Source organism: Cylas formicarius, unplaced genomic scaffold, assembly GCF_029955315.1.
Source record: "Cylas formicarius isolate icCylForm1 unplaced genomic scaffold, icCylForm1.1 PGA_scaffold_5__7_contigs__length_24384050, whole genome shotgun sequence".
Classification (NCBI taxonomy): Eukaryota; Metazoa; Arthropoda; class Insecta; order Coleoptera; family Brentidae; genus Cylas; species Cylas formicarius.
The window spans coordinates 22,049,791-22,898,090 of NW_026844341.1; the positions used below are offsets into that span (position 1 = coordinate 22,049,791).

The 848,300-nt window shown below is 37.4% G+C and overlaps 27 protein-coding genes and 1 non-coding gene across 48 annotated transcripts; 15 read left to right on the forward strand and 13 right to left on the reverse strand.

The window, feature by feature from the left end:
* The first annotated feature begins 6,190 nt into the window (after positions 1-6,190).
* LOC132702586 (pyrokinin-1 receptor-like) lies at positions 6,191-89,950 on the forward strand. The gene is made up of 6 exons (XM_060671330.1): positions 6,191-6,332; positions 39,933-40,350; positions 63,617-63,856; positions 63,919-64,129; positions 77,220-77,437; positions 87,814-89,950. Exons 2-6 carry the CDS (start codon positions 39,961-39,963, stop codon positions 88,267-88,269), a joined length of 1,515 nt encoding a protein of 504 aa, XP_060527313.1. The 5' UTR covers positions 6,191-6,332; positions 39,933-39,960; the 3' UTR covers positions 88,270-89,950.
* Positions 16,070-17,025, forward strand: LOC132702628 (uncharacterized). The gene is made up of 2 exons (XM_060671395.1): positions 16,070-16,833; positions 16,902-17,025. Exons 1-2 carry the CDS (start codon positions 16,070-16,072, stop codon positions 17,023-17,025), a joined length of 888 nt encoding a protein of 295 aa, XP_060527378.1.
* Positions 89,951-91,897: 1,947 nt separating the features above from the next.
* Positions 91,898-93,323, reverse strand: LOC132702006 (small ribosomal subunit protein uS12). The gene is made up of 4 exons (XM_060670399.1): positions 93,220-93,323; positions 92,736-92,895; positions 92,193-92,391; positions 91,898-92,018 (listed from the first exon to the last, which is right to left on the reverse strand). Exons 1-4 carry the CDS (start codon positions 93,221-93,223, stop codon positions 91,950-91,952), a joined length of 432 nt encoding a protein of 143 aa, XP_060526382.1. The 5' UTR covers positions 93,224-93,323; the 3' UTR covers positions 91,898-91,949.
* Positions 93,324-93,760: 437 nt separating this feature from the next.
* On the forward strand, positions 93,761-209,180 carry LOC132702584 (acetylcholine receptor subunit alpha-like). The gene is made up of 10 exons (XM_060671329.1): positions 93,761-94,011; positions 99,090-99,134; positions 101,728-101,837; positions 137,511-137,691; positions 161,499-161,783; positions 175,175-175,311; positions 192,945-193,091; positions 193,144-193,299; positions 195,635-195,899; positions 208,827-209,180. Exons 1-10 carry the CDS (start codon positions 93,799-93,801, stop codon positions 209,013-209,015), a joined length of 1,728 nt encoding a protein of 575 aa, XP_060527312.1. The 5' UTR covers positions 93,761-93,798; the 3' UTR covers positions 209,016-209,180.
* Positions 115,095-117,493, forward strand: LOC132702587 (uncharacterized). Its single transcript, XM_060671331.1, has 3 exons — positions 115,095-115,292; positions 117,023-117,287; positions 117,339-117,493. The coding sequence occupies exons 1-3, from the start codon at positions 115,146-115,148 to the stop codon at positions 117,398-117,400; spliced, it is 474 nt and encodes a 157-aa protein (XP_060527314.1). The 5' UTR covers positions 115,095-115,145; the 3' UTR covers positions 117,401-117,493.
* Positions 209,181-217,592: 8,412 nt separating the features above from the next.
* Positions 217,593-222,400, forward strand: LOC132702446 (venom acid phosphatase Acph-1-like). Its single transcript, XM_060671059.1, has 6 exons — positions 217,593-217,846; positions 218,367-218,471; positions 220,431-220,670; positions 220,731-221,043; positions 221,103-221,320; positions 222,126-222,400. The coding sequence occupies exons 1-6, from the start codon at positions 217,676-217,678 to the stop codon at positions 222,279-222,281; spliced, it is 1,203 nt and encodes a 400-aa protein (XP_060527042.1). The 5' UTR covers positions 217,593-217,675; the 3' UTR covers positions 222,282-222,400.
* A 429-nt stretch (positions 222,401-222,829) lies between these two features.
* On the reverse strand, positions 222,830-570,398 carry LOC132702184 (fat-like cadherin-related tumor suppressor homolog). Of its 13 annotated transcripts, none has more exons than XM_060670670.1 (28): positions 570,192-570,398; positions 521,371-521,442; positions 428,189-429,634; positions 421,620-422,959; positions 418,599-419,218; positions 292,394-292,500; positions 290,506-290,713; positions 260,378-260,439; positions 251,706-251,861; positions 250,978-251,094; positions 249,103-249,255; positions 248,839-249,049; positions 247,723-248,765; positions 246,408-247,668; positions 246,120-246,344; positions 245,756-245,779; positions 245,078-245,515; positions 244,172-245,026; positions 243,543-244,025; positions 241,314-241,856; positions 240,236-241,254; positions 236,570-238,725; positions 233,464-234,428; positions 229,940-230,068; positions 229,596-229,874; positions 227,289-227,312; positions 227,007-227,192; positions 222,830-223,899 (listed from the first exon to the last, which is right to left on the reverse strand). In XM_060670670.1, exons 3-28 carry the CDS (start codon positions 429,605-429,607, stop codon positions 223,754-223,756), a joined length of 14,169 nt encoding a protein of 4,722 aa, XP_060526653.1. In that variant the 5' UTR covers positions 429,608-429,634; positions 521,371-521,442; positions 570,192-570,398; the 3' UTR covers positions 222,830-223,753. The 13 variants fall into 13 exon arrangements, with proteins under 13 accessions (XP_060526653.1, XP_060526654.1, XP_060526656.1 ...); XM_060670671.1 differs by lacking the exons at positions 521,371-521,442; positions 570,192-570,398 and adding exons at positions 452,756-452,819; positions 452,872-453,041; XM_060670673.1 differs by lacking the exons at positions 521,371-521,442; positions 570,192-570,398 and adding an exon at positions 452,756-453,041 and having other exon boundaries at positions 227,007-227,189.
* A 4,832-nt stretch (positions 570,399-575,230) lies between these two features.
* LOC132701814 (protein Malvolio-like) lies at positions 575,231-588,983 on the reverse strand. The gene is made up of 8 exons (XM_060670030.1): positions 588,629-588,983; positions 585,521-585,634; positions 583,934-584,283; positions 576,488-576,682; positions 576,174-576,432; positions 576,061-576,123; positions 575,626-576,008; positions 575,231-575,564 (listed from the first exon to the last, which is right to left on the reverse strand). Exons 1-8 carry the CDS (start codon positions 588,671-588,673, stop codon positions 575,300-575,302), a joined length of 1,674 nt encoding a protein of 557 aa, XP_060526013.1. The 5' UTR covers positions 588,674-588,983; the 3' UTR covers positions 575,231-575,299.
* Positions 588,984-589,177: 194 nt separating this feature from the next.
* Positions 589,178-595,098, reverse strand: LOC132702246 (uncharacterized). Its single transcript, XM_060670777.1, has 5 exons — positions 594,777-595,098; positions 593,468-593,698; positions 592,875-592,932; positions 591,069-591,169; positions 589,178-590,493 (listed from the first exon to the last, which is right to left on the reverse strand). Exons 1-5 carry the CDS (start codon positions 594,949-594,951, stop codon positions 590,429-590,431), a joined length of 630 nt encoding a protein of 209 aa, XP_060526760.1. The 5' UTR covers positions 594,952-595,098; the 3' UTR covers positions 589,178-590,428.
* Trnai-aau (transfer RNA isoleucine (anticodon AAU)) lies at positions 592,763-592,836 on the forward strand. The gene has a single exon. It is a non-coding gene; the product is annotated as a tRNA-Ile (tRNA).
* A 4,897-nt stretch (positions 595,099-599,995) lies between the features above and the next one.
* LOC132702296 (uncharacterized) lies at positions 599,996-602,220 on the forward strand. Its single transcript, XM_060670845.1, has 5 exons — positions 599,996-600,110; positions 600,166-600,352; positions 600,610-600,806; positions 600,862-600,992; positions 601,991-602,220. The coding sequence occupies exons 1-5, from the start codon at positions 600,006-600,008 to the stop codon at positions 602,208-602,210; spliced, it is 840 nt and encodes a 279-aa protein (XP_060526828.1). The 5' UTR covers positions 599,996-600,005; the 3' UTR covers positions 602,211-602,220.
* Positions 602,221-603,743: 1,523 nt separating this feature from the next.
* On the reverse strand, positions 603,744-608,029 carry LOC132702468 (histidine-rich glycoprotein-like). Of its 2 annotated transcripts, none has more exons than XM_060671097.1 (4): positions 607,955-608,029; positions 604,498-604,713; positions 604,250-604,441; positions 603,744-604,099 (listed from the first exon to the last, which is right to left on the reverse strand). In XM_060671097.1, the coding sequence occupies exons 1-4, from the start codon at positions 608,013-608,015 to the stop codon at positions 603,882-603,884; spliced, it is 687 nt and encodes a 228-aa protein (XP_060527080.1). In that variant the 5' UTR covers positions 608,016-608,029; the 3' UTR covers positions 603,744-603,881. The 2 variants fall into 2 exon arrangements, with proteins under 2 accessions (XP_060527080.1, XP_060527079.1); XM_060671096.1 differs by lacking the exon at positions 607,955-608,029 and adding an exon at positions 606,306-606,459.
* A 43-nt stretch (positions 608,030-608,072) lies between these two features.
* LOC132702629 (trypsin-7-like) lies at positions 608,073-609,688 on the forward strand. Its single transcript, XM_060671396.1, has 3 exons — positions 608,073-608,559; positions 609,105-609,112; positions 609,338-609,688. Exons 1-3 carry the CDS (start codon positions 608,073-608,075, stop codon positions 609,686-609,688), a joined length of 846 nt encoding a protein of 281 aa, XP_060527379.1.
* Positions 609,689-609,786: 98 nt separating this feature from the next.
* LOC132702473 (trypsin-1-like) lies at positions 609,787-613,478 on the reverse strand. Of its 2 annotated transcripts, none has more exons than XM_060671103.1 (5): positions 613,379-613,478; positions 613,233-613,321; positions 610,226-610,677; positions 610,091-610,169; positions 609,787-609,974 (listed from the first exon to the last, which is right to left on the reverse strand). In XM_060671103.1, exons 2-5 carry the CDS (start codon positions 613,267-613,269, stop codon positions 609,787-609,789), a joined length of 756 nt encoding a protein of 251 aa, XP_060527086.1. In that variant the 5' UTR covers positions 613,270-613,321; positions 613,379-613,478. The 2 variants fall into 2 exon arrangements, with proteins under 2 accessions (XP_060527086.1, XP_060527087.1); XM_060671104.1 differs by having other exon boundaries at positions 613,233-613,293; positions 613,361-613,411.
* A 60-nt stretch (positions 613,479-613,538) lies between these two features.
* On the forward strand, positions 613,539-619,883 carry LOC132702466 (beta-1,4-glucuronyltransferase 1). Its single transcript, XM_060671094.1, has 6 exons — positions 613,539-613,671; positions 614,961-615,351; positions 615,403-615,644; positions 615,694-616,019; positions 616,077-616,230; positions 619,659-619,883. The coding sequence occupies exons 1-6, from the start codon at positions 613,663-613,665 to the stop codon at positions 619,866-619,868; spliced, it is 1,332 nt and encodes a 443-aa protein (XP_060527077.1). The 5' UTR covers positions 613,539-613,662; the 3' UTR covers positions 619,869-619,883.
* A 4,395-nt stretch (positions 619,884-624,278) lies between these two features.
* LOC132702470 (trypsin-5-like) lies at positions 624,279-625,278 on the forward strand. The gene is made up of 4 exons (XM_060671099.1): positions 624,279-624,346; positions 624,408-624,573; positions 624,628-624,965; positions 625,017-625,278. Exons 1-4 carry the CDS (start codon positions 624,292-624,294, stop codon positions 625,232-625,234), a joined length of 777 nt encoding a protein of 258 aa, XP_060527082.1. The 5' UTR covers positions 624,279-624,291; the 3' UTR covers positions 625,235-625,278.
* A 3,122-nt stretch (positions 625,279-628,400) lies between these two features.
* LOC132702469 (trypsin-5-like) lies at positions 628,401-629,399 on the reverse strand. The gene is made up of 4 exons (XM_060671098.1): positions 629,332-629,399; positions 629,105-629,270; positions 628,713-629,050; positions 628,401-628,661 (listed from the first exon to the last, which is right to left on the reverse strand). The coding sequence occupies exons 1-4, from the start codon at positions 629,384-629,386 to the stop codon at positions 628,444-628,446; spliced, it is 777 nt and encodes a 258-aa protein (XP_060527081.1). The 5' UTR covers positions 629,387-629,399; the 3' UTR covers positions 628,401-628,443.
* Positions 629,400-634,200: 4,801 nt separating this feature from the next.
* Positions 634,201-635,223, forward strand: LOC132702471 (trypsin-5-like). The gene is made up of 4 exons (XM_060671100.1): positions 634,201-634,286; positions 634,397-634,562; positions 634,612-634,946; positions 634,998-635,223. The coding sequence occupies exons 1-4, from the start codon at positions 634,232-634,234 to the stop codon at positions 635,213-635,215; spliced, it is 774 nt and encodes a 257-aa protein (XP_060527083.1). The 5' UTR covers positions 634,201-634,231; the 3' UTR covers positions 635,216-635,223.
* A 6,183-nt stretch (positions 635,224-641,406) lies between these two features.
* LOC132702630 (transmembrane protease serine 9-like) lies at positions 641,407-653,481 on the forward strand. The gene is made up of 9 exons (XM_060671397.1): positions 641,407-641,531; positions 641,602-641,767; positions 641,821-642,164; positions 642,214-642,414; positions 645,511-645,595; positions 650,863-650,987; positions 651,063-651,228; positions 651,282-651,625; positions 652,889-653,481. The coding sequence occupies exons 1-9, from the start codon at positions 641,477-641,479 to the stop codon at positions 653,104-653,106; spliced, it is 1,704 nt and encodes a 567-aa protein (XP_060527380.1). The 5' UTR covers positions 641,407-641,476; the 3' UTR covers positions 653,107-653,481.
* A 1,787-nt stretch (positions 653,482-655,268) lies between these two features.
* LOC132702472 (trypsin-7-like) lies at positions 655,269-656,429 on the forward strand. Its single transcript, XM_060671102.1, has 4 exons — positions 655,269-655,389; positions 655,444-655,606; positions 655,664-656,010; positions 656,067-656,429. Exons 1-4 carry the CDS (start codon positions 655,344-655,346, stop codon positions 656,276-656,278), a joined length of 768 nt encoding a protein of 255 aa, XP_060527085.1. The 5' UTR covers positions 655,269-655,343; the 3' UTR covers positions 656,279-656,429.
* Positions 656,430-656,565: 136 nt separating this feature from the next.
* LOC132702631 (uncharacterized) lies at positions 656,566-670,225 on the forward strand. The gene is made up of 13 exons (XM_060671399.1): positions 656,566-656,671; positions 656,725-656,887; positions 656,945-657,291; positions 657,351-657,556; positions 658,293-658,428; positions 658,540-658,764; positions 660,083-660,304; positions 660,414-660,533; positions 662,833-662,979; positions 664,798-664,960; positions 665,019-665,157; positions 665,800-665,910; positions 669,848-670,225. The coding sequence occupies exons 1-13, from the start codon at positions 656,626-656,628 to the stop codon at positions 670,223-670,225; spliced, it is 2,403 nt and encodes an 800-aa protein (XP_060527382.1). The 5' UTR covers positions 656,566-656,625.
* On the reverse strand, positions 657,590-660,981 carry LOC132702467 (venom acid phosphatase Acph-1-like). Its single transcript, XM_060671095.1, has 6 exons — positions 660,142-660,981; positions 658,897-659,001; positions 658,416-658,841; positions 658,236-658,356; positions 657,976-658,184; positions 657,590-657,918 (listed from the first exon to the last, which is right to left on the reverse strand). The coding sequence occupies exons 1-6, from the start codon at positions 660,265-660,267 to the stop codon at positions 657,781-657,783; spliced, it is 1,125 nt and encodes a 374-aa protein (XP_060527078.1). The 5' UTR covers positions 660,268-660,981; the 3' UTR covers positions 657,590-657,780.
* LOC132702465 (uncharacterized) lies at positions 666,571-686,577 on the reverse strand. 2 transcript variants are annotated; one of them, XM_060671092.1, is made up of 4 exons: positions 686,437-686,577; positions 674,091-683,872; positions 670,963-671,068; positions 666,571-666,735 (listed from the first exon to the last, which is right to left on the reverse strand). In XM_060671092.1, the coding sequence occupies exon 2, from the start codon at positions 683,855-683,857 to the stop codon at positions 675,812-675,814; it is 8,046 nt and encodes a 2,681-aa protein (XP_060527075.1). In that variant the 5' UTR covers positions 683,858-683,872; positions 686,437-686,577; the 3' UTR covers positions 666,571-666,735; positions 670,963-671,068; positions 674,091-675,811. The 2 variants fall into 2 exon arrangements, with proteins under 2 accessions (XP_060527075.1, XP_060527074.1); XM_060671091.1 differs by having other exon boundaries at positions 666,571-667,323.
* A 763-nt stretch (positions 686,578-687,340) lies between these two features.
* On the forward strand, positions 687,341-688,710 carry LOC132702037 (trypsin 3A1-like). Its single transcript, XM_060670436.1, has 6 exons — positions 687,341-687,449; positions 687,503-687,677; positions 687,733-687,886; positions 687,939-688,067; positions 688,117-688,233; positions 688,281-688,710. The coding sequence occupies exons 1-6, from the start codon at positions 687,401-687,403 to the stop codon at positions 688,425-688,427; spliced, it is 771 nt and encodes a 256-aa protein (XP_060526419.1). The 5' UTR covers positions 687,341-687,400; the 3' UTR covers positions 688,428-688,710.
* A 1,433-nt stretch (positions 688,711-690,143) lies between these two features.
* Positions 690,144-775,056, reverse strand: LOC132702632 (isotocin receptor-like). Its single transcript, XM_060671400.1, has 10 exons — positions 774,785-775,056; positions 774,225-774,365; positions 770,815-771,229; positions 753,704-753,931; positions 735,919-736,123; positions 708,001-708,151; positions 706,165-706,349; positions 705,983-706,057; positions 705,123-705,262; positions 690,144-690,484 (listed from the first exon to the last, which is right to left on the reverse strand). Exons 1-10 carry the CDS (start codon positions 775,054-775,056, stop codon positions 690,281-690,283), a joined length of 2,016 nt encoding a protein of 671 aa, XP_060527383.1. The 3' UTR covers positions 690,144-690,280.
* Positions 775,057-790,209: 15,153 nt separating this feature from the next.
* LOC132702200 (sodium leak channel NALCN) lies at positions 790,210-804,013 on the reverse strand. 4 transcript variants are annotated; one of them, XM_060670700.1, is made up of 24 exons: positions 803,307-804,010; positions 801,446-801,631; positions 801,172-801,395; positions 800,984-801,115; positions 800,782-800,930; positions 800,479-800,726; positions 800,067-800,424; positions 799,658-800,016; positions 799,400-799,606; positions 799,106-799,314; positions 798,951-799,055; positions 798,441-798,803; positions 798,135-798,387; positions 797,856-798,084; positions 797,439-797,586; positions 797,269-797,389; positions 796,914-797,213; positions 796,667-796,861; positions 796,174-796,615; positions 795,985-796,121; positions 795,247-795,383; positions 795,020-795,176; positions 794,276-794,462; positions 790,210-790,520 (listed from the first exon to the last, which is right to left on the reverse strand). In XM_060670700.1, the coding sequence occupies exons 1-24, from the start codon at positions 803,409-803,411 to the stop codon at positions 790,246-790,248; spliced, it is 5,226 nt and encodes a 1,741-aa protein (XP_060526683.1). In that variant the 5' UTR covers positions 803,412-804,010; the 3' UTR covers positions 790,210-790,245. The 4 variants fall into 4 exon arrangements, 3 of the variants coding, with proteins under 3 accessions (XP_060526683.1, XP_060526682.1, XP_060526684.1); XM_060670699.1 differs by having other exon boundaries at positions 798,930-799,055; XR_009618865.1 differs by lacking the exons at positions 790,210-790,520; positions 794,276-794,462 and having other exon boundaries at positions 795,039-795,176; positions 796,178-796,615; positions 798,930-799,055; positions 803,307-804,013.
* Positions 804,014-804,495: 482 nt separating this feature from the next.
* LOC132702175 (KAT8 regulatory NSL complex subunit 3) lies at positions 804,496-815,736 on the reverse strand. 3 transcript variants are annotated; one of them, XM_060670658.1, is made up of 12 exons: positions 815,579-815,736; positions 815,110-815,519; positions 814,793-815,054; positions 814,460-814,739; positions 814,111-814,408; positions 812,616-812,763; positions 810,930-811,113; positions 810,807-810,875; positions 810,307-810,420; positions 809,298-809,528; positions 806,589-806,800; positions 804,496-805,020 (listed from the first exon to the last, which is right to left on the reverse strand). In XM_060670658.1, the coding sequence occupies exons 1-12, from the start codon at positions 815,633-815,635 to the stop codon at positions 804,637-804,639; spliced, it is 2,649 nt and encodes an 882-aa protein (XP_060526641.1). In that variant the 5' UTR covers positions 815,636-815,736; the 3' UTR covers positions 804,496-804,636. The 3 variants fall into 3 exon arrangements, with proteins under 3 accessions (XP_060526641.1, XP_060526640.1, XP_060526642.1); XM_060670657.1 differs by having other exon boundaries at positions 810,555-810,875; XM_060670659.1 differs by having other exon boundaries at positions 804,826-805,020; positions 806,589-806,796; positions 810,555-810,875.
* Positions 815,737-816,607: 871 nt separating this feature from the next.
* On the reverse strand, positions 816,608-822,395 carry LOC132702396 (BTB/POZ domain-containing protein 17). Its single transcript, XM_060670989.1, has 5 exons — positions 822,137-822,395; positions 821,942-822,082; positions 821,712-821,891; positions 817,014-817,749; positions 816,608-816,962 (listed from the first exon to the last, which is right to left on the reverse strand). Exons 1-5 carry the CDS (start codon positions 822,233-822,235, stop codon positions 816,643-816,645), a joined length of 1,476 nt encoding a protein of 491 aa, XP_060526972.1. The 5' UTR covers positions 822,236-822,395; the 3' UTR covers positions 816,608-816,642.
* Between the last annotated feature and the right edge of the window lie 25,905 nt (positions 822,396-848,300).

Sequence of the window (848,300 nt, forward strand, 5' to 3'; positions counted from 1 at the left end):
TTATGGCCAGAACGTTACAGTCAATGGTGATCGGTATAGAGCTATGATTACTAACTCTTTCATTCCTGAATTGAATAACCATGATGTGTCAGCGCAACATGTCACACAGCTCGTGCCACAATCGATTTATTAAAAGACACGTTTGGTGACCACCTAATTTCACGTTTTGGACCTGTGAATTGGCCTCCAAGATCTTGTGATTTAACACCGCTAGACTACTAAAAAATGTTCTTTTATACCTTCCCTTAAAATTCTTAAATGGATTTCTCCAGTCATCTTGGAGTTATAAAAAATGGGTCCGATAGTTTGATTATTTTAAAAAAAACACCAAACTTTGGAACATTTGTTTCTTTGAAATGTTTTATAAATGCGCTTGGAGGGATTGGCCTTTTATCATTTTTTATATACGACGGCTTTATTTAAAAATTTATATAAAGATATAATTCAATTTATATGGCAATTCGTACATAGGTCGTAACTCCATTTGCTCAAATTTGGGACGTCCCGAGATGCCCTTCGGCCAGAGTATAATGGCCGATTATTCCGTTTAATTCGTCACCCTCTTTTTATGACTTTTCTCTATGTTTTGGACACAAAAGAAATTGTATCGTAATGTCTGGTGTCGCGTGACCGAGGAAAAAGAAAACCCGCTCGCCGCTTTTTATGGAGAACAGTTCGTTCTTATATTCCTTTATTCCGCAGACACGCCATTCCACCGGGAAGGTAGAGAAACTCCGTAGCATTGTGTCTATTTTCGAGAAAATACAGCGAAATGTCTACGTACAAAATATTTTCGCGCTATGCCATATAAGGATTCCCGTATTGTTATGGACGAAAAAGAAACGTTTCAAATAAAACGAAAACCGTTCGAAAGTAAAAAAAAATCAGGTTTGGGAGAAGTGACGACGGCAACGATGAAAAATCGTAACGCTTACGAAGAAACGCGGTAAGAAAAAATAATTAAATTTCAGCACGAACGAGTGAAACAATCATTAATTATTGGCAAAGATCCGAAAATAAATCCTCTAATGCGCGCGCTCGTCCATCGATTATGATTAAACTGATATTGATAAATAAAATCCAGGTTAATCCGACCTTAACAGTCCCCGTTAGTAAAAAAAATAAATTGATTCTAATCAGATCCAAAAATTTTATTCAATTATACTAATAAAAACAATGTGGGTCTTAAATGAATCAAGTTAGTTATGGTCTGTTCATAGACATAAGAAAGTGACCAATTGCTTTTGAATGGGATCATCCACGGGTGGTCATTAACATACAATGCAACCAGATTATTACCTAAAGTTTCGGAATTTAAATTCAGATAAAATTGTGGTCCGTAATAGAAAATAATTTTATACCTACCTGTGTTTAATATTCTTTGGTTTGGTATACTACTTAGTTTAAGTTTATTAGTGATCATTCTTATTTGGTGTGTGGAATCGTGTGCGAATTATGCAAAATATGTGCGAGTCTAGTGTATCTCGAGAGATGCTCCCGCCCAAATGTAGAAAACACTATTCTATTGAGACTAAGGATGTTATAAACAACGTTTATTTGACTCTTATTGAACGTGGTGCTAGCAAGCAAGCATCGTTAGAAGAAACGGCCACATTGACGAAAATTCCAACATCGACTGTATAGACAATTGTAAATAATCCCAAGAAAAGAAGAGATGCTGACATTTTCTCGAGTGTAGATGAAAGTGATCAAGATATAATACCAGTTATACGAGGAACAAAGCGTGCCCACATTATATTAAATTAGGAGGCTCGAAACCGTTGTTAAATGTGACAGAACTACCTTATGGAAGTGTATTCAACACATGGGTTTTAGATTTTAAAAAAATGACAAAAGGCAAGTTTTAATGATATCTTTTAGATTTCGGAAATGGCGACTGGAACATCTAGAGAAAATTAGGATTTACAGAGAACAACAAAGGCCAATTATTTACTTGGATGGAACCTGGTTCGACACTTATGATACCCAGGAAAAAGGTTGGGTTGACTCAACTGATAAGTGTAAAACAAACGCGCCACCAAAAAGAGGTAAAAGAATAACTATTTTGCATGCTGGCTCTAAAGATGGTTGGATTCCAAATGGACTTTCTCCGTCTGCGAAAAATATTAAAGATTCTTCTCTGGATCACCATGAAGACACCACCGCTGATTTATTTGAAAGTTGGTTTAAAAACAAACTGGTTCCAAACATTCCTCCTAACAGCGTAATTGTAATGGATAATGCAAGTTATCACAGTAGACAGTTGACTGAAACCCCTTCCTCATGTGACACAAAAGCAACAATCCAAAACTACATGTATAATAACGACAGGTTCTACAAAGCTTTTTTTTTTTTTCCGTAGCGTCACAACCCTTCGTGGGTCTTAGCTGCATCTACGACTCGTCTCCATCTGTCCCTGTCCAACACAACCTCCTTCCAGTTCCGTACTCCCAAGATTTTTACATCCTCTTCGATATTGTCCCTCCATCTGAGCCTTGGTCTTCCTAAGGGTCTCTTTCCTGCTGGGTTTTCTTCCCATATCCTCTTTACAAGACGTTCATTCGGCGATCTCTGCACGTGTCCAGCCCACCTGAGCCTTTGTGCTTTTATTTCGTTTACTAAACTCGGTCTTTTGTACATGTCGTTAAGCTCCGCATTCGTTCTTATTCGATATTGACCCGTTCTCTCATCTATTGTTGGTCCAAAGATTTTCCGCAACATCCTTCGTTCAAAGCGTCTTAACACTAGTTCGTTCTGCTTTGTCATTGTCCATGTTTCCGAGCCATACATTACGATTGGCTTGATTACTGCCGAATATATCCGTAGTTTTGAGTTCCTAGATATCAGTCGGGACTTAAACAGGTTCTGCAAGGCGAAAAAACATTTATTGCCCTTTTGTATTCTTGCTTTTATTTCGCTGGTGATATCGTTATCCGAAGTTATAACTGCTCCTAGGTACTGAAATTGGTTTACGCATTCAAAATTGTGGGTGTCCATGGTTATGTTCTCTCCTATTCTGCCCCTTCCTGCTCTCCGTCCGGCCCACATATATTTGGTCTTGTCCTCGTTGATCATGAGTCCTACCTTCTTGGTCTCCTTCTCTATGTTCATGAACATTTCTTTTGTTTTAATCGTACTGCTTCCTACCGTATCAATGTCATCGGCATATGCCAAAATCATTTCTGGGCCCTTATTTGTAAATATTTCCAAGCCAATATTCGCTTCTTTGATGGCCATGTCCAGCACTATGTTGAAAAGCAATGGTGAAAGTCCATCGCCCTGTTTTAGGCCATTCTTAATGGAGAATGCCTCGGTGTTGTTCTTTCCTACCCTAACTTTGGCTTTAGAGTTTTCTATGCATATCTTGGTTAGCCTTATGATCTTTTTTGGTACCCCTATGCCTTCCAACGCTTGCCAGACACTTTCCCTGGTGATGCTATCATATGCTTGGCGGAAATCTACGAACAGTTTGTGAACCTCTCTGTTAAACTCCCAGCTTTTCTCTAGGAGCTGTCTTATGGTGAATATTTGATCTGTTGTTGATCTCTTGGGTCGAAACCCGCATTGGTAGTCCCCTAAGTTGTCTTCTGCGTATGGGGATATGCGTCCTCTTAGTACATTTGACAGAACCTTGTATGTTATATTTAGCAGGGTTATTCCTCTATAGTTTTTACAGGCCATCCGGTCTCCTTTCTTATGAATGGGGACGATGGTACCCTCATTCCACTCCTTTGGTAGGGCTTCTGTTTTCCATATGTTTTTCAACAGCTCTAGTATGGCAGTATCTAGCTTGAACCTACAAAAGGAATACGTCTGTGATAAATATGCAAAAACTACAGGTTTAAGGCTTCCATCTTACCACAGCATATTTAATCCCATTGAACATGTTTGGCAACAACTGAAATCTGCCATTCGGCATAACAATGTTTTTCCCCGTGTTAACTCCAATGTCCTCAAACTTATAGAAATCGAAGTTTTTAACATCCCTCCACAAAGTTGGGCAAATTCTGTTAAACATATAGAAACAGCAGAACAATCGAAGAACAAATAATAATTAGAACAGGCGATGATAGCGATAGTGATACTGGTACATTATGTGAATAATTTTAAATAATTTAAGTAGGTAATAAAAATAATTTGGAATTTTATGTTAGCATTTAGAGCATTTAAAGAAGCAAAAAAGCAGGAAACTTGCTTGGCTGGGGTCAAGAGATACCGAACAATCAAAAAGATTCTCTGCCAGTTTTATTGCAGACTCCCAATCGGTAAAACTGGCCAAAACTAACCGAAACCTTACTATAAAAAAATTGAAAACATGTACACAATACAGTACAATTAATAGATAGAGATTTTAATGTGAACCTGTGCTTCTTAAATGTTTCTTCAGCTTATTGTACATCGTCTTTGGTTCACCTTTCAGTACAATCTGTGTTTGTAGCTCTGGATATATCTAAATATCTAAATGGATCGAGGAACTACAAATACAAAAATATTTTTACAAGAACCATTTAGATATTTAGACATATCCAGAGCTACAAACACAGATTGTACTGAAAGGTGAACCAAAGACGCATGTTTACTTAGTACAGCTCGGAATTTAAGGACCCTTAACTTAATTCTCTCAAAATTTTATTTATTTTTAAAAATGGATGTTTTCTAGCTCAATGCTCAGTTTACACAGTCTCATATACTTAGCTTGTTAGCATTTATAATGTTTGTAACTTCCGATAAGCTGCAGACAAGAACTGAAGCAAACATGCAAAACTATGAGTATGAGAACAGTGCTACTCTAACGCTAACTTTTAGTTCACCACTACTATGATCGTTCAAATAAGTACATCGCTTCCCATTAAAGAACTTTTCAGAAGCTCGAAGCAACACATCCTGCATTTTTTATCAAAGGCCTGTTTCGAGTCTACAAGCACAGCAACAGCAAAGTTGTTTTTGTCGGTTAGCCCTGAGATCCAGAAGATCTCTGTTCCCAAGGAAACCATACTGAATGTTTAAGTCCTCTTGGTATTATTTTAGCAGTCTTGAGTCCCTCTGGGTAAGATAATAAGGGCGCCTTCCACAAAACTAAGGCTATGATGATGGATAGCGGAAAAATGGGACCACCAGGAAAAAACCCGACAGAAGAAGTACAAATGATGAAGAAGATGACATTCCGAGGTATAGCAGTCACCGCTGTACTTTTTCTGAGCTAGAATTTTAAATGATTTTTACAAAGTACGATGGCGGTGTTAGTAATACTATAAGTGAAACCAATTCAACAACTAAAAGCGTTACCTATTTGAGCAGCTACTCTGAAACAGATGAATTTAAGACTATCGAAAACAGACCTTTCGATCCAGTCATCCCGCGTAAACACAAATACAGATTTGATAAGACAATTAGCTTTAGCTTCCGATCCTCCAAGAGAAGTTATGTTAAGAAAACAAAGCGCTTTAGTTTCAGACATTATAGCTTACATTATAATTCGAGAATCTTCAGATTACCAAACTGATCATCATAAAATTCTGATGATTCCAGCTAAATTACAACTATTAAGATAAAGCCAATATAAATTAGAGATAGGTTTTGTTATTTTAACACGTTTTTGTTAATTTTTGTTTGGTTTTTGTTTGTCTATATTATTTAACTTTTGCTTGTTTAAATTTTAAATTTCTGTTGTAATAGAAATGACGCAATTGACACGTGCATATTTTATATTTAAGGTGTTTCATATATTGCTAGGACCTGCAAAAATTTCCCATGTCTAATTTTATATTTCATGCCAGATGTCCTTTACAATGTGGAACTGTGTAGAAATTTAAAAAAAGTTTCAAATTATTTTTTTAACTAATAGTAGAGTTATGTAGATTTGTGTTGTATGTAAAAAAAACGTCCGTCATACTTAACTGAAATTATTTTTTTTGACAAAACAATGATTTTTGTCAGTTTTTCCCTATTCCGTGGAGCACTGTGCTTCCCCGTACTCCTGCTTTCTGCTGATCGCGGTTTATTTCGCGACAGCGCTTCGTATAGGGGGTGTTGAGGCCAAATCTGGTATATTCTCGCGCGCCACGAGAATTTCTAGTGGGCGAGAGGCGCGCGATCGTCGTTTGTTTCGGCGCGAACCGCCGCACACTTGGACGTCGCAGGTCGTGCCGTCGACGCGCCGAGGCCTACTGGGATTTTTCCGCGACTTCGGGAAAAGTGCGCTCGTTATTTGAATCGTTCGGCGGGGAAGAGGTCCGTGACTGTTTCGTTTTCAATTTTTTTGGTTCTTTCGGTCGTTCCCGCCCACATGGGTTTCCGGCGGCTGTTTTTCGACGGGACTTGACTGGAATCAGGTAACGTAATTAATTAATTACTTAGTTTAACCTCGAGTGCCATTCGGTAGGAAAATTTCACACAGATTATTTTTTAAATTCGGGTTTTGACAATTTTTATTCTGTTACAGTTGACTTTGTAAACTACTTTGCCGCTATGTCAAAAATGATTGTTTTACAAAAAAAATTCGATAAAATTCATTTTGATTGGTTAAAATTTTCAACTAAATACAAAAAAAAAAACTTAATAGTAACTAGTTAACTGGCTTCAGAGAAATTCGTAAAGCTATTCTTAAAATTCTCTCTCACACTGGCACGCTACTTAAAAAGTTTACTTTATATTTCCCAAACTAACGGCAACAAATGGAACGAGATCTCAATACGTTACTGATTTTTTTTTTAAATTTTAAAATTCCTGATTTTCGAATTCAGTTTTCCGAATGGCAAGGTGTGTATGCAAAAATCGTTATTAAAATTCAATTCAATTTACACGACCTTAAAAGACGGGCGTGACACAGACGAGAGGGAGTCGAAATTAGAATAAAAAAATATATAATTCGATACGTGCGAGATATGCTAATGAGCCAAATACCAATCGATCAGCCGGATTATAAGCAGACTCCATAAATTAGAAAAATATGCAAAGTAATTTGAAAAATATGACCGGTTTTTGGTTCGTCATGCCGGTTGACTAAAGCATAGGTTGGAGTTAAAAAGTTAACTCAATAATTGTTACTTTAAACTGTGGTTATAGACTTCTTCATTAAATCTCTCAAAATCTTAAAAAAAAGGTTAAAAAGGTAAACCAAGTAGTTAATATAAATTTAATATCGGCTTTATACCGCTTAGGTAAAACCCCATTATCGTGTTAAAATATCGCCGCAAGATTTTCAGCTCGTGATTATTCAAATTTATTCCTAATAAACGAAACGGCCCGGATCTCGCGCCGGCCATTTTAAAGCGTTCATAATTAGCCCCATATGTCGGCACCGACTTTTTTTTAATTTTCGAGTTAATTTAATTTTTAGCCCGTCCGACTTCCGCCGTAATCAGTTTACGAGAGTTTCAATTTGGTAATACAAACATTAACGATGACTGTTCTATAAAATAACATTTTTCGCGGTTTAATCTCCGAAACAAATAATTTTTCTTTCGTGTTTCAGGCTAAATTAGATTAATCCATTTTGTCCCAATGCTTCACCTATCCTATGATTTTTTTTGTCATATCCAGGAAATATTTTAGCACATCCATTTAGAAATTTTATTATTATCCCTACTAAAAGACATAAAACCTAATTTATGTGTAAAGGAAAGATCTTATATATGACTTCAAAAGTTAACAAAAGCGGTACATAAATTTGTATCACATTTTCAAAATAGTAAAAAAAAATATTTTGGATTTGAATTATATTTTATATTATTTTGTAAGGGGTGTTTTTTTTCGATGTATACAACTTTAAGTTGCAATAAAACAACGATGGATTATTCGATTGACATGAATTTTATTTATCCGAAAGATAATCTTGTGGCATTACATTTTAAATATGATTTCTGACATATGACCGCCACGGCTGGCGCGGATGTAGTCCAATCTGGACGTCCAATTTTCGATGACTTTTTCCAACATTTGTGGCCGCATATCGGCAATAACACGGCGAATGTTGTCTTCCAAATGGTCAAGTGGTTGACTTTACATAGCCCCACAGAAAGTAGTCTAGCGGTGTTAAATCACAAGATCTTGGAGGCCAATTCACAGGTCCAAAACGTGAAATTAGGAGGTCACCAAACGTGTCGTTAAATAAATCGATTGTGGCACGAGCTGTATGACATGTTGCGCCGTCAGGAATGAAAGAGTTAGTAATCATAGCTCTATACCGATCACCATTGACTGTAACGTTCTGGCCATCATCGTTTTTGAATAAGTACGGACCAATGATTCCAATAGCCCATAAAGCGCACCAAACAGTCAGTTTTTCTGAATGTAACGGTGTCTCGACATACACCTGAGGATTAGCTTCGCTCCAAATGCGGCAGTTTTGTTTGTTGACGTAGCCATTCAACCAGACGTGCGCTTCATCGCTAAACAAAATTCGCTTATGAAAATCGGGAACAACGGTAATCTCGTTTTGGGCCCATTCGACGAATCTACGCCTTACTTGATGAATTCATGATGAATTGCCAAACCAAACTGAGAATAAATCACTTGACAGCTGTTAAATCGGTCGCCATCTTGAACAGTAACGCCAACTTAAAGTTCTATACATAAAAAAAACACCCATTACTTTGACGATGTTACTATTTATTGTTTTTGGGTAAAGCTGTGCGTTTCGAAAAAAATGATTTTACGATTATTTGATGCAAAATGGTTTGTGAAAAATTTGTATGAAATGAAGAAGCTTTAAAAGATACCTGTCTATATAAGGGGGATAATAGTGGAGGATTTATGTACCGCAAAATATACAAAAGGTAATGGAATCACACAGATTCGTGGTTCGACTAGAATCCTGCAGACGTTTCGCCCAGATCTCACTCGGCATCTTCCGTTAGTGTTCGAAGTGTTTGTCGTCCCCAAGATCTTGCGTTTTCTGTCTCTTTCCTTCTTCCTTGAGAGTTCCAATCAGCTGTTGCCAGCTGTAGATCTAGTTGTTGACCTCCAACGCACATAGCAACTCATTAAAATACATTTTAATTCGCTTTGGACACCTGTTTAAGGCCTTTGGTTACCGTAAATCCTGCTGTTAAACCATAACTTGTTTAAAACTTGTTCCTTGATATAAGGATTTTTACCTGCTTTATTATTTCTGAGTTTATATTGCTTTGTTGTAAAGTCTGCCACACAGTTTTACCAGGGGTACGCTGTCATATGCGTTTTTGAGATCAACAATTAAGACATGAACTTCTTGATTAAATGCTCTCTTCTTTTCTATGAGTTGTGTTAGTGAGAAAAGACGATCAATTGTGGATTTTAATGCTTTTCAGCCTGCATATTCCCTTTCTATTCTATTTTTTAGTATTTTTCTATATATTCTACTAAGGGAACTTGTAACCGCTATGCCCCTATAATTGTCTCAGTTGTTTTTGTCTCCTTTTTTGTGGATAGGGGACAAGTATGTACTGCCGATGTGTTAAGGAATCTTTGGAATAAATGTCTCGATGCATGATTCGGTTTTTTACTCCCGGTCCGGGGGCTTTGCCATTTTTTAGTGTTTTACATGCTTGCTTGACCTCTGTCACTTTTATTTTTATTGTGGATCCTTGTATACTTGAATCTACTTTTAAATTGTGGCCTATCTTCAGTCGGTATCACTTCAAAGTACTGGTTCCACTCTTCGGGTGACATTTCGCTGTTCTCATGTTTCTAAGAAGTCTCCAACTTTCCATACTTTTCCTTCCTACTATGTATGTATTAAGTCTTGCGCATCTCCTTTCAAATTAATTTTCGCATATCTTTCTTCGTACTTTCGCTTGTGATTGTTTATATATCAATTTGTCTTGTCAGATTAGACAACAGATCCATAATTTACGTTGAAACATGGTTCGTTACACACGATACCAAAGGATGGGTTGATTAAACTCAAAACTATCAAACGAAAGTCAAAAGAAGTCAGAAGACGGATTCGTCCCAAACCGCTTGCTGTTGCATGCAAAGTATATTAAGGATTTTTGCTTGGATTATCATGAGGATGCAAGTGAAAGAGTCTTTTAAAAAATATTCCCAATAACAGTGTTATTGTCATAGATAACGCAAGCAACCACAGCCATCTGCTACGCAAAGCACCAACCTCATCAAGTTCAAGTTGAAAAATTCCAGGAATATTGGTTAGAAAATGATATTTATTGAGAATTTAGTTACCAAAAAGCGCAACATTTGAAAGTTCTAATTTCATATGCAATTAAAAAAGAGGCTGTGCATACTGCTTTACGTCTTCCTCCACATCATTGCATGTTTAACTCCGTAGAGCATTTGTGGAAGTAAGTAAAATCAAAGATCAGAGCCGAAAATGTTACTCCACCAAATGTTTTAGCTGTTATACTTGAATCATTCCATGGTTCCGTGAGGTTAATCTTCAAACTTATTATTGAGAGTTTCCCAGTTAAATGTTTGATGTTTCGTCACAAAAAATAACATTAAAATGTTTTAAAATAAATGAAATAGAAAATGTGTATGTCTTACAATAGCTCGACGGGAACATATTATAATAGTGTGACCCTGCATAGCCTAAAGAGCCTAAGAGGTTTTCTCTTATCAATGTGTTCCTTATGTAAATGTTTATATGAAAGGAACCGTCATTATTTTGTGTTGCTAAAGTATTTCTTTGCAAGACTGTCTCGGAGAAAGTTTAAAAATTAGCTTAAATATTCTTTTCTGCTGTACATCCACCCTTTCAGCATCACTAGCTTGCCCCCACTTCACAATGTTGTGAAAAATGTTTTATTTAATTTGCTACAAATACTATTTATGTCTTGATCCCACCTCAATGATGCATCAATGTAGGAGCCAAGAAATCTTGTGCCCTGACTTTTTTCTAAAAATGTTAAAGAGAAAATAAGGGATAAGTCATGTAGAGGTCTAATGCACTGGCCAGTAAATCCAACCGCAACTGTTTTCCCCAAATTTGTGATTAGATAATTTGGCCTGCAAACTTTATTAAATTGTTCAGCAGCAACAGAGATATTATTTATCAGCTCCTGCGCGTCATTCCCGGAGACCAACATGGACGTGTTGTCCGCGTACATGAAAACTCGACAGTTACTGTTAAAGATTCCAGGTAAATCTTTCACGTATAGGAAAAAAAGTAATGGCCCCAAAATGCCTCCTTGAGATGTGCCGAAGTTAACATCGTAATCGAACAATCATAATTGTCCTAATTAGTTTGTTTTCCAGATACAGGGTGTAAAATTTTTTAGAAATATCGCTTTTTCATTCATTACTCAAAAACCTTTAAGCTGATTTTGACAAAACTTGACAAAAAGATTTATTTTTGATTGCTTGATCTAAAAAAACGATTGATTACACCTGTGACAGTCAGTACAGTATATCATTAGATCAACCCCATGGGACGCCACTGAAATGGGTAATTTAGTTTTAGCTGCACAAAATAAAGACCGAAGCCAGCTTAAATTTCGAGTTTCAATGTCTGCAACTTCTCAATTCGGCTTATAAGTAAACTTTAAACGCGACTCGCATCGATTCGTACGCGCAACACCCTGTAGATGACTTGTGCACTGAAAATTAATGATCTATAATCCGTGCGAGGCAAATCATGTAAATGATTAGTTCCAAATGGATTTATAGAGAAAACAGATTAATTAAATAGTACGTCCATAAAGGATTTAATAACGGGATTTGGTTAATGAAATGGGACAGCATTAGCGTAATAGTAACGAGTTTGATTTCGCGACATCAAGATGACCTTTTCGAACGGATTTGCATACATTTCGCGTATTACCACACATAGGATGTGATGAATTTAAACCGCTCCAAACAGATCACATTGTTTTTGAGGAATCGTCTCTTAATTATTATTAATTTTACATTCCGCAGAATGATTATTGACTTGTCATTAAGTTGCGAGGATCACTTAAACTCCGGCTGACATTTTAAGTGATATTAAAAATAAGAGAAAAAAATGGTTAACATATTTATTTTATAGTAAAAATCAATCTAAAAAAAATAAAAAATTCAGTTAATTAAACTGAAGATATCTTCTAAAGTAAATCACAGGATAATTATTAATTTTAGTATATACGAATAAATTTATATAAAAATTAATTGTTCACTATTTAATCTAAGAAGCAAGACATCTTCCAATAGTTTTCTTTTGAATTCGTCCTTTGACAATTGAAAACATATTTCAGTGGTGAAAATGCTCGTTCAACACTCACTGGTGTCGTAGGTAAACCAATAATTTGTTTTGCATCGTTATACAATTAATTCGATGACGTTTCTTTTGCTTTCCAATATTTTCATCTTCAGATTTTGAAGAAATATTTTCTATTTGTTTTAAAAATTGCGCTATTTCTTCTTCTTCTGTTGAAGTTGATTCTAGAGATGACTCTTTAACGATGTTGTAGTTTTTGGCTATGTCAATTTGTAGTAGATAAAACTACTTTGAATCGTGGATTGCCATCTTGTCGCACAATCTATAATAGGTTAAGTTTCATTGTTTTAATTATAGTTAAAACATTTATTGTTGTTAATCTTTTAGTCACCTTTCGAGCTCTACCTATTATCGCTGCAATACAGTCTCCTTTTAACTTTAACACGTCATCTGCTGCAAAGTATGTGCAGTGCACCTTACTTCCATTTTCTTGTTCTTCATTTTCTCCAATTTCATTTTATTTTTCTGCATTTCTTTGTTCTTTGTCTTCTTGTTCGTCACTAATGATATCGCTTTGCTGCACTTTCTGCTTATCTAGCAAACTCACCGCTTTGAGCATATTTGCTGTTGTTATACTGAGTACTTGCCTCAAATCATCTCGATATTCTTTTAATACAGCCAATATATTTTTGAAATGGAAGCATGTCTTTCCTTCAATTCCCGCGTCGCCAACGTTCTTACAACTACAAATTGAACGTCGATTCCTAATATACTTCTATCGAGTCTACTTGCTCCACCCACTTTGAAAGATCTCCTTTAATTGCGATTTTATTGTCGGATCTAAAATGTTTAATATGCGGAATGGACGGCCGTTAACTGTTACCAGTCCTATACACGCTCCCTCCAACACATCAGGAGTAATGTTAACTGAAATATTGGGTTTTTGTTCATCTAAGGCAGGTTTGTATATTTAGCCGCCTTTTTTTAGTTGTTGCCGATGAATTTGACGACGGCGGTCGTGACGAACCTGCAGAAATGTTGTCAAAAATTTCTTTATGACCAGATTGTACATGTCGCTGCAAGTTTAAATTAATTTTAAATTTTTTAAATTTAAATTATGTTGAAAGAGGTCGTCAGTGGTAAAGGCATACCAACCTTTACCTGGTGGCATTATTAGCATTAAAAACAGAAAGAAGTTTAAACAAAAGGTGACGAATGGTTTCACACTTTTAATTTTGTCCATTCTCCTGCCCTCTATTATCTAATTTTTTTGTTATTTTGTTGTGTATGGAGACAAGGATATAATTTCCTTTTGGGACGTCCACTATATGCGTCATAATAAATACATTGGTCGAATGTGGTGACTCCCACGATTTGTGACAGATCTTTTCTGCAGGAATATAATCTAAGCGATCGGATTAATTTATTATACGCGGAGATAGTCTTTCTGAAACCGTTTCCGATAAATATGCGGTCATAATGCTGATGTTACGCCGAATATGGTGCGGTGAGGCCATTCAAATCAAAGAGTTATCGTAGGTAAGCATACTCGAAGTCTTACAATAATTTTCTCTACGAATATGGCATAAGGAACCCGTTCAAGTACGTTACAATAAAATTACACACCGGGTATCGCGAATTTACGGCAAAAGATGATAGATAAATTAATTATTTGTTAAATTTCAGTCCACGAAGACACTGTCTAGAACTTCAAAGAACACAACATATTAATTTAAAAAAATGGCTGAAAGCGGGGGGTCCTTTATTCGCGAAATAAAATTCGTTCTTATTTTAAGCAAGGGGATGTTATTATGATAAAACAATATAACTCATTTTTTACCATATACCACAAAACATTCTTCTAATGAGCATCACAAAACAATTCATTTCGTTAACTTACTTGTAGAAATTCGCTTTAAATATGATTTTACAAAGTTTCAGGACGAATAAGGAAATATGATATGATTTGAGACCTTTACATTAGGGGGCGATAAATTCGAAATGCGGTTAGAAATTTTAGAGTTACCATAACTTTATCTATTGCGGTTCGTCTACCACATTTTCTCTATCTGGGTTTTCACCCAACTCAGTATTTAATCAAAACGTTCTTTTGACATTTCCATTTAAAACTCTATATTAATCAATTTGGGTAAAAAAAAACTTAGCAGGGCCAGGGCAACATTTTCTAGAACACTCGAGGGCTCGATTCGATCAAACCAAACGACAAGAACATGAAATATAACCTGAATACTAATATTTTGAGAAGAGTTCGTCCCGATCGTTTAGCAAAATCATGCGGACGCGACGACACGAGATAATTATAAACCCCAGACCACAATTAGCGTTAAAAGCAGTTTTGTGTTCGTGCGTTCTCCTTATCTCTTTTTTTTTTGGTAGCCCGAGTGCAATTATTTTGGAACCTAAACTGACCAACTACAAACGCATCCCTGGGTATTAGTCAGTGTTCTTCTTAAACTTAAAAATCAACAAAAATAAGCATACAAAATATAAAGGGTTGAGTGTATTAAAAGTTCTGGAAAACTAAACGGATTTTTTTTTTCAAATTCGATGTATACCGTAAGAATAAACGTCAAATATATTTATTTAGGACTTCAATAAGTGCCAAGAAAGGTCATATTACCTACTGCCATGTTGATACTTGGCTTCTATAATTAACTTATACAAAAGTAGAGGTTACCTACCGAAAAAATATAAAATATTCGCTAATTCTAGAAGAATTCAAAATTTTTGCCCATATTTGATCATTTATTATCATCATTTATAAAGTTGTGACTCAAATGCCCTTTACCATACTCGTTACATAAGATATTATTACTGTGCAGTGTGCCCTCTAGCGGCCACACAGTTGCGATAGCGAATTTTCGCCTGAACCGGCGAAATTAGCGGGCGAAAAACAACTTTTTCGGTCCGTCCCGTAGAAAAAACAAATTTAAATGTTTACGATATTAATTTCGGAGTTAATATGCGACGATTAACCGCATAATGACAGACGACGGTCCGTTCGGTTCGCTTTCAATTTCGCAACGCACAAAACACCGTAATCGACATTTTCCGTTAATTGCCACGAATAATAATAAAAAAAAAAACAAACTAATTGACTCTTTCGACGTTAAAGGGTACGTGGCAATTTGCTGAAACGGTCCGGTTGGCGCAAATTCACGCATTTTTTACGTGACTATATTTGGGTACCCCCGGGTTTAACGCGAGTAAATCGCAGAGTATTGCGAACCAGGAAAATTGTATTTTAAACACAAAATGAGACGCGTCCTTGTGCAGTTATTAATTACTAAACGCCGCGCTGGTGGTGTCAAAATGCCTTTAAGGACGAAGTTATTTCGCGATTATGTAAAGAACGAATAAATACATACCTATATACGTAATGTATGCGACATAAATCAACCACCAGATAAGGCTGTCCTCAGTGAATGCCATGCGTGTAACCGACCAATTGCAATGGTACACTAAACTTGCGTGCATAGAAATCGGCCCAAATTTATTTCTGGTTTTTAGGTTAAGCATAATTAAACTAAATTAACTTTTTTTTATTACTAAAAACAAATAGGGTTGCGCTAATAGCATCTCTTATTGGATTAGGCATACTCTTCCTCTACTGCAACAATAAGCTTTGGCATCGACGTTGGGGTACGTAGTCTAGCCCGAATTCACCGTTTTAGCTCATCCCGTAAGTGACCGATCGGATTGAGGTCAGGACTGCATGCTGGCCACTCCATAACTCGAAAACCGACTTCTCTAATGTAATCTTGCACGATCGTTGCGGTGAAAAAATGAAGTCTTCATCAATTTATTCATGTCAAAATATATAATTTCGTGAAAATCTGAACTTTTAGTTCTTATTTGGGTACCCGAAGATCCGTCGTTGACCATCTGTTTTGCGTCATCCAGCTTATCGAGAAAATGTCAGCCTTCAATAAGGAGATACATCTCCTGTTCGTGGATCTGAAGAAGGCATACGATAGCATACCGCTAACAAAACTTTGGGAGGCATTAGACAAGACAAACCTAAGCGTCAACATAATAAGATCAGTAAAGAACTATATAGAAACTGTGACATTAAAGTCAAGGTCGGCCAAAAAATATCCAATGGATTTACACCCAACAAGGGACTCGAACAAGATATATCTTGAACAAGCGTTAAGGATATGGAAGCAAAAATGCAGAAATATGGGCATTCCCCTCAACAATGCAAACATATACACCCTAAGCTTCGCAGATGACCAAGTCATAATGGCGCAAGACTACGATGATGTAGAATACATGATGCGAAAACTGATCGAAGAATACAAGAAATGGGGGTTGGAAGTGAACTTACCAAAGACAAAGTATATGTGTATCGGTGGAGCACAACGCGACCTCCTCTTAGAGGATGGTCAGGCTATCAAAAGCTGCGAAACCTACAAAGACCTGGGAATGTACATATCCAGCAGTGGGACGTTAGACTACGTCTTCAAAGAACGAAATAATCAATGCAGAAATGAAATTACTATGTTGAACACCTTCTTGTTGGACCAAAAAATCACGAGACGGAACAAACACCTAATATACAATACGATCATTAAAAGCATAGTCACATACAGCAGTGAAGTCTGGCCACTAAAAGAAAGAACCATGAGAACGCTGGAGGCAACAGAGATGGACTTTTGGAGAAGAGCGGCAGGAAGGTCAAGAACTGAAAGAGTCCCAAACGAACCAATTCGCACAACCATGAAGGTGGGCCACACGATTTCAGTTTTGAGTTAAAGTGGTACGGTCACGTCCAAAGAATGGAAAAAATGACAAATACTCACCTGGACACCTACAGGACGAAGGAAGAGGGGAAGACCGAGAAAGAGCTGGAGAGAGGGCATCGATAGTGAAATACAATGGAGACGACTGGACGAGAGGACCCGTGGAGGGACAGAGATCGATGAAGATTGGGAATCGGACGACGTCGGAGGACGTTTTAAAAACCATTACATTTAATATATATATATATATATATATATATATATATATATATATATATATATATATATATATATATATATATATATATATATATATATATATATATATATATATATATATATATTCTCACGTATTGATTCACGGATGGAAAAAGACACTACATTCCGGGATATCATCCGTTCGCTCGTTGAACTCCGACTAGAATCCTGCAGACGTTTCGCCAAAATCTCACCAGTGTTCGAAGTGTTTTCGGAGCGCGAGCATTGAAGATGCCAGAGATTTTGGCGAAACGTCTGCAGGATTCCAGTCGGATGCAGGATTCTAGTCGGAGTTCAACGAGCGAACGGTTGATATCCCGGAATATAGTGTCATCATATATATATATATATATATATATATATATATATATATATATATATATATATATATATATATATATATATATATATATATATATATATATATATATATATATATATATATATATATATATATATATATATATATATATAATTTAGTTTTCGATAAAGAGAGCAGTCCTAGGACATTGGGGTAAACCGCAGAGTGGTTTTCCGATACAGAAATTATTGAATTCCAAGCAGATATACTTATACCGGTTTTTAAAAGTTTTGGTTGATATTGTTAAATCGAAGAGACTTAAATTATTTATTGTATGCGCAATGCCATAAGAAAATGATCTTTTAAACATTTCTTTTCTATGTAGCGGTATTCTCAATATATATATTTTTTTAATTCAAGTCAAGTGATTTTGTTGAAAAGATATTCAGGATATTTATACTTAATTAATTTAAACTAGAATGTAGCACGGTGTAACCTAAACCTATGGCACATATTAAGCCAACTCGAAACGGATAAATATGATCCCGTCAGCGAACTCCACAAACAAGTCGTAAATATGAATTTTGTATTTTCTGGATACGATATCTTCAATTGGTTTAGTTGGAAGTAATCTCACTCTAGTCGAAAGAGATTATCATACGTTATTCGCTATTTTTTGGTATTTTAGTGACGAATTAAGAGGTTAGCGCCAAAATTTCCCGGCCTGACATAGATGCAGCTCCAGTATCACGATAATACTTTGTCTTCTTTTAAATATATATCTTAGTAGGCTGCGTAAATTATTTTATATATTGTGTTTGTGTCCAGTGGGGTGACACAGGCAGATTAGGCAACAATTTATGTGTAAATCTTTGTCTATTCGCATTTGAACGGAATTGGAAATGTAACAAGAACTAACCAAACATAAAGCGCAAAAAGGTTTTATAAATTTAACCACAACTAACCTAAAACCAACCGCAGCATCAATCAAATTGCAAATAGTGGTGAACGCCAATAGTTTTTCTAGGGTCTCCAAATATAATCCCCCGTGTCTGACGAAAATGAATCATATTTATCGGTATGTTGGTAAACTCCGCAAGCCGATACTTAAACTTTTTGCCACACAATGTTGCTAAAGTCGACAAATTAACATGATAAAAACGGAACATAATAATCGTAATAACAATTAACGGTAATGAGCGGAGTGGAAAACCATTACAAATAATTTCTTAATTAACTATTAAAGACCGGAATGGAAATTATCCCGATTGTACGAAAAGAAAAAAGAGTGGCGATATTTTTAATATTTTTTCGGGCTCGCCTCGATTGGGTATGCAAATTCTCGGACAAAAAACGCAAACAGAGCCAAGGTGGGTTCGCGCGTACGCCGAAGATTGATCGAATCGCAACGATTTAGATCTTAAAATGGCAACCCGATACATTACGATCCTTTTGCGTACTCCGACTCGGCGTATAAATACCAGAAAAAGTCGGTGGCGATTAAAAAAAAGCCCCGTAATGGACCCGGTCCGGTGCTTTGCTGCGATGTTATTTTTACTTACTGCAATCGGTAATAAAGCAAACGGGTGATTGGGTACTGCCTACATGGTGTGCAGTGGCATTCCGGCGTTCCTAAAACGTCCTCTTAACAACAAAGCGTGCGTCTCAGCGCGTAACTTGAGGAATACGTCGTAATTAAAACCTTAATTGAAAACAGGAATCTGGAAAAAAAGGCTCGAGTCGACTGAAGCGATCGACCATGTTTCTTCGGCGCAATTACGATTCGATTTTTGTTACAGTATAAAGCCAATATTCTTTGGACGGAAAAAATCTCTTTTTTTTAGGTTTTATTACTTTATATCAAATATTTTTGGAAATGCCGAAATCGTCGGTTCCCTTTGTCCCTTTTTTTTGTTCCAGCTACTTTAATATTCTATACAATATTTTGAAGCATAACAAAACAAAATGTACAATAAAAAACTACTTTAAATTAAATAATTCAACTGTAACTAACGATACATGCGGCTCGTAAATATGAACATTTGTACTGGTAATTTCAATTTAAAATTATATTTTTTCAAATATCTCGCGCCCCCTGTGTTATAGACGAAACCTTAAACTCTCTCTCGACACAGTTTACGATGCTGTTAAACTTTTTCATTTTTTTCAATGGAGTAAATGGTTTTCAAAAAACTACTTGTTTTCTGAACCCATGCAGTACTTGGTAAAAGTAAATGACGTCATCGCGTCTAGATTGAGGGCGAGAAATGATGATTTTCATTTGGATTTTTTCAAATACGAGGGGGTACGCAAAGAAAACCGGAATCATTTTTTATAAATTATATATTGTTTTGATAATCACAGAACGACCTTATCCCCTTCAAAATACTCTCCATTACAACTAATACATTTGTCCCAGCGGTGCTTCCACTGTTCGAAACATTTTTTATATTCATCTTTTCTTGACCTCTTCAATGTTGTCAAATCGCTGTTCTTTCATGTCCCTTTTCATAAGTGGAAATAAGAAGTCACACGGAGCGAGATCCGGCGAGTAAGATGCACGTGGCAGAGGAACCATGCTATTTTTAGCCAAAAATTGCTTAACAGAAATGGCTGTGTGTGCAGGTGCATTATCGTGGTGAAAGAACCGGTCCCCTGTCCGCCACAAATCGGGTCTTTTTTGTCGAATACTGTTGCGCAATCTTCTTAAAACTTCCAGATAAAAAGCTTGATTAACGGTCTCACCTGGTGGAACGAACTCTGCATGAACTACGCCGTTGATGTCGAAAAAGCAAATCGGCATCGTTTTGATGTTTGATCTGACCTGACGACATTTTTTTGGACGGGGAGACAGTGACGTCTTCCATTGGCTGGACTGTTGCTTCGTTTCTGGATCGTAACCATAACACAAAATTCGATTTCAGCGATTTTCGAAAATAACAAGTGATATGACCAAAGTTCCGAAGTCTGCTGTAAGAAAAATTGTTGCAAATGGGATAGTAAATAGGAAAGTGAGAGAAGATGGTACTTCGCAAGCTTTTAAAGAGCAATACGCAGACCTAATTAGGCGTATAATCTACGACGCTTATAAACTGAATAGTGTTTTAACCCTAGAGGAACTGCATAAAAAGTACTGACACACTTAAATAATAGCTTTGCCAAAAATACTCTAATAGAATCACAGAGATTTTCGCGAAAATATGATAATCTTTTGAAAACTGAACGATCTCAGGCATATGACATTAAGCTAAAGCTTTCTGATAATAAAACCAAATGCATGTGGTCAATATGCAATGAGATTTTGGGTAGAAACAGTTTAGGGGCTGGCGTTGGTATGAGTGAGGATCCTAATCAAATGTCAAATTATTTTAATGAATATCTGTTGAACGTTGTACCTGAATTATTGGAAAACCTAGAAAAAAGGCCGTTTTCCAATAAAATACCCGTAAATTCACAGTCCATGTTTTTAACACCGGTAACACCAGATGAAATCTGTCATTTTGCCGAACAAATTAAAAATAAACATAGTAGTGGAATAGACGAGATTCCAACCAGTATAATAAACATTTCTGTTCCGTATGTAACTATAAAAAGGGAGATCCGGAAATAATTACCAATTATAGACCAATTAGCCTTTTGCCCGGGTTTTCTAAAATATTTGAGATGGCTATTTGCAAATGACTCTTAGAGTTTTTTAATAAATCAATCAGCTTGGTTATGTAGCTAATAAATCAACAGAAACCCCTATATTTCAGTTTATAAAAACAATTTTAAAACACTTGGAGGGCGAAAGAATAACTTTAGGTACGTGCTTAGATCTTTCTAGAGCATACGACTGTATAGACAGGGACTTATGGCTCAAAAAACTGGATTTATACGGTGTAAGAGGTAATGTTCTAAAATTTTTTGAATCATACTTAATAGGAAGGAAACAACAAGTAAGAATAACCCAAAATGGCACTAGTTATTTTTCGGATATTAAGGAAAATAGTCTGGGCATAGCACAAGGTAGTATTCTTGGTCCAATTTTATTTATCATTTTTGCGAATGACTTGTATTTCGTAACACAGTCAGAAGAAGAGTGCATAATATGCTATGCGGATGATACCAACCTGCTTGTAGGTGGAAATAATCTCACTGGGGTTAGTGATAAAGCGATATTTTGGCAAGGGGTTTCTAGGAAATAAATTGATAGTAAACAAGGAGAAAACGAATTTAATTATGTTTAGAACTAAATTATGTCTAGTTGAAATGCCATTAAGAATACGGATAGGTAAAGAAAATATTAGCAGTGTAAATAGCAATAATTCTTAGGTTTACAAATTGACGAATTTCTTGATTGGTCTGAACATATTGATTATCTGCTAAATAAATTACATTCAATTTGTTATGGAATTCGAGTCGTTGCAAATTATATGAATAAGGAAACTTTAAAAGTTATGTACTTTGCAAACTTTCAGTCGCGCATGAGGTATGGAAGTAATTTTTTTTTTGGGGGGGGGGGGTAGTGGTCAACTACAGAAAATTTTCGTGGTTCAAAAGAGGACTCTTTACACTGTCAAAAAAATACAATTTAGTAGAGGGGTGTTCAAGACTGAAGGTATTTTTACTGTATATGCTTTATATATTTACGAAGCATTGATATTCTTTTTTAAAAATCGAAAGGACTTCGAACTACAGATATTTCATAGATATAATACCTGAACCCTAAATGTAAATTACCCTATTCACCGTTTAACCTTAACTGAAAGGAGTCCTTATTACATGTGCCTGAGATTGTATAATAAATTACCAAATGAGATAAAAACAAATCTTTAAGTACACAATAAAAAAGTTATTGATAGAGTTAGAACCTTACTCCATAGAAGAGCTTTTCTGTAAAATTTAAATAATTGTAAATACGATGTAATTGAAATTTGTAACAATATCTGGTGCTTTTTCCTATTTTGACGCCGATTTCCTTTGTGTTTGGTATATTATTTTTAGGTAATGTATTTATGACACAATGTGAAATAAAATTGATTATTATTATTATTATTTATTTTTAAGGAGTCTTTTACATTATCGACTATTTATGCGCGATACTTAAATATAACTGCGACTATAATAACCGAAACGATCGTTTTCATATCAATATCTAAGAAATTCCCTTTTTATAAGGTTTTCTAAACTGTCGATTGTTTATCGCCACTGTGGCTACTACTACAAAAAAAAACCGATCAAAACTATTGGCCATCTGATAATTTCTAGCATAATTTTCGAAACTAACTGAAAACATTAGGTTTTTACGAGTTTTTTAAAAAATTATCGACTATTTATCGACACTACCGATAATTGCAACTATAATTACCGGAAGTCTCGTTTTCGCGTCAAGACCAAAGAAAGATTTTAATTATCGGCTATTTATCGACACACAATTTTTGAATATATCTAAAAAAAAATTTTTTGATTTTTTTTATACTACCGACTATCAATCTACACCATCGATAATTCTTTTTTTTTTTAATTTATATTGAAGAAATTTGTTGTTTAAACTACTGATTATTTATCGACTTCGTTTAATGAATGATTTTTTACCATTACGTTGCCGCGAATTCTAGGCCCTCGTAGTTCCTGTTGATGTTAACTACGTATACTTATGTCAGGCACACTTCAAGTCTGCGGCGTATAATAATGGCCCTCGATGCACAGTGGCGTCGTCCAAAATTCTACGTATTCGCCGGTACAAATCGAATTTCAAATGGCGTAGTTAATCGACAAAAGGCCCGCGTGGGCAGTCGATTCCCACACAATTAGCCGATAGACTCGTATATGCGCGAACGTTCAGTACACACCCTCAAAGGGAGACGAAACTTGTTCAATTATTAAATCCAATCGTGTCTATGCGAGGGCGTTTCGTAGTGCCTTTTGCTCAAGCATTCGAACGTTTCACCTACTTAAAAGGCTTAAACGATTTCAAATTTGGCCATTCAGTTTCGCAAATCGGTAAACTATCGCTACCGTTCTCTGCTTTCCGCAGCGTTGCCTCGTAACGGGGGGCGCCGGGGAGACAAGGGGTCGGAACTATCAGTTTTCATTCGACGCCTAAAAACAAGGGCCTAAGAGGACTATACCGGAACCTTACTAGGGGAAAATTTTTCCTCCTTTCTTGTTTAGTTGTTTCGCATGAAGACGTAACATTCTACCGAATACGATGACATAAATCCTCAAACGCATAAATAGCAAATTTGTTCAAAACCGGCTCGAAAATTCGCGTTTCACTCGTTTTTTGTGCCTTTTTGTTATGTTGAAGGGTTAGTGTGGTGAATCAACTCAGCAAAAAAAAAATATTTATAAGTGATGGAAGCGTTGAAGAAATGAAACAAATGGTTTCGAAAAATCGTCGAATTGCTATTAGAGAAGACTGATTTTTTTCCGAAGTTTTGGGCGTGCAGCAGCAAAATCTGTCCCGAAACTGCTTGATTTTGAAGAAAAGGACCTTCCAGGGAGCACGCTTAAGAGCTGTTAAACGACGTCAATGATGATGCTGATATATGCTCAAAAAGGCCAAACTGGCGACAAATTATAGTTATGACGTCGAAACCAAAGCCCAGTCTCTCAATGGAAGAACCCAGAATCGCCAAGACTGAAAAAACCACTTCATGTTCGATCAAATGTCAAGGTTTTGCTTACTGTTTTCTTTGATTATCGTGGCGTAGCACATCAAGAGTTCCTACCACAAGATCGTCCAGTCCAGTTTGAAAACGTCCGGAAATGTGGGAAAATAATTTATGGATTTCGCACCACAATCATGCCTCAGCCACCATATTCATCCCTGCGTCTTTTTCCTGTTCCCAAAACTCAAAAAACACATGAAAGGAGCCAGGTTTGAAACTATTGAGAAGATAAAGAAAAAATTGCTGGCAGAACTCAAGGCTATACCAGAAAGTGCCTACCAGAAGTGCTTCGAGAATTGGAAAAAACGTGGACCCAAGCGTATTATATCTGGGGAGGATTACTTTATTACTTAAAAAGTTAAAAGTCGCCTTACTTTTCGAACACACCTCGTATAACTCCAACATCGACGGTAAATCATATTTTTTATTCAAAGCTAAATTCAAGCATGATCGCCTTATCAAATAATATTAGTATATAATTGATACAATATATGGTGTGTACGATAATATACGCAGTGTGTTGTATATTGTATTATTACATTATGGCAATGACAAAGATCTATACGGTCCGAATTTTCATCTCCTACGATTATAAATAAAACCCGATTTCTAGATAATTTCCTAAAGTAATTTCTTAGACCGAGGAATCCGAATTCGATATAATTTTTGGAAAATATCGATACGTTTATCGACAAAACTCGTTCTGTATCTTATTTGAAATTTTGAAAATTTTGAACTATCTAACAGACTCTGAAGTACCTTCGAATTGAAAGTCCCTTAAACCGGCACCTACCGATCGCTCGGCATCTCGGCAATTGACGGAAAAATCGACGTCCATCTTCTAATTCCTCCAATTAACGCGACGCCTTCAGTTAAAAGGTGTTTCTTTTTCATCCGCGTTCAGTGGTTTACAGTCTTTTGGACAACGCTAAGAAAAGGGAATATTTCCTTATGAATTATTCAATAACGCGAAAGATGTATAAGGCGAAATCAATTTAAACAGGTTTTTTTGTTTGCTTTAGATTAAGATCTCCTTTCCGACGGATCGATATTGATCCGATCTGGGTAGTAACAATTCAATTCGGTACAAACATTTATTTTTATTGCCTTGTACGGTAACCGATCTATCGCGGGCACTGGACACACACGGTCTTTGTTTTGCTCTTCCTGTCTGCATCACCGGCCTAATTTAAACGAAACGCGGGAGTAGGCGAGGCCAATAACATGCAACGAACACTACGTCAGCAAAAAGAGGCTTTGTTTGGTACACTTCGTCAAATAGTTAAGTAACAGCAAAAAAACATTTTTAAGATTTAAACTCTGTCTTTTCTTTATTATTTAAATAAATTGAAATGAGGCTAAGAATTATTATTGCTCCGTTTTTGGTAGAATCCTGGGATAAAGTTTAAGGACAGGCCTAAAGCGAATATAAAAAAATCAGAAGCTGGTTTAGTTATAAGCATTTCACAGTTAATTTTGAAAAAACCAGGAGCAAGTTTTTAAGAATTTTTCAATAAAACATCTAAAAAACTTAGTAATCTAAAAGTAGGTCCTTATATTTCAAAAAAACGAGCTGCTCCTTCACCTCAAGAACGTCTTACATTTGAATAAAACTTGATTAGGTATGTAGAGACAGCAAACAGAGAGACCCAACGACTTCCATTTGCAAAATTTTTTCTTTTTATCGAATACCGGTAGTACCACCCAAGTTCTGGCCAGTTTGGTTTCCTTTGTACTGAAGTGGCTTTTACTTGATGAAAATCCATTTAAAATAGTTAAATAAGAACAAACGTTGTTCAGATTTTCACATAAATATATTTAAATGATAGCTGTTTCGGCAACACCGTTCCTTTATCAAATGTGAATATCAAACGGTACCGATGTTTATAAATACAAAACAGGTAGCTATACATTTAAATTTAGAAAAACACAATTTTGACGACAATTTCGATATTTTACACAATGTTTCAAAAAGTAGAAAATTAAATTTACTAGAAGCTATGGAGATTAATAATAAATGGATCCCCCTTGTTAAATCTCAATGTAATACGTCACATTAAGTAATTACTACCTGTTTTGTATTTATAAACATCGGTACCTTTTGATATTCACATTTGATAAAGGCACGGTGTTGCCGAAACAGCTGTCATTTAAATATATTTATGTGAAAATATGTTCTTATTTAACTGGTTTCATTTGGTCATCTACTAACCTGTCACTGAAACGGGGTCCTGGTAGGATACTTGCAAAAAGGAAATAACCAAAAAAAACTGCTCATTAAATAAGTTTTGTATTTTAATTTAAACTGCGTTGGGTTTAGCTTCTTTAATTTATTAGGAACTTTATTAAAGTTCGTATATATTAAAATGTCCTTAAACTTTTTTGTTTTGTAATGCGGAGGCAAAATAATTCCACGAAACCGCAAAGCTAAATTGTGTTTGAGAAGTAATTTTTTTGATTAAACATGGGAGTATATTTGTTAATGAGAATTTAGTGACAGACCAAATGCAGATTTCGCCTTTTTCTATCGAAAACCAACTTGCATCTTTTAAGTTGAAAAATATAGGATCATATTTTGTGAGATTATGTATGGTTATATGATATAAAATACCGGGTTAGCAAAAAGTCCTGCCAAAGCTCTTCTTCTTCTTCCTCTTTTAGAAGGCGTATCGCCTGTTTAGTTCCGGTTTCCTCCTCGTCTAAGCAACTCTTGCGAGGTTGACTGCCAACTATCTCGCCAACGTTTAGGTGGTCGTCCATGCCATGGGGTACGTTGTTGCGAATTATTATGGCCATTCTGTCGGAGCCCATCCTACTGACATGCTGGTTCCATTCTCTTCTTCTCTGCCTTATCCATCTGACAACGTCATTTGTTTGGCACTTTTCTCTTATGTCTACATTTCTCTGTCTGTCCCTCAATGTGTATCCAGTTATCATTCTTGAGGTCTTCGTTTCAGTAGTTCGTAGGATTCTCTTTGTTACTGATGTTTCAGCTCTGGTTTTGGCACCATATGTCATCGCTGGTCGTCCGCAAGTTTTGCATATTCTTGACTTACATTCTGCACTCAAATGTTTGTTTTTCCATATGGGATATTTAAGATGTTCTGATATTGCGGCAGCTTTATTGACTTTTTTCCTTACTTCTTCTTCCAGGAATCCAGAGCTTGTAATTTTGCATCCCAGGTATTCGACTGACATTATCTGATCAATAGTTTTGTTTTTTATTACCAATTTGCACCGTAGAGGCAATGGTCATGCATTTGGTCTTATTTGTGGAAATTTGCATGTTAAGTTTTTCTGCCTGTCTGTTAAAAGCTTGTAGCATTCTTTGGAGGTCGTCCTCTGACTCTGCAATAAGTACTGCGTCATCGGCATAGCATAGCATATCCTAATCCAGTATTCTTAACGGTTTTTATTAATTGGTCCATGATTGTGTTGAATAGCAGAGGGCTGAGACTGTCACCCTGGCGAATTCCAGTTGTAGTTCGGAGATGCCGTGTTGAGGTAAAGTTCGTTCTTATTTGGGTTGTTGTGTTTGCGTTTAAGTCCTTGATAAGTTCTGTGAGTTCTTTCGAGACATTACTGCTTTCCAAGATGGTGATAATGTATTTTAGTTGGACTCTATCAAAGGCCTTTGTTAAATCTATAAAGCATATATAGGCTGGAGAGTTACATTCTAAAGATTTTTCAGCCAGTTGCCTGAGTATGAATAATGCATCGGTAGTGGAGCGGTTTCTTTGGAATCCTTGTTGTTCCTCGCTTATCGGCACTGTTGAGGAGATTTTATCCGCAATTATCTTGGTCAAAAGTTTTAGCGAGGTGCTCAGTAATGTTATCCGTCGATAGTTTCCTGGGTCTGTTTTATACCCCTTTTTAAAAATGGGTATTGTTATACTTTGTTTCCATTCCTCTTGCATTTTCTTATATTGTAATATAATGTTAAACAGTTTTGTATATTCCTCTATGATAGCCGTGCCCGCGTTTTTTATTAGCCAAAGCTGGAACGATAAATTCCTGAGGGTTTTTGGACATTCAAAAGTGATAGTGGCAATGTTGCCAGATTTATCACTTTTGCGTAACGCGACGTAATTTTGTTATTTTAAATGGCATGCCCTATTTATTTTTGTTGTAAAAGTCTTGTTTCTATTAATTACTGAGCTAGGGCAATATAAAAATTCTAACAGCAGTGTTGTTAGATTTAACACTGTTAATAAAAAAATTCATTCATCTTAGAATTTTGGAGGTTTTTGAACTTTTTTTGGAAACTTTAGAAGTGTATCAGTGAAAGGTTACCAAAATTATAAATATCATCGCGAAATATGGCAATATTGCTGTCACCATTGCACTAGCAAAATCTCCAGGGTATTGAGTTTTGTGGTTCGACCTTTGGCAGGCTAAAAAAACAGTGTTAATGACTAGTAGAAATAAAATATTGAAATTATGACATACAAATGAACAGGGCATTTCATTGCTCCCCTTGCAAACTACCAGTGTTGGGCAAACTTTGATTTTTATTAAAAAAATCAAAAATCATTGATAGAGCAGTAGGTGAAAATATTTAAATGGCTAGTAAAACAACAAATCCAAATAATTCTGGATGTAGAGCGATTTGTAAAATCTGCAACAAATTCAAGGGTAGTTCAAAGACTTAAAGAACATCATGATGTTTGTGATAATAAGCAGCAAGAAACGAATACAGGTAGGTAAATAATATTTTGATTTACTATTACCTATTTCACTTTTATTTAACATTCTAACTTATAACTAGAAGTATGGTATTTACAAAAACGTTTTCAAAAGAATGAAAGCGTTGATTATTTAAAAAAAAATCAAGTCCTCTTTGGCTTTTCTTGGCAACTTTTGAATTCATGCATATTTTATTTTTGTTTATAATTTTTAGATACTTTTATATTTTACGATACATAAAAAAAGTATTTCGTATTCATATCGTATAATTCCATTATCTTACTAAAGAATGTACACGATTTTCATTAATGAACAGTATAAATTTTAATGTTTTTATTTCCTTTTTACGCACTCCAATGTGGCTTGACAGTTCTGTACTACATCGTCTGCCTCGAGTTCAATGACACTTATGGTAGATTTGTCAAGTCTTTGGAAATCCCCGCAATTTTTGCTACTAATTCGAGCTTTCGATGCATTGAACAGTCTGAAGTAAAAAAAGCCATTCACTTATTCAGACCACCATCAAGAAAAAAATTATCAACAAGCCTTTTAGATGATATCTATAAGGAAGAAAAGGCAAAATGTTTTTCTTCTCTGTCAGGACAATGTGTGAATCTATCCATTGAAGTCCACAATGAGCCAGTTATATGTGCGACAATAACAACTGAAGACGGACGAGCGCTTCTTTACGAAACTATTGATACTTTGGAAATATTTGACTAAAGTGGTTTGTGTCTGCGGACTAAAGTCTTTTCTGACAAATAACGCAGCAAATATGGCACTTAACTCAAAAGTTATAGCTTATAGCCGATGTCAAAGAATACGTAGTTAGGTATTTTCGCAATAACCATCCAGCGAGAGCGAAATTAAAATTTTGTTACATTTTGTTTATTATGGAATTCGAATGTGTGTGTACATTTTTCTACGTATATGGGCAAATCGTGATGTGGTGGGTACTTCCACAAGAAGTGCAGCGACAATATTTTGATGGAAAGTATCATCCAGAAAAACGCTTTTTTCATCTATTTTCCTTTAAATAGTATCGGACAAACTATTCTGCCTTGGAATGTGTGTGTACATTTTTCTATCTATATGGACAAATCGTGATGTGGTGGGTACTTCCATAAGAAGTGCAGCGACAATATTTTGATGGGAAGTATCATCCAGAAAAACGCTTTTTTCATCTATTTTCCTTTAAATAGTACTGGACAAACTATTCTGCCTTTTTTATTTGAACAAAAGCATATACCGCTATGATTTCAAACAAAGTACCTTTTTTACAACGTTCAACACCAAATTTTTTAGTTATACAAACACGTCAAGTATTCAACACCAAAACGTCAATAGAGCTGTTATGTAGTTGAGTAAATCTGTTGATTTAAGGGAAGAAAAATAAATGCAAAATTATAATCGAATTTATAATTGAATTAATTGAATGGTAAGGGAGCTCTAGGCTATTTGTGTTATAAATTAATTCTTGCGACTCTGTGTATTGGATGTATAATTAAAACAATTGTTAAATGTGTAATGACTAGACGGCAATGTGTTGTTCTACACCCACACTTTCCAATAGCAATTGTAATTTCCACACTATTTCGACATCCCGAGCCTCAAGCTTTAGGATGAAGGGTAAAAACCCCGCAGTCCTGTAGGATTTACAAATAATTGGTCCATCATTTTCACTCGGTGACGCCAAATTCCGCATCGAATGTCTCGTGGCATATACTTTTATTCCGCTATGTCGGATCGGATGCAATTTCAAAGACACCCGTCGACGCGCCGCCCCCTCCGCCATTTTTCTGTCACTATGTCTCGTTCCGCGCGAAATTTATTTCCGACATTCGCATGCAAATCCTTTAATACGTCGAGCGGTAATTCTTTCTCCATCGGGCACTTCCGTTACTCCATATTGGCGAGGTTATGATCCCTCATTATGCAAATCGTCATACGCGTTCAATGCGAACCGTTTGTTTAATTTTTTTTCTTCCGTCGCCGGCTTATTCCGTCTCCGATGAATGCGGATATAAAATATCGGCTTCGATCTCAAAGCGCCATCTTCTATATGGCGCGGGTTGGAAATAATCCGCACCAATCTCTTAAATTCTTCAGTTATGATCTTCGTTCTTCCATCGATCGGGATCTCTCGCCACTATTTTTTAGATTCAGACGTAGTACTTCCTCAAAATCCCCAAAACGTCTTCTAAGCGAAGAGATTGGCACTTTAAGAACACCATATAAAAACAGGGTTGTTTATTTGGTCAATCTGCGTTGGCTCCAATTTTCCACCCCCATACAAATAAGAAATTTTCCTAATTTTTTTTAAGTCCTCATAATGTTATTTCCTGTCTAATCTTCAATTGCCATCAAGTGGCCTTGCTTCAATTGACAGTCGATGATTACGTTTTCATTAAAAACGTCTACTTTACATTATACATTTGCCGTTGGTAAAGAAAGTGTTTCAACAGAATCCAAAAATTTATTTTCCATAATGGAAATTCGACATCAGCGTTTCATATCCGTATTATGTTTTATTCTTTATTGGTTTGTCGAAATTTTTAAGTTTTTTAACAAGCAAAAAAATGAATCCACTAAAATTAAATGACAATGTGGCCACATTTAAAATTTTACTTAGAGTAGTGAAAAAGTAGCGAAATATTTATGTTGGCAAAAAAAGCCCTTTGGTTTCGGACATTCTAACTTACATTAAAATCGCAGAATCCAAAACTGATTATCATAAAATTAACCTAAGTGAATTAAACTCCTCCAATTCTGATGATTCCAGCTTAATTACAACTATTGAGATGGAGAAGGCCAATATACATTTTTATTTGTTGTGTTTATAGTACTTAATTTTTACTTGTTTAAATTTGACATTTTTGTTGTATCAATCCAGAAGTAATAGAAATGACACAGTTGACACCTGCATATTTTATACTTAGGGTATTGCATATATTGCTTACCCTTGGAATTTCCTAAATTATAACGGAAAGAGGATTAAACAATTTAGAGAAAATACGTACAAAATGTTTTTAACAACCTGTAAAAAATTGTCATATCTAACCCATCTATCCCACTTGATAAAACCTCCATATAGGTTTTTTTTTCCCAGGTCGATTTCGTCGAGTCTTACGAATATTGTCGATAACAAATAACACCAATAAATATCTATTCCGTTTTTCATTGTTTTTTAGTATTATATTTCGTAAAAATTTCCGCCTTTCAGGTAGTTGATTTTAGCTTAAATAAGAACCCTTAAAACAACAAGTAACAGAAATGTGAATTCCGATCCGAAAATATTCATCCGGGATATTAAAAAATTCGCCAAAAAGAAAAAAGAATATCCTTTATTCATAAACTCGATTAAGGCAGTGGTTGGAAACCAAATTAATACCAATATTATGCTTCGGAAAAAAACGTCACGAAGTTTTATTCGATGTCACGCAACGTAGAATTTTCCATACTCGTTAAATTATTTAAATATAGTATACTTAACTGAATGTATAGACATCGGGCCTAAATATATGTTCCGCATGAAAGCCAAAGCAAACAAATAGAGCCCCCAAAAAAATATTTATCGACTGCTGTTTTGCTTGTCGTTTAAATTTTGACGGGCCTAGTAAATTGCACATTACAATGAAAGGTTTATGGACGAATCGATAAGACCCACGGTCGGGACTATAATTTACGTTTTTTTTTTTTAACCGCGTTCAAGAGAGGACCAATCGCACGCGATATCGGAGGTTTTCGAAGTAAAGGAAACGAGAGCGCTCGTTTCAGACCGGCCTTCGGGAATATAATTATACAGGCGTGTCCAAAAAGTGTGGATTAAATTTAAAAAAAGCTGGCAACAATGTTTGAAAACATATTTTAAAATAATTTTCCATTCTTGAATCTCAAAAAACTTTTGAACCTATTTCAAAAAGGAGAAAAGAAATTGCCCTAATGGCTGCAAATTATTTTTAAATTTATAAAACGGTCGCCAGAGGGCGTAATCGCATTCTTCAATTTTAAATTCCGTTTTTTGAGAATAATCTTATATTACAGATAACTAAAATGAACACCGTTTTAAAGTTCGATCCTTTTTGGCAGAATGGTTTTTTACTCTTTTTACACTTTTAAATCACAATCTTCATTATTAATGTTAAGCTATAAATCCCAAGTCGTGAAGATAATATTTATTTAAAAAAAATGAAATGCGACGATAAAACTTTTATTATAACAAAAGATGGAGAAATAAGAGCCTCTAGTGAAAACCGCATTTCGATATATCTTTCCTAACCTATATCAGTAAAAGAAATAAAAGAAAATAATATCTCCATCTTTGGGAATATTTTCCGGATTCCTACTATTATTAAGTAATAACATTCATCCCCATATGGTTGAATATACAATATATTACAATAATGACAAACAATCACACAATACTAAAAACAATACACTACTAAAGTTTTGCTCGTTGGATACACAATAAACGCGAAATATATCAAACTCTTCTCTTCTACACTATAAATAGCTGTAATCTTATACGATTGACACTAAATAATTTGTGCTATTTTGTTTTACAAAGAACACTTGGGTTTTGAAAGAGTATTAATGATTATTGACATTTTAAACATAATTTTTGTAAATCAAGTTGGGTTATTGTCATTTATTTCAAATGTTCCCATTTTATTGTTCTACACTTTTCTGAAATAGCCTGTAACCCTCGTCAAGCCCCCCAACGAGGGTAAACGAGAGATAAAATTATTTGAGAAGGTCAAATTGATATTTGCGAAATTCTGAAAAAGAAAATGAAGAAAGGTTTTAAACTTAAAAAAAATATATTTAGAAAATTTTGTAAAAAAGTCGTAAATTTGTAAAAAAAAAATTTACAAAATTTCTTTCGTTGGTTAGTTTTACAAAAAACGTGAATTTAGAAATTTTTTTTAATTTTGATTGCCGTGTATCCTGCTTTTTTAAGAGTGGTTTCAATGTACCCGTACGATGCATTTTTTTTATCCATAAACTCTTCTTTCAGGCTTTCCGATATTTTTCTTAGATCACTATCTTCATATCTTTCGAATGTTCCCTTCTTGTTGGGTAGGCTGGATAATTGCTTTAACAAATGTTTGAAAAATTAATTGTTTTTCTCTTTCAGAATAAGTCATTTTATAATAAAAAGAACGAAAGTTTTGCTAAATCTGTAACTGGTATCACTGTCACATTTTGTTTTTTGATGACGATCTACTTCACAGCCACCTAAGACATAAATTATAAATCCTACAACATTATTTTATTTTTGAATGTTGCTTTTATATCAAGAGTACAAAACCATTGGATTCGGGTATAGGGCATATTATACAAGAAATGTGCAGAATTTGTAGGGCATTTTATCCAGCATATAATATACAGGGTGTTACATTAAAAAATACAGCTTTATCTGTAGGTGATGTCTGCGACACCCTGTATATATAAAAACATATTTTCCCAAACGTTCGATAAAAAAGGTACAATTATAAATATAAATCATCACCCCGTACATGGGACCAAAAATCACTTACTTAATTTCGATGTTTTTGTCGAAGTAAAAAAAAAACCGTTAAACTCGAATTACGAAAATGCTCGCCCGGATTATTATTATTATTTCAATGTCCGACCACCCGGTGCGCTCGGGCGGCAATAAAAGTTACCCCCTCCCGTCGTCTTCATAATTTCTCTCAACCCGCACCCCGTCACCCCGCGACTTCAATAAATTGGTTCTAAGAATATCGGTGGGTCACAAAGAGACCCCCCCCGGTTGCCCGCCGTTATTTGAAAGGCGCTTTTCGAAACGTCCATCTTATCGCCGCCACCCTAAATGAACTTTCAACCCCGAATTTTTCCAATAAAAGCCGAATTTCAACGGGGTAGACTGTTAATTAGCGAACCGTTAAGTTTTGCGAGTCGAGGCGGGACACGGGGGGTCGATATTGGACATCGAGTCTGGTAGAAAGGGGTCTTACTTTAACAATCATCCTTGACGCCCGAAAAACTAGGTGCGTTATCCACCTATTTCGAGACTGTTTTCCTTCTACCTTCTATATCCGCACAGCAAAATCCGCAGCTTGAAAAAAATTTTTTTCAATACTTGTCCGGTCTCTGTCCTCTGTCGACGCTCCATAAAAATACGTATAACTTCATTGAATATCCACGCAGCAAAATCCATCAGCTTGACAATAATGTCGACTAGTTACTTTCGCAAAAATCGATTAAATCGAATTTTTCGAAAGTATATGCGCTTGACAACGTCCTAGGAGACCCTAGAAATGATCAGTGTTGAAAAAAATTTTCTTTCAATATCTGTCCGTTCTCTGTACTCTGTCGACGCTCCATAAAAATGCGTATAACTTCCTTGTATATCCACGCAGCAAAATCCATCAGCTTGACAATAATGTCGACTAGTTACTTTCGCGAAAATCGATTAAATCGAATTTTTCGAAAGTATACGCCCTTGACAACGTCCTAGGGGACCCTAGAAATGATCAATGCTGAAAAAAATTTTCTTTCAATATCTGCCCGTTCTCTGTACTCTGTTGACGCTCCATAAAAATGCGTATAATTTCCTTCCATATCCACACAGCAAAATCCGGCAGCTTGACGATAATGTCGACTAGTTACTTTCGCAAAAATCGATAAAATCGAATTTTTCGAAAATATACGCGCTTGGCAACATCCCCATTGGTACAGAAATGTGTGAAATCAGTGTTGAAAAAAAATGTTCTTTCAATATCTGTCCATTCTCTGTTATCTGTCGGCGCTCCATAAAAATAGGAATACCTAACGAGTGGGTTGAGCTAGGATATTGAAATTTGGCACCTTTTAAAAAGCCAACAGGACACATAATGTTATAAGAAATGACTCCGATCGGACAGCGCTCATCTTCTTTTTCGCGATTTTCTTCTGCTTTTCGTACATCGCTATGAAACACGATAAGTATTCGAAATTTAAATCTATCGGCTTCAAGTTTGCCAAGCGTATAATGGACCTTAATTTGCTATTGAACCTGGGGGGAGGGGTAACTGTTTTTAAAAATTTGAAAACCACATGCGGATTTTTTTTTCTCAAAAAAAGAAGACGCGCGACATCCGGATCTAAAAATCATTAAGAATAACATTTTTTGAAAATGTACAGGATACGTTGTCAAAAAACTAAAAAATGGGTTATTTGTTTAATGAAAATTTCTTATAACTAGAAGACCATTAATCAGTGAACAGTTTCTTTCTACAGTTCGTTTAGGCAGCTACAATTTTTTTTTTTATTTAACGGTTGTACATATTGTACAGGGTGTTCGAGATATTTCGTGCTCTATTGTAAAATGTAGTAGGTGTGTTAAATTTGCAGCTATGACGTTCAAATTTGGCAGGGACGTACAGAAGTTGCGCGTCATCAAACGTCGCGAAGTATATTTAAAAAAATTTTGAAAAAAATTTCGCCTTTCACAAAAAAAAATATTTTTTCCAAAACCATTAACCCGACTCGCAAAATTCTTGAATAGAAAAACGAGGGAGATCTGGGAATAAAGCTTTTATTTCTGGCATTTTTTCGATTATCTACAGGGTTTTTCAATTATAGACAAAAAAAAAAAAATTTGAACAGTAAATCAAAATTCGTGAAAAATTTGGCGCAGCGACGAGATTGCGAAAGCAAAGTGACATTTTTTTCCTTTCTATCAAATATATGTTGTAACGTTGGCGAGCTTCTTATGATGTTTACTTTACTTTTGTCATTTCACCTTCACTATCTACTTAATCATCATTTTTACACAGAATTGCTTCATTATCTTGAAAGCCCCTCCATCCTAATTTACTAAACTAGTAGCCATTTCCCACTGATCACCAATCTCGGTGTAGACAATTTAGCCGCTTTCATTTGGTCCCCAAGTATATCCGTCCCCCTTCACAATCGATATTGATTATTGTGGCACCTCTTTCGTCCCGCACAAAATAATTTTTTTTCCTCGATTAACATTAACATTGTGCGACTCACTTACTACCGGCATTGTTAAAAATTATTTATTCGTCGTATAAGTACGCGACTTTTTTTACAAGCGTCTATTGTGATATTTATGTCTATCTAATTTTGTTAATGCAGTTGTTAACAGTTGTCAATTTCCAACCGATGTTTAAGGGAACATGTTGCGCATTTCGTAAGAACTTTGATAACAGTGTTTAAATCCTCAAATTGCCTTTTTCACGTTGTTACCGGTCGGCTTATAATTATTAACGATAGACTTCCATTTGCAAATACGTCTATACGCAGTCGGGCTTGTAAAATGTTTTCCGTTTTTGAAGTTGAACTCATTAAACACCCACACCAAAGCCCGAGGGAAAATAATCGTCGCCAAAATAATATTTTCGTCGATACATTTTCCTGTATACAGAGTCTCTTGCAGTTACTTCGGGGTGCTTCAGGGCTCTCACTTCGGGCCGTTATTCTTTCTCATCTTTATCAATGATTTAGCTGCCTGTTTAGAACTCGTGAAGATCAGGTTCGTTTATAGAAGGATTTAGAACGGTTGGCCCGATGGTGTCACTTGAATGGTATAGATCCCAATCTCTCAAAATGCATATAGTTTACGAATATACTTGGATGTTATCTATATTATCTATAACAGTCATATGTACAGCATAATTTTAAAGGCCTTTGGCCTTTATTATGAGGTCATATTGTGCTCTGGTTCGACCCCACTTGGAATATGCTTCATCTCTATGGAATACCGATTATCAATGTCATATTCGGCGAATGGAACAAGTTCAGCACTGTTGTCAAAAATTCCGTATCATAAGACCAACATTTGGATTTTTCCACTACTGAGGGTAGGTTTAGCAATTACATTCAAGCAAGCATAACAGAACATAACAGCTTGCATATTCTAAATGGTCTTATTTTAAAAGTTTTCGAGTGTGCAGCTAAAAGTTGATCGATTTTAGTGAAAATGTCGACACCAGTGATAATAATTCAGACCTATCAGAAATAATGAGACAAAGATGCAAAATTTTGGTTGTGTTGAAAAACTTTAAATATAACACAACCCATTATCAAAATTAGAATATGTTAAAATAGTTTAATATTATTATGCTAATAATTATAACCGAATAAACAATATACAGGGTGTACCTTTAGCTACAGATATTTTTCCTATTTTTTGTATTTTATCTATCTTGTATTTGATACATCCAATTTAAAATCCAAGAACATTATAATTATTGGTTTGCGTTTCTCTGGATATATTGATTAGGTAAATTTATTTCTGTTACAACTTTGTGCTAATATGGGTTATTTTTACTCCAAGTGAAGTGCCGATTTGAGAATCGCCCATAGTATTGGCTAGTAGCTCGATGATCCCTTGAGCGAAAAGGTGAACGGAAATGGACGGTGGAAAATTTCAAAAGAATCTAGTGAATGAATATTTGTTTAGATGTGTATCTTGAAAACTGGATTATCATGTTTTAGTTTTGGTTAGTTTAACTGCGGCTATGTTCCGAACACTCTGTATGTAAAATTGTATATAAAACATCATATCCATCGAACAACTAATTAAATTCACCGAACAAAGATACCACCAAAGACACCCTGTCGAAGATGCTTTTTAAACAGTATACTAATAAATCGAGATTGTTCGGACTATTTTCTCCGGTATCAAGTCTAATATAAGGTTACTCTGAAGTTGCTTTTCACATATAATATCTTCAATAAGATTTTCAAAAATACACGTCTTTTTTAAGAATACTTTTTAAATTCGAGTAACATTTTCACAATGCAATTTTGCGTTCCACATTTTCATCAGTCATCTGCTTCTCCAAGTGAATATCGTTCACGTTCTAAGGTTTGCTAACCAAGATATTCTACTTCGACCCGGTGCTCTCTTGCTGTTAATTTTGCCTTGGAGGATTTGTCGTAATAATCCATATCTATCTGCGTTCCTCATTGTGTGACCGACATTTTACGGTATTAAGCAGTTCTGTTTCTTTATTCATACGTCGCAATACATCTATGTCGGTAATTTTTTGTGTCCAAGATATTTTCAATATCCTCCTGTACAGCCATGGTTCGAATGCTTCCAGTCTCTTGGTGGTTTCTTTAGCGAGTGTCCAAGTTTCTACGCAATACAGAAGGACTGAGAAGACGTAGCAACGCAATAGTCTGAGTTTCATGTTTAAGGGCAGATTATGATTATGAGTTTGGTTTTGTTTATATTCATTTCCAACCCGTACTGTGAGCTAACCTCAGTCACCCTATCCATTAGTTTTTGTCGTCCTTGAAGACTATCTGCAAACATTATATTGTCATCTGCGTACCTTATATTATTTAGTTAAGCACCATTTGTGGTTCTTCTTTCTTGAATACTGTCACGTTAAATAAGATAGGGGATAGAATACATCTCGTACCCGTCGCAATATTTTTTATTTTTAATATTTATTATTTTTTAAAAATTTATAATTATGTTCAAATCTTTAGAATTCATTCCTATCTTCTTTAGTATGACGACCATTTTGGACTCGGCCAAAAATATCCTTTAGTGGTAAGTGCCCAGAGGGATAAAACGCTATAAAAGGAATTTATAACCTATACTCCGGTCTAATAAAATTTTAGGGATATAATTTTATTATATTTTACTACACGTAATGGGTATGGAGGTAATTTGATTTTTTATTAGTTCGCACTTCGGGGACATGCCGTTCTTCGGCAAAGTTTTACAGAAGTATCCAGTTTCGGAGATTAAAATGTGCTTAACAATTTTGGGAAATGAAATATTACTTTTGCGTCACGACTAAGGTGCGAATGGATGGAAAAGCCCCCATTATTCTAAAAGCCCAAACACGTTCTCTGCCCGAAAGCAAATTACAAAACCGGTGACCCTAATTTTTCCTTTTGCCGATTTTTTTTTTACAACTCGTCCCTGTGTTCATTTTGCATTGTTAACGGTAATTGTATATTATAAGGGGGTCCCCTCGTTTTGGGGTCTTGTTACGTCTCCTTTTCGATTTTAATTTGGGCATCCGATATAATACTTCTCGCATAATTTAGATAAAAACCAAGATCTTCACAATTCGGGAGAAATGTTCAGAACATAAGTACTTTTTTTTATTAACTGGCATTTCGTCGTTTTTCAGCATGAACCGCCAAACGACCTGAACCTGGATGCAATCTACAATGACGGCCGACGTCGTCACCACCGAATGGCCAGTGGCGAACGTCACTGCGAGCCCTAGCGCGACGGAACCCGTACTGCCCACTACCGAAACCATGTACCCCCTGGAACTGGTGATACCGTTCACCATAGTGTACGCGGCCATTTTCGTCACGGGCGTGGTCGGCAACATCAGTACATGTGTAGTGATCGCCAAAAACAAATCGATGCACACGGCGACGAACTATTATCTCTTCAGTCTCGCCGTGTCGGACATGTTGCTGTTGATCTCGGGACTTCCGCCGGAAATGTACAGGATATGGAGTCCGGACACGTACATTTTCGGTCAAGTCATTTGCTTCCTTCAGGGATTCTCGGCCGAAACGTCCGCCAATGCCACGGTGAGTCACCTTGCCCCGTGCTAATTTTGTTGATACAGGATGTCGCAAAAGTGTCTCCGCCGACATCATCATTGTTACTTTAAATGGAACATATTTCGACATTTTTTGAATCCTTGGTTAAAATAAAGAACACTTTCTTAAGAAATTCCTATTCGAATTTTGCGTAGTTTATGCAGAAACTGAGGTTATGAGTTTTTTTTTCATATTTTGATTGTTCCGTACAAAATTGTGTTGTGACGCTACTGATTCAGGTATTGCAACGAAAATTTAAGCACAGATTAAGGGGATGATGCACTACTCACCCAGTTTGACAGATGCGCCTCAGCTTATATATGGTGTGCCAAATAGGTGGTGCTTTTTTGCGAATTTAGTTAACGAAATCTCAAAATTTTCAAATGGAACACTCTATATCTTTATTCTTATATCAATTTTAGGACAAGAAACAACGTAAGTTTGTAATTTATCTTATATTTAAATTATACTTACTTTTTGAGATATCTGAGGTTTAAGAAAACACCCGTATACTATATTATACTATAACTAAAAATGCTAAAGAATATAATATCAACAACAACAAACGATAGTAAAGCCGATAACAACGATAATTAAACAAAGAATAATGAAAATATAACGCGTTTATTTTGAGGTCTGGTATTGTATACTGGGGTTTTGTGCAATGCCTAACTATTCAATGATCATATCTGTTATTTAGGTATTCAGCAAAAATGTAAACTTAATAAAAAAAAACAGGAGAAAAAGATCTTTCTTCATAACATTTTCATTTAACAATAAATAACGTGCTACTGTTTCTCAACTTTGCGATGCGCATTTGTCTTTTCTTTTACAAGTGTAAAAGATAATACTGCAAACATAATACAACTTTTGTATTAAAAGTTTTTCTCCGTGACGTAAATATAAAAAATAACCTTGCACATTCTCACGCATCTGCGAATTTTTAAAGTACATCTCCGTTAAATCCTCATGAATACTCATCAATCCCAATCCCCGAAAAATCAGGTAGAAAAACAAACCAATTAATTTGTTAACTGACTAATAATGATTTATTTTTTAGAAATTTACTTGCGAACTTTACTTATTGCACTAATGCAAAATAATCAAATTAAATTAAATGCCGCAACATTATCAATAAATCTTTTATAAATTCACAGTGAATCACTATGTGAAAACGCTAAATCCTCATAAATCGGACCTAATCGACCGTACATTCCCAATAAATCCAGCAAAATAACCAAAACTAACCATCCAATGCAACATTTTTGAAGTACATTCCGATTAAATCATGTACATTCTTATGCATCTAAGAATTTTTAAAATACATCTCCGTTAAATTCTCATAAATGCTCTATATATCCCGGAATTCACTTGTTAACTGACGAATTAATGATTTATTTTTTAGAAATTTACTTGCAAACTTTACTTATTGCACTGATGCAAATTAATCAAATTAAATTAAATGCCGCGACATTGTCAATAAATCTTTTATAAATTTACAGTGAATCACTATGTGAAAACGCTAAATCCTCATAAATCAGAACTAAATCGACCGTACATTCCCAGTAAATCCAGCAAACTAACCAAAACTGACCATCCAATGCAACATTTTCGAAATACATTCCCATTCAGTCATGTACATTCTCATGCATCTAAGAAATTTTAAAATGCATCTCCGTTAAATTCTCATAAATGCTCTACATATCTCGGAAAAATCAGGTAGAAAAACAGACCAATTCACTTGTTAATTGACTAACTGATGATTTATTTTTCAGAAATTTACTTGCAAACTTTACTTATTGCACTGATGCAAATTAATCAAATTAAATTAAATGCCGCGACATTGTCAATAAATCTTTTATAAATTTACAGTGAATCACTATGTGAAAACGCTAAATCCTCATAAATCAGAACTAAATCGACCGTACATTCCCAGTAAATCCAGCAAACTAACCAAAACTGACCATCCAATGCAACATTTTCGAAATACATTCCCATTCAGTCATGTACATTCTCATGCATCTAAGAAATTTTAAAATGCATCTCCGTTAAATTCTCATAAATGCTCTACATATCTCGGAAAAATCAGGTAGAAAAACAGACCAATTCACTTGTTAATTGACTAACTGATGATTTATTTTTTAGAAATTTACTTGCAAACTTTACTTATTGCACTGATGCAAATTAATCAAATTAAATTAAATGCCGCGACATTGTCAATAAATCTTTTATAAATTTACAGTGAATCACTATGTGAAAACGCTAAATCCTCATAAATCAGAACTAAATCGACCGTACATTCCCAGTAAATCCAGCAAACTAACCAAAACTGACCATCCAATGCAACATTTTCGAAATACATTCCCATTCAGTCATGTACATTCTCATGCATCTAAGAAATTTTAAAATGCATCTCCGTTAAATTCTCATAAATGCTCTACATATCTCGGAAAAATCAGGTAGAAAAACAGACCAATTCACTTGTTAATTGACTAACTGATGATTTATTTTTTAGAAATTTACTTGCAAACTTTACTTATTGCACTGATGCAAATTAATCAAATTAAATTAAATGCCGCGACATTGTCAATAAATCTTTTATAAATTTACAGTGAATCACTATGTGAAAACGCTAAATCCTCATAAATCAGAACTAAATCGACCGTACATTCCCAGTAAATCCAGCAAACTAACCAAAACTGACCATCCAATGCAACATTTTCGAAATACATTCCCATTCAGTCATGTACATTCTCATGCATCTAAGAAATTTTAAAATGCATCTCCGTTAAATTCTCATAAATGCTCTACATATCTCGGAAAAATCAGGTAGAAAAACAGACCAATTCACTTGTTAATTGACTAACTGATGATTTATTTTTTAGAAATTTACTTGCAAACTTTACTTATTGCACTGATGCAAATTAATCAAATTAAATTAAATGCCGCGACATTGTCAATAAATCTTTTATAAATTTACAGTGAATCACTATGTGAAAACGCTAAATCCTCATAAATCAGAACTAAATCGACCGTACATTCCCAGTAAATACAGCAAACTAACCAAAACTGACCATCCAATGCAACATTTTCGAAATACATTCCCATTAAGTCATGTACATTCTCATGCATCTAAGAAATTTTAAAATGCATCTCCGTTAAATTCTCATAAATGCTCTATATATCTCGGAAAAATCAGGTAGAAAAACAGACCAATTCACTTGTTAATTGACTAACTGATGATTTATTTTTTAGAAATTTACTTGCAAACTTTACTTATTGCACTAATGCAAATTAATCATATTAAATTAAATGCCGCGACATTATCAATAAATCTTTTATAAATTCACAGTGAATCACTATGTGGAAACGCTAAATCCTCATAAATCAGAACTAAATCGACCGTACATTCCCAGTAAAGCCAGCAAACTAACCAAAACTGACTATCCAATGCAACATTTTCGAAATACATTCCCATTAAATCATGTACATTCTCATGCATCTAAGAATGTTTAAATCTCCGTTGAATCCTCATAAATACTCTATAAATCCCCGAAAAATCAGGTAGGAAAACAAATTCATTTGTTAACTGACTAATTAAAGAGTTACTAGCGATCTTTACTTAATGCACTAATCCAAAATGCACAAATTAAATTAAATGTTGAGACATTATCGATAAATCTTCTATAAATTCACGGTGAAAACGCTAGATCCTCATAAATCTGAACATCGTTATGGGGTGAAATAGAGAGTAATAGTAAACTCAAAGATGGAAATGTTTCGAATAAAAGCAGGTAACGGTTTTGGAGGTTTGTTTAACATTTTGGAGAAAATGAAATGCAGCCAAATATGTATTTATTAAAGCGACCGCAAAGCATAGTTATAGGGAATAAAAAAATTCTATGGAAATGTTAGTAGTGAGACGGGAAAAGAGTACTGCTTTAGAAGACATGGACTCTTTGTCATAAAAATGGTTTGGCGTTAAGTGTTATATATAAAATGAAAAAATCCCAGCGTGATTTTCGGTTCAAAGAGATCGCCCTTTAAGACACCTTAGAGGCCTTTCAGAATCGGGACCAATCGGGAAAAGTATCCGAGGACGAAATACAATATCACTCGCATAAAAGTTGAACAAATAGAGGAGTCTTTTGAAACCTAGTCATTTCGCACCCAAAATAAAGAAAAAACTGTGGTCCACTGTAAAGCTTCCGAGAGTCGATTAGCCTTTTGACACGTAATGGAGGTTTCGGAGGGTCGGGTGAAAAGATCGAGTTAAAATTAACGCCCCGAGATGTTGACCGGGGTTGTTTTTTTTTTCGACAGACTACGACGGCCGTAAAGGGGAACAAAGCTCCTGTATCATCGTTTTCTGCCCTTCGACCTGTCGGCGTCAATATACGGTTAGTTTCGACGTAGAGTCCATCACCAGGAACATAATTTTCTTATAACGGTTAAATTAAAACAGTTTTAATCTTCTCCTGAAGATGCCAACTTGGTTGACGAAACGCGCGTAGAGTACGTAAAATTGAGTTTCGGTTTGTGGTAAAACGCGATATTGTGTGTTAGTACAGTGCCGAAGGTGAAGGGACGACGCAGGAGGAATTAAGAAATTTTGTAAAAAGTAAGAGATTCATCTTATCGGAAAATGGTCAGGATGGTATTCGGCAGGTTATGGTGATGTGTGCGCGAAGCAAAATATGGCCACTAGCCCAGATTACTCGTTATTGTTGTTCTGAGCAGAATGCACGCATTACGTCACAGTGTTACCGGAGTTTTGGTAATGCGCAATGTGTTGTTAACGAGTACTATTGAACCGTTAGAATTATAAGAGTGTGTGTCGCCATTCGATGTTAACCGTTTTACATCAAAAGTAAAATAATCGATTAAAATTGAATGCCTGAAATTATCTACATATTATATGAAAACTTATCGGAAATTAGCATACAGGGGAATGGCGGAATATTATAGAATAATTTACATAAAATGAAAAAGGGAACTATCGTAGGCATATAGACATTTTAGGCAAATGATTATGCCTATGTCTAAAACTATATACACGTGGTGCAGCGGAGGGGGAACTCAGAAACTATTGACAAACTTCGGGGCTTAAACAGCAAGAACTTTATTACGTAGCTTATAGCAACACGACAAGACTCTGACTGACTGCCACTATTAAAAATTGGAAGTGGGTGTCGGCGTATGCGCAACAAGTGGATGAGAGAGATTAGAAAATTAACTTAAATGAATGATTTGTATAAGAGAAAGGTTGAGATGTTTTATTGTCGGAAAAAAAAAACTAACAAAAGGGGAGTCATCTGCATTGATTTTGCAAAAAACATGTACATTATGAACGGCATTAACGTACTTGTCCTTTCTCTGGTCACCTATCGCGATGGAATCGCTAAAAAAGTATCAAAAGAAGTGGTTCCTTTTCTATTTCCCTTTCATCTTACTTAGAAGAGGATATTGAAGAACTGGAAATCTTTTGCCACTCTGCAGGAGGACAAAATAAAAATTTTGTAAATTATGTAACAAAAACTTAGGACTTTGGAATTGGTGTGTCACAAAAAAACGTTTTTTTTTCACGTCTTATTACGTCCTATTTACTACCGTTCGACCTACAACGGACAATCCCGTCTGGGATAATAAGAAAACGTTTTGACACACAAACACAGGATTGAAAAATGCAGAGTTTATGCTGCCTTTAGTATACGATGGCAAGTGATACGATTTAAAAACTTTTGTTACCTTTGCCGCTTTCAAGTCGTAAAGTTTGTAGACCTGATAAGCCTCATGGGATTTTGTAGTTCAAGGACGGTGAGATTTTTCAAAAACCTGGCACATAATTAATGAGTAATGTTTAAGTACTTACGCTGATGTATAAATTTTAAACATACACAATTAATTTATAAAAACACTACTTGTCCCCTATATTTTTTTATAAAAACAAACGTGACATTGCTGGTTCTTGGTTCTTGATGACGTATGACGTTTTTTGGCAATAAATTCGTTAAAAGTTTTTTTCTGCTCCCGTCTGTAAAATTCCTAATTACCCACCGATCTAGCGTGCGGGAAGCGTCACTTTACCACGTCAGTTTCGATTCTCGTGATTCCGAGCCACTCCGGACATTTCCGGGATGTTACCGCACGGGTTTGGGAGCAATCGGATGTTTTCGGAGATATTTCCCACGCATTGAATTTTGACGTTTGTCAATTCTGACGGTCATGTCAGTGCGGTCGTAGAAAAAGTATAGTATGCACCACTAAACTTTTTGACTCACGAGTTTTTTAACAAATGCCGTTTACCGCACTTGTTACATAATACACTATTTTTTAAGCTTTAGCACTCTGACCATGAAATTTTGATATAATGAACCTTCAGTTTTCTGGAAACATTTGAATTATTTCTAATTTTAGAATAAAAATAATTCGTTTTGAACATTAAAATGGTATTTACTCGGTTTAAAATTAAGGTGACATGTACAGATTTTTCACTGTACCCTTCATGTACGACATCCAAATCAATTAAATAAATTCTGTATCTGATCGTTGATTTCGGAGGTCTCTTGGTCGAAGTAATCACTCACCGCGTATGTTTTGTCCAACGGGAAAAATTAATTTTTCGGGAAAATGTCAAGTTCAGCGTCGACTTTGGAGATTTTAATTTGAAATTTCGACATCTGGAAAAATTAAATCGCAACAGTGTGCGTATTAAAAAATTGCGGGTACCGGAAATAGTTTTTAACCTGACGGGTTTTCAATTTTAAAGTAGGTTTGCCGCCCATTGTGCCGACCTGTTTCGCGATTGATTCAGTCTTTCATTCAGTTTCAATTCAATTCAATTTAGATTAAAAACGTTTATGAATTGCAAGCAAATTGAAAAATTAATTCCAAATTTCTAATCGGGCCCACCTTTTCAAATATATACAAGAAATTCTTACTGGAGGGCAATAATTTTATATATTTCGCCATTAGCAATATTTGAAAAAAAACTGCAGAAGCGGTTAATGGTATATAATATTTATTCCTTCTATTTCAACCAACGTTTTTTTGACTTGTTTTGAAAACAGCGGCTTACGACTAACCGGTGAACTCGATATTGTTCGTACAAATATTTAACGAAAATATTGATATATAAAATGATATGTAAATTATTGCAGTAATAATTACATCGGAATATACACATTTATGAGATAAACGTCACGCACGTACACTCATATACAGATAGAGCAAGAGATTGTGGTCAAATACGTAAACGCAAATAATTTGAAAATAATGAAAAAAAAAAACAGATGACGAATTGTGTTTTTTTTTTTTTTGGAAAGTCTCTTCTCTTTCCTTTCCTTTCCTTGGTGACATATTTCCCTAACTTGTTCCATTATACAAATCTTGCAATGCACCAATGAATATATGATTCAAGTTTGTATCCTTTAGGATATTCCAAGGTCTTGTTGTCGGTATTATATTCTAAGCTAATGATTTGCTTGAGGCGGAATAAGTTGTCGTCACTTTGTTCTCTTCTTGCTGTTCATTCATCTTACTAGTCACTGACAGTTCTCTGTAATTCTCACAATGCTTCTTATTGCCTTTTTTGTAAATTGGGGTGATATAAGCTGTTTCTGATGCTTCTGGAACGGGATTTCCATTAATGCACAGGTTAAAAATATAAGTTAGCATAATATGTAATGTTTCGCAACTGTTTTGAGCAACTCAGGGTAAATGTCTTCAGGACCTGGTGCTTTTCCAATTTTTAGACTCTTTATTGCGGATTTGGGAGTTTCTATAGTGATTTCAACTTGTTCACCATGTATTGCAATATCTTTATATTTTTATAATAGCATGTTAACAAATATATTTTTATGACAGATACATATTTATTTGGTTTAATTGAACTTAATCTGAGTTGGGCGGATAAAACACCGACAGGAACGCCGAAGGCTAACACACATAAATCGCACACCTCTAATTTATTGTCGACGTAAACTTGAGATTTTTTTTTCTGGAGAAAGATCTAAAAAAATTCTCTCGTATTCTACCTCCGGGATACCGCGTATAAATAAACACGGCGCGGGACATTAAACGGGTATACACCGTTCTCCGAGAGTAAAACAAAAATATTTTCGACGATTTGTAGGCAATTATTTAGCGGGTATTTTATAAATGTAGGCCGGATCGGGAATCGAAGACGAAATTTCGAATGGGAAACGAGTGGGGATTTTATGAATAAAAAGTTGGGGGCGCTGCCCGCCTGTCAATCGTGACGTCAGAGTTCGAAAACTCGGAAATAGCAGTCTCCGTCTCTTTCTGTCGTTTCTGTTCTCTACAGTTTTTTTTTTATAATACGAAGTCAAATTTTATTGGTTACTGAATTAATATTAAACAATGGATAATAATGATGCAATTTATCTTGATAACCTTTCAATTGGCTGTAACTTTTTTGTTTTTAGAGATATCAAGGTAAAGGTTAGTAGCCAAGTTTCTTGCCAATTGACGTATACAAAAAAACACTATCAATTTTCTGACGTACAACCCTACATCAAATTTTTCTAAGTAACTCCTTGTATATTATATATGTGTTTAATAGAATATCTTATTCTTATTAACACTAAAAATGGCAAGACATACTAAAGTAAAAAATTCTTTAACTATTCTAAATACTGCTGTATGTGACCAGCATTTTCCTGAACAAATTTCTCATACACACTAATTGTATGATGTACGATGTCTTGCATTCAGCTTCCATTTTATACGTTACAGTTTTCTATAAATTTTTTTGCCAGCCTTGGAAATATCTGTTTTGGGGGAGCTCGGCGCCCCGGATAAAACCTAGCTAGCTGCGGTTGCACTTTTATCGTTCAGAAATTATACTTAAAGCATATCATGACCACGAACAAGAATGACATTATTTACGTAATTTGGTAATATGTCAAACATAAACATATTTCTATTTGTCAGTCAGGGCACTCTTTGAAATAATATCAATATTTCCTATTTTTACCGATTTGCCAAAAACGAGTGGACTATAATATTAAATGTTACATCATTGTAATCGGAATGAGATATTCTATTAATTGTTAGAAAATTGATAGGGTTTTTTCAATATACAATATACAGGCTGCTGCAAATTTGGCTACGTGGCTAAACATATGACATGAAGTGGATGGAGATATTCAAATGAAATTCTGAAAAAAAAATTATTAACTAAGGAGTGTCGAAGAACTAAACTGCGAACCAAATTAAACCAGGCGCATCCCCGCTTCTTTTCTAGGAATGATTTGTTTGTCAGCGTAACGTCAATGTTTCATAAATACATGTAATGTGGCGTCTCAAGGTTGTCTTACACTACAAATAAAAAACTTTTTCATTTACGTATAGGAACGCGATGTGTTAATTGACAGCGGTGTTAAATACCTGTCAAAATGTTTCATGAAAAATACATTTGACAACAAGACGACGAAATCATGATTTTCTAAACAAGCCGCACATCGCAAAAGTTATCACTCTACCGTTAACTAGTATACTGGCAATCTAAAGTAAAAAAAAGTGGAAAATGCCTCAAAATCTGTCAAGAGTGAGACAACCTATATACACATCGTATATTTTGTTAAAACGGGCCACCGGAATTTGTTAACGGTTTTTTTATGCCATTACAAACTTTTGAAGGAACTTTTTTGGGCGCAGAGAAAATTAGAAACTCAAATATGGATCAAGTTTGGGGATTACGAAAATTAAAGGGGGATTATTTATCGATTCAAAAAAAAAAAACTCGTCCTTTTTGGGACGATTTAAACGAGTTTTCCAAATATCGTACGCGTCCGGTGATTACCTATCGACCGCCACGCAGCAATTATAGGCCAATTATTCGGTATTCGCGATAACGTGCGCGGTAATCTGGCACTTAAACTCCAAAAACCATATCGCTCTTATGATTTTCAGTAACAATTTGGCCGTCAAATTATTGTTAGTTGATATATAATATAATATTTATAATAAGGGAAAAAAGATGAATATTGCAAATGCTAACAGAATCAGTTATTGCAAAAAAAAATCAAAACTATGTCACCCAAAGCATAAAACGGTATACTGATAGAAATTTCAACTAATTATAATAACATATATATGCCCACGTACGCTCCTTTTGTTTCATTCTTCATGGTGCTGATTTTTGTTCGGAATTATGGAAGTTACAAGCAATGGCGCTAAAAAAATGGAAAAAAAAGGCCCAGGGCATGGGAATAGAAATTGATGGTGGATGCTTGTTTACTCTTCAGTTGGCAGACGACCAAGTTATAGTAGCCAATGATAAAGATGATATGCAATATATGATTCGAAAACTAATGGAGGAGTATAAAGAATGGGGCTTGATAGTCAACATAGCAAAGACAAAGTATCTATGTGTGGGAACTCACTCACTCGGCAATTTGGAATTAGGCAATGGCCGAGAAATCCTTCAATGTCAGGAATATGAATATCTGGGCATCGCATTCGGCAACACTGGAACAGATGCAAAAGAAATAGGAAAACGAATAGTCTAAGCCAAAAAAGTAATAGGAGCTCTGAATGACATCCTATGGAGCAAAGAAATATCCAAGAAACGGAAATTTTATATCTATGACGCAATGGTAAAGAAAAGGGTTGAGGCTGTCGAGATGGATGCAATTAGAAGATCAATGTGCATTTCACGAAGAGAAAGAATAAGAAACGATACCATAAAACAGCGGATGGGATTAGAAGGATATAGAGAAAAAACAACTTACTTGGTACGGACACGTGGAAAGAATGTCAAATACCCGATGGCCGAAAAGGCAATCAACAGGTAGAAGAGAACGAGGCAGGCCAAAACTAGAGTGACAAAAAGCTATGCATAAATGCGTGAGTGAAAGAAATCTGACTCTGTGAAGATCGACGGGGTTGGAGTTTAGGTGTCGGACAACGTCGAAGGACGTTCTAAACCGATATGGAAGTTACCTGGTTATCTGGTTTTGCCCATTTTTTTAAGTTAATTTAGGTGGGTATAATGTTATTAAATTACACTAAGAAAAAACAATTGCATTAAATATATACAATAAATTGATAGCTAGGAATACATAATTACATTTTTCTACTCCCGTCTGTAAAATACCTAATTACGCACCGATCTAGCGTGCGGGAAGCGTCACTTTGCCACGTCAGTTTCGTTTCCCACGGATCCGAGTCACTTCGGACAATTCCGGGATTTTACCGCACGGGTTTGGGAGCAATCGGATGTTTTCGGAGATATTTCCCGAATTTTCACGTTTGTGAATTCTGACGGTCATGTCAGCGACTGTTTTGCGAATATGTACCCAAAAACTAACGGTCGTAGAAAAAATATAGTGTGCAACACGTTCGGTAAACTTTTCAAGTCACTCGTTTATTAAACACTCGCTCCGCTGCGCTCCGCTCGTGTGAAATAAACTCCTAAGTTAAAAGCCGTTTACCGCACTTGTTGCGTAATATACTATTTTATTCTAAATATCTAAATCTAATTCTGATTTACTATCAGAATTGTCATTGAGAATAATTGTAATAGGATTTACGTTGTTTTGGATAGAAATGTAAGTTTTTGGTGGAATCATCCTTCGGATGCAGTATCGAACCACGTTTCATCAAGGTAAATTATGGATCTGTAGTCTAATCTATATCTTTTAATTTCTTTAAGGTAATTAAACCTCCAAGTGGGTAATCTGTGCGGTGCCTTAATCCCATTTTACAAACAAATCTACAAATCGGCTTATATTTATATTGGTTTCATCTTCTTCAGTTCTTCAGTCCAAGGTAATAACAACTTCGCTTTGATAAAGACAACATATTTCCCTTTGCGACAGACTATACCTGTATCTCATTGATATCGTTGAACAATGAAAATTGTGGATGCTCTGGCTTAAACCTCTAATTCATAATTCGTAATATGCGCTCGAAACATTTCAATTTAACTGCCTGAATGCCGGCGTTTCGGACAAACGGTCTACACTGTGCTGCCATCTCTCGACGAGTGGCGAAAGTATATCTGTATTCTTTGGATAGAAGAGGAAAAACGAAATATGTACTTATCACTATCGAGTTATCCAATCTGCGCTGGGACAGGGTGTGACGTACAAGTAGCGGTTTCTCAATACCGGCGTGTTATTAACGTTCCGAAAATATCAAACACGGACGACATACGAAACCAATCGGGGCAGAAAAATTCTGCGAAAATTCCCGATCCTTGGGAGCGGAACGCGTTGAATCACGCGTAACGAAATTTTTACCTATTTTTAACCCGCTTGTAAATTGTGACAACGATTCAATTCTGCACAACAAAACCGCAACTAATGTACTGTGTACCGAGGATCGTCCCACTTGGCCGCCGTCCAAGGAGGATGCATAAAACATCCTACGTTTCGGACACCTCACCGTAGCGTCGTTACTTTCGTTTCGGGCCGCCTCCAAGAAATACTTTCGATTAATTTTATTTACGATCAAATAATTGATCTTACTCAATACTCCAGAATGCGAGGTGAGATATATTTATATAGAGCAGCAACGGAAACTGAACTTACATTTAATTTTTTAAACAATAAATTGGACCATTTTCAATTTATAGTAGGTGTACTTTCGAGGTGAAACTCTGTTATTCAAATATCGAAACAGAGGTGTTAAAACCGTCAGAAATTTCCGAAAATATGGCTGAAAATTACAAACATCTTACGAATAAGGAAATCTTTTTACTTATATTATTAATACAAAATAATCTTTGCCACATTTCATTTTATCTATTTTTTTAAATATATTTAAATATAAATTAATAATATATAATAATAATAAACTCAAAAATATGTATTTAAAACTTCATTAGTGCCAAAAAAAATTTATTTCAATTTTAATTTTCTTTTACCAAAATAAATTAATTATATATAAAAACATTATATTCAACAGTTTAGTCACGAGCGGAGCGAGTGTCTAAAAAAACAAATCAAACATCTTACGAATAAGGAAATCTTTTTACTTACATTTTTAATACAAAATAATTTTTGCCACATTTCATTTTATTTATTTTTTTTTAAATATAATTAAATATAAATTAATAATACATAATAATAATAAACTCGAAAATATGTATTTCAAACTTCATTAGTGCCCAAAAAATTTTATTTCAATTTTAATTTTCTTTTACCAAAACAAACTATTATATTCAACATAAAAATATTATATTCAACAATTTAGTCACGAGCGGAGCGAGTGCCTAAAAAAACATACCAAACATCTTACGAAAAAGGAAATCTTTTAACTTACATTTTTAATACAAAATAATTTTTGCCACATTTCATTTTATTTATTTTTTTTTAAATATAATTAAATATAAATTAATAATACATAATAATAATAAACTCGAAAATATGTATTTCAAACTTCATTAGTGCCCAAAAAATTTTATTTCAATTTTAATTTTCTTTTACCAAAACAAACTATTATATTCAACATAAAAATATTATATTTAACAATTTAGTCACGAGCGGAGCGGGTGTCTAAAAAAACATGTGCATTCAGTTTTATTTAATTTTATTAAATATAAATTAATTAAATATAAAAATATTATTTCAAACAGTTTAATCACGACCGGAGCGCAGTAGAGCGAGTATTTAAAAAAAAAAAAGATAAATTGATTGTTTATATAAGTCTATAATTTCTTTGTAAAAACAATCTATTTATGAAAGTGTTCCCTCTATGAAGACGGTCCATATACAAAGACGGTCCGTATACGAAGGAAAGCATTTTTTATATCCAGTGTGACCAAAGCACACCATACCTTGCCAAACTCGTCCGCTTCATTCAATACCACTTCTAGGGCTCCAATAGTCCAAGCCCGCCTCTCAGATCGATTTTCTACTGCGGCCTATAGGAGCTTGTTTGTTCTGGAGGCCTGCCCCCTTTTAATATCAACACTAGTTTGGCGACCTTCCACTCCTCTGGAAATTTCTGTTTTTGCAACAATAGATTTACTACGCCCAAGTGAGGTGCAATTCTAGCCAGCTCCTTTACTGCCCTTGACTTATCCGGCCCAGGGGCCCTTCCGCTTTTTATGCAGTTTAGTTCGCCTTCTGTAAAAGGCGCTACTCCAGGTTCTGGTTCACCAACTACCAGTTTGATTTCCGCTCCCGGCTTAGATCATATGGAGTCAAATTGTGAGACTTTTTCATTACTATCTTGTACGCATCCCCCCACACATTGTTGTCAAGCTCTCGGCATAAGTCTTTCCAGTATGCTTTTTTGTTTCTTTTATTAGTTTTCTTAACTCTTTTTTGCGTTTTATATGCACTTTTCATGTGTCCGGCCTCGTTAGTGTTTGCACCGTCTCTTTTGAGTGTTCTTGTTAGTTTCCTTCTAGCTGTGAATCATTTTCTTCTTGTCTTATGTATTTCCTCAGTCCACCAGTAGGGGGAGCTTCTATCTTTATTCTGATTTCCAGCACAGTTAGTATAAGCCCGTCGTATTTATCTAGTGAGGTGTCGGTGATCATTTACTAATTGTACATTATCACTAAAAACACTCCAGGCTACCTTACATCTATTCAAGTCAAAAATTGTTCGTTTTTGCATTTGTAGTTCCTACCTCAAAAAAGATGTACTAGTGTTCAGTTAAAGTTTCCTCCTCCAACACTTCCCACTTCCGTATTTTCTTCTCCTCGGATGAATGTTGGTTTAAGAGCAGTATTGTGAACTCATATCCAAGCTGGAGATCCACTCCATCCAGTAAGCGCCCTTTTTGCCCGTTGTTGGAGACCCCCACAGGGCTGTTTCGTTCGAGTTTATGGGCGTATATTGGGTATACAAACAGCATTTAGGTAGCTAATTTTATTGTCAAAACAAACCGTTTTCCTTGTACGGACTACGTAAAAATATTCGATAATTCTTTTTTATTTTTGAGTAACAAATTTTAGTTTTGTGTTGTCTTTAAAGAAAAATCTCAAACGTATTGGACGGAGAGAGTTCTTTTTGACAAACCGTTATTATTTTCCTCCACGTTTCGCGGAATCAAATTCACAACGAGCCAGTGCCGCGCACACGAAATTTATGCGGCATATAAATCGTCTACTTTTCGTTACGTACGCTTCATACTAAAGTAAAACATGCCAATTAAAATAATTTATTTAGTCTGTAAAAAAAAAACGAACGTCGTGTTTGAAATAAAACACAACTCATTCGAAGAGAGAATGTAAAACCATTAAGCAACACGTTTTGGGACACCATTCAGTTGTTCCACTCAAGGTTGGAAGGACTTATACAGAAAATAGGTTTTTCTATATAAAAAATATTCGGTGTTGGCATTTAAGTAAAAAATTGTCATCTTAAGTTATCTATTTAAAAAATTCAAAAAACAAGGAAAATACGTGAAAATAAATTCTTGCTTTTGAAGTTTTTTGAAGTTTTTTTTTTGAAGTTTAATATGTAGAGAAGTAGGATTTACAAACTTGGACATTGTTTGAACATTCTAGAAAACAGATTTTCAGATTTGTATCGCAATGACGTTATTTTTGGAGGGGATCTGAATTTAAATTTATCGTCAGACCGGACGGCGTTACAAAATATTTGAACCACTAAGTTTTAATTTGAAACAGATAATGACATCTATTAGAATGTCCGATGATAGTCGAACGCTTAGAATCGTTCTTTATCTTTCCTGTATAAAAGAGTTTTTTATAGAGAATTTTATTTATCCGAAAGGTAATCTTATGGCATTACATTTTAAATATGATTTCTGGCATATGACCGCCACGGCTGGCGCGGATTTAGTCCAATCTGGACGTCCAATTTTCGATGATTTTTCCAACATTTGTGGCTGTTCATCGGCAATAACACGGCGAATGTTGTCTTCCAAATGGTCAAGCGTTTGTGGCTTATCCGCATAGACCCATGACTTTACATAGCCCCACAGAAAGTAGTCTAGCGGTGTCAAATCACAAGATCTTGGAGGTCAATTCGCAGGTACAAAACGTGAAATTAGGCACGTTGCGCCGTCTTGTCGAAACCACATCTCCTGGACATCCTCGTTATTCAATTCAGGAATGAAAGAGTTAGTAATCATAGTTGTATACCGATCACCATCATCGTTTTTGAAGAAGTACGGACCGATGATTCCACCAGCCCATAAAGCGCACCAAACAGTCAGTTTTTCTGGATGTAACGGTGTTTCGACATACACTTGAGGATTAGCTACGCTCCAAATGCGGCAGTTTTGTTTGTTGACGTAGCTATTCAACCAGCGCTTCATCGCTAAACAAAATTCGCTTATGAAAATCGGGAACAACGGCAATCTCGTTTTGGGCACATTCGACGAATCTACGCCTTACTTGATGATCGTTTGACTTCAATTCTTGCACGAGTTGGATTTTGTAAGCACGTAAACCAAGATCCTTCCGCAAAATCTTCCATAAAGTGGATGGACACAGATCCAACTCCTGTGCTCGATGGCAGATGGACTCATTCGGGTCTTCCTCAATGCCACGCTCTACGGCAGCAATAGCTCTTCTGTACGCACCGTACGGCGTCTCTGGAGATGCGAGTTAACAATAAGAGTAAACGTGGTACGAAAACCATTATTTTCGAAATAAACTTGCACTATTTGCAAGCATTGTTCAGGCGTAAGTCGATTCATGACGAATTGCCAAACCAAACTGAGAATAAATCACTTGACAGCTGTTAAATCGGTCGCCATCTTGAACAGTAATGCCAACTTAAAGTTCTATATATCGAAAAACACCCTAAATCTAAATCAAAAATATTTTTGAAAACAAATAAATAGGCAAACGAAAGGAATAAAACTAGGAAAACAAAACTTTTCTGGATTTTCCAGGGTAGCAGAGCTTGAGGGCGGAGTTTTCCAAGCAAGAAACTGGTAAAAAAATTAAAATGTCTTTTTTGCAATTCCACAAAAGAAATCTAATTCAAAATAATTGCCGTCGGATTCGAAAATTTGACACCGTCCTTTTTAACTAACGACACCAGTGGCGCACATTCCAAGAGGGCATGCGACAGGTTCAATGAGAAACTTTCCCCGTCACACCTAAACAAAAAATCCCTACTGCGGGCAAACAACGGGAATTAATTGCTTGCCATTCTCAGGTGTAATTCCCCGTGAAACACTCGAAAAGTTTTCGAAAGAGTTTGGTGGCGGTACGAAATTTTAACCCGATTGCGCAGGAAGGTGATGGGGTAAATTTAATTGGGAAAAGTATTGTACGGTTTATGCGGCATTAAACGGTCGACGGCCAGAAAGAAATCGAACGGCAATCGCCGCAGTTAGTTGAAAAAAAAATGGGGAAAACGGGTTTATGGGGCCCACGATGATGGTGCCGTTTGCAAAAACGTGTATTGTTGAGGGCCGGGAAACGGATCGGAGTGATACCAAATATACGAAGTTTTTTAAAAGGGATTTTTACTTAAACGCGTAAGTAAATAAAATCAATTTATTCCATTACTTCATTACCCAGATAGTACACAATGTCCCCAGTATATCCGGCCCATTTAAGTCGCATGTCCTGTGACATGATAGCTTAGGATTTACGGTATACGATATAAATAAACCAACGAACCTACCATTAAACAAAAATGGGACTCTAATAATTATTAGTGATAAAATCGACTCTGAACTCCTAATAAAACAGGCAATGTTCACCATGTACGTACATAATTTAATTTAGTGAACTGAAAATTGTATGTATTATTATACGAGGTGTGATCAAAAAGTAAGGTGACTGCGTACATTCGATCTTCGATATTTTTTGTGTTCTGTTTTTTGGGAACAAAGAATTTGCATAAAATTTTGTGTAAAAAATGGAATACAGTGCTGAAAAATACTTGAACTGTTGACAACGGCATATAGTGAATCTGCTTTAATTAAAAAAAATGTTTATAAGTTGGACAAGCTGTTCCAAGATAGCCGAGAAGACACCAATGATGAACCTCGCTCTGGACGCCCCATATGTCAATAACTGATGAAAGAATTGAAGAAAGTGGTATTGAAAATTCGTCGTCACTGTTACAGAAGTGGCTGAAGATGGGAGAACCCAGTTTTGCTTACTGTTTATCGGCGTAGTTTATCCGGAGTTCTTATCACAACGTCGTACGGTCCATAAAAGTGTTACTTTGAAGTTCTGCGTCATTTTCGAAGATCAATACGAAAAAAATGTCCAATTCATGGATTTTGCATGATAATGCACCTACTCACTCATCGTTGATTGTTTGTAACTTTCTGAACACACCTCGTATTTGGTAATTGCATTTTATTGGCATAGAAGAAATGAACAAAAATAAAACGAAATATGACGCACCTATATCGAGGAAACTTAGTAAAATTGGTGGCAAACTCAATTTTCCTCGAATCGCCAACTTCTTTAACTTCAAAATTTAGAAACTGATCGGTTTCCACATTGTTACTTTCTCTGAACATTTCTACCCGCCGGAATTCGATAATCACAATGCCGGGAGGCGAGAGCTCGCCGCAAAATACTCCAGCTTAGCGGTTGTTTGCCCAGTCAGTTACGGAGAGGACAGCGGGGCCTTGAGGGACTTTTTTCCACGTCTGCTTTATAATCAAGGCAAAAAAATCATGATTTTAATATTTTATATTTCAAACAAATTTTGAATTTTGTTTTACGAATAATAGAAAAAAGGACACCCTGTATAGTTTTTTAGGATGTTTATTCGACGTTTATAAAAAAATGCTAAACTAAATGTTTGACAGTAGGCAACCCATAATTTCTCTAGGCTAAAAGGGTTGTCGGCCGGGAATCGAAATATATTCTCGTACGTTTTTTAAAAAAAGAGATGGTGGAAGGCAAAAATGAAAAAAAAAAACAAAATTCCAAAACAGGATACCATTCAAACATGTAACAGTTATCGCGAAAAAAATCTTCCTGTTTTATATTCGCGAAACGCTTTGCATATTACATTCTATTTTCGTTCTTCGGGTATCAAAATGGCGGCGAATCGTATAAAAACGACACACAAACGGAATATTCTGAAGCAATAAATTTAAACTTTAACGATAGTCAGACGATACGCATACATATTTATACAATTTTAAGCTGTTATGGTAAATTATGGAAATTTTTTAATTGAACAGTAATAATGTGTCTTTTTTTAAAGGCGGACCACCGCCTCGTATGGGGTAACGCACGTCCCATCTAATGATCCCTTTTTTTATACAATATACGGAGCAAACGGTAAATAAACAATTATCATAAAAAATATACATAAAAAAGTGTATTTACAACTGGAATTTTTTTTTTAAATTTTTTAAATACAAAAATATATATTTCTGTATCAAGTTTTATATTATTCAACTGTAAATTATCATATTTGAATGTAGAATTAAATAGCTATATTCTTTCTATATCCTAAACTAACGAATCGTCACACTTCGAAGGTGTAGACGTTAAAAAAACTTCTTTTATTTGCCGCTCAACATTCATTGAAATCATTCGCCTTCCCGCAGCTTTTAACAGAATGTTTTAATTTACATCGTCCGTGGAGAAATCGATCCCAATATTGACGCGAAATTGTAGTCCTAAATATCCTTAATTCAAATTGGCTGAAATTAATGATGGTCTTATTTTAAATGACGTCTTAGTTAGAATTAACTAGACCTCCATCATGTCCAGTAACGTACCTAGAAAGTTCCTTGGCGAATTTAAAAAACATTAAAGACCCTGTATTTTTAATTTTTTTGCAAATTAGGGAACCAAGAAGAAAAATTTTGCTTCCTTATGAACTAATACAAGTCGTGTTGCTAATTTTCATTACCATTAAATGTACGTATGGCGACCAACACGACCTGTGCATTCCATTAAGTCCACGGGAAAATAAGTTCCCAATTAGCCAGCGACATTCGAGCTTGATTGATGCTCCCTTCTGCGGCGTAGATCCGCGTGGGTATATTCTCAATTGACTTTAGTGCCGGAAAATTCTCGGAAATGATTCTAATTACATGCGAAACTTCGGACAGATTTCGCGTCACCGTTCAAAATTTTTCGTCCATTGTTTGACCCATTTTGTCCCAGTGGTGCGTTAATGCACCACCTATTCCATCATTTTTTTGTCACATCCAGGAAATATTTTTGCACATCCATTTTGAAATTTTATTATTATCACTACTAAAGGACATAAAACCGTAGAAATCGCTAATTTATGTGTAAAGGAAAGATCTTGTATATGACTTCAAAAGTTAACAAAAGCGGTACATAAATTTGTATCACATTTTCAAAATAGTAAAAAAAAATATTTTGGATTTGTATTGCCATTTTTGTTAAGTTTACAGCATGTAAATTACATCGCAGAACACATACATTGGAAATACTAGAGTGATTATGCCTTTTTTTTTTGAAAATATTTACTGGTGCGTGAATGCACCGCTGGTTCTATCTGTGAAACAAAACCAGTTTCAGTCAAGCTCTGACGAAGCCAACAGGATGATTGGCGAAACGTCAGCAATTTCGACTCAGCAAAAAGTTATGTAAAAAGTAGCTTGTGGAAGTTTATTTGAAAAATTGATAAAACAATTACCCAAATAAATCTTGCACCTGCCATAGATGAAGTGCGTTATGATAATCAAGGTCACGTCATGATTGTTCATGCTAATAAAGCCCGAAGGAGATGTAGAATCCGCCACACAATTTACGTTTGTAATAAGTGTAATGTGCATTTACATACTTCGTGCTTTGTAAAATATCACCAAAAATGAAACCCGGTGTTACGCATAATATTTTATGGTGCTTGCCATAAAATACTATGCGTTTTTTGTATCAAATCGGGTTCTATTTGGAAACAATCTACTTTTAGTTGTTTTCTGTCGAGTTTGAACTTTCTTTTGTATATTTATGTATAACCCCAAAGCCCCAAACATTATTAATTTCATAGTAAAAAAGTATTTTTTTATTTTTTTTATGCTCGGGATAATATGGGAGCAATTTCCTCCCTCTGGAAAGTTTGGTTCATTAAATGAATACCAACTTTCATCCCCGTCAAGGTCAGGGTTTATTTGCGTATCGTCTCTTGTGTTTAGGTTATTTTGGTGTTTTTCTATTTCGATAGCTTCCCTGACTATTCTTTTATATTTGTGTTCTTCTCTGGCAATTGTCCTCGTGTTGTCAAAGTCTATTGTGTGTCCAGTATTCCTTGCGTGTTGGGCTATTGAAGAAGTTCTTTCGTCTTTGGTTACAGCGTTGCGATGTTCCTCTCTTCGTACCTGTATCCTTCTGTTTGTCTGGCCAATGTAGCTCTTGTCGCAGTTCTTGCAGGGTATTTCATACACTCCTTGGTCCTCCAGTGGAATTGTTGTTTTTGCTGATGGAATTACATTGGCAATTTTCTTGTCTCAATTGAAGATTGTTGCTATTTTGTTTTTCTTAAGGACTCTGCTTATTTTGTCTGTTGTTCCTTTGACATAAGGCAGGAGAGCTTTGGCAATAGGTTTGTCTTCTTCTTCTGTCTCAAGGCCGCCTGTACAGTTTTTGTTTCTTCCTCTTTGTGGTCCTCGTTTGCCAGCGTTTGTGATCTTGTGATCAATGTTTTGATCACTGATTGTAATTGTGCCGGATGGTGATGTGAATTGGCGTTCAGGTAACGGTTGGTGTGAGTCGGCTTCCTGTATACTGTGTGGCCTAAGTGTCCGGTTTCCTTTTTTATTATAGTAACGTCTAGGAACGGCAGTTGGCTGTTTTCTTCGATTTCCATTGTAAATTTGATCTTCGGATGAACTTCGATTAGGTGTTGCAGGAATGTGCGTAGTTGTTTCATCCCGTGGTTCCAGATGATGAAAGTGTTGTCTACATATGGTAGCCATAGTTTTGGTTTGTAGTCCGCTGTCTCTATTGCTCGTTTTTCCAGAGCCGTCATAAAGAGATTGGCTATTACAGGGGATAAAGGTGATCCCATCGGTGCCCATTCTATTTGTTTGGTCATTGTAGATGAAATATGTGTTTTTTAGGCAGTGTCTGGTTAAGTCCATGGTATCTATTGGTACATTGTATTTCCTTTGGATGATGTCCAATGCTTCGTCCACTGGTATGTTGGTAAATAAAGAAATGACGTCGAAACTGACTAGAAGGTCTCCGGGTCTAACATCTACGTTTTGTATACGTTTGATGAAGTGGCTCGCGTTCTTGACATAAGATTCCGCTTCCTCTGCGTAGGGTTGTAGTTGCTTCGCTAAAAACCTGGCTAATTGGTGTAACGGCAACCCTTTTGAGCTGACTATTGGTCTTAGTGGTGCTCCTGACTTATGGACTTTTGGCAAACCATAAAGTTTTGGACATCGTGATGATTTTTCTCTTGGGATGAGGAGATGTATCTGTTGGCCTTTGCTGATTTTTGAAGAATTGATTTCGGCCTTCGTTGTTTTATCCAAATATGTAGTTGGATCGGTGGATATTTGTTCGTACGCTGGATCGTCTAATAATAAGAGTTAAGTTTAAGCCTCTGAAGATGCCAAGTGATATTTTGGCGAAACGTCAGGCGAATGATCCTACTCCAGGGTTGAACAACGAACGGATGAACACCCGGCTATAATAAAATTTTAAGCACTGTGGTAAAAAATGAGTCGCAACTCTGTAGATATACCTTTCTTTGTTTCAGCAAACTGATATCAAGAAGCCACATACTGACTGACAATAAATTATTATGATTCGTCTTGTCGAAGTCCTCAGAAAAATTCAGCCTGGAAACTTAACATGTTTAAAATCTTTAAAATTCTTTGTGTATCTTTGTGCCCAAATTTAGCATTTTTCCTTCAGATTTTTCCTGAGACGAAATTATCTCTAAGGATAGCACACTTAAGTCCACGGTCTACCATTTGCTGCGACCGAAAGATTTACGTACTTTATCGCCATTGTCATTTCGTGTAAGGACATACAGGAACGTTCGAAATAAATTAAAAAAAAAACATTTTTATTATTTTTTTATTGCGAAAACTGAGGAACAGCAGATCTAGAAATCTAATCAAAACGATTCATATTCACGACCTCAATAACTTTTCAACGAGCCGTTCCTAACACTCTGTTAATGATCTCTGCCCTGCAAGTTTAATGTACGAAATGGCGAATCGAGCAAAAACTCTTGCTCCAATTGGCTTGTCTATGAAGCGCGTAAACAGGCAACCTCGTGGCGTTTTCGCATGATGGGCTTTCCAAGGAAACCGGCCTCGATAATTACACTGCGTTGATCGGGTAAATTGAGCGCGTCTCTTTCCTTTGCCGCAGGTGTTAACGATCACCGCCTTCACTGCGGAGCGATACCTGGCCATCTGCCACCCGTTCCTGTCGCACACCATGTCGAAGCTATCGCGCGCCATCCGCATCATCGTCGCCATCTGGGTGGTGGCCTTGACCCTGGCCGTACCTCAGGCCATTCAGTTCGGCATCGAGGTCGAACACGGCGAAGACGGTTTGATGAACAGCCACTGCACGGTGGTGTCGAAGATCTTCGACCACGCGTTCGAGGTAAATCGTTGCGCCCCCTAGCGTCACCACCCGCGAATCAGTTCGCTCGTGTTTCCTTCCAGGTATCGACGATCGTGTTCTTCGTCGCTCCCATGACCTTGATCACCGTCCTTTACATCCTGATCGGGCGTCAGCTGAAGAAGTCGACGGCCAAGAGGCCGTCGATGACCCACAACAGCAACTCGGCGACCGGGAATTCCGCGTACAGCGCGGAGTCTGCCAAAAAGAGACTGCGCCACACCCAGGCTCAGAATAGGGTCGTTAAAATGTTGAGTAAGTATATACCATTTTTACAACCTTTTATGGTTTTGACTTGCCAAAAATGACCAATGATAAATAATCCGGAACCAAAACTAAACACTTTCTATTCATAACTGTCGAAAATAAGGTCCTTTCTGCAGTCGCAAATTGATAATAATCTCCAACAATCTGACAGTTTTTTACTTTAACTATGCTGAAAAGCTTGGACACTAATAGTAAAATTTGATCAAAACTACATGTAGCGTAAACGCGATTACTTTCTAAAAGTAGAGTTCACCCGACCATATACCGTTTTTACAACCTTTTATGGTTTTGTCTTACCACAAATGACGAATGATAATTAATCCGGAGGGATGCATTTAGTTGGAAAAGCAAATAGATTAAAACTAGAGTTCGCCGGACCATATACCACTTTTACAACCTTTTATGGTTTTGACTTACCACAAATGACGAATGATAAATAACACAAGACACATTCTGTTCATAACAGTGGAAAATTAAGCCGTTCTTCCGGTCGCACGTTAATAATAATCTCCAACAACTTGACAGTTTTATACTTTAACTATGCTGAAAAGCTTGGTCACTAATGGTATGCCTCGATCAAGACTACATGAAGCGTAAACGCAATGTTTTTTTACTTAGTGAAATTGTTAGTTGTCAAAGCAAATACATTAGAAGTAGTTTGTCTAACGATATATCGTTTTTACCCTTATTGGTACCATAAGCCAGGGCCGTATTTATAATGTTAGCCACCAAGAACTGTGCCGTGCGGACTGTTGTATCTTAAGAGTAAGGAAATTTTCTTTGATTAACCTGTTATATTAATTTATATTAGGGAAGTTGAATTTGCCTATTAGATAGGTTGGTTTCCTATATTAAAAACTCAAAACAAAAAAAAAAACGAACTTACTGTTATTCAATTGTTTTTCAAGACTCAGTGTGCCATTTTTATTGAGGTACCATATGTACCAAAATTATTATTTTAAATGTGATTCTGTTTCTAAATTCGACATCTGGGGAAAATGGAGCGATAAAATTACCATCCGAGATGACCGTATGTCACAGTACGTGACATAGTCGTGAATGGTGTCCATGAAAGCTGCTTGATACATGGTGGGTATCGGAAGAATATTGTTTTAACAATTAAAACTTTACATGAAGAGTTGCGTAGTGTTTTGAATATTGACAGTTACCAAAATACTTTGCGTGCGTTCGTACGGCTAACTGATTTTTACTACAAAACCATCCATTAGAGACAAATTTTGATGGAGGAATTTCGGAGTGGAGGACAAGATATTTGAGAGAAATCCAAGACATTCGTGCTAAAAACGTCGCCATCACATATTTAGATGAGATCTGATTTGATAGCCACGATACCGTCGAGAAAAGATGGACTGACTTTAGATAACCCTTTGTTGCTTTCTGCAAAAGATGTCAAAGAAGCAAAGGTTCTTTGAAAAAGGGTTTTCTGAAAAATGGCTTCAAAATATTTCAGCAAACAGTGTTGTGGTGGACAACATCAACTACCATTCCGAACAAACGGAAAAATACCGTATTCATCATGAACTAAAGAAGTCATTCAAATTTTTTTGCTTGAAAATGCCTACACAGTTAAAACGAAGCAAAAACGTCCTGGTGAATGTCCAATACCAGATACCCAAAGTTCAATTTTCCACTGTCTCTGTGACAAAATAACGAACGTTTCCGTTTTTTAGGAAAATATATGGAAAACCACTTACCAAAGTGTTGATTTTGCATAAGTATAGTAAATTTTGATGTATATGTTGGTCCGTTTCAAATTTGCGTCATTGTCTGACTGAAAAGTATCTGCGACGCCCCAAAGAAAAACGTTTTACCACGGGAGTAAAGCTGCCGCCGACAGAACGAAAGTGAAGTATGTGGCTGTGTATTTCAAAAAGCTGTATACGTGGTTTTGAATCCGTTTACACCGGCAGTATAATCGATGTCGGGTAATTTAAGTTTTTCTTTGGCCGCGTATGAGAGATTTGGGTGAAATTGAATTTGGATGCGCCTCTCTATATGGAAATTGATACGAGCCACCGGCGTCGTCCAAGGTTGAAGGTTTTATCCTGTCAATCAGCCAGTTAGCTCATATTGCTTTTCGAGAAAAACGCTTTCAAAGCTTAAAGCCGTAAATATTTTTTTTTAATATTGCTGGCGCGGTTGCAGAATATACGTTTAAAACTATTTTTAACTCTTAGTTCTGATTTAGCTGTCGTAAAGAATGTTTCAGAGCAACACTCCTTAAAACTTGATTCCTCGAAAACCAAATTGATGCATTTTTCTTCTTCAGTTTCTTAATGCTCGTTACAAATCTTCTGGATGCTTGCTACATCGACTGTGGATCAATCGCCAATCATCCTGTTGGCTTGTTCAGAGCTTAACGGAGTCCAATTTATATTTTTCTGAACATATAAAAGTTTTTACTCGAGGCGAGACGAGAAAATCGCTCCTTACTAAACAAATAAATAAATAAAGATACAAGAAATAAATTATAACTGAAGCACAGAAGAGATAAAAAATGTTGAAAAATTGAAGACGCTTTTTAAAACTTCTTTATTTGATTGATTGCTTATTGCACATTTGTAGTATATAGATAATTTGTTTTCTAATATATGGTACAAAAAGGCATAATTTAACTTGAATATTACGTTATTATATTCATTATATTGAGTATTGGTAACCAATAAAATGTTCAATTATTTAGAGCCATAAGTCGACTTAATTAATACATAATAACGGCTTTACCAGGGTTAAGTATGAATGCATTCATAACAGACTTCGCACTGTATATATTTTTGCATGAACATTTATAACTTGTTACTTTCGAAAATCGATGAAATCGAATTTTTCGAAAGTATCTACGCTCGTATAAAAATTTTATATCTCGGTAACGGTAGGTCTTGTGGGATCGTCGTTGGTACAGAAATGAGCAGCGTCGAAAAAAAAGATTTTTTTTGTCTGTCCGTTCTCGTCTTTTGGTTTTTCCTGAATAACTTTCGAACGCCGGCATCCATCTTTTTTTCGCGATTTTCAACTGTTTTTTGAACATTGAAACACGATAGGTAAATGTCCGAAATTTGAAGCAATAGACTTCATATTTGACACACATATGCAGTTTTGCCCTGTGACGGAACCTATTGAAAATGGGGGTCCTGGGGAGTCGGGAAATATTAAAAAAAAATATATATTATTGAAAATTGGCAATAATTTAAAATCTGTGATTTAGGTAGTTTCTCTTACATATAGACCGCTGAAGCTTTTGTATTTAAGGTGTTTAAGTATTTTACAGGGTGTTCGCAATATTCCGTGCAATATTAAAAAACATAATAAGTACTCCAAATTTGCAGCTACCGACTACAGACTTGGGAGAGAAGTAGAAGTCTAGACCCGCAGTTAGACTCTTTAAATTGGGAGCAATAAATTAACGCGAAGTGTGTTTTTTTGATTTTTTTTTTGGTTATTTTGTCCTATTTTTATTATTCTAGAAATTTCCGGTTTTGTGGGTGAATTCTTGGCGATAAATGAAAAACATTTAAAGATGTGATATGAACACTATCCTAAACTGTGTCGAGAGAGAGTTTCAGGTTTCGTCAATTATACGTTATTATATATTATATATATGTTATGTTATATATATATATATATATATATATATATATATATATATATATATATATATATATATATATATATATATATATATATATATATATATATATATATATATATATATATATATATATATATATATATACAGGGTTTTTCACTTAAAACTCCGCACGCCAATAAGTCCAAAACGAAAAGAAATATTTAATTTATGTAAAAAGTAGTCAAAGTGGGGGGTCAAGTAGATATTTCCTAAAGTTTAAAACATTCGGCGCCTGCAAAGAGCTGGGCGTCGCGACGCGTCGAAAAATTATTCGATTGCAGAGACTTTGGAAATACGCGCATACAAAAGTACATATTATTTAAAAACTTTTTTGTTATTTACTCAAACTTATTTACTTTACCCGTTTCTAAGTTATACCGATTTAAAGTAAACATTTCTTGATTAATAAAAAATGTGATTAACGCTTATTTTTACAATTATGCCATGAATGTTAGTTACTATGACAACCATTGTTATCGCAGTTGTTTTAAGTGCAATTACAAACGTAAGTTGTTATTGCTGTATCAAAAAATTGTCACATTTTGTCACGAGAAATATCCAAATTTGTTCGGTTAAAAAAAAACTAAGAATTATTATGTGAAAATGGTGCAATTTAGCAATGAGGAAAAAGTAGACATGTTACTGGTGTTTGGAGAATGCAGATGCAATTGTAGAGAAGTAAAAAGAGTTTACGCACGGCGTTATCCGCATAGAAGAGTCCCCGATGCAAAAACCTTTTCAAGTTTATGTAAAAACTTAAGAGAATATGGCAGCTTCATGAAACCTAAAAGAGATAGGAACAGGACGGCTACAAATGATGAAAATACTGCTGCTGTAATTCAGCAGGTTGATAATAACTCCAAGATATCCCTATAAGAGATAAAAGAAAATACCGGTGTTACCATAAGTTCTTCGTGGAGAATTCTACACAGAAACTCTTTTCACCCGTACAAATGTAAACTAGTTCATAAACTAGAACCAGGCGATTATGCTTGAAGAATGTATTTCTTAGCGACATTGTCCGATTTGTATAGCCAAGATGCAAATTTTCTCTCGAAAATTTTATGGAGCGACGAAAGTCGATTTCAAAATAATGGAATCGTTAACAGACACAACTATCGTTTTTGGTCCGAAAATCATCCTCGTTGGATTACAGAAAGAGGTAACCAACGAATTTTTAGTATCAATGTTTGGTGCGGCATATTAAATGGATTCCTTATTGGACCTTACTTTTACGAAGGAACTTTAAATGCAGATCGCTATTTAAGATTTCTTCAAACTACACTTCCGGAACTATTAGAAGAAGTGCCTCTTGACACTAGAATGAATATGTGGCTACAGCAGGATGGAGCGCCTGCACATAATGCCCAAATAGTAACGAGGTATTTGAACCGAGAATATCCCAATAGATGGTTTGGTACTAATGGACCGGTAAGGTGGCCGGCGAGGTCCCCGGACATTACACCACCAGATTAATTTCTTTGGGGCTACCTAAAAAACGTTATCTATGAAGAACCTATCGAAGATATGGCTGATCTCATTAACAAAATTAGTGCAGCGTGTGCCGCTATCACAAGAAGGACTCTCCTACAAGTGACCCAAGCCCATCTGTTAAAAGTTTTTGATAGTTGTGTTCCAGCAAATGGACATAATTTTGAACAAAATTTTTGAAATGTCTTATTATGTAGTTAATTGCAATAATAATTTTGGTTATTAACTTGTAGGTATTTTACTGTTTTTTCATTTATTTATCATGTTATCAGAACTAAATCGATACAAAATAATAAATAAAATCATACTAAAATAGTTGAAATCTATTGTTTGTAATTGCACTTAAAACAACTGCGTTAACAATGGTTGCCATAGTAACTAACATTCATGGCATAATTGTAAAAATAAGCGTTAATCACATTTTTTATTAATCAAGAAATGTTTACTTTAAATCGGTATAACTTAGAAACGGGTAAAGTAAATAAGTTTGAGTAAATAACAAAAAAGTTTTTAAATAATATGTACTTTTGTATGCGCGTATTTCCAAAGTCTCTGCAATCGAATAATTTTTCGACGCGTCGCGACGCCCAGCTCTTTGCAGACGTCGAATTTTTTAAACTTTAGGAAATATCTACTTGACCCCACACTTTGACTACTTTTTACATAAATTAAATATTTCTTTTCGTTTTGGACTTATTGGCATGCGGAGTTTTAAGTGAAAAACCCTGTATATATATATATATATATATATATATATATATATATATATATATATATATATATATATATATATATATATATATATATATATATATATATATATATATATATATATATATATATATAGCATATATATATATATATATATATATATATATATATATATATATATATATATATATATATATATATATATATATATATATATATATATATATATATATATATATATATATAGCAGACAGGGTTGTATATAACTTTTTATTCGTGTTGGATAAATTTATCTTGCGGGCGCACGACCGGTCCGGAAAATGTATTTTTCATCTCGTTAAGCCACGTCACCGAAAATGCCAATCGTGGACGTCTATCGGAAATTCTTCCACCCGATCGCTGACGTGCTTATACTTATATCCCCAACGACATTTCGTACCGGACGAGAGAAAGACGGAAATGTACAAAAACCATTGGAAACAATTTGATATAACTGAAGGTGACGAACACCGACTTCAAAAAATTGGACAATTTAGAAAAAATAACGTATTGTTATCCATAGTAGCATTGTATATTGATTTGAGATTTCATGTTTATGTAATTTTTAATTAATATAAAAAGAATAAAACGAATATTGTACAAGCTTGTTACTTTCGCTCCTCACTGTTCTGTTCCAGGGTTTTTCGACGATAACTTCTTAACGGTTGATCTACACGCTTCAAATTTTGCTCCTTTTTTACAGTCCACAAGGTGCATAAGATATAAGATAAATGGCGGCGATCGGACATTGGCGACCATCTTTTTTTTTCGTTTTTCTGCTCTTTTTGGCCATTGCTACGTGTCCGAAAGTTGAAGCTATCGACTTCAAATTTTCACACACATGAAGCTTTGTTCAGTGACGGAATCTATTGAAATTGGGGGGTCTGCGTTTGCAAGGGTCTAAGGAAAAGATCATTTCTTGAAAACCGTTTAGGAAACCGAAAAAATTCCTGAACGACAACAGGCAGAAGATTTGGCTCCATAAACTTTTATTCTTGACATTTTTTCAAAAATGTACAGGGTGCCCCGCAAATTAGAACAATCTGAAAAATGGGTCTCAGTATTATTGAAAATTGGCGACCATTAAAGGACTGTGTTTCAGATATCACTTTCTTTTACATGGCAATAAAGGTTGAAAAAACGTAATAAGTGTCCTAAATTTGCAGTTAGCAATTCCACATTTTGCAGAGAGGTAGAAGTCCACACTTACATTTAAAGCGATGAAACTGGGAGCCATCAAATGTCGAAATGTATTTTTTTAAAATATTGGAAAAAAAGTTTTGAGAGATTTTGGCTTCCAGAAAAAAAATATTTTCTCTAAAACTATTCACCCGATCGGCAATTTACTTGAACCAAAAAACGCGGAAGATCCAGAACTATAACTTTTATTTTTGCCATTTTTTCGATTATATACAGGGATTTTCAATTATGGACAAAAATCCAAAAGACTCTGATAATTGTTCCTTTCGTCATTGAATTACTAGCAGTAAATCAAAATTCTTGAAAAATATTTGTATTTAGTTTATACAATAATGAAGGCCACATCAAGAGCTATGTTTTTTGTATTAACATTTTTTCGAAAATCATTTATTTTATTGGAAAAATTCTTATACCAGGAAACGTGGGCGGTCCAGGGCTATAACTTTTAATTCGGTCATTTTTTGGATTATGTACAAAATGATTCTGAAAATTGGCGTTTTTATGGGTAAATTATTAGCTGCAAAATGAAAAACTACAAAAATAGGATAGTTTGGTTTAAATAGTATCATAACTTGAATGTAGGCTTCATCTATCATACAGGGTACGCGAGATATTTGAAAAAATGTCAATGGAAATCGCTTTTATACAAATTTTTGTATTGTATTTTGTACATCGATTTTGCGAAAGTTCCATAGTGGTCCGCACGAGCACGATAGAAAAGCAAAGGCCTCTTTAAGACAGGAAACTGCCCCTTTTTTAAATAAAAAGCTGATTCAAGCTGTGCGCTATGAACTTGCCCCATTTAAAAGCCATCCTGTAACATGTTTTAAAGACACTGAAAACTGTTATTATTGAACCAGAATGTGTGCAAAACCAGCCATCGAAAAATGGACGGAAAAAGAATCCGGGCAATGGTGAAGGACAGGCCAAGGAATTCCTCATAAGCCCATTGTCCAAATTTCAAGCAGACCTACTAAGCTACAAAAGGAAGGTCTAGTGATGGGCCACTGTCTTAAGAGGCATCTAAGCGTGATACGAGTAGTAGACACGTGGTAAGCCGATGTGCTCTATAACTATAGAAGTAGTCACATAGACAAGCGAACAGCTAACTCTCCCTATCCAAATCTTGAATGACCAATATGAGAGACCAATGAATAAATCTGAACACTCAAAGTGTCTTTTTGGAAAAAATTCTCCATATATCAAAAGTACTTTGCAATTCGCATGTTACGCACGCATCAGCGAAGTAGTCGCTCAACAACCACGCCTTCATGAGCGACTGTTTTACTTTCGGTTCGTGTCGAAGACAGTGGCGGGGACGGATCCCGACTCGGAATATTGCCAGATGTCCATTAATTAACGGTTTGTGCTCGTTTCGTATCAAATTAATTGGGAAATGTCGTCCGATGTCCTGCCCGAGTCTGCCTCGGACGATTTCGACGGACGTCTCTGCACAGGTGCCCGCCCGCTAATTAGACACGATGAAAAATTATCTCGGCGATCGCGTATGCTGCGAAAACAAATTTTCAAAAACAAAAGAAAAATCACGTCTGTTGTGAGGATCGATTAGGACGTTAATCTCGTTGCGTCCGTTGTGGGCTTCCTTTCTGCCGAATTAAAACGATTACGGGGGATTTATTTTTAATTAACCGAGCTGAAGGCGAAATACAATTGCCGTGATTATCCATCTGCGGCCACGGAAAAAAAATTCCAATTATCGGATCAATTTCTATTATTAATGTAATAAGAACATTCGCGAGGGTTCTCCCTATGTCCTCCACCTCTTTCTTTCTGGAGGGATCCAAATCCATTTATTCATCCATTCTCTAAAGATATCGATGGTCCCAGAATGGGGTTATACCCATTTGCACTTTGATTTGCTCATTTCTTAGATGGTCTATTACTTTTTTAATCCACACTCGTGTTTTGTCCCGTTTTGTTTACTCCCAGGTTTCCGATTCATGAATCCATATTCATTCAACAAATGACTTGAATATCGTTCGTTTCTGTTCTTGGAAAGCGTCACTTCTAAATATTTAATGTGGTTGCACCAATATTCATGTACCCAGGTCTCTCTGTGTTGCTTTAAGTTGCTTTTTAAAGTCCCTTTCTCTCGCTATCAAACCACACATCCGATCTGTTTTTTTTTCTTTTCAGTGCAGGAGCTACCGAGCATTCTCGTCTCAGTGCTTGGAAATTCTACTACTTTTCGAGTTTAACCAAACTTGTACATGGTAAATATTTCTAACTATAGTCGAAACTCTATATAGCGAAATTGAAGGGACTGTTTTTTTTTTCGTTTGAATGGTTGGTGGTAGTCCCAGATCAACTTCTTCATCTTCTTCTTCTTCCTGGTGCTCTTTCTCACTAACTAACTACTAACTCACTACTACCACTGTTATACGCTCTTTAGAAAGTTTTCCACACACACACTTTTCGGTTCGAAATTTAAGAGTTTTATCTGGTGTCATTTTATAAAAAATACCAGTTTCGTCAGTATTAAAAATATCGTCAGCAGGTTACTTTTCTACCACGTCTTCTCCAGCCAATCATTAGTGACGTGTCTGTCGACATAATTTCCCAGCCATCCTTCCGAAGCCTTGAAATCGATAATGCCAAGCTGTTCACCAAACTTTCCTGCTTTTAGTTTTGCCATCGGTCCAGAGAGTGGTACATTTTTAAGACGTTGCTGTTGGAACCACTGCAACATCGATCCAAATTTTAAAATTTTAGCATGTAAACAACGATCCGTAAGGGCTTCGTTTTTGAAAAGACATTTTTCATTAACATGATTTTGGATGAAAAATATAGGAGAGTGAACTGGAACACTTATTAAAAAACACCACGTATATTTTTCCGGAAAATGCCATGTAATCGTCTCAAAACGCGGGCGCGGATGGATTTTTTAATTTAAACTGCGCTCGGTCGAGGGAAAAAAATTAATTGCAAGTTATGAAAACTGAAGTTTTCTAGGAGACGCTTGCCCATCCTAATTGCAAGGGGGCTTGCGCGCGTGGCAGGAAAAATATCAATTCCAACGTCGTCGCAACCGTAATATGTGCACAAACACGGTCGTTAATTTTCGCACCCCCTTTAAACCGACACTCTGAACACGATTCAAATTATTAGAATTTCATCAACTTCTGGGGCTTCAGCCCTAAACTTTGTTTTATTTATTATGTTAAAAAATGTTAGAAAATTACACTTTTGAGAATGCACGTTCAAATAAAGGCCAATAGATTTTTTTTGAAAATTTTCTTCCTCTTCCCTTCTTTGTTGCGTTCTATGTATAATGAAAAGAGCCGAAAAATGTGGTTGTTCTGCGTACATGTTAGGAGAAACGGTTGAGAAAAAAAAAGCTAAGAAGTTAAGCAAATCAGACAGAAGAAAATTCGGGAACTATTCTCTGTGTTTCTCTATATGTGTAGATCTTCCGGGATAAATTGTTAGAAATACACGGACGTACGTACGTTATATGGTTTTTCTGGGACGGTTAAACCGGAGCACGGGAGGAGGGTAGGGGGTGAGAAGGGGGCACGTGTTTATTCCATGCGAAATTACGGCAGCGCGGTATTTTATTTTCCCACAGCCGTTCGCAATCCGCAACGAAAAAATAAACAAACAAAATAGGTTTATTGCAAAAATAATTCCATCATCTGATCACATATCACATTAAATTTTCGAAAAAACAACGACAATTTTACAGCATTTAAGTGGAGAATTAATCGGCCTTGATAATAAATAGTGAAAAATTATTGAACTGAGGTGGCTTTTACTTGATGAAAATCCATTTATCAAAATAAATAACAACTAAAAGTTCAGATTTTCACGAAATTTTATATTATGACATGACAATTGTGTCGACAACACCGTGTCTTTATCAAATTTAATATTTACAAACTACCTGCTACTAAATATACCGAAAAATGACCATAAAACTTTCATTAATGTTGTTGCGAGAATTTAAATTCAATAAAGGAGAGGTATTTAAATCTAATTGATCGTTAAGCAATACAGTTGAATATCTCTAGTGACAAAAACAAATATTTTTTAACAATTATGAATCCACAACCGCCTAAATTATATTCTTTAGTATATGCCCATTAGACCAGTCGTGTCTTATGTAAGAGCTAAAGCTGTTAAACTCTCTACAAAATTAGTAAATATTTTAAAGTTCCACACATATTTTAAACCAAAATTTGCAATAAGAAATTCTTTTAAATTAATCAAGAAAATTGAAGATATCAAAATCCCTTCTGACGCAACTCTATTGTCTTTTGATGTACAAAACTTATTTCCCAGTATTCCACCTATGGATGTGATAGATTTAGTAGATTTTACCCTAACTCGGAAACAGGTTAACCCATTGGTGAAACAAGATTTATTAGATTGCTTAATAGTATCTTTAGTACCAAAATTATTTTGAATTTAATGGACAGATTTATATCTCTAAAGAAGGTTTGATTATGGGAAATCCACTTAGTCCTTTGTTAGCCGAGATTTTTATGGATAATTTGTAAAATATCATACTAGAACATCCTTTAAGTAAAAGTTTTTTATGGTGGTATAGATACGTGGATGATATCTTTGCTTGCTTTGTTGGAACGGTCAGACAATTGAATTCTTTTTTAAATTACATAATCGTATAAAATTCACTATCGAGATTGACCAGGATAACTCTATTAATTTTTTAGACTTAACTTTTACAAAAGCGCAAAACAAATTAGATTTTTCAATATATCATAAACCTTCACACACGGACACAGTCATACATAACAGTTCAAATCACCCTTATACACGTAAAATGGCTGCATTTAACTCTTTTATACACAGACTTCTTAATACGTCACTCTCGACAGAAAATTACAAAAAAGAACTTAATATCATTAAACAAATTGCACTGAATAAAGGCTACAATCCGTCCATTATAGATAAAATTATAAATAAAAAACAAATACAGACTACAGTAAACTCTATTCATCCGAAACCTAATACAGAACGCGAACAATTTAAAACAATTACATACATAGGAGAACCTAGCGAAAAAGTTTCAAAACATTTGTCAAAATGTGGTTTAAAAATAGCAGAAATAACAACACAATAGGAAAATATTTAAAAAACAACAAAACGAAATGTCCAAAATTCCAAAAATCAGGTGTCTACAGGTTGACATGTGAATCTTGTCCTAAAATTTATATTGGACAAACAGGTAGATCCTTCGAGAAATGCATTAACGAACATATAAGAGCGTTTAAAAACAATAGTCTAGATTCTAATTGTGCTACACACTTAAACACAGAAAAACACATTTTTGACGACAATTTTGATATTTTACATACAGCCACAAAAAGTAGAAAATTAAATTTATTGGAAGCCATGGAGATTAACAAAATGAGACATTCAAATGTTAACGATCAATTAGATTTAAATACCTCTCCTTTATTGAACTTAATTTCTCACAACAACTTTAATTAAGGTTTCATGTTCATTTTTCGGTATATATAGTAGCAGGTAGTTTGTAAATATTACATTTGATAAAGACACGGTGTTGCCGAAACAATTCTCATGTCATAATATATAATTTCCTGAAAATCTGATCTTTTAGTTTTTATTTATTTTGGTGAAAAATTAGGGGTGTGGTGGGGTTGGGTCGAAAAGCATCGCCCGCATTGGCAATCGCAAATGTGCTACTGAATTGTGTACTATTTACAAAACTTCTGGATTCCTCCTGCGTCGAACTTGCTGACTCGTCAATCATCCCGTTGGCTTCCTCAGAGCTTGACTGAAACTGACTCGTATTTTACCCTGTACCTGCTTATATGTTGTTTGAGGGGGGCGCAGCTAAATGAGGGGCATAAACACAATCTCGGATGACTGATTCCCATATTGGTGACAGGTTTTGTAAAAGGTATTACAGTAGCCAGTGCAAGTTTCTTTGAAAAAAAAAACTGAATCGGGTAGTTTGCAAAGTATGTTATTTGTTCTCAGTTGCTGTGGTGGCAGCCTTCTTCATATGTTGGGCCCCGTTTCATGCTCAACGGCTGTTCGCTGTGTACCTATCGGGCGCGTCACCGGAAGCCCAGAACACGTACCTGCAAATGTATCTGTACTTGATGTACACCTCGGGAGTTTTGTACTTCCTGTCCACCTGCATTAACCCGCTACTCTACCACATCATGTCTAACAAGTACAGGAACGCATTCAAGGTACGTATTTCCGACATATTAGCCTTTAATTAAATAATATTTAATTTTAAAAAAGAAAAATATTTTATCCTTTTTCTTAATCGACGGCTAAAAGCAGGGTGGGGCTGATTGAAATCACGATTAAAATTATGACTTAAATCACTTGATTTTCTTCATTTAAAATCAGGATTTAAATTAAACTCCTATTTTTTTAAATCTTTTTTTATTGAGGCCAACACAAAAAGCACGACGTAAAAATATTATCACAAATAAAAAGTAAAACACAACTCGTTTCGCCAATTATCCTGTTGGCTTCTTCAAAGCTTGATTGAAATTGACTCGTATTTTACTCTGTACCTGCTTATATATTGTTTGAGGGGGCGGAGCTAAATGAGGGGCATAAACGCAATCTCGGAAGGTGACAAATTGGTGACAGGTAGAGACCTGATTCGCGGTTAAGATTGTTTCAAATGCATTTCAAATGGAATTTTGTCTTTGACCGACCGCAGATGTTGAAAGATTTTTGGACAAGTGGTAAATCTGGTTTTGACGTTATACTTCTTTAGAACTTTTGATATGTGGTCAGTGATGTTTTGAATGTAAGGAACGACCACAGTGGCAAGTGTAGGATTGCTTTCGGCCTCATTGCTATTGGAAGGAACGCTTAATATCTTTTATGTGGAAATTATTAGAGAGAAGAGCAGAGGTAAGGTGTTTTAATTCTGTTTTCAGTGACTCGGGCTGAGACAGTTTAACGGCTCTGTAAACAAGAGAGTTGATAACCGATGATTTTTGGGCCGGATGGTGATGTGACAATGCATTAAGGCATCGGCCTGTGTGCGTAGGCGTTCTGCAAACATACAACTCTGTAAAAAAATAAGACAAATAACATAATAACAGTAACAATTCTTCTGCATTTTCGTAGTAAAGTTGCGCACAGAAACTGTTTTATTATTGGTAGCTGTTTCGCAATGTCTGGCACATCATTTTGTGATGTCCACCACTGTAGTCCATTTACGTTTACACTTTGGAAGGACTAAAGCGTTGGTTCCTGCTTGACCGAGTTTCGATCTAGCCAGATGGTTATCGCGAAAATACTTAACATTTTTTACTACATGTTCTTTGACATCTGCTATTTGTAAGTCTTTGCACAGTAAATTCAAAATATGTGCAGAGCAGCCGTAAATTTAACTTTTGAGTACGTCTTTTCCTCCGAAGTTATCTGTCGCAATGGTTTCGTAAAGAAGCGCTCGTCCATCTTAAGTTGTTATTGTTGCACATAAAACTGCCTCATTGTGGACATTTGACCATCGTTAATGGAGCATATAGGCTATAAAATGAAATGATGAGTGCATGCTTATATCGATCCTGAACTTTTTGTATTTTTGATAAAGGTAATTCTACAACATTCTCGAAGATATGTAGTAAATGTTTCCACTGCTCTACAGCATCTCAGATAGTAGCATTTTTTGGGAGCAAAATATCAAGAGCAACTGATATTTTGTATTATGTAGTTATTGAATTGCTCGATCGATTGACCGAAATAATTTTAAAAGTACCATAAAACATATTTATTTAGTAACGTTCATTAATATTGTGCGTTACATCGCCGTCACGTCGTTCTCTGAACCAACTAGAGTCGATATTCTTATTGCGATCCCACGAATCGTCAAGTAACGTATTGGGATATAACTTGAAGAGGGTTATAGGTAAATTGGACATCACAAACGCATAATAATTTATTTTAAAATACATATTATTATTAAGTAATGATACATAACGCTCTACAATTGCAAGATGTAATTTAAAACATTTTTGACTAGTCAATTAAGAACAAGGTCAATTGACCAGTGCACTTTTGGTGGATTCAACCGGTATTGTGCCTTTCATGGTATACGAATTGTACTGAAAAAATTGTCACCATGCATACCGTGTCCCTTTCGCGTTCCGTCATTGGCCTATTCCCGGAAATTCCTAAAGAAATATTAGATATTTCTGAAATTAAAATTTATTATCACATTATTAGGCATATATAAAAATATTTTTAAAAGAAGCTAACCTAAACCTATAAATATACATGCAACTTACAACAATACGAACAACTTTTACGAAGAAAAATATATTGGGTTGTTCGGAAAGTCATTTCGTTTTTTTTGGGGAACATGAAAGACAGTTTTCGTATAATGAATAAATATTTTATTAAATTATATATTGGCCGTTCTGGTCCAACACCTTTTGCCATCTTTCTGGCAGTAACATAATTCCCCTCTCATAAAAGTTTTGGTCCTTGCTGGCAAAAAACTGGTTCAGGTGGTTTTTGACATCTTCATTTGAAGTAAAGGTTTTGCCATCCAAAAAATTTTGCAGGGACCGGAACAAATAGTAGTCGGAAGGCGCCAGATCTGGAGAATATGGTGGATGTTGCAGTACGTCCCATTCAAGCTGTAAAAGTTTTTGGCGAGTGACCAAACTTGTGTGAGGTCTCGCATTATCCTGGTGGAACACTACACCCTTCCTGTTGATTAATTCGGGCCTCTTCTCTTTAAGTGAATCATTCAATTTGTCCAGTTGATGACAATAGACTTCTGAATTAATCGTTGTATTGTCCGGCAAAAGCTCAAAAAAAACGATTCCTTTGACATCCCACCAAACGGAGAGCATCACCTTTTTTTGGTGAATGTTGGCTTTTGACACGCTTTGAGCCGGTTCATCTTTTCTGCTCCATAACCTCTTGCGTTTAAGATTGTTGTATACAACCCATTTTTCGTCCCCAGTAATAATCCGCTTCAAAAATGGATCATTTTCTTGACATTTGAGGAGCGAATTACACACGTCAACGCGACGACACAAATTTCGCTCCGTAAGGACACGGGGCACCCACACATCGAGCTTCGAGGTTAAGCCCATGCCTTTCAAATGGCCATAAACAGTCGAATTCGACAAATTTAATCTCTCACCGATCTCTCGTGTGGTTATTCGCCGATTTGCATCAACTAATGCCTTTATCGCATCTTTGTCAGCTTCGACCGGCCTTCCAGACCGTGGTGCATCTTCGACATCAAAATTGCCGGATCGAAATTGTGCAAACCAGTTCTGGCACTGGCGTACTGTTAACACGCCTTCTCCATACACATCCGTCAATTTTTTTCTCGCTTGGACAGCATTTTTACCATTTCTGAAGTAAAAAAGTAAAATATGACGAAAATGCTGCTTATTGCTCTCCACATTTAAAAGGGCACCAACCAAAAACTACTGCGTAGAATTAATAGAACTTTTTCACACACAAGCCTTGCAATATCAGCTCTCAAGACATATAATGGTTATGCGGCTTAAGTGTGAAGTTGGTTTCGAAAAAACGTAATTAAGTCCTCTGACGGGAAAAAACGAAATGACTTTCCGAACAACCTTATAGTATGTCTACTTAAACGAGAAGGTTAGGCAACCAGAAATACAGCCACATACTAATGTATATACATATTATGAAGTTATTGCATTTTCCTTTCTCTCTTTTATTTTCCTTCTCGTTTCTTCTATACACATATGTGAGTATTTTGTATTCTAAATCCCTATTGTGATTGTTTTATTACATATTGTCCCGTAATTGGTGTGAACTGTTTGACAATAAAATCTATTATTATTATTATTGTTATGATTATTATGTATTATTGTCATCATGATGGGTCGATATGACGTTCATAGATTTTTATGAACCATTAGGATAGGGACATTTGTGTGTTTCTTTCACTTCTTCACTTTTGGCGCATTTTTGGACAAAATTGTCAGCATGTATACCGTGACGCCCCTTCCGCGTGTCGTGATTGGCCTATTATTACTGGCACTGTATGTTTATAAAGGGCTTTGGAAATTAATGTACGAGGGGATCGGACACGACCGGGCTAATTGAAACGAAACAGTTTTAATTAGAATATTCGAAAGTTTGGAACTTTTAACTAACGGCAGCGCGTGGAGAGTGGGGCATATGTAATTACGAATATACGGTTGTTTTAAATCTCGAGAACACGGACCGACATTTTCCATTACCGGGGAATTATTCTGAGGGATTAGGCGCAACGTAATCGTAACTAAGGGCGTTTGTTTCCATTTTTTAAGCAAAACAATTCCAACGAATGAAAGAATAAAAAAGTAAGTAAAAACTAGGGGCACACTTTTTCTTTGTTACTTAGAAATTGTTAATTTTTATTTATCACAATGGTCTGCAGTGAAATCCTCCTTCAAAAAATTGAAATATGAAGATTTTAATGCTCTGGATATGTTCCCATTGGACGTCTAGATTTTTAGATATATTTTTTTTTATTTTATGCGTTAACATCATAAACAGTGTATATACACACAAATTACAGTACAGAGGCGCTTGCGCAGTATTCGTTGTGACGTTACAACAGTTAGCTGAAAACTTGTTTTTTAATTGTTACGTTCTGTATCATATATTTTGGTAAGTTTAGCATATTTTTGTTAAGTATTTTATGTGGAGTTCATGCATTTTTTCATGAATAGCACCAATAAATATAAAATAACAATTTGAAAGTTTTTCGAAAATAAAATTTATTTAATTCTAACTTCTAAGAATTCTACAGACTATTGCTAGATTTGTGGCGAGTTTACTCTAAGAATGCAGCGAAATGCCATAACCGACCTTGTTCAAACAGTTTATCAGCTTTATTTTGACATATGCTACAACAGTTGCTCAAGAACGTTGAGAGGTTGGCTTGAAGATAGTCACAAATCTATGGCGTTAACAATGCCAATCCTTTGGAGTGAACTTCATAATCATAAAAATGATTGTTATATCTGCATGGCATCAACACGAAGATCCTCGAAAAAAAAAAGAGATTATATATCCGAACATGGCATCTGCAAAGAGACCAATTCCTCGCAGCACTTTACCTCCAGTGCCCGTCTACAGCCTCAATAGAGTTTTATTTTTGCCTTCATACACTCTATCTGGATCTTCAAGTCCATCAAAAAAACCTCATTTACTTAAACAACAAGATTAAAACAGTGGAATTTGTTGGATCATAGTACAAGAGTCTCGTAGTTTCTCACAAGGCAAGAAGATTTCACGAGTTACTTTTCGAAAGAAGATCATTTAGTATATTGTAATCATGCTGCCGGGCTTCTTCAAGAACTTAGTTTTCCAGAAAATTGTGATGAATGGAGACTAGTGGAGGTCATAAAGGAAGATATTGTTGCGATTGTGGAAGAGGTGGTATTGACTGATCGACGTTTAAAGGTCAAGGAAATCTCAGAAATTACTAAGCTTTCTGATACAAGTGTTCGTCGAATCCTGCATGATCATGCGTAAGGTTAGTGCAAGATGGGTTCCTAAAAACCTTTCGACTATTCAAAAACAACGCCGTGTCGAGTGTGCGCGATCTTTTTTGGAACTCTGTGGGTCGGAACCGAAGCCTGTGATAGAAACTATTGTGACGGGAGATGAAACTATGGACCCTCTATCGAAAAAAGAATCGATGGAGTGGCGTCGTAAGGGGAAGCGCCTCCAAGAAAATTCAGAGTCTGCCAGTCAACAAAAAATGTGATGGCCACGATCTTTTGGGATTGTGAAGGAATTCTTTTGATAGATTTTAAAGAAATTAATACCACTCTCAATGCGAGACTGCATATTTGTAAAACGTCGAGGAAAACTGACCAGAGGCGTGCGTCTTTTACACGATAATGCACCTGTAAATACTGCTGGTGTTGCACAAGTTGCCACTTTAGAGTGTGGGTTCCAATAGATAGATCATCCTCCCTATAGTCCAGATATGGCTCCCAGCGACTATTATTTGTTTGGTTATTTGACAAAGGACTTACGTGAACGACGGTTTAACGACGAAATTGAGTTAAAAGAGGCAGTTTTAGCTCATTTTGCAGATAAAACAAAAGAATTTTTTTTAAAGGGATTGCGTTGTTTATGAAGAGATGTAATAAGTGTATTGAAGTTAAGGGGGATTATATTGAAAAATAATAAAAAAATGTTACTCTAGTTTGTTTCTTTCATATTCAGGCCGGGAAATTTTGGCGCTGCCCTCGTAAAAGCTATGAATAAGGATGGTGCAGGCTTTCAATATTTCAAAACAAAATTTCCTCGAATCAGTGACGCAAAATTGAAAGAAGGAATTTTTGGAGCTTGGGTGGCTTTTGTGAATATGTGTCATAATTTTTTTGTGAATACTAAAGCTGACGACTAGCGACAAATCATTCGAGATCTTCTTTCCGCTTATAAAGATGCAATATGTCACTGAAAATTCAGTTTTTGGACTCCCATGCAGATTTCTTTCCCGAAAATCTCGGTGCAGATGAGCACGGTGAGAGGTTTCTTCAGGATATTATGCAAATTTAAGACACGCCTGTGCTGGACCTGCCCGATATCTATACTATTTTGCAGGTTTACAACGCACAAGTCCCCCCAGGTCTTTTTGTTCTCTTTTTAGTGCGGCGTCAAGCAGGGAATAAAGCCTACGTGTTAAGCTGCACTTAACACTAAACTTAAAATGATTTTTAATTAAACATTCTTCTAAAAAAAGCAACTCCTTGGATGTGATGCGACTTCAAGCAAAACTAACCAACCTATATACGTTGACCTACTTTTCATCGCGTAGTCTACCCCACGGCGAAGGATTTTCCGGAATAATCCGGAAGAATTCTCCCGCACGCAAATTGCTATTCCCCTTAGTTTTATTTTTATTTACTTTAAATGCGAATTCGGTTTCAGTCGTCCACAGATTTATCATAAATTTGTCGTGTATATTCTAATAGTCCGTTAGGATTTAATGGAGAAAGTAAGACTTTACGCAATACCGATACCCAAGAAGCCAATATTAATTTTTACAAGAGAAAAACCACAGAATTGGGTTGCAATTTAAAAAAAGTGCTTTATTTTTTGGTTTCCATTATATACCTGTTTTAACAGTATCTAATAATAAGCATAAATAAATAACAACCAAAATAATAGTAAAAAAGGATAATTCCATACAAAAGGCAAAATTGTCTGCATTGTATTTTCGTTATTGCAACTTTTTTTGACTTTTGTAGGGGCTGTAATCGTAATAACTTTAGTTCGGTTTCGAATAGCGAGTTTATGAAGTTGCGAATTGTACGTATCCGGAAGCAAACTTTCAGTTCCGAACCATTTTAGTTTACAGGTAATAGCCACGTGCCCCTCATAATTAACTGCAATTTCGTTTTACATGGCAACAAAATTATAAATTAGGGACATTTGTCCAACGTCCGAGCATATCGATTAAAGAGTTTATTGTAACATACGGGCCTGATATTTATCGTCTATGCAAATATGGTCTACTCGCTATACAGGGGGGTTACTACTCGATTCGGATACTTTAAAAATGCCTTTATTCTCACCAGGACCAGACGAAATACAGATTGGGGTCATAAAAACGTTGGAGGAAGATGGTGCTTTCATATTTCTGTTATTCCTAAAGAGTGGCTCAGATCAACTTTCGTTGCTCTGCCAAAGAAAGCTAACTGCTGGTATTGCAAGATTATCGAACCATCAGTTTAATGAGCCATGTATTGAAGTTGTTCTTGTAAATCATTCACTCCAGAATATACATGAAATGCGAAGAAAACATTGGTATGTCTCAATTTGGTTTAAAAATTGGTTTTGATACAAGGTACAAGATACAAGGTGTCTGGGTGTGAACGTTGATGTACATGCCTGCTTCGTAGATTACGAAAAGGCATTTGATACTGTTCAGCATGATAAATTAATAGCTATACTGAACAATATAGGCCTGGACCGTCGGGGCATTCGCATAATACCCAACTTATACTTAAACCAGAAGGCTGACATAAGAGTTAACGGCCAGACATTTGTAGAAGGCTTTGAGAAGAAAGTTCTTGACACATTCCATCCAAACCAAAATTATAAAGACACTACGTTGACGATACTTCTGTTATTTGGCCTCATGGTCAAGGAACCCTCCAACACTCTGAATTAGAAACTAACAATAACCTCCCATTCTTAGATATTCTTCTCAAAAGAAAATCAAACCTATGCGCGCGCACCGATACATTAATGCATTGTCACATCACCATCCGGACCAAAAATCATCGGTTATTAACTCTCTTGTTTACAGAGCCGTAAAACTATTTCAACGTAACTCACTGAACCCAGAATTAAATCACCTTACATCTGCTCTTCTCTCTACTAATTTCTCGACACTTGCCACTGCCATTCAAAACATTATTTACATTCAGACATCACGGAGGTGTACCATGTTGTTCGATTTTGTAGTATAATCTATTATCAATACAGTCACTTCAAAGTGCTATACAGATCCCATTTTTCATTTACGTTAGCCTTAAACGGATTAATTTGAAATAATATTTATTTTTTCACTTTTTTATAGTTTATTTTACTCTTTGATATGTTTTGCAAAATTATATATTAATGGGCCAAATATTAAGTAGTACGCGGAATACGATCCGTCGTTATTTTTCGAAATTCCCCGACGCCGTATTTTTCCGGTCATTTATACAGCTGAAAGTGGAGCGAAAATACAAAGAAAAAGGTTCGGATATACGAAAACCGACACGGCCATCGCCGTCAAAGGTCGGGCGCACATAAACTGCGCCAAAATGGCTCAATAAAAGTAATTTTTATAGTCCAATTATGGACTGCAAATTAATTTGATGCCCGTCGAATTTGACGCAATTTATACCCGATACAGTTTAAATTGCAGTATATACCGGTCGAAACATGCCGTTTTAGAACAAAAATTGGTTTTAAAATGCTTGATATAATTTAATAAAAATGTACTATGATGACCACTAACTAAGGAGCCCGTTAAAATCCTTGAAACATAGAAACATATTTAGCTCAGGAGTGGACTAAGGTAAATGCCTAGAAAATAAATTTGAGCAGCTCGAGCCTTTAATTGAAAAAAATACTTGTTTAATGTATAATATATGTATACGTATATATAGAATGAACAATTTTTGAAAAAAAAAATCACACACACAATTTTTAAGAATAATTGAAAAAAAAACAATTTATTTCCGAGTATATATGTATACGAGGTGTGTTAAGTTTCATCAAAAAGTATTTATTTATCAAAATTACCGTTGTCCCCTTCAAGGTAATCCCGTTCAGAAATAAAACATTTATGCCAACGTTTTTTCCAATATTCGTGGTACTTCTGGCTAGCACTTTCTGGTATGGTCTTGAGTACTTAAAGCGATTTTTCCTTTATATCCTCAATCGTTCCAAACCACCTTCCTTTCATGGGTTTCTTGAGTTTTGGGAACAGGAAAAAGTCGCAGGGGCCATATCCGGTGAATATGGTGGCTGAGGCATAATTGTGGTTTTGTTTTTGGCCAAAAAGTTAGACACAAGCAACGATGAGCGAGCAGGTACATTATCGTGATGCAAAATCCATGAATTCTTGTCCCACAATTCCGTACGTTTTCTTCGTATTGCTTTTTCTTTTCGCAAAATGCACATGCAGTAAGAACTCTTGATGTATTACGCCACAATAACAGTAAGCAAATATTTGACATTTGATCGAACTTGATGTACTTTTTTCCGTCTTGGCGATTCTGGGTTCTCCCATTGGAACGACCGGGCTTTGGTTTCGATGTCACGATTCGTCACCGTTCATTGACCTTTTTCAGCATAACAGGATCATCATTGACGTCTTTTAATAGCTCTTAAGCGATGCTCCGTCGACGGTCCTTTTGTTCAAAATTAAGCAGTTTCGGAACAAATGTTGCTGCTACACGTTTCATTCCCAAAACTTCCGAAAAAATTGTATGGGACGAGCTAATAGAGATGCCGACGTCTTCAGCTACTTGCCTAATAGCCATTCGACGATTTTTCAAGACCATTTGTTTCACTTCTTCGACACTTTCATCAGTTATTGACGTGCTGGGGTGTTTAGAGCGAGGTTCGTCATCGACGTCTTTTCGGCCATCTTGGAATAGCTTGTGCCACTTATAAACATTTTTTTTTTGCTCAAATGAATTCACCATATTGTCGTTGTCAACATTTCAAGTATTTTGCAGCACTGTATTCCTATTTATGCAAATTCTTTGAACATATGTAATTAACATATGTTAGGAAGATGTGTACCAACATAACAAAAAAAAATCTATGTAGCACACCTCGTATGTACGAATATTCCGATAACAATGGTATATTGTTTTTTTTTGCCAGACCCAAACAGTAAGTTTACGTTGTGTGTGTTGTTTATTTGTGCCGGTAAACAGGTAAATAGTACATACACGTCGTTAACTTTTCTGAAACTACTTCCTTTATTTTAAAACTGCTCGTTCATAAAATTTTAAAAACAAGATTTTGTATCCGTTTTTAACCAAGTAAATAGACCGGCCGAAACAAGTGACTTTGATTTTTTCAGAAAACGTTCCACAACTTCTGTCACCCGACCAGGAACAGTCAGTACCGCCAACCGTACTCGGTAAGGCTGACCAAGAAGGCGGATTTTTTAGGCGGGAAGCAGCGAACAGCAGAAACGAAAATTTCCTCTAACTCGACGTCAAGGCTGAGCCCCCAAACGTCCGAGACGAGTTTCAGCTCGTCGAAGATCGAACACAGCCACGCCCTGCTCGCGAGAAACGACGCCAGGGCGACGGGGGGAGGCGGCGGCAAGCGGGGACCCGGGTGCAGTTCCGCGTTCAAGACCAGATTCTTGAGGATGTTTAAATCGAGCCTCGGGCAGACGTACCTGTACCAGGGGACGAGCCAGAACGGCTCCCACACGATCAGCAACTCCAGCCTAAAGGACACCGACGAGATGGACATGGTGTGCGCCGACTTGGTGAAGCACATGAAGCAAGTGAACGAACTGCTGTGAGACGAGGCCCACCCCCGCAGGGGCAGCGTTTATTGACTTTGAATGGGCCGAAGAAAATTGGATTGAAAAACGAACGCGCAAGCGCCTTACGCTGACGTCTCAACGAAGTTGGCGCGTTTGGGGCGGGACTTTCACTCTCCTTAATGTTTCCCAAATAAATAATTTCTCTAAATAAGAAAAAAACTTCTGATGCCGCCCCCGCGCGGGCAGAAAAATATGTACTTAAATCGACATCGAGGGTAATGTTATCGAATAAATAAGCTTTAAATGTTTGTTGTTATCATACGGCGTATATACATATGGTACAATCTCAAAAAATCTTTGAGTTCGCATGTGCTCATGGAAAGATCATTGTCAAAATCCAAAAATTTTGGAATAGCCGACTTAATGTTGTCCACGAATCTCCGACCTAAAAGGTGCAGTGTAAGAAAGAAATGGTTGAACTGGGTAAATAATAATTAAAGAGCAGTGTCATAAACTCCAAGTTAAAATGTTTATAAGAACGAAATAGAGTTGTAAAATAATTAAATAAATATCTGACTTTTAATGTGCTCCCTGTAAATTTCGTTGAGAATTACCAACAGCTGAAAATCGATTGTCGAAATCTTCCAAAGCATTCTATGAAATATTATATCGGTTATTTGCTATTTCAAGCAAACGGCGGATCCTACTGTACCGTGCGTTCAATTTATCTTGATAACATTTTAATTGGCTGTAACTTTTTTGTTTTTAGAGATATCAAGGTAAACAAAAACAAAATGTAAGGTTAGTTTTTCTGATAAATAAGCCTACATCATATTTTTTAAATGTATATTATATATGTGTTTAATAGAATATCTTATTCCGATTACAATGATGTAACAGACTTATATTTTAGTGCACTCGTTGTTGACAAATCGGAAAAAATAGGACACTTGATTTCAAAGAGTGCCGTGACTGACCGCAGCAACAATAATTATTTACAAATCAAAGTAGAACAAAAAAAAAACTAAAAATGACAAGACAGACTAAACTAAAAAATTCTTTAACTATTCTAAATTCCAAATTCGCGAAAAAACATTTTAACCATGATGACTTGGACAATAATTCAACCATCAGTGTTGTTCACTAATACGTCAAACATAAACATAATTTTATTTGTTTTGTTATAAAAATTTCTTATTTTTGCGGATTTGTCAAAAACGAGTGGACGAAAATATAAAGTGTGTTACAGCTTATATGTTTTGTTTTATACGTCACTTGGAAAAAAACTTGGCTACTGTTTTGTGTTTACCTTGATACATTTAAAAACAAAAAAGTTATAACCAATTAAAATGTTAAGATTCATTCCAAGTCTTGATATAATTAAAGCAGCATACATATGCATATGGAAATCAATGGAATTTAAATTTTCAGTGGTCAGTGTATGTTCAAATTGATTATGACTGTACTGATCCTATAGAGGATATCACAAAGTTCTGTATATACATATGTGTACCTCTTAAAACTCCAAAAAGGTAACTTGATCTGTCGAACTTAAATGACAATTTGTTATAAACATACGACAAACTTGATGTACACCATGGAAAAAGAAATGTTTATATATCGCACAAATAAATGAATGTATGTTGGATATAAGTAGTAACTTTATTCTTCCTCCAACTTCAACCACAACCGAGCACAAGCTATACATCCACAATTATACAGTAAAAACTAGACTAACCTGGCTTTTTGAGTACCTCCGATTCACTTCTCAAACCCAGTTTTTCCACTGTGGGTAACGACGTGTCGCTTGAGACTGGAAGCCTCTGCAAACCTCTTCAGACACACTGTACATTGATGTTTTCTTTCGCCTTAAAATTAAAACTGTTGGAGTAGGAACAATACTAAAACACTTTTCAAAGAAGAAAGTACCGGTGTGAGTCCTGACATGCGCACTCAGTTGGCTGTGCGACTTGTATTTCTTATCGCAATTTGGATACTTGCATTCGAACGGCCGTTCTCCAGTGTGGCTTCGTAAATGCGTTTTCAAGTCGAAGCGAGTGCGGCATCCTTTCTCGCAAAAACTACATACGAACTTTCGCTCTCCCGAGTGCGTAAGTTGATGACTGGATAAAGCGGATCCGCTCGCAAAAGTCTATAGGAAATATGAACTTGCGAAAAATTAGCCACAAGCCAAGTAGGTAATTCTTATATCCATGTTTTCACGATTTTATTGTCGATCCGACATATTCAAATACCACCAAAGATTTTATATTAATAATTATATTTAAAAACTTGGGACAAATAGACAAAAACAAATTTTATCTATGGGCAATGAACACAACAATTGAATAAAATCGTCTATAGAACACCAGGACAGACGACCCATGGAAACAAGATGAAGAAGACTAACCAAATTCGATAATCTATGTTTACTAACCCTTGGACATTGGCCGCATAAATAGGGTTTTTCCTTTGTATGGGTCCGATTATGGATTTTTAGTTGAGTTGCGGTGTTAAAAGCGTTTCCGCAAGTTTCACATACAAAAGGCTTGTCTCCGCTGTGTATTCTTGCATGCGTTTTCAGAGTAAATGAATGCAAAAAGCGTTTGTGGCAAACTTGGCACTGAAACTTTTTCTCCCCTAAAACGGTCACTACTACAAAAGTACGAGAAATCTTTACACGAACCTGTATGAATTTTGCTGTGCTTGTTCAAACCACTACGATCAAGGAATGTTTTCTCGCAGACTGCACACCGAAACGGTCGAGAGCCGCTGTGTTTCCTAGAGTGAATATCGAGTTCATATTGAGATGTATACTTTTTGTGACACTCGAGACATGTGTAATTTCTATCGACCACGCCGTGACCCCTCAAGTGAGCTTTCAGTTGGGTCTTAATTTGATATTGTTCTTGACAGCAGCCTAAATGGTTTTTTGAAATGTTTATTTTTCTTTTCCTTCGGGAAGGATTTTCGTTGCCATCTTGTACGACATCCACGGAGTCTTTGCCTTTGGTATTGATTTGGGAATCCGGGTTAACAGAGTTCTGCAAAACCAACCTAATTGTTTTGTCGGTTTCTAATACTTTATTAATAAATTGACAAGCGCTTTTCAGTTGAACCTCACACTTGCCGCATATGAGATCTGGAAATTCGTCATTGATGGAACACTAAAATACGAAAAATTGGGAACAGGAAATCCTAACAAGATAGGGATGTCTAAAAACCTCTATAATGGGGCAGCAAAAATTTAACAAGCCAATTATTCCGTCTTCGCGTACAGATTTTGCGTCTGTGGGTTTTAGTTTTAAGCGAGATAAACACGTCCGGCAAACGTTTTTTAATTCTTCTGCGCCCAAAATTTCCATTTTTTCAAATTTATGGGTGAAAACGCAAACATAACCTTTATCTTCTTCCTTTACATTTAAGACCTGAAGTCGAAAGATATTTTATTCCATGACAGCGCGATAATCGGAAAACCCCATTTTTGGAACTTTGGTTTTAGAAGTGACAAATGTCTAGGAAACTGCCTTAAATTTCATTCAACCCATCGCTTATATATTGCAGAAGGCACTCTTTAATTACTCACTGATTTGAGACAGACAGACACCATTGGTAAATCTGCACCTTATGGATTAATTGTATTTATCAAAATAAAACACAGAAACAAATATAAGCTTGCATTTATTCAAATACAAACACAAATTACAAGTTAAAAATTACGAACGCGGCCTTTCCTTCTTTTCTTTATACAAAGCTAACAAGGAGACATTAGCTACTTTGACAACCTGAAAAAAAAACAAAGCCTAAAATCAAATCGAAAGCACCAAATAACGGGAAAATAAAAAGTATATCTCAGTTATAGATGTTAGAAAAAATCATTAAAACAATCATAGGATTGGCTCTTAACATTTTCATCATAAGAATCTACTACCATAACGCGGTATGACAGAAAATTATACCTTAAATCTTACTCCGGGAATATCACCGACGGCGTGACCTTTACGTCCGAAACCAGCGACCAAAACTTCGTCGTTTTCTTCAATATGGTTCAGGCAACCATCCCTTGGCACGAACGCCGTGATTTTTTTACCATTCTTAATTAATTGTACCCTAACGCACTTTCTGATGGCGGAGTTTGGCTGCTTAGCTTCAACTCCTCTGAAAACATTGCCAAACTTCTCTAAAATTTACGCGCTGACCAATTTCGCAAATATATAAAATAATCGAGAGGGATTGAAGAATATAGCTGCCGCCGCGCACAGAATTCTCCTGTGATTGACTGCTAATTACACACCATTCACAAGGAAATTCTGCGCAAAACAGGAGCAAACTAACCATGTTGAGCACATATCAGAGTGGTTAATCCATTAATTGGACTACCCAATGGTTCAGAGCCCGGCCTTTATTTAGCACCAAATATTCAAAAAACGTCGACATAAAATTAGTACGTTTATTGCGGTTTGGTGCATCTTGGAACGCGGATACATAACCTAAACGCTTACACTTTTTCGAGAACGATCCCTTTTGCGTGAGACGCTCCTCCGAAAGGATTGGCCTTCCATCTGGTTCCCAAATGTGCCTTTTTGTAATCCTTGTCCGCCCATCGTTGATCCCGACGGTGGTTTACGTGCTTCCTGGCTGTTCTAAGGCCACGGGGCTTACCTAACAACGAAAACAATTATCACGCAAAAATATCGTGTTGGAAACGAAAATATACGGCCGACGGACGCGACGAGCCAAAAAAACGCGCAAATAGTTATCGATTTTCGCGGATGAACGAGGATTAGGTTCCACCCCTCGTTCCGGCCAGGGCATTGCACCCAAACAAACGTCGCGAATTTCGTAAACTGAGTAACGCTAGGCCAAAACTTAATCCTCAATGCAAACCGACGGGTAATTTACGGCGCCCATACCCAACTTAATACGGGGAAACTTCACTATCTACAAAGGAAATTCGCAAAAGAACGTCGGACGTTCGACACTCACCCATGTTGACGAATCTAACTCGCGGCGAAAAAGAAATGACAGAACAATGTCGCCAACCGTGCGCACGCAAAAAAGGGTCGCCCAGCGGATACACCCTTCTTAAAGATTGCAACTTTTGTTTTAGACGAGATTGCTTCCGATAGGTGGCACTGAGGCTAATATCGGTTGAGTTTCAAGCCGACGTCGAAGTTACGTCCTTTGATGGCAGATGGCGAACGTGAACGCGGAGCGGGACTTTTAAATCCGCGTATTCGTCGTCTTGCGAATGAAAACGCGCAGATTTCGGATTAAAAACGCTTCGAATCTGTAATCAATTAAGTTGAAAGTCAGACACAGTGCTTCTAGCTGTTTATTTTCGTATTCGGGCGAAAAAACGTCGAAAAAAGATGCGGGTCGAGCGATCACCGGATATTGTTGCAACTTTCGGCCTGGAATTCGGTCGGAGGTCCAGCATCGAGACGCCACAGGCGCTCTCCGAAGCTGGCAGACACCTCGGGCTCTTCTCGCAACGACGGCCGTCAGTGCGGTTGCGGCAGGCTGCTCGAACGGCGCGGTAGGCGTCGCGACTCGTCCATAACAATGCCTTTCCCGACGTGGTTGTGGACGACGGTACTGCGAACGTGGGTACTTGGGGCGCTGGTGCGACACGGCGTCGTAGCTGGTAACCCGGACGCGAAAAGGCTTTACGACGACCTACTTAGCAACTACAATAAACTTGTCAGACCTGTGGTGAACACGTCGGATGTGTTGCGGGTATGCATCAAGTTGAAACTGTCCCAACTGATTGACGTGGTTAGTATATATTAGTTTATATCAGATATCTCATTCCCCTTAAGGCGAAAAAACTGACACCTTCTTAGGTTTTCATTTGCGTTTCTCGGCAACAACGGGGTGGCACGTTTTTTGCTTTTTCGTTTCGAAATATCGCGATGGTAGAACGTTATGGCCTGTGCCCGACGTAATAGGCTGGCACCGCTTCGCAGAATCGATTATTACGTCACAGATGAAGAAGTTTCTTTCGAGGACCCTCACAGGCACCGACACCTTAAGAACATTCTCTTCGAGCAATCGATATTTAAATTTGAGTTTTTTTTCAGCTAACGGAAAAAATGCGTCTTTAGAAATACTAAGGTAAACAAATAAGCCATCACATATGGCGCCGTTTATACCGTATTTATTTAAATTGTCGCTGGACACTGATTTAAGCGAATGAAAATGATGCAATATAAATTGCAGTGAGTACTAGTCAAAATTGCAATTTATTCATTACCTTAACTACGTTTACTTGTATGTAGCTAATTAAAATACAAAAGGGCTGAACTGAATACCATTACCATCAAAATGTATATCCCTCCACTGCCATAAAAAAACGCAGCAATTCTTGATAATTATTGTTATATTTTTTGTAGTAAAAGTTAAAAAAAAGCACAGAACCGATGTCTACTTAATGCATACGGAAATTTAACTACAATATTCAAAATAGAAAGACTACCCAAAAGCATATCTCTCTCTCTCTCTCTCTCTCTCTCTCTCTCTCTCTCTCTCTCTCTCTCTCTCGCTTATTCTTAGCAATTTTTGATAAGTTAAGGCAATTATTGTTATGTTTCGGGCAGTGAAAATTAAAAAAAAACACAGAACAGATGCCTGCTTAATGTATACGGAAATTATTTAAATACAATATTCTATAGAAAGATTACTCAAAAGCTCTCATTTTCTCTCTCTCTCTCTCTCTCTCTCTCTCTCTCTCTTCTCTCTCTTGCTCTCTCTCGTTTCTTCTTACTAATTCTGGATTAAAATTTAAAAAAAACCCAGAATAGTTGTCTACTTAATGCATATGGATATTTAACTACAATATTCTAAAGAGTGATTCCGGAAAAGATGACCATTTTCACTATTCCCAAACATTTTAAATTCATGTCGCTGTTACTGTTACATTTCTGTCGGAAAGACTACCCAATAATTTTTTATTACATATTTTAGGAATATTATTTCATGGGTTTGATTTCATTGATTCATTCACCAATGTTTAACCGTTCCAGCTCCTTCTTTGTAGCGTATGATAACTTATAGATAGTCTGCCTCAATCTGCATCGTGCTGGCTTTTGCCTGCCATTATGGAAGTTACCTGCCGACGGCAATAACACTGGGGTCCTGTAGGTATTAAAAGACAGAACATTAGGGACGGACTCGCGAAGGTTTTGGTAATAATATATATTTTTTTGTTTATTTAGGTGGGTTTAATCTTATTAAATTATACTAAGAAAAACAATTACATTAAATATATACAATAAATTCATAGCTAGGAGTATTTAAACATAATTACATTTTTCACTATCAGAGTCGTCATTGAGATAATTATAATAGGATTTATGTAGCCTTTTTTTTAGTTTATTCAAGGTAAGAACAACTTCGCTTTTATGAAGACAATATATTTGAATTTTTATTAGTTCCGTTTATTCCACTTCTTCAAATCTCCACTATTAATAATATCCTTTATCGACGATATTGGCATTTTTGTAAGTAGATAGGTTTCTTGCAAAGCTTCTGGATGAATATTTGAATATTGATTGAATATTGATTAAAGTATCATACACATTTTTCACAACCTGTTTTGCAATAAGGGACATTGTTATGTTCTCGTAGAATAACTTTTTCCAAACACACTGTAAAAACGATTGTTCAGCACTGCCACAAATGGTCAACACTCGAGAAATATATCAGAAAGATAGAAATAAAGCTGGCCCACCCTTGCCTTGTCACTCTAGCAGGAATAAGAGCTTGAGAGCATTTGTATAAGTTAAGGACGGCGTTACTGGCTCTTTTTGTGTATTAACAATATTTTTATTAAATTTCCGATACTAGACTTGATGAATGAAAGGCCGTTTTTGTAAGAAACTGGGTTAGCTGGGTTACGGTTTTAATCCGTCAACTGTCAAATGAAGCCGATCTCATCGCTCAACGCGAGCGATGCGATTCGGTATTATTTTTTGAACTCGTCGACGAGCAACAAAACGTCCCAACAGCAACGTAATGAAAAAGTTACTTTCTTGGATTTTTATTACGTCGCAAGTTTGAAAAATGGATAATTGTGTTAGTTCAAAAAATGTCGCGAGCTCCAAGCGGGTTTAAGTAGAACGCGGATACAAATTTTATCCGCGAAGATTTCCGGGGTAGCTACAGCTCTTCGTCGACCCATTAACCCCGGTAGTTCCGCTCGATAAAATCCGTTATAATGGTTTGAACTAAAACAGGGAAATGAAAATTAAAAAAAAAAACAAAATTTTTGTTCGAAAAAATTACAAAATAATAAATAATCCAGACGGAGGCAATTTTTATTTTCTTTTAATTACAAAACACTTTCTATTCATAACTATCGAAAATAAAACCTTTCTTTTAGTCGCAAGTTAATAATAATCGCTAACAGTTTGACATTTCTTTAATTTAACGATGTTGACAAGCTTGGCCACTAACGGTATGCCTTGATCGAGACTACATGCAGCGTAAACGCAATGTTTTTCACTTAGGGCAATTGTCAGTTGGCAAAGCAAATACATTAATAGTAGAGTTCGCCGAACGATATATCGTTTTTACAACCTTTATCGGTTTTCACTTCGGAATGACTTAAAGACGTGTATCACAAGCCCGGGCCGTATTTAAGAGGTTAGTGTGCCGTGCGGACTGTTCTATTTTAAGAGTAAGGAAATTTTCTTTGAATAACCTGTTATATTAAGTCAAATTAGTGAAGTTGAATTTGCTCATTAGGTAGGTCGATTTCCTATATTAAAAACACATTAGAAAGCTTAAACTGAGGAAAGCAATACAAAAACTTATATAGGTAATTGATTCGTAATGGCTGTTTTCCCAGTTGGCTATTGGTTCATTTGTGGGGGTTGGTGAAATCGAAGTTTGCTGTCAGTTTTTTTTTATCCGTCGAAGCTTTGAAGTTATTTCTATTCCATCTTGTGTTTGTAATTACTTACTTATAACTTACTGTTATTCAATCGTTTTTCAACTTTATCAAGCTCGACCAAGCTTTAACGTAAATGACCCCAGAGACTGGAAAACATATTGGATCTTGAGGAAGAATATAATTAATGGTAAACAGTTTCTTGTATCTAGGGCCGTTATTATTAAATGGTTGAAAAACCGAATGCATTTAATAAAAAAGTCCAAATTGCAATGGTCAACTATTGTTTATAAACAATAGTTTATTATTAAATACCTAAAATAAATTTGGTTAGTTTAAATTAATTTTGATAAAATTATCCACCAATTTGCATCAATTAAACATTACCTAGTTAATATTTAAGTAAATAGATATCATATTATAATTTAATAGGCGTTTCATGTTATATATTTGTATATAAAACTCAACGAATTAAATAAATATGTGGTGATCAGAACACCGCGTCTTGTAGAATATATTCTGCACTCTATTCTTTTGCTTATGTTTTGTGTAGTAACATTTGACGTCTGTGGTTGGCGCCCCTGGATGGCAGAATGCACTCGAGGTGTTGTTATACTTAATAAAAGCCTGTTGATAGTTAATGTAATAATAATACAATACATTTCTAAACAATTTTAAAATAAAAAATTATAAAGTGCAATTTTCGAGAAAAAAGATCGTGCTGCCCTTGTTCTTGTCGCTTTCGGAAGGCGTCATGGCGGCGCCGTCGCGTACAGCCGCGCACAAACAGTAAACTACCCCGGAAACAGCATAAATCATTCGCCAAAGTTACCGGAATATTTTAAATAAATTAATGTTTCCTCCGCGTGCGGCGCTAAGGTCCCGGCATGGGCGAAAATATGGTCCGGCAGCCATTTAATTAGCCGAAATTCCGGACAAATGTTATTTTTACCCCGTGAAATTTTTCCTGTCTGTTACGCCGCTGATAAAGCGGGATTTATGACCCGCCCCCGCTAGTCTGTTCCTAGGCCGGGACGGCATCTAATTTCGAGATTATTCCCGTCGTTGGGGGGGGGGGGGTGAGTCGGAAATTTCTCATCCGGACGGCATTTTTTTCTAGCTGTAAGATATATATTTTTTGCAATACGCGCCACTCTGGACTGTGTTTCATTGCCTTCTTAGTCTAACTGCCCTACAGGTTTCAGATGTTATTAACTGATCGTTAAATGAATTTGATGACTAATGTGACAGAAGTGACGTCTTTTTTACGAAAATTAATGTAGTCAATTTTTGTCATTTAAGTGACGTCTTATTTACGTCAACTTCAGTCGTCACTTTTTGTCATTTGAGTGACGTCTTTTTTACGTCAATTTAAAGTCAGATTTTGGTTATTACTGCCGAAAAATATGACGATTTTTCTTTTTGGAGTGGCGAAAGTCGAAAGGAAATCACACAAAAGCTGCAGCTCAAATTAGATGGAACGTCTTTTACTGTTGCAGAAAATGGAGAATTATTAATTAATAAATTAAAGAATAAAGATGACCGCTTCATTTAAAAAAGTTATTAATTGGCACTATAATATCAATAAAGAAATGAACATAGTCTAATAAAGGATAAAAAAAACGCACCCGTAAGACAAAACCAGAAGCATATCTAAGATTTTAAAAACATTTGTATCATTTTATAAAGAATTAAGTATAACTATGAAACAACTATGACCAGTGTTACTAGGTATATTTACCCAACCAAGATATTATCACAGCACAACAAAACAATGTTGAGGTTATTTTTGTTATGTTAATAAAAATAAAATAACGTCAATTTGATGTGTTTTTCGGACCACTGACGAGAAGCGACCACTTGTGACTCAAAAATGACGTCACTTGGACGAGCCTCTGCTATCTGGATAGCTGTTAATCGTTATTCCTCACATATTATTTCTAACTTATTCATTTTGTTGCAGAATTTGAAAAACCAAATAATGACCACCAATCTGTGGGTAGAGCAGGTAAGTTTGTGAGTTGTCTGTTACTGTTACTATGTCTACTGTTATTTCATTGTCATCATGTCGCGCTACAAATGGCGAGATCCTTGCTGAGAAACGATAAATTGAGCTGCAATGGATAGAAAAACCATTTTCAATAACAATTTAATGTTTAAAGTCGTTTGTTTAAAAATTTAAACAACATAGTTTCAACCAAAACGGTCTACAGCATAAGAATTTCAAAAGTCTTCTAGCGATCTCTTCCCTAGAATTTTATAATAATAAACCCGTGAAAATAGGAACGCGAAATGTTCAATAAAAACATTTAAACATTTTAACAAGCTTATTATCATTCTTACAACCACGAACCCAGCACCAAAACTTGTCTTACCGGCTAGATAGTTAATAAAATGTACACGGAATTAAATGATACATTACAAGGGACCAACATGTAACAATAAAAGTCCGAAACACCTAAACATTCAAGATAAAAACAAACGATAGAGACGCATGACAGTTTTAATTGCCATTTGTTGCGACGTTGGCTGGTAGAGCAAACGACAATAAACATCTACAGTGAGGTCCGGATATAGTGAATTGAAAAGTTGTATTAAAATTGGTTCGCTGTATCCGAGGTTTACTATAAGCAATAAATGAAGAATATATATATATATATATATATATATATATATATATATATATATATATATATATATATATATATATATATATATATATATATATATATATATATATATATATATATATATATATATATATATATATATATATATATATATATATATATATATATATATATATATATATATATATATATATATATATATATATATATATATATATATATATATATATATATATATATATATATTCACGTATTGATTCACGGATGGAAAAATGTGGTGACACTATATTCCGGGATATCATCCGTTCGCTTGTTGAACTCCGACTGGAATCCTGCAGACGTTTCGCCAAAATGTCACTTGGCATCTTCAATGCTCGCGCTCCGAGTGCTCGAAGTGTTTTCGGAGCGCGAGCGCCAACTCTTGAATAAACAAATCGGACATTTCGGTTTGTACGAGCCTATTAGAAAAGTTAATATTACTTATATAGCTTTCGAGGTTACAGAAAAAAATCCAAACTTCTTCAGGAATTTGACTCCAAAAATGTGCGAATCCCTATTATTTTTTCCGGCACGTCTTTTATTGAAGGAACATTGTTCATGGCCATTTTCTCAATAGCCTCCTCGTTCAGCTCATCTTCACTCAATTCTTGATCGTCTATTGGAACGTAACTTTCGAAGTCGAAATGTTCAATCCAATTCCCAATCTCTGCTTCAAGGGCTTTCTGGGTGTCGGTATTTTCGGGATGTCCTGCTTCTAAGAATCCTGCATGTTTGTAACAGTTTGCAATAGTGTTTTTGCTAACTTCCTGCGAAGCACGGTGGATAAAACTTACAGCATCCAATAAGCTCACTGGAAACTCCTGCCTATCATCAATTGCAGTGACACAGGGAATTTGAACTGGCAAAGGGAGTTTTGAACTGGTATTGGGTCGCATAAAAACCAGTTTAATGTGCTGAACAATTATCTACTAGAAGAATAATTTTTCTGTTCTTCTTCTTCAATTCTGTATCTCATTGGAGCAGCTATTCAGTAAATAAGTCAGATGTCATCCGCGCTTTGCTGTTTGACGTGTCCTTGACTGGTAGGGTCGTTTTTAAAACATCTTGCTTGCAGTAACCAGAACTCTTATTCGAACCTTGGACAATTTTCCATCTGCACACCTTTCTCCTTGGAGTTTCAATGTCTTATCAGGGGTTAGTTTGTAAAAAAGGCCGGTCTCATCGGCGTTAAAAATATTGTCATCAGAATCATCAACAATTTTTCCTACTGAAATACAATTTCTCTTCTTAAAACGTTCAATCCGACTTTTGGGACACACAAAATCCCTTTTTTCTATTCTATTTCCCATTTCACTTGCTTTTTGCTGAAGAACTGGACCACTTATGGGAACATTTTCTTTTCTTTTTTGGGTCCCTTATTGACCACTTCGTGAGCAGATTTTCTGAGCCTTTTACAACTTGCATCCACTTGACCATAAGCCGAGAGAATCCTATCTTTTTTTTACAAGGTAATGGAGACAGTTGCTTTAGACAAATTTATTTCACACGAATATCACTTTGTTTTATACCACTTTTATATAACATCGTAATTACTTTCATAGTTAATGCTTTTCGTTTTTGCTTCTCCATTTGAAGGTCTGTCATCAATATTCTTAATATAATCAAAATCACAACTGAGATCAAAAGAATAACATAAACAATGTGCAAGTTCATTAAAAACGGAAAACATATCTTAACGAAATTTAGTTCACTATATCCGGGTTGACTATAAGCAGTAAAAATTTGCATTTGTCTTATGAGACTTTTTGAGTGTATTTCAAAAAATGTTCATTATAACCGAGTGTTCACAATAAACGTTGTTACTATATCCGAACTCCACTGTATTTGCTCCCTTTATTTATGCATCTGCCGTCTCTTCTACTAGTAGCTCTATGTGTTAAAATGTCAAGGTTCGTTCCTGCTCCTTTTCAGTCTTGGTACGACTACAAGCTCAGATGGGAGCCCAAGGAATACGGAGGAGTTCACATGCTTCACGTTCCATCCGATCACATCTGGAGGCCCGACATAGTCCTGTACAATAAGTAAGTATCCGGCTGTATCGGCGTTTAAGAACAAAAAAAAAATAGTGACGTCGTCGTGGTTCTTTGAGCAGCAAGGGTTCGCGTCATCGAAAGCTCATCGAACTTTTCAAATTTCCCGCCTCATCGCTCCCGTCTTTACTCAATGTGGTGCACATGGCGTTCACCTGCGTTCCCCCGCTACCCACAGAAAATTTAGGAAGGTTTGTTTAAATTCGTGCGGGTAAACTGACCGAGACTAATTGATCTGATCAGTCGTTTAATTTGTCGGGAGGCGGTTCGATATGGACTAATTCGATTTGATTAATAACGCGGATGCGGTGTAAACCTGTACCTGGATATCTACAGGGACAGTCGCATTCTCGGGCAGAACACGTACAGCCACTCAAAAATATGTTCACATTGTATTAAACGTCTTTTTTAGAGTTTATAACTTGCAAATTTTGAGTTTCTTGGAATTTTTGTTTAGCAAGATAAAGATTTTTTTGTTCACTTAAAATCCTTCTCGCGAATTAGTCGTGATTGAGCACTTGACGAATACTGTAAAATTGAAGGGAAATACTTTCCATATTTTTCGTTTCAATAATTGCCTAAAGAAAACTGAATTCAAGCCAGAGAGTTAAGAAAGCAAAATTGTCAATTTTCGCCTGCCAGCTATCAAAATGGTAAAGTAAACTTTTTTTCCAGAAATAGCTCTTCCAACAAGTTATCATTATTTCTTTTTGCCCAATTCCTAAAAATATCGTTATTTTTCTTTTCAGAATTGGATTTAGAAATTTCAATATGGTAACAATAATGGAAAGCGTAATAAAATGGTGAATAGATTACAAGAACATATGCCAAAAGGAGATGACTTCTTGCCCTATATTTCGCAACCACCAGAGTTTCTTCTTATCCCCCTTTTTCCTCCTTCGATCGATAGGGCGCCGGAATTTATATCATTCTCCCCTTATATGTTCCAAGTAGGATATTTTTCTATGCTTTATTAGTTCGTAAAGGTCGTGATCTTCGAAGAAGAATTCCTTCATTTCATATGCCGTCTACCCCCGATATTCTCAGCATTCTTCGCAGACACCATATTCCAAGTGATTCTAATTGATTCATAGAATTTGCTTTTAATGTACTCTATGGAGTGTTGCTCTTGATTGCTAATCTAATGTCCTGGATCCTAATTTTGATTTAACATACATCCCAGATATTTAAGTTGCGTCACTTTTTCAATATTCTGCTCATTTACTCGTATTCTGATAAGCGGAATATCAGTCCTACTCATTACCGCACCTTTAGTTAATTTTTATATTAATCTCGTGCTTGTTTCATTTACCTGTAGAGATTGAACAGCGTCGGTGATAAAATGCCTTGTCTAACACCTTTTCCCGGATATCTGGTTGCTGATTTCAGTACAAATTGATAATTAATAGTATGTCTTTACCATCTAGATCCCAATTCTTTTGGTATAGTCTGCCTCAAGCTTCATCGTGTTTGCCAAAAATGCGTATGACACTTTAATTAGCAGGGCACTGATTAAACAATATCGATTTCGAAAAATCGTCATTGGGCGGGGCAAGTTCAGTTTTTTATTAACAAAAGAAGAAGAAAAGAACGCACTGTTTTTCTATCGTGCACCTGCGCACCACCAACCACCAACTTTCGCAAAATCTCTCACATTTCGGCGAACTCCAAACTTACGGCAAAGTCTGGTCAATTCAAAAGTTTCTACAAATAATAGCGATTCCCAATAATAATTGTTCAAGTATCTGGCGCACTCTGTATGATAGATGAAAGTTGAAACTCCCACGAAAACGGCAATTATCAGGATCTCTTTGTTTTGTTTACAAATAACCTAACATTACTAAATATAATAAAAAGAATGTAATAATAAACATTAAAAAAATATATTTTCAAAAAACACAGTTCCTCTCGCTTTTCAATTAACCTTTTTGTTTGCCGTATTTTCAATCACGTTTTCCGCCGGCAGTACAAAATTTCGGCTCCAAAAAGAGGGATTTAACCGCATACGGGGCAATATTCACCAAAATTCGCGGCTCGCGTTTACACAGCGTACCTTTTTCCCGGGAATTTTCAGTATTTGCCCCGGAATTAAATTGTTGATCGGTGTCCCGATTAAAATGGAAATGACAGTTTATTTTGCTTGCTCCAGTGTTTGCAAACGAGGCCGCCCTAATGGAAAACTCTAATTTCTATATACGTTATTGACCCGGCAACTATTTCAAAGTTTTAATTATTAAGCAACTGTTGGTATGACATATGTCTACGACCCTGCAAGAATTAAAAAAAAACAACAATTGTTCTGCAACAAGGAAAAAAATTGTATTGCTTCATTCTTCGTAGCTGTGGTCCCCCGTATGCGTAGATCGTAGCGGCGCTACGAATCTAACAACCCTCGTAAAAGCACTAGGATTGGGATGTGGGAGAAATGGCCCTTTTTATTTTGTTAATGTTGATTGGTACATGAAACCGCATCAACAGAAACGTCATTAGTATTTCCGCGTTGGCGTTTAATTTTCCCGAGTTTCATATTGAAAAGCGGGAGAACGAAACATTTCCCGGTCCCCCATTTTTTATTTTTAATTTTCCGAGAAAGGACGCTGCTTCCGCGACGCGGCGGCTAAAAAGTCGTTTTGCGATTCAAAAAGAAGTTATTTATTTTATGGGCTCTCGTTTACAAGACCCGCGGCCGATGTCGAAAGTGAAAAAGATGCGGTAATGGCATCCATTGTTTGGAGACGATCTTGGAAGATTTCCTTGTGTCCTGCAGTTTTTTGGAGTGAATATAGGCAGGGTATTTTAGTTCCATAGAGCAGATTCGAAATTCCAAGTGCAGTCTCAATCTTCAACGTGCTGCCTTTTGCCCGCATTCATGGAAGTTACCTGCCGACTCAGTTCCGGTAGATATTAAAGGATGGAACATTAGGGACGGACTCTCAAAGGTTTTGATTATGATTTTTTTTTTTTTTGCTTATTTTGATGTGTTATTTGGTATCTTATTAAATTACACTAAGAAAAAACAATGACATTAAATATACCGGGTGACACAATAAAGACGGAACACTCTATAACTTTTAAACGGCTTGAGATAGCGATTTGAAATTTGGAAGGATTAATGTAGGTTGAATGTCCAATATTTTGACAATATTTTAATAGGCACAACTTATATCTTTTTGCATTTTAGGATGAGAAACACCGGTACTTTTTTACAACATTTTGGCCCCAAAATTTTGAAAATCCTTTAAAAAATAAGCTCACAGGAAGGAAAAAACCAAATAAGTAAATAAATTTTAATAAAAACAAAATATTACTTAGGTGGCTTTGCTTCTATTTATTACTAACTGTCAAGTCGGTAAGGTTAAAAATGCAGAAGAAACCTCGACAAGCTTATTAATATTGTCGTCATGTTTATCTAACAGCCAATTACAATATCGAAGTCTTCTTACAAAGTCAGCTTCATGAAGATGTTAATGAAGGTTACACATACTTAAAAGAATGTTAACCGTGTTTTTTTTTTTAATTTTCGTCACCGATTCTCTTGAGATGTCTAATTCTAGTTTTTTTTGCATTCCCCGTATATCAGAAACACATCAACTTTTTCTCCATTTGTAAATTGATTATTGTTTTCCATGATAATCCAAATCGATAACACGACAAAATCGATAACCAGATAAAACTGTCAGAATTTTCAATCATGCCGACTAGATGATGAATAGAACCAAAGCCACCTAAGTAATATTTTGCTTTTATACTTATCTGGTTTTTTCTTTCCTGTGAGTTTATTTCTTTAACGGACTTTAAAAATTTTGGTGTCAAAATGTTTGCATAAAAATGCCTGCTTTAAAAAGTTTTTGTTCCCACTAGGCTATTTGAAAAAACTAAGTTATCCTCAAAAAAATAGTTCATTACATTAAATGCTATTTGCCATTAGCAAGTAAAGAAATGTTTCATTTACAATTTTTCCCATGATCAGGTGACCCGGTAAATAGTATTTATGATGGCCACAGCCTGCTAGACACAATTTTGAAAAATTAAATAAAAATTTAACCCTTGCAAATTTCAAATCGCCATCGCGAACTGTTTTAAAGTGACACAGTGTTGTCGCTGTTTTTTCTTAGTGTAATTTAATAAAATTATCAACACCAAAATAAACAAAAACTTGATGAGGCAGGTGCTTTGCGTAGCAGGTGGCTGTGGTAGCTTGCGTTATCCATAACAACAACACTGTTATTGGGAATATTTTTTAAAAGATTTTGTTGAAACCAACTTTCAAAAAATTCGGCACTTGTATCGTGAAAATCCAAGCTAGAATCCTTAATATTCTTTGCAAGCAGTTTGGTAGAAATTCGTCTTCTGACCCAGCGTGTATTATGGTTTTTCTTCATTTGAGTTCGAATCCTTTGGATACAGTATCGTGTTTATCGAGGTAAATTATGGATCTGTTGTCTGATCTATATCTTTTAATTTCTTAACATCTCGAAGTACGTAATGTGTGTGACTCCATTACTACTTGCCTTTGCTCTATTTTGTGTATTATGTTTCATCTTCTTCTAGCTTCTTTTTCAATTTATCCATGTAGGCACAACTTCGCTTAGATGAAGACAACATACTTTACTTTCTATTAGTTCGTCACTACTTGCAAAGTTTCTTTTAAAACTTCTTGTATAATCAGTCCTCTACCATTTAAAGTTTCATACACATTTTTCACAACCTGCTTTGCAAATGATTTCGATGAGAGATTGTTATATTCTCGTGAAATAACTTTTTCAAACCGTACAGTAAAAACGATTATTCAACACTCTCACAAATGGTCAACACAAGAAATATATCAGAAAGAAAGAAATATATCTGGCCCACCCCTGGATTGTCACTCGTGCGTCTAAAGCCAACACGATAAAGATTGAGACAGACTATACTGTAGTGGGCTCTACAGTGTGTTTTTTTCTTGTTATTTTAGGGTGTAGACTAAATGGTAGAGATATAATGGGTGTTTCTTTTCCGATGTATAGAAGTTTAAGTTGGCATTACCGTTCAAGATGGCGACCGATTTAACAGCTGTCAAGTGATTTATTCTTAGTTTGGTTTGGCAATTCATCACGAATGGACTCACGCCTGAACAACGCTTGCAAAGAGTGCAATTTTATTTCGAAAACAATGTTTCTGTGCTGAATACGTATCGCGCACTACGTCCATTTTATCGTCCACAAAATCGTCCATCAGAGCAGTTAATTCGAATAACCATCGAACGTCTTCGCACCACGTTTACTCACGTTAACTCGCATCCCCAGAGACGTACGTGCGTATAGAAGAAGCTATTGCTGCTGGAGCATTGAGGAAGACCCGAATGAGTCCATCCGTCATCGAGCACAGGAATTGGATCTGTGTCCATTCACTTTATGAAAGATTTTGCGGAAGGATCTTGGTTTACGTGGTTACAAAATCCAACTCGTGCAAGAATTGAAGCCAAACGATCATCAAGTAAGGCGTAGATTCGTCGAATGGGCCCAAAACGAGATTGCCATTGTTCCCGATTTTCATAAGCGAATTTTGTTTAGCGATGAAGCGCACTTCTGGTTGAATAGCTACATCAACAAACAAAACTGCGGCATTTGGAGCAAATGTAGGTCGAAACACCGTTACATCCTGAAAAACTGACTGTTTGGTGCTCTTTATTGGCTGGTGGAACCATTGGTCCGTACTTCTTCAAAAACGATGATGCCAGAACGGTAATCGGTATAGAGCTATGATTACTAACTCTTTCATTCTTGAATTGAATAACCATGATGTCCAGGAGATGTGGTTTCAACAAGACGGCGCAACATGTCACACAGCTCGTGCCACAATCGATTTATTGAAAGACACGTTTGGTGACCGCCTAATTTCACGTTTTGGACCTGTGAATTGGCCTCCAAGATCTTGTGATTTAACACCGCTAGACTACTTTCTGTGGGGCTATGTAAAGTCATTGGTCTATGCGGATAAGCCAGAAACGCTTGACCATTTGGAAGACAATATTCGCCGTGTTATTGCCGATATACGGCCACAAATGTTGGAAAAAGTCATCGAAAATTGGACGTCCAGATTGGACTACATCCCCGCCGGCCGTGGCGGTCGTATGCCAGAAATCATACCTATTTGAAATGTAGTGCCATAAGATTATCTTTCGGATAAATAAAATTTATGTCAATCGAATAATCCATCGTTGTTTTATCGCATCTTAAGTTCTATACATCGAAAAAAAACACCCCTTATAAGAAATGAGTCCCGTTCTATCTTTTACTGTTACGGACGCTAACTAGATTGGGATTCACGATACATTTTAATCCAGTAGAATTCAGTGACTTGGTTGTCTATGGTTAACAGTACAAATGTTTGTATGAACAGAGTTTTACCATTCAAGCTTTGAATGACGCCACCTGGCGGCCATTTCAGATACTCTAGAATAATTTCCAGCATGTTCTCTACCAAAGAACAATTTTGCAGCGTCTACAAAAATTCTTTTTTTTCTATACGGTTTCCAGAAGGCAAAGCAGCTGTTTAGCAGCGCCGACGTTGTTTTAAAATTTATTTTTCGAAAACGCGAAAAAAGGGCGACGGGCAATCAATCGTCCCGTTCAAAATGAACTATCGCCCCTCCCCCCCTTCCGCATTGTCGTTATCGGAAAAGAATCAAAGCGTTTGTTTCTTTTGATGTCATGTTTATACGGATATTCGCGAAAGAAGCCCCACATAATGTCCCCGCCCCGATATAAGAATGATAAATCGGGTGTCACCCGTTAGACATTGATGGGCGCTTTTTTGATTAATTGTATCGCTATATTGAAGGGATTTTTGTTCTCTCCCCCTATCTCTACGATTGCGTGAGAACTCTTCGCTTCTTGCGAAAAATAAAAGCCCCGCCGACATGTTTGTGTTTATGTGCATCGTTATTAGTAGTACCTATACATAAACTGCAATGGTTTTGGTATGGGACGGAGTTTTAGGTGTTAAGAGAGAGATGATTAGTAATGGGAATTGTTTTTTAATGGCTAATATTAATGGCAGATAAGTGTAATTTCTTAATTTTAATATCTGTTTGGGGTGTTTGAGGGTAAATCTTTTACTAGAATGTGATTTGTGAATCATTTTAATTAGTTTTTCTTCTTTGAACTAAGTCGTTATGATATATTTTGGCTATTTTCGACAGTGACAACCTTGTCTATGTTGAATGATCCCCTGCGTCGGTTGCTGTGGAACCGAACTTGCTGACGTTTCGCCAATCATCCTGTTGATATCTTCAGAGCTTGACTAAAACTGGCGCCCATTCGTTGCTCTGGTTGGTTAGTTTGAACATTGTCTCGGACGGCATATCGGTCACAGGTAAAACCTGAGTCGCGGTTAAGATTGTTTTATTGCCTATAGATTTCTATAGATTCTCGGATTTTTCATTGGTAGAATAATTGATTACATGCAAGAATTTTAGTTTTATCGAATAAAATTGTATGTCTGGTTTCGAGATTGTGTTCGGCAAGTGCTAGTCTTATTATTCATGTTCTTTGAGCCTAGTTGATATTTTTCGTCCGTTCTCTCCAATGTATTCTTTGCCGCATATGGATGGAATGCTGTCAACTCCTGGTATCCACGTTGGTAAGACATACCAATGCATACATGTATATGCATATAAAATTTTTATTTATAATATATGTTTTATCTAAATATGTCAAGAAAATATCGTCTGATCATGAAATAATAATATGTAAATTATTTCAGCAAGTACAATATCGGTAAATAAATTAATTAAACTGCGAGAAACAACATATTCTGTTACTCCATTGCCATGCTAGTCGAGGTCTGTGAAGGTTGCAGCGAATAGAAAATCATTTTGTTTGGACAGTGGTGCCAGGCTTATATAAAATGAGTTAAAAATGCCATAATGAAAGACGGTGATTTTTGCACAAATCTAAATGTATTTTTTTCTCTGTATTTGACACGTCATACATGCGATTTTGGGGTAAACCTTGGTCAATATTCATTACGGTTTGAATATCTAGTTGTTGGTGATTGGTAACTACCGTTATTTGTTTTATTCGTTTTATTTGTTCTTGTATTTAGTGTTATTTATTATCCAATTTCTAAGTGGTTATATTTTGTGAAAACATTTTGAAGTGCATTGGTGAACTATATAACTAATATATCTAGTACTTTGAGTTCTGACTTTTTAAATTTTATACGAAAAGTAACTGCTAAAAATACGCAATTTTTGCTTTTTTCCTGAACAAAAGCACATTTTTCCTTACTTACATTTTTCTTAAACAATCTCTTCTGAAGATGCAAGTTCTCGTTCTTGTTGTAGATTTAAATTTTAAAAATGTCCGTTTTGATAAATGCTCAGTTGAGTTTAACGTTATATTTTTATGAAATTCAGGTAATGCAATGGAGCAATGGAAGACATATTCTGGCGCTTATAAAACTTTACCATATAAAAAAAGTGAATAAAGAAATGTCGGAAGAAAGACGTCAATGTAAAACAAGCAATACCGAACTTCCTAGTGATATGAAACAGAGAAACCTTGAGGAAACCGGATCCAAAATCTAAAATCTAAAGCGATTTTTTAACTTTTGTTGAATGTACCAACGCTAGAGTAAGCCTTAATGCTGTGGGGAATAGAGTTTGAAATATTATACTGCACTGTAAGTAAAGGCTTTGAAACATGGCCGTTTTGTGCCTTGGAACAGGCGGAAAACCCTTATACCTCCTGGGACTATGATGCACATCAGAGCTTCCGACTAGCTTATCGAATAAATACTAGAGCTGTTGGGTAGCTGGCTTTTTTATGTTAATATATTTTTGAAAAGCCAATAAAATGCATTATAAAATTACTAAAAGTCTAAAGAATCTTTCTTCTAAAAACCCTATCAAAATAACAAACCGTACACCGTAGTCTTCTTTACGTTGTGGGTCAAAGCAATATACTTTTTGGACCGTTGGTGGAAAGAGACGCAACCCTTTTTTCACCATTTTCAAATCAAATATCGCGCCCGGGAAGCTATTGAAAATGATGCTCGGCGGTATTTTCATTAAGTTCGGAGTACTTTTCCGCGTCTCGCTGCGGTACAAATCACTTAAGGTGTCAATTTTAGCAGCGCGCGCGCGAGAGAGAGAGGCGATAAATATTTCCCTTGGCGGAAACCTAAGACCGTCGTTTCCCTTGTCAAAACTTGGAAACGAATGTGCCCGATAAAAACCCACCCACTGCAGAGGATTTACTTTACGCTTTTTTGGCTTTTCGGTTAACGTTGTTTGGACCGTTAGTTTTTTGATGTCGAAGGTCTAAATTTAAATGCCGCAGTTCATTTCGAAGGCATCGACGTTGCGTATTGTGGGAAAAATTAGTTCACGCCCGCCCTGTTAATTTTTTTCGTAATTTTGTTTTACTATTATAGTCTAAGAGCCAATGGGCGGCTTCCTGCATGTATTTGACCATACCTGGGTTTTTGTACATTAAGGCCCCTATATCTACTATACGTGATGTGGGGACCCACTAAGTCCAAAGCGGTGGACCCAGGTACTGCGCAGGAGACACAGGTATTGATTTTTGGCGAATTTTAAATATATTTGACCACGGCTGCCATTTTCAAATCTTAAAATATATTAATACCATTAGCATGCGGTTAACATTATGGCAGACAGTTTTGAAAATGCTCAAAAAATTAAAAATTTTAAAAGTATTTGACCAGGTCTGCCATTGAGATATATTATTCGTTATAGTCTTTAAAACTTATATTAATAACGGCAGACGTTTTTATTGAGTACACTCCTCAGTAGATAACAAAATCTTTACTACTACCCGGACAGATGTATGCATACACTGCATGTAGCTATATTTTTCCAGCTTATAGTATTTTATTTTATAGCTACTACCACTTAAATAATTTAGGGTTTATACCTGAGATGGATATGTTATAATCCCAACCTAACGGTTTTGGTCAGATGTTTTCAGTATGTTTGTGAATCTCTATGCCTAGTGTTTAGTGAATTTAATAAAATACGCAGTGTTGCTTTATGTTATTTTTCTTTAATTAAATTATTATTCGTTAAATATCTCTGAGATTATGCCGAGTGACAAAAAACTAGTGAAATGTGTTTTTTGTGCAACGGCAAAGACTGAGAAATTATTGACATTTTCAAAAGAGAGAGAGATGGAAAAATTTTGAGGTTAAGAAAACATTATAAATTAAAATACAATGAAATAATTTTACAGGACAAAATTTTTGATTCTGTTGTTACAAAGCGTTTACGGCTTTAAAAAAAAATTGCAACCGATCTCAACAAAGAAGTTGTATTACAACCCACTACGTCGTCGTCTGCAACTGAGCAACCGTCAACATTAGCTGATAGCTCAATGACTGATGATACAATAGTACTTGATAATCTTGTAAAAGACGTAAACGTTTCTGAGACAGATGTAGTCGAAAAAACAGATATTGGCGTTGAATTAGATCAGTCGTTGGCAGAAGAACCCTCTGTAGTACCGTGAGTAGTTACAAAGCTTCGGATGTGAACGAAAATTTTAGTAAAAAAATACAAAATTTTGACGCAACCTCAATACCAACAACTTCTGAGAGCAAATTACATTTCAACTATTTGGAAAAACGCTTACAAGAAGCTTGGACCCACTGTAGTATGGTTGGATTGAGGAGGACAACACATTTGCCTTTAAATGGTTCGATGGAGATCAACTTCCATGTTTTGTTAATTACCAATGTCCCTGGTAAGTTGATAAAAATTAATTCTTTATCAAATATATTCGGATCAATTTACTAATTATTTATATTTTACAATTTACGGTTTTTTATCCGATTCAATGGATGATGAAGAAGAGTTAGCCTATCACAAACATGACTCCGACACCTTTCAAATTTTGTCTTAAATAAATAAAAAAACATTGAAATACAGATTTGAATTGTTTTTTGTTACTTGCAATATACCCCAAGATTTCAGATTATTTCGCAATATATCTACTATATACTAATCTTATAAATTTTAGTATATAAAGTACAAAAAAAGTATTAATTTTATACAAATAGTGATAAAATTAATTATAAGTGAGTTAAATTTATGTAAAATAGCGATCGTAATACATATACCTCTGACCGGGTAATAGTAAAGATTTTGTTATCCACTGAGGAGTGTATTTAATAAAAACGTCTGCCGTTATTAATATAAGCTTTGGTCGTTCTGACTTCCACCAGTTAATTAATTTTTCTGTATGTTTCGAGTTTCAGTAGTCATCTTGTCAAAGAATACCTGACACTTTTTACAGACTCATCTTGCCTAGATTTTGAATCATTGCATTGGAAAGTATCCACTTTTCTTAATTTTGATGTGTAATTTTCACTATATTTATTTAAAAACTGAATACGCTGACTCACTCACTCACTGTTCACATAAAAATCGTCGGTTCCCATCATGTCAAAACCTGATCCGCTTACAAAATACTTCGAAAATCTAGTTTTTATTTACACCGAGAAAGATTTCATCGCATCCGTAAAGAAATAGACCAAATCAATAAAACTCTTCTGTCTCTGCATCTTGAAATCACTTCCATATTGCCCCCATCCGAGTTCGACACCCTTTCAAACACAATTCATGACGAAGCTGAAAATCTTCGTTTATATTCTACCCAGAACCACATTCAGATATTTGAAAAACTACCGTCAACACTAGTGAAACCATCAAAATCGTCTCAACTACCAAACACGGTGAAAATTAGTTTGTGCAAAAGATTACAAGCTCGTCCTTGTCCCACGTATTATCCCAAAAGAGGAAATAATTTCAAATGTCGAGTCTAAATCTGCCATCTCAAGCAGCTAATGAAATTCTATTTGGAACCGCAAAAATCCTTAAAAAAACAAAACCTCCTAAATCAAGTATTTCAAAGCCTGAACGCATTGCTCTAAAACCTCTAAACTCTTAATCCCAACATCAGATAAAGGAAATGCTATGGTGGTCATGAACACAACTGAATATCAGGAAAAGGTTACAAATGGTTACACCCTTCATGACTGTAAAATTCTTACACAACACAACACTTAAGTATTAATTCGATAACCACTACAGGACTGCTGAGACTGCCAGAGAAGACTGGGAAAACGGGCCACCAATCAATTCAGAAATAACCTGGTATGCGGATGGCTCAAAAACTCAAGAAGGAGTAGGAGCCGGAATATATGAACCCAAGACGAAAAAGAAAATCTCTATTCCAATGGGTAAGCTAGCAACAGTGTTCCAAGCAGAGATCACTGCACTAGAACACTGTGCAAGAGAAATAAAAGCCAGGAAGATCCGTAACAAATCAATTATAATTATATAGATCCTGCAATCTAATAAAATAACATCCAAGTTAGTTCTGGACTGCCATAAGGCATTAAACGAGATAGCAAGCCAGAACAAAGTTACTCTATCATGGGTACCGGGGCACGGAGGGCATAAAGCTAATGAAGGCGCAAACGACGCAGCCACAATGCGCCTGATTGGACCAGAACCCTTTTGTGGGGTGTGCAAACCCGTTGGAGAAACAGCCATCAGGGATTGGATGGATCGAGAATCCCGACGATGATAGAGGGACATGTCGGGGCAAAGACAGGCCAACGAATTCCTAAGGGGCCCATCGGCCAATTTTGCAGCGGACCTACTAAGGTACAATAGAGAAGCCGTAAGAATAATGGTAGGTCTGCTGACGGGTCACTGCAGGCTTAAGAGGCATCTAAGCCTGATGGAGGTGGAAGAAAACACAGAATGTAGATTCTGGCACGAAGAGGAGGAAACAGCCGCACACATACTGTGCCACTGCGAAGGCCTAGCGAGAGTGCGTTTCCATCTGCTGGGCGATACCAAACCAGAGGCAGAGAGCTATACGAGGGAGCCATTATCGAAGTTGTGGAGTCTGGTTAGAGAGACGAACCTGGATAAAGCTCTATAGCTATGGAGAGAGTCACAATAGATCCTCTGGGTCGCAGTGACGGACAGGCTGACTGCTAGCTCTTCCAACTGTTAATCTAATCTAATCTAATCTAGACATGCTTATCCATAGAAAATCAGACCTAACATTGGGTTATTGTGTTTACGGAAAACCTACGCACACAGACCGATACTTTAATGCATTGTCACATCATCATATCAAGTTAGTAGACCTTGTTTATTTTAAGTGTCAGTACGATATTTCTTGTCGAACAGTACGGATAATAATTATCAATTTGACGTTTGACAATTTCATTCGGACGCGCGGTCGCGCCTCAAAATTCTTGTAGAAAATCACCACCATGGACGGGTGTACTGATGACCGCGGCGACGGGCTCTCGAAACGTATAAATCGCGTGAAATCCGCGCTGGCCGACGTGAAAACGCAGCTCCGCAGGGAGAAGTATTTTCTCGCGAGATATTCCGCGGAAAATGTGGCCTGTGACAAGGTAACTCGCTAAGATATTGTAAATATATTCACTTAACTTGAATCAAATGAACAGATATTTCACAAAAATAATATTTACGAACTGTTGTACTATTGCAAGGGTAATTCTTTCCTGGATAAGACTTTTTCATTTGCAAATGTTTCTGAGGAAACTGTTTCTAATATTATTCTGAATATTAAGGCTAAGGCATTTGGAGCAGATGTTCTAATTACTCTCTGCTGCCCCTTTTGTAATTCCATATATCACTTATTTAGTTAACTGCTGCGTTCCAGAATCGTATTTTCCCAAAAACTGGAAGCTTACAAACGTTCTCTTAAATGTCCTATAATCTCAATTTGTTCCATATCTAACAACCGATCATTGTCCCTTATAGACAGTCTGGACTTAGAAGAGGTTACAGCTGCGTGACGGCTTTGAGTGATATTATGGATGACGTCGTAAAAGTACGAGATGAGAATAGTGCTACGATTCTAGTTATGCTCGATTACACTAAATCCTTTGACATGATCCATCATGGTATCTTAATATCTGTATTAAGGCATATTGGTTTCGATGAGGCTGCCTTCTCGCAAGTATTGTCATTTTTGATTGACATCCTCGGCCCCCTTGTAGTATATATACACGTTAAACTTCCTAAATTCTCGTCCTGTTTCAAGTCGCAGGTTAATACTGTTAACGACCTTCTAAACTCTGACTTGGACAATCTCTTAAAAATTTGTGATGGACACAGTCTTCAAATTAATCCATCCAAATCTGTAGCCCTGTTATTCTGTAATGATAACATGCGAGAGGAGTTAATGGGACGTATAAAACTCAGATTGGAGAATAGTAGAATTTCTTTGTTATAACAGCACCTTCCTTTAGGATAGAAGCGGCGCAAAGGCTCATTATTCTGTGTATGCTTTGTAGGCTTTATATAACTTGGCATGTACATACTATAATTTCGAAATCATAAATATTATTATTATTATTAATATATTACGCCACATTAATATTCCAATACGTCGCTGAGGAAAGAATGAGGTCACTCCAAAAGGCCAGTGTTTACTTTCATGTCTAGGGTGTTGGGAGGAAGTCTATTAATGTGTTTGCTACTTCTTCAGTACTTAAAAATATGTAAGGATGGGTCAAGCGTCACTAAAGCCAACTTGAAGTTTAGGAAAACACTGACTAGGTTCCTAACAGATACTCGACCTACCTAGAAGAACGTAAAAGCATCCATTCTTTATACATTCTTTGACCAGAAAAAGAACCTATTGGCATCATCCGTATACTTCAGTCTGCAGTCTAGGTAGAAGCTGGATAAGTTTAATTAGGTTCATAAAAAAAATACAAAACAACATATCGGAGCTTCCTCTACAACGTTTGCACAGTTTTAGGCCAGTTTCAGAATGAAGCTTAGGCGGACCCTCATTAAGTTTCTTTATGCAAAGGAATATTTTGAAAGATATTGAACCATTTCTGAGCATCCTCCACAAAATTTCTACACTTTCTGGGCAGAAGAGAATGTTGTCAACATCCGCGTTTAAGAAATACCATGGAAGTCCCAACCTGACATCTTCAGTATTTGACTAGAATTTCTGCTCCTTATGTAAATAATTAAAAACAAAAAGGGAGCCAAGGCGAGCTCACACGTATATTTGTTCTCATTCGAGCAAACCAGAAATCTTATCTACCCCCCCCCCCCCCTAACGGTTCTCGAGATTCGACACCATAAATCCCGCCTCTAGGTTATCGTCGGGAGCACAACAGCCGAAACGGATTACCGCCCCCGCGGACCCGCATCCCTCGCAGCCACCCGTCAAATTCGCCCCAAATTCTGGGCGGATGACAGAATCCATAACGTGTCCCCCCCCGGCGTGGCCCCCTCGCCGCCGCCCCGGGTCCAAGTAAACAGAGAACATTTGGAGGATATCGAACGAAAGTGCCTGAGCGGGTTGCATAACCTCGACTGTTACGTGCGCAGCGTTCGTCAATTGAAAAATAATTTTATCGGTATTCTAATTACGAGCGTCTTCTTCCATTGTAAAGCGGTTTTGTCCGCAGGTTTGAGAAGACACCCGTCACGTCCGCCGCCATCTTTTGGGAATCTGGAGTGTCGGTTCTAGTATCCGTGACGTTTCTTCGGTTATTTCAATCCGCTGTAATTGAAATATGTCGATAAATGTGAAACACATGGCACTGTTTTTGAGATTAAAAGATTTGAGTTAAATAACCCCCGTTTCGATATGTCGCCAATAGACGTCTTGGACTTCTGATCCAAGTTTATAGCAATGTAGTGTACGACGTGAACTAGTACATTCTTGAAAATCATCACCGTCGAGACTGAAAGAGTTTTGTACTTGTTTCCAGTTTTGACCCAGCCCGAGGTGTTCACCGCCTTTGTTTGTTTGTTTGTTTCTTTGGTTTGCTGTCTAAAATACAGAGACCATCTGAACCGAGAGCTGGTGAAAGGTTTCAACGAAAAAAGAAACTTCCTTTGTCACTGATACACTTCTCTATGGAGGAGGACTAGAAATTCTTGTACAATTTTCACATATCCATGTCTCAGTACAAACAAAACAAAATTGAAGGTTAGGACCTGCTTTTTTTTGCTTGTAGGATCTTAAAAATTTAATCCGACTTCCATTTTTTCTTTCATGGTAATTTTTCATATAAAATGTTTTAAAATAACATCAACATAATAAAAATAACATCATCAAAAGTCTGCGAGGGCAACCCACGAAAAGTGTGACTAGCGGCACAGGTGACGTCACTGCAGTAGCACGCGCCCGCACTAAAATATTTCCCACTCACACCTTAGATATTAGTGCTGGGCGACCAGATTCATTTCTGTGATTTGGATTCAGTTTGAAACTTCTTTTATTGAAAGCAGATTTTTGTATATATTTAATTTAATATGCCGCTATGAATAATAACGATTTTATTTAGCGAATTGCGAATCTTGGTACCGTTTCATAATTGACGAATCTTACCGATGATATTCCCAGCATTGGTACAGAAATGATCAGCGTCATCCTTCGTTCTCTGTTCTCCGTTTTCAGTAGCGAATAACTTCCGAACGGCTTGATCTAGTGGGCTCAAATTTGACTCCTCTTAAACAGTTCACGAGACACATAAGTTGATAAAAAAAACTTTGATCACACTTGGGTATTCACGTTTTTTTTTATTTTTGTTTGTTTTTCATGCATTGTTATGAAACACGATAAATATCCGAACTTCGTAGCTATCGATGTGGGGGGCTGAGGGGGCCGGGAAGTATTTTTAATAATTTAAAAACCGCATTTGCAGGGTCTCGGAAACAAAATAATTTCAAAACAAAAACTGAAAATTGGGTTCTGCTTATAAAGATAATTGACCATAACTAGAAGGCTGTGCTTCAACCCTCGCGGATAGATAAAACTTTTGTATTTAAGGTTTTCGCCCACTGTACAAGGTGTTCAAGATATATTAAGAAATGTAAAACGTGTCTCAAATTGGCAGCTATCGACTTCAAATTTAGCAAAAAGGTAGAAGTCCACACCCACATTTAAATTGTTAAGTATGAAGAAGTGTTTTTTAAAAAATTTTGAAATTTATTTTTGGGTTAGGTTGGTTTCCAGAAACAAATCCTTTTTTTCCAAATCGGCAAAATTATTTAACCAACAGACGCGGAAGACCCAGTGCTATAACATTCATTTCATGAAGTATATACAGGGTTTTTCTATTATGAACAAACATCTAAAAGACTCTGAAAATTGTCCTCTCCCAGAGGAAATTTTCGATATATTCAAGATATTTGAAAAAATCGATGTGACAATCACCATTCCTCGGGCTCACCCTAGACGCGATGACGTCATTACTATTAGGGCGTACTGCATAGTTTTAGTAAAAAATTATTTTCTCTGAAACGATTCGAAAAATTCTTGGACTAGGAACCTCCGTTTCCGAATTTTTTCAATTATCTGCAAGGTGTGTCGATTATCGGCAAAAAATCAAAAACTTCGTGAATATTGCTGTTTCCGTGTGTAGATTGTTAGCCGTAAATGATAAACTGCAATTTGGTTTAAGCAGTATCGTAAATTGGGTCGAGAGAGAGAGAAAGAGTTTCAGGTTTCATCTATTATACAGGGTACCCGCTATCATTTATACAAGCTTTTATATTCATCAAAGTTTGGCGTGACTTTGAAGTTCGGCGATACGTGAAAGACGCTTTATACAGGGTGTATGCACAATAAAACTGCATTGACTTTGCGTAAGCTCCATAGTGGTCAGCAGGAGGACGATAGATAAAGGCTGTTTATTTTTATCATTATTAATTTTGTCCAAAAATTAAAATTATATTCCGCAAAGGCCTGGAGCGCCGGCACGGCGAAGTGGTGAGGCAAAATTGAAACATCGCGTTAACAATGAAAACGCAAGTTATTTTCGATTAGGTGTCCGCATTGTTTAATGAGTAAATTAGGGCTCCGGGTGCCCTTTTCGGGGCCCCGTCAGACAACGTTATCTCTACCCGCGGCATCCGCGATGACGTGCGAGAAAATCTTGATAGAATCTTCAGTGGGGGAACAATGGCCCCTTAATTTCTGTGAGGTAACGCATCCGACATTGTTGTCGGGGAAAAAGCGGAGCTCGGGGGTTCCATTGTGCCGTAAAGTGTGGTTTTGCTAATTTACGCTATTAATGACAGTTCGGGTTAGTTTAATGGGTATATATACGGCGCCCGGGAGTGAGGGGTTACTTGAAAAATTATCCCCCTTTCGTTGGTTTACGGCGAGAGCGCAATAAGAAAGACATTTTTAGGACGCATGTTTGACAGCCAGAACAACCGTTGCATTTAAAACTGTCAAATTCTTCATTATTAATTTGCGGACATAAAGACACGTCAAGTGCTACATGCATTTTTTTTATAATTTATTGAGAGATTAAATCGGCAGGTATTTTCAAATGTTTGATAAAGACACGGTGTTGTCGAAACAATTGTCATGTCATAATATATAATTTCGTGAAAATCTGAACTTTTAGTTCTTATTTATTTTGATAAATGGATTTTCATCAAGTAAAAGCCACCTCAGTTCAATTTTTTAAAGAAGCTGAAAGTGGTTTCTTGGCTATTTGGTATTTGAAATTACTTCTACGTTTTTTTTATTTATTTATTTATTTATTACAAAGGTGCCCTAACATGAAGAACTAACTTCACAATTTACAAGGACACAGTAACAATTATACCATTATTTAATTAACAAAGTAAAACTTATAAGTAAGTACCTACCTATATCTACGATAAGCAGAAGATAAAAAAAAAACAATCAAACTTACCAAACTAAACCAAAACTAACACTGTATATTAAGTGCGTGAATTACAAAAAACAAATGTGAAAAAATATGGAAAACAAATCAAAAATTAAAATAAATTTATAGAAAAACCCTAATTGCCTGATTTCGAAACGAATTAAGTGATAACGCAAAGATGTCAATGTGCGAAAAATAATTATTGTAATGTCTATGTAAAAGAGATATTGGGGAATTGTTACCTAAGTTTGTATTAAATCTAGGCACGTAAAATAATGAAGGAGTTCTTGGCATTGAAGGATAGTTTTTCCAACAGTAAAGGACAGTCAATCCTACTATTAATAATATTATGCAAAAATATAGCACTGCAGATAATTCTTCTAACAGATAACTTCAGTATATGGTAGAAATTAAGACTAGCTTCATACGAATGAGTTAGTAAGTTACGGTTAAATCTAAAATTTAAATGGAAAACAAACTTTTTTTGTATTCTCTCGATTCTGTCTATATATTTATGATCCTGAGGACTCGATATCACACCGCCATAGTCAAGGTGAGATCGAACGTAGGAATTGTATAGAATAATAAGCGATTTGTGATCCTGAAATTCCTTGCTAACTCTTAATATAAAACCTAAATTTTTATACGCTTTTTTTACTATATTCGAATATGTTCCCAAAACATTTGGTTTTTTAACGAATGTCTGCAAAATAAGGTTTTTCCCAAATACATCAAATTTTTTCTACTCCGTTCTGTAAAATACTCTGTATAATTATGTAACCAGCGATCTAGCATATGGGAAGCGTCACCTTGCCACAGATCCGAGCCGCTTCGGACATTTCCGGGTTTGAGAATTGACCACTGTGCCATTGAAGGTATTCGTGTTGTTTTGCAAAAATGTACCCGAAAACTAACGATTATAGAAAACGTATAGTATGCAACACGTTTGGTAGACTTTTCAAGTCACTATACAAACAATAGTATTGGGTTGTTTGGAAAGTCATTTCGTTTTTTTTGGGGAACATGAAAGACAGTTTTCGTATAATGAATTAATATTTTATTAAATTATATATTGGCCATTCTGGTCCGACACCTTTTGCCATCTTTCTGGCAGTAACATAATTCCCCTCTCATAAAAGTTTTGTTCCTTGCTGGCAAAAAACTGGTTCAGGTGGTTTTTGACATCTTCATTTGAGGTAAAGGTTTTGCCATCCAAAAAATTTTGCAGGGACCGGAACAAATAGTAGTCGGAAGGCGCCACATCTGGAGAATATGGTGGATGTTGCAGTACGTCCCATTCAAGCTATAAAAGCTTTTGGCGAGTGACCAAACTTGTGTGAGGTCTCGCATTATCCTGGTGGAACACTACACCCTTAGTGTTGATTAATTCGGGCCTCTTCTCTTTAAGTGAATCATTCAATTTGCCCAGTTGATGACAATAGACTTCTGAATTAATCGTTGTATTGTCCGGCAAAAGCTCAAAAAAACGATTCCTTTGACATCCCACCAAACGGAGAGCATCACCTTTTTTTGGTGAATGTTGGCTTTAGACGCGCTTTGAGCGGGTTCATCTTTTCCGCTCCATGACCTCTTGCGTTTAACATTGTTGTATACAACCCATTTTTCGTTCCCAGTAATAATCCGCTTCAAAAATGGATCATTTTCTTGACGTTTGAGGAGCGAATCACACACGTCAACGCGACGACAGAAATTTCGCTCCGTAAGGACATGGGGCACCCACACATCGAGCTTCGAGGTTAAGCCCATGCCTTTCAAATGACCATAAACAGTCGAATTCGACAAATTTAATCTCTCACCGATCTCTCGTGTGGTTATTCGCCGATTTGCATCAACTAATGCCTTTATCGCATCTTTGTCAGCTTCGACCGGCCTTCCAGACCGTGGTGCATCTTCGACATCAAAATTGCCGGATCGAAATTTTGCAAACCAGTTCTGGCACTGGCGTACTGTTAACACACCTTCTCCATACACATCCGTCAATTTTTTTCTCGCTTGGACAGCATTTTTACCTTTTCTGAAGTAAAAAAGTAAAATATGACGAAAATGCTGCTTATTGCTCTCCATATTTAAAAGGGCACCAACCAAAAAGTACTGCGTAGAATTAATAGAACTTTTTCACACACAAGCCTTGCAATATCAGCTCTCAAGACATATAATGGTTATGCGGCTTAAGTGTGAAGTTGGTTTCGAAAAAACGTAATTAATTCCTCTGACGGGAAAAAACGAAATGACTTTCCGAACAACCTTATATATTATGCAACAAGTGCGGTAAACGGCATTTGACTCTCGAGTTTACACTGGTTGGCAATGAAATCTTCCTTTAAAAAATGTTATGATAAATATAATGATTCAAACGTTTTGAATCTATCCCCGTTGGCCGATTTTTCCTATCACGTCTAGATTTTTCGATATGATTTTTTTTATATTTCAAAATTTTGGTGTTTTTTTTTTCAATTTTTTTATTCGTCAACGTTACAAAAAGTAAATATACATACAAAATGAGTTTCAGAGAGTTGTAAGAGAAAGGAGGGAAGTGCCGAAGGTGATTTTTATGGTAGTAAATACGCGCATGCCCAGTATTCATTGTGACACTACAACAGTTCAGTGTAAACTTGTCGTTTAATTGTTTACCTTTTATATCAAATATTTTGGTAGGTTTTGCATAAAGTTCATGCTCTCTACATTGGATTTAATTATTTGATGTGTAGTTTGAGTTTTTTTTTTAAGCAGAGCCAATAAATATAAAATAGAAGTTTGAAAGATGTTTTAAAATTAATTTTATGTGATTTTAGGTTACAAAATGCCACGGACTTGTAAAAATTCCTCAGATTGTTTTTGCTACATTTGTGGGGAATACATACTAAAAACATAGCGACATGTCATGACCGATCTGGTTAAAACAGCTTATAAGCTATGATGAGCAAGATAAAAGTTGGTTGCCAAAACTATGCTGCAATAGCTGCTCAAGAACGTTGAGAGGTTGGTTTGAAGAAAGTCACAAATCCATGCCGTTTGCAACGCCAATGATTTGGAGTGAGCCTCAAAATCATGAGAGTGATTGTTATTTCTGCATGACATCTACACGCGGATTCTCGAAAAAAAATAGAGATAAGATTGTTTATCCGAACGTCCTATCTGCAAAGAGATCAATTCCTCGTGTTAAAGACACTCCACATCCAGTTCCACCAGTTAATGAGGAGGCTGAAAATAAAAATATTTCAGATCTACAATTTCAATCGAGTTTTGTCAATATAATTAAATTAAATATATAAACCGCCACATTTTTTTCCTTATAATAATTTATACTTGAATAATATTGTTTTTTGATGAAAGAAATATACTTATTTGTATATCAGAGCATAAAATAAGATGAATTCAAGGAGAGAAAAAAAATATTTTTGCAGACCAGTGTTATTTGAAACGAGCGGAGCGAGTGTTTAATGAACGAACGTGTTGCATACTATACTTTTTCAACGTGCGTTAGATTTGCAAGTTTATCATGAAAATATCAATAACTCAATAAAAAATCGAATGGTTTACTAGAAACATTAAATATTAAAAATTCATCCATTTTTAACAGCAATTTGTGGCTTATAATACATGCAGAAATACCATTTACGAAATGCATGTTGCTTACCGGGCTTATGTATAAGTTAAATGTCAAAATAAAGGAAACAATTGATCAAATCTTGTCTGTGCAATTTTAATCCTTATAGCCTTGTGCTTTCAAAACGTTAAAACAAATGCGTGCGTTCTACTTGTGGCTTATGGAAGTATGACCATTTCTCTCATTGTTGTAAGGGGTTGACTACTGACACACTCACCGATACACACTTTTCGATTCGCGGGTGATTATTATTTAGGATTGAGGTCCATATGTAAGAGGGAATTTTTAACAGTGGTTTAACAACGGTGTGCCATGCTTTATAGGAGTTTTCCTTATTACAAATATTACAATTCAATGCCTAATTGTTAAAATTGGCAACAAAAGAGAACTATTGTACTTTTAAAATTTGGCAAAGACTTTATGTGTTGAATAGCTGCTGTTTGTTAAAAGAAATGGATGTAGTCGCGAAAGGAACCTAGCCTACCCCTATTAAGATGAAAGAAATCGGACCTAAAGCCACTAAACACTAGAAAAACAGAACGACGAAATCAAAAATACGCTAATAAATTAACCTTTTTAAATTTCAGTGGTCACAGTTTGCATATTGGTTAGTTGCTATTTTATATTTAATATTAAACAATAAAATATTCCCAATGTCGCAACGATATGGATGGAATGACATTTAGCTGTTGCGCCATGCGCCATAAGTTCATAATCAAATATACAGGATAATTATTTTATTTAAACTTCTTTTTTGGCTATATTTCACCATTTTTGCCTAATGCGCGTAATTGTGAACTAATATCAATGCAATTATTTTTTTAACCAACAACTTATACAGGGTCTCCTAAGTTTCAGTTACAGGTTTAGATCAGGTTCATATTAATTGTGCACCGCAAAGAACAATACTTAAACCCTTATCAAATATATGTATATATATATATATATATATATATATATATATATATATATATATATATATATATATATATATATATATATATATATATATATATATATATATATATATATATATATATATATATACTTTCAAACAGATTAAGCAGTGGTCTGTGGGTTAAGGCGTCTGACTTGAAATCAGATTCTCTATGGCAGCGTAGGTTCGAAACCTACCTGCTGCAAACGACCATGGTTTTGTTTGAAATATAATTTTTGTAATTAGCAGCTCAGCCTAGAAAATTTTGTCAATTATCGGGATCGAGTGCATAAATTTATAACAATAAAATGCCCTTATATTTCAAATGCCACATCACCAGAAATAGTTCTACTTTCAAACAGATTTAGCCTTGGTCTGTCGGTTAAGGCGTCTGACTTGAAATCAGATTCTCTATGGCAGCGTAGGTTCGAAACCCACCTACTGCAAACGGCCATTGTTTTGATTGAAATATATAATTTTTAATTAACAGCTCAGAACAGAAATTTTTCTTAAATATGGGGATTGAGTACATAAATTTATAAAAATATAATTTACTTATATTTCAACGTATGGCATATCACCAGAAATAGTTCGACTTTCAAACAGATTTAGCCTTGGTCTGTCGGTTAAGGCGTCTGACTTGAAATCAGATTCTCTATGGCAGCGTAGGTTCGAAACCCACCTACTGCAAACGGCCATTGTTTTGCTTGAAATATATAATTTTTAATTAACAGCTCAGCCAAGAAATTTTTCTCAAATATGGGGATTGACTACATAAATTTAAAAAAATATAATGGCCTTATATTTCAACGCTTGGCACATCACCAGAAATAGTTCGACTGTCAAAAAAATTTTGCTTTGGTCTGTCGGTTAAGGCGTCTGACTAGAAATCAGATTCTTTTTCTGCATAGGTTCGAAACCTACCTACTGCAAACGACCATTGTTTTGCTTGAAATATAATTTTTGTAATTAGCAGCTCAGCCAAGAAAACTTTGGCAATTACTGGGATTGAGTGCATAAATTTATAACAATGTAATGCCCTTATATTTCAAATGGCACATCACCAGAAATAGTTCTACTTCCAAACAGATTTACCCCTGGTCTGTCGGTTAAGGCGTCTGACTAGAAATCAGATTCTCCATGGCAGCGTAGTTTCGAAACCTACCTGCTGCAAACGACCATTGTTTTGCTTGAAATATAATTTTTGTAATTAGCAGCTCAGCCTAGAAAATTTTGTCAATTATCGGGATTGAGTGCATAAATTTATAACAATGTAATGCCCTTATATTTCAAATGGCACATCACCAGAAATAGTTCTACTTTCAAACAAATTTAGCCCTGGTCTGACGGTTAAGGCGTCTGACTAGAAATCAGATTCTCCATGGCAGCGTAGTTTCGAAACCTACCTGCTGCAAACGACCATTGTTTTGCTTGAAATATAATTTTTGTAATTAGCAGCTCAGCCAAGAAAATTTTGTCAATTATGTTGATTGAGTGCATAAATTTATAACAATATAATGCCCTTATATTTAAAATGGCACATCACCAGAAATAGTTCGACTTTCAAACAGATTTAGCCTTGGTCTCTCGGTTAAGGCGTCTGTCTAGAAATCAGATTCTCCATGGCAGCGTAGGTTCGAAACCCACCTACTGCAAACGGCCATTGTTTTGCTTGAAATATATATTTTTTAATTAACAGCTCAGCCCAGAAATTTTTATCAAATATGGGGTTATATATATATATATATATATATATATATATATATATATATATATATATATATATATATATATATATATATATATATATATATATATATATATATATATATATATAGGGCGACCATTCTAATGGACATAATATGTCATGTTGCGTTTAAAAATTATCCTCGTTCATTCTCGGTGTATCGCGATTCGCAATACCCCATTTTGCCGTGTAGCTTGAAACAATGCGAAACTCTTACGTGTATGAAACGCCGCTTACGTCCCCCGGGGGGGAAACGACCGTTCGGGGAAAGTGGTGCGCGTGCGATTTATGTTCTGGGAAATAAGCTCAGTACGTAGCAAATTGGAAATCAGGACGAGTGGGTCGAAGCGACTGAAACCAGCGACGGAGACAACTTAGTTAACTAAGGAGATAAAATACAAGGCGACGATAGTTTTTTGGTCAATTTATTTGTATGCATTTGGATGCACAAGAGAACTGAAAATGTAAGAGGGAATTAAATTTTGGCCCCTACGATGAATCCGCAAAATAGTCGCTTATAAGTTTTCCATGTGGGGCAAAAGTGGGATAGATGCCCCACTTTTTGTAAGCTGACTATAACTTTTTTTTTAAAGCACTATTCGAGTGAGTTAACTATTTGTAACAACTATAGCCCTTATACTTCAATGCATACCGTAGATTTGTAGATATTCGGCTCTAAAAAAACTTATTGTTTGAGGATAGACGCCTACTGTATGGGGCAGTTGTCCATGGCAAAATTTCGACATGAGTATAGACGCCCTACAATCGGATAGATGCCTCCGTAATAAAGAAAAAAATTCGTAGAAAATTAAATAAAATTTTTATTTGCTTTCTTAGTTGCAATAATATATTATAAGGTTTTCTTATCCAAATATACCGTAAAACTAAAGTAAATGGCACTTTCGTAGGAACAAATGGCTCAGTCTTTCAATCATTCTTTGGGTAGCAACTTAACAACGTCTATTAAAAATTATTTAAAACTTTACCGAACTAAATTTAGGAGTAATAAAACTTGAAACAAATCCGTCCCTTAGGACTTCTTTGGAAAAAAACAAAGCTTCTTTCTTAAAAAAAAACTAACAGTAATCGAAATTTTCAAACAATCAACAAATATAGAGATACTGTTTACTTTATCCAGGTTACTTATTCTTTGAATTCACTTTGGCCAGGTTAGCTTTTAGAGCTGCAAGCTTCTTCTTGTGTCCAAATCTATTACAGTAATCACCATATAGAGCGCAATCTTCGTGTAAACAGAGTTCACACATCAGGCACTGAATCCAGTCCGCCGTGGACTTGGTACTTGCATAGTCATCGAAACATTCTCTGCATTGAGTATTTTCTTTATCAGATTTAGTCTGGTCAGAATCTGAACTCTTGTTCACATTCAGAGCTAAACCTCGGTCTTTTCTTTTTGTTGATCAGGTTTATCGATCAAATCATTTTCAGTTAGTACTTTTAGCAACAATTCAAACATTTTGATTTAATCCTTGAGCCCTTGCAATAGACAAACCTTCTGCCTGGCGAATGCTGAGTTCTGGGTGTCGTTCAAGAAATGATTTGAGCCAGTGCTGACCAGCCATACGTGTCTCTTTGTTAAAAGAATTTTTCAAACCCAGTTTCTCGGCAAATTCAAAACCGAGTCTTCTTACATCCTGTCGTGTTGTGGGAAATCCTGCCTTTTCTAATTTTTGCATGTGCGCCACGAGACGTTTCTCGTTGTCAAAGTCCAGTGTGGGACGTTTTCCTGAAAAAGAAGAAATTTATAGGTACAGAAAAAAAACTGAGGATTCAAAAAGGACAAATATGAAAAAACAAACTAAGAAGACGGTGCCGAAATTGAATTTGATTAGGGCAATTTATTCCTCTGTTACTTACCCAAAGTAAGTTTTTCACAGCTTTTTTTAGCATATCGCCTCCTCAAAGTTCGAGATGGATTACCATAACGACGAGATATTTCATTTACACCGACTTGGCCTTTATCCATTTCCCCAAAAGCTTTGCAAAGGGCTTCTCCAGACCAAGCAGCACGAACGGGTGCCCCTATTTTCCTTTAAATTGAAAAGTAAATCGGAAGTTATAATTAAACCTAGTATAATAGATAAATGTAATAGTAATATAGAACAAATTAAAGTTATTAAGAGTAAAAATAAAAAGAACAATGTGACAGCGTTATTAGAAACTGATCTGCGGGACAAAGATAAACGATATCGTGGCAGTCAGAGTCTGTAGGGGTGCCTTAAAGCCACTGATTGAGTATTATGAGATCTGACCATTGCAGTGTCAAAAAGGGGACAAGAATTGATATTTTTTGAAGCCTGATAAATCGTAGGAAATTGGGAAACAATTAGTGGCGGTTTTGAAGCTTATTTTTATTTTCAAAGACGCGTTAGAAAAACCATCAAAAACAAAATACTACCTCAATGAATTAACTGTGTTTTAGATGGATTGTGGATTAGTGAATTTTGAGAAATTATACTGCACTAATATTAAGAATTGAGATAGCTGTTTACATTACAATTGAATGAATCAATCAATCAAATCTTTTTTTTTGTATACGTTTTCGAAATCCGAAACTTGGAATTCATTGATACCCTGCTACTTGTAGTTTTTTTTTTCAAAAAAATAATAAATTCGAATTAAAAAAAAAAATGCACAACCTGTGGTATTTTCATCCAAAAGAAATCCAAATCGAAGAATTTTCATCTCCGACCGTTGACGGACGCGTGTCGCCTGCCCGGTCATCTAAATTAATCGTCTCATTACGGTAATTACCGTAATACAATAATAGTCCTGCTGACGACAATCGGATCATTAGGTGCCACGCAAATAAACCCAATAATCCCGGAATCATAATAGGTCGTTATTGGGGACGCGGAAGATTTCGCCCCCTTCATGGGAATTTAACACGCATCCTCCATTACGGGATCGATGGGATCTTCTACTTTATTATAGGTCCGCACATATTTTCGCATACATTTCGGAAAATGAGACGTCATCGCCGCTCGAACGTCCATTAGTCTTCCTTATTGTTTGTCATTAGTTAGCCGAAAGGGAAATCGTTCGTCGGTCAGTTACGTAGCTCTTTATCTAAGGGATGATATATAATAAAAACCGATAATCTAACTCTGGTTGTTTATTAATGATGTAAATCAATTCGTTACGTCTGCCGTAATGTTGGAATAGTCAATGTCAGACTGTCATTCGCTTTGAAACCTGAACTATTCATTCTATGCATGTAATGAATATTAGGCATTCCAGGAGAGTAAGTGACTAACGATTTATGCATAAATCTTCTTACTGCAGGAATATATATATTTAGATTAAGACTGATCTGCCTCCGACTGTATATTGTAACATTGTTCCTCACTCGTTGTAAAGAAATCTACAATGAACCTGAAAATGTGAACTTAAATCCCCACTTCTTGTTGGTTTCAAGCAGATTCCAGTCAAAATAAGTTTTTTGGCAATTCCGAAATCTATATTAAACCTACAGATATGAACTGAACACCCCTCTTTCTGGAACAAACTATTGGTTTTTCTGCTTAGTTTTAAACAGATTACAGGCAGTGCTTTTCGACCTCATATTGTTACGAACACAGTACCAAAACTGCAGATAGCAGCCCAAGACCTTAAATTCTGACTCAAAGAGTTGCTGTCTTTGTCAAAATCAAAATCGCCAATTATTCTACCGAAATCTATATTAAACCTGCGCAGATATGAAGTTAAAACTTCATTTTCTGGGACAGATTGTTAGTTTCTCTTCTTGGTTTCAAACAGGTAAAAACTGCTTTTTGACCCCATATTGTTACGAGAACAGCATCAAACCTGCAGATAGCACCCTAAAACCACGCTTTCTGGCTCATATAGTTGCCTTCCCTTGTCCATTTCGATTATATTCTAGTCAATATCGACTTTTTCCCCAGTTCATGTGAAGAAGTCTACAGTAAACCTGCAGATATGAACTTAAACCCAATCTTTCTGGGATAAATAATTGATAGTTCTTCATGGTATCATGCAGATTCCAATGAAAATCAGCTTTTTGGCAATTTATTATAACGAAATCAATATTTAACTTTCAGATGTGAACTTATAACCCCTCTTTCTGGGACAAATGGTTGGTTATTGTTATTAAAAAATCTTACTTTCTGGCTCAATTAGTTGCCTGTCTTTGTCGATTTTGATTAGGTTCTAGCCGGTTTTTGTAGCCACTTATTGTATCGAAACCTATATTAAACCTGCGCATATATGAACTTAAAACCCCACTTGGACAAATGGTTAGTTTTTCTTCTTGATTTTCAATACATTACAGGCAAAAATGCTTTACATTTTCTGGCTCAGATAGTTACTCATCCTTGTCCATTTCGATTACGTTCTAGTCAATATCGGTTTTTTCCCCACTTATTGTATAGAAATCTACAATAAACCTGCCGATATGAACTTGAAACCCCTATTTCTGGGACGAATGGTTGGTTTTTCTTCTTGATATCGAACAGGTTACAGTCAAAAACGGGTTTTCTGCTCCAAATTGTTACCAAAACACCATGAAACCTGCAGATATCAACCTAAAACCTCCCTTTCTGGCTCAAATAGGCGCCGTAAAAATATCTAGATAAAAAAGTGTTGCTTTTTTACTAGAAATTCAGAGCTTTTTAATGAGTTTGAACATAAAATTTGCGGCGCTTTTCAAAAGTTTAGGGTGCAGCTTGCATACTGTCAAACGTTGACTTCAGTTATGGTTAATTTATCTCTATTTTCTAGCTTACATTGCTATATTATATAAAACTTTGTAAAATGGTGCATACTTTCGAAATAAATCTTATAAGGTCGAGTGTGCTGTACGGCACTGCTTTATATGAAGAATGTCGCCCATAACCCGCTCCTGCGTTTTGAAACAATCGAAGCCGTATACGATTTCCGAGATACTCCGCTTAATCGACAACCACGTAAACAAATCAGTGGGGGATGAACAGGCGGATATTTCATCCCCCCCTCCACCGCGTATCACCCGGATAAGATACATTTGGGCATTAACGGTTCGTCGGAGAACCGGTTATCCGATCGCATCTATCAAACCGTCGTCGGCTTGGAAATTCCCATTTTTTAATACGCGGCAAAAGTTTTCCGGCTCCCGGAAAATCGAAATTTCTTCTCCCGGAATTTTAAGCTCTCCGGTATACGGGAGGAAATTGGGTTCAAATCGACGCGACGATTGCGATTTTAATTAAATTTTCTCTCGTCTGATATTTTAGTCTAGACAGCTCGCTACGGCCAGGCCTTAGTTAAATAATACACTCAAGTTTTTCTGTGTACGTGCCCTATAGAGGTAAGAAAGTTCCCGGGCTATGAAACTTGGGTAGCGGTGGTTTTTGCAGGTGGTAAATGTAAATTGTGGTGTCTTAACTTTAGTATAGTATAAAACTTATTTTTCATATATTTTATTAGTGACAATCTCAGCAGTCGTCAGGCACTTAATACAGTTGCAATTCCCTGAAAGACACCCTTAAAGTAGGGTTAATTTTATTTGTACCTTAGTTATAGTATAAAAGCTGAATGTCATGTATGTTACTTAGAGAACTATAAAATGATATTTTCTCAGTCGCCAGCTAGTTTCGATAGTTCCCCTATATTGGCAGACACGTGAAACATCTATTGTGGATACGGGGTGTGTTCAAAAAGTAAGGTGTCTTTTAAGTTTTATGAAAAAGTATTTATTTATTCATAAGAATGAATGTTGTCCGTTTCAAAGTAACCCCCCCACCCCCCAACCTAGATATAATATATGTATTTGAGCCATCCTCGAAGCACTTCTGGTAAGCACTTTCTGGTATAGCCTTGAGTTTTTTCAGCTATTTTTTCTGTATCTCCTCAATTGTTCCAGACCATCTTCTTTTCATCCGGTGAATATGGTGGCTGAAGCGAGAATGTGATTTTGTTTTTGGCCAAAAAGTTAGCCACGAGCAACGATGCGTGAGCAGGTGCATTATGAGTTGTTTATTTCTCTTTATTGACCGTACAACCTTGTGGTAAGAATTCTTAATGTACTAAATTACTATAATCAAAGAAAAGCAAGCAAAACCTTGACATTTGATCGAACTTGACGTGCTTTTCTTGGTCTTGGTGATTCTGAGTTCTGCCACTGCGACGACTGGGCATTGGTTTCAACGTCATCCCCATATGCCCATGATTGGTTACCAGTTTCAGCATATCAGGATCATCATTGACGTCGTCTAACAGCTCTTGAGCGATTCTCCTTCGACGGTGCTTTTGTCCAATATTAAAAAGTTTCGGAACAAATTTAGCCGCTACACGTTCTATGCCAAAAATTTCAGAAAAAATTGCATGCCACGAGCCAATAGATATGCCGACGACTTCAGTCACTTCTCTAGTAGTGATTCGAAGATTTTTCAACACCATTTGTTTCAGTTCTTCAACTCGGTCTTCACTTATTGACGTACTGAAACGTCCAGAGCGAGGATCATTATCGGTATCTTCTCGGCCATCTTGGAACAGCTTGTACCACTTATAAACTTTTTGTTTTTGCTCAACATTTCAAGTATTTTCCAGCGCTGTATTCCATTTTTTACACAAAATTTTATGTATATTCCATGTTCAATTTTTTTGACAGCAGAAAATCGCCTAGTACACAAAACACGTCTGACGCTTCTGTCTCACCAGAAAGATGTAAAGGTGCACATTGGCTGATAGTGTGATGATATGTTAGGGAAATTTATTATTTTTATTTTTATTATTTATTTATTTATTTAGCGCTTGGCTATTTACATAGGCAAGTAAAATTTGCATAAACAAAGTAAGTAAGTCTCTTCTTGAACACTCTTGGGTAAGGCGCGCCCTTAATATTATCCGGCAGTTCATTAAAATTACAAACACCATCGTAGAATAGAGTTTTCTGTAAATTTGTTGTTTTTATCATAGAAACATTGAAGTGCTGATTGGAACGTATATTATATTGATAAAAGTTTGATCTTTTTTCCAACCATAATTTAAGATAGCCTGGTTGGTGATCGCGCGCAATTCCATAAACCAACATTAAACTTGCTCTTCTAATGAACTGCCCGATATTTAGCCAATTTAGCTGGTCTAACATACTCTTTATAGGAGTATATCTATCACAGTTCAGGATGAACCCTATTTTGTTGTAACTATAACTTATTTAAATCTTCTTTTGTACAAGATGTAAGCAACGAACAAACATATGAAAAATAAGGCAAAATTATACTATTATACACTAATATCCTAGTCCACTGCGATAAAAACCGCGATACACGGTTAAAGAACCCTATTTTCTTACCAATTTTTTTGCATAGATATTCAACATGATACTAAAGCATAATTGTGGATCCAAGATCACCCCTAAATATTTAATTTCGGAAGCAAACTCAATTTTATTACCCTGTATATCCACAGAATACCCCGAAATAATTTTTGACAGTTAACCTTAGAACCGATAAGCATACACTTGGTTTTGGGGCTACTTAATTTCAGTTTATTTTGACACAGCCATTCGTAGAAATACTGCATTTGGGTGTTCAGTTTGGTAGCTACTTCTTTGCAATCGTTTCCAGAGACTGAAATAAGCGCGTCATCAGCAAATAAGTTAAAAAACACGATTTCCTGCGGCACCCCCCATCTGCTATCCCTATAACTAGAAACATTATAATTAATTTTAGTCTGGTGAGATCTATCACATTAAAAGTTCTTTATCCATTCTAGTGCAGAGTCTGTAATACCATATAAACCTAATTTTGTAATAAGAATGTCCCTGTCATTAGTCTCAAATGCACGTTTAAAATCTACAAAAACACTCAGAATTAGTTTTGATTCATTCATATCTTGCGGCCACAATGCACATATATATTGCAACGCAGATTCGCACGAGTGTTTGCTGCTGAAACCAGACTGTCCACTGTAGAGTAGGCAGTTCCGCTCCAGGTAGTCCCTCAACTGCCCACACACTATCATTTCCAGGATTTAATCCGCTACAGGCAGCAAATTAATTGGTCGAAAATCACCAGGTGTTTTCGGTTTTGACACTTTAGGCATGGGCACTATGATGCTTGTTTTTAGTTTATCAGGGATTTTTCCGGCACTTAAAGACGCATTCACCAAATATAACAACGGATAACCTATTACATAAAATAAATCCTTGACGAGCTTATTATTTAGAACAAAGTCACTTGTACTTCTATTTCGATTCTCCGATATCGTTATTTTTTTAAAGCAAGACAAGCTACAGCTGACCATGTCACACTTAGAGTGCCATTGCTTCTTTTCTATACTCTCTGCTATTTCATTTAAGCTATCGGCATAAAAGTTATTCATGTTTTCTTCTTCTTTGTCATTGTAATGTCCAAAATCAATATTGGTAAAGTCTGCTTGTTTATTTCTATTTCCAACAAGTCCTTTTAATGTGTACCAACATAACATTTCAAAAATGACCTTACTTTTTGAACACACCTCGCAACTAACCAATAGAAGAAGTAAAAACTTTGACCGGTCCTTGGACCTACCCAGGTACGTTTTTTACGCGGTCGTCTCATATAGACTACCTGTGCGGTAAATGTCTTTTCAGGTTTTTGTCCTGAGACAACTGTGACGTCCCATCTCGCAAAGCACTCTCCGTATAGTTTATTTTGCATTGGTTCACAGCGTCTTATCATATGGGCTACTATTATGTTCGGGTTCTTGGGGGTGTTCCGCCGTCCAGCCATTGCCGCCGAATATTCAAAAAATTAAAAATAGTTACGTTACCATGTATGTTTATTCTCCAATCTTTAGTTGAAATCTACTCAAATTTGCCTCTCTTTCCGACTCATGCTGGCCATCACCGCTACATAACCCGAAAAGCCGACAATATCATAACATTATGATCGAGGTTGTGCAGACGTTTCGCCAAAATCTCACTTGGCATCTTCAATGCTCGCGCACCGAAAACACTTCGAATACTGAGTGAGTGTTCGAAGCGTTTTCGGAGCGCGAGCATTGAAGATGCCAAGTGAGATTTTGGCGAAACGTCTGCAGGATTCATGTCGGAGTTCAACAAGCGAACGGATGATATCCCGGAATATAGTATATAATATATATATATATATATATATATATATATATATATATATATATATATATATATATATATATATATATATATATATATATATATATATATATATATATATATATATATATATATATATATATATATATATATATATATATATATATATATATATATATATATATATATATATATAGGTGTACTCTTCCTGACTTCAAAAAGACGTTTTTGTATTTATGAGTGGTCAATAAATGATTATTTATTTAACGCCTGGCCGTCGCGGGCTCTTGCTCAATTTTGGTACCCAGGTACGTTTTTAACCCGGTCGTCTCATATAGACTACCTGTGGTAAATGTCTTCTCAGGTTTTTGTCCTGAGACAACTGCGACGTTCCATCTCGCAAAGCACTCTCCGTATAATTTATTTTGCATTGGTTCACAGTGTCTTATCATATGGGCTACTATTATCTTCGGGTTCTTGGGGGTGTTCCGCCGTCCAGCCATTGCCGCCGAATATTCAAAAAATTGAAAATAGTTACGTTACCATGTATGTTTATTCTCCAATCTTTAGTTGAAATCTACTCAAATTTGCCTCTCTTTCCGACTCATGCTGGCCATCACCGCTACATAACCCGAAAATCCGACAATATCATAACATTATGATCGAGGTTGTGCAGACGTTTCGCCAAAATCTCACTTGGCATCTTCAATGCTCGCGCTCCGAAAACACTTCGAATACTGAGTGAGTGTTCGAAGTGTTTTCGGAGCGCGAGCATTGAAGATGCCAAGTGAGATTTTGGCGAAACGTCTGCAGGATTCAAGTCGGAGTTCAACAAGCGAACGGATGATATCCCGGAATATAGTATATATATATATATATATATATATATATATATATATATATATATATATATATATATATATATATATATATATATATATATATATATATATATATATATATATATATATATATATATATATATATATATATATATATATATATATATATATATATATATATATATATATATATATATATATATATATATATATATATATATATACATACATATATATAGGTGTACTCTTCCTGACTTCAAAAAGACGTTTTTGTATTTATGAGTGGTCAATAAATGATTATTTATTTAACGCCTGGCCGTCGCGGGCTCTTGCTCAATTTTGTTTAGCGATTTTGGATCGTTTTTTATTTGAGCCTTCCTAAATTTTCGGCGGTTCTCCACGCGACGTTGCCAGATTGCGGAAATATGCGTCGATAGCTGACAAAAACCAAAGCGTTCTAGATTTTGAAAAAAAAATTCAAGGAATTTTTTAGTTAATACATTTATGCTTTCTCTGACTCCGATATCCTTAAATCTGGCAACGCAGGCGTCCGGTTGAAATTCGCGATCATTCCTACACCTCCTCTCATCAGTTGCGCTGGTCAGCATCAATCATTTGGGCCACCCGGGCGGCAACCACCACACGCGGGAAATGGCGGCTCCACCACAATTTTCTCCCCGGCAACGCTTCCCCATTTGCGGTCATTTGTAAACCTTTTAGTGCTGATGGCAATTTTGAAGTGACCTTGGCGACCAAGGCCACGATCTACCATCAGGGGTTGGTCGAGTGGAAACCGCCCGCCATTTACAAATCCTCTTGCGAAATTGACGTCGAATATTTTCCGTTCGACGAGCAGACCTGCGTTTTGAAGTTCGGCAGCTGGACCTACGATGGTTTCAAGGTAAGTCGACAATGTCGGAGCGAGACCGCCGTCGGGAGGCGGTCGCAACCGTCTTTCTTTTCAGCCCGGATCGACATCCACGAGTGACTAGTTTACGAATATTTTACGGTCTTTTGTGCCGGGCATTCTGGTTGTCGTTTCTAATGCCTAATGACGCTATATGACGCTCAGCAGTGTGGTCAAAGTGACATTTTGATTATTGATTAGTTATGAGTCATGAGTGTGAGTTATTAGTTTTGATCGATGGTTGACCGTACTGCAGAAGTTTCAATGTTCATTGTGCTGGCTTTTGCTCGCAATTATGGAAGTTACCCGCCGACGGTAAAAAATTCGGGTTCGGTAGGTATTAAAGGACAGAACATTAAGGACGGAGAAACAACAATGACATTAAATATATACAATAAATTCATGGCTATTTCATCAAGGTAAATTATGGATTTGTTCTCTAATCTGTGTCTTTTAATTTCTTCAAGGCAATTAAATCTCCAACTGTGATTCCATTACCACTTGCCGTTTGTCTACTTTGCAATGGAGGGTGGCACGGCTTATATTGGTTTCAACTTCCTCAAGCTTCTTTTTCAATTTATCCAACGTATTCTTTTTACTTATCTTATTATTGTTGTTAAGCAAACCCATTAACAAAAAATTATTTTTACTTGACTGACAAAATATAACAATAGTAGTATCTTTTCTTAAGTTCTACATCCCCCGTACCCCGGGGAGATTATGAGATTGAAAATTTATAGATTCCCAACCAAACAAAAAAAATTGTTTGACGAGAGATGTCGCGCATTAATAGCTCTAGTTTTGGTCGCCAGATGTCAGCCTTAATGGGGGTAGGGGTTCATATCGCCGAGCGAGATTATTAGGTCGCCCAGGGAACGCGTAATCTATGTATGTAAATAAAACATAGGGTCGAAATCATTTGTAACTAACTGAAATAGGTTGTGAACAATGTGTATGAAACGTCAATTAGTGGAGGACTCATTAAACATGAGGCTTTAACAGAAACCTGTCTACTTAAACGCCATAGAAATAATGATCAGGACCTAATAAGAAGGAAACTATATTTTCTTTAACAACGCGAAGTTGTCTCTACCTTAAATAATCTGAAAAAGAAGCTAGAAGAAGATAAAACCAATATAAATACAAGCCGTGCCACCCTAATTAAATTGGATTAAAAAACAGTATGTATGCCATTTTACGGCTTCATTGTATGTTTAATCCCATGGAACATTAACGGAACTAAGGTCAGACCAGAAAATATTATTCTAACTGCAAGTCCCAGTGTTATAAATTTGATTAAAAATGTAATTAATAACACACCAATTGAGAGCTGAAAAAATTCTGTACAGCTCATTCTAAAAAGTGAGGACTCTTACATTTTTGTACAATACTTTAATAATGAAACAGAATTAGATTTAGACATTTATGTATTGTGTATAGATATTCCTAGCTATGAATTTATTGTGTATATTTAATGTCATTGTCTTTTATTAGTGTCATTTAAAAAGATTAAATCTTTGACATTCCGTCCCTTTTGTTCTGCCTACCGGAACTGAGTTTTGGGCCTGCCGCTGGCGGGTAACTTACACAATTGCGTAGAAAAGCCAGCACGATGAAGATTGAGACTGTAATTGGAGTTTCGAGCCTACTCCATTGAACTAAAATATTTGGGGCGACGCGACATTGCCTCTTTTATTGGTGACATATGAATTTACAACTATCATCCCATTATTTGCGTCTCATGTCTCATGGTCGCAGTTTTCGAAAGCCCCGTAAATTGACTGAACTAACTAAATACTACTAAACTAACGAAGTACACGAAAATTACTAAAATTTTATTTTTTAAAATTCCAAATTACAAAAGTTAATTAATTTTTTTTATTATATAGAATATTTTGATATCCCTATCTAATAAAGATTCCGAAATAATTACGCTAATTCTACAAGGCCGTTGTATTAACAATTAATTAATTAATAATTGCTCAATTATTCTATTGGGGTTTTGATATATAGCAAAGTTTCATGCCCAAATCATGAGTTGCAGTTCGCATGGATGCTTGGGGATATGCGGGCAAAACTTTGACCATGAGTGGTTGGAATTTGGAGTTGCCGCAACTCATTTTGTATGGGCACAAACTTTTTTCATTATTTTTTATTCATATAGGGATACATTTCGTTCAATCCCCTGAACGTTGTTGTTCCAATTTGCTGATGTGATTAAAAAGTATCTCAATCTCACATAGAGAATAAAATGGTCTATCAAAACTTTGTTTGAGTTATTTTAGTTTATTTTAAACTAATTATTAAGTAAAAAAATCATAAATTCAGGTTTTAAAACCTTGGAATTTCTCTTGAAATGGCATTTGAACAATTACTGTTAAACAACATGGCGTACTGTGACATATGACTTACCATTCTACATTGCATTCTACATTATTTTAAAGAAAACGTAAAACATTTTAGGACTAGATATAATTTACAGGACGGTATATTTGACATTTTTTAAAGAAACTGCTACTGCTTACAAATCTTCCGGATTCCTCATAGAAGAAGCCAACAGGATGATTGCCCAAACGTCAGCAAGTTTAGCAAGTTTGATTAATAAACCAGATTTGTAAGTAGCAAATTTTTGACTGTAGTATTAACCTTGGGCATGTACATACAACATTTCAAATTTCTATGGGTTCAAATTGTAGCTAGAGGTTTAGCAGTTAATTAAAAAAAAAAACATGGAAAATAATTAATATTTCGAAAACTACATTGCAAAGAATCTAAAAATGTAATAAAATATAAGCTATCCAAACGAAACACCAATTCAGGTTGCATTTGAGTAGCATACCTATTTGCAGGGTATGTGAACAGGAAGACGAGAGAGTAGGACAGACAAGTGCGAAAGTTCTAACCTCTCGTTTAGGTGTTTAGGTGTGTAGCCATATCTACCCTTAGGGTATTCAAGGAGACAACTCTTGGAGCTTTCATCTAGACTAGACGTGACGTAAAGCTGTGTCCTCTATTCTGTTATGTAAACTACCCTGCTTCAGTTACAGATACAGGGAAGGTATGTCATGTAAGACGACGATACTGTGATATGCAACTTTTAGAATTTACATGGTTCAAAATATTTTAGTTCAAATTAAAAAAAAATCAGTTCTCCGTAAACCTACCGTTTATCACTAATCACTTGACTCCTTTCTTCGTCATTCGAAATATTTTTCCCACGCAAATGATATGTAGTAGCAAACACTTGTTCTGAAATCCAGAAGTCATGTATAAGACGCAAGAAATAGCATTTTTTCCAGGAATATGAAATAAAATTTTTATTGTTTTCTTTTTCATATCCATCTTACTTAAGGTGTAATATGTAATATGCATGGCCTCTGTTTTTACAATATCGGCTATTTTGCAAGATTAAGTCTTTAAAAATCTTCTTGAAGATTGATGCAGCGCGGAACTGAGTTTGCAGGATCGTCATGCGACTTACCATGAGATTCAGGTATCTTTGGGCGTTAGTGGGACGAGCATACATACAATTTTGCAGGAACATTTGGGCGCTAAAAAAAATTGTTCGCGTTCGATTCCATACAATTTGACTATGACTATGAAATACCGTACACCGTACACTAAATGAACTTATAATACAACAGCATATTTTTTGTGATAGACAAATGTTTAAAAAGAAATATTAATTAAAGCATTTAGAATCTCATGCAATAATAAACAAATGCCTGAATGTGGTTTAGTTGGTTTTAATGTCCGTCTTATATTTTAAATAGCTGATGTGCTCGTCACTATACGTATTTGACTGAAACGTGGTCAATGAAAACAATTTTTATCTCTTTATAAAGGGCTTACAGTGTGGTGGGACGCGTTGTGTAGCAATTTCGTTTTTTCCCGTCAGAGGACTTAATTACGTTTTTTCGAAACCAACTTCACACTTAAGCCGCATAACCATTATATGCCTTGAGAGCTGATATTGCAAGGCTTGTGTGTGAAAAAGTTCAATTAATTCTATGCAGTAGTTTTTGGTTGGTGCCCTTTTAATTATGGAGAGCAATAAGCAGCATTTTCGTCATATTTTACTTTTTTACTTCAGAAAAGGTAAAAATGCTATCCAAGCGAGAAAAAAGTTGACGGATGTGTATGGAGAAGGCGTGTTAACAGTACGCCAGTGCCAGAACTGGTATGCAAAATTTCGATCCGGCAATTTTGATGTCGAAGATGCACCACGGTCTGGAAGGCCGGTCGAAGCTGACAAAGATGCGATAAAGGCATTAGTTGATGCAAATCGGCGAATAACCACACGAGAGATCGTTGAGAGATTAAATTTGTCGAATTCGACTGTTTATGGCCATTTCAAAGGCATGGGCTTAACCTCGAAGCTCGATGTGTGGGTGCCCATGTCCTTACGGAGCGAAATTTGTGTCGTCGCGTTGACGTGTGTGATTTGCTCCTCAAACGTCAAGAAAATGATCCATTTTTGAAGAGGATTATTACTGGGGACGAAAAATGGGTTGTATACAACAATGTTAAACTCAAGAGGTCATGGAGCAGAAAAGATGAACCGGCTCAAAGCGTGTCAAAAGCCAACATTCACCAAAAAAAGGTGATGCTCTCCGTTTGGTGGGATGTCAAAGGAATCGTTTTTTTTGAGCTTTTGCGGGACAATACAACGATTAATTCAGAAGTCTATTATCATCAACTGGACAAATTGAATGATTCACTTAAAGAGAAGAGGCCCGAATTAATCAACAGGAAGGGTGTAGTGTTCCACCAGGATAATGCGAGACCTCACACAAGTTTGGTCACTCGCCAAAAACTTTTACAGCTTGAATGGGACGTACTGCAACATCCACCATATTCTCCAGATCGGGCGCCTTCCGACTACTATTTGTTCCGGTCCCTGCAAAATTTTTTGGATGGCAAAACCTTTACCTCAAATGAAGATGTCAAAAACCACCTGAACCAGTTTTTTGCCAGCAAGGACCAAAACTTTTATGAGAGGGGAATTATGTTACTGCCAGAAAGATGGCAAAAGGTGTTGGACCAGAATGGCCAATATATAATTTAATAAAATATTTATTCATTATACGAAAACTGTCTTTCATGTTCCCCAAAAAAAACGAAATGACTTTCCGAACAACCCAATATTTCGAAAACGCATATCGGATGGAAACAATTTGCAGGCGTGATCTATCCCCATTAAAAATTGATTTCCAGCGAGGGCCGGTTTACGTTGTCCATATACGGATAAATTGTCAGATAGAGGGAATTAAATATGGGAAGTTGGCACAACCGGAGCAATCTCTATTTATAGCATTTCGGCCGTTGCGATTCGCATTTTTTTTTTGCTCCCCCATCCGGAAACGAACGATAAAAACCCGGAAAAACAACGCCGAGTCGCGATTCGGTTGTTGGCCTCACGATGCCTTATCTGAAAAGCTTTGGTAATAATTTTTTTTTTTTGTTTATTTAAGTGTACTTAGGGTATAATCATATTAAATTACACCAAGAAATGAAGAAAGAACGGCATTAACTTTATACAATAAATCCATAGCGAATTCTGTTCAGAGTCGTCATTGAGATTAATTATAATGTTTTTATACATCACAATGGATGTTTCGTCACAAAAAATAACATTAAAATGTTTTAAAATAGATGAAATAGAAAATGTGTATGTCTTACAATAAAGTTATACATATAGGACAATCATATAAGATGCGTATATAACAAACAATACAAATACAACAATAGATATATAGATAGATAAATTATTTATTCACAAAACCAGGTGGTACAGTGGATGTTTCGTCAATAAATACAAATAATAAATTACAAGTTTCATTGTAAAAACAATGTATATCATATATATATATATATATATATATATATATATATATATATATATATATATATATATATATATATATATATATATATATATATATATATATATATATATATATATATATATATATATATATATATATATATATATATATATATAAAGAGAGTATACGTTAGAAAAATCTCGGTAAACTTTTAACGTTATTTACGATGCTCTCAGGTACGCTTCAAGTTCTTTCAGGCTGTAGAAAGCATTGGCCGACAGAAGCCTCTTAATGTGTTTTTTAAATTGATTTATAGATAAATTTTTTAAGCTTGGAGGCAGCAAATTATAATAATATGGTCCCGCGTAACTTAGTGATTTTTTATAAAACATATGGTTGAGTTTTGACTTCAGCAGATGTTCTCTATTGCGAGTATTGTAACTGCGGATATCAGTATGCTTCCTATGTGAATATTTATTTTTATGCGTGATCAAAAGTATTTTAAATAGGTATATGCAAGGCATTGTTAATATTTTGTGCTGTTGAAATGTCTCTTTAAAAATCAGCCTAAGTACTCTTTTTTGCTGTATAAACACTCTCTCAACATCATTCGCTTGTCCCCAGTTGACAATATTGTGTGAAATGGAAGAGTAAGCTGACGCGTAGTAAAAATGCCTTCTCAAGAAATGAATCTCTAATTGTTAATATTGCGAAAAAGGTTTTATTTAGTTTATTGCAGACATTGTCAATGTCCCGGTCCCACCTCAAGGAGCTATCAATATAAGAACCAAGAAACTTCGTGGTCTGATCGATAAGCCAGCTACAGGTTTAATGTACTGACCAGTAAACTCAACCATGACTGTCTTTTCCACATTCACGATCAAATGATTTTGCCTACAGAAGTTATTAAACTGTGAGACAACAAGAGATACATCATCCATCAACACTTCTGCATCTCTTCCAGAGACAAAGACGGACGTATCGTCCGCGTACATAAAGACACGACAGTCGCTGTTGAGAAATTCCGGCAAATCGTTCACATATAAAAGAAACAATAATGGACCCAAAGTTCCCCCTGAGGCGTGCCCAGGCTGACGCTATAAAGGTCTGAGTACGTTCCATTTATTTTGACACTTTTTTCCTATGGTTCATATACGATATGATCCAATCATTGATAGGCCCCCTGATGCCCAAGCATTCCAGCTTCTTTGCCATTATACTGAAGTTTAAGGCGTCAAAGGCGCGCGATAAATCGAAAAAAACTCCGATTACTGTCTCTCCGATATCTAGTTTATCATAAATATGCTGGACGAATTCATCTGACCCCGTTTCCGTAGAGTGACCAGCGCGGAAACCATGTTGCACATTTGTTATTATATCTTCTTGCTCTAAGAAATGTGTCATTCGATTGTACATGGCTTTCTCTAGGACTATAAATTGTTAAATTGCTTGGTCGCAAGGTTCTTTAAGCTCGACGGGAGCACATTAGAATCGTGTGGCCCTGCATAGCCTAAGGATCTTCTACAAAATGTGTGATTCAGTTTAGGCTTTAAGAGATTTTCTCTGTTACGAGTGTAGTGGCAATTGTTATCAATGTGTTTCTTATGTAAATGTTTATTTTGCCCCGGTATCCGGGGCAATGAGGCAGCGGACGCCTTAGCCAGAGAGGGCTCCTCGTATAGGCATATAGGGTCAGAGCCCCGCTTGGGATTCGCCCCGTGTGTGAGACGGGGAGCTCTCGAAGCCTTTGCGAGAGACCGGGCCGCGGGGGGCTAGAGAGTTGCTCCGGGAATGAGGCAGGCGAGGCTTATGATGGATGGGCCCGCCCTTCCTCGGACCAGGGAGCTGCTTAGACTGACCAGAAAGGAGTGTAGAGCACTAACAGGGCCCTACACAGGACATTGCAGGCTTAGGAGGCATTTTTGCTTGCTAGTCATTGGAGACGACCCGGAGTGTAGGTGGTGCATGGGAGGAGACCCCGTATCATCTGCTCACCGAGTGCCCTGCCTTGACATGGGCAAGATTGGGAGTCTTCGGAACGGCCCTGATCGATCCGGACTCAGTGCACGGTATTGGGCTAAAAGAGTTGCTGACCTTCTATAGGAGGGGCGGCATTCTGGACGCCCTCTAGAGCGGCTTGGGGGCACAACGGGCCCATCTGGTGGCCTAAGTGCTTGGACGCCCGCGAGGGCGCCCCCCTCTAATACCAATACCAATACCAATAATACCACTACAGAAATCTTGTACTGAGGGGACGTTTATAATTAATCCTTCTTTAGGAATATAAAATTGACTATTAAACTATCTAGCAAATCTTGTTTTATGATAGGGTTGACTTGTCTCTGAGTGAGAATATTGTCTATTATAATTATAACCCAAATTCATAAAATCATTAAATATCTGTGGAAATATGAACATTTTTTGTTCTAATTTAATTGTGTTAAATGTTAATAAGTTTCTTTTCTTTTCTATTATAGTTCTCATTACGAAGTTGCAATATATTTGTCCCTTAGCTTGTGCTCCAGCATTTAGACGCATCATTATGACGTCTAAAATTGCTTCCTCATAGTGTCGACACTGTTTGTTGAAATCACGCTGCTTTTTTACTCTACATCGCTAACGAATGGAGTATTATGACAGACTGTCGATTGGTTCGCGTTCCAGGATCCACTTTGACATAAATGGCATTTCCCGGTTCCTCGAAAAATAATGTCCCGACATTTAAATAATGATCAACGTTCATTAGACGCCGTTCTAGCTCTGCTTCCGGTTCCGCGTTATAATTTTACGTGGCGGCGTGCGTTATTAACGAAATTACGTGTCAGCATCAGATTACGGAAAATAATAATAACCAAAAACCGTAACGCGTCGGAGCGCGATGTGTGGGGTGTCGCGGGGCGTGGGGGAGGGGGGCACCCGTGGTCGCTCGAAAACTCATTCCCGTAAGAATAATTTGACGTTAATGAAATTTCCTGCGCGGAATGGATTTCCCTTATCGGTTTAAAATCTAACGTATATGCAACACCAACATTAATACGTATGAATAGGGATGCGATTAATGTGACGATCCGGATTAATCCGGGGGATTAAGCGATACCTCGCCAATCGTACCCAGAATTGAAGGCTAAACTGCCCACTTTTCTCCTGGTTTTCATGTTCTTTTTCCCTGATATTTCATCTTAATTAGTTCGCTTTTTGTCACTTAATTAAAATCTTTTGTAAAATTCATGCTTCGAGAAATTTGTAATGATTGACTGTTTTTTAGTGGGTTTTATTAGATTGTCTAACTTGGATTTTTGTCTTGAATACTTTTTGGGATTAATGTTTGACATATCAGTTCGGATTCTATTGCCTAATAAGTCAAATTCTATGGGATTAAGTCTATGAGATAATTCAGACTGTATTACCTTCACATACATCCAATTTTTATCTCTTTTCTAAATTTTAAATAAAAAAGCAAGAAATATAGTTGCCACGAGAGGTACCTACTTTGAATATATTTGTATTTTGTTTAAATAATATAATATAAGTATATAAAAAATCCAATGTAAAAACCAATTTTGTTTTCTTGTGACGGTTATATTGATAAAAATTCTGAAATTTTAAATAAAACAATTTAAATAATTCCTTTCTTTGAAGTTCATGGTTTTAGGATATTAAAGATGAGTAAATTTAAATACAGGATTTTAATTCTTCCGTTCTTCTCAGAAGTTGTTGGAAATGTGTAAATATAAAGTCAAGACTTTTAATTTGAAATTGGGTAAACATAAATATGAGGTTTTTAATTTTCACCTTCTTCTCAGAAATTAATGAATTTAGTAAATAGAATATATACAAATATATTCTTGCAATTAGCAAAAGAATTTGAATCGAAGATTAGAAATTCAGTAGATTGGACTAGAGGATTTTTAATTTTAATTGTAATGATGATTTCGGAATTCCATAAATAAATAAATTCCAATCTCGGATTTACAATTTTAATTGTAATGCCCTCAGAAATTCACAGTTGTAGAAACTAGAAGTTGAGTAAATTTGAAAGAATGATTTCTAATTGTAATTGTAATGTCCACTGTAAGCTATAGTTGCTGTGAGAAGTTGAGGTTCAGTAAATTTGAATATAGAATTTTTAATATTAATTGTAATGTCCTCCGTAAATCACAGTTGTTATGCGAAATTGAGGTTGAGTTAATTTGAATACCGGACTTTTAATTTTAATTGGAATTTCTTCAGAAATTCACAGTTGTGGAAAATTGAACTTGGGTAAATTTGAATATAAGATTGTTAATTGTAATTGTAATGTCCTCCGTAAGTCACAGTTGTTGTGAGAATTCGAGGTCGAGTAAATTGAAATACAGGAACTTTAATTTGTTAAAAATGTAAATTCCAATCCCGGATATATAATTGTAATTGTAGTGTTCTCAGAAAAATACAGGAATTTTAATTTCTTAATAATTTATAATGTCCAGTAAATTCCAATCCTGGATTTACAATTTTAACTGTAATGTTCTCAGAAATTCACAGTTGTGAAAAATAGGAGTTGAGTAAATTTGAAAGTATGATTGCTAATTGTAATTGTAATGTCCATCGTAAGTCACAGTTATTGTGGGAAATAGAGTTTAAATAATACAGAATTTTTAATATATTTTTAATATTATATATTATATTATATAATATATTTTTAATATTGATTAATAATCGAGTAAAATAATTTAACAGGCAAACATTCTTAGCAAACCCGTAGGTCGTTTTCACCTATAACCAAGTTTCATTAAAACCAAAGCATTCGGTTGGCACGCCCGCGTGCCATTGAATTCCAGCTCTTTTTAAAGCTTTAACTTATTCCGCGGAGTAGTTTTCAACAACGCGCGATGCCCAAGCGGCCGGTCCATTTAAATGGCGACCCGCTCCAGTTCTGACGAAATCAATTAATAACGGGGACGGGACAACTAAAACCCATTTTCGGCAGAGCAATTTGCAGGACTCGTGTTCTGATTGCCTACTTTGTTTCGTACGAGCGAGTGTATAAAATCAGTTTATCCTCGTCGACGGTTCGGTAGTGACGGAAGTATTTTTTTTTAATTTGCTTTTTGGTATGGTTGATGTGTACTTCTTAGTAACAAAGTGCAAAACAAACACTATATTCAAAGTAACAATTAGTGTAAATGTTCAATATGTCCCCCATTTTGTCCTACACTTTCCCCAATACGGGCCATACGAGTCACGCTCTCTATTACAACTAGATTTGATGAGTCGAAAATTTCGTATATTCGAACAATTAATTCGTAGATTTTTCTGTTGTTTCTGTTGATTTTCTATGTAATCATTTTGTAGATAATTTGTTGGTCCAGTCAATGTAATTTTTTTCAAAGTGCACTTTTTCGGCGTCCCCTGTGTAAAATACTATACTACATGCACACTATCATCTGTGAAAGTGTTAGTTGATTCATTCGTTTTTGACGGCAAAATATACAGATAAAAAAAGACTTATTATTATTACTATATTTCTTTCAAAAGTGCACATTTTTGACATTCCCTGTATAAATATTACATGCACAGTTTTTAAGTACATTCATAAGTTTTTTTTTCGATAAAATATCACACTTTATAGAAGCGGTTCTTAAAAAATCTATTTTAATTTTTGTTGCGAACAAGATGGCAGATAAATGTAGGAATAAATTTTTGATTTCGGGTAGGGCCGGCAACATCGCAAACGCGCAAATGTTTCCAAATTGTACGTCGGGGCCAATTATAGGCCTATACAGTCACAACAATATCTATTTTGATTCTCATAAAACTTGTAATGGGCGGAAACCGAGGGAAACCCTGTATATATCCCTATTATCCTGTCCCTAATTAAATTATCCATGAATTTTTATGTTTTAAATAATACATAGAATTAAAGTATGAAAGCTATACACGTAATTGATATTCGATATGCCGATAATTTCATCTTTAATAATAATACTAATAATATTTGTTTATTATTATGCTGCAGAAAAAATTCAAATTCAAATTTGCATAGCATAGCGTCTAATATCGTGAAGTAACTTGTTAGCCCACAGATTAGGTTTGCTTGAAAAATGACTAGGATTGTGGAATTGACCAGTCAATTGACCGAAATAATTTTAAAAATACCATTAAATTTAAATGGAGTGGATATTATTAGTGGGTTCTCCGAATCGATAAGTATCGTATTCCGATATTCCTTAAAAGAAGTTATAGGTAAATTGGACAAACGCATAATGATTCAATATAAAGTACATATTATTATTAAATAATATTAGATTACACTCTACAATTGCAACATGCTATTGAGAAACATTTTTTGACTAGTCAATTAAGAATTGACCAGTCCCGACACTAAAAATTACCGTTATTTGTGTAAACCAAAATATATTGAAAATTCACTGGCAATTTTGTTTGTTAAACTTATTTTTAGTCATTCTTGTATATTTGTACAGGGTTATTCATTATATTCTGACACCCACCTACAAGGTTAATTTTGAAAGATAAAAAAAAGTGAAAATACAAAAGCCTGAATCTTATGCAAATGTCAGAAGAAACAAACGAAGATAGCAAGCTGTGAAAATGACAGCAGCATATTTTTTTTAAGGGAATGCCCTTTATATTGTTAGCTTAAACCGTAGACCTTTTTTTACTGATTTTAAAAACTTAGCCGTTTTTGGGATATTTCAGTTTAAAAACAATTATCATTCGATTTCTGGACAATATTGTTTAAAAATGGTCAAGTCTGCCTTGTTAGCAACCATCTTATCTATGTTTGCAATTGTTTTAAAAATGTTCTACTTCTGACAACTAATCAAAATTAAAAAACTGCATTTTTAATTGTATTTATTGAAGGAACTCTTCTACCCGGATATGTTTGTCGATATTTTCTTTAATCCCTTGCAATATAATTTTATTCTTTGGCGTTTTTCTTCCTCAGTATAACCCATTTGAGATATCTCAAGTTATTCAACTTTCTCTGCAGACCTTTAGTTTTGATTAGTTGTCAAAAGCAGAACATTATTAAAACAATTTCAAACATAGATAATATGGTTTCTATCACGGCAGACTTGACCGTTTTTAAAGAATATGGATTGCTATTGTCCGGAAATCGAATGATACATATTAATGATTATGTTTAAATTGAAATATGTCAAAAATGGCTAAATGAAATGTATATACGTTTTTGAAATCAGGAAAAAAAGATCTAATAATGTGTAGGGTATTGCTATAGCTTGCGATCATCGTTAGCTTTTTCTGACATTTGCATAATAGAGCAAAAATCTTCCAACTTTTGCGTATTTACTTTTTTTTTCTGTCTTTCAAAATTAACTCCGTAGGTAGATATCAAAATATAATGAATAACCCAGTAATTGATTCTTTTGCTTCTCAGCTGCTGACGTCGTTTCAGAGCTTCCGCGTTGAATTGCGTCTCTCACACTCCAAACGGTAAAATATTTATTACAAATCGGAAAGTATTCTCAAACTAGTCACTCTTCTGATTCCCCGTATACATATGTAAAGCATTATACGGATCGAACATTACAGCTCGCGACTGCATGTGTGAATAACTTCATTTGTACAAAGCAATATAGCCGCCCGTCGTGGAAACTTTCAATGGAAAATGTCTCCCCCGTCCTCGTTTCCCACGTTATTTTGTAAAGCAGGATCGTTATATATAAATGAGGAGAGACGCAGGCGGTCCTGAGGGAAACTGCAACGGCCCGGTATACGTTTTTACCGCAGAATTTTTGCTTGCAGTGCCGACGGTAACTATGAGGTCACCTTGATGACCAAAGCGACTGTCTTCAGCAACGGTCTGGTCGTCTGGCAGCCGCCTGCCGTATACAAGTCCTCCTGCGCTATCGATGTGGAATTTTTTCCCTATGACGTCCAAACATGCGTACTAAAGTTAGGCAGTTGGACGTATGATGGTTTCAAGGTTCGGCGCGAAACGTCTCACATTTGTTGTTTGATTTTAGTTAACTTTATTGAGTGTGACCTATTCGTGTGTTTAGATTGATTCGATCTCCCTGTACATAAAAACGCGCCTTTACGTATACGTACACACAATTGGGAAAGGTATAAAATTGATCGGCTCGTAGCGCGACTGGATCTAAACGGTGAACCTTCGCAGCATAACTTGCAATGCGCAAGAAAAAAACTTGCAGCACTCCATAAAATGTGATGTCTCCTTCAATTTGCATTTTGCTGTGGCTTTTTTAATTGTGTTCGACAAACTAAAAAATGTCTGCGTGTCTGTGCTCATCTTTAACAATTTTCTTTTTTCTAAATCACTTTCAACCCATCAACTTCGCAAAAATATTCAACCGAACAAGTAATTAAATCGTAAACACATTGTTGTTAAAGATTTTTTGGAGCGATAATGATAAATCTGGCCTGACTCATTTTAGACGCTGCAATCTTAAGTATTTTCAGATCTCAGATGAGTGATTGGTACCCTATATACAGGGTTTATCAAGTGTTATACATAGATTTTTACATAAAACTCCATTCATTATAGAGAAGTGTACAAATTGACCAGTATTTATCTTGGCGCATAATTCTTGTATAATGTTTTCCGTCCTTACAGGAGCACTATGAAAGTAACACTGAAACACTAAACAAAAATTAGAATTATTGTGACTAAAAATTCAAACAGACATTCTGGAATTGTAAGACAATAGAAGAATGTATTACCATTTTAAAAAGGATGTATACATTAGAAAATTTGCAACGGTTTGGTTCTTGAGAGACAAAGAGTCCAAAGAAACTATTTTATATGTTATTTTATCTGGTATTTTGCCTGATCTCCCAGTTCAGAATTAACGCATTCGTAGATGTTAGCAACTGTTATAAATGTTATTAACTTGTTAGTCAGGTTTAGTTTTGTAACTAAGTTTATGACCTGATAATACAATAATACTAATAAAAGATACATTTTTTGACACAAACAACATTACATTAAGCAAACAAATAAGTTTGTTTCTCGTCATAAATATACCCAGTATCTCGAATATCACCTAAAATATAACAAAAAACGAAATAATTTTTTTTTCAAAGCCATGTATGTCAAAAACAAAGCTGATGCGGACTCGTGTTCATATTTTAATATCAGTCAATGATTCACCCTTTAAAGTTCATACAACTACTTAATTAACACCCTATGTAATATTTATTTGTATATACAGTCGAAACTCTATATAGCGAAATTGAAGGGACTGCTTTTTTTTCGTTATAACGGGTTTTCTGCTCAGGAACATTTTATATAAATATTTAACAATAGGTCATTTTCTTTTCACTTTTTTTAGTATGCCTATACGCATCTCGTACTTTGATTTGTATTTTCACCATTTCTTCGCGAGGGACATCTTCCTCATGATACATAAAAAACTTCTCTAGCAGCTTAACTGAATATAGGGCTTGTTGAATGGTTGGTGGTGATCTCAGACCAACTTTTTCATCTTCTTCTTCCTCTTGGTGCTCTTCTTCACCCTTTCTCGCTTGTCGTAATATGGCTTTCTATGTCAAGTCTGCTGTTGTAGGCAAATCCTGATCTATCACCATTGTTTGAAACTGCTTTATCCACTCGCTTAGTAGCTGATCATCTTCCAAGTCGCATTCTGTTGAATTGTTTCTACCTCTTTCCAAGCTTTACTAATAAAGTTGACTGCTTCTAGCATATTAATGGAAAATGTTCTTGGATCGACTCTTCAGACTTTTTATTACGCTCTGGTCTATCGGCTGTAATACACTTGTTGTTTTGAATGGAACAAATGCCAATATGGAAAGGTGCAGGGCAGTTATCTAAGAGAAGTAATATTTTCCTCCCCTTTAATTCTGCGTCCCATTTCCGTATCTCCTCTTGAAAAATTTGCGATGTCATCCATGCAGACTGGTTTGAATTGTAAGTGATCGGCAAATGCTTGATGTTTCCACCCACACACTTTTCGAGTTTAATCTGGCGTCATTTTGTAAAAAATACCAGTTTCGTCAGCATTAAAAATGTAGTCAGCAGGGTGCGTTTCTGATAGTTTTGGCCACGTCTTCTCACGGACTTCGCCACTTATCTGTCCATAATTTATACCATGTCTCTGTTTGAACTTCCCCAACCATCCTTCCGAAGCCTTGAAATCGATAATTCCAAGCTGTTCAGCAAAGTTTTCTGCTTTTAGTTTTACGATAGGTCCAGAGAGTGGTAAATTTTTAAGACGTTGCTGTTGGAACCACTGCAACATTGCCCGATCCAAATCTTTTTTTTACTAGAACTGGCTGCCGCTTCAGCCTAAATGATTTTTTCTTTGCACTTCCCAATTGTGGATGTAGTCGGCGGTGTAAGTCCGGAAAGACGTCCCACATCACTTTTCTCCCCGTTCTATCTCCTGAATTAAAGCAACTTTATTATTTAGAGATAAAATTTCTCGCTTAAGTGTAGAGAGAATGAGAGATTGAGAAATTCGTTATACAGAGTGGATTAATACATAGCTTTGCACGGAGACCTAATAGTACAACAAGGTTTGTTCGTAATACAGAGTTGTACGTTATACAGTTTCACTATAGGGACTTTTCACTAAGTCTTTTCGTATTAATTAGAAATTGTAGCTAACCAAAAATAACTGAGGGGAGCAAACAGCAAAATTTGCGTTTTTCTTTAGAGTTTAGCTTGATTGTTCAGGCAGACAGCCTCCTTAAGATTAAAATTAATATTAGTTTCCACAGTTTCATAATTAATTGAGTTATATCTTCCTGCTCAGCCATATGAAAATTAATAACAGATTCGTCATTTTAATCAATAATCTTTATTATTAGATCTTCAGATCATTTAGGTATTTCTTTGAAAACTGCGGGGAATGCAATTTTAAGATATCCGGAGATTGATTTTTCAGTCCACACAATTCCCCGCTGTTGCATTTTGTTTTGCGGGATTTGTCTGTAATCTTGGTTTATTGCCTTCTAATATATTCTAACCAACCAATCGAGACGATTAAATCCGTTTCGGCAGCATAAAACCCAGAAGCACGTTCGATGTTTTTAATTACACCATTTCGACAAATCCGCTCATCACCACGCCGCCAGGCCGCGAGAAAGACAACATCAGCGACCCGTTCGTATTCGGTGCTCGACAAACAATCATTATGAAACGTTCATTAGGGGAGACTTCCGCACAACAATTGCACTTTAGATCTAATTGAGATTCGTGGCCCGAATTTTTGGTTTTAATTAGACGCTCTTGTCCTTATTGCCGGCTCGCTCGCCTGTTTCGTCAACACCTAGAGGCTGGAACAATTAGACGAGGAGGTGTAACGAAACAATGAGCGGTGGACCGCAAAATCGCTAACATCATGAAGTAGGGTGCTTGAAAAATCTTTTTCAATCGCTTGCAAATTTGTTCTAATATCTAACGGACACAATATACCTTCAAATTCAATTCAATGATGCGTTTCACAGAAAACTGTTGGGCACGACTACCAGGATCATTCGCCCATTGCCGACTTCCGTCGAGGATTACAATATACCTTTGTAGAGGTTTCTTCTTTCTTCTTTACTTCTAATGGCCACGACTGCATAAGGTCATTCGGCCAGCTTACACAATTTTTCACATTATTCAGATATCCTACAGAATGCCTTCTTAAGAGAAGGGTCTGGACCAATCCATCATGCTCCAGGTTTTTGTTTTTTACGTATACAAAAACGGAAACTTCTAAATAAATTGTCATAAAATGACGACCGATTCTTTAAACGGCTCCAGCAATCATCTTATACGGGATATCCGATCCCATCCGGCCTGGTTACCAGCGTGAATATAGGACATTCGGAAACCGTATTTACCGGGCAGGAGCAACGTCCGCCATGTGCAATGGTTCCATCGAAAGACTAGTTTCTAGAGGTTAAAATCTTTGTCAATTCTTAAAAGAAGGAAAAAATATACTCACGCTGGCAGTGCCGCGCAACAGAGTGAAGCCTAAGGAAATCAGCAAGCATTGCTGCTGACCATTTCCCATTGTGGCGTCTATCAATTTGCATAATATATGGGTGAAAGTTCTCACCATGCTCATCTGATAGGGCACCTAGATTTTCATCCTAACACTTTATAAACAGAAAGAAGCTGTCGGTAAATGTTAGCTTTAGTATTCGCAAGATCACACAAATTCCTTTCACAACTTTTAAATCAGCCCAAATATTTCATGTTTATTGAGAATATTGGCACTGTTAATGGCATATATTTGTAACTACCTTCAAGCCAACCTTGCAACGATGTTGAGCAACTACTAAACCATATTTTTGGCAGCCAACTTTTATCCCTCTCATCGATAAAAAATCCAATTGTGAGGTTGGACTATATTGGTGTAACTGCATTGTCTTCTAATCGTACAACTTGACTAATTTGGTTCAAAGAACTTTTTATTTTAATTTATTTCTTTTAATTTTTGTTTTCTAAAATTTAAAAGAAAAAGATGTCAACGAAGGAAACCCACAGTCACTGACGTAGGAGAGGGTGGAGCAAGGCGACCCGCGCAAGCTTTTTAATATTTTTTGTGGTTTTCAACCGTCTTGACCAACTTTAACTAAATTTACCCAAATTTTGGCGAAGCTTCTGGCGGTCGTGCCCCACTCACCGTTATTTACAATGTTATGTATAATAATTATAATTATTTATTGAATTAGTAACTATTTTTCTATAGATTAAAAAATTGGTTATTGGTATTGATAAGATTTGGGCTAATCTATAGAGTTATGCAAAAAATAACACTTTCATTAAATTAAGTAGGATTCGGTTCCAACAGTATTACGCAAAGGGCTAAAAATATCCAAATAACCAGAATTTATAATTATAATACGAAAAAAAAATTTTGGTTAATTTTTGAGTTGGTTCTCCTTGCCCAGGGGGTGGGGGGGTACCTTGCCCCACGCTCCTCTACAAGGCGCTCACGGAACCAAACTCCTTATTTTTTAAAATCAACACCAAGTGTCGCCAAAACCGTCATTGAAAATTACATCGCTCCAACAATGGCCGCGACCGCCGGGTATTTAAGGGCCGCTCGTGACCCCATTTCTTGACGCCGCGTCGCTTTATTCCCTCGGGAGCTATTTGCGTAATTTTCTGGAATGCGGGAGCGGAACCAGAAACCAAATGGCACACATTCATAATCCTTGGACCGTATCCCGATGCATATTTGTCATTGGCGGTGACTGCCTGTCCTGGCTTGTACACTCCGGGCCAGATGACGACCGTAACGCGCTGTTGCCAGCTCGTCACGCGCAGCCCGTGTCGACCCCAGGCACGCGACACCAACTTCCGAGACCTTAATGAGCGCGCCGTGAAAAATAATTGGATCCCGTTTAATTGTCGCGGAAACGATTACGATTTGGCGCCTCTAGCGACGAATTGAGTGATTTCTCCTTGTCTATTTCTGCTAAAAACTTTTTTTTAAAATGTCCATTTTAAAGATAGGAACTGTCATCAGCAATGAGAAGTTTTCTTAACGGTAATTTGGAAAACAATTAAAACAAAGCTGCGTCAGCATGTCGCACTATAAAAATACGTTTTTTCCTAAATAATAAAGAAACCGGTTACCTAGTTTGGTTAGTAAAGAGCCTTGCCGCGGGGGCTTGAATTGCAATTTCATCTCCCGCAAGAAGCTAGCAGAAAAGTGTCCTTTTTGACGGTGTCGTTTTTTGAATTTTTGAAATTTTATACCTTTTCCTTTGTGAGGAGGGCTCGCCCCGAACCGCCGTGTTTTTCTTTAGATGTCGCTTGATTCGAATGGCTATAGAAATATTGCAATTAAGTTGCAAGCTTCGTAGAATATCGGGGTGCATTTGCTAATAAAAACAACGCCCTGATTGTTTTTATTTTTAAATACACGACCAAAGGGATTCGAGACAACCTTTCGCGTGGAAACGAGCATGTAAATACTGCTTAGAAATTAGTTGCTCGCGACAAACTGTACATATGCGTGTAAGTTTCGGACCGCCTGTACATATTTCAAAGCTTCCGCTCTAGATTTGCGCCTTATAAAGTTTAATCGTCTGTAAGCGAACCACCCTGTTTTGTTAATACTATTATCCGCATAAAATGTTTTCCTTGATATCAAAATTAAAAATCAACCTTTGCGATCCATGTGATAGATTCTTCCATTTCCAGGATGCAGGAACTTTTATTTCTTATTTATTTTGTAAAATATCTTGATTGTCTGGAATCATTAGTGAGTTCATTGCAAATTTTTTGGTCTTTTTTGTAAGCTTCTCCAAAACAGAATTCTCTATTTCTCACTCCCAAAACTTCAAGCTTCCGAATGCCTTACCAGATATGTTGAATGATAAACGAGATCATCAAAGCTAAAATATTGATTTGAAAATAATGAATCTGTTACTCTTATGTCATCATATCTGAGCAATAGAGAGCAAATAATGTACTCAAGTGCCACGGGGGTGCATTTTAGTACCTCTGTTACTTCTTATTGTTTACCCCGGACATTCTAAAATCATCAACTTTTTGTAAAATTCAAGCGTTTGCCGAAGATACACAAATTTATTCTTCACGATTTCCGAACTTTGAGTGAACTCTCCAAAAGCCATAATCTTAAGTTAAACCCCACAAAATCTAGGGAGATAAGATTTAAAGGACATTTAAAAAGCATATTTCAAAGGATGAAATGATGTCAGTAGGGATTCTTGACCAAAAGTATCATCAACGTGGGAGGTTATTATTAGGTTCTAATTCAATAGTACGATAGGGTTTATAGAGTTTAAATGTCAAAGAAATCTACCAGGCAATCTTGACAAAGAATCATCGAGGTAGCGTTTCCATAATTTAGGTTTTAGGTGGAAGATGTCGAGAGCTCTCTTCTCAACGGTTTTCATAAATATATTCGCTATAATTGGTGATAATGTTCAACGAAGTGAAACAAATTAAGTATGAAACTATCAGGTTTCCCTGTAAAGGGTTTTAATAAAAAAGCTACATTTTTTGCTAGGAAATATGTTGGAAGCCGTCTTAAGAAATACGTAGCCACGAGGACACACTTTTTCACGGAGTCTGATAGAGAAGAAGCCTTAATAACAGATTTACGGTTGCGTTTCATGGATGACGTAGGCTCTTTTTAAGTTGACGATTTGTATTCGTGACCATCGTATCGGCTTTTAGGATTACAATGTCGGGATTGGTTTTTCAAGACTTTAGGGCAATGCGCTCAGGTAGATCAGGTAGATCTTGTAGATTTGGACTATTTGCAACCTTTTGCAAGCGCTAATTTTTCCGTCTCAGAATGTTGGTGCGACGGTCTCACCGGTGTTGACGTTAGTTTTTCAAATTTTCCACTCAGCAATGCAGAAGGGGACCACAAATTTTTCGAAATAGTATTACAGTAGCCTTTGGAAGTTTCTTTAAATTTAAAAAATAAGAATTATTGCATTTACAGAATTTTCTGTAGAGATTTTTTTCCGAAGCTGGTATAGGTCGTCGTCATCGATTTCTTTTTTAATTTGGTTTTGTTCTTTTTGTTCTACTCTGCCACGCACTGGTTCAGTAGTTTGTTATGCTATTATCTGAAATAAAAGTCGTTTAATATTATTATTAAATATATAAATATATACTTTAACAGGTGGTACAATTGAGCTGTCAAAAAATATTTAGGGGGGCTTATAAGTATTCTCCCTTCTAATATTTATGAACGGCCGTCAATGTGAGTAATGAGTAGCCGACGTCGAAAGCAGGAATTCTCGGGAGCAGATAACTTTGATTGACAAAAACTCCGGCCGTTTTTTCGACGACTTCAATTCTCACGTCGCTCATAAACTCGGGCGGGAAATAAAAACCTGAAGCCGGCCGGGGGGACGATCTAACAAAAGGCAATTGTAACGGAGCGGAGTGGTGTGCCGGTTTTTTCGGCGGAGGGGCAGGTACGAGATTCCGGATCCAAAAACGGTAAAAAATTAAGTGACGCCGATGAAAAAGTTCATTTTATTATACGGCGAATTTCGTAGTTTTTTGCCGCCGCCAGAATGCGGAGTCTTATAGAACCTATAGATAATACAGGTTCCTGAGTAATCTTTGGTTGTAGAATCCAAAACACTCCTCAGATTTTGTCGTATTTGCTATATTACTATTGCTAGTCAAAAAAAAAACATCAAAAACAAGAATCAGAATGTTAATTAGCATGTCCTTTTATACTACTTTTTAGAGTGGAGTTTACTAAGGTAGTCTCGCTAAGTGCTCCATAGGTAGTCGACTATCATGTGGTTCTCCCATCGTCCTTTAGTATTGCCTCAAATGGTCCTAATGTATTGATGGCATCTTTTTACCTGTTCTTCACCACAATTTTTTAGTTTTTTATTGCTATTCTAAGGAAATTTAAGTAACAAGTACCCAAAACAGTTTCCATCTCCATCTAAAGCCTTCACAAATTGCTTCATCAGCCCCAGCTTGTAAAGAAGTAAAAGTTTTTCTCTTCAAACCAAAGGTTTGTTAACCCAATTCTCCTTATTCAAAGGCACAGCTACTTTGCGGTCCAAGGAAGAATCAACGCAAATTGGATATTTATTTTTTTTCAAAACTGGTACAAATATTTCATGGTTTTTCCTTCTGCGTTCTTAATATTGATTTTAGTGCGGGTTAAGTAGGTATCGAGAGCCAATTCCAATAAAATGAAGTTTAAGAGCAGTGGATTACGTAGGGACGGTATATTTAGTAAAGGCAGATTACGACTCCATTTTCCCCATTTTGTTTCCCTGCGTATTTGGTTTAGCGAATGAAAATATACGTCATTAATTCTATCTACTTGCGCAGACAGACTTTCACAATGTAGTAGTGGGGAATTGAATATAGATTCTTCATGACTCAGAAATATTTCTGAGTGCCCATGGATCAGTGATCTGGACGTTTGTCGCGGGCCAACAAATTTACATTTGCGACAGTCCTGCTTATAACAAATCGTATATAAACTATTTCCCAATGGTAAGGATATGTCTTTCGAACATTCTGGTTAATTTCATGATGTTTCTCAGGCTAAAGATTATTTTTATGCTTTCGGTGAGCAAGCAGTTGCAAATATTTGTTTTGCCACGACAAATTGCATAACTGCATTAAAAATAAATGAACATTTCTAGAATTTCGGCAAACTCTTTATAATTAGAGTTTCTTTTCACCTAATTAAAATTTAATTTACATGCTTCCTTGCCTCCCATCCCTTGCCATTACTACCCCAAAGTTTCCAGATGCTTTTAGTCCATTTAACGTAACAGATGCTACACTAGATATCCGACTTAATGACTAAAGTAACAACGACATCTGATATTGTTTATTATCTTCCACAAAATGTCCAACAGCGCCGACCAAACATATCTCGCCCAATTTTGTGTACAAAATTTCGAATTGTAAATATGTATTCGACGTTAGATGTTTTTTATAATTTAGATTTAAATCAGTGACTGCCTAACGAAAACGCAATTAAATTTTACGTGGACTGTTAATTTAAAAAGCATATTTAAAAATAAAGTACAGACCATTCACTATGTGGGGACGTCTTACGGAAATGGAATAGTGAATACTCTGTAGGCTAAACAGAATTAGAATGAGTAGACATGTGTTGTAAGAGTTTGTTTTTCACATTTTACTAGTTGTATGGCTCTCAATTGTTAAACCGAAGTCGCCCAACAACGGTACGCACGTGGAAGTTTATATCGAAGCTGACTCGTTGGGAAGTATTGATCGTTCAAGTCCTCTGGGGGCGCAGAAGTAACAAAAAGCTACTACTAACGTTTTGTTGTTCGACTTAACGAGTTTTCATTATTTTTGCCTGTACCGCTGTTTAGACGATTTCAGTTTACTTTCGATCGATTGGTTACGCTCTGGCCATTTCGACGTCGAATTCGATCGTTTAACGTATAAAATTATACCTATTGTACATAGCCATTGTTTACTTCCACCTGATTCGTCGCCACAGATACAGCTTGGTTACGTTTTAGGTCGATTTGAGGCACATGGACGAAAAGGCGGGTAGCAACGTCGTAGAAGTGGGAGTCGATCTCTCCGAATTTTACATGTCGGTAGAGTGGGATATTTTGGAAGTACCAGCCGTCAGGAACGAAAAGTTCTACACCTGCTGCGACGAGCCGTACCTAGACATCACCTTCAACATTACTATGAGACGAAAAACGTTGTTCTACACGGTCAATATTATCATCCCGTGTATGGGAATCTCGTTTCTCACGGTCCTCACGTTTTATTTGCCATCGGACAGCGGTGAAAAGGTAAGCGGTCATTTTCTTTCGCATGCAAGATATATTTTTGTTGTAAAAAGAATAAGTATCGAGAGAATTGATTTTTTTTTTGCGGTTTCATCCTGTTGCAAGGCACTATTCAAATAAATACTTAGACCGAAAACAATTTTCAGGATATTTCAGTTTTTTGCTCGTAATCAACACACACACACATATATAAGTAAAAAAATAGTTTCGGGTAAAAGTTGAAGCCCCGGTTCTCCAGGATTTTCTAGTTCAAGAATGTATTTGAAGTCAAAAAAAAATGTTAAAAATTTAAGAAGAATACTTCTCTACGGTCTTTTTGCGTACTGATTACTTGCGGGTACTTATTCACTCCTGCTGTTGATAGCTGCAATTATCTGGTAATAGTTGAAGCCCCGGTTCTCCAGTATTTCATAGTTCTGGAATTTATTTAAAGCCCAAAAAAATGTTACAAAATTTAGAAGAATACTTCTCGAAGGTCTCATTGCGTACTGATTACTTGTGGACACTTATTCACTCCTGCTGTTGATAGCTGCAATTATCGGGTAAAAGTTGAAGCCCCGGTTCTCCAGTATTTTCTGGTCCTAGAATTTATTTCAGTCCAAAAAAAATGTTAAAAAATTTAGAAGAATACTTCTCGAAGGTCTCATTGCGTACTGATTACTTGTGGACACTTATTCACTCCTGCTGTTGATAGCTGCAATTATCGGGTAAAAGTTGAAGCCGCGGTTCTCCAGTATTTTCTAGTTCTAGAATTTATTTCAGTCCAAAAAAAAAAATGTTACAAAATTTAGAAGAATACTTCTCGAAGGTCTCATTGCGTACTGATTACTTGTGGACACTTATTCACTCCTGCTGTTGATAGCTGCAATTATCGGGTAAAAGTTGAAGCCCCGGTTCTCCAGTATTTTCTGGTCCTAGAATTTATTTCAGTCCAAAAAAAATGTTAAAAAATTTAGAAGAATACTTCTCGAAGGTCTCATTGCGTACTGATTACTTGTGGACACTTATTCACTCCTGCTGTTGATAGCTGCAATTATCGGGTAAAAGTTGAAGCCGCGGTTCTCCAGTATTTTCTAGTTCTAGAATTTATTTCAGTCCAAAAAAAAAATGTTAAAAAATTTAGAAGAATACTTCTCGAAGGTCTCATTGCGTACTGATTACTTGTAGACACTTATTCACTCCTGCTGTTGATAGCTGCAATTATCGGGTAAAAGTTGAAGCCGCGGTTCTCCAGTATTTTCTAGTTCTAGAATTTATTTCAGTCCAAAAAAAAAATGTTAAAAAATTTAGAAGAATACTTCTCGAAGGACTCATTGCGTACTGATTACTTGTGGACACTTATTCACTCCTACTGTTGATAGCTAAAAGGTAAAAGTTGAAGCCGCGGTTCTCCAGTATTTCATAGTTCTAGAATTTATTTCAGTCCAAAAAAAAATGTTAAAAAATTTAGAAGAATACTTCTCGAAGGTCTCATTGCGTACTGATTACTTGTGGACACTTATTCACTCCTGCTGTTGATAGCTGCAATTATCGGGTAAAAGTTGAAGCCGCGGTTCTCCAGTATTTTCTGGTCCTAGAATTTATTTCAGTCCAAAAAAAAATGTTAAAAAATTTAGAAGAATACTTCTCGAAGGTCTCATTGCGTACTGATTACTTGTGGACACTTATTCACTCCTACTGTTGATAGCTAAAAGGTAAAAGTTGAAGCCGCGGTTCTCCAGTATTTTCTAGTTCTAGAATTTATTTCAGTCCAAAAAAAAATGTTAAAAAATTTAGAAGAATACTTCTCGAAGGTCTCATTGCGTACTGATTACTTGTGGACACTTATTCACTCCTGCTGTTGATAGCTGCAATTATCGGGTAAAAGTTGAAGCCCCGGTTCTCCAGTATTTTCTACTTCTAGAATTTATTTCAGTCCAAAAAAAAAAAGTTAAAAAATTTAGAAGAATACTTCTCGAAGGTCTCATTGCGTACTGATTGCCTGCGGGTACTTATTCACTCCTGCTGTTGATAGCTGCAAATTTCTGGCTGTTGGATTTTTAACCTGGAAAAGGTAACAACTGGTCTGGATAGGATACGTAGGGTCATATGGCGTGGTCAGTGTACTTGAGTTTTGTTAGGTAGGTATTCTACTAATTTTATCGGACTTGTCATGAGCTTTTCAGAAATATATAGTACAAAGAGATATTTCAAATGCAAAGTGTATATCCTTATTTTTTTTATGAGTAGGAAATGGGTAGGCCTTTGTTGTTAAACAGTCGTGACATTTCGTAATTGTTATTTTCATTTCTGCCTCGTATTTCTTTTGCGGAAAAATGTGTTTTTCTACCCTTGAAAACTAAAATTGAGAATTTTTATTATCGATTATGAATATTTAATACTTTGACCTATCTATAGCGAAAACATATTATATAGTATTATAAAGAACTATAAAAAAAACTCAACGGGACACCCTTTATTTTGCACTTTTACTTGTTTGGGATTTAATTCTAAATCATTGCCAATCAAGTGCCTCAGGGCTCAATACTTGGACCAATACTGTTCATTTTATATATAAATAATTTATAGGTTTTGCAAGATACCTATTAGCATATGTGGATGATACTGCAGTACCAATGAAAGCAAAATCATGGGCCAAACTTTCAACAGCCATGTCGTCAACTCGGATATTATATAGTCCTGGCCCTATCAAAATAAGCTAACAGTACTTAACACCGACAAGTCTGTTTTTGTCTCGTTCGGAAACTATAGAGACTAGTGGTGTGAGTCTGAAAAGAGTTGGCAGTAGTAAATATCTAGGAATAACTTATGATTTAATAAGATATTCCCGTGGCTAACGCATTAAAAAAAATACTTAGTATATGTTTTTTATAGACCTAAGCACTAACTACTAACCAATTTCATGGATCCATTAAAAAAATCCCAATTTTAGTTTTCAAGTGTAAAAAAATACTCCTTTTCTGCTGGTATATAGAGCGACACAAAAAAAAATTGACGCTGATCGTTTCTGTCCTATCGAAAAATTAGATTCCATCAATTTAGCTTAATTTTTTTTTACGTAAATTTGGAATCCCGAACCTTAGACAACTGCGGGGTGGTTTCCTATAATACCAGAACCATACAGTGGAAAAAGTCTTTAGTAAGAAACGAACTATTCCGTTTCACAGTGAAATTGGGCGTCTTTATTCCTTACAATACAGGAAATAACGACGGCCCTTGCTTTTGCGCCTCTTAATCGAAAAGCGAAAACACAATCTGCTTCATTTTATTTCTTTCTCTCCCCCTAGTTCCTTACGGTCCGATTTGTAATACGTCGGAGAAACGGAGGCAGTTTGTTTTGCTCGGCTGTGCGTGAGGCGCGTTTTGCTACCTTAAAATTTGCACACAAACGAACGCTTTTAGACGTTTGCACACAAGTGAATGTAACAGAAATAGAATAGAAATAGCTTTTCTTGTTCGTAGAAATTTTAGCGTACAACGTTCTTATCGAAAGAGAAACCCTTTTAAAAAAGCTCGGCACGAGCTTCATATCAAAACTGGTTCAGAGTTTTTTCCGGTTTTTCGTTTGAAAATCGTCGCAAATTGGAAAAGTTTTCTGGGATGTTTAACGGGACATTTCGCATAAATAAAGTTCAATAATTATTCTAAAAGTTTGGACCCATATATTTTACACATTTACATGTTCAATTTCAGCCGAAATATGTTTAATTGTCCATCTTGGATACTGTTTAAATATATTGGGTTCTACATGAAAAAATATGGAAGTTAATGTAATGTAAATAACTATTGGTAACTCGACAACGATCGAATTCAGTATTACAAGTAAGTCAACTTCGGGAAAATAATTATATATAAATTATCAGAGTATTCGTACACAAATTTTCGGAGTGTTTTTTTTTTGGTTTAGCAAAAACTATCGATTAAATGACCGAGGGTAACAAAACGTAGGTAAATAATAATAATATCTCGCAAAACGCTGACATCAAATTGGACGTCACATCGTTTATTTCCGAACAGTACAGCTTACGCCTCGTGAAAATCTATCCATCTATCCAATCTATATGATCCAATATGCTTCCAAAACAGCTGTTAAAGGGGGTACGGGGGCTCCAAGGACAGTACGGTGCTCCAAGAACTAACCAAAACTATCTCAGCCCGGGTCATTGGACCCAGAATTAAAACACCTTACCTCTACTCTTCTCTCTAATAATTTCCAGCGTTGCATCACACAATACACTTCACCCCAATCTTACAATAGCAACGAAACCGAAAGCAATCCCACACTTGCCACTGTTGTCCTTTCTTATATTGAAAACGTCGCTGACCACATATTAAAAGTTCTAAAGAAATATAACGTCAAAACCAGATTTACCAGTTCCGAGAGTCTATAGAAATCTATAAGCAATCTAACAATCTTAACCGCGACTCAGGTCTCTACCTGTCACCAATATGGTCATCCCTCCACTAATATAAAAGCTGTTCTGCGAAGTAACAGGACAATGATACGATACCACGCGTGTTGCTCGGAATCAGGAGTGAGAAAGATAAATAGAGTATTCCCTCAGATATTCGAAAGAGATGGCGGAAGGAGGAGCAATCACGGAACTTGGTGCATAACTGACTTACACTTGGATATATTTTTAAAGAAACCGTTTATCATGAAGTGAGTATTTGAAAGTAATAACAACTAAATAAAGCGAATTAAATTATAAATGAATAAAATAAATAAATAAATTAAATTTCCTTAACCTGGCAGCACTGCTGTAGATGCCAGGAGCAAATCAGGTGTTTGCCGGTAAATAATTCTTTTTAAAAAATGTATTATGGGCTTTTCGCTTTCGCTCACCGTTGTCCAAATAAATATTACTTTGTTAATTGGCACAGTAGTCTTTAAATTTTTAAAAAAACTCCATATTTCACCACTTCCGTATGCAGCTTTCCGAACATGAGACTAGTTTTTTCAGTGGCGTACGTTTTTTTTCTGCCTTAACTTTTTGTTCACACATGCCAATTTACTATTCCTTAGTTATGGATCGTGAGACCTGGTAAATTGTAAAAGGCGACGAAGTCGCAATTCAATATCGACAAAAAGCATTTCTCTTTTGAATGGGCTGCTCCCGAGTTGACATCTCGATATTCGGCGGCAGTTGCCTAGACGGTAATTGGATGCTGCGCCTATAAGTTTCAAACCTTATCGAAAGAGAATAAGAGAAAAAGTTTTTGCTCACGAAAAATTCGAAATATTGTGTATAAAACGAGAATCAAAAAGTGGTGAATGTCAGACCTGAATATATAGAGATACACAGGCCAGAAAGGCGCATAATTATAGAATTATGTACTAATTATTTATCAAATAGTATTTAATTAAAAAAATGTTACCGAATAGTAACTATTTTTCTATCGATTAAAAAATTTGTTTTGGTATTAGAAAAAATCCATAGAATTATGCAAAAAATAACACTTTCAGTAAATTAATTATGATTATTATTATTACATTTTACCCGTGGTATTGCGCAAAGGGCTAAAAATGTCCGAATAACCAGAATTTATAAATATAATAACGAACCAAAAATTTTGGTTAATTTCTGAAGTGAGCCTCCGTACACCAGCGGGGCCGCCTGGTGTACGGTGAAACTTACATATTCTGGACCTCAGAATTGATGAATTAATTGGTGCGAATTATATGGAAACAAGAACCATGATAGATTAGGTAATATTGTGGCTAGCCGATAGCCCATATCTTACTGTTAAAGATGCTTTTTTGTGGGAGTATTTACAAGACATAGATGACAATGCAGATTACATTATTAAAATTAAAGCATTAAATATATTAAATATTAAATATAGCAATGTCGTTATTTGCATTTATTCGAGTTATTTTCATATTAGATGATATTTATCAATATTGCCTTTACTAAGTGAAAAGCCAAACAGCGATTTTTGACCTTCCTACACTTCTCTACGATCTTCCTACACCACCACCCGGTCGTTCTATTTGCGTCCATCCAGGCTCGCGCGGGTCCGAGAACGTCACCCCTGGGCCGAAGTTAATTAAGGGCACGCGTTTGATCTTTCGCCGTCAATTTGCAAATAGACTGCCAAATTAGTTAGTAATACGGACGTTTCGTGGAATTGACTGTCGGTTGTCTCGATTTTCCTGGCGATTTTGGGCTGCCACTACCAAAATGCCAATGGCATGTCATGTTTCAACAACAAATTTCAGATATAAGATTCCACAAGGTGTCACTAATCAACTGTAGGATCCTGAGCTTAAAATATTAAGATTTCATCCAACTTCTTTTATGTAACAAAATGGCCCCTATGGCTTCAAATGTTAAACCATCGAAGTCCTTGCAATAAATAACATTTTTTTTTGTTAATACTGATTAAAATTTCATTGCATAATGGATAAAACTCTATAACGAATTCAGCATTGTTATGAAGATATTTATGAATTATTATGTTTAGCTTTAAATATCTCGAAAAATGTTGATTTTTTCATTGCAAAGAAGGAATGATAAAATTGTGCTGGTTTCAACTTTGGGAAGGGATCAACGATTTAGCAGGATGGGTCTAATAATCACTTTGCAAAGATTTTTTTAAAATAAAACACCCTGTAAATCCTTAACTACGTTTTATTTAATTTTTTTATATGACGAACCCCACATCTGCCACCAATTTGAAATTCCAGTAAAGAAGAATATGGAACAGAATCCACAGTTTTAATTTTGAAATGAGAGATTTATAAGAAACCTTCGGTTTTATAACAGTTTTTATAGTTTTATAGTGAACCACTGATGTTACAAGTTTTGCAAGCCATCTAATAAATACAAAATTACCATCGGTTTTATAATATTGCATCCCAAAAATTTCCGTTATTTTATTTATAAAACTTGAGTGTTAGTTACTGCAGATTTTCGCAGAACGTTTTATAGCGTCTATAAAACTTTTACTATTCGGGTTTTATAGCTTACAAGCTTTTTCCTGTAGAAGGAGGTCACAGTGTTTTTGAGGTTAAATTTTCTTATAGATGTCACAAGCTAAGCAAAATTGGCAGAAAATTAAATATGGCAGCAGCCTTTATGGACCGTGCACCTAGAGCAAACCTAACAGATATAGGACCAAATTAAAAACATATTTGTGGTGGCTTAAAGATAGTTGTGCGCAGCTTTTGTTGTTTGTTTGCGCAGTAAGTGAACATTTGAATGGTGATACATGATTGTATAATTGACGTTTGATATTTGGGCACTACCACCTTTCAATTGGTTTTCCAGTTACTTTTAGTTTTAAATCGGTTACGAATGTTTTTATAAACACCTTTTTGTTAACTTATAAGATCATAAGTGTTATAAGACACCTAGATAAGTTTAATAAAAGTTTCCAAGGTGACTAAATGACATGAAAGCCCTTACAAAAGTATAATATAAAATTACTCTCAAAATTTTTCTCCAAAAAAAAAATAAAAATAAACGGTGGAGTACAAATACAATACAAATAATATGGAAAAAGGGCGAATCTAAAAAAGGGGCTTTTTGGGTGTTTATAAATACTGTGGGTAGGTTTTGCAGAGGTAACGAGAATTTATACCTTGCCGTCATAAAACTTAGTCGTGGTTTATAAAGTTAAGTGAGTGAGTGATAAAATTTAGTCACTATTTTAGCCTGCCTGCGCTAATAATCATAATAAAATAATAGTAGTACTGCTTTATTTTTCACAAGTATAAAACAATAAAAGACAGCGTCCAAAATTACATCCAATTCCTAAAGAAAAAGAAAAAGTTTACATAGTTATAAAAAAAGGATTAAAATAAATAAGAACTAAAAGTTCAGATTTTCACGAAATCATATATTTTAACATGACAATTGTTTCGACAACACCGTGTCTTTATAAAATGACATTCTTTTTCTCCACGTTTGGGCTAGGCTCGGGCTGGTGGACAGAAATTTCGTTCTTTTCCACTAGATACTTTTTTTTTTCTTTTCATAGTTCTGCCCCATTCAGAAACTTGTACGTTATCTGGCGCGTCTGAAGAATTACGCATCTTTGCATGATTTCGTACAATCGTGTTGGTAAGTTTAGTTTATCGATATTTACGTGCATCGTAAAGACTACGTGTGCTGAAATTATTATGGGGACTATCTCTACTTTTTTGAGTTTCTCTCTTGCCAGGTAATTTTTTCGACCTCCGTTTTAGTAACGTTCTCACTAAGTGATGATTGTTTGTTTGTTTGGCCGCGATGCCAGGTCGGTTGAAATCCACAGTTCTATCGGTGGTAATCTCCCGGTCCCAGTAGAGTAGGTGTGTGTTGGATGCCAGTAGTTTGATAGAGGAGGTCATATTTTTTTGCTATTTCTAGGTTGACAATTTTTGCAATTTGGTTGTGGCGGCCAAGGTATGCCGCGTTAGATAGCGCTGGACAGCCCGCCGTGATATGTTCAATTGTTTCTTTAAGCTTACCGCACTTTCGGCATATGTCCATCACGCTTTTCTTTAGGCAGGTTTTTTCATATTATCTGGTTTTTGTCGTTTTTTTTTCAACCAAGTGAGTGAGTCCTCTTCCTCTCATCCTGTAAATTCAGTCCCACACATCCCTGGTTGCCTATGAGATGCTGAGGTATTTGTGCACCGCTTCTTCGTCCAAAGACTGAATTTCCTCCACCTCTCGACCTTGCTGAAATCTACCCTTCACGATTTGTATTGTATCGCATTTATCCAGACCTAACGACATCCCAATATCACTTATTATTATTAATAATAATATTATTATTATTATTAATATTTATCGTCCTTAGGCCACTCTGATATTATCTAATAGCTGTATGATTAAATAACATAAAACAAAAATATGACATTCCGTGGAGAAAATGTAGAAACGAAGCTGGCACTCGAACGTACCGGCAAAGACATAGCAAATATTAATCTTGGAACACAGCAGACACCGCACCTGCCACCAAATTCGAAACATGTGCGACGCGCACGGAGTAGAATCCTAATGGACACGGCACTCGAATTGTTTGTGACACTCGTAAGCATGCAATTCAAATTTTTACGGCACTTTTATGCCGTAAAAATTTTTTTAAAAAGGGTCAACGGCGCGATTTGAATTAGGTGGCCATTAAATGTTTTGCCTTCACTTGGCTCCACAGTACATTTTACCGCTTCGATCAAAATCAAACAAGCATTTTGAACACGCTGTATATTGAGACCTTTTTGAATTCTTCGGAACAGGACGGATTTTATACAGTGAACAGGTTAAAAGATGTATCAATTTCATTTAAAAAATACGTATTGAATTTCTAATTCAAAATGGGTGGGTCAAAAATTAGATGTCGATGCCAAGTTTTTTAAAATATATTTTCGAAATCTGTATCACAGCATCTATGATCATTTCAGACAGGCGCAATTTTTTATTGCAAAATAAATGCAACAATATTCTGAGCAACGTCATTCCACCATCCTCAAAAAATACGTTTTGGTCTCATTTTGAAGATAGATGACAGTCCGGTAGCTCAGTCTGAGAGTGTTAAATTTATAGGTATTCTGACCTATGAGAATCTTAACTACATAAACCTCTGCGAGTTCTTGATTTCTGGGTTGAACTCCAATATTTACATTTTTGCAATTTATATTTGCAATAATAATCTCCTCTAAGATAGGGAATAATACCATGGGGATGGTCTACACAATCGATCGTGTTTTTAGAACAGAAAATAGCGATTCGCTGTGTTGTTAGGCTACCGAGCTGTCATTCTTGTTGAAATTTATTTAATAAATACGGTATTCTGACCCTGCCAATATTTGAAAAATGAAGATATTCATTCTTTTAAAATTTCTTCTAGATCACCGTGTATACTGGGGCAGCAAGTCTTTAATCGCCTTCCTGATGAAATAAAATGTTAGCCCTTAACAACTTTTGAAATAAAGCAATATCTACTGCAAAAATCTTTGTATACTGTAAAAAGTTTTTTTACATAATCCTTTTATTGTGATTATATTTCTTTAACGTCTTCTATACAATTGGTCTGTACTTGTCATCGTAAACTTTTTTTATTCAACATTGCCTATAGAAATTGTTAAAGAAATTGCATGGAAAGTAAAAGTCCTATTATTATTGTTATTACCTTTGTCGTACATTTTCTGAGCAAAAGAGAAATTGTTTTATTAAGTCTTGTAAATGCCCACCACTAAATTCTTGACATCATACTAATCGGTTTAAAAAAAAATCCAAAATATTACTCAGGATGTTTTCATTAATTTGCCTGAACTTTAAATCACCTAAGTTTTGTGCTTCTTTCTGAGGAAAAAATCCAGTGGAGTAAGATCCGAAGATCTTGGGGGCCATTCTATTGATGTCCTTATACCAATCCATTCTCCTGAAATACCGTATTTAAATATTCATACACTTATTGAGTAACACGTAAATGGGGCGGGGCACCATCCTGTTGGAACCAAATATGTCTAACTGGCATGTCATTATGAAGAAATTGGAAATAACGGGGTCCAATCAGATTTTGATAGAAGAAATAAAGTCCAATAATTGTGTGATTATTTAATATATATATATATTACTTTTTATTGATATTTTTTATATAATTATTATTATTACTTATTTTATTTATTTATTATATGATATTGATTATTTTGTAATTGTTTATAATTTTCGGTCGTCCACCAGGGATTATTGTGTTGATTTAACTTACTATGTTGTGTTCTTATGAGTTTTTGGATGACCTGGCCCTGGACGTTCTTGTACGATCCTGTAATGGGTCTTTCTAGATGTTTTAAGTGAAACAAGTTACCAACTTCTTGAGTTCGTGTCTTAATATTTAATAATTTTTTTTATTTAGTTACAGGCGTCATATTCACTTAACTGACAGAAATGTAATTGTAATTGGTGGTACTTACCTGTTCATTTTAAAATTAAATTTGTTTTTTATTCTTTCGTGCATAAAAGGTAAGAAATATGTATAGAACATGCTACATTAATTACGAAATTTTGCGCCGAATTGGAAAAAGGATAAAAAAACGCTTTTCTATGTTTTCTATTTACTGGAACAAATGCATAAGGAAACATTACGATGGGCCTGGATCTGATTTTTAAATGAATTTGTTCAATATTTTAACCGTTGACTGCATATAATATCCTATATCTAAGACTGACATATGTTTAATGTCATGTGAAAAGTGACATTTCAAGTCTAAATATATCTATCGATTTATTCAATTGAAAATCTTTGTTATGTAAACAACGACGGATTATTCGATTGACATGAATGTTATTTATCCGAAAGATAATCTTGTGGCATTACAATTTAAATATGATTTCTGGCATATGACCGCCACTGCTGGCCGATGAATTTTTCCAACATTTGTGGCCGTATATCGGCAATAACACGGCGAATGTTGTCCTCCAAATGGTCAAGCGTTTGTGGCTTATCCGCATAGACCAATGACTTTACATAGCCACACAGAAAGTAGTCTAGCAGTGTTAAATCATAAGATCTTGAAGGCCAATTCACAGGTCCAAAACGTGAAATTAGGTGTCTTTCAATAAATTGATTGTGGCACGAGCTGTGTGACATGTTGCGCCGTCTTGTTGAAACCACATCTCCTGGACATCATGGTTATTCAATTCAGGAATGAAAGAGTTAGTAATCACAGCTCTATACCGATCACCATTGACGGTAACGTTCTGGCCATCATCGTTTTTGAAGAAGTACGGACCAATGATTCCACCAACCCATAAAGCGCACCAAACAGTCAGTTTTTCTGGATGTGACGGTGTTTCGACATATACTTGAGAATTAGCTTCGCTCCGAATGCGGCAGTTTTGTTTGTTGACGTAGCCATTCAACCAGAAGTGCGCTTCATCGCTAAACAAAATTCGCTTATGAAAATCGGGAACAACGGCAATCTCGTTTTGGGCCCATTTGCAAGGGTTGTTCAGGCGTGAATCTATTCTATTATTATTCTATATTAGCTATTAAATCGGTCGCCATCTTGATCAGTAATGCCAACTTAAAGTTCTATACATCAAAAAAAAACACCCATTATTTGATTTCCTTTTTGAAAAGGATCTTTGGTAGAGAGCTTTTTAGTATAATTTTACACTATGTGGCATTTAAAAACATGATGACATTACTGTTGACAGTTTTATACCACGTTATTTTTTTATTACTATGGCTATTTTTGTTTGTATTAAACACACCCGTGTATAAGCTGACATTTATATATACTGTCGCACTTAAACGAAATTTATTTTAGAAATGTGTATGATTTCAATTACAAATTCTAAAATTTTTTTACTTCTTTTCACAATCACACAATAACGCGTTTTACCACAAACCGAAACTCAATTTTACGCGTTTCGCCAACCAAATTGGCATCTTCAGGAGAAGATTAAAACTAAATTTAATAACAAATGCTCTCCATAAATATATACATATCGGGAAGTGGGAGAGGGGATTACGCACTGTTCACGCAACCAATCAACGCGTATAATGGGCTAAATGGGATTTAAAATTGAGTGTTGGTTTGTGTTAAAAGGCGTTATTGTGGGTTAGTGCAGTGCCGAAGGTTCCAGTCAAGAGTTTGATCTTTTCACAATATCCAAATGTCCTAAACCGTGACCAGCATCGCACCATCCTTAAGCTCCTTACTCCTATAACACCACAGTGCGCTTTAAAGAGAAAGATAATATATTAAAAGCAAGACATTGCGACATCGTCAATAAAATGATTTAAAAATTTGATAGAACTCCGGAAGTTTTATTGAAATACTTTTAGCTGCGAAAATAGCACTCCACATGTTGCGTTCTTCTCGATAAATATGATGCGTGTTATGTAGTGTATCGTGTTGTCTGAAACAGCTATTTTCGGAACATATTAACGGCTGATTTCTTTTAAAATTAACGACATACCTTTTCTAAAACGAAGCTTTGTTCGCAAGTCGGTCGCTTCGCCGACTACGATGAATGGCGTGACGTAGAAAGCTTAATTGGTTCATTGTAGACGCTTCCGAGAAAATTCGGATCAGTCGAAATTTGTCCCGGCGATATTCCCCGTTTTTTAAATTATAAATGACGCGCCGGCTCGAAGGGCGAGATACCTTGAGCGCAACCCCCTACGCTCCGGCTAAATTGATTCAATTTCCGCGAAAGTGCGTTTGAAAAGCGGGAAAATGGCAGTCGAGAAGCAAATGAAAGGCGACACTCGCCGAAGAATAATGAACGGACTCGACTCTCTCCCCCCTGGGGCGCGGGGGGCGCGTTTCGAGTTTTATTTAGTGTCGTTGTCGGGTTAGTGCGAAACGAAACGTCACATCCCGCGTTTCCCCGCCTCGGCGAAGGGAAACTTTGCTAATGGAAAACGCTTAAAACTCCGTTTTTTTACAGGTGACGCTGTCCATTTCCATCCTCATCAGTCTGCACGTGTTTTTCCTGCTCGTGGTGGAGATTATACCGCCGACTTCACTCGTCGTACCGCTGCTGGGAAAGTACCTCATTTTCGCCATGATACTTGTGTCGATTAGGTAGGTGGTCACCCTCTCTAAAAGCAAGTTATGAAAACACCCTTCAAAATTCGTTACGAAAAGCGCCCTCTAGAAGCTAGCTCTGAAAAGTCGCCCTAAAGGCTCTCTCTGAAAATCAAGCTTACAGATTACAAATCTTCTGGATTCTACTCTATATATTGCTTTCGGGGGCGGGGCTCAAAGAGAACGTTATAAAATTCTTCGCAAATCTGGTTTATATGCGTAAAGAAATAGACCAAAACAATAGGACTCTTCTGCCTCCACATCTTGAAATTGCTTCCGTCTTGTCCAAGTTCGATACCCTTTCGAACACGACTCATCGGAAAATTTAAAAAAACTAACGCCAACACTAGCGAAACCATCAAACTATTCCCAACAACCAAACACTGTGGTAAATGCATTAATACACCAACATTTTGAGACTGAAAAATTAGCTTTTGCAAAAGGTTCCAACTTCGTCCACACGTATTACCTCCAAAAGAGGAAATAATTTCAAATCCTAAACAAACCTCCTAAATCTAACGTTCCAAAGCTCGAACGCATAGCTCTAAAATCTCAAAAATCTAAACCCTAAGATCGTCATCCTAAAAGCAGGTAAAGGAAATGCTACGGTGGTCATAAACACAACTGAATATTCCTAAGATTCACAAACCAGGATTACCCCAGCAATCTATTGTTCGCATCAGCGGTTCTCCAAAATATTCTCTAGCAAAATATCTAGAGTCTATATTACAACCCTGCATTGAACTCTCAACTCTCAACTTCATTTCAAATATATTAAATTCATGGAATCGGAAACGTCGCACACAGGCGAATTTCATCAAAATGCTGGCCAATATTATTTATCTTAAAAAATATCTAAAAATGATGAATATTCAATTTATTTAAGAAAAGTATAAATTTTAATGATAATACAGTACTTTACACTATTATTCCGTTACACGTAAAAATATACAGTGTGGTCGAGAAGTCGTACCTAAATTAAATACTGATTAATATTTTTTTTTAGAATGACGTTAGAACATTTTTAAGTTAGTTTCTTACTTGTTCACATTTTTACGTAATTCATTTATTTTTCAGTGACAGTTATTAAAACTTATTTTAACAACACCAACAATGTGTATTATTGAAGAAAAACATAAAACGTTCTAATTTTAACCTTGAATTATGATAATGTATATGTAATTACAAAAACGATATTACAAAAAGATAATCATCAATATTCTAGAGAAAGGGGGTAAAAACGAAGATAGGATATTGATATCTGAGTACTTTGAGTACTAAGAATTTCGCAAGTATAATCTTATTATGTAGGGCAATAAACAAGCGGAACTTTTTATGACTATTGTACAGTAACATAATTCCTGGTCTATTATAAAAAAAATCTGATTAGATACCTAATAACTTTCTGTGTCACAAATTTTTAAAATGACACAGGGCAAACACAGGTTTTAGACTGTCATGTATGCTATATGTCGTCCATTGGTCAAAAACACTTAATAGTCTAGGATATAAATATTTCTTCTCAAAAAGCTGTAAATGTGGCAATATTACAATAGTAAATTTTATCAAAATTAAAAATATATACCAGCACTGACAGCATAGATACCCGTTAAGATCGCAAATTATTGCATAAATAAGAAAATATGTCTTTTTCAATAAGAGTTCAACGCTAATTTGAAGATGGGGAAACGCGGGCAAATGTACTTTTTGTCCAAAGAAAACGAAACATTTATGTATTTTAAGAAGGGACGCCATTGTGACATTAAAACAATTCATAGATGATAATAATTGCATAGATAATAATATTTACCACTAGCAATAGGCTCCATACTATAATTTTATTATTTTTCAATCACCAACTTTCGAAAAAATGGTTAAATACACGCTGATGCACTCTGATTAAATAAATACAAATTAATAAACTTTCAACTAGATGGCGCTTAGCAACGCGAATCAAAACAAAAGCTTGTTTATTTATAATAGCCAGGTAACTAGATCACTGAAATGTAACGGATTTAGCTCAAGATTTTTAAGTTGGAGTTTCTGACTTCTGGCCTGTGTGCGTCGAGATGGGTTCTCCATTATCACCAGCCATTGCGAATATATTTGAGAACAAAGCCCTCGACAGCTTTCTTATCTAAAACCAAAATTATAGAAACGCTAGGTGGATGATACTTTTGTTATTTGCCCTCATGGTCAAAAATCCCCACTAGATTTTCTTAGAAATTTAAACCTAACATTGGGTTATTGTGTTTGCAGAAAACCTACGCATTCATACACATCATTATCCGGCCCAAAAATCATCGGTTATCACCTCTCTTGTTTATAGAGCCCTCAAATTATCAGAGCCTGAGCCACTGGACCTCTTAATTTTTTATGTTGGCCTTGCCTGTCTGTGTGGCACCTTACTATATAAGACGGTTTAAGTTATTCCCGAAATCTGCTTGGCAAAAAATTGGTGAAATTGCCGCTAAAATCGTTGTCGGAACTTTCCATAAGGTTCATTTTTAATGGTGGCTTTCCATGTTTACCGCCGAATAACGAATCAGTTTACGCCGTTAACGAATCTCATGCTGCTACGTCAACAAATTCGACCGTTCGATTTCCGACTCGAATCGAACCATTTTCAACCAGCAACGGAGGCCTAATATATTTGCCTAACCCCGTGAGTCGCGGCTGAAAATTATCTGATCTGTTACCGTGGGCGATATATCTGCTAGCGTGTTCGTCGAGAAAGTAAACATTATCACGCATGACCGAACAAATTATCAGATAAATCGTCGGCGTAGTCGCTGAGCGTGTTAAATTTTTAACCTGCGAGCTGACGAATCGCCTGCAGTCATCTAAGGGGCGGTAAAAAATAGTTACTCTCCCATTTTGTAAAAATTGAACTGGGGTGGCTTTACTTCATGAAAATCCATTTAACAAAATGAATAAGAACTAAGAGTTCAGATTTTCACGACATTTGTATCGACAACACCTTGTCTTTATGAAATGTAATATTTACAAACTACGTGCTAGTATATATACTGAAAAATGACAATAAAACCTTAATTCATGTCGTTGTAACAGTATCTTTAGACCAAAATTATTTTGAATTTAATGGACAGACATACATCTCTAAGGAAGGTTTGATTATGGGAAAATATCATACTAGAACATTTTTTAAGTATAAGTTTTCTATGGTGGTTGATGTCTATGCTATAATCGTAAAAAATTCACTATCGAGATTGAACAGGATGACTATTACGATGACACAAAACAAATTAGATTTTTAGATTTAACATTCACACAAGGACACAGTCATACATAACAGCTCAAATCACCCTTATACACACAAAATGGCTGCAAATCCAGACAACAGTAAACTCTATTTATCCGAAACCTAATACAGAACACGAATAATTACATACAGAGGAGAACCCAGTGAAAAAATAGCTATCAGAATTTACAACACAAAACAATTAAGCGAAATGTCCAAGATCTCCAAAATCAGGTGTCTACAGGTTGAAATGAGGATCTTCTCCTAAAATATTGGGTTGTTCGGAAAGTCATTTCGTTTTTTTTTGGAGAACATGAAAGACAGTTTTCGTATAATGAATAAATATTTTATTAAATTATATATTGGCCATTCTGGTCCAACACCTTTTGCCATCTTTCTGGCAGTAACATAATTCCCCTCTCATAAAAGTTTTGGTCCTTGCTGGCAAAAAACTGGTTCAGGTGGTTTTTGACATCTTCATTTGAGGTAAAGGTTTTGCCATCCAAAAAATTTTGCAGGGACCGGAACAAATAGTAGTCGGAAGGCGCCAGATCTGGAGAATATGGTGGATGTTTCCGTACGTCCCATTCAAGCTGTAAAAGTTTTTGGCGAGTGACCAAACTTGTGTAAGGTCTCGCATTATCCTGGTGGAACACTACACCCTTCCTGTTGATTAATTCGGGCCTCTTCTCTTTAAGTGAATCATTCAATTTATCCAGTTGATGACAATAGACTTCTGAATTAATCGTTGTATTGTCCAGCAAAAGCTCAAAAAAAACGATTCCTTCGACATCCCACAAAACGGAGAGCATCACCTTTTTTTGGTGAATGTTGGCTTTTGACACGCTTTGAGCCGGTTCATCTTTTCTGCTCCATAACCTCTTGCGTTTAACATTGTTGTATACAACCCATTTTTCGTCCCCAGTAATAATCCGCTTCAAAAATGGATCATTTTCTTGACGTTTGAGGAGCGAATCACACACGTCAACGCGACGACACAAATTTCGCTCCGTAAGGACATGGGGCACCCACACATCGAGCTTCGAGGTTAAGCCCTTGCCTTTCAAATGGCCATAAACAGTCGAATTCGACAAATTTAATCTCTCACCGATCTCTCGTGTGGTTATTCGCCGATTTGCATCAACTAATGCCTTTATCGCATCTTTGTCAGCTTCGACCGGCCTTCCAGACCGTGGTGCATCTTCGACATCAAAATTGCCGGATCGAAATTTTGCAAACTAGTTCTGGCACTGGCGTACTATTAACACGCCTTCTCCATACACATCCGTCAATTTTTTTCTCGCTTGGACAGCATTTTTACCTTTTCTGAAGTAAAAAAGTAAAATATGACGAAAATGCTGCTTATTGCTCTCCATATTTAAAAGGGCACCAACCAAAAACTACTGCGTACAATTAATAGAACTTTTTCACACACAAGCCTTGCAATATCAGCTCTCAAGACATATAATGGTTATGCGGCTTAAGTGTGAAGTTGGTTTCGAAAAAACGTAATTAATTCCTCTGACGGGAAAAAACAAAATGACTTTCCGAACAACCTTATATATATTGGACATATCTATCTCAAAATCTCAAAATGAATATTGAAATGGAATATTTACCCCTATGGTTCGTTTTGGATAGCATAGTTTTAATATTAATTTAATGTTATTGTTAATTACATATTATATAAATCCCATCAGATACCTCGTTTTACTTCAAAAAGAAGTTTCGGTTCACTCCGGTAATTTTCTACTTGTTAATTTTTTGTGACATTCGAGATTTAGTAAGAGTATTTGATCACTACCTAAATAAATATGAGTATCCGGAACTAAGGACACCAAACCACACACTAAACCACAGTTATCACTAGTATTATGTCGGCAACTGACATAAAACAAAGCGGCGCGCTGTTGTCCAATTTCGAAAAAATATGGCAAAATGCACAACAATACCTTTAACACACACACAAATAAGGTAAATTTACAATTTTGATAAATATTTTCACTAGGTATCATTACAGAACTGAATATTCATGACCATTTTGCCGATCAGATAAGTTAATAAAGTCAATATTATTGATAGATTATAACCAATTATGTTATATTTTACATTTAATAGATTATTTGCGAAATGAAGAAAAAAAATATCTTCATACCAGTAAAATTCGTGTTTCATTTGTAGCGTAAATATGTTCATTTGTTTTTATTTTCTCTACTTAGAATAGTTGGATGTTATATGAATGCATGTCACGAAACAGGGAAATTTGGAAGTTTCCGTTTCTGTTGAGCTCTGAAAAAGGCAACAGGATCAATCAAGAACTTACGCAGGAGGAATCTAGGAGAAAAAAATTATAAAAATTCTTTTTCAATTTAGAACATACGAAAATTAACGCTTAAAAATCTATAACTGATTTAAAAAATTGAAGCTAAAAAAAGAAGCACTTGTTACATTCTTATTAAAAGATGGCAGTACTCTAAATGCCAAAACAAAAACTATTGTTGTAAACTGAGGTTTAGAGGAGGGAATAGAGAATTGCGTTTTTGTAAAGTACGAAACATTTTTTTACCTTCAAAATGATCCACCAAAATTAGCGCTTTGCTAAAACATGTCAAACCTGTCCTCTTAGTGTTCTTTTTTTTTTTTCATTTTCTAATCACTGACGTCCACTACGTCCTATTAAACGGGAAATCTTTGGGCAATAGATGCTATTATCAATAAATTGTCTGGTCCGTTTTGCAACCAGTGTCAGATTGCCGACTAGGGCTGAAAATTAATTAATAAATCCGCCACGAACGTTTCTGTTTAAAATTGATTCCTTCTGCGGCGAAAACTTTTCTAATTTCCCGCGCTTATCGTTTTCCACAACGCGAAATTATTATCTAGACGATCTTTCCCCCGATCAAACTTTTCTATTGGGGGGCGATCTTTAATATGGGGCAGACGGCCCGGACGAGCCCCGTCTCTCGCGAGAAACGCAATTTGGGAAAATAGTCCAAGTCGATATAAACGCCAGGAAATGATATAGAAGTGGGGAAGACGGGCACTTTAAAATGGATTTTATATTGACGGTTTCTAAACGGTTAACCGTCGTAGCGATATGAAATGGTTTACGGTCGATTTTCGCTACAATATACGGGGTGTCTCTGAAAATTAGACGTTTTCTATAGATGCAAAATACTTAAAACTCTAATGACAACTGCTATTCATACTTACAATTAATCACTGGACACACCTCATAAATATGAGCACTAGATATTCAAACCCGGCTGACATAATCACATTTTAGATCTTACCATGCAATGTGCTACAAAAAAATATGCATGCACAAATGAGTGACTTTTTGATCAAAAGTTTTGGTTTTCATGAGAGGTCCATTAATTAAATTAATCAACTCTTCATTTGCCAGGTCACAATAGTGAACCTAGACAGGGCCTACCCCAAGACTCGATCTTGTAACCTCTGTGTACCTCTCCGACTCTCCTTCTATTTTATTTCTTCATAATTACTTTGCTGCTGTATTCTTTTTCATTTTATGCAAGGATTCAAGAGTACCCAAATTCTCCATTCGATGCATCTTCAGCTCACAACGTAAAGCTTAATGCAAATAACTAAGCACCGATGGATACACTACGTTACACAAAACATGTCAGTTTCAATAAATTATCTTAATGATATCCAGCTTATCGTATGCTTATTACGGTGCTTCATTTTTAGGCGATATTTTTTGTGTGCTTTATGTGCAATAGCGGCTGAGCTCATTGAAATATTCATTTTCCTATTTAAATAACACAGAAAAAAAATGTTTTTCGGTTTTCACTTGATTTTTCGACGTGGAGAAAATTGTTTCGGGAAAAGCGCGTGTATAGCTTTTGTAGGGCTTAAAATTTGCTACAAAAATTTAAGTTATAGAGCTGTGAAAATAAATGTTCATTATAATTGATATCAAATCATTTCTAAATTAGGATTTATTGTTTTTACATTGAATAGCAATTAATTATAAACAAAAGAACGCTTTATTTGGGTTATTATATGATTCAAGTTTCTAATTTCCAAAATTATTTTGGAATAAAAAAAAATAAAATTAAATTATTAAAAAAACATTAATTATAATTAAATAATAATTATTTATAGACATTGAGAAACTATTCATCTTTATAATCCAGTGACGACTCTAAAATTTTGTGAACGAATATAAATTTTAATTAATAAATAATGATATGTAGAAGTGTAATTTTTCATGTTACACAGACTCAACAGAAACTCCAAAATAAAATGAAAAATTACACTTCTACATATCATTCTTCTTCTTATAGTGCCGTGACCGCTTAACGATCATTTGGTATCAGGCTGGCCACCATGTTGACAATCATTGTTTTATTAACAGCTGCACGAAACAGTTCGATCGAGGATTTTCCATACCATTGTCTTAGATTTTTCAACCCTGATGTTCTTGTCTTTCCAGGGCCTCTCCTGCTATTCACTTTTCCCTCCATTATGAGGTGCAGTATAGCATACTTCTCAGGGTGACGCATAATATGTCCAAAGTATTCTAGCTTACGCTGCTTGATGGTTAAAATTATCTCCGGATGTTTGTTCATTCGCTCTAGTACTACTGCGTTATTCGCTCTATCCACCCAGCTGATGTTGAGTAGACGACGGTACATCCACATTTCGATCGCCTCTAGACGCTCGATGGTCGCGTCAGTGAGTGTCCATGACTCCATCCCATATAGGAGAACCGGAAGTACGTAACATTTAACCATTTTCATTCGCAGTTTCAATATTATAAAGTTGTTCGGAAAGTCATTTCGTTTTTTCCCGTCAGAGGACTTAATTACGTTTTTTCGAAACCAACTTCACACTTAAGCCGCATAACCATTATATGTCTTGAGAGCTGATATTGCAAGGCTTGTGTGTGAAAAAGTTCTATTAATTCTACGCAGTAGTTTTTGGTTGGTGCCCTTTTAAATATGGAGAGCAATAAGCAGCATTTTCGTCATATTTTACTTTTTTACTTCAGAAAAGGTAAAAATGCTGTCCAAGCGAGAAAAAAATTGACGGGTGTGTATGGAGAAGGCGTGTTAACAGTACGCCAGTGCCAGAACTGATTTGCACAATTTCGATCCGGCAATTTTGATGTCGAAGATGCACCACGGTCTGGAAGGCCGGTCGAAGCTGACAAAGATGCGATAAAGGCATTAGTTGATGCAAATCGGCGAATAACCACACGAGAGATCGGTGAGAGATTAAATTTGTTGAATTCGACTGTTTATGGCCATTTCAAAGGCATGGGCTTAACCTCGAAGCTCGATGTGTGGGTGCCCCATGTCCTTACGGAGCGAAATTTGTGTCGTCGCGTTGACGTTAATGATTCGCTCCTCAAACGTCAAGAAAATGATCCATTTTTGAAGCGGATTATTACTGGGGACGAAAAATGGGTTGTATACAACAATGTTAAACGCAAGAGGTCATGGAGCAGAAAAGATGAACCGGCTCAAAGCGTGTCAAAAGCCAACATTCACCAAAAAAAGGTGATGCTCTCCGTTTGGCGGGATGTCGAAGGAATCGTTTTTTTGGGCTTTTGCCGGACAATACAACGATTAATTCAGAAGTCTATTGTCACCAACTGGACAAATGATTCACTTAAAGAGAAGAGGCCCGAATTAATCAACAGGAAGGGTGTAGTGTTCCACCAGAGCGAGACCTCACACAAGTTTGGTCACTCGCCAAAAACTTTTACAGCTTGAATGGGACGTACTGCAACATCCACCATATTCTCCAGATCTGGCGCCTTCCGACTACTATTTGTTCCGGTCCCTGCAAAATTTTTTGGATGGCAAAACCTTTACCTCAAATGAAGATGTCAAAAACCACCTGAACCAGTTTTTTGCCAGCAAGGACCAAAACTTTTATGAGAGGGGAATTATGTTACTGCCAGAAAGATGGCAAAAGTTGTTGGACCAGAATGGCCAATATATAATTTAATAAAATATTTATTCATTATACGAAAACTGTCTTTCATGTTCCCCAAAAAAAAACGAAATGACTTTCCGAACAACCCAATAGAATATGGTTACAGAGAACTTTTTCCATTTTTACGAATGCTGCTCTTGCTTTTTCTATTCTAATTTTAATTTCATTAGATGGGTTCCATTTATCGTTGATGTTACTGCCCAAGTACGTCAACCTCCCAACTCGTTCCAGAGGTGCACCTTCCACATATATGCCATCATCCTGATGTGAGACATGTTTACTAATGATCATATATTTAGTTTTATTAACATTTAGTTTAAGTCCTCACTGAGCACACGAGTTAGTAATCCGATTCATCAACAATTGCAGATCTTCGTTGGTATTTGCAATGATTAAAATGTCATCGGCGTATCTGATGTTATTAACAGTTTTACCATTTATGATCACTCCTGGCATGTTGTCGCTCATGGCCTCGTCAAAAATTTCTTCAGAATACAGGTTGAACAACAAAGGCGACAGAACGCATCCCTGGCGCACCCCCCTCTTGATCTTTATAACATCGCTGAGATGCGGTCCAATTCTTACTACTGCTTTTTGATTCCAATACAAATTTTGAATAATTCGGACATCTCTGGTATCTAACCCAGCAGAAGTTGAAGCAGTTTATCGTGTTGTACTTTGTCAAAAGCCTTTTCAAAAATCAATACAACATAGATATACATCATAATTCACGTCTCGACATCTCTGAATCAGCAATTGCAGACCAAACAGGGCTTCTCTCGTTCCCAAACCTTTACGAAAGCCCATCTGGGTTTCACCAATTCTTTCTTCTAATTTGCTGTATATTCTACAATGTATTATGCGCAAGAATAGTTTTAAAACATGGCTCATCAGGCTGATAGTCGTTATAATTACTTATCAATTAAAATTTATATTCGTTCACTAAATTTTAGAGTGGTCACTGGATTAGAAACATGAATAGTTTCCAAAAGTCTATAATTTATTTATTTATTTATTTATTTATTACAAAGGTGCCCTAACATGAAGAACTAACTTCACAATTTACAAGGACACACTAACAATTATACCATTATTTAATTAACAAAGTAAAACTTATAAGTAAGTACCTACCTATATCTACGATAAGCAGAAGATAAAAATAATAATAATAATAATAACAATCAAACTTACCAAACTAAACCAAAACTAACACTGTATATTAAGTGCGTGAATTACAAAAAACAAATGTGAAAAAATAAGGAAAACAAATCAAAAATTAAAATTAATTAAAAATTAAAATAAATTTATAGAAAAACCCTAATTGCCTGATTTCGAAACGAATTAAGTGATAACGCAAAGATGTCAATGTGCGAAAAATAATTATTGTAATGTCTATGTAAAAGAGATATTGGGGAATTGTTACCTAAGTTTGTATTAAATCTAGGCACGTAAAATAATGAAGGAGTTCTTGTTATAACGACTCTGGCATTGAAGGATAGTTTTTAACAGATAACTTCAGTATATGGTAGAAATTAAGACTAGCTTCATACGAATGAGTTAGTAAGTTACGGTTAAATCTAAAATTTAAATGGAAAACAAACTTTTTTTGTATTCTCTCGATTCTGTCTATATATTTATGATACTGAGGACTCCATATCACACCGCCATAGTCAAGGTGAGATCGAACGTAGGAATTGTATAGAATAATAAGCGATTTGTGATCCTGAAATTCCTTGCTAACTCTTAATATAAAGCCTAAATTTTTATAAGCTTTTTTTACTATATTCTCAATGTGGATATCAAAACTTAATTTTACATCTATAGTTATTCCAAGATCCCTAATCTGCTCTACTTTTTTTATTTTTACACCATTGAATGTGTAGTCAAAGTTTATATCATTTATCCGCCTGCTGAACTTAAGACAGTAACATTTATCAATATTTAAAAATAGACGATTTTTACACAGTATTCATAAAAACGATCAAGATCTTCTTGAAACTTATGACAGTCGTTAAGGCTTTTCACGGACGCGTATGATTTCTGATCATCTGCGTATGATGCTGATTTAGCAAAAAGAAAACATTTACTGACATCTGCGTTAAACAGTGAAAATAACAATGGTCCCAAATGGGACCCTTGAGGAATTCCAGATGTGATGCGGGTCGTTTGGGATTTTGCAGAATTCAATTCTACAAACTGAGTCCGAGGACTGATGTAGGATTGAAGAATTTTATAAAGACAACCGTGTACACCGAAATTTTTTAATTTGATCAACATTGTTGGGTGAATTGAATTGAATAATTAATTATTATTCAATTATAAGTACTGTTTTTTTAATAATTGACTTTTAATTTTCTCTATTTCCAAATTAATTTTGGAAATTAGAAACTTTAATCATACAATAAACCAAATAAAACGTTATTTTGTTTATAATTAGTTGCTATTTAATGTAAAAATCATAAATCCTAATTTAGAAATGATTTGATATCAATTATAATGAACACTTATATTCACAGCTCTATAACTTCAAAGCTGTTGTATTGTATTTTATGCTCTACTAAAGCTACACACGCGTTTTTCCCAAAAAAAAATTTCTTCTCGTCGAAAAATCAAGTGAAAAGCGAAAACAATTTTTTTTCTATGGTATTTAAATAGGAAAATGAATTTTTGAATAAGCTAAGCCGCTATTGCACTTAAAGTATCAGATTTTCGGGTAGCACAGAGAAAAAAAAATATCGCCTAAAAATGGAGCACCCTAATGCTTTTCCAGTTCATGACCTGGCCCACTTATTATTAATAATAATTGTTTGGATTGATCTTTATAAGTTTTGTTTTTTGTTTTTAATATTTCAGCGTTCGAAATCAATTGACCATTTGCAATAAAAAAATAATTTATCGTATTTTTTTGCGTTTCTTAAATAGTTCCTTTGAATGAAGTTTTTGAGGCATCTAAAAGGGACAAAGATGTAGAAAAATATATATTTTCTAATGGAATTCAATTGTTAATAAAATAATAAAAATCTGCCAAAGTGGGTAGAAAATAATTTAATTAATTGGAATATTCAAAAGCACGAATGTTGAGGGGTAATAACCAAACGCATGCCTTGATTTTATTAGTGTTTGTTGGAATTTTTCGTCTAAAGTCTAGAGTAGCGAGAAGTTAATTTTCTGAATTTAAGTTCTCTATTTATAAAAATCGACCCTTTTTTCACGGATTTCATTCGTTCTTACATTGACGGAATAATTAACGGGGTAGAATAATTGAAAATTATAAATGAGTTTGTCTTTCCATTAATTTATTAATAGACAACTTTAGCCGTTAAGAAATAGACAATATCAATGAGACTCTTCTGTCTCTACGTGTTATCCCAAAAGACGAAATCATTTCAAACGTCGAGTCTATCGTGAAGCAAATCAAATCAAAACCTCCTAAATCCAACATTGCAAAGCCTGAACGCATTGCCCTAAAATCTCTATAATCTAATCCCGATATCGTAATCCTAATTCATTCCCAAAGATTCACAAATCAGGGAATTACAGGGAAAACTGATAGATAGCATGACATGAGATACACAAGATATTCTGGTTAGTTTCGACCTACATTCCCTCTTCACTAAAGTTCCTATTCTTGCAATTCTCAACATCATTTCATATATATTAAAATCCAAGAATTTGGAACCAAACCTTTTTTTTCATCTTAAGTGAAAAATTGCTTTTGAGGAACATATTTTTCTTATAACAGACAAATTTTTGATCAAACGTCGGGAACAGCTATGGGTTCTCCACTATCACCAGTCATGGGGAATATATCTATGAGGAGAAAGCTCTCGACACCTTACATCTAAAAGCAAAATTATGGAAATGCTACGTCGATGATGCTTTTGTTATTTGGGCTCATGGTCAAGAATCCCTAATATATTTTCATTGACATTCGATCCCTATACACCCTAACATAAGTTTTACCATTGAATTAGGAACTAATAACAACCTCCCATTCATAGAAAATTAGGGTCATTGTGTTTACAGCACACAGACAGATACCAATCTCAACCGCGACTCAGGGCCGTACCTGTCACCAATCATTACTAAATCAATATATAAGCAGGTACAGAGTAAAATGCGAGGAGGTTTCCTTCAAGCCAACAAAAACTTGTAATTACACGTTACCAATAATTGTTTACCAATGTTTGTACGTAAAACTCTTGTTTTCCGTTTTTCGTTTAATCGCCCCGATTAGGGAGTTAACCGAATGTTAATGGCGATAAAATTGTAGTCGCAACACGCCACCCCGTCATACCTCCGGCCCGTTTACACGCGATTTTATCGAGTATTCGCATAAAATTACCCGTAAACTGTCAGTTCGCAAATTCCTCACGAATTTCCTCGTCGGCAGTCGTATTTATAAACCAAGATAAAAGAGATCTCACATTTCTCGATTCCCGATTCCCTATCGCGATATTAATAATAATAATAATAAAATTGCTCTGACCCTAAAGACGGGCGAACCACCAGAACTAACAAGATTGTTTTCGAAAAATCGTCGGTGAGCGTCAGCTAATTATTTTAAAAAGAAGGCGCTTCGCGGATTCTTGTCCTAGAGGGACGCGTTGTTTATCTATCATGCTCCTGCGGACCACTATGGAACATTCGCAAAATCGATGTAATTTGATTGTGAATACACCCTGTATAAAGTGTCCTTCACATCTCGTCGAACTTCAAAGATACGGCACACTTCGGTAAATATTAAAATTTGTACGAAACCTTAAACTTTCTCTCGGCACAGTTTACGATAATGTTCATATCAAGTTATCACATTTTTAAAAGTTTTTCATGTATCGCCAATAATTCACCCACAAAAGCGGAAACTTCTATTATCTATTAGAATTTTTTGCCCACAAACGACGCACCCTGTATATAATTGCAACAACGTTCGAAATAGAGGGATATAGCCCTGGATCTCCTTAGTTTCCTGGTATCCGAATTTTTCAAAAAACTGCTTGTTTTCTGAAACTATGCAATGGTGATTTTCACTTGAATTTTTTCAAATATTTCGAACAGCGTATGTGAGAGTCTAAATACGGGTCCATATTTCCACTTCGCTCCCAAGTCTGAAGTCGGTAGCTGCAAATTTGGAGCACTTATTATGTTTTTTAATATTGCACGGAATATCGTGAACACCCTGTACAACACTTAAAAACCGTAAATACAAAAGTTTAAGCTGGCTATATGGGCTATATTGTCATGTAAAAGAAACTGACATCTAAGACACAGATTTGAAATTAAAAAAAACAGTCGAAAATCGCGAAAAAAGATGGATACCGGCATCGGATCAGGGCCATTTTTTGTGCCTCGTGGAGGGTTAAAAAGTTATTCAGGAAAAACCAAAAGACGAGAACGGAGAACGGATAGACAAAAAAATATTCTGTACCAAAAGATTTCTGTACCAACGGCGATCCCGTAGGACTTTTTTTATACTTTCGAAAAATTTTTTAATACGCTAAGCAAACGGTTGGAAACACTCATCAGAAATAGCCTCCAGAAGGAACTAAAGGGAATTGGGTGGTCTACATCCCCGACAATACGGATTTACAAAATTCAAGTCCACGCTGCAAGCCCAAGAAAATATCATCGAAACAGCGAAGGAGTACGAAAACAAGTGGTGCCTTCTCAATTGATGATAAGAATGCATTGAAATCGGCCAACCACGGACTAATCATCCAAGAACCAAAAAAAAGAGAACATGAAAATATCTTGTGAACATCATACTAAGCTATCTCAAAAACAGAAAAATACTTATCGATACAAATGAAATCATGGATGACGAGGCCGGGATTCCGCAGGGTTCTGTCTTGGGGCCGACGTTGTGGAACGTCTTATATGACGGCGTATTAAACTTAGAACTAACAAGGGATGCACAAACTCATCCTAGCACCAGACAAGATAGAGGCAGTCATTTTGGGCTGGAAGACGTAAGCGAGATCACATAGCCATCAACTTGGAAGGAGCGAGAGTGATCCCTTCCAAAACAGTGAAACACTTAGGCATAACCAGGCAGAGGAGGTTTCAGAAAACATATTGACTGTGTAACTGCGAAAGCAGAAGCAAAAATATCGAGCTTACCCAGAATTGTGCGTAACGTAAGGGGACCCAAGAGCGAAAAAAGCAGTACTGTGCAGTGCTATGCACAACATTATTCTGTATGGTACTCCGGTCTGGAGTGAAGAAATACAAATACACTACAGGTCGTTGCAGGAGTACGGAGACCAACAAAACAAAACAAAAAAAGGCTACGGCACGTGAAAATGCACTGGACAACAAAGGTCGCAAAACGAGACTCTAAAGTCCCAATGGACCGAACCTGAAAATGTGACTAGATTACAAACATCGTAGTACAGATTACTACTTACCACAAGCTCTAAGAGCGCAAGGAGTTTTCGGTAAAAGCTTTGGTAAAGACCACACGGACCGCTGCATATCCTACTCCGAGGTTGATACCGCCCAACACAGCTGTGCGCTAGATCCAAATTTCCAAAGATGGTGGAAAGCGCAAAAACAAAAAAGGCACTATCAAGGAGGTTTTAGTGGGTATTCCGAAACTTCGGAGAGTCTCACACTACCACAACGCAAATCACCATGCGCGTGGTATGCATTTCCTCCTCAAATTCCTCCAAATTACAAATTATACATGGCAGATGCGTCGTAGCCAACTACGCTTCGCTCCGCGTTGTAATTTTTATTTGCTTCCATTATGCGCAGATCGATCCCTTTAGCATGTAAGATGTGATTTACAGTTTTAATTGTCATATACGTAAACTTCCAAATATTTTCCTTATTTTCAAAATATTCTAAAATTGGTTTTGAATACAGGGGCTTAAATATAAAAGGGGAATTTCCATTTGAAGGAGTCCAATTTAGGCCACCCTAAACTAAACGATATCAGTGAGTCGCGTTTTATAATTTATCTTCATTCTGGCGCGATTGCCTCGGATATCATGAACGCGCCAGCGTTAATTGCGATTCCAAATTCCAATTAAGTGCATTCCAAATGAGACACCCGCACACATACATGCAGACGCGCCCTCACACGTATTAACCGAAGAAGCTACGAACCGCGAAAACTAGACAGAGATAAGTTTCGCGTCGGATCGGAAAGCGAATTAAAACGAAATTGTCACCATGAAATGAAACTAATCGGTTTGAACGGATTACTTCAACCTACGTCTTGTGTCAAAATTTCCGTCACTACTTTTATAGCAATCCCAGTTTCCTATCTCGGTGGAGCGCCAATCAATATTAAAAATTTATATATTTACATTGACACCAAATCTGGTACTTTTATAAAACCCAAGAAATTGGTGGAAACAGGTGAAAATGACGCTCATATGAAAATGTCAACTTTAAACGTCAGGCGCCCCTAGCGGTAATTTTAAAAAGCTCGGTTTACGAGAGAAATTTCTGATCTAATCTGTCAACATTCAGATGTCTTCTTCCTTTTAAACTACGTCCTTTAACCTGTCGATGGTGAAGATTATTAGATTTTTTAACATGGTAGAGTCAAGCGCTCTTTCGTTAAATTATCACCAGTGCTTTCTCCGAAAAACCAACATCCAACACCAACTATATTGATAGGAAAAGTATTCCTCAGGCAACCCACCCAAAACCTTGAAAATTAACAACAAATCACGTTGCCTATTATTTCCGCTTTGTCCTTTCTCAAGTCATTGGCAACCATGTATCGCAATATCATCTTCAAGAATGTTTTTATACATAAAGACCTCTGTACGCAAATCGTACGTCTACTCCTTTTCATACTCATCATACATTCTGTGAAGTCACACCATACTTAATATACGCCAATATACGTGATAACTATTTATCCTATTTGTAGTCACAATAGTAAAGAATGGCTCTCTGATTTTGTAAAATACTCTAGAACTTCGCTAAGAACTTGCTCAGAAGTAGTGTCTTCTCCGAAAATTGTAGGTATTTTCGATATACATGCAACAATAAACCGGTCTATTGAGAAGACGAATTTGTATACTTCACCCAGAAATATAGTGCTTTTACTACCGACGTGATTAACCTTGTCTACTGTTTATTACTCCTTAATCAAATTTAAAATGGTCCTTTTACGTTTCAAATAAAAATTTCAAGTTTCTACAAATATTCGTTACGGTCCATCTCAGGCATGACCTACGTAATCAGAATAGACATTTATTGGGATGGGTTTTACCACGGTCCTGCGAAGATCTGCGGTTAATGTACTGTAAATTACTTAAAACGCTAAAGCAATAAATGTACTATATTTTTGGTCGTATTATACCTGACTTGACTCCGTATTGTAATCAAATTAAATACGTGTTCAATAGTACAACACTTCCAATTCAATTTCCAGCATATGCGTCACCGTGGTGGTGCTCAACGTTCACTTTCGCTCGCCTCAAACCCACAAGATGTCGCCGTGGGTGAAACGGGTCTTCATAAACTTCCTCCCGCGGATACTGGTGATGAAACGCCCTCAATACTGCTTCGAAACCAACACGTGAGCGTTCAAAACAATACTAATTGCATTCGCCGACTCCGGATCGTTCCAGGAAATTTCTGGCGAATCGGTTTCTGACTACCAGCGCTGCCAACATCTCGACGTCGTGCATCTACCCCTACCACACCACCGTGCGGAGGACCGACGTCAGCCCAAAGAGGAGGTTCGCATCAAGCAGAACGCCTTCCAAAGAAGAAATGGCGCCGAGGTAATTTTTCTCGGTTATACTATTAATAGCGAAACCTACCTCAACTGATACCACTGATCTATACTGGTATACAAATAATGGCACATTTTTATTAAGATCTAAATCTGATTTGAGGATAGCGTTTTCTTAAAGATTTATTTCACTTTGTGTAAGACTGTAAGACCGTAGTATCACGGCAAAAGTTTCTCAGTGGTCCTATTAGGTGCCTTAGGTCTGCATTGTTATTATAGTTCATTTGGATATTTCTCAAAAATCTTTATTTCAGTTAGTTAGTTTTATCTTTGAACTTGCATAGATTTTGTTCAAGTACAAGTTTTCTTTTAAGTAATGAAAATGGAACAATATATTGGGTGATATGAATAAAATGTAGTATGATCTGTTCATAGATATAAGAAAGTGACCAATTGCTTTTGAATGGGATTATCCAAGGGTGGTCATTCACATACAATGATTATTATCTAAAGTTTCAGGTAAAATTGTGGTCCGTAATAGAAAACAATTTCATACCTACCTGTGTTTAATATTCTTTGGTTTTTTAAAGGCTTCCTTCCACGTTACCACTGTATATTTAATCCCATTGAACATGTTTGGCAACAAACTGAAATCTGCCATTCGTCGTAATAATGTTTTTCCCCGTGTTAAATCCAATGTCCTCAAACTTATAGAAACCGAAGTTCAATTTGAAATAGCCTTTCTCATATTGCTAGTAAACTTTGTTGATCCCTGTTCGAAAGATAATGCATTTACCACCAGCGCCTTTATCTTTTCTTCTTATTTTTTTTAAAGCAAAATGCACGTAAATATATGCCGCAGCAGCTGCTTCTATATCGTAGTGTTTACTTCCCGACGTCAAAAACAAACTGAAATTAAAATCGGCTCCCCAAAATATACTCTAAACATTGTAAGAGGTTCGGTTACCCGCCTGGACCCGGCTTTATAGGACACTCACCATGAAAAACCCTGTATATTCCAATTTAGTCAGATTTGTGACGCCCTGTATAGCAAGCATCCCGTATACGTAAGCTTATTGAGCGGAAAATCCACCGAAACGGCCGAGAGACGATAAGTTTGTTGTAATCGCTGCTGTATATCGAGGATCAAAGGGTTTGCCAACGTCTGGGGTGGCGAAAACGCTGAAAGCATCGCTTCGAGTATTTCTTTTTCCGGGTGTGTCGGTGCATTTTCCGTGGGAAAATGCAATACGCGTCGCCACGCTATTCACTTCTGCGGCATTATCGATAAACGAAATAACTTTTACGACGGCTGACGGTACAGTCAAATAAACGTCGACGTAAACGGGTAAATAAAACATCGGCACATATAACTGTAAGGGCACTAAAACCGTACATTAAACATTAAACCGGAAGTACGTCTGTTACTGTTCTCCCGAGGGAGGCTTGCCGGTAGGTTTCCTGGCAAATTTCCCAACTTCGCGGAGGGCTGTCAGTGGGAGAGCGAAAGAGGCCGAAAGTTGGGGCAAAACGGCGAAGTTATGAGAACGGGGAGCTCTTCTGGAAGTTGTTTACCGTATTAGACGACGACGTCTGGGTATCGGGTGTGGACGTCGAACCGCGGGGATCGATACGAGCTGTCCGCACGTTTTTCACCAAATTGGAAAAGCCCAAATCTCCTTGGCCGACTTCATCAAAAATAAAAAAATAAATAAAAAGAAAATAATAACAAGAAAGGAAGGAATGCGGTTTTTTCGGCACACAAAAAAACTTATAAATTCTGCGATATATTCAGGATACTCTGTACTCGTGTAAATTATTTTTATTTTTTATTTTATTTTTTATTTTTATTTAAGTACGCGAAATAGGTAACACCTTTTTATTTTCTTAAAAGAATTCTTTCAGAACTTTTACAGCTTTTAATTATATTTAATAAATTTAACTCTTTTAAGTGACTACCCATTAAAGTCACTTATTTTTGCAATTAAATAAACCAGACTCCTAACTAAAAGAGATTTTCCATTATCTACTTTGACATGGACTTTTCCAGTACATCGTTATAGGGGTCGGTGGGGCAAAGTGGAATTCCTCTTTTTGCTCGAGCTTAAGCTTTTGTCCACTCCACTATAAAAATGAATGCATTCCCCTCTCTCTTCGCTCCCGCTTCCTTTTTCCTTTTCCTTAGTTTCAGTAAGGATTTAACAGTTTTACAGTTTGTTTTGTCAACGGGCAGCGGGCGGATAAAGGTCGTTTATAATTATTTCAACCACAAACATGATAACACGGGCGCGCTCCGGTAGCCATTTTGTGGCTTCGAGACGTTTATTCCCGCACGCATGTTGAAACAAACGCAAATTGACGACGTGGCAACGTTGGTTTTTCAGTTTGGCAGACGGCGGCGGCCCGTTCGGCAGTACCTGCCAGATTCACGGGCCGACGGTCGTCCCGTCGGCGACGCCCGCAGCGTCGGAGGACCTGACGACGTCGACTACGGCGGGGGCGGCTACCGACGACGACGGCCTGAAAAGTCCGGTGCTGATGCGGAACCCCGCTTTCTCGCATTTCCGGTGCCCGCCGGAAATACACAAATCCTGTTTCTGCGTCCGATTCATCGCCGAACACACGAAAATGGTCGAAGATTCGACGAAAGTAAGTGCGACATTTTTTTCATTTTTTTTTATACAGCATGGTCGTAAATTGAAGAAACCAGCTAGGCCGGCACTAGGCCGAAACAATTGGATTACCTCCCCATCGCTCCACTGAGTTAATATAAACCCCATACATTATACTTATAACATGAAAATAAGGGACCTTGGAATGTAACTCGAAATTAAATTGACTTTCACACACCATGTTTCGTCTATTGTGTTTAAATCACTTCAGATTTTCGGCTTTATTAAGCGTTGTACAGTGAACTTCCAGAGTATTCCGTCTCTCAGATTGCTGTTCTGCTCCCTCGTGCGTCCACACCTGGATTATTGTTCCTGTGTGTGGTTACCTCTGTATAACTTCCACATGCAGGCCATAGAAAGAGTGCAGCATAGGTTCCTGCAGTATATAACACTCGAAATTGGAAATCTTTTTTCAACTTAAACTCTGCAGATTCGTCGCATGCAGTAATCTTACCATTTTTTATAATCTACTGCACTCAAATTCGCATGGACCTGAGTTGTTATGTAAGATCGAGCGTTCCTCTCTTTTTACTGTTATGTCGACTCCTATATTAATATTTTGGAAAACCAACGTTTGTCATAATAGGATTGGGTATTTATCTATCTATTTCATTCTATTTTATTTTATTTTGTTTTTTACTATTTTGTTTATGTGAATTCACAAGAAAAAATAAAATAGATACATAAATATAACAATACTTCGAAAAAGAAAAATTCTTCTTCTTTCGCACAATTTTTTCTTCTTCTTTTTCATTTCTAATCTTCTTAGACTTGTTTTGGGTTTGGGTTTCACTTGACTTGCAGCTTTTCCTTCCTGTGATGATATAGAAGTGGTAGTTTATTTTTAAACTTAAAACCGATAAGGCAGATGTTGATCGAAGGACGTCACTTTCATTTAGTCTTACTGAATGGAATGGGATTAGCTCTGGCAGCAAAGGGCTAAGAAAGCCTCTCTCTGTCACTGCCGGAGAGAGGAAATTAAAGGTTTCATTAGGTAGGAGGCATTGATTAACCATATTTTCAATTTGGTATCAGAAGAACCTCTTGAAATGTTCTTTTCTGTCTACGAAGAATCAAATTGTGGACATGCTCCAAAATCTTATTTTGTTGTACATTTGAGTTCAAGGTCTAACTCCATACACCAGTTTAAGATAGGAGTTTCCAATTTTTTGAATACGGCAAGGCATGAATGCGATGCTCCCTCCTCCTCCTAAGTGCCGTCTCTGCTGAGGTTGGCGACCATTGTGGCATACATTTCTCTGTTCTGGGCTTGATGTATGAGGGCATTTCCATCTGTGTGGGTCCAGTCCCGGATATTTCTCAGCCATGATTTCTTCTTTCGGCCTATGTTCCGTCTACCCTCTATCTTCCCTTCCAATATCAGCTGAAGCTGTTCGTGCTCTTGGTGGCGCATGATGTGTCCGAGGTAAGCGGTTTTACGTATTTTAAGGAGCGTGTACGATGCGATGTGTATGCGATGCTACAATGCTTAAACTATGATAATACTTAAGTATCGGAAAGACTAGATCCTAAACTTTTACAACTGCTACAAAAAGCCGAAACAGAGTAGTACTTTTTGTCATTTAAAATGGATTTTACAAGATAGTTCACTAATTTCACGATTTATCATCTCAATGGTAAGTAAAACCAAGGCAGTAATTTTGTTATTTATTTATTGTTTTGATGTCAAAATATTGTAAATATTGAGAAATGCTTTTATTTGCTTGTCCATTCTTTTTTCCAGAATATTAGAGAGAATTAGAGAGTATAAGGCAGAATACTAACAGAATCCAAAGAATTAAACTTAACAGACCTATTTCACTCCGCCCCTCTCTAGAAATGGACTTTTTGAAATTTCGTTTGCAAATATTTCATTTCTTTCCTAACTGCCGTCATTGCGTAGTTCCTAATAAGTAATTATAATGGATTGTTTGAATTTTTTCTTTCGTTGTTTATATAATAGTTTTATATTATCAGCTATGTGCTACACTTACAGTAGTTATTCTGTTGGGAAAACTTTTTGAAGGGTGCATTCTTGACAAATACAAACAGTACAGAGTCACTGAAAAGTGCAATTTTTTTCACTCTCACTCTGAAGGTCTTCTTCAAAGTTCTCTAGATTAAGCCCTTTTATTAGCCTGTATATGAAACTTTTGTGAATGGAGTTAATGACAACTGTGAGAATGAATCAGAATTAGAATTTGAATAAAACTGTAATTATTTTGTATATGTATTTAGTGTCATCGTATTTTCTGTTAGTAGTAGATTAAAAGCTCCTTCTACACTGGATGTTCGCCTATTGCCGACATCTGTCTAGGATTTTTTCTATTTTGATCGCAGACCGACACATATACCACGACTTGATATCACAAACTGGTCCCAACTTGAACTTTGACCGATTCCAAAAAAAAAGAAAAGAAAAGAAAACGATCACATCCCTCGCTTCCGTTGCGACCCATTCAGGCCCATCCGACCTCCTGAATAAGGAAAACAGATGAACCGTGCGACACAAATATACACAAACAAGCACAAGGCTCACCATCTAATATTGCAAATTACCAATTACATCAGACCGGTATAATACGACCAAAAATGTAGTGCGTTTATTGCTTTGAAGTACTTTACAGTACGTTAACAGCAGACCTTCGCTGGACCGTGGTAAAACCCATCCCAACAGATGTTTATTCTGCCATGGACCATAACAAATATTTGTAGAAACTTGAATTTTTTATTTGAAACGCGTTTATTTTAACATCGGGTGATATGTATCGTTCTCAAAGAGTTTAATCTAAATTGCAATATGATCGTATATATTACGGAGGTGTTTGATTATGATCCTTCAAGTAAGTACGTATTTATGTACCTGATTCTAGACCTTTGACCCTGCCAGGCCGTTTTCACTGGATAGTTTAAAAATTGAACTGAGGTGGCTTTTACTTGATGAAAATCCATTTATCAAAATAAACAAGAACTAAAAGTTCAGATTTTCACGAAATTATATATTATGTACCTGATACTAGACCTTTGACCCTGCCAGGCCGTTTTCACTGGATAGTTTAAAAATTGAACTGAGGTGGCTTTTACTTGATGAAAATCCATTTATCAAAATAAACAAGAACTAAAAGTTCAGATTTTCACGAAATTATATATTATGACGTGACAATTGTTTCGACAACACCGTGTCTTTATCTTCTTCTTCTTCGATTTATAAAGAACAAAAGACGCGGTAAATAAAAATACAGATAAATGTTTATTAGTGTTTTTCAATTAAACATTTTTTGAAGGAGTTGATCATTGAACTAGGAGACGACAGTAGCGATAGTGACGATTTTTTAAGTGACTTACTTTATTATTATTATATTTAATGTTTTGTATATTAATAATGATTCTATACATGAATGAAATGAAATAGATCGTAATAAATTGTACTAATTTTTTTATGTACATGTTTCAAGAATTGCTCAGCGAAAAAGATTGAAAACATACTTATAACCCGCTTGTGAGTTTAGGTTAATAAATTCCTAGGACGGTCCTGGAATGCTTACGAGTAAGGGTCTGCTAGGCAGGATCTTCTATAAGGGGCTGAGGTTTTGGAGTAATGAACAGTAGGCAAAGTTGTAAAAGCACTATATTTCTGGTCAAAGTATAACAACAATTTTAAGCTGAATAAAACGGATTCTCAGTTTTAGAATACGGACCGGTCGGGTGTTTTATTGCCGTCGGTAGTAGGTTAATTCGATAGTCAAAAGCCAAGACGATATACGTACTCCCATACAATTTACAATTTAGTTTAATAAGTTGGCGTCTAGACGACTGGAAAAATTTTCCACGCGGCGGTAGCAGCAGTTTTTTTTTAATTAATATTACGCAACCGTATGACTTGCGAACAATCACTACGGAACAAACGCGGCCCATTCACCGACCTATAAATACCCAGGCGGATACCTGGTGAACGGTTTCAGTGGTCGTAAGAGTACGATGTTTCGACGGCAAATGAACTCGTCGATTTGTATATTTTTCGCGTTCGCAGTGCTGATGGTGTGGTCGGTTGCATGGGCGGGTGCCCAATTTGTCGATATCGCTTCCGGTGCCGCCCCCGCAGTCCCCAGCGACGCCTTTCAGCGTAGCGGCTGGAATAACGAGGGATGGTTTCACAACATATTTCGCGAAGGCCGTTGGCACTACTATTGAGGGACGTTGAGATGGGACCCAGTCTTCGTTTGCGTATAATGTAGATACCGACACGTTGTATACACTCGAAATAAATATTACCAACATGTTAGAGCGAGTGACTCTTGAGTTCTGGACCAAACCATGTTTTTTTTTCGGAGGATTTGGGCAATTTCTGCATAATTTTCCATATTTTTTTGTCGTAATTTTGTTGGAGAGAAAGAAGAAACAGCGAAGCAAATAACGGAAATATTAATTAAGAAAGAAGAAAGAGCGAAGCAAATAACGGAAATATTAATTAATTAACTATTAACTATTTTGCTCGTTAAGTAAATAATTTATAAATAAATAAATTAAGAAAATGGATTGCAGCAAACATATTTCTATATATATATATATATATATATATATATATATATATATATATATATATATATATATATATATATATATATATATATATATATATATATATATATATATATATATATATATATATATATATATATATATATATATATATATATATATATATGTATCATATTACAACCTAGACGACATTTTGAACAATACGTTCCTAGTTTTCGTCCTTCGACTTCCCCAGAAACTTATCAATTACTTCTTTAAATGAAACCCACTCGTTCTTCTCGACATTGGTCATTGTGTTTCGAAAATCCTTGTCTGAATCCTTGCATGAATTTTATATTTTTATTTTTTATATTTATTGAGGTCAACGCTTTTAAGTGAAATCCATAGAAGGTATACTCCTTATTTACTTTAGCCACGTCCCATTCTTTTTAGATATTAAAAATATATTACTTACTTCAAAATAGAAATATTTTATTTTTATATAGGGACTTCTCCAATATCTTATAGTATTAGCATTATCTAGTATATATGAAAATAATCAAAAATTTCAGTACAGTTTATCTTGAAAATCATTCCGTTGCGTGGACTTTTTATCTTGATTTTGGGAACACCAACGCAGTGTGGAGCGTCGATTAGATTACCGTTCATTTTCCGTGCCGAAGTGGAGCACTTCATTTTGACACTATTATCTGGGGAGTTCTCGATCGATGTGTTAATTCCAAGCTAAATCGGATCAGCTTGAAAAGTTTCCCGCGGGGAAAAACGTCGCTCGCCACCAAATAAGCCTCTGCGAAATTTAGCTGCCAGAATGTGAATCCAAAAAATACCCCCATCGCAAGTTCATTGTTATTTTATGGGGCTTTTGGCTCATTTTAAAATAAATATTGATTAATATCAGTATTAACGAGATTGATGTATTTTTTAATCTTAACTAAACTAAACTACAAAAATGTAATTTCAAGTCAAATTATTTTTCATTACTTCTTTGATTTTTTTTGCTAGAAAAACTGTTGAAAGTTAAATATTGAAAACAACTTGTTCAAATGAAAAGTAACATAAGTAACCACGTGCTACTTTGGTCAACATGCTTGACGGATTCACCTATATACTAGAAATAAATGCAACATTTTGAAATAATACAAAATCATTTTTCAATTAAAATTGGCGTAGGCCGAGAGGAACTCTAAAGTTTGTCCACTATTTTTTATCCTTATCTGTCAAGCTTCTATAGCCATAAATCTTTCCGAGACATGATTCACGAACACATTTTTGTCTATATAAAATGGCTGCCAAAGGTCCGCAATAAATGTTACAATTCAATCGCTGGTTCATTCGTTTTTAATTTGAATCTTAAAACTTAATATCTAAAATATGTCTACACTTATTTGACATCCGATTCAATAACATTAAGTAAAAGTAAAGTAAGTAAAAGATGAAACTAGTATGAAATTTCGGAATTCCTGAAGCACGGACTATAGAAGAGTGCATTAACAACTAAATTTTACTTTTTGGAAAATATGTATAAAGCTTAGGATCCAAGCTTGCAGCAAATCTGTAGTTACCGCCCTTTCTATACAATAATAATAATAAAACAAGTAAATTAATAAATAATAATATAAAAAAAAATCGTTTTCGATTAAAGGAGCTATAGGGGGCAAATACATAGGATGGCCTTAAAATAACTTACGACTACTTACAAAAACTTCCAACTATCTGCCAAACTACGAGTTAAACGATGAACTGTAGGGACGTCGTCAGCCTATAACTGCAGACGTCGCAATACTATGGAACAGACTAATAAATTTTTAATAACAGCTTTCCTGTTAGTATTTTCTTGAGTCTATAGAAAACACGTATTAACTGTTTGGTTTTTTACTGTGTTATTCATTTGATTCATTTCAAAATCCATAGTTTCCAAAGGAGACACAAACAATATTTGTAGTAGTAGTAGTTCATTTTGATAGATCCAGAAGCATATAATAGCCAGAGCTGATTGTTAATGCAGTATCATCCGCATATGCTAGGAAGGTATCTTGCAAAACTAATAAATCGTTTATATTGGGTTGTTCGGAAAGTCATTTCGTTTTTCCCGTCAGAGGACTTAATTACGTTTTTTCGAAACCAACTTCACAATTAAGCCGCATAACCATTATATGTCTTGAGAGCTGATATTGCAAGGCTTGTGTGTGAAAAAGTTCTATTAATTCTACGCAGTAGTTTTTGGTTGGTGCCCTTTTAAATATGAAGAGCAATAAGCAGCATTTTCGTCATATTTTACTTTTTTACTTCAGAAAAGGTAAAAATGCTGTCCAAGCGAGAAAAAAATTGACGGATGTGTATGGAGAAGGCGTGTTAACAGTCAGTACGCCAGTGCCAGAACTGGTTTGCAAAATTTCGATCCGGCAATTTTGATGTCGAAGATGCACCACGGTCTGGAAGGCCGGTCGAAGCTGACAAAGATGCGATAAAGGCATTATATATAACATGAACAATATTGGTCCAACATTTGTTTTAACTTGCTGACTTTTAATACCATTTACACTTTTAACTTGGCGTCTATCCTTTAAATGACTTGCTAAACATTCGTAAAAGCTTAGATTCTGACAAGGTTTGTGCTAAGTACACTGGTGTGTGTTTTTTTTAGGTTATATGTTGTTATTTTTACTGCCAAACATTTGAGAGCATTATATTTGCCGTTAAGACATGGGCTTGTTCTTCCGTTTAAATTTGTCTTGTCTATGTCAAACAAATGCAGGTTTCCCCCCGAGCCGCCCGCGCCCCCCAAGAGGCCACCGTCGTGCTTAATTAAATCCACAACTTTTGGATTTCGCGAGACTGCGCCGCGGCCATTTTTCTTGATTATCTTTCGACTTTCGAACGATCCCACCGTCGAAGTTTAAAAATGGCCAGCTCTTAAAACTCTTTCCAACTTTGTCCCCCTCGTTCACTGAGAGGCGGCGGGGCCGCACGGGGCGCGGCAGATCGCCCCCCTTGCCCGCAGTCAAATATCTTTTGTTTCCGTTTCTAGCGATTCTTTTCCCCCCGGGGAGGGGAACGCCGCTGCTAAATTAAAACTGCTTCGTCTGACGCGTTTTTTGATTTCCGAAACGGGCCTTAATTGGGAGTGGATTTAAAAGTTTTCGTCTCATTTCGCTCCGTTCGTTCGGGGCCAATCAGTCGTTAAATGCGATTTCATGGGTGCGAAAACTGTATGTCGGATGTTGCAGCAACTTCCGCAATGTACAGATGCGAGGTCAATCGCTGATAATTGGAGGACGTGATAGATAATAGGATCGAATTTTCAACCTGGGAGGACTGGGGAAATTGTCCTCCGGCAACGAAAATTGAAATTGAAGGATAAATAATCGAAAAAAAAAATGATTTCCTAAAAAAAACAACGATAGGATCTTTTTTGCTTCATTGCATCCGGAAACAATAGCCCAACAACCCAGATATCTAGATATCTTTATCCCAACCTAAATAATAATAATAATAAATTGTTCATTGCCCATAAGATACAATATTTTACCCTAATAACTTGAGTCACGGACTCGTCTGCTACCTCTAGTGTTATTTGTTTTGCAAATAACCCAGCAAAATAAAATATATAATCCCAGCTTACATAAATAAACCGACCAAAAGACGGGAAGTGGAACCAAGATAATGTATTGCATTAATTGAAGTAATAGTTAGTTATTGCTTTTAAACTTCGTCAATGACTGTGAGACAATTTTCTAGTAACAAATTAAACAATTGATAGCCGAACCTTTTAGAAGTTATAATATTTTTCATTTCAACAGGAATTATGATATATAATTCTTTATTTTATAATAAAAGATGTGTGGTATTTTGTCGAACAAAATTTGTTTCCATGACAAGCTCGATAATTACGAAAACAAATGATGTCTGTCAAAGGAGATGTTTGACATATCACAAAATGAAGGATATTGGGTGGTTCTCATAGTATAATTATTTCATATTTACTAATAAATTTTATAAAATTTACCTACTACTGAATACCTATTAATTACAAAACTTCTTTGAACTTGCTGACGTTTCGCCAATCATCATGTTGGCTTCTTCAGTGCTAACTGAAACTGCATGTAGCCTGTAGAATTTTTTTAAAAAATTACTTATTACTAATTAATTACGATTAAGATAAAAATTATTAAATCCAGTGGCGTCCATAACATAAAGTACACTGTAACAACACTCGCGCTAAAATTCGAGTTATATACCTAATCCCTTCCCAAGCATTTGGGATTTTATTTTTTTATTTTTCCATTGTTTCTACGAAAGTATAACAGATAATCGTTTTGGTGTCTCCATAAATTAAAAAAAGAAAAAAGAAAATGTTTAACATTCATGCTGAAATATTTTTTTTTTTTTTGCTTCTCAATGCTGTCCTGTTCTTTTTTTTTTTGAAAACGTAATGAGATACGAAAAAAATTCAAGAGGCAACGAAGTTGTATTCTTAAATGCTTGAACAAACCAAAAATATGTAAGTTACCAAAAATGCAATGATGTACATTTTTTGACAATAATACTTTTTTTCATATTTTTAACACTCCAAAATATTTCAGTCTATTTTTTGAACACTATTTACACTTTTTTATATAAATAATTTGATGTAAACATAAGTTTCTTTTCATTTCGTTTTTTCTCTTCTTATGTCTTGCTTTAGTTAAGTCTTACTTCATATCAAATAATTAATTTAAGTCAAATGTCGGTTACGCGAGGAAGAATCAACTTCATTTTACGATAAAGTCATTTATGTAGCCGAAAGGTTTTTAGGACGCCATCTTGCACTAACCTTATGCATACCTAAATGATCATACAGGATTCGACGAACACTTGTATCAGAAAGCTTAGTAATTTCTGAGATTTCCTTGACGTTTAAACGTCGATCAATATCTTCCGTTATGACCTCCACTGGTCGACCAGTTCTTAAATCATCTTCAAGGGACTCCTGCCCCATTGGAAAACGTTTTGGCCATTCTTTCACTACAGAATACGGAGGAAAATTTGGCCGTACACGCCATCCAGCCTTTCTTTAATAATTTTAGGTGCTCTATCTCAATTTGCGTTATTTGCGACATTTTTTCGGACACGTCTTGTTTAAAATGCTGTCAATAAAAAACTATTTCACGGAAGACTTCAATTTTTTTTCGCATCCTACTATGAAACCTCGTAAATCATCTTTCGAAAAGTAACTAGTGTCTTGTGCTGAAATATGAAACTCTTGTACTTTTATCCAACAAATTCTTGAACCGAGTAATTGTGCTTTAGATTTTGATAGCCACAAGTCTCTAACAAGATCATTTAACTCACATAGTTTAAGTAAATGAGGTTCTTTGGGTGGACTTGAAAATCCAGATAAAGTGTGTGAAGGTGAAGATGAATGTATTTTTATTGTTTATTAGATGTTATGTTCCCGGTGGCCTTTTGGTGGCATTTTTTCTTGGCGAATTTACATAATACATTTTTTATTGCAAATTTCTAGGACCGGTCTTATTACTGGGAAGCTGTCGGCATCGTTGTCGCAAAAAAGCACACAATGTCTTCCGAGATTATATTTTATGTAATTGAAATTCGCCCCTTGGACGTGAGAAGGAGAGTCAAAACGGCAAACGAATGTTGTCAGTCCTGACTCGCATACACTTTCCTTCGCCTGCGGACGTGGCGAAACTCATACGGAGATATGACAAAAACCGGGAAGACAAGCCCCAGAGGGCCCCGGCTTGACTCTTGCCGAGATTATGTTTTAGATAAATCGAGTCGTGTCCCGTCAGTTTACCCTTGGCCTGCGGTCCGGATCCAGCACCGCGTTAAGGACATCGTTCCGCCCGATTCGTCTTCTTCCCTCCCCCTCCCCGGGGAACGGTCGACCTTTTCCCCTCTTGTTTGATGCCGCGTCACGTAATACATTTTTCAACACCACCGATGTCTCGAAATCGGATTTCGTGTCAGTCAACTGGCGCCATCTGCCGGCGAACCGAACTAAACCAAAATGACGTAAAAACGCCGGCAGTCGCAGTCGAAACTAGTGTTGTGTGCATCGTTCATTTTACGAGGACCGAATCAATCAGTGACCGATTTGGAAAAAAGGACCGATTCAGGGTTATTTGGATTTCAATTATTGTTGTGGCTAAATGTTATGTTTTCTGTTCTAGTTAGTATAATATTTAACTGCGTTCTGCTTTTTATTGAATCATGATTTTATCAAAATAGGTGCTACGTATTGGGTTGTGTCAGTAATATACACATTTCATTCAATATTATAGAATGATATAACAATACTCCCATCCCTTTTCCGTGACCTGTCTCAGTCGTATTCCGGAAGGCTACGTTCGCTCACTTCAGACCGTCCAGGGCGGCAGCGAACAAGGTGATCGAATCATTACGAACAAGCGGGATTCGGTCGTTCGATCCTATTAAGTGATTGAATCAAATTGACCGAATCAATCGCGATTTACACAACTCTAGTCGAAACTATGTGTTATTTCCATGTTTCGTAAATCACCTAATTGCCAGTAAAGTCAGTATTGAAAATAAGTTACTCTAAAGTCAGGTTAGGATATTGGCAATGGATACGGAAGAACATTTTATGTGGGAATAGTATTAGCATAAGCGACTATGTTGAAGGTCTTAGCAATAACTTTATCTACCATTTCTTGTACACTTTGATCACTTTAATTTATATTTCAATATAATCTTTAATGAGTTTCACTAATAGGGTTGGTAATACAAGGTCTGTTCGAAAAGTGCTATTAAAGTTTTACCAAAAACTATTTATTTATCAAAATTAATGCAATCCCCCCTCTAGATATCACAATATCCTTGTGCCAACGTTTTCTCTAGTATAGCCTTGAGTTTCTCCTCGATCGTTCCAAATCTCCTTCCATTCATTGGTTTCTTGAGTTGTGGGAACAGGAAAAATTCGCAGGGTGCCATATCCGGCGGATATGGTGGCTGAGGCCTGACGTTTTTGGCCAAAAAGTTAAACATAAAGAACGATGAGTGAGCAGGTGCATTATCGTGATACAAAATCCGTGAATTGTTTTCTCGCAATTCCGACCGTTTCCTTCGTATTGCTTTTCGCAAAAGGCGCATAACTTCATTCTTCTTGCATTTGGACGACTCGGCTTTGGGTTTGACGTCATAACCATGTACTCATGATTCGTCACCAGTTATGACCTTTTGGAGCATATCAGGATGATCATTGAAGTCGTTGAACAGCTCTCAAGCGATGTTCCTTCGACAGTCCTTTTGTTCAAAATTAAGCAGTTTCAGAACAAATTCGATTCGAAGACGCTTCAGCACCATTTAGTTCACTTCTTCAACGCTTTCATCAGTAGTTGACGTGCTGGGGCACCCAGAGCGAGGTTCTTCATCGCCGACTTCTCTTGGAACAGTTTTTACCACTTATAAGTATTTTTTTTTTTTGCTCAAATCAGATTTACCATAGGCCGTTGTCAACATTTCAGGTGTTTTTCAACACTATGTTCAATTTTGTACACAAAATTTTATGCATTTTTTTTTTACTGTTTGAACACACCTCGTACAGATAGTAACAATTGTGTTTTCTTTTGACACTTGTCTGTCAATCTCTTAGCGCCCCGCTGAAGTTTGTATTTTGTTTCTGTCCTAAAGTTTCGTGACGACATTTAAAGTCTACTGCGTCGGTTTTGAGGAATCATCCCGACGCAAAAGGGATCCAGAAGATTTGCACATGTTAATAAAAGTCATTTACAATTTCTTACGGTATGCAATTTTTAGCTCTGCATTGCTTTCGCTCTAGTATGGTTTATGAATGTGTCTAAACATAAAATAATTAAAAACTAATTAATATAAATAGTAATTAATTATATAATATAAATTAATATAAATAACACTATAATATAAATTAATGTAAATAATAATCTGTCTGCTACGTAAAATTAAATAAATATTAAAGCGATTGAAGCAAAGCCTTTTACAGTTACCGAGTTAGATTTTGGGTCCAGTGCCATTTTTAAATTTTAAATGGACTTAAATTAAGAAATAGCTTTTTGTTCTGTTGGAAAAAAAACCTAGTAGACCAATCGTAATTTTGTATATCTGGTTGCCTAGTTTAGTCCGCTGCCTTATCCTACACGATAATCCACGTTTTTCTTCGGATAATAGATGAATCCATTAGGCATATCTAGTGGCCTAGTTTAAAATATCCCGCTCTCCAAAAAGTCCGTCACCTTTATCTACTCGAAACTTTACTTCTTCCTATCGAAACATAGGTATAACTGGTTGCCTAGTTTAGCGCGCTGCACTCTCCAAAGAGCCCGCGGCTGTTCCCTATAAGATATTTCACTATTTCCTTCGTTTTCAGGTGAAGGAGGATTGGAAGTACGTCGCTATGGTGCTCGACCGGTTATTCCTGTGGATATTCACGCTAGCCGTGCTGGCTGGGACCGCAGGGATCATCCTGCAGGCGCCGTCGCTGTACGACGACCGAACGCCCATCGACAAGAAATTTAGCGAGTTCGCCACTACCGTGGTGAAATGTCCCCCGCCGTAGGCCCGCTTTTCGTTTCCCATTTGGAGAAAATATTTTTTTAACGTTCCCATTTTGATATATACCTGACGTTTTTACGAAAATTTTCGACGAAAAATTAAAACGCGTTAAATAATGTCCGAACGACGTGCCGATAAATAAAATGGCGCGCGCGTGCGCAGGAAACTGGGAAGGAAAATGAAAGCACAGAAATCAATTCTAAATAGTAAATGAAAGTTTCAGTCGTAATTCGTATCTAGTAAATTCATAATTGATGTAAATGCTTGCGTGTATTTCTGGTTGTATATTCATCAATTTCAAATATAGCAACAGCACTTAATTTATACCTTTGGAACGTAGTGACAGATAGTGAAAAAATATTACAATAGAAAAACACGGTCACTAATGGGGATTGTTGTCTTCCTCTTGCTTATTTATATAAATGCGAGAATGTCCTTGTTCGGATGCTTATCTCTTACTGAGATATCCTTACTGAAAGAAACCTTCGAGAAAAGTGGTTACAAATTGAGGATGATCAAGTTTTTCTGACAAAAAATATTGCTCCAATATTTTTTGTTCACTGAAAACGGAAACAAAATAAATTTTCTTTTAAAATCAATAGGTAAAAAATACCAGAATAGGCTTTATATTTTATTTTCTAATTATACGCACAAAAAATACATTGCAATGTTAAATGATAAAATCATATTAGCAATTTTTGTTATTTGTTAATAAGTCAATGAGTTATTATTTATTTTTTAAAAGTTTATTGATAGTCGTCGTGAAAAATAGTGAAATAATAAAAAAAAAAGTGAAATAAATATAAACATCCTCTTAGTGCCAACGTGTATCAGAAAAACAATCCCCATTACTGCCCATTCTAAATAAAATTTCTCACAAAATCCATATTCAGTGCATTACAAGATCGCTTCAAAGTATTAACACTACATATTTAAGTTCTTCAACTGATATGGAAAGAGGTTTTCCCGAATAATAGACTTAAGAGCCGCTAAACGAATTTCGTTTTACTCTGGCTCTCTTGGGTTCCATAAGCAGGAGTACTTTTCATAGAATTCCTATGATATTATGCTATTATTTTTATGCATGTTAATTGGTTTCCTACTTTGGTGGTTGCGATTTTAAGTCGCTTCTATAAAAATCGACCAGTGTAAACCCCGCATAACGCTGCAATTAATATGACGGTAATAATAATGAACAGATAATTTGATTGAATCATTCAATATTGATTGATATTCAATATAGCAGTAGTGTAGCAGCTCCTCCAGTTAGTATCATTAAAGTTTCGCTAAGATATGTTCATGTTTTATTAAAAAAAAACAGTGAATAGAGAAAAGGAACGTTACACGTCATCACATCATTACATTGAACCGCTAACGAAAATACAAACGAATACAGATTTTTTCTTCTTTGTTAAAAATCTTTCATTTCTGTAATAGAAAATACAGAATAAACCGCTTAACACGGTGACACGTTTGAAATAATTTAGTGCCTAAACAAAATGGATTTTTGCATTGTAAATGTAATTTTTGGAATAAAAGTTTATTTCATGCCAACCAAAAATAAATAAATGTTTTTAGAAGAAATAATAATAAATAAGTTTTTAAATTTTGGTAGCGAATTGCTACTAGGAACCCAAATACTGCCTCATTCTGAAACACCCACATAGTCGACTGTTGCTTACTTTCAGATTCATATGCATAGATCCATGGAAGCACCGCGAGCGTATTTTTTTAGGGGCCAAATGTTCATGCAAAATTTTATGTACGCTGGTCCCACTAATGCCCAAAGATACCTCAAACTCATGGTAAGTCACATGATGATCCTGCAAAATCAGTTTTCGCACTGCATCAATGTTTTCTTCGCGAAATTCATCTTTAAGAAAACTACGACTACGACTGAAGTCCGAAAACCAGCGATAAACAGTAGTCCAAGATGGCGCTTTAACTTCAAAAGTTCATCGGTGCATTGTTGTTAAGTTAGTCCACGTCTAAAGTTGTAAACCGTCACATTTTTTTTAATTTATCACAAAAAACACAAACAACACTATTTCGCCAAAACCTAACTGAGTAAAACTAACCTCAAAATGTCAAACTTCCCTATAGTTTAAGAAAATGTCGAAATATAAAAGGCAGCCCTTGTATAATATCTTTGCGTTTCTACCAATCAACGTTAATAAACGATCTTACCTCAAGAATTATCAATGTGAGTAAACAATGAACATAATGGATATTAAACAGCATTTCTTTATTAATAACCACACCATCCTTGTGGTAGAGTTCTCGGTCTGGGGATATTATTCATCTGTCCAACCTTCAAACGGCTTGGGATTCAACTAACCAACATTATTTAACTGTACTCATGGTTTATACTGCCGATTTGCTTAGACTAATAACGAAGGGTGTTATGGACTGAGGATGGCTCGGTTGGTAAGGCGTTGACATGCCAACAGGAGGTTGTGGGTTCGATTCCCACCGAGATGTCATTTTGTTTATCCGGGCTTTTTATCAATTAAATATTTATGGATTAAAACTAATGTGCTGGCAAATTGCCTGAGAGTAGCCCCCCGCCAAAAAAAAAACGCATCGAATCGTAAAATTCCAATTAAATCGCATGTTGCATTTTCTATCAGACATTCATATGCAATTCTATAATTTGCGAATTTCCGTCGTTTCCTGCGTCACGCCCGCATACATTTGCCTAATAAGCGCGCTTTTTTTTCGCGCGGATCGAGGCGAATCGACTTCGAGAAGCAAGAAAAGTTCCGCACATAAATTTATTATATATTTTAAAATCCGAAATGCAATAGGGGAGTATCGTTTGTGATAATATAAATAGGGCGGGGCGCTCACGAACATGTCCAAAAATGCGATTCGGAAGCGCCGTAAGTATTTCAAAAATATGGGTTCCTTTTTTGGGGGATGCTCATATCCACTATGCGCTCACGGAAGAAAAAAACGGTCCGATCCGCTAAATATTTTGATCGCAAACATTTTCTGCATTTTTACGATTTAATTTGTTTATTAATTAGTTTTGGCGCCACAAACGCGCCTATAAGAAGGATAAAATATTTACAGCGTTGCCACATATACTCGAACCAGATACCAACTCTTTAAATGCTGAAGACCCTGCATATTATAAAATTTCAGCTATTCATTCTTGATCTGAAAGTCTAAATACTATACATATTTTGAGCAGAAATAATAGCTAAAGGAAAAACAAAAAACCATATGTATTTATAATTTATTATATGAAATTCAAATCCCCATCTATCAAATATAACAAACAAAATGGGGGTTTCGGTAAAAGGTAAGTTGAACATTAAAAAATTTAAGTTTGCCAAGTAATTCTTTTTAAAAATATTTATCAAAATATGAGGACAGTCGTTGCTTTAAAGAAGTTATAGTGTAATTAATTAACTTATAATTATCCATTTTATTTATATTTTTATTGACGCATATGGATAAAATTAATTGTAGAATATAGAATATAAAGTTTATAGATAGAGCTCATTTATTTGCGCATCTTTGCTATTGGCCATATCAAAAAATCATAAAATTTCTTGATAAATTGATAATTTGTTTGATATGTATTATTTAATTGAAATGTTTTTAATTAATTAAGCTTTAAATTGCTTTATTCCGATTTTTTTATATTTTAACTCCAAAATCGATCAACCAACTAAAATTCGATTTCATAATATTAGACTGCAACCAATTGGCGAGCGGTAAACAAAATTTCATAAGTTTACCTAAAACAGTTCCCATAAAAAATATTTTTTATCTCTAAAATAGCTTGAGAGAGCTACGACATATTTAATACAAAAAGTTTTAGATTTTTCCGTACATTCCAAAAATACATGTATTAATGTACAGTGCATTCCATTGAAAAGAATATAAATTGTGACTGATTCGCGTAGACATGGCAACTCTGCAATATCCCAAATACTTACCGTAGCAATTCGATTTTTAAAGGCTTATCCCTTCGCTCACCCTATTGGGAAGTGTTTACCAAAATCTATTCAGTGGATCGGTTGTTTTGCCTCTTAATATACAGGGCGATTTAAATTGGACAGCAATCATTGCAAACTGACCAGAACAATAGCCAACGTTAAATCGTTAAAATTCGAATTGATTTCGAAAAAAACATAAATAATAATCTAACTATAAAAATAAAAATATCGAGATAGGGTTTTCACTAGTTTTATCAGTGCATTTAATTATTTAAAGTATTTTTCATTTCTTTATTATTGTATCAAACAGCGCTCTCTCTCGGCACCACTAAGAACTAAACAGATCGCGGATAAGAATCTCGTCATTTATTCAGCATTAACAGCTATATACATCATTCCTACCATTTTATCTTCATAGATAGGTGAAAAAGCTTTTTTTTGCAAATTTGCCTAGGTGGGTTTCAACTTCGCTTTAAATATTTAAGATGAGGACCATCTTGGAAACTTGAAAATATTTTTGATTGATGCATAATTTACCATATTCTGAACTATTAGAAGAAACGTATATCCCGTTGGTTGGTCTCAATTTTCCCCTTTGTTAAGTTTTGGCCGTCCTGTATATCGGCGGAGAATATCGTCAATTTTTAAATTCAAATGGCCCCCCCCCAAAAATGAATCCCAGCCCTACCAGTATAGTAGAAATGTACCAATTAGTGCCATTATACATCCTAGTTGTTAAGTGGAGACATAAACAAAATTGAATTTAAAAAAAAAAGAAGATAAATGTTATTAAACCCAAAATGTTTACGTGTTGCGCGCCAAAAATAAAAAAAAAAACACGTATAGTAGTCGTAGATCTAAAATTGTAATTGTTAAAATAAAAAAAAAGAGACGTCTTAGTTCTTAGGTTAAAATGGATATAGTTCGATAGACTGCCTGATAATGTTATATTTACTTACGACGAAATGGGATCACAAACCTTTTAAAATCGTGTAAATAACTATTAGGGAGACAACTATTATTGTATTGGGTGTTAGAGGAATGAAACGTGTAGATAAAAAACACGCTGTATTGTAATACGGTATAGTCTAAAAATTGTTATAATCATAAATGACGATTTAAAAGAGAAATGTTGCTTGATTTTTGGATCACGCCTGTCATCAATGATCGTGCAATTCAACCTCCACTGGTTTTTATCGTACCCAAGGAACTTTCAAAAGCTAATTATTTAAGTGAGAAAAATTAAAGATGTTGAAGCAATTTTAAAAGAAAATGTCCCAACCAAAGTCTTAGATTTTACAATTTCTTTTAAAATTATCGACAATATTTATTATTTTTTTATAATTATCATCAATTTTTAGTTTATTGTACCGGGTGATCATTTATAATATATTATTTATATAACTTTTTTATTCAACGTTGTTGTTTGTTAAGTTTGTTCAAAAAAAGTAATCCCATTGCACGGCGTATAGGTCAAGGATATATAGGTTAAGGAGAGCTAAATTGGTTCATCGAATCTATGAAGAATTCGAACAAACATTCAACCTAGCCAAAAGATTGGAAAGAGATGAAGATAGCGATTTAAGGAGTTTGCTAAAAGTTGAAGAAAGTCGCAATATTTCCATAAGAAAAATATCGGAAAGCTTCAAGCTTATTGATCAAAAAAATACATCGAAAGGTTCAAACCACAAGGAGGAAAAAAATGGTTAGGTTTTGCCACGCAATATTGGGAAAAAATGAACGGAAATGGTTCTTATTTGAAAAATGTTTTTGGAATGACGAGTCAACGTTTTCGACCAGTTTTATGATAAATCGAGAAAAGCAGCAGACACTGGGACGCAGTAAATTCTCTTTGCCACGGGGAATATCGATATCAAGAACGTCAATCTGTAAATGTGTGGTGTGCTATTTTAAACAACAGAATAATAGGTATTCATTTCTTCCGCGTTACCTTAATAAACGGTAATTTTAATCTAAACTTTCTTTAGAACGAATTAGAAAACTACATGGATAATTTCTCATTGGAAAAACTAAGGAAACTCAAATTTGGTATAGACTACACAAGAAATGAAATATACAGGGTGTTCTATTAAAAAGATAACTTGTGGTTGATTCCTTCAACACCCTGTACCTGTTTTTTGACGTTTTTTCTCAATCGTTAAATAAATGATCACCCCGTACATAAAGCGTAGATAAATTAAGTGAAGAACAACTGATTAGCCAAAAAAGTTGTATATTGGTTTACCAGTGACGTACATCTCTTAGACAATATTATTCGTTAAGATACCTCCCTCGACGGCACTGGATTTCACAAGTTTGATCTAGTGAATACAAAAGTAGTCCTTTACAAATAACGTTGCCAAATTTTAACAAAATCGGTCAAAACCTCTTTCCGGATAACCAATCGCCAAAAGTTTTCCAAAAATTAAGAAGTTTCCCTTAAAATTTAAAATAAATATTTAAATACAAAACTCCATTGTTGCTTTTCGTGAACTCAGATTACGAAACCAGTGGCATCTTGTTCGCGCATTCCGCTCAAAATTCCCCGCAATCTGTATCAACATTTTTATGCAGTGGCGATAAAGGAACCGCTATTTCGTAGTTTTTAATTAATTAATTAAGACTATCGCAAATATCGTATGATGCGTCAACAAACACTATCGGTGATTATTGTAGAAACACGCAACATTTTAATCTTTGGCTTTAAAAATGGCCGATCCGAAAACGCAAGGCAATACCGACGATCGTCACTGGTCTTTGTTGATACCCGTCACTTACGTCGATGGACATCCTTATCGTTTTTGGAGCCCCCGACGGTCGCACAATTTGGCAATTATGATTTCGTTCCATTTCATCGATAAACAATAATAGATTCACTATCAAAAAAATGTCGCGGTCAATGGCAATGTCGAATAATTTTTTTCCGTCGGAAGTCATCGATTCGTCGCACGTTTTCGCCATGGTTATTAAAAAAAAGTTCAACAAACAGTAACATGAAACTACTGTTGAATAGCAGCTCGAGGACAAGCGCTAAATGTTTGGTTAAAAATTTGTACCGCGTAGGGTTCAGCTGGCTATAATTATCCAGGATGTTCTTGTCCATTTGGACACCATACATCCTCCCCTAACATTGTAAATCATACTAACTCTTTTAATCATTCGAATTTTCTTTTGAGCGTACCCTTTCCTTCGACAACTAACCAACAACTTCTCCTAATATTTTTGAGAATAGTACTGCAAAGTAATTCTACTTATTTTGTTTAGTTATAGCTCCTTTTGGGCAACGTACTGATCACCCGTCTACTTTACTAAAATTTGGTTGAAGGACTTTTAGCCATATAACGTTTTGTCTCACGCGCCTCCTAATACTTGTGCTTGTACTTTTTATCATTGCTTCGTTAAAACATTCCAATATTTATTTAATTTAATAAATCATCACCTACGACTTTTTGACAACTTTCTTTGGTCACTTTAATCACTAATCACTTTTTATTACTTTAGTGAAACTTATGTTGACCATTTATGGATTCCTTTTTATATCACGGAAAACATGCAAATCGCTTTTTATTACTCCTTCTTTTAGACATTCTTATTTTTATTTTATTTAATCAGTCGACTTATTTACAACTTCTTTTGAATAACTTTATTTGATCACTGATCACTTTGATATCACGGAAAACACGCATATCTTTTTTTAAAACTATTTCGTTAACACATTTTAATATTTATTTGATTTAATCAGTCACCACTTTTTAATATTTTACTGACACATTTGTTTTTCAGTTATGGATTCTTTTGGATATCATTCAAGACATACGAATAATTTTTTATCAAGCTTTTAACTTCCTATTCTTATCTACTAATATTTGTTGGACTTTTTTATTTTTTTTCTTTTTCATCACTTTTAGACATCTCAATTTTTTACTTGATTTACAGTTATGCGGACGTTGGGCTATGACTTATATAAAACAACAACGTCTTTTAGTATAATAATGTTTCTTTAAATACTCGGTTCCTATTACTATATATCAATACTTGTTGTGATCGGTCGTGACGTTTTTGTTGTCACTCACTCCTTGTTTTAGATATGCTAAAATTTATTTCATTTAATCAGCCATCAATATAACACTATGACTTGTGTTCAACAGAATACTTGTACTGTCATGTTAAGTTTTAATAATTAAGCCTATTTTTGAATATTTTCTTCTATAAAACCTGTCATTTATTTTGATCACTGACTTCTTCTTCTACTTCATTTTCATACCAATTGAATTGAAACTTCGATATTATTTAATAAAAAGTTTCCAACCTGCCGAGCCGTTGACCCACTTGTGGGCCTAAAAACGCCCAAGAAGGCCGACCGGACGGCTAATTATTTAATTATTTTCAACTTATTCATGACGCGGAAAACGCTTAGCAATTATTTACAGACGCGGGTCGACAACGAGCGCATTAAACCTAGCCTTAATTATTATTATCTGTATCGAGCAAAAATAAAATTCCCAGGCTACCGCGTATTATTTTTCGTCGTTGCGAACTGGTCAAAAATCGTGTGTTACGGCACTGCGCGGCCGCGCGGACGCCCCTGTCTATATAAGCGGCGCGCGGCCTGTCATTTCTGGTCAATACGGATCTGAACCTCGCGGGGTGTTTCGATATAAATTGTTCTCGTTATTTATTGCCTTAATTCGACAATGGGGCCCTCACGGCGTTGATGGTTAAGGTTTTCCTCTGTTGTCTTCTCATCGTAGCAGTTAGCGTCGCGTTACTCGGCGATCTCGCGAGAATGAACAAATTCGTAGGGTTTTTCGCCCTCTTCGCCGCCATTTTCGGGGGATCCACCGAGAATCCGCGCGCAAGCGACAGCCTGAGGCTCGTCACCGTGGTAAGTATGCTGTTTCAGGAATATTCGCTGATTTTTTTAAAATGAACCTTAAATACGAGGAAGGTACAGGTACGGATTAAGAGTTTTTCGAATTTTTCGTTGCAATAGAAAACCCACAAACCCTTTTTTTAATATAATAATAATAGTTTCAGGAATATTCGCTGATTTTTTAAATGGCCCTTAAATATGAGGAAGTTACAAGTACGCATTAAAAATTTTTCGAATTTTTGGTTGTAATAGAAAACTCAAAAATTGTATAATATAATTTTCCACATTTCCACCATTTGTAGTACAGTAGTACAATAAAGAGAAGAGAAGAGTGAAGAGTGAAACATATTTACCGTTTTTGAGGTATACTTTGTCCTTTTCTAACATGCTCAGATTTTATACTGGGATTCACTTTTTTTTCTGAAAGGCTAAAAAAAATATCTGAAAATTTAAAATTTGTAAAATAACGGAAACCAAAGTACCTGAAACGGAATACCCGGTATGTTTCTGACAAAACTGACGTCTGTTTCAGTGGTTCAGGCACGGCGCCAGGACACCAGAGCTGAAAGACTCCTATCCCAATGACCCATATCAAGAGGACACTTTCCAGCCCGAAGGATGGGGTCAACTTACGAACGTAAGTGGTTATTTATTTCAAATTAAATTTCTGTACAATCAGGCCCGGTATTTCAGACGGTTTTGGCCTACTTGCAATTGCAAGCCGTGCTCACCCGAATATTTATTGTATCGTCGGACAATTTGCAAACAATGCCATTTTTTCAGGAGAAATTTCGGCGGAATTTTGGACGCGACAACACGTTATACCGAGTGATAAAAATTACCAGGAGCGTTAACCTTTGAAAAAACTCACATTTTCAAAATTAATTTTAAAAAACGCGCCCACGCGAAATATTGTTCACCTAAGTACACGGAAACAATGAAATTCTCAGAGCCGTAGTATAAACATTTACTTTGCTGTTACGTCATATAGTATATAAATATTAATATAAATCACGCTCTGGGTGGCATAAATTGTAAATTACAACGTTATCAGCCATTTATTTATCCATTATTAAGGGAAAAACTTGGTTAATTCCACTGCCAATCGCTCCGTAGAATTACTACATTTTTTTTATAGCGCTTTATTTACGTAGGTATTTTTACGAGCCGGCAATCCGTCAGAGAAAAGGATTATTTTCACGGCTAGTTAAAACTGTGCGCCTTTTTGATAAGCTCGAGAAATGCGGCAGCGGATCGGCCGTGAATGATAATTATCAATAATATACGTATTGCTTTACTCTCAGTCAAGGCTAGATAACCGCTCGTTGACAAATTATTGCGGTATGGAAACTATTTATTTAACGTTTCTTTATGGCAAAAGAAAAAGACTCAGGTCGCAGTAATTGCGCAATGGACCACCCTGTCTAATGTCCAACATTCTGATGCACGATTAAAATTTCTTTCATTTGATTTATATTATTTCTGTGTCTAAATGATTTTCGGAATAAGAGCAATTTTCTCCAAAAATCGAATTATTTTGACATATAAATAGACCTGATTGCATTCCGGCTTTAGCTTCAGAGGACTGTGTGAGTGTCCTTGCTCCACCGCTTACAGTTCTACTCATATCTATAAGATAATAGAATGGCTCTACTACGGTAAAAAGAGGTGCGCCGCAGGTGGCTGTGATATATCTGCGCATGCGTCACGCTCCAACTAACTGAGTTGCCGCATTTCCGTAATTTTTCTGAAAAAGGTGACTAATTTTCATAAGAATGCAAAATCAATCTCCGAAATCCGAATATAACTGGCAACGTCGAACTACGAACTGCTATTGCCAGAGACTACTAATGGTCTGCGCCATTGTTGTTTACATTTTTGGTGGTTATGATTCTCGTACCTGTTTCGTGTTTTTGCGAAAAACTTGTGTTTGTGGTCCTATTTACAATAAAAGGTAACAATTTAGATATCAGTAATTTCCGTCCTATTTCATGTTGGAGCGTATGCAACCTTTACTTGTTCTTTGGTTTTACTTAATCTAAGGTTGTGTCTATCCGTTGTTCCTCAAGGCAGCAACGAATATTTTAAAATTTTCTCCTTTCCGAAGAGTGTACGATCGGTGCAACTCGGCAAGCTTCCAGCTTGATATATGTTCTTCTATATATATATAATTATTATTGTTTTATTTTACGTTGTATTAGCATTTTGCTGACCTCTTGCATTTTTTCTTCTGTAGTTGGGTTTATCCTGTTGAACGGTGTGTCTAAATAGGTAGTTTTCCGTGAAATATGTTTTTTAAATGAATTTTAAAACCTCAAAGATTATTCTGCATTCGGCTATTTAGTTAAATGACCAGTGCTTCGCAGGGCGTTTTTCTCAAAATGCAGCTAGGAAATTGTCATCTAAAACTCTTAGCAAAGCCAAAGCAGGCATTGTATTCAATCAATCAGCTTTTCAAACGCCTTAGAAACCACTGGCAGTAGACCAATCGGTCCAAGGGTTTGCCACAGGTTTAGGCCTACTGGCTTTAGGTAATTTGCTGATATTGTGATCTTAAAACTCTTTTGGTCGTTTTTATCGCGCCTACAATCCGCAGAACGGCAAGCAAATGGCGTTCGACTTGGGCAAATTGCTGCGCAAGCGCTACGACCATTATCTAGGCGACGTCTACACCCCCGATCTGATCAAGGCGACGACGACCGATTACGACCGAACCAAGATGTCGCTACTGTTGACTCTCGCTGGCTTATTCGCGCCCTCCTTGTCCCAAAAATGGCACGACACCCTCGACTGGATGCCCATACCCTACGACTACGACAAAGAAGAGCACGATCACGTGAGTACCGCGTCTACCGCCCCTTATCCTCATCGTTAAAATTGAATTTTTGGTACTCAGATCCTCACGCGCCCAAACAAATATTGTCCGGTCTACTTCAACGAACTCCAAAGGGTCTTGGCTTCTGAAGAAACCGTCGCGTATCTGAACTCCCATCGGAATACCACCGAGTACATCGAGCAGCATACCGGCAAGCCGATGAAAACTCTGGGCCACGGTTTCCAAATCTTCCAAACCCTCACTGCCGAGTACACGATGAACTTGACCCTACCCGAATGGACCGCTGAGGTCTTCCCCGACAAGGTGACAGAGTTCGCCGTCAAACAGTGCGAAATGGAGAACCACAACACGATACTGAAAAAACTCAACGGGGGTGAGATATCCGGCGCCTCTGTGCGCTTGCGTCACGGGGTCACGTGGTTGAAATTTCAGGCAGATCGCTGCAGCGGGTGATCAGACACATGAGGGAGAAGGCGGAGGGCATTCACCAACCTGACGGCCGCAAGATGTATCTCAATTCGGGTCACGAGTTTGGGGTGCTCAGGCTATTGGCCGCGCTCAATCTATACAAGCCGCACTTTCCCAATTACTGCGCCGCCGCCATCATAGAGCTCCACTATTTGGAGAAGGAGCAGGATTACGCGGTCAAGGTACGCCATAAATTTCAAACACCTTACTTTTCTTGCGCATAAGATTGAACTAACGTAAACCTTCACGGGAAATTATGTGGGGGCCTTCAATACGTTTGCGCAAATCGCGTGACTTTTGAGACAGCGCCGCCAGATTGGGCTATTTATCGCGGACTGTGCCAAAAATGTCCTAAATTGATTGAGAAAATCCATGGCCAAAGCAATACTTCCCTCAAAATAAATCTGAACTTTTGGTTCTTATTTATTTTGATAAATGGATTTTCATCAAGTAAAAGCCACCTCTCTCGTATTAAATCTTAAGCGTCTGCGAGTAGAGTAGTAGAATAGACATTTAATCACTAATACCAATATAACAAAGAAAAGTTTCGTCAGGAAAGAATCGCAATTTGTAAAATTTAAAAGCCTTAAAATGTTATATAAAGCAAACAAAAAATTTTAAGCGGTTTGCGGGGAAAAAGAAAAAGTGTTTTTTTTTGTCTATTTTCACACTTGATCTTTTTTTTAAGACTATAATAACTGATCCAATGCAAATAGTGATTGCAGAAATGGTTGAGTAGAAACCATTCTTACCGATTTTATTTCTGATCAAGATCTGACTTCAATATTACTCACATATATTAGGGACTACCCATGCTCCAGGTGGCTTCTGTTTGAATCCAGAGACTACGAGTCGAAAATATATGTGAGTATTTTTGAGTCGTGTAAAAGTGGGTTTGTATTCCATGGCGAATAGTTTGGCAACCCCGCAGTAAATCTGACATTCCTCGCGGCTGTGCAACGCACCTATATTACGTATCATTTTTAGGTGGTTCACGTCGACAACGTCTACAAGGAGCCGAATGAGCTTCAGGTACCGGGATGCGATCTTTTTTGTCCGCTCAATCAGTTCATCGAACTGACGAAGGAACACGTGCCCAATAACTACACGCAAGAGTGCGGTTCTTCGATTTACTTAGATTGATTCGTCTCGCATTTTATTCTAGTCAAACGAAATACGTTGTAATTTATTGTAGGAGTAATATTTATTTGGTACACCGAAATGTGATCAGTATTTCGCAATATAATTTTTTCACAAATTAATTGCCTTCGTTTTGCTCCTTCGCAATCGATGACCTCGTGTCAGTCAGGAAGGACCTCCCGACGCAAATTAATGATTTAGTCTATTTACTTTTTTTGAAAGTCGAACCATAAAGCATTTACTGAGATAACGAAGTCGGTTCACGGTTTATAGAAACTTACAAAAGCCTTGATTGCGCTAAATGGTGGCGCCATCTGTCAATGGGGGGACAAACAATTACTGTACCATTGACTTTTACGCTTACGCAATTCGCCGCTATTGGCGCGCAGATTTTCAGAACACAAGTAATGTAATGCATGGTTTGAATTGATTTTGCAATATTGTATGTTTATAGGTCATAGTTGACGTGCGGTTAGTGTTTGTGAAATTACCCATGGAAAAGGATCATCCGGATAGCTCAGGTCTGAAAAGTGATTAAGACTACAAATTTTCTGCCATTTATTATAAAAAAATTACATCTATACTGATGGCTCAGTATTAACAATCAGCTGTTTCCGAGTTCCAAAAATCATCATTTAAAAAAGTAAAAAAAGACGTTCCAACTCAAAATAAATTAGGACACAATATTTTCAGTTACCTTAACATTAATTTATAAGTTACATGAAGGAAAAAAGAACTGCCGCTTAGTTGCCGGTAAAGTAAGTCTATATCCCGCGTTAACAATAATTAATAAGTTTATTTAAATGGTATTTAGGGAGCTGCCGTTCGCTTAGGCAGTTCACGTATCGTGGTCGAGGCACATGTTTATTCTTAAAATTAACCTAGTTTCCTTACCACCCTTAGGGTCTCAACAAACTTAATTCGTCGCATCGCAATTACATAAACAAGGGCCTACATAAAACACAACGTTTAATCAACTTTATAAAAATATGGTTCGTTTTATTTACACAATATTTGAGAAGTGGTTTATCGGACAACCCCAGGTGGTTCGGTAGGGCTTTCTCGTGATATGCAAAAACCATGATAAACGCGGTGACCGAGAAGCGTCACCAGATTTCGATACACGTTTGGGTTCCGACTGTTATCGGGTTATGCACAAAACCTTTTCATTAAAGGATTATTAGGGGATAGGGGATTTTAGAGGACACTCGGGTTAAAATATTTGTAGCTGTTAATTTAGGTTTACGTGAATAACCCTTACAATAAACGTACAGGGTGTTTCTGCGCTAGGGTATTTACAAACGTGGGGCATAAAATACAGAAACACCCTGCGCAGTTGCTTGATAATGGCGGAGACCCGGAGCTATAGACGTCATCCCCGACGCCTACGTGTCACGACGGGGCAGGACGATGACGGTGTGCTATCCCAAGAAACGCACCCTCTTTTTGGGGGCGGCGCGAGGGGCGGGCGTGTGTCAGACGGACGTCTGGTGCACCCCCGACATATAGTTGAGCGGCTTGTGTTCGGTCTCGCACTCGGAGTCTTCGATTTCGCACAGGTTGGTCGAGAGATCGCTGTTGCTTGCGTAGCAGCCACCCAGTAAAGAGTTGCGCTCCTCTGCTAACGTCGAAACTTATTATTATTCATTATTGTAAGCACTAAATTAATTTTGTCTAGTATTTGCAGCCATTCCAATATTATGGAGCCCCCTTATCGAAACACTACAAACTGTTGGTCTCTGTTAGATAATGTGCTATGCTAATTTATTAAGGGCATTGGGCTGTGCCATTATATATAATAATAATAATAATAATAATAACATATTTACTAAAACAAATAATATATAGTTATATATATAATATATATAATACAAACAAACCCACTAAAGAAATCTCTTGAGCGTTAGTAGCGTTAATTAATATATTATATTCTTCACGAACTTGTAACAAAATAAGTTGTCTATAGCACCAACCACAATCAACGATAGAATTAAATGTATTACCTGACCCACAAAGTTTTGGATAGTTTTGGTTAGTTTGTCTTAAGTTCCGGTAGATATAAACAATCAACAGTTAAATGAATTATGAAGAAAATATATTTAAAGAATAAATTAATTGCAGTTACCTATACATATTATTTTACTTATTTTGTTATATACTGCTAATAAATAGCTACATATTTGGATAATCTATGAAATCGTGCATAAGTTTACGTGGTTTTTCAGTTATTCAAAGTTTACATTTTTTTAAAAATAAATTTAATTTTTTAATATCTTCAGGTAAGCAGTTATGCAATTTTGGAGCAAGGTATGCATGCAAGAATTGATAATTTATATTTGTTGAGTTTGTTCCTTGTACTGTATTTCATAGTTGACTTTTTCAAGCGTGGGTTTATTTTTGTGTTGAAGTATTAACAGATTGGGGCAGAATATTTGACGCGGATCGAGAACTTTTGCCAAATCATATAATTCTTGTGTTGGAAGCAGCACTGTTTCCTTGACCCATTAGTCTCCCCAGGCTGTTTTACTATATCTTATATGGGTTTCAACAAGTGCATAATAGAGCAGTTTCAATTGTGCCTCGTCGAAGACAAAACTTGATTCTGGCCTAATCTTTTTCACAACATATGCAATCTGAACATCCAACTCTAGGTGACTATCCTGATATCTACCTAGATACTTTATATGTTGTTTGGATTTTAATGTATTAAAAGTAGGGATGTTTCTGGCAAATGATGTAAAGGCTAAGAAAAATGTTTTCTCACAACTTACAGTCAACAACATATTATCAAACCAACTCAATACAGTTTTAAAGTTCTGTTCAGTGATCTATCCAGTTTCATCAATACTCACCCGCCCATGATGTCTAACTTGAAAGCGTTAATATAGATAATAAAGAGTACAGGGCCAAGTACAGTTCCTTGAGGTACTCTATATATTATCATTTGGAATTCGCTCGTAATATTTTGAACTTCAACACGTTGTTTTCGATCATCTAAGTAACTTTGTAATAACTGGTAAGGAATGCCTCTAAAGCCACTACCGTGCAGACAGGCTGGATATTAAACTCTCATAGAGCGTTTCGTTACACTTATTAAATATGTGATTGATACATGATTCGACATTACTTTGTCATCTCGATTTAAAACCATGTTCACTTGGTCTGTATCTAATAATCTTGCACGTAACGATGGGATTTTAGATTTTTTATTTTATTTATATAAATCATATTCTAGTTGTTATTAAACTCAAAAAAACTGAAAATGTTGGTCGATAAGTTGTAGTGGTTAAGAAGTGTTTATTTTTAATCATCAATTTTCTTACTTACTGTACAATACTTTACAATACTGCAGTGGCGTGCAGTACAATGCATCGCAGGGTAGGCAAGTGCCACGCCCTAATTATTTTTCCCATAAAGGACATAAAAAATAGAGCGTATAGTAGGCAACAGAACCAAAAAAACGAAAAACTCAAAAGAAACGCATGTTTTACATACAGCACAACACAATACATTATTATGTACAATGTACGTGGATATATTATAAAATTTACTTAACTTTAAACTCAAACAAAATAAAAATCAAATAACAGCAAATAAGTTTATTATTTATAGATTAATTCAAAACGGCGATTTGTTTTCAAAAACTCTTTCAATACATCATCATAAAAATTTGTGGTCCGTTTTAATTCTTATAAAAGTCTAGTTTCTAACGAAATTATTGTTAAATTATTCAACCTTGCCTGACTTTGCGTATTCCTTAGATACGTATGAATTTTTTTAGGCCAGAAAAAGATCTTTCTGCTGACGCACTACTGGCTGGGATGGTGAGAATTAATTTTCTTAATTTCATTAGTTCTGGAAATACGTGGCACATCTTTTTCTCTTGACAAAAAAATGACAATGTCATAGGCATTTAGACTTCAATTTTTTAATGCAATTCACATCAGCACCGCGCTCACACTCCGACATGTTTACTTTTCATTAGGCATCACGCCAAAAACCAACAAACCAACAAAACAAAACGAATAATCTCTCAAAAACAATATCGTACACAATATTGCCAGATTTCCAATTAGCACTGCCTAATATATTTTATGGCAGAATAAATTTTGCAGTCAAATAAAATAGTAAATGAAATCATTTGGAAACAATATACTTGCAACCAAATTTCTAATTTGCTACATAATACACGTCTAGATAAAATTGATCGTTTACCTAAAATAACGTTTCTTACATAATTCTGTAATAACATCGGCATTGGCAACACCGCATGCTGCGGGCCGCGGTATCGCAGTGCATCCGGATCGGACGGTCCCGACTGCTTTCGTGCAGTAACGCACTGCTTTTGCTTGCCCGTTTAAATGTAGTGTTAAGCTTCGGCTGTGCGTTGGACTTTGAATAATGGGATGCGTTTTTAAGGTAATAATAAGACGTTGAACAGGTGGCGTTTGTTTTGTATGATGTTTCCGGGTTTGGAACCGTATTAAAGACTGTAATAACGTACTATTCAGAAAAATAAAAATTTGTAGGTTATTTTAAATAGGTACTTGCCTATATGTAAGGCATGCCACTGCACCTCACCTCACCTCGTCCAAGTTCTTATTAGTGCTTCAAATATTATAATGACCTATACTAAAAGTAACTTTATTCATAGTTTTCTCTAATAAAGTGTTCTATTTTTTTTTTTTGGACAGCGTGTGTTGTACGTAAAATAAAATATAATCGTACCTAAAGTGGTTATCACAGATGAAATGTCGTCGTCGATATGTTTGCGCCTGTTACGGTTGCTGGGGAAGCCGTAGGGCTCCACGTCGTCGGAATCGGCCCCAGGACTTTGCAGCGAGTCCGCTTCGCTCCTGATGTTGTAGGTGTGCGAGGGAAGGTACGAGTTGGGGTGACGTATATAGCTCTCTGCTGTCGAAACGAACGAAAAGGTTATAGTGTGGAACGTGGGGGGGGATGTGAGCGGGGATAACACTAAACATGCATCTATACGAAGTGGATACTCACTCGGTTTAATAATTATTAAAGGCACTGCATTCGGGGGGTGCGGAAATACAAAAAAAAGACTCGGTTAGTCTGACTGTCTATGAAAATAGGGTTATGTTTATGGGGAACGATCATTAGTCGGAACTACGATTATTGGAATTGGCAGGCATCAATGCATATTGTGCAGTATACTTGCGATCGCGGCGCTCCCTGTTGCATATTCCGAATACTAACCCGCCCCGTCGTATTTTTTTTTTTGTTAATTTTCAAGCTCTCGGTTACGAAAAGTGAAATAAAAATAACGGTATATTCACCAGGTAACGTGTTGTCACAAAAATGTATATGTTTTAGTGGTTATTTTTGCATTTTATCGTCTAAGCGAGAAAATGGGCGTCACAACAAAATCGGTCCACAACACCATCCATTGACTTACGCATTTCTTTTTTTATTTACTAGATAGTTAAGGCACTCGACTAGAGAGACGTTTCGTGCCAGCTCGGTGCTGCAAATTCGTTTTACGTTAGTACGGGTTTGACTTTCTATTGTTCAAAAACAAAAAGATGTCCAAAATTGGTAGTTAATGTCTACCGCTGTTCGACACCTTTTCGATGAACCCATATTAAACTTGCGCGCACACTGTAAGTTTTTGATTTTTTTTCTAGAAACTATTCATCTGATCCAAAAAATAAAAATGCTATTTTTAAGACAATTTAATATGGTTTAGTATGAGTTGAAATTTGTCAAGAGTGTTGATCTTTTATATGTGCTTAAAGAAGTGAGACGTGTTCATTCAGTAGTTATAGTGATAGTAACAAACTTGTTATGGACTTAAATTAATCGCGTTTACAACTGGAATTTTCACATTACTCGTCTTTAACCATTTGGATAGGGTTTAATCATAATGTATAGTAATACTACACCGCAAAAAGTCGCTAAAGTTATCGCTTTAATCGGAAGTGAATTTCGCCAGCGAGCTCTTGTAAAATATGACACGCGCAGTACTTCAGAGAGCATGCCAACGGTATGAGGAGACTGGATCCTTTGCTAGGCGGCCTGGAACGGGCAGAAGGCCAATTACAACGGTTAAACTGAGGTGGCTTTTACTTGACGAAAATCCATTTATCAAAATAAATAAAAACTAAAAGTTCAGATTTTCACGAAATTCACGAAAATATATTTTTACATGACAACTGACAAAGACACGGCGTTGTCGAAACAATTGTCATGTCAAAATATATTATTTATAATATATAATTTATAAAAATATATTATTTATTTTGAATTACAACGGCTCGCGATGACCGCTTTATTGTGTCAATAATAATAAGAAATCGTTCAAGTTCAAGAATCGCGGTTCAACTGCTCCATGAAGTTCGAAGACTGGCTATTAGTCAGTGGACACTAAGAAGAAGACTGAAGGAAAATAACCTGATCTCAAGAACAACTGCAATTTGTCCAAAACTTACTCCAGCTCATCGACAAGCACGCCTACGCTTTGCACGGGATCATCTGAATTGGACATTGGGCCAATGGAGGTCTATTCTGTTCTCAGATGAGATCAGAATATGTCTTTTTGATAGGGACCGAGGAAAAAAAGTGATGATGATTTGCAGAATGAAGCATCAAGAGCAAAGCCCTTATGTAGGTGGACCAAGGGACACTAGGTTTAACAGGTGCTAGGTAGTATGTAGTACCATATGTCGATTACATTGGAGAAGAATTAATTTTTGTGCATGACACTGCTAGGCCGCACACCGCAAGGATCGTGCAAGATTACATTACAGAAGTTGGTTTTCAAGTTATGGAGTGGCCAGCATGCAGTCCCGACCTCATTTTTTTTTTGATCAGTAGTTTCTAAAAATAAAAATGAAATTGACGAAAATTTTCGAAGCCGATTTCTATGCACGCAAGTTTATAAACGCCGCGCCCATTTGAAAAAACCTCGTCGTCGGATTGTTTTCCATGTCAATTCTCGGGAAACTTGGAACAAAACGATCGTTTGATAACGATTTGGGTATTGCGCTCTAGTGACCCCAAAAAGCTACTAAACAACGTAGCCCAACATTCTGCGTATTTTACATAGAATTATTCTTTGAATGTCGTTGTGACGTATTTACAAACATTGCACCGACGATTTACTAATTATTACGATTAATTGAGATTTACCGACGATTCTATTGTAAGATAAAAAGAAAACGCCCTTTAATCGGATTGTGGTTAGTCTAGCGTCGAAGAAAACAAATTCCGGACAATGCGTTCGTTTCGTTTTGGTCCAAATTTTCTCAGGAATTTCCAAAATCCAACAGGAATAGAGTAAACTGCACCGACCTGTGGTAAACCTGTAGTCTTCGCTGCCCGCGTCGCCAAGCGCGTTCAAACCGTTCGAACTGCTCCTCCCCTCCTCGGACTCGGCATCCACTTCGTTCAGGGTGGGGGCGGCGACTCCGTTCGGCCTCCGATGGTGCGGCAGGTGGTTGGTGACTCGCGACTCGTTGCTCTCGTTGCTGTGGAAGCTGGACGAGTCGGGGATCTCACTGCCCGGCACCTCGGTGATGTTGGGCAGGGTCTGGCTGTGCCGTGCCCAATCGGAACAATCCCAATGATAACCTGCATCGAAGTAAAGTTTATTTTTTTATTCGGTTCTTCGGGATCCGTGGAGGGGGTGTACTCACTGCCCACGTTCCTTTGGTCGTCCTCGGGCAGATTTGGTGGCCTCAAATTGCTCGTCGCCACCGTGTTGCTCCTCCCGCCGTACAATCTGCTCGGCGGCTCGCAGTTCATCGGACTCGAAATCTTGTAATCTAAAAAAATTGAAATTGTGGGTTTTCAAAAAATAGACCTATAGTTGATGGCAAAATAATGAAAAAATGGTTGACGTTTTAAAAAACGTAAACATCGGGAAGCGTTTGAGATGTGGCTGTGCCAGTGCGCGCTTAGAATACCACGGAGTCACTAGATCACTAATCGTCCTATAAAAGAACATATTTTTCATACTTCATAGTTCAGATTTGTTAAAGGAGGTCCTTATTACAGGGCTTCAACAAATCAAATAGTAATCGCCAACGTTCACTGAGGATAACGCGCATGAAAAAGAACAAGATTGGTGGGTTGCCTTTGCCTTTTTGAATGTATTACCTTGTTTCATTACTGCTGATTCCTTGGAGTATTCTTCTTCTTAACTTAGGAGTGGCTGTGTTTGCATAAAGGGTTTGCCAGAAGTATTTGTGATGCTGATGACCTGCTTTCATACCATCTTTTAAGGGCTATTTTTTCGATGTATAGAACTTTAAGTTACAATAAAACAACGATGGATTATTCCATTGACATAAATTTTATTTATCCGAAAGATAATCTTCACGGCTGGCGCGGATGTAGTCCAATCTGGACGTCCAATTTTCGATGACTTTTTCCAACATTTGTGGCCGTATATCGGCAATAACACGGCGAATGTTGCCTTCCAAATGCTCAAGCGTTTGTAGCTTATCCGCATAGACCAATGAGACCACAGAAAGTAGTCTAGCGGTGTTAAATCACAAGATCTTGGAGGCCAATTCACAGGTCCAAAACGTGAAATTAGGCGGCCACCAAACGTATTTTTCAATAAATCGATTGTGGCACGAGCTGTGTGACATGTTGCGCCGTCTTGTTGAAACCACATCTCCACATCCACATCCATGGTTATTCAATTCAGAAATGAAAGAGTTAGTAATCATAGCTCTATACCGATCACCATTGACTGTAACGTTCTGGCCATCATCGTTTTTGAAGAAGTACAGACCAATGATTCCACCAGCCCATAAAGCGCACCCAACAGTCAGTTTTTCTGTATGTAACGGTGTTTCGACATACACTTGAGGATTAGCTTCGCTCCAAATGCGGCAGTTTTGTTTGTTGACGTCGCCATTCACCCAGAAGTGCGCTTCATCGCTAAACAAAATTCGCTTATGAAAATCGGGAACAACGGCAATCTCGTTTTGGGCCCATTTGACGAATCTACGCCTTACTTGATGACCGCTTGGCTTCAATTCTTGCAAGAGTTGGATTTTGTAAGCACGTAAACTAAGATCCTTCCGCAAAATCTTCCATAAAGTGGATGGACACAGATCCAATTCCTGTGCTCGATGGCGGAAGGCCTCATTCGGGTCTTCCTCAATGCTACGCTCTATAGCAGCAATAGCTTCTTCTGTACGCACCGTACGGCGTCTCTGGGGATGCGAGTTATCAATAAGAGTAAACGTGGTGCGAAAACGTTGCATGGTTCATCGAATTAACTGCTCAGATGGACGATTTTGTCGACGATAAAATGGACGTAGTGCGCGATACGTATTCCGCTCAGAACCATTATTTTCGAAATAAAATTGTACTATTTGCAAGCGTTGTTCAGGCGTGAGTCTATTCATGATGAATTGCCAAACCAAACTGAGAATAAATCACTTAACAGCTGTTAAATCGGCGGCCATCTTGAACAGTAATGCCAACTTAAAGTTCTATACACTGAAAAAAAAAACACGCATTCCAGGAGGCCCCGTTGTGTCTAGTTTCTTGTCCTTTGCAATTTTTGCCAATCGTTCATTTGGCATTCTGTCATTCTTCATTCTCTTCTGCGACTCCTTGCCCATTTTACTATGTCCGGAATATTACACATGTCCCTTATTTCTTCATCGAATGTCCTGTTCTTGATCTCAGGTATTTCCTTTGTTTTTAAGAGCCGTTTAGTGGTAGTGTTCTCCGTTCTAGTTCGTATTGCGTATGTCATGACTGGTGTTACGCAAGTTTTATACATTTAAATTTTACTTCTCGGACCCATATATTTCGTCAAATTAAATCTTTTAGGTATACTGGAATTAATGTTGCCTTTGTTGTTTGGACTTTTACTTCATTCTTTAGGTTTCTGTCACTTGTTATGTTTGTCCCTAGATATTTGAAGGACATCACTTCTTCTACAATCTGATCGTAAATCGCACCTTCTCGATTGTTTAGATATTGTAAGAGATTTTGTTTTTTTTTGTGGATATTTGCATTTTGTACGTTTTAGCTATTTGTTGGAATTGATATAGAATCTTCTGCATTTTATCGTCGTCTTCTAAGATGATTAATGCATCATCAGCATATCATATTATTATTATTATTATTATTATTATTATTATTATTATTATTATTATTATATATTTATCTGCCATGTGGTATCCTCTCCCGGCTTGCTTTACTTCGTTTATGATTTTGTCCATTATGATATTGAATAAGATTGCGCTTAGGCTATCTATCACTTTGTTTGATACCCTTTGCCACAGGTATTTTATTGCCTAATTTGTCTGCCATTCTCACAAAGGTATAATTTAAACCCTAAAGTTTTTTAAAATGTCCATCCCATTCGTCTGCCGTGATTTTTGTGTTTTGTATGTATTCATTGATTGGTTTTCTTTTATTTCAGTTTCAATGTTTTCTTTTGATTTTTCGAATATTTTCGTCGACTCTGTTTCTTACAGCTTTATAATCATTATATCATTGGATCTGCCGAGAAAATAGCTGTGAGACAGATGACATTGAAACGGCATGGACAAAACTAAAATCTAATATACTAAAAGCAGGAGAAGAAGAACTATAAAAAAAGAAGAAGAACAAATACCAAACCCTGGATTAGGGGTTTTCGATGGAACCATTGCACATGGCGGACGTTGCTCCTGCCCGGTTCCAAAAATTTGTAGAAATCGGTCAAAATTAGTGTCGTTTAAAGAAAATATTGTTACGTATATTTGTTATCCGAAGTGTTAGTGCCTAAAAGTTTGGGAAATAGTGTCCGTCTTACGCGGATGTACACGGATTCGTGATGTGTAATTCCATGAGATGTGTGTTAACACGGTTTCCGGCTATCTTGTATTCACGCTGGTAACCAGGCCGGATGGGATCGGACATCCCGTATAAGATAATTGCGGGAGCCGTTTGAACAATCGGTCGTCATTTTATGACAATTTATTTAGAAGTTGTTTCCGTTTTTGTATAACCTGGAGGATGATGGATTGGTCCAGACCCTTCTCTTAAGAAGGCATTCTTTAGGATATCTGAATAATGTGAAAAATTGTGCAAGCTGGCCGAATGACCTTATGCAGTCGTGGCCATTAGAAGTAAAGAAAAAAGAAGAGCCGTGGATTAGATAAGAAGCCGAAGAGAAAAGTGAATCTTGGAGTATACGCCTTACCGTTTTTAATCTTCGCCTTGTCGCCGAAGTTTGACGCCAGCTGTACTTGCTCCGCCCACTTGATTTTCTCCGAGTCGTTGTAGTTGCCGGTCACGCAACCTTGCGGCATGCTGCGGTTCAGGTTGCGCACATAGTCGGGCGGCACGTTCTCTAACTCGTCTCCCGCCGAGCCATAGCTGCGCAGCGTGTCGAGATTGTTGAGCATCAGCGTCGCCGCCGCGCTGTTGTTGTTGCATCCGTACGCGGCGTCGTTTTGCGAACTGGGAGTGTACGACAGCGGCCTCGGCTGACACATCGGTTGCAGCTCGCGGTGGTTCACCTCGAGGTTGCTGAGTTTCGAACCGCGTTTAAAATCGCACATCTCGTGGGGCCTATTCGAGTTGAGCACGTTGTTGTCTTTGACGTTCTCGTTGTTGATCATTTCGCGTCTTCGTTTCTTGGCGCGTCGTCTCACGCAGCACGTGCAACACACGATCAACGTGAGGAGAAGCAAGGCGGATAACGCGACGGCCGCGTACAGAAGATCCTTCCAAGTGACGTTGAAGAACGTCGTCGAGAAGGCGGTCTCGTAGACTCCGTTCGCGCATAACGGACCCGTCACGGTGGGCGGACACGCGCACCTGAACGAACCGATCTCGTTGAAACACGTGCCGCCGTTTTGGCACGGGTTCGAGTCGCACTCGTTGAGGTCGTACTCGCAGAAGTCGCCGGCGAAAGAACGACACTTGCACAACGGTCCGTCGTCGCCTTCCTCGCAGACGCCGCCATGCTTGCACGGATTCGGCGAGCAGTGTCTGCCGTACTCGCATCGTTTACCGCTCAGGCGTAGAACGCACTCGCAGACGTAGTCGCCGGCGATGGTGGGAGTGCACTTCCCACCGTAGAGGCACGGGCCGGACGCGCACGGGTCCGTGTCCAATTCGCAGAGCGTCCCTTTGTAGCGGGCGTGGCATTCGCAGTCGAATCTGCGGATCGATAAGTATCCTATGATGGGGAAGTTCTTAATTCGACTCCCAAAATGTGTTTTAGATACATTCGTCGGGTTCTTGATCTTAAATGAGTGAAAAGTGAAAGAGATGTTATGTTGTATAACTCAATTCAACGGGCTTTTGTTAATTTAGGTTTTCTATTCCAACTGAACCTGTGTAAGTTTCTGAGACAGATTTAAAAAAACCAAACTCAAAATATAATCTGGATTAATCTACAAATTTCAACGTTCAGTCCCCAATTCAATTCAATTGATGTTATGTTGTAGAACTCAATTCAACCGGGAAATTGTTAAGCTTTCTATTCCAACTGAACTTGTAACAGTTCTTTAGAAAGATAAAAAAAGCCAAATTCAAATGTAACCCTTAAATAAGATATAATAGGTATAATCTGGATTAATCTGCCAACTGCAACATTCAGTCCCCATGTAAAAGGCTCGAAGTCGTGGACAAATAAGATAAGACAATTTGTATCAGAACCTTGCACGTTGTCAACTTCCGGGCAAGAATGAAATTGGTGCTCTTTCAAAGATAATGGTGGAAATCTAGGTTCTTGATCTTAAATGAGTGAAAAGTGAGAGCGAGTAGAATTCAATTCAACCAGGCAATTGTTAAGTTAAGCTTTCTACTCCAACTGAACCTGTAACAGTTTTTGAGATAGATTAAAAATCACTAAATCTAACCGCTAAATAAGATATAATAGATGTAATCTGGATGAATCTACCAATTGCAATATTCAGTCCCCATGTAGCAGGTTCGAAGTCTTGGACAAATAAGATAAGACAAGTTGTATCAGAACCTTGTACGTTGTTAAGCACCTGGCGCCAACATCCGCGCAAGAATGAAATAGGTGCTCTTTCAAAGATAATGGTGGAAATCTAGGTTCTTGATCTTAAATGAGTGACAAGTGAGAGGATGCTATGTTGTAGACCAGGCAATTGTCAAGTTAAACTTTCTACTCCAACTGCACCTATAACAGTCTTTGAGACAGATTAAAAAAAAATGTAACGCCTAAGATATAATCTAGATTAATCTATCAATTGCAACATTCAGTCCTCATGTAAGAGGCTTGGACAAATAAGATAAGAAAGGTGGTTTCAGAACCTTGTACGTTGTTAAGCACCTGGCGCCAACTTCCGCGCAAGAATGGAATAGATGCTCTTTCTAGGATAATAGTGGAAATCTAGAGAAAGCGTTAGTGCCCTGTTGGACAAAACGAGACGTTCCGTGTGATAACTCAAACGTACTCGGACTTTGAATTTGACAGCCAAAACATGATTTTTTTCATCAGGTTCTTGGTCTTAAATGAGTAAAAGGTGAGAAGGAGGTTATGTTGTAAAACTGAATTCAACACGGCAATTTTAAGTTAAGTTTTCTACTCCAACTGTAGCTGTAACAGTATTTGAAACAGATTAAAAAGGACAAATTCAAATCTAACCCCCAAATAAGATGTATTAGATATAATCTGGATTAATCTACCAAATGCAACATTCAGTCCCCAAGTAAAAAGCTCGAAATCGTGGACAAATAAGATAAGAAAGGTGCCTTCAGAACCTTGTACGTTGGTAAGCACCTGACGCCAACTTAGGTGCAAGAATGAAATAGGTGCTCTTTCTAGGATAATAGTGGAAATCTAGAGAAAGAGTTAGTTGCCTGTTGGGCAAAACGAGACGTTCCGTGTGATAACTCAAACATACCCGGACTTTCAATTTGGCAGCCAAAACATGATTTATTTCATCAGGTTCTTGGTCTTAAATGAGTGAAAATTGAGAGGTTATGTTTAATGTTAAGTTTTTTACTCCAACTGAACCTGTAACAGTATTTGAAACAGATTAAAAAGGACAAATTCAAATCTAACCCCTAAATAAGATTTTTTAGATATAATCTGGATTCATCTACCAAATGCAACATTCAGTCCCCAAGTAAAAAGCTCGAAATCGTGGACAAATAAGATAAGAAACGTGGCTTCAGAACCTTGTACGTTGGTAAGAACCTGGCGCCAACTTAGGTGCACGAATGAAACAGGTGCTCTTTGAAACATAATAGTGAAAATCTAGAAAAAGCGTTAGTGCCCCGTTGGGTACCAAAACGAGACGTTCCATGTGATAACTCAAACGTACCCGGTCTTTGTTTCCCGGCAAGTGCCGCCGTTCATGCAGGGCTGGGAACCGCACGGACCTGGTGGGGTCAGAACGGTTCCGGTGTCGCAACTAAACTCCACGTTGGCGAAGCGTTTCAGGACGACGACCGAATTTTCGCCGGACTTGTGCAACGGCACCGACACGCGGCTGATGCGGATGTCGTCCATACAACCAGAGAGACCCTTTTGTACGTCCTCGAAGCCCAATATCGACGGGTGCTGGTGTACTTCGGCGCCCAAGTACATCTCATCGCTCTGGAGGTTTAAAATCTCGCTGACCCCGGGCGCGGAGCCTTGGGCCGTGAACGTTCCGTCGATGATTATCTTGGCGTTGTTCCTGTCCCGTTCCAATTTGATCTCGTGCCAACTGCCGTCGGACACGTAAACGTCACCCACGCGGACTATACCTTCACCACTGCCCAGTTCGAAACGGTACTGGACGCCGCCGTTGACTATCTCCAGGATGTTGTAGTCGACCTTGCCGGCGGCATACATCAAATTGCCGGTAGGTTGGAGCGTGCGCACACGCAGGCTAAGGCTCAACTGGTCCTCGATGGACTTTTTGTTGATGATCCGGTACTGCGAGTAACTTTTACCGGCGAACGAGATCGGATTTCGAGCGATGTAACAGTTCTGGTCGTGGCACTTGGATATGTCGACGTCACAGGACGCGCCTGCGTAACCTTCCGGACATTGGCAGGAATAACCTGTCTGGGATGCGTCGGGCACGCAGATTTTGTACGCGGGACACGGGTCGCGCGCGCACTCGTTAACTATCGTGTCGCACTTTTCGCCGCCGTAACCCTCTTTGCAGAGACACTCCAGTTTCTGGCGGTGTCGCGGCGACACGAAACTAGTGACATCCGTGGAGATGGGTTCGATTACCGAGATATCGAGCACGTAGCGATCCTGACACACGCCGTACATGCAGTATTGTGCGTTACACTTTAAACGGATTATCTCCTCGACTACGAGCTTGGTGCTCTCCTCGAGCTCCTCCAGGTTATCGTTCAGAGCTTTTCTGATACTGTCGGGGCCGTAAAAGCCGTCGTCCGGTCTCCGGACGGTGAACAGGACGTCCAGGTCCTTATGGGCGTTGCGTTTCGCCCTTAGCAAGTCCTCGTCCAATGACGGCTGAACGCTGATGATCACCACGTCCTTCAGGCGGCAACTCATAGCGTTTCGGACTGCCCGCACGAATCCCTTCCTGTGACTGAGAACGAACGACTCCGGAGTGATATCCCTGAACCGCACGCCTACCGAATTTTCAAGCATCCCCTCGGAGAGCACCTCCACGTTGATTTTCACCACGTGATGGGTGAAAAATTTTCCGTCAGTGACCGAGACGTTGAGGCGGTACTCGCCGACGTCGAGGCGCGGCAACGCTATCAGCGTACCGTCAGTTCTGTTGATCTGGAAAAGCTCGTGGGTGGGGTAGGCGACCCCGGCAGTCGGGTGAAGCGAATACGTCAGAGTGTCGTATCGGTCTTGGTCGTTGGCATACACTTTGCCTATAGTACCGCCCGGGTATTCGTCCAGGTACGAGTTTATGTTGATCTCCAACGGCGTGATGATCGGCGGGTACTGCGACTCCTCGATCACCTTGACGGCGACCCAGGTGTCGGAATAAAGAGGCGCGCTGCCGTTATCAAACACCCGTATTTGTAACGAGAAGTTATCGCGGATTTTGTGGTTGAATTTCGCTGCGGTTCTGAGCACGCCGTCCTGATCCAGACGGAAATAGTTGCCTTCGTTGCCTAACCTGATGTCGAACGTGTACGGCACGGTATTGGGCGGGACATCGTCGTCGTTTACTTCGAACCTCAGAACCGGGTAGCCAAGCGGTTTGTTCTCTTGTATCACCGCAGTGTAGTTCGTCTGAGAGAACAACGGGGGGTTGTCGTTGGCGTCGGATATCTCTATATTGAGCAGCGTTTGTCTAGAAAGCACGGGCACACCGTTGTCTTTGGCTAATATCTCGAGGACGTAACCGGATACGGACTCCCTATCTAAGGGGGCGGCAACAGAAACGTAGCCGGATTGTTCGTCCATGGCGAAGCGGCGCTGATTGTCGCCGTGGATGATCGAGTAGGTGACGTTACCGTTGGCGCCGCTGTCCAGGTCCGTCGCGACGATCTGAAAAGGGCAACTATTAGTCGCACAGTGCTAGCTAGAAATGATTTTATTCACATTTATATTGTACAAAGAGAAACGCCTTAAATTTAAAAAAAAATAGTTACTTTACTCGATTTAAACCATATACGGGGCAACCCAAAAATATAGTGCGTAAGAAGGAGCTTTCAATTTTTTTTATTAAAACATATTTTTTTTATAAGACGGTAAAAAACTAGATAGGGTGTTCAACAAAAGTGAGCCTTTGATAATTGCTCCTTGCTCAATTATTTGGCACACAAATTTAACTATTATATTTTGTTAATTTTGCAGTTATATTTAATACCTCTTCCTTATTAATACACTATTGTTTGGGCTTCTCACAAAATCGTTTTATGCTTTTAGCATGTTCTGCATGTTTTCCTAAAAAGTCTACGAAAAATTGAGCATTTTTACATTTAAATTGTTTTCCTGCACCGAAATGTTCTTTTGGAAAATTTCCGTCACATTTCGCATTTCTCCGTTTTACCTTCCCCAACAATTTTTTTTTGTGGAAATGCGATACATTTTTATTTAAAAATCACTTTAGTTGCACAAAAATTTTAACTCATTTTACATTCCAAATATCCGTATGAAAAATAAAATTGCGAAAAGACATCCAACCATCCAAATCTCACCGAACTAATACAAATGATTAAAAAGCAGAAAAACTTGATTATTTTCTGTTAATCAAGGTTTCAAAATACTACTACAATATGTGCTACTATAAAATATTGATACTAAATATATCAACATAAAGAACTGAAAAGTTGGTAAAATTAAAATATTAAAAAATACCAAATTGAAGAAAGTCAAAAATAAAAAAAAAAAATTGTAAAAATTATACCTTGTAAGATTTCGAAAAACCCCCGAAGCTTGATACATTTTTTTTTAATTTTTAATATACCCCAAAAATTGTCCATGTTATCTCATTTCACCAACCTTGTAGTTGGTGAAATGGCATGTGGCATATGGCAACAATATCTATTTTAAGATAAGTTTGTGAAAAAAAAAAAAGGTAAAATTTCTAAAATAAAAAAAATTGCTTCGAAGTCGAAAAAAAAAATTTGTTCTTTTATATGGTCGCCACAAGTCACGTAAGCTGAGTTAGGACGGATGGGCCGCATGCCGTTTCAGCTACGCAAGAACGAATGGGAGTACGACATAGACCGAAGATCCGATAGGCAATGTTGTAATAGGTGGTCAAATAGAACAGTGCTTTGGTTTTTGGAGAGAGTTTTATTCAGGGTTGAAACCCTTACGCCACCCCTTAAGTTAACATCAGAAGTGGGATAGTTCCGTGTCCAGTGTTGCAAAAGCAATACGAATTAGGGTGAAAATGGCGGCAGAATTGCACATTTCACTTAAACAGTAGTAAAATTTGTAATTAGACACACTTGTAGCCAAAATAAATAAATAATTGTGTGAATTTAATTCTAAAAATATATGGTCTATGTCTCTGGTATTATACTAAGCCGTACCATAAGACGCTCACCTGTAAAATTTTGTCGCCGACGGACGCGTCTTCCCTTATCCTGGCGCTATACGACGCCTGGTTAAATACCGGCGCGTTATCGTTACAATCGGTGACGGTGATGTTGACGGTGGCGATGTTACTAAGCGGCGGGATGCCGCCGTCTATAGCTTGGATCGTCAGGAAATAGTCCTTAGCTCTCTCGTAGTCCAGCGTGTCGGCTATGGTGATAACGCCCGTCGTCTTGTTGATGGCGAATTTCTTGTGCTCGTTACCCCCGATGATCGAGTAGAAGACTTCCGCGTTCGGTCCTATGTCCTTGGAGGTTGCCAGCACCCGTACCACCTCGGTACCGATGGCGTCGATTTCCGGCACCGTCGCGAAGTAGTATTTGTTCGCGAATTCCGGCGGGTTGTCGTTGATGTCTTGGACGTTGACCACTAGGTGGGTAACGGTGGATAGCTGGGGCGTGCCCTGGTCGGCCGCTTGCACCGTCAAATTGTAGAAAGCTCTGATCTCGCGGTCCAGCGGTTTAGCCAAGGTGACGATACCGCTGTCCGGCGCCATCAGGAAATGGTCGTTGAACGAATCCAGAAACGAGTATTTGATTTTGCGGTTGATACCGATGTCCGCGTCGGTGGCGTGTATCTTCGTCACTAGGGTACCGGTTTCTACGTCTTCGGGAAGCGCCGCCTTGTAGTCTGGTAAACTGAAGACGGGCGCGTTGTCGTTGAGGTCGGAGATGACCAGCTCGATGCGGGACGAGCATTCCCAACTGGCGTGCTCTTTGTCGTGGACGTGAGCGGTCAGCGCGTATTTAGCTTGAGTTTCCCGGTCCAAAGGCAGTACGGTTTTGAGGTAGCCCGTATCCTTGTCGAGCAGGAAACTCTCGGAACCTTCCCCGGAAAGAACGTATCGCAGTTTCGAGTGGTCCGGTCCGTCGAGGTCGGTTGCCAATACCGAAAGGACGAATGAACCGGGAACGATACCCTCGGATAGCACTTGCTTGTAGCGATACTTCAGGCAATATGGCGCGTTATCTGGAAAATTCCGCCGAGTTTAAGCGGTATATAAACCCAGCAGGGAATAAAAAAAATACCATTGGCATCCAGAATGGTAACGGCGACTTTGGTAGCGTTCGTGAACAAGCCGTCGGTGACGATTATGTTCAAATCGTAATCGGCAACTCTTTCCCTGTCGAGGGGTTTCGCGACGTAGAGTTCACCGGTCTGCCTGATCTGGAATTGAGAAGAGGGATCGCCCGACGTTATATAAAAGTCTACCGGCGTCGTCAGGTCGACGTCGGCGTCGCTAGTCGTTAAAGTAAGTAGAACCGTGCCGGGTAAGGCATCTTCTCTAACGGAGCTCTCGTAGAAATCGGATTTGAAGACTGTAGGACTGTCGTTGTAGTCCTTTAATCTGATGACGACAAACGCGCGGGCCGAATGCCTGGGTGTGCCGTTGTCGGTAGCGGTGACGTAGAACTTGTACTCGGCCCGCGTTTCCTTGTCTAGCCTCACCAGCGTGCTGATCCAACCCGTATGAGTGTCGATCGCGAAACAGTTTATGATGTCGGTGGTCTCTGATGTCAAACTGTACCGGATCTCGCCGTTGCTGCCTTGGTCTTCGTCGTGGGCGATGACTAATCAAAAAGCACTCTTTATCTAACATCAGCTCGTTGATTAGATCTGGCTAGATGGGCTTACACAAAGAGAAATAAAAATATTCATTCAGCTAATTATTTTAAAAAGAAGGCGCTTCGCGGATTCTGGCCCTAGAGGGACGCATTGTTTTTCTATCAAGCTCCTGCGGACCACTATGGAACTTTCGCAAAATCGATGTAATTTGATGTATAAAGTGTCCTTCACATCTCGTCGAACTTCAAAGTTACCGCACACTTCGGTAAATATTAAAATTTGTACTCGTAATTGCCATTTTAAAATTACATATTTTTTTAAATATCTTGCGTCCCCTGTATTACAGACGAAACTTTAAGCTCTCTCTCAACACAGTTTACAATATTGTTTTCATATCAAATTTTCACATCTTTAAAAGTTTTTCATGTATCGCCGATAATTCACCCACAAAAGCGGATCTATTAGAATTTTTTGCCCACAAACGACGCACCCTGTATATAATTCAACAATGTCCGAAATAGAGAACATAGCCCTGGAACTCCTTAGTTTCCTGGTATCAGAATTAAATGGTAAATGGTTTTCAAAAAACTACTTGTTTTCTGAAACTATGCAAATACGTAGTAATAGTAAATGATGTCATCGCGTCTAGATTGAGGGTGAGAAATGGTGATTTTCATTTGGATTTTTTCAAATATCTCAAACAGCGTATGCGATAGACGAAAATAGTAAAAAAATACAAAAATTGTAGCCCTTGATACGGCTTTTAACACTGTTTGGGCGGATTAACTATTGTTTGTGCGAATTTCAATTTACGGTGTTTTTCTGGATGCCAAAATAACCACAAAAAAAAATCAAAAATAAAAAAAAATACTTCGCGTTATTTAATTGCTCCCAATTTAAAGAGTCTAAATGCGGGTTCAGACTTCTACTTCTCTCCCAAGCCTGAACTTATTATGTTTTTTAATATTGCACGGAATGTCGCGAACACCCTGTACAATACTTAAAAAACCATAAATACAAAAGTTTAAGCTGTCTATATGGGCTATATCTTCATGTAAAATAAACTGACATCTAAAACAGATTTGAAATTATTGCCAATTTTCAATAATAGAGGAACCCATTTTTCAGTATATTTGAATGCGGCGCACCCTGTATATTTTTTAAAAATTGTCAATTGTTAATGGAGTCGATTTCTCTGCGTCTTCTGGTTCAAGCATTTTTTTGGTCTTGTAGACGGTTTTTGAAAAATGGTCTTTTTTATAGACGCGCGATTTTTATTTTTTTTTTACATACTTCCCGACCCCCCAGCCCCCCCACTCTCAATAGGTTCCGTCACGGGGCAAAGCTGCATAGATGTGCCCAATATGAAGTCGATTGCTTCAAATTTCGGACACTTATCGTGTTTCATAGCAAGGTCCAAAAAACAGTCGAACATCGCGAAAAAAAGATGAATACCGGCGTCGGATCAGGGTCACTTCTTATATTAAAAAATTTTTTTTGACGGTGATCATTTCTATACCGACGGCGATCCCGTAGGAAATAGGAAAATTGAAAGAAAATCTCTTCAGCTATTGTTTAGGATACACATTAAAGAAGCACTGACGCAGAGCGGATGGAGCGACACAATCAAGTCATTAAATATTGTACACCTTTTAAATATTGCGATGACAGATTGTAACAACTTCCCTTACCCTTGAGAATGGGCGTGCCTTCCGCGACATTTTCTGCCAGAATCAATTCGTACGCAGCGCTCTCGAATTGTGGCGCATGATCGTTCTCGTCTTGGACCTGAAGGGTGATCTCGGAGAGCGCGGTCAGGGGCGGGCTGGAGTCGGTCAGGGCCAACACCCCTACGACGTGACTTGACTGGACCTCGAAGTCTAGCGGCCGCGCCAGCGACAGCTGACCTTGGCCGTCGACGCTGAACTGGGGGTCTTCCTCGGAATCCGAGACGATCTGGAAGTTGACCGACACGTTCGACACCACCTTAAGCCTCGCGATCGCGGTGCCGGTCGGGGTGTTTTCCGACAGGAAGAACTTTCCGTCTTTACGCTCGAACACTGGTGGCGAATCGTTCGGGCCCATGACGACGATGTTGACCGGTACGTCAGAGTGCTTTCGTTCCGGTTTACCTTTGTCGGTTGCCCGGACGAAGAATTGGAAGACCTCGCCCACTACGGGTAAAGAACATTCATTATATCACAAGTGTTGGAATTGCACTACCACTATTAGTAGTAGGAATAACTAACTTCACTATTACCCGTCCCCGGGCATCTTGGTAATCTAAGGAATGTTAGATTAGAGGATAGATTCAACTTACCCCACGCGAACACGTTGCCGAACAAAAACATTTCCCCGGTGATGGGATTGATTCCGAAAATATTCGTCACTTCCGACGACTTCTTCTCGTAAATCGAATACTCGATCTCTGCGTTCGGGCCATCGTCCGCGTCTACCGCTTTCACTTTGGCGAACGTCAAACCTGTAGTGAAATTTGACGGGATGCTCACTTTGTATTCTTTGAGCAAGAATCGGGGAGGATTGTCGTTCTCGTCCGTCACCCTCGCGCGCACCATGAGGAACGCGTTCAGGCCGCCGCCGTCCGACGCCATCACCGGAATCTCGTACTGCTTCCGTTTCTCGCGGTCCAACCGCGTCCTGGTTTGTAGCCGTCCCGAATGTTTATCGATCGCGAATATTTCGTTCAACAAATCCGAATGAATGGTGTAAGTCACGGTACCAAACTCCCCGAAATCCTGATCGGTGGCGTTCAAGGTGGTCAGCGTAATACCTGGCATACGATTTTCGGGTACCGTTACGTCGACGACGACGTCCCGGAATCTCGGCGCATGCAAATTTGCGGGAATCAGTTCCACCTTGAGGCGGACGAAACTAGTGTACACTCCGTCGCTCACCGAGACGTTCAGCAGCATCATTTTCTGGTTGCCGAAGTTAGCGAGGTTCACTAGGGTGACTATTCCCGTAGCCGGGTCCATGGAGAAGGTCTGCTGCTCGTTGCCCGACACTATGGTGTAACGTAGGTTGTCGCGATCCACTTCGTCCACGTCGCTAGCCTTCACGAGGGTCACGAATTGGTCTCGTTTTGCGCTCACCGACAGTCCGCAGGAATAGGACGTTTGCTCGAATTTCGGCGGATTGTCGTTCATGTCGATGACTGCGAAGGATGAACAATAAAGTGAGATATGCGTTTTTTTTAAACGCTCACCTTTGAGCCAAACGTGGGCGGTACTGTTCAAGCTGGGCACGCCTTGGTCTGTCGCGACTACGACGAAGTGATGCGAGCTAGCTTCTTCGTGATCTAGCGATTGTTTCAAGTAGACGCTGCCGTCGTGTTCGTCGATGTAGAAGTAGTCCGTTGCGTTGTTGTTGTCCTTCTGAATAGAGTAAGTGATCTTCTGGTTGATTCCGGTGTCGTTGTCGTGTGCGACTACGGTCAGGACGGGCGTGTCGAACTGGGCCGCTTCCGAAACGGACACGTTGTAGTTTTCCTGACCGAATTCGGGAGGACAATCGTTCACGTCTTGAAGGACGATGGAGACGGGTACCTCGGCGTGAACACCGGACACGGAATCGGTCGCCCTTATGAGAAGTTCGTATTGGGGCGTTTGCTCGTAATCCAATTCGTCTATCACCGATATCACGGCTAGAAAGCGAACGGATGTTGAAAAATATGAACGAGATAAGCGGAGCTGCCGGAGCAAGGAGACATCGAATTCGTAAGATGAATGGGGCAAAAGTAGCAATAGGTATCATATAACTTCATGATCATATAATTTTTCGCAAACGGTGTGTTAATGGCGGGGAAGTGTGGGAACGCATGCGAAACTAAGCTAAGAGACTACAGCGCGAGGGGCGGTTAGCATACTACCAGCTTAATACTCACAAGGGCCGTTGCTACTGTCAGGAGCTGCGAAAAACAAGCGTGTATTAATTATTTGGGACCGCATCGCTAACCGACTAGTTCGTAAAAAATGTTAAATATTTTCTAAAAGTTTTGCGTGCTCTGCATTGTTATTAATCATGTTAAAAAAGGGATAAAAACCAACACCACTCAAACACGTCCAATGATCTACGCAAAACACACGAAACCCGTTAATACCTTGTGGTGTGCCCGCGGACCTATTAAGGTGCCGTAAAAATTCCGTCAGGTTTTTGTACAATACCCGATTACCAGGTGAAGTTTCTACTGGACAAGAATTGGGCGATTAAGTTGGGCGACGATAACCCGTTGCCGAACGAACACTTACCGGTGTTGAAATCCAACGCGAACTCCTCCAGTTCGTTGCCACGGACGATACTGTAAATCAATTTCCTCGATAACGGCGACTCGGCCTCGATGGATACCGATAGCGGCGAGTGAAGTTCCACATTCTCTGGAACCGTTTCGGTGTAGAATTGCTTCTTGAATACCGGCATCGACTTGTCGATAACCTTTACGTGGACCGTCACGTCAGTCCTGCACGGTGTAATCCCTAAACCCGAGACCACCGTGAGTCAACTTGGTTTTAAGGCACTTATTCACGTGTGAAACCTACCTTTGTCGTAGGCCGCGATAAGGAGTTCGTACTCTCGATTGTGTCCCTCGAGTTTCTGCTTGATCTCGATGTGGCCGGTCTCTCTCTGCACCTTGAATAGTTCTCCGTGACCTCGGATGAGTTCGTAACGGACTTCCCCGTTCTCCGACGCGTCCAAGTCGATCGCGTGAACTTGGGCGATAACGGAACCTTTCTCGTCGTCCACCGACACTACCGCGTAGTACGGCAAGTTTACGAACATCGGACAGTTGTCGTTGATGTCGAGCACGGTGACGTTGACCACAACGTGTGCAACCCTAGGTCGGTCTCTAGGCGGCGCATTACTTTTCGCCTCGACGATGAGCTCATAGTTATCCCGCAACTCTCGGTCGAATTTTTTACCGGTGGTGCGTATTACACCCGACGTTGGTCCTATCGTGAACATGTCCGTCGGATTGAGGATCGCAAATTCCAAGTGTTCGTTAAGAGCGCTGCCCAACACATTAACCACGCAGACGGTGGTGATTTTGGTGGTGTTCTCGATGATGTTACCCTCGTAGAACGCTTTCTGAAAAGCTAAACCCGAATTGTCCGAATCCTCCACACGCACGTAGACCTTGGCGATGCTGGAGAACTTCCCATCGGATACGCGCACATGCAACTTGTTCAAAGGTTTTAAATTTTCCGGGTCTGCGAGCGTGATGAGGCCCGATCGCGAGTCGATCGCGAATGAGCCGATTTTATTGCCCTCGATGATATCGTACTTTAGGTAGTCGATCTCGGAACTATCCGGGTCGGTGGCGTTCACTTGAATGACCGCCACGTTTTTATACGAAGGCAGTAGAAGCGTTACGTTGTAAGACGCGCTTGTGAAAAGCGGGGGACAGTCGTTGACGTCCGTGACGACGATGTCCACTTTGGCAGTAGTCTCGGACTCGAGTTTAGGTTTCCCCATATCCGACACCTGCACGTGAAAACTGAAGTTGGGCATGGCCTCGTGGTCTAACAATCTTATGGTGCGTATCGCTCCCGTATTCGAGTCGATTTGGAAGTATCTCCTGGGGAGCACTTCGATTATGTCGAAATGAAGTAGCGCGTTCCTCTCGGAATCCGCGTCAGTAGCTTTGATCACCAGCGGCTCGCTAGCGTTTGTCAACACCAGTGAGTTGATCGGCACCGATTCGCTCACCAATCCGTAGTAATGAGACTGCAGGAATTGAGGAACGTTGTCGTTTTTGTCCAGTATATGGATGATGACGTTACACGTTGCGGAAACAGATGCCTGAAAAAGCAATTTCCGGTGATATGAGACAAATATAAGGGAGAAGTTACGCACCATGTTAGTGGCTATCACAGTTAAGTTGTAGAACTTGTCGGTCTCGTAATCCAAATACTTCTGCGTCGTGATTACTCCGGTGCTGGGGCTGACTATGAAGACGCCGTCTTCGTTGCCAGCCAAGATTTCGAATTGCAACGACGAGGTGCTTCTGACGTCCATGTGAGCCACGTAGCTACCCAGCGGTTGGTCCTCGTAGATTTCGGCGGCAATCTCTTTGTTGACGAACCTGGGAGGGGCATTATCGGCCATCGTCAGAGAGATGTGAGCCGGTACGGTCGAAGACAGCGACGGTTGACCGTGGTCCATTGCTTTAATGTGCAGAGTGTACTCGGAGGCCGTCATCAAGTCCAATTCGCGGGCAGTCTTTATCGTCCCCATATCCGGGTCGATGGAGAATACGTTACCGACATTGCCGCTGACGATTGAGTACGATATACGAGCGTTCTCGCCTTTGTCGTGGTCCACAGCTAAAGCGCGGAGCACCACACTACCCACAGCTGCAGTTTCGTATACTTTTCCCACCAATATCTTATCGGTAAAGTGGGGAGCGTGGTCGTTGTGGTCGTGGACTATTATGTGCAACCTGGCCAAGTTCTTTTTGGCTGGGGTTCCGCCATCGCGGACCATAACCGTTAGGACATGTTCGGACAACGTTTCGCGATCCAAAGCGTTCGCCAGCATGATAACTCCGGTGATAGAGTCCAGTTTAAACGTTTTTAACGAAACAATATTTTCCGCGGAATAAAAACTGTATATGAGTTTGTCGTTTTCGTCCTTGTCGGTCGCACGAAGCTTGAAAATTTCCGTATCGACAGGTACGGCTTCCGAAATATCCACTTTGTACGACGAATCGGAAAACTCCGGACGGTGATCGTTGATGTCAATGACGGTGACGTTCAGCTGAGTGTAAGCGACGTTCACAGTGTCGGTCACGCTGATGTTAAGGAAGTACTCGTTTTGGAGCTCGTGGTCGAGCTTGTGCGCTATGAGGATGTTACCCGTATCCCTCCCTATGTAAAAATCATTTCGCTCGTCACCACCTGCAGAAATAAGTAGAGTGTATGTAGTATAAAATCAAAAAAACGTACTGGGTGTTGCAGGACGTCGACTTACCCACAATGTCGTACCACAGCGTATCGTTATCTAGGTCGGTGGCCTGGATGAGTGCTACCAAGAAGCCAATTCCGTCACCTTCCGTCAGTTTAACGGGCTGAGGTGTTTTAACAGTAGGAGGATGCTTGGAAGTTTCCGGAACCGGGACAACCCGTACCGACACTTTGCAGATGCTGCTTTTGGTTGAGTTGCCGTTGTCCGTAGCCTTGATCTACGCCATCAATATCGAACTTAGCGTTTAGCTTAAATCTCGAAACCACTTACGTTCAGCTCATATTCTTGACCGGGTTCGAAGCCCTTTTGGGCGTAGACCATGCCGGTACTGTTGTCAATCTTAAACTTGGAGCGGCCCTTTCCCGATTTGATGTGGTACCTCAAACGGGCGTTGTCTCCTGCGTCTCGGTCAAACGCTAACACCTACACGAAATAATACGTTTAAACGTGTCAAAGATAACGCCTTGAGTTACTCTTTGGGTTTTTTTGGTTTGAGGTCGAGGCATATGAGAATTGTGCATAACTTCAAGAATAATTAATAACAGTTTTCCATTTTTCTATCCCTGTGGGGATAGGGTTATATTAAATTGAACTTTGGTTCGGGGACCATTCTCGCTGTCATTCGACTAAACAAATCAACCCTCTCAACTACAACTGGAAAATTGTGTCGCGGCAGCGTACGAATTCAAACAATCGTAACTCATCTTCGTGTTTTACAAATGACCGACCAAGAAAAATGACACGTACAGATAGAAAACGGATACAAATGAACGTCGAGCGTTTTAGTAGGGGGAGTCTGAATGCGGGCTCGTGGCATGCATCGTGCACATTCGCTATTGTTCGCGGAAAGGACGCGAAAAGATGGTGAACGAGCGATACCGCTCGCAAGGACGAACACAAACGATTTTGTTTTTGATCGCTTTAATGGGAACGTTAGCGTTATCCCTCCCACGGTGATGCGGTTTGTGCTCGCCCCCCCGGTTTGATAACGAACGCGCAAACATTGCTACGACAAAACGGAAACACAGAACTTGCATCGGAGTGGTGTGGGCGGGTGCATAACAGAAAACTTCCCGTGTCCGACGTTTCGGACGGGTTAAAAAGGAAAATATTTCATGCACAGGAAGAAGCGATGTGTGATTTCGGTGTGATGGGTGGCGGCGTATGCGGGTACGTCGTTAAGGGAAACGGCTGGATCTTTTTGTTTTCGCACTCTACGAAAAAAAAGCAGCACAATAGGAAAAATTTTAAAAAATAAAATGACATGTTGAAAATCTCAAAAATCAGGTGTCTAGAGGTTGAAACGCGGATCTTGTCCTAAAATTTATAAAATTTATATTGGGTTAACGAACATAGAAGAGCGTTTAAAAACAATAGTCTAGATTTTAATTATGCTACACACTTAAAGTAGAAATTTAAATTTATTGGAAGCCATTGAGATTAACAAAATGACACATCCAAATGTATTGCTTAACGATCAATTAGAATTAAATACCTCTCCTTTATTGAATTTAAATTCTCGCAACAACATTAATTAAGGTTTTATGGTCATTTTTCGGAATATATAGTAGCAGGTAGTTTGTAAATATTACATTTGATAAAGACACCGTGTTTTCGAGACAATTGTCATGTAAAATATATATATATATATATATATATATATATATATATATATATATATATATATATATATATATATATATATATATATATATAATTTCGTGAAAATCTGAACTTTTAGTTCTTATTTATTGTGATAAATGGATTTTCATCGAGTATCAGTTCAACTCGGTTTCTTTTCCCTACAACAGCGTTTTTACGAAGAAATGGCAGTCATAACACGCAGAATTGTGAAGGAAACCCACTCCTCAATCCGGACTATAAATCCTACCATCCTGCCCTTTGTTGTTCACTGCAACTAGTTTTGCAGATTAGCGAAGAAACTATATTCGAAGCTATTTTTTTGCAGGGAAAACAAAAAGTTATTAGCCGTTTCCCAACGGACAGTCTCCGAATAAAAAATCCCCGGAGCCCGATTAGTCATGCCGAAAGGACGCATTCTCTACGCGTCGCCACAAACTGACGACTCGTGTCTGGGGTCGCGTACAAGCTTCAGTTAGTGTGCGATTTCTCGTCCTGCCTTACCCGTACGGCGGGATCTAAATCCTTAAAGTCACGAGGCCCGTGACTTTCCCACGGCTCCGAGTCGGTAGCGGCATCGGCACCGTCGAAATCGTCCACCAAGTATCCTCGAGCATCGTTCTGGGGCAGTGCACAAAGGGGTTAATGTCTCGAATTGTATTTACAATGGCTTGTGCGTTCGGTGTGCCGATTGGGTACAAAACGGAGAGAAACAGAAACGGGGTGTCGGGAAATGGTAGACAAGCAGCTACACATACAAACCCAAAAATGCCAAAAATTCGCATGGGACAAGTTGTACCGAGCGATTTGCGAATACCGTTATGGTACCATAATTCCTAATACGTACAAAGTTCCGCTGCGCATAATAAATGCTCGGACGCGTTCATTTATTAAAGCCTGTCCACTTTATCGTGTTTGTTGACCGGTTACGAACCTGAAGCCGGGGCAATTTGTCAAAACTATATCGTTCAGCATCTAGCAAACTCCGTACATAACAACGACAAAAAAGGGCCCCCGTGACGGCACGTGCAATACGCGGCACGTTGAATATTTTACGGAGGAGAAAAATGAATGTCTGGGAGCACGGAGTGACATGTGGACGGTACGTGAGATAACGCGAGGATGCGACCGGGTAATTGCGTTTATTTTCCACGAGACGACATGTCCGATATGCACACCGCTTTCTTATATTTTCTTACGGTGGGTGATGCGTTAATAGAGCGGTGAATTACCTGAAACATGGCCCTGTCGTAATTTCCCGTAGCTGGAATGCTGACGCTGTAGGAGATCTGTTCGAACTCGGGCGCGTTGTCGTTGATGTCTTCCACTTTCACCACCACTCGAGTGGTCGACGAAAGAGGCGGGTCTCCGTTGTCGGCTATCAATACCTGCGAGAGTTTTATTGGAATTTTTATTATCTAGTTAATTGTACGTAGAAGGGCGATATTCAGTAACATGAAGCAAGGCCGAAGTACTGCTGTGAAGAGGTCGAAAAACAGATTGAGTTGAGCTGCGACTTTTTCAATAATCTTTGAGATAGTTGGTAACAAACTGATTGATCTAAATTCGTTTTCTTTCTTTGGAACGGGTATAACTTCAGCTTGGTTCCAAGAGCCCGGGAAAACCCAGGTCAGCAGGCACTTGTTAACAAGGAACGTGACATGATCGACTAAATACGGAGCAGTCAAAAGAATGATTTTTATATCAACATTGTCTGAGCCATGAGCGTTAGTTTTAGTAGTTATCAAAGTTTTATTAACACCCTCAAGGTAAACTTTAGCAAAACGGAATAAATTAGGAGAAAATTGTTTATTAATATAGTTTGCAGTTCACAATAAAACCTAACAGGACAACAAATAGAAAATAAATTTGTATGTATATAGCACAGAATAATCAATAAAAAACAATCAATGCACAATGCCCCGCAACACGCCATTGCCGATGTTTGCTTCAAAAAATTCACCAACGCTATAATAGCCCTTACTTAGAAGAAAACTTTTAATTTTATATTTAAAATGTTTTTCGTTTAAACGTTTAAAAGATTGTGCGTTATAAGGAGAGTTTTGTTGCAACCTGTATCTCGGAAGCACGAGATTATTGGCGCACTCCGGGTGTCATACCTATGAGAATCAGAACCCCTCGGCAAACTATCGGTCTTGAAGTGTATCTCACGAATACTTTGAAATATAAATATACATGGAACCGTCATTATTTTATGTTTAATAAACAATGGCTTACAGTGTTCGTTAAAATTTGAATTTGTAATTATCCGTAGTGCCTTTTCTAGCATCTTAAATATTTTAATGGTGTATAAGAGGAGTTACCCCACAGTATGGTGGCATAGCTTAAACCAAAGTAAGTTGACTTCAATACATCAAAACTCACCATTCTGCCAAGTTGTTGCAAAAGAAAATGAATATTTGAAAGATTTTTACTTAGCTCGCCAGTGTGTTCCGACCAATTCAGAGTGTCATCCAAGGTAACGCTCAGAATCTTGCATCCCTTGCCACATGTCAACATACTGTTACTATTTGCTGAAAACCATGCTTTGGCCTTAGATAAAGTATATGTTTTAATATTACTCAGGGTAGTGATGTTCCTGTTAGAATTAATAAATGTTGTGTCGTCAGCAAACAGCTCAATCTCAGTATCAGGCATAATGTACTGGCAAATAACATTTATACATATAATAAAAAGGTGTGGTCCCAGAACGGAGCCCTGTGGTACTTAGAAACTCAACGCAAGCCAAATCAGACTTATTGTTCTTTACGCTCACAAACTGTTGTCTATCTGTTAAATAGGACTTAAAAAGTTTGAGTGGAACACCACGCGCTCCATAAAATTCAAGCTTGCTCAAGATAATCTGATGAGAAACACAGTCGAAAGCCCTTTCTAGACCCATGACTATCTCCTCCACCACCTTCATCAAAGCTCTAGTTGAGGAGAACTTGCTTCTGAAACCAAGTTGGACAGAGTCAAGTACTTGAATTACTTCAACAAATTTGTATAGTCTCTCTTTTAACAGCATTTCAAAAACTTATCGACTTATTATCGACCATCTGAGGGTCTCAGTTTTTAAATATTGGCGTTACTTTAGAAATTTTAAAAATACTTAGGAATATTCCTTCAGTAAAACAACAATTTATCAAGCTAATCAAAGGTTCCACCAAAATATCCGCGGTCTCCTCGAGTAATCTGCTATTCAAGTCAAATGCATCCATGCCAGCTATCCTTAACTCTGTTTTTTGAATTTAATAGAAATCAAATCGAAAGAGTATAAAAGTTAATTGCTCTAAGACTATTCATAGACAATTCATTATCGGATGCCGAAAAATATCTAAAGGCTTAAAAAAAGGTTTGGATGAAGGTCTTTCTGCAGCTTGATATTACAAGAAACAATACAGTGACCTGAGATATCACTCATAACATGAACTTCAATATTGCCACATATGGATAAATTGGGGGTGACCAGTACATCACGAAGCAAGTACAGGTTCATATCTACCATAACTTCATTTGGTGCTCGTCAGGAATGAAGCACACGAATGTATGCCGTAGATTGCTAGGCAAGGTGGCCTTTAGAAAGTTTCGTATACTTCTATCAATTGATCTATCATGTCCGCTATCATAATGGACTTATTTTAATGACTTTTGTAGATAATGTCATATTCATATTGAATAGGCATAATTATGAGTTTTAATGCACCACTGCTACAGGATTAACGGTTCAGATGACGTCTTTGTCGATCAAGACAGCGTCGTTGTCACTCCTATCACTTATCGAAAGAGGTTTCTGGAAGCGCGGCAAACTACCAAAGGTCCGCAAAGTCCCTTATTAACCGGCCCGAAGTAAACGCGGTAAATTTTTTAATCCTCGGTATTAACGTAGGGCAGCGATAGAGAGGAGTCTCGGGCCAATTCCTGCTCAATCCGTTTGACAGATTGCTAACGTTAGAGCGGTCGTAAATTTTCCGGAAAATCGAGCATTAAAACGGCGTCGTGGACGTCGAACAGAGTCGGATCAAGTTTGAATTTCACACGGCCCTACAATGAAGCGAACGTATTCGTCGAGTACGTCCATGGATGTTTCATTAAAGAATTACATTTGCTTTGTTAATAAAATTGTGTTCGTGTCCTCTGTATTTTTTTTATTTCTGAAACAGTCTAAGATACCTAAATGGAATCCCTGTTGGATTACGTCAATTAACGAAAAAAACATGGATGACTTGTGAGATTTTGATGTTTGTAGAAACTGAATTAAACTTTTGTTCTATAAGGGTGAATTACGTAGTGAAAATAAAAGCCAAAAAATTATTTTAAAATATGGGATAAAGCGTCTGATTTTGGGCACTGTTTTGATTATTTAATGTTATTTGGCCTTTCAATTTTAATTGAAGAAGTGATCATCCCTCACCGGCTAAGTTTGGGGTATTCAAATGGATCTTTATGTAGGATAAAACTCCTTCATTTTCATAACCCACGCACTAGATAGCAGATGTTGCGAAGAGTTACTGAAAAAGATCTTTACATCTAGATCTCTATCTCACACCAGAAACCACCTTAATTGTGCGGCTCTGGAGAAAGAATTGTCGGTCAACACCAGCTGAGTGAGCTGAGGGCTTTAATTTTTGATCACGCGTAACCGTTTTTATACGAGCAAGTTGCTCTATCAATAAATTATTTGAAAGCAACTTCATAGTGGCTGTCAAACCAAAGTTAAATGGCAACAAAAACAATATTTTATATAAATATGCATAAATAGAAAGAAATTTTGCCGGCGAATTGCGTCACCATTCATCATCACTCATTACGAAGGCGACGCTTCACAAACTCTTCCTCGAGGGCTCCGTCACCATCAAAGTGGAAAACCTCGCATCCTCGCTAAGTATTAAACCACTCACTGCCGATTTACCGTGAATTATCTATCGTGGGCCCATTTTGAACGGTGACGGCTTTCCCGCGGGCGATAAACATGTTTCGGCATTGTTTTGTCGCTTCCGTCGGCAAGAAGCGCGCCGCGACGCCCGCGTGACGAAATAACCCGGAAAGTTCCGGGAACTCGGCGCACGGTAATTCGAGCGAGATTAGCCGGAAACGCTCGTTACGCTTGCATTGTGCAGTCTGTCGAGGATATCGACGTTTTTTTTTGTCTGGATAAGATACCAAATCGTTAGTATTCTGACTGCCATTCTTCGGTAGGACACTGCGAACCGTAATGGTAAGTAATGGTAAGGGACCCGGCACCTCCACCAGGAACAAAAAACAAAAAATACAGGAAGGAACTTGGGCTGATAAGTAAAAAGTGTCAGGTAATTACATTAATTACAATTCATTTTACTGCAACGTCCGAACCAAAGTTGAATTGAGAATTTGGCACTCCAGAAAGGAGATCCTGATGAATTTCTAGGTCGATTTATAACTATAGGATGAGACATGGATCCGCAACTACACTTCTGAATATAAAAAACAGTTAAAACAGTGGAAACAAGTCAGCCTCAAGTCTTCTTGTAGTAAGGTTTTAGTGAGCGTTTGAGAAGTTGCTTTATCGACCAACAATTTGGATTTCCCCATAGCTCTACTGAGCTAAACTTATATTTGCAGATTTGATTTTCTGCTGCAATCATTGGAGGAGGGGTCTCACGTTCATGCCATTTACACAGATTTTTCGAAGGCCTTTGATCGAGTAAATCATCAAATCTTTATCAAAAATTTGCGAAACATTTTAATCCAGGGGATAGTTAACATCGTTTCTTACTAAAAGAGTGCAGATTGTGCGCGTTCAGAGCTTCCAATCCACCGAAATTAAAGTGCCTTCTGGTGTTCCCCAAGGACCACACTTGGGACCCCTACTTTTCAATGTCTATGTGAATGATATTGCCTCATATTTTCATTACGCATTTTTCCTATTATTTGCTGACGACCTAAAATTCCGAGGCTGTATCTTCAGTTCTGTGAGCTAATTGGTTCTTCTTACCCGCGGTAGGCAGCTAACATTTTTATCAGCAAGACCAAATGTCTCAATCGCGAAGGTTCCGCTCAGAAATAAGCTGGTGGTGGAGGACAAACCCATAGAACAAGTGATGCAATTAAGATATCTGAACATAGATATATCAAGCACCCACGACCCAGTTAAAGACATAAGGAGCCAGATTAACAAAACATCCGAACTATCAGCATGCCTACGAGATATAGTCTGTACATGCGCAAGGATGGCAAAATTAGAATCTCCAAGACTTGTATCAGACCCGTCATGACGTACGGCACCGAAGTCCGCGAAGACACCAACAAGACGAAACAAATGCTAAGGGTAGCAGAGATGAAAACACTGAGGACAATAGTGGGGAAAACAAGAAGAGACAGAGTAAGAAACACAGATGTCAGAGAGCAGTGCGGGATACAAGATATTATGATATGGGGAAGACAACGTAAGACGCAGTGGTACAACCACATAAGACGTATCTCTCAGATTACTGTGCTTCCACACCTGGATTGTTGTTCCTGTTTGTGGTCACCTTCGTATAACATCCACATACAAGCCATAGAAATATAAAGCACTTAAGGAGCACCAAGGACCTGAGGAAATCGATTACTTGGAATTGGAAATTTCCCTCCAACTCTCTCCAGTCGTCGCATGCACCATTTTTTATAATCTACTGCACTCAAATTCTCATGGACCTGAGCTGTTATGTAAGATTAGGGTTCGCGTTCCCCCTCTTACAGGTTCGATCGTACAAACTATGGGCAGAGTTCTTTTCTTACTAGGTCAGCTGCACTAGCAAATGGTTTTTTGGACTGCTTCCAGAGTGCAGGAATATTTAAGAATGAAGTTAAAGACTGTCAGTAAAACTAGTCCGCTGTCTGACTTCTGGATAGTATTGTTATATGTGTCTTACTCTCGTGTCGACTCCTATATTAATATTTTGCAAAACCAATGTTATATATCTATTTTTTTCTGTTTTATTTTTGTTTATTTTATGTTATTTTGTTTAAGTGAATCTTATTTTATATTGCACGGTCGATCCGTTAATAAATAAATAAATATTAAAAAGAATGAAGCGTATTAAGAATAAAGCAAAAAAAAAAAATGGAAAACGTTGTTTTCCTCGTCAGACCTGAAACTTATCAATCCGCTCTCGTATATTAAGCGAAACACAGGTCAGTCTAACTTTTTTCCCAAGCAACTTCGGAAGGAATAAACATATGGCATCGAGCTGGCGAACTGCCTTAGTATCAGCATCAAAAATCGAGAGAATGAATAAATATTTTTAGCCATTCAAAACGTAACTGTACAATAGCTGCTATCAGACTGAGCAAAGTACACGAAGGTTTTGGTAGGTACTGGGGAGTTCATTGGCGTAGTGCCAAGAAAATATCGCACAACGGTTCATTTTTCAAGGCGAAGTTTACCGCGAGAGGGACGGGATAGCGGGAGGGGCCGATAACCGGTCTAACGACGGTAACCGTAATATCGTGTCTGCTAAATCCCTCCACCCGTCGCGAAAAATTAGGTGCAAGGCAAAGTGCACCGTTGTAAAATTTTCCGCATATTTACGACGTGTCCATTAATTAACCCCGGCCGTTATTAGGGGTGAAACCGAGGGTGACTTATCATCTTTGGACGTAATAATTAAGGCCGACGGGGGAACGCTCTGAATTACCGGCGGGTTACTTTTAAAATTACGAGACGCCTTAATCGAGTCGGGAATCCGCCGCACGAACCTCATTACAAACCTCCCGCCCCCCGTCCGGGTTCGCGGTATCGGGTACGATCGATATTTTAACATTACGAACCGATGAATTTGCTGTGGTCGAAAAAAATGGCGGGAATGCACTCCCCGTCAAAGAAGAAGAAGATAATACTTTTTGGGAGGGTTAATTGTGCAGAAATATTTTTGCGGCTTTTAGTGCTCTCTACTACTTATTTACTACTAATTTAATTTAAGTGACATACATCTACGGTTCTTGCAAAGACTGCTAAGAACTGCATCACATTTTTTTCTCTTCTTTTTTCTAGAACCCATAAAGCCACAATTGCAGTTCATTCATCCAACAGTAGCGCATTTATTTAGCATTACACTAATTGCGGTCATTATAGTCATTTTCACTGTCCGAATGTCACCGAAAAGTCTTGATCCCACTTCTGATGTCGGAGAACAAAACCAAAACCAGCTTACTTGCAACTTGCAATGTAATATGATTTGGCAAACCTATGAAAGTATCAGCTATCAGGAAAATTGCAATACGGTTCCAGCACCATCGAGTAAAACACAGTTTACGGGAATATTTATCCACCTTTGGCGACACACGCCTCTCCAAAAAAGCAATGCACTCCGGCGACACACGCCTCATCTGGTCACACTGTTTACCTTCATGTAAACCTAACCATCTGATAACACATCGGCAGTAAGACTCCGCTTACGCATTCCTGTGGAAATGCCGGGAAAGTAAGCACGGAAAAATTGTTAGAGAACATCCAAAAACCATATAACCAATAACCCCTTTTCCGTTCGCATCACCTCAAATAATAATTTAATTTCTATTTCGCAATGTCGAAAAGATTTGCCGTTGTCTCAAATGTTCAAAAAGACCATTGAGGAGCCACTTCGGAGAGCTTCAATATGAAGTACTATTTAACCACCTTGAAACGGTAGCGAATATATAAAACTACCCCCAATAATGAAATAACCAAGTATTAGTTTTATCTATTTCGTAACCTCAAAAAATTCTGACGTTGTACCAAAATGATGTACTACTCAACAACCTCAATAATGAAATACCCAAGAATTCGTTGTATTTATTTCCAAGTTTCAAAAAAATCTGACGTCCTAGATATTGACGATGTACCTCACGTTATGCGGATATGGTTTTTGGTTGTTCCCTTACAATATTTCCGTGTTTACTTGCCCGGAATTTCTACAGGAATACATTTTTTTAATTAAGGTAAATGACGAACTGGTGCACTGTAATATTCCTCTCATGATCTTCAACCTTTGGGTCGCAGCCTGTTCACATGACGCGATAACTAACGACATCTACTAAACGTTAATCAAGTTTCACGTTGACAGACTAAGATCTGCCTGCGTCTGTAACCGATGTTTCGAATGGTATCCGAATTGCCGCGCGGATAGACATCAAATAAATGCCTTCATCTGAGCGCACGGTTTCACATTTGCAAATGGGACCTTGCTTTGACGGCGGCCCGTCCTCGCGCTCACAGAAGTCGCTACTCCCGATAATTGGACTGCCGCCGAATTACTAAATGCACTGCATTGGACCTTCTAATATCAGAGCTTTAAAGAATTTTCTGACTTTTATAGTTTTCGTCGAAAAACCAAACCCTAAAGTACGCTAAATAGGTCAATTTAACACTCATAAAAACTCTAGATAGAAAACAATAATGAAAGAGTTAATAAAAGGAAGGATAAAAATCACCTCCTGCAACTTGCATGGAAGGTTAACTCTGCAAATAATGGAAGCATTACGAGAACCCAGTTTGACAAAACCTCTATAGAAGCTTGGAGCAAGTGTATGGGATAAAGGTAAAATGACACTAAAACAACCATAACTATGACCATAAAACAACAATCAAACAATCCAAGGTGCTGAGTCCTAGAAATGATCAGGCAATTCTATACGTTTAAGCCCATTCCATCAACTTTGAATCAATGGTTCAGGTTGAGCAAATCCGATTGCGACCGAAAAGGCCTTCTTCGAAGAACACACATAACGGGAGTGTTAAAACAAATTGTAAACGTTTCAGGTTTGCGACGAAGAAAGCAAAATAAATGATCATGTGGTTATGCAGTATATTTAAACGACTCTCGATTTGAGAAAGCGTTGTGGGTATTTGAGGGATGAACAGGTTCCGCCGCCTAAGTTTGCAGTTTACCCACTGAGATCTTACCTCCAATATGTGTTCGTCTTGAGTTTCCCTATCCAGTCTTCTAGAAGTAGTCGTAATGATGCCTGCAACAAAACAAAACCGGCGTTAAATGCAAAATGGAATTACAAAGCGAACTAAATTATGTTTTGGATGATAGAACCCAACTTCGGGCGACTGTTAACTATTTCGAAATGTCAACAATGGCGGCATCCCGCTTTGTCTGGCAGGAGGTAAATTGGAGTAATCCTATTATTTCATCTGCTGCAGGTACAGGTAAGATAATGCAGATGCGCGAAAGCGGTCTATTTAATTTCACGCAGGATTTTTGAGGGAGAGGGAGATTTTCCTGCAATTAACGCGCCCACCGAGGCGAGGATAATACCCTCCGCCGCCCGAAATCTTCAAATTAATTATTACTTTTAAAGTCCCGCGGATTGCTCTCGATAAAGAAGGAAAAACCGTGCGGAAATTTTAATTAAACTTGGATATGGAAGACGGGCATCTTTAAAGTAGATTTTAGAATTATTGGGAGCGAATCATTTTGTTAAAGTCCGACGACGATGTAGACGCTCCAGGATTATTTCGGAAACTTTATTAATTTATATTTATCCGGGTATAGTATTATGTGTCGCGACGTCGACGTTTTAAGTTCCTATTCTTGGAGTTGTTCCGGTTTTCGGACGACGTTAATCAGAGAAATGTTAAAAAATATCGACGGGCATTCGCTGGGGAGCATATGTTCGTTTGTAAATACGAGAATACTTTTTCTACTATCTCCACATTCGTCTTCCGTCTATCCATTTTATTGCTCGTTTTTCTCTTCCTTATCTGTTTGTCGACTTATATTTCATAACAATATCTCACCAACTTTCATGGTTTTTCCTCCTCACGCAACAGTTATCTTGTTTCTACTGTCCTGCGTCATTCAATACTCTTCTCTTCGTCTTCTTCTTTCCAGAATTGCCAGCGCCCACCCCATTATGTCAATGGTAGACAGTCATATTTGTTGCTAATTCTAAATTTTAGTTGCTATCCATTTTATTGCTCGTTTTTCTCTTCCTTATCTGTTTGTCGACTTATATTTCATAACAATATCTCACCAACTTTCATGGTTTTTCCTCCTCACGCAACAGTTATCTTGTTTCTACTGTCCTGCGTCATTCAATACTCTTCTCTTCGTCTTCTTCTTTCCAGAATTGCCAGCGCCCACCCCATTATGTCAATGGTAGACAGTCATATTTGTTGCTAATTCTAAATTTTAGTTGCTATCCATTTTATTGCTCGTTTTTCTCTTCCTTATCTGTTTGTCGATTTATATTTCATAACAATATCTCACCAACTTTCATGGTTTTTCCTCCTCACGCAACAGTTATCTTGTTTCTACTGTCCTGCGTCATTCAATACTCTTCTCTTCGTCTTCTTCTTTCCAGAATTGCCAGCGCCCACCCCATTATGTCAATGGTAGACAGTCATATTTGTTGCTAATTCTAAATTTTAGTTGCTATCCATTTTATTGCTCGTTTTTCTCTTCCTTATCTTGTTGATTTATATTTCATAACAATATCTCACCAACTTTCATGGTTTTTCCTCCTCACGCAACAGTTATCTTGTTTCTACTGTCCTGCGTCATTCAATACTCTTCTCTTCGTCTTCATCTTTCCAGAATTGCCAGCGCCCACCCCATTATGTCAATGGTAGACAGTCATATTTGTTGCTAATTCTAAATTTTAGTTGCTATCCATTTTATTGCTCGTTTTTCTCTTCCTTATCTGTTTGTCGATTTATATTTCATAACAATATCTCACCAACTTTCATGGTTTTTCCTCCTCACGCAACAGTTATCTTGTTTCTACTGTCCTGCGTCATTCAATACTCTTCTCTTCGTCTTCTTCTTTCCAGAATTGCCAGCGCCCACCCCATTATGTCAATGGTAGACAGTCATATTTGTTGCTAATTCTAAATTTTAGTTGCTATCCATTTTATTGCTCGTTTTTCTCTTCCTTATCTTGTTGATTTATATTTCATAACAATATCTCACCAACTTTCATGGTTTTTCCTCCTCACGCAACAGTTATCTTGTTTCTACTGTCCTGCGTCATTCAATACTCTTCTCTTCGTCTTCTTCTTTCCAGAATTGCCAGCGCCCACCCCATTATGTCAATGGTAGACAGTCATATTTGTTGCTAATTCTAAATTTTAGTTGCTATCCATTTTATTGCTCGTTTTTCTCTTCCTTATCTGTTTGTCGATTTATATTTCATAACAATATCTCACCAACTTTCATGGTTTTTCCTCCTCACGCAACAGTTATCTTGTTTCTACTGTCCTGCGTCATTCAATACTCTTCTCTTCGTCTTCTTCTTTCCAGAATTGCCAGCGCCCACCCCATTATGTCAATGGTAGACAGTCATATTTGTTGCTAATTCTAAATTTTAGTTGCTATCCATTTTATTGCTCGTTTTTCTCTTCCTTATCTTGTTGATTTATATTTCATAACAATATCTCACCAACTTTCATGGTTTTTCCTCCTCACGCAACAGTTATCTTGTTTCTACTGTCCTGCGTCATTCAATACTCTTCTCTTCGTCTTCTTCTTTCCAGAATTGCCAGCGCCCACCCCATTATGTCAATGGTAGACAGTCATATTTGTTGCTAATTCTAAATTTTAGTTGCTATCCATTTTATTGCTCGTTTTTCTCTTCCTTATCTTGTTGATTTATATTTCATAACAATATCTCACCAACTTTCATGGTTTTTCCTCCTCACGCAACAGTTATCTTGTTTCTACTGTCCTGCGTCATTCAATACTCTTCTCTTCGTCTTCTTCTTTCCAGAATTGCCAGCGCCCACCCCATTATGTCAATGGTAGACAGTCATATTTGTTGCTAATTCTAAATTTTAGTTGCTATCCATTTTATTGCTCGTTTTTCTCTTCCTTATCTTGTTGATTTATATTTCATAACAATATCTCACCAACTTTCATGGTTTTTCCTCCTCACGCAACAGTTATCTTGTTTCTACTGTCCTGCGTCATTCAATACTCTTCTCTTCGTCTGCTTCTTTCCAGAATTGCCAGCGCCCGCCCCATTATGTCAATGGTAGACAGTCATATTTGTTGCTAATTCTAAATTTTAGTTGCTATCCATTTTATTGCTCGTTTTTCTCTTCCTTATCTGTTTGTTGACTTATATTTCATAACAATATCTCACCAACTTCCATGGTTTTTCCTCCTCACGCAACAGTTATCTTGTTTCTACTGTCCTGCGTCATTCAATACTCTTCTCTTCGTCTGCTTCTTTCCAGAATTGCCAGCGCCCGCCCCATTATGTCAATGGTAGACAGTCATATTTGTTGCTAATTCTAAATTTTAGTTGCTATCCATTTTATTGCTCGTTTTTCTCTTCCTTATCTGTTTGTTGACTTATATTTCATAACAATATCTCACCAACTTCCATGGTTTTTCCTCCTCACGCAACAGTTATCTTGTTTCTACTGTCCTGCGTCATTCAATACTCTTCTCTTCGTCTTCTTCTTTCCAGAATTGCCAGCGCCCACCCCATTATGTCAATGGTAGACAGTCATATTTGTTGCTAATTCTAAATTTTAGTTGCTATCCATTTTATTGTTCGTTTTTCTCTTCCTTATCTTGTTGATTTATATTTCATAACAATATCTCACCAACTTTCATGGTTTTTCCTCCTCACGCAACAGTTATCTTGTTTCTACTGTCCTGCGTCATTCAATACTCTTCTCTTCGTCTGCTTCTTTCCAGAATTGCCAGCGCCCGCCCCATTATGTCAATGGTAGACAGTCATATTTGTTGCTAATTCTAAATTTTAGTTGCTATCCATTTTATTGCTCGTTTTTCTCTTCCTTATCTTGTTGATTTATATTTCATAACAATATCTCACCAACTTTCATGGTTTTTAATCCTCACGCAACAGTTATCTTGTTTCTACTGTCCTGCGTCATTCAATACTCTTCTCTTCGTCTGCTTCTTTCCAGAATTGCCAGCGCCCGCCCCATTATGTCAATGGTAGACAGTCATATTTGTTGCTAATTCTAAATTTTAGTTGCTATCCATTTTATTGCTCGTTTTTCTCTTCCTTATCTGTTTGTTGACTTATATTTCATAACAATATCTCACCAACTTCCATGGTTTTTCCTCCTCACGCAACAGTTATCTTGTTTCTACTGTCCTGCGTCATTCAATACTCTTCTCTTCGTCTGCTTCTTTCCAGAATTGCCAGCGCCCGCCCCATTATGTCAATGGTAGACAGTCATATTTGTTGCTAATTCTAAATTTTAGTTGCTATCCATTTTATTGCTCGTTTTTCTCTTCCTTATCTGTTTGTCGACTTATATTTCATAACAATATCTCACCAACTTCCATGGTTTTTCCTCCTCACGCAACAGTTATCTTGTTTCTACTGTCCTGCGTCATTCAATACTCTTCTCTTCGTCTGCTTCTTTCCAGAATTGCCAGCGCCCGCCCCATTATGTCAATGGTAGACAGTCATATTTGTTGCTAATTCTAAATTTTAGTTGCTATCCATTTTATTGCTCGTTTTTCTCTTCCTTATCTTGTTGATTTATATTTCATAACAATATCTCACCAACTTTCATGGTTTTTCCTCCTCACGCAACAGTTATCTTGTTTCTACTGTCCTGCGTCATTCAATACTCTTCTCTTCGTCTTCTTCTTTCCAGAATTGCCAGCGCCCACCCCATTATGTCAATGGTAGACAGTCATATTTGTTGCTAATTCTAAATTTTAGTTGCTATCCATTTTATTGCTCGTTTTTCTCTTCCTTATCTGTTTGTCGATTTATATTTCATAACAATATCTCACCAACTTTCATGGTTTTTCCTCCTCACGCAACAGTTATCTTGTTTCTACTGTCCTGCGTCATTCAATACTCTTCTCTTCGTCTGCTTCTTTCCAGAATTGCCAGCGCCCGCCCCATTATGTCAATGGTAGACAGTCATATTTGTTGCTAATTCTAAATTTTAGTTGCTATCCATTTTATTGCTCGTTTTTCTCTTCCTTATCTTGTTGATTTATATTTCATAACAATATCTCACCAACTTTCATGGTTTTTCCTCCTCACGCAACAGTTATCTTGTTTCTACTGTCCTGCGTCATTCAATACTCTTCTCTTCGTCTTCTTCTTTCCAGAATTGCCAGCGCCCACCCCATTATGTCAATGGTAGACAGTCATATTTGTTGCTAATTCTAAATTTTAGTTGCTATCCATTTTATTGCTCGTTTTTCTCTTCCTTATCTGTTTGTCGATTTATATTTCATAACAATATCTCACCAACTTTCATGGTTTTTCCTCCTCACGCAACAGTTATCTTGTTTCTACTGTCCTGCGTCATTCAATACTCTTCTCTTCGTCTTCTTCTTTCCAGAATTGCCAGCGCCCACCCTATTATGTCAATGGTAGACAGTCATATTTGTTGCTAATTCTAAATTTTAGTTGCTATCCATTTTATTGCTCGTTTTTCTCTTCCTTATCTTGTTGATTTATATTTCATAACAATATCTCACCAACTTTCATGGTTTTTCCTCCTCACGCAACAGTTATCTTGTTTCTACTGTCCTGCGTCATTCAATACTCTTCTCTTCGTCTTCTTCTTTCCAGAATTGCCAGCGCCCACCCCATTATGTCAATGGTAGACAGTCATATTTGTTGCTAATTCTAAATTTTAGTTGCTATCCATTTTATTGCTCGTTTTTCTCTTCCTTATCTTGTTGATTTATATTTCATAACAATATCTCACCAACTTTCATGGTTTTTCCTCCTCACGCAACAGTTATCTTGTTTCTACTGTCCTGCGTCATTCAATACTCTTCTCTTCGTCTGCTTCTTTCCAGAATTGCCAGCGCCCGCCCCATTATGTCAATGGTAGACAGTCATATTTGTTGCTAATTCTAAATTTTAGTTGCTATCCATTTTATTGCTCGTTTTTCTCTTCCTTATCTGTTTGTTGACTTATATTTCATAACAATATCTCACCAACTTCCATGGTTTTTCCTCCTCACGCAACAGTTATCTTGTTTCTACTGTCCTGCGTCATTCAATACTCTTCTCTTCGTCTGCTTCTTTCCAGAATTGCCAGCGCCCGCCCCATTATGTCAATGGTAGACAGTCATATTTGTTGCTAATTCTAAATTTTAGTTGCTATCCATTTTATTGCTCGTTTTTCTCTTCCTTATCTGTTTGTTGACTTATATTTCATAACAATATCTCACCAACTTCCATGGTTTTTCCTCCTCACGCAACAGTTATCTTGTTTCTACTGTCCTGCGTCATTCAATACTCTTCTCTTCGTCTTCTTCTTTCCAGAATTGCCAGCGCCCACCCCATTATGTCAATGGTAGACAGTCATATTTGTTGCTAATTCTAAATTTTAGTTGCTATCCATTTTATTGCTCGTTTTTCTCTTCCTTATCTTGTTGATTTATATTTCATAACAATATCTCACCAACTTTCATGGTTTTTCCTCCTCACGCAACAGTTATCTTGTTTCTACTGTCCTGCGTCATTCAATACTCTTCTCTTCGTCTGCTTCTTTCCAGAATTGCCAGCGCCCGCCCCATTATGTCAATGGTAGACAGTCATATTTGTTGCTAATTCTAAATTTTAGTTGCTATCCATTTTATTGCTCGTTTTTCTCTTCCTTATCTTGTTGATTTATATTTCATAACAATATCTCACCAACTTTCATGGTTTTTCCTCCTCACGCAACAGTTATCTTGTTTCTACTGTCCTGCGTCATTCAATACTCTTCTCTTCGTCTGCTTCTTTCCAGAATTGCCAGCGCCCGCCCCATTATGTCAATGGTAGACAGTCATATTTGTTGCTAATTCTAAATTTTAGTTGCTATCCATTTTATTGCTCGTTTTTCTCTTCCTTATCTGTTTGTTGACTTATATTTCATAACAATATCTCACCAACTTCCATGGTTTTTCCTCCTCACGCAACAGTTATCTTGTTTCTACTGTCCTGCGTCATTCAATACTCTTCTCTTCGTCTGCTTCTTTCCAGAATTGCCAGCGCCCGCCCCATTATGTCAATGGTAGACAGTCATATTTGTTGCTAATTCTAAATTTTAGTTGCTATCCATTTTATTGCTCGTTTTTCTCTTCCTTATCTGTTTGTTGACTTATATTTCATAACAATATCTCACCAACTTCCATGGTTTTTCCTCCTCACGCAACAGTTATCTTGTTTCTACTGTCCTGCGTCATTCAATACTCTTCTCTTCGTCTGCTTCTTTCCAGAATTGCCAGCGCCCGCCCCATTATGTCAATGGTAGACAGTCATATTTGTTGCTAATTCTAAATTTTAGTTGCTATCCATTTTATTGCTCGCTTTTCTCTTCCTTATCTGTTTGTTGACTTATATTTCATAACAATATCTCACCAACTTTCATGGTTTTTCCTCCTCACGCAACAGTTATCTTGTTTCTACTGTCCTGCGTCATTCAATACACTTCTCTTCGTCTTCTTCTTTCCAGAATTGCCAGCGCCCACCCCATTATGTCAATGGTAGACAGTCATATTTGTTGCTAATTCTAAATTTTAGTTGCTATCCATTTTATTGCTCGTTTTTCTCTTCCTTATCTGTTTGTTGACTTATATTTCATAACAATATCTCACCAACTTTCATGGTTTTTCTTCCTCACGCAACAGTTATCTTGTTTCTACTGTCCTGCGTCATTCAATACTCTTCTCTTCGTCTTCTTCTTTCCAGAATTGCCAGCGCCCACCCCATTATGTCAATGGTAGACAGTCATATTTGTTGCTAATTCTAAATTTTAGTTGCTATCCATTTTATTGCTCGTTTTTCTCTTCCTTATGTGTTTGTTGACTTATATTTCATAACAATATCTCACCAACTTTCATGGTTTTTCCTCCTCACGCAACAGTTATCTTGTTTCTACTGTCCTGCGTCATTCAATACTCTTCTCTTCGTCTGCTTCTTTCCAGAATTGCCACCGCCCGCCCCATTATGTCAATGGTAGACAGTCATATTTGTTGCTAATTCTAAATTTTAGTTGCTATCCATTTTGTTGCTCGTTTTTCTCTTCCTTATCTGTTTGTTGATTTATATTTCATAACAATATCTCACCAACTTTCATGGTTTTTCCTCCTCACGCAACAGTTATCTTGTTTCTACTGTCCTGCGTCATTCAATACTCTTCTCTTCGTCTTCTTCTTTCCAGAATTGCCAGCGCCCACCCCATTATGTCAATGGTAGACAGTCATATTTGTTGCTAATTCTAAATTTTAGTTGCTATCCATTTTATTGCTCGTTTTTCTCTTCCTTATCTTGTTGATTTATATTTCATAACAATATCTCACCAACTTTCATGGTTTTTCCTCCTCACGCAACAGTTATCTTGTTTCTACTGTCCTGCGTCATTCAATACTCTTCTCTTCGTCTGCTTCTTTCCAGAATTGCCAGCGCCCGCCCCATTATGTCAATGGTAGACAGTCATATTTGTTGCTAATTCTAAATTTTAGTTGCTATCCATTTTATTGCTCGTTTTTCTCTTCCTTATCTGTTTGTTGACTTATATTTCATAACAATATCTCACCAACTTCCATGGTTTTTCCTCCTCACGCAACAGTTATCTTGTTTCTACTGTCCTGCGTCATTCAATACTCTTCTCTTCGTCTGCTTCTTTCCAGAATTGCCAGCGCCCGCCCCATTATGTCAATGGTAGACAGTCATATTTGTTGCTAATTCTAAATTTTAGTTGCTATCCATTTTATTGCTCGCTTTTCTCTTCCTTATCTGTTTGTTGACTTATATTTCATAACAATATCTCACCAACTTTCATGGTTTTTCCTCCTCACGCAACAGTTATCTTGTTTCTACTGTCCTGCGTCATTCAATACTCTTCTCTTCGTCTTCTTCTTTCCAGAATTGCCAGTGCCCTCCCCATTATGTCAATGGTAGACAGTCATATTTGTTGCTAATTCTAAATTTTAGTTGCTATCCATTTTATTGCTCGTTTTTCTCTTCCTTATCTGTTTGTTGATTTATATTTCATAACAATATCTCACCAACTTTCATGGTTTTTCCTCCTCACGCAACAGTTATCTTGTTTCTACTGTCCTGCGTCATTCAATACTCTTCTCTTCGTCTGCTTCTTTCCAGAATTGCCAGCGCCCGCCCCATTATGTCAATGGTAGACAGTCATATTTGTTGCTAATTCTAAATTTTAGTTGCTATCCATTTTATTGCTCGTTTTTCTCTTCCTTATCTGTTTGTCGACTTATATTTCATAACAATATCTCACCAACTTTCATGGTTTTTCCTCCTCACGCAACAGTTATCTTGTTTCTACTGTCCTGCGTCATTCAATACTCTTCTCTTCGTCTGCTTCTTTCCAGAATTGCCAGCGCCCGCCCCATTATGTCAATGGTAGACAGTCATATTTGTTGCTAATTCTAAATTTTAGTTGCTATCCATTTTATTGCTCGCTTTTCTCTTCCTTATCTGTTTGTTGACTTATATTTCATAACAATATCTCACCAACTTTCATGGTTTTTCCTCCTCACGCAACAGTTATCTTGTTTCTACTGTCCTGCGTCATTCAATACTCTTCTCTTCGTCTGCTTCTTTCCAGAATTGCCAGCGCCCGCCCCATTATGTCAATGGTAGACAGTCATATTTGTTGCTAATTCTAAATTTTAGTTGCTATCCATTTTATTGCTCGTTTTTCTCTTCCTTATCTGTTTGTTGACTTATATTTCATAACAATATCTCACCAACTTCCATGGTTTTTCCTCCTCACGCAACAGTTATCTTGTTTCTACTGTCCTGCGTCATTCAATACTCTTCTCTTCGTCTGCTTCTTTCCAGAATTGCCAGCGCCCGCCCCATTATGTCAATGGTAGACAGTCATATTTGTTGCTAATTCTAAATTTTAGTTGCTATCCATTTTATTGCTCGTTTTTCTCTTCCTTATCTGTTTGTTGACTTATATTTCATAACAATATCTCACCAACTTCCATGGTTTTTCCTCCTCACGCAACAGTTATCTTGTTTCTACTGTCCTGCGTCATTCAATACTCTTCTCTTCGTCTTCTTCTTTCCAGAATTGCCAGCGCCCACCCCATTATGTCAATGGTAGACAGTCATATTTGTTGCTAATTCTAAATTTTAGTTGCTATCCATTTTATTGCTCGTTTTTCTCTTCCTTATCTTGTTGATTTATATTTCATAACAATATCTCACCAACTTTCATGGTTTTTCCTCCTCACGCAACAGTTATCTTGTTTCTACTGTCCTGCGTCATTCAATACTCTTCTCTTCGTCTGCTTCTTTCCAGAATTGCCAGCGCCCGCCCCATTATGTCAATGGTAGACAGTCATATTTGTTGCTAATTCTAAATTTTAGTTGCTATCCATTTTATTGCTCGTTTTTCTCTTCCTTATCTGTTTGTTGACTTATATTTCATAACAATATCTCACCAACTTCCATGGTTTTTCCTCCTCACGCAACAGTTATCTTGTTTCTACTGTCCTGCGTCATTCAATACTCTTCTCTTCGTCTGCTTCTTTCCAGAATTGCCAGCGCCCGCCCCATTATGTCAATGGTAGACAGTCATATTTGTTGCTAATTCTAAATTTTAGTTGCTATCCATTTTATTGCTCGCTTTTCTCTTCCTTATCTGTTTGTTGACTTATATTTCATAACAATATCTCACCAACTTTCATGGTTTTTCCTCCTCACGCAACAGTTATCTTGTTTCTACTGTCCTGCGTCATTCAATACTCTTCTCTTCGTCTTCTTCTTTCCAGAATTGCCAGTGCCCACCCCATTATGTCAATGGTAGACAGTCATATTTGTTGCTAATTCTAAATTTTAGTTGCTATCCATTTTATTGCTCGTTTTTCTCTTCCTTATCTCTTTGTTGATTTATATTTCATAACAATATCTCACCAACTTTCATGGTTTTTCCTCCTCACGCAACAGTTATCTTGTTTCCACTGTCCTGCGTCATTCAATACTCTTCTCTTCGTCTTCTTCTTTCCAGAATTGCCAGCACCCACCCCATTATGTCAATGGTAGACAGTCATATTTGTTGCTAATTCTAAATTTTAGTTGCTATCCATTTTATTGCTCGTTTTTCTCTTCCTTATCTGTTTGTTGACTTATATTTCATAACAATATCTCACCAAATTTCATGGTTTTTCCTCCTCACGCAACAGTTATCTTGTTTCTACTGTCCTGCGTCATTCAATACTCTTCTCTTCGTTTTCTTCTTTCCAGAATTGCCAGCGCCCACCCCATTATGTCAATGGTAGACAGTCATATTTGTTGCTAATTCTAAATTTTAGTTGCTATCCATTTTATTGCTCGTTTTTCTCTTCCTTATCTGTTTGTTGACTTATATTTCATAACAATATCTCACCAACTTTCATGGTTTTTCCTCCTCACGCAACAGTTATCTTGTTTCCACTGTCCTGCGTCATTCAATACTCTTCTCTTCGTCTTCTTCTTTCCAGAATTGCCAGCACCCACCCCATTGTGTCAATGGTAGACAGTCATGTTTGTTGCTAATTCTAAATTTTAGTTGTTTCTACTTTTCCGACCATTTTAGATATCTCGTTTTTTTCCATTTCCATTAGCATGTAATCAGCGTCCAGTTCATCGCTGAAGATCGTCTGCCAACAATAATGTGATTGCGTCATGTGTATTTCCATTCCGGCACTGTTTTAGGCCTTTAGTTGGTAAGTTGAAGCAATTTTCGGAGCAGAAAAACAAACAGCAAAAGTAGTTGTAACGAAGTCGAATTTCTATCTAACAATACGTATTCATCAGCTTAAAAAATGCGGAAAAAATAGAGACCTCTTGACGCAACCCTGCGGAATGGCATCGATGGCGATATTTCAGTGTCATCCCGTGCGAAACGAGTACTTGCCGAGTGGATTTAAAAAGTGCTCAGTGGGACACGTGACATATGACCCTAATTATCGTAATTAACAGTTGCCGGACGCAGCGTTGGCGTTGTAAACTGCCGTGTAAGCTTTGAAAAATGACAGACGACAGATACGGCGACGTGACGCGACGAATTATGGTTTCGTTTCGGCTCGTGAATCGCGCGAGTGAGTGAGGCGCAAGTAACCAAATTTTGTTATTTCATATTTAGAAGTGATGTTGAGAGATAAGATGAGGTTGCTTTCGAAAAATCGTCGGTGGGCGGGGCAAGTTCGTATCGTGTAGCGAGGACCAGATTTTTTTTTTCGAGGTTTTTGTCCTTTGTTTTTCAATCGTGCCCCTACGGAACATCATGAAACCTTCGCAAAATCAACGTAATTGAATTGTGCGTGCATCCTGTCTAAAGTGTTTTTCACAACTCGTAGAACTTCAAACTTGCGGCAAGCTTTGGTAAATATTAAAAATTGTACTTGTAATTGCGATTCAAAATTATATTTTTTCAAATATCTCGCAAACTCTGTAGTATAGTCACTCGACACAGTTTACGAAACTCTTCAAATCACATTATCCTATCTCTAACAGTTTTTCATTTATCGCCCATAATTTACCCAAAACAACGGAAATTTTTAGGATCTTTTCGATTTTTTACCCATAAACGACACACCCTGAATGTAATTCAAGCAATCTTCGAAATGCAGATTATACACTTGGATCTCTCTCTTGGTACGGCCTATAGCAGTGCTTAGTCCGATTAACCATATTTTTTGCGAATTTTGATTCACGGTGATTAATTTATTTCCGAAAAGTACAGTTTTCACAGCGTTTCAAATGCCTGAAATGAAAGTCATAGTCAAGAATTCTCGCGTTTCTAAATTTCTAAAATTTTGCCGACCTTTTGAATAGTTTTTGAGAAAATCATGTTTTTCTGCAAGCCATAATAATGAAAGAAAATTTTTCAAAATTAAAAAAAACATATTTGGTGACATTAATTCCTTGCTAAATTTGAACACGACAGCAACATATTTGAGTCAATTATGACGTTTTTGAATATAGCAAAGAACGCCCCGAACGCCCTGTACAATATGTAAAAATTTTAATTACAAAAGTTTTAGCTGTCCGTACGTGATAGAAACTAACGACAGAATCAAAGCCTTTCAGTTTTAGTGAAATATCACTATAAAGGGCGCCCAATTTTCAGTTTTTTGCAAATTACCGGCGCACCCTGTAGATTTTCAACAAATCAGCAAGAATAAATGTTTTTGGTCCGGACCTTGCGTTTCGTTTTTCATTTACCATTTTGGAGAAATGATTTTTTTCTCGATACCCTGCAAATGCGGTTTTTAATTTTTCAAAAATACTCCCCGAGCCCCCATCGGGTCCAATTTCGATAGGTTCCCTTAGGGGACTACACTCTATATTTTTGCCAATTTTGAAATCGACACTGCAACTCTGGCACTTATCGTGTTTCATAGCGTACGAAAAACAGACGAAAATCGCAAAAAAAAGACAGAAGTCAAATACGAATCGCTACCAGAATAATTTCAGCTTCAACAAACAAAAAAGAACGTTTTTTTTTCGACGCTGAGCATTTCTGTACCAATGGGGGTCCCCTAGGACCAACCGTTGCCGAGATATGAGGGCGTATACTTTCGAAAAATTCGATTTTGATCCATTTTTTTGTCGATCATACGTCAAAATATTTGATGATATGGTCTCTCTGTGAAACCAAAAGCTCGTAACTCCTTCACTAAATTTTTTAAAACTTTGTTTTTCCTTACATCATTGATCGATTATGGCCCTTATCTGGCACCCCAGTTCGCACCCTACGGTTTGTCAGAAGTCCGATTAATTCGTCAGGCACGCGCACGTCGCTGGCTTCCACTACGGCGGGAGCTGAATGAGTTAGGGGGGTTAGTGATATCCCCGTGGTACGGCAGACATTTAATAAAAGCAAAAAATCCGAGTTTGTCCGGAAATTGGATACGTTCGCCGATCGCGCCCATAAACAACCCCCGTAACTAATTAATTCTGCGTATCGCCATGGCGGGATCGCATCCAATTTTACGCCCGACTATGCAGAGACTAATGTTTGGTTAATTTGGTTTGTCGAATTAGATTATTCTACTGTGCGGAATACCGAATGCGTTCGTTGAGGGGCAGTACGCTACGGACTGACGGCGGATCGGATTGAACGAAAAGTTTCGTTTCCTCATCGTCAGCCTGGTAGCTGAAGCAACAATGAGCTAGCTGCATCGTCCTCAATGAACGGCGATTTGACATTAGAAGGAGTCAAGAATTATAAAATCGTTTAATAACGGCGAAAATGTTAAAATGACTGTCATAGCCGGAGTACTTACGAAAAAAATTAATACACCTCTCGTTAATATTTTATTTGGGTGTTAAACGATAAACTTTTATCGCTGCAAAAAAACGTATTCCATAAACGCGATCATAGTCGTAAATTTCCAGACGTCACAGCAACTCCTTTTTAATATCTGCCTCGGATACGACGTCGTAACTTGTACCAAACGTCCTCCCGTATTAATATAACTTGAAATCGATGTCGGAGAATTCCCTACACACCCAGGCGCTTTATTGGGCACAATAACTATCTAGTTTTGTTATTTTTTCAATGAAACTTACACTGCAATATTTTTTATAAACTTCTAGATTCGTCCGGCGTCGGTTTTTGACTGAGACTGGCTCGCATGTTACTCTGTACCTGCTTTTATATTGTTCGAGGGGGGCCGGAGTTAAATGAGGGGCTTAAACACCGTCCCGGATGACCGATTCCCATATTGGTGACAGGAAGAGACCTGAGTCGAGGTTTATAATGGTTGGAATTTTGTCTCCGACGGACCGAAGATGTTGAGAGATTTTTGGTTAGTTTGGTGGTAAATTTGGTTTTGACGTTATATTACTTACGTTACGTTATGAATATAAGGAATTAAACTAGAACAAAAAATGTGGAAATTATTGGAGAGAAGAGCAGAGGTAAGGTGTTTTAATTGTGGGTTCAATGACTCGGGCTGAGATAGTTATATACTCTAACATACGTTTTATCATTGAAACGGAAACTAATAACAACCACCCAATTTTAGATATTCTTATCGATAGAAAATCGGACCTAACATTGGGTCATTGTGTTCATAGAAAACCTACGCACACAGACCATTACCTTAATGTATTGTCACATCACCATCCGGCCCAAAAATCATCGATAATCAACTCTCCTTGTTTACAGAGCCGTAAAACTATCCCAGCCCGAGTCATTGCACTCAGAATTAAAACACCTACCTCTGCTTTAATTTCCACATTAAAGATATTATGCGTTCCATCACAAAATACTTACCACTGTTGTCCTTCGTTATATTCAAAACATCACTGACCACATACCAAAAGTTCTAAAGAAATATAATGTACAAACCAAATTTACCACTTATTCAAAAATCTCTCAATATCTTCGACCCGTCAAAGACAAAATTCCATTTGAGATGCCAGGAGTGTACAGCATTCCATGCATATGCGGCAAAGAATACATTCATCATTCATCATTCATCACAATACAACACAATCACGAAATCAGTCATAAAATTGTATTCGATAAAAATAAAATTCTTGCATGTAATCAATTCTTCTACCAACGGAATATCCGAGAGTCAATAGAAATCTATAAGCAATCTAACAGTCTTAACCGCGGTCTCCACCTGTCACCAATATGGGAATCAGTTTATGGCCCCCTATAGCTCCGCCCCCTCAAATATGTATAAGCAGGTACAGAGTAAAATTCGAGCCAGTTTCAGTCAAGCTCTGAAGAGGGCAACAGGTAGTGGAGCGCCGTAAGGCATAAAAATGGTAAAATCTCGGAACTCAGGGCCAGTCAATGAATCTGTATAACAAGTGTTTGACTGTATTACTAAATAAATAAAAATGTTAAAAAAAAATTGGCCGATTTCGATTACAACAATTTTTAGAAACAATTTACTGAAAAATGAAAAGCGCAAGGGGAAAAAATGTTTACAGTAAAGATCTTAATTTTATATGTAATAAATTATGTTTGCAGAGTAAATTCAATGTTAATTTATTAGATTTTCGCAAAAAAATGATTTACAAACCTTAACTATATCGATTATTGTTCATTATTGTCGTCGTCGTCGATTTCGTTGATGTAGATTGTAGGTAAAGGATTAGTACAGCTATCACCATTGCATTCTAAGCAAGCTGCAGTGCAGTTTAATCCACTTTTCCTGCACCCAAAAGATGCTCTCCACATCCTGTGTTGCATGCCGGTCGCTGCGTCATTGTTTGCGGTATCAATATTCCCCCATTCTTCTGGTAATATTTCTTTTCCGAACCACGTTTGAACTTGTAAATATACTCTTCTGAAGTGTTCAAAAGCGGCATCTGCAGTAGGTGGTAAAGGCGGCAGTTTAACGCGGGTATTTTTGGCAGTTATTTTCAAAAAAGAGTTATATAGATCTTTTATTTTTTGAGGGGCGTTGTATAAAGCAAGAGTGCATGTAACACCAACTTCAAAAATTTTGTCGACGTCTTTGTATTCATTTTTAAAAACTGTCGCAGCATTTTGCAAGTCCGTTCGTTTTTCGAAATTTTTTGCAAACACGTTTTTGCCACGTTGAAAAAAAGCTGGCGTATTTCATATTGTTGCTTTTTAAAACATATGATTGTATTAGATCCAAATTTACAGGAGAATACAATATTATCCTCATAATGGTTCATTAACCTCATTTTTATCGTTTTATCATCAGGAATATGATCAATTGTCACAATACTTTTTAATTCTGCCAGTGAAAACTGGCAGTCATCATTTTCTTCAATATGCATTTTTTTATCAATCTGGGTCTGTTTCACGGTAGTTTTCAAACGCATATAACAATCCGCGTGATACTTGGCGTCCTGAGCTACTAGATCTAACACACCTACAATTCTTATATGGATATTGCGACAATATTCGCTTTTCTCTTCGCTTATCAAATTTAAAATAGTTTGCTTGAACTCATTTCCTTTCCTTCATTTCATCCGCTTCTTTTTCATATAAAAAGCACTTATTTTTCCAATCAAAATCAATAGAAGTAGCCGTTCACAGTTTTTTTTTAGGTGAAGAGCACGTTGATGTGGTGTTCTTTTTTTTAAATAAGCATTAATACATCCTTTATTGATATATTTTTGTCTGCATACTGAATGCACGTAGACAAATTCGCAAGTATTTAAATACTGAGAAAGTCTCTTTCCACAGAAGCACCTTTCAGTGTTGGTATTCTTCTAGTGACTTTTATATCTCTTAGCTTTCTGTTAGGGCCCGCGTTAACAACACCCAACAGCTGCTGTTGCCCCCTCTATGCCCCTCCCCACCCTTCATCGTTATACCTGCAGTCCCTTGAGACCCAAGAGGAAGTTTGTAATAGTTCCTCTTTTTAAAATTTAATTTTACACTAATATAACTTAAGGAAAACTCCAAAAAATTAATAATTATCTATAATAATTATTAAAAAATTAAGATCGCACAATATATATATTTTTTAACATTTTTCTATATGCTATTAAAAACACATTGCCAAAGTTTATAAAAAGATTTATTGACTGGCCCTGGATTCCGAGGTATACACCTTACGGCGCTCCACTAAGGATGATTGCAAGCTCGACTCAACAAAAACCGACGCAGGACGAATTCAGACGCTTCATTAAAAAAAATTAAGTTTTGCTATTTAGTTTTTGCGTTGTCCCCCCCAAGTAGGTCGTCGCGTCTTTCAAAGTCAGCGCACTCAAACCCGATCAATCGGCCACGTCGCCAAGCAAATGGCGCAACGTGCGTTTTTGTCGTAACCCAGGGGGGAGAGCGGGGGGTCTCTCTCGCCCTCCTTCGAATCGATTTCGCCGTGTATAATGCCGATTTGATTGCGGTCCTCTTATGCAAATCGCCTACCGCCGGGACACATTTTTCCTCCGGCAAATTCGGGTTTTATTGAAATATACGTAGTCTGGAAATAACCGACGCTGTAATCACGCGATTCGCCACTTTATATCTCGCTCTTTATCGCCCTCGCGTATACGGCGGAGCGGCCCTCGAGCGAAACTTTCAATTGTTGTTGCATCCAGCAAATACGTTAACGAAATGCAGAGATTAAGAACGATTTATGACGTCCCTGCGGCTTCGCAGTTTGCCAGTTCCGACGCCGCCGGCAGTTGAAAACCGTTTGTAACTCAGACGTTCGCTTATTGTGCATGCGTTGGTTAGTTGAAGTGAAGTTGAAGAAGGAAATCAATTTGTCGAAGGTTCGAAGTCGCAAGAAATCGATAGTTACTAGTAAAAAGTATGAAAGAGACGATACCGAAAATAGGAGTTAAGTGGAGAAACCGTGCTGAAAATTTGGCGAATAAATGTCTTCCAGTTTACGACCTCGTCGGGTTTTAACCTCGGGGCGTTTCGCGAGGTCGTGAAAACGACGATAACGCCGATGCCATTATTGGGTTGTTAGTTATATACCCAACACCCAATAACGGGGGTTAATAAAAGCACGGTACCTAATAAATATTTGATGAAGCCTGTATATATAGTCAAAACTCCATATAGCGAAATCGAAGGGACTGCTTTTTTTCGTTATAACGAGTTATAGACAGTTGTGCATATGTGTTCTGTAATATTTAATTATTTTATATACATATTTTACCATCTACTTAGGAACATTTTATATAAATATTTAAGAACTACATTTAATGCTTCAAATAATCTATGATTTTCTTTTGATTTTTTTTAGTTTTCACCATTTCTCCAAGAGGGACATCTTCCCCATGACTCATAAAAAAATCCTCTAGCAGCTTAACTGAATATAGGGCTTGTTAAATGGTTGATGGTGGTCCTAGACCAGCTTCTACAACTTCTTCTTCCTCTTGTTGCTCTTTCTTACCCTTTCTTGCTTGTTGTAAAATGGCTTCCTCTGTCAAGTCTGCTGCGGCAGGCAAATCACCGTGAAATCTTGTAACTCTTCACCATCGGCTGTAATACACTTGTTGTTTTGGGTGGAAGAAATGCCAAAAGCATACAGGCATTAACATAATCGCTTATTACGAGAACAACACTTGGGACGACCAGGTTCTCGGTAATTAGATCATTAGGGTAAGAAATTCTGAGAAGGTAAGAGACTCTATTAATTACAAGTCCTCACTTTGTTACCTGATGTGCCCTCTTTTCTTTCGGTATCGACAGTGGGAAATTCGTTATACAGAGTGGATTAATACATAGCTTTGTATGGAGACCTAACAGTACAACAAATTTTGTTCGGAATACAGAGTTTTACATTATACAGAGTTTGAAGTGGCCCGACGAGGTCGAAGAAGTTCGACTCGTCTTCTTGGCGAGATCGTCCCGCTCCGCCGGACAACAGTAAAACCGGATTACTCCGGATATTCGTTACGTAAGTTTTTTCTCCGCAATGCCATAAAAGCGAGATTGCTCTTGGACGGTCGTAAAGCTCTCGCCAACAACGCAGCCCGTTTTTTTTTTCGGGACAAATAAAGTTCAACGGTTGTCGTGCCGAATTAACCCTTCCCCCACCACTCTGTTCCAAAGAAAAATCCACCAGTAGATACGGATACGGTTACGAAACCTACGCCTGAAGACCTACTTTCTGAAGAAGTCAACAGGATGATTGGCGAAACTTTAACAAGTTCGACTTAACAAGAATCAGGAGGAATCCAGAAGTTTTGTAAATAGCAACATTTAGAGTTAGCCAATGAAGCTCGAACACTGTGCAAGGAAGATTTTGGAAAAGCTAAAAGCAATGATAAAAATGAGTGCTTGACTTTCGATTTTCAAAAAACCTTACGTTTAGCACGAATACCTACAAATATTGTGTTCAATAGAAGGCAGCTCTGGGTATATAACGCTGGAATTCACAGCGGTAGAGAAGTGAGATCATGTCACAGTCAAGCAGACATTTCCTCGGAAATGTTCTGTGGAGTGACTCGTGTGGGGGTCAAAATAAATAGAAATATTAAATTGACTCTTTTCCTTATTTATATTTTAAAAAATACCCCAAATCTCGAAACAGTTACCCTACACAGCGACTCGGATTTAAGCGATATAGAATGCAAATTAAAATCATTCCACCGTGTTTAAGGCTGATGATTATATTGATATTATGAGAAACTGCCGTAAAAAAGGCATTTATAGTAACAAAAAATCTAAATCGAATAATATTAAAAAAAATATTGTAAACATATGACAAACCGAAACAGGAGAAAAAGGAAACTGGCTACATATCAGATCGATTAAATTTCAAAAGAATGACCTGTTCATAATCTTGTGGCCAAATGGTAAACAAATCTCTGAAGAGAAACTGAAGAACATAAACGATATTACGCATCACATACCGGGATTTTCTTAAACTAGTTCTGCCATCTAGCGACTAACATTTTAATAGGGAAGTTTGACATTTTGAGGTTAGGGTTACTCAGTTAGGTTTTAGTGAAAGAGTGTTGTTTGTGCGATTTGTGATAAAGAAAACAAATTGTGACGGTTAAAAATGGGACTTAATCGAGATAATTTTGGTGCAATAATTTTTTACATCTCAACAACGATCGATGAACTTAATTCGACTTTTGGAGTTAAAGCACCATTTAGGAATACTGTTTATCGCTGATTTTCGGACTTCAGTCGTGGTCGTAGTTTTCTTGAGGACGAATCGGTGGTTGTCCAAGAAAACATTGATGCAGTGAGAAAACTGATTTTGCAGGATCATCATGTGTTTGAGGTATCTTTGGGCATTAGTAGAACCAGCATACATACAATTTTGCAAGAACATTTGAAAGCTAAAAAAATTTGGATTCCAAACAATTTGACATCAGCTCAAAGAAAAGGCTCGTGTTGATTGGTCGAAGCAAACACGTCTATGATATCGTGACAGATGATGAATCATAGATCTATGCATATGAACCTGAAAGTAAGCAGCAGTCGACTATGTGGGTCTTTCAGAATGAGACAAAGTCTACAAAAGTTGTCCACGCGCGAAGCACCTCGAAACAAATGGTAGCCTGTTTTTTCAGTCGTCGAAGACGAATCACTCGAATCACTCTCCATGACGACAATGGTAGCTCCACCGATCAGTGCAAACAAAGAACTTTTTGAGCATTAAAAACGTCGATTTGATGAGCCATCCACCATACAGTCCTGATTTAGCACCTAATGACTTCTTTTTATTCTCATACATTAAAAATAAATTACGTGGCAACGATTTTTGATACCAGAAGAAGCGATGTTTTGGGAGGTGCACAACTCGATGTTTGAAAAGTGCTTTGATGATTGGTTTCATTGGTTGTATTGATCATCAGGGTGGATATTTTGAGAAACAATGAAGTCATATTTTTTGGTAGCTTATATTACAAATACCGAAATATAAAAGGTAGCGTTCGTATAGCAGCTTAAATTCAAATAAACGTGTAGTTGAAGATGTAGATGGATGGACTTGGAGGAGCTAGATTTCAATGCTGAAGCAGAGTAGATATTATTCTTTAATGTAATAATTTGTTGATATTTCCTATTGCTTTATCTTAATTTGCCAAACTCCTACCAAGCCACAAAATTTTTGATATTTTTGAAAAAAAAAAGTTTTAGATGGATTCGACTTGGACGAGCTAGATTTCAATGTTGAAGCAGAGTAGGTATTACTCTTTAATATAATATTTTTATGATACTTCCTATTGCTTTTTCTTAATTTGCAAAAATCCTACCAAGCCACAAAATTTTTGACATTAAAAAAAAAGATATAGATATAGACTTGGAGGAGCTAGATTTCAATGTTGAAGCAGAGTAGGTATTACTCTTTAATATAATAATTTTTTGATACTTCCTATTGCTTTTTCTCAATTTGCAAAAAAACTACCAAGCCACAAAATTTTTGATATTTTTGAAAAAAAAAAAAGATATAGATGGTTTCGACTTGGAGGAGCTAGATTTCAATGTTGAAGCAGAGTAGATATTATTCCTTAATATAATAATTTTTTGATACTTCCTATTGCTTTTTCTTACTTTGAAAAAATCCTACCAAGCCACAAAATTTTTGATATTTTTGAAAAAAAAAGTTATAGATGGATTCAACTTGGAGGAGCTAGATTTCAATGTTGAAGCATAATAATTTGTTGATACTTCGCTTTTTCCCATCCTACGAAGCCACAAAATTTTTGATATTTTTGAAAAAAAAAAACTTGTTAAACTATGATATTTGTACTAGTGCTACAATTTTTTTTGTATTTAGTTATTTAGGAAAAAGTTCAGTTACGCATATCTCAATATTATTGATTTGAGGGTTGACAATTTTAGCTGGGTTTAAGTTTTGGGACCTGTTGGAAGCGTACGTGTAAACTTCCGGTATATAACCACTTTCAAATATTCTTAAACTATGAAGTTCTAGCAAAGCTCTGGTATGAAAGTTTCCTTGAGTATTACGAAAGTCACGAAAGTAGCAGTGGGACATCGTGCATAAATTTCTTTAGGCAAAAATGCTCACCATTTACTGTAAGTCTTTTTGTATATTGTCCCTGCTTAGCGTAGGCTGAAAGTGTAACGCCTTCTTCTGTTGCTTTTAATCCGAAACTTTCGTGCCGACGTTGTTTTTGCGTCCGACCGGGGGTGAAACGGGGGCGGGGGTGTCGTTACGCCGAACAAAACACGGCGGTCCCTATCCCGGATTTACATTCAATTACGGCTTAATTTATTTTAATTAAAATTCAGTAGAGCTTTTCATCTTGTTTACAAGTCGACTAATTTTTCTGAAATTGAATAAAAACAGCGCGATTTATTTTTGTATTTCCAAAGGGACTGTCGAGGTGAGCGGGAATGACTTGGATGCGCGCTGCAGCGTTACGACCTGTATAGAGACGGGTCCAGACGGGTATGGTCTGTTCATAGATATAAGAAAGTGACCAATTGCTTTTGAACGGGATTATCCAAGGGTGGTCATTAACTTACAATGCAACAAGATTATTACCTAAAGTTTCGGAATTTAAATTCAGGTAAAATTGTGGTCTATTCTATTCTATTCTATTGAGACTAAGGAAGTTATAAACAATGTTTATCATTGAACGTGGTGCCAGCAAGCAAGTATCTTTAGAAGAAACGACCACATTGAAAAAATTTCCAACATCAACTGTATGGAAAATTATGAATGATTCCATTTCAGCGAGGAAAAAAAGTAGCGGTGCTGACATTTTCCCGAGTGTAGATGAAAGTGGTCAAGATATAATACATAGATATACATAATACATTAGATATCTTAATTAGGAGGCTTGAAAAAGATGAAATCGGTGTTAAATGTGGCAGAATTATCTTATGGAAGTGTAGTCAACACATGGGTTTTAGATTTAAAAAAATTGACAAAAGGCAAGTTTTAATTGAATCTCTTAGAATTCGGAAATGGCGATTGGTATATCTAGAAAAAAATAAGATTTACAGAGGACGACAAAGGGCAATTATTTAATTGGATGAAACTTGGTTCGACACTTATGATACCCCGGAAAAGGGTTGGGTTGACTCAACTCATAAGAGTAAAACAAGCGCGCCATCAAAAAGAGGTAAAAGAATAACAATTTTGCATGCTGGCTCTAGAGATGGTTGGATTCCAAATGGAGTTTCTCTGTCTGCGAAAAATATTAAAGATTCTGCGCTAGATTACTATGAAGACGCCACCGCTGATTTATTTGAAAGTTGGTTTTAAAACAAACTAGTTCCAAACATTCCTCCTAATAGCGTCATTGTAATGGACAATGGAAGTTGTCACAGTAAACAGTTCACTAAAACCCCAAAACCCCTTCCTCATGACAGAGTAAGTCCATTTGGAATCCAATCATCTTTAGAGCCAGCATGCAAAATACCTCTTTTTGATGGCTCGTTTGTTTTACACTTATCAGTTGAGACAACCCAACCCTTTTCGGGGGTATCATAACCGTCGAACCAGGTTTCATCCAAGTAAATAATTGGCCTTTGTTGTTCACTGTAAATCCTAATTTTTTCTAGATATACGACTTCTAGAAGATTAAAACTTGCCATTTGCCAATTTTTTAAAATCTAAAACCCATGTGTGGAATACACTTCCATAGTAGTTCTGCCACATTAACACCTGTTTCATCTTTTTCAAGCCTCCTAATTGAGATATCTAGTGTAGGCACGCTTTGTTCCTCGTAAACTGGTAAATTTTACTCCGTATTATATCTTGATCACTTTCATCTACACTCGAGAAAATGTCAGCATCGCTTCTTTTTTTCCTCGCTGAAATGGGATTATTCACAATTTTCCATACAATTGATGTTGGAATTTTCGTCAATGTGACCGTTTCTTCTAAAGATGCTTGCTTGCTGGCACCACTGTCAATGAGAGTCAAATAAACATTGTTTATAACGTCCTTACGGACCACAATTTTACCTGAATTTAATTTCCGAAACTTTAGGTAATAATCTTGTTGCATTGTATAATAATGACCACCCTTGGATAATCCCATTCAAAAGCAATTGGTCACCTTCTTATATCTATGAACAGACCATACCCGCCTGTATCCGGCTTTACAGGAACTGCTTCCTTGTATTTGGGAACTCTCATAATTACTCGTTACCGGATCCGATCTATCAATGACAATGCCCATTGTTTATCGACCCTCGCCGATGATAAATAATGACTAAAATCTCAAAACAACTACCGGCGATGGATGATTAATAATTATCCCCCGGACTAGCGGATTTGTCCATATTCATGGGAACCCTTTTAGCTACTTTCATTGTTCAACCCCCCGTGCGGGCGGGACCCTGACGAGTCCGGAACGCGCCCGTGTTTTTAGTGTTATTATTATGGCGTCCGGGATTCTATTGTTTTAGGCAAAATTCCCCCGGGACCTTCGGGATTATTATTATTTTTGTTATTTAGTTAAGTCGTTAGGCGAGGTCCGTCGGGTTTATTATATAAAAGGTAAGGGGGACCGATAGTTATAGTGGGAGCCTTGGCCCCCGTAGATTGCCTCCAATGCTGGGTTTCTAAGAACCGGGAAGAAACTGAAGCGTCTTTAATCGTGTTCCTTCGTTTATAATAATAATAATAATAATAATAATAATAATATATCTTTATTTCTGTATATCCACATATAACCGTTTTCTTTTACAAAATGAATGTGTATATTTCGCATATATATATATATATATATATATATATATATATATATATATATATATATATATATATATATATATATATATATATATATATATATATATATATATATATATATATATATATATATATATATATATATATATATGCGAAAAAATATCTGAAAGCATATAATTTAAATCTACTTGGAATTCAGATTAATAAAATTAACAATTTTTGCAGCAATCCCTACTAAAATCGACCAACAAAATAAAAAACTTTCCAACTAAACAATATTTGTTTCGTCAAAAGAAAAGGCTCGATTCCAAGAGCTAAAAGCACTTTGCCAAACTCGAAGGGAAATATTAAATAAGTTTCGATACATTTTAATTTCGCCGAGGCCGGCGTTGAGATTTCCCGAAAGATAAAAGAAACACTCGCGGGGGCCCTGAACAATAACGAAACTTCGCCTATTGTCATCGGCAATCTGCAAGAGCCTCTTTAATCGCCGAAATTGCCGGCCGCTCGATAGCTCCGCGCAAACTTGCCGCAAAAGTTTGTTTATTTTATATACACCTACAGGGTTATCCACGAAAACCCATTCTTTTTGTCTTCCATTTTTCTAATATATGGCTGCTGTGTTTGCAGCTCCAACATAAACCTACCCTAAAAGAAACCACTTCTTATTCTTCTTCTTCCATTACACTTTCGAATAGGTTAGTATTGTACAACCAAAAATATAGTGCATTTATTGCTTTAACGTTTAAAGTATTTTACAGTACCTTAACCGCAGACCTTTGCACTCGTATGTCGCCCTATAGGCGGCGCACAATAATTTATTATTACAGCAAGTTGGCCGGTTGAATATTACTCAGTTTTATATCTAACACGATTGGGTAAAGTTCGGTGTATTTTTTTCGGTGCATATTTCGAAAAAAAAAAGTGTTTGAAATGCCGAAGAAATTTTCACAAGATGAAATTGAAAATGAATTGCAAAGTAGTGATAAGAAATCAGACAAGAATGTCATCAGTAATCATAGACTCATCTCGATAATATCCAACTTCCTCAAGGTTTTCGAAATCCTTCTGTATAATGTTATAATGCTGTCTTCGAAACAGCACGGTTTTATAAGGGGTAGATCGGCAACTAGAAATTTATGTCTTATCACGCAGTATATAGCTAGTGCCATCGATGACCATGCACAGCTGGATGTCATTTATGTAGATTTAACAAAAGCCTTTGACAGATCACAGTATTCTATTAAACAAATTATCTAGAATTGGATTTTCCTCCTCTTTACTCACGTTGACTGAATCATACTAAACTAACCGCAGGCAGTACGTTTTCGTACGGTTTCAGTTCGAGCGAATGTAATGTAACTTCTGGTGTGCCACAGGGCTCCGTCCTAGGGCCCTTATTGTTCATTCCATTTATGAATGACATAGAGCTGGAACTTTCTTTCAAATACCTTCTTTATGCGGATGACTTAAAACTTTATGCTGTCATAAATCATTTTCTTGATTGCATTCGACTGCAACATGATCTGAAGATTCTAAATCTGTGGTGTAACAACAACATGATGCCTCTTAACATTAACAAATGTATTGACATGACTTACTCATTGAAATCGTCCCCAATTCTCTTTGACTACAGCATTGGCTCAACATCTCTTGTTAGTGCGGACTTAGTGCGCGACCTAGGTGTAATATTTGATAAAAAGTTGTCGTTTGTCGATCACATCGAGTCAATAGTGGCAAGCTCATCTAAAACTAAAGATTTTGCTTCACATAACTCGATAAAGCTTTTGTTTACTGCTCGAAGTTAGAATATGCCTCTGCCGTCTGGTCGCCTGGTTATAGCGTTCATTCGCAGAAATTGGAGTCCATTCAAAGGCGATTTCTAAAATATACGTATTATAAAACTCATGGATCTTATCCTGAACTGGATGTTCCTCAGACTGAGTTGCTGAATTTGTTTTCGATGGACTCTCTGCAGACCAGGCGCGAGTATTTTGCAATATTGTGTGTAGTGTTTATATTTTGTAAATAATTTTGTAATTCTGATTAAATATAGTTGGTGTTCTCCTGCTCTATAATTGAGTATGATCCTGTTGAGCAGTGTATGTAAATAAATAAATAAATAACGAATATTATAATGACGCATCTGAAAATGATGGTTTTGATAGTGATAATATTAGTGACTCTAATAGTAGTAGCTATATTATAGTTACTAAAAGATAGAGAACCATACCTTTACCATCAAGTTCAAGCAGCAGTGAAGAAAACGAGAATATAACACAACCTGGTAACGTTGGTCCATGGCAGGAAGTCACGTGCCACAATCAGGAACCATACAGGATTCCGTTTACTTCTGGGGATAAAATGGTAGGACCACAAATTCCATAGATTTTTTCAAGCTCTGCTAGACATAAAATAGCACAAAAGAGATTATCAAAACGTGGGTAGATTGGGGTTGTCCTAAATATGGGTACGATAATCTTATCTAATTTCCAAGGGTATTGGTCACAACATTCTAACGTCAAAATACCTTTTTTTATCCATGAAAACCATCTCTCTTAGGGCTCGAACTCAGAAGGTCAGTCAGTATTTAGATTATTTGGATAAGCAATTCAAAGAACATTTTGTTCCATCAAGAGAGATATCGGTAGACGAATCTGTTGTTGGATTTAAGGGTAAAATTAGTTTTTTAACTTACCATCCTAACAAGCCTACGAAATGGAGGATACGAATTTATGTAATGGCGGATGCTAAGCCGGATATGTTTATTCAATTTTGCCGTACTAAGGAAGCTTGACATCGGAAGATTTAGTGAGTCCTGATTTACCTGTAAGCACAAGGATAGTGTCACGTCTGTATCAAAAATTATTAGACAATAATAGAGGATAAAGAGGATATATCACTTTTACACCGATAGATACTATACGAGCTTGCCACTTGCAGAAGTATTGTTAAAACTAAATGTTCATTTGACAGATACTATTTAAATCAAACGCAGATTTATACCTGATTCTATCATATCTGAGGAAGTCTTTAAAATGGTGGCGAAAGTTATGTTTCTGGGGACTCGAAATGTCTGGTGTTTTAATGCATTTTATTATATAAAATTTCACAACGGAGGCAAAACAAAAAACCACTGGCACATCTAAAGTTTGTTCGGGAATTGGTTGACGAGATGACAGAAAACTTTCGGCAGGGGTCCAAAACTCCTGGCAGACCATCATCATCATCATCAAAATTATGGGAAGAAAAAAGACTGTGCGATATGTTCTAACCTTGAAGCACGAGAAGGCAGGCGGGACACTACTTCGAACGGTACCATACACTACCATATTAGAGGATGTAATTTTTTTATATTGTGTATGAATTTATTTAATAATAATAGTAGCGATTATGATAATAATAACAAAATATTGAAAAAAAAGCTTATAGTTTTTATAAAGCGATTTTTCTTTAATTAAAAAAAAAATCCATTACAAAAAAATCGGAGTAGACAGATAAGTAGAAAAAATAATAGTCCGAGTACAGTGTACTCGCGAAAGGACATATATATTGATGATGATGATACATTGATGCTGCGGGGTATTTTTGAATAAGTAGAAGCGTTTATTTTAACATAGGGTGAAGTTTTTTGAATGTGATCCTTCCAGTAAGTACGTATTTGTGTACCTGATACTCGAGCTTTGACCCTGCGAGGCTGTTTTCACTGGATAGTTCAAAGGCTAACGGTAAGTACCTGTACTCTATTCATCTTACAGGTAAGTTTAAAAATAATCATTTTGGTCTTGTGTGCCTGTCGAATAACAAGATTCTTCTTCTTGTATTTTTGTGTCTTCTACATAGTTCTTTGATTTGCAAACAACAACAGTCTTTTTTAAGAATACAGATTATATTCGCGGTAGATAATCATAAGAATAGAGATAAATATTTATTAGAATCATACAATTAAACGTTTTTGGAAGCTTAACACTCTAAAATGTGGGGACTGTTTAAAGAAGACGTGGAAAATAAAGCAGAATTTAAAGACGAAGTGGAGATGGTAGTCAAACCTAGTGACAATTTAGAACACGAACTAAACAAACGAAACAAATTGTTGTTGAATGTTTACAATTTTATAAGAAATTCAAAAGGGGAAGTAGGAGGAGCAATAAAAAGAAGTGACATGACCAAAGTTCTGAAGTCAACTGCAAGAAGATGCTGGTACTTCGGAATGGAATGGTTACAGGGTCTGCTCGGGAGTAGGCACAAAGTTAAAGCGTTTGTAAAAGCACTATATTTTTGGTCGAAGTATAATTTAGCAAGGAGACTTTGAAAGAATGGTCCATTGGATCCAAAACCTTCACTTCAACACTGCGCTATAGAAACGGAAATCGTACGTACTCCTACGACGACGCGCGTCATTCTACACGATCGCCAATCGGATTACCGCGAAACGAATTAAATAAATATCGATTATTGCCGTACGGCGCAGCATTAAATTCCCTTGTTTAACGCGGCAATGGAAATAACTCGGGCGTTCTCGTCAAAAGTGAAATCCAATTGGAAATTTAATTTGTAGTCCAAATAGTTTCGGAACTGCGGCTTCGTCCACATCACAGTGACCGTGCCGTTCGATTGAGATCTAATAATAATCGAACAAACGTGCCCGGCTTTCGGGGTTTTAGGCAGGACGAAGTGGCATTACGATCGTCGTTTCTTATAGATCATTTAGAGCTTCACATATTTTCTGGGGGGAGAAGATGTCGAAGAAGTAGAAGAAGAGTACATGGACTCAGGCAATGAATTGAGCTGTTATTACTCTTAATCGATTGCTCCCTAGTGGTGCGCAGCTAGTTAGGAGATAAATTGGAGTCCAACTCTGCAACACGGCCTGCATGGACTGTCATAATTTCTAGCAGCGTTCGTAGTGAGGCGTAGAGGTTCCACTAGATATTAAATATTGAATATCTCATTTTATCTCGAAAGAGAAAATCAAAACGTTTCATAAAAGCGGAATTTATGACCATCCAGGCTCTTACCTGTGGAAGAGTTGATTGCGAAAAATCCCTCGGGATTACCGGTCGCGATTTTGAAAGACAGCTGTTGCGCGGGGTCTCGATCCCTGTCCGTGGCTTTGATCTGGAGCACCTCGACGCCAGGCGGGCTATCCTCCAGTACGCTGGGATAGTAAACGGGTCGTTCGCTGAGAGGCATGTTGTCATTTTCGTTGAGCACTTCGATGTAGACCTAAAAGAAAAACGTAGATGTAATTTCAGATCACAATCATAGGGTACATATTCCTCGATTTATTCAGTGTCAGCACACGTGCTGTTGGCTTCTTTAGAGTGCCGTTTGAAATTTTTAGACAAGGAGTCGAATCCCGACGCAGTGGAAATCCAGAAGCAGTGAACTAACGAACTGCTTAAATTTCTTCGAAAAAAAAAAAATTACTTGACGTGACTTAAATGCGAAGATAGGAAACGAGGAAAGGTATTTCCTGGTGGACGTTAAAAGTTACAGAGGAGCCGATGCCGATACTCACTATGCAGTCTTGCTAAACACTTTGGAAAAGTAATGACGGAAAAGTTGAGCAGGATGCAAAGGACGGATCACATAGAAAATGATTGGGATGAATTAGAAGGAAGAATTAAAGGAGTGCTGGAAAAAGAATTAGATTAGGTGAAGGCTGGACTCAAGAGGGGCTGCTTTAACGGCGACTGTAGAGAAAGTCTCAATAGGAGAAACTATGCGAGAGTAAAGATGGAAGAAGACTATGTAAAAGCTAAAATTAGGGAATTTTTATCAAGAAAATTGGATAGATGACAAGGATATTTTAAAGACCTGTTAGAAAATGGTACCGAGGATACCGAAGATAGAATCAATAGATACGAATTAGTGGAAGATCGTGGGGCAGAGAGGATCAGAATCTACTAATAGCACCTCCAACAGGCAAGAAAATTGAACAGATCATCAGTGAGATGAAAAATAATAAAAGTGTAAGAGAGAATGGAATTCTAGCAGAGGTTTAAAAATATGGGGGTGGATTGTTGAGGGAGCGTATTACGGAATTAATAAAGCAAATATGGGAGGAAGATAGAATGTCAAATTGATGAGGAAATGCTGTCATCTACCCGATACACAAAAAAGGAGATAAGGCTGACTGTAATAATTATTGAGGCATAGTATTACTAGATGTTGTCTATAAGGAATACCTGCAAATGAACTGCCACACAAAATTTAATGAAGCATATGTCAGTATTTAAAGCGGAATCTAGGAAATACAGCTTCGAGCATGTTTATCAATTTAAGTATTTAGGAGTCACTTTGGCGCAATATGGGGAGGACGAGTACGAAATAGAAAAAAGAATTGCCTAGGGGGGGTAATGTAAAATTGCGAAAAATTCATCTCTTTCCGTGTCGTTTCGCGCGGTTTGGTAAAAATAATACGGTCTAGTTCGTCTCTCGGAGCAAAAACTGCACACGGCCGGAACCGAGGCATCTTTCCAACGGTCTGATGATTTATATTATCGGCGAAACATTGTGGCGGCGGCGGCGGAGGGCATTAAAGTTTCACGAGTTTAGCGAAAAGGGTCCTCCGTTTCGAGATTTTGTGCCCCCCCTTTTTTCCCCCGATACACAACGAGCGGTAGTATATATCGGTTGCCGGATTTTTATTTACACATTCGTTCCCGTTTATACGGCTTCGAGGAGGTGTTGACTGCCGCAACAAGAATTTTGATGCGGTTATTGTCTCGTTTTTTCTCTTCCTTATCGTCGCTTTATCGTGAGAGATGACTGTTTAAAATTTTCGTCTTGGGCGCGCGAAACAGAGCTCCTTTGAAACCACTTTCGTTTTACACTTAGGAAACCTTTGTATTCAGATTAATTGACTCAATAATATACATTATAATAATACATCGTTATTACCTCGACGCTGGAGTAAAGTGGAACTACGCCGTGGTCTTGGGCGAACACGGTCAACCAGTAGTGATTTTTCGTCTCGACGTCCAAAATAGCAGTGGTCCTGATAATTCCTGCAAAAGAAAAGCGCGATATCAACATCAACATCAACATGAAACAAAGGAGGTGGTCTCATACAAAAATTAACTAGGAAAATTTGTCTAATCCGAAGCTACTTCTACTACTTCATAAGTTCAATCAAGTGTGACTCCAGTTCGGTGTTCCTTCCAATCGGAAAACCAAACTAATTCGTTCAAAAAATTTATACTTATATTTCTTATATTTTTCTTACTTCTTTGCTTATAATTATACAAAACTCGTTCCCCCAAGATACAGGGAAATGTCCTGGTTTCTCACCCTCACTTAACCTGAATGCAAACGTTAATCTTACTCTCGCTCTCTCTGCCCTTCTCTCTCATACGAAAGCCGAAATAATCGCCGACGAAAAAACAATTTACCGGCGAGGACACGTCCGTCAAAATGGGAAGAGAAATGGCGGGGGCCGAATGGGCCCGTTCCCGTGGAAAAACCAATTCTGTTTCTGAAATCCGCCCCAAATATGTTCGGCGATATGTATAGACGTCTAAAGGGGAAATGAATATTTGTTCCATTCCTTATCCGGCGTTCCTCACCCCCCCGGACGACCTGTTTTTTTCGTTGTTTCGATACCAATCTACCGATTGCGATCAATCTCGTGTATAAATAAAAAAAGGTACAATTTTGTTTTAAATGTGTATTTTTTAAAATACGGGCATCTCGGGGTCATTTTCCCGTTTTTCATTTAGTTTAGCGAAAATATTTGCAATAAGTTTTAAATTGGTTTTTTAGTGTGTTTGCAATTGACTTAGGATTTTCTTGAAATTTAATTGATAGTTCAAATGTATACTATTATTATATTTTAAGATTGCGATATCCATTAGTTCTTGGATCGTTTTGGTACGATGTCCATTTTCAAGAGCAACGAGGCTTTGCTTAAGGGCAGAATGGAATCTTTCGACTGCTGAGTTCCAATTTGGATCATACGGTGTAGTGAAATGTAACTCGATTCATTTTCCACAAGTCCTGTACTGTAGTAACTTTGCTTGGTGTTTCATGATGTGAAAAGAATTTAATTAAACTTTGACATATTTCGCTGCTTCAAAATTAGAATAGTTATCTATTAGTTCCGATTGGGGTAGGTTTGTAAACGATTTTATAAAGATGTCTATCATATTTCATTTTTTGACAGATTTCGCATATGTTAACTGAAATTATTACGTCTCTTTCCAGGCTTGGCCAATAATATTTTTGATTGATATTTTTTGATGTGATGTGATGTCTTTATAGTGTGATATCTTTCAGTTATTTCCTTTTGTTCGTTTTGATCCGTTATATCTTGGAGGAACGTGTTAGAAATGACCAGTTTAAATGCATTATTTTTAAACGTTTCTTGGAAGGTCCTTATAATTACTGGTTTTAGTTCCTTGTTGAGGAAATGTAGGCAGTAGGTGTTGGGGGGTGGTTTGACTCGTAGAAGCTTTTGTCATCCATTATCAGTCGTTTCTTTGTGTCAAACGATCTTTCTGTTCTTGCATGAGGTTGCGTTACATCAGTCCATTAAAAAAATGAATATACCGTCCTTTTCTCGGGCTTCTTTACTTGTAGATGGTTTGTTTTCTCCTTCTAGTCTCTAAATTGCTTTGCGTTAGTAATTATTCTGTGTACTTGTATTATAGATAAAAACCGTTTTTGAAAATACGAGTTGTACGCAAAGCTAAAAGAAAGGGCAAAATAACGGATACGCAAACATATAAATTTCCGTCGTAAATATTCTTTTTGTTGTAAATCCGATTTCGGTATTCAATCATTAATTTTTTTCCAATTTATTATTTTTTTCCGCTGGAAATAGTATTCCGCAAATTGTGGACTTTATAGAACTCGCGTTTGTTCAAATCCGAGCGACCGTATTCCGCAAACATCATCCCGAATCGGAATTTTTATCAACCGAATTTGATTCGGTACACGCGGTTCTATTTGGCAACGACGTTAAATTGATATAAATCGACATTTTTGGCGGCCGACGGAAAAAACAGCGGAGATAATAAAAGGGACATATTGAATATATTTTTACATTTTGCGTTCGAACCGTCGATCAAAAATGTTGCCATTTTGGAAAATAGATTGAAGAAAATTTTTCCCTATTTCTCGCTAACAAGTTCCATTTAAATCCGCTCAAACTCATCAAACTAATTCGGTTTTATCTTGCCCAAGACAAAGTGATGTACCCGACAAGCGCCCCGAATCGTTTTTAATGTAGTTCGTAGCGAAGTAGCGACCGAAAACAAACGCCGCTGTTGACTTTCGGTTAAATGGGGTTTCCGAATTAAACCCTTTCCGTGGGATCTGGGACGTGGCGCAGGAAAGATTTCACCGTGGCAGTTCCATAAGTAAACAAAATTAAAAATTATTTTTTTAAATTTATTACAAGTTTACTGATTATGGAAACTTTCTATTTACTTTTAACCGTATTTATTACCAGTGGTTACCATACATCAAACAGTCGCATTAACAAATATTTCAGTACCTCCGCAACTGTGAATTTCATTGCTACTTCTGCTCTCGACCGAAATCTCACAGAACCCGCATATCTTAACTACTTATCGTCTCCTGTGTCACACAACGCACTTATCTTAACTACTCGATATTTGCTACATTTTTAGAAATTAAATATGAAGATATACAAAAATGTTTATTCCCCGTTGCGTTTTGAGTGAGTCGAAAAACACAGCGAGCAGATCAGCTGACGCCACCATCCGTTATCGGATCACATCGAAAAGTCGCAGGTTAAACAGAACGTATTGCCCGAGTCCCGATGCTGCAGAACTCGCCTAAAGCAGTGATTTATCCCCGACGCGTTACCCCGCTGCTAAGATTTACACAGACTGTGCCCCACGTTCCCCCCAGGGGATCATCTGTAAGAGCATTACGTCGTCGAAGAAAAATATGCAACGCCGCTGCGTGTTTCGGTCCGATTAGCGCAGTGCGCCTTAATATAGCCCATTTTTACTCGGTACTTAATATAAAATATACCACTGACTGATTCTTCAAGTTTTGGGAATATTTTAAAGAGAAAAAAGTAATTTTTCCTTTTAAAAATGGATCAATTGTTATGGCCACTAACTGTTGTCGAACAGAACAGAACAGTGCAGTAGCTTAAAGCCTGGAAAACAATTAAATGTAGCAGAACAGATAGCAAAGAATGCAGTAGGTTAAATATCTCTCCGGAAAGATGGGTAGAATATTATGAAAAAATGTTGACAAAACACTGAGCAGAATTGCAAGATATTGACCACGAAAAACATGATATTTCCTACTGGGAAGAAACTGAAATAACACCAGACGATAATAAAACAACACGCCAGCAGTATGAAAAAAAAAGGCTTCAGGGCCAGTACCCATAAAACTTATTAAATATGGTCCGACTAACTTTGTCAGTCAAAAATCAACGGTTCATTATATAGTTGTTTGGTAATTTACAGTTTTACAACATTCACAACAGACATATCGAATATGTAAATCGACAAGCCACATTGATAAGACGACGTCTCACGTCAGATGTGTTAAAAATCCAGCTTAAACATCGAACGTGGCAACTACCGACCCCGGTTGACCTGGGGTTAATATAAAGGGGGATTTTCTTTGGATTTGTGGCGCTCTACGTGACCTCGGCTAAGTCGAACGCGAATAACATTTTCTGCCGGCGTCGCTAGGAACATTATAAAAAAAATCGAATTAGCTCGGAATAATACGGGACATGTTTCTCATGTTTCCCAATTTAAAATTTCCACCCGAAGATGAAAGGGACGTTCTCATTTCACGCTCGTCGCGACGTCACAGCGCCACGCAAAAGGGGCGACGTTTATTTCTTCGGGTCGATTAGGTTTACAAAAACCTCCACCCGTCCATTAAAAAAAAAGAAAAAGAAAATAAACGCGACTTGTGCTTTGACGAGACACCGTTACAGAACGCTTCTCCTTTATGTAGCGAGGTATATGAAAATGTTTAAATTAACCCGGTTTGGAAGTTTCTTTCCTGCCGTTTGAGGGAATTTTTCTCCGTCGAAGAACCGTTTGAAGCGAAATCCTCCCTCTTTGATTTTTCAAACGCGAAAAGGTCATTCAAAATTGAATTTTCTTTCATACGATAAGGGCAGCACGGACGTGAATGTCTCGTTATCAGTTTTGCGTAAACGTTTTCGACAATAAAAGAAGCAGTGAAGAAAAACGCACTGGCGTATCATGGTGGGGTTATAAGTAATAGTAAGAGTAGTAGTAGTAACGGGGTTCTGGACCGCAACGAGTAGTCCCTCTCCACACAATTTTCTAAACCTATTGAGCCTATTGAAATTCCGATTGATCAATCAGTTCCACTATTTTTCCGGTAGAATGCTACAATCGCAACTAATTAAAACTAAGCATGCATTTCACATTTGCTAAATGTCACTTCAACGGCCCGGTATAAGTAGTGTACTTTTCCCACCTTTTATGGTTTTGACTTCGGAATGAGCTTATTACTAGCCAGTTTTTCACTTTTCAGGACGTTCATCACAAGCCAGGCTCGCATTTTAAGACTAGTGAAATTTTCTTTGATTAAACGGTTATATTATTTCATATTGGTGTGATTTTTATAAACAGTCCATAATTAAGATAACTCCATTTCAAGTTGAATTTGCTCATTAGATACGTTGATCTCCCATATTAAAAACATAATAGAAAGCTTAAACTGATCTCCAATTGAAGGGTATAACATAATGTTTTTGCTGTCCGTCTTCCACCAGGTCACTTCAATTTTAATCCAGCTGAAACCCAGTTTTTAGTTCTGGGGCACTAGAATTAACTAGAGTTTTTCACTGGAGGACGCTCAAACTCTACACAAATCGGTCAGTTTTCAGCATTTGCATTCGCCAATTACCGCAGTACGGTTCTGGCACGTCATTGTGGAATTGCGAATCGATTTTCTTGAGGGCTACAAAGAGAAACGCGAGCGAGCTAGGCCTGCGGACTGGTTAGCTAGAGCCACCTCTGTGCCGTCGTAATTCGTCAAGACAATAAAAACCCGCGTTACTCTAAACCACGGCAGTTGTACCGTGATAAATGTAACGACAGATTAGGTCTGAAATGCCGAGATTCAACCCCAATTAAAGCGCTACACCGAACAATTGAATACTCGGGAGCGTTAGACGGGCAGAGCGTGCATTAAAATGAAATCTCGCTCTCTCCTCTCCCAACACCCGCACTCGTTCCAGTCGGGAGTTTCAATTACATGTAAAATAACAGCCGTAACGGATTTTAAAATCGCATAAATTTCATCCATCTCGTTTGAAACAATGAGTATTGCAGCGCAAACTTTTGCGCTGCGCTTTTGTTTGCCGCCGACGTTATTATATTGTTTCGGCGGAGCAACAAGATTATGCGTACGGGGTTGTTTGTTTGCGTTGGGGGCGGGGGCTGGACGGGAGCGTCGTCGAGAAACCACCGCTGTGGAGCGAAAGCGTATTAATATTCATTTCGTCGTTCGCACGTAAAAACGGAAGAGTTAAAAAGGCTATTGTATAACATTAATTACAATGCGCGATATTACGAACTAACCCGTGCACACCGTCTTTTAGATGAAACGATTAACCCCGAGCGGTTATTTTTTTATCGGGGTTTGTTCCGCGTCTCGCGAAAGCCAAAGACAGAATCGCCTGGTCCAAAGCGAAAGACAACCAAAAAATACAATACCCGAATGAGGTCTTTAAGAACATTAAGAAAATAATAGGAAGGGAAGATCGCAAGAAGAGAAAACAATGGATGACTGATGAGATACTAAGGATGATGGAACTGAGGCGGGGGCTAACAAACAAACACAGGCAGGAGTATCGATGACTTCGAATTATCAGTAGCTGACCAAACAATACAGAAAAGTAGAAGAGTTGCAGGAACAACATAAATATAAAGAAAATTAAAGAAGCCCCAGGCCTGTGGAGCCTCAAAAATGTCTCCTTGACAACAAACAACAACAACGAAATCGAATTAGACCCTGTTAGATTAAAATTAATCTGGGAGCAATACTTAATACAGATCGCAGGATGGGTCAATCATCGAAAAGAGAAACAACCTTACAATTCGCACGTCAGAAGCAGCCCGATCAATCGCAGAATTTAAAAGCAATAAATCACCAGGTGAAGATTCTTCTGTGGCAGAACAATTTAAACACCTTATATACCCTGGCTAACATCTACGTATATACCTCTGCCTAAAAAGCACAAAACGAAGCAGTGCGGGGGTCACAGAACAACCTGCCTGATGAGCCACGCAGCAAAGATTCTGATGAGAATCATTTTCAAGCAAATCCGCTCCAAATGCGACGGTTACCTAGCAAGATCTCAGTAAGGGTATTGGTATTGGTATTAAAGAGGGACGCCCCCCGCAGGCGTCCGAGCACTTAGACCACCAGATGGGCCCGTTGTGCCCCCAGGCCGCCCTAGAGAGCGTCCAGAATGCCGCCCCTGCTATAGAAGGTCAGCAAATCCTTTAGCCCAATACTGTGCACTGAGTCTGGATCGATCAGGGTCGTTCCGAAGAGTACAAACCTTGCCCATATCAAAGCAGGCCACTCGGTGAGCAGATGATACGGGGCCTCCTCCCCTTCCATGCACCACCTGCACTCCGGGTCGTCTCTAATGCCTAGCAAGCAAAGATGCCTCCTAAGCTCAGTATGGGTTCAGAAGAGGTACAGGAACAAGAGAGGCCATCCTTTGTCTAACCTTAATGGCTGAGAGATATTTGGAGAACTACATATATTTCGGTGGAGAAATCAATAATCATCTCGATCATTCGAGAGAAATAGCTAGGGAGACTGACAACAATGAAGTGCTATGTGGCCATTGCTCTTATATAGTTCTGAAACCTGGACTTTAAAGCGGGAGGATCTCAGGAGGCTGGAAGCGTTTGAAATGTGACCATATAGACGAATCCTACGCATAAGCTGGACTACCAGAACGACCAATGTAGAAGTAATAGCTAAAATAGATAACAAACACAACAAAAATCAGAAAACATAAACACTACAACTAACATTGCAAGGGAAGATTGAAGGAAGACGGGTTATAGGAGGAAAAAACAAATCGTGGTTGAAAAACATACGAGACTGGACAGACCCAGCTGGTAATGGTTTATCATGAACAATAATCAGGACTAGCAAATTCTTCAAATTCACCTGTGTATCAGCTGATGCTAATAATTGCTGAGTATCATTTGCTAGCTGCTGATCGTTATCTCGTGTCCCGGGAGTAAACGCCAATAGAAGAAATTTACCATCAAATATAACGTTATTCATCATGATCATATAAACAGCTGCTCATCATCTTATAGCTGCTCATTATCATCTACTACATCGGGAGTAACCGGCGGCGCTAGAAAACAAAGGTCAGGTTGGTACTATAACTGGTGACAAGCATGTGCTACCTGCTGATTTTCATGTACTACATCGGGAGCAGATGTCGACATTAGGAAACCCTGAATTCCACGTGACACTCGATCCTCCCGCTCACCAGAGTGTCCCTTTGATCTGCCCAACAACGAAGCGATGTAGCGGGACCACGGGAATTAACATGGCGAACGCGTGCGGTAAGTTTTTTAGCGCCCTCTGTCGCTCATAAATTGCGCTCTAAATCAAAGTTCGGTCGGTTCGGAAACGGCTCACGTTATCGCGCGACATTAAAGCCCAATTTCGCGAGTAACCGCAGGTGACAAAAATGTCGGGCGATATATTTTCATGGAACTCGTGATCGAACTATCGACGACGCGTAATGAATCGCCGATATCGATAACTTTGTCGCCCTGACGCCGCTTTGATTCGTAGAGGGGGCGCAGAGGGTGGTTAGTGCCTCCCAAACGTCGATGATGAAAAGTTCTTTGTAAATTTAAGTTGGATTTTGTTGCTGTCGCAGAGGGTACGCATTGTACGGTAAGAAATGCAGACCAGACTCGAAACTTGACTGTAAACTGTAGCATGGTACAATGTGGCGGATTACAACAGGCAACAGACCTGGTATCATCATTCTAGACAAGAAAGCTTATGAAGATATTGAAGTACCTTTAAACAAACACAGGCAGATGGATTTAGCACTACTACGATATTTTTTAAGCCCCTCATTTTCAATAGGTTCCGTCACCGGGCAAAGCTGCATATACGTGCCAAATATGAAGTCGATTGCTTCAAATTTCGGACACTTACCGTGTTTCATAGCAATGTTCAAAAAACAGTGAAAAATCGCGAAAAAAAGACGGCATCGGATCGAGGCCATTTCTTACAAACTCATGTATCTCGTAGAGGTTTAAATAGGAAGCAAATTTCAATTTTGTAGCTCCAAGGGTACGAAAGTTATTTGGGAAAAACCAAAAGACGATAACGGAGAACAGAGAAAGGAGAACGGACAGGCAACAAAAAAAATTTTTTTTTCGACGCTGATCATTTCTGTACCAATGTTACCCAGATACAGATATAGCTACAAGATCCTCCTCAAGTCATGCCTTCCTTGGATAAACAGGCGACAGCCTGCCATATGGGAAACCGTATTAAAAGAAAAAGAAGTAAACTAAATATTCGTCGATACATCATAGAGTTGTCTCTTGAGTTTCTAAAGAAAATTCATTTTAGTGGGTCGACATTTTATAGAAGAATTCGAATCGATCGGAAAGTTATTGCAAAACTCGCGTGTCGATATAATTAAAGAATCCGATGTTTTCCCGTCGGTTTTAAAAATAGTTGCTCAGATAAATAATGACGTAATTAATTAGAGCGATTAACTCCCGTTTCTTTTGAAGTATTCCCTTCTGCGCGAGCGATTTATCTTCCCCCTCCAGGTTTAATTGGAAATTCTTTTCCGCTATATTTAGAGTTTTAGATTAAAATAGCGATACAGTTGGCGCGTGGCATGGAGAAGCAGCATTTCTTGCCATTTCTCAATCGTATTTTTCAAATTTGATACATCCTTTACATTTAGTATGCTGTCGAATGAAAAAATCTAAGTCAACATATTTTGATGCAGCTCAAAAATGGAATGCCTAAATGAATCGATTTATCATTTTTATAAAAACAAGTCCACCGTTTGTCGAAAAATTAGACCAAAGTGCCGTGTCCGTGTGTGAAGGTTTATGATAAATGGAAAGAAATTGTTTTGCGTTTTCGTAATAGTTAAATCTAAAAAATTAATAGAGTTACGCTGTTCAATCTCGATAGTGAATTAGAGAGTTAATGTAATTTAAAAAAGAATACAATTGTTTGTCCGTTCCAACAAAGCAAGCGAAGTTCTACATACAGCCGCAAAAAGTAGAAAGTTAAGTTTATTGGAAGCCATGGAGATTAACAAAATGAGACATTCAAAAGTATTACTTAACGATCAATTAGATTTAAATACATCTCCTGTATTGAACTTAAATTCTCACAACATTAATTAAGGTTTTATTGTCATTTTTCGGTATTTAAAGTAGCAGATAGTTTGTAAATATTACATTTGATAAAGACACGGTGTTGTCGAAACAATTGTCATGTCATAATATATAATTTCGTGAAAATCTGAACTTTTAGTTCTTAATTATTTTGATAAATGGATTTTCATCATGTAAAAGCCAGTTGCAGTTCGAATTTATTCCAAGTTAAAGACTCGGGTCGATGAATGCTATTTTTTTAAATTACTTCTATATTTTCTAAGTGTTTCAAAATAGAAATAAAAGATGTTTCCTCTTGGAATAAATAAAACAAAGTATAAAGTTGTGGGCGGGGTAGGCGGCGGCCTGAAAAATCGCCGGCCCTCATCATTTCCATTTTCTGGGGACTTAAAAAGCGCCATTTGTCATAAGGAACTAACAGGATTTTTCGTCGGCAACGCTAGATCCCCCGCGTAAGTTTATTTAGACGGCGACGTCTTATATTTTATAAGTAACGAGCGATATACTTTTACATGATTGGATTACTTCGTATATAAGGCATGCCAAAAGCGTCTTTTCAGCGACTTCCATTTCGTAAACACCATTCCGAATGAAAAGCGCGCTTTTGCAGAATGAAAATGTCAAATTCTATCAAACCGTTCATTTTTCAGTTTGTTGGGATGAAAACAGAATCTAAACGGTTATACGCAGTAAAATCTCTGTATCAACTCGTTGCCGACTGAGACTCGCGTCAGTACTGCGCGTGCGTTGCAAATAAAAACATCACTGTTTGTCTTAACATCGTTCCCTGTATATTTTATATGGAGGTTTCTTTAGCCCGAAGGTGGTTCGTGACAAATCGATAACTTCGTCCCAAGTATGGATACTGTCCTTCACACCTTGCCACCAGGTAGCTGCGAAACCATCTAACAACATAGAAGACCCGCGTAACGCATTGGCATCGGATACGTTTGCACATTGTTTATAAGTCTCTACGGCATCTATAAATGCCTCAACACTTTACTGCCATGGAATCGCGTAGATTAGCGTTTCCTAACCTAGAAATCAAAATTTCAAACTGTTCTTTGGAAAGTGTTACGCTGCCCTCTGCAATGATCGGGGCTTCTCGCGAAGAGCTTCTGAGCCAATAAGAATGATCCTGTTTCGGCGACACAGCAAACTTTTAACGACAATTGATTCAAAAAACTCAGTCACCGACAAACTATAGTGGTTAATAAGCGAGTTTTTTTTATACTAACTTCGATCCTTGGTTACCAGGCGACAGACACTGAATTTTCGTCGTCCTTACGCGGTGCTTTCACGACATGTCCAGGGTGCGTTTGAGATCCGCTGACCGATATTCGACCTCTTTTTTCTTCCACAAACTGGCCCAAAGTTGGGCGCCAATATTACACTCGCTTACTTAGAGTAACAACCCGCACTCAAGCAAACAGGATTTATTATTATAAAAGTGGGTAGGAACAGTTTGTTGGGATGAAAACAGAATTTAAACGGTTATACGCAGTAAAATCTCTGTATCAACTCGTTGCCGACTGAGACTCGCGTGAGAACTGACACAGCGGTCTGGGCCTACGATGGTACGTCCAGGTGGGCCTACTACGCGTGTTCGTTACAGTATGTTTTATTTCCCAGGACACTATTTTTAGGTATTTGGAAAAATGTGGTTTTTTACACTTACACTTACACTACAAACTAACCAAAACTAAAATTGTGAATTTTTCTTATGGATCTATAGAAGCTGCGAATAATTAATGCTTTGACCTATCTATGGTGAAAATAAATTACACAGGGCGGTCACAAATGACCATCAAAAAATAGTTTTTTCTGTTTAAAAAAGTCAATTTAGCACTTTTATTGAGTTTGGGATTTAATTCTATATCAGAAAATTTGTAAAATTAAACGGAATTCAGGGAAAAGATACGATATGCAATCGGAAAAAAATATTCCTGCCAAAGTTTTTCAAAATGAAGATTGCCAATGCCGAAAAGTCTGCTTGAAAAATTTAAATGAAACAGAAAGAAATTATGTGTGTAAAAAGAAGACGTCAGAGAAACGGAAATTTTCCCGAAATTTTAATCCCATTATACTAGGGACCATAATCCCTACAGAAAATATCTTCATCCTGAATTGACTATAAAAAAAATAATTTTTATGACAACAAAAATGGATGAGAACGCAGAATTTAAAATTCTTAATTTAAGGCCACGTCGGGGTAGACCTAAAAAATTTGGGAATATTGTATTGCCATCGTTATCTAAAAGTATAAGAAGCATCATATCATTAAAATAACGACACGCGATGGACTTATTGAGATATATGCCTCGGTAACACAATAACTACTTCAAATCACTCCCGTATATTGAGAAAGTTAACGAATAACTTGTTACTAAATTTATTTCTATTATCTAAAAATATAATTTAAATGTTTTTATTTTCTATTTTTTAAGCTATATATAACGGACTTAAATACATAAATATATAAATAATAGAAGCATCTTAAATATACAAAAGCTGAAGCGGCGCAGAACACAAACCTTATAAGTGTCATTGTTTTAGTTTTAATTATTTTTAACGATGGCGATAACAGTTAAGTGTATAATTCAGCATTAGATAGAGATATGGTGTCCCCAAAAAGTATTCTGCAAATGTAGGAAGAGCTTGTCTTACACTCCAAGCTCCACATGACCTGTAAATCCACGATCGATTATAACACTTTCAAAATATACTATTATTATATTTAATATTTTGTATATTAATTATGATACTATGTAGAAATGAAATGCACTAGGTAGTAATAAATTGTTACTTTGTACTATTCTTTTTATGTACATTCTTCAAGAATTGCTCCGCGAAAAAGATTGAAAACATAGTTATATATGTATTGTTAGAGTAGGTAGATAAATTCCTAGGACGGTCCTGGAATGGTTACGGGTAAGGGTCTGCTGGGCAGGGCGTTCTATAATTGGTCTTGGAATAATAAACAGCAGGCAAAGTTAATCACGGAGTCGTTTGTAACAGCACTATATTTCTGGTCTAAGTATAATCACCTGTAGCTAGTAGTTAAATTTCTTATATTTTATGATAACTTATTAAAATTACTTAATTAAAAACTATCAATATTATTTAAACACATTGAGACCTCTACTTACTCAGTAAAACACTTGAAGTCTTGAAGCATGGTTCCATTGAATAGAATTTTCTCTGTTTTTTTTTTTAATATAAATTGGAGTTGAATGTATGATCATTTACCGTGTGCTATACATTTTTAAACTAATTAAATTTAATAAAATTAATTGAATGAAAACGATTTCAATAAACAATTAAAACGAAAAATATGCATATTTCCGCATTACCAGTTTTTCTTGTAAATAGTTCTCGTTTCTAGTTCTAGTTTTGTCTAGCAAAGAGGCACACGCAAAGTTCTAGCCATGGTTTTGAAATTTGGCAGTTTGGCGGAACTAATTTTTATATGTCGCGAGTGCCCGTTTTCAATTTGCAAATTAAATTTATCATAAATCCCGTACACCGAAAAATAAATCCCCAATAATTGCGGAGCACTGTATCCGCTTTACGTTAAGTCCATAATTCGCGCCTATTTACCCCAAATAAATGTCCGTTATTTGTTTCAAAAATAATCCGCGCAACGCACCGCGCTTCGCGCACCGCTAAACAACCCATTTATTTATTATTTTTTTCGAAATTAACGCTAATGCGTACGCGCGTATAAATAAATTAGCGTACGTGGCCCCGTTTGCAAGGCGCAAAAATTGTTTCATATCGCAGTACATAAAGCGGGAACGTCGAGGAGAATAAAGTTTCTAACGCAGTGGCGTAGTTCGATTTTGATGAATATAAAACGAGAAGAATACTACCATGACGCAGATTTTATATAAAATTCTAAATAAAAGCACTTAGACCAGGAGATAATGAAATCGTTAGTTCAAAAAATAGATGAAAATGTAGATTTCCTTAATAATATAATATTCGCGGACGAATAAAGCTTCCCAACTAGCGGATTATTCAATAGAAACAAAGCAAGGATAAACCAGCAGGTACAAATTCAAGGGAGAACTTCATTCATTGTATTCGAAGGAAAAGAATTATGGGACCTTTCATTTACCTTTCATTTAAATGCTCTATTAGATAGATAGGTTCATTTATTGACTAGAAGCCAGAAGTTATATTAAAGTGTAATAAAATCACATTAAAAAATAACACACATCTAATACAAACCGAAATTCTACATTACTATACGGTTTTACAGCGCATCGATACCAGTGACAGTGTCAATGTATGCTCGCAGGGAGTAAAAACAATGACGTTGTAGGAATTCTTTAATAGTATGTTCAAATTTTCTATTGCTCATCTTTTTCACGGTACCTGGCAAAACATTATACAATTTCAGGTTCAACGAGTTGCTCTCACACTTCCTCGGTCTAAACCTAGACCGTCTAAGGAGATCCCCCGAACGAGTTGGATAGGCATGGCAATCAGAATTAGCGCTAAAGTTTCCTTTCGTTCTTTGTATCTCTAATAACTGGTAGTAGATACAGATGCAAGGAAGGGGCATCACTTTAAATTTTTTAAAATAAGGTTGACAATGGTCCCTATATCCTATATTAGCAACGACTCGATTGTCCTTTTCTGCATTCTAAAAATCTCCACAGCAGCTGGGGAATCACCCCACAGTACCGTGCCATAGCATAAGTGCGAATGCAACAAAGAAAAATAGACCATAAGCAGAGTCCTTGCTCCCAGCAGGCCCCTCCGTCGTCGAAGAACGAATATGTTGGTGGACAATCTATTTTTCAAGTCTGAGATATGTCGTTTCCAATCATCGATCCTAATGCCAAGCAACTTGACGAACTGTCCACTATTTACCAAGCAAGTGGAGGAAAATACAATACTCTGGGTCTTGTCTAAATTTAATTTAAGATAGTTATTCTCGAACCAAACATTAGCCCTGTCCTCCAACATGCCAACCCTAACGGACCACTCCTCGACACTCTTAGCAGATTTAGTGAAGGATGTATCGTCGGCAAACATCACGCAGTGATTGGAGGCCAAGAAATGATAAAGGTCATTTATGTAGATTGTAAATAGTAGCGGGCCCAGGACGAAACCCTGGGGCACCCCGCTTACTACTGATTCAAGCGATGAACGGTCATCCTGGTATTCTACAAACTGCTGTCGGCCCTGCAGGGCAGACCTCGTATACCATATCTGTATAGCTTTTTAATAAGAAGCTGGTGAGAAACACAGTCGAAGGCCCTGGAGAGATCACTCAAGGTCAAACCAACTAATTCACCTCCCTCGAGGCCCTCAACTATCCCACTCACAACCTTAGACACTGCTTGGATCGTCGAACACCCTCCCCTAAATCCAAACTGACCAGCACAAAGACATTCGATCTTATTAATATAAGAAGTTAGCTGATCTTTTAGTAAATCGGCCTGTAGTTGCAGAGTAACTGAATTCCTTAACCATGTATTTCCTAATGAATACTAAACAATGGTTTTGTGAGATGGCACGCTAGGAGCTCAGATCTCAGTCATCTTCAAGTAATATGATGAAATTTGATTCCTGCGAGAACAACTTCTCGAACTGTATTAAAAATGCAAAGCAAAACAACAAGATGCATCATCGCAGAAGGTTATCTCTTTGAGTACTTATAGTGATTAAATTATGCTTATTTTTTATATGGGTATCAAGATAATAGCACAAATTGTTTATCTAAACTGATTTATTGACCAGTATCTTATGTTTAATTTCATGAATGTTTCTGTTAATAAAGTTATTTCCGGTGTTAGATATCAACGAGTTGCGATAAAAACACCACGAATAAGTTTATTCTTTTTATTTTCATCTAAAACTGTGGTTCGGGGATGTATTATGGTTAAATAAGTATAATATATTTTGGTTATGGAATTTTCTGTACAAAAAAAAATATTTTCAATTTAGCTCTCAATCTAACTAACTATCTCCAATCAAAACTAGCCAAAGTTAAGAGGGATATGAAAATTTTGTGAAATTCACTATAAAGTGGTAAAACTGATCCCATCTCTCTCTGAACCAAGATATTTATTAGGAATTCAAAGGATTAAAGGTTTGTCTCTTTATGTGTTCATATGTAGCAAAACCATGTAACTCGTTTTGCAATAGAAACATTTTGCAGAAACACTTTGCAAGCTTCATTTTAACCATCATCATTTTAACCAGCTTCTTAGCACAGTCTAAGTCTAAATAATATTTTTTCTTTCTTATTTGTCAAGAGAAAAGAAGCAACACTGTCCTCTTTCACACTAATCCACACTAATAAAAATTGCAAAAAATAAACTTTTATTCATGGCGGACGAGATTTGACATTTTCTTAAGACTTTTTTCATAAAGCGCACTAATCCTATAATGAAATGATTTTAATCTTTCAAAGAAACTACCACAGAAGAATCCAACAAGTTAATTGACGTTTTGTAAATATTAATAAATAAATAAAATAAATAAAAATAATTTCTAAATATTAATCAAATAAAGATTTTAGAGTCTCACATAGTCTCAGAGAAAACAAAACAAAACAATTCAAAAATGACGACAGAAATCACTTGAAATCGCGAAAACGTTTCAACAATTAAAGAAGAGAATCGATAATACGGACCTGTTTGTCTTAAATTTAAAGACAGGAGGAACGAAGAAAGGAGACAGAAGCGTCAATGCGTTAAAAGTTTAGATGATCAGTAATATAGCATACCTACTTTGGATTGAAGTTACTGATGTCCATGCCAACGGTCTCTACATCGATCGCTCCGTATATTACGCCCATAAAAATATTTTGCATTCTTTGTCGCTTCCGAGCGGCGTTTATTTTGAGTAATTTCCTCCATGATGCCAATCATCGATTTCATTTTACGGTTCACCGTGTAGGCGCAGCGGCTTTCCGACATTTCGAGTGATCGTCGCGACGCAAAATAAAAATTATAAATACGCCAGGCGGCACAACAAATCGGCATCGTTAGTAGAGCCTCCGTGTGCTCGCCTTGATGTATACGGTACGATTCGGGGAACAAATGAAGGTTCCGCTCGTTGTCTACGTTCATTTTTTTGCCCGACCCGTATCGCGTATATCGCCCCTATTTTTCCCATAGCGCATAAACCCTAGCAGACGCCATTAGAGTTTGTTTGATTTAGCTAGGAAGAAGAAGTGTAATTTCCATTTGGTGGAAGCTGTATTAGAATTAAAATCGACAAAACCTCTTAAAGGCAACTGTAGACATCTATTAAGGTCTCGATAAATAACCTGTAAGGTAGAATGTCTTACCGAAATAACCTACCCTGTCCGGAAAATGTTACGGTTGTCGGTTAACACTCGAAGAAAAGAATCTGGCATTAGAAACAATTAGTAATTGATATGGAAGCACTGGACTTGCGCTTTTAGTAATAAAGTTGAATGCCCGCAGTTGGCCATTTAAAAAATACATGTTTTCGTATGAAAAGGATGAGCCAGAAGTCTGTCTGACCGGTAGCTATTTCGTGTGGAAGGGAAACTTCTACGAACAGGTGGACGGAGTGGCAATGGGAAGCCCACTAAGCCCGGTTATAGCCAACTTATTTATGGAACACTTTGAGGAAAAAGCGTTCGAGACCTCAGAGTACAAGCAAGCAACGTGGTTCCGGTACGTGGATGACACCTTCGTGATTTGGAAACATGGTATGGACAAGCTCAACAACTTTCTGCAGCATCTCAACAGTCAGCATCCCAGCATCCAGTTTACTATGGAGACTGAAAATGACCAACAACTTGCATTCTTGGACGTACTAGTGAGGAAGCGAGGTAAGAAGCCGGGCCACACAGTTTACAGAAAACCAACCCATACGGACAGATACCTGCATGCTCTATCCAACCATCACCCAAGTCAAAAGTATGGGGTTATCAGAACCCTGACAGAACGAGTCCGAAGGATTTGCGAACCGGAGAACCTCCAGATGGAACTTGAACACCTAAAAACTGCGTTCGAGGCAAATGGCTACAGCAAGAGGGAGATCGAGAGATCAATGAACTCAAGATCATCAAGATCACGGGATACCGAACAACGACCCTCCACCTCCCACGCATATCTGCCGTATATTCCGAGTGTCACCGACAGGATTGGCAGAGTATTGAAAAGACACGACATCAAAACAATCTTTAAGCCTACAAAGAAGATCCAGCAGACCATCAGGTCAGCGAAGGACAAGAGGGGCTCACTTTCAGCTGCAGGAGTCTACCGCATTCCGTGTTCATGCGGAAAGGTCTACATGGGGACTACCAAGAGATCAATGGGAACGAGACTTAAGGAGCATAAAGCAAGCTGCAGGCTATTACAATATTTAAAAAAAGTTAAGCCCTCCCGCTACCAGAACTCCCACATAGCGGGACAATATTGGATTCTCGATAGTACAGCGTGCTCAATGTCCAAATTATCTCCCCGCCTCCCAATAAAATACATTGCATTCCCCGCAAGTATTACGACATAATGGGTCGGTTGTTTTTCATAAAATCCGCCTTTATTAAATCGCATGATGGCGATTTATTATGTCGTATTTTCCGGGCCAACAGCCCGTGATGATTTATTAAAATTCTTATCTTGGACGCGGGAGGGTTCGACAGACGAAGGCCCCGTTAAAGGCCAAATCGATGTGTCCTTAGGAGCCCAGCTTTGGGTTTATTTGACCTTTAATTGATCAAATCAACTATATAATATACCTCTGTAAAACATTTTAAGTCAAATTTCCATGACCATTCGTAGACTGCTGAGCAAAGGTCGGCATGAATTTTAGAGTTTGTGTATCTCTAGCTAACATTAACTCCGGTGTATGTGAATATTACCTTCAGTGTCTAGGGGTTGAACTTGAACTTTTTGTAATTGTCCTTTTGTTGCGAAATAATAATAATAATCTATAATTAAATCCATAAGAGTTGACCGAACAGTGAATTATTATTCTGCCCAATTTACCCGTAACATGCGTGTAATACGTATGTCTAATGTATTTAATAAAATAACTGATTTTTTGGACATATCCTTATCACTAACCACAATTTTCAAATATTTTTTTTTCTAATGAATCTACGCAATATTTCACACAGAGCTTTTTGCATTTTTACCCAGTCTCTTACTTTATTTTTTGTTGCTTTTGTTAGCGGTCACCCGAAGTACCCAGTTCAACATGCTTACAGGCTAGATTTACCCCAAATCAGAAAATTGCTTTTAGTTAACATAATTTTAACAGGTACGAAATAATAGGCATATACAAATATGAAAGGGATACTAATCAGTGTCAGCTCCTCTATATTCCAGCTCACGTCAAGACGAAAAAAATACACTAACAATCTGGTAAGCTCGTTATACTAGTTATTATCTGGAAATTTCACTTAGCACAAGCACTAGTTTGTTTGGACCATCAGCGACAGGCATTTTCTTTTGTCAATACCTCCAAGAAGGTAACCCAAGGTGAAGCTCGTGTCTCGACGACCTTTGAACCTGAGGACCGTCCATGCTGATTAACATCCACTAGAGAAAAACAGGGCAATAGCACTAAAATCTGGTATTTGTGAGTAACCTATACTGTTCTAAAGCGGATTGATTTTGAGCTTTTGTGTATTACATGCCTGTTACGTGGCCGGCTTATGTGAGGATTGGGCGCTCAAGGTCGTAAAGCTGACACGATTATTTACAACCACTTCTGTGGAAGCTTATATATATGTTTCAAATAACACCAAAATCGTACTTTCGGTTTTTCCCCGTTTTTTGCAGACGTTGCTTAATAGCAATAGACGCTTGCTATTAGTTTAAGTCATGTAGTTTTTTTTTGTAGCTAATACTCCTCCTTTCGCGTTTGGGGAAAATTAGTTTTTCACTACGTCCAGTGAAAAACGGGTGCTGCCAAAATCTCTCTAATCTTGCTTATGTTTTACCCACCTCCCTCACGAACTGGGTAACCAGAGCAAAATTAGTGATACACCGAGTACAATTATAGTCTGGCCAACGCTTCGATAAGAGCTTTTTTAAAGTTTTTTTTGGGGAACATGAAAGACAGTTTTCGTATAATGAATAAATATTTTATTAAATTATATATTGGCCGTTCTGGTCCAACACCTTTTGCCATCTTTCTGGCAGTAACATAATTCCCCTCTCATAAAAGTTTTGGTCCTTGCTGGCAAAAAACTGGTTCAGGTGGTTTTTGACATCTTCATTTGAGGTAAAGGTTTTGCCATCCAAAAAATTTTGCAGGGACCGGAACAAATAGTAGTCGGAAGGCGCCAGATCTGGAGAATATGGTGGATGTTGCAGTACGGCCCATTCAAACTGTAAAAGTTTTTGGCGAGTGACCAAACTTGTGTGAGGTCTCGCATTATCCTGGGGGAACACTACACCCTTCCTGTTGATTAATTCGGGTCTCTTCTCTTTAAGTGAATCATTCAATTTGTCCAGTTGATGACAATAGACTTCTGAATTAATCGTTGTATTGTCCGGCAAAAGCTCAAAAAAAAACGATTCCTTTGACATCCCACCAAACGGAAAGCATCACCTTTTTTTGGTGAATGTTGGCTTTTGATACGCTTTGAGCCGGTTCATCTTTTCTGCTCCATCACCTCTTGCGTTTAACATTGTTGTATACAACCCATTTTTCATCCCCAGTAATAATCCGCTTCAAAAATGGATCATTTTCTTGACGTTTGAGGAGCGAATCACACACGTCAACGCGACGACACAAATTTCGCTCCGTAAGGACATGGGGCACCCACACATCGAGCTTCGAGGTTAAGCCCATGCCTTTCAAATGGCCATAAACAGTCGAATTCGACAAATTTAATCTCTCACCGATCTCTCGTGTGGTTATTCGCCGATTTGCATCAACTAATGCCTTTATCGCATCTTTGTCAGCTTCGACCGGCCTTCCAGACCGTGGTGCATCTTCGACATCAACATTGCCGGATCGAAATTTTGCAAACCAGTTCTGGCACTGGCGTACTGTTAACACGCCTTCTCCATACACATCCGTCAATTTTTTTCTCGCTTGGACAGCATTTTTACCTTTTCTGAAGTAAAAAAGTAAAATATGACGAAAATGCTGCTTATTGCTCTCCATATTTAAAAGGGCACCAACCAAAAACTACTGCGTAGAATTAATAGAACTTTTTCACACACAAGCCTTGCAATATCAGCTCTCAAGGCATATAATGGTTATGCGGCTTAAGTGTGAAGTTGGTTTCGAAAAAACGTAATTAAGTCCTCTGACGGGAAAAAACGAAATGACTTTCCGAACAACCTTATATAAACATTTTAGGCGAGGAAGATGAAAAAGCTTGAAAGTTGTGAATGAAAAAAAATTAACTGGAAATTTTAAATGGATTCTGCTTGTTATTACATTGGGGAGGCCTGCCACGCCCTTAAAACGTGACGTTCATACGAATTGAGACGTTCAAAAAGAATGTAATAAAGTTTTCCCCCGTATACGGAACGCGTTGTGCAATATTTACGAGTGAAATATCGAGGGAGGAGGGTAAAATGAACCGCCGCGAAATTTGCCTAGCCCGTCGAAGGCAATATTTTATTGCGCCGATGTGTTCGAAATATCTCGGGATGATTTGTCGACTTAAAAAAATATATAATACAACGATAAATCAGGAATACGCGTGTCGGATCCCGATAAATCGGAAACACGAATGGAGACATTGCTCTATCGATTTTACGTAAAAGCTGCGAGACTGTGTCCTAACCCAGTTAAGGAACGAATATTTTAATATTAAGTAATAAAAATGTTAATGAGGTTTGTGACAAGTTTTACCAAACATTGTAAATTATTTTGGAACGACTGCAACCATTCATCAACTATACATTAAAGATGATAATAATAGTAATAATAATGATTCATGAAGCAATGGTCAACTCTGTTTATCTCTAATGGCTCGGAAATGTTTACTTCCAGAAAATGCTGAACGAGACAGAATATGGTTTCTCCCTTGGTAAAAACGATACAAAATACCTATTGTACATGGACGACTTAAAACTCTTTGCTAGTTCCAATATACATTTTGTGAAACTTCTCGACCTAACAACAAACTTTAGTAAATCAGTCGCCATGGAATTTGGAATTGAGAAGTGTAAGATGATTCGCTTAGAAAAAGGTACTTTATCCTAAACCCAAGGATATAATATGGAAAAGTGATGCAATGTCTCTCAGCTCACGAAGATTATTAATACCTTGGTTTTTACAATTGAAGGGCATGAGCCACACAAAAATCAAAAAGCAGCTGCAGCGGAGCTTTGTGGCCAGATATTGAAAACCTATCTAAATGGATGCGCTAAAATTACAGCCATTAACTCATATGCCATACCAGTCTTAACTTATTCATTTGAAGTAGGTAAATGGACTCAAACTGACCTCGATGAACTGCAGAGGAAAGTGCGTGGTACGCTAGCTAAATATGGAGTGGGACACCCGAAATCGGCAGTCGAGAGAACATCATTTCCGCCAGAAGAGGGAGGCCTAGGAATATCCAACATAAAGCAAAAGTCTTAGAGAGTCTACAATGTTTGCAGTAATATGAAACCATGACGACGAAATAACACCACTGAATTTGAAGGGTGTCGAAGAGAATGTGTATGTAGCGGAGCAAACAGACACCAAGTTGATTGACGAGTGGAAGCATAAACAACTACACGGCACACACCCTAGCTACTTAAACCAAGACAATATAGACAAGACCCCGTCTAACAAATGGTTGAAAACAGAATAAGACCTACAAGAAACCATCGCAAGTATGTTATGGGAGAAAATGTCGACGATAACTGTCGGAGATGTGGACATAAAGGAGACACCATATAACAGGTGCATGTGAGACATTGGTGGGCTATGGTTACACCCAGAGGCATGACAACACTGCAAGAATAATACATCAGGACCTTGCGAATCGGCACCAGCTTGTTAGGGGATCAATTCCTTATTACAAACACTTTAAACTATATTGGAATAGAGAAATCAGAACTGACATCAAGATCCAAGCGAACAAGCCTGATCCCTTCTACATGATAAAAGAAATAAGGAGAATGCTCTCGCCGAAGTAACAATACTAGGCTCGGCGAACATACAAAAGGCTTACGCAACAAAAATAAAGAAATATATAGAACTGGCAGGGGAAATCGTGCATATGTGCATAGTAGATCGGGTCAACGTCAGACCAATAATTGTATCGGCATACCTCAACTCCAGGAATCAGTGATACTGGACGCCTGTCACATTGTTAGGCGTTTCCTGGCAATGGAATAAAGGATTTATGCAGAATGGCTGATGCAATGTTAAGATCACGGAACTACCGTTTAAGAACGGGAGAAAATAACAAATAATAGTAATTTGGGGAACCAACTGATATAGTTGGAACTATCGAATGATACAGCGGTCCTTCAACAGTCCTGTAATTCATCCAACTTCTGAACCTCAATGGGACTCATCAGATGATGAAACCCTGGAATTCAAAAGAAGACATGCTTTCTGCAAACGACAGGCCTGCTTCTACTCTTCTTTGTATCAAATCAGGTTCTATTTGGTTAGTTGTTTTCTGTTTCTGAATTTAAACTTTCGTTTGCATATTTATTTATAAATTATATGTTACAAAACGTTATTTAATGTTTTTTCCCAGTGGTTCGTTTACGCATCAGTGTTTTTTGTATGTTTCGAGTTTTTTTTTTGACACGCATTCTTAACAAAATAAATAATTCCAGAGCAAAAACAGAGGCATATGTAACGGGTTGGGAGTCCCGGACAGTTCGGTGTTGGGGCCCGTCCCTGCCTCCGTCGTGCATGAACGACAGCGCGGGAAACCCAAATTCACTTTCGCTTTTACTTTGTGGCGAATTTTTGCACTGCCAGGAAAAGAATAATCCAAAATTCGAACATAAAAGGCTCGTAATAAAAGAACAATGGCGCGGGATTACGGCGGATCTTTAATATCCCCCGGCTGTTTTGTCCGTTTTGTTTCCCACCCCCTCCGTTTGTCGGCGGCGAGCCGTCCGTAATTAAAAGCCGTTTTACAGGTGTCGGAAAAACAGAAATACCTCGCCGTTCGTTTGTTTCGTCGCTGTTAAAAAGGAAACGTTCGTTTTTCCTTTATCCAGCGCTCCGTCTTGGTTCGCCATGTCTATCGGGTAGTCTGACACAAATCCGACCTCCGCGAAGCCCTTCCACCCATCGTCACCTTAAAAAACCAAAACCACGGCAAATATGGGGGCCGTTTTTTTTTCTTTCCGAGAAAATCGACCCAGGAAAATATGATTTCACCCTCGGGTGAACGCGGAGCCAGATAAGACCCTAACCGTGCCTCACCCTTGCTGTCTCTCTACTCCCGTAGCTTTTTGATAAGAAACTCCTTACAATATATGCCCGATTTCCCTCCCCTTATCCAGGTGCGGTCCTTATCTGGGTTCGTGAGCGTTCTACCAGGGCTGCGTTATTAAATTGCCCAACAACCGATTGTATTTTTGGGGTAACTTCGTTCTGGATCTGGAGTTGTTTTACGGGCGCACTTTCGGGCTTTTAATCCGAGTTTATTGGTGGGAGCGGGTTAATTCGACGTGGAAAAACGGCAAAGGGCGGTTAATTGTCGAAAGGGTTCGTAACTCGTGTTTGACGATGGTCGGACGACCCTAAGAGGGTTAAACAACGTCGCCCCCTTGGCCCGGAAAAAAGTATTCTCGAGCGCTATTTTGAAACCTTCCCCGCGAAATTATCTAACCCCGTAAACGAAATTTCATTATTAAAAATTAGAAAAAATTGTTTACTTTTTCTTCTTTCGGGGTAAGAAAATAGGGGCGCGATTATTTCGGTCCGTTTGCGTATTTAATGAAAATCATGAGATTTTGGGTGCAATAAAAGTCAGCGGCGCGCTCGAAGCATCCCGGTTTCTCGATCCTTTTTAGTGACTTGACGTTCATGTTTTTGTTTTCCATTTCCCGCGGGCGGCGGCAAAAAAGGGCGAAACAAATGATGCGGGATCAAGTCCCGGATTCCGGCAACAGGATTGAACGCTTTTTAATAAATTGTTGCTTAAGCGAGTCGGACAGTGATGGATGAACGGCGATAGATCATTGGTCAAGCCGATATACGATACGCGCCTCGTCAGTGATTTTTAAGTGAATTTTCGGCTGTCGCAAAGAGCGTTTCACAATTTGCGAAGGTATGACTCTCACTTTGTAGCGTTAGTATACGTCACGATGATAATTGAGATTGCTGGATGTAAGGGGTTTTCTATTCGATGCGCAGTCTTGAGGATGTTGAAAATATAATTTTCACTTTTGTTTTAAGACCTCATAACATTATTTCCTGATAAAGGACTGTCTGAAGTCGCCTTGTTTCAATTGCCAGTCAATGTTTACGTTTTTAATAAAAGTGTTTCTTTTATGTCCCATTTGATATTTGTCGTTCGTAAGGAATTCAAAAATTAATTTTCCATAATGGAAAATGGACATCGACATATCCGTATAATGTTTTATTCTTTACTGGTTTGTCGAAGTTATGAAGTTTTTTTAACAAACGCATCAAGTAAAAGCGTACAAAAATAGCGCCCATCATTTATAATGATATGATAGGTCCAGTTTAAACTTAATTTACTAGATCAGTTATGTAAATTTGTGTTGCATTAACCCTGAACTACTATCGCCCATAACTACTATTGTGGGGTCACAAAGGACTCCCCAATTTCTCTGGAAATAAGATTCTCATAACACCATGTTCACCTGTAACAGAAGAAAAAGATATCCAAATCTCAAGCATCTCATGTTTTTGTCATAATTTTTGAAAATATGATTGCAATAGAAATTGATTTTTTATATCGTGCTTACCTATTCTTGGCATGGAGTACAGGTTGATGTAGTGAATGAGTTTTGCAGATCGTCCTATGACATTTTGAGCAAATGGTGGAATGTTTGGTATCTTTACCCCTGGAACACAAGTAGCAAAAGGTCTTTCTCGTCTAGGCTGATCATCACGAGTACTTTCGGATCCTAATGATTTCGAGATTATTGCGCGAAGAATTGGGCCTCGCAAATCTTATTTTCAAATGCTCATTGATAAGACTCATTCCTAGCTCTTTGATAAGCTCAGAGCGATTTTTTTTATTCCAGGATTAGCTGCGTGAAAAACGATATGACAATAGCAATATCCATTATAGTTTACCAAATGACCAAAGACAATCGACGACATCTTCGACCTGAACGATAAAGGGCACATCTGATACTATTGTGTTGTCTCGACGCTTATCAACTTCGTAGTTTTTATTGGGTTCAAATTGTGGAGGTATTTCGATCCTGTTTTTACGCGTGGTTCCCACATATGTAAGTCAAAGTTTCTTTAGTTCACTAACCAGTGACATTTCTGTTACTATTAGCAATTGGATTCACTAAAGCGAGTACTGATCTGGTAGGTATGGACAGCTTCAGAGGATTTGGTTCATTCGTTTTGCCCGTATTCACGAAGACCTTTACCAAGTAATGTGTCTTGAAATCACATTGACACATAATCTTGATGCCGTACTTGACTGGTTTGGCTTTCATATACATCCTAAACGGGCATCTGCCCCTAAACCCTTCTCAACTTCTCATCGATTGTGACATATTCGGAACAGGTGTAATTTGCTATACTGTTGGCTATAAAAGTGTTGAAGTGAAGATATTGCCTTGCCAAAAAGGCCTTGCGTTCAGATTCGCTTACATGATCGGCAAATGTGCATGTATCTTCATAATTGGCACTTAGATACGTAATTTTTTTATTTGTATACTCTAAAATGCTGGCTAACATATTAGGGGTTATCAATAGAGACCACGATTCTATTGGACTAGATGGTTTTGATTATGAGGCAGGTCCACGAAGACCTGGAAGGTGCGTAATAATATTGTGCGCGTGAACTCTTGACGGTGCCGGAGTATTTTTAGCCCACTCAGATCTGTTGCATCCGTAATAATAATTTTCAGACGATTCTTCATCAGATGGATTTCTGGGGCTGATTATCTTCAACATTCTCAGGTGTGTCGTTCAAAGATTCTAGAAAGTTGTACACCTTGTCCGTCACACCTGTCACACAGCCAACCCGAACATTATCACTATTAGAAGCAATTCTGACTAAAACAAAATTAACGCAACTACTATCTCTCTACTATTACACGGTATGCTCAACTATGCACTTAGGGGCGAGAACCGTCTGCCAGGTAATCACAGAAGTTTAAGTTTTCGGGCGAGATCCGACCCCGCGATCGTAGTTCAGGGTTAAAAATTGGCAAATCCATGATTTTTGTTCGTTTTTCCTTAAGTCGTGAATAAGAGTTCTTACCGCTGCCAATATTCCACGTCCCAACTTACGGGGGACGGTAGCCTAACGCTACCGGAAAGGAGTGTTTCGCATATCGCGCGAAAAGGCGAAAAAGAAAAAAAACCAGCCCCGTTATCGTTTATCATAGACTGAAAATTATGCGGGATCTGCGTTCGACGCCTGAGGGGAGGGCAGGGAGGAAGGCGTGACAGTTGCTTACGGTGCCGGAAAGATCGCGAAAGTACGGGCATAAATCTAAAAACCTTCGGGCTAGCTCCGGCAAAAGTCCGGGAGCGGTCGAAAGGCGAAACGATAAGGAGGTGATAACGTCACCGTTTCGTAGGGTAAAAACTTTTCGAACCGCGGCTAAGGGCATCTGTAGATGTTTCTTGCAATTTTTAATCGCCATCGCCGATTTAATAACTTTTCTCCTCGTTCCGATCGACGTTGTCGCGTCTAGGGTGGCATTTTCATTAAAATTGCATTGTGAATTTTATTACAAAATACCTGGCTCACCGTCGCAGAACGAATTTCCTACCGACGCCGTTTAAATGCGCGCCGCGGGCGGCCGCCATTTTGTTGATGAGAATAAATGAGACGACTCCGATGAAAAATTAAGTTACACTCGAAATTTACGTTCCTTTGTCCGGTATTCGTAATAATAGGGAAAGTAAATCAAATGATGGTAATACATAAACATAGTTTCAGTTAACATTGGTCTGCAAAAAACATTTTTTTCTCTCTTTCTTGTTTTCATGCATGAATTCATCTTATTTTATGCTCTAAACGCGCATTTTGATATACAAATAAGTACCACACGTAGGTTTTTAATTTAATATTTATTTCATCAAAAAACAATATTATTAAAGTATAAATTATTATAAGGAAATAAAAAAATGTGGCGGACAGTAAAAAATCCTAAATTATATTAACAAAACTAATAAATATAGTCAGTTATTTCATTATGGAGTGATAGAATTCAAATTATTTAGTAGTTTTCTTCCTCTTCATAGATTCCATTGGAGTTTCTCGGTGAATTGACCAACAGCAATCAGCAAGCATCGCTGCTGACCAATTTCCATTGTAGCGTTTTTCAATTTGCATTACATCCTGATGAAACCTTTCACCATGCTTATCTGATTGGACAGCTCCAAGATTTTCAGGAAAGAAATCTAAATGCGAGTCCAAAAAAAGGATCTTGAGTGACATATTGCATCCTAAAGCTTTATAAGCAGAAAGTAGCTACTGAATGATTTGTTGATAGTTGTCACTTTTTGCGTTCCCAAGAAAATGATGACACATCTCCACAAACGCTAGCGTATCTGCGTATCGCGTCACTGATTCGAGGAAATTTTGTTTTTAAGTATTGAAAACCTGGACCATCTTTATTCATAGCTTTCATAAAGTTTTTTATGAGTCCCAACTTTATGTGAAGGGGGAGCAGAAAAATTTTCGAACTAACTAACGGTCTATGAGAAACATTTTTAAGTCCAGGAGTCAAACTTTTTCTTGATGGGCAGGTTTTTACTTTGTAATGTTTGTCTCTTGCGCGGCTATCCCACTCACAAAGAAAACAGCAAAATTGTGTGTATCCTCCTTGTAGTCCAGTCAGTATAGCGACAACATAGGTATTGAGAATGTTTAATATTCTCAAGTAATACCTTAAGGTTTGCATAATTTTCTTTCATGCTTGTAGCACGTGCAATGGGGACAGATGGGTAATTATTACCATTATGAAGTAGAACGGCTTTCAAGCTTATTTTTGAAGCATCAATAAAAAGTCTCCATTCACTAGAATCTTCTGGAAAACTTAGTTCTTAGTTACAATATACCAAATCATCTTCTTTGGAGAAGTAACTTGTAAAACTTATGAAATATGAAACTCTGGTACTTTTAGCCAAAAGATTCCACTGTTTTAACCTCGATCCGAGTAACTGTGCCTTAGATTTTGAAAGTCCCAAATCTCTAACAAGATCATTTAAGTCGCCTTGTTCAAGTAAATAAGGTTCTGCAGATGGATATGAAGATCCAGATAAAGTGTATGAAGATGAAGATGTACTACCAGAAAGAAAACTCTATTGAGATTATAGACCTGAAATATTTTTATTTTCAGCCTCCTCATTAACTGGTGCAACTGGAGGTGGAGTGTCTTTATCACGAGGAATTGGTCTCTTTGCAGATAGGACGTTCGGATAAACAATCTTATCTCTATTTTTTTTCGAGAATCCTCGTGTAGATGTCATGCAGAAATAACAATCATTATCATGATTTTGAGGCTTACTCCAAATCATTGGCATTGAAAACGGCATACATTTGTGACTTTCTTCAAGCCAACCTCTCAACGTTCTGGAGCAGCTATTGCAGCATACTTCTGGCAACCAACTATTATCTCGCTCATCGATAGAAAATCCAAAATATAGCTCATAAGCTGTTTTAACCAGATCGGTCATGACATGTCGCTGTATTTTTAGTATGTATTCCCCATAAATGTAGCAAAAACAATCTGAGGAATTTTTACAAGTCCGTGGCATTTTGTAACCAAAAATCAATTCAGATATATTAAAATCCGGGAATCTGGAACCAAACCGTCTCACCTTAATTGAAAAATGCTTGTTTGCAACATATTTTTCGACGGGAACAGCTATGGGTTCTCTACTATCACCAGTCATTGCGAATATGTTTATGGAAGCCTTTGAGAAGAAAACTCCTGACACCTTCCGTCTAGAACCAAAATTACGGAAACGCTACGTCGATGATACTTTTCTTATTTGACCTCATGATCGAGAATCCCCCCTAGTAGGTATCCAGAAGCTTCATAAAAAGTAACACTGGATAATATTAGATTTTTCTGCCCATCAACAGAGTGGGTGCAGAAGCGTTGTAACATGCTTATACGCAGTTTTGTTTGTATTGATTGATTAACAATCCAAATAACTTTTGTTATATCTGTGGTAGTTATGTAGTAGGCAAATGCAAACTATAACCTCTTTAGTGAAAATTGGAGACATGTCCAGGGCTCCCCATCCCGTTTGTTCCGTTTACGTAGAAGCATTAAGAAACTGGCATGAAGGTAGGAAGAAATGTTTACGTTTTGGTGTTTCTAAGTTATGGCGAGAGCCTAGGAATCACTTTGATTATGGTTATTTTTGTTCGTGTGATGTTTTCGATCAATTTTTGAAGGACCGGATGTACCGATACCCATCGGCCCAAAAGTACTATAAAACGTCATATTATCAGAATCAGAGGAATCCAATTCCGACCCAGATAGAACAAGCAAAAATGTATTAAGAGTTAGCTTATAAAGTTTTCCTGCCTCCTTTTCATAAAGCGGTTTGTTAAAGCCCTAGACAAAAATGTAGAAATTTCCAACCATATCTGATGCCAAGATAAAAGGAGGTATTTTTGTTGGGCCGCAGATACGAACATTATGCAAAGACAACGATTTTCAAAACACAATGATTAATGTCGAGAAAAACGTGTGGGTTTCATTTAAAGAAGTAACTGATAAGTTACCAAGAACGAAACCAAATACTTTCATCGTCTAGATTATAATATGAATTTGAAAGTGCATTTCCTGTGTTCACACTTGAACTACTTTCTTGAAAATCTTGGAGCAGTTAGCAAAGATCGGGGAGAGAGGTTTCACCAGGACATTAAAGAAATGGAACTGCCATACCAGGCAGGCAGATGGACCATAACGATGATGGGTGTTAAAAGTGGACAGACGAAGATTTTGTTCACAAAAGTATGAGTAATTTTTTTTTCACCCTTCTTAACTAGTTTTCCACTTTTTTAATGAAAAAAATTTTTTTTTTCAAATAACGTTTTTTTCCATTAATATTGGCAAAAAAACCTTACGTGATACAAGTAAATGCATATTATTTTTGAAATCAACCTACCAAAATTATATAAAATCACTTCAAAATATAAACATCTGTCAAAAACTTTAATTGTATAGACCTGGGCAATTAACAATAAACAAAATATCATCTTGATTGAAAATGAACATCTTCATTCAGTAAACGGTACAACAAAGTGTACAAAGCGAAGTTTAGCATAGCGTATTGTTACTCGTAGCTTTAAACAACCCGTATTTATCTGCAAATAATAACGCATAACATAATAACAACCTTATATGTTAGCTATTATCAAAGTCAATGACAGGTAAATATGGCCTCTTTTGATTTCCTTCCATACACCTGCGGATTATCCCCGTTTTTTCCCTGAATTGTCATTAAATCGATCCACAGCCGCAACTTATTTTTACGAGACACTTAAAGGATAAAATTTATCGTAAAATACCATCGGCGAATAAACACGGATAACCTTTTTCGGAATCGTTGTTAATTAGTACACGCGCCACTCCACACAATTTAATCCGTTTAACAAGTCCGCGGGGAGCGAACTGAATTTCGTTTATACCAATAACGTAAAAGGACGAGGACATAATTAAACGCGGAAGATGAAAAGAATCGAGCTTTAATTAAAATTTAATTGGTTACCGTGTTGTGCCGTTTGAAAGGCGATACAATAAAAATTTGTTTTGCCCCGATTACATCGGAAACGGCGGAGAATTCCGTTCATTTTTAATTTATTTACGGGATAAGGTTTTCCATTTCCTTTTTTCGGATCGTGCATTTTTGAAGGGGATCCTGGATTTCCATTAAAATTTTAAATTATTCGTCGCTACTATGACAACTAACAATAATCACATTGAACACTGTGTGACGCATTAGAGAGGGTCGTTACAATTACCATCCGTCGCACTATGACTCTGGTAACCCCATTTGCTTTTCATTGCTTCGGTATTGGTTATCGGGTGCTTGACGAGGCCTAATAAACATTGTTTTGTTTTGGGCCGCCACCATTGATAGCGCTCGACCTCGTTGACGCAACCTCGATTCTTTGGCATGGGCAATACTGCCACCACCACAGATAGACTTCAGCAGTTCGATCTACTGGTGGCGTACCGTCGATTAGGTTGGTAAGAGTGATGTTTTCCCTGTATTTTTTTCTGCCCGCTTAGCCTTTTAATAACACTGGTTGTCTGACCGTCCGGCATTTTGGTACGCTCGCTAGTGAACCTGCAGAAGGCAAGTCACTGTGCCACTGCGAAGGCCTAGCGAGAGTGCGTTTCCATCTGCTGGGCGATACCAAACCAGAGGCAGAGAGCTATACCAGGGAGCCATTATCAAAGTTGTGGAGTCTGGTTAGAGACGAACCTGGATAAAGCCCTATAGCTATGGAGAGAGTCACAATAGATCCTCTATGTCGCAGTAACGGACAGGCTGACTGCTAGCTCTCCCAACTGTTAATCTAATCTAATGAAACTTGGGGCGATTTCTATTTTTGAGCCGGTAGTGCTACCTCAATGAAAGTGGGATATGTAAATTGGTCATTAATTTGTGATTTCCTATACTTTTGGATCTATCGGGTCTATTGATCATTGCCTCGCATTTCCAGAAAACCCTGGAATCGAGGAAAATTACTTTTTGAAAGCGTTTTGCCACCTAATCCGCGATCCTCAATTTATGCCGATTTTATTTGAGGGCTTTTTTCCTTGTTCCGGTTTCCCGCTAACTTTCCACGTGCTTTCTTCTTTCACTGGAATACCAGAGAGCTCCGCTAGTGTTGGGTTGTCGAGTTTCCCCTAGCCGGCTTTCCTGACCGACATTGCACCACTCCGTCTTGTGGCGTGGCTTCTGACATAATACCAGATCGCTGAGCTAGGTTTGGACAGCTTATGTGTTAAGCTATCCCATAAGTGGCCTGTTCTCTTTAAGAACTGTATGCGGAACTTATATTCTTAATTTAAACATATAATTCATAGTATGTTACGCATAGTACGTTCATAGTACGCACTCACAACGGCCGCCTGGTAGAGACTTTTATATATCATTTTGCTCAGTTTACACCATTTACTGTTATAGCCATTGCGGACGCAGAAATTTGTAGGAAATAAATTGTTATTCGTGATTCATTTGTTTATTTCCTTTTCGGGGTCGAACCTTGTGTCAATTGACCGCCTTCCAGCATCTATTTAGTAATATTTTACTTCATTCATTTTTCTTGTTAGTTAGTGAACTAGCCGAGCATTGTCTTGCCTCACTAATAAATTTTAAATTTAATTAACTAACGCTTTTCCTTTTCACGACCCCGTTTTTTGTCCAATATTTTACTAAAGAACTCGCTTAGCCCCAACGCGTCCTTGAATATCGAGCTCCACAGGTTTAGGAATTAATTTAGCGCACCCCATAACGCTAATCCTGGGATCGAGACCCGGTGTGTTTTTCCATTAATAAGGGGGATAAAAAAGATTGCTCGAGGTGATGCGTTCGAAGTGGGATCAGTGTCAGATTTTGGAACGCTTCCGAAAAAAAAATGGATAGGAAAGTCGTCATTAAATTATTGTTGAAATCCTATGATCGATTAAGTCCCCAATTTGTTGAAAATTAATCGCCTGCGGTAATAATTCAAAGTCGCAGCCAAAGGTCCCGCGTTCCCGCAATTTATAATCCGGGATATTAACGCCGGACGCTCAGGATGTAGGGATGATGATTCACTTCGTCGGCGACGTCTTGGGACCTGAGGCTCTTCACCGGGCCCCGATCGTTAATCCTCGCACCATTGGGGAAATTATACCGCCCCGACCTACGCCGACCAATCCATTACCTTTATCGCACGCCGGATATACATATATGTAATAGACAGTTTTAGCAATTCGGGCAGAAACGCCAGTGCGCTTGCATTCCAACTTAGGGTAAAAGTGGGATAGATGCCCCACTTTTTGTAAGCTGATTATAACTTTTTTTTTAAAGCAACAACTAAATTTAGGAATAATAAAACTTAAAACAAATCCGTCCCTTAGGAAAAAAACAAAGCTTCCTTCTTTAAAAAAATTAACAGTAATCAAAATTTTCAAATAATCAACAAATATAGAGATACTATTTACTTTGGCCAGGTTACTTATTCTTTGAATTCGCTTTGGTCAGGTTAGCTTTTAGAGCTGCAAGCTTCTTCTTGTGTCCACATCTATTACAGTAATCACCATATAGAGTGCAATCTTCATGTAACCAGAGGTTACACATCAGGCACTGAATCCAGTCCGCCGTGGACTTGGTACTTGCATAGTCATCGAAACATTCTCTGCATTGAGTATTTTCTTTATCAGATTTAGTCTGGTCAGAATCTGATTCATCGAACTCTTGTTCACTTTCAGAGCTAAACCTCGGTCTTTTCTTTTTAGGAACTGATTTTTGGTTGTTTTTTCTAGGTTTGTCTGGTGTTTGCTTCTTCAACTTAGCTTTCTTAGAATTAATATGTCCTTCGAAATTTAAAACGGCAGCACCTTGCTTGCCTCTTTTGTATAATGGAACAGGAATTTTCGGGATAAGTGAACATTCGTTAAGATATTTACTTGGAGTCTTCCCAAAAACTTTGAAAAGGGCTTCTTCAGACCAAGCAGCACGAAGTGTAGTCAAGATCGAAACAAAAAGTTTCGAGAGAAGGGTGTATGTTCTTACCAACTCTATTCGCAATATATATTCAAAAAGGTCTGAATAATTGTATAGCTAGAATTGCGGAACTTCAACAAGGGAAAAGAGCATCACGAATTCTGAACTCACCGCTTTGACCAGATAAAATTAACCTACACAAAGTTATAGAGCAACTTAGCGTGTTCTGGTATGGTTGAGAATGGAACGGCAGAGTTGGTCGAAAACGGCATTAATGTATCAACCGCAGAATAGAAGAAGGGTAGAACAGGCGCCTTCCATGGGCACGTTTTATAAGCCCCGAACTAGACACATTAATAATTTGATTCGAAACACAATTTCGTCGGCCGGGAGGGAAACTTTTACGAAACCCGAACAAAGTTAACGCAGCCGCGCGCGGGGTGAATTATAAAATTCATATAAATCCAGGAAGCGACGGTATAGTAAAAACTTCCGGATTAATGGAACGGGGATATTGCGGAGGCGCGTAGTAAATTCACGTAACCCACCGAAGTTGGGTTTTGCGAGGCGACCCCCGCCCCGACTTCCAAAAACACGATCGAACCCGCACGAAGAAAAACGACCGTGACGCCCAGCTAGCGAATCGTATGCCGTATTAGGCACTAAACGTGTCGTAAATTCATATTTCAAGGGCGAAGGATTTTTACTGCCGCGCGTTCAATTCATCGAGCCGGAAATTACAAAGGTTTCCATTGCCGATCGAAAAAGGAAACGCCGCACCGACTTTTTCATCGAATTACTTCGTGTTTGCGCCCCGAAACGCACGCGATGTGCCGCCGTCGACTTTGCATGATTGCGAGTCAACTGGGGATACGTAAATTTCGCGTAAACACAAAGCTGATAACAATTAACAAATGGCCGTAGACGAAGTTGCCGATAAGCTCGCTCCAACCTATCGAGCAGAACCTTATGCAGGCTAGCTAGAATATCGAGAAACTGTAGCGTAAAAGAATCGTCAAATAGTTCTCTATCAAGGATCTTTCTGCACCGTTCCGTAACTACGTCAGCACCATTAGGCTACAGAACCGAACAGGGCATCCATCTCAATACGATGACTAGATTTTGTCTCCTACGATTAAATTTTAGCGATACAAATTAAAATCGATCAACTAATAAGCTCACAATCCAGTTGAGTGGCATACAACATCCAGAGTGGCTGTAATATTTTTAACTAGCACTAGACAATCTAATTTTAGTATCAATCCGTTTCGTATTCTTGGTGATTTCCCCATAATACAATTTGACAATCTAACTTTTTTAAGTTTGCATTTTTATATATCCGAATTATTTCAAAAAGACTGTACTTATTAAGTCGGCAATATAATACTGCAAAGTTGGACATTACGTTCACTCCTCCCCCACGCATCGTATGGAGTACAAAACACAGCAAACAAGAACGAACTTTGTAATGAATATCCTATATTCTGGGATCGTTTGGGATCGATGGACACTTCAAACTTTGGTAATTTTTCGAACCGACTCCGCAGGGTGCGAGAACTTTTTCGTTGTTCTCGGCAAAGCTAAGGGCGAGTCGAGAACGCAGTATATGTCAACTTTTTAAAAGCCCACAGCGCAAATTCAAAGGAAAGTCTATCGGAAAATTTTATCGAAGGTTTTGTCGGCGGGTTTTGGTTCAATTTCAAAAGCGTTTCGGAAAATGAAAAGTGCCCGTACGATTCGGATTTAACGTATACGGCGGGAAGAAAATGTGACCTGAAAATTGCAAAGTGCGACGGAATTTTCTAAATATAAATTTTACTGAAATTTAATATTATTTCATTGAAATTAGGAACTATCCAACGATTTATCAGTTATTAATTATATATTTTTTATCGCAGATCATTTTTATAGCATTTCTTTTCATTTTCAAGTAGTTTCCTAATTTATGTTTGCAAGAATACCATGTAAGCCGAAATTGTGCAAAATGTGTGTCGGTTTTCAAAGCCCGAAATTTAAACTAACCGCTGTTTAGCGTCAGCTCTGAAACTCGCAAAACTACTCGCTCCAACTTAAAACTACTAAGTGAAAATTATTTTCTACCGTCGAGTAGACGTCTTCGTTCCATTGTTCACTCCGAAATCGGTCTCCAGATGGGGTAGCGCCCAAAATACGAGAACAGAAAAATTAGAAACAAATCTTGCTTAACGTTAACAAGGGAACGATGGAAAACATGGCCCCGAGGAAAAAATTTACGAACCGGGACGCCGGCAACTCTTTACGGTCTTTCGGGGGCTTACGGTGTTTTTGCTCAAAAGCGGAACGCTTTTCTCGTCGTTCGCGTTCGCAAATCTTATTTCGTCACTCGTAGAATAATTTCACCGTCGCCGGAAGGGAATTGCACAGACACGTCCCATTCAATTTTGCAATTATATTTAGACAACGTCTGAAATAAACATCGCTACCGGCTTTATAATGTTTCGACTCTAGACCGAAGGAAGGCGTTCAAGAAAGTTTCGTTTAAATGCATCCGCAACATACAACTAAAAACGAATTGTGATGAATAGTTCAAGAATTTTTTCCGTCTAGACTTAGACTCAGTGATATATTTGCATATTTCGGGTTTCGTAATGTGAAGAATGTAACCATCAGAAACATGATTTCATTAAATCACAGTTTAAATTTAACCCACACCAAGGTCAAGAGGCGATAACGCCGTGTTTTAAGCCAGTTAGTGGGTGACACCAGAGTGAGAAGTGAAGTTGATTAAGATTCGCTACGCACCAAACGCAGTCTTGAATGAAACGTAACTGCGTCTCGGGGAAACATATTGATGACAGGGTTAGAAGATTAACGACAGTATAATTCAAAGGGGCCGCACAATGAAGGGTTTGTTTTAATACGTTGACCGGGCCATACGATTTTCTGTATTACGGTGGTTTCGAATAAATAAGTGTTTTAGTAAGACTTCGTCTATTAGTTAAACTAGCCAAACAAGGGCGATTGCGTTATAACCCTCTCCGATTTAATTTTTCCCCGGCCTTATAAAAATTCGATAAAACTCGATCGATTATAAAGTCAAGAGGTCTCGGAAAGAGACGACCACTAAACGAACTACCCCTAAACCGGTCTCGCCCTTGACTCCGAAAGGTTTTTGCGGCCCGCGCGGGAGTCTCGGCATTAAAACGACGTCGTCGATTTGGGAGGCTCAAAGAGATCTCGAAATCCGGCGGAATTAATTCACAAAAGGGGTTTATACGTTGGCAAAAAAAACCGGATTCCCGGCAAAGGTCGACACGTAACTGCCGCCTTTATCCGGCTAAAAATTTGATACGTCTCCGGGAAATCCGATTCGCCTTCTATACCGTCGCAACATGGATTCCCTTGTTTAATCGATCGGATAACCTCGTTCGATTTTTATTCTCCGCGCGTTTTTTATTTGCCCGTCCGACGGTTAAGACGTTTCGCTCGCGTTCCCCTTTCAACGGCCCCGTTTGATGTGCGACATAATTTACTCGGAGGGAAAAAGAACGAAGCGACCTGGAAAAATTATTTGAAAAAAATCCGGCGCAATATATTTTCCAATTAGGCACGTCGGTCGCGAAGAAAATTGGCCTTTGTGCCGACGATGCTGAAAAATAACGCTGACGAATTTCACTCAAAAAAATATATACCCCCGTGGATGTGAAATGATGAATGGCTCTTTGAAAGACGGGATATTCTTTACACCTGTTAACTTTTTTTTCACTCCGCCTCGCCCACCACTTTTTTATTTCGACGAGAACCTTGGTATGGAGGTGTTTGCAATTAAATACTACCATTACTGCCATCTATTAATATCCATTTAAAAAAAAATACTTCCCATTTGCACCTAAACGAAAATCAAACCCAACAAGGATAAATTTTATTCTTTGACAGGTCCTTTTATGAAACTCTCGCTTGATGCTCGTGGTGTGATTTCAAAAAATCTTATCCATGCCCAGCGACTACTTCGGCGTACAGGGTGATTAATATAACCCTTACCCTATACCTTATGTCAGTATATACAGGGTATAGAACTGTCCTTAATTTCAGTTTACGGAAACTTTTAGCTAAATCACTTGTCCTTTCGATTATGAACTATGGTTTAGTCCTCCATTACCAATTACCAATTATTATTATTATTATTATTAGCACATCCAATCCGTCCTACTTACGAGATAAATTACAGTTTCAGTGGGTTTAAGGCACCCACCCCCTTGATTCAGTAAAATCACATTCGATTAAATTCTGTAAAAAATATTTCAGATTGAAACTGATAACTCCTCAAATAACTTGAATTTCAATGTTCATCTTTTAATTTTTACTTTTACACCAATAAAGGCAATTTATTATTACTATATATAAAATTTATTCTAGGGGTTCATATTTTGTTGTAGCCAGTCTCGATGCGAGGTTACACGACCGAATACTCTTCTATTCTTCGAACGTTCGACGAGAATTTCCTGGAAATACAAAACTGTCGTTAATCCCGTCGCAAGCCGTCCCCCGTTTTTCTTGAGTTTGCGAGCTACAGATTGTGGTTTCCGACACGGCGAGCTAACCGAGTTGCCCGTAACAAGTCTTAGTTACGACCGTGTACGCTACGCCGAGAAAGTTTTTGCCCGTGTCGTCAACTCAGTTAAACGCAAACTTAATAAGGGTCGGGAAAATAGAAACGAGACGGGACACTGCCACCAAATTGAATAAGTTGGACCGCCGCGCGCGGGAAACGCTACGCGATATTAGTTTGCAGAGTGTTGAAATGGGGTGCTTGGTCTATACGGATTAACCACCAACCATAAAATCCATTGCAGATTGTTTAATTTTGTCATCTTCAAATCACTGCTTATTGTCTTTTACGCCCTTTGCACTCGTATGTCGCCGTATAGGCGGCACACCATGTGTTATCATTACAGCAGGTTGGCCGGTCTGTCATCCCCTAAGTTCTTTTCCAATATATCTAAATTGGTTTCTTGAACCTTCGTTGAGGACATGTTTACGTAAAAATAAAAGATAACGTGATATTTATTTTGTATATTTCATATCTGTAGATATATATATTTCAACCACTTCAGTTCATATGTGCACCAAAATTACTCAGTTTTATAACTAACACGATTTTTTTGCAAGATGAAATTAAAAATGAATTGCAAAGTAGTGACGATGAATTTTATATTGACGTGCCAAAAAATGATAGATTGGATAGTGATAATATTAGTGACGAAAGTGACTCCAACAGTGGTAGTGATATTATAGTTACTAAAATAAAAAGAGTCAAACCTTTACCATCAAGTTCAAGCGGCAGTGAAGAAAACGAGAATGTAACACTACCTGGTAACATTGGTCCATGGCAGGAAGTCACATGCCACGATCGGGTACCAGACAGCATTCTATTTACTTCTGGAGATAAAATGGTAGGACCACAAATACTTGTACAAAACCCATAGAATTTTTGAAGTTTTTTTTCACAGATAATAAAAACAGTGGAACAAAAAATAACTAGGCTAGACATGAAATAGCACAGAAGAGCTGTCAAAAAGTACTACATCTACTTAGCCTACGAAATGGGAGATAAAAATGTATGTCATGGCTTAGGCTAACACTGGATATGTTTATTCAAATTTTCCGTACTACGGAAGTTTGACATCGGAAGATTTAGTGAGACCTGATTTACCTGTAAGTACAAGGATAGTGTTACATTTGCGTCAAAAATTATTAGATAATAACCCAGGGTGTAGAGGACATCATTTTTACACCGACAGATACTATAGGAGCTTGCCACTTGCAGAAGAATTGTTAAAACTAAAACTTGTTAACAAATCAACCGCAAATGTATACCTGATTGCATCAAAAAACCAACATTTGCGGAAGATACTTAGTGAGATTGTTCAGGAACACAGACTATCAACAGTAGAGTACGCGGAGGTAACTTACAAGTTGTAAATAAGCCAAATGTAGTGGTACAATCAATTTAGAAGTGTTATAATAATGTTAGTGATTATAATAATGCTAGGTTTTATTTGTGTTCCTCTATCAAGATTTATTATTTTTATTATTATGTAGTGTTTTTCAAGTTTTTTTTTATTTAGTTAATTTTCATATTAATATTTCATATCATATTTCAAATATTTGAAAAAAAAATACAAGTAGATAAAATAATAGTCCCGAGCATGTACTTGCGAAAAGGTTTGATTCAACTTTGAGGCAAAAACAGAAGCCGCAAAAGATGAAATAAAACAACAAAATGCCGATATTACGCCTCTGAGAACTATTTATCTTACTATTTAATTTAAATTATTTTTAAAAAATTACACCACTCCCGTGAGCGGCGATTATGTTCTCGGATGGGAAATGTGCTGGCGGTCGCGGTGATCAAACCTTGTCCGGATAATAAACTGCTCGTTCCCTTTACTCTCCCGCGTTCTGCTTAAAAGAAAACAAGGGCAAACTGCGCGGAATAAGGGGCCATACTTCATAGTTTCCTCCTCGCAGCGTCGACCGCTTACAGCTTTAAATTGGATTTCTTAACTTTGGCGATTCGAGCTAAGCACGCGCTGACGGTTGATTTATCGTAAACTGCATTTAAAAGCTTCGACGATGCTTTAGTCTCGCGACTTTTTTTTTTTGAAAATAATTCATATCGGATGCGCGTACGGCAATCGCACGGCAATAAAAAAAATTTCCGCGGAAGGTACACGCGAAGTTGCAAAGTTAAAAACGCTATTGCCCCGACGATATGGAATTTTAAAACACAATCGATATTTAATATCCTATTCGGAAACGATTCGCGAGAATTTATGCCTCCAACGGTTTTAATAAATAGGCTCCCGGTCTTATACTGCTATGTGCATTAAGAGCACTGTACCCTATATCGACTCGCATGCCGTGTTATTAAAAAGCGATGAGCATGACAGCGACAGGAAAAGCGCTTATTTATGTTTTTTTCATAACCTTCGCGTTTATGACTCCCATTTTACCTTAGGCATCAATACGTAAATAGACCGAGGGACAATCTAAGCTTCGCCGTCAGCGGTGCCTTTCCATCTCGTACTCTGATGCTACTCTTTCTAAGCATATGTTGCCAAAAAATATTTTAAAGAAGATTGCTTTCGAAAAATGCTCGCTGGGAGCGGTGGCGGATATGATAGACGAAAAACGCAAATACAAAAATTATAGCTCTTGATGAGGCCTATGACACTGTTTGTACGGATTATCCATATTTTTTACAATTTTTGTATATAATCGGAAAAATGTAAAAGAAAGTGACATCTCAATCATGGTCTTTCAGTTATAACCAATTTTCGATAATAGGAGAACCCATTTTTCAGTTTTTTTGAATTTGCGGCGCACCCTGAATGTTTATAAAAAAGTGTCAAGAATAAAAGTTTATGGAGCCGTATCTTCTGGGTCTTGCGGTTCAAGAATTTTTTTGGTCTTGTAAACGCTTTTTGAAAAATGATGTTTTTTGTAGACCCTTCCACACTTGATTTTTCAATTTTTTTAGAATACTAGAATACGGTTACAAGCATTTTATGGGTTCTCCCTAAAATTTTGGAAAAAGTTTTATACAATCAGCTATTTAACTATTGCATTGTTAATAATGTCATACCCGAGTGTCAATGTGGGTTTACGCAAGGTTTCAGTACTTCGGTTGCTTTGGTTGGTTTAAAAGAATGCATACTGCACTCATACTCTCAACGTTATTCATGCACTTCTATTAGCAAAACTTGAATATTATGGACTTTCACAACAGTCGATTGATCTGGTAACATCCTACTTTTCTAACAGATTTCAAAAAATTGTGCGTAGCGGCGCGGTTTCAGAGCGAGTTCAGATTTTGTCAGGTGTTCCGCAGGGCTCTATCCTCGGGCCTCTGCTTTTTATTATTTACACAGCTGATATTTTGAGGGCCTTGCGGCACTGGCACTGGTCCAGCCATATGCCGATGATATGCAGATTTGTTTTCACTTTAATCACTCTGAAGAAAATATGACCATATATCGCACACATTTAAAGAGCTGGTTGGTTGAAAATGGAGAATGGAAGAGCCTTCATTTGGGTAATTTTACGAACCCTGTGCTACCTTTAGCTTTAAGTAATAGGTTTGTTTGTCGGGAGACGGTACACGCACGGAATGTCAGATTTATTAATAAAATCAGTGTGCCACGTCACCAGACTGCCATCTTCCTGAGATCGTTTACTTATAACGGTGTTAAATTTTATAACTCTGAATTAACTCCCCTTGAAGAAAAAATATTTAAAAAACAATATAAGAGTTACCTGCTTAGTGTGCAATGCCAATGTACAGATTTTCTTGAAAGATTAGTGTATATAGTTACAACACTATATATTTTTATTATATTATATATTTATATATTATATTATTATATTATATTTTAATTTTCTCATATAATTAAAAAAAAACATTGTGCAATAATCCGATGATTCAGGGTTCAGTAAAGTAGCCTGTTTGGCACCCTGATTCAGTCGGAACTGTTTGTATTATATTGTGAATATGTATATATATATATTTTCTTTGACTAATAAAAAAAGCCGTTTATTATTATTATTATTATTATTATTATTATTATTATTATTATTATTCCGGTAAAACCAAGAGACGAGAGCGGAGAACGGAGAACGGACAAACAGACAAAAAAAACTTTTTTTTTACGGTGATCATTTCTCTACCAATGGCGAACCCATAGGACCTACCGTTACCGAGATATAGAATTTTTATACAAGCGTAGATACTTTCGAAAAATTCGATTTCATCATCAGTAACAAAAAAGAAGAATAAACTAATTAAATTCCTTCTGACTTAAAACTTCGACTAATATTTTCGTACATTTTTATCCGCATTTATTCGGTCGACAATTTCGTAAGCGCAATGCCATTTTTATTCAACCTGCGAACAATATCGATAAGATCCCTCCCAAAACACTTCTGAGTGTCCTTTTTCGTTCATTGACTTTCGAAGTGAATAAATACGTCAAAGGACAAGACGCAAACGATAACTTCCTGTGTCCCCGAAAACGTCGAAAATTTTGGTCCCCTTCCGTTTTTACCGACGCTAAGAACATCTTGACATCCGATACGATATCTAATACGATAGGCGTCCGCATTGTTTGTCCTAAAGGGTCCAAATATCCCACCGGGGAACACTTGGCCGCCCCTTATCTCCCCCAAGCATCCACCTCTTGAATTATTTATCTGGCATTAAAGGAGAAAGAGAAAAAACTAGGACGCACCGTTTTTTTCCTTTTTAATATTAACGCAATATCTAGCCGGATCTGGAGACGCGACAACCAACTCGTAACTTTAAATAATCCCTTAATTCGTCATTTGGAGCGTTCGGGACTCAATCTCGTCGACGAGTAGACAGGAAATTTGAAGTCGCACGGCTCCTACGAGATTGCCGTTGTTGCGCGCGCCCGTTCCACGCCGTGGCGGAAATTGGCACTAAAAACTTCCAATGTAAAGTCCCGGGCGTCGTCGAGATTTGATTGCGTCGTCACGCTCCCCGAATCCTCCCCATAAATCCCTAAACTGCTGCTCGTTTTATTTACCGGGGTCGCTTATTAACAATTACGTCACTTGTTAGCTAAAAAAAGACTATTGAATTATCGGTTTAATTTAAATTATAACGTTGCCGTCTACTAAAAGAAATGAAGGCATCCCAAGAAGACGAGCGTCTAGAATCCTAGGCGACTATACGAAACACACAGGAAACACATACATAAGTCTGATGTGCCACATCCTAAAGATATTTTTAAACATAATCCACAAGCGTGCATATAACGAGTTCGAAGAAGATATTAGCGAAAGCCAGTTCGGATTCAGGAACGATCTAAACCAGGACGTTTACGTCTGTTTCGCGTGAGACTTTTGGAAATCTTAATCAAAAAACATATAGACTTTTACAACATGAGAATAATTAGCAATCTATATTATAATCATAAAGAGGGGGCGAGAAAATGTCAAACGAGGTAATAAAAGAAAGAGGAGTAAGATGCGTGCTCTCTCCCATACTTTTTAACCTCTGCTTGGCGAAAATCATGCAAGAGAAACAGCAGAAATAAAGATAAACGGTGACTTCATAAACAGTATCCGTTTTGCCGATGGCATCTAGGTAATAGCCCAGAGTAGCGTGGAGCTACAAAGAATGACGGACAACATTGTCAGTAGCAGTGAAAAAGCTGACCTTCACAAAAATAAGACAAGAGTTTGTATGTTCGCAATGAGGAAGTAGAGAGAGTAAGTGAGAACAAATATGTGGGTACGATGTTAAACTCCACTGAAGGACCAACATGCGAAAAGTATTCAGCGCTAGAGATCTAAGATCAGGCTGGCCAGATGCTATATTTTTTCGATTCTTCTTTATACAATGGAGTGGCGGACAATGACTCCAGGATTTTGAAATGTAGGTATACAGACGAATGCTTAAAGTTTCTTGAATAAAACAACAGAGATAGTGAAGACTGTGAAGACAGGGAAACTTGTTTACCTGTGTCACGTTATACGCGGAAAAAGGTACCAATTGCTACAACTAATAATACAGAAAAAAATGTAAAGCAAGAGAAGCGTGGAGACAAGGCGCGCTTCATGACTGAAAGACTTAGAGTGGTATCACTGTAGAATTGTTCCGGGCACCATGATGGAGACGGACATAAAAAAGGAATGAATGAACCCTGAATAATCAAAGAAATCGGATTTAGTCGGGTGACTAAGCACTTTAGTCCTCCGAAGGGCCGATATCGTAGAAGTAACGAAATTACACTACTAACGCGTGATGCTACGATGAAGTTATCGTGGCAAGAAATTTTAGGCGATCTCCGTCACATCCTCCCCTAAAATGAAATACCGTTCTAATTAATTTATCGTGCTTAAATTAAACCGCCACGTTGCGATGATTTCCAGTCCCGCCCCCCTATAGCGCCGCCAGACGACTAAAGTCGACACCCCGGAATCCACCGTCGCGGCTTTAAAATATATTTATCGCCTTAATTACGCCGCTAATGAAACCAAATATTTATCTGGGAACCGGCTTTCGAAAATACGGAACGCCGCGAACGCCCAGGAGAACCAAAGAACGATGGTGTAAATAATCCCGACCAAATAATAACAATTCTTCTCTTAGAATGAAGTTTAACGAAATAGACGAGCAAAACATGTATAAATGTCGGAGTTCGGTTGACGTTTCGGTTAAACAAATTTAAACGGCGTAGTCTCGAGGAGTCCTCCAAACTTTAAACTATAAAATGGCCGCAGGAAACTTCCGTACACCTCCCAATTTCCGGTTAAACAAGTCCGCGATTGCCGGCAAGAAGTAGCTTCGCGAAGTTGCCGGTTTCGTTGCCGAAGAAACAAGAAAAAACAAGGAGGAGCTCTTCGCTAGATGTAGGTTGAATTAGCTCCCGTTTCGGAAACTTCCCGGACGAGTTGTAATTAAAATATCGCTCGGGCGAAATTTTGTAAATGCCCGGGATGCGTTTTTGCGGATTTAGTAAGTGCAACTCGAAGAAGACGAGGAACTTGAACGGGAATGCCGAGTCCTGGAAATTAGAAATCGGCTTGTCGAACTTTCGGATATTAACTAGTGTACATCGCGTTCAAAGTTTGCAGGTCTCATAATCCATATACACGTCTTATTCGTCTTATTGCCGTTCCAGATTTAAACCAAACGTATCATGAAGGATTAGCTTACGGTGTGACTACAAAAGTCCGAGTAACTAATTCTAAATAAGTTTTCAAGAGCCCTTGTTACTTTAGGTTTGCGATAACGATCACTGTCGAGCCAGGTCCTGGATGATTTATTAATTTATAAACAAATTTTGAGTAGCTTATTTGTTAATTCAGGAAAGGTGCAACATTTCGTATGGCCCTTAACTTCATCTGGTTCTTCAGTGATTGCTGCTCCAGATTTAAACCCCACCTAGAAAAAGTCCGAGAGTGTAACTAATTCTACCCTGAAAATAAGTTTTCAAGCGCCCCCGATCGGGAGTAATATTCATTAGAGTCCCCTAATGTAACAAGGGAAGTCCGGAAAGTTTTGCGATAACGAGACGGCACTGCCGGGCCAGCTCCCGGATGATTTATGCTCGAGTTTTCCGGGGGACGCGACAACAGGTGAAGCGTTGGAAAGTGTCTCCCTCCTCATTGAACGCGTCTTACGTAAGTCGAATTTCCGGCGGCGATAAACATTCTGAATCGGTAGAATATTTTCGCGAGGGTGGGCAAACCCGATCGGGTCGGTAAAAAGACGTGGGAAGAGAATGGCGGAAAAGCGATTTGCCGGTCGGGTGAGAGAGTTTCAAGCCTCTTCTCCGAGTTGGTTTCCCTTCGCAGGAAGTGCACAATATCGGTCGCGTGAAAGTGTATTTATTTTGCTCTCGTCGCCGGCGAGGATGGGCGACGACCGCAGGAAATGGTTTAGCTCGCCAAATTTCAAGTTGAAATATACATTCGGGGAGTCTAAATTAAATTTGCGTCATGGGCGAGATCCGGACTACCTGGAAGTTTATCATTTTAGAAGGAAAATAACAAAACACGCTCACCTAAAACGACACTGAGTGTCGTAACCAGTACGGTTGTGAAGAACGGTAGGAGCATTTTCGAGTCTCTAAGTGACAGATTTTGAGAAAACTATGTGAAACATGTAGTAAATAAGACAATAAAAACAGTTTACGATTTACATAGGATGGGATTTTTTATTTTCAAGTTTTATTAGGAAAGGATCCAAATGGAACATTTCGTCACAAGGTAGATTCTTCTTCAGCCTCTGGACATCCACTCCTGGACATAGGCCAGTGATTTCCATGCCAACCTTTGCTGTGCGGTTTGCATGCAGTTTTTCCCAGCATGTCGTTGAATGTCATCTATCCATCTCGCTTGAGGACGCCCCACACTTCTTTTCGTTCTCCTTGGACTCCACTGCATTAGTGTTTTGGTCCATTTCTGATTATTTTTAGCAACGTGTCCTGCCCAACGCCACCTGAGACTCACTATCCGCTCCACAACGTCACAGACCCCTGTTCTTCTCCCTATCTCTTCGTTTCTGATCCTCTCTCTTAGGCTTACACCCAGCATTGCTCTCTCTATTGCTCTTTGACAGACTCGGAGTCGATTTGCACTGCCTACTGTAAGTCTCACACTCTAGAGTCCGTATGTTGTTACTGGGAGGATACACATTTTGTAGACCTTCTTTTTCAAATTCACTGGTATAGTCGGGTTGCGGAAGATATAGCTAAGTTTCGCGAATGCTATCCAGGTGAGATTGATTCTTCGGGTGATCTCTGCTCTCTGATTTTCTTTCCCAAGCTGGATGTTGTGTCCTAGATTTAACAGCTTATAAAAAACAGATAACAGACTAATTGGCCTGTAATTTTCCATGTTTCGTATTGTCGCCTTTTTTAAAAAGAAGAACGACTTCTGCATTTTTCCAGGATTCTGGAATCCTACCTTCCGCGAGGCATTTATTCAGTAGGATTATGAGTGCTTTTTTGAGTATCAAGGTAGATTACAACACTACAAATTCGTTTTAAAATGTAGAGGGTGTCCTAGTCACGAGATCGTTCTGAATATCGACCCTTCATAGTTTCTGGCACGCCAGGCGTTAAATATCGGCTACATGTAGAGGAGGTAATTAAAATGGCCTCCTCGGGCACTCGATCAACAAGTTCCGCAACTACTTTAATCTCCTAGGTGTTACGACATCCCGTGAGAGCGTCTAATGAAGACATAATAGACAATCTACATTATCCTGGGGGAGTGGGTCACGTGCGTACCGACTTCGATATAATATACCATGCCCGGAGCCTGGGCCCGGTGACAATTAACGCGGCGAAGGATTAATTATCCTTTTAGTTGAGCCGGGATTAGGAATAATGAGGCGACAGAAGTGAGCGGCATTCATATCGGCACACACTGGAGAACGTTTTCCGCTAGATTAAATGGTTTCATCTTATTATCTAGCCGGGACTCGGGCCTATTGCTGAATCGTCCTTTTCCGGATGAATTTATGCCGTCGAAACTCTATTTCTGTTTTATTATGCTTAATGATTCCGTTTCGCTGGCGTCGACGTTTTCTTTCTATCTCCGGCCGAATTGGCAAATTGGACGACCTTTGAATTGGTAATGGCGCAATGAAATGAACGAGCGGAGGTCGGCCGAAAACCGTCAGAACTAGAAATAAAACACGGTTTAAAAGAAAGAACATTGTGATGGAGTAACGTTAGTGTCTCACATTGTCAAAGTCAAGCTCATACTAAGAGTAGACTAAGAGTAGTATAGTGGTGCCGGTTCTAAACCACTTTTGGCGGGAAAATTTGAATTTTCGTGAATGTTCGGGTGTGTTCGGGTTGGCGTGCGAAAATTTTGAATCTTCGGGTATGTCCGGGTTGGGGCATGCGTTCTCAACCGAGTTTTCGCGGAAAATCTTAAGGAGTTGCAGTATAACTCGCATATACAGAAAAGAGGGGGAAGTTTTGTGAAGGGGTATGTTTAGTTAATACCGGCGGGTAAACAGCAACTTCTTAAGAATTTCTAATTGATTGACAAGACAAAACTACTGAACATCATCAGTTTATTCAAACAGAAAATTGATCATTCTGTACATGTTCTCCATGATACAATAAATAAATCGTTTTTAATATTCCATCTGTTATTTAAATCCTACCAATAGAGAAAATTTTTGTCTGATAACTAAATCTATAAGGCACAATTGGGCTCTCAATCTCAATGGTGCTCGAGGAACGTTGGTAGGATTCTTGACCTTCATCTACGAAGAAACCTCCACATCATGGAAAAAGTCGACGTCGCTTTTAGATGTTTAGAAGGGGAAACGCGTACCATTAGGTTCAAACTCCACGTGAAAGAGATCGAGAGTATAGTAAGACTATATAATGCTAAAAGATAGAAATTAAAATAGCCTGCAGCATTTTCTTTACGGTTTGCACTACGTTACTTTGGCAGGATTGATGTCGTAATTAATTTAGAATCGGAAACGTTTGTACCGACAACGCGACACAGCAGCGTTCCTCACTTGAAAACCTCCAGACGGAATAATTATCCATTCACTTTAATACCGGAGTGCGATATCGTGTTTACGGAGTTCTCCTTTGAATTCCTAGAAGATAAATCACTGAACGGATGAACGGAGCGCGGGGGGCCAGAGGGATCGGTTTTACCACGCTTTCTAGGTCACTGTAGCCAAATCCGAAAACTGAAATTCCTAACAGCCCCACGCGTCAAGTGCACACCCCCTGCATTATGCAAAAGGGCGATTTATGACTTCGTATGGGGTGTTCGATGACGAGACGTGTGTATGTTAGAACGCTGTTCGTATTCGGAGACAGCGTCGAAGCCGCCCTTACTATTTTTATTCAAGATATGTAAAAATAGCTCGTACTTTGTATTCTAAGATCGTGCATTCATCACATTTACGTATGATATTAGTATTTCCAAACTGGCAGTGCAACGTCCCTAATCTCAGGGTCACCACTAATAAAAAAAAATCACGGGAATTCCTTTCGCTTGGCTAGGGACCCGAGAACTAGGAAAACGTGTTTAATTAGTCATTTAATTTCAAATGAAAAAGAAACGCCAGGAAGGAAAGGCAATTAGAATTCTGAGGTATTCTAGGCGTATGAGTTCGCAGTAGATTTCGCAAAAAAATATAAATCAAGGACGAAACAGTTTCTGTTTAACTACTTTAAATAGTCGAATGTCCGTGCTCACGAGAGCTTACAAACTAACCCAAAATTACAACTATAAGGGCTAAACCTTTAGGCGATCACATTTACTTATTTACTATTCTATGAACTTTAATCGGAGGGCATCGTTAGGACACACTCAAACACAATTTATCTCGAAAACGGCTGAAAAGTCAGCAAGCGTCCTCTAAAGGACAGCAATTTAAAGGACATCCCGGACTAGGCGACCTCAAATGTCACGGACCAGAGCGGGGCACGGAGACTCTTCCAGAGCCTAGTCTTCAGGTCACCAGAACTGATAGGAAATTCCTGGCCAAGAGTACCCAAGGTCAAGATAAGGGGTCAAAATAGGTGAAATAAATATCGAGACGTGACTTCGAGGATACTATACCAGGTGATGAATAGCCAGTGAAAAAATGGATGTGCTCATGTCTTTGTTATTCCCACGAACGTGGATTAGAGGGAAAGAAGCGGCCAAACTACACTGCAAACAGGCACATCACTTAACCTCCACAATATTTGATTCTACTGGGAAAACTAGATCCTTGGCAGCAAAAGTTTTTCAATAGAACCGCCAGGCACGAGAACAACCACTATAAAGACCCATCCCAACAACTTGCAAGATCACCCATGCGCAATCTCGTCGATCCGGGCATCCACGACCTTAAGAGTCCCAATCACACCGAAGACACATTATATTTAAATATTTCGACGCAATGCGAAAAAGAGAGCAGGTATCCCATAGGAACATACGCTGCGATCAACAGGAATATATTTAAAAGTGGCTCTCGCAACCCTTACTGGCTTTTAAATGACATATGGAAACAAGACTTAAAAAAGGTATCAGGTAAGTGAGACTTATGAGTCTAGAGACTTGAACTGGAACCACAAAGAGTCCATTCTGGTACCACTTGGCCCGACCAGGGGCGCAGAGTAAAAGGGGCAAAATTCCATGACTAAAAATAAATCAACGTTCAACGCCTCTAGGCTTCAATGGAGCTTTACCATAAATTTAGTATTCCATTATACTGTTAATATCGTTGGTGCAAACGGGCGCTTATATTACTGGGGCTAGGCTCAAAACCCGAACCGTAGTGCACTGACGCGACAGATTGTGATAACCAGATCGATATCTATCGATTAAGGAACTCGAGCGAATGCCGATAGCATGTGGGAACTGTTGAATGCTAACAATTTTAGTGGTAACAAGATAATCCGATAGATAATCCGTGATGGATAAGATACCCCTAGAGTCACCATAAAGATGGGACCAACAATTACAACAAAAACAGGCAAAAAAAAAACAAAGGATGAATTACAAACTGGACGGGACGAAATGCTTCGGGGATCTCTGCATGGATAAGGTATCCTTTTATCAAGGTGGAAAACTCTAGCTGCTCTGTTTTCTTAATCGTTATGACGAAACTGAGAAAGGACATTTCGAAAAATTTTATTTTCCCAGCGCATCCACCATTCATTTAGACATTGACATTTCGCAAATAGCAAACATTTATTGAAGAGTTTAGTGATGGCCTCACACTCATGGTAACAATAAAAAAAGAAAACCCAGTGCCAAAATGGATCGAACCCGTTTCAGCCGGTGTGAAAATTATGCCTGTGTCTTTCCATTAAAATTTTTGACATCTCAATGAATACCGTTGATATTTATGTCACCATACGGCCGATATTTTTCCCTTCTCGATAACGGCGGGGCTTTAAATTTTGTCACCGGACGCTCTAATTGGCTTTTCATTTTGTTTTTCGCGAGTCCGGAAACGAACGGGGACCAATAACCGCGCCCGCGATCTACTGCAGTTGTATATTTAAGTGCCGATCGAACTAAAACCCTTAATTTAATCATCATCGGTCGACGCCATAAGAGACTTCTTGCCGTCGGTCCTACGGGATTAACCGGTCATTAGCAAAACCCGGTTTTAAATAATTAATGTTGGCTCTCGCGGGTGAAAAGCCGCAGTTTAAGTCCGGACTTTGTTCCAGGAACGGACCGGGCTCTACCTCACGGGCTGGACTGCGACGGGTCGGCCCAACAGGCATTATCCATTGGATATCTACTGCCCAGGTTTTAGGACACTCACTCACCAAGCTGGAAAATTGCCTTCTTTAAGTTTTTGTCATTGTTGAAGTGTCAATATATTGTAAAGCTTTCCTCTTGAAGCTAGTCGGTTTTATTTGAATTTATAGGAATGAAAACACTAAGCTTTCTTCCCGGTTAGAAATGTTACACGATTTGTTGGGTCACGACACCCACTTATTTATCAGAATCGAACATGCAGGTGAGGCCATCTGTGAGTGTCTTTGGGTCAACAGAGTTTTATTCCTATTTCAGTAACACAATATTATGGATGGTTTTACTAACGCCACTTGGTGCAAATATCGAAGGTCCGCCATTGGTAAGTCCGATTGAACTCAAACAGGAATCTGGAACTTGATGCGTCCCTGCGTTCCGCCGGACCGATACGAGCTTCCTGGACTGTAACATATTTACTAGAATTTACCATTGCCGGACTAAAAGCTACTTAGTTCCCGGCAGAGATTTATGTGTATTTATATGCCCCGCGCGGCAAAGCTGCACCCCGTGATGAAGCGGCGGCGCTGCTGTTTTGGAGTCGACGAGGGTGAAGGAGTTCGTGACGAATATTCAGTCGGATCGATGCGATTTTAAACGACTCACTTCAATCCACACGCACCCTGTCCGATCACGAACTCTTATCGTTTTTGTTTACTCGTTGAAGCGGACTCTATTTACACGCAAACGTAGGACGTTTGGTTAATATGTTTGGGGATTTTACGAAATCTAGAGGAATATGTTGAGGAGTTTGTTATCTTGAGACAAACTTAACGGCAGTTGCCTCTACCAGTCCATAAAATCTCCTAAAAATTGAAAAATCACGTATATTGGGATTTATGGGCATTTCGTTTTAACTTGAAACTAGAGAAACGAACCACCAGAAGGCTATGTCGATGTACCTATAGAGATATCTGTCTAACGTTTAAATGCTCTGGAATAATTAAAGTATGACCTTTATCGGCGGCTCTAAAATTATAATAGTGACATTTGGCAATGTACATCCAAGTCGGCCTACTCACTTAATGGATAATTTTTGATGTTGCTCTCTAATTTGGAAGCTCATGACCTTTCCTACACATTCGGGAAGTATTGCCAGGCCGCTAAAGTTAGACCTATTATGAATAAAGAAAAAGAAGGGCAATAATTAATATAATAATAGGTGGACAGGTCTACAAAATTAAACTTTTTGACAGATATTTATAAATTTTATATAATTTTGGTACGCTGATTTCAGATATTCTATGCGTTTATTTGTAACGCGTGAGGTTTTTTTTAGCAAATATTAAAGGAAAAAAACGATATTTCGAAAATAATTAATTTTTTTATTCATTAAAAAAGTTTTAACATCCATCAGTAGTCCGCCATCATCGTTATGCCTTGGCATCACCGTGCCACGTCCTTGTCGGCAGTTGAGAGACTACGTGGAGCGGAACTGTCTACTCTACAGTGGACAGTCTGGTTTCAGGAGCAAACACTCGTGCGAATCTGCGTTGCAATATATGTGTGCAGTGTGTGAATCAAAACTAATTCTGAGTGTTTTTGTAGATTTAAAACGTGCATTTGAGACTATTGACAGGCACATTCTTATTACAAAATTAGGTTTATATGGCATTAAAGACTCTGCACTAGAATGGATAAATAACTTTTTATCTGATAAATCTCACCAGACTAAAATTAATAATAATGTTTCTACTCGTAGGGATAGCAGTTGGGCAAGGGGGGGGTGCCGCAGGAAAGCGTGTTGGGCCATCTTTTATTTATTATTTATATAAATGATATGCATCAGGATTTAAAAAACTCCTTTGTTAACTTATTTGCTGATGACACGCTTATTTCAGTCTCTGGAAACGATTGCAAAGAAATAGCTACCAAACTGAACACCGAAATGCAGTATTTCTACGAATGGCTGTGTCAAAATAAACTGAAATTAAATAGCTCCAAAACCAAGTGCATGGTTATCGGTTCTAAGGTTAGCTGTCATAAGTCGGGGTATTCTGTGGATATACAGGGTAATAAAATTGAGTTTGTTTCCGAAATTAAATATTTGGGGGTGATCTTGGATCCACAATTATGCTTTGGTAATCATGTTGAATATCTATGCAAAAAAATTGGTAAGAAAATAGGGTTTTTTAACCGTGTATCGCGGTTTTTATAGCAGTGGACTAGGATATTAGTGTATAATAGTATAATTTTGCCTCATTTTTCATAGGCTTGTTCATTGCTTATATCTTGTACAAAAGAAGATATGGGGTAGGGTTATGAGAATCATCCTGAACTGTGATAGATATACTCCTATAAAGAGCATGTTAGACCAGTTAAATTGGCTAAATGTCGGGCAGTTCATTAGAAGAGCAAGTTTAATGTTGGTTTATGGAATTGCGCGCGATCACCAACCAGGCTATCTTAAATTATGGTTGGAAAAAAGGTCAAACTTTTATCAATATAATATACGTTCCAATCAGCACTTCAATGTTTCTATGGTAAAAACGACAAATTTACAGAAAACTCTATTCTACGATGGTGTTTGTAATTTTAATGAACTGCCGGATCATATTAAGGGCGCGCCTTGCCCAAGAGTGTTCAAGAAGAGACTGACGGGGTATTTGCGAAGTTTATAGTTTTGTTTATGTAAATTTTACTTGCTTCTGTAAATAGCCAATTGCTAAATAAATAAATAAAATAATAATAATTAATGTCAAGTTCAAGTTCAAGTGTGAAAACAGGAAATGCACTTTGAAACTCCTGTTACCTATTACAAAATGTTGTGACATATTTTGAACAATACTTTTGGAGTTTTGATTATTTTAAATGAAATACACGCGTTTTTCTCGACATTGTCATTGTGTTTTGAAAATCCTTGTCTTCGCATAATGTTCTTATCTGCGGCCCAGCAAAAATCCTTTCTTTTATGTTGGCATCAGGTATCGTGCATAAAATGGACCAAACAGATTCATGTCATAGGTATGTATATTAATAAAATAACATCGCGTTTTTAGACAAAGACAAAAAATATACAAATAAGCAAACAACTTTCGAACATCAAAATCACTGTAGACCTGTGAAGTTGTTAAACCGAATATTAGTAGTTACCAACTTCTACATTTAATAAACTGAATTATTACCGAATCAACATAATAGGCAAGCCAAAAAAAATCAATCTCAATAAATAAAAAGATAAAAAACTATTGGAGCAAAGCAAAACTAGCAGAAAGCTAGTTAAATGGATATAATAAGTTTACAAATAATACAAAAAATGTATAAAAAATATACAAACGTAACTAAATAACAAAATCACAAACAAATAATCTCAGTCACTACTTTACGGACGGAATAGACAAAAGGACAAATATACTAAGAAACAAAAGATCAGGAGAATGGCCGTTCTTTACCAAAGTTTTTGCTCGCTTTAAAAATAACTATAGAATAGAGATTTTTTTCGGAAAATTAAAAGATTGGTGAAAAAGGCCATGCTCACTAGAAATATCACTGAGAATATTAACATCGCTGGTCTTATTAATGACCGTGTTGGTGCGGATTGTCTGTGTACTGGCGAGGAGAACAATGTTTCTAATTCAATTTTAAATTAATTACTCGATTTTTTTTTATTGTGCATTTTTTTTGTAAATTCCTTAAATTAAAAGGTTAAACAACCAGTGACGTGGTTAATCATCAAATGCGAAACGGAAATTTAACATGAAAAATCGTTAATGAATTTCATTTAAGAAACCAAATTCAATCAAATTACAAAAATTTAATTTCTCCCTTTGTTAAATTAAAATCGATATAATCGAATAAAAAACAAATCGCTTTACAGCGTTTCGGACGGGTCGAAAAATCCAACCGTCACTTTAAAACGCGGCCTCCTTTGTTGTGTGTGCAGGCGGGGGCAATTTTTTTCGGGCCCGCTCGACAACAGCATCAAAGGGCGTCGCATATTCGATGAGTGTTTCGAACAGGGTCCTCTCGCAAAAAACGCAATTAATGTCGTCCCTATATTGAAGGTATATTTTTTACCTGCAAAATTTTTGTTTTTCTGTTTTGAAGGGTATTGAAAATGGCTTCCCCAGATACGTCTCTAAAACGCAAACGGAATTTGTATCCCATATTTTTGAAGACAAAAATTGGACGCCACTGACATTTTTTGGGGTGAAAATTTCCTTCAGAAAATCTAGTTATTTCTGCTTAAAAGTCACACCCAGTAGTGTTACTACTAAGTGTCTCAGTTCAGGAGTTCCCGAGGGATCAATATTGGTCGTCTTGCTGGTTAACTGCTAGATATTCTCGGTGAGTCTGACGTAGTTTACAGCGTATTTTAGTATGATGATCATGTGAGATCAAGAACGATATTAAACTGACATATTATTGGCAATGTTTGAGAGCTTGATAAAAAACTTAATAGCTGTGTGAGATCTACGTGAGATCTATCAAACTTCTAAAATTGAGTACATTAGGTTTCCCCGTGAAGTGCTTTTAGAACAATTTTTTGCGTTAAAAATAATTTGTCTATTATTGCACATTTTAATACTAATAAATAACGAAATTGATTCTCCTAACATAAGAAAAGTTCTAGAACAAAATCATGCAAATTTTTACCTAATGCAACTCATAAAATGAGGTTCAAATCCGATGTGGTATATTCAATTGTGGTACACCAGAAGTTTAAAACCAAAACTTTTCGTCTAAATTAATATCACTTAATATAAAATAAAGTTTTTGAGTCAGTATCAGCAGGCCCATCGTGTACAGTAACATTTAATTGTGAATTCTTCAAAGAAACTTCCACGGGCTACTGTAATACCATGTAATGTCAGGGAAAAATTCAAGACGAATTCTATCGTCAACTTACGCAACTTTAAATCTAGTAACGCATTTTCTCTATCAGAATTCTTGAAAAAGCCCTCCTCGTCTTTACGGCTCCCTAAGATTTACAAACCAACCTATTGTCAGCACCATTGGTTCTCCAACAGATTCTCTAGCACCTAGCATCCTTTACAGGGAAAACTGGGGTAACGGGTTCAATTTGTCATTGGCTACTTCGACTTATATTTCTCACATGTAGGTTAATAACGCTCGGAGACTACCTATCGAATGTTTTATTCTCACAATTACACACTGTCTTAATCATCGAAGCTACTGGTATTGCTAATTATTCTTCACTCCACTCCTGTCATTATTGGCCCATTGTCCCTAGTGATGTCGGAACCGAACATCGTATTGCCAGCAACATCGGTCTTTTTTTGGAACTTTGTGAAACTTTATCTTTTTTTTTTGGCTTTCCGATTTCTGCCGGTGCAAGTGATTGCAAGATTTCAATCCGAATAAGCTTGTGGCATCTCGTAGTTTTCGAGGATTAAACCGGATTGAAATCGTATAGAAGTTGCGGATCGTCGTTTTGTTGGCACCTGGCACCTGGCACTCTTCACCGCCACCCACGATCTTCAGGCGTAACTTTCACAATTTATTTGACGCGTTGCAAGTAATTATGATCACCGCAACTCATTATTTTGTTTTGTAGGGTTTTGGTTTTTCTTTTGGTACCGGTTTTTTGATTGTTGGTCTGGTTTCGGTTTCCCATTTGGTACCGGGTTACCTAGTTTCGGTTCATTTTGATTTGGTGCCTCTTTCCCTTCGTGGGCGGCACGTGTTTTGAATTCTGTAACCCAAGAATTACCGAGTTTTCAAGTTAGCTCGGTTCCGGACGTCGCGGTGCCTATCCCACTGACTGGTGAATCCGTAGGCAGTATACAGAACAGTTCCGGTTAACTTTATGACTATTAAATATAAATTTGAACTTTTTAAAGATCAATATAAATTAGAGAGCTCGGTTAGGGTAAAGGTAAAGTACACAATTATAGAAACATTTTTATCGTGACAATTAATGTAAACGACCGATCGTAACCTGGCTTCCTGTGTTTATTGTGTTCTTAAGTATTTCGCGTGTACCCAGCTTGGAGCTGCTGGTCTAATGTATTTTGCTTATATTCTGTGATTGAGAATCTGGTCCAGTAGCCAATATACGGAGATTTAAACTGACGTGCCTGTCTATTGTTTATTTGCCTAGAACTTTGTTAACTTTGTGAGTTTGTTTGGTGGCTAATGACCAAGGACACTAGTCACTACCACTAAATTATAGTACAGGTTGGGGTATTGTCCTAGCTGGCGCCCCGGTTTCCAACCTTGTATTTATTTATTTATAATTTTTTTCTATACCCCGTCCATATTTTGAGAAACTGAGCTGCTTGGGCCCTATACTTACTGCTTTCAATCGGTAGCAAAGTGAGCAAAGTATACTAGGATTGCTTTGGTCTCCCCTCCATCTTCAGTGGAAAAGAGACGTGGCAATTTCATTGAACAATTGGCTAGTGTCGGCGTAGTGCAAAGTCCCTATTTCTGAAACTCTCAACATTATTTCAGATATATTAAAATCCGTGAATCTAGAACCAAACTTAATTGAAAGATGCTTGTCTGGAAGATATTTTGCTTATAACGGTAAAATTTTTGAACAAACGTCGAAACAGTTATGGGTTCTTCATTATTAATTATTGTATTGGAAACTAACAGTAATCTCCCATTCTTAGATATTTTTATAAATAGAAAATCATATCTAACATTGGCTCATCCTGTTCAGAGAAAACCTATGCACACGGACCGACACCTTAATGCATTGTCGCATCACCCGGCACAACAATAATAAATAAAAAATAATAATAAACTGTCTTTATTGAAAATCGAAATATTACAATATAAGTAACAATACAAGAGTGGCGACATTCACAATTTGCGCTCTTCCATGGGCAAGAACAACAGCACCAACACCATCATTATCAACAAAATATACACCAGTATATATATCGTAAAAACAAGCAATACCCCATCAAAAAATCATACGCTTTTGCTAGTTAAGGGCGAGTCTAATAAACAATATTAACGCATTTTCGAAGGACTTTATTGTGGAATCTATCTATGGAAATCTATAAGCAACCAAACAATCTTAACCGCACCAATATAGAAATCAGGCATCCTAGACAATGTTCATGCAGCTTCTTTACCTCCACCTCACTCAAACAATATATAAGCATTTACAGAGTAGAATTCGAACCAATTTCAGTTAAGTTCTGAAAAAGACGATTGGCGAAACGTCAGCAAGTTGTATCCATCGACAACCGACGCATGAGGCATCCAGAAGATTTGTAAATAGTACATCTTTGCCACTCTATAATTTCATTTGTCTGAATAAAAAGACAGCGAGATAATTATGTTCTTCGAGTGACTCCTTGGGTAAGTACGAATCAGGCGTCCATTTTTCGGGCGACATATCGACGACATCGAATCTTCCTCGCCGGCAATTTTCCTAATTACAACCCCTGAACGTACTTACTTATTCTCTTTGCGACGACATCGCGGGGGAATTTAGTGAACTTCTCGGGGCCGACTTTGCTCTCCGTTGAATTATACATCGCGTTTTAATATATTACTTGTTTGGATCGTCTTCGAAGCTTGTGCCAATATGCATCTAATACCGCTCGGCATTTTGACTACAATAGCAATTTGTTTGAATAGTACGAAAAGTTGGACAGTTAAATTTTCTGGTTACTATGTACGAACGCAATTTATTTTGATAACATTTTATTTCGCGGTAAATTTTTTGTTTTGTTTTATCGATTTTCTCACATATATGCCTACATCTTGACATCGCGCCATTGATTGGTACTCCTGCATTTTTATTTCCTGTATTTGTGTAGGATTATTTAAAGACCAATATCGTTTATTTTGCCTATTACAACCCTAGTGAACGAACTTTCATTAGCCCATAAAATATTTTTCAAAGAATTATTTTTCTCATTATGTGTAAATCCAAACAAAACCGCATCCTCCTTTCACATTATTCTGCACTTTGTGAGTTTTACGAAATTTAAATACATCATATTTTAAATACCTGTCTCTTCATATACTCTAGTAACAGAAGAAACTGAATGTGCTTCACAGAATCCTGAGTCATTTTCTTCATTTAAAACATTATGATTCCGGAATACCTTTTTAACATGTAATACGTTTCCGTTTTCTGCAAATTTCTTTGCCAGCCTTGGAAATATCTGTTTTGAAGGAGCTCGGCCCTCTGGATAAAGGCTAATATACTGAGCATATTCACGGATGCTAAATTCGCCAAAAACCATTGGAACAATAATGCTGTTTACTAATATGTCAAACGAACATATTTTTATTTGTCAGTCGGGGCACTCCATGAAATTATACAAAAAATTTTGTCAAAAACGAGTGAACTAAAATATAAAGTTTGTTACATCATTGTAATCGGAATAAGATATTCCATTAAACACATATACAATATACAGGGTGTTCCATTCAAAAAAATATGATGTAGGCTTATACGTCAGAAAATTGATAGTGTTTTGTTTTATACATCACTTGGAAAAAACTTGGCTACTAACCCTACTTTTTTTACCTTGATATTTCTAAAACCAAAAAAGGTACAGTGAATTAAAATGTTATCAAGATAAATTGAACGCACTTAGCCTACTTTTTTGCATGTCAGTTATCATTAACGCCCGTGTATGACGATCGCTGATTCACGAAGCTTTCTTTCTCTCACTGACAATGCTAAATTCAAAGTGACTTATAATTTGGGCTCATCGGTCAGCATTTTATCTATATATAATACCAACACTAATTTGGTAAACAACATAAACTCATATACCAGGCGATACTGTTATACTATTGCAATTATTATATAGCAAACATTTCAAATAAAGAAAATTTGATTCTGATCGCTTTTAAATTACAGCAGATACTTGTAAGGATATATATATATATATATATATATATATATATATATATATATATATATATATATATATATATATCACTATTCATGGCAAACACTATATATGGCAAATTAATTGCCATATATAGTGTTCTATTTAAAATGATAAAAATAAAGAAATGATGATAAATAAATAAATAAAATATACTGTGTGTTTAGCTGTCCGGGTTGCGAAAAAAATATTATTTATTAATTAGTTATAATTATTATTTTGTTTGTTGCCAAAATTCTTAAAATGCATTTTATTATCTCGGAAAATGTTCAAGATAGCTATGGTACGTGTTGCATAAAAAAGTTCTAAAATGTTTCGCAGAATCTAAAAATGTATTTATATACAGGGTGAGCAAGAAAAAAACGAGTATATTTGGCAACATATATATATATTTGCTAACCAACATTTCAGGTTTTTACCGTAGGTTATTCTCTGTGAATAACCCTGTATATTTGGACGAAAATCTTTACCAAAATGGATGTTATAAAACAATAATATTCCCCCAATTGGAACCCAAGTAAAAATTATATTTTTGACGCCATATAAAGAAACCCTGTGTGGCGCGAATACGCTACGAATTACGTGGTACGGACCGGCAAATGACCGCATCATCGGTCATTTCGAACCGGGGCCCCGCCCAGAATATATCTTCGCAAATTAAATTCCTCCTCGTTTAACTTTAAAAACGTCCATTTAAAACCGAATTACGTCTCAATTTCGTTCTCTTTCGGAAGTTACGGTCGCGTTACGTCGTTTTTATTTCGAACGGAGAGCGCGCTCGACTCTTTAAAAAGCCCTCGCCGCCATTTTGTTTCCGAGTGGGTCGCGCAAATTGCCCTCTAATTATCGTGTCGGCGTTCGAATGTGCAGGTTGCCGGTGTATGAATCACTTTTGTCACTATTAATTGCCGTTTCGAATTCACTATACGAACTATTTCAGAGCCTATTTCCGCGACGAGTGGTGGAAACGAGAAGTAATTTCTTGGAGCATTCAAAAGACCTCGCCACGTGACCACGAGGCGACCTAAACTAATTAAAACATTCGTTTTGTGATTGGCAATAAATTTAAATTGTCTTATGTATGGTGATGGACAACTTTTTCCATCTTTTTTGGATAAAATATTAAAGAATACAGGTCCAGATGATTTGTTGCGAGTCCATCCATCATGATTATAGGGCTTAACCTAGATCTAACCATCTAATCATAATGGGAAACCTCGTTAAACTAGCTGCCGTCTCCTACCAAACATAAAGAAGTGGAAGCATACATTAAGAAAGTCCAATCCAACCTACAATTTCCGAGGGAACGTTTTTAATGAACTTAAGGTTATATTAAAAAGGGATATGTACTTCTGGGAAAAGGATCGTAAATTTCTAGATGGCACCTTTAGACTAACCAACGACCAAACACACCAAATGCCTATCAACTGCCTGTACTTTTCGAAGTACAAACTCTTAAAAATTGCACTGTCTCCAAAGAATCCAAGTTGTTTTGAAAGTGTAAGATCATACTACAGAGCAATATGCTATTGCATGATTAAATGTACAAGGTGTAACCATGGGTAACTTAATAGGCCATCAGTTATGTCGAAGGAATTCCTTAGCCTTCGGTTGCTTTGAACACTATGGTATTGGTATTCCGTTCGATCGGATCGCGTCCTTACAAACAGGCATGGCGCGAAGTGACTCGTTTTTATCGGTCCGATCGACCCTCGTCATCTGGCGGTTATTACCTAAACAATGTCGTCCCGTGGGGTAAACACAAACAAAAGGGGCCGGGTGGGGTGAGATTGAGGAATTAATAATTTAATCCCGGCATTAATACGGCAGCTCCGAACGGACGGGCTGTTATTGCTAAGATTTGCGTGGTTATCTTACCTTACCGTATCGATCCCCTTCAATCGGGATACCGTTGTCGCCTGCGGCTTTGTGTTTGACGACTTGCAGGTTCATTATTATCGCGGTGACAAGAATACGTTTAACTAAGCGTAGGCTTTCGCAGGTAGAAGGATACTCTCCGACCTTGCTAGAATTACGTGGGTTTAATTTGGACATTTGATAGGGTTCGAGATGAGGATGACACGTCATTTTCGTCAACGTCGCGTCAGATGACTCGAAGTCATAGAAAATTGGACACAATTTGGGGAGAATCATCATAGAAAAGTTTGACCTTTTTTTTAAGGACTCAAAAATAGAAAAAAAGGGATTCCAGACACAATTCATAGTCGCAAGCGAGAGTGTCAAAAACAAGCCCGATGTTGAAGTTGAGAGTCAAATGATGCGAATTCATAGACAAGTTAGACCATTTGGTGCCGAAGAATAGAAGAAAATGTAAATGTAATGATGTAAAAGACAAGCACAATATTTGAATATCTCGGTCGAGAGTCAAATGACGTGAAGTCATGGACAAGTTTGACCATTTAGTGCTTCAGAATAGGAGAAAATTATGCGACATTGCACAGAATTTAATATCGTAGGCGAACATGAAATCAGCTGATGTGAAAGACAAGCACAATGTTTGAATATCTCGGTCAAGAGTCAAATGACAAGTTTGACCTTTCAAAGGTCTTAGAACAGAAGAAAATAACCCGGCACTGGACAGGACATGATGTCGCTGTTGAGTATAAAATCATGCAATGTGAAAAACAAGCCCGGTGTTTGAATATCTCGCACGAGAGCCAAATGTCATAACGTCATAAATAAATTTGAACTATTGAGGTTAAAGGTGGAGATGAAATAGTTCTTAATGTTATCTGCCTGATTAATTTAAAATTCATTCTAAATGCTATGACGAGTTTTGGTAAGAAACGAGATTTAAGTGCGTCATTGAGGGCGCGATACAGCATTATTGGAAAAAATTGGATATCAACCAAACATGCTCTGACGGTATTTGGCACACGCGCGAAATCTTATATCGCGTCGCTTCCATCGTCGCGTGCAACAAGCGTTAAAAAATAACGAGCCAGATGAAGATTGATCGGTTTAGGCAACAGGGTGTCTCATTAGAAAGACAGACGTCGACAAGTCGTTTACAACGCCGACACTTGTCCTAATGAGATCGTCCCGTTAATTGAAGGCGGCCTGAGGTGCCAAAGTAGAGCGCCGATACATAAGCCACAAATTGTCAATTAATTTTTGAAGAGTCTAAAAAAAATTCGCCATCTAACGAAGGGATACAGCTTCATTTTGAAAGCTTGGTAACTATCTGAAACTGCCGTCTGGACACATAGCACATATCATCCTTTGTAGTGGCACGTCCGCAAAGTTCCTCTAATACTATCAACAGATATACAATCTCATCTCCAATTAACCATTTGATTGCTATTTAGAGCTCCTGAAATTTGATCGATACAAATAGCGTCTAACCAAATTCGTAGAGCAGCTATGCTGAGTGGCTCCAGCATCTTCTCCTCTGAGATTTTTACACTTTTCCATTGGTGACATATTTTGATCGGTATAGATTGCTTCTCAATAACAAACAAATTGCTTTTTATGCTTTTTACAAAACTTCTGGATTCCTCCTGCGTCGGTTTTTGCTTAGTCGAAATTGCTGACATTTCGTCAATCATCCTGTTGACTTCTTCAGAGCTTGACTGAAACTGGCTCGTATTTTACTCTGTACCTGCTTATATATTGTTTGAAGGGGGGGGGGGGCAAATGAGTGGTATAAACACCGTCTCGGATGAATGATTCCCAAATTGGTGACAGGTAGAAACCTGAGTCGCGATTAAGATTGTTAGGTTGTTTATAGAATTCTAAGACTCTCGGATTTTTCATTGGTAGAAGAACTGATTACATGCAAGAATTTTCGTTTTATCAAATAAAATTTTATGTCCGGTTGCATGAGTGTATGTATTCTTTACCGCATATGCATGGAATGCTGTAAACTCCTGGCGTCTCAAATGGAATTTTGTCTTTGACGGACCGCAGATGTTGAGAGATTCTTGGACAAGTGGTAAATCTTGTTTTGACGTTACACTTCTTTAGAACTTTTGATATGTGGTCAGTGACGTTTTGAATGCAAGGACGGACAACAGCGGCAAGTGTAGGATTGCTTTCGGACTCATTGCTATTGGAAGGTCGTGGTGAAGTGTATTTTTTGATGGAACGTTTGATCTCTTTAATGTGGAAATCATTAGTGAGAAGAGCAGAGGTAAGGTGTTTTAATTCTGTTTTCAGTGACTCGGGCTGAGATAGTTTTGCGGCTCTGTAAACAAGAAAGTTGATAACCGATGATTTTTGGACCGGATGGTGATGTGACCATGCATTAAGGTATCGGTCTGTGTGCGTAGGTTTTCTGTAAACACAATGAAGAAGCCAACAGGATGATTGGCGAAACGTCAGAAATTTCGACTAAGCAAAACCCGACGCAGGAGGAATCCAAAAGTTTTGCAAAAAGCATTACAGTAGCCTGTGAAAGTTTCTTTGAAAAATTAACAAATTGCTTCTTAAACAGAAGCTGTTTAGGTATGGATTTCGCGGCGGAACCCTTACGCTGACAGAATCTTATTTATTACACAGGGAACAGTTTTTGGGAGATGACAAACGTAAATCCTCTTTGGTGAATGTCTCCAGTGGGGTCCCCCAAGAGTCCGTACTCGGCCCTGTATTTTTTATAGTGTATGTTGCTGATCTATGCCGTTTCTGGGGTCTGTCAAATGTGCTTCATTTACGGACGATGCCAGCCAGTTTTACCCTATAATGCCCGAATTGGAATGACCCGCACAATATTGGAGAGCAATGCCAACAATTGGTTTAAAAATAATAATTTGAAGTTGAATAAGGACAAAACTCAAAAAATATTCTTTTCGCTAGATAAATACAACAACGGCGAGATTCGGTCGGTTAAATTACATGGCATTACACTTGATAGTAGACTTGACTGGAAAGATCATATTTGATCTCTTAAGTGAAAACTATCTTCCAGCTCATTCGTCCTTTATACTTTTCCACATTTTGTTTCTGTATTTTATCTTATATAGACAGGCCGCAATTGTATTATCATTGTACAATATGTGGTCAATAAAAATTCTTCTTCTTCAATATCGACGGAAATAGTTTTGAATCAGTAAGCTATCACGTTACATTGTAAGGGGCTACTTCGTTATATAACTAATTAAATATAGTCGCAAATCGTTTAGGTCGCCTCACAGTTGAAACGTCTCGCATTGTTCCGTAACCTCAAACTTAGCTCGTTCCAGGTTTGGCAGTTAAATATCCGCCAGTGTTAATCGGATGTACATTTGAACGGTTAAAGCTTTCGGTGGGCAGAACAAACGTTGGACTTCCGCATCGGGCTTTGTACCACTCGACTCTGTGCACGTAATGGAAATTGTCGAGTCTGGTAGTCAGTTAGTGTGCGGCGCGAGCATGCGGTTGCAGACTTTGTGTTTGGTTTTCGCGATTGAGTTCGCGTACGCCTTTGGGAGATCCGAACGCGTGGCGTTTGACGCGTAATTGGAAACCGAGTGGAATTAGGGTAATGGAAGGAAAGAAATCCCCGAACGGTGCGACGTCGCTCCCGGAAAATTCGTAAATAACCCGCCCGTCTCCCTCGCCGTTAAAAAACACCGTATATATTATTTACGCGCAGCAGCTGCGCACCTAATGTCTTTCCATCGACGTTAAGGGAGAATATTCTCCGTCGTTCCCGGGACAGAAAAGGTTTTCACGTCTGCGAGACGCGCCACCATAGCCGCGAAGGATGTTAGCGAGTCGAACATTAGATTAATTATTGAAATTTAAACTGTGTTTCGGACACCGTACATTATCAAGTGTAACTAAACCAATTCGGAAAACACTGCCAGTTCGAGCTATTCATCCTTGGATCGAGGATGCCAGTGCTCCTACGCGAGTATTTTCACGCTTGAGTCACTGAAAACGGGCTAACAAAAAAAAATTAAAAAAGCTAAATGATAACGCCAAAATTACCCGGCCTGACCTAGATGCAGCTCCGGTATCACGATAAAACTTTGTCTTCTTTTAGATATATAGTCCTTTGAAGATGATTCAAGAACTGGTCGACCAGTGGAGGTCATAACGGAAGATATTGTTGCGATTGTGGAAGAGGTGGTGTTGAGTGATCGACGTTTAAAGGTCAAGGAAGTCTCAGAAATTACTAAGCTTTCTGACACAAGTGTTCCTGCATGATCATTTCGGTATGTATAAGGTTAGTGCAAGATGGGTTCCTAAAAACCTTTCGGGTATTCAAAAACAACGCCGTGTCGAGTGTGCGCGGTCTTTTTTGGAACTCGGTGGGTCGGAACCGAAACCTACGATAGAAACTATTGTGACGGGAGATGAAACTATGGTTCTCTATTATGACCCTCTATCGAAAAAAGAATAAATGGAGTGGCGTCGTAAGGGTGAAGGACCTCCAAGAAAATTCAGAATCTGCCAGTTAACAATTCTTTTGATAGATTTTAAAGAAACTAATACCACTGTCAAATTGCGAGACTCCATACGTGTAAAACGTCGAAGAAAACTGACCAGAGGCGTGCGTCTTTTGCACGATAATGCAACTGTCCATACTGCTGGTGTTGTGCAAGCTGCCATTTTAGAGTGTGGGTTCCAACAGATAGATCATCTTCTCTATAGTCCAGATACGGCCCCCAGTGACTATTATTGATATTTGGAAAAGGACTTTCGCGGACGGCGTTGAGTTGAGTTGAGTTAAAAGAGGCTGTTTTAGCTCATTTTGCAAACAAACCAGAAGAATATTTTTTAAAGGGATTGAGTTGTTAGTTGCTTTGGGAAGAAATAAATTGAAAAACAATTTGTTGCGAAGCCCAAAACGTATTAGTAGATTAAATTTCTTTTAAGTAAGGAGTTTACAGTGCCTGTCGGTCTTCGTCAATGACGTGTCCGGTCTCTTTCAGATGTAAGGCCATTGGCGTCGAGTGAATATTGTTTTAACAAAAGCTTAGGTTATTTCGAGAGGGTAGGTAGGGTCGAAACGGTTAATCGACTGTTTATGGGGTCGCGGTGGCAGCGGGTACAAAGGCAAATACGCCGGTTTGCGTTGTCGGTAAACTTAAACCCGGTGGCTGTTGTTTCTGCACTTGAAATTTGTAATTTATAACAATCGGTCGGATGCGGCTTTGATAAGCTGTTGCATGAAGTACGAACAATGTTCGTGGTGTATGCTTAAATACAACGGGACAATCGGCAACATCTCCCTTGATTTTCTACTCGGCACAACGGCATACAATTTGAAAGCAAAGCTGAAAATATTGAAAAAATACTGAAAATACTCAGTGAGAATGAGAAAAAGTTGCTTGCTGTAACGCAGAAGGGAGTTATTTGCCACCTTACTGCGCGTTTAAGGGAAAAAATTCTAAAGCAGAATGGTCTGACGGAATGCCACCCGGCTCGCGTGTACTTATGCGACGACATTTTCTTGGATTGCCTACAAATCACTTCTACCCAAGAAAAGCACCCGGAAAGGTTTTACTCATTGTAGACGGACACGTTTCTCACACGACAAGCAGAAACTTCTTCGCAAGAAATGTATCCCCAAACCCCTCCTCGATGACGTAATTCTCCCCAACTAAATCCTTAAAAAATGCAGTTAGAAAGTGAGGTTTCCAAAGAACCTCCTAAAGGAAAATTAACACCTGGGAAACTACTTTAGCAGCACTCTCTTGTTCCTAATATAACATCAACAATGAAGAAGGCTCACATGACTCGTATTCGCCAGAAGAAGCAAAGTCAAAAAACAACACTTCAGCCATCCAAGCAGGCGAAGGAAAAACCTTCCAAAAAAAAGCATCAAAATCTACAAAAAGGAGTTTCCAAATATACGCAAGCGCGAGTCTACCTCTTCAGAATCTGTTGGAAGACGTAACCTTGGCTGATTCGTCTAATGATGAAAAAACCTTTGATGACCTCGAAAATCAATGCGCTGGGTGTTTCGGAAAACGGAATTAAATTACTCTACTGTCCGTCTCTTCTATAGTCTTAGCCTTTAAAATGCTCCAAATAAATAACCAAAGCTTATGTTATTGTTATACTTCTTGCAGAGCGTAATTCGAATAAATAAAAAACTTTCAAAAGATGATTCGATTTACCCTAAATCCGAACCACAAATTTTTTTATAGATAGGAAAATAGTTACTAATAAGTAACGTTTTTTTTATTAAACACTTTTTAATAAATAATTATAATATTTATATATAACATTATTAATAAGGGAGAGTGGTACGAGAGGGACACGACGGCCAGAAGCTTCGCCAAAATTTGAGTACATTCTGTTAAACTTAGTCAAAAATAAATCGACTTGATGGTAAAAAATGACAAAAAATAATAAAAAGCCGGCCCCACCCTCCCCTAAAAAATATGCAGAAAAGAATGTCAAATTAAAGATGTCGGATATCGCCATCGCAGCGTGAATTTTTCCCGTGGAACGTCGCGCGTTGGCAAAAATCCGACACGTTATCCGCTTCCGGCTCGAATCGCTCGCATCACGTCGAAAAATTATTTAACGGCTACTCGGGCCGAACGCGCGCCGAATAGCAAAATCGGAATCGGTCGGAACTTGTTAACTTAAAAGCCCCAATCCGCCCCTAAAATTTATCAATTAAACATCTGCGAATAGGCCCGGAGTGTTCCGGCACGGACGTGAGCCGTTTTTCATTGCGAATAGATGAATCCGGGATGCGTGCACCGGCTCGATCCTACAAGACTGCGCCGATTACGCGGTTCACCGTATACGCAAATAGACGAGTCTAATTAATTATGCGCAATGTGCAAATAGTCCACGCGCTTAGTCAAATTTCGTCGACGAAGGCCGTTCACTGATGCCAGTTAATAATAAGACACACGTCACGCGAATTGTGCTTGGTTTTGGTTGGTTTAGCATCTGTAGATAAGTAGCGAAGTTAAATTCGAATTCCTTGATTAGCTTGATTGATTATTAGGAACCTGTAATTCGTTTGGTTGGTCAGGAATCTTGTTATCGGAGGTGGAGAGGACTGAGGGCGTAGAAGTTAGGGTTCGTCCCTACTTTTGTGTATGCGTTGCCCAAATTCGAGATGAGTTATCTATCAAACATTCCAAGAAATTGATACGGTTATGTTGCAGTGAATCTTTACACTCCCATTGGATAGCGAACAAAGAATTGGGCAAGGAGAGACTGTTATTTAAATTAGGTTTCCGAAAATTCGTTACATGACGTGGCTTTACGACATGGGGCGTTGAAACCATTTTACAGCAACATCCCAGAAGCTAATTTGGTCATAATTGAATGAGATCCCCAAGATATTCGATCAAGTGACAATGGTGGAGCTAGGAATAGAGGTTCCGTGACGTTGTATGATGTTCAGCAAGATTCCCAACTGCAAGAGCTGCTTCGATAGCGTCAATTCACAATATGACTAATACGCATTGCCCGAACTGAACGCGCGGTTTGGAGGTAAACACCAACCATTACTTTTCTTGTTCTTCAAACTGTACTCCATGTTGTGCAATAACTTTTTTTTCTATACCAGGGACAAAAATATATCAACGGCCGCATCAACCAGGAATCAAAATTATTCGGCCTCTCCACATCAACAAAGTGGGTGGGGATTGCGAGGCATTAAATTTAACTACCCGTCCGTTAGATCGCGTTGCGGCGCTTCCAAGTCGACGTTGCTTCATTTAGTAACGAACCAAAACAATTATTATAATAATTCCCCAGCCGCCGTTGAATAGATTTAACCCCTGCGGTAATCTACGCGTAGATGTTGCAAATTCTGGCATCGAGATCAAGAACTTGCATCGTCTCATTATCGAGCAAATTATTTTCTTTGGATCTTTCAAATAAATTGATTATTTCTGAATTGCTGTCAAAATTTTTGACTAATAACAATTAACAACATTAAAAACCATAGGTGGGAAGCTACTTTTTCAATGAAGTTGATACTAATAGAGGGTGTTTATTATTCAGTTCCGATATTTACGGTGTGAAACTTGGGGTGACTTTAAGAACAAGGTTTCTTTTGAAAAATCGTCGCTGGGCGTCGCAAATAGCGCGAATCAAATTTTTATTTTAAAAAGAAGGCGCTTCGCGGATTCTCTTCCATGAATATTAAAATTTGTACTGGTAATTGCGATTTAAAATTAAATTTTTTCAAATGTCTCGCGTCCCCCGTATTATAGACGAAACCTTAAACTCTCTCTCGACACAGTTTACGATACTGCTTTTTAGAAAACTTCAGTCAAGCTCTGAAGAAGCCAACAGGATGATTGGCGAAACGTCAGCAATTTCGACTAAGCAAAAACCGACGCAGGAAGAATCCAGAAGTTTTGTAAAAAGCATTACAGCAGCCTGTGGAAGTTTCATTGAAAAGTTTACGATACTGTTCATGTCACATCCGTAAAAGTTTTTCATTTACCGCCAATAATTTTTTGAGCACAAACAACGTACCCTGTAAATAATTCTAACAATGTTCGAAATAGAGAACATAGCCCTGGATCTCCTTAGTTTCCTGGTATCCGAATTTTTCCAATGGAGTAAATGGTTTTCAAAAAACTACTTGTTTTTAGAAACTATGCAATGCATGGTAATAGTAAGTGACGTCATCGCAAGATATGGTGATTTTCACAGCGTATTTGATAAACGAAAACCGTAAATACAAAAATTGTAGCCCTTGATACGGCATACAACACAAATGGTCTTTTTTGTAGACCCTTGAACACGCGATTTTTATTTTTTTTTAAATACTTCCCGACCCCCCAGCCCCCCATTTTCAATAGTCACAGGGCAAAACTGCCAAATTTGAAGTCGATCGCTTCAAATTTCGGACACTTATCGTGTTTCATAGAAATGGTCAAAAAACAGTCGAAAATCGCGAAAAAAAGATGGATGCCGGCGTCGGATCGAGGCCACTTCGTACAAGCTTATGTATCTCGTGGAGGGTTAAAAAGAAGGCAACTTTTAATTTTGTAGCGCCAATGGTTCGAAAGTTATTCAGGAAAAACCAAAAAACGAGAACGGAGAACGGACAGACAAAAAAAAATTTTTTTTTCGACAGAAGTTAGAGCAGGTTAGAAAACCTCTCAATTTTTAAGCAATAGGGCGATAAAGTTTTTATAATCACCACTCTAGGTAATTTCATTAAATCTCTAAAGATATTGGGTTGTTCGGAAAGTCATTTCGTTTTTTTTGGGGAACATGAAAGACAGTTTTCGTATAATGAATAAATATTTTATTAAATTATATATTGGCCATTCTGGTCAACACCTTTTGCCATCTTTCTGGCAGTAACATAATTCTCCTCTCATAAAAGTTTTGGTCCTTGCTGGCAAAAAACTGGTTCAGGTGGTTTTTGACATCTTCATTTGAGGTAAGGGTTTTGCCATCCAAAAAATTTTGCAGGGACCGGAACAAATAGTAGTCGGAAGGCGCCAGATCTGGAGAATATGGTGGATGTTGCAGTACGTCCCATTCAAGCTGTAAAAGTTTTTGGGTGAGGTCTCGCATTATCCTGGTGGAACACTACACCCTTCCTGTTGATTAATTCGGGCCTCTTCTCTTTAAGTGAATCATTCAATTTGTCCAGTTGATGACAATAGACTTCTGAATTAATCGTTGTATTGTCCGGCAAAAGGTCAAAAAAAACGATTCCTTTGACATCCCACCAAACGGAGAGCATCACCTTTTTTTGGTGAATGTTGGCTTTTGACACGCTTTGAGCCGGTTCATCTTTTCTGCTCCATGACCTCTTGCGTTTAACATTGTTGTATACAACCCATTTTTCGTCCCCAGTAATAATCCGCTTCAAAAATGGATCATTTTCTTGACGTTTGAGGAGCGAATCACACACGTCAACGCGACGACACAAATTTCGCTCTGTAAGGACATGGGGCACCTACAATGGCCATAAACAGTCGAATTCGACAAATTTAATCTCTCACCGATCTCTCGTGTGGTTATTCGCCGATTTGCATCAACTAATGCCAGACCGTGGTGCATCTTCGACATCAAAATTGCCGGATCGAAATTTTGCAAACCAGTTCTGGCACTGGCGTACTGTTAACACGCCTTCTCCATACACATCCGTCAATTTTTTTCTCGCTTGGACAGCATTTTTACCTTTTCTGAAGTAAAAAAGTAAAATATGACGAAAATGCTGCTTATTGCTCTCCATATTTAAAAGGGCACCAACCAAAAACTAATGCGTAGAAATAATAGAACTTTTTCACACACAAGCCTTGCAATATCAGCTCTCAAGATATATAATGGTTATGCGGCTTAAGTGTGAAGTTGGTTTCGAAAAAACGTAATTAAGTCCTCTGACGGGAAAAAACGAAATGACTTTCCGAACAAAAAATTAGTAGGCGATTGCAATTTGCAAGTTTTAAATAATCAAAACAAAAAAAAATGTCCTTAAGGTCCTCGAGCCTGTTTGCGTGATAACATTTTAATTAACACCCTGTGTTACAAATCGGGGGGTTCCAGGTAACCCAAAGTTTATCAGGGATGTTTATTCGTGGGGCGTTAGGTGGTCGGAAAATGGGGACCATACGTATGCTAATTGCCCGTTATTCGGGACGCGTACACCCCCCGCCCCTCCCACAGACGGATATATTTGCATACATTATACTAATTTCGACGCTCCGGCAATTTCTTCCTCCGGATCTTGTACCGTATAAAAACGGAGGTCGTCCAATTAAGTTTTGAGCGCGATAAGGACAACCCGGTGGTAATTGTTGTAATTTTTGTCAACTCCTTAAGGTAAACCTGTATTCAAAATTAGCAAAATTTAGCTTAGCTTACTAGGGGAGGGGTGGGAGCAATGAAAGTAAAGAAATATAAATTTTGTGTTCATCTCCAGAGATTGAATGTAAAAAACGGCGGAACGAATTTATCTTATCTTGGTCTTGAAATGTTCGTGGAGGTCTAGGAATGGTTTAAAAGGTGAGAAAAATTATAATAATTGCTGGGAAAACCCTAAATACAGCGCTCCTCTTTTTCCCACACAAACGATGCATTGAACAACGAGTTGTAAAGAGAACAACAGTACAACATTGAAGCATTGGCCGAAACAACCGGAACCGGAAAAACGTTCTTAATTTTATTGCTTTTGGCGAGTATCAGATCGCAAAATGATGCTGCTTTAGCGTTTGCTTCATCTGGAATAGCTGCGACTCTGCTACAAGGCGGGCGAACTGCACATTATTACCATTAAAGATGCAAATTACCGAAACACCAATTTACCAAATAGTGCAATGGTCAAGATCCTATATGTATGCAAATTGATTGTTTGGGATGAATACGCAATGGCCCATAAGAGGTCACTGGAGGCACTGGATAGAACGTTGAAAGATCTTCGTGACAACCAAAATATTTTTAATGCAACCATGATACTACTGTCAGATTCCTCCAGTTATTCTCCGATCAACTGTTGCTGATGATTTAAATGCATGCCTAAAATCATCCAATTTGTGGCAGTATGTAAAGACACTGACATGGCAGTATTTTTGCAACTGCAAATGTGTTGGCGAAGCAGTTGTCAGACATTGGGAATAATGAAGTTGCAGTGGACACCTCTACCGGATTCTTTTACCCACAAATTTCTGTCACATCACAGACTCAGAAGGGGAGCTTATTCAGCGTGTTTTCCCAGATATAGCGCAAGAGTTCAACAACCATAATTGGCTGGGTGAACGAGCAATATTAGCGGCGAGGATCTCAATGCGACCATTCAGAATTTTCTTCAAATCAGTCGATACCGTTATGAACCAGGATGACATGGATGCAATGGAACAAGACTGGCTGTGAAAAAGCTGATGAATAACGTCATTGAGGCAACCATCATAAAAGGAAAACATGTGGCCTTTGCGATGACCATAACTAAATCTCAAGGATAGAAGTTTGAAGTTAGAACTTTGAGTTTCCCCGTTTTGCTCATGGACAATTATACGTCCCGGAAATCGGGAAACCGTCTTCGTTTATTTACGCACCATAACAAAACAAAACAAAAAATACAGTTTATGGAGAAAGCTTTAATTTGATTAAAACACCATCAAATTTACAGCAACAATTCAGGAAAACTCTGTTTTGTAAGTAAGCAACATGATTATTATTAAATACGGGTTCATTTTGTTTGTTCTAAGATTGTTTTATACAAAAGTTTATGTCTTTTATTTATAGATTAAGGCAGTACGAAGTCTGAAATTAAACTCGCAAAAAAAGAAATTTCTTGCAGTAGAAAATATTTTTTTGGCCATTTCCCAAAAAAAAGTTGTCAACCGTTCCATACAAATTTTCATTTTCTTAAAATCAATTTTGGGTTTACCGGAACTGCCGTTAGCCGATGGTGGCAGAAAAACGCCCCCGAACGATCTCTCCCGGCACGCCATTTCCGCGTAAACAGCTTTTTCACCCGGATCGCGATTTTTCAAACCCGCCCGCGTCGAAAATCGACTACTAAAACGCAATCGAGATGAGACACAACGGCCTAATCGTAGACGATTTGTCAACGTGCTGGAAAAGCTGGAGAAGGTCAGGCGGACGCGGAGTACATCGAAGAGTTTAACTCTATTGCCATGAGCCATCCATACCTGAAACAAAGAAGAAAACAGTAAGTAAACATTAGAAATGTTCCAGTTAAAACGATATAAATAAACCCTCTTCCACAAAGACATATTTAAATACATGTTCGGGATTTAGACCTCCCTTAGTATTCAATATTCCACCGTGAGGAATCTTAGACGTCAAGTATTTATTATTTATTTATTTATTTATTTACATACACTGCTCAACAGCATCAAACCCAATTACAGAGCAGGAGAACACCAACTACATTTAATCAGGATTACAAAATTATTTACACAAAGTATAAATAAATATAATATTGCAAAAAAGATGATCCGCAACAAAATGAACATAGGAAAAATCCTAATGAAGGAAATTACTCAGCTGCAACGGCAACGCAATTGCAAGAAGACTAGGCACAACAAAATTTTAGTCTAATGCTACTCAAGCTGCAATTAAAAATGTCTAAATCGCTGGTACGGTTGGATACGTTGCACATATTATATAAGGGAGAGAACTTCAAGACATTAGTGCTCGCGGTGGGAAGGGAAAAAGTAGCAGAGTAGCGCAATGCTAACCGCGGAACCATGAAATTCAGCTGCTCAAGGAAGTCAGGACAATTTACCGAATTATGAATCAGCTTGTATAACAAAACTTGTGACAAATACTCGCGTCTGGTCTGCAGATAGTCCATCGAAAACAAACTCAGCAACTCAGTCTGATTAACATCCTGTTCAGGATAAGATCCATGAGTTTTATAATAAGGGGTGTTTATTTTTATGTATAGAACTTTAAGTTGCAATAAAGCAACGATGGATTCTTCGATTGACATGAATTTTATTTATCCGAAAGATAGTCTTGTGGCATAACATTTTAAATATAATTTCTGGCATATGACCGCCACGGCTGACGCGGATGTAGTCCAATCTGGACGTCCAATTTTCGATGAATCTTCCCAACATTTGCGGCCGTATATCGGCAATAACACGGCGAATGTTGTCTCCCAAATGGTCAAGCGTTTGTGGCTTATCCGCATAGACCAATGACTTTACATAGCCCCACAGAAAGTAGTCTAGCGGTGTTAAATCACAAGATCTTGGAGGCCAATTCACAGGTCCAAAACGTGAAATTAGGAGGTCACCGAACGTGTCTTTCAATAAATCGATTGTGGCACGAGCTGTGTGACATGTTGCGCCGTCTTGTTGAAACCACATCTCCTGGACATCATGGTTATTCAATTCAGGAATGAAAGAGTTAGTGATCATAGCTCTATACCGATCACCATTGACCGCAACGTTCTGGCCATCATCGTTTTTGAAGAAGTACGGACCAATGATTCCACCCGCCCATGAAGGGCACCAAACAGTCAGTTTTTCTGGATGTAACGGTGTTTCGACATACACTTGAGGATTAGCTTCGCTCCAAATGCGGCAGTTTTGTTTGTTGACGTAGCCATTTACAAGAAGTGCGCTTCATCGCTAAAGAAAATTCGCTTATGAAAATCGGTAACAACGGCAATCTCGTTTTGGGCCCATTCGACGAATTTACGTCTTACTTGATGAATTCATGATGAATTGTCAAACCAAACTGAGAATAAATCACTTGACAGCTGTTAAATATTTTTTTACTTCCTTCTGTATAATACCTAATTATACACCAATCTAATGTGCGACAAGTATAATTTTACCACGTCAGTTTCGTTAACGGATCCGAGTCACTTCGTATATTTCCGGGATAATACCGGGTAGACATGGTGAGACCCCCACCACGCCCCGGCCCCTCTACACGCATCGGGAAAAGCTGAAAGCAAAGTTATTCAGCGAGTTCGTTATAATATATTTAAGAGGAAACGGCGGACTGGGGAGGAATTGGGGATGTTTGGTGGGTGGGGGCGACGTCGTGCGGTAATGAACTTGGAAAGTTTGCCGGGGTGTACTTAACGGCGGAGCGTGGAATTAGAAAATAAGTCGCTACACTGTAGGCATTTGTGGGGGACATTGTTTCGATTTTTGGCAAGGTGTGGGTAAACATCGCCGAAGAAATGTGGGAAGAAAGCCGGAGATTATTGAAGAATTAAAGGTTCAACGGGAGAGTAATTATGATGATGAAGTCGGGAACGAGCTTCTTCCTATAAGTCAGTTTGTTGTCAGTCAGTAAGTTGTTTTTTTTTCACTGGAGCGCCTTATATATTTTTGGACCCTGCGACCAAAATGATCGGTAACATTTATTGTACCCAAGTCTTTTTACTTTTTGGTATTATAAAATAATTATTTTATTATTTCCAGTTGCCTTTGGTATCTAGAAATCGTTTTGATATAAACAATACGAACAAAACAATACGTTTTCTTGTATTGTGTTATTATAGCTAACACTTCCACTTTACTGGCTTAATATTCTTTTAATAACTTCTGAGCTGTTTCCAGGAAATGTTATAACAAAATTTTTGTAGTACTTTTGGGATACCCTTGATAAAATAAAACTAAAATAATTTTAGAAACTAAGCATAACATCACTTCACATATCTCTTTGAAATCTTGGTATTTTGACTAAAATGTACGCCGCTGACTTTGATCGCTTGACTCCACATTTTTCCCGATTAAACAACTAAAAACAAAAATTTAGTTTACTCGTCCCTTGGTAATCCTTATTTTGACCAAAATGTACGCCGCTGACTTCGATAACTTGACCTCACATTTTTTCCGATTAACCAACTAAAAGTAAAAATTTAATTTTCTCGTCCCCTGGTAATCCTGTTTAGGGAGTTCGCCGGTCGTCTATCGATTTCGAAATATGACCGAATTATCTACGAAAAGTTGGCCGAACTCCGGCCGCCCGGAGTTTTCCGGACCAGACGAACAATCGCGGGACGTACAATGTGTCGAAGCCGTATTTTAAGTGCAGTTTATCCCTCCCTTGATCCGTACGAAGTTTCCTCCCCGCCGCTATCAATTTATTGAAGGCGACGCGTTTTTCTGCGCCTGCGCACCAATTTAATTGATCACTCGACTAACGCTTGGAGCCGGGCTGCGGCAAAATATCTACTCTCTTAGCGGGCATAAAAAATAAGTTGAAGAAACAACAAACAAAAAAATAATAAACTAAAAAATATCGCCAGAAATAAAAAAACAAAAAATTAACAAAATAGCGACAACCGAAAAAGTGCGAAGAATCATAGTAAAAAAACAATATTCCTTATTATATATATTAAGTTAATGAAACAAAAAAAATATACCGAAAATCAAAAGAAAATTTTGCCAAATATAATATATAAAAAAGATAATAAACCCAGAAAGACCATGAGAGAAATCAATAAATCAATACGCCAAATATCTCTTATTTAGGAGTGGACAGAATAAGTGGAGCAACATAGACAAAAGTAAAAAGAATTAAAAAAATTATGCCCAAAATAAAAATAAAATATTACATTATCAAGATCCTGAGACGAACTTATAAATAATAAATAAAAAGAAAAATTAATAAAATAAAAAATCATATCCAAAATAAAAGTAAAACATGACTTTGTCTTGAATCTATACATTAATACACTAGATATCTTCTCAATTGACTAGTCAAAACCCGTTTTAAATAACACCTTGAGTTTATAATGTATGTATAATGTATTTTATAATAAATTATTATGCGTTTGTGATGTCCAATAACCTTGTTTAAGAAATACCCGAATACGATACTTAGCGATTTTAGGTATTCCAATAAAAATGTCCACTACATTTAGTTTTCAGAACGACGCGTCAGCGACGTAACGCACACTATAAATAAATAAATATAAATAATATAAATAAAAAATAAAATAAAGGTAAACACAACCAAAATAAAAAAATAATAACAAATCATACAGAATTTTTAATCAATACACAAAATATCTTTTCATAAGCAGTAAACAGAGTAAGCGGAACATAAAAAGAGAAAAAGTAAAAAAATTACAAAAAAAAACTAAGCCAAAATCAAACCGTATCATGCTCCCGAGACGAATTTCAAAAAATCAATTTGCTAGTAGGAGACAGAACGAATGAGTGCAGGAATGAAAAAGAAAAATTAAAAAAATAAAAGAGTCATACCGGAAATAAAAAGGAAACATAAATTTGTCGATGTTGGCCTTTGTTTTCCTGTATATATTTATGCTTCTTTTGTCGATGATTTAACAGTAAGAAAAGGAATTCGTCCCATTTAGTGAAACTCAAGAAAACTGTTTTCACGTTGGTTTTCATCTTTACAATAACCTTGCGCTAGAAAGAACAACCGAGACGAAGAATCAAAAAGAAAAAATAATAATATACAAATTGATAAATTTAGCGAAAGTAAATGTAGAAATAAATCGCAACAGTGTTGCGATAAAAGCATATGTACCAAAATGAAAGAAGAAAAAAATAAAGAGAAAATAATAAACGTAGAAAAAATAAATTTTGGGGTCCAAAATTATAGTTAAAAACGACGATCCCTTTGAAGCTTCGGAAAGCGTTTCATTATTAACAAAAAAAAAATGTTTGCGATTTTAGGGAATTTTGTTGGCGAGACAGAGTGGAAATGAATTTTTTGTCGTCCTGCCTCTATCGGGCTTAGGACTTTGTGTCGTTCCCATCGACATCGGTAATCGGACCCGGTGCATAAGAGGATTGTCGCGAAAAACGATCCAGTTTCGCGCGCCTCACCCCTTCGCCGCCCTGCGATCGTGGCGATGAAAAATGATCTCTGCGCGACGTCGACGGATTGCCCCCTCCAGTGCCGTTTCAAAAGTTTTATTACGCCCGTACGTCAACGACAACGTTTATATTTACTTTCAAATTACGATATATTCGTCGCCCGCCGACGCGGAGGGATAACGAGCCCTCTATACGGGGCGAATATTTTATCGGGACACGGCGCAGGAGCAAAAAAACAAAAAACGGCACGGGAAGTAATGCCAATTACAAAATTAATTTATTTTGAAAAATTATTTTACATAATTTTGGTATTCTGTTTTCAAAAATTCCATGCAATTATTTGTATCGCGCAAATATTAAAAAAGATATTTCTAAAATAATTAATTTTTTTATTCGGTAATCCTTTAATCAGACTTTTTTCAGTGAAATCTTCGTGATAGAGCAAAAATGTGGAGTTTTTGGAAAAAGGGCATCAAAGTCACTGTAGACCTGTGTAATTGTAGATAGTAGTATTGTTAATACTCATGCAGATCATTCACTTTGTAGGCAAGGTATGCCACCACTGCGCAGTTTTTTTTTAATTCCATACGTCCAAGGAATACGACTCCTTATAAAGTGTAGACGAGACAGAGAGTCTACACTTGATAACGGGTAGTGATACAATTGCTCTGACTTAAAAAATACCTTTAAGATATTTAAAAACACATCACAGTACTTAATCGGTTTTAATGAGAATGACGCCTCTCTATTAGACGAAAGAGCTAGAAAAATTGAACGGGAAGATATTGATTCCCATCACCAAGTTAGGCTCTTACAATAAAAAGATAAGCACGGCGAATGCAAGCAATGAAAATAGATACATCGTAATAAATATTATTTAATAAAATTATGTTTCGAATGGTCAGATGAAGAGTCGTTGTAGCCCAAAAGAAATGGTAATGTCTTCTAGCATTTCTTCTTCTCCTTCATTGACGTGTTCGACCCACTTACTCCATGTATCACAATCTACTAATGCAAGTTAATTCAGAGATTTCGTCAATATCAAATTCCGGATGAAGAAATTTATTCGGTAACTCGTTTTTCAGTACATCTTTCGGAAATCGCTTCTTATTTAAAGTAAGGCACCGGATGATGTCGTTTTTGTTCCAAGAAGACGTGGGCATTTTTTTGGAATTTCTTGACTCTCACAACGATAACAGACGAAAGGTGAATAAAATTTTGCATTTGCTGGAAGTAGTCTTCAAAAACATCAGCATTCATGTCTTCAGTAGGTTGTTAGTGAAACGCTAGTACCAATAGAAGTTATTATGCATCTTTTACCTTTTGCGAGCGTTATTTTTTACTCCATTGGACTATTCTTCCAAGCACGATTGCCACGCGTATCTTAAGTGATTATCCTGCCATGTTTTATCAACGCTACGTCCTATAAATAGAAGACATGCTTATATAGTCTGTTTCAATCATCATCGTGTTGATTTTCGACGAGGAGGAAACTTCTTCAAAAAATTGGTTTGAAAACTATTTTTTTTTAAATATTCCCAACCGGCCTAAACAAGTTCAAAAACTTAAATCCAGGAATATTTATTTTGCATTTAGTTAGAAAAAAGCACAACTTTTGGAAGTTCTAAAAACAGTATGTATGCGATAATTTGACTGAACAGTCTGGGCATACTGTAGCATACATAGAGCATTTGTGGAACCGAGTAGAATTAAAGGTCCTACTTTAAGTCCCAGGCGTCAGAAATTTGATAAAAAATGTAATTAATAACATAGCAATCAAGAGTTGGAAAAATTCAGTACAGCACATTATAAAAATCGAGTACTCTCACATTTCTATACAAAACAACATAAATCCTATTATAATTAACCTTAATGACGAGTCTGATAGTGAATTAGTGAGACAGAATTAGATTTAGACATTTAAAAAAAAATGTAATTATCTACAGAAATTCCTAGTAATAAATTAATTGCGGTCGAAAGCTAGCCCGATGAAGATATGTTTTACTAAGCAGATTGTCAAGACAACTACGTTATACAGTTCAATAGCGATTCATTACCATCTGGCATTAAGAAACAGGGCGTGACCACTTTTTAAATAAAGCAAACTGCAAAGTTGAAAAGCAGTGTGGTGCAATAAATCACAAGCCTTCCTTAGCAATAGGCAAGAGATAAACATCGACGTTGAGTTTTCTTGCTGCCGAGAGAATTAAAGTTTGGGGTTGGGTTCGGGGGTTACTGGCGATGGCGAATTAGCGCCGGATTTGACCTTTCAGGCACAAATTGCTGGTTACCCGAGGATAATCGCCCGTCGACCTCGACGTCTCCAGCGTGGCGAAGCCGGAGGTCATTCGGACGTCGATTTCTCGTCAAATAAGTCTGGGAGGATGAGGCGAGGCCGCCCACTTATGCTTAAGCTTATAATGTTACATATAATAATTGTAATTTTGTTGTTCCAGATTTTCAGGTTCTTCTTAAGTTCCCTTTCATTTGTTGCAAACAAAATCACATCAACTGCAAACGCACATTCGCGTATCCGCGTATCTACTAAGAAACCGGACGTACTGGTTGGCATGGAAGTCCGATTCGATTTTATTTGCAAAACCTTCCCATGATCCTCTCTTCGCTTTCAATATCTATCCCTTTTCTATTTCTCCTGAGAGCTGTGGTTGTTTTTAGTTGCTAGATATCTTTTCCATTTTTGGTTTTTTATTCCAATTGCTTTTTTGACATCTGCATTCCACCATGCTGTGTTTTTTATGTTACCCCACATACTTCTGCTTGTTTTACGTATCGTACTTTTAAAGAAGTCCTACAGTTGATCTAGGTTGTTGGTTTGGTTGGTTGAAGATCCTTTAGTTTAAACTCCGATGAGCGAGGGTCGGGGTAATCCCGGGCGGAAGGGTGAGCGGCAGCGGACGTGGGTAAAGTTTGTTACGCACATTTTCGCGTCTACATGGACGTTTTAATTTTACGCGTGGTTTAACTCGGAAAAACCGACTCTCCGAGGGAGGGGGCACACGGTTGGAATTTTTATAGCCGCGTCGGCCGACCTCTCCCCACCCCCGTCCGCCGAACCGGAACTAAATGGTCGCGTGTACCCGGAATTGTATAGAATCTAGCTTGGAAAATGAAACCGCCGCGGCCATATTTAATTTGAGGTTTCGGGGGGTAGATTTAGCCAGAGATAACGGTGGAAACGTACGGATAACGGTGTGGAAAATTTTGCATATAAATTGGCAGCCGCTGCCGCCGCTAGCCCGTGACGTAGAGCGTAATTTCAAGGTCGTTTCAATTTGTCCCAGGTCGACCGGATTGGTAAACACGCGTCCAACTAAAAGACTTGTCAAGTATTTGCAAAGTACTTGGCGAGTAGTACTTAGTGTGTTATTAGGGGTCTGTACCCTTTTCCACGAACTACTAGTTTTAGAAAAAAAAAAGTTTATACAAAAGTTTTATAGTTTAAATTAAATTTAAAATTTATTCATTTTTTATATATACAGGGTGTCCGATAAGTGCTGGACCGACATTAACTTTAAAACTTAAAACGCAATGCCCTATATATTTTGACATTTTTAGCACCCTTGCCGAACATAGAGGTAACTTTTAGAGAAACTACTCATCCGAATTTTGTGTAGTTTAGACAGAAATTGAGATTATATATTTTTTTAAGCAAAATTATGTTCTTAGTAAATATGGTCTTCCACGGCTGGCAGCAATGACTACTTGGTCAAATTTTAAACACATTTTTAGAAGACTTCCTTCTAGCGATCTGCGATGACTAGGTATTTAAAAATTATACTGGATGTCTTAAATTAAAGGACATTTTTATTGAATGAGACTCCCATAATTTTCAAATTTTTCAAAATACCTATAATTTGGTATATATATATGTCCTATACCTCAGTCTAATGGTTTTCGAAACACTGACACCAAATTTTTTGAAAGAACTTTTTGCAATGGGTGATGGGTCTTTTTTGTAGGTAAGGTAACACAGAGATTTATAGGTATAGGAATTCGATAAAATACATTCAAATATTTTTGTTTTTTCTTGGACCATATACATTTCTTTAAGTAAAAATAATCTTGCTTGATTAAAATCATCTGTCAAACTCTGACAATTATAACGTCAGTTCAAACAGTTATAAACACTTATTTGGATACCACCTACTAGGGTAAAAAGTAAGTTTCATAATATTATTATGTAATTTTAAAAAAAAATGGGAGTTTTTACTCTTAACTGTATTAAAATATGCGCAATCTTAATAAATTGTTCCATCATTCGTTGAAACAATCATTAAAATTAAAGAAAAATAGAAATAAGGAAATGCCGTTGTAAAGTTCTTTAAAATAAATAGGTGTCAGTATTTTTAGCTAGAGAGTTTATTGTTAAGAAATTCGAAAACCATTAGAATTACGGGGAAAGGGAGGGAAGAGAGAGAGAGAGAGAGGGAGGGAGGGGGAGAGAGAGAGAGAGAGAGAGAGAGAGAGAGAGAGAGAGAGAGAGAGAGAGAGAGAGAGAGAGAGAGAGAGAGGAAGAGAGAGAGAGAGAGAGAGAGAGAGAGAGAGAGAGAGAGAGAGAGAGAGAGAGAGAGAGAGAGAGGAAGAGAGAGAGAGAGAGAGAGAGAGAGAGGAGAGAGAGAGAGAGAGAGAGAGAGGAGAGAGAGGAAGAGAGAGAGAGAGAGAGAGAGGAGAGAGGAGAGAGAGAGAGAGAGAGAGGAAGAGAGAGAGAGAGAGAGAGAGAGAGAGAGAGAGAGAGAGGGGGAAGAGAGAGAGGGGGGGGGGGAAGAGAGAGAGAGGCAGAGAGAGAGAGGAGAGAGGGAGATAGGGAGAGGAGAGAGGGAGATAGGGAGAGGAGAGAGGGAGATAGGGTGAGGAGAGAGGGAGATAGGGTGAGGAGAGAGGGAGATAGGGAGAGGAGAGAGGGAGATAGGGAGAGGAGAGAGGGAGATAGGCAGAGAGCGAGGGATAGGGAGAGGGAGAGGGGAGGGATAGGGAGAGAGGAGGGGAGGGATAGGGAGAGAGGAGGGGAGGGAGAGAGCGAGAGATGAGGGGAGGGAGAGAGCGAGAGAGCGAGAGAGGAGGGGATGGAGAGAGCGAGAGAGGAGGGGAGGGAGAGAGCGAGGGAGAGGGAGAGGAGAGGGAGTGGGAAGGGAGGTAGAAAGAGGGAGAGGGAGAGAGAGAAAGAGATAAGTGAGAGAAAACAGGTTTGAGACGACGAAGTTTACAAAGTCAGTATGCCCCTGTATGAGAAAAAAGCGTTGTCAACTAGTGCTCAGCGATCCTGAGCTAGAATGAAAGAACCTTAACTGGATGTGGCGGCGGGTGTTGGGGTAGGACATAAACATTAAGCTTTTCTGTATTACTTAAAACTACCAATCAAAACTCCGACACTGACACCATAGAGTGACTCCTTTATCAGATGGCATTATTAATGCGTGCCAAGTCAGAAATACAGAGTTATTCAAATCAGTGAAACGTGGAAACGCTTTTTATGTTGCAAAACTGTCATTACGTTAAATGTGGCAACGGCGCCGCCGTTTTTATCCGCTAGCTCCACGTCCATGGATTCGTTTGACAATTTCCGAACCGGTCGACTTCCTCTCATTTCGATCAGACTCCGGCACCGTTTGTCCCCAGCTTGTCGCCGAACCGAGACAATAAAGAGAGCGAAACGTTGTATAGTAACCGTCGCCATATAACGTATACAATATTCGATACGAGCTTTCGACGTCAGGCACCGGTGTGTACGTATACGTTCGGAGGCAAAATTCGCGTCCCACAGACGAATTTATCTTCTCGGTTTCAGGTTGTGGCACAAGACGATTTATCGGATTTCTGTTCTTGACTCACTATTTGAAATACATCGCAGATGGCGACTTTAAAGTGTAAAAATTCTGTATATATAACAGCTCGATTGAAATGTCGATATCAATTCAATACTTTACTTATATATTTCTATACGAAAAGGTGGAATTAGGGACACTTTTCGATATCACCTCCAGCTTTCTTTTTTTCCCTTTGTATGAATCCCGTTGACGAAGAAGAGATATATAGTGCATTCCTCTCCATCAATAATTCACCATCCACTGACATTTTTTTAATAAATTTCAAAATCTTAGCCAGTACTATTGACCTGTTCACGACTCCGCTTACTGCATTAATTAATAAAAGCTTTCTCACTAACGTTTTTTTTTCTTTTTTTTTTAAATTAAACGAGTTTTACCGCATTTGAAACAAGGAGATCCCAACAATGGCGACCATTACTGTCCTATTAGCATTGTTCCCTTATCTGGGAAGATAATTTTAAAGGACGGATTGGTGCATTTTGTGAAAAACGTTATTTGTTGAATCAGGACCAATTTGGTTTTACTGCTGGGCATTCTACGACGAAAGCCCTATTAAGGGTCTTGGAGGATGTGGTCGAGGGCTTCGACTGGGAGCCGTACAGTGTGATAACACTATGCGAGTTGTTCAAAGCCTTTGCGCGCGTGCCACATGACATTTTATTGAAAAAATTAGAACAGCATGGCATAAGGGGCATGCCTTCCAAACTTTTCGAAAGTTATCTGGAAATAGACCTCAACTGGTTTTCTTTAACGACGATCACACCATACAGATAAATACGAGTTGTTTTGTACCGTTTAATTTAAAAGAGCAATGAACGAATATCTGTCTGCTCATTGCTTCTATTCACTCCAGGAATACCTTGAGAGTAATTTTAAAAATAATTAAGCCGTAGTCACGTTACTCTTTTTTCTTGTGCTAATATTTATTTTAATATTTCTGTATTCATATAAGCACGTGTTTCCAATTAAGTGTTTTATATTTTTATTGTTTTGACTTTGCCTTGACAATATTATATAGCATGTGATATTTACGAGATATTAACATATATTAATATTTATCGTGATGACGAAACCTTAACTTCAAGCGGATAAACAATGTTTACCGTGAAGTTTCGCTAAATTTTGCTACCTATAATCGGACAGTTTACAACTTAATGTTGGGATAACTCAGTGTCGCTAAACGACCCTTAAGTCATACAAATATAACAATAATAAAAATTCTTTAATTCAACTAACCAAGTGAGTATAGTTCTAACCTCACTAACCGTTATTATAATACTTCCTAATTCCTCTAAAAAAGTCCATTTTTCTTCATCTTTTTCATAGATCTTTTGCATAATAAAATACTCTTTTTATGCCAGTTTGTCCCACCTACAAATTTGTATTTTCGATAAACTCAGCATTGGATTTATTTTCATCTATATTAATAAAAAAATTTATTTGGCATTTTTATTTTATAAGTCTTCTCTAGGTACAACGATATTTGTGTTATCTAAATTGGTCGGTCGTTCGAATAAAAAATTAATAATGAACACTACCCCACGGTATCCCTACCCTATTTTGGACAATAACATTCTTCTCGTTTCTGTTGAAAGTTTTTTTTTTGTCAAATTGTGCGAATAATACTTTAGTAACTAACTTTTACGGCCTTGCCCAGTATAAATAGAGAAATCTCGAAGTCTGTTACTAAACATCTACAAAGGTTATTTTCTCAATTGTTTTTGAGCTTTGTTTACAGAAAATAGGTACAAATGGACAAAAAATTTGCCACAAATGTCTTTTAAATACTTCATCAATCTCTCTTAAGCCTTTCTGATTTATACCTCTATCTTTTTAAAACATCTCTGTCCAAACCTATAGTAGCAAATATTTCAGCTTAAAGGTTTAAAAGGATTAGAGAAAAAATATTTACCGATCCTGAGCTGGAATTTGGTGTCGAGTGTTGGGGTATGAAATAAAAATTGTCACAGAGTTCTACAAATTAATAAAAAATGGAGATGATATTTATGAGTATCGGAATTCAAAAGATTAACTTATTATCCTTTTCCCGTATAATTGCGTTTTTTTTTGGGGTCTCTATATAAGGATGTTCATTGTTTTTGACATAATCCAGTTTTATGGATTTAGAATGTTTCTATTTTTGGTTGTTGTGAACATTAAGAGTTTTTATGTTTTAGACTTTCAAAGAGGCAATGCTTGAATAAATAAAAGTCGTCTGGATAATTCGCTTTTTGTTAAAAGACCCCCTTAAATAATACTTTCGACACCTCTTTGTTCGATATTTTTATTACTTTACCAGCGGCCTTTTACTGTTCGACGATAGCGGAAGCAGGCTTTAGACTGTCGTGGCCACTATTTCTTTTTTGTACCAAATCGCAACCAATTTAGTGGAGGCGGGCGCGACGAACACGAAAAAAAAAAGAGTAGGCCTTCGTCGCCTAGACCGATCTACGACTACGAAAGACAAAGAAGAAGTCTACGTGGGATTACGGTACAAAATAAATTTAGAAATAAGGTATGCCGCATATGTAGGAGAAGAAGTGGACAATAGCCGAAAGATTGAAATAAAATAACATGCCTCTCGTGTCTTTACGGATCGTTGTTACATAACAAGGATACGAGCACAGTATCGATATGAAATATACGGGGACAAAAAGCAAAGGACAACTGAGCGTTGTATGTAGACTAGAAAATATCCCGGAGGGTTTTCATATTTCGTGACTTTGTTGTTGAGATAGTTACATCCATGGATTAGCCCTTAGTAATGCTCGTTCTGAGTCCCTTTTAAGTTGATCTTGGGCTTACGATAATGTAGGGGAGTTTCTAGCATCGAATTCACTTGCGTCTTATAATAAGTCTGCTTTTGCTTATTGTTTGGTGAGAAAGGATACTTATGAAAGTAAAAAAAGTATCATTTCATGTTTACGTAAACAAACCGTTGTTATGATAGTTTCAATAGTATTACGTTATAATCTCACACGCCAAAACTTTTAAATTAATCGAACTTCATATTTCGGCAGCATCCCTCACTTCACGCCTCCTTTGCCTAAAATTTTTTAAGAACGACCTATGAGAACCTTCACATCTTCCATCAGGTTAGCTAGCAACATTTTTAGGGTCAACCGAGATTCCCCCTACTACTGGTATTTAAGAAATTACGTTGTTTTGACGAGTTTGGTTAGATGCTAGATACTTCTCAAACCTCTGTATGTAAATTAATTACTATCTAGGTAAGTGGGACTTGGGCAGTTTTCAAGGATTATTAAGGTTTTGTTTTCTCCTTATTTACTGGTTTCAAATATTTCCTTTTTATTACTAAAATAATTGAAGAGTGTTTACATTTGTCCCAGATATCATTTTAGCTTTTTTTTTAATATTTCAGGTGCCTCGAAAATATTACCGACAACCTCAAGAATATTATAATGCCCCTATTGCAGTAATTTCCCGAAGGATTAATGGACGCAAAACTTCCATGGACTCCACTGGTCCACGCCGCAAAACAGCGCTCTGGCCAGAGCGAAAATCCAAGAAAAAAAATAAATCACTGTAGCATCAAAGACTTTATCATATTTGAAAAATGGTGATTTTGTTCTCTTCAGATTCAGAGATGGTAAAAGGAATACGACTACACATAGATACTTGTGATCTGTAGAAGATACTGACATTGAAATGGTAGCTCTCAAATCTATTGACGAAATATACCAAAATTTCGCTATCAAAGTGATGTTAGTTTTGCCTCTCAAGAGCAAATATTGGGAGTTCTGCCTGTTCCCATAATTAAAATGAAAGGCGAGATCTTTTAATTTGTTGTTTTCTTTACCTAATGTGTTACTGCAATAATAAATTAGATCTAGGTTTTCAAAAATAAACGTCAAATAAACTATTGGAAATGGAGTTTTTTTCAAGCAGATATGCTTTGTTCTCCAATAATTTGGGGTAAATGTAAACACTGGCCAAAATTAACAAAAAATTATCTACTAGCTTATAAGATTAATGTTCCCATGTAATTTTTGCAATTTTTTAAAAATAGTCTTGGATTTTTCTTTTTAATATTATTCGGCATTTAAGTAAAGCTCACGGTCTAAACAATGCCGCAAAAATTATTTTGTAGTTTATATTGCAACAGTGGAGTCATAATTTACACAAGAAATATATCGAACTTGCAAAAATCGTTTACCATCCAAATCCAAATGCACGTAAATTGAAACGACACCAAATAATTTAGGATCGAAGGAGTAAAATAGCTGAGTGTCATCAGCAAATGAATGCAAATTTAAATATTAATAAAATAATAAGATAAAATAAATATAAAAATTATCAAATAAAATATAAATTAAGAATAATATAGTTCCAAGGACAGATCCTTGCGGCACACCTGATGAAACAGGGAGAAATTCAGAACTTACATTGTCAAGGGTAACTCTCTGGTATCTGTTAGCTAAGTAGTTTTCAAAAAATCGACTCGAAACCTCATCGAAGTCGTAGTTACTCAACTGAGGGCACATAAGTTTATGGTCAAGCCGATCAAAGCCTTTAAAGTAATCTGAAGATATAAGTGCAGTCGCACGAACTGATAATGTGATCGTTGATGTTTAAAGTAGACTAATAGTACTTTTACGAAATCCAGACATATGATAAGAAATAACAACAACTAACCAAAATTTTAGATAAGGTTGGACGAAGGTCTATGAACTGGGTGGCAATGTTATTTTTTGCCAATGGTGTGATCAAAGCAACTTTCCAAATACTAGGAAAATAGCCTACTTCCAAACAGTAATTAATAACATGTGCAACGTAATTAATAATGCGTGTAATTGATCGATTTATTTTTATAAGTGAAAAGTTTCGTTTAAGATTCTAAAATTGTACCGGGTGACCAATATAACGTTGGCATTTTTTACAGCGGTCTCATCAGTTTCACCAATTAATATTTCGTTTCGAAGCACCCTGTATAATCCCTCGACCAAGGCAAGTGAAACTCAACAGATTTTCTAGTAGTCGTATCTGAATGTTGCTGACAGCAATCTGCGCGAAACGGCGGCGTGACGGACAGGAAAAAAGCGACTCCTTCTAGAAAAGAATTAATCTTGCGGACATTGTTACCGTTGCCAGGATTCGGGGGACATTTGTCTTGCCGCAGGACCAATTCCAGACGGAGAGACACGTCGTTCTCTCTCGACGCTGAGGGTTACACTTTTTTCCGCCCCACGCCCCAACACGCCCGGACAGTCCAATAAAACGAATATAAGGGTCCGGCAAAGACAATCCGGGGACGTCAAATTGACGTGGCGGACTATTAGTTTCGAGTCCCGCCGTCCTGCGGAGTGGATTTCTTCCTGCGGCTTGACCCCTCGAAAAAATATTTGGCTCGTACAGCCCGGAATCGACATGGACGGGGATTTGAGGGAGAACACTTCGTTCTGTTCTCCTTGATTTTAAGATTCAAAGATATGAGTATGTTCGCGACACTCTGCTGCTTTTTATGCCATTAAAGATATACCGTGAATAAAATGCGGTGGCGTAAATTATTTGTTCTACTCCCATCTGTAAAATACCTAATTACACACCGGTCTAGCGCCCGGAAAGCGTCACAACGAAAAACGGAAGTTTCGGATTTTGTGCCATATTTCCGGAAGTAACAAAGATCAATTCGGAACGGAAAAACGGAACGTTATTGAAATCACCGATACGGAACTTTGCCCTAACTCTGTATCTCTTATCCTAAAAGTGAAAGGAGTAGTAGTGTGCATTTCGGGTCTCTTTTTATTTGACTGCGACCAAGATGTAACCAAAAAAATGTGTGGGTTTTCTTTAATATTTTTGAGTTTAACAAAACCTTTAGTAAGCTGAACGGATTTTTTTGCCCACGTTGGAGTTTTAGCCATTTTTTTTGTTTAATTCCTGCGGAGTGAAAGCGTGTAAGACCTGATTTTTTTTCACTAAGTATTTGGAAAAAATGAACGGTTTCTTGTAAAGTTCCTCATGACGCCATTTTCTGAAATTCCGTTTTCATTTTAAATCTAGAACTAACCAAAAAGGTCCCGGAATGACCACTGTGTGGCGCACCCATTGTTCTGATTGAAGTTCTTTGTTCAGTTGTTGACATTCCCTCTAAATATGAGCGTCATAATTTTACGTCTGCAAAAAAATGGATTTAAATGCGCAACAACGAACGAAAGCATTCAATTTTGCGTTAAAAACGGATTTAACGGTGCGGGACCGCTGATTCTGTCAGAATTGTAGGTAGAAAACTCGTGGATGGACAATACCATTCTTATTCATAATTTATTGATAAAAAGCCTCCGAATGCACCTGATTAGGTTCCCTGTGACTTCTCTCTGATCAAGTAATGGAAAAATAACGAGAAACATGAGTGTGTTGCAGTCGATGGGGATTACCGTAAAGTTGACAATATAGATTTAGATGAATAAACTTGTAGTTTTAATTTTGTGAATGAATTTCGGGACCTTTTGATCAAGGTAGAGAAATAAAATTGAACTGAACCTTGAAACTTTAAGGATAAAATAAGAGGATGGAGAGTGTAGGCGAAGACACTAATTTACATTTGAGTAAAATAAAAGAAACTGTTTTATATTTTACTGAATGCCTCTGAATGTTAACAAAATTTTCGTCGAACGTCATAAAAATTTGACGTGTTTTTGTACAATGTACAATGCAGATGGCCGTTTAAACTGTAACACCCCGTACACCTGCGGGTTCGTGAAACTCTGTCACCCGTCATAATTCCAAATACTCGTTAATTCTCCACCCCACCCGATCCGCTTAAAATGAACGAGCCTACCCCCCACCACCCTATGGTGACGGGGGCGGGAGGGGTGCGGTTTTTGAGCGACAATTAACCCGAACGACAAGCAAGACGTTTCGGATTTAATCTAAACCATCAGAGCGAACGGATTATCCCAGTTTCAGAGTCAAGCGCCAGCTCTGTTCCACCTCTGTATCATCGACGGCGAAGTTGACAAATAGGGCGGTCGAGGGGGAGGCGGGGTTTGACCCCCGCCCCCGCTAATTAATTAAAAATCGGTCCGGCCGGCGGAATTGTTTCCAACAGTTTTTAATAAATAATGGCGGAAACCCGAGCAACGCGGGGCCCGATCTAACTTTGAAAACTCGATTTAATTTTTTCGAAAAGTTTTTAAAATTTTATTTCGCGCGCCGCGGGCGGTGGGGTCGGTTTTTGTTTCTCGCACAAAAAGTTTAACCGTCCCGCCGGGAGACTTTGGAAATGACGGAACGTCGATTAGGAATTTGAGAAAATTATTTCATTCCATTATCATTATGGAATGCCCGCTCAGTATGGCTATGAAATATATCGTGTTGTAATGATATTTCGACTCCCAAGAGGAGGAGATCTGATTAAATGATAATATATAAGCTTGTTCGGAAAGTCATTTCGTTTTTTCCCGCCAGAGGACTTAATTACGTTTTTTCGAAACCAACTTCACACTTAAGCCGCGTAACCATTATATGTCTTGAGAGCTGATATTGCGAGGCTTGTGTGTGAAAAAGTTCTATTAATTCTACGCAGTAGTTTTTGGTTGGTGCCCTTTTAAATATGGAGAGCAATAAGCAGCATTTTCGTCATATTTTACTTTTTTACTTCTGAAAAGGTAAAAATGCTGTCCAAGCGAGAAAAAAATTGACGGACGTGTATGGAGAAGGCGTGTTAACAGTACGCCAGTGCCAGAACTGGTTTGCAAAATTTCGATACGGCAATTTTGATGTCGAAGATGCACCACGGTCTGGGAGGCCGGTCGAAGCTGAAGTTGTTGCAAATCGGCGAATAACCACACGAGAGATCGGTGAGAGATTAAATTTGTCGAATTCGACTGTTTATGGCCATTTGAAAGGCATAGGCTTAACCTCGAAGCTCGATGTGTCGGTGCCCCATGTCCTTACGGAGCGAAATTTGTGTCGTCGCGTTGACGTGTGTGATTCACTCCTCAAACGTCAAGAAAATGATCCATTTTTGAAGCGGATTATTACTGGGGACGAAAAATGGGTCGTATACAACAATGTTAAACGCAAGAGGTCATGGAGCAGAAAAGATGAACCGGCTCAAAGCGTGTCAAAAGCCAACATTCACCAAAAAAAGGTGATGCTCTCCGTTTGATGGGATGTCAAAGTAATCGTTTTTTTTTGAGCTTTTGCCGGACAATACAACGATTAATTCAGAAGTCTATTGTCATCGACTGGACAAATTGAATGATTCACTTAAAGAGAAGGGGCCCGAATTAATCAACAGGAAGGGTGTAGTGTTGCACCAGGATAATGCGAGACCTCACACAAGTTTGGTCACTCGCCAAAAACTTTTACAGCTTGAATGGGACGTACTGCAACATCCACCATATTCTCCAGATCTGGCGCCTTCCGACTACTATTTGTTCCGGTCCCTGCAAAACTTTTTGGATGGCAAAACCTTTACCTCAAATGAAGATGTCAAAAACCACCTGAACCAGTTTTTTGCCAGCAAGGACCAAAACTTTTATGAGAGAGGAATTACTGCCAGAAAGATGGCAAAAGGTGTTGGACCAGAATAGCCAATATATAATTTAATAAAATATTTATTCATTATACGAAAACTGTCTTTCATGTTCCCCAAAAAAAACGAAATGACTTTCCGAACAACCCAATAAAATATGAAGCGTCACAGCCACCCGAAAATAGCGACCCTAATAGATGTAATTTTTCTATTTTTTTTTTTTCACATTAGTCCGAAAATCATATTGACAAACCATTCCCCTAAGTTTTTGTGCCAATATGTTCTTCGTCTCCTTTAACTCCCTTGATCACATGGCCTAAGTATTCTACTGTTCTTCTTTTACATTTACTTTTAATTATTTCCTCCTGTTTCTGGGTTCTCTGAGACAGTTCCAGATTGGAAACCCATGATATTCAAAGTTTCAAAAACCCCGATCATGTCTATATCTGCCTTTTTCAGTGTCCATGCTTCGAAGCATCGAAGCATTCTTATTCTTAATCCGAAATTTATATCTCTGCCGCAAAGAAACTTTTTGATCTTTACAAATGCACTTCTGGCTACCTCTAGGCAACTTTTCATTTCATGACTCTGCTCCATGGTTTCGTGTAGCCATGTTCCTAAGTATTTATATTTTCTAGCTCTTTCTATTGAGGTGTTGTCTATAGTAAGAATAGACACATTTACTTTCTTTGAATTAATGGTATATTTATTGTTCTTAAGGATCATGTAAGGCCTATATATTTCACATATTTTCACATGTTGTCTGTAACTATAATGGTGCCGTATGCATAACGTAAGTTGTTTAAAATCTGTCCGGTTATGGTAACACCCTCACTCGTTCATCCATAGCTTCACTGAAAATTGCCTCACTATATACGTTAAACAGTAGCGGAGAAAGTATACAGCCCTGATGCACGCCTCGCAGAATCTCCACTTCGTCTGTGAGCTGATCTTCAATTCTGACTCTTGCTGTTTGGTTCCAGTAAAAATTCGCCATGATTCTAATGCCCCGACTATCAATGTTCATGTTCTGTTTTAGATGTTGAAACTTTTCAGTATGAACAAAACAGGCGGGTATTATTTTCGCAATAACCTCGACCCACAGCGCAAAATCCCGTGCGTGCCCTTGGATTTTGTGAGAATATTTATAAAGAACTCAAAAATTTGGTTAGTTTTCCATTAAAGGTTACTGCAATACGAAAAATAATGTTATATCAACCACAAATATGGGACGTTTGATTAGCAGATGCAGATCCGAATTCTAAAGAATGATAAATTATATTTTTTATACTTTTGCTTACCTTGTAAAGCTGAGACTGACTTAGGGTTTAGGAAGGCTTGGATGTTTTCGGTAGATCTTGAACACTGATGATATTTTCAAGTTATCAGTTTGACATACTCGTGTGATTTTGCAAAAATTTACTAAAAAATGGTCGCAACAAAAGTATAGTAGATTCTATTTATTTTATACACATTGTTTTTTGAATGACTGACACTTTCCAGCATATTGATTGAGTGAACAAGCACGAAAAGCGCTTTAAGATTTAACTTTAAGTGCGTCGGCATCTTTTCTTAGAGAGGCTTTCATAAAAATGCTATTTTAAGACGCTATCATAGACTTCTCTAAATTGGTCTCACAGATCTGTTTTCACTTCCGTAGTGAGGAGTCAAATTATTACCAATATACCTACGAACGCCATCTATGAACTTTCAATTAAAAGTATACTTTTTAATTAAAAGGCAATTTTTAATCGCAATTGTAGTGATAGATATCGATGTCCACAATCTATCGCTAGGTCAGTAGTTAATTTTAGCATTGAAAGACTCCTTTGTTTGAAATATTTGTGCTTATAAATAAATAAATAATTTATTTTATTTATTATTTTATATTTATGTAATTTTTGGTAATGTCTTGTTTTTTCTCCAGATAAGTCACACATGAATAGAAGACAGTAGACCGCGTAGTAAACATCCAGCACAATGGCCATATATATTTGGAAAGTAATGCGATGTTTGGAATATTCTAACTTATTTATGTTTCCCAGACTTTTGACGAAATTGACTTTTACATCTCCGAGATTGGTATAAAACTGACCCTCAATTGTCGGGAAGTTGCTAATTGCTTTGTCTCGCATTGCGAGCATAAAGCCGTCAGTTTCAGGATAAAGATAGTCTACTTTAGTGATTATGTTTTGTCGATGAATGTGTCTTCGAGTGTTACCTTGAAGTGTTTTTTTTTCTTCGAAGTTTGTATTTCCTTTTTTGTAGTCAATGTAGCACGTGTATATTTGATTGGGCTTGTTTTATAATGACAGAATGAACGATTAAGTGTTGTTTCCGGTCTATTATTATTATTATTATCATTGTAATCATTATCATTATCATTACCATTACCATTAGCCGACCCTATAGCTCATCTAATTAACCAGATGTTTGAAACTGGAATATTTCCAGAACAGTTAAAAATAAGCAGGATTGTGCCACTACACAAGAAGAACTAACCAACGTCCCCTCAAATTATAGACCTATTGGAATCATCCCTATAATGGGTAAGATTGTCGAAATAATCTTAAACGATCGTTTGCTGAACTATGTTGAAAAACACAAACTTTTCTGCAAAGAACAGTTCGGGTTTAGGGGCGGAAGGTCCACCACGCATGCTTTGCTAAGTCTTGGGATCTCACGAAGGCTTTTGATTGTGTGAATCATGGAGTCAGTGTGTCGAAGTGAATGGAAAATTCAGTAGTCCTAGCTTTCCAGTATCGTTTGGAGTGCCGCAGGGCTCGGTGCTCGGGCCCCTGCTGTTTATAGTTTACATCAACAATACAATTCTTTTATCCCGAGGTAGAAACCCATATGAACTTAGTATTGATAGTGTGGCCAATAAGACTAGAGCGCGTGGATGGGTCGGGTCGAACTCCTTACAGTTAAACGAAAATAAAACGAACAATCTTATTTTCTCTTTCAGCAAGGTGCACAATTTAAACAATGCTCCGGTTAAGATACTTGGAGTCTGGATCGATCGTACTCTTTCTTGGAACACCTTTGCCACAAACTGTCAAGTCAATTGTTTCTAATTAGATACTTAAACAAATCAATCATTCCTATCATGTCAATTATGTTAAGATAATAAAACAATTTCTATTCTAACTGGGAATTTATTTATATATTTATTTACTTATTTTTTTTTTTACCTAATTTTTGTTTCAATGTTTGGTGTTTGTCTATCTGATAATTATCTTGCTCTTTATGAATGTTATTAGAATGTGTAGTCCTTTCAAACTGGTCAAGTGTCATTAAAAGGTCGTTTTGAGCTTCATTCGAAGAAAACCATTTTTCTATCGAGCCATTAGGAAGGAACCAAACGATATTGCCGATGTATAGAAAAAAGAGTTCCCTATTGCGGGTCGTCGGATCTCCAGGAAACCGGACACGGAGGCGGGGCCCCCGGGGACCTGTTGACCTTTCCTCTAGCAAAAAAAAAAAAAAAACGATCGACCGTTCAACGAGGCACGCAAATTTCCGCTCCGTTGCCGCCCCCGCCCAGGTACAACGAGTTAAAAGAAAAAACGCGAAAGCGATTACGCCGAAAGTGCAAAGAGCGATAAAATTTGCATCGCCCGTGACGTTTCATTAAAACTAATCCCGGCGATACCTGCGGGACGAACCGTTATTAGACACACGTTCGCGCGAGTAGGCTAGTCTGGTGCCGCATCCTGGGGCCCGCGATTTTATTATGAGGATATCCGCGAGGTTCTCTCTCTCCCTCCCTTTGTCCCTGTGTGTGTGTAATTTAACAAAGGACTCCGACGAGCGTGCAGTTTTCACGGTGTTTTTTTTTCTTCCCTCGCCGCCGCCGCCGCCGTTCGCAATGGCGGAAAATACGAACGGATCAAACGGGCGTACAAAGGAATTATTAATGACATAACTGTACGTAACGTACCTTTTAATATTGGAACGAAGCGGTGACCTTTCGGCCTAGAATGCGAGGGGATCGCCACGTCCGCGGTTCATCTCGCTGTACGCCCCCTGGCGGTCTACGTCCGAACCCAGACTCGAGGTCATAAAGGCGTAGCTCTGATTTATCAGTTGCTACCACCTACCTTATAGGCGACGGGAAAAGAGGAATGTTTCTCCGCGTTCCGGCAGTCATTGTGAAATTGAAGCTGGGAAAATTACTAAGAGTGTCTAACGTAATTTTAGGGCCTCTGATCAGACTTCTTCTTCTTCTTCTATACCTCCAAGCGTCGAAAGTCTACAATTCAATTGACCATTCTTTAAAATGCTGCCCCAAAAATATCAATTCATGAACAACCGAACAACCATAGGTCGTTTTCTTCTTCTTCTACCCTGTAAGAGCAAAGGTCCAATGTGTTCTATATGCTCCTTTGCGAGGTCCTTGACAGATGCCTAATGCAAACGAGTGGAAGGTTTTGAAGGATCTCATACAGCTACACATGTCACAAACGTCACCGTAAGGCAACGCAAAAGAATTAGAAAAATGACGTACCAACCAACTTCCAACTTCCAACAACCAACTAATGTTAGACAGTCGACCGACCCAGAGCGACTGTCAACAAGATTATATGGAAACCCACCAAGAAGAACCCACAGGTCTTTTACCATGAATATGAACACTTCGTATTATTTGCAATTGAACTAAAGTTACAGAGGGAATGTCTTTGAAAATTTTAAAAAAATCAGGTTCCTTTGCCTTGTAATTAACATTATTCTTCTTGAAGAGGTTATTGAATTTATATTGACATTTGATATTTAATTTACCGGTCTGTAGGGTTGTGGGAAACGTACTGGGGTGAAGTGGGCCTGACTGTCTGGGACCTTCGGTCTTCGCCTGCGTTTCCCACGGCTGACAAAATTGAATAAATATGGTGACGAGAACCTCCATTCGACCTTATTATGAATTGTCATTTTTTGTCCGCCCAAATATGCATTTCTTTTTATGCAGACGAAACTTCAATTACGAGAGTTCTGGTTCTCTAACAGCGCTCTTAGGTTAAATCCAGTTTTCAACATATAATAACTTCTTGATGGGTGCTAGTATAAAACGATTGGAGATTACACTGGATGATAGTTTGGGCTGGGTTCAGCATGTCAATTCGTTGTGCAAAACTCTGTCATCTATTATTTTTGCAGTTCATGAATTAAAAAAAATAGTCGCTTTCACATTATCAACATTATCACACCTAACCTATGGTGTTGTCCTGTGGGGTGACTTTTCTGCAGCTGTTCGAACTTGTAGACTTCAAAAGAACGTAGTAGAGTAATATGCAGTGCATATTGTCTAGACCATTATCAACTGCTGGACGTGAACAGAGGCATAGACACGTTCAGACTAAACTCGTTTTCTCATGATTATCCTACCTGAAAAGGTGCAACAAAAAATTTAAGTACGTTAAGTGAAAAAAAAACTCGTTAAATTTGTGTTTGAAGCAAGTTGATTCATCAAAATGGTGAGTAAGGGATTTATATCGCCCATATATCGGGGTTTTCATTCTTTAATGCAGCATATCAACTCTTTTGTTTTGTGGATTCATTACTGTGACCACAGCCATTTTTTCCACGCGGGTTCCTTTCATCGGTGCGTCTGCTGTGAATTCGTATGTCCTTTCCAATTGTAACGTTATAAGTTCAGGAACCACAAGCTCGTACTAATCAAATTCAAATTTGAGTCGATTAGGAAAAAGGATCTCATAAAAAGCGGACCAAATGAATCACAAAAACCCGAAACACTTTCGATAAAAAAAAAGGAAATCTGGGTTCTGTCAAGCGGAAAAGAAACTGCCTTCGGAATTGAAATGTCCAACTTAGCCCGACCGTTCCGTTCTGTTGGGTTTGAGGACATTATCCGTAGAGTTATTATTCAAGAAAATGTAACCTCTAAGTCCGAAGGCGAGGGCTAAAAAAGGGGCTGCTGCAGTTTATGGCAACATCAAACATAATAAAATAATCATAGATTTGGTCTATGACCAGAGGACTAAAAACTGTGGAAATAAAAGACAGCAGACTGATGGCAAATGCAAACAAACAAAAGTAATCCAAAAATTATCATTGTCTACCACCATTGTCTATAAGTTTTGAGTGTAAACAGTCTGGAGCCATAAAAAATGCAATATGAATAAAAACATGAGCAATGACATTATGCAATAACCAAGCAAGTCTACAATAGATCTGCTCCAGAATGGTTATAATGACTATAACCAGTTGTAAAACACTCGATAGTCTGCCAACCTTTTAAAGACACGCCTGCACTCTTAACGGTTCTCTATGAAAAAGGTTCCTCAGAAAAGATCAGAAGAAGAGCAAGAAAATATAACATCAAAACGCGCAACTGAGTAAAAATAAAGATAACGCAAGTTTTTTTAGTTACAAAGGAGATGATTAATAATAAAAAAATAAAATTCTTCTGATTAGAAATTATGAACTCTGACGAGCTGACCCCAACTGCGCTTCCATGCTGGTAAGAGCATTTGCAATTTGTCGACTGTTCCCAACATTGAGCAATTCTAAACCGTACAGTCAAGCGTATGGGGAGGAAGAAACATTACTTAGATAGCGATCGCAATTAAAAACCTGCTTTTTTCACGGGGAAGATCATCTGGACCTGCTTTTATGCGGATCTGCCCCGTGGACGTCTAAAAATTAAAAACAGGTCGTCCGGTCCTCCGAGAGAAAAGCCATTTGGGGAGAATCTCCCGCGTCACCTGGAAAAATTCCCCGGACTTTGAATTAAGATCGATGCCCAATTTGCCGGTGGCGGCTTCGAGTGCATTAGAGCCCCGCGGTGTCTTCGCCTAAATCGATTCCCTTATGAAAAATGCATTATCTAACTCGGGAGATACAGAAAGAGGTCAGAGTAAACACCACTTTACGCCAGGGGCGTGCGCTATTTTGGGTACTATTAATGATTTGATGATGTTTGATGTCATTTATAAAGATGTGCCTACCTCATATAAACATTATATACATCATATAAAATTAAAACTTAGTTAATTCACTCTGCACTCATTCCAACCAACCAAACCAAACCTGCTGACGTTTCGCCAATCATCCTGTCGGCTTCTTTAGGGCTTAACTGGAACTCTTTGAGAAGAAGAATGATGAATGGCTAAACGAAGAAGGTTTGATTTATAATCAACCGACGCAGTAGGAATCGAGAAGATGCGTAAATAGTATTGCACTATCCAGTGGAAGTTTCATTAAAAAATTTTGATGATAGTAAACCATAGGAGTGTTGACTGAGATAATCAGACATGTATTACCGTTTGAAACTCTATATCCATCTCACTCATAGTTTGTGTATCATCTGCATACACTTGGGTTTTGCAATGCTCTATAAAACTAGGGAAGGCGGACAAATACGTATATACATTATACAATTGGCCCCAGAATGGAGCCTTGAGGCACCCCAGATATTATAGCACGGCAGTCTGATTTAGAACCACTTTTTGTGTACGACCTTGTAAGCAGCTCCCCACTAATTTCTACATCAAGCCCTACGTATTTTAGAATAGTTAGCAAATCATGGTTCTCGTGGGACTTTTAGTTTTGGAAAGAGCTACACAATATGTGTGTGGAAAAACGGAATTATTTATGAAAAAATTAACGATGTGGATTTAAAAAATAAAGGGACAGGAAAAGATTAGTTCACATGTAAACCATCTGCTACGACCGCTCTGGACTCAATGTTGCATAAAAATTTCGAGACAAAGATGTACGAAGGTCGAGCTTTGAAGCTCCGCCTCACAATTGGCTGGTTTTACTATTTCACAAAGACGTTTGGTGTCAAAAGCTTTGCAGTAAACCAACAGAAGAAGATTAACTAATTTATTTCGAACTCCTCCTTCTGGGGGTCTTAAAAGTGGTAAAGGCACGCCAATGGAGGCGGGCTCTGGATGTCTGCAGACAAAATTTCAGTAAGCAAAACGATGATACGATATGTAACTTTATTGTTTAAATTTTCCACCTCGATAATGTATTCTGTGGAGAGTTGGCGCAGATCATAAAATAGCGATTGTTATTGGAACGAGCCCCGTATAAATACGATCTCTAAAATCCGTTTTTGCTTTGAGTCGGTGACTGAAAATTGGCCGCATCGCGTAATAATCCAATGATGCAGTTGCAAGATGAGCAATTACGCAAAATTTATCTCTTTAATCCTTCGGAACCGCAGCTGATATGCCGGAATATGGCGGACGCAAATTGTCAATTAGGTAAATGGGATCCCGGAGGTCCGCGTCGCAAATAAAAACCGCCATGGTTGGAGTAGTGGAGCGTTTTTTTAATAGAACCCCTAAGACCCGACGAAACATCAAAGCGAGGAATTTCGATTTAACCCTCAAACGTCACCGCTGCAAGTTGATTTACCTATCCCCTGCAAACTTTGTGCTGTCTTTGAGGCTGCATCCTCCATGAATGATAAATAACGTTTGTTCTCTGATCAATCGTCGTGGTTCTGATTGGCTTCAAACCGAATTTCACTTTGATATATTTTGGATAACGGCGGTTGTTTGTGACGGCCGAAATTTCCAAGCATGTATAGTATTTTCGCAAATACTTCGTTTCGACGTAAGTAGCTTGACCAAGCAGGGTCACAGAATTAAAAATGTGCCTACGTTATCTGATTTCTCATATGATTTTTCTTTCGACTGACCTCATTTTTGTTTGTGATTTGATATTTGGAAAGTATACTGAATAATTCATCCATACCCTCAGATACTTGGTTAAATATAGGAAATACAAAAACCACACGGGATTTATAGCATCATTTAAAAAAAAAAACTCGAAAAAAATCGAAGCATGCGAAAAATATGTATACTTGGAAACAGTGATGGGTCATAGCGGACGGACTGAGAGAGAGATAGAAAATATGCTTATAAAAGGAAAACAAATTATTGGAGCTTTAAACTCTGTTTTATGGTTGAAAAACATAAGTAAAGATAGGGAACACCAATTACCTAATATCGTCTTTAAAAGTGTCCTATTATACGGATGTGAAACATGGTAACTAAATAAAACAACAGAAAAAAAATTAAATACCATCGAAATGGACTCTTGGAGAAGATCAGCTGGAATATCTAGACGAGATAGAATCACCAACGAAAGAGTAAGAGAGATCATGAAAGTACAGAGAACAATTGTAGAAGATATCCAAGAGCGCCAATTTAAGATGGTTCGGCCATGTCCAAAGGATGGATGACCGAAGAATACCTAAGAAAAGTTGGAGGCCTCAAGAAAATAGAAAACGGGGAAGAGCTAAAATAGCGTGGGAAAAAGGTATAGAACGAGCCATGTCAGAACGAAATTTGAGACCAGGTGACTGGAAGGACCGCCGAGAATGGAGACTGGGAACCGGAAGGCGCAGGACGCTATAACCCCGGATATAATAATAATAAAATCTAACTGTCTGTTTTTAATTTTAATTGGTAAGTTTTCTATATGGATAATAAGGCCTGAAGTCTGTTTTTTTATAGGAAAATTTTACTTTTGTTACTTATGAGGTTAGGAAAAGCGATAGACTGTAAAATATCGGAACAAGAAAAACAGAAAATCCAAAGATCGCGGAAAGATCACCACCACGTTTAAAGAGCTTCGAACATCGAATATAAAACTAAATTAAAAAACGGATGGTGTAAATACACTGTAAGAAAGTGTAGAACTCTTTGACACGTTTGGCAGTCCTGCTCAAAAAACTTTACGAGACTGGGTCTTTCAGAGGGGTGAAAATAGAGAAACAATTGAATGTAGGAAAAAATAGAGAAAATTTAGGTTATTTAAATGACAACCTTGTATATTTTTTATTCGAACAATTGGTGTTTCTGGATATTTTGAAGTATATCGTGAGAATTCTATTTGAGGCATAGTCAAAGACATATCCTTCAATACTGTTCAAAGGATTAAAAAAAAACACACACACACAAATTTTACACTCTTAATTTTCGGCCAGCTCAGCTGCGTTTGACAGGGGATGCGGAGAAGAATTTTTTGTCATTTTTATATTAACTTTTGCCACCAAAACATAAATAATGTTGGGTATCTTTTGTGGTCAAGAGGACTAGTGCTAGTACATCTCCGAGGTTCACAAGTTCGCTTCAGATTTTTTGTTGTTTACGGCATTGTTGGTCCATATTTTTACGATGGCCGCTGGAGCGGTTACATTGAAATTATTATGGAACTTCTGGATGGTTATCTAGATGAGCTTGACGTCATAAGTAGGCAGGCAACAAGACGGCGCACCAGGGCACTTCCAGCCATACACAACCAGCCATAGTCAACAATAAATGGATTGCTACAAAGCCTGGCCTCCTAGGTTACTAGATATAACCCCACTTGATATCCACTTGTTGGGTTATTTAAAGGACGAAATTTGAAAGGAATAAAAAAAAACTAGATAGATGGTAGACCAATTTTAAAGGCAACTCGCTCAACAGCAAAACGAGTGATTTTTTTTATGCTTTCTAATTTCCACGTTTCTTTTTGTTATGTTGATGATTTACGAACGTTAAACTAAAAAATATACATGATGTTCCGTTTAAAGGATACATTTCATTCATTTTTCTTGTAAACCCTATATTGAATTGATTTTCTGTTTTTACCATCAAAATCATTGGAAAAATGCTACCAGTTTGCTAATTTAACACACTTTGTACTTCTACTCATAACAAAGTGACCAATATAGGTCAGTCTGTATCAGCATGGGAGTCTTTATATTGGAAAAATTATAGCGCAAACTTTGTTGATCACTAAATCTTAAATTTTCCTTTCATTGCATACCACTTTATGATGCAACCAACTTATCAATCCTGAAGAAGAAATCAGAAGGGCATCTAACTTATCCACTAAATCATTATGTGTGCAACGATGAGTCTTCTTTGAGCTCACAGGACGATTTATCAGATCTGTGACTGCCCGCTATAATTGTCGCAGTTTTATGGCTTGACTTGAAGCCATAGTTTTTTTTTCTTGAAAGACGTAATAGTATATTATGCAACAAGTGCGGTAAACGGCACAGCATAAACGACCGTTAGTTTTTCATTCACAATGAAATTTAGTATCAAGGACGAAGTAAGCGATAGCGGCATGTTAACAATTCGTCCCCCAGCGTCACTAAAAAGTTCGCCGCCCACAAGAACGCCACACCTGCCGCCTAATTGCCGCCCCCTCGTTGAAATATGTTTCGGCGCCGTTGTAGCCGTCCAATTTAACATGATTTAGTGTCGGAGATGCGCGTGACAATCGCATGCAAATGTTTGCAGCCCCCCGGGGGGCGGTTGCGGGGGAACCGCGGAATTCGGTTGTTGCTTTTTCGGACGCCACTTGGGTCGGCCTAAAAGCCCCGGTGTTATCCAATTTTTGATATCATACCCATTTATAAGGTTGTTCGGAAAGTCATTTCCTTTTTTCCGGTCAGAGGACTTAATTACGTTTTTTCGAAACCAACTTCACACTTAAGCCGCATAACCATTATACGTCTTGAGAGCTGATATCTCAAGGCTTGTGTGTGAAAAAGTTCTATTAATTCTACGCAGTAGTTTTTGGTTGGTGCCCTTTTAAATATGGAGAGCAATAAGCAGCATTTTCGTCATATTTTACTTTTTTACTTCAGAAAAGGTAAAAATGCTGTCCAAGCGAGAAAAAAATTGACGGATGTGTATGGAGAAGGCGTGTTAACAGTACGCCAGTGCCAGAACTGGTTTGCAAAATTTCGATCCGGCAATTTTGATGTCGAAGATGCACCACGGTCTGGAAGGCCGGTCGAAGCTGACAAAGATGCGTTAAAGGCATTAGTTGATGCAAATCGGCGAATAACCACACGAGAGATCGGTGAGAGATTAAATTTGTCGAATTCGACTGTTTATGGCCATTTGAAAGGCATGGACTTAACCTCGAAGCTCGATGTGTGGGTGCCCCATGTCCTTACGGAGCGAAATTTGTGTCATCGCGTTGACGTGTGTGATTCGCTCCTCAAACGTCAAGAAAATGATCCATTTTTGAAGCGGATTATTACTGGGGACGAAAAATGGGTTGTATACAACAATGTTAAACGCAAGAGGTCATGGAACAGAACAGATGAACCGGCTCAAAGCGTGTCAAAAGCCAACATTCACCAAAAAAAGGTGATGCCCTCCGTTTGGTGGGATGTCAAAAGAATCGTTTTTTTTGAGCTTTTGCCGGACAATACAACGATTAATTCAGAAGTCTATTGTCATCAACTGGACAAATTGAATGATTCACTTAAAGAGAAGAGGCCCGAATTAATCAACAGGAAGGGTGTAGTGTTCCACCCGGATAATGCGAGACCTCACCCAAGTTTGGTCACTCGCCAAAAACTTTTACAGCTTGAATGGGACGTACTGCAACATCCACCATATTCTCCAGATCTGGCGCCTTCCGACTACTATTTGTTCCGGTCCCTGTAAAATTTTTTGGATGGCAAAACCTTTACCTCAAATGAAGATGTCAAAAACCAATTGAACCAGTTTTTTGCCAGCAAGGACCAAAACTTTTATGAGAGGGGAATTATGTTACTGCCAGAAAGATGGCAAAAGGTGTTGGACCAGAATGGCCAATATATAATTTAATAAAATATTTATTCATTATACGAAAACTGTCTTTCATGTTCCTCAAAAAAAACGAAATGACTTTCCGAACAACCCAATACTTTTTTTATTTCAATGGTCTCTAAACGTTCATTATTTCTATGCTCTTCTCAGTGTAAATCAAATTTAAAATTTTTCTATAGGTGTTTTGGAGGCAACTTATTTAAACTTAAATAATACAAACTCTTCCATGAAATGCGAAGGGACAATGTTACGATGTAGCGACCATAACGTTATCCCCAATTTCTTTAAAATATCCCATCATCCGCTTATAAAATTCATCGTAAATCTAGTTATTTTATACCCGTAAAGAAATAGACGAAATTAATAAGACTTTTCTGTCTCTACATCTTGAAATTGCCGCCATCCTGTCCCCCATCCGAATTCGATACCCTTTCAAATAAGAGAAAGCTGAAAACCTTCGTTTATCTTCTACCCAGAATCACATTCAACTACAAAGCACAAACAGTTCCTGTGAAAGGTTCGATCCGAATCAAACTGCCATCTCAAACAACTTACGATTGAAACCGCAAAAATGCTTAGGAAATCAAAACCTCCTAAATCTAATATTCCAACGCATCTGACATGTAATCTCGACATCGTAATTCTCAAAGCAGATAAATAAAATGCTACGGTGGTCATGAACACAAATAAATGTCTGGAAAAGATTCAAGATATTCATACAGACGATCTTATCTTCAACTTAAAAATGTTCATATATGGAACGCTAACCATAAATCTGTTACTAAGGCTTCTTCTCTGCCACCCCTTCGACAAATTGTCAACACCATTCGTTTTAAAATATATTCTACACCAAAATATCCAGCTTGTATATTAAAACCTCTTACAGGGCCAACTGTTCCTGAAACTATCAACAGATATTGAAATCCGCGAATCTGGAACCAAAGGACCTCATCTTAATTGAAAAATGCTTGCCTGGAACAGCTTATTAAAATCCGAGAATCTGGAACCAAAGGACCTCATCTTAATTGAAAAATGCTTGCCTGGAACAGCTACGGGTTCTCCATTATCACTCCATGATTATGTTTATGGAAGCCTTTGAAAAAAAAAAGACCTCGACACCTTCCGTCTAAAACCAAAATTACGGAAACGCCGCCTTGATGATACTTTTGTAATTTATTTTTTTATGTTATTAACTTACGCACACAAAGCGACAATTTAATGCATTATCACATCACCATCCGGCCCACCAACCGGTTATCAACTCTTGTATTTACAGAACCCTAAGACTATCTCAACCAGAGTCATATCAAAAGTTCTTAAGAAATATAACATCCCCGGTATGTCAAAAACAAAATTAAAAAATATATTAAAGAGCCTTAATATTATGACAATCACGAAACCGAACATAAAATATATAAGCAGGTATGGTCTATCCATAGATATAAGAAAATGACCAATTGCTTTTGAATGGGATTTTCCAAGGGTGGTCATGGAATTTAAATTCTGGTAAAATTGTGGTCCGTAATAGAAAATATTTTTAACTACTTTTGTTTAATATTCTTTGGTTTGGTATACTACTTAGTTTAAGTTTACTAGTAATCATTCTTATTTCGTGTGTAATACAGCGTGTTGAATCGTGTGCGAATTACGCAAAATATGTGCGAGTCTAGTGTATCTCAGAAGATGCTCCGTCCCAAATGTCGAAAACACTATTCAGCAAGCAAGCATCTTTAAAGATACGGCCACATTGACGAAAATTCCAACATCAAGTGTATGGAAAATTGTGAATAATCCCATTTGAGCGAGGAAAAAAAGGAGCGATGCTGACATTTTCTGGAGTGTAGATGAAAGTGATCAAGATATAATACGCCGTAAAATTTAGCAGTTATACGAGGCACAAAGCGTGCGTACATTAGATATCTTAATTAGGAGGCTTGAAAAAGTTGAAACCGGTGTTAAATGTGGCAGAACTACCCTTATGGAAGTGGGAACACATGGGCAAGTTTTAATAGAATCTTTTAGAAAGAATTCGAAAATAGGGACTGGAATATCTAGAAAAAATTAGGATTTATAGGGAACAACAACGGCCATTTCTTTACTTGGATGAAACCTGGTTCGAAACCTAGGATACCTCGGAAAAGGGTTGGGTTGACTCAACTGGTGAGTGTAAAACAAACGCGCCATCAAAAAGAGGTAAAAGAATAACTATTTTGCATGCTGGTTATAAAGATGGTTGGATTCCAAATGGACTTTCTCTTTCTGTGAAAAACATTAAAGATTCTTCTCTGGATTACCATCAATACGCCACCGCTGATTTATTTGAAAGTTGGTTTAAAAACAAACTAGTTTCAAACATTCCTCCTAATAACGTCATTGTGATGGACAATGCAGGTTATCACAGTAGACGTTTATTTTCACGAAGACTATACCAAAAAGCAATTAATCGAGGGTCTACAACGCTTGAACATGTTTGGCACCAACTGAAATCTGCCATTCGTCGTAACAATGTTTTTCCCCGTGTTAACTTCAATGTCCTCAAACTTATAGAAACCGAAGTTTTTAACATCCCTCCACAAAGTTGGGCAAATTCTGTTAAACATATAGAAAAAGCAGAACAACCGTATAATAATATAAATAATATAGAACAAATAATAATTAGAACCGGCGATGATAGCGATAGTGATACTGATATATTATGTGAGTAATTTTAAGCAGGTAATAAAAATATTTTTTAATTTTATTTTATATTTAAAAATAAATACATACATATTGGGTTGTTCGGAAAGTGATTTCGTTTTTTTTGGGGAACATGAAAGACAGTTTTCGTGTAATGAATAAATATTTTATTAAATTATATATTGGCCATTCTGGTCCAACACCTTTTGCCATCTTTCTGGCAGTAACATAATTCCCTCTCATAAAAGTTTTGGTCCTTGCTGGCAAAAAACTGGTTCAGGTGGTTTTTGACATCTTCATTTGAGATAAAGGTTTTGCCATCCAAAAAATTTTGCAGGGACCGGAACAAATAGTAGTCGGAAGGCGCCAGATCTGGAGAATATGGTGGATGTTGCAGTACGTCCCATTCAAGCTGTAAAAGTTTTTGGCGAGTGACCAAACTTGTGTGAGGTCTCGCATTATCCTGGTGGAACACTACACCCTTCCTGTTGATTAATTCGGGCCTCTTCTCTTTAAGTGAATCATTCAATTTGTCCAGTTGATGACAATAGACTTCTGAATTAATCGTTGTATTGTCCGCCAAAAGCTCAAAAAAAACGTTTCCTTTGACATCCCACCAAACGGAGAGCATCACCTTTTTTTGGTGAATGTTGGCTTTTGACACGCTTTGAGCCGGTTCATCTTTTCCGCTCCATGACCTCTTGCGTTTAACATTGTTGTATACAATCCATTTTTCGTCCCCAGTAATAATCCGCTTCAAAAATGGATCATTTTCTTGACGTTTGAGGAGCGAATCACACACGTCAACGCGACGACACAAATTTCGCTCCGTAAGGACATGGGGCACTCACACATCGAGCTTCGAGGTTAAGCCCATGCCTTTCAAATGGCCATAAACAGTCGAATTCGACAAATTTAATCTCTCACCGATCTCTCGTGTGGTTATTCGCCGATATGCATCAACTAATGCCTTTATCGCATCTTTGTCAGCTTTGACCGGCCTTCCAGACCGTGGTGCATCTTCGACATCAACATTGCCGGATCGAAATTTTGCAAACCAGTTCTGGCACTGGCGTACTGTTAACACGCCTTCTCCATACACATCCGTCAATTTTTTTCTCGCTTGGACAGCATTTTTACCTTTTCTGAAGTAAAAAAGTAAAATATGACGAAAATGCTGCTTATTGCTCTCCATATTTAAAAGGGCACCAACCAAAAACTACTGCGTAGAATTAATAGAACTTTTTCACACACAAGCCTTGAGATATCAGCTCTCAAGACATATAATGGTTATGCGGCTTAAGTGTGAAGTTGGTTTCGAAAAAACGTAATTAAGTCCTCTGACGGGAAAAAACGGAATGACTTTTCGAACAACCTTATAAATAAGTATCTTTCCTAACAAAACCCCAATTAATCAAATTCTAAGCAAAGTACGGACCTGTTCGTATAACTTAGTCACTTTCTTATATCGATGAACAGACTTTACAGAGTACAATACGAGTCAGTTAAGTTAACGAACTGTCAGCAAGTTCGATTCAACAACTTCCGACGCAGGAGGAATCCAGAAGTTTTATAAATCGTATTACAGTTGCCTGTGGAAGTTTCTTTGAAAAAATTGTTGGCAGAATCTTGAACGCCAACCCTGTTTATCGGAATTCTCATGTTTCGTCAATTCAAGCGGGCTGCGCGCCAAATGCGGCGTTGCCAAGTCGGATAGAATTTCCCCAATTTAGGGAAAAATTAAACGCAGCAACTTTCGACCGCTCCCTGTCGAAGATAACGGTCGTCGAGGGAAAAGTGGAAAAGTACCCTCAGTTAGTTGCGTTGCTCGTTGAGCCGGGCGCCCTTTGTGATTTCTGCATGGCGGAGGCGGGTTGCATAACGACGCTTCTAAATAAATACGTTTCGGATCTTTTGTGCGACTCCGCTTTGACGTCAAAGGAGCCCGGAATAATTTAATGCCCGCTTCGCGTTCCGGGGGCGGTTTTTTTTGGTTCACCCTTCCCACCGCCATCCAGGGCCGACCGTTTATATCGTTAGTTTTAATGGCTGCATAGCGTTGCGTCTTGTTAGAACGCAAAACGCTTATCGCATTTGCAGATTTCTTGTTGAAATCTAGAACTTTCCGGAGTTGCTAATAAAGCACAGGAAGGGGGCGGACAATTTTGGAACGGAAATTTTGTAGACACTATTGCAATGTTGTAAATTTGTCGTTGGGGAAGGCCATATACAGTGCGATTCATACAAAGCTCTAAGACATTAAAGAGCGCGTATTATAGAATGTATTGAGATGGTCCGCAAATCCTACATTTGATTTAAAGTAATTTTATTACTATTACCAAAATTTTTATTGTAAATATTGTTTTTTTATTGCTTCATTAAAAAAAAACAGAAACATTTTCTTTAATTTTCATTATTACACAACAAAAACTCTCTTAATTAATGAGAAATCAAGAATCAAAATATTGGACAAGTTCAAATTTTTGTGGCAGCGTCATATGGGTGTGGTGAAATATTTAAAATAAGCTAGTTTGGTCCTTGGCAGATATAACAAAAGCCGTTAAAGAACCTGGATCAAAAATGCTTCATCTGACATGGCACACAGCAGAATGGTTCCACGACTGGACACCCTCTTCTGAACATGCGCCAGGTCATGGAGGAAGCTAGGGACTTCAACAGCCCCCTTTAGATTTGATTAGTAGACTATAAAAAAATCAGATGGAATCACAGGAAGTGGTACCGCAGCATCTTATTTCACTTATCATTCAGTTGTACCAGCACACTCCAGGATCAGTTAGAATACTGGATTCAGATTCAAAGGAACAAGGAGTCAGACAAGAATGTATATTGCCTCCTCAACTATGAGTAGGTCGATAGAAACAAGGGAAGGAAGCATTTCAATAAATGCAACACTACTCGCTAGAAGTAAAGAGGAATTAATCAATTTAGTAAATGGGGTAGAAGACGAAAGCAATCGCCTCTGTCCGGAACTAAATACACCAAAAACCATGGTAGTTGATAGGCAACATAACAATCATCTAAATATGGCTTTGAAGTGGTTAAGTCATATTAAGTCATACGTATACCTGAGAACATTATTGACAAATCACATCACATCGGAAGAAGAAGTGAAGCGTAGGTGAAACATTGCAAAGGGAGGCTGACTAAGATCGGGAAAAACCGCCACTAGTCAACTGTGTAGTGTTCCCAATATCTACATATGGCTCCGAATCGACAGGCGGAAGATCGATGCTACCGAGAACTATTGTTTTAGGCGTATACATGTTGGAATTTGTGTTTCTCTCTTGCGGTGTTTATGAGCTCTCCTCTTCATAACCGTCTGATATTTCTTGCCCGTGACAGCTGCTTTCTACCCATTCCCCTCTTGCCTTCTATCTTTCCTTTGAGTATGAGCTGTAGGATGTTATATTTTTCATTTCACATTATGTTAGTAGGAAGTTGTTCTTATTTAATGGTACCAAACAATACTCCTTCCTTGTGCATTGAGTAGTTGTTGATTTGTTATTCTATCGGTCCATAGGGCATTTTTATGAGTTTATGTCCGCGTTTCACATTCATATTTATGCTGCTGGTATTCATGGTCCACGCTTCTACGCTATAGAGCAAAACAGCACAGGACACGTCTTTTTTAACATCTAGACAGTTCTGTGTCAGTACTTGTATGCTGGACAGTGGTTCCCTGGTGCCCATACGCTCGCATTTTTTATACATTCTGCTATGTAAGAGAGAGAGAGAGAGAGAGAGAGAGAGAGAGAGAGAGAGAGAGAGAGAGAGAGAGGCCAGAATGTTTTCTGCTGTGTGTGAAGTGTAATAATATTTAAAAAAAAAAACGTTTTTTAGTCATGTAGCGAACTGGGTAACTCAAAGTACCTAGTTAGAAACTGATGGACTCTTGTCCGACACGTCCAAATCGAAACAAATGCAACATAAAATGGAATTAAACCTGTAAGCGGACACTAATGATCAAAAATTGCTTCAAAATATACCAGTCCGACGCCCGCCGTGTCGGGGGACAAATTTCGTCTTTCAATCAAGCTCCGGTGTCGTAAAATCGAGGCTCCGGTTTATGTTTCGGGAGGGAAACGACGGAAAAACTTTTACGACAAACCCCCACCGCCCCGCACCTAAAACTTGATTAAACCCATCGATTTGGCGATCTCCAATCTTTTCCCCTTTGATGCGTTTCCGATGGGGCTTTTTGGTTTGGAATGAAAAGCGGATTTTTTTTTTAAACGATCTTCATTTTTGACCCGAGATATCAAAATATTGCAAACAATAGAAGTTTGGAACCCATAAAACGGTATGTACAGCCTGTTCAGCCAAATTATGGCAAACATACTGTTTTTTAATTGCATATTCATATATGACTTCCAGAATTTGAGCTTTTTACAAAAAATAAATATTACTTTCTAACAAAAATTCCTGGATTTCATTTTTTGAACTTGTTTTCCATGACAATAACTGCGTTATGTCATGGATGTCAGGATGTTCTTTTACAGAAATCAAATTGAAAGTTTTATTTGGCGAGGGTCCGACGAAAGTCAACACGATGAAGATTGGGACAGACTATAGGTTAAAGTTTACATACGCAAACTTAAAGTGGCGATATATTAAAAGTTTTCGTTCGCCATTTTAGCACCTTCTCATCACTATGAAAATGTGCAATTGCCGAATTACAAAAGCTTAAAACTAGATGCAGAAGTCTCGCTTAACTTTGAAAAGATAAGTTCACATTGTAGTTTAGTTAGTTGCTTTCTTAAACTTTCATTACGTTAAGTAAACTATGGCGGCTGTGCCTTCGAAAAATAAATCGCATCCAGGGATCTTATATTTAATAGCTTAGTAGAAACTTCATGGAATCAAAAAGTGCTTGCTTCTGCATATAGGCTGTATTAGATGACAGGAAAACTTCTTCTTTTAAAAATGTACTTGATTGAAAAGAAAAAAAAGAAAGAAGATGGAAAGGAAGACAAATTTTTGATCCTGATGAAACGAGGATTAATAGTATCAAAAATGTAATCAGTGCTCGCAAAGGTTTCGTGGAAAACCTGTCGACGGGTATCAAGTTTTTAATCCTCCATATTGGAAGCGAAGAGGAATGTTTAAATGGAGGTTTCCTGACATCTCAGTTGCAAGACACCTCCAGCTACTATTTGATCAAGCCAATTTTTACGAGAATACTACCCTCAAAAACGACAATATCGTCGATTAATAGCGGAGAATTGAAAAAAATGAATAAACGTAGTGAGATTCAAACTCACCGTATAGGCAATAGTGATCAGGGCCTAAGGAAATATATTGTTTTAACAAAAGGAAGTTGTTCCTACCTAGCTAGAGTTGTTTTTTAAAATAGATTTAAGTACCCCAGAATAGACAAAAATTACACTAAATGATGAGATTGTCTCTCCTTCTTCCGACGGGTGAAAACATTTAGGATTATGGTTTGACGGTGACTGGCGGTTTTCTAAGCATGTTGGCTTGGTGCTACAAAAATCCTTCTATAAGTTGAGGACATTGTATATTCATAAACATTTTCTCAGTAAAAAAGTCAAACTTAAACTCTGTGATATGTTAGTTTTATCCCATGTCGCTTATTGCAGTATTGTCTCTTGAGATAAGGAGAGACTCCAATGACTTCAGAATGCTTGTATTCGTTTTAGTTACAATCTCAGTAAGTATGACCATATTTCACAGTGCCAATGTGATTGGGGTTGGTTAGTTAGTTCAATCGGCCACTTTTGTTTTTTTATTAAACTCCAATACGCCCCGTCGTACTTGTTTTATACACTTTGCAGCGGAAATTATTAATGAAATACGTCATGCTGTACGTCTCTCCCCACAATAACGTCCTTGAAAAAAGCATTAATATTATTTATCCAGTTGTATACTAAACAACATAATCTTATTATAATTGATCTTAATGACGACTCTTTTTTACGTTTTTTGTATGTATAGACATTCCTAGCTATGGATCTATTGCATATATTTAATGTCATTGTTTTTTCTTAGTGTAATTTAATAAGATTATACCCACCTAAGTAAACAAAAAAAAATTCATTATTACCAACACCTTTGAGAGTCTGTCCCTAATGTTGAACACCTGCCGTCGGCAGGTAACTTCCATAATTGCGGGCACGACCAAGATTGAGCAAGACTGTAATAGATTTTAGGCCGGTTTCTCATGATATACTATTTTATTCCAAAATCGAGAAAACTAGACAACGGACCCCGCAGCTTCCTCGGGGGTTAATTAAATTCCATGAACCAAGCGGCATGGCCAATAAGCCATCCCTCCGGACCATTTTAAGGGCGATTTATAAGGTCGCCTCACCACCTCCGACCCGATCGACTATAAATAAGGAAGCGGTGGAGGAACCACGAGAATCAATAAAACAGGAACTGACTAATGGGCTTAATGAGAAGCACTGCATTAATTCTAAAATTTTATTGTAAATTTGATGTCAGACTCGGCAATAATGCACCATTAGTCGTAAAGTATGTTCATAGATATAAGAAAGTGTCTAACTGATACGAATTAAGGAAAGACCCGGACAAGCTGTAAGGATGAAATATGGCCGAACAGGTCCGTACTTTGCTTAGACTATAATAATAATAATAATAATAATAAATAAAAATAAAATTACAAATTACATATATGAATCGCTATCGCTATCATCGCCTGTTCTAATTATTATTTGTTCTATATTATTTGCAATATGGTGTTACTTATTAACAAAATTTACGAGCAGCTGCTCGGCTGTCTCAATTGTCGGTGAGGCGTGGGCCGAGTAGGCGAGTGAAACTCAATTTCCGAACAAATACTTTGTTCAAAACCAAGAGGGAGGAGGGCCTGAGACTCAAGAACATCAAATTGCTGCAACCATATACAATTTGTTCCACCAGGCTCAAGCTCCAGTTGGTGCGATCTGTGGCCGCGACCGGGCGTGGACGTAATCCGAGGATAGTGATTAGGAAGCCCCAGGAGTGAAGTGGTTAAAACAATCCTTGACGTGATCCAACGAGCAGTGCAAATAGTATACGGGAAGTCAAATTAAAAAGGAAAAAAAGAAGAAGACCTTAAAGAGAATAAACGAAAAATTACTACGCGTCGACAGCGCGAAATAGTAAGTGGATATGGCTTACCGTCGATGTGAGGTGGCCTTATAGGTTGAGCGTTATCCTTGAATACCTCTCTCCGCTAAATCCGACCAAGTCGGGGGTACAAACGACCACGTCTGTTTACCCACTTATTCCGGAGATCAGGGTTATCAGTATCCCTCTAAATCCGCAATATGCGTGAGCTTTAAGCGACTCCTTACAAAAACAGCCTGGACAAGGGAAAACTTACAGGAAGCACGCTGCTTACCGGCGGGGAAAATGAACACCAGAACCGCCAAAAAAAAAGAAAAGGGACCAGAGAACGATCGCCGCTACCACCATTACAACGCTATCCCACAGACAACAGCTAGCAATTCGCTGGTCAATGCTTTAATTTCGCCAGGGAAATATAGCGTTATTCGCAACCAATTGAGTTATTGCAGGTCTGTGACCACCACCCGTTCCGCGCATAGGGTACGAAGTACTATACATCAGCTGTTTTCGTTTACTTCAAAACAAATAATAAATTTCCAAACGAGCACCGAAACGAAGGAAATGCGGCTTTTAACTGAGTTTTAGAAACGGGGAGAGTCTACAACCCTCGGCGCGCCCATCGTCCGTTACTAGTTGGTCGTAATTCGAGCCATTTCAGGTATTAACAGCGCTACAAAAATTATTTATGCTACACACGTACAAGGCAAGATATTATATCCTATATTTTAACAAACCAAGCAGCCTTCAGGTACCACGATAAAAATTGTTATTATCTGCTCAAGGCTTGTAGCATTTAAAGATTCATTTTAGATTGGGCCGGAACCTATCAAAATGAAAAGAGAAATGGGATACGAACAAAAACAAAAAGAAAATCGTAACAATGGATATACGATTGTTCTGCTTTTTCTATATGTTTAACAGAATTTGCCCAACTTTGTGGAGGGATGTTAAAAACTTCGGTTTCTATAAGTTTGAGGACATTGGAGTTAAACTTAAACTAAGTAGCATACCAAACCAAAGAATATTAAACACAGGTAGGAATAAAATTATTTTAATTCCGAAACTTTAGGTAATAATCTTGTTGCAATGTATGTTAATGACTACCCTCGGATAATCCCATTCAAAAGCAATTGGTCGCTTTCTTATATCTATGAACAGACTTTAACTGGTCCATTTAAGCTTCTGGTAAAAATACTACAACACCCGACCAGCCATAATGTAGCGAACATTTTATTGTTTTGCTATGGTAACTGCCCGGAGATATCGCCAGTCAAACGGACCCGGAAAGACGTAGCGGTCGGTAACTCCGGACTCCAGGCAAACGGTCGGTCGCCCAAAAATGCGTAACGTCGCGTAAACTACGACCGGAAAGTCTTAAAAATCAATCGGACGAGCGGCACCGTTAAAATCGCCCGGAAGTTTTCGAGTGCTCCGCCAACTCCGGGTGCCGTTTTACGTTTAGTTTGTTGCCGGAGCGGGACGCAATTTCCGGTAAGTCGCGAGTCGCGCAACTTCGATCTTGGGGATAATTATCAAACGAGAGCCAATTTGCCCGCCCAATTTAAGCGCTCCGGGGAAAGTTGCCCGGAAGATGTTTTTTGTTTAAATAACGACGTCGCTAAAATTCCCGTACGACGATATTAAATGCTGCGACGAGCAAAACGCACGGGTTAGGACTTAATTACGTTTTTTGCGGGGCGCCATTTTTCACGTTGCATATAGACCCGCAAACCCGTAACTCAACGGTTTTTGGCGCGGTAAACGTTAACTTGCATTTCTATAATTGTTTGACAGCTACTTCAAATCTGTTTGCACACAACTTATTTGCATTTTCTTCTTCTTCCCGTTGCCTCTTCTGACGAAGATCGGATCACATCATAGCTCTACGAATTCTATTCCCAGCTGCCCCAAATAACCGATGGAGTCATATAGCTATCTAGTAGCATAGAGGCCTTGCCTACTATAATGATAGTACAAGACTTTTAGAAGCGACGCGCCGTGGTCTAAGTCGGTTATATTAGGTAAAGACAAAGTTCCTATTCTGGGAATTTCAATGAAAGGGTCAGGTAGTAGAGGGTCCAAGCTACCTGCCACTAATCGGAAGGTCCTTAAATATTTGGCTTTTACCACCTTAATTTTACTAATTTAGTGTTTTTCTTTATTGGTAGTGTCCAGAGACTTTTAGATTTAGACAATTTATTTCATAGTATTTGTATCAGGTATGTAAATTTTATTTTTAGTTATCTAGAAATTTTTTCTACTCCCGTCCGTAAAATACCTAATTACCCATCGATCTAGAGTGCGGGAAGCGTCACTTTACCACGTCAGTTTCGTTTCCCATGAATTCGAGCCACTTCGGACATTTCCGGGAGCAATCGGATGTTTTCGGAGATATTTCCCACGCTTTGAATTTTGACGTTTGACTATTCTGACGGTCATGTCAGTCAATGTATTCGTGTTGTGTCGCAAAAATGGACCCAAAAACTAACGGTCGTAGAAAAAGTATAGTATGCAACACGTTCGTTCGGTGAACTTTTTAACTCGCTCGTTTATTAAAAACTCGCTCCGCTCGTGTCCAATAAACTCATGAGTTAAATGCAGTTTAAAAAATATTTTGCAAAAAGTGCGGTAAACGGCATGTGACTCACGAGTTGCATACTATACGTTTTCTACGACCTTTAGTAAAAGCAAACCATTACATTCACTGACATGACCGTCAGAATTGACAAACGTCAAAATCCAAGGCGTGGAAAATGTCTCTGAAAACATCGGATTGCTCCCCAAACCTGTGGGGTAAATTCCCGAATTGGCTCGGATCCACGGGAAACAAAAATGACGTGATAAAGTGACGCTTCCCGCACGCTAGATCGGTGTGTAATTAGGTATTTTACCGACGGGAGTATTAAATTATTCACTGGTTCATTAGGTCCAAGAGTAGCACATACCAGTATATTCCATAGAACACTGGTTGAAAGTATAGCGAAAATACTGCACAGATATATAATTGTTGGTATCGACTGACATTTTCATTTCAAATCATACAGGTTCAATTTTAAAACTAAAACCAATGAAAATACTGTTAAACACCCTGTAGTGACACCTTGTATAGAAAATTAAAACACATATGTTTCTTTGTTTCAGGCTTCTCCTGTCAGCAACTAGACCGGTTATCTGATCCATTGCATCATCTGAAAAGGGAGATTACTGGAAATAGTGGAAAAATGATAAATATTCGTGAAGACATGAAGGCATCATTTTCTACTCTATTTGCTAAAGTCAGACAGACGTTGCAAGCTGTCAACAGGACCGAGCAAGATTATTACATTGACTTGGGGTAGACCAACAAAATTTTCGTCATCCAGCGATATATCAAAACGAAGAAAAACTGAAGAAGTTCGTAGAAGAAGTATTGGCGTTTGCAAGACCGAAAAGGTTTCAAAGTAGCGACTGAAACCGGAATCAAACCATTAAAATCAACTTGTTTTTATTATTTTTTGGACACGAACGAAACAAGGAACGCTTTTTTAATAAAAAGACCACAGAAATAAAGGATTTATCCTCCGTCTCGTCGTCCGCCATCTTTTCAGCCTTATGTTTGTTGGCGGTATACGGTATGCGGCGACTTGGCGTCTATTTTCAGTGCTGTGCTTACTGCTTTCAGTGGTTTCATTTCAGCTATTTTTTTGTGGTATTATCACTGAAGAACTAATGATTCTCGTAACTAAAACTTGTTAAGCAATGCTAGAGAAATTAATTAGTTATATAGTATAGCTAGTATATTTTTTTCTTAAAATGGATGCAAGAATCACCCCCCCAAAAACAAAGCATAACGTACAATTTTTATGTTTACTGTCAAACTACAGTTTTTTTGCCCGCGATAGTACCTCATAAAAAGAGGTTACCGATGAGGGTTTAATGAGGTTTGCATTTAATGAAATGAAATACATAAATGTCTACCTACATCATCGTGGAGATTAGCATCTAAGATCACTTTCATGAGAGTACTATCAGCGTCAAATCAAGCCTTTACATAAAAGGCTGATGTAGGCACTTTTTAATTCCGTTTCTTAAACATATAAGATACCAGACTCGTTCGTTTTATTTATTTTTTTATACAGTACAGATATATAAAACCGGTCTTTCTCAAAACTAAAATATTTTCAGATGCGGATAAGAAGGTAAACGCATCACTAACATCAAAAGAATGTTCAATTCAATAGCTGCTTGATTGAAAAGAGCCACTCTCACTAAAGAATCACAGACAACCTGTCAAATATTAGTCATTCTTCTAGAGTTTATTTCAATATATAATATCTTACTGCAGCGACGATTTCATCGGCCATACCCAATAGGTTAATTCCATCACACGCCAGTACCAAATAATGGGATGGAATGGTTGTAGTCGTACAACCAATTGGACTACTGCACATTACCCTTTCATTATTTCTCATAGGCTGTTGGAAATAACCTAATAAGTGAGGTCCACTGGTACATCCATTTAAAATACGATATCCTCACAGTCTGATATACTAACGACGTCTAAACTAGTATAACTGGATACCCTTAGGATGTTCTAACAAACATCCTACGGACATAAGTATCTGATATACTGTGGCCGCTCCAATTAGTAACATCGTATATCCTTGGGACGTCTTAATATTCCGGGGACGTTTTACACCCGAACACGCCCGAACAAACCCGAAGATTCAAAATTTTCACGCACCAACCCGAATATTCCCGCCAAAATTCAAATTGTCCCGCCAAAAGAGGCTTAGAACCGATACTACTATACTACTATCAACCGAGATCATCAGTAGTAAAATCTTTGTGAGGTGAGGCGAGATCATTATTTTCCAATGAGAATTCCTGTCGGAATAGGACCCGTTAAAACTCCTGGCGTTTAAAATTCGGGAGGCGTTCGATGCGGGTCCACATCAATATCACTTATCCCTTCCCGGGGATAATTTCCTAATGTCTCCCGCGTCAGCCATCAATTTTCCGCAGCGTCTCGTGTTTGGCGTCGATCGCCTCCGCCGCCGATTTGCATCACGGTCACGTGGTCGCCGCCCCTAGCGCTTCTTCGTCCCCAAAATCTCCTTACAGGCCGGATTTCGGAGGCGGGGGAGCGGGTCTCGCCGCCGCCGGCATTATTAAGAGGTCACGAACTGCCTCATCGCACAGCGGTAGATCAAAGTTTCGCCCCTGATCGCGTGTTAATCTCCTCCTCCCTAAAGGAAGATAAACTCCCCCACCCTAAGACTCCAACGACTTTAAATCTTAAACCGTCCATGTTCATTATTAGACAGCTACTTTGAAAACGCGAACATACTTTCTTTAAAACTTTCAATTAATATAAATCTTGAGATTACCCCCGTATCATTGTATATTTAACCCAAATGAGATGATCTGGTCTGAGTTGAAAGCGAATATAAGAAGAAATAACACTGCGTCAAAATTTAGTGATGGTATCATAAAGGTAATTCGACAATATCAGTACAAAGCTGTTCTAACTGTGAAAAGAAGTAGAAGAAAATATTTATCGAAAACGTACTTATATCAAACTTGTTAGTGCAGATAGATAAATTCCTAGGACGGTCCTGGAATGGTTACGGGTAAGGCCCTGCTCTGCAGGGTGTTCTATAAGGCGGTGCGGTTTTGGGAGTAATAAACGGTAGGCAAAGTTAATCACGAGATTGTTTGTAAAAACACAATATTTCTGGTCATGGTATACCGGCGATGTGACCATTGCTCCCCAGCTCCGATTCTCGGCCCGATATTGCCAATGATTTATGGCCACGTTCACAAAGAACCGGGGCTAATAATTCATCGGGGGGTAGATATATTTTTAATTCGATCTGGACCCGTTCCTTTGCAACAAATTATTACTGTAATAATACGCGATCGTTTTGGAGCGGTGAACGTTGGTACTGAGAGCGTTAACCCCTTTGTCTTATCATCGGTCAGGGTTCATGCTTCGAATGTTCGTTGCTCGCTATTACTTTCCACGATCGTCTGAACTTTAAATGTCTTCGGAGCAATAACTCTCGAGTAAGCCCTGAACGGTCGATAGTGCAAGGGCATTTTCTAATTGAATTTAAAACATTTCAGGAAGTAATTTTTGAATCGATTTTAAGAAGAAACCTTCATTAGAACTGTTGAGGTACAGGGTGGTATTTTTTTAATACATATTTTTATATATTTATATATATTTTTTTGATTGGTAGATATATTAATTAAATTCGATAAATAGAGCAGTGGAACAATCCTTCTTTCGTTTCAGAAGTGGATGATGTAAAGCATGGTTTTTACGCCATTCTTGTTATGATTTTTTTTTGTTGCATTTAAAAGCTAAAAAATCAATAAGAAAAAGAGGAATTGCCAGATGACAAACGTGAAGTAAACACGCACGCCCATTAACACACCCTCCCAATATAAATATTTAGGCAATGTAGAATATTTAGTATATGTGAATAAAATAGTAGGTTTAACTTTAGTTAAAGGTTTTGAGATGCTAGCCGTCTTTATACAAACATTTCAGCTGCAAAAAGTTCGGTACGCAAAAGTTCTGTTAACAACCGTCGGACAAATACAGGGTGGTAGCAGAAAACAACTATTTCTGAATCAGGTAGAGCAAAATCGACTTACAGTCAAGATTTTTGAGGAACATTTAATTGTTAAAACCGCATGGTGATATCTGGACTGCCAATTGAGATAGAGGACTCACAACTATTTTTATAAAAATTTTGGATTTGGATAAAAACATCATTGGGGATTTTTTTTAAGGCAAATGCGATTCCTCATAAATCAATACAACTTTCTTATTTCATATGGCAATCATAGTTGGCTATGATCTTAAAAAATATTCGAGCCCTTTTTATCCATATAGATTTGATGGTATCTATCATCAAAAAAAATATTAGTAGGCCATGCATAATATGTTCAAAAGGCAAAAAAATAAAACATAAATATATAAATAGGGCTTCAAAAAATTCACGTTGTAATAATATTATAAAAAATTTACTTACACGATTCTCAAAGAAATAAAACATCAATAAATAAATGATACTAATTTATAATATTATAAAAAAATTTACTAACACGAACCTCAAAGAAATTAAACATGAACAAATAAATATGAATTCTAAAAATTTCGCATCATAATAATATTCTAAAAAAATTAACTCACACGAATCTCAAAGAAATAAAGCATACATGAATAAATAGGAATTACAAAAATGCACATTATAATATTATTAAAAATTAAAAATTAAAAATTTAATTAAAAATATTACTTCGCGTCCTATACATACAAATAACGTTCACGTCTGCGGTCTTTTTCAAAACGAACTTGTGCGCCGTCCCGCCGATTCTCGAACGCCGCCATTTCAATTTACGAACAAAATGAACAACGAAAAAAATAAATATATAAAAGATCCCGCGTTTCGCGCTCACAAATTTATTATCCCTGGGGCGGCATTCGTAACATCAAATTACGGTGTTTTCACTCCCCCCCACTCCACGGCGCCATACGTTTATTTACTCCGAACGTATGTGCTCGACCGTGCGCACTCGAAATGACAATTTACGAGAAGCCCTGGGATTTCCATCCCTTTGGCGGTCCCCTTTGATAATAACCAAAACTAACTAAAAATATAATATATAAAAATAGATAATGGCAAAATAAATTTTTTATTTATTTATTTTATTTATTTTTAGGGACGAAATACCACAGAATTTCCAGAAGATTACTGTTTGAATCAGGAATTACAATGATTGAAAATCGATTCACCAAAAAGAAAATATCGTTACTTTCTGGGAATTTAGAAAAAAGTGGAATGCAGTGTCCAGAACAAAGAATATTGGTTGAATACAGACATTAACATCTCTTGTATTAAAAAAAAACACTGCAGGTAGACCGAAAACTACTTCGGTCAACTCACCAATTGTGGTAAATATCGACGAACGCAAAATTTGAGGAAAAATGATATAAGTGAGCTGTCATTTGCTACAGAACTAAATCTTCGGGTCTCTGGTAACCGGGCAAATCCGATCTCGAATTCTATCACTTCTTCGCCAAATACTTTGAAAAATATTAATAAAAATGTATTAAATTTTAAGCAGCCAACGTCTTCCATGGAATTAAATCAACCACAATTGGCGTTATATTTGGATCTAAACTTCAATACCAGTTGCTTAGAAATAATGCAAAGAGAACAACTGCAATTTGTATCCAGCGTACAGCAAAGTGAGGAAAGCTAAGCGACGGTGTTATCCTGAAGATATTTGTGTTACATTGCAGAAATTTTTTGGACCATGCTACTGCTAGATTGCTAGATTAAAACAACTTGATTCTTTTTTCCCAAATGGAGCATGGATGGCAACTCTGGACAGAAGGAATATAAACAATCATTTCAGTATGATCATTCTGACAGTTACTTACTTTAGTCATGTTTAGCGCCTATTCAACTTTTTTATGAACCTGAAGCAAACGACAAGTATTTTATCTGACAAAATCCTCAGCCATCGTCAACCATATATTGCGGGACCCTGAAAGAAACTACCCGAATATCACTAAGAGAAAAGGAAAAAAATAGACGAGGAGATAAAAACCTTGTCGATACTTTTGTTATGTTGAAAATGAAACAAACCTATTAAGTATGACTTCCGAATGACCACGATCGATGGAAAAACGGTTAGCTGTTTAACCGGAACAAGTTCACAGGTTTGCTATTTGTGTAATGCTTCTCCGACAATTGACCAAATCGAAAATATTTTGATGGGGTCGATAAATGGGGAATACCTGGTATATGGCATTCCTCAAATCGCAAATTTATGCAAAATAAAAGCTTTAAATAAAAACGGATGTAGTACCGAATTTGCAAGAGCCTTTCAAAGAACGACGAACTAGCGACTCTGATTAAGCGTTGATTTAAATTTAAACTTGTTATATTATTATTAATAGCTAATTAAAGTTGATCCTGTTTAATTTTATTTAATATCTCAGAATACAGAATCCAAGGTGATATTTTTCTACATTATTCCCTCATCCAAAGGGTCTGCAAGGGTGCAAGTATTTGTCATAGAATGAATTTTAAATACCGCATCTTCTATTTTCTAAATAAATGCCTGATAAAGACAATGAACATGAACGAACTTCATATCCACATATACTGTTTTCTCATTAGTTTGGCTTTTACTTGCTCCATCACGAGATTTCAGACAAAAAACAGCCTTTAAATAATTTTTCAATCTTTTTGGGTTATCCTGAGACGTGTCCGCATGTGATGAAATACGTTCTATTAGAAGAAGCCACAGTGGCGACACCACTATGAGCATTTGTTGGTGTTTCAATTACTTCGGCTTACCTTCGTTATCGATGGAGAACAGGCCGATACCGTCGCCGCCCTTGATCGCATATTCGACGTTACTGTCACCACCCGGAGGATCCGCATCCGTCGCGTTCACTCGCGTCACTACCGTTCCCGGAGGTTTATTTTCCGACACTTTGCCAACGAGCACCGAGTCACTAAAAGTAGGCACGTGAACGTTTTCGTTCACGTCGACTACGTGGACGGTGACCGTCGCCTCCGACGATAGACTCGGGTTACCCCTATCCGAAGCGAACACCATCAGACTGTGCACCTGGCGTTCCTCAAAGTCCAAAGCTTTCGTGGTCCTTATCGTGCCGGACAGTTTGTCGACCACGAAGGTCCCGTCGCTGTCGCTGTCTTCCAACGAGTATCGCACTTCGCCGTCGACGCCCAGGTCCGGATCGAAGGCGGTGACGACGGCTACGACCGTACCTTTGGGAACATCCTCGCGTATCTTTACAGAATAATTCGGCAAACTGAACTTGGGGGCGTTGTCGTTAATGTCGTCCACGGATATCCGCACCACCGCCTCCGAAAACAGCGGGGGGTTGTCCGGTTCTTTGCCGCCGCCGTCCGTCGCCCGGATCCTCAACTCGTAAATATCCTGTCGTTCCCTGAAACCAAATAATTCATAGAGTGACAAAAATACCAGTAGGTTTCCGTTTGTAACGTCAAACCAAAAGTAGTTTCTATGGGCTTCATAAAACAACGTAATTAACTTAGAGTTGATAGACGGGGCACAAGTAGATTCGGTTTATGCAGATATCAGAAAAGCTTTTGACAAGGTTTCCCATAAGGCTCTCACCAATAAGCTTTAGAATATCACTTGTATTCTACAGTTGAAAGTTTTCAGTTTGTTAAGTTGTAGGCTCTGACCCTCACAGAATGACCTCATGAATCCCTCAAGGTCCTTGGTCTTCTTCTTAAGCTTGCACGCGTACATAAGGTGATCTCTGATTACTCTGGCTCCAGACCTAAATAGCCACCGTGAAAGTGCTTTCGAATAACTATTTTAGGCTTAAAAATAACATTGACTTTTGGTACTGTTAGACTACGACTAGACTCATTATGGAGAGCAAAATCGAAGCTAAACGAAGAATCTCTTGGTTGGGCAATCTTCGATAATGGTTTGGTCGATCGTCATTTGAATTAGGAGAAAGGAGAAGCTGATACAAGAAGAAGAGTTAGACTGCGAGTTATTGTGTGAGGAACATATTGAAACAATACTTTATAACTCGCACCGAAACTTGGGATTTAAAATGTCAGTTTCCAGAAATTTCACTCCTAAATCCGTGATTCTTTCTTGTCAGGTCAAACTTGGAATACGCGTATTAAGTATGGAATATTTCAAGTGCATTAACAGAATAGAAAACATCCAGTATAAGTTTATACGGTATCCTGCGTTCAAAATAAACCTACTTTCAGCGTTCATGCCCTTCCTTTAGCTCCGTCCCCCTCAGAAAATATAAACTTGAGCGAACAGAAATCGGCCAATTGTGGACTGTTGACATCAATTTCATTTTTTGTTTAGAAACTACTGATAAGATAAAAAAAACATGCTGTTTGAAAGGCAATTTAATATGCTTTAATACGAGTTCAAATTGATTAAAATTTATTTCTGCTTTTCACGTTTACCATAGTAAAATAACTGCACGAATCAAATTAACTTTTCTTAATTACTAAAAACAAAAAGGATCGTCGACAATTAACAACTCAACACTTATTTTTTAATAATGGGTATGAACACCTCTTGCCCTAATCTCTTACTCGATTAGGCAGATCCAATCAAATTCGTTATTGTTTCCTGTGGAATGCTAAGCCACTCTTCCTCTACTGCAACAATAAGCTCTGGGATTGTGGTTAGGGTACGAAGTTTAGCTCGAATTCTCCGTTATCGCTCATCCCATAAATGTTCGATCGGATTGAAGTTGGGACTGCATGCTGGCCACTCCATATCTCGAAAATCGTCTTCTGTAATGTAATCTTGCACGATCCTTATGGTGTGCGGCCTAGCATTTTCATGCATAAAAATGAATTCTTCTCCAATGTAGTCGTCATATGGACCACTTGATCTGATAAAATATCCTCGATGTACCACCTGGTAAATCTTGACCACGACCGCTCCTACGGATGAAAACAGGGTCCGTTCGTGAGTTCATAGAAATTCAGTACACTTTTTTTCGTAGGTCACTACCAAAAAGGCATCTAATCTGACAACAGAACAGATCTCCATTGATCCAATGCCCAATGCGGATGATCCCATGGAAAGCGTAGGCGGGCTTGTCGATGAGCTTTACTTTTGGACCAATTGCAGTTGTTTTTGGGATCAGGTTATATTCCTTAAGGTGGCGATTTCTTATTATTGTTCTTCAAAGCGGTCATCGCGAGCAGTTGTGATTCGCCTTCTGCCTTTTCCAGAACGTCCAGCAAAGGATCCAGTCTCCTCATACCGTTGGCATACTCTTCGAACTGCTGCGCGTGTCATATTCAGTTGTCAAGCATCAACTCGCTCCATTTTCGATTACGGTATCAGTCTAACGCGATTAAACGCTATCCAAACAACGTGAACATTCCAGTTGCAAAGGGGAGTAATTTAAGTTACTATAAGTATTGCATGAACACGTTTCATTTCTTTAACCGTAGCTACGCGTATAAAAGATCAGCACTTTTGACAAATTTAAACTCATACCAAAAATATTAAGTTTTCTTTCAAATGGCATGTTTATTTTTTGGGTGAGATGAATAGTTTCTAGAAAAAAATATACTAAAATCAAAAAATTACACTGGAAGTTTATAAGCAGCAGTTTATATGCGAACCAGTTTCAGTTGAAGAAACCAACGTTAGCAGTTTCGTAAATAGTATACCCATAACAATTAATCATACCGTGATTTCCAATCCTTTTTCTTTTCTTGTTTGGTTAATTGGTTCATTAAACTTTTATGAACATTTTTTTCTAATTATTATCTGCCAATCGTACATTATATCGGGTACCATAATAAATAAATAATACATACCTGTCCAAAGCTCGGGATACGGTCAGGACGCCCGTAGTTCGGTCCACGGCGAAGTCTTTGGTGTCGGTCGCCAGCGAATAGGTGACCTTGGCGTTGTCCCCTTCGTCGGCGTCGGTCGCGTTCGCCCTGAAGATGACGGTACCGTTCTTCGCGTTTTCCGTCACCCGGAAACTGGCCAGACTTTTCTCAAACTTGGGCGCGTTGTCGTTGACGTCTATCACGCTGATCGGCAACACGCGTGACGACGACTTCTGCGGCTTTCCCAAATCGTACACCGTCACGTTCAGGAAGTACTCGAACTCGCGCTCCCGATCCAAGTAACCGATCACTTTGAGCTCCCCCGTTTCCATGTCGACGCAAAACTGAGAACGTTCGTCGCCGCCGGATATCCCGTAGACGAGTTTGCCGTTGTAGCCGAGGTCGCGATCTCTGGCTCTCAACTTCACCAACGAAGTGCCCAACGCGACCGATTCGTTCACCTTGATCTCGACGGGGAAGTCGACGAATTCGGGCGCGTGGACGTTTTGCCCGTAACGCGTCGGCATCATCGGGAAATCCTCCACGGCGACGGGCCCGTTATTGTTCTCGGCGTCGGCCAAGACCTCCGTCAGTCTCCTCGCGACGCCGGTATCCCTGCACTCGAACATCCCGGTGTCGTCGGTGAGCAATCTGCCGCTGGTGAACGCGCTTCTCTTGGTGTTCACCAGCTTGAACTTCACCCTGGCGATGTCGGCGAAGTGGGTGTTGTCGGTGGCGGTGACATTTAGCTCGCGTTCGGACACCTTGACGTCGTTCAGGTCGCAGCTGACGCTGATGGTGCCCGACGTCGGGTCCACGTTGAAGCATTTGTCTTCGTTTCCGGACACGATACGGTAACTGATTATCTGGCCGGAGTCGAAATCGATCGCCGACAGGGTTATGATTTCGGCCCCGATGGGTACGTGCCTCGACACGTGACCCATACAGTCGACCTTCTCGAACTGTGGGCGGTTGTCGTTGATGTCTTTCACCTTGACCGTGAGCTGCATCTCCGTTTGCCGTCGATACGGCAGGCCCCAATCTGACGCCCGCACCCTCAACACGTACTCGCGCCTCATGCTCTCGTAGTCGAGTAGCTGGGTGGTTTTGACGGTACCCGAGAAGTGATCGATCTCGAACGGAACCTGGTTCAAATTCGCGATGAGGTAGGATATGTAGGCGTTCTCGCCGCGGTCTTTGTCCTTCGCGTGTACCGTCGTCACCGAAGTACCGGCCGGTAGGTTCTCGTCTATCCACACCGTCATCTCAGACTTGTCGAATATCGGATCGTTGTCGTTCGTGTCTTCGACGTACACCTTCACCTTTAAAGGCGTATAAGAAAATTAGCAGGGTTGTAGACATGAGAGGAGAAAGTTTTAAGTATATGCAGACATCGCCGTATGTATAAATCAAGGAATTTCAGTATCAAATACTGCGACAGAAGCCAGAAAGAGAAAGTCGCACGACATATATTTATATTTATATATATATATATTATATATATATATATATATATATATATATATATATATATATATATATATATATATATATATATATATATATATATATATATATATATATATATATAGGGTTTTTCACTTAAAACTCCGCACGCCAATAACTCCAAAACGAAAAGAAATATTTAATTTATGTAAAAAGTAGTCAAAGTGTGGGGTCAAGTAGATATTTCTTAAAGTTTAAAAAATGCGACGCCTGCAAAGAGCTGGGCGTCGCGACGCGTCGAAAACTTATTCGATTGCAGAGACTTTGGAAATACGCGCATACAAAAGTACATATTATTTAAAAACTTTTTTGTTATTTACTCAAACTTATTTACTTTACCCGTTTCTAAGTTATACCGATTTAAAGCAAACATTTCTTGATTAATAAAAAATGTGATTAACGCTTATTTTTACAAGTATGCCATGAATGTTAGTTACTATGGCAACCATTGTTATCGCAGTTGTTTTAAGTACAATTACAAACAATAGATTTCAACTATTTTAGTATGATTTTATTTATTATTTTTTATCGATTTAGTTCTGATAACATGATAAATAAATGAAAAAACAGTAAAATACCTACAAGTTAATAACCAAAATTATTATTGCAATTAACTACATAATAAGACATTTCAAAAATTTTGTTCAAAATTATGTCCATCTGCTCGAACACAACTATCAAAAACTTTTAACAGATGAGCTTGGGTCACTTGTAGGAGAGTCCTTCTTGTGATAGCGGCACACGCTGCACTAATTATGTTAATGAGATCAGCCATATCTTCGATAGGTTCTTCCTAGATAACGTTTTTTAGGTAGCCCCAAAGAAAATAATCTGGTGGTGTAATGTCCGGGGACCTCGCCGGCCACCTCTCTCTTCTCGGTTCAAATACCTCGTTACTATTTGGGCATTATGTGCAGGCGCTCCATCCTGCTGTAGCCACATATTCATTCTAGTGTCAAGAGGCACTTCTTCTAATAGTTCCGGAAGTGTAGTTTGAAGAAATCTTAAATAGCGATCGGCATTTAAAGTTCCTTCGTAAAAGTAAGGTCCAATAAAGAATCCATTTAATATGCCGCACCAAACATTGATACTTAAAATTCGTTGGTTACCTCTTTCTGTAATCCAACGAGGATGGTTTTCGGACCAAAAACGACAGTTGTGTCTATTAACGATTCCATTATTTTGATATCGACTTTTGTCGCTCCATAAAATTTTCGAGAGAAAATCGCCTGTTTCTAGTTTATGAACTAGTTTACTTTTGTACGGGTGAAAAGAGTTTCTATGTAGAATTCTCCACGAAGAACTTATGGTAACACCGGTATTTTCTTTTATCTCTGACAGGAATATCTTGGGGTTATTATCAACCTGCTGAATTATAGCAGCAGTATTTTCATCATTTGTAGCCGTCCTGTTCCTATCTCTTTTAGGTTTTATGAAGCTACCATATTCTCTTAAGTTTTTACATAAACTTAAAAAGGTTTTTGCCTCGGGGACTCTTCTATGCGGATAACGCCGTGCGTAAACTCTTTTTGCTTCTCTACAATTGCATCTGCATTCTCCAAACACCAGTAACATGTCTACTTTTTCCTCAGTGCTAAATTGCACCATTTTCACATAATAATTCTTAGTTTTTTTTTAACCGAACAAATTTGGATATTTCTCGTGACAAAATGTGACAATTTTTTGATACAGCAATAACAACTTACGTTTGTAATTGCACTTAAAACAACTGCGATAACAATGGTTGCCATAGTAACTAACATTCGTGGCATACTTGTAAAAATAAGCGTTAATCACATTTTTTATTAATCAAGAAATGTTTACTTTAAATCGGTATAACTTAGAAACGGGTAAAGTAAATATGTTTGAGTAAATAACAAAAAAGTTTTTAAATAATATGTACTTTTATATGCGCGTATTTCCAAAGTCTCTGCAATCGAATAATTTTTCGACGCGTCGCGACGCCCAGCTCTTTGCAGGCGTCGAATTTTTTAAATTTTAGGAAATATCTACTTGACCCCACACTTTGACTACTTTTTACATAAATTAAATATTTCTTTTCGTTTTGGACTTATTGGCGTGCGGAGTTTTAAGTGAAAAACCCTGTATATATATATATATATATATATATATATATATATATATATATATATATATACAGGGTTTTTCACTTAAAACTCCGCACGCCAATAAGTCCAAAACGAAAAGAAATATTTAATTTATGTAAAAAGTAGTCAAAGTGTGGGGTCAAGTAGATATTTCCTAAAATTTAATATATATATATATATATATATATATATATATATATATATATATATATATGACGAAAACTGTTCTTAGGACCACCACTAACTGTTTTTTAACCAAAGTCGCGCTTAGCATGCCCATTTAGGCACTGATTCCTAAAGTGAAATTATTTTCGAAAAGTAACGGAAATATCGTCTTTTTTTTGGACATATTTAATGTAATGTAAATGTAAACGGCAGATGTACGTGTGTTATTTTGAAAGATTTATGGACAAAATAAGAACACATACTGAATAAAAAAAAACCGAAACATTGATTTTATTTAAACAAATGACAAGAGTTTATCTTTATACATGTAATTTTCTACAATCCATTTATTAACAGTAGTGGTTCATCATGAATTGCCGTAAACAACAAATTTTTGCAAGTTGTTAGATTTCTCCATATATTGTTTTTCGAACAATTGCTTCACCTTTTGCAATTTAACTTTTTATTCTTCTTCAATATTTTAATAATTTTCATTGTACTCTTCTGTACTCCTAATTAGGATTTTGCTCCTTAATACATTTTACATTTTAATACATAAGAACTTTTGTTCTGGCCGCTTCATCCATCACAAAATAGTCGCACTGTTTCAAAATGGGTCATATCCAAAGAGCGCAAATGCCAAACTAAGGCTGACCCAACTTCAGTTGATTCTCATTTTGCTTAAGATTCATCCCAGGTATAAAACATTGATTGTTTGCTGTCCATATCTACACAACAGAACGCGTAATGGTTGATTTGACGTCTGAAAGCATTATAAATTCTTAAATGAGTCGTTGATTTCATCTTCTTCCTACCTGTAAACCGCAAAAACCAATGTCAAAATCGTAGTAGAAAATGTTCTTGAACATTGTAATGCTCATTGAACATTTCGAAGAGTTTGTGCTTATTCAAGTCACATGACAGGACTTCTTACGATGACTTTACCAAGCTGGTACTGAAGACATGAATTCTTTTACTTTACATTTCTTCTGTAGGGCTTTTTTTGGAAATCTTATCATGCTTGGTTGTGTTTCGGCATACCTCAGCCATAAAGAAAAATTCATACCTTCTGGACATAACTTCTTCACGATCCATATACTGTTTTCACAGCACTACTTCCTATTACTTTCGAATGGCGCTGCATAGGTTAATAGCAAAGGTTTATAGGTTATGGTGACATAAACCGCGAGAAGGAACCGAAGAAGAAACGTTGTACATACTACAACTGTATCGTCAGCTATTAGTGAAATTCTACAAATGCAGAATTATAATATAGAAAACTGTTTCGTATGCAACATGGACGCGAGTAGTTTTGAAAGAAACAGTTGTGGTCAGTTGTCTGAATTTTCCCATGGGTTTACCATAGGACAAGATTTATTTCGCTCAACTCGGTTATGATATTTAGATTAAGGTTCAGAAACCTTTGCAAGATTCATCCCTCGACTAATTTTGAACATACAGGGTGTGTCCTATTAGACCTTTATGGCAAGATATAAAAATAAATTTTACGTGAGAATTCTCTATATTTTCCCGTAAATGATAATTAATTTTCCATCTAAAAGTACCATACTATGATATATCTATTAACACTGGTTGTCGAATTATAAGCAACAAAACAGAAATACTGCCGTTAAAGCGAATTAAAGTAATCACATTTCATCTGGGTAGCAGGCTCTGGCCGGCCATGGTGACGTAAATGTAAAAAAATAATTGACATTTCTAGATGCCAAGACGGATATTTTGAATTTGTTTTACATTTATGGTTAGTGTCAAAGAATTGTTTCAAATAACTTGCATAAGCTTTAATAAACAATATTCGCATTTGCCACCAATGTATGCAACTGATATACTCAAGAACAATAAGATGCATAACTACAAAATAATTACATTAAAATCTCTTTTCCCCCTTGATTGCAAAATTAAGCGTAACCATTTATTCCTCTTTAACATTAGTTTTGTGTAAAACAGTTGTTGGCATATGTATCAAGATGATTCAAGAACTGGTCGACCAGTGGAGGTCATAACGGAAGAGGTGGTATTGAGCGATTGACGTTTAAAGGTCAAGGAAATCTCAGAAATTACTAAGCTTTCTGATACAAGTGTTCGTCGAATCCTGCATGATCATTTAGGTATGCTTAAGGTTGTGCATAACGCCGTGTCGAGTGTGCGCGGTGTTTTTTGGAACTCTGTGGGTCGGAACCGAAGCCATTGATAGAAACTATTGTGACGGGAGATGAAACTATGGTGACCCTCTAACGAAAAGAGAATCAATGGAGTCGCGTCGTAAGGGTGAAGCATCTCCAAGAAAATTCAGAGTCTGCCAGTCAACAAACAATGTGATGGCCACGATCTTTTGCGATTGTGAAGGAATTCTTTTGATAGATTTTAAAGAAACTAATATCACTGTCAATGGTAAATATTACGCAACATTATTACATACATTGCGAGACTGCATACGTGTAAAACGTCGAGGAAAACTGACCAGAGGCGTGCGTCTATTGCACGATAATGCACCTGTTCATACTACTGGTGTTGCACAAGCTGTCATTTTAGAGTATGGGTTCCAACCGATAGATCATCCTCCGCATAGCCCCCAGCGACTATTATTTCTTTGTATATTTGATTCTTTGTATATTTGAAACGTCCATAAACGTCTAATGTAAAATGGACATGCGTTGTTTTGCATTCACGCTCCTCATCTATTATTTGATTGCAAAGAAGACCGAACGAGATGACATTAACATTTAAGGTTCAACATTAGCCGTAACTCACCTTCGCCGACGACTGCTTCCTGGTGCCCGCGTTGCCCTGGTCGATGGCGGACACTGTCAGACTGTAAAACTGCTTATTCTCCGCGTCCAAAGGCACCGCGGTGTACAACATGCCGGTCTCCGGGTTGATGTTGAACTCGCCGCCCTCGTTGCCGCCCACAATTTCGAGGAACACCTGAGCGTTTCTACCCTCGTCGGCATCGGTCACCTTTAGCCGGATCAGGGGCGTGTTTATCGGGGCGCTTTCGGGCACCTTCACGTCGTAGATCTCCTTGTTGAAGACGGGCGGGTTGTCGTTCAGATCCGCCAGCTGAACCGGCACAGACTTGTAGCTCTCTCGGGGAGGTATACCTCGATCGACGGCCCGCAGCTGCAGCTGGTATCCTTGGGGCGTTTTTTCCCTGTCGAGCAGCTTCAACACTTCGATGTTGTACTCGCCCTTCTGACGGGTCGCCCTGATACGAAAATGGCCGTCGGGATCGCCGTCTACGATTTCCAACCGGTCTATTTCGCCGTGTATCCCGCTATCTCTGTCGGATACGTTCACTATGGCGTAGATGTCGGCGTTCGAGTTCTCGACTATCTGCGGGTGGCGCCTTATCCGTATTTCCGGTGCGAAAAAGTTCACCTTCTTCACCCGGATGCGGACTTTAGCGGTGCTCATGCCGGTACTCTGTCTAGGAGGCACGCCCCTGTCCTGAGCCAACACCGTCAGCTCGTGGTAGGTACCCTCGTGGTACCTCAACGGTCTGGTCAGTGTTACGACGCCGGTTATGGGATGAATGGCGAACTTGTTGGTCTGTTCCGCGAAGCTGTAGTAGATTTCGCCGTTTCGACCTAGGTCGGCGTCCTCGGCGATGACTTTGACGATACTCCGGTGCACCGGGGTGTCTTCCGCGACGGTGGCGTTGTACTCCATCGGGTAAAACAACGGACTGAGATCGTTCACGTCGAGGACGGTCACGACGACGGTAGTATCCGACGTGTATTGGACTTTCTGCTTGCCCTCCCTAATACTGGCCGTAGCTCTCACCTGGAGCACGTACTTGTCTTTGCGTTCCCTGTTGAGCACGTCGTTGTTGCCGGTCTTGATGCGGACGAAAAGGAAACAAAATTCGCCCACCAGCCGGTGCTCGGCTTTGAAAAACTTGTCCCTGTCTCCATCGACTATCTTGTACCTAATATCTGAGAACGTATTCGGAGGAACCACAATACCCATGGGTCGGGAACCGGGAGACCGGGCGGCGTAGGTCTTTGCGACGCTGTTTTCGGGGATGCTGACGTTGTACAGCTGATCGGTGAAACGGAACACGAGATCGTCGGCGGCGGCGAGCCCATCCTCAGCTTGGTCGGCGAACGGTACCAGAAAAAACACCAACAGCAGTGATACCGATGCGGGAGGCAACGCGCATCGATGCATCTTATTTTCGGCTCATCACGGATGAACCTGAAACGAATGGACGCTTATAGTACCACGAACGTTTATTTCTGGTGAGTAAGCCAAGGAGATCTTTTTTTGTGTATACTAATCGGTCGAATAGGAGCAAGAATTTCAAACATCTTGACTAATACTGCGGTGAAGTAAGCGTACTTTTTCGTCATGTAGGTACGGTGCGTTCAATTTATCTTGATAACACTTTAATTGGCTGTAATTTTTTGGTTTTTGAGACATCAAGGTAAACATAAAAACGAAATGTAGGGTTAGTGGCCAAATTATTTTCCAAGTGACGTATAAAACAAAACACTATCAATTTTCTGACATATAAGCCTACACCATAATTTTTTAAATGGAACACTCTGTAAATTATATATGTGTTTCATAGAATACCTTATTCCGAATATAGTAATGTAACATACTATACAATCTGCGTTCTCCTATCATCAATGATTCAAGTAGTTCAATGTATCTATCTTTCTTCCAGTCCGATAATAAATCCAGGTTCAGATCCCCTCTAAAAATTACATCATGGACACAAAAACTTGAAATCTGTTTTTTAGGATATTCAAATAGTCAATGTTTCATTGAGAATTCTCAATTTTATCCAAATTTCTTAAAGAAGCTCTTCAGACTCGATATGCGAAATTTCATATTTAAAACGCTATAGACGAGGTGCATCAACAAAGGAATTCTGGACGTCTGCCCTAACCCGATAATCGAAATTCCCGCGGTGTCATCGCATGTCCCCCCGAGTCCCCCCGGGGGGGGGGGGAAGCGTATGGAACCGCACTGATTATAACTGATCCGGGATAACTTAGATGAACTCGGACATTCCGTAATACTGGGCATACCGGCCCGAGATGATTTAGGAACCCTTATTAGTTGCTCTTAAATGCCATTCCGCGGCGCTGGCAGCCCCTGAATTCCTGCTGGGCAGCGGGGGTGAGCGGACACGACAAGGAATTTACGCCGCGCATCGCTGCACTGAGAAAAAACTTCTTATCTTCTTATCGCGCCGTCTCTTTAGGAAGGCTGCCGGTCCATATAGCTAAACGAACTTTGGAAACTGCTGTTCTGAAAATATCATTTGACGAACATCCAAACCAAATTAAACGTAGGATTTATATATATATATATATATATATATATATATATATATATATATATATATATATATATATATATATATATATACAGGGTTTTTCACTTAAAACTCCGCACGCCAATAAGTCCAAAACGAAAAGAAATATTTAATTTATGTAAAAAGTAGTCGAAGTGTGGGGTCAAGTAGATATTTCCCAAAGTTTAAAATATTCGACGCCTGCAAAGAGGTGGGCGTCTCGACGCATCGAAAAATTATTCGATTGCAGAGACTTTGGAAATACGCACATACAAAAGTACATATTATTTAAAAACTTTTTTGTTATTTACTCAAACTTATTTACTTTACCCGTTTCTAAGTTATACCGATTTAAAGTAAACATTTCTTGATTAAAAAAAATGTGATTAACGCTTATTTTTACAAGTATGCCATCAACGTTAGTTACTATGGCAACCATTGTTATCGCAGTTGTTTTAAGTGCAATCACAAACGTAAGTTGTTATTGCTGTATCAAAAAATTGTCACATTTTGTCACAAGAAATATCCAAATTTGTTCGGTTAAAAAAAAAACTAAGAATTATTATGTGAAAATGGTGCAATTTAGCAATGAGGAAAAAGTAGACATGTTACTGGTGTTTGGAGAATGCAGATGCAATTGTAGAGAAGCAAAAAGAGTTTACGCACGGCGTTATCCGCATAGAAGAGTCCCCGATGCAAAAACCTTTTCAAGTTTATGTAAAAACTTAAGAGAATATGGCAGCTTTATGAAACCTAAAAGAGATAGGAACAGGGCGGCTACAAATGATGAAAATACTGCTGCTGTAATTCAGCAGGTTGATAATAACCCCAAGATATCCCTATCAGAGATAAAAGAAATTACCGGTGTTACCATAATTTCTTCGTGGAGAATTCTACATAGAAACTCTAACTCTTTTCACCCGTACAAAAGTAAACTAGTTCATAAACTAGAACCAGGCGATTATGCTAGAAGAATGTATTTCTTAGCGACATTGTCCGATTTATATAGCCAAGATGCAAATTTTCTCTCGAAAATTTTATGGAGCGACGAAAGTCGGTTTCAAAATAATGGAATCGTTAATAGACACAACTGTCGTTTTTGGTCCGAAAACCATCCTCGTTGGATTACAGAAAGAGGTAACCAACGAATTTTTAGTATCAATGTTTGGTGCGGCATATTAAATGGATTCCTTATTGGACCTTACTTTTACGAAGGAACTTTAAATGCAGATCGCTATTTAAGATTTCTTCAAACTACACTTCCGGAACTATTAGAAGAAGTGCCTCTTGACACTAGAATGAATATGTGGCTACAGCAGGATGGAGCGCCTGCACATAATGCCCAAATAGTAACGAGGTATTTGAACCGAGAATATCCCAATAGATGGTTTGGTACTAATGGACCGGTAAGGAGGCCGGCGAGGTCCCCGGACAATACACCACCAGATTATTTTCTTTGGGGCTACCTAAAAAACGTTATCTATGAAGAACCTATCCAAGATATGGCTGATCTCATTAACAAAATTAGTGCAGCGTGTGCCGCTATCACAAGAAGGACTCTCCTACAAGTGACCCAAGCTCATCTGTTAAAAGTTTTTGATAGTTGCGTTCGAGCAGATGGACATAATTTTGAACAAAATTTTTGAAATGTCTTATTATGTAGTTAATTGCAATAATAATTTTGGTTATTAACTTGTAGGTATTTTACTGTTTTTTCATTTATTTATCATGTTATCAGAACTAAATCGATAAAAAATAATAAATAAAATCATACTAAAATAGTTGAAATCTATTGTTTGTAATTGCACTTAAAACAACTGCGATAACAATGGTTGCCATAGTAACTAACATTCATGGCATACTTGTAAAAATAAGCGTTAATCACATTTTTTATTAATCAAGAAATATTTACTTTAAATCGGTATAACTTAGAAACGGGTAAAGTAAATAAGTTTGAGTAAATAACAAAAAAGTTTTTAAATAATATGTACTTTTGTATGCGCGTATTTCCGAAGTCTCTGCAATCGAATAATTTTTCGACGCGTCGCGACGCCCAGCTCTTTGCAGGCGTCGAATTTTTTAAACTTTAGGAAATATCTACTTGACCCCACACTTTGACTACTTTTTACATTAATTAAATATTTCTTTTCGTTTTGGACTTATTGGCGTGCGGAGTTTTAAGTGAAAAACCCTGTATATATATATATATATATATATATATATATATATATATATATATATATATATATTTCGAAAGCCTCGAGTCTCTTTTCGCAGCAAGTAACAAAGGGCCAATAGTCACATCCATATAAAAGCACAGAAAACACATAGGAGGAGAAAAAAACTAAACTCACGGGCTTCACGGTCAAAGCCATTTCTGATATACCTTCAAAACCTTAAAACCCCCCGGGAGGAGGGGAGCGGACACTGCTTATTCTCGAATTCTCGTGTTCCTGGTGTCGAACGAAATTTCACAACAACGGGTATTGCAGTATCATAAAGAATAGGAGGGGTACTAATAGCGTTCGAAGCGAAGATCAATTCGCAATACGGACAGGAGGAAATGGAAAAATATCTTCCGACTGACTTACCAATAGTTATAATGAATTATTGCTGGAAAATGAAAGACGACATCGAAGAAGAAAACAAAACGTAGGATCGTGATGACGTAGAAGACGCATTATTAATAATATCAGGAGAAGAAGACAATTGTTTAGTATCGTAAGCATTTTTTCTGTTTCTACCGGCACCTCTTACGGTTTAACCAAACAATAAACATTTGCTCACTCTTTAATCAGCTAAAATAACCCCCCGGAGTTTGAAAGAAAAAGAAGGGGTTGTTCCGACTGCTTACGGCGTTGTTCGATTTACGTTGCGGCGAAAAAGGCCGCTAGTTTTCGCAAACTTCCGTGCCCCATTAAAAAGAGCAATTACTACGTCCCCGAAGTTTGAACTCCTCGCGTGGTTCCTCGACGTTCTTTTGTTTCGATTTAACTAAAATGCGCCGCGGCCGCGCAACCGCCAAAAATTCAATAATAATTATTTACGTTATTTTTGTTTTCGTTAAACATTTTACCAATCCTCGAAGCACTTCTGGTATAGCCTTGAGTTCTTACAGCGATTTTTTCTTTATATCTTTAAACGTTGCAAACCTCCTTCGTTTCATGGGTTTCTTGAGTTTTGGGAACAGGAAAAAGTCGCAGGGTGAATATAGTGACTGAGGCATATTGGTTTTGTTGGACAGAAGCAACGATGAGTGAACAAATGCATTATGGTCTATGAATTGTCTTCCCACAATTTCAGACGTTTTCTTCGTATTGCTTCTCCGAAACGGAGCGTAACTTCAAGGTAATACTCTTTATTGACGTACGACGCCCTGGTAAGAACTCTTGATGTACTACACCACGATAATCAAAGAAAACAGGAAGCAAAACCTTGAAATTTGATCGAACTTGACGTGCTTTTTTTCGGTCTTGCCGATTCTGAATTCTTCCATTGTGACGATTTTTTGAGCATATCAGGTTCACCATTGACGTCGTTTAATAGCTCTTGTGTGATACTCCTTTGACGGTCCTTTTGTTCAAAATTAAGCAGTTTCGGAACAAATTTCGCTGCTACACGTTTCATGCCCAAAACTTGGGGAAAATTCCATAGCACGAGCCAGTAGAGATGCGGACGTCTTCAGCCAGTTCTTCATACCATTTATTTCACTTCTTCAATGATCCAGAGCGAGGTCCGTTATCGCCGTCTTCTCGGCCATCTTGGAACGGCTTGTACCCCTTATACATTTTTTTTTGCTTTAATTAGATTCACCCTTGACACCATTTCATTGTATACACTACATTGCAATTTTACTTGTTATTGCCACCAATTTAATATACGCAGTACCAGCGATATCTCAATTAAAATTATATGAAGGTCAAAAACGTTCTGCACAGGTCCAAGTTTCCAAATAGGTCAGGTTCTTTTATCTGTGCGCAATAGGCTTAATTTTGGCTTATCAATTATGAATTGCTATGTGTCTCTCTTTCCCCCCCCCCCTCTCCCACCCAGTTCGAGTTATTTATTTACGGAAAAGACCGGAATCGATATCTCCCGGAAATCAACGGCCGCCGTAATTCCAAAGTCGATACTCGGTCTTTCTCATTGCGGTCTGGTTTTATTTATTGCCTGTAAATTACAACTGCCACAGATTCGGATAAATATGAGGCGACCGCATTTTATTATTTCGAAAAACGCAATGTATTATTAATATGCCGCCTTCAGGAGCTTAAAAAAGACTCTAACATTATTTCTAAAAGTGACAGGCTGTAAAATTCAATACAGTGAAACCTCTCTGCGGAAAAGAAAATCTGGAACCTCCCTTAACTGGACGCTAACCTCTGATAACGAGAACAAATACAGTCGAAACTCCATATAGCGAAAATGAAGGCACTGCTTTTTTTCATTAGAAAAAGTTATAGGCACTTATTTTATATACAGATTTTAACATCTACTTAGGAACATTTTTTTGTATTTTCACAATTTTTTCAAGGGGGCGCATCTTCCCCATAATACATAAAAATGTCTCTAGCAGCTTAACTGAATATGGTTCTTGGTGAATGGTTGGTGGTGGTCAAAGATAAACTTCTTCCTCTTGGTGCTCCTCCTCACCCTTTCTTGCTTGTTGTAATATGGTTTCCTCTGTTAACACTGCTGTTGTAGGCAAATCCTGAGCTATCACCATAAAATCTGGCAACTCCTCATTTGTAAACGTAATTGTTGTTTGAAACTGCTGTATCCACTCGCTTAGTGGCTGATCATCTTGCAAGTCCTGTTCGCATTCTGTCTCGGTAATGAGTCCTGCATGACGATAGGATTGTTTTACTGATAAAGTTGACTGCATCTAGCATATTAATGGAAAATTTGTCTTCGGACTCGATCATTTCCATTAAAATGTTTTTCCTGTTTTTTCCTTAAGACTTTTTATTACGCTCTGGTCGATCGGCTGTAATAACACTTGTTGTTTTGGTTGGAAGAAATGCCAATTCAATATTCCGTAGATTTCGAATATAGGGATGTGCAAGGCAGTTAGTTATCTAAGAGAAGTAACATTTTACTCCCCTTTAGTTGTGCATCCTATTTCCGTATCTCCTCTTCAAAAATTTGCGATATCATCCGTACAGACTTTTTTGCCACGTCTTCTCCAGCCAATAGTTAGTGACGTTTCTGTCGACATCACGGGCTTCGCCACTTATCTGTCTATAATTTATGTCTCTGTTTGAACTTCCCCAACCACCTTTCCGACGCCTTGAAATTGATAATGCCAAGCTGTTCAGCAAACTTCTCTGCTTTATTTTACGATAGGTGCAAAGAGTGGTACATTTTTAAGACCTTGCTGTTGGAACCACTGCAATATTTTGCAAATTTTGCTTTCTTAGTTTTTTGTTAGAACTGCCTGCCGCTTCAGGCAGACTGAATGATTTTTCCTTTGCACTTCCACATCGTGGATCTATCTCCCGAATGAAAGCAACTTTATCATCTAGAGATCAAATTTTTGGTGTGCTTTTATAATCGCTTATTATGAGAAAAAACAGTTAGGAGGACCAGGTGAGAAGGTATTAATTACAAGCCGGTCTACATTCCTTACTTTGTTACCTGATGTGCCCTTCTTTCTTTGAGTATACAGAGTGAGAAATTCGTTATACAGAGTAGATTGATATATAGCTTTGTATGGAGACCCAATAGTACAACAAATTTTATTCGTAATACAGAGTTTTACGTTATACACCTGTAGGGAATTTTCACTGTATATTGGTACTGCATGAATCATTCCCTTACTAGCAGAAAAAGTCTTAGTTGACGAAAGTCATTAAAGTTTCGGAAGAGGAAATGCTATCCGCACGAGAGCTTGCAGAAAAATTTAATATCGAAAAAAAAATAGTCACCTACAGTGAAAAGACATCCGACCTACGGCATTTAAGAATTTAGGTGGAAATTTAAAATGAATTTTAATGGTCTGCATCATTGTAAGGTTGAAAACATGAAATTTTATTATCGTGGGTTGATACTTAAGAAGATTTCATTAATATTGTCTTTAGTGAAGTTTCGTCAGTAACGATACGAAATTGTTTTGTAAAAGCTGATTTTCAGAAAATTGCTTCTGAGCATTCTTAGTCGATTCATGTGTCAAAAAAATAAACATAGTAAGAAAATCTTGAAAATTGTGTTCAAATTTAAACATTGGTGATAAAATTTATTGAATCCGATCCTGCATCAGATGAAGATTACCACTTCGAGGATGAAATTGAGAAACAATTTGCTTCGTATAGTGAGGTTTTTTATTTATTTTAAATTTAGACTATTATCAATCTAGTGTTCATTGCCAATCTAGTGTTTTGAAGAAAAGGATGCAAAACATGCCCGACAAAGCATTCCACAGTTTACAAGTAACAACAAAGTTTACGACTAAAGTTTACCTGATTTTTATATAGTTGAATGTTATTTAGTTTTTCGTTTGTGTTGTAATGTTCAGTTATAAATAATAAATTAATTAATAAATATTTTCTTAAATTACCGTAGGTTCCTTTGTTAAACGGATACCTCCAGTAAGCGGATATCAGGGCAACCGCAAGTGTCGGCTTATAAGAGGTTTCACTGTACTTTGCCCATAAGCATCGCTAAATGACAAATGTTGTTCTCAATGTGGTATATTTCTTGTACTCTCTACCCAAAAATACACAAAATGGCATTGCAGGTGTGCAGTGTCACTTTTAAAACATTTTCGGTACTTTAGTCACGGGATTGGGAAAGTTTTCTTGTTTTCGTGTGACCGTTTTGCAAAAATCTATCGCAAGAACTAAAAGTCGAAGAAAAAGTATAATATGCTACACGTTGATAAACTTCAGGCACTCATTTGTTAAAGAGTCGCTGTGTTAAAGTGATGTTTATCAATTTTTTTTGTAATATTTTACTTAATATAGAAATCAATTACTATTATTTTTTTAATAATTATTAATTTTATCAAAATATTGTCAAGTATTTTAAACCTTTTAATATTCTATTTACTATAGAAACAAACGCAATTGTTATTAACTTGATCAAAATATTATCAATTATTATGAATCTTTTAATGATCTATTTACTATAGAAATCAGCGCAATTATTATTAATTTTACCAAAGTATTGTCAAGTATTTTGAAGCTTTTCATATTCTATTTACTATAGAAACAAACGCAATTATTATTAATTTTATCATATCACTGTCAATTATTTTGAATCTTTAAATTTTTTATTTACTATAGAAATAAACGCAATTGTTGTTAATTTTATCAAAATATTGTCGAATATTTTGAACCATGTAATATTCAATTTGCTATAGAAATAAGCGCAATTATTATTAATTTTATCAAAATATTGTTAATTATTATGAACCTTTTAATATTCTTTTTAACATAGAAACTGCGAAATTATTATTAATTTTATCACAATATTATCAATTATTTTGAACCTTTTTATATTGTATTTACTATAGAAATCAGCGCAATTAGTATTAATTTTATCACAAAAATTATTAAGTATTTTGAACCTTGTAATTTCTATTTATTATAGAAATAAGCCAAATTATTAATAATTTTCTCAAAATATTGTCCATTATTTTGAACCTTTTCATATTCTATTTACTATAGAATTTACGCAATTATTGATAATTTTATTAAAATATTGTCAAGTATTCTGAACCTTGTAATATTCTATTTATTATAGAAATAGGCGCAATTATTATTAATTTTATCAAAATATTGTCAATTATTATGAATATTTTAATGTTCTATTTACTATAGAAATGAACGCAATTATTAATAATGTTATCAAAACATTGTCAAAATATTACCTTTTAATATTGTATTCACTATAGAAATAATAGAAATAAACATTTTATCAAAATATTGTCGATTATTTTGAATATTTTAATATTTTATTTACCATAGAAATAAACGCAATTATTGTTAATTTTATCAAAATATTGTCAAATATTTTGAACCCTGTATACTATAAATATCAGCGCAATTATTATTAATTTAATCAAAATATTGTCGAATATTTTGAAGCTTTGCAAATTCTATTTACTATAGAAACAAGCGCAATTATTATTAATTTTATCAATATATTGTCAAGTATTTTGAAGCCTTTTATATTCTATTAACTATAGAGATAAGCGCAATTTTTATTAATTTGATCAAAATATTATCAATTATTATGAATCTTTTAATGATCTATTTACTATAGAAATCAGCGCAATTATTATTAATTTTACCAAAGTATTGTCAAGTATTTTGAAGCTTTTCATATTCTATTTACTATAGAAATAAACGCAATTATTAATAATGTTATCAAAACATTGTCAAAATATTACCTTTTAATATTTAATTCACTATAGAAATAATAGAAATAAATATTTTATCAAAATATTGTCATTTATTTTGAATATTTTAATATTTTATTTACCATAGAAATAAACGCAATTATTGTTAATTTTATCAAAATATTGTCAAATATTTTGAACCCCGTATACTATAAAAATCAGCGCAATTATTATTAATTTAATCAAAATATTGTCGAATATTATGAAGCTTTGCAATTTACTATAGAAACGAAGGCAATTTTTATTAATTTTATCAAAATATTGTCAAATATTTTCAACCCTTTAATATTCTATTTATTATACAAACAAACGCAATTGTTATTAATTTGATCAAAATATTGTCAATTGTTATGAACCTTTTAATATGCAATTTGCTATAAAAATAAACACAATTATTATTAAGTTTATCAAAATATTGCCAAGAATTTTGAACATTGTAATATTCTATTTACTATACAAATCAACGCAATTTTTTTCAAAATATTGTGAAGTATTTTGAACCTTTCAGTATTCTATTTACTAGAGAAATAAGCGCGCTTATTATTATTTTATCAAAATATCATCAAGTATGTTGAACCTTGTAATATTCTATTTACTATAGAAATACACCAAAAAATACAAATAAAATACAAAAAAATAAAACCATCTTCCGACATTTCGCGTCTTCTCAATCATCCACTTCGGAGTTAGATTATCTTATTTATTCCTCGACGGCTTAGAAACACCCTGTATCATGCCACCGGCGAGCCAAAAACTGCATCGCTCTTGCTTTATCGCCGAAAATGCTACTCCCACCCCCTCGCACCGTGTCGCGATTTGCTTCGAATTTCGCATTTATATGCTAATGGGGTTACGGAAGGTGGGGGTCGAAGAAGGGGCGGGAGGAGGGATTTGTCCCGGAGGCTTCGCGCGCCGTCGCCACTCGTCAGTGTTATTACAGGAAATGACGGCGCGGGAAAAAATTCAATCAGTTTCCGAAACGCCGCCGGCAAGTAAAAGAGAAAAAAAACCCGCGTTCCACGCAAAAAACACAAAAGGCGGGTGTCTGCCTTTGTCCCCAGTTTTCGTCCGCCCGGACCGCAGATTTACCGTGTTTGTACACATGGGTAATTTTATAGAGCCCTAGTTCCATTAAGCGATGTTTTCTGAAATACCAAAACCGTCTTCTTAACGTACGCGAGATTTTCGAGGTTCCGGATTAAATTAGATGTGTTTCATCTGCAACAAAGCAATGGAAATTTTGCTTTTTAATAGAAAAAAAATATCTTGCAAAATTTAACGCTGAGCTCCTCTTTGGATCCACCTCCTGCATTATTATAGCATTGGATTCATTAGAGATGATGCCAAACACCAAAAGGGGAATAACCTTCCATGAATCTCAAAAACCCCTGAAATCCTTTTTGCGTTAATGGTACTGCCAATGCCTGATGCCTGATGCCTTTGTTATGGCAAAGCTGCAATATGTGTACACAATTAACATATGACAAAAAAAGGCGAACTCTAGCAGAACTGCTATTCCAACTCAACTACTAAACTGACTCCCGGACGATCCCAGTATCTTGACAGAGTTCCCATTTCGAGCCTGCTGATATATGATTTATTGCCAGTGGATGGTGCCTTCTTATCTTATTATCTAGTGCTAGTGCGCCTCACTCACCCATGATGTGTTCTAATAATTCTAAGTTCTAATTACCTTGTCTTGTATTGCGAGCATAAGAGCCTCAGTTTCAGGATAAAGAAGCCCTTATGAACCCACTGTACTGATGCTGTTTTGTCGATGAATGTGTCTTCGCGTGTTGGAGGGTATTTACCATGCAGTGTTTTTTCCTTCCAAGCTTGAATTTCTTGATGTAGTGATAAATTGGTTAAGGCTTGTCTACGTCCAACATCGGAGATGGAAGGACCTCTGCTAGCGAAACGTTAGGAAGTAATTCCAACCGACGACGGCCTTTAAACCCGAATCAAGATAATAGCTCTTGATGTAGTGTTGCTGTTGTATCGATTACTATTGGCATACCTAGGTTGAGTGATGTGGAATTTTTATCAGCATTTCTTATAGACTAATATATACGATACGCACTAATTTTAGAGACAAATTTTGCTTATATGTAGAAACCCCTGCCACCGTCTCCTCTAGGGATATAAAGTCGTGATGTTGATGAGTTGGGGTGTAAGCATCTGAATTTTGTTTACATCTGGCGAGTTGTTCTATCTAAGCCTTTCAAGTCAGTTTTCATGTTTTGTGGTATACCAAAAAATTTGTATAAAGAGCCTCGTTCTAGGTCTGCGATGCCCTCGAAAGATTCTTCATTTTGTTCACTATTGTCCAGACTATGAGATTTAAAATCACTACTTTTTTTTTTCACAATTTATTTTGCATCTGGTGACTAATTTTGAAGCTTTTTTAATTGATCAATTAGTGATATACTTAAAGTAAAACGGGTTTCTCAACAGTACCACTGATATCAGTCCAGACGTGGTTGATGTCGCTCTTATCTCGTCCTTTACCTCTGAGTAAATTATTGAATGTTGGGTATACCCAGTAACAATGGGTAAGAAGCTAGTAGTAACTTTTTGGAGGGGATCAGTCAAAAGGCAAGACATACTCTGAGACACACCATAACTCGAGTTCATCTCCCAAAACGTTTATCTACATTACAAACCCTAGCTTTTCACTGGCTCCCAATCGTTACCGACAAATAACAACATAATATATTATTATTCACAACTCGCTTCGGATCTGCCAACACATAAACAAATTTTTCATAACAATAACAATACGCGCAAGTCCGACGTTGACAAATTTACCCGGCGGTTGTAGCCTGACGACATCGTTCTACGACAGCAACCGATGGGGAGCGGAAGGGCACGAGAGGGGGTTGTTTTATTCGCGTCGCTTACGTCAGTAAGTAGTAATGGCAAAGAATAATTTTTTGGGGGCGGGGTACACCCTTTACTTACTACAAAATACTGTATTTCGATTTTTGAGAGTGGGAAACATTTTCAAATTGCAATTCCTTTCCCATTTTCAATGTTTATGCAATATTTTTAGCCTTATCTTAAGTACAGACTTAATAAGAACTTCTTGACAAAATCAAAAAATTCCTGTTTGTCAGAGGGACAACATTTTGAACAAAAATTTATCCAACTCTTATCCCATGCTCTTTCAAGTGAGCTGAACTCGGATAAAAATCTAAAGAGTAGTTATCGAGATGATGGTTTGTTTAAATTTTTATTTGGAAATGTCGTACTTTTTATTTTTCTGACCAAATTCTTAGATGGCATCAAAATGAAAGCATTTTCAAATTCTAAAAACGTACTTATTAGCCAGTCGAACGCTAAAATATAAACATTTAATTTATTTTCTAAATGGAATCTCAGGGGGATGGTGGCCCCGGGGGCGAACAAATTTGTTTTTGACTTTGGTCGAAAAATTCTATCAATTTTACTATTGGTATAATTTCAAATTAGAATTTAATCGAAAATCCTAAGATACAAAAATAAAAATATTGGTGGCAACTTTACATAAATGTGGTAAACATAAAAAACATAAAGGCATGGAAATTTTCGCTTTTTTTTTTCTCATATGGTCACGATATCCCAATATTTCTTCATATTTCCTTGTATTTTCTATGTAGTTTCCCCCTTCGATTTTTATTTGCCTTAAGGCAGCGAACGCGATTTAAACTAGAACGGCAACGCCTTCATAAAAAGTGACACAAATTTGCAAGATGGCTAGCAATAATGATCGTTGTCGTTCCCCTACTCGTCTATATATCTCAATATAATTTTTCATTATTTATTTCTCATTTTTAGCGTAAGCATAACATATCGGTCCACAAGTAACCAAATCGCACTACAAGTAATCATAAAAATCTCGAACCGTAACACGCGAGTGGCTTTAAATTTCGCAAATGGTCAGATACACACATCAAAAATAGTCAAAACATATGAACCCAAACAGGTCCTGAAATGAGAAATAATTATAAATAATCTCATATTACACTTAATTAAATAAAATTTGCCTCGCAAATTCCACTTTAGAAGGAATTCACAGTAACAAGGTCGTTGGAGGACAATCTCTCTCAATGTATCTTGGCCGTTTGTTTTTCCTGTGTGCATTAAACAACTCTGAAACATGATCGGACAAAACAAAATATTAATAAGAGAAAAGTTACAAATGTATTCCTGTTTGACAGCTCGCCCTTGAACCCTTGTAAAAATAAACCTGAAATTTATAAACGTTCATTACCGCCGACGCATTATGCGCATTCCCCCTTCTGAAACGTGAAAATCCTAACGAGCCGCTTTTAGCAGGAGAATTGTTTTTGGTTACACCATCCCCTCCGCGTAGGATGTTTTAGCACTTTGTGTGTCTCGTTAGAGGAAAGGGCCCCTCCTCGCCATTCCCGATGCTGGTGAGCCCCAAATTAAAAAAAAATCGTATCCCATTCGCTTTTTTCGTATATAGACTGGGGTCAGAATTTATTCATTGAAACATTGACCCCGTGCAAGGTTATTTTTGGTCTTTTTTTAGGAAAAAATTGCTTATCACTGTCCGTCCATCCCGAATTATTTTCGCCCAAAGGTAAAATCTTTCTAAAGTCCCGCACGTCACTGGCGGCGCGACGTTCAATAATAGAACCCGTCGAAACCGCGGCGTCGGACGCCGCTGCTCTCAAAGGGGGAAGACGACGGCGTCGGCGAGGATTCGAAGGTGCGGACTCGGATAGAAAATATTTTGTAATTGAAAGGTGGAAAGACGGGCTGGAGACTCAAAGGAGAAGCAGGCGAAAAGTTTGCTACCGGTTTCAAAGAATGGGGAGTGGGGAGTTTTCGCGGAACTCGTAGGGAGCGACATATATAGCATATAAAGTTTCGAACGTATTTTGGACAATCCGGTGGCGAACGGAAAGAGAGAAATTCTGTTTAACAATTTGAGTGTTAATAATAATAATTGCAATCTCATCCGAGACAGTGTTTATGGCCCTCATTTAACTCCACCCTCCTCAATCAATATAAAAGCAGGTGCAGAGTAAAATGCGAGCCCGTTTCAGTAAAGCTCCGAAGAAGCCAACAGGATGATCCAGAAGTTTTATAAAAAGTAGTAGCGGTTTTATGATTTTTAAACACATCATTGATATTATCTACATCGGCTTGAAACCTCTCACAGTTCTCCTGCTGCCATACAACCTTTACTGAACCCCAGAAGTTGAAACAAAAGCTTCAGATTTGGGCATACTAACCTTCACCTTCTGAACTCTATCGGTAAGATATGATTTTATGAAACAGTAAGCGTCACCAGATGGACTATTTGGATGTACGAAGCCTGAGAGGAGCAGATAGAGACAGACACTGATAATTTTCTGGTGAAAGCAAGACAACCATCTAGCCTAGCGCCTCAAAAGAACCCCCCAATTACACCAACAACAATATTCCAAAGAGCTATTCAGTCTAAGCTAAGAAATACTGAGACAGAGTACGTCAGGCGAAATACTTCAAACCAGGACGAGGACAACAAAGGCGTGGTCCGACTATTAACACTATTAGAAGGACGAAATTCCAAAACTCAAATTCAACTAACATAAGCAGATTTCAATAGGTCAGAACGGCGCAAAGAACAGGAAAAAAGGAAGTGGAACAGAGTGAGCAAAACAGATAAGCAAAACAATACTTCCAAGGTGTCGCAGAGCTGGGTACCATCTTAAATGAAGAGGTGCAGATTGCCGTGATAGAAGACGATTCCTCCCAGGAAGGCTCAAAAATAGTAAAGCTCCAGGGAGTGGTAGCATCCCTATGAAGCAAGCTCAGATACTTCAAGTTACAAGCATTTCGGTCAGATTGCTTCGCTTGGCTTTCCTGACAATATGGAATCCACGCTAAAAAAAAAAATAAATAAATTTTAGGTTTAAGAGAAATTGTGTTGGACTAACCAAAACTTGACTGATGCAGTTTTTTTAAGGAAATTCATGGAATATTTAAAAAAATACCTCGATTTTATTTATTTTTTTTTAATTCGGCGCTGTCAACGATTATACGGGCCTCTCGAAACAATAAAATCCACGTCGCGTCGCACGGATCGGGTCGACAATTAAGTATCACGGAGGGGCGAAAAAAATAATTAAAAAATCGGGAAACGTTGGAGCACCGCTTCGGGAACGTTGATGATTTATTTGCGTTTCTACTCGCCAGCGCCGAATGTAAACGGTGTTTTAATGGCGGATTAAATAGCAATTACCGCACGTATTACCCCCGCCGACGTACCCCTGCGATTTTAAATTCGCGTCAGCGCGCGGGGTCGTACTAAATTGCCAAAAACAGTCAAAAGTTAAATCCAATTTTAACGTTTGCGACGGAAAAATGATAAATAATATAATTACATTACATTGAATATGAAATGAAATGAAATAATACATGCTTTTGCGCACAAACATTACTAAAACTAAGCTTGTAATTGACATAAGCAATGCATGATTATACATTAGCATAGTAGTAAATTACATTTATATAAAAGCAAAAGCCAATTTTTTGCTTTTGTAGAATTTTAGGAAACTGAATATCGAAATCATTTTTACCCCTAACATTATAGGAATGTTTGTACCACTTAGCAATTAAAAAATCTTGAAAGTAGGAAGGAAAACATTAGAAAACTCAATGCTCTGAGACACATGGGAGTGTAAAGTATACAACCCAGAATAGCCCGCATGGCTTTATTTTGTGGTATTTGTATTCTATGAACAAGAAATCAAAAAAAAACAAGTGCTCCAGGGGCTAAGCTCAGGCGAAAGTCTACGCAAGAAACCTATATTTTTTTTATTTTTTTTACAAATATAACCTTCATGTTGTAAGAAATTTAATTGAAAATCTAGAACTACTCCCAGATACTTCATTTGTGAAACATTTCCAATTACCCTACTATCAATATAAATCTTAAAATTAATATCCAAAAATACATTACAATTTTGTTTACTCCTAAATACCATAATACAACTTCTAAGTAATTTTTACCAGAAATTGTGTCATGTCAACATTTTTTTTCAAAATTTTGTCTAAATCGTTCACATATAGAATAAAAAGCAAAGGTCCTAAATACACTGCCCTGAGGTACACCTATATTGTTTTCTGACTTATCAGACAGCACGTTATACTGATAACATTGCAAACAGTTTATCCACCAGACGTCCTTTACCAATGGTCTCAAAGGCTCTTTGAAGGTCAATGAACACAGTTAAAACTATATTACCGTCATGAATGTCAGACCTCCATTTCGAGCACACAAATTGTCAAGACGATTCACACGAGTGTTTCTCCCGGAACCAAGATTGCCCTTTAAAAATTAGATAATATTTTTCTAGGAAGATACGCAGCTGCTTACACACATTTTTTTCTAAAAATTTGTCTATAACCGATAATAAATTAATTGGCCGGTATTCTCCAGGTTGATGTGATTAAAACTGAAAGCAAAACAGCGGTGAACTTGGCCTCTCGAAGCGGGCAAGCGAGAAAAAAACAGAGGGTTTAATAGTATTTAGGGGTAATTAAGTGTAAGTATTTCACTACGGAATCGGACAAAAATATTAAAATCACAAATTTTTTCTAAATTTTTCATAAATCCGTGGAAAAATTTTACGTGTTCATTACTCGTTAATAAGATGAACGTTTTATTGGCAAAACCTCTTGACACTAACTTAATCTTGGTGACTTCTCTCGTAGAGTCACCAGCATAAAATGAAATCCAAGTAGCTGCGCCAGAGGGATTTATATAGCCTGTCCTTCTCAAAAGTCAACCTGACCTGCTCGTGGTGCACCCTGCTAGCACAAATGAGGCTCTGGCGGTGGTACAACCATTCCTTCGAGGCTGAAAGATAAAGTCCTCTAGACAGACCCTTCAGAAGGCAACGTAAGACCACTAAAGTATCATTCCAGAAACAATTGGCCCTCAGTCACCGGCAAAACTAGGATGCTAAGAATAAAACTGAAACTTGAAGACCTGACACAAGAAGAAATGAAAACTGAATTACGAGAATTAAATAAAAATATCAAAAGCATAAATGAACTCATTGCAATCACCCCTAGATCTCTGGAAAGAAGCTGAAGAAAAACTGTTAAATACAAAAGAAGCGGTGCATGGCAGAAAAAATCATGAATCTAGTAGAAGAACGGCGTAAATATAGAAACAAAAATAATGAAGCATACAGATGGCTACATGATTCGCCAAGAAATAAGAAAAGCTAAGAGAAAATGGATACAGAGAGAAGAAATTGAGGCTTTACACACAAAAAATTGAAAGAAGCCTCGGGTATATACAAAACACACAAAGTGACCAATATAATCAATGAAAGAAATGAAATCATAATGGAAGATGACGACATAAAGCAATTGTGGCAATATTGGCAAATTATTCCCGGACGACTTAAGAGACGAACGAACAAATTATCCAACAGGCTCAACATCATCAGGTCCATCAATAACTACTGAGGAAATTTCTGAAAGCTCAACTTTCATCATTGTAATGAACATAGCCTAATAAGTCTGTTTAGATGTTAATGTATGTCATGTACTTCACTGATTCAAACTCTTAGATGAAAAAGATATCAGACCACACACCTCTGAAATTGGCAGGGATTGACACGGAAAAAGTATACTGGATAAAAAAACAGATGTCAAAATTAGAAAAAAATAATGTTCGTCACTATCCCCCTAAAGACGAATGTTTGCCGTAGAATTATCTATATATAGATGTTGCGTTATCTCCGAACGACAAGCCGGCACCGCGTTTCGTTGAACTGAAAACGCCTCGCAGGAAAATATTTTCTTATCTCCCGGATCTTTGTCGCCTCCGGTTGCATCGAGTAGCCAGCAGCTTCGAAGCGATACGCCCAGATATTTTGATAACCACGTTTCCATTTCATGTATTGAAACTCTGATAAAAATCACACAAAATTACCTTCTTTTACTAGGATTAGGATTATGAACGTATACAAATATTTCGAAAGTAAGGTTTCCCCGCAAATTCTCTTATTTCGATATGTTACTTATTATCAATTCCTGCCACTTGTGAACGTATAGTTTCAATAAAAGCCACCCACGCAATACACAATCAAATCTAGTTTAGAGAATAAAAAGTAATATGTTGCAAATATAAATTTAAAATTATTTTGGGTTAAGATCTATATTGCAAAGGGAACATTGTAATACAATTTTTTGCCCATACATGAAGGACAGGTTCGTATATATAAAGGTCATAGTGGAATATCTACGAAGATTGCAGTCTATTAAATGATAGTTTTGATTTTTTTAATGTAATACATATACATAATACATACACATACGTGGCTATATCAGGCTCAGTTTTTCACATCATAATCATCGACAATATTTTAAAAAACAGTCTATACATGTGCAAAATTGTTTATCCAACTACAGGCCAGACAAATCAAGTCCCACATTAAAACTAAAAATGTAATTTAGACTTCTTTATGTAAGCCTCATTTTTTTACAAAATTAAATATTTTATATTGTTCTTCTTTTTATGCAAGCAATCAGTAGAAATCAATTGATGATTTTACCACCAATCCCTACATTCAACCATTGTTTATTAGTTTATGAGGATTCCCCAATGCGATCACGATCGATGGGCCATCAACAAATAATTAGACATACATGATTAGTTGGTGGGTGCTCTAAAAGCTCATTGATATTCCGTATATTGTGGTTCTCCCCGGGAACCCCCCAAATCCATATGCAATATCATCTATTTTGGCAATAAACTTTCTGTGATACAAAAATGATTTCACCAACTCAAGAGCTTCGCCCTTAAAATCCCTTTTAATAAATAATTTGAATTGATTGAATGAGTCCTTTCCAAAGCATCAACGTATACTTGCTTTCATAAAGGTAGACCAATGGTGAAAGCATAAGTGAATGTTGTTTAAAAAATGTTGCTGTGCTGTGCGTTACGTGGCTAGACCGTAAACATTCGAATTGTAGAGTCAATATTTATACGAATGGGTGGTTAATACGTTTGGGTTCGATAAATCGTCGAACTGAACGATCGTTTACACTACTTGACTTAAACAGAGTGATGTTAGTTTGTTTTCCTGAACCGCTTCGGGTACATCGATGCAATTTGTTCCGCGCCTTTGCTTACAATAATTCCAATGGCGTTTTATGGTCAACATACCTACCACCAAGCAGTTGTGTATTCCTATCTATTATCCTAGTCCCAAATTAAATTCATTCAAGTTTATTTTACTTTCATAATTGATCGTTAACCAACTGCTTTTTGATTATTTTTGTTATTGCGTTCGTTGTTTAGTTTTGGTTAGTATTAGTAGTCGAGCCTTTACGATTTGTAAATCTTGTATAAGTTGCTATTTAAACTGGTGCTCTGAGAAACACAGTTGAATAGTAACTGAAGGGAGTTCGATCCGTCACTGCAGCTAGTGAGTTCAGTTAATTTAGGTTCTAGTAGTACAGAAATATAGAGTATTTATTTGATAGCCGATGAATCTTGTTATTTTCGAAAATCGATGAAATCGAATTTTTCGAAAGTATCTGCGCTCGTATAAAAATTTTATATCTCGGTAACGGTAGGCCCTATGGGATCGCCGTTGGTACAGAAATGATCACCGTCGAAAAAAAATGTTTTTTTGTCTGTTTGTCCGTTCTCCATGTGCAAGGGTCTACAAAAAAGACCATTTTCCAAAAACCGTTTACAAGACAAATTTTTGAACCAGAAGACGCAGGGGAAACGACTCCATAAACTTTTATTCTTGACAATTACTCTTACTTGACATTTACTTCATTGGAAACTAAGGAGGTCCAGGGCTATATCCTCTATTTCGAACATTGTTGGAATTATATACAGGGTGCGTCGTTTGTGGGCAAAAAATTCTAATAAATCCTATAAATTTCCGCTTTTGTGGGTGAATTATTGGCGATACATGAAAAACTTTGTGATAATTTGATATGAACAGTATCCTAAAGTGTGTCCAGAGAGAGTTTAAGGTTTTGTGTATATTACGGGGGACGCAAGATATTTGAAAAATATTATTTTAAATTGCAATTACCAGTACAAGTTTTAATATTTACCGAAGTGTGCCGTAACTTTGAAGTCCGACGAGATGTGAAGGACATTTTATATAGGGTGAATGCACAATTAAATTACATCAATTTTACGAAAATTCCATAGTGGTCCGCACGATAGAAAAATAATGCATTGCAAAAGCTACGTGCTAGGCGCTACGAACTTGCCCCGACCAGTGACGGTGTTTCGAAAGCAATCTTGTTTGTTCTGTTACTACTAAGAGAACTAAGAAGTTTTTAATGTAATTAACTTAAATAAAACTTTTGTGTATTTTGTCATTTATTTTTAATTTTAATTACTAGTGAGCCGATAAATAAAAAACAGCATTTTATTTGTTCACCTTCTTCAGCCAAAATTAATGGTTATGTAATCAATTAACGTTCCTTGATAAACAAGTAAAATAAATAAAAATAGGCATTTTATTTATCACCTTACCGACCTTAACGTAAGTTATGGCATCAATCAAAAATTATCAGAATTGTAGATTCCTCCACGGACGTCGATTGTATTACTGATTGTAATACTGATCTGATAACACGAATTTAACATTTACATTAAAACTCGGCTACAGCGTCAATTTTCGGGTTGATCATATGCAACGGAATTTGTTTCTTTAGAAGTATAGAAAATGATCTCAGCGAGGTGCAAATTACCAACCAAAGCATAGAACTTATACAGGCATAGACTAGAGTTTTTGAAATATTTTTTACGAATGTTCTTGAAAAATAATTCAAACATTAAAAAAATAAGTAAAAATAAAATAATAAGCAAATAAATAAAAATAACAAATATATATAAAAAAATACGGTACCTCCGAAAACTCTTTTATAAAAATGTCTGGAGTTGTCACAATGCCAGAATTCAAATAAAAATCAATGCAACCTTTAAAACAGACATAAAACTTATGTTCCATTTTTTTTTTAATTCTGTCTGTAATTTTTTTATTTACACATCGGGAGCATTTTAAATAGAACTCTAATTACGTAATTTTCTTTATAAAAAAAAGTGCACGTTTAAAGCATTTGATAATTAATAAAGTTGGTTCCTGTCCAACCAAATTTAGACGCCAACCTACAAATAATATAAAATAAAATATTTAATAATTACCACGTTGGTATTTTTTAAAAATTTTATTTAAATATTATTTTAATTTGATTTAATTAATGTCTGCTCAAAACTCCAAGGAAACACGTCATGAACACAAACATGTCAAAGATTTCACAGATCGCACTGAGCTGATACACCAGATTTCACAGTATAGAGTATAGACGATTCGCATACGCAAAGTTGTGTGCAAAAACATGGGTTTGAGGTCGACGAATCCTTCCTGATACGCAACGATTAGATTAGAGCTGTCCGACGTCAGAGATCGCGGCCAACTCGCATCTGCGTCTAAGCATGACGAAGAATATTTTACACTGCACTAAAAGCCGTCATCAGCTCAGGTGTAAATTTACCGATAATTATCGTAATATCAATTAACGCCGCTTCTGTTTAGTTTGACGAGGTTTAAATATGGGGTCGTGATTGCCTAAAACTGACAATAGGAACTCTCTGTTATCGAGAGAGAGAGAGAGAGAGAGAGAGAGAGAGAGTCAGGGTGTAACGACCGTCAACTACAAAGGGAGATGTTTTCAAAAGGTTGATATCGATTTTCGGCAGGTATATTTCGAAAAACTCCGATTGTCCCTTGCACCACCGAGATAACACAGGAAGAATCACGAAATCAAAAGCGTTCCTATTTAAATTACTCTGTAGGACTCCGTTTTCTAGATGCAAATTTCGCCGGTGAAATCAACGCATAAATCTAGACCAATCTAGATAATTCGACGTTTGCCTGCGGGTTTTTCCGCAGAAGTAGTCGGAACACTATTTTTCACCTAATACTCACGTATTTTTGTCGCCAAATTCTTGAAAATCGACTTTACTCTGTAGTAGTACGGTATCAATCAACAATATAACAAAAACAAAAAAAATATTCTAATTTGATTAACGAGGCAGGGGAGGGCCAGGTATATTTCTTTAGTTCTGATATATGTCTTGGCGGTGTTGAATAATCGTTTTTATTGTAAATAAAGGGCTATTTTTTTTAGAATTATGCTCCGGTTAGCAGTGCCTCCGTTAAGAAGGCACGTCGTGTCTCTACAATTACGTGAATATGGAGGAGGTAGAGCAGTAGACCTACGGGGGACTGAAGACTCAATGCTACATTAGTAACGTGTTGCAACCTGTCCCGTTACAACTGCAAGATTCTATTTGTCAGCAAGGGAATGCTAGAATAAATCTTCCGAAAAGGTCACAGACTTTGAACTTATACAAGATATGACAGGCAGCCGAGCTGGGTGTCGTCACGCATCTACACAAGGTCATTTCAAACTAGTTTCAACCTGCATCTCTTTTCACATTCCAGAGACGATATTCAAAGTAAACTCTTTTACAAAAATAGCGCTCATGCGGTATCCAGTCAATCGGAGTTCGATTCTTACGAACTCTCATTATATTAAAGTTCGATGTAATTACCTGATCGCGTTCGGTCAACTCGCAATTTCGATAATCCCTCGCACCGATTCTAAATCGCGCACACCTACAAAAAAAATGATCACGTTGCCTCGATGCACTTCTCAGAACTACAACACGCGAAACACGATCCTCCAGACAACACTCTCGCTTTACCGGTCAGAACGTCCAGACGGCTATAGCTCTAACGTTAGCTGCGGACGTGTTGCACGAGATTTCCTCACAATCACGCGAGAAAACGGAAAATTTCCCCCGAAACGCGCGACCAGCGTCTAACAAACGCGTCCGTGTGCCGACTAACCTCTCAAAAAGTGTTTATACTACAATCAGGTTTCACCGACGAGACGTTGCCGTCTCTGACAACTCGAAATTCCCCCGCGAGCACACACACACACACACAGGCGAGCGAACCATAAGGCAGTGTGCGTGAACTATCAATCGAGAACAGCTGAAGTTCTCGGTCGGCGAACTGGCAACGTCGCGGCACGATCGTTTGGATTATACAGGCCATGTGCTACGCGTGATGGAGACGGTGCACCATGGCTGGGGGGGGCACGGGCAGACGAGGAACTGGTTCCGAGAGGTTTAGTGACTTTTAAAGGTGGCCGAATGGTACGGGTGCAGTCGGCGGCACAGAACACTGAAGAATAAGGGGCAATTCCGAGAAACTTTTGTAAACATTGGCGGTTGATGGTGTTCCTTTGTCTAATTTAGATGACCGTAAGTACCGTTTCTCCCTATTCCCCTACAAAAAATAGCTACGGGTTTGTATTTTCTGTTATAACGATGTCACCTTTTTCAAAATACCCGCCATCTATTTTAGCGTCTCAAGTTATGATAGCTATAAAAAAATCTCATGATCACATAAAACAAATTAGAGAGTCCCACCCCTGGAGGTTCTAGACGTTCACAAAGTAGCAGAAGAGTGTGACACAATGACGTTTTACGTGCTGAGTTAATCCACAAGACAGAGCGTCGTCTTTGCCGGTAACTACCTTTTAATATGTACCTTACGGGTAATAAAAGTCCGTCGGCGTCGCTGATATTTCATTTCCGTGTCCCGTAAAACTCGGATACGGGCGATAAAACATAAAAGGCAGCATATTTTTATTTCGGCCTCGGTACGCGCCCCACCTCCCCCTACCTTGCGCCTGGTCCGACTCCTGCGGGGAAAACTGTAAACAAATGCCTGCTTGCGTTCGACATGAGTACGCACACAACCCGCTGTTGATTTATCGCGAGGTCTTTAACCTTCAAATTCTCCTTAATTCGGCTATTTAAGAAGCGGTTTCGACGTTAATCGGGGTCTCCCCTCTCTTTCAAATCTCTCACTGCATCTTCATCATCACAACTTACAGTCGTTCGTCGCACATAAACGCCATTTTGTCTTTGTTTTCATCAATCATATTGCTAAATTATAACATGCATTCCTAAGGAACACACCGCCATCTTGCTTACCTCTTCACTGAGAGCTCAAGAACAACAGAAATCCGCGAAGAATCCAGACAACAACTGAATGCCGACAGCTATCACTAATGAACGGTGAAATTAGATGCTGGTAGTAAAATTTTGGATCGGGAGAGTCAGTTGGGTTCACAAGATCCCAATTGAAATTCCTCGTAGAATGTATAAACCAAATAACTTCAAGGCTGAAAAATCCAACCCTGGTATGATATTGTTTTGATATTTTTATTTACTTCTCCAAAGACGTTATACATTCATAAAGCTGCAGTAATGGTAATTTGATCGTCATGCATGCAAATTCATCTATACTTCACCTTAATCCAATACGTCATAAATCAGACTTAAATTTTCATTAATTGGTCGACTGGGATAAAATCAATCAACTCCTAAGCTTCTAAATCGCATGGACGTAGGCTCGGGCATGCCCGTCTACTATCTGTTGCCCCATCCAAGGGGAGTTTTCTAGGGGCGAGCAACCCCAGCCTCCCCGAGGCGATTTTTCGGGGGTTTCTATTGAATGGGCCGTTCCACCCCCGTTTAATAACGGCGACGGACTTTATGGCCCCGCATCTGTCACGTGATTGCAGTAAACGCAAATGTCCGGATTGCCAGCGAGACTGGGCGGCCCAAATATGCATCGGGCCAGACTAATCCACATAAATAACAGCCTCGGAGGCAGCCAGACTTCGAAATCTGAGGTAAACAATGCTTTATGGGGACCGGGTACATATTAACATCCGCAGGGTTGGGCCGGCCAGTCAACAGATGCGGTTTTGATGAAATTATATCCCCAAGGCCGCGGCATTCGACCACACCGGCGCATCCAAGCTTCGTGCGAAATTTAACGACTCCGGTCCATGCTCCTAGAAAACTCGTCTTGGTGAAAGGAAAACGTCATAGGGGAATAGGCTCTAATTCTTGAACCTGAGAACTGACTTATGCACGAGAAAGATTCCTTTGTTCCCCGGATTACATCTGTTGCTAGCAGTTTCAACAATTGAACTAATAGAAGACAGCAAACGGTAAATAATAACATCTTCTCATTCATCCGCTAGAGTTTTCCAAACACCCGGCTACTTGGCGCTCATATGGGAGTCACTATAAGCTGCGACTCACTACCAAAATGCGTGGAAAATTTGCAACTCCGACAAAGCGGAAAATTGGAGAGATATGACTGAAATTAATACGCGTATTAGTATCCTCGAATACTCCAGGGGATCGAGTCCGTTCCCCGACATAATTCTGCATTGGACATCGAATCCGGCACGAATCCTGGCGGTGCTGGGTGGGGAAGGGAGGGATGCGTTACGGACAATGCAAATTGTAAATCAATTTGATTTAGGCCGCCCGCTTGTCAATATTAAACCGTATTAAGTGAGATTCATTCACGGTCTGGAACACTTAACCCGTCGTAAATAAGGGTGACATTTTCATATGATCGTTAGTCGACAAAATTCGATTACTATACCGCCGGGTATTTATCGAAAACGTGACAATTAGGCATAAAGGGTTATTTATGGGCCGGCGAGCGCGGCGGGGCGGCCCTTTTTGTTTACTCGCCCGAGGGCGGCTGCGTCGCCAAAATATTTTCGATTCTCGTTCAAATAAAGGAATTGCCTGATAAAAGTCGATTACACGGGGCGTCTCTGCAAATTATGCAAATACAGGATGCCAAAATTAAATCATAAAATAATACAGGGTGCTTCCAAGTTCCTTATTGCCAATGTTGTCTTCAAGTGAAAAGGTGTTCATAGAAAAATATTTTTTTTTATTAATTACTCAAAATCTTTTAGCTGATTTTGGTGTACTTAAAACAGAATTATTAATTTCAATTGCGTCTCATCGTCCCCCATTCCCATACAAAAATTATAGTACGCTGCTGATTTTTTTTAAAGATTTAGCGGGTCTTTTAGATCAAACGAACAAATATAATTATAAATAATATAAAATTAGTCATTTTTTTGTGTCCGGAAATAAAAAGCCTCATTTTCCTTTATGCACTAGGACTAAATCAATTAATAATGGCTCATCATTAATCAGATATTTCGGTTTATATCGTGAGTCATTATTAATTGTTTTAGTCCTGGTGCGGCTTTTTATTTCCTTAAACGAAGCCAGAAACAAAAAACAGTCAAAAAGTTTGATTTTTCTGACTAATTTTGTTTCAATTACATAAAATTTAGACGAGTTTTGTCAAAATCAACTAAAATCTTTTTTGTGTCAAGTAAGATGAATTATGAAGAAAACTACTATGCCTAATATTTGGATTCGCTCAATGGAAATAAGATAATAATAATAATTAACTTTATTTGTAAAAAAATGTAACTTTATAAATACCAAATTTCACAATTTCACAAACTACCATAAGCATAAGATTTATAAAAAATAAAAAACGAAAAAAAAAAAAACGCTAAAGTTAAAAAATGTTACAAAAAGAAAAATAAATTGTTCTGTAGTTAATGTAGATTTAATTTATTTAGTGTAGGCCAATATTTTTTTTATCGGAGTCCAAATCTTTATTGCCACATATGTTGAAGATCTTTGAAATGCTTCTATTTTACAACGTAAGTTATCTCTTGTTCTTTGGGAACGTAGGATCTCGTTTTCCTGATTTTACAATTTCATACACAAACCTTATGTATGCACGTGCAGTTTCCTCCTATTAATCATACAAGAATTTTGCAATTTCCAAATTGATTTTTTTGTTTGCCAAGTTAATCTTATAAAATTTCTTTAAATTGTAGATATTCTTAAGGCGTACCTAATTTTTTTTGCTGCAACAACAACAGAATGTTTCACGCATTGATTCATATCAGACAAATATAACGAAAAAGATGTTGCTAAATTACTAGTTCTTGGACACAATAAAACAGAGAAACTCAGTATTTGGGTCATTATGAGGAAGATATGGATGTCCGTTGTCGATAACAAGGAAAAAGATCGATAGAAAGCCGCAAAAACTTATGGCTTAAAGACCTCAGGAGGTGGATATAGTTTCCCAAACCTTCACAAGAAGAAGAAATTACTAAACCCTGCGGAATCAACTTAAACTCGGAAGCTTGTACGAAATCGACCAACTCGACTGTATCTGACTGACTATCTTGCAAATAATTCTTTAAGAATCCAAAATATTTCAATTTCAAGATGTCAAACAGGTACCATTCCCCTGTTCCGCATTGTCCTTTTTTCATTCAAGGCGAAGGAAACGTCAGTTTATAAAGAACCCTCCCCGATTCGTCAATTAACTTATTTCGCGATCATCGATACGATTTCTTGCGGCTCAAAACGTAATTACAGTCTCGTCTTTGTCCATCGTTTTTACCCGATTTTCCACCCGGCCGCGCGTTCGATATCTACTGGGCAAATCGAATTTTCACGATGCCGTAAACTCCCTCCCCCGCTCACCCCTCCACTCTCCGCACGCCTACGGAAACACGATCCTAATTAGTATCAATTTTATCCACATAAACTTTTTAAATCGCTGGAGTTGTAAATGTAATTGAAATTGGAAAATAATGGCCTACAAAAATAATAAATCTTGAGGATAAATAAAAACACAAATAAAACCTAACATTATCATAATCACTCATCATTAAATAAATTTATATACAATATAGAAAATGTTGTACTGTATGGTAACTTTCGAAGCAGTCACCGATGGGTAGTCCAGTTCCCGCCTGCCTTCTTGTACTTGTAAGGTTAGAACATACCGCACAGTCTTTTTTCTTCCCTTAATTTTGGAGTAAACTACGTAATTTACCATTTAGTCGTTCTTCTCTATCTGCCAGAAGTTTTGGACCCCTGCCGAAAGTTTTTTGTCATCTCGTCATCCAATTCCCGAACAAAACTTTAGATGTGTCACTGGACACTCTACATTTCGAGTTCCCACAAAAATAACTTTCGCCACCATTTTAAAGACTTCCTCAGGAAACAGTATGACGCTTATTTACAATTTGCAAGTTACCTTCACGTGCTCTTGTGTTGATAGGCTGAAATATCCCACGAAGTAAGTGTGGTGACTACCCTTTCATCTTTCCACGCCAATAACATTGAATTACCTGATCTGCATGCAAATGTGTTATCTTCCGCAAATGTTGACTTATTGATAGAATCAGGTATAAATTTGCGGTTGATTTCAAAAGTGCCTGCCAAACATTTAGTTTTAACAATTCTTCTGCAAGTGGCAGGCTCGTATAGTATCTATCTAATTTTTGACAAATATCCTGGTACTTACAGGTAAATCAGGTCTAACTAAATCTTCCGATGTCAAGCTTCCGTAGTAAGGTTAAATTGAATAAACATAGTCTTAGCATGCGCCATTACATAAAAATTCTTATCGCCCATTTCGTAGACTTGTTAGAATTGTGATTTAAAAAACTAATTTTACCCTTAAATTCAACAACAGATTCGTCTACCGATATCTCTCTTAATGGAATAAGATGTACTTTGAATTGCTTGTCCAAGTAATCTAAATAGTGACTGGCTTATGAGTTGGAGCCCCAAGAAGTTGGTCATTTGGATCGTTTTCATGCAAGTGGAGCAGCCAAAAAATTTGTAAAAATCGTTCTCTTCTAAATATGCTATTAAAAAGGGTATTTGGACGTTAAACTGTTATGACCAATACTCTTGGAAACTACCCGTATTTAGAGTGCAAAGGGTTAAATTTCGAATCAACACTGTCCAACATGTATCTAATAGATCAAAAAGAGCGCCGGTCCAAGCACAGAGCCCTGCGGAACCTCGCCGGTGACACAACTCTCTCTTTTCGTTAAAATACTGCTTTTTACTTTTCTGCTCAGCTAGTGACGCCGCCAATGCACTCGAGATGCCTCTGCGGTTTTTTTATTGCCTCCGCTGGAACAAAAAGGCGGCATCGTAAAATTCCAAATTGCCTCCGGTCGCCTTTTGATGTGGTGTCATCGGATGCGAAAAATATACGCCACTGAATTTTTTCGTCTCGCCCGGAAGGGCCAATAAACTTTAACGCCTCGGCATGGGTCCATAATAAAAAGCCAAATTCGAATCCACACCAAAGAACTCTAAATTCCAAACAAAACCGCATAATTCGAATGCCCGCGCGCGGTTTTGGTCCTTCGAGCCGGATGAAACATTTTTTTATATTTTATTGCCTCCCTAATACCTTAATAATGGAGTAAAGCTTCTCTCGTTGCATTTTTAGATTTTCGTTTATGGTGAGATTCCCTCAAAGGAGTTATAATGCCTTGGCCATTCCAGAATACAGGGACCTCCACGCACCTTAAACATCAGACTTGCCACCCAGCGTCTATACGAGGCGAATACTAAACAATATTGCATTAGACAGTCGCATAAACGTGTCAGCACTTGCCCGACATCGATAACATTACCCATCAGCGTTTCGTAATTTAATTATAGCGCAATTCCGAGAACTTTGGAAACATCCGTTGAAATTTTTCCTGCACGACGAACGGTCGCCATGGGCTGCGAGACTTCCTGCGTTTTGTTTTTCCGAGGACGCCGAAAGGTCATACGCGATGCTTATTAAACCGAATTAGAATTATTGTGGCTGATGCGGCCGAACAAATTGGAGGGGTCGAAGAGGTGAAACGAAACCGTTCTGTAAAGATTCCGTTTCGATGTTTTGAAAGGCTCAACAAGTCTGTCGAGCCCGAGAGGCTGGTAAACTTAGTTTAAATACCTTGCAGTATCGAATGAAAACATCTATATATATATATATATATATATATATATATATATATATATATATATATATATATATATATATATATATATATATATATATATATATATATATATATATATATATATATATATATATATATATATATATATATATATATATATATATATATATATATGATGACACTATATTCCGGGATATCATCCGTTCGCTCGTTGAACTCCGACTGGAATCCTGCAAATCTTGCATCCGACTGGAATCCTGCAGACGTTTCGCCAAAATTTCACTTGGCATCTTCAATGCTCGCGCTCCGAAAACACTTCGAACACTGGGATGTTATCGGCGGTGCGTCCGGTATTTATACTCTGCGCCGGAGATGGTAACGGTGCCGCTTGTGCGTGGGGGGAGGTGGCTCCGCCCCCTGAATTGTCGCGTTGTTAATTTCGCCCGATCGTAGTTGCGATGTCCCCGTTGGCTGCTGCGCATCGCTCTGCTGTTTGATTATCGTTCTCCACGTGTTGGATAAATGCAGAGCGTCGTCTCTCGTATTGAGGTGTCCGGACTTTTCTATTTCGATGGCCTCTCGTATAATCCTAGTCCTAAAATCAGGAATATTAGCTATTTGTTTGCAAGTGCCGAAATCAATTTTATGGCCTGTCTGATGTTGGTGCTGAAACAAAGCAGATGTTGTTTGTTTGTTTCTTATGGCTAAACGATGTTCCTCGAGCCTGGCTGAAATCCTTCTGTTGGTCTGTCCCACATACGTCAGGCTGCACGATCCGCATGCTACACTGTATACTCCTTGGTTTTCCAGAGTAATTTTTTGTTTTGGGTTTCTTAGTATTGCTCCGATGGTATGGTCAGGTTTGTATGCCGTTGACCATACCATCGGAGCAATACTAAGAAACCCAAAACAAAAAATTACTCTGGAAAACCAAGGAGTATACAGTGTAGCATGCGGATCGTGCAGCCTGACGTATGTGGGACAGACCAACAGAAGGATTTCAGCCAGGCTCGAGGAACATCGTTTAGCCATAAGAAACAAACAAACAACATCTGCTTTGTTTCAGCACCAACATCAGACAGGCCATAAAATTGATTTCGGCACTTGCAAACAAATAGCTAATATTCCTGATTTTAGGACTAGGATTATACGAGAGGCCATCGAAATAGAAAAGTCCGGACACCTCAATACGAGAGACGACGCTCTGCATTTATCCAACACGTGGAGAACGATAATCAAACAGCAGAGCGATGCGCAGCAGCCAACGGGGACATCGCAACTACGATCGGGCGAAATTAACAACGCGACAATTCAGGGGGCGGAGCCACCTCCCCCCACGCACAAGCGGCACCGTTACCATCTCCGGCGCAGAGTATAAATACCGGACGCACCGCCGATAACATCCCAGTGTTCGAAGTGTTTTCGGAGCGCGAGCATTGAAGATGCCAAGTGAGATTTTGGCGAAACGTCTGCAGGATTCCAGTCGGATGCAAGATTTGCAGGATTCCAGTCGGAGTTCAACGAGCGAACGGATGATATCCCGGAATATAGTGTCATCACATTTTTCCATCCGTGAATCAATACGTGAGAATATATATATATATATATATATATATATATATATATATATATATATATATATATATATATATATATATATATATATATATATATATATATATATATATATATATATATATATATATATATATATATATATATATATATATATATATATATATATATATATATATATATATATATATATATATATATATATATATATATATATATATATATATATATATATATGGGGTTTGTTACAGCTCGCGCCGTTTTCCCTCTCTCAACCCGATTCTCCATTCATCTTTGTCATTCCAATCTCCGTCTTCCAACCCCCTTTCCTCCATGGCTTCATCTATTTCATCCCTCCACGATCTTCTGGGTCTTCCTCTCTTTCTACGTCCCATAGGGCTCCACTCTGTGATTTTCTTTATCCACCGTCTATCGTCACTTCGTCTGACATGACCATACCATTTAAGCTGTTTTTCTGCTATTGTAGTTAATAAGTCTTTTTTTACATTCATTTGCCTCTTGATTTCTGCGTTACGTATTCTATCCATGCGTGTTCGTTGGCAACACCTTCTCCAATATTCCATTTCGACGGCGGTTACTTTAGATTTGTTCTTTTTGTTCAATAGCCAGGTTTCTGCTCCGTATGTAATTATACTTTCTACTATTGTCTTAAATATTGTTGTTTTTGTTTTCTTTGTTAATTTCTTGTTCCATATAATGGAGTTCAGTTGTTTTATACATGTTCTACCCTGACCTAGTCTAGATTTGATTTCTTCTTCTGTTGATCCATCTTTTGTTATTATACACCCTAAGTATTTAAATTTGCCCGTTGCTTTTACGGTTGTGTTTTCATCTATTTCTAAATCTTCGATTTCCCCTTCTTTTGTTGTTAGATATTCTGTCTTTTCGAAGTTTATTTCCAAACCTACCTTCTCATATTCCTCTTTCAGCTTTCTGAGCATGTAACTCAAGTCGTCTTCATCCTGGGCTATGACCACCTGGTCGTCGGCAAAGCTTAGGGTGTATAAGTGGTCGTCGCGTACTGGGACTCCCATACCTTGACATTTTCTTTTCCATTGTGTTAGCGTCCTCTCAAGATAGATTTTAAACAACGTTGTTGATGTAGGGCATCCTTGTAGTAGGCCCTTTGATGTTGTGAATCGATTTGTGTACCTATTACCTATTTTAACCGACAACTCGTTGTTCTTGTACATTGTATCTACGGCTTTTATTAGTTCTCTTTCTATCCCAATATCTTCCATTGCTTTCCAAAGTTGTTGTCTGGGTATAGAGTCATAAGCTTTTCTTATATCTATGAATGCTAAATGGATGTCTCTGTTTTTAGCTTTTTTCTTTTCGATAGTCTGCCTTACCGTATATATCTGATCAACGCATGACTTCCCTGCCGTGAAACCGGCTTGATCTTCACCTATTTTCCCTATTATCTGGTCTTCTATTTTGTTTTTGATTATCTTTCCATATAGTCTTCCCATGCTTGATATAATGCTAATTCCTCTGTAGTTGGTACACTTCCTACGATCCCCCTTCTTGAAAATAGAGCTTATATATGCTGTATTCCACTCCCTTGGTAACGTTTCTCCATTTATTGCTCTTTCAAACATGTTTTTCAATATTCTGAATAATTTGTCCGACCCATACTTAATAAGTTCATTCACATGATGAAAACATCTTTAGTCGAATAAATAAGCCTGTAAAAGTCGCTTCTGACTGAAATCATTAGTTAATTACGGATAATTAGATAATTACGTGGTCCGAGTTTAGTTAAATATATTTATTATCATTCACCGTCCAATAACTCCGAGACTATTCAACATATCCGATTGATTTTTTTTTTTCGACTTTTTCGACATGAAGAGCGTTATCTATTCTGACCTTAGCGGCTTGACCTCAATAGTCAATGGTCAGTTTTTGTAGGATTTCCATTAGTTTTTCATGCCTGATGTTATGAAACGCTTTACTGTAATCGACAAATTGAGGTCTAGGCATCTCTGGGCAAGAACGTTAAAGGCGAAAATGGCTTCCCGAGATCCAAGCCCATTGCGGAATCCAAATTGCGTGTCAGAGGTTCCAGTTTCAGACCATCCATAACTGAGGCAATATAATTTTCAAATTTCCTGTTTTCCATTTTTTTCAAGACCTCGCATATGAGAATTGGAAGTTTTGAATTGAAATCGTCAGTAAGCGATGAATTTTTTTATTTGGGGATTAGTATAGACGTAATTTTAATGAGCTAATGAACATTTTTATTTCTGAATTTTTGAGTAGGCATTTGGAAATCCCTTTCCAGAGGTGCCGCTCTGCGTATTATATCTTTGTTGCTACAGAATTTGCAATTACATTCTTCATAGCACTTAAAGCCTTGCGCTCCACATTTACATTTCATGCTTTTGCAGGTTGCATCAGAACATCGCAAAACCAGAATGCTTTTAATTTTATGTGGCACAGAACCTTGTGTCAAATTTTCAGTTGTTTTTTATCCCGGGTTATGATAAAGACCTTTACTTTATCTAACAAATTTGCTACATTCTTCAAAACATTATCCGCAATAAACATTAATCAAAGGATTTCTTATTGGCGGATGATTTGAGAAAAGTTATTATCTTGTCTCACTCTAAAAATTTTCAAGAGAGCTTTCGAGGATGTTAGTTGTTTTTTCAGTAGCTGTTTGTACATAATTACTGTTTTCAATGTCTTTTGTGGATTCTTTTTATTATTTGTTTAGGAACATTTTAATTACATACAATTATTTGAAGGTGAATGATAAAAAGTAATTATTTTCAATTTTCGCATTTTTGCCAGTTTTTCCGCTATTTCAAAACTCGGTACCACTAAAAAAAGTCGAACTATCATTCTTTGATGCGGTGTTGTCAAACCGGTGATTAAATATGGTAGAGGTGGTAATATGGATAGATAAATAAATAAATAAAACCGGCTTTATTTTAAGCAGAGTTGTTAATTTAACAAGACAATGCCAACTTAGTATTACTTAGTATACCAATTTTACATACAAAGATATGAATCAAGCAATAAATCAAAAAAAAAAACGATAAAGAACAATATTAAATAACAATCTAATTAGTTTCCCGTAAGATACATTTTTACAGTAGTCTAAATGTATACGAGAAGCAGCTCTTAGTCATGGACTCCTTAATTTTAGGTATTTCATACTACCGAGTCAGTTTTTCCAACAGATATGAGGGGCATCCAGTTTTAAATAGTTTCTGAAGACAACAAGCAAAATGAATGATGTAATTATGATGTAATTCTGTACTTTTTGTAAATTATATTTTGTCAAAACAACTAAGCAGGATTCATAGGCACCAGTGCTTCACAGAGATTATTTTCAATCTAATGTTTAGATCATCTTAACTTTTATAGATGTTGCGGAGGTTTTGGAGAATTTTGGAAACCTATATGAAGATGATATCCAAGTTTTTACATTCGTCAACAGCTGGAATTTTAACCCTATCTATAAATATATCCAAGCTTTGCTCTGCCCAATACTTAGCGGAACCAAAATATATTAATGCAGACTGATTCGGATTTAATTTCATGCCATATTCATTTAAAGACCGCTTCCGAGCATTTATTTGGTTTCCTTGACGCTTCCACTCCATCAGACCAGGTGTATTTGCGTGTCATCAGCATACCTGTGACTATTGAACTCACCAAAGCAACCCTAAATGTCTGCTGTATAAATAATGACAAAAAGAGGTCCTAATAAGGAGCCTTGAGGGACCCCCACCGTCAACTTTCAAGGCTTTCGATCTAATTTTGTCAATCACGAATCAATTGGGTCGTCTTAAATTTTAACTTGGCACATGCTTAAGGGTATCGAAAGCTTTACTATAATCCAATAAGACCAAAGCCGATGTTTCCCTGCTGAGAGAATGATCCTGACTGTAAATTGGGTAAAAGGTTGTTATTAGTGAAATAATCACAGACCTGCCTATAAATCAGTTTTTCAAATACTTATGGAAATAGTCACAACATATCTGTTGGTATGACAATAACGGTTGCGACAAAGCCAGATGTCAACGGCGCACGCGTGGTTACGAGTAAACCTAGTTTAAACATTTAAGCAGACGCTCTCAAGCTTCGTACACCATTGCCGAACCGTCAAATCAATTACGGTTAAGATGGCGACGGGAGTGGCCGCAAGACGTCATTACCGCCGCACTCTCCGGTCTCAAATTGGATTCCGGATTAAATTAAACAAACTAATTCGATTCGTCAACTACTCGACACACACTCGTCCCGGAGGGACGGAGGTTCGTTATTTCGGGCGTCGATGCAAATTTCTGCCAAGTAATCGGCGTCGATTTGAGTGGGTGGCAGAAATTTTCAATGGGGCCGACGTCTGCTGGTCCTTCCCATCACTCGTGTCCTCCTATATGTTTGCGTGGACGCGCTTATAAATTAAGTTTCAGGAAATCGCCGGAGGACGCTTAGCGCCGTGTTTGAAGGACTTCTGGAAACTATTTGCGGATTAGATTCGAAATTTTCTTTGCTCGGTAGAGGAATTAGGATGCCAAACTGCAAGTAGTCGGTTTGTTTTGTTGTCAGTTATTTACTTTTTGCGATTTTTTTGCCGGATCGAAGTTAATTTTTGAAAGGAATTTCCACAGGCTACCGTAATGCTTTTTACAAAACTTCTGGATTCTCTCTGAAGAAGCCAGGAGGATGATTGGCGAAACGTCAGCAATTTCGACTAAGCAAAAACCGACGCACGAGGAATCCAGACGTTTTGTAAAAAGCACGGATCGAAGTTGTTGACAGATTTTTGGGCCTGTGGTAAATCTGGTTTTGAATTTTTGATAGGTGGTTAGTGATGTTTTGAATGTAAGGAAGGACAACAGTGGCAAGTGTGCGCTTGCTTTAGGCCTCATTGCTATTGGGAGGTTGTGGTGAAGTGTGATTTGTGATTGAGCGCTTAATATCTTTAATGTGGAAATTATTAGAGAGAGAAGGGTGATTTGAGCTGTTATGTATGACTGTATCCGTGTGTGAAGGTTTATGATATATTGAAAAATCTAATTTGTTTTGCGTTTTCGTAATAGTTAAGTCTAAAAAATTAATAGAGTTATCCTGTTCAATCTCGATAGTGAATTTTATACGATTATGTAATGGATTAATGTAATTTAAAAAAGAATTCAATTGTCTGTCCGTTCCAACAAAGGAAGCAAAGATATCATCCACGTATCTATACTACGTATATACAAAAATTTGGCATCGTCGCAGTCGGATGTTGACCGAGAATCTGATCTCTGAGTCCGCTCGATGTAAACATTGCAGATAAACGCTTTTGCACCGCTGTTGGAAAAATGAAGGTCTATTTTTAACATAACCATAAGAAACTTTCCGTAGCGACTCCCGTAGTTTACTCGGGAGAAACGTTTGGTTAAGCGGTTTGGTATTAATGGAAGATAAACGATACTCGGGATTTGTAAATACTACTTGTTGATAAAGTTTACGTGAATTTATACATTTTTAATGGTGTTTAACGACTCTGGAAACGCAGTTACATTTTTTTTACTTTAACCCGTTTGATAACTTTGGAATGTCGGGCAAACTTTGCCCAAGAGAACACGGATAATGTTTACTATCTTTAATTTTATTGCATAATTCTGGAAAAAGCCAACACATCCCTAACATCATAATTCTATTTGGAAAGTTTTTCTCAAATTTAAAAAAACAAAAAACAAGTGGTTCATTTTTTTTTCAACAGGCTACTGTAATACAGTTATAAAATTTCTGGATTTCTCCTGCAAAAACCGACGCAGAAGGAATCCAGAAGTTTTATTATAAACTTCCAGTTTTCCGTCACCACAAAAAATATTACATTTTAAAATGTGGCCAGTCATTAGGTCAATATTTATTAATAAATTTTACTGTAACTAATTACAATTAACTTTAATTAAGTAATTAATAATTTCGTTATTAATTATTTCTAATAAATGTTAATAGAAATATTGCATATTTATTCGACTTTTATTTATCTATGTTGTTTTGGGTTAATTTTCTAGTTACAAAATGCTTCACGATATGACGAAAAGGATGAGCAAACTTAAATGAAATCAAAATGACTCAGAATTTATTTATTACCTTAAGTAGAGTTCTGCGAAAGATATACCGTTTTTACGACATAATCCGGTATTTAACTTTGGTTAATTTTAATGAAGGTTTAGCACGCAGGCCTACCTCGCTTGGGTTTCTCTTTGTAATCCTCAATAAATAGATTCGCAATTCTACAATGATGTTCCAGAACCGTACTTCGGTACTTCGTTAATACAAATGCTGAAATCTAACGGGTTTGTGTAGTTTCATTGGTGTATTTCCTTGATTATTATTAGCCTATGCAGTGAAAACTTTAAAATGTTTGATATAAATATAAATGTAGGAGTAAATTTAGCTATAAAACAATGTTAGCATATTTATTAAAAAAAGTTATTCTATATCAAAATACTCTCGACACTACTCGACTTCTGTAAACATTTTTTTCTTCAATGATTTGATCAATAATTAATTCTATTGCCGCAGAAATAAATTTCGGCGAGGTGTTGTTTCTTCTTAAACTGGGTTCCAGCTGTCCCCATATAACTCCTATCGGATTAAAATTGTAGTGATATGTTGAAAAACGGACAACTTCAATCCCCGCTCCATGGCCAACTTGTCCACATTATACTTCCTATTAAACTTAAAAATTTCCTTTCTTGGCGGTGTTGTGGCTATCAAATCTAAATCATCTAAAAATATGATGGCGACCTTTTTTTAACACGAATTTCTTGGATTTCTCTCAAATTTCACTCTGAAATTCTTCTTGATTCCATCAAAACTTGTCTCTTATTGATGTTCTGCAATAAAAACCAATTCTTCTTCTCTTAATGTAAAGTTTTAATTGTTAAAACAATACTTCTGATACGCATCATATATCAACCCGCACGGTGCATGTCAAAAGGACCATTCTTCCATTCTTACTTTCGTATTATTATTAAACAAAGTGATAGAAAAGGGGCCCATATTTTTACCAAAAAAAAATGCCATAAATAAAATACGCAAATTGAAACAGCGGAACATTTTCCTGGTGCATATCAGTTACGAGTTTGCGAACAACAAATCGCATAAAGAAAACCGCATCACGTTGATGCATACTGAAAGAATGAAATCAGAAAACAACCCCTTCGATACCGAAGGATAAAAGCGACGGCCGTCCCGACGCCGACGCCAAAGTTCTGGACTGGACGGCAGAAAGTTTTTCCAGCGACTCGGGCAAAATGGGACTTTGTTTTGCATGTTTAAACGTGTTCGAGCTTTCAAACCTACCGCGTAAGTATTTTTTAGTTGATATCAGGATAATAAGGATGTCTCCCCCATCGCTTCACTGAGTTAAACTTGCTTGCTTCGAAGAGTGGTCTCTTCGAAGACTTTTCAAAGGCATTTGATAGAGTAAATCATCAAATCTTTGGAATGGTTAACATCGCACCTTACTAAAAGAGTGCAGATTGTGCGCGTCCAGAGCTTCGAATACACCGAAATTAAAGTGCCTTCTGGTGTTCGCAAGGATCACATTTGGGACACCTATTCTTCAATGTCTAAAATTATGAGAGTCCAAAATGCTGATGACTGTATAAAACACCAATCCGATTTAAATCAGCTATCGCGTGGTTGCCAAATGCCAAGAATTATATTTATTTATACATTATACTTATAATATAAAAGGGTCACCGTTATTGCAGTCCTCAATATTAAATTGACTTACACACACCATGTTTCTTCTATTGTGCCTAAACCACTTCAGATTTTGGGCTTTATGAAGCGTTGTACAGTGAACTTCTAGAGTATTCCGTCTCTCAGATTACTGTTTTGCTCTTTCGTTTGTTCACACCTGGATTATTGTGCACTACTGCGCTCAAATTCTCATGGACCTGAGCTGTTATGTAAATTTGGGCTTCGCGGTCCCCCCGCCAGATCAGAATAAACAATTCCTTCAGGATTTTTGATGCAGTTGGCGGCCAATGCTGGGTTTCTGAAGAGCTGAGTTTCAACAAGAAACCTGATACTCACTTATAAATGCAGACGTTTGCTTCTAAATGCTAGAATCCGCATCAATATGTGCACAGTCCCGAGAAGAGCAATGCTTTGAAGTATTTCCTGAGGAATAGTTTATTTATTATTATTATTATTATTATTATTATTATTATTATTAAAGTAAATCAACACGGCAACTTTGCTCGCAGTTCCAGAATTGGAGTTGAAAAAGTGCGAATCTTTTTTTAAAAAATATGTACACAACGTCACCCCAACAACCAGAGGGGCAGTCGAGAATGTTTGAAAAGCTAACACAATAAACGAATTTCAAATTAAATATAAACGGAGCGGCGGTGCGTTGTAGCCAAATAAAAGCGGCGCAGGAAACAATGCCCCATCGCCGCCGCCGCAGCCGCCCCCGCAGCTTTTCAATCGAAACAGCCCCGCAGCGGGCGGGTGTCTCTCTTTTTCGACAAGTTAAAATCGCGTTTAACGTTGCCGAATTAAACGCTCGCACCCGTTGCCGCCGCCGCCCCCGACATTAACGCCGACGCCCGTATTAATAATAACATATTTATTAAAACAAATTTAATCGCGACGCAATCATATCTGGTGGCGTCGCGTGATAAATGCCGCCGGGCGTGTAGTAACGAAATTAATAATCATGTGCCGGTAATTGAGTGTTTCGGGGTTCAATTTTGACAGCGCTCCGAACGTTGGCAGCGAAAATCGATCCTGCCAAAAATTTTCAACAATTTTGGCCCGACTGGAGGGGATGCCCTTATCGAAATTTTCAAGGTTCCCTGCTTGAGTTCTCACTTTGGTTATTATTATAATAGCCTATCTTCAACACCTTCATCTCGTCAATATTATTATTATTTATTATTATTATTACTAAGAATAAAGTGAAGAGGAGAACTTATAATGCACATTGATAGTTAGTAGCATGAGAATGTTATTGGTATTGGTATTGGTATTGGTATTAAAGGGGGGCGCCCTCGCGGGCGTCCAAGCACTTAGGCCACCAGATGGGCCCGTTGTGCCCCCAGGCCGCTCTAGAGGGCGTCCAGAATGCCGCCCCTCTTGTAGAAGGTCAGCAACTCCTTTAGCCCAATACCGTGCACTGAGTCCGGATCGATCAGGGCCGTTCCGAAGACTCCCAATCTTGCCCATGTCAAGGCAGGGCACTCGGTGAGCAGATGATACGGGGTCTCCTCCCCTTCCATGCACCACCTACACTCCGGGTCGTCTCCAATGCCTAGCAAGCAGAGATGCCTCCTAAGCCTGCAATGCCCCCGTTAGTGCTCTACACTCCTTCCTGGTCAGTCTAAGCAGCTCCCTGGTCCGAGGAAGGGCGGGCCCATCCATCATAAGCCTCGCCTGCCTCATTCCCGGAGCAACTCTCCAGCCCCCCGCGGCCCGGTCTCTCGCTCGCTCGCTCCGCCTGAAACACAGTGCAGTACTGACCCAGAGGGACCGACAAGCTTGATCCCGTTGTCTCGCAGTACGCTCCAGCTCCGGCCAGATCTCCCATTCTGGACCCGTCCGTGTACCAGACAAGTCCATCCCAGGAGCCGACTCTGCCCTCTCTCCAATCTTCCCTTGATGGAAAGAGAAAGGTCAATTTATCAAAGAAGGTCATCTCGGGGATCATGACGTCACTCGGCATGCCCATGACCCCGCGATCCCCGCGACAGCCCTCTAAAATGTCGTACGGACCCCGATTGAGGGTTCCCTCCCTCCAGAGCCCGCAGCTCGCTAGCCTCACAGCTGTCCTGGCCGCCTCCATCTGCACCCGATCCGCCAGAGAGGGCAGCCCCACCAGAGCCTCCAGGGCCCTCGTGGGCGCCGTTCTCATGGTGCCCGTTATGCAGAGGCAAGCCAATCTCTGCAGTCTGTCAAGAACTAGCCTTGCTCCCGCTCTTTTGGTCCCCGGCCACCATGCCACTGCCCCATGCGTGAGCATAGGCACCACCATGGTACCGTAGATCCACTGCATGATCTTCGGCCCCAGGCCCCAAGTGCCCCCTACCGCTCTCCGGCACGCCCACAGAGCTCCAAAGGCCGACCTGGTCCTTGATCTTATATGTTCCTGGAAGGTCAACTTAGAGTCCAACCATACGCCCAAGTACTTGACACTTCCGCTTGCAGAAAGAGGCACCCCATGAGAATGTTATACATATAATAAATATTTAGTTATTGGTGTAAAACTGCACTGTTCAAGCGACGTTTAAATACAGTTCAGCGCACACACAACATCTGGGGAAAGTCCTGTTAAGTATAAAATGCAGGCGATGTGAAGCCCTTTCTTATTTTAAATGGATGACCACGTAGACGTTTATCATTGGGCACAAAGGGCACGTCAGATGGAAATTGGTCATGCGCAAACATATACGTTTGTTGAGTTAATGTTGGCAGACTAGTATTTTGAGACGGTCATCGTAAGGTGTATGTCTAAGTTGAAGTGGCCAGCGTGCAGCGACTCGTTGCACTGTTTCCAGAACATCACAGTCGCGCAATAGCCATGGGTTCCAGACTGGGGAAGCAAATTCCAGGATGGGGCGAATGTAAGTGGTAAAAAGGCTGCAAGCGATGGGAGGACTAGGATTTTTAAAAGCATTTTTTAACAAAAATAGCTCGCAGTTTGTTTTTTTGCAACATTTGTACAACATGTACAGACCACGCAAGATCATTAGTTACTGTCACACCTAGGTCCATCTGAGAATCGACACATGACACAAAGTTTCCATTGATATAATAATTCGAACCTGGATTGTTCTTGCCAACATGCGGCACAGAGCACTTTTGAGCATTCAGAGGAAATAGTCAAGTTGAACACCACTTGGAAATACTATTCAAGTATCTCTGCAATATGTCCGCATGTGCTGAAGGATTTTCAAATAATTTAGTGTCATCAGCATAAGCGCTCACATGAGAATCAGTGCTGGAGAGCAAATCCAAGGTATACACTAAGAATAGCTCTAGCCCCAGCATCGATCCCTGGGGAGCACCATTAGGCACGTTTTGTGGCAGTGAAAAAGCATTACCAATTCGAACTCTGAACGATTTTGAATAACAAGCGTGTGGCACTTTGTCGAAAGCTATAATAATAAATAATATCCACCGGATCACCGGAGTCAAGCATGTGATTCAAGCATGTCAATGTAATTGATATTTGAACGGTAACAGCTGATTTACTATAAGGCTTATAACCCTTTTTATAAATCCGTGTTGCAGAGTCCAAAGATTTTCGCAAAATAAGGCTCGGCGATACATGGTTTTAAGATTTTACTGGAAATTCCATCAGGTCCGACAGAAAGAGTTTTTTTCACATCTTCTAATAAATCTAGATTTATAGCACCCTCATAGTGAGACGGTAGGTTAGCTAGCTCATCAGCAAAGACACTAGCAAAAAATGAAGCAAATTCATTTGAACTAAACCCCTGGTTATAGGAGACCTCTTCCGTCTAATGACATGAACCTTAGACGATACGTTTTGTCTTACATAGGAATAAAACGTTTTAGGCCTATTTTTTGTTTTTTGGCAATTTAACCAAGGGTTTTCACAATTCACAACTTAACAAAATGAGTTTTGGAGCTTGTGCAGAATCCAGGGCGAAGATTCTGCTTCCTCTTATTCGAAACACTTCAACTGTTTCGCCTCTATTGTCTCTGTTATAGAGGAGGGTGGGGCAAGGCGACCCACTCAAGCTTTTTATGATTTTTTGTGGCTTTTAACCATTTTGACTAACTTTAACTCTATTTACCCAAGTTTTGGCGAAGCTTCGGTCGTCGTGCCCCACTCTCCCCTATTGACAACATATATAATAATTATAATTATTTATTAAAAAGTATTTAATAAAGAAAACGTTACTGATTACTGAACTATTTTTCTATCCATTATAAAAATTGTTATTAGTATTTAGAACAGTTGCGAAAGCTCTGGCTTTTAGCTAAATACATAGAATTATCCAAAAAATAACACTTTCAAAATTTATAAATAATTTTTCGCCCATTTGGAAAGGTTTTGGATCCAGATTTTCGGATGTAGTCTTTTTATCGCTATTTCTCTTCGCTTCGCTCTTCTTTCAAAAACAGTATATTATGCAACAAGTGCGGTAAACGGCATTTGACTCACGAGTTTATTTGACAAGAGCGGAGCGCAGCGCAGCGAGTTTTTAAAAAGTTTACCGAACGTGTTGCGTACTATTCTTTTTCTACGACCGTTAGTTTTTGGTTAAGTTTCCGTAAAACACGAATACATTGACTGACATGACCGTCAAAATTGACAAACATCAAAATTCAAAGCGTGGGAAATATCTCCGAAAACATCCGATTGCTCCCGGAAATGTCCGAAGTGGCTCGAATTCATGGGAAGCGAAACTGACGTGGTAAAGTGACGCTTCCCGCACGCTAGATCGGTGGGTAATTAGGTACTTTACAGACGGGAGTAGAAAAACGTATTTTTTTTTGGTTTATCACTGGATTTATTCCTGGAAAAGGAACAAGAAAGCAAATGTTTACTGTGTAACAAATAATAAATAAAGTTTAATGTTGCACGCCTTATCGATTACTTACAATAAGGCATTCGCCTACATGACCTGGAGAATGCTGTGGCTTGGAAAATGAGGGTAAAATTTCTTTTTTAGCCATTTCTGCCAAAATCCGAAGTGAGACAGGCTGCGTTGTATAATATTTATGGCGAATACATAACGGGGACAGTGCTGCGAGGCTTGAGGAGTGGAATAAAGATATGTAGCAGCTAATTCCAGCCTATTCTGAACAAGACTTCCCCAAATAATGAACAAACTGGAGAGAATCAGTAGCGGCAAATATAAAGTAGACCAAAATCATGACTGATCCGTCAAATATCAGTAAAGTGGATTTTGAAGTTAGGAAATTTAACTACCTAGGGTCCCTTATTATAAGCTAAAGATGATGTGAGGAACAAATCAAAGATAGAACGCAACTGTAAAGTTAACTCGTATATGTACAGGCAATTTCTGAACACAACAAGATAAAATTATTAAAAATTTTATTCATCTGAAGCGTAGATTCTTAAAGGCGCAAAACCAAAGGCAAATAGATGCTTTTGAATAAACATTTAAGGTCTACAAGAATACCAACAAAAATAAATCAGTCCTCTACCTTGGACGTATGGCAAGAAACGGACTGTGTTGAGTAAATTTCGTGGTATGTGAAAGGTGAGGGAGATCGCTTTACGTTCTAGGTAGACGCAACTACAAAAATCATAGGCCATAGTTTACACGAAGCTTCTCTAGTAGCACGAACCAGATAGAGATAAAGGGCCATAATCCTATAATTTTGCTACGAATTCCGGTTCCTAGGACAACTTCAAACTCCTAATCAGTGAAGTTTTTCTCTCAACCTCAGGATTTTCTAGCCTCAAAATGCCACATTGCGAGAGAAGACGGACATAAAGAAGAAGCAGCTACTTCACTACTTGTGAAAACTTATTCGGAATAAAACTAATGCAAGTTACTGGTATTGGATTTAAAAAACTTAACTGGGTAAAATGTGAATAGGTTTATTTGGAAATGAGTCAACATTACAACATATGATTTGAAAATTATTTCTTCTAATTTGTTGTTAATCTTAAGTGGATCCTTGTAAATAAAGCGTATTTAATGCGAAATCATCCTGTGGACTTGACAGTGACAGGATTTCCTCTGAAAGTAAAGCAGAATGAATTCATTCAAAATGAAACACTAGGAATTTACTTGGCTCTAGGAAATTTAAGGATTCTAGACACAATTGTTTCTTTTCTAAATTCCTTTCGTGTTTTCTCTTCATCGAGACCTCCTTCCAGTTATTAATGCCCATAGTATCCAGCTCTTTTGCTACGTTATCTCGCCACCGAAGTTGAGGTAGTCCCATGGATCTTTTTCTAATTGGTGCCTCCTCCCATAGGAGTCGTCTGAAGTACTTCTCGCGTGGCTGGCTCATTACACAAATGACTCCGAAGAGCTCTTCCAGTTCTTTGTTGTGACGATCATGACCTCACATATAAGTTAGTCTGGTGAGTTCTTTCGATCTTATCCTAGGATCCGATATTGTCTCCAGTGTAGAAATCTTTAACTCTTTCAAAGTTCTAGTCCCGATTTGGAATCCCATCTTCGCTATTTCCTTCTCAAAAATGAAGAAAGTTTAGCTTATCTTTATTCTGGTATTTCCTTTCCGATCATCAATCAGTTCTCGCTCTCCCTATTGTATGTTCCAGAGCTATATTGATACTTGAAGCTTGATGCTTAAAATCGAGGAAAAAAGTCTTTAAATTTGAAAAAAGAAAATTTTCACTTTTTAAATACTTTCATTGCAGCGGTTCTAAGGCTTTCAGTGCTGCTTGGCTATCCAGATTGATTTATTTTGCTCTGTGCTAGTACCAAGGTTAAGAATGTTCCCCACAGATGCCGAGCCCAACACTTTTAAGTCGACCCTGACGTCGGAAGTGTAATCCCTTGACACCATGACCAAGTGGGGCTAGTCACGAGCGCCCTTGAACTTTTCCGTTACAACGGGGGCCCGTCTGCCCCACCTCTACAAAATTGTCGAGTGCTTTCAGTCAAAACACCACCCCCAAGTCGGGCGCGGGGGTGGCTGTAGTCCGACGCTGGATAAGAAGCAGAGCACGGGCGACGACAGCCTTGATATACACGAGGAGTTCTGAAGGCATAATTAAGGAAATTATAACGGGAGCCGACAAGCTGAATAAACGATGAATAATGCATGAGAACGCCATAAAGAATTATGAATACGTTTAGCGATATCAATGGGGGGTTGGGGGACGTAATGAGGCACACGACGCCATTAGTTTAGAAAATCATGGTGCTTTAGATATATACGGCGTATCGACTTTTTGCCCATTGTCCTTCTGGGAAAGTCCGTCATTGTCGAATATACAACGATGCCATAGTTTTTTGAAACTTGAATTGATTTTGTAAACACAAAATTTGAACTCAAAGCTTTATATCAACTATATATTAACATATTGTCGCAAAATATCATTTTTTAGTGTACGTAGTATTCACAGGTCAACAGAGATTTTGTGATTTCGTGTTTTTCATAATTTTGGAGTAATAGGTGCCAAACTAATTTAAAAAAACATGTTTTTTGTTTTTATAACGCAAAATTTTTGCATTAATTTTTGAGATGCGAAGGATTTAAAAATAGGAACATTGAGTAAATAGTATATTGTGCAACGAGTACGGTAAACGGCATTACAGTCAAGTGTTTATGTGGCACGAGCGGAGCGAGCGAGTGTTTAATAAACATTTATTAAACACTCGGATCTTTCCGAAATTTATTATCTGGACTTCGAAATAAAGACGTTAAAACCTCATATTTGAAGGCTTTCGCAGTGGCACAGTACGTGTGCGGCTGTTTCCTCCTCTTCCTGACAGAATCTACATTCTGTTTTCTTCCACTTCCATCAGGCTTAGATGTCTCTTAAGTCTGCAGACCTACCATTATTCTTTCCTATTGTAGCTTAGTAGGTCCGCTGTCAAACTGGCTTAGGAATTCCATGGCCTGTCTTTGCCCCGGCATGTCCCGCCACCATCGTCGGGATTCTCGGTCCATCCAATCCCTGATGGGTGTTTGTGCAACGGGTCCAGCCACCCCACAAAAGGGTTCTGGTTCAATCAGGCGCATTGACGACTCTTCGCGGGCTGCGTCTTCATTACCTTTATGCCCTTTATTTCTCTTGCACAGTGTTCTAGTGCAGTGATCTCTGCTTGGAATACTGTTGCTAGCTTACCCATTGGAATAGAGATTTTCCGTTTCGTCCTGGGTTCATATATTCCGGCTCCTACTCCTCGAGTTTTAAAGGAACTTGGTACAGACTATAATTCTGACGACTGGAGCCTTTTTATTGAGTCCTCCACGAGAAGCCTTAAAGCAGTTCTTTTACACAACGGAAATGTTCGAGCTTTTGTACCTGTTGTTCATTCTGTGCAAGTTAAAGAACGCTAAAAAAATTTGGAACTACTGCTTGAGATACTCAAAACAAGAACGACGACGATTTGCGGTAACTTAAAAATTGTGGGACTTCTACCAGGTTAGCAGTCAGGATATATGAAGGACTACTGTTTATTGACCACTTAGGAAGCTTTAAATAAAGAGCGAGCATGAACAAAATTAAAGGTCCTTAAATAAAACAATGGAAGAACAAGACTTTGTGAATACCATGATCATTTACTGATATTATAAAAGGTTTTCAAGGAAACAACAAACATCCAAACATCCCAAGATATAAAAGAAATGAAACGCAAATATGAAGGTCAATGGAACGTCGACATGGCAGATTACTGCTGGGATAATAACAAAGGGATAATCCGGCCATGGAATATACAAGAAAATCTACTAGACCAAGAGGGAGAGATCTTCCAAAAATTTAACTATTGTTTGAGACTTGGTTATTTAATTTAGAATTTTTAAATTGTAATAATAAAAATCATGTTTAAATGAACCTAGAACCTTTTACTGTTGTTACAAACCTTACGCGATAGAAGAAAATGCATATCAAATTTCAACTTAGGAGGCCAAAATTATACAATCAAATGTTATCAAGTGTTATTGTTATCTTCTTAATTAACTAAACAACAATTTTATTATAAGGATATCATAAAATACAAAACAATAAAAAAATAATAAGACCGTATTACTAAAAAGCTAAAACATATTTCAAAAGAAGCAACTAAACCGGAAAATATTGGATATGTATTTCAGATTCCGACTCTGATGACGGTTCTGAAAAAACAAATCTATAATTTTCAACTTTAAAATGGACGGTCATTATTAAAAACGTCAATTTTTCAATTCATTCATTGATATTTCGATTACACTATATATTTTAGTCTACTCGTCAGCAATAACAGGAAATTTATATATAATATCAAACGGTGCCATGACTAACTAAAACAACAATAAATTACAGTAGAACAAAAGAACTAAAAATGACAAAACACACTAAAGTAAGGAATAAATTAAGTTAAGTCGGATCTGTTGGTTGGCCAATCCATAGTTCCGCCGTTCCCTATTGAACCCCTGGGGTTTACTTGCACAACATTGTGAGGAGGGGCATCGTCTTGCTGCCATATAATCAGCTCTGATGTATTGTTCTATTTGGTGCTCTAAGAGTTGCAAGTAATGATTTCTAGTTGACCTATAAATATCGGACCCAAAATATGCCTATCTATGACATCCATACATTAATTGATTGGTACCCCTGGGTTTTTATTACGTGTAATTGTCTAGGATTATCGCGAATTTTTTCTACTACAACCCTTTCTTGTAGTGAACGAACTTTCTTCAGTCCATAAAATGTTTTTCAAAATATTATTATCCTTATTATGTCTATTTGAAAAATACAAACAAAATGCATCCTCCTTTGACATGGTTCTACGACATCTAAATGCATTATATTTATATTCTTTGATTGATCCCCGAGAAATACATGTCTCTTCATAAGGAATACGGCATACTTTTTTAGCATTTAATACGTTACCGTCGTCAGCAAATTTCTTTGCCAACTTTGATGCTAAATTCGCGAAAAACCATTTTAAAAATAATTACAACAATTCAACCGTCAACGTTGTTTACTAATATGTCAAACGTAAACATATTTTTCTACTCCCGTCTGTCAAATACGTAATTACGTACCGATCTAGCGTCAGTTTCGCTTCCCACGAATCCGAGCCACTTCGGACATTTCCGGGATTTTACCTGACGGATTTGGGAGCAATCGGCTTGAATTTTGTCGTCGGAAAACGGGTTCTTCAAAAAACGTCCATCCCGCAATACCATTTTCGCTGTAATTTTATCTCCAAACACTTCGAATATAATATGGAAGGCGTCTGTTTATTCCTGCTGTAACGCCGCGTTTGGATAAATATTTTGATGGTTGGAAAATCGATTTCGTCTACGGCGGGGCTTGTTTTTATTCCCACAAATTATTTGCTGACCGATCGAAGATCGATACCTAGGGAAGCCATTAAAGCCGAAGTCGACGGAGGAAACCGATATTTCGGGGGCGTGCAATTTTAATTAGACGTCGGGGGTAGGCGGAGGAACTTTGCCGTCAGTCATCGGGGCCTTTGGGTTTATTTACGGACAATCTTTGACCCGCACGCGAGCGTCTGCAAGTATCACGAAACGTTGAAACTTTACGACAAGCTCCGCCGTTGCCGTGCGATCTGGAAAGCTGAAATGTTGTTAATTATGCAAAAAGTAATTTCTAAAATGACAAATTACGTATTGACATCGAATTATTAAGCCGTAGGTCTAAATGTCAGGCCATGGTAAGCTTGAAGCTTATTTACAAATACCTAGCCATTACCGACAAATTTTTGCTTTCTTGAGATAGCAAAACGCAAAAGTAGTCTCTGAAATCCGAATATGATTGGCAACGCCGAGCTGCGAATTGCTATTACCAGAGAATACTAACAGTCTGTGCCATTGTTGTTTACATTTTTATTGTTTATATTTCCACCTTTAGAGTCACATTTCGTGAATTCGACTTTATTTGCATTTTCAATAGAGGTTAAACCAATAAGTTTAATAAAAACAAATTGTGGAAATAGCGCTTAAAGAACCAAAACGCTAAAATACTTAAAGAACTATACTAAGGATGCCGATCCGTCTGCTGTAATTCAGTACAATATTAACTCCACATTTGTCGCTAATTTTTTTAACAACACTTTCTACACCTTCATTCCTTTTTTGCCTGAAAATGTAATGGGATTTCGACATATATAGAGAAAATATTGGTGTAAACATGCAGCATTAAAACATCTGACAGCGGCCATGTTGGTTGTTGGGAGCCGCAAAGCCTTATGGGTCGAACGTCACTATTTGCAATTAGAGCTGCCATTGGTTAAAAACAAAATTTTAAATCTCGCGCATGCGCATATTTTACAGACCTCAACATTTTCTGACATAGTTACTTCACGAGTTCCTGTACATCAGGCAGGGCATCTATATGTCTAATAGCGCAGCCCGCGTGTCTCCTCCCTTGTACCCCTTCCCACCCTTGTTTAGTTTTTTCAACATTTACGATGTTTCAACCGTACCCAGTCTACCCTAATAGCGTTGAGAGTTTAAGTACGACATTTCGTTTCAATTGATTTGATAAAATGACAAAGTAAAGGGAGAAAGTAGAATAAGACACAGAGGACGGAGATTCGAATAAAAGAAAGACTCGACGTTCCCGAACGGATCTTCCTACAGTCCCGATTTGGTCTTTCGGGATTCGGCCGCGTCCATTTAAATGCCGCGAAAAAAAAAAACGGAACGGCGGTCGACTTCGAGCGCTCATTTTAACGGAAATTAAAAGAAAAAAAATCGGAAACCCGTAGAGAGACGTCGTCGCGGGCAAACAGTCCGACAGTCGGTTTTATCCGAAACCGAAAAAACGAGAGGAACCCGGCGGTTTTCCATTTTTCCTACGATGTTTTCATTGTGCGACGGAAACGTTTTTATTCGCCCGGAACGCGGGGAAAAATTGAAAAGGAATTTTCGCCGGAATCGCATTTACCGAGTGGGCCCTTATTAAAAAGAGTTCCTCATTCAATCCATTACGGCCGCCTAAATGGGATTTAATTTTGGCTCTCGTCCCCCACCACCGCCGCCACCGCCACCAGGCACTATTATCGGATGGGCAGGGGGCGGTTCCCTCGCGGGGATAATTAATATTTTTCGGTCGGGGCTTGTTTCGTTTCGCCGTTAAATGTAAATTAACTTTTCCGCGACGCGGACGTCGATTTTCTGTCGTCGCGACGCCGAGACCCAATTTGAAATAAAAAGGTGGCAGACGAGAAAATTAAGCCTGTCGGCGGGGCTCGAGTCGACGTTCAAAACCGTTTTTTAATAAATCCAACTGCGAAAAATTAACGACCGTCGTTGTTGCAAATGTCGATAAGACATTCGGTCTGGGATTTCGGGATACAGGGTGTTTAGACCACTGAAGGGTGACGATATGTTGACATAGTTTTCGGGACAAAATAATTCGATTCCACTAGGCTTTGTTTAAGGAAATTGTTCATGCGAAAAGGAATGTTAGTGTTCTTCGCACCACTGATGGACGTCGAATCTCGGCCATTTTTGGAAGGCGTTGCGGTCCGGGTGCTTCAGAAAGGAGTGAAATGTCAACCGCCCAGCTCGAACCGTTCTAAAGTTATCGGCATTCGAAAAATCACTTCTGTCCGTAGCAGGGAACAGAAAACAGACAAATATATATTTTTTTCACGTCTATCAACGACGATCGCGTCTACCGGGTGACACAAGAAAGTGGGAACACTATAACTTTTAAACGGCTTGAGATAGCGATTTGAAATTTGAATGGGTTAACATAGTTAATATGTAGTCGATGCACTTCAGGTTTGAGTGGAAACGACAGAAATTTTCGAATTTTGAAAGGCGCATCCTATATTTTTTTGCGGTTTTTATCTTTTTCTTTGTGTTTTTTTTTTAATTTTATTTAATTTTTGAAAATTGTGACTAGGACCCTGTGACCGTCATAAATACTATTTACAGTGACACCTGATCATGGGAACTAGTGGGAGCAAAAACTTTTTTTGCAACATTTTGACAACAAAATTTTCAAAATCCGTTAAAAAATAAGCTGAGAGGAAGGAAAAAACCAGATAAGTAAATACATTTTTATAAAAACAAAATCTAATTTAGGTGGCTTTGCTTCTATTCATTATCAATTGTCAAGTAGGTAAAATTGAAAGACAAGTTTTACATTGACTTAAAACATCACAAAAAATCTAACTAATCTAATAGTCTTCAATTTCATTTCTTGAGAATTATAAATATCGTGCTCCAGCTAAGGCACCATGACAATAATTCGCCTTCCTATCACTCCTGTCTAAACATTGATTGCGAAGTATTCTTGAGACTGTCATGGACGAATAATTCTTTGATTATTTAAAGACATAACATAATAGACATAGATAAATTGAACTTAAAGTAAGTTAACGAAATTGTTATTCTCGTCATGCTTATCTAGCAGTCTTCTTACAAAGTTAGCGTCATAAATATGTTAATGGAGGTTATACATAAAAGAGATGTCTAATTCTATGCGACAACATTGATTTCCATTTCTTCACTTATAAAAAAAATTATCATGTTGATTATTTTGTGGATTTCGCATTTTCAATTCCAGTATTCTAGAGAAAGAATGTGCAGGAAAGCGACGTCCCGGCACGTGCCTGACGAAAGTATTTTTTTGCTTTCCTCGTAAATCACAAACATATCAACTTTTTCTCCATTTGTAAATTGATTATTGTTTTCGATGATAATTCAAATCGACAACACGAAAAGTCGATGCTCAGATAAAAATGTACAAGCTGTCAGAATTTTGAATCATGCCGACTTGATGATGAATAGAAGCAAAGCCACTTAAGTAATATATCTGGTTTTTTCCTGCCTGTCAGCTTATTTTTTAACGCATTTTGAAAATTTTGGTCTCAAAATGATGGAAAAAAGCCTCCTAGACACAATTTTCAAAAATTAAATAGAAATTTAAAAAAAAAAAACAAATAAAATGAGAAAAACTGCCCTATCCTACGTAGAATGATCTCCTGAATTCAAAAAATACAAAAAAAATTACTTGTGCCAATTAAAATTCGAAAAACGTTTCCAGTCAAACCGGACTATATACACAGCGTATATTAACCATTCCAAATTTCAAATCTCAAGCCGTTTAAAAGTTATTCACATAATATATCAGTGTCACTATCGCTATCATCGCCTGTTCTAATTATTATTTGTTCTATGTTATTTGCAATATGGATATATGATTGTTCTGCTTTTTCTGTATGTTTAACAGAATTTGCCCAACTTTGTGGAGGGATGTTAAAAACTTCGATTTCTATAAGTTTGAGGACATTGAAGTTAACACGGGGAAAAACATTGTTACGACGATGGCAGATTTCAGTTGGTGCCAAACATGTTCAATGGGATTAAATATACACTGGTAAAGTGGAAGCCTTAAAACTGTATGCCTTAGATTTTTTGCATAATTATCACAGACGTATTCCTTTTGTAAGTTCAAGCTTTGTAGAACCTCAATTAATTGCTTTTGGGTATAACCTTCGTGAAAATAAATGTTATTATACATGTAGTTTTGGATTGTTGCTTTTGTGTCACATGAGGAATGGGTTTTAGGCAATTTTTTTAATTCTAAAACCCATGTGTTAAATACACTTCCATAAGGTAGTTCTGCCACATTTAACACCGGTTTCATCTTTTTCAAGCCTCCTAATTAACATATCAAATGTAGGCACGCTTTGTTCCTCGTATAACTGGTAAATTTTATGCCGTATTTTATCTTGATCACTTTCATCTACACTCGAGAAAATGTCAGCATCGCTTCTTTTTTTCCTCGCTGAAATGGGATTATTCACAATTTTCCATACAGTTGATGTTGGAATTTTCGTCAATGTGGCCGTTTCTTCTAAAGATTCTTGCTTGCTGGCACCACGTTCAATGAGAGTCAAATAAACATTGTTTGTAACTTCCTTAGTCTCAATAGAATAGTGTTTTCTACATTTGGGCGGGAGCATCTCATGAGATACACTAGACTCGCACATATTTTGCATAATTCGCACGCGATTCAACACACGCTGTATTACACACGAAATAAGAATGATTACTAATAAACTTAGTACTAAGTAGTATACCAAACCAAAGAATATTAAACACAGGTAGGTATAAAATTTAAATTCAGAAACTTTAGGTAATAATTTGTCGCATTGTATATTAATGACCACCCGTGGTTAATCCCATTCAAAAGCAATTGGTCACTTTCTTATATCTATGAACAGACCATACCTATGTTGTGACCTTTTTGAACATATCAGGATCATGATTGATGTCGTTTACTAACTCTTGAGCGATGCTCCTTCGAAAGACCTTTTGTTCAAAACTTTCTTCAACGCCTTCATCAGTTGTTGATGTGCTCGGGCGTCCAGAGCGAGATTCCTCATCGGCGTCTTCCCGGCCATCTTGGAACAGCTTGTACCACGTATAAACATTTTTTTGCCCAAAGTAGATTAACCATATGCCTTTGTCAACATTTCAAGTGTGTTGCGGTACTGTATTCCATTTTTTACAAAAAATTTTGTGCCAATTGCACACAGAACACGTCTGACTCTTTTGTCTTACAAAAAATAAAAATAAACGTGCCATCTGGCTGAAACTGTGAACATATGTTATTGACATTCATAAAGTCACCTTGCTTTTCGAAGACACCTATTATAGGTTGTACATTCACCATAATATTATAAATTCGGATGGGACGATCCTCTCTAATAGAGACCGCAACCGTCAGCCAATTTTTACAGTACCAAAATCGGACTCCGTTTAATTTGCGCGGTCGTAAAAAAAAGCGGCGGTCTTTAATTAAGATCGGTTTTAATTAAGACTTCTGAAGGATACCGTTGTGTTCGTTTTACGCCCACGTCCGCGAAAAAAAAAAAGAGAGGGCTTCGGGAGCGTTCAAATAAAAAAAATCTCGAACCGAGACACAACGCTGTTTAGATAAGGGACCGGAAAAAGTTCGGCGCCTGTTGATTAGTCGGGGAGGCATACGCAAATTTTCTTCCGTTGATTGCAGTTTCGCGTTTCAAAGGGTTATTTGGAGAGGGGCAGGGGGCGGCAAAGAATCGTATGCGAGCGGAAATTAAAACTCAGACTGCGATGGACGCCCGTGCAAATTAAAAATGACGTTCGGCGACGAAATAAGAACGGATTATGGAGGAAAACTACGGAAAAATGGGTTTGGTTTAGTTTGGCATGCATTAAGTTCGAAAAGTATTTGAAATACTGTCGTACGTCGTTGATCTGTATCATTATTAAGTTACGTCAAAAGAGTAAAGTTGTCGATTCGTTTTTAATCGACAACATTTTTTAATCCTCAGAACTTTCTAGACACAGTCCATAATAAATATCTAAGTCGTATCGCTTCTGAACGTAATGTTTGCGATTTCTCTAATTGGTATATTAAATATATATTTTTTAAACCCTGGGAAGTGAGAAAAAAAAAGAATGACAACGCAACCGATGCAAGGAAAGAACTCTTCCTTAATAGACTAACCGATATGCTGGCACTATAAAGGACAAGGAAGGACAGTGCAAAACGGGACGCAATCTTGGAAACATTTCGCGGTGCGTCGTCCTAGTCGAAAGAGGAAAAAAAAGTTATAATAAAAAAACAAAAAAGAACAACTTTATTTAAGAAAATAAATAAGAACTAAAAGTTATATTATATTATATATTATGACATGACAATTGTTTCGACAACACCGTGTCTTTATCAAATGTAATATTTACAAACTACCTGCTACTATATATACCGAAAAATGACCATAAAACCTTAATTATTGTTGTTGCGAGAATTTAAGTTCAATAAAGGAGAGGTATTTAAATCTAATTGATCGTTAAGCAATACATTTGAATGTCTCATTTAGTTAATCTCCATGGCTTCCAATAAATCTAATTTTCTACTTTTTGGGGCTGTGTAATATATTAAAATTGTCGTCAAAAATGTGTTTTTCTGTGTTTAAGTGTGTAGCATAATTAGAATCTAGACTATTGTTTTTAAACGCTCTTATATGTTCGTTAATGCGTTTCTTGAAGGATCTACCTGTTTGTCCAATATAATTTTTAGGACAAGATCCACATTTCAGCCTGTAGACACCTGATTTTTGGGATTTTCCTATTGTGTTGTTAGTTCTGAAAGCTATTTTTAAACCATATTTTGACAAATGTTTTGAAACTTTTTCGCTAGGTACGTATGTAATTGTTTTAAATTGTTCGTGTTCTGTATTTGGTTTCGGATAAATTGAGTTTACTGTTGTCTGTATTTGTTTTTTATTTATAATTTTATCTATAATGGACGGATTGTAGCCGTTGTTCAGTGCTATTTGTTTAATGATATTAAGTTCTTTGTTGTAATTTTCTGTTGAGAGTGGCGTATTAAGAAGTCTGTGTATAAAAGAGTTAAATGCAGCCATTTTGCGTGTATAAGGGTGATTTGAGCTGTTATGTATGACTGTGTCCGTGTGTGAAGGTTTATGATATATTGCAAAATCCAATTTGTTTTGCACTTTCGTAATAGTTAAGTTTAAAAAATTAATAGAGTTAATTTTATACGATTATGTATTGAGTTAATGTAATTTAAAAAAGAATTTAATTGTCTGTCCGTTCCAACAAAGCAAGCAAAGACATCGTCCACATATCCACATACCACCATAAAAAACGTTTACTTAAAGGATGTTCTAGTATGATATTTTCCAAATTATCCATAAAAATCTCGGCTATCAAAGGACTAAGTTGGTTTCCTATAATCAACCCTTCTTTAGAGATATAAATCTGTCCATTAAATTCAAAATAAATTTGGTCTAAGTATACTATTAAGCAATCTAATAAATCTTGTTTCACCAATGGGTTAACCTGTTTCCGAGTTAGGGTAAAATCTACTAAATCTATCGCATCCATAGGTGGAATACTGGGAAATAAGTTTTGTACATCAAAAGACAATAGAGTTGCGTTAGAAGGGATTTTGATATCTTTAATTTTGTTGATTAATTCAAAAGAATTTTTTATTGCAAATTTTGGTTTAAAATCTGTGTGGAACTTTAAAATATTTACTAATTTTATAGAGAGTTTAATTGCTGGAGCTGTTACATAAGACACCACTGGTCGAATGAGCATATCTTGTTTATGTAATTTAACTAAAGAATATAATTTAGGCGGTTGTGGATTCATAATGGTTAAAAAATATTTGTCTTTGTCACTAAATTGTGTGGAGTTAGTAATTACATGCTTGACTTGTCTTTGATATAACTCAGTAGGATCGTGTTTGATACAAAGGAATTGTTGGTTTTTGAAATATATTCTGGGAGATCGATAGCTATGACTGTCTTCCCTTTATCTGCACGTGTAAATATTATGTTATTTGTAGAAGCTTTGTTTTTGATAGTTTTAACTAGTGACATTTGAGAAATTTCTTTGTGTTTGTTATTTGTTAATTGAGAGTTTAATTTATTCGCTGTTTGTTTAAATTAGAATCGTTAATGTCCTTAATTGCTAATTCACAATAGATTCCTAAACAGTGTAATTCTCTATTAATGTCCGAGTGTTGTAAGTTAAAGTTGAAACCTTTTTCCAGAAATTCAACTTCATTTTTAGAAAATGTTGTGTCTGTTAAGTTTACGAACCTGTTGTAAAATTGGTGGTCGGTATACTTTGTAATAACTGGCTTGCTTTCAGCTATTTTTGAATTAGAAATTAATTTGTCTAACTTTAGTTTTTGTCTAATAAACTTTTATGAATGATAGATGAAATGTCTGTTCGAACTTTATAATCAAATGTGTCAAATTCTATGGGATTAAGTCTATGAGACAATTCAGAATGTATTACCTTTACATGAATGTTGTTTGTGTCCCGTTTTCTGTACTCGTGTTTTCGTTCTTCCTTCATCCAGTAGTAGCAGGTAGTTTGTAAGTATTACATTTGATAAAGACACGGTGTTGTCGAAACAATTGTCAGGTCATAATATATAATTTCGTGAAAATCTGAACTCAGTTCAACAACTTTATTTATTTGAATTCCATGGGTTCCTACCCCCCTTGTATTAATTGTATTGTGAACCACTGTTCCATGTGCATGAGTCTTTTTATATACATTTTATTTTGGGGGTTTGTTGTTATAAAAAAAAGCATTGTTCCAATTAAAAAAAAAAATTATAGGTAGATGACTAGCAATTTTAATAATTGGAAATTAATATAATGCTCCCCCACTTTGACTCAAACCGTCTAGGTAAGATTTATCCTATGCTGTATGACTGATCTCTTGCTTAAATGTAATTTTCAGATTATTTTTTTCTGAGGAAGGTCGCTTTTGGACCGAAACGGAGGAAGTCCTTGTGGCGAAAGTTATTTTTCTGGGGCCTCGAAATGTTTATTGTCAATGTATATTTATTATATAAAATTAAAATTAGTTAATTAAAATAAAAAAGTTTGTTCGGGAATTGGTTGACGAGATGACAAAAAACTTTCGGCAAGATTCCAAAATCTTTAAAATTAAGTAAACAACCACAAAATTATTGGTTATTCGTAAAATTGTGCTGTGTACAAGAATTAGCCTATTTTCAAACAAAGTGCAATCTGCAAAAAAAATTGAACTTTTTCTTCTGTTGAATATACTACCATTTAAAACAAATACGAGTAACTATTGCCAATGCTAAAAGACCGTGTCGTTTCCAAGATATTCTGACTCATTGATAGTAGAATTCTATGTTCTCTCTTTCCGGGCGACTGCCGAAGCGGAAATCGAAAAGACAATCGTAATTCGGAAATCGGTAGACGTCAGACATCAGGACTAAGTTTTGGCCTAGACCGCGAATGGCCGTATCCCCGTCGCTAATAGAAATTTAAACCCCATGTCCGTTCGAGCGGATCGGATGACAAAAGACCCACCCGAAGGACCCGGGATCGTCTTCCGCATATCGAATTTCGTATACGTTCTCAGAACCCCACGTTCACGAATCTGTAAAGCGGATAAACTGGCAGACCAACCGATACGATTGGAAAAATATGCATCGGACTGCTGATATCGTCCGCCTATCAGTTTTTCTATCGGACAAGTCGGATCGCGACTCTTTGGTACACTTTTAACACCGTTTTTACCTTTGAAACGCTCACTTCATCATAGCCTTTTATGAGGGGACAACCGTTATCAATATGCGGCCCGTTCGGTACGTCGCCGACAGGGCCGGACTTGCGTTCTGAAAATCGCAGCAAATTTGTCATATAAAAAGCAACATTGACAAATGACATGACATAAAAAAAACGAAGCTCTTGCGTTACGAAAAAAGGTCTGCCGTAGCAGTTTCTTATTTATCAAAGGAACACTGCCCTTTTGACCAAGTTCCATTGTAATTCTCATAAAGGGGTGATTTCCTTTTAAAGACTTTTCTTCGAATTTCGGGGACTTTTTTCAGAGATTCACTGGTTCCAATTGACGTGCTACCTTCGGTAGCAATTTAAATTCAGTCTTTCCAATTAAAGTAATTCTACAACATGGTTAAATATTTTCTCGTGTTAACTGGCCAGTCACTACATGATATTCCTCAAAGAGCATTATAGGTAAATTAAAAAATCACAAACGCATAATAATTTAATATAAAATACATATTATTATTAAATAATCACAGATAACACTTTTTTGACTAGTCAACACACACCTGGTTGTCTTGTCCGCAAGTTTATGTATTTAATTAAGTCAAAAATCACATCTGCAACAAAAATACAAAACTGAATTGGAGTTGGATATAAAAGCTTATCGCTGCAGTTACTAAAACGCAAACTAGTGTTTAAAATTTTGACAAAGCTCTTCTGGGTGCCAAGTTGGCAAAATCCTAAGACAAAAATAAAGTACAGGTAGATTACTTGTTTCGTATTTATTTTTAAGTCATGTCGTACAGGAAGTAAGTAAAAACCACGTAACCTGCGGAGCAGAGCCGGCCCTGGACGCCGCATTATACGACTCTAAGGGCAAATTCGATTCATCACTCGTCCGGGCGAAGCCGAGTGTCCACTTTTAGGTACGGGAATGAACAAAATCGCCAGAAAATTGGGTCTAAAAAGTCTTTCCCCGGGTGCGTGCGCTGGAAAAAATATACTCCCGCCGGATCATTAAAACCCACACGCTTTTTGCTCGTGGATTTTTGTAAAAATCGGACCCTCCGTCAAGGTATCTCGGTCGACCGTGGTCCACGGGAGAGCGAAGGTTTTTTTTAGTACGCAAGTACACACGATAATAAGACTAATTAGGTATATATGGTTACTGTATTGTATTGTATTTAGCTAATAATGTGCCGTTTAGATTTTAGACAAAGAAACAAAAGAAACATGAAAACAGTCTAATATTAATGTATAGTAACGCCGATTTTAAATCAGCCACTGTAATTTAAATTAACTCTGTATAAACTGACTGAAACATATATTAGGGAAATGTGTACCAACATAACAAAAAAGAAAACGGAGATCGATTGTCCTAGCCCGCCAATTATAAAAGTCACAATTCATTTTCATTTAGTACCCAAAAATTGTTCTTTTATTTCTTATTTATTAGTTTTAGTTATTAATAATATTTTTATTTATTTTCCAAATAGTTTTGGCTTGTTTTGTTCCTTAATTCTTAGGATTTGATCGAAATACTAATATGGAGCAGACAGAGGTTATGAGTTTATATTTGATAAGAAAACGGTATGTAATTTTGAATAAAAATCTAAGAACTTTATCTTACCATCTCCAACTAATTTTAAAGCTACAAAAAGACGCAAAACGCTACTCACGCGATCAAAATTTTGAAGAAATACCACTTTGATGTTTAAAGCATCACTTTAAAAGTCCTTTCTTTCAAAGTCTGCCCCTGGCATGTCATCATGGTATTCTGGTAGTATTATTGCTGGCACCAAGGAAAATTTCAAACTTTTAAAAAAACTTCCAATGTTTGTAGGTCGTTAGACAGCGCCCCCTATTATCCAATTTCAAATTTATATTATGAATGTTTATAACGTAGAATATAATTGAAATTGGTTGTAGATTGTACCGGTAAAAATCTCACTTTTTCATTGCTAACGGCCGTTCCAGCAACTTCAAAATAATTTCTCATACTTCTCAATACTTCCCGCACACACGGTACAATTTTTCCTCTCTATCCGAGGTTTTTGCGAGAACCTTAAGGACCCGATCGAGCGATAAGAACAATGGCGGCGTCCTCGTTATTTTGCCAGCGCGGACAATCGTCTCGTTTAACTACGACGTATATATCGAGTCCATTTTCAATCAATCGTCGTCTCTCGCTCTCGACTGACTCTCTCGGGGTGGCAAAGTGCAGAAGCGGGGACCCTTGAAAATTCCCCCGTAGTTTTCAATTGTCGGTGCACGCTCGACATCAAAAAAGACGGGACCCGTAATGCATCTTGACGGGAATAACGCCGACGAGCCCTAAAAATGAACGAGAATCGGGCGTACCACCCCCCGCCGCTCCCGCCTGTCGAAAATCGAATCGGTTTGGGGGTCGCATTTTGAGAAAATTACAACTGAGGACGTATATACACTGTGCCAAAGTAATTTCTAACGGAAAAGCAAAAAAAAACTTTTTTTTTAAGTGACGTTTCCAATAGCGATATTTTGACCTTTCGCGCAACAGTGCCTCTGCAACCACCACTGCTGACGTGCGTTTTCGCAATACCCTGTACATCGAAAACAATCACCTCCTACATCATACTTCACGACCCCAATGGGTTCCGTCACGAAGCAAAGCTGCACACATGCCCCAAATATGAAGTCGATTGCTTCAAATTTCCGACACTTATCGTGTTTCATAACAATGTTCAAAAAGCAGTTGGTAATCGCAAAAAAAAATGGTTCTCGGTTCGAAAGTTATTCAGGAAAAACCAGAAGACGCGAACGGAGAACGGACAAACAGACAAAAAAATTTTTTTTTTAGACGCTGATCATTTCGGTACCAACGATAGTCCGCTAACTCTAAAACACGTTATAAAAGACCTGGAAGATTAGTTTGTAATTGTATTTGTTATTTTTAACTGCCGCGGTATCGTTTTATTATTATTGGATTGTAGCAAAGCCATATGCTAATTAAATCAGCTATATATATATATATATATATATATATATATATATATATATATATATATATATATATATATATTCTCACGTATTGATTCACGGATGGAAAAATGTGATGACACTATACTCCGGGATATCATCCGTTCGCTCGTTGAACTCCGACTGGAATCCTGCAGACGTTTCTCCAAAATCTCACTTGGCATCTTCAATGTTCGCGCTCCGAAAACACTTCGAACACTGGGAGGTTATCCGCGGTGCGTGCGGTATTTATACTCTGCGCCGGAAATGGTAACGGTGCTGCTTGTGCGTGGGGGGAGGTGGCTCCGCCCCCTGAATTGTCGCGTTGTTAATTTCGCCCGATCGTAGTTGCGTTGTCCCCGTTGGCTGCTGCGCATCGCTCTGCTGTTTGATTATCGTTCTCCACGTGTTGGATAAATGCAGAGCGTCGTCTCTCGTATTGAGGTGTCCGGACTTTTCTATTTCGATGGCCTCTCGTATAATCCTAGTCCTAAAATCAGGAATATTAGCTATTTGTTTGCAAGTGCCGAAATCAATTTTATGGCCTGTCTGATGTTGGTGCTGAAACAAAGCAGATGTTGTTTGTTTGTTTCTTATGGCTAAACGATGTTCCTCGAGCCTGGCTGAAATCCTTCTGTTGGTCTGTCCCACATACGTCAGGCTGCACGATCCGCATGCTACACTGTATACTCCTTGGTTTTCCAGAGTAATTTTTTGTTTTGGGTTTCTTAGTATTGCTCCGATGGTATGGTCAGGTTTGTATGCCGTTGATATGTCGTGTTTCCATAATATTCGGCCGATTTTGTCAGTAACCCCCTTGATGTATGGCAGGACAGCGATCGATCTTCGTTGGGTCTCGTCCTGCACTCTCTGCTGCGGCTGTTGTTGTTTACTGATTGCCTTGCTGATGGTGCGCCTTTGGTATCCGTTTTGTCCAAGACAGGTACTAATTTTCTTCAGTTCTTTATCTCTGTTCCTCTCGTTTGTGAGCCTGAAGGACCGAGCAATTAATGTATTTGCCACTGCCTGTATCTGTGATGGGTGGTGATGAGATTTAGCGTTCAGATATCTATTAGTGTGTGTTGGTTTTCTATAGACAGTGTGTTCCAAGTGTCCATCTTCGGTCCTTGTGATGTGCACATCTAAAAAGGGCAGACTGTTATCCTCTTCAAGTTCTATTGTAAATTGAATCCTTGGGTGAATGGAATTCAGATGATCTAGGAATTTCAAAAGCTCCTCCTTGCCAAAAGGCCATACAACAAATACGTCATCAACGTATCTTGTCCATAGTTTTGGCTTCAGATTTGCCTTCTCTATTGCTTTCTTTTCAAAGTAAAACATGAAGAGGTTGGCCTGACAAATGTTGTTGTTTGGATTCATTACGGCAAAAGTAATATGAATATTTAATAATAATATTTTCAAAGTGTCGCAATATTACAGAACAAATACAAATCGCCTTAACAATTTATGTATTGTTACATTTTTCGTAGTTACGCGTTACAGTAAATACAAATGTTATATATTACGCAACATTTTTGTTTATAAATGTCGTCATTACTTTAACGATTATTCACGTAAAATCATTTTTAGAATAAATATTTTGCGAGATTTCTTAAGTATATTGTTGGGAAATATAAAACAATATAAATAGTATCTTCTTTTAAAACTGCCGCGTTTATTGTTTACCCTCGATCGACTATTTTGGTTAGTTTATTATTTTTATGTCATTCATGTTTCAGATGATACGTCTGAGATAAAATTTTGTTGTCTTTATTTGAAATTTTTAATAAATATTTATAGAAATGAAACCATTAAGTTTCATATCCACTTTTGTTGATTCAATATAATTTTGGATTAAACAATTAAAATTTTATGTAGGGAGTTTCTAAACTTCATTTTTTTCTTTTGTGATGAATTTTTATATGTCAACGCAACGTTTAAGACAAAAATGTGATGAAAAATACTATACAATAAAAATACAATGACAACAATACAGTGATCCCAATATTAATACGTAAAATATCCACTCAATGTATATAAAGTTTTCTTTGAGGAAAAGTTCTAATTTAGATTTGAAAATGGCGCTTTTAACATTTTTTTTTTTAAATTATAGTCATTTTTTATCGATAAACAGTTTTTATTGTGTACATTAATTACAGTCGCGAAAATCTTTGCTATTTGATTTTTTTTAATTCTTATACACCCTTAAACAGATTTCTAATATGTATGTATAGTACTTCTAGTATTTTAAACTCCCTGGAAACTAACCAAAACGCAAGCCAATATCAATATCTTGAATTGTTTTTTAATTTTTTACTAGGAAAAAATAAATACCTCCTTCTAACTGTTGTTATAGAATCAAGGTTCTATATGCATTAAATTCCATCCATAAAATCAACTTAGCCTGTAGTAACAATGAACTTTCGATTAAATTTAGTTTTACTGCAGCAGAAATGTTTTACAGTACCTTAAAATCTACCTAAAACGTCTTTTTACAAATTGGTTGCTTCATTATATTTACCCCAAAATATGCTCAATAGATAACAAAATTTTATTTCTGAATGTTATTGTTTAGTCACATCTTACAGGTACTTTGGCCGTTCGTAAATTGAATTTTGTCTAGTCTCGATTTAATTTGTTTACTAATGAATATTTGGAAGACACCCCAAAGTAACTTAAACCTATAATACGTCTGTCTATATAATCGACATTATAAAATCTACAATTACGGCCCTACATTACACGCTTATCGATTCCGAGATGTTCTTTTCTATTACACGTGTAATCTCGGATCGATTGTCGATGCACACTAACCAGACGAAAAAGAAAATATATGGCGGCCCACGCGGACTGCGACGCAACCCGTGCGAATGATATCGACACACGTTGACGTAGAATTAGCAGCATTCAAGCGGTGTGCATGTGTGTAAGAAATCTGGGTCTCGTTACCATGGGTCCCCATACACGGCCAGAATTGAATGGAACGTCCCACACACGCACTCGCATATACCGCTTTCTTTCCTTCTCGCCCATTCAAATTGTCGCTTAATTGCCGTTTCCGGGCAGCGGCGTAGAAGAATGGACCGCTGCGCCGGGCAAGTAACGCATACGGGGTGTGTTGCGGTGTTTACATATTTTTTTATTTCGTTGAAGATTTTGAAGAATTGACGGAAATAACCATTTTTACTTATGCAACATTTTCGAAATTGCCTCTAAAGCTTATTTTATTTAAAATTCTTGAGAATATAAGCAATGATGGAATGGAATAAAAGCAATGATATAAATGTGCCCCCCTCCGCCAAACGGCATATATACAGGGTCGTCCGGTTTAACGGACGACGTCAGTGGCGTAGTTTAACTATACGGTCCGGAAATCCTAGGAGATACGAAAAAAAGTTTCATGGATTCTCCTGAAGTTTTAAAATATTATAATTTTGTTGATACATGGTGTCCCAAAAGTGTCCGCCCCTACATCAACTTTGTTATTTGAAAAGGAACACCCTATATATTTCGGCATTTTTTGGGATCCCTTGGTTGAAATAATGGTCATTTTCTTATGAAACTCATTCTAATTTTGCATAATTTAGGCAGAAATTAAGGTTATGTGTTTTTTTTTTTCATATTATCATTGCGGCATATAAAACTGTGTTGTGACGCTATCGAACCAGGTATTGCAAAGAAAATTTAACCACAGACTAAGGAGATGATGGACTACTCAATCAGCTTGACAGATGCTCCTCAGCTTATACAGCGTGTCCCAAATAGGTGGTGCCGTTTTGGCGAATTCAATTAACAAAATCTCAATCGTACATTTTCATTCAGGTATCAATTATAGGACAAAAAATAAGGTAAATTTGTAATTAATCTTATATTTCAATTTTACATACTTTTTGAGATATATATATTCGGGGGTTATCTTAACCTCGAATATCTCAAAAACTAAGTAAAATTTAAATATAAGATAAATTCTTAATAAAAATATTGTATGTTCTATTTGAAAATCTTGAGATTTTGTTAATTGTAAAAGCTGAGGCGCATCTGTCAAACTGATTTAGTAAAGCGTCATCTCAGAACACGATTCTATTGGGGCAATCGAAATATGAAAAAAACACATAACCTCAACTTCTACCCAAAGTGTGCAAAATTCGAGTAGAATTTTTTTAAGAAAGTGACCTTTATTTTAAACAAGGATTCCAAACATGTCTAAATATACAGGGTGTTCCAATTAGAATAACAAAGTTGATGTCGGGGGTGTGGGGGCCCTTTAGGGGTATCGACAAAATTATAGTATTCCACCTATTGATGTAATGAACATAATAGACAGCATGCTCACCCAAAAACAAATTAACCCAATCGTTAAACAAGATTTATTAAAGAAGGACTAATTATGGGAAACCCACTTAGTCCTCTGCTTGCCGAAATTTTTATGGACAATCTGGAAAATATTATACTTGAACATCCGTTATTTAAAAGTTTTCTTTGGTGGTACAGATATGTGGATGATGTTTTTGCGTGTTTCGTAGGGACCGAGAGACAATTAGATACCTTTTTAAATTATATCAACTCTTTACACAATCGCATAAAATTTACTACTGAGATCGAACAAAATAACTCTTCAAATTTCCCTATACACACAAAATGGCTGCTTTTTATTCTTTTATTCATAGGCTGATAACTCTCACTGCAATAAACTTTGAAAAAGAATTAAATATTATAAAACAAATAGCATTCAACAATGGACCCGTCACTGATAGATAAAATCTTAACTAAGAAACAATTTCAAAAAACTTTGTATTCTATATATTCCCGCTTACATAGGAGAACCTAGTAATAAAGTTTCAGATCATCTCTCGAAATGTGGCCTCAAAATTGCTTTTAAAACTAATAACACTCTAGGAAAATTTGTTAAAAACAATAAATCTAAATCTAACAGATCGCAGAATTCTGGAGTCTATAAATTAAATTGCTGATCATGTTCTAAGATTTATATTGGACAAACAGGTCGATCTTTCAAAAAACGTATCGACGAACATCGACGATCATTTAAAAACAATAGTTCGGATTCTTTAAATTTAGAAAAACACAATTTTGACGACAATTTCGGTATTTTACACAGTATTTCAAAAAGTAGGAAATTAAATTTACTAGACGCTATGGAGATTAATAAAATGAGAAGTTCGCTTGTATTACTCAATGACCAACTGGATTAGAATGGGTCCCCCTTGTTAAATCTCAATTTAATACGTCACATTAAGTAATTACTACCTGTTTTGTATTTATAAACATCGGTACCGTTTGATAAAGGCACGGTGTTGCCGAAACAGCTGTCATTTAAATATATTTATGTGAAAAACTGAACAACATTTGTTCTTATTTAACTATTTTAAATGGATTTTCATCGAGTAAAAGCCACATCAGTACAAAATTATATTGGGTTGTTCGGAAAGTCATTTCGTTTTTTTTGGGGAACATGAAAGACAGTTTTCGTATAATGAATAAATATTTTATTAAATTATATATTGGCCATTCTGGTCCAACACTTTTTGCCATCTTTCTGGCAGTAACATAATTCCCCTCTCATAAAAGTTTTGGTCCTTGCTGGCAAAAAACTGGTTCAGGTGGTTTTTGACATCTTCATTTGAGGTAAAGGTTTTGCCATCCAAAAAATTTTGCAGGGACCGGAACAAATAGTAGTCGGAAGGCGGCCAGATCTGGAGAATATGGTGGATGTTGCGGTACGTCCCATTCAAGCTGTAAAAGTTTTTGGCGAGTGACCAAACTTGTGTGAGGTCTCGCATTATCCTGGTGGAACCCTACACCCTTCCTGTTGATTAATTCGGGCCTCTTCTTTTTAAGTGAATCATTCAATTTGTCCAGTTGATGACAATAGACTTCTGAATTAATCGTTGTATTGTCCGGCAAAAGCTCAAAAAAAACGATTCCTTTGACATCCCACCAAACGGAAAGCATCACCTTTTTTTGGTGAATGTTGGCTTTTGACACGCTTTGAGCCAGTTCATCTTTTCCGCTCCATGACCTCTTGCGTTTAACATTGTTGTATACAATCCATTTTTCGTCCCCAGTAATAATCCGCTTCAAAAATGGATCATTTTCTTGACGTTTGAGGAGCGAATCACACACATCAACTCGACGACACAAATTTCGCTCCGTAAGGACATGGGGCACCCACACATCGAGCTTCGAGGTTAAGCCCACGCCTTTCAAATGGCCATAAATAGTCGAATTCGACAAATTTAATCTCTCACCGATCTCTCGTGTGGTTATTCGCCGATTTGCATCAACTAATGGCTTTATCGCATCTTTGTCAGCTTCGACCGGCCTTCCAGACGGTGGTGCATCTTCGACATCAAAATTGCCGGATCGAAATTTTGCAAACCAGTTCTGGCACTGGCGTACTGATAACACGCCTTCTCCATACACATCCGTCAATTTTTTTGTCGCTTGGACAGCATTTTTACCTTTTCTGAAGTAAAAAAGTAAAATATGCTTATTGCTCTCCATATTTAAAAGGGCACCAACCAAAAACTACTGCGTAGAATTAATAGAACTTTTTCACACACAAGCCTTGCAATATCAGATCTCAAGACATATAACGGTTATGCGGCTTAAGTGTGAAGTTGGTTTCGAAAAAACGTAATTAAGTCCTCTGACGGGAAAAACGAAATGACTTTCCGAACAACCTTATAATATTTTAAAACCTCAGGAGAGTCCAAGATTTTGTATGAAACTTATTTTTGTATCTCCTCTATTTGGCATACGGTGTTCCTCAAAAATCAAAAGGAAGTTGAAACAGCGCAGCCGCTGGAGTGATTAAATTATAATTGAGTGGCCCACGCAGTATATTTCATGAGGGCGGGCGTTGTCAGGTTTGCCCCGGCCGGACGCCCATGCGTCTCATATGCATAACATAAATTTGTTTTTCGTGACGTAATTTCGAGGAAACCCGGTGTTTTGACTTTCGCCGAGCGGCACGTTTTAAAACTTTGGGTTGCAACTGCGTTTGATTGGGTTACGGGCAACTGAAGATACGTTTTTGTGAGAACGGAAAGTACGTGCTTGGATTGTTGCAAGTTGTTGCGAAACCCCAGATGTAACTAGCGTGACCTTTTGCTTATTTTCCATAAATTAAAAAAGATCATCCAATGATTTCTGCCATATGACCGCCACGGGTGGCGGGACGTCTAATTTTCGATGATTTTTTCCAACATTTGTGGCCGTATATCGGCAATAACACGGCGAATGTTGTCTTCCACATGGTCAAGCGTTTGTGGCTTATCCGCATACTTTACATAGCCCCACAGAAAGTAGTCTAGCGGTGTCAAATCACAAGATCTTGGAGGCCAATTCACAGGTGCAAAACGTGAAATTACGCGGTCACCAAACGTGTCTTTCAATAAATCGATTGTGGCACGAGCTGTGTGACATGTTGCGCGGTCTTGTCGAAACCACATCTCCTGGACATCATGGTTATTCAATTCAGGAATGAAAGAGTTAGTAATCATAGCTCTATACCGATCACCATTGACTGTAACGTTCTGGCCATCATCGTTTTTGAAGAAGTACGGACCAATGATTCCACCAGCCCATAAAGCGCACCAAACAGTCAGTTTTTCTGGATGTAACGGTGTTTCGACACACACTTGAGGATTAGCTTCGCTCCAAATGCGGCAGTTTTGTTTGTTGACGTAGCTATTCAATCAGAAGTGCGCTTCATCGCTAAACAAAATTCGCTTATGAATATCGGGAACAACGGCAATCTCGTTTTGGGCGTTACTTGATGCACGAGTTGGATTTTGTAAGCACGTAAACCAAGATCTTTCCGTAAAATCTTCCATAAAGTGGATGGACACAGATCCAATTCCTGTGGATGGACTCGTTCCTCAATGCTACGCTCTACAGCAGCAATAGCTTCTTTTGTAGGCACCGTACGGCGTCTCTAGGGAGGCGAGTTATCAATAAGAGTAAACGTGGAGCCAAGACGTGCCATGGTTAATCGAATTAACTGCTCTGATGGACGATTTTGTCGACGATAAAATGGACGTAGTGCGCGATACGTATTCCGCACAGAACCGTTATTTTCGAAATAAAATTGCACTATTTGCAAGCGTTGTTCTAAAGCTAGTAAAAGTGGTTTTAATCTTCTCCTGAAGATGCGTTTCGGTTTGTGGTAAAACGCGTTATTGTGTGTTAGTATCTAAATCAATGGTAAAACGTCTGTTAGAGTCTATAGAGTTTAAATGACTAAGAAAATCTAGAAGGAATTCTTGACGTCAGGTCAAATAACAAAAGTATCGTCCACGACGTTTCCATAATTTTAGTTTTAGATGGAAGGCGTAGAGGGCTTTTTTCTCAAAGGCTTCCATGAATATGTTGGCGATGACTGGTGATGATGGACAGCCCTTAGCTGTTCCCGAAGTTAGTTCAAAATTATGTTTCAGATTTTAATTGTAATTTACAATTTTCATTTAGGATGAGAAGGTTTGGTTCCAAATTCTCGCATTTTAATATATCTCAAATAATGTTTCAGGAGTTTCAGGAATAGGGGTTTTAATATAAGAAGCTAGACAATATATTGGAGAACCAATAATGCTGACAATAGGTCGACAAGAAAATTTAATAACAGATTTAAGGTAAAGTTTCATAGATGACTAAAGGCCCCAATCGTAATACGTTACGTTAATAAGTTGGAAGCTTTTGCAACAACTGATTTTCTATTTTGTCACCTAACGTGTAGAGGGCGTGAGTTACACCTAAAAATCTTACTATTTTATGCAATAACTTTCTGGATAGTGCGATTTTATGATGGAGAGATGATTTCTGAATAAAAAAATATATCTTTCTTCCATGATCCTATGAAAATTTGCGTATTAATACTTTCAAATACAATTGCGTTTAATTTTAATCAGCGAATATTACATTATTTTATTTTTATATCTATTACATACTCATGATTGTGATGTATTGTGATTGTATTCTTTTTAAACAAGTTTATTATTTTAAATTTTAAGCAATGCACGTTTATACACCAAAATACGCCAATATCTCTTTAAATATAACTAAAAGTGATGAACCACAGTGCGCCGTTTGAAAACAATTCCAATTTTTATTTTAACGCCCCGTCGACCAGACGAAAAGTTTGCGAATGGCGCCAACGCGAACGTCCACAAGCGCAAAATTTAAATCGTCCCGGCAAATATTTGCATAAAATTTCCGATACGCGCAATGAAATTCAACTCTAAATAACAAACAAGCCATTAGCAAAATTAATATAGACCGATCCCCCCCGCCGCCCCGCTTCCGGCAGCATACGCACTAAATTCCGAATTAGGCTAATTAGTTTCGGGACGAATCCCGTGACTGATCGGATATGTAGGGGATTACTATTATGTTGTCAAATTCACGTGGTCCTAAAAAACGGACCCTCCGCCACCAACTTAAATGTTAAGTCCCCCTGTAGGTATTAAAGAACGGACCATTAGGAACGGACTCTCAAAGGTTTTGGTAATAATATAAATATGTTTTGTTAAATTAAGGGGGTATCGGTATTGGTATTGGTAAGGGGGGCGGGGCCCGCAGACGTCCAAGCACTTAGGCCACCAGATGGGCCCGTTGTGCCCCTAGACCGCGCTACCGTGCACTGAGTCACTCAGTGAGCAGATGTTACGGGGTCCCCTCCCCTTCCATGCACCACTTGCACTCTGGGTTGTCTCCAATGCCTAGCAAGCAAAGATGTTAGTGCTCTGATCAATTCAAGTAGCTCCCTGGTCCTAGAGAGAGCGGACCCATCCATCTGCTTCATTCCCGGAGCAACCCTCCACCCCACCACGGCCCGTTCTCTCAACCAGGCTTCGAGAGCCCCCCCCCCCCCCCGCCTCACGTACCGGGCATTAGGTGGCTATAAACTTACTAAATTACACTTTAAAATTTTTTTTAAAACTAATTCTGTTTCAGAGCCCTCGCTGAGATTAATCAAAATAGGATTTATATTACTTTGTATGGAAATGGAAGAATAATAAAGAATATTGCATCTTATTAAACAGTATATGACAAAGTGCATGACAAAGAAAACAATCCCCGTTACTATTGTTCTGACTTCACATAGAATTTGCTTCGATAAATGAATAGGAATTTTTTCTTCTTAATAGTTATAAATAAGTTTAGTGTTCTTGGGATCTATCATTGTTTACAAAACCCTGCATAAGGAGATGGGACTCCAGGTTAATTATGTACATTCTATTTTCGGATAACGGTCGTAAACAAGTTAAAACACCGAAGTCGAGTCAGGAAATAAATCGCCGACAAATGGTTTCGGGAAGTTACTATTTTTCACCAGACAGTATAGGGCAGTTTCCGGTGACAAAAATTTCGATGGTGAAGCTGGCTGGTAGGTGTCGGAAATTTAAGAAATTTAAGCGAAAATTAGACATGACTCTTGGTCCTAGACCCGTTTCCCTCGGTACTTTTCAATTTTTAAACTTTTTAAAGTTGATTGTGATCTGACATCTAATTCTGTATAATTTCATCTGGTAATTAAATCTGATGAGCATTTTCTTCTATTAAGTAAGGTTTTTTTTTATCAACATGGAAAGAATTAATAAATAAAATAATCAGTACAAGAACAAAAACCCGTTTAAAAAAATCTAAATTAAATAACAAGGTCTTAAAAAATAGCTAAATCAATTTATTTTTGGAAAATCTCTCGCCATCATTGCAACGTTCCATCCACTCATATCTTGGTGGAACCTGTAACCTTGCTCCTCACTCACGGCATCATAAGGTGAAGTTTTATACTCATATACTCCATCCCACTTCCATAAATTTCTCTCTAAATATCATGTCTCCGTCATCTGGATATTTCTTGCATCCTAGAAAACTTTTTATAACATCAGTAAATGAAACCCATGCAATCCTTTCGGATGGTATTCAAAGCCACGTGGAAAGCGCCACTTTACCACGTGACTTTCTTGTCCCACAGATCCGAGCATTGTGAACCTGGCTTCTGAACTCACGGCCCAAGGGCGGCCATGAAACTTGTATTACTTATTCTTTTCTGTTGTAAAAATTTAAATTAAAAACATTTTTTTAATGATTCCCCACACATAGTATTTCGGCCTTAATTTTCTTTTATCCCCATTTCCTTGAATTTGACTTACAACCCACAGTACACACTACAGTATACCAATATACACCTTACTAGGAGTTAGCAGTATTTTTTTTAATAAATGTCAAATATATTTATTTGGGACTTCAAAAAGTGACCTACTGCCGTTTTGATACTTGGCTTCCATAACTAACTTATACAAAAGTAGAGGTTACCTACCGAAATTATATAAAATACTTGCTAATACTGGAAAACATCAAAATTAATGTCCATATTTGGTGAAAGGTATGTCCGATAATTTGCCAATAATTTCAACATTAAAGATATTAAGCGTTCCATCAAAAAATACACCTCAACACAACCTTCCAATGGCAACGAGGCCGAAAGCAGTCCTACACTTGCCACTGTGGTCCTTCCTCACCTTCAAAACATCACTGACCACATGTAAAAAGTTCTAAAGAAGTATAACGTCAAAACCAGATTTACCAAAAATCTTCGGTCAGTCAAAGACAAAATTCCATTTGAGATGCCAGGAGTTTACAGCATTCCATGCATATGCAGGATAAAGCTAACCATAGGAGAAAAAAAAGAACGAGAGATAAGGAGAAATCGGGAACAATTGATTTCCGAAGAAAAAAATGCTCGACACTTGGGAGCATTTTTCACTTCTCGATGGGTTACAAAAAAAAACGCGGAAAATCGCGCGGCGTTGACAGCTCTCCGCTAATTTACGACGTTGCCCAGTCATGCGGGAACATCCGGAAATTAAATTTGTTTTTTACGCGATGTGCGAAGCCGATTTTAATGTTAATTAAATTACCGGGAGGGTGCGAGGGGGAGGGGGTGTTCGAGGACGACGCCCCTTCATCGTGTCCGGAAAAATATTGGCTGTCCGCGGTGATTGTCTGGGGAAATTTCGATGGACTACAGGGGGAGTGTTGATCACAGCCGGGAGGGCGCGGAGGGGGCGCGAATGGAAATTTTCCCGTTTGGAGCGACAATGGAGATGGATATGATTGTGGTGGGTAATTTAAATGCCACGTGTCCGGCATATTAATGAATTGGCGGGGTTATTTTGCAATTGTATTGGTTTTGCGTAACCGTTATTGAATAATTTTTTTCATTCATTCTTAAATTTTAGTTATTTATAAATAAAAGTCGTTAAAATATAACCTCGTCCCGTCAAACACAAAAAAATACATTATATGGCAGAAGAGAGAAGAAGCCAACATAGGTAAATAATTTGTTGGTGGAAGTGAGGCATCATAACTAATCATTATTGAGCCTTAAACTCTAGTGCTCTTAGTTGCAGAGGAACAGGTAGTTGACCTCTTGTTTGTTGTGTTTAAAATTAGAATTATATTTATTTTCAGTTGTTTTATTTACCAAAACACTCTTATTATCTCTCTGGACTCCACCGACTATAGGAAGAGTAATGTATTGTTTTTGCCGCAACGGTGCCGCAAAACAAAACGGAAACCACAACTTGCACTTTGCGCTTGCATGTAGGCCTCGAAACGTACCGCGAAATTTAAATAGTGTCAATATATATTGTAGTTATGGCAAATTGTTCCCTTTTTTATTATTTTAATAAATAACAATAGAAAAATAAGCAAAAAGAAAAAAGAAAATGAAAACAACAATTATTATATTTATTATCCTAATAAACTACCTGTCAACATTACTGTCATTCACCAAATTCGTCACTCTATTGTATGCAAACTATTGTGTAGGCCTTAAAGCTTAGATACGGAATTTTTAAAATCTTAAATTACATTTTATTGCAGTTTTGCATTAAGAGACATTGTATAAATAAATGTCAGAAACGTTTCCGCATTTTGAACGCAAATGGACCTGACCTGGGACCCTGCGGTTAGCTGAATACATCTTGGTCGCCGTAATTAAATAAACCCCGGGATTTATTCCGACCCAAGGTCTGGCCCCCCAACCCCACTACCGCGCGCAGCGGTGAATAATTACGGGCCGTTTTCGTAAAACACAGATTCGGGTTATTAATTTTCATAATGAAGTTACTACCCCCCGCCGAAACCCCAATTCGCTGACCGAAAGGGCTTTCACTTGAAAAGTTTCGAATGCGGGACCCTTCCGCATCGGTGCGAAGCCTGCGGGGCTTCGCCCCTTTCCGCAGAAAACTTCTGAGCCGAATTTGCGAACTTCGAAGGGGGGCAGCTGAACGACCGGTCCTCGAATTTTTCGTTAATTTTTCAACGCTTTCTATACAGTGATCGTGGCTATTTTTACTTTTTAATTTATCAAAAAGGTCCCTTACTGGAATGAAGGTCAATTGTGAGAATTTGAACAAGGGAAGATCTTTAGTTTGATTTTGAAAATTTTGATTGTTGTTGGTTTTAGATAACTCGTTTTTTTAAATTACCGGCAATACTTGTAAAGGATAAATACCTGTTAGAGGGTCGATTTTTATTGAAAATATTCCAGTAGGTAGTTATTTTCTTATTTTGCTTTCTTTATTACAGTTTTTTAAATGTTGTTGTAGCTTTTAATATTTCTTGTAAGATGTGCATTGGGGTATTCATGGTTTAGATGTTTCATCAGGCACAGATTATTTCTTATTAGTTGAACTTTTGGAGTGAACCATTTTCATTTCTTAATTACATTTGTATTAATTTTTACTTCTTTCATGGGAAGGCAAATCTCAATTATGTCGGTAGGAATACCTACTAGAGATTCAAATTTTTGATTAAGAGACAATTTGGCATCATAAGCAAAATACCAGTCGGCCCTATCCATTTTTTGGGAAAAATTCATTCAATTCAAATCGTATCAATATATCTAAATTACATCGATTTTTAAATCCAAAAATTGGTACCTGGGGATTTTTATGACACCAGAAATTTGAATTTATCTTTAATTATTTACTTTTAGAGGGCGCTATTTATATGTCTTTTCTACCTTTCAAAGACTTTTTGTACGACCCCAAGGTCTTTTTGAAGCACAAAATAACAATTTTGTATTTTCAAACAACATTATACACACTAAATAAATCACTTGCAGCTCAGCAATACCTTTGATACTTTTCAGTAAAACGATTTTTTTTAAAAATGGGTCGTCGGACTACAATTTCTGAGAGAAATTTAATTATTACTCATCACAGAAATGAATACAGCCAACGAGACATAAAAAAAATTGTAAATAAATGTCCGTCTGTTCGGCATATCATTGAGCGTTACTGTAACGAAAATAGGGTCGAGAATAAGTCATGGTCAGCTAAAAATAAGATCTTCAATGAACGTGAGGAAATATGGATTGTAAGAGAGGTATCGAATTAACCAAAAAAAAAATGCTCCAACAATGTGTGTCGGGGTGGAAAGACAAATGAAAGGAAAAAAAAGCAGAAGAAATAGACGCGTGACATTGGCATTCGCTAGAGAGCATATCGATAAAAATTTAAACTTCTGGAATTTAGTAATATTTGTCGAGGAGACCAAACTAAACCTATTTGGATCCTATGGAAAAATATCAGTATGGAGAAAGCTCGAGGAAGAATTAAAATTGAAAAATTTAAAAGCTACGGTAAAGAAAGGTGGAGGTGGAATGATGTCATGGGGCTGTATGTCATCTGGAGGAGTAGGTAATATGCATTTCATTGAAGGAAATATGATTATTTTTATGAGTATTTGGATATATTAAGACAGCATCTGGTTGCAGCATCTCTAATCTCTGAATTACCCCTAGAACTCGTGAGCTTCAGCATTATCGCAATTACAGACTTTGAGAAGATGTTTTTAACTGCCTCTTTAAAGTAGGATGTGTACTTATTGATATTCTAGTCCTTTGTTGAAACCATTAGATGCCAGCTTGATGTCCACACTAGGCATCTGCTTTAGACCCCGTAACACATGTATTGCCGTGAAGTTTAGGGCTTTAACTCTGCAAGAAGTAGCGTAAGGTCAAATTTTTCTACACATACTGGCGTATTTTAAAATCTGACCTTAGATTGCGTGTTAAAGGAGCGTTTTAAACGGTTCGAAATTCCGGAATAACGAGCACGCTGGCACGTGCATAAAGCGTCTAGCAGGAAAAACACGCCCCGCCTAACGTTTTAATTACGGCAGAGGAGGAGATAATTACGGGGTTGGTAACACGCGGCGAAGACTGTTATTATCTCTTGGGGAAAGCCAGGGATTTGGGAGCATTTTTATTTCGGGATGAAAACGAGCCGCGTGGGTTTTTAGATCACGTAAGATCGATGTCGTAACGCGGAATTTGATCGGGTCGTAGATCGGATAGGATTTCCGCGAGGGGTGAGCCTATAGTCGTCCCCAAACCGGATAAAACATCGTTTCCGTCTCTATCATCGCGCGTCTATGGCGAAATTATTCATATCAAGATCGGGGAACATCTGGCCATTCTAGTCATACCATTCACGAGGGTTAAGATTGTGTTCTGATATCGATTTCGAGATTCCTTGTGTCTACAGCGAAAGGGGTTTCGGTAGTGGATCTGTATGTCAGGAATTGCCACCTCTATCACTCAAGACTTACCTACTACATAATGCCACCAGTAATGAACTTGCTTCAAGCAAGTAATCAAACCATTTTAGATATTCTGTTTATTAACTTAAATTCATAAGGACAATAGCAACAAAAATCAATAAAAGCAAAAATATGAAATTTGAAACACATTAAAAATAATCGCAATAGAACAAAAGTCATCATTCCTTTGTTGCAAGGCTGATTTTTAAAATGTTAACACATTTAAAAAGTATTGCGTTTTATGCATGGTTTAATTCAGAAAATTTAAACAAATAACAAAAATTAAAGGACCAAAAAAATAGTATATTATGCAACAAGTGCGGTAAACGGTACAGATATTAAAAAAGGGGTGAGTTAAAAAGTTTACCGAACGTGTTGCGTACTGTACTTTTTCTACGACCATTAGTTTTTGGGTACATTTCCGTAAAATACGAATACATTCACTGACATGACCGTCAGAATTGACAAACGTCAAAATTCAAAGCGTCGGAAATATCTCCGAAAACATCCGATTGCTCCCGGAAATGTCCGAAGTGGCTCGAATTCATGGGAAACGAAACTGACGTGGTAAAGTGACGCTTCCCGCACGCTAGATCGGTATTCTACAGACGGGAGTAGAAAAAAATTATTTATTTTTTATATTTATTCACAAAATAAGTAACACGTTTTTAGATCGTCATAAAGACTCAGAATTTTCTCGTTAAGTTGTAACCCTTCCACGGATAATGTACTCCTTATTTACTTTAGCCGCGTCGCATTTTTTTGACTAAATGTATCGGACTTACAAAAACATATACTTATTTCTCCTTTCTGTCCTGTTTTTCCCAAATACCTCAGCCGGCCATGAAAATTTTTCTAGTTTCCCAACGGCATGTAAACAAGTTTAAAAAATTTGACTTAAGCTGTATCTCCAACAAGTATTAGGATTCTCGTGCTAAGGACACACTGTATAGCGAATTATTTCATTCAGTACGTGATCTGGTATAGAGAGATTCTCGCTGACCTACGCTAAAAATTTATTTCTGTCGCCTGAATGTCCCTCTGATTCACATAGAAAGAAACAAATTCTTACTTATTGTTATGTTATGTTTATGTACCTTCGTTACAAAATCCTGCCGGTTGCGCCAGCCGCGGTTTAACACCCGCCCAACTCTTAGAGACTGCTGGTGGTCGGGTCCCAATTTCTTGTTAGAGTCTCCAACTGATTGGCCGAAGCAGCCAAACTTTGAGTTTGACACCGAGACACTTGTTGAAGAAAACCAGACGGTTTTAAATGTGTCGACGGAAGAGAGGTCAATTGTGGTTGTCTTGTTGGACCGTTTTCATCTTTAACAAGAACCAAGTGCACCTTTGCTTATGTCCTTAGGTTTTTACACAATTCGAAGTCCGAGTCTACGCTTTTAGTCAATCTGACGCCTACCGAAATCGAAACGTCTTTTGCCATCATGGTAAAATAAGTTCAGATAACGAACTGCTACCTAAACCTTACTGCCTCATCATCGAACACATTCATCAAAATAATTTGCACCCAGGATTGAAAACAATGCAGTACCCCTTACTGCAACAATTTTGGATATTGTCCCCTCGTAGCGCCATATATCAGTGCCTTTCTAACTGCGTAAGGTGTTTTAAAAGTAAACCTAAATCCTACAATCCCTACATGGCGGACTTACCCCCCATGAGAGTCTCACAGCTACGAGCATTTCAGTCGGTTTGTATAGACTTCGCTGGTCCTTTTTCAATCCTAATGAGCAGACATCGAGGCTCCAAAACCTTGAAATGATACGTATGTGTGTTTGTATGCACCGCTACTACAGCGATTCACTTAGAACCTACATCCGATCTTACCACTGAATCCTTTCTAGCGGCATTTAGACGCTTTGTCGCGCGTCGCGATAAATGCACCTCGCTCACTTCCGATCAAGGTAGCCATTTCAAAGGCGCATATCGAGAGCTTACTAATCTAGCTAAAGCTTGTGCCGAAACTCTTTCCATAAATTGGTTTTTTAATACTCCTGGCGCTCCACACTTCAACGGCCTTGCTGAGGCAGGTGTTAAATCCTTCAAGAGCCACCTCTATAGTGCCGTTGGCTCCCAAAATATGACCTTCGAAGAGTTTGCAACTCTCCTCAGTCAGATTGAAGCAGTTTTAAACTGACGCCCACTATGCAGCATCAGTTCAGATCTTAATGACAACAATCTTTAACTCCCGGGCATTTTTTAGTTCTAGAGTAGTGTGTAGCCCAATTCCAGATCCCTCTTTGGACCAACTTGCCCGAAACCGCCTAAGCAGGTGGCAATACATTCAAAAACTTCAAAGTGAGTTTTGGAGACGTTGGTCTCTTGAGTATATTAACACTTTACTAGAACCTCATAAATGATCACTACCTATTTCAAGAGGGGACTTGGTTCTCGTTAGGGATGAACAACGTCCTCCTCTCCAGCGGTTGTTAATATATATATATATATATATATATATATATATATATATATATATATATATATATATATATATATATATATATATATATATATATATATATATATATATATATATATGTATGTATATATATTGGTGGTAATCCGTTCATTGTTTGACCCTGGAGTAGGATCATTCGCCTGACGTTTCGCCAAAATATCACTTGGCATCGTCAGAGGCCGCGCGTCCATGTCACTGGACAGTGTAAGTGCGGACACGTGTTAAAAATTATTAAAAATCGTTAAAAGGTACGCTGAAGAATATTCTCCTCTAGTCCCAGAATAAAAGTTTCCAAGTGGTAGAATGGTCTAAACAAAAATCTACAAAAATTTACTTTAAAAATATCTCCATTTTTGCGGTAAAATTACCACCATATAAAACTGCGATAACATCAAACAAAATAGGGATAACCTGTTGGACGGAATTGACATAACTCTTGAGTTTAAGCAACCATATGAATATTTTTAAGTATATGTCTAATTAATTTAAAACTAGCAAAAATTCAATATAAAATTATCCTGATTTAAATAAACCCATTCGTTCTAAAAATATAAAGTTTATTTTTAGAACCAATGGGTTTATGCTCAATTCAAGTTGCTACATAAATATCTAAAATTTTAAAATGAAGCAATGAATATTTAATTTGAATTACCTACATTTTTGTTTAAAAAAATACTCAAACGAAACATTTCATTTTACTAGAAGAAACTAAAGATATTGAGAATCTGCCTTTTTTATTTTAAGCCGACATTGGCTTGAGTATATGCAAAGCTTACTTACGCTCAAATTGAGCTTAGCTTATTTGAACCAAGCATTTTGTTTTTTCCGTATATTTTACTGCATTACCTGTACCATTTGTGCAAAGCTTGGTCAAGGAATATTGCACGGTTGGTGACCAAGGATGCGGCCTTATATAGTCTAAATTTCACAGAATGAAGAAAATTTTGCATTTGCTTCAACGATTTCCAAGCACGCCAATGAACAGCTAATAGACATATTTCACGATTGAAAACGACCCAACACTGTAATACCTCATCCAGAAAATGAGGGCGGATGAAGAGGGTAGCGGGGAAGGATCAATGGCGGGGGCGAGGGCTTACTGTGGTCAGTTTTATCTTGCTTACGCTTGCCCATCCTGAAATTTTTCCTTATCTCAAAGGGCCATAACTTTGAGGCTTAACTTTTTGGTTAGACCCTCTTACCAGTTCGAAGAACCGAAGAAGCAAATTTTCACAATGCTTACTTCGCTTATAAAAAAAGTGATGGGGTCAATTCACGGTTAACTAAAAGAAAAATGGAATACCTACAGAAAAACTTAAAAGCTACAGGAACGAGTGAAAAAGACAAGCGAGGAATGTGCAATTTATTACATTATATACAGAATTTTATTACAGCTTGAACGAATCTAAGAAAAAATAAAATGTCCAATATCACACAAGCTTCCAACACAAAGTTTAATTTCTCGTTTGGGTATCGAAGAACAGACACATGTTCATCATTCATCATCGTTCCACCCAAAATTGAGAATACTGCATTCTGAAAGAGATGCTTCAGAAATTCGTCAATCAACAATTCAAAATACTTTGCATGAAGGCATGGCGCAAACTTTCCATGGTTTTAGAAGGGCTGCTCGCAAAAATTAAAAAAAAAAAAAAACGCGATTGCTTTGGACTACCAAAAAATATTTCATGGCCAAGCGCGACAACGAATGCCTATTATCTGAAACAATTTTCACGTGTTGCCTGCAGTAAAATCCATTTTTTTATACAAATAAGGTGTTGTTGTTCTTATTTCATTTTATTATTAATTTTATGGATAACAAAGTGAAACATTTGCACATATTTTGCGATTCAGCAGGCGATCAAAATAAGAATTATGTTAAGCTTTATGCACTATGTAGCACAAAAACACAAAATTATTCGAATCAATCAGAAAAACAATTCAGAGTGCGACAAAACTATCTGGCGAGCGAGATGGAAATGAACAGTAACTGGTTTGAACTTGTAAGAATGTTAAGGATAGTGGAAGTAAAAAAGTAAAAAAATGTCCTTTTCCTATAAAGAAAATTAAACAAATAGAATCCACTCGGGAACATCCAAGGCTTATCAAAACCCCATTACTGCAGTAAAGTCCAACAGAACCTCAGCACTCAGAAATGTATTACCAGAAGGGGAGTTTTATCTACCTACATACCACCTACATAAGTTCACACCTGTGGACGGTTTGGCATACTCGCAAGCTGACCCACAATGGTGACTTTGGGATGTTCCCTGTTTATTCGTTTTTTTTTTTCTGCATTTAAGAATATTTTTAATTTCTTTCGGTTGTCTTTAAATATTTCACTAAAATAAGTATATACATATATACTCTTTCACTGAAGCCTCATTTAAAAAAAAAAGGTGACATTCCCAATTTTCTTTCCCCACCCTTAAGTCACAATCCTATTGTAATTGTAATTAAAACTTTTAAAAAATTTAACCCAGTAGCTTTTGGCTCGAGCTCAATAAAATGTAATAAATAGCAAATTATTATTTTTTTGTTATTGATAATAATAATCGAAATTGCTGACTCAATTTATTCAACAGACCACCAGTAAGTTAATAGAGTAAAATTATTGAGACATTAAATATGTCTAAAATTCTCGAGCGAAGACGATAATACATAGGGTGTTCTATTTAAAATAAAAAAGTTGACACCCCTCTCCCGTGTATCTGGATGTGCCGCCATCTTGAAGATATTTTATTACCACCACTAATATCAGTTTAATTCCAAATGTTTAAACTTTTGCTACTTATAGTGTTTAGTAATTAGAATAGTTTAGAATTAGTAATCGTAAGGCTTCGCCAGTTGTAAACTTTACAATCAAGAGTTTTAATAGAAAAAAATACAATCAAAGAAAAATAAATATCGGAATGACATTCAAACGTTGCCATTATATCGGAACAGTGAACGACAAAACAATTCGATAATAGTATTACGGGCCAAAAATCGTCAAATTCGTGTGATTCGCGTATATCGGGATAAAAATTTAACGTGCGTTTGTCGTTCCGCGGGTTAGTTGTTAGTTGAAATTGTATTCGATTTAAATCGCGTCGGCCATTTTCAATAGATTCGATAATTGAAAGCGTTTGTCTACACAAACGCATCGAATGGCGAAAACCGATTTTGTTGCGATCACAGACAAAATACTTATATATGAAAAGATGGATAATTGTTAATACTTATTAGTTCCTACATTCATGTACATGATTGACAAGCTTCTTACAGGCCTATAATAATTTAAATAACTTTAATATTTTGTGTATATTTATGTCTGTGTTTATATATATTTTTTATCTCTCTTCGACAAGGTAATAATGTACCTATAGTCTATCTATCTTGTTGATGATTGTCTTGCACTGCAAGAGGTTGATTCTGTGATGTCGCTCTAATGCTATGGATCTCAATATGTCAACTTGCATAGTAATCAAATACCAGATCAAAGACTTTCATATCTGTATTTATCATATAAATGGTAATTCACTGGACTGGATTAATGCGTGCTTTGCATAGCACTAATTTTTGATTTTTCATCTCATATTATAACTCCAATAAAACTTGAATATTGAGGCCATATCACGCCTGTCTTATCCGTGACATACAGAAATACAATTATGTATGAAGCTCACGAGTGAAACTCAAAAGTTTACATTTAGAAACACAAACTTTGTTTATTAGGAGTGCACAATTTCTGGAAGGCTGAGCAAATAGCAAATAGCCAAACCAGGCAAGTAAATAGCTCGGCACAATCATCAAAGGATATTGAGAAAAATAAAGGCCCAACATCAGATCCTTGCGGCACCCCCAGACATCCTATAAAACACTTTTGCGGAGTATCCATGTTACATGAAACATTGTTTTCTGCCCCGGAGTCGCAACCCCAGCAATTGAACCAAAGGGCTATTAGTTTAAGGGCACGGTCCTATGAACAACTCTGTCAAATGGCTTTGATCTATCTGTGTAAATTATGTCCACTTGATCTCACGATTTAGGTACATATTTGTAAAAAGTACAGGTTAAATTTTGAAGATATATAAAAAAATACGCTTATTCACGCCTTTCATTACCTACCCCTTTGGGAGACACGCACCATGTCAAGGCTTTGCTGGCCCGACCTAACTTCTAAAATACCATTACGTGTCCCATTCTCCAATACCACTCAAACTTTGGGTAGTCAATTTCACTAGCTACGCTTTCCAATCGTTAATGCAGTGTAATCCGGAACATTTGTGGGAGCCGATGCTGGCTCTTTATAATTATTTCAGTTCTTTAGCTTAGCTTGAAGAAGTTTCACAGGTATTGTATTATAACTAAATAAATTTAGTACGTTTCCCTGTTTTCATAGCTAAATGACTGGAAAGCTGAAAGAAACCAGCAAAAGTGTCAAAAGTAAAACTTAGCCCATAGCCCATCACCATAAAGGTAGACATAACGGTTAGTTTGTTTAGAAAAGCTGAACAGAATTACCAAAAAAAGTTATATCGCTAGTGACGAATATTAATCTGCAAATAAATACTAATCCAAATATTGCGGAAGTTTTTAAATTTTGATTAAAACGAATGGCAGATATTTTTTTTAATTAAGTTGATTAAATTATGGGGAATTTCTCCCCCCGGCTCTTAATATAAATCCGACGGTTGTGCCGCCCCCGACGCGGAAAAATAAAAACGTTAAATTGAAAAATTCATTCATTTTCTCAGATACTGAGCTTAAATATAGCGAATACAAGAAACATACGGAATTTGTGGTATCATCTGCCAAAACGTAAATTTAATTAAAAAAAAACGGGTAACATGTTTTTCCTAAAATGGCATCATCAGATCAATAAAAATATCAAAACAAACCACATGAATAAGAACCATGCGAGAATCGCATACATTAACTCTGGGAGACATCAATTAGAAGTAGGAAAAATTAACAGATAACAAATAAAAATCAGCTAAAAATAAAATGATTGTTAAGCCTATGTTAAATAAACAAAATAAATAGGAACTAAAAGTTCAGATTTTCACAAAATTATATATTTTTATATGACAATTGTTTCGACAACACCGTGTCTTTATCAAATGTAATATTTACAAACTACCTGCTACTATATATACCGAAAAATGACAATAAAACCTTAATTAATGTTGTGAGTATTTAAGTTTAATAATGGAGACGTATTTAAATCTAATTGATTGTGACGAATACATTTGAATGTGTCACAACAGGAAAATTTTTAAAAAACAATATAACGAAATGTCCAAAATTTCAAAAATCTGGTGTCTACAAGTTGAAATGCAGATCTTGCCCTAAAATTTATATTGGACAAACGGGCAGATACCTCAAGAAACGCATTAACGAACACAAAAGAGCGTTTAAAAACAATAGTCTAGATTCTACTTATGCTACACACTTAAACACAGAAAAACATATTTTTGACGACCATTTTGATGTTTTAGATACAGCCACAAAAAGTAGAAAATTAAATTTATTGGAAGCCATAGAGATTAACTAAATGAGACATTCAAATGTATTGCGTAACGTTCAATTAGATTTAAATACCTCTCCTTTATTGAATTTAAACTCTCACATTAAGGTTTTATGGTCATTTTTCGGTATATACAGTAGCAGGTAGTTTGTAATTATTACATTGTCGAAACAATTGTTCAGTTCAACCTATGTTAATTATTAAAATCCACTTCCACTGGCTACTGCAATACTATTTACAAAACTACTCGATTCCTTCCGCATTGGTTGTTCTTGGGTCGAATTTGCTGACGTTTCGCCTATTATCCTGTTAGCTTCTTCAGAGCTTAACCGAAACGTCAGCAAATTCGAATCAAGGACAACCGACGCATAGCAGGCAAGACTAATTCGATTTCTTTGCAATACCAATAAATTTTATTTAATAATAATAAAAACGCATCAATAAAAATAAAAAATATTACGAACATCAAATTTTAATATCAACTTTTATATAATTATTATACAGCGTGTTCACAAAAAAACGCTATATTTACAGACGGTTTAATAACACTGCACAAAATGTAGGAATATTTTGAAATAATTATATTTAAGTCAATAAAAAAAAAGTCCCAAAAGTAACAATTTAACAAAAAAAATTTATTTGTTTGATATAGATGAAAACAAAATGTTGTTATCGGATTTTTTTAAATATTTAAGCTTGTTTACTTAAAAGAAACGAAATAAAACAATAACAGGGTTTTTATACATCTAAAGTAACATTCGTATCAAAAGAGCATGACAACCCATAGTAAACAAAAGTTATGACAATACCTTTCACTATTGAAATGCCCAAAATAATAGCAATGTGTTACATGAATCAAACCTAAGTTACACTATCGCTCTATATAAAAAAAAAGAAAACAAATTTATTTATTAATAGGTCAAAACTTATTACGAAAAACATTTTTCTACGTTTTTTTTTTGCCTACCCGGTGAGTTCTTTAAAGATTATTTTTATATAATTTCTCAGGTGGGGGCAAGATTGTGTCTTACACGTAACACCACAACATGTTACTTTAATCCATAGTATCAACGGCATCCCTTTACTTTTTTGGGCTATTTTTTTAATATGACTCAAAACAATGTAGAATATTTTAAGGATAATTGCGTTTTAGAGTAATTTACTTAGCATAAAATGAATCTCAAAAAACTTACGTTTATTGACTTTCGGCATTTTTAATTTTGTCAAAAGCTAGTAACACTAACAACAAACGTTATTTGTTGTTAGTGTTATTGTAGTGTTAGTGTATTATTGTTGACATGGTAACAAGACGACTTAAATCGCTTGTTTTCTAAAGGTTCATGATCTATGGTAAGGAAAATGCACATTGTAGGAAATATATTATGGGTTCATTTCAATAGTTTGGGCCGCCTGGCGCACCGTGCGACGCTTGAAGAAGCCAGAAGTTTTGTAAATAATAAATAGTATCATTGTTAAGCGGTTTCTGGTCATTAGTGCATCTGATGTCGGGACTTTTTAGAGGTCTACTGGTTTGTAACGCTTCTAAAAGATCAAGTTTCTGCGTTTTTCAGAAGTGTACGAGACCCTGGTTATGGTTATCTGATAGTAAATGATTAGCAAAAGTTGATTTTGTTACTGTTAAATCGATATTGTTGTGTTTTAAGAATTTCTGTTTGAGTGGTTGCGAAATTTCCTTGCTGGACTGACAACCTACAAAAACAGCTGGGCATTCTGCACACTAGTTCGTATACACCACATGAACGCGTTCTTGGTATTTACAAAGTGGTATTCTATATTTGTGAAATAATTTTTTAACAGCAATAGATTTGATGATCAATTTATTTTTATTAAAAGGTCTTTTAGACAGAGGGATATTAAAAAGAAAATGAAAACTACCGAATTTATGGCTTCGTGTAAATTTCGAATTCAGGGGCGAGGCGAGCGATTGCAAGTTTTTGTTAGTTTTTGAGGTTATGTTCGTCCAAACCCCCTTCATGTATCTACTTACATTATATCTGATTACCCCTGTTCCATCTTAGGCAGCCTTGTATCTGTATAAAATGATATTAGTAATGAATATCGCAAATAGTAGAGTGTTGTTTTTTGGGTTTACTTTTTTATTTGAATTTTCTTTTTTGGGACTCGCGATTTTAAGTGGCCGCAGTTGGCTTCTGTATCTCGACAAAGCCGCTAGTCGTTTGCACACTTGTTTTATTTTTGATATTAAGCGATTTTCCTAAATTCACATCGCGATATTTCAGTGATGTTTCATCGAGTCGAAGAAAACCCAGAAGATATCTGTAGCGGTAATTTTAAAAAGCTCATTGTTTAAAAGACCGACTCATTTTGTCAACATTCCTTGTTCCTGATTAGTAAGTAGCATATCCAACAAAGCCATTAATGTCTAGTGCCAAGGTGAAGTCAATTTTAGAGTGTAAGGTTTTTGGATAATTTTGAAAACTGGATAATCTCTCATCATCTCCCTTCCTTTTATCTACGTACCTTTCGCAGAAATCCTTCCTTTTGCCTGAAAAAACTGTTGCAGTTGGAGGAATGATCAGGAGCAAGAACGCCTGTTTAGACATGATGATAGTTGTTATTGTTTGGCTTGTGGATTTTAGGTAATGTGTGGATCCAGGAATCATTGGAGATTATTTTTATTTAGTTTGCTTAAAAGTAAAAACCGTTTTGCATAAAGTTTTCTTTTAACAATTCCAAAAGGAATTTGGTGGATCCTTGTTTAATGGTTCAAACTCGGCTCAAACCGGTATGAAAACCTTCACCCGTGGACTCCTCGCAAACGGATCAATCCCGGCCGCCCCATCTTTTAGGGGCGGACGTCCCCCTCCATCACGGGGTCGCGATTATTAATTTATGCCCAGATTCTCTGGTCAGCGTCCGCGCCAACAGCAAATATACATTTATGGGGTGCAATCTAAATTAACAATTGATAAAAACCCGACCTGGAAGGGCTTCGGAGCTCGGAATCCTTTTAATTATTTAACGGTCTCCATTTTTTTTTAACATTTCGCGCCCCGTACCGCAGTTTGTTTTATTTAAGGGGTCGAACCCGAAATCACGTCTCTCGAAACCCTAACATTTTTGTCCCAAACGGGCGCCACTGCTCTCCGCCGCCCTTAAAATATTCCACCCTTCTTTCTTATCGGTGGGCCTTTCGGTATTGTAGAGGCGTGTCGTGGAAATGCTTTAGGCATTCAGGAAGAGAAGGACTTGAAAAATTGTACGGAGCGGACTAATAAAATACCAACCCCCAGCTTCCCCCATATTGATGACACACCTCAGTTCTGTGAATAATAATTTACTCAAAATATGAAAAAAACACATAACCCCAATTTCTGCCTAAGTTATGCAAAATTTGAATAGAAATTTCTTAAGTGACCTTTATTTTAAGGAAGGATTCCAAAAATATCGAAATATTAGGTTGTTTCCATTTAAAATAACAACGAATTTTGTTTTTTCGTATCTCCTGTGGGTTTCCAAATACTATAGTATTATTAATTATATATATATATATATATATATATATATATATATATATATATATATATATATATATATATATATATATATATATATATATATATATATATATATATATATATATATATGATAAACATAATGAGGTCTCTAGTGAACAACTAGTTATTTATATTAAAATGATAAAAACGTTTATTGCTAACAGTATGAAAAAATACAATATATATATATATATATATATATATATATATATATATATATATATATATATATATATATATATATATATATATATATATATACATACATAAGCAGCAGCAAAAGGCTTGAAATAATTCGCAGCCAGCCACGCAAAACCCAGATACTGTTAAAGCCTCATTTAAAAAGAAAAATCAAAGCAAAGAATAACTTTGATATAGTAGGTAAATAGACAATAAATATCCAAGAGGGAAAGAAATGAGAAAACGTAGGAATAAAAGGGGAAGAATAGCAAAAGTTGAACAAAATTGAACAATCATGGCACGACACTACTGTTGAAGTTTGAGAAGACTAAATTTAAACTTAGCTCTCTCTCGCACACACACACACACACACAGACTAGACTAGTCCAGAGAGTTAACTAGTTGAACAACAAATAAAACAGAATCATTAATTGTCATCAAGAGCTGATTTTCTGAATTTCCAATTTGGGAATCCTAAAATTACAGCATTTACGAAGATTAATTTTGAGTAGATGATCCGTAGCAATATTATAGAAAAAAAGAGGACCCAAGATGCTACCGGGCGGCACTCCTGAACTCGCTGTGTTCTATTAGATAGAAAGGATTTTAAGAGGTTTTGTGCATTATGATTTAAACCAATGAATTTTAAAATAACAAACAATCTCATGATTGAACATTTAAAATGCCTTACTAAAAAGTAGCAACGCTAATACCGACCTCTGCGAGAATGCTCAGCGAGAATACTCTCGCAGCTACATGCCAACCGAAATGCTGATTATGTCTCTGGTGATATTCTGTTTGATCTCGGATGATGTCTCAGCTGCCTCTCTGGTACTGTTTCTCAAACTTTTGAGAAAGTAGGAAGAATGCTGATCGATCGAAGATGCCTGAATTCGGACGGATTCTTGGTTTTTGGAAATGGGATAACATCTGTATGTTTCCCGGCCAGTAAGAAATAAGATGGGGACAACCATAGGGCAGTATAGTGTAGTATACTGAAGATATCCTCCTCCATGAAGGCAATTATGAGATCTATGACAAAGTCAAATTATTTGCAGGTGCCCTTGCATTCGTGATAAAATATTTGGCTTATCGTAACACAGTATTTGAAGCAGAAAATCAAATTCAAAACTGGATATGGCAAACCAATTCCGAAATATATCAAACCTGCAAGAGTCAGAGGACCGAATTCCTGCGTGCTTATCTATTTACATACATATATTGCTGTAAAAATAAATATCAAGTAGTTCCCAAAAACGTATGACGTAAGCGTGTGTGGAACAAGTTGCTCAGAACCTTCGAATACCAGCTACTCACGGAGCCCGGGTTGGTTCGCATGTAAAACCTCAACGTGACGTAAGGGACTCGTGACCGTCCCCCTGGAATGCGCCATAATTAACGTTGGTTATGGGCTTAATTGGTGTTTATGTACGTCGGCGGTCAGAATATATACGAGGTCAATCGGACGTATCGTTCATTAACGGAAATTTCCCGTAATAGATTGGGTCTGGAGGGGGGAGGATGATTGCGATTTCACGGCGAGGAATTGACATACAAAGAGCGATTTGTCCCATACCGGATCAGCATCCGATAATCGTTTGATGTCCGGAAACTCTACACGAGGGCGTCGAAAAAGTACTGAGAGTAATGAAATATTTTCAAATTCGGTCGTGCCAGCAACTTCATCGCGCGTTTTTCATCCGACAGCGGCGCGATCCAACTCGAGGAATTTAATTAAAACTGCGGCCCGGATATGAGCCGTAATTAAAAGCAAATGCGAAATTTTAACGAAATTACCTTTACTCCTTTGTGGGTGGGAATATTCGGTGCCTCGAATCTCGACGGGGCGTCCCTCATTGGAGCCGGACTCTGTGGAAAAAACGACACCGTGTGAACGTGAAGTCAGTTGACAGTTAATACTAGACAATTACGTCGCTGATAAATAACATACTTTTAAAATTAAAATGTTATTATGCTCTGGTAGCATGTCCCAGATAGCACACAATATCCCTAGTACATCGGGTAGTCAATGTCGAGGACATTCTTATTTACTGTACACGATGCACAAACATCCTCTAAATAGACGAGGATACCCCCTTGCCCCATAATGGGAACATTAGAATAGAAATAAGGGAAAAAAGTGAAAAACCGTAAAACAAAATGAAACCTAGAAAGTTAAATTTTGAACAGAAGGAAAATACTTATTTTTTTTAGATTGGTGGTGTTTCGGGAGACATTTTATTTGTAACGTTATCGTGCACATCAAATCAAACCTTTAAAATCAACTTGTTTTTATTATTTTTGGACACGAACGAAACAAGAAACGCTTTTTAAATAAAAATACGGATTCATCTAAGTAAAAAAATTACACAAACGTAAAAATAATATATCTGTTTGCAAGATCCCATTGGACAACACTGTCGCGGTCGTGCCGTGCCGGACTAGCTCGAGTCTCGTCGGCTTCTCCTCCGTCTCGTCGTCCGCCATCTTTTCAGCCTTGTTTTTGCTGGCGGTATACGGTATACGGCGACTTGGCGTCTATTTTGAGTATTTTGTGTGATTTATTGTGGTATTATTATTACTGAAGAACTAATAATACATGTAAGTAAAGCCTTATAGTAATATATAACATAAGATTTGATAAATTCTAACCTGAACGACGCATTGTTGCGTAGTTTCAATATCATGCCTTATCTTTTATCATTTGCAAGATCAGGGGGCGGCATCAGTTGTGAGTATGTAAAACAAGCTCTGACTCCGCTGATTTAAAATGAACTTGCAATAAAATTTAATTGGTTGAGCATGAAGAAAGGAAAACAAAATTTGGTAAGTAGATATTATGTTTTTTAAAAACAAATGATACGAAAATGTATTATAAATAAACTATAAGAAATATAATTTAATAAAATATATATTATGGCGATTGATTAGTTGATACTTTTTTTAAGGAGGACTTTTTTATAACCTATATATCTATATTATCCGTTTTAGATTACACATCTTTTTTCATTCTAGACTTCTTTTCGTATCTTTATTTTTTTAATTATATAGTATAATTAGTACATTTTAAACTATTTAAACTAATAAACTATAAACTATTGGGTACCAATAATGATAGCAGATTGTTGTTAACAAGAGCGACAACAATTATAAAAAAATCGTCGTATATTTACAGTGTTGCCTGCTTTAACTAAAAAGCTCGTTTTTGAGGTTAGTTTCTAAAACCAAGTGGTTAGGGAAATTATTAAGCAATCTACCTTAAAAGTCACCTACCACATAAGTGCTCGCAAACAACCATATTTTATTAGATTTGTTCTGGACAGCAAAACATTTAAAAAGAAGCAACTAAAAAAATGTTATTTACTGATATACAAAATACAAAGTTTAAAATAAAGTGTGGTTTCTCAGGAGATATCATGCTACAATCGAAAAATAATGATTCAACTTGATAAATTGGTTAAGGCTTTCGCGGCCCGTTGATAAGCTATTATCTTGATTCGGGTTTAAAGGCCGTCGTCGGTTGGAATTACTTCCTAACGTTTCGCTAGCACGAGTGGCGAGCTTCTTCAGGGGTCCTTCCATCTCCGATGTTGGACGTAGACGTCTACATGATTGAAATTCTGTTTACAATACCTGTTTCATAATATACTATTATTACGTGTGCATCTATTTAAATTTGATTTTTTTATTTGGTAACACGAATTATAAAAAAAAATGCATTAGAACAAAAAGTTTCTAAAACATGTATTTTATAAGTTTTATAAGATGTTCTAGGAATTTCAAAAGCTCCTCCGTATTAAAAGGCCATACAACAAATACGTCATCAGCGTATCTAGTCCATAGTTTTGGCTTCAGATATGCCGTCTCTATTGCTTTCTTTTCGCAGTAAATCATAAGAGGTTGGCAATCACAGGTGATAGAGATGATCCATCTACTTGTCGGAATATTTATAATATATGTATATAACATAGTAAGCATTTTTCCGGCAGCGTCTTGACAGATCCATTATATACGGCGGAAGATCTTCGTTTTCTTCTATAAGTAGGAGTGCCTCCTCTACTGGAATGTTCGATTGATAGGCATTTGCTATAATGTCCATCCTGAGAGAACCTAAAACCTGAATGAAATGTTCTGAATTTTTGACATAGGAATCTGCCTTTTCAACTATGGGCTGTAATACACTGGCTAGATGTTTTTCCAGCTTGCATACTGGTCAGTTAGGGGAACCCCGTCCTCGTGTATCTTTTGGAGCCCGTAGAATTGTGGACAACGACTCGATTTTTCCCTGGGAATAAGTTTCTTCTTTGTATCCTAACCAATCAAAACTATCAAATGGTTTGTATCATTTGCCTTCATGCCTGTTAGGTAGACTTATTTAAAAAGATAAATAAATAAATAAATAAAAGTTATTTTGACAAATAGGACAGTTGATAAGCCGATGGCCGGCGTTCGATAATATGTTATTTATACACAAATATTTACGGCGAACGGCCTTGTATAGTCACAAAATATTAGACTTAAAAGTTAATGTTTTCTTAAGGGCATGTCTCGTTTCCTTTGGATGCTGGACTGATGGTTCAGGGATGTTGACTGATGCCTTTCGAAATAGTCCTATAAAAGACGCTATTGAGCGAACAACAAGGAGGAAGAAATTAATAAGGACGGGTGGCGACGGGCGCCGAGACGCTGGCTGCTTCTTTTTCCGTAGTCCGTCGAAAATAAAGAGACAAACTTACGTGTTGATGTCGTCGCTATAAATAGGAGGATCCGCTCGGCTAGAAAACGTCTCCCCTTTGTCTCGATTTCATATTATACTTGTTACACAGGTTTTTTCTTCGCCGCTAGTCAGATGGAATCGTCACCGTTCTATAAATAATCCGGACGGAACGTCGGGGCGGACAAAGAGGCCGAAAGAATGCTTATCGTCATCAATCGCGTTCGCAAACCTGCCGACTACGCGACGCACGTTTTTGGAATGTCTGTCACGCACGTCCCGACGTCGTATTTCTTCTTAAAATGGCGACTTTTTTGTCGGTCCGCGCGTTTTAATGGACGCGAAAGATTAATAACGACGAGAAAGATGAGGCAACGGCCTGTACCAACTAAATCTTTCTTTTTCAAAATTAACAAGAACTAAAAGTTCAGATTTTCACGAAATTATATATTTTCACATGACAATGTATAAGGTTGTTCGGAAAGTCATTTCGTTTTTTCCCGTCAGAGGACTTAATTACGTTTTTTCGAAACCAACTTCACACTTAAGCCGCATAACCATTATATGTCTTGAGAGCTGATATTGCAAGGCTTGTGTGTGAAAAAGTTCTATTAATTCTACGCAGTAGTTTTTGGTTGGTGCCCTTTTAGATATGGAGAGCAATAAGCAGCATTTTCGTCATATTTTACTTTTTTACTTCAGAAAAGGTAAAAATGCTGTCCAAGCGAGAAAAAAATTGACGGATATGTATGGAGAAGGCGTATTAACAGTACGCCAGTGCCAGAACTGGTTTGCACAATTTCGATCCGGCAATTTTGATGTCGAAGATACACCACGGTCTGGAAGGCCGGTCGAAGCTGACAAAGATGCGATAAAGGCATTAGTTGATGCAAATCGGCGAATAACCACACGAGAGATCGGTGAGAGATTAAATTTGTTGAATTCGACTGTTTATGGCCATTTCAAAGGCATGGGCTTAACCTCGAAGCTCGATGTGTGGGTGCCCCATGTCCTTACGGAGCGAAATTTGTGTCGTCGCGTTGACGTATGTGATTCGCTCCTCAAACGTCAAGAAAATGATCCATTTTTGAAGCGGATTATTACTGGGGACGAAAAATGAGTTGTATACAACAATGTTAAACGCAAGAGGTCATGGAGCAGAAAAGATGAACCGGCTCAAAGCGTGTCAAAAGCCAACATTCACCAAAAAAAGGTGATGCTCTCCGTTTGGTGGGATGTCAAAGGAATCGTTTTTTTTTGAGCTTTTGCCGGACAATACAACGATTAATTCAGAAGTCTATTGTCACCAACTGGACAAATTGATTGATTCACTTAAAGAGAAGAGGCCCGAATTAATCAACAGGAAGGGTGTAGTGTTCCACCAGGATAGTGCGAGACCTCACACAAGTTTGGTCACTCGCCAAAAACTTTTACAGCTTGAATGGGACGTACTGCAACATCCACCATATTCTCCAGATCTGGCGCCTTCCGACTACTATTTGTTCCGGTCCCTGCAAAATTTTTTGGATGGCAAAACCTTTACCTCAAATGAAGATGTCAAAAACCACCTGAACCAGTTTTTTGCCAGCAAGGACCAAAACTTTTATGAGAGGGGAATTATGTTACTGCCAGAAAGATGGCAAAAGGTGTTGGACCAGAATGGCCAATATATAATTTAATAAAATATTTATTCATTATACGAAAACTGTCTTTCATGTTCCCCAAAAAAACCGAAATGACTTTCCGAACAACCCAATAATATTTACAAACTGCCTTCTACTATATATACCGAAAAATGACAATAAAACCTTAATTAATATTGTTGTGACAATTTAAGTTTAATAATGGAGAGGTATTTAAATCTAATTGATGGTTAAGAAATACATTTGAATGTCTCATTTTGTTAATCTCCATGGCTTCCAATAAATTTAATTTTCTAGTTTTTGTAGCTGTATGTAAAATATAAAAATTGTCAAAAATGTGTTATTCTGCGTACAAGTGTATAATTAGAATCAGGACTATTGTTTTTAAACGCTCTTTTATGTTCGTTAATGCGTTTCTTGAAGGATCTACCTGTTTGTCCAATATAAATTTTAGGACAAGATCAGGATTTCAATCTGTAGATACCTGATTTTTGAGATTTTGGACATTTCGTTTTATTGTTTTTCAACAATTTTCCTATTGCGTTGTTAGTTCTGAAAGCTATTTTTAAACAACTTTTTGACAAATGTTTTGAAACTTTTTCACTGAGTTCTCCTGTGTACGTGATTGTTTTAAATTCTTCGTGTTTAAGGACATGAAATATGAGAAAGATGGAAAATGCCTACACCTTGTGTTGTGGTTGGTTGTGGAACACGTTCAAGCCGAGATCGAGAACAACTAAAAAAACTGAAATCGATTAAGGTACTTGTTTTGGAAAAGATAAGAATCGAACTAAAACAGCTTAGTTGAAAACCTGGAACAAAGAATAAAGAAAAATCGCCATATGCTTAATATGGTGATATACACAAATGGAAATATTATACTTGCAAAAAAATAGCTTATCGTGGATGTCGTCAGTTATGTGAGGGACTAGAGTTAAAAAAAAACTCTTTTCTACTACGCCGAGTTTTCGGAAAAGAGGGGTACAACATAATGAAAACAATGAAACTTAAGTTTAAACCACATTTTAACAAAATGACAGCCACGCTTTCCGTTTAAAGTTTTTGACGCAACCTCGTATGTGCCCATTTTTGTGTACGTTTTTATACGCTTCTGCTGTATGGACACGATGTAATATTTTCGTTGTCTTTTATTCCTTACAAGGGATGAAAATGCTATCAATGGTTGTCAATTTGTCCATTATTTAACTTACTTTGCACTGTAAGTAATTAATTTTGTTAATGGTAAAGAGGGAAAAGAAAATAAACTCTGTTTTCTATTTAAAATACTCGTCAATATCACAATATGGGCACTTAATTTCGAAGCATCTTCCTGCAAAACACTAATCCATCCGAAAATGCAGTTAATTAAGGTCATTTTTCACTTAAACAAAAAACAGTTATCGGGACGCGGACGTCCCCTCTCACGGTTTGTTCCGGTTTTATTAAATTTCATCTGCGGTCCGCTCCCGAGAACTCCCCACGCCGCACCCCGAACTCGGTCGGGACTTTAAAAGCGCTCCCGGTTTTGTCTCGACGTTTCGACTTAATTCGATAGTCGACAGTTTACGGCAAAGTTACGCGACGGCCAATTAAGCTGTCGCTGGTCCTACCGACTGCGCCGATTACGACGCGCGCGCGACCGAAAATCACGTGACCCGCGCGACATTACACCTTCGCCAAATAGAATTACAAACGTGGGGGGACCTAAAGTGCTCTCTCGCAGGCGCTTTTACAAAACGCCTACACTGGAAATAGGCGACGGGCGTAGAGGCGATTACGGCGGGTTTAAAATAATGAACAGCGAAGCGGGTTGTTTTAAAAGGGTTCGATGAAAGTGCCGCTCGGTTCGACGGAAATGCTACCCCGAAATGTATACAGAGTGAGAGAAAGAGGGACAGGGATCGAAATGTCTTAAAACAATAAGGAATAAGTAGAAATATTTAAATATAGAAAGGCCAAAACGGAGAGGCTTAGTATGGAAAAGAATCTAAAGCAGAGAAGGTAAAAACGAGGGAGGTTTAAAAAGTAAGGACAGAGGTCTAAAACAAAGGGGTTGAATAACGAGAGAAAAGTCTGCAGAAAAACAGAGAGATATGTTTAGTAAGCAAGATAGTTTCAAAACTTTTAAAGGTTTAGACGAATGGATGTCCAAACCGATATGGAAGGGGGGAAGCGGAGGTGTTTAAAATGAGGGAGATCTAACACATAGAGGTTCAAGAGAAGAGAGAGCGATTCAAAAATTAAGAGTGGATTGGAACCGGAGAGATCTAAGACATATCTAATACGAGAGACAGAGGAGAACGTAGAGGATTAGAGATAGCCTAGAGATAGTAAGACTTAGTAATTAAGATTCTATCTAAAACAAAGAGGTATCAAACTTTTAAAATAGGGAGGTTTACAACGAGAAAGAGGAAAAGATATGTAAAGAGGTTTAAAAAGAGTATGATCCAAAACAGAGATGTCTAACGGAAGAGGATTAAAAAGGCAGAACTCGAAAGAAAGGTCAAAAGAGAGCGGATTAAAACGAAGAACGATTAAATGGATTAAAAATCTTAAAAATTGTAAATTTAAAACAGAGGTTTAAAAAGTAAGAGAGCGTGAGAGAATGTTCTAAAATAAAGAGGATTTAAATGAAGGACAGTTGTAAAACAGAGAAACAGAGAGAGAGACAAGTGAATGAACATTAAAAAGGAAGAGCACTAAAACAAAGAGGTTGAATACGACGGAAAGGTCTAAAAAGAGAGAGGTTTAAAAACAGAGAGATTTGTTTGGTAAGTCAAACAGGTTTAAAAGAAGAGAGAGGGATTCAAAAATTAAGAGCGGAGAAGGAGAGTTTTAAACTAGACAGGTTTATAACGAGATAAAGGGGTTTAAAAAGAGTGTGATGCAAAACAGAGATGTCTAACACAAGAGAGAGATAATTAAAAAGGCAGAAAGTTTTAACGTGAGAGGAAGGGCGAAACAGAGAGGATGAAAACGACGAACGACGAAATGGTTTAAAATTTAAACAGAGAAGTTCATTAAGTATAAGGCATAATAACAAAAAGTCTGAAACAAAGAAGGAACAAATGATGGAGGTTGGAAACGCGAGGGAGGGTTTCACTAGCGATTAGTGATCGTGGACCAGAATCCCAGTTCCCCGCTCCCCCCTTCACCACTCGTGCGGCCGTTAATCACTACTGACAATGAAAAACGAAAAATATAGCGCCCGAACGCACAGGAACGCATCGTTTTCGCCTTTTCAAAGCCAACGAAATCTTCATAATCGGGTCGCGGGGATGATCCCTTTGTTTGCGGGACGTTTTAAATGAAATATCGCTCGGCGGACCGATCGGCCGTGCCGCCGGCACCCGCGGTAATTTTGCGCGAACGGTGACGCGAACCGAAAAAATCGCCTGGCCGAAAATGACCGAAGGATTTATGTGTGCCGTCTCCTATCTAACCCGCGTTTTTGATTCGGCCACGGGTGGAAGCTTTTAGAGGTTGGAACATTTAAAGGGGCTTGTAATGGTAGAGTCTCCGGAGCAGGCGTGAGGTGTGGGCAGGGTTAGACTGATTTTAATCAAGTGATTTAAATCATTACTTAAATCACTGTTAATTTAAAATCATGATTTAAATCAAAATCGTATTTTTTAAAATCTTTTAGACCAACACAAAAAGCACAACATGAAAATAAAAAAAGTAAAACATTTTGGCAAATAGTCGAATCGATTTGGTTTTTGTTTTATAATTTTTATATATAATATAATATTATATTTTTATAATATATCCCACTGAGTGACGTACATCAGCAAGGCTGTTCCATCGCACATCACTTGGAAGCACTAAATAGTTGCCTACTGCTTGAATGATTTTCGCCCTAGCTATAGCTAGCTATACAACATGTCCTCTGGCGTCTGGTATTTGTAAGTCTCTGCACAGTAAATTCAAAATATGTGCAGAGCAGCCATAAGTTATAGCTTTTGCGTCGTCTTTCCTCCAGAGTTTTTCTCATTATGGCCATATTTGCCGTGTGCATTTTACCTTGCAGTGATATTGTGATTTACGGAAAGAAACTACTTCCGTCATATATTTTGAAGTATGTGCTTTTTTAGCTAGAATAGCTTTTTTTACTTCAAAGTTTTCAACGCACCGGAAGCTCAAATGACTAGCACAAATTGCGTTTGCTGTTTGTTTGTCAACCTTTTCTCTTTCAGCTGTTCAGATTTCCAGTTTTTTTTTTGTTTGGACTTTGTGGAGATTTCCAAAGACTTGACAAATTGTGGTGAGTGTCGTGGAACTCGAGGCAGACGATGTAGTAGCAAGATCTACTGTCTAGCGATATTCGATGCCTAAAAATATTTTTTTTATGTATCGTATCGTACGTATCGTAAAATAAAAATTAGTAAGCATCTAAAAATTATAAACATTTCCATAAATAAAATACGCATGAATTCCAATTTTGTCAAGGAAAGACAAAAAAATTCCTTAATTATTTTGAAAACCTTTTTGCGAATACCATACTTCTACCTTTCACGAGAAGAAAAGTTAAATAAAAATGAAATAAATCATAATAAAACAAAATTTTATTTACCTACCTGTATCCCTTGAATTTCTTTCTTGCAGATTTTACAAGTCGCTCTAGACCCAGATGTATTTGGATCTGTAGTTTTAATGTAAAACTGCTATATGCTATTTTCGTTTCTTCCATGCATTTAAATGTTTTCACATAACGCTCTATTTTTTCATTAGGTCCAGTCTGCAATTGCTATAAAAAAAAAACGGGAAATATATATTTCCATAAAATAAAAAAAATCACGATTTTTTTAATAAAATCAATGATTTTTGATTTTTTAAATAAAAATCAAAAAAAGGCAAATTATTTCGTGTTTTTCCGTAAGGTTTATACCTCGGAATCCAGGGCCAGTCAGTAAATCTTTTTATAAACTTTGGCAATGTGATTTTAATAGCATATAGAAAAATGTTAAAAAATATATTTTGTGCGATCTTAATTTTTTAATAATTATTATAAATAATTATTAATTTTTTCGAGTTTTCCTTAAGTTGTATTAGTGTAAAATTAGATTTTAAAAAGAAGAACAATAACAAACTTCATCTTGGGTCTCAAAGGACTGCAGGTATAATGATGAAGGGCGGGGAGGGGAATAGAGGGGGCAACAGCAGCTGTTGTTGTCAACGCAGGCCCTAAGGCTCTAGGTTTGATACGTAGTTGTTGTTTGCTCCGAAAAAAAAAATAATTAAAAAATAAATATATTAGTTGTACAAATTTTGAAAATAGTGGCATAAATAGTAAATATCTGTTTATTATTTATATTACATGGTTTTGAAAACAACTGTGAATATTCAATAGTATACTTTATAATAGATCGATCTTAAAAGTTAGAATGTAATGGTAAAATTTAATATATTTTTGGAATCTGCATGAAATTTCCTATAAGATAGTGCTTACACAAACAGTTGATTTATGTTTATGTATTTTATACCAATACCAATTATTTTGTTTATTTTCGTTTTACTTTTTTTAATTGCCTCACGTAAATTCAGTTTTAAATCGCGTGCTCATTTAAGAAACACATTATACACAATTTATTGAAAAATAAAATGCCGAATATCATTCAGTCACTTACTATCGTTACTATTAAATGTCAATTAAATAGCAACACATTTTGTTTTTTGCTACCAAAATAACTGGGCAAATCAGTAGATAGTAACGTTTTAAAATATTTCAGTTGTTAACGAACCTCCCTTTATGTCTGGGATCGATTGCCGCCAATCTGCGTAGTACAAACCTGATTGGCACACTCTCTCAGTTATTAAACTATTTCCGTAACTAAATAAACTGTAGATTAGCCAACCGACATCAAAGGAGGCCATTTCCCGATTTCAATCATCCTGGCAGCTCTCGCAAAACAAATAAATAGCCTAAGCACAGTTAACAATCGCAATCGGCACCCTCGCCGGGGCCGGCCGAATATTCGAATCTAGGAGGCGTCGGCCGATTAAATGAAGCCGCGGCAGAGCCTTTCGTTTATCTTTTGTTTTCGTCGGCTTCCGCGATGCCCGAAATAAAAGCGTTTTTAGGAAGTTAAGCGTTAAGCGAGGAGGGTGGAAGAAGAGAATTTTAGGTGATTTGCGTTGAATTTATGGCCGTAGACGGGGATGAGGCTATAGTAGAGCTTTTTCTTTGCAAAAATTGTAAATGGTTATGGACAGGTATTATTTAGGCGAATATTTCACACCAAGAAAGCTAAAATGCGTAATTATTAATTTTTTCGATATAATTTTTTCCTTTTTTTGTTCTCAAGTTACAATTATCAAGTTGATTTCTAACTAAGCTATTTAACATTAACCCAATGCACAAATCAATAAAATAGGGAAAAAAAGTGAAAAAAGAAAAGATAAGAAAAACAAAAAAAAAACATAAAAATCAACTGTACTGAATAGGAAAGGATAAAATAAAAAACAAGATTGCTTTTGTTTTCCAAAAGAGCCGCTTCGCAACTTCTTGTCCTAGAGAGGCGCAATCGTTTTTCTATCGTGCTTTTTATTATTTTTGTGGCTTTTAAGCATCGGGTCGATTTATTTTTGACTAACTTTATTTTTAAATTTGTTAAAAGCCAAAAATAAAAAAAATATATATATAAAATTAAAAAAAAAAAAGAGTTGCTTTGATTGCTAAATTTGTCAATGGCTCCAAATTTATTACACTTAATACACATCTTATATAGCACGGAATATCCGGAACACTCTGTACAATAAGTGAAAACATTAAATACACAAGGTTTAGCTATGTATACGGGCTATATCGCCATGTAAAACAGACTGACATGTGAAACGCAGCCTTTTAGTTATTTTCAATAATAGAGGGACCCATTTTTCAGATTTGTTGAATATACGGCGCGCCCTGCGCATTTCTGAAAAATCGTCAGGAATAATGGAGCCGAAACTTCTGCGTCTTCTCGTTCAAGAATTTTTTCGGTGGCGCAAACAATTTTCGATAAATGATTTTTTTCTTGGACAATTGCAAACGCGATTTTTAATTTGATTAAAATTCTTCCCCAACCCTCCGCCCCACCCCCCCCCCCAATTTTAATAGGTTTTCATACGTCGTCAGGGGACCAAACGCCATACGCCTGCCAAATTTGAAGTCGATTTTATAGCACTGTCCAAAAAACAGTTGACAATCGAGAAAAATGGACGCCGCAGTGGACTGTTAAAAACGAGCAAATTTGAAGCATCTAGCTCAAACCGTTCGGAAGTTATCGTCTAAAAACCCTGGAACAGAGAACGGAGAACAGACAGACAAAATTAGAAAAAACATTTTATGCCATATATATTGACAGGTTTAAGTTTAGATGTAGTAATGAATTAAGATCGGCTTGCTTGGATGTGACTTCTGGGGTTCCGCAGGGTTCACACTTAGGTCCCTTGCTTCCTTTTGTTTAATTTTTATATTATATGAGAACTTGTGTTCTGGACTCTTGCAAACTCATTGCACGCTGATGCCCTGAAGATTTCTGCAGCTAATTCGCTTGCGACATAATAAATTTGCAGGCGGACTTAAACAGATTTTCTGAGTACTGCCCTCAGAATCGACGACACTTAAATTTTAGCTTTGTCATGAATTATGCTTGATGAGGACAAGATAGCAATTTCAATTATTTCTCGAAATAAAGCAAAACTAGATTCAAACGGTGATCTTGTAGCTTCCTGCTTTTGCGCTCTCCATAAAGGTTCGTTAATTTTTCATGTATTTTTCGTGTTTTCTTCTTCTTAACAATCCCGCACTTTTTTTCTCTTCTAACCTACGCTCTATCTTCATTTTCACAACCAACCTAAAAAAGCTGAAACAAACCAACATAATTGCAATCCTAAAGCCTGGAAAAGCTGCCGACAAGCCAGAAAGCTACCGCCCCATTGCACTGCTGAATGCAATATATAAACTTCTTGAACGACTTGTTCTTAATAGAATCCACCCTGTACTGTCCTGCCACATCCCAATAGAGCAGGCAGGATTTCGACCAGGGCGCAGCACAACAGACCAAGTTTTAGCTCTTACAACTTACATAGAAGGTGGCTACCAAAGGAAACTGAAGACCTCAGTGGCATTTATAGACTTGACGGCAGCATACGACACGGCCTGGAAGGATGGTCTGCTCTTCAAATTGCTAAAAGTAATCCCATGCAAAACAATATATCGACTAATGAACAACATGCTTAGTAGTAGATGCTTCGCGGTCTCCATGGGAAGTGCAAAAAGCTCTAATAGGACCCTAAACAACGGACTTCCACAAGGATCTGTACTCGCCCCAACTTTATTTAACCTGTACATATCAGATATACCACCTACCCAAAGTCAAAAATTCGGGTATGCGGATGATTGGGCAAACCAGGGACAAGTCAATGAAAACTACCGAGCGCGTACTCACAGAGAACCTTGCGACACTAGGGGAATTCTTTAGGTCGTGGCGATTTAAGCCGAATCCGAACAAGACAGAGGTATGCTGTTTCCACCTAAACACCAAAATGGCTCACAGGCAGCTCCAAGTCTATGCTGACAACCACCTGCTAACACACAACACCACCCCAAAAAAACTGGGAGTGACTCTAGACAGAACACTGTCTTTTAAACAACACCTCCAAAATACAGCAGCCAAATTAAGAACTAGGAACAACATAATCCACAAATTATGCGGAACAACATGGGGTTCAAATGCTTCCACACTGCGATGCTCGGCCCTGGGGCTTGTCTACTCAACTGCTGAATACTGCGCGCCAGTGTGGCTGAATAGTGCTCACACAAGGCTTGTTGACACACAATTAAACACAACAATGCGGTTAATATCTGGTAACCTGGTAACAATGGCTTCCGCTACTAAGTTTTATACCACCTCCAGAACTACGACGGCAAAATGCCTTGCTGAAAACCTTTAAGAAGATACAGAACAACCCTAACCTGCCAATCCAGAATGAAATTGCTGATGCCAACCGCAATCGCTTGCGTTCGAGAAACCCGCCAACGAGAACAGCCGAAGAACTGAGGGCAAACGACTTCCAGTTAAACAATCAGTGGAGCAACATACAGAATGAAGCCATCCCAGCTATCAGAGGCATGCCCGGTATAAATACTACCCCTCCGGGATTTGGCCTACCACGGAAGGTCTGGTCCATTCTAAACAGAATAAGAACTGGGCATGGAAACTGTGCAGACTTCCGGTATAAATGGGACCAAACCCAAAGTCCCGAATGTGACTGTGGTGCAGAGAGGCAAACAATCCAGCACATTACAACCGAATGTCCTATAAGAAGATACGACGGTGATCCAGAGGACTTCCTGTACGCTACTCCAGCAACGATTGAATACATCTATAATTTAGATATTAAATTGTGACTTAATTATGTACTGTGTATACTTATGCCATACTTTTCTTTATTATTGAAGTATTTGCCACTTTCAGTCTTCCTATGTCTGCGCTTACGTACACATTTCCTGCTGATGGTGCCCCCCAGGTCTCATTTCGTGTGCAAGAAAAGCAAAAATTTAAAACAAAAGAACCCAAATGGCTATTTTATTAATTTTTAATCTTTCAGGGTTCGTGAACCGCTGGGTCATTCTTCCCCATTCTTATAATCGCACTTATCGGGATTACAAGTTTTTTATCGCTCCGGATTACATAAAGTGGAATTGGTGTTTCGCGTGACACCACGATGGTCACGCACGCAACAACCCCGATAACACATGTGAAAAAAATTCTCTTTTTTCTTCCATCATTCTCTAGAGGGGATTTTTCCATTGCCAATTCTCGTGGCCGTTTATTAAATAATCTAAAGGCAGGGAGCGGCATTGTTCGAAGTGATGAAAACCCTTGGTATACCCAAAGTCGGACTCAACGGCCCGAGATGCAGGTGATGGTCGGTAAACGAAGCAACTGCCCAGATTCCGCAGTCAACGACCCCGTGAGATGCATATATACGGGTTCGTTTATATACCCGGTTGCCACATTTCTCTATCGACAAGTCCACGTCTAATCTAGCAGTGCTGCCTGATTAGAAGCACCAAATATAAAATTAACAATTTTCCTCAAACTTGACAATTTTTCGGTCACTGTAACACCATTATTGGATTGCTGGTTTTACTGGCCTTGTCCTTGCGGTTAAGATAACATCGTAAAGTTTTCAATTTTTCGACTACCCAGGAAGAAATCTATTCTATTGGCCATGAGTGATTTTTTTTTAAACTATAAGTATTATTGATTTTTGTATTCTGTATTCTTTTCGTCAGATACCTTTTAAATAGTTTTCAAGGTATTCCGCCAGAGTCGTGCGGCTTTGGATAGATCTAGAAACACTGCAAGAACTTTTTTTAAAAGTGATACTGGTCGGTAGTTTTCTGTTTTTTTTAATTAGTGGTTTTACAAAGGAGATTCCGGTTGTAGTTAGTTTGTATTATTTCTTCTAATTGGAATTGATTTATTATTTTCAGTTGATTGGATTTATGCATTTCTAATATTTTTTGCAAGTTTTTCCCCAAGTTTGAGAAACAGTTGTTAAAAGTTTCTGCAATTTTTAGTTGTTACTTGCTTCACAGTTATTATTTCGTTTGCTCAACTTTTCTTATTTATTGTATCCCAGAGTGCTTTAGCGTTTCTTTCATTTTCTGTTATTTTTTGTTGATAATAATTATTTTTTGTTGTCTATATCTCGAATATTCTGTTTTCTATAAATTGGGATTTGCGATGAAATTTTTAACAAGCTCGTTTTTGTTTTTTATTAACTGTATAAGACCATACGTCATCCGTGATTTTTTTTTAAATTACTGTTTATTTTTAATTTTGTTGAGTCTTCAACTAAGCGAAAGCGAAAGTCGTTGACTGCTCAATAATACTGTCCATGTTGCTTTTGATAAAAAAGTGATCCCCTTCGTTTCCCCTTCCTCTCTAGTTATACATATATCAATTTCCGCTTAAAACGTTTATGCGTTAAGTTACTGAGATATGGATCAAGGTTTTCCAGAAGTGGACGGAGTAGTAGTAGATTCTTTCTGTTCAAGCTTTTAATTAATATTTCAAAAACCTTTATCTCCCCAACGTAAACAAGATTATACTGCCATCATTCCTACTTATATTTCCAAAATTGTATATTAAGTCATATCCGGGATTTTAACTAAACTGGAATCTGAAATCACAGACTAGAACTTGATAGCACAGCCTTCACTGTTGAATTTGCCTTAAAAAGCGCTCATCTGTTGGTGTTCCTCTAACACTGTAAGATACCCTATCTATATTAGACTGTTTTATCAATGCTGACGTGGATAGTGGGGCAGAGCATGAGAATTGGCTTAGAACATAGTGTTCAGATGCCTGGAGGTGGAAAGAATGGGGTGCTCAAAACTGTATGGCAAAAACCCTACATTTGAGGATCTACACTTTTTAATGTTAATCAAGATTAAATCATCACCAGAAACGTAGTAGTAGACTAAAAAATTTGCATCACCATGTAGTGATTCTTTATCTTTTATCGCAGAATCGTAACGCAGTTAGGAGGAAGTTTGACGGCATGTGGGAGAATTTAGATCTTAATCGTCCACGAGCAAAATAAAAGCCGAAACGTGGGGCATTTGACGCTTTTATGCAAAACCTTTTGTTCGCGGTTAGTAAAGCGACCGTAAAAAGCGTATCGCGGTCCATCCGAACTGATTTACGTGTAATAAAACTCGTCGGCATCGCTCGCCTCACATAATGAGACGGTCGACGCTGACACAATGTACCTACTCGGCGTTCCAAAGTCGAGAAAAATGGCGCGAGTTTTATTGCTGAACGTATTTCGCGTCGCTTTATTAACATAACCCGTGCGCCGCGAAGTAGTTTTGGCAAATTTTATTACACCCGGGGATCGGCGATGAAAAATACTTTCGTCTACGTTATATCCGAAAGGTAGCACCTACGAGGGCAGCGACAAAATTTCCCGACCTGAATATGAAAGAAACAAAGTAGAGTAACAATTTTTTATTATTTTTCAATATAATCCCCCTTAACTTCAATACACTTATTACATCTCTTTATTAACAACTCAATCCCATTAAAAAAATATTCTTTTGGCTTGTGAGCTAAAACAGCCTCTTTTAACTCAACTTCGTCCTTAAACCGCCGTCTACGTAAGTCCTTTTTCAAATATCCAAACAAATAATAGTCGCTGGGGGCCATATCTGGACAATAGTGACGATGTTGGAACCCACGCTCTAAAATGGCAGCTTGTGCAACACCAGCAGCATTATCGTTCAAAAGACGCACGCCTCTGGACAGTTTTCCTCGACGTTTTACACGTATGCAGTCTCGCAATTTAAGGAATAATGTTGCGTAATATTTACCATTGACAGTGGTATTAGTTTCTTTAAAATCTATCAAAAGAATTCCTTCACAATCCCAAAAGATCGTGGCCATCACCTTTTTTGTTGACTGGCAGACTCTGAATTTTCTTGGAGGATTCTTTTTTCGATAGAGGGTCATAATAGAGAACCATAGCTTCATCTCCCGTCACAATAGTTTTTATCACAGGCTTCGGTTCCGACCCACAGAGTTCCAAAAAAGACCGCGCACACTCAACACGGCGTTGTTTTTGAATAGCCGAATGGTTTTTAGGAACTCATCTGGCACTAACATTATGCATACCTAAATGATCATGCAGGATTCGACGAACACTTGTATCAGAAAGATTAGTAATTTCTGAGATTCCTTTGACCTTTAAACGTATATATATATATATATATATATATATATATATATATATATATATATATATATATATATATATATATATATATATATATATATATATATATATATATATATATATATATATATATATATATATATATATATATATATATATATATATATATATATATATATATATATATATATATATATATATATATATATATATATATATATATATATATATATATATATATATATATATATATATATATATATATATATATATATATATATATATATATATATATATATATATATATATATATATATATATATATATATATATATATATATATATATATATATATATGGGGTTTGTTACAGCTCGCGCCGTTTTCCCTCTCTCAACCAGACTCTCCATTCATCTTTGTCATTCCAATCTCCGTCTTCCAACCCCCTTTCCTCCATGGCTTCATCTATTTCATCCCTCCACGATCTTCTGGGTCTTCCTCTCTTTCTACGTCCCATAGGGCTCCACTCTGTGATTTTCTTTATCCACCGTCTATCGTCACTTCGTCTGACATGACCATACCATTTAAGCTGTTTTTCTGCTATTGTAGTTAATAAGTCTTTTTCTACATTCATTTGCCTCTTGATTTCTGCGTTACGTATTCTATCCATGCGTGTTCGTTGGCAACACCTTCTCCAATATTCCATTTCTACGGCGGTTACTTTAGATTTGTTCTTTTTGTTCAATAGCCAGGTTTCTGCTCCGTATGTAATTATACTTTCTACTATTGTCTTAAATATTGTTGTTTTTGTTTTCTTTGTTAATTTCTTGTTCCATATAATGGAGTTCAGTTGTTTTATACATGTTCTACCCTGACCTAGTCTAGATTTGATTTCTTCTTCTGTTGATCCATCTTTTGTTATTATACACCCTAAGTATTTAAATTTGTCTGTTGCTTTTACGGTTGTGTTTTCATCTATTTCCAAATCTTCGATTTCCCCTTCTTTTGTTGTTAGATATTCTGTCTTTTCGAAGTTTATTTCCAAACCTACCTTCTCATATTCCTCTTTCAGCTTTCTGAGCATGTAACTCAAGTCGTCTTCATCCTGGGCTATGACCACCTGGTCGTCGGCAAAGCTTAGGGTGTATAAGTGGTCGTCGCGTACTGGGACTCCCATACCTTGACATTTTCTTTTCCATTGTGTTAGCGTCCTCTCAAGATAGATTTTAAACAACGTTGTTGATGTAGGGCATCCTTGTAGTAGGCCCTTTGATGTTGTGAATCGATTTGTGTACCTATTACCTATTTTAACCGACAACTCGTTGTTCTTGTACATTGTATCTACGGCTTTTATTAGTTCTCTTTCTATCCCAATATCTTCCATTGCTTTCCAAAGTTGTTGTCTGGGTATAGAGTCATAAGCTTTTCTTATATCTATGAATGCTAAATGGATGTCTCTGTTTTTAGCTTTTTTCTTTTCGATAGTCTGCCTTACCGTATATATCTGATCAACGCATGACTTCCCTGCCGTGAAACCGGCTTGATCTTCACCTATTTTCCCTATTATCTGGTCTTCTATTTTGTTTTTGATTATCTTTCCATATAGTCTTCCCATACTTGATAAAATGCTAATTCCTCTGTAGTTGGTACACTTCCTACGATCCCCCTTCTTGAAAATAGAGCTTATATATGCCGTATTCCACTCCCTTGGTAACGTTTCTCCATTTATTGCTCTTTCAAACATGTTTTTCAATATTCTGAATAATTTGTCCGACCCATACTTAATAAGTTCCCCCTGGCCCTGGTGATTTTTTGTTTTTTAATTCTTTAATGGCTTTTATTATTTTTTTTCTTCTATTGTTACATGCTTTAGATTGTTGTTAGGTTGTATTTGGTATGTTAGTTGTTGCCAGAATTGTGGTCGTGTCTCCGTTAGTAGTTGTTGATAATAATTTTCCCATTCGGTTTCTTTGATAAACTGTATATTGACTTTCTCTTTGGTATTTGATATTTAAACGTCAATCGCTCAATACCACCTCTTCCACAATCGCAACAATATCTTCCGTTATGACCTCCACTGGTCGACCAGTTCTTGAATCATCTTCAAGGGACTCCTGCCCCATTGGAAAACGTCTTGTCCATTCTTTCACTACAGAATACGAAGAAGAACTTTTTTTTTTAGAATTTTTGATATTTGATCGATGACAAAAGATTTTTGGTTGGGTGGTGATGCTACAATGCATTTAGGCAGGTATGAGTCGGTTTTTTATAGACTGAATGGCCTAAGATTAAGAATGTTTTTGATTCGCGAAATTGATGTTTGTGTGTATAAAGTTTAGATAGTTCAGAAATATTTGAAGAGATTCCTGGCCGTATGGGTAGAGTTTCGAAATTATGGAAAAGATATGTAAATAACATTTTCCACAGCTTACGGAAGTTTGCTTAGGAAAAAAAATCTTCGTATAAAAGAAATCATTTATCTGCTCTCTTCGTGCATATATCATTATTTCAATGAATATTTGATCTTCTTCTAATGTATACAATTATATATTTGATCTTAACAGTATTCAGAAATAAAATCACTGATTTTATTAATAATTTCTTTGATTTTCTTCGGATATAGGATCATAGGGTTGTCTGCTCTTGTCCCATTGCTTGTATCAATGGCGGGTCTGGTGTCCCTTCGGATATTTATAATCATTGATTTTCTCATCGGAAATCGGCCTTGCTTAGTTCGCTCTTTTTACCCCTCCGTCTATAAATAGAGGCTGGAGGTGTTTCGGAAAACTGTCGATCTTCCTCGCTAATTGCTGTTTACCAGTAATCAAGAGACATTCCCTTTCCCGCCCGCAGTCGGATCCGTAATTGCAATAACAAAGTAGGCCGACGGGAGGCGGCAGTTCGGGGGCGGTCGAACATCCCCAACGCAAATAATATTCGATGCTAATTTCCGAAATGAGATTTGTCGTCGGATGAAGCGAAATGGCGAAGTTTCTGGCGGTCGAGGTGGGGCAAGGGTAAAACGAGTTTATTTTCTTTTTGTATAATGACGACAATGAAGACCAGAATCGCCTACATAAAGCCACTGAATACAGACTATAATTGTCAAACCACTCATAACATAGTTAGCCACTATAGATTCAGAGTTGGTTAACAAGGACGCTGGTTAATGGTGTTGATTAGAGTTGTGTAAATGATATAATAGGTAGAGCATCTAGAGTGTATGGTTTTAATGTAAGAAATTGTAAGGATTTTAATTTAATATGTCCTAAAACGTTGTATTCTATAATGACCACAATTAGGGTCAGACTCGCCTATACAAAAAAACAGTCTATAATTGTCAAATCACTGAATGTTCGCATAATATGGTTGATAGCGACTGTGGCTTTGGAGTTGGTTATACTTGAACCATAAATATAGTGCTTTTAGAACCGACCCCGTGATTAAATTTGCCTGCTGTTCATTACTCGAAAACCAAAACCAAAAATTCTTGAAACATGTACATAAAAAAATTTGTACAATGTATTACGTTTTATTCCATTACATTTCTACATAATCTCATTATTAACATAGAAAATATTAAATATAATAATAATAATAAAGTGTCAGTCACTTAAAAAATCGTCGTCACTATCCATTTTCTTCAAAAAAGTACACATCCACTCTTTGGCTGTCCGTCAATACTTTTTTATGCCGATCTTCTAGGGTTGAAACACTATTCACCCCTAATTAGATCTGCGTGTTGCTCTTTAAAAACATCTTCTCTCAATTTCCTGTTGACTCTCCCATTTGCTACAATTTGACTTACAGTTGACTTTGGTCATGTCACTTGTTTTTATTCCTGCTCCTACTTCCCCTTTGTTTAGCATCCGTTTTTATATTTGCTACACACTTTAAACAGGAACCTTCAAAAAATATTTAATTGTAAGGTTCTAATAAATATTTATCTGTATTCTTATGACGTACCTTTATCTACCGCGAGTTTAATCCATAGTCTTAAAAAAAGTTGTTTCCAAATCGAAGAACTTCGTAGAAGACAAAAATAGAAGAAGAAGAATGTAGTTAATCGACAGGTACACAAGACAAAAATGATTATTTTCAAAATTACTTGTAGAGTACCCTTTGAACTAGTCAATGGAACAGCTTCGCAGGGTCAAGGTTCTAGAATCAGGAACATAAAAACGTACTTAATGGAAGGATCACACTCAATTACCTGCCTAATATACACGAACAGATTGCAATTTAGGTGAAACCCTTAAGAACACACATACACCTGATGTTAAAATAAACGCTTCTACTTATTCGAAAATACCCCGCATGATCAATGCTTAATCGAATTTGAAACGGTCCATTTACGTTTAAAATAAAAAATTCAAGTTTCCACAAATATTCGTTAGGGTCCATCTCAGGTAAGACCTACTTAATGCACAATAATGCGGTTAATGTAATATAAAATACGTAAAACGCAACTATATTTTTGGTCGCTTTATAACAAGGACGCTGATTGACTAGTGTTGATTAGACTTGTGTAGATGCTGGATCTTGGTGTAATTTTTGATACTCAGTTATCTTTCAGGAGTGGGTCGTTTTATTGTAAAAAAATGTAAGGATTTTAAGTCGATATGTATGTATGTATGTATACATTGACTCCTGATAATGACTTGTTGATATTGTTGAATAAAATCCCCCATCCAGGTTTTGAGTTATTTCGAGTAGGACATCATTGCTTTCCTTTGTTTTCCTTTAATCACCGGAGCTTTCCAAGCGAGTTGCCCCCGAAGTAGTTGCCATTTTTCAAGCCCGGCCAACACTCCGCCGCCCGGTCCGAAACGATATTTATGAAGGAGGGAAAGGAAAGCGGAGGGCAAAGCTTCAGAACGGTTCCCCACCGGATCGGTCCTGGAAGAATAACCGCTTTCATCGATCACCTGCTCGATTTAACAATTACCGGGAATTTTTATTATCTCTCCCGGAGTATCTGGCCCGACGTTTCGACGCTTTTTCTATGCCGGATCCGGAGATTCCCAGTCGCGGGCAAACTTTGTCTATTTTCTTTGTAGTTTCCCGCGAGATTTATCGCACTCCTTATATGCCGATGATAATGTATGGGACTGACTGCCGAGAATATGAAAAATGTCCTATTCCCGTTAATTTTGTTTAATAAATATAGTACAGGGTTTCTGGAACGGAACGGAAAATATTTTGGAATTTCCTTTTGTGTGCGTGTGTGTTTTGTCCTTGAGAGATATTTTTATGATATTATTTTTTGATTTTTAGAAAGGTTAAGACTTCGATAATTGGTTAACAAAGGCCTATTATTATTATTTTATTAATAGAAGAATATAGAATCGCCAAGGTCGAAAAAAGCAAGTCCAGTTCGATCAAATGTCAAGGTTTTGCTTACTGTTTTCTTTGATTGTCGCAGCGTAGTACATCAAGAGTTCTTACCACAAGATCGTACGGTCAATAAAGACTATTACTCTGAATTTATGCGCTGTTTGCGAGAAGCAATGCGAAGAAAACATCCGGAATTTTGGGAAAAAATTCTTGGATTTCGCATCACGATATCGCACCTGCACACTCATCGTCGCTTGTGTCTAACTTGTTGGCCAAAGACAAAACAAGAATCATGCCTCAGCCACCATATTCACCGGATTGGTTCCCTGCGACTTTTTCTTTCCTTTTTCCAAAACTCAAGAAAGGAGGTTTGGAACGATTTAGGAAATAAAGAAAAAATCGTTGGAAAAACTTAAGGGTCTACCAAAAAGTATTACTTTGAAGGGGACATTGATTTTGATAAAAAAACAAACACTTTTTGATAAAACTTCAAAGTTATCTCACTTTTTGAACACACCTCGTGTATTTATATTAACTTTCCTTCTTAAACTGTCTCCTCCTCACTGAATGAAATTTCAAAGGCATTAGAAATTTAATTAAAATAAAAAATTAAATTGGCAGTTATTTCCGAACTGCCTCGCTCGTCGCATATTTTTGTCACTTTTTAGGAAAATTAATTTTCGAATACTTTCCCGACTCCGCGATTTAACAATCGGGTTTCCCGCGGCGACAATCTGACAATGGACGTTGTTTGGTCATTGTCCCTTATCGATAGAAAAAATTCCTTCACAAGGCGGCGAAAGCGAATAAAGCTCCGTCAACAATAAAGAGGACCTAGATCCAAGTCGTTATATAATAAAATGTTATACCGTTTCTCGATAAAAAGGTATTTTAGAAAAATTCTTTTCTCTTTTTACGTGCTATTTTCGTAATTTTATTGATTAACTTCGAAATGCTAGCGGTTATTGAACTATGAAATAATTAATTAGTTTAATTTAAATGAATAATTAAAATTAATAAGTTAGAAATTAAATAATTAAATTTCGGCGTTATTATGACAAAATGTAAGTGATATGGCTGTTATCAGTTTATGCCTGGTTTGACATTTTCTTTTTGTAAATCAATTATTTTTAGCACCGAACATCACTGAAATAGGCCCACAGAAGAAGAAATTGGTAATCTTGGCAATATGTTCAAAATGTCACCGTCATTCTGAAAAAATATATCCACTAGATCCTCTACTTGTCGTAAAGTCTCCCAACATCTACGTTCGGGAACAGATAAAATTCCTCTCAAGTTGTAGCTTGCTTATGGTATACCGTGCAATTATAACCCCCCCCCCCCAAACCATTCACCACACTCCAAGCAGTTTGGTTAATTCCACAATATTCTATGCTGGCAACATACAAATTTACTTATAATTTGCAGATATGTCCATAAAGCATGCTGCAGGAATCATAAATAACGACTTTGATAGTATTTACAATTTAGCATCCGATTATCTTTAAACATAAATCTTCCTCCACTAATTACTATATGTGGCTGTAATTTATGGAGAACATTTTTTTTAGATCATCAATGGAGGACTATAAAGTAAAGCAAGAAATGAAGAGAGATGCAGAACGCAAAGGTCATGGGGAACGTTTGGATACTACTATAAATACACAATTTGTCCAACAAGTACAAGAGATCGTTCACGAAGTCCATGATGGCTATTGCGAGGGACCTTAATGTCTCTGAGGGTCTAATCTAACGAGTTGTTCACGAAGACCTCCGCTATAAGCCCAACTTTATGCGCAGAGGATAGTTCATGTCGGCACAAACTCGAAATCAGATACATGTTATAGTTTTTCCTCTAACGAAAAAATTTTTGACCAAGACCAATCGGAGAAATGACAGGTGTTTATGCTCAAATCCTACAGAGGTTAATCGAAGTTTACCGCAACTGTCATTGTTTTTTGGGAGCTGTGAGCAACGAAAGACATGTTATCCCAGCTCACTTCTACCAACAGGGGCTTCGGGTGAATGATGGCTACTAAATTGAGATTTTACAAACGGTTGTGAATCCCCGCATTGACAGAATTCCAAAGAGCAGTTGAGCGAGAGGTCAAAAAACATCCCAATAACACTATTTCATCACTGAAGGATGCTATAACAACCACAATGGTCAACATGAAGAAAGAGCATTTAATTCGGGCATACAGTCGTTTCAGATCTCGGATTGAGTCTGTTAGTACTTCTAATGAGGATTTTGTTGAATAATTATAGAGTCCAAGAGTCAATTAACGTTACTTAAAAATGTCATGGAATTATAATAAATTTTGCAATAAATTTTAATATCAATTTATCTTCAAATATCGCACGCACCTTGTATTTTCGGGGAGCTAAAAACAATCTTCAAGTTTAGCTATGTGAAAATGTTCTTTCTAACTCAAATTGTGTATTCATGGGATTAATCCTTCATTCAAGATTAAGATTTACATATAGTAACCTGAAATTACTATTAAGGGAATAAAATATAAAACGAAGTGATGTACAAACTAAATCTGCGTCGAATCGATGGAACCATTGACAGTGGTATTAGTTTCTTTAAAATCTATCAAAAGAATTCCTTTAGAATCCCAAAAGATCGTGGCCATCACCTTTTTTGTTGACTGGCAGACTCTGAATTTTCTTGGAGGTGCTTCACCCTTACGATGCCACTCCATTGATTCTTTTTTCGATAGAGAACCATAGTTTCATCTCCCGTCACAATAGTTTCTATCACAGGCTTCGGTTCCGACCCACAGAGTTTCAAAAAAGACCGCGCACACTCGACACGGCGTTGTTTTTGAACAGTCGAAAGGTTTTTAGGAACCCATCTTGCACTAACCTTAGGCACACCTAAATGATCATGCAGGATTCGACGAACACTTGTATCAGAAAGCTTAGTCATTTCTGATATTTCCTTGACCTTTAAACGTCACTCAATACCATCTCTTCCACAATCGCAACCATATCTTCCGTTATGACCTCCACTGGTCGACCAGTTCTTGAATCATCTTCAAGCGACTCCTGCCCCATTCAAAAACGTTTTGCCCATTCTTTTACTACAGAATACGAAGGAGAACTTTTGCCGTACACACCATCCAGCCTTTCTTTAAAACTTTATGACTGCTCTATACTCAATTTGCGTAATTTGCGACACTTTTCGGACACGTCTTGTTTAAAACGCTGTCAATAAAAAACTATTTGACGCAAGGCTTAAATTTTTTTTTCGCAGCCTACTAAGATACGTATTTAAAAGAAGACAATGTTTTATCGTGATATTGGAGCTGCATCTAGGTCAATCCAGGAAATTTTGGCGTTAACCTCGCACTTTGTTAGTGGAGAGTAGAATTTTTCTTCACGAAAGTAACCAGCGACGGGAAACTTCAAATTTAACTACAAAATTATTGAATCCAATGGATTATTTTTTCTGTGACCCTATAAAAACCTATTTTTGAAACATTTCAAAAATTTTCACACAAATTAACCAACCCAGACGTAAAGGACCGTGCACTATTTACAAAAAATAGCCAGATCCATGTAATCAACTTTGCGTGACCCTGTATACGACATTTAGAAAACCAAGTCTCGTCTTCCTTCCGTTTTAAACCCCTAAGTTGATTAGAGCTTAAAAAGTGCAAGGGCGCGAGCCGTAATCCGCTACCCCGGAATCGCCTGCACAACCCCCCCCCCCACTCCCCAGTCCCCCCGCCGCCCGGACTTTTAACGTTATTTGAGGTTCGAGCTAAAACCCTTTTAGACCCGCTTTGTGATTTTTAAAGTAGTGTTCCGGACGGCGAAATTAAAAGCCGCGATTAAAACTTTCTGATTAATATCAAAATTGTATTATTTAAAACTCGTCGCCGTTGTGGTGGCCGTCCGATGCTCGTTATTAGTTATTTTAAATTGAAAGCGTTGCTGTTTATTCCGGAAACGGAGCAAAATTGACCCCATTTTACGTTTGCTTTAATAAGTTTCAATCAAAGCATCCTAGATGAAAAATTAAAAGAAAACTTTACGTTAACCTTATAAGCGTTGAAGCGAACGGTAGCTTTGTGGGCCATTTTGTGTGTGTGAATTGATACCCTTTTTGTAATATTAAATATAACAAAGGCCTTTGTGAATCACAAAATTAAATTTCAATATAAATGAATATTTTTGAAACGCTTAACCAAATCATAGTTGAAAAATTTATAAATAACAATATGTTCCGATGGGAAGGGAAAAAACTCAATTTTAATAATAAAAATGGAAACTAGTACGCGCTGTCACACACCGCAAATTCCAAATTGCATTTCATATGCCCGACGTTGATATTATTTCGATAAAACAACATTCCCCTTTGAATTGAGTTTTCTATTATCTGGGCTCGCTTTCGTTGGCCTAATACGTCATTATTTGTGTGCATTGTATTGCGTTATTATTGATAATGGTAGTGACATCCAGTAGACGGCATTCCTAACCCAACTTTTTTAAATATTGGCTAGAGGTGACACTGTGAGTTTACTATGGGACTAATCTGTTCGACTGGAGGGGGGAATTACATAACCTCTAAGGCAAATGATGTATTAAAAAAATATGTACATATATAGGGTGTCCCATAAGTAATGGGAATGGCGAAATAGGAGATTCTTTAGGTAAAAATATTACGATTAAACGAAATTTACCTCAGTAAAAAAGTTGATTAATCGATCAAAGTAGGCTTCGAGTAACATAATCACAATAAAAGACATTGCGAAGTAGGCTTTGACGAAAATAAACAAGATAAAATACCTGCAATTTTTTTTAAACAAACAGATAAGATAAAGGCACTTACCCAGGTAGCAGAGGGTCCCCAAAGTGACACCATTTTCAAGTCGTATTTCGTCTATTCGTCAGTAGTCCGAAAAACACGTCAAACACAAAAATGACCTCAGAATGACTTGATTAATTATTAATAATTATAATTAATTATTAATTTAAACTATTATCAAATTCTTGTGTTTAAAACCATAACGTAAAAATAAATCTAGAGTATATCCAGATAGTGTATCAAAGTGATATATCTCTTTTATTATTTGTTGTTGAAAAAAATGTGATAGCCATGTATATTAAACTTCCATTCCAAAGCTGATCTTTAGTCATTTATTAGACTATTTTCATTTCTTTATTGATATTATAGTGCCAATTAATATATTTTTTAAAAGAAACAGTCATCTTTATTGTTTACCCATAATTCTCGTTCTATGTAATTTAATTTACTTTATTTACTTCACTTACATTAATTTTCTTTCGATTTTCCCCACTTCCCCAATTTAAAAATCCCTATATTTTTCGGCAGTAGTGACCAAAATCTGTCTTTAAGTTGACTTAAGAAAGCCGCCACTTAAATGACAAAAATTGACTACACTAATTGAAGCAAAAAAATACGTCACTTAAATGACACCATTCTTTGACATTAGTAGGTCAAATTCAAGTCTTATGGACGTCACATATAACGTCATTTTGGTCGTTTGGTAACTAGATAAGGACGCCAGTAGGTTCTGGTGAATTTCTTTGCTGTTAATCAGTATCTTGAGTGTTTTTAAAAAGTTTTGGTTAGTTTTCCGATAACGCCAAGACGTAACTTGTTTTCCAACGTGGAGACACGCGACATCATAAGTTTATACGCACAAGAAAATTATAATGATGGGCGTAGTTCATAGATGTAATATGGGGATGTTTCCAAAATAAATATTTATAATATTTTTAGACTCGGCGAAACTGGTTCATTGCGCACCAATAATTATTACACCGGAGCTTCTTCTTCTTCTTCCTTTTTTAGAAGGCGTATCACCTGTTTAGTTCCGGTTTCCTCCTCGTCTAAGCAACTCTTGCGAGGTTGACTGCCAACTATCTCGCCAACGTTTAGGCGGTCCTCCAGTAGGTCTTCTGCCATGGGATACGTTGTTGCGAATTATTATGGCCATTCTGTCGGGGTCCATTCTACTGACATGCTGGTTCCATTCTCTTCTTCTCTGCCTTATCCATCGGACGTCATTTGTTTGGCACTTTTCTCTTATGTCTACATTTCTCTGTCTGTCCCGCAACGTGTATCCAGTTATCATTCTTAAGGTCTTCATTTCAGTAGTTCGTAGGATTCTCTTTGTTACTGATGTTTCAGCTCCGGTTTCCGCACCATATGTCATCGCTGGTCGTACGCAGGTTTTGTATATTCTTGACTTACATTCTGCACTCAAATGTTTGCTTTTCCATATGGGATATTTAAGATGTCCTGATATTGCGGCATCTTTATTGGCTTGTTTCCTTACTTCTTCTTCCAGGAATCCAGAGCTTGTAATTTTGCATCCCAGGTATTCGAGTGACATTATCTGATCAATAGATTTGTTTTTATTACCAATTTGCACCGTAGAGGCAATGGTCATGCATTTGGTCTTATTTGTGGAAATTTGCATGTAAGTTTTTCTGCCTGTCTGTTAAAAGCTTGTAGCATTCTTTGGAGGTCGTCCTCTGACTCTGCAATAAGTACTGCGTCGTCGGCATAGCATAATATGTTTACTTTATGTATTCCCATTTGATATCCTAATCCAGTGTTCTTAACGGTTTTTATTAATTGGTCCATGATTGTGTTGAATAGCAGAGGGCTGAGACTGTCACCCTGGCGAATTCCAGTTGTAGTTCGGAGATGCCGTGTTGAGGTAAAGTTCGTTCTTATTTGGGTTGTTGTGTTTGCGTTTAAGTCCTTGATAAGTTCTGTGAGTTCTTTCGAGACATTACTGCTTTCCAAGATGGTGATAATGTCTTTCAGTTGGACTCTATCAAAGGCCTTTGTTAAATCTATAAAGCATAGATAGGCAGTTGCCTGAGTATGAATAATGCATCGGTAGTGGAGCGGTTTCTTCGGAATCCTTGTTGTTCCTCGCTTATTGGCTTTGCACTCAACACCGGAGCCGAAAGAGGAAATTTAGTCCAAGAAGCTGAAAATCCGGAAATTAGCACAAGACGAATGGCAGTTTCACTTCCGTGCCGTGCAAAATCTTTTAGAGGGTGATCCTATGGCCAGATTTGAATTTGCCAATAATGTTTACAGTTGAATATTCAATATTTACTCGCAGAGGTGTTTATAACTTTGGAAGTAAACATGCTCGTGGGATCTAGAAAGTCCCCATTAAACAAACAAACTTTTGGTGCGGAGCCAAACATCTTGGCCGCCTAGGATTCCAGAATTCAATATTATTGATTTTTGTGTACGAGGTCGCTAGTGAATGAAGAAGCAGTTCATACTCGCTCGCTCATACTATGCCACAGGATTCAAAATTATTATTTAAAATCAGGAAGTCTTTCAATAAACGTATCTCTAAATGCATCACAGTGAATTTTGAGTATTTGTTGCCGAATAGTAATCTTTTTTTTGTGAATAGTGTTTTTATTTTACTTTAGTCTAAAATTAAATTAGTATTTCCATGAAGCTGTTTTTATTGACGATGTTTTTTTTAGTTCTCGGAAAAGGTTACTCGGGGCGAATTTTTGTGTAAAAAATGTATAAAAAGTAATATTTTTATTAAAAATCTGACACAAAAAAGTGAGGAAATATCAAATACACGAAAATGTGCAAACCCCGCTTTGCCAAATCTCTCTGTATCTCGGTTAATATCAACTTTACGAGGGCTACCTTTTATATTTCGGGATTTGTAATAAAAAACTATAAATTTATTCTCAATGTAAGGACTATATGGTGGATGACTCATCAAATCAACGTTTTTAATGCTCAAAACGTTCTTTGTTTGCACTTATCGGTGAGAGCTAGTATTGTCGTCGTCGTCTTCGGCGGTTGGTTTTTCTAGTTTCTTCGAAGACTTTCGGCAAACAAATGGTTGTGTGCCATTCAGAATTGACTTTTTTACCTTTCACCAAAGAAACAGTTACAACGTGGCCAGCTTTCCTGAAAAAACAGTCTACCAAAACGAACAAATTTTTTTAGCTGCCATGTTCATGCAAAATTGTATATATGCTGGTCCCACTAATGCCCAAAGATACCTCAATCTCATGGTAAGTCACGATCGACGACCTTCACGAACGACCTCGATCCTTAAGAAAACTGCGACCAGGACTGACTCCGAAAACCAGCGATTAACAGTAGTCCTAGATGGTGCTTTAACTCCTAAAGTCGTCACAAACAACACAAAAGCACAAACAACACTCCTTCGCCAAAACCTAACTGAGTAACCCTGACCTCAAAATATCAAACTTTCCCATAAAAACGTTAGTCTCCAGATGGCAAGTCTAGTTTAAAGAATCTCCTATTTTGCCATGTACCATTACTTATTGGACACCGTTTATAATATATACATTTATATGCTTTAATATAATATAATATAATAAGATTTCTAAGTCTTTTTTTCTGTGTATCTCATAGGTTGGGGATATTCGCCAGTAGCAATAACAGAGACATGCTCTTATATTCGTCGCCCACCCTGTATAGATAAATTTTCACCAGGGAAAAACACAAATCTCAGTGTTTTTCCCCTACTTTTTCGACGATTGTTTAATCTAAGAACGTGCCAATCTGTATTTCCACGGCACGAGCGAACAACCGGAGACAACCCGGAACAAACAACCGAAGCAGTGAAATAATTTATTATTCCTCCGGTAGGTTGTTTGCCGATCGGGATTCGGTTGGCCGATGCGGTTTAGTGGGCGACTGATGAGCGTTCATCCGGGTTAATCAACAGCCTCCCTGCCCGACCAATCATTCACGGAAAGGATTTTTTTTCCAATTCGTCGGCATTTGCATACTACTGCACTTGTTATTATTTACAAAACTTCTGGATTCCTCCCGCGTTCTTGCTGACGTTTCGACAATCATCATGTTGCCTTCTTCATAGGTAAACTGAAACTGGTTCGCATTATTAAAACCATTTTAATCCTTTGCAGGGAAAACCGATCGTTTCGTATTTAATTCCTTTCATTTCATCGAACAATTAAAACATTTGATCCGCAGGATGTTCTGCTTAGTTTCGACTTAGAACCGCTTTTCACCAAATCTCTATTCCTGAATCTCTCAACACCATTTCAGATATATTAAAATCCGAGAATCTGACACCAAACCTTCTCAGCTGAATTAAATTCTGGACACTTTCCACCAAAAACCAAAATAATGGAAACGCTAAGTCAATGATACTTTTGATATTTGACCTCATGGTTCCACATTAAAGATATTAAGCATTCCATCACAAAATACGCTTCATCACAACCTTCCAAAGAGTCCGAAAGAAACCACCATCTTGTTATTGTTATCCATCCTTATCCACATCACTGACCACATATGAAAAGTTCCTAAATATAATGTTAAAATCAGATTTCACTTGTCCATAAATCTCTCAACATCTTACAAAAATTTGTGGTGCCTGTGGAAGTTTCTTCGAAAAATTCAATACACTTGTTTTTTGGACATGCAAAAAAAGTTCATGTTAAACCATCTATTTAGCTGTACAAGTGTTGAATTATTTCTGCCCTCAAGAGTGTGATGACAGCGTGATGAGGTAAAGTTGGAACAGTAGGTAGATGAGCACAAGGTTCCTTGATAAGGAGATAAATAAATAAAACAGAGCCAAGCACTGTAACTTGCGGTACGTCTCTATCGATCGATTGAACTTGACTTTTTTTAATTTGACACACCTGCCTCATTTTAACCTACTGCTTACGATCCAAACTTACCCAATTGGTATTTTAGAGTAAAAAGTAAAAAAATATTTTTCGGCGACATTGAATTACTTTCTCATTACTTCTATCCATTGTTATCTCGCGTCCAACTATTAAGTATATTTTAATAAAAAAATGCAGGTGCCAGTTTTTTATATCGAAAACCATTTTTGGTTGAATTCTCATTTCTCTTCTGTAGAAAGAATTTGGTTAGTTCGACGAACGTCATTAGTCTATCCCCGTTGACCGATTTTTTCTATCACGTCTAGATTTTCGATATGATTTTTTTTTATATTTCAAAATTTTGTTTTTTTTTTTTCAATTTTTTCATTCGTCAACGTTACAAAAAGTAAATATACATACAAAATGAGTTTCAGAGAGTTGTAAGAGAAAGGAGGGAAGTGCCGAAGGCAACAGTTCAGTGAAAACTTGTCGTTTAATTGTTTACCTTTTATATAAAATATTTTGGTAGGTTTTGCATAAAGTTCATGTTCTCTACATTGGATTTAAGTATTTGATGTGTAGTTTGAGTATTTTTTTTTAAGTAGAGCCAATAAATATAAAATAGAAGTTTGAAAGTTGTTTTAAAATTAATTTTATGTTATTTTAGGTTACAAAATGCCACGAACTTGTAAAAATTCCTCACATTGTTTTTGCTACATTTGTGGGGAATACATACTAAAAACACAGCGACATGTCATGACCGATCTGGATTTTCTATCGATGAGCGAGATAAAAGTTGGTTGTCAAAAGTATGCTGCAATAGCTGCTCAAGAACGTTGAGAGGTTGGCTTGAAGAAAGTCACAAATCCATGCCGTTTTCAATGCCAATGATTTGGAGTGAGTCTCAAAATCATGAGAATGATTGTTATTTCTGCATGACATCTACACGAGGATTCTCAAAAAAAAATAGAGATAAGATTGTTTATCCGAACGTTCTATCTGCAAAGAGACCAATTCCTCGTGATAAAGACACTCCACCTCCATTTCCACCAGTTAATGAGGAGGCTGAAAATAAAAATATTTCAGGTCTACAATCTCAATCGAGTTTTCTATCTGGTAGTACATCTTCATCTTCATACACTTTATCTGGATCTTCATATCCATCTGCAGAACCTCATTTACTTGAACAAGGCGACTTAAATGATCTTGTTCGAGATTTGAGACTTTCAAAATCTAAGGCACAGTTACTCGGATCAAGGTTAAAACAGTGGAATCTATTGCCTAAAAGTATCAGAGTTTTATATTTTCGTACGAGCCAAGAAAGTTTTACAAGTTACTTCTCCAAAGAAGATGATTTGGTATATTATAATGTTGCTGCAAGGCTTCTTCAAGAACTAAGTTTTCCAGAAGATTTTAGCTTGAAAGCCGTTCTACTTCATAATAGTAATAAATACCCATCTGTCCCCATTGCACATGCTACAAGCATGAAAGAAAATTATGAAAACCTTGAGGTATTACTTGAGAAAATTAAATATTCTCAATACCTATGGAATATTTGTGCTGATTTAAAAGTTGTCGCTATACTGACTGGACTACAAGGAGGATACACAAAATTTTGCTGTTTTCTTTGTGAGTGGGATAGCCGCGCAAGAGACAAACATTACAAAGTGAAAACCTGGCCATCAAGAAAAAGTTTGACTCCTGGACTTAAAAATGTTTCTCATAAACCGTTAGTGCCATGCGAGAAAATTTTTCTGCCCCCCCTTCACATAAAGTTGGGACTCATAAAAAACTTTGTGAAAGCTATGAATAAAGATGGTGCAGGTTTTCAATACTTAAAAACAAAATTTCCTCGAATCAGTGACGCGAAATCGCAGGAAGGAATTTTTGTAGGTCCGCAGCTCACGTATCTGAAGGATGAGGTTTTTGATTCCAAGTTGAGCAAAGCAGAAAAAAGAGCTTGGGTAGCGTTTGTGGAGATGTATCATAATTTTCTTGGGAACGTAAAAAGTGACAAGTATCAACAAATCATTCGCTTTCTGCTTATAAAGCTTTAGGATGCAATATGTCACTCAATATCCATTTTTTAGACTCGCATTTAGATTTCTTTCCTGACAATCTTGGAGCTGTATCAGATGAGCATGGTGAAAGGTTTCATCAGGATATAATGCAAATTGAAAAACGCTAAAATGGAAAATGGTCAGCAGCAATGCTTGCTGATTTCTGTTGGTCAATTCACCGAGAAACTCCAATGGAATCTATGAAGAGGAAGAAAACTACTAAATAATTTGAATTCTATCACTCCATAATGAAATAACTGACGATATTTATTAGTTTTGTTAATATAATTTAGGATTTTTTACTGTCCGCCACATTTTTTTTCCTTATAATTCTGGAACCACTATCCAGGCTACAAATTGATAAACGCTTGGTATCTCACACGACCACCATTTGGAAATTTGGAAAAAAAAAATGTTTCAACCCCCTCACGTGTCACCAACGTTCTGAGATATGTTAAATCATTCACGTCAAATGGGAGGCGTGCGGGTTAAAAACTGAAATAGTGTTTCGCGGGTTTACATTGCACGAAACTCGGGAGAAACAAACAACAGTAAAACCCATTGGAAAACTGGCTCCCGCCCGCAGGTTAATCGACGCGGACAATATCCCGCGAAGATTAAAAGTCAACATCGCGGGTGTTTTGTAAAACGCCATTTTAATTTACGCGCCAGGCGGAAAACAAAGGGTCGACCGGCATTTTACTTGGTTATCGTTTAACAGTATCAAAAAGCCCCGAAAACGGGTCGGCGACGGACGTCAAAAAACGGCAGGTAGATTAAACGAACTTCAAAGTTCAATCTTAATTATAAAGATGAGTTAATCGATGCAGAGAAAGGTTCAAAATGTGATGATGCACGTTCTCACGATTCAAGAATATGCAAAACCGTCAATTAGCAAAGAGACAGCTACAACAAAGACTCCAGATGCTTCTAAGGATATTACTGTTAACTTGAGGGGTGGCGTAAGGGTTTCAACCCTGAATAAAACTCTCCCCAAACACCAAAGCACTGTTCTATTTGAACACCTCTTACAACATGCTACTGTTCGTTCTTGGTCCTCGCGCTATTTCTAAAATTTTAGAAACCAACAACAGAATTTTTGTAAATACAACGGGGTTGCTATTGTAACATGAATTAATTTTTTTTTTAATTCAATAATGGGATTGCCATTATCTTTGTTTTACACTTTTTTTTTTAATAATGGGATTGCCATTATTAATGTCACTTTTTTTTCGATAATAGGATTGCCATCATTCTTCTACATAATAGTGGGATTGCCATTATTAATCTTACTTTTTTTTCATTAATGGGATTGCCATTATTCTTCTACTTAATAATGGAATTGAAATTATTAATGTCACTTTTTTTTTCGATAATAGGAGTGCCATTATTCTTCTACATAATAATGGGATTGCTATTATTCTTCTACTTAATAATGGAATTGCCATTATTAATGTCACTTTTTTTTTCGATAATAGGATTGCCATTATTCTTTTACATAATAATGGGATTGCCGTTAATAATCTTACTTTTTTTTCATTAATGGGATTGCCATTATTCTTCTACTTAATAATGGAATTGCCATTATTAATGTCTTTTTTTTCAATAATAGGATTGCCATTATTCTTCTACTTAATAATGGAATTGCCATTATTAATGTCTTTTTTTTTTCAATAATAGGATTGCCATTATTCTTCTACATAATAATGGGATTGCCATTATTAATCTTACTTTTTTGTCATTAATGGGATTGCCATTATTCTTCTACTTAATAATGGAATTGTCATTATTAATGTCACTTTTTTTTCGAAAATAGGATTGCTATTATTCTTCTACATAATAATGGGATTGCCATTATTAATCTTACTTTTTTTTCATTAATGGGATTACCATTATTCTTCTACTTAATAATGGAATTGCCATTATTAATGGAATTGCCATTATTAATGTCACTTTTTTTTCGACAATAAGATTGCCGTTATTCTTCTACATAATAATGGGATTGCCATTATTCTTCTACTTAATAATGGGATTGCCATTATTCTTCTACTTAATAATGGGATTGCCATTATTCTTCTACTTAATAATGGAATTGCCATTATTAATGTCACTTTTTTTTCGATAATAGGATTATCATTATTCTTCTACATAATACTGAGATTGCCATTATTAATTTTACTTTTTTTTCATTAATGGGATTGCCATTATTCTTCTACTTAATAATGGGATTGCCATTATTAATCTCACTTTTTTTTTAATAATGGAATCGCCATTATTCCTCTACTAAAAACCTCCCAGGGCAATTTTTCACAAAATCTGTATATACTTCGAAGTTTCTGATTGCCATAATCACATAAAGCATCAAAATCACGACTTCGCATGGTGGCAGCTTTAAATGCTCGAGCCCCGGGTGTTTCTTTATCAGGAAACGCAGTGATGAGATCAAGTTCGGCGGATCGGCCGCCATTCGCAACAGTATCGATAACATCGATTTTTCAAAGCCTCGCCTGCCCTAGCGATTATTAAATTATCGCTGACGTTTAATTCGGCTTTTAATTTCGTAGCATCATCTAACCACTCATTGCGTAAGCGCTGTTGTCCGGATCGTAGCTGGTTAATCTGAATGTCGATATTGACGCTTGCATACTTGGTCCAACCGCTACGGGCGTTGGCATTTCCTAAGAATGTGACGATGACATCGTCGCCATCTTTGTTTGTTTCACCAATTCAGCAACTTGTTGTTGGGCAGCGATTAAATTAATTAAAGTTTCTTGCCACTGCACTGTCTCTTTCGAAAGTTCAGGAATAAACTCGACACTAGGTGACACATTATCTCCGTTCGAATCTGTTGTAAGATTCAGCGCGGCACCGTTTGTGCAATTGTCTGCCGCCATTTTCACACTAATTCGTGTTGCTTTTGCACCACTGGAACTATCCCACTCCTGAAGTTAACTTAAGGGGTGGCGTATTTGTTATAAAATGATATTTAATTTGAATTTTTTTAAAAAAAGAGCAAATTTTGGAAGTCCTATAAATTCATATGCAATTAAAAAACAGTATGTAGGCGATAATTTCGGTGAACATGTTGGCATACTGTTTTACGTCTTCCTCCAAACCATTGCATGGTTAACCGTATAGAACAATTGTGGAACCAATTTAAATCAAAGATCGGAGCAGAAAATATTACTCCTACTTTAAATCCCAGTGTTGATTGAAAACAACATAAATCCTATTACAATTAATCTCAATGACGACTCTGATAGTGAAACAGAATTAGTTCGACTCAACAAAAACCGGGAGGAGGAATCCAGAAGTTTTCTAAAAAGTATAAACAGAACTAGATTTAGAAATTTTGAACGTAATAATGCATAGATATTCCTAGCTATGAATGTATTATATATCTTTAATGTCATGGTTTTTTCTTAGTGTATTTTAATAAGATTATACCAACCTAAATAAACAAAAAAATATATTATTACCAAAAAAGAGTCCGTCCCTAATGTCCTTTTAACACCTGCCGTGGGCAGGTAACTTCCATAATATAAAAAAAAACATATAAATATATAACTTTCTCGTAAAGTTTGCTTTATTTTTGCTTTCGCTTCCTGAGCTTCACGGGACGCGTAAAAAAAAATCTGCGCACGGAAAGCAAACGTCAGCCTTGGCGGTTTTATTTAAAACGTGAATTTTCAAGCGGGAGTGTAAACAACGGAAAATCCTGTTTTTTGTTTACCTACTCTCTTGTTCCGGTCTGCGTTTTATTTGTTTGTTCGTGAACCTCCCGCAGGTCTGCAGCGGGCAGCGGCGCGTTCTGAAATTTTCTTCGGCAACAAACTTAACGCTGCCGCATGTTTTGCGATTAAACGCACACGCGAAAAAATCATCCGAGTTCAACGCCTATTAACCCCAATTGAAGCCTTAAGAGTTAACGTTCCTTTAATTGGACTTGCTATTCGATCGATTTCGGAGCCAGTGGCGCCAATTGTAGTTTTTAATTTACATTTTCTAATTTATCAACCTTTTTTTGTCTCCCTTTTGATGAGAGAGATGAAATTAAATTCGATTTCTGTTGTAAACATATTTCATTTACTTTTTGCTTTTGCTTTACTTTATTATAAGTTCTACATTAAAATTTGAGTATCTCTAACTAACAAGGATACGGACAGAGCGATGCCAACTATCTCACGAGGGAATCAAAATATCCCCTCTATAAACAGGCTCAAGATTGAGGCCAACTTATGCGGGTATATATAAAGTGACCATTTATTTTTTAACTCAAAACGGGACGAAAAAATTTAAGCTTCAGGTTAAACGTCTGGCGGGAAATTCAAATTTTAAACAGTGTTTTTTTTTAATTGCAGCCAAATTAGGCAAAACTTAGATAGGGTTTTCGATTTCGCGACAATAAAAAATATTTAAATACTGTTTAAAATTTAAATTTCCCGCCAGACCTTTACATTTAGCCTTCAGGCTGACAAAGAAAATAAACACAACTTTTTAATTTTCCTTTATTTAGAATAAGTGTTACTTAATGGAATTATACACTATAATTATTTTCATATTAATTAAGTAATTAAAAAAATAGTAAGTAGTGAAAAATTAAAATCAATCACCAGCTTTACTAACCAAGGAACTTCGATCTGTCAATAATCATTAAAATATATGCAACGCATTTTTTTTTAAATTATTTTTATACTTTTCAGAGGAAGAAATTTGCTTTAATAAAGTTTGCGATGACTTGAAATAAGAATAAAATTCTTGGCACGTTTTTTTACATCAACCTTAGTTATCAACATCGCTTTCAACACTGGAACCCGTAAAGGATTTTTTTCGGATGTCCACAGTTTGTTCCTGAGAGAAAAGACTCTTTCTACTGCCCAATTAAATATCTCTATTTCTTTAGTAAGAAAGCAAGTCCACTGTTCCAAGTATTCACGGCTAGTTTTATAAAATTCTGTTGCCGTATTTTTCACCAAGTCTTCATTAATATTAGTGCCATTATCTTTTACTTTCACAATTAAACTACGAATAGTAAATGGAAGAAACTGGTTGATCTGTTTCTGTGCCAAATTGTCCTTGAGATGATTGATTTCTTTTGCCGCAGCAATTACCGATACAGTTTGACCCTCGGCCTTCAATACAGCTTGATGAAAACTTGCTGACTGAGCGTGTAAAAAATTAAGCCATAATTCTGACGTAGGGTCTTCAGAAAAGTTTTTCAATGCTCAAAAAATAGTCTTTTAACGGTTGGAACATTTTTGAAACTCTCTCCAAAGTAGGCATAAGCGCAAGCAACCTGATTTTACTGTAGCCAAGCATTTCGTGATGTTCTATTTCAGCTTCAGCGCAAAACTCCTTGGGAGTTTCCACTCGAACCGTGTAAATATAAACAAATGAATATATTTTGACAATATTGATTTCGTAGTCTAAAGGTAGATCATCTGCAGCGGATCTTATTGCATTGTGGATTATATGGGCTCCACATCCAGTACGTATCAACGGTTTTTTCAGAGATGATTGTAACTTGGCTAATACATTGTTAGTTCCTCGCCTAGCTACACCTCCAAAATTGACATTAGCATTGTCACCACAAAATGCCACGACTTTTTTTGTCAAATTATTATCTATTAATACTTGATGTAAATAATCTACAATGATGTCACAAAAGCTTCGGTTTTTGTACGCGCGTGAATTTCGGATCAAAACATGTTTGAATTAATTTCGACGCACAATCATTGGATCGAAAACTGTGCTTTTCTTGTATGGTGTGATAAGCCCAGACGCCTTCTGCAGCAGCAATATCCATATCCTTTGAAGTTGGCGCGTTTGGGTTCTTGAAAAAGTTTAACATTGAAGAACTGACTTCAAATACTGTTCGATATCACCAGCACCACTATGTTAAACACTAAACTCTGTTGGAATAGGGTGCTGAAGGACGAGCAGAATAAAACGCTCGAGAGTCAGTTTTCTATAAACTGAGGCAGTCGAGAGACCTCTGCAGGACGCTCTACTCCACAAAACTAAAAATGGGCTCCCAGTCTGAATAGCGCGGGACACTCCTAACAGGATGAAGGCATGTCCATATCATGAGGATGAAAGACGACGACATATGTAGGCTGTCTTTAGAAGAGGGGGAATCGCCAATGCAACTCCTGCCGATTAAGAGTACTAGGAGTTCAATTCATTGGTCTCGAGGAACTGTCCAAACTCCCCATGGAGGAAGTGCTGTACTTCCTCAAGAGTACATTATGGTTGAACCATATACAAATTTAAAGCGTTTTGATCGTAACTTTTGATTCCTGAAAAGTTACACGAAAAAATAAACTATTTTTGGCTTCAATGATACTTAACAATATACAACTTAAATACCACGGGCTCTATATTTAAATTTGTGTACTCAAAGAATTCTTCCTGAATATATGTGCCACACTGCCTATGTTTAGATCCATTTCCATCTTGTCCAAGATTTTTTCTGTTTAACTAAATGGCCCAACCACAATAAATCAACGAAATAAAACGTAAACAATTGATGGTGTTTATATTATGTTTTTTATAAGCACAAATAATTAAGTGTTGATGCATATCATTTTGAGAGCCTTTACTGGCAAATTTATAGGTATTAATAATAATTATTATAATAACTGCTCTCTCCTGGTCAAAAAATAAATAAATAATGAAAAAACCCAATAGAGAAGCACAGAATTACGAAATAAAAAGAGAAAAAATAATTTTTCTGGTTGCGTAAACAAGAGAATATAAATACAAATAATATTAATATAAATATATAATGTATAATATAAATTTTGAAATGTTGGAAATCTGATGTGGTCTTGTGACTTTTAAAGTACTAAAGATAGTTTACTAACAGTTACTTTCACCCGTTTAGTATCACCAATGTCTTCATAGTATCATCGCCTATGCAGGAGACGCCTCCATCCACCGATCGGATGAATGGTTTTGGAGGAAAAGATGTTTATCTGGAAACCGAAATAACGAAAAAAAAAATAGTTTGTGTTATTTTATTGCTCCCAATTTATAGAGTCTCAATGCGCACTTATTACGTTTTTTAATATTGCACGTAATATCGCGAACACCCTGTACAATACTTAAAAACCTTAAATACAAAAGTTTCAGTTGTCTATACAGGCTATATCGTGATGTAAAAGAAACTGATTTTAAATTATTGCCAATTTCCAATAATTGGGGGACCCGTTTTTCAGTTTTTTTGAGTTTGTGGCACTCCCTGTATATTTTTTAAAAATTGCCAAGAATAAAAGTCTGTGGAGCTGTATCCTCTGTGTCTTTTGATTCAAGAATTTTTTCGGTTTTTGAAAAATGGTCTTTTTTGTAGACCCCTGAACGCCTTTTTAATTTTTTTAAAATACTTTCTGACCCCCCAGATCCCCCCCATTTTCAAGGTTCCGTCACGGGGCAAAGCTGCATATATGTGCCAAATATGAAGTCGATTGCTTCAAATTTCGGACACTTATCGTGTTTCATAGCAATGTTCAAAAAACAGCCGAAAATCGCGAAAAAAAAGATGAATACCGCCTTCGGAGCAGGGCCATTTCTTTTAAGCTTATGTACCCCGTGGAGGGTTAAAAAGGAGGCAAGTTTTAACTTTGTAGCTCCAACCGTTCGAAAGTTATTCAGGAAAAACCAAAAGAAGAGAACAGAGAACGGAGAACGGACAGACAAACAATTTTTTTTTTTTGAATATGATCATTTCTGTACCAACGGCGATCCCACAATACCTACCATTACCGAGATATATATTTTTTATATTTAAATTCGATTTCATCGATTTTTCGAAACTAACAAGGGAACCAAGGGCCGTACCCTGTGGGACACCGAACACGAGTGGCGCAGCTGATTTGGGAGTATTTATTCAAAATTTATTTATGATTTCATTGATGGTACTGTTGTTATTTGAAATTACCTACTTTAACTATTTACACAAAGTTACACACATCATAAATTTCTATTTTCACATTCTTGTTTTGTTTCCTTGAGGGCATTACTTTTGGCCACTTTTTTAAAGTAAAAATGAGCTCGCAACGTCCGCCCTTTTGCCGTTAATGTCAACATAAATATTCTTCGGAATGGGCCTGTTATATTGTATACTTATATTGCCGGCTTATCTTAATGCATTATCTGCAAATCCGGGAGATTGTAACACACATTCTCGAACATTCATACGTGCACGCCGTAAAGCTCTCCATTTTGCAGCTTTCGCCGTATTTCCCTCAGTTAATGGATACAATAAAATTTACTTAGTGACGCCTAAACTGCTAATTTATAATACTAGAATTAATTAATGTCTTGTAAGTAGTTAAGAAACCCTCAAGCGGGAAGAATTATGAACATCTCAATACACGTATAATATAATAATAATATATAATATCCTGTAGTAGAAAAATGGCAGTCCTGCTGAAATTTTGAAGATAGGAACCTCGATCTTACACTTGGGGTTTACAAATAGGAGTCATACGTTCTTGCGGCATCGTGAAACGATCCTGGAGGCTAAAAAGAGAGAAGGATATAGCAACCAAGTCAGAAAGCACACTCTGAGCATCAAACGTCAGTCGCTTCGTTCCGAAATTATTATGAGACGCGTTTTCCTTATCGCCATCATCGATTTATTATTAGGCCCCCGTACGTCCCACTCGAGATCCTGAGAACTCAATGGAGATGTCTATCGAAGCTTCCCGACAGCGTTTTTTCGCGGCCCCTCGCCGTCGAGACGCATCTAGACGAAATAATCGGATAACACGGCCGGAAAACATTCAGAAAATGAAATATCGATTCGGAATTCGTCGGAAAGTCACGTCGCTTATTAAATAATTGACACCTGCTCGCCGTGGAATTTTTCAAAGAGAAAAAAAGAAAAGCAAGCGACTCATGCTTTTTGAAACGGCCTGTATATTAGTTTGACCAATGAACCAATTTTATTATACATTTTTATTATTATCATTATTATTATTAAATGTTTAATAACACTGGTTGGCAAATGAAAACGTTTTGAATCTATCCCCGTTGGCCGATTTTTCCTATCACGTCTAGATTTTTTGATATGATTTTTTTTATATTTCAAAATTTTGGTGTTTTTTTTTTCAATTTTTTTATTCGTCAACGTTACAAAAAGTAAATATACATACAAAATGAGTTTCAGAGAGTTGTAAGAGAAAGGGGGGAAGTGCCGAAGGTGATTTTTATGGTAGTAAATACGCGCATGCCCAGTATTCATTGTGACACTACAACAGTTCAGTGGAAACTTGTCGCTTAATTGTTTACCTTTTATATCAAATATTTTGGTAGGTTTTGCATAAAGTTCATGTTCTCTACATTGGATTTAAGTATTTGATGTGTAGTTTGAGTATTTTTTTTTAAGTAGAGCCAATCAATATAAAATAGAAGTTTGAAAGTTGTTTTAAAATTAATTTTATGTGATTTTAGGTTACAAAATGCCACGGACTTGTAAAAATTTCTCAGATTATTTTATTGTCATGACCGATCTGGTTAAAACAGCTTATAAGCTATATTTTTTACTGTAAAACTCAAGCCGCCACATTTTTTTATTTCCTTATAATAATTTATACTTTAATAAATATTAAATTAAAAAACTACGTGTGATACTTACTTGTATATCAGATTCCGTTAGAGCATAAAATAAGATGAATTCATGCACGAAAACAAGGAGAGAAAAAAAAATTTTTTGCAGACCAGTGTAATTAGAAATTAATTTATCAAATGATAATGTGCAGGTCAGTCAGTATTGCGAAATGTATTGAAACAGAATTAGAAAAAGCAAAAAAAATAAAATAAACAAATAAAAACAGCTGAAAAAAATGGAACTATTTTCCAACGTTATTTTTGTTAGACCGCAAATGAAACACGGAAAAACGTCGATATTCTCAATTTATTTTTAATTAAAATATTAATTGCGGTTGCTCGCCGGTATACGAAATTGTCAAAATAATCTAAATAAATATCAAATAAATAGAATGCGCAATTCCTATTCCTGAATATCATTCTTTTGGGGGAAGGAACCAATTAAAATATCACCATATATTTATTCTCAAATCCATCCAAGTCCAAAAAAGACAAACAACAATAATTTCATTTTTGAAAAAAAAAACAAAATAACGAAAAAGCTCCAAAACAAACAAAATACTGTACAAAAAATTAGTCACCTCTATCCAATTGGCCGTCATTATCCCAGGAACTTTGTGTATGGAGGAAATCAATCATAACTTCTTTTGATGCGTCCCTATAGCTACCAGATAATACAGTTTGAGCCATTTGCTCTCCAAACAACGATTTGATCTAGGCATATTTTAAGAAAACTCTCCCCTAAACTAAACTAATTGACGATCTGTCAGCGGCCATGTTGGTTGGTTAGTAGTTAGTTCGTAGGTAGTAGGTTCGTTAGTAGCAAGGTCACAAGTTTTGCAACGAAGCGTTCTAGGTTCTGGTGCGGTCTAGAATGAGCGCCCAGGTCTGAACCTGCATTGTAATGGTTGTAAATGGCCCACCCGGAGGCACGACACTGCCGTGTCGCGTCATCTTTAATCAATCCGCCGGCTGCGTTTGTTGTTACGCTGATCATCAAAAAGATTGGATAATTTCGCCGGCGTTTCGACAGGATAAATAAACCATCTTCGCGTTGACCGACCGAAATCGCAGGAAAACAAATCGAAAAAGTGCGTTAGAATTAGGTCAGCTTGATTCTGTACAGACGCGAAACATTCATATTTCCCTGGGAATCTCACCGTTATGTTACTTTATTTGCTATGACGTATTACTCGTGACTGTATTTTGTCCTTTTAACTTTATTTTTCCTTATTTTATAAAAATGGGTTTACAGTATTGAGAAATGTTAAATCTACATTTTCTTCCATAATTTCTAGGGTCTAACTGGTGCGTTAGGCAACTTGTAAAAGTCTTCCTAACATATTAGGATTTAAATAAAACATTTAAGAATAGAACCGCATTTTGATTTAAAAGAACTGAAAAGGGAAACTATACAAAAATGAATACCAAATCCGATATCCATGCAGGAAAAATAAATTAGTAAAGTAAACTCATTTAACATTACAGGTACCCGAATTAATTTCAATTTACGACACGTGTTAGTACCGGCAACGCCGCTTATATTTTTTAAACTTTATTAAGCACCTTATCAGTTATCATGTCAAGCTTAAAAGAAAAACCGCTTCTTTAAAAAGTGTTAAACTAGAAGGACACTGGTAGTAGCGTTTTATCCCACCAATACAGCGAATTTTTCGAGATTTTTTTCTTTGCACAAAGGTATTAAGATATTAAGGTATTTATTTATTTATTTACAAAACTACCCAACAGGTAAAATCCGTTTACAAGACAGTAAAGCTGAAAAAAAAACGAAACAAGGCGAGAACTTTAGAACGTTAGGAGTTTGCAAACAGAAAGTGCTAACATCTCGAGAATTTAAGCGAATTACCTAAAATTGAAGTTTCTGTAGTAGCAACTTATATAGGAATTACAATTGAAAAATATTCCGCTGTTTTCTCAAATGTCATATTTACAAACTACTTGCTGCTATATATACCGAAAAATGGCAATAAAACCTTGATTAATGTTGTGAGAATTTAAGTTTAATATTTAATATTTAAATCTAATGTTTAAATCTAATTGATCGTTGAAAGTCTCATTTTGTTAATCTCCATGGCTTCCAATAAATTTCATTTTCAACTTTTTGTGGCTGTAAGATCCGAATTTCAACCTGTAGATACCTGGTGTTGTGGATCGGGTCTTAAAAAAACCGTGTTGTTGGTGCAATGGTCTCGAAAACCTTTAAAAAATTACCTATTGTGAAATTCATTTTGTCCACAGACCGGGTCGAGTTTCCTGCTTGACGCACTCGGAAGAATACTAAATGAACTATGTTCGCAAGCTATACATCCCTATCTAGATACTCCATAGCTATTTTTGGCAGCTGCGTTCAAAGTACAAGAAGATTACATTTAGAACTGTAGAACTTGAAATTTTGGTGATTGTTTCTTTGAAATTTTTCCTCTTGTAATGTTCTTCTCCGCAGATATTTTTACAGTGATGGTCTTCGTGAGGTCGATGCTTAGAGGATTGTTTTAACTGATGATGATGATGATTTTTTTTTTCAAAGAAACTTCCACAGGCTACTGTAATTCTTTTTACAAAACTTCTGGATTCCTCCTGAGTCGGTTTTTGCTTAGTCGAAATTGCTGACGTTTCGTCAATCATCCTGTTGGCTTCTTCAGAGCTTGACTAAAACTGGCTCGTATTTTACTCTGTAGCTGCTTATATATTGTTTGAGGAAGAGGGGGGGGGGCTAATGAGGGATATAAACACCGTCTCGGGTGACTGATTCCCAAATTGGTGACAGATGGAGACCTGAGTCGCGGTTAAGAATGCTAGGTTGTTTATAGATTTCTAGAGACTCTCGGATTTTTTGTTGGTAGAACTGATTACTTGCAAGAATTCTAGTTTTATCAAATAAAATTTTATGCGCGGTTTCATGAGTGTGTTCGGCAACAGCGGATGAGTTTGTTTGTCTTAGTCGTAAGGCTCTTTCGTGTTCTTTGAGCCTAGTTGATATTTTTCGTCCCGTCTCCCCAATGTATTGTAAACTCCTGGCGTCTCAAATGGAATTTTGTCTTTGGCGGACCGCAGATGTTGAGAAGTTTGACGTTATACTCCTTTAGATCTTTTGATATGTGGTCAGTGATGTTTTGAATGTAAAAAAGGACCACAGTGGCAAGTGTAGGATTGCTTTCGGCCTCATTACCATTGGAAGGTTGTGGTGAAGTGTATTTTTTGATGGAACGTTTGATATCTTTAATGTGGAAATCATTAGTGAGAAGAGCAGAGGTAAGGTGTTTTAATTCTGTTTTCAGTGACTCGGGCTGAGATAGCTTTGCGGCTCTGTAAACAAGAAAGTTGATAACCGATGATTTTTGGGCCGGATGGTGATGGGATCATGCAATAAGGTATCGGTCTGTGTGCGTAGATTTTCTGTAAACACAATGACCCAATATTAGGCCTGATTTTCTATTGATAAGAATATCTATATCTATATTAGCTTCCAACTCGATGGTAAAACGTATGTTAGGGTGTATCAAGTTTAAATGTCTAAGAAAATCTACTAGGGTTTCTTGACCATGAGGCCAAATAACAAAAGTATCATCGACGTAGCACTTCCATAATAAGGTGAGAAGGTTTGGTTCCAGATGACGATGATCTTTATGTTGTATTAATCGTCCCGTTTTTCTTTTTAGCGACACCTTTGATGCTGAACGTATAATGGTTATCTTTGTCTGCAGTTTCCACATGTCTTCTCCAGAGCTCTGAAGTTCGCCATTGATATTTTTAATTTCCGTCCACGACTAACCTTAACGAGGCTAGTGCATTGCCAACTATAAAAGAAAAACGTACATTTCAGGTATTTTTATTGTAATCTTATAGTTCGAGTTCGCTATCTCGGCCCGGCGTGCGAGAAGCAGCGACAACTTCCCGCTGAAAGGGACAGCGCGACAGACGAACAAAAACTGTCCGCGCGGAATGGCACGCGGTCTGGGAACGCGACGGGGCATTTTTCTGGGCTTCTTCGCACCGTCTTCCACTTCTCAAGGCTAATTGAAAATACACACGAGCGTCGACCAGACTGCGACGCTCCTCGTGTTTGTTTTATTAATAAATCTTGTCGTTTAGTCAGTTTTTGTTTGTTTTGAGTATGGAGACGCTACGAATATCTAATAAAAAAGTAAAAACTGTCCCAGTTTCCAAAACAGTATCCACCGTAACCAGGAAAATTATGAGAAAGTGGTTAATTCATTTCAGCAACTCGAAAATAATCTCCAGGATGTTCTCTTGATCGGTTTATTTAATATATATATTTTTTTAAGACCGTCCGCTTCCCCAAGAGTAAAGGATTTAGATGAATAATGAAGAAGGGCCGAGAAAATTGTAAAAAAGAGAAGGAGGAGGAACGGCCGGAGCCAAAAATAAAAAAGAGGGAAGCAGGTAACGGTATAATGAGTTGAAGAGGAGCGAGGACAGGCACAGATCGAGGAGAAAAGAGACAAGCCATGAGAAAGCAACTTAAGACTCTAACTTATTTGTGTCGCAACTTGTTTTTTCTTACTAATCTCTCTAGGAATTTGGTTTTATCCCAACTGAAACGGAGTCAGCCAAAGATACCGTGGACGAGAGAACCCATAAGTTGTCGCTGTGTAGTGAAACTTTGAAAATTTGTATACAAAATTTATGTTCTTTAAACGGTTTGGACTGCTAAAACTACATGAGTCAAGAACAATGTCCTCGATTATCTTAACAATGTGAAAATAGATCGATCTCTTGGAACTTAATATTTCAATAGGCAAGCCTTAATTAATGATAATTGCATTCGACTTAGTCGTTAAAGGGAACAGCGAAATACGCAACCTCTCCGGTCTGCTTGACAACTGCCTAACCTGTCAACTATAGGTCCGTAGACGAATCAACCTCCATCAGACAATGTACTATCCAACAAAACCGATCACCAACTTCGTCGTCAACACTGACCGACACTAACAAGCCTGAACCGCGAAAAAAGTAAAAAAAAGCCTCGCACTTTGCCGGCCTTAAAGATCGTCGGACGCGCGTTCTGAAATCGACGCGGTGCCCCGCTCCTGCTACGAACGCGCGATGCCAACTGACCGTTCCTGCAACACTGCACAAGCCGAAAAGGGGGCTCGAACGAGAACAGACGAGGGGAGCCGATTGCATTAGAGGCCCGTTCTTGTACGGGGCGTACGTCCGCCCGCGCGTCGCGAGTCTGATTCTCATCTGCTGCTCGTTTTTCGCATCCTGCTGACTGAACGTTTACCGTCTTCCTGCCACCCTTAACTTCGTTACGACAGATAACGTGCTATCGTATCTATCCGATCATTCCTTGCGAAATGCATCAAGCTAAGAGTGCCATATACTGAAGCTGTCCAAGTTAGATTTGAAATGAGTAAATAAGATTCCTGGACCGGACGACAACCTTCAAATTACAGCAGCTATGGTTACCAATTATATGGTAGCAACGTACAATGCGATGTTGCCTACTAATATATATTACTAGACGACCAGGCCCAGGGCTAGTAATTATTGAACTATGTCCTCCAATCTGATCGGAAAAACAAGCTAAGTACCTAACGAACGCCTGGAACTGGTCACCCCGTACATAACGGTTCGGTTCAGTCTCATAATTAAGAGCAAATGTGGACCATTTTTCAATTTAGTTTAAACTTCTAACCGTACTGCCTCGGCAGCGACCAAATCTGCTATAGCGGTTCACCTGCCACGATGTCATATCCTGAAGCTGTTCATCATAGAGTTAAAATTATCGCATTGCATCGGGTTACAGTGGTTGAGGTTATAAAAAATTGAGTTTTAGAAGTTCGCCATTTCACTTCGTGAATGCTTTTTCATTGTATTCCAACACAAATAAAGACGAAAAGAGATCGTAATAATATAATTGAGTTCTACTAATAGGCCACTGCAGGCTTGGGAGGCACCTGAACCTAATGGGAGGGGAAGAAAACACTAAATTGCTCTACACGCGTTATGCCAAAGTGAAGTCCTTTCCAGGGTGCGTTTTCAACTGCTTGGCGTCACCAAACCAAAGGCAAGAGCCAGCAAACCAAGCAAATTAACCAAAATTATAAACCGCGTAGACTGTACCTTCTATATTATAATATGTTGCCCTGTCAGACCAGTCAGAAATGATCGAATAGAGGTATTCACAAAAATATTACATTTCATACCATTTTCATTAAATAAGTTCCTAGCATAACTCTCTATGTCTGTCTGCCTCAAGTTTAGTGGAAGTTATTTTTTATAAAACTTCTGGGTTCCTCCTTCGTTGGTTGTTGTTGAGTCGAACTGGCTAACGTTTCGTCAATCATCCTGTTGGCTTCTTCAGAGCTTGACTCAGGTTTTACTCTGCTTATTATTGTTTGAGGGGGCGGAGCTAAATGAGAGGCATAAACACCGTCTCGGATGACTGATTCCCATATTGGTGACAGGAAGGGACCTGAGTCGCGGTTAATGTTATTAGGTTGCGATTTCTATAGATTCTCTGATGAGTTTATTTGTCTTAGTCTTAAGGCTCTTTCATGTTCTTTGAGCCTAGTTGATATTTTTCGTCCGGTCTCTCCAATGTTGTAAACTCATCCTGTAGAATGTTGAGAGATTTTTGGACAAGTGGTAAATCTGGTTTTAACCTTACATTTCTTTAGAACTTTTGATGTGTGGTCAGGAGGGATCCAGAAGTTTTACAAAAAGTATTACAGTAGCATGGAAGTTTCTTTGAAGAAGAGGAAGTGTAAATTGTTGACGTTCTAAATCAGTAACATTTCTGAAAGTGTCGTTGAATTGTATTAAAATTGAAATTTATTTTTATATATTGTTAATTTATATTTTTTCATTGGTAAAGCCAGAAAACAAAGATTTTTTTGATAAACATCTGTCTATAAACATGGTTCTACTAAACTACATTTGTTTTGTACTGAAGTGGCTTTTACTTGGTGAAAATCCATTTAAAATAGTTAAATAAGAACAAACGTTGTTCAGATTTTCACATAGATATATTTAAATGACAGCTGTTTCGGCAACATCGTGCCTTTATCAACCGTAATATGACATTTACAGCTGTCATTTAAATATATTTATGTGAAAATCTGAACAACGTTTGTTCTTATTTAACTACATTTGTTTTTTTTGCATTGCATTGAATATTGAATTAAAATGAGGGGTTTTAAGCACATATCTGCTTTTCTAAGGTAGATTTGGGTACAATAAGAGGCGAAAAAGCCGATTCTGACTGGGATCTTATCGAAATCGGCGACTATTTGACTCGGAAATTGGGTTTTTCGTCGAAATCTAATGGTTTATTTGTTACTACAAAGCACGACGGCGCCGAATTTGACTAGTATTTGAAAGATATTGACATAAATATGTAACTGTTTGGATCAAAAAATGATAGTTTAAGCTGGGTGGTGGATAGAGGACCACTACGTTTTCTGGAACAAGTGCTTTGTCCACGATATGGCGGGCGCGCGAAATTTGAAAACAAAACCATTCCGATATCTTGCGATGCGGACAGCCGCATTAATTGTTGATCGCGGGAGGACATAAACAAATCGCCAAACATCCCCTAATGTGGTAATAGCGGCCGCCCTAATGTGCTTTTACCGGACCACCGAACTGTCGTAAATACTGCGTTAACCGGGACAATCGGTAACGACAAAGCTGCGTTAATAGCCAGTCGCCGCAATCCCCCTCGACGCTGCCCTGTATGCATAGAAATACGCAACGAGAAAATTCCTTTGAAGCGGTTTTCGATGGATCCGCTTTGCGTTATTTTAAGTGCACCCGCAAATATACAATATTATTCGTTTTCAAATTAAATTCATAAAATGGCCCCGAGGAAGGGGTATGGGGGGTACAAAAAAAACTCCCGGCCAATTTTGTTCGATGGGATAAAATACAGAGGCATTTTCGCCTGAACAAAATTTAATATCGCCAGTTTCGGTTATCGACCGCGTCACGACGGTGACGTCATTTCGAACACAGACCAAAAAAGGCATCGATTTATTAATAGAATATTATGCTACAATTTCGATGAGCGACGCTTTAGTCGTTAGCGACATTTTTTTTTAAATAAATAAAATTATCAAATGAAGAAGAAACTGTAAGTCAAGTTCTAGCAGATTTGGTTGGAAAATGACAAACAAAACTGAAGCACCGCGCATTGGGGCAATGTTAAATAATTTTGGCTTCAATAACACAATCTTAGGTGCTGTTAAAGAAAACAATGTGGTTTTTGTTAAAATACAATGATGTATATCTAATTACAATGTATTTTAATTTAAATAGAACACTTTTAGGTCCTGTTAAACCAATTTTGTTTTTTGTAAAAGTTTAATCATTAACCAAACAATAGTAAATAATATATTATGCAACATGTTAAGTTTAGTAACTGTGGGGGCATTTTCACAAAACAGCATTTGAGTAACGTATGACGTGACTGTCAGAGGTCAGAACCGTCAAGGTGCTATTTATCTTCACTAATAAACTATTTTTCAAAATTCTAGAAAAATTAAAAGTAACGCCCATTTTGTTAAATTTTTCCAGCTGATCCATGTTCAAACTGCAACAAAGATACGAAAAGAAATCGTAATAATATAATTGAGTTCCACACTGACATCCGATGGTAGGTTTACTAATAGGCCACTGCAGGCTTGGGACGCACCTAAACCTAATGGGAGGGGAAGTAAACACTAAATGCAAGATAGGAAAGAAATGGCTATATACGTGTTATGCCAAAGTGACGTCCTTTCCACGGTGCCTTTTCATCTGCTTGGCGTCACCAAACAAAGGCAAGAGCTACACCATTAAATTATATATGGTGCCCTGTCAGACCAGTCAGAAATGATCGAATAGAGGTATTCACAAAAATATTACATTTCATACCATTTTCATTAAATAAGTTCCGAGCATGACTCTCTATGTCTGTCATAATAGCAAATTTAATGGCGCTACAATTCGTTACGTAGTTAATGTTTTCAAGCCATCACGCCTACGTCCACTACATATTACATTATAAAGGGACCAACAACGAATCACTTTTATAAAAATTTTAATTTAAGCATCGAGCTGCAGATGCAAGATGAAAATCCTCCGAGTTCCGGAATTTTTAGGAATCCGGCGCCTGAAATTCCACGCAAAACGCTCTAAGATCACGTTAAAAGCGCAAAGCGATTTTGTCAGACTTTTACGGTGTATATTTTTCGGCTTCCCTGGCATTTTGTTTGTTTCTAGGTAAATCGGGCGTGGGGATCGTATAAAATAACGACGACGCTCATAACTTCCGTGTACATTGTAGAAGTCGCTATTACGGACCATTATATTCAGTTTAAAAGTAATCGTTAGGAGTTTAGATCCTTTTATAGCGGCCTTGGCGACCACCAACCTCCCGAAGAAGTTTCGCACTATGGAAATGGTTCTTTGTTTAGTAGTCGGCCGCTATAACTTAATGGTGCTAAGAAATCATTCTTGGTCGACGTAAAAGAGTTCCCATTTATATCATCTGACAATCCTGAAGTTGTAATTATTATTGGAAAGTATTGGACATGCCCATCAAAATCACCTCTCGACTTGTCCCTAATATGGCTGTGACTCAGGCTCAGGTATCGAGATGCTTGGGGGTTGTATAATTTGTGATCCCCTCGGCTGGAAGAGAGGACAGGGGGGAGAAAAATTGACCGGCTAGCGTTCGGCAAAACGCCCCCGGGCGCAACAACACGTATAATTTAATCCCTACAGCAGAAGCGCATCATTAGGGATCCAGAAAAACCACCCCGCTTGATTAATGGCCTCCCGCGCGCTACATCGAGCATCTTTTATCTGATATTTCGTCATCGGTTCTCCATTCCCTCGTCGCTTTTTAGGAAAACACTCTGGCGTAATGGACGTCCCAGAAAAATAACAACTTATTCGAAAAATTTATTAAATAAATATCTATATGTACAACCTAGAACCTAAACCTAAATCACGCGCCCGGCATTTGCTTCTCCGGCAAAGGAACTATTAAATACTTCCGCACTAGGGGGTGGTCCTCTATGCTCTTGCCGCCGAAGGACACGTACATGTGCAACCCGATGTAGACGATGAGCAAGAGGTACGCCACGGAGAAGACGTATATCAAGACTATCAGACCTACGTGCAAGTCCCACTCTTCTATCTTGCTGACGACGAAGAAGATGTTGATGGCGATGATGATGATGCTGAGTATCAGCGAAGTGATCTTGTAAGCCCTGCGGCGAGAAAAACGGTTGAAGCAGCGACGAGTCGCGTCCACGAGGAAGCGTTACTTACACTCCATTTACGAACTCGCCCATCAGTTTGGGGTTGCTGGTGAACGCGATCGTGGGTATCAGCGCGAAAGGCAGTTGGAGACTCATCACGGCGTTGAGGAAGTCGTTGAGACGCGTGAGGTCCGACAGGGAGCTGTAGAACGCGGTGAAGAAGGTGGGCACCATGGCGATGCTCCTCGTGAACAGCACCCGTTTCCATTTCGGCCATTTAAGGTTGAGGAAACCCTCCATGATGAACTGGCCGGCGTAGGTGCCGGTCATGGTGGAGCTCTGACCGGCGGCCAAGATCCCTACGGCCCAGATGTACATCGCGAGGATGCCGTAAGTGCAGCCGAGGAAAACGCCGCCCTTGTAGATGTCCGCGTCGACGGTCTCGTCGTCGTTCTGTAAAACGAACCGGGTGAGTTAAAGAAAGTGCACTCGTGTCTCAACTCACGGGAAACACGTCCACTGCGTTGTCGTATAGGTGAGAGCTGTTGGAGTTTTTGCAAGTGTCCAACTGAAATTTAAACGTGAGCAATGTACGATAGCGTCGCGGATAAGCCGTACCAGCTGACTGTTGGTCTTCTCGAACAACCCGTAAGCGAAAACGGCCACCACGAAGATATTGATGACGAGACTGCACAGCAACGCGCACGCGCTCTCGATCGAGTAGTACATCCTCGCCTCCGTCAGCTTCTTGGGCTTCTTCCTGTCGATGTCTCTGGATTTAACCAGCGCCGAATGTAGGTACAAGTTATGCGGCATGATAACCGCTCCCACTACGCCCACGGCTTGCAGGAAGACGGTCATGTCGCAATTGGAGCACCTTGTGGGAAACCGTATTGACAGATACGCCACCGAATGTTTTTTTGGGGGATTACCATGGTATCAGCGTCCCTTTGGTTACTTCCAGGGGGTCGGGTCCCGATATAACGTACTCGTAGCCGAACGTCACTCCCATGGTGGCGATCAGGAAGGCGAAGAACAGTTCGAGCTTTCGCAGCCCGTATTTGTCGAGAAAAAGGAACGTGAACGTGTCGACGATCGTTATCAGACAGCCGCCCCATAGGGGAATTCTGGAAATTACACAGACCCAGAGTGGCAAAGCTGTAGAAATGAAGGGAGGAAGCTGAACCTGCATTAGTGGAATGCTGGGGAATAGGATGATATTGAAGTCTTTTGAATGCTCAGAGTACGGGAGGGAGTGAAACAGTGTCAACAGCGAGGAGAAATATTCTCTGAATACCGAATTCGAAAACATTAATGTGACGAATTTACATTGTAAGACCACTCGAGTTAATTAAAAACACTTGAACCCGATAATATCGCAGATATAACGAAACGTTTTTTCAAGTGTTCTAATTTCGACGCCCTCTATTCCAGAAAGGGGAATTTTGTTGCTTATCGCGTTCTGGTCGGTTTGTTCTCGTCTCCCGCCAAACAATAATCGGAATTCTACTCGCCGGCGATGCTATCAGTTTACCTTCAGATTGTTTTTGAAATATTGCGCCAGTTCACGGACATGGGCGGTGGTTCTTATATACCGGGTGTTTAATTGAAAATTTCGCGACTCAAAGATTTACAAAATCCCTAAGTACAAAAATCTATCGACTCATCGCTCATTTTATATGTTGGCATTAGATTTTTTGACATCGGCCAAGCTGTTTTCGAAAAAACTAACAAATAAAACTTTTAACGAAGCTTTTAAATGATGGGTGTTTTTTTCGGTGTATAGAACTTTAAGTTGGCATTACTGTTCAAGATCGCGACCGATTTAACAGCTGTCAAGGGATTTATTATCAGTTTGGTTTGGCAATTCATCATGAATAGACTCGCGCCTGAACAACGCTTGCAAATAGTGCAATTTTATTTCTGTGTTCTGTGCGGAATACGTATCGCGCACTACGTCCATTTTTTCGTCGACAAAATCGTCCATCAGATCGGTTAATTCGATTAACCATGGAACGTTTTCGCACCACGTTTACTCCTATTGATAACTCGCATCCCCAGAGACGCCGTACGGTGCGTACAGAAGAAGCTACTGCTGCTGTAGAGCGTAGCATTGAGTCTATCCGCCATCGAGCACGGGAATTCAATCTGTGTCCATCCACTTTATGGAAGATTTTGCGGAAGGATCTTGGTTTACGCGCTTACAAAATCCAACTCGTGCAAGAATTGAAGCCAAACGATCATCAAGTAAGACGTAGATCCGTCGAATGGGCCCAAAACGAGATTGCCGTTGTTCCCGATTTTCATTAGCGAATTTTGTTTAGCGATGAAGGGCACTTCTGGTTGAATGGCTACGTCAACAAACAAAACTGCCGCATTTGGAGCAAAGCTAATCCTCAAGTGTATGTCGAAACACCGTTACATTCAGAAAAACTGACTGTTTGGTGCGCTTTATGGGCTGGTGGAATCATTGGTCCGTACTTCTTCAAAAACGATGATGGCGAGAACGTTACAGTCAATGGTGATCGGTATAGAGCTACTCTTTCATTCCTGAGTTGAATAACCATGATGTCCAGGAGATGTGGTTTCAACAAGACGGCGCAACATGTCACACAGCTCGTGCCACAATCGATTTATTGAAAGACACGTTTGGTGACCGCCTAATTTTACGTTTTGGACCTGTGAATTGGCCTTCAAGATCTTGTGATTTAACACCGCTAGACTACTTTCTGCGGGGCTAAGTCATTGGTCTCTGCGGATAAGTCACAAACGCTTGACCATTTGGAAGTCTTGATTGGACTACCTCCGCGCGAGCCGTGACGATTATATGCCAGAAATCATATTTAAAATGTAATGCCACAAGATTATCTTTCGGCTAAATAAAATTCATGTCAATCGAATAATCCATAGTTGTTTTATTGCAACTTAAAGTTCTATACATCGAAAAAAACACCCCTTATATATAGTTAACATCAGTTAGAGCCTATCTGGAATCAAATATATTTTATTTACCGATTAACGTCCTAAATCGATCTGCGAGGCTGGATTTATACAATAAAAAATGATCACCCGCCTCCGTAAATAATGAATGGCGGTATTAGTATATACGAGGGTATAAATCGGTTATTACTGGTGTACGCGTATACAAAATTTAATTAATTGAATCCCGCGAATGGACCTTTTTCAGCCGATTTATCAATATTCAATTCTGCTTAAAGAGCTGCCATTTTGCGGCTCGTTTTAAAACAGAAATCGCACGAATATTATTGGGTTTTACGTTTCATTGGCACATTCAGTTTAATATATTTTACATATTTTTCAATGAAACTTCCATAGGCTACTGTAACACTTCTGGATTCCTCCTGCGTCGGGTTTTGCTTAGTCGAAATTGCTGACGTTTCGCCAATCATCCTGTTGGCTTCTTCAGAGCTTGACTGAAACTGGCTCGTATTTTACTCTATACCTCCTGATATATTGTTTGAAGAGGGCGCTAATGAGGGCTATAAATTCCCCTAATCTCAGATTACTCCGGTCAATATATTCAACATCGGTCCTTAGACAAGATGGCTGAACTTGAGCAACCATATTCGATTTCAGATATCTCCAAGAACCCTGCGCACTATTCTACATGCGTCCAGAAGCACTGCCTTTTGCATAGGGATATTAAGTCTTTGGTTTCAAAAACTCAAGGTTTCAAATCCTTCGTGCAAGCTTTTTGGGATCTCTCCCGTCACCCCGACAACAATGGGTATTATTCGCACTGACTGTAGCCTCCACATTTTTTTTTTATTTCATCCGCTAGTTTTTGATTTTCTCACTATACTTCTTCGATATGTTGCTAGGCAATGGTATAGCCACGTCTATGATGAAACCTTTTTTTTTATGTTTTAATTCCAAGACGACTATATCCGGGATGTTGTTTGGTATATGGCGATCTGTGGGAATGGGTTTATTTCAGTATACTTTTACGCTCTTGTTTTCGCAAAGGGTTGGGGGCTCATACAGGTAGTACGGTACCGTATCTTTTAGTCCCATGATCTGCACTCTGATCTCTTGGTGGATTATTTTAGCGACTTGGTTGTGTCTGTCGAGGTAAGCCTTATGAGCTAATACTTCACATCCTGCCATTAGATGGTCCAAACTTTCCTCTACCTTTCTGCAAATACGGCACACCACACTCTCCATATTTTGTTTAAGTATTCGGCTTCTGTATGATCTTGTAGCCATGACCTGATCCTGGATAGCCAAGCCGTAGAGGCGACGGTATCCATCCGGACCCCCTCAATCGTCGCTAGGTAGCGCTTTTCCTCTCCAGTGTGCCTTAGACTGGGTTACAGTAGTCATTGTCGAGGACGGGTCGAATACACTATCCGCTAAATTAAGCGGGGTCAAACGTCGATCAGCACGAACAGTCCCACGGTGAATCATGCTGTTACCAGCCCTCCCGATAAAATATTGTCTGACGCTATCAATTTGCTTACAGTGCGAAGTTTGGGCGCTTCTTATACCTCTCCCTCCCTGCGACCGAGGTAGGTGAAATCTCGCCAAACTGGATCTTGGGTGGTGTACGCGGTTCTTACGGCATTCTGTCCTCGTGATGACGTCGATCTCCCTCCATTCTGTCTCCGTCCAGCGCACAACTCCGAAACTATAGGTAAGTATTGAAACAGCATATGTATTTATAGCTTTTGACTTGTTGTTAGCAGAGAGTCGCGATTTTAGGATAGCTCTTAATCTCCGAAGGTACATGGTTCTTATTTCCTCCTTGGCCCTGTGATGATCTATTCCCAAAGCCTGCGCATACCCAAGATACTTGTATCTTTCCGTCTCTTCCATGCTCTGGCAATAAGGCCTTGCGAGCCCACTACAAACCCTTCGCATCTGCAACACCCCCTCTGTTAATCTTAATAATGCCACATTTGTCCACGCCTAAAGACATACAGATGTCTTGTGAGAAAGTCCTCACCGTTTCAATCAACGGTTGGAGTCCCGTTCGGCTCTCACCGTAGAGCTTCAGATCGTCCATATACAGCAAATGGGATAGCTTTTGTCTTTCTCTATTGTTGATTTTATATCCAATGCCGGAGTCATTCCGAAGGGTTGACAGTGGGTTCATCGCCAAGCAGAACCACGACGGTGATAAAAGTATCACCCTGAACTATACCTCTAGTTATGTTTACTTTTCCAGCGCTGTTATTGTTCAGCAAAATGTTGGACTTCCATGTACCCATCATGTGTTTAAGCACATTTCTCACTTTGGAGCATATGTTATATAATTTCTAGCACTTTTATGAGCCAATCATGAGGGACTGAGTCGAAAGCTTTTCCTAGTTTGAACCTGTTTTAGGACTACAGTGTCAATGGTTAATTAATGTTTACATCCAGTTGATCCTCGGATACAGCCTTTTTGCTCCTCTTCTAGAGCCAAACAATTTGTATATCACCGATAGACAGGTTATCGGGCGGTAGTTATTTGGTTTGGTAGGGTTGCCCTTCTTAAATATCATTATTATTATTATCATTATCATTATTATTATTATTATTATTATTATTATTATTATTATTATTATTATTATTATTATTATTGTTGATAAATCATTTTTTCCCTAGGCGTCTGACAAGAGGAAAAACCGATCCAATTCCAGTATCAACAGAGAGACGTCTAGTGAGGGAGAATCCCGACCCAAGACTACCGATGGAGGTAGGAACAGCATTAATATCTTGAGCTACAATGTGCAGGGTCTCCTAAGTAAAGTCGATGTGGTTACTGAATATCTAAATTCTATTGGTTTTGACATTGTGTGTTTCTGTGAACATTTTGTAAATGGTGAGGAATTGCTTAATATTATTAAGGTTCACAATTATAAATTAGTTGGATATTATTGTCGTCTCAGTACCTCCAGAGGAGGAACTGCTATATATGTTAAAAATAATATTGCCTGTAGCAGTCTTAATCTGAGTAAATATTGTCTGGATCTTCACGCAGAGTTTTGTGGTGTGGAGATACCAGTGCTTAATCTTATTTTAATCAATGTTTATCGCTCTGGCTCTAGAGGCAATTTTTCTATATTTGTAGAAAAACTTGAACTCTTGCTCGCTGAAAGCTTAATATTTTGACCTTACCATCACTATTTATTTACTATACAGTCACTCTCATACATGAGCTAAAGAACGATATGCCTAAGCACTGTGATCGCCACAATCACTACACCAGGGGATCTGAATTAATTGTCCAGGGCCATTCTAGGCTGCGCACATCCGAGTTAAATAAATTGGACATTAATTACTACAATGTTCTACCAACCGTTGTCAAGGATCTGCCATTCACTAAATTTTGTAATATAATAAAACAATTTCTATTGGAGAACGCATTCTATACTGCAGATGAGTACATCCGTGTTGCGTCACGAGTGTCTCCATAATACTAATTGGGAATTTATTTATTTATTTATTTACTTATTTTTTTTTTTTACCTAATTTTTGTTTCAATGTTTGGTGTTTGTCTATCTGATAATTATGTTGCTCTCTATGAATGTTATTAGAATGTGTTTGATATTGTGACTTGCCATTTGTTGTTCTTGTAATGTATTTAATGGCCAATGAAGTCTAAAGTCTAAAGTCTATTATTATTATTATTATTATTAAAAGCTTTCCTCGAGAAATTTGTGATTTTTATGCTCATTCTGTACGCTAAACTTTTAGCTCGTCTTATCGTTCAGCGACCGAGATTTTGTTATCTCGAGCTCAGGTGCTCGATACGTGATTCATTTTATAGGGGGATTTTTTTTAACGTCAATCCTTCGACAATGGGATGTTTATTGTTTTAACGGGAGGCACTTTAGGCTACCGCAATAAATACTACTATTAATGGTCACGTGCGGACATCGAGTCGTCCGTGTTTGTACATAAACAACACAATTTTGTTGGAAATTATGCCCACGACCGGCTGATTCAATAACCGCGAAAATGTGCAGCGGAAACCTGGAGCCGAATTAGAAATTAGGACCTTTCCCAACTTAATATCTATAAACGACAATCTTTTCTTCCAAACCTACCTCTACTATTCCGTTTGTAAGGTACGGGGTTAAACGGGAGCAGATCGAAAAAAGTCTCTTTTAAAAGATGCGATTCGACAAAAGTTGCCCCAAAAAATACGAGGTGTGTTCAAAAAGTAAGGCGACTTTTAATAAATTAAGGTTCCTTTTTTTTGACAGCATAAAATCGCCCTGCACACTGTCTCACAAAAAAAGTCAACGTACAAACTGACTCAAACTGTAAACATATATTAGGGGCACAACAAAAAAAATATAAAAGATCGAATGTAAGTAGCCCGTCCAATTACAAAAATCACCTTAGTTTTTGAACGCACCACGTAGTTTTTAAAATTGATATCGAAAACGGCTTATTTGCAATTTATTTCATATATACCACCGATTGGGTCATAAAAGTTACTTTATTATTATTTCCGGGATCGTCGGTATTTTGCCTAAATAACTTATTTTTAAAATAATTTATCTAAGAAAAGGTATTTAGTAACGCTGGCCGAATTGACGAATTATTTTTGTTAATTTTCACGTGCGAGAATAACACTTATAATTGCGTCAGAAACAAGCATGAATGGCGTATTATAAACAATTTCGTCGGCAGTTACTTTTATGACCCAATGAGATATGCTTAATTTCTTTCAGTCAAAAACAAGTAGTAACGATGAAAGTAATTGGCATTGAGCATTCTCGGGCTAAAGTTTCGTCGAGTTCTAGTTGTAAAAATATCATCCCCACCCAAAGCAGATATTCAGAGGAAGTTCTGGTCTGTCTTGAGCTATTCCATGTTCAAGTGTTTGCTACCAGTGCCACGAGATTAAGCATAAACAGTAGTCAGCGAAAGCCGATAAACCTAGACTAGGTAGATCAGTGGGAAGATCATTAATAAATAAGGGATAAATAAGACAGGGCCAAGCACTGTACCTTGCGGCACACCTCTATCAACAGACTGGACTTTGAATATTTATTGTGGCAGGCGTTGCCATTTTCCTGTTTTATTTCAACATACGATGTATAAAACTCTATGAAATGATCTATGATCTATGAAAATCAGTCATCCAAGACCAATAACCCGGGCTAACTGTAAATTTATTAGTTTTTATGAAAATGGTGATAAAGCAAAGAAAACCGAAAAGGTCATGCGAATTCATTTGCGTGATTGTAATCTTGCAATCTAGCGAAAGTTTAGTGACCCTCTCTACTAAAACCCATAGGCGTGTTACCAAAGTAAAACTTGTTCCTTCGTCAACTTCGAAGACCAAATCATCTTCCGATTAACAATTTATTTTTTCACCAGCGATTTCGTATAAATTCCACCACTCAAACTCTACTCACACTTTGTTTGATAACATATAGATAGCTATCGAGGTGCCGATCACCTCCTGCATATCTGATCCGATGACCGCGATCTCGACCATGATCCAGAGGATCAGCCGTGGCACCTTCTTGTATTGCCTGTTGCATATTTCGGCCAAATGGAGACCAGTAACTACACCCAGTTTGGTCGCCAGGCTTTGCATCACGAACCCCAATATGGTGGAACCGAACAGCACCCACAAAAGCCGGTACCGGCCTATGGCTCCCGATTGGAGGTCGCTCTCTATGTTTCCGGGGTCTAGGTACGCGATGGACATCAGGAATCCTGGTCCGGTGAACGCCCATAGCTTTCTGAAGCTGAAACCCGTCTGCAAATTCGAAAAAATAGGTCGCTTTATGTTTACACGTTATTTCCTCTGCTGATTAGTCGTACTTGGAGAGTTTCTAACACTTATAGAGGAAAATCTACTTACAAGTGTTGGCCAACGTTTTTGAGAAAAATTCAATGGTAAAAATGGCAAAAAAACACCATAAAAACCATTTTAAAAATTGCCTATAATTTTTTTCTATTTTTGAACATACAACTGGTTAATTAAGGGCATAACACAATTAATTTAAATGGCGCGCATGAAATCGAAAACAAAACAAAATAATTAATACAAAATGATAAGAATTAACCTAAACTTAAATATATAATGCGTATAAAAAATATTGTATCTCTGCCATTATTTACGTCTATTTGTTTTGCGTTCTTGATAATATTTTTTAATAATATATCATATATTAACCCAATTTACGGCCAAATTGAGTATAATTCAATTATTATTTCTGAAATGTTAGGCGAACATACTGATTAACATAATATTTTTTTTATAGTAGAAATCAGTTCCCAGTTGATCGCGCTGTAGGTATTCTGTTCACGTAGCGACATTGAAAGTATACCACAACAAGACGGTTTTTGGTATTCATGGAACGCGGCCTGTGAAAAACCGCCATTGCCGTTTTGGAAAATTGGGGATTTTTTTGCACACGCGCTTTTGTAATTTGGTGCTTTGTACGCTAGCAAAAGCTGATTCGGAAACCTTGGCCAACAAAGACGCAGAGTTGAGTCACGTGGATTTTTACAAAGAAAGCTTCAAATTTACTCATTAAAAAGTCAACACAGGATAACAATTTTAAGGAAAGTGAATGCTCATTACTTGTAATTGGTGGAAGTGTAGTATTAATCATTTTAAATTTGTTGTCAAATTTAAAACGGTTTATTTACTTAGGTATCAGTGGAAGTTAGTGAATATGAATTAGATATCAACCAAATCAGCTTTTATAACGAGCTTATTATATCGCAATATAATATTTGTCTACGGCTTAGCGGATTGCCGGCTAGGCACTTTGGTATCGTTTATTTTGACGACAAATCTGATCTGCAAACAAAGCAAAAAAAAAAAATTTAAGTGACGTTTTCGCGCAAACTCGTCGATAAACGTTTGGTTAACACGGATCCAAGGTCGGCTTAAAAAAAATTAATAGTTTCCCGATAACGGCGGCCATAATTAACGCATGAAACGAACGTAGTCAGTAGGACGGAAGCGGAGATATTTTACTTACGTCCTCCTCTGGCACGTGTATCTTATTCTGAGCGAAGTAGGTGTCCTTGTCTTCGTGTTCCTCGAAATAATAAGACAACTTCTCCGGTCGTTTGCGTTGATCGTCTTCTTTGCCCTGGAAAGGAATTTCGGGAATTTTCACGTAGCGAGTTTGAGGATATCAAGTTTTGATTCTCCGTAGTCTTTTTTACGAAAACGAAAAGTAATTGTTGATTTTTGAAATAACGATGTAACATTAAAATAATAATATATATCTTTTACTACCGAATGAATATTTACATAAATAATTAAGTACGACATTTAAATAAATACTGAAAACAAAATATTTTAAGAAAAAATAACAATCACCGAGTAATTTAGTCTAACTCAGCCACTAATCAGCCATGATGAAAACCGAAACAGTGGTCACGCATACACTAGCTAATATCCCAAGCTAAAAAAATAACCATATAAGATGGTACATTTATTATTAAAGGTGGTAGAAAAAAACGCACACTACTTTAAAATTAAACGCTACGTTCTTGCGCAAAAAGCAGCGGAAACTCACGAGTTTTATCTTTCATCAAGTCTCCTATTACAAAAAAAATTATCTAAATACAATCTATCTTTGTCGGTTGTTAATATCTCAAAAATTTTGTTAAAAATGTTAATTGCCACTTTTATAATTTTATACTTATTTTGCATTTAGTATTTTGAAATAAACAATTTCTATTTGAAAAGTAGATGTTCAATAGAAAAATTAAATAATATTAATTTTTAAGATCAATTAATATATTAAGTAAATCATAAGTTATTTGATTTTCAAAAAAATTTCGTGCATAGCGGGAAAAGCAAATTGTTTTTTGTATTACCCTGCGATTTGATATTATGTTATATATAAGGTTGTTCGGAAAGTCATTTCGTTTTTTCCCGTCAGAGGACTTAATTACGTTTTTTCGAAACCAACTTCACACTTAAGCCGCATAACCATTATATGTCTTGAGAGCTGATATTGCAAGGCTTGTGTGTGAAAAAGTTCTATTAATTCTACGCAGTAGTTTTTGGTTGGTGCCCTTTTAAATATGGAGAGCAATAAGCAGCATTTTCGTCATATTTTTCTTTTTTACTTCAGAAAAGGTAAAAATGCTGTCCAAGCGAGAAAAAAATTGACGGATGTGTATGGAGAAGGCGTGTTAACAGTACGCCAGTGCGAGAACTGGTTTGCACAATTTCGATCCGGCAATTTTGATGTCGAAGATGCACCACGGTCTGGAAGGCCGGTCGAAGCTGACAAAGATGCGATAAAGGCATTAGTTGATGCAAATCGGCGAATAACCACACGAGAGATCGGTGAGAGATTAAATTTGTCGAATTCGACTGTTCATGGCCATTTGAAAGGCATGGGCTTAACCTCGAAGCTCGATGTGTAGGTGCCCCATCTCCTTACGGAGCGAAATTTGTGTCGTCGCGTTGACGTGTGTGATTCGCTCCTCAAACGTCAAGAAAATGATCCATTTTTGAAGCGGATTATTACTGGGGACGAAAAATGGGTTGTATACAACAATGTTAAACGCAAGAGGTCATGGAGCAGAAAAGATGAACCGGCTCAAAGCGTGTCAAAAGCCAACATTCACCAAAAAAAGTGATGCTCTCCGTTTGGTGGGATGTCAAAGGAATCGTTTTTTTTGAGCTTTTGCCGGACAATACAACGATTAATTCAGAAGTCTATTGTCATCAACTGGACAAATTGAATGATTCACTTAAAGAAAAGAGGCCCGAATTAATCAACAGGAAGGGTGTAGTGTTCCACCAGGATAATGCGAGACCTCACACAAGTTTGGTCACTCGCCAAAAACTTTTACAGCTTGAATGGGACGTACTGCAACATCCGCCATATTCTCCAGATCTGGCGCCTTCCGACTACTATTTGTTCCGGTCCCTGCAAAATTTTTTGGATGGCAAAACCTTTACCTCAAATGAAGATGTCAAAAACCACCTGAACCAGTTTTTTGCCAGCAAGGACCAGAACTTTTATGAGAGGGGAATTATGTTACTGCCAGAAAGATGGCAAAAGGTGTTGGACCAGAATGGCCAATATATAATTTAATAAAATATTTATTCATTATACGAAAACTGTCTTTCATGTTCCCCAAAAAAAACGAAATGACTTTCCGAACAACCCAATATTATTTAAATTGCTATAAAACCGTAAGTGTAGCGTACGGAACGGGTTGTTTAATTGTATACGCGAAAATGTAGGTCGGTTCGCTCGGACTAAATCGAAATTAATATTGATACTAGAGACATTTTTTCGCAATTTACCAATTATAAGCAATGCCTTAAAATACACAATTAAATACACTAGATGCCTTAAACAAAACGTTTTTCGGTTATTGTCAATAATGTTATTATTTTTTCAGTTTTTAGTTCCTCATTAAAATTGAAACTGAACTCCTGTTTTTATGATAACGCCGTGAAAAACATTAGTAGAAAATACATCGGGCGTCAAAAAAATATGAACCCTGCTGAATATCTAGAGAATTAATCAAAAAACAAAAAAAGGATTTAAATATGGAACAAAAAACTGTTTGATAACAACAAAAATGGCTCTCACCCCAATTCAATGATGGTCGGGAGTGGGCAGCTTTGAAATATTAAACCAAATAAATAATAAAACTAAAAAAAAGTCCTTTGCTATGCGACGATTCCCGATGAAAATTTATAAATAAAATAAAAATAATGTTAATTCGTAATCTAACGCGGAGATGTGTTTTAAAGTTCCATCAAGCGTAGGGAAAAACAACATAAAATATATAAATGTTTCTAAAGTAAAATGTTTTGATATTTCATGAAGCTAAAAAAAAAACCGCAGACTTTATACTTTCATTTGTATTTGCTAAGCATAGAAACCTTTAGAAAAAGAATGTAATAAAATTTGACTCCTTCACTGCCCGTCGACACCCGTTCAAAATTAAATTTATAAATAAAAATTAAATTAAGCGAAGAAAAATGCTTCGATAAATGCTATCAGCGTCGCCGCCGCCGCCAATCAGCTGTTTCCGTTAAACCATTAAGCAAAACCGGCGGCTCGAAAAATAAAATAAAATTCCTGCCCGTAATAACAGCTCACGTTTCTCAATTCCAAGTCGTCGAAACCCCGGTTGGTGTACGCCATCTTAAACTTGAAAAACGCACCGAAACGACCACTTTAATCGGGACCGAATCAAGACTGCCGTCTCACTCGCGGGTATCCCGAGTAATAAAAAAAATCTCCAAACGTATTTATCCAAAAGTTGAGATTTTCGCGTCGCCTAGACAGCCGCGGTCACCGTTTTCAATCATCGCCGGTATATCCGTCACGTTCCTTGATAACGTGGTGTAAGGGGTACCGGAAAGTACTGGCGTCGAGTACGCACTTGACTATGATTTTAAACTGCGCTTTTATTAGGCGAGCTCGTGAACCAACGCCGTGCATATCTCGCCGCGACCGATACCACACTGCCGCGCTACTGGACAATTAGAAAGAGGAGTGCAAAATGCTAATTGTTACAGTCAAGCTGTCGATAAACATACTATACTATACTTCTTCTTCATGTGCGACCATCTCGTTATCCTTCTTCTTCCAGGCACCAGTTTGTATTTGGTAAAAATGCTCATCATATCATATCCCTCTGTGAACTATACTAGACAGTTCCGCTACTGGACAGAGTTGTCATAGAAAATATTTACTATTATGTTCCAGTTTTTAAGAAATATATTATAACATATTTCCTTCTTTCTTCTTCTTATGAACCTACAAAGACCTGTTTAAGGGCTGTCATTACTTCTATGTTGTCGAATCTTGATATCTTTCTTCTTCCTTGAAGGACGAATTTCATAAACATTTGTATTGGTGTCGTATTTCGCTATGAGTGTTGCTATAGTTAGTGGCTGGTGGGTCTTCATATCCTTCTCCTTCCCTTTTAAAAGGTTGTATTTGGAATCATTGGTGTTATATATCACTGTGAACGACACCACATCTTTGTGCTACTGGACAATTAGAAAGAAATAACAGAAAATATTCACTATTCACTATTGCAGTTGTTAATAATAATATTCCATGCTCCTCCCTATTTCTATAAACTTTTCCTTTGGAGGCTGAATCTTAAAAGGTTGTATTTGGTATGAATGTTGTTATATCTGGCTGTGAACGATACCACATCGTTCTGCTACTTGCCAGTTAGCAAGAGGTGTGAGAAAACTATCGTGTTACAGTTGTTGAATTTATTAAAAGCAATTTTCAAAGGTGAAATGAGTCGTTCTTCCCTTTTCTTCGTCCTCTGCGTGTACCACCAGAGGGTAAAGTTGTTAAATCTTCATATTCATATATGGTATATTGCATGATTGGTCTGTATTGTTAGTAAACCAATGATTGTCGGTTCTGACGGTCATCTCATAGATGTTTTGCAAGAATGTACCCAAAAACTAATGGTGGTAGAAAAATTAATTAACAAGTTCTCTTCGTTCGCTTCTCCCTTAGTGACTAAAGTGGCGTTTATCGAACTTGTTGCATAATAAGGTATTGTAAAATAAAAATTTAATTTACATGCTTTGCAGAACAGAAAAATAAGTAAACTACTGATGAATATTTTATAATTGCCTCTTAACCAATAGTAGCAAGAAACACGAGTAAAGCAACGCTAACATAACCTTATATTAAGCCTGACGGAAGTTACACATTATGATAAATAAGTAAAAAAAACGAAATACGAAACAACACAACAAAACAAGAAACAGCCAAACGTTTCAAACGTAACTAAAACTAAAAACAAAATACAACAACGTAACAGAAAAAAAAAACAAACTAATAATAATAGAAAAGTGTTAATTAGAAAGAAGAAAACGAAGAGACGGAACAGGCTGGAATTGCATGAACGTCCAATTTGAATCCTCAGTAGTCATCCTCGGCTTCTTCCGATTCCTCGGCTTCTTCGTATTCGTAACTTCCGCCATCACCTAAAATTAGGAAACATTATTTTGATGTTCCGATACGATCAATTAATCAGACCGGCAATAGAAGTTGGTAAATTACTGGCACGTGAATATGTAAAAGTGGTGGCCGATCCGGAGTTCGGCGGATATTAATAAAAGTTACCAATTTTGGACGAATGTGACCGATTTTTCATCGGATATCGGCGAACGAATGTCGTAGTCGTTGTTTTTGGAAGCGTTCAGGCGTCACGCTTTGTTATCCGTACGGAAAGCTCGGCCGTAAAGTTTCCCGACGTCCGTCGGTAATATTCATCGATGCGAAGATAGTAACTTAATTTACATTAGCAGAACAGGTTGACGTATAAATCTCGCGCCGGCTCGCCGTGTCTCCGGCAGATGTTTTGGTGTTCCCATTTGAATATACACGAGAACCGGAGCGAGTCCGGAATAATTCGGGTGTTTCGACACCCAATTTGTAGGTGTTTGGGTACTCGATTAACTAACGTTCCGTATTGAGTTTCGCGCGTTCCGATGGAGTTTTCGGGGGAAAGGGGGAAGGTGTTTTGGACAGAATTCGGTTTGGGCATGAATGGACTCACCTTCCTCTTCGGCATCACCGTCGGCCTCCGATGAACCGTAGTATCCCGCTCCTTCGTCATCGAATCCGTAACTTTCTACGTTCTTCTTCTTTTTGTCGTCCCTGTTGGTACAGGAAAAAGTTGAAAGACGATGCGTTCGCGTCCAAATGGTACCAAGTGGTACAGCATTGAATTATTTTTACTTTTTCAATTGTTTATCTGGTTTTTCGATTTTACGGTTAAGGTGTGAGGTTCAATAAGGTTTATAGTACCTGAATCTTAAGGTTCTTTACATAATTTGAATTTTCTATAAATTTAACCCAGTTTTAATATTTTTGAGAAGTATTTAAATTATGTAGGCGAAATTTTTAATTACAAAGACTAATTCCGGCCCCATAAGAATTTTGAGTGCCTGAAATTGAATTCATTAAACGCCTTATCTTTATATTTTCATACTTTTTGACATTGGTTCAAATTCTATTGTTAAAAGTTACTAAAAATCTACACGAATAATAACAGTAATAATGGATGAGATTTTCGCAAATTCTCAAAACTCCAGAAAGAAAAATTGCCGCTGTCGATGCGACCGATATTGCGTTTTGAGCCAATTTTTCATTTACGGCAGGTTTTCATTATTTCTGCAAAGAACAAGTTTTTTTTTAATATTTCGAGAAACACCAGCCCCCTAGTTTCATTAGGTCGGGGGCCAAGTGCCAGTCTGCCAAATTCAAAGTAAAATTTTTATTTATTTTTTATATCAAAAAATAAGTGATTAAAAAGTTAGAGTCTAATTGCGAATAATAAATGTTTCGCTTATATATTTTGTATAATATATATTTTTTTAATCATTAAATAATTGTTCTGTATTTCAAAATTAGTCGGAAAAACCACCTAAGTACACAAAGCTGCCGGGTTTGGGGGAATTCCCGTGCAGTCAAAGTTAATATAAGCTTGGCGATTTATTAGTGAAATTTACGTTGCCACAGAAGATAAACTTAAATAGATAATGGCCAGTATTCGTCGGTTTTTCCTCTCTATGTGTCAATAAAAGCTCACGCGGGACTTTTTGACCTTTGTCGAGTTATCGGCCGAAATTCTTATGCAATTTCTAATGCAATGTTTCATTCCTCGAAATGAATAATGGCAATTCTAAACAGGACGGACCTCGCGCGCATCGACGTACCGGGTGAACAAACTTCAATGTCTCAGCTTAATTTTTCTTCACATGCAACGATCTACAGGGTGTCTCACAGCTCTATTATTGACAAAAGATAATTTATGTAATTAATAATATATTAATATTGATTAAATAATTATTATTATATATTAATTCATACATTAAAATAATAAAGCTTAATCGATATTTATTGCTGTCAAATTATCTAGAGGTTCGCAAATTTGGGCTCATTTTTTAATATGCAGAAACGTAGGTGTATTTCCTAAAAAAATATATAAAACTTCTCACTTTTCATATAATAGGGCTGAAACATCGAGTTTTGCTCGCCCTGTAGACGCTTTATGGCAGTTCTGCGAGTTTTCTCGTCAAGGTGATTTCGCAATTTCCGACACAATACTAATTACTAAATCGTCGGGACGTTATATAGAAGCGGTCATCCGTTGCGATTTTTTAAATCAACAATAGATTTCCCGACTTCCCAGGTTTTTCAAATCCAACGCCCCGCTTTTCACGCATACATCGCACAGTTTTAAAATGTGGCCCATTAGCTCAGTTGGTTAGAGCGTCGTGCTAATAACGCGAAGGTCGCGGGTTCGATCCCCTCATGGGCCAATTCTTTTTTAGATTTTTTTTGTTCATAGGCAACTCACTTGTGGAGTTCTTCGGTGACGTGGTGAGCTCTGGTCTCTTCGCCGTCGTCGTCTGATTCTGTAATAAGGAAAAATATCCGATTAAAATATTTGCAAATTGTTGAAAGAGGCGACACAACACAAAAAAGCGAGCCGACCTGCCAGCGTCATCCTCAGTCGTTAAAAAGGAAGATTACAAATATTGGAATCATGTCATTTATAAATTCGACACGTGTGGTTCTAAAATAATTATTATTTTTTTAAATATTCATTTGCGGAAAATTCTCGATAAACTGCGTCCTGCTTATCGCAAAAAAAATAAAGTATTTTTTTCGTTACGACAAAGTTATCTATGCACGTATACAGATAAACATCCACTCGACGACAGGACGACTAGATATAGATAAGGTTCTAATTAAGAGGCTTGTTTTCGCTCCAGAGATATAATTGACTTCAAATTTGACGTGATCCCCTCAATGTTGGCTCATCGATGCCGAATATTTAAAAATGTCTTCTCCGGCCTTTTCAAGTCCGGTATTAAATTTTATACGAGTTGCTACTGCAGACTCAGTACGTGTTATAGTGTTAGTACTCAACTAGTTTCTCGCACTAACCTTTCTCTTCTTTCTCCCCACTGTCATCTTCGGCTTCCGCTTTCGCCTTATTCCCTTGGCCGTACTCGGAGTGTTTTTCGTATCCGTACTTGTCTCCGTCTTTTTTATGGTAGCTGTCGTAGTGTTTGTATCCGTCCTGTCCTTTGTCGTCCATTTTTTTCGAGTATCCGTGGAGATCTCCCTCGTCATCCCCGGAATTCCCGTACACGTAGATGTAGGCGTCCTTGACACCTGAATCGAGAAATTCCGCTTATAATTCTTCTGGATCTCGGCACAGGGATGATTCGTATACAGTTTCAAAATCCATATTTTCCATTCAAAAAGTGATTTCGTTTCTGTTAAACGAATTTGGACCTACAAATGTTTTTCAAAAGCCGTAGTCGGTTACGCCATCTGTGCGAGAGTGGCCAAACTGCAAGGAAACATTGTGAAGAGCGCGGCTGCAGTTTCGGTCGCTCTCCAAGAGAGGGCAGCGTCCCACAACATTGTGGTTAGTGTAGTTTTTGTATTACAATACGCCCTCTGAAAATGGGCTTTTGTCCGAAATTAAGATGTGATATGAAGAACAGTATATAGTGGATAGCCATCAGACTCCATAATAAAATTTCTTAGATACTAAGATTTCGTCACCCTAGCGAATCCACGAACCTTGCCCAACTTATCTTTGGTATTTATCAACATTGGAAAGTTTTGGACAATACTTGGTCATAAAAAAAGAAACATTCCAAACTTTCACCATCACGCCTTCTATTGGGAAACATTCAACCTGGCTGACGTCGGTGTTTCCACCTCCAGTATGTCACTAGACTATGCCATGGCAGCAATAAAAGGGTGGTCGCCGCGTCAATTAACATGTTGCAAATAAATACATTGAAAATTTTCGGGAACGCGAGGGCGACATGCTTTCTTTTGCAGTAATTTCGTTAAATAATCAGTAATTTTCCAAACCGCAAAGCAATTTTCCCCCCTTTTGTCCGACCGACCGCGCATTTAAATTAGATTTAAATTAAATCGTTTTTGCGTGCCAAAAGAGGAAACGCCGTAGTCGGTTGCGCCATCTGTGCGAGAGTGACCAAACTGCAAGGAAACATTGTGAAGAGCGCGGCTGCAGTTTTGGTCGGTCTTCAAAAACATCGTTATTCTAGATTTTGTACTACGATAGGCACTTGGGCTTTTATAAGAAACTAAAATTTGATATGAAGAACGACAACGAACGACAGTTCCGTAGGAAAGACCTCTTGCGCAACTTATCTTTCGTGTTAATCAAAATTGGAAACCGCACCAAAATTTTTTTTACAATTAAAAATACCTGGTTTGAGCAGATCCCCGATATGGCTGGGGGCAGCCCGGGCCTCCCTGACCGTCGATTCCACCGTGGCGGTGTCATCGCCGAGTTCGGTCATCAGCTCGTCCTTGATGGCCGGGGCGGCGGCAACGCCGCACGCCAGCAACGCGGCAACAACGCAGACTGCGATTTTGCACATTTTTCTTCCGGTTTAGACCGAAAAGTCGGACACACCAAAATGAACGAAAAAGCGCCCTCGAATGCGATATTATCAACCGGCAAGATAATTCTGTATCTAGCGGGCGGCGGATTGGTTCTTATAAACGTTTTTTTTGCCCGATTTTGTTTTGTTTCGGAGGTAGGGCGGCAATTAGGAGCGTTTCCCGCGGTTTCGCGGGCACGTTAAGTAACAACAATCTCATTGATGTAACGTTTCTGCGGCTCGATTGGTATTTTAACAATTGATTCGCAATCTGCGACGCTCGGATCGGCTATAATCGATGACTCGGCGTACGGGGTCCGATCAAAAAGCAACTGTCAAATTGCGTCACGACACAAGAACACTGACTAAATTAACAATAACGTTTCGTTTGGCCAGTTTTTCACTTTAAACGTCATATATTCTCAGTTCACTTTGGATAAACATTTTGATTACGCAGTATCATACTTTTTTTGCATTAGTTAAGATACGCAAAAAGCGCAAATTGTATTATGGCGACTTTCAAATTAACTTTGCTGAGGGCCATATTACGGTAAAGTATTTGGCAAATTTATCCCAATGGTATCGTTCAAAATGAATTAATTAATGAGTCCGCCCCTATCAAACGCAGCGGCTGGTGAAGTACTCTATAATAAAAAAAAAACAACTCTTAAATAAAATTCATTAATAAGGCAAAAAAATGTTTTTTTTTAACTTCGTTTAATGATTTTAATGTGTGAATCAATGAATGAGTTGATTAGTTGTTTTCCTTCACTTTTTTATGTTATTGCCTGAACACTTAATAATAATAATAAATGCCTTTTGTTGTGTAATTTATCATCAATAAGAGTTTATTACAATAATTTAGCTTTATCTAGCTTAAAAGCCACTCTGCTGAACAGGATATGTTTTAGCAAGACATTTAACTTTTTTAGACATTACGCATTCGAGAAATTCGTAACATTAAAAATTTAAGCTTTTTAGGGTCAGTCCCTGTATAAAAAAATCCTATAAAAACCATAAACAGTTACAATATGAAAATGTTATTGTGCAATCAGCAAGCATTGTTAGGTAATTAATACCAGTTACAGTGCCTTTAAATCGAAAAGGTCCAATGAGTCCCCTTGAAGACAAACCGCACCACACATTTACAGCTTTTTCAATTGTAATGTGAGGATTTTCTTCACCCCAGTAAACACAATTTTGCCTATTGACAGTTCCATTAAGTTCACCATCTCCTGAATCCATCCACAAAATTGCAACCTTCGATCTGGATCGTCGTCATTTAGCTGTTGCACCAGCCTTGGAATGTAAACCCGATACTTGCCTCTCTTCAGAATGCGTAGCACGCTGCTAGCACTTACATCACTTTCACGTGCCCCTTGCCTTGAAGATTTGTTAGGAGAGCGTTGAAACAGTTCCAAGAATGCCGTTGATGACTCATCACTTGTAGCTGTTCGAGGCCGACCTGAATATGCATGCACATCACACACTGTTCCATGAACTTCGAATTTGTCTCGTATGCGTGTAATTGTTAATCTTGAAGGTGGTTCTGTATCATACTCCCTTCTCCACTGTCTTTGAACTTCATTTACATTCTCAAACTTCCAGTACCACTTAATAACCTGCTTACGTTCTTCAAAACTCAAACGTACGTTCCCCATGTTGATATTACAAATTCCAACTGATAATATAACATAGAGCGACGATTATGCTGGCACCTGGCGAAGAAATATAACATTAGCCTTGTAGAGCGGGAAAACTACAATAGTTTAAAGTGTGTATACAGTTTTTTGAAGCACCCTGTATATTAGACTTCGCCTCAACATGCTCATTGACAAATGCCTTATTGCACAGAAAATGTCAACGCTATAAACTATAAAGAGCAATGGCCCTAAAATGGAGCCTTGTGATTAGATAATATTCTTTGAAACCTGTTTGATATGTATGATCCAATTAAACTAACTTATTTACAAGCAAACTGTGATTAATGTTGTCAAACGTTCTAAAATCTAAACTACGAATATGCATGCTGACCATATTTTTGTCACAAGTCCTGATTACATTAGTTACTGCAACCTAAGTACCAAAATGTTTGAAAATAAATGAGAACTAAAAGTTCAGATTTTCACGAAATTATATATTTTGAAAAATAAGCCTAATGTGGCTGTTCTGTTATTAAGGCTATAGTTCTCTATGTTGGTTTTATGGGCTTTGTTTTTAAAAATAGGTACGATTTTTGAGTTTTTTAAGGGCAGTGGATACTTGCCCTGGAGGAAGCTCAAATGGACTAAATATGATAGAATAGGAGCTATAATATCTTTAATAGAGATTAACAAAGTGCCCGGTATTTCATCGATTCCAGATGATTTCTTAAGGCATACTTTTCTAATTACTTGTGTTTTCTCTACTGTTGCAGTAGGGTAGAGAAAAGTCGTGAGTGTATTTTAATATCAGGCGTTAGATTTTGAGGCTGCTTGCTATTTTGTTAGCAAGATCAGCAAAATATTTGTTAAAATTTCACAGATTTTGTATCCGTCTTGTAGTGTTTCACCACCAACGGTTATGTTGGTTATAGAAGAGGATTTACTTTTATAGATAAATAAATAAATTAAAAATTTTCGGGCGGCGGTCGTTGTTCGGGAACGCGATTGCGTAACGTGAGGCGACATGCTTTCTTTTGCCGTAATTCCGTTAAATAATCCGTAATTTTCCAAACCGCAAAGCAATTTTCCCCCCTTTGGTCCGACCGACGCGGGCCGCGCATTTAAATTCGATTTAAATTGAATCGTTTTTGCGTGCCAGAAGGAAACGGACCCGCGACTGTAATTCCTACAACGCAACGAAGGCGAAAAAATATATAATAACGTTTATTTCGATAGATAAAATTTAACAATAAAGTACAACGTGCAATAATTTTGTGGTTAATTAAGATTTTATCTGTGAATAGACAAAAGTTTTCTCGAATTCGTTTTGGAGTACCGATTGCGCTTTTCAATAATTCTGATCCCTTATTATAACTTTATTGGGTAAAACAGAGGCCCTGCCTATGCTAATAGCACAGGAACTCGTGAAGTAACAAAATTTTGATAAGGTCTGTTCAATATGCGCATGCGCGTGATTTAAAATTTCGTTTTTAACCAATGCCACCTCTAATTGCAAATTCTGACGTTCGACGCAGAAGGCCTTGCAGCTTTCAACAACCAAAATGGCCGCTGGCAGGTCGTCAATGTTTGGATGCTGCATTTTTACGGCAGTATTTTCTTAAAATATGTCGAAACCCTATTGAATTTTCATGCAAAAAAAGAATTAAGCTGTGAAAAGTGTTGCTAAGAAAATTCTGTAAGTAGTTTGGCGTTTTGGTTCTTTAAGCCCTATAGACACGACACCAGCTACATGTCCCCTAATTTGTGCCCTTAAGTCGGCGCAAACAGTTTGTTCGAAACAATAAACAATGCATTGAATTGCATCTAATGTCTGATTCGATGCCTTCGTTTGACAGCATTTCAGGCAAAGATAAATCAGCTGGAACTGATCAAAACTAATTTATCGATTCCGCCAACTGTCAACAAATCGTACGACATCGCTTTGATGTTATTTCCAGAGGATCCCGTTCCATCTGTGGGGCTTCCACGGTTTCAATCACAATTTAATTATGCCGTTCATCGATCTTTCTTGCTTCCCTAGCATCAAATCCAGCAATGTTCCTTCAAATTCAGCCTGCATCTTAAAATATTTACAAGAACATAGAAAATCCACCATGCTTCGGGATTTTTATCGGTGAAAACTTTATCTAGACAGGAAGACAAAACTACTACTACTAACGAGCAATGAGTTATACAGAGTGTTTCCAAAACCGTCATACAAAAACAAAAGAAAAATGTTCATGTCATACATTAATTGATGACTGTTGTCCTCCTCTTGTTCTTTAATATAAATAGGACAACGAGGTGGTATTCTCGTTGCTTGATTGCCTTATTTAGCGACCAATTCTTGCTGAAATTATTTTCATTTCATTTCAAATAATAAATATCAAAATACCGGACTATACTTGTTATCTCTAAACAATAAATCCAAAAGTACAATATTATTACATATACACATACATCATTTTTTATTTTTAAACAAATAAAAAGTATTAACTAAAAGATGCCAATGTAGTAATGTGGCTTCTTTGGTAATACTATCAAAAGTAAGTACAACTAAAACCATAAGAGTAGTGTTATTTTCCACTGTTATTTTTCATTTTAAGATTTTCGATATGCTCCTATCTATTGCTGTATGATCAATTGTTGGAGTACTAACAATGAATCCAAGCATCGCTTCCCCAATCCCGAAGCTAGTCCAGAATTATTTGATACCTGGGTCAACTTAACAGCGAACAAGAGGCTAATAAAGATATACAGAAATAATTATTTTACTTTAAATGTATTTATGTACTCTTTTAAAACTCACAGACTAAAGAGCATCGAGGTATGTTGTTGGGTATTCACAAAATCGGAGAACATTAAATTATATGAACGATGCATTTGTAAGCAAAATTCGATAAGCTCTTGCAATCATCAAATACATTTTTACAAATGATAATATAACATTAACAACATGCTTTCATGACGACAAAAATGAAAAGGCAAATTTTTTCATATTTAGTAAATATGCAGGCCCATAACTACTGTTCTCAAATAAATAGGATATCAAGAAGTTTAGATATGGGACACATCCCACCAAATGCGTCAAAAATGTTTCTTTCCGCTAGAAGGAATATGGTTTTGAACTTCGTTATTAGTTTGTAACCGGGTAATAGATGGCGCTGGCGATGCTGTTTCAATTCTCCGAGAGTAAAGTTTCCCACCTATAAGCAATATAACGTGTGTCTCTGCCCGTTAACAACGATTTAGCCCACAAAAAAAACGAAACATGTAGAAAAATTGAAAAATAATATAAGCAAGCTCGAAAGGAAGAAAACTCCATTATCATTTCAGTTCCGACAGATGGAGTCAACGATGTGTAAACTGTCACACTCCGTCATTTTGACAGACAAAATTCGAAGTAATATGTCATCCCCGTCGGCCATTATCATCTCCAAAATTCTCAGTACATTCAGGCAACAGAGTCGACCTTTAAAACCCCTATATTCCACACTAGGCAAACCATCCGAAGTGAGTATCCGACTTCGATGGGACGTGCAGCGAAAAGAGTAAATGCTTTTGACAGACGAAAAACGAAAATGAGTCGAAATATCACATAACACGCGCCACCAAGGAAGATTACGACGGAATCATCAAGCTGATGCACGAATCTTACTACGAGGAGGAACCCACCTGCTCGTGCCTTGGAGTAACCCCCAACCCCGTCTTGGATGAGCGCCGCTTAAGGGCAATGGCCGAGGGGTATAGTTTAGGTCTGTCCGTTTGAGTGGGAACGCTTAAAGGAGCTTCTTGCTCATGCCTAACCACTTAACCTAAATTTTCAGGCCTTATGGTAGATTCTCATTTCCCCTAATGTCATTTTTCGTTATGAAGTCTTAAGACGATTCTTGTATCGTGTTCTTACTTGTATAAATCGATCATAACATCTCGTTTCCACTCTTTTTGTAACTTTTTCTTTTACCTCACTCCTTGAGCGGCATAGAACAACTCTTGTTTTCGTTTCGGTCAGTTGCGAAGTGCGCGCACGACGGTAGCATCGCAGGTGGCGCGATCAACGAGTCGACTCATCCGTGGGACCCAGATCTGGGCGAAAAACTGGCCTGTTCGGTCAAGTGCCCCAAGGTGAAGCAACTGATCCTGTTTTACGCCTATGTGATGCGGGCGCCGGACCTGTGGGAGTGCTTGGGGGTCGGCAAAATTTTCGAGGTGCAGTTCGCCCCCTTTTAGCACGTCAGACATGTTTTCGTTTGCTCGGTTGCAGATGGCTAACGTATTCGTGAAGCGGGCCCACAGGAGGAACGGATTGGCCCACAGACTGATGAAAAGGTCGAAGGCTTTGGGGGCCGACTGTGGATTCGGCGTGCTCAGGTGCGACGCCACTAGTGAACACACGTAAGTCGGCGTCAGCAGAAAAATATTTCCTTTTTTTTTTTAACGGCGGATCAAGGTGTCAAGATCAAAGTTTAACGACATTACTTTCTTTTGAAAAACTCAGTTGATTTCAATAAAGATTGAATCAACTCAATTGTGCAATTAATAATAATAATAATAATAATAATAATAATAAGCAAAAACAGTTTATCGCACGGAGTTTATCCGGTTTATTCTCACGTATGTTTGAGACAATATTGAAATTCCCACGCATAAAGAAAATTGACGGCTGATATAAAATATTTGTCCTAAATTTTACCATGCAAAAGCCCATACCTTCAGAGATGATTCTCGAACCTGCCTAGTAGTGCCTGATGGTGAAATCCCCCACAAAACAGTTATTTATTTATTTTATTTGCTTTTATATTTGTTTCATATAAATAAATGTTATAATCCGTTACTTCTATTATTTCAAGGTAAATATTATTTTATTGAAATAGCAAATGTTCGTTATTTATTGTTGAAAATACCAAAAAATTTTAATGGCAGAGACGCCTTTTTGAGCACACAGTGAATTAAATCGATTATTTAAAATTAAAAACTATACGTGCCATTAATATTTTACATTTAGGGCACACCAGATACCTATAAATTAACGTATTTTATGATTAATTATGATTAATAAAAGCGAATATAATAGAAACACTAAAATTGATAAAATAAATATATAAAGTTGTTTAAGTAATCAAAGAAAAATTAGTTTAAATTTCGTCAAACTGGTAAACACGCATAAAATAGGTAGTACGTTTTTCAGTGAACTCTTAATAATATTTTGTAGTTCATTTTTCATATTTTTGTATTGCCGTGCTGTAGGTTTTAAAATGCATATCGATTTTATTTCACACTGAGCCTGGTACAACTGGTTCTGTCTCTCTTGCTCTCTCTGTCTCAGATAGACATTTATGTATGTATCGACTATGTAAAGCAAATAAATAGTTTTTTATTTTTTCTTTTTTCAGCGCGGGCATATGCGAAAATTTAGGAATGCAATTAGTCGCTGAAATTCCCTACTGCACCTACTTAGGGCCCGATCTGTTGCCGGTGTTCAAGCCCCCGTTTCCCCACCAATCGGTCAAAGTATACTGCGACTGCTCCCCCCAACTGAACGAACTGCGAAGCAAACTGGACCAAAAAATCAGGCAATTCAGAAACGGTATCGGCGGATCCGCTAACAAATGAAAGAAACTCTCCTCTGTCACGAAATAAAATTCTAAAAATATGAATCAGTTTCAATTCTCTGATTTCCTATGGTTTCCGAGATCCCAAATGTTGTATAGTTTAATGAGTTAAACAAGTCCTATTCTGGTTTCTACTTATAAAAAGGGATTTTTTGGACTACATTTTTGAAACTGAAAAGTGATATTGAAATACATTTATTTGGATTGCTTCTTTTTTTTAATCAGGTGTTTTAAAATATTTCTGAAATATTTTAATTATATTTGTATGAAAGGAGTGTTTTGTTTCGATTTAACTTTTTAGTATACCGAGTTTGTAAAAAGTTCCGTTCAGCTGAAATATCTCCAAAGCAGCAGTGTTGTCAGATTAACCACTGTTAATAAAAAAAAACTATTAACAGAAGTTTTGAGGGTTTGGAACATGGAAATTATGGAAGTGTATCAGCTAAAGGTTACCAGAATTATAATTATATGTATATACGTAGTCCCCCTTCTAGTCGCTAGGTGGCACCACAGTTTTATGGCTCTGCTTTAACCATACATGGTATACACGCTATCTATGGTCTTAACATCATTCCTCTTTTTGTGCTTTGGTGGCACACGTTCATTTTTGTTCGCAGTAGGTTTTTTTCAGAGTTTCAATCATAGTTATGAGAGAATCAAATATCTAGCCCTCCTAGACCCTTTTTGGTCTCGGAAACAGTTTTTGAAAAATGTTTTTTGTAGACCCTTGCACACACGTTTTTTTTTTAAATACGTCCCGACCCCCCCCAGCCCCTCCATTTTCAATAGGGACCATCACGGGCCAAACATGAAGTCGATTGCTTCAAATTTCGGACACTTATCGTGAATCGCGAAAAAAAGATGAATACAGGGCCATTTCTTATAAGCTTTTGTGCCTCCTAGAGAGTTAAAAAGGAGGGAAATTTTAATTTTATAGCTCCAACGGTTCCAAAGTTATTCAGGAAAAACCAAAAGACGAGAACGGAGAACGGACAAACAGACAAAAAACATTTTTTTTCCTCGGTGACATACCGTTACCGAGATATAAAATTTTTATAGGAGCAAAAATTCGATTTCATCGATTTTCGAAAGTAACAAGAATACCTACTTTTAACATTTTAAGGAAACACGCCCACTTTTGGCAATTTTCTCTAAAATTCAAAAATAATGACCGGGCTTGAGGGTCGGCTATTGGTCAAAGGCGAACAACCGATAAGCGGAAGATGCAAAAAGTGCGTTCGGTCTACTCCAATCTCGACGTCGGGTCCTAAAAAGGCGACCGCAGGTGATTGGATCGAAAAACTGCGGTTAGGTAATCGGCAAAAACGAAAATGGAACGATTCGAACGACGCAGATATGTTTTATTGGGCCAATAGAAAAACCGTAACGTTGCAAAACACATTTCGAGCGTTGAACAGCGACGTGAGAGCAAAAACGTTTATACGCCGAAGACAAGAGACGGCGATTTGCTTTCGCCGATTACTCCCCGCCTCAGCTAATCGCAAAATTGTCACGCGGTTGCGTAATAATTTCGAGAAGCGCACATACCTCCATGACGGTTTAATTATCTTCATTTATAAAAAAACATATAAGAATAAATAACAACTAGATCGGTATAACAAAAATAACAAATATTAATTTATCACAATGGTCACAACCCGAGTGGGCGTGACTAATACTTATGGTGACCGGCGTAACCGTACTGTTTCCCTGCGTGGTGCCCGTGGTTCCGTCCGTAGTCCGAGTGGTGGTTGTGGTGCTGCTTGTGCCCCCTTTCCTTCTTAAAGTCCCTGTGGTCTTCGTCCAGCTTGCCCTTGTCCACGTACCCTTTCTTGCCGAATTTGTTACCTCGATGACCCGACTTGTGGCGTTTTCCGTTCTTGTGGTCTCCTGCAAGAAATTTTGCATTTCGGTATATCCTATGGTAATCGATTTCGACCAATTTGGAACGTAACCAAAAAGCAAATAAGATTTGGAATTTGTATTTCCAGCCTGGTCCGGTTTCATGGACCGTTTGAACCCAAGAAAACATCTATTTACCCTCTTTCTTCTTGTAATAAGAATGATTATCGCCGTGCTTGTCATGGTAACCCTCCTTGTGCGCGTCGTCATAGAACCGGTGCTCCCGATGATACTCGTCCCTGTGGAACTTGTTGTGGTACCCTCTGGTCTTGTGTCCCCGTTTGTGGCCTTTTTTCTCGCCAAATTTGGCCGCTTTGTGCGATTTCTTCCCTAAAATTGCCGCGATTACTGCCGAAGCAAACGCCTCGAGTCCTCGTGGTGCTCACCCTCTTGGTACTTCTTGTAGTGCGCGCCCTCGTCGTGGTGTTTGTCGTGGTGGCCGCCTTTTTCGTGGTGGTGGCTCGCTTTGTGGTGGTCCTCGTGTTTTTCGTGGTCCTTTACGTTATGCTGGTGGTCGCTCTTGTAGCCCTGGGAGCCCTTGTCCCCGTGGGCCACGTGAAAACCGGAATGACCTGTTTGCCCCACCCCCGCCGACTTGTGTTCTGGGAACGTGAAATCATTTGAATTAAGTAAGTTTTTCGAAGATGGTGATGCGTTTTGTGGATCCCATCAGCTTCATTTGCTTCATGTTTTTGCTCGTTTAAATTTTGAAAAAGAAAACGTATTTAGGGGGGTTGTTTTTGATAATTTTGATTACTTGGTTTCGTTCGATTGTCAATTGAGCAACACAGTGGTTATACCACAATGTTTTTGTTCTGAAACCCAAACAGGTCAGTGTTTTACCTCAATTTTCTTGTAATTGGAATGACGTGACAAAATTCTCGTCTTTTATTAAAAACCAACCACTAAAACTGATTGCCACACAAGCGGATTCGCAACGTTTCGGCCTGCGCCCGCAATTTTTATATGAAAAAAGTCAGAAGGTCGGCATAAGTAGTTCACGTGACCAAAACAGGCCTCAATTGCGTACTTAAAGGATGGCACCTTTGAACTTTGCGTTTGATAATTTGATCGGGAGTGCTGCTTACTCGCCAATACCTGGGCATTTCCAAAAATTCTCCGTTTTTTGATTGATAAAAATAAAATATTCTCTAATAAACTTCAATCTTGACTTGAATAGTGTATTCTATGGACCATAACCTCAAACCCAATGCCTCTAAATTTTGTGTTCTGTGTAATAATAATAAAAATATTCTTCTATAAATAATCAGTTGATATCTATCGTTAACAGGGCTAAGAATATAGGCGTAATTTTTGATAAATCTCTTGATTTTCAGTCACGTTGCGCGTTAGTCTCATGTTATCTTTGTTTGATCATGCGGATGTGGTTTATGGGACCTCACTACATTATCCCATTTCCTAATCATATTACTCCATATTTAATTAGCTATAATATTTATTTTTTATATATTTTTGTAGGTTTTTGTGTGGAAATGTAACCTGGATTTGAGTGACGTGAACTCTTCTTTTAATGATAATAAAATACCTAAAAATCATCTTCGTAGTCAAAAGCCATGTAGAGAGTTTTCGCTTTACATAAATACTGAAGATTTGCGATTGGTATATGATGTAAAGTTACCTGGAATATTCATAGATAAAAACGCGAATTTCAAAACTCATTGCTCTTCTTTGGTATTATTTATATTTTAACAGTCACAAATACTAAGTATTTTCAAATCTACTAAAAAGATGTGATAATTTATATGCATTTAAAAAAATGTTGAAGGAATGTCTTGCGATTAAATTCCTGTTACTCACTAGGAGAGTACTTTAGTTGGTTTTTTTCCTTCCTTGTTTATAGATTAGTGTGTGTAGTCTTTGATTATGCGTCATTTTATTTTATTTTTTCGACAATTTCCTATACAAACATTGTCGATTAGAGAAATAAAGATTATTATAATTATTGTTATATCAATGTGTTGAAGGTGACGTCACTGTTATTATAATGAAAATGAAAATAAAAATGTCAAAATTGCATTGAGGTTCATACGCGATTTCATTGTAAGTAAATTTTGCTAATCAGGGAGTCTTTGGATTTTTTTCTCCTTCTAAATTTTATGCACCAATATTAAATAATAAAATCAGTAAAATGATAAAAAATAAATTTTCAATGAAACGATTCGAAAGTTGTTACCTGCGTGATGGGACGCCTGAGCTACGAGCCCCTCGGCGAAGGGGTCGTAATATTCCCCCGGCTTGAAAACGACGACCCCCCGGAAAGGGTCGTGCTGTCCGCTACACGGCAACCCGAAGTAAACTACCGCCAAGGCGACTTTTACCGCGAACATGCCTAAACTACTGATACGTTTCGTCGAACCCAGATCCTTTTATAGAATCGGCAGTATATAAAATGTCCGGTGACACGCCAGTCGGAAGCTGCGACCGAGAGAAAAAAAAACCGATCTGCACGCTTTCGGAAGGAAAGAAAATGCACAACAGCGTCACGGTCGTCGTTTGTTTACAAATCGGTCGCCGTATTGAATTTACTGCGAATACCGAATGTTTTAATTATCACAGAAGCCAGCAGAGATGCATGTTTCTTTGTTTCTATTTATTTATTGATTTAAAAATAGGAAAATTAGATGACCGTTAAAAAATCGAAAATTTTCGCCAATTCCCATCGAAAAGTGGAGATTTAATTACCTTCATGCAATAAATAGAAATGTTGATCAAAATAAATAAGAACTAAAGGTTCAGATTTTCACGAAATTATGTATTTTCGACAACACACGACACAACGCACTTATCGGAAAGATAATAGCAATATTCTAGTCTCAAAAATTATTTAAAAAAACAATGCTCAAGACATTGACACTTCAAATTATATTTTATTGCGGCGGGATCAACCAAGTTAAGAATATGCCACATTTTTTCTTCTATTTCTAAGGACTATTGTCAGCGATATTCGCTGATGAGCATACCAAAAACTCGAATTATTAATGATTTATAAACTTAAAATGTATTCTTATGAGCCCTTCTTTTGACCATGTCTCGTCGAGGTTGCGTTATGGGAGATTGCTGCTTTGAAGTTTGGCGAGTCTTGTACGAGTATTGTATATTTTTGAATTCTAGACTTATGCCTACATATAGTATATTACGCAAAAAGTGCGGTAAACGGCGCTTGACTCACGAGTTTATTTGACACGAGCGAAGCGCAGCGGAGCCAGTGCTTAATAAAAGAGCGACTCAAAAATTATACCGAACGTATTGCATAGTATACTTTTTCTACGAGCGTTAGTTTTTGGGTACGTTTTCGCCAAACAACACGAATACATTGAGTTGATAAACGTCAAAATTCAAGGAGTAGGAAATATCCGATTGCTCCCAAACCCGGGCGGTAAAATTCCGGAAATGTCCGAAGTGGTTCGAATCCGTGGGAAACGAAACTGACGTGGTAAAGTGACGCTTCCCGCACGCTAGATCGGTGTGGAACTAGGTATTTTACAGACGGGAGTAGTAGTATTTTTCAACTAAATTAAAACATGCATGATATCATTTCAAAAACAACTTTAGAATACCATCAAATTCCGTTAACAAATTTCCGGCAAATGTATAGGTTTCCTCAAACTTGACAATCTTCAATAATGTATAATGTCAAAAATTATGGCGATCTCTGAGGTCCTACTATCTTTCTCCAACTCACACAAGTCATTTGCTTTGTGGAATCCACAAAAATATCTAAAATAAAAACAATGATCGTGAATGCGTTGCTATAGGTGCACCTGGAGTGACTATCGCCAAGGAATGCAAAGGTCGTGGGCATGGTCGTTTATTTTCGCTTACCAGCAACGGGAAAACCAAAATGGTGCTCTCGTTTCGATGTCCCACATCCGCGCCGGCTCATTAATAAAAAACGTATTTAACGAGACACTTTTGGATCGCACCTACTGTTCGGTGTGATATGGCGTACCTTCTCATTTTTTTCGCCGTGTTCTCAGTAGGTGCGGGTTGCCATCAAGAACTAAACCACCAATCGACTACCGGTCTTTTCCTGGACGGCCGTATAGTCGGTGGCGCACCAGCAAACATAAGAGACCACCCTTACCAGCTATCGCTGATCTACCGAGGCGAGCACATTTGCGGAGCGGCCCTGGTCGCCCGCGATATGGCCGTAACGGCGGCACATTGTGCCCGCCGAGATTCACTATACGTAAGGGCGGGTTCCTCGTTTAGAGGGCGCTACGGACAAGTGGTGCGGGTGGTCAAGACGCACGTGCACCCCAGTTATTCCGCCGCTACAATGGATTTCGATGTGGCCGTGTTGGAGCTTGGGGAAGACGTCACCTCGGACAATGCCGCACCGGTGCTGCTCCCCACAATTTCAAGTAGCGTTCCTGTGGGAAGGATCGCCACGGTTACCGGTACGTCACGGTCACTTTGTGCGCCGAGTCAATGACTTTGTTTTAACGCGTCACCTGCTAATGGCATAATTTAGATAATGATCTCGCGCTAATGACTTGACTGTTTGTCTAACTTAGATCGTACATGGAATTGCTCTGGTAACCTCATCTGACAAGAATCTGACGTTTATTTTGATGCACGCTTAGTGAAAAGTAACCGCAATTTGAATTAGTGAATTTAAATTCTCATTTAAATAACTTCCTGTCATATTCCTGCGGATCATCTACTCAAAATTAATCCTATTAAATCTGCAGCTGTAATTTTCAGCTGTTCTTGACGATTAATGATTCTCCCCTTCAAACTTCGTTTTCGTCATCATGTAACTGAAAAACTGAAAAAAACGTTTATGGTACTTTAAAACTAATTTATTGGGCCTGTTTTGCGACTCTATGTTGTTGTTGTTCATAAAAAACGAATCCAACAACTTCAAAACTCACGCTTGGGGTTGATTTATGGAGTTCAAAGATAAGTCACCTCAAATTTCCTGTAGGTCATACATGAACACCTTATGTAACAGAATATTACTTTCTAGCAAAATTAGTAAGGTAAATTCGAAACGATTGCTGCATAATACTTCAGAATTATTTGTAAATATCTTTTTAATGTTTTAATAATATAGAAGTCACAAGTTCAACACTATTATCGTAAATTTTTAGGTGGCCAAATATTGGCTCCCTTGTACATTAGTTTTAGATGGAAGATTTCGAGAGCTTTCATCTCAAAGACTTGCATAAATATATTCGCTACTATTGGTGATAGCTTTAGACCTGTAATTGTTATCACCAAAACTATTTTGCAGGCTGGGGCAGCGTTCGAGAGAGCGGACCGTTGGGCGATATCCTGCAGGTGGTGAGGATACCGGTGGTGACCAACAGGCAGTGCCAAGCGGCGTACCTATTCAAACCCATAACCAACAGGATGTTCTGCGCCGGATTTTTGGGAGTAGGGGGCAGGGATTCGTGTCAAGGGGACTCGGGCGGACCACTCGTGATCGACGGGGTACTCATGGGCGTCGTCTCCTGGGGATTCGGATGCGCCAGGCCCGAGTACCCCGGAGTGTATTCGAACGTTCCCGTGCTTAGCAGGTTCATCAGGACCGTCGCTCGTATCGCGTGATTCTTTTGTAGTGAAAATAAAAAATAAATGCTCGTATTTATGGAACGTGCTGTTTTATTATAAAGATAGACAACCAAGACCACCCTTCTCCTTGGTTTTTAAACGCCAGCCGTTCTAGAGATAAAGGTCCTGATCTCTTTGTTCGCGACACTCGCGTATACTCCGGGGTACCTTGGCCTCGCGCACCCATACCCCCACGAAACCACCCCCGCCAGCCGCCCGCCCGCGATCAGGGGTCCTCCCGAGTCGCCCTGGCACGAGTCTTTCCCGCCTTGCCCCAAAACCCCTGAAAACGATCCGGATTTTAATCTGGAAGAACCCTAAGGAGACGAGATAAGCAGCCACGAGCATTTGGTTAACTGCTTGTCTGGTCAACTTTTGGTATTTTTTCGTCGTGGGTACCGGCGCAGATCATCCTATCGGTAATCTGACCCAGCCTGGCGTACGACAGCCTACATTTAGTTCTGCCGACCACCGGAATCTGGAAATGCATCAAAATGAAATTAAAACTGCAGGGCTACATTCAACGATGGCCACCTGGGTGACCCTCAGTCGGTCGGGTAGAAAGTCGGATGTTTCCTTGGTAGTACCCCAACCGGTAACAGTTACCAAGCCGCCCTCGCCTGGCTCGCTATTTGCCGGTACTAAACTCCTCACACTCTCGCTAAATATAAACTGAGGAGCCACTTCCAACACCGAAACGTCGTAATCTACGCGCCTCGAGTCGAACTTCGGATGTTGACGTACCGTCAGCACCTTGACGAGCTGTCCCCCGCTTGACGACGTCGACGATCCCGCCCTGATCGCCATGGACGCCGCCATTAAGCCCTCGGTGCAGTGCGCCGCCGTCAACGCGTATTTCGTACTCAAAATGGTACCGCCGCATATATGGCGCTTCCCATACTGCAGCGAGATTTGGTATGGGTGGTTTTTTATGTCGGTGGCGGTACCGCCGACGATTTTGGGGTCCCCGCCTCTCCCCGGCAATGCTGCAATGTTTAAGATTTGGTTTAATAAACTTGGGTGCAAAGAAAGCGGCCCATTGTGAACTTTTGGGGTTTAATATGCTTTAATACGAATTAAAATTGATTTAAATTTGTTTCTGCTTTTTAATAATTTTATTTTAATTACGAAAAGTCAATAGGGTTATTGGCAAATTAACAACTCAATATTTATCTATTAATAATGGGTATGATACCATCTTGCCCTAGTAACATCGCTTACTCGATTAGGCATAGATCTAATTAAGTTCACTATTGGTTCTTGCAGAAGGTTAAGCCACTCTTCCTCTACTGCAACAATAAGCTCTGGGATCGAGGTTGGGGTACGAAGTCTAGCTGAAATTCTACGTCCACTGGTCACTCCATAACTCGAAAACCGATCCTTCCGGCTTAGCATTGTCATGCATAAAAAATAATTCTTCTCCAATGGTACCACGCGATCTAATAAAATATCCTCGATGTTCCTAGCACCTGTTAAACCTCCTGTCCCTTGATCGGCCGCCCCTTCGGATGAAAACAGGGTTGATTCGTGCATCCATAGAAATTGCACCCCATATCTTGCAGGAACCACTTCCATAAGCATTCTGCAAATCGCTCTCCTCGTCTTCGGTACACTTTTTTTCGTCGGTCACGACTTCGTCTCATCTGAGAACAGAACAGACCCCCATTAGTCCAATGTCCAAGTTAGATGATCCCGTACAAAGCGTAGGCGTGCCTGTCGATGAGCTGTAGTAAGTTTTGAACCCATTGCAGTTGCTTTTGAGGTCGGGTTATTTTCCTTCAGTCTTCTTCTTACTATCCACTAATAGCCACGCTTCATAGAGCTGTTGTTGATAATTTGATCGGTTTTTTGAGGTCGTATGCATCAAGATAACACGCAAAGGCGATTGATTTAAGTATACAATTTTGTTACTGTCTCTACAACTACTGCAAGAACACGTTTCATTTGTTTAATCGTAGCTACGCATATAAAAGATCAGCACCCTTGACAAATTTGAACTCATAGTAAAGCATATTAAATTGTCTTCCACATTTATGCTAAAACGGAGAACTTTAGAAAAAAACTGAGTCCGCCACTGCATTTGCCTTAAAAAATGTCCTAATAATGTTTTGTTCAGAATTCAACATTTTCATAAATAGAAAAGTGATGGGCAATTTTCCAAAGGACCCAAAATTGAAAAAAGTCGGACATCTCGATTGGTGGTGAAGATATCACCAGACAGCTTTGACTATTAAATGTTTTTCAAAAATCGAGCCCATGACATGTAAGTAAATTTTGCTCTATCTAGTTCTGAAATAGGTTGTCACCGTTCGCTAATTCAGCTGGTACCATATCACCCACTAACTACTAAGTGAGTAGCGACAAGCTGGAAGCCACAGTGCTATTGGATCGATCCCGACTTGTGAAAATTAAAAAAAAAGAAATTAAGGTACCATTAAATGAATCTATGAAGTCAGCAGGGTAAGCATATTTTTAGGCATCAGTGCTAAGGGATCTGATACAAAGGGTTCACGATAGGTAATATCACGGCTAGGAAATGTCCACATCCGAACTGGGTAATTAAGAGGTATGGTCCATGAAATGAATCTATTAAGTGTGTAGCAACAAGCAGGAAGCACAATCTTACTTTTAGGCCTCAGTGCTAATAGATCTGACACAAAAGGGTAACGATAAGTAACACCACGACTAGAAAATGTCCACATCGGGTCTGAGTAATTAGGGGAGCACTGAATTGTCCATTAAACGAATCTATTAAGTGAGTAGGGACAACCAGGAAGCACAATTTAAGTTTTAGTCCTCAGTGTTAAGGGATCACTATGTAGAATATCCACATACGATCTGAGTAATTAGGAGAGAAAAGTATTGTCGATTAAACGAATCTATTAAGTGTGTAGGAACAAGCAGGAAGCACAATCTTACTTCTAGGCCTCAGTGCTAATAGATCTGACACAAAAGGGTAACGATAAATAACACCACGACTAGAAAATGTCCACATCGGGTCTGAGTAATTAGGGGAGCACTGTATTGTCCATTAAACGAATCTATTAAGTGAGTAGGGACAACCAGGAAGCACAATTTAAGTTTTAGTCCTCAGTGTTAAGGGATCACGATGTAGAATATCCACATACGATCTGAGTAATTAGGAGAGTAATGTATTGTCGATTAAACGAATCTATTAAGTGAGCAGTGACAGGCAGGAAGCACATTCTTACTTTTAGGCCTCAGTGCTAAGGAATCTGACACAAAATGATCACGATAGGTAATATCACGACAAATGAATAGAATGATACCCTATGGTTCATTAAACGTTGCTATTAAGTGAGTAGGGCCAAGCAGGAGTCACCATATATATATATATATATATATATATATATATATATATATATATATATATATATATATATATATATATATATATATATATATATATATATATATATATATATATATATATATATATATATATATATATATATATATATATATATACATACATACATATACTTCCCGACTTCGTGAATATATAAAAAAAATAACTTACGGGACAGGCACAAAATGACCGCAACGGGCAATATCATTACTATGGGACGTCTGCATCCGATCTGATCAATTCGGGTGGTACCGTATGGTCTATTAAAATCGCAATTTTAGCTAAATATCCACAATTACCACGCAATGTCGACATACAAGGTTTATTAAGGATCAGGAAGTACGTTTGGCGATAGTGTCACGCGAATCAGCTAAAAAAAGGCGCCCAAAGTCTCGCGATTCCCACGGGATGCCGCCGCCGGGGATCGATACGGCGGCGGGGGTGCGGAAAGCTGCGTGACAGGCGCATCGAGGCTGTCTTTGTTCCAGTTTGTGCTCGGTATTCGCGTTCGAAACAACCCTCGTGCTCGAAATGTGACCCGAATGCAGCAAAATGTCCCTGAAGGAGTGGTGAAACAGTCCGATAAATTTAAAACTGACCGATGCATCTGGTACGCTTTGTCGTAGAGTGTGTACAAGTCTTTAATCCTGTCGGTATTAGGAATGGCATAGAGTTTGATAAGATAACCTTGTGGCGGGCCGAGTATTAGTCGTTAATAGTGATATTTGATTATCTGAGAGACTAGTTTGTAGAATAATTGTTGCAGATAAACGGGTAGATAAGGGTGTCTAGCCAGATATGGCTGTCAAATCCAAAATGTTTCTTGATTGATGGAAAAAGATGTTTCCGATACGTGCAAAAATAACATTTGGGTACGAAATTATTGATGATTCTACAGGGTTTCTTCAAAGAACTCCCTGTAGACAGAATGTCAGGAAATGACGAGCGACAAAGTTCATCTGGCGTTTTTCCAAAAACTTAAAAGTGAATCAATTTAATTTTCCTTAGTAATTTATTTTTTTGTGTGATCAAAATGTAAGTTTTGCACACTTATCTCAAAAGGATCTTAGATGTCCACAATTTCAAGAAAATTATCTCCAACTATTTTGTCTATAGCTTTTTTTTACAAATTTTAAGATAACGAAAAAAGCTTGCAGACTCTCTCACACCCTGTAACGCGATTATTTTTGCATAAACCTTACCCACACTCTAAAACTTTGTCGGTCTACGAACGACGCATTGTTACGCGCAGGTTCTTTAGTGCCAAAAAGTGACATATGTCTCTCTCTCTTTCTCTCCTGATGCAACCTACGAAAAAGGTGATTGTGATAGAAATATTCTTTTGACCAATCCACCACTGCCTCCTCACTAGGTTGGAAAGTTCGTAGGAGCACAAAATAACAACCATGACAAAAAATGTTTTCAAAGATGATGGACAATGATGATTCACACAACAAAACAACTGGTGTTGGTACTAGTACACAAGTCCAGATGCTGTCATTCAAGTAAGTGCTGTTAAATGCCGGAGATAACGTCGAAGGAGTTATCATGTATTAGGAATCTGCTGAGATAAGTGTACTATTTAGTCTATATATAAAGTAACGTCAGCATTACGCCATTTCGCATTCAAATTTTAATCACATTTTTAAAGTTAAACGTCAAACTCCACTTTTGCGTCAGGTTCTGGTCGCAGTAATGAGGATGAACTAAAAGCTGCAATTAAACCACAAAATAACGACCGTGTAGCCCATAACAATGTATAATAATTACTACTATCGACGCTACATTGGGTGAGATAATGGTACCCGAATTATATTCGAATTTTACGACTATACTTTCGTGAACCTTTTCGCTCATGGTTACGACAAGAGCCCCTAAACTTCATAAATGTCATTGCAGGCAAAATGGGGTCTATGGAACTTAAGCATATCCATGTTGGTCTTCCTGACAATCTACAACATATTTCTCTCGGTGAAGCTCATGTATTCGGCAACCTGCGCGACTTTGCCGGCCACAGCCGATGATTCCACCTCCAAAATCGTTCACAAGCAATGCGAAATGAATCCCCAAAGTATCGAGAACACCGTCCGGACCGATCGTCCCCCCCGCAGCTTCGGGAACCTAAATCTCGACCTCGGTAGGCTGGACAACCAGCTCAAATACAAAATTTTCGACAACCTCATCGTGGGCGACAGGTTTGCGGAGCTGAATAAAGTTTTCTCCACTTGCTTGGCGACTCAAAGCTCGTTGGACAAGCTGGCGTCCATAATCGAGGTCAGCCTTTACTGGGGTTAGTACCAAATTTAACTCCAGCAACTCCTTATTGGTGCTTTCGTTCAAGGCGGTCCCATATCCTTGGCGGTGTTCGCCACTAAAGAGAAGGAGCTGAACCGTCTCCTGCTGTACATACTCTACCTTAGGAAATGCAACGATCGCATAAGGGACAAGATCGCTTTCCACTTGGTGGTACCGGCGGAAAATGGCCCCAAGAAATATCACGTAGACGAGGAGAGGCTAGAGAGGCTCGAGTGCGGCAACCCGGTCGGAGTCTTGAAGATTCTCCAGAAGGAAACGCAAGAGAAGGTACTTAAACGAACCCTTTTAGCAAGACCTACGTCCTAATCGTATCTAGGTTTATCCCTCGTGGAAAGCCAGGGTGGCGTATCCGCAGAACCATCTGCGCAACGTCGCGAGAAAAAATTGCCACGCCAGGCACGTGTTCCTCACCGACGTGGACATCGTCCCCAGCAAGGGGATGGCCGAACGGTTGAACGACTTTCTGCCAAAGCAAAAATGCCAAAAGAAATGCGCATACGTGGTGCCTACGTACGAGATAGACGAGAGGGTCCTGTTCCCTCCCAATAAGACTGATTTGATACGGCTGGCCAAGAAGGGCCTCGCCAGGCCCTTTCATCACAAAGTGTTTATATACAACCAGTACGCTACCAATTTTTCGAGGTAGGTGAACCACGGGGTGGTTCGGTACGGGCTCAATCTGGCGTTTTTGTGGTCCAGGTGGCAGCAGTATAAAGATGGCGACCAGGAGGTGACGGTCAGTCATAGCGTGACTAATTTCGAGTTCCTCTACGAGCCGTTTTACATTGCCTTCGACGCCGCCCCCATGCACGACGAGCGGTTCATCGGTTACGGATACACGAGAAACACGCAGGTTAGTTATGATTAGCTTTAAATTCTCATACCTTTACCGATTAAATCGAATTCAAAAACCAGCAGGAATAGAGAAAACAATGTTGGTATGTGCGAAAGTATTTTCAAAGTGCGTGAAGGTTTTTTAGACTTTTTTATCCATTCGAAGAAACGCCTAAGTTGTGTATATTCAATGTTGAAAGAGCCAAGTCATCGCGATAGCTAACCGTCGGTGAGGATTCTAATCGAGAGTAGCTACATTCAACTTCGTGTGAGATAAGATTAGAAGAGGCCTTGGCGATTTCTGTTTCCGTTCAAATATCAAGTGTTTTTACATGAAATCCCAACTTAAACGCTCGAATATTTAACAATAATGTTACATTGGTTATTAAACACCTTGATAAAAGAGGCCCCAAAAATTATTTATTTGCTTCCCCCACAAATGTTTTTTTTTGTGTGTAAGGAACCTTAAATTTAGTACCTTTGGTTTAGTCGTAGAAGTTATTGGTGATTGAAATGGTTACATTTTGCCACCAAACTTTTTTCTATTTAGATTTTTTTGTGCCATAAAAAGATACCCTTGCATATAAAAATTCAGTGGTTATGGAGTTACTCGTTTTGGTTAGATTAGGAAAAGAGGTCAAGTTTTTTTGTTTCATAGCTTTCCGTATTTTGTGTTATGTGATATAAAACTCTTAGATTTGCGTTACCAATCTTTATATTTAGGTCACTATATCTAAAATGTGTCATCGCTTTAGGGTAGATTCCCGTAAAAATGAAGCGTTTCTGATTTTATTGGTTAGGTTTCGTAGCTACAGGGTGTTAAAGAATTTTTATGCCTTTGATTTACATCAAAATTTATAATTTTATTTAAAGCGACTGTAAATATTCCAATAAAATTTGGAGGGAAAAAGATAGTACATATTTTAATTGGAAAAGAGTTTGGACAACTTGGACAACGTCGGCATGGGCTATAGCTGCAATAATTTTCTCAAAAAAACTGCTCGCCACTGAAGCAAAAGTTACAAATGCAATAAAGACACGGTGTTGTCGAAACAATTGTCACGTCAAAATATATAATTTCGTGAAAATCTGAACTTTTAGTACTTAATTATTTTAATTATTAATAATATATTTTTACGCTATGTGTAGCGCCGATAATACGGATTTGGAAGAATTTCCCCATATAACTTCTCCATAGTTAAGTACCGACTCAACATAATATACTTTTATAAGAGTTAGAAAACGCGATATATTTCATTCATTTCATAGAACTTCATTTTTTTTTCTTGTAAATCCTACACGATTCTTCAAAATTCAAGTTCTCATCGAAATAAACTCCCAGAAATCTTGGTTATGGAGTGTTATACTCCGAATATTGTGGAGATTCCTACGTTCCACGTCCAACGACAACAAGCCGCAATAAAGATTTCTATCAATATAGTTTCATCTGAATAAGAAAAAATTGGACTGTCATTGAGTAGTAATATACCATTTATATATACTGAATAAAAATGGATCAAATCTGATCAACTTTGGATATATTTACGCAGTGTGTTTTATCACTAAGATAGGATTAAAATGAGTCATACACTATTTCTTCAATAGTTATTTTATGAAGTCTGCCAAAGTGCCACAGGCCTTGGCTAAGTCCAGAAATACTTCAGTCAGAGATTAACAAAATGAAACATTCAAATGTATTGCTTAACGATCGATTAGATGTAAATATCTCTCCGTTATTGAACTTAAATTCTCCTAACAACATTATTTAAGGTTTTATTGTCATTTTCCGGTATGGTCTGTTCATAGATATAAGAAAGTGACCAATTGCTTTTGAATGGGATTATCGAAGGGTGGTCATTAACATACAATGCGACAAGATTATTACCTATAGTTTCGGAATTTAAATTCAGGTAAAAATGTGGTCCGTAATACAAAACAATTTTATACCTACCTGTGTTTAATATTCTTTGGTTTGGTATACTACTTAGTTTAAGTTTATTAGTAATCATTCTTATTTCGTGTGTAATACAGCGTGCGTCGAATCGTGTGCGAATTATGCAAAATATGTGTGAGTCTAGTGTATCTCAGGAGATGCTCCCGCCCAAATGCAGAAAATACTATTCTATTAAGACTAAGGAATTCGGAAATGGCGACTGGAATATCTAGAAAAAAATAGGATTTGCAGAGAACAAAGGTCAATTATTTACTTGGATGAAACCTGCTTCGACACTTATGATACCCTGGAAAAGGGTTGGGTTGACTCAACTGATAAGTGTAAAACGAAACAAACAAAAAGAGGTAAAAGAATAACTATTTTGCATACTGGCTCTGAAGATGGTTGGATTCCAAATGGACTTTCTCTGTGGGCGAAAAATATATAAAGATTCTTCTCTGGATTACCATGAAGACACTACCGCTGATTTATTTGAAAGTTGCAACGGACAATGCAAGTTAGCACAGTAGACGGTTGACTAAAATCCCTTCCTCATGTGACACAAAAGCAACAATCCAAAACTACATGTATAATAACGACATTTATTTTCACGAAGATTATACCAAAAAACAATTAATTGAGGTTCTACAAAGGTTGAACCTACAAAAGGAATACGTCTGTGATAATTATGCAAAAAATTTAGGGCATACAGTTTTGAGGCTTCCACCACCACTGTATATTTAATCCCATTAATCCCATTGAACTCCAATGTCCTTAAACTTATAGAATCCGAAGTTTTCAACATCCCTCCGCAAAGTTGGGCAAATTCTGTTAAACATACAGAAAAAGCAGAACAATCGTATATCCATATTGCAAATAATATAGAACAAATAATAATTAGAACAAGCGATGATAGCGATAGTGATACTGATGTATTATGTGAATAATTTTAAGTAATTTATGTGGGTAATAAAAATAATTTGTAATTTTATTTTAGATTTAAACATAAATACATACATAAATAAATAAATATTGTTTAGTATCTTTCCTAACAAGACCCCAAATAATTAAATTCTAAGCAAAGTGCGGACCTGTCCGGCCATATTTCATTCTTACAGCTTGCCCGGGTCTTTCCTTAATTCGTATCAGTTAGTCACTTTCTTATATCTATGAACAGACTTTATATATATTACCAGGTAGTTTGTAAATATTACATTTGATAAAGACACGGTGTTGTCGAAACAATTGTCATGTAAAAGTATATAATTTTGCGAAAATCTCAACTTTTAGTTCTTATTTATTTCGATAAATGGATTTTCATCGAGTAAAAGCCACTTCAGTTCAATTTGTGTTTATTTTTTATACCTCTATGTGTTATTTTAAAAATGTTGTGTATCTTTATTAGTTGTGTATTTTGACATTATTCTATACTTACAATGTAAGTCGTATGGAAATAAAGTGTATTATTATTATTATAGTCCCATTTACTATAATACATTTTCTTTTTGCGTCAGGTATACGAGATGTACGTGGCAGGATATGAGTTCCTCGTGCTGTCGCCCATCTTCACGTGCCACTGGGGTTTGCAGGTGAAACGCACGCGGCCATCTTGGCGCGAGCACCAGAACAGCATGAACCGCAAACAGTTCGACAATTTCAAGCGCGAGATCTTCGCGCGATACAACAAGGACCCCCTGAACATGATGTCGCCCCGGAAGAACTAGATATTTTTAGTAAAGCACGGTTTTTGCATTAAACGTTTCGTTTTTTTTCCGCCTGGCGTTTTCTATTAGCATACCGTCTTTGGCAAAAGCAGGTGCAAAAAAACTCGACCGCAATGGTGCGCAAGGATCCTTTTGCCCGCTCCAAACACGTTCTCTCGATTTGCACGCCGCGATCGATCGAAAACGTGTCTAATTCGGCGGCCATATGTAATTGTCCGCAGCGAACAGATTGAGAAACGCCTCTTGCACAGAGGGTTATTGCGTCAGCCGATTTTTTGCGGGCGGTCGCAGTCCCGCTCGAGTCTAATGATGGATCAACCCTCGATTGATACCAGGTGGCCCGAAAGTTATGGATAAATTTAAAACGCGACACAGAATGATAATAATAATTAATAGATCACAGACAAAAAAAGAAACCAAAGCGTTAAATGGTTGGGGCTGTTGCAGCCTCAAAAAATAAAACCTAAAAATAATATTTCAACAACATAACCATAAATGGGTTTAGAAAATGGAACGACAACGAAGCACGAACAACATCGCTTTACAAGTTCCATTCGACATTTAGGGATAGTAAGAATATTTTTTTAATCTAATTTTTTAATATCAAATGTCTTCCTTAAATCTGAATTTATGTTAATTTATTCCTTAAAACATTCCATGGTCCTAGCCCTACAGCTTGGCTAATAATAAATTACCTTGTAGTAATTTACAAACAATAAATAACATTAGTCGGGTTTTACAGTGCCATACATACAATAACAAGACTGCTTTCGAAAAATGTATTTCAAAAACGAGTCGCTTTGCGCTTGAAAGACGCATTGTTTTTCCATGATATTCCTGCGGACCACAATGGAACTTTCGCAAAATTGATGTAATTATGCATACACCCCGTATAAAGCGTCTTTCACGTATCGCCGAATTTCAAAGTCACGACAAACTTTGATAAATATAAAAAACTGTACAAGTAGTAACGACTTTCAATGATTTTATTCCAAGTATCTCGCGCACCCTGTATGATTAACAAAACCTGAAACTATCTAGATACAGTTACGACACTGTATTAACCAAATTATCCCATGTTTTATAGTATTACACTTGCGGCTAACAATTTATGCACGATAACGGCAATTTCAGATATATTTACCATTAATTGACACACCCTGTACATAATTGAAAAAAATCCAGAAATGGAGCTTATAGCTCTGATCTTCCACCTTTTCGAGAAAATAAGTTTTTTCTAAAACCATGCAGCGCTCTGTAATAATCAATGACGTCATCGCGTCTTGACTGAACCCGAGGAATGGTGGATTTTCTAAAATATCGCGAGCAGTGTGTGTGACAGACGAAACCCGCAAATAAAAAATGCGACCTATGTCATATTTTTTATGGGCATATAATACCACGAGTAAAGACTTAAATATTTTAAATATTTATTCTACAAGGTTTTTCTTATTAGATACACTCCAGAATTGAAACAACGTTTTTTTTCGATATTTCGTACATTTGTAAAAACGAAAAAACAAAAGCAATCTTGCAACTTTGAGTTTAAACGTGTATATAAAATGAAAACGATATGTATAAAAATAATGCATTATAATTGGCTCATTGCGCAAGCAATACATGCGATAAACAACTTTAAGAGCATATTAATTGTTAATATTTTGACATTTTTAACTGGTATAAGCTTTGCGACTATTTTCGACATTTTTGGCTAACAATTTTTAGTAGTTTACACCCTTGCCTAATAAAAAATGTATATTTTTGTTTGGCACTCGTTGGCCTTGATATTTTTTTACTCTATAGAATTTGAAAAATTAAATATTAATGGTACTTATCCCCTCACTTCTTGTCAAATCGCAGAGAAAACACAAACATTCTACATTGCATGTACAGGTCTAAACTAATTAACAGGACTGACATCAGTTGTCAAATACTTAAAGCGGCATTTGTTTTCAAGGCCTACTAAGCCATTTAAAACGTACATGTGTAAACATGTGATATTGTGCCTTCATAAAAAAATCTTGATAAAGTGTTTTTAGAAAGCAATACTGTTTCTACATGTTTCAGTATGTTCTTAATTTAACAACATTGACAAATTTGGCATTTTCGAATAAATATTAGAATTCTGAAAGGCCTATTACTTTTTTCACAACAATCCATATTTTGATCAATATTTTTGAGTGTTCCATAGAATTCGTATTTGTTTGTCCGAATTCTTATGGGTAGGTGATCTTATAAACTATGGTTATGTTCCAAAGGCTTAACAGAACTCTTACTTGCCGACGACGGTGTTGTGGTATAATCTGGCGACGGTTAAATTTCGCGTTGATTTGGAGCCGCCGTTAAAGTCCATTTTTCCAATTCCAATCCTCCATATAAACCTTATTTTGATGTATAATTTAAGGTTTATTTTGTATTCGGTACGATTCTTTTGTGTAAGCATGGCTTGCAATTCGGCCAGTATTGTTTTGTGGTTTGGTTTTTATATTTTTCAATATAGTCGTCGTCTACATCCCATTTTATGGAACTCCAATCTCAACATTAGTTTGCTTTTTTTATTTTTAACCTCCGATACTTTCTGATACTCTCCGATACTCCCTGGATACTTCTTATGTAAGCTAAGCTTTCGATAAAGGGACGTAATCGCCCTGGAAAACCGAGTCCAGGTGTTTCTCGCGAAGAGAGATTCTTTCAGTTTCAGTTACTCTCAGTTTCAGACCCTTGTCAAGACGAGACTGGTATAAACTTTGCAAAATCTTTCGCTTAGAATTGAAATTAACTTTTTTCTTTTTTAAATTTTCCATTTTAATATACTGGTATTGCAAAAACACGTAAAGCTATCTTGGCAGCCCTACAGAGAACGGATATATAGGATAGGATAGGATATAAAGGATTATACAAGCTGTTATTTAACAATTCCGATATTCAAGATAAATATGCGACATCAAATCAGGCCTCCATAAAATTAACATCCCTTTTGATTATAAGTTGACGGAGGACAGGGTCAGTTAAAAAAGTGAGCCAAGACGCACCCAGGGTTGGAGCTCTAGAGTGAGATTCAAGATGTAAAAGTTTATTTTTTGTTTTTTTTTTGGTAGTTTTCTAATAATACCTGCAGGTTAATTGACAAGAACCATTTGAATTTTCTCTGTGCGCTGTATTATATTTTTGAATTCTTAAAACAATAACTTTGTTTTTAAGCTACATAAATCATTTTCTTATTACGTTAAGCAGACCAACACTAACAAAACCACATAAAATCACAATAAAAATAAAATTTTTAGTTTTAGTTTAATTTCATAGTAACTTTAAAACCTTAAAAATATTTGCAGTATTCCTTCAAAGATATTGGAAATTTTAAAATCAGCTTAAACCCCAATTGTAAATCAACGATAAAAATACTCTGTTTAGTAGAAGAAAGCAACGCTGAGGCGTCCGAGTTTTAACCCATATTTAATTTAACTCCCTGACCAAAAAATATTCTTCGCGAGAGTCTTGTTGATCCACAAAAAGTTCTCTTGCCATCATTGCGTATTAAATTAGGACTGATGAAGCAGTACGTTAAAGCTTTAGATAAAGTTGTGTGGGAAGTTTCTCGATCTCTCAGACGCAAAATTAAACTTTGTGAATACCATAATCGAATGTGTGATAAAGGTTTTCTAGGATACAATAAATACCCAAATTAGAGACATTGTAGAAAACATGTTAGATAAATTTGAGGAAATGGGATACAATATCAGTGTATTAAACGATTTTTACACTCACATCTGGACTACTTTCCCAAAAAGGACCAACCTGGACATGGTATGTACAAGAAAATCCACTAAATGAAGTTTTTGGTCCACGAGGAAGAGATCTTCCAAAAATAAATGGCCTTAACTATTGTTTGAGACTTTGTTATTAAACGATCTGTGTTGTCTTGTATTTAAATAAATTCATTGTTCTGTTAATGTTAAATACAGACCTAAACTGAGGGAACATTTGTTTTGCTATTATCAATGCTATCACATTTTATTCATATCTCTTTTTCTTTTCGCACCTCCCCTGCATACGCGCACTAACCGCCGGCTTGCGACAGTCACATTTTCTATACGTATTTATCGTTATATTGTTTAAATATTATTTTTATATTTTATTTTTTGATACTGCACGGATGTGTTCTAAACATATTATTGTATGCTTTTTTGTACATCGGATTAATATACGTTTAATTATTATTCCATTTGTGAGGTGTGGCAAACGGTGATCGAAATAGAAAAAGGAAATTGAGGCGATAACTTCGAAAACAGAACCGTATCTTGGATATGTTCATTAATATTTTTCAAGTATCGGCATCCTTTAGATAAGTAATCAGTATCAGACGGATATGCCTATATAAACACCTGGCTGATATTTCCTAGTCCTATTGATAAATTATCCCGCCATGGCTACCGCACTGATCGTCTTCGTCGTTTGCCTAACGGCTTCCCTAATTCAAGGTAACGATTTCCGACGTCGATGCTTGTAGCTCGATGCTGTAATTCCATGGTACATTTTCAGGGGTTCCGCACGGTTCCAAACCGGGGCTAAGGATTGTGGGCGGTGAGGATGCCGACATCCAGGACTATCCCTACCAAGTAGCGTTCTTCAGAGACGACGAACTCGTTTGTCAGGGTTCGATCGTCGCACCCAGCTATGTACTCACCACCGGTCACTGTTACTACGAGTAAGCATCCGCGCCAGTTTGATTTCAACACAGTGTAACCACGCGCGTTTGCAGCATCGAAGGCAATCGCCTCGAAGGCAACTATTCGTTGCGCGTCGGAAGCAGTCAGCTCTCGTCTGGAGGTCAGGTGTTGGCGATCTCTGAAGTAATCTTCTACGAACCGTATCAGATGTTCCTCAGTGACTTGGCTCTGCTTAAACTGGAGACTCCTTTAGAGTACGGACCGTCCGTCCAAGCCGTTCGATTACCCGAAAAAGACCGAGAGCTGAGAAGCGACGAACCTGCGGTAGCAACCGGCTGGGGTTCCACCATCGTTTATCCAGAGGCATCTGAGCAGTTGCAACAGGTCGAGCTCAATGTCGTCCTTCACGACGACTGCAAACCGAACTACGGCAAGTGCCGGATATTTCTTTCACCGAATCCGTTTCATTTTAACATTTTAGGAGTTCTTCTCGGCGATAATTCATTCTGCGCTCAGTACGCCCCTGGAGGTAGAGGAATCTGCGCGTACGACAGCGGGGCGCCATTGGTCGCCAACGGGACACTGATAGGTGTGGGAGAAATCAGCTTGGAATGCGGCAACTTTATCGGACTGCCAGGAGGTGCCTTTGCCAACGTCGCCCTCTACAGGGACTGGATAGCGAGCGTTATCGGCGTGTAGAACGAATAAAATATTCTAAACCCACTTTGTAGCCTAATTCTCCGCTTGATAATATGATATACAAGTGGCCGACATTTTCTTTTGTCTAATCAAAGGGCCTTGCCTTTGATTGCCAACGGCACTTTGGTAGGTGAGAGAGAAACTTTGAGGCCAATTTCCATCAGGGTTTTCTCCATTTATTCTACAAGAAAAAGAATTACTCAACTTAAATCCCAAAATACAAAAATGATAACAAAATTAAAAGAACTCTAACCACAGAGGCTGAAAATAATACAGTCTACCTACATTTCAGATAAAAGTATTTTGAGGTCTGCTCAATTCCGATTCACAACAACTTTAGCTTCTGTCGATTCGAAAGGCGCTCACTTGAAATTTTCTCAGAAAAACACCCTAACCCGTAGGGATAGGGATACCTGAATATAAAATATAAAATTGCTCACTGACAGCGTTTGTCATTCGCTTAGCATCCTTACCAAATCCAGAGAGCTGTAGATGTGGATGTATTCCAAGAAGAAAAGCTCACAACTAGAGATGAGAGAAACAATGACTTAGGTTAGTCTGTCGGAAATGAAAGCAGGGGGTACTGGTTAATTTTTGAAAATGTTAAGAAAATATAAATATACATGCAAATCCTCGCAATACCACGCATACCCCGGTTGCGATATAGGCTCAGATTCCAATCCGGTTGTCATAAATCTAAGAATTAAAATTAAAACACTGACAAGAACAAAAAAGATACATAGAATCGTTTGAAACTAACCAAAAGCGGTAATACCAACAGTCGGGAGGGAGTCGGGCACAAAGAGTCAACAAACAGAGGGTTAAGACAGCGTCAAGAAAGAGTGGAGAAATATCAAGAATTCTGTAATAAAGGGAGGAGAAGAATTTATGCCCAAGGAAGTTTTGAAAAAGAAAAAGCCATGAATGACAGACCAAATATTACAACTGATTTATGAAAGACGTAAAAACAAAAACGAAGAAGAGTATATACGCTTAAAAATGATAATTGAAATTCACATTTATTCGTTTCAGTTCCAACCAGTACCCCCTGCTTTCGTTTCCGACACACTAACCTAAGTCATTGTTTCTCTCATCTCTAGTTGTGAGCTTTTCTTCTTGGAATACATGCACATCTACAGCTCTCTGGATTTGGTAAGGATGCTAAGCGAATGACAAACGCAGTCAGTAAGCAATTTTATATTTTATATTCAGGTATCCCTATCCCTACGGGTTAGGGTTAGTTATTCTGAGAAAATTTCAGCAGCTAAAGAAGATTGTAGTGGTTTGAATCAATGTAAGCTATTAAATGGCAGATAATTTAATATATTTGATTATGCTTGGATGGTTAATATATATCTATCGACAGGATAGTGGCATTTGAAACAGTCTATTCTTATTGATTTCCCGGTGATATGTTATCGGGGCATGTTGCTAATGTCGATTTTATTTTTTTTTATTATATAACTTCAACAAAATATTCATTAAACAAATGTTTTGACCTATAGAAGGACAACTCCATAAAAAATATTTATAAGCCTCTGTATCTTTGATAAATATAAACAAATTTAACTCCGAGGATATTGTATGTAAATTAATCTAAATAGTAAAGATTTCTAATAACCTAATTACTTCATTTCTTTAGTCTTTCAGTGCCTCAGGTGGTATATATTTCAGGTTTATAGTATTTTCTTCGGTCTACAACCAGCTAAAAACAGTCCCAACAGAGTTGAAGACAGAAATTTTATTATCGCACTTAAGCATACTACTCTTTTTTGCTTTGGTGATTTCTAGTTTCTTACTTTTTGAGCACTCACGCAACAGAATGACATTTTTATAAGTGGACAAAAGATGAATAGCGAAGGCAGATTTTTCGCTGTCGCCTCAGTGTTCTTGTACTTTTTCACGAAACTGAGATGTTCGTGACCCAGATGGACATCTTCCTGCCAGACCGTTGGATATAAATTGCCTTACAATTCTTACAGTTCAAATTATGTACTCCTGATCTAGAGAAATAATCTATTGGATCCTTAACTTTCATTATAAATTGTTTTAATATGTTTTGACGTTATAGATAAATTAATGCTCTTGAACAATTTGACTTGGTGCAACAAAATATTACCGAAACTTGTCAAGCATTGGAATTTACTTTCTTTAGGTTTTGATTTTATTACATAATGTTTATAAAATAATTTGTTGATTGAACAAAGTGCATAACCGTTATTGAATGCATCGTCGTCAATTCCTTATTAAATGTTTCCTTTAAAAGTGGAGTCTGTAGAATAAAGAATCAAATTTATGAGAGTTGGAGAAAAATTGTATCGTCAGTAGATCTGACCTTTCTAAAAATCTCGAATTCAATTCTTTTACTTTTCATAACTAATAGAAGATCGGCAAAAATGGTAAAGTATTCCAAATAAAATAATTTTTCTCATGTAAAGAATTGGCTACCATTCCAGACTATGCAGATAACACCCACATATATTTTGTAAACTATTTAATATGTGGAGAATTGACTATCAATAATTTTTCTTCTTCAACTGGTTAACTCTGCTTAATTTTGTGGTGTAAATGTTCCGAAAGTCAGTTGAATATCTCAGAACTATGTTAAGCCACTAAGCTAGATTGAATTAAGGTGAACCCGTGAAAGACACCGCTGATATAATCTTTTTTTTTTTTTTTAAATCGAGTTTGATAAAGTTGTATCTAAATTCTTTTTTATATTGTTAAGGAAAGAATTATTGAGATCCTGGTGAAAATCATCCAGTGCCAAAGAGTCGATAATCTTATCGACCTCTCCAATATAGCCAGACAAGAGCACTTGTCAGCTTTGGTGACCATTTCAAGTGAGCGCCTTTCGAATCGACAGAAGCTAAAGTTGTTGTGAATCGGAATTGAGCAGACCTCAAAATACTTTTATCTGAAATGTAGGTAGACTGTATTATTTTCAGCCTCTGTGGTTAGAGTTCTTTTAATTTTGTTATCATTTTTGTATTTTGGGATTTAAGTTGAGTAATTCTTTTTCTTGTAGAATAAATGGAGAAAACCCTGATGGAAATTCGCCTCAAAGTTTCTCTCTCACCTACCAAAGTGCCGTTGGCAATCAAAGGCAAGGCCCTTTGATTAGACAAAAGAAAATGTCGGCCACTTGTATATCATATTATCAAGCGGAGAATTAAACTACAAAGTGGGTTTAGAATATTTTATTCGTTCTACACGCCGATAACGCTCGCTATCCAGTCCCTGTAGAGGGCGACGTTGGCAAAGGCACCTCCTGGCAGTCCAATAAAGTTGCCGCATTCCAAGCTGATTTCTCCCACACCTATCAGTGTCCCGTTGGCGACCAATGGCGCCCCGCTGTCGTACGCGCAGATTCCTCTACCTCCAGGGGCGTACTGAGCGCAGAATGAATTATCGCCGAGAAGAACTCCTAAAATGTTAAAATGAAACGGATTCGGTGAAAGAAATATCCGGCACTTGCCGTAGTTCGGTTTGCAGTCGTCGTGAAGGACGACATTGAGCTCGACCTGTTGCAACTGCTCAGATGCCTCTGGATAAACGATGGTGGAACCCCAGCCGGTTGCTACCGCAGGCTCGTCGCTTCTCAGCTCTCGGTCTTTTTCGGGTAATCGAACGGCTTGAACAGATGGTCCGTATTCTAGAGGACTCTCTAGTTTAAGCAACGCCAAGTCGTTAAGGAACATCTGATAAGGTTCGTAGAAGTTTACTTCAGAGATCGCCAACACCTGACCTCCAGACGAGAGCTGACTGCTTCCGACGCGCAACGAATAGTTGCCTTCGAGGCGATTGCCTTCGATGCTGCAAACGCGCGTGGTTACACTGTGTTGAAATCAAACTGGCGCGGATGCTTACTCGTAGTAACAGTGACCGGTGGTGAGTACATAGCTGGGTGCGACGATCGAACCCTGACAAACGAGTTCGTCGTCTCTGAAGAACGCTACTTGGTAGGGATAGTCCTGGATGTCGGCATCCTCACCGCCCACAATCCTTAGCCCCGGTTTGGAACCGTGCGGAACCCCTGAAAATGTACCATGGAATTACAGCATCGAGCTACAAGCATCGATGTCGGAAATCGTTACCTTGAATTAGGGAAGCCGTTAGGCAAACGACGAAGACGATCAGTGCGGTAGCCATGGCGGGATAATTTATCAATAGGACTAGGAAATATCAGCCAGGTGTTTATATAGGCATATCCATCTGATACTGATTACTTATCTAAAGGATGCCGATACTTGAAAAATATTAATGAACATATCCAAGATACGGTTCTGTTTTCGAAGTTGTCGCCTCAATTTCCTTTTTCTATTTCGATCACCGTTTGCCAGACCTCACAAATGGAATAATAATTAAACGTATATTAACCCGATGTACAAAAAAGCATAAAATAATATGTTTAGAACCCATCCGTGCAGTATCAAAAAATAAAATATAAAAATAATATTTAAACAATATAACGATAAATACGTATAGAAAATGTGACTGTCACAAGCCGGCGGTTAGTGCGCGTATGCAGGGGAGGTGCGAAAAGAAAAAGAGATATGAATAAAATGTGATAGCATTGATAATAGCGAAACAAATGTTCCCTCAGTTTAGGTCTGTATTTAACATTAACAGAACAATGAATTTATTGATCGTTTTACAAGTGTCATTCGATATTCAGGGATAGTAAGAAGCGTTTTTAATCTAATTTTTAAATATGCCGTTTCTTCTAAAGATGCTTGCTTGCTGGCACCACGTTCAATGAGAGTCAAATAAACATTGCTTATAATTTCCTTAGTCTCAATAGAATAGTGTTTTCTACATTTGATCATAAGTTGACGTAGGATCAGGTCAGTTAGAAAAAAGTTGTACCGTCACCCAAGTCCCACTCAGGGTTGTAGCACTGTTTCACATCATTATTTCTGAAGTATTTTATAGATAAAAAGTGACTATACACAGAGTGAGATACAAGATGTAAAAATCTGGTTTTTGTTTTTTCTGGTTAGTTTTCTAATAACATGATTATTGAATGAAAATCTCGATTGATTTAAACATTATTTTTATTATTAAAAGAACAAAAACCGAATTTGAAAATCAAAATTAAGTAACAAAGTAGTCCAGATGTGAGTGTAAAAATCGTTCAATACACTGATGTTGTATCCCATTTCCTCAAATTTATCTAACATGTTTTCTACAATGTCTCCAATTTGGGTATTTATTGTATCCTAGAAAACCTTTATCACACATTCGATTATGGTATTCACAAAGTTTAATTTTGCGTCTGAGAGATCGAGAAACGTCCCACACAACTTTATCTAAAGCTTTAACGTACTGCTTCATCAGTCCTAATTTAATAGGCAACGATGGCAAGAGAACTTTTTGTGGATCAACAAGACTCTCGCGAAGAATATTCTTTGGTCAGTTCCAGACATTCTTAGCGTCATTTTTTGCAGAGAATGAACAACAGATACAGAAGCAAGAACATTGCCGCATGCAAGATAACAGTTTTAAGGCATGGGTCAATAAATTGAAGTTTCTTTATTAGATTAGGATAATAGGATATAATTTTTTTTTTTAATTCTATCATGGGTTTCTACTGTCTGGCTCAGATAAAGAGTTTAGTCCCTGTAACTCCGACAATATGAAAAACCCCACATCACAAAGTCATTGTTGACTTGTGTTATTAAAATATAAATATGAATCTCCAAACTCGTCACGTATTTCCAACGGGAGAAAGTCCGACGCGACTTCAAATACGCCATTTTAGAGAAGCTGCAAAATATGTATTAAAACTCGGATGTCTCAGCGTTGCTTTCTTCTACTAACGAGAGTACTTTCACTGACCTGATAAATAGGAATATAGATTTTCAATTGGAAAGGGTTTAAGATGGTTTTCCTGTGATCTTTATAGGGAGTACATCAAATATTTTCAAAGTTTTAAATTTACTATAAACTAAAACTAAAATGCATTATTCTCGAAAGACACTCAAATATTTATTTTTATTTTGCGCTTCTTCCGTGATGCAGAATTTCGCGCCCGTTAAGTTTAGTGTTGGTCTGCTTAACGTAATAAAAAAATAATTTATGTTGCTAAAAACAAAGTTATTGTTTTTGCTAGATAACACTTCTCACGCAAAAATTACCGAGCAATTCATTTTTTTTTTTAGAAAACTACCTAAAAAAAACAAAAATAAAACTTTTACACCTTGAATCTCGTTCTGTGTATAGTAATTTTTTACCCTTCAAATATTTCAGAAATAATCATATCAAATAGAGCTCCAACACTGGGTGGGTTTTGGGTGACTTTTTTAATCCGTCGACTTATAATCAAAAGGGATTTTGTTCTTGGAGGCCTGTTTTGATGTTGTCTTGTATTTATCTGGAATATCGGAATTGTTAAGTGACAGCCTGTATAATAGGACTTAACAGTCAACAATATCAACACTGGCATTTTGTTCCCGAAGGAAGGTTGTAGCATAAAAATATACGTTTACTGTAGAACAACGACTGAAACCTACATGACTCTGTTATCGTACGGAGTGAAAAATTGTACTTGTTACTCTTGAAAAATCAATGGAATCGATTCTTTTCGAAAGTATACGCGCTCCTCACTAAACTCGAGATCTCAGTAACCGTAGATCCTGGAGGACAGTCATTGGTACATACCGTTCTTCGTTCTTTGTTTCGGGGTTTTTCGGTGGGATTCAACACCTAAAAGCTGCGTTCGAGGCAAATGGCTACAGCAAGAGGGAGATCGAGAGATCAATGAACTCAAGATCATCAAGATCACGGGGCACCGAACAACGACCCTCCACCTCCCACGCATATCTGCCGTATATTCCGAGTGTCACCGACAGGATTGGCAGAGTATTGAAACGACACGACATCAAAACAATCTTTAAGCCTACAAAGAAGATCCAGGAGACCATCAGGTCAGCGAAGGACAAGAGGGGCTCACTTTCAGCTGCAGGAGTCTACCGCATTCTACCAAGAGATCAATGGGAACGAGACTTAAGGAGCATAAAGCAAGCTGCAGGCTAGGACATACAGAGAAGTCTGCAGTAGCTGAACACGCACTGGGCAGCGGGGAACACAGGATACACTTTGAGAGCTGTAAGTTACTAGCATCGGTCAACGGCTATCACAACAGACTAGTCAGGGAAGCCATTGAGATACAAAAACACCCACACAATTTCAACCGAAAGGAGGAGACCCTTAGACTCAACCAAATCTGGAACCCGATCCTTAGGAACGCCTGAGCAGTACCGATCGATATCCCGAGACCAACCGAAGCGGAACAAGCCCCGCCCTCCACCAATCGGCATAAATACAACCTGCGCAGGAGAAATCGTCAGTCTACGTCCAACATCGGAGATGGAAGGACCTCTGAAGAAGCTCGCCACTCGTGCTAGCGAAACGTTAGGAAGTAATTCCAATCGACGACGGCCTTTAAACCCGAACCAAGATAATTGCTTATCAACGGGCCGCGAAAGCCTTAACCAATTTTACAAATAGTTTTTGCTTTCTTTATGACTTCATCCAAAATCTTAACTTATGATTTATATTCAGATGAATGTTATTTGGATCAGTTTTACATAATCCACATAATGTTTCTTTAAACTTACATGAATTGATGATGCCCTTCGTTATGCATTAGCTACGAGGATCGATTTTTGCTTGCTGTATCTGTTTAATGATTAATTCCGTGGCCATGTGTGGGTCCCTCATTGTCAAAACATAGTCCCGTGATATCCTCTTCATTTTATGAATAATACCCTTGTTAATATCTTTGTTATTAATTTTACTCAATGAGAGAAACACAGGAAAATGATCAGTTTTAATAAAAAAAAAGCACTATCCGGCAGTACAGCATTTTGCTCAGGGGCTCTAGTAATTGTCTGAAAGGTTACCATCATTGTGATTTATATTATCAAGTTTTAATACGTATATATTAAAATCATCAGTGATAATAAGATTTTTTTCATAATCAGTTCATTATTAAAGAAAATGTTCCTTTTTTTGCAGGGATTTCAATTTTCTCTCAGCTTTAAGACTGTACTCACTATTAGCTATGGTTATCATATTTGTTTTTTTTTTAAGTTCTAGGACCGCCAATTTTCCTAATGCCGTACCTCGTTGCTCCTTACTGGGACACCCGGTAAATAATTTTAATATAATTTGGAATTTCAGAGTCTTTCATCAGCGCAATACGCACCTGGAGGTTAGGGTATCTGTACCTACGATAGCGGCGCGCCTCTGGTCACCAACGGGACCATCTTGGGCGTGGGAGAATTCACCGAATCGTGCGGCAACCTAGTCGGAACTCCCGGGAGTGCTTTCGCCAATGTCACCCTTTCCAGGGATTGGATAGCAAGTGTTACCGGACTGTAGAACACACCAAATTGACCAGAAATTGACAGAAGAACAGAAGCAACAAAAATAAACATACAATTTTTTCATTCCGTATCTCGAAAACGAAATATTTTAAATCACAGGTTTATGTAAACTTTCTACCTAAAAACTACTCGACGAATTAAATAACTTCTTTTATACACGCTAATCTTCTTATTAAATTTTTAAGCCCTTTCCAATTGGAAATTCCCCTTGTCTTGTAATATTTGAATCCTTTCGCCGTTCAGATTTAAAAGCATGTAGCAACTCAAGATACCAATTGCATATTTCTTATTATATTTTGCACCATCTGTAAAATAACTTCGTAACCCCGTTTGAAATCTCGTCCGACCTTTTCCAATTGGAAATAGATGCATATTCTTTAAACAAATGACGATTTGAAAAATTGGCATGACGAACAAAACTTCTACTAACGAGGAGTTCAAAACAAAAAAAAAGTTGGCGAGATAACTTCGAAAACAGAATCGTATCTTGGATAAATATTCTCAAGTGCCGGCATCCTTTAGATAAGTGTCCAGTATCGACCTTGCTATGCCTATATAAGAATATGGCATACATTTTCTAGTCCTATTGGTGAATTATTCTGCCATGACCACCGTACTGACCGCCTTCGTCGTTTGCCTAGCGGCTTCCCTAATTCAAGGTAAGATTTAGACTCCACGTAACGATTTGCGTCACCAACTGGGTTTCTACTCATTGCCTCACACGGGAAAGCTTGTAGCTCGAGGCTGTAATTCCTTCGTATATTTTCAGGGGTTCCGCACGGTTCCAAACCGGGACTGAGAATCTTCGGGGGTGAAGATGCCGACATCCAGGACTATCCCTACCAGGCAGCGCTCTTCAGAGACGACGAACTCGTTTGTCAGGGTTCGATCGTCGCACCCAGCTATGTACTCACCGCCGGTCACTGCTTCTACGAGTAAGTAACCACACCACTTCGACTTCCCCCAAACCTATGACGTTTGTAGCGTCGAGGGCAATCCCGCCGAAGGCAACTATTCCCTTCGCGTAGGAAGCAGTCAGCTCTCGGCTGGTCAGGTAGTGGCGATCTCTGAAGTTATATTCAACGAACCTTACCAGACGTTACTCAACGATTTGGCGTTGCTGAAGCTAGAGAGTCCTCTCGAGTACGGACCATCTGTTCAAGCCGTTCGATTACCCGAAAAAGACCGAGAGCTGAGAAGCGACGAGCCGGCCGTAGCAACCGGCTGGGGTTCCACCATCGTTTATCCAGAGGCGTCAGAGCAGTTGCAGCAGGTCGAGCTTAACGTCGTCCTCTACGCAGACTGCAAATCGAAATACGGCAAGTGCTGAATATTTTTTTCAGACAATCGGTTTTAATTTAAAATCGTAGGCGTTCTTCTCGGCAAGAAATCATTCTGCGCCCAGTACGCCCCTGGAGGTAAAGGTATCTGCGCCTATGACAGCGGCGCGCCTCTGGTCGCCAACGGGACACTGATTGGGGTTGGAGAGATCAGCTTGGAATGCGGTAACTTCGTCGGACTGCCCGGGGGTGCTTTTGCCAATGTCGCCCTCTACAGCGACTGGATAGCGAGCGTTAGCGGGTTGTAGATGGAATAAAATCCTCTAAACTCATTGGGTAGTTTTATTTAAACCCGTCGATAATGCTAGAGGGCATCTCTTTTTAGAATACATCCCCAATTTCGGTGAATCTATATGATTCATGACATGACTTTTATTTTTATATCCAGAACAAGCAAACAATACATGTATATGGCCAAAAAGTTAATAGATATGTATAACTAACTAGTTAGCATCTTCTATCCGACAGAAGGAAATGTTGCCTTCGAAGGAACTTTTTTACGGATAGGCTTACAATGCTCTGGATAACCTGCACACACTATTACTCTAACTACCTTCTTTTGAAGTTTAAAAGTCCGATCAGCTGCAGAAAAGTTACCTCCCCAGGACAACTCCGTAGGTTAGGTGTGATAGTAAGTCATCGTTAATGTTTCATGAACTACAAAAATAATACATGACAGCTTCTTACACAACGAGTTGACATGCTGATCCCAGCCGAAACTATCATCTATTGTGATCCTCAAAAGTTCCACACTAACACCCATCACCAAGATGTTATTTCTTGGGAACACCAGGTGTTGCGTTTTATCTGCATCTAATTTAAGAGCATTGTTAGGGAACGATAACTCAGCCCCATCTTCCACTTGTTTCATTTGCTCTATTAAATCTTGCGTGTTTTGGTCAGAGCTAATAATCGACGTATCGTCTGCATGAAAAATGCATTTATTGAAGAACAAGAAAGTTGCTGAAACAAGGGGTATTTTGTTCAGATACGTATCTCTGGTCCGACTGAAGAATGCTAGTAAAAAATGAATTGAGTTCATCTGCAGGAATATCACTGAAGTGATCTTCTCTTTGACAGCGATTTCTCTCATAATTAATGATTTTCCATGCATCTCTAATTCTAGTATCTGATGTACTAATATACTTAGTATTTTTAATAAATTTCCTATATTTATTTTGAAAAGACCTATAAACAGTTCTCTATTCTCATTGTTTGCTACAGCTATGTCGATATTTCTGAGGTCACTAAATTTGAAAAAAAAATTAACAATAGCAACATGCGGAGATTACCTATCTCCCACATATTATTCCCGTCTCCGATAGTGCGATAGATATGATAGACTGTTTCAAGTGCTATCATCCGGTCGATACGCGGATAATATCGATCCCCTTCGTTCATCATCAGCTGCGTGGGCGACTTGATAGTTTACTATTATGATTGGCAATCATATTGCTGCTAGACATATAGAGGCCCTCCTTATGACAGTATAGGAACTCGTAAAGCAACTACGTAAACATTTTTTGATAAGGTAAAAAGTATAAAAATGTCATTCTGCCTAAAAAGTAAAAAACTTGATCTTTTGGAAAAACTGCAAATCACCAAAACCAAAAAGAGTCCTATCTTTGATTGCGACAACGAATTTTTTATTTTGAGCCGACATTAATTTTTAATAATATAAACTGCAGGTCCGTTGGGACTATTTTTAGTTGGTTGTAGATCGAATAAAATACTATAAACAGCTTTGGTAATTCTATTTGAATTCCTGGATAACGATGAATAGAATATCCACTTGAGATATATATACCACCTGGGTCACTGAAAAACTAAAGAAATAATTATGTAATTAGAAATCTTCACTATTTATATTAATTTACAAACAATATCCTAGGAGTTAAATTTGTTTTTATTTATCAAAGATTCATTTGTTGTTTGTTTGTTGTTAATATTTTATTGAAGATACGAAAATTATAGTGGAGGCTTTCAGAATAAATATTTGTTTAATGAACATTTTGTTGAAGTTATATAATAAAAAAAAATAAAATCGACATTAGCAACATGCCGCGATAACATATCACCGGGAAATCAATAAGAATAGACGGTTTCAAGGCCACTATACTGTCGATGGATATATATTAATGATCCCAGCATAATCAAATATATTAAATTATTTGCCAATAGCTTTCAATTATTCAAACCACTACAATCTTCTTTAGCTGGTGAAATTTTCTCAGAATAACTAACGCGTAGGGATAACAAAAGCGATCTTTAGATTAGTATCTACCTAAATATCAAATATAAAATTCCCCACCGGCCCCGTTTGTCATTCGCTTAGCATCTTACCTAATCCAGCGGGCTGTACATGTGGATGTATTCAGAAAAAGAAAAGCTCAAAACTAGAAATGACAGAAACAATTACTTAGCTGACATTATAAAAATTGTTTTAGCTTTAAAAATGTCAGCTAAGTAATTGTTTCTCTCATTTCTAGTTCTGAGCTTTTATTTTTCTGAATACATCCACATCATTACAACATTTTATTGCTCTGAAAAACTACGGTTAGCGCTGTAAAGCATTTAAGTTTATATGGCTCATTTCTAAAGCAATTTTTTTAAATTTTGTAAATGTTACGAAAATATCAACCCCGTTTTCGATAATATCATAGATTGCTTCAAGCAGCAACATCCTTTCGATAGCAATCTCCATCTACGATAACCATAACTTATTATTATCTATACGACTATTGATGGCAAATACACTTGCTTGCGTCACTTATCTAACACGCGTAGAGGCTGCCCTAATTCAAGGTAACTTTCAAATGCACCAGATGTCCACGAATAAAAATTTCTAACTTGTTTCGGTAGTTTCATTTAATATCGTGCATATCACCATAGCACATTTCTCAGCTCCTACGAGCCTGATAAATATAGATGGATTCTCAGATCGTCATATCTTCCTTTAGTTCTCCACCTACACTAAAAATGTATTACTCTTTTTCTCTCAGTTAGACCAGCTTTGTACTGACATTTTAGCTACCTCTTTCCGAATTACGCTTATAGTACTATCACTAAATTTTGGTGCAGTGTTATTTGTTCTTATACGTTCTTTCAAACAATGATACGGAGGTAATCTCAAGATTTCAAGTCCGTTTTGTTATGCTATCGAATGGCGAATATAATCTATAGCCTTGCTTACAAATCGAAGACACAAAAATACAAGGAAAAGAATGTTGTTACCTGTAAGGTAAATAGAGTATAAGTTTGAATTATTCAGTAAAAACAGCCTCGCCGTGTCAAAGCTCGAGAATCACGTACATTAAAACGTACTTACTGAATCACATTCAAATACCTCCGTAATATACTGATGTTAAAATAAACGCAACAAACTACCCCGCAGCATATTCGTCACGGTTCACCTCAGGCAAGACCTACTCAATGCAGTTTTATCTGCTGTCAAGCTACTGTAAAATACTTAAAACGTCAGTAGGGAAACTATAGATATTGCCCTGAAATTATTTGGTAAATTAGGTTGTCCCTTTTTAAATATCGATACAACTTCAAATATTCAGGGAAAAATCGCTACTCGATGCATCTCTTGAAAAGGTAACTAAGGAGTGTCAATATAAATTCGATAAGGTCTTTAAGAATAATACTGTTAATTTCATAATATCAATCAATCAAACACACTGCAACACAACTCAAGACATCCCCCTAAGCAAACCCATGTAGAAGGAAAGTTGCTGATTCAAAAGCTACATCTCTGTACCTCTGGTCTGACTTCTCTTTTATAGCTATTTCTTTCATAATTAATGATATTCCATGCATCTCTAATTCTGGTACGTATATATAAATAGTATTTTTTTATAAATTTCCTATATTTATTTTGAAAATACGTTTTCTGTTGTGGTTGTTTGCTACAGTCGGCTATTGTTTGATAGGATCGGACTCATTTTTTTTAAGAGAGACATATTGTACTGTTTGAGCAGATTGTACATCGCTTAGAATAATTTAAACCCCAGTTTAGTGGCATCTCCGCTTTAAATATATAGCCTTTTCAATTAATCTATAATGTATCGCAAAAGAGAAAAGAGTAGATATAAAATTTAGTACTGAAAAACTGAAAAAACAAAGATCAGACTGCTTGGGCTATCACAAAGGTTCACTACCAGCCAGGTGGATACGGCAGCAGCATTCATTCATTCATTTATAAATAATATCTTAGGAGTCGAGTTAGTTCTTATTTATCATTTGTGAATTATAGATACGGGAATTGTATTGAAAGCCTTTCAGAAAAACATTAACATTTTGAGACCCACATGGTTCATAATTATATGATTAATGCGGATCTTGTTAAGGTCACGAAAATTGAAAAAAAAACATTAACAATACCGAGATAACAATCATTCCCGTCTCGGATAATGCGATAAATATGATAGACCGTTTCAAGTGCAATCATCCTGTCGATAGGCAAATATTAGCGACCCTCTTCGTTCATCATCAGCTGCGTGGGCGACTTGATAGTTTGCGTTTATGATTTGCAATTATTCAAGTCGCTTCTGCAAAAGGAAACAAAGATGGATTTTTTCGTTCGATCGTTCGCATTGGTGAGATCTTCTTATCTTCCTATTACTACTAGACGAAATTGCTGTGCAAATTCATCAACTAGCTACATCCTTTGGATCAGTATCAACAATATAAACACATGTATCTTCGTATGTCTATTTATTGCAAACATTTTCCTGGAGCTGTTCAATATTATCACGTAATGAGTTCCCTACTGGCCCTTTTTATTGTTTGCATAGCAGCATCCCAAGCCCAGGGTAGGTTTAACACTCCCAACAATACGCAATTGTTTCATCTAAAATGCATCGCTAACCAGTCCAGTTTCTGCTTAATGACTATAATTCCTTTTTTAAGTATTAGGGGTTCCGTACGGCTCCAAACCGATACCCAGAAACGTACCCTACCCGGCAGCGCTGTTTTTGTCAAGGTTACACGGTTGGGCCTAGTTAAATGGTCACTGCCAATCACTGCTTCTACACCAATTGAATTTGCTGTAAGTCTGCTCTACTAAGCAGCTGATTCGCGCGCGTAGGAAGCAGCCAACTGTCGTCTGGAGAACAGGTAGTGCCGGTCGCTCAAGGAAATAAGTTACTTTTTCTCGTTTTTAAATCGGTCTTAAATTAGAATTTTAGAAGCTATAATTAGCTTCTTCTTCGTTCTCATAGCCGTCGGAATGTAGCAACGTCATCGGATAACCCGGAGGTGACTTTGCTAATGTCGCCCTTTACAGACACTGGATAGCAAGCGTTAGCGGGTTGTAGACGGAATAAAATCTTTTGAATCGAGCCGCGGATGATGTTTAGCTGCTTGATGCATTGTGCAAGACAAAAGCTTAGAAGTGCAACTTAGTACTGATGAGAAAATTACTTTTGAATTGACTGCATTTTCAGATTTGCAGCAGTGGAGAAATAGGTAAATGGTAAGAGAGAGAATTTCAAAACTGAACTTAAAACATTTCTTTGAAGTAATTTTTTTAAATTTTAATTTTTTTAAAATTAAATTAAACAAAATTTTCGGGTTATAAATAGTTTATGCTTAGCGTCTTTTGTAGGATCACAGATTATTTTAAGTAATAACATCCTGTCGATGACAATCTCCATCTTAGATAGACAACTTACATATAACAGTCCTTACTCCTTACGACGAATACATTAATTTTGGTCACTTACTAAGCTGCACCATGATGACCATCGCATCGATCATCTCCGTTGCTTGCTTAACGGTTTCCCTGGTTCAAGGTACTTTTTGAAATGCAGGATAAATAGACTCGTGCAATGGTGACCTGCAGACTACCAAATACTTGGCACTGTTTCTTCATTTAGAATAGTAGGAGGTCAAGATGCGGACATCCGGAACATCCATACCAGATCGCGGTGTTGCTGGACAGTGCATACGCATCCCGAGCATCTATCATCAGCACCGGTTGGGTAATCGGCGTCTATCACTGCTTGTACGAGTACGTATGCCCACGACTGCCTTCTTTTGACTTTAACTTCGGCCCATTTGCAGAATAGATGGCACCCGCCTCCAAGGCAACTGGTCGAGCCGAGTAGGAAGCAGCCAACCCTCGTCTGGGGGTCAGCTGGTGCCCTTGTCTGAAGAGTTGAGCGAGAGAAGAAAAAAAAAATCACAAAAACAAAATTATTCAAAAAGCGAATTTCAAATATTCCTTTGAAGTAATTTTTTTCAAAATCAACTAGGTAAATGGCTGACATTGTTAAACTCCCAACAAAATAAGTACTTCTGAAATTTTTTGGTCACCAATAATAAATTTTTCACGTGTTTGTTTTATATGGGTAAATGATTTTTTTTAAAGCACTACCAGCTATCAACAACTGCGGTTTCGATAATATCACAGATTATTTCAAGGACCAACATCCGTTGGATGACAATCTTACGCTATTTACGACGAACACATTAGGTTTGGTCACTGATTAGGCCGCACCACGATGGCCGTCGCATTGATCATCTCCGTTACTTGCTTAACGGCTACCCTAGTTCAAGGTACGTTTAAAATGCAGGAGCAATGGTCATGTGTAGACAACCAAATATGTGGCGTTTTTTCGTATATCAGGTGTACCACATGGTTCCAAGCCGGCGCCCAGAATCGTAGGAGGTCAAGATGCCGACATCCAGGACTATCCGTACCAGGCCGCGGTCTTGCTGGACGGTGAATACGCATGCCAAGCATCCATCATCAGTACCAGCTGGGTAATCGGCGTCTCTCACTGCTTCTACGAGTGCGTATCCCCACTACTGACTTCCTCTGACATTAATTTCGGGTCATTCGCAGCACCGATGGCACTCGTCTCCAAGGCAACTGGTCTGTTCGAGTAGGAAGCAGCCAACCCTCGTCCGGAGGTCAAATAGTGCCGTTGTCTGAAGTAAACTTCTACGACCCGTACGAGAAGTTCCTCAACGACTTGGCATTGCTTAAATTAGACAACCCTCTTGAGTACGGACCGTCCATCCAGGCCGTCAAACTACCGGAAAAAGACCGAGAGTTGAAAAGCGACGAACCGGCAGTAGCTACCGGCTGGGGTTCCACTGCGGACTATTCCTTTCAATTAGCAGACCAGTTGCAGCAGGTCACGTTCAATATTGTGCTCACCGAAGACTGCCAAAGTAGCTACGGAAGTGAGTTCGTTTGCTTAGATTTAAAATCACCATTAATTTGAAATTTCAGACGATTTAGTCAGCGACACGATGTTTTGCGCCCAGTCCGCAGGTAAAGGTCTCTGCTCCGACGACGGCGGCGCACCTTTGGTCTCCAACGGGACCCTCCTGGGAGTCGGAGAGTTCAGTTTGGCATGCGGTCAGGTCGTCGGACTGCCTGGTGGTGCTTTTGCCAACGTCGCCCTGTACAGGGACTGGATAGGAAGCGTCAGCGGGTTGTAGATTAAATAAAATTTTCTAAGCTGTTCCGGTGGGTTTATTTAATAGCGCACATATCACCATGCGACATGCCTCAACTCATATGACAGTGAGTCCGTGATGGATACAACAATGTACGTGAACAGAGCGATCGTAATTGGAGTTCTTTAACAGGAAAAACTTATTTCTGAACTAGATAGAGCGGACGAATGTCATATATGTTAACTTAAGAGATGGAGTAAGGGTTTCAACCCTATACGGAATAAAACTCTCCCCAAAAACCAAAGCACTGTTCTATTTGACCACCTATTACAGCATTGCCTTTCGGCTCTTCGGTCTATATCGTACTGGCGTTCGTTCTTGCGTAGCTGGAACGACATGCCGCTCGTCCGTCCTGACTCAGCATACGTGACTCTTGGCCGCCATAGAAAACATATCGCTAACATATATATCAGTCATAGAAATTAATTTGTGAAATCGAAGAAAAAAATACTTTTTTTAATCAAATAACTTTATTTTAGTTTAAAATATATTTTTATAACTAATAAACTTTTGAATAATATTAATAAACTTATACAAAATATTCCTAAATCAAAATATAAAACTCAATATAAAAAAAAAGCCTGAAGTATTTGTTAGAATTATTGCCTAAAAACAGAATCTATCTCAAGAGATTTTCAGAGTATCCATTATAAAACAAGTTATATCAGTCAGCAAATCCCCGTGCGGTTTAACTTCAAAAACATTAAAACGCAGTACGTTGCGCCTACTATGTTGCTCCAAATTGTCAAGCCTCTCTACGCAGTTTTTGGGAAAATTTGTTATCAAGAGAGGCACACTTCGAATCGATTTTTGTTTCGAGTTTTCAACGTGCTTATTGCATCTTTTTAACTATACAAAATGGAAGGTGCTGATCATCATATGGTACACTGCGAATTGAAGATACCTAAATCTAAACCAAAAGCATTTTTAAAAATCTACAGGGATTTTTCCAATTGTTGTTACGAACATTTTCTATATGATTTAAACAATATTAATTGGGATAAATTATTCGAACTAACTGACGTGGATAAAATGGTGGAGTTTTTTAATACCAACTTACTGGGAGTGTTCAGCTTGCATGCTCCTTTAAAAACTGCGAAGATAACAAAACCGCCAGCTCCTTGGCTCACGGAAAACTTAAAAATAATGATAAAGTTGAAACATAAAGCGCTGTACAAATATAAGAAACAGAAAACCGAACAATCCTGGATGGAATACAAGAAGTTGAGAAATCTTGTAAATGTGGCTGTTAAGTCGGAGAAAAAGGCTTTCGTACAACACAAGTTTCTTACGGATCCAAAAAACTTCTGGAGTGTACTTAGGTATGTTAATGTGTATTCCGGACCTCAATCAAAACTTTCATTTTCAACTGTTTACTCTAACGAAGTAGGAATAATAATACAACAAATTAGAACTCACTTCGTGGGGTCTGATGAGATTGATAGGAAGATGATATTATACGTAATATCCCAACTTTTGCCCCATATTACGTATATTATTAATAAGTGCTTGTCTATTAACATTCCTGCCCCTAAAACATCTCAACCGCGTGATGTTTCTCATTTCCGACCTATTGGCATTCTCCCTACTATATCTAAAGTGCTAAAAAAAGTTGTTGAGAAGCAGCACATTATGGTACAAATACGGCTCTTTTAAAAGTTTGTGAATATATATTTCGGGAAAATGATGTAGGCCTGAATACCTGCTTAATATTGCTTGATTATACCAAAGCGTTTGACACCCTTGGACCACCGCCTGCTCTTTGCTAAACTGTGGGGGCTGGTGTGTTGCAGTTTTTCAAAAGTTACTTTTCTGATCGGTGTCAAAGAGTATTCTTCAATAACAGCTAGGGCAGTATTTTATGTCCGATGCTGTTTTCCGTTTATACCTCCGACTTCTGTAAATTAATTAAGCATCCTCCCATCAGTACGGAGACGACACTCAAGTAATTTAATTACTCTCAAATTAATACCGCCGTTAATAATATAAGGAGTGACCTGCGTGCTCTCAGTGATATTTCTAGTAAGCACGGTCTGTTACTTAACGAAAATAAGACGCAACTCATAATTTTTGGTAAAGATAAAGGAGAAATAATTAGTCTAGACGGTGCCAAAATTTACTTAAATGACCTTCTCTTACGGCCGGTTGCCGAATGCAAAAATCTGGGACTGCATTTGGATAATAATCTGCGTTTTGAAGGTCACGTAGCTTCATTGATCCCGAAATCGTTTTACAAGCTTAGGATTCTTTACTGTAATAGAGATATTCTGGACACAGCAATTAAGTTAAAACTTACCCATTCCTTAATTCTCTCCTCAATTTCATACTGTATGGTAGTTTACTGGCCTGCCCTACTTCAAAAGGACAAGGCTAGTCTTCAGCGTCTTCAGAATGCCTGTCTCAGATTCTCATACAACATTCGTAAATTTGATCATACTAGCCTAGAGGATTCTCGCTGGCTAACATTAGAAGAACGTTTTAAGTCGCAGCTTTTAGTCTTAAATAAAAAAATAATATCTCTCCAACGTCCGACGCATCTTTCTGACAAACTTACTCGTGGATCAGATATTGATTCGGTTAATACTCGCCATAGGGGGCAGTTTACCGTTCCCAAACATATTTCAGCGCAGTTTCAGCGCAGTTTCACGTACAATGCCATCAAGGCTTAAAACAAACTCCCTCTCCAACTGAGATCAATCACCTCACTAACTTCATTCAAACAAAAACTTAAACTTAAACTTAAAATTGTGTATATGTATTTTTTTCTTGAATTTAATCTAGTAGTGTCTACCATTTTGAATGAAAGTCTATATAATTTATATGCTATATTTTATTTTATAGTGTCATATGCTCGTTTTATGGGGTTGCATCAGAGCAACTATGTTGGATGCCGCCCCTACAGTTATATATTTTTGTAAGATACACTATTGTTTAAGATATTTTCGCCATGTTGGGGATTACAATACCATCCCTATGCCAATTGCCACAATTTTAACCTTGAATCACAAAAATAATCCGCATCTTTCCTTATACTCTGGGAATGTCATTTATTTAAAGTACTTTTCAGAATGTCCCAGCGGGAGTCTGGGATCTGGCCGGGAGTTATTTACTCCAATCAGGCCCAATATGATTAGGATCGGACTTCACCTTAGGTAAGTTCGTTTGATCTATTGATTATATTTGGCATCATCTCTCTCTCTAACGATACCTGTAGATATTTAAAGCCTCCAACATTTTGAAAAGGAAAGCCCGGAAACAGAGCTTCCCTGCACCTAAGAGAGAAAGTGCAAAAATATTTATTAATAAATTATGAATTAAAATATTATTTCTATATGTTGCTTATCTAGTAATCCTACATTCAGCCTACATTTCATAATTATCGGAAATCATTATATCTAGTTATGTGTTCAGTGATGCTTGAGCAAAGGTGAACATTTTCGAACTGGATGACCAGCCTGCTGCTAAACGAATAGTTTCCAGCGAGACACCCTTGCGAAATGCTGCATTTTCATAATCCGTTTTATCCAACCATTTCTTCAAGCGTCTCAACTTTTTACGTAGCCTATACTCGTCCTCAGACGAGCTGCCATCGTCGTTGCTTCTTTTGGAATGTTTAACCATCTCCAAATTAACTAAAACACTTGGCACAAACAAGGAGAATGACATTCCCAGAGTATCAGGAAAGATGGGGAACATATAATTGTGGCAAATGGCATAGGGATGGGGTAACTACAGGTATTGGTAATTACGAGACCAGGCCAAATATAATCTTAAGTTACTGAATAGATTTAACGTTAAGCGGTTAGGCCACCCGTTCCACATCTATTTCTGTGGTTACCGAACGCTGCCGATTGTTCTTAGTTGCGCGGGCAGACGAGACGAGAGACATACGTCAACGACGAAGAACGTATTATTTTTGTGCTCTGCTTCTTTTGTAATTAAAAAGTAAAATAAATAAGTGTGAGCAATATACAGTCCATTTAATCAGTGTGCAGGCCATAAGCTCGACAGAACCTTCAAAATAAACACAATAACTTGAAATGATGAAAAATGTTCAAAAAAAGTGACTGGTCAATGACCGACCCCTTGAACCAGGATATTTTAGATGTGGCAAGTTGATTCTTCTCCATATTCTCCATCTGCTTTTGGTCCTGGTCGTAAATTTCGCATTTTGCTTTCAGCTGATACCCATGTCTTCAACTCCGTTTTGTAAGAGCTGGCTTCTATTTGCAAGTTAACTTGTAATTTTTTCTTTTACTTCTAACCCACTTTCCACTTCGTTGTTGCCGATGCCTCAGGTTTTTCGATATATAGTCGGTACGATTTGTGATGGCATAGTCGGTCATAAAATCAAGAAAGAAGGTGCCTCAGTATATTACCTGCTTCCACTCCTATACTAAGAATGGCAAAACCCACCCTTTTACCTTCAGTGTTCCGCATTTGCCTATTACGCCCCGGTGTCGTGTACTCGACAGAGATAGCACCAATTGCCGGATAAGTACAGTAGTTCTCACTACAAAGGTCGTGTTTAATTATTATTGATAATGCACGATTTCATTCTAGGCTTGTTGAAAGTGTACTAATTGCACCGACAAAAAAATGAAAAATTATCATGTGAGCAGTGAGCGGATTAGTTAACCAGACCAAAAATTAAAAAACAAATTTACCGTATGCTACAGACGAAATAATATTGCCTCCTAGCTCAGTGCAAAATATTCTTAATAAAAATATCGTAGTACCAAAGAAAATTGCGTCAGTTATATAACACGTCCAGAAAACATAATTAAAGGATTCACTCTCTCTTGCGACAATCAGACAGTGTACATAAAATATGAACAACAGTAATCTGGCGCCTTCACCATTTAATTGAATTAAGTTTATATATATATATATATATATATATATATATATATATATATATATATATATATATATATATATATATATATATATATATATATATATATATATATGTTGCCAACCTACCAAATACTTAACTTAATTAAATGGTGATGGCGCCAGATTACTGTTATTCATATTTTATGTACACTTCACAGGCTGGTTTTTCTTAATACCATAAGCAAAACGGGATATTTGTTCATCACAATAAATGAAATTGCCAAGAACCAAACAAAGAATCTGATGAAGTTTTTGTTAGTAGTGAGGATGTACCTATGGGGAGAGACCAATTTTAGTGCTCCATATGCATATGATTAACAATTGATATGAAATATGTATCTTTTTTGTAGAATTGAATGCATATCTTTTTTCATATTACTTTCGTTTTTTCCAAAGAATATAAATGAAAAGTGCAACTTAATTTACATTTTAGCACTAAATTTGAATATGAGCACAGTAATATGAAATAAAATAGTAATAATAATAATGCTAACAATAGCCTTATTACTCAACAGAAAACAATCTACTTACAGAACACCTTTAGTAACGTCAAAAAAAATATATATTTAGCAAATAAATTAACCAAATTTTCCAGCATTGATTTACCAATCGGTACACAATTAAGACAGTTCGCAATGGACACTGAGATTGTACAATACTAACGTGGACTAGACATCAAACGTATGGTTTATTAAAAGCAATTGCGCAATTCCACTACATTGGCCATTTGCATGGAAAAAAGCATATTTACAGAATAAATACTAAATACTAAAACTGAAAAAAAGGTTATGCATGAAAACTTGGATGTGAATGCGCTAAATAATTATTTTGCTACTTTTACCTTCTCGGACGTCACTCCCAAAGCCAAACTTCTGAATTATTATAATAGCAGCGTATTTGAAAATATGTACCAGGGTTTTGATTTAGAGCTGCTCGAAGAGGAGGATGAGCGATATGATTAACATAACGCTCATTTTGTTATGCTGCCATACGGTTGTCCCGTACATCACACACGTTCGACCATCATTCTTCTTAATTTCTCAAAAGTCTAATAGTAATAGTAAGAGAGCGGCAGAATACTGTCAGAGAAAAAATGAGGATTTCGGTAGGGATATAGCTGCGACAGTGTTCTAGCTGATGTAACGCACGATTTATTCAGAGCTGCTGATGAAAACAAAAGCTCGGTATTAATGTTACTAGATTTTAGTACGGTATTTGACATGCTCAATCATGAGCTTATGTTTGCTCTTTTGAAATTTACTGGTTTAAGTCATGTTTCACAAAATCCTTTAAAATCCTTTCTCTCTAATAGAACACAGCGAGTTATAATGGAGAACGTATGTTCACTATGGCTTGCAGTTTGTTTAAGAGTGCCGCAGTTGTTCTATAATGTTGCTACGGATCATCTACTTAAAATTAATCCCACTAAATCAACTGCTGTAATTTTCGGAAACGATGTTTAATTTGAAAATTAAAAAAAATCAGCTCTTGTTAACAATTACCGATACTCCCCTAAAATTTTATGTTTAAAGTAAAACTCTGGATTCATTCATGGATTCTAAACTTCTTTTCCGTCAGCATGTAACTGAAAAACAGATAAAAAGCTTATTTCAAGATCATTAAAAATAAGTCACCTTGCTATCTGTTGAAAATTTCTTTTAGAGCAAACGTCCATGGGTTTAATTTGCGTAATAATCACTGCCCCCAGCACAGAAAGGTACAATGTTGCTTCACTAGGTAACGCTCTGTACTGGTCTGTTGTTCATTTTTACGCAACTTTTCCTATTCTTCCCCTTTTATTCCTACCTTTTCCCTTTTTGTGCCCTCTTGGATATTTATCCTATATTTACCTACTATATAAGGCTTATTGCTATTGGAAACAACGATTTACCATTAATTCTTAAATATCATTTAGTTCACTGACGAAGCTGCATTCAGTTATGTGTCAGTGTGTGTCAGCGATGACATTGTAAATGTCTTCGCCGGTTTTCTTTAAATGTATAGGCAGCAACCTTTGCTGGAAGAGGTATCCTTGCAGTATAGAGAAAACACGTGGTGAATGCAAGATGGCGCTCCACCCCATCGACTGTAGAAAAGTATTTAAATCATGCATCGATGGATGGGTCCAACTTAATCCGATGGACTTCTTTTCTTGGGGGCACTTGAAGTCTTGCCATTTTTTCACTTTTTTAATTTGTAGCATAATTTTTTGAAAAATGCGGGCCTGCATGTTTCTGTAAATAACACTTATCGACAAGAGTATCAACCTTTGAGGATTTGTGCTTAAAGCAATCTGTTCTATTTTGCAATGTCAGATTGAATAACTAAAATAAAGTGCCAAAGTGCCCTCTGCGAATTTTGAATCTTTCGTCCAAATTTCCGAACTCAATTTCCGAACATCCTGTATACGACATCTACCTCACCTTGATTATCTAGAACTCTTGATGTATACTCTGTAAACTGTACTAGATTAGTAACCGTAGACCCGGACTTACAAAATCCATGCTGATCTAGTGAAATAATGTTCTCTACAGAGTTGAAAATATGATCATGCAGAACAACAACAAGATTGTGATTGATCTATAATCGATTACGTGACTTTTTTCCCCACTTTTATGAATAGAACAAACTATTGATTCCTTCTAATATGGCGGATAAATTCCAGAACAATGCGCTAGACTAGATATCACGAATGGAGGTTTAGAGAAAGCATCAATACAATCTTTGGTCAAAAAAGATGGAATTTTATTATTGTAAGCCGTGCGACTGGGACCCGGTGAAAGAAATACACCCTTTAAAAAAGTAGCGAACTCTTCCACGGAGGTTTGAAGATCGTCAAGATTATTGTCGTTGTAAACCACGATGCCAGTGATTCTGGTCAAATTATGTAAGACCAAAATGCAGGAGAACGATTGTATTCTTCCAAGCTGAGATTTTATCATACATTTTAAAATTTGAATGACAATAAGGTAAATCGTTACACGGTTTTTTGTAAGTGTTTGCGTTGTGTCTTATATTTTTTATCAACTCGTGTTGTCTACCACGTAGGATATTTGCGTGTATAATTTTTGAATTGAAGTACGTTTCAGTACAATTGGTTTGCTAAACGTGGCAATATACTTCGAAACAGGTCGACTGTGATTGGTCGATGCGAGTCACGTACCCTCCGAATTCTAATTCAAGCACTGGCGTAACATGGCAGCGTAAAAATTATATATCCCTTTATGTTGTGAGGTCCAGTTTAAAACTATTATTACATCCTCCAAAACACATTTTCCAAACATGAAATTTTACATTATTTTTTGATGGATTTGAATAGGAAGCATACTCCTAGGAATAATAAAACCTGTAACTTTTCGGTGTTATTTGTAAAGTCGAGAGATTTTATCGTGGAATCACCGTAGATAAAGAAAGAAAAAGAAAAACACGATTATTCGGAAGATAAGGAGAGCCTTTGTTCTCTAGATCGTAATCTTATCGATCAGTGCCAAAAATAATTTTTATTAGAAATATCCTTTAGACAAGTATCTAAGGCCTATATAAACCATGTTCCGGACATTTTCCTCATTCTGTTACTACATTATTCCACCATGAGAACTGCATTAACGGTGCTTGTCGTTTGCTTAGCGACTTCCCAAATTCATGGTAAGTTTATAAACCCGGTTGTAGACTCAGACTTCCCACACCAGTAGCCTAATACGTATCCCTAATTCATTACAGGCGTTCCGCTTGGTTCCAAGCCGGCACCTAGAATAGTGGGAGGTGCCGACGCCGACATCCAGTACTATCCGTATCTGGCTGCGGTATTACTAGACGGTGAATATGCATGCCAAGCATCCATCATCGACAATAGTTGGATAATCACGGCAGGTCACTGCTTCTACGAGTAAGTACTCTTACCAGTCACTGCCTCTGAGTCTAATATCGGTCAATTCACAGCAACGACGGTCATCGCCTCCGAGGCCAGTGGTCAGCCCGTGTAGGAAGTAGCCAGCCCACGTCCGGAGGCGAGGTGGTGCCGGTGTCAGAAGTACACATCTTCAGACCGTATCAGATGTTCAGCAACGACTTGGCACTGCTTAAATTAGAAATCCCTCTTGAGTACGGATCGTTCATTCACTCCGTCAAACTACCCGAAAACGACCAAGAGTTGATTAGCAACGAACCAGCAGCAGCTATTGGTTGGGGTTCTACCAGTGAATATGACACTGAATTATCAGACCAGTTGCAGTATGTCAAGCTTAATATTGTGCTTACCGAAGACTGTAAGAAGAGCGTAGGCAGTGAGTTCTTTTGCTTATGTTAAAAAAAAAGTTCAACTCGAATATATCATTGCCTCAATTAAAGCCATTATTGCAAACATTACGGCAAATTTTGCTGGTGTTGATTGTGTACCTGCTAGAATGACCCTCCATATTACCGCGCCATACGTTACACATATTATATCATTTTCCTAGTATTTGGAAGTTGGCTTTGATCACACCATTGGCAAAAAATAACAATGTCAGCCAATTCTCAGATCTTCGTCCAATCAATATTCTTTCAACCTTATCTACGTTATTTCTAATCATATTGTCACTAACAGTCAATCTGGATTTAGTAAAAGTTTTAGTACTATTAGTCTACTTTTATCAACATCAACAATCACATCATTAGTCTTGCGACTGCACTTATATATTTAGATTACTCTAAAGCCTTTGATCAGCTTGACCATAAACTTATTTGTGCAAAATTGAGCTATTACAGCTTCGATTTTTTTAAAACTACTTAGCTAACAGATATCAGAGAGTTACCCTTGGCAATGTAAGTTCTGAATTTCTCCCTGTTTCATCAGGTGTACCGCAGGGTTCTGTCCTTGGACCGATATTATTCTTAATTTATATTTCTGATATTTATACATCCATCGAAGATTTGAATTTGCATTCATTTGTTGAGGACACCCAGCTATTTCGATCCTTCGATCCTAAATTATTTGATATTGTTTCAATTGCTTCAACAGCTGTTGCAGATTTATTTTCGTAAAATTTGCGCGAATTTGATAGGATTTCCCACAAAATCTAGGAACTTAGCCGGCCAAAAATTGACAGTACTTTCAAATACTTTTTAGCGTCGATGGTTTGTGGCTCTAAGGCACCCCTACAGACTCTCACTGCCACGATATTCTTTATTTCCGTCCCGCAGATCATTTTCTTATAACGCTGTTGTAATTTTTCATAGTATACCCGATTCAGTAAAATTTTATTCAATTAAGTTCTTTAAAAAATATTTTAGGTCGAAACTTCTCAAATAATTTGATTTTCAATATTATTTTTTTTATTTTTACTTTAAATAATTTCCTATTGTTCCATATTACTATTACATCTATTATACTATATTTAATTTATCAATGTTATTATAACTTCCTATGTATTTTTAATTTTATACATTTTAAAGGTTAAGTGGAGTAGCATTCGCTAGACTTCACATCTTCTCTACTCTGTATTTGTATATAACAATATACAACCATAAAGGCAATTTATTATTATTATTATAATTTGGAATTTCAGAAGCCATAATCAGCGATACGATGTTTTGCGCCCAGTCCGCCGAAGGGGGTAAGGGGCTCTGCTCCCACGATACCGGCGCACCTTTGGTGGCCGACGGGACCCTCTTGGGCGTGGGAGAGTTCAGTGTGGAATGCGGAAACGTCATCGGTCTGCCCGGAGGTGTTTTTACCAACGTCGCCCTCTACAGAGACTGGATAGCCAGGGTCAGCGGGTTGTAGATTGAATAAAACTGTCTAAACTGGTTCGATGGTCTCATTAACTATCGCGCACACCATCCAGCTGCTAGATATACAATGTTAGGTTAAGTGGCTCGGAAAATATCGGTGAAAAACTAAAAATGGCGGATTTTGGTTTTCGCGAGTGAATCCAAAAGGGTTAAATGGACAGTAGTCAAAATGTGACATTGTTCAGAAGAGGACAACTTCTTAACAAGTCACATATCTTGGGCAAATACATCTCCAAATCATGCGGTGAGGCAATGATGACGCTCCTTTGTGACTGCATGTTAATATTGATCCTACGATAAAGTTTAAATTGGCAAAATTGGAGTATTGTTCTTAAAAAAAAATTCTATCTGTCAAATTTGGAGAGGTCGATATTTAAAAAAAAAATGAACACCCTGTATGTGATTACTTTTACACTTTTTCTCCTGATTTCCAATGTGTATGAGTTGTTACGGTTATTTTTGACAAATTTTGAAATATCGCGCATTTTATCTAATATTGAATGTAAGGAAGTCAATAACTACTGTTTGAAAATTAAATTAGCCACGAAAACCGAATTAGAGTTTATTTGCTGTACGATTTTCTGTTATATGTGTTTAAAATAGGCCGGATTTTATTTTTACTCAAATTCATATCCCTCGTGCAATGTCGGATGGAGTTCGACGGCTGCTCTGAAGGGAAATATTTTGAAACTTCGTTTCTTCATCAACATTTCAGGGAACTGGCCTTCTTTTGCAACCTGCTATGCGAGAATGTAATCTCCTATACTCAATGCGAGCAATAGCCTGAAATGTCCACATTTCCACAAATCTGTCAAAAATAACCCTAACAACTCATATATATTTGAAATCAGGAGAAAAAAATGCAAAAACAAAGTCGACCTGTCAAAATTTGACAGATAAATTTCGGATCCGAAGGTTAACGAGAAATGCTCCAACTTTGGTCATTTAAACTTGATGATCGTAGGATCAATATTGACCAAATGATCCATTTATTAATTTATAATGGGACATCCTGTACAACGCTAATATATGGATTTTTTTTTATACTGGCCATTTTCAAGAGGTTTCGACAATTTTTTTGTTACATTTATTATTTCAATGATAGAAAACGTACTACTACACAACTTTGATAGTTTGAATTATTTAACATCGTAGTCCTCACGAGCCCTCCTTAGATGGATAAAAGCTGATACGATCCTTTGTTCACTTGCGACAGATCACCGAAATGTAAATTTCCAAAAATCGAAAAATCCAATATTACACATGTCAAATGCGCTATTTTACTCTACTCAAAAAGTGTTTGAATAATGTCACATTTTGACAACTGTCAATTTAACCGTGGATTTACTGGTGAAAACGAAATCCACCATTGACGGTTTTTCGCCGATATTTCCCAAACCAACTGAGCGATAGTAAATCTGAAGCAGGCTATGAAATGCACCAAGTTTTTAAAGCATTTAAACTTTGCTGTATAATAGTTTTTATTGCCGCCACAGTTTTCTTGTCTATGATCTAGTCTCTATGTATATTCTACTATGCAATACCCCAAGTCTTCCAGAAAAAGAACTCTCTAAAACATAATTTTAGATTTATCGGAGGTTGCAACCGACCAGAGTTTGCCAGTTGGTATGTGTGGCTCAGGTCTAAGCGATAAAAAAAAACTCTTCTGTCTTGCGTATTTTTTCGGCATCATTTAAACTACTTAGGAAGACTGGATAAATTCATCCCAAACCTACCTAAAAATTAAATAATGGGTAATTTTTTAACAAGTCTTTTCTTGCCCATCATTGCATAGTCTACGTGGAGTATTTCTTTTTTACCACTTCCTTGCTTCACATGTCAGGCAGGAACAAGTGTGGAAAATGTTTGCCACGTATGATGGCACTTTTGTTTTATAGCGGATTGTAGAACATATTAACAAGCACATTACTAAAGTTTAATATTAAAATTACAGATTACAGATTTAAAGCTATATCACCCCCAGAAATTAAAATGTGAGGATAGACTGACGATAACTGACGGGTACAGCTAAATATACGACACCATCATCGGATAAAATAGAATCACCTATTTTTCTACATATTGGTTTTCCGGAAAAAAGTAATTTATTACCTATTTCGAAAAAGTCGATACAATAGATCCATTTACGACAATTTGGATTAAGGTATTACTGATATTGACGAATTGCGTGTGTAGGAAAGAACTACCGATCAGTGGCTACGAACGACAATGCTGTCGCTAATGGTCTTGACATGGGCTGTTTTCCTACCAACGGGTAAGATCGAGCCGATTTTAGAACAATCAGCATCAAGAAAAATTATTGTTTTAGACGCCGTTGGCACACATTCCGATCCCAGGATTATCGGCGGTCACGACACGAATATCACCGATCACCCTCACCAGGTGTCCGTCTTGTATTTTAACAGCCATTTTTGCGGCGGGTCCTTGATTTCCTCCAAATGGGTCCTCAGTGCAGCCCACTGCACCCAGCGGTTAGGCATTACAAATACAACCCCCCCATATGGTTCCGATAACAAACTATATTGTAGCTTCCGCGTTGAAACTTCGATCTTCAAATATTCTATTCGTCTGGGCACCCATCACTACAACTCCGGCGGCCAGATTGTCCCGGTACTCAGGATAATAGACCATCCTCTCTACGGGACTTTCTATTTGCACTTCGACATCACCCTCCTCGAGATGGACCGAAACGTGGGCGACGGGGTTACCATCAAACCGATAGCACTCCCTCAACAAGGCCAGGATATACTACCGGGCACAACCGCAGTCGTCACTGGCTGGGGAACAATGACTATGGGCTTCTACCATCCTCCGGAGCAACTGCAAGAAGTGTTCGTCCCAATCGTTAGCTTCGAGACGTGCAGAGCCGCCTACGGTAAACAGTGTAACTGAACGAATTGACGGATACCAACCCTCGTGGTTTCTCGGCAGGGGAGCAAATGACGACGAGTATGATCTGCGCAGGGTTCGCTGACGGAGGCAAGGACGCGTGCCAAGGAGATTCGGGTGGACCTCTGCTCGTAAACAATGAACTCGTAGGGGTGGTCTCATGGGGAGGTGGGTGCGCTCTCTCCGGAAGACCTGGAGTTTACGCGAGCGTGCCGGCTGCGCGCGACTGGATCAGAAACGTCACCGGAATATAGGATCACCCTTTTTATGTATTTGTATTTTTTTAAAATAATTTCGTCCACCTCACACGTGAAGGTGGCCGATGCAAAATGGTTGGTTTTAAGAAAAGAGCGTTCTAAAAAAATTTGTTTTAATTGTTCCAAACTAAAACAATCGTCATCAAATGGCCCAATAAATATTTTGTTTAATTAGTTGATAGGCATTTTAATCGAAACCCTTCTCTTTGTAAATAATAATTTATGACTCCATTCGACAAAGTTGATGCAATAGATCCGTTTACGATAATTCAGATTAAGATATTGCCGATATTGGCGAATTGGGAGTGCAGGCAAGAACTACCGATCAGTGACTACAAGCAACGATGCTGGCGCTAACTGTTTTGGCATGGGCCGTCTTCCTGGCAACAGGTAACAGTTCGTTAACTTCATGGTAGTTGCTTAGTCGCGATTTGTTATTTTAGATGTCGTCGGTACACATTCTGACCTCAGAATAATCGGTGGTCACGACACCAACATCACCGATCACCCTCATCAGGTGTCCGTTTTGTATTTTAACGGCCACTCTTGCGGTGGTTCCTTGATTTCCTCCAAATGGGTTCTGAGTGCAGCTCACTGCACTCAACGGTTAGGAATTACAAAAGCAATTTTCCCATAGAGTTGCAATAACAAACTTTGTTGCAGCTTCCGCGTTGAACCTTCGGTATTCAAATACTCAATTCGTCTGGGCACTCACTTCTATAACGCCGGAGGTCAAATAGTCCCGGTGCTCAGGATAGTAGACCATCCTCTATACGGGACCTTCTTTTTGCACTTCGACATCACCCTTCTCGAGATGGATCGAAACGTCGGCGATGGGGTCACCATCAAACCGATCGCGCTGCCACAACAAGACCAAGAGATACTACCGGGCACAACCGCAGTTGTTACTGGCTGGGGTACTATGACCATGGGTATAAGCCACCCCCCGCAGCAACTCCAAGAAGTGTTCGTTCCAATAGTAAGCTTCGAGACGTGCAGGAGTGTTTACGGTAAGCACTCTGCCGCCGAACTGCTCGACGGACTCGAAACCGTGTGATTTTTTCCACAGGGAACTGGATGACCACGAGCATGATATGCGCAGGGTTCGTGGATGGAGGCAAAGACGCGTGCCAAGGAGATTCGGGTGGGCCACTGCTCGTAAACAACGAACTCGTCGGGGTCGTATCTTGGGGAGAGGGCTGTGCCCTGGCCGGATATCCTGGGGTATACGCGAGCGTACCGGCCGCGCGCGACTGGATCAGAAACGTCACAGGAGTATAAGAGTCGCCATCTCGTGTACTCATATTCTCATATTAGTATTAAATAATGTCCATCACGTGTATCACTCTTGTATCGTCGTTGGTGGCGGCAGGAAGGGCGGGGACAGGGTTAACAAAAGAACTCCCGATTCGAAATCATTTTAATTGATCGAATCTAAAAAAATCATGTCGGTACAAAACGGGGAAATAAATAGCTTGCGTAATACTTTGATAGGCACTTTAATCGAAACACTCGTTTTCTGAGCGGGGCAGCATGTGGTCGTGGAGCTGGATGAACTTGCGTAGCTTGCAGAAGTTCCCGCAGCCCGGTATCTTGAGCCGCCGCGGCTTATCTGAAGTGTAGTCCTGGTAGAAGAACTGGGAACAAGGAAACGTAAGGTTACGGTCGTAGGCTTCGGTTTCAGTACCGCTCACCTTGAGTCCTCTGATCCCGTTCACGTTGTGCACCTCGATCACCACGTAGCTGCCGTAGGGCGGTACGTGGGGATAGAACACGCCCAAAAATCGTAGCAGCACTGCGACGTTGAACTCGTGAGCGGAGTAGAGGAATATTTTCGTGTCCTTGAAGTACTCCCCTTTGGCTTTGGTCAGCGAGTCGTCTATGATCTTCTTAACCAAAAACCCTTAGAATAAGGGAAGTTATTCGTGGGCAATACCGTTTGACTGTCGCTTACCCGTGCAATATTTCTTCAGCTCCGCATTGAACGTACTGACATTGTAGTCCTTGATAGCCAACTGTAGGATGTGGTGGTAGACGTCTTTGGCCCATTGCGGATGATCGTACCCGTTCTCTTTCTACGGGAAGGGAAACGAATATAACTGCACCAGGAGAACCAAATACCTCGAAGCAGTACCTCGGTCGTCAACGTAAAGTACAGTTCAGCAAAAGCCTTGCTGTTCAGTTTTTGTCCCGTATGCGTCTCCAAGTCTTCTATTAATTGAGTGTAATTCTCGTACAACCGTTTACCTTCCGTCGAGTTGAGGAATCCCCAGAAGAGTCGGTTGTACTTCGGACAGTTCTTAAGCGGGTCGGCAAGCACGTGGTCTTCGTGGACGGGCCAGTAATTGAAAGGCACCGGTTGCCAGTTGATGCTGTTCTCCCACACGAGGTCTCCACGCGGAGGAAACAGCGACGCCAGTACAAGCTGCAAGGACATTTTGGTCCTGTTGTAGTCGGTGCATCGCGCATCGACAGTGTCGAGGGTGAAGTCCTTCCCCAGAAAGTCGTAGTACCTCTTCCTCAGCTCCTTGCCTATATTGTACTCTTTCCTTTTCCCGGCCTGAGGCGAGAGTGGGTTATGGGTGAAGTTTCGATTATGGAGGGAGCGTACTTACGTTAGTTAATTGTCCGTGTCCGATTGGATAGTAAGTGACGTTGATGTAGGGGTCGTTTTTGTAGATGACGTGTTTGTCGGGGGTTCGGTCGCCATGCCTAAAGACCTAGAAGCGCGTGTCATGTGACGTCGAATGCCGAATTTATCGCAACAGAAATAAACAACGCCATAAATTAGGACGAATTTGTTTTTGGCTACGAATTTGATGTATTTATTTGGACAAGCAGATAAGCAATCTTTTTAGATTTGGGATAATTACGAATTACTTGTTGGTTAGAAGGCATTAAGATAGGTTCGGCGTAATTAAAAAATACTTAATAACATTTCCATTAATAAACTCTAGTCTGTAATGAGAGCGTCTGCCAGACCGAGGGAAAAACAGTGCAAAGATAACATTTTCGTGTTTTTTATAGTTTTTTTATAGTATTTGTGACAAGTTGGCAGTTTTTGAAAATTGAACGACCTCTTTCAACTCTTTAATAGAGCTTTTCTGATTTCAAATTTATGTTTGGAAATTTAACTGTAGAATTTTGATAACCAATTATTAAGAGTTAATTAATTTTAAATAAAATAGCAGTGCTAAAAAAAGTTTGCGCAAGTTAATGGTTTTGAGCGTCCCCGAATTTTACCAATTAAAATATAGCTCTCTAAGTTCATCCACTTTGAACCACGTAATATCCATATAAAAATGTATAATATGAGCAAGCTTCCATAGCCTCAATTATTGGCCTTGTGCTCTGTAGATTCAGACGAAAAAACAGATACAAATTGATTATAATCTAATTAAACAACACAACGCTGGCGAGAAACTGTAAAATTTTAGTTTACTTATCGAAAGCCTAACAATCCAACAGTAGTATTACGCTGACCATATTTTCGTCACTTGCAAAAGATGTATTCGTACATCCCAGCAAGCAAACATCACATTTTTTTTATATTGCTGAAGAATGAGAGTGATTACACAAAGATCATTCAGATCTTTAAGATTATTCCATCAATCAGTCAGTCAGTTTATAATGTGCGGCATATATCCAATTATGTTTAGTATCGTAACAGTTAAAACCAATTGGAGCTCCTCAAAAGGACTATTTTGTTACAATCTTTATAAAAGAACATCTTTGGTAACACAAAAATTGTGGTTTTTAAAAAAAATTTGAAACCACTGACCAGGGAAATGTTAACCGTAGTCGAAACCCATAAAAAGTCATTCACACAAACAACCGCGCCTTGGGAACCGGGTACTTACCACGTGGACGAGCTCGAGGGTGTCCAGGCCTTGGGCGTCTTCTCCGTGGACCGACCTGGAGGAGGCGTGGCGCAAAACCGAAGCAAAAAGAACGAATGCAAATGCAAACGCCAGTTTGCCGATCATCTTTGGCGACCGTCTCAGACTGACAATAGCGACGTCCGTGAGGTCAATATTTAAATGAACCACTATCGGAGGGGTCGCGATAAGGAAAGGCGTCCGTGCAATGGTCGCTGTCGCGTCGAGTTGGATAAGAATCACGCACTACGCAGTATCTGACTCGTCGATGGAGCACAAAGAGGAGCAACCGAGAGAAGAACGTTGGATCACCGGTGGTGCAACACGAGGAAATGTTACAACAGAGATGGAAGCGCAGATTAGGCGGAAACCACGTTATACTTTTAAATAGAAGATTGATAAGAATTGATGAGAAAATGCTCTGTTCTCCTCATGGAGGGAACTCTAAAGCGCCTGGTGTATCAATGCTCAGGTCTAGTAAATTTAGCACAACGATTAAAAGAACAGGAGACTCCAAACAAACAGCTTTTTGCCTCGGATGTCGACTTCCTCGTGTGTGTGTTGTCTTCATGCGCCCGGTGTCCTCGTTTCGGAATTTCCTGAATAGCTGAAGAATAATTTTGACCCAAATTCCCTACTTCTTTCACTATGGAAGCAAATGCTCAATCTCGAGCCTAGTAAGAGTACACGTGTACCCTATGAAGGGATTCAGGTGGAATTACGTGGAATTGAAAAAGTCAAAAATTATATTTTTTCACGTACGATGGACAAAAAAAAAATTAAGAGACCAAATCTGCTCATAAATGAATGCAAACGTCATTACATTTTTTTAAGAAAATCAGTGGCGTGCCACTAACTGCCTATAAACAAATAATAATTTGCTTAATTAGCAAATTATTATTTGTGAAAAATAAAATATCTATCTAAAAAACAATATATTTAGTTTTTAGTTACCAGCTAGTGTCCGTCAGGAAAACATTTTTTTACAGTTTTAATGAAATAACATATATAAGACCCCAACAACAAAATATGATCTGTCCTCCACCTTCACGCTTCCGCTCTTTTCCTTATATTGCCTCGCACTTTAAAAATTTTAAAAATACACCTCAGACTTTTTATGCTTTTTCAAGTATTTTATTAAAACAGATAGACAATTACTTAAGCAAGAAAAAAATAACGATAACAATTATCCGCATGCTGTTATATTATCAACATTGTTACAACCATAAAGAGAAGAGGTATTGTATTTATTTTGAAAAAAATCATGAAATTAATTTTTTTTTGAAATAATTTGAGATTGCAAGAACAATTTTTATTTTAAGAGAAATCAGTGAAAAAACTACACTAAACAATGCCTCTTGATAATTAATTCATTCATTAAAATATCTAAAGTGGAATTACAGATATTAAAAAAACACATTTTATTTTTGAAAACCTGTGTCTCAAAAGTTGAGAGGTTTAGGATATTTGTTCATAGTTTTCTTTTTTTATTTTTGGTCCCAAAAATCGCCTTCGCAGTTATTGTTATTCAATCAGAAAACACCCTATATAGATTAACGAATGTCAACGCTAACGTCAATGCGAATGCGTCCAATTCTATCCCACAGCTTACTTATCCCTAATTTACTTAAAATACCAATTTAACAATGCAGATATTTCGAACACAGTGCGTTTGCTTGTAGAACTTTTTTGCTTACAATAATCTTCAAAAAAAAAAGTTATGGAGCGGTACTAACACGAATATTTGTTATTCCGTGGAATTCCAGTGGATTTCCAGAAAATACTTGTCAGTTCAGCACATTCCCCATCTGAATAAACATTAAAAACATTAGTTTGGAATCAATTATTTACTATTAATTAATGTTGCTAATCACTATTATTATATTACGTCAATTGCTCGAATTGATATTAGTTAAAGTTTACAATTTTCAATTGGATCCTATATATATCATACATAATATTTTCTTTAACATAACATTACCTCCTTTTAAACTTTAAGTTTAAGTGCGGACATGTACGAGTGACGTGGACGCGCGGCCTCTGAAGATGGCAAGTGATATTTTGGCGAAACGTCAGGCGAATGATCCTACTCAAGGGAAACAACGAACGGATTAACACCCGGGTTACCACATATATATATATATATATATATATATATATATATATATATATATATATATATATATATATATATATATATATATATATATATATATATATATATATATATATATATATATATATATATATATATATATATATATATATATATATGATGACACTATATTCCGGGATATCATCCGTTCGCTCGTTGAACTCCGACTGGAATCCTGCATCCGACTGGAATCCTGCAAATCTTGTATCCGACTGGAATCCTGCAGACGTTTCGCCAAAATCTCACTTGGCATCTTCAATGCTCGCGCTCCGAAAACACTTCGAACACTCGTCTGCAGGATTCCAGTCGGATACAAGATTTGCAGGATTCCAGTCGGATGCAGGATTCCAGTCGGAGTTCAACGAGGGATGATATCCCGGAATATAGTGTCATCATATATATATATATATATATATATATATATATATATATATATATATATATATATATATATATATATATATATATATATTATTTTGGCAGCTGTAGGCCAAGCATTTTAGCGGTGTTAAGGTAAGCAAACAAAACTTGTATTTACCCATTGCGTACGAAAGTTTATCTGATAGTGCAAACCCACGAGATCAGTCGTCGTCGGGTTTGCGGTCCAAACATGTCGTTTTTGTTACTGGCTGTGATTTATGGACTGTACCATGACAGCGCGTACGGTAAGGCCGAGTTTAGAATAGAACTGCTTCGCGTTAATCCATGCAGTGTGCGGACAGAGATCCATATATTTTGTGCTTTCTATTCGGGTTCCAAAAAATAGAAATAGTGATCTGAATAATTGTTTTTGACTTTGAAGAATAGCAGAAGTCATCGATACGACCAAAAAAATTGGCATCGCTAAAAGTCTCGTTATAAGATTGCTTAAGCAAATAGTTATGTTTCTTGTCTAATTTTAGATATGATACTAAAATACGTAGTCATTCCTCTTGTAATTGTTATTTTGATAACAGAAAGTGTGGGTCACGAATTTTCTGGAATACAAGTAACAAAATAAAATATAGAAATTATTTAGTAAAAAGTTATATTGAGGTGTAAATTTGGTATATAGGTGTTTGATACATTTGGGCTCGCTTGACACAGTTTTAGGACATTTTTCTATATAACGTCGCTATTTATCAACTTAAAGTGATGAAATAAATTAGGTTGTAATAAATCCAGCCTTCTGAATCGATTGCACTAAAAACAATAGAAAAAAAATAAAATCTAAAAATTGGTAATTGAAAGTTAACATTAACATTTGTGTCAAAATATGGGTTAACGCACTGTAAAGCGTCCCAGCATCAGAAAAGTAATGGACGCAGAATTAAAAACCATTCACTTCATTTTTTTTTATAGAGAAAAATAGGTTTAGTTGCTGAATAACTTTTATTTAGGGCAACAAAAAACTCAAGAAAATATTCCAACGTAAGTTTTACATTCTTATAAAAATAAGGCAAAGCAGTAACAGAAAAATTCTTTGGTATGTACAAGAACTAAAGATTAAACATACCCAAAACTTAGAAACACTTTTAACTGAAATAAAACTTAAAACTAAACTAAACTAAAACTAAATGGAGGACTCACTGGGACTCGGTTGATCTCCTATAGTCATCTCTTTTCCAGCTTCAAACTTTTTTCCCCCTTTTCCTTTTTTCTGTTCTTCGCTTGTTCCCCTCATTTTTAGAAATACTCTACCAATGATGAATTAAAAACTCGTTCAGTCTCTTCCAAGTATTCAGGCAAACTTTCTTCGACATTCATTGGGTACAGTCCTTTGTTTTTTAAGTCCTAATTTTAAATTTGTCTCTACAGTCCCTGAAACTGTTCCATAGAAGTGAAATTAAGACTGGGAAGAGTTGTTTGGGCAAATTCCCAAAATATCTGTTCTCATTTAGCCATTTTTCCAATATTTCACGACACTTATTCTCGAAGGGTGCCAATCTAGGGGCAGCACAGACTGTGCTGCGTTGGCTGGAAAAGGGCACATATAAATATTATTTTCTAGGGCTGCTTTTATGACCTGTAGTGAAAAATATCTAGCCAAGTCATCTGGTTCCTTGGTAGCTATTAGGTGGAGTAAAAAAAAAGGATTTCAAAAGGTTCTTGCCGAAACATCCGAAAGGGCCGTTCCCATAAACAGCGCCAGGAGGTCCTCCAGTACACCAATTTCCGCAGATTATGCTGACGGAAGTTTCTGGACACACTAACTTTCTTCCCACCGTCAACATCAACATCAACATCGGCCTCATGCTTGCTTTATGTCCTCAAAAACTGAATAATCTCGATTCTATCTACGGACGATCGCGACGTTCTTAAACTTAAATTGACGTAGTTTTATTTATAATATATATATATATATATATATATATATATATATATATATATATATATATATATATATATATATATATATATATATATATATATATATATATATATATATATATATATATATATATATATATATATATATATATATATATTACAATTGTTTTTAGCGAAGAGCTTGAAATTGGATACAAGGATCGTAGGCGGGAAAGCGATAGATATACGCTCGGCTCCATATCAGGTGTCCATACAAGTAGGCAAAAACCACGTGTGCGGGGGCGCCCTGATCCTCCCCTCCCTGGTGGTGTCTGCGGCCCATTGCTTTTACTCCAAGTGAGCGTCGAAAAATTGTCTTCTCGACTTATCGTCTTTATCCGTCGCCATTTTTCAGCCCCTACGCGATGTTTTACAACGTCCGAGCCGGTAGCAACACGATAAATAATGGCGGAGTTTACGTAGCGGCAAAAAAGATAACCATCCACGAAGGTTACTCCCAGAGCGGCCTGGAGGATGATATCGCACTGGTTGAGGTAACACCTCAACAATTTTGGCCCAAGCGCACTACGTACTAAATTCTATACCAAGCCGTCTTAACATTTAGCGGCTAATTCAAATTCAGCGGTCTTATTTAGATCTGATCGGGTTAAATGATATTTTTTTTGACAAAACAGTTTTAAGGAAGTTCTATAACGGACGGCCTTAGTAGTCAGTGGCGTAGTAAGATTTGGGTGGTTCAAATGACGTTATCAGAAGTTTTCCTAATGTTCCTAATATATTTTAACCCCGCAATAAGAATCTTAAAATCTTCAAACTTTTAGTTTCAATTTTTTTTACTTCTACCATAAGCCATCAAAGGGAGAAAACCGTCAAAAAGTTAGAAATAAAAAATAACAAAGCACGCATTGGAACTGGAAGTGAAACGCAACTTAACGTAAGGTATGGTTAAGAAACCCTTTCGGGACGACTCTGGCGTTATTGACCTATCTCAAGCACCCGTAAGTCTACGCATTGTTGATTTGAGAACGACCTTATTCGTCTCAGCGTATATCGCGTCCAAACAATTATTTCGAAAAAAAAAACAATCAAAACTCCTTCGGGTTGTTCTGAACCATCTTTTTATACTTTTTTTTTGTAATTTTGGGAACCTACATCAACAAGTCTACTTTTAACAGCTAGCGGTACCGTTGCCTGTATCGGACACCATCCGTCCCATAAACGTATCGGCAAATGACGACTACACACCCAATAGCATGGCTTGGGTCAGTGGATGGGGTCACGAAAAGGTATAGTAACAGATATATACTGTTTCCTTAAAAAAATGTTTTTGTAGCTGTGACATGAAAAATTAAGTTATCCTAAGTAAATAACATATTATTTAATAAAATAATGAGCAAAGAAATTAAAGATAGTAGGTAACTATGAGAAACTTAATGCAGATGCGAATTTTTGAGAAAAGTTCAAACATGAAAACCTTGATTTTGTTTTATCTGAAACATCCGATTTTTTCGGATTTTTGGGGTCCAATTCTCTAGCAATTAGAAACCTTATTTATTATTCGTTTTCTTTTTTATATTTTGATTATTTTAATTTTAAAATATTACCATAGCAGATTGGCCAGGTTAGCTTTTAGAGATACAAGCTTCTTCTTGTGTCCACATCTATTACAGTAATCGCCATATGGAGTGCAATCTTCGTGTAACCAGAGTTTACACATCAGGCACTGAATCCAGTCCGCCGTGGACTTGGTACTTGCATAGTCATCGAAACATTATCTGATTCATCGAACTTTTGTTCACTTTCAGAGCTAAACCTCGGTATTTTCTTTTTATGAACTGATTTTTGGTTGTTTTTTCTAGGTTTGTCTGGTGTTTGCTTCTTAGCTTTATCTTCCAACTTAGCTTTCTTAGAGTTAATATGTTCTTCTGAATTTAAAACGGCAGCACCTTGCTTGCATCTTTTGTATAATGGAACAGGAATTTTCGGGATAGGTGAACATTCGTTAAGATATTTACTTGGAGTTTTCCCAAAAGCTTTGCAAAGGTCTTCTTCGGACCAAGCAGCACGAACGGGCGCCCCTATTTTCATTTTATATTTTCGCGGCATTTTGTCTAAAATAAAAAATGAAATTAGGTGATACGCTGCATTATTTTTTACAAGTACAATGAAGTACGACATGTAAAGATATAAACAGCTCATAAATAAACTGAAAAGTCAATTTTCCTACTAAGTTGCATATTAACTAGATAGGTTATTTAAAAAAATCTTACCTATAGCCTAAGTACCTGTGAATAAGTCATAGAGGGGTCAATACTGGGGCCTCTATCCTTTTTAGTAGGGATAGACGCTCCAGCAAATAAATAAAAATACTTAAATAATTTCGTAATTTTATAAACACACCATAAATATAAATGATACATACTATTTAAATAACAATACACACTTACCTTCGAAAACGAAAGTTCTGAACACGTCAAAATGTCACTGTCACAAGAATCATGCAAGCGCGGTAAAATTTTGCAACGTTTTTTTAACTCAAGCGGCGACACGTGCAGTCCTGTCGAAACGCGTGCGCAGATTGTGCTGTGAGGGGCGAGGTTTGTCCGAGGAACTTGGTGCTAGAGCGTGAACTTGGTTTTAAATTCTCTTTTTTTAAGGTGCGGCGTCTATCCTCCAAGGGCGTCTATCCTACTTTTACCCTAAAGAAAAAGGTTTTAAAATTTTTTTTTTCTAAACACTGTTTTTTGTTTAAAAAATAACAAAAATACTCACGACCTACAATATACAAAAACATAAATATTGGCTGTAAAAGTAGAGAACAAGCATCAGAAAATTCTATTAGACGGTATTGTTGGCATCTTTTTTTCACATTTGCACAGTGGTGCACCTGAAAGCCTGGCGAACTATTGGTTTTCTTAAATCATGAGTTTGTCGACATTTCCCGAATAATATTTCCTCAAAGGAATAGGACGGTCGAGCTGAAGGGCTGGTAAATTGAAGTTCTTTTAGTATCAAAAATTTGATTTAAAAAAAACGCTGCCGGAACTAGCCATTTTCTCTTTCTTGAAATGGCAAATTGCCGATGAAATAGACCACGTACCGTTCTAGAATATGTAGGGGGTTAAACGTCACTCTCCACGGAAAAGAAAAATCTACCTTTGCATTCTTGCGGAATTTTCTTTTTCAAAATTAAAAAAAGAGAAAATTAATTGCACAGGTCTACAAAATTAAACTTTTTGATTTTACATAATTTTGGTAGGTTGATTTCAACAATTCTACGCATTTATTTGTATCACCTAAGGTTTTTAGCTAATATTTAAGAAAACATATATTTTTGAAATTATTTATTTTTTTATTTAGTAAAAATGTGCAATTTTGTGTGATTTTTTAAGTGAAATCTTAGTGTTTTTTCCAGAAAACTGCGTTCGGCTCTGCGTTTTTAAGGGCCTATCACGTTTTAACATCCAGCAGTAGTCTGCCATCATGGTTATGCTCTCCCTCTGCCTTGGCACAACACTTTCGTGGCTTTCGTGATTAGAATTCCCAAGAAACTTATCAATTACTTCTTTAAATGTTTTTTTCGATATTGGTCATAGTGTTTTGAAAATCCTTGTCTTTTCATAATGTTCTTATCTGCGGCCTATTTTGTCTTGGCATCAGATATGACTGCAAATTTCTCGCGAAAATATTTGAAACACTGTCCATTTTTCTCTAGTTCTTTAACAAACTGCTTCATGAAGCCAAGTTTGACATGAGGAGGGGGCAGTGAAAGTTTTTTGGGGCCAACTTATTAAAAAACCTCTGGATTCCTCCTGCGTCGGTTTTTGTGGAGTCAAACTTGCAGAAGAATCGATTGCACTTGTCTTTGACGGATCGACGTCGTCTAGAGATTGTTCTTTAGACCTTTTGATATGTGGTCAGTGATGTTTTGAATGCAAGGAAGGACAACAGTGGCAAGTGTGGGATTGGACCTAGGCTCAAAGGACATGGAAGAGTCAAAGACTAAGACTCGACTCGATAAAACTAAAATTCTTGCACGTAATCAGTTCTTCTAAGAACGAAAAATCCGAGAGTCTATGGAAATCTATAAGCAACCTAACAACCTTAACCGCTACTAAAGTCTTTACCTGTCACCAAGATGGCAAGATGGGAATCAGTGATCCGAGAGGATATTTATGACCCGCATTTAGTTCCACCCTCATCAAACAATACATACGTAGTTTCAGTCAAGCTCTGACTAAGCCAACAGGATGATTGGCGAAACGTTAGCAAGTTCGACTGAAGAAAAACCGACTCAGGAGGAATCCAGAAGTTTTGTAAAAAGTATTACACTAGCCTGTGGAAGGTTTGTTTTAGAGGGTCATAATATTTGAGTCTAATGTCTATCATAATGGCTTCCTTCCGCATTCATACGTTTCAGAACACACAAATACACAAACACACAATTACCAAACAACGAAGATAAAGACCGCGAACATAGCACGACGACCAATAGAACCAAACTGCGCAGAGGCAGGTTACAACGCTGTATTGACGCTTCTGAGCCAACTCGGTTATCTTCCATGGTACCAAATCACATTTAGTTTGATAAATATCGATTCATTTAAAAATCATATCATAATAAAATAACAAGAAATAGAGCGCTAAATACACTGGTCTGTCTGATAGACAAATAAGCACCACACGTAGGTTTTTCATTTAATATTTAATATTTATTTCATCAAAAGTATAAATTATTATAAGGAAATAAAAAAATGTGGCGGCTTGAGTTTTACAATAAAAAATCCTTCCTAATAAATATCGTCAGTTATTTCATTATGGAGTGATAGAATTCAAATTATTTAGTAGTTTTCTTCCTCTTCATAGATTCCATTGGAGTTTCTCGGTGAATTGACCAACAGAAATCAGCAAGCATTGCTGCTGACCATTTTCCATTGTAGCGTTTTTCAATTTGCATTATATCCTGATTAAACCTTTCACCATGCTCATCTGATACAGCTCCAGCATGGATTTGTGACTTTCTTCAAGCCAACCTCTCAACGTTCTTGAGCAGCTATTGCAGCATACTTTTATCAACCAATTTTTATCTCGCTTATCGATAGAAAATCCAAAATATAGCTTATAAGCTGTTTAACCAGATCGGTCACGACATGTCGTGTTTTTAGTATGTATTCCCCACAAATGTAGCAAAAACAATCTGAGGAATTTTTACAACTCTTGCAGGAAAATGGGTCCCTAGCTGCGCAGCTAATGCGAGCTGAGGTGCCGATCACCTCGCGCGTCTACTGCAGGTCCAAATACAAGTCGCTGGCGTTGGTGACGGAGAAGATGGTGTGCGCGGGGTACCGCGAAGGCGGCGCAGACGCCTGTCAGGGCGACTCGGGCGGCCCTCTGGTGTTAAATGGACGTCTTATAGGTACCGTCAGTTTCGGTATGGGATGCGCGAGAGAATATCCCGGAGTTTACTGCAACGTTGCCAAATACGTAACGTGGATAGCGGACCACAGCAACTACACGGCGGCCTCAGCGAGCGGTTTCGTCAAATCCGGTCAAACGTTTATCTTTTTGACGCTCACGCTGACTATCGTCGTCGGGATTTGAGAGAGACAGAGAGTGATCGTTTCCGTTGCCGGTTTGCAGCGTGAACCTTGATACCCCGCGACGAGATAAGACTTCTATCGTTTCCTTATCTGAACCCCGAGATTCGAATTGATATTATCGATACAAGTGTTAGTTAATCGTGTGCCGTAGAAAAAAAAAATATTTCCAGCCCGATGTGCGACGCCATCGGGCTGGATAGTACAACTAGGTTGACTAGGATAATAGAACAAAATCAGTAATTTATTTTTAACTAGTACTAAAAACATATAAAATGTGTTATCCCAAATTTCGTTGCCCCTTCACTTCTTTTCTTTTCTCTGAATGTGCAATAAAGTAGCTTCTATTCTTTTCCTAGGAAATAATAGGAATAAAAAGGTGTGCATAGGTGTAGGGTTTCGCACATTCTCATTAAAAATCAATATTCGATTACTCGATTCGATACTTGCCGTTAGTTATACTAGAAATACTTTCCAGTTCTATTTAGAAGAAAATTACCAGAACCTTCTGTGATTACTCCCTGTCATTTTTGACAGATTGAGTTTTTTGACAGCAGAATCTTTCAATTGCACGAAAATTGTGTGGTTACATTAAAGTACATGAGAAAAAATGCAAAAAAAGGTGATGCACTTTTACTAAAGATATTTTCCTGCATTGAGCTCTATTTTTTTTAAATCAAATATTATTTAGGTATGAGGTATCAAAGAATATGCAAAATTCTGATATCACACCTTACTTACTTAAGTTGCCTTTGTCAGCCTAGTTTGGTTTAATTGTCCTCTGTGCATTGTTTGGAAGTACTTTGTTATTTTGAATATGGTTCTCCCATATATTTTTACGCCATTTCTACAAAAAAAGAGAGCAAATGCGAGTTTTAGTAGACTCTAGGGTTTTTGATAGTGTCTTAGTTTATATTCCTCTCTGTTCCTTCTGATTTTGAATATTCTTTATATATAACAAAGGCAATTGCAATAAGCATTAGTCAGTAAAATGATGATAGACTAATCTTCTTCGTATTTTCAAAGTGTAATCGATAAATTTTATTTTGATCACGTAATGTTTGAACAGTTACAAATTTAAAAACCGAGCCAGAAACTTCAATTATTTTATAGGGATAATTATTATTAGTAAGATAGATAGTCGCAGTGGGTTTCGAGATAGAGATTTTGGCACCACCCCCGTATCTCCGTTAAAAAAAGTTCAACGTTCAGTGGCGTGGTTTGTTTTCTACTTGCTTGAATTTAAGCTTTTCAGAAATATATATTAGTATAAAGTTGTTTTGATTGTTGTTTTCATTTTATTTGTACATCAACTAAATCAAATAAAAATATACATCTAACCAGTCATTGCTATACAAGAGACTCTTTACCTAATTTCGAAAAAAACAGAATGGAAACATTTTTTTTTTAATAATAATGTTTTCAAATCTAGTCAACCAAGTCCTCAATGTTATTCAAAGGAGAACAGGGAGGAAGGAGAAACAAATGTATTAGGTTACATAGAAGCAACCCTGTCATCGTTTTGCACACATAGAGCAAACAGTGGGGGTACCAAAGACTCTACGAAGGCGGTCAATAATTCTTTTACATGCTATTTAGAAAATAAGAAAGGTGTGCGAGTTTTGAAACAAAAATGGTCTCCAATTTGAACATAAGTTAGGTATAATATTAGTTAAAATTTGTTAGGTATAATATTATTTCGTATTAATTATTAATGGTTCATAAAGTATTTAGTTTCTTACATGTTAGTAATCAATCAATTAATGTAAAAAACAATTAACGGTTAGAGCAAGTAAAAATCAAACTACGCCACTGGATGCAATGGAAAAATCCTACAAGAACGTTTTCTGTAACTCTTCAATAACTTAAAAGGCAACGGAGATACGAGGGTGGTCCCAGAATCGAAGGTTTTGGGTCTCAAAAACCGGGGGGGCCATGTCAATTCTGTTCTGTTTACGGTATCTTTAATTTCACAAAAAGTGATACCCAACAAAATTATGAAACTTACACATTTGCACTTTTTTTCATCTTTTATGGATAACGCTAGATAGGTTTAGAAATATACGAAAAAACAATGTACAGGCGCCCACATGTTAATTTTCTTTTTCTACTTCCATCTTTAAAATACCTAATCACACACCGATCTAGCGTGCGGGAAGCGTCAGTTTTGTTTCCCACGCCTCCGAGCCACTTCGGATATTTCCGGGATTTTAACGCGCGGGTTTGAGAGCAATCGGATGTTTTCGGAGATATTTGCCACGCCTTGAATTTTGTCAATTCTAACGGTCATGTCACTGAATGTATTCGTGCTGTTTTGAGAAAATGTACCTAAAAACTAACGGTCGTAGAGAAAGTATAGTATGCAACATGTTCGGTAATATGCAACAAGTGCGGTAAACGGCATTTGACTCTGACTTAGTTTTTGGGTACATTTTCCCAAAACTACATGAATATGTCGCTCGATTCCGTGGCAAACGAAATTGACGTGATAAAGTGACGCTTCCCGCACGTTAGATCGGTGTGTAATTAGGCATTTTACAGACGAGAGTAGCAACAAATGCCTTTGCATAATATAATATTTCCAAATCGGCAGAGATCAGTTTTTGGAATGTTCACAATTCTAAAGTATTGCGGGCTGTTTTCCAATGTTCCGTAAAAGTGGCGATATCAAAGTCTGACGCGCCGTTCCTCGCTCATTGTTGTTAATTATCTGCGTTCTTATCTTGCATTTTGTCTTAATATGTTCGCCGTGAACAAATGCCGATCAAATATTATCGAAGTGACAAAATTAAAAACCGACCGGAACCTAGTTGATAATTTAATTCCAACGTGAATAATTGAAAACGTTTTCAATTACGTCGAAGAGGTGAACAAAAAAACGAATTTCGTCTGATTTTCTATTGTTTGCTCGATTAATATTAGTAGTTTCTTAAAAAAATGGTCTACCAACACCTGTTGCTGTGACTTGATAATTTTTTGAAGTATTTGAAATCGGAGTGAAATACATTTTTATTAAAAATTCAAGATGTAAAATCTATAATAATGGTGTCCCACGTAAAAATAATCCTTTTTCCTCTTGTTAACATTTGTTTTAAGATTATGGTTATTAAATATTGGGTAACGCCTGCATTAAAAAAACATATCGGAAATAGAAAATGCTGGAATATTGTATATAGTCCTTCTGACGGATCGATTTAAGTTGCTCGTATCGCCGCTAGATTGCGCTGCAACTATATATGGTAACGAAAGATGAAAAGATAAATAAGGGCCCAGCATGCTTGTGAACTTTGATATCTCTTTCATAACCTGTAACGTTTAATATCCAATTGTGCCTTAAAAACAAACTAAGAAAAATTAGGAAGGTTTCGAAGAAACTTATATGTATTGTGTATTATTCGTTAACTGACATTACGCTGGCGTGTTAGTGCCTTACTTAGCAATCTTTTGTTGCAATAAAAGTGACGAATTCATAAATTACAGAAATTAAAAAACCTTTAAACGTTGTATAAACACACAGTGTCTTAATAAATCAACCTGTATTCAAAATAAGGACGTCTATGTTATCGACATCAAAATTAAAAACTAAACTGAAAATTTCCTATCATTTTCGAAGATACTTCAAAAAAACAGAAAGGTGTCGATATCATTTGTGTTATTTAAAGAGATTTTAAGAAATGAGGATCTTGTAGAGCTCAAAAACAAAAAAGAGACTTTTGTCCAAAATCGATTTTTTTGGCGCATCTGCTGAAGCGATGGCAATTTTTTTATTTTCTCAACAGCACGTTATTAAACCTTAAATTTTGAGACTTTTTTATAATTTGCCCATCTTATGATAGACATCTATATCTTGGGCAGACCGTATACTTAACTGCAGCAAGGGGGCGCCGCTGTCTGCGTAATTTGCAACAATATTTTCATGGCGATGCTCTTAAAATAAACTTCGATAATCGAATTTTTCCCGCGGAAATAAAAAAAAAAACCAAAAGCGCCCCGAAAACATTGCGACACGCGTTTTGCAAGCGCCACTGCCCGCAACAACAACAAACAATAAAAAAACGAACTAAAACGCGAGATAACTGTGTAGCGCCTCTGCGCGATAATAACAAATTATTGATTATCCCATGCGGAAAATTTCCGCTGATCGATTCGTTCACCTCGGAAATGTACAGGGCGGCCGCAAACGGCCCGATTTTAGGTTGCGCCAATAGATTTTTTTCAGTTGTTCGACATTTTTATTTAATCAAAATATTGCACTCGCGTCTGCACAGTAGCAGGAATAGAATACAAAAGATAACAATTTGTCAAATTTGATTACAGAGTTCTTGTATTTTACATTCATAGTTACGTCCTTCATTAATATTTCATCATTTTTTAATTATCCAAAATATTGAACTTATGGTCCTGACAAGTATAAAGCTGCCTTCTTGAGCTTTTAGACAGTAGCGGGAACCCAACAAAGAGGGTAGAATTTTTTTCAAATTTGTTTACAGATTTCTAATCAATGAAAATTTTGTATTTTTCAAAAAAAGTCATCTACATATCTGTTGTAATGTTACATTCATAGTTCTGTCCTTCAATATTTCACTATATTTTCAACTTATGGTCCTGACAAGTATAAAGCTGCCTTCTTAAGCTTTTAGACAGTAGCAGGAACCCAACAAAGAGGGTAGAATTTTTTTCAAATTTGTTTACAGATTTCTAATCAATGAAAATTTTGTATTTTTAAAAAAAAGTCATCTACATATCTGTTGTAATGTTACATTCATAGTTCTGTCCTTCAATAATATTTCACCATATTTTATTTATCCAAAATATTGAACTTATGGTCCTGACAAGTATAAAGCTGCATTCTTGAGCGTCTAGACAATAGCAGGAATAGAAAATGGCACATTTTTTTAACAACTTGTTTACAATATATTTATTGTAATGTCACATTAATAGTTCTGTACTTCATTATTATTTCATCCATTTTTTGTTGATTCAGCATATTGAACTTATGTACTTGACAAGTATAAAGTTGCATTCTTAAATGTAAATGTCAATGTCAAAATCGATTTTTTTTCTTCAATATTATACTTGCTGCATTCTTGTGTTTTCGGTATATCATTTTTGTCAAGTTAAAAAAAAACGTTTTGTATTTTCGAAAAAAATTCCAAAACCAGGGAAATGGAAATAATTTTTCATAGTTTACTAACCAAAACTAGAAACGTGGAATTTGTTGCCACCCTCTCATTCCACCGTCGCCATATTTGTTAAATTAAAGTAAGTACAACAAAGTTTGTGTAAATTTATCGGAATTTAAAACGATCAAATTGCGAAACATTTAAACGCATATGCAAAATCGAAGTCAAAAATTATTATTGAGAACAAACAAATGAATGACAATTTTGTTTGAATTTTATCTGGTACCATTTTTATTCTTCACAACATTTTAGGGTCTGTAGCGTTCGAGCCTGACGAATTTCACCTTGATCAGGTTCCAAATTAACTTTGACTACAGACTAAAGTAAGGCAAAACACCCTGACGCTGCTCTCGATAAAAATGTGTATTTGTAAAAAACTACAAAAATTTTTTTTGTGACAAAAACACCTACGCATCGCGGCGGCGTATTTCCGCCTTGATAGCCGCCAAAATTTCCTCCTGACTGGTCCCCGTATACTCATTTGACTCAACGTAAGTCTTCAGAACGTACAATTCCCGATCTGTCAGGTGGCTCATCTCTTTGCGGCTATCTTCGTTGGTCCTCTTCTGGCTGAGCAACTTGACCGCCACCCGATTCGTCTCTTCCTGCAGAAGCGCGATAGTTTTGCCGTACTTGTCGCGATTCTTGTAACACAACATTCGGATCGTCACGGCCCCCAGTAAGAACCTGCTCAAAAAGACAGGATCCCTCACCGCTTTCGCGTATTTCACCAAAACCTTCACCACCTCATGGGAACAATTCAGCGAGGCCCATAGTAGGCAGGAACTTTGCAGGAGCAGCTCGACCGTTAGCCGCTGGTCGCCCTTGACCGCTTCCAAAACCGCCTCTACAGTTTCCACGTTATTGGAGCTCAATACGCCGTCGTTCATCAACCTTGCGTCGTCGTAGAGCAGAAATTTTCCCTTTAACTCGCCGCTTTCCCTCAATATCTCTTTTACGCATTCGACGTTGTGCGATTTCACTGCTTCCAGCAGTTCCTCCCGCTTGGCGGCAATGTCTTTCGCTCTGAGCAGCATAGCACGCGCATCTATGCCGTTATCCGACATAGTTTTCGTTAAAAACTTGACGTAGCAGTCTTCCTCGCAATCAGCTTCCCAGTACGCGTGCTCCAGCGGGTTAATCGAACAGCGGTCCTCCACGGTCAACAATCTATTCATCAAAATTGGATCGCCGAATTGTCGGAGCAGTGTCTCTATCATCGCCGTCGAGTCATCGTCATACATCTTGGAGAATAATACGTTCCTCCCGTGTTTATCCTGGACGAGCAGCATTTCGACGATGACGTCGCTGAAAGAGTCTCCCAGACTTTTGATTAAGGTGTCCAGGATATTTTTCCTCGCATTACCCACGATCGAGTACAACATCGAGCGATCGTTAGAGTTCACTTTCGTCAGCAACCGCCTTAAAGTACCAGGTGACCTTGCCTCCAAAACGCGGATCGCAAAGTTCAAAAGTATCTCGAAGGTTTTTAGAGAGTCTTCATAGGCAGCAACCTGCAAGGGCGTATCTCCCGCCACGTTGGTGGCGAACATCATCCGTTCGAGGTCTTCTCCAAGATGCTCATCACCGAAAGTGAGTAAAAACGATGCCAGCTCGCTCTTATCGGATTGTGCCACCCGATGCAACGGCAAACATTGGTCGTCCGGATTGTCGATGGACGTTAGCAGACTAAGAACGGACTCCTTGTCGAGGTGTTTCGCGACTTCATGCAAAACGAGCTGTAGGTTTTCCACGGAACCATCCATACACGCGTAATGCACCACGTTAAATCCGCCATACCTGGTGTCACAGACAAATGTTCGGAAAGCTTGGTGATCAAAAGCCTTTACCGCCGCATCTACCAATACCGGAATCACGCTGCGGTCTGCGGCTTCGACGGAGGCGAACAGAACGTTACCTTTTTTGTACGGCCTATCGCTGTACTCGAATTCGTTGCGGTGGCTCAGAGCGAGCTTCAGAACTCCTGGGAAACACCTATCTAGGTGTTCGCGGATGAATCCGATCAACGCGCTCACTATGTCACGACAACTGCTCCTCACCGCTACGTAGAGCAACGTCACCGTGTATTTAGTGTTGGCTAAAAGCAGGTTGACAGCTTCGTCGGGAGCCACGAAACGCATGGTCAGTTTCAGGAGGTAAACGAAGGTATCTACGTGAAGCGCGACTGCGCTCAGTTCTAGCGGACTCAAAGCGTTTTCATCTGTGGCGAGCAAAAGTCGTTGGATGAGATCCCGACGTTGAACACACTCCATCAACGTTTCGATAAACCGTAGCTGGCCTGACGTGGCGGCCACGTGAAGACAAGTCTGCTTTCGCGCGTTGCATGCGGTCAAGCATTCTTCAAGTAGGTCTTGGTTAAAATCCAACAGAAACACCGTAAAGAACGCAACGTTCGGCTGAGACGCCATGACGTGGAAGATTGTGTCCCCGTCTTTGGTAGCGTCGAGCGTGAGCGATCTAAATACGTTCGGGAATGTACTGATGGTCTCCAAGAGCCCTGCCCAAAGCTGCCGATCAGTTTGCTCCGACAGGAGTTTGAGTATATTCTTGTCACCCTCTCTGGCTGACAGTAATGCTATTTTCAACTGAGTTTGATCGCTTAGGGTCGAGACCACATTTATGACCTTTTGGTAATCTTCAGACTTGATCCCATCAATCAACTGAACGATGTGCCGTTCGACGTCAACCTTTACCGATTTGATGGAGTTCACGAACCCCTCGTCAACTTTGAAGACCTTTCGGCAAACTGCAACCAAAACGTCCACGATCCGGTGATGCTCGGGATTCCCTCGCAATGTGCTTACAGTGTACGTCGAGATCACCGCGAAATTCATATAAAAGTCCAGATCATCAGGAGTGAAGGGTTCCAGGAGGAGTCTAATGCATTCGTAACTCTTGCCTTCCAATGAGGAGTAGAAGACCGTTTTCTCGTAGTGATTGCGGGCTAACAAGAGGTCAGACAAGATATTACGAAACGCGCGGGTATCGAGCACTTCCTTCAAGCCCTTCAGCATGGCGGCTACTGCGTCCGTGTTGTTCTTCTTCACCGTCAGGTGCAAAACGTTGCCGCCGTTATCGCGGCGAAGCAGCATTCGTTTCAGCACATCCGGATGATTTTTCAGACCCTCTAAAATACTTCGCACCACTTCTGATGCATTTGTCGCTAGAGCGAGCGCGAATGCCGTCAGTCCAAATTTATCTACCGCCATTACCAACGGCTCCAGGTCTGCCGAGTCATTAATCTCGTGGAGTAGCGTTGCGACGTCTCGATCACGTTTCAATAACACCATGGTGTGTAGCACGCTCGTTTTTGGAGGCGGTGCCGATAGCAACTTCTTGAGTCCCAGCGGCATTCTAGCTTTCACGAAACGCACAACAGCCAGCAAGATGTCAAGCCTGGCAACGTCACCGTCGATTTGGATTCTCGGATAGAAGCGAACAATAGTCGAGAAATCGCGAAGGGACTTGTGAAATTCCAAAGGATGGTGGTCGAGGAGCAGATCAAAGCTTTTTGTTTTGTTGCTAAAAGCTGCAGTCTGCAGTGGGGTGTACTGCATCTTGTTCACGGAGTCGAGCAAACCTCGTAAATAATGATCGCCGCGATCTTGAAACTTGTCTAACAGAAACCTGATCACGTTCAGATGTTCTCTTGCAACGGCCACATGCAAAATGGTATCGTCATAAAACGTCTCCACATCGTGGTCGATCACTTCGCGAATCAAGCCCTCTTTCAGCGAAAGGGTAGCTAGCGAGTTCCAGTTTAACGCAACATAGTCGTCGAAGAAATAACAGCTCAGGTTAAATTCTGGTTCCATCAGAACGACCCTGAGCAGAATTTTCTGAACGGACGCATGATTTAAATACTCGGTCAACCACTGACACAAAAAGTACTCCCCGAAACTTCTGTGGACAAAGTGAGGCACGTCAGCCTGTCTCGTCTGAACCAAGCCCACCCTCGGGAGTCGATAGCCAGTGAGATGTGATTTTAGTGTTCGTAATCCGTCCTCCAGTCTTTCAAGGCCGGGAAGCGAGTCAAAGGTGGGGAAGAACATCTTGGCCGCCAAGCCCTGGTGCACTTTGGTTAGTTCCACCGTCGTCAAAAGCCTCTGCTCCGAGCCGCCAGCGGAATCGGCAATTACGCGTTGGTCTGCATAAAATATGTTCAATTTGTAATCGACGAAATCCGAGTAGAGATTGAGCAGATTAATGTTCTGCTTGAGCTTAGCCCCCTTGAATAATATTTCTGCGTACATCTTCAGGTGAAGCGGAATATCCATCACCGACCTCTCGTTTGTGGGAACGGAACTGTACCATTTTGTCAAAATTAGTACGGCCAGTGGGGAAAAGTCCAAGTTTTTCACCAAGTTTGATGGTGGCTGGTGGTGTACGGAAAGTTTTAGCAATTCCGAAACCCGATCCTTGAATACATCCATCGAGTTTTTTATGTTGCTGGGCATGGTCGCGTCTTTGGCGATGTCCAACAGCGTCTCGAGGTCTCGCCGAAAATCGCTGTCCCTGTGACTCAAACGATAGGCAAAGAACCTGCCGAGAAATTCGATTTTATCCAAATCTCCCCACGAGTTCAACACGTAGGCGGGGCATCGTAAAGCTTCCTCCACGTCGGCCTTTACGTGCGGTCGGGTAGTAATATACAGCTGAACCACTTTCAGGCCGACTAAACATTGTAACAAAGTGATGGCTTTGTTTTTGTACAACGGTGCGACCTCGTCGAGTCCATCTAAATACGCAAACACCTCGACATTACCCGACGTCAAAGCAAAGCGGAGGACGTTTTTCGAGAACACGTCCCCATCGGAGACCACCAAGGAGATGAAGTAATCCATCGTGGCCTCGACATCGTTCGTGACATTGTTAAGGCTTTGAGGGTGGTTTTCTGACCCATAGTCATTAAAATTCAACCTGACTATCCACCTGAGGGGATAGCAGTTCTTCATCCTCGATGCTAACCTCGTTACGAAGGTCGATTTTCCCTTTCCGGGCGTATCCGCTATCAAAACCACTCGCTGATGAACGGGCGATCGTATCAGATCATTTTCGGGCAAGATTTGGCGGCTGCCGTCCCCTTTTGCGATACTATCGTCAATAAAACTCTGCAAATCCGTCCAATTATTCTTCGAAGAGACCCAATAAAAGTCGCCTTCGTCGTAGTCCAGCCAGTGAACATTCCAGGGCGAGGTTTCACAAATTCGCCGATAGAGTTCCGTTCCATTCAAAGACTTTGTTACTGCAATATTGTAAATATCGGGTTTATTATCGCCGTCAATGTTCCAAACGTAAGACATTCTCACACCCAATCGTACAAGCCGCTCCAAGTCTATGTTGGTGATGAAAAACCGCTCGGTGGAGTTAAGCGCGCAAAGCTTGATCCTCTGCGGCTGTAATCTGCGGCGTAGGTAAAACTCTTCCACGAAATCCGAGTCGCTGTAAAGAGCGTTACCGATTGCGATGGATTCTTTCTCAGCCAAGGCCAAGAGAATTTCTTCGGTCATAACGTTATTGGCCGAGTCAGGGTCCAGAAACTCGCCGAGCTTCACGAACTTGCCTTGGAAGTTCACGGTGGAACCTAAAATGCGATCTCGCGAGTCTGGATTCAGCTGGGCAAAACTAGTCTCGTCTGTGGCCTTAATTTTGATTTTCTCGGAGAACTTGGACGCAAACGAATCGTCTCCTGCGGACACGAGTATCAGCTTCTTGGCCTTATTCTTTCCCAGAACTCCGTTAATGCTCCTTAGTAGCAGCTTTGAGTCGTTGATGTTGAATGCTGGTAACCGACAAACCAACGCCATGACGTGATGACTAGTGGATGAGGAGAACGCGTCCATGGCGATCTTTTGGATAGTGAAGAGCGCAAGAGTCTTCAGTCGTATGAAGATACAGTCGTCGTCGTGTCGCATGCGGTCGGCATTTTTGAGAGCCTGAAGCACCTTAAGTGCCCCCAGTTCGGGTTGGTCGGTAATTAAGTGGAATATCTGCTTCGTCGTCGGGTTCCGCAAAAACTCCACTATTTGCGAGATGGAGTCGTCGGAAAACTCGACCTCCAACTGGTTGAGTTCCTCGGGGTACGCCTTGCTCAGACCAGCGGTCATAAAGCCGTTGAGTCTCCCCTTTAGCTCGTTGAAAGTATAATCGCATCTCTCTTTCGATATAAATGTCCCCAACTTTTGCTTCAGCCAATCGAGCATGGTCTTTTCGAACGAACGTGTGACCAGGCTCGCGTTTAACAAGTTAAAATCTACACCCACCTCATCTTGGATTAGAGAATTGAGCGTATCCACGTCCGGATATTTAGTGACAAAACGAAATTTCGCCACAAATTCATCGAGGTGTTCGGGTAAAGCTTCTAGCGCCATTTTCAAATGGCCAATTTTATCCTCTTTGTCGAGGTCGTTGCCGTTCGACTTCAACCAGTTCCCATCGTCCACATTCTGGACGGCTTCCGCCAACCTTTCCCGCGCGATCTTCAAGAATTCAGCTTTCTGATATGGCTTCGAACTCTTCCTACTCGAAAGACCAACCAGCTCTCGGTCTAGCTCTGCGTCGGCACGCACTTTCAAGATGCCTTCCGCTAGAGATTTCAATTCGGCCGGCTGCACCGCCGCAGCATCCTTCTCGTTCAACCTATTAATAGTTTTTTCTGCATCCAACACGGAAGACAACACAGTGTTTGTCACGCTATGGAACTCTTGAGTTATGCGCTCATTTAGTGCCGCGCTAAGCACAGCGGGAATGATCTTGGAGTTCTTCAGACGGCTCAGAACGTAGCCTTCCTTCTTCTCCGCCTCCCTGATACCATCTTCCAGTGCAGACTTAATGATGTCCGACAACGCGTCGATTGCCTGTCGATCCTGCTTAAATTTGACGCTCACGTGATCTTCGCCGTAGAAAAACAAAACGTCATCCTCCTCCAGGTCCTCGGGCTCCGTTAGCAGCTGCCACAACTGAAGCTTCTTCTTTTCTTTAGAGTTCAACCAATCTGCGGTCCCGATTTTCTTAACGATTTCCTCTAAACTCCTTAGCGCTACATGTAAAAACGTGGTCTTTTGTTCTGCCTTGGAACTCTTCCTCGCCTCGAGCGCGGCCAGCTCGTGCTCTAGTTCCGCATCTCTGCCGATTTTTAAGATTTCCTTTGCAAGGGATTTCAGATCAGCAGGTTTTACCGTAGCGACTTTCTTCCCCAGCAGATTGTTAATCGTTTGTTCAGCATCCAATACGGAGGACAATAGAGTTCCGGCGACGGCGAGCCCTTCGCGCTGTATTTTCTGGCCGAGGAACTTCTTCAGATCGTCGGATACGACCTTGGAGTCGCTCATACGCGTGAAGTCTCTTTCCGCAGGCCTCAACTCGAAGTCGGTGTTCGTGCATATGACGAACTGCTCGAGCTCTGAGTCCTCGAATAGAGGTTGACTTTTGATTTTGCAAAACGATACGAAATACTTTTGCAAACTGAAGCTATCGTCGGCCCAGGTCGTCAACTCCCTCGAGGTAATCTTGTTCTTGTCCACATCCTGCTTGTGCTTGGCCTGCAGGAATATCGTCCTCCAAGGCGACTCGGGTTCGATTTTGTACTGAAATACGACGTCGTCGAATTTTTCAGCCGCATCCATTTCCGTTGCCAGTCGAAAGTCGAAGCATCGTTTGCCTCGCGAGGCATACAACATCAACAGCTCCAACTGAAAGATAGTACCGTGCAACGCCCTCTTCACCCCTGACGCCTTGTACTCCTCGACGACGTCGTCGACCTCCATGGGTTCGGGCACGGCTAGCTTTGCCCTCTTCGCATTAAATTCTTCGTAAAGAGATGAAGATCGTAAGCACATATCTTCGTCGGAAGGCTCGAGGTCTTTCCTCTTCCACGAAGAGACGTTATTGCAGTGAACTTCGCAGTTGTAATGGGTACCACCGTCGGTTAGTACTAAACAAATAGCAGGGGTGCCGTTCAAAGCGTATAATTCGCCATATTTGGCAACGACGCGATCGTTTTCCTTCACAACGATCGGCGTTTGGAGGAACAAGCTGAACGCGCGTATCTCCAGGCTCCCAAGCCACACGCCAGGTTGTCGGATTGTGTGCAAATATTCTTCGAACGTGGAGGCGCGAAAAAAATGTTCGTTGCACGGCATGAACGCGTCCGAACACGTTTGGCTGTCGGCGAACATTCTTTCGTGCATTAGCATGTATTTGACGAGGAGTTCCCTCGATTTTTGAACGCATTCGAGCCATTCGGCTGTTGATATAGCGGAGGTGCTAATGGCGGCGCGTATTTCGGAGGAAAAATTGTTCGGGCCGAACAATTTGCGCGAGTAATCGTCCAAAGCGTCGTCGTTTCTGCGTGGCCACAGGTAAGCGAAGGCGATAGAGTGCAAGACACAGTTTCCGTCTTTCGGCGCCTCCACCAAGACCGACATTACCATTGGGATTCGCGGAGTCTATAAATAAACTATTTCACTCAACGCGCACGTGGAGTAGTGCGGAGTATGTTAGAAAGCGATAGCCATTTTTACCTGCCACCGGAAATCACATCACCACTAGTAGCAACATAAGAGACGCGGACGCACGTACTTGTCAAGGAATTATATAAAACGATAAAATCTTCGATGATCCAGGCATATCGACGGTCCAAAGAAATCAGAAAATAGTAGCGGTTAAAGGTCAGAAACAAGTTGGTAGGGCAACGAGTGCTGAGAGGGAGTCCACAACAACAGTCGTTCGTGCATTTAGTGCAAATGATCTGACTCTGGGGCCTATTTGTAGATTGGCAGCACCACTTTTTCCATATGCAAAGTCTTCAAAGGAAGATCCCGTTTTGCGCTTTTTAGATAACGATGAGAGTCATATAAGTGTTGATGCATTCTCACTCTGCAGAGATCGATGAATCATAATGCTAACTCTGCGACCACACACCTCACACAGATGCCAACATCAATACTGCATACAAACAAGAAGGTGAGAATCACATGGCAGAGCGATTTGGACGACCCATTACACAATACGACATAGTCGAATTGTTTACAAACACTTTTAACCGTTGCAGTATCCTCGAAAAAGCTGCAAGTGGATTTAGGGCTGCAGGAATGTATCCTTTGCGCCTCGTTGAGTTAAACTCAATTCAGCCATATACCGCACAAGAAACAATAAATACAACACATAACATTCGGAATACCCAACCTTAAGATAACCAAGCAATAGATAATCAACAAGTCCTTGACGCTCACACTCATGCCGAAATAGCTGCAGTAGCCCAAGTAAACGGTGTCAAACGTCTTGTTAACGGGGCTTCCGATACAGGTTCTGACAATTCACCGCAACAGTTCAAAATAACTGTGTTGAAGACATGATGTAAGCGCGCATGCAGATCGCTGAATTGCCTATTATTTCTCCAAAAATATGAAAACCCAATAATAGTAGAAATAAAGCTAGCATGACAAAAAAAGAACCCAAAAAAAGACTGAAACATTCAAACAAAGTAATTAAAAGAGTATTAAAGAATTTCAACAATATTGAAGACTTTCGTGACTAGTCAAAATACGAAAGAAGAAAGAGAGAATGAAAAAGACGTAGTAATAAAGATATAGAGAGACTGGATTATGCGTTACATGTGCAGAAAATGGGCTCACGAGAATTGTACTGTACTTTAAATGTGATCTCTGTCGTTAATAATAGTAGTTCATATTTAGCCTAATGTAGGGCAAAGCCGAACATTAAGAGTTTGGTTTTTCTTTCATTATATTGTAATTTATTAAAAAAATATAAATGTTTATTAGACAGATAATTAAACTTAATACTTAAAAAAATAAAGAAACTCTGTGATTAAATTCCATCGTTTTATTTAAGTTTTCCCTTAGGCGTACGTATTTCTCCCACTTTCCCCTACTTGTGGAGGGGATAATGTGATGTGGTATCAAGCCATTGAAAGAAAATAAAGTAAATATTATCCGAAATGACCATAGTTCGGGTGAGTGCTGTTTTCAGATTGAAATTTTGATTAATACTCGTTACTGTGTCATTGAAAGGTAGGTGGGGGATTCGAATATATAAAATAAATAATGATAACTTCTAAAAGGCTTAACGGATCGGAGTCGTTACAAAGGGCTTTTCCGGAGCAATCAATTGTGCCAGGAGTGAGATGAGAGAAGATTTTTCGGAAAAAAAAAACGAAAAATTAAAAACTAATTATCGCTTATTAAACAAACAAGACTTATTACTGGAGTACGCTGACTGGAGTGAAATAGAGCCAATCGTTTGCCTAATCACCCTTGCAACATAGCATAACAACAAAAAAGCAAACATTTTAATTAAAAAAATATTCCTCGTGACTCCTGTAAATTTACTGTTTCTGCAAAGACTGCTACGAACTGCATCCCATTTTTTTTATCTTCTTAGTGACTTTCACTGTCCGAATGTTACCGAAAAGTCCTGATCCCACTTCTGATGTCGGAGATCATAAAATAAAAAAGAAATAGGGAGGGGCGGGTTGTGATGGCGAGCGAGGCGACATAGGATTGGGATCAACCACAAAACAGCTAATCAAAACAAAACGATCGCAGCTACTCCAAATCCGACATGACCAGTGCTTCTATAAAGCCAGACTATGTTCGCCGAAATATGAGAAAGTATTGATCACATAAATCTAAGTAATTTTGTTACATGCTTTTTCAGATGTGTTGAATGTTCGCTCCCCCACTTTTTGTAAACTCAAAACAGAGATAAGCCAGCCGATCGTGTTTCGGATACTCAGTAAAATAAAAATCCTGGAATCGACGATTCATGCGTCATAAAAATAAACACAATGTATCTGCGGGAGAGTATTACAGAGACTGAATTGAGGAGGCTTTTACTTGATGAAAATCACGGTGTTGTCGAAACAATTGTCATGTCAAAATATATAATTTCGTGAAAATCTGAACGTTCAGTACTTATTAATTTTGATTTTTTTATTACAGAGATCTGAATGACCCGCGAATCGATATGTTTTACGTACTAAATCACGTACCTCTTAGTTTGCAAAGCCTGACGCGTTCAAATCAAATGTTTCGGTTTCACGGCCGCCCATTTTCACACACCGCAACGAGACATCAAGGCTACCAACCGATGAGGTGTGGCAACGATTCGGCGATTGATAGATATATCGCGACCGTTGCTATTCGGAGAAGTTTATAAGTCGAGGAAACGACATGTGTGTGATTTACCAGAGTTAAACTGCAACAGATAGCGTTAGTGGAATCATTCTGATAACAAACTGCTAGCGATTTCTCGGAATCGGCCGTTTTAAATAGTGGTTAATATATTTAGTGAAGCGCCGTAAGGTTTACACCTCGGAATCCAGGGCCAGTCAATAAATCTTTTTATAAAAACGAACGGACTTGCAAAATGCTGCGACAGTTTTTAAAAATGAATGCAAAGACATCGATAAAATTTTTAAAGCTTTATACAAGCCCCCCAAAAAAATAAAAGATCTTAATGCATTGAGATGTAACTCTTTTTTGAAAGCAACTGCCAAAAATACCTGCGTTAAACTGCCGTCTTTACCACCTACTGCGGATGCCGCTTTTGAACACTTCAAAAGAGTATATTTACGAGTTCAAACATGGTTCGGAAAAGAAATATTACCAGAAGAATGGGGTTGGAAAAATGAACGCGGAATATTGATACCGCAAACAATGACGCAGCGACCAGCTTTTTTTCCCCCCTTGCGCCTTTCATTTTTCAGTAAATTGTTTATAAAAATTGTAAATTCGTAAATCGAAATGATTTTAAATCGAGCCAAAACGCGTAAATGGCGAATTGGTTGAAGTGTTCCGGTTAGAAGCTGACGTAAATGTAGGATTCACAGGTACGATTGTTATCTGATAACTTAGAGGATTAAACAATTGTAAAATTTTTTGGTTAAACTTTCATATCGCATTTAAACGTAGTTCCAGCGGGAAAGTGCGTAGAACTTGAAAACAAATTTCTCCATGTTCTCCCGAACCAACACCGTACTCCTGTTCACCTTTTTGTTTTCGGGTACAATCCCTTAAGATTCCGTAAAAGTTACCGAACTGAGAGATTTGTTTTAGGATGCTGTTCGAGCTCATTTTCGGGCATCCAGCACAGAATAGTCGGCGGCCAAGCAGCTAACATAACACAGTACCCATACCAAGTATCCATTGCGTTCGACGGGGAACATGGATGCGGTGGTTCGATCCTCACCGTGAAGTTTGTCCTGTCGGCGGCGCACTGCTTTGCCTCGGAGTGAGTATACCGTAGCAATTCTTAAAATAAATGAAACTATCTATATACACTTTAGAACTAAAGGAAAACGAGTAACGGTGAGGGCGGGTTCCTCGTTCAGGACCACGGGAGGTCAAGTGGTCGCTACCAAGTCGATCCAGACCCATGCTAGTTTTAACGCTGATACTTATGACTATGATGTAGCGGTGCTTGAGTTGGCATCGTCATTGGTAAAGAGACTTTGATGAAAGTTGCAATAGAGTTGCTTACGATGCTGTTTAGACTTTGGGCACCGGAGTAGCGACCATCAAGCTTACAAGCGCCTCATCTAAGATAGCAAATGGGCAGGTCGCTTCCGTAGCTGGATGGGGTTTCACTTCTAACGACGGAGAGGTGTCTTATCAGCTGCAGGTGAAACGACGAGTAGCTGCTGTCGAGTTTCGTCAATTTCTTTTTCCAGGCTGTGACTTTGCCACTGATAACGACTCAGAATTGCCGGAAATATTACGGAACCAAAGCGGTTACTGATAGAATGATCTGCGCAGGATACGGGGCCGGCGGTAAAGACAGTTGCATCGTAGGTACCTTTGGTTCCCTAAGCCGTGGTTGACCTGGTGCTTTCAGGGTGATTCGGGCGGTCCTCTCGTTTCCAACGGGCTCCAGGTGGGGATAGTGTCGTGGGGCGACGTGTGCGGGCAAGCCTCGACCCCCGGCGTTTACACCCAGATTTCGTCCGTCTTGAGTTTTATACAGGGCATCGTAAAATTCTAACGCGTTTATTTCTCTAAGCAGTAAAGAAATGATCTCTGCGTTGGCCTTTTTTATGTTTTGGAAGTGGGTGTAGTGGGTGTTTGTTGCTCTGCCGTCCTCCCATCCCTCGGATGATTTCCACCAATTCGCTCTAGATTTTGTTTCGCTACTCATCACGAGATGGTAGCACAGTTTAAATTTACGGTTTGTGGTCTCGCACGGTGAAAATATTTTACACGTTAAATTCGTTATAGTGTATCTAGTAAGTAGTTTCAGTAGTGATTGAAATCTTAACAACGGCTAGCCATAGATGAAAAAATGAAATAGAAAAATTGTGCAGCAATATAAGCTACATAATATATGTAAGATAGTTAAAACATCATAGTCGCTGTCCTTTCATGTCCCTTTTTATACGTGGAAATAAGAAGAAGTTACACGGAGCGACATCAGGCGAGTAAGGTGCATGGGGCAGAGGAACCATGCCATTTTTACCCAAAAACTGCTTAACAGAAATGGCTGTGCGTGCAGGTGCATTATCCTGGTGAAAGAACCAGTCCCCTGTGCGCCACAAATCGGGTCTTTTTTTGTCTTTTTAAAACTTCCAGGTAAAAAGCTCGATTAACGGTCTCACCTGGTGGAACGAACTCTGCATGAACTACGCCGTTGATGTCGAAAAAGCAAATCATTGGACGGGGAGACGGTGACGTCTTCCATTGGCTGGACTGTTGCTTCGTTTCTGGATCGTAACCATAGCACCATGATTCGTCACCAGTAATGATCTTTGAAAAAAAATCTGGATCCGTTTCAAGCTGTTGATTCAAAGCACGACATGTTTCAACTCGATGTTCTTTTTGCATGTCAATCAAAATACGAGGAACAAACTTGGTAGCAACTCTTTTCATTCCCAAATCTTCGGTTAAAATTCGCTGAACCGTGCTCCAAGACAACCCATTAATCTTTGATAATTGTTCAATTGTCTGTCGACGGTCTGTGAGCACAAACTCTCGAATTTTTTCAATATTTTCGTCGATTTGAGCAGTTGATGGACGTCCAGAACGAGGTCGGTCATCAATTGTCTCACGCCATTTTTGAAGCGAACAAACCACTGGTACACTTGAGTTTTTCCCATCGCATCGTCTTTATAAGCAGTTTTTAACATTGAAACAGTTTCAGCAGCACTTTTACCGAGCAGTAAACAAAATTTCGCAGCTGCACGTTGTCCTTTTAAACTTGCCATCGAAAAAAACGAAATAACAAAAAAACAGCTTTAACAAAAAATGGCACTGCAAGTGAACAAAACAAGTTAAATTTATAACGAAGGTGGCGCTGAACTCGCAATAAGTTGTACTGTCCACAACTTAGCGGCAGAAAGGTGTACTATACAAGCTCTGCGCGCGGCAATTCAATTCCGGTTTTTTATGGGTACCCCCTCGTATATCCTAATGTTGGCAAATCTCAAAAACAAACATACTCACCAACAGTTGAGCGTTTCAAAGGTTACTAGATAAATCAAGTGTTTTTTGCCGTTCGTCTTGGTGATCGAATCTCTCTGCGTCGCAAGTATACAGAGTTCCAAATCCGTAACCAAATATTAAGATATTTACTGTGTTTTATCCATAATATCTATAAAACCGGTGGTTCCACGCACTGATAAACATACAAGAACGTTGCCATTTATACGGGCCATTAATTTTTTTGCGCACAGGAACGTTAAAACATTTAATTAAATGGCAGGCATACCTTTATTTACAATCATAAAATATTTACAAAAATATCGATATGAAATGCCGCAGACACAGATACAGGCATTTTCGATCATTTGTTACACTTGTACATGCAACACTGAGGAGTCTTCTGGTTAAAATTAACATTCGTTAAACCAAACTGTCCTTGATGCTACACCGGGTTACACCGTTAGCGTATACGTTCAATGTTTTCTTGAGCAACGCTTTGCTCTTGAGCGGAGTTGAGCAAGAGTTTCTCCTCAGGGTGCCGTCGCTCGAGTGGCATGGCGCAGACTCGCAAGGTTCGCTGTGGAATGATAATATCTCGTTCGCGTTGCGGATCCGATCTTTGGACTGAAAAATTGTAGGAAAATTTATAACATCGGTTAGCCCAAGTGGCACATCCGCTTTTATCATTTTTTCAAAGTTTCCATAAAGAAAAGTGCAAAGTTTGAATATTTGTAAATAGTATTATAGTAGATTGTGGAAGCTTAATTGACCAATAAGCTACTGAAATTAAAATTATCTTTATTTTAGTTGAAGCTAACTTGTTTCCATCTCACCCCATGTTCCTATCCAACTTCTTTAAATTTTTATAACCTTTCAATTCAACAGGCCAGAACCGACGGAGGTCTACGTGCGAGTAAAATAAAATATGGGCATATGGGATGTGAATATGATATAAATGTGCAGTTTTATGCTGAGTAATATGTTTGGCCTGATGTTATTGCAATGTTATTCATATTTCATAATTTATTAGAATTTAGATAGGGTATTATGTGATGTTTAAAGGTCGTATTGTAAGGAAACCTCAGGGATAAGTTATGCTTGTTATTATGTTATGGATGTTTTATGCCATCAGTAATAACAATCATTGTTTGGGGTCTGACACCATTAAAATTGAGAAGAGAATCGAGATAAGAGCCCGTAGCGCTGCGTATAGTGGACACTTAACGGCAATATAAATATTCGAGCTCCCACATTCTTTTCCAATTCAAACGAACGATCTTCTCGATTTTTCAGGCCCTTTCGCGATACCAGTCGGGGATAATAATTAATTCCGAGACACGTTCCTTTGATCTAATGTCGTTCCAGCGCAACGCAAAATGAATTCGCTGGTGTTTTCGTTGTTATTTGGCAATGGATACTCCAATTTTATTTCTTATGTATTTTAAAAAAAGCAGTGACCTAAATGTAAAATTTAAAACGGCGCTTGATCGGTAAGCTTAAAAACGCGCAATTATATATATATATATATATATATATATATATATATATATATATATATATATATATATATATATATATATATATATATATATATATATATATATATATATATATATATATATATATATATATATATATATATATATATATATATATATACAAACAAACTGTTAATTATTGGGATCACCCCAACTTCGATGGATCGCCGTAAAGGGAGCAATAAAAGATGTTGAAGCTCAAAGCAAAGTGGCAATTTATTGTAATATCTAGCTTTCGCCCATGGATACAGGCTTCATCAGGACACTAAGTCATATAGAGAACAAAAAAAAAACACTTCATCAGAGTTAACAATCTAACCAAAAAATAGTGAAAAAACTTACACAACACGCCTCTTTCAACCTCTACATATAGAGAGATGACATTGGTATATAAAATAAAGTGTTTCGCCCGTTCTAACTATCAACATAACACTCGATGGATGAAATTTATGGAAAAAATTTACAATTGTAAAAAATATTAACATCCACCACAACGTTACAAAACAATCCCACTAACATAAAACGTTAAGGTCAATAAAATATCCGGATTGATAAAATATTAAAAGATGAAAAAAAGTCCGATTTGTCAAATGACACTCCGTATTGTCGAGAAGGAAAACTAAATGTGCGGGAACTTATTAACAATTCGCAATAACCTAAAAAAGCCACAACCAAAAAACCAGTCAATGATACCAACTGTACAGCCAACCATAACATATGTAAAACACCAAACAAGGGAGGGAATTTTAAACAAGAATTCTTTCAAATATGCACCCATTGTACACTATTTATATAACTATGTTTACATTATTGAAGTTAACGTTAAGGGTAATTAGAAACAATCCTTTAGGACGGGGAGAAAGAAACAAAGAAAGGAAACTGTTTTTAAACATTAATAGCAACAAATTTAGCAACCCACTACAACCTGACCGTACCAAAAAACTCTGGTAGCTTATGCTTATGAAGTTAAAAAAAAACGGCTAACACTTCATAAAAGTGATTGTAAGTTAAAACCAAATATTACTAGTTTAAGTGCTCATGTCAATGATACCGGACATAGTGTCATGTACGATGAAGCGGTAGTATTAAAGAGTGAAAAGAACCTCTTCAAACGTAAGTTTTTAGAGATGTGTTATATTAACTGTTGTAGTAATAGCCTCAACAGAAAGAAGGATGTTGAGGGTCTTAGTAGCATCTACACCTATCTTCTTAATCAGAGTCGTACTGCGAAGCATAAGCTACCAGAGTTTTTTGACACGGTCAGGTTGTAGTGGGTTGCTAAATTTGTTGCTATTAATGTTTAAAAACAGTTTCCCTTCTTTGTTTCTTTCTCCCCGTCCTAAAAGGTTGTTTCTGATTACCCTTAACGTTAACTTCAATAATGTAAACATAGTTATATAAATAGTGTACAATGGGTGCATATTTGAAAGAATTCTTGTTTAAAATTCCCTCCCTTGTTTGGTGTTTTACATATGTTATGGTTGGCTGTACAGTTGGTATCATTGACTGGTTTTTTGGTTGTGGCTTTTTTAGGTTATTGCGAATTGTTAATAAGTTCCCGCACATTTAGTTTTCCTTCTCGACAATACGGAGTGTCATTTGTAACAAATCGGCGTTTTTTTCATCTTTTAATATTTTATCAATCCGGATATTTTATTGACCTTAACGTTTTATGTTAGTGGGATTGTTTTGTAACGTTGTGGTGGATGTTAATATTTTTTACAATTGTAAATTTTTTTCATAAATTTCATCCATCGAGTGTTATGTTGATAGTTAGAACGGGCGAAACACTTTATTTTATATACCAATGTCATCTCTCTATATGTAGAGGTTGAAAGAGGCGTGTTGTGTAAGTTTTTTCACTATTTTTTGGTTAGATTGTTAACTCTGATGAAGTGTTTTTTTTTTGTTCTCTATATGACTTAGTGTCCTGATGAAGCCTGTATCCATGGGCGAAAGCTAGATATTACAATAAATTGCCACTTTGCTTTGAGCTTCAACATCTTTTATTGCTCCCTTTACGGCGATCCATCGAAGTTGGGGTGATCCCAATAATTAACAGTTTGTTTGTATATATATATATATATATATATATATATATATATATATATATATATATATATATATATATATATATATATATATATATATATATATATATATATATATATATATATATATATATATATATATATATATATATATATATATATATATATATATATATATATATATATATATATATATATATATATATATATATATATAAATATATATGTATCTTTCTGGCACCCATTATGACACTTGTACAAATAGTGGCTATGTGGCACATATATACATATATATTTTTAGAAAAACCAGATTTATCTAGCACCCAAAAGTATTGCCATATTTCACGCCAATTTCTATATTAGCTTACAGAATTTAGCGCTGTTAAGAGGATAGCGAGGAACATAAAACTTAGTAAACGCTGCAGTCAGTTCAGTGATTATTGTTTCTAATTGTTATTTTTACTTTTACCTCACACTATGTTTTAAGAGCGGTAAGTATTAAATAGGAATGTTTTAACACGAAACCAAATAACACCTTCGAAAGAATTATGTTTTTTAATAAATATCTCTCATTCCTGCTTCCTCAGAGCTTTTTTGTTGTCAATAGCATCCCTAAAATGTATCTCCTGAAATATATTTTAAGGCTGGAATCATATGATCTAACAAATTGTTTTTGATGAACCAGAGTTCTTCTTAAACTTTGTTCGCCTAGAAATAATTCTTGCTCTAGCTACTTCCTCATCTGAGTCGATTTTTATATCCGACAGGAATGAAGAAATAATTAATTTGAGATGAACTCAAAAGTTGATAACTTCAGGGATAATTTTTTCGTGGGCAGTGTCCTTTATTATCGAGGAAAGGGACAAAATATGGCTTTAAACTTTGGGAATTCAAAATACATAGGTGAAAACCATTCATACCTTCGTCACTATAGCAACTTTGTGTGCCCTATGTTGAAGATACATTCTCTTTGTCCGCTTCTAAATTGTGGTCTGGGACATCTTTCTATCAATTTTATTCAAGTTGTAATTCTTAAACTTATCCATGTTTCCTTGCTCCACTAGTTGAAGAATTTTCGTTACTTTAGCAATTGGGTAAACGTCTTGTGGAATAACATTATTATTAAGGACCCGTGTAACAGGTGCTATTTGTTTTCTGAGTCTGGAAGACGTTAATAATGGGGCTTTTGTACCCCACTCAGTTCTGCGTACTTTCGTATAGCAGTGCACCCATCTATTTATCTTAATGAATTTGGGAATGTAACAAAATATGTATTTTCATTCAGGGGTATTTGTTTTGATCCTGTAAATAGTTTAACTCTAGTTTTGCAACTGCTTCACGATCTTTTTCCTCTACAAACTTACGCAAAATCAAAGATTAGTTCCAAAATGTAACGCCGAGGAATCAGCGCCAAACAGTTTAGTATCTGCGATATGGCTTTTACTGCTTCAACTATATCATCGGAGCTTTCTGGTTTTAATGCTGAAGGCATATCGGTATAATTACCGAGCTTTCCAGTTTCTAACAAAAATCGAGCACATTCTCGCAATTTACTACAGATGTGATACAGACGGAGCGCTGCATTTTTTTCTCCATGGCGGGCTATCAGAATGTCATTAATGGCTGTGTTGTTTTGCTAAATATTTCGTGCCGTACTAACATTTTGCTTAAATGTTCGCCATACGTTTTTTTTTTTTGGAAGCAGCCTAAGCACTTGATTCACTCAAATGTCGAATAATTTTTTTCTAAAATTTTATCAAATGAATTGATTGGTTGGATAATGTTCTCTATAATTTGTTTCAATAATTGAGAAATGAGTAAATATATAGCGAAATCCAATAATAACGATTGATGTTAGATAACGTAAAAAAAAAAACAAAAACTTATACAAACTTCATAGTTTTTCCAAAATGCAATTGCTATAGAAATATTCGAATACTGTTTTTTTAGTTGCAAGTAAATAATCAAAAAAATTATTTACTTGCCGCCAACGCTAAATTTTTCTTAGCCCTTTGACTCATTTTGACAGTTCTACCTACACACTTCATCACCTAACACACCCGCGCAAAATATCGCACAAAAATATAATGGAACATTCAAATCGGCGTTGCCAAATTTTGGGTGTCTATAATACAGATTTTATCTACTTTAGATACAAACTTTTTGCGGTGCGCCACCTAGCGTTAAAGAGGGTGAACCCCTGGCGTATAAAAGGCGATATAAGTGAGCCATATGGCTCCCAGGAAAAAATCTGTCATTTTTCGTTACAGAAGGAGGGGATACTGATTTTGAAATTTTCATGGCTAAACGTTGTGGCACCCGAAAGTGGTGCCACAACAAACGCTGCAGTCAATTTTAAACAAAGGCTGTTTCTTAGACTCCCGTCGATGGAATTCATGAAATTCCTTTTACTCTCGAGCAAATATGATAAGAAGATTGCTTTTTGGCGAAACGACGTTTCTCCTAATACGAACTATTGAAATCGGACGTTTTATTGGAAAAGGTTCCGCAGGAAGTAACTTTTTGCTGCCTTATTCGAGACCTAATGTTTCGAACGCAAAAGAGAGTGATTACAGGAAAATGTTTTATTGCAAAGTTTTATTTTCGTCGGTGATGTTCCGATCGGCGTGGTCCGTTAAAGATCAACAGTAATTTTATTATTATAATAATAAAATTAATATTATATATTATTAAAGCAAATTTCGATAAATACTAAAAATAATTTTCTGAAAATGATTTTCCCGACGTGCTTAAGTATTTCTTGAAAAATCATTAATTCATGATTATTTCAATAACATTTACAATAATCTCTTTTAGCATTTGGCCAAATAATTTTTTGTGTTGACCAATAATATCTTTTTATTAGTCCGAGGTACCTTTGCTTTATATTTAATGCATTGTGGAGAATATAGTGCAAGATGAAAACAGTTGCATATATTATATTTAATATAATATTCTGCCTACGGTTCTTTTTTGTCCGACAACCCCTCTACTATGGTGAAAAACTACCGACCATCATACAGCAGGCTTAATTTAGAAAAAAATTCTTAGTACTTCTTCTTTCGCACTAAAAACCTTATCAGCACATCAGAATATAAGTCAACGACTGAACATACAGTCGGTATGATTTGCGATGGCATAGTTATCAACCGGTTTAAGACTGGTAGCGACCATAGGCTAGTTAGAGCAAAGCTTTATATTAGATTAGAAAGGAAACGCAAAATGTAAAGATATAATCGACCCGCCATAAGCGAGCTAAGTCAGAAAGAGAATGAGTTCAACCAATGCATAAACGCGAAACTACCAACAGAAGAGTTAAGACAACTGGAATTAAACGAACTCTCGACAAAAATTACCAGCAGTATTCGAACAGCAGTAAAGAAAGTTATTGGACTAAAAAAACACAAAAATTCGAAATTCAGCCTAGAAACAGAACAACCAACAGAGGCTCACAGAACTACAAAGAACTCAACAAAAGAGTTAAGAAGGCAATCAGAAGAGATCAAAGGATGCAGAATACAAAACTGATCGAAGAGACTATCAGAAACAACGGGAACATGAGAGTTCTTCGTTCTAGACAATCGAAAGGCAAACTAACCATCCAGAAAATGAGAAATAGCCGAGGAGAAGTTGTTACTGAAATGGATGCAATTATCAGAACAGTCGAGGACTTCTATCGGAACCTATACAGCCAATCAATAGCAAACCCAAACCAAGATCGATATGACAAGACAAACTCTATTATGAACGTAGGATCAGAAGAACAGGAACCTGTCGATAATGGCGAAATGGAAGCAGCTCTGAAAAAACTCAAAAACTGTAACATATCTTTAATAGACTACCAGAAGGCGTTTGATTCAATCAAAATCTGGGCAGTGATGAATGCAATGAACAATGCCCGCGTAGACTTTAGATATACTCGCTTACTTCAATACATCTACGAGACTGCCACCCTACATGTAAAAATCAATAAAGACTGGATCACCGGAAAGATTCCAGTGAGAAGAGGCGTTAGGCAAGGTGACACAATCTCACCTAAGTTATTTACCCTCATCGTTCTCTTCAACAGCAACACAAATGAGTTGACAACAATGATTCAAGAACTGAAAGATGCTTCCCAAGCTGTAGGCCTCGAAATTAACCTCCAAAAAACTAAGCTTCTGAGCCCGGACAATATAAAGGTCTCCATTGAAAATCACGGGCTAGAAAATGTCAAGGGATATATATATATATATATATATATATATATATATATATATATATATATATATATATATATATATATATATATGATGACACTATATTCCGGGATATCATCCGTTCGCTCGTTGAACTCCGACTGGAATCCTGCATCCGACTGGAATCCTGCAAATCTTGCGTCCGACTGGAATCCTGCAGACGTTTCGCCAAAATCTCACTTGGCATCTTCAATGCTCGCGCTCCGAAAACACTTCGAACACTCGGAGCGCGAGCATTGAAGATGCCAAGTGAGATTTTGGCGAAACGTCTGCAGGATTCCAGTCGGATGCAAGATTTGCAGGATTCCAGTCGGATGCAGGATTCCAGTCGGAGTTCAACGAGCGAACGGATGATATCCCGGAATATAGTGTCATCACATTTTTCCATCCGTGAATCAATACGTGAGAATATATATATATATATATATATATATATATATATATATATATATATATATATATATATATATATATATATATATATATATATATATATATATATATATATATATATATATATATATATATATATATATATATATATATATATATATATATATATATATATATATATATATATATATATATATATATATATATATATATATATATATATATATATATATATATATATATATATATATATCTAGGACACAACATCCAGCTTGGGAAAATCAGACAGCAGAGATCACCCGAAGAATCAATCTCACCTGGATAGCATTCGGGAAACTTAGCTATATCTTCCGCAACCCGACTATACCAATGAATTTGAAAAAGAAGGTCTACAATATGTGTATCCTCCCAGTAACAACATACGGACTCGAGACTGTGACACTTACAGTGGGCAGGGCAAATCGACTCCGAGTCTGTCAAAGAGCAATAGAGAGAGCAATGCTGGGTGTAAGCCTAAGAGAGAGGATCAGAAACAAAGAGATAAGGAGAAGAACAGGGGTCTGTGACGTTGTGGTGCGGATAGTGAGTCTCAGGTGGCGTTGGGCAGGACTTGTTGCTAGAAACAATCTGAAATGGACCAAAACACTAATGCAGTGGCGTTCAAGGAGAACGAAAAGAAGTGTGGGGCGTCCTCAAGCGAGATGGATCGATGACATTCAACGACATGCTGGGAAAAACTGGATGTAAACCGCACAGCAAAGGTTGGCAATCACTGGAAGAGGCCTATGTCCAGCAGTGGATCTCTAGAGACTGAAGAAGAAAAAGTTATTATAAGAGATACTTTGCTCTTTGTAAAACGGTGTTGTTTTTGAAATGCAAAGAGAAGCAGAAAATTTGGGCACTACAGTTAAAGTGATATAACAATAATGATATGGTTTTTAAATCACGAGTCAGAGTCATATTTTTTTAAATACAAGAACCTTACAGTGAAACACTTATTTTGTTAGTTTAAAAAATTATGCTTCTATTCTATCCCAAATTTGTAAAATGTAAACCACAGAAAAAATAATAATATTTAAAAAAAATTAATTTGGTTTAGGTTAAAAAATCCCACACCAACTATATTATATTATATCATATTTTGTATAAAGAACTCTAAAGTCGTCTTTACTTCTTGTATTCACTGAGTGAAAATTTCACAGATACAGACTAAATATTATTAAAATATTCTATATACTTTATGAACCAAGAAGATATTTGTCCAGTCAGCCCACCATCTCCACTAAGTTGTAACACATCTAATTCTACTCTCAACCCGATGCCAGAGACGAGCAATGAGTATTAAAATTTTTGTTTTTATCTAGAAATATTCCAAGAAACTTTCAATCATAAACTGATCGTAAATCTTCACTATTTATGTGAAGCTTAAAGATATTTTTAGAGGATTAAGATTATGATTAAACCAAGAGTTCAAAACCAGTTGGCGTTTATCCTCTATAGATATGAATCACACTTGTCCGTCATAGATACAAGAGGAAAGGTGCTGAGCCTAACGCAGACCCTTGCGGGACGCCGATTGTTACCATGACGACGTTACTTCACTGCATTCACTATCTATTTTATACATTAAGCTAAATGACGATCGGTCAATTCTTTCAAAACCCTTTTGGTGTTTTTTTATAACCATCTCCCAAAGCACAAAAACGCCCTTGTTTAGTCATTATGTTATTATTTTACCCTGGTACAATGAAAATTCCGCAAAATTTTCCTCTACTGAAAAATATGTCGGAAATCTCTCGAGAGGGCTAAAGCCGTTATGAAATTTCTACTTTGACTCTCGACATCTTTGAGCGCTTTTATGAATTAATTTAACCGATTCTGCGAATATAAGAATAATTTAAAATTTTATAAGCTTGTGCGCAAGCAGTTCGTTTGCCTTGCTGCCGACGTTAGACGCCATGTTCCTGTCATAGAAACCAAGTGGGGAAATCTCAAATAAACAGAGAGGTCCAACTTCAAAACGTGATTAAATATGCCCCCTCACCCCAATTTTTTTTCTTAAACTACGCTTACAAAGAATTGCACGGGAAAAATATGAATATTAACCTAATATTTTAAAGAGTCGGCGCTTTTTTGCTATGTAAATCTAAATTAAGGTAAGATTGAACGAACGCGTGGGGCTTAAGGCTATATCGAATAAAAAAAAGGGAACAATGAACTTTTTTAAATTGATTTTTTAAGAGCAAACGACCCTAACCCTCTTATTGTGGTTAAAAAATGTTTTATTTTATTTTTCTGACGTTCTTAAAGCTAATTCACATATAATAATAATAATAATAACAATATAATAATTATAACTATATTATATTATATTGTTCTGTAGACAACGAACAATTTGAACTAAAAATAAATTTTGTATACCCACAAAATAAACAAATAAAAATTCTCCATTAAGCCGTTAAGTTGTGCGAGATCCCATGTCAGAAATTTACCCTGAAGTGATGCTAATAAACGTTTAAGGAAATTGCAATATAATTCATGTAAAGTGCAAAGTCTAACCTACATAATATAAAAATTTCAAACACAAACATTATTTTAAATTTGGTATTGAAAACAAGCAAATTTTACATGTCTTTTATTTTGGACATTCTCTCCTTGTTTTGTCATTTTTTTGAGGAGTTTTTTGAAAATACTTAATGATGAATTATGAATCTCTGCCTTAAATCATCATCTAGGAAATAATAAAAATGGGCCTGCAAAAATGTGAGATCTTTGACGCATTTTCCTTTTCTCTATTTCTCGTATTGTAAGAATATTTTGTAGTTTGGTGATGTTATAAATATTTAAAACCTTTGTTTCAATAATAATTGCACTACCGTAAAACATTTCCACCCCCTGAACTGTGGTACCCTAAGAGTAATTTCTAGTTTTTTGGAAAACTATTTTTAGGTTTTTTTTTCATAATTTCCAATTTTTAAAGATGCATAACAAAGTGTAAACATACGGTGTTTATCGGAAAAGAGGAGTTCGAAATTCAAATTAACAACCATTTTCAAAAAAGGGGGTGATTGAGCGAGCGTACGTATCGCATAGCATTCAAAAAGTAAGACGAATCTTATAATTGGGTCGATCTTCAATATTTTTTTGTTATGTTGGTAGAAAAGTGTAGCATCAAAATTGGTTCCGAAACTGCTTAATTTTGAACAAAAGGACCGTCTAAGGAGAATCGCTCAAGAGCTGTCAAACGAGGTCAATGATGGTCCTGATATGCTCAAAAAGGTCATTACTGGGGACAAGTCATGGGTATATGGTTATGACGTCGAAACCAAAGCCCAATCGTCCCAATGGAAGAACCCAGAATCACCAAGACCGAAAAAAGTTCGATCAACTGTCAAGGTTTTGCTTACTGTCTTCTTTGATTATCGTGGCATAGTATATCAAGCAGTACGAAGAAAACTTCCGGAACATGGGAAGACAATTCGTTGATTTTGCATCACGATAATGCATCTGCTCACTCATCGTCGCTCCTGTTTAACTTTTTGCGACTTTTTCCTGTTCCCAAAACTCAAGAAACCCATGAAAGGAAGGGGGTTTGGGGCAATTGAGAAGATAAAGAAAACATCGCTGGAAGAACTCAAGGCTATACTAGAAAATGCTTACCAGAAGTGCTTCAAGGATTAGCAAAAACGTTGGCACAAGTTTATTATATCTAGGAGGGAATGCTTTGAAGGGGACAACATTAATTTTGATAAATAAATAAACACTTTTTGATAAGCTTAAAAGTCACCTAACTTTGCGAACACACCTCGTAGTTCAGTCAAGCAAGGGCAAAAACTTCCTTAAAGATTTCCAATAACGAAGGTCTAAGATAAAAACTACAACAAGAATATAAAAACTGTAGGCTTACAATAAACATCGAAGAATTAGTCCGCAGCTTAATTCTCTGAGAAAAGAAAAGCATAAAGTATTGGCGGCAGAGATGGACTACTGGATAAGAAGCAAGAGAACATCCAGACTGCACTATGTTGGAAATGGAGCAGTAACAAGGTCTACACCAAAGTAATGTGACAGCGGCGTTACTACAGTCAGTTTATTAGAATAATAAATATAATAATAATTATTCATGACTATTATTATAGACAGGTAGTTGAACTGAGGTGGCTTTTACTCGATGAAAATCCATTTATCAAAATAAATAAGAACTAAAAGTTCAGATTTTCACGAAATTTTAGTTCCTATTTATTTTGATAGACAGGTAGCTTATAAGAACAATAAAAACAATTCGTCGCTGTAGTCCAGCGAAACAAACATTGTCTTCATCTCCATGAAAGTTTTAAGCAATTTATTCTTACCCATGAGTGGAATGAAATCCTCGTCTTTCATTTTAGATATTATTTTGTGCAAGGTACTAAATTTAAACACCAATGCCCAGGTAAGTCAACTACCTGTCCGTTTACCTACCACTCTCAGGGCTATTGGCACTCATGATAAGTTGAAAACTACGCCCGTCGAAAAATTTTAATTGCAGAAATACCGTTCTTGTTTGGTATAATGCTCGGCAGCCAAGGATTCGTATGTGCATTTAAATATTGATGAGCTTGCAATTTTCATTTACGCGTCGGTTGCGCGTCAACAAGCCCAAGAGGATACGCTAAAACCCAATATATGGCGACCGTGTAATTCGAACGAAACAGACATCCACTCGGTCTCGTTAACTAGAAAGAAAATGCAATTTTTTTCGTCTCAACCAATGGAATCGCAATTCTGAAGCGACATTTTCACTTGGCAGGAAATCTGGTTTCTAGTTCGCAGGAAGGAAAGGTTCGGGTTTCCGATTTCTAAAATAATTTGTTTCTATATCAAAATTTTCATTAACAGCCACATAAGTTAGGCCAACCCTAGAATTGAACGAATAAAGCGCGATGGTGGCGACATCTTTGAAAAAGCTTTAGGTGATTGAAGTATTCAGCAAAAAATGTCAAGAAAACTGCTACAAATTCCTAATATTTGGCGCATAAATTTAAACTTTTCCTTCATCCGACAACCCCTGAAATATGGAGAGATCGATTAATTTGTTTTTATATTTTTTTATTTGTTAAAGTATAAATACACTATGTTCTGTCGGTTGTCTATATTATTTAAAATGTCCCCACCACACCATCCAGCTTTCAATTCGTTGATATATTAAAAGCCGGACCTCTGTGCGATCCGTTATGAAATCTATTTTGAGATAACAAATTCAACAAATATATGGCCTTTAATTTTCAACTCCTTGACTGCACGAACCATTCGTTTAGCATTGTAAACATTGCGGTCTTCCATTACAATGTAAACCCATCGGTTAAGGGCCGAAATTCTCAGCATCGATCTTTCAAAATGAGGGGACGATAAGATTGCGTCTGACCCTTTTCAACATTTTGACCCCGAATTGAAACCGAAATCCCCCCCGAATTTAGATACCAGCCCTTAAATGATCCTTTATTTAAAATAAATCTTTAATATACATATCAACTACTCAATGGCAATTGCAATATGCAATATGCAACAATGGAAAACCTTTATTTATATATCTATAAACAATACGAAATAAAACAGTATAAGATAGGAGGGCGGCGAGGTCTAGCAAAGCTACTCACCTACCCACCCTAAATGAAGATATTTTATGAATTAATTTACAACGTTAACCTGATTGTATCACTGTGAAAGAGAGGTTATAAAAATACACATTTTAACAAAAAAAAAAACGCAAATTAATTTTTATAGTTTATCACTTCAGTCGAACCGAGGTGCTGTAAGGAACTGCAGAAAAAGCAAAATAAAAGGGATAAAATTAGTATTAATTGGAGAGTGAACTAGTCGGAAGCTGTCTAACAGCATTTAATATCATCCAGAATGGAGTTGAAATATTTAGTAAGAATCTTTGGTCTAATTTAAACCATGCGGATCAAGTTTTCTGATATTCTTGCAAGAATCGATCATTTTAATCTTCTCATTATTTACGACAACCTTAAAACCGATATTCTTGAACGAGCTAGCGTTATTTTCCAAAAAATAATGCCTTAGTTTTCGTTTCATTAAATGAATGGGCACAAGAAATTTTTGAGATAATTCGCAAATCATTTTGGCTGTCGGCCAGTAGTGAGTTTTCAAACTTAAACGATAAATATAATTAGGGCTCGAAGAGCTCAATATACTTCCCTACCGAACACACGGTGTAATGTAAGAAAATGGTGAAATGGATCGCATAAGGATATTCTATGAGTAGCGTAGTAGTGAGTAGAGTAGTGTAGTAGAGTAGTAGAGTAGTAGTACTATGCATTGCACGAAATCCACACTGTATTGAAAGGATAACTTGGAATTTCAAGGAATATTCATTAAGCTGTTCATATATTATCTTTTCACTAATTTTTGAAAAACGGACGAAAACTTGACAGTTCGCTTGGATTATTATGTTTTGGAATGGGACTCACATTGGCCCCGCTTCCAAAGGTGGGGAAACTTATTGAAAGTTATTCAGCTATTGACCAAAAAAGTTATGCGCCTTAACAACCATTCACATAAAGTAATTTTAAAGTGGGTCAAAATCCACCTGGACCGATTTTAAGCGCTCCCTTTTCGTTTCTCATGGCCACGGTTACTAAATTGCTAAGTTGCTAACTTTTTCATTAATCGAATCGACCATTCCATCAATGCCATCTGATGTTTAAATTTCACCAAAACCGTAATTAAATAGATCATTTAAAAATAAATCATAACTGAAACGTTTAGAATCGCGAAAAGTTTTGTTTTTAATTAATTTATATTCACTGCAGTTATAATGCGACCAAAAATATAGTGCACTTATTACTTTGACGTTGTAAGTATTTTAAAATACCTTTTACGTAGACCTTCGCAGGACGGTGCTAAAACATATTCCGACGGGTGTTTACTCTGCGTTAGGTATGCGATATCAAGAGAAGACGTCACAAGAAAGTCAAGAAGAGTGCTAGCGTTTTCAGAAAAAATGACGTAACTTGGAAAATTCTCCAAGAACAAAGTCTACCTTAAACGGAAAAGTCTGCAGCTGGTTCATTGATCCGGTTTCCGACGAACCGATCTCAGCGCTGACTGCCGGATTATTGGCACCGATACGCCGAATATTCTGGCCCTGTTGCGTTCCAGTGCTCTTTGTCGTCGAGTTTACTAAAACAAATATAAAGTTGCGAGTAAAGCTCTTGACATGCCTTTCGATTGTCTTATTTTAGTTTAGTCGGTCTGTTTGATGAAAGAGAATCGCAACCAAACGATAACCTCTGATATTTCGAATTCGGCATTATTAAAGTATTTTTTTTATCTTCCGATAGCTTTCACTGAATGGGACGTTCGATATTTGAGAGGTTCTCACCCTTACAGGGTCGATTTGATATTTTAACGTCGATATTCAAGTGCACCCCGCACATCAAAACAAAAAAACGGTTTTAACCTGACTCGTTGTGATATTTCCCAAGTAAAGGAAATATATAAGAAAACAAAAATCTCTCGCAATTCTTTAACGACCCGCTAAAGCAGCTGAAATGGACATTTACTTCCGGATACCAGAAAATAATAGAAATTCCTATTTCTGTGCGACGACAATGCACTTGCTAGTTCGTGACCATGAAATATGCAACAGAAGCTTAGAAATTCCGCATCCGAATGAATATTTAGATGCTAATTTAAATTCTTGGTGCACTTAATTTTAAGGATGACAGATCTCTTTGCAATATGTTGTTCTGTCCGGTTCTGATCGTTTTATTTGAAAAATTTACATCTTGCCTTCTTCACGTTGTCGTGTGCGGGCAGTTTCAAGCTGTGAAAAGTATATTCCAGGAAATTTTTACAGAAATTCGATAAAAAACAAGAGGGACTCTTCTACGGGTTTACCTTTTCGTCCAAAGAAGGCTTTAATAACCGTTCTAGCGAAATGACGGTGCTCTTTTCTATGTCCAGGTTCTGCATCTGAAACGTTAAATTATTTCTGTAAAAATTTGGGGGAATATCTTGGACAACGGCAAGCGAGGAGCTCGACTATTGACGTTTTGCCTCGACTTCAATGAAAATCTTACCGTGTATAGCGGTCTGTTCCAGTTTCCTGGACCGACAGCAGTTGCAATCGCTGAGGCGCTTAAAGTCGATGACGTAGCTGCCGTAAACCATCGGGTTCATGCAGCTGTTGGACACCACCATCATAAAGAAAAAGTCCTGCAACCAGTCCGGCAGGTTTTGTGCCGTTTTCCTGTCGAACATGTACCTGAAATTGGGTCATTTCGTTTTTTTCCCAGCAAGTCAACATTTCCCGATACAGATACCTCGTTATGACAAATAAAGCGGGCGAAAATATAAAAGGTATGCCAAAATTACGAAGGCAAATGTTTGTTTAACTTTTGTTAATTTACACGCGTATACGAAACGTATTTAATAAAATTTCATTCTGCTATCGAATCGAAAATTGGGCGAAAAAAAATGTGTTTAACGTCAACCCCCGAGGGAACAACGTCGCTTTCGAAAAATCGTCACTAGGCGGGGCAAGTTTTTTTTTATTTCCAAAATAAGTCGCATCGCCGTTTCTTGTCTTTCTTGTAATTTTATTTATATATGTATGAAGTGTTTTTCATGTCCCGTCGAACTTCAAACTTACGGCAAATTTTGGTAAATTTTACTTTTCAAATACCTGGCTCACCCTGTATGGTAGACGAAACTTGAAACTCTCTCCCGGCACTGTCTAAACCAAATTATCCCATGTTTTATACTTTGTCATTTGCGGCTAATAATTTACCCATGAAAACGGCAATTTTCTGGATCTTTTTTTTTTTTTGATAAATAATCGACACATTTCGTTCATAATCCAAAAAAAAAATCCAAGTAAAAGTTTCGAACGGTTCCCGGTATATAAATTATTTCAAGAGGATAAATGGTTTTCGAGTAAATACCTCTTTTCCGAAAGCATACAGTACACGGTTATTTATTATTATTATTTAATTTCGCTCATAACTAAAACACCTTGTATATAATCGAAAAAACCGAAAATTATGGTTGTAAAATTTTTCCGATAGGTTGAATGGTTTTGGAGGAACAGATGTTTTTCTGGATGCCAAAATAACCGCAAAAAAAATCAAATATTTTCAAAAAGTACTTCGCGTTATTTCATTACCCCCAATTTAAAGAGTATAAATGTGGATCAGGCTTCTTTTTCCCTGCCAAGTCTGAAGTCGGTCGCCGCAAATTTGGGATACTTATTACGATTTTGAATATTTCACGGAATGTCGCGAACACCCTGTACAATAGTTAAAAACGTTAAATAAAAAAGTTTTAGCTGTCTATACGAGCCATATTTTCACGTTAGAGAAACTGACATCTAAAACACAGATTGTAAATTATTGCCAATTTTGAATAATAGGAGAACCTATTTGTAAGTTATTTTTAATTTTCGCACCCTGTATATTTTTGAAAAATTATCAATAATAAATGTGTATGGAGCCGTACCTTCTGCGTTTTCTGGTTCAAAAGTTTTCCCGGTCTTGCAAACGGTTTTTGAAAAATGGTGTTTTTTGCAGACCTTTGGAAACACGATATTTAATTTTTTTTAATACTTCCCGACCTGACCCCTTCCTGGCCCCAATAGGCTCCGTCACGGGCCAAAGCTGCATATATGCATCGAATATGAAGTCGATTGCTGCAAATTTCGGACACCTATCTTGTTTCATAGCAATGTCCCAAAAACGGTCGAAAATCGCGAAAAAAAGGAGGCAAATTTCAACAAACAGACAAAAAAACATTTTTTTTTCGACGCTGATCGTTTCTGTACCACGGTCCCCTAGGACCATCACCGAGATACAAAATTCGATTTCATCGATTTTCTAAGATAACGAGGGGATCATGTCGGAAAGCAGTTGCGTACGTACCACAGGGTCATAATCACGTATGGCGTGCAGCAGAAGATGTAAATGGCGACGATGGTTATGGTCATCCTGAGGGTGCGGATCCTTGCCCTTTGGATGTTGCTCGTGTCGGACCTCCGCAGGCGGAGACGACCGTTCGGTGCTTTTTTCGATTCTGCGGATAACAAAATAACGTCAGAATGACTCGGCTATAATCGGAACAAAATATTTCGAATGATATAAATTCGAATCGCGTTTAAACAGATTCGGAAAATCAATTTTCAATTAAATTTTCAATGGGCGAGTGTCATCGCTCTGTTCCGATAACGTTTTACCTAATTGGTGTGGAAAAATCGCAAAGGACTTCGCTCCAGTTTTTGCCGCATACGATTTCACCGTATCATCCTCTAAAAGGAAAATGGATGCCTCAAAGAATAGGTGTATGTACACATTATCTGGGAATCTAGCAGAGATAGGAAATAATACAATGGTTTTATTATTTTATATTTAGGGTGTTCCGAATTCACTTTGTAGGTGAGACAACCTATATTTTTGTTTTTAGATCTATTAGAGCTTCAGAGAGATCTCGACAGATTTGCTGATTATTTGGTATGGTATCTTGTTTAACATTACTTTAATAAGACTGCCTAGAAACCAAAGAGAATTTTTATTTTCTAATTCTTCTTCACCTTCGTAAGTCAGATCCGTCAAAGGTGTTTTTCTATTTCCGGATGGATTGAAGAGCCATGTGGCCGTAAGCAAAACAGAGGCAGCAGTGATCCATTATCAATTATCTTGTTTACACGAAACTTTTTTCTTGATCTTTACTCGATTTCGAGACGCCTAAAAGGCTACTTTAAAAAAAAAACTATCGCATCCTGGTTACTGCTCTTTTGCTGCCGACGGCTGCCCGCTTCAATTTCTTAAATCAATAGAAGCCGAAGCGACTGAACGGCTGATTAAAAGCAACACGGTCGGGAGGGTGCAATTCGATTAATTAAAACCCCGACGGTACTAGAAAGTCATTGTTTCCCTTGTTAAGTCGACTATCAATTGTAATGTCTCGCTTCGCAATTAAAGTGCAGTCCGCCACAAGGGCTAAATCCGAGTACAGATTGTCTCTAGGCGGTTTGTGGTATTTAGCGTCCACTACAATTAATAACGTCTACTGTTTCCGTGAAATATGGAGTCGCCAAATGCTGTAGATGGATAGATATAATAACAAGCTTATATCGGTAAGCTCAGAAATATAACACCCTTAATATTATCTTGACTTTTTGGCTCGATGGTGGATGCGGAGTCATTTGGCGGTTTTAATTAGTAAGTCGTAAGTGATTTGAGAAGGTAATAAGTGGTTAGACATATCTTAGTTGCGGTGTACCGCAACTAACATATTTAAATCATCTGTTTTGCTCTTTGGAAAGAGTAGGGATCGTTTGGTGTCTGAACTTAACATAAAAATGAGTGGCAGAGTTTTGCAGTTTACAAATTGTGCAAAAAATCTTGGCCTAAGAATTGTTGGTTAATATTTACAAAAGGGATAACACATATAGAATTGAGAGAGTACAAAAAAACTGTTTGCGTTTAATTTATGGTATAAGAAAATATGATCCAGTCTCACACAAATGCTGGATGCTGAGTGGTTGAACGTGCAGAACAGGCGTAGACTACACTCCTTGGTATTTTTTCACAACATTATTTTTAATAACGGTCCTCCTTACTTGACAAATAAAATAACATATCGGACAGATGTTCACAGGTTGAACCTTTGGTTTAGGGGTCTTATCTCTCCACACAGGACGTCTCTTTTTTAAAGAAGCTTCTCCTATTACGTTTACAAACTTTACAATACTTTACTTAAAAGCCTTATCACCATTAAACTTGTAAATGTTCAGCCAACAAGCAAATTGCAAGTGATTTTCGGGTAAGTTCAGTCCTAAAATTTTACAATGTTTAATTTTTATTATTTTTCTTTTTTTATTTTGCTATAGTTATCTCATGAGGCTCACTCCAAATCATTGGCATTGAAAACGGCATGGATTTGTGACTTTCTTCAAGCCAACCTCTCGACGTTCTTCAGCAGCTATTGCAGCATACTTTTGGCAACCAACTTTTATCTCGCTCATCGATAGAAAATCCAAAGTATAGCTTATAAGCTGTTATAGTATGTATTCCCCACAAATGTAGCAAAAACAATCTGAGGAATTTTTACAAGTCCGTGGCATTTTGTAACCTAAAATCACATAAAATTAATTTTAAAACAACTTTCAAACTTCTATTTTATATTTATTGATTCTACTTTTAAAAAAATACTCAAACTACACAACATGAACTTTATGCAAAACTTACTAAAATATTTGATTAAAAAGGTAAACAATTAAACGACAAGTTTTCACTGAACTGTTGCAGTGTCACAATGAATACTGCGCATGTGCGTATTTACTACCATAAAAATCACCTCCGGTACTTCCCTCCTTTCTCTTACAACTCTCTGAAACTCATTTTGAATGTATATTTACTTTTTGTAACGTTGACGAATGCCGACTCTATGTAGAGTGTTTCATTAAGGAAAGAAAGAAACGGCTTGTCTAATCCTTTGGAACGTTTTGTCCAGAATGAGCTACAAATATCACAAAGTAGGAAAGCGGCAAGTACCTATAGAATCGCAGATATTACAAAAACACGATAAAAGAATGACACTATGAAAGATTCTTCAGTTCCGTCTGCTAAAGGGGAAAGAGTTACAGTTTTACGTGAAGGGTCGGTAACCGATTGGGTCCCAAAAAATTTGCGGCTTATCTGGGATTGTCTTTTATCTAACGTTCCTCAGAATAGCGTTATACATAAGGTCGGAGTCAAATAATGGAAAGTTGGAAAACGTTTTCTTTTTCTCAAAGAAAGTTCCACGGGCTACAAAACTTCTGCATTCCTACGGTGTCGGTTGTTGTTGAATCTTACTTGCTGACGTCCCTCCAATCATCATGTTGGCTTCTTCAGAACTTAACTGAAACTGACTAGCATTCTACGCTGTACCTGCTAATATATTGTTTGAGGGAGGGGGAGCTAGAGAACGGGCATACACATTGTCTCGGATGACTGATTCCCATATTGGTGACTGAGTTGCGGTTAAGATTATTTGGTTGCTGGTATATTTCTATAGATTCTCGAAGTTTTCGCTGGTGGGAGGATTGATTACATGCAAGAATTTTAGTTTTACCAAATCAAATTTGATGCCCGGTTTATTTGTAGTAGTCTTGAAGCTCTTTCAGGTTTTGTGAGCCTTTGAGCTTCGGAACCAAATAAAATTCGAACAGACCTTTAGCGGTTTTGGGGAAATTAGCCTATGTTAAATAGTTAGTAGATGGCCTAAATTACCATGCAATAGATTTATGTGATAGGCAAGGGGGCTCAAAATATGCAGTTGTAGCAGTGAAAACAACAAAAATTAAAATTTCATTTTTCCAAATGCACATATTTTGCCAACCATTCTGAAAGACAATTTAAAACCCCTTCCAGTCAGGTATCTTGTTAGACTGAAATATTAAGGATCCCGAAATAAAATTATAAATTTACTTATTTGCTATATGTAGTAATATTTTTTGTACTAGTGGTTATAGTAATTTTGACCCTATCTGTAAAGCTCTGCATATAACCGACATTTTATGGGACGCGATTTAAATTTGTAATATTTAATTTCAATGTTTGTTCGATTCTGGTTGCATAATTCTACTTAATTAAACAGTGATCCGATTGAAATTTATAATAATGAATAAAACCATTTTTGAGTTGAAATATCAAACGCAAAATTCCCTTTGATTTGTGTTTTACAGAGTTTTTGGTTCAACATTAAAAAAATAACATAATCTTTTCGATCAATCATCAATCTAACAATATATCAATTACCTTTTTGCTTTTAAACAGTGAAATTATTCAATCGTAATTAACATTAATAACATTGTTCTGTAAAACGGCGTTCCAGGTTGAATTGTAAGGGGTGTTTTTGTTCGATGTATAGACCTTTAAGTTGCAATAAAACAACGATGGATTATTCGATTGACATGTTTTTGTTCGATGTATAGACCTTTAAGTTGCAATAAAACAACGATGGATTATTCGATTGACATGAATTTTATTTATCCGAAAGATAATCTTGTGGCATAAGATTTTAAATATGATTTCTGGCACATGACCGCCACGGCTGACGCGGATGTAGTCCAATCTGGACGTCCAATTTTCGATGAATCTTCCCAACATTTGTGGCCGTATATCGGCAATAACACGGCGAATGTTGTCTTCCAAATTGTCAAGCGTTTGTGGCTTATCCGCATACTTTACATAGCCCCACAGAAAGGAGTCTAGCGGTGTTAAATCACAAGATCTTGGAGGCCAATTCACAGGTCCAAAACGTGAAATTAGGCGGTCACCAAACGTGTCTTTCAATAAATCGATTGCGGCACGAGCTGTGTGACTGTTGCGCCGTCTAGTTGAAACCACATCTCCTGGACATCATGGTTATTCAATTCAGGAATGAAAGCGTTAGTAATCATAGCTCTATACCGATCACCATTGACTGTAACATTCTGACCATCATCGTACCAAGTACGGACTAATGATTCCACCAGCCTATAAAGCGCACCAATAAGTCAGTTTTTCTGGACGTAACAGTGTTTCGACATACACTTGAGGATTAGCTTCACTCCAAATGCGGCAGTTTTGTTTGTTGACGTAGCCATTCAACCAGAAGTGCGCTTCATCGTTAAACAAAATTCGCTTATGAAAACAACGGCAATCTCGTTTTGGGCCCATTCGACGAATCTATGCCTTGCTTGATGATCGTTTGGCTTCAATTCTTGCACTCGTTGGATTTTCCATAAAGTGGATGGACACAGATCCAATTCCTGTGCTCGATGGCCGATGGACTCAATGCTACGCTCTACAGCAGTTTCTTCTATACGCACCGTCTCTGGGGATGCGAGTTATCAATAAGAGTAAGCGTGGTGCGAAAACGTTCCATGGTTAATCGAATTAACTGCTCTGACGGACGATTTTGTCGACGATAAAATGGACGTAGTGCGCGATACGTATTCCGCACAGAACCATTATTTTCGAAATAAAATTGCACTATTTGCAAGTGTTATTCAGGCGTGAGTCTATTCATGATGAATTGCCAAACCAAACTGAGAAAAAATTACTTGACAGCTGTTAAATCGGTCGCCATCTTGAACAGTAATGCCAACTTAAAGTTCTATACATCGAAAAAAAACACCAATTATTTTCAGAATTTCATATGAAGGCATTTTTGTCACCCTTACTTCGATACGGCGGTGGAAGCGCACCATTATAAACACCGAAATTGTTTCTTCTTCGTTGAATTCTAGATATAGTCTAGACGAAGTAAATTGGACTAGCGAAAACTAACAATCTAGCTTATAAGCGACACCCCTTTAAATCTTATTCAATTTAAAAAACTTCAATAAAATTTCTAGTAATAAAAAACATTTTTTTTACTCAGAAATGTCTACATTTGGAATATTCTTGTAAATTCTGGTAAATTTGTATTATTTGAGCCTCGTAGTACCCCAAAGGGCCCAAGAAAACTTCTGGGTCGGGGGGGCAACCAACCTATACTGAAAACTGTCCCCGCAAACGAAGTCAACATAACCTAACTAAGGAAGACATCAAGTTAATTGACGCATCGCCAGCGGAGACAAACAAGCTCGCTAAAATTACCGGGACGCGGCTTAAATGTTGAAACGAAATTAGGAGCCGGCAAAGTTTTCCTAGTTTAAAAGCCCCGCCGTAAAACCCCGCTGGGGTGAACTTCGTGTAAGAACAAATGGATGACGGTTGCTTCAAATTAAATCAAAATTAAGCGCCTAAAATTTTAGGGAATTTTCGAGACTGTGGTTCGTTTATTTGGTGTTGAATAGTAATAAATATATTTATCGTTGTAACCTTCGATAACAACAAATTTAAAAAAATATATCTCGAATTGGAGTGGAAGTGAGAGGGAATTAAGGATAAGGAACTTTCTAAATAAGGGTTTAGTTAGGTAGAAACGAATTGCCGCAATGCATTTTGGTTACTTTGCTTATTGACGAGACATATATTTGGTATAAGAAGTACCTTCTCAAATGCTCTTTTCGATGCTGTGACGTCCGTCCAAACTCTAATTTTGTTGTGGTGCACATCATCAAATTTGCCTGTTTTTAACCTTCCACGAGACACATTAGCTTATAAGAAATGGCCCTGATCTGACAACGGTATCCATCTTTTTTTCGCGATTTTCGACTGTTTTTTGGACATATAAAACACTGGATTTATAAGACCATTGGGGCCGAAGTATGGGAAATGACTGATGATTATTTACGTAAAAGATTATTGGTAATGGAATGGACTACTGGAGACGCTGTTGTGGACTAACACTGCTAGACAAAATAAGTAACAATGATATAAAACAAAGAATGAAGATAGACACCACCATTGTTGACACTATCGAAGCCAAAAGTTTGAAATGGTACGGCCACGTACGTCGAATGCCGGACGATAGATCGCCAAAAAAAATATTGAATTGGGTTCCTCCAGAAAAAAGAAAAAGAGGACGTCCCAGAAACACATGGGGAGACAGTATAAGAAACGCAATGACCCAAAGAAATCTGCAAGAAGAGGACTGGAGAGACAGAAAGCGTTGGCAAGTAGGATGCGAGAAACGACTTTAAGTTGTAAAAAAATCGATAAGTGTCGGAAATTTGACTTCGACTTCATATTTGCCACAAAAATGCAGCTTTGCCCAGTGACGGAACCTATTGAAAATGGGGTGGGGGGGCTTAGGGGGCGCGAAATATTTTTAAAAAATAAAAAATTGCATGTGCAAGGGTCTACAAAAAACATCATTTTTCAAAAACCGTTTAAGAGACCAAAAAAATTCTTGAACCAGAAGAAGCAGTAAATATAGCAACTTTTATTCTTGACAATTTTTCAAAAATATACAGGGTCCGCCGCAAATTCAAAGAAACTGAAAAGTGGGTCCCCCTATTATTGAAAATTGGTTATAACTGAAAGACTATCATTTAGATCTCACTTTCTTTTATATTGCGATATAGCCCGCAACGACAGCAAAAATTTTTGTATTTAAGGTGTTCACCTGTTGTACAGGGTGTTCCCGATATTCGATGCTAAATGAGAAATATGTTAAGTGTCCTAAATTTGCAGATATCAGCTTCAAATGTAGCAGAGAAGTAAAAGTCCATGTCCTCATTTAAACGGTAGAAATTGGGAGCCATCAAATTTTAAAGAATTTTTTTTAAATGTTTGAATTTTAGCTTCCAGAAAACTATATTTTCCTCCATAATCGGCAAAATTATTTAACCGGCAGACGCAGGGAATTTTTTCAATTATATATAGGGTTTTCAAATTATAGGCAAAAATCTAAAGGACCTGGAAAATTGTTCTTTTACAGAGTAAATTAATAGCCGCTAATCAAAAATCGTAAAAAATATGGCTAACTGGTTTAAACGATGTCATAGGCCGCATCAAGAGTTACAATTTTTGTATTTGCGATTCTCACATATGATGCTCCTGATATTTGGAAAAATCCATATTGAAATCGTTATTTCGGGGTCTGTCAAGACGCGATGACGTCATTAATTATTACTGCGCACCACATGGTTTCAGAAAAAAACTTATTTTTTGAAAACCGTTTACTATTTGCACTTCTACTTCTAACAATGATGGAATCATATACAGAGTGTGTTGTTTATGGGCAAAAAATCTAAAGAATCCTAAAAATTTCCGTTTTTGGGGGTAAATTATTATTAAAGATGGGATAATTTTATTTGAACCTGATATTGTTATATTCTCGTAAAATCACTTTTTCGAAAAACACAGTAAAAACGATTATTCAACACTGAAACACTGAATCGCTGAAAGAAATAAATCATAAATAAAGAAATATACTTGGCCCACCCCTGCGTTGTCACTCAAGTAAGAAATGACCCAATGACATCGTTAAAGACTATAAAATGATTCTATGTGCCGTTTGCTATAAACCTCTAATAAACGACAACATTTCCCCAATAGGAATCAAGAAACGAACAAAATAGATACCTTATTTAAAATAACATTCTATGCCGTTACTTTAAAATGACTAAATTATTATTAATATTTTTTGTTTTAAATATTAATTCGAAGGATCTTGATGCCCTGACAGTTACTTCTAGTTATTTAGTAATAGCCTGGGTTTTTGTTATCATCATGGTTTTTCACTCAAGATTCTGCGGGCGTCCCAGCACCGCCTAACTTAAAATGAATTAAAAGTTTGTTTAAAAAAAATTAAAGACCTATTTACTTAAACTTGCGTGCTGTGTCGTTTTGACGTAATGCTGTTTTTTCCATCCGTATTTAGTATAACTTTAATTTTCTTTACTAAACCGACCCTTGTGTCACGAACCGAGCCTTTCTTTCAGTTGCTTTCTTCGAAAGAATAATAAAAATCATTGCAAACTGTTCTACTTTCTGTACCTATCATTCGGGTTATGCAACCAGACGTACGCCCGTATGATTGGTTGCATAATATTGAACTGAATTTTTATTCCATGGTCTAAACCACTCGCGAGTCTCGTTTCAAACTTTTAACGCTATCAAAATCGAGTAAATTTCGCCGAAATAATTGAGCGTTTTCCTCGCGCTCCCTCCGTCGCAATATTTTCTTTCCAACGCTTTTCCCCGGCGATTTCTTGATGGATTAAACGCCACTTTTTATTAGACGTCTGCTCTGGCGGCGCCCTGCCGGATTAATTCGCAACTTGGGTACATAATACAGTTATAATACGATACGGCGGAGAAAACGTTTATTTTTTAAGTCGGCTTGGGGTGTTCGCCAATTTTTGGTAAGCCCAAAATGGGGGTCGTTATTTATAAAGCATTATCTTCGCGATGAGGGGAGCCCCACTCATTGATGGACTCGGGTTTTAATAGAAAAAATAAACTTTTGAGGTAAACTTCACTTAGAGCGTAACGGGTAGTAATGTATATTGTTTGTTTTATTGCTAGGGACGATAAATATTAATTAAATAGTTCTGTCTGGGCATACCACCAAATAGGAAAGAGTAAGTAAAGGTGAACCGAAATAAGAATGAAGAGAAACGTAAAAGCAAACCTTCTTTTTACTACTATTTTGGTAAATAAAATCAGAGAACTCGTTGAGGGTTTGTGTTTTTATTTTTGTAATTATTAGTTAAAATAATTAACCTTTGTGTCGAATCCCTATTAATAGCAATGTCAATTTAATATTAGCAGTATTGATATTTATCTTTTCCGACTTCAAACATACGGATATTTGCAAAAATCGAGCTTTTCACATCGTCAGTGCACCTTAAACGAGTGGGCGGAGCAAAGAATCCAGTATCGGATGTCGACGCTATTAAAAATAATTGGATGTTTAGAATGGCGGCGCGATATTTTTGAGGTCAAAAAATCCCAAATACCATGGCCGTATTCCAAAATTTTTGGTTTTTGAGTTATAAGCAAAAAATAAAATATTGCAAAAAAAAAACTGATGAATCACTGATAAATGGTTTAAAATTGATTTCAATTAATACAACTAGATATTATGCTTGAAATGAATTGACTTCATAACATTAGGAACTGTTGCCCGTTATCGTGTGAATCAAGTTGTTAAAAATCTTGTCTTTTTTTTGGATTTTCTGATGACCAAAAATGATTATTTCTTTCGTTAAAAATACCCTCCGGTGAAAATTTTCACTCGTCAGTCCAAATAATTCCTTTCACAATATCTCGATCTTCTTGTATTGTAACTAATATCACAAAACCCTACGCGTAATGGTGAATCATAGGGGAGAAGAGATTGTAATGTAATTATTTTGTAATTATGAATATTATATTTCTTCGAGAACCGAAATAGAAATTCTGTAGTAGGATATTTTTAGATAGCAAAGTAATTACTCATTTACGTGCGAATATGGGGTGTTTTATTTAGAAATGGCCTCCTCAAAAAGAAAATTAATACAAAAGCTGTTTCTATTATTTTCTTTTATTTTCCTAATAGTCACTTTTTTATATACAGGGTGGTAAAACAATGGAACCTCAGAAATTTGGGTTAGTTTTAGTTAGTTTTGGTTAGTTAATAATATAACAGTTAAAACCTACAAGTTAAAATTATTAAACGATCCGATAGACAAAATCTGAAGGTCCTGTAGGATTCTCCACTCAAAAATTTCCCAGGAACAGGAATTGGAATATATGTTGACCTGTCAATAAAAAATCTAAACAGTTAAGTCCGTGTTTTATTGACATATTTTATTCACATTTCGTCGATTGGTGTCCTTTTATGAAGAATAATGAACTTTCCGGAGTATAGACGATCGCTTCCAATTTGAAATTGATACTCCTCCGAATTTCGTTGCTGACATTTGAATCGGATCACTATAAAGCTTCCTGCGTTTCTCCGAATTAATAAGAAAAAATCGTTTACCGCTAACGAACTACGGCGAAAAATTAATGTAATATTTTTCGGTTGCGGGTTCCAGAATTGATTTGTGAGCGTAGTATTACACGCGGAAAATCGAACAAAGCGAAAGCCATGGCTGAGGTAGAATGATAAAACACCTTAACTGCTACCCAATAAAACGTCGACAACAAATCACTAGGGCGATACAAACAGTAGCCATTTTTTCGGTTATAATGCGAAAAGTGTCGATAAAATATTGCCATTACTGAAACTTGACTTGAACTCGGGAAAAGTTTTCCAGTAAATGTGAATACCCGCAATACTAACACACAACAAAAATTCAATTCAAACAAAGAAACAAAAACAAATCGCTTATTATACACAACAAAATAGAAAGAATCTAAACGAAAGTAACAAAGAAACTTACCCATCAACATAAGAGAAAAGTATGTACTTCGCAGCACTCAATGATCCATAAGTGTACATACAAGGAAACAAAAGCCTAGAAATCTACAATCAATCATAGATTATACGATTGTCCGACAAACTACATCGATGAGGACGTATGACGTTAGAGTGCTTAGAAGTGCAACATGTGGCAGCGACCATAATTTACTCAAGGCCAAAATCCCGTCGCTGCCAAAATCAAATAGAAAACAAAGACAAAAGACCCAACTAAAAGAAGACCAGATACTCAAATGAGACAATCCCGATATAATCTTGAGTACGAAAGACCTATACAAAAAAAGACTTGACCAGAAACTCCAGCCACAATACTTTAATAACAATACATTATGAATATATTAAACAATGCCTGAAAGAAGCAGCCCAAGAAGCGATAGGATACTGCGATGACCGGAAATCTAACAAACCCTATTGGTGGGACGAGGAAATTAAACAAGATATTGAAGATAAGAGACAAAAATACCAACACTACCTATCAAGCTACCAAAAAGCACAAACCCAAGTAAGAAGAAAAATAACCCAGAAAAAAAACGAATCGTGGGAAAAAAAATGCAACCAAATAAATACCTACCTGGGAGAAACAAAAAGTAGTGAAAGCTGGAAGCTTCTGAAATCTCTACGCCAAAACACTCCCGTCACAACGAATAAATGGGATGAATATTTCCGTAAGCTTTTAACAGAGGACCGAGAACAGTTTCTTGAAGACGACAGCCCTAGCATAATACAGGCTTCGGCTTCACCGACCAGAATCAGCATTAATGAGGTAGAAGATATTTGCACAAACTTAAAAAATAAAAAATCACCAGGGCCGGGTAATGTTCCCTCGGAATTAATCAAACATGGAACACACAAACTGTATCAACATCTAGCAAAGCTATTTGAAAACTGTATTAACGGCGGAGATATCCCAGAAGAATGGAAATTATCCTTCCTTACCCCTATCCACAACAAGGGCAACAAGGAAAATTGCGACAACTATCGAGGTCTCGCAGTTACGAGCTCAATCGCTCGGATTTACGGTAAAATATTAAAGGCCAAAATAGAACGCGAATACACAAACAGTGAAGCAGAAGAACAAGTGGGCTTTCGCGAGGGAAGATACGTCGTTGACCATCTGTTTTGCGTCACCCAGCTTATTGAGAAAATGTCAGCCTTCAATAAGGAGATACATCTCCTGTTCGTGGATCTGAAGGAGGCATACGAGAGCATACCGCTAACAAAACTTTGGCAGGCATTAGACAAGACAAACCTAAGCGTCAACATAATAAGATCAGTGAAAGAACTATATAGAAACTGCCACATTAAAGTCAAGGTCGGTCAAAAAATATCCAATGGATTTACACCCACCAAGGGACTCAAACAAGGGTGTTCTGTATCCCCCACCCTGTTCAAGATATATCTTGAACAAGCGTTAAGGATATGGAAGCAAAAATGCAGAAATATGGGCATCCCCTTAAGAATGCAAACATGTACACCCTAAGCTTGGCAGATGACCAAGTCATAATGACGCAAGACTACATGATGCGAAAACTGATCGAAGAATACAAGAAATGGGGGTTGGAAGTAAACTTACCAAAGACAAAGTATATGTGTATCAGTGGAGCACAACGCGACCTCCTCTTAGAGGATGGTCAGGCTATCAAATACCTGGGAATGTACATATCCAGCAGTGGGACGTTAGACTACGCCATCAAAGAACGAAATAATCAAGGAAGAAAACACCTTCTTGTTGGACCAAAAAATCACGAGACGAAACAAACACCTAATATACAATACGATCATTAAAAGCATAGTCACATACAGCAGTGAAGTCTGGCCACTAAAAGAAAGAACCATAGAACGCTGGAGGCAACAGAGATGGACTTTTGGAGAAGAGCGGCAGGAAGGTCAAGAACTGAAAGAGTCCCAAACGAACCAATTCGCACAACCATGAAGCTGGGCCACACGATTTCAGACGAAATAAGAACAAAACAGTTAAAGTGGTACGGTCACGTCCAAAGAATGGAAGAACAGCGACTGCCTAAACAAATACTCACCTGGACACCTACAGGAAGAAGGAAGAGGGGAATACCGAGAAAGAGCTGGAGAGAGGGCATCGATAGTGAAATACAATGGAGACGACTGCACGAGGACCTGTGGAGGGACAGAGATCGATGGAGATTGGCAATCGGACGACGTCGGAGGACGTTTTAAAAACCGATAGATATATATGTACTTCACTACAGTTTACCCACTGCCTAAAGTAAAGAAGATAATTACCCGAAGGTGACATACACGGCGATATACAATTGCACTACAAAATAAGTGTAATCGATTAAAAGTCAAAACGGCCATCAAAACAGAAAAGATGATCTTTATAGATCAAATTAGCATGTTTCCTTGAAGTCTAACCAAAACTTAGGAGTAACTGTGGACCTATCAGTGAGAACATTAAAAATTTAAGTAAAAGAATTTACCTTCTACCTAAGACTCTATATATCATAAAGCAAGCATTGAACATTAATTTTAAAACGTTATGTTGTTTATTTAACTTTTACAATTGATCATCAACTAGTTTATTTAAAGAAAAAGACTGCAATTCAAAGAAAAATCATCTAAGAATAGAGCTTTTAAGAGGTTTAAATTTTTAAGATCTTATAAACAAGAAAAAGCAGGCCCTAACCTTCAATTTTGTTTTATTTGTACTGATGAGACATGGATTATTGAAAATCTTACAAGTGGTCTTGCCAAGATATTAATATAAATACTGTAAGAACCAGTAAAGTGCATGCGAATGTTATTGAAAATTTCTCCGGGAAAGTTAAATTAGAAATGTGGCTTTACTTACCGATTAGCCCACTAGATTTTAATTGTAGCTATATAAATTGCATGTATTGCAAAACATTTTTGCTGTGTATTAGTTTTTTCGGTCCATTTTTGCAATACAAAACTGACAAGGTCGTCAAAATTGGCACTGTTCGGTAAAATCTCCGAAAACATCCGATTGCTCCCAAACTCGTAGGGTTAAATTCCGGAAATGTCCGAAGTGGCTCGGATCCGCGGGAAACGAAACTGACGTGGTAAAGTGACGCTTCCCGCACGCTAGATCGGTGTGTAATTGGGCATTTTACAGACGGGAGCAGAAAAAAATACAAAGCAACTGTAGTAGGTTTGTGGATCGCTTAAGGACATATGTGACCACATGTCCCCTAAAATTAAATAATAATAATAATAATGAGCCTTTATTCGGTTTCGACGGAGATATCTTACAAAAATATATAACTGTGGGGGCGGCATCCAACATAGTTGCTCTCATGCAACCCCATAAAACGAGCATATGACACTATTTATAAAATATAGCATATAAATTATATAGACCTTCATTCAAAATGGTAGACACTACTAGAGTAAATTCAAGAAAAAAATGCATATATACAATTTGATAGTTATTAGTTTTATGATCGGTCTCTATTATGATAAATGTATTGCTTAAGTTTTTGTTTGCATGAAGTTAGTGAGGTGATTGATATCGGTTGAAGAAGGAGTTTGTTGTAAGCCTTGATGGCATTGTACGTGAAACTGCGCTGAAATATGTTTGGGAACGGTAAACAGCCCCCTATGGCGAGTATTAACCGAATCAATATCTGATCCACGAGTAAGTTTGTCAAAAAGATACGTCGAACGTTGGAGAGATATTACTTTTTTAATTAAGACTAAAAGCTGCGACTTAAAACGTTATTCTAATGTTAGCCAGCGAGAATCCTCTAGGCTAGTAGATATATGATCAAATTTACGAATGTTGTATGAGAATCTGAGACAGGCATTCTGAAGACGCTGAAGACTAGCCTTGTCCTTTTGAAGTAGGGCAGGCCAGTAAACTACCATACAGTATGAAATTGTGGAGAGAATTAAGGAATCGGTAAGTTTTAACTTAATTGCTGTGTCCAGAATATCTCTATTACAGTAGAGAATCCGAAGCTTGTAAAACGATTTCTGGATCAATGAAGCTACGTGACCTTCAAAGAGATATACTTGAGTGTCGTCTGCGTCCTGATGGGAGGAACAATGCTTAATAAATTTACAGAAGTAGGAGGTATAAACGGAAAACAATATCGGACCTAAAATACTGCCCTAGCTGTTATTGAAGAATACTCTTTGACACCGATCAGTAACTTCTGAAAAACTGCAACACACCAGCCCCCACAGTTTAGCAAAGAGCAGGCGGTGGTCCAAGGTGTCAAAAGCATTGCTATAATCAAGCAATATTAAGCAGGTATTCAGGCCTGCATCATTTTCCCGAAATATATCATCACAAACTTTTAAAAGAGCTGTATTTGTACCATAATGTGCCCTAAAGCGCGATTGTGGGGGTAGAATATTGTGCCGAGCTACAAAATCTCCAAGCTGCTTCTCAACAACTTTTTTTACCACTTTAGATATAGTAGGGAGAATGCTAATAGGTCGAAAATGAGAAACATCACGCGTTTGAGATGTTTTAGGGGCAGGAATGACGTTAGCGTATTTCCAGGGTTTAGGAAATTTGTTAATAGACACGCACTTATTAATAATATACGTGATATGCGGCAAAAGTTGGAGGATAACGTATAATATCATCTTCCTATCAATCCCATCAGGCCCCACGGCGTGGGCGTAGAGTAAAACCTTGAAAATGAAAGTTTTTCTGGATTTAAAAAGTTATTGTTATTGAACTGGTTAATGAAATCATTATTTAAGTTTGAGGGGTATCATTATAAAAGTATTGACTGAGGTCCGGAATACACATTAACATACCTAAGTACACTCCAGAAGTTTTTTGGATCCGTAAGAAACTTGTGTTGTAAGAAAGCCTTTTTCTCCGACTTAACAGCCATATTTACAAGATTTCTCAACTCCTTGTATTCAATCCAGGTTTGTTCGGTTTTCTGTTTCTTATATTTAGACAGCGCTTTATGTTTCAATTTTATCATTATTTTTAAGTTTTCCGTGAGCCAAGGAGCTGGCGGTTTTGTTGTCTTCGCAGTTTTTAAAGGGGCAGCTGCAAGCTGAGCACTTCCAGTAAGTTAGTATTAAAATACTCCACAACACCACAAACAAACAAATTGTTGCAGTAGAATGCGCTAACTGTGCCTCAACACAGATCTACTCTTTATGAGCGGGGGTTTACCTATAATAGACATATTTTCATCTTTTAATTAATCGCAGAATTGTTTCTATATTTATTTAGTTTCTTTTTCTTTTGTTTATATTTCATTTTTCTTTACTGGAGGGCCTCTTGTCAGCTAGACTTCCCCTTTTGAGGTTTTAGTATTGTATACTGTATATTATATATATTATATATCTCAATTCTCAATAAAGAAAGAGAATAATATAAAATATTGAATTATAGTGCCATAGTCGATATTTAATCATCATAAAGTCCTTTTGTCCTTTGTGTATTCCGATATCCATTTTGTTTACAGTTGGTAACTAAATTCTCATAAGCCCTAGCTTTTTAATTGTTGTTGGTGTGGTTTTAACTTTTTTTTTTTCGGTACAAACAAGTAACTTTCCTATGCATGGCAGGGTTCGAAATTAATATTTTTAAAATTTTTGATATACTGAATTTTTGAAATTTCAATTAACTAATTAGTAATGTGCAATACAACTAAGTGATTGTTGTGTAAATAAATTGTGTTTGACTAGAATATATTTTCCAAATATAAGTACCCACGACTTGAAAATATGGCAATCATAGATATTGGAAATAAATCTATGGTAGTGTTTTATCGATGTCAAACATGGTAGTGCCCCTAAATTAGCCGCCAGACGAATTAAATGATACCCCGTTCCATAATTTACATGCGGCAATTTATTTGCCAATGAAAGTGGAAGACAAATAACCGAGCTTTCTGTTTGCCAAAGGAGTTACAGAAGACTCCGTCGAAAACTCGAAGAAATGACAAACGTTCTCCGAGCAACTGGATTCCTTTCCTGGCAGTTTTAATTAGAAAATTTAATTTCTTCTTCACGCAAATCCGACGCGAGTCTGCCCTTCCGCCGGCCCTGATTGACGTTGATTTCGACGTTTCGCCCGTGTAGGCTCGTAAACGTCAACTGTATTATATTATTCTCATTTCGTTTGTTTCATTAAATTAAGAAAATCGTCCAAGATAAAGTGCTGGAAATTATTTTCTGAAATGGACACCATGAGGCGTAATTGTAATCATAGATTTTCAAATCCCGGTTTCTACAAAATTTTCCATAATTAATCTTAAAGTGGACGCTGTTTAAATGAAGGAATGTGGTATATAGCTTATCGTATCATGGCAGTATGGACCATTTGACAGATAAACTGATCCAATAAACTTTAGGTTTAATCCACAATCCCCCATTTAGTACTCTCCTCTCGTGCTTTTTTAAGGATGAAGTAATCTCTGGGAAAAGTAAAAGTAAAATTGAGAAAATAAGATTTTGCTCTAACCAGAAGGCAATCGATCAAAAATTTTTTTGTCATTGTTTGCTTGAGACGTGTTGCAGTTAAATTTAACTATATCTGGCTTGGACCACGCAAAAAAAAGGTTACAAATTAGAATCTATAAATAAAATAAGGCCTTTTCTTACCTCCACGCTATGGCATATGTTATTTTGACACTAATAATACCAGAGCAGCAAAACTTACTATATTCCATCGTTGAGACACCCGGTACACTTGAATAAAAAAGAATTCTCAATTCACCGGTAGTTTTTCAAATGCTGCGAAACATGTCAAGGCATAGAAAGAAAAAAATTTATCCCAGAATTGTTTGGAAAATCGAATCGACCTGCGAGATTACCATATTTGAACGCGTTTCATTTCGTTTTTGAGTTTGCCGAAAGGGAAATTTTACCGCGTTATGAACACCGTTGTTCGTGCTCACTTCTACAGGGTCGCCGCACGGAAACCTTCCCTGGGGTCTGACAATTTCGAAATGTTTGATTGCTCGTTGAAATTTTCAAAAAAAGAAAAAGGACGCCTTCTTTATTATTTACCGCATTAACCATTTTAGTTTTACAAAACAACATATGTAATAAACAAGTAAAAATTAAAAAGCAAAAAAACAAAACACTGACATCTCTGTTTTGAATTTAGTTAACATAAAAAGCAAAGAAATAAAGTATAAGGTTCAAAAATATTATTCAAAAACTTTTTTTTGAACATTATTTTTGCAATTTAATTAAATTAATTAAATTGCAATCTACATTTTTTTGCAGTTTATAATAAATCAAAATTTTAATTTTTGCTGGTTCATTTTCGGTGAGTTTTTTTTTGCTTTCGATTAATTTTTCTTATTGGCACGTGTTTCAATATTGAATAATATACGTTTATTTAACTTTAATGGTAAGATTTTATAACATTTTATGATAGTGGAAAACGAAACTTTTTTTTTTCAAAGAAACCTAACATTGGGTTATTGTATTACCTACGCACCCAGACCGATACCTTAATGCATGGTCACATCACCATCTGACCCAAAAATTAAAACACCTTACCTCTGCTCTTCTCTCTAATAATTTCCACATTAAAGATATGAAGCGTTCAATCAAAAAATACACTTCACCACAACCTTCCAAAAATGTCAGTAGGAATACAAAAATTGGCTAAAAAAATTCCAAAATTTTAGTTTTACTTTGTTTGATTAGTTCAATTAATTTTGACTCTTTCTTATTGTTAGGTGTTTAAAATTAATAACAGTATTCTTATGGAAAAAGGAACAAAAAAATATCGTTCAAAGGATAGTCGTAAAACAATTCCACAAAGCAAATATAAACACCTATTTTGTTATTGGTGATAAACAGGCTGCAACATTACTGATTAGTGTTAAACGATAATTGTCAATATTAATTCAAATTCAAAAAGAAATAAATAAGAACTAATAATAAATATCATATCATTTGATTAACACACGGTTTTGTCGTGAAAATCTGAACTTTTAGTTCTGATTTATTTTGTTAAATTTACGTTTAAAAAAGAAATGTCAGTACAGTACAAAAAAAATTGTTAAAAAAAATAAATTTTCAAAATTGGTAATTATGAAGGCCCCGAAAAACAACGCGGATAAAAAGAAAACAAAAATCATTGTTAGTGAAATTACTATAACCGAAACAAAGATTTTGAAAAAAAAAACAAGTTTCGATTTGAAATCGAAAGTTTATATCAGCCCTTTACTGAGCGAGTACCTCCTTAGGAACCGCTGGCTTTCGCCTAAACAGTAATTATATGGAATTATTAATGATTTAATGCGTAACGATTTATACATCTGGTAAATGTTTACACACACGTTTCGTGTTATTCTCCAAAACTACGAGCAAATCCTAACGATCCGATATTGCCTTTATATTGCCTTCCTTTCAATTATTCAAGCACCTGATGATGTATTTAAGGCAAAAACTTCGGTTAATGTATTCTCAACGAACTTCACGGTGCTGTTAATCTCGCAACACAATAGGCCAACCCTCCGGCGAACAAGTAGTAACATAGTGAACACGCAATTATGCACTTTTTGCTTGAAGACGCTGAGATGGTAAATATTTTTCTCGGAGCGTTGCGGCACCCGCCCACGTCGAGTATAAATTTTCATTTCGAAGCGAATTTTCAGAAGCCGAACTGAGGAATGCCCGATTTACGTCGGTTTAAAAAAACAATAATTTTATCGATATATGCTATGATCTTACGAACGTTCGCCTAACCTTGAACTCATTTCGCGACAGCTCTCAAAGATTCCATATAAAGCCTATGAACGGGCATTAAAGTGACTTCAGGAAAAAGGAAGGAAGGATTTTTAACAGATGGCTGCCAACCTTTCAGCCTATTTTGGTGAAATGATCAAATATCGTCCGGATGATTTAGTAATAGTTATGATTAAAGCCAGTTATCGTTCAGCTTGGAGAAAACAGTGTTCCACGGCTTCCGATACTAAGTTTCCAGCCTCTTCGGTCTTGCCATGGCCCTGGTTATTTCAGTGTAAAGTCTGTTCATAGATATAAGACAGTGGCTAGCTGATACGAATTAAGGAAAGACACGGGCAAGCTGTAACAATGAAATATGACCGAACAGGTACGTACTTTGCTTAGAATTTCATTATCTGGGGTTCTGTTCTAAATTCCGAAACTTTAGGTAATAATCTTGTTGCACTGTATGTTAATGACCACCCTTGGATAATCCCATTCAAATGCAATTAGTCACTTTCTTATATCTATGAACATACCATACCTCTTTCCATTGGCATTCACTTCTTCTTCGGTCATTCTCCGCCATTTCTAGTACCAACAGTCGAACGAAAACGGGGTTGTATAGAAGACCTTTCCATTCGCGAGATATTTTTGGCCCGTGATTAGGTGTCCGATCTCTTTTTCTGTTCGTCCTTTCTTATCGATTTTTGTTCCTAGCTGGGTACATTCTAAATTTTTTGTCGTGATTTTTCTGAAAAATTTACGTGTGTAATTTTTTAGAATATCTACGAGGTCAATGTGGTCTATCAATAGATACCAAAAAATCCCCCCTCCCCACAGTTTAATTTTAATTAATTATTTTTTGAAAATTTTGACATAAATTCCAATATTTCAAAATTATAAATAAGCGAGATATAAAGCTTTAAAAATTGAACATCGATTTTTGGTTTGTTGCCCAAAATGCTTTTCGGGAAATATTTTCCAAAAGCGGCTCAAATTTTGCCCAAAGGCGTTTTTGAGGACCAGAAATCCGAATCTGAAATTATTATTTTTCGAAAATATAGATAAATTATCGACACTTTATCGAGAAAACACGTTTTTTAACTATATTTTACCTCCCGAAGAGGCTAACAATTATTTTTCCCCGTTTCCGTTTGTTTACTGTCAATTGATCTTACCATATTAATTAATTAAATAGTATTACAGTAGCCTGTGAAAGTTTCTTTGAAAAATGGTAAATAAGAACTAAAAGTTCAGATTTTCACGAAATTTCGTGAAAATCTGAACTTTTATTTCTTATTTATTTTGATAAATGGATTTTCATCAAGTAAAAGCCATCTCAGTTCAATTTTTGAAAAATGGTGTTTATTTTTTTCTTTTTTTTTCCATGTCACTTGCCAACACCCCCAACCACAAGTTAGGATTTGTACTACTGTTATGCGATAAATAGAGATTTTTGTCTTTAAAGGGAATTGATTAGACCAGAGTAGGGAATTGAGAATCTGTACAGTTTTCTGATCTTGTTGAATTTTGTGTTTTATATCGCTTTCTGTTGATCCTTTGTTGGAGATTCTACTTCACAAATATTTGTACTGTTCGCATTTCTGAAATCGTCTGATTTCCAGATCCGAGTCTTCGTCTTCATCGCTTATTCGCATATACTCCGTTTTTTTCTTCTTCTTCATACTCCAACTGGTGGTGAACGAGATATTGCATATTCTGAGGGAAGAACACGGGGTCTATGCTCAGGCATATGCAGACGACCTTGTGATAATGACGCAGGGGACGGACGTGAGGAGGATGCAGGGGCTCCTGAACGGGGCATTGGCAAGATTCTCACAATGGTGCCTGGACAGGAAGTTGGCTATCAATCCTAGCAAGGTGGAGATGGTCATCTTCACTAGGAAAAGGAAGATGGAGTGCAACCTCAACATTTCGATGGATGGGGTGCCTCTTTCTGCAAGCGGAAGTGTCAAGTACTTGGGCGTATGGTTGGACTCTAAGTTGACCTTCCAGGAACATATAAGATCAAGGACCAGGTCGGCCTTTGGAGCTCTGTGGGCGTGCCGGAGAGCGGTAGGGGGCACTTGGGGCCTGGGGCCGAAGATCATGCAGTGGATCTACGGTACCATGGTGGTGCCTATGCTCACGCATGGGACAGTGGCATGGTGGCCGGGGACCAAAATAGCGGGAGCAAGGCTAGTTCTTGACAGACTGCAGAGATTGGCTTGCCTCTGCATAACGGGCGCCATGAGAACGGCGCCCACGAGGGCCCTGGAGGCTCTGGTGGGGCTGCCCTCTCTGGCGGATCGGGTGCAGATGGAGGCGGCCAGGACAGCTGTGAGGCTGGCGAGCTGCGGGCTCTGGAGGGAGGGAACCTTCAATCGGGGTCCGTACGACATTTTAGAGGGCTGTCGCGGGGATCGCGGAGTCATGGGCTTGCCGAGTGACGTCATGATCTCCGAGATGACCTTCTTTGATAAATTGACCTTTCTCTTTCCATCAAGGAAAGATTGGAGAGAGGGCAGAGTCGGCTCCTGGGATGAACTTGTCTGGTACACTGACGGGTCCAGAATGGGAGATCTGGCCGGAGCTGGAGCGTACTGCGAGACAACGGGATCAAGCTTGTCGGTCCCTCTGGGTTAGTACTGCACTGTGTTTCAGGCGGAAATTTTCGCTTTATTGATGGCGGCCAGAGAGGTGCTTCGGCTCAACTACGGAAGCAGGAGAGTCTTCTTCTGCTCGGATAGTAGGGCTGCCCTCATGGCGCTGAAGTCAGTGCGTACGCGCTCCTTGTTGACAAAGGAGTGCAAAGGGGTACTGAGGAGGGTGGCTGAGGAGAGAAAGGTCACGTTGGTCTGGGTCCCGGGTCACACCGGTGTCCGGGGCAATGAGGCAGCGGACGCCTTAGCCAGGGAGGGATCCTCGCATAGGCATATAGGGCCAGAGCCCCGCTTGGGGATCGCCCCGTGTGTGAGGCGGGGAGCTCTCGAGCGAGAGACCGGCCCGCGGGGGGCTGGAGAGTTGCTCCGGGAATGAGGCAGGCGAAGCTTATGATGGATGGGCCCGCCCTTCCTCGGACCAGGGAGCTGCTTAGACTGACCAGGAGGGAGTGTAGAGCACTAACAGGGGCCTACACAGGACATTGCAGGCTTAGGAGGCAACTCTGCTTGCTAGGCATTGGAGACGACCCGGAGTGTAGGTGGCCTAAGTGCTTGGACGCCCGCGAGGGCGCCCCCCTTTAATACCAATACCAATACCAATACTCCAACTAATTCAGCCAGGAATATCTGCATTTTCTCTTTTAAAGTACATTCCAGTTTTTAACATTTTTATAGTTGATCGTATAAAGATTGATATTAAAGACATAAATTGATTATTCAATTCTTTCAATTTTTTTTATTGACTTGTATTGTAGTTTTCTAATCATTTCGTCCGCATACAAAAATAAATCCTCATTTTTTTCTTTTCCTTCGAGTAAATATTTTTGTCGGCGACATTTATCGCGCTTTTTCATTGTTGCGTGATTAAGTGAAGCAGACGATTTTGTTTAGCAGGAATCGACGATACATGTAATGTGTACTGCGTTCATGGTTGAAACTGCGGCGAGGCAGGTCGAAACAACTGTTGCTTCCTACAGGAATTTGCTAGGTTAAACGATTTCGCAAAACACCATAAGTTCAATATTTTGCTTTTTCGCTGAAGCTACCAACGAATGTTCTAAAAGCTTGGAAATTTCCCGCTGAATTTCCAAACAATAATAAATAAGCCTTCAATGTAATCTACCCGCGTGATATTTTAATTAGAAATTTCCTGCAGGTCAGGTTTAATTAAATTTCCGTTCGTGCAAATGCGAAACTTGCTGTTATGACTAGTTTTGGGTAAAGTTTGATTTAAAATATTTGTGTGGGGTATTTCTAGATGTCATATAAATATTGAAGGAAACTCACTTAAATATATGTTCAAAAGATACTAGGATTTTAATGTATATATTATTCGTATTTGTCAATTCAAGTGGCGTTAACTGGGATTATCATTACTGTTGGACTTTGAAGCTCGATGACTAACAATCAAACATTCTTGTCTTGTCTCTACTTCTTTGTGTTCAAAGTCGAAAATCTATATATAATTTCTATTACTCATTTTAATAATTACATTTCCTCATTTATAGGAGAACATGTCACAGTAGAATAGATAGGTATTAATATTTCAGATTCAGATCATGCATTGTTCATTGATTTTTCAGTGAATACATGAAAAACCGGAATGATTTCTTTTCATTTCTATCCAGTATTTTACGGCGAGATTTAGATATTCAGTAAATGAAAAAAAAAAGGTGAAGCAGTTAGTTCTATAATTTTACATGGTTCTAAAAATGTTTTGTGGAGTGTGCCAGTACCAATCAAATCGGGGCACTACCATGATTCATAAACACTGAAATTTTTTTTTATGGGAAAAGTAAACCTTTTCTAACCTATGAACAGAAAGAAAAGTATTAGTTTTGTACACACAGGAACTCCCAATTCCTGTAAAAAAGTACTTTCAAAGGTGGCTAAGTCAACGTACAATGCATGGTATCACTGTGGACCTGCTGAGTCAATACTTAATCAGAGTTGGACGAAGCAGTCTCTCGTTGTGGCTGCAAATGGCATTTCAATCAAGTTTAATAAAAGACCAGCCATCGTTTTTGACATTTTTAATTTTTTATGCGAAAAATGGTGTTTGCAAGACGTAAAATATCTGCCATTTTCTTCATTCGAAAGCAAAGACAAAGGACTCGAATAACGGATTTCATAAGAAATTTCGGAACATATTAACACAGGGCACGCGAAAAATAAGATTAAAAATGAAATAAAAAAAAACCGCCAAAAATCTTTTGTTTTAAATTCTGTTATAATTTTGTCATATTTAGCAATAAAAATTAAGGAAATTTTATATAAGGCCTAATATTTTTACTTTTTGAAATATTTCCTTTTATGCGCTGAAAGAAGTGAAGAAAACAATTTAGGGGTGTTAGGGGCTCCTTGGAGGCCAGTCGTAACTACCATTCTCCCCAGTCCATTCTCTCGCCGTCTTTCAATTTCAAAGGGATGAATACCTCTGAAAAACCTCCAAATGTTTTTTATTGTTCTTGTTGCTCCAATAATGGGTATTTTTCCTATTAAAAATTTTAGTTGAGGTTGTAAATATGGACTCATCTGTCCAAATAATATATTTTCTGAAAAGTGTCTCTCCATAAGATTGTTGCATTGTTCTTATGACATCTAGATCTAAAGACGTTTTTCGGGTTGAATCTCAAGTTGCCCCTCATTTATTTGTTCTCACTTCAGCGTTCCATATATTCTAAAGTGTTGGTAAATCCTATCGAATATTTTTTTTCTATGCGCCTCTGTAATAAAAATTTTGTTATATAATCTCCTAGAGCCAAATTCCGGTATTAATTGTTCGATATGTAACTTTCTAACATATCAATCTTTTCCTCTGTAGTAAACATGATACGCAAGCAGGCGAATAAATTAAATTTATAAACGATAAATAAATAATCAATAAAAATATTTGAATCAACAATAAAACACGCTTCTAAGGGGCGGCGTTCCTAGCAATTGTTGGTTAAACGCCGTCATAGCCAACTTACGCTAACTGAACTTAATGCTCAATATGAAAAAATTATTGAAATATGTAGTTTCCATCAAAGAAAAAGGTTTTTTAATTTTATTTTTAACCACATTTTGCGTGTATATAAAATAAATCTAAAGTTTGTATTTAATTTTATATTTGTGCGCCAATTTTGAATTTATAATTTATCATTGCTATGGAAGTAATTATTAAGAAACACTGGTTTGATTGCACTCTAAAAAGCTTTTTCACTCAAAACTTGAATATTTGTCGCAAGAGCATTGTAAAATGGTATGTTTAAATAGTTATTTTTAATTTTTTTTAAATGATAACGAGGTACTCAGAGAAGATGAGAATTCCTTGTAAGAAAATTATAAACCAAGACTGAGCCTTCAGCCGAAACTCATAAGTCAATTATAAGTTCCTACAGTTTATCGTATCGTCAGCGAAAAGTGAACATTTGGTGGGACTAATGCATGACGGGAAATCGTTTATGTAAATAACGAAGAAACGTGGTCCTAGGACAGATCCTTGAGGTACTCCGTGTTTTAGATTTATAGTAGATGAACTGCACAACTCCTCTGACTGGAGCAGACTAATATTTTTAAATTAAAAATTAAAATTAAGGAAGTGTACGTCTATCGATCTGCCGAACATGAGGCAAGCATTTGCGCGCGTTTCAATTTAATCAAACTTCAATTATTTAACCCCCGAATTGCCTGTTAAATTAGTATATGAAGCCGTTTTCATTAGCGCACTAATTCGTCTGTCTATTCATTAAGCGGCCCGGATATTATTCGCTATGCAGTTCTGACCGAATTTACTAGAAAATGATACCGGAATTTTTGATATTGCCTGTCGCATCTCGCGATAGAGTCCAAGACGAGTCTCCCGGAAAATGAAATTTAAGTGCGGATGAGCTGTCCCCCTCTAATCGCGACTAATTCGTAGATTATTTTCCGATTTATTTTAATTAAAATTTTAAGAAAAATTCTGGACGGATTCGCAAAGTGCAACGTTGAAACGTTTAAACGTTATTTTAAAGTTATTTATTTTCATTCATAACAAAATACATTTTTAAGACACCAATTTTTCAATTTGCCCTCATATCACGTTATTTGGTGAAGTCTGTTCATAGATATAAGAAACTGACTAATTGATACGAATTAAGGAAAGACACGAGCAAGCTATAACAGGTCCGTACTTTGCTTAGAATTTAATTATTTGGGGTTTTGTTAGGAAAGATACTAACCGATATTTATTTATTTATGTATGTATTTATGGTTAAATCTAAAATAAAATTACAAATTGTTTTTATTACCTACTTAAATTACTTAAAATTATTCACATGATATATCAGTATCACTATCGCTATCATCGCCTGTTCTAATTATTATTTCTTCTATAATATTTGCAATATGGATATACGATCGTTCTTCTTTTCCATATGTTCAACAGAATTTGACCAACTTGGTGGAGGGATGTTAAAAACTTCGGTTTCTATAAGTTTGAGGACATTGCAGTTAACACGGGGAAAACATTGTTATGACGAATGGCAGATTTCAGTTGGTGCCGAACATGTTCAATGGGATTAAATATACAGTGGTAAGGTGAAGGCCTAAAACTGTATGTAGATTTTTTGCTTTTTGGTATAATCTTCGTGAAAATAAATGTCGTTATAATACATGTAGTTTCGGATTGTTGCTTTTGTGTCATACGAGAAAGGGCTTTTAGTCAACTGTCTACTGTGATAATTGTCCATTACAATTGCGCTACTACAAGGAATGTTTGGAACTAGTTTCTTTTTAAAGCAACTTTCAAATAAATGTGTCTTCATGGCAATCCAGAGAAGAATCTTTAATATTTTTCGCAGACAGAGAAAGTCCATTTGGAATCCAACCATCTTAAGAGCCAGCATACAAAATAGTTGTTTTTTTACCTCTTTTTGATGGCGCGTTTGTTTTACACTTATCAGTTGAGTTAACCCAACTCTTTTCCGGGTTATCGTAAGTATCGAACCAGGTTTCATTCAAGTAAATAATTGGCCTTTGTTGTTGTTTGTAAATCCTATTTTTTTTCTAGATATTCCAGTCAAATTCTAAATGATTCCATTAAAACTTTGTGTGTTGAATACACTTCCATAAGGTAGTTCTACCACATTTAACACCGGTTTCATCTTTTTCAAGCCTCCTAATTAAAATATCTAATGTAGGCACGCTTTATTCCTCGTATAACTGGTATTATATCTTGATCACTTTCATCTACACTCACAAAATGTCAGCATCGTTTCTTTTTTTCTCGCTCAAATGGGATTATTCACAATTTTCCATAAAGTTGATGTTAGAATTTTCGTCAATGTGGCCGTTTCTTCTAAAGATGCTTGCTTGCTGGCACCACTTCCTTAGTCTCAATAGAATAGTGTTTTCTACATTTGCGAGCATTTCCTGAGATACACTAGACTCGCACATATTTTGCATAATTCGCACAAGATTCAACACACGCTGTAAACTTAAACTAAGTAGTATACCAAACCGAAGAATATTAAACACAGGTAGGTATAAAATTATTTTCTATTTCGGACCACAATTTTACCTAAATCTAAATTCCGAAATTTTAGGTAATAATGATAATCACATTCAAAAGCAATTGGTCACTTTCTTATGTCTATGAACGGACCATATCCTCCATAACGTCCATAAAGTCCGAAAATAATCTAATGAGCTCACCGTGTGCTAACTTGGAGTTTCTCGATATCTCCAACATGATGCAGGTGTAGGCGACGACGATCACAATTAGCGGAATGAAGTACAAAAACAGGACGCAGGAAAGGTTGTAAACCAGCTCCATGGTGGTCGACGAGAAGTAGCCGAAGGTCACGCACTGCTTGTAGTCAGGATTGTGCGGGTGCGACTTCACCCGGAACACAAAGCACTGAAAAAAAAGGATAGAATATGGTAGTTATCAAGTCTTACGAGATGACCTCGAATCAAATATCAAATATGTTTACATTATGCGCCGAATTACAATTAATATAACTTGACGCGCAGATCTGCTAATAAATACATTTAACATAATTCATAACTTTGAAATATAAAACGCATGTGTTGTTCTTGGGTTCAGATTGTGCATTAATATCAAAAATCTTCAAATATGTATGTTTTATTCAAAGTTATGGTCACATTGTGGATATTTATCAAGAGCCTAAAATACCAGTATTATATAAATGAAATGTTTTATAAGAAATGATGTTACTTTTAATGTTATTAGAATTTTAAATGCTACTTGTTGATCATGATGGATTTAGTTATTTTTATATATTAGTTATATTTATTAAAATACGTCAGAAAAGGTAAAACTTAGTTATAAGATACGTATGAAATTTCCCTAGAATTTTCCTAAGAGTTCAAACATACAAAATACCCGGTATATGTAATAATACAACACTTTAAGGTATAACTAAATCCAAGCAACTTTTGTTTTTTTGATATTTTTTGCAGATTCTGAGGAAAGCTATCATTCCTTTATAAACGGGCCACCTTGTACAAATAGATTCAAATTACTTAGAAAATGTCTGTTTGTAAACTACGACAAAGGATGATAATATCATTCCTGCTTTCTTGACGCAATGGATTTGGAAAATGTTGGTTAGGTGTTTAGGGTTAGAATTCGCCATTACTGCTATCTGCTAACCAACGCGAGGCACATCTAGCATATGACGTCATCCCAGATTTAACTAATCAGCACGGTTCTCATTTCAAGGAAAAACGGACAAAGAAAACTTTTTATTGGTAAACTAGGTTCTAATTAAATCAACGGAGCTGTTCAAGAGATTTTTTTGTCGTAGCTGTGTGTGCACGTTTTCAGAAATTTGCTTTTTAAGCAATGTTAGAATGTTTGTTTTTCCCTCAATTTTTTTAAATTTTTATGTTTCCTTTTTTGAGCAATCAAATGAGTTTAATGTATAAAATACGAGGGCAACAATTTTTTGTTATTTTTCAAAGTGCTAAAAATAAATAAATAAATAAAAAATAAAAAAATAAAAATAAAATAAATAACTTCAATATTACATTACAAAAATTAATTCAAAAATATTGCGTGATGGAGACAAAAAAACATTGTTTTTATATTATTCTGATCCCTATAACTCCGAAAATATGAAAAATGACTTTTACTTTATATATAATATTCAGAAGGAACGACGGTATCGAATATATCGAACCGAAGAAAAGTATCTACTAAATTACTCTTTGGTCGGCGGAGCTTTCAAAAATCTCAACTTTCCGCTGATCGTGGGCGCATCCATCAGTTCCATTTCCAGCTTCTTATTCACGCCGCGGAAATGAGTGGAAAAGTCGAAACGTTTCGTTATCTATCAATTTGCGGCCAAACTTTGTTTCGCTCAAACACACGGCTGTGGAAGTAAGCACCGTGAACGAAGTAAAGCGCGCAAAAAGGGGGGGGGGGGAATAACAGTATTATAATGGCGACACATTTTAGCCAGGAAAATTCCATTAAGGTTGTCCTACATTAAAAACTAATTTAAAAAAATGAAAACTCAACTTGCGTGCATAGAAATCGGCCCAGTGTAAATTTTTGTACTTTGGTATTTTTTTTTTATAGAAACCAAACCAAAAAACTAAACATGCCACTTGGATCCTGATTTCATCAGTAGGGGCGGCCGTGGTCAAGGGACAAGAGGTTTAACAAGTGCTGGATACATCGAGCATATTTTAACAGCAAGCAGTTTGGGACAATTCCATCCTCTAACCCAACTAATATAGTTTCCTTTATTTGAAGGTGCTTTCGTCTGACAGTTTTGAGTAGAATCAGTCCATTGTTTGGACGTGTGTCGGGGGCGTGTCGAACCATATTTTACCAAAGTAAATTATGAATCAGTTGCCTAATCTCTATCTTTCAATTTTTTGAAAGTAATTCAATTACCAAGTGCGTAATCTGTGTGATCCCATTACTACTTGTCATTTGCTTATTTTGCAGTAATTAGTACACATTTGACAAACAACTTTATAGAGGGTAGCACGGCTAATATTTATATTGGTTTCATCTTTTTTTTTTCAAAGAAACCTCCACAGGCTACTATAATACTTTGTACAAAACGTCTGGATTCTTCCTGCGGCGGTTTTTGCTGAGTCGAAATTGCTGACGTTTCGCCAATCATCCTGTTGGGTTCTTCGGGTACGGAGCTAAATGGGGGGCAAAAACACCGTCTCGGACGTCTGATTCCTAAATTGGCGACAGGTCTCTACGGACTTAAAGATTCACAAACCAGGATTACCCCTTCGACCTTTCGTCAGCACCATTGGTTCTCCAACCTATTCTCTAGCACAATAGCGAGCTTCCTTATTAACACCCCTTACAGGGAAAACTGACAGTTTACTTAATTCCTTTCACTTCATTGAACAATTAAAAAGCATTACATTAGATACAAAGTTCCTATTCCTGAAACTCTCGACATCATTTCAGATATATTAAAATCCGAGAATCTGGAACCAAGCCTTCTCACCTTAATTGAAAAATGCTTATCGGGAACATACTTTTCTCATAACGGTCAAAATTTTCAATAAACGTCGGGAACAGCTATGGGTTCTCCACTATCACCAATCATCGCGAATATACACAGCAACAATCTTAACCGCGACTCAGGTCTCAATCTGTCACCAATTTGGGAATCAGTCATCCGAGACGGTCTTTATGCCCCTCATTTAGCTCCGCCCCCCTCAAACAATATATAAGCAGGTACAGAGTAAAATACGAGCCAGTTTCAGTCAAGATCTGAAGAAGCCAACAGGATGATTGTCAGCAATTTCGATGCAGGAGGAATCCTGAAGTTTTGTAAAAAGTGGTTTCATCTTCTTCTAACCTCTTCTTCAGTTCATCCAATGAACAACCTCGCTTTGAAAAAAACAATTTTCCTTCCCATCACGACGTTTATTCGTTTTCTTCAATTCTCCGCTATTAATATCTATTAATCTTTCTTTTTTAAGTTTCTTGTTGAAGAAGTCCTCTACCTATTAAAGTTACACATTTTTCACAAGCTGTAGTGCATCAAGAGAAAAATGATTTCGACTCGACAGTCTTTTATTCTCGTAAAATAACTAGAACAACTAAGAAATATTTTAGATAGAAAGAAATATACCTCCTACTCACTCAAGTAACATTTTTTTTGTTAATGACTTTACGCATTAACAATAGGTAATAACATCGTTAAAGATTTATTAGGCCCTCCCCACTATGGTAGAAGTAGCACATTCTCAATGCCTATAGCTCGCCGTTAAAAATACTCAAACACAACTGTGTGTGTTTATATAATAATAAGAATTATACGTTTTCAATACAAAAACCCTGCCATTCAATAAAGATTGAAGTGACTTCTAGAAGAGTCTGCCAGCTGATATCTCACGTAAGAAGTTTGAGAGCGCGATATGTTCATGGGATAGTTTGAACGGCTGCCTGCAAAACAGTGTGCAGCTAAATTAACAAATAAAGACATACCCACGGTCCCGCAGGGAATTGGCAAAAAATCTGGGGGAGTTTATTTTTCTGACATGCCGGTAATGATACGAATCGCATTGTTATGCTTGGGCGTTTTGCAGGCCACATTTTTTACGATTTTCCCGATAGCGGATTCTAAATCATCCTATTCAACAACCCCATGATTTATGGATGAGGTTCGCGTAGAATCAAACGAAATAAAAGGAAAATCCTGACCGGACTTTCCTTTTCGCTCGCTCCGCCGCCTAATGTATTGTAATTTTTCAAGAAAACGGAGTTTTCCGGTTTCGAGTCAACTTAAACCAGTGGCCGCCGACCTTCATCGAAAATCGGAAATGCATATTTCCTACGCAAAATATAAAGTTCTTTCGCATGGTTCGCATTGCCAAAAAGTTTTAGCGTGAATAACTTATTAAAAAATAGCTTCATGAAGAAATTTAAGATTAATTAAAAACTAATTAAAAATTGATTAAATTAAAACTAAGAGACCTTTTTTGTAGAACATTAAATTTGCAAAAATATATAATAATAATGATATAACTTTCTTAGAACAAAATAAAATTTGTTACTATATATACTGATGAACTTTTTGAACAATTGCTCAACGTCTTTCTAACCCGGTCATCTTTATCCCTTCATTAGCTGCACTCCAACCAAAGGATTCCTCCGATAGAGTCTTGAGTGTCAACCATCCTCATCCTCATCAAGGTAACTTGTTGAAATGATTCTCTTATCACTGGGATAAGGGATAATAGTGAAGAACTGAAGAAAAGCAATAAACGTAGTGAATCGCACAGAGCAAGTACTTGGAGATTTAATTATCTTCAAGAAATTAAAAGATATAGGTTAGACACATCCATATTTGCCTACCAAGCTAGAATGTTAAGCATGCTAGCTTGGATTATCATGAGGATGCAAGTGCCGAACTTTTTGAACATTAGTCCTTTTCCAAAAATATTCCCAATAACAATGTTATTGTCATTTATAATGCATGCTACCAGCGTCGACTGATATGCAAAGCACAAGCCTCAACAAGTTCAAAAACTGAAATCAAGGAGTATTTTTCAGAAAATTATATTTACTTTGAATTCTGTTATAAAAGACCGCAACCTTTGAAAGGTCCAAATTCATATGCAATTAACAACTGGGCATATAGTTTTACGTCTTCCTCCATATCATGCCACGTTTAACACTATAGAGCATTTGAGAAACTAAGTAAAATCACAGGTCAGAACACAAAATATTACTCCAAGTGTTATAAATTTGATAAAAAATGTAATTAATAACATACCAATTGACAGCTGAAAAAATTGAGGACTATTCCATTTTGTGTACAAAACAACACAAATCCTATTATCTCAGTGACGAATCTGAGAGTGAATTTATTTTATTTATATGTTTTTATGTTATGTTTTTTATACTTTAATACTCACTAAGTAAAAAAAAACATATTACCAAAACGGTGGAGAGTCCGTCCCTAATGTTCTTGCATCTTTTCTATGTCCTGATATTTAAAAACCCTTGGGGGCAAAACTTTCCATAACTTAGTCGGGTTTCGTCATTAAGCCTATCCTTCAGACATTGTAGCTTAACTAGGTCATTCCGCCGTCCGTTAAACATGGGATTTAATACTATGCTTTCCGCAGATGTCTTATCTGAGCCAAATCACATAATTCATTTGCAGCAGCAGTTACATCCAAATGCCGAATATTCGGATTTCCTCTCTTCCATTTTGTTACTCTATCTTTGAGGTTTCTTTAATGTTTTTCAATTTGTGCGCGGAAAAAACGTGAGAGTTGGGGTGGAATTTGCAACGAAATAGAACTGCAGGCACTCGCAATTATTATCGGTATTCAGTACATTTTGATTAAAACACATTATTCGGTTTCATATTAACTGTACTTTCATATGTTAAATTTTAGATTGGGGTCTATAAATTATTTAAATACTATTTGAATGCTTGGAACTGGCAAAAATAATTCGGAACTGGTTATAAAAATCCAAACAGTTCCTCAATTAGGGAAATGCGTCCACAACCAGGGCGATTATGACTCGCACCGTTTCTTTTTGCTCTTATTGCGTCGATGCTTGTAATTTTACGGGCTCCGGTAGAGAATGAGGCTCTCCCTGTATCCGAAATAATTGAATTAAAACTTCGTGGGCTTTGACGAGGAAAATTGGAAATTTGCAAATATCTTTTTAGGGGTCTGGATTCTCTACGACTTAGGAAACAATTTTCGATGTTTTAGTAGCCACTATAGTTGCGGCACAAATTCAATAAAATTAGTTTTCGGAACTCGTCTAGACTCGAGTGTTCCTAAAATTTCAAGGGTCTTCTCCGGTTTCAGTTTTAATTTGCCTCTGAAATTCCGTGAAAACGGCTTTGGGAAATTTCCCACTGCTGACCAGTTCGACGTCGCTCCGGATTGATTTTAATTTGTTCCTCTCCGTACATAATGATTCCAGCTCCGGCTTCTGACATGAATAATACAATGAATATTAAACATGTTTTTTGGGGTCCTCGCATTAAACTTAATTAATAAAATAATTAATTTTTTACCACAGAGTGTCTAACGAGTTAAGTAATCGTTAAAGTCTTTGGTCAACAGCGCACTAACTTCCTTAGTCCTCGATAACAAGTTTTTTCCAACACACTACTTTAAAATTCTCATTCGTGCACTGAGCAGGTGTGACGGAAGTATTAACTTCATTAAACACTACTTCACTCGTGAGTTTGTCTTATCCCACGCGAGTACCAAAACAAACTCGTGACTAAAATATCGTTTTCTCAATCTTGTTACATACTTTTCAGTACTGCAAAATGCAAGGCTGTTTTGTTTGCAAGACTCCACCAATTAAGACCCTTTTATTTTTGCACACTTCGAACGGGGATCGTTAGCGATGTAGCGAAAAGTTCCGATAGAGGGACGAATTAAAAGTTTGATAATTAAAAAGAAAAAAACCTAATTTCCCTTAAAATAACCAGCTTCGAAAGTTAGCTGGAATTAGCAAACTCTCTTAAAATGGAAGGTGGGGTGGGTTATTAAGTTTAGAATTATTGAGACTGTTATTCACTCATCCAAGCGTTAAATCTGTTATTTTAATTTTTAAAAAACTTCTAAAGAAACGTCTTCTATCAACAAAATCGTGCTGCATCATAAAAGATGATGTATTTGATTTTTTATTGCTGAAGATGTGAAACAGAGTCTGCTTCCTTGTGCTGCTACTTTGGCCGTTTTTCCGCATTCTTTTTTTGTATAAAAATATGTTATTTGTTCCTGGAAAATAAAGACCTCTTTATTTTTTTGACGATTTTTATTTTCTCTTTTACAAAAAAAAGTGTAGTTTTTCAGGGGAGGTAAAATGGGTTTCGTCTAGAATGAAATGGAATTTTGTTTCTTGGGGAAGGACGACTAGAAGATTCGACAGTAGCTAATCGCGTAACTTATTAAGCTCGCTGCTCTAGTTTCTCCTAGTCCTAGAAAAGTCCAACTTCCATGGTTCTCTGCTGGGTCTTAAATTATCGACGTGTATGTTTAAAGTATTCATCGAGTTCTGAAAGATCTGGCGAAAAATACCCCGGTATTACGCGGCGTTTGGCAGTGGGTTAGCCAAACTTTAGCAAACTTTTTTGTTGTTATTGTAAAACTAACTTTTGCATTCATCATAAATGTTACAGCAGCAGCATATATAGTTATCTACAATTTCATCCGTAAGAAAGAAAAACCAAGAAAACAGAAAAGATGATGCCTGTAACGGGTTCAATTTGTCATTGGCTATTTCGACTTATGTTTCTCACATGTAGATTAATAATGCTCGAAGACTACCTATTAAATGTTTTATTCTTACAATTACACACTGTCTTAATCCTCAAAGCTACTGGTATTGCTAATTATTCTTCACTACTTCATTCTGTTCGAACACACTGTAACTGTTTAATTGCTTCGTGTGGTTTGCCTGTCCTAAAATAAATGTAAATAAGTGTAAGTCCTTGCATTTTTGCTGCAATTTGAGATGTTACGGAATGCGGTTGGATTGCACGAGACGATCGTCCTGTATTCCTTCTTATTTCCGAACTAACGGCAATTTCTATTCTTGTCCCTTGCTTTCATTTATTTACACTTGTTGCTTTTTGGAGAGGTTCTTCTTTCTTTCTTCTTTACTTCTAATGGCCAAGACTGCATAAGGTCATTCGGCCAGCTTACACAATTTTTCACATTATTCAGATATCCTGAAGAATGCCTTCTTAAGAGAAGGGACTGGACCAATCCATCATCCTCCAGGTTTTTGTTTTTTAAGTATACAGCAAGGAAAACTTCTAAATAAATTGTCATAAAATGACAACCGATTCCTCAAACGGCTCCAGCAATTATCTTATACGGGATATCCGATCCCATCCGGCCTCGTTACCAGCGTGAATATAGGACATTCGGAAACCGTATTTACATACACCTCATGGAATTACACATCACAAATCCGTGTACATCCACGTAAGACGAACACTATTTCAAAAACTTATAGGCGTTACGTCTCTATCACTTCAGATAACGAATATACGTAACAATATTTTCTTTAAACGACACTAATTTCGACCGATTTCTATAAATTTTTTGGAACCGGGCAGGAGCAACGTCCGCCATGTGCAATGGTTCCATTGAAAGTGGTTTGGAGAGGTTATATTTCAATCCTCTGTCAACGCGAATGTAGTACAGTTAAGCACTCGACCTTTGGCCCGCGTTCGTCTTCGATTTCCTAAGACGTTACTATGTAATCTCATTCATGTGAGTATTATTGGTAATAGCGGGTAGTAGTTGGGTAATATTCGGTCTCCTTGCGTTGATTAACTTCTGTCATTATTGGCCCATTGACCCTAGTGGTGTCGGAACCGAACATCGTATTGCCAGCACCATCGGTCTCTTTTTTTTTGGAACTTTGTGAAACTTCATCGATCTTTCTTTCTTTGGCCTTACGATTTCCGCCGGTGCAAGTGGTTGCAAGATTTCAATCCGAACAAGTTTGTGGCATCTCTTAGTTTTCGAGGATTAAACCGGATTGAAATCGTATAGAAGTTGCGGATCGTCGTCTTGTTGGTAGTATTTTGCTTGGACGTCCCCAACATTACAGCTTCGGCTGGATTAAAGCTAACCAGCACCTGGCAGTCTTCACCGCCACCCACGATCATCAGGCGTAAGTTTCACAATTTATTTCACGTTTTGCAAGTAATTATGAACACCGCACTCATTATTTTGTTTTGTAGGGTTCTGGGTTTTGGTTTTGATTTTGGTTTTGGATTTGGTTTTCCTTTTGGAACCAGTTTTTGATTGTTGGACTGGTTTTGGCTTCCCATTTGGTACTGGCTCCCCCAGTTCCGGTTCAATTGGATTTGGTGCCTCCTTACATCGTGGACGGCACGTGTTATAAATTCTGCAACCCAAGAATTCGTCAAGTCATCAAGTTAGCTCGCTTCAGGAAGTTTGCAGTGCATATCTCCTCGTCCAAGAGTGATAAGCAATCTTGCCTATCCCACTGACTGGTGAACCCGTAGGCAGTATACAGAACAGCCATCTTAGAGTTTGCCCGACTCTGCTTCCAATCGGTAGCAAAGTGAGCAAAGTATAGTAGGATTGCTTCAGTCTCCACTCCACCTTCAGTGGAAAAAGAGAGGCATGCCAACAACGTTTTAAATAATATGATGGAAAGTTTGAACAAAATCAATTAGGCCTTAAAATACGAAAGCCGAAACTGTCGCTAAATAAGGCAGTAAGCCTCTCGGTAATACCGGAAAGTAAGGATGCATCGCGAGAAGTTTTGATGTAATCGTGAGGAGAATTTAAAGGAGTACTTGTGTTCTATGAGTGTTTTCATAAAATGAGGCAGCCAGGCTAATAGATTCGAAGAAATTTGGTAAAATATTTGAATTTTGGAAACTAAGAAAATTATGCTTATAGCTTTTGCTGATAGGATGATGATGATGTAATATTATTTTCAGAACCTGCAGCAGCTGATTTTGAATATGACTGTGGTCTGTGGTTATACCCTCTGTCAGCTATAAACATGATTTTCACAATTTCTTTTTGAATAGCAACTTGGACATTTTTCTAGTATCGTAGCAACCTAACTTCCAAATATTAGGGACTCTGGGGTACCTGTGATTTTGGTTTTATTCAAATAAAGTCATAAGTAGTATCAGATGCTGCCGATATAGAATTTCGTTGCTTCCATTCACGAACATAAAGCACAAACATTAAGAATAAAAAATAACCACTCCAATTTTCACTAGGAGGAGACTATCAAGGTTCATACATTACATACAGCATGTATATATCTCTCTCTTTTTGATATAACAAAAACCTATACTATACTATTGGTTTGTTCGTCATTTTTTTTTTCGAATCGTATCCTACTGATCGCCGTCACGGTGTTCCGCAAGGATCGGTTTTGGGTCCGCTCCCTTTCCTCATTTATATAAATGATTTCGCGCATTTTATTAAGCCCCTCAAGTGTACACTGTTGGCAGACGACACCACAATTAGCTGCGGAAGTTGTTCTCTACATGAACTGAACAATAGAAGGAAATAAAAAGCAAAATCTCATAGATTTATTTATGCTGCGAAAGCTTAAGCAATCTCTCCATACCCGAGGTATGAGAAGCATGCAATATGGGAAGGGTCTCCCAATTCTTCCTGGCTTGGACTATAGAGGATTCTGTAGAACACATTTGCCCAGTACTCGAATCATGACTTTACCATCTACTTTCACCGACAATAGCCACTCTAATTCCCTAATACCGTCTTAATAAATCAATTAGAAATATTGCCTTGGTGACAATTGTTTTAAGAGAGCTGTCAAGCATCTACTGACAACAGTACCGATGAATATCTAAATTTCAAATTTGTCCTTAACCTAAACCTAAACCTAAATCATCTTTCGGCCATTGCAGGATTTTACTTTCCCAACAATACTTCATGTTGCAACCGCGGGACTTGCTAATGCCCCAATCCGGCACAAAATGGCTTCTTACGCAGGCGAACGCGTTAATTAACTGACACAAAGTCAATCATTCCGGAACTCCACTCACCGAGATTTGGAATTTCCGTTTTAATCTGGAGTTTCGCGTGTGGTGCGCTTTTTTATTTCCCGTACACTTTAATCATCCCCTTGTGTCTTAATCACTTTCCGCGACGCTTAACAAGTTCGAAATTCCTCGAAGTTTTAATGCGCCTCGCTATTCGGAAGATTTCGAAAATTAGCCTAAGCTCGGGGCCATTTTTATCAGCGCCATTGTCATTCATAGCGTCCATTGTTGAACAGCGAAGTTGATCTAAACCGGAATGTTATTTAAAGGGAGTTTTATACGATGCTTCAAATTTTCTGCCTGATAGAGTTTTTGTGAAATCCATTCGATCGTTTATCCTTCTTTGAACTAAGTGGTTGTGTTACATTTTTGTATGTTAATACCTACAAATAGTTTCTTAAAATCTTCTTAGAATGATAAATTCTTTATTGCATTCACCAATGAGATCCGCCTCCTAACTTTCGGCTAAGTGACGGTTATGGAATACAAAAATTAAATTGTAAAAAATATAAAAAGTCAATTTTTTCTAATGCAAATTCCATATTTACATAATTTTATCCGATTTTTTTTTGTTTTGTTTTGTTGGAAAGAAAGGATATTATTATTATTATTATTATTATTATTATTATTATTATTATTATTATATTGCCTTAGTAGATGCTCCCTCTTATTCTTAATCACTCAATGTAGGGTTGTTATGGTTTGTAACGAATGTTTTCGGATTTATGGCTCTTTTTTCGTCAAAAATGGCCGGTGCTTAACACTCTAAACTTTGGACGCTCTAATTTTACTATGCCAACAATTTAATAAAGTAGAACAGTCATTTATCCTATACTTTTTCGTGGGATCGACACCTATACTTCGATTAATTACACCTATCAATGCTCATTCAATTTTTATAAGCATTCCCTATACCTAATTTTAGTATTTTTTGAGGTGTACACATTTTTACGAACAAAACTCCCAAAATTTGTTAATTGCGATAAAATAACGCAACAAGTCAAGAAAAATAAATATAAATAGGTACATTTTTAATTTTGAGAAAAAAATGTTTCCTTTCTTTCCATTAAATTAAAAATTCTCAGTTGCTTAGAGGCGAAAACATCATTGAACTATGAATAATGTTTTCAGGCCGCGTGTTTTAGTGCAAATGCAAATTGGCAAATGTAGGTTTGCGATATAAATGTTGTTGGTCACCTAGTTCTCCTGATCTAACAAAAATGGACTATTTTCTGTCGGGATATGTTAAAGACCAGGTGTATAAAACTGAACCCACAAGAAAAGATGACATGCACAGAGGATAAAAGAAATGTTAATCGTTCAAAGACCGTGCTAAAACGTGTATCGAAGTCGGTGGATGACATTTCGTGGAATAAATAAAATGAAACTTAATTAAAGAGTTCTTTTTTGTTATGCAGATTTCTTCTTACCTTTTAAGCGTTTTTTCAATATTAGTATTGCATTTTTAGCGTAAAATTCTTTGTTTGCCAAAGTTTCGCAGCTCATAATTTTATTTTTGTTTAAATATCATTTTTGAAACTTTTTTTATTTATCTTTTTTATTAGATTTATTTCTGGTATCCTCCTTGTCTCTTCAGCAGACCAAACAACTTTATCATGGGTAATGATAGCTGCAATTACTTATAGAAGGGGGTGACGGCCACTCGAGAGACCTGATAAAACAAAAATAACGAGAGCTATTTGTTATACACTTACGTGTGTTTTTTCGAGATTTTTTTTGTTGATGCGAAATAAACTACCACACGAACGCTAGGAAAAATACAAGTTATTATTATTGGTAATTACATACTTCGCTGAAGGACCAGATCAGGTGGAGAACGAGAGAGAAAAGTAAATATCGAGGGAACAAAATGAACCCCGCACCTGACACCGACGGTCCGTACCGTCCGAATTTTTCAGCTTAATCGAATAACTGGGATTAGGGTTCAGCCACGTACGCGAATTGGTCTGGTTTGGTTTATCCGCGTGTAAAAAAATCAACAAAACGTGTTGAGGATAAAATTCGACGCCCCAAGTGGCTACAGTTTATCCTCGAGTATATAAAAAGCAAGAGCGTATCCGAGGGACACACTGGACATAAAAAATAGCATCGAATTAAAAAGTATTAAAATCGGTGGCTAGTTTCCTGCAAATTAAGATCGTCGCGTCAACCGAAACTTTGTTTTCAGCGTAAAATGAAATAAGTTTAATATAATCATAATTTAAAGTAAAACTAGTATTCTGTATTTGTTTTCTTTAGTTCTAATTTTAATTCACTTAAGCATTCAGAAAGCCTTAATGTAGGATATAATTTTTGATTGTATACAGGGTGTTCGGAAATTAAACGTTCATATGTTAACCGCGTATTCTGTGACTCAAAATAAGGATAAAAGTTCATATAAACTAGGGTCCAAAACGTCTTAGTTTTTAACATGGTGATGCCGATATTTTGTGAGGATTTTCGAAACACGTAAATATTCTTAAATAAAATCTCGTGCAGTCACTAAACTCTTTTAGGCCCTATTTAACGAACTAAAACTTAATATTGGATCGTCTTCAGGGGTGGGTAACACGGAGAGGCGTGGGAAAAATTTTTATATATCGAATTTTCGTAATTTTGACTGCAGAATTTGATAACCTGAAGTTTTCTAGGTAAATAAGGTAGCCTTGTCGCGCCTTGCTAGAACACGCCGTTTTCGAGAAAAATGCTTTTGAAAATTTAATTACAATTTATTTTTTAAAGTTTACAATCGAGGTGCAAATAATCATTAGTAAGCATTGGAAGTTAATGACATGTTTCATTCGTTTGTGTTGCTGGATAAATAAAAATTAAATGTCAATTATTCGACACACTTCAATTTTGTTCATTGTTGGTAAAAAATAGTTTTTAATGGGATTGTTCTTATAAATGCCTATGTGCATTAACAAAAACTCGACAATCAGGTACTCGACGTTTAGGAAACCTACTACGATACTATTGTACCGCCTAATTAGTTATTATTATTAATTATGTATTTGAAAACAACGCCATCAGATTTAAATAGCTTATTTTTCATCAACAATCAATCTTCTTTCAAATGTAAAGTTTATAATTTTTATTAGAATAATTAGCTTTAGAGTTGATAGTTTGATTTGTCTTCCGTTAATAAAAAGATTTATAAGAACAATCAAAGTAAAAACTATTTTATACCAACAATGAACAAACTTGAAAGCTGTCGAGTAATTGACATTTAATTTTTATTTAGGTACCCAACAATGCAAACAAATGAAACGCGTCATTAACTTCCAAAGCATACTAATGATTATCTGCACCTCGATTGTTAACGTTAAAATTAAAAGAAATAATTTGTAATTAAATTTTCGAAAGCATTGTTCTCACAAATGGTGTGTTCTAGCGAGGTGCGACAAGGGTACCTTATTTACGTAGAAAACTTCAGGTTATCAAATTTTGTAGTCGAAAATTAGACAAAAAAACAATTTTTTTCAATTTTTACTACGCCTCCCCCGGGTTACCCACCATCCAACACTATGTTTCTGTTCGTTAAATAGAGCTTAAAAAGTTTAGTGACTAACCAAATTTTATTTAAATATGTTTACGTGCTTCGAAAATATTTACAAAAATCGCCATCACCTGGACCTCTTCAAATTTTACACCGTGCATGTTAAAAACTAAGACATTTTGGATCCTAATTTATATGAACTTTTATTCTTATGTTGGGTCACAGAATACGGGACACCCTCTAGATATTTATAGCTCAAGTTGGTATTGCGTCATATAATGTCGTTATATGTTTTTTTTATTAAACTTACAGGTGTGATTAACATTTGGCTCTGTAGGTCATTTCCAAGACTTTCCGTTTACCACGCGTCTTCTAAATCAACTCGACAAGTATGGAGTGAGAAGGCCAACGTTGTTATGATTGGAGTCGCATTTGGAACAAAAATTCAAGCAGTACCTATAAAAAATCAACAGCAAACCTTTTTTTCCTACTCCATGTGCCTCAAAGTAGCATTCTAGGTTCCTTGAGTTTTATCATTTATTTAAATCAATCGCTAGCGCCTAGGCAGCAATTTTCATTGTCAATTAAGAATAAAACACAATACATCATTTTTAGAACAACATAAAATATAAAAGAATCCCGATAATACTGGAATAATTTTCAATTCTTGAATTTAGATACGATGCTAACCTTCAACGGTGAAGGCATACTGAGAAGTACCCAAATCTTTGAGCTGATAAGTGTTGTTATGGCGTCTTTTAGTAATTTTCTGTCATTGGTATATTTTGAAATATTATTCTGGGGTCATTCCTCAAACTCAAAGGGAAAATGATTCTTCTAAATAAAATTTAACGTCTGCTATCATACAAAAGGATAAAAAATAGATTCCAATTATCCTATACATTCGTTGTCGCTTACTTTTTGATAACAAAGTGCCCAAAAATTTTAAACGTTTAACTCATCTAAATCAATTGTGCTGTTCCATTTTTTTTTTAAGTTATTTACGTATTTGTCTCTGTTTGCTTCCAGTTTTATTTTGTAAGACATACGAATATATTTTTAAATAAATGCATCCCTCTTTCTTATACAGTGTTGTGTAATTCCAAAAGTATTGTAATTCACAATGATTATGGTGCTCACACCCAGATCGTGAAGTTTTACCCACAGCGACAAGTGCGAGACTATACGAAATGAAATTACAATTCCTACAATTGGTCAGATGGAAACAAATAAATGAAATTAGATATATTTCTTCTCCACTGTAATTAAGCACGACCGCGAACAGTGGCGTGCAGACGTCGTCTCGAGTGCCCGAAAATTAAAAACTTTAAAATCAATATCGGATGACACGCCTGGTGTCAGGTGCGGGGCCGGGAAAATACATTTCCTATTTTCCTTCGGGCGACAGTCGCGCTCTTCCTCCTGCGTCGCAATTTGTATTTTGTTTTCCTCGCTACGCTTCAATCGGCGGTTTTTACATAAAAACAAGTCGTCAGCAGAGCCGAGGGAGCCGGGGAGAAGTTCCCAGTGTTAGAGCCCGTCGGGTGCGAAAAGCTTAAAAAGATGGTTCGCTAATTTCCCGAACGTTTTCATGGCGAGAAATAAAAACGGAGAAAATCGTAGTCAATTAAAAAGCTTTATCGGTTTATTTCATTGAAATCTACATTTTAATTTGGGTTCGCGGCATAGTACTCGAGAAAAATAAAAATAAATATTATAATAATAAACTTCACTTATCAATTTAATTTGAGTTACAACGTTATATTATAGTATTTCTACCAGTTACTATAAAATAAATAACAAAATTAATATTTTCCTCCGTCCTTTGCGTTTTTAATAATTTCCTCTATCTTTTGCGTTTTTAATAGTTTCCTCTGTTTTTGGGTTTTTAATAATTTCGTCTTTTGCGTTTTTAGTAATTTGCTCTTTATTCTGCGTTTTTAAATAATTTTCTCTGTCTTTTGCGTTTTTAATAATTTCCTCTGTCTTTTGCGTTTTTAATAATTTCCTCTGTCCTTTGCGTTTTTAATAACTCCCTCTGTCTTTTGCGTTTCTAATAATTTGCTCCTTATTTTGCGTTTTTAATAATTTCCTCTGTCCTTTGCGTTTTTAATAACTTCCTCTGTCCTTTGCGTTGTTAATAACTTCCTCTGTCCTTTGCGTTTTTAATAATTTTCTGTCTTTTGCGTTTTTAATAATTTCCACTGTCTTTTTCGATTTTAATAATTTCCTTTGTCTTTTGCGTTTTTAATCAATTCCTCTGTCTTTTGCGTTTTTAATAATTTCCTCTGTCTTTTGCGTTTTTAACAATTTCCTCTGTCCTTTGCGTTTTTAATAATTTCCTCTGTCTTTTGCGTTTTTAATAATTTCCTCTGTCTTTTGCGTTTTTAATAATTTCCTCTGTCATTTGCGTTTTTAATAATTTCCTCTGTCCTTTGGGTTTTTAATAATTTCCTCTGTCTTTTGCGTTTTTAATAATTTCCTCTGTCTTTTGCGTTTTTAATAATTTCCTTTGTCTTTTGCGTTTTTAACAATTTCCTCTGTCCTTTGCGTTTTTAATAATTTCCTCTGTCTTTTGCGTTTTTAATAATTTCCTCTGTCTTTTGCGTTTTTAATAATTTGCTCCTTATTATTGCTTATTATTTTTTCTGTGGAGGTATTTTTTAACTGGAGTTCATATTACGTTACAAGTGAACGTCGATAATATCTAAAAAATTTAGACACTTTTTGAAAGAACAGATGCGGTAACGCTGGTGACGCTTTAAAGGCGAATAAGTATATGGAAAAACGTATACCAGTGAAGCCCTAATGTTTATCAAGTGTACTGGCGCTATATGGTGGGCTTTGGGATGGCTATACGAAGGTGACGCTCAAAGCATGAAAACAAGTACGAATTAATTGAAGTACATATTTGCAACACTCTGCGAAATTTGCTGACAAGAATCGAAAATTTTTATTGACACACCCTTCAAGACTTGTTCTTTTGTCATGGTTCAATTTTTCGTTCAGCTTGCGGTAGAGCATGATTACAGCAACTCTTATAAAAATATATTTAAATGTTCAATATTTTTGTCCAAGAAGTATCTACTCGTTTAAAATTTTTGCTAGCTAGAGTGGGAGTGATAAAATTAAATTTTATCTATGTATGTATTTTACTGTTATGTCAGTAGAAAGTCTGTTATAAACAAGTTTAGAGTTGTCATTTTTTGTCATAAGGGATGTTTGTTATAGTTTAGAACATATTGGCAAACTATTGAGTTAATTTTTATTAGTAGAGAATTTATTTTTAATCTTTCTTGACTAAGAAGCCATTTGTTTAAGCGAGATTAGATAAGTGGTCCAGGATAAATTTGGGTTTTAACGCTTGCCATCTCGTTAAATTAAATTATGTCAATTACCACGCACCAATTAAACAAAACGGCCTTACCTGGGGTATGCAGTAGATGAGAGAGGTACACCAGGCCACCGCAAGCATTACCTTTCCCCTCCTCCTAGCCACGTTTACCCGGAAAGGGTACATGACAGCGAAGTAGCGGTCTAGTGACACGCAGATCAGGACGTTGCTGCTTAAATAAGGGCCCAAGGCGCGAAGAAATTGGACAATCTTGCAGGCGACATTTCCCGCCACCCATCTTCCAGTCAAGCGCCAGCCAACCTGGAAAAATCGTCCCCTGTTAAAGCGTAATAGGACAGCAACCTATCACATCAAAGCCAACTTCGCTGTCTTTAGTACAACGTATAACGTTGCTATGGTTACTGACATTTAATATGAATCTCAGTCTATTAAACTGGCATCGAATAAGTTTTGTTCACGAATTTGATCATGTACGATACGGGTCAAGGCAAGGCAAAGAACTAGAACGAACAACGAAGGAAATGCGGAAAATTGTTTTCAATAATGAGAGACGTAAAGTTAATTTCGCATTGTCTAACATCTCGTGCCTAATAATATCGAGATTCATAAAGGGTCGCGTAAAGTCTTTGCCCTCGCCGGAGGTAGAGGAGAACCCGCTCTCACGTTAATATTAATTTCTCGAAAAATGTTCCCCGATACACGCGTTCGTTAACACTTTGGCCCAATTTTCACCGTTCCGACGTTATTTTTTTCGTTTGTTTCAGATAAATTGCAAACTTGGCAACGCCGCAATTTCTTTCATTAAATTACACTGGTCTCCCCTTCTTGTTTTCATGCATGAATTCATCTTATTTTATGCTCTAAACACGGAATCTGATATACAAATAAGTACTACACGTAAATTTTTAATTTAATATTTATTTCATCAAAAAACTATATTATTAAAGTATAAATTGTTATAAGGAATAAAAAAATGTGGTGGCTTGAGTTCTGCAGTAAATAGATTCCACTGTTTTAACCTTGATCCGAGTAACTGTGCCTTAGATTTTGAATGTCCCAAGTCTCCAACAAGATCATTTAAGTCGCCTTGTTCAAGTAAATAAGGTTCTGCAGATGGATATGAAGATCCAGATAAAGTGTATGAAGATGAAGATGTACCACCAGAAAGAAAACTCGATTGACATTGTAGACCTGAAATATTTTTATTTTTCGCCTCCTCATTAACTGGTGGAACTGGAGGTGGAGTGTCTCTATCACGAGGAATTGGTCTGTTTGCAGATAGGACGTTCGGATAAACAATCTTATCTCTATTTTTTTCGAAAATCCTCGTTTAGATGTCATGCAGAAATAACAATCATTCCCACGATTGTTATTTCTCACTCCAAATCATTGGCATTGAAAACAGCATGGATTTGTGACTTTCTTCAAACCAACCTCTCAACGTTCTTGAGCAGCTATTGCAGCATACTTTTGGTAACTAACTTTTATCTCGCTCATCGATAGAAAATCCAAAATATAACTTATAAGCTGTTCGCAGATCGGTCATGACATAATTTTAAAACAATTTTCAAACTTCTATTTTATATTTATTGACTCTACTTAAAAAAAATACTCAAACTACGCATCAAATACTTAAATCCAATGTAGAGAACATGAACTTTATGCAAAACCTACCAAAATATTTGATATAAAAGGTAAACAATTAAGCGACAAGTTTCCACTGAACTGTTGTAGTGTCACAATGAACACTGGGCATGCGCGTATTTACTACCATAAAAATTACCTTTGGCACTTCCCTCCTTTCTCTTACAACTCTCTGAAACTCGTTTTGTATGTATATTTACTTTTTGTAACGTTGACGAATGAAAAAATTGAAAAAAAAAACAAAATTTTGAAATATAAAAAAAAATTATATCGAAAAATCTAGACGTGATAGAAAAAATCGGCCAACGGCGACAGATTCAAAACGTTTGAATCATTATATTTATCAATTTTTTAAAAGGAGGATTTCATTGCCAACCAGTGTTATTTAATCGTAATTTGTAAAAAAATTAAAATTTTCAAAATGATAATGTCAACAATTATTATTATTATTCCAAATTCCCAATTATTTATATATTTTAGTATAGGTAATTTATATTGTCAATAAAATTTAAGAAAACAATACAATTACACATAGAATGCAAAAATATGGTGCTAAATATGATATCACAGTTTGCGACAATGCTTTCAACTAACTAAACTAACCAATCTTCCAATTAAAAACAAAGCAAATTTTGTCTATTCAATACCTTGAATTTAATAAATTAAAAATGTGTCACTTTACTTACCGACTAGTCCACTAGATTTTAATTGTAGCTTATAGCACATAGTATTTAGATTGTCTGAGACATTGCATAACATTTTTCTGTGTATTAGTTTTCGGGTACATTTTTGCAAAACACGAATTCATTCACTGACATAACCGTCAGAATTGGCAAATGTCAAAGTTCAAACCGTGCGGTAAAATCTCCGAAAATGAAAACTGACATGATAAAGTGACGCCTCCCGCACCTTAAAATATGATGACCAACCAACTGTTAAAAAATATACTAATAAATAATATACTAAAAACGCATAAAGTGCTTTGCACAAACGAACATTTGGCAAACCTTGAATTTAATTTTTGAGAATCTAAAATTTTAACACTAGATGATAATTGGCAGCAAAAGAAATGGTTCACATTAATTAATAAATAAATGCTATAGATGGTAGAAAGGATATTAATAATCTAAATCAGTTATACCAAAAAATTAATATATTTTTTCATTTAATATTTTTCTTATAATTATAATAATTTAATGTTAAAAATAATCAAAGGGGAAATAAACTCTCAGCAACACATTATGAACATCGAAGCCAAAATATTCATATCAATTATATGAATATTTCAGTTTATTTTGAAAATAGGTACCCACCGATCTAGCGTGCGGGAAGCGTCACTTTATCACGTCAGTTTCGTTTCCCACGAATCCGAGCCACTTCGGATACTTCCGGAATTTTACCGCACGGATTTGGGAGCAATCGGATAACTTCGGAGCTATTTCTCACGCCTTGACGTTTGTCAATTCTGACGGTCATGTCAGTGAATATATTCGTATTGTTTTGTAAAAAATGTACCAAAAAACTAATGCACAGAAAAATGTCATCTGTCAATTTAAATACCATTCACAATTAAAATCTAGTGGACTAATCGGTGAGTAAAGTGACATTTATAATTCCAGTTTCCAGTTTTTATATTGATATCTTGCCAACCCCAATTGTACCATTTTCAAATATCCAAGTCTCAGTACAAACAAGACAAAATTGAAGGTTAATATCTGCTTTTTCTTACATATACGATCCTAAAAATTTAATCCTCTTAAAAGTTCTATCCTTGTATGATTTTTCTTCCAATTGCAGTCTTTTTTTTTTGATTTGCTAATTCGACACTAACGAGTTACCATGACACATTTAGTCAAACGTACAATATACAAAATACTTGAAGCATTGTTGTGGCCTCGCCTCCCCTGATAACGTCAAAGCTGCTACGGATATTCGGACCTCCCCCTAGCCGCCAAAGGTCCCGAAACCCGGGAAACAGATGGCCTTTTGGGGAAATGAGAAGCTTGTTTCCGCGGGACTCGCAGTGTTTGCTATTATAAAGGCGTTGGCATCGAATGATCACTAACGTGGTGCTCTAATGAATTCCCAAAAATTGTGTAATTTGGGTCGAAATTGCTATCGAAAGGTAAGATTCATTAATTCCTCTGAACGACAACGTATAGAAAATACGCAATTTCATTATGTGATCGTCAATATAGAAAATTTAGTATCTAAAATGTATACCAACAAACCACAGGGACAGACATGTAAGACAATAATAAAATAATTAAAAAACAAATTGAGAAATGTATATATCAAAGATCAAAGCCAATTGAAAATTATTTTATATTTTTTTGTTGATTTTGTTGCTTCTCTAACGCCTTTGTTAAAAAAGAGATTTTCCAAAATATCAAGATCAACTGCATCAAAAGCTCGAGACATGTCAAAAAATAGCCCTAAGCTCAAAGCATTGCAAATATGGCGAATTGCTTTATTTAGTGCGGTTTCTGTCGACCGACCCCCGCAATAACCGTTTTGTTGCTGATATATTAGATTATATTAATCGAAGTATTTCAAATAAACGATAAATGACTTTCTACTGCCATAGGGCGGTAGTTATTGATATCTTGTCTGCTCCTATGGAACTATCTTATATATTTTTAATGCTGGAGACTCCTTGGCTAAGTTAGGGTCTTCACAGACAATGTGTAACCGGCCTGTAAATGTGAACCATCTCTATCTTAAATTCTGAAACATTTAAACTGACTCTAAACTATGGTAAAACATCTCGGTATTACTAATGGGTGCTTTTTTTCGATGTATAGAACTTTAAGTTGGCATTACTGTTCAAGATGGCGACCGATTTAACAGCTGTCAAGTGATTAATTCTCAGTTTGGTTTGGCAATTCATCACGAATAGACTCACTCCTGAACAACGCTTGCAAATAGTGCAATTTTATTTCGAAAATAATGGTTCTGTGGGGAATTCGTATCGCGCACTACGTCCATTTTATCGTCGACAAAATCGTCCATCAGAGCAGTTAATTCGATTAACCATGGAACGCCGTACGGTGCGTACAGAAGTTGCTATTGCTGCTGTAGAGCTGAGGAGACCTGAATAAGTCCATCCGCCGAGCACAGGAATTGGATCTGTGTCCATCCACTCTATGGAAGATTTTGCTGAAGGATCTTGGTTTACGTGCTTGCAAAATCCAACTCGTGCAAGAATTGAAGCCAAACGATCATCAAGTAAGGCGTAGATTCGTCGAATGGGCCCAAAACGAGATTGCCGTTGTTCTTAAGCGAATTTTGTTTAGCGATGAAGCGCACTTGTGGTTGAATGGCTACGTCAACAAACAAAACTGCCGCACTTGGAGCGACGCTAATCCTCAAGTGTATGTCGAAATACCGTTACATCCAGAAAAACTGACTGTTTGGTACGCTTTCTGGGCTGGTAGAATCATTGGTTCGTACTTCTTCAAAAACGATGATGGCCAGAACGTTACAGTCAATGGTGACCGGTATAGAGCTATGATTACTAACTTTTTCATTCCTGACTTAAATAACCATGATGTCCAATCGATTTATTGAAAGATACGTTTGATGACCGCCTAATTTCACGTTTTGGACCTGTGAATCGGCCTCCAAGATCTTGGGATTTAACACCGCTAGACTACTTTCTGTGGGGCATGACGCCAAGTTTCTTGTTTTTCGCTTTTGAACCCCAAAGCGTCATTAATCGATAATAACAATTAACTCCGTCCCTTTTTCGACGTTAGCGTTTGAATTCCGGTAAATTAAATTATTTTCTTACTAAGTGGCTACGTCATCTTTAAAGCTGAAGCTGAGAGGATAAAGGTAGTTAAGGCTTTTACATTCCGTTGGCGTGTCTTTTGGCAGATTTGTCTCCTTTTAAGATTAACGCTTGGGCTTATTTCTCCTCGAGTGACGTTTTAGTTGCGCACGTTCTTGTAGGCTGTAATCGCTGGGTAAATAAAGGGTAAAGCGGAATTAAAAGTTTTAATAGGTACGTCGAGACTAAACCTATAATGTCAGCAATACTGACGACATTAGTAAAATGGACGAACAAAAACTCATTGTCATAGACGTGATGGTCCCAGTTTTTTGAAAGAAAACGTCAGCAGGTCAAGTACAAAATACTTACCGTTGACGCAATATATGCCATTTGAAGAATTTTTCTATAAGGTTGTTCGGAAAGTCATTTCGTTTTTTCCCGTCAGAGGACTTAATTACGTTTTTTCGAAACCAACTTCACACTTAAGCCGCATAACGATTATATATCTTGAGAGCTGATATTGCAAGACTTGTGTGTGAAAAAGTTCTATTAATTCTACGCAGTAGTTTTTGGTTGGTGCCCTTTTAAATATGGAGAGCAATAAGCAGCATTTTCGTCATATTTTACTTTTTTACTTCAGAAAAGGTAAAAATGCTGTCCAAGCGAGAAAAAAATTGACAGATGTGTATGGAGAAGGCGTGTTAACAGTACGCCAGTGCCAGAACTGGTTTGCAAAATTTCGATCCGGCAATTTTGATGTCGAAGATGCACCACGGTCTGGAAGGCCGGTCGAAGCTGACAAAGATGCGATAAAGGCATTAGTTGATGCAAATCGACGAATAACCACACCAATAATATCCCAACATGTTCGTTCTTCGAAGCTCTTAATGTCCTGATGAAAACGGTCTGCTCGTTCTTTTGAATACGCTCCTATATTGTTTTTAAACTTAATTAAACGAGCATACAACAATGACATCCTGCAGCCCACAGCCTTAAAAATGTTTATCATATTCTCAACCGGCTTTGTTATTTCCTAAAAATCCAAACAAATTTCGATCCGGCAATTTTGATGTCGAAGATGCACCACCGTCTGGAAGGCCGGTCGAAGCTGACAAAGATGCGATAAAGGCATTAGTTGATGCAAATCGACGAGAGATCGGTGACAGATTAAATTTGCCGAATTCGACTGTTTATGGCCATTTGAAAGGCATGGGCTTAACCTCGAAGCTCGATGTGTGGGTGCCCCATGTCCTTACGGAGCGAAATTTGTGTCGTCGCGTTGACGTGTGTGATTCGCTCCTCAAACGTCAAAAAAATGATCCATTTTTGAAGCGGATTATTACTGGGGACGAAAATTGGGTTGTATACAACAATGTTAAACGCAAGAGGTCATGGAGCAGAAAAGATGAACCGGTTTAAAGCGTGTCAAAAGCCAACATTCACCAAAAAAAAGGTGATGCTCTCCGTTTGGTGGGATGTCAAAGGAATCTTTTTTTTTGAGCTTTTGCCGGATAATACAACGAATAATTCAGAAGTCTATTGTCATCAACTGGACAAATTGAATGATTCACTCAAAGAGAAGGGGCCCGAATTAATCAACAGGATGGGTGTAGTGTTCCACTCGCCAAAATCTTTTACAGCTTGAATGGGACGTACTGCAACATCCACCATATTCTCCAGATCTGGCGCCTTCCGACTACTATTTGTTCCGGTCCCTGCAAAATTTTTTGGATGGCAAAACCTTTACCTCAAATGAAGATGTCAAAAACCACTTGAACCAGTTTTTTGCCAGCAAGGACCAAAACTTTTATGAGAGGCGAATTATGTTACTGCCAGAAAGATGGCAAAGGGTGTTGGACCAGAAAGGCCAATATATAATTTAATAAAATATTTATTCATTATACGAAAACTGTCTTTCATGTTCCCCAAAAAAAACGAAATGACTTTCCGAACAACCCAATATTTTAAAGAAGGACCAACCACCCTGAACAGAATTATGTTGAATTACGACTAGAAGCATTTCCTTTAATAAGAAGAAAACTGCTATATGGTGCCAATATATTTATTTGAATGGAATTCTGATAGACGGGTATTAAAACGTTGAAAGCGACAACTAACTCTTAGAACTCCCTGGAAGTTTGACTGGACTACTTTGAAGAAATTATATATTTATTATCAAGAATACCTTTGTTATCATTAAACTAACCATTATCGCATGTGTTTTGTCTATTTTACTGTATTTTACTATAATTATATTGGTTTTATCTTCTAGCTCCATTTCAGTTTACCTAAACTAGGAACATTATAGTTCTGTTAAGAACTATAATGTTGTTGTTAAAAGGTAAGAAAATCTCTACCATCTGTAGAAAATAAGGTTATCTTTAAAATTTCCCTTAATAGATTTTGTTCCCGGATCAAGAAAGTATTGTTGAACTGCAACTGTGTTGAAACTAATTCAATGAAGCCAGTGAAAATAAATGTGTTTGAAACTCTGGTGGTAAAAGTTTTACCTTTGTGCAGAGCTGGATTTTTTTTAAATCACACGAAATTCCCAGCTTCCTCATTTCAATTAATTTCGATGCCGATATGGATCCAATATCGTCGCGTTGCACATATCGTTCATCCCAAATGCTTAACCTACATTCTTCGTATTCTTAAACCTTTTCAGTCACCAGACGTTCATTTCAATCGATTAGAAGAGTCCCGTCTTTAATCTCAAATTCGCGTCGTCGCAAATATTGTTATTTATCCCCGTTTCACTCAACCGCCGACTGCTGCCAATAAACATTAATTAAAGCCTGGGGAAATGCTCAAAGCGTGTTCAGGAGTTCCGCGGAATTTAATCCTGTTATCCCCTTATGTAGGTTGGTTCAGGTGGAGAGTTATAACTAACCAACAAACAGTCTCTATTGAAATTCCGTAGCTGTAGTTGTGTCCGCCAGGTCTGGCGGACATAAAAGTTATAATAAAAATAGTAATAGATTAATTGGTCCAAAAGAATACATAAAACACAATCGACTCTGCAAGGGCAAAAATTCTTGCTCAGTTGAATGCGGAAAGGGCGTGCTTTGGATTTTCCCGACTGGAGATTTTAATTTTATTAGGCGCCGACCCTTTTATAACAATAACGGAGCTAAATGAGGGGCATATTGGTGACCTGAGTCTCGGTTAAGATTGTTATGAAAACGCTTCGATGATACTTTTGTTATTTGGCCTCATGGTCAGGAATCCCTAGTAGATTTTCTTAGACATTAAAACTCTATACACCCTAACATACGTTTTACCATCGAAATAGAAACCTCCATTCTTAGATATTCTTATCAATAGAAAATCAGACCTAACATTGGGTCATTGTGTTTACAGAAAACCTACGCACACTGACCGTTACCTTAATGCATTGTCACATCACCATCCGGCCCAAAAATCATCGGTTATCAACTCTCTTGTTTACAGAGGCGTAAACTAGGCTCCAAGAAAGTATAACAGTAGCCTGTGGGAGACTACAGAAAAACAAGAAGGTTAATATAACAAGATTTAACAATAAATTTTTGGTTAAACCGCCCTCAATTGCTTAAACCTGGTAGATGGGGCTGTTGACCTGGCGGATCTTGTCACTCGATTGGGTGATGATTGATTATACTGTATCAGTTATGGGTGATTGCCTCGACGTCCAGTTTATTGAGTGTGATTATGCAACTCGGAATGTAGTTTTCGGGATATCAAACCTCGAAGAAAGACAACACACCAGCAACTAATACAAGGGTGAGGTTTTGAAATGTGCGGGGAGACTTTGGTTGAACAATATAAAATAAACTATGCACCAATTCTTACTTACAAATTACAATATTAAATGCTAACGAGAATTACAGTAATATGAAATTGGCCAAATGCAAAAATTATCACTAGAAAACTAATGCGACGAATTACTATATTAGAGAAAACTATGATTTACCCAATATCAAAGATCAAAGATATCCGAAGGTATTATATTAAAAGTGTTCACTTAACAATTACTATCAAATAAAGATAAAAATAACCACCTGCAGGTATCCTCGCTGGAGATTCTGACAGAAACGTCAAACTTGTCTGGTTTTCGTTTAACCAAGGGGGTTACTGTCGATATATCAATAATGGCTGGCTACCTAAGAATTGCAACGCAAAAAGGGATTATTTATCAAATTCTGAAAACTACTGAACAATCTATAGTTTACAACAAAACCCAAAATAAATATTAAATAAGCTACCAAATTGCTAGTTGAACCTTCTTCGAAGAGAGGAGCAATGGAAAGGGAACTAGGGTCGATTAGGTTAATTCAGGGAGCGCGGAATAAAAACAATGCCGCGGACTTAATAGGTTTCACTACATACCTGACTTCGAAGTCACTTCGAAATGCCTAAATTAGAATTGAAAAAATTGATGGTTCATTGTGCAATTGACATCGACATTGTCAATTCTATGATTCACAATAACGTAAATCTTTCAAATGTTGAAAGGTTTAAGTACCTCATAAATTCATTAGAAGGGCCCCCATTGCTTATAAGCGCTATGAGAATTCTCGCTACAATAGTGAAACAGACGTGAAAGCCCTGCAGTTATTATTAGATAAATTTTCCGACTGATCATCCTACTAAACAGTGGGACTTTGTTTTCTTTTACTTGCTATCCGATCGTTTAGATACAAGTACTGCTACTCGATTTGATTCCAAGATAAAAGAAAAAACCTCCAAATCGCAAAAGACAAACTTTTTTTTAAATTCTGACTCCTCCGAATGTTTCTGCTACCAGATATGAGTTGGTAAAGATGAAAGAGTAGTGCACTATTTGCTCTTCCTCGTCCAGTCAGGTAAAAAGTGATTTTCATAAAAAACTGAACGTTTTTTTTTTACTTTACGTTTTTAAAATATAAAATTGCATTTAAGGTAAATGTTGAACCAACCCAACGGAGCAATATGTGATCTCTTCTCCTTAATCCATATATTAGCCTTGGTAATGATTTCTAACCCTTCTGGACACGGTAACGATTGGCAAAACAAGTGATTCACACAACAGCGTACGATTTCGCTGACATAGACCATGTCTATTACCATAAATTAATTTCAAATTAGCATAGGCAATCCTTAGTTTAGTGGTAACATGTTCTCGGAACCGGAACTGTGAATCGAGAATGGGTGAGCGATTTATTAGTGTTTAGCTTTAGGAGCGACAGCCACATTCTTTACCTAGGCCCCACACAATCTTTACTTTTTGGAAATAAGAATAAATTAAATGGGACGAAAAATCAAACAATTAATAAGTTGCAAATATTCAGTTACTATTCTTACTATTAGTATTTAATACTAGCAGCATTAGTAGGTATTTACAACCTCTCAGTTCAGAAACGAATACCTAATATAAAACAACCACTTTTTTGATTACTCTGGTTTCGTCGTATCTGGTCAATAGAAAGCAAATAATATCCTTAGTTGAAAATTATCTCGAATGGAACAGTTATTCTAAAATCATATTCTTAACTTGGGCTCCACAAAATCTTTAATTTTTGGAAAAGGAAGAAATTAAGTGGCATTAAATGGGTAAGCTTAGCTTTGTCAACGATTTATTTATTTATTGATGGCCGAAAGTGTCCAATATTATACATGCTAAAATAAATACGAATAGGTAAACTAAATAATCTACAAGGGAAAGAAAGGTTAGACTAATACTAATCGTAAGCAAAACAGGTTAAATGAGGTGAAATGAAATGAAAGCGTTACAGTGTCTTTTGATTAAGCTGTCGCACGAACTCCTTTTCTTAGGTAATAGGCCATTTTTTTGTTGGGTGACAAGGAACATGAAATATCTGGGTGCTGCGTGTGGATCTAACAGAAGTATGCAAACCGACCAGGTTTTGATGGGCACGCCTGGTTACAGAGTTCACGAGACAGGATTTCATGTTCAAACGATTGGTTAGCAGTCTACATAAAAAAATCTGGTATACGAGATGTGTTCGATCTTTGATATTTTTGTTGCTATGTTGGTACACGTGTCCCTAATATATTTTCACAGTTTCTGTCAGTTTGCACCTTTACTTTTTTTATTGCGAAACAGAAGCGTTAGACGTTTTGCGTACTCGGCGATTTTCTGCTGTGAAAAAAGTGTGGAACAAAGAATTTGCATAAAATTTTGGGCAAAAAATGGAATAGAGTGTTGCAAAACTTTTGAAATGTTGAAAACGGCATATCGTGAATCTACTTTGAGCAAAAAAAAAATGTTTACAACTGGTACAAGCTGTTCCAAAATAAAATAACTGATGAAAGCGTTGAAGTGAAACAGATGGTGTTGACGAATCGTCGAATCGCTATTAGAGAAGTGATTGAAGACGTGGCCATCTCTATTGGCTTGTGTCATGCAATTTTTTCCGAAGTTTTGGACATGAAACGTGTAGAAGCACAATTTGTTCCAAAAGGACAGTCGAAGCAGCATCGCTCAAGAGGTGTTAAACGACGTGAATGATGATTCTAATATGCTCAAAAAGGTCATAACTGGTGACGAAGAGTTCTCACCACAAAGTCTTACAGTCAATAAAGATTATTACTTTGGAGCGAGGCGCCGTTGGCGAGGAGCAATACAAAGAAAACGTCTAGAAGTGTGGCAAAACCATTCACGGATTTTGCATCACGATAATGCTAGCTTTTTGGATAAGAACAAAACCACAATCATGTTTCAGCCACCATATTCAGCGGATATGGCCCCCTGCGATTTTTTCCTGTTACCAAAACTCAAGAAACCCAAGAAAGGAAATAGGTTTGGAACGAACGAACAAGGCTATATAAGAAAATGCTTACCAGAAGTGCTTAGAGGGTGGGAAAAAATGTTGGCATATTATAATATTATTTCTGTGGGGGGGGGGATAGTTTTGAAGGGGACAACATTAATTTTAATGAATAAACAAATACTTTTTGATAACACTTAAAAGTCACCTTAGTTTTTGAACACACCTCGTGCATATATCCATATATTAAACTTAGATTTAGAAAAGCGTCTCAACTGTCATAAAACATATTATATATACAGCCGGAACCGTATTAACATAAGGCGCACGCTCTGAAAACAATTTCTTCTCAAAATTCTCTGAATATATCGCACAAAATAACCGAAACCTCTTCTGTTATGACTACTGATAACGACCATTGACGCTCGAAATCACAGCTCGCGGAGAGCTCTCGTCGATTGTAATCAAAATTGTGGCGAATTGTGGTCGAGCACGTCGAGAAAATTAGGTTATCTTTTTTCTTTTTTGTCGGCGTGTTCGTGTGGGCCGGGCCTAAGGCGTTTCACGCGATCGCGACAGATTGATTGCTTCTAAAAATATAACGATAAATGATTCCCGCGAGGGAGGCGAATTAATGAAATCACTGGAAGAAACAACTTTGTCATCGATCAAAAAGGGGGCTCCGGGCCTCAAAGTGGCGCCCGACAAAGTCAAAAACCACGTGCGTGTTTGAACGGCCGTGGACGTGACGTTGAGCCGCAAATATAAATTAGTGAAAATTGCGCAAATTCACAGGCGAAAGTTCGAAACGTGCGGGTCCGGATTATCGTTGTGTGGGAGGGGGGTGGGGGGGATTTTTTCAATTGTGGTCTATCCCAGAAAGCTGTAGAGTAATTTTAACACTCTAGGTGTTATTTTAACAGAATATAAACTTCGCATTGTTGGCAGCAACTTTTCTGTTTTACAAAACACTGATATCTCAACCTGAATAATATTTTTTAAATGAAACACGCTGTAGATTTTACAGGTATTCGATAGAATACGTTATTCTGATACAAAAATAGTGTATTTTATTACCCCTTACCCCTTATATTTGCAAAAAATGAGAGCAAATTAGATTTTTCAAAGAAACGCTACTATTTACAAATCTTCTGGATTTGTTTGTATTGTTTGAGGGGGGGGGGGGCGGAGCTAGAGGAGGAGCAACAACGTTATCTGGGATGACTGATTCTCACATTAGTGAAAGGTAAAGCCCTGAATCGCGGTTAACATTATTTGGTTGCCTATAGATTCTTGCTAGATGAATTGATTACATGTATTAGTTTTATCGAATAAAATTTAATATCTGCTGATGAGTTTATTTGTAGTAGTCTTAACGCTCTTTTATGCTCTTTACCTAGTTTGCATGGAATGCTGTAAACTCCTGGTATCACTTTTGAAATGTGGTCAGTAATATTTTGAATGTAAGCAAGGGCGACAGTGGCAAGTATGGGGCTGATTTCAGACTCTTTGGGAGGTTGTGGTGAAACGTATTTTGGGATGGAACGCTTAATATCTGTAATGTGGAAATGATCAGAAAGGAGAGCAGATATAGAATGTTTTCTGGTTTCATTGACTCTCGTTGCGATAGTTTTACGGCTCAAAGAGAGTGGATGATGTTGCGTCGGATGGTGATGTGACAATGCTTGAAGGTATCGGTCTGTGAATAGGTTTTCTGTACCGGTACCAATTTTCTATTGATAAGAATATCTAAGAATGGGAGTCTCAAAAAACTAGGTCTCTTTTATATGAAACTGATTTTATACCATTATACGAACAACAAATGAAGCGTAAATTTGTGAAAGACGAACATTCTTTTAAGCACTTTTCGTTTTTATCTTTTCTCAATAATTGTAACTTCTGCATCTGCCACTAATGTCATTTTTTTTCGGCTTAGGTGGCTTCAACAAAAGCAGTACGTTTTATATGCTCTGTATAAACTATCTGTATAAAAAAAGCGAAAAGCTTTGTTCGCCGGTTCCGAGAGTTAAGCAGATTATTTTGCAACAATTCGAACCGTATACCCGTTTGATTTTATTTCCAGCGAGCACAATATGGCCTTAAACGATTTAAACCGGTAAGTGTGAAACTTCAGTCTTCCGGTTCTGGGACAACGCATTGGAAAATACGCTCGCGAGAGATTAGCGACCGAATTGAAAAGTTTTCCGGTTCACTTCAGACGAAACGGGGATTGGAAAACGAGCTATATTATATGAAAAGCTTTCTATTAGGGTTGACATTTCCAGCATAAATCTAAGTCCTAGACACCTCTGAACCACAATGTCTCCATTTATTTTTGAATTAAATATTGTAAATGTAAGTAAAGCATCACCATATTCCATATTGTGTGCGTGCAACTAAAATTATCAATTATATAAAGGCAACTTCCTTAGGATAAAAGTGGGATAGACGCCGCACCTTAAAAAAAGAGAATTTAAAACCAAGTTCACGCTCTAGTACCAAGTTCCTCGGACAAACCTCGCCCCGCACCGCACAGCACAGTCTGCGCACGCGTTTTGACAGGACTGCACGTGTCGCCGCTTGAGTTAAAGAAACGTTGCCAAATTTTACCGCGCTTGCGTGATTCTTGTGACAGTGACATTTTGACGTGTTCAGAACTTTCGTTTTCGAAGGTAAGTGTGTATTGTTATTTAAATAGTATGTATCATTTATATTTATGGTGTGTTTATAAAATTACGAAATAATTTAAGTATTTTTATTTATTTGCTGGGGCGTCTATCCCTACTAAAAAGGATAGAGGCTCCACTATTGACTGAGTATAGACGCCCTTAGAGGCATATATCCTCTATGACTTATTCACAGCTACTTAGGCTATAGGTAGGATTTTTTTAAATAACTTATCTAGTTAATATGCAACTTAGTAGGAAAATTGACATTCCAGTTTGTTTATGAGCTGTTTATACCTTTACATGTCGTACTTGTAAAAAATAATTCAGCGTATCACCTAATTTCATTTTTTATTTTAGACAAAATGCTGCTTGGTCTGAAGAAGCCCTTGGCAAAGCTTTTGGGGAAATGGATCAAGGCCAAGTCGGTGCAAATGAAATATCTCGTCGTTATGGTATTCCATCTCGAACTTTGAGGAGGCGATATGCTAAAAAAAGCCGTGAAAAACTTACTTTGGGTAAGTAACAGAGGAATAAATTGCCCTAATCAAATTCAATTTAGGCACCGTCTTCTTAGTTTGTTTTTTCATACTTGTCCCTTTTGAATCTTCAGTTTTTTTTCTGTACCTATTAATTTCTTCTTTTTCAGAAAAACGTCCCACACTGAACTTTGACAGCGAGAAACGTCTCGTAGCGCACATGCAAAAATTAGAAAAGGCAGGATTTCCCACAATACGACAGGATGTAAGAAGAGTCGCTTTTGAATTTTCCGAGAAACTGGGATTGGAAAATTCTTTTAACAAAGAGACACGTATGGCTGGCCAGCACTGGCTCATATCATTTCTTGAACGACAAGGATTAAATCGAGATGAAGTAAACAAAAGGTTTGAATTGTTGCTAAAAGTACTAACTGAAAATGATTTGATCGATAAACCTGATCGAATTTATAATACTGACGAAACTGGAGTTCAAATGAACAATAATCCTGATAAAGTTATTGCTACTAAAGGTAAAAAAGTAGTAAATTCCGTCACTTCTAGCGAAAAAGGTGAGACAATGTCAATTATAGTTTGCTGTAACGCTGTTGGCAACTATGTTCCTACGGTGGTCATTGTTCCTTGTTTTTTTCCAAAGAAATCCTAAGGGACGGATTTGTTTTAAATTTTATTATTCCTAAATTTAATTCGGTAAAGTTTTAAATAATTTTTAATAGACGTTGTTATGTTGCTAGGTTTACCCAAAGAATGATTGAAAGACTGAGCCATTTGTTCCTATAAAAGTGCCATTTACTTTAGTTTTACGGTAAATTTGGATAAGAAAACCTTATAATATATTATTGCAACTAAGATTAAATTTTTTGTTTTTTTTTTGCTCCAGATATTTTTTTCTGAAAAATTTGGGGCACTTTATACTGGTCATTACAAAAATAAAACGTCTTAAATATCTTTTGTTATACCAACAGGACATTGAGTTTCTTGGCTTTGCCTGTGCCTTTTTTTATTAGCATTTCTGATGGCTGGGGTTGAGATTCTACTTCGTTTTTGATTTACTCACTGGGAATCGTTTCATCTTCAATAGTCATCTGTTTGTCAGCTTAAAACTTCTGTCTTTTTTGACGCTTCACCTGTTCCCCTCATTTCTTTGAAAAACTCTACCAATAATAAATCGAGAACTCGTTCAGTTTCTTCCAAGTTTTCAGGCAACCATCCAGGAATCTTCCTTATCGATAATCATTGGGTACAGTCCTTTGGCTCTAAATCCTGATTTTAAATTTGTCTCTATGGTCTGTGAAGCTTTGTTCCACAGAGGCTGTCACTGTCACCAATGGTCAACACAAGAAATATATCAGAAAGAAAGAAATAAACGTGGCCCACCCCCTGCCTTTAACATAGTTAAAGTTTTATCGAACATTAAGACAGACTACACTCGTAATGCACCACGTCATATTCAAAGCCAGTATAATATTTCCATTAAAGCATATGGCGGTTTTCCATTCCTCTTTGTTCCAAGTCTTCAATTTGTTTGACTGCAAAACTAAGCTGTTTCAATTTTAGAGTCAACGTTAAACCCGTTTGAGTAGATTTTCCAGTAGGTTAATTCTTATCTTTTCCAAAAACGTACACATAAACACTTTCAACAATCACAAAATTCGATCTTTTGCCAAAAAACAATCAGTTTTCCTTATAAAGAAATGTTATTTACTTTGTTCCGGACGCCATATTGAATTTAATTTGACAGCTCCTTGGATTGAGTAATTGTTATTGTTGACATGATGTTTTCGAATCTTTTAGTCGCATTTGAGATATAATTTTCCACCATGTTCGCAAATAAATTAATTTGGACGCTTACCTCGATGGGGATCATAACGAAGGTGACTATGAGATCGGCGACGGCAAGGTTCCGGATCATAAGGGACACCCTCGACTTCCTGTGACGCGACCTGAACAACGATATAAAGACTGTCAAATTTCCAATGGCGGCCGTTACGAACAACGCCGAGTACACCAATATGACCGGAACGTTCGGATTCGCGGTCACCTCGAAGAACGAAGTCCGATTTGGTGCCGATGACGTACAGTTCACGTCCGAAACTGTATAGTTGCGGAACTCGAATTCCCACTCGCATTCGGTAGTATTCATCGCACTGCTATCTACCGGGGAGAATAGGAGGTACGGTGCTTCGCGGTCCTCATAATGTTGCTTTAATAGAGGCGCAGGCAGGTAGGATGTTGCTCGGTAATGTTCGTCTCCGTGCCGCCATGACCTGCTGATGAGAAAAAGAATTTTTGCGTCACAGAGTTCGCTACAAGTACAAGTCAATTTGATCGAAAAGAAACGGATAGCGACTGAATCGGAGGTCAAAGTATAAATTTAATTCTTTTAAGAGATTTTTGCATTTTGCGATGCATAAATGATGGCGACCAAAATAAAAGCAAAATGGAATTGGAAAAAAAAAAACGTTTTCTCCTGCTTCAAGGTATCGATCCGAATCGTAAAGTTAAATTTTAATGTCTTCGTCATATTCAGGTCACCGCACACAAATGTGAATCTGGAATTTCAGTTCGGTAGCTTTTGTGTTGTCGTAAATACGATCGCAATTGTGATTGAGACGCCTATGAAGTTGCACGGTAGTAAAAGTTATTCCTGGACGTTTTGAGCAATCAAATCTACAAGAGTTTCAATTATAACTTGTCAACGTGAAGCAATTCAAAAGGGAAATTACAAGTGAAAATCGATTTCTTTTGAACTATAGAAAAGCATTCTGGAATTTTTCCTACGCAGTCACTTAATTATTCAATCAATATTGAAACTAAATTGGAGGCAATCGATGGAGCCATAGTAACCTAATGTTTTACGTATTAGTTCATTACAACTTCGGGTAATATATGAATCATTGCCGGCCTAATGAAGTAGTTTGAAAATTAGAAAACTAATTTTCTCCTAATGGAAGCGCTCAATATTCTATTCACATTTACCTTGGTAAATATGAGGTAGGCTGATATCGCAGAAAATTGTAGTGTTTTGCGGTATCCACCTTACAAAATATATATTAAATGGTTAAATAAGTTTTCGAAAATGTCACATTGTAAACTATCGTGCAGAAATCAGCGTTATTAAATTTTTCTTAAATTTTGTTAAAATAAATATAAACGAGTATTTTCGCAATTCATTCATTGCAAAATTGTAAAAATTGTGAAATAAAAGAAAAATCTACTAAATTTAAAAAATCATATGAAATATATGAAGTATGAAGCATGAAGTACAAAGTTTTCGTATGTACACTACTAGAAAAATTATAAAATATAAAAAAAATATAAGGAAATGCAAAAATGAAAAAACTAAAAAATTAGTGCAAACACAAGTGCTTGAGAAAAAGATATTTTAAAATGGTAAACTACAACTTCTCTCGAAAAGGAAATATTTTTCTGCATTTGATTGGAGAAAAACTATTTTAAGTTTAATAATATGATCATGGACATGTTCCACTGTCATGATCGCTTAGTAAACCCTTTGCTTAACCCAAAGTCCTAATAATGCTTTTGAACCCTCAGATAGTCCAATGCTTCTATATATATATATATATATATATATATATATATATATATATATATATATATATATATATATATATATATATATATATATATATATATATATATATATATATATATATATATATATATATATATATATATATATATATATATATATATATATATATATATATATATATATATATATATATATATATATATATATATATATATATATATATATATATATATATATATATATATATATATATATATATATATATATATATATATATATATATATATATATATATATATATATATATATATATTCTCACGTATTGATTCACGGATGGAAAAATGTGATGACACTATACTCCGGGATATCATCCGTTCGCTCGTTGAACTCCGACTGGAATCCTGCATCCGACTGGAATCCTGCAAATCCTGCATCCGACTGGAATCCTGCAGACGTTTCGCCAAAATCTCACTTGGCATCTTCAATGCTCGCGCTCCGAAAACACTTCGAACACTGTGTGTGATGATATCCCGGAGTATAGTGTCATCATATATATATATATATATATATATATATATATATATATATATATATATATATATATATATATATATATATATATATATATATATATATATATATATATATATATATATATATATATATATATATATATGTATATATATATATATATATATATATATATATATATAGAATTTCAAATACAAAAAAAAATCAAAAAATTCAAAAAGGAAAAATAATATAATAAAAGTCCTAATAATACTTTTGAACCGGCATAAAGTACAATATTATACAAATACAAAAATATAAGAAAAATTCAGGAAATTCATACAGGAAAAAATAAGACAGTACAAGTGGGAGCGCTTGGGAGAAATATATTTTAAAATTGAAAACTATAACTTCTCTCAAAAAGGATTTTTTTTTGCATTTGCATGATAATGAACATAATCGACCGTTATGATCGCTTAATAAACCCTTTGCTTAACCGAAAGCACTAATAATGCTTTTGGACCCTATTTGATCAGACCCATATTACACGTCTCACTGATGTCGCCTAAATTAAATTTCCATTCGTAATGAGATTAAATTTGACAAAGCCCCAAAGTTTTCTGCCCGAAAGGACTTGCCAGTATACAGTTAGAAGTTGGAAATTCCAAGTCACAAGCGGTTATAATGTCGACCCAAACTTCCACAAGTTTAGAGAAAAATGGTATCGGCAACGTCGCACTTTAGATCTGTTACCACTACTAATAGGATTAGACTTTTTATTAGTTTGAGTGTAACCGAAAACTGTTTCGTGTTATTTTTGAACATGCTCAGAAAGTACGAAAATGGCCTGCGAGGCTGGTCAAGTTTTACATGACGTTCACTTTTTCTTTCGTATGAAGTAGATTTGAAAACAATGTTCCACTCGTGTGAAATATGCAAAAATTGATAATATATATAATATATAATATAATATAAGTGAAAGTATTTTTAAATTTAGAAAAGAATAAATAGAAATAATCATTTTTTGTAATCTGATTTTTATTTAGGACAAAATGGCATGATTCAAGATAAAGATTATTATTTATCTCAAAATAAAACCGTTTTTAGGTCTAACCAATGTATTAATTTATTCTTAAATTAAATTATTCTAAAAAGGTTTGCTTTTTTTCAACTTTGTGGATAGTTCCTAAACCGACCTTTCTATCCGAAATGCATTTTTCTCCCGAATTTCCACTGCATTATCGTGCGGTCGCGGTCCAATATTTTCCGGAAGTTTTTCCGTGCGCGAACCGCTTTTCCGGCTCGTTTTCCGGAACCGTGAGCAGAGAACTGAACCGCTTGTGAATGAACGGCGGGATCAAAAAGGAAAACCCACTTGTTGAAAGGTCCCTGCGCGGAAAGTCGTCCGGTCGCTCGTAAACCCAAAAACCGAGCGCGTTCCGGCGGGAAGCTTTTTTGAAAAACGTTTTCCGGATCCGTTATCGACAGCTTGTTCAAGCAGGGAGACATTTGTTATATTCAAATATTTTTCGAAAATTAATTCATTCATTCTTCACTCACATCATTTTTCAAAATGTTTAAATATTTTATTATTATGATGATGATGATGACGATGATTATTATTATTTTTTTATTATTATTATTATTGATTTTTTCCATTTCCACAGGTAAGTACTTTGGACAAGGCTTTCAGCAAGTGCCCACATAAATTAGTGATGTTAAATCTGTTTTGTTTTCAGGAATTGACATTCAAGACCCTCCGAGTAATGTGGCATGTTCCCAGTATGGATGCCTTCTGAAGCTTAGGGTACAGTTTCGGTGGTAGTTGCAACGTTTGAAGGCTCCAGTGTAGTCTTCGTCATCAGTTGCCCCCAGAATAACCACTTTCTCTTGGTTCCAGATTGTTTTCACTTCGACGCCGATTGGCACGTATTTTCCGACTTTCTCAACCTGTGTTCCCAGGACGATATGGGCAGCCGGTACAGCAATATCTATCAGGTACGTAATTTTGTTGAGTTTGTCTTCCATGGTGTGGTTCTGTTCCAGTATATTTTGTTGGTTTCACTTTCAGTAACAGGTTCTGCCGTGTAGGCATAATAAGGAGGCATCTCCATCAAAACACCAATTCTTTGGGCTATTTCCTGGTGTATTACTTTAGCTATGTTATCGTGCCTTCTAAGGTATTCTGTTGAAGCTAAGGTTGTGCATCCAGCAATTATGTGTCCTATGATTTCTGATTTTTATTATTATCATTATCATCATCATTATTATTATTATTAATATTATTACTATTACTATTTCTATTATTATTATTAATATTATTATTAAAGGCGCCGCAGAACTGAAACAACTTCACTGTTTCACTTCACAACTCAATTGCTTCACTGCTGCTGCTAAATATAGTTATTTTTATGTTTTACAAATTCTACACGCTGTACGCTATGTCATGTCATTTCCCTATCAAAGAATTTTATTTTTCAATAACCAAATCAATCCTATATGTGGGGTGCACTGCAATTAGTTGCTCCAGTATTACGTTTGGCTGTTGATATTATTATTAAAAAATCCGGTTGGCTGTGAATCTTTTGTTTGCGTGATAGTAAATGCTAATTATGTAACCATCCAAATCCGAAAAATAATATTTAAGTTCTATAAATTACGTAATATGTTATCTAGGGAGGGACTAAAAATGGTTTATTTTTCACTAATACAGCCTTTAAAAATTTAAAAAAAATTTACATGTCTCTCAAACGATTAAAACTAGTTCCAAGCAAGTTTTTAGTAACAGAAGTTGAGATTGTGGTCGGTCAATGACGTAATAATCGTTGAACACCAAATACCACAGTACGTGACATAGTTGTGAATGGTGTCCAACAAAGCAATACGCGGAAAGATCGTGGGGTCCCAAAAAATCTACTACACCATGCCCACCAATATATGATGCTTATCAGAATATTGTTTTGACAAATAAAACTTTACATAAAGTGTTGCGTAATGTTTTGATCATTGACTGTTGCCAAGAGACTTTGCGTGCGTTCGTACGAAGAATTGGTCTTGGAAAAATATCTGCTTCCAGATGGAAAAAACGTGTACATCATATCATGTTTACAGAATTCGACTGCATATTGCTTTATTTACTAACTATTATTACTCCTTCATTTGTATTTAAATTAAACATTTTAATGTAAGGATGGATTTTTCACTGCATGGAATAATAATTATCGAGGAATGTCATTTGTATGCACGAAGCACCGTGCATACAAATGTCGTGTCGTAAAAATGGTATATCGTTAGGCGAACTATACCTAAATCCGTAATGTGCTGATTGATACGATAAATCCAGTCAAAAAAATTGCTAAAACAGCTAAATGAGGTGCTAATAAATAAAATAAGTGAATTAGTAGCCCCGGGAAATAAAATATTGTAACGGTTTCTTGTTACGTTATTAAATGTTCCTAATCGAAATTTATTCGCCCAATTTAAACGTAATATATACGGAACCCTTTTGAAAATGAGTTTAGGGCCAAGCGATTATAATCGAATATACACCATAAATATACCCGAAATTTGCCCACTTAATTTTCAATTTCAATGTTTTATGACCCGACCGTCTTCACTTTTAACGGAGTACGGGAAGGCGCGGGGGCATGTCGGTCCAAAAAGAAAACCAGATTTGTCGGTAAAATTTGGGTCGCTCCGATAAAAAAGAAAACAACAGGCAAAGAATTAAATTCAATTATTCCATCGAGGAGGTCTTTTGTTTTCAAGGTTTTGGGGCGATGAGTTTTTTCGCCTCCTCCCAGTTCTTTCCATTCGAACGCTGCAAATACGGATACGGCGATATCGGTCCGCCCGTCGCTATAATGGAGACGCGGCGCGGAAACAAACAAACAGGAAATCGCATTATAACGTGCCGAGTTTTCCGAACCGGTAGTGGGGGTGTGTTTGCCTCTAAAACATTAAATTCCCGTCGCTTGCTTTGGCGTTAATGATGTGACAGTTTAATCGGAATGTTTAACCAAACTTCTATAACTTCGACATTCATCAGTCAGCGGTGCGTTATTGCGATAGCGATAACTTAAACATTTATTGATAAAATAATATGTTACAATTCTGTCCCAATTGGAATCTAAACACTGTCGGTGGTTGGGAAATGATTTCTAACATTTCGCTACCTCAAGTACCAAACTTCTTCAGCCTCCTTTAGATTCCAAGCCGGCCATCGGCTCACCAACTGTCCTATTTGTCAAAATAACTTTTATTTATATATTTATTTATCTTTTTTAAGAAGTTTTCCTAACAGGCCAATGGTACAAACCATGAAATAGTTTTGGTTGGTTAGGAAACAAAGAAGAAACCTTATTCCCAGGGAAAAATCGAGTCGTTGTCCACAATTCTATGGGCTCCAAAAGATACATGAAGACGGGGTTCCCCTAACTAACCAGTATGCAAGCTGGAAAAACATCTAGCCAGTGTATTACAGCCCATGGTGGAAAAGGCAGATTCCTATGTCAAAAATTCAGAACCTTTCACTCAGGTTTTAGGTTCTCTCAGGATTATAGCAAATGCCTATCAATCTAACATTCCAGTAGAGGAGGCACTCCTACTTATAGAAGAAAACGAAGATCTTCCGCCGTATATAATGGATCTGTCAAGACGCTGCCGGAAAAATGCTTACTATGTTATATATATATATATATATATATATATATATATATTATAAATATTCCGACAAGTAGATGGATCATCTCTATCCCCTGTGATTGTCAGCCTCTTTATGATTTACTTCGAAAAGAAAGCAATAGAGACGGCAAATCTGAAGCCAAAACTATGGACTAGATACGTTGATGACGTATTTGTTGTATGGCCTTTTAATACGGAGGAGCTTTTGAAATTGCTAGAACATCTTATAAAACTTATAAAATACATGTTTTAGAAACCTTTTGTTCTAATGCATTTTTTTTAATAATATGTGTTACCAAAAAAAAATCAAATTTAAATAGATGCACAACGTAATAATAGTATATTATGAAACAGGTATGGTAAACAGAATTTCAATCATGTAGACGTCTACGTCCAACATCGGAGGTGGAAGGACCTCTGAAGAAGCTCGCCACTCGTGCTAGCGAAACGTTAGGAAGTAATTTCAACCGACGACGGCCTTTAAACCCGAATCAAGATAATAGCTTATCAACGGGCCGCGAAAGCCTTAAAAATTTATCAAATTGAATCATTATTTTTCCACCAGGATTGTAGCATGATATCTCCCGAGAAACCACACTTTATTTTAAACTTTGTATTTCGTGCTGTCCAAAGTGTATATCAATAAATAACATTTTTTTTAGTTGCTCCTTTTTAAATGTTTTGCTGTCCAGAACAAATCTAATAAAATATGGTTGTTTGTGAGCACTTATGTGGTAGGTGACGTTTTAAGGTAGATTGCTTAATAGTTTCCCTAACCACTTGGTTTTAGAAACTAACCTCAAAAACGAGCTTTTTAGTTAAAGCAGGCAACACTGTAAATATACGACGATTTTTTTATAATTGTTGTCGCTCTTGTCAACAATAATCTGCTATCATTATTGGTACCCAATAGTTTATAGTGATATATATATATATATATATATATATATATATATATATATATATATATATATATATATATATATATATATATATATATATATATATATATTTTATATTTCACTTTTCAAAAATAACTTTTTTAAAAAATATATTTATTAACTTTAAATTAAAGTAAAAATCAAAATGAAATTGGACGTAATAACCTCGTGACGAGAGAATGTTATTAGACCGTTAAAATCAAACTAAAAATGGACATAATAACCTCGTGATGAGAGAATGTTATCAGACCGTTAAAATCAAACTAAAAATGGACATAATAACCTCGTGATGAGAGAATGTTATCAGACCGTTAAAATACAAGTAAAAATGGACATAATAACCTCGTGATGAGAGAATGTTATCAGACAACGTTTTACAATAGAAATTCGTATTTATAATAAATTTATGCTGACGTTGACGGGGTCGACGGCTGCGGATGTTGCGACATATCGTTGACACGACGTTTTCGCAATCGTTGCACTCTTGCAGGTCGGTTGGATTTAACCCATATGGACAATAGGATTTCCGGATATAACAGCTCCCCCATTAAGTGAAAAGGTGGAGCCTTGCTGCAGCTTTCGTAGACTAATTAAAGCGTAGCTTCTCGGGTAGTTACTTCTGGGTGGATGCTAGTCCGTCTTTTCGGAGTTAGTGATTTGAGTTGCATCGGGAGCAGGGGTCTTCGACCTGGCTTCGGAGGTTGTCGAGGATCGTTACCATCGGCGATGCTGAGTATTGTCGGTTTCTTTCTCCGGCATTTGCAAATGAAACAGCAAAGTATTAGTTTCAGGGGTTTCAACTCTGGGGGTTGAAACTGGAATTTGAGAACAGCAATCATATGGAATCTTAACGGCGTGGCTCTTGTAGGTCACGTTCTTATATTCTGCGACACAGTGTTTAGCTCGTACTCTGGAGCTTCCAATAAATGCACTCGAATTTGTTTGCAGCTTTTTAGATCTTCAGGTATTACATAGAGTAAAGAATCGTCATCACGCGCAATATATTTTATTATTGTTGCAATTATATGAAATAAACGTGTTCGATTGTCCAAAATTGGAATAGGTAAAACACGATACAATGTGTCTATTTCAGGTTCTATTAAGGGAATTCTTGGTACAAAAACAATTTTATTTTCAGTTTGAAATGGTTCTAGCTCCATAATATCTACGTACCTTGCAATGCTCGAAGTATGGGGTGGTAGTGATAAATTATTTTTTTTTTGTCAAGGATTTTGAAATTTCCTGAAGAGAAATGACTAAATCTCGTGGGTAAATAATAGAGCAATGTAAAACTTTGATTCGTGTGAACGTGATTGCGTTTAATATATCGCTGAGGTAAGACTCTAGGTATACATAACCTTCCGTAAAGCTTTCGCAAAGATTTAGTGTTTTTAATTTGACATTCGTAAAATGCTACGGTGTCCGAAATATCATAGAGAGATTTTTAAATTTGAGTTAGATCTTGATTAAAAGTTTCTTCGTCGATTCCGAGAGTTTAAATTGTAGAATTAAAAGATTTTGTTACTTTATTTATACATTCATTAAAGTATTCGCCGTCTGTAGAGTCTAGGTTTCCGGTAATTAATTTAAAAATAGTTCTTACACCGTTAATTAAACCGCGTTTAGTTATAAAATTAAAATTTTCAGTGTTGATAGTAATTTCTGAAAATTTCTCTTCGACTGAGTCAGCAATTATAGTTAGAAGACTAAAATGAGTTTGGATACTTGTTTTGAAGGCTGTCGTACGAGGAAAAAGAATCGTCTAACATTTTTTGTGAGAGCGGAAAGTATTTTGTTATTATGTCGTATGGTTTCTCGCAGAGGTTTTAGTTTTTTTTTTTTATAAACTAGCAGCGTCCATTTGTTGTTGGATATTCTTAAACTACGTTCTTCATGGTAGAAGATGCCTACTGTATTATTTACTGGAGTAATGAGGAATTGGGGTGCGACTGTAGAGATCAGTCCCAAGATCCTGAAAGAAATTTAATCTAATCGTAATAAGGTTTAAACTTGTCAAAATTGAATTTTGAAACTTGTTCGGTAGTTAAATTTTTGACAGTGGCTGAAGTTTCAAATACTTCAAGAATTTCATACGGACCGTTAAATTTATTCTGAGCTTTATCGCTAATTTGAGTTTCCTTAACATAAACTTTATCTCCTACATTATATTTAGTCATATTTCTAGAGATTGCTTGATCAAATCTTACTTTGGATTTTTGTTTTTGTTGAACAGTGCGGGTACGCGCGACTCTGTAATAATGTTGCATGCGATTATTTAGGTCTCGGATGTATTTGGTGATGAGTTGTTCTTCATTATACAGAATTTCTGGAGGCCTACTAGAAGTGTGCCCAAATATTAGTTCATAAGGGGAAAAACCATGCGTTTTATTCTTTGTGTTGTTGTAGCAGATTATTGCGTATGGAAGAGCATGAAAGGGGTGTTCTTTTGGATTTTCGGCTTTATGAGCTCGGATCATTTCTGTGAGCGTGGCATGGAATCTTTCTAGTGATCCATTAGATTGTGGGTGGCTAACGCTGGAGAAAGTTAACTTTATATCGTACAAAAGACAAAGATCTTTGACGAGGGAGTTATCAAATTCCCGGCCATGGTCACAATGTATTCTAAGAGGAGTTCCAAAATGTTGGAAGTAGAGAAGAAGGGTAGTAACGATTGTAGAAGCTTTTTTGTCTTTTATTGGATATGCCTGGGTGAATTTTGTGAGTTCGTCTCTTATGGTAAGGGCGTAATTACGAACTGGGAATTCGAAAATATCGATGTTAATGCGCTCAAAAGGAGTTTTAGGAGTTTCTGTGATAACTAATGGTGTGTTGAGGTTTTTACGATAGATCTTGACTTTTTGACATATTTCGCACTTTCTAATATAGTTTTCGACATCTTTGGTCAAGGTTGGCCAATTGTATTTTTGCTTTATGCGCTTAACTGTTTCGTTGATTCCGCGATGTAAATTATTTTTTCCTGAATGGTATTGGTCTAAAATGATAGGGATTTCATCTTGATCGGGAGTTCGAACTATATCTTGGCAGATTCTTAGTTTTATATCCTTTTCGGAAAATATAAAGGAGAATACTTCTAATATTGGAAGTTGTAAATTATTTTCAATACAATACAGTTTTGAAAGATCAAAGTCATTTTTAGCTGTGAATAAAATATAGAATAAATGTTGAACTACAGTTTCATTGTCATACGGAAGAGGGATTATATAATATTTCCTGCCTTTGACGGTTTTGCTAGAAAAAATGTTAATTTTATTAAACGTAAAATTTATATCTTCTTCAAAAATATCGTCCATTATTTTGTTGTGCAAATCATCAAGTTTTGATTGCCAAAAGAAAGTGACAATATCTTTGTGGTTTTTGTCGAGAAGTTGCGAATTAGAGGTTTCTATTTTGGAATAGTCTATAAGGGATGTGGTTTTGTGAAGGTATGCGAAGTTGTTGTATTCTTCTGTAACTTCCGCTGTGTCGTCTTCGATATCTGAATTATTAGAATTGTCATCGTGAACGATTTCTTCTTTACTTGTGGATGGTCGGTTGTGAATGTCATCGTTATTAGGTGCAAGGATAAAAATTTTCTTTTGGAGATCGACGCAATCTTGAATATGGTTAATTTTAATACGGGATAAAGCGTCTGCGTTTTTATTTATTTTACCGGGCTTATACACAATGGTATAGTCGTATTCTTCAAGCTTAAGACGCCATCGAGCTAAACGACTACCAGGATCATTTATCGAAAATAGCCAAGTTAAAGGACGATGATCAGTAACGAGAGTAAATTTTCTTCCGAACAGATAAGGGCGGAAGTGTTTAACTGCCCATACTATGGCGAGAAGTTCCCGTTCTATAGTTGAATATTTCGTCTCTGCACTACATAAAGTTCTAGAGGCATATGCTATGGGAAGGTCTTTTCCAATTGGACCTTGTGAAAGAACTGCACCAATGGCAAATGCACTGGCATCGGTGGTTAGGACAAAAGTTTCCTCGAAATTTGGATAAATGAGTATTGGGTCACGTATTAGAGCGTTTTTAAGCTCATCAAATGAATTTTTGCATTCTGAATTGAATACGAAGGGTGTGTCTTTTTGGAGAAGTCTAGTTAAAGGTTTTGAGATCTTAGCGAAATTGGGGATAAAACGTCGGTAGTAACCGGCTAAACCAAGGAAGGATTTAATGTCTTTTGGTGATTTTGGTTCTGAAATTTTTTGAATAGCGTCTATTTTCTCAGGGTTGGGTTTGACTCCATCTGGGGTCACGAGATGCCCTAAATAAGCTACTTCCTTTCGAAGAAATTCACACTTGTCAGGTTGGAGTTTGAGGTTTGCACCACGAAGGCGTTTGAAGACATCAGTTAACCTTTGTATATGTTCGTGTATGGTAGCGGAATAAACGATAATATCGTCCATGTAAACGAGACATCGTTCGTTTTGAAGACCTAAGAGAATGTTGTCCATGACACGTTGGAAAGTGGATGGAGAATTTTTTTGTCCGAAGGGTAAACGGAGAAATTCAAAATGACCATTTTCAACTGAAAATGCAGTTTTAGCAACGTCCTTGGGATCAATTTCAATTTGGTGAAACCCAGAGGCTAGGTCCAAAGTAGTGAAATATTGACATCTGCCTAACTGGTCTAAGAGATCGGAAATATTGGGAAGAGGGTATCTATCGTCGACAGAGACTTCATTTAGTTTGCGATAGTCGATGACTACGCGCCATTTTTGTTTCATAGAAGCGTCTAATTTTTTTGGGACAACCCAAACAGGGGAAGACCATGGAGAAGTGGAAGGTCGAATGATTCCTTGTTCGAGCATTTTGTTGATTTGTGACTTTACTTCTTGTTTGTGGACATGTGGGTACCTATATGATTTGGTAAAAATCGGTCTGGCGTTGTTCGTTTCAATAGTATGTTTAATTTCATTAGTAAAACTTAAATGATCTCCTTCTAAATAGAATATATCAGAAAAATCAAGACATAATTGTGTTATTAATTCTTTTTCTTCTTCGTTTAAATGATCGGTGCGTAACTGGGATTGAATTATACCGCGCCTATCAACAGGTTGAGGATTTAAATTGAAAATATTATTTATTTCTTTTTCGTTAAGATTTGTATTAAAAGGTTCGATAGATAAATTTGAAAAATCTATAGTTTTTGGGATAGCATTAGCGTTAATAACAGTAGTAAAAAATTCACCTTTGTTATTTACTTTAACTAAAGCATTAGGTAACCTAACTTTTTCACATTCTTGAGAGTGGAGAATAGCATCTGTGTTTGTTAAACTACATTTTAATTTGAAAATTCTTTCGGTCCTAGGTTCGATTGAAATTCGATTTTGAACATTTTGTTCAGGTTTTTTACAAATTTTGGGAAGAACAGATTCGTGTCCTACTTTATGCAAAGGCATTGTTTTAAAATTCGTTATAAGTTTTTTGGACTTTAAATCGATTATACATTGGTAGCGATCAAGAAAATCTAAACCGAGAATTCCGTCAAATTCGATGTCAAGATCGTAAAGATAGACTTTATGTTTGTCGTTATCGGTGAATGGAATAAGTGTGGATTCTTTAATAAAAAGTGTTTGATTTGTTATACCTTGGATGGTAATATTTTCCTTAACTCGTGTTCTGTAATTTTCAGCGGTTTTATATTTAAAGATAGAAATACCTGCGCCTGTATCTATTAATATTTTGAATTTTTGCGTAGCGTCAAAAATATAGTATAAATTTTTAGAATTTACCGTAAGAAGAGGGTTTAACAGAAGTTCTGTTCTAGAAAGTTTAGATTGGGATTCATGTTGTCTAAATTCAGGGTTTGAATTTGGGAATTGATTTCGAAAATCGGGTCTGGAGACATTTCGTCTGGTGGGATATCGTAAGGGCTTTTTTTGAAAATCCTGCTCTGGTTCGCAGTTTTCTGGATGGTTAGAATAATGATTTTGAAGTTCATTATCTTCTTGAAGAGTGTAATTTTCATGTGAAAATTCCTGGGAATTTCCGGAATAACCGTCGATGTAGATCGGGTTTGAGTTTACATGATGAGTTCGCTGCGGGTTTGGATTCATAAAATGTGGCTTAGGATAAGAGTTTGAAGATTTCATCGGTATTTGATTCGAATTGTTGTTTTGTTGGAACCAATTAGAAGGTCGCTGTGGATATTGCGAAAAATTTGGTTTGACATGCTGATGCGTACTTCTACATTGATTTGAAGTATGACCAATTTTATTACACAAAGTGCATTTGGGTTGCTGAAGAGGGGTTCGAATATTCGCAGAATGCGATTTAGGAGAATTTAATTTGACAGATTTTTGATTTTCAAAATATGAGAGTTGGAGTTCTCGACGAATCCTTGCTTGGGCTTCTAAAAGTGAAGTGGGATTACTAGCACGAATGAGTTGACCTAATCTAGGTTCTAAGCCTGTAAGAAGTGTATTAAGGGTCATAGTCTCAATTAAAGATATCTGAGCATCCTTTTGCTCTTTGGATCCTAATGTGGTGGATTTTTGAACACATGAATGCATTTTCGCATTTAGGACTTGAAGACGATTGAAAAATGTTAATGCTGATTCATTGGGCAATTGTTTAAGACGTTGAAGGTCATGAATTAGGGAAGGTAAATCTCTAGAATCACCAAAGTGTAGAGTTAATAGTTTCTTTATTTCTAGATATGAATCAGGATTCCTAGAATTAATTAATTGAGCTGCTTTACCGCGGAGCTTATTTTTAATGTGAATAACTAAAAGAATTTTTTGTTGCGTTGTTGCCATATTATAAGCACAATCACACGCGTTTATAAAATTTCCTAAAAAGATTTGGTCACCCTCAAATTCAGGTACGATACAGAAAATTTCCGAAAGTTTATATGGTTCAACTTCCAGCATTGTACTAGGTTCGTCTGATTGAGTTGCCATTATTTTAGGTTTTAAGAAAAAGCAAATAAATTTATAAGAAGTTCAAACACAATTATTTTTTGTTTTAAATATTGCCAAGTTAAACTTGGAGACTAAAATTTAATCAAAATAATTATCGCGGAACGATTCTACGTTGGGAAATTCAATAAATAGGTAATTTTCAACCTTGGGTAATCGAACGTAATAAATTCAACAATGTTGCAAATTAAAAATAAAATTATTCGTAACGATTCTTAACACTTACAGTAATATTTTCATTGCTGCCTTTCGAGACGGTTGATGGGTTTATCCTTGTTCCGGTACGATGGGCTGTCTTCGTTGTTCCCTAGATTTAGGGGTCGGAATCTGCCGCCACTAGTTAGAATACTCGTGTTCTAGCAACGTGAACAGATCCTACTCCGAATTCTTGCCTCTCGAAACGGTGATGGAAGGTTCCTTGTTCCGGCACGACTGGGCTGCGATGGTTCTTCTTTCCGTCTAAGGGATTGGAATCCGCCGTCACTAGTTAGAATACTCGTGTTCTAGCAACGTGAACGGATCCTACCGACTGCGCCAATTTTTATATTTCACTTTTCAAAAATAACTTTTTTAAAAAATATATTTATTAACTTTAAATTAAAGTAAAAATCAAAATGAAATTGGACGTAATAACCTCGTGACGAGAGAATGTTATTAGACCGTTAAAATCAAACTAAAAATGGACATAATAACCTCGTGATGAGAGAATGTTATCAGACCGTTAAAATCAAACTAAAAATGGACATAATAACCTCGTGATGAGAGAATGTTATCAGACCGTTAAAATACAAGTAAAAATGGACATAATAACCTCGTGATGAGAGAATGTTATCAGACAACGTTTTACAATAGAAATTCGTATTTATAATAAATTTATGCTGACGTTGACGGGGTCGACGGCTGCGGATGTTGCGACATATCGTTGACACGACGTTTTCGCAATCGTTGCACTCTTGCAGGTCGGTTGGATTTAACCCATATGGACAATAGGATTTCCGGATATAACATATATATATATATATATATATATATATATATATATATATATATATATATATATATATATATATATATATATATATATATATATATATATATATATATATATATATATATATATATTATAATTTAAAGTCAAATCAGTTTTGCCAACTGCCAACCGAAACTGACCAAAACATAGTCCGGAGTCAAACTTGGAAAATGAAATACGGATTGACTATTTTATTTCTTTCTAAGTAATAAATCATTTAATAAAACATTAATATTTTCATTCCACTTTTAAATCAAAAAATTGTCTCTACCGGTACACAAATTATTTTTGTTGGTAGTTTAATTTTTTAAAACTTTTCAATTACTATATTTTTCTTAGCATGTTTATAAAGATAGTCTGAAATTATTCTAAGTACTTTGTAGAAACAAGGAATTAATAAAAGTAACTTGCTGACTACACCTTCCCATTTTTCCCATAAGAGTTAAACATTAAACATATCGCTCTATCGCTCCAGTCAAACTATTCATTTCGTTTTTAAATACCATGCCGGACATAAGACACGAAAACTTTGGCAACACAGCAGAAAGGCCACTGACAACATGACGTTGAATACATACAAGGATGCCAGTTCAAACGCAAAGAGGGATGACGTCAACTAGTACCTTTAAAGAGGCCAATATCTTGCCGCATTCCCGTCATCCCTCGCCAAACCTCTCCATCCAAGGCAACCTCTTTCTGTAGAAATACGGCGACAAATCTGAAACTTTTTCGGTTTTCGTTTTTATTTTTTTATGTCTTTATTAGTAGGAAAAATCTATGAACACATACTTATTGGAACTCTTTCGACTTCATAGCCAGGTAGAAAGTCCCTTAGTTGTTTCGTTTTTCTCAAACCATCATCAACTTTATTTTTACTTATGGCCGCCTTATTCGAATTTTGCAGTATTGAATAGCCCGTATTATAACCTTTTTATTGATGTATCACAAGTTGTATTTGTGTTCCCTCAAATTCGAAATATTGAACAAAAACTTTTATACCCTAGCAAGCTATGCATTTTGATATCGAGTGCATTACTGTGACGTTAAAAATAGACTTTGCCAATGAACAAAAACGGGATATGGTAAAAGACATCGGAAATATATTTGAACATGTATCCTGAAAGACGACGACCTCATCTAACTTTGTTTAAATTAATGGATAGAAAGCTGGCTGAATTTGCTTGCAAAGATAATAGATAAATTACAAACTGTTGTCTGTGATGCGGCAAGCACAGTTCTACCCTTCTCTGCGTGTTATGCACTGCACGATTTATTTCCCGTCTGCATAACCTCCAAAATTCTCTAATGAAGATTATTTGGAGCTCTTTGATATTTTGGTATTCACTATTACAATACATTCAATGTTGCTACTATATAGCGCACTATATAGCTCAATTATGCTTAAAATTAAAATTAGTCTACTGATTTATTGTCTATCAGCTTCAAGCAATCAGTGTCGCTAAGAGTTATTCTTTAAATGGTGTTACAACTGTAATAAGTTTATTCCCTATAAGAGTTTAATTGACAAAAGGGGTTTCACGTTTACATTTTACGGTTACTTACTAATAAAATAAAACTATTTAATGTGTGCTATTAAATAGTTTTATTTTATTAGTAAGGTTTTGCCCCCCACCCTCTTTCCATGTTTTTGTTCATATCCTTCCTTAGTGCAGTTTAGACGCTGTCTGTTATTGTTTGGTTTTTACTTTAAAACTAAGTTTTATATAAATTTAGCAGTTTTATGTAATATATAAATAAGTACCACACGTAGGTTTTTAATTTAATATTTATTTCATCAAAAAACAATAAATAAAAATAAATGAGGTTCTGTAGATGGACATGAAGATCCAGATAAAGCGTATGAAGATGAAGATGTACTACCAGAAAGAAAACTCGATTGAGGAATTGGTCTTTTTGCAGATAGGACGTTCGAATAAACAATCTAATCTCTATTTTTTTTTTCGAGAATCCTCGTGTAGATGTCATGCAGAAATAACAATCATTCTCATGATTTTGAGGCTCGCTCCAAATCATTGGCATTGAAAACGGCATGGATTTGTGACTTTCTTCAAGCCAACCTCTCAACGTTCTTGAGCAGCTGTTGCAGCATACTTTTGGCAACCAACTTTCATCTCGCTCATCGATAGAAAATCCAAAGTATAACTTATAAGCTGTTTTAACCAGATCGGTCATGACATGTCGCTGTGTTTTTAGTATGTATTCCCCACAAATATAGCAAAAACAATCTGAGGAATTTTTACAAGTCCGTGGCATTTTGTAACCTAAAATCACATAAAATTAATTTTAAAACAACTTTCAAACTTCTATTTTACATTTATTGACTCTACTTAAAAAAAAACTCAAACAACACATCAAATACTAAAATCCAATGTAGAGAACATGAACTTTATGCAAAACTTACCAAAATATTTGATATAAAAGGTAAACAATTAAACAAGTTTTCACTGAACTGTTGTAGTGTCACAATGAATACTTGGCATGCGCGTATTTACTACCATAAAAATCACCTTCGGCACTTCCCTCCTTTCTCTTACAACTTTCTGAAACTCATTTTGTATGTACATTTATTTTTTGTAACGTTGACGAATGAAAAAATTGAAAAAAAAAAACAAAATTTTGAAATATAAAAAAAAATTATATCGAAAAATCTAGACGTGATAGAAAAAATCGGACAACGGGGATAGATTCAAAACGTTTGAATCATTATATTTATCATAAATTTTTTTAAAGGATTTCATTGCCAACCAGTGCTACTCTGAGGTACCAACCTAACAGAGTGCATTTTAAACTCACGTCCTCACAAGACTTAAGTCACAAATTCCGCGCCTTCTACGCATTAAATATTTGACTTGGTGCTTTCAGAATGGTTATGGATACTAACTGCAACAGCATATAGCCAAGGGTGACGCTTTGTATCACAAAATAGGGCGAACTCTTTGGTTACTGTATTTTCAGTTCAATTTAAATAAAACCTTACAATTAAGAAGACATGGAAATAGTTATTAAAAAGTTAAACGTACTGACGTTGCCCTTCACGCTTGAGTGCTTTTATTTCTCGTCCTTCAGGTTTAAGCTTAAGAAACTCGTCCAACTAACTTCAGAACAAGGTGAGGCAATTTCACGTTTCCAACGATAACGATGAATTTGAGGTTAGGAGATTGAGTTTTTTTTGTGAATCTGACACATTTGAAAAATGTCTACTAATGTTCGCGTTTCCAAAGTCATGTTTTAGTCAACTTGTATGTGTTATTCGTTATTAACTAATTTGAAATTATTGCAAATGCGATTCTTGGGCATTCGCCGATATCGCGAAGAAACTGACGGATCAACTCTTAGGCGAGATGTGTCTGCAAATCGTCCACGATTGCCACCTGTTGCTTACTTTTTACTTGTTACTTCTTAACGCAATTTTTTGTTATTTTTAGCATAATAATACTTGCCTAGAGAATTTTATCCTTTTTTCCTTCATAGGGTTGATTTACACTGCAGTTAATCCTGTCACTCTATCTGTTAACTCTGTAATGTATTTATAAATGATTGGGTAAATATTGAAAAAAAAAAACTGGCAATTCGAAATTTTATTTGGCCGCTCTACAAAACTATATCACTCCTCGTCACTGGACTGGGAAACGTAAGCGAGCTGGTCCGTCCACCAGTCCCGAATCTCCTGCATCGCGTTGGACGTCTTCGGCAGCGAGGACTTGCTGATCTGAACCTCTTTGGGCGGTTTGCATGGTTCGTTCTCGATCAAATGCGGATGCGTCACGTTTTTATTCACCGGCGTGTTCTGGCGGCTGTTCTTCTTCTTAGTGGTCGTCACCCTCTCCTTTTCTTGCCTCGCCGAAGGGTCCGACAACGTGGGAGCCAGATATTTCCTGCCTGAATCATTCATCCCGTTGATATGCGCGTCCGCATCTTCAGTAGTCCGTATTTTTTATTAGAGGAAAAGGTGGTAATTAAGTTTTTTAAAAAAGTGTGACAAACCTCAAAGATACATTATAGGATTTCTTATTTATATGCTGATGATATATATTATAATTGTATATATATTGACCAAACCAAAACCAAAACATAGTCCGGAGTCAAACTTGGAAAATGAAATACGGATTGATTATTTTATTTCTTTCTAAGTAATTCCTATTTCGAAATCATTTAATAAAAAATTAATATTTTCATGCCACTTTAAAATCAAAAAATTGTCTTTGGTTTACCGTTACACAACTTATTTTTGTTGGTAGTTTAATTTTTTTAAACTTTTCAATTACTATATTTTTCTACTACACTTAGCATGTTTATAAAGACAGTCTGAAATTATTCTAAGTACTTTATAGAAACAACGAATTAATAAAAGTAACTTGCTAACTACACCTTCCCATTTTTCCTATAAGAGTTAAACATTAAACATGTCACTCTATCGCTGCAGTCAAACTACTGAAACCCTGAATTTTTTCCCCCAGAAGACCAAACTACTGATGCATAAACCAACTTAGACCTGACGTATGAGTTATATAACATTTTTATCACTTTTCTGCATCTTTTAAAGTCTCTGGTGCAACGTACGATAAATCCATAGCTTTTTCAAGCTCCCGCTGGTACCTTTTTTAACATGATGAACAAAGGATAATTTCAAGTTGAATATTACTCACGGTGGTAAAAGAGACTCCATTACACTTGGCTGTATTAAGTTGCAAGTTATTATTTGAGGACCAAATGTTGATTATATATTTATCTATACATGTCTGACTATGAAATAAATGAAACGCGTACAAGATAGCAAAAATATTATTTATTCTTAAGTTATTCCAATTTGGTATCTTGAGATGAAGTGATGGTTATGTAACGGCAAAAATCACAAATATAATAGTCACTTTCAGAACTTGCGAATTTCCTCACTATAGTGACTTTTTAGGCCACCCATGAAAGTCTTGTCCAGAGGCTGGAGCTTGTGCGTTGTATGAGACGAGAGGCTGATAATCGTGACATGATTTTCGAGGGCTAGATCTATTATTTTTATGTTGCGTGTGTGACTGTAATGGCCGTCAAAGATGAGTAATATAGGAGATTCGACCCTGGGGTTTGTTTTATCAATGAAATGCTTAAACCATTCAGTGAACGAATTGGATTGTATCCAACCAGATGAATGAACTTTGCCAATCGAATCGGATGGCGCTCGCTTCATCAAACTGTCCGTAAAGTTTTTCCTGGGGAAAAAATATACCCGATGGGTACATGCAGCAAACAAGAGTACATAGTGACCCTCGTTCTGCAGCAATTAAGGCACCTATCTGCTTTTAGCTAGATTAGATTAGATTAGATTAACAGCTGGGAGAGCTAGCAATCAGGCTGTCCATCACTGCGACCCAGAGGATCTATTGTGACCCTCTCCATAGCTATAGAGCTTTATCCAGGTTCGTCTCTCTAACCAGACTCCACAACTTCGACAATGGCTCCCTCGTATAGCTCTCTGCCTCTGGTTTGGTATCGCCCAGCAGATGGAAACGCAGTCTCGCTAGGCCTTCGCAGTGGCACAGTACGTGTGCGGCTGTTTCCTCCTCTTCCTGACAGAATCTACATTCCGTGTTTCCTTCCACTTCCATCAGGCTTAGATGCTTCTTAAGCCTGCAGTGGCCTGTCAGCAGACCTACCATTATTCCTACGGCTTTCCTATTGTAGCTTAGTAGGTCTGCTGTAAAACTGACCGATGGGCCCCTTAGGAATTCCTCCACCATCGTCGGGATTCTCGGTCCAACCAATAGCCGATAGCTGTTTTTGCAACGGGTTTGGCCACCCCACAAAAGGGTTCTGGTCCAATCAGCCGCATTGACGACCCTTCGCAGGCTGCGTCGTCTGCACCTTCATTACCTTTATGCCCTCCGTGCCCCGGTACCCATGATAGAGTAACTTTGTTCTGGCTTGCCATCTCGTTTAATGCCTTATGGCAGTCCAGAACTAACTTGGATGTTATTTTATTAGATTGCAGGACCTATATATTTATAATTGATTTGTTACGGATCTTCCTGGCTTTTATTTCTCTTGCGCAGTGTTCTAGTGCAGTGATCTTTGCTTGGAAAACTGTTGCTAGGTTAGCCATTGGAATAGATTTTCCTTTTCGTCCTGGGTTCATATATTCCGGCTCCTACTCCTTCTTGAGTTTTTGAGCCATCAGGATACCAGGATATTTCTGCCTTGATTGGTGGCCCGTTTTCCCAGTCTTCTCTGGCTGGGATTTAAGTCCTGTAGTGGTTAACGAAGCAATACTTAGGTGTTGTGCTGTCCGTAGGCAGCCCTAGGACATTGTCCGCTCTTACCTCCAAGTAAAGCTTGTTATGTTTCGTGCTATCTCCACCAAATATTGAGGACTGGCCTTGCAGTAATCTATATACTGCGGATCTTGGTTCCCCTTGTATAAAGATCTGTATTGGTGGGATGTTCAGTAGGACCTCCAGCGCTGCAGTGGGCGTTGTGCTCATGGCCCCCGTAGCGCACAGACTCGCTAATCTTTGCACGCTACTCAGCCGTCTTATCGCCTCCCCTGCATGGTTCTTGTCCACCAGACAATCGCCCCATACGCTAGCATTGGTCTCACTACTGCTAGATACAACCAAAGTGTCATTTTTGGGTTTAATCCCCAGCTCTTTCCACACATCCTTCTGCATCTACCTAGTGCAATTGTTGCCCTAAGCGTGATCTTTTGAATGTGCGCTCTCCAGGTAAGTTTTTGGTCAAATATGTGTAGTACGTGCGTACGAGCATATGATGTTCCCTTTGGTCTGCGTAAAGATAAAGTATCTTTATGCCCATAGTACTTACACTCCATAAACAAGATATACTCCACTAACTTTTTTTCCAGCTCAGCTGGAAGTACAGGTTTCTTTCCTAGTGGTTTATGTACAAGCAACTCTAAAGATTGTCGAGGATCCTTTACTAACCGTTTCAGTGTAGATCTAGGCACAGAATACATTTTTATATCACATGACCTACTGCCTTACTGCATTAATTGCTGATTTCATTTGTTCAGGATCCCATTTTTTTTTCTTGCTCGAAAGAGGAGAGAGCACACTTGGTCTAGGCATTTGAGAGCAAAAAATAAAAATATGAAAATTATGAATCACTCTTACATGTATTGCGGCCCCGGGACCATAATACAACCAATATGAAGGGGCCAAATTACAACTATTGAGAATATTTAAGCAAACGTACCAAAAATAATTATTACAAACCTAATTTTGTATTTACCTTTTAATTTCTGTAGAAGAACAGTTCAACGTATCCAACGTCCGAATACAATAGCCAAATACATAATTACCGAATTAAAATCACAGTAGTTTAAAGTTTTACCGGTAACGAGTTTCAACTGTTTTGAATGACAATCGAACGTGACAGGCTCTGGTGTATTTGTAAGGTACTAAATAAACATACTAGATGGCGCTGTTCAAACATTAAAATATTGAAGGGGGCCAATATATCTGCAGGGGCCACATTACCACCTTTTCCTCTACATTATTAAATTAAAATCAACCGAATTTCTGAGTGTTTTCGAGATCTTGCAAATAATCCTTATTTATTTCGGACGCTGTGTATATGGTAGACTAAGTCGGTGTCACAGAATCCGCGCTACTTATCTACTTATTTACCCGAATTGCTGCCGATGCTGTCGGACCTGGGCAAGGCGACCTTCTGTTTCCTGGCAGGCTCGTTCTCTTTGGTCTCGTGCTCTTGTTCCTTCTGCGGCGAATCGTTCTTGTGTTCCTCTGCAGGATCCGCCACGGGCACCGCCTCGTTCGTGGCCCTCAGACCTGCTATAAGGCTGTTGTGTTGCTTCTAAAAATGAAAAGGCGGCGTGGAAAGAGAAAACGCGAAAAGTATACGAGCCCTAACAACTAAATGTTCGGACGATTGAAAAAATGATTTAAAACGACATTTTTATATCTATTTAAATTTTTTTTTTGCTTTGTCGATTTAATAATCAATTTACGCATATCACGATAGCACAGAACGTTCATTGATAGTACTGTAAATGCAGAAAAATACCAACAAATCATCAATAGAACGAACTTATGGAAATGAAAATTTTATATTTCAACAAGACCATAATATGAAAGTTTTATCGTGGCCGTCAAGTAGCCCCGACTTGAATATTATTGAAACTTTATGGCACCGGATGAAAAAGACTTTGCGTAACAATCCTCAACGTACAGTTCCAGCATTAAAGGCAAAAATCACCGAAATTTGGAACACTTAGCCGAAAAAATAATTCCCATGGAACCAGTAAAAGAAGAAACGAATACGTTCCAAATAATTGTTATTGTTTTTGGAATAATCATGGTTCTAATTTTAGTTTTCATCATTAAGGAGCTCTTATTCGAAAAATCGCTTACGCTGGTCGAACGAATCTTCTTCAGGCATCCTTCTAACCAGGTACGTATCGTCTGCTTCGCCACCTCCTCCTCTATGATGTACTCGAACTCTTCGCGAGCAAGCAGTTCTTCCAGCTGGAGGGCTTTCCTGATGTCGACGCTTCTGTACGACAACATACTGCGAAAAAAAAAAAAAAAAAAAAAAACGTATGGCGCCAGAGCGAAATGTTTGAGCGCCATTTACATACTTAATAACGTCATGAAACGTCACGTCTTCTCCGTTGTGAAGCCGCTCGAGCTCGTAGCACATGTGCTTGAATAGCAACCGATCCTTCTGCGGGTCAACCTCCAGTCTACCCTTTAACAACCTCAAGATGAACTTAACCTAAACAGAAGATTGAACTGAGGTGGCTTTTACTTGATGAAAATGCATTTATCAAAATAAATAAGAACTAAAAGTTCAGATTTTCGCGAAATTTGAAAGACGCTGAAATTGGTTTCTTGGCTATTTGGTATTTTAAATTACTTCTACGTTGCCGAATATGTTCCCAAAACATTTGGGTTTTTTAATAAATGTCTGCAAAATAAGGTTTTTCCCAAATACATAAAATTGAAAACCAACAACAGAAGTCCCGCCGCAAAGAAAGAAAATTTCGTGAAAATCTCAACTTTTAGTTCTTATTTATTTTGATAAATGGATTTTCATCAAGTAAAAGCCAAGTCAGTTCAATTTTTGAAAGAAGCTTAAATTAGTTTCTTGGCTATTTGGTATTTTAAATTACTTCTACGTGGCCGAATATGTTCCCAAAACATTTGGTTTTTTAACGAATGTCTGCAAAATAACGTTTTTCCCAAATAAATAAAATTGAAAACCAACAACAGAAGTCCTGCTGCAAAAAAAGAATTTCGTGAAAATCTGAACTTTTAGTTCTTATTTATTTTGACATGTTTTTTGCGCGAGGGCACGGTCCAAGTTTGCTACTCGCCCTTCGAACGGGAATGACGCCCCTTTGGTGGATATCCACGACGTTCCAGGTGTTCTGAAAGTTCCGAATGTCGGCGTAGGAGAGAAGGGCGTCCTCCTCGTTGGAGTAGAACAGCGAAAAGTTCTCCATGATGATGGCTGAGGGAAAACAAACCTATCCTTACGTCCGAACCACCTATCGAAGTCTCACCAACGAGTAAGTTCAGGACGATGTAGGTGATGATGACGTAGAAGGTGCAGAAGTACACCAACGAACCCATGAAGTTGCCGCAGTCGGTCTCCCAGTAGTTGGCGGCGGGGGTGCAGTAGGGAGGCTGGATCATGCAGTCGTGCATGATTTTATTCCAGTCCTCGCCGGTGACGATCCGGAACAACATGGCCACCCCCGTCACCGGCGACTGGAAGTTCGCCCTCCTCCCGATGCCTTCGCCGTACTTCACCGTGCCGAAGATGATCGTCCCGGCCAACGCGTAGAAGAACACCAACAGGAACATGCCGAAAATGATGAAGAAACTTTTGCACACCGATACCCCGACCGTCAGCATCAACATCTTCAGCGTGGTGTGCTTGCCGGTGATGGTGAAAAAACGCAGCACCACCACCATGAACCCGAAGAAGTAAGTGAGATCGTTCTGCAACGGCCACGTCCGTTTCGCCAGTCCTACGACGAACTCCGGTCTTACCTTGAACATTATGTGGAAGAACATCCATATGACGCCCATGACGGTGACGAAGAGGTCGTATCTATTCCGCCGGGATTGCAGGTAACCTCTGGGCGTGAACGCTATGTTCTTCATCACCACCTCGACGACAAAGATAAACGTGCATACCATCGAGACCGTAACGAGGGTGTCTGTGGTGGGGTCGTCTTTCTCCCACTGCAAAACTGCGAATGAGAATTCGCGGCGAGATGATCGCGACGCAGCTTACGGTGACGCTCAACAGGGCCGAGTTAATCAACACCAAAATGGCGATCGCCCTTTTGAACCTGATGTTCTGGGTGATGTCGTAGATGAAAGCGCGAAACTTTTTGCCGTCGGGCCTGGGCGGCAAGTGCAACGGCTGGGCGATCTTCAGGCGCTTCTTCAAGTCGCACCATCTTCTCTGATCTACCGTCAGCAGCGCCGTGCCCTTGTTCTCCGAGTAGTTCGCGATCACCACGCCCACGAACAACGTCAGCCCTATCATGCAACCCAGAAAGATGTAGATGTGAATGTACACCGCGTGCACCTGCAATCAACACCAGCGCCACCTCGCGGACGACCTGCTCGCGGTCGCTACTCACCGGGCCTAGCGATTTTATGAGTATATCTCGAACGTCCAGCCACCCTTTGAACGACAGCACTTCGAAGAGCGTGAGCATAGCGTCTCCAATATTGTCGAAATTGAATCTACGCGGGTTCGCCCTACCAAACGAAGCCTCACAGGGTGAACCGAGCACACCAGACGACTTACCAGACCCTCGGCACCAGCATCGCAGGGTAAGTCTCGTTCTCGCCGGGCTGGACTTTCATTTTGGTGACAAATACCCGCCTCAGGAATATACCGTGGCAATCTTCCCTCTTGGTGATGCTCGGGTCGTTGCACCTCGCCAATCGCCCGCCTGACAGTTAAGACTTTAATAATTTAAAACTAAGAGACTTATTTCTAGAGGCTGCGAGTCGTAACACCCTGCGTTCTGCAATTTTAATTGTGACGAATGAAGGACACGTCAAGTTAATTTTGGATAATTATCACCAAAACCATAAAAAAATATATTTCCTCCGCTGTACAGGGGTAAATTTCTAAAAGTAACTAACAATACATGCGAGTCGTGAACGCCCGGGTTATGAAATATTGGGCAAATAGTGGGATCTCGTTAATATCACTAACCGTATAGCTGGACTCCGTAACAAGCAAAGATAAAAATTAACAAGATGAGCAGGGTGGACACGAGCAAGATCTCCTTGAAGCCCCTGCAAAGTTCGGAAACGACTTTGCTCATGTGTGGGACCAACGTGAAGATCCTCAACGGTCGCAGACACCTGAGTATCATCAGAAGCTGCGCGCCCGAATTAGGGGGAACGCTTTTAGGCATCCAACACAAGAACGTCAGGGTGACCTGAAAGTAACTAAAGAATTTAGCACGTCAATCGTCGCCGCTACACGAACCAGGTAGATGAACACGTCCAACAAGGCGGCGACGTCTTTGACATACGCTTTGGGGGTAAAAAACAGCCCGTCGGCTAAAATTTTCAAAGCCAGTTCGATGCTCATGAAAATCACGAACCCGTATTCGGCGATTTGGAGGCTGACGTTCTCCATGACACGATAGTGCGGCGTCTCGAACATCATCGACACGCACGACAACGTCGTCATGGTGATCATCACCCAGTCCAAGTACGTAACCAAACCAAGAAAATTGCTGCAAGATCGGCAATTGGTATTTTTTTTTCGACAACACCGATTCTGTCTTACTGCATGGTTTTGTACTGCACTTTCCTCTCCTTCCCCGTCAATGGGTCTTTCAGCCTCGCGTCATACCTGGCGTAAACTATAAGTTGGCAGAATTTCCGAAACCTGCTCTCCCTCGGTACAGCGAACAAAGGGGTGTCGAAAAAGGGATGGTTCTCCCGCAAATCTTCCTCCCGCTGATTCCTTCTCATCTCGGCCTGTTGCCTCTTGGCCTGCAAGAGCTTGATGTCGAGGTCATGAGGTCTCGCCCTGTTCGACGTCACTCTGTTGACCCCGATGTCTCCATTCTCCATCAGATGCTCGTAGGTCTGTTTCAGCTTGATCGAACCCGACCTCACCGACCTTCTGATCGACCTAGACCCGAACCTGCAACATTATCAGCCCTGAGCGACTGGAAGCCCTCTCTTGCTCGCTCAACGCTCTACTCTAACGCCAAATTTAGCATGCCGATTAATTTGTATCAATTTGGTTCGCCAATTTGTCTCCACTCACTTCTTGTGGTCAATACGTAACTGTTTGACACTGTTTACTGTGCCTTGTTGCTTCAATGGCCCTTTGCTCCCCGGCACTGGGATTATCGAAGAGTCGCCCAACATCAACCGTTGGTTATTAGAATCGCTGCAATCGTTCAAATAGGGGTAAACCCAACACCACCCCTAACTCCCAACCTTATTATGTGAGACACCGTCGTCTTCTTCAGTTTGATGTCGACGCTCCTCACTTTGGGCAACCTGTTCAAGATGGGGATCGGCTTCTGCTTCCTGTACACTATCTTCGAGTCGAACATTTCCTCGGCAGTGAGACGTTTGGTTCCCGTTTCGGAATTTTCATCGTCCTCAGTCTCGTAGACGAATTGGCGCATGAAACTCTCCCTAACCTAGTAATCTAAAGTTAAGCATCTCACACGGAAACGTTTCTGGTGGCGAAATCTTCATCCTCCTTCGAAGCGGGGGTAAACTGACCTTCGGAAGGTTGAAATCCGACGGCACTTTGTGCAAGGTGACCATCAAAGGGCTGTCTGGGAACTTTTCGAAGATGCGAAGTCGAAAAGGGAGAGTCTCTTTAATTTCGGCGCTCTGCTCCCTGTACTTGAGCTGCTTCAGCTTCTTGATGTCCTCGTCAAGCTCCAGGTTGTCCAAGATGACGGCGACGAACAAGCTTATTACGATCTGAAGGACGGCGCGGCTTCAGAAGGCGTCAACGTTCGTCGCCTCACTCACCAAAGTGACGAACAGATGGTACATGATGAAATAAAACGCCACCAGAGGAGCGATCATCGAAGGCGTGCGCAGCATCGTCTCGTCCATAACCTCGACCCAGGCCTCCTGTGTCAAGATTTGAAACATGGACATGAACGCTTCCGAGAATGTTTCGAACTTGGTGAAGTCTAAGAAGCAGAATAGCTGCATCGAGACGCTCGACGAAATTATCAACAAGCACATAGTGAAGATGATGAGGCTGCCCAGCTTCTTGCCCGGGCCGAAGATTTTGTAAACGAAGTCTTCCAGGAGGGGGGAGGCTTTAATCAATCGCACCACGCGCAATACTTGGAAGAACGTAAAGCCCGTCATGTAGCAACCTGGAAAGGATTAGAAACAGGGTACCGGAAAAGCGGACCGAACCCGGTACCTGGAATAACGTGGATGGTGGTGCCGATGGCGCAAAGCAGCTCGAACTTGTGGATCGAATGTTTCCAGTAACCTCTCAGTCCGAGGCACCATATTTTGAACAGCGCCTCCAGGTTTAACAGAACCGTGAACCCCAATTCTATGTAGTAGTACTTTTCGTAGAACACTTGCCTTGGTCTCGCGTCGTGCTTGAAACGCATGGACGCCGTGACGATCGCGTTTGCCAGTATGACGCCCATAACGAGGGTGCGGAAATAGGGGCTTTGCAATACTTTTTGGCAAAAGTCGGGGGCAACACCGCCATGTTTGTTGTCGTCGAGGGTGACCAGTTTCCAGCCGCGGTCATCGCCGATTAGGATCTGCGAACGGTTGGGTCGCGAAAGGAAACAACAATGGAGCAACTCGGATTAAACCTGCGAGGCGGGACTGTTGCTGATATGCCCCCGAGGTCCCCACATCTGCTGAAACTGCACCCGTATCTCGTTGAAAGTCTCGGTGATCACCGCTATGAAAACGTTCTTCACCAGCCAAGCGAGGAAGAAGATGAGAGTGCTAAAGTAAGAAACCGCCATCCACTGCGGCAGAGAATCGATCGCCCTGTACATTATGAACACCCAGCCCTCTTGCGAGGCGGCTTGGTAAACGGTGAAGAAGCTCGTCACTGCAAAGGGGCGTCGTCGGCGACCTCTGCAGGGAATGGAGGGGACAGACCTTACCGAACTCGTCGAAACCGTTGAACCCGATGATGTACCTAGAGACCTCGTCCATTTTCATGCACTTCATCCCCTCGGGACACTGGTAGCCCGAAGAAGGGTCCAGCGAGCAGAAGGTGTCCGGTATCGCGAGGCTGTTGATGGTGACGTCCCTAGAAAGCGACTCACGCTTGAGGAATACATCCGCTCAACGACAATGACTTACATGGGACTCTTGGTGTTGTTGGTTACGCAGTGGTTTTTCAATTCGCCAAAGAACTGCACCCCGAGCAGGCCATAGAGGGACATGAAGAAGAGGAAGAAGAGGGTTACGTTGTAGATTTGCTGACTCGAGCGTCTGAAACGCATCGAACGCATCAAGCGGTAGTGGCGTTAATACCTCGAGGGTCTCACTTGAAAATCTGATTGATACGGGATTTGGGCATGGAAAATTTCAAAAACACACGCAGAAAACGAATCATGATTAAGGGCCTGGGCGCGCGCAAGATCGACAGATACGAGTACGTCGGCACTATGGCCAATATTTCGAAAATTTGCAGTATCACCGAGATCCACAGGAAAAACACCATGCTAGCGTCGAACTGACACCAGTGGTCTTTCAGGTAGGGCTTCTCGCCCTGAAACAAGAAATGAGCTCGTTTTTTTTACAGTCAATCGCAGAGGTCACCTTTAAGATGCCCCGGATGTGCATCTTCGCGATCATTTCAGACGTAAAGAGCACGGTGACGGTCGCGTCCACACTGAAGGTGATCATTTGCATGTGGGGGAAACGTTCGAAACTTCTCGGCGTGTTGCAGCACACCGATGACAAGCTGAGGAGAGCGCAGGTCCGCATTAAGCGCCTGACCCATCTCTGAAATGCGGTGAAAGCTTAAACAGTCGCCTCAATACGCGTGATCAAAAAGGTATATGGAACGCTACCTTTTTTAAATTTTTGTGTGCTCGTATATACAAGACGTCAAGAGAAAACCTTGGTAATAAATAGTTATTTATTAACTAATATTTATATTCATATGCAGTATCAAAATTATCATGGGCCTCCGGGTATCTGAGATACATGGCAAAGTCCAAAACTATTAGTTATGAAGCAAGCATATATTTATTTTAAATGGTACACCCTGTATATCCATTTTTCCAAACATAATAATTATTTAAAAGTATAAAATAACATTATACATAAACAAAATTATACTTATAACTAACCAAAACCCGCTAATTTTTCTTAGTTTTTTTGATGGCATTTAAAAGAATTATTGGTGTCCTTCGTAGAGTTTCGAAAAACCAATTAACCCTCGAAATTCTGTTACAGAGTAGTATCTGTCTATTTTTGAGGGAAGTTGCAATCTAAAATGATCTTAAAATTCCAGAGTTGTGGCTTGGGGCACCATCTTGATGAAGGAATATACTAAGAAGATATCTTCGATTGAACTGAAGTGGCTTTTACTTGATGAAAATCCATTTAACCAAATAAATAAAAACAGATTTTTGTTGCATCAGGGTTGTTCGGTGGTCTGTGGTGTTCTTATTCTATGGTCTAGAGAGGTTAGAATGTGGGACTCTCGGCCTGGCATCTCGCGCGCTTATGACGCAGATTAAATAAAGGACTTGTAGTGGAGTTCTCTTTTATTACAAAAAGCCTCCAATACGACAATTTTCACGAAATTACAACACCGCGTCTTTATCAAATGTAATATTTATACACTACCTGCTACTATATATACCGAAAAATGACAATAAAACCTAAATTAATATTGAGAATTTAAGTTCAATAAAGGACAGGTATTTAAATCTAATTGATCGTTAAGCAATACGTTTGAATGTCTCATTTTCTAATCTCCATGGCTTCCAATAAATTTAATTTTGTACTTTCTGTGGCTGTATGTAAAATATCAAAATTGTCGTCTTTCAAATAATTTTTGGGATGAATGGAGGATTCGTGCTTAACTAGATTCATTTTCAGACGAGCAAATATATTTGGAAACCGTTGATGTCTCTCTGGATATCTAATATAAAAATTATATTGACTAATATCACTTTATTAAAAACCTTACCCATGGTAATGTAGTTCCGAAGCTTCTTAGGCATATTCAGTGTATTGTATAAAACATACCAGAATTTTGCATGTACTGCGATTATTATAGAAAATTAATTAAAATGAAATAAACACTGAAAGAACAAAAATGTATACTGACAGTCTCGTTGGTTTTGGTTTTTAATTATAACATTATAATAACAACATAATATTTATCATATCAATAAGACAATTATTATTTAAAAAATATGTATTTTCATCCTGTTTTTTCGAAATTAAGTATAGAGTCTCTTGTAATAACTGCTTAATTGTATCTTATTTTTAGTCGATTTAGTTGATTCGCTATACCCTACTGCTATAAATAAAGTAAAAAATGAAAAAAAAACTTAGATACGGGGGTGGTCCCAAAATCGCCACTCTCTATCTTCAAAAATAACTGAGATAGCTCGTAAAAGTATCTAAAAGTATCTTTTTATCTATGGAAATTAAGGCTTACCTTGTTGACCCATTCGATGTCGGCGCTTTCGTTTAGGGCTTCGTCGGGCCCGTAATCGGCCAACACGGGCTCGCCTTTGAGGCTCTGTTTACGGCCCAACATCATTTTAAGCCGCTGCGCGATTATTTTAGTACGAATTTTAACTTGCAACGAGATTCTGACCACTGGCGAACGCCCGCGAAGAATGATGTACTCACGTTATTTTTGACGAAATTTAAAATGAAAAACCGGCGCCATTTCCTGCGGACGGCTAATTTTCATCTCGGAAGGACGTCGGCGGCTGCTGCTGGGTGAGGAAATCGATATGCTCGGAAACGGGTTGAGAGAAAAGTGCACAGTTGGTTGCCTGTACTTCGTGTCGGAATTATATTTTTGTTTGAACTTGATTTAAAACACTAATTAACGCACAAGTTTAGATGCCGTTATTTCATGGCTCTAATAAAGTGAACAAAACAACTTGCTGCTATAAGAGTTTGCCCTTCCGCACTTTCATTTTTTGCCAAAACACCCGGAACTTTGAAACGTCGCGACTATTCGAACTCGTACTTCGGATAAGGATAAAAAATATCGAACAGGTATCGAAAATTTCCACTGCTGAAATGTTTTTTCATACCGGCCTTCGGGTGGGTGAATTTTTTCAAATTTTATTATAAAACGCTGTAGAAAAATTACGTCTCGAACTGCGCCATCTCATTTTCCGAATTGGATAGATAACCTCAAACACCGCACATGTATTCGTTTCGCGCTCGGTCTTGCCGTTCGAATTCATATTCGCTGTCTTCTATCAGGAGAGTAGTGACGCGAGGAGGTATCGAAGATTATCAGGAGCAAGAGAAGGTTACAACACTAGTTCACCTACCTTCCAAGAGATGGTGCGGAAGTGTGAACATTTTTAATTTTTTGCGCCTTTGTATTGCACTAGAAATTCATTTTTCAGTAGGCCAAAAATAATACAAACGTAAAGAGGGGTAGAAGTGTCTAAAATTCATTTGAGGCAAGATGTAGCGCGAAATACACTTGATCTTGTGGTGCCAGCTGTCCGACAGTGGTAAAACTAGTCATTAAAACTTTTTTACTTTTGTGAGAGGTGGCGCTGCCGTTCCAAATAAATTTTTTTCTGTCATCTATCAAGAACTATGTTGGCATTCTGCGATTTATGGTTAACGTGGAAAAAGTATAACCGTATTTATTTAAAGTCAATGTTCCACGAAAACTGAGCTATAAAAGGAATAAGACACGATTATACGAAACATTTTATTAACAAACTCTTAATACAGAAACTAACATTTTTGGTGAAGCAAATTAAATAAGGGAAAGTGAAGGGGGCAAATCAGGTAATCTTCAAATTCTTGGGCGGCACGTAGTCGGGGTCGTCATCGTCGGCAGCGAAATCTTCCGTCTTCTCCTCGTACGACGTGACGCCCTTGACCTCCGAGAATGTGTAGTTCGGTTTGGGCACAGCGGTGGCTACGAGCTCGTTTTCTATGTCCTGTTGGGGCGCGTGGATGGGAATTCGAATGGGGTTCAGCTGCACACTGTCCCCTTGCGCCTTCTTCGACAAGATAATCTTGGTAAACTTGGTTGGTAGTTGGCTGACCTGTGGCGTGGGCCTTTTCACTCCAGGAGAATTCACTACATAGTTGGTCATCGCTGAGGATGGCTTGTTGACGATCACAAACTTGCTGGTCGGTGTGGCCAAGGTACTTTTGCGAGGCTTTAAAAATGAACAATTTTTTATTAACGCTGAAAAAAAAATCTCAAAAAATGAAGAGACACTGCCTTAAAAATTTCAAGAGTTATTTGGTAGACAACAAATGGTACAAATGCACAATACCGTTGAGTGAGTATTATAAAAATTACAATTCTACAGGGGACAGTTTTAGGTATTAGGATGGTTAAATGTTTCCTGAAGGTAGGCGACCAAAATAGAGATATTGAGAGGTATTGAGTTATAGAAAAGATTGATATACATAAACTATTATTAAATGTTCAGAAAATCCTATTGCTTTTACAAAAACAAATGCTAATAGGTTGTTTTTCGTAAGTCAAAGTGGATAATATTCTCAACAAAATTTATTAGTATCAAAAACTAAGTACATTACTACTACTATTATATAAATAAATTCGTATGTCCACATAGCTAACGAAGTGCAGAAATTGAAATATTTAGCAATACTGCTATTAGTGTAAACTTTTCTCTGCATCATGTGTTGGTGTTGCTGAACTGTCTATGTGACTTATAATGAAACAATTGGTAATACAAAAGAATGAATATTAATTTTGTAAAAAATCTATTCTCTAGGTTCGAACTTCCCATGTTATATTAAGACTAAAACATTTTTCAAAACTGACGAAACTACACATTTGTAGATCATTATGAGCGGAGTGGTTCAGTTTGGGTTGGTTGGATTTTTAAATGTATTTTGAGTTTTTTAAGTCAGCTGCATCATGGATCATTGCAAACTCTTACTTGGTCCTACGCTGATTTTTTGCAAATTTTGAGATACTCCTGCCTATAGGGATGTTATCACATCCAGGAGCCTCTTATTTTATTTATTTCGAATGTAATTTATTGCGGTCGGACATCTTCAGATATGTTTACCTCAAAAGTTTATGATAAATTGGTTAAGGCTTTCGCGGCCCGTTGATAAGCTATTATCTTGAATTACTTCCTATAGGAAGTAATTCCAATCGACGACGGCCTTTACACCGAATCAAGATATAGCTCAAAAGTTTATATTAAAAAGATAGAGTTTTAAATTTTCAAGACTTCTTTAGCGTTCTTCTTCACAACCCTTGCAGTTTTGGACGTATTTATTATTTGGATTGTACATTGATGGATTCTTGGAATGTACAGGGACCTACTTTGCACGGCCGTGCCGATTTTCTACGTTTTGTCTAGACACTTTTTATTCACCTGCAAAACTAACCTGCAAAGAATCATCAAATTCTGACAGATTAAAAACAGGTTATAAATATTGTAATCAAAAATATGCTCTGTCAGTTTGATACAGTGAAAATCCTGAAAACGAACGGTTTTATGTTTTAGAACAAAAAATGTTCAGATTTTCACAGTTATTTATCAAATACCTATTGATATTTGATAAAGCCGGGATGTTACCGAAACAGCTGTCATAAATCATTAAATAACTGAATATCTGTTCTAATTTAATTGTGAATAATCGTTAATTTGATGAAATAAATATGAAGACCGAAGAACCGGGTCTCAGCAATTTGAAAAATTTTTGAAAAATCCAAGGTGAAAACGGAAAACGCACTTACCTGTTGCTGTACACTGCCCGTGGTGGACAAATCCTTGGGCAGAGTCGCGTCGAGAATCTGAGCATCGTCGGCGAATATGATGGGCAGATCCATAATGTCTTGCGAGGTGAGATTGGTCGGAGGCGGCAACGCCGTCTGCACGGTGGGGGCGGTGACCGGCACGTACGTATGCCGTTTGATGGTCGACGGCCTCTTTGCGCTGACGTACCTGCCTGCAACAAACCCAATCTACGAGCTCGTTCCGTGGACAAAAATAAATTTGGAAATTCGCAAATTTAAATAATTAAAGTGTATTTTCTATTAACATCAACAGAATCCCTCATGAGAATCGTGCTATACCAAAATGTTTATTTTAAAGGACGTACACATTATTGTTTGAACTCATTTAGACAGTTATATAATAAGTTCTTACGGACACAGCTTAAAAGTTTGCAAGATTATCCCCCCACCCCCCCCGGTGAAAACTTTTTATTTTTTTTATATCCGCGTAGCTTGTAGCTTGTCCGCTACTTTTTGCACTTTCTTTTTATTGTACCTTCTTTACAGGATGCCAAAATGTGCCAAATTAAAATTAACTATACACGGACTGTTTTTAAACCTTATTCGTCAACAGAATCTTTAACGTCGATTTTAATTTAAATCATCACGAATCAAAAATGTGCCACATTCGTTGATTGCTCGAGAAAAAAGTTAGTTTTTTAGTTTTACTGAACGCTTTCACAGTGAAGCAGAAATGTATTCAATGTTGAACTTTTCAACTTTGTGCATAACACTGGTCTGCAAAAAAAAAAAATTATCTCCTTCTAGTTTTCATGCATGAATTCATCTTATTTTATGCTCTAAACACGGAATCTGATATACAAATGTGGCGGCTTGAGTTTTACAGTAAAAAATCATAAATTATATTAACAAAACCAATAAATATCGTCAGTTTTTTCATTACGGAGTGATAGAATTCAAATTATTTAGTAGTTTTCTTCCTCTTCGTAGATTCCATTGGAGTTTCTCGGTGAATTGACCAACAGAAACCAGCAAGCATTGCTGCTGACCATTTTCCATTGTAGCGTTTTTCAATTTGCATTATATCCTGATGAAACCTTTCACCATGCTCATCTGATACAGCTCCAAGATTTTCAGGAAAGAAATCTAAATGCGAGTCTAAATAATGGATCTTGAGTGACATATTGCATCCTAAAGCTTTATAAGCAGAAAGCACTTTTTGCGTTCCCAAGAAAATTATGACACACCTTCACAAACGCTACCCAAGCTCTTTTTTCTGCTTTGCTCAACTTCGAATCAAAAACCTCATCCTTCATGAGCTCACGTATCTGCGGACCTACAAAAATTCCTTCCTGCAATTTCGCGTCACTGATTCGAGGAAATTTTGTTTTTAAGTATTGAAAACCCGCACCATCTTTATTTATAGCTTTCACAAAGTTTTTTATGACTCACTTTATGTGAAGGAGTGGCAGAAAAATTTTCTCGCGTGGCACTAACGGTTTATGAGAAACATTTTTGAGTCCAGGAGTCAAACTTTTCCTTGATGGTCAGGTTTTTACTTTGTAATGTTTGTCTCTTGCGCGGCTATCCCACTCACAAAGAAAACAGCAAAATTTTGTGTATCCTCCTTGTAATCCAGTCAGTGTAGCGACAACTTTTAAATCAGCACAAATATTCCATAAGGTATTGAGAATATTTAATTTTCTCAAGTAATACCACAAGGTTTGCATAATTTTCTTTCATGCTTGTAGCGCATGTGCATTGGGGACAGATGGGTATTTATTACCATTATGAAGTAGAACGGCTTTCAAGTTTATTTTTGAAGCATCAATAAAAAGTCTCCATTCACTAGAATCTTCTGGAAAACTTGATTCTTGAAGAAGCCCTGCAGCATCATTACAATATACCAAATCATCTTCTTTGGAGAAGTAACTTGTTAAACTTTCTTGCCTGGTACGAAAATATGACACTCTGGTACTTTTAGCCAATAGAGTCTCTAACAAGATCATTTAAGTCGCCTTGTTTAAGTAAATGAGGTTCTGTAGATGGACATGAAGATCCAGATAAAGTGTATGAAGATGAAGATGTATTATCAGAAAGAAAACTCGATTGAGATTGTAGACCTGAAATATTTTTATTTTCAGCCTTCTCATTAACTGGTGGAACTGGAGGTGGAGTGTCTTTATCACGAGGAATTGGTCTCTTTGCAGATAGGACCTTTGGATAAACAATCTTATCTCTATTTTTTTTTTCGAGAAACCTCGTGTAGATGTCACGCAGAAATAACAATCATTCCCGTGATTTTGAGGCTCACTCCAAATCATTGGCATTGCAAAGCGGCATGGATTTGTGACTTTCTTCAAGCCAACCTCTCAACGTTCTTGAGCAGCTATTGCAGCATACTTGCACCAAATTCAGAGTAGCGCATTGTAGTGCGTAATTTTGTTTAAATATTAAATTGTTCTTAAAGTTTAATAATCTCAAGAATGGTTTAGAGCGTTTTTGAAAAATTCTCATTTAATTTTAGTTTTTATTTTAAGACGCTTGTTAAAAAAATTGAATAACTCGGAGAAACCAATAAAGAATAAAACATCACATGGATATGAAAAAGTACGCACCTTGATGTCGATTTTCCATTATGGAAAGTTAATTAAAAAAAAATAAAATTTTGTCCACGGTGTGACAGTGCGGTATGCGGCGCCGTCTTACGTTTCATTCCCGCGCCGATGGGCGGCAGCACGATCGGCGTGCCGGCTTTGCCCTTCTGCGACGCCTGCGGCACCCTGGCATGGATCGTTTTCATTTTGCCGTCGGGCAGCAACACGACGCTGCCGCCGGACGAGCTGGCCAGCGTCAGCTTAGTGATGTCTATCGGACGCCCGACCCCGCTACCCATCAGTTTCGCCGTCGCCTGGCTCGACAGCTGCACGTTTTCAAGCACTGCGGGAGGGAAACAAAAGAACGTTATGACATTGTATAACTAGTTGCGACAAAAATCCACCGGCATTAATGCCAGTGGCGTAGAAAATACGAACTTATGAAAAAAGCGCCCCACTGACTTTTTAACTAAATTTCATTTTAATTAAAATAAAAAAGTGACAAAAAAAATCGCTCGCGCACATTTTTAAGAAAAAAATATTGTCTTGACCCTGTCGTTGGCTATTTTTCAATGTATTTCTTTTTCACCAAGCCTTCTTCAATTATTTTCGTTTTTTTTTTATTTTTTCTCGCAAAATTGTTAGGCTGATAAAAAGTACCCAACACTTTAACATATTTTACAAAAAAAAAAAAACGGCCCTCGTCCATCTAACAATAGCCTGCATACAGGGAGTTTTAAAGTTGGATCGTTAAAAAAAAAAATTTTCTTCGTTTTCTCACTTTGGCGCTACGCTGCTCGGGATATTTGAAAGAATCCATATTGAAATCGTTATTTCGGGGGCTGTCAAGACGCGATGACGTCATTGATTATTACGGCGCACTGCATGGTTTCAGAAAAAACTTGGACCAGGAAAGATCCGGGGCTATAACCTTTACTTCGAACATTGTTTGAATCATATACAGGGTGTGTGTGACGAAAAACTGTTCTTTTTTTCATGTAAATCATCCACCCTGTATTTAATATGCGTCACTATCCATTACGAAAACTTTAATTACTTTTTTCTCGCCAACCGAACACCATTTTTTTTTTCACTTTAAATTAGATATAGGTCAGACTTACCCCTAATGGGAGACGCCTGTTTCGGGGGGATGGTTTTGATGCCGCCTTGTAGCAGAGTCGAGAGCTGACCGCCCGGCGCCACGTTCTTCGTCAAGCTGTAGGCCTGCAGTCGAGCTACAATCGCAATTGCATGGTTGCAGGGAAAAAAAAATTGACACAACGTTAATACACGAACACATTACATTACCCCACCACCGATCCCCCCACCCCAGAGCATGCAAAAAAAACGAGGCTCCGCCCCCGCTGACCTTGATCGACCTGCGCCATCTTGACGACCCTGCCCCCACCTACGCCGCCGGGCTTGAGCGTTTTCACCTTTTTGACGAGCGACGGCGGCGGCAGACCTTTGGGCGACGACACCTGCGAGGAGGAGGGAATTTCCGACGCCGGCGAGGTATCGGGAAGGTGGGGGCAGGCGTCGAGGAGCGGCGTCGGCGGCGGGGTGGCGGGAGGGGTGGGACGGGGCGCGTGGGTGCCGTTGGAGGTCGCGGCGGGGCTACCTTGCGCCATGTGGGCGGCCCATTTCGCTTCCAGCTTGGACTTGTTTTTGGATCCGCTCGGACGACCGACTGCAAGTATGGGAAATTAAAACCCGCCCCCGTGAGAACGAACCGCGGTAACACCTGGACGTGACACTTTCGGCGACGGCGGCTGGCTGTCTGCCGAGCTGGCGTTTGAATTGTATCTCTTTCTCTCGTTCCTCGTTTTCTTCGACGCCGCCTCTAAGGCGACGGTCGTAGGCGATTGCCTAATCTGAGGCGGGAACGGGGACAGTATTAAACCGCTTATGAACTCGCCCACTTCATCCTGCAACGGGAGGATGTAAGGCACTTGAAAGTTAAGAGCGCCGGTCTCCGAAACTGGGATCGGGATTTACGACCCGCCGCACAGTGCCACACACCATGGACAAAATTTCTTAAGAAAGGACTGTTTGAAATTGTAAACACTGAGGGACGGTCAATGATTATGTTTTAGAAAAGGAAAATCGACATCGTGATACGTTTGATGTTTTATTCTTTAGGAGAAAAATTTTCGCATCAGAAACTTGGACCTTATAAACGAGTGGTTTTGTGCGAATGTGGAAAGGGTGCCCTGTATCATCAACAAAAAAAAAAACAAAATAATGAAGATGATACATTCGAATGTTTAGAACAAAAAGTAAAATTTTTCTGCTTGACTGTTAAAACTAGATTTAGAAATTGCCTAAGAAATAGGTTATATTTTTTGAAGCGTTACGGCGACTGGCTCAGTTGTGAACGTTGATTTCCTGATGAACTTGTTATTGTATCAAGAACGCGCGTTGAAGATATGCCTAGACCAAATCGTGGCAGGCACCTTAAACCTTTCAATGAAGCGTCAAGTAAAATCAAAACACGACGAAAATGCTTTAGCATTAATTTTAGACTTTTTAAAAATCAAATTTCACCTTCCAAATTAGAAGTAATATAGAAAATATTAGAAAAAACTGTCCATAGTTTTATTACAACCTTTAAATATTTATTCAAGTCTTTTGTAAGTGGGGTTTCGATGGCAGTGGTGATCATAGTCTTTACAAACATTTCTCAAAGGGGATATAATGAGAAGGGATGAATATTTTTTGCTATTATTATATTATATTATTATATATTATAAAATGCTGGTAAATTATAAAATATTATCGGAACACACGCTTGAAGCTCGCCATAAAGAAATACTATTTAGAACACACTCGGAAGTCATCCCGCGTAAACACAAATACAGATCTGATAAGACACTTAGCTTCAACATCTGATCCTCTTATATCTTCCAAGACCAACACATATGTTAAGAAAAAAAGGGCTTTAGTTTCTAACCTTCCAGCAGACATTAAGAACCCAGAATCTTCAAATTCCCAAACTGATGATCATAAAATTAACCTAAGCTCCCCGGATTATGATGATTCCAGCTAAATTACAACTATTAAGATAGAAATATTAATTGTTATTTTAATATGTTGTTATTAATTTTTGTTTTGTTCTATCTATTCTAATCTATTTTGAACCTGCAAAAAATGGTTCCTTCCTTTATAAAGCGACACTGTGTAGAAATTTAAAAAAAGTTTCAAATTATTTTTTTAAGCCATAGGTCGAGTTTAAACACAATTTACTAGGTCGGTCACGTAGATTTGTGTAGTATGTAAAAAACACAAATTCATAGTTGACTTTTTTGGCAAAATTGTCATTTTTGTCTATGGCGTGGAGCACTGTACACCGTGCGTTCAAATCTGGGATTGGGATTTACGACCCGCCGTCTCGAACGCGTCCCCTCTTATTTTTGGTGGCCGCACTTACGACGATACATCTGTCTACTATGCTCTGCGTGATGCCCTCCTCTTTTTTCTTCTTCTTGTTGACGATGAGGTTGTTGTCGGCGGACCCGACCACGATCAGAGCCGTCTCGACGCGCATGCGCTCCCGCAAATCTTCAACGTCCTCCTGACTAAGGCGGAAAACAAACGCGAGGATGCAAAGGAAGTAAAAATTTGGTATATCACTATGTAAATATTTTTGTAATTAGAATGTATTGGTGTTTATACCACCTGGGTAGTTTATAAACTATCCAACACCAAAGTACAAACTACAAGAAAAGAAAACAAGTTAACCAGAATATTTGACTTGCTTACAAATTAGCCACAGTATATCGACAATAACTAACTAGTTGGTTAGTATGTAAAGAAAAACATGCAGTTTGATAAATTTACCTTCAAGATAGTAAAATATTTCTTGAAGACAAATAAAGCATGATATAGCTATCACTACTTGTACGCAAGTAAAAAAAAAAAAAAAAACGTGACGACCTCCATGTCACGTTCTCTGGTGGGCAGCTAAAATAAAATTCCCCCAAACACAAAATAATTTGTCCGGATCTTTTCTTTAATGTTACGTAAGATGATGAATTTCAGGGCTTTTGCTGTTTTGACCTCACTTTTCTAATATATAAATTAACTAAATTTTTAAATACTAACAACTTTGTTATTATATATTATCAGGAAAATTAACTTCGGATTTTATCCAGTTAGTGTGGAAATTACGTAGACCAGCCTAAAACACAGGTTCATTTGCACACTTTTCTTCAATACTCATAGCTAGTTCCGTAAATATATATATATATATATATATATATATATATATATATATATATATATATATATATATATATATATATATTATTTATAAACTAGGTAAATTAATACTTAATACATATTTCTACTGCAGATATGGAGGACCTGCTTATGCTGATAATAAAGAAACTTATGAAGCATCTACGAAAAAAATTTGAGAAGATTCATTCCATCAATAACCAATGTCCTTCCGGCATTCAACAACCAACATGCCCGCTCTGGGAAAACGAATTAATTGTATAGAAATCGCCGTTTAGAAAGAAAATGGCGCTACCATAATATCTAATAGCTAAATGCTTAACGGTGACATATACAATTGCCGAAAAAAAAGGGAACGACCGGACGACAGAAAGAAAACTGTAGACTATATAAAAAGTATAAAATACTCGTTGAACAGGAATTAGCTTGCGGTGAAAAACATTTAAATACCAACGGCCTAACGGTAGTTCGTTTGCAGTCATTGAGAGAGTGAATACTGGACTACTTTGTGGTTCTTCAGATGATAAAGTTTAACATGGCCAATAATGGTAGAAATAACTATTTTTTTAAATGAAATAATCAACCTGTTTTCAATTTCATGTCTTATTTTTGTTTTGTTGGCATTTTTTTCATTAAACTAACATTTAATAATGCTCAAAAATGTTGAAAAAATTTTAATTACTTACACAGATGTACTCGAGCACTGTCCGATGACAAACAGTACGGGACACTGGAGCTCGAGCAGATTGTCGTCGGGTTCGCCCCGCCTACCTTCCGCGGTGAACAGAGAGAAGCCGAGGCTTACCACACACAGGACATTCTCGACCTGGGCGACTTGGATCGCGAGCGCCGCCCCCGCCCCCACCCCCACCAGAATTATCTGTTTACCGATGTGGTTCTCCCGCGTTTCCTGCACTCTGCCCCTCGTCAGTGCAAACATCTGGTCCAAGCAGGTAGTCATGGTCAACCTGTGACCCGATGAACCTGAAATAACATTTTAAGAAGCTGGGCTGAAATCCAAAGCCCCGTCCTAACCGAAATTCGTAGGAACGGTGACAACGTGTCCCAAATGGGACAGCAAAGTCATCCATTTGTGGGTTCGTTTTGACATGACTGGCGACGATGGAACCAGTATGATAATCGGGTTCCCGGGCAGCTTTTTCGGTTTGTCCTGCATGAGGCTGGAGGTGACCGGGTCCCAGGGCTTTTTCAGCAGCGGGAAGAGGTTTTCATTACTCAGCGGTCCCATTCTGACGCTCGCATTCGCTCCGCACATCATTTTATCCACAAAGCTCGGAATTTTCGATTTCAACGTCTAGTAAAGGTGACAGTGAGAAAAAACAACATTGGGGCTACAATTTGCTTAACCTGCAAAATATCCAAATACAAGGCTAGAAAGGGCTGGTCTAGATTGTCAATCATCAATTGATGAAGCCACTGGAGAAGCTTAACGTCCAAAAGGACTGTAGTAAAAAGCCGCCTGACCCTTTGCACTGCTTTGTCAATGACTGTTCTCCTCAAAATTGGCTCGTTAGGTATACCAGTTTGAGCCATTTTGGCCAAATAATAACTGTTTAAGATATTCACAAAACCGTTGTAGAGCCTGTGCTGCGACGGTAGCCAATTGATCCTGAAAGTCCCATTCGCTCCCACCCACTTGAGGCTCAACTGTGGCTGATACTTACTTTGATATTTTATCCTCCCAATTTTCGTCGCTATCGCACCTGGTCAAATTGGCGTGTTTTTCACACTCTTCCATTAACCCTTTAGCCTTTTCCACATCATATACGGGTGTCAAAGTAGCGGTTACCGTCTCAATATCAATTTCTTCCTCACCATTGCTTGGCGAGCCTAGAGTACTGAATAGTGGCTTAGTACTGAGGTTTTTAAGCATAAACAATGTCTTTGCCGGCTTCAAGAATGTGGACTCCGGTTTCCAGTTCCACGGCCGCGCGTAACAATGATCGGTTGACACCGTCCAGTATTCTCTTTGGAAGGGACTTATCATTTGCACAGGGTATGTGTATTTGGCTGGTTCATTTTCGATCACCATTTTCGAAATTTCTTTCGAAACGCCTACGTTTTGAGTGGTTAACTACATTAACAATGAAAGTAAAATGAGTAGGGCAGCACTAAAATAGAAAATCTATGTACCTCTAAGGGCGAATTGGGCAACTCGTTATTTAACAATTCGTCAAAATTGTTAAACATTACGCCCTTGGTAATTTAAATATTTAGTTCCATTTTCATTTCTATTGCAAAGAAACTTCTACGAGTTACACGAAATTATCTATACCTCTACCTACCTATGACCAAATAAACAAACCACAGAAAAAGTTAAGGTTATAGCTAGTGGAGGGACCACAGAATACGAATATATTAGTCTAGCTGAGCCATATACCAAGATCATACGCCCAGTACTAGCGCAAAGCTCCGTTTGTTGCTTGTAGAAAAACCCTAAATTATTATCAAATCGAAATAACGTATAAAATAAAAAGCAAAGATTATGAAATCGGCATTGTTCAGCGAATTGCGGCGAATAATATAACTGCGTTTACTTTAATAGTTGCAATTCTGATTCTGTCGTGAGCATTGCAAATGGAGGTTTAACCTCCGCTCGCTCCCGACAAAATCCTTTGCAATCGCCCAGAAAACTTGATACCGGTTTCTATTGCGTGGATTTAGTTTCCTAAGTTTTTAAGTGTGTAATCGTTGTTGCACCTACTGTTTTTGTCTTCCACGCCGGTGAAGGCCTAATGGGTCCGTAGCGGCAGCGGGGGTGGCTGTTTTTTGTTATCGGTCAAAGTTCTTCTTGGCAAGCTGAGGGTGAGAACAACTGCTGATTATAGTTTGTTTTACGTATATGTAACCAAAAGAAAAAATAATCGACAAACGTTGGTAATAGGCGAATGGCCATAGTGATCTTGCCCAACTGTTTGTGAAAACGACGATGAACAAGTTCAAGTTAATTGGTTGGCTTTACAATAGTTTGGTGCACCACTCTATAAAATTAAATTTGAATTGAATGTATGGATGTAGTCAGTGGAATGGGCTTTATTCGTTTTTCGTACTCTCTCATCGAGTTAAATGGGTTACCGGAAGCATAGTAGTAGTATGTGCCAAAGGTGCCTAATGGGCACTTTTCTAACCTGAAAAAGCGTGCGTTGAAAAATAAAACTGGTGTTAAATAAAAAATATCTATTCCTAGTATCACAACTTTATTTTATGGGCGCAATTACTATATTCAATTTTAAGGTATCTCTGTTGGGACCGACCAAGTACGGCGTGTCGCTGGCATCTTTGAAAATAGCGGAGGTATTTAGCTCGTTAAACGGGATTAAATCGTCGATGTTTAACATTTTATCTTGCGGGGTAAAATAATGCACCCTCTCTTTGACTTCCATTAGATACTCCACGCCTCCTTGCAGGCCATAGATGAGCACAGAAACTTTGACTCTCATTTTTGATACAGGAGAATCGCGACACGTGAGCGAAAGTCGCACGGTAGGTAAAATTTCCTCTGGAACTTCGAGCGTACCTAAAAGTTCAATTCGAAACCAAGTTAAAAGAAATTAAATAATTACCTTACCCTGCCAAACGATTAACAGACATTTCTTAAAATAAACGCCTTTGGGGTACAAATCCACCTCCCATTCGCTGATCTTGTGCGACTCGTGCTCGGCTGCCGACAAGTGCGAGGAAAACACAAACGTGCTGGTGTGGTAACTCTGCAAACTCCAGAAATTTTCGATCATCAAAACAGCCGAGCAACTGTCCGAGGTGTAAAGTCTCGGAATGAATTGCAACTTGGTGTCCTTGCAACTGTAATATGCTTCCAACTGGTCGGTGTAACCGGAGTGGTATTTCATGCTTATAGCCATACGGTCGACGAAAAATTCTTTATTTTGCTTAATGATCGGCGACATCAATAACTCGGCCAATTCCCGGGGCGTCATCATCGGGAACCTTATGTGCTTCATGGTGCGTTCGACCAGTTCCTTGAAACTTTCGGCAGCCCCGTTCTTTTCGATTCTTATGCGTTGCAACTGGAGCCACCTGACCACGCAATTGAACAACATCATCTCGTTATGTACCACAATGTCGCTCTGTTGCAAAATTTTCACGAACATCTCTACGTCAAAGTTACTGAAGTCCGAGGTGTTCGCTACCGACTCGAAATTCCACTTGAAGTAGTTTTGGCACGTTTCGAAAACGCGACTGTGCCCGCAGACGCTACTGTATTGCAACCACGAAGACAGTTGGTTGTGGGAGGCGGCGTGAGGTACATGCCGGCACATGTATGTCAGGCATATACGCGACAGACTCTGGCAAAGTATATATAATAGTAGTCCGGGAGCCCTGGACCTTTTTTCCAAATGATAAGCAAAAAGACACCCAACCTTTTCCTCTACGAAAATTGTTGTCTCAGGTAGCTAACTATACACGCAGGTATAAAATCATGTCAATCTAGTTATCATACCAAAATGATCAGCAACAGTTTAGTTTTTAGCTAAATAGCTAATATATAGATATTGAAATATATAATTTGAAATTAAATTTGGCCTACAAACAAATAGGTTTGGTACAGGGTGACCACCCCCTCAAAGTTGAATTTATTATTTATTTATAAATAGTGATGAGCAACATGCTAAATCATGTCAAATTGATTATTATGTAAAAGTGATCAGCAACAGCTTATTTTTTAACTAAGTTTTGAGATAATCAGATAAATAATCTAAACCAACATATGTTCTGCAATTAAAATGGTAGGTTTTTTCATGCCTTCCCTGGAAAATTTCGATAATTGCCCCTAACTTACACGGGGTTACATGTACATACGTGTATATTCGAATATACGTGTATATGTATACATACACATACTTATATCAAATCGGCGGTATATATTCGCATCAACGCGCATGCGCGTAACATGGCAACGTCGTATCCAGCATAGGCATACAACATACTTTGTGCATTAAAAAGTTTTGTTTACTTAGCTTGTCAACACGTGTTAATTAATTTTATTTTATAACATTTAATTGTGTAAGTGATCTTGGACTGTTTTCTTTGTAATATACACCGTGATAAACCTAATTTTCGTGAAAAAAGAGAGACGATAAAATTCTGTAAATATTTCATGTTAACAACAAAACTAATCTAAGCCAATTTTATTGGGTGTACCACATTATTTATTATCGATTAAAGTCAACAGAAAAGAAAATTGATTTATTCAATCTCTCCTCTTTCAATTCACCCATATAATCACCCACTTATTTTTTCAAAAGTTTATCGATCTAACACTGTCATGAGTTAAAAACCAGTATAAAAAAAATCGCCCGTGAAAAAAAAAAGAAAAAAAAAGTTGATTTCTTAAATTATAAATAATAATGAAACAACTTAATTAAACTCGTTTGTGTAAAACCGCATCATAGATAATGGCTGTAGGAATATTTTAAGAACAAAAAGAAAGTTAATCGCTAACTAAATTTATAGGTTAGACAGTAATTTAGAGGTTAAACAGGAATAATGTTCGAGAGTCGAACTTGCAACCTATTTTTCGTCGGACTAGCGAAATGTACCTATTTTTATGTACGACATTAATTGATTTAGATGGAAAATGTCATAAAGTTTCATTTAATTTTGGTGTCCTACAGTTGCTGATGAATAACGTATTATCGTGAGGTCAACAACTTTAAAGTGTAGGACCGAAAAATCCTACCAGTTTATTTGTAGGACAATGTGATCATTTGTTTATAAAAATTATTAGCAAGCTACAGTAAAAAATTTAGCATATTGCCCATCACTTTTTATAAATAAATAATAGATAGAACTTTGAGGGGGTAGCGCCTATTTGTTTGTAAGCGAAATTTAATTTCAAATAATATATTTCAATATCTACAGATGTAGCTAAAAACTAAACTGTTGCTCATCATTTTGGTATGGTAACTAAATTGACATGATTTTATACCTGCGTGTATAGGTAGCTACCTGAAACAACAATTTTCGTAGAGGAAAAGTTTGGGCGTCTTGATGAATGAAACGATTTCCAAAGAATTAGCTTGTTGCTTATCATTTTGAAAAAAGGTCCAGGGCTCCCGGACCATAGATACAATCTTAGGCAAAGAATATTGATATAATCAAAATAACTATAAATAAATAATGTTAATTAACGCTTTTGCTCCGATCCGTTTTATGGTGAAATTTGAACCAAAACATACTGTCAACCAAACCAACGCTATCTATTTCGCTTGTGCAATGGAAGGTAAGTACTTTTTTCAACACAGTGGTTGCATACGTATTCGATTTCGCTGTATAACCTCTATGATTAGTCCGAAATATTTTTTCAGAAAACTTGAAACCATGACCAATGATGAACTTTGATTAAGGAAATACCATCTGCCCATCGATCGGAAGTAGACCCCGACTAGGAAACGATAGCGATGTTCCGATAGCATTAAAGTATCGATAGCTACTCATTGCGATTGTACTCAAATCTTTTTTCGATATTACTCAAATAAATACTCCTAAAGTATCCATACTTACTCATATCGATACTTTTAGCACTTTATTATTTTTTTAATTATTTAAAGGAACCTGACAATTAACTTTGAAGGACAGTAATTAAAACAAAATTAAGAAGGAAAAGAATAAAGGTTTGCGTCACGTTAAGCACGTACTTTAAACAAAAAACTCCATGATAACATTGGAATAATAAGCTGATGATTACAATAAATACAATTATTCGTAAGCAATCTCCTGTATGTTTGACAATTTATGTTGGTTGACAATGAAAAAAAATGAAGGGCGGACGTCTTTTTCGCGTTTGGCTCGGGCTCGATCGAGTGAAGTCGGACGAGTTCGGCTTGGCTGGCGCCAGACAACGCGTCACCATAGATCAGATAGAGATTACGTTTGTCTGATGCATTCGGTTTTTTTTTTAATGGTGAGGTTGATTCGATTTGATACCAAGTACTTTTGTTTCGAGTACCTACTCGTATTTACTAGTATCGGAATATCCCTAGGAAACGGCGATTTTCGTGATGTATTGCAACCAGACTGGCACCCATTGATTTAAGCTCTTATATTGATAGTGAAGATGAAATTCCTCTGTCAGATTTGAGAAAAATCTCGCCATTCAATATGGATAATGTTAGTTGGACTAAAACCAATAGCCAAATTTCACAAAATATTCTGGTCCCAAGAATATTTTCGCGGATGTCGAAACACAAATTGATATATTTCTCGAACTTATATCTCATATCAGAGAGCAAACAAATTTGTATGGCCTCCAAAAATTGAAGGATTTCTCCAAATTCAAGACAAGTGATGAAAAAATCAAGGGCCTCAAATAGTTGCCGACTATCAGAGTAAAAGTAAGTAACAATAAAATTCGGGATTTTCATATAACAAATATTATGCCAAAAAATGGATTTGAACGGCTTTTGACACACATTTACTTGAATAATAATGAAAAACAACCATAGAAAGGTGAAGATAATTATGAAAAACCATATAAAGTTCACCCTTTCCTTGACACCCTCCGGAAAACCTATTAAATCTACTATGATACAGAGGAACATCAGTCGGTAGATGAATCCATGATTAAATTCAAGGGTTATATTTATAATTTCCAGATATATACCGGTAAAGTCAATAAGATATAAGTGGAGAATATCACAAAGTATATTTTGATAATTTTTTTACTGCTCTTCCTTTGATGAATGATCTATATTGAATAAAAAAAATACTTCGCAAAGGTTTACCGAATGATTTGCTCTCTGATAAAGTTATGAAAAGAGATTATGATTGGAGAATGCATAGTAGAGGATTCCTTCTCATGAAATGGATGGGCAAGAAATGTATGTATTTTCTTTCTAATTTTCACAACCTAGATGAACTCCTTGCTATTGCTAAAATTGAAAGAACTTCGAATTTTTATCTCAAGAAGTCTTATAGGACTGCAGAAACGAGAAAAAAACGAGAATAGAAAAGCAAAAATGCTTCAAACCAAATACAAACGCGTCGTTCTGCCAGATGTACGTTTCGAAGGTGTACACTGTAAAAGTGGCAGTGTACAATATGTAAAGTAGGTCTATGTTTGAGTAACAAAAAAAATTGTTTTGTAAAATGCACCAAAAAATATTTTTTTATATTTACCTTATATTAGGATAAATTCGCAAAAATATTTAATTTTGGTAGTCAATGGGTTTAACCGCACTCCTGCCTTACCTAAATTCCTATATTTTCATCACAACAATTTTCCGAATGACTGACTGAAATAACAAACCTTGACTAAATATTTGTCGGCTAAGGCGAGTATCGGCATCACATTGGTGTGGGTTATGAGTATTTTCCCAGTATAAAAGTATTCCAGAAATGTATAAAATACATTTTCGCAGATGGGTAATTCTTGAAGCTCGACGTGGCTCTCGTGCCACTCGGTCCACTCGGGATTCATCAGCATAGCCTGAAAATTGGACAGTTTCCGGTATGCCTAAAGTAAGTTACAAGATGTACCTGAAAAACGTCACTAGAAGCGCACAATATAAATCTGTGAGCTCCGTACTGCTTGTTTCCGACTTTTAATTGGATATCGCACATATTTTGCTCCACAAACAAATCTTTCAGCACCTTAAGTATGTTTCCCGAGTTGTCAATCTTAAAATTTGAGAATTAACTACTGCACAATTAGAAATGTTAATTCGATCATACGGTAATTTGGCAAGACTCGTTGTATTCGTCGTCCGACGACGAAGAACATTTCCTGCGCGGTTTCGACGAAGAAGGCTCAAAGACTTCTTCGAAATACATGTTGCCGTGAGGGGGCACACACGACTATTTCATAGCACCAATGCGATGCGCGTAATGCCCACGAAGAATTGATTAGAGAACCAAAATTTAAATAACACTGTTATTATGAATACAAATAAAGGTTAAGGTTTATATTTATTTGCAGATTTGGCATAAGACCAACCGGGGCTCCATCTATTTACACTAAAATTGACAAACGAATTTTTAAGAGCCATCTATACAGCAGTAGTCAAAACATTTGGTCTCGTAATGGGTTCCACTCTATCGTCTTGGATGACGCCACATATTCCGAAATTTTAGTTTCCGATCAAACCAATTTCAAACATCGAATACCTATATAACAATTAAGAACGCGTGACAAACAATGGGAAAAGTTTTGCTACTTCGGTTACTCGGGTGTTGAAGTATGCATAATTTTTGAATAAAATCTGCTATTATTGTCGAAACTTTGCTTCGTGAGTCATTCCAAAAAAACCAACTTTTTTCCTGTGTGGTTTCCGCTATAAACAATACTCGTTAGAAGTTTATTTACATAAGTAAGCCTAAATTATTGGACAAGGGTATATTTTAAGCGTATGTTAGTAGACAAACAAGATTTTGAGAGACGTTTTGGTTTTTTCCACTCTAAACATTGCGGGCAAAAACAATACATAATATATTGGGTATCTTTAAAATAATCGTTAGGATTGTGACCGTTTTTTTCTCGGTCAAACTTTTTCGAACCTCAAATTAATGACTTTTAAGAATACATTGATAGACTGCCTAACGGATGCTCAACACAGTGGCTAATTTTCAAAATTTGTTCCATCTTGTTTCAACAAATTAAAAATTGCCTTGCCTCACAATCCCCTATATTTTATTCGACCTTTAAACTTCCCAAGAGATTTTACCTATTTTTGGGCTGGAACCCAATGCCGAAAAGTTGATGGTAAATAATTTTTTGCACTGTTAAAAATACCGCGAAAGTATCCGAAAAATTCGAGTGCAGTGTCAATACTCGACACCATGTTTTGGCAATTGTAAACAGAATGTGAACAACGTTAGGTGTTAAAAGTTGTCTTCGCTAATAGACCCCGATTCTTCGTTTAAAACGCCGTTAATGGCGCCCGTGACAAGGTGAGAGGCTTGTTTACGAATTGCTGCCGAGTTTCAAATACGATGCGTCCACTTATCCAAAAGATTTTGCGATAAGATTCACCCGCCACTACTACATTTAATTTTAACGATTTTATCAATTTAAATGGACGTTCAAACCAATGTTATACTTATACTCAATATTTATTAAATTGCAAACTTCTAGCGCCATGTGATGAGCTTGTTTTTATATCTTTTGGTGAAGGTTCGTTAATATGTGTCACCTAATCACCCGTAAAATTTACCAAAATTAAATTTAAGCTCTGAAGTAGTGGTAGTAGTACAGTAGCCCGTGGAAGTTTCTTTAAAAAAGACACAAAAAAGACTATACGTCTCAAATCACAAACTATAGGGCTATTTTCCTTATCTGCAATTTCTGTTTAGAAGGTTTAGAATCTCTCCTACAGGTAAAAATATTTCACGTCATTAAGAACCCAATAGTCCCCCGACAACAACATGGTTTTTTTAAACTAAGATCCACCATTACCAATTTAACGACTATGTCTCAGTATATTTCTGAGGCTATTGATGAAGTTTCTCAAATGGACGTCATATATCTTGATCTTTCAAAAGCGTTTGGTCGGCTAGATCACAAAATTCTAATCCACAAGCTCCTTGTCTAACCGTACTCAGTACGTCTATCTCTACGGTCACACTTCCGATGAATAAAATTGCTTCTCCAGTTCTTCCTCAAGGTTCAATATTGGGGCCAGCGTAAGAAGTGATAAAAATATTATATGACTCGTCATATATGATCTTTCAAAAGCGTTTGGTCGCCTAGATCACAAAATTCGAATCCACTTGCCTTTGGATTTTCCGGAAAGCTTGTTAATTTGTTTTCTTCGTACTTGTCTAACCGTACCCAGTACGTCTATCTCTACGGTCACACTTCCGATGAATAAAATTGCTTCCCCAGTTCTTCCTCAAGGTTCAATATTGGGGCCGGCGTAAGAAGTGATAAAAATATTATATGACTCGTCATATATGATCTTTCAAAAGCGTTTGGTCGCCTAGATCACAAAATTCGAATCCACTTGCCTTTGGATTTTCCGGAAAGCTTGTTAATTTATTTTCTTCGTACTTGCCTAACCGTACTCAGTACGTCTATCTCTACGGTCACACTTCCGATGAATAAAATTGCTTCCCCAGTTCTTCCTCAAGGTTCAATATTGGGGCCGGCGTAAGAAGTGATAAAAATATTATATGACTCGTCATATATGATCTTTCAAAAGCGTTTGGTCGCCTAGATCACAAAATTCGAATCCACTTGCCTTTGGATTTTCCGAAAAGCTTGTTAATTTGTTTACTTCGTACTTGTCTAACCGTACCCAGTACGTCTATCTCTACGGTCACACTTCCGATGAATAAAATTGCTTCCCCAGTTGTTCCTCAAGGCTCAATATTGGGGCCAGCATAAGAAGTGATAAAAATATTATATCTCATACGTCAGGTCTAACTTGGAGTATGCATCAGTAGTTTGGTCTCCTGGAGGAAAAAATTCAGGGTAAGTTTTTGAAGTATGTATGGTATAAGTATATCCCCCACAAGGCTTTTCGCATATAATATTATTAAGTAGGTTTGGTTATGTGTGTCTGAGTGATCTCCATGATTACTATTATTTAATGACTATATTTAAAGTTTTACATATTACATAGACTAAATTCTGTGGTTTCTCGTATTAACTCTAGACATAGTAAGACATTCTTTCCGCCCTCATCAAGAACAAATATTTTATATTTCTCCTATTTTCTCAATGTGCTCCGAGTACAATGCTCAACACGATTTGGACATTTTTTGGCAATGTATTACTAAGGTAAAAAGGTTATTGCCCCTTAACTATAATTATTAAACTCACTCTTTTCCCATTTTCTTGTTTTTTTTTTTATTAGAGTTAATGTTTATGTTAGGCTAGACTAGACTCATTACTTGCAACAACTATTTAATACTACAACCTATTAAAAACATCGGAAGAGTGGCCTTCCAGTGCGCATCTAAAGCAATACCGCAGTAAAAAGATCAGTGCGGTCGGAATTGCTTAAAAAATTGAACCGCAAAAGACCAACAGCCAAAAATTTTTCCACTATTGCAGCTTATCATAGAAGCTAATGGTACTGGTATTGCTTCTTTTGTGGCCCAGGAACTTCTTTTACGAGGTCTAGGTTCGATCTATATTTGGGATTGTTGTGGTTAAATTAAGTCAAAGAAAGTAAGTTTTCGTTAGTTTTGGCTTAATTGTTGTAAAAATATGAATTTTTTTTGATAATTTTTTGTATAGACCCTATTAATCCCCTTACTGATTTTTCTAAAAAAGACGCCTTTTTAAAATATCAGCTCAAAATATTAATCCTGCTACTGGGGCTTCAACATGAGCTTCTAATAACCGTGAATGAAAAAGATAAACAGGTGTTTTAATTAAAAATGTTGAATTAACTATAGAGTAACTAATAAAGTATATTTATAAATAAATCCAGCGTATAAACGCTCAGGTGGATTGGATTTAATCTAACTTCAAAAAATAAAGAGAGAGTCAGTTAATAATATGATATTTTATTCATTTGCATTCATCTTCACAAGCGGGATATACGTACGTTTTCCATCGACCAGGTAACAATTTATTTATTTCTACATAGTGTCATGATTAGTATACAAAATATTAACTACAATAATAATAAACTATCAGTCACATAAAAATCGTCACTATCGCTACCGTCGTCAAATAGTTTTGGTTAGTTTTGGTTAGTCTTGCCGAATTACGTTTATGGTACTTTCATTAAATTTTGGTGCAGTGTTATTTCTTCTTATATGTGCTTTTACCAAATCATCTCAATCGGATTAAATATACAATTATACAATTATTAAAATGTTTTATTTTTAATAATTCCAGAAGTTGGTTCCACTTTATTTTCAAGCCAGTAACCAAAGAGAGCGGCTACAAGTGGTTACGGCGTTATTCACGAAACCCCCACCACCTCAACAAGTTAGACGCGACTAACCTACTTTACTTTGGGTCGCTTAAACGTCAAATAACATTACGGCGTAGCGTGGAAATAAATATGTCGCCATTTTGAGGTTAAGACTCGGAGATTAATGGAACGCGATTAGAATTTTTGCCCGTTTGAAGGAATTCTTCGCTAAATGCGCGCGTGACGCCATACCTGGTTGTTTTACCGGGCGTTTTTTTTCTGCCGACAAAAAGTTCGCCTCGCAGTAATTAATTTGTCATACGCGCACGCCTACGTTATTTTTCATTCGGCTTGAGAAATGACCGATGACTGAATTTCTGGCAATTTGAAATGGCGACTCTGCGGTAACACGAAAAACAACTAGCGGACGCACTATCCGCCATGCGTTTGAAACATGTGTTATACCGGGCGGTCTTCGAGGCTAGGATCAAAATTTTGTTTCGTATTCCGCTTAAATGTGTTCGCTTTTTATTTTTATGGAAAGAGCTGCATGCCATTCAAAATGAAATCAAAAATACAAGACGTTGATGCCTGCGATATAACAAATTGTATTTTATATTTATTTTTTAAATTTTAGTGATTATTTTGAATCGGAAAGTAAATATGGAACATGTGAGCAATCTCAGAATAAATATAATTCATTAATAGAAAATGCGCAAGTCTTTAATCAATCTTGTTTCTATGTCGCCATATGCTAGGGGCGATAATAGTAGATTATGCGGCAAGTTTATTAATAAAAAAGTACCTAAAACGTCCAACCACTCGTGACTAAAATACCGGAAACGTCCGAAGCGGCTCGCTACCACGGGTGACCACGCTGCTGTCTGACACTTTGATCAGTGGATCATTGAGTATTTTGGGGTAGGGAGTAGACAAAAATATTTTTCAATTCTAATTCTATGCTTGTCGTCGCCGAGTGCCACGAAGTGCCAGCGCGCTCAAGAATTGGATGCCAACACGTATGGCGAGTGGCTTTTCTTATCTTGTTAACTTAAAAACTTCGTCTATGAAAAATGAAAAATTTTTAGCATAGCAGTAGTCATCTTGAATGATCACGAGGCTGCAATAGGCGACAAATATGAACATTTTGTTAATTCAATTTCGTCGAAGATAATGTTGGAAACGCCAAGAACCATAATGAGCGTTTCCTCGATCGGCGCACAACCCCACGCCGATGTTACGCGCGAGTTAATTCGAAAAAAAAAAAAATGCCGCCGCTGACGCAAATTATAAATCACAAAGACAAAAGCCCTAAATTAAAATTACTCGACGTTTTGTTTTGGTCGTCAGACTCGGTTTTAAGTCTCGGTAATTATTCGCGGTTATTTGAAAAGTATGTTTTGGTTCGGTACCTCCCCCCAAGTTTTTCGAAAATTGGAATTGGAATATTAGTGAAAATTACTTAGCTCTGGTTGACGACTATATCCGATATTATATGTTATGTATCCTGGAATTATAATAATACTATAAATAATAGTGTCAGATTTTATACAGGGTGCTCTAATAATTAAAATTTTGGAAAAGGTGTGTTATTTTTTTAAATTTTATGTTACATAAAAATCACCATATATATATATATATATATATATATATATATATATATATATATATATATATATATATATATATATATATATATATATATATATATATATATATATATATATATATATATATATATGTATTGGTGGTAATCCGGGTGTTCATCCGTTCGTTGTTTGACCCTGGAGTAGGATCATTCGCCTGACGTTTCGCCAAAATATCACTTGGCATCTTCAGAGGCCGCCTCTATAAGGCAATAAATAATTATGAATAATAGGCTGTTATTACATGCTAGTGGTAGCCGCAAATAAAAAATAAAAATAGAATAATTTTGAATTTTAATGATTTTTGGATATTGCGTATGATTTTCTCTCATTCATAGGGGATTATTTGTACTCCAACAACTACAATTTTGTCTACTTATGGTCCCATTGACACAAAACTTGGATTCATCATTGATGATGAAGAAAAATAAATTTAAGTTGCACATTTCTGCCATCGAGATCATCTTCGTTAACCTCCTGTGGTAATGTGATCAACTTTTTGGCCCATCCTGTATATTTTACGTTTGCTGGGAAAAACGAATTTGTTTCATATTTTTACCGTTCTAAATTAGCTCCTTTTTCAGCATATATTACGGAAATTGCTTCTTCATTATTTTGGTGAATGGTGTATTTTGAATTAAGCTTGTTTTGTTTTAAAATGTCTAGTACCATCGCACTTTTAACATTGGCAATACGTCCTAAAAAGGGATTTGAATTTAACAGACGTACAAAATATGTAATGGTTTAACTACCAATCTAACTCTATTTAAAACTTAAGATTTTTTGCAGCTATTTCGTTAAAATGATTTTTTCATATTCAATGTTTTAAGGAAATAAACGTATCAACAATATTCGCCCATTTTAGATAATAATAATGACGTATAAACTCTGTACACGTAATACACAAATCGTAAACCATACTCGTATGCAAATAACAAACTCACTAAATTTAATTTGTTAACTATAGTACATTTCCAATAAAAAAACCATAAATCCGCAATTGAATTTGATATGTTCGTTTATGAAACGCTCTTAGCAGCTACTTATGGAATTTTAGGTGCCTCATCAAATTTTTTAATATTTTCGTTTTAATTTTTCAAAAAATTGCCCATCGTAGTGCGTATATTGCTTAGTTTTGTAATCTGACGCGCAATATAAAACAAAAACGGTCCGATTCGGCTTTACAATTGAAGAAGGTAATTTCTTCAGACGCCGAATCTGCGGGCCACATTGAAATCATGAATAAATATGACAACCCGGTGAATAACGATTGTTTATTTGCGGAGCTTTCCGTCGTGCCTTTTACGCACGAAATTTCGTCGATTCCCAAAGATTGATTCAATTAAAACGTCCACGAAAAACCCGTAAAATCTAAAAGCTTTTTTGCGTTAACGTCGTCGTCGATGCGCTAATTGTTATTTTCGACATGCATAAATAAACGAAGCGGTTGCACCGGCAGGATCTACACTGTGATACAGAAAATACGGTGACGTCTACTTCATAACCCCTCCCCGCCCCAACCCGCCAAGATTTTCGAAATTGTTTTTTTTCTGTGTTAATAATATTAATATAATAATACTAATAATAATGATAACTATAATAATAATAATAATAATAACAATAACAATAGTAATAATAATAATAAACATAAACATAAGAAATGATATCTTCCAAGGAGACACCTTCAGTGCTCTCTGGTTTTGCTTGGCGCTAAATCCCCTATCACGACTATTGAAAACCACGAGTTTCGACTTTGCACTTAAAAATAACAATGGAACACAGATACTGAACCATCTCCTCTACAAGGGCTACCTGAAAATATATGCGTCAACCAAAAATCACTTAGAAAACCTTCTAAACTTAGTTCACAAAGCCATATGTATGACGCTCGGACTAAGTAAATGCTAGATGTGAGAGGAAAACTCTCCCTGAATGAGGACGTCACTATAAACGCGACGCAAAGGTTAAATGCTCCCCTTAAAACAGAGCTAAATTCGATTAACATCACCAAAGCCACTAATAGTTATTCCATGCCGGTCCTGGAATATTCGTTTTTAGTTGTACAATGGTCTAAAACTGTCTTGGAAAGTTCCGAAAACACCACCCAAGATCATCGATGGAAAGAACTTCTCTACCTAGGCACGAATGAGGAAGAGGTACAAATTCGAAACCTGCGCAGATACTTTCAGCAGGAAACGGACCACATTCATCAAGTGGTCACAAAGGCAGACCAAGCGTTTACACCGATAAATCTATGTGGCGAAATGAAGTTAGGAAAACCAGATACGACTCTGCAAAAAATTCAAACGTGGGCCAGCAAAGAACTGCACGGCCCAACGAGATGTACTCTACTTAGAAGGAAATATCATATGGTCTCTAGATACAATAAAATTCTTAGAACTTGTTTTTGATAGTACTCCCCATAACGCGTAAACAATCCCTAAATATCGTGAAACTTTTATCACACACAAAATGGGGAGCCGACTCGAAAAGCTTCGTTTATTCATCTGCAAGAAAAAGCTTGTTAGATCTACTAGATCGCATCCAAAATTTGGGAATTAGTTATTGCCTGCAGTCGAAGAAGTATTACACGTCCTTTTGGCAGTGAAATATAGAGAGTATCTCGAAAAAATTGAAGTTAATCTACCAAAGAAACTGATAGATGACGATGAAGGTGTTGTTACCAAACAGAAAACAATTCCGACAATTGGTTAACGAATAAATTTGTCAGGGCTAGCAAAGCATCTGGATTGGATGTCGAAGAACGATACCAGAAGTAACGGCAAAGTATGAGCGCACAGATCTAAGCAGTTAGAGCTTTTAGAGAGTCTAGAGGACACAGAACCCTTGCCCACAAACATCTCATTAACGGTGAACCTATTCCCAAGGGTGTTTGAGGTAAATTTGACCGTCATTCACATAATCAGCGAGTGTCCAATGTATGGTTTGCAAAGACAACATCACAAAATAAAACCGATTTTTGAAGACAACTTGAAAAAGGAACAGATTAAACACACATCGGCATATTTAAAAGATATCAACATATTTAGCAATATATAGAAAATATCATAGAGAATGACAGCTAAGGGCCCTTAATTAATTTTCATTCATTTTTAAATCTCTTCATCTTTGCTTTACCTACGATGTCCTGTATATTTTGGTGATGGAACACTCAATTATGCGTGGAAGAAACCAGAACAAAATTTGAACTACCGTTAGGTTTCCAGATGCAATATGGCGACGAATAACGTGCGTTATCCTCCGCAATTGCTCGAAGTTTTAATAATAACGTTCAAAGTCTGTTTATCGGAAGGTCTGTGAATGTAGATATTTTAGAAATGCACGTATCACTTTCTCTTATACTTTAATACGACTTGACATTGTTGCAAATTCTATTATTATGAGTTACAACTTGTGACCTGTTTAAAAACCTGTTTTCTAAATGCAGTCCAACATTGAAGTCACGCTTTGTTCAAATGTTTTCTTATTATTCTGCGGATAATCATTAGAATAATATCGCAAACTATTGTCAAAATAACATTTTTCAGTAAATGAAACTTAACCTTATTTAACACCCACGCGCAAAATTCAATTGTCAAAATCATTTTCATAAAATTCTTGGTCCAGCTGAGTTTTATTCTGGAAATACTTGTTTCATTAGTCTTTGTGTTTTTGGATTGCCTATCACTAAACCAACTACTGTAAAAATATCTTCAGCCGCACATTTTCTTATGTTGTTTTATAACTGACACTCTCACATTTCTTAAACTTGTTTAATATCTGACATTTCCAAGTTTCATTGGCAAAGATATAAAATTTTGGGTAATTTTGGGTATTCTGCGAAAACACGAATATTTGACAAGTTAACACCATTCGTCTTGCCTGTCAAGTAAAAAAATAAGAACTTTCATTTAGTTCAACCGCTAAAAGTTGTTATTACTTTCTGAATATTTTGGCTACTCTGTAGAAGATTGGAAGTTTTTATAATTTAGACACACAATATACTTTTTCTACTCCTGTCTGTAAAATACCTAATTACACACGATCTAGCGTGCGGGAAGCGTCACTTTACCACGTCAGTTTCGTTTCCCACGGATCCGAGCCACTTCGGACATTTCCGGGATTTTACCGCACGGGTTCGGGAGCAATCGGATGTTTTCTGAGATTTCCCACTCCTTGAATTGAATGAGTGACTTAAAAAGTTTAACGAACGTGTTGCATACTATACTTTTTCTACGACCGTTAGTTTTGGGTACATTTTCGCAAAACAACACGACATGACCGTCAGAATTGGCAAACCTCAAAATTCAAAACATGGGAAATGTCCGAAGCGGCCCAGATCCGTGGGAAACGAAACTGACGTGATAAAGTGACGCTTCCCGCACGCTAGATCGGTGTGTAATTAGGTATTTTACAAACGGGAGTAGACAAATACTTTTTATATATTAAATATATTTTGACAAAATTCAAAATATTAAAAATCCTTAAGATTCTGGTAGCAAAAACCGTATTGAAACACAAACTTATATTGACGATGTAATCGAAAAAGGCTATACTAAATTTAAAAAATACAACTTCCATATTTTTGGTACAACCCGTATTAGTAAGAAAATTTTTTTAAAAAGTAACCATAAACCTTGTATTTTTTGGCCAGAATATTTAATACCGGACACCTGTATAAGTTCGCATACCTGCATGCAAAGACCGTCTTTCGTTAAAACTTGGCGAAAAATGATTCCGCGTGCATCTCAGTGTATCAGGTCAAGATCCATTTAGAAGAAAATAAGTAAAAGTGTAACTTACTGCGCCGTTCGTTAATGTTAATCGGTTTTCGTCTAAGCACATTTTCGGATTCATTTTTAAATCATTAAAATCGTGCTTGCCCCTAAATTACGCTCACCTCTGACGCACGAATTCGGACAATTAAAAAGTTATTCGAGCGCCGGTCCTTGGTTTTTCATTATCCGGTCGGTTTACGATCAGATTGAAAAATAGGCCATTTTTATTCTGTGTACCACGATCCTACCCAAAGATTGACAGGACGTGCCAAAAAAATAAATCTCGAAAAAACTCAAAAAACTCCGCTCCTAAAATTTCGTGCAGAGATGTTGATTCAAAATGAAATAAAAGTTTCCTACTCCCAACTGCAAAATACCTAATTATCCACCGATTCAAGATGCGCAAGTGTCATTTTGCCACGTTAGTTTCGTTTCCGATGGATCCGGGCCACTTCGGACATTTCCGGGATATTACCTCACGGGTTTGGGAGCAATCGGATGTTTTCGGTTTGAATTTTGAATGATTGTATTTGTGTTGTCAATTTATGACAAGGTATTAGTAAATAATGACAATCATCGGAATTTTTAGGAATGTACGCACGATTTTTATGAATACAAAGCGGCTGTTCATACTGACAAATACAGGGAAATGACATAACGACCAATGTTATAAACCATGGCTGACAATGATCTCGGTAATCAACAGTATTTATTGCTGTTTCTACAATTTAAAAATGATACGAGAAAACGAAGAATTACTCTACACGTAACTTAAATGAAAATACAACAGAGCAAATTAGATACTTATCATCAATCAACCTTCTTAGTGGCTGCAGAAAGCACAGACCAGTATTATTATTATTCAATTCAATTTAATCTGTCAACGATGACCACACAAAGCAGTTTCGTAGCAGCTTTGTTACTGGAATTCATTAAGTGCTGGGTCTTTTCAAGTTTCAGTTATAAGGCGTTATTTGCGAACCATTTGTTTGCTAAATATTCAAGTGTAGCCGTATGCATGTTAAATTCAGTGCGTTGTTGTAATTCAAATACGTGACAAAGAATATTAGTTCTTAACAGACAAGGAGATAGAAAAGCTGCCTAAAGCATTAGCATGGAAGAAACCAATCTCCGATTCAGAGGAAAATCTACAATGGCTGCAAGGATCAGTTTTAGATGTACCTTAAGAGATCAGATACCACAAAGACGATGCAAATGATGCGCACAGTAAGCAAGAGCAAGAAGAAAATTCTGGAATAAACACGTAACGTCAATTAACTAAGACAGATTGCCAATGACAAAGAATAATATACCAGTCTGAAGAAGATGCATAGGAAGACCACTGAGAAGTTGAAAAGAATGCTGGACATTCTGATCAGGAGAGGCTTTATTAGGATAATTAGGCGGAAGCCTACCATATGAGGAACCGCATTGACAGAAGAAGAAATATTGTTAACGTCACTCATTTTGGTTGAAATTGTTTGAGTTATTTTGAATATGTAAAAATAACTAGATAAATAAGAACTAAAGGTTCAGATTTTTACGAAATTATATCTATTCACATGACAATTGCTTCGACAACACCGTGTCTTTATCAAATGTAATATTTACAAACTGTCTGCAGCTATATATACCGAAAAATGATAATAAAACCTTAATTCATGTTGTTGTGAGAATTTAAGTTTAATAATGGAGAGGTATTTAAAATTGTAAATAAAAAACAAATCCAGACAACAGTGAACTCTATCCGAAACCTAATACAGAACACGAATAATAAAAAGTTTCAAAACATTTGTTAACATGTCTTTCAGAATTAACAACACACAATTTTTAAAAAACAGTAAAACGAAATGTCCAAAATCTCAAAAATCAGGTGTCTACAGGTTGAAATGCGGATCTTGTCCTAAAATTTATATTGGACAAATCGGTAGATCCTTTAAGAAACAACAGTCTAGATTCTGAGTATGCTGCACACTTGAACACAGAAAAACACATTTTTGACGATAATTTCGATATTTTACATACATCCACAAAAAGTAGAAAATTAGTTTCATTGGAAGCCATGGAGATTAACAAAATGAGACGTTCAAATGTATTGCTTAATCGTCAGTTAGATTCAAATACCTCTTCATTTTTAAACTTAAATTGCACAACAACATTAATTAAGGTTTTATTTTCATTTTTCGGTATATGTAGTAGCAGGTAGTTTCTAAATATGTAAAAATAACTTTTCAAATTGTGTAATATTCTTTTGCTCCCATTCATGAGGGCTCTAGTGGGTGATAACGAATTAAATTTATGCGCCGTTGCGGAAACAAACATATCGGATTTCGTTGACCGCTTTTCCGAGAACTTTGCCAAAAAAGCTCCGAGTCATGGCGTCGACACCAAGGTGCGAATTGTCAACATTTGCCAACGCGCGCGATTCGCAAATACCGAATTTATTCGTCGAAACGATCAAACGCCATAAAGCCCGCCCCTAAAGGCATAGTTACGCCTTCCAATTTAATATAATTTCATTTAAACATTAAAACGGTGAAAATTGGTACAAAACAGGTACATGTACCGTGTTTACGCAAATATGTCATTTCCAATAGGACGTTTCATCAAAAGTATCATTCGCTGGAAATTACTTAATTGTTATGACGGTAAAAAAATTGACAACCTACAATTCGACGAGCGCCAAATTAAGAAGCCTTTCATTGTTGCGCACCTGCGTCGAGCAAAACGGAATGTACGTCGGGCACACGTGTCAAGCTCTCTGTAACAAATTATTTATTTTACTTTATAAACTGCCGTTGCTCGTTTAATGCGACTCACCGAAAAACAAAAACAATCGCGATTTCAACGATTCCATTAATGTCCGAAGAAAACATGTACTTCTTTGTCACTATCAACTTACGAAAGGAATTTTACCTAAAAAACACATCGCGAGTGGTTACTTCATCATCAGCAAACTGAAGCCAAGGCAAATGTTGTTCCACCAACCGTCCAATATTGATAAGTTTGCAATAGCCTAAACTTTTATGTTGCACAGAAAACGAGCTTATAAAATCAATTACTGTGATACCCTGGTCGCCTTTTAAAACAGAACCTTAACTTTAATAAAGTAACTACAAAATTTCGTCGCTAGGAACCCTTATTTATTTGCTGATTGAATCACAGCTTAGTTATGGACAAGGTGGAGCGGGAAATAAGGGAATGTCATAGGACTCCTTTGAAAGTACTCCAAAAATGGTTTTTAAAAGAATATTCTCGGCCCTAGTAACACACTTTGCAAAGAATCAAAAATCTTTGACTTATAGCAGTATTTCTTAAATGTCATCATGAACAATCGAAATAATAAAATTAAAATTGAACCATTACAAAATTAGGAGCAATCAACTTTGCCAAAAATTTGAACAAAGATACTTTTAATTTTTTCAAAGAAACTTCCACGGGCAACTGTAATACTTTTTACAAAACTTCTGCATTCCTCCTGAAACAGTTTCAGTCAAGCTCTGAAGAAGCCAACAGGATGATTGGCGAAACGTCAGCAATTTCGACGCAGCAAAAACCGACGCAGGAGTAATCCAGAAGTTTGGTAAAAAGTTAACAAAGATATCTTTAAAACTTGGCCCGAGGGTTTACAACATCCTGTGAAACAGCTTAAAATAAAAAAAATTAATCGGCCAATCAGATGGACACCTTATAGATGGCCCATTCAAAATTATGTAAACATCCATATTTAATTGTTTTTTTTTTTTAATTTCTTTAATGCAAAAAACTGTTTTAATGTAAATTTTCACTTATTTATTGTGAAGTGGAAGAAAATATTGGCGATAATAAATAAGACTTTGATTTAATTAATGTACTTAACTCCACTAATTACTCAGATAGGAGCGTCGACATCTATTTTTTTTCGGAGGAATCTGTGCCTAAGATACTTCTTGCTTTAGATAAAAAAAAACAGGGCCTTTGGCACTTTGATGGAAAGTTGCACAAATTGTACCAATCCTGAACCTATGTCATTTTGCCGAAGTCTTTTAAGTCTTATAGACGTGAATCAACATGGATTTGGCAAGAAAAGTTCCTTACTTAGAAACCTAATTGCTTTTATTCATAAAATTAACCTTTCGATGCATAATGGCTTTGAAGCCTGTGGCGTATACACTTACTTTTCTAAAGCTGTTGACAATCGATAGAAATTAGTTTGTGTTTGTGAACGGTGAAAAGTCGCTTTATGCGAATGTAACGTCTCGAGTCCCTCAGGGGACCCTTACTTTTCGATATTTTTATATTTGATATTGAAAGCTGTATCTAACGTACAGTAACAGCCTCATTAGCATCATACTGGACTCTCAGTTAACGTTTGAAGCACATAAAATAAATATTGTAAAGAAAAACCATTTTTATAATCTTGTCATATTCAGCATCAAAAATTAAGGCAAGTTTATATTGTATATGCCAAATATTTTTACTTTTTGAAAGATTTCCTTTTAAACATTTGTCACAAATAATATGCTGTTGCCATATAAATTCAGTTAGTGTAAGGTGGCTATGACAGCGTTTAAGCAAAACAAGTGCTAGAACGCTGCTTGCGTATTATATTCACCACAGAGGAAAAGATTGATATGTTAGAAAGTTACATATCGTATTAACACATTTGTTTGAAAGAAACGTATACAACATTTGGTAACATTCTTTTAATTGCTGTCTATTAGCTTACGAAATATCTCGTGAAGTTTCTTTTGCATTCCCGACATTTGAAATCCTATGTTTAATATGCTCTATCCTGTAATTAGGTAGCCTCGTCTGCCTGTTAGTTAGCCTTTCGATGTAAATGATGGCAGTGTCATTGTTATGTATGACATTAGAATTTACGCATCTGTTGGAAATATTGGTAAGCTTAATCGGGTACCAGGCAACCGATTTGAGATTATAAATAAAAATGGTTTTGACGTCAGGTTAACCTACAAATGATTCCTATACAATCCATTTTCATTTCCAATGATGACCCGCCGCTGGTTAAATTCGAACCTTAAATGACCCCTAATTGGAGAGTGTCGTGTGTCCAAAATGTAGAAGAAAAGCAGCGGAATTAAAAACAGCAAAATTGATCCCGCGGGACGTTGCCTAGGAAAGCAATAGGGATTTCCTTTGCGGAAGCTTTCCGCTGTTATCTAATGCCTACACGACAAACTCATTAATGATAACGAAGGACACCCCGGAATACGTTGCCCATGCCCATATCCTAACGTCATATTACTCCAAGTCGTTTTCTTGAGAAGAACTTTGTTGTCCTTGTTTCTTTCGAAAAATCGATGAAATCGTTCTTCTGTGTTTTGGACTTTGCTATGAAACACGATAAGTGTCCGAAATTTGAACCCATCCACTTGAAATTTGCACATATATAGAGCTTAGCTCCGTAACGAAGGCTTTTAAGACTGGGGGGGGGGGGGGCTGGGGGGGTCGAGAAGTATTTAAAAAAAATTAAAAACCGCACTTGCGGGGTATCCAAAAAAACTAGAAGGCTGTGATTCTGTAGTCAGTTTTTTCTACGTGGCAATATAGCCTGTATGGACAGTTAAAAACTTTTGTATTTAAGGTTTTCACCTGTTGAGCAGGGTGTTCAAGATATTCCGAGCAATTTTAAGAACTGTAACAAGTGTCTTAAATTTACAGCCATCGATTTCAAATTTTGGCGCAGAGGTAGAAGTCTACAACCGCATTTAAACTGTTGAATCTGGGCGCCATCAAGTGCCGCGTGATCGACAAAATTCTTGAACCAAAAGACGTGGAACATCCGGTACTATAACACGGTTTTTCAATTATAAACAAAAATATAAAAGTCCCTGAAAATCCTTCTTTTTCAGAGTAAATCATTTGCCGTAAATCAAAATTTGTGGAATATATGGCTAATTGGTTTAAACGGTATTATAGGCCGCATCAAGAGCTACAATTTTCGTTGTTACGATTTTCGTCTGTCTCATACGCTGTTCGAGATATTTGAAAAATTCGAATCAAAATCACCCTTTCTCGCCCTCAATCTAGACGCGACGACGTCATGTACTATTATCACGTACTGCATGGTTGCAGAAAACAACTATTTTCTTGAAAACCATTGACTCTATTGGAAAAAATCATACACCAGGAAACGTGGGAGATTTAGGGCTATAACCTCTATTTCGAACGTCTTTGAATTATGTATAGGGTGTGTCGTTTATGGGCAAAAAATTCTAAAACATCCTGAAAATTTTCGTTTTGATATGAACAATATCGTAAACTGTATCGAGAGAGAGTTTCAGGGTTCGTCAGTTATACAGGACGGGCGAGATATTTAAAAAAAAATTGGTTCCAGAACGCTATTATATGTACAAATCTTAATATTTTATAAAGTTTGCCGTAACTTTGAGGTTCAGCGAGACTTCAAAGACACTTTATACAGGGTGGATGCACAATTAAATTACATCGATTTTGCGAAATTTCCATAGTGGTCCGCAGGAGTTCTTTCTTTTAAAATAAAAAGCTGTTTGGCGCTAGGGGCTACGAACTTGCCCCGCCCAGCGACGATTTTTCGAAAGCAATCTTGTAACTTTCGAAAAATCAATGAAATCGAATTTTTGCGAAAGTATTTTAAAAAAATTAAAAACCGCGTTTGCATGGATCTAAAAAAAATCTTTTCGCGAAAACGGTGTACCAGATCGAACGAAATTGTGTATCAAACGATCCGCAGGACCCAATGCTATAAACTTTTATTACTGACAATTTTTAAAAATGTTAATGAAAATTGACCATAACTAGAAGACTTCGATTCAGAAGTCCATTTGTATTGCACCAAAATATAGCTCGTGGAGGCTGCCAACACTTTTGCATTTAAGGATTTTACCTATTATACAGGGTGTTCGAGATATACCGTGCAATAATATTAAACGTAATAGTTGACCTAAATTTGCAACTACCGACTTCAGATTTAGAAGAGGAGCAGAAGTCCAGACCCATATTTAAACCATTCAAGTAGCGCAAAGAATTTTTTTTTTAATTTTTTTTTTGAGGTTATTTTTCTTCCCAGAAAAAAAATATTTTCTGGAAAATCATTATTCCGATCGGCAAAAAAAGCTGTAAGGCGAATATCGTAAAGTATTTTTAAGCATTACGACATTAATTGGGCGACATTTTTTTTTTCTAAAATTAGGAAATGCGAGTCGCGGTGACGTCAATGGACCAACGAAAAATTGCAGAACTTAAAATTTGGACACGCCGCATTTGTCTGCGTCCGCTTGAGAATGTGTCCGAGTGGACGTTGCCTTGTTTGATTTTGAAAATATATTTTTTAATTTAATCAATGTATTTCGTTTGCTAACTTTTGAGGAGCAGGTTATGTTAAGATCTAGGTTACTGCAAATGCCTGTCTTCAATAATTGATGGTCGTGGTAACAAACATGACAACCTTTCATGGACAGCCCTACACCCAAGTACTGGTGAATCTTAAATTTTGAAGGTGTCAGTTACTGGAGACGATTAATGAGCAAAATATTATAGACTAAGAGTCGCACTTCAACCGTTGTTACAGGTCGTACAAGAACTGGTTTTAAACAGATCACTATTTTATGACAAAGCTTTATATGAACGGGCGCATCTTATTAGAGTTTCCGTGGTGATTAGTGTCCAAAAGGATTTGCATTTATGAGGAAAAAATCTATCGAGGAAGCACGGATAAAACGGACTCTATAAAAACTCTACCCAGATATTGCCTATAATCTTCTAGTCTGTTTTCTATTAATGGAGATTTCGGCTATGGCTAAAATCTTGTCTAATAGAAATTTATGTATAAATGGGGTGATATATATATATATATAGGAAATCTTAAGCTGGATTGGGGGATCAGACGAAAATCCCACTACCCTGTCTCGTTCAGAAGGGGGCAGAAAATTCTGTCAATTGTTAAACGACGACGTTTGGCCTTTTGGCAATGGCCCAAATCGGACGGGAAGTTCGTATATCCATCAAAAAACCATCCCTTTTTTGCGTACGTCTCAAGAGACCTACGCGCCTAGATGGCGAAACCTTTTTCCTTAGTCGCAGGAATTAGTTCCTGCGGACTTGAAATCCGGGCCTCTCCGTTTGATCGAAACACAATGTATCTTCTTCAAATGGTCGGTGCGATGACATTAACGTATTAATTAAAGTCCGTCGACGAAAAACAAAACGTTTCTAAATTTTATTCCGGATGTATATTTCGATAATTGCTTCGATGATGAAAAAAAAATTATTGTGACAAGTTAACTGTCGATCAATTTTTTTTCGACGGTTCACTTGGTACTCGCTGCGGTAGGTTTTCCTGTTTGTTTTTTGTTTCTCCGACGATATGAGTGAATAATGGCCTCAACGAGAGTTCGATTAATTTTGAGAATAACAACTTCGGGCAAAATAAAAAATTTTTAGGTAAATGCTATCACGTTGAATAATGGTATAGCCTGGTAAAGAAAACAATTGTCTCTTTTTGTGATATTTTTGTCATATATTTCTTCTTTGGTCAAAATTCGAAATCAAGAATTGGGATTTTCAGTGAAGACAAGATGTATAATGGTTAGTAAAAAAAAAAGGATTGGAAGGAGAGAAATAAAAAATAATGTCCATTTTTAAAATTTTTTTTCAACTTTGGTATCACAATTTTACCCTCATTTACAGTTCTAGAAAACTAAATCTAATAATATGTCACTTTTTACATATATCCTCTTTGGTATATGGTTTTTATTAACAAAAATCATCAGAACTTCAAGTCGTTCTATTTTTGTTATTTGATGTTTCGAAAACACCGAGAAGGCTGCGTGTAGCTCCTCATTTTATATTTTGCGCTTAGAGTCTTCGGATGCCGGGGGTCTTTGACCGTAGAACTAATAATTAACAAGACAGTTGATTATACAGCGTGCACACGATGGTACATCGAAAACGGATGATATCACACACACACACACACACACACACACACACACACACACACACACATTTTAAATATGATTTCTGGCATATGACCGCCACGGCTGGCGCGGATGTAGTCCAATCTGGAAGTCCAATTTTCGATGACTTTTTCCAACATTTGTTGGCCGTATATCGGCAATAACACGGCGAATGTTGTCTTCCAAATGGTCAAGCGTTTATGGTTTATCCGCATAGATCAATGACTTTACATAGCCCCATAGAAAGTAGTCTAGCGGTGTTAAATCACGAGATCTTGGAGGCCAATTCCAGGGCCAAAACGTGAAATTAGGCGGTCACCAAACGTGTCTTTCAATAAATCGATTGTGGCACGAGCTGTGTGACGTTGCGCCGTCTTGTTGAAACCACATCTCCTGGACATCATGGTTATTCAATTCAGGAATGAAAGGGTTAGAAATCATAGTTCTATACCGATCATCATTGATTGTAACGTTCTGGCCATCATCGTTTTTGAAGAAGTACGGACCAATGATTCCACCAGCCCATAAAACGCACCAAACAGTCAGTTATTCTGGATGTAACGGTGTTTCGACATACACTTGAGGATTAGCTTCGCTCCAAATGCGGCAGTTTTGTTTGTTGACGTAGCCATTCAACCAGAAGTGCGCTTCATCGCTAAACAAAATTCGCTTTCGACGAATCTACGCCTTACTTGATGATCGTTTGGCTTCAATTCTTGCACGAGTTGGATTTTGTAAGCACGTAAACCAAGATCCTTCCGCAAAATCTTCCATAAAGTGGATGGACGCAGATACAATTCCTGTGCTCGATGGCGGATGGACTTATTCGGGTCTTCCTCAATGCTACGCTATACAGCAGCAACAGTTTCTTCTGTACGCACCGTACGGCGTCTCTGGGGATGCGAGTTATCAATAAGAGTAAGCGCGGTGCGAAAACGTTCCATGGTTAAACGAATTAACTGCTTTGATGGACGATTTTGTCGACGATAAAATGGACGTAGTGCGCGATACGTATTCCGCACAGAACCATTATTTTCGAAATAAAATTGAACTATTCGCAAGCGTTGTTCAGGCGTGAGTCTATTCATGATGAATTGCCAAACCAAACTGAGAATAAATCACTTGACAGCTGTTAAATCGGTCGCCATCTTGCCTAGTAATGCCAACTTAAAGTTCTATACATCGAAAAAAAACACCCATTACAATTAAATTTTATTTTAAATGTTGCGCTTCAAGAAAATCTATGCAATAACGGTTATTCCGAAGGGCGAAAGAAAAGGGCCAAGGGTCGAGCCTTGTGTGGCACCAGAAATTTTGATGCCCTTGTACATTAATGAATTTCTAATCAGAGTGGAATATAGAATTTAATGCTGGTGATGCGGAAATTAGTACTTTTTTTTTGAGTAAATGGACAGTTTCTAAGATACTCTGGGCGACGAAGTTAACACCACGTGTTCCTTAAAAAGTGGCTTTTTTGAAGAACAACACAGACTGAAAAAGATTTCGTGAACAATAACCCTAGTAGGACAAGGCATATCTGATGCAAGACTCGACGAGGCAAAGAATACATTTCGGGCAATCTTCCTTCCCAGTACGTGAAATGTGGCACGCACACAATAGTAGCCTGAGGCTATTGTTTTTTTTTTCATTCAATTTATAAACATGATTATAAAATTTCAAATCCTTTTCGATAAACAATCCCAGAACTTTAGCGGCGTTGTCTACGACCCAATCAGTTTCAATGAGGTGAGGTTTAGTTTAAAGACGATTAGCGTTGCACCACACATATCCACATATAGCTAGAGAAATTAATCTCGTTAAAAATTGGTGCAAAACAGTTTTCGTTATTTTTTTAATTGGCCTACCTCGTCGTCTAGGTATAAAAAAAGAACGTCGATCTTCATGTTATTACGCATTTTTTACGCGCTGGAAGACAATGAAAAAGCTATAAACGATATTCGCGAACAATTTTTTTCATCGAGTATCCGACGGCTAAGCAATTGTATATTTGTCTTCAAACACTATTATTTGACGCAAATATTGTTTTAAGTACGGCCGCGGGCGTTTGCGATTTTCCGCGAAAATCTACGGGGATTCACCGTTAACGTCCTCAGTGTCAAAATAAAACATAAAAACCTTAACTTACGGCTCGAATTTTCTGGAAATGTCATTCGGGTAGTGATTTACAACTGGATACTAAATCATGAAAGTAACTGTGAGATTCTTTTCTTGTATTTGTCATTTTTACCACAATGGGCCTCTTTACAATTGGCAGAGGTATATGGTACCACTGGAGTATTATTTTTTAATGAGCCCTATACTAAATCTAGTATCCGACATAAAGAAATATACAGGAAAATGGATAACATTTTAAAGTATTCGCAAAATAAAAAAATAATAATGGAAGATCAACTACTCTTGAGCATATGGACAGATATTACATATTGAGCAGATCACCAATCAATGTTGAACAATTAATTTTAAACAGTTAACATGTGGCGCAAATCTTAGCTCTGAATCAATCAACAACCCTATTTTTTTTATTCGACCTTTAGTGTATTAATTTACCTTTTATATTTAGACATTATGCCAAAAGCTATTGCTGTAGTTTTGTCAGCATTGAGCTTGGTGCAATGGTATTGTGAGCTTATAAAGGATATAAATGAGATTCATCTATCAGAAATTACAGATATATGTGAGTATCATCTCCATAAAAGTGATGCAGACACGATAAAAAAAGGATATTTCTAGAGGTCTTGATTTCTGCTACCAGAAACCACTGCCTGCTCACGACTGATAAGATAATTATTAATATGCTTTGCAATAAACTCATTTACATCATATTGAACAACAGTAAGATCCCTGGGCTACACCAGATCAGACATCCGGTACTAGATTATTGATTTTGAGTGTTTGTCAGCTTTTAGTTATCAATATCCACCATCGTTTTCTTTTTTTGCGTGTTTACCCGGAGACCATCGCGTTAATAAGATTTTCAGACCCTTCTTGGCTGTTAGCTAGAATCATCTGCCTATTATTCACTCTCCCGTTAACTTTTATACATTCTTTTTCTAGTGCTCTCCGAAATCTTCTCCGATGGTATGATAAAATATTTTGACAGAGTATGCAACCCTCTTTTACACCTCTCTCTTCCTTATAGACGCCGTTTGTTCCCAATACAAATTTTTAATTACATCGATGTTACAAATAGTTCTTTTTTGGTGAGAAAAATGTCTTTTTTGAATGTTACAACTTAATGTCTTGTACTACGCCTGCTTCTGCTAATTTTTTGTGGAAAAAATGACTTTTTGAAATTGAAAAGGTGTTTTTGGAATTTCCTATTATATATTAATTGATATTATATAATAATAAATAATTCTATTTTTATTAATTAATCGATTATTTCCGAAAATAAAAAACAATAACAAACAAATAAAAGCTCTAAAGATTAAAAGTCTCCTCGACCCCGCAGCAGGACAAGGACGATTGCCGGTTCATCTCTTTTTCAGAGGTAAAGCGAAGCTCTCCGCTAATCACATCCGGAAGGCGCTCGTATTCGTGTTAAGGCAAGACCATAATATTTCACGCGGTTTCTGTTTGTGTTATTACCGCTCGGTGAACGCCGCGAGACTCGTAATTACGCAACAATAAGCGAAAAGGTCGAGAAAAATCCCATCGGGGTAACATTGACATTGGCACCACATTCGCTAATATTCATAAATTAGAATCGACCTTGTCGTCGTCCATTGCGACGCCGCAGGAAGGACCAGCAGCGTTCAAATTTCCTGTTGTCACTTCTACGAAAAAAACCGTTTCCTCTATTTAAAATGAAGCGCGTTCAAAGTTCAAGAACAATTACCTGCGTTTGTTGTACTATATTAACATAGACTAAGGTTGAGTTTATTAGGAGATGCTAAGAGGTTTGGTTGATTACGATCCGTTTCTAAATGGTGGTGTGTTTTATGACAAGGACAATTTAAAATAATAGGATAAATACCACAAGAGAGAGTAGGTGTGCAATACAAAAGTTTATCAAGATCCCACATTGGTAGTTTCAAATCAATTCCATTGGCAAGTCTAAGAACACAACAATCATCAATCAACAATCCTGTTCGAATTAGATATAGAAGAAATAGCTGGTCATAGTAAATATTAATCAAAGAAAATAATCTCTCTTTCTTATATGAGACGCTAACTGTTAGCACAGGTCTACATTTGGTTAATACCAGCCAGAGGTAACCCAAACTTAATTCAGCTCAACTTGCACACTAGACAGACTTAGACGCTATTTTATCTAAAACGCCATCAAAGCTAAGCGTAAGCTTTTTTTTCTCCTGTATGTACAGTATTTTCTGGCACAACTCCAATATTAATTCGATATTTATTGATTTTAACAAACATATTTATAGTTCTGGAATTAGTTGTTTAGGGAGTTTATTCCCTGAGTTTTATTTAACTGTTTTTTATTTATTAAAAATGAAGTCAAATCGGGTACAAGTTGTTCTTTTCAATGGAAAAGATGTCCAGTTAACCTTGTAGCTTGTAGCTTGGAGCGATCGATGGAAGGAAGGTACTACGTCCGCGCCAAAGAAAGATTATAGCGAAGATGTAAGGTATTCTACAAAAGATAGTCAGGATTTAATCATTACACCTATGATTAATGATTAATTATGATTTATACAGACTGGCGCATATGAATTATGGTGTGACTATCATATTCTTTGTTTGATAACTCTGATAAATGTTAGGTTCACCAAACTTCATAGATTTTTCCCGATTTAAAAGCCTTATATCTATTTTTGAAAGGTGTAGAGTAAAAAAAATAATTGTCAGACATTTTGATCGAATTTGACTAGTCAATTGACCACGGTCAATTAATCAGTGTAACACTGGCTGGTAGTACCACCCGGGCTTGGGTCACGAACACTGAAACTGGTGTCCTGGTAGGATACGCGTCAACAGGAAGGAATTTTATTTTAGCACAATAAAAATTATGCGTTATGTACATAGTATTAGGTACCCTTATTATTATATATATTAAAAAATATGTTATACAGAAATGAAATTACAAAAAATCATGATATTTTTTGCCTTTTGGGGAACCGGGGATATCCTGTCCTACCGATCAAATAGTCAAGATCCAACATTTTCTCCTGTCCGTTAATGCTATGTTGTCAGTTTCTGGTGTGACTGTTACAATTGCTTGACCAAGCAGCAGCTTAAGGTTTTTCATTTTGAATGCCACGCCGCAACTACAGCTGGAATTAGCTGGGGCGGGGGCAAGCTTTTTTATGTCATATATTTTTTCATCTAATTACCACCTAAAATATCGACATTTTATGCTCTAAAACAAAAACTGGCAAGTTTCTACTGGATGCATCGTATTCGGAAAAACCGGACCGGAAACGTACCGAATTTTCCGCGGAAAACCGCCCGCCGCGCCGGAATTCCGCACACCTACCTGAATAACTCGCGATTTGAGAAATTCCCTTTCCTTTAAAGAGAGGCAACGCGTCGGGTTTTCTTTGATCGTCTATCTCGACGAATACGCGATGTGTTTAAAAAGTAAGGTGACTTTGAAGTTTTATCAAAATGTATTTATTTATTTATCAAAATTAATGTTGTCCCCTTCAATTCTCGAAGCACTTCTGGTGAGCACCTTCTCTTCTCTCTAGCTCCTCAATCGTTCCAAACCTCCCTTCTTTTTTAACTTTCCTGAGTTTTGGGAACAGGAAAAGTCGCAGAATATTGTGGCTGAGGCATGATTGTGGTTTTGTTTTTGGCCAAAAAGTTAGGCACAAGCAATGATGGGTGATGATTGTGATGCAAAATCCAACAATTTCGGACGTTTTCTTCGTATTGGTTCTCGCAAACGGCGCATAACTTTAAGGTAATACTCTTTATTGACCGTACAACCATATGGTAAGAACTCTTGATGTACTACCCTATGATAATTAGAGAAAACAGTAAGCAAAACCTTGATATTTGCTGGAATTTGACGTGCATTTTTTGGTCCTGGCGATTCTGCGTTCTTCCATTGTTACCATTGGGCTTTGGTTTCGACGTCATAACCACATACACACGATTCGTCACCAGTAATGATCTTTTTGAGCTTATCAGCATCATCATTGACTGCTCTCGAGCGGTGCTCCTTCGATGGTCCTCTGGTTAAAAATTAAGCAGATTGGAAACAAATTTTGCTTCTACATGTTTCATTCCCAAAGTTCGTTCGTCATTAGCATCTTGGAACACCTTCGACCACTAATAAACATTTTTTTGCTCAAAGTACACACATTTTAAGTGTTTTACAGCGTAAAACTGACGGTAGTTCCGGGAAACGGAAAACTGTCTCGGGTTACAGTTAAAAAAATTCGTACTCATCATTACTCGTTCATTTGTTATTGGTACTTTTAAGGGGGGGGGGATGTACGAAAAGTTCTGCGACGCGCGAAATGCGGTTTTCCGATGGCGACGAACGCGCTTGGGGAAATGTGCGTGACTCATACTGAATTTAATGACGGAATTATGCTAATCGACGAGACGTATTCGATGCACCGCCAATTGATTCCTAATCATTTATCATCGAAAAGAAATGGCATTATTAGGCTAGCTGTAAACCTATAAAAAAAAGAAATAAAGGTCCATTTCTAACTGGTGGACTTCTA

Bases quoted from the DNA above. Each gene is read 5' to 3' on its own strand.
- LOC132702628 (XM_060671395.1), top strand. From the start codon at position 16,070: ATGTCAGCCTTCAATAAGGAGATACATCTCCTGTTCGTGGATCTGAAG. The intron at 16,834-16,901 runs GTCAAGAACTGA...ACACGATTTCAG, and splicing joins TGGAGAAGAGCGGCAGGAAG to TTTTGAGTTAAAGTGGTACG.
- LOC132702586 (XM_060671330.1), top strand. From the start codon at position 39,961: ATGCAATCTACAATGACGGCCGACGTCGTCACCACCGAATGGCCAGTG. The intron at 64,130-77,219 runs GTAAGTATATAC...ATTTGTTCTCAG, and splicing joins TAGGGTCGTTAAAATGTTGA to TTGCTGTGGTGGCAGCCTTC. The intron at 77,438-87,813 runs GTACGTATTTCC...TGATTTTTTCAG, and splicing joins AGTACAGGAACGCATTCAAG to AAAACGTTCCACAACTTCTG.
- LOC132702006 (XM_060670399.1), bottom strand. The intron at 92,392-92,735 runs GTAAGCGTTTAG...CAATGTTTTCAG, and splicing joins GGGATCGTTCTCGAAAAAGT to AGGAGTTGAAGCTAAGCAGC. The intron at 92,019-92,192 runs GTATAATTTTCT...TTTTTTTTTCAG, and splicing joins TTCCCGGAGTAAGATTTAAG to GTTGTCAAAGTAGCTAATGT.
- LOC132702584 (XM_060671329.1), top strand. From the start codon at position 93,799: ATGCCTTTCCCGACGTGGTTGTGGACGACGGTACTGCGAACGTGGGTA. The intron at 101,838-137,510 runs GTAAGTATCCGG...TAAACCTTTTAG, and splicing joins GACATAGTCCTGTACAATAA to TGCTGATGGCAATTTTGAAG. The intron at 137,692-161,498 runs GTAAGTCGACAA...GTTACGTTTTAG, and splicing joins GGACCTACGATGGTTTCAAG to GTCGATTTGAGGCACATGGA.
- LOC132702587 (XM_060671331.1), top strand. From the start codon at position 115,146: ATGGACGGGTGTACTGATGACCGCGGCGACGGGCTCTCGAAACGTATA. The intron at 115,293-117,022 runs GTAACTCGCTAA...TCCCGCCTCTAG, and splicing joins AAAATGTGGCCTGTGACAAG to GTTATCGTCGGGAGCACAAC. The intron at 117,288-117,338 runs GTATTCTAATTA...TTTTGTCCGCAG, and splicing joins ATTGAAAAATAATTTTATCG to GTTTGAGAAGACACCCGTCA.
- LOC132702446 (XM_060671059.1), top strand. From the start codon at position 217,676: ATGGTTAAGGTTTTCCTCTGTTGTCTTCTCATCGTAGCAGTTAGCGTC. The intron at 218,472-220,430 runs GTAAGTGGTTAT...TACAATCCGCAG, and splicing joins GATGGGGTCAACTTACGAAC to AACGGCAAGCAAATGGCGTT. The intron at 221,044-221,102 runs GTGAGATATCCG...TTGAAATTTCAG, and splicing joins ACTGAAAAAACTCAACGGGG to GCAGATCGCTGCAGCGGGTG.
- LOC132702184 (XM_060670670.1), bottom strand. From the start codon at position 429,607: ATGCATCGATGCGCGTTGCCTCCCGCATCGGTATCACTGCTGTTGGTG. The intron at 419,219-421,619 runs GTATGTATTATT...ATTTGGTTTCAG, and splicing joins GTATCCCGAGCTTTGGACAG to GGAACGACAGGATATTTACG. The intron at 249,256-250,977 runs GTAAGGCAGGAC...TATTTCGTGTAG, and splicing joins ATTTAGATCCCGCCGTACGG to GTGTTAGCGTTTGACCGAGA.
- LOC132701814 (XM_060670030.1), bottom strand. From the start codon at position 588,673: ATGGCGTACACCAACCGGGGTTTCGACGACTTGGAATTGAGAAAC. The intron at 576,124-576,173 runs GTACGGCTTATC...TTTAAATTTCAG, and splicing joins AGAAGACCAACAGTCAGCTG to TTGGACACTTGCAAAAACTC. The intron at 575,565-575,625 runs GTAAGTAACGCT...TTCTCGCCGCAG, and splicing joins GGCGAGTTCGTAAATGGAGT to GGCTTACAAGATCACTTCGC.
- LOC132702246 (XM_060670777.1), bottom strand. From the start codon at position 594,951: ATGTGCAAAATCGCAGTCTGCGTTGTTGCCGCGTTGCTGGCGTGCGGC. The intron at 592,933-593,467 runs GTTAGTGCGAGA...TCCTTATTACAG, and splicing joins TGGGGAGAAAGAAGAGAAAG to AATCAGACGACGACGGCGAA. The intron at 591,170-592,874 runs GTGAGTTGCCTA...CTGTACCAACAG, and splicing joins GTCACCGAAGAACTCCACAA to GGACGACAAAAAGAAGAAGA.
- LOC132702296 (XM_060670845.1), top strand. From the start codon at position 600,006: ATGTCATCCCCGTCGGCCATTATCATCTCCAAAATTCTCAGTACATTC. The intron at 600,111-600,165 runs GTGAGTATCCGA...TGCTTTTGACAG, and splicing joins CACTAGGCAAACCATCCGAA to ACGAAAAACGAAAATGAGTC. The intron at 600,807-600,861 runs GTGCAGTTCGCC...GCTCGGTTGCAG, and splicing joins GGGTCGGCAAAATTTTCGAG to ATGGCTAACGTATTCGTGAA.
- LOC132702468 (XM_060671096.1), bottom strand. From the start codon at position 606,459: ATGTTCGCGGTAAAAGTCGCCTTGGCGGTAGTTTACTTCGGGTTGCCG. The intron at 604,442-604,497 runs GTGAGCACCACG...CGGCAATTTTAG, and splicing joins CTACAAGAAGTACCAAGAGG to GGAAGAAATCGCACAAAGCG. The intron at 604,100-604,249 runs GTAAATAGATGT...AATTTCTTGCAG, and splicing joins TTATTACAAGAAGAAAGAGG to GAGACCACAAGAACGGAAAA.
- LOC132702629 (XM_060671396.1), top strand. From the start codon at position 608,073: ATGGCGTACCTTCTCATTTTTTTCGCCGTGTTCTCAGTAGGTGCGGGT.
- LOC132702473 (XM_060671103.1), bottom strand. From the start codon at position 613,269: ATGATATTGCCCGTTGCGGTCATTTTGTGCCTGTCCC. The intron at 610,170-610,225 runs GTGGCCATCGTT...ATGCATTTCCAG, and splicing joins ACCGACTGAGGGTCACCCAG to ATTCCGGTGGTCGGCAGAAC. The intron at 609,975-610,090 runs GTACCCACGACG...GATCGTTTTCAG, and splicing joins CGATAGGATGATCTGCGCCG to GGGTTTTGGGGCAAGGCGGG.
- LOC132702466 (XM_060671094.1), top strand. The intron at 616,020-616,076 runs GTAGGTGAACCA...TTTGTGGTCCAG, and splicing joins TACGCTACCAATTTTTCGAG to GTGGCAGCAGTATAAAGATG. The intron at 616,231-619,658 runs GTTAGTTATGAT...TTTTTGCGTCAG, and splicing joins GATACACGAGAAACACGCAG to GTATACGAGATGTACGTGGC.
- LOC132702470 (XM_060671099.1), top strand. From the start codon at position 624,292: ATGGCTACCGCACTGATCGTCTTCGTCGTTTGCCTAACGGCTTCCCTA. The intron at 624,574-624,627 runs GTAAGCATCCGC...GCGCGTTTGCAG, and splicing joins ACCGGTCACTGTTACTACGA to CATCGAAGGCAATCGCCTCG. The intron at 624,966-625,016 runs GCAAGTGCCGGA...TTAACATTTTAG, and splicing joins CGACTGCAAACCGAACTACG to GAGTTCTTCTCGGCGATAAT.
- LOC132702469 (XM_060671098.1), bottom strand. From the start codon at position 629,386: ATGGCTACCGCACTGATCGTCTTCGTCGTTTGCCTAACGGCTTCCCTA. The intron at 629,271-629,331 runs GTAACGATTTCC...GTACATTTTCAG, and splicing joins AACGGCTTCCCTAATTCAAG to GGGTTCCGCACGGTTCCAAA. The intron at 629,051-629,104 runs GTAAGCATCCGC...GCGCGTTTGCAG, and splicing joins ACCGGTCACTGTTACTACGA to CATCGAAGGCAATCGCCTCG.
- LOC132702471 (XM_060671100.1), top strand. From the start codon at position 634,232: ATGACCACCGTACTGACCGCCTTCGTCGTTTGCCTAGCGGCTTCCCTA. The intron at 634,287-634,396 runs GTAAGATTTAGA...GTATATTTTCAG, and splicing joins AGCGGCTTCCCTAATTCAAG to GGGTTCCGCACGGTTCCAAA. The intron at 634,947-634,997 runs GCAAGTGCTGAA...TTAAAATCGTAG, and splicing joins AGACTGCAAATCGAAATACG to GCGTTCTTCTCGGCAAGAAA.
- LOC132702630 (XM_060671397.1), top strand. From the start codon at position 641,477: ATGGCCGTCGCATTGATCATCTCCGTTACTTGCTTAACGGCTACCCTA. The intron at 642,165-642,213 runs GTGAGTTCGTTT...TTGAAATTTCAG, and splicing joins CTGCCAAAGTAGCTACGGAA to ACGATTTAGTCAGCGACACG. The intron at 642,415-645,510 runs GCGGGTTGTAGA...AGTACTTTTCAG, and splicing joins GGACTGGATAGGAAGCGTCA to AATGTCCCAGCGGGAGTCTG.
- LOC132702472 (XM_060671102.1), top strand. From the start codon at position 655,344: ATGCTGTCGCTAATGGTCTTGACATGGGCTGTTTTCCTACCAACGG. The intron at 655,390-655,443 runs GTAAGATCGAGC...TTATTGTTTTAG, and splicing joins GGCTGTTTTCCTACCAACGG to ACGCCGTTGGCACACATTCC. The intron at 656,011-656,066 runs GTAAACAGTGTA...GTTTCTCGGCAG, and splicing joins GACGTGCAGAGCCGCCTACG to GGGAGCAAATGACGACGAGT.
- LOC132702631 (XM_060671399.1), top strand. From the start codon at position 656,626: ATGCTGGCGCTAACTGTTTTGGCATGGGCCGTCTTCCTGGCAACAG. The intron at 656,672-656,724 runs GTAACAGTTCGT...TTGTTATTTTAG, and splicing joins GGCCGTCTTCCTGGCAACAG to ATGTCGTCGGTACACATTCT. The intron at 665,911-669,847 runs GTATAGTAACAG...CAACTCTTGCAG, and splicing joins GTGGATGGGGTCACGAAAAG to GAAAATGGGTCCCTAGCTGC.
- LOC132702467 (XM_060671095.1), bottom strand. From the start codon at position 660,267: ATGATCGGCAAACTGGCGTTTGCATTTGCATTCGTTCTTTTTGCTTCG. The intron at 659,002-660,141 runs GTAAGTACCCGG...ACGCGCTTCTAG, and splicing joins CCCTCGAGCTCGTCCACGTG to GTCTTTAGGCATGGCGACCG. The intron at 658,185-658,235 runs GTAAGCGACAGT...CCTTATTCTAAG, and splicing joins GCTGAAGAAATATTGCACGG to GGTTTTTGGTTAAGAAGATC.
- LOC132702465 (XM_060671092.1), bottom strand. From the start codon at position 683,857: ATGGTAATGTCGGTCTTGGTGGAGGCGCCGAAAGACGGAAACTGTGTC.
- LOC132702037 (XM_060670436.1), top strand. From the start codon at position 687,401: ATGTTCTCCCGAACCAACACCGTACTCCTGTTCACCTTTTTGTTTTCG. The intron at 688,068-688,116 runs GTGAAACGACGA...TTCTTTTTCCAG, and splicing joins AGGTGTCTTATCAGCTGCAG to GCTGTGACTTTGCCACTGAT. The intron at 688,234-688,280 runs GTAGGTACCTTT...TGGTGCTTTCAG, and splicing joins GCGGTAAAGACAGTTGCATC to GGTGATTCGGGCGGTCCTCT.
- LOC132702632 (XM_060671400.1), bottom strand. From the start codon at position 775,056: ATGGAAGACAAACTCAACAAAATTACGTACCTGATAGATATTGCTGTA. The intron at 774,366-774,784 runs GTCTTGAATGTC...TTCATTCACAAG, and splicing joins CATGCCACATTACTCGGAGG to CGGTTCAGTTCTCTGCTCAC. The intron at 708,152-735,918 runs GTGAGCTCATTA...TGTTATCCGCAG, and splicing joins AAACTCCAAGTTAGCACACG to AATCGAAAAAAGCACCGAAC.
- LOC132702200 (XM_060670699.1), bottom strand. From the start codon at position 803,411: ATGATGTTGGGCCGTAAACAGAGCCTCAAAGGCGAGCCCGTGTTGGCC. The intron at 801,116-801,171 runs GTGAGACCCTCG...GATGCGTTTCAG, and splicing joins CGTATCAATCAGATTTTCAA to ACGCTCGAGTCAGCAAATCT. The intron at 796,122-796,173 runs GTGAGACTTCGA...GTTTTCCCTCAG, and splicing joins CGTCCTGAACTTACTCGTTG to CCATCATCATGGAGAACTTT.
- LOC132702175 (XM_060670657.1), bottom strand. From the start codon at position 815,635: ATGTTTAACAATTTTGACGAATTGTTAAATAACGAGTTGCCCAATTCG. The intron at 809,529-810,306 runs GTAAGTCTGACC...TCCCTCCCGCAG, and splicing joins ACAGGCGTCTCCCATTAGGG to TGCTTGAAAACGTGCAGCTG. The intron at 806,801-809,297 runs GTAAGACGGCGC...GGTTTGTTGCAG, and splicing joins CATCGGCGCGGGAATGAAAC to GCAGGTACGTCAGCGCAAAG.
- LOC132702396 (XM_060670989.1), bottom strand. From the start codon at position 822,235: ATGTATTTCGAAGAAGTCTTTGAGCCTTCTTCGTCGAAACCGCGCAGG. The intron at 821,892-821,941 runs GTACATCTTGTA...TCCAATTTTCAG, and splicing joins CTTCTAGTGACGTTTTTCAG to GCTATGCTGATGAATCCCGA. The intron at 816,963-817,013 runs GTAAGGTAATTA...TTGAACTTTTAG, and splicing joins TCTGTTAATCGTTTGGCAGG to GTACGCTCGAAGTTCCAGAG.